This window comes from Grampus griseus (genome assembly GCF_964374135.1).
Source record: "Grampus griseus genome assembly, chromosome: 11".
Taxonomy (NCBI): domain Eukaryota; kingdom Metazoa; phylum Chordata; class Mammalia; order Artiodactyla; family Delphinidae; genus Grampus; species Grampus griseus.
Window position 1 is genome coordinate 34,885,004 of NC_139005.1, and position 1,153,433 is coordinate 36,038,436.

The 1,153,433-nt window shown below is 37.6% G+C and overlaps 3 protein-coding genes and 1 pseudogene across 7 annotated transcripts; 3 read left to right on the plus strand and 1 right to left on the minus strand.

Annotated features, from left to right (window-relative positions):
* Positions 1–16,180: 16,180 nt before the first annotated feature.
* On the plus strand, positions 16,181–558,040 carry TMEM117 (transmembrane protein 117). 4 transcript variants are annotated; one of them, XM_082666768.1, is made up of 8 exons: positions 16,181–16,228; positions 26,213–26,517; positions 111,148–111,280; positions 302,848–302,947; positions 356,261–356,358; positions 460,358–460,517; positions 544,650–544,779; positions 556,000–558,040. In XM_082666768.1, exons 2-8 carry the CDS (start codon positions 26,241–26,243, stop codon positions 556,647–556,649), a joined length of 1,548 nt encoding a protein of 515 aa, XP_082522894.1. In that variant the 5' UTR covers positions 16,181–16,228; positions 26,213–26,240; the 3' UTR covers positions 556,650–558,040. The 4 variants fall into 4 exon arrangements, with proteins under 4 accessions (XP_082522894.1, XP_082522893.1, XP_082522896.1 ...); XM_082666767.1 differs by lacking the exon at positions 16,181–16,228 and adding an exon at positions 16,700–16,807; XM_082666770.1 differs by lacking the exons at positions 16,181–16,228; positions 556,000–558,040 and adding exons at positions 16,700–16,807; positions 550,032–550,102.
* Positions 558,041–642,251: 84,211 nt separating this feature from the next.
* Positions 642,252–642,572, plus strand: LOC309829555 (E3 ubiquitin-protein ligase RBX1-like; annotated as a pseudogene). Its single transcript has one exon. The product of its transcript is annotated as an E3 ubiquitin-protein ligase RBX1-like (transcript).
* Positions 642,573–655,107: 12,535 nt separating this feature from the next.
* Positions 655,108–1,033,488, minus strand: NELL2 (neural EGFL like 2). Its single transcript, XM_082665093.1, has 21 exons — positions 1,033,416–1,033,488; positions 1,032,941–1,033,026; positions 1,032,372–1,032,500; positions 982,266–982,416; positions 943,910–944,086; positions 943,727–943,823; positions 941,262–941,334; positions 941,009–941,091; positions 939,648–939,776; positions 938,057–938,159; positions 890,004–890,095; positions 886,763–886,865; positions 879,959–880,087; positions 832,084–832,209; positions 777,458–777,580; positions 774,597–774,692; positions 697,667–697,807; positions 676,130–676,323; positions 674,472–674,648; positions 672,747–672,971; positions 655,108–655,777 (listed from the first exon to the last, which is right to left on the minus strand). The coding sequence occupies exons 2-21, from the start codon at positions 1,032,993–1,032,995 to the stop codon at positions 655,727–655,729; spliced, it is 2,454 nt and encodes an 817-aa protein (XP_082521219.1). The 5' UTR covers positions 1,032,996–1,033,026; positions 1,033,416–1,033,488; the 3' UTR covers positions 655,108–655,726.
* Positions 676,363–682,418, plus strand: LOC309829344 (protein adenylyltransferase SelO-like; the record flags this gene model as incomplete). Its single annotated transcript, XM_082665206.1, is given in 4 exon segments — positions 676,363–676,390; positions 680,577–681,770; positions 681,773–681,874; positions 681,877–682,418. Coding segments are annotated over 4 exon segments (1,851 nt in total). The 3' UTR covers positions 682,404–682,418.
* Positions 1,033,489–1,153,433: the final 119,945 nt, after the last annotated feature.

The window sequence follows — 1,153,433 nt, forward strand, 5'->3', positions numbered from 1 at the left end:
CTTCTGATTTTCAATTCTAAAGCTTGATTGGTGGCAGACTCCACTGTAAGCTGAACTTCCCTATCTTGTTTCTCGGAGTAGTATTGCATTTCCCCTTATGATATTTCAGAAGGGATGTTTGACCCAACAGCATTGATTTTCTCTATCATCCTAGTTGTGATGGGGTGGTTAAATTGCAATATGCCTCGTTACAGCACATAACTCTGTAGGCTGATGCTGAATTCTAGAAAGAGTTGTATTGCCATTCTAATCATTTTGTGGTCCTTTTCTGTATGGAAAAGATCTAAGCTTATATTTCCCAGATAAAAGCAGTTGCATAAATATGGTAAGATAAAATTAGAAAAAGAAAAAAAAAAGCCTATGTTTTTCAGATATTCCAGCTCTCTAGTCCTTACCAGTATGTAATTAAAGGAATCAATGCAGAGCCAATGCATTGCTGTAGAAAAATAAGCAACAAGCATTCGTTATTCTGCAGATGTGCAGAATCTGCATCTTGCCCATGTTATTGTCCTCATAATCAAAAGACATCGGGAGGAAGAGCACTGTTCTCTCATAGGTATAAGACAATTAGTCTCAAACATACAGAGACAAATAAGTGATTTAAATCTTTACCAAACCTGTCAATTTATCTATGAGCAGTTTTAAGACACAAAATGAATAAAATTTGCGTTTATTACCACTCGGTATAAATTATTTATAACTAGAATCTTAGGGATTAAATAGGCTTAATTATCTGTGTCCAGTACCGTTATTGTTCACGTGAAGAAATCTTGTGTGTGTGTATTCATAAAATTACATGTAAGTACATGGAGTATAAACCTTGGGTGCATTAGGCCCTGAAGGCACAGAGATTAATGAATTATCCAAGGTGATACAGATGGGTAGTGGCAGGGCTTTCCTGGTGGCGCAGTGGTTGAGAGTCCGCCTGCCGATATAGGGGACACGGGTTCGTGCCCCGGTCCGCGAAGATCCCACATGCCGCGGAGCGGCTGGGCCCGTGAGCCATGGCCGCTGAGTCTGCACGTCCGGAGCCTGTGCTCCGCAACGGGAGAGGCCACAACAGTGAGAGGCCCGCGTACCGCAAAAACAAAAACAAAAACAAAAACAGATTGGCAGTGGCAGAGCTGACTAAAACCCACCTTTCCTGACTCCCCTTTTAATTCTCCTTTTGTTGTATTTCAAATGTGATTATTTGCAAGAGTACTGAATTATTAAATCATTGTGTTTCTTTAGTGGGGAAGGGCAGGGATTTGGACCTCCTCAAGGAAGATACATTTTTATAGTAATTTATTTTATTTTGTGTATTTCTTGAGTGTCAGCCATGAGAGTATAGAAGAAGACCACTCAGGGTGAACAAGCTATAGGTGTGCCCATGTGGGTGTGGGCCTACCATGATTCTGTTTGTGTCTTTCATGGGGACGACTACAAAGAAGTAAAAGATGATGGGTCTCAATGTCTTTCCATAAACTTTAGGAGCTCTGGGCATTTGTGGATATGGAACTGATATTCAAGATTTCAAGACTTCTCTATGGGCACCCAAGGTTCAACCTACGGGCTTATGTGTATCTTTACTAAGGCGCAAATGTGAGTTGACTTCTGTGAGAGACCAGTTTCAGAAAGATAGTCACTTAGCTATTGTGTGAACCCTGATAACCACACCCACATTAAAACAAGATGTTTATTTTCTTGCTGTTAAATCCCACAGACGAACTCATATGAAGTATTAGAAACTTTGGTTTTGCAGATTCAAGTAAATTCATGATTACTGCTTGTTCAGTAATGATAATATTGTAACATAGGTCAGTTACATGACAAAACTAACTTTAATAATTTTAAAAATGGCTATAACTTAGTATTTATAACATCATTAAAGGTCTAAAGAGCTCTTTAACGTTTTTATTATGTTTTACAAATATTTTATAAAAAAGTTATATGATATAATGGTACTTTGGAAATGAGGGAATCTTTTTTATAAGTTCCCTGGATTTCTCTCTCTTAAATGCAGTAAATCTATTTGGGGACAAGGCATTCATACACAGAGCAACCTATGCATTCACAGAGAAGAACACAAATTAACATAAAATAATATACAAGTAAAATGCCATTAAAACATGCTCTATTTGTAATGATAAAATTCTTTTCCTAGTAATCTTATACTATCGCCTGTTACTACTTCTGTGGCTCCTTCTATGTCTCTAGGCAAATCTAGTGGTTCATAGGATACTAGTTCCTCAGTTTCTATGTTGTGATAGAATGATATGTATCTGGTCTTTTTCTCTATAAGATAAGCAGGATAATGCTATCTTAGTTGTTCCTACAGTACAGTACACAGTAAATTGTTGCTAAAAGAATGAATTAAATATTGTTTGAAGTGGTGATCCATTGAAATTTGAAAATCTTTTTCTCTACAGAGAATTCTATTGTACAAATTGAAACATATAACATACATAAGAGGTACTGAGTAAAAGTCATGGACCCAAAGGGGTTCATGAGTTTCTCCATTAAAATTTTGGTGAAACATTCATATAGGAATTTTTTGGTAAAAATGTGAGGCCTTTCACTAAACCTGTTACCCATGGAAACGAAACTTAAAAAGAAGGAATAGAAAATGTACAAGGATGTACCAGATGTTTTACTATTTTGTTTAATCCTTCCTGTGTTCCATAACTTACATATTATTAGCCAGATATTTTAGACAAGGACATCTGTTTTAGATAGAGTATGTAGCAAAATACTATTTGAACCCAGGCCTGTCTATCCAACTCCAAAACATCTACTATGTTTTCCTTATACTACACATTCACTCAAGGTAAGAGATGAGATGGTCAAGAATATTCTTTTGAGTAAGGCTGAAAACTGTCTCAGACAAAATTGTATGAGTGAGTTTATTTTTAATTTTTGTGTGCTAACAATAAATTAACTGAAACACTTTCCGCATCAGTTCAAATGCTGATTTTCAAGTTTTCCCCTGTTATTGTAGAGAGAAAACACTTTGTGCCAGCTTAGCAGTTTTAAGTGACAAATTGCTTACATTAATATATATATTCTCCCAGCACTAAAACACTAAAAATTACATGCAAAGGTCTAGCATTGCTATTTTCAAAAATAACGACCAATCCATTAGCTAATATCTGTGGATATAAGGGAAACAAGAGGCTCTAGAAAGTTCATTATTACAGGGAGGAACATGCTTCTCAAATTCCTCTCACCAAACCGAGCCCTCCACAGACCTAAGGAAGCTCTCTGGTTAAACAAACCAGCGCTGCTCCCTCCCAAAGAAGAGTGATTTCACTGCAGGAAGAGGCTTGCCAGGGTTCATTCCAGGGAACCCAGGTGTCCAGCTGATTTGTGGTAGCAGGGAGCCTAGCCCTGCTGGTAGAATGCAATAGTATCCATATCGGTGTCGGACTTCACCTTGGCCTGAGGTGAGTGCTGCTTCCAGGGCAACTGCCCCAGTTCTCGCCATGTGACCTGAGATGCTGGCAACTACGTCTCCAAGAAGTGCGCTTTGAATCAGAGGATAAAACCAGCAGGTGAGGTAGGGCCCGTTTCACATGATTTCCCCATCTATGTGCCGTGCTCAGGGGGACTTTGAAATCTGTGACAAGAGGCTAGGGAGATTGGGATGCAGGGGGTGGGGGAAGCTGAGAGGATAAAGCCCCTTGATAGAGTGCATTACAGGCCTCAAATATCTTCAGCCGTCAGGGGTCCAGGTATGTAACTCAAATGACTGCAGTAGGCCATTTTGGGGCAGCTGTTTTGCCAATCAAGAATGTAAGTCCAGCAAAGCCAGTTCTTCAGGTTTTCATGAGAAGCTAGAAATTCATTTTTTTTTAATGTGAAATCTGTTGGTTTTTAAATATTTGCAACTAAGTTAGAGTTTTTTGTTTGTTTGTTTTGCTTTGCTTTTTTGGCCTCGCCGCGCGGCACGTGAGATTTTAGTTCCCCCACCAGGGATGAACCCGCACTCCCTATAGTGGAAGCTCGGAGTCCTAACCACTGGACCTCCAGGGAAGTCCCCAAGTTAGAGCTTTGAAGTAGTGTGAGGTCAAAGAAAATAATTCCACAGGCCAAATTGCCACCACTTTGTAAGCTTTGGTATAAGGCATCTATCTGGGACTCTGGAGGGAAAGGACCTGCCTCATTCCCTCTAAGAGAGATGGATTTCATTGGTCTGGGATGCGTCCCAAGCATCAGATTACCCTAATGTAAAGTTGATGTTGAGCCCTACTCACTTAATAGGTGGCATGAAGTGATGGAATTCCAAGTGCTGCAGGGCCGTATCAACAAGGCTTCCCTGGCTGCCTTTTCTCCTACATTCTCTTATGCAACTTCATCAACAGAGCCATAACTTCAATAATTCCCTCTACCTGTGTTTCTCCAACTTAAATGTGCACAAGAATAACTCAGAAGCTTATTAAAATAGAAATCACTAAACACACTGCAGGAGATTCTGATTCAGTAGATGGGTTCTAGAATTTGCTCTTAACATCCACCTTAGTTTACTGTAACACAGATGGTCTGGAGACCACACTTTAGAAACACTGACTCATGATGGATACTGATGGCTGGCACATCTGTTATTTCAGCCCTAGTTTCTTGCCTAAGTTATAGATCTGTATACACAACTACCTGCTGGAAATCTCCACCATCTTTACCTGGATATCTCAGACTTACTGTCTGAGTCCAAGTGTATTATTTTCTTCCAAAGCCTGCATACAGACATATTTTTTATTTCATTGAAATGCATCATCATCAACTTAGTTTCCCAAGCCAGAAATCTGCATTTGCACCTTTGATGGGTGGGGACTAACATTCAGGGTGTAAGGGGTATATGGTGGGCACCAGCATGCCCACCAAGCAGCTGCTTTCCTATCCAAGCTTTGCCGCGTCTGCTCAGTTATCCTACCTTGGCTTTCTAAGTGTAATCCAGTTCTTCTGGGACAAGACAACAATAATAACAGCTTTATTTATTGAGGTTTACTCTGTTCCAGGCACTCTTCTAAGTGTTTCACATGTATTGATTCAATCTTTTCTTGAAGCCACTGAATTCTCTGTGGCTTTGCCAGCTCCATACCCCCTGAAGCTAAATCTGCTTCCCGTCTTTCCATCTGCTGACTGCGACCTCTGCTTCAAAATAGATAATGTCATCTTTTCCCCACAATCATACCACCCACCTAACTACAGACCTTGGGATCTAGGATCCCTGCTATTATTTTCTACTCATGATTCCAGGGATATGGATGGCTTCCTGAATGAAATCATATTTAACTATGGTATGATAAATCAGGTTGCCACCTACTCTAAAACAATGGAGTGCTAGAGTCAGAAGGGCATTCAGAGATTGTCTAGTCCAATTTCTTTACGTTACACACTTGGAAACCGAGGCTTCGAACCACAAAGTGATTTTCTAAGAGTAAGAGAGAAGTAAGAGAGCTGGGGATCAAACCTCAGTTTTCTGTTTTCATGTCTAATGCTGGGATGCAAACCCTATTCTAGGGGAGCTACCTGATACTGGGGATTTTTGTTGTGTATTTTCTGTATCTGCCTGCATATAGAATAGTGCCTGGAATAGTGCAGTGATTGTGAATATATACACCACAGATGCATCGATCTATGCTTGACTGTCAATACAATGACCAGAAAACCCCTCTGACATGAAGAACTGTGATTACATTGCAGGAATTTTATTATGTTTAATGTAGTATGTGGACTATTTAGCACCTCTAGTAAAAATGCAATGAAGGAAATAGATATAAGATTGTGGCAGCAAGGAGCTAGCTTAATTATTCTGCACAAGTGTCCCTCAAGAGAAACCTGCCCTGGCCACCCTTTCTAAAATTTCCATATCTTTCTCCATGCTCTGATTCTACCTACTTTTATTTATTTATTTATCCTTTTTTTTTTATTGAAGTATAGTGGACTTACAATATTATATTAGTTTCAGGTGTACAGCATAGTGATTCAGTGTTTTTCTGATTATACTCCATTAAAAGTTATTATAAGATAATTCCCTGTGCTATACAATATATTCTTGTTGCTTATCTATTTTATACATAGTAGTTTGTATCTCTTAATTCCATACCCCTAATTTGCCCCTCCCACCTCTACTTACTTTTCTTAATAGCATGTCTCACTACCAGAAATTATATCATTATGCATTTTGTGTTTACTATCTACGCAATCACTAAAATAAACTATATGAGAGCATGGGCTTTGTTTATTATCAACACCGCATCGCTGGAAGTGTCTGACACAGTAGAGCTTCCTGAAAATGATGGTTTTAAGTTTTGGAATGGAAGCTTAAATAACATGCAACACTTCGGCATTCAGAGGGCTAATATACCTCTGCAAATAGAAGCAAAATAAAGACCCGGGGCTGTACAGTGCTGGAGTCGTAATGTGAGAGATTTGGATAACATTACTCAGAGGAATATTTACAAAAAAACACTTTATCATTAAGTAAATGACTTCTCCCATGTGTTTTTTACCCTGTATTGGAGGAGTAACCCAGTACTGTAAGTAAAATCATGACATTTGGACGGGGGATACTTGCTTATTGGTGAATGCAAATGTAATAAGTTGAATAGTGTCCCCCCAAGATTCATCTTCCCTTGGTAACTCAGAACATGATTGTATTTGAAAATAAGTTCTTTATAGATGTAATTAGTTAAGTAAGGATCTTGAGATGAAATCGTGCTGGATTTGCGGTGGGTCCTAAATCCAATGACTGTATCTTTATAAGAAAAAGGAGGGGGAGATTTGGACACAGAGACAGAAGAGAAGGTGACATGAAGACTGGGGTGATGCACATATCAAGCTGAGGGACACCAGGAGCCTCCAGAAGCTGGAAGGGGCAGGAGAGGGCTCTCTCCTATACTCTTTGCGGGGAGAAGGCCCCGATGTCACCTTGACTTCAGACTTCTGACCCCCAGAACTGTCAGTGTCTGTTTTAAGCCACCATTTGTGGTGATTTGTCATAGCAGCCTAGGAAACGAACACAGTGAAGACAGGAGATATTTGCTTACTTGTGGACAGGAGGATGTGGTCCACATATTTTGAAGTTAAGTATTATAATACCTAACTCACTATAAGAAGATAATGCTCTCTGTGAGACTCACCCTTTTTTTTAAATTAATTAATTTTTATTGAAGTATAGTTGATTTACAGTATTATATTAGTTTCACGTGCACTACATAGTGATTCAGTATTTTTGCAGATTATACTCAATTAAAGGTTATTACAAGATTATAATTCCCTGTGCTATAAAGAATATCCTTGTTGCTTATCTATTTTATGTATAGTAGTTTGTGTGTTAATCCCATACCCTTAATTTGTCCTTTCCCCTTCCCTCTCCCCTTTGGTAGCCACAAGTTTGTTTTCTATGTCTGTGAGTCTGTTTCTGTTTTGTATATATATTCATTTGTATTTTTTTTTTGATTCCACATATAAGTGATATCATACAGTATTTGTCTTTCTCTGTCTGACTTATTTCACTAAGTATAATATCTTCTAGGTCCATCCATATTGCTGCGAATTGCAGAATTTCATTCTTTTTTTATGGCTAATATTCCACTGTGTATGTACACTACATCTTCTTAGTCCAATCATCTGTTGATGAACACTAAGTTTGTATCCAAGTCTTGGCTATTATAAATAATGCTGCTATGAACATTGGGGTGCATGTATCTTTTTGAGTTAATGTCTTCATTTTCTTCAGATATATACCCAGGAGTGGAATTACTGGATCATGTGGTAGTAGTTCTATTTTCAGTTTTTTGAGGAACATCCATACTGTTTTCCATAGCGGCTGCACCAACGGTGTACAAGGGTTATTTTTTCTTTGCATCCTCTCCAACAGGTGTTATTTGTAGACTTTTTGGTAATAGCCATTCTTACAGGTGTGAGGTGATGTCTCTTTGTGGTTTTGATTTGCATTTCTCTAACAATTAGCGATGTTGAACATCTTTTCATGTGCCTGTTAGTAATCTCTATGTCTTCTTTAGAAAATGTCTATTCAGGTCTTCTGCTCATTGTTTGCTCAGGTGGTTTATTTTTTTGATATTGAATTGTGTGAGCTGTCTATATATTTTAGATATTAACCCCTTGTCAGTCACATCATTTGCAAATATTTTCTCCCATTCTGTAGGTTGTCTTTTCATTTTGTTAATGGTTTCCTTTGCTGTGTGAAAGCTTTTAAGTTTAATTACGTCCCATTTGTTGATTTTTGCTTTTGTTTCCCTTGCCTTAGGAGACTGATTCAAAAAATGTTGCTACAATCTATGACAAATAATGTTCTGTCTGTGTTTTCTCTTAGGAGTTTCATGGTTTTCATTCTTACATTTAGGTCTTTAAACCATTTTGAGTTTATTTTTGTATATGGTGTGAGGGAATGTTCTAATCTCATTATGTGCCTCTCCAGTTTTTCCAGCACCACTTGAAGAGACTGTCTTTTTTCCATTGTATATTCTCACCTACTTTGTCATAGATAAATTGACAGAGGTGTGTGGGTTTATTTCTGGGCTCTCTATTCTGTTTGCTTGATCTACGTATCTGTTTTTGTGCCAATACTACACTGTTTTGCTACTGTAACTTTGTAGTATATTCTGATGTCTGGGAGGGTTATGCCTCCAGCTTTGCTCTTTTTTCTCAAGATTGCTTTGGCAATTTGAGGTCTTTTGTGGTTCCATATGAATTTTAGGATTATTTGTTCTAGTTCTGTGACAAACATCATGGGTATTTTGATAGGGATTGCGTTAAATCTATGGATTGCTTTGGGCAATATGGCCATTTCAGCAATATTAATTCTTCCAATCCAAGAGCATAGGATATCTTTAGATTTCTTTGTATCATCTTCATTATCTTTCATCAATGTTTGTAGTTTTCAGAGTATAGATCTTTCATATCCTTGGTTAAATTTATTATGATTTTTTTTTTACTTTCTCTTTCTGATATTTCATTATTGGTGTATAGATTTTCAACAGGTTACTGTATATTAATCTCATATCTTGCAACCTTACTGAATTCATTTACTCTAATAGTTTTTGGGTGGAGACTTTAGGGTTCTCTATATAAAGTATCATGTCATCTTTATTTTATTTATTTATTTATATTAACTAGAAATGGAATTTAGTTAAATATTTAAGAAAACAGAATAGAAGGCTACGTAAAAATCCCACATGGTAAAACTTAAAAAAACCACTTATTCCTTTTAACAAAGGTTTAGGCGTATTATTTAGAGTTTCACTTGTCTTCAGTAATATTAATAGCATGTAACATAATATTGGATGTTGTATCTGCTATTTCACAGGTAATATTCTATGCCACTTAACACATTTTGACTCATTTATTCCCAACAAATCTATATCCTAGATACCATTATTATCTTCATTTTACAAATGAGTAAACAGAAACACAAAGATGAGTGAATTGACCAGGGTTAAATGACGATCATATCATCTTAAAACAGTGACACTTTTCCCTGTCACTATTTGCAGAGACATCTTTTTTTTTTTTTGCGGTACGCGGACCTTTCACTGTTGTGGCCTCTCCCGTTGTGGAGCACAGGGTCCGGACGCGCAGGCTCTGTGGCCACGGCTCACGGGCCCAGCCGCTCCGCGGCATGTGGGATCTTCCCGGACCGGGGCACGAACCCGCGTCCCCTGCATCGGCATGTGGACTCTCAACCACTGCGCCACCAGCGAAGCCCAGAGACATCATTTTAATTACTTTCTAAAATTTGGAAGAGTGAGTGAGCCAGGCTTCTGGGTTAAGCAGTTCTGATGGAGGAGGGGGCCCCAGGCACTGAGAAAAAGGCTTTTGAAGCCCCTTTTTATTTTTTCATAAATTGAAAAAGTGGAGGATGGGGAAGATGGCTCCTCCTAACCCTTAGGGGAGGCAGGGAGAACAGCCCTTCTGGTCTATGGGTAGAGTCAGGCTACTGTTTTTTATTTCATGGCTACATAAAAACAGGGCCATTGTCGTCAAATACAAATCATTTTCATTTCTTATTTTTTTAAAAAATTCCTGGTGCTAATTATTTCTCTTATTATCCGCCTGCCCTGAGTCCCTTAGTGCTAAAATAGGTAAAACTGAAAAGTACATTTTCAATAATCTGGCTTTCCTTACTTCTCCAAAGACATAATTCACTATCCCCTACAATCTGCTCCTGTGAATGGACCATAACATTCCTGATCCTTTGAGCTTCTTCTCTTCATCCCCTCCTCCCACTTTCTCTCCTACTGGTCTTCCCTCTCTTTCTCCCCTGCTTCAGCATGTATTGATTGAAAACCTTATGGGGAATGAGCATTGTTTCTGTGCTGCTCCCCTTTGCCTGGAATTTCTTCTTTCTCCCTTTGCTGCTTATCTAAATTCTCCTTATCCTTTAAAGTTTGCTTCAAGCACCGTCTTCCATTTGGTTAATACAGCAATTACTAAGGATAGTTTTTTTTCTCCATTTCAGATTTCTATAGCTCTTATGGTCAGTAAAATGCATTTGGCCTTGATCACATGTCACCTTTTATTACTGTTTATGGTGATTATAATCTATCTCTTGTCTGCTCATTTAGATCATGGAGTTTCCTGAGGAAACAGACATGCTGTGTTTGTCTTTGAAACCTCAGCACCTTGCAGTGCTTTGATGGGCTAGCTGCTTTGGATATGTTTATAGATTGGGTGGTATATTTGGTACTTTATATGAAATCAAGACTTTTGAAGGCTCTCAAATCAAGCTTCTCCCCCTTGGGCTAGGTCTATGAAACCTGTCAAAGCGGGTCTGTTGCAAACAGTCTGAAGAAGAAAAAAAAAGACCATTTGTTTTAGGAGAATCAAGCAGGAAGAAAGCGAAGGTCAGCTCAAAACTGCCCAAAGGCAAATTTGCCATTTAAAGCCAGCAGTTGCATTCCTGTGGATGAAGTCATCCCCAATCTCAGTCAAGTGCTGCTTCTTGGGAGTGAGGCACTGGTCAGTTCTTAGGGTCTCTTGTATTTGCAAGAGTGGGTGAGAGGCAGAGCACAGAGCAAGTAGAGGCAGTAAAAAGAACTGAAGGGAGTGGCCAGTGAAACAATTGCCCCTCTCTGTCATCATAACAGAAATGGTTCTTTGAAGGAACTGTTGCATTTATGCAGATTCTTCAGGACAGGGGTGAGTCAGGGCTGATGCTGGCCACCAAGTATGTGGCAGCTCTACTTTTGCTATGACTGCTAGTCCAGGCTTTGTTTGCATGACTCCTTTGTTTTAAAAACTGTACAGAAAAATCCCTTTGCCCGGCCATTTATAGGTTGAAATGGAGGCTAGGCGAATCAGTCATTTGGTAAAAGAAACTCTGTGGAAATATAAGCAGGGCAGGGATGAGATAAATAATTATGATAATAAAAAGAATATTTATGGAGAATTTAATATGAACGAGGCCAAATGTTCAAAGTAAAACACACATTATTTAATCCCTCTAACAACCTGTGAGGCAAGTACTAAGTAATTTGCTTAATATCACATTGCCACTATCTGTGCAGAACCAGGATTTCAGAGCACAGGCTCTAATATTCCAAGCAGTAGACATGTAATGATCTTCTCCCAAGCAAAATTCAGGACATGTGGACTAACTAAAATATATCAGGGACTTGCCTGGTGGCGCAATGGTTAAGAATCTGCATGCCAATGCAGGGGACACGGGTTCAAGCCCTGGTCCGGGAAGATCCCACATGCCGCGGAGCAACTAAGCCCGTGCGCCACAACTACTGAGCCTGCACTGTAGAGCCCGCGAGCCACAACTACTGGAGCCCGCGAGCCTAGAGCCCGCGCTCCGCAACAAAGAAGCCACCGCAATGAGAAGCCCACGCACAGCAACGCAGCTAGAGAAAGCCCGTGCACAGCAACGAAGACCCAACACAGCCAAAAATAAATAAATTTATAAAATATATCAGTGTATTCTGGGTACAGTGGGGCTAGACATTTACAATTACGTCTGCTGAGGAAAATCCTGGCAATAGAGTCATTGACCTTTAAATACCAGAAGATAATTATGGATCAGTTTCAAATTTCTATTCTTGCCTCTTTGGAAACAAGGGAATTATGCTGTTTATATTTGGAGTGTGCAATAAGCATCATCTTGGTTGACCTGTTGGAAGTTAAAAATGATTTTGCTTGGAGTACATCAAATCACTGATGAAAGGGTTTCCTGATAGACTTGATACAGACTACTGATACTTCCGCCTATAGTTTCCTCTTGCTTTCAAAGGGCCATTTAGAGAGCATACAGTTTGGTCATGATCAAAGTTTTCACCAAATTTTGAAGTGTATATTGAGCCTGTCTTTTCCTTTTTTTAAAATACAGAGTATAACTGTATTATTAATCTACTGGGATAGATGAAGCAAACAGAAGAACATCATCTCAGGTGGTTACTTCTAGTTTCTGCCCTCTTGGGTCAGAATGTACAAAGGAATTATATATAAACAAGACATATTTTAAGCCTGTCTGTCTGCAGGGTTGACTCTGTATGTGGAAGTAGAGTAGGTAGAAGACTGGATAGTGGCATTTGAGAGTTTCCTACTTAAACTATTTATATCATTGCCCTGACATTGTCTGAAACTGTGGTCAGTTTACTGCCTATAAAGAAAAGAAATGGAGCTGTCTGGGTTAAAATATGGATGGGATGAGTGCAAGATATGCAGCTCTGCCATCTTGGTTTCTTCTTGGGGCTCCTATCTATAATACCATTTTCAAACACTGCTGACCAACACTAGAGAAATGGTTAATTTCTGTGAGTAAACAGTCACCATCTGTGCACTGGACCAAAAGATTTTGGTCTGGAGGAAAGTTTTCATAGAACATAAGGTTTGATGGGAAGGAAGAATGGCCTTTATTGAGAGCCTATCATGTACCTGGCATTCTATAGGTGTCTTACACACATTAAGGCACTTGAAACTCCCAGTAGTTCTGTGTGGTAGGTGGCAACTGGGATGGAAAGAGACTGGAGAATAGGGAGAACAGTAGCCTAAATCCTGAATAGGATCTGTCCTTGAACAGGCCAAAAGACCTACCTTGGGCCCATAAGTCCATGTCCAGATGTAACATCTCACCACTTTGATGGTGAAGAAAAGAAGACCTAGGGATTCTTACGGTAATCTTATAGTAGCAATTTGCTCAGAGTTGCAGCTAGGGTTGTGATGGAACCAGAATTCACACCCATATTCCTTATTCCAGGCCTCCTAACTGTAATACCCACATCCTTTTTGAGGTACACAGGGAGGACATATAAGATGAGAGGTTAAAATGTGGGCTGGCGAGACACACTGCCTGGTTTCTGATCCTTACTCCACCACTCTGGCTAGTCGAGAGATCCTGCATGAACTGCTCAGTCTCTGCTTGTCTCTTTCCTCAAAGGCAAACATAGAAGTGAAACTAACTGCAGCATCTCACAGGTCTGTTGCAGAGATTAAACATTTTAATACATGAAATGGGCCTGGTGCACAATAAGCCTTCCGTAAATCAAGTTTTTATCACTACATGTTATTGTGACAAAGATCAAGTGTAAAGGCTATTCTCCTGTCTGGCTCTTAGACAGGGGTGAACTGGAGATCATGGATGGCTATTGAAGCAAAGAGCACAAGCTTCTTGGTCAGTGGTAAAAAGGGAGCATTGATATTGAAGAAAATCCTGCTCATTTCAATATTTTGCCTTGAAGTGGTCCTGGAGAACTGTATTCTTTAAAACTTGAGATCTCTCAATTAAGAACAAATAGTAAGCATTGGTTAAGTTTATTCTTAAAATTATTATTAAAGGAAGCCTGACCATAAGTTAAGAAGGCAGGGATCTAAAGGTAGGGTAATGAGTACCATGTAACTGAGGCCAGACATTTCAGTTCTGATTAACTGAAATTCACTCTAGTAGATACCAGAGTAATTCAAACAATCATGGAGTGGAGTGAGTTCTATTTTTCAAGTAGACAGAAGAGAAGCTGCTCAATGATTTTTACCCCAATATCCTTTGAAATACAATGTGTTGTACACACTGTCTTTCAGGAACAGCAAAAGTGTCTTTTGTTTTGCTTTGTTTTGTTTTTTTGGGGGAGGGGGTGATAGTTAAGAACCCACAGTCCTCAGTATTATGCTGTACAATTTTTGAAGCTTTAATATTTTCCAGTTTTAACTGATTGAAGATTCTTTGCTTTAAATGATGACATAAGGAAAATATAGCATATGGTGAAGAGGTGGAGAAAAGGGAACCCTAGTACACTGTCAGTGGGAATGTAAATCGGTGCAGCCACTATGGTAAACATTATGGAGATTCCTCAGAAAACAAAAAATAAAACTACCATATGATCCAGTAATCCCACTCCTGGGTATACATCTGAAGAAAACAAAAACACAAATTTGAAAAGATACATGCACCTCAATGTTCATTGCAGAATTATTTACAATAGCCAAGATATGGAAGCAACCTAAGTGTCCATCAACAGGTAAAGAAGATGTAGTATGTGTACATATATATATATATATATATATATATATATAATGGAATACTACTCAGCTATAAAAAAGGATAAAGTTCTGCCATTTGCAACAACATGGGTGGATCTGGAAGGGTATTATGTTTAGTGAAATAAGTCAGACAAAGACAAATATTGTATGTTATCACTTACACATGGAATTTAAAAAATAAAGCAAATGGATGAATATAACAAAGACTCACGGATATACAGAAAAAACTACTGGTTACCAGTGGGGAGAGGGGTGGGGGGAGGGGCAACATTGGGTAGGGAATTAAGAGCTACAAACTACTATGTATAAAATAAATAAGCTACAAATATATATTGTACACCACAGGGAAATATAGCCATTATCTTATAATAACTTTGACTGGAATATAATCTATAAAAATACTGAATCACTATGCTGCACATCTGAAAGTAATATAATATTGTAAATCTACAGTTAAAAAAAATATATATATATAGCATATGGAACTTATGTTAATTAGTTACATGGTTTAATAATTTTTTGTAAAATAATCCTGATTACAGTTACAAAACCACAGTAGACTCTAATAGTTAAACTGTGGAATTAATCTGCTATTTATTGAGCCATTACTATAACTCATTACGGTAGGTATTGAGGATGCAATGGTGAGTAAGATTTAGTCTCTGCCCTCAAAGAGTTTATTGTTTAGTGGGGGAGAAAAAGAAGTTGTAAAAAAGTACAGCAAATGTAAGAAATGTCACAGTAAAATGTACAAAGTCCTAGCATAGGAAATAACTTTCTGGGAAAACTTGTGAAAGCTTCACTATGCTGAGAGTTCCATAAGATGATCACAAACTGTGACTACAATGTAGATATATGCGGTCATTCTTAGAAGTAGAACAAATGTCAAACTAGTGAGAAGTATGGCAGTGGACTCCCAACGATCCCTGTGTACACTAGCTACACTGCAGGACTTGGGAATGGCTCTCTCTGTACCATCTCAAAATCTGCTGACATCTCAGCTCTCCCCGTTGCTACCCAATTTATTCCTGAATCATGCTGCCAGTCCGGGAGAGAGACTGTTCTCCTCCTAAATTTGCTACTGTTAAGTAGATATGAATTATCCCATTTTCCATTTGACTATACAAACTAGTGGTCACTTCTGTTAGCATGGAATATCAGTATGCCGGATAGCAGTTTTTAATACATTATAAGCAACCTGTAAATTGAGGTAGCAGTTGTTATTGGGTGTGGATGGAAACAAGGCCACACACATATATAATGGAAAAGACGCTACAACAGGAAGAAAGGAACCTGTTAAACGTGGTCAGAGGGTCTTCCTCCTGCATGCTGCCAAGGAATCACTTGAGCACTATAGAATTATAGTTTATTGAGAGCTTCAGGCTGCAAAAAGGTTAAAAATTGTGCTCCTGTGTGCTTCCGTATATATGTGTGCATAAATGCATGTATGCATTTATATATGTGTGTATACATATGCAGCTCACTTCTAAGTGTGTATGAATGTGTTTGTGCTTATAAAAGTGTGTACATGTGTGAATATATGAGCATATGTTTTGTGTAAGTTAGACAGGCTGGAAAGTAAGTTTCAGACTTCTCAGATCGTCGCGGGCTCTGTCTCTTCCCACCCCTAGCCCTCCACGCCACCAACAGACAAAAGCAGGAAGGATGCCCTGTGACCCGACCGCGTTAGAAAGTTTGCAGCTCTTAGAGGACATTCCACCTGGGAACCTCATTGGTTGCCCGCAGGATGGTGGGTTTTATAAGAAGTCGGCCGATTCCCCCCGGGAAGAAGGGGCTGCTGTTGACAGGCTAGGCTGAAGCCCTGCCGCCCCCGGCCGCCGCCCCCGGCCGCCACCCCCTACCCCTCCGGGTACCGAAGTCGGTCCCCGCCCGTCGCCGCCGCCACCGGCTCTGCAGAGGAGGGCCCGGCCCGGGCAGCTCGGCTGCGGCGCAAGACCCGCGGGCTGGAGTCGGGCCGCGGCGCGGGCCCGAGAGGAGGGAGCGGGAAGGCAGAGGCGGGGGCGGCGGGAGGCCATGCCTCCAGCTGCGGAAGCTGCCGCACAGCTGGAGCCGGCGCAGTCTGCGCGGCGGTGTCGCCCTCGCGCTCCCGCTGCCCGGCCCGCGGCCGGCGGACTTTGCGGAGGGCCCCCGGCGTAGGCGGCGACGGGTGTGGGCCGAGCCGGTATTTATAGCTCGGTGACAGCTGCGGTGGCAGCGACGCCGCCGGCCCGTCTCGCCGCGCTTCCCAGCGAGGCCGCGGGCGCGGCGGAGGGCTGCGCTCCACCGGGTCTCCCGAGTGCGGACACCCCGAGCCCGCGCGGCCCCCTTGGTGAGTACGCGGCCCGGGCGGCCGCGCGCGCCTCCCCCGCCGCTCGGTCCCGCTGCGGCGGAACCCTCGCGGTCCGGCCGCCCGCAGCCGCGCCGCCTCCTCGTCCTGCCCGCGACTGCGGCCCCGGCCGCGTCCCCCGGCCCGCTGCCCAGCGACTCCTCTCCTCCCTTCCCGGGGTCGGCGCGCCGAGGGGCAGTGCAGTGCCCGGGAGGGGGGCGCGCACCTGCCCTCCAGCAAAAGGAGGAGGAGGAGGGCTAGGGGAGGGCTCGGGGCTCGGGGCGGCGCGGGGGCGGGGGGCCCTCAAACTACCGGGATCCGAGGGTGAGGGTCGTCGCCAGGACGGACGGTGAACTTTCCTCGCTTCAGGGGTTCCTAGGATGCGAACAGAGTAAAAGCCCCAGTATTGTTCGTTAATTAAATTAACAGGTTGTAGTTCAGGAGTGTTCGCCTTAAAAAAACAAACCCCTCCAAACCCCACAAAACTTCAGTGTTTGGGTGTTTACTGTCTTCATCGTGATTAATAAAGCTATTTGTCGAGTCCTATTTTTGAAAATGCCAGAGGCCCACAAGTGTGTTTGACTCATGTGGGTCCACTCTGGCTGCCCTTATTCATTCTACTCGCTGTGGAACAATAAACGAGTGTGCGTGTATGAGAGAGAGATGCTCGTAAACATCACATGCTTATTTTAGTATTTATGTGTAGGTAGAAGTCTCATGAGCAACATTTTTTTTTCGAGTAAAAGTATGTTGAATAAATGTATTTGAATAAATGTATTTTCCCCCTAGTTATAAATGATATGTTGTTTGAAATCCAGAGAAGGACTTCCAGGAAGATTTCAGGGTTTTGTTTTGTCTTCAGAAAAAAAGTTCTTCCAATTTATTGAATGTAAAGTGTAGTAGAATCCCTGTAAAAGCAATTTTTGTTGTAAAGTATTGAATTTTTGCCATGCTTATACTTTCCAGCTCTATTCCTTCTCCCCCAATCTTTGTACTTTAAAGGTAATTATGGATTTTGACATTTTGACTCATATTTATTCCCACCCCATCCCACCTTCACCTGATCCTTGTGATCAGAAACCAGTACTTGTTTGTTGTACTTAATTTGCTTCTTAAAACTGTCAGTCAATTAAAAGCAATTTCAGATATGAATGAATTTTATTTTATTCATTAACTGTTACTTTATTTGGTGTTGTGTTTAGAATATGAGCATGGCAATTAATTTTTTATCATCAACACATGTAATGAAAAGGAAGTCTAAATATTTTTAAAGAATTCATTGGTGATTATTTTTCAACTTTAGGACATGAAAAGGACATTTTGATCAAAATCTTGCCATTTTGATGGAAAGTTGGCTAATGTGTTAGTTCAGAGAGAACCCCTGAACTGCTTTGCTTTCATGTTTTCTATTTTAAACACTTGCATGGGTTCAGTGCTTTGTTATGCCAAAGACTGAAGGACAATAACAAGGGAAGAACATAATTTAAAGGTTGAAACTATGTGAAGAGAAAGTCTAGGAAGTGGTTTATGGATGCGATCCTCTGAATTAGCTAGGGTACCACAAATACAATCCTGGTATTTGTACAGAGCCACTTATGGTGGTTTCATTGATTGACTTAAAAGGTTGATTCTTATTTAAAAGGCTGTGTGGTCTCTTGCATTGCACTAAAAGTAAGAAGTTCCAATTTTACTTCTGTTATTACCGCTGTTTGTATTTTTAAAACCTGTATTAAGCATTTGCATTACATAAAAATACTGTGTGTCATCCCCTCATGCCTGCCTGCCTTTTCGTCTAACAATTCAAGATAGTAAACTAAGACCTATCCTTACCTCAGGACTGGTCCTGAGGTTTTCTCACCTTCTGACATTTCTCATTTTACAGACTTGGATATTCCATTATCCAGAGTCTGTTCTGTCTGGAATGGAATATTCAGTGCTTTTTTCTCACCCAGGACTGGTCTGTTATCCAACCGTCATCACACAGTTTTTCATTTACTCATCCATCAGCAAAGATTTATTGAGTGCCTACTAGGCGCACATCATCACCTAATTCTTACCCTTGCTCCCTCCCCATTGGAAATTTATTAGGTGTTATACTTTTCAGGGTAGGGAATACACAGTAATTAAGAGTATTGACTTTGGGGTAATAAAGAGGTAGTTCTCTCTGCTTCTGCCAATTGGTAGGTGTATGACCTTGGGCAAATTATAACCTTTTAAAATCTCTATTTCTTCACTGGTGAATCCAAAGGTTTGGTCTAAATGTTAATTGAAATAATGCATGAAAAATGCTTGCCAAGAGCCCAGCACATAAAAAGCACTACAAAATGTTAGTTGTTATTATGTTGCCTGTCTGCTCCAACAGTGTTCATCTCAAGAAATGCATTCCCATCTCAGGAAATGGCAAATCCATTCTGGGGTTTGCCAGGCCGTGTCCACATCCAGTCTATCAGTACATCTTGTCATCTCTTCTTTTTAAATGTACCCAGAATCTGATAAATTTCCAAGCATCAGGCAGAGTGGTCAGATTGCCTGACTCTCTGCTGCCCATCTCCCACAGGGTGAAGCCCACATGGTAGGATGGCCTCAAGGCCTGATGGTGATGCTGCCTCCCAGACCTCGAGTCCTTTCATACTCCTCTGCACCCACACCCTGTCCAGTCACACTAGACTCCTGGCTGTTCCTTAAATGCACTAATCATGCACCCAGCACAGGCCTTTACAATTGGGAGTTCCCTCTGTCTGGATCACTCTTTCCCCAGACATCTGCTTGCCTCGCTTCCTTCTTTCACGCCTGGGCAATTGTCACCTTATAGTGAGGGCTTCTTCAACTTCCCTCACTCCTGACACCCCCTATTAACTTTCTCCTGTTTTAATTTTCTCCAGCAACTTATAACTTTCTAAAATACTGTGTGTTTCATTTTTCTCTGTTTAATGTCTGTTTCCCTCAGTTGAGACTCTAAGATGCAGGGCAACAGGGGTGTGGTCTGTTAGTAACCTTCCCACATAGGCCAGTGCCTGGCACAAATAGGCAATTGGTAAATCGTGAACAAATGAATGAAGAGATTATGGAATTAGCATGGAATTAACAAAAAGTGGACTTTACCACTTTCTGTGTATGATTTTAGACAAGTAGCTTGACCTCTCTGAGCCTCATTTTCAATATTTGTAAATTAAGGAAGATATTCATCCTTTATGTTGTTATATTAAAATCCTTTGACACTGAGAGTAACATGTGAAAAGCACTCAGTAAATGTAATATAGAGTTGATATTATTTTCATGCTCATGTTTAATGGGAATGACCAAGAGACACTTGTATTTTAATAGTGGTCCTCAGGGTAGGAAGTTCCTGAAAGTGACCAGGCACTTTACAAATGAAATCTCCTTTAGTCTTCACTACAACCCTATGAGGAAAGTACTTGCATTAGGATTCTGCTGGTGAAGAAATGGAATCTCAGGGCGGTTAGGGATTCCCTCAAGGTCACGGAGCTAGTGAGTAGCAGGATCAGGTAGAACTGGACCATATTCCTCCCACTGCCATTTGTTTTGCCTTCCTGATTCCTTTGATCATTTCTATAAAGTCATTCTAAAGGTGTGATTTCACCCATTAAGAACACTAAGAGGTAAAATGTGACATAAACATAGGCTATCGTTATTTATCTTTTAAGGAAACAGTATTCAATAATTTAAAGTTCTGTCTGCCCTTTTGATAGGCAATTTTAAAAGCGATGATTTCCTAGGGATTAAATGAAATGATTGTAAAAAGTGTTCTGTTAACTGCAAGGAACTTTACATACATTAGCATAATACTATAGCTAGGTAACTGAAGAAAATACCCTTTAACTTTGTCTTGTACTAATACAGCCAAGAAGTGTCCAACACACAGCTGTCTGCTGCACAAAGTGCATACTGCAAAAAGTAAAGCACAAGAAGTCTTTTTAAACATTATGCTTTAGGAAATTAGACTCAAGGTGCTGGAATAAAGTTCACACTCTTGGCAGAGACAGGCGCAGTCATCTTTAATAAGCCCTTTGACAAGAGCTAAGAAGGGTTACAGGTGAATTTTCAGACATAAATACCAGGGAGCTTCAAAAACTTTGGAGAAATTCTTTTTTTATCCTAGAACAGTGCTCCACAATGAAAACGATGTTATTACCTCGTTAGGTATCACTAGATGCTAAGACCTACGTTAGCAGAGCTGGGCTCTGAGGGAGTTTTACTTGGCTAGTAACAGTGTATTTTGTATAGCATATTTTATTAGTTCTTCAAGGACTTTGCCATATGCATTCATAAATTTTTTAAAATAGAAGTGATACGCTCTATCTTGAGGATACTTGTCATTATGCAAAAAGTATCCCCTGAGCCAGGGTTCCTGCTGAGGAAACATGAAATTCATACTCCTGAAGTCCTTGAGTATTTTCACTTATTTGTAAAAATCCTAATAAGTAAGGAAGGCAGGGTACTCTTGGTGTAATCAAACAAATTATTACAACAATTATTAAGGTATCGATGTTGTCCAGGTCCAGGACGTGCTTATCTTTTACGTAAACTGTTGGAGGTGCCTCCAAACTAGTCTCGCCATTTTCATCACGCCTCATACCAGTGGATCATTTTCCAAGCTGGCAGAGAAATCTTTTTAAAACCCTGCTCCAAACAGTTTCGGATCTGAAAACTTTGAATCCATAGTGTCTACTCAGTAAAATACAGAACAGTACTTTTGTATAATCTTCCTTGAACTGGCCCCAAATTATCCTTAACTCTCCCAGGATACTCCCAAGTGCTCTATGTTCCAGCCCCACAGAACTACTGATACATCTCTGTGCCTGTCCCAGATAGCCTTTCCTGTGCCTTTGCTCAGCTGATCTTCCCAACTTGAGTGTAATTACCCTACCTTCCATTTTTCCATTCTTAGCCTTTAGTACCAGGTGAAATACTGGCTTGTAGTAAAATGCATGACATTTCTAATATCTACTCTAAATAATAGTCCCTCTAGAGTTGGAAACCATGACTGAAGGCCTGTGGATTATCAGACAGTATATAAAGTTTAAGCCTGTAGTTAACCATCATCTTTGTCATTGCTATTAGGTGAAAAAGCAGAGGCTTCCAAGGTATTGCTGGGGGCATCTACCTAATGATGATATTATCAGGAGAGAGAATTGAATGGTGTGAATTAGTCTAGTTCTCAGAGGTGCAGTGTTCTCCCTAAGCAGAGTTGGAAAATCACAGAATGAATATCAGTGATGCGTCGCAAAAGGACAATCAGATCGACTCAACTACTTATACTGATGCTCAAAGGAGAAGGAAAAAATTCGAGGAATCCCAGTTCTTTCTGATCATGCTACCGAGTCAGTTTGAATAGTAAAAGTAGACTCATTTATCCTACAAGTACTTTGAATCTTTTATATCAGTGGGCTTTATTATTAGGAACTTTATACACAACATGAAAAGGGCAAGGTTTTGGAATGTCTGTCTTCGCCTGGGGAAGGTGTAGCATAGAATGTTGAAGCCACGTAGCTGGGATGTGAATGCTGGCTGTGGCATAGGCTTGTTTTGTTCTGTCATGCAAGTTACTAAACTCAGCTTCAACGTTGCTTACAATAGATTATCTCTTCATTGGACTGCTATGAAATTTAAATGAGATGTCTGTAAAGCTCATTAGCATGGTGTGGGCTATATGCTAAGTCCTGAATAAATGTTAGCCTTAGTAATAATGATAACAGTGCAGAACCTGGGGCTGAAATGAGATAGGAACTGTAGGGGTGGGCATGGGGTGTGTCAGTGCTTGTTCCTGGCTGAGTCATCCTTGCAGTCTTTGGACTCAGCTGTTCTTCTCTTCCCTTAGTGGAAGGAATGGCAGGTTGCTCTGCCTTCTCGTCTCACCTAAATGAGGGGACTGATCTCCGCTCAGCTTATCCACTAGGTGCTTACTGATTACCCACTCTGAGCTCAGCACTTTGCTTGCTCTGAAAGTAAACAGCCCCTTCTCTGGGAACTTTGTGTTCTAGTGAGGGAGACAAACACATAAAAAACAGATCATTTCACTGTGATCTGCTAAGAGCTACGACAAAAGCACATTTGTTTATGATAAAAGCTCAACTGTGGTAGCAGAATTGAATTTTACAAAATTAAAAAACATTTTTAGACTGTGTATACAGTGGAGCATTGTCAATTTGAACCACCTCAGTCCTGGATTGTTAACATTAGAGTCACCACATGGTTGTACTGATCATCAGGATGCCTTATGGGAACTCCAGAGAGGAAGGCAGTTTTGGTGCTCTGGATAACAGGCCGAGATCACTTGGTAAACTTTTGGCAACCTTGTGTACGAAGTCAGGAAGTGGAGATAAGCACAGGTGTTGTTTAAGTTATGATGTAGGTTTGGAAATTTGGGACCCTCTAGAAGACATCGCTTCCCTTTAGTGTATGAGGCAAGAATAAATAACCACGTTTAGCATAAAATAAAAAGACCAAATGATCCTGTTCACTAAGCTAGTGTCTAAGTCACTGAATCTAGTTAGGGGAGATGAAGACTAAGCTGTAAACACGATGGGAACTATTTATTGCAACAAACACTTCCGGCTTTGTTGTGGTATATTAGATCAAGGGCTAGGAATGGATTTTGATTGAAGTGCTGGCTCTTCCACTCGCTAGATATGCAAATTACGTAGGCAGCACCTGCTCTGCTCCTTTGTTTTCCTACCTGTAACATAGGAATGATAGTAGCATTCATAGCATGCTGTGGGAATTAGGATCTCTACTAGGGCAGAATTGTTGTTCAGTCCTATAGCTCTCTCTCTTGAAACAATATAAATATTGGAGAGGAACAGCTGTCTCCAAATTGTTTGAATGTTGTAATTCAGTTTGGACATGTGGACATTACATAGCCCACAAAGCAAGGTTCTGAAGTTAACAACAGCAACGATAAAATAAGTGTATGCCAACTCTCCACAAAGCATTTATTTAAAAAACAATCAAGGTTATATGTAGTCAGTGTTCTAAATCCTGCTGCCTTGCTTGTGTGTGGGTGGGGAAGGGAGGTGGTGGGACAATTACACCAGAATTCCTCACTGGTAGGAGAAGCAATGTAGAAACCTGTTAACTTGTTAACTGCCACCCCTGTCCAGTTCTGATGGGCATGTAGGAACTATTCCTGCTTCAAGACTCATTGGCCTTGAGGTATTTCTATGTATTCTCTTCTAATAGTGGTCTTTCGACATTTCCAAAGATGTTGCATAAAATCAAGTTGACAGCTGACCCATTCTGGCCTTCTAGCCTATTGAATACTGTGAAAATGCATGATGTGTTTTCTTCTTCATCACTTTCTCTGCTCTCTTTGGTGTGAGAACCACACAGGTCTTTGGGTGATGAACCTCACATAAAAAAAAAAAATCACCATTCCTTAGCGATCTGGGCTACACATGCTGGGAACAGATATTTTGGAGTATTCATGAAGATCACAAAGGACTTGTAATTGCTTAGAAGGTTTAGAATCCAAGGCACAGTAACTATTTGTTGTGCTAAATTTTACTGCCAGTTGTTTTGTATGTTTACATAGCTTTTCTAAGATAGCTAAGCCAGGTCTTCATTAGCTTAGATAGTGGGTTTACTTGACATTCATCAGCCCAGAATGCTGGACTGGAACTTGGGAGCCAGCCTTGGAGCCTATCCTCAGATCTTCCATTGACTTCCAGTTACTTCAGGTTTTTGACTTGCTCTCTGTATTTTTGGCCACGTGTAAAATGAGAATTTTATTATTATTATTATTACCCCAGATTTAATCAGCTTTCTTGCGGGGGGAAAAAAAAGAACTATAGCTTAGTCTGAGCACCAAATGGGCTCACCAAAACTGAACCCCAGAATTAGATAGACTGAATCACCCAGTCCCACACCTGATGGACCTAGACAGGCTTGTGTTCCTATGGGCAGGCTGGCTCCCAAAGAGGAAAGAGAGAGGAGCTGAGCAAGACTTAGGGGGTGGGGCCTGGACATCAGCATTTTAGGAAAGCTTCTGTACTCAAAGTGTACATCCACGTTAGGGCCTAGCCCTTTAGGCATATCACATATTTTGCAATGCCTCTGTGCCTTTGCACATGCCTAGATTGAGCATCCTTGCCTCCTTCACTGGGGAAAAAAATCCTACTGATCCCCCAACCTCCAATTTGGGTATGTCCTCCTCTGTGAAATCTTCCCCTTCCTCTTCACTTCCCACAAGCAGAGTTGCCTAAAAGCTCTCCTACATGCAACTATTCTGCCATAGACTTAGCTATTTCATGAACCTTATTCTGTGTTGAAATTATTTGGCAAGTAGACTGTGAACTTTTTTTTTTTTTTTTTTTTTTTTGCGGTACGCGGGCCTCTCACTGCTGTGGCCCCTCCCGTTGCGGAGCACAAGCTCCGGACGCGCAGGCTCAGCGGCCACGGCTCACGGGCCCAGCCGCTCCGCGGCATGTGGGATCCTCCCGGACCGGGGCACGAACCCGCGTCCCCTGCATCGGCAGGCGGACTCTCAACCACTGCGCCACCAGGGAAGCCCCAGACTGTGAACGTTTTTGTAAAAGCCCACACACACACACACATTTTTGTCAATGTGAAAAAAAAAAAAAAGGTCTGAAAGTATATCCATCAAATTATTAAGGGACCTTAACTCTGAGGAGAGGGGTTTGGTCAGAGGAGGATTTTTTGTTTTTAATAAATAAATCAATACATTTATTTATTTTTGGCTGCGTTGGATCTTCATTGCTGCCCGCGGGCTTTCTCTTGTTGCGGGCGCGGTGCGCGGGCTTCTCATTGCAGTGGCTTCTCTTGTTGCAGAGTACGGGCTCTAGGGCTCAGGGCTTAGTTGCTCCACGGCACATGGGTTCTTCCCGGACCAGGGCTCAAACCCGTGTCTCCAGAATTGGCAGGCGGATTCTTAACCATTGCGCCATCAGGGAAGCCCAGGAGGATGTTTATATTTTGTTAATATGTCCTCAGTTTACCTCTACATTGCTTTAATTTTTAAATGATATGTATTATGATTGTAACATAAAAATGATAATCTAAAAGAGGAAGAGTGTTGCTTTTTTTTTTTTTTTTTTTTTTTTTTTGCTGTATATTGCCTCCTGAGATGATTTTTACCTATGATTTCAGTCATCATGCCAATTTTGGACCATGATCTGCCCTCTCATGTCCCTCCCTCTCCCCCTACTCTTTCCAATACTCTCCTTCTTTCCTAAATCCCCATAGATCAGAGGTATGACGAGATGATGGGGAAGGGACAATCCTCAATCTCAGGCTTGTCTTGGTGCCACAAATAGGAATAGGTCTTTTCCAAATACCTCTCTATTGAGCTGTTATAAATCTGAACAGATAACAGGAAGACAGAGACTACTTGTTCTTCTGCTCTAACCCTGTGTATCTTTTCTTATGCAGGTAAACTACGGAATTGAAGTTTTGAAGGATGGGTAAAGACTTCCGTTATTATTTCCAGCATCCCTGGTCTCGGTTGATTGTGGCTTACTTGGTGATCTTCTTTAACTTCTTAATATTTGCGGAGGACCCAGTTTCTCATAGCCAAACAGAAGCCAACGTTATTGTTGTTGGAAACTGTTTTTCATTTGTAACAAATAAATACCCTAGAGAAGTTGGCTGGAGGCTTTTGAAGGTGCTTCTATGGCTCCTTGCCATTCTCATAGGACTAATAGCTGGCAAATTTCTGTTCCATCAGCGTTTGTTTGGTAAGTACCCATGAAATGTAATGCAGATAATTATTTAATTCTATACTCCAGGATAGAGCTTTGTTATTTCTAACTGCCAGTTTAGAATGCATTTCAGTTTGCCTTCCAGCCTTAATTAGTTATGTGCTGTTGTAGCTCTGGTTCTTCAACTGTTCTGTGTTTAATGGTGTACTTTTCTATGGCCTTAGGAATATTAGCATGAGGTAAAATTAGTTCTAAACTTAATTTTATAAAATGGTGTTACATCTAAAATGATTGTATCTGTAATCTTATTTAAAGAAGACATGTAAATAGCTCTTTTCCCATAAGTAGTACCTAAGTATGGTATCATACAAGGTTTGTAAATCATAAAGAGAATGCTTCCATATCACACCACATTCTCATTAAAGTAAGTTAACCATTGCCCATATATTTACACATATTGTTCATTCAGGGAATTAGAACAGGAACTCTTAACTTTTTCCCCTCATTTCTCTTTCCTTTTTTTTTTTGTTTTTGAACATTGGCTTTAGAATGTTTACTTTGAGCCTGATCAACCACAGAACACTATTATAGTAAGGAATCTCTTGGTAGTAAGCAACAGAAAAAGAGACTAAGTTTGGTTAAGTTTAAAAGGTAACTTACTATACGGGTATTGGGGTATTTCACAGAGACCAAGAGTAGAATTTGTTTTGATAAATGGGATAATGGGACCAGGGGCTTGAATTCTACCAGGATGTTTTTGTCTCAACTTCTCTCTCATATCTGCTTTATTCTCCTTTCACACTGAAGATCAGTTTACATCCACTTAGACAGACTGGCTTGACTCTTGGTCCCAAGCTTAAACTCTTAGATTTAAACGAAGTTGACCCAGGTTGGGTGTGGTTCCTACCTCTGGCCCAATCGATTTTGGCCAGGAGGTGGGTGCAATTTATTCAACAAATTCATTGGTTACTTATTATGCCAGGCACTATTCTAGACATCGAATCAAAAAAGCAGGGTATCTGCCCTCATAAACACATCCTACAGGAGGAAGAAAGGTTCTAAACAAGTAAATGTATAAAATGCAAAGAGGTGATAAATGCTATGGGGAGAAGGAAAGTTTTAAATGCTACTGGGTCAATTAGGGAGAGAACTTAGCAATGAAACTTTGAATTTAGCAATTATAAGATCATAGGTGACCTAGTGTGGGTATTTTCAGTCTAGAAGTTTGGTGAGAAACAGATGGCAATGGTTTAGGGAATAAACAACAAATATATATGCATACATACACATAACATTATATATATATTCTTCTCAATCTCTACTCCTCTAACTGTTGCCATCTGTTTCTATTGCATAAACATAAAATGTACATATTTTATATTATAAAATATGTAGTTTCAAGAAATTTGATGAGGAAATGGAAGAAGGAAATGGGAAGTAGCTATACATGGAAAAAAGGCTAAGGGGAGATTTTGTTTTTCTTGTTATTTTTTTATTTTTATTTTTTGCGGTACGCGGGCCTCTCACTGTTGTGGCCTCTCCCATTGCGGAGCACAGGCTCCGGATGCGCAGGCTCAGCGGCCATGGCTCACGGGCCCAGCCGCTCCGTGGCATGTGGGATTCTCCCGGACCGGGGCACGAACCCGTGTTCCCTGTATCGGCAGGCGGACTCTCAACCACTGCACCACCAGGGAAGCCCCTCTTGTTATTTTTGATGATGGTGATTTTATTTGAGGAGTGAGATTAATTGATCTGCTTGTCATGGGGAAGAAGCTAGACTGAAGTGCAGGTACAGATATAGAAGGAAGACAGCATCTCTGAAGGTTGCTTTGGTCTGTGACTTAGGACACAGGCCACAAACAGTGGCCTTAGAGAGGACAGGAGGAGACACCCCGGTTCCTCAGAAATAGTCATGAGTGAGATCAAGGTTGGTACTCTAGTACATTTGAGTTGGAGGAGTAGAGAGGTGAGTGTGCTCCCACCTGGTGATTTCTATTTCACTACGAGGAAGGAAGAGCTAAAGATAAAGATGGAGGGATCGATGAGCAAGGGGCTTAAGAAAGTGGTCCAACTTCGGAAGAGCTACTCTAGGGAATATAGATGTGAACTGACTAGGACAAATGAAAGGGTTACTGATGATCACCGAGGGCTGAGGTGGTTAGTCGCTATAAATTTGAACGATACCAATCTGAATAGTGGAGCAGCTTTCTCTGTGAGAGCTCAGTCACCTGGAACAGAATTGGAGTGATTCACCTGGTCGGGGAACACTCAGGCTTGCTGTACTGGAAACAAAGGATGGAAAATCAATGGAGAGTTCTAGTAAAAGAGGTATTGATTTGATTAGTAGGGGGTTCTGGCTGGGTGTGGAAAGGAGGTGAGGAAAACAGTGGTTTCGGAGGAGTGGGCAAGGGCCTGAAGATTTGGATGAAACGGAACAGGTGAAACGGGAGTAAGAGGAGGGAACGGACTGATGGGTGTGGTTAGATGGCATGTTGGAACAGAAGTATAGGCATTCTTTAGTGGTGATTCCCAACTAGGGTGTGTTCTTTAGAGAGTGGGCGCTAAAGTTAAATGGAGAGTTGGAGGTCATTGACACAGAGGATAACTGGGAACTGGGTGTGAGCTGGGCCATCCACTGAACATTGAACAAGCATGGTGTTGTTTATAGTAATCATATGGATGGAAGAGGTCAAGGGGAGGGGGTAAGCGAGAGACGGTCAGTTTTCAAAAGTGGGCGAAGGGTGCTGAGCAGGCAAAACAATAGATATCCATTACAAGCAATGGCTGGATGCATCTGTAATCCATTCCATAAACTTGCTCAGGGTAGAAAGCTAAGGCAAGCTTAGACCAAAATATACAGTTTGGAGAAAAGTTATCAGCCTGTATTATAAAAGACTGAATGAAAATCATATGGTGGAGGTAATGATATTAATAATAAGGGCAGATCATTTGGTTTTGTAATTACTGCATTTCACTAAGTTATTCTATTGCCATCCTATCTCTTATACTAAAATCACATTTAGTCATGGCTTACTTTTTTTTTTTTTTTTTTTTTGCGGTATGCGGGCCTCGCACTGTTGTGGCCTCTCCCGCTGTGGAGCACAGGCTCCGGACCCGCAGGCCCAGCGGCCATGGCTCACGGGCCCAGCCACTCCGCGGCATGTGGGATCCTCCCAGACCGGGGCACAAACCCGTGTCCCCTGCATCGGCAGGCGGACTCTCAACCACTGTGCCACCAGGGAAGCCCCATAATTCACTTTTTTAAAAGGCCTTATTTAAACCTTTAACAATTTGTAGGTGCAAGTTTGTGGTAGGTGGTGGTAATGGTAATGATGGTGTATGTATGTTGAGAGGAGTGGGATTGTTCACTACAAGTACAGAAATTTTTGTTACAGAAATTGGAATGGTTTACAAAATAATCAGAATCATTTTGTGTGATCAAGTAAACAGTTTCTTTTTATTTTTGTAATTCTCCAATGAAATGCCAAATAAAAATATTAACTAGAGTGCCACTACCGCTTTCATTTCATTAACTTGAGTCTTCCCTCACTTATTTTATTATGGAAAGTCTCTTCTTTGTAGATTCCAAAAAGACGACACAATATTGCCATTTTAAAGCATGCGTGAGGAAGAGTGAATGATTCTGTGATCACTTGATTTAATCCAGTTCATTGGTTATAAATTTTATTTTTTATGAGACATGAATATTACAATGCTGTGGCTATTTAGTTAACAACATGAAACCCTCTCATGATTTATAATTTGTAGTGGGATTTGTCCCAAATAAAAATGCTGACTCTTGCAAATTGGAAATTGCTTTTTTTTAATTTTTTAGCATCTTTATTGGGGTATAATTGCTTTACAATGGTGTGTTAGTTTCTGCTTTATAACAAAGTGAATCAGTTATACACATACATATGTTCCTATATCTCTTCCCTCTTGCGTCTCCCTCCCTCCCACCCTCCCTATCCCACCCTTCCAGGCGGTCACAAAGCACCGAGCTGATCTCCCTGTGCTATGCAGCTGCTTCCCACTAGCTATCTACCTTACTTTTGGTAGTGTATATATGTCCATGCCTGTCTATCAGAGACAGAAATGATTAAATGCATTTAGAACTATTCCCCTCTCACCTGTGCTGTATGATTGGAATAAAATGAGAGAGTTGGTTTTCCTTCATAGTAGCACTAAACTTGTAAGACTTCAGGCTGGTCACAAATTTCCCAAATGCAGAATATAATTTAAGAGCACATGTGAAATGAGAATTAATACATTTTTAAAAAATTTCTTTAGGTTCAACACTGAATCTTGTTGAGGTAAGTATTATATCAGGATTTATGAAAATTAGATTCCATTGGAATATCAGTTTATACTTTTCCAGTGCCTCTCTTTTCAATTTTTTTCGATGATTCCATTGTTTAAAAAAATAAGTGTGTGTTCAAATAATGCATTCTACCCTTTTGGAGGATTATACATTTGGGATATCCATGAATAGAGAAATCTAAAATTATTATGCTGATAAGGCTTACATAGAAAGGGGAACTTAATTTTTTGAGCTTATTGAAGAAATCATTTTTATTCAAAAAAAAGAATTGAAATGACTTACAAAAACATTTATGTTTAATACAATAGGAATAGTAAATGAGTACCACAGAATCAAATATGTTTTGATTTCATGAGTTTTGCTACCGTGTTGGTTTTGAGCTTCCTTGGAGGCTGGGCAAAAGGGGAAATGTGATACATTACATATCTTTGGATATCAGAAATGATGAAAATTGCAAGTTTCACGGGGGAATTTTTCTTTGCACTAAATTCTAGAATTTCTTGCCCTAAACTCTGGTAAGGAATTTTTTTTTTTTTTTTTTTGGTGTAAGACACACTAAATGGTGAGGCGGCAAGTGCAGAAATGGATTTCGTATTCTTGTGTTTTAAAGCAAACTTTCATAAAAGTTTAGAGTATAACTTTTAAGCATAAAAGAAATTTGTGATATTGTATTCACTGAAAGTAATTCTATGAAGGGCAAAGTGATCAGGGTCTAAATAATGCCTTCTGATTGAATAGCTTTATCTAGGGATGGATATTAGAACATCAAGATTATGACCAATGTATTTCTCAAACAGACTGCTCTTGCTATTTGTATCCCTTCATTTCTTTTTGTTTTCTAACATGTGCAGAAAGCCTCTATTAGTTGCACTTTCCTTTTTTACATGGATGAAGGGCAGGCCGACTTAGACTGCTCTGACAGGTATAGTGTATAGTAATGATGCTGGACCTGTTAATATTGCATAGTTCCTTTTTGGAAACATATATATTCATGTATATAGTTATTTGCCTAATTATTTCATTAATGTTTCATGTCTTAGCCATACCATAAGCCGCACAAGGGCAGAGATTGTGCTGTGTTGCTTATCATTTAATCCTCAGTGCCTAAAACAATGCCCGGAATGTAGTATTATTTGATAAATTTGAATGAATAAATAAATTAATATTCCTTTGTCTTTTACATGTTATCTTTGCCAGTGTTGCCTTTTTATTGTAAGCTATAGAAGAGTATTCATTTATTCATTTACAAAATACCAGACATGGTCTCTGCTCTCAAGGAATTTAAAATCTGGTTAAAGAGATAAGATGCATATGCATGAAAAATTAATTACTCTGACAATACAAGGAAATGCACATCAAGTATCAAATGTACAGACTGTGAGAGTTGTGGGAATTCAAGAAGGGAGGTCACGGTGGGCCAGGAAGGGGAAAGAAAACTTTGCTGCCAACGTGGGATGTAAGGGAGTCTGAAGCATGAGTGGGATTAGAATAGTCAAATATGGTGCAAAGAATTCATTACAAATTTTAGGTCATGAGGTAGATGGTGTGAGCAAAGGAGGAGAACAGTTTAGATTTTTTTTAGAGTGGGGGAAAACTGAGGAGGTCATGCTCATTTTGACTGGAGTGAAAGGTTTGTGTTAGGAAAGAGCAGGAGTTGCAACAGCAAGGTAGGCTGAGTCTGAATTCTTTGTCTTTTTATGCCAGTCTTGTACTTTGGTCTTTCTCCCTTCTACTGCAGTATTTGGATCAAGGAAAGTATTTGAACAAGATGGGAGATGATGGCAGGATTAATCTTGAAGCAGAATCTAGAGGGAATTGGAGAGGGAGAGGTTAAGGGAGTAGAAAAGAGTAGGAAAGTATTTTTGGAGCCTTGTGCAGTCATGCAGGCTTGAGATAGTTCAGGCCAATCTGGAATAGGGGTGGTACAGTGGGCATCAGGGTGGGGACTCTCGGAACCTTGTGAAGCCTCAACAGCTGATGAGATGTGAGGAGGTGAGAGTAAAGGTGAAATTATGGGTGACTAGGAATATTGGGATGAATGACTAAGGAAGTGATTGTCTCATTAAAAAAAGAAAGACTCATTAGGGGAATCCAGTTAGAGAAGATAATGAGTTCAGTAAATGATGGGTTGAGGTAATGAGAACATAGGCAATGGCCCATTTACCTTGAATAGTACTCAGTACAGCACAGTATGGATTTATGTACCTTAATCCAAGCCCACCATTTCTTATCCAAACCTCGAGACCAGACATGTTTCAGACATCAATGCATGTGCTTACATTTAGTAGCTTGCCCTATGGGACTGAGGAAATACTCCATCATCAAACACATCGATATATCTGTAGCTGAATGTATATGTATGTGTATGTGTATGTGTATGTGTATATGTATAAGTATTCACATGAAGTGGTATAAAGGCTATAAACAGCCTCAAATCAGTTCAGGTTAGGTCTTGCTGCTAAATGAATTCAGGTTTGGTCAGGTCTTACCAACACATCAGTTACAAATATAGAGTCTTTCGGATTTCAGAATTACAGTAATTGGATAATGGACCTGTACTTGACTATAAGCAACATTTCGTATAAATCTTTGGTCCCCCCAAGATATCCACCTGCATAGAAATCACAATTCTTTTTTAGAAGGCTGTGATTTAAAAAATTATGGTTTGACTGATAACTAGACATCTACAAAAGAAAAATACATGTTGAAGGTTTTTTCTTTGTTTATATTATGCAAAATATTAAAGAGTTTGCTATTTTCTGTGTACCTATGTCTGTTTTAGTTTTAAACAGGAAATTCTAAATAAAGCATTGTCAATACATCTAGAAATCTGAGGAAACAAATTCTAGGGTTTTTTTCTTTCATTTTATTTAAACAAAAAGCTGTTGCCCATAAAATACCAAGTAACTCAACAATGTTTTGTCATTTAATGGATTTAATAAAGGTAAATGCTTGTTTGTTTTCTATTGTCTTAGCTTTAAGTCTAGTTTGAATTTTTTTTCTTTGTGTTTGAGCTACACATGTGATTTTATCATTTTAGAATAGAAAAGTTTCAGACATTCCAGAAAGTGTGGGTAAGATAGTCTTGGGGATACAGGAAGATCAACACATGAAGAAACAGATTTCATCAGATATTTAGGAAGGAAAAACTATTATTTTAATGCAATGATGTGGGTACGATCTGACCTCTTTTGTGTTAATTTAAGATCTGAATACCCGAGTAGTGTAAATGACTCTGCTAGTTGATAGTAACTATCCTGATAGTTTATAGTACATTAAAAATAGTATATTTATTATTACCCAGGGTGATTGTCAACAACTGATTATTTTAAGTATTGCATTCTCAAGATGATAAATACTTCCTTTTGCAGGAATTACTTGAACAAATGCTATGTATGTGGTCAAATGATACTTAGATAGAATATCTACAGTTTTAAGCTTTGTCTTCTCAAGATACAGTGTTTGATACTCATGATCGATATTATTTAAATGTTTATTACCATCTTCATTCTCAACCAATGTATACACAGTGCCAGAATCTTCATTTTTCTACATGCTTGCATTGTCAACACATAATTCCTTTTTGTGGAGTAAAATAATTTTGAGCTCAGAGTGACCACAGAATTCATGTTAGAGAAAATGTTATACCATTGCTTGGAGTGGCCTTTAACATGGGAGAAAAAAAGCAAGGTTTTTGATATGAGAGGTTAGGAAAGGTAAGCTAGGAAAATGATAGTTAGCATTAAAATAATCCCCAAGGAACACCCCTCTTCAAAGGGGAATTTGATGTCTAATAGTTACTGAACTTGGTAGCCCTTTACAAAAAACTTCTCCTGTTACTTAAATGTTCTCTCTCATTGAGCAGGAAAGGAAGGTGAAGCTGGAAACCCCAACTGTACAGCCGCTTCCTCCCATACCTGTTTATTAGGTGCCTTCATTAGTTTGCAGTGCAGCCATTAACACTAAAGGGCCACCTGCTGCAGCTTCCAGTGTGCTGGGATTGTCTGGCTGCTCTAGTTCTCATAGGACAGAGGATACAAACGCTGTAAAAAGATACCTCGAGGACTTAATAAAACTAACTCAGGTTAGAGCATTGTAATTAAGCAATTATTAACCAAGTACCTTTCTCGGTACGTTTTACTGTACTTGGTAGAGATGAGCAATTCAGGGGCCAAGGTACTCTTTCCTTTCCAGGTCCAATCCTGGCCTCCACTTCTTCTCCTCATTTCCCACCTATGGGGGGTAATGGCATAAATTTCTTACGAAAGCAGCTATCAAATGGAATTGCCGCAACTAGACCCTCACACACGGTGCTAAGAGAAACTGCTTCACTGATGAGTGAAATATAACTTGCCAGGGTGGAACTAGCCAGCTGGTTAAACAATACATAGTAAAATTGGAAGCGAAGAGTGCTTGATCACTTGTTCATTTAAAACCACATTGATAGAAGTTTTGTTTGTTTTTCAAATAATAGGGTAAATAGTCTTGGGTGGGAGAGGAGTGTGATTTGAAAGGACACTGACAAAAGTTTTCCATGGTTTGTTTTCTTTTCTCTTTTATTAATGCTCATACCTAGAATCATTTCTTGAATCAGGTATTTTCACTGGCTTGAAGTCTGCGCTACTTGGGAGGGTGATGAACTAACAAGGGTGTTAACAGTCAGCATCATCGGGAGATCTATTTCGAAGGGTGAGTGTTGGTTTATGGGAGAACGCAGGAGAACATTCTGATGTGGTAGCTGTGTTGCTTTGCAGGATTCCAGATAGAAGGGGGAAGAAAGGCCATTAGAAGACCTGGGGGTGCACAGGGGGTCAGGCTGGAATACGGGGTGCACAGCCTTGCCAAAGACAAAGTCTAGTTGCTTTCTGGTGGTGGACTTGAAGCTGCATATTTGATTCTGAGTATCAGTGGTAGTCGAAGCAGTTCTGTTGTTTTTGATTTGTATTTTTATTGTGGCTGTGACTCAGACTTATTAGTGATGGGTAGATAGAAATGTACAGGGTTGATTTGCCTGGCTCCAAGGTCACAACAATAGCCAGCAGTAAAATTGGAACATAAACTGAAGCCTCCTGGTTCCCAGACAGGTGCCGTTTCAGGCATCCCAGATGGGGAACAGGCAGCCGGTGAGCCTCAGGACTGGGTTGTGCAAGGCCACTCCCCACGGCTTCGCTCCACTTTGCCTGCGTGCAGGGATCTTTTCTGGCACCACCTCCTGCCTGACCAGCCCTCTGTTTTGGACAGAGAAAGTCATTTAGTTGACCCCGCGAGAAGTTGTACAGTTCCCGGACAGAGCCTGTCATTGGTGCTGACCCAGAAGATCTCAGCATGGTGCTCTCTGCCCTGGCAGCCATCAGTAATCTCACAGCCTGTGCTGGACTTTACTTCTTCCCTGGATTCCAGAGGAATGTGATCACGCTTCAGGATTTCCCTAGGCTTGTCTGTGCTCATGATGATTCTTTGTGTGTCCTTGAGGACACGCCTATCGAAATGGATAGACCCGCTAAGAGTTAGGTGAGTGTGTACACACGGAAACCTGGGAGAGCGAGTTTGAACTTACCTTCCAGCAGCCCGGGGAAGTTAACGTTTGTACTGTAAATTTTAAACTCCATATTTTCCTGCTGCTTCCACATCCCTATGAACAGGCTGTGAGCACCTGACCCAGGTGACCAGGTGCACCAGTGTGAGGAGACTGGCCTTTGCCACAAGTTCCCCTTCTTGTCCTCCCCTGACTGTGACCTAGTGACATTCAAACACACCAGTCAAATCCATCACACCTTTTGATTATGTGGCCCTGACCCCCTGTAAAGGTAGTGGCCTGCGGGTCCTTACTTTCTTGCACCCCGCCTGGCTGATTGAGATTGCTCCCTTGGCCCTCCAAGCCTCTGACCCTCTGTGGCCTCCCTGTGGCATGTCTCTCTAGGATCTGTGAGTACAATAAATATTTTCCTTTGTCTCTCTTTGTGTTTCCTCTTGTGACTGTACCTGACTGACCATCTCATGAGAGAATATAAAACAGTTCCTTGCTGCTTCATGACCTATCTCCCTCTTTCTTTTATGTCCTTCCCAATTGATTCCTGTTTGAACTGTACCATTTTTCAGCATCATCACTGACAAACATCAAGTACCTCTCATTTGCAAGGGACAGTGCTAGGTGCCATGAGACACTGTCTTTCAGGAGGTTGCAGTGAGCTAAGAGATTAGACACAAACATGAAAATACAGCTGTACTATAACTGCAATGCCAGCATATGATAGTTGCCATGTAAGCAGGATGGGCAGTCTATTCTGAAGGGGCAAGAGGTCATTCCCAATAGAAGTGGTTCAATAAGTCTCCTTAATAGGAGCAAGAATTCATGGGAACCATAGCATCTCAGTGTGAATGGAGTTGGTGAGAGCATCCTTGCTATATTTTCAGCCAGTATTTGAGCACCTCTAATAACGGTGAACTCACCATCTCCCGAGTACTGTGTATCTGACCACTGTTTCTACAACAGTTCCTGAGTCTGAATCTGAGCCTTGCCTTGCACTCCCAGTAGGATTCTGTTGGAGAGAGAAGGAGGGCATTCTAAGCTGGAGAAATGGCAAGCACAAAGTTGTGGGGAGGAAAAGGACAAATAGTTCTGGGGTATAGTGTGAATCTGCATCAGCAAATTTGAGGCGGGAAAGGGAAGCTGCAAGGCAAATTGTGGAGAGTATTGAGTTTCAGGTTCAGGAGCTTAAAATTTATTTTGGAAACGATAGCAAGCCATGGAGCATGTCTGTCCCTTTCAAATTTTAAATTACAAAAGTAGTACAATCTTGTTGTGGGAAAAAACCCAAACTCTAAAATATGTGAAATCAAAGAAGAAAATCTAAAGCTTTGACCACAGGATGACAAGATCAAGGTACTGTTGTAGGAAGATGAACGCAGGATGAGTTGACCTTGAGGCAGGAGGTGTGCTTCCCTGGCTGGGGTGCACCTGCCCTCAGGTGATCAAGGCTCGATTTAGCAGAGGCAATGAGGATGGGGTAGCAGGGAAGGAAGGAAGAGAGGGTGTGAAGGAAGTTCAGGCACACTCACTATTCTTCTCCTTTTATTGATAAAAATAAGATTTGATTTCAAGTACTGCAGTTTCCTGAGTCCATGCCTATCATTTACCAAACATAAGATATATCAATACATTTCTAAGATTGGAACTTAAATTATCATTAGATCATCCTACCTTCTTTTCTAAGTTTGCTGAAAGAAATGAATATATTATTCTGGTTACTTGTAACACTAGAAGACACTTTAGGGAAAAGAAGATTTATGCTCACAGATATAAATAAAGCTGTGAAGACACTAATGGCACTGAATTTCTGTTTTGAAGCTTCGTGTCTGTTTGCCCTTGCCCACTCCTTTGAATCATGCTCTTTGATTTGTCTCAATTCACTTGCAAAGTATAGGAACCTTGATTATATAGGGCTTTATTTTGTTCATTCTGTAAATATTTACTGAGCATTTTCTAGGCCCTGGGGATCCAGCATTGAACAATACAAAGCTCCCACCCTGATGGAGCTTATGTTTTAGTGGGAAAAGATGGACAATAAACAAATAAGTCATCACATGTTATGTCAGAGGGCAATACATTCTGTCATGACAATAAAGCAGGAAAACTCTAGGGAGGGGTCTGGGAAGTTGCTGGAATTCCCTCTCTGAAAAGATGACATTTGAGCAAAGGCCTGAAGGAGATGAAGGAGCAATCCAAGTAGCTTTTTTGGGGGGAAAACTACAGAAGAGAGCAGGGCAAGCCCCAAGGCACTCGTGTATTTTGAGTGTTTGATGAACAGCAAAGAGGCCAGTGGCTGAGCAGAGTGAGCAGAAAGGAAAATGGAAGTGGGGTTGAGATGTGCTGGCAAGATCACAGGCATCTCATTGTAAACAGTCCTTTTCCCTTAAGTGCAAAAAGGGGAACACCAATGAACAAACACATCAGCGTGACCTTAAGAATGTAGTTTCTAAGATAGATATACTGTATTTAAAATCGGTGTTTTTAGTGAAGCCCTTGAGCCCTGCTTCTTGGTTTACTCTGAAATAGTGCACAATCAATGATTTTTATTCTGGCAATTTCTTTACTCTTCTGAACTCCCCATTATGGCTCTTTTATGGGGGTTGTCACCTCACCTCCCTCCCTCTAGTGGGATATAGAAGGGAAGAAAGCTGCTTTTTTAATGGTGGGTTTTTAAGTGATTTTAACGAATTTTAAAGGCACTCCACTCTGTGCCTGTTCCCATCCCTGCCGCTAGCAGTATTCACTCTGTAGTGGTATTTTCAGCAGTGGAGGTGGGGAAGACGTTCCTGGCGGCAGCCCCAATTGTCTGTCCTGACTCTCACATTTCCCACATAGAGTTTTAAGCATCTTTTCTTTCTCTAGGGATGAATAGATGTTCTGTCCATATAAGGGGGTGGGGTGTTGTAGAGATGGAGGTTCACAGCCCTTCCTAGGTTTTTCCCCCATTATAACCCCAGCCATGAGTCTGTTAGTTTAGCCCCAGGAAAAATGACCCTATTCATTTATTTCTAGGTTGCTTTCCTGCTTCTATTTAGAGCCTAAATAGATTGCTAGACTGTCCCCTTTATTAAATTTTGGAAACACAAGCACTTGACAATCCTTGTTTAAACCAGGACAGAGAATTTATTTAACAGCTGAATTTTAGATGGCAGATCAAGTTGAAAATGAAAGAAGAGTATTCTTACTCTTTCTCAGAAAACTATCAGCAGTGGGTGGAGGAAGATTTTCAGACAAAATACTTTGAGCAAGTCTAGATTTTCTAGCCCTAGATATACAAGAAGAATTAATGAAAGAGATTCATTCAAGAGGTATTTCTAGAGTGCCTGTTTTATGGGAGACCCAATTCCAGGCACTGGGGATACAACAGTGAATAATAATAAAAACAAGAAGACACTCAGGATTCTTTTTCTCATATGTTGTATGCTCTGGTGGGGATATATAAACAATAGTGGTCATTCATGCATTTCATCAAATATTTCTGTCTCACACATCTCTGGAACATGGTGGGATTGTACTTTGTGGTCTTGTAATTAAGTCTGATTGGTTAGTTGTGAGCAGGAGTGGTGTGTAGCACTTCTGAGCTAGAGCATTTGATTGTACATGCAAGACCCTCCGGTCTTGTTTCCTCATTTCCTCAGCAACCAGCAATGCTCCAGATGGTTGTTGCTCTATTGACCTGAGACCCAGAGTGAAGGCAGTGTGGAGTAGAGCTCTTAGCTGACCCTTAATGGATGTGTAGTAGGAGAGGGGAATAAACTTTTGTGCTTTAAAGTCATTGAGATTTTGGAGTTGTTTGTTGTCGTGGCATAACCTGGCTTATCCTGACTGATATAGTAAGTTAAAAATAAACACAATTTTAAAAAGAGATAACTTCAAATAATGCTATATTCTATAAAGAAAACAAGACAGGGAAATGTGGCCGAAAGTGCCTGGAGTACGGTATACAGGCTCCTCTAAATAGGGTGAGGAGGTTAGATTGGAACTAAGACTTGAATGATGAGAGGGAGCTAGCTGTGGGAAAATCTGGAAGAAGTGCACTGAAAATTGAAGGAAGAGCAAATCAAAAAGAAAACCTTTTTGGTATGATTGAGAAACATCAAGGATGTTCATGGAGACTAGAGAGGGAGGAGGAAGAAGAAGTAGGTAAGAGCTAATGTTGTAGGAGTTGGCAGGTCATGGTCAATAAATGTTGTCTCATTTTAAGACTAAGCTATCATAGGGCTTTGAGCAGAGAAATGACATGATCTGATTTTTATAGTAATTATTTGGATTGCTCTGAAAACAATGGCTGTATGGGGGAAATAGTGAAAACAGGGAGACTAACTTCTAACTGGTAGTTAGGAGATTGCTGTATTGGTCCTTATCAAAGAGTATGATGGTTTGATTCAGGATGGTAGTATGGAGATGGGGAGAAGTGGATGGAATTAGGATGCATTTTGGAGGTTGATCCTATAGGATTTGATGATGGATTGGTTGTGGGTGATACACATAAGATTTAAGGATGGATCGTGTGTGTGTGTGTGTGTGTGTGTGTGTTTGAGCAACTGGGTGGATTGTGTTGCTATTCAATAGAGAGATTGGGGGAATAAAAGATTTAGGTATGAAAAATCAAGTTTCTGTTTTGGACACATTGAGTTTGAAATGCCTATCTATATTCATTATTCAATACATGTTGGGTATGTTTGGGATTCCAGTTCTAGTAATATGAAGTAGCTTATATCAGACTAACCTTCCTGAAGATAGAAATTCTAACTTTTTATCCTTCCTCCTCCCCCAGTACTACTATTTTAAGACATTGGAGAGTGACCAAAATAAGGCAGAAACAGGAGGGGATTCAATCTTGTTAAAAGGGTGCCATACTTGTGAGATCCATATAGCTTTAACCCTGAAGGTACTTCCCAGCCCATTAAGCATGGTAACAGCTAGAACTCCAGTAGAAAGCCACAGTTCTTTTGATTTGAGGACTCAGAATATGCAGTTCAGGGCTGATGGAGCAGTTGGAAAGTAATGAGGGAAATCCTGGAAAAGTCATATCCACAGAGTAGAGTGCTCCAAATTTTATGTATAAACTCTGCTTGAATTCTTGACTGGCCCTGGGCTGTACATTCTTGGTGGAATCTTCAAGAATCCCAACAAAAGCACTAGCTAGAAGGTTGAAGGAGCTGAACAGAGATTTTACTGGCTGTCTACCACAGGAGAGACAGTTTGGAGTTTGACTCAAACTAAGTTAGAAGGATTGGTAAACACCTTGGGCTTTCCACTGAACCTCCAGAAGGGCTGTCCCTTAGAAGTAAAGGCTATATCCTAGGGCTATGGGATTTGCCCCAGGCCTGAGGAGGAAACCAGCACAGACCCAACCTAACCAAGTATAAAATCAAGCCTACACAAGTTCCAGGTGATTAGCCAATAATTTAAGTGCATGATAGAACAAGAAATCAACACTCTTTAGAGGAAGATAACAGAATGCAGAGTCTCTACAATGTATCATTCATAATGTCCAGCATAAAATAAAAATTGATTATATTTGCAAAAACAAAACAAAAACAAAACCCCTGGACAATTTGACCCATAGTCCAAAGAAAAAGTAGTTAATAGAAACAGACACCTAGATTATGCAGAAGTCAATTAGCAGACAAAGACTTTAAAGTAGTGTTTATACATTGTTCTTAGGCAAGTAGGATAATACGAAGAAGACCACTAACAATTTCATAATCAAACTGCTGAAAATCAAAGATAAAATGGTAATGTTGAAAGCAGCTAGAGAATAAAGTCACATTTTATATAGGGGAATAATGGTATGAATGATGGCTAACTTCTTGTTGCAAATAGAAATCATAAATATGGGGATAAGTTAGAAGACTATTTTTTCCTTTTCTTAATTTCTTTAAAAGACAACTGGATGTATAAAGGAAAATTTATAATATTGTATTGTGGAGCTTTATAAAATATGATGATATAAAATATATGACAATAATAACACAAAGGATGGAGGTAAATGGAATTATACTGTGGCAAAATTCTCATTTTTATGAAGTGGCACAATGTTAATCTTGAACTATGATAAGTTAAGGAGTCATGTTGCAATCTTTAGAACAATCACTGAAAAATAATACAAAGAGGATAGATCAGAAATCTAATAGGAAGGAAATTAAAATTAACTAAAAAAATATTTGATTATGCCAAAAGAAGACAGGAAAGAAGTAGCAGAGTAGCAGTATACAGATGGGATAAGGATAAATCAAACAGCAGAGTGGTAGACCTAAACCCAAACATATCTGTAATTAGATTGTATGCAAAAAACCTAAACATTACAATTAAGAGGCAGAGATTGTCAGACTGAATTTAAAAAGCTTGATCCAAGCATATGCTTACTGTTTGTAAGACATAAACTTTACGAAGACAGAGCGATTGAAGTTGACAGGATTGAAAATGAATATATCACATAAACAGTATAAGACAACTGGTGTGAATATGTTAATGTCAGACAGAGTAAACCAAGGTAGACATATCAAAATGATGAATGGCTCAGTTCATCCAGAATATATAGCAGTCATAAATATATATGTACCTGATTACAGAGGTTCAAAACATCTGAAAGTAAAACTGATAGAATTAAAGAGAGGAAAATCAAATCCATAAACATTGTTGTATAATTTTACTGTTTTCCTTTTAGTAATTGATAGAATTAAATTAGACAGAAAAATTAATAAAAATATAGGTTATTTTAAAACTAATATCAAACAGAAAACATCATAATACACATTCTTTTCAAGTGGAATGGAATATTCCCCAAGGTTTATTCTTCTCTAAGCAAAAGGGAGAATCAAGGATTTATATATTTATTTAATTTACTTACTATGGAACATACAACAAGTCTAGATGAATTTCAGAAGATACTCATACAGAGTATGTTTTCTGATCACAGAGGAATTAAATTAGAAATAAAAAACAAATACACACAACACAGAACACATATACACACAGAGAGGAAATCCCCAAATATTTGGAAATTTAAAAACACAGTTCTAAATACCTATGGTCAAGGAAGAATTTACAAGAGAAATAAGCAAATATTTCTAACTGAATGATGATGAAGATATAACATCAAAATTTATGGGATGTAACAAAAGCAATGCTTAGAGGTAAATTTATATTTAAATGCTTGTATTAGAAAAGAAGAAAGGTTTTAAATCATTGCTCTAAGTTTCCATCTTCAGAGGTTAGGAGAAGAAAAGCAAATTGAACCAAAAGTAAGTAGAAAGGAGAAAAAATAATGAAGAGCAGAAAGGAAAGAGAAAAAGGACAAACAATGGAGAAAATTCACAAAGCCAAAGGTTGATTATTTTGAAAAAATTAATAAGACTAGAAATTATACTAAGATTGACCAAGAAGCAAAGATAGAAAACAAATTACCAATACCAAGAATTAAAGAGGGAGTGTCACTGCAGATTCTAAACAGATCAAAAGTGTAGGGAATGCCAATTTATTTATGCCAATAAATTCCCTCAAACCCCACAAGAGAAATAAATTTCTTGATAGACATAGTTTAAGAAAACCGACATAAGAAGAAATAATCTGGATAGCTTTATATGTATATAATAAATTGAATTCATTATCAAAAATCTATCCACAAAGAAATTTCCTGGCTTAAATGACTCCATTTCTTCTGGCCTTGAGGACTTATAGGTGTTATCCTCTAAGCAAAAGAGAGAATCAAAGATTCATTCGTTTAATTTATTTAATACTTGTATAGTAGTTATGTGCCTGGCATTGTTCTAAGCACTTTAGAAATGATAACGTATTTGTCAGATGTTTACGGTGGTAAGGACATGGAGAGATGAAGAAAAATTTCAGGAATGATTACCTCCTACAATATATGCTATATACTTAACAGAACTGAATGCTTCTGGCTGTTTTCTGCCCACAGATGTCAGAAATTTGTGGGCAAACTGGAACATGCTTTCAAATGTGTACTCTGAAGTTGTGATCAATCAATCGGAGTCGTATTCTCATTTTCTTTCTGCATGCAGAGTAGAATGCAATTGTTAAAATCCGGAATATGAGGCCTAGTTGTGTTGCTTTCTGTTCCCTGTTCTTGCCTCATCATTTTCTGCCTTTCAAATTCATGCCGTCTGTTCCCTTGCATCTCTACATGTCAAATCTTATCTCTTCATTACAATTTGTTCCAAATATTGCCCCCTGATTTGTCTTTGTATAAACCCTTTTCATATTGCATATTGTAGGGGTTTAATAAGCATTTTATGAATTGCATGAATAGATGAATGAATGAAGGCAGGTGTCTATTATGTTAGATGATGCAAAGAAGCAACCTCCTCTTTGCAGCTTCATCCTCACTGGTGTCGTGCTTTTATGACTAGAAATTAACTCTGAATAAAATGTCTAGTTTGGCTGCACAACAATGACTAGCATTTAATACAATTGCTATTACAGAGCAATTTTGCAGCACTTGAGAGTGGATTGCCTTATTGATTTGATTTTGTAATTGATGTATGCCAACAAGAAGTTAATGTTTCGTAAAAGATTAATTGGAGGTATTTTTCTAAGCATTTATTTATGTTTGGAACACAGTATGAGGCCTTACTGGGTCTTCAGCAGTTCATCCAGATATTGTTCTGATAGAAAAAAAGCATGCTAGCAGTTGATAAGCTTTCTGGGTCCTATCTTAATTCCTTCATTCCTTAGACAACATATTTGTTAATTATTAAATATGTAATTGTGCTAAATCATAAATGGTAATTGCTCAAAGGCTATTGATGTAAATGAATGCAGTAGTCCCTGCTGTTTCATGGGGTGAGTTGTGAGTAAGGCTTTTCAAAGTCCCCTATCTTCAGAACCACCTGCTACATATACAAACTGCAGGCTCATCATTTTCCATTTTTGACTTATATCCTGTAGTAATCAAGGATTGGCTTGGAAACAGTACAGGCACAGACCATGATTATGAGCACAGATACTATTCTAAAAATAAATGAAAAAATTGTCGTAGAAAACCTATGACTAAGGCATTGTATCTATTTGGCCAATGTAGAATGCAGTGACACAGCAGGTATTAAGAAGCAGGAAAATTTTTTTTGGCAAGATACTTTATTTTAGGCATCTAATTTGCTAACTTTTAGTTGAGAATTTCTGATTATCTACCTTGTGTGTGTGTTTTTGTTTTTTGTGGTTTTTTTTCTGTGGTATGTGGGCCTCTCACTGTTGTGACCTCTCCCGTTGCGGAGCACAGGCTCGGGACGCGCAGGCTCAGCGGCCATGGCTCACGGGCCCAGCCGCTCCGCGGCATGTGGGATCCTCCCGGACCGGGGCACGAACCCGTGTCCCCTGCATCGGCAGGTGGATTCTCAACCACTGCGCCACCAGGGAAGCCCCGTGTGTGTGTTTTAAATGCTTTTTTTTTTAACAATGATCCTGACTTTCTTTAATATTTATATTTATTTATCCATTCATTTGTTCATTTATTTATTTATTTATTTTGGCTGTGTTGGGTCTTCGTTGTGGCATGCAGGATCTTTGTTGTGGCATGCGGGATCTTTTTGTTGAGGTACGTGGGCTTCTCTCTAGCTGTGGCGTGTGGGTTTTCTCTCTCTAGTTGTGGTGCCCAAGCTCCAGAGCATGTGGGCTCTGTAGTTCTCTCTAGTTGAGGCTCGTGGGCTCAGTAGTTGTGGCACATGGGCTTAGTTGCCCTGTGGCATGTGGGATCTTAGTTCCAGGGATCTACAACCAGGGATCGAACCCATGTCCCCTGCATTGGAAGGAGGATTCTTTACCACTGGACCACCAGGGAAGTCCCTGTGTGTGTGTTTAAGTGTTACCAGGGAACTAGCTTACTCAAGAATGAAAAATTACAAATCATTATATGACCTACTTGAAGAGGTTGAGCGTGATTTGTTGACAATCCCCCGGTTGCAAAGGTAATTTTGAATCTTTCCATCTTTAAATAATGGCATTTAAGATAATAATGTGCCTCCCCACTCTACCGTCAAGTAGTATATGACTTGCTCCATGGTGCAAAGAAATAATGTCATGAAGTAAAATTTAGCCATCTTTGAATTCTTAATACCCTTACAAGCATTATGCAATTTCTATAATATCCATAGATTATAGCCTACTTTTCTTCTTGTGATTCTTTTCTGGCAAAGAGAGAAAGAAAAATGATGATACAAATGACGTATTTTACTGCAATGGAAAATATATTGAAATAGAATATTATAAAGTCAGAGTCTGAAATGTAGGGGCAGTAGTCAAAGAGGATGGAGGAAGACCAGAAGTGAATTCTTCAAAGATGCCATGGGAAACAAAATTTTAAGAAGTGGGTGCTCAGTAGAAATGAGTGCTTTAAGAAAGGCAGAAAGATGTTGCAAATAGAGAAAGAGTCATTAAATGTGGTGATAGTTAAAATAGCAACAACAGTTTATGATAGAAAACTGCTTCCATTTTATCCTTTTTTATGGAATGATAATGCTTTATAGATTTAAATTCTCAGAGTGTTATCCCTCAGTTTGAAAAGGAATGAAAATCTGACTTTTCTTTCTTTTAAAAAAGTTTAGTACAGTATAAGATGGCTCGTTTAACAAGTGCTGTGCAGCACAGGAATTATTTACAAAATTAATTATCTGTTTAAGAATCTACTTTAATCAAAACCTTTAGTATATGAGAGTATATTTACATATATCTGAAACCTTTTAACTCTAATGTATGATATAAATGAATCAAGCTCATCCAGCACGTTCACATGTTCACAGCTCTGATGAAGCTCTAATTTATCAGTTATTTTTTGTATCAAATGTAATAAAAAGATTGAATTTGCTATTGCTTTTGCTTGTCATGGATATTAATCAAAATCTGCGACTTATACTGAAGCAGGAAAACATGTTTGTTAATTTTATCTCATTAAAAAAGAAATAAGCTGCTCACTTTCATTTTAATCTTTTAAAGTTTTTTTCTTTCTTTACTGTTTCTACCCATTTTTACTGTATCTTTTTTTGTTAGCTTTTATGTCTTACCTTTTGTTGTCATTTCCTGTTTCATTCTGAGAGTTTGTCTCTTGCCTTTTCCCAACATCAGTACTTGAATTTTTGCTATTTTGTTTCTTGCATTCTCTTTATTCTAGCTGAAAGTTATCTTCATATACTTGTTTCCTTTTTTATTTCTTTTTATTCTTTCAATCATCTTTTACTTATTTATCGTTAGAGCCCCCAAGTTATAATTGTTACTTCTTACTCTTCCTATCCTAGTTTCTCCCTCTTTGTAATTGTTGGTGTTTTTTTTCTTTGGACTAGTAGAACTAAACTTCCTTACTTTATAACTTTATAGGAGGGAATGAAAATAGTGAAAAGAAGAGAAAATTCTGCTTTTCTATCACAATAAATAGGAAGGTATTATGGAACTTCAATTTGTCTCTTCTTTTCAGGGTGAGAGCTTCAAAAAGATGTATAAGCAGTATTAAATCCTGGAAGATAGCATCATCTAGTCTGTCTGTTTTCCCCAATTTCTATTCCCTCTTTTTGTTTTAATCTAAACAGGTTCTTGGATAGTTGATCCTGCATTCTTAGTGTTCTTTTTAATTTGTCTTGTTCTTCAGTTAAAGTCCTTTGTTAGTACTTGGCACTCATAACACGCCGTACATATCAGTTGAGTTAATTTGAGCTACTATCTAATGTACCGGCTTCATCACCATCTAAATACACACCCAAACCTCTAATTTCTGGAAGGGTAATGGTGATACCAAATTGGATCTTGTGGGATGGAGTAAAGCCAGGGTAGCCTAAAACCCTCTGGGGGTGCAGGTGGGAATTATGTTTTCTCGCTAGTAAATAACATTTGATATTTAATAAGTTTTCTCTCCTAGTTTCTCAAGTAATAGGAGATCCCCAAGGGAACTGAACTCGTCAATACAGACTGTATTAATTCTCCTCTGTGAAATACAAGTTAGCCTCAATCGTTTAATAGATACAAGTTACCCCAAAGTATTTTATAAATGATGCATTTTTAAAAAGTGAAATACGAATAGTTTCTTTGTATCATTAAGATTTGCTAAAACCCAGGACAAGGGGTTGAAAAGAACGGTGGGGAACGATGTGTGTATGTGTGTGTGGGGGGGGTATATGTATGTGCGTGTATATATGTGTGTGTGTGTGGTGTGGTAATGAGGTGTGTATAAACAGAGTCAGAGTCTGGTAGGTCAAAAGGATAAGCAGAAAGGGCTAAGCCTAAGCTGAGTTTTACAGGAGGTCCAGTAGCTGCATGTCTCCTTCTATCCATAGTCCTGGGTGCTCAGACCCCTGGACCAGATGTGACTGAGTTTTGTTTTTTTTTTAAATTGGATTAAAATTTCTTTACAATGTTGTGTTAGTTTCTGCTGTACAATGAAGTGAATCAGCTATATGCATACCTATATCCCCTCCCTCTTGGACCTCCCTTCCACATCTGAGCTTCTGAGATATGTTACTGCTTTATGCTTCAGTAGCTCAAGCAATTCAATTTGGCTTCTGTGTTTCTCATTTCCATTCTAAAAGTCATGCAAGATCATGTCTAACGGAGTTTCTTTCATAAATTCATTTCTCAATCTCTTTATTTCCTTTTCCCCCTGACTATGACTTTGGCTGGATTGAGCCTGGATCTGCTTAAAATTCAAAAAATCTAATTTGGGACAGAACCTAGAACAAAAACATGTTGGGCTGCTTTACTTATTGTTGAAAGGAAGAGTGACATTATCACACCGTTATTGAGTTTGGCGACCAACGAGCAAGGGAAAAAAATGTGAGGCCATTTTGCCTTGTCTTTATATCTCACCCTTTTCCCTTTCCTATTATGTATTATTTTTTCAGAATGATATGGGTCCACAGGCCCAATCCACTGTGTAGCTGGAGCCTCTGCCTTTAGTTCCATTTGGTAAATGTACTCATGTGGAATAATTTGAACAGCTTAAAATTTTAGTCTGTTCAAACACCAATACCTTGCTGGGGTAGTTTTGATTGACTTACTCCCTTTGGGTAAATTACTCATTATTTCAGATTTCCTCTCCAAAATGTCATCTTGAGGTATGGTAGAAGAGTGTGCCTTTCATGATCTGCATGGTGTCCAATGGCTCATCCTGTCTCCATGGCTTTGTCCCTTTCATTCTGGCTCTTGTTTGTCTTACTGGCATTTATGGTAAAGATTGGCCGCTGATAAAACTCCTGATTTGGTTTCTCTTAGATTGTTCAGGTGTGGTAGTAATCCCTGGCTGATTGGGCTCTCTGGGTCTTGACCGGTTCATCTGTTGGCTCCCACCCTAGGTGTTCCACCTCTTCTTTGCCATGGCTGGCCTCAGCCAGGTGTGGGCTCTCCACTCAGTTTCCTTCGGTGGTGTTCTCTCATCTCTAGGGTCATTCAGGAACTTAGGCTGGTCTTCAAGATGTGGTTTTCAAGGGCACCCCTCTCATTAATATCCAGCTGCCAGACAGAGGACAAGAGGATGGACAAGGCATACTTGCTTCTAACTACCTCTGCTTGGAAGTAGCACACATTATTTCTGGTTATATTCTATTGGTGAGAATGTTGGAATCTTAAGATCTGAGTCTTAATATTCTACTGCTTACTTGCTCAGTAACCCTCACTGGCCATGGTAATAGATTAAATTGTACAATTTCAAGTGTTTTTTTGAACTTTTGACCTGCCGTCTCCACCTCCTAAAGACTCTCTCTTTACCCTTTCTGAGTGCGTCTGTTCTCTTTCTGCTTTCACAGACACACAGTAATTTTCATTAAGTTACTGCTTTTATCAACACTGTGCTTAGCATAATGCCTGATATATAGATACACAATAACTATTTTTTGGATAGATGTTAGACAAACAAAAATATGAAGTGAAAAATTATACTTAATCTTACCCCAGAGAAATAACTATTTTTGGCGTATCTTTTTCCTCAGTATCCCTCTCTTTGAAATTATTTTACAAAAGTGAAATTCAGTTAAGTATTTTCTTTCTTATTGAGCAGTATTTTTATAAACATCTATCCTTGTCAAGAAACATGTATTTTCAAAAATTTTAATGCATAGTATACACTCAATTTTAGTGTATGCTTAGTGTTCCATTGGGTGTGCCCAACATAATTCAATAGTTTCCTTAAATTTTGGGATATTTCCCATTTTCCTCTTTCATAAAGTTCCAAATGATATTCATGTACATGCATTTTGAAAAAAATCTATGCTCCTTTGCTCAATTATTTCTTTCCTAGAATCAGAATTTGTGAGTTAAAAAATATGCAAATTTTTTTGGTTTCCCTGGTGGCGCAGTGGTTGAGAGTCCGCCTGCCGATGCAGGGGACACAGGTTCGTGCCCCGGTCCGGGAAGATCCCACGTGCTGCGGAGCGGCTGGACCCGTGAGCGATGGCCGCTGAGCCTGCGCGTCCCGAGCCTGTGCTCCGCAACGGGAGAGGCCACAACAATGAGAGGCCCGCATACCGAAAAAAAAAAAAAAAGTATATGTGTATATACATATATATATATATATATATGTATATACACACACACACAAATTTTTGAGTTGTTATTTATTGCTAATTTGTCCTATGAACTTTGATTTTTCAACTTGAAGAAATATCTGTTTATTAAAAAGCAGCTATAATCTTTGACCCATTAATTGGGAGAATCTATCCTATAGAAATAAAAGTGGTTTTATGTAAACGTATGTGTAAATATTTATGGGACTTGTAGCAGCGAATAGCTGGAATCAATGTGAATGACCACAAACAAGAAAAAGGCTGAATGAAATGTGGACCATCCATGCTACATAGTATTATGTAGCCATTAAAATTTTCTATGTCTATTGACCCATGGTGATGTCCATGATGCTAAGGGAGAAGTACAAGTTCCAGAGTAATGTGCCTGGTATAATTTTGTATTTGTAAAACCAAAAAGCAAAACACATGCACACATATATACATATAATCACACTTTATATGTGTATATACTTTTTAAATTTGTTTGAACACAGAGAAAGTTGTGAAAATCCTTTCACTCAGGTTTTTAAAACTATATCTTAGGCAGTGTGTGTGAATACATCTTTTTATTGTTTCACATGTTACAATAGGGAAGTTTTACTTTTGTAATAAAAAGTTAAAAACAAAAATCAAGAAAAACATCACAGCCCTAACAATCCACTCTAACTTTTCTGCAAACTGCTTTCTGGACTAGAGAGCTTCCTACAGTCCCCAGAGGAATTTCAGAGCTTTGATGCATGTGCCCTGAAGTTGGGATGACTTTTATAGTTAACTTAATTGGTATATTATTTTATGCAAGGTAACAGCTAAACTACTGGGATTTCTCCAGTTATTGATGTTCTCAGAGGTGCTCATCCTCAGAAAGACCGCTGAAAATAATGGGCTTACATCCTGGGCTGGTTCATGTCAGACAACCAATTTTTCAGAAGAGGAAATAGTGAATGAAATAGCAAAAGTGTATCAATTTAGGAAATTATTTTTAGAACTTATCTATAACTTTCAGTAAATAAGAGGAAGGAACAAATTTTGCAGCAGCTAAAAATATAGAATCAAATAGGGTGAAACAATAAGGTATACTAAATTTTGCTTTTGGGAACTCATCAGATTTATGAAGATTTTGATTGAAATTTCATCTTTGTAAGAGAGAGCAGTAAGTGTTAAAAGGAAAAAACTTATGTATGTTTTAGAAATTTTAAAGTGTGGTACTATAGAAAAATCATTTTAAAATGAGACATTTTAGTAATGTAAAGAACAAACATAAAATGAGTACCTTATTTAGAAAGTAAAATTGGTTATTTCTCATGGATAAGAGTTGGATAATTGAAAGCCTCTGAACAGACAACACAGTAACTTAAATATAATAGTTGATCAGTTTATAAATGTGTACCAAGGATATTTTGAAAATATCTATTGAAGTGAGTTCCTGGAAAGCTGTACTTATACTTGATTGGCCAATATACAAAATATATTTGAGTTAAATTATAAATGATAATCATAAATGCTAGTATACATGCTGATTTGTGAATAAGTTTGTTAAATATTACTAGACTAGGGGTCTGAACACTACAATGTTAATATTATTTTTAAATGGTTATATTTCAGCTGCACATATAAATAGTTTTATCCATGGCATATGTTGAAATTATTCTACTCCTGTAAGAGTTTCAGAATTTAAACTCTGCTATAAATTCAACATAGGTCATAAATTAGGGTAACGTAAGTTAATGAATAAGGCAGATTTTATCTTATATTTTCTAAAACTTTAAAATCAATAAAATTTAAAGCATTTTTTATTCAAAAACTTTAAAGCATTTATACAACTTCATAAGCAAAGAACTTTAAAGTACTCAGTGAAATTGGATGGTGAAATAGAAATGAAAAGCTTCTATGGTGGTTATTGGTGACCACCATATGCATCAGTATATAATTCTTTCTATATCCCATTGCTCCCCATTGGTAAAGTCAGTGGGAGTACCACATCTCTCTGAAGCAAACTTTTTTTTTTTAACATCTTTATTGGAGTATGATTGCTTTACAATGGTGTGTTAGTTTCTGCTTTATAACAAAAAGTGAATCAGCTATACATATACATATATCCCCATATCTCCTCCCTCTTGCATCTCCCTCCCACCCTCCCTATCCCACCCCTCTAGGTGGTCACAAAGCACCGAGTTAATCTCCCTGTGCTATGCGGCTGCTTCCCACTAACTATCTGTTTCACATTTGGTAGTGTATATATGTCCATGCCACTCTCTCACTTCATCCTAGCTTACCCTTCCCCCTCCCCTTGTCCTCAAGTCCATTATCTATGTCTGTGCCTTTATTCCTGTCCTGCCCCTAGGTTCTTCATAAACATTTTTTTTACATTCCATATACATGTGTTAGCATACGGTATTTGTTTTTCACTTTCTGACTTACTTCATTCTGTATGACAGACTCTAGGTCCATCTACCTCACTACAAATAACTCAATTTTGTTTCTTTTTATGGCTGAGTAATATTCCACTATATATATGTGACACATCTTCTTTATCCGTTCATCATGCGATGGACACTTAGGTTGTTTCCATGTCCTGGCTATTGTAAATAGAGCTGCAATGAATATTGTGGTACATGACTCTTTTTGAATTATGGTTTTCTCAGGGTATATGTCCAGTAGTGTGATTGCTGGGTCGTATGGTAGTTCTATTTTTATTTTTTTAAGGAACCTCCATACTGTTCTCCATAGTGGCTGTATCAATTTACATTCCCACCAACAGTGCAAGAGGGTTCCCTTTTCTCCACACCCTCTCCAGCATTTGTTGTTTGTAGATTTTTTGATGATGGCCATTCTGACTGGTGTGAGGTGATACCTGACTGTAGTTTTGATTCGCATTTCTCTAATGATTAGTGATGTTGAGCATTCTTTCATGTGTTTGTTGGCAATCTGTATATCTTCTTTGGAGAAATGTCTATTTAAGTCTTCTGTCCATTTCTGGATTGGGTTGTTTGTTTTTTGATATTGAGCTGCACGAGCTGCTTTTAAATATTGTAGATTAATCCTTTGTCAGTTGCTTCATTTGCAAATATTTTCTCCCATTCTAGGGTTGTTTTTTCATCATGTTTATGGTTTTATGGTGCAAAAGACTTTAAGTTTCATTAGGTCCCATTTGTTTATTTTTGTTTGTATTTCCATTTCTCTAGGAGGTGGGTCAAAAAGGATCTTGCTGTGATTTATGTCATGGAGTGTTCTGCCTATGTTTTCCTTTAAGAGTTTGATAGGGTCTGGCCTTACATTTAGGTCTTTAATCCATTTTGAGTTTATTTTTGTGTATGGTATTAGGGAGTGTTCTAATTTCATTCTTTTACATGTAGCTGTCCAGTTTTCCCAGCACCACTTATTGAAGAGGCTGTCTTTTCCCCATTGTACATTCTTGCCTCCTTTATCAAAAATAAGGTGACCATATGTGTGTGGGTTTATCTCTGGGCTCTCTATCCTGTTGCATTGATCTATATTTCTGTTTTTGTGCCAGTACCATACTGTCTTGATGACTGTAGCTTGGTAGTATAGTCTGAAGTCAGGGAGCCTGATTCCTCCAGCTCCGTTTTTTTTTCTCAAGATTGCTTTGGCTATTCGGGGTCTTTTGTGTTTCCATAAAAATTGTGAAATTTTTTGTTCTAGTTCTGTGAAAAATACCAGTGGTAGTTTGATAAGGATTACATTGAATCTGTAGATTGCTTTTGGTAGTATATATAGTAGGATTAATTTGCTATCAACTTCTTTCTTAGGACTGCTTTTGGTGCATCCCATAGGTTTTGGGTCATGTGTTCTCGTTGTCATTTTTTTCTATGTGTTTCTGTATTTCATCTTCGATTTCTTTAGTGATCTCTTGGTTATTTAGTAGCATATTGTTTAGCCTTCATGTTTTTGTGTTTTTTACAGTATTTTTCCTGTAATTGCTTTCTAATCTCATAGCGTTGTGGTCAGAAAAGATGCTTGATACAATTTCAGTTTTCTTAAATTTACCAAGGTGTGACCCAAGATATGATCTATCCTGGAGAATGTTCCATGAGCACTTGAGAAAAATGTGTCTTCTGTTGTTTTTGGATGGAATGTCATATAAATATCAGTTAAGTCCATCTTGTTTAATGTATCATTTAAAGCTTGTGTTTCCTCATTTATTTTCATTTTGGATGATCTGTCCATTGGTGAAAGTGTGGTGTTAAAGTCCCCTACTATGATTGTGTTACTGTTGACTTCCCCTTTTATGGCTGTTAGCATTTGCCTTATGTATTGAGGTGCTCCTCTGTTGGGTGCATATTTACAATTATTATATCTTCTTCTTGGATTGATCCCTTGATCATTATGTAGTGTCCTTCTTTGTCTCTTGTAATAGTCATTATTTTAAAGTCTATTTTGTCTGATATGAGAAGTGCTACTCCAGCTTTCTTTTGATTTCCATTGGCATGGAATATCTTTTTCCATCCCCTCACTTTCAGTCTGTATATGTCCCTAGGTCTGAAGTGGGTCTCTTGTAGATAGCATATACATGGGTTTTGTTTTTGTATCCATTCAGCCAGTCTGTGTCTTGTGGTTGGAGCATTTAATCCATTTACATTTAAGGTAGTTATTGATAGGTATGTACCTATTACCATTTTCTTAATTGTTTTGGGTTTGTTATTGTAGGTCTTTTCCCTCTTTTGTGTTCCCTGCCTAGAGAAGTTCCTTTAGCATTTGTTGTAAAGCTGGTTTGGTGGTGCTGAATTCTGTTAGCTTTTGTTTGTCTGTAAAGTTTTAAATTTTTCTGTCAAATCTGAATGAGATCCTTGCTGAGTAGAGTAATCTTGGTTGTAGGTTTTTCCCTTTCATCACTTTAAATATGTCCTACCACTCCCTTCTGGCTTGCAGAGTTTCTGCTGAAAGATCAGCTGTTAACCTTATGGGGATTCCCTTGTATGTTATTTGTTGTTTTTCCCTTGCTGCTTTTAATATTTTTTCTTTGTATTTAATTTTTGATAGTTTGATTAATATGTGTCTTGGCACATTTCTCCTTGGATTTATCGTGTATGGGACTCTCTGCACTTCCTGGACTTGATTAATTATTTCCTTTCCCATATTAGGGAAGTTTTCAATTATAATCTCTTCAGATATTTTCTCAGTCCCTTTATTTTTCTCTTCTTCTTCTGGGACCCCTATAATTCAAATGTTGGTGTGTTTAATATTGTCCCAGAGGTCTCTGAGACGGTCCTCAATTCTTTTCATTCTTTTTTCTTTATTCTGCTCTGCGGTAGTTATTTCCACTATTTTATCTTTCAGGTCACTTATCCGTTCTCCTGCCTCAGTTAATCTGCTATTGATTCCTTCTAGAGAATTTTTAATTTCATTTATTGTGTTGTTAATCATTGTTTGTTTGCTCTTTAGTTCTTCTTGGTCCTTGTTAAATGTTCCTTGTATTTTCTCCATTCTATTACCAAGATTTTGGATCATTTTTACTATCATTACTCTAAATTCTTTTTTCAGGTAGGCTGCCTATTTCCTCTCCATTTGTTTGGTCTGGTGGGTTTTTACCTTGCTCCTTCATCTGCTGTGTGTTTCTCTATCTTCTCATTTTGCTTCACTTACTATGTTTGGGGTCTCCTTTTCACAGGCTGCAGGTTCGTAGTTCCCACTGTTTTTGGTGTCTGCCCCCAGTGGCTAAGGTCAGTTCAGTGGGTTGTGTAGGCTTCCTGGTGGAGGGAACTGGTGCCTGTGTTCTGGTGGATGAGGCTGGATCATGTCTTTCTGGTGGGCAGGACCACATCCTGTGGTGTGTTTTGGGGTGTCTGTGACCTTGTCATGATTTTAGGCAGGCTCTCTGCTAATGGATGGGGCTGTGTTCCTGTCTTGCTAGTTGTTTGGCATAGGGTGTCCAGCACTGTAGCTTGCTGCTCGTTGAGTGGAGCTGGGTCTTAGGGTTGAGATGGAGTTTTCTGGGAGAGCTTTCGTTGTTTGATATTATGTGGAGCTGGGAGGTCTCTGGTGGACCAATGTCCTGAACTTGGCTCTCCCACCTCAGAGGCACAGGCCTGACACCCGGCTGGAGAACCAAGATGCTGTCTGCCACATGGCTCAGAAGAAAAGGGAGAAAAAAAGAAAGAAAGAAAGAAAGAAAGAAAGAAAGAAAGAAAGAAAGAAAGAAAGAAAGAAAATAAAGTTATTAAAATAAAAAAATAATTATTAAAAATTAAAAAGTAATAAAGAAGAGAAAGAAGAGAGCAACCAAACCAAAAAACAAATCCAACAATGATAACAAGCGCTAAAAACTATACTAAAATAAAGAAAAAAAAAAAAAAGACAGAACCCTAAGATAAATGGTAAAAGCAAAGCTATACAGAAAGAAATCACACAAAGAAGCATACACACTCACAAAAAGAGAAAAAAGAAAATAATATATATATTGTTGCTCCCAATGTCCACCTCCTCAATTTGGGATGGTTCGTTGTCTATTCAGGTATTCCACAGATGCAGGGCACATCAAGTTGATTGTGCAGATTTAATCCGCTGCTCCTGAGGCTGCTGGGAGAGATTTCCCTTTCTCTTCTTTGTTTGCACAGCTGTCCGGATTCAGCTCTGGATTTGGCCCTGCCTCTGCGTGTAGGTCACCTGAGGGCGTCTGCTCAGACAGGACAGGGTTAAAGGAGCAGCTGCTTGGGGGGCTCTGGCTCACTCAGGCCATACGGAGTGTGGGGCGAGCCTGCGGCGGAAGAGGGCAGCATAACGTTGCAACAGCCTGAGGCGCGCCGAGTGTTCTCCCGTTGAAGTTGTCCCTGGATCACGGGACCCTGGCAGTGGCGGGCTGCACAGGTTCGCGGGAGGGGAGGTGGGGATATGACCTGTGCTCACACACAGGCTTCTTGGTGGCGGCAGCAGCAGCCTTAGCGTCTCATGCCTGTCTCTGGGGTCTGCGCTTATAGCCGCGGCTCATGCCCGTCTCTGGAGCTCGTTTAGGCGGTACTCTGAATCCCCTCTCCTCGTGCACCCCGAAACAGTGTTCTCTTGCCTCTTCCACAGGTCCAGAGTTTTTCCTGGAGTCCCTCCCGGCTAGCCGTGGCGCTCTAGCCCCTTCAGGCTGTGTTCACGCCGCCAACCCCAGTCCTCTCCCTGCGCTCCGACCGAAGCCCGAGCCTTAGCTCCCAGCCCCGCCCGCTCCGGCGGGTGAGCAGACAAGCCTCTGTGGCTGGTGAGTGCCAGTCGGCAGTGATCCTCCATGAGGGAATCTCTCCGCTTTGCCCTCCACTCCCCTGTTGCTGCGCTCTCCTCCATGGCTCTAAAGCTTCCCTTCTGCCCACCCCACCGTGTCCACCAGTTAAGGTGCTTCCCAGTGTGTGGAAACCTTTCCTCCTTCACAGCTCCCTTCCACTGGTGCAGGTCCGTCCCTATTCTTTTGTCTCTGTTTTTTCTTTTGCTCTATCCAGGTACGTGGGGAGTTTCTTGCCTTTTGGGAGGTCTGAGGTCTCCTGCCAGTGTTCAGTAGGTGTTTTCTAGGCGTTGTTCCACATGTAGATGTATTTCTGATGTATTTGTGGGGAGGAAGGCGATCTCCACGTCTTACTCTTCCGCCATCTTGAAGGTCTGGCTCCTGAAGCAAACTTTTACAAGCTGTCCTGGTGCAGCACCCAAAGCTATAAATAAATATAGTTCTGCTATTGGGTGAGGCAAGTGTATCATTAGTTAACATGCAGAGAAGTGCAGTTCCTGCCTGCTCCTCATTGTGGGTTTGATGTGGGCTGTGGCTTTTCCACAGAGACTTTGGATTTTAAATGATCTTTTACCTACTTGCTGTATTTTAAGGAGAGCCTGCCTTCTCTCTGCAGATTTCATCAATGTATACTTTATCAGAATGCACAGTTTAAAACATTCACTTATTCAAGTTTATCTAACACAGATAACTGCTAATTTGTTTCTGCTGCATTTGGGATAATCTATCCGTAGGCCTTTCTGTGTTATCTTGAATAATTGAGAGCCTGCTGGTACACAGAGCCACAGTGCTATAGAAGCTGCTGCTGAGCTTCCAGGAGGCTCCCTTTACTGGAGGAAGATTGAGAGTGATTCTGGCTGGCTAGAAAAAGTGTCCATGAAGGCTGTAATAGACCTTGAGAAAGGAAATCTGTTTCACCAAGACAGAATAATGATTCATATGTAAGGAAGGGAAATATTTTTCAAGTATCATTTTATTTTTTAACGTTCCTTAGTTTATCAACTTTCAGTAGGAGGCTTTCTGAGTCTTAGTTTTCTCATTTATAAAATGAAGTAGCAATAACTGCCTTCAAGTCTACAGTTTCGTGAAGATCAAGTAGTTAGGGGGATGCAAAAGCTCCTATAAATTTGCACACCATTCTAAGGCATTATTTTCTTTCTTGGTGTTTTTTTTTTTTACCTTTTTATTACTTTGATAACTTCCTGAACTAAATACTACTACTTGAATACAACATATACCTAACTATGTTACATAGTTAGAGGACTTTTAAAAAATTTTTATCTTTTATCTTTTATTTTTTTCTGTGCAGAAAGGAAATCAGCCTGCAGTCACTCATGTCCAGTTTCAAAATTATCTTGTAGAATTAAGTAGTTGAGGCTTTGCAGAAGGCTGGGGAACATGAGGAATGGCAGGTGAGTCCCCATTCCTTCTGGATGTGCAATTCCTAAGGAAAAAGTTATATCGCCCACTTCCAGTTAGTTGTGCCTTGGAACCGGGTGCAGGGGTCCCTGAAGACGCACCTGCAGTCCCAGAGGCAGTGCTTTCCTTTAGCCACTTTTCCATTGAGCCAGAGTGTGTGACCTCTTTCTGCTGCAGGTTCTCAAAGTGATTGTGTTTCACTGCTCTCATGAACACATCTTGTAAAAGAAACAAGGTTGTCTTTTAAACTTGTGCTCCTGTTGACAAGAAAAATAAAACCCAGTCTACTTTCAGGACCTTAAGTCCTGAAAAGGATTCTTAACAAAAATGAAAACGATTGACTTCTCTTATGTCCTAATGAGAAGTCAATCCTCTCCATTTATGTTAAGAATGCTTTTGTATCAACTTCCCATTTTTCATGTAGAAGTACAGCATATTATGAAGAAAGAGAATCGGTATTGATAAATAGGCCATTTATGCTTTTTCTGTCTGGGACTAGAAAATTCTAACTAGCAGGGCTGGTTAAATAGAGAATTCTAAAACGCATAATGAGCAGATGCTTGTTAAATCCACTTTTTAATGCTTGTTTTTTGTTTTTGTTATTATTATAATCATGACATGCAATACCCATCTTGTGTACGTGACAGCCTGCAACTTTTTGGTCTGCTATACCTTCCTATATATTTTATGCCTGGCTATGTCAGTAACACAGATATTATTAAATAAGGCCAGGATTTATTTTATTCTCCATCTATAGGTTATGCTCCAGTTCAAAGTTTATAGAGATGAAGGGAATTTAGACCAATTATTTTCATATGATTTATAACAAAAAAGCTGTGAATTCTTTTGTGTCAGTAGGGAGGGTAAGAAATCTGTTTGCATTTTTGCTTATATATATTATTTGACCAAATAAATATAGGCTGAATGTTTAGTTTTTTAATCAGAAATTAAGTGTGGTGCTAAATGAAGTAGGTTAGATTCTCTAGACTCTCTCTCTCTCTCTCTCTCTCTCTTTTTTTTTTTTTTGGAGCAGAGAAAGTTTTATTGCAGGGCCAAGCGAGGAGAATGGGCAGCTCATGGCTCGTGTCAAGAAACCTGAACTCCCTGATGGTTTCCAGGGAGTAGTTTTTATAGAAAAGATTTGGGGTGAGGGCTACAGGATATGTGACTTTCTTCAGATTGGTTGGTGGGGAGGTAACAGGGCGGTGCTACAGGAATCTTGTGCTCAGCCTGCAGTTACCATCCTTCACCTGGGTGAGGGCCTTAGTAGCCATTGGCCACATGTGACTATTGAGCACTTGATGTGAGGCTGGTACAAATTGACATGTGTTGGACAAGTAAAATGCACACCAGGATGAGTACAAAAAAAGATGTAAAATATTTTACTAATAATTTTTATATTGATTACATGTTGAAATGATATTTTGGATATATTGATTAAGATATATTATTAAAATCAATTTCACTCTTGCTTTGATTTTTGACTGTGGTTCCTAGAATATTTAAAATTACATATGAATCTCATTATATTTCTATTACACAGTAGTGCTCTAAACAGTCTTGGTATATAGATGTATTGTTTAGATCCTTCCCTTCATCGAGTTCCCTCATTTAACCCCTGATTTTGAGGGCAATTTAGGGAGATGTGCACTTTCTGGAAGCATTAATTTTCATTGTTTCACATCAAAAATTTCATTAGAATTATTTCAAAAGTTTGCTCATTTCTTAGAGGTTTCATTTATAGAAAGTCGATTTTAAACTCACTTTGGGTCAGTGAGTATGAACATTATGCAGTTTAGCTGTGTGTATAAAGGAGGCTCTTCTTAGGGAGAGGGCACCGTCTTGTGGAATGTACTGACTATAGCAGTTTATTTCAACGATCAGTTGTAGTTTTTAAGATCCTGGAATAGGCAAGTAATTTATTTCAGATATTTGGAGAAAGAAACTAAGATTAATGATAAAGATATCCACTTTTCTGTAGCATCTTCTTTCACAACTAGGTATCATTTCAGTTCTGGGACTTATTTTTCCTAGTTATGCAATGCTTAGTTTGAGACAGTGTAATAACATGCTGATTTGGTATGCTTTTTAAAAATAATGAAGCTCCCATTCAAGTGCTTGACCTATTTTTTTCCCTCCCCAAATTTCCAACTGAGACTTCTGTATTTCATTATAAAAAGAGTTCTGTATTTTTGTCTTTTTTCTTTGCAAAACATGAGGGTGTTGAAATTATTTGATCCAAACAAGTAAGCTTCATTGGATAAATGAGGGAGAAAAGATAAACAAACAAGTCATTAAATTCTCAAGAAATAATTTTAGTTATTTTGTAGACACAAATTTTAAAAAGGGAAACTGTTGAAAGAGTCTGGGTCATGTATTTCTTGTTTTTTTTTTATGTTTCTTCTTGATGTATTATGTGTACATATAAAGACGAAGTATTCAATTTATATCTTTTCATCATCACATTTCATATTCAAAGCTTGTCAAAAGTAACTGCCAAACCACTGAGATCTTAATACTGAGAACAGAATAGATTTCTCATGATTTGGAATTACAAACAAGTCCAGCAAAACAATTAGGATATGAGGCAACATCCAGCCAATCAGTTAACCAAAATTCTCCAAAGCATTTGTTGCCTTTTTAAGCTGATATAAGAGAGACTAAATAAAAAGAATGGCTATGAGGGAATGGGTCAGTTGGATTTTCCTTTCATTTGGAGTCCCTGGCAGCCCATTTCTAAAATTGTGGTTGTTTTATGCATATTACCTTCTTCAGAATCCAACAATAATATTAAAAACTATGAAAACATAACACAGATACCAGGACAAGAGAGAACCAAGGAACTAGCCAACCAAATCTGTCCTAAGAAGGAAACATGAGATTGGCCTACTGCATTAGAGAAAGGAGCCAAAAGTTACCCATATTGACAGCGAGGAGGTGAAATAATTGTTTCATTCTTATGAAAATATTATTGCTCTCTATTGCTTTTTAGTTAAAAAGCTTTCATGCATTTCAATGTGGGAACAGACTTTAAAGTCACTATTTAATATTACATAGTATTTAATTTATTTATTAGATAAATAAATTCTCGAAATAAAAAATTCATTCAAACTCACTTTCCCAAAAAGTCAATTTTTAAATTTACAATATTAGTTTTAGTCATAGCTATTGTTCAGTTCTATTTCCAGAAATATATGCTTGTTTCACCGCCTCCAGTAAAGGCTTCTGTTGATGAGAGACCTTGACCCATGTCCTTTCAAGAGGACAACATTTTTTTTGTAGTGATTATCCATTTAAGTGGAGTCTTCCAAGCAACTGTCTCCACCGTCTCTCTTTGTTCTTGCTCCACTCCTACTGTTTTCGTTTTTCTGTCCCATCCCATTTGTGAAAGCAAGGCAGTGAGCCAAAAAACACCTCATGGATTAGTAGCAACCACAGTCACTTGAGAGCAGGGTGGCCACCTGGCCTCTTTTTTGGTGTGAACAATTCAGCTCTGTGTCTATTGGTCCTAGTCAGGGCGGGCTCTGTAAGGACACTGTTTGAGAACAAGGTGCCCCATGGCCAGGTAGGCTTGTTGTCAACACGTGAGTGCTTCAAAGAGAACAGGATGCAGCTTCCCCCTTTGCTGTTCTCTTGCTCTTGATAGAGATGGAAGGGCCTCACCTATTTTCAATGAGGTGTTCAATGGTCGCACCAGCTGTCATTCTTTCCCAAAGTAGGAATCAGGACTACTGCTTGGAACAAAGCTAGAATCCAGTTCTCAGGAGGAGATTTCCTAGGAGAAAATGTTATTTGGTATCTTGTAAGTAGCTTTTCTCTAGGGACAGTAATGATTAATGCAGGCTAAGAATAAAGAATGTACTTTTCTTCCTGCTATTTCCTGCAATGTACACAAAACTGCTTGAAACAAGTCGTTGCAGGTTGTTGAAACAGCATCATGCAAAATTAAATAGTTGGAAGGCAACCTTTGGTGGCAAATATAGGGGCTTTTACAAGAAGCTAAACTAAATAGGCTTTTTAAAAAGGTGCAGCTGGAGTCTGCTTAGGGTTCAGTCTGCTTTGTGACCAGGACTTTGAGCCAGTGTGAGACACATGAGAGCTCAGAACAGGGGGCCCAACTGCAGGAGAGACAAACACTCAGACTCCAGCAGATCTAATGTGCTGCTTCTCACTGCCAGGCCTGGAGGACAGGAAGGGGTAGCAGAAATTACATTCATTTGGAATCAGTGAGGGCTGGTGTAGCCTCAATACCCAGGAAAAAGTCAGTCTACTCAAGGATGACAGGGGTGAGAAGACAGATTCCGTGGACTAGGCGTGGAAGCAAAGGGAATGTGGTATTGAAGAGTAGATTGAAGATCAAATCAGGGATTAAAGATTCCTTCTTTCTGCTATGCTCTGCAGGCGGTGGTCTCTTAGATGGCTCTGTGTGTCTTTGTATTGCTGGTATGCCAGAGGTAGCCTCTGTATGGGGCACACCTGTAGAAGAGGGGTGAAGCAAAAGAGATCTTATAGAACAATACAAAATATCTATATGCAGAAAAACTAAGTTAAATATTTGTTCTACCACTTAACAGATGGGTAGCTTTGAACAAATTGCTTTCTCTGAGTATCACCAGTTTCATATCTGCAAAAGGGCATAATACCTACCTCATAGTGGTTTTTTGAGGATTAAATATAATATAGTATATAAAACACTCCACATTGTACCTGGCATGTTGTAAATGCTCAGTAAGTGCTAAGTTACTATTATTTATCAGATTCTATATACTATGAGTAAGACTTTCTCATACCTATTGATCAGATATATCATCCATTTACCACACACATGTTTCATATCGCATGCTCTTCATTATTAGGAGTTTGCATCATCAGTGCAAATGCATGGCTGTTATGGGAAAGCAACTCTAAACTCCTGCCCCATTGTTAATGAGTGGAGAGAAGAGAAGGGATATTTGTTGGGCTGTTACTGTATGCTTTTGTGTACGTCACCTTAGTTTACCTTTACCACAGCTTTATGAGATAGGTGCTATTATCTTTTTGTTAATAAGAAGAAACTGGGAATCAAAGAGTTTAAGCTGTCCAAGCTCACATGGATTAATGGTGGAACTGGAACAGTTTTTTTGAAAGCAGGATGTATGCTTTTTCACTTTTATCACATTTCACTTTTATTAAATAAAATAAATTTTGGGGGGAATATACTGTAATAACCACTTTGCTGAAATTGTAAAAAAAAAAAAAAAGTAATGCATAGCTTCTATTTACATTTCATTCTTAGGACAGTGGGTGAATCATTCACCTCCCAGGCAACCGTTGGATGCCAGCTGGGAAGGGAGCATGACCCTGGTGATGGGTGAGGCAGCTCTCTTCAGCAAAGGGTCATTCTTGGAGAGGGCTGAAAGCTGAGAGCTGTCAGCTGACAGCATTCCCACCTGAAGAGAAAGCATTTTGCGGTACGCGGGCCTCTCACCGTTGTGGCCCCTCCCGTTGCGGAACACAGGCTCCGAACGCGCAGGCTCAGAAGCCATGGCTCACGGGCCCAGCCGCTCCGCGGCATGTGGGATCTTCCCAGACCGGGGAATGAACCCGTGTCCCCTGCACTGGCAGGTGGACTCTCAACCACTGCGCCACCAGGGAAGCCCAAGAAAGCAGTTTTGAAGGGGGACTTGGTAGGTGTAGCCCAGCATCCATGACACCTTTGGTGATACGTAATTTAGAAAAAGGAGGAAAGTCACATTTAATATAGGAATACAGATTTATTTTCAGTGTTCTGTTTTCGAAGCAGTTATAAACTGTTTGAAGCTTAATTTTCTGTGTTTTCCTTTCAAATGTTAACAATTCCCTTTGCAACTTCTATACTAGGTTAACTGTTTCCACACGTTGGTTTTGCCTCTAAGACCGCTATTGAAAATCTGTCAATAAATCTCACTCCAAGCAGTGTAAAATAGTGTAAAAGTACTTTTTCTCTCCAGTTCACATGAAGAGCATTTGTACGTACAGCCATTCTGGATGGGTTTAAGATAAAACTAGTGTCTTTTTCTTTTTTCATCAGGTTTTAGGCCTAGAGATAAGGACTTTATCTAAGGATTATTTTCATATGAATATTATTAAAGAAGGCACTGATTCAGTTCAATTCAATTAGGTATCATGTTATATATATTCTAAAAGTATTTTAGAAATTCCTATTACTTTTTTATCTAAAGAAGAAATCTGGGTAGAAAGATAGTGCTTTTTGTTACTCTTATTGGTTCCTTAATGATTTTTTCCAGAGAGGTGATCATGGACCTTGCCTCTTCTCTTCCAGAACCTCCTCCTCTGCCCCTCGTAGCCTCTTACTTTACTGAGAGGTATGAGATAATCATATTTGACATCTCTCCATTTCCTTCTTCCATACTGCAAGCTCTGTGTGTTTTTTATATGACCTTTCTTCTTTCCTTACCATTTGTCAAGTACATACGATGTGTTAGGTTCTCTTCTAGGTGCTTAGAATATGCCAAAGAACAAAACACACTGAAGTCCCTGCCCTCACTGAGCTCACAGAATAACGTACATTTATATTAAATAGGTCCTTATTTCCATTCTTAGGTCCATCTCTTAAATGTTTTCTTTGGGAAATTGCTCTTGAATCTATAAACTTTCTAAAAGTATACTCATATTCACTTACTTTAATATATATATATTTTTATAATCAGGCTACCCTAAAACCACCACACTCTCTTATTTTTCTCCTCCATTGTCTGAGTAGTCTGCATCTAGTGTCTCATCTTCTCTAGTTCTCCTTCATTCCTTGTAATCCAATGTCTTACCTTGAAAGTTTGCAAAATTTTTTCTGGGAAACTATACTCACACATTTACCTCTTTTAGCTTCCACTGCTGCCATCCTGCCTCTCTCGGACCATTGCAACAGACTCTTTCCTAACGGGCCTCTTTAGCAGTAATTACTTCGGTCTTCAAGTCTACCTTATAAGCTGCTGGCAGAATATGCTTTGTGATGGGAAGTCCCCAACACCAACCCCAGTTTTGATGACTCACCAGGACTCACAGGCCACAGTAAATATTAGTACTCAACGGCTGTGATTATGTCAAAAGAATACAAAGCAAAATCCATGAGGGGCAAAGCTACATGAGGCAGAACCCTGGGGAAACCAGGCACAAGTTTCCAGAGTCCTTTCCCAGTGAAGGCACACAGAACACATGCAATTCTTCCAGAAAGGAGTTGTAACACCATGTGTGAAATGTTGCCAGCCCAGGAAACACATTACAGACTCAGTGCACAGAGTTTTTATTGAGGGCTGGTCACACAGGCACCCTCTGCCTCTGGCACATATCCAAATTCCAGACTCCCAAAAGGGAAGCATGTTTTCATTTTTTTATTTTAATTTTTTTTAATTCACAATGAAAGCAAATTTTATTTTACTGTCTTTTGTATTTAGTTTCCTTTACCATAGCACTAGAGTTTAAATTATATCAATTTGACTCATTTGGCTTAATTTCACACTTAAGAGACAATGCAAATTTGGAAATCACACTTATACGTGGCATACAGTTGAAATGTTTTTAGCATGGTCGTATTATTTACACAAACAGTTTAGGTACAACGAGACAGCCTTATTAGTTATAGAATGGTGAGAATTTCCAAATCCAAATTCCCACATGCCAGCCAAGGGCCAACTTTGCAAGTAGGCCTTTCTAAGGATGGCAGTTTAGGCCCTCTATGTTAACTCTGGTCTGCACACTCCTCTTGAAGAGTAGCTCTGATATTCATTCATTCACTAAATATTTATTAAATATCTGCAGTGTATTGAATACAGTGTTAGGTACTAGAGATGCAGTAGTGAGCAAAATAGATAAAATCCCTATCTTGGATAATACAATTTCAGGTGGTAATCAAGGTTATGAAATAAAATAAAGTAGTTTAATGAGATAAAGCAGTTTAATGAGATGGGGTGGACACTCTTTTAGATGGAGTCACAAGGGAAGGCCTGTCTGAAGAGGTGAAATTTTAGTAGAGACTAAAAAGAGGATTTTTGCAGAGGGAATAGCAAGTGAAATGCCCAGAGATGAAAACAGCAAGAAGATTACTACAGCTGAAGTGGAATGTGGAAGATTACTACAGCTAAGAGAGTGGAAGGAGATAAGTTTGGAGAAATTGTCAGAAACTGCACTATTTCTCAAAGCTTTTGGAACAGTGAGTGACATAATCTAACATATTTTTAAATGTTCGTATTAGTTGCTGTCAAAAACTAGGGCAAGCGTGGAAGAACACTCTGTTCTAGAAGTCTTAAAATGTCATGGAGGGTTGGACTAGAGTGGGAGCAGTGGAATAATGAGAAGGTATTATGACACTTTACTGCTTAAGAACTCCAGTCACCCAATGGCTACAGTATGTAGTTATGATACCTTACTCTGAACTTCAGTGCATGTTTGATCTTGAACCAATCTCCTAACCACCCAAAATTTCTCAAAATTTCCTCTTATATACTCAATATTTAAATCAACCTAAGTTTCTAGCCATTAATTAAATATGATATATTTTCCTCACCTCCATAATTCATTTTATACTCAAGTCTTCTTGTGAAAAATTATGATCCCCTTTAGCTAGTCTTTTACATCCAGATGTTACTTATTCTTCAAAACTCCTTTTCTATGCATCCTTCCTGATTTTCCACTTTGGAATTAATTTCTCTTCCCATGCATTTCACTTCTCTACTGCCACCTACAACTCTAACTTAAACTTTGTGGCTTCAAATACCAGTTTTACTTTGCTCATGATTTGTGGGTCAGAAATGCAGGAAGGGCGCAGCTACATGGTTCACCTGATGTGTCGTCAGCTAGAGTAGCTGAGACTGGAGGATCCATTTCCAAGATGGCTACTTCACTCACCTCAGTGCTTCTTGGCATTTCTCCCGCCCCACCTGGTGCCTCACCCTTCAGGGCTTTGGTTTCTCACAGCATGGCAGCCTCTCACATGGAGCCTGAGTCCTCTAAGAGACCAAGAATGGAAGCTGCCAGTTTTCCTAAAGGTTAGGTGTGGAACTGACATACCATCACTTTTATCATACTGTACTCACTGCAGTCACGGGCCAGCCCAGATTCAAGGGAACGGGGGAAAGGCTTTATTCCTTGTCAAGAGAATTACATGTGTATACAGGGAGGAAAGGAATTAATAGCAGCCATTTTGGAGAACCTATCACACCATAGTACTTTACTCAAATATCTATTTTCATAGTGTTCCCTGGTATTATATGTATTTGTATAGATGTCTCATATCTCTTATTAGATTGAAAACTTTGAGGGAGGAAATAATGTCTGGTTCATCTTTGTATTGCTAGTGTCTAATCTGTTGTCTGATTTTCAATGCTCATTTCTTGAACAGAACTTACATGGCAATATTCTTAGAAAATGCATACTGAAATGAAAACATAATTCAGTTCAACAAATAATTATTGAATATCTACTAAATTCAGTAGGTAGATTAATTATAGGGTTTGAACATTTCTTACATTTGAATAGTTTTACAGTTTACAGGTGAATTAAAGTCTTTAAACATTTACTGGGTAAACTTCTGTGATGTGTGCTATGGGGGATATGAAGATTAATAACACCTTATTTAACATCCATTTTTAAATTTGATTCTCACAACCATGTTTGAGGTGTGTGGAAAGAATTTGCCAGCCTCGTATTACAGATAAGGAACAGTCAAGGGAACTTTTGGCAGATCTGGACCTATAATTTAAGTTATTCTCTTTATTTCCAGGGCAATGATATTTCCTACACCATGTGGAGATCTAATGCTCAGGCATTAGAGGCCCTGCATAATATGGCCATAAACCTACCCTTCCATTTATACCAGTCACTACTCTTTAAGTACTGGGTATTCTTGTCCTGTGAACAGACCCAAAACATTCTCATAATTTTGCTGATGTTTCCATCTAGTTTCCCCTTACTTATTTATACTTATTAACATTTAATATTAAAATATTAATATTGATTGAGATGCTACTTGGTGAGATACTGTACTGGGCACTAGAGATACAAAGGTGAGAGGGAAATGTTCCTTACCCTCAAGGGGTTCTCAGCCAGTGTTAGAGACAGTGTCTCCTAGATAGGGCCTCATCTCTCTTCCGCTTCCTTTTCTCATCTCTTGTTGAAATCCTACTCATTTTCAGATGTCAGAAAAAATGTCACCTCCTCTATGAAGTCACTTTCATTTCTCTGGTCATCTTATCACTTTTATGTAGTAGTTTTTGTATTGTTCACAGTTTGTAATTGTATGGTTGTCTTCAATTTCTTTGAGTCTCCGACTCTGCTGACATGGAGGAAGAAGCAAAATTTGGGTTCAGTTTATAGGACCTAGTATGATATATGTACCCCCACAACTTGGAACACTGATTGAATTATAACAGCTACTCCCAGGTTGCCTTATGTACCCCTGAATTATAACAGCTACTCCCAGGTTGCCTTATGTACCCCAACAACTTGGAACACTGATTAAATTATATCAGCTACTCCCAGGTTGCCTGAAACAAACACATCTTTTGTGGTTCCCCCCTCCTAAAGACCCTTTTGGAATTCTGCCTCAGTCCATGGCCTCTGCTAATGGCCTTGGTGACCATGATTATCCCATGTGACTTCCCCTTGCTGCTGTTGACTGGGCTAGGAGTGTGCACATGACCCAATGCAATGAACTCATTAGCTGAACCATAGCTTATCAGCTGAAGCTTGTCAGATTCTCTAATGAGTTTGCACTAAGACTGGGAAGTTTCAGTTTGTGGTAGACATTCGCCCTATAATTTAATCTGCTTTTGAGTCAAACGACCGTATTGATCTGTACACAAAGAGGGAAGACAAAAATTAGAGACTCTTGAGAGGGTGGCTTTGGCTGTAGTTGTTCCCCAGTTCAACTTCCTCTACGTTTGAACTTCACTTTAGTTTCTTTCTTTATGAGATTGCCTCTCAGATGATTAAATAAATCCTCCTTTGCTTGAGTGTTTTTTGCAATCCAGAATGCTTTGACCAAAACATTACCAGATTCAATCTTTTCTCAGTCCATATCTTCCTCAGTCTCTGACCACATTTTTAAACTGCTGGACCACGTTCTCGAAATGTATGTTTTCCTTGGCTTTTAAGGTATTGATTATTCTAATTCCTCCCTCACCTGACATCTCCTTCTGTACTTGCCTTTCTTTTTATTCTACAAAATATAGGAATTCCCTGTGGTTTTTCTCTTGGCTTTTGTTTCCTTTGCACATACTTCTCTCTTGTTCTTATCTATTCCCGTGGTATTAGCTGTCATCTCTATGAAGGTGACTATTAAATATACTTCACACGCACACACACGCACACACGCGCACACACACTTCATAGCCTTGACTTCTCTCCTAAATTCCACTGTTTGCTTATTGACATCTGAAACTCAACAAGTCAAAGTGGAATTCTTTATCTTTCCCTCCAGATGAGTTCATATAGCTACTGTATACTTTTAAAATTAATCCTATGAGTCTGAGTCCTCATGACTTTCTTATTTTCTTTTAATAGTGTTATTTTTCTCTTAGTAAAATAGTTAGAATTTTATTTATACCCTCCTGGGTACTTTCAGTGTCAATCTAGACTTTCAGGATATATTATGATTAATAATGATTGATAATAGACCCTACTTAAGTCATGATTAATAATAGTGAACCCTACTTGAAGTACACATTTCTAGACCTGGCCTAGATCTGACTATGGGGTAGGAGGTTCTTTTCATCTTATCTGTGATTCATTTTAGATATCTAGGGTGTAGGAAAATATTGACTCCAGAGTCCAAGCGGTGTGTTGATCCTGACCTAATACGCTATCCCCTAAACAGTTCTGTATGGGTGAGAGCACCTTGTGATGTTGGTATTGAATAACTTAGTTCACAATGTCCAGCACAGTAGTTATTTGTGCTCTAACAGACTGCTTCTCTTATAAAACACTTCTCTTGAAATTCAACTCCTGAACTGATTTGTTAACATTTGCAATAGAACCAGAGAGTCTGAGACCTACAGAAGGTAGGATTGGCTTTAAGATGCAAGTGGCCTTACAGGTAGTTGGAAGAGCAACCTATCTGACTAATTCAAGAACTTTCAGACTCTTAGTCCAGCTAAAGAAGACAGTAATCATCTTCCACTTGGCGTGGAGCAGCTGCCAGTCAATGGGTATATATCAAGTATACGTGATAACCAAGCATTATGGCAAGATCAAAAAGATCTTGAGAATGAAGCCTCTGCCCCCATACAGGTACTTTTCAGACTAATGAGAATTCAATACAAGGCCTAATTCAACCATGTGAGAGCAGCTGATTATTATGCTGTTTTGTTTAAACTCATATTGCTTGAAATCTGGTCCTGAACATGTTTAATAAAGAAACCTAAAATATTTCCTTTGGCTCCAATTGAAGGCATCGTAATAGCAAAGAGCTTTGTAAGGCATGAAGTAAACATCGGATTATCTAGAGCACAGTTTCCTGAATATCTTACTGATGGGTCCTCCGTCTAGAGCACAGTGGCAATTTATATCCATGATTTGTGAAAGATTCCAAACCGTCTCCTGGACTATCAAAAGACCAGCTTATTTTCAGTATATGTTAGAGGATTTTGTTGTATAAAACACTAGTAGTCCATATATGCATTTTGAAGTAGCAATGCTAAACAGCCTTATCTCTTTTTTTTAAAATTTTATTTATTTATTTATTTATTTATTTTTGGCTGTGTTGGGTCTTCGTTTCTGTGCGAGGGCTTTCTCTAGTTGCGGCGAGCGGGGGACACTCTTCATCGCGGTGCGCGGGCCTCTCACTGTCGCGGGTTCTTGTTGTGGAGCACAGGCTCCAGACGCGCAGGCTCAGTAGTTGTGGCTCACGGGCCCCGTTGCTCCGCGGCATGTGGGATCTTCCCAGACCAGGGCTCGAACCCATGTCCGCTGCATTGGCAGGCAGATTCTCAACCACTGCGCCACCAGGGAAGCCCCAGCCTTATTTCTTGATCATTCTGAATAAACAGAAATGTACTACATAGTAAATTCAGCATATTGGACTCACATAGGAAATTGTGCTTTGTTTTCTTAATGAGCAAATTCAATGAACGGAAAGCCTTTGAAATTAATTTTAGGTGCATTTTCCCCACATTTTAATTCTTTTTGAAGAGAGAATGTACAAAAATCACTAACTTTCAGCAATTGTAAAAATAACTGTCATTATTGAGCACTTGCTCAGTGCCTAGCAAGGTACTTTATATACATAATTCTTTTTAGTTGTCCTGTCTTGAGTTAGCAGGATCATTAGCCCTAAGTAGTGTATTAGAAAGAAAATGAGCTTCAGAGGCCATCAGATCTGGATTTGCCACCACGTAGATCTGCAACCTGTACAAACTACTTTTCTTATCTCTGAAGAGGTTTGTCATAAGGATTCATGTGTATTTGTTTTATCCTCATATGTATATTAATATAAAGCTGGTCAAAATCAGTAGCACTCAGTAAGAGTTTACACTAATCCCTTGGATGAGAATTGAAAGTGAGTTTTTATTTTGAAACTTGGAGCCCGCCTACAGTTTTCTCAATCTGTTCTCAAACTGTCTGATTCTCCTAACAGCAGTAAAAATCTACTGGTGGGATTAGACAGCTGGAGCTTGCTACCTTGTATTGCATTTGAATAAGATATTTACATACAGTGTTTTTGGTGTATTTGCTTGCATGCGTTTTTCTTAAGATCAGCCTTAGAGATCTGCTGGGACCATGTTCTGAGGATAGGAGCAGCCACCACACAGAGGCAGATTAAGAAATTGTAGCACTGAGTGCAACTCTTTTGGGAACCATCCCTGTTAATTATTTATTAACTATTTAAAAAGGGAAATCAATTCGATCCTTTATTATACTTGAAGATACTCTCATGCTTTTAAAGTATTTTATATTCTTTATATTTTTTTCCAAGTTAAGAGCAATGCATACTTAGTATAGAGCATTTGAAAACTATAGAACCAAATGCTCATGCAAGAGAGAGAGAGGAAAGAAGATTAAAATCATCTGCCATTCCACCACTCTTGACTAACCAGATTACAGTTTTGATTCTGGATTTTGCCCATTTTATTAAGTATTATAAGGTAACATAATTTAAAAAGACTATATGGTTTCCCAACATATATCTATCCTGTAATTTATTAAAGCGAATCTCATTGATTACTTAGGTCATTTTTTTTTCTGTTAATATAAATGAAACATTTTTGTGTATAAATCTTTGTCTCAATGTCTGAATTTTTTAAGGGAAGACCACTAGAAAGGGAATTATTGGGTCAAAATAAATTGAATTTTTTTAAAAATCTGGAAACAAATTGTGCAATAGCTTTCTGAAAAGAATGGAACAAGTTACATTTCCACCAGTAGCATATAAGAGTTCCTTTTTTCCCAGATGCCTTCTCTTTCAACAGTAGAGCATTCATTTGGCCTTCTTTAACTTATTTGCATTTACCATTTTCCTCACCAAGAAAATTAAAGTTAAATTTGTGTTAGTGTACAAAATAAGAGAGCAAAGGAATTTCAGAACTACTAACTTTTTAGAAGGATTTATGAGGAATAAGTGAAGCATCTGAAGGCATACTTAAGATTTGTTTCAAAAAGAAAAAAGTGTATATATTCCATGAAATTATTATTAATCCTTTTGCCTAATCATTTTTTGGGGGTAGCCTAGGAGAGAACGGGATTCAATTTTCAGCAAATATTGTACCATTTCTTATGTCATTGTCTAAAATTTGTACTTCTTTTTCTGTTATGTGGTTATAATGATGTCATATATAGAGAAAATGATAATGTTAACATTTCATGGCTTTGGTAAGACTATTGATTATTCAACCTACATAAGTTTAGAAATCTATCAAAAATCCTTTTTGATCAATTATGCATTCCGTTGGTATTGGTGAATTTCCAGTGGGTTGTTGTATATCTTGAGACAGAGTCAGGCGAGACAGTGTTCACTCCATTGGAACAGAGGAAGTTTAGGGGATCTGGAAGTTGGAACTAGACATGCCCTTGAGTGGAGGATGGGATGGGATAGGATGTGGGACCAGGACATAACTACAGACACCGGGGGGGAATCCATTCAGGAAAGTACTTTGGGGTACACAGAGAACAGATGTAATGGTTTTATCAAGACAGAGAACCAGGCACAGAGGGAAGTGAGCAAGAGACCCAGTTACCGCAGCAAGAGGATCAATTGGGACTTGGTTTCAGGAACAAGCCAGAAGCCTAGTTGTTAAAACTTTGCCAAAGGATCAGTTATCAGAGTTGGACTAAGTAAGTTTGACCTGATATCTAGTGCCCTGTATTGAGCCAAAGTTCCCGTCTCATGAGGATGCTATTGATCCAAAGCCTGAGATAAGACTGAACATCCAGGAGAGATTAAATGGCTCCCACTGTGGAGAAAGGAGACATGGGGGTAAGAGGGTATTGGAACCAGACAGACCACAATAGTATCACTGAAAAGTGACTATCAATGTTTTAGAAGAAGTTAGATGGATATATGGTGACCTAGAGGAGACAGGCCTCGATTTAGTGCTATTTAACACTCACATTAAATTGATAAATTAGAGAACAAGCCATTAATTACTCAAATGACATTAAATAAAAATAGTAGCTTGTAATTTGGGAAATAAGATTTCAATATTATCTTGAAAAACTGGATAAATGATTAAAACCCAACAGTAGATAAGCGAGGACAAATGCCCAACAGTAATTTAAATAGAAAAACAAGTGCTACCAATCACGTATTTCTACTAAATTACAGACTAAAGGATTGAAGACCTTTATTTTATGGTTGACCTTTTCTGGAAAACTAATGAGCTATTAATGGAATTTTTAAATTGTGACATTCATAATTTTATTCTTACCAGTTTTAATATCTCTTGAAATTTACTTGATTTTGTAGTGTCCAGTTACATTTAGAACAAGAGTAAAATATATATCAGACCTCTCTTGGTGCTACTTGGCAGGTGCTTTTCAGAATAAGTATTATGTTTTTTTGGCTCCAAGTTAAAGAAAGTGGATACCATGAAATTATGAAAAGGAAAATCTGGTTTCTCTAGTGCTGGTTGGGAAAAGGTCACTAAGCACTACTGATTACTGCTTCTTCTGGTATTTTAATAAGAACTTTTATAAGGTATTGAGTTTTGAGGACATGAGGCCAATTGAATACAAAAGGGAACTATTGAATATAGAACAGAGAAAAATACAAATTAGCTGAGAAGACATCGGAATGAGTCATCCCACTTTTCTTAAATGGAAATATCAGTGCAGCAGAAAATTTTATTTGAATGATTTTCATGTGTTGCACTAATAATCTGCCTTCAATTTCATTTAATTGTTACAATACTTGAAAAAATATAACCCATTGAAGTGGATTTTTAGATAAAGACAAGATGAAGAGGTTAGTGATAAGGGAACATTTATAGCCTAAGATGTGAGCTTTTCAGGAGCTCTGACATTAGAGAAAATGTAAAAATGTCTGACATAACTGCACTTTTTTAAAAAAGTTTCTGCCAGTGGGCTCTTTTTCTTGGAGATGATTCAACCCAAGTAACACTCTATCTGGCGGCTCAGCTCTGCCTGGGCCATTTATATGCCTAGCCATGGTTATCTGATTATCTGACCTTTTGGAATAGGAATCCTGTCCTTTATAATCTTCCTACCACCAAAAGTGGGTGAGTGAGTGTTTACTTCTGCCTCAATGTCTCCTTTATGTACTCAAGTACCATTCTTCTGATGTCTTAACTTTTTCTTCCACAAAATGAAACAAAGCTCAACTCTTTAACTTTATCACTATCATATTTAAAGATCGTGCATTCACAGAGTATTGTGTTTTATCTAAGTCAAAGCATGATCATCTTGTCAGGTGGTATAATTTAAGAAAAGAAACATTTTGATTTTTCTAAAATTGGTTTGCCTGAGAAATCTTAGCACTGTCACAGATTAAAAAGGATGATTAAAAAAAATCTTTTCAAAATCATAGGATAAACCAGATTCTTTAAATAATTCACTAAAAGAAATTTTATTTACTTAAAAACAACCATTTACTTTTAAAATCCTTTATGATATTAGTGTTTTAAATGATAGCTTCATCTTTTAAATGGAAATTTCTCAGTATACCCGGAATTGCTGGCAACCATTTTATAATGTAGACAGTTGGTTTTTAAAAGATTCAGAAACTATTCCTTTCATTTGTGCGTGAAACAAGCATTGAAATTGGTGGAAAAATTCATGGCTAGACAGATAAGGCATTTTTCTGTTTTTAAATCCAAATAGCAGAATGTGTTTGAATCAGAGAGATCTGTTGACAATGATTTGATTTTTGAGTTACCACTGAATCTCCATGGCCTGAAGAAAAATCTTCACCCAGTCCAGGGAAATGTTTACATTTCAGTTCAACATGCATATATTAAAATACATTTAACTTCAGGCCTAAAATTACATGAGTGCATTAGTTGGCCTATAGCATAAATGTTAAAACTGATTTTGATACTACCAGCGCTAGAGTCCTCACCATGCCCTTTCACAGGGGAGTCTTCCTCCCGAGGTCCTGGCCAGCTCTTTTGTACCAGTTGACCATTTATCACCCCCAGGTGAACAACTTGGCTTCCATCTCTGTGGTCCTCTACCCATCTGAAGAAGGAAAAACAATCATACAGCTAATACTCTCTGTATCCAAGAAAAACAGCTCCTCTATGTCATTATACCAAGCAGTTTAGTCCCTTATTGTTCCAGTTTCTTCATTCCAAATAGCATTTGCTTCAATATTTGCGTATCAAAAGGTCTGTTTTTTGAGCACAAGGGTGTGTGTTTGTGTGTGTCCAGTCTCAAGATTTCTAGTTCCCTACATTTTGCAGAGAAAGCTTTGAAATGGTGGCTTCGGTTGAAAGGCATCAGATGAGTTTCTTAGTACTTAAGCTAGAACACTTGAAGATTCCTTGTTCTTTCTCTTATCCTCAACATGTACCCAATTGAGTTTTTGAGGCACACAATGGGAGGGTTGGTGGGCAATGCTGATGGGGAGTGGGGAGCAGAGGATAATTTTGCTTCTCTTCCTGACCGACCCCATGGATCCAGACTTTTCTCCCATTACATTTCTCTCATCAACTGTTATATCAATTCACATATACTATTTAAACCATTTGTAATTTTTTATTCTATTTTATTTGTGTGTGTGTGAAAGAATAATGCCAGAAAAATATCATGTCTGGGCTTTTTATCTGTAGTTTAAGTGTGTTAGAAATAACCTGAAGTGTTCAGATTAGAGAAGGATGAAGACTAACTTGTTCATTTAATTTAGGACAGTTATTTAGTCTTGGAGCAAGAACTTTCTTTTTCCATGAACTCCTGGATCTGGCTCTGACATCTCTTTATACTCTATAGAGAAGGGAGTAAACTCTGCCCCCAGCCTATTCTGTTGACAACCCTATTTTTCATTCCCTACATGTTATCTTATGATCCTATACTCCCAAATACCTAAAATTTTTCTGTTGCTTTTGTTTAGATCAGGTGACTGAATATAGTCAAGAAGATATATTTTCTTGGAATTATCAAGCACATAATATCCTTTATTTCTTTATTTCTATACAATATGTTGTGGTTACCATGATTCTGTTCATTTTTACCAAATATCTTTACCAGCATGTTAAGCATTACGTTGTATGTTGCCACTAATAGTTTTCTACCCAAACATTATCTTCTCTATAATATATTTTCTTTTTATTTCTATTTTACTTTTTCTATTTTATTTCTATTCATACTTATTCATAGTTGACCAATGTATGTTAGATGAATTATTAAACAAAGATGGTAGAATGGAAGCTCCATGAAGGCAGGGATTTTTGTCTGTATTTTCAACACTTATAAGAATGCCCAGTATATGGTAGACACTCAATAAATATTTGTTCAACGAATGAAGAAAATGTGATTCCCCCCCCACCTTGGTTAATATTGTCCTTAAGGTGCTGATGTTTTTATTGGTGCTTTTCCATGTGATTTTCAATTAACATGAAGCCTTTAATCCCTTTTATGTCCTTCAAGAAAATTAGTCTCATTACTTTATATTTTCATTTCAACCAGAAATAAACTTCACAGTTTAAGCATTTACCTATCATATTTTTACACTGTGATTTTGGATGACTTTAAAAACCAGAGCCCACTCGAAGGAAGACTTGGCATCATTGAGATTTTTCACAAAAGATGTCCTAGGCTTTGAAACATTCCAAAGGAAAAGTTCAAAAACTGTTTTGAGCAACTGGAAATATTTTGAGAGATGCAATACTTTTTATAAGCCCCAAGTCAGTGGTTCTTAACCTCATTGGGGCCACCAATCCTTTGGAAAATTTAGCATCTGTCAAACATCTGACCCTGCCAAATGGACTTACCAACGTATAACTCAGTGCAGTTGCTTTAAGAGGTTTATAAGCTTCTGAAAGCTTGGACTCCGGTTTATAAGGTTTATAAGCTTCTGTTCTTGGACTCCGGTTAGATAACCTGACTTTAAGGACATAAGTACCAAACTTTAAATCATTGAGCTGGGTGTCTGATTCTGATTCATCCTCCACCACGGGAAAGTGCCTTACGCTTAATAAATATTAAATGAAATGCTGTCTAGTAATAAAAAAGTCATAGTTTTATCATCATATTTTAAACTTTTTACTGCCCACATATTCACATAGGTTAATAAAATTTGTCTTAGGTGTCTGTCCTGTCATGTTGTGATATAAAGGACCTAATTATATCCAAGGGGAAGGGAGCTAACTGAGAAGGACTTTTCTTTATAGAAGGCTGGGGCTATTTGAATGGCATTTGCACAGGAACTGGACACAGAGGAAGCTATTAGAGGTATATTTGACTGTGTGCAACTGTCACTCTATTTAATCCTAACACCCAGTTCTCTTAAGTTTATGAGTCATTTCCATTTTTGCCACTGTGTGACAAGTTGCCATTACTGCTAGGCTGTATTATCTCCAGAAAATCAATATAAATTGGATTTAGGCAAGGCACAGTGTCACACAATATACTTTAATACGAGAATAAAGGAGAACTTGATGTCTCCTTTTCATTAAGCACTTTGTTCACTTCCATCTTGGTAAAAAGAAAAATAATTTTTTATTTGTTTATGGAAATACAGTTGAGAGCAGCAATATTACAAGTGAGAGAATGTTAAATATATCTTGTCAAATACAATAAAAGGTATCATGGGGACTTCCATTTATATTGATGCATTTCAATAGACTTAATTCTCCCATATGTTTTTGGGATGTTAGGTATAAATATCCAGATGTGAAAGGTAGAAATGCTTTATCCTTTCCACTGTTTCTCTGGTGCATCCTGAGGTAGACAAAGGATCACAGGAGAAGGCTTGGGATAAATTCAATTAAGTGCAAGCCCAGATCCTGCAGCCTGATGTATAATCGATGTGTGGAGAGCGGGGGACAGGAAGCGGGGTAGGGAAAGGATAGGTGTGGAGGGCTTGGTGCTAGCAACACTTGTCTATGGAGAAAATAATGGAGTTAGTAAACTTGTTCTGATTCTGCTTTAGTTTTTACTCCTCTTCCTCACTGTCAGTCCTTATTCCCCTCCTCATACCTGAAGGTGTCTTAAGAATGAACACACTCCTCATTCTTCCTCGAGATTGTGAGCACTTCTTATTCTTCCTTAATCTTTGCTACAAGTCTGATATGGTGATTGAATGAACTAATTCATTCATTTCTCAAGTGATTGTGGAGCTCCTACTATGTTCCAAGCACTGTGCTAAGTATTCAGTAGACAGAAGAGACACAGTTCCGGCCATTAGAACTCTCAGCCTCTGGTGAAATGCACGATAGAGAAAGATATGGGGAACAGTGGGTTACTCTTACAGTCCCGGACTGATAAATCTCTATATGGAAGGGTGCCAGGATTGATGAAATTGGGCAGTAGCAGTGGCTCATCTTTCTTCTTCTCTCTCTCATTGATGAAATCAATTCAATTCTAAATCGAGGCTCTGTCTAAAATGCATTTGAGTATATGGAAACTTTGGGATCAAAGGGAGAGGAAGCAGGGAGCTTCAGAGGGTAGAGATTTGATCATATTTGACTTTGTTCATAGTGTAACAGTTATGGATCACTCGATAATACTCAGTGGTGTAAATTCACCACCACCACCTCCCCAAGCCCGCAAATTTGAATTAAAACCAATTATAGATCTGCATATCAGAAAGTACGCAGTATCTCCTTGGGGATTTCCTTCTCCTTTTGATTTGCCCAAGAACCCCAGCAGCTTATACTCTAAAGGGACGGTCTGGGTGCCTTCATCCCCAAAGCAAAGCACCAATGTTTGAACCGTATTATTGCCATTTCTTTTTCTGCTTCTACACCTTGTCAGCATTAAGTGATGGTCCTCTCAGGCCTACAGGTATCCCTGTTCTGCACTGCCCTCAAGGCACAGGTCCTACCCATTGTTCTATGAAGGAGGTTTGGCCCACCCTTCAGTGACATTTACCAAAGGAGCGTCACACTTAGGTTTCCCCTTCAGTTAATATTCCTGTGATCAGCCATTGCCCCCTAGGGTCCAGGCACTGTGACAGGTGGCTGGAAATGGAGGACAGACCAAATTCATCCCTCTACTGTGGACCCTGGACATCTTGTTTTGAGTCTGGTTCATTAGCCATAGCTCTCCTTGCCTTAAGGTAATTTTGTTTCTAGACGTTTATTACTCTTCTTTGCCCCGGACCAATAAATCTCCCTAACTTCAAACCTTAGTGGCTCCTTATGCTAATTGATCTACATCCCCTTCAGTGATAACTTTGCATAGCCAAACACTCTTGCTTGATCACAAAAGAGATTATAGCACCTTAGTCCCGGGATAATGGCTGTCTACTAACCCTAGAATTGCCTAATTTAGATGACTGCTCAGGTAAAGGAGGATAGAGAATGTTTGCTTCCATTATTGAAAGAAAGAAAAAGAAAGAAAGAAAGAAAGAAGGAGGGAAAAATTCAGTAATGTTTATTGAGTATATATTATCCTCACGTAGAGGAGGAGGTGAGGGTAAGGAAAGACTTTTTTTTTTAATGAGAGGATATGACCACATTTCTCTGTTGCTGCTATAGACATTGCCACTTCCTGCCCCTAACACTAACAATTCTCCTATTTGATCTAGAAAAAGAACTGCCATGTCCATGATGGTGAATAGTGGCAGGGAAAGGGTGAGGACTGGGTAAAGAAAAAGGGGAGGGTAGAGTCCTAGCAACTACTAACTCATTCTCCTCTCCCCAGCTCTGTTTTCGGGCCACCTGATTGTACTGGTCTCTTTGGCCAGCAGAAGAGGGAAAGCATGGAGGGAGACAGGTGCAAGGGGAAATGGAATGGAGAGAGGGGAGGGATTCCCTGTCCCAGCTGTTTGCTCTTCACTGCCAAACATTTTCAGTGACTTAATGCAAACCATGTTAACCATTTTTTTTTCTTAAAAAAATATCGCTTATATTATTCAGCTAAAATAAGAATATTGCATTGAATTTAGAAAATGTAGGAAGGTTCAAAGAAGAAAAATTCTCTTGTAATCCTTTCATCTAGAGACCACCACTCTTAATATTTTGATGTGTGTTCTTGGGAATATGTATTTATAAAATATGAACTTAGACTGTGTATTCAATATTTATTATAATTCCATCCCTTCCAGGTCATTAACTATCATTTATAAATGCATCTTAATGGCTGCATGATTTTATCACTTTATTGCACCCTGATATTTGGTTGAACATTTAGGATGTTCATAGGATGCTGCCTTTTTTACTAGTTAAAACACTCCAATGTGAACACCTTAGTCCATAAATTTTTCTACATTGTCAGAAAGACAAACACAATGAAGTGCTGTTACATTACTGCTGCTGGAATATGTAACTGCTAGGTCCTGATGGGGCTCTCTCTGCAGCTCCTGGGACTGAAAAATCAAAGATTATCTATTGCAGCTTTCCTACTCCATCACAGGACTCATCTGTTTCCCAGGGTTGAAGGGGCTAAACCATAAGCCAGGTAGATATACTGGGCAGAGCCTCTGCTTCCTTCTGATTTCTTGTTGTCCTGAAGTAGATGTAAACTTCTTCTGGCTGATACAGTTTCAGTTTTACATTCAATGCCTACACTCCCCTCTGCTATTCCTCCGTGGTCCATCCTTCTTTCCTGCTACAGTTAGATCCAGGTTAGGGTTGCAACCTCCTAGAGCATATTCAGATTATCTGACACCACTTAGGTAAGACCCTTCTATGCCCAGTTGTAGATGTGATGAGTTGCATGCAGAGATCAAATGTGACTTACTGATGCAGAGATAAAACAGTAGTAACAACTCACCTTGAGGGCATGCTTTGTGTCAGGCTCTTGGGTAAGTGATGTATGAATTGCAATACAACCCTAAGAAAAATCGTAAGATGTGGTTAATATTAGTACCCTCACTTGGCATATGAAGAACCAGAGGTGGGGAGGGTTACATAGCTGGCTCTAGGTCATCCCAGTGGGCAGTGGCTAAACCACAATTCGAGCCTTGGTGGTCTGTTTCCCAACCCCTCACCCTTACTCATTATGTATAGCGTAAACGTAGGTGTATAATGTTTAGCTTAATTTATTTTTTTTTAAGTTCCTGGGCTAAAATAAAACCAGGAAGGTTCATAATTCTTACATGAATTTTCAAACCAATTATTTTATTTATTTCTAACATTAGGTTTCTTTTAGACTTTTATCAGGCAAAAAGCAAGAAATTTTATAAGGATTTATAAACTCACAGAATGTTGCAGCTGGAGTGAGGGATCTCAGCGATGCCCTTTTCTTATGGTCTGGTTGTATAGACTTAGGTTGTGATTTTAGACCTTGGCTGGTTGAGGTTGATTTAGATTTCTGTTCTGATCTCTATTCCAGTCTCTCGATCTGTGACATTGAATCATCCTTACTGGTTTGTTAGATTGATATCTTAGTGTTCTTCTCTAGTGGGTAGGGGAATCCTTCAGTTTCTATTTCCACTGCATCAGAATACACTTATCCTCAAGGACACAGCCTGTGATAGAACATAACTGCCAGACACAGTCACATTATTTGACAAAAATATTGCATACATGGTGCTGTAGGACTCCCGGCAGAGTGCTGTGATCACGGCTTTCACCAGAGACCTCAGTCTGTCCTCGCCCAAACATTTCTTTTTTATTTTTATAGTTAGTGACTGTGCACTTTTTGTGTATGCAGGCTCCATCTGGTGTAGTCTGATGAAAGTTGATGGTTATTTTTATGTCATCAGCAATCATATTTTTTGGTTCCATTTTTAGAACATCTCTTGCAGGAATTTTGAATACCTTTTTTAAAGAATTTCTCTTTTTTAACTTGTCACCAAATTCCAGCAAAGTTTTTCAGTGCCAACCTCACCTGAGAATTAATCACTGCCTAAACAAAAGGTTATTTCACCATACTAACCCTTTTGGATGGCTTTGTATAACTGAGTAGTTAATTAGAAGCTACTTCTGATTCTATATTTCAAGATAAATGCTTTCTGGACTCTAGGCCTTTTCTTTGAACTTTTCCCCCCTCTCCTTTTCTTTCTTTCTTTTTTTTTTTTTTTTAACTAATTTGGTACTTGCTTGGTACAATGCTTGAAGTGGGTCTGGGTTGCTCTTGGCTCTATGCCTGCCTCCTGTACACAATTTTTGTTTTTTTTTTTTTGGCTGTGCCTCATGGCTTGCGGGGTCTTAGTTCCCCAGCCAAGGATTAAACCCATGCCCTCAGCAGTGAAAGCACGGAGTCCTAACCACTGGACCACCAGAGAATTCCCTCTATGATTGCCTCCTTAACACTGGGAATTACCCTGTGTTCTACTGAGTTCCACAGCTGTCTGCCTTAGCCACCACTCAACACCACTTTAACATTCTCACCATACTTCTGGAAATGCTTTCTTCAGTCTCAAGTGACCTGTCTTCATTCTTTTAATCTCTGTAAAATTTGATAGTCTTAACCGTACTCTCCTTGAGGTTTTCTTATTTGATTTCCATAGTAAACATTATCTACTATATTACTCTGCTTTTTTTTTTTTTTTGGTCTCCTTTTTTGGTTTCTTAACTTCCAGTTTCCTACAAAGTACTAAGTGAACCACATGACATAGCTGCTTCTGTGATTCAAAAGCTCAAACTTCTATGATTCAGACACTAGTGTTGTATCTCTAGTCTTCCTCTCCATTCTTTTCTTAATGGTTGCTGTCTCTTTTGGTGACTTTATTTACTCTAAAGAACTCACTGATTAGCTCTGGGTTCGTGCAGGCCGAGTTCATATCTCTAGGTCCAACATCACTCATGATATTTCCATCTCTTTTAGGACCTCTCCATTTTGAGATTTTACTAGAACTCCAGATTCAGATTTGACCTCTGATTCCTTCCCTCCACAGCACCCCTACCCCTGCTGTCCTTCTCTGTATCTTTCCCTTCTCTGTTACCGCCATTACTATTTCCCAGTTTCCTGAGTTTGAAACACTGAAGCCATTCTCTGACCTCTCTTTCCTTTATACTCAAGAGGATATCAGTTACCAAATTTTATGGATTTTATCCCTTAAATGTCTTTGTACCTCTTCCTACCCCTCTCCTTTTTTCATTCTTTTTGCCATCATACCACTTCAAACCTGTACTATTTCAATAGCATTTTAAAGTCTGTTCTTTACAATGTGGATAACTTTGTATAAATTTATCTTCTGAAGCATAACTCAGAGAATACCTCTTCTCTGCTTGGAAACCTAATTATTCATTGTGTTCACAATTAAACATAATACTTAGCCAGATATTTGAAGTCTTCCACAATCTGACCCCAATTTACCTTTTTGCTTTCCCTCCTGCAGTCTGCTTCCTGTATCTTATACTTCATTTACACTATTGCTTTTTGTTAGTCCTTGATCTATATTTGCTTTGTATGTCTTTTACTCATACTGTCCTCCATAACTGGAGTCTTTGGCTCCAGTTATAATAAACCTGCCCACCTTTCCATCTTTTATTATGCTTTTATTGATTCTCTTACAATAAGGTGATCTATCCTCATTTGAACCCTATAGCCTTTTCTGGTTTTTCTGTTGTGCTTTTCCTACTTAGCTCTGTATTATTTGCATTTGTTGGTCTGCCATCTATCTATCTATCTCTGCCTAACTACGTATCTCTAGCCTAGAAGCTTGAAAAATGTAGACACATGATTTTCTTTCTGATCATTTCCCTCCAGCACATGCATGTACTCAGAGAACATATTCAATAAATATTTGGTGGATGCAGATGAATCAATGTGTTTTGCTCCTTTTCCAGCGCTTGGTTTCCCTTACATACAGTTTCTTATATTAAAAAAATTATTGTTTGGTGGAAAGAGAAAAAGATTTGGAATCTGATAGAGCTACATTTAGATCCTAGACTTACTAGTTATATAATCTTGGACAAATTATGTAATTTCACTGAGCCTTTACTTTCTCATCTGTAAATTGGGGGCAGTCATACCTAGTGCTTACTGTGACATTTGAATGAGGTATTATGTGAAAGACCTTGGAAAAGAGGAAGAGTGAGTAAAAGTTTTATTTTTTCTACTCTCTCTTTCTTCCATTCTTTCTCCCTTTTTCCTCTATCATCATATATTAAATAACAATGCAAGTGTTATCTAATCATATTTTGTTATTTACATTTTGTTACTGTGTGTCTCATCTCCCCAACTAAATGTCAAGTTCCTTGAGGGAAGTAACAGTTTTCACATTCATGACAGAAGTTAACATTAGGCTCTACATAGAGAGTCGCTCAACACATATTCATTGAATAAATGAGTTTCACCTCTTTACTCAGTTGACATTCTTTCCATTCAATGACTTTCTTATATTGGCTGCTTTTCCATCTTTTCCTGTTTGGTTGCTTTCCTCTTGTTCTTCACACATCTTCCAAATGCCCGCTCTTCTGCTCTTAAGGTGACCTTTCTTCGTGAACTCTACTGTACATAGTCTTAAATCTTTCTTTCTCCAAATTGCCTGCACTAGAGCACCTCTTGTCAGCAGGACCAGAAAAAAGCACAATAGGGAGTCTTTTCGTTGGATTTAACACTGAGTCAAATATATCTCACAAACTGGTTTCTCTCAACACTTCCTAGTCATTCCTTTTCTTTCATGTTAGAAGACAGCATGCTTGCAATGGATTCTCTTAATAAGAAGAGCAGTACATTTAGGGATTGGAGCAGTAACTTCGTTGTCTGTAAAGGTTGATTATGAATCTAATTATTTCTATTTTTTTGTTTGCACTTAAGGACATTTTAGAAAATAAGACATCCTTGATGACATCCTGATAGTGATGGAAAACAGAGAATGCTACTGAAATTAACAAGCAGGCAAATCTAGCCTTATTTGTGCTTCTGGTTTAATTATACTTAGTGATTTAAATGTCTGCGTTTTTTATTTTTTTTAAAGCAAAGTCATTACACTAAGGTGATGAATTTGGTGAATTTATGTTAGCATGACATCACCTTAATATTATGTTTCAGTTGGTCTGAAAATCATCTTTGCTTTGAGGTTTTCTTGGTTAAGCCATGTTAATTTATTAACCTTACCTTTGCCTAAATTCTTTGAATCTCCTTATTGTGACTTCAGACAACTTAGGTAGTTTATATAAGTATAAAAGTTGGAATTCATGAAAATGCTGGTTATTGTCTGGGTGGTTGCATTTTGTCTTTTTGTAGAGTATTTGGTTGTTCTAATCACTGATGTTTTTAAGTCCTTTAGGAGACCCTAGTAGAAGCACCCCTCTTCTCTGCCCAAGTTCTAAATAAATTAAGAAGTAAGACAGAAATAAATATTATGGTGACCAAGATATTACCTCTATTCTGACCATGTACTGGAGAATGTAGCTTGTATCTGCAGACAAGAGGACTTCTTAACACTCACCTCCAGAATTAAGTAGGCTTCCCAGTCCCAGGCAACACTGCATGGACACACCTCCCCTGGAGGAGCACAGCAGAATTTGTCAGGCTCTCCTGGAGAAACTGGGTCTCTAGAGAAAAGATGCTAAGCTATACATGCCAGTTTTCTTCTTCCAGAATGATCAGTCAGATAACTCACTTCCCCTCTGAAGTGAAGAGAGGTGAGAAGTAATGTACCTGGTGGAGTATTTTCTACCTGGAAGGAAACAACCTGGGGTAGGGAATAGATATTCCCCAATAGTGTTAATCATCTTGTGATAATTTGGTGGTTAGAAAAAATGGTATGAACAGTTATAATGGATTTATCTTGACATATTTAATAAAAGAAATAGCCGAGATTTCAGGTAATACTTTGCATTTAAAAGCTACCTAAAAATTTTTTTTTATGTATTTGATGTGCAAATTACGGTAACATCTGGTCACACATTGGCAATTACACAAATGATTCCCAATGTGGTCCTACAATAGGTATCACTGTTTTATCTTATGTCTTAATGATAAACCACTGTAGCATCTAGCCTGTTACAATATCAATATTCATCACCACCAACACATCATAAGTTATTACTTCCCCGAGGCACCGACAAATAACTATTTCTAAGACTGTACAAGAGACTAATTCAAATGAGATTATATTTGGAAAGATTTTCCTACTGATCTCTCTGAAGCTGCTGGTTTGCATACTTGATTGAATAAAAACAAAATTTTTCTGTCATAATTTCAAGTTGGTGTACTTCAGAAATAGTCAATTCCATTTTGTATAGTCATGGAACTGCATTGGGGACAAATACTTCTTTGAATTGAAAGTATTGAAATATACCAATATTCTAACCACAGATTTTTCATGCCCTCTCATACAGAAAATAAACGTCAGTAATATTCAACAGTGATTAAGTCATAGAAGAGAAACAATTGTGATGTTCAGGATGGGAAAGCAATTTACACTATACAAATATTAAATATTAAATTATAGCCATCAAAGCTTAGAATAAAGCTACATAAGTAACCCTTTAATAAAATACCTATAACACAGCCTAGAAGACCATAACACTACATAAGTGTCTATTATATAAGAACTAAATCAAATAATGGATTCTGTAGGAGTAGGATTTCAAAAAAAGTGGTACAGTAGATTCTAATGGGTTGTATACATTTATCTCTTTTCCGTAAATACAATTTGTAAATGCAGAATGTGGTGTGATTCTTTGTTTTGCTTGTTTATTCCTTTTATATCTGAGATACATTATAAATATTAGTAGATTAAAACTTGGAAGTAATATTGCCTGCATGCTCAAAGACGAAAAAGTAACCCTAACATCTAAATTATAATGCCTCGTTACTCATTCAGTTTGCATAGACACTGATCATCTAAAGTAACTCCTATATTTTTTATTTTATTGGTAATATATGCATCAAAACTCTGGCTAATAGTGTATAAAATATAGTAAGAAATATGACACATTATGTGCATTATAGAAGAGATCCAAAGAAAATATCATTAGTGACATTTTCTCCACAAAGGTTGCCCTTTGAAATTACTCAATTATTTCAAGGCTTTTATGCTATGACAGTTATTTCCACAGAGGTTCTTTTGCTCTGTCACCATAATGTCACACTTTATTAAGGTAAAGTAAGCATTTACACTATGAATAGTGTACTTTTATTTTCTATTTTGTGATCTCAGGTCTTTCATCATAAAAATCATATATCATATTAGGTTTTGGTACTTCCATGCTTCACATTCTGAAGTGGCTCCTATTAGCTTTAGGAATAATTACAGAGCGCAGAGTTATGTATTGCTGTGTAACAAATTATCCCAAATTTTAGAGGCTTAAACAACAATAAATATTTGTGATCTCACACAGTTTCTCTGGGGGAGGAATTTGGGAACAGTTTGGTTGGTTCTGCCTTGGGAATCTCTCATGAAGTTGCTATGAATATATCAGCCAGGGCTACAGGCATGTGAAGCCTTGACTGGAGAGTTCTCTACCAAGATGGCTCTCTCAAGTGGATGGCGAGTTGGTGCTAGCTGTTGGCTGGACCCCTCAGTTCCTTACCACGTGGATTTTTTTCATAGGGCGACTTGATTGTCCCCAAGACATGACAGCTGATTCCTCTTGAGTGAGAAATTCAAGAGAGAAACCAAGGTGGAAACTGCAGTGTCTTTCAAACTTTGCCTTGGAAGTCACTCATTGTCACTTCAACCATATTTTATTGGTCACAGGCCAGTCATAGTTCAGTGTGGGAAGATTCTACACAAGGAGTGACTAGCAAGAGGTGAAACTCAGTAGGAGCCATCTTGGAGTTTGGCTATCACAATTTACAAATGTGTGTTTTGGTTAAAAGTATTGAATTGGAAAAAAAAAACAAAAAAAAAAAACAAAACAACAACAACAACAAAAAAGTATTGAATTGGGTTAGAGGATCATATTTATGTGCATAACCATTTCACTGACTCTTTGCAGCCTCTAATTTCTAGCCTTCTTTAAAATCTCAAACACTTATTTCTTGTAGTCCCCAGGGGTATATCATATGGGCTGATGAAGTTATATTCTGTTCTAGTGCCTTCTGTTGATGTCTAATACCAGGAGGTGGAGTGGGGTTGAAGCTGGTTGAGGCTGGTGCCTCCATTGCTATGGCTTCATGTTTTAACCTACTCCGTTTGAGATCCATGCCTATGCTGTGGTTTCCAAGCACTCCCAAAATTATAAGCTCTCAAGCTGCTAAAATAAAGATGAACTCCATGAAATCCTTCTTATTTTAAATTTGTACCAGTTTCCACCCAAGAGTGGAAAAAAGTTTCTATTTGCATCTCTGAATTATATACTTTATTCCTAAGTACCCAAAGAGTATGCTTCTATGTCTCACAGGGCTCAGACCTTGATCCACAGGCTGACCTTTACCATAATATGTACCACTGTGCTTTAGAAACAGTGTTGTCTTGCCTGTTTCATTTTATACTCAGCTAGAATACCTCAAGAAAATAAAGTATTTAAATTATTAGGAATTTTTCTTTTCAGTTCATCAGACCTGTCTGAATCCCAGCTTAGGCTCAAACCAGCCATCTGCACAACATGGCATGTGTTTAACATATGTATCCCCAGTACTTTTAGTAGCTGTGTAAATAATATTTGTTGGAAAAATATTGAACTTAGAAGATTGTTAACCTATATGCTCATTAAATATATGTTGAGAAAAATCCAACTTTGGTTCTGTATGTCTTGGAATTATTCATTGCAAACATCTGTCAAGGTATCTTTGGTACTTTAATGGAATAATTAAACTCAAAATGGGCAGTGTGAAACTCAGGAGAAGCACCCTGGCATATCCTTCCCAAATACGGATAATTGATTTTCCTACATTTTATGTAAAGTGCTATGTAACTGTAGGTTCAACACTCTTCTTCCCTCTTCCAACCAGCCGCATCTACTAAGCTCCTATCCTGTAGAATTTCAGGAACTGTAGTGCTTAAGTTCTTCTGAGAAGTATTTTTCATAAGCTGTGGAATATGTCTGAGAAAACAAATAACAACATCTGAATTTCACATTTAAATTAACAGCCATCATAGTCAATATCTACTCTTTTAAATAGACATTTTAATGAATTATGAAATCCTAGAGGAAAGAGTTTTTGAAAGATTGAAATTATGTGTTACTTAAATGTTTAAAAGAACTCCATTATCAAACCGTCTAGGCATGCTATTCTGTTTATAAAAAGATGTTTGAACTACTGAAGAACTTTTTAGTAGTTTTAGAATAAGTCAAGTTTTATGCTTCTTTAATCAGTTTTGGCAAGTTAAATATGTTTCAAGAAATTTGTTCATTTTGGATCCCTGTTGTGTTTGTGGTTATGTACCTTTTTCATTTCTAGTACTTTTTATTGCCTTCTCCCTTTTTTCTTCATCAATCTAGTAAGACATCTGTGTGTTTTATTAAACTTAAATTTTTTTTGGCTTTGTTGATTCTTTGTATTTTATTTTTACCTTCAATTTAATTAATATTTTTCTTGTTTTAACATCACCTTACAAGTTTATTCTTTTTTCCTTAAGTTGGATATTTAGTTTATAGATGTTCAGGCTTTCTTTTTTTTTTTTTTTTTTTTTGCTGTACGAGGGCCTCTCACTGTTGTGGCCTCTCCCGTTGTGGAGCACAGGCTCCGGATGCGCAGGCTCAGCGGCCACGGCTCACGGGCCCAGCCGCTCCGCGGCATGTGGGATCTTCCCGGACCAGGGCACGAACCCGTGTTTCCTGCATCGGCAGGCGGACTCTCAACCACTGCGCCACCAGGGAAGCCCAGGCTTTCTTTTTTAACATAAGCAATAGATGCCTAAATTTCCCATTTTGTAATGCTTTCTTTTTTATTCTATATATTTGATATGGAATATTTTAAAAATTGTTCAATTCTAAATATTTCTTCATTTCTGTTAAAATTTTTGTTTTATGCATGAATTGTTTTGAAATACGTTTTAAAATTTCTGAACTGTGAGATATAAAAGTCACTAACTTTTTGTTATTGAGTGCTAACTGTATTTTGTCTGGAAATGTGGTCTGTGTGATATCTGATCTTTGAATTTTGCTGAGATTTCTTTCATAACATAATACATGGTTAATGTGTAAAATTTTCAATGCATGTTTGAAGAGAATATGTATTCTCTAATTGCTATATGGAGGGTTCAATATAAGTCCATTAAATCACGTTTTAATTTTATTATTCAAATATTCTATTTCTTTGTTAATGTTTGTTGTCTGCATGACCTATCAATAGCAGAGGGATGTTAAAACCTCACACTATGATAGTGGGTTTCTTAATTTCTAGTTCTATCAGACTTTATTTATATATTTTGAATCTATCTCATTTGATGCATTGTGCCAACTTGAAGATCATTGTATCTACCTGGAGAATTTAATGTTTGTCATTATGTAGTTATTCTCTTTGTTCCTAATATTATTTTCTCACTTAAAATCTATTTGTCTAGAATTCATACCCATTCTAGCTTTCTTTTGGTTAGTTTTGTCTGATATATACTTTTACACCCTATTACTTCCAACCTTACTGTATTCTTGCACATTTCTCTTGCAAACACACATCTTTGATTTTATTTTTCTGTCAGTTTTCTATCTTCTATCTAACAATTATTGTACTATGTAAGATCAACATATTACATTTATATTACGATCTGATTCTCCCACTTTTTTGTGTGTTTTCTATTACATAGTTTTTCCTTTTTCTTCTTTCTTTACTTTTTTGGGAAGGGGGGATGAGGGTGATTGTATTTTGTTCATTTGTTTGTTTCTTTCACTTTTCTATCCCTCCTCTACCTCTCCATTTGGTTTATAATTTATGCTTTCAATACCTATTCTTTTAGTGGCTATCCTTGAAGTATCGCTGTTTCAAGTAAAATTTAAAAACCTAGCAACTGTACAGCTAATCAATGTCTTAGTCCTCTCCCGTATGATAAAAATTCTTAAAACATTTTAACTAAGGTCAATGTTTTCTTAGTTACATGGGATTGTTGTTGAGTATTCTGGTTTATTTTTATTTTTTATAAATTTATTTATTTTTGGCTACGTTGGGTCTTCATTGCTGCACGGGCTTTCTCTAGTTGTGGTGAGGAGGGGCTACTCTTCATTGTGGTGCACGGGCTTCTCACTGCGGTGGCTTCTCTTGTTGCAGAGCAGGGGCCCTAGGTAGGCCCGTGGGCTTCAGTATGTGGCATGCGGGCTCAGTAGTTGTGGCTCGCAGGCTCAGTAGTTGTGGCACACAGGTTTAGTTGCTCCGCGGCATGTGGGATCTTCCCGGACCAGGGCTCAAACCCGTGTCCCCTGCGTTGGCAGGTGGATTCTTAACCACTGCACCACTAGGGAAGTCCTCTGGTTCTCTTTTTAACCCCATAAAGTAGACAATAACATTTTTATTATTTTATACAAACAGTGTTTGTTTAGATTTGATGCGTGTTGATCAGTTTATTTTTTCACCATTCTTTCTTGTCTCAGATATTTCTTTTGAGGTCATTTCTGGAGTCAGGTTCATTTTCCTTGAAGTACAACCTTTAGAAGTTTTTTGAAGGTATATAGAAGATATACTCTCTCAATTTTTATTTTTCCTTCAGTTTTTAAATCCTTGTGACAACTGTCTTTCAATTACAATTTTTAGTCCATTTGTACTTATGTAATTATGAATGTATGCATGTTTGAATCTATCATTTTGCTACAGACTAGCTTTTGATTTGTCTAATATTTTCTAAGTTCTTTTTTTCCTCCTCTTTGCTTTCCTTTGGATAAATAAAATGTTTTTGTATTTTATTTTTTCCCACCCTATTTCTTTGTTGGTTATACATACTTTTATTCTTTCAGTGATCACCCTAGAGCAGTTTTCCCCAACCTTTTTGGCACAAGGGACCGGTTTTATGGAAGACAGTTTTTCCATGGACTGGGGGGTGGGGGATGGTTCAGGATGATTCAAGCACATTACATTTATTGTGCACTTTATTTCTATTATTATTACATTGTAATATATAATGAAATAATTATACAGCTCACCATAATGCAGAATCAGTGGGAGCCCTGAGCTTGTTTTCCTGCAACTAGATGGTCCCATCTGGGGGTGATGGGAGACAGTGACACCCAACGTGTGTTGCTTATGTCCAGTCTACTCCGTAAGATGCAGCTTAATTGTCACTTGCCACTCACTGATAGGGTTTTGATATGAGTCTTCAACTTACTGATTTATTATGGTCTCTGTGAATCAAACCTCTCTGCTAATGATAATCTCTTTTTGCAGCCGCTCCCTAGTGCCAGCATCACCACCTCAGCTCCACCTCAGATCATCAGGCATTAGATTCTCATAAGGAGCTTGCAACCTAGATCCCTCGCATGCGCAGTTCACGGTAGGGTTCGAGCTCCTATGAGAATCTAATGCCACTGCTCATCTGACAGGAGGCGGAGCTCAGGCAGTAATGTGAGCGATGGGGAGTGGCTGTAAATACAGATGAAGCTTCGTTCGCTTGCCCATCTCTCACCTCCTGCTGTGCGGCGCAGTTCCTAACAGGTCACGGACCAGTACCGGTCCATCGCCTGGGGGTTGGGGAACCCTGCCCTGGAGAGTAAAACACATCACTGACTTAATCAGAGTCTACCTTTAATTAATATTGCCAATAGTTTACAAGACCTTTATAGCTTTTAACTCCATTTACTCCCTATTTTTGTCATAACTTAAATTCCACATATGTGTTAAACCAAAAAGATAATATATTTTTTTTAAAACAACTTTATCAAGGTATAATTGGCATACAATAAAGTACATATATTTAAGTATAATTGGCATACAATAAAGTACATATATTTAAGTGTATAGTTTTGACATATGTATACATCTGTGAAACCATCACCACAATCAAGATTAAAGTTTCTCCATGAGCTTTTGTAATCCCTTTCTCTTATCCCTTCAAACCTCCGGGCAACCACTGTTCTGCTTAGTTTGCATTTTCTAGAAATTTATATAAGTGAAATCATATAGTATGTACATATGTAACTGCTGTTAAATTTATCTATTGGTTATTAATTTCAGTTATTATTTTTTAGTTTAGACCGTCCAGTTGATTTCAAAAAATAGATTCCAGTTCTTTGATAAAATTCATAATCTTTAAATCTATTTCTTGAACATATTAATTATAGTTATTTTGACTTCTATGTGCATCATTAATGAGTTTATATTATCTATTTTTTTCTATTGGGTTTTCAGTAATTTTTCTTGTCTTGTCCTGTGTGCTTATTTTTTTTTAATTGAATATTAAGGATAATACGTGAAGAATTACAGAGGTTCATGATGATATAATCTTTCCCAGGGAAAATTTAATTTTCTTCTGGAATGCAGATAGAAAATGAGTTTCAGGCTTTGTTTGGGCTAGTCTGTTTCTGGTTTGTCCTCACTGTTGTGTTATAGCCCTTAACGTACCACATCTGAAATCCTAGACTTCATTCAGAGTTCCTGGTGTATCCTGAATTGGTGTATCCTGAATTCCAATTTTTGTTTCCTCAACATCATGAGACTGCTAAAACCTATGCTTAGGGTTTTTCTCTTAGTTATTCTTTGCTTGGTATTACCTCTCACCTACATAGTTTAGGTGTCAGCAAATACTCTATAGGAAATTGTGTTAGAATTTTGGGCTTACTTTCGGAGTTTCCCTTTTTCTGGTAGTTCGTCCCTTGTGTCCTTGTGGCATTGGTAGCCCAGAATTTCAATTTCTGTCTCTCTCACCCAGTGAGACTGCCTCAAATTATAAGCCACAGTTTTCCATATGGTCTCTGAAAATCAGCAAATCTCCCAAGGGGAGAAAGCAGCAATAAATGAGAACTTATCTAAATGCATTTTTCTTTCAGGGATCTTGGCCTTCAATCTTGGCTGCCTTGTTTGCTCTTTGGTGCCTTCAAATAGCTGCCTTTGTTACAATAGACACTTTGCTAGGTTGACAGTTATTTCCTCTTAGCACTTTGAAACACTGTTTTATGACATCCATTGTTACTGTTAGGATATCTTCTATGGGTATGGTTGTTGTTACTTTGAAGAAATCTGCCTTTACTGACTGATTTTAAAATCTTCTCTTTGTCTTTTTACATAAGTGAGCCCTCCAATTACTCCAGTTTACCTCTTGGAGAGAATTTCCTGGCTTCAATGCAGGAAGAGGGAAATCAGGCAGAGCCTGGTGTCTCCTTGAATTGAAGAAAAGGAGTTTGGTGTGTGGGGAGGCCAAGACAGCTAGATTTCACAGGGCGGAATACTGGAGAGGAGAGAGGAACACAGCGAAATAACTCCAAAGATTTTTCAGATCTCCCTTGAGTCTTCAATTGAGTCATGATCAGCATATGCATGTGAGGAAGCCACCCAAGGTGCCACTCAAAAGGAGCAGGGGTAAAGTCCTTGGCTCTCACACAGGGCCAGGAATAGTTTGCATCTCCACAAGTCAGAGAGGAAAAATCTGGAATTTATGGTGCATCAGGTAGAGTACTCAGAACGATGGTAGTGGGACAAAATTAGCCCTAGATTAAAGGCTTCTTTGATCCTACCTAACAAAGTCTAAAAGCAAGACTCGATAGGATCAAACTGTTTACAAGTAACTTACATGCATCTCAGAACAAAACTCAAAAGTACTAATAGGAATACAGAAATATCTAGCACCCAAGAAGACGAAAATTGATAATGTCTGGAATTCATTAAAAACTTATCAGGCATGCAAAAATGCAGGAATATATGACCCATGATGGAAGAAAAATTAATCAATAGAACAAAGCCAGAAATGACACTGTTGACATAATTAGTAGACAAAGATCTCAGAAATTATTACTGTAATTCATATGCTGAAGAAGGTAGAGAAATGCTAACATGTGTTGAGACAGCAGATTTTAAATACTTCATATTTGGTAATTCCAATATCTGAAGTCCTTGTATGGTCTAAATATTTTATTTGCTGTTTTTGTCAACTCTCACTCATAGTAACATTTCTTTTTGTGTTTGGCGAGTATTAATTTTGAACTACTACTTTAATAATATAATCTGTGGGAATTCTGAGGATTTAAATTAGGCTTGTTTTCTTCTAGAATGTATTCGAGTTTGCCAAGTTTGGAATCCAGGAGACACTATTCTTTTAGGACAACTTTAGACTCTTTGGAGAATTGTGATTTACTGTGGAGACTCATGTTCAGTTCCTAATATGCAGTATCTCCAGGTTTAGTTTTATTTCATTTTCTTAGTGCTCTTATGGGCCTTTGGCCCTAAAGTAACCCTAAATTTTAAATTTGCTCACTAGTACCCTTTAAATTTTAGCTTACTATACTTCCTGCTTCCTGCTCCTTTGCAATACACGAAAATGTACATTTGTTGTATTTTCACAATTATATTTATATTATATTTACATTATATTTATAGTATATAACACTTGCCAAGCACATAGTAGGTGTTCAACAAATGTGTAAAATGAATATTTTTATTGTGAAATTATTACCAACAAAATTAAGAATTTTCCATATAAGCTACTATCATAAACATCAAAATCTGTTTTTGCTTTCGAGTATGCCTTGTAATTTTTTTCTTGATAACTGGACATGATGTACCAGGTATACATAGGCCTTTAGTAATATGGTGGTAAGATGTGGGGGAAGAGGAGGCATTCTATAGTCCTATGATTAGGCCTCAGTGTTTTAGTGAGCCTACGCCTCTGGACTGTGGACTTACACGTACTTCTTAGTTCCCCCACGGTTCTCTAAGGTGGGAGAGGATGGCTAGAGAGGGCTAGAGTTGGGTATTTCTTTTCCTCCAGATCACTTAGGTTCTGATTGAAATTCAGCAAGTTAGGTCTGGTGAAGTAACTTCTCCTGAGGGCAGTCCTTGTTAAGAAGAATAGATTCCATATAGGGGCAGGACAGGAATAAAGACACAGACGTAGAGAATGGACTTGAGGACACAGGGAGGGGGAAGGGTAAGCTGGGACAAAGTGAGAGAGTAGTAATATACACTACCAAATGTAAAATAGATAGCTAGTGGGAAGCAGCTGCATAGCACAGGGAGATCAGCTCGGTACTTTGTGTCCCCCTAGAGGGGTGGGATAGGGAGGGTGGGAGAGAGATGTAAGAGGGAGGGGATATGGGGATATATGTATACATATAGCTGATTCACTTCGTTATACAGCAGAAACTAACATACCACTGTAAAGCAATAATTAAAAAAAAAAAAGACGAATAGAGTGTTCTGGCACATTTTAAAATGAGCCCCCCTCCTACCCCTCCTATGGCTAGGTTTCTCTGGAGTTTTTAAGTTTAAGTCTTGTACACACTAAGCCCTCCAGCAATTCGTTAATTACAGTTCAAGTCTTCCTATGCCAGCACTGGTTCCCAAGGCAGTTTTTTTTCGTGAGTTTCTGCTGCAGTCAGCTGTGACTCCCTGTGTTCACTTGTCTGCCTCTCAAATCGTGGGGGCAATGGTTTGACCTCACCTCTGTTACAGAAAAGTTATTGATTTATTAGAAAAGTTATTGATTTTTCAGTCTGTTCATATATATGCAGAACTTGGAAACTGTTATGAATTTTTAATATCTTTATTTAGTAAATCTATAAATGGAATGGGTAGAGAAAACAACAAGTTTGCAAATACAAGGAGCCAGTCTGAGTTAGAGGACTTGTGGAAAGCTGTGAATGAAAGCGAAGTTCAGGATAGCAGGAAGGAGTCATGTATACATGGATACAGATGATAGGATACTGGAAATGTGGGTGACATGACAGAATTTTGGCCTGGTTTTTCCTTCCCAGTATTTACGGTTGTGGGAGGACCAGTCCCTCCCGTCCCATCTCCACCTGTGATCAGGGAGCTAGTGTCCAAACCTTGTGATCAATCAGGATTGCTTGAAACCATGGAGCAGCCTTCAAGGGATTACTTTTGACAACTTAACTTTTCTTTTTCAGTTGGATCAGTAGAATGCCCAACACTACATAAAAACCTATTTTAAAAGTATAAGTATTATTATTTTTCAAAGCTGGTATCCATATAATAATGATGATGTAAAAATTTCATAATAATAGTGATGATATTAATGTGTAAAAACAGGAAGCTCTACTTTCTATCCCATCGCCCATTTCAAAATACAAAATTGTGATAATAACAACCTGTATCATTTCCAAAAATATTTTATTTTTTACTTTTTTTTTGACGGGTTTTGACTCCAAAAATGCTGTTTAATATGATTTCACTTAGAAGATACCTAGAAAAAAAGAACAAATTGATTTCATCAAAATTATAGACTATTATAATATTATATGTGTGCATGAATTAAGTGTGCTGCTAAATCTTATCTTACAATCTTATCTTAGGCTACAAGCTAAGATGTAATGTTAATTTAATATTCATTTTATTCAATAGCTCCTTTCTCCTTAAAAGGAAAAGTAACAGATAATAATAAGTGAATGCCTTTTATTTCCTTTTGGAGTTATGTTTTTTTCCTCTTGAGCAATAATAAGCAATTTAAATCAATTAATTCTAAGAATGATCTAGTGGAAAGAGCCATATTATAATAGTAAAATATAATATTTGGACTTTCTCAATGAAATGGAAGATTTATTCCTGTTTTTCCTGTGGAGAATAATTTATGTCAATATTTGTTTATTTAGTGGATACATAGTTTACTCAAAATTATTGTAATACATACATTTTTAAAAATTGACATTAAACCCTAGATCTGAAAATACTATAATTTTTGCTGTTTCTAACTGTGGTCTTATTTTCCTTTCTTTCTAGAACCTTTTGAAATACATATTATAATGCATACTTTTAGTATCATACGCAATTATATTTCAATTCTCCATATTTGATTTTCTGTCGAACTCAGTGAATCACAAACATTTTCTATGTAAGCACCTACTTCTAATAAGGGATGATAACCATCTGTTCAATGTTTTTAAATTCTCTTTGTACACTGAAATAACAAGATTTGATCTGAATATTAATGAAATGGGGCCCTTATGGTACAAAAGTTTCATCATTTTATACTTATTATATAAAGCCATGTTTGTCTAACTAGAATATCCTTCATCCCTAATGATATTCTGGTGTGTTTTGTTAGATAATTTTCTTTGTTGGTGTCCCATCCGTGGAATAATTCTCTTATTTTAGTTACTTTTATTTTATTGACATTTTAAAATTAGTAAATCTTAAAAAATATCATGTTCTTATAAACTATAAATTTATACAAATCAGTCATGAATTCTTCATATACTTATTTTAGTCTGATTGGAAGTAAAGTTCTATTAATTTTCAAGTGCTCTGATCCAATTTCACTTTATACTTTACTATTCTAGATATAAGAAATAGGACATATCAATTGTCACATATTCTAATATTTAAAATGTTAAATATTAACTTTAAAGAATCTTGTCAGTGTGTTACTTTGGGTTCATTTTATATATTAGGCATATGATGACAGATAAGACATAAGAAAGAATATTGTTTCTCATAACGGGTAAGACTAATTTCTTTTTTTTAAAACTAAAAGTCTTTTGAGTTAGCAGACTTTGAGCTAGTCTCTCACCAATACAACAAACCCTACAATCCTCAAATTTGACTGGATCATAAAAATCATGTAATCCAACCCATTACACTTGGCTTCAGTAGCACCCATTCCTCCTTGCTTGCCCTGAAGGGAACTTACTACCTCCTGAGAGAATCGATCCTATAAGCTCTTCTGATGATTACTCCAATATATGAAATATTTAACAGTGAGGATGATTTCGTAGAGGAGCTCATCTCTGACTTACATTTTAAGGCCCACAGGAAATATAGGTGTTAGTTGAGTGATGGGAGAAGAAGAGTATCCCAGGCAGAGGGTCAGCATGAACATAGGAAACTGCAACCTGTTTAGTGTTTATGCAACTAGAGTGAAAGGTAGGGAGTGGTGAGAGAGGAGAGGTAAATGTGGGTCAAGTCAAGCCTTGTATCCCATGATAAGGAACTTGAATTTTATACTGTAGGAGAAGAGTGATCATTGAAAGATTTAAAGTGAAGGGACGATGTGACCATATTTATATTTTAGTTAGATTTATTGGGGGTGGATTGAGATGGGAAAAGAGGCTGGAGTAAGGAAGACCAGTTCGGTTGTTGCGACAGTCCCATTTAAGAGACAATGGGAATCCAAATTATGGGAGAAGAGCATGCATGGAAGTTTATAAAATAATAAGACTGTTGATTGAAATGGAAGGTGTGTAGGAATCAAGAATCAAGAATGAATCCAACCTTTAGTTATTTTGAAAATGATAAGATGGCAAAGTCAGAAGTAGGGGTGGATTTAGGGACGGAAAAGGTCAGATTGGAGATGTGGGTATACTGTGTGTTGGGACGAGAGGTGGAAATTTTGAATTCTTTTTTGTATACTGAGTTTGAATTGGCAGTAGGACATCGAGGAGGACAGTGGGTAGGTGGCTCTTCCAGTCTGAAGATCAGGAGGAAAAGTCTATGCTGGAGATATTGGGTGTTAAACCCACAGAGTGAGTGAGACTGTTACTGAACCCAGGTCCAGCTGCTCGCAGCTTGAAAACCAGTTCTTGAGAGACAAGTGTTGGTAGGAAAGGAAAGGTTGCTTTATTTCGGAGGGTGGCAACCAGCGGGTAGGGCAGATGCCTGTCCAAAGGCCGACTCCCCCCTTGACAATCAGGGGGCAAGAGCTTTTATAGACAGAGGGAGGGGGCTACATGCAGAAACAATATAGTCAGCTCTGACAGTCATCTTGAAATTGGTCATCGGTGGTTTGACCAGCATCATCTTGGTTGTTTTAAGTACAGTTAATCTTTAGTTCCAGGGTTTGTTCCTATTTCTTTGAGGCCAGTTCTCGGAATTGTGGCAGCTTATGTCATGGCTTCAATTTCATGGCTTCAATTTGGTCATCATGTAGTTATCCTCCTCCACTTGGTGGGGGCTTCAGTGTCTGCAAAACAGCTCATAGGATATGGCTCAGAATACTATCTATAGACCTTAAGGAGGAACTAAAGGTCCTTGACTATGCTTAATGATTAAACTATTATTATTTGGTCTCCTTTGACTGTTTTCCTTTGTTTCTGCATTTTCTCACTTCTCTGATTAACTTTTTTTTTTTTTTTGGCTGTGTTGGGTCTTCATTGCTGCGCGTGGACTTTCTCTAGTTGTGGCGGGTGGGGGCTACTCGTTGCAGTGTGCAGGCTTCTCATTGCGGTGGCTTCTCTTTGTTGTGGAGCACGGGCTCTAGGCGCATGGGCTTCAGTAGTTGCAGCACAGGGGTTCAGTAGTTGTGGCTCGCGGGTTCTAGAGCGCAGGCTCAGTAGTTGTGGCACGTGGGCTTAGTTGCTCCATGGCATGTGGGATCTTCCCGGACCAGTGCTCGAACCCGTGTCCCCTGTATTGGCAGGCAGATTGTTGTTTTTTTTTTTTTGAGGTACGCGGGCCTCTCACTGTTGTGGCCTCTCCTGCTGCGGAGCACAGGCTCCAGATGCGCAGGCTCAGCAGCCATGGCTCACGGGCCTAGTCGCTCCACGGCATGTGGGATCTTCCCGGACTGGGGCACAAACCCATGTCCCCTGCATCAGCAGACGGATTCTCAACCACTGCGCCACCGGGGAAGCCCTGGCAGGCAGATTCTTAACCACTGCGCCACCAGGGAAGCCTCTCTGATTAAACTTATTCTCTGGCTAAAGTTTTTCCACAGACAAAAGGCAGGCTGAGGACATGGGGGGGTGGCAAGGACCATAGGGTCCTGCTCCATTTCAAGACCATGTAGTGGTATGACAAGGAGAAAGACTGAGGGCAGGCCATGGGGAACATTATTGTTTATGTGACAAGCAGAAGAGATGCCCCCCAAAGTGATAAGTATAAACAAAGTGGAAAAAGCACAAGGAGTATTTGGTGTTAGGGAAGCCAAAGAAGTAGAGTGTCAAAAAGGGCAGAGTGGCTACTGCAGTGTCAGATGCAGCCGAAATGTCCTGTAAGTTAAAGGCCGGTATATTTCTATTGCGTTTGGCAATGGTGGGGGCCATTAACATTTGCCAGAACAATTTCAATAGAGTGTTTGCATTGCAAGTAAGATCTCAGTGAGTGGGGCTGATGAAGCTTACTCTCTCTTGAAGTCTGGATGAGAAGGGAAGTTGAATGGATGGTAGTTCAAGGATATGAGGTCAAGAAAGCCTTGTTTATAGGATGGACTTAAGAGGCTTTAGAGGCAGAGGGAAGAGAACCCGGAGAGTGGGAGAGATTGAAAACACAAAAGAGAGAAAGAATGGATGATGAAGCAAGGCACCAAAAGAGAGGACGGTATGTTTTTAAAAAGGCATACATGGTGTCTTTGCGGGAGGAGCACAAAGAAAAACAGAAGAAGAAAGTAAGAATAACAGAGAAAGTAGATAAGTGGATGAATGTGAGTGGGAAGAAGATTGAAGGAAATCATATTTAGTAGTAGCAATGTTTTCTTGAGGTTGAGACTAAGGTCATATTCTGAGAGTGAAAGAGGCTTAGTAGGAGTTTTGAGATGAAATTTGAAATGGATGTATTAATGTGCAGTGCTGTGGTAGCAGCTGAAGTTGGGGATCGTGATTATGTAGTAGCTTATCAACCCATTTGTGTAGCTTTTTCCACAGAAGTTTACTGAAATTGGAGAAAACAAATTGTAGCTCTGAATCAGAGTTGGGGTTTTGAAGGGCAAGTATAAAATAAACCTGGGGTGCACAAGAAACAAGGGTGCTGCGGAAAAGGAAGTCTGATAAGGACACAGGAGCTTCATGCTGAGTAGGAGGGAATAGATCTCAGGAGGTAGTTAATTTATGGGGAGAAAATGAGGAGGAGGTGAAGCTTGAAGAACAGCAGGGCTCACAGGGTGGGTGCGGTAGGCACCAGATTTACAAAGACAGAGAGCTTTTAGTCATACAGTGGAATATTGTTTGTTGATTTGTTTGTGTGTCCCTTCCTTTTTAATCTATTGGGCAAATATTTATTTATTTAAGACATTCTATGTGTCAGTGCCATGGGGACACCAGGGGAGGAAGACAAATATGGCCTCACTGTGTTGCAGCTTGTAGACAGGTGTGGTGCACGCACAGTAGACAGCAAACTAGACAGTCTTGGGCATTAGGTCTTTGAGATTGAGTGGTCTGAGTAATGACTACATCACTGCCAACAAGATGTGTTTTCCTGCATATTTTACTTGTAGAATTTTTCTTTTGGAGGACTTGAGGACAGGTCTTAATTTTCCTTCTAGAATCTGCCCATCAGTATTTCATCCAATATAAATAGTTTACCATGTGTTTTGCTGAGTACTAGGGACATTAAAAAAAAAAAAAGAAGTAAAGATTTCACTTGGGCTATTTCTAACCCCATTTTTTCTTACCATCTCAGGGCCTTTTATTCACTGGTCATCTTGTATCTGGTAAGACAATGCTAACTACAGTAATAAAACCCTACAAAACATAGAATTGACTACATCTCAATTGAATTTCTCGCTCACTTAAGCCCAAAACATGGCAGGCACCTCTGTTCCAAGCAGTGATTCAAGGACCCAGGGACCTTTCATCTTAGGGCTCTACATTTTTCAACTTGTTTGCCATACTTGCCTTGCATTTGTGGGTCAATGTAACGCTAGGGAACTAATTTCATCTGGCTCTAGGAGTGGAGCATGTGACATAGACTTAGTTAATCATTGCTTTTCATAACTCTGGCTATGGTGATTGGTTCAGGACCCAAACAAGCCCAAGTAGATTTAATCACATGACTTCTCAAGAAATGCTAGGGCAGAAGCAGTATGCTTTCCTCCCCAGACAAAAATGAAGACATATTCGTCAGGATTGCTACAGTCATTTTAGGGTTACAAAGAGTATGTATGAATGTGCTGGAGGAGCTGGCTGAGATGGGACCCCACCCTGAAGGAACAGGGCTGGAAAATGCAGATAAATCAAACCTTGGTCATATTGTCTGAGTGCTGGATAAAGCCTTTCTTGAAGTCATATTATTGTTTAGTTAAACTAAATCTACATTAGTTTCTAAACATTTATAGTAAGGAGAAAACTATTTTTTGTTCAGGGAACAAATATCCTTGTTAGGAAATATGAGAAGCCTGTAGACTTATAGTTTAAGCTGGTATTAGTTTTTTGTTTGTTTTATTTTTCATTTTTGTTTTTTAATTTAAAAATGATATTTACTTATATCTTTTGTAACACTGTTTTCGGAGCACATCTGAAGTCCAAGTGTTCCGTAGTGATTAAAAGCAAGGATTTGGAACCATTGTTTTTGTTATTTGCAACAGAAAATATTCTTACTGGTATGTTAAATGCCTGCTATGCTGATTTTGACTGCTTTTTGACCCCAACAAATTAAATATATTCCTTTAAATAACTGCAGATTACATTTGTTTCTTATGTATATCTATGTATACATTAAGTAGTTGCATGTACACATTATGTATACATTATAATGGGCTGCATCATATGTAGGATATTTTGCAGCAGAAGACTTAATGGATAGTAGTGTTAACTTCAGTTTAGCGTCCTCTTGAGGAAAATGCCTGCTTTCATATTTCCTGGTCAGGGTAGTATGTGAAATGCCATACATTTCCCTCTAAATTAAATAAATCTTGCTTGGACTTCCCGCTCATCAAGGTGAACAGAGAGTACAAAATTGGTAATATTTTAGATCATCTTTTTTATATCTAAAGTTTAAAGCAGTCCCAGGGCTTATAGAGGTCCTGGAAACAAATCCTTGAGTCTGCATTTACCTGTCTTCCCCTCTCCCATTGCTGCTTGGGTGATGGTCTTCTGCCTCTTCTTTAGCACAATGGTGCCACCTAAGAGAGTGTAGGTTTGCAACCTCAGGAACTTCCTGGGTGAAATCTTAAACTGGCCCCGTTCTTGGAGGGAAAGGACAGACCAAAGAATGAGACAGACTGCTCCAGATTGGTAGGTTTAGCAAGCAAATGAACTTATGTATGAGGTTTGTCTTGAGTGGCTGCAAGACAAGTAGATCTCTATACCTGCCCACCAGGGTCAAAAGTTTATACAGAGGCCTTAACTGGGTTCGTCACATATTCTGTGCAGATGGTCTCAATAATACATTGCTCTCTCAAGACTGTCTTCTTGAAAACGGTCCCACTGGGGGTGCAGTGGGCAGAATGTACATTCCAAGGCCAGGGGTGGGGGTGAGGAACCTCTGATTGCCCGGGTCCAACTCCTGGGTCAGCCAGCTGTCACGCCCTCTCGATGACCTCCACCATCCTAACCAGGTCACTGTGTTCCTAACGAAGATGGGCGGCTGCTCTATTGGCTCCTTCCTTTGGGGCCAGTTCAGTCTCCTTACCTGAATTCCAAGGCCATGACCCTTGATACTTTGGCCTTCACCAGCATCCATGGAATCAAACCCAAATGAGGTTCTGTCACCTTGGAGGCCAAAATCTTTGTATCCTCAGTGAACCTAGACACCCTCACCCTATTTAATCTTGCCTTAACAACTTCCCAGGAGTACATTAATCTCTTCCCTGGAAGCACAAACACTTCTACTCCTTCTCCTCTGAGATTGTCTCGTTTATTTCTTTGTTCAAGGCCTCTTTGTGAAAATTATGCCTGAAGAAAAGGAACCCAGAACTTAGCATAAAAGTCTGGCTGTGAGGTACAAAGGAAATGTTCCTTTCTATTATTTTGCTGATGAGAACACAGCAGCAAAAAAGCCAAGAAACCGAGTAGTCTCTCCGTAATTCTCTTACACTCATCTACCTCTGTCTCCCACAGTATATGTGAGCTCATCATATATTTTAAAATATGCTTTTAGGTCATTATCCTTGTTAGAAACTTATGACATCTTAGTGGTTCTAAACCTACTGTATCTCCAGGAAAGATTCTGAGATTCTAGGCTATTTCAGTTTACTTTAATCAACATTCGTAACAATTAATCCCTGTGCCCTCCATCCCTAACCTCCAACACAGATATAGGCTTGTGTACCACCTTGACGCTTCGGGTTGTTTTAAGATTTGTTTTCCAATTACCCTGACCATATCAAAGATTATAGTCCATACAGTGCAAGACGGATTTTATTAGTAACATAAACATACACTCAGATTTACAAATATATCTATGATTAAAATAAAAGTCGTTATCACCTTGTCAGAAATGTACCCCTCCTAGTGATGTCTTTTACCTCTGTTGACCTATGAAGACTGTTTTCACTCAGTTATCTCCTGAAACTCCTCTAAGGTGTTAAAAAAACCTCTGAATTCTGTGACCTATAGGAAAAGTGGCGTATAACTTATTGTCCAAACCAGTGCACTTCAGAAAGGAAGGGGGCACTATTAATAATTATTCTAGGACAACAGTTATAAGCCACTGATGTCCCAGGGAAACCAAATATATGGTCACACTGCAGGGGAGGAGATAGTGCATTTTCATGTGACATCCTGGGGTAACTCTGAGGTTCCTAGTTTGATTAGATTGCATGGGGAGTCAGCTGATGGCCATCTGTGTATACAGCTTTCTGTCATTAAGATGGACACTCAATGAGTTAAGTTGAAGTAGCTTATGGGAAAAATTTTTAATGTGATTTGACTCAACATTTGGGTCACACCAGTTCTGGCCTTAATATATTGCAGTACTTTTATTGTGTGTTTCAAGTGAATTGCAAGCCGTGTTAACCTGCCATTTTGTTCTAATGACTCTAATGACTGAAATTAGTGCCAGGCAATGAGTTTGGCAATGACAGCATAAATGGTACTGTCACATTTCTCATTTTACTAACTCTGTATTATTTCAGCCATGTACAGTTAACCCACTGTATTTTATTTGCAAAGCACTCTTAAGTCACCAGCATTATTATCTGACTTTTAAAGTACATCCATTAGTGAATTTTTTGACATATGCATATGTTAAGAAAGAAATTCGCATTTAAATTTTCCAAGAACTCTAATTGCTGGTCTTAGCAGTTCTTCAATATCAACTGCTGAATTAAATAAATAGGTCAAGGCTGAAGGACTTGCAGCAAAGGGAACATTGAGTCAAATCAGTCTAAAATAAGATCACATTTTCATCAAATATCCAAATGATGGTTGACTGTGAACACTTCCTACCCTGCTCACAGCTGTATCTCCAGCACCTAGAACCACAGCTGGCATGTAAGCACACATTTAATATTTGCTCAGTAAGCACACATTAAATATTTGTTCAAAGAATAAATAATATTCTCTACAGCTTGCTTTAAGATATTCATGGCATGGGTTTTTTACTCTCAAGCATTCTGTGTTAAATATCTATTTATAATATTGCTGTCAATGTGTTGTGTGGAGACGTGCAAATCCCTGGCTTTCTATAATTATTGATTCAGTTAATCAACAAGTTCTGTAAGGCTGTAATTTGCAGCGTTAGTATCCTTTGCTTCAGTAGAACATTTTCCACATTCTTCTTTCAGTTATAATTCACATTCCCCCTGACTTTCAGATTTGTCCTTTGCTTCTCTTGTGCAGGCCAAGAAACCAGATAATGTAACCAAATCCGTTTTTGCTCCATTTAAAGTTCTAGCTAGGGTAGTGTTTCTGTGAGCCTGGTTTCCAAATGAAATCTGAAGTGCTATTTTAATGAAAGAAAGGGACAAGGGAAAATTAGTAGTTAAATCTTAAAAGATGATTTCTTCCTATGCTCAGTAGCCTACATGAGAGCTACTATCTGTCCCTAGAGAGAGACCATTTACAGATGGAAATATACATATTTTCCCCATACCTTTAACATATCATCAAAAAAAGGGAATATTTTCTCTAGTGAGAAATTTTATTGTTAAGGTTTCAGGCCTACCCTATTTGAATTGTAGTTCCTATATGTGAATCATCTCCTTCATCATTATTTAGATAAACTTTCTCTTAGGAGAAGCCAGGGTGACCTATGTTTATTTTTTTCTTAATCCTGTTTTTTTTTTTTTAAATCTTTCGCACCTTTCAGGATACTAGTGCTCTCAGTTCTCTTTATCATAAATCAAAATATTTATCTGGACTGATTATGATACTAGTAATTTTTACTTTAGTGTTCATCTTAATACATTTTCCTCTTTGAAGTATTTGCATTTTAACATTCTTTTTTTCTTTTTTTATTGAAGTATAGTTGATGTACAGTATTATATGTTACAGTATTATACATTGTTTCACAATGTTTAAAGGTTAGACTCCACTTATAGTTATTATAAAATATTGGCCCTATTCCCTGTGGTTTACAATATATCCTTGTAGCTTATTTTATACATAATAGTTTGTACCTCTTAATCCCATACCCCTGTATTTCCCCTCCTCTTTCCTTCTCCTCATTGGTAACCGCTAGTTTGTTCTCTATAACTGAGTCTGCTTTTTTTTGTTGTTATATTCACTAGGTTGTTTTAGTTTTTAGATTCCACATATAAGTGACATCATACAGTATTTCTCTTTCTGTCTGACTTATTTCACTTAGCATAATACCCTCTGAGTCCATCCATGTTGTTGCAAATGGCAAAATTTCATTCTTTTTTGTGGCTGAGTAGTATTCCATTGTGTATATACACCACATCTTCTTTATCCATTCATCTGTTGATGGACACTTGCTTCAGTACCTTGGCAATTGTAAGTAATGCTGCTATGAATATTGGGGTGAATGTATCATTTTGAATTAGGGTTTTTGTGGGGTTTTTTTTTGATATATACCCAAGAGTGGAATTGCTGGGTCATGTGGTAGTTCTGTTTTTAGATTTTTGAGGAACCTCCATACTATTTTCCACAGTGGCTGCACCAATTTACATTCCCACCAATAGTGTACAGGGGTTCCCTTTTCTCTGCATCCTCACCAACATTTGTTATTTGTGTTCTTTTTGATGATGGCCACTGTGACAAGTGTGAGATGATATCTCATTGTGATTTTGATTTGCATTTCCCTTTTTTTGATGATTAGTGATGTTGAGCATCTTTTCATGTTCCTGTTGGCCATCTGCATGTCCTCTTTGGAAAAATGTTTATTCAGGCCTTCTGTCCTCTTTTTAATCAGGTTGTTTGTGTTTTTTTGGTGTTGAGTTGCATGAGCTGTTTATATATTTTGGGTGTTAACTCATTGTCCGTCATATCATTTGCAAATATTTTCTCCCATCCAGTAGGTTGTCTTTTCGTTTTGTTGATGGTTACCTTTGCTGTGCAAAAGCTTTTAAGCTTAATTAGATCCCATTTGTTTATTTTTGCTTTTATTTCCTTTGCTTTAGGGGACAGATCCAAAACAATATTGCTACAATTTTATGTCAGAGTATTCTGCCTGTGTTTTCCTCTATGAGTTTTAGGGTTTCCAGTCCTACATTTTGAACTTTAATCCATTTTGAGTTTATTTTTATATATGGTGTTAGAGACTGTTCTAGTTTCATTCTTTTACATGTAGCTGTCCAGTTTTCCCAAGCACCACTTATTGAAGAGACTGTCTTTTCTCCATTGTATATTCTTACCTCCTTTGTCATAGATTAATTGGCCATCCTTTCCAATTTTAGCCATTGTCTTTCTAAATGGAATTTTAGGTATCAGGGTAGAAATTATGTTTTGCTAGGAGCCATACCAACTCCATAACACATGCACACGCCACCAGGCCCCACACACCCCACAGACTTGGGCACCAGCCTGTATGTGGTTATGATATTTTAGCTAAGAGTAATGCTAAGCCTTCTGTCTCTTACGACAGAAACTTTATTTTTACTGTCCATGTTTTCATGTACCTTTAACAACTGGATCTTCTTATAAGTGAAGTATGACTTGGTTTTATCATCTGGCCAGTATTGGGAATGGGTCTATGGAAGCAAAAGGCAATTATATGGAATTTATGCAACATCGTTACCATTTGCCTTACTTAAGTAGTTTCAGTAAATGAACCAAAAACATATTTGTGACATAAAAAGTAGCAGGTAATAGTGTTCTAATTAATTTGTTTTCATGCCAGCCTAGTGAATGATTTCTGTATACCAGATTCTCATACTAGTATTGTTTGCTCTAGGATGATGATATGGGAGTTGTCTTGGACTTCACCATTTATGTACAAAAGAGCAAAAAGGACATTAGATAGTGGTTTCACCTGTAAGACAAGTGCTAGGGCAAAGGCTTCAGAGTATTTGTGAGGTAATAGAGATTCACTAAAATAAAGCAAAGCTGTATGGATTTTGAGTTACAGGATACACTGATTTCCAATAATATTTATATTGCAGGTCAGTTGCTTCGGTTAAAAATGTTTCGAGAGGATCATGGATCGTGGATGACAATGTTCTTCAGCACAATTCTCTTTCTCTTCATATTTTCTCACATATACAACACGATTCTTCTAATGGATGGGAACATGGGGTAGGTTGTCTTTCCCCTTTCTACTGTGGTGAGTGTTATATTTGAAACTTGTAAGAATTCAATAATTTTTTAGTTTGTAGTAACCTAAATCTTCGTTACAAATATTCTACCCTAATAGGGATAATCTGTGCATTTTTCTTAAGACATTTAGAGTCTCTTATCCAGAAGCTTATCGCACTTTGCAATACTTATATAGTGTTCCTTATTCTTTAGGTCTTCTCTGTGGAGTAGTTTGAGAGCAGGTAGTAATTTCATTATAGTGACAGACAGTATGAGAATCAGGAAATCTTCTTGACTTGTTTATAATCACACAATCAGTAGAACTGTCCTAAGATGTAGCTCTCCAGGTTTGCAATTACATTGCTCTACAATGCGTGGCTAAATAAAAGTGTTTGATACTGGTGGCATTTTTTTTTTTTAAACTCTCTTGGCAGTTCCAACAGAGAGAGCTTTGTTATAAATGGGCCTTTTTAAAAGTGGGCCACCCTGTATTAAGTCCAAGGTTGTAATCTATACTTATCAAATCACTAATCAAATCACCATGGCATGAAGGTGTGCTAACAAGTAGATTGTAGATTTTTTTTTTAACTTTCTCCAGTTCTTGGTTTGCTCTTTACAAGTTTTAAGGGCAGAATGTAAGGAGAATATCTTAACTGACAGCTTTAAGAATTAGATTAGTGACAATAAGAAACCACTTTAGATACTTGTTGTACACTGAAGTAGTTCCTCTAGAAGGTTTTGATCTATCCTCTCCAATAGATTGGAAAGCTAGCTCGTATCCTTTTCTTCTAAATGTAGGCCAGGCAAGACTGCTGGCCTGTTCCACAGTGCAATTATTTTGATGTTATGTATAGATTTTGTCCACCACTGTTCAGTGCTGAGAGGGATAACTCAATTAAAATTTTATTGTTTTCTTCCCACCATTAAAGAGATGAATAGTAAAAGAAAAGCAGGTACTTCACAAGGTTTATACTTTAGTCCATACTAACAAGTGGCAAATTCAAGAATGTGATTGCAGATCAAATATTCAGGCTTTAGGAAGTTATTAAAATGCTTTGTCTGTAATTATTTCTTGGGCTTCAAATGACGCCATTCCTACTGGATCTATTTTTCAATGGTGGAGTTACAGATTCTAACCCATAGCTAGTCAGAATAAGCCTCAGCCTTGGAACAGTGCCTGTATAATGGACCCAGGTAATGGTGTTCTTGGATTTATCTAACACAATCAAAAGTCTCTCTGAGAGGAACTGTGCATTCTCAGCCCTGGGACCAGAAGAGGAAGTGATCCACGTAAAACTTACTCTTTTTAAGCTGTTGCTGGAAATAAAATGTTAAATAGTATATGTACATAAAATATATCCTTTGCTCTGAAGTTGACTTTTCATCTAATTCTACTTTTTTTTTTAATATGGAGCTAATGAGGTCTGTGCTAACCAGAAGTGCTTACTCTGAGGAAAGAAGCAGAATTAAAAATAATAAATTAAATGCAATAATAGATATCCCATGGCACATTGTAAAACAATCAACAGCTAATAACAAAGCTAACCTTAGTGAGAGCTAACAGTTATGGACCACTCAGTAAGAGACACAAATTGTTTCAAACCTCACAATGACCCTCTGCAATAGGTATTTTTATTATCTCCATTTTACAGATCAAGAAACTGAGGACCAGAGAGGTTTTCTCACTTGCCCAAAGTTACATTATAATTAAATCTCTGTTTTAAGCAGTAATAGAGAAGGGGTTGAGCTATTAAGTAGTGAATTCTAGTAATGCCGCCTGCTCTTAAGCTAGCACACATTTGATGATGGTTGATCCTGTTGCTCAATCATCATATGCCTATTAGCCTTTCTTTGTATTTTTATCATTCAAGCTGAATTTCAAAACTGAAAGAAGTAGGAGAGATGTGCAGGAAATAAGAGAAGAGTTAGTCTAGCATTTATGTGTACCTGTCTTAAGTAAAATTGAAGGTGATTGTCTTTTATTCTCAGACTACATAAATTCCATAGTCTTATGTAACTCGAACTCTTCACCAATATGCCTCATCTTTGTTGAAAAGGATTTTTGCTTGAGAGGACATCTTTGATGGTGCTATACTTTTTAAAGAAAAATCCAAAGCAAGGGGAAAATGGTTTATTTCTACACATTTAAAAATTAAATCTCCATTTATAAAAGATGTGTTATCAACAGTTACAACACATGCCATTTGACCTAGTGAGCGCTTTAATGTAGACATGCAAACCTGGAGGAAAATCAGTTCTTAGAGCAGGTGGATACCACTGTGCCTTTGGGGTAGAAGCACCATGTTACCTGAGGCATTGGCCTATCCTGATCAGGGCAGGGAATGATGGAGCCAGAGGGTACAGAAAGGACAACAGGCTGGTTTTATATCAGAGGATTGCTGGTGGTGGAGAGGAATTCTGGCTTCTTTACACTGAATCTGATTTGCATTGGGGATCTCAACCTGTGCTGGTCTGTGGATCTTTCTAGGAATATCGGTCTAGAACCATTCTGAAAAGGATTTCAAGGATTTTCTATGATGGCTAGACTTGTGTTTATGTATTTTAGAACTCCTTTCCAAAACAGAAGCCGTGAGGCCTACAGAGAGTGGATTTAGGATTTAAGAAAGGAAAAAAAGAAGTTTCCCTAGAATGATTTGCTTTTTTCCCTCCCTTTTTCCCCTCAATTTTAGAATTGTTTGTAAATTTAGTCTCAACCAGAGTCCCTTGATCCCTTGTTATGGAGAACAAAGTCCCTAGGTTTATCTGATCAGAACTGATAGTTTTAGCCAGAGCTCGCTTGATAAGAGTCAAGTTGCGTGCTCCTGGAGCTCTCATTACAGTGAGTGCCCTGAAGTGTACACTCACTCATGGCTTCAGCCATCTGTGGGAAGCCAGGCTGAGAGGCAGTGAGATGGAGAGGGAAAGAGAGGAGTTAGAGATGTGCTGAAGGGACCAAGACAATCCCTATTTCCTATACTCGGGAAAGTCTCCTCTCACCTTTGATTCTCCCTCTACACCTCCTGCCACCAAAGTGCTGCTTTATTCTTTAAGTCACCAAGATGAACTCAATTCCTCTTCCATAAATGTGTGAGGTCGTAGATGAAGGTTCTGCTGCAGAGAAGGCTCTCATCCTGGGCAGAGTTTTACATCTAGACATTTTATGAACAACTTCCTTTTTACAAGGTGGCAGACTAGCTAACCTGAAGCTCTCCTCCCACAAAACCTTCAGGAATGCTGAAAAATACAATGCGACTTAGACTTCTTTTCCCTCTTCATTTAATATTGCTTATTTTTATTTTTTAGATGTGATTAACATTGATTGATTGATTGAAATATAGTTGATTGACAATATTATGTCAGTTTCAGGTGTACTGTATAGGGATTTGACATTTGCACACATTATGAAATGATCACTATGATAAGTTTAGTAACCATCTGACCCCATACAAAGTTATTACAATATTATTGACCATATTCCTTATGCTTAATATTACATATCTGTGGCTTATTTATTTTATAACTGGAAGTTTATACCTCTTAATCTCCTTCACCTATTTCGCCCCCATCACTTCCCTCCCCTCTGGCAACAACCTGTTTGTTCTCTGTATCTATAACTCTTTTCATTTTGTTTTGTTTGTGTCTTTGTTTTGTTTTTTAGATTGCATATAAAAGTGAGATCATATGGTGTTTGGCTTTCTCTGTCTGACTTATTTCACTTCGTGTAATACCCTCTAGATCCATCCATGTTGTTGCAATAGCAACGTTTCATTTCTTTTTTTTAAATGACTAATTGTATATGTAATACCACATCTTCTTTATCCATGCGTATATGGATGGACACTTAGGTTATTTCCATATATTAGCTATTGTAAATAATGCTGCAGTGAACATAGGGATGCATATACCTTTTCAGATTAGTGTTTTTATTTTGGGGGGGTAAATACCCAGAAGTAAAATTGCTAGATCATATGGTAGTTCTATTTTTCTTTTTTTTTTTTTTTTTGCGGTATGCAGGCCTCTCACCGTTGTGGCCTCTCCCGTTGCGGAGCACAGGCTCTGGACGCGCAGGCTCAGTGGCCATGGCTCACGGGCCCAGCAGCTCCGTGGCATGTGGGATCTTCCCGGACCGGGGCACGAACCCGTGTCCCCTGCATTGGCAGGCAGACTCTCAACCACTGCGCCACCAGGGAAGCCCCTATTTTTCTTTTCTTGAGGAGCCTCCATACTGTTTTCTATAGTGGCACCAATTTACATTCCCAGCAACAGTGCACGAGGGTTCCCTTTTCTCCACATCCTCCCAATGCTTGTTATTTGTGTTCTTTTTGATGACAGCCATTCTGACAGGTGTGAGGTGACATCTAATTGTGATTTTGATTTGCATTTCCCTGATGATTAGTGATGTTGAGCATCTTTTCATGTGCCTGTTAGTCATCTGTATGTCTGGAGAAATGTGTATTCAGGTCCTCTGCCCTCTTTTAAATCTGATTGTTCTTTTGATGATGAGCTGTATGAGTTCTTTGTATATTTTGAATATTGACCCCTTATCCAATATATTGTTTGCAAATATCTTCTATTTAGTAGATGGTCTTTTCATTTTGTTGATAGTTTCCTTGCTGTGCAAAAGCTTTTTAGTTTGATTTAGTCCCATTTGTTTATTTTCACTTTCGTTTCCCTTGCCTGAGGAGACAGATCCAAAAAAATATTGCTAAGACTTATGGAAAGGAGCATACTGCCTATGTTTTCTCCTGGGGGTTTTATGGTCTCAGGTCTTACACTTAAGTCTTTGATCCATTTTGAGTTTAGTTTTCTATGTGGTGTGAGAAAGTAGTCCAGTTTGATTTTTTTGCTTGTGGCTGTCCAGTTTTCCCCAAACCCTGATAGACTTTTTATAAATGCATAGCTGAGCTTACCCAAAGATAAGGAAAAACCCTGAGGCCAAAAATGAAGAAGGATCTGAACACCAAGGCAGTGAGCCTGTGAAGTGACACTCAGGCAGTGACTCAGGAACTTGAGTTTTAACTTTCACATTTGCATCAGAAACAAGGATCTGGGCTTGTATAAGTGAGAAATTGAAACAGAAGCCTCCACATTAGATGGTCCTGCAAACTGCTACTGAGAAAGGATGGAATGGAAAACATCACTAGCACAGGGAACATGAAGAAGCTTGTCTGACTTAGATTGGGCTTTGGGTAGAACAAAAAATCTTCCAAGAATTCGTAGCCACAGGTGTGGTTTTTATGGTTTTCATGTACATTTTCCTTTGGACTTTAGAACCCTCCACCCCCTGCCCAAGTCTCCCTGGCTGTTCTCTTCTCCCAGTTTCAAGTTTCTCCTTCTCTCTGGAGTACCTCCCCACCCTCAAATAACTTCCAGAATTCCTCTGTTTCCCTATACAGAGCAATTTAGTTCCCTCCAACTTTTGTCCACTTCGATTTATCTGGGGCTTTTCCTTTCATGACCAAAATCATATTAATGCATGTTCCAATCAAAAGGGCCAATACTCTGAGATGAATGCTGTTGACGTCTCAGAATATGAAGGGGCTGCTGCCGTGGCATTTTGCATATTTTAAAAATAGCAATTGTCCTTTCTCTTTTCATTCAGCTGTGTATTTAATTAACTGTCTCTTGGGAGAGAAAAATGAAGATTCTCAAAGAAAAGGGGGCAAAGCAAGCAACCAAGTTAAAATTAGTGTTATGTAGTAATCACGGTTCAACAATACGGTGCCTTGTTTACATACAGGACTGAAGCTTCAAGGCAGCGAGACATAAATAGGAAAGAAACACGAAACCATTTTCCCCTACAGTTACAGGACTTGATTAAAATTGATTCTAAATGAATCTCTCTCCAATTTAAAAAATTTCCTCTGTGTTCACTAGGTGCCTTATAGCCAATCTATTAGAAGTTCTTTATGGATAGAAATGGAGAGCTCTGCTCCCAAGTCCAGATTGAGGACTTTACTGACAGAAACTGAGTGAGGCACATAGGGCTGGGAAGGGTTTTCAGTGTTTGGACACTTCAAACCCCTTTTGATGTTGTCTTTCTGAAGAACTTCTTAGTCATGGAACATTTTAGCATCCATAGTATTACGCCCTAATTTAGGAAACGCTTGCTTGGTCTTTTCAAATATACCAGTCCCCCAAAGGATAACATGTGTGTAATGTGTGAGAAATGAAACGGTGGGAAAGAAAAGCATTTGCACCGTGGTTGAGGCTTATAAAAAGATTCTGAAAGCAGCCACTTGATGGCAGCAAAGGGCATGTTTTCATCACTGTTTCATTGTTATCACCGGCAGGTTTTCTCTCCTTTGAAAAGAAGACTCTTCCTCCTTCTGAATTTCTGAAACTTGGTGTTGAAATATTTGCTCTCTTAGTGTTTAATGGCAATTTTTAAGAAATCCACATAGTGAGCTCTCTAATAAGCACCTCTTTCGTGATGTGCTTGGCCCCCTTTTATGTTCTAAAACAGGTTTAAATAATAGCATATATAAACATCTGTATGTACACATACACATCTATATGTTTATAGACTTATTCCAGTGTTACAAGGATAAATATCGTGTTTCTCACTGAGGAAATTAGACACGACTCACTGATAAAAATTCCTCTATGAACTAGAATAAGTGTCCAAAGAGTGCATACTCTTTAGAGTAGGATATGAAGAAGCTGATGTTTTCTAGTGTCAATCACAAAGAAAAGTTTTATTTTTTCCAGATACAAAGCCTTTTCCAGAGGAGTTTTACAAATATTAATTAATATATCAATATGTGTTAAGTATTGCAGGGACAGAATTTGAGAAATTAAGACAAAGTGATTCAGGCAATTTCAAAAATAAATATTAGTATTCATATTCAGGACCTGAAAAAAATGGAGGTAAGAATTAAGTGATGAGTGTAATGAAAATGGAGTAAATTCTATCTCTTCTGTTTTCTTTCTGATAAGTTTTAGTAAGAACTTGTACGGAGCACTCACTGAATGAGCGCCGTGAGCACAGTGAGTGGGATGTGATAAGGGTGCTCGGTTGAGGAGAGGAGACAGGAGGGAATATTTGAAATGGACACTCTCTTAACATCTAAAATGCATGGCTTTTAAGTACAGAGGTGGCAGCAAAAGCAAGCAAGGAAAAATAAGAAAAACAAGTGAGAGACTGGCCTAGACTACTTGTCTATAGGTTGCATGGAATTGTTCAAGATCTAATAATGCTTTGTAAAGTCCATGTGTACAGCTCACCTAGGCCTTAGCCTGTCGCTCTTTTATCCTCGTTTTTTTTTTTTTTTTGAAAGAATGACCATACTCTGGTCCAACAATGTGTCCATACATTGTATCAGAAAAGACTCTGATTTATAGCTTCAGTTTCTCTTGTCAGGGATGTATGTTTCAGCAGGTTATTTTGCCCAAAGCTGAATTATTCTTTAATGGAAAAAAATCAGGTGAAATTTTACTCCAGGCCATACTTTTTTCTTTACTAAATTCACTACTTTTAAAACCTTCACTAATGCTTTCAGATTCCTTAATCAAACTTTTCCTCTTTCTAGTCACCACTGGTCTAGAAATAGGAGCCCTGGTACATGTTTTTATTGTTAAGAACTGTGATTTTCCTTTGCTTTTGCTCTTCAGTACAAAGTTGGTTGACCTGCTACCACTGTTTATACTGGTAGCTTCATTCTAAGGAAGGAGTGTTTGTGAATTTGTTTTGAAAGATGCTAAATTTATTTTGTGAAATGACAAGAAAAAATTTTAATTGTCTTTAATAATGTTAAACTATACAGTTTTTGTATGACCTAAACTGACAAAATAACTGAAGTACAAATGTATCTATTTAAATTGTAGTAAATGAAAAAAGGGATCGGATGTTACTTTCAGTGGTATGTAATAAAACACCAAATTTAGGGATGGGTAAAGGATGGAGGCCTGGGGCAGGGTTCAGGAGCTGGGGTGGGGAGAAAGCCTAGCTGTAAGTGTTAGTGAAGCCTGGAAGTACTTGAGTCAATGGCTGAAAAGCTTGATTGGCTGCTAATACAAGGCTGAATACAAATTTTGCTAGAGTGGTGCTTTAAATAATTTGTTGGCTTCACTCTTAATTAGGCTAAACATTGACTTGCTTGTACGTTTAATTCACAATAATAGCACAATTAATTACTAAGGCTGGGAGGAAGGGGCAGAGCTGGTTGCCCAGAATGGGCTCGTGAGAAGAAAAGCTGGAAATGAATGGCTGAATCTGGTCAAGACGGCTGACCCAGGGGGGTACTGGGGAGAGGGGGGGAAGGAGGGAGGCTCGTGAGAAAGAAAGGAAGGGAGAAAGGGAGGTGGGGAGAGAGACAGACAGACAAACTTATTTAGCCAAAGGCAGTATAGCACTAGGGCTCCGGTGGCTGCTTTTAATACTATTGGTTGCACGTTACTTGGTTTTGATAGTACAAGGGTAAAATAGCGCAGTGTGCCCAAATTGTCACAGGTTTACTGTTAGTGTTGTCTGCATTGATGAAATTTTAAAACATTAATGAAAAACACAACCAATGTTGCATCCTTATTACTCTATGGCATACATTATCATCTGTCCAGAATCGACATTGATTTGACACACTTAGGAGGTATTCTGTGATCATTGTTCATAGTTGCTTATTTCAGCTCTCTTATTAAATAGTTTATCAGCTTGTTACTGGGGAAGAATTCTGATCCAGGAATGAGATACCTGGGTTGGAGCCCCATCTTAGCTACTTACTGGCAAAAATAACTCAGAAAAGTTAAACAGTTTCCTTTTTTTTTTTTTTTTTAGAAACTGGTCGTTGTGATAGGGTTCTTATTAGTATTAGTGTTATCAGCATCATCATTATTATTATTAATCTGGGGGAAATGCGTGCTTCTAAAGTGGAGAAACAAACTAAATTAAAGATTGCTAAAAATCCTGGTTGCCTTTAGTTTTGCTTGGTATGGAAGGCGATGTGGTGTAGTAGAAACAGCATGGACTTTTGTCCTGACACCCTGTATCTGTGTGACTCTAGGGAAACTACTTCCTGAGCCTGAGTTCCTCCAGCATACAATGGGGATATTGGTACCTACCTTCTTGTTGTTGTGACAATCAGAGATAACAACGTATGCAAAGCAGTTGATGTGGTTCCTGCCATGCCACGAGCTCCTGATAAATGCTAGCTGCTGTTATAATAAGAGAACATTTTAGCTTCTCAAATCTTTAGCTCTCATTAAATATCAGTTGTTATAGTAACAAGTACTTTGGTTAATGTAATGAAATGACATAATTTATGGCAATGATCTTACTACATTATAATCAATTATAATAATTACGATCAATTTCATAAAAAATGCCCAAATCAATGCCTGGCACCAGTAGGTCTTCAATAAGTATTAATTTCCTGTGCCATAAAACATCATACATCATCTTAAATTTATTTGATTTAGGAGTGAATTAGTACATGGAATACGTAGCACCTGGCTCAAATGCTATTGGAACACATCTTTATGAGTGCACATAAGCTATTCTTTCGTTTTTCATCAGTGAAAAGTAAATACAGAAAACAAATATTTCATTAGGATTCAGAAAAGCAAATCAAACACATATTAAGTTACTCAATGATTATCTGCTAATTTTGACCTTTTTGAAAGGAGAGGGAAAATTTGGTGGAATTATGGCTGACATCATGTAAATTAATGACATAGTGGTCTCTCTGTGTGTGCATGTGTGTTGTGTGTGTATCCATTATCTAGAGACTATATAATAATAAACATCTTTAGGTTCCTTCTCAATTCCTGTTCCTCAGTGGTGAACATGCAGGAAATAAATACTTTCCAGACATGAAAAACTGATGTATATGATAACCCAAGGTTCAAGGTTTACCAAAAGTTGTATAGTTAAATAAATTAATAAGAGATGACTCAGCACTAGCTTAGAAGTGACATTTCTGTGACAAGTTATCCCATTTGTAATCTATTAACCCCGTAGTTATTCTTGAGGGATTGATGAAAAGCAGTAAACAGAGTTCTATTGATAAAATATTTCATCATTCAAAAAGTTCCTTATTCTAGTAATGTCAATGGCAGAATAATTATATACACTGCTCTGGCAGCTTGGTTCAGAATGTCTACAACCTCTTTTGCACCAGAGCAAGAGGATAATGACCTTTTCATCGTGGAGAAGAGCAAGCCTGCCTGAGCTCTTCTCAAGGAGAGAATCACATTGAAATCTCTCTGTTTCAGGCTATCATGAGGGTACCCTGACACGCTACATTTTTTTTTTTCTAGAGAAGCAAATGTGCATAATACACTGGATTAAGTTACTGTCAAAAGACACAGAAAAGCATAATAATAATTGCAATATTGAAATTCCTTAGAAATGGGATGCCCAAAGACAGATCCTGATTAAAGCAACATTAAATGAATATTCTTACCTAATTAAAAAAAAACATATTACATCCTTTATAATAAAAGATCAATAATATAAAAAAATTTGAAGAAAGTAAAGGGGTATTAGCTTTTGACTTATATTTTGTAGCCTACATATTTTAATTCTCTCTCCTTAAAATATGTATGTTAAAAGATTAGGAGGATGGTTCTCAGGTATGTTGAAAAGTGTAAAATATTCAACATCATGTGCAGTTAACAGGAAAAAATATATATCACATATAAAACGATTATATTCTTTTAGCAAAAAAATTAATGGATTTGTTTGCTTCAAGACTGTCCATATGCTATATTTAATGTGTATTCTGTTTTTTTGATATATTATAAAATATACATTATATATAATAGTATATATTATTCAGTATACTATTATACACATATATGTATATATGTATAAAATGTTAATTATTAGGTAATCAAATCTATTTATTAATTAAGTCATTTACTTTTATTAGAGAGTTTGATGTGTAAACTTAAAGCTAAGCACCCAAAATAATTCACTGATGATAAAGTTATGAGTAACTACCTAGGGAGAAGTATGTATGTATGTAGTATGCATACATACATATGTATGTATGCAGCAGTATGTATGTACTGAACCTTATAGAGTCATCGTAATTGAATATGTGGATATTCATAAAACTGAGAAATAAGTAAGATTTTGTAGGTGTTAAATGAGTAACAGATGTGATATTTATGTTGGGATTATGTCAAATTAACACATACATAGGGTTCAGAAAAAGGAGAAATCTAAGTCAGCTTCTTAAACAATTTAAGTGTCTGGAGAAGATGGTGTTAATCATCATTTCACTACACCATCTACAGTGGAGTCAGTTTAGGGTAAGTTTATGAAAATTGACCTAAACTAGTGAAGAAGCTAGATTTGTGCACCCATTTGGTGAATTGCTTCCAGGGAATTTACCTATTACTTAGACCCTCAGGCTATGGGACAGTTCTTAATTAAAATTCACAATAGAGGGAATTCCTGATGGTCCAGTGGTTAAGACTCCATGCTTCCATTGCAGGGGGCATGGGTTCAATTCCTAGTCAGGGAAATAAGATCCCACATGACGCATGGCACGGCCGAAAACTAAGTAAATAAAATAAAATTCACAATAGCCATTTCTCCTTGTTTCTTAGGAACAGGGTCTCAGAAAAAGTCAGGCTATTGACACTGTTAATTTCTCTGAGCTTGGCCTCATTGATTAAAAAATACACTTTTTGAGTACTTCCTTTGGGTACCAATCACCAGTTATAGTTTAGAGACTCATCTCCCTGAGATCAAAGAAGTATCCAGAGCTGGTTCAGGAAGCAGGTTACGGACACATTTAATCATAGCCAGACAATGAGTGATGATGGATTACAAAGATAAGGTAAGAATGTAGGAGTAGGAGATCCAAGTCAAGGTTGACAACAAGAGATTATCTGTCATGGTTATAGACTAAATGTATAGATTACTTAAGAGTCAACAACAGTTAAAAAAAAAAGAATCAGCAGCAAAGTAGAGATAACATCAAGAGTTTTGGAGTGTCTAATGATCACTGTGTACCCTCTTCCCCAGCCTCCCAATTTTTGTGTACAATATGAGGAAGTTTATAGACTTCATGTTGAGAGCCACAGAAGTAGGTATCTCAGAATTAGGACACTAAATAGGAGGCTCCAATGAAAAGATCTTAAAACTAAGATATATCAGTCAGGAGAGGTTAGTGTCTGTCTCTACTTCTACTTCTCAGTAACAAATATATTGTACTTCTCCTTCCTATGTACATTAACTTTAATAGCCTTCTCTACCTTCTAACACACAGTGTCTTTCTTCCTATGAAGGGAATAGATATATAAACCTATTTTTTTTAAAAAAATCATCATCCTGTGATTTGACATAAAAGGCAAAGATGAATTTTTCATCAAAATCTAATACTTATTCAATTGTATATGGTGATAATATTAGATGGCCGATCAGGACGTTAAGTGTGCCATGATGGATCAGAGGAGAAATCTGTTTGATAGCAGGAAGGAAAGATATCAAAGTTAGTTAGATTGGTGATTAGTATGCCCTTGGTTTGGTTCTTATCTATAGCTAGTATACACTCTGATTTAGTGAATGCATCCATTCTGATAGGTACTTCTCATGCCAAGTCTGTTCTAAACACTTTCAATAGCATCCCTGGTTAATAGAAATAAATGAGTTAATGTAGTGAATTCGGGAGAAAAGACACAGGTCAGTGAGATCTTAGGAAGATATGGATAAAATGTATAATAAGTCAGAGGAATTATGAAGTGTCTTACCTTATTATGACTACAAAAATGAGATGAGTCAAGAACACAGAATTTGATCAATTAGAATAAAGGAGCCAACTGAGGCTGAACTTATGCAGCCCTTCTGGTTTCCCTGGCAACAGGACCCCCTTCCCAAGCAAGTAATGTTATAGTATGGGTGAAGTAATAACTGGAGGTAGAAGAATATGTGTTCAAGTCAACTCCTACTTCTGGGAAAGGGAGGAGTTTGCTAAAGGCAAAGGATGAGGTCATGAGAAGGGAAGAATTTAAATTAAAAAAGAAAAATAAAAGAATTAAATTAAGTCTGAGCTTGAAAGCTTCTGGGCATAGCACTGTACATAGCAATGTTTCTTCCCTGATTTTGGTTGAAACCAGGGTAGATAGTAAATCGCATGGCTGAATAGCTACATTATCTTTTCCATCATAGCCCAGAAATGGCACTGAGAAATGGTGATCTGTGTAAATTGGCTTGGAGTGGAGCCCTATGCTGTGTGGGTAACTCTGCCTGCTTTTACAGTTACCAAGGAAGTTCTCATTTGCCCAGAAGGATCAAGAGGCAGTCAAAACAGGCTTGCCCACATATTTCTGTGAATTTAGTTTACGTTGTTTTCTGTAGGTTTTATTTTTCCTTGCTAAATACATCTTTTCAAAATCTGCCCGATGGTCTGAGCCTTTTCCACTTTTATTAAATGTATGTCATATGTGCACCACTGCTTGGAGAACCAAGAGGCTGGGAAGAGTCCACAATGGGACAATGAGAACCTCACTCTTTCAATTCTATTTTTCCTTCTCTGAACCTTTCTCACTAGAAAAAGAAGAGGAAAAGGGGTATACCCTCCGTTCCACTCTCTATAGCTCCCTAAACAAATCCCTATAAAAAACAGAATAGAAATAAGGAAAAAAAAAAACCACACAGTATTACCTAAAAATAGGATGATTTTATAATTTATTATCCAAACCAGGACACTATTGGAAATGAAGGGGAGGGCTATTAATAGTAACATGAGAGAAAAGGCATAAGCTGTCATGTTCAAGGCTAATTGAAATGTATGGTTACCCTACCTAAAATCAGTAGGTGATAACAGAGAGATCAGGAGGGAAAGAAGATCATTCGGGGATGTTCTAGAAGAAAATCTTGGCTTTGATGCACACTGAGTATTTGAGTTCCTGGACAGTTGTAACTAATTTGCAGTCAAGTTCTATTCTAATAAGGACCATGAAATTCTTCTTTTTAGCTACATTGTGTTTTATTGTTTTGGATTGGTGCCCACTTTTCATTGTTTTATCTTTTCAGTATTTTCTAGAATAGCTTGAGGTATAAAAATTACATACAATAAATTGCACATACTTAAAGCCTTCGATTTGATACCACCCTCCTGCCTTTCCCTACCCTGACCTTCATCCCTGGGCACCACTCGTCTTTCTATCATTATAGTTTAGCTTTCTTTTACTAGAATTTTATAACTTGAATCATACAATATGTGCTTTTTTGGGGTCAGGATTCTTTCACTCAGTAAGATTGAGATTCATCCATGCTGTTGCATGCACTGACGGATCTTTCCTTTGAATTTCTGAGTAGTATTTCTTTGTATGAGTATACCACAATGTGTTTATCCATTTGCTTGTTGATGGCTATGTGGGTTGTTCACAATGTTGGGCTATTTGAGCTTATTTTAAGATGAAAGATCTCTTGGACCTTTTCCAGAAATAACCTGTATCAGGTTAAAATGTACGAAGAATGAGTTATTAGGCAAAAACGAAGTGATAGGGATCCACATTCATAGTGAAGCCTCAGAAAGGGCCTTAGTGATTGACCAAAGAATGGCCAAGGTGAAGGGCTGATTCCTGCACCCATGGCTATAGTTTAGGAAAATCAAAATCAGTTCCCTTTTGCTTAGGGCAAAGCAATGAAGCACCATTTTCTCATCTTAGATCCCAATAAGAGTGAAGAAGAGTCCCTGTAATGTGAGAAAATGACTGTAACCGTGGGCAGTGTCTGAGATGGGCCCAATGATCCCCACTCCTGGTGTTCAAGCCCTTGTGCTCCCCTCCCCTTGAGTGTAGGTTGAACGTAGTGACTCACTTCTAATGAACTGAATATGGTAAAAGTGATGGGATGTTAATTCCAAGATTAGACTGCTGTCTTGCTTTCCCTTCTGTTCCCTTCCCTTCCCTCCCATCCCCTTACCCGACCCCCGCCACCCTTACTCTGGGGAGCACACTGCCCCACTGGGAGTTGTCTTATGGAGAGGCCCACTTGGCAAAGAACCATCTGCCAACAACAGCCAGCAAGGACCTGAGGCCTGCCAATAGCCAATAGCAAGCCAAGTGAACTCGCGACCAGATCCTCCCCAAATCAAGCCTGGAGAAGACTATAGCCTCAGCGTACATGGTGATTATAGCCTGTAAGAGGCCATCAGCCAGAGGACCCAGTTAAACTGTGTTCATATTCCTGATCCACAGAAACTATGAGATAATAATTGTTTACTATTTTAAATTACTTCAGTTTGGGATAATTTGTTTTCCAGCAGCAGATACACTGTGCTTAAAATAGTGAGTTAGTTCTATGTGATGAAAATGTTCAGAAAGAAGAGCAATATATATACATATTTAGACATGCACACATCCAGAATGGCCACAAAATCCCTGTGTATGCTGGATGGGAGTTTTTCCTATGTTTTCCTCCACTCTCTGCACTAATTTTTATTTTCACCTCTGTTTTTCTGGCTGTCTTCTTTCATGTTGATGGTGGAGAGACTTTAGAGCAGTCCCATAGAATATTAGCAAATAATCAACAGGTAATATCAGGCACAGAGACCATATATTGTATCATACGGTGGATACTTAGGGGAAGCACTATTGATCTTTCTTATGGAAACGGTAGAGAAAATTTTCTAATGAGTTTTCATAGAGAAGACCCTCTAAAACTATAGAGAATGGCATCCTCAATGACATTTCTAGCAATTTCCTTACAGCAACTAGAACATTAGTGAGTTTTAGTGAGCTGGTTCTTTTCAAGTGTGTCAATATGGTCTTTATTTCCAGTCTTAAGGACTAACCTAATTGTAGGTGTGGCACCCAAGGGGAACTCATTAGTTTCCCAGGAGAGCATCTTACATATTGGGCTTTTTCAACAATATCAAGCGTCACAGCAAAGGCGGTTGTCAGATTTTTTCTGCAGATGGATGGTTTCTTTTAGACATAAAGTTCTACTTGTGAGCAAGGAAAAAGTAGTTGACAAGTAACATCTTACATTTTTTCTAGTTATATAATTCCATGATTTGTTGTCTAAAACCTATTTTTTTTTCTTTTTTAGTATTGTTACAAAAAAGGTATATAGTCAGCTTGAAAACCTGCTGAAGGAAGGTTAAATCCAGGTGACTTCTCGTCCTATTCTGACTATAGGGGTAGCTAAAACTCTGCAGGATTTTTCTATTTCTCTCTTCAGAGCAGCGCAAATTCTTCGAGTCATCAGATTACAGGTGCCATATACCACTTTAATTTAGGAATAATTGTGCAATGCTCTTTCAGTCAGGCCTGAGAAAGTACCTGTATTTAAAACTATTTCCAGACTTGGCAGCTTTTTTACTGCAGCCTGCACAAGAGCAAATCATTCTTACTAAAATCACTTAACACTTCCTCGTGAGCTTTGTGTGACACACTGATTTATATGTATATCCTTTTAGCAGGAAATGAGTTTGAATTTCACTTCAGGAAGTAAGAATGATATTACAAGCAGAAATATAAAAAGATATGATAAAACACCTTCAGCGAGTAATGTCATAGCTTCCCTTATCAAAGAAAGCACAACAGAGCCCTGGGAATATCCTTTTACTTCGCGAATGAAGCAGAAGATTCTCTGTAATAGTTTTAATAAAAGATAGGAGCAATATACTCCTTGTGATAGATGTCTGCTAGTGTGCTGCAGATTGATTATCATCCCTTCAAGAATCAATTTAAAATTATACCCTACTCTCATATAAAAACCCTTGGAGGCTTCTGGCATTCACTTTGTAATTCTTCCATCCTGTCATCTGGCAACTTGCTGATTATTCTCTCACCCACTAAAAGGCTTTAGCACCTGTGTCATAGTCTTGCTCTTTGCTGTAAACCTTGCCATTGTTCTGGGTGTATCCAAACTCCACATGGTCGCTTACCGACTACTTGTAAAACCATCTAATGTATTCTTCTCAGTCTTTATTTTACTAGACCTCTCCTTCTCGCACTTGTCACTTATGATCATTCCTGCCTTCTTGAAATGCTCTATATTCTTGGTTTCTATGTCCTCCTCTGTTCCATACAGCGAATGGCACTATTATCTAACTAGTTTCTAAGGCCAGACACTTAAGTACTGTTCATTCTTTCTTGTCTTTGCTTATTTCTTACATGTGATAAATCGCAAAGGGTCTTTGATTCTACCTGTTAAATATCTCTCAAATCCATCTACTTAGGTCTGTCCTTACTGCTACTCCCCTATTGTTTCTTCCTTGGATTTCTGCAACAGCTGCCCCTTCCCTTTCATTCGCCACACTATGGTGATTCCTCTAAAACATGGATATCCCTGCTTACAACTCTTCAGTCGATTTTCATTGTTTTCATAATAAAGTCCAAGTTCTTCCATGGCTTAAAGGCTCAAAATAATATGGCCCCAGCTTACCTCATTATTTTGCTGTTTTGTTACTTTTGCCCAAAGACTAAGTTCCATCCAAAGGGAACTTTTAGTTCTATGAATAGAACGTTCTCTTTCTCACCTCTGGCTAACTCTATTCAGATCTCTGCTTAGACATCACTTCCTCTGAGAAATCTTCCTAACACTTAAAGTCAGGTAAAATGTTCCTTCTTTATATTCCCATAATTTTATGCATCATCCACATCATAACATTTCCCACACTGTGTTTTAATTGCCTTTTTACCTGTACATATTTGCAGTCAAATTATGGGTTTTATGAAGGCAGTAGATTTTTAATTTTTGTTTTGTTTTGTTTTTAGGCTGAAATGCACTTTGTCGACATTTGTGTACATTATGAAATGATCACCATGATAAGTCTAGTAACCATCTGTCCCCATACAAAGTTATTACAATATTATTGATCATATTCCTTATGCTATATATTGCATCCCCATGACTTTTAAAATTTTTTTTTTTTTTTTTTTTTTTTTTTTTTGCGGTACATGGGCCTCTCACTGTTGTGTTGTGGCCTCTCCCGTTGCGGAGCACAGGCTCCGGACGCGCAGGCTCAACGGCCATGGCTCACGGGCCCAGCCGCTCCGCGGCATGTGGGATCCTCCCGGACTGGGGCACGAACCCGTGTCCCCTGCATCGGCAGGCGGACTCTCAACCACTGCGCCACCAGGAAAGCCCTAAAATTTTATAACTAGAGATTTGTACCTCTTGATCCCCTTTAGCTATATCCACCCCTCCTTCTCCTCTGGCAACCAACTGTTTGAATCTGTTTTCATTTTGTTTTGTTTGTTTGTTTTGTTTTTTAGATTTCACATAGACGAGAGATCATATGGCATTTGTCTTTCTCTGTCTGAATTACTTCACTTAGCATAGTACCCTCTTGATCCATTCATGCTATGACAAATGGAAATACTTCATCTTTTTATGGCTGAGTAATATTCCATTGTGTATATAGATACCATATCGTTTTTATCCATTCATCTCTGGACAGACACTTGGGTTGCTTCCCAGAAGTGAAATTGCTGGATCATATGGAAGTTCTATTTTTCATTTTTTGAGGAACCTCCATACTGTTTTCCATAGCAGCTGCACCAATTTACATTCCCATCAATGAAGGTCCATTTTTCTCTACATTTTCACCAACACTTGTTACTTGTTGCCTTTTAGATAATAGCCATTCTGACACATGTGAGGTGGTATCTCATTGTGGTTTTGATTTGCATTTCCCAGATGATTACTGATTCATGAGTGAGCATCTTTTCATGTGACTGTTGGCCATCTGTGTGTCTTCTTTGGGAAGAGAGTCTATTCAAGTCCTCTGCCCAATTTTTAATCAGATTTTTAAAAAAATGTTGAGTTGTATGAGTTCTTTGTATATTTTGGAAATTAATCCCGTATTGAACATATCATTTGGAAATACCATCTTCCATTCAGTATGTTGTCTTTTGATTTTGCTGACAGTCTCCTTCACTGTGCAAATTTTTTTGTTCAGTGTAGTCCCATTTGTTTATTTTTTCTTCTGTTTCCCTTGCCTGAGGACATGAATCACCAAAAATATTACTAAGAGTTTACTGCATAGGTTTTCTTCCGGGAGTTTTATGATTGTAGGTCTTACATTTAAATCTTTAATCCATTTTGGGTTTATCTTTGTATATGGTGTGAGAAAGTAGTCCAGTCTGATTTTTTGCACAAAGCTGTTCAGTTTTACTAGCACATTTATTTCAGAGGCTGTCTTTTTCCCATTATACATTCCTGTCTTCTTTGTTGTAGATTAACTGACGATGTAAGTGTAGGTTTATTTCTGGGTTCTCTATTCTGTCCCATTGATCTGTTTTTATGCCAGTACCATACAGTATAGGTGAAATCAGGGAGTGTGATACTTCTGTTTTTTCTTTATCAAGATTGCTTTGGCTATTTGGAATCCTTTGTGGTTCCATACAAATTTTAGAATCCTTTGTTGTAGTTCTATGAAAAATGTCTCTGGTATTATGATAGGGATTGCATTGAATCTGTAGATTGCCTTGGGTAGTATTGTCATTTTATCAAAATTAATTCTTCCAATCCATGAGCACAGTATATCTTACCATTTGTATGTGTTCAGTATTTTTCATCAATGTCTTATAATTTTCAGAGTACAGATCTTTAACCTATTTCATTGTATTTGTTTCTAGGTATTTTATTCTTTTTGAAGCAATTGTAAATGGGATTGTTTTCTTATTTTTCTCTTTCTGATAGTTTTTTATGAGTGTATAGAACTGAAACATATTTTTGTGTATTAATTTTGTATTCTGCAATTTTACTGAATTCATTTGTTAGTTCTAATAGAGTTTTGGTGGTATCTTTACGATTTTCTATGTATAGTATCATGTCATCTACAAGCAGTGATAATTTTACTTCTTCCTTTCCAATTTGGATTTCTTTTATTTCATTTTCTTGTCTGATTGCTGTGGCTAGGACTTCCTATACTGTGTTGAATCAAAGTGGCCAGAGTGGGCACTTTTGTCTTGTTCCTGTTGTTAGAATAAATGCTTTAGCTGGCTCTGTCATATATAGCCTTTATTATGTCATATTCCCACTATACCCACTTTATTGAGTATTTTTATAATAAATGAATATTAATTTTATCACAAGCTCTTTTTCTGCATCCATTGAGATGATCATATGATATTTATCCTTTTTTTTTTTTTTTTTTTTGCGGTACGCGGGCCTCTCACTGTTGTGGCCTCTCCCATTGCGGAGCACAGGCTCCAGATGCACAGGCTCAGCAGCCATGGCTCACAGGCCTAGCCGCTCCGTGGCATTTGGGATCCTCCCAGACTGGGGCACGAACCCGTGTCCCCTGCATTGGCAGGCGGACTCTCAACCACTGCGCCACCAGGGACGCCTGATATTTATTCTTTATTTTAAAATTTGGTGTATCATATTGATTGATTTGCAGATACTGAACCATCCTTGCATCACTGGGATAAATCCCACTTGATTATGGTGTATGACCCTTTTAACGTATTGTTGGATTTGGTTTGCTAATATTTTGTTGAAGATTTTTACATCAGTGATATTGTTTGTAAATGTGTGTGTGTGTGTGTGTGTGTGTGTGGTGTCTTTGTCTTTAGTATTGGGCTGATGCTACCCTTGAAGAATGAGTTAAGAAGCAGTCCTTCCTCTTTAACTTTTTTGAATTGTTTGAGAAAGATAGGTGTTAAGTCTTCTTTAAATGTTTTGTAGAATTGTCCTGTGGAAAAAAAAAAGTCCTGGATTTTTTGGGAGTTTTTTGATTACTGGTTCAATTTCATTACTGGTAAATGGTCTGTTCATATTTTCTATTTCTTTCTGATTCAGTCTTGGAAAATTGTACATTTCTAGAAACTACTCATTTTTTCTAAGTTGTCTATTTTATTGGAGTATAATTGTTTGTAGTAACCTCTTATGATACTTTGTATTTTTCTTGTTTTGGTTGTCATGTCTCCTATTTCATTTCTGTTTTTATTTCTTTGGGCTCTCTCTCTTGTTTTCTTGATAACTCTGGCTAAAGGTTTATAAATTTTGTTTGTCTCTTCAAAGAACCAACTCTTAGTTTCATTGATCTCTTCTGTTTTTTAAAAATATTCTCTATTTTATTTATTTCCTCTTTGAGCTTTATTGTTTCTTTCCTTCTAACTTTGGGTTTTGTTTGTACTTCTTTTTCTAGTTCCTTTAGATGTAAGCTTAGTTTGATTATTCAAGATTTTTCTTGTTCAGAGGTAGGCTTATATTGCTATAACCTTCCCTCTTAGAACTGCCTTTAATGTGTCCCATAGATTTTAGAGTGTTGTGTTTTCATTTTCATTTGTCTCCAGGTATTGTTTGACTTCCTTTTTGATTTCTTGAGTGACCCATTGGTTGTTTATTAGCATGTTGTTTAGACTCCATGTTTTTGTGTTTTTTTGCAGTTTTTTCGTGTAGTTGATTTCTAGTCTTATACCATTGTGGTCAGAAAAGTTGCTTGATATGATTTTAATCTTCTTAAATTTATTGAGACTTTTTTTTGACCAAGCCTGTAATCTATCCTAGAGAATGTTCTATGTATACTTGAAAAGAATATGTGGTCTGCTGTTTTAGAATGGAATGTTCTGTATGTACCTGTTAATTCAATCAGACCTGATGTGTCACTTAAGACCAATGTTCTTCTGCCTGTTTTCTTTGCTGCAGTATTAACGGCCCCTACTGCAGTGTCTACCTGGCACATACTAAATAAATATTCGTTGATTGAGTGGACTTATTGGATTTTCTTTCCAAAAGATGTATTATTTAGCAGCCTATAAAGGTGACATTTTAAATGATACTACAGTGAACTGAAAGAATTAACATAATTATCAATTGCCTAAATTGCTACCAGAGAATGAATGTCCAACACATATAGGAAAGTCTTATACATGTGTCAATGGTATAGTACCATGGCACTAAATTACCAATCAAGAAATAATAAGCTGATCACATGTTAATGAGATATGTGTTTTGAATGATTTTTCTAGGACTGCTGTGTCTATAGAACTGTGTTTACTACTGGCATTTTACTTATTTAGTTCTTTAGCTTCAGTGAGCCTTTCAAAACTTTTCAGCTCATTCATCATATTTTGTCAGCATTCCTCCATGACGTGGAGTTTGCAGATAAGGCAAAAATATAAAGCTGCTTTACAACCAAAATTTTTACCCTAAGTTAAGTGGTGGATGCACCCTTTTTTACAACATTGAGAGATTTTTTAATATTAGTACCTTGATATCTGTGTGAAGGTGCCAAATTGCAGACATAAGACCCCAAATAGCCAAAGAAATCTTGAGAAAGAAAAATGGACCTGGAGGAATCAGGCTCCCTGACTTCAGACTATACTACAAAGCTACAGTCATCAAGACAGTATGGTACTGGCACAAAAACAGAAATATAGATCAATGGAACAGGATAGAAAGCCCAGAGATAAACCCACGCACATATGGTCACCTTATCTTTGATAAAGGAAGCAAGAATATACAATGGAGAAAAGACAGCCTCTTCAGTAAGTGGTGCTGGGAAAACTGGATAGCTACATGTAAAAGAATGAATTTAGAACACTCCCTAACACCATACACAAAAATAAACTCAAAATGGATTAAAGACCTAAATGTAAGGACAGAAACTATCAAACCCTTAGAGGAAAACATAGGCAGAACACTCCATGACATAAATCACAGCAAGATCCTTTTAGACCCACCTCCTAGAGAAATGGAAATAAAAACAAAAATAAACAAATGGGACCTAATGAAACTTAAAAGCTTTTTTACAGCAAAAGAAACCATAAACAAGACAAAAAGACAACCCTGAGAATGGGAGAAAATATTTGCAAATGAAGCAACTGACAAAGGATTAATCTCCAAAATTTACAAGCAGCTCATCCAGCTCAATTACAAAAAACCCAATCCAAAAATGGACAGAAGACCTAAATAGACATTTCTACAAAGAAGATGTACAGATTGCCAACAAACACATGAAAGAATGCTGAACATCATTAATCATTAGAGAAATGCAAATCAAAACTACAATGAGGAATCACCTCACGCCAGTCAGAATGGCCATCATCAAAAAATCTACAAACAATAACTGCTGGAGAGGGTGTGGGGAAAAGGGAACTCTCTTGCACTGTTGGTGGAAATGTAAATTGATACGGCTGCTATGGAGAACAGTATGGAGGTTCCTTAAAAATCTAAAAATAGAACTACCGTATGACCCAGCAATCCCACTACTGGGCATATACCCTGAGAAAACAATAATTCAAAAAGAGTCATGTACCAAAATGTTCATTGCAGCTCTATTTACAATAGCTAGGACATGGAAGCAACCTAAGTGTCCATCGACAGATGAATGGATAAAGAAGATGTGGCACATATATACAATGGAATATTACTCAGCCATAAAAAGCTTTTCATTTTGATTTTTGTGTGGCTTTAGCTTACTTGATCAGGGATAGTGTTAATGTGTGCACAGCAAAGGTTCAAATGCTGTATGTGTCAAATAACCACAGCTGGTACTCCTCATTGCAGCAGTTCAAAAGAATGGTTGTCTGTGGCCATTTTGATCACCATGAGCATGAATATGGCATTTGCTTTGAGATATTTTCTGTAGTGATTCAAGATTTAAGACAATCTTCCTGGGCTCTCTTGCATTTTTTTCTTCATGGAGAAATATAATTTTTATTATAAATAAACATGTCTGGGAAGTTACATTTTTCTCCATATATTTCTTGCTCTTCTTAAAAAAGGGAAAGCATACATAGAGGAACCAAGAGGGCAAGACTTTGGAATTGGAATAATGGACAACCCTTGCTGGTTTAGGAGATGTGGAGACAGTTAATTGGGCAAATGTAAGTTTTTCAGTAAGATGGTGGAAGTTTGAGTCTTGGCTCTGTTTATTAGATGTCAGATCTTAGGCAAACTGTTTATGTCTTTGAGCTTCAATTTCCATATCTATAGATTGAAAAAATAGCTTTTAGACCTGTTTTGAGGAGCATATGAGATGAAGATGGTGGACTTGAAAGTGTTCATGCAGTGTAAAGTGATGTAACGCTTTCAAGGATGATGTTTTGTTGTTGTCAATTTTTTTCTCTCCACATTAAAAACCAATTACTACTTTGGAGTGTATTTAGTGGAAAAATCTGAAACAAGACTGGCTGCCCTTTGCAATGGTATATACTTTGGGACTGTCACATGCTTACTGCTGCAGAGCTTGGCATTCAAGCCTACTCAGGCAACCTTGGGTCCTTGGTTTGGGATTAGTTTCCAAGATGGTATAATTCTTACTGAGATACTTCTTTGGATGCCTGCTATTTAAAGGAAGCTACAAGTGATCTTCTTTGACTATTTCTAAGTCAAGATTATGACCCATTTTTATATGCCAAAGTTTAGTGACTTTCTTATTTTTAAGGTAGTGAAGTTTGCTTGAGTACTGAGACATCTGAGAAGCTAAAATAGACAGTTTTGCATAGTTTTGTCAGCTTAGGTATATTAAACAAGGATTCTTATGGTTTGTAGTAGAACTGTATGTGACCTAGTCTTTTCCACAGAACTATTCTAGTTGTCAGGCAAGAGAAAGAAGGGCTTAATTAGATAGAATAAATAACTTTTTCTATACCCTTCAGTCATTTGAGTTTAAGCCACAGGTGGAAGAGTTTCCTGCCTTTGTTATGCTCTGGAAAGATCTGTCTGTGTCATCCTACCTGGCTTTTCACCTGACACAGAACTGTGACATTTCACTCACTATCTTTTGTCATTAATCTCAGTGTCTAGAGAAGCCCTGATTGTACACCTCTGATTGAGTCCTAATATTAGAGACTTAAGTAAACTTTAGCATTTTAAAATTTGATTTTATTCAGAAAACTTTTTATTTTATAGGAGAATATTGATGTTATTGTTTGTTTAAAATGAAAGAATATGTAACTTGGAATTATTCTTTGAAAAGTAAGTTTTATGAAGGACTTACTCTATTTCTGAGTTCTTGATTCTTTAACATATTTTTAAAAGAGTGCTTAGTGCTTAAATACACGTTATACCAACTGATACCTGATAATAGAAGAATGCTCTTTTCTGTTCTCTCAGAAGAACAGAGTTTCTGTCCTTAATTCTCTTTGTCTTCTTAATCTGATAACTAAGACAAGCAAAATTTGTGATCTGTCCCTCTGTCTTACCTTACCTTGTTCCAGATGTACATTTTTTGTTGTCTTTCATCCCAGTTACCATGTATTTAATACATCCTCCTCAATTTTGTTACAACATGGAGATAGATTTTTTTTACTAGACAAGCATAAAGTAGACAATTATGTATTTTTGTACCTTTACATTCTTCCTCCCCAGCTTTACTGACTTATAACTGACAAAAGTTGTTTATATTTAAGGTGTACAGTGTGATGATTTGATATATGTAAACATTGTGAAATGATTCCTAAAATCAAGCTAATTAACATATCCATCCTCTCACATAGTTACCTTTTTTCTGTGGTGAGAACATTTAAGACATAGTCTTTTGGAAAATTTCAAATATATAATACAGTATTATTGATTTTAGTCACCATGCTACACATTAGATCTCTAGACCTTATTCATCTTGCATAACTGAAATTTTGTGCTCCTGGACCAACATCTCAAAGAGGTAATATCTCATTGTGATTTTGATTTGCATTTCCCTGATGATTAGTGATGTTGAACGTTTTAAAAATATATCTGTTCAACATGTGTGTGTCTTCTTTTGAGATTTATATCCTTAGTAATATTGATGTGTCTGTTAATAAAATGTAATGCTAATGAATAATTTAGCCTCCTGAGTGTAAATTTAGGGGCAATCTAAAGCCCAGGAAGTTCAGGGAGGTATTAAAGACCAGACAGTTTATATAACCCATCAAAGTCAAAATGCCATTCAGCATTGCCCTCAAATACTTAGCAACAAAGGAATTTGTTGCTACCTCATGAATGTCCTGCCTTGAGCTACCGCTTATCTATCTTGTAACTCATCTTGATCCTGTGACCTAGTTCTTAGCCTGGTTTTTGTCCTTAAGTTGTCACTGTAAAATCTCTAACTGGCCTATGTCTTTGTTTCCATTCTTCCTTTTATTTGTCTCAAAATCTTATTTCTATTTGCATCAAAGGATATGACCAGGAAGACTAATTATATTTGCTAATAAGAAAAAATTAGTTCTATATGTCCTTGACAATGCATATTTGTAATAGATTTGGGGTCAAACTCTGCTTCAAATCCTGACTCTGCCACTTTTCTAGCTCTCTTGTCTTTGGCTCTAATAATTATAGATAATACTTATCAAAACCTTACTATTTTCCAGGTACTGTGTTACATGATTTATGTGTATTATTTTATTTAATGCTCATGAAAATCTTATTTAATGCTCATGAAAATCTTAGTCCATTAACAAAGGTTAAGTAGCTGATACTGTGTTTGACAGTCAGAATTCAAATGCAGGCTGTCTGACTCCAGAGAACCTGCAGTTTTTGCCACATTGAGTTTTCCTAGCTATAAAGTAAAAATAGTAATACCTACATTATAGGATTCATTTGGTGATTAGTAATATAATGTGTGAATATGATTCTTTTCTTTTTAAAATCAACCTTTAAACACCAAACATAAGCAGACTCTCAGGGTACATTGCATTCTCCACTAAACAAAGATGATTTTTGCCGGAAACCCAAATGCCTTTGTGATACGATTCATTACCTTATAGTGAAAGAATATACAGAGAGTGTTTTGGTTTTAGGACGACATGGAGAAGCACATGTTAAAAAGACCGATAGCCAGATGACCCTCAGCATCTCTAATGGTGTGCCACTGGGCTCTGGATCTGCCCCTGGCCCGTCAGCCTATCAGTAGCGTGGGTGATGGTAAAGAGGCTGAGGAACTTGGCTAAAGGAATTAAGAATCCTTTCTCCATAGACTAGAGTGATGGGTTGAAAGTAACAGGAAAATTAGAGGCAACTTTAGATCCTACTCTTGGATTCTACCAGAAAAATACAGGTTATATTCTTAATGGAAGTTTGTTTAGTAAAGCTCTTAAAGTTTTAGCTGACTGGAGGCTGAATGGGAATCACTAGTGTGTCATGACTATTAACAGAGCTAATACCATAATACATAGAGTTGTTTTCCAAAATAAGGAAAAGATTTGTACTCTGCAGTATCAGACCATGTCTCACACATTTTGATCAGGTCTCGGTTCATATGCCCAAAGGTTTATGGGCCATCTGCTTGTATTTGGAGACCAGACCACACTAATAAAGGATTTCCTGACTATTTGATTTGAGGAACTGTTAAATCTGGGTTTTAGTCCCAGGAATGTTATCTCTATTTCAAATACTTGAAGAACTGTCATGTACAATTGGGAATAGTCTTAATCTTTTAAATGCCAGAGGGACAGAAAAGAAAGATGAATGAATCACAGTTACAGGGAATCAGTTTGGGCTTAATATAAGAAAGAGCCTTTTAACTATTAAAGCCATCTGAAACTAAAGTAACTGTTCTGTTGGTAGAGCAATGAGTTAGTTCCCTGCCAGGATTCAAACAGCTACTAGATAAACTACTTGTCAGGGAGAATACAGAAAAGATTTTTGCTTTGAGTGACTGTTTAAACCTGGTGAACTCTAATGTCTTTTCCAAGTCCAAAATCCTTGATTGTTAAGAAAAAAAGGAGACATTAATTTTTGCAACAGAGCAAAATATTGCCTCATAAGATGAAGTCTAAATGAGGAGAAAAATGGGTTCTACTATGAAAAGTAATATCTACTTTTCAAGAGATATTAACCTTTAGTTTTTTAATTTGTACAATTAAAAAATTTATTTTATATGTATTTAGTTTTACTTGTACAGGTAAATAACACTTTCTTTTTATCTATAAGTAGGAATGTGAATTTATTACTTTAGGACAAAACTCCAAATGTCAGGAAAACTGGGTCAGCTTAAGTAGTTTCCTTGAAGAATGCAATATTGGAAGTCAGATTGTCAGAGGGATCCAGGGTGAGTCTGAATCTGAACAAAGGGGAGTATGTGCATAACTGAATGTTTACTCACATCACGTTCTAATGCCTCCATCTCCACAAAAGGGAGAGGTCTGCTAGACAGACTCAATAGACCCATTGACTTGACAACTACCCTCTTTACTAAGTATAGGAAAGGATAGGTCCAACCAAGAAACCCACACACTCTTGTTTTCTGGCCATTTCCCTGCTAATCAAACACATTAAAAGATAGCACCTTGGATCAAGTTATAGTTAAATCCACAGTCTTGTAGTTAGTTATTTTAAGGTACTTTTATTTTTGCTTGGACCCTATATTTGTGTTTTATTGCTCAAATTTCTCATGAAGTACTTTATTATGACCCATTTTTTAATTTTTACTTTTTAAATTAATTTTTAAAACTGAATTATAACTTCAATGTTGTCTTAGTTTCTGGTGTATAGCAAAGTGATTCAGTTATACATATATGTGTATATTCTTTTTCAGATTCTTTTCCATTATAGTTTATTACAAGGTATTGAATGTAGTTCCCTGTGCTATACAGTAAAACCTTGTTGTTTATCTGTTTTATATGGAGTAGTTTATATCTGCTAATCCCAAACTCCTAATTTATCCCTCCCCCATCCCCTTTCCCCTTTCGTAACCCTAAATTTGTTTTCTATGTCTGTGAGTCTGTTTCTGTTTGGCAAATAAGTTCATTTGTATCATTTTTTAGATTACACATGTGTGTGACCTGTATTTTAAAATTGCCTATTTTGATTAGGTTTCTATAAAGTATCTAAGAAGCCCAGTGATGAAGTCTCTTTTTAAATTGATGGTGAATTTATTATGATTTAATTTTTTACATTACTATAATTATTTTTTCCATGCATATACTTGACAAGTTTTTGAAATGTCATCGTAATATTTTTTCACTTTGCTCATACTAGGGAAAGGTCTCTATTTTCTTTCAAAAGTTATTTTGTCTGCCTCTTTTCTTCAGGAAAAATCACACCCCGAATTACTCAGTTGCAATCTCTCCTGGGAGCAACCTGGGAATAAAATATTCTTTCTTTTACTTCTCTTGTGATATCACCAATCAGAAAATAGAGAGTATTTATGTATTATATATTTTGTTTAGACTTGAGCTACATGAATTTTTGGACTTGAGCTACATGAATTTTTGGAAAAAAAGTCCTTTGACCCCATTTCCGCTAGTTAAGGATTTTCTTAATATGTATCTTTTTAAGCAAATTATTATTTAAAAATCTTACTACAAAGATGAAAATAACTATGCAGTTGAAAAAGCTGCACAATAAACCACCTCAAAATTGAGTGGCTTAAAGCCAACTTATTTAGTGGCTTAAATGAAATAGCCATTTAATTTGTTCATGTTATCTGTGGGTCAGCAATTCAGGTTGGGTTAGCGGGTGTTCTTTTGCCCATCTCATGCAGCTGTAGTCTGTTTTAGGATGACCTTACGTGTTTGTCTGTTGGTTCCTGCTGTCGGCTGCACCATAAGTCCCCAGCAGGGTTGTATAGGCTTATTCACATGGTGGCAGCATTTCAAAAGTTGCAAGAGAGAGTTCCCAATAGCAGGAAGACAAGTCCAATGAACAAACAATTTTTAAGCCTTTGTTGGTGTCACATTTGCTTATATCTCATTGGTCAAAGAAAGTCACATGCTGGTGAGGGAGTGGGCGGTGCAAGGTCATGGATGCAACAAGATGTGACCAATTAAGTTGTTACTATAGCCATCTTTCATATTTGTGTGTACATTTATTTTAATTTTTTTGATGCATTTTAACTTTGGTTTTGGTCAACATAAGATGAGCATAGACTCTAAAGAAAGTAAAAGTGGTATGGACAGGAGGGAATAAAATACATTGAGAGCTCATGGTGCCAAGAACTTCTCATTTAATTTTGTGAATCAGAGTGAAAAAACTGAGTTTAAGAGAGGGTAAATAACATGTCTAAGGTCACAGTTAACAAGTCTAATGGTCTCAAAATCAGTTTAAAACAGAAAGAATAGAGTAGAAAATATAAGTAATGATATATATGAATGATATCAACTGTTTTAGAAACTGTCTTTATTTTTATGTGTTGGTTCACAATGCATAATAAAATTCTTATAATGGATAGCTTTTCAAAAAACTTTCAAGCCACTCTATTAGCCCGTATGGTCTCTCATGAGCATGTGAAACCAGAATGCTCATAACGAGGGGGGATTAAAAATATACCACTATTTCCCATTCCTGATTTATCTGAAAGGTGTACCTTGACTACTATATTACACTGACATAGTGTTTTAATCAGGTGATGAGAACCTGACCTTTTCCACTGCAGCTAATCTCTTTTTATCAGCATCTACTAACATTTCTTTGAGACTTAAAGAAAATCAGGACCTTAGGAAAGATTTGATATTCTGGAGTGGAAGAGATTAGAACATAAATTTCCCTTATTGATAGACCCTTTTAGAAACCAATAAAGAGCAAAGCAGGCATTGAAATAGTTTGGATGCAACGCTGGTTTGAACTGAAACATTTGTTACTCAGATTTGGTGTCTGAAAGAGGTGAGGGGAAAAGCATTCTATCACAATCTATTACTGTTTCTTTTTAATCTCATTTTTCTTCAATCATGCAAAATGGGACATTCATTTTAAAATCATCCCACATACTGAAATGTCTTCTTTTATTTGCAAAGTGGAACCTGTCCATTAAATGTTGGAGGAGAAAGAGACTTTTAAAGAAATATCAACAAAATAGGAGCATTTCCAATGGAAGTTTCTTTGAACTGAAATAAGTTTCTGCTTGATGGGTTTATTTGAAACTTCTCCCTTTGAGATTATTTTTTCATATTTACCCAACATGAATAAAGATTGCAAATTAATAAACTGGAAATCACTTGGTAGAAAACAATAGCAAGAAAATGTCCATAAATTCCTACAAATCTCTGCAGGCAAAGAATTCAAACAGTAGCTTGAAATTCACAAGAGTGCTTTATAGATTGATTAGAGATTTTTTAAAGCTGTCATCTTCTGTGCTCACCAAGTAAAGTGTGGGCTGGAAAGTTATTTTAAAGTTATTTTATTGCAAGGAAAACAGCAGAATTCTGCCATAGCCCAAATGCTAGTAAAATTGCAATGAAACATTGAAAATTACAAGGTCAAATCTTCATATGAAAGTAATATTCAGACAAAAATGAAACATTGAAAATTACAAGGTCAAATCTTTATATGAAAGTAATATTCAGACAAAAAAAGGTGATGATATTTCTAAAATGTGGCATATTCCAAAGAAGCACTGAGAGACAAAATGGCCAGCTTATTTGTCATGATATATTTTGATAATTACCCCCAATTTAAGAAATTATAGTGAAGAGCATAACTTTAAAGACATGACAAAAAAAATAAAAAAAATAAAAAAATAAAGACATGACAGTTTTTCATTTTAAAAGTGCTTGTGAAATGTAATTGTGGTGTGATTATTTCTTATTGATTTTATTTTCAAATATTGTTTTGTATTTGGAGTATTGTTTTGGAAGGAAACATTCAGCAACAACAATCAGCTTGTAATTAGCGCCAGATACATTAAATTAAAAAAAAGATGTTAGTAAACAAATGATAGAAATTGAAAATGAAGGTGATTAAAAGAAGGTAATTTCCCAAACAAAATAAGATTAACCGAGTATGGAACCCCAGCAGGATTCCTACTTTGGCTCATTGGGCCATACTTTTGACTGCTGACATAATAGGCTCATCCATGCTGGAAGAACAAACCATTAGGAGAGACCCAGTGTGGCCACCTTGAAGAGAAAGTTCTGTAATTTTTTGGTTCAATAGTATTTTGTTAGTACAATGTTATAATTGCATTACACCCGAATTCCAAGTCACCCTCCCACTTCTTGTCTTAAATTGTCATTTTGGGGTCAAGAATAAAAGCCTTTGAATGAATATTTAAATATTTATTTAGGTTTTTGTTTTTTCACTTTGTGAAATTATACTTTTATTAGAAGTACTTTTACTATTTACAGTCAAAGTTATACCAAACAGTAAACAACCCAATACAAAGAACCCCCTTCACTATACATCATTTAAACATGAACGATCAATTCAGTTTTCTATTAAATCCATTTAACATTTTTAAATTGAAGTATAGTTGATGTACAATATTATGCTAGTTTCAGGTGTACAACATAGTGATTTGACATTTAAATACACTATGATATGATCACCACAATGTCTAGTCCCTGTCTGTCACTATACAAAATTATTAGAGTATTATTGACTATATTCCTTATGCTGTATATTACATCCCTGTGGCTTATTTATTTTATAACTGGAAGTTTGTACCTCTTAATCCCCTTCACCTATTTCACCCAACCCCCAAACTCCCTCTGCTCTGGTGACTACCAGTTTGTTTACCATATCTATGAGTCTGTTTTGTTTTGTTTGTTCATTTGTTTTATTTTTTAGATTCCACATAAAAGTGAAATCATATGGTATTTGTCTTTCTTTGTGTAACTTATTTCACTTAGCATAATACACACTATATCCATCAGTGTTGCCACAAATGGTAAGATTTCATTTTTAATGGCTAAATAATATTCCAGTGTGTGTATGTGTGTGTGTGTGTGTACCAAATCTTCTTTATCCATTCATCTGTGAATGAACATCTAGGTTGTTCCATATTTTGGCTATTGTAAATAATGCTGCAGTGAACATAGTGGTGCATATATCTTTTTAAATTAGTGTTTTCATTTTCTTCGGGTAAATACCCAGATGTGCAATTTCTGGATCCTATGGGAATTCTATTTTTCATTTTTTGAGGAACCTCTATACTGTTATCCATAGTGGCTGTACCAATTTACATTCCCACCAACAGTGCGTGAGGGTTCCCTTTTCTCCAGATCCTTGCCAACAATTGTTATTTGTCGTTTTTTTGATGATAGCTATTCTAACAGGTGTAAGGTGATATCTCATTGTTATTTTATTGGCATTTCCCTGATAAGTAGTGACATTGAGCATCTTTTCATGTGCCTATTGGCCATCTGTATGTCTTTTCTGGAGAAATGTCTATTAAGGTCCTCTGCCCATTTTTAAATCAGATTGTCTCTTTTATATTAAGTTTTATGAGTTCTTTGTATATTTTGGATATTAATCTCTTAACATACAAACCATTTGCAAATATCTTCTCCCATTCAGTAGGGGGCCTTTTTATTTTTTAATGGTTTCCTTCCCTATGCAAAAGGTTTTTAGTTTGATGTAGTCCCATTTGTTTATTTTTTCATTTGTTTCCCTTGCCTGAGGAATCAGATCACCAAAAATATTACTGAGATTGATATCAAAGAGCTTACTGCCTATGTTTTCTTCTAGCAGTTATATGGTTCTAGGTCTTACATTTAAGTCTTTAATCCATTTTGAGTTTACTTTTGTATATGGTGTAAGAAAGTGGTCCAATTTAATTATTTTGCATATAGCTTTACAGTTTTCCCAGCACCATTTACCGAAGAGGCTGTCTTTCTCCCATTGTATATTCTTGCCTCCTTTGCTGTAGATTAATTGACCATATGAATGTGGGTCTATTTCTGGATTTTCTGTTCTGTTCCATTGATCTTTGTGACCATTTTTGTTCCAGTACCATATTGTTTTTCATTACTAAAGCTTGGTAATATAGTTTGAAATCAGGGGTGTGATGCTTCCAGATTTGTTCTTCTTTCTCAAGATTGCTTTAACTATTCAAGGGTTTTTTTCTATACACATTTTAGAATTATTTATTCTAGCTCAGTGACAAATGCCATTGGTATTTTGATAGGGATTGCATTGAATCTGTAGGTTGCCTTGTTTAGCATGGTCATTTTAACAATATTATTTCTTCCAAACCATGAACATGGGATATCTTTCCATTTATTTGTGTTGTCTTCATTTGCTTTCATCATTGTCTGATAGTTTTCAGAGTACAGGTCTTTTACCTCCTTAGTTACATGTATTCCTAGGTATTTTATGGTTTTGATGCAATTGTAAATTGACTGTTTTGTTAATTTCTCTTTCTGATGGATTGTTATTAGAGTATAGAAATGCAACAGATTTCTGCATATTAATTTTGTGTCCTGCAACTTTACTGAATTCACTGATGAATTCTAGTAGTTTTTTGGTGGCATCTGTAGGATTTTCTATGTATAGTATCGTGTCATCTGTAAGCAGTGACAGTTTTACTCCTTCCTATCCAATTTTGATCCTTTTTGGGTTTTTCTTGTCTGATTGCTGTGGCTAGGGCTCCAATACTATGTTGAATAAAAATGGCAAGAGTGGTCAACCTTGTCTTGTTTCTTATGCTAGAGGAAACACTTTCAGCTTTTCACTGTTAAGTATTATGTTAGCCTTAAGCTTGTCATAAATGCCTTTTATTATGTTGAGCTATGTTCCCTCTATACCCATTTTGTTGAGAGTTTTTAACATAAAGTATATTTAATTTTGTCAAAAGCTTTTTCTGCATCTGTTGAGAGGAACAAATGATTTTTATTCTTCATTTTGTTAATATGGTGTATCACATTGATTGATTGACAGATATTGAACCATCCTGGCATCTGGGATAAATCCCACTTGATCATCATGCATGATCCTTTTAATGTATTGGCCTGTAACTTTCTTTCTTTTCTTTTCTTTTTTTTTTTTTTTTCTTTTTTTTCTGTGGTGTCTATCTGATTTTGTTATTAGACGGATGCTGGCCTTTTAGAATGAGTTTGGAAGCATTACTTCCTCATCAGTTTTTTCTGATAGTTTGAGAAGGATAATTTTTAACTCTTATTTAAATGTTTGGTAGAAGTCATCTGAATCTGTCTGGTCCTGGGTTTTTTGAGAGTTTTTGACTGATTCAATTTCTTTATTAGTTACCAGTCTATTCAAATTTTCTATTTCTTCCAGATTCAGTCTTAGAAGATTGTATGCTTTTTGGAATTTATCCATTTCTTATAGGTTGTCCAATTAGTTGGCATATAATTGTTCATAGTAATCTCTTATGATCCTTTGTATTTCTGTGGTGTCAGTTGCCACTTCTCTTTCATTTCTGATTTTATTTTGTCTCTATTTCTTGTATTTCTGTTCTGACCTTTATTATTCCCTTCTTTCTACTAACTTTGGATTTTGATTGTTCTTCTTTTTCTAGTTCCTTTAGATGTAAGCTTAGATTGTTTGAGATTTTTCTAGTTTCCTGAGGTAGCTCTGTATTGCTATAAACTTCCCTCTTAGAATTGCCTTTGCTGCATCCCATAGATTTTTGAATGTTGTGTTTTCATTTTCATTTGTCTCTAGGTGCTTTCTGATTTTCTTTTTGATTTCCTCAGTGATCCATTGATTGTTTCCTAGTATGTTGTTTAGAGTCCGTGTGTTTGTATTTTTTTGCCATTTTTTTTTTGTAGTTGACTTTAAGTTTCATTGCATAGTGGTTGGAAAAGTTGTTTGATATAATTTCAGTCTTCTTAAGTTTATTGAGACTTTTTTTGTGGTCTTGCATGTTATTAATCCTAAAGAATGTTCTATGTGCATTTGAAAAGAATGTGTATTCTGCTACTTTTGGTTGTAATATTCTGTATATATCTAATAAGTCCAACTAATGTGTCATTTAAGGCTAATGTTTTATTATTGATTTTCTGTCTGGATGATCTGTCCATTGATTTAAGTAGGTATTAAAGTCCCCTACTACTATTGTATTACTGTCAATTTCTCCTTTTATGTCAAGTAAATATTTGCATTATGTATTTAGGTATCTCTCTCTTATCCTTCTGAGACCCCTATAATGCAAACATTAGCATGCTTGATGTTGTGCCAGAGGTCTCTTAAACTGTCCTCATTTCTTTTCATTCTTTTTTCTTTCTTCTGTTCAGTGGTAGTGATTTCCACTACACTGTCTTCCAGCTCACTGATCCATTCTTCTGCCTTATTTAGTCTACTATTGATTTCTTCTAGTGTATTTTTCGTTTAGTTATTGTATTCTTCAATTCTGTTTGCTTGCTCTTTATATTTTCCAATTCTTTGTTAAAAACTACTAATTTCTTGCTCTGTTCATCAATTCTCCTCCTGAGTCCTTTGACCATCTTCCTATCTCCATGGCACTTAGGTTTTCTTCTGGGGTTTTACCTTATTCCTTTATCTGAAACATGTTTTTCTGTTGCCTCATTTACTCTAAATTGCTGTTTGTATTTTTAAGTATGTGGTAGATTAGCTATGTTTCTTGACTTTGTAGAAGTGGCTTTCTGTAGAAGACCTCCTATGCATCCCAGCAGTGCTGTCCTCTCTCATCACCCAAGGGCCAGGGGCCAGCTGGTCCCAAGGTAGTGTTTGGCCTACATTTGCAGACTTGGTCTGTAGGCTGTGGGACTCTAGTTTTCTTGCTTCTGGTGTCTTCCCCCTGGTGGGTGAGGCTGGGTCTTGGCCCTCTGGTGGGCAGCACTCTGTCTAGGAGTATGTCTAGAGGCAGCTGTGGGCTCAGAAAGTCTTTAGGCAGTCTATCTACTGATGGGTGGGGCTGTGTCCCCACCCAGTTTTTCGTTTGGCCTGAGGCATCCCAGCATGGGAGCCTACAGGCTGTTGGGTGGGGCCAGATCTTGGTGCCAAGATGTCAGCCTCCAGGAGGACTCACACAGATGAATGCTCCCTGATATGTTCACCACCAGGGTCTGTGTCCCCAGGGTGAATCACAGCTGTCCCAGCCCCTGCCTCCCCAGGAGACCCTCTAAGACCAGCAGGTAGGTCTGGCCCAAGCTCCTATCAAATTACTGTTTTCTTGTGGGTCCTGGTGCATGTGAGATTTTGTGTGCAACCTTTAAGAGTAAAGTCTCTATTTCCCCCAATCATGTGGTGCTCCTACAATCAAGTCCCATCGGCCTTCAAAGACAAATGCTCTGGGGACTCCCCTTCCCAGTGCTGCATCCCTGGGCTGGGAGGCCTGACATGGGGCTCAGAACTCCTGTGGGAGAACCTCTGTAATATAATTATTCTCCAGTTTGTGGGTCTCCTACCCAGGGTGTATGGGATTTGATTATATCTTGAGTCCACCCCTCTTACCCATCTTGTTGTAGTTCCTTCTTTATGTTTTTAGTTGTAGAAGATATTTTCTGGTATGTTCCAGTCTTTTTCATCAATAGTTCTGCAGTTACTTGTGATTTTGGTGTGCTCGTGAGAGGAGGTGACCTTAGGGTCCTTCTACCCCATCATCTTGGCTGCTTCTGTTTAATGTTAATTGTTAATGTTAAAATATTAGATGTTAAAAGCAACATTGGCTCACTGTAGAAGTTTTTAAAACACAAAAAGTATAAAGAAGAAACAAAAATCACCTACAATTCATGTACTTAGAAGTAATTATAATTAACTTTTTGGTATAAATTCATGTACTTGTTTGTTTGCCTTCTTTTTCTGAATGAAGGTATAGCTGGATATGGAATTACAAATGACTGTTATTTTCCTTTGGCACTTTGAAGATATTATTCTGTTGTCCTATTACATCTATTGTTTTTGACATCTATATAATTTTTATTCTTTTCTAGATAATAATTGTTCTACTTCCATTACTGCTTTTATGATCATTTTGTGTTTGAAGTTCTGCATTTCCCTGCAATATGTCTAAGTGTGGATTTCTTTTCATTTATCTTGCTTAGAATTTTTTTTGATTCCCAAATTTTAGAATTAACATCTTGTGTTATTTTTGGAAAATTCTCAGCTATTATCACTGTAGATATTGTCTCTTCCTCATTTCCATAATATCCTTTCTGGCATTTCAATAAGACATAAATTGTACCATTTCATCTTATTCTCTTTACTTCTTAATTATTTCTCCTTAAGAATAAGATCTTCTTTTTCCATCTATCTCTCTGTGCCATATTATATATTGTCCACAGATGTTTTCCAGTTCACTAATTACCTCTCAAAACTTTGAACTAAACTTCTGCTGTTTAACCTACCACTTGGAGTTTAAATTTTAGATTGTGTTTTTCATTTCCATAAGTTTTATTTTATTTTAAAATCAGTCTTTTTCCTCCTTCCATACTGTTATGGGCTTAACTGTGTCCCCCCACTGAAAGATTTTCATCATGAATTTTGTCAAATGTTTTTTCTCATAAGACAATCATGTGATTTTTATTCTTTACATTTCTTGTTGGCAGTTTTTCTTTCGGCACTTTGAATAGGTTATCCCACTACTGGCCTGCAGTGTTTCTGTTGAAAAATTCACTTATAGTGTTATGGTGGTTCCCTTGTATGTGACAAAGTCACTTTCCTGTTGCTGCTTTCAAAATTCTCTCTTTGTGTTTAACTTTTGACAGTTTGATTATATTATGTCTTAGTATGGATATCTTTGGGTTTCTCTTTTTCTTCCCCAGACTTGGGACATTTTCAACCATTATTACTTTGAATAAGCTTTCTTGTCCTTTCTCTCTTCTCATTACAGGACTCTAATAATGTGTATAACAGTTCACCTGTTGGTGTCCCATAAATCCCTTAAACTTTCTTCACTCTTTTTCATTCTTTTTTTTTTCCTCTTTGCTCCTTTGACTTAATTATTTCCAATGATATATCTTTGAGTTCACTAATTCTTTCTTCTGCTTACTCTAGTCTGCTGTTGGATCCTTCTGGTGAATTTTTTAGTTCAATTATTGTGTCCTTCAGCTCTATGATTTCTGTTTGGTTACTTTAAAATATATTTTCCACCTCTTTGTTAAAATTCTCCCTTTGTTCCTGCATTGTTCTCTTGACCTCAGTGTTTACTTTTATGACAGTTATTTTGAATTATCTATCAAGTAAATCATATAAGTTTTTTGTTCTCTATGGTCAGTTTCTGAAGCTGTACCTTATTCCTTTGCTTGTGATATTTTTGCCTGATTCCTCATTTTTCTTGAATCTGTGTGTTGGTGTCTGTGCACTGGACAAAGCAGACACCTATTTCAGTCTTCACAGAGCAGCCTTGTACAGAAAAAGACACCCATAAAGCATCCTTGCCAGCAGTTCTGGAGGCCTCTATGAACTCTGTCCATTTTGAGGGTGAAGTAGGCAGCTTTTGTTTTAGTCTACTTGTTCTGTGGTGAGCTGGGGAGGAGGGAAGAGCTACAGCAACTATCAGTGCAAACTGCTGTCTCTGTTCTCCCTCAGCTAGATGACGCTTGACCTGTCAAAACTTCAAAACTGGTAAGACAAATGCTAATTATTTAGGCATTCCTGGAAAAGTTAGGGCACTGGATGTATGGATCAACTTTCCCTCCCCCAGGGGAATCTGACAGTTGGGATTTTTCATCTGCTTTTGGTATGTTGAGCAAGGGGGAGGATCTGTGGTGTCTATTAGCCTAAGGTGTCACCTTCATTCTCCCCCAAGCTACTAGACTGTGTCAGACCCCATTGGAGCTCCAAGATTGGCAAGACAGATGCTAGTTCTTTAGGTGGTCCCAGAGAAGTTAGGTCATTGGACATACAGATCACCTCTTTCCCTCCCTAGGGGGAAATAGAGATGGGATTTTTTCATCCACTCACTTGTGCTTAGCAGGCGGAAGATCTATGATGCCTACCAGCCCAAGACACCATCTCTGTTTTCCCCTGGGTGGCTAGTTTGTGCTGAATCAGAGCTCTAACAGTCAAGACAGAAGCCATTTTTCTCGGGAGGCCCTGCTCGACACATGAACCGATCCCTTTCCTTTCCTGAATGAAGCTGGGTGTTAGGGGGTTTCTTCCTGATCATATGGCACTATACCAGGGACAGGACTCTGACAAGAGGATGTCCAGAATCTCCCAACTGGCTTCATTAAGTCTGCTTTTGCGTTCTCCAATGTGTAGGAGCCTTCCAATCAGTTTCTTGATGTCTCACAAAGGTAATTTTTCTGGGAATTGTTGCTGAATTACTGTGTTTGGTGGTGATGGAGGGAGGAAGAAGGGTTCAGGGCTTCCTACTCCACTGTCTTACTGATATCACTCCATTTTTCTAGTTAGTTTGTTTCTTGGGAGTCTTGTGTGCCCTAGGTGAGTTTATAGAATAATAATCCAATGGACAAAAATGGAATCTCATTTTAATTTGTTTTACTTTAGATACTAATGAGTTAGAACATTTAATATGCTTGCTGACTACATGCATTTCCTCTTTTGTAAAGTTAGGGTGAGTATACATATTCATCTTCTGGAAACAAAAATGAGTTCATTTATCAGCCTACATTCTGTTCTGATGATTCAGTGTTATCCATTTCTGGGTTCTGTCATATCTGCAAGTTATAAGTCTTTCTTGGCCTCCTCCAGGAAGTTGAAAATTAATATTCATTTCTATATTTGACAGAAAAACATATGAGTGTTTGCAGATGGGGTGGAATCTTGTTTTTAACTCTATTTAATACCTGCCATTAATCATAGAAAACCACCAATTTCAATCTGTTGAGATATTGTTACCATATTCTAATTTTGTAACAACTAAAATAATACCCTCCTTTTGGGTTAAAACCCTTTTAGAATCTTAGCCTTAGGAAAAGACATTAGTGCTTTGGAAAACATGAACAATTGAAACATTGTAATAGAAAAATTTCAGTTAAATATCTTCTTATAAAAGAATAAAATAAGATACTGTGTGGCAATAGTTCTCCACAAAAAGGGCACATAAGATTCATCTGTTGATTAAAAAAATATATCAGATGCCTAGCAGCATTTGCAAACGTGAGGTCTAGATATATATCTTTGTGTTATTTAGCCCTTGGTTTAGAATTACTTTTCACAAGAGATAGAAGAGTGTGAGTTACAAGGTTTAACTTTTATAAATTACATATATGTCACATATTTTTCAATTTTTAATGACGGAAACTTGGCAGTGTTATAATTTATGATTATACTACGTTAATATTGTAGTGTTTCATTTGCTGTTGTTGTTTTTCTTTAGGAAAGCTATTGTTAAATTGTTGTAAATTAGAATGAAAACATTTAGACTTGAGGAAATATGAGAGATTATAATGCCTTAGGAAGTTCTGTAAAGAATTGCACTAAATATTTAACAGTGGTTACCAGTGGGAATTGCATGGGGGATAGGTTGGGAGGTCAATTAGAGGTTGCCCTGAATGATAACTGGCATTTTTCAAAACTATTGTATGTATTTTAGTGTTTGTTAAGTGTTAACACATAAATGAAAAGCCACTACTTTTTATTTATAAGTAACTTTTTTTCCCCATTGAATTTCTAAGTTGGGCATGGGGAAATAGATGTCACCTCAGAACCAACTTCAGTTGATAGGTAGTGACTATGTGGGGGCAGTGTTTTAAAGAGGATTCAAAGACCCTCTCTGAGCAAGGTGCTCAGCGGGAAGTATCATTTTCCAATAAACAGTGTTTACGGTGCAAGAGGAAAGGGAGGGATGGTATCAGTTTGCGGTGTTTACTGACGCTTCTACAAGTGCTAATAAGATAGAAAATGTAGCATCCAATTTTTTATTATTTGGTCGTCATAAAATATTTTAACAATAGATTTACAAATGGCACGACTTTATTCCTTCCAACTTTTTTTTCATATTTCTGGGACAGATTTTCAGAATTTGTTATTCTTGGGCATATGTTTATTTTCTTCATTGCTTTCCAGTCACTGCTCTTGATTCAGACCTTACTGGAATTGGAATTAGGCTGACTGGCAGTTTTGCAGTTATACTTTCCTGATAACTCATTTGTATTTGAAATTGAGTTCTGGTTTTACAAATGTGAGGCCTAGAATATCTCTGCTGCTACATTTTTTTTAACTGCAGTATTATTCCACATTCTACCGTTTATTCTACCCATGGCTGGTTTCTCTATCCTTTTTCAAAAAATGGTTGATAGCTGTGAATGTAGCTTAACATTTGGGTATTGGAGATTTCAGCTCTGACTTACAAGATTCCGATCAGATTAATGACCTCATTTCATCTGAATATATATATTTTTCTGTACAGTTGTCCTCTCTGTTAGGGGATTCTGCAGTTAGCTGCTTAAGCCTTCTAAAATGTTAAAGCTCTTTTTAGCAAATTCTGGCTCCATAGAACCTGCTCCTCTATTTCTCAGGTAGTAGTAGTAGTAGTAATAATAACAATAATAATAATGATGACAGTTATTATTATTACTTGGTTTCTGCCCAAGATTTCATCCTCAAATGACAACATGGAATGATTTACATTTGTGAGCTTAGATCTTAAAATCTCTTTTATCTTCAGGATCAGTGGCATTTCCTGACTCCTAAAGAAAGATTTTTATTTCTGTATTATATCTGAATACCTTAAAGGCAATACATTTGAATGAAACAATGACTATATTATATACTTGCTCTCAGATAGCATTTTAGGCTGTATCTCCAAAATGGGAAACATGCCCTTTGGTAAGATTTAACCTAGTACATAAATCAAGCCAGCATTTCCTAATGTAGAAGTTGATCTGCCTTAGGAAATATTAATTGTAAGAAAATTGATTTAAAAAAAGCTCTTAAAGGCAGTTCTTGGAATGGAGGGTATTAGAGCACTGGATCATCACCCCTCAGTCTAGAACTCTAGCATTCCTGGCAGCTGTTAACCCTCTGCCTGCTTTAAACCCACATTAGAAATGTAGACAAATGTAGGTATTGAGGCTCAAGCAAATATGAGGTCTTTTCTCTTGCAGCTTCAGAAATTAGACTTTGAACCATTTTATCATCCAAAAATGACTTCAAGGTAACCGCATTTCCTTTTAAAATGCTATCATGGGGCTTCCCTGGTGGCGTAGTGGTTGAGAGTCCGCCTGCCGATGCAGGGGACACGGGTTCGTGCCCCGGTCAGGGAAGATCCCACATGCCGCGGAGCGGCTGGGCCCGTGAGCCATGGCCGCTGAGCCTGCACATCCGGAGCCTGTGCTCCGCAACGGGAGAGGCCACAACAGTGAGAGGCCCGCGTACCACAAAAAAAAAAAAAAAAAAAAAAAATGCTATCATGAGATATTTCACTATCCTCTGGAATTTTAGAAGAAGATGAAATTTAACACTTCTGCCTTTTAATATAAATGGCGTGAGCATTTAGAAAATGATCTTGTATTTAAATGTTTTTATACTTCACACTGTAGAAGTTTTTGTAAAGTTTATAATATCACAGTCCATTCCTCTGAAGTGTATACATTAATAGGATTTGTATACATCTTTAATTCATTTAAATTAATTAGGATTTAATGTGTTGGATCTTTGATCCAGAGATCTCAAAGCCTCTTGCCTGTCTATATGAGCTCATTATTTTTTCACTGTATCCCTGTGAGGTAGTTGTTAAGCATTATTCCTTATTTTACAAATGAGGTACAAACGAAGCTGAGAGAGGCTTAAGGGACTTGCTTGAAGTCCCAGAGCAAGTTAATAGCAGAAAAGCAATAAAGGCATAGTCCCCGGACTTGAGAGATTTTCAATCTTTCCTCAAGACATATTCCTAATTCCACTCTAAAATGCTACATTGTCCATGAAAATTAGCATATTATTACATGCCCAGTGCTTTAGGAAATTAAAATGGACCTAACAGGAATTTAATGAAATATCTCTTTCTCTCTATTACAATTGATAGAGTTTCCAAAGAGCTATGTGTGATCGAAGTGTCCTTACTGCACATAAGTAGGTATTTTCTTTTGTCCAGTCATATAAGGAGCCCTGAAAGATGGCATCAGAAATAGTAGCCAGAAGAGAACATGGTGACTGTAAGTGTGGTTGAGATTAGTGGTAATTTTCTTACTAATGGAGATTCTTACAAGCTCAGGGATTTTTCTATTAATTAGCAGGTATTCGTCCTTTAAACTCACTGAATCATACAGTCATTGAACTGTTAGTGTTATTAGGGGCTTTAAAATTTTCTGGAAGCTTACACAAAATGCAGGATTTTGTTCCAAAGCATTCTTGACAAGTCATCACACAGTCTCTGCTTGAGCACTTTGGGAGATGGAAACATCTCTTTCCAAGAGACTTTGTTCCACTGGTGAATAATTGTAATAACCAATGCACAAATATTTATTGGGCACCATATATATTTTTATATATATTTCTTTTATATATATTATATAATGAACGAAATATAAGGTAATGTCTCTGATCTTGAGAACCTTGGCCAAGTTAATTTCTGAACCTCAAATTCCTCATCTATATAATGAGGAATTGTTTTGAGGACAAAATGAGTCAAACATAAAACTTTTAGGAGAGAACCTGCTACGTAGTAAGTGTTCAATAAATGTCAGTTCTTATTATTCTCTATGGACGAGATGAGAGAGAGAGAGAGAGAAAGTTACTTATTTATTTATTTGTTCCCCATCTCATTGCCTTAGATCAGCCCATTATCACTTCTTACTTGAGTTACTGCAGTAGCCTCCACACTGGTCTCCCTGTTTCCAGCCTCTGCCTTTGCAGTCCATTTTCCCACATCGAAAGAAAAGAGAATTTAAAATACAAATCTGAGCATGTTAATCACCATCTTAAAAGTCATTGCTCTGCATGTACTTCAGTATGAACTGGTTTATATGACTGATAACGCCCTTGTTGATCCAGCCCCTGACTGCTTCTTCAGGCTTATTTATACTACACCTGTCCTCTAACTTATAATTCCACATCCTGAAATTTAGACAATGTGGCAGCTCTGCATGCTGTCTCAGGTCTGCAGGTCTCCAGGTCTGGCCTGAGCTCCCATTCCACTCCTTGCCTGAGCTGTGGTACACTTCCCATCATCTGACCCTATTTTACTTCCTTTACTAAGGCTTTGTTCTACTCTTCTGTCAAGTTCAGTTTATACACCTTCACCAAGAAGTAATTTGATCCCTAAGGTGTTCTCAAAGACTTTTATTCCTACATTCCTATCTACTTACCACATGGGGTTACGATAACATTTTTTCACTCTCCACCTCTAAATTCAAGAGCCTTGAGATCAGGGACCATGTCTTATTTGCTGGTCTTTCCCCAGAGTCCAATTCTTGGCACATGGTAGATATTCAGTAAATGCATGTTGAATGAATAATAATAGACAACAGTGTGGAACTGTTAAATAATTCCTTCAGAAAAATAGTGTGATAAAAGTTACAGAAATGGGAGACTGTCCCTGACTAAGAAGGCAGAGAAAGGAGCACAGAGATGGAAGTACTTGAGCTAGAATATTTTTCTTTCTGGAGTAAAAGGCATTCAAATAAAACTTTAGGGCATCAGTTACTCAAACTGTAGCTTTTGTGCCAGAATGTAATCCCAATTTAGCTGTAAGACATTACACATCTATACAATGGATATTATAATGATATCTATTACTATTATATACCTCAGCTCAATTAAACCTATTCTTAACTCTTTTGAGAGATAGACTAAGGAGATGTAAGCTGTCTTCCTAAGCCTGATGATGGGGAACACATATATACTTGGTATATACACTGAAACTTATGTTAAGGATTTGGGATTGAGCAAGGAGCCCTGAAGAAGTTGGAAGGGGTGAAAGGTCTGAGGAGAAAATGGAAGGGAAATGAAAGCATAAATTACTATATGTATGGATATATTTATGTCTCAGAACATTTATAGAATTATGTATGTGAAATTCTCTTCAAAATACCTATAGTTAAGAAATTTTTTTCTTTTAAAACTCTAGTTTTATCATGAGAACGTTTGATTTGTTGTATTTTTTCATGACAATGGAGATGTTAATGTAGAATATTTAGATATTCTTTTTTTTTTTTTTTTTTTTGCGGTACGCGGGCCTCTCACTGTTGTGGCCTCTCCCGTTGCGGAGCACAGGCTCCGGACGCGCAGGTTCAGCGGCCCAGCCGCTCCGCGGCATGTGGGATCCTCCCGGACCCGGGCACAAACCCGCGTCCCCTGCATCAGCAGGCAAATTCTCAACCACCGCGCCACCAGGGAAGCCCTATTTAGATATTCTTAATCTAAGCCAGGGATGAACCCGAGTCTATTGGGACTTCTATGAATAGGAGTTCTGGATGGGATTACTCCTGGAAATTAAAAAAGTACAAAAGTTTGTTAATGCATTTCTCTTTCTCTGAGGAGAGAGACCATTTTATTCCCAAAAGGCCCCATAGTGTTACAAAAGTCAAGAATCACTGGTATTTCTATCCTTTCTCTAGTCAGAGTCAGGTAATGAGCTGTATCTCTGAGGAACAGAGGTGTGTTTATTAATAATAGACCCCTCAAAATATTTAGTTACAGTGGAATATCATGATTCAACAGACTTGATATATCTTTATCTTCTAATATTCCTATTTCTCATTATAACAAAAGAGAGCTTACTAGGTCATTTTTAATTTAGCGTTTAATGATGTATAAAAATTCTTTCCATAGAGTAACTTTTGTATAATCATTAAGTTTTATTATTTTCCAGGATTAGAGCTTGGAAAGCAAGCAGACAAGCATACACATAAACAACAGCAACAAAACAGTAGTAAAGTCCAGGATTTTGGAGATTGGGAAGAGCTACATGGTCTTGGCATTTTGTATTTTTCTTTCTTTTTTATCTAGTAGTACATTTCAATGCTCCTTTTCCTTTTCAGTAATTGAAAGGTTTCTATTATCCCTTCGTTAGAGTGAATATATATGTTCAAGGGAAATCACATTTTGTGTTTACTTACCTGGCACACGGTTGTTCAAACGTGGCCTTTGCTGGGCTTGGGAGAGGAGAGGAGGAGAGGGGTTAGGATGGGGGTTGAAGGAGAAAAATGGACTTTTGATTCATGCCTAGTGTGTGCCAGGCCCATCATGCGTACACTGCAAGTGTTAGCTCATTTAGTCCATACAGCAATCCTGTTGTATGTTAGAAGCAGCATCTTTGTTACAGGTGAGAAATTTGAGGCGTCAGAAATTAAGGAATTTGCTGAAGGTCACACAGCTTGCAAAATTGGCCTTTAACCTCAACTTTGACTCTGAAGCCTATAAGGTTCCCTCCGCCTCCCCCCGACCCCCAACTAGATACCTTTTGCAAAAACTGGTATCTTCCAAAGGCCCTTTTAGATGCCTTAGTGTTTACACAGGAAATGACATTACTGTTACCAGATAAATTGAAACTATTTTCCCATACTCTTTGGAGAGCTAGAATAGCCCTCAAAGATGAAAGCATCCCCAGAGTAGTTAGTTGTCTTCTCATTAGCTAGTCTAGCTAGTGATCTGGACTTCGTATGATCTGTAGAATACTGAATGATCAGAGGTCACAGGCTATAACAAAGTAGACTATTAACTCAAACATCACAGAAACAATAATGATAATATGATAAACCGCCAGATTATGAAATTAGCAGCCTATGTGATTTTAATGGGTCATCTCTGAAAACTTCCTCTTGCAGCTCTGTCTTTAAATAAGCACATAAGACAACTTTCACAAATCCCATAGAAGTCACAAAAGAGTTTATAAAACTTCTGTCTCAGGCTCAAGGGTTGTTACTAGGGTTATAAACTGAGCTGGGTATGAACCTGAGTCTCAGGTATTGCAGGATTTAGTCTGAAACAAGTATTAAAACAACAATAATAACAACAGAAATCTTTTATTGTTTCCCCTCTGATTATATAAGTAATAATATAAGCCTGTTTAAGAAAAAAATGTAATACAGTAAAACATTTTTATGAAAATGAAAATTATTTGATTCTTTTACCCATGAAAAACACTGTTAATATTTTAGTGCATTTTCTTACAATGATTTTAGTATATATTATTTTCTAAAGTTTAGATTGCACTCTATATGCAGTTTTATATCCATTTTTACTCAAATTTGATATATCCATTTTCACTGAAACATATTATTAAACTTTTTGTAAACATTATTTTTATATTTAAGTGATTTAAAAATATAAATTTAGTGGATATCTATGGGATTTTCTGCTTAGCATCATCTTGTCTCCTGTGTCTGGTCCTCCACTGCCTGCATGGTTGCTGTAGAAGCAACCACGTTCTCATTTAACCATATTCCATTGGCTGTATTTGGTTGGATTGGAGGTGGGCACTTGGCCAAACTAAATTACTGCTTAAGAATTACAGAGACAAGGTAATCTAGACATTGGCAGAGGGAAAGGCAAGGACTGGAAATGTTGTCAGATCTCCAGCCAAGAGTATAGCTGTCAATGGAGATCTCTAGATTCAGCCAAAGAACTGAAATGCATTAGAAAACAAAGGCAAAGTCTGGTTGTGGAAACTAGCTGATCACAAGCAAGGCTGAATGGGAAAGTTGAAGAAGCATGTCTGTGGGAGCCATGGTGTTATTGCAGATGTGTTAGCATGTAGGTGTGCTATATTAGTAGGGATTCTTCAAAGAAACAGAACCAATAGGAAATCTATATATGAAAACTATATATAATATATATGAGAAAAATTATATATATGTAAAAAATGAGATTTATTCTAAGGAATAGGCTAATGTAATTAGGAGACTGGGAAGTTTTATGATCTACCATCTATAAGCTGGAAAGCCTTCTGTCTAAATTCCAGTCCTAGTCCAAAGACCTGAGAACCAGGAGGGCTGATGGCACAAGGCTCAGTCCAAGGGCAGCAGCCTGATATCCCAGCTGGAGTAGTTAGGCTGAGAGAACAAATTCTCCCTTCGCCTGCCTTTTATTGTTCTATTCAGGCCCTCAACAGATTGGATGATGTCCACCCACATTGGGGAGGGCCATTTGCTGTACTCAGTTCACCAGTTCAGATGCTAGTGTCATCTGGAAACAACCCCACAGACATATCAAGAAATAATGTTTAATCTGAGCACCCCATAATCCAGTCAAGTTGATAGATGAAATTAAGCCAAGTGACAGCCTTTAGAAAGACTAATTTTAGAGTGTATCAATGAATGGGCAAGACCAACGATTTGGAGATTAGCCAGCACCTGCTTAACCACTTGCTTGCTGACTGTCCTTTAGCAAATTATTTCACCTCTCTAAGCCTGCATTCCCTTATCTGCAAAATGAGGATAAAAGTATCTATCCCATACAGTGATTAGGAGAACTGAATCAGCTTATAATTTATATGTAATGGGATGCTATTCTGAAATATTAAAATAAAAATTCTTTGGTTTAAAGAAGGGAGAGTAGGAGGAGAAATATATTAGTCAGGGTTCTCCATAGAAACAGAACCAGTAGGGGATGGAACGAATACACACACACACACACACACACACACACACACACACACACACACACACACACACACACACACACACACACACACACAAAATGATCCAAGGAATTGGCTCATGTGATTGTGAGGGCTGGCAAGTATGAAATCTGTACAGTAGGTCGGCAGGCTGGAAACTCTTAGGCAAGCGCTGATGCTGCTGTCATGAAGTAGAATTTATTCTTCTTCAGCAAAATCTCAATTTTGCATTTAAGGCCTTTCAGTGGATTAGATGAGGCCACCATACATTACTGAGACTAATCTCCTTTACTTAGAGTCAGCTGATTGTCGATGTTAACCACACTTACAAAATACCTTCACAGCAATGCCTAGAATAGTGTGTGAATAACCGGGTTATTCAAGTGGCTCATAAAACTAACCATCACTGGAAGTAAGAGAGTAAGACACCTGCTGCTGATGGCTACTGAGAATACCCAGCAAGCTTTGCAGGGAAGTGGCACAGGGAGAAAAACTGTCTCCTCAGACACATTTGGGGACCTTAGGGAAGGGAAGTTCTGTGTCTTGATCATTGTGTACAGCCAGGGAGGTGAGATGCCATGCTCAGTAGCCTCTTCATTCCTAGAGCACAGCGGCCATAGAGCAGAAAATGTTGCAGGTTGATAGGCCAAGGCAGGTGGAAGGGCCAGGCAACCTTACAGAGTTCCAGTGGGAACTCTGATGCAGAGAATAACAAAATCCTTTCCATCCTTGCCTCTGACAGTGGTATGGACATGTTCCGTCCACAAGTCAGATGAGATGGGAAGGATGAAAGGATGAGAAAATAAGAAAGGTGGACAGAAGACCTTAGACCTGGGCCATTGAGGACCTGCATTTATTATAACTACCCACCCTGTATCAGGTGGGTATTACGGTCTTCTTTTCAAAGATGAGGAAACTGATGCCTAAGATCAGACTGCTCAGAATCATCACAGAACCCGATCACAGGTTTTCTGAATTCTGCTTCCAATTAAGGTCAATATTTGATCCATCACAATGGATCTCAGACTGTAGTGTGCAGCAGAATCACCTGCAAGACGTGTGAAGAAGACCTAGATGTTCAGATTCAGAAGGTCTAGGGTGGGGCCTGAGAATTTCTAGCGGGTTCCCAGGTGATGCTGATGCTGGTTCTGGGAGAGTACTCTGGAAACCCCTGTACTATGTTATAGCCAACTTCCTAACCTTATATGATTTGGTAGGTATAAGTAGCTCAATGCATGATCAAAAGCTATGATACACTACTCATTACCACGGGTTGTTTATCTTTTGAAACTTTATGATTAATCACCTAGATGTTGCAAAGAAAATGGACACTTGTATTTCCATTTCTTGGTTACTATTATTTTTTCTTTCTTTAATGTTGTGCTTTTATGTTGGCTCTTTTCTTTCTTTCTTCATTTTCTTTGTTCTCCTTACTGTGATCTTTCTTGAGAAACTGTGTTTGTTGTGTTGTTTTTCCCCCATGTTTTGTAAAATACTGTGATAAGTATGTGAAAATAATATAATATAATTAAGCTTAAGGTGAATTATCTTGCGTTTAGCCTGAGAACAGCACAAAGCCTGCCATAATTTCTATTATTAACTTCACTTTGGAGGTTTTATTTGTTGAGGGGCATCATGAAAAACCTTAGAAACTTAGTACAGAAAAAACAAATTGGGTGACTGCAGTAATAATGTATAAATCAAAGATTTGAGATTTCAGACACAGATGATGAAGTTACCATGGAAAACATTATTTTCTCCCACTGGCTGTTATCACTCGGTTACTAGCTATAAGATCTGTCCAGGAATAGTGCATCGTCTGGAAGAGGGGAAGCTGGACTTCAAAAAACAAAAAGAAAATAGAAAATTCAAATCAGAAAAAAGGCTGTCTTAAATTGCTCATTATTGTGTCCATACAGATGTCCTTAATTAAAAAGAACAAAACCAAGGGAGGCCTAGATTGATTCCTCAAATAACATATTTTTGTGTCATGCCCAAGTGAGCAGTGATTAAATTTTGACTGTATAATAAACTCAATGATATTTACTAGTATTTCCCAGATATGAACTTCTTAGATTGTATAGTTCTGAGACTTTTAATATACAGTCATTTCAAATATGGAACTTTGTTCTCGGAGCATTTGCTCAGAGGACTCTTTTTTTTTTTGGTTTATCTGTGTTGAAATGACAATTAAAGCAGCTAGAGGGCACTATGGATAAACACTTGCACCAAAGATATCTATTCAGGAGATCTATTGCCTGAACTTAGTTGTACAGGAAGTTTTCAATTACCCATATGTACTGTTCCAAAATTTTGTTTTTAAATTACTCCTTTGGAACTCAAAATGCATTTTTCTGACAGAACCAATAAAGTAAGTAGTGATATATTCCTAAGTTAACCTCCAAGAGTCTGTTCAATACACACTGTAACTGAGGTTTATTTGCTATATCCAAGTAAAAATGACAAAACAACAGAAAAGCCCCAATAAAATTATACAACTCATTTATATATAATGGGGTTTAAAAAACAGAATGTAGAGGTTTTTTGAGGGGCGAGGGGACCAGTTTAATTATAGAAGCCCACTTGGCTTAGAAATACTGCAAAGCTGCAATCTCTACTTGAAAAGTGATAGAACAAAAATACTCAGTCATGAGCCGCTAATCCGTGGGTGCCCCCACTAGCTAGATTGCTAGCACTAGCGCCCCCCTCCCTTCTGTTGTTGGTGGGCTGGGTTGACTGCGTTCTGCCTCCCTAGAGCCTGATTAAGCTACTTTGCTTTCTGATGACCACTACTGCTGGCCACCTCTGCTTCCCTACCTGGTACTCTTCAGGAGCATTTGTTGCTATTTTTCCTTTACCTTAAAGGGCAGCCAGCTGTCCAGACAGCAGTATGTGTGCAGTTATTTCCTCCTGGCCTCAAGCTAGCAAGGGTGATTTCCTTTAGCAAACATCTCCTCCAGATCTAGTTTCGGGAATTCCACTCAGCGCACTTCCCAGGGGGCACAGGACCACCCCGACAGACACAGCAGTCTCCCCTCGTTCCCTCTGTTCCTCTGCCCCAGGAATGGTTCCCTCTTCGACTTTTGTCCTCCTAACTTAATGACTATTTTTGGAATGTCCAATTTTTTTTTTCTCTAGGGCCTTCACTCCATTAGTCTACACTTCAATCAACGACTATTTTGACCTAGATGGGAAACAACACCATGCTTCCCTTTGCTCTTTAGCCAGAGTTGAAAATCAGTTTTCTTTCTTCTCCTCAGAGCTCATGGGGGTGAAGAGGGAGGTGAATGGTGAGCAAAATGTCTGAAGGTGTGTGGATGAGAGGAATGTCCAGAGGGGCTCTTCCTCTCTGGATGGTAAACACCACAACCACCCTCATAATTTAGGTCGTTATCAGTATCACCTGGGAGTGCTCGTCAAAAATGCAGGTTCCCAGAGGTGTGGAGTGAGACCCAGGAAGCATCCACTCCGAGGAGGGTGGTATTCAGGCCACACACTGATAAATTATGCAATAGCCCTTCCATCCGCAAGCCTCTTTCAGGCGAATGTGTTGTGATTTTAGAGTGCAATCTTTTGTTTATGGGTTTTTGTTTTAAGGCAGCACATGTGTCACTATCACCAAGGAGACAGGAAAGGTATTTAGTTGGTTTGTTTGGTGAGGTTATGAAAAAATAACGTTTAGTAAAAATGGGCATCGATCTCATCTGCCCATGTAAGTATTTCCACCTACACTTTTCACAAAAGGGGAAAGCATTATTCATGAAACCTTCTGCGTGTGTGTTCTTTTTAGATGATAAATAATTGAAAGTAAAGGTTGGCATCAGTATGCCATGTCAAGCTTTTCTTTTCCTTTCTTTCTCTTTTTTTTTTTAAGGGTAATGAGGAGACAGATGGTATTTTTTTCTACAGACGCCAAAAAAAAAAAAAACCTCCCAAATCTCACAGTTGTGGAAGCAAGTCTTACACAATTTCTAAAAGCAGCTCTCAGATGCTACCGGCCCCTCCTTAGCCCCCTAGGACAGTGAATTTCATGGACAGTAGATTCGCATACTCTGACTGCCTAAATAGAGGGGCTTTGGTTGAAACCAGAGCTTTCTAAATATACAGAAAATAAACATGTAAGAAGTGAGAACCAACTGTGTCCAGCTGATCAGTAGTGGCTAGATTTCAAATATGCTGGGGTTTAAATGAATAATAGGAACTGCACTATCCCCCTATGCACACTTCAAAATATTGCTTCATTTTAGTATTTATAGCCTTTCACAACATCAAAAGTAACATTATTCCTTAAATAGAAGGAGGAAATCAGTTTTAGAAAGAGAAAAGTTTTTCAGTGTGTTTTGGCTAGACAAATGATGGCAAAAAACCCCAACTTTCTGATGCATCATTTTTATAGATCACTGAAATGAGAGAACTTTGATCTTTTTCAGTGTTCTTTTTAACATTTGACAAGTCTAAGTGCTTCTATCTACGTAAGTCACATACTAATTAGCAATAACCCACTGTTATTTAATTAGGCTATCTAGTTGGTGGAACATGCATTACTCACTTTCAATTTGGTGTGTGCCGGCTGCTTGTGGTGACTAGACCACTCTGCTGGGCTCCATTTCATGCTGTGTGATATGCAGCCACAACCTTTTGCTGCCTTTGTCTTGAATTTAGAGAGGAAACATCAAAATGGGTGGAACTGTGCTAACCCTGGCTAGTCAACTAGACTTCCAAAATGGTTACAAAAGACCAAAAAGGAGTCTTTGCTGATTGAATGAGGAAAGGACTCTTTCATTTAAGAGATTCATTACATTTTCTTCTTTCTTAAGCTTTGGATTTGCTCTCAGATCATTTGAAAATATGTATGCTTTAAGGAAAGGTCAAAATTGTATCTTAGACCTACTGAATTTGCAGGAACTGTAAGCATGCAATAAAAACTCAAATTTTCAACACTTTTCTAAAGTTTTTGGTAAACAGGTTATATTAGATGAAATACATTTGAAAGAACTTTAATTAGAAATGGCCATGGTAATTTGGAGCCAGTTATTTTAATAAAAATGTTAACGATTCTTAGAATTTTGAAATGAACTCTTCTTCTATTTTTATTAGTTTATTTTTATTAGTACTTTTTATTCTATTAGGTGTTATGTAAATGGAGACTACTGCTACTATGAATTCTTCTAACTGCATATAGTATGTCTTGAACAACAACTCCAAGGACCTTATCAATTATTTTATCCAGAAGGTACTCCAGATAATTAACTCTCCACTCTTGTAGCTGCACTTAACCATAAGTAGACTTCATCTAAGTCAGTGGTTCCCAGCTCTGGGCAGAGGTCAGGGAAGGAGGTGATTCATGTATCCTAATTGTCTGTGGAGGTTTTTCGCTTGCTTAATTGTATTTCTGTATAGAAGACTGTTGTTTCCATGGGGCTGTATGAAAGGCAGCAATTTTTTTCCAGATCTTGGGGCAAGCTCATCTGGTGTGACCAGACTCATCATTCCCCCACAATGTGAAACATGCAAAAACCTGAGGTAAAGATCATTTCAGGCAAATCTGTACAGCAGTCAGACTTCCCTCAGTGATCGCATACATGCAGTTCTCTCTGCTCGAAGACCCATTATATTTCCCAAGCATGCTCACCTACAGCACCCCAGAGAGAGAGGCAGCCTAGAAACCGACGCTCTGAGAAGATATTGACTCATTCACATTTGCACTGTTAATAAGCCCTGGCATCAGGACCAGGACCCAGATCTTTCGATACCTGGTCTGCATTTCTCTTCAGTGTACATTTCTCCACCTCCTCCTTATCTTCTTCTTTTATCTTCTTCTGAATAAAGGCATTTAGACAAAGAAGTTCAAGTTTAATGTGGTCATTATTTTAAGTTTTATGTAATGATTTAGTCCATAAACATAATTTTGGATTAATTTTTATTTCTCTAAAATGGCAGGTTCATCAATCAGCATAAATATTTATGGATTACCAACTAGTCAAGTGATGCCTTATATACTGCATACATTCCTAATTATTGAAAGATGGAATTATATCTCTGGAAGTGTTTTAATAAAGGTTCTATGAACATGAATAATGAATCCCCCTAAGCTGCTTTGACTTTCCTCATTCCATGTATGATAACCCCTAGCTTCTTTGAACAGAATGAAGGTTCTGTTCTTTGAACAGAATGATTGTTGTCACATTGTGATAGAATCTGATGGTGATAATACTCAGCAAATAGAAATCCTTCATCCCTCTACCACTCTAGCATAGGAAATGTTTTAGTCAGTAATAGCTTTTCCTTATAAATTTGCAGTTATTAACTACACTTATTAAAAATAAATTAAGAACAAACTGGGAGACTTCCCTGGTGGCACAGTGGTTAAGAACCCTCCTGCCAATGCAGGGAACATGGCTTCGAGCCCTGGTCTGGGAAGATCCCACATGCCGCGGAGCAACTAAGCCAGTGCACCACAACTACTGAGCCTGTGCTCTAGAGCCTGCGAGCCACAACTACTGAGCCCACATGCCAGAACTACTGAAGCCCATGTGCCTAGAGCCCTTGCTCCACAACAAGAGAAGCCACCTCAATGAGAAGCCTTTGGCACTGCAACGAAGAGTAGCCCCCACTCACTGCAACTAGAGAAAGCCCGCACACAGCAATGAAGACCCAACTCAGCCAAAAATAAATAAATAAATTTATATATACACATAAAAAAAGAAAAAACTGGGGTTAAAGAATTCCAGGTCTTTTGGACAAATCCAATCATCAGATCTATGATATCTTTGATAAGAGAAACAGCTTACCTTTTTAAAAAAATTTTTTAATACAATTTTTAAAGGTTACTTTCCATTTACAGTTATTACAAAATATTGGTTATATTCTCCATGTTGTACAATACATCCTTGAGCCTATGTTACACCCAGTAGTTTATATCTCCCACTCCCCAACCCCTATATTGCCCTTCCCCACCCCCACACTGGTAACCACTAGTTTATTCTCTATATCTGTGAGTCTGCTAGAGAAACAGCTTAACTCTTTCAATGAAAATAGTAAGTTCCTCTGTTAGCAGTATTCAGATATCACAGTCAGTGAATCAAAGTTATTTTATGTCTTTAAATTACATGGAGCCCCATCTGACAAGAATGAACGTTCTAAAAGAACACATGGTGTTACGTCTCATACTACCTTCTGTATATTCGTCCTCTGGTCAAAGATCAACTGTGAAAGATTTATCACATAAATAGTAGAACGCATTGTAGAACTCTAGCTCATTTTGAATTCAAGACTCCTGACTTCTATCATTGGCTGCCATCTACCATTGCGATCTTGGGACATCATTAACTCCCATCTATAAATTGAAGGAATTGGCCTAACATTATCGTTTATGCCTTTTAATCCTAAAGTTTTGTGTGAATATTTAAGTAAATATGCTTCAAATTCTGGGCAAACTCCCAGGCTATGAATGCTGATTGAAACCTGGGACTAGGGAGTTTTCATTTAAACTCCAGTGATTTTACAGACATTCTTGAGTTCTCAGTAGTCAGGGTATTTTATGGATATTTTTAAGGGGTTGGCAGTTTGCTAAAATTAGCTAGCAGCTAGAACTTAGTCCACAATCTCTACTCCGTCTGGGAGAATGCTGAAAACACAATGGAGACTATGATACATAGAAATGACAAAATCCAAAATTGTTCTTCAGTTTACTCCTCAGTTTGTTAAACCAAAAATGTATGCCATGATTTCTAGTGCTATTGAGGTTGGTGATAGAAATTACAAAGCTTGCCAAACCCAGGTATTTATTTCTTTCTACTCGAAGTCTTAAATCAGAGCAGGACATATGAGCTTGTTTGTTAAAAATATAAACAGGAGTGGGCTTCCCTGGTGGCGCAGTGGTTGAGAATCTGCCTGCCGATGCAGGGGACACGGGTTCGAGCCCTGGTCTGGGAAGATCCCACGTGCCACGGAGCAACTGGGCCCGTGAGCCACAATTACTGAGCCTGCGCGTCTGGAGCCTGTGCTTCGCAACGGGAGAGGCCGCGATAGTGAGAGGCCCGAGCACCGCGATGAAGAGGGGCCCCCGCTTGCCACAACTAGAGAAAGCCCTCGCACAGAAACGAAGACCCAACACAGCCAAAAACAAATAAATTAATTAATTTAAAAAAAATATATATAAACAGGAGTAAAACTCATGTGTTTAACTATTATTCTTTTCCACAGCACAAATTAATTAACATTCAGTCTTTAGAGTGGAGATTTGTATATTATTATGTAAATGACCCAAAGATGGCATCTGTGTACGAATTAGTGTAACAAGGGCTTCTATGTTCACTTCATAGCAGGCTAGGATAGTTAGCTGGCATCAATCAAATTCTCATACATTCAGTTGCTTTTCTATGTGTCTGATGTGTTCCCCCTTGGGTTTATCCTCCTGGGACTCTCTGCTTGGTGACTTGGGTGACTGTTTCCTTTCCCATGTTAGGGAAGTTTTCAGCTATTATCTCTTCAAATATTTTCTCAGGTCCTTTCTCTCTTTCTCCTTCTGGGACCCCTATAATGCTAATGTTGGTGCATTTAATATGGTCCCAGAAGTCTCTTAGACTGTCTTCACTTGTTTTCATTCTTTTTCCTTTATTCCATTCTGTGGCAGTGATTTCCACCATTCTGTCTTCCAGATCACTTATTTGTTCTTCTGCCTCAGTTATTCTGCTATTGATTCCTTCCAGTGTATTTTTCATTTCAGTTAAGTATTGTTCATCTCTGTTTGTTTGTTCTTTAGTTCTTCTAGGTCTTTGTTAAACAATTCTTGCATCTTCTCGATCCTTGTCTCCATTCTTTTTCAGAGATCTTGGCTCATCTTCACTATCGTTATTCTGAGTTCTTTTTCTGGTAGGTTGCCTATCTAGACTTCACTTAGTTGTTCTTCTGGGGTTTCATCTTGTTCCTTCCTCTGGGACTTATTCCTTTGCCATTTCATTTTGTCTAACTTTCTGTGATTGTGGTTTTAGTTCCGCAGGTTGCAGGGTTGTACTTCTTGCTTCTGCTCTCTGCCCTTGGGTGGATAAGGCTGGGAGGGACTCCACTGGTGGGTGGAGGTGGGTCTTGTCTGATCCACTGATGGGCAGGGCCATGCTCAAGAAAACTTTAAGCAGACTGTCAGCTGATGGATGGGGCTGTGTTCCCTCCTTGTTGGTTGTTTGGCCTGAGGTGTCCCAGCACTGGCGCCTACAGGCTGTTGGGTGGGGCTAATGGTAGCTTCTGGGAGGGCTCATGCCAATGAATACTCCCCAGAAATGCTGCTGCCAGTGTCTTTGTCCCCACAGTGAGCCACAGCCACCCACTGCCTCTGCAGGAGACCCTCCAATGCTAGCAGGTAGGTCTGGCCCAGTCTCTTATGGGGTCACTGCTTTTCTTCCCCCTGGGTTTTGGTGCACACAGGACCTTGTGTGCGCCCTCCAAGAGTAGAGTCTCTGTTTCCCCCAGTCCCATGGATTTCCTGTGATTAAACCCTGCTGGCTTTCAAAGCCAGATTCTCTGGGGGCTCCTCCTCCCGTTGCTAGACCCCCAGAATGGGAAGCCTGACAGGGCTCAGGACTTTCTCTCCTGTGGGAGGGCCTCTGTGGTACAATTGCTCTCCAGTCCGTGGGTTGCCCGCCTAGTGGGTATAGGATTTGCTCTTATCGTGATTGCGCCTCTCCTACCATCTCCTTGTGGCTTCTTCTTTGTCTTTGGATGTAGGGTATCTTTTTTGGTAGGTTCCAGTGTTTTTCTGTTGATGGTTGTTTAGTTGCAGTTTTGGTGTTTCTGTAAGAAGGGATGTGCCCAGGTCCTTCTACTCTGCCATCTTGAGCTCCTTCTGACCAGTACTCTTCCAAAATGTCAAGATCTTCAAAAACAAGGAAAGCCTGAGAAACTGTCACAGCCAAGAGAAGCCCAAGAAGACAGGACAGTCAACTGTAATGTGGCATCCTGGAAGGGATCCTGAGGATAAATATATTGGGACAGGGGAGCCTTGTAGGTGATCCTCAAACCATATCAGTGCCACACAATCCTTTCTCACCTCAGGGGGCTCAGTGCTCAGTGCTACAGCAAGTTATGAAGGCTGAGAAGTCCCACAATCTACTCGGCAGGTTGGAGACCCAGGAGAGCTGATATTTCAGTTCAAGTCCAAAGGCAGGAAAAAAAACTGATGTCTCATTCTGGAGGCTGGAAGGTCCAAGATCAAGGCACTGGCAAATTCAGTGTCTGGTAGGGAGAGCCAGCTTGCTAGTTCAGATGTGGTATCTTCTTGTTTTGCTCACGTGATGGAAGCTCAGTTGCTTTAAATATATCCCCAATAAGCATATTTTTAGCCATTTAGAGCCTGCCTACTTTACGTACCCATGAAACTGCACCTAACATCTACTAACTATAGGTAAGACAGACTCTAGCTATGAGAGACCTCCAACTCTCTTGCCCTTTGGAGTTCTCTGACCCAGAGACTCTGCCCCTTGGTGCTGAGCAACATCATCTAGACACATAAATCCCCTCTCCAGTTTCTCCTGCCCCATGAGGTCCCTTGCCCTATTCCCCTTCTGAGTGGTGGCCGGTGCTGCTGTCTCTGGAAGGTCTGTAGTTGGGAGGAACTTCCCCTCTTAAGCAACTCTCATGCTGTCCAATAAAGCACGTTGTGTGTTACTGCGTCTCATGGCTCTGCCTCTTCCTTGATCAACCCCCAAGTCCTCAAACTTACCAGATATGCTCTGATGTATGTCTATGAGTATATTTTTTAAAAACAATGAACCAGATAGACTTGCTTTAGTCTGGGCATGGAGAAAAATGAATCTATATAAATGATGTACTAATAGTTGTTATTCCTTCATGGTGTGAAATAGCAATTTGATTGATTTATGTGAACAATAAAGGCAGCATGATATAGTGAAAGGAGTTAAAGTCAGAAGCCTTGAGTTTGAACCTTGACTATTTATTACTGTGTGACCTTGGACAAGACACATAGCCTCTCTGAGGTTCAGTTTCAAAGCTATAAAATAATGATGATACTACTTACAATCCTTTTTATTGACCTCATGACAATACAGAGGTGACAAAAAAGGCATAAAATAAGTTGGTAAACTCTAAAGCACTGTGTAATTAAGAGTATAGACTCTATCTTCAGATCTTGGTCATACAACTTAGGTGACCTAGGGGAACTTCCCTGAACCTCATTTTCTTTATTGCCAAATAAGGGTAACAATACTACTTCCTTCATAGGGTTGCCCTGAGGATCAAAAGAATTCTCATTCAAATATTTCTAGTGAGCAGACATAAATGTGTATTATGTATGTGTTTCAATGGTAAAAATACGTGAAGTACAAGTATCATATAAGACATCTACAGGTGTCATGAGGCATGTGAGCATATTACAGAAGCAAGATGTGTCAGAGTATGTGATAGTTCTAAAAAGCCATTAAGACTTTGGGCAATAATTCTGCATTTATGTGAAAGACAACTCTGAAATGTGAATAGTATGAAATATTAAAAGGAAATAATATTTAAGAATAAAAATGCCCTCAAATGATCAAAATAATTCTCATATGTCCCTTTCTCATGGTTCATATATATGTAGTCTTCACATATATTATACTTAAACCACAAAAATATTACTCAAGTACAGAGATGGATTAAAAAAAACAAGTAAGCTTCCTGTTTTAATTTAATTTCCAGACAGTGAATTACATCAATGAGTTCTGACATCTAATAAAATACCACAAAAATAGAAGCAGATTAATTATCAGACTACAGTTCAGTGGCTGCAACATGATGCTGAATGCCTTTCGTCATGTTGGATTGATGAAGCCCGTCCTCTTAACAGAAAAAAGCAGAGACTGTGCTTGAACAGCAACAGTAAGGTTACTTAGTCTTCCTAAAACTGTCCACATGAGGATGGGAAGCCCTTTCCAAAGACTAGCATGGTAAAGTGGGATCAGAATACACAATGAACTTTTGCTCTTTGTGAGCCAATGCACAATATTGCTAAGTGCAGCTATTAGGAGGTGTGTACACTTGGTCTGGTGCACTGCATTAAGGGGGTTACAGCAAAGACAATGTAGCTAAAATGAAGTCAATTCATACATCTACTTAGACTACATGCTGAGCAACAGAAATGTCTTTGATGGAAAATGAAGAAATAAAAATAAGGTGACCTGGACAATGTATATGATAAAAATATTATTGCTGGATAGGCAGATGTGAAAGGGAGCACTCCTTAACCTTACAGTGTTTATTTCTGTGATGAATGTTTAGAGCAGGGGTCCCCAACCCCTGGGCCATGGACCAGTACCTGTCCTTGGCCTGTTAGGAAGTCGGCTGCACAGCAGGAGGTGAGTGGCAGGCAAGCACATGAAGCTTCATCTGTATTTACAGCCTCTCCCCATCACTGGCATTACTGCCTGAGCTTCACGTTCTCTCAGATCAGTGGCGGCATTAGATTCTCATAGGAGCATGAACCCTACTGTGAACTGCACATGCGAGGGATCTAGGTTGCTGCTCTTTATGAGAATCTAATGCCTGATGATCTGAGGTGGAGCTGAGGCAGTGATGCTAGCACTGGGGAGTGGCTGCAAATACAGATTATCATTAGCAGAGAGGTTTGACCGCACAGAGACCATAATAAATCAATTGCTTGCAAACTCATGAAAACCCTATCAGTGAGTGTCAAGTGAAAACAAGCTCAGGTCTCCCACGGATTCTGCATTATGGTGAGTTGTATAATTATTTCATTATATATTACAATGTAATAATAATAGAAATAAAGTGCACAATAAATGTAATGCACTTGAATCATCCTGAAACCATCCCCCCCGCACCAAGTCCATGGGAAAATTGTCTTCCACGAAACCGGTTCCTGGGGCCATAAAGGCTGGGGACCACTGGTTTAGAGAGCATAGATTGACCACATGCACTGATGAAAACAACTTATTAAGAAACAAAAGCAAGGAGTTTATTTAATGTCTGTTATATGACAGATAGGTATGCTATAAATCTTTTGGGGAAGAAAGCAGGATACAGCTGAATAAATGCAAGGAAGGAAGGGAGGGAGAGAAGGGTAGAGGGAGGGAGGAAGCAAAGGAGGGAGGGAAAACAAATAACAGATGAAAAGAAGTCAAGGGATTATGGTGATTGAGGGACAAACTTACCCAAACATTTCCTACTTGATTTTTCTTAACATATGGATAATTACTTTAACCATTGGTCAGTATAGGTATAAAATATTGTATCTTTGAATGTTTATATATACACACACATACATACCTTTGAATATGTATATATATATATATATATATAGATATAGATATATATATACACACCCATATTCTTTATCCATTCCTAAATATAGACTGATTAGATTAGTTAGATTTCCAGTTACAACTAAAAGGTGAATAGGTTGCCCCACCACTTATATGATAGGGCTCACTACATAGTAACTAAATGAGTGAATGACCTTAGACAAATAACTTGATTTTGCTAGGCTTTAGTTTCCTATTGTATAGATTGTAATGCTCAAATGGTTGTAAGGAGTAGATGAAGAAATGCCTGTAAAATATTGACATACATTAAAGACTTAATTTTTCATCATCATCATCATCAACATCATCAAACAATGAGGGAGAAGGCAAGTTGAACAGATAAAGCCTAGGAGCATTTGATCATCATAAGCAAGGAGTATGCAACTGTATAGATTCATGCAATACTGATTTTCATTTAAGAAGGATACTAGGTAAAGTTGAGATTTGTTTAACTTTTCATAAGTATACATCCTAGTCAGCCTTCTCCTTCTGCTAATATAGAAATAGGCAGAGTTGAGACTTTAACTCATGTGGAAATTTAGGAAAATAGACAATGAGGGTAAATGAAAGATATGGAGAAATGAGTAAATGTTAGAATTGAATTCACTTATTTAAAGGTAAAAAACAAGAATGCAGAGAGAAATTCCTCTTTTTTCATTGCTCTATTGATTGGTGTTGAAAGGACTTTTCATGAGTTTAGGAACATTTAGTAATGAAATGCTGGGACAATTTGCAAATTCAGATGTTGTATTTTAGGACAAAAATTATGCTGGCAGCCTGTTGGAACACCTCATATTTTATTCTACTAAATTTGTATTAAAGAATCTTTCCTTGAGAAAAGGAACATTTCTAAAGAAGATTTCTGAAGTTTAAATATGATAACAGATGGTATTTCAAATCTTCTGTCAATTACATATGTGATATAATTCCAAATTTAAATTCATTGCACAGCTGCAATTCTTAACTGAAATATTATGAAATTCAGGTACCATCAAAGGGATATCCATCTCCTCATGGACCACTTACATATGCGTTTGGAGGAAATTTCAGCTTGCCCACCTGTCCTTCCCATTCAAAGATGACTCTGGAGAGTGATTACTCTTTAGTTGTCAACACAAATCAGTGTGGGACCAAAAAGCTTTTCCACCTTTTTCATGGTAAAGCATATCGACTAGTGTGAGGCTGCAGCAAGCGACCCTGTTAGTCTATAACTTATCACTTCTTGGCCTTGTGATTATTCTAACTCTTTCACTCAGATGAGAAGTACGGGCTTTTTCCTCACTGTGGCTATTTTCTAGATGTCTACAGGGGTATTATCAATATTTTGTTTGACGCATGTCCATATGTCCAAGATAATACATAGGCTATTCAGATTTTGTACTCCTGCAGCTTTGGCTCCCTGCTGCTGTACTTTTTGTTTCCCCTGTGTTTCCTTGTAAATTTAGACACTGATTAAAAACCGGAGACCCACTTCATGACCTTAACACATACTATCCCATATGCCTTTGTTGCTTTTCCTGAGGTTTTCATGTGTCTGTTCATGTATGTCACTTTCTCAGAAAGATATTCCCTGACTTTTTTATTTTTTAATTTTTTTAATTTATTTTTATTTTTTACATCTTTATTGGAGTATAATTGCTTTACAATGGTGTGTTAGTTTCTGCTTTATAACAAAGTGAATCAGTTATACATATACATATGTTCCCATATCTCTTCCCTCTTGTGTCTCCCTCCCTCCCACCCTCCCTATCCCACCCCTTTAGGTGGTCACAAAGCACTGAGTTGATCTCCCTGTGCTATGCAGCTGCTTCCCACTAACTGTCTATTTTACGTTTGGTAGTGTATATATGTCCATGCCACTCTCTCACTTTGTCACAGCTTACCCTTCCCCCTCCCCATATCCTCAAGTCCATTCTCTAGTAGGTCTGTGACTTTATTCCCGTCTTACCCCTAGGTTCTTCATGACATTTTTTTTCTTAGATTCCATATATATGTGTTAGCATACGGTATTTGTCTTTCTCTTTCTGACTTACTTCACTCTGTATGACAGACTCTAGGTCCATCCACCTCACTACAAATAACTCAGTTTCGTTTCTTTTTATGTCTGAATAATATTCCATTGTATATATGTGACACATCTTCTTTATCCATTCATCTGTCGATGGACACTAAGGTTACTTCCATGTCCTGGCTATTGTAAATAGAGCTGCAATGAACATTTTGGTACATGACTCTTTTTGAATTATGGTTTTCTCAGGGTATATGCCCAGTAATGGGATTACTGGGTCATATGGTAGTTCTATTTGTAGTTTCTTAAGGAAACTCCATACTGTTCTCCATAGTGGCTGTACCAATTCACATTCCCATCAGCAGTGCAAGAGTGTTCCCTTTTCTCCACACCCTCTCCAGCATTTATTGTTTCTAGATTTTTTGATGATGGCCATTCTGACCGGTGTGAGATGATATCTCATTGTAGTTTTGATTTGCATTTCTCTAATGATTAATGATGTTGAGCATTCTTTCATGTGTTTGTTGGCAATCTGTATATCTTCTTTGTAGAAATTTCTATTTAGGTCTTCTACCCATTTTCGGATTGGGTTGTTTGTTTATTTGATATTGAGCTGCATGAGCTGCTTGTAAATTTTGGAGATTAATCCTTTGTCAGTTGCTTCACTTGCAAATATTTTCTCCCATTCTGAGGATGGTCTTTTGGTCTTGTTTATGGTTTCCTTTGTTGTGCAAAAGCTTTTAAGTTTCATTAGGTCCCATTTGTTTATTTTTGTTTTTATTTCCATTACTCTAGGAGGTGGGTCAAAAAGGATCTTGCTGTGATTTATGTCATAGAGTGTTCTGCCTATGTTTTCCTCTAAGAGTTTGATGGTTCCTGGCCTTACATTTAAGTCTTTAATCCATTTTGAGCTTATTTTTGTGTATGGTGTTAGGGAGTGATCTAATCTCATACTTTTACATGTGCCTGTCCAGTTTTCCCAGCACCACTTATTGAAGAGGCTGTCCTTTCTCCACTGTACATTCGTGCCTCCTTTATCAAAGATAAGGTGACCATATGTGCGTGGGTTTATCTCTGGGCTTTCTATCCTGTTCCATTGATCTATCTTTCTGTTTTTGTGTCAGTACCATACTGTCTTGATTACTGTAGCTTTGTAGTATAGTCTGAAGTCAGGGAGCCTGATTCCTCCAGCTCCGTTTTTCGTTCTCAATATTGCTTTGGCTATTCGGGGTCTTTTGTGTTTCCATACAAATTGTGAAATTTTTTTTTCTAGTTCTGTGAAAAATGCCAGTGGTAGTTGGATACGGATTGCATTGAATCTGTAGATTGCTTTAGGTAGTATAGTCATTTTCACAATGTTGATTCTTCCAATCCAAGAACGTGGTATATCTCTCCATCTGTCTGTATCATCTTTAATTTCTTTCATCAGTATCTTATAGTTTTCTGCATACAGGTCTTTTGTCTCCTTACGTAGGTTTATTCCTAGATATTTTATTCTTTTTGTTGCAGTGGTAAATGGAAGTGTTTTCTTGATTTCACTTTCAGATTTTTCATCATTAGTGTATAGGAATGCCAGAGATTTTGTATCCTGCTACTTTACCAAATTCATTGATTAGCTCTAGTAGTTTTCTGGTAGCATCTTTAGGATTCTCTATGTATAGTATCATGTCATCTGCAAACAGTGACAGCTTTACTTCTTCTTTTCCGATTTGGATTCCTTTTATTTCCTTTTCTTCTCTGATTGCTGTGGCTAAAACTTCCAAAACTATGTTGAATAAGAGTGGTGAGAGTGGGCAACCTTGTCTTGTTCCTGATCTTAGTGGAAATGCTTTCAGTTTTTCACCATTGAGGACGATGTTGGCTGTGAGTTTGTCATATATGGCCTTTATTATGTTGAGGAAAGTTCCCTCTATGCCTACTTTCTGCAGGGTTTTTATCATAAATGGGTGTTGAATTTTGTTGAAAGCTTTCTCTGCATTTATTGAGATGATCATATGGTTTTTCTCCTTCAATTTGTTAATATGGTGTATCATGTGGATTGATTTGCATATATTGAAGAATCCTTGCATTCCTGGAAAAAAACCCACTTGGTCATGGTGTATGATCCCTTCAATGTGCTGTTGGATTCTGTTTGCTAGTATTTTGTTGAGGATTTTAGCATCTATGTTCATCAGTGATATTGGCCTGTAGTTTTCTTTCTTTGTTACATCCTTGTCTGGTTTTGGTATTAGGGTGATGGTGGCCTTGTAGAATGATTTTGGGAGTGTTCTTCCCTCTGCTATGTTTTGGAAGAGTTTGAGAAGGATAGGTGTTAGCTCTTCTCTAAATGTTTGATAGAATTTGCCTGTGAAGCCATCCGGTCCTGGGCTTTTGTTTGTTGGAAGAGTTTTAATCACAGTTTCAATTTCAGTGCTTGTGATTGGTCTGTTCATATTTTCTATTTCTTCCTGATTCAGTCTTGGCAGGTTGTGCCTTTCTAAGAATTTGTCCATTTCTTCCAGGTTGTCCATTTTATTGACATAGAGTTGCTTGTAGTAATCTCTCATGATCTTTTGTATTTCTGCAGTGTCAGTTGTTACTTCTCCTTTTTCATTTCTAATTCTATTGATTTGAGTCTTCTCCCTTTTTTTCTTGATGAGTCTGGCTAATTGTTTATCAATTTTGTTTATCTTCTTAAAGAACCAGCTTTTAGTTTTATTGATATTTGCTATCATTTCCTTCATTTCTTTTTCATTTATTTCTGATCTGATCTTTATGATTTCTTTCCTTCTGCTAACTTTGGGTGTTTTTTGTTCTTCTTTCTCTTATTGCTTTAGGTGCAAGGTTAGGTTGTTTATTCGAGATGTTTCCTGTTTCTTAAGGTAGGTTTGTATTGCTATAAACTTCCCTGTTAAAACTGCTTTTGCTGCTTCCGATAGGTTTTGTGTCGTCGTGTCTCGATTGTCATTTTTTTCTAGGTATTCTTTGAATTCCTCTTTGATTTCTTCAGTGATCACTTTGTTATTAAGTAGTGTATTGTTTAGCCTCCATGTGTTTGTATTTTTTACAGATCTTTTCCTATAATTGATATCTAGTCTCATAGCGTTGTGGCCGGAAAAGATACTTAATCAATTTCAATTTTTTAAAATTTACCAAGGCTTGATTGGTGACCCAAGATATGATCTATCCTGGAGAATGTTCAATGAGCACTTGAGAAAATGTGTATTCTGTTGTTTTTGGATGGAATGTTCTATAAATATCAATTAAGTCCATCTTGTTTAATGTATCATTTAAAGCTTGTGTTTCCTTATTCATTTTCATTTTGGATGATCTCTCCATTGGTGAAAGTGGGGTGTTAAAGTCCCCTACTATGAATGTGTTACTGTCAATTTCCCCTTTTATGGCTGTTAGTATTTGCCTTATGAACTGAGGTGGTCCTATGTTGGGTACCTAAATATTTACAATTCTTATATCTTCTTCTTGGGTCAATCCCTTGATCATTATGTAGTGTCCTTCTTTGTCTCTTGTGATAGTCTTTATTTTGAAGTCTATTTTGTCTCATATGAGAATTGCTACTCCAGCTTTCTTTTGGTTTCCATTTGCACGGAATATCTTTTTCCATCCCCTCAGTTTCAGTCTGTATGTGTCCCTAGATCTGAAGTGGGTCTCTTGTAGACAGCATATGTATGGGTCTTGTTTTTGTATCCATTCAGCCAATCTGTGTCTTTTGGTGGAAGCATTTAATCCATTTACATTTAAGGTAATTATCGATATTATGTTCCTATTCCCATTTTCTTAATTGTTTCGGGTTTGTTATTGTAGGTCTTTTCCTTCTCTTGTGTTTCTTGCCTAGAGAAGTTCCTTTAGCATTTGTTGTAAAGATGGTTTGGTGGTGCTGAACTCTCTCAGCTTTTGCTTGTCTGTAAAGGTTTTAATTTCTCCATCAAATATGAATGAGATCCTTGCTGGGTAGAGTAATCTTTGTTGTAGGTTTTTCTCCTTCATCACTTTAAATATGTCCTGCCAGTCCCTTCTGGCTCTCAGAGTTTCTGCTGAGAGATCAGCTGTTAACCTTATAGGGATTCCCTTGTGTATTATTTTTCGTTTTTCCCTTGCTGCTTTTAGTATGTTTTCTTTGTGTTTAGTTTTTGACAGTTTGATTAATATGTGTCTTGGCATGTTTCTCCTTGGATTTATCCTGTATGGGACTCTCTGTGTTTCCTGGACTTGATTAAGTATTTCCTTTCCCATATTAGGGAAGTTTTCAACTATAATCTCTTCAGATATTTTCTCAGTCCCTCTCTTTTTCTCTTCTTCTTCTGGGAGCCCTATAATTCTAATGTTGGTGTGTTTATTGTTGTCCCAGAGGTCTCTGAAACTGTCCTTCGTTCTTTTCATTCTGTTTTCTTTATTCTGCTCTGCGGTAGTTATTTCCACTATTTTATCTTCCAGGTCACTTATCCGTTCTTCTGCCTCAGTTATTCTGCTACTTATCCCTTCTAGAGTATTTTTAATTTCATTATTGTATTGTTCATCATTGCTTGTTTCCTCTTTAGTTCTTCTAGGCCCTTGTTAAATGTTTCTTGCATTTTCTCTATTCTATTTCCAAGATTTTGGATCATCTTTACTATCATTATTCTGAATTCTTTTTCAGGTAGACTGCCTATTTCCTCTTCATTTGTTCAGTCTGGTGGGTTTTTATCTTGCTCCTTCATCTGCTGTATGTTTTTCTGTCTTCTCATTTTGCTTATCTTACTGTGTTTGGGGTCTTCTTTTTGCAGGCTGCATGTTTGTAGTTCCCATTGTTTTTGATGTCTGTCCCCAGTGGCTAAAGTTGGTTCAGTGTGTGTGTAGGCTTCCTGGTGGAGGGGACTAGTGCCTGTGGTCTGGTGGATGAGCTTGAATTTTGTCTTTCTCGTGTCAGGTCCACATCTGGTGGTGTGTTTTGGGGTGTCTGTGGCCTTATTATGATTTTAGGCAGCCTCTCTGCTAATGGGTGTGGTTGTGTTCCTGTCTTGCTAGTTGTTTGCCATAGGGTGTCCAGCACTGTAGCTTGCTGGTCGTTGCGTGAAGCTGGGTGTTGGTGTTGAGATGGAGATCTCTGGGAGATTTTCACCTCCCTGACTTTTATATCGTTGGTTCCCACTGCTTCCCACCTTCCATCTGTTTCTATTATTTCTTGTTTAAGTACTGTGGGTTTTCTTCATAGCACCTACCACAATTTGTAATTATAGTATATTTTACTTTTTAAAAATTTGTTTCTCCTCTACAGTCATGAAGGTGGGCCCCATGTCTGCCTGAAACATTTTTATATTCCCAGATCCTTGACTGGTTAATAGACATTCAGTTATTTTCTTATCCATTTATTTGACATAATTTAAAACTTGTAAAGAAGTTGCTGTAATAGTAGAAGAACTCCCAGATATCTAGATTCACTATTACCATGATTGCCATATTCTCCCAATCATTTTCTCTTTATATATACCTATTCTTATTATGTATAAACCCCTAAATACCTCAGTTTTACTTTCTTAAAATGTCCCTTTAAGGACATTTTTTTGTTGTTGTTGCTTATAAAGACAAACCAATTGTAAAGATCAGGACACTTAACACTGATATGATATTAATGATTAATCCACAGTCCATATCCAAATTTTGACAACAGTTCTATCAATGTCTATCATAGCAATTGTTTAACCAGTCCAAGAACCAAGCCAAGATCACACATTGCATTTAGATATCATATCTCTTTATTCTCCTTTAACATCAAATGAATCCTTAGCTCTTTATAACCTTGACCTTTTAAGAGAGGATAGTTCAATAATGTTGTAGAGTATCTGTAAATTTGGGTTTATCTGATGTTTCCACATGATTGGATTCAGGCAGTGCATTTTTGTCAGGAATATTACCTGAGAGAAGTTTCCTTCTCACAGCATCACATGGGGAGGCACATGATGTCAACCTGCCACATTTTAATCAAATTTCTTTTTTTGAAAACATTTAAGTTCTATTCTCTTAGCAAATTTCAATTATACAATACAGTGTTATCAACTATAGTCCCCAATATTGTACATTAGATCTTCAGACCTTATTCATCTTACAGTTAAAACTTTGTGCCCTTTTACCAACCTACTTCCCTCACTTTCTAGCCCCTGGCAACCACTTTTCTACTTTCTGTTTCTATGAGTTTGACTTTCTTTCTTTCTTTTTTTTTTTTTAAGATTCCATATATAAGTGATACCATACATTATTTGTCTTTATCTCTCTGATTTATTACTAACGAATTTATTACTAAGGAATTTGTTAATCAAATTCCTTAACAGTGACTTACTGAGTGAATGGTAGAGGGTTACATTCTAGAACTTCAAACATACTGTTAATCAGTATGCCTTACAAGTGGTTTTAATGAAACTGTTCAAATATAGAGATGACTTGTGTGTGAATCCAGGCCTCTAGGGTCCTTCTGTCAGGTCTAGAGTTAGATGTTAATGCACTCTTAGGTTTTCTATATCTATTTGAAGTATATACCTGTTATTTACTGTCAATAAGCAGTTTGACAAGGTATAGGTTATTGTTATTTTAAAAAATATTATATATTTCCATACACGCCTGTATGGCTAGAACATAGGCATGAGGTGAATGAATCAATGAATCTGTCAGTGTTCACATTTAGATTTATTCCGTGATAACATGCCATTTCTGAATATTAATCCTTTGATTGTCTCCATAATATGTCCTTGATAGAACCATACTAAATCATAGCTGTAGGGCATTTCCCTATTTCCCTCAGCCATTTTCCTCAGCTAACAGATGAAATAACTGAGGTCTTAAAATTATGGAGTGGTTTGCCAAAGTTCACGCAGTGGCGTGATTGGGATCCAAATATTTCCTTAACAGTGGTCTCCAGATTTTAGGGTAATTCTCTTAATCTCTTCACCAGAAAGGATTTTCTAAGTGTAGAAGCATATTTTGACATCAGCTTCCAAGTTTCTTCTTTCTCCTTCAAGGATGACAAGAGAATCTAATAAAAATGCTTTTACTGTAACTCTCCTTGATTGGAGAAGGGTAATGGACTGGATGGGGCTCTGCCAAATGGATGTTCTCAACTCGCCTCAGCTTAAGGATGCTGGTGATTTTCTCAAGACAGAATCAAAGGCTATTAATAGAGCTTAATGTTTTCTTCAGTTCAATGGAGAAAGAAATGTACTGATTTTGTTTTTTTGTGATTCTCGTCTACCTTGTCAACAGCAAAGATCATTTGTCATTATGGTATTATCCATTCATTCTCTGATGCTGTTAATCTTAGAGCACTGTGTGCGTTTTTAAATACCTCAACAAAAGAAAGACGAGAAAAATAAGGAGATGGAAAATTCATTTCTTCTTAGGAAAGAGGTTTCCTAAGCCATTTCCGGGAAGCCATTTCCCAGTTTTCAAAGGTTTCCTTTACACAACTTCACTTAATGAAAGACTGACATTGGTACCTGTTTTCACTAACCAAAAAAATCTTGCTTTTATGAGGCAGGTGAAAGTGAAAATAGGGTTTAGGGTTTGTTTTGTTGCAGTGAGTCATTATGGAGACAGCACACACCCCAAGCAGCAAGAGAGCCACTGCCAAACTCCTTTCCTGGGAACTGCAGGTAGCATCTCAGCATCAAGCCACCATAGCTTTGAAATGTGTCTGTGAGCGTCAGTGCTTTTTCTTGATTTATTTTGTGCATCCGTTAGCAGGATGTGTCCTAAGGTAACTGCTTCTTCACTTTGCATTTTTTCAGCTTTCGAAAGGTTTCACAGGAACCCTCTACTTTTAGATAGTGGGGGAAACCTGTACGTCCACTTACTACATTATGACAGATTTTACATCGGAGAAACCCTCCTGCTGCAAATGTCTAGAAACGCTGGATAAGAAACAGCAAACATACTCTTATGTTAGTAGCTGAGACCATAAGAGAGTAAAAGAAATTCACAGGGACCAAACACAGAGAGTGATGAAAACAGGGGTTCTGTCCTGGGTTTTATCAGCCTCGCAGGTAAATCAGTAACATTTGGCTTTTCATGTTATTGTATTAGTATTAGAGTTAAATCATAGATATAAATAATAAAATAATATATAAAATCAATATAAATAATCGTTGTTAAATTGGTCCAAATAAATTAAAACATATGTGTGGCTTTAAGTGCAGTTAGGTTTATGGTGATTTCTCCTAAAGTCATGTTAGAATTCTGTAGATGCATAATTTTGTTTTTGGTAGCTATGGTAGACTTTAGTCTTGGACTCAAAAACATTGCTGAGAGAGAGGGCTCACATAACATTTTAGTGGTTGAAAACCTACCAGAGCTATCCATTCAACAAATCAAACTAAAATAAAATCAAAATTCAGAAAATTAAATGATTATTTTACATTTTGAAAAACATGAACTTTGTAAGAAGATACTATATTTATATATTAAAAAAATAAAAATTCAAACAAAACAACTCTCTAGGTATTTGAGAAGTCTTCATGGTCTCAATTTTCTCACCTGTGAAAATAGAGGAGTTGAGGATATGAACGTTTATGTATTGTGATTAGGATTTTGTTCATTTTGTATCTATTAACTGTTTACCATATGCCTGATGCTGGCATTTGAAGATGAATAAAGTATTGCTCCAGCACTCAAGAAACATGGTCTAGTGAGGGAAACAATCATATGCTGATCATTAAGACACAGTATTATATTTACCTAGAAATATACATAGAATGGACTGATTAAAGAAACTTGAAGCAGGGAGACTGGACAGAAGACAGCTGCATTAGTCCAGGGTTAACACTGAACTGATTGTTCTCATTCATTGCTGTTACCTTAACTTAGCATTTTAAACTGAAATATGCTCCTTCTTTAAAGTCCATGGTCTTTATCATTATTCTCAATCTGGGTGAGATTTAGATGACTTTCACCTGCTGGCAGTGCTACAGTGTTGAGGCCTTGCAATGAGCTAAACCTGCTATGCCTGATAAAACCTTCGGTGGGTGAGAATGAGATCATTCATTCCCTCTGTGTGAATGTCATTTGATAACAGATGAAAACAACTAGAATCACAGTAGAAAGGTAAAGCTGGCAATTGTAGAGACTGTTGAGGGTCTCTTGAGTTTTCTTTTTTTTTTTTAACATCTTCATTGGAGTATAAATTGCTTTACAATGTTGTGTTAGTTTCTGCTGTATAACAAACTGAATCAGCTATATGTATACATATATCCCCATATCCTCCCATCATCCATCTCCCGCCCTCCCTCCCTATCCCACCCCTCTAGGTGGTCACAAAGCACCGAGCTGATCTCCCTGTGCTATGCGGCTGCTTCCCACTAGCTATCTATTTTACATTTGGTAGTGTATATATGTCCATGCCACTCTCTCACTTCGTCCCAGTTTACCCTTCCCCCACCCCGTGTCCTCAAGTCCGTTCTCTACATCTGCATCTTTATTCCTGCCCTGCCCCTAGGTTCATCAGAACCATTTTTTTTTGATTCCCTATATATGCGTTAGCACACGGTATTTGTTTTTCTCTTTCTGACTTACTTCACTCTGTATGACAGTCTCTAGGTCCATCCACCTCACTACAAATAACTCAATTTTGTTTCTTTTTATGGCTGAGTAAAATTCCATTGCATACATGTGCCACATCTTCTTTATCCATTCATCTGTCGAATGGACACTTAGGTTGCTTCTGTGTCCTGGCTATTGTAAATAGAGCTGCAATGAACATTTTGGTACATGACTCTTTTTGAATTATGGTTTTCTCAGGGTATATGCCCAGTAACGGGATTACTGGGTCATATGGTAGTTCTATTTTTAGTTTTTTAAGGAAACTCCATACAGTTCTCCATAATGGCTGTATCAATTTACATTCCCACCAACAGCGAAGAGAGTTCCCATTTCTCCACACCCTCTCCAGCATTTATTCTTTGTAGATTTTTTGATGATAGCCATTCTGACTGGTGTGAGGTGATAACTCACTAGTTTTGATTTGCATTTCTCCAATAATTAGTGATGTTGAGCATCCTTTCATGTGTTTGTTGGCAAACTGTATATTTTCTTTGGAGAAATGTCTATTTAGGTCTTCTGCCCATGTTTGGACCGGGTTGTTTGCTTTTTTGATATTGAGCTGCATGAGCTGCTTGTATATTTTGGAGATGAATCCTTTGTCAGTTGCTTCATTTGCAAATATTTTCTCCCATTATGAGGGTTGTCTTTTCGTCTTGTTTATGGTTTCCTTTGCTGTGCTAAAGTGTTTTAAGTTTCATTAGGTCCCACTCATTTATTTTTGTTTTTATTTCCATTCCTCTAGGAGGTGGGTCAAAAAGGATCTTGCTGTGATTTATGTCATAGAGTGTTTTGCCTATGTTTTCCTCTAAGAGTTGTATACTGTCCAGCCTTAAATTTAGGTCTTTAATCCATTTAGAGTATATTTTTTTGTATGGTGTTAGGAAGTGTTCTTTTTTTACATCTTTATTGGAGTAAAATTGCTTTAAAATGGTGTGTTAGTTTCTGCTTTATAACAAAGTGAATCAGTTATACATATACATATGTTCCCATATCTCTTCACGTTCTAATTTCATTCTTTTACATGTAGCTGTCCAGTTCTACCAGCACCACTTATTGAAGAGGCTGTCTTTTCTCCATTGTATATTCTTGTCTCCTTTATTAAAAATAAGGTGACCATATGTGCCTGGGTTTATCTCTGGGCTTTCTATCCTGTTACATTGATCTATATTTCTGTTTTTGTGCCAGTACCATACTGTCTCGATTACTGTAGCTTTGTAGTATAGGCTGAAGACCGGGAGCCTGATTTCTCCAGCTCTGTTTTTCTTTCACAAGATTGTTTTTGCTATTCAAGGTCTTTTGTGTTTCCATACAAATTGTGCAATTTTTTGTTCTAGTTCTGTGAAAAATACCATTGGTAATTTTAAAGGGATTACATTGAAGCTTTGGGTAGTATAGTCATTTTCACAATGTTGATTCTTTCAATCCAAGAACATGGTATATCTCTCCATCTGTTTGTTTCATATTTAATTGCTTTCATCACTGTCCTATAGTTTTCTGCATACAGGTCTTTTGTCTCCTTAGGTAGGTTTATTCCTAGGTACATTATTCTTTCTGTTGCCATGGTAAATGGGAGTGTTTTCTTAATTTCTCTTTCAGATATTTCCTCATTAGTATGTAGGAGTGCAAGAGTTTTCTGTGCATTAATTTTGTATCCTGCTTCTTTACCAAATTCATTGATTAGCTCTAGCAGTTTTCTGGTAGCATCTTTAGGATTCTCTATGTATAGTGTCATGCCATTTGTAAACAGTGACAGTTTTACGTCTTCCTTTCTAATTTGGATTCCTTTTATTTCTTTTTCTTCTCTGAATGCTGTGGCTAAAACTTCCAAAACTATGTTGAATAATAGTGGTAAGAGTAGACAACTTTGTCTCGTTCCTGATCTTAGAGGAAATGTTTTCAGTTTTTCACCATTGAGAACAATGTTGTCTGTGGGTTTGTCATATATGGCCTTTAATATGTTGAGATAGGTTCCCTCTATGCCTACTTTCTGGAGAGTGTTTATCATAAATGGGTGTGGAATTTTGTCAAAAGATTTTTCTACATCTATTGAGAGTATCATATGGTTCTCATCCTTCAGTTTTTTAATATGGTGTATCACATTGATTGATTTGCATATGTTGAAGAATCCTTACCTTCCTGGGATAAACCCCACTTGATCATTGTATATGATCTTTTAATGTGCTGTTGGATTCTGTTTGCTAGTATTTTGTTGAGGACTTTTGCATCTATGTTCCTCAGTGATATTGGCCTGTAGTTTTCTTTTTTGTGACATCTTTGTCTGGTTTTGGTTTCAAGGTGACGGTGGCCTCGCAGAATGAGTTTGGGAGAGTTACTCCCTCTACGATATTTTGGAAGAGTTTGAGAAGGATAGGTGTTAGCTTTTCTCTAAATGTTTGATAGAATTCACCTGTGAAGCCATCTGGTCCTGGGCTTTTGTTTGTTGGAAGATTTTTAATCACAGCCTTAATTTCAGTGCTTGTGATTGTTCTGTTTATATTTTTTATTTCTTCCTAATTCAGTCTCAGAAGTTTGTGCTTTTCTAACAATTTGTCCATTTCTTCCAGGTTGTGCATTTTATTGGCATATAGTTGCTTGTAGTAATCTCTCATGATCCTTTGTATTTCTGCAGTGTCAGTTGTTACTTGTCCTTTTTCATTTCTATTCTGTTGTTTTGAGTCTTCTTCCTTTTTTTCTTAATGAGTCTGGCTAATGGTTTATCAATTTTGTTTATCTTCTGAAAGAATCAGCTTTTAGATTTATTCATCTCTGCTATTGTTTTCTTCATTTCTTTTTCATTTATTTCTGGTCTGATCTTTACGATTTCTTTCTGTCTGCTAACTTTGAGGTGTTTTTGCTCTTCTTTCTCTAATTGCTTTAGGTGTAAGTTTAGGTTGTTTATTTGAGGTTTTTTTTGCTTCTTGAGGTAGGATTATATTGGTATGAAATTCCCTCTTAGAACTGCTTTTGCTGCTACCCATAGGTTTTGGGTTGTTATGTTTTCATTGTCATTTGTTTCTAGGAATTTTTTGATTTTCTCTTTGATATCTTCAGTGATCTCTTGGTTACTAATTAGTGTATTGTTTTGCCTCCATGTGTTTGTAATTTTTACAGTTTTTTTTCCTGTAATTGATATCTAGTCTCGTAGCATTGTGATCAGAAAAGATACTTGACACAATTTTCTTTTTTTTTTTAATTAATTAATTTATTTATTTATTTATGGCTGTGTTGGCTCTTCGTTTCTGTGCAAGGGCTTCCTCTTGTTGCGGCAAGCGGGGGCCACTCTTCATCACAATGCACGGGCCTCTCACTGTTGCAGCTTCTCTGTTGTGGAGCACAGGCTCCAGATGCGCAGGCTCAGTAATTGTGGCTCACGGGGCTAGTTGCTCTGTGGCATGTGGGATCTTCCCAGACCAGGGCTCGAACCCGTGTCTCCTGCATTGGCAGGCATATTCTCAACCACTGCGCCACCAGGGAAGCCCCCAATTTTCTTATATTTACTAAGGCTTGATTTGTGGCCCAAGATATGCTCTATCCTGGAGAATGTTCCATTAGCACTTGAGAAGAAAGTGTATTCTGTTGTTTTTGGATGGAATGTCCTATAAATATCAGTTAAGTCATCTTGTTTAATGTATCATTTAAAGCTTGTGTTTCCTCATTTATTTTCATTTTGGATGATCTATCCATTGGTGAAAGTGGGGTGTTAAAGTCCCCTACTATGATTGTGTTACTGTCAACTTCACCTTTTATGGCTGTTAGCATTTGCCTTATGTATTGAGGTGCTCCTATGTTGGGTGCATAAGTATTTACAATTATTATATCTTCTTCTTGGATTGATCCCTTGATCATTATGTAGTGTCCTTCTTTGTGTCTTGTAAGAGCCTTTGTTTTAAAGTCTATTTTGTCTGATATGAGAATTGCTACTCCAGCTTTCTTCTGATTTTCATTTGCAAGGAATATCTTTTTCCATCCCATCACTTTCAGTCTGTATGTGTACCTAGGTCTGAAGTTGGTCTCTTGTAAACAGCATATATGTGGGTCTTGTTTTTGTATCCATTCAGCCAGTCTGTGTCTTTTGGTTGGAGCATTTAATCCATTTACATTTAAGGTAATTATCGATATGTATGTTCCTATTAACATTTTGTTAATTGTTTTGGGTTTGTTTTTGTAAGTCTTTTCCTTTTCTTGTGTTTCCTGCCTAGAGAAGTTCCTTTAGTGTTTGTTGTAAAACTGGTGGTGCTGTAAAAAGCTGGTGGTGTTGTAAAGCTGTTGGTGCTGTAAAGCTGTTGGTGCTGAATTCTCTTAACTTTTGCTTGTCTGTAAAGGTTTTAATTTCTCTGTCGAATCTGAGTGAGATCCTTCTCAGTAGAGTAATCTTGGTTGTAGGTTCTTCCCTTTCATCACTTTAAATATGTACTGCCAGTCCCTTCTGGCTTGCAGAGTTTCTGCTGAAACATCAGCTGATAACCTTGTGGGGAATTCCCTTGTATGTTATTTGTTGCTTTTCCCTTGCTGCTTTTAATATTTTTTCTTTGTATTTAATTTTTGATAGTTTGTTTAATATTTGTCTTGGCATGTTCCTCCTTGGATTTATCCTGTATGGCACTCTCTGCGCTTCCTAGACTTGACTATTTCCTTTCCTATATTAGGGAAGTTTTCAAATATAATCTCTTCAAATATTTTATCAGATCCTTTCTATTTCTCTTCTTCTGAGACCCCTACAATTTGAATGTTGGTGTGTTTAATGTTGTCCCAGAGATCTCGGAGTCTGTCCTCAATTCTTTTCATTCTTTTTTCCTTATTCTGCTCTTCAGTAGTTATTTCCATTATTTTATCTTCCAGGTCACTTATCCATTCTTCTGCCTCAGTTATTCTTCTATTTATTCCTTCTAGAGGTTTTAAAATTTCATTTGTTGTGTTGTTCATCATTGTTTGTTTGCTGTCTAGTTCTTCTAGGTCCTTGTTAAACTTTTTTTGTATTTTCTCCATTCTATTTCCAAGGTTTTGGATCATCTTTATTATCATTACTCTGAATTCTTTTGCAGGTAGACTCCCTATTTCCTCTTCATTTGTTTGATCTAGTGGGTTTTTACCTTGCTCCTTCATCTGCTGCATATTTCTGTGTCTTCTCATTTTGTTTAACTTAGTGTGTTTGGGGTCCCATTTCACAGGCTGCAGGTTCGTTGTTCCATTGTTTTTGCTGTCTGCCCCCAGTGGGTGAGGTTGGTTGAGTGACTTGTGTAGGCTTCCTGTTGGAGGGGACTGGTGCCTGTGTTCTGGTGGGTGGGGCTGGATCTTGTCTTTCTGGTGGGCAGGGCTGCATCTGGTGGTGTGTTTTGGGGTGTTTGTGAACTTAGTATGATTTTAGGCAGCATCTCTGCTAATGAGTGGGGTTATGTTCCTGTTTTGTAGTTGATTGGCATGGGGCATCCAGCACTGGAATTTGCTGGTTGTTGGGCGGAGCTGGGTCTTAGCATTGAGATGGAGGTCTCTGGGTGAGTTCTTGCCGATTGATATCATGTGGGGCCGGGAGGTCTATGGTGGTCCAATGTCCTGAACTTGGCTCTCCCCCATCAGAGTCTCAGGCCTGACACCAGCCTGGAGCACCAAGGCCGTGTCAGCCACATGGCTGGATCCACTTCCAAAGAGCAAGAAATAGAAAGCACTTCCTCAGAACTAAAAGCCTCACTGTTGGCCACCTGTCTGGGTCTCTGCAACACATAATCCCTTACGTCATAAGCTGATGGCATGTCCAAAGCATTGCTCTCGTCTGACTGGCTTCCTGGAGTGACATCCTGAGTTGCCATAGTCCACTCCACAAGAGCAGCCACCTTAAACCGGAAGTGGTGGCACCATGTGTGCTATGGGAAAAGTGGAGTTTGAAAGGAAGTTGCCTGAAGCATATTTTCTCTTGAGTTTTCTTTATGTGTTTTATCAAATGAAAGACATGGCAAGTATTTTACTGCACAATTGGAGGCCATGTCCCATTCTCTCCCACAGAGTGTTTTCAAACTCTTTACTGTCAGTGGTTTAGCTCTGCACTCTTCTATACAGGTTTTTGTGTGCTAGTAATATAGCCGAACGTTTCTAGATCATAGGGATCATTGCAATTCTCAGAGATTATCATCTCGAGAATCATCAAGACAGCGGAAGAGTAAGATGCAGAGCTCACCTTTTCCCCACCGACACATCAAAAATGCATCTACATGCGGAACGACTCCCACAAAACATCTACTGAATGCTGGCAGAAGACCTCAGACTTCCAAAACACAAGAAAATCTCCATGTAACTGGGCAGGGCAAAGGAAAAAGAAAAGAAAAAAAGAGAGACAAAGGAATCGGGACAGGAACTGTGCCTCTGGCAGGGAGCTGTGAAGGAGGAAAAGTTTTCACACACTAGGAAGCCCCCTCACTGGCGTGGATAGGGTGGGGGCGGGGAGCTTCAGAGCCACAGAGAAGAGCACAGCAACAGGGATGCAGAGGGCAAAGCAGAGAGAATCCTGCACAGGGGATCGGTGCCGACCAGAACTCCCCCTCTTGAGATGCTTGTCTGCTTGCTGGGGCAGGTGGGGGCTGGGTGCTGAGGCTTCGGCTTCAGAGGTCAGACCCCAGGGAGAGGACTAGGGTTGGCTGCATGAAGGCAGCCTGAGGGGGTTAGCGTGCCACAGCTGAGGGAGTCCAGAAAGAAGCCTGGGCCCGCCACAGAGGCAGGGGACCATTGTTGGGGGGTGCGTGAGGAGAGGGGTGGGCCTGCTATAGGAGCTTCTTTCTCCGTGTGCTCACAGACAGCAGGGCACTGCCTACATGAGCTGTAGGGGTGGGCATGAGCCGCAGCTGCCATCTTGGACCCCAGAGGTGGATGCAGCTCCTACCACTGCCACCATTGCCACCAGGGGTCCTGTGAGCAAGCGCAGGTCACTGCCCACACCTTCCCAGGAGACTGCGCAGCCCGCCACTGCCAAGGGCCTGCATCCAGGGCCAACTTCCCCGGGAGACAGCACAGCACACCCCAGGCTGTTACAACTTCCTGCCAGCCTCTGCCGCTGCAGGCACTCCACCACATCCCAATTGTGGCTGCCATATTCATCCCTCTCCCCGGCCTGAGTGAGTAAGTGTGCCCTAATCAGCTTCTGCTTTTGCCCCCTCTTGCCTGGGCCTGGGTGGGGAACAGTTGCCTGAGGGTGGTCCACACACAGAGGTAGGGCCGAAACCAAAGGCGAACCCCGAGGACAGTGCCACCAAAGAAGAGGAATGGAAATCTCTCCATGCAGCTACAGGAGCAGTGGATTAAATCCCTTAAATAGGATTGGTAAACCCTGCATCTGTGGAATATCTGAATAGACAATGAGTGTTCCCACAATTGAGGCTGTGCACTTTGGGGGCAACTGTGGACTTTGGGGGCAAGTACACGCAGTGGTTGAGCGAGGTCAGAGTCTGAGTTGGCCCCACAGCAAGTCTAGAGACCTGACCTACCTGGGGGTGTTGGAGGACGTCCTGGGCTGGCAGGGGATGGCTGTGGCTCAATGTGGTGGCAAGGACACTGACAGCTGAGGGCCCAGGAAAATATTACCATTATTACTATTATTATTTTGTTTCTTTTTGTTCTGTTGTTGTTTTTTATTATTCTTTTAATTCTTTTAAAATTTTTTCTTTTTTTTTTTTTAAACATCTTTATTGAAGTATAATTGCTTTACAATGGTATGTTAGTTTCAGCTTCACAACAAAATGAATCAGTTATATATATACATATATTCCCATATCTCTTCCCGCTTGCATCTCCCTCCCTCCCACCCTCCCTATCCCACCCCTCCAGGCGGTCACAAAGCACCGAGCTGATCTCCCTGTGCTATGCAGCTGCTTCCCACTAGCTATCTACCTTACGTTTGGTAGTGTATATATGTCCATGCCTCTTTATCGCTTTGTCACCGTTTACCCTTCCCCCTCCCCATAGCCTCAAGTCCATTCTCTAGTAAGTCTGTGTCTTTATTCCTGTTTCAACCCTAGGTTTTTCATGACATTTTTTTTTTTTAATTCCATATATATGTGTTAGCATACGGTATTTGTCTCTCTCTTTCTGACTTACTTCACTCTGTATGACAGACTCTAGGTCTATCCACCTCATTACAAATAGCTCAATTTCGTTTCTTTTTATGGCTGAGTAATATTCCATTGTATATATGTGCCACATCTTCTTTATCCATTCATCCGATGATGGACACTTAGGTTGTTTCCATCTCTGGGCTATTGTAAATAGAGCTGCAATGAACATTTTGGTACATGACTCTTTTTGAATTATGGTTTTCTCAGGGTATATGCCCAGTAGTGGGATTGCTGGGTCATATGGTAGTTCTATTTGTAGCTTTTTAAGGAACCTCCATACTGTTCTCCACAGTGGCTGTATCAATTTACATTCCCACCAACAGTGTAAGAGGGTTCCCTTTTCTCCACACCCTCTCCAGCATTTATTGTTTCTAGATTTTTTGATGATGGCCATTCTGACTGGTGTGAGATGATATCTCATTGTAGTTTTGATTTGCATTTCTCTCATGATTAGTGATGTTGAGCATTCTTTCATGTGTTTGTTGGCACTCTGTATATCTTCTTTGGAGAAATGTCTATTTAGGTCTTCTGCCCATTTTTGGATTGGGTTGTTTGTTTTTTTGTTATTAAGCTGCATGAGCTGCTTATAAATTTTGGAGATCAATCCTTTGTCAGTTGCTTCATTTGCAAATATTTTCTCCCATTCTGAGGGTTGTCTTTTGGTCTTGTTTATGGTTTCCTTTGCTGCGCAAAAGCTTTTAAGTTTCATTAGGTCCCATTTGTTTACTCTTGTTTTTATTTCCATTTCTCTAGGAGGTGGGTCAAAAAGGACCTTGCTGTGATTTATGTCATAGAGTGTTCTGCCTATGTTTTCCTCTAAGAGTTTGATAGTTTCTGGCCTTACATTTAGGTCTTTAATCCATTTTGAGCTTATTTTTGTGTATGGTGTTAGGGAGTGATCTAATTTCATACTTTTACATGTAGCTGTCCAGTTTTCCCAGCACCACTTATTGAATAGGCTGCCCTTTCTCCACTGTACATTTCTGCCTCCTTTGTCAAAGATAAGGTGACCATATGTGCGTGGGTTTATCTCTGGGCTTTCTATCCTGTTCCATTGATCTATCTTTCTGCTTTTGTGCCAGTACCATACCGTCTTGATAACTGTAGCTTTGTAGTATAGTCTGAAATCTGGGAGCCTGATTCCTCCAGTTCCTTCTTTCGGTCTCAAGATTGCTTTGGCTATTCGGGGTCTTTTGTGTTTCCATACAAATTGCAAAATTTTTTGTTCTAGTTCTGTGAAAAATGCCAGTGGTAGTTTGATAGGGATTGCATTGAATCTATAGATTGCTTTCGGTAGTAGAGTCATTTTCACAATGTTGATTCTTCCAATCCAAGAACATGGTATATCTCTCCATCTATTTGTATCATCTTTAATTTCTTTCATCAGTGTCTTATAATTTTCTGCATACAGATCTTTTGTCTCCTTAGGTAAGTTTATTCCTAGATATTTTATTTTTTTTGTTGCAGTGGTAAATGGGAGTGTTTTCTTGATTTCACTTTCAGATTTTTCATCATTTGTATATAGGAATGCCAGAGATTTCTGTGCATTAATTTTGTATCCTGCCACTTTACCAAATTCATTGATTAGCTCTAGTAGTTTTCTGGTAGCATCTTTAGGGTTCTCTGTGTATAGTATCATGTAATCTGCAAACAGTGACAGCTTTACTTCTTCTTTTCCGATTTGGATTCCTTTTATTTCCTTTTCTTCTCTGATTGCTGTGGCTAAAACTTCCAAAACTATGTTGAATAAGAGTGGTGAGAGTGGGCAACCTTGTCTTGTTCCTGATCTTAGTGGAAATGCTTTCAGTTTTTCACCATTGAGGATGATGTTTGCTGTGGGCTTGTCATATATGGCCTTTATTATGTTGAGGAAAGTTCCCTCTATGCCTACTTTCTGCAGGGTTTTTATCATAAATGGGTGTTGAATTTTGTCAAAAGCTTTCTCTGCATCTATTGAGATGATCATATGGTTTTTCTCCTTCAGTTTGTTAATATGGTTTATCACATTGATAGATTTGCATATATTGAAGAATCCTTGCATTTCTGGAATAAACCCCACTTGATCATGGTGTATGATCCTTTTAATGTGCTGTTGGATTCTGTTTGCTAGTATTTTGTTGAGGATTTTTGCATCTATGTTCATCAGTGATATTGGCCTGTAGTTTTCTTTCTTTGTGACATCCTTGTCTGGTTTTGGTATCAAGGTGATGGTGACCTCGTAGAAGGAGTTTGGGAGTGTTCCTCCCTCTGCTATATTTTGGAAGAGTTTGAGAAGGATAGGTGTTAGCTCTTCTCTAAATGTTTGATAGAATTCGCCTGTGAAGCCATCTGGTCCTGGGCTTTTGTTTGTTGGAAGATTTTTAATCACAGTTTCAATTTCAGTGCTTGTGATTGGTCTGTTCATATTTTCTATTTCTTCCTGATTCAGTCTTGGCAGGTTGTGCATTTCTAAGAATTTGTCCATTTCTTCCAGATTGTCCATTTTATTGGCATAGAGTTGCTTGTAGTAATCTCTCATGATCTCTTTTATTTCTGCAGTGTCAGTTGTTACCTCTCCTTTTTCATTTCTAATTCTATTGATTTGAGTCTTCTCCCTTTTTTTCTTGATGAGTCTGGCTAGTGGTTTATCTATTTTGTTTATCTTCTCAAAGAACCAGCTTTTAGTTTTATTGATCTTTGCTATTGTTTCCTTCATTTCTTTTTCATTTATTTCTGATCTGATTTTTATTATTTCTTTCCTTCTGCTAGCTTTGGGGTTTTTTTGTTCTTCTTTCTCTAATTGCTTTAGGTGCAAGGTCAGGTTGTTTATTCGAGATGTTTCCTGCTTCTTAAGGTGGGCTTGTATTGCTATAAACTTCCCCCTTAGAACTGCTTTTGCTGCATCCCACAGGTTTTGGGTCGTTGTGTCTCCATTGTCATTTGTTTCTAGGTATTTTTTGATTTCCTCTTTGATTTCTTCAGTGATCACTTCATTATTAAGTAGTGTATTGTTTAGCCTCCATGTGTTTGTATTTTTTACAGATCTTTTCCTATAATTGATATCTAGTCTCATGGCGTTGTGGTCAGAAAAGATACTTGATACAATTTCAATTTTCTTAAATTTACCAAGGCTTGATTTGTGACCCAAGATATGATCTATCCTGGAGAATGTTCCATGAGCACTTGAGAAAAATGTGTATTCTGTTGTTTTTGGATGGAATGTCCTATAAATGTCAATTAACTCCATCTCGTTTAATGTATCATTTAAAGCTTGTGTTTCCTTATTTATTTTCATTTTGGATGATCTGTCCATTGGTGAAAGTGGGGTGTTAAAGTCCCCTACTATGAATGTGTTACTGTCGATTTCCCCTTTTATGGTTGTCAGTATTTGCCTTATGTATTGAGGTGCACCTATGTTGGGTGCATAAATATTTACAATTGTTATATCTTCCTCTTGGATCGATCCCTTGATCATTATGTAGTGTCCTTCTTTGTCTCTTCTAATAGTCTTTGTTTTAAAGTCTATTTTGTCTGATATGAGAATTGCTACTCCAGCTTTCTTTTGGTTTCCATTTGCATGAAATACCTTTTTCCATCCCCTTACTTTCAGTCTGTACGTGTCTCTAGGTCTGAAGTGGGTCTCTTGTAGACAGCAAATATATGGGTCTTGTTTTTGTATCCATTCAGCCAATCTGTGTCTTTTGGTGGGAGCATTTAGTCCATTTACATTTAAGGTAATTATCGATATGTGTGTTCCTATTCCCATTTTCTTAATTGTTTTGGGTTCGTTATTGTAAGTCCTTTCCTTCTTTTGTGTTTCTTGCCTAGAAAAGTTCCTTTAGGAGTTGTTGTAGAGCTGGTTTGGTGGTGCTGAACTCTCTCAGCTTTTGCTTGTCTGTAAAGGTTTTAATTTCTCCATCAAATCTGAATGAGATCCTTGCTGGGTAGAGTAATCTTGGTTGCAGGTTTTTCTCCTTCAACACTTTCAATATGTCCTGCCACTCCCTTCTGGCTTGCAGAGTTTCTGCTGAAAGATCAGCTGTTAACCTTATGGGGATTCCCTTGTGTGTTATTTGTTGTTTTTCCCTTGCTGCTTTTAATATGTTTTCTTTGTATTTAATTTTTGACAGTTTGATTAATATGTGTCTTGGCGTATTTCTCCTTGGATTTATCCTGTATGGGACTCTCTGTGCTTCCTGGACTTGATTAACTATTTCCTTTCCCATATTAGGGAAGTTTTCAACTATAATCTCTTCAAATATTTTCTCAGTCCCTTTCTTTTTCTCTTCTTCTTCTGGAACCCCTATAATTCGAATGTTGGTGCGTTTAATGTTGTCCCAGAGGTCTCTGAGACTGTCCTCAGTTCTTTTCATTCTTTTTTCTTTATTCTGCTCTGCAGTAGTTATTTCCACTATTTTATCTTCCAGGTCACTTATCCGTTCTTCTGCCTCAGTTATTCTGCTATTGATCCCATCTAGAGTACTTTTAATTTCATTTATTGTGTTCTTCATCGTTGCTTGTTTCATCTTTAGTTCTTCTAGGTCCTTGTTAACTGATTCTTGCAATTTGTCCATTCTATTGTCCATTCTATCTCCAAGATTTCGGATCAACCTTACTATCATTATTCTGAATTCTTTTTCAGGTAGACTGCCTATTTCCTCTTCATTTGTTAGGTCTGGTGGGTTTTTATCTTGCTCCTTCATCTGCTGTGTGATTTTCTGTCTTTTCATTTTGCTTATCTTACTGTGTTTGGGGTCTCCTTTTGTGCTGGCTGAAGGTTCGTAGTTCCTGTTGTTTTTTGTGTCTGTCCCCAGTGGCTAAGGTTGGTTCAGTGGGTTGTGTAGACTTCCTGGTGGAGGGTACTAGTGCCTGTGTTCTGGTGGATGAGGCTGGATCTTGTCTTTCTGGTGGGCAGGTCCACGTCTGGTGGTGTGTTTTGGGGTGTCTGTAGATTTATTATGATTTTGGGCAGCCTCTCTGCTAATGGGTGGGGTTGTGTTCCTGTCTTGCTAGTTGTTTGGCATAGGATGTCCAGCACTGTAGCTTGCTGGTCGTTGAGTGAAGCTGGGTGCTGGCGTTGAGATGGAGATCTCTTGGAGATTTTTGCTGTTTGATATTATGTGCAGCTGGGAGGCCTCTTGTGGACCAGTGTCCTGAAGTTGGCTCTCCCACCTCAGAGGCACAGCACTGAGTCCTGGCTGCAGCACCAAGAGCCTTTCATCCACAGGGCTCCTTAATTTGGGATGATTCGTTGTCTATTCAGGTATTCCACAGATGCAGGGTATATCAAGTTGATTGTGGAGCTTTAATCCGCTGCTTCTGAGGCTGCTGGGAGAGATTTCCCTTTCTCTTCTTTGTTCTCACAGTTCCCAGGGGCTCAGCTTTGGATTTGGCCCCGCCTGTGCGTGTAGGTCGCCGGAGGGCGTCTGTTCTTTGCTCAGACAGGACGGGGTTAAAGGAGCCGCTGATTCGGAGGCTCTGGCTCACCCAGGCCGGGGGGTAGGGAGGGTCACGGAGTGCGGGGCGGGCCTGCAGCGGCAGAGGCCGGCGTGACGCTGCAGCCTGAGGCACGCCGTGCGCTCTCCCGGGGGAGCCGTCCCTGGATCCCGGGACCCTGGCAGTGGCGGGCTGCACAGGCTCCCCGGAAGGGCGTGTGGCTAGTGACCTGTGTTCGCACACAGGCCTCCTGGCGGCGGCAGCAGCGGCCTTAGCGTCCCATGTCCGTCTCTGGGCTCCGCACTCTTAGCCGCGGCTCGCGCCCGTCCCTGGAGCTCTCTCAAGCAGCGTTCTTAATCCTCTCTCCTCGTGCACCAGGAAACAAAGAGGGACGTAAAAGTCTCTTGCCTCTTCGGCAGGTCCAGACCCCTCCCCGGACTCTCTCCCGGCCAGCCGCGGCGCACCAACGCCCTGCAGGCTGTGTTCACGCCGCCAACCTCAGTCCTCTCCCGGCGCTCCGACAAAAGCCGGAGCCTCAGCTCCCAGTCCCGCCCGCCCCGGCGGGCGAGCAGACAAGCCTCTCGGCTGGTGAGTGCCGGTCGGCCCGATCTTCTGCGCTGGAATCTGTCCGCTTTGCCCTCCGCACCCCTATTGCTGTGCTCTCCTCCGCGGCTCCCAAGCTCCCCCACTCCGCCTCCCGAAGTCTCCACCCACGAAGGGGCTTCCTAGTATGTGGACACTTTTCCTCCTTCACAGCTCTCTCCCGCTGGTGCAGGACCCGTCCCTATCCTTTTGTCTCTGTTTAGTTTTTTCTTTTGCCCTAACCAGGTACGTGGGGGGTTCCTTGCCTTTTGGGAGGTCTGAGGTCTTCTGCCAGCGTTCAGTAGGTGCTCCATAGGAGTTGTTCCACGCATAGATGTATTTCTGGTGTATCTGTGGAGAGGAAGGTGATCTCCGCATCTTACTCTTCCGCCATCTTCCCAAGGGCTTCTTCTTCTTTTGTTTTTTATCCTTTTATTTTTACTATATTTTTATTTTGTTTTTTTCTATTTCTTCTCTATTTTCTTGGTTATATTGTGTTTTTTTCCTTGTTTTTGTCCTTTGTTTTGCTTTGTCTTACCTTTTTAAACTATATTTTATATTTTTCTATTTTTACTTCACTTTTTTGCTGTTTTGTGTTTTTTCCTTTTGCTTCTCTTGTTTTGTTTTTATCTTTTTTAATCGTTTTTGTGTGTCGGTTTTATGCTTTCTTTGCCTTTTTTTACTTTGATTTCTGCTTTCAATTTGCTCTTTGTTTTTTGTTTTTGTTAGTTTAGTTTTTATTGTTTGTTTTTGTTTTTGAGGTCGTTTATATTTTGCTCTCTTCTTTTTTGTTTTCTCTTTCCCCCCCTGTTTTTGTATGTGTGTGTGTTTCCTTGTGTGTTTCTGTCTGTTTAGTTTTGTATTTACCATTTGTCTTGAGGTTTTGTTTGTCTGTTGATTTTCTGTCTTTCTTTTTTTCTGTGCCGTGTGGCTTTCAGGGTCTTGGTACTCTGGCCAGGGGTCAGGCTTGAGCCTCTGGGGTGGCAGAGCTGGGTCCCGGAGTTTGGAACACCAGAGAACTCCTGGCCCCAGGGAATATTAATTGGCAAGAGATCTCCCAGAGGTCTCCATCTCAACACTAAGACCTGGCTCCACCCAACAGCCAGCAAACTCCAGTGCTGGACACCCTGTGCCAAACAACTAGCAAGACAGGAACACAACTCCATCCATTATCAGAAAGGTTGACTAAACTCATACTAAGCTCACAGACACCCCAAAACACACCACATGATCCTGCCCATTAGAGGGACAATGTCCAGTTCTAACCACCGGAACGCAGACACAAGTCCCCCCTGCCAGGAAGCCTACACAAGCCACTGGACCAACCTCACCCACTGCGGGCAGACACCAAAAGTAAGAGGAACTACGAAACTGCAGCCTGTGTAAAGGGGACCCCAAACACAGCAGGTTAAACAAAATGAGAAGACAGAGAAATATCCTGCGGATGAAGGAGCTTGGTAAAAACCCACCATACCAAACCAATGAAGGGGGAATAGGCAATCTACCTGAAAAAGAACTCAGAATAATGAGAGTAAATGTGATCCCAAATCTTGGAAATAGAATGGAGAAAATATAATAAACATTACAAGGACCTCGAAGAACAATAGAACAAACAAACAGTGATGAACAACATAATGACTGAAATTAAAAATACTGTAGAAGGAATCAACAGCAGAATAACTGAAGCAGTAAAACGGATAAGTGAGCTGGAAGACAGAATGGTGGAAATAACTGCAGCAGAGCATAATAAACCAAAAAGAATGAAAAGAATTGAATACAGTCTCAGAGACCTCTGGGACAACATTAAATGCACCAACATTCGAATTACAGGGGTCCCAGAAAAAGAAGAGAAAGAGAAAGTGTCTGAGAAAGTATTTGAAGAGATTATAGTCAAAAACTTCCCTAACATGGGAAAGGAAATAGTCAATCATGTCCAGGAAGTGCAGAGAGTCCCATACAGGATAAACCAAAGGAGAAATGTGCCAAGACACATATTAATCAAACTAACAAAAATTAAAATGAAAGAAAAAATATTAAAAGCAGCAAGGGAAAAGCAACAAATAACATACGAGGGAATCCCCATATGTTTATCAGCTGATTTTTCAGCAGAAATGCTGCAGGCCAGAAGGGAGTGCCAGGATATATTTAAAGTGATGAAAGGGAAAAACCTACAGCCAAGATTACCCTACCCAGCAAGGATCTCATTCAGATTCAACAGAGAAATCAAAAGGTTGACAGACAAGCAAAAGTTAAAGGAATTCAGCACCACCAAACCAGCTCTATAACAAATGCTAAAGGAACTAGTTCTCTAAGTGGGAAACACAAGAGAAGAAAAAGACCTGCAAAAACAAAGCCAAAACAGTTAAGAAAATGGTAATAGGAACATACATATTGATAATTGCCTTAAATGTGAATGGATTAAATGCTCCAACCGAAAGACACAGACTGGCTGAGTGGATACAAAAACAAGACCCGTATATATGCTGTCTACAAGAGACCCACTTCAGACCTAGGGACACATACAGACTGAACATGAGGGGATGGAAAAAGGTATTCTATGCAAATGGAAAACAAAAGAAAGCTGGATTAGCAATACTCATATCAGATAAGGTAGACTTTAAAATAAAGACTGTTACAAGAGACAAGGAAGGATACTACATAATGATCAAGGGATCAATCCAAGAAAAAGATATAACCATTATGAATATATATGCACCCAACATAGAAGCACCTCAATACATAAGCAAATGCTAACAGTCGTAAAAGGGGAAATCGACACTAACACAATAATAGTGGGAGACTTTAATACCTCACTTACACCAATGGACAGATCATCCAGACAGAAAATTCATAAGAAAATACAAGCTTTAAATGCCACAATAGACTAGATAGATTTAACTGATATCTATAGGACATTCGATCTGAAAGCAGCAGAATACACTTTCTTCTCAAGTGCACATGGGACATTCTCCAGGATAGATCATGTCTTGGGTCACAAACCAAGCCTCAGAAAATTTAAGAAAATTGAAATCATATCAAGCACCTTTTCTGACCACAGCGCTATGCAATTAGCAATTCATTACAGGAAAAAAAGTTATAAAAACCAGAAACACATGGAAACTAATCAATACGCTACTAAATAACCAAGAGATCACTGAAGAAATCAAAGAGGAAATCAGAAAATACCTAGAGACAAATGACAATGAAATCATGATGACCCAAACCTATGGGATGCAGCAAAAGCAGTTATAAGAGGGAAGTTTATAGCAATACAATCCTACCTCAAGAAACAAGAAAAATCTGAAATAAACAATCTAACCTTAAACCTAAATGAACTAGAGAAAGAAAAACAAAAAAACCCTCCAAAGTTAGTGGAAAGAAGGAAATCATAAAGATAAGAGCAGAAATAAATGAAATAGAAACAAACAATAGCAAAGATAAATAAAACTAAATGCTGGTTCTTTGAGAAGATAAACAAAATTGATAAACCTTTCATCAGACTAATCAAGAAAAAGAGGGAGAGGACTCAAATCAATAAAATTAGAAATGAAAAAGGAGAAGTAACAACTGACACCACAGAAATACAAAGGATCATAAGAAAACTCAAGCAGCTATATGCCAATAAAATGGACAACCTGGAAGAAATGGAGAATTTCTTAGAAAGCTATAACCTTCCAAGACAGAACAGGAAAAAACCGAAAATATAAATAGACCAATCACAAGCACGGAAATTGAGACTGTGATTAAAAACCTTCCAACAAACAAAAGCCCAGGACCAGATGTCTTCACAGCCAAATTCAATCGAATATTTAGAGAAGAGCTAATACCCATCCTTCTTAAACTCTTCCAAAAAACTGCAGAGGAAGGAACACTCCCAAACTAATTCTACGAGGACACCATCACCCTGATACCAAAAACAGACAAAGAAGTCACAAAAAAGGAAATTACAGACCAATATCACTTATGAACATAGATGCAAAATCCTCAACAAAATACTAGCAAACAGAATCCAACAGCACATTAAAAGGATCATACACCATGATCAAGTGGGATTTATCCCAGGGATGCAAGGATTCTTCAACATATGCAAATCAATCAGTGTGATACACCATATTAAGAAATTAAAGAATAAAAACCATATGATCATCTCAGTAGATGCAGAACAAGCTTTTGACAAAATTCCACACCCATTTATTATAAACACTCTCCTGAAAACGGGCATAGAGGGAACTTACCTCAACATAATAAAGGCCATATATGGCAAACCTCCTTCTCAATGGTGAAAAGCTGAAAGCATTTTCTCTAAGATCAGGAACCAACTGAGGATGTCCACTCTTGCCACTATTATTCAACATAGTTTTGGAGGTCCTAGCCATGGAAGAGGAGAAAAAGGAATACAAATTGGAAAAGAAGAAGGAAAACTGTCACTGTTCACAAAGGACATGATACTATACATAGAAAATCCTAAAGATGCCACCAGAAAACTACTAGAGCTAATCAATGAATTTGGTAAAGTTTCAGGATACAAAATTAATGCACAGAAATTTCTTGCACTCCTATACACTAACAACAAAATATCAGAGAGAGAAATTAAGAAAACAATCCCATTCACCATTGCAACAAAAAGAATAAAGTACCTAGGAATAAACCTACCTAAGGAGGTAAATGACCTGTACTCAGAAAACTGTAAGACACTGATGAAAGAAATGAAATATGACACAAACAGATGGAGAGATGTACCATGTTCTTGGATTGAAAGACTAGTACCCAAAACAATCTACAGATTCAATGTAATACCTATCAAATTACCAATGGCATTTTTCACAGAACTAGAATAAAAAATTTTACAACTTGTATGGAAACACAAAAGACCTCGAATAGCAAAAGTAATCTTGAGAAAGCTAAACAGAGGTGGAGAAATCAGGCTCCCTGACTTCAGACTATACTACAGGGCTACAGTAATCAAGACAGTATGGTACTGGCACAAAAACAGAAATATAGATCAATGGGACAGGATAGAAAGCCCAGAGATAAACCCACATACCTACAGTCACCTGATCTTTGACAAAGGAGGCAAGAATGTACAAGGAGAAAATACAGCCTCTTCAATAAGTGGTGCTGGGAAAACTGGATAGCTACATGTAAAAGAATGAAATTAGAACACTCCCTAACATGATACACAGAATTAAACTCAGAATGGATTAAAGACCTAAATGTAAGACAGGACACTATAAAACTCTTAGAGGAAAACATAGGAAGAACACTCTTTGACATAAATCACAGCAAGATCTTTTCTGAACCACCTCCTAGAGTAATTAGAATAAAAACAAAAATAAATAAATAGGACCTAATTAAACTTAAAAGCTTTTTCACAACAAAGGAAACCATTAAGAAGATGAAAAGACAACCCTGAGAATGGGAGAAAATATTTGCAAATGAAGCCACTGACAGAGGATTAATCTCCAAAATATACATGCATCTTATGCAGCTCAATATCAAAAAAAACAAACAACCCAATCAAAAAATGGGCAGAAGACCTAAATAGACATTTCTCCAAAGAACACCTACAGATGGCCAAGAGGCACAGGAAAAGATCCTCAATGTCACTAATTATTAGAGAAATGCAAATCAAAACTATAATGAGGTATCACTTCACACTGGTCAGAATGGCCATCCTCAGAAAATCTAGAAACAATTAATGCTGGACAGAGTGCAGACAAAAGGGAACCCTCTTGCACTGTTTGTGGGAATGTAAATTGATACAGCCACTGTGGAGAACAGTATGGAGGTTCCTTAGTGCAATCTCACTAGTGCACATATACCCAGAGAAAACCATAATTCAAAAAGCGTCATGTACCACAATGTTCATTGCAGCACTATTTACAATAGCCAGGTCATGGAAGCAACCTAAATGCCCATCGACAGATGAATGGATAAAGAAGATGTGGCACATATATACAATAGAATATTACTCAGTCATATAAAAGGAACAAAATTGGGTCATTTGTAGAGATGTGGATGGACATAGAGACTCATACAGAGGGAAGTCAGAAAGAGTAAAACAAATATTGTATATTAACGCATATATGTGGAATCTGAAAAAATTTGCATAGACAATCTTATTTACAAAGCAGTAATAGAAACATAGAGAACAAAGGTAAGGATACCAAGGGGGAAAGTGGTGGTGGTGGGATGAATTGGGAAATTGGGATTGACATATATACAGTATTGCCACTATGTATAAAATAGGTAACTAATGAGAACCTCCTGTATAGCACAGGAAACTCTACTCAATGCTCTGTGGTGACCTAAATGGGAAGGAAATCCAAAAAAGAGGGGATATATGTATACATATGACTGATTCACTTCACTGTACAGTAGGAACTAACACAGTATGGTAAAACAACTATACCCCAATTTAAAAAAAGAGAGATTATCTTCTCACCTTACATTGAGAGCTACTCTCCCACCAATATTGCTATATATATTACTCTTTCTAGAATCAATATAGGTATTATAAAACATACCTAAAATGATATGTTTTATAAAACATATAAAACATATCATGTAGCAGAGTATATAAAATATTTGCAAGTTTAAAGAATAATAATGAAAGGAACAATCCTCTACCCACCACTCCGCTTAAGCACAAGGACCTTAGCAACATCCTGATGCACTCTCTGGGCACCCCCCGCCCCCCACTCCCTGCGCTGGGGAAATTTCCATAATTAATTTTGTGTTTATAATCGTTTGCTTTTCTTCATATTTTATCACATATAAATGCATTTAAATGAATATACTATTTATTTTTGCATTTCTGGAACTTAATATGAATAATGTATGTTTCCAAGACTTGCTTTTCTTCACTCAACTTACTTTGTCTGAGATGTATATTGTTGTTCATGACTAAGGTTTATTCATTTTCAGTGCTGTATCACATTGAAGGAAAATACCACACATAATTTGTCCTTCTGTTCTTAGTGGAAATTTTGGTTGTTTGCAGTTTTTTTGCCATTTCAAACATTGTTGATAAGAATATTCTTTTACATATCTCTTTGTGTACATATGTACAGATAGCAAATATTAGTAGGAGTCAAATTGTAAGTTGTAAGTTATGGGCATCTCCACTTTGTTAGATAACAGCAAATTATTCTCCAAATTGACTGTTCCAATTTACACTCCTATCAGCTGTAGATCAGTTCTTATTTATTCACATTGTCATCATACTTTTAAGTTTTTGCCCACCTGGTAGGTGTAATATGACATCTGCTTGGGGTTTTAAGTTGAATTCCCTTGACTATAGATGGAGTTGATTGTCTCTTTTTATGCTTATTGATATCTCATATTCTTCTGTGGAAAATTTTCATGTCTCTTGCCCCCACCCTTTTTTTGTGACTGAATTCTTTAGTTTTTTTATTAAAATTTTTAGGAGTTCTTCAAATGCTTTGGAGGTTAATCTTTTTTCTAGGTATATGTGTCATTAATAATTTCTTCAAAGTTGTGGCCTTTTAGATCTTTTATTATGAAACGTTTCAAACACACAAAAGTAGAGAGCATTGTGCCCTGAGCCCAGGTAACCATTGCCCGGCAACAACAGTATCAATTTCCTCCTCAGTGTGTGGTTACTCTTGTTTCATCTGTATCTCGACCCACAATCCAATCCCCATCCATCAAGCAAATCCCAGTTGTCATATCATTTTATTGTGGTTTGTTTTTCACTTTGCGGGTTGTTCTTTTGATGAACAAAAGTTCTTAATTTTAATGTAGTTGAGTTTATTAACTATTTTTCTCCACAGATTTTGTGTTTATATTTCTTGTTTAACAAATCCTCTGTAAACTTAGATCATGAAGATATTCTCATGTCTTCTTCTGTATATTTTAAAGCTTTCTTTTTTTTAAAAACATCTTTATTGGAGTATAATTGATTTACAATTGTTGTTAGTTTCTGCTTTATAACAAACTGAATCAGCTATACATATACATATATCCCCATATCTCCTCCCTCTTGCATCTCCCTCCCACTGTCCCTATCCCACCCCTCTAGGTGGTCACACAGCACTGACCTGATCTCCCTGTGCTATGCGACTGCTTCCCACTAGCTGTCTATTTCACTTTGGTATATATAAGTCCATGCCACTCTCTCACTTCATCCCAGTTTACCCTTCCCCCTCCCCATGTCCTCAAGTTCATTCTCTACATCTGCGTTAAAGCTTTCTTTTTTCACATTTAAGTTCTTATTACATTTGAAATTAATTTTTATGTATGGTGTGAGATACAGATCCAATTTTCTTTGTTTGCTCATTTTGTTTTTAAATAAGAATACCTCTTCGTCTAAGCACTAGTTATACTAGGTACCCCCTGCCCTTCCCAGCCAATCTTTAATGCTATCTCTGGCATGTATGAATTTTCCAAATTTGTGAGGATTTGTTTCTGGACTCTTATTATGACTCTCTGCTAATGCCATGTTATCTTAGTTACAAAAACTTTATAATAAATTATTAATAAAGTAAAAGCTCTCAACCTTGCTCTTCATCAGAAATCTTGGCTGTTCTTGGACCTTTGCTCTTTCTTATAAAGTTTTGAATTAGATTATCAAGTTCTACCAAAAACTTTTGGGATTTTTATTGGTACCACAATCCACATATAGATAAATTTGTGGTGAAATTCTATGTTTCAAATTTTGGGGTTGTAACATGTGAATGTGTTGCTCTTTTCCATTTGTTTAGTTTCTTCCTCTCTTTGTTCTGTTCTTTAATTTTCTTCTTCTCAGTGAGGTCTTCCCTATCCAGCCTACTTAAAATTATAACCCCTGTCCTCTCCTGCAATGCTTTTATTTTACTCCCATAGTGTTTAACCCCATATTACATATTGTTTCTCCTTGATATAATATAAGAGCAGATTTTTATCTGTTTAGTTACTTCCTGGAATAGTTCCTGGTACACAGTAGGTACTCAGTAAATTAATTTTTATAATATCCTCCATGAAGATCTTTAACATCTTTTGAGAGATTTATTCCATGGTTCAGTGATATGCTGGTAAATGTTTAACAATAGGCCTTCTGGGGTAGGGGAGAAGGGGAATGATTTGTAGAGCTTGCTAATTTCCATGGTGTAAATTATCCTACCATGGCCAATTTCAAGCTACTAATGTGAATGCAGAGTTGGGAAGAGATGTGAAGTAGCACAAAATTATAGTATTCCCACCAAACAAAAACAATAGATGTAAATAAACTCAAGGTCATAGATAATTGTAAGATATTTTTTCACATCTTTATTGGAGTATAATTGCTTTACAATGGTGTGTTAGTTTCTGCTGTAAGACAAAGTGAATCAGCTATACAAATAATTGTAAAATTTAATAACATAACTGAGTATTTAATTGTACATTTATATAATTTAATTTTTTTTTTTTTGGCATACGTGGGCCACTCACTGTTGTGGCCTCTCCCGTTGGGAAGCACAGGCTCCAGACACACAGGCTCAGCGGCCATGGCTCATGGGTCCAGCCGCTCCACGGCATGTGGGATCTTCCTGGACCGGGGCACGAACCCGTGTCCCCTGCATCTGCAGGCAGACTCTCAACCACTGCGCCACCAGGGAAGCCCTATATAAGTTAATTTTTAACAATGGCTTTGCTTAACAATTGGCTTGCACAATTCTTGAAAATTTAACAATGAGTTTTTGCAAGCTGTATATACCAACTCCAGAATACCACTGTCTAGGTTCTTTCTGTTTTGTGTGACTATTCTAAATATCTTTTCTCACTTTATGAAATTAAGTTTTCTAACACTTTTTTTTTGTTGGTGTATAGGAATGCATTTAAGTTTTACGTAATGTCCTTATATCTGGCAAACTGGGTAAAACCTATTCATAATTTGAATAATTTATATGTACATTCTTCTAGGCTTCTTTGTAGACAATCCTATGATCTGTAAATAATGACAGTTTTATTTCTTCACTTCCAATCCTTACATATTTTATATCCTATTGCTCTGTTATTGCATTCACATGAACCTCCAATACAATATTAAATTTTAGTGGTAAGGGAAAATGTCTTGCTTCTGATTTTCAATGAGTGATTTTAGATTTTGTTTCTTTTTGACATCTTCTTAGTTAGACAAAAAGTTTTCTTTTATTCTTAGTTAGATAAGAATTTGTTTTCTTTTTTCCATAAGTGGGTGTTAAATTTTATGATATGATTATTCTGCATCTATTGAGATGATCATATACTATGTAGCAAAAAATGTTAAACTTGCCAGGAGTATTTTGTCACATATCTAATAACATAGCATCAAAATACAAAGAACAATGATTAACAAAAGTAAAAGGAGACATGGAAAAATAAGTACACCGAAAAAATAAATGTATGTGAACAACATAATTAGATACTTGATCTACTGGAAGAAAACAGATCACTCCATTGAATAATGTAAGAATATATAGTATTCTCAAATCACATGGAATATTTACAAAAATTGGCCATTTAGTAGATCAGCTATAAAGCAAGTCTCAGAAAACTTCACAGAATCTGTATCATACAAGCAGTGTTCTCTGACCACATTAAGTTTCTTTACTGCCTCTGAGTAATGTCTTCATACGTATATTCCATTTCACTGATTCTCCTTTCAGCTACATATAATTTTCCTTTTAGCTTATTCATTTTTCTTCACATTTATAATTATAGCTTTCAGTTCCTAAAATTCTATTCGTTTTTTGAGGGGAAATCTGCTGTGGTTTATTCACTTATTTTTAATAATCTCTTAAAATCTTTGCAAAAAATTTCTTCAAATATCATTAAACATAGTTATTTTATATTAGATTACACACTGAATATAATTTCAACAACTTTTGCCTGATTTTGTTGTTGTTTCCTGCTATTTCTGTATTCTGGTTGTTTACTTCCTCATGTTAGTATAATATATACACTTGAACTTAGAATCCGTGGAATTTTTTGAGCTTTGCATTTAAAGTGCTTCACTGCTGAGAGAATTTGAGTTTGCTTCATGCATAACTATAGCCTCTAGCAACCTTGGATTACTTGATATCAGTATCTCAGCTTGAGTATTTTTTTGACCACACAAATATAGTGAATTCAGTCTTCAAATCCCTCACCCCCATCCATATTCAAGACAAGTACACTTTTTTCCTCTCATTCCCTTTTGTAGGGTGTATTTTATTTTCTAGTTCATTATTTTGTAGAGGGTATTACTTTTTCAAAATTCTTACTTTGTTCAGGAGTGTATAGTTTTACTAGTTAATTTTCATAGTCCATAGACTTTGTCTCCAATCCCTTACATGATTATTGACTATAAAACCTAAAGTGCTAGGCCTTCAGGGAAAAATCCCAAATTGATCAGTGTTCCATTCATTATATGTATTACTGGGTATGGTTGGCTGATATTTTGTTTAGGATATTTGCATTTATGTCCACAGGTGAAACTGACTTCTAATTTTCCTTTTGCATCAATTTCTTATCAGAATTTAGTATCAAGGTTATGCTGACCCAAAATAAGTTGCGACAGTTTCCCTTTTTACCTATTCTCTGGAAGAGTTTGTATAAAGATGGCTTTATTTTTTTTCTCTAAATGCTAGTGGTATTTCCCAATGAAAGTATCTAGGCTTGAAATTTTGTTGGGAAAAAAATTTTAATTACAGGTTTAATTTCTTTAGTAGTTATAAGACTGTTGAAAAATTTTTTTTCCTTATGCCAGTTTTGTTGTGCTGTTCTAGAAGCGTATTAATTTTATTTACATTTTCAAATTCATTATCATAAATGTTCTAATAGTCTTATAATGTTAATATTTATAGATTTTTATAATGATGTCCCTTTTTATTCCTAACATTATTACCTTTGCTTTTTCTCTCTTAATCTTGATTGGTCTTTCCAAGGGATTATCAGTTTTATAGTCATTCCAAAGACCCAACATTTGGCTGTGTTGATCCTCTATAATTTTTCTTTGTTTTCTATTTCTTTAATTTATTCTCTAACATATGTTAATTTTCTTTTTCCATTTTATTCATATTTATTTTACTGTTTTATAACTTGTTGAGAGGATATTTAGGTCATTAATTTACAGCTTTTTTCTTTTATATATATTAAAGGCTATACACATTCTTATACATTTCTACAACAGTATTAGCAGAATCTGACAAATTTTGGTGTGTAATGTCACTTGCAAATCTTTTTTTTTTTCAGCTCTTATGGATTAAAACTGTTTTCACTGCACACAAATACACGGCAAAAGAGTTAATTGAACAATAAATATTTCAAAGCATGTTCAACTCCTAACAAGGTAGTATGCGCATTGGTTAAGAAAAATTTTACCTTGGTAGAGTAATACCAATTGGCCAAAACCGTGCAAAGTGTATTTGTTACACTAGCTGTCAATGGCTGTGAGCATATTAACATTCAAAGCATAGGAGATATAAACACACATCATTTGGGGTGTTTCTTTCTGGAAAAAAATAACACTTTCAGAAACAGTATTACAACAAATCAGTATTTCTTAGGAGTGGCATTTAATGATGTTTGTCTTTATATTCTTTGCAGCTCTTGGCACAGTACTGATATTTGAATGGGCAGTATTAGAAAATATATATTAAACAATGAATAATTCCATCCTAATTTTAATGGTGGTTGAAGAATCCCTGGGTTAGCCCCTATCCATGTGTTTATTTCTTTGCATGTGATGTTATGTGTGAGTACCGATAGACAAGTTTATATGTATTCATGAATAAAATAATGACATTTTTATTACTCTACAAAATCATTAATCTAAAATTTCAAGTTGCCTGTAAAAATGATTTTTACCCACGACACATATTCAGAGTATAATTTGAAGAATTAAATAAAAATAAATGATTATAGTTTTACAAATTATTATTGTGGGATTCAGATTAGGAAATACCTAATTTTTAATATTTTTAAGGATTAATCAAAACATTGTGTTCAAAATTTATAAAATATTTTTAAGACTATTGAAAACAAAGAAAACAGAAACAAAATTTAAATATAGTCAAACCATTTAAGAACCGTGACATCAAACATAATCATTTGTGCCCTCCTTTGAAATGAAAGCCTGGGTTAATGGGCTTTTCAGTTGGAAAGAAAGGCCAAAGAATTAACTTAAGATTTTGCCACCTTGCAAATAAAAAAATTTCCAGAGCAAATAACGACCAATGCTCAGTGAATAATAAAGGTTTGTTTTATTTGGCAAATGTTACAGAAAAGTTAACTACTGTCAATATTTGGTTAACCAGGGTGGTGGAGGGACAGATAAGACGCAGCAGTCATTAATTCACAGTTCTACTGCAGAATGAAGGGAAGTGAGGTGTGGTGGCACCACTGGAAAGCTAGGAGCCCTGCAGGGGAACAAGCTGCTGGGTAGTTGGGGAACCCAGACCACCGTCTTTGTTTGCTAGGTGGGACTTTCCACATGGCAGCTACAGCAGGTCAGAATGTAAAACAGGTCAGTCTGCCTAGCAGACTCGAGGTTCTGAAAAGTTGATTTGTAGATGAATGTCTTTCCTGGTTGTCTCTCCCAGCCCTTTGTCCCTGTCTCTGTGAATCTGTTTCTGTCTCTCCTTTAAAATCTTTTACAAATCTAATATTGATGGCACAAGCATATTTTGAGGCATTGTACTTGCTAGGTACATGATCTCAAGGAATTATCAATCTGGTAAGAGAACCATTCAGAGATCTGTTGCTAATAATATAGTTCTAAAGAGTGATTTCTTAAACCATTTTTAATCTGTCACCTTTTGTTTCACAAAGAATGTCTTGTATTCCCTTGAGTTAAGAATTTACATCAGTAAAGAGTGAAGATTTAATCTTACTGACAGCCCTGAGGACATTCAAGGGCAATATCACCCATGTTCTGGGAAGTTTAGGAGTGAGAGTGATGGCATGTATTAAGGATATTCAGATTGCTACTTCTTCTAAATGAAAATTTATTATTTCATTATTCCTGAGCCTTCATTTATTACGATCCTTGGGACTTGAGATAACTGAAGACAACAATAATAATCCCTTTATGTGTTATGTACTGTGGAGCCATTCATTTTGAAGGATTCCCAAGTGTGTCGCAGACTACATATAAAGTTCAGGGTGGGGAGCTCTGGAATGGTGAAAGAAATGTACATAGACGTACACACGGATGCCCTTGATATCCTGAGGGGAACTTGCAGTCTCAAAATATGATAAATCCTGTGGAATGTCAGAGGTGTTACAAACCCTCCCCCCTAATTCACAGTAGCTATGGCAATTGGATGCTGGAGAGGGTGATAATAATAATAATGATGATGATGACGATAATAATAGATAATATCTACATTTGTTCTAATGAACAACAGTAGCAAAAACTATGCTATATATATATGCAAGAAATGTCAAGCCTCTTTTCATTTCTCAAGAAGAAATGAATAATAAAATATACTGGAAACCTGGGGAAGCATAATTAAAAATTATTGTAAAGCTAGGCTCTGGCAGGGCTAATGTTGTAAGAGGAAAATTGAGCATTATGTATTCTTTCACTACATATTTCCCCTCAAGTGGTAAATCAGGTAACCATTTAGGGGCATTATTTAGATTTTCCATGATCAAGTTGTTTGACAATGCAAATCATATCATCCTGGTAAAGAAGCTGAGATGCATAAAATGGTAACTAACAACTGTGTGAATGGGAGCAATGGTGAGACAGAGATGGGGACAATATGGGGGCATTAGTCCCTGAATGGCCGTGTCCCACATGCACCCCATTTATTATTCAAGTTAATGGAGAAACAGTTGAACCTGAGTATGTAGTAGCAACTTTAAAAGAAATCATATGGACTTAATCAGCATTATCCATTTTGTCAATATGTTTTTAAAAACCTACATTCAGTTGGCAAGCTAACATGATACATTAATTAATGGCACCATCACTGGTGTCAAAACGATCTGGATTCAGAGACCAGCTCTACCCCTAAGTAGATGTGGAATATTGGTAAGTTACTTCGTTTTCCCAAGTTTCAGTTTCCTTATCAAATATAAAGATGAAAATAATAGTAACCATAGTTCACAGAGTGATCATGTAGATTAAATGTGTGTGGCACATAATAAAACTCAGTAAATATTAACAATGCTGGTAAAGTTATAGGAAGATATTTATCTCATTGAATGATTCATTTTCTTCAAAATGTTCGAGGCATTTTTTTTTTGGCAGCGGTTCTGTGGGACTTGTTCACCCTTTCCAATCCCCTTTGATAAAATAAAGGCCGTATCACATGACTTCTCTGGCATATTTTATGTAAAAGTAAATTCATTTGGCTACTTCTAGTCCCCCTTGAAGTAGGCTCAGAACAGGCAGGGGCAGTAATCAAACTTCCCAATGTGCTTAGTGAAAGCCCCCTTTCTTCTGACTCAGGCTGCTTCAGGCTGACTGCATGCAATAGTTGGCCTCTTTATTTCATCATCTGGAATTCTGATTTCTTTTCCCAATTTTCTAGGCTGCCTCTGGCTCCTCCAGCAAAGGAAGGGCCAAGAGGTAAGGGGTAGAAAAAGTAATAATTGACTGTAGCTGTCATGGTCAGCTTTGTTGGCACTCTCCAGGCAGTCGTGGGTGCTTTTGTGAGTTCTTTGGAGATCCTCATGCAGCACAGCTGGAAATTTCTCCCTCCTAGTTCCCTTGATGTGGATCTCTTTGACTATCAATTCTGGTTCCACCCTCATTTCCCAGAATGGTCTCTCCATTGGCTAGAATCTAAGAAAACTCTTGTTGGCCCTCTGAAACGTGGCCCATCCCTGACCCAGGGCAAAGAGTCACAAACACTTTAGCTCAACTCGTTCTGCAACTGTGGCCTGTCCCCAGTGCAGGGACCGCTCTGGTCAAGGGTGTCGGGTCAGGTAGCCAGCCAGAGTCTCTTCCTTGTTAGATTTCTCAGTTGTAGACCACATACCAGCTGAGTGTATCGTCTTAGTTCTAGAGACACATATGAATCTCTCTGATATTGCTTTCCCAGGGCTTATTGTTCAAGAACATCACTCCTTAACTGTCAGGAATACCAAGAGCTCTTATAATTTCCAGCCTCTCCTCTCAGCCTCTCCAGCCTCAGATGTGGGTGTTCAGGTCAGAGTTGTAGAAGATGTTCTTTATCACCTCCTTTGTAAGGTTTCTTCAGAGGTCTCTGACACCAACTGGGCATCCTACAATTCAATTCAATTCAATTCAATTCAATTCAGGTCAATTCCTAACTACCCTAGTTAGCACACACCCTACAGGTTAAGGGTCTGAGTTCCACATGACTGTTCTCGTTTCAGATGCTAGCTGCAAGTCCTCCATTCCAATGCTGCCTGCACTTCCGTCCAACTTGGCTACAAATTCAGGAGTTTCCACAATCCCCCTTCAGGTCTGAAAATATACTAGGATGACACAGAACTCAGGAAAGTACTATACTTACAAAGACTATTTTATTATAAATGATACAAATGAGCAGCCAGATAGACTGATACTTAGAGTAGCAAGTTCTAGAAGAGTCCTGAGCACAGAGCTTCCATGCACCCTCCAGGCACATCACCTACCCAGCACATCAGTATTTTCTCCAACCAGGAAGATCTCCAAGCCTCAGTGTTAAGAGTTATTCTCTGGGTTTTATTTCACAGGCATGATTAATTCATTGGCAGCGTTATTGAATTCAATTTCTAGTCCCCTTTCCCTCTCTGGAGGTTGGGGAGTGGAGCTGAAAGTTCTAACCCTCTAATCCTGTGGCTGGTTTCTCTGGCAACCAGTCTTTCCTTCCAGAAGCTACCTGGCCATACCCCACCCCTCCCTCTCACCACCATGTGTCACTTCACAAGCGTAAACTTCGGTATCGTCCAGAGTGGCTTGTATGGAAAACAAAGAGACTTAGGAAACCCAAGAATTTCTGAAGCTTTTTGTCTGGAACCTGGGACAAAGATCAATATATATATTTTTATTACACCACCACCTTGAAATTTGGGAGTGATTGGTACCTACTGTTTAAGGTAGCCAAAAGTGAGACAGGAAGAATCCCACTTAATATCCTGTTAACAGTGAAAGTGCAGCATAACTATTCTGATGTAAATGTTAGTTCATATAGGACAAGTATGACCTTTAAATTTGGGTGAGATAATTTTAAATGTTCTTGGAATTTTGTAATCATAAGTGAAAGGAAATGAGGCAAATCAAAGCACTAGTTGAAAAATGGCATCCCTGATAACTAGTGACATATTTTTAATGTTTGCAGTAAACACCATGAAGGTCTTACCTTTGGTGGACCAATTTGAATGGAGATCCCCTGGGTACCAAAGCATATATTGAGAAAGATATTTTCCCATTTTGAAAGGTTTGTATTTAGAAAGAATCTTTGTGCCTGTAAATCTTAATCAAGGATTAGAGAGGGATAATTTATCTGGTAATTTGTAAATTTTCAAAGATGTCTGAGGCAACTGAAATGCTTTGACTTTGAAGAACACCTTGGGGTCATACTGAGACTTCTTGAAAGGCTGCTCTTTTCCATCATCTGGAAATTGATTTTCTTGCAAATCTCCCTGAATATATGAACAATCAGTTTTGAAATTCAACTGAACTGTGTCAAAGCATTGGTTATGATAATTGTGAAAAGCTGCATGGACAGGTTATCTTAAAAACCGTATGTCATATTTCACAAAAGATGTCATAAATAGAATTAGGAAACTTTGGAATTCTTTGCAAAATATGTATTAAAGATCAGAAGTATCTGTTATCACTTGGAGCACAATTTTCCATTAGCTTTTAAGCTTATGAGTTAGGTTGTGTGATGAATGATATTTCAGATAACAATAAGACTGTTGAGGTAGACTTGCCCCGTTCTCCAAAAACTGTCCATGCCGCCAAATACGAGCGTAGTCTGCAGACCAGCCACACCATAAGCTAACCTGTGTTAACTCTACTCAGATATTTAGCAGAGAGCTTCATATGAAATCAAGGGTAATCATTAAACAAATCCATTTCATCTGCCATCACTAATCAAGGTTGTTTTAATTGTTGCTACAAAAGAATTGCATGTCCTCAAAAGGGCATATCACCTACATAATAAGATGTTTGCCTGAGTTGTTTTCCAGGAACTTGGAGTCAGCTATGTCTAGTCTGAACTGAGCTGGTTAAGACTGGATAGGACCTCTGACCCTCCAGCTGGGCATGCGCAAGAGTCTGCTCAGTGACCTTTTGAAGTCAGGGGGTTGAAAACTCCGCCCTCAGGTCTTGCTAAGCGCCTTTATTTTTGGACATGCAGAGGCCTGTAGCTTAGTTACACCTGCACAGAATGGCAATTACCACACCTTTTCCCCACGCTCCCCACATTCCCCACACTTTAGACCACCGCACTTCTTTATTCTTTATCCCATAAATACCCCTAGCCCCTCTCTTTCAGGGAGGCAGATCTGAGACTCATTCTCCTATCTCCTGGCTTAGCTGCCTTGCGAATAAACCGTCTCTTAGATGCAAACTTAGGCATCTCAGCGGTTTGGCCTGCTGTACATCAGGCAAATCAAACCTGGTTCAGTAACATATTTATTACTTTATTTATAATAGGTAGACGATTGTATGATTCAAATTCATACTGTTAACATAGAAAGCAACTTAGAATAAGGCAAGTATAAATTTGTGGTACAAATTTTAAAAAGTTAGCAGGAAGCTTTTTATTTTGTTAAGTAGAGACAGGAAAATTCAAATTAGACAAACCTGTATTAAATAAAACCTTTTTATTTCTCTACTGATTATTTATACCTATGACTTTTTTTTCATGAAAATAAGTACACACTTTGGTGAAGAATAAACATATAGCTGTTGGGAACAGTTTTCCTAAAAATAATACAAATTCATTGTAGAAAAATTTAAAATATAAATAGTCAAAAATCATAGATAGTCAAAAATCAATCTTAAGAAAAAAATTTAGTGAATAAGAGCATGGACTCTGGAGCAGAACCCTTGAGTTCAAATCCTGGCATGTCCACTTCCTAAGTGTGTGACATCAGGAGGATTTGCTTCCCTCTCTGTGCTCAATATTCCTCATCTGTAAAGTGGTAACAATAATAACACGTTTCTTAAAGGGTAGATATGAATATTAAATTAGTTAATGTTTGTAAAGTGTTTAGAACAGTGTCTGAAACATATTGAGTGCTATATAAATTTACTTTAAATAAGGTATATACACATGCTCTTTGAGCAAAAATTTTATCCTACTGTACTTGTTCCTGTTTTTTCATGTATGTTATAACCATTTCCACATCTTTAATATTTTATACAATTTAATTATTAAACTTAGAGCAATTTATCGCATGTTTAATCCAAAAATTGTATATCCTATTATTATACTTTTGGCTTTGTTGACTGAAAGAAAACACACAATGTAAAAGCTGTGAGACGAGTTCATTCAGTGTCTTAGTGAGGACTGTAGCCCGGGAGACAGCCTGTCAGGTAGCTCTCAGAAACTGTTCTGAAGAGGTAAGGGCGGAGGTCAGTATAAATGTGATTTTGGTGAAGGGGGTCCATGCAACCATGCACACATGCCAGTAGAAAGTTGCTGCTAGTCATGAGAAGTAGATATCTTAGTTAATGATTTTAGTGCTTTTCTAAGTATGGGAAGATGCAAGAATCAGGTTCATAAAATTTTTCTCCTGAAAATATCTATCTGAAGCACTGTTCTGCCAGTTTTCCCAGAGCACAGAGTGCCTCATTCCTGATCTCCACCGTGAACTCCTTTCAGGGTGTGTTGAGGGTCAGCAACTACAGTGGCTAGTGACTTGATTTGTGTAGAACCAGGTAGCGAGTGACATTCTTTAGTTAGCAGCTTGTTTCCAGCTTTTTATTCTTTAAAACAAAGTCATAATGTGATCCATATATATAAATTTGTAGCAGTCAGGATTTTAAGATAAACTGTAAGAAGTGGAATTACAAGACACATACATGTATACACATTCATAAGCATTTTTAAATAAATTAAAAAAATTTTTTTTAAATGTCCCACTAATTTTTTTCCCAGGATCAGGGAATGATCCTTTTTAAACCTCAGTTCTCAAACTACCTGTTTATACCATATTGGGAAACGTGTTTCCAATAAAAACTTTCTCATTTGTCAAACTAACATTTTACCTTATATTTTAATCTTTTTTCCTAGAGATTAAGTATTTTGAAGTCTTAATTACACTTACTTGCACAGAGAGTTGGAAGGAATTTTGGAATGTTAATAGCAGTTGTGGGTGTTGGAATACAGCTTTGAAGAAGTGTGTGGCAACTTTAGCAGATAGCAGGGACTTGAGCTTGACTGCCTCTTTTGTATTTTAACATAGATTTATACTCAGATGAGACATCTGTGGAAAAGCGCTTGACACAGGTGGGAAAATGAACAATAAGTTGTCCATTCAGCCTGATAACAACTAACACTGTGTGCCAGGCACTGTGCTGAGTGATGTGTGTGTGAATAAGTGATGTGTGAATAAGTATAAATAAGTATAATATAAATATAAATAAGTATAAATATAAATATATATAGCACATGTGTTTCACAGAATTTCAAGTCTGCATAATACCTTTATGGGACAGGCTGTATTCTTATCCCAGTTTTGAAGACCAAGAAACTGAGATACAGAGAGGTTTTATAACTTGCTCACGTTTCCTTAGCTATAAATGGTGGATCCTCACAATTTAAACCAGGCAGCCTGGTTCAGACTCTGTGCATGACACATATTACCTTTCCAGATTCCTTAATCCAGGAATCAAAGGCAAGAAGGAAGCCACAAATTTGACGTGTGGGGAAAATTGCCTTCAGAAAGTGGAGCTATAAGTGGAGCCTACATCATGGTTTCAAGGATAGAGAAATAGCAGCCTCGTTTAGGTCACCTGAAGGTTGAATGAGCCGAGCGTGAAGTGAGGTTTGGGTTGCACTTAAGGCCGGCACAAGCTGTTATATACAGAGCAGACATGAGCAGGTGCCTATATGCGGGGTGGAGGAAAGGATGCCAGAGCTTGATCAAAGAAAGTCTCATGCCTATGAGTTATCTCGGACTCTCTGGGAGAAAGCCAGAGATCTCGACCTATTTGTGCCTAGGAGTTTTGAAGGAAATTACTTTATATGATGGTTTCTTGCATTTCTGTAGCTTAAAAATTTGTATTTTACTTTGAAGCATTAAACCTAAGGCGGTGGCTGTGTGGTGTGATTCCCTGACCCCATTAGAAAAGTAAGCTGTGTGTCTAAATTACCAAGGTGGTAAGAGTGTCTTCTGAATGAATCACTGATTCAATAAAAAATTTCTTGGTCACCTACTATGTGCCAGTTATGGTCCTGAAGTTCTGGAGATTCATGCCTAAATAAGACAGAGATATAAGCCTTGTTCTTAAGGAACTTCTAGTGGGAGGCAAATAATCTGCAAATACACAAGATAATGACAGATCAGAGGGGGAATAAGTGATCTCAGGAGAAAACAAGGGATATTATCGAATAACTGCTTTGTGAACTCCCCAAACACAAACTGCTTTGTGTATACACCACTTGTATCTCTGAAAGAGTAGAAGATTTTCTCCTCTAAGTTAGCATACGGTGGCAGATAATGTCACAGAAGTTCTGAGAGAAAATTTGCTGTAAAAAGCCAGTGCTATGATTATGTGTTTTGGATAAAGGCTAGAAACTGTATGGCCAGCTGACAGTTTAGAAAACTGAAGATTTGTCCCAAAATATGTCAATTGCATTTAAATTATTGAGGACAACCTGAAGAACACTATTCAAAGTATTTAGAGATCTAGGCTCTGGGCCTAATTCTGCCATTGATAAGCTGTGTGACTGTGGGGGAAACCATATATTTCTCTGTTCCTTGGTTTATTTATCTAAAAATAAAAATATAAAATATATGTCAGGATAAAATCGGATAACAAAGCTTGCATGAAGCTGACTTGTTTCGCATTAAATGGTGTCTGTATTTTAAGCACCGGTGACTGAATCTGGTCTATCCAGCACCTATATAGGCTGCAGTTCACAATATCAGGATTTCACCAGTTTTTCCAATTTTATTTAACCAAGGTTAAATATGTAAAAATAAGTCATCGCTGAAACATTTCTTTCATTCCAGTTATGTTGATAAGAAGCCATTTGAGAGCAGCTGTGTTTCATTATTTATTTTTATTCAATATTTAATTTGGAGAAAACCAACAATATAGAGATGTAGGAAACAGAGGTGCTCTTTTCTGGAACAATCATCGTACTTGTTATTGACATCAGATATTGGATAATTTAACAACTTGCTCAAAATAATATATTCGCTAAGAATCTCAGCAGCCTCTAGTCAAAAAATGAAAGCTCACTTATACAACAAGAGATAGTCAAATCAGTATGACAGAGTCTGAAACCTGTGTTTTCTCGCTGAACATGATCTTCTATAATCACCATAGAAAGCTATTTCACCAGGTGTCACCCAGGAAGGCATTGGTAGGCGATATTACCTGGATCAGTTTTGCTATGCTGTGAATACCAATGTCATCAATTTCTTGGGTTTTTGTATTTTTCTCCACTATCCATTTAAAGATGAACTGAACACTGGATCTTATTTTCGGGATACTTCTTCCTTTACATTGTTTCAAGCAGTTAAATTCATATACTGAAGGAGTAAAAGTTGTCATGGTGATTTTCAAAAAAATCCACATAGATACATTCATTCTAAAAAGTGTTTCTTCTTTAGCAGGGAAGTGGTTTCTGTAATGTACAGAGTTATTGCAGTAAACTGCGGTTGTGGATATGAAGCTGTTGTAGACTCATATGGATTCTGCTTTTAAACCTTTTCTTCAGCTTTTTTTTGGTTCACTGTATTGTCAATGTATTTTGTACATTTTCCTCTGTCAGCTTTGCAGATCAGAGGAATCAGTTGTATGAACTAAAGAAGGAAAGAATGTATTTTAGTTTATTCAGAGCATCTACAGTTTAGAAAGAAATTAGAATAACAGATACATTTATAAACAAATGGCTTATTGACACCCACCTTCTTGTCACTTTATCAAAATCACTTTAAGATAAAGCCAAAATGTATAAATAAATAAATGTGAAAGAATTATATATCACATTTTTTTCAGAGTCCCCACTGTTATAAGGAGAGAAGCTCATCTTCTGAGACAATTCTGCCTACCTTTGTGCTAGCAAAAGTATTGCAGTAGTTCAAAAACGCATGATAATCGGACTCTTTCTGTTTGGGGAGGTCCTTACTTTAAAAAAGCAGTGTAAATGGGTTATGGCATCATTTTGTAAGTCATTTACAAAAGTTTGCACCATTTTACCTCTTGTCACATTGAAGAAATAAGGCATAATTTTCATTTTGTCAGCAAATCACTCTGTGACAGGCAAGTACCTACATAGTGTATACAGCAACCTTCTCTAATGGATTGCAGGTCCCACATGAGAACTTGCACTGTGCTCATTAAAATTACAGCAACAGAAAAAGCAGAAAAAAAATGCCACCAAGTATTTGACTATGACATTTATATGTACTTCTTCTTAACATGCCTATGGGCATGTCACTGTAAATTGTCCATGAGGATCATAGTGACAGCTTTATGACTAAAGTTAGAGACCCATCCTCTCACTCGGCTAAATGGTGACAGCCTCAATAAGAAGAACATAGTGAAAATAGCTTATATGTAGCTGTATAATTCTGTTATGACACATTTTAGGCATAGACTATCCCAAGTACCTTGGGAATTTGAAACAAAAAATGAGAAAGTGAGTATCATCAAATGATTTCCAAATATGACAAATAGAGAGGCTCCTAGCCCTGGAACAATTACACATGCAACAATAGTATCTACCTCTTAGGAGTATTGAGAGGATTAGTGAAAGCTTCTAGCCCAGTGACTAGAATGTCTGAGAGACTTCACATATATTTCACTTTTCCTCTCTTGTAGTATTACCCATCTTTTCCTTTACCAAACTATGTAGGGAAACTCATGTGAGGTGCAAAAGGTGTGGTATCAACAACAACCAGTGCAGTCATTCAGGGGGAAAGTTGGAACAACTGAAGAATCAAGGGAGAGGCAGAACATGGTCTAGTCTTCGAAGGGACTTGGAATGTAAGTTAAAGTTGGGGGAAATGCAGAGATTATTCTAGACACGAGGACCTGCAAGAGCAAAGGCTGAGCAGCAGGGGTTCACTTGGTGTTTCTGAGGGTCAGTGGAGGAACAGCTGAGGTTGGAGGCTGACGGCAGAGGGCTTCAGCATGATATGCCCAGAAGACTGTGGACTTTGTCTTCTAGGCACTGGGAAGTTGTTGAACAATTCTACTTGCTAGAACAGTGGCAACATTTAGAGAGAAAAGTTTGTCTGCGGAGGAGCTGTTTTCAGAGATAAGAAGACGATTCATTTTTAGACATAGGAGATTTTAAGAGAAGAAGGAGTAACAGGAGAAAGTTTAGGGCTGTATATGTCAAAGCCATAGAGTTGGTGAGTTTTCAGAGATATGTGTGTGTTCAGAGACACACACATAGAGACATACAGAGAGGGAGGGGTGAATGGATGGAGGGAGGGGGAGAGAGAGAGAAAAAGAGAGAGGCTAACAAGAAGATGAAGAAGAGGAGGAGGACAGGACCCAGAGGGGAAAATACAAGGTCTTAACTAACTGGCATATGCTAACATGTAGCAGATCAGAGGAGACAAAACCAGTAAAAGAAAAAAGAATGGTCACTGAGTGAAAAGGAGAAAGGAGAACAGAGAAGATTGTCAAGTGTGCTGGGCGGAGTGGGAGGGGGTGACTTAGCTCCTACTAGGTTCAGTCACTGTAGGGTGACTTTAACTCACTTTATTTTTATAACAACCCAACTGTCGCCAAATTCCAGAACAGAAGAGGAGGTTTTGGTTATTAAATCAGATCATCCATGCAGTTTTTAAGTGGCAAAGTTGGATTTACACCAAGGATTATCTGACTTCAACCTCTGCTTTTATGATTACATCCCCAAGGCAAGAGTTCAAAAAGGAAGGTTTTAAGTGGTTCTGAGAAGGTACACAAAAAAGAAAATTAGACAAACCCATTGGCTTTGGTAGTTAAGAGATTTTTGGTGAAGGTCAAGAAAATAGTTTCAATTGAGAGTTGAAAAGTTTCATTGCATGGGAATTAAGGAGGAGTTCGTGGTTAAAAATCAGAGGCAGAGGTCCTATATTCTTTGGGGAAATTGGGCAGTGCAAAAGAGAAATATGATAGTAGACCTTTGGTGTCTGGGGTCAGAGGAGGGTTTTGGGTAATGATATGGAGAGCATTTTATCCTCTTAGCAACTCATATGAGAATATCTTTGCAAGATGGGAAGACCTTTTCTGAGAAGATGATTAAGAAGAAGCTGCTGGAGCTTGGCTGGGCTATGTTTTATACTGAAGCAAAAAAGTTTTACTCTGAAAGTCAGCTCTTTCTAGTGGGAGGATTTCCAGACAAGATATAGTGGCTGGGGTCAAGGAAAGAGACTGAGGTAGAGATGTGTTTAATGGAGATTTTTTTTAGTGAAAATTTATATGTTATATGACATGACACCTTCTGTTATCCTCACACGTTTCAGTAAAACGACAAAATTCAACATATAGTTGGTACTATTAGTTGTTTTTTCCTGTAAGATTTATATCAGTGTTGGTGAATTACAGAGATAGTCACTTCATAAGGAGGAAGGCTCACAGTCATAAGCATTTAATTTGTTATGGCTGTTTTATGTCACTTTAAGATTAGAATAGTTGAATTAATAAATTTATGGGGTAGATGAAGGAAGTAGTAGAGGGCAAGAGATCAAAGGTACAGTGAGATTAGATGGACTCAAAAATAGGTGTGAGGAAGCACGGTTGAATGTTGGGCTTGAGGAAGGCAAGTGTTTTGGTCCATCTGAGTGAACAAATGAATAAAATGATTGCCAAGCAGCAGAGACAGATAGTTGTCAATGCACGAATTGCATTCGTTTTATAAATTTTTCTAGCAATGTTGCCATTTGGAGTAGAAATGAATAAAGTCTAGGGATATATTTAAGTAAGAAGGTCTATATGCTTGCTTCAGATTGTATCAGGAGGGCATATGTCAGTTTTCTTAAAAGAGAAAGTCCCACTAACTAAATGTATATGTCTTAGGGCATCTAATTAAAGTATCTATGTAGGTGTCCATATCATCTATGTAATATCTCCATTTTTTTGTCTCTGAGACTCTACCCTTTGTGGAATAATCCAAATGTGGTTAATCCCCCCATTAACTACTTCAGTATTTTGCTCTTATGGGCTATTTTAAATGTTTCATGGCGTTTTCTCTACCCATTGTCCCTTCTAAGAGGAACGTTCATGTTTAAAATTCCCACTGAAGGGATGGACCTGGGAGCCATGGTTTTAACCAAATTGTCTGAATCTGCCCTGGACCACAGCTGATTGGAATATGGGAGTCCCCTGACATGCAACAGCTAAGCAGTACTTACTTAGTGACTTATGGTCCATGGCTGAGCAAGAAAAGAAGAGCTGGGCCAATATGTTTCTCCCTCTAGAGAATCTTATTTGATAAATGCTGTGACAAAAAACTGCAAGTGGTTATTGAAATGGAAAGAATGTCCCGAAGTTTACTTGTGGCCGTAATGGTGGGATAATCATAATTCTAGATCCAGTTTCTAAAAGGACCTGAAGATGTAATCCTAAAAATATAATTTTAACACTTTGTTTTTAAAAAGCATTAACTCTCCACCTCATGGATGAAAGGGTGCAGTGCCCCTGCTGTCGGAGCTGCGTGATGTCTTCTCACTTGAACAGTCGGAATATTTAGCTGAAACTGAAACAATGCGGTCCCACCTCCGACAGAAAGTGAACGCTCTCAGAACCCATAAAGAGACTCAGACTCCAAATACTGTCTCCAAGAATCTTTTATCATTTTCTTTACTAAAATATGAGGACTGTACATTAGTATTTCTTCAATATAGAATTATTTCTATTTTGAAGCAAGAAGGAAATTTTAGGAGTATGAAAGAATGCTGAAGATCCATTAAATCCCTCGTTGACAGTTTTTAGTCTCTGCATAACCTTGAATATTTTATTAGCAATGCCAGTTTGCTTTTCAGTATGCAATCTTACTGCTCAAAGGAACCTCCAACAGACTTGCCAGTTGAAAATATAAAGTTTCTATGCGGTTAAAGAGGATAAAAACTTGTCACTCCTGGTTTTATTTCTTCACTCTGTATATGGTTCTTACTCCATTTCATCCTTGGGAGATGTAATAAGGCCAATTAAAATTATACACAATTTTCTGATGTTGTAAAGGATGCATGGCTCTGAGGGAAGAAAGTGGCTAATGGTGGTTGCCAGGAGCAACCAACAAAGAGGCTGTAAATTAATAGGCTTGCTTCTTTCAAATATGGCATTAATTGGATGGAAGGAGGGAAGTTTAAAATTGTTTCTTAGGGGAAAATCTTCATGCATTAGGGGGATTCTTAGATTCTTAATATGTTTGCATGCCAAGTGGAATTTGTGGGCCTCTTGGGGATCTCCTTGAAGAGATTACTGAGAAGCAATTCTGAAGAGAGACCTATGGTTTGCTGGATCAAAAAAGAAAACCACAGAGCATGAGGTGATTCGCTAAAAAGGGATGATGACAAACTTCAGGAGTCAAGCCAAAATTAAATAGTTTGGGTGGAGGTTTTTCCTTAAAGCCAAGGACACAGTGTCAATCAGTTTACGTTATTTCTGTTTTGCTTTAGAAAAGTTTAAAGAGCATCTGCTTAAATATTGATGTTTATTCTAAGTTAATTTAAACTTTAGCTATTTGCATAATATATGTGTTTTTAATTGCAAAAGGATTTGGAAGCTCACGCTAATTTGTTATTTCAATAAAGTTTAGGGCTTGCAATTTAGAGCAAAAACAAATCCATGATTCTGCCACTAATTGGTGCTAAAGTTATTTAAATTGCAAGGGTATTTTGTCAAGTGGCTCCTTGAGGAAGGTGTGTGCATGTTCTGTAAGTCTGTTGGTGAAGACTTTTATGAAATGTTTTGCAGTGTCATATGTATAATGACTCAGGTGATGAATCCATTTTTTAAACAGAATTTTCTCTTCTGAATGGTATGATTCTCAATGTGATATGATAAACTACTGTTTCTCTCTTCAGTTTTAAGCAGTAGGAGGCTTATGCTTAATTTAGTGCACAATTGTAAAGTCCCTATTAGGTTACTTTTAGTAATATGACCTGATAAAATAAAGATTAAAATTAATAATAATAGTAAACTATAAACTCCATGAAGCAGAGGCTTTGGTTATTTTCACCATTATTCTCAGTGCCTAGAATAGTTTCTGGATATATTTGGAGTTCAATAAATATTTATTTATTTATTTGAAGTATAATTGACCTACAACACTATGTTATTTCCTGGTGTAAAATATAGTGATTCCATATTTCTATACATTACAAAATGATCACGGTAAGTGTAGTTACCATCTGTCACCATACAAAGTTATTACAATTTTACTGTGTTCCTCATGTTGTACATTTCATCCCTGTAATTCATTTATTTTGTAACTGTAAGTTTGTGCCTCTTAATCTCTCTCACCTATTTCACTCAAGCCCCAACCCCCCTCCACTCTGGCAACCACCTGTTTGTTCTCTGTATCTTTGACTCTGTTTCTGTTCTGTTCACTTGTTTTATTTTTAGAATCCACATATAAGTGAAATCATAAGATATTTGTCTTTCTCCATCTTACTTATTTTACTTAATATAATACCCTCTAGGCCCATTCATGTTGTCCCAAATGGCAATATTGCATTCATTTTATGGCAGAGTAATATTTCATTGTGTATATATATATATATATATATATATATATATATATATATATATATATATATATATATATATATACACGCCATGTCTTCTTTGACCATTCATCTATGGATGGACACTTAGGTTGCTTCCATATCTTGGCTATTGTAAATAATGCTACAATGAATATAGGGGTTATGTATCTTTTCAAATTAGTATTTTTATTTTCTTCAAAAGATGCCCAGAAATGGAATTATTTTTAATTTTTTGAGGAACCTCTGTACTGTTTTCTATAGTGGCTGTACCAAGTTACAATCCCAGAGGCAGTGCACAAGGGTTCCCTTTTCTCCACATCCTTGCCAACAGTTGTTAATTGTTGTCTTTTTGATAATAGACCTCTGACAGGTGTGAAGTGGTAGTTCATTGTGATTTTGATTACATTTACCTGATGATTAGTGATGTTGAACATGTTTTCATGTGTCTGTGGGCCATCTGTATGTCTCTGAAAAAATGTCTATTCAGGTCCTCTTTAACTCTGGTAGTTTTTTTCGTGTTGAGTTGTATGAGTTCTCTGTATATTTTCGATATTAACCCCTTATCAGATAAATTGTTTGCAGATATCTTCTTCCATTCAGTAGGCTGCCTTTTCGTTCTGTTGATAGTTTCCTCAGCTGTGAAAAAACTTTTTAGTTTGATGTAGCCCCATTTGTTTATTTTCAGTTTTGTTTCCCTTGCCTGAGGAGACAGATCCAAAAAAATATTGCTATGACAGATGTCAAAGAGTGTACTCCCTATGTTTTCTTTTAGGAATATTATGGTTTCAAGACTTACATTTAAATCTTTAATCCATTTTGAGTTTATTTTTGTATATGCTGTGAGAAAGTGGTCCAGTTTTATTCTTTTGCATGTAGCTGTCCAGTTTTCCCAACACCATTTATTGAAGAGGTTGTCTTATTTTCATTGTATATTCTTGGCCTTTTTGTAGATTAGTTGATCATATAACTGTAGGTTTATTTCTGAAATTTGTATTCTGTTTCATTGATCTACCTGGCTGTTTTTGTGCCAGTACTATACTCTTTTTTTTTTTTTTTTTTTTTTTTTTCAGTACTATAGTCTTTTGATTACTTTAGCTTTGTAGTATACTTTGAGGTCAGGGATCATGATACCTCCTGCTTTGTTCTTCTTCCTCAACGTTGTTTTGCTTATTTGGGGTCTTTTGTGTTACCATACAAATTTTAGAATCACTTGTTCTAGTTCTATGAAAAATTCTATTGGTGTTTTGGTAGTGATTGCCCTGTATCTGTAGATTGCCATGTGGGGTATAGTTGTCTTAGCAATATTAATTCTTCCAATCCATGAGCATGATCTATCTTTCCATTTTTTTGTGTTGTCTTCAATTTCCTTCATCCATGTCTTATAGTTTTCCCAGTACAGGTATTTACCTCCTTGGTTAGATTTATTCTTAGGTATTTTATTCTTTTGGATGCAATTGTAAATGAGATTTTTTACTTTATTTATTTATTTATTTTTTTGCGGTATGCGGGCCTCTCACTGTTGTGGCCTCTTCTGTTGTGGAGCACAGGCTCCGGACGCGCAGGCTCAGCGGCCATGGCTCACGAGCCTAGCCACTCCGCGGCATGTGGGATCTTCCCGGACCGGGGCATGAACCTGTGTCCCCTGCATTGGCAGGCGGACTCTCAGCCACTGTGCCACCAGGGAAGCCCAAGTGAGATTATTTTAATTTCCATTTCTGATAGTTTGTTGTTAGTGTACAGATTATGTATATTAATTTTGTATCTGGAAACTTTATTTATTAGTTCTAATTTTTTTTGGCATTGTCTTTAGGATTTTCTATATACAGTATCATGCCATCTGCAAACTGACACTTTTACTTCTTTCTTTCTGATTTGGATTCCTTTTATTTATTTTTTTTCTTGTCTGACTGCTGTGGCTAGGACTTCCAAAACTGTGTTACAAAAAGTGGTGAGATTAGGCATCCTTTCTTGTTCCTTATGTTAGAAGAAATGATTTCATCTCTTCACTATTGAGTATAATGTTGGCTGTATGTTTGCCATATTTAGCTTTTATTGTATTATGTTCCCTGTATACCCACTGTGTTGAGAGTTTCAACATAGATAAATGTTTAATTTTGTCAAAAGCTTTTTCTGCATCTATTGAGATGATCATACAATTTTTATTTTTCAATTTGTTAATATGGTGTATCACATTGATTGATTTTCAGATATTGAACCATCCTTGTGTCCCTGAAATAAATTCCACTAGATCATGATGTTATGACCCTTTTTATAATTGTTGAATTTGGTTTCTTAATATTTTGTTGAAGATTTTTGTGTCTATCTTCATCAGTGATATTGACCTATAATTTTTCTTTTGTGGTATGTTTGTCTGATTTTAGTGTCAGGGTGATGCTGGCCTCATAAAGTGAATTTGGAAGCATTCCTTCCTCTTCAATTTGTTTCGAATAGTTTGAGAAGCATAGGTGTTAACTCTTTAAATGTTTGGTAGAATTCACCTGTGAAACCGTCTCATCCTGGACTTTTATTTTTGAAAATTTTTTTGATTACTGATTCAATTTCATTACTGGTAATTGTTCTGTTCTGTTTTTTCTATTTCTTCATGCTTCAGTCTTAGAGATTGTACATTTCTAGAATTTATCCATTTTTCTAGGTTGTCCATTTTGTTGTCATATAATTGTTCATAGTAATCTCTTATTATCCTTTATATTTCTGTCGTGTCAGTTGTAACTTCTCTTTCATTTCTGATTTTATTTATTTGGGCCCTCGTTTTCTCTTGAGTCTGGCTAAAGGTTTATCAAATTTGTTTATCTTTTTAAAGAACAAGACCTTTGTTTCATTGATCTTTTCTATTTTTTTAGTCTCTGTTTCATTTATTCCCACTCTGATCTTTATTACTTCCTTCCTTCTACTAACTTTCAGTTTTGTAATGTTTTGACATCATATTTTATATCTTTTTATCTTGTGTATCCCTTAAGTACTTATTGTGTACATAGATGATTTTACTACTTTTGTCTTTTAACATTCCTACTAGCTTTATATGTTGTTGATCTACTACCTTTCCTGTATGTTTGCCTTTACCAGTGAGATGTTTCCTTTCATAATTGTCATATTTCTAGTTGTTTTCTTTTCTGCTTAGAGAAGTCACTTGTAAAGCTTGTTTAGTAGTGCTAAGCTCATTTAACTTTTGTTTCTCTGTAAAACTCTATCTCTCCTTCAAATCTGAATACCCTTGCCTGGTATAGTGTTCTTGGTTATAGGTTTTTTTCCTTTCATCATTTAAAATATATCATGCCACTTCATTCTGGCCTGCAGAATTTCTGCTGAAAAGTCAACTGGTGGTCTTACGGGAGTTCCCTTGTATGAAACTAGCTGCTTTCTCCTGCTTCTTTCAAGTTTCAGTTTTTATCTTGAATGTTTACCATTTTAATCACAATGAGTCTTGGTGTGGATCTCTGTGGGTTCTTCTCAATTGGGACACTGTGCTTCCTGGACCTGGATGTCTGTCTCCTTTCCCAGGTTAGAGAAATTTTTAGAGAACTTCAAAATTTCTCTGCTCTTTTCTCTCTCTCTCTTCTCATTCTGGGATCCCTATAATGCAAATGTTTTTATGCTTGATGTTGTGCCAAAGGTCCCTTAAACTTTCCTCCTTTTAAAAAAACTCTCTTTTTTTTTCTGTTCAGTTTGGGTGACTTCCACTACTCTATCTTCCAGATTGCCGATCTATTTTCTGTATTATCTAATCTGCTATTGATTCCTTCTAGTGTACTTTTTATTTTGGTTATTGTATTCTTCAGCTCTGTTTGGTTCTTCTTTATATTTTCTAACTGTTTGTTAAGCTTCTCACCGTATTCATCCATTTTCTCCTAAGTTTGTTGAGCATTTTTATTATCATTACTTTGAAGTCTTTACCAGGTAGAGCTTATTTTCACTTAACTTTGTTCTTCTTCTGGTGTTTTAGTTTGTTTCTTTGTTTGGAACATATTCTTCTGTCACCTCATTTAGGCTAATTTTCTGTTTTCATTTCTATGTATTAGGTAGATTGGTTACCTTTCCTGATCTTGTAGAAGGGGTCTCATGTGGGAGACATTTTTTGGGGCCCAGCAGTACCAGTCACTAGAGCTACATCCTCTTGGGGTGCCCCCTATGTGGACTGTGTGGGCCTCCTGTTGTAGTGAGAATGACTACTATGGGCATGCTGCCCTGCCTGGTTGGCTGTCAGACCCTGTCTCGTGTGGTAGCTCCTGGTCCTCTGGTGGGTGGGTCTGGGTCCTAATGCAGTTGACTGTAGGACCTGGGGGGCCCAGGACTGGAAGTTAGCAAGCTGCTGAGCAGAGCTGGGTCCCAGTTTGATGACTGCATGGGCCAGGGTGTCCTGGGACTGGTGCTGGCCCACTGGTGGTGGGGACCAGGTCCTGCAGCAGCTGGCAGCAGTTCCCAGGGGACCCAGAGATGTTGCCAGCCTGCTGGCGGGCAGAACTAAGTCCCTGCAAGACTGGCTGCTCAGCCTGGGGGAGTCCCATGACTGGTGCCAACCGGCTGGTGTGTGGGTAAGCCCTCACACTAATAAGCTAGAGAGAAGATTCCTAAATAGTGTTTACCAGCACCAGTGTCCTCGTGGTAGAAGGAGTTCCCCAAAAGGGCTCTCACCAATGTCTGTGTCCCCATGGGGAGTCCCAGTTGCCTCCTGCCTCTCTGGGAGGCTCTCCAAGATCAGCAATTGGGTCTCACCCAAGCTCCTTAAGATTACTGCATATGCACTGGGTCTCACAGTGTGTGAGATTTTCCATGTGCCCTCTAAGAGCAGAGTCTCTGTTTCCTTTAGCCCTCTGGCTCTCCTGTACACAAGTCCCTGCTGTCCTGTGCAGGACCACTAGGCTGGGGAACCCAATGCAGTGCTAAGACAATTTGCACCTTGGGGAGAACCTCAGCAATTGTGATTTTCCTCATGTTCATGGGTTGCCTACCTAGGGGTGTGGGTCTTGATTATACTGGGTCTCTGCCCTTGCTGCCAGCTTATTGTGTTTCTTTTTTTTAATCTTTGGTTGTAGAAGACCTTTTCTGCTAAAATTCAGGTCATGCTCATCAGTAGTTATTCTGTAAATAGTGGTAATTTTGGTGAGTCTATGGGAGGAGTTAAACTTAGGGTCTTCCTACTATATATACCATCTCGGCCACCCAGTCATTATTATTTCTTGAAAATATTGGATAAATAATTCATAGAGAAATATATATATGATTATAGGATTATATTTTTTATTTCGAAAAGACAAAACTCCAGAAAATCATTCAGGGTAGGGAACTTCATAAAAAGTGTTGAACTGAAATTTTCCTTGTAATCAAGAAAGAGTTCATGTGGTAAGCAACAGAAAAGAGATAAAGAAGAAATCCCACTCTTGTGCAGATAAACAAATGTAGCTGAAATTCAGTAAAGTTGTTACTGAGTTCAAGTTTTTACTGCTTGCCACATGATAGACCAGTAAAGTGAGAAACAAGTTGTTGGGGCAAGGAATAGTGACTTTATCTGGAAAGCCAGCAGACCGAGAAGATGGTGGACTAGTGTCCTAAAGAACCATCTTACCTGGTTAGAATTCAGGTTTCTTTTATACTAAAAGGGGAGGGGGGTGGTTGGTTGTTGCAGACTTCTTGGTGTCAGAATCCTTTATTCTTGCATCTGTCCAGGTACGTCAGGTCATGATGTTCCTGTAAACCTGCAAGAGGACAAATGTTGTTGAGGACAAATGTTGTTGACGACAAGTGTTATTCTCTGTTCTGCAACGTTTTATCTCTATGTAAATGGGCAAGTGTTATACCTTTAAAGTCAGAGCCTTGAGAATGGACTATCCTGTATATTTCGCACTACAGGCAGCATTCTTAACTTGTAGCAAAAGCAATAGAATAGAGAGGTTAAAGGAAAAGAAATGGACCCAATATGGAGTCAGATTTGTTCTTCCCTATTGAAAAGTGGGGCAGTGATTTACATTGTTACCTTTGTAATGTGGTCCCTCTCTCCTTGTAATGATGTTATAAGGAGAACATCACATACAAATGAAGTAAACAGTAAATTAGTTTTGAGATCCAATTAGGATCTTTAAGAATGATCAGGTGAGGCATCTGGCAAGGGTTTGAGGAATAAGTAAATGAGATTATGGCTATGGGCCTTAGTTTTAGAAGCAAAAGATGGTGTTCTAAGCATTCTCTGGAATTGTTTGTAGAGTTGTTTATCTTCCTGCTGACTTGGTGAGTCAGACTAAACAAGCTAACTGTTTTGAGTTACCTGTGTCACCTGTTCTTATTTGAAGCCGTTGCTTAAATGGAGGAAACCCCAGGCCTTGAAAAATATGGACTGTATTTATTTGGTGTAGGTAGTTTTGTAAGTTGTCATGGGTATCTAGCAGTGATGAGAGCTTGTTGTCACAATTAATTATTTTTCTTGATTCTTACAGAGGAATTTGAGCCCACCCAAAGAGTTTAGAATAAGTAGAATGGGGAATCGCCATTTAAATCTCTACTCCTTATGACTTTTAATTATGTTTATTTATGTAATGGTTTACTATGCGTGTGGCTTGTTATAAAGTGCCTCAAATCTTTGTTTTGGATGTTGTCATGACATAAATAATAATTTTAAAAAATGGTGTTAATCTTTTTACAGCTCAGAAAAGCATAAGCCCTCAGGTATTAACTCAGCTTTTTGAATGAAACCTATAGTTTTTAGGAAATATAGGGATCTGTATTAATTTTAAAAGTTATGTGGATAAGTAAAACAGGGCTAGGCAGGGGGACTTTTTGCAATTTGATATTGGATAGCAGAAAGGCCTCACTGAAAGATAACATTTTAGCAAAGACCTGGCAAAAGAAAGGGAGTGAGCCTGGCAGATATCGATGGGAGGTATATTCCAGGCTGAGAAAACAGTAAAGAAAATAAAAAAGGCTTGAGGTTGGAGCGTACCTGGTGTGTTGAGTCAAGACCAAGGAGTAGACCTAGTCAGGGGAAGATGGCGGGCGATGAGATCCAGGCGTTCACAAGAGGCAGAGTGTGTAGGGTCTTTTTGGGCCTTGGGAAGAGTGCCTATACTAAGTGAGGTAGGGAGTCATTGGGGGCGTTTAGAAGCAAAGGGGCGACATGACCCAACTTAAGTTTTAAAAAGGATTATTCTGGCTTCTATCATTGTCTCAGTTAGGAACACATATGGCTGCAAGACACAGCATATCTAATAGTAGTTTAAATGAATAGGGGATTCATTTTCTTATATTTGCTTTTAATACAGGAGATTTCTGGAATTGGTCCAACATTTCCATTTTGCCATCATAGACTCAGGCTCTTTTTATCTTTCTTTTCTACCATCCCCCACCTACTGGCTTTCCTCTTGTGCTCTTTGCCTCCTTGTTATAGTGTGGCTGTATAGTATAGCACAGAACAAAGTCATCACATCTTTGTTCAGGGAAACAAGGAGGAAGGAAAGGCAACACTAGCCACCTCTACCTGGAAATCTTCACCTTTGTGTAACAGGCTATTCTTTCTGTAAGAGAGGATGAAAAATTATAATATTTGTTTTCTTGGCCTCTACGGAGAGGCAGGAAAAGGAGTTGGGGATGGGTGCTAGGTCAGTTAACCTACAGTGTCTGACAATCGCGGACCATTTTATCTGCTGCTTTATCAATTTACCAGGCTCTTTGATGTACATTTTCTCATTTGGGTCCTACAGTAATCCTTTGGGGGAAGGCAAGGAAGGGGTGTTAAGCTCCATTGGAAAGATTAGAAAGTCAAGACCCAGAAGTGCCTGCCTCACTGGTAGTTTAGTGACAGGTCAGAGACAAGAAAAGATGTCACTGACTCTCATTCATTATTTCCTGGCACCTAACTTGGGAATCATATGAAAAGCCTGGCTTCTCTCCCTAGCTGATGCATTACCATATGCATCCAGCCTCCTCCAGTAAATGAGAGGCTACTAGAAGGCTCCTGCTCTCTCGGAAGGCTTGGCGACTACAATCACTCTGTGGCTTGTTTTCTGGTTACCTGGAACCAAGGAGGTCTGAGCTCCTTGAGGCAACACAGAAAGCCAACGAGTAAAGAAAAGCATTATTCTGGGGAGGAAAGAGGCAGAGTCATCCATCTGGCCGGTGACCCGTGAAAGAGTTGCTGAAAATTCATGGATTGAATGTTTTTCTGGCAGAAACATTTAAAATGCACCAGAAGAGCTCTCTCTGTAAAGGAAGTACCTTTTAATTAATATTATGAATTGTATAATTATTTTATAAAGGTAACAATTGCCCTTTGTCTCTTGACTAAATCTGTGGTTTACTATTTCTATAAGATGTGCCTGAAGCTGGGTTTCCAAGTGGCTCTGAGAAGCAGAACAGCTGCGCTCTGTGTCAGACGAGATTTTTCCTCCTGTCTCAGAGTGGACGCGGCTAAGAGGGGCTGGTGTAGCTCTTCAGCTTTAGATCCATCTCCTGCCCAGGTGTACATTCACCCTTCCCTTTCACTAGACTGATGTTGTTTTATCCAAGCGACCTTGGGACCAAAATACTTAATGCCCTAAGGCTCCGACTTGGCTATGAAAAAACACAGAAAGGCCCTAAGTTTAGGAATAAAAATGTAAAAAATTATAAGGAATGGAAATTTTAACTTATATATGATACTGAGAATGCAAACTGCATTTAATCCTTTCAAAAAAGTGCGAAATGTTACTATTTTTATTACTACTTCTGTTTTACAGGTAAAGAAACTGAAATCTAATTAAATTACTTAAAGTTACAACCAATAAGCAGTCGAAAACCAGGTTTTAGATCCAAGCATGTTTTACTCAGTTAAATACTAACAGCTTTCTGCGTCCTAAACACTCTAGCGAAAAAGAAACACACACACACAAAAGAACTCTAGGGAAAAATTAGGAAAGGTGATAAAATTCTAGGAAGTCTCAGGGACTGAATTCAGAAACAGGTAATACCAGAGGTATACTATAAATGGGATTTGTTGTGTCCTGGTTCAAGATCAGTGTGGTTGGTTCTCAAATATCTATGTGCTTGAAAATCGTTGAAGGAGTTTCTTTTAAAATGTACATTCCTGGGCTCCAACCCAGAGGTTCTGGTTAAGTAGGGGTGAGGCAGAGTCTGGGAATCCGCACCTGGTAAGTATCCAGATGACTTTAATGCAGGTTCTCTGCAAAAGACATTTAGAGAAATATTGCTCAAAATTGAAACTCAGTAGTCAGAACTGCACCAAGAATTCAGGAGCCTTCCGGCTTCACATCCAGGAGTTGGGAGAAAACAGATTGATGCACTGCTCACGAATGAAGATAAACAGATTTTCTCCAATAGAGACTTTTCCCATTTATTCCAAGACTTTGAGAACTTAGAGAAGGTATAGAAGAAGCAGAGAAACCCCTTTCTAGGTAAGATTACAGAAATTAAAAATATATATATAGGGGGGGGGGGGAAATGTACACCATGTGTATTATTTTTCCCCCTTATTTTGATTCTATAATTTTTTTTTTTTATTTCCCTCACACAGCCAGACACACTAGAAGAGAGTCTCAGAGGAAGCTAAAAATACTGCTCCTGTCACTGACAGACTTCACATCCCCATTGCTTCTTTCTTTCTGAATCCTTAGTAGAGAAGGTATCTTTTGTCTCTTGCCTTTTTCTGACAAGAATTAGGTTCCTGGGCTCTGAGTTACTTTTGTGATAGGTGCTCACCTCTCTGGCCAAATTCACCAGATCTGCCTTGAGGCCAAGAGTTCAGTTCCCCTGGATGTCAGTCAGACCTGATGCTGGGCTCAGGCTGAGCAGGGCCTTTATTTTAAATAGAGAGCTCAGCCTGGCAACACAAAGAATAAAAGAGAACAAAAGTCCCAGGCTGTAGTCTTGAATATAAGTTTGTTCCTTCATTCAACAAATGTTTATTGAGTGTCTATTGTTTGTCAGGTATGTGCCAGGTGCTAGGCTGAGAAATAGTTTATGGTTAAAAGAACTGATTTAGAAAACCACATTGTCTTTGGTTTCCTGTTGGAAACCTTTAAAATTTGCTTACCTGTTCTGTATTATAAGCTTATTTAAACATATGAATAAATAAATTACTCTTGAGAATTTATTACTATGCCTGTTGCCCAGAAAACCCTGTGTATTTTGAGGTCATGTAAAGAAGAACAGTGCTAACAGCATAGACTTAAGAGTCAGACTGATTCTGGGTCACATCTGGCTTTTGATTCCTGTTAGTGGGGTGAACCCAGGCAAGACTTACTTCTGTCCTTTGAGTCTCATTTTTTAAAAATCTATAAAGTATACTCTAGAGGCTCTTTCTGAAGAGTAAATAACTAAAGCATTTGGCACATATTTAATACTTAATAAATTTCAGTTACTGTTATTGTTGAGGTTTTTCAAATGCCCCCGGGGAGCTTATAGTATAGGTGGGGACACAGAAATGTCTTTATATTTAAAGATGAAAAGCAAGGCAGTGCGATGAGCACCAGATCCGTCAGAGCAGCACCAAGAGCTGTTGGAGATGGAAGCAAGGAGAGTTGTTGGAAGGGGCCTCCCGGGGAGCCACTCCTGACCATGACCATGTGGTGTAGACACAGCCTGACACCACCCTTGACGCCGCCCTCTGACTCTATTTGCAAATCGACCTTCAGTGTGCAGTTCTCTATTTTGAGCTACACAAATCGAGAAACATCGAAAATGTAAGCGATAGAAGAAAAAGAACAATTATTTCTGTAAGGGAAAATGAAAGGATGTGTGATTATTTTAATGTAGGAACATGGTTCTTAATATAGTTTCTGGTCCATGAGCCATTTTGGAAAGGCAAGAAAAAAAAATACAAGACAAGAAAAAAACTAATGATGATAGAGCTTTTGTTTTTCATTTTTATTGCCTTCTCATGCCTAACAGGGGTTATAGGAAGCAAGTGCCAATTAAACATGTGTTGAGGAATGAATGTGATTTCTGTATTCTCTGACTGATTTTGCATTCAAAGTCATAAACAAAAACGATTTTTGTTAAAAGCAACATATGTGGGATAGGAGGACTGGCAACTTTTGAAGTTATACCAGTTGCATTATAGCCAGGGTGATCATAAAATCTATCATCCAAAAGGGGACACTTTTGAGAATAAAAAGGGAATTTTTATTAATAACTAAGCTGAGATGAGTATCAACTTGGGTTGGGTAAATTGGAATATATGGGCAGCATAATGATAGTTTTTATTTATTAAATACACATCATTAGTCATTTCTTAGTTAATATCAGAAATAAATTCATAGATTCTATAAAAACAAGCTTACTTGCATCAGCCATGCAAATGCTATGAGAAAAGTCAAGTGTTTAACATAAAAGAAAGAAATGAAAATAAATAGTTATTGAATGCTTATTTGTTAGGCATCATCTCACTCAGTCATAGATATAAAGCTCAGAGAGATGTAAATTCCTCAAGGCTTCATTGCTAGTAAGTAATAGATATAAATGAGGCTTTAATTCCAGATCCGTCTGACTTGGGATTTTATCAGAATGTACGTTGACAGTCTGGTATTAAAGCAGAAAGATATATAATAACTGCATTTAAGTAAAAATTGTGATTCTTAAAATAATTCACAGTGTCTCAGAAACAGCAAGAGAATTTCAGAGGAAGAGGTAAACTGAACCTCTCCATGAAGGTTGAAGTCTCTTTTCCTGGAATCCTTCAGAACATGGGAGCATCCCTTACTCTGAGTTAATTTAGAACACAAAATGGAAAGGGATGCAAGCTATTATCCATGTATACTCATGCATTATTTTTTCTTAGTCCATTTCTTCTTCTTTTTTTTTTTTTTTTTTTTTTTTTTTTTTTTTGTGGTACGCGGGCCTCTCACTGTTGTGGCCTCTCCCGCTGCGGAGCACAGGCTCCAGATGCGCAGGCTCAGCAGCCATGGCTCACGGGCCCAGCCGCCCCGCGGCATGTGGGATCTTCCCGGACCGGGGCACGAACCCATGTCCCCTGCATCGGCAGGCAGACTCCCAACCACTGCGCCACCAGAGAAGCCCTAATCCATTTCTTCTTTACTCCAAAGGTCCATTCAATTTTCTCAGAAATTGAGTGTTTTCAATTTACCCTTGCCTTGTGCTTTTTCCATGGTGATAAATGCTGATTTCTTTTTTTTAATGTGCTAGACCTTTCTCTTTTTCTTTCTTTCTTTTTTTTATTGGAGTATAATTGCTTTACAGTGTGTGTTAGTTTCTGCTGTACAACGAAGTGAATCAGCTATATGTATACCTAGAGTCTATCATACAGAGTGAAGTAAGTCAGAAAGAGAAAAATATCGTATATTAATGCATATATGTGGAATCTAGAAATATGGTACAGATGAACCTATTTGCAGGGCAGGAATAGAGACACAGATGTAGAGAACTGATGTGTGGACACAGTGGGGGGAAGGGAGGGTCGGATAAATTGGGAGATTAGGTTTGACATAAATACACTACCATGTGTAAAATAGATAGCTAGTGGGAACCTGTGGTGCAGCACAGGGAGCTCAGCTCGGTGCTCTATGATGACCTAGATGGGTGGGATTGGGGGTGGGTAGGAGGGAGGTCCAAGAGGGAGGGGATATGTGTATATGTAATGCTGATTTCTTCAAGTGGCTCACTGGTAACCTTGTCTCTATGTAAGAAACTAGACTAGGGTTACTTTGTGATTCCCATCTTGAACCTGAGCTGTGCTCTCCCATTAGGTTTTGGTCAAGACTGAGCGCACCTGAAGAATGATGGTGATGTTGCATTAGGAATAGGGGAGCTGGTGACCTTGAATCTGGGAACATAGTGCTGGCTATAGTCAGACCTCTGTTTTCAAATCCCTATTCAGGCATGCAGTAGCTGTGTGGCTTTGGGCAAGTTACTTCGCTTCTCTGTGCAGGGCTGGCTTCAAGGATGTGTGGTCTATGCAGTTACACAGGGCCTGGTACACAGGAGGACTCTGCCCTTGGTTTAATGCTCTGCTATCCCTATCTTGAAATTTGTAGTAGTTTTTCAACAAGAAGCCTTACATCTTCATTTTGCACTAGGCCTCAAATTATGTAACAGGTCTTGTTTCTAATTTGTTTTATTCTTTTATAAAACAGGGATAGTGACATTTTTCTTCATCTTAGGGTGCATAGGATCCTCCTAGGAAAGGATATGCCAGCAGGAAGGTATTGTCAGGCAATGAGCTTAACCCAAACTGTTTAATTCATTAAAAAAGGAACGTTGAACTTGACCATCGTGTGGTATTCACTCCTCTCCGTGTCTGTTGGTTTAGCTAGCTGTGGGCATGTGCCGTGGGTGGGAAGTGGGCAAATAAAAGTGCTCTTTTAAATGAGGATATCTAGGAGACATTAGAAGCACAAGGCAAACGTGTATGGAAACACCATCACATAGTACGACATGAAGATTAGGGAAGTTTCTCTTTATTTCAGCAAAACTGGGCTGTGGTCCCACCATGTTGGTGTTGGCATCATGGCATCGGCACCATAGCTTGGTGGACTGGCATTGGCCGAGTGCCAGTGGCAATGCCAGCAGTGCTGGTAAAGTTCCCTCTGAGGTTTTAAAGGGCCTCAGAGAGCCAAGCAGCAGATACACCCACAACCACCACCACCACCACAAAAATGAACTGACATCATCATGGGAGGAAGAGGGGGAGAATGGCAGACGTCAGGTGGTTCCTTAGGCACCGTATTAAAAACACAGGTGAGAAATTTTCTGAACACTCTGAGAAATAATTGGAATGGATTTTGTAAAGGGCTAGAGGTACTTTAAAAGCTAGTGAGGGGGCTTCCCTGGTGGCGCAGTGGTTGAGAGTCCGCCTGCCGATGCAGGGGACACGGGTTCGTGCCCCGGTCCGGGAAGATCCCACATGCCGCGGAGTGGCTGGGCCCGTGAGCCATGGCCGCTGAGCCTGCGCGTCCAGAGCCTGTGCTCCGCAACGGGAGAGGCCGCAACAGTGAGAGGCCCGCGTACCGCAAAAAAAAAAAAAAAAAAAAAACTAGTGAGGAAGTGGCATCGGAGAAAGGTGGGTTGTTGATAAAATTAAGACCTGTGTTGTATTCTGAGTTAGTGTGCTCTGTGACATATAGGTTACCTCGACAAATGAGCCTCCTTTATTACTATTAATTAATGTTGGGAATAATTGTATTTCAATTATATATTAGGCAATATAACTTTCTAGCGAATCATAATCTGAACACAAAAAGCAAGGAAAAAAACCAACTCAATAAAAATGTTACTAATTCATCCCTTCTTTATAAAAAATAATAATGCTTATTCCTGTGGTGTTTAGGAAGGTTTTTATTTCTTGCTCACACCTCATGGCTCATGAAGTTGAAGGCCATTTAGTATGCAAGTGAAGGATTCTGTTCATGAGCCTACATTTATACAGTAGAATTAAATATGGATAGCAAATCAGCACATATTCCCAATTAGCCAATACTCAATGTATTTGAGTAATCCGTGCCCACAAAAATATGTTGATTTTTGGTAATGCATGGTTAAAAAGCGTTGTCTTCTTAGCAGTTGAACTTTGTTATTGAGATCAGTGATGGATAAAGAGCTGACCCTGGATTCACTGTAGCAAGTTGTAAAATGGTTAGCCCAACGGATGAGACAATGACAACAAAAATAAAATCCACCACCCACTTCTAGGAACCAAAGTAAAGACGGGACTTAAATTAAACTATTGGTTTGACACTTTGTACAATGTATGTAAAAAAACTCCGTACTAAGAAGCAGATTTCTCAGTCTGCAGTGCCTGCCATGGAGAAGAAATATGCCATTTAACAAGTACCTTGCCCAGGTGTTTTTGCTTCTACCAGCTGGCAACTACAGAAGGTAGCACTGTCTTATACTCATCAGGAGACATTACAACAAGTTCCCAGGGAGTTAAATAGAAGATATCCAGGCATGCTCAGCAGGAATGAAGCTTTAGTATTCTTAACCTGCTGAAGGCAGTGGGAAGTGTTCATTAGAACAGTTGCTCAAATGAGTCACACTTTTATCTCCCTCCTAACCTGTTTCTTTACTAGGCTACTCTGAAGCTGGCATTTCCACAGGTACAACTTGCTGCAAACAGGTCAAGAACTCTGCTCTGAATTTTTGCAAAACTTAGAAAGATTTGTTTTCATTTAATGTATGAACCATTTTTGTTTATAGCCTATGTGAGAATATTTACCAAAAGGCTTTTTGGGGGCCTTACTTTGGAATGATCCGAGCTAAATTTATTACTTAGAAATGTAAACAATGGCTTGAACTATACACTTTCTAGCCCTTTAAGTGACCAAATACAATATCACACTTCAGCCCTGAGCTTGGTTAATTAACTGCACCTTTATGTTGATTCAAAGGGAGTGACTCCTGTAGGATTTTGCTCTCATTTTGAAATACCATCTGCTAAATTACCAAATTATGTTCTAAGCATTTTTTTTTAAATTAAGGGTTACCTTCTAAGAACAACTTAGAAACATTAAGATAATCTCACTTGCAGTTGTACCTTGAAAAAGAGGCAAAATGTTACTGCTTCATGATTTTGGCAGAGTATTTCAAACTAAACAAACAGCACTATTTCATTTTTATTTTATTTCATTTTTTCTAACATCTTTATTGGAGTATAATTGCTTTACAATGGTGTGTTAGTTTCTGCTGTATAACAAAGTGAATCAGCTATATGTATACATATATCCCCATAGCCCCTCCCTCTTACATCTCCTTCCCACCCTCGCTATCCTACGCCTCTAGGTGGTCACAAAGCACCGAGCTGATCTCCTGTGTTATGCGGCTGCTTCCCACTGGCTATCTCTTTTACATTTGGTAGTGTATATATGTCCATGCCACTCTCTCACTTCGTCCCAGCTTACCCTCCCCACTCCCTGTGTCCACAAGTCCATTCTCTACGACTGCATCTTTATTCCTGACATGGCCCTAGGTTCTTCAGCCATTTTTTTTTCTTTTTGATTGCATATATATGTGTTAGCATACAGTATTTGTTTTTCTCTTTCTGACTTACTTTACTCTGTATGACAGACTCTAGGTCCATCCACCTCACTACAAATAACTCAATTTCATTTCTTTTTATGGCTGAGTAATATTCCATTATATATAGGTGCCACATCTTCTTTATTCATCTGTTGATGGACACTTAGGTTGCTTCCATGTCTTGGCTATCATAAATAGAGCTTCAATGAGCATGTGGTACATGACTCTTTTTGAATTACGGTTTTCTCAGGGTATATGCCCAGTAGTGGGATTGCTGGGTCGTATGGTAGTTCTATTTTTAGTTTTTTAAGGAACCTCCATACTGTTCTCCATAGTGGCTATATCAATTTACATTCCCACCAACAGTGAAAGAGGGTTCCCTTTTCTCCACACCCTCTCCAGCGTTTATTGTATGTAGGTATTTTGATGATGGCTATTCTGACTGGTGTGAGGTGATACCTCATTGTAGTTTTGATTTGCATTTCTCTAATGATTAGTGATGTTGAGCATCCTTTCATGTGTTTGTTGGCTGTCTATATATCTTCTTTGGAGAAATGTCTATTTAGGTCTTCTGCCTATTTCTGGATTGGGTTGTTTGTTTTTTTGATATTGAGCTGCATGAGATACTTGTAAATTTTGGAGATTACTCCTTTATCACTGCTTCATTTGCAAATTCCCATTCTGAGGGTTTTCTTTTTGTCTTTTTATGTTATCCTTTGCTGTGCAAAAGCTTTTAAGTTTCATTAGGTCCCATTTGATTATTTTTGTTTTTATTTCCATTTCTCTAGGAGGTGGGTCAAAAAGGATCTTGCTGTGATTTATGTCATAGAGTGTTCTGCCTATGTATTCCTCTAAGAGTTTTTATAGAGTCTGGCCTTGCATTTAGGTCTTTAATCCATTTTGAGTTTATTTTTGTTTACGGTGTTAGGAAGTGTTCTAATTTCATTCTTTTACATGTAGCTGTCCAGTTTTCCCAGCACCACTTATTGAAGAGGCTGTCTTTTCTCCATTGTATATTCTTGCTTCCTTTATCAAAAATAAGGTGACCCTATGTGCCTGGGTTTATCTCTGGGCTTTCTATCCTGTTCCATTGATCTATATTTATGTTTTTGTGCCAGTACCATACTGTCTTGAATACTGTAGCTTTGTAGTATAGTCTGAAGTCTGGAAGCTTGATTCCTCCAGCTCCATTTTTCTTTCTCAATATTTCTTTGGCTATTCGGGGTCTTTTATGTTTCCATACAGACTGTGAAGTTTTTTGTTCTAGTTCTGTGCAAAATGCCAGTGGTAGTTTGATAGGGATTGCATTGAATCTGTAGATTGCTTTGGGTAGTATAGTCATTTTCACAATGTTGATTCTTCCAATCCAAGAACATGGTATATCTCTCCCTCTCTTTGTATCATCTTTAATTTTTTTCATCAGTGTCTTATAGTTTTCTGTATTCAGGTCTTTTGTCTCCTTAGGGAGTTTTATTCCTAGGTATTTGATTCTTCTTGTTTCAATGGTAAATGGGAGTGTTTCCTTAATTTCTCTTTCAGATTCTTCATCATTAGTGTATAGGAATGCAAGAGACTTCTGTGCATTAATTTTGTATCCTGCTACTTTACCAAATTCATTGATTAGCTCTAGTAGTTTTCTGGTAGCATCTTTAGGATTCTCTATGTATAGTATCACGTCATCTGCAAACAGTGACAGCTTTACTTCTTCTTTTCTGATTTGGATTCCTTTTATTTCTTTTTCTTCTCTGATTGCTGTGGCTAAAACTTCCAAAACTATGTTGAATAATAGTGGTGAGAGTGGACAACCTTGTCTTGTTCCTGATCTTAGAGGAAATGGTTTCAGTTTTTCAACTTTGAGAACAATGTTGGCTGTGGGTTTGTCATATATGGCCTTTATTATGTTGAGGTAGGTTCCCTCTATGCCTACTTTCTGGCGAGTTTTTATCATAACTGGGTGTTGAATTTTGTCAGAAGCTTTATCTGCATCTATTGAGTTGATCATATGGTTTTTCTCCTTCATTTTGTTAATATGGTTTGTCACATTGATTCATTTGTGCATATGGAAGAATCCTTGCATTCCTGGGATAAATCCCACTTGATCATGGAGTGTGATCCTTTTAATGTGCTGTTGGATTCTGTTTGCTAGTATTTTGTTGAGGTTTTTTGCATCTATATTCATCCGTGATATTAGCCTGTGGTTTTCTTTCTTTGTGACATCTTTGTCTGGTTTTGGTATCAGGGTGTTGGTGGCCTTGTAGAATGAGTTTGGGAGTGTTCTTCCCTCTGCTACATTGTGAAAGAGTTTGAGAAGCATAGGTGCTAGCTCTGCTCTAAATGTTTGATTGAATTTGCCCGTGAAGCCCTCTGGTCCTGGGCAATTGTTTGTTGGAAAGTTTTTAATCACAGTCTCAATTTCCGTGCTTCTGATTGGTCTGTTTACATTTTCTATTTCTTCCTGGTTCAGTCTCAGAAGGTGGTGCTTTTCTAAGAATTTGTCCATTTCTTCCAGGTTTTCCATTTTATTGGCATATTGTTTCTTGTAGTAATCTTTCATGATCCTTTGTATTTCTGCAGTGTCAGTTGTTACTTGTCCTTTTTCATTTCTAATTCTACTGATTTCAGTCTTCTCCCTTTTTTTCTGATGAGTCTGGCTAATGGTTTATCAATTTTGTTTCTCTTCTCAAAGAGCCAGCTTTTAGTTTTATTGATCTTTGCTATTGTGTCCTTCCTTTCTTTTTCATTTATTTCTGATCTGATCTTTATGATTTCTTTCCTTCTGCTAAATTTGGGAGGTTTTTCTTCTTCTTTCTCTAGTTGCTTTAGGTGTACAGTTAGGTTCTTTATTTGAGATGTTTCTTGTTTCTTGAGGTAGGATTGTATTGCTATAAACTTCCCTCTTAGAACTGCTTTTGCTGCATCCCATAGGTTTTGGGTTATCATGTTTTGATTGTCATTTGTTTCTAGGTATTTTTGGATTTCCTCTTTGATTTCTGCAGTGACCTCTGTGTTATTAAGTAGTGTATTGTTTAGCCTCCATGTGTTTGTATTTTACAATTTTTTTCCTGTATTGATATCTAGTCTCATAGCCTTGTGGTTGGAAAAGATACTTGATATGATTTCAATTTTCTTAAATTTACCAAGGCTTGATTTGTGACCCACAATATGATCTATCCTGGAGAATGTTCCATGAGCACTTGAGAAGAAAGTGTATTCTGTTGTTTTGGGATGGAATGTCCTATAAATATCAATTAAGTTCATCTTGTTTAATGTATCATTTAAAGCTTGTGTTTCTTTTTTTTTCATTTTGGTTGACCTGTCCATTAGTGAAAGTGGAGTCTTAAAGTCCCCTACTATTATTTTGTTACTGTTGATTGCCCCTTTTATGCCTGTTAGCGTTTACCTTATGTATTGAGGTGCTCCTTTGTTGGGTGCATAAATATTTAAATTTGTTATAACTTCTTGGATTGATCCCTTGATCATTATGTAGTATCCTTCTTTGTCTCTTGTAATAGTCTTTATTTTAAAGTCTATTTTGTCTGATATGAGAATTGCTACTCCAGCTTTCTTTTGATTTCCATTTGCATGGAATATCTTTTCCAACCCCTCACTTCCAGTCTGTATGTGTCCCTAGGTCTGAAGTGGGTCTCTTGTAGACAGCATATATACAGGTCTTATTTTTGTATCCATTCAGTCAGTCTATGTCTTTTGGCTGGAGCACTTATTCCATTTAATTTTAAGGTTATTATCAATATGTATGTTCTTAATACCATTTTCTTAATTGTTTTGGGTTTGTTATTGTAGGTCTTTTCCTTCTCTTGTGTTTCCTGCCTAGAGAATTGCCTTTAGCATTTGTTGTAAAGCTGGATTGGTGGTGCTGAATTCTCTTACCCAGAGGTCTCTGAGACTGTCCTCAATTCTTTTCATTCTTTTTTCTTTATTCTGCTCTGTGGTAGTTATTTCCACTATTTCATCTTCCAGGTCACTTATCCATTCTTCTGCCTCAGTTATTCTGCTATTGATTCCTTCTAGAGAATTTTTAATTTCATTTATTGTGTTGTTCATCATTGTATGTTTGCTCTTTAGTTCTTCTATGTCCTTGTTAAACATTTCTTGTATTTTCTCCAATCTGTTTCCAAGATTTTGGATCATCTTTACTATCATTACTCTGAATTTTTTTTCAGGTAGACTGCCTATTTCCTCTCGATTTGTTTGGTTTGGTGGGTTTTTACCTTGCTCCTTCATCTGCTTTGTGTTTCTGTGTCTTCTCATTTTGCTTAACTTACTGTGTTTGGGGTCTCCTTTTCACAGGCTGCAGGTTCGTAGTTCCTGTTGTTTTTGGTGTCTGCCCCCAGTGGCTAAGGTTGGTTCAGTGGGTTGTGTAGGCTTCCTGGTGGAGGAGACTAGTGCCTGTGTTCTGGTGGATGAGGCTGGATCTTGTCTTTCTGGTGGGCAGGACCATGTCTGGTGGTGTGTTTTGGGATGTCTGTGACCTTTTTATGATTTTAGGCAGGCTCTCTGCTAATGGGTGGGGTTGTGTTCCTGTCTTGCTAGTTGTTTGGCATAGGGTGTCCTGCACTGTAGCTTGCTGGTTGTTGAGTGGAGCTGTGTCTTAGAGTTGAGATGGAAATCTCTGGGAGAGCTTTTGCTGTTCGATATTATGTGCAGCTGGGAGGTCTCTTGTGGACCAATGTCCTGAACTCGGCTCTCCCACCTCAGAGGCACAGGCCTGACACCTGGCCGAAGCACCAAGACCCTCTCAGCCACACGGCTCAGAAGAAAAGGGAGAATAAATAAATAAATAATTAAAATAAAATAAAATAAAGTTATTAAATTTAAAAATTATTAGAAATCGATAACTTAAAAAGTAATAAACAAAGAAAAAAAGAGAGCACCGAAACCAAAAAAAAAATCTAAATTAAGGAACAGAACGGAAAGAACCCTAGGAGAAATGGTAAAAGCCAAGCTATACAGACAAAATCACGGAAAGACGCATATACATACACACTCACAAAAAGAGAAAAATGAAAATATATGTATTTATATATATATTAAAAAAAGGAAGAGGGCAACCAAATCAGTAAACAAATCTACCAGTGATAATGCACTCTAAATATTAAACTAAAATAACATAAAACCAGAAACAAATTAGATGCAGGAAGAAAACCCCAATCTAAAGAAGCTCCCAAAGTCCACCCCCTCAATTTCGGGATGATTCGTTGTCTATTCAGGTATTCCACAGATGCAGGTACATCATGTTGATTGTGGACATCTTATCTCCTGCTCCTGAGGCTGCTGGGAGAAATTTCCCTTTGTCTTCTTTGTTCAGCTCCCGAGGTTCAGCTTTGGATTTGGCCCTGCCTCTGCGTGTAGGTCACCTGAGGGCGTCTGTTCTTCCCTCAGACAGGAGAGGGTTAAAGGAGCAGCTGTTTCAGGGGCTCTGGCTCACTCAGGCCGGGGGGAGGGAGGGGTACGGAATGCGGGGCGAGCCTGCGGCGGCAGAGGCCGGCGTGACATTGCACCAGCCTGAGGTGCGCCATGCGTTCTCCCGGGGAAGTTGTCCCTGGATGCCGGGACCCTGGCAGTGGCGGGCTGCCCAGGCTCCCTGGAGGGGAGGTGTGGATAGTGACCTGTGCTCGCACACAGACTTCTTGGCGGCAGCAGCAGCCTTAGCGTCTCATGCCCGTCTCTGGGGTCTGCGCTGATAGCCGCTCTTGCTCCCGCCTCTGGATCTCATTTAGGCAGTGCTCTGAATCCCCTCATCTCATGCACCCTGAGACAATGTTCTCTTGACTCTTAGGCCAGTCCAGACTTTTTCACGGATTCCCTCCCGGCTAGCCGTGGCGCTCTAGCCCCCTTCAGGCAGTGTTCACGCCACCAACCTCGGTCCTCTCCCTGCGATCCGACCGAAGCCCGAGCCTCAGCTCCCAGCCCCCTCCCGCCCCGGCGGGTGAGCAGACAAGCCTCTTGGGCTGGTGATTGCTGGTCGACACCGATCCTCTGTGCGGGAGTCTCTCCCCTTTGCCCTCTGCACCCCTGTTGCTGCGCTCTCCCCCGTGGCTCTAAAGCTTCCCCCCCGCCACCCCCTATCTCCACCAGTGAAGGGGCTTCCTAGTGTGTGGAAACTTTTCCTCCTTCACGGCTCCCTCCCAGAGGTGCAGGTCCCGTCCCTATTCTTTTGTCTCTGTTTTTTCTTTTTTCTTTTGCCCTACCCAGGTATGTGGGGAGTTTATTGCCTTTTCGGAAGTCTGATGTCTTCTGCCAGTGTTCAGTAGGTGTTCTGTAGGAGTTGTTCCACATGTAGATGTATTTCTGATGTATTTGTGGGAAGGAAGGTGATCCCCATGTCCTACTCTTCTGCCATCTTGAAGGTTTCCCCCTCAAAGAGCTCTTTAACATTGTAGGAAAAGTGACTCTCCTCAGCTGGATATTTCATTTCAACACCATTTATGACACACAGCTGGTTCATCTGTGGTCAGTCATTTGTGGCAGAGGATGTACTCTGTGGGCAACTCAAGAATGTATGAGTGATTGGATGAACCACAGGGAAGGCATTTTCGACTCAACTTACAATATCTTTGCTTTTACGTGTTTCAGTTCCTGTGTTTAAAGATATATCAATATATTTTGAATAAGGCAGATCTGATGAACTCAACATAAGATTTTATAAGACCAAGGGGAGATACTACAATATTCTTCATCCTCAGAGAGGTACTTTTAAAAATGAGTTCAAATTAAATGCAGTAAAGGAGTTCTTCTGTAAGTATATCCTGGTTTGGTAATTCTGTCCAAGATACCATTTTAGAACTTTTAAAGCCGTATGAGAAACACAATAAATTATTTTGAATGTCATGCATAAAGATGATAATTTTTAGAAAGAGACTTTTCTGAAAGAGAATAACTTTATATCTAAGCCAGGTTCAGTAAACTATGGCTCATGGGCCAAATCCCACCTGTTTTGGTATGACCCATCAACTATGAATGGTTTTCTCATTTTTTTTAAAGTTAACATTTATTGAATATGTATTCCACACCAGGTGCTACATGTCTTAACTTACTTAATCTTCACTATACTCTTATGAGTTTAGCATTATCATAATCTCCATTTATCAATGAGGAAACTGAAACAGAGAGAGCCAGAGTTGCCCAGCTAGTAAGTGACAGAGCCAGGAGATGGGCAGTTTGACTCCAGAATCTGTGATTTCAACCAGCATACTATACCACCTCTGAAACCTAAACTCCCTAGTGTGTTATGTTCTTTTACTGCTTGCTTTGTCCTTATTCTTCAATAGCTCTCTCTGTATATCTTTGGCTCTAGTCAAATGAAACTCTTTTCCATTGCTAATGTGTCTTCTAATCTGTGCAGGATGTGGATTGCCACTGAGGTTTGTCTCCCTCACTGGAATGCTCTTAACCCATCTCTATCTTTTCAAGTCCTGACTGCCCTTCAGGCACTAGCTGTTGCTAGTAATAACCAACTAGAAGATGCTCTTCATATTAACACCAAAACCTTTATCAACCAACTAAACAAAGAAGATATTTAGAGAATCATAGGAGAAAATTTGAATAACGGGAATGTATTCACATTTTTAAATGGCTGAAAAAAAAAGAAAAATAATATTTCATGACACACAAAGTATATATGAATGAAATTTCAACGTCCATAAATAAAGTGTTATTGGACTACAGCCATGCTTATTCATTTATGCATTGTCCGTTATATAGTGTCTGTCGTGTGTGGCTGCTTTTATGCTGAAATAGTGGAGTAGAGGTGCTGCATCAGGGAGAATCTATACAAAACCTAAAATATTTACTATCTGGCCCTTTACAGAAAAAGTTTGCCAACTCCTGTTCTAAATTACTTAGTTTCTGATCTTGATCTGCAATTGTATAATGAAAAGGTAAGTAGTTATTAATAGTTAAACTGGACTTTATGTCATAATTATTTACGGGCTAATATTATGAATGCATAATTGTAACACGTTTGATTGTGTTGGCATTTTCATGTTATGTAGTAGGTTCCCAGTAAATATATAGTTTTGAAGACTTGTTTAATTTAGTCATATTTGTCATGTCCCTGAAGCAATTAATGGCCATAAATTTGAAAACAATACATTTGTGAAATCACAAACCATATTTGTGCCTGATTTAACCCAGCTAAATGTAATCCTAATTAGATGCATGGTGTTCTAGCATTTCTTGTTCCCAATTCATTTTTTATGGTTCTTCTATGCCATGCAGTCTTAAAAATATGTGCAAATCTCTATGATAATTCTCACTGAGAGACAGAAGCTTCTGTGATCTGTAATCATCCAATTATACATAAAGAAATTGATTTGTAAAAATCAATAGTTAGATGGCCTTGGAATATAAATCTTAGCTTTCTGCTGTAGAATGGCTTTCTTCTGTTGACACCTCTCTAGGTTCTAAGTCTGAGGCTTCCATGATTATTGATTATAATTATTTTTAAAGTTAATGACTCCCTTGTGACTGCTTTTGAGGCTGGAGTAAGTCCAAAATGCAAAACTTCTGACTGAGTTAGTAAACAAATAAATCTCTAATCTTATCAAGCAGGTTCTTTACTGGAAGCTGTGTAAATTAGAAGCACAGTGTCTCACAATTCCATTAATAAAATCACATCAGCATAATATAATAAGTCACATATATAACAGTGAGGTTTTGGAGCCAGTGCCACCGTTACTGTGAGAGGGAGTTAGTTGTATAAATCTTAATCTGAGAAACTATTAAAACCTTTTCAAACAGACAGGGATATGAGAAAAACTTTTCTAGGTAAAGACTATTAAAATATTATTTAATTTCTCTTTACGAAATCTTAAGCTGTATATTTGAGATATAAGATCATTTGAACAAAAATGACTATTTGGTTATATGTAAAATAAATAGAATAATTCTCTTAGAATGACATTGATACCATATTAATCTTTATTTACGCTGTTTCATATAAAATCAAAACTGTACGCATGCTAGTTATGGGGTCTCTGGTAATGTAGAAAATTTGAGTAAGTGTTAGAAAAGGATTTAACAATTAACATTTTTAAGGGTCTCTTAGTCTAAATTCAGTTTTTTCACTAGGAATAGGTGAAACTTAATTGACACTTCTGACCACTTTAAATGACCTCTAAGTGTGTATGAAGTATTTTCTATAGGTTTTCTAGCTACTGTTTTCTATAGGTTTTCTGTTTCAAGTCAATCTTTCTATAGAGCTGTAGCCATAGACATTATAAAATGTTTTTCATACAAATAAATAGTAAATATCACATTACCTGTTCTTATGTTTTTTTCACAGCATTTATAGATGATTAATCAATAAAATATAGTTGGGGAAAATGAGTTATGTAAAAGTACTTGTAGGAAGTAAAGGAGGAAAGTTAGAAATAATTACAACTATGAAATGATAATTATGTAACATGGTGTTACATGTAAATCTTTAAAGACATTTAAATATACCAATTTACAAATACAGAATAATGCATTCAACATGCAGGCATGTTATACAGCACAATGATATAGTGAGTACTACCGCCCACATAAAGAATCAGAACACTAGTATCCTGGATCCCTTCAGACATTATTTTGAATGATGTTTTTATTATTCCCATGCTTTTATTTAAAAATAGTTTTATGGGGAATTCCCTGGGGGTCCATGGTTAGGATTCGGTGCTTTCACTGCTGAGGGCCAGGGTTTGATCGCTGGTTGGGGAACTAAGATCTCACAAGTTGCGCAGCTTGGCCAAAAAACACCCCAAAGGTTTTATGTATCATAACCCCCCCTCCCCGATTGCCAGTATTGCTTATCTTTGAACTTCTTTTGTAATTTGTATTTTCTGTTCCTGATACTGTATCTGGTGTTATTTCATTCATTTTCTCTGCAGTAAAATATTCCACTGTGTGAATATACCACAAACTATTTATCCATTATCCTATCATTGGACATTTGGGCAAGTTTGTTTTTTCTCCCTATTTTATACTGTGCTGCTATGAATATTAGTGTAAGCATCTTTTGACATTTGCAAAAGTTTCTCTAGGGCATATAATGAAGAAGAGTAGTTTAAGCTATGGAAGATCATAGTTTACCCAAATAATGACTTTACCATATAATGACACATTGTTTTTAAAAATACTTATGCAAATTTATCACCAGCAACATTCCATTTGATCCACATCCTCACTAGCACTTGATATTGTCAGAATTCTTAATTTGTGCCAATCTATTGGGTGTAAAATGATCTCATTATAGTCTTAATTTTCATTTCCCTAATTACTAATGAGAGTGAACATCTTTATATTTTTATTACTTTTACATATTTCTTCATTCATGAAATATCTTGTGTCTTGTCATGCCTTTTGTCTATTTTTTCCCTCCCTATTGGGTTATTGTCTTTTTCTTATTGATTTGTATTAAAATACATTTTCCTAAATAAAATTACCCTTAAGTACAACAAAAGACACCAGCAAAATATTTTGGAATCCAACAGAGCTTCAAAAAATTATGTGGATTCTGTAAAGCAGTGATAATTTTTATTTATTTAAAATGGTCTCCAACAAGAGAATGCTCATCTCTGATTAAATATTATATTCAAGGGTAGATGATAGAGTAAACCATATATATATATATATATATTAATTAGAAATATGTTTATGTTTTTTAAACCCAGAACTAAGAGTGATCTTTCATTCTAAAGCCTTTTAATTCTAATATATATATTATTGGGACAAGCTGAGTACTAAACTTGGCTTGACACTTTTATTTTATGTTAATTAATTATCATTTTTACTTTGAAAAGTCTTCCAATATCCATTGAATTAAAAAGTTCAGCATGATAACTACTTAGGTCATAGCTATCATATTTTTAGGTCTTTTTTATTTTTAATGCTCTTGCCAGTAGTATATCATCATGCCATTGTCAATGGTAACGTAGTGTCAATATAAAAGCTACTTAAACACTGTTATATTAATTATTGTAATTATTTAAAATACAACTTTAAAATCCAATTGTGCTCTAAAGTGATATTTCAACTGTAAGAGGAGAGTGTATTTTTGAAGCATGAGCTTTCCCTGTTAGGTGTTTTTCGTTCTTTCCTTCATCTGTATCAGAAAAGGTCACTATCCGGGGATAATTATTCACTTCACCTTTTCTACCTGGTGAGATGGCTTGAATTCCCAAGACCTTTTCTTTTCAGTGCTTCTCACTGGATCTCAGGCCTCCATGCTAAGTCTAATTTATTCGTTGACTTCATATGTTTACAGTAGCATAACAATGAGTGTGTTGGATTCGGTGCTGAAAATATTCTCCATGCTGTTGCTTCCTATATAAAAGAGCACTCTGCTTTGCTGGTATCATCAGATATTTAAACCAGTGCTCCCCAAATGGGGTGAGAGTTCATCTTAAATCCAGTTTCTGAGGAGTAGGGAAACTTTATATGGGAGAACTTCTCTGAGACTTTTGCTTCTCTGTACCATCTAATATTAGCAGAATTTCTGAAAATTACATTCAGTGATTGCTGTGTCTAAGGTGATTGTGAAGGTTAAATGAGGTCAGTGCCTGACATGGAGTTAGTGTTCATGAAGTGTTACCAATGAAGAAAATGATATTGCTTCTATATTATTTACAAATTTGATGTATACCATGTTTTTCTATTAATTCATAAGCCTGCCTTACTAAACCTCTATTTTAAATATGAGCAGCTCTTATTTTATAGTTTTTGGGGGGCTACCTTTGGACTTATATTATTACCCGTAATCAGCTGAAAACTAATTTGACAGAGAGTTTGTCTCATTTCACAGATAATAAATGCTTGATAAATATTGTTTTGGTTAAATAGTAAAGGATCCATGTGTATTTATGTCATAACCACAAATTTAAGAAATGTGGTTAGCCAGTAGAAATATAGCATGTATTCACTTGAACTTTTAAATAAAAATCGTATTTATAAGGCCAATATCATTTCAAAGTGGCTAGTGGTTCTGGGGGCTCTGTTATAACCACATTCTCTGGTTCACTATCACTAAATTATCCATTGGGTGCTTGATCTGAGTATACTTTCAAAAGTGGATCACCTCCAGCTTTCTCTTGCAGGGATTCAAGAGTCCATTTTCAACAACACAGAAAATAGATGGACAAAGATATATTAGGGAAAAGCAAAATGGTGCTTTCTAACCTGTGAAAGATAGTTGCGAATAGTACATTTTAGCCCACGTATATTACCTCACTGAATCTGTACTACTTCAAAATTATATAAGTTCTCTTCTCACTGGAAGAGAGAAGTGATCTTCTTTATCCCCATGCCTAATTACTTCTGAATATAACAATTTTAAAGTGTGTAAACGTATTTTTGTCCCCTTCCTGTGGCTATCTTTTCCAGAGAGAAGAAAGAGAAGAAATAAAGTAGAGGTTATTTTAAAATTGTAACTTCTTCCAGAGCCACAGTTTTTGGAGCGAGAGAAAGAGAGAGAGAGAGATATTAAATTTTCCCTAAAGCCATTGTGGCATGCCCCAATTCTAGCCTTTTTATTGACCTCATCTTTATCAGACCTTTCTGCTAAAGTAATCTTTATTATAGTCTTTTCTATGGATTTCAATATAATCTCTCAGGTTACTCTGCAATATGAAGTTCTAAACTGCATGAATTCTTCTCCTTTACCAAAGTTCCCTTCTATAAGTCATCTAAAGAACAACTTACTCCCAAGCATCAGTTTTAACAAAGAAGAGTGATCCAGAAAGCTAACAGCAGGGGAAAATGGAGCTAGTTTCTGCCGTACTCTTATTTCAGTAGGGTACTGAATGTTTAAAATGCTTTGCCTTGGGGTATCCTGGATGTTGCTTCCAACGCTTGACTTCTGCCTACATCCTACTTTGGTCCTGTTTTCCATTCCAAAGCTAGGTTTGTTCTCCATTCTGGCTTCATATTCAGATTCTATTTGGATTCAGACTTGTTTGACATTCTCTGCTTCTGGCTCAAATCACAAACAAAAATCTATCTGGATAGATCAGAGGTTCAGATGTTTGAGGGCCATTTGTAGGCAGCTGTGTTGTGTAATTGAGATTTTGGTGATTCTTACAATATCAAACAAAACAGTGAAACCCAATTTTCCCCCCAGTTTTATTGAGAAACAATTGACATACCTCACTGTGTAAGTTTAAGGCATACAACATGATGGTTTGATTTACATATATTGTAAAATGATTACCACAATAGGTTCAGCTATTATCTTATCATCTCATCTCATACAGGTACAATAAAAAGAGAATAAGAAAAAAAAAAAGAAAAAAAATTTCTCCTTGTAATGAGAACTCAAGATTTATTCTCTTAACAACTTACCTATATATCATACAGCAGTGTTAACTATAGTCATCATGTTGTACATTACATCCCTAATATTTATTTTATGACTTGGAGTTTGTACCTTTTGACCACCTTTCTCCAGTCCCCCCACTCCCCACTGGTAACCAAAAATCTGATCTCTTTTTCTATGAGTTTTTTTTTAATTCCACATATAAGTGAGATCATGCAGTATTTGTCTTTCTCTGTCTGACTTATTTCACCTAGCATAATGCCTTCAAGATCCGTCTTTGTTGTCGCAAATGGTAGGATTTCCTCATTTTTTATGCCTCAATAATATTCCATTGTGCATATATATATATATATATACACATACATATATATATATATATATATATATATATATATAAACCCCACAGTTTCTTTATCCATTCATCCATCAATGGACACTTAGTTGTTTCCATGTCTTCTCTATTGTTAATAATTGAAGGACAATTTTTAAAAATAGTTTTCAGTTTTGTCATTGTAATGCATGAACACAGTATATGAGGCCAAACAATACTTTTGGGTTATTATTACAACAACCAAGATCAAGTCTTTTTTTTTTTTTTTTTGCGGTACATGAGCCTCTCACTGTTGTGGCCTCTCCCGTTGCGGAGCACAGGCTCCGGACGCTCAGGCTCAGCGGCCATGGCTCACGGGCCTAGCTGCTCCACGGCATGTGGGATCTTCCCAGACCGGGGCATGAACCCGTGTCCCCTGCATCGGCAGGAGGACTCTCAACCACTACGCCACTAGGGAAGCCCCCAGATCAATTCTCTTTTTTTTTTTTTTTAACATCTTTATTGGGGTATAATTGCTTTACAATGATGTGTTACTTTCTACTTTATAACAAAGTGAATCAGTTATACATATGTTCCCATATCTCTTCCCCCTTGCATCTCCCTCCCTCCCACCCTCCCTATCCCACCCCTCTAGGTGGTCACAAAGCACTGAGCTGACCTCCCTGTGCTATGCGGCTGCTTCCCACTAGCTATCTACCTTACGTTTGGTAGTGTATATATGTCCACCCAAGATCAATTCTTGAGTCTTGTTTCCCAAGGCCAACAACTTTTGTCTCATTTTAATTGAATTAACATGTATTATTTATATTATTATGACTTTATAAATAATATTGATTGTTAATATAGATCTCTTCCTATTCTAACTCTTTTTACTTTTGTCTGTGTCATACATACCTTTAGTTCCAAATTATGTCTTATTATGTTACTAATTTTACCAACAAAAAGTAACTCAGATTTTTAATCAACATATTATATTTATCTATAAAATACTTTTTAAAAAAATTTTATTTTTTAAAAAAATTTTATTTATTTATTTATTTTTCTGTGGTACCTGGGCCTCTCACTGTTGTGGCCTCTCCCGTTGCTGAGCACAGGCTCCAGACGCACAGGCTCAGCGGCCATGGCTCACGGGCCCAGCCGCTCCGCGGCATGTGGGATCTTCCCGGACCGAGGCACAAACCCGTGTCCCCTGCATCGGCAGGCGGACTCTCAACCACTGCGCCACCAGGGAAGCCCAAACATTTTTTTTTAATTTATTTATTTTATTTATTTATTTTTGGATCTGTTGGGACTTCGTTGCTGCATGTGGGCTTTCTCTAGTTGCAGCAAGCGGGGGCTACTCTTCATTGCGGTGTGCGGGCTTCTTATTGCAGTGGCTTCTCTTGTTGCTGAGCAGGGGCTCTAGGCACGTGGGCTTCAGTAGTCGCAGCACACAGGCTCAGTAGTTGTGGCTCGTGGGCTCTAGAGCCAGGCTCAGTAGTTGTGGTGCATGGGCTTAGCTGCTCCACGGCATGTGGGATCTCCCCGGAGCAGGGATCGAAACTGTGTCCCCTGCATTGGCAGGCAGATTCTTAACCACTGCACCACCAGGGAAGCCCTAAGTGTATAACATTTAAAGATATTTCTTTCTTCCTCTTTAATCTGCACATATATTTAGCAAAGGAGCAGTGTGCGTTTTATTTGCTTATAAAGTCCATTTAAGCATCTCTAAACCTATATTATAAAACAGTAATTCTCAAACATTTTAATATCAGAACTCCTTTACATTCTTAACAATTATTGAGGACCCCAAAAGTTTCTTTTAGAAAATTCTGGAAAACATAAATGTGCACAAGCACACCATTCCATCAACTGGTAGAGTGATGATGTCACCATATACCACTGAGCCTCAGGAAAACTCCCTGGTACACTTGAGTTAATCAGAATGAAAAGTCAAATAACAGCTTATTTTAGTTATAAAAATAGTTTTATTGCAGAGCTAAAAGGGTCTTGGTGTTTCCAGGTACCCCTGGACGATATTTTAGAAACTGCTTGTATAAAATGTGAAGTGACAGTAACAAGAAATATTTGTAGATTAGCTTGAAGTTTGCAATGTGATTTAACAAATGTTTTCTATTTGACTCCCCCCAGTAGCACTGTGAGATTATGATTATGTCATTTTACATGTAAGAAAAATTATATTCAGGGAAATTAAGTGATTGGCTCAAGGGAGCTCAACGAGTAAAATTAAACTCAAGTTTTCCAACTGCAGAGCCTGTGATTTTTTCCATTATAACATATTTCCCCCAAACTTGTGTAACCTGAAAATTCTCCATGAAACTAGGTTAGTTGAGTTATATCTGGTTCCAGCACAGCCTCTGGAGCATGAGACTGATTAGAATCAGAGCTGAAGTCTCCATTAAACTTTTGAGAGATCCTGTGATGTCTCATCTATCTGGTGCTGGGTGACACCTGAAAGGCAGATTTTGTTCATGGGTAACCCACAGATTTGGGGGTCTTCATTAGTTGGATCCTGGGATTATATCTATCTCGAGCCTAAATTTTTGCCTTAGAATGTACCTGTACTTTTCAGAGAGTCCTGATAGGCACAAATGGTTTGTAACTGGGCTACCACTCAGGGTCACTGGATACGTGGAGAGACTTGCTAATATTTTCCTAGGCCCCAGCACTAGACTCAAATGGCTGATGGCCAGAAGCAAAAATATCAGATACTGTTTGCCTGGGAGATGGCCCTGATGTATTTATCTCTTTGGAGGACTGCACTTTCTGTACTGTCTTTAAGCTTTAACCTTTGGGCAAATCAAAATGACAGCACCATACACCCTGTACATCAAAAAAAGGACAGGATCAAAGACCATTCTTTATCTCTGTTGCTGCTCAGGGCTTTGATTCTTCAAGTAATAAACATGAAGAAAATATGGATCACAGGTGTAAGGAACACAAGTATGTGCTGGGTAAGAAACTATAAATAACAATGTTAAATTTTCTTTGAAATGAATGAAAAGGAAGGATGGCTTTATAGAGATGGTGTAAAAAGCTATTTGACTATTTTCTTTGCTCTGCAGTAAACTGATCTAGTTAGATGAAATAAAATGCCTGTTTTTTACAGGTAATAAAATGGTAATATTTTCTAGACTATATCTTTCGTTTGTTTTACTTGTCTGCTAAATCAAAGAAAAACACACGAAACAGTAACCATCATAACAAAGCTCTCTTCTGCTGACTGTGAAGAGAAAGTCCCATTTCTTCACTTGGCCTTTAGGTACTTTGTCGTTCTTGTGCCCAGCTCAAAACCACCATTTCCATGTGGTCACCACTTCTTCAAACAACCACCCCACCACTGTAGGCCAGGTGGGTCTCTGTATTGCTCCAGCCCATAGATTCCCACCTCTGCACTTTTGCTTGTTTGGTTCCTTTGGCTCAGAGTACTCCTCCCTCATTTCCTCCCTCCACTGATTTCTACCCATTCTTTGACCCCTTCTTTATCAGTCCAGCGCACAGCAATCTCTTCTAGAACAGGGTTTGGCAAACTTGTTCGGTAAAGACAGTAAATATTTTAGGTTTGGTGGGCCATAACGTCTCTGGTGCAACTACTCAATTCTGCTGTTGTAGCACAAAAGCAGTCTTAGATAATATTTTAAAAAGTGAGTCTGGCTGTGTTCCAATAAAATCACCTACAAATAACTTGTCATAATTATTTATAAAGGAGCCATAGTGTTCCAACTCTTGTCCTTGAGCATCTATTATGATTAGTGGTCATTTGTCATGTACTTTCTTCTTTTCTTACTGTTTTCATGTATTTATCCGATACTTACTCAACTAGACCATAAGCTCCATGAAGACAACCTTATTCTTTGTATTCCATACATCTTTCCTGATACCTTAAACATGACATATATTTGGATATTTGTGGTTTACTTAAATACCTTTTTAAATCAAGAAAAAAACCCTTGATCCCTCTTTACTTCCATACTGTTGCCTTTTTGTTTGTGTACTAATTCTTAATGTTGCATTTATGTGTTGGTTCTTTGCTGAGTGCAGGCACCAGCCCATGCTGAGTTGTAGTGTATTGCTCTCTATGTTAAGACATATATTAAAGATCAGGATAAATGCTTTGACATGTAACCTAAGAAAAGATTTTATGACTTATTTGCTGACAGAATGGTTACGATAAAACCTCTTGCTTAGCCTGCCAACATAACATTCATTTCTTAGGAGAACAAAGTACCATAAGTTGGCCTCCTGAGAGAAAGCCTGCTGAGTTTCACCATTTAATAAAATACAGTACACAGTGTAATTTGTACAATGTCAAACTTCAAAGAACAATTTATAACAAGAATGTTTCTATTTACAGCATGCCACTAAGGAAGGGATAATAAAATGTCAAGTCTGACAAAGTCCACTGATTGATATTAAGGTCAGAAAGGAAAATATTTCTATTCTCAGCATCGCAGAGTCAGTTGGCACAATGGAGGGCAGAATACAATCAACTTTGTATTCTTTCCAAAATTCAAGCCTTTGGAATGGACAGCAGCCTAGATGTTATATTTACCCAAGAGAAGCTTGAGTAGAAAAACAGAAACAATTGAAAATTGCATGTTACCAGGTTTTCTCCCCTCTCTGTTAGCCTGGAAAATTTTCTGATAAATCTAGTCCAGTCATAAGTTTTTATTCATGCTGTATCATAACAATCTATTTGGATATGTTAGCTGTTCCTTGCCAATACTATACCCACATTCTCTGGCAACAAAGATGGGGTCTGAGAAGATTAATTGTAAGCCATGAGATTTGTAGAACTGATGAGGGGGCAAGTATAGCTGCCGCAGGTACACAGGAGATACTGAGCTCAGATGCCTCATCTTGGAATATGAATTAGCATGATTCACTGGTAGCAAAGAAAGGTTACTTCAATCACAGTGAAGCATCTGATATGTGTCAGATACTTCTCTTTATAATAAAATAACACAGAGCTAGGTATAGAAATAAGTCATTCTCATATCAGTGTGTGGGATTAAGTGCTCAACTTTGTGAGGTCCTTATTGCATTCTGAATTCTTCACATGTTGATAAAATCATAGAATTTCTGGATGTATATTTCTCACTCACACCTTCTATCAAGATGTTGCTGTCTCAGAGTAAAACAGTGAGCAGCTAAGCTCAGCCCCATGGCCCAGGTATTGAGGAAGGGCTTGAAACCTAGAACTGGGGGCTTTCCTGAGTGATGTATGATGAGATCAACTCACCTAGGAGGTGGAGGACGATGTGCTTTAATGCTGGCTTATGTAGATGACATTACTTTATCACCACCTAGGGAGCACCCAGAGGCATTGAACACCCAGAGGCATTGAAATTGCATCACCTTTCACCCCACACATAGGAGTGTGGTATTGCCAATAGAATAACCATTGTGGAAGCCGATTCACAGGAACAAAAATGTTGAAATCATTCAAAAGTAGCCATACACAATAGAAAACCAGAGAATTCAAGCTGTGTGGAAGAGTTTCAGCACTTTCCACGTAGAGACTGAGAGGCTGAGTATTAGTTTCTCACTTTTTTTTCTGCTAAAGTTATTGAACTTGAATGCTAAGCCAGGGGACAGACATAAACAGAGTAAGATAACCCCTGTGCACATGGAGCATACATTACAAGCAAATAACTTTGTGGTTATGATGTTTTTAGGTGCTGCAAAGGAGAAGTAAAAGTGCTTTGAAAGTCTATAATAAGGAGAATTGACCTGACCTAGTTTGGAGCAGGGTTGGGGGCAGGAAAGTTCTACTGAAGCAGTGACATTTAAATTGCAGTCTGAAAGATGACCAGAAATTAGACTGAGATGGGGATAAGAAGAGAGGGCAAGTGTTCCAGGAAGAGGGAGAGAGCCTTTGAAAATTCAAGATGAGCATGATAAAAACGGAGCTGGAGGAATCAGAGTCCCTGACTTCAGACTATACTACAAAGGTACAGTAATCAAGACAATATGGTACTGGCACAAAACCAGAAATACAGATCAATGGAACAGCATAGAAAGCCCAGAGATAAACCCACACACCTGTGGTCAACTAATCTATGACAAAGAAGGCAAGGATATACAACGGAGAAAAGAGAGTCTCTTCAAAAAGTGGTGCTGAGAAAACTGGACAGCTACATGTAAAAGAATGAACTTAGAACACTCCCTAACACCATACACAAAAATAAACTCAAAATGGATTAGAGACCTAAATGTAAGACTGGACAGTATAAAACTCTTAGAGGAAAACATAGGAAGAACGCTCTTTGACATAAATCACAGCAATATCTTTTTTGATTCACCTCCTAGAGTAATGGAAATAAAAACAAAAATAAACAAATGGGACCTAATGAAACTTAAAAGCTTTTGCACAGCAAAGGAAACCATAAACAGGAAGAAAAGGCAACCCTCATAATGGGAGAAAATATTTGCAAATGGATCATCGGACAAAGGATTAATCCCAAAATATATAAACAGCTCATGCAGCTCAATATTAAAAAAACAAACAACCCAATCCAACAATGGGCAGAAGACCTAAATAGACATTTCTCCAAAGAAGACATACAGATGGCCAAGAAGCACATGAAAAGCTGCTCACCATCACAAATTATTAGAGAAATGCAAATCCAAACTACAATGAGGTATCACCTCACACCAGTTAGAATGGGCATCATTAGAAAATCTACAAACAACAAAAGCTGGAGAGGGTGTGGAGAAAAGGGAACCCTCTTGCACTGTTGGTGGGAATGTAAATTGATACAGCCACTATGGAGAACAGTATGGAGGTTCCTTAAAGAACTAAAAATAGAATTACCATATGACCCAGCAATCCCATTACTGGGCATATACCCTGAGAAAACCATAATTCAAAAAGACACATGCACCTCAATGTTCACTGCAGCACTATTTACAATAGCCAGGTCATGGAAGCAACCTAAATGCCCATTGACAGACGAATGTATAAAGAAGATGTGGTACATATATACAATGGAATATTACTCAGCCAAAAAAAGGAACGAAATTGGGTCATTTGTAGAGATGTGTATGTATCTAGAGACTGTCATACAGAGTGAAGTTAGTCAGAAAGAGAAAAACAAATATCGTATATTAACGCATATATGTGGAACCTAGAAAATGGTACAGATGAACCGGTTTGCAGAGCAGAAATTGAGACACAGAAGTAGAGAAGAAACGTTTGGACACCAAGGGGTGCAAGCAGCAAAGGGTGAGGGTTTTGGTGTGATGAATTGGGAGATTGGGATTGACATGTATACACTGATGTGCATGAAATGGATAACTCATAAGAAAAATAAATAAGTAAATAAACAAATGAATCACAGAGGCCAGGATACTTCTCAAGGGAAATGGAGGGTGTCAGCACAGGCTTCACAGTTTTGTTTTAGGTCAGTTCTAATGTTTACAGTGAAAGTCAGACAGATATGAATAAAAATCATTTTTTATTTTCAACTCAACTATAAGAGGTTCCTATTTTTTGCTGGGAAGTTATAAATCAACCACATCACTGAGAATCAGTTTGTTTTCATTGAATATGATCTTTTTAAAAATGTCATTTCTGTGATGATTAGTGATATTAAACTTTTTTTTTTGTATACTTGTTGGCTATTTTTATGTCTTCTTTAGAGATATATCTGCTCAAGTCCTTTGACCATTTTTTTCTCCAGCTTTATTGAGATATAATTGATATATAACATTGGGTAAGTTTAAGGTGTACAACATATTGATTTGATACACATATATTTTTTAAAAAATATTTATTTATTTATTTATTTTGGCTGTGCCTGGTCTTAGCTGCGGAATGCAGGATCTTTACTTGTGGCATGTGGACTCAATTGTGGCATGCATGCAAGATCTAGTTCCCTGACCAGAGATGGAACTTGGGCCTCCTGCATTGGGAGCTCAGAGTCTTACCCACTGGACCACCAGGGAAGTCCCGATACTCTTATATGTTGACAAATGATTACCACCATAGCATTAACCTTTGCCCATTTTTAAATTAGGAATTTTTTCTGTTTAGCTGTAATAGTTTCTTATATATTTTGGAAATTAACCCCTTATCAAATATGTGGTTTGTGAATTTTTTTTCCCATTCCTTAGGTTGCCTTTTCACTCTGTTGATTGTTTCCTTTATCGTGCAGAAGATTTTTAGTTTGATGTAGTCTCATTTGTCTATTTTTGCTTTTGTTGCCTGTGCTTTTGGTATCATATCCAAGACACCATTGCCAAGATCAATGTCATGAAAATTTTCCCTTATGTTTTCTTCTAGTATTTTTAGTTTCAGGTCTTCAGTTTCCATTTTAATTTATTTTGAGTTGATTTTTGTGTATGGTGTAAGATATGGGTCAAATTTCTTTTTTTCTTTCTTTCTTTCTTTCTTTCTTTCTTTCTTTCTTTCTTTCTTTCTTTCTTTCTTTTCTTTCTTTCTCTTCTTTCTCTCATTCCTTCCTTCCTTATGTAGAAATCCATTTTTCCCAACACCATTTGTTGAAGGGACTATCCTTTCCCCGATGTGTATTCTTGGTGACTTTGTTGAAGATCAGCTGACCACATATGTGTGGATTTATACCTGGACTCTCTATTCTGTTCCATTTGTCTCTATATCTGTTTTTATGACAGTCCCATTCTGTAAAACCATAGTGAGATATCACCTCATCATAGTTAGGATGACCATTATCAAAAAACAAGAAAAAACAAGTGTTGGTGAGGATGTGAAGAAATTGGAAACTTGTGCACTGTTGATGGAATGTAAAATAGTAGAGCTACTAGGAAACAGTATGGAGGTTTCTCAAAAAATTAATAATACAACTTACCATATGTTCCAGCAATTCTACTTCTGGGTATATATCCAAAAGAAAATCAGGATCTCGAAGAGATATTTGCACTCTCATGTTCATTGTATCATTATTCATAGTAGCTAAAATGTGGAAGTAATGTAAATGGTCATTGATATATATATATATATATATATATATATATATATATATATATACACACACACACACACACAAATACAGATATATTTATATATATACACACACATATACAGATATATATATATGTATAATGGAATATTATTCAACCTTTAAAAAAGGAAATCCTATCACGCAGCAACATGGATGTATCTTGAAGGAATTACACCATGTGAAATAAGCTAGTCACAGAAGGAAAAAATACTGCATGACTCCAGTTATATGAGGTATATAAAGTAGTCAAACCCATAGAAGCAGGAAGTAGAATGGTGATTGCTGGAGACTAGGGGTAGGGGGAAAATGGGAGTTGGTGTTCAATGGGTATAAAGTTTCAGTTGTGCAAGATGAAACTATTCTAGACATCTTCTGTACAACATTGTGCTTATAGTTAATGATACTGTATTATAAAATGAACAATTTGTTAAGAGGTTAGTTCTCATACTATGTGTTTTTTTACTGAAACATTTTAAAAAAGAAATATCACTAACTCATTACTTTATCTTGGATGCTAGTAAGAGAGAACCATCTGAGGGACAAAGAGGTTTAATACCTATGAGAAAATGAATTCTTCTTAAAAGAAGGTGTATAGACTGGATGACCACTTAAGATTCCTTTAGCTATGGGTTTCTATGATATAAGAACACCTCTGTTTGAAGAAGTATGAAGTGGTTTGCATATCATTAGGAATGCTATTTCTAGTATAGGGGTAATTTAGTAATACTGATTTACTAACAGAGTATATTAATATACTAATGGTGGCATTTAAAGCAATTATGGATAAAAAATCAAGGAGAATGAAAGGCAAAGCATAAAAGGATCTACTTTAGCTATGTCATTTATGATGTATTATGGTCCTTGTTTGATACATGACTGTAATAAAGCATTGCCATTCAATTAGAGTAAGTTAACTTTAAAATTAATATTGTACCTATGCTTGATTCCATTTAAAGGGCTGGAGAAAGGGAAGAGGATTTTGAACCATTCACTATGCATTAGCTTCAATGACAGAATATAAATCATAGTAAGTCATGGGCCTCTGCCCAGTTCTGATCTCTGTGTGGTGCATGTCAATGTCAAACTTTAAAAATGTGTACCTAGGTTAAAACGGCATGCATTTGGTAATTGGACAGAAGTGAGTGGAATGAATAGGAGGTTAAAATCTGGCCCTTTGGAAATGTTTTGACACTTTACCCAGGAGCCTGCATTTATTAATAGTAATGTTTCCTAAAGTTTTATTTTGGCCAGCTTGCTGATTATATAGAAAGCCCCAGAAGGAGTGATGAAGGAAATACATTAGCGAAAAGTATTAAAAAATTATCTTTGACATCTCTAGCACAAAGATCAAGATCAGGTGGTTGATAAGAGAGCATAATTCAATCGATAGGAACATCCATTTTAATTTTCCTTTCTTGTGAGATATTTAATTCTTCCCATTCTTGTTATGAAGATACATCAGGAATTCCATTATTACTGAGAAAATCCATCCTGTGGGCATTCATTTTGATCTTTGAATTTTGATCTTTCTCAAAATTCACTCATTATCAATTAATAAACAGAACAAATCAGGGAAATAAAATGCACACATGTGTAAGTGTACATATATAGTGTATACTCAGTTGAAGAGAAAAAGAGAGAAGGAATTAAAATTTCAAAAATTCCTACTGTGCCAGACACTGTGCCAGTGTCTGTTAGACACTTTAACTAGTTTATAAATAAGTAATAAATATTACTTGTCTGAAAATATGTGACATTCTTTAATATCTACATACCATCACATTTTTACAGCAGTTGTGTGATCTTATCAAGAATAGTTAATTAATTAATTATTATATTACCATGATGATCAACTTTTTTTTGGTGGGGGCTGGTAAGACAAAAAATATATTCTTCAGGCACTGAAGAGGCTCACTACATCACTACAACCTGTTCTTTCTGCTTCTGTAATGTGGTAAGCAGTTAAAGGAATAACATTTGTCTGTTATATATCTATTTATTTAACATTTACCTATTGCATGTATATAGGTATATATACATACGTGTCCCACTAAAATAAATATTGCACAAACAGATACCAGCATTTTAATGAGAGTCTGATCCTGCAGCATCAACATTTTTACTTGCTTTATTCAGTTTAATTTTTTTTTCTGTCATTTTGTGTATGGACTTTTCAAGACAGACAATTCCTTGGCAATAACATTGAGAAAAAATAAGCAAACTCATTCAATGACTAGGATTGGGAAGTTATGTTGCATGAAGTTCATGCTGAAGATGGTTTTGAATGAGGGGGTGGGTGGTTTGCAGATAGAAATTTGGTGGGACCACATGGAAATAAGTAGGAAAGTGAGATGAGAAATATAAATTATTTCTTAGATGCAGAATAGAATAGAGGTTGGACAGTGAGTATATGTCAGGACAGGAGTAGAAATGAGAAATGAAAGTGGGCTCTTAGATTCAAAGGAAAGCTGAGGAGAAGAAGCACTAGGGATAAAGAAGAAAGAGAGAAGAAAAGACTCAGCTCACAGTTTCCATTTACTTCCAAGTAGGTGATAATTCCCATGACTTAAAGATGGCTTCTCGATCTTCACCAGTCGCCATATTGGAATTATGTCAAACAAATAATCTGGACTAGGTCAGAGTGTTTATGGTGCTTGAGGACAGTTCACATATGCATCCATAATGAATTCTGAAATAAGGAATATAGACTGTCCCTCCTGAGAGTTCATATTTAGTCAGAGCAGATGTAGGCCAGCAGGTTCTATGGTAACCTGATTGAATATTAACGAATTTGACACAGAATATGCATTGGTTAGCCTTGAAAAGATAGAAAAAGGTGAATTGAGTTCATTCAGCCCACAAATCTATATTGAATGCCTACCAGGTACCAGACATGGGACATGGTGATGAATGAACAAGAAGACAATGTCCTTGACCCTCTCACAGGTCTTAGAATCATTGAGGTATGGCCATTAGCATTCTGTGTGTTATATTGGGGTACTGTGAGTCCACCCCTAAGGGATGGAGCCCTTCTTAGAGTGCTACCAAAATCAGGTTGTTGAGTCTTGAGGGCTGGGGCCCAAACCCTATGCTATCATCAATCTCTCAGGCTCTTGAGAAATAGCCAGCTTGGCCATTTGGTGATATCCAATATTTCTGATTAGCTGTTCTTTTTCTCTCTTAATACTTCTGGAAGGAATAGGTCTTATTCATTTCCTCCAAACAATATAGAGCATGGGTCTGAGAGATACTACTTTTCTTTTTTTAACATCTTTATTGGAGTATAATTCCTTTACAATGGTGTGTTAGTTTCTGCTTTATGACAAAGTGAATCAGTTATACATATACATATGTTCCCATATCTCTTCCCTCTTACGTCTCCCTCCCTCCCACCCTCCCTATCCCACCCCTCTAGGTGGTCACAAAGCACCGAGCTGATCTCCCTGTGCTATGCGGCTGCTTCCCACTAGCTATCTATTTTATGTTTGGTAGTGTATATATGTCCATGCCACTCTCTCACTTTGTCACAGCTTACCTTTCCCCCTCCCCATATCCTCAAGTCCATTCTCTAGTAGGTCTGTGCCTTTATTCCTGTCTTACCCCTAGGTTCTTCATGACCTTTTTTTGTTGTTGTTGTTTTTCTTAGATTCCATATATATGTGTTAGCACATGGTATAAACCCACGCACGTATGGTCACCTTATCTTTGATAAAGGAGGCAAGAATATACAGTGGAGAAAAGGCAGCCTCTTCAATAAGTGGTGCTGGGAAAACTGGACAGGTACATGTAAAAGTATGAGATTAGAACACTCCCTAACACCACACACAAAAATAAACTCAAAATGGATTAAAGACCTAAATGTAAGACCAGACACTATCAAACTCTTAGAGGAAAACATAGGCAGAACACTCTGTGACATAAATCACAGCAAGATCCTTTTTGACCCACCTCCTAGAGAGATGGAAATAAAAATAAACAAATGGGACCTAATGAAACTTAAAAGCTTTTGCACAGCAAAGGAAACCATAAACAAGACCAAAAGACAGCCCTCAGAATGGGAGAAAATATTTGCCAATGAAACAGCTGACAAAGGATTAATCTCCAAAATTTACAAGCAGCTCAATATCAAAAAACAAACAGCCCAATCCAAAAATGGGCAGAAGACCTAAATAGACATTTCTCCAAAGAAGATATACAGATTGGCAGAAAACACATGAAAGAATGCTCAACATCATTAATCATTAGAGAAATGCAAATCAAAACTACAATGAGATATCATCTCACACCGGTCAGAATGGCCATCTTCAAAAAATCTAGAAACAGTAAATGCTGGAGAGGGTGTGGAAAAAAGGGAACACTCTTGCACTGTTGGTGGGAATGTAAACTGATACAGCCACTATGGAGAACAGTATGGAATTTCCTTAAAAAACTACAAATAGAACTACCATACGACCCAGCAATCCCACTACTGGGCATATACCCTGAGAAAACCATAATTCAAAAAGAGTCATGTACCAAAATGTTCATTGCAGCTCTATTTACAATAGCCAGGACATGGAAGCAACCTAAGTGTCCATCAACAGATGAATGGATAAAGAAGATGTGGCACATATATACAATGGAATATTACTCAGCCATAAAAAGAAACGAAATTGAGTTATTAGTAGTGAGGTGGATGGACCTAGAGTCTGTCATACAGAGTGAAGTAAGTCAGAATGAGAGATACTACTTTTAAGTCAGCGACAGAATGGGTAAGCTCTTCTTTCTTGCTTCCTTTTAGTGGTTCTCTTGTGTCATTCCTTGATTTCATCTTATCCCAGACATCTCCTGCCTCAAGTATGGCTGGCAAAGGGCCAGCGCATCATCTTACGAGATGTCTATCTACTGTTCAGAGGTCAGAGTCATCTCGTGATGTGTTAATTTGCTTTTGACATTTGTTTCCAGTCCATCTGCTTAGAAGTCTGCTGTAATTTAGTTATTGGCAAAGCCAACCTCAGGCTATATCGAAAAAAAAGAAAACCTGAAGTTACCTGCGGTTTTCTAAAGAGATCATTAAGTAGGGCAGCAACTAATTATCCTTTCACAAAATGTCTTTTCTTGGTATCTGCATTTTTCTTTTCTTCTTATTTTTTAGAACTTGTGAGCACAAAATACTTAAATAGATTTGTGCCTGATGACTAATATCTATTTTTACCATTGTGCTATGCAGATCTCAGTGGTGTTTTGCTTTTCCTGCACCAAATAGTATTATAATTCACAGTGGACTTGGTTGAAGAGATTAGTATTAGCACTGTACTTTTTCATCCAAATTTGAAATGTGAATGTGAACACTTCTCTTTAGGGTGCTATAAGTACTGGCGTATATGTTTGTTTAATTATTTCACCATTCCTTAGGTTTGTAAAAAACAATAACACAAGAGGATGTTTAAAATTTTAAAAAACAGGGTTTTGATTTTGTTTTGTTTTCAAACTCGCGGTAAACCCTGTTTCCATAAAATATGGTGAACCTGATAAAATTAGAGAGACGCTAGCTAAAGCCTGGTGGGCAGGTGAATTTGGTGGAATCCTGGCTTAGAACTCTATACAATACTGTTTTAAAATCTGGAGGTTAGAACTGCAATGTTAAATGCTATTGGTGGAGAGAAAGAAATACTTTGCCATATGTATATGGAAGAGCGCTTTGAAAAAGTCCACCAAGACAAACTGGTATCAGTAGAAAGGCTAAAATGGACCTAGAAGCCATAGCAAATTGGGAGCAGAGCAAGCATATGGCCATGGGAATGCTAAGGACGGTGACCTGACACTGAGTTAAGGGGAACGCTAGTTACAGATTGCAGAGGAACATCGGAATCAGACTGCAAAAGCTTTCAGGAAGTGTTTAAAGTTGTATTAAAATTTGAATGATTCTTTTTGAGCAAAGGAATCAGGACTGCAAAGATAGTGACGGAGTTTAGCTTAATCCATTTATCCTCTATAATGGGCTGGACACAGTGCTAGGTACTTTCATATTATGTGGTGTACTGAAAACAATGCTGAAGCTAAAAACTGAAAACATGGGTTATTTCATGCCTCATAAACATGCCAGATGGGAATCACTAGCATTCTATTACCTACTAATATGTGGGGCAATGATATATAATGACCAATAGTGTTAGAATTGGGATTTATTCTTTGCATTTGCAACACTGGTTATTTTTTTTCCGTATGGGCAGTGCTAGTAAGAGAGTTTGGAATATATAAAAATATCTGTACATTCAGAGACCAATAAATTCCATTTAAATATCCTAATCATCTCAGATTTAATGTACATATTAATGCTTAGATACTGCGTATTGTAGGAGTTTTTAGTGCCAGATTCATTCTATTTTTAGCTAAGTGTCACTCATTGCCAAGTACTGATGTGTTTTCATCCATAAAAATAAAATGCTTGATGATACTTTGCTCATATTCTGCTTATTCTCTTCTGTCTATAACTTTTCCCAAAGCAAAACTCCTCTGCCCCTTCAGTCTCCCTCACATTTATCTTATTCCTTGCCACCACCGTAAAGCTCCCAGATAGTACAGTTTTTATCTCTGAGTATTTCCTTCTCAGCCCACTGCAGTTTGTCTCCTGCTCTCACTGCTCAGAACAAGCAGCCACTCGGGTCACTGTGTCGACCCACCAAGTGCCGGTTCTGGAGCTTCTCAGCAGCCTCTGTGCCACTCTTCCTATCACTCCTCCGGCTTCTTTGACTGCTTGCTCTCAGTCTCTTTCATGGGCTCTTCTGCTTCTGTTTTTTAATGGCTCCTGAATGTGGGCCCACATCTTCCATTTCTGTAGCGTTTGCCTTAGTTTGGGACTCATCACCTCTCACCTGGTCTGTTTCAAGAGACTCTCAAAATCCTCACCGATTATTGGGCACAAGCCTCTCCCACCAGCTCCAGATCACACTACAAATGGTGGTCAGAGTAGTCACCCCTTAAAACAAGCCTGATTCTCCACTAGATTGCTCAAAACATCCGTTGCCCAGTGGGTAAAACAAAAGTCCTTACCATGGCACACAGGCCCCCTGAGTCTGACTTCCCTTCTCCATCCCTGCCTCATGCCCCTTCTCTCTCCTCCCTAACAGGGGCTGATACCTCTGAACTGCGCCTGCCCGTGTGTCTGTCCCCCTCCTGGTCTGGGAGTCTCCAGCACCTTTAACCTCTTTATGCCTTTCCTCGTCGATAACAATAAGGGTAACTGCAATGTCTGTATTAAGAAGAGATTGTGATGGTTGAAGGAAAAGCTGCCTGTGTAACTGGTGAATTTCCTACAAGCACTGTATGATGATCTATACATGTTCATTGTGACTTCTGTTATTAGATAACTCTGAGGTGGGCTCGGGAGGGTTTGTAGAGAATGCTCAGGAAACCAATAAAGATAATTAAAAGTTTTGAAAATTAGAGCCATGGAAAACAGGTAAACGAGCAATTATTCAGCCAAGGGAAGAAAAAGCCTAAGGGGAGATAGAAGAGTGAAAAATTATCTCCTAGAGGATAAACTCAGACCATCCTCTATGAATGCAGAGAAGGAAACACAACAAAGCATGTAAGATTTATATTTGCCATAAGAAATTTATATTTCCCAGATAAGGGATTGGCTATCTAGAATTGTTTATTCATGAAACTCCAAAAATTTGTTTATCTATAGACCTAAAAAGATATATTTTCTTATGTCTAACCTTAGGTATGAAGTGGGCTGAATGCAGAGAATTGGATTAGGGCAGCAGTCCCCAACCTTTTTGGCACCAGGGACCGTGGAAGACAATTTTTCCACAGACCTGGGTGGGGGGGATGGTTTCGGGATGATTCAAGCACGTTACATTTACTGTGCACTTTATTTCTATTATTATTACAGTGTAATATATAATGAAATAACTCTACAACGCACCATAATGCTGACAGGAGGCAGAGCTCAGGCGGTAATGTGAGCAATGGGGAGCGGCTGTAAATACAGATGAAGCTTCGCTTGCTCACCTGCCGCTCACCTCCTGCTGTGCAGCCCAGTTCCTAACAGGCCCAGGGGTTGGGGAGCCCTGAATTAGGGGATCTCATGAAGTCCTTTTTCCCTCAGTAAGTCTGTCTCTTTTTGCCCCTATCCAAACCCTCTGAATGTCTCTCTCTGGCTTTCTGTCTCTCTGCCTTTCTATTTCTGTTTCTTTCTCTGTTTTTCTTTCTCTTTGTTCTCTCCTCTTTCTCCCTCCATCCCCCAATATTTCTACCCCGTCCTCCAGCCCCAGTATGCAGTATAAGCAAAAGTTTTTCAGAAATGGTCCAAACACTGCTCTTCTCCTTTTCTTATCTCAAGTTTATTTTATTTTTTGGTTGGCATTACAAATACTTTGGGTTAAAGGAAAATTTCTATTTCTGTAATGAGTTGAGGACAGAAAAGTTTTTATGATCACTTTCTTTGACAGTGTTATTTTCTGAGATCTTCCTCCTGCCGTATACTTTCCTCAGCAAAACTCCCTGTCTCTTCCTTTTGAGAAGATTTTTTCCTATAACTTCTGGACAGTGCATTTGACCAGAGAAGTGTAAAGTTCCTTCATTGCCTGATGTTAGAAGTCCAAGGGAAGGGACATTAATCGTAGCACTGCTCTGAGGAACACAGAGCCCGGCTCACCTTGGAGCAATATCTTTGAACGTCCCATTTCTAACCCTGGGATTTCGTAGATTGTAGCTATTGTGTCTTTCTACTTATGTGTGGACTTCCCTTCTTTCTTTTGTTGATGCTGGTGACATTCTTCTTTGTCTTTCTCTCATTAACATTGCCTCATATTTCTTCTCTATGATTTTTTCTATTCTTTTCATTCGTTTTTAATTTTCAGTCTTTGGGGCAGATTTCCCCTTATCTTTTTATGAGATTGGCTCTTCATGGACTTAACCGATGCTAGAATCCTATCAATCAGCCTGCTGATTGATCAGCACCTGCTACTGGAATTCACATGGCAATGAGGTGACAGATATTAAAGCTCATGTTATATGTGAGAAAGCCATATGGCTGAATTGATACAACCATTTCTCTTTTCTCTGAGCAGAGACAGTATCTCATCCTTGACTTTTTTATTAAGTGTTTACTAGATTTTCCCCTTAAGCACTTTAGAAGTTAAAAGGCAATTTAATTTTGTTCCTTTTTTTCTTTTTCTTTTTTTTTTTTTTTTTTTACTAACTCTCATGTCATAGTTGAAGAGAACAATCTAGTGTGTCCATTATCACAGGTTCATTGTGACCCAGCAAACCCCAGAACTAAAGCTTCACAATACAAACTCTAGGGAGAAGAGTGAAATTGACACAGCTCTTGAAGGGTAGAAGAGAGGAAATTAAGATAAGAGAAAGGATCAGTGGTCACTGTAAGCAGTGTAAGTTTCCAGTGTATGAATGACCGCTCTGGACTACCATTTCAACAGGTGCCTCCAAACATAAGCTGCCCTGGAACAGTTATTGGGAACTGAGTGTAAATAATGCTGCTGTAAAGTAGAATTATTTGTCAATATATTAACTGTAACAGAAAAATCAAGTCACTTAAATTATAGCTTTGTGTTCCCTCCCTCTATCCTTTTCTTCATTTTTTAAAATTATTTTGAGCACACACAATCAATTCAATCAAAATTATATCATTTAAATGTTTTCAGTTAAGTAGGGTTTAGGTTGTATTTTTCATGTGTGTGTCACAAATATTTATCGAGCCAGTACCATTTGCTAAGTGTTACTAAATTATCTTATTTATTAATTCATTTAAGCCCCACAAAGGGCCTATGATTTGTATTATTATCTTCATTTTAAATATATGAAAGCAGACACAGTTTTCTAAGAGGGTTAATAACTTGCTTGAGGTCAAACATGACTATAAGTGACAGAGCCTAAGATTTTTGGAAATTGAACTCCAATTTTCTTTCTATTATACCTTAGCTGTTCCAGTGGGTCTGCTGCTTGGAATGACAATTATATATTGTTATTATGGTGAATAACAATTATATATCTGGGAAAGTACAATTGAAGTATGGAAAATTTCTTCTACAGGTTATTCAAAACAAATTAATATTGACACCAAATTAATAATTGACAAATAATAGATATTGAGTATTTTGTTTTTGGAATAAAAGGTGAGTTTTAATTATAGATTGAAAATTTCCTATGTCAGATTTTGAGATTGCTTAGTCCCATTCAAAGAAATGTAGACTTTCTTTTGTAAAACAGAACTTATATGGTAAAAATTTTCTTGTTACTCTTATATCTCTTTTCTCTTTATTAAGCTACTTTACTACTAACACTGCACTCATAATTTAAGGTATCTTCCTTAGATGGCAGTCGGGATAAATGATGACTTGTCTACCTCTCAGTAAAGTTGATGATGGTATAATAAAACAATAACAACAACAAACAGACATTTATTGAGTAAATTTTAGGAGTCAGAGAAGAAATGTTAAGTAAACTTTCCCCTATTCCCCAGGGCTGGTAAACTGTAGGGTGAGGATTTGAACCCGGGTTTCAGTGATTCCAGAGCTCAGAGTATCAACAGCTACAAAAATTCAAAAAATAAAAGAAAGTCAAGAAATACAATAAATTTTTAAAAATTTAATTCAAAAAATACTAGAAATTCAAAAACTCTTCAAACATCTGCCCAATTCACATAGTCCCTTTGAAAAAATGTTAATATTAAAATGAATTTCATAAAACAGTCTTGTTTTCTTTGTGGACAGATGGCCAGAATTGTATCTATGAAACATTTTTTCTTCATATTTTGGAGGCAGGGTATGCAATCATTGTAGGATAGAGCTTCTAAAAGTTGCTCATTTCCTACACTGAACCAATTTAATAACATGGCAAAAAATAACATGGCCATTAGTGTCTGACCTGGCTTCTTGGGGCCAAATAGGCCCTTGCAGTATTTGTTTATGTGGGTCTATAACTTTGTTTATTTTTCATTCTGACACTTTCTAGTAAAATAAGTAAAATTTTCTCAACATTTTAAAACAGACTAAATCTTTGTTCATAGATGTGTTGAACTATGATCAATGCATCCACCAGATAGAATTTAAAAGGAATGGTTCATCTTCTCATTCTCCCTACTTGTCCCACTAATCACTTGTGCCAAAGGGAACATATTATTTAGTTAAGTTTCTATTTTAAAGAAAAATGGCAGCTCTCACTTCCGTATTTCCTCCTTATGTCTCTGCTTAATGGCAGGCAGGAATGAGGTAGCTGCTGGTGCTTGCAAATGAGCGGTCATGGAAATTATACTACTTTGTGGCAAGATAGAAACTCAAAGTAGTGGGCTCACCTCTGCAGTTAGGACTGTTTTTTAGTAGAGTATTGGGTGAATGTTATAACTCAGAGGTACTGAGTCCAAACCTCAGGGGGACCTTTCTCTGTACAGCTCTCGAATACTTGAGCATGTGCCTAAATCAGGTCTTGGATCTGCTGGACCAAAGAAACCATTCTCACATCCACTTCTGGTTTGCTCAGTAGCCTGGGAAAAGTAATTTATTCTCCCTGTGCTTTGTTCCCCATCTGGTCAGTGAGGCTAATCATACTTACTGCTAACCTCCATCACAGCAATCTGCTGAGATTAATAAAAGAATATCCACTGAGCGTCATGAGCTACTCCCAGATTCCTACATGGAGATTCGATAGTCTAGCCGTGCTAGTTTGGTTTTTAGAAAAAAAAATCTGAAACAAGCCATGGACAAAACATCTCTCCAGTCTTTAATTCACTGTAGGATTTTCTTTTTAAAACTTTATTCTGAATTAATTTTCAGAAAAAGACCATAAGTCACATATCTTTCTTACCTTTCAGAGCTGGATACATGAACTATTTTAGGGTTGGGCAATAATGTAGCACTTGTGTTACCCACTCATCTTTCTGTACCCATAGCAGACATTGCTGATTCCTGAAAACCCTCCACTCCCTTGAGTAAAGACAGAACCATAGACTTCATAACACTGTGCCAGGCAGTTAGGACCAATCCATCAGACTCGGGATGAATTAAAGCTTCTGTCATTCCTGATCAACTTTCTAATTTACAGAAAAAGTATCTGAAGTCCAAATATTATGTATTTTTTTACTAAAGTCATGCAACTTTTTATTTTTGGTGTCATATGAACTAAAACTCAGATGTACATGATCCCCTCCAGTTTTATTCTGTGATACTGTATATCTATAATTATACTATAAGTTTTAAGTCTGGTTGCATTTATAATATTCCTTATATTCTTCATATTTTTCTGATTGGTTGCCGCATTCATTTACTCCCTGATTAAATAACATTTATTGAGCCACTACTATGCCTGAGTTAGTGTTTTTGCAGTCAAACAACTTAGAGTTAAGTAGAGAAAATGAGTCATGTACAAAAATAGCCATGATGCATGATAACGTGCATTCTGATTCAGTTCCCTCCGTTAGAAACACAATTGTGTCTCCCTCATTCCTTAAGCCTATGTGGCCTAATTAGAAACACAATTGTGTCTCCCTCTTTCCTTAAGCCTATGTGGCCTCATTATCGGTGTGTCTTTCTGTCCCTTTACAGACAAGCTTTTGGAATTAAAATAAATGCCTGTACTCATTGTCTCCATTTCCTTTCTTCCTAAATATGATCAGACCCCCTGCACTCTAATATTTACTCAACTCGTGGCATGTTCTTGCTGAGATCAACAGTGATCTAAATGTTAAATTTAACAGATATATTTCAATTCTTAATTTTTCACCTCAGTTAAACATTTCATAATGTCAATCATTTTCACTTAAAAAAACTTCTTATTATATTCCATTTTCTTGAATTTCTTATTGTATTTCATTCTGACGATACTCCTAATTTTTTCTGTCTCTAGACAGATCCTGTTCCTGGATCAGCCCTCTCTTTAAATAGTGTGGATTCTTTTTCTCCTTACAATTCCTTTGAGGTTGATGTTCTTGGGATTCTGATCTTAGTTCCTTTCTTCTCTTTATGGAATTTTACCCACTTTTATAACTGCGAAGTGCAAACTCCACCTCTTACCTAAGTGCTCTTACATCCTTCTCTGCACTCCAGTACAGACTCGTATATTCAGCTACCTATTGAGCATGTCTCTAGTGTTCCACAAGCAGATAAATCTCAGTTTTTCCAAAACTGAATGTATTCTTCACGTTTGCTCCTTTCCCTGTATTTTCTGATTTGATGAATGGCATCACCACCCACTCATTTGCTGAAGCAGAAATACAGAAGTTACTTTTAACTCCATCCTTTCTCTTACTGTCTTCATCCTGCAAATGAGGACATTTTGTCCCTTATTAGCTTTGACTGTGTCTCCACCTCCTCTCTGCTGCTGGTTCCTTAGGCCCCTATCTTTCACCTGACTCATTGCAGCGGCCTCCTAACTGGTCAAATTTCGTCTCATTGTGGCCCTATCAATCAAGTCTCCATGCTGCTATCAGCTTAGTATCAATAGAACACGAATTGAATCATTTGACATACAAACCTATGAGCATTGAAAGCCCCCTTTACATTCAGGATTAAATTTACACAAGTCCCTCTTCCAGCTCTGTTCCTGCCTGTATTTTCAGCGTTGTCGCTCATGACTCGGATCTGCTTCATCAATTAACCCTTAGCTTGGGATTCAGTTTCTGAGTACTCTGAGTTCCTTGAATGCATCATGGTTTCTCTTGCCTAGTTATTCTTGCATAGACTGTTTCTTCCACCTGAAATCCCCACTACCCCTCTTGCCTTCCCAAAATGGACTCATTCATTAAATTCTAGTTCTGATGCCATTTCTACGTTGAACCTTTCCTTGAACCATAGTGTATTTGTTTTGTTTTTAATTACAGCACTTTCTGCATAGCATTGCAATTGTCCTTTTTGATCTTTAGCTGTCTATCCCAATGCCTTTTACTCTTCATAACCCATTAGTTGAATCAGATGCACCATAACTGGTTCTTTCCCCAAAGTCTACCCACTCTGTCCTGGGGCTTCTGGACATACTCTTGACAGAGTTCCTCTGCTGGAGTTTGCCAATGCATTGGCTAATGGTGAACAATTGCAATGTCTGATCCTGAAGTCATCAGGGTTTGAGATAAAACCAGGCTATGCCTTGCTTTTGACTAGTGAGGGAGAGAAAAACAAGAGAATTATGGAATAACCTCCCACTTAATTTAGAGCATCATTTTAATATCACCTATATCGGGCATGCAGACTGTTTGTGTTTTTATCTTTGTGGTCAGGCATTACTGTTCACTTCACCATGATATATGTCAGAATGATACTATCTGACTCTTTCAAGTACCTCCTGCTTCTTCGAGTCAAAAGATCTTATCAGTAAAATGTCTTACTATATGTTTGTGTTATAGATTTATTGGGATGTATTGATTATCAGTTATCTTGTTTATAATCATTTTATAATTTATTTTTATAAATTATTATCTATCTAGTTATCTATCATCTCTCTAATCTTCTGCCACATTTTGTCCTTACTCACACCTTGATTCTTTTATTTAGAAAATATGTAGAAAATATATTGGAGGAAATTGTAGTAGTTGTTCTGAATGATGGAATGTCAGATGACATCTTCCCTTCAATTTCTAATGCTTTTTCTATTTTAATTGTGAACTATTTTTTAACCTTTATGATTAATAAAACTTTTTAAAAGAAGAAAAGCAGGGTTTCCCTGGTGGCACAGTGGTTGAGAGTCCGCCTGCCGATAGAGGGGATACGGGTTCGTGCCCCAGTCCGGGAAGATCCCACATGCCGCGGAGCGGCTGGGCCCGTGAGCCATGGCCGCTGAGCCTGCGCGTCCGGAGCCTGTGCTCGGCAACGGGAGAGGCCACAACAGTGAGAGGCCCGCGTACCGCAAAAAAAAAAAAAAAGAAGAAGAAAAGCAACAAAATAAAGGGGACAATATATTCATGAAAAATAATAACATTTTATATTCAGACCAGTTCCTTTCTCATTGAATAATGACCCAAGTTTCTTTTTAAGAATTATTCAACCAGCAAAAGTTTATTTCAGCCAGCAAAAGTTTATTAAGTGCCTAGATTAACCAGGGGAAAAAGTACTGTGATTTAGAAGACAGAAAAACCTAACTCAGCTTTAGAAGGTAGGGGAAGAGGACAAGGAAGAGAAAGTGATACTGGAGCTTTATTTCAAAAGATAAGCAAGGGTCGACTGCTGAAAAAGATAAAGGAAGATATTTCAGGCCTAGGAAACAGCAATGCACAAAATCTCACAGACATAGAAAAGCAAGGGGGACTCAGTATGGGTGGAGATTACTATGTGTATGAGAAGGAGAGGAATAGAAAGATTGTTCACCATGTTATTTTGTTCATCCATAAATTTTGGTAGGAATTGGTGAAAGGAAGTACTTTTTCTTTTTTTCTTAGCTCTTCAAGTATTATGCAGTATATCATTTTATTAAAATTAATATACATTGCATTTTTTCTTCAGCCTCCGTTTTCCAGGTATCAGTACGTTTTCACTTCTTTAAACATCACAGTTTATTCGTATGACACCCTTTGGACAAAACTCGCTATATTTTTATTTTGTCATAAGTAGTTTCATTTTCATCTATGGTTTTAAAACACAATCCTTGCATTTTATTTTTCCTGTTCTCAGGCATCATTGGGGAATATAACTCAGCCATTAGCAAAGAGACTTTCCCCAAATTTCTAAAGAAACGAAAGTAATATTAAACTGCCCATCTTTACTCGGTTTTTTGGGGGAGAAACTGACTCCAAAGTGAAAAAGAGCAGTTAGGGTGGGGTTATAGCACTTCTGATGCTCCACTTTGAATGCAGCGTGTGCCAGGCACATCCCTTCATGATTGCAGCTCATTTCAACCAGAAGGTCTCTAATTTAAATAAATTCTGGTTTTGTTAATCATCAAAGATATAATTATGTCATCATATGCTATGTGCTTTTAAATCAATGATTCTGAAGCAGATTGTTCTTTGATATTTCCATCATTTTTTCATGAGCTGGCATCGGGAATTGGGGCAGCTAAAAGAATTTCAGCACGCTGAGCAGAGTTTAGATGTCTCCTGATGGCTGGATGGTCACGGTCTTTCTGAATGAGATTGACTATTAATCTGGTGAACAGTGTCTAATGAATAAATGAGGGTCCTTTGTTGGAAGTAAGGAGGCTGTAAATGTTTCCTTTTTATAAGTCCCAGCTTTGATCATTCCTGATCTACCCAAATGTACTTAAATGTGTCATATGGTGCTTATCATTCTTAGGGTGCTTATGATTCGTAGACTATATTCTGCTTCTTATGGCATATTCTGCTTTACAATGGTCCTTTGTAATGACTCCTGAGACCCTTTGTGGCTCAATGTGGCCATGATGCTCGCTCCAAATTGCCTTCCAGACCACCAGGAGCAGTGTAAAGAAGACTTAGCTACAGCAGTTGTTCTCAAGTCAGGATGTGTGTTAGCATCACCAGGAGATTTAAAAAAATACTGATGTCTGAAGCCCACACCAGCGTAAGTTAGGCTTTTTTGGGAAGGGGCCCAGGCAATGATGTTCTTCAAAGTTCCTCAGGTGAATCTAGATGTAACCAGGACTGAGAATGAGCTGAGCATTGATCAAGACTGAAGGATGGGCAGGGCAAGCTCACCTGTGGACCATGGTGAAGGGAGCTGAGAAGTCTGGGAAGCATGTCTTGGAAAGAGAGGAAATGGAATCCAGATAGACTCTTTAAGGTAGCAGTAGTCTGGGTGGAGAGGAAGAGTCAGGCTTAAAGTCAACACAATGTTGATTGGAAGGCTCGAAGAGGGAAAACTCAAAGCAGAGGGTAGACGATGAGGGCTGGAACAGCTGCCGTGCATTACCTGATGTCCTTGAAGGTGTGTGCCCAGATCAGGTAAAGCCATATTGTGAAGAGACAAGTTCAGGGGAGAAGGGACAGTTAGTTAAATAGACAACAAATACTTCAAATTAGTAGAAGTAATAATTTTCCTCGTTACTATCTTCTGTTCTCAATTTTGAAGGCAGCTGATTTACATGTGGATTGTTAGACAAACTAAAGCCACTGATGACTTTATCAAGGCAATGTTAAGTAAACGGTGCCATCTTCCTGGTTTTCCTTACATGTGGGAGTTTATGCATGGCCTATAAAAATCAGGTAAGTTTCACCAGGCTCTGATACTGATACTCATCTGGAGGCATCCCTTGGGCCTGATCTTCTGCTCACTTGGTAGGTAGCGCTCCTGCCATGCCCTTGCTCCAGCTCCAGGAGCTGGATAAAAAGCTAACCATGTGGAGATCAGCTCGGTGCTCTGTGACCACCTGGAGGGGTGGGATAGGGAGGATGGGAGGGAGACGCAAGAGGGAGGAGATATGGGGATATATGTATACCTATAGCTGATTCACTTTGTTATACAGCAGCAACTAACACACCATTGTAAAGCAATTATCCTCCAATAAAAGAGGTTAAAAAAAAAAAAAAAAGCTAACCATGTGTATACCAGAGGGCTTACTTTTAAGCTCAGTAGTTGCTACTAGCTTCCCTTGTGCCTGCCTACAGACATGGTCCGATTTTGTACTTTGGTGCCCATGTTTCCATTAAATCACCTCCCTGGAGCTGGTGATTTGGTTTTTTCAATTGTCTGAGCATCTTTAAATAGGCCTTAGTTATCTGCTAAGCCTAGATTTGGGATCCCAGTTCAGACTCCAATCGCTCAGGCCCCGTCCTGGTTTCTGGTAGTTGGGACACATACATGGCAACCATTGTTAAGAGGTTGAGAGGTGTGTCCCCATGCCCTCTCCTGCCTTGTAACCCACAATTTCACAGGGAATGAGTCACTTAAGGATTCTATAAAGATGTCTAAACGTATATGTTTGAGTATGAGTGATCCTCAAATTTATAATGAATATATGCTTTTCTCTCAATAACTGAGCATAAATGTATGCAATACTCAATTTGGTTTGATATCAACTTCCAGGCCTTCCTCACCCATCAGAGGTTGTGTTTCTCCAGAAGATTAATTTCTCTCCCTTTCTCTTCAGATTTAACATACACTCACTAAACACCCGCAGCATTGGATACTATGTTAGATACTTCTACTTGTGTTTTTATATAATGCCCTGCAACTCTCAGAATTCCAAAAATAGTTTCTGATCTTCAAGGTGCTGGCTGCCAGTGATTTCATATGCTGTTAAACATTCTGTGGTGTTTCTCACAGGCTGATGACTGCTTACTAAAAAGTGCTACTTGTATTATATACAAGGGATAGTGTGTTCAAAGGATAGTCTATTTTTGATGAACAAAATAGGCTGTAATAAAAATGACTAATATAACCACAACCTCTATGTTCAAGAAGAACTAAAAGTGAATACCTTGGGGTTTCAAAAGAATGCTTTTTATGTTGGACATGAATGTACATAATTTACCTGTTGCTATGTAGCTGCAAACAGAAGAGTAAAAAGTTGATGCTTGAAGCAAAAATAATTTTAGTGTAAGAACCTCAGAAAGGGGCTAGAAGGAGAAGAGCTTACAGAGTCTTGTGCTGAAACAACAAAACATAACTCATTACAGATTAAGGTGCAGATATGCGTTCATGGAAATTGAATTACAATTTCAGAAATACTGTGAAATTTCACAGTTTGAATGATAAAATATTAAGGTGTGACTAAATGAGTATGGACTTCTCAGAGTATTGGTGTGAAACATCATCTCTATTTGATGAGGTACTATTTGTGTATTTTGTGTGTACGTGTATTGGGGAAAGTGGAGGCAACGTTACAGGACTTCTGTGTTAAATTCCAAAATTACAATCATAGGGATTTAAAAATGTTGTAGCAGGTGTTGATGGGAGTTGTAGTTTTTGGATGTAAAAACAAGTGTATCTTTAAATGTAAATTGGGAATATGACTTCTGTGCTGGTTTGTTTCTTGTGTCAACTTAGCTAAGCTCTAGTACCCAGCTGTTGAATCAACACTAATCTCGGTGTTGCTGTAAAGGTCTTTTGTAGATATGGTGAACATCTGCAATCAGTTGAGTTGAAGTAAAGGAGCTTACTCTCCATAACGTGGGGGACCTCATCCAGTCAGTAGAAGTGCCTTAAGAGCAAAATCAGGATTCCCAGAGAAAAAAGAAATTCTTCCTGATGATTGCAGCATCAGCTCCTGCCCAAGAAGTTCCAACCTGCTGGCCTGCCCTGCAGATCTCAGGCTTGCCAGGCTCCACGACTGCATAAACTAATTCCTTGAAAGAAATCTTTTTGCTTATGTGAATGTATGTGTGTGTGTATGTACTTGTGCCCATCTTTCTATAACTATCTGTATATCGACCTATCTGTCTGTCTGTCTGTCTATCTATCTATCTATCTATCTATCTATCTCCTACTGGTCTGTTTCTCTGGAGTACCCTGACTGATAACAGTTTCCTAAATAGAAAGCACTTTTTTTTTTTTTTTTTCGGTATGTGGGCCTCTCACAGCTGTGGCCTCTCCCGTTGCGGAGCACAGGCTCCGGATGCGCAGGCTCAGCGGCCACGGCTCACGGGCCCAGCCGCTCTGCGGCATGTGGGATCTTCCTGGACCGGGGCACGAACCCGTGTCCCCTTCGGCAGACGGACTCTCAACCACTGCGCCACCAGGGAAGCCCAGAAAGCATTTTAAAGACATGAAGTCGATAATATTCAGGTAGATGTTGGGATAGTTGAGTGGGGCTTATTGTTCTAATGTTCCCATATCAGTGAGTATTTAAAAAGACAGACTTTGTGAAGGCTCTGCAAAGCCTTCAGTGATGCAGCCCTGGCTCCTGGGCCTCCCTTCCTGTCTCACTGTGCATCTGGACAGCAGCCCGGAACTGCCCCTGCTTCTCCCTTTAACATGCTTGCTGCTTTCAACCCTCTCTACGTTTGTATGTCTGTTTCGTTCTACTTCAAATGCATTTTCCTTCCTCTGTCCCTCCTCTTGAAGCCTGCTCTTCCCTGGGCCCCTCCCCTTCATGTCAAAAGAACTGGGAGTCTCTCATCTCTACCTCTCCCCGGTGTACAGCATTTTTCACATAGGGCACTGTTGGTTTATTTGCATGTCTTTTTTCATTTGCTAAATGCTAATGACTACATCTTGCTCATCTTGGTATTCCCAGCACCTCGCACAGTTCCAGCCATATGGGAGGTGTTCAGTCAATATTATTGAAAGAAGGAATAAATAGGTGACCCTCTCGAGTTAAATTGCAGACTGGGAGGCGTCTTAAGTGGCTATTCTTTTAGGGTTGGATATGCCCCTTGTATCTGAGGTGCCTGAAGAGAAATCTCCAGGCAAACAAACCTTTAATTCCTACCCAAGGCCTCTGCTTTCAGTGTTTGTGGAGGATGATATATACACCAAACAGATTTAAGCTGATTGTGCAGAAATATCTGGCATCATATGTTGGTGGCCTGATTTATTTTAGCCTATCTAATTGATGACTTGAGACTCTGCCTGCATTCATTAGCAAGGAGTCCAGTCTCCTTTCTGAAGTTTGACCTACTCAATTGACCTTAAATTCAGTGCCTTACCTAGTCCAATGTGGGGTCACTGGAGTCTTTTTCAACTATGAGCCATAGAGGAAGCTATTGATTATTCTCCTACTGTCCATGTGTCTCGCTGCCATATAGTGTGACTTTTGAAGTTCGCACCTGCATAGTTACACGCACTCCTGTCCACTCAGCCTTGGTGCCCTCCCTGGCCCAGACCCAACCTTGGCCATGAGTGTATCCCTTACCTCAGAATGACTGGGTTCAGAAGAGCTCCCATCAGTCACACGGTTGCTGAAAACAGCTCTCCCATCCCTGCCCCTGAGTCAGCAGCTTGGCTACCACTTTGCTTACGGCTTTTGTTTGAGGAGGCCTCATGATTCTTTCCTGCCAGTGGGCTGCAGTCACGTCCTCCACAAGCCTCTGTACCTCCCCTCTTGAGGAGCAGATGGACCCATTTTCTCCCCTGTGACTGTCTCTGCATGTCAGGGATCTTGGAGAGCGTTGCCAGAGTCTCAGAGGTTGAATACACCCTTGCCTATTCCACGTCCCCAGCATGGAGCTCCTGGAAAATTACCCAAGTGATTCTTCCAGGAACCGAGAGAACAAGTGCTTCTAGGTGACTTTCTGCTTCACCCCTTGAAATCAATGAAGCAGATAATACATTTTTATGGGTCTTTCAAATGGCACTTGATTTAATCTGTACCTTATCAGGCGTAAGGGATGTCAAACTGGTAGTTCTTGCATTTCATAAGGCGATATCACCTCTTTTCCATTAAGAGATACCAAGAAACATGGTTAGTTAAAAAGCAGAAAGATGTTTAAAATGCAGCGCCTTATGGAAGAAACTCAAGCAATCTAAATTCCAAATGTGAATCGTCCACAGGCTCAGAAACAGGAGCTAAATTACCTTGTGGGTACTCAGTAACCTTCCCTACATAATTAGTTTTCAGCTTCATCTTTCATTTTTCTTTTATACTGTGCTTGCTTTAGCCAGGATCCTTCACTAATTGTACTGGTCCCGCACAGCAGGCTTGCTCACCCTTCAGGAAGCTCTCTCGCTCCTCTACGTCCCTTTGTGGTACTCTCCAATCCAACCTAAAAATAATTTTCTCCCAAAAACTGTGTTGGTCTTTTGCGACCCCAGTGTTTCTCCTATTAGGTGACAGTAATAGCTACCATGTCTTAATATTTCCTATAATAATAAGTACTTTCTTTTTGGTAATTTTTTTGAAAATATGGAAACAACATACCTATACAAAAGCACATAGAACACGTATATACAGCTTAATTATTGCAAAGTAATTATTATCAAATATTTTTAAGTGAACACCCGTGTTACCCGTGTTATTACCATTTGTATTAAACAAACAAACGAACAAAACATTGCCAGCACCCCAGAAACCCTCTGGCTGTCTTTCCTTATAATAAAGCTCTCTTTCTCCAAAGTAACCCCTATCTCACTTTTATGCTCTATGCTTTCTTGCTTTTTTTTGTAGTTTTACCACTTATAATACTTTCCTAATCACTGTAGTTTAGTTTTGCCTGTTTCTGAGCTTTATATACTTATAATCATACAATATGTTCTCTTTTATTTTTGTCTGGCTTCTTTTATGTAAGTCTCTGAGCTCCATTCAGGCTTTGTATAATAGTAATTTGTTCACTTTCATTGTTGAATCGTCTCCATTGTATGGCTGTGCCGTGATATATCTATCCATTCTTCTGTTGCTAGACATTCTGGCTGTTTCCACTTTCAGGCTATTACAAATAATGATGCTATAAACATTCCTGCACATTTCTCTTTGGCCCATGTGCACATCTGGGCCTGGAACTTTCCTGTGGAGAAGTTTCTAATTATACATTCAAGTTTGTGAATAGATCTATGTTTTAAATTCTTTTTGATTCCTATGTACATTTTGGTAATTTGTAAATGTTTTTCTAGATATGTGTTGATTTCATCTAAATTTCATCAAATGCACACTTATTATTTGTTTAACCTCTGCAGGATCTGCAACAATTCCCCTTTTTCATTTCTGACATGGTTATTTGTCAGAAATTGTTACTTGTACCTTCTCTCTTTATATGTTGATCAGTCTTGCTAGAGAATGATCAATTTTATGTCTTCACAGAACCAACTTTGTTCATCCTCTCTATTGTATAGTTCCATTTTTTCTTCCTACTTGTTTAATTAAATTTTATTTTTAAAACTTTTTATTATTTTTATCTTTTTTGGGTGTATTTTGCTACTTTAATTTCTTGAGAAAGATTCTTAATTCATTAATTTTTAGCATTTGTTCTTTTTAAAATATATTTGTTTAAAATTGAAAGTTTAAGCATGATTTTAGGTATATCTAACAATATTTTTATTACTAGCCAATTCAAAATATTTTCTCTGTCCCACTGAAATTTCAGTTTTGACTCACATGTTACTTGAAGTGTATTTCTTCATTTCCAAAGATCTGGGGGGATTGTCAAGTTATCTTTTTATTATTGATTTATAGTCTAGTTACATTATGGTCAAAGAATATCCTTTATATAATTCAGTCATTTAAAAATTTTTGAGACTTGCTTTATAGCCTTGTTTATTTTCAAGATGTCTAAATGTTCTCTGTTGCATGAAAAGAATGTGTATTCTGTACATATGGTATGAGTCTATATATATATATATATATACACACACACACACACACACACATTAGAGAGTTTGCTAATCATCTTATTCAAATCCTTTATCTCCTCACTGATATTTTTGTCTGCTTCTTTCATTGGTTATTGAGAGAAATATGTTGATATCTTATACATTTTATATGTGAATTTGTCTATTTTTTCCTACACTTTATAAATTTACTTTAATTCCTGTATTTTGGTGGTACCTTATATCTTCCTGATGGGTTGAATCTTTTATCATTAGTAAGGTTCTCTCACTTTATAATAATACATTTTGCCTCGATTGATATTATTATAGCTATACCACATTTCTTCTTGTTATTGTTTGCATGTTATCTTTTAAACCTTTTTTACTATTCTGTTTTCAACCCTCATGTAGTGTTAGTTTTAGCTGTATTTTTTTATAGACAGTGTATAATTGAATTTGCATGTCTGAAAAATATCTTTATTCTCTCTGGACACTTTTTTCTCTGCTCTCTGTATTGTCTATTTCCTCTAGTGAGTACCTCATTTTTATTTAGTTTTGAGCTTTTTTTTCTTGTTAGAAATTTAACTCAAATACATGGTAGTGTATGAAGTGAGTTCATTTTCGATAGTGGGCTGTAAAAGATGGTTGGAAAGTCTCTGTGCATAACAACACTTGTGACCAGTAAGACTTGTATGGAGGGGGATTGTGGTCAATGGGAATTTGCTTATTTCACTAGATGATTTTCAATTGTTAATGATTTTTTCGGCGAGGTCAGAGCTGGTCAGTATTCTTTAAGATGAAACTTGTCTTCAACCCATATAAACAGTATTTAGATAATGGGACTCGTTTAATATAAAAGGTGTATTTTTATAGCTTTTCTTCTCGTTAAGGTGTCTAACTCTCTGCTAGAATTTCTCCAGGTAGCAAATGCTCATCTTAGCTCGTGGGACAAAAGTCATTTTCTGGTTTTATTGGCTGGAAGAGAGTACATAAACTACTCATCATGCAGGATTTCCAACTCCTGTTTTAAGTTCCATCCTTCCTCTCCCTCACAACCAGAAATACTGAGCCTTCAGTCCCTGAGTATTGTTGAGGTTCAGAGGCAGAATTTAGTTCCTTCCTTAATATCCCCAGAAGGATTTCATACAACAGAAAAAGTTGAAACTGTCACTATTTCTCAATCTGCTTTGCAAAACATTTATACTGCTTTGGGTAGTATAGTCATTTTCACAATATTGATTCTTCCAATCCAAGAACATGGTATATTTCTCCATCTATTTGTGTCATCTTTGATTTCTTTCATCAGTGTTTTATAGTTTTCTGAGTACAAGTTTTTGCCTCCTTAGGTAAGTTTATTCCTAGGTATTTATTCTTTTTGTTGCGATGGTAAATGGGATTGTTTCCTTAATTTCTCTTTCTGATCTTTTGTTGTTAGTGCATAGGAATGCAAGAGATTTCTGTGCATTAATTTTGTATCCTGCAACTTTACCAAATTCATTGATTAGCTCTAGTAGTTTTCTGGTAGCATCTTTAGGATTTTCTCTGTATAGTATCATGTCCTCTGCAAAAGTGACGGTTTTACTTCTTCTTTTCCAACCTATAATCCTTTTATTTTTTTTTCCTTTTCTGATTGCCTTCCAAAACTATTTTGAATAAGAGTGGCAAGAGTGGACATCCTTGTCTTGTCTGTTCCTGATCTTAGAGGAAATGCTTTCAGTTTTTCACCATTAAGAATGATGTTTGCTGTGGGTTTGTCATATACGGCCTTTATTATGTTGAGGTAGGTTCCCTCTATGCCCACTCTGGAGAGTTTTGATCATAAATTGGTGTGGAATTTTGTCAAAAGCTCTTTCTGCATCTGTTGAGACGATCATATGGTGTTTGTTATTCAATTTGTTAATATGGTGAATCACATTGATTGATTTGCATATATTGAAGAATCCTTGCATCCCTGGGATAAATCCCACTTGATCATGGTTTAGGATCCTTTTAATGTGTTGTTGGATTCTGTATGCTAGTATTTTGTTGAGGATTTTTGTGTATACGTTCATCAGTGATATTGGCCTGTAGTTTTCTTTCTCTGTGACATTTTTGTCTGGTTTTGGTATCAGGGTGATGGTGGCCTCATAGAATGAGTTTGGGAGTGTTCCTCCCTCTGCAATTTTTTTGGAAGAGTTTGAGAACGATAGGTGTTAGCTCTTCTCTAAACGTTTGATAGAATTTGCCTGTGAAGCCATCTGGTCCTGGACTTTTGTTTGTTGGAAGGTTTTTAATTACAGTTTCAATTTCACTACTTGTGATTTGTCTGTTTATATTTTATAGTTTTTCCTGGTTCAGTCTTGGAAAGTTGTACCTTTCCAAGAATTTGTCCATTTCTTCCAGGTTGTCATTTTATTGGCATATAGTTTCTTGTGGTAGTCTCTTATGATACTTTGTATTTCTGCAGAGTCCATTGTACCTTCTCTTTTTTCATTTCTAATTTTATTGACTTGAGTCCTCTCCCTCTGTTTCTTGATGAGACTGGCCAAAAGTTTATCAATTTAGTTTATCTTCTCAAAGAACCAGTCTTTATTGCTCTTTGCTATTGTTTTCTTTGTTTCTATTTTGTTTATTTCTGCTCTGATCTTTATGATTTCTTTCCTTCGGCTAACGTTGGGTTTTGTTTGCTCTTCTTTCTCTAGATCCTTTAGGTGTAAGGATAGATTGTTTCTTTGAGATTTTTCTTGTTTCTTGGGGTAGGATTGTATTGCTATAAAATTCCCTCTTTTTCGTGTTTTCATTGCCATTTGTCTCTAGGTATTTTTTGATTTTCTCTTTGATTTCTTTAGTGATCTCTTGTTTATTTAGTAACATATTGTTTAGCCTCCATGTGTTAGTGTTTTTTACTTTTTTTCCCCTGTAATTTATTTCTAATCTCATAGCGTTGTGGTCGGAAAAGATGCTTGATATGATTTCAATTTTCTTAAATTTACCAAGGCTTGATTTGTGACCCAAGATGTGACCTATCCTGGAGAATGTTCCGTGTACATTTGAGAAGAAAGTGTAATCTGCTGTTTTCAGATGGAATGTCCTATAAATATCAATTAAATCTATCTGGTCTATTGTGTCATTTAAAGCTTGTTTCCTTATTAATTTACTGTCTGGATGATCCGTCCATTGGTGTGAGGTATTAAAGTCCCCCACTATTATTGTGTTACTGTCGATTTCCCCTTTCATGGCTGTTAACATTTGCCTTTTGTATTGAGGTGCTCCTATGTTGGGTGCATAAATATTTACAATTGTTATATCTTCTTCTTGGATTGATCCCTTGATCATTATGTAGTGTCCTTCCTTTTCTCTTGTAACAGTGTTTATTTTAAAGTCTATTTCATCTGATATGAGTTTTACTACTCCAGCTTTCTTTTGGTTTCCATTTGCATGAAATATCTTTTTCCATCCCCTCACTTTCAGTCTGTGTGTGTCCCTAGGTCTGAAGTGGGTCTCTTGTAGACAGCCTATATACAGGTCTTGTTTTTGGACCCATTCAGCCAGTCTGTGTCTTTTGGTGGGAGCATTTAATCCATTTACATTTAAGGTAATTATTGATACGTATGTTCCTATTACCATTTTCTTAATTGTTTTGGGTTTGTTTTTGTGGATATATTTCTTCTCTAGTGTTTCCAGCCTAGAGAAGTTCATTTAGTATTTGTTGTAAAGCTGGTTTGGCGGTACTGAATTCTCTTAGCTTTTGCTTATCTGTAAAGCTTTTGATTTCTCTGTTGAATCTGAATGAGATCCTTCCTGGGTAGAAAAACCTTGGTTGCAGTTTTTTCCCTTTCATCACTTTAAATATATCCTGCCACTCCCTTCTGGCCTGCTGAGTTTCTGCTGAGAAATCAGCTGATAACCTAATAGGGATTCCCTTTTATGTTATTTGTTCCTTTTCCCTTGCTGCTTTTAATATTTTTTGTCTGAATTTAATTTTTGTTGGTTTGATTAATATCTGTCTTGGTGTGCTTCTCCTAGGGTTTATCCTGTATGGGATTCTCTGTGCTTCTTGGACTTGGGTGGATATTTCCTTTCCCATGTTAGGGAAGTTAGGGAAGTTTTCAACTATGATCTCTTTTTTTTTTTTTTACCATCACTAATTTATTTATTTATTTAACATCTTTATTGGAGTATAATTGCTTTACAATCGTGTGTTAGTTTCTGCTTTATAACAAAGTGAATCAGTTATACATATACATATGTTCCCATATCTCTTCCCTCTTGCGTCTCCCTCCCTTCCATCCTCCCTATCCCACCCCTCTAGGTGGTCACAAAGCACCGAGCTGATCTCCCTGTGCTATGCAGCTGCTTCCCACTTGCTATCTATTTTATGTTTGGTAGTGTATATATGTCCATGCCACTCTCTCGCTTTGTCACAGCTTACCCTTCCCCCTCCCCATATCCTCAAGTCCATTCTCTAGTAGGTCTGTGCCTTTATTCCTGGTTTACCCCTAGGTTCTTCATGACATTTTTTTTCTTAAATTCCATACATATGTGTTAGCATACGGTATTTGTCCTTCTCTTTCTGACTTACTTCACTCTGTATGACAGACTCTAGGTCCATCCACCTCATTACAAATAGCTCAATTTTGTTTCTGAGTAATGAGTAATATTCCATTGTATATATGTGCCACATCTTCTTTATCGATTCATCTGTTGATGGACACTTAGGTTGTTTCCATCTCCGGGCCACTGTAAATAGAGCTGCAATGAACATTTTGGTACATGGCTCTTTTTGAATTATGGTTTTCTCAGGGTATATGCCCAGTAGTGGGACTGCTGGGTCATATGGTAGTTCTAATTGTAGTTTTTTAAGTAACCTCCATACTGTTCTCCATAGTGGCTGTACCAATTTACATTCCCACCAGCAGTGCAAGAGTGTTCCCTTTTCTCCACACCCTCTCCAGGATTTATTGTTTCTAGATTTTTTGATGATGGCCATTCTGACTGGTGTGAGATGATATCTCATTGTAGTTTTGATTTGTATTTCTCTAATGATTAATGATGTTGAGCATCCTTTCATGTGTTTGTTGGCAGTTGATATGTCTTCTTTGGAGAAATGTCTGTTTAGGTTCTGCCCATTTTTGGATTGGGTTGTTTGTTTTTTGTTATTGAGCTGCATGTGCTGCTTATAAATTTTGGAAATTAATCCTTTGTCATCAACTATGATCTCTTCAAATATTTTCTCAAATCCTTTCTCTTTCTCTTCTTCTTCTGGGACCCCTAAATTCGAATTTTGGTGAATTTCATGTTGTCCCAGAGGTCTCTGAGACTGTCCTCAATTCTTTTCATTCTTTTTTCTTTATCCTGCTCCTTGGCAGTTATCTTCACCATTGACTTTATAGGACAAAAGACAAATGTAATTTGCCAGTATACATTTGAAGGGCGATAAAATAAATTTTCTTTCTTTTTTCACATGGGTAAAATAAATGTATTTTGCTGTATAGCTCTTTCACTGTTTGTGCCAGTAAATTGAAGTTATAGATTGATATCTAGCCTCATTTAAAAGGATTGTTTTAAAACAATAAGATTCAGTAGATACCATGCAGAGATTTTACAATATTTCACTTTTTTCATTATTAGCCAACTAACTTATATTCAAATTAATTAAATTTCCAGTGTGTGATTGCAGAAAGTCAAAAATGGGTTCTTTATTTTGATTTGATTATATCCTACCCTCTAGTTTTTTATTCTAGAAGAGGTATAAAAATGATAGAGTGATATTCTATTCTAACTTTGTTAGAACATCATAATTAATTACATGGCCCACAATTTATCTGTGGTTTTCTTTTAGTTTCTCTTATATTGTGAATCCTTGTTTTTATCTTTATCCTTTTATTCTCTTCCTAGTTGGCCCTGGTGTCAGATGATCTAAATAATCTTTTAATATTAATTCATTAATTCATTTCTTCATTCATTTAAGTAGTTTTGTATTCCTAAATCATACTATACACCGAACAAAAATTTTCAGCTGCCTAGATGAAAGAAATATTTTCTTTACACTTGATGAACTAAGTCTTGTGGTAGAAAGGGGCAATGTGAGACAATCATTAGAAGACTTTGGGAAATTTGTTTAACATAGAAGTATATTCAAAGTGTTACAGTAACGCCAGGGAAGGGGTGACTTATAGGAATAATAGCAGTCGATTTCTCAGTGGACAGGCTTAGTTAGTAATCTTAGGCCAGAAAAAAGGTATGGCATTCCAGACAATGGGAGCATTGCATGCAAAGATGCTAAGGTACGTCATAGAATGGTGGGATAGTTGGTGAGACTGGTTTCATGGTGGGGAAGAGGGCCTGAAAAAAGGAGACTGTGAGATGAAATATGAATCTGAAAAATAAGATAACTTGGAGAGAATGAAGAATCTTCTTATCCATGCTTTGCTTTTTGGGAACCACTACATTATTTTGGAAATGTGAGCCCGTATGTCAGAGATCTAACATTTTTTTTCATACCTATTATGAAATAGTTGTGCTAGAAGCTCTATATTCTTTATTTCATGTAATCCTCAAGAAACCCTGTGAAGGGAAGTTATTTTTATCCCCATTCTACAGATAAGGGAATGGATGATTATCAAGTTATTCATTTGTCCCAGGTCATAAAGTGGGGAGGTAGTTTGCAAACCTAATACTTTCTGGTTCCAGGACTCTTGCTCTTCTAGTACACCATATTATTTCTCCAGAAGTTACCATAGTGGCAATAAAGAATCTATAGTGAAGTGAAGATAATCACAGGGAAATAGGAGGTTATTGTGTAATTCAGATTAGAGATGGTTATGAACAGAGTTAAGACATTGGTAGTGGTGATAACAGAAAAACTGCATAGATTTGAGGCCCTTTCAGAAGTAACCTCAGTGGTTAACCAAATGTTGAGGGTAAAAGACAGGGAGGAATTGATGTTATAGTAAGGTTTCTGTATCTACTACAAACGAATTTCACTGAATGGGCTTAAGCAAGACAAAAATGAAAGGAAGAGTTGATAAGTGTATGTGTTAACAATCAGGATGGATTTGTCCAATGAAAACTCCATCTATAGTCTTATATATGTCTTCTTTATAGAAGTTAGAGGGAATAAATGACTAAAGTTGGGGAATTTGCGTTGGTATTTTATCTGTAAGCATTTTTGGGTCTGGATGCAATTTTGATCACTCCAGCCTCCTTCTAACAATTGTCTGCAGCATTTGTCACCTTCCAGTGGATCTTGCTCTGTACTTCATACCCTAGGTCTTGCCTGGAAGGTCCATACACATGTACTGAGCTCTATCAAAGTCTTTCAATAGTCAAGAACTAGCTATTTTGAGCAGAAATACTAAAATGCGGTTATTTGTATAACAGTTGAACAAGTGACTGGATTAAAGGCTATTAATCATTTCATTACAAGTGAAAAGATTGAGAAAGGTTAATATAATAAATCTAGGTTTAATTTCTGGCATTTTATAGTGACAGATTTTCACCTCAAGCCTTAAGAACATTTAGAGTTTTTGCTTGAGTTTCATTGTGTTTAATGCAGGTAAGTCAACTTCTTGTCCATGATTTACTTGTGTATGAAGCCCCCAATCTTGTTTATGTTGCCCGAACATGGCTGAGAGAGACAGCTGTGACGTCATGATCCAGCTGGCCACAGATGGGTCTTCAGTGAAGCATGAATCCATACTGGTTTGGTGATCTATGTTTACTGTCTCTTGTTAAACTTTTAGAGATTCAGCTCCTAAATCACCTGGCATTAACTGCATCTACTTACATATAAGTAACAGACTGAAGTAAACTGGAGCGTCTGTTGCTAGTACTCAAGACTCTCACCTGTAAGGCCAATTCATTATATTATCATTTCATCGACTACTTAGCCCATGTTAGAGTCTGTTTAGTTTATGGCCATTTAGCACATAGGTTTCACTAGGCACAGTAGGCTTAGTAGCTCATGTTTTCAGGTTGTTATGATAATTATGAACCTTTCCAAGATCCTGTTGATGTTTACACACATGTGTTATGGATTTGACAGTTAAGCCTGAAATCTCAAGAAAAAAATACTGAAGTTGTAGCTTGAAAAGAAATTCGTTTAGAATCTTTAAAGAAAATATCAACAATAAATACTTACCTGGAAGGTTGGTAAGACTGCCAGCTTTTCTAGATCTAAGCATAGAAAGCCAGCTAAAGCTCAAAGCAAAACAAACAAAAGATGTATGACTAGTTGAAATAATTAGCTAAAACTCTGAACGAAACTAAAACTTTAACGGTGCCTCCTAGCAAATAAAATTTAAACTGTTGTGTATATAAACTCCACAACTTCACATTTTCAGAGTCTCATGTGATATTCAAACTGGCCAGAATTGCTGATATAAATATATGTACACTCTGTCCTTTACAACCTGAGCAGGAAGTATTGTTAAATGTTAATGAATGTGCAAATCAGTGAACTAGTGGTTGAAAGTTTTTATGGCAGGTCTGCATATTTGTAATTCTTCTTTATATTTGTCCAAAACAGCAAAATTAAGAATAACTACTAATTATTTTTGGTACAATACATCATTTTAAAAAACATTTTTATTTTATGTGGGACTGTAGTTGATTTACAATATTGTGTTAGTTTCAGGTGTACAGCAAAGTGATTCACTTATACATATACATTTATCTTTTCCTTTTCAAATTCTTTTCCCATTCAGGTTATTACAGATTATTGAGCAGAGCTCTCTGTGCTACACAGTAGGTCCTGTTGGTTATCTACTTTAAATATAGTAGTGTAGGGCTTCCCTGGTGGCGCAGTGGTTGACAGTCCACCTGCCGATGCAGGGGACACGGGTTCGTGCCCCAGCCCGGGAAGATCCCACATGCCGCAGAGCGGCTGGGCCCGTGAGCCATGGCCGCTGAGCCTGCGCGTCCGGAGCCTGTGCTCTGCAACGGGAGAGGCCACAACAGTGAGAGGCCCGCATACCGAAAAAAAAAAAAAAAAAAAAAAAAATATATATATATATATATATATATATATATATATATATATATAGTAGTGTGTATATGTTAATCCCAAACTCCCAATTTATCTCTCTCCCCACCACCTTTCCCCTTTGGTAACCGTAAGTTTGTTTTCTGTGTCTGTGAGTCTGTTTCTGTTTTGTAAATAAGTTCATTTGTATCAATTTTTTTAGATTCTGCATATAAGCGATGTCCTATTATATTTGTCTTTCTCTGACTTACTTAGCATGATTATCTCCAGGTCCATCCATGTTGCTGCAAATGGCATATTTCATTCTCTTTAATGGTTGAGTAGTATTCCATTGTGTGTGTATATATATACACACACATCTTTATCCATTTAGGACATTAAGTTGCTTCCATGTCTTGGCTATTGTAAACAGCGCTGCAGTGAACATTACGGTGTATGTATCCTTTCGAACCATGTTTTTCTCTGGATATATGCCCAGGAGTGGATTGCTGGGTCATATGGTAGTTCTATTTGTAGTTTTTTAAGGAAGCTCCATACTGTTCTCCATAGTGGCTGTACCAATTTACATTCCCACCAACAGTGCAAGAGGGTTCCCTCTTCTCCACACCCCGTCCAGCATTTATTATTTGTAGACTTTTTGATGATGGCCATTCTGACTGGTGTGAGGTAATGCCTCATTGTAGTTTTGATTTGCATTTCTCTAATATTTAGCGATATTGAACATCTTTTCATGTGCCTGTTGGTCATCTGTATGTCTTCTTTGGAGAGATGTCTAGAATAACTACTAAATTTTATATATATCACTCTTCACTTTTAAATATATTAATTAATTCATAAATTCTCTGTGCCATCTCCTTTGCATTATCGTGCCCAGTACTCACCATGTGCCCACAGCCACAGAGGAGTGACATTCCCCTATTTTGTGCTGACATATCTTTCTAGATGAATACAGGACAGTTATTCTGCAATCAAGGAAATACAAATGTATTTGGAGAAGTGAAAACACAAAACAATTAAAAAACATATTTAATGGTTTTCTCTGTGGTAAAGTTCTTCATAATTCAATCTTATTTTATTGCTGTTTCTAAGGTTTAATATACATAGGTTTACCTATGTAATATATCAATAAATATGAATAACTTGGGTCACTTTGTTAATTCATACATTAAGCAGATGTTTATTGATCACTTACTGTTTTCAGGCAGTGCTCTAGGTTCTGGGGAATTAACAGTGAAAAAATTAGCTAAAGTAAGTCCCAGTCCTCCTGGAGCTTATTATCTAGTTTTAGCTATTGTCTTCTCTCATGGTTTTCAGTGATGGGAAACTCTTTCTTAACATCCTAGTGATTTTTGAATGAATGATGGATTTTATACATAAAAATGTATAGAGGATCTAGATGATACTTTATTCTTCCTGAAAAGGTTCACTCTTTCCTCTATTAGTTGGAAAGAATAGAAGCTGATCACTTTAATTCAGTCATGGAATGGACTGGGTAAGGACTGATTTACAGCTTCATCAAGGACTCATCCATCTCTGGTTTTCTCTAGCCTGCCACATCCCTGTATATCTTGGGCCATTCTCTCTAGCAGGCTCTGAACTATAATAGTTTCCTCAGCATGGTGAAGTTGCCAAACCTCTGCTATACTTTACAGAGACTTTCTGCTTCGTCTCTCAGCATCCCCAGTGTTCAAGTTCATAATTTGGTAAATGTCTTGAAAGGACAACCAACTGTGTATCATGCTCTCTTCTAGGCCTCTCTTTTCTCACAAGAATCTTGGCTCCTTAAATTTCAAATGTTGCCCCTCTAACCCACTGAGACTGCCCTCTGCCCAGGAAAACCCCAGATCCTCCTCTTCCTGCCTTGCACACAGAATCAGTTAATGTCTCCAGAGAAAATATAGTATAGCTAACTTTTCCACAATTCTCTCCAATCTGGTATCTTGGTTTTTCTTGTCCTCATTGCTTCATCAGCTCTCAGATGCCTTTAAGCAGATTTTGGGAGTGACTTTTATATTTTGTTTAGATCTTTTCGTTGTTCTTGGCTGGATCATTGGTCTGTTGCATGCTTACCATCTCATCCCTATTTTTAGATACTGAAATAGAAGAATGATGCCTTCTCTTACACACATCTATACAACCACAAAGAATGTAGCCAGAAATTTCTACCCCAGCCCAATGTATTCTAGAATTAATTGGCAGAGTGGACACGTAGAGATGTATCATTGAACAAAATCTTCAAAATAGATGTCATTGAAAAAGCTGGACAATTAACAGAGCTAATACTCCATAGTACACTGAGCTCACTGCCCAAGAACTGCTTAGATGGATGAACTCAGTATAAGTGGAGTCCAAAACCTAATGGTAGCTCTGGGGAGTTGTAGCTTCTGGATGTGACTCTTGACTTCTTATTATGAATTATCTTCACAGGAAATAATTCTTGATTGTCATTGTCTTACTAAAATACTGGGGAACAGAGATATTCTTTGTGTTTTTTATATCTCTACTAACACTTGTAGGAAGAAGGTATAGCACAGTGGTTAAGTGCCTGGATTTGGGAGTCAATCAAATTTAGATTCAAATCTTGTCCATTTACTAGATGCTTGACCTTGAGAAAGTTGCAAAAACTCTCTAAAGCCTTAATTCCATATCTGTGAAACAGGAATAACAATAGATTTCACTTTTCTGATATGAAAGTTGATGGAGATTCAGTTTTCAAAGTGCTAATAACAATCTCTAGAACATTGCTAGCATGCAATTTATGGTAGCTAAAATTTTTTTGGCTATTATGGAAGCGCATGGAATTAGAGACCCAGAATTTTGAGATGAGACCTTAATATATTTACATAGCCCCTCCATAGACTTCAAGATATTTACATAGCCCCTCCAAAGAATGAAGCATGTGGAAAAGAATTGTTTTGAGAATTCATAAGTTTGTTTTTGTTGTTAAAAAACTATGTAAATACCTGTTTATGTTATGGATAAAAAACTATCTGAAATAACTCTGGAAAAAAATAACTGAATTGGAAATGGTTTAATTCTCAGCGACTTCAAAAATGTGCTTCTTCATAGTTTCAATAGATAACTAACAAACATATCATTCTCTACTGCATATTGTTTTAAAGTTAATACTCCAATATGAAATAAAAAGTTAAAAAATGAAGTTAATCTAAGAAGAGTCATGTTTAACTGGAACTCTAAGTTGTACAGGTATTATCATGTTTAAGAAAAGGAACAAAATTTAAAGGAAAAGAAACCTAGCAACTAACCCCAATAAATTAAAAAAAAAAATAAAGTAAAAGAAATCTGAGTGAAAAACTTAGAGTTAAAAATAGAGAGAGAGACAAATTTGGTTCCTAGCTACCATCCATTTGTTATGTGGTATTCATTGAGCAGGTTAAGTGATCTCTTTGAGTCCCGTTTTTCTCAGAGAAATTACAAGATGGTAAAAATGATACTTATAATTTTCTTGACTATCAAACAAGAAAATGAAAATGCTTAATAAACAATAAGCATGGTCACATTACTTGTACTTAATGATTGGGTGTACCTATGAATCTCTCTTTGAGCTGTGAGGCATATGAATTGGTGTTATATAGGAAGAAAACAAGAATTAGCTATGTAAAAAGAGTGATGAAATGAAGTCTTCTGGTTATTGCTATTTAAGTAATAATTTAAACTACGTATATTTGAGTCAATTTTTACATCACTGTGTGGAAAATTTTCTCTAATCTTGATATTCTTCTGAACATTATTCAGATATATTATACCTAAAGCCTATTCCCAGCACCTTTTCAATAGTTCTGACTCGACAGAACTGAAGGAAAGTGAACCCTTCTCTTCCTTTCAAGTTACTCTAATTCAGGAATTGTTTCTGCGCTCCTCATACTTGAGTGAGTGTGAAATGATGCCTTTGCTGAGTATTTCTGTTTGATTTTCCAAAAGGTATTGTCAGTCCTGTAGCTCAAAAACAAAAGGCACGTGGTAATTGGTATAGTCACAGTCAGTCTTCAAATCTAATTGGAACTGACCCAGACACCCTCAGAGCTCCTCCTAGCCTTTCAGATTTGTAAGCATAGATGATGAGAGGAAAGCAAGAAAGCTTGTGGAAAGGGGAAAAAGCCCCTTTGCATGTTGCTGAACCAGAAAGCTTTGACTGTATGGCTCTCTGAGTCCGGACAATGTCTTGTGTGTTTGTTTCCACAGAGCGTATATCATTACAGACTATATGGGCATCCGAAATGAAAGTTTCATGAAATTAGCTGCAGTAGGGACCTGGATGGGGGACTTTGTCACAGCTTGGATGGTAAGAAATTTTAACTTCACCCATTTCAAACATCAGATGGAAGACATGTTCATAATGTTGGATACACACTACTTTTTTTTTTTAACAAATAACTTCATGAATTATTTTATTTCATGTTACATGTCAAATAACATTCCAAAGTAAAAAAAAAAAGGATCTTGTTTTCATGGTTAGCATTATTACATTTGTGCAGAGCCCTCAAACATGAGAAAGTCTCATTTATTTCACAAAATTTGAACGTACAGTCATTTCAGTAACTGGTTTGTTAGATAATCCAAGTCCAGTTATCCCCGGTTTTTCAAGCAACAAGTCACAGGAAATGCTGAGCTCTAACTGTTCGTGTGCCTGTCAGCCCAGCATCCTGATCTCCAGCCCCTTTTTGACACAGCCGTGCTCTTTGTTTTGTTATATCATTCCTCTGTCCTCTCAAGGATTAGAGATACAGTTTCATTTTCTCAACTAATGTGAGTTGGATTTTATTGGATACGCATTGCTTTTCATGGTTTAGAGCAAAATAGTTACCTCTGTTTCAAGGGGAACAAATTCATCAATATGGACAAATCTAGAGATTATATGCAATATCTGTTTACCTCAGGTAAAAACGTCAATACAATTTTAATACTAATGACTGTCCACCAGGATATATTTATTTATAGAATGCATATATATGCGTATGTACAAAAACATATACATATGCACATATGTGTGGCATACAAACATATACACATTCATAAAATTAGTGGAAAATTCTTTCCTGTGAAATTCTAAATAATTTTGTGAAGATTGTTTGTTGTTTTCCGACATGTACACTTTTCAGGTAAGAAATACTGTATGGTCTGTCTCAAAAGACCATATGAAACATTCTTTAAGGACTTTAAAAATAGTTTTCTACATTTGTTTTCCTCAATGAACCTACTAACTTAATGGTAACTAAGGAGTTCTGAGAGTTGTCTGTTTTAATCTCTTTTGTGCCTTATCAGTCTTTATTACTATACGTCTGCAACAATTAGACAAACCATGTTTCATGCTGAGTTCATCTGCCAGGAGAGTAACTTCTGTTTCTAACCATTGAGTTAATTAAAGACAGTATGTAGCTTAAAGGCCCTAGGTCCTGTAAGTTTACAGGAGAGTCTCAGAGTGCAAAGAGCGTGACTCTCATAAAAAGGGAACACTTTAACCTTCACTGACACCTTTCATAAGGGTAGCCAATCCTGACACCTTTCATAAATGTAGTTAATCCTAATTAGCTTTACTCAAATTCATTCACTTGAAAATGAGAGGACTTATCAAAAGGAAGATGATGCCCAAACTAAACACGATTTAGCAGGGACATGCAACTACAGATGTGTTCCTGATACTGCAGGGAGATTCTCACAACAGTTACTGCCACTTCTATTGATAGTTTTGCTTCTTACCTAGAACAGGTGTTTTCAGGGCACAGGAAGCAGTTATATCTTAACTGCTACTACTGTCATCATCCTGCAAGAGTATCAAGTAACCATAAAAGAGTTTGTCTAGCCTGTTTTTGAGCTCCCTCCCACCTCTGTTCAGTTTTAGAGTGTTACCAGAACAAATTACCAGATGCATTCCATTTTGTTAACTTTAAACTCGAATCTTGAAGATGTTATTTATTTGTAATCATTAGAATTAGCAATGAGAATAAGCCAGACATTAAGACCAGGCTGCCTCATCTATTTCCATTGGAAAAAACTATTTAAAAGGAAATATATGAACTTTAAGCTTGTAATTTCCTTAAAATTTAAGGTAATGCCTTTTGGAAATTTCTGCATTAATTGTGGATTATGATTTTGACTCCACTTTATGATGGCTCTACTTACTAAAATGGAAAAGAGAACTGGAACAAGAGTTCAGAAATTTGGATTCTCTGTTGCCACCTATGGTTTGACCTTCCACAAATAATGTACAATCCTTTGAGCCTCAGTCTGTACATTTCTTAAAAGGGATTAATAGTTCCTACTGGTGCTACAGGTTTTTTGTGACGATTAAACGTGTGGTCCTAGAGCAGGACTTAAAATGCTGACATGTAAGGGAGGTATAAGTGCTTTATTGTTATTGTTCATGTTTTTGGACCCCCATCCTCTTGACTGGGCCCAGTTCCTTGAAGTAATGGCAAAGGCAGGTCATTGATCCAAACCTTAGCTTCCCAGACTTCCTGTCTCTTCTGTGAAGCTCCAGGAGCATGAGAATCCCACCTTATCCCAGGCATGGGGTTCAGAGCGTCTGGAGTTTCCTTCCTATTGCCCATGCTAGAGCAGACTAAACCAGTATAGTACTTTGCTTCCTTACTTCTGCCTGATACTGATCCTGACCAAAGTCAGGGGAGAAGCAACAGACCAACAAAACCTAAGAGCTGCTCTGGAGTTTTCAGGCTCAAGTTAGCCATTTGATGCATAAATCACTTTATTTCCCATGATGACATCATTATTTATTTGTAACCCAATTCCACCCAACTTCTCCCCAGACTTTCCCACAAAACAGTGTTTCCTAGGCCATATATAGCTCTGCCCCTATTTATTGGTTATATTATTATTATTTTTAATTAAGCTATTTTTCTTTTGAACCATATGGTGGGGTCCAATGCCTAGGCAGCATTGAGAGGCAAATGCATAGTACAGCTTTGACCAAAGACCCTTAACCCTTCCTGGTTGGATTTTTACCATGCACTCTTCTGCCCTACTCTTATGGTTTAGGGGAGTACCAATAATTCCACAGTTCAATCTGTAGTCTTTCTCTCTCTCCATCATCTCTCTTACCTTCAGAGTTTCTCCTAAATTTACTACTTTAATGCCTTCTCTTTCTACTAACCAACCTGATAACTTTTTACCTTTTCCTATACCATAGATTACTGCTCCAATCAATACTTCCAATACCACAGAAGTAGGACTAGATTGAGGGTCAAGAAAACTATGTTATAGGTTTAACCCAGCAAACCTTTTGGGGCCTCTCATCTGTTCCTTTCCGCAAACTGAAGAAGAATCAAAATCCCTTTCTGCTTATGTAATCTGAAAAACTGACCTTTCCCCATTAGCCACAGGGATAGAAATGGCAAAAGAAACAGTTCTCTCCTGATTTGAAAGTACAGTCACCCAGGGAGGATTCCCAGAGCACATCATTTCTATTCCCATTTCTATTCACTGACTAGGCGGTACGTTTCCATATAAATATTTATATGTCTACATATGTGTCATTGATAACATTTTTAAAAAATAATAGTTTTCCTCATGAGAGGAGTCTAAGGAAGCTTTGACCTTCATTTCTCCATAGAATTCTCATCATGAAGGTGACCGTTGTGGAAAACCAACGGACTATTTACATTTCCAATAAAAGCGTGACTTTCAATGCAGTTCAGAAATAGAGGCTTTTTCTTTGGTGGAAATAATTCAGAACTTTTCCTTGGTTTTAAAAGGCACATCAGGACTGATGTGATCCACAGGCAAGGCTGATATCAACCAATCTGACAAAAATCTTTGACCCTCACACTACCGAGTGTCGAGCTCTGCTAGGTTCAGTTCCCTGGCAGTCCTGACTTTTTCGGGCTCTGTGGTATGCCTTGTATGGAAGGATATAAATATATGTCAGGGTTCAAGTTACTAATTTTTTTGTCAAATAGACTTTTTAAAAATTAGTATAAAAGAAATACATAAAATGACCAGTGAGGTAATTCATCATTGAGCTGCCCCTTTATGTTAAGAGTTGCAGAGACGAGCTCTATCACGAGCACACGCAGAAAGCAAAAACGCTGGGTGTCTCATGCGACACCATTGCCATGTAGCCCCATGTTTGCCCATGCTCTGCGCCATTAAGCAAAGAGCCAAGGAGGGTCAGCTGTTCCACAGCACATGGCTCCAGCTTGACCACCTCCCCCATGTGGAAGACAGAGGTCACAGTCTCTGCTGAGGTCTAAGGTGACAGGGGATCCTGAGGACATCATGATGGCCCTTGCTTCTGCCCCTCACTTAATACCAGAGGGAAAAATCACTTCCTGTATAGGTATACCTAATCATCATCCCCTTTCTCCATCTCCTGATTCCTCCTGCTCTGGTGGCTTTCTCTTACAGCAAAGTGATTCAGTTATATATATATATATATATATATATATATATATATATATATATATATATATATATATATAGCGCTCCACTCTTTTTTAGATTCTTTCCCATATAGGCCATTACAGAGTATTCAGTAGAGTTCCCTGTGCCATACAGAAGGTCCTTATTAATTATCTATTTTATATATAGTAGTGTGCGTATAGCAATCCCAATCTCCCAATTTATTCCTCCCCCTGCCCCTTATGCCCTTGGTAATCACAAGTTTGTTTTCTAAACCTGTAACTCTGTTTCTGTTTTGTAGATAAGTTCATTGGTACCCTTTTTTTAGATTCCACATATAAGTGATATCATGATATTTGTCTTTCTCTGTCTGACTGACTTAGTATGACATATATATTCTTTTTTAGATTCTTTTCCATTATAAGTTATTATAAGATATTGAATATAATTCCCTGTGCTATACAGTAGGGCCTTGTTGGTTATCTTTTTTATGTATAGGAGTGTGTGTATGTTAATCCAAAACTCCTAATTTATCCCTCCCCGTCCTTTCCCCTTTGGTAACTGTAAAAGTTTGTTTTTTATGTCTGTGAGTCTGTTTCTATCTTGTAAATACATTCATTTGTATCATTTTTGTTGATGTAATTCTCCTAAATGGTGATGTAACCTTTTGTACAATTTTGCATTCTTTGGCAAAATAAAGATTGAGACTCTCAGATCCCCGCAGATGATTCCTTGAGTGGTCATTGTTGCTTTCAGGAGCATAGTTCTGCTCCTGGGGGCAACAGAAGGAAACTAGTTTGAGATATATCCCTTTAGCCACTTAAGCAGAGAGCTTTCACTGTACTATGTAAGACAGAAAATTGGTTAAACTTCAGTGGACAGAGGCAGAGAGGATTAAAGAATGGTGTATACTTGAGAATAATTTATACTCTGGGTTAGTATTTATTTACAAATCTAGAACAGAATAGAGAGAGGAACTATTTCTGCAGCATTCAAGAGTAAAGTGTTCCTTCTAGCTTAAATATAGAAAATATGAAATACATTTTGTAATTATAAATACATACCTAAAATTTGGTGAGTTTTTCTATTGTCCCATGTTTATTTCACACTTACTAAGGAAGGAGTGTGATTATCTGTGCTATTTTCATTTCACCAAATTAGTAATAGTTTATTTAGTTTAAAGTTTTCTGTTATGCATGTCACCATTTTGTGGACTGTTCTGCACATGCTAAGTTTGTCAGTGAACAATAACCTGGGATATAACTGACATCATATCTAGTTTGTTATTCTGTCTGGAATTGAGTTTTTCAATTCATATTATGATCAATGCCAGTTTTCTAATTATTTCTTTTCCACTGATATTTCAAAATGACAGAATAAAGAGCATAATTGAGTTGATTTAATATCTGAAATAAAGTAGCAATAATAGCTTTACTGAAGTTCATAATAAAAGAGCATTTAAACTGTGAAATGTTGAATAGAAGGATCATAGTTAGCAAACACATCGAACAAGTATATATGACAAGTGGAAGGGGCAAATCAGATATTAAACCATGCGAGCTGGACCCAAAAGCCCAGCATTAATTTGAGATGTTCTCTTTTGCTCTCTTTCTCTGCCTGTTCATTGAAGCTATTTCGTGGTTGCAGTCTGCTTTCTGATTAGTTAACCCCATGTTTGGTAAATTTATGTTGCATTTTCCTATTTTATACAGTGAAGTTGGAAACTGGATCAAGCATTTTAATAAGTAATAAACTATCTTTCTATAAAGATTCTCTCTTAAGTGAGATACCATAGAAAAAGAGAATGTCTCAGAGATTTGGGGGCAGATGGTTTATTGAGAAAATGCTCTTCAGGGAAATCTGTAAGGAGAGGAGAGAAACAAGAGAGAGATGGGGAAGGAAGAGAGCAAAGATGTAGTCATATGGTCTCAGGTAGTCTATCCTTGGCTTGACCCACTGGGCAGGTGTTATGTTCTTGGGGAGTGGAGTGTACCAGTAAGTGAAGGGGATCTGGGTGGGACACCAACATCACCAACATTGATTACCACATTGAGAAAACCCAAGGACATTAGATTGAGTGGCATTCGTAATTGCCAGAAAACATTGTCAGTTCGTTTGATTATTTGATTGAAACAGAGAACGTAAGAGAGGAAATTTTTTTACATTTCTTTTTTATGCATTAGAAAATTTGAGGGAACCAAATGTGGTCATTTTGCTTCTGTGTCTATAAATATTTTAATGTATCTATAAATATTTTAGCATTGTGTTTCATGTTCCTTCAAAATAATAAGTTCTTACTAAAAAATTAATAAGACAGGAGAGTCTAACCTCCTGTTTTCTGATAGCATCACAAATGGTGATCAGGAGTCTTTTAATTTTTAGGAATCTTGGAGTTTTAAAGTCCTAACAGAATATGATATGAAAAAAAGGATTTCTGAGTAAAATAGCTTATAGTATAGAATATAGATATTTAGGAATAGAAGCACAAATTCTGTCTCTGCTATAACTCTCTTAAACTCAATCTCTATCAGAAATTCCATAGTATGTTATAGGTATATTGTATATAATTTATATTCATTTATTAAAAATTTATGCAATATATTATTCTAAGTGTATGAAAGGTACCAGGGAAGTGTATTGGATTGAACTATGTATTGGATTGAACTACATTAAGATGTGAAGGACACTAAGCACATCTCTTATAGAAAGACAGCCCTACTAGAGGCAGGAGATGCTCACTTTTCGTCTTTTCCATCCCCAGCTTAGTTTTAGCATTTTTCAATTCCATTACACTTTATTCTGTTACCTGGTTTATACTTCCTCAAGGCAGGTTTCCTTTTGGTCCACACATTTGTTATGATTTTTCTAACATGATGTTCCACACCTTTTAAAGCACCATTTATCAGTCATTTGCCTGAAGTTTAAATAAAAGTGGGGGGACATTGATATTTCTTTCCTCTGAAAGTCAATAATATAATGAAATGAGTACCAGTTGTTAATATTAGCTCAGAACCTCAAAAAAGAAGCTATGTGCTTCTTTTTGTAGTCATTTTAGAAGTAGTTGGATTATTCCCCTTATACATTTTTTTAAATATTTTATTTAGTGCCTATTCCTGTGGGCCAAGCCCTATTTTATGTTTTTGTGTGTGTTGTGTGTTGTGTGTGGTGTGTGTGTGTGGTGTGTGTTGTGTGTGTGTGTGTGTGGCATGTGTGTGTGGTGTGTGTTGTGTGTGTGTGTAAAATTTTAATTAGTTTTCAGAATTTTCAGTGCTTTCAACTACTATGCTATTTTGCCAAGTTAAATAATTTTCTTGGAAATATTTAATCATAGATATCAACAAGACATGGAATATAGCTGTAGAAGTTGGTTTGATACTTTTTTTCTGCCAGTGTGTCAATAAAATTTGTCGAATTTTGTCATTAGTTGGGAGAGGGGAGTTGCATATCTTTTTAGGTACTAAATGATAGTACATCACATCTTTGCCAAACTATTACTTTTAAAGTTTAGAAAACTCAGATATTTTTTCCTGTTCCCTTTTGACAAATATAAGTGGTTGAAAGCCTCTTATTTCTGGGACTGGAAGAATGTAAAAACTAGCTTTATATAAAATTTTTTTTAATATATAATCTTTTTAAGATAGATACTTCAATTCCTGATTTTTTAAGTGTTAATTTTTTTGTTTATATAAAATTGCTATCCTTTAGCAGTTGTTTGGCCCAAGAAAGATTTTTATATTCACAGTGTACATTGCATTTGTAGTTAAATGTTCTATAAACATCAAAATGAAATTTATAACATGAGTGCTAGTACTTATGTTTTATTTTTGTTGCTTTATAAAAATGATTACATTCAGTCAAGAGACTGAAATATTTGAGTGAACAGAAGGAATATTTTGATAATGAATGATTAAGTAAAACTATGTTTGGCATATATTCTTCTCTGTTCTTATATATCTGAAGGCTGATTTAGAAATAAAGAACTTCCGTTTGCCTTGACTGACAAAATATGCTAAGGTTTATCCCAGACCTGAGCTTGACTCCAGTATCTTTTACTAGTCTACCAAGTTGCTCAGTGAAACATCTTATGTAGCTTTGTGAACATACTATTGCACAAGGAAAGGAGTAAATTGTGCATACAATACTAATGGAACTTATTAATTAAGTTAATATCAAATAAATGACCTTTGACATTTCTGAAGATATCAAATAGAACAGATGATTAAGTTCACATCAGTAGTTTCTTTAATGCAACAGACCAGGGCTCACAGAAAGAAAGTTAGGACATCACACATGCCAACTTAAAAATTCCAGATTGTTCTTGACTGCTAAGCAGAGAATATATTTGAGAAGTATTGCCTAAATGAGTCAAGTGCTTGAGATGAAACAGGAAACCTGGAGAGATGCCATCTGTTTTCACTGAAGAGAATAGCACCTCTCATAAAGGTTTTAAAGTATATCATGAAAGATACTGTGAACCTGTAGCTTTGGAAGAAAAATGAAAGCTAATAATTTTCAAGATCTGAGTACTTTTTCCCTTGACTTATCTTATAATTATCCTAATTTCTATTTGACATTTTCAATTTCAACTAGAGGTGACAGAATCAATGAAAGATTTTTGACAAATCCAAGTGCAGATTAAAAAAAAAAAAAGCAATGCATCTTATTTCACTTCAATAAAAAAATTAGCAAAATGAATCAACTTTCTGTGTAACCATATGCTAGATATCTCAACTCATTTATTCATTAAATGAGTATTTATTTATATAGTAACCTTATACTTTACTTTACAACCTTATTATACAATGCTTTTCAGTATTAAAGGGGACTAAGTATAATTAAAATTATAAAATTGTTGAAATATTTATTGACCAACAAATTGGATTTACTATATTGGTAGAGATATAAAATGTCTTTTCAAAGACCATTTAAAAATTCATTTTTTTTCTAAAGTACAAAAATAACATATACCCGTGTGTAGTAAAGCAAATATATATTTTACAAATCCTTTATTTTGATTATATGAACACAAATAAAGAGCAGAATAATTATTCTTGGTACCAGTTCATGTACTTTACTTTCCTAGTCCTAAAAGTCTCTATGGTAGTGTCATTGGTATCTTTCTGAAGTTGTTGACACCTCCAAATGATGATATAGACCATAATATTTTTGAGAAAATATGTTCTCTAGTGTCAAAAGCCCTGTGAAACAGTGTATTCTACTAAATGGATGATTGTGCAAATTTATTTTTAGTAGTATTTTAGCCCCAATATTTCTGCGGATATCATATTTTTGCTTCCATTCAAACTACCTTGTTTTCACAAATATTTTTACATGATACAACTCATCAAATAAGTTTTCTCTGTGTCATTTTAAAATATTTTACCAAATTTTGATGCTGCGAAGTTACAGACCTTTAGCAGCACAAGACAATTCTGAGGGTCTCCTTCCCTTATTCATTAATCTATTCACTTAATAAATACACACTAAACACCTACAGGAAAATAACAAATGAGTGATGGAGTAAACATTAGCATATATTAAATATGGTAAAAATGGAGTTCTAATATCATTGCGTTTAACGTTAATTTCCTCTTTTTAAAGGAGTCTCCTAAGTGCCTTGCCCTAGCCAGCCCTTCACAAGACTTGCTGGGTTGGCGAGTGTTCAGGCTGTGTGGGAATTGTTGTCCTACACCATCTTTTGGTCTATTTAGATCTTCCCCACCTTCTTTGAGTATCCTCAGTCATCAATTTGTGGTGAGGTTTTAATGAGTGACGGTGGCTTTCTGTGTTAAACTTGCATAAATAATAAATACTGGAGTTGCAAATTCCAATGCCCTGAGGGCCAGCCCACTCTAGTACATTGTGAGACATCGGTATGAGATAAAACGATGTGCAGTCGGGGGTAGCTGTGTTGGACCAGAGAGCATATTCCCACAAAGAGGCAACAAAAATTCAGTTTTGTGCAAAAATGCCAGGAATGAGATGTAGGCTATAATTTCAGTACAGATTCTGACCCCTGTCCACCTGCTTCATGCTTTCATTAAGCTGCAGACTGACACAGGATGTGAACGTGGAGAGATGGGCGTGATGAGTGAACTTCGGGCAGGTGCCATTTCGGAACATCTCAATCACACCTCTTGGTTACGGCCACTGACATGCAGGGGAGACAAGAACTCCCTGTGCTCTAATCACAGCTGATGAGAACACCCGGAGTCCTTGTACCACTTAGTGCTCATCTCACCCAAACAGTGAAGGCTCAAGTGGGCAAAAAACATTTTCACAGTAACACTTTCTGAAGTGTTAATGAAATGCTTGTTACTGAGGTCAAGCTAGCCATTACCAGCATGGGTGCAGAGAGACCTAGAGCTCATGCCGAATTTGTTGACTGACTAGTTTTGGTTCATCATGGGGAAACGGTGTGCAGGTGGGTACCTAATGACTATGCATTGTGCAGTTCTTAAAGTGAATGCAACTATCATTAAGGTTTCAACATTTATAAAGCTCTGAGGCAGTTTCTGAATAGGTACAATGAACCAAGCTTATTGTTTAGTTGGTAGCCCCAATCAATTTTTTTATCTGCATTCCATAAGGCAGTGGTTTGCAAATTTGTCTTTACATTGGAATCTCCTGGGGAGCTTCAAAGACCACTGATGCCTATGTCCCACTCCCAGGGATAGGGACTTAAATTATCTGGACTGTAACGTGGGTGTTGGAATTTTTAAAAGGTTTCCAGAGTTTTAATATGCAGACAAGTTTGGGGCCATTTCTCTTAGGTGATTCCAGGAAGTTTGGTGTGAGAGTATTTTGACATATGCTCTGGGGTCATAACCATCTGATATTAAGGCTGATGGGAAATCAAAGGAAGGAATCTTGTGTTGCTGGGAGACTATACAACAGAGAAGCAGGCATGAAGGCAAAATGGGTGAGAAGAGGGCTGGTCTCACACACCTTGCCACAGGGCGATGTAAGTGCTCCGTAAATTTTCCCCGGCCTCCAGTGGTATGTCTAGAACTTGATTTGGGCTTCTTACAGAGCAACTTTGGCCTTGGCTTCCTTCTGATACTCACAGCAGACTCCTCTGAATATATACCAGCCTTGCTGAAAAGCTGACCAATATCATCTGCCTTGGCTTTGGCTCAAATTATTCAAGAAGACTGCCTCTCCTGATAGCAGGACAGGCACCCCCCCACCTCCTTCCAGCTCATAAGATGGAGAATAGTCATGCCATCATTTTGCCTATTCTAATAGAGTATCATCTACGTAAACTTCCTTTCAATCCACCCCTACCAGCAAATGACCCACTCCCCCAATTCTCCGTGTGCTTTAATTTGATTCTTTACTTCTCACTGAATGTTACTAAGTATTGGTGCCATTCACTCAGAGGGTGGGTTACTTTTAATAATTATTACTTAGAGAATATGGCTCTGAACTGCTGTGAGATAAAGATAAAGCATGTGGAATTATGATTGTTACTATTGTTAGTGTTACTTAATTTAAAAAATTATAGTGTTTCATAAATGAGGACATCTTAAAATACAGTCTGCAATATGCATTTTCTGAATGAAGACTTTTTACTAATTTTAACCTCTTTTAATTTTTACTATACTGTCCTTCCCACAGCTCAGCCAAACTAAACTAACATCAAGATTGTATAGTCACCATTTTACATGCTTTTTAAAAATGAAGTCAGCTTTAAGTAGATCCCTCTGGATTATAAATATACATGATGTTAATGTTATGTCATTTGCCAGAATCTCTTCTGTTTATGAGATGAATTATATGGTTTATATTTAGTGACGAAAACTCCCAATGAAAAGTTTATATTCTTCAACAAATGCTTATATCTCAGCTATGCTTTCCAAAGGTTGACAAGACAATCTTGAGTAAATAAATCATAGTTCCCATTTACTAAAATAAGAGATTAAAAAGTAGTATTGAAAAATGCTGAATTTTAAAATATAATCTTGACACAAAGTAGATAATTTAAACTTTTAACCGCCATGAAACTTTATCTCATCATTTTCTCTCCTGATGGGCTCTGAGTTCCAAATAGTATTGGAATTCCTCTACTAAGATTAGAGGCAAAATAATACACTCCTTTAAAAAGGTTTCTTGCCATTTATTTTTAGTCCTGTTTATTTTAGTAGGGTACAAGTTACAGGTTTTATTAAAATACTAATTTTATAGTCTCTAAAATGGGTTACATGCAGAAAAATATGAAGGGAGGGGGTTTGGGCCAAATATGCCATTCAAGAAGCAAACTTGAGAAGCAGATGCGTAAAGATGACATTTTTCCCAGTCAATGACAATTACCAGGAGGCTCTCATCTGATTTCCTGCCACGTTATGTTTCCACGACAGTTCATTGACTTGTCTATAAAAGTAAAGCTTGGAGTCAATTAAGGTGTGACAACAAAGGAATTCAATAGAAAACCCAGGGGATTGTAAGATAAGTGTAGATTTTAATTCGGAAGTTTTGAGAAAACAGCTGCACAAGAACAACAATTTTTGATGCACAGTGGATCTTGACAGAAGCTCAGATCCCTGATATTTCAGTCCTGTTCATTTGTCAACATAAAGGCGAGATAGAGTCTTATGGGATTAAGCAAACTCCACGTCTAAAAATATAGTTTGACATTTCTTGAATGCACTTGACAAGACTCCACATAAAATTATCTGAGCATTCTTTCCAGCTAAGAGAAGAATTTTAAGGGAGGCTGAGTTCTTTTATTCAAATTCAGATTTCATCTTTGGTTGCCATGGCGTCTTAAAAAATTTAATTTTATATTGTTGAGTTTTAAATGTTAGGTATAGGGTGTTTGAGTATAGATGGAAAATAACAAACTTTAAAAATGTTATTGTAGGGCTTCCCTGGTGGCGCAGTGGTTGAGAGTCCGCCTGCCGATGCAGGGGACACGGGTTCATGCCCCGGTCCGGGAGGATCCCACATGCCGCAGAGCAGCTGGGCCCATGAGCCATGGCCGCTGAGCCTGCGCGTCCGGAGCCTGTGCTCCGCAACGGGAGAGGCCACAGCAGTGAGAGGCCCACGTACCACAAAAAAAAAAAAAAAAATGTTATTGTAAAAATTAAATTGCATTTCGACACACACAAAAAATGAGCAAGGCCTGAAAACAGTCAATTACAGAGATTCTACACAATAGGAAAAGTGATTATTGACTGTGTTGTCAATAGCTGTCCGTGACTGCCCTGCTCTCTGGCTTCCTTGCAGTGGTACAGCTGGCTGACAGATTGTGGCTAATGGGCAAGCGGAGAAGAAAGGTGGTGAGGGTTGCAGGATACAAGATGCCAGCGGCCTGAGAGACTGGGCTGATGCATGTGTGATGGCTGGCACTGGTGAGGGGCGGGGATCTGCAGGAAAATTCTGTGGTGATTGGGATGATTGGGAGTTGGGGGCGTTCAATGAAAAATATTTAGTGGAGAGAGAAGTGGAGGGAATTGTGTAGGTCTTGGAATAACCTTTCAGCAGTGGGGGCAGTGAGCGGCAATGATTGCTAATCATCAAATACTACAGCTATGGGAAGTGGAAGGCTGGTACACGTCGTGCCTCAAAATGCTAAGTGCTCCTCTTAGATATAATGTCTGTTACCACCTTAAAAGCTCTGCCTTCTTCGCTTTTCCTTCCCTTTGAGAAACATTTGCCAGCCTGTTGGACTTGAGCTCTTATTCTCTTTTCCTGCAGGAACAGCAGACTGCAGCGTCCAACCACATTACTTACTCTTTAAAAACCTTTCTTTTTTTTTTAAAGAAACAAAACTAAAGTCAGATGGTTTAGTTTTCTGAAACGAATGCAAAGGTGTGAATGCTTAATGAAGCTGAAACAATTGCAGACCTGTGCTTTTGCAAGCTTGCCGAATGCCAGCCCCACTTTTCAGGTTAGCATTTTTTTTTTTCCTAAACAGTGGGCCCATAATTTTTAATGGGCTTTGCCCATTCATCCTTGAAATTCATGAGTATTATGTGCAGCCAGATAATCACAAGACTTGGTGTCAAACTGTGAGGCATATAATTTCTGCATGCCTATGCGTTAGCACTTGATACCCTCAAATACATTTCCTGTTCTCCCTTAACATACCACTAAAAGTAAAAACGCTGACAAAGTCATTATTAATTACTTTGTGACTTTGTTGAAATCATAAACAGAATAAACCTAAGTGGGATGGTTCTTGAGGTACTAAAAGTGACTCAGAAAAAGAATCCAAGCTACCAGATTACCTGGTGAGAAACAAAGTGCTGATGTGGAAATGACAGAGAAGGCAAAGAAACAAATGTAGGCAGTTTACAGTACTGTGCCTCTCCACTCAGGCTCCGAGTTTCAAGTCAGAGAGTGGAAGGAAGCACAAAAACCCTGGCCAAACGAAGGCTGAGAGAGAAGCGGCAGATTGTAAATTAGCAGGACCCCGTCACTAACCTAGAAAACAACATGACATTTCCCGAGCTGTTCTGAGGATCAAAATAAAGACTGAGAATGTGTAAATATCCAAGCTACTCCCTGGAATAAGGCTCATGAATTTGTAATCAGCGGTAACTCTTAAATCACCAAATCGGTTGTCATTTTAGTGAGCATCTAAATTACTTTAGTCATGTACTTTTTCCTCATATATACGTGTATATATATATATATCCATATACAGATACATATATACATATATATATATATATATGATTCATCTGGTGGAAAGTCAATATATTAAAAAATCTAAGTTTCTCCATTCTTCCTTACCTTTTAAAATTTTTATTTTAGAAAATAAATGATGAAAGGAATGATTGGTTACAGTGCAAAATAATCCATCAATGAAGCTTATTTTAAGAAAAAAATGTTATTTATTTTTTAAAAAATGAATTGTACATAATTTTTCAGGAATACTACTATTGAATAGTATTGGATTTCATGTTACTGTTTAAAAAGCTATTCTGTCCGTGCCCTGTTTCAGATTGGTGATTCTAATGGAATTATTGTAGTTGCCATAGTAACAACAATCACATATAAAATTCATTGAGCCCATGTGCCAGAAACCATTCTAAATGTTTTAAATCATTTGAATTATTTAGACCCAGTCCTATTAGATATATTTATTATTACTCCCATTTTACAGTTGAAGAAATAGAGGCGTTGTACGCCAAAGATTACACAATTATTAAGTGATTATAACCAAGAGGTTTCGTGAGCCTCGGGCAATGGGTTTATTAACGGATACTGAGTAACAGCTCATTTATGTGACACCAAAAATGTTTTTTTTTCCACTTAATATTTAATCTAAATGCAACTTAACCCCTGGAGGTTTGTGATTGTAATTGTGTTTTGATGAAAATGTTGCTGAAGTTTGTTGTATGTGTCCCTGTCTTAATAAACAAAAAATGATAAAGATAAGTTAACCCTTTTTATTTATAGTGGAAAGAATGTTGAATTTGCCTACGTCTGGGTTCAGATTTCAATCCTATTTCTTAGGTGTTACATGACCTGGGCCTTAGTTTCAGTATTAGTTAAATCACTTAGTGTGGAACTTGGGTCTCAGTAGGCTGTCGTAAATGCTAGCTGTTATTATTTTTATTACTTCCATTTCCTTAAAAGGAGAGTGTGTATAATGCTCACTTTACAGGGGTTTTGTGAAGTAAATCAGTAGAATTGTATATGCTGTCATTTCTAAATGTGTGTGTGTGTGATATACCCTAGCACAATGCTTAGTAGTTAAAATTCAATAAGCATCTAGATTAAATGGGTTAATGCAGATGAAGCACTTAGAAAAATGCCTGGCACATAGGAAGACTGATTGCATGTTAGTTATTGTTATTACTGTGGTATCATTTAGTTTCCATCCTTCAGTTTGTTGTCCTTTTGTATTTATTCCCTATTCTTGTTGATTTATGGTTATGGTAGGTTAATTAATTCATTAATTTTTATTGAATGCTTCGTTGTGCCAGCTGATTTGTTAGGTCCTCATCACCAAGGTCCCTAATTCAGGAAGGAGAGAATTATGTAGTGAGGAAGGTGGTGAGATCAGCTATATGTTGGTTTGAGGCATCTATGGGACATCTGGGTACAGAAGCAGAGTCAGCAACTGGATATAGAAATTAAATCGGGCTCTAGACTGTCATTTGGCAATCATCAAAATTTTTCTATTATTTGAAACCATGAAAGAGAATTTAAAGAATAAGAAAAGGAGTTATGCTGTATTGGAGCTCCAGAGAACATAGACATTCTAGACAACAATTGATACATATAAAAATAAGTAAAAATAAAACAGAGTGAATAGTCAGAGACATAAGAAGAGAACCATAGCAACTTTGGGCACTGTGTGTGAGCAGAGCGTTCGCAGTCCACCCTGACCTTCAAATGCCTATCCAGTTCTTCTATGACAGTTGACACAGTGCCCCTTGTTTAGGCCTTCATACAAACTTTGGGGTGGCTGCTACTGCCTGGTCCCACTCTCCCCACTTCCTAAGTGTCCCTGCATGAAGCCGTCTGCTATCTCTCCAGGAATGGCAGTTGACACTCTGCCCTCACAGTGCATTTTTTCTCCCTCCCCAGCGCTGAATGGTGTTGGACAAAAGAATTTGAGCCTGATCTTTCCTGTTAGAACTACTCCATCATCTATCGCTCTCTGTATCTCTTAGATCCTCAGGATCTGACCTAATGCATAGCCATTAATTGGCTGCTTGAGCTGCCCTGGTCCAGAAGCTTTTGTTGCCAAAACATTACTGCTTTCACAAATCGCTATTATCTCTTCTTTTTTTTCTTCCTTTCTTCCACTTCTATCTGTTTACTGTAGCATTAAGATGGAATGGTTGAATGCATGGATGAGGTTATGGTAGTTGTCAGATCGAATGAATACTGATCACACAGAGGGCCGTGTACTTGGTCCATTGAAAACATCTCTGCTGTCATCTTGCCTCTGTTTCATAAAAGAAGACAAATGTGCATTTAGTTGTGTGGTCATCTCCATGGGTATTATACACTTGCCTTTCTCAAAATTAATTATTGAATCATAGATTTTAAAATACAAACAAACAGCCTTTTCCAAGTTATTTTTGTACCCTAGAAAAATCTTCAGTGATGCTATCTGTGTATTTTGACTGGTCAGCAGCATTGGGTAAATACATACGGCTAATTTCTGCTATGCCAGCTTGTGGATCAAAGACACCTCCCGGCCAGCCTCAGCCCTCTTTTCTGGCTCACTTACATGTCTTACAGAAGACATTGCCATTTGAAGAAGTCAGCTAAAATACTTTAGAAATGGCTTCCTGCAAAGTTTACATTTTCTTCTTGGGAAGAAAGAGAACAATTTAGTAAATCCATAACGTCTACATTTAAACAGAAGTCTAGATACCAGCACACTTAAGAAATAAGATTAAAATTCTTCAGCAGTATGTGCATCATTTTTAAATTGCTCACCAAAGCTTTTCAAACATTCTTAATAACTTCTGTCCACAAGATGATTCCATAATGTAACATCTAGGGATATGGGGAGCTTAAAAATGCTCTAAAACCAATTTTTTTTCAGGACGAGCTCTATATTTATCTAGCAATAGTATACAATTTTCTATCTTTAGCTAAGTCTGCATTTCTGAAATGATCTTTCACTGAAGTTACAAGAAGATAAGAGAATCAGTCAGTAGATAAATTCTTACCTTTGCATGCTTTGCGTTAGAAGCAATAGGTAAATGTGTGACACTTTTGAAAGCACGGTGATAAAGATTTTTGATAGTCATCAGTTTTATTTGTGAGAATTTATAGCATTGAACATGAAAAGAGAAAAACTGGATTTATTTTACTTAAGCTAGAGTGATGATTGGAAAAACTATTTCACTGACTCCTCTGAGAAGGAAATGGTGAGCGTCACCAAACCCTACTAATTTCAAGCATTGTTGGATTGCCATTGATTTGCTAGTATTCAGAAATGGGAGCTCTAAAATGTAACATTCTAGGTAGCATCCTGATTACTTTTTATGCTTTAAGACAAGCATATCTAATCTTTTAATGGCATTTAGGATTATTAAAGCCACTCATCATAATATACCAGGTCAACTGGATTTTTTCTGAAGTATTTTCTTGTTTTCATTTAGCATTGAAGCCCTAGATTGCAGCAACCTGTTGTTTTCTTTCTTTCCAAACACGAGGGATCCCAAGTTAATTGAACTGGCTCCCAAGACTCCTGGGGGCATGGGCAGGAGCTAGGGTGGTTTTGGGCATAATGCCTTCTCCATCGCCCATGGAATACGCAGTGGAATGAGGGAGACCAGAGACACAGCACCAAGGAGTCAAAATGTAAACCAAAGCCACAGAACCATACCACTCTGAGGGGCTGGACAAAAACCCTGGTCAAAGACAACAGGATGGGAATATAGAACAAAAGTTTTGAAATGGAGAGAATAACCTAGGAAGATTCCTTAAGCTCTAGAACCTAGTAAGGGGATTTCTGAATTAAGGGCCTAGCAATCTTAGCTGTGGTCGGGTGGGCAGTTGGAGCAGCAGATATGAATACAGTGACCCTGTCAATATTCTGAGAATTGCTTAAACTAAGGTCTGGATGGTACATTTTAACCACATTCATGGTTAGTAGCACTAAGTCCTTCAGTTGGACTTTCTTTTCAAGTGAATCTATAAAAATGAACATTTGGGGGAGGTATTACCAGTAATTTTGTGGAAGAAATGAAATTTCACGTTGTGTTTGGACCAGAGTCAACTTGAATCTTCTTACTAAGAAGAGTCTTCCAGGTAGAGCCAGCCTAAGCATTGAAAACGCTTGCATTTAGGGGAGGTGTCTTTATGGGGTGAATTACACAAGACTGGTCTGTTTCTAAATGGACAAATCAAATGTTCTAAAATAAACATGTTTTACTACTTAAGTGGTCATGCTGCTACAAGCCTTGCAGTTAAAAGATTATATTTATTAGCCATCTAGTCAGACTGTTATGTTCACTGATATTTAAGCATTCTGTGAAATCTTCCTTATTGAATGGTTAAGAGCAACTTCTGCACAGAATTCTCCAAGTACTTTGTCTCTGAAATTAGCCTCCTTACCCAGATTTACAAAGCTTCTTATCAAACACAGAAATAGCTTAAAATATTCCCAGAACCTGTCAAATCTTAAAGCCTATAATTTTTCATTCCATACTAGTATTGTGTCTAGCCCCCTGTAGTTGATTGATAAATGTGTGTTGAATGAACACTCTTCTTATAAAAATTGCCACACCTCTTGTAGGATTTTTATGTCTTTCTTCTACTTGAGTTTCCCAGAAGTTTGGGATACACTAGGATAGCTCCTAGAGTATTTATTTCCTTAATGGATTTTTATCTAAAATCATATGCAGTAAAATGTACCTTGTTATACTAAACATGAATTTGTATATCACAGGAAATATCTCCATGGATGATTCTACTGTCAAATCATGCAGCATAACAATACTGAATACACTGTAGTCTTGTTGGATTATAGAGTTTGTCTTATATTAAATTCTCCTCCCCCCTAGAGACTAATACAGTTTTTTTTGATGCCTAGGCGCACTCTTCTTGCCCCTATTGTATTTGAGATTTATAGTGTAGAAAAAATAGAAACTGTGGGATCAAATGTTTGGGGTTCTGGCTTCAGTTCTGCCACTTCCAATCTGTGGGACGCTGAGTAAGTTACATAGCCTTGTTGAATCCTAGTTTCTTTCCCAGGAGAGTAAAGAAAGTGATGTGTACAGATACACAGTTCTGAGGTTGCATTACATAATATAGGTCATAGTATGCATAATACAGGTGAGTAGTTCAGAGCCCTGCACAGTCAGAGCTAAAAGAAAAGTTATTTAGTCTCCTCTTGAAAATTCCAAACTGTCCTTTTATTTTCTAAGTTCCTATATTTTTAAGTCAGGTAAAAAAATCTTGGATCTGTAGGATTGATGGGCCACCTTGTAGAACCTGCTGCTGTGGTGATTATCCTCCCAAAACATTTTATTTGTACAAGAAATATATGGGTGTTACTGAAGCAATGGAAAAGAAAAAAGAAAAAAATAATCACTCATTCCAACCACCTGAGAAAAACATGGTTAATATTTTATTTTCTTTAAAAATGTTTATGCCTTTGTAAATTATTATAATTACATTTCAATGTTATATTCTAAATTCTATCATTTAGCACACTAACATGAGCATTTACTCAGTGTTATCAAAATCCTTGCAATGACTGCATCATAGCTCTGTATGATTGTAACCTAGTTCAATTAGGATTTTTCATTGTTACGTATTTAGGCTTTTTCTAGTGTTGTGCTATTCTAAATAATGATGCATGTTGTGCATGAAGCTTTTTCAATTTTGTCTTGTTATTTTCTTGTTAGAGATTCCCCAAATTAGAACTTTTGAACCCCCAAATACGTACATAATTTTTTATTGTGGTAATATAACATAAAATTTACCATTTTAACCTTTTTTTTTTCAGTGAGATACCATCAGACTGCCACAAGGGCAAAGAGTCATAAAATCTAATGTTGGCAAAGACATGTGGAAATGGTCATTTTCATACATTGTTGGGCATTGTTCAGCATTTCTACAAGCTTTTAAGAAAGAAACTATCCCACACCAAAATTTTAAGTGAACTATCTTTTAATTCAGCAATTCCACTCCTAGGAATCTAGGCAACAGAAAATACTTGCACATTGCCAAAAAAGTGTATATACCAAGAATTTCACTACTATGTTGATTATAAGGGCAAAAAGAGGGAAATAACCCAAGTGTATCTCAGTAGTCAAAGAGTTAATTTATGATAAGCTCAGATTTGAGAATATAATGCAGCCATTAAAAAAAATGAATTAGGGATACATATGCCTTCATGGAAAGTTTTCCATGATGGAAAATGTCTAGAAGCATATATGCTAAACTATTAAAAGTTAACTATTTTTAATTATACAGTTCAGTGGCATTAATTCTCATTCCTGTGGAGCCATCATCACCATTAATCTCCACCACTTTTTCATCTTTCCAAACTGAAACTCTATATCCATTAAATGATAACTTCCATTCTCTCCTTCACCCAGCCCCTGGCAAGAAACATTCTACCTGCTGTATCTATGAATTTGACTACTCTGAGTACCTTATATAAGTGGGATCATATAATATTTGTCTTTTTGTGACTAGCTTATTTTACCTAGCATAATGTCCTCAAGATTCATCCATGTTGTAGCATCTAGCAGAATTTCCTTCATTTTTAAGGCTGAATACTATTCCACTGCATGCATATAATACCTTTTGTGTGTTCATTCATCCGATGAAGGATATTTGGGTTGTTTCCACCTTTTGGCTAATATCTGGCTATGAATATTGGTGTACAGATATCTCCTGAAGTCCCTGCTTTCAGTTGTCTCTCCAGAAGTGGAATTGCTGTATCATATTGTAACTCTGTGTTAAATTTTTTGAAGAACCACCATACTGTTTTCCACAGCAGCGACCATACTATTTCACATTCGCACCAGCAATGCACAAGGGTTCCATTCTCACCAACAGCTGTTATTTTCTGTTTTGCTTTGTTTTGTGTTGTTTCGTTTTGTTTTTTTAGTAATAGTCATCCTATTGAATGTGAAAAGGTATTTTACTGTGGTTTTTATTGGAATTTCCCTAATGATTGGTGATGTTGAGCATCTTTTCATCTGCTTATTGGCTATATGTATATCTTCTTTGGCGAAATGTCTATTTAAGTCCTTTGACCATTTTTAATCAGATTGTTTGTTTTCTGTTATTTAGTCGTAGTTCTTTATATATTCCAGATATTAACCCCCTATCAGATATATGATTTGCAAATATTTTCTCCCATTCCACGAGTTTCCTTTTCACTGTTGATAGTGTCCTTTGATGCACAAAGGTTTTAAATTTAGTTGGATGAAGTCCAGTTTATCTATTTTTCATTTTGTTGTGTGTGCTTTAGGTGTCACATCCAAGAAATCATTGCCAAATCCAATGTCATGAAGCTTTTCTCTTATTTTTTCCTCTAAAAATTTAATAATTTTAGCTCTTTATGTTTAGGTCTTTGATTTATTTTGAGTTAATTTTTGTATGTGGTATAAGGAAAGGATGTGACTTCATTCTTCTGCATGTGGATATCCAGTTTTATCAACACTATTTTGTGAAAAGACTGTCCTTTTACTGTTGAGTGGTCTTGGCTCCCTTGTCAAAAATCACTTGGCCATATATGCAAGGGTTTATTTCTGAACTCTCTATCCTATTCCATTGGTCTGTATGTCTCTCTTTATGACAGTACCATATTGTTTTAATTACTATAGTTTTATAGTAATTTTTGAAATCAGGAAATGTAAGACCTCCAACTCTATTTTTCTTTTTAAGATGAACTTTTTATAAAACTGAAGTTTCTATGTAGAAATAAGCACGTTCATTTTAGGCCAAAGAACCAAGCAAGTTTCTGTCTACCTTCTGGAGGGAGAACCAGTAAATTTTACATCCTGATAGATCGATGCACTCTTTTCCCTGTGACTTAATTTTTTTTTATTTTAAACTTTTTTGGGGGAAATAATTTTAGACTGAAAAAACCTTTGCAAACATACAGAGTGTAACTTTGTATCCTCCAACCTACTTCCCCTAATATTAATGTCTTATATAACCATAATTTAATTATATGAAAGAGAAAATTGGCATTGGTGCAACGCTATTAACTAAATACAGATCTTATTTGAATTTAATCAGTTTCTCTGCCAGTGTCTTTTTCTGTTCCAGGATCTGATACAGAATTCCACATTTTCTCTTTGTAACTGACAAAAAAACCTTTGGAGATATACCTTTGAGATGACACAAATGTTCTATTTCTCCTCAGACTTTTGCCACTAACTTTAGCATCCATTAGTGAATTTTTCCTGAAACAATTATTACTGTGGTGTTTGCCTAGTGGTGATTTTGTATTTCCCTCATTCCTTCTACATTCATTGATTGGACTTCTTTTGAAAGGAAGAACTATCCCTTCTTCCCCATTTATTTATTTAGAGCATATTTTTAAGCCTCTTAATACAGTTAGCCAAATTGATTCCTAAGAGATTTCTCCTGAGTTATGCTTCTTAGCAATAGTATTTAATATTATAATAAAAATGTTTTGCTCAGTCAGTGGGTCAACATATCACCTTCTCAAAAGGCTCTCTCTGACTACTCTGTCTATGTTAGACTCCCCCCAACTCTAATATTCTCTATTTTATAAACTGACCACCATGAGAGAGAATATCAGGGGACAGTAACTTAAAGGGGATGGTCAGAGACAGTAAGATTTTTGCTGAGACCAGAAGTATGAGAAGGAGTCAGGCAGAGAGAAAATGGAGGTAAGAGTGTTCCAAGCAGAAGAAACAGTGTGTGTACAGCCCTGAGACAGCTAAGTCATTGATGTACTCAGGAATCTCAAGGAAGGCTAGTGTGGCTGGAGCATAGTGGGCAAGGCAGAGATGCTTAGGAGATGAAGTTGGGTGGTAAGCAGTGGCCACATCTGACAGAGTCTTGAAGACTTTGTTAAGAAGGATGGCTTTTATGGTAGGGACAGTGGAAGCCACTGGAGGACAATTTTCATAGGTAGTTTCAACGTTGTCAGTTCTGTTATTTACGTCTGAATTTGTTTCCTAGGGCTGCTATAACAAAGTACTACAAAATAGCAGGATTAAAAAAAGAGATATTTATTCTCACACAAGTTTGGAGGCTAAAAGGCCAAAATCAAGGTTTTAGCAGTACCATGCTTCTTTTGAAGACCCTAGGAGAGAATTTTTTCTTGCCTCTTCCCCGCTTCTGGTGGCTCCAGGCATTCTTTGGCTTGTGGCAACATCTGTGCCTCCATCTCCACATGGTTGACTTCCCCCCATGCATTTCTGTATCTTTATATAGTGGCCCTTCTCTGTCTCCCTCTGTCTCTCTCCTCTTCTAATGAAAGACACCAGTCATATTGGATTAAGAGCCCACCCTATTCCAGTCGGACATCTTAACCAATTACATCTGCAAAGACCCTATTTCCAAATAAGGTTGCATTCTAAATAAGGTACTAGGGGGAGGGATTTCAACATATCTTTTAGGGAGACACAATTCAATCCATAACACTGCCTGTATTTTTTTCTTTTACTTTTGCACACCCACCTATATGGTAGGTTTTGGTAATTTTCAAAATCTTCCCTGTTGTCAAATTGTCCCCCATTTAAGTAGCCTGTTCTTGTTTTACTAATGTAATAACTTCATGGATTTTGCTTAGGCTATAAATTAGAATTGTTTTTGCATTGGAATTTTATAGTTGGGAGCCATTTTCCCTGATGTCTAGTTGATTGCCTTCTTTTGAGTTAGAATGTTCATTTTTCCATACATTTGTGGGATATGTGTAATTTCATGAATTGTCTGTTTTGACATTTATCCTTTGATCACTTAGAACACTAAAATTTTTCTTGCTATCATCTATAAGTACTTAATATGGAAATTATATTAATGTTTCATCTGTTAAGTTTCTGCACAAAACATCCCAATTTGGTTTTGGTACTTTAAATGTTTATTTTTATAAAATATTTAGTTTAGAGTTTTTTATGTGTTTCAGTTTTTTTCTTTGAAATTTCTTTTATACATCTTGAGCACAGAAAATTTATTAAGAAGTCAGGTAAATATTCTCCCCATTTGATCTTCTAGTTTTTTGTGTGTTTTTTTGTGTTTTTTTTTGATCTTCTAGTTTTTATGGGTGAATTTTCTTTACATTTAAAGAGCTTTAATGCTTCTTTTTCCTAATTATTAAAATGATGCACTTCATATCTATTTATAAATGTAAAATAAGTGGTTAATGTTTAAGAAAATTCAGAAAGGTTTGAAAGGAAAACAGTTTCCCATACCTCTATGGCTCACTGGTAACTGCTTTTATTATTTGGTTTATTTATTTTCAGGCTTTTTTCCATGCAAATATTTTAACCATATTAATTAAATCTCTGTGTACAATCTGCAGAGTCTCAATTTTCTTGACATTATGATCACAGCATGTTATTGAACATACTTTGTAAATACTTTTAAAGATTGCCAAATGTACCATCATACAGATACTTTAATAAAGGGGTCAGAGAACTATGGCCCATGGGCCAAATCCAACCTACTGTTGGTTTTTGTAAATAAAGTTTTATTGGAATACAGCCACACTCGTTTGTTTACATATTGTGTGTGGCTGCTTTTATGCTACATTGGCAGAGTTAAGGAGTTGTGACAGAGACTGTATAGACCAAAAATCCTAAATATTTCCTATCCAACCCTCTACAGAAAAAGTTTGTAAACTTTTCTCTAATATACTTTATTATTCTTTGAGTTTTGTAATTTAAGTAGTTTACTTCTTTTGACTTAATATATAACATGGCAACGAATTTTTGCCTATTATATTTTTCTTTACCTTGAGTTTTCTTAGGCCAGAATTTTGAATACCTTTAATATAGTTATTTGTTTATCCTTTTTCCTTCATTCAACAAAATATATTAAATATGTATTTTATAACTAATGCTGTATTAGTTTCTAGGGATACACTTACAAACAAGATACATATGATTTGTTCCTTCATAGAGTTTACAATTTAACAAAAACATATATATTAAAACATGTTGAGCATTTAGACAAGCATTTTGATAAGCATTATACAGAACTTATTTAATGAGATTATCACACGTCAGAAAATCCTGGCTTAAACTGAGGAGGTCAGGCCACTTTTTTTTTTTTTTTTTTAAGTGGTGGCATGTGAAGAATGAAAATCAGTCTTCAGGTGGAAGAGTGGCATTGGCAGCAGGAATATGGAATCTCAGGGAGAAGCAACACAATGAAAAAATCCAAAGAGAGATTCAGAGAAGTATAAGGACCTCAAAGTCTCAGGATTCTGGCTGAAGCAGCAGTAGTAAGGGGGGAATAGAGCTGGAGAGATTGAAGGAGCAGGTTTCAAAGGCTTTTTTAAGGCCATGGTAATTATCTTGGATTGTAAGTGTTTAAGAAACTACTAAAGCAGATTTGCTCACTACGTTAGCTGGAAAATGGAGACTGGTTTGGAGAAAATGAAGAGTCAATGCAGAAATATCAGTTAGGAGTTCAGGCCAGAGAAGATGGTGGTTATGGTGAAGACAGAAAGAAGGGAACATTATTTGAGGGATATTTTGGAGGTTGGGTTGACAAGATTTTGTGGTAACTAGTGGTAGGCATTGAGAATAGGGAGAAACCAAGGATGACCCTGATTTCTGGCTTATGAAACTGGGAAGACTTTCATGTCATTCAATGAGACAAAGAGCATTGGAGAAAGAGGAGTTTCTTGGGAGCGGGGATGGAGATTATGATGATGAGGTTGAGATGGCTGAAAGACTCCTGAAGGCCCATTACTCAGGAAGAGTATAATGTTGGAGATACATATTCTGACATCTGTGGCCGACAGGTGATTATAGATGTCATGGGAGTTGGTGGGCTTACCTGAGTATAAAGTGAGGTGAACATGATAGCCTAGGATAAAGGCCCAAGGAACATCACCATTTTTGGTTAGATAAAGGAGGTAGAGCTATAGAAGGTAGAATAATAAAGGCTGACAACAGAGATGGGAGTAAATCAGAATAATGATATCATAAATCAAAGGACAGACAGTTTTTAAAGAAAGGAGTGACCAACAGTGACAAATGTTGCTGAGAATCATGCCAGCAAAATACTGGGAAAGGGATTACTGGTTTTATTGAAATGGATGGTCTTTAGTGTTGTGTATGAAATTAGTTCAGTCGAGTTGTGATGTAGAAATGACTTGGAGATTGGATTAAGTGGGAGGCGACGGTAAGGAACAGCAAGTATAAATGATTTATTAAGAAGTTTGTGAAAGAAGAGACAAAACATGGAAGCTCAAGGGTGAGGTAGAGCTAAGGAAGGTTTTTTTTGTCTATTTGTTTGATTTTTAAGAAAGAAGCTTAATCTTATACATATTTCCAGAGTTCTTCTTGAACATTATTACTAATTTGTGCTTCCACCATTGGCAAGTGAAAGTGCTTGCCTCACGTAGGGCTAACTAGAATAATAGAATTTAAGCTCTGCTAGAGCAGGGATTTTTTTTTTTTAACATCTTTATTGGAGTATAATTGCTTTACAATGTTGTGTTAGTTTCTGCTGTATAACAAAGTGAATCAGCTATACGTATACATATATCCCCATATCCTCTCCCTCTTGCATCTCCCTTCCACCCTCCCTATCCCACCCCTCTAGGTGGTCACAAAGCACTGAGCTGATCTCCCTGTGCTATGCAGCTGCTTCCCACTAGCTATCTATTTTACATTTGGTAGTGTATATATGTCCATGCCACTCTCTCACTTTGTCCCAGCTTACCCTTCCCCCTCCCCGTGTCCTCAAGTCCATTCTCTACATCTACGTCTTTATTTCTGTCCTGCCCCTAGGTTCTTCAGAACCTTTTTTTTTTTTTTTAGATTCCATATATATGTGTAACATACGATATTTGTTTTTCCCTTTCTGACTTACTTCACTCTGTATGACAGACTCTAGGTCCATCCACCTCACTACAAATAACTCAATTTCGTTTCTTTTTATGGCTGAGTAATATTCCATTGTATATATGTGCCACATCTTCTTTATCTATTCATCTGTTGATAGACACTTAGGTTGCTTCTGTGTCCTGGCTATTGTAAATAGAGCTGCAATGAACATTGTGGTACATGTCTCTTTTTGAATTATGGTTTTCTCAGGATATATGCCCAGTAGTGGGATTGCTGGGTCGTATGTTAGTTCTATTTATAGTTTTTTAAGGAACCTCCATACTGTTCTCCATAGTGGCTGTATCAATTTACATTCCCACCAACAGTGCAAGAGGGTTCCCTTTTCTCCACACCTAGAGCTGGGATTTTTTTTAAAAAGATCTTTTTTGTTCTTTGCTGTATACCTAGCACCTAGAACACTGTTTGTCACCTAGTAGGTGCTCAGTAAATTCACCTGTGGAATGAATGAATGAGTGAACCATATATCCTTGTTAAATTGAGATGTGTAAGTGGTAACTCATTAGTGCTTAACCGTGGAAGTCTTTGTTAACCAGTAATCACATGCATAGAGATCCCTGTTAAACTGTGAACTCCTCGGTGGAAAGAGCTATGATTTGTTAATCTATGGATCTCCTCATCTTGTACATATTTTAGCACCTAACAGGCCTTAAACATGTTTGTTCAGAATGACTAAATTTCTGCCTTACATATGTGGGGGAAGGAAGAGAGTTCGATTAACAACCTAGACTCCAAGGGCTATTGAACAGAGAACTTGTTTTCAGCTTTTTAAGCTTTGGTTTACTAAGCCAAAAGCAAGTATTTTCCCTTTTGAAATATTCTGTAGGAAGATTCAAATCAGGTGGTCTTCACTTGACTATGGCCATTTCACTTTCTTCATTGCCCCAGTGCTGGAATTCCAGCTGGTGATGGAGAGAATGTTATGTAATGGTCTTAACATAATTAAAAAGCTGCCCTCAAAGAATTTTATAAAACAACACAGGAAGAGAGTGACCAAGTTAAGAATATTAAAAAAAAAATAGCTATGAGGGCTGGTACAGTATAACGGAGGACCAACTCAGAAAGGAAAGGGATAAAGTTATATGTGACTAAGGCCCATAGGTAACGCATGTTGGCAACCTGTTATCCCAGCTGCATTTCTCAGATTTAAAAAATTGAGTTACAAACCATTAAAGAGATACAAGTAGCGTTTCCAGCAAGAACCCCATTCCTTGCTGGTTTCTTGTGGGAAAGAACATTCTGTTTACAATGCAGTACAGACCATTTCAGGAGGGAAATAATGCTTTAGAACAGAAATATACCCAAATATTTTGGGCAAAATGGTCAATACACAACTATTTTGGGCAAAAATATACTGGGCAAAATGTTGAATGTCTGTCTTCCTTTCCCTCTTTTCACAAAAGATTTACTGTTATAGCTCATTTAAAGCTCAATGCCAAATGAACACTCTCTTGGCCGTCCCATCACCTAAATCTTAAAACAATCTACTCTTTCCACATGTATAATCAAAAACCTGGACAGTAATTGAAATATTTATTTATTTATAACTTATTTTTATTCTACATTTGCCTGTGGCTATGATTCTGCAGGTACTGTGAAACGGATTGTTACAAATTTCATTAAAGGTCATGAGCTGGGTATACTCAGGTTGAAACCCCTCACACTTCTTTTTCTTAGATCTTTGCCTCACCTGATTCACCATGCCTCAGGAAAGTTATTAATAATTCAGTATTCACAACTTATAAAGTGAAGACTGATTGGGGTATGAGTTGATTAAAATTTACAGTTACAAATTATCCATTTAATTATAGTTTTTCTGTTTTGAAAGAGAATGTAATGATTATTTTATTAATGTCAATTATCACTGGATTGTAACCTACAACTTTGCCAATGAATTGTCTAGAATAGACTTGGATGCCTCCAGTGACAAAGATCTCATTACCTCACAGGAAACCTCTTCTAGCTCTTGACAAGTCTGACTATTTGAAAGCTTTACCTTACACTGACCTGAAATCACTTCTCTTGAGCTTATATTTTGGGATTGTTGTTCCAACTGTTGCAGACATACCAAATTTTCCTATTATATATTTAAAGATACATGACATAATTCACCTACATATTTTCTTCTCAGGGCAGGCATCTACAACTTAAGTCATTTCTCAATTGACTTGACTTCAAGATGCCTCAATATCCCAGTCACTACTTTACCAATATTTCTCTTAAAATGTGGATTATGCAATATAATTCATTACTCCAGCTATGGCCCAGCCAACCCAGAAAAGAACTATACTATCTTCTCTAATGTTTTAGATATACTAGTAATTTAGCCCAAGATTACATTTGTTTTTGATAATCCCATCAATTTATTCTTTCATATTGAATGTACTGACAACTATACTTTGTCACATAGGCTACTGTTAAGCCATTCCTCTCCCATTCTGTCTAATTTGTTTATTAGCTATGATGATAGAAATGATATTTAACCTTATTTAATTTTAACTTGTAAGATTCAGGCCATTTCTGCATTCCTTTAATATATACTTTGATCTTTTTTTCTAATCTAGTCTACTTATTCTGCCAGTTCCCTGTCAGCCACTGGTTTGAAGCATAGAACTGTATATCATCCAATTCATTTATTGATACATTAAACCTCAGCATTCCCTCTAGGTGGGAATTTTTAATTTAAAATAACTTTCTACATCTATTAGTTGCCTTCCCTATCTTATTATATACCCTTACTTTTTTTTTTGTATTTTAGTGTATTAAAATACTCCTGTGGACATAATTATAACTATTTTTAACCCTTAATTGTGTTGTTATTTTTTTATATATAGGATTCTAGGATTTAGTATACTCAGAAATACATAATGAAAAAAGCAAAACATTGCCAATAATCCTCAGGTAGAGATAGTAACAGTTTAAATTTTGGTGTATTTATAATATTTTACCCACTCATATAAGAGAATTGTTGTTAATTGTTATATTACATTATTTGGTTAGTATAAATATGTCATTGTTCATTCAGGCATCCCCTATTATTGGATGCATGTCCACATAGCTGTTGTTGCATGTGCCACTGTATTGCACTCTAGTCCCTGAATCAGGCAGAGGGTGTCTGCTGTATGAAATAACGGTTTTGGGGTCATTTATTTAATGGTTTTCCCACTTCTGTGTAATATGATGCACAGGAAAAAAGAATCTGGTTGATGTTTGAGATTAAGCAGTTTATTAGATCTCTTGTTCATTCTCAGACCTACCTAATATATACATATAAGCTCCTAATTTCTTACAGTGTTATTATTGGTGTCTTTTTTTTACATGCCACCTACCACCTGTTCTAACACAAAGCAGCAATTTAAAAACAGGTCACCAGAATGTTCTGTAGCAATATGAGCAGAGCGTGATATATATCCAGTAGGAACTTCTAAGGGCATTTTGGCAGGAGGAATGCAGAACGATCAGCAGATGATTTGCCTGGAATCTCTGCCAAAACCCCCACTGTGTGAAAAGGGCTTTTGGGAGTCGTGATAATGAGGTGTGGTTAGGATTCTGACATCTGCTCTTTCAGATATCATGGGAAGCCCCAGCCCTTCCAATACCAGCACTGACAGCTGAGTCAAGCAACCCCTGTTGACTTGCCTTCCCGCTGAACCTTACGCCTCAATGAGAACAATCAGAACATTTTCTCCTACAGAGACCTAGGGTTGGCAAACCAGGAAAAGTTGGTCCAGTGAGAGCAGTATCCTTCACTTTACAACTTGTTTGTTTAATTGATAGCCAACTTAGCAAATTCTCTCTGAGCTGTTAAAGGCACATGAAAAGATGCAGAGAGAGAGGCGTGCATGTGTGAATTGCTTACCGTCAAACCTCCCCATATGTTGTGTCATACTTACGCAGTTTTCCTGTGGAACAGGGTAGGTGACAAGGAGAATGATTTACTATCATAATAGCCTATAAGAAACTTATGTTTTAAAAACCTAGTAATATTCAGAACTCTGTTCCATTTAACATAATTTCGAGTAGCCACGTTGTATATCTAGGAAGATTAATTTTACTGTCCCTAATAGAAGGACTACCTTAGCATCCCTCATTTTATAACAACTTTGTGGTAGAAAACCAAGAGGAAAAAGATTATGAATTTGTAAAAAAAAAAAGATAGATACTTTTACACTAAGCAAGCAAAAGTAATTTCATCACCAATCTGCCAAATAACTGCTACTCTGTGCTCAGTTCTTTGGAACACATTAAAATTTCAATTCATGAGAGTAAGACTCAGTAGTGGTTCTCTTGTAGGCTGAAGGAATTACCCTATCTTTATTTTATTTATTTAACATCTTTATTGGAGTATAATTGCTTTACAGTGGTGTGTCAGTTTCTGCTTTATAACAAAGTGAATCAGCTGTACATATATCCCCATATATCCTTCTTCTTGCATCTCCCTCCCACTCTCCCTATCCCACCCCTCTAGGTGTTCACAAAGCACCGAGCTGATCTCCCTGTGCTTTGCGGCTGCTTCCCACTAGCTATCCATTTTACCTTTGGTAGTGTATATATGTCCATGCCACTCTCTCACTTCGTCCCAGCTTACCTTCCCACTCCCTGTGTACCCTATCTTTAAACATGCCTAACATTCTCTTCAGGAGCGATTTGAATGGAGAGAACCTGGGAGTATGTAGAAAATAATCTTACAGTAAACCAGCAGTAATTTTATATTTAAGCATCCTCCTTATTTAATTCTGAAGGCAGTCAAGTTTTCTAGTACATATTAGTTTCTTGCACAGATGGACTCTCACTAGGGAGGCTTCTTAAAACTATTTAATGTATATGTGTTTTTTAATTGTATCCAGACTTTTATATTTGCATATTTATTTCCCCCATATCAGTTTAATCCAGATGGACAGAAGTAAATAATAAAAAATATCAAGGTCATTATGATCTTGAATATTTTCTCTGATTCCTATGATTTGTATGTTTGTCAAAGCAAACTTCTCATTTTTCTATTTTTCAGAAGTATATTATTTTGTGTTATATGCTAGAAGAGGAATTTTGACTATGTGTAGTTTCTTCTATTATGCCCTTTAGAGCGAATGCTGTTAACCTAATATTTCTTTTTTCATTTAATCATTTATCAAATATTTGAAAGTCCCTGAAGAGCAAAGCCCATATATTTTTAATGTTTGGCCCTCAGTAATGTTTTCTGAAATAATATAATGTGCCAAAGAAAGTGCGGGGCATTCAGGTTGAATACATTGGGATCTGTAACCTAGACGTGCTCACAGTCTAATGGGGGAAATGGGTATATTGTATTTGTGCTGGGTCTTGAGTCATAAATAGAATTAAACCAAAGAAGTGGGTAGCTTCTCAGGCAAAGTACTATGTCCTAATGTTTGAAAATCAATCGTCTACTGCCCTTAACTAATCCCATTTGACCATCAGTATTTGCTTTTTGAGAGAGCTGCTTTATGTAAGGGGTGCAAGTATACACATATTGAGCAGAGAGATGCTTTTTAAGATCCTAACTGACTCATATGGAGCTCTAACCAATGATTTACTTAGTATTGATCTATCCACTAGGTTTAAGGAAGAATCAATATAGCCAGCTTTCTATTTCAACAGGCAGCTGATGAAATTAAATCCTTGCTTTTAGGTGGCTCTGAGAATGGTTTAAGAGATGAAGTCAAAGAATCCAACCTGGTGTTTGGGGGAAGAACTTGCACATAGTGCCTCTTTCGGAACAAATTTGAAAGAGGGATGTAAAATACAGTACAATAGTTAGGGGCACCTCATGAAGCAGGAAGGCATACATCCAGGCCTCAAAGATCACATTAAATTACTTGGACAATGTGAACTACTTACATCTCCATATCTGATTTTACTTCCTGATTTGGGCTCCTCTTTTAGGCCTGTGGTTCTGTTTTCTTTTTCAGTAACTTTAGTCATCTTCCGTTTGAGCATCTAATAAATGACTTTGGCTTTACTTCTGTGCTGACCCTTTGCTGCTAATCCTGATTCATTTTTCTTTATTGTTTTTCTGGTACTGGTTTTCCGTCTTACTACATCTTAATGCTTAACCCATTCAAGGACCCCTTATCTTGGTAAAGAGAATCTGAGAGTAATGGCAGATTATCATGGTTTCTAGAGCAACTCAGCCCTAATTGTGCCATTCCTAGTGACCAGAGGGCCAAAGAACTCATCAGGTACCAGTCACTTCTTGACTCTTGTCTTCAGAGGTCATTGGATAAAAAAGGAGGCCAGCAGCCTTGAATGACGAGTCTCCTTGCTCCTGCTTCTCTGTGGTTAGCATCTTCCACCCGCTGTCCATTTTGCTGAAATGCCACCTTCTCAACGAAGCCCAAGTACATTTGCAATCATCCCCATCTTCTGCTACTGCTTTCCCCTGGCATGCCCGTCTGTCTTACCATGCTCATGTTTTTCTCTTTTCCATGTCACTTATTGCCTTATAATATACTGTGTAACGTATTTCTGTTTATTGTTTAAATTTTGTTTCTCCTTCTACAATGTTAATACCATGACTTTTGTTTGTTTTCATTGATGTAGCCCAAGAATCTAAACTAGTGCTTTAGCACATTGATAATTCTTAATGAATTAAGAATTCATAATAGAATAAGTGAGTGAGTGATTCCCATGTCCAATTCGTTGCCATAATTAGGAATGGATTTGTTTTGCATTCTTAATACTTATTTCAAATATCTGTTTGCTGGGAATCTTTCTTTCAGTCAAGTGCTATTGCAGAAAATGGTATTCCTCTGTATTGTATGAAAGGATTACTTATCGCTGTGAAAAATATATAAAGGTTTGTGAGAATGGTTTTGATAAGCTAGAGACACTAAAAGAATGTTAGATTTTCTTCTGTACAATAGTATATTCTGAGACATAAAGGTATTTACCTTAGGCTCATGTTATCATAAGCATGAATTTATTAACTTGTTTGTAATATACAAAAGGATATGACAGCATGCTATACCTGAAAGAAAAAATAATATATTGTCTTGTTACTCCTCAGAACAACAAAAAAATATCAGCAACCTGCAAGGCTTAAACATCTCTTTTGTAAAAGGGAAAGGGAAAAAGGTTCAGAAACTTTAAATAGGCAAAGAAAAGCAGTAATGTGTTGCTCTTCTTCAAACTTAAAGGAAAGAACTTAGAAGTGGTATCAAAGTTAACTTCTCTGCATCACTATAAGGGGATGTAGAAGTGATTTTAGAAAAATTAGATTTATTTTATGAATAAAAATCCAGAGTTTAAATCATTTCTTCTAAATTCTTAGAGCTATGTGCTAGATGAGATGGCTGAAAATGTGTGAAATGCTGGGGTTACCTGTTTTTAAATGAATAGCAACCGAGCATGGTTTTCTGACAGAGTTTCATAGACCTACGCCAAAATAAGCTTCATAGACCTATGCCTATGCCTGATTAAATTGCTCAATTAAAGGACTAGAGATGACAAACAGGACCAGCTCTAGACCAAGGATTGATCCACACCAGCTGTACACACCGTGTGAACTGTAGAAGTGTCCAGCTAGGGAAAGTAATAATAATGAAAATGGCCACTCAAAATACAGAATTTAATGAAATAGACAACCCACTTTCATGATATTCTAATATCACGAAATTTAATTTAACATGAAACATTCTTGTTTGTTGATTTTCTTGAGCTATTAAACCAGATATAGAGCAAAGATATTGTCTCTTAAAATCGTGGTTCTCAAAAAAAGGATGTATAGAAAATCATTTGTAGGACTTTGGAAAAAATACTGAGATCTGAATTCAGACAAATGGGATCCGATTGCCCTGGGGTAAGATTCAGCAACTAAGTGACAGGAGTGTTACTTAGGTGATTCTGCTGCCTGTTGTGGCTTCTACCAGAAAGAGAATTCATTTACTAGATAAATCCGTGGATAAATGAAAGGAACAGATTGAGTAAGAACCCGATGATAAATAATTGTTTCAGTTACATATGTCTGAGATTTATAACTCTTTATCCACAATTCCAAAATCTCAAAAGCTTTGAAAGCCAAAAAAAAAAAAAAAAAAAAAAGATTTTACAACTCACTTCATGGCAAAACCTACCCTGCCTTCATTTTTGGCAAAACCAGATCTGAACTGACACAAGGCCCTTTGTGCTCTTTATTTACCCTGACAAGTGTGAAGACTCACGTGTTTTGTTACAGAAATATGAATATGTTTTATTGTGGAAGTGTCACCTCCTAAACTTATGTCTACTATGTTCCCCTTCTAGAATCTGAAGAATTCTAAATCCTAAAATGTATCTGGCCCCAGTAAATTTTAGATAAGAGTTGGTAGACTTGTAATGGCTTCAACTGACATTTTGTTTTGTTCTGCATCGAACTGATTTGAGATTTTCTACTGACTGGTTCTAAACTCCTTGAAGGCAGGGACTCTGATATGCTTGCTTTGTTCAATAATGACCTTACATATTGGATCATTTAATAGTATTTTCTGCTCCAGGCCTATATTAGTCAAGGTTCACCAGAAAAACAGAACCAATAGGAGATATAGATAGATATAGATATAGATTAGATATAGATATATGTATATATATATGAGGATATTTACTATAGGAATTGGTTACTGGGATTTTGGAGGCCAAGAAATCCCATGATCTGCCATCTGCGAGCTGGAGAGCCAGGAAAGCCAGTATAATTCAGTCTGAGTCCAAGGGCCTAAGAGTAGGGGTTCATTGATATAAGTCCAAGTCCAAAGGACTTTGAGAACATGGAATCCAATGGTATAAGTCCCAGTCCGAGTCCTGAAGGCCCAAGAACCAGGAGCGCTGATGTCCAAGGACAGGGGAAGATGGATGTCCCAGCAGGAGCAAAAAGAACAAATTCACCTTTCCTCCACCTTTTGGTTTATTCAGGGTCTCCATGGATTGGATGATGCCCCTAAGTCCAAAGGCTATCTTCTTTACTCAGTCTACCAATTCAAATATTAATCTCTTCTGGAAGCACGCTCTCAGACACACTCATAAATAATGTTTCATCAAGTATCTGGGCATCCCTTAGCCCAATCAAGGTAACATAAAATTAACCACCACAAGGCCCACAACAATCTCGTGAGGGACACAGGGCTTATCATCCTCATTATAAGGATGAACAACCTGAAACAAGTCAATGAACTATCATAGTGCTTAGTGGAGGTCACAAGGTTAGTGGTCAGTGAGTATTTAGTAAATTGACCGTTGCTTTAAATTGAGTTGAAGTAGCAACTTATTTTTTTCCCATAAGTAAAGAAGTAATTTAGTGTGTGGTGGTTCAAAAACCTTTAAAAGAAAAATATTTAATAAATACTTATAAAATATGCAAACATTTTCCAAATCATGTGATAAAACATAAAGGACATTTTATTTGTATATTTATGATCAGAATAAGCTTTACACATAAAGAGCAATGTGTAAGGGTAAGATTGACACTAAATTGTGGCTCTAAGATGTTTCTTTCTAATTTTTCAGATTTAATGCAGTAATCACACCCCTTTGTATACCATTGCCTCAAATAACAATTTCAATCTTAGAGGAGTAGACCAGTAGTAGGGGAAGTGGGTTTGGGATAAAACTGTAAAGGATAATCTCATGTCAACCTCATTCCCACTCCCGCAGAAGAGTCTTCAGTAGCAGAGCCAGGGGGCCACGCATAGCATCCAAGGTCCTCTGCATCTGAAGCTTGGCCCGTGGCTTCCTGCTCTGTCTCTTAGGACATACTGGATGCTCAGTGTTTTCAGACTTTTCTAAATGGGGTTGTCATATTCCAAATGTAAGTGTCAGTGAGGGAAGAGGATTAAGAACAAGATGGCCTACTTTGGCTGTAAATGCTAAATTGCTCTGTGCATGTCATGAAACTCCTCTGTGTCTGCTTCACCATTTGTTAAATGAAGATTTTCACTTGATGATAAATTATTTGTTGGAATAAAACATCGATAGTAATAATGAAGTAGACACAGAGCACACTGGCTCACAGCTTGGACTTTGGAATCGGGCATACTGGCATTTATTCTGCATCTTGGTTCTGTCACACTCTGTCCTTGGACCAGTTATCAAGCCTCCTCTGCTCCCAAAACTGGGAACACAGTAATGCCTAGATCATGGAGAAAATCCATGTGAATTTGCTATCAATAAACATGTGTTAAACTCCCAAAGATATAAAGTGAAAACTTGATTAGCATCTACTCTGCTTCAGATTAAGGTAGAAATGAGTTATGTGAGGGGAGGGGAGGCATTTCTCAAGTGCACCCAGCTTTGTACTTGTAGACTGGAAAACAAAACAGAGAACCTATGCGTTTATTTGGCTAGGCACCTTTGAAAATTATTGAATATCTTTATTCATTCTAGAATTAATTATTTCTAGACATGAATCTAGCCTTTCTAGGATTAATGATGAAAACTTGGTATCTTTGTTAAAACCTCATGTTCTGTACACTGCTAAAGTGAGCGTGATAGAAAGGGTGTGGAAAAATTGAACTGTTACTGGGAATATGGTGAACTAGATAACTGGGGAAAAGCAAAAACAATAACAAAATCAACCACCTTCCAATAACAAACACCTTGACTATATTCATATTTTTAAATAAAACAAATAGAAAATAAAAATAGCAATCTTTTCAAAACCATGGTCTTTTTCTTTCTGGAAAATAAAGGATATCCTTACGGAACGAAAGTAAAATATGAATCAAACCCAGATAGTTAAGGAGAGGGACAGTGACTGGCCTGAGGGCATCTGCCCATTGTTAGTGACTTAGAGCTCTTTTTTTTTACACTCATGTGAGGAAAAGAAGACAAAACTGAGGGTCCAGACGAGATGTACTGTCAAATTAGAAACAGTCAACAAAAAGCCAGGAACCTGGAAAAACTTCACTCTCAGTGAGAAAGTTGACTGGTAAAAATTTGCCCTAAATAAGGAAACACCTTAGAAACTTGGCTGCCTTGTCATGGGTTCTGAAGGGAGGAGAAAATGAAATCTCCCTGAGAATTTATAACCATAAACTGTCCCCCAAGTGGGTGGATGACCCAAATTCTCACCTCCTGCGGGTTCATAAACTTTACACTAAGAATTTATTTTAAAGTGATCCCAGGTTGGAAGTTTTCTTAGGCCCTTCACAGAACCAAGCATGAATTCTCTCTGAGGGAACATGTTAACAAACCTGTCCTTAAAATATCTGCATAAATAAAATGCCAATAAACATGACTGTATAATCAAAAATTACAAAAGACACAATAAGTATCATGAGTAACAGCAGTAAATACAACTAGCAGAAACAGACCCACACAGATTTTAGTTTTTAGAATGTTCTATATAGCACATAAAAATGTATTTTCAAATAATATATTCAAATGAATAAAGAAGGAATTGAAAATGTAACTAAGGAATGGAAGACTGGGTAATTTGAAAATGACCCAAACAGAACTTTTAGGAATAAAAATACATAATGATTGAAATGAAAAATTATTTTGGGGTTAAAGAACATATTAGACAAAGATAGATAATTATTAAAGTATAAAATACATCTGAAATATATTTTTCCATAGTGATGTACAGAGAAATAGAAAATATTTAAAAGAAGGTAAGAGACATGAAGTGACAAGTTCTTATGTGCATCTAATCAAAATTCCAGAAGGTGGAAATAGGATAGGGTGAAGCAATATTTGAAGGAAAAAAAAAAAGCTTAGATTTACAATTTTTCAGCTTCCAGAATCACAACAAATTCAAAATAGGAAAAAAATTCCACCCCTAGACAAGTGAGGGTGAAACTACATATCATCAAAGGAAAAATAACCTTAAAAGTAACAAGAAAACAAAACAAGTTACCTATAAAGAAATGAAAGATTGACGATTTCTAATCAGCAACAAAAGAGGCCAGGAGAATATCTTCCATATGTTAAAAGAAAATTTTCTTAGAACAGTAAAGCCCATAAAAACTCTTGTGTAACAATACCAGCCAAGTAGAAATTTTCAGAAAAAAGTAAAACAAACTTTATCTTTACAAACTCACTAAAGAAACTTCTCAAGGCAACATTACAATGAAGATATAAGAATAATGATTCTAAAAAGGCACTCTGAGATGCTAGAAGAGATTTGTGGACAAAAAATGTTTAATATGCTTTTAAATATAAGCAAAAAATGACTGTGAAAAATGAACTATAATGACTTATTTGTTAAAAATAAGCAGGTGGTAATAAAAGCCAGATGGAACTAAAATTCTAGACAAATTTGCATGTAAGTTGGGAAGGGGTGATCAGAATTCAATCACTATAAGTTCTTTGAATTGTTTGGGAGTAGAGTAGTGATACTGATTAACTAGATTTTAGTAATTTATGTATACTGAGTAAAATTTCTAGGACAAATTCCTAGTAAATAGAAATAAATACTATAGCATTGAAATCAATACAGAAGAAAGAAAGAAATTAAAGGCAAATAAAAACTCAATCAATCTGAAAGAAGGCAAAAATGAAGGAAAAAAAGAAAAGTTGAAGCAATAGAGGTAAAAAATGAAGTGGTAGAAATAAATTATATTAGTAAGCACAGCTAATGTAACTTTCTTAAAAGACAAAGATGGACAGATTAGCTTGAAGCAATTTTAAACTATATGCTGTATATTAATTTTCTGTTGCTACATAACAAGTTATCACAAATTTAGCAGCTTAACACAAAACCCATTCATTAGTTTACAGTTCTCTAGGTCAGAAGTTTGCATGAGCTCCACTGGGTTCTCTGTTTCAGATCTCACAAGTCTGAAATCAAAGTTTTGACCATCCTGGGCTCTTACCTGGAGGGTCTGGGGAAGAATCCCCTTCCAAGCTCATTCAGCTTGTTGGCAGAATTCATTGGATCAATTAGGCAAGGGTCATTTGGGATCATTCTTCGAATTCTGCCTGCCACATGCTGTTTTCAAGACTCATGCCCCAAATATAAAGAAAAAGAAATTTTGAAAGTAAAGGAATGGAAAATAGGTACTAGGGGAAGAGTATCCAAAATAAAATTGATGTAGTTACATTGATAGCAAGCAAAATAGACCTTTGGGAGGGAAAATAAAGCCTTTTTAGGGTTAAAGAGAGCTAACCACTGGTTAAAATGAATTCACCAGGAAGGTGTAACAATTTTAAACTAATATGTACCCTATAACATACCTTCAAAATTTATAAAGGATAAATTGACAGAATTTAATAATTGATAACTCCACCATCATAATACTTCAAATAAAAAAAAGAAACACTGAAAATGAATAAATTAAGTATACAGCATTAAGGTCTTAGGGTGAATAAAAACAGGAGAATCAGTTAAAAAACAGAAGGAAGAAATAAATATGAGCAGAGATTAATATAATAAAAATAAAGGTACTATAGAGAAATTAAAATAACCAAGGAAATTTTGAAAGCCTAATAAAATTGACAAATCTTTACAAGAGTAATCAAAATTAAAAGAAAAAAGGTACAAATAAACCATATAAAAAATGAAAAAGAAATTATCAATAGAGATGCAGTGGAGATCAAAGGTATAACTAAATGCTTCATTCTAGATAAATCTCAGAAAAATAATGAGTGAAAGAAGCCAGATGCAGGAAAATCACACTGAATTATTCTGTTTAACTACAAATACACAAAATATATATAACTAAATAATATTGTATTATATTTGTGGTTACATCCAGATGACATAAAGCCACAAAGAAAAACAAGAAAATGGGAATTATAAAATACAAGATTTAGAATTGTGGTTACCCCAAGGTAATTTGACTGGGGATAAGTACACAGAGGGCTTAAAAGTTTTTGTTTTTATTCTATTTTTTTCAAGGTACATAGTGGAAGATGCTGTACTATTTATTTGTATTCTTTATGCCTTAATATACATTATATGCACTTTGATATAGACAAAATTTTAATAATTTTAATTAAAACTTTTTTTTTTTTTTTTTTGCGGTACACGGGCCTCTCTCACTGCTGTGGCCTCTCCTGTTGCGGAGCACAGGCTCCGGACGCACAGGCTCAGCGGCCATGGCTCACGGGCTTAGCCACTCCATGGCATGTGGGATCTTCCTGGACCTGGGCACGAACCCGTGTCCCCTGCATTGGTAGGCAGATTCTCAACCATTGCGCCACCAGGGAAGCCCAAAACATCTTGAATATGTAGATGTCTGTGAAATATTAACAAAACGACAGAAAACATATTGATTAAAGCAACTTCCTAGGTTTAATTTTTAAAATATGCTCTAAAACCAATATTTTAGTTGTATTTGAAATGAAAATATTTAGTTTTAGACACTGAATGCTGAAATAATAATCCCACTGCGAAGATACATATTTAGGATACTGCTTTTGAATTCTGAGCTTGCTGTTATGTCACCCAAACATTTAGTCCATAGTGTTATAATTATATCAGACACCAATATAACATAGAAATAATGCTTAAATTTATAAGGTATGTTACTTGGTGGTTGCCTTACTTGATAATCTCTCAAATTTTGAAAACAGAACAAAGATGGTTATGTCAGATGGTTGATTTATCAGCCTTTTCTTGAACTTGCTTTTTACTAGCAGTAGGAATGACAAGCCAGTTCTTTTCAACCCACTGGCCTATAGATTTGGATTTGTCACCTTTCAGAGTTGACTAAAACATTTTAATAAATACCATGCAAGCAATATGGCAGGTTACATAGTGGTGCTGGGTCTGGGAGACTGAGCCAACTCCATTGGTTCTGTCATTAGAGCTAGCATGTTTTAGGCATTTCACTCAGAAACTGGAGTGCTGAGATCTTTAAAATGAGATTTATTTTCCCTTTAAGGAGATGTTTGCCCTTTCTGTGTTCTAAGGCTGCTTGGTGAATAATGGTTCTTATAATCACATTTCTGAAAGCATCTTTTATATGTCTTTGTATTGACCCTCCATTCATATGTACAGTCACAAAGCTACCATATTATGGCCTATTTTGTATAATTAATTTCTCTAGTAGCAATCTCTTATCTATGTTAACAAAATAAGGAAAGTATAGATGCTGAAAACTGCTTATTCCTTCAAGCCACAAAACAAAAATAAATGCTTAACCATGTAATATTAAGCTACTATCATTTGATAATTTAGCCACTCATAAGGAATAACATGGCAGAAGATAGTCTAAATATTTTTCTGCTGGCTTCTTGTTCAGCAAAATCAGTAATAATTCTAGTTCTTTCCATTTACTCTATATTATAATTCAAAGTGCTAGACAGCAAATTGTACTAGGGTACATTGTATTTATTCTGCATCTGTTAACACACTATTTGAAACTCTGCAGACCTTGCCTGGGAAGATACTTTTAGATTGTGTATATTTCTGTATTCAGGTAAGTCAGGTATCTTTTTCTAAGTGCTTCTATATACTGAAACATGCCCAATCTCCTTACTTAATAATAAAACAGTCCATGACTCTTTGTAAATCAGTAGGGATCCAGCAATAAGGTGCAACATATCACAAAAGCCGTGTAGGCTATCAATGGAGATAATAAGCAGGTGCATTAATATTCATGCCTTATGAAATCCTGGTTGTGCTTCTAAAAAGCTGTAGAATACATTCCAAGTTTAATGTTCACCAGTAGATGTTTGCCAGTGATTTTCAGATATTTCTTGTAGCAATTCATTCAAGGCATCCCTAGGTAATTTAGGAAAATTTCGTCTGTATTTTCCATTTACTTAATTGTATGCTCAGCTAATGTACCTCAGTGAGTATGCATAATCCTTTCTGGTTGACCATTGGCTCTTTCTTTGACTCAGCTGGAAGTGCTGTTCTGTAAGACTGACTGTATGTGTGTGTCCGTGTGTGTAGTGGGGGTCAGGTGGCAGTGATAGGAGAAAAACTACATGCGTTGTCCTGTACAGTACAGTATTTCCATAGTGTCAAAAAGTGCATTTAGACTTTGTTTCCATATAGAGTGACCAAAAAGGGAGGATAAGAAAATAATGCTATGCTACAAGGAATGCAGAGATACCAATAAAACAGGACCACTACATAAAGATACACAGGCTGGGTACTGTCCAAGTCCAGAGGCCACCACACACTACCCCCCAGAGTTATACAATGTATCAACACCACAAAAAAAGCATATGAAAGTGTACTACTGTTCAGTCTTTAAAATAGGGGATTGCTATGTGTCCTTATTTAGTTCATCTATAAATAAATTCATAATAAAGCAAATATATTATGCACATGGATAATGTGAGTAGCATGCATCTTAGACTTAATATCCTTGTTTGAAATTGTATTTGATTTCTTTATTTTTCCAGACATTGATAAAGACCACTTCTACCTCCTTTGGAATCTTAACTGTATACCTCCTGTGTCTTCCTACCTTTCCAAGAGGTGAAGGGGCGGGGTTGGGAGGAAAAGGAATATTCTACCATCCACGTACTACACTCCTACCACCACTACTGCTACTGCCGCTATTAGCACCATCATCACCACTAAACAGAGAATTCTGAAAGAGCTCTTTGGACGAATACTATTTATCCTAGCTTTCCCCACTGGTCTGTTCTGCATTCCATGCTCCTCTTGATTCCCTTTGTTTACTCATTCAAGTTAACCTTTTATTCATTCATTCAATAAATGTTTACTGAAACCCTATAGCATACTAGATAGAATACTAGAGGATGGGGACAGCGTGTGAACAAAATATACAAAATCTCTGCAATCATGGAGATTATATTCTGATAATGAGTAGGTTTGCAGGGTTAATTCAACCACTTTAAATCTTTTGCATTTTACAGAGTCTCCCTTTACATTCAGGATATTGTTGCTAGAGCTGGGAGATTTTACTTCCTCCCTGTTTTGTATGAAGGGTTTATACCACATCAGCTTTTTATAAAAAATTTCAATTAACACTTCTATTTTGAGATAACTGAGTCATGTGCTATTGTAAGAAATACTACAGAGAAATCCCATACACCCATTATCCAGATTCCCCCACTGTTACTTCATAATACGGTATCACAGCTAGGATATTGACATTGGCGCAATCCACCAGTCTTATACAGATTTCTCAAGTTTTACTAGTACTTATTTGTATGTGTGTATGTGTGTGTGTTTTTAGTTTTATACCATTTTATCACATATGTATGTTTGTGTATCCATCACCACAGTTAGGATACAGAACAATTCCATCACCACAGGGATCCCTCATTCTGCCTTATACAACCATATTCACCCCCTGACCTTTGCCACACCTTATTTCCTAACCCCTGGCAACCTCTAATCTGTTCTCCAGTTCAAAAATTTTGTCTTTTCAAAATGTAATCTAAATAGATTTGAAAAGTACATGACCTTTTGGATTGACTTTTTTTTCACTCACCATAATTCTCTGGAAATTCATACAAATTGTTGTATGTGTCAGTAGTTTGCTCTTTTTCATTGCTAAGTACTATTCCATGACACAGATATATAACCATGTATTTATCCACCAACTGAAGGATATCTAGATTGTTTCCAGTTTGGGGCTATTTTTAATAAAGCTGACATGAACATTTGTGTACAGATGTTGGTGTTATCATACATTTATTTTTGTGTAGGAAAAGTGCCCAAGGGTGCAACTGTTGGACTGTGTTGAAATTGATGTATAGTTTCATAACAAACTGCCAAACTGTTTTCCAGAGTTTCTGTAACATTTCACTTTCCTGGAATATATGGGAGATAGTCTCCCACAATTTCTCCACACCCTCATCTTCATTTGGTGTTGTTACTGTTTTTCATTTTAGTCACTTAGGTAGGTTTTGTCTTTATATAATATTAGCCTTTGATGCATGGAACTAGAGTTTCAAGAATACATTGACGTTTCCTTGACAATCTCTTAGGAGTATCTCAGTTCATTTGAAGACTTTTGCACTGCTGTTTGGTGACGAGAATACATTTGTATCAGAAGATGCCAAAATTCCATAACAAAAAGTTAGGATCTCAAAGTAGACCTGAGAAAAAAATCACAAAGAACTCTCTATTTGTCATGATGACATCAAGTTTGCTATTGTTGTGACCGTTCCGTAGAAGTAGGATGGACCCCATCTCAAATTTGTTCAAGTGTTGACAGTGATGATGCCACACTTGCACCAACAGAGTATGAAAAGGTATATTCCTCCCATAATGAAGGTTCTCAGAGAGCATGGCGGCTCCCAAACAGGGCCAAAAATGGCTTGAAGGAGTCAGAAAAAGAGACTGACATGGGATTTTTATGGTGGATTTGGGGTGGGTCTGGAGTGAGAATTCCTGCTCGTGGTTTGGACTTCCTGCTGACGCCAAGAGAAGGAGTACTAGGGTTTTCTCATCAACTTATGATGCCAAGGGAAGGAGTACTAGGGTTTTCTCATCAACTTACCCAGATGTGGAGCAAAAGGAGAAGAGTGGATGGTGAAGCTTAAAAGTAGTCAGCAGTCAAATATAAAAAAAAAAAAAAAATGGAGTCAGACTTCTTACTATAATTTTGATGACATTGGGAAGAATTTGGGGATATATGGCTGCAGCATGAACAAGGACTTTCCATCAATCTGCTTAGAAGCATAGAAGTAAAATGAACAATTTAAAGAAATACTGGAGCCCTGCTCACCATCTTTTCTTCCTCTCCAGCTTAAGTGCTGACATTTCCTGGTTTGTGACCAATGACTTATTACTCACTGTCATGCTCATGTTATTCATAATGATAAACAGTCTCTCCTCTTGGCCTGGGTATGTGAAGATTCACTCATTTTGGTATTGGCTTTGGCTATTGGTAAATCACTGTGTCCTGAACCATAATTCTTTGGGCAGCTAAAGCCCTCAAAAGTAAAGTTTGCTATTACAAATTAAAGGAACTTTGTAACTTCCCATCCTGTCCCTGAATGAACACTATAGGGAATTTCAAAACACCTGCCAAAATATGGGTTTGCTTGGTGTTGAAAATTTGGCATTAATTGCCTATTCATTCTTCGTAAGTGCCAATTACTGGCTTATAATTCCATCTAAAGAATTCTGTACAGTTAATGTGTACCTGTGATATGCCTCAATGAAATCTAAATAAAAGTGGCATCAATAAAGTCAGGAAAAGAATATTGCAGCTATGGGGCAGTACATTACTAATAATCTCAATTTACTTTCTTAACTGGACAAGGAACTAAGAACAAAAACAAAAACCAAATCTTGGTCATAGTAACAATTATATAAGGACCTTTATCCAAGTGTTTAAAAAGTAATTGCAGAAATCCATGAAAATCATCCATTGTTGATGGCATATTTTGATCTAATTTTCATGAGATAGAAGACACTATTAAATTGGGAAACTATTAGCACTATTATCTTTTTTTTTTTTTTTTTTTTTTTTTTTTTTGCGGTATGTGGGCCTCTCACTGTTGTGGCCTCTCCCGTTGCGGAGCACAGGCTCCGGACGCGCAGGCCCAGCGGCCATGGCTCACGGGCCTAGCCACTCCGCGGCATGTTGGATCCTCCCGGACCAGGGCACAAACCCGTGTCCCCTGCATCGGCAGGCAGACTCTCAACCACTGCGCTACCAGGGAAGCCCCTAGCACTATTATCTTTAAGAGATGAAAATTATAAATGCTCTTACAGAATACTTATAATTCCATTAACTAAACACTTTTTCAGAATTCACTTATATAATAAATATAGGTAGCCAGATAACCTAATTACATTTTTATATTACACATATGCTGAATATGAAGCAAAGCTTTTCTTCAGAATAATCTCTCAGAAAATCTGAAATTACCTTATGTTCAAATACCTACAAAATCTCATATTACGTTTCATTATTTTATTTTGAATAAAGTTGTATTTGGGGAAGGCATTAATCTAAAACAGCGTTAAATAAAAACTAGCTTTGAATGCTATTTAGGTCATCTACTGAATACCATTAAAACAAGGAGACAAGTATATCACAGATGTAGTAATTATTTTTGATGATATGGCCTCAAAATTGCCCAAAATACCTGTCATCATGAAAAGGCTTTTAATAATCATTTTAAATAACAATACAAAATTTCCATTTTAAAATAGGAAGATTTGGGCAATGAACTAAAAGAGTGTGGAGTATAAGTGTCAGAGATTCTAACTTTAACTTTATCTGATTCTAACTAAATCACATCTCTAAATCAGAAGCATGATCCATGATGGAGGGTTGCCAAATGTAGTGACTGTCAAGCATGTTTCATGACAATGCTAAGAGGACATATGGTGACTACAGATCTCAGGCCAAGTTGCCAAAGAACAGTCCTCCAAAGTAGGTGGCCCTCCCTGAAAGGCCTGGAATAATGGGGATGGGGTGTTCTGATTGGGAGTGGGCCCTGTCACCCCTCAACATGAGCCTCTTGCAGAATGCTAGTCCAGGGAAAACCTCACATCATTCAGAAGGCGATCCATTCCAAAGGGACCAGTATGAGAATTTTGTCATTAAGAATAAAAGAGGAAGAAAATAACAAGAAAATCCAATAACAGGTGAAGAACCCTCCACCAGAAAAATGATACCACAAGCCAGAGGAAAATTTTGATTAAAATATCCCAGTGAATTAAAAAAATTAGTGAAATCATTGTCTTTATAAAATAAGGTTTCAAAGCAAAGATACAAGAATGTAGAGAGGATGGTGTGAGACAGTAGAAGATGAAACAAGAGATGGTAGGCTCAGGAAAGGAATGCAGAAGAGAAAAATGTAGAGGAAAAAAGGTCAAATTGGAATCTCCACAAACATTAGTCAACACACCCAAAATCATAGTAAGGGATATGATATGACTGAGTGAGTGAAATTAAAAGTTAAAAAGAGGTGTAGACATAGAAGATAGAAAAAAACCCAGAATCTGCATAATTGTGTCTCTAAAAAATAGAACTAAAAAACTGGATAAGTAAAGTAATGGTTAAGTATTCCCAAAAGACTTAATAGAATAAAGAAACATGAGAATCTTTAGACTTAAAGGGCAAATTGTGCCTAGAAAAGTGACAGCAATCAATATACTTAGCAAAATTATTACACTAAAAAAAAAAAGAGAAAGAGAGAATACTGTGGGCATCCAAGCAATTAAAAAATCAATTCACGGGGCTTCCCTGGTGGCGCAGTGGTTGAGAGTCCGCCTGCCAATGCAGGGGACACGGGTTCATTCCCTGGTCCGGGAAGATCCCACATGCCGCGGAGCGGCTGGGCCCGTGAGCCATGGCCGCTGAGCCTGCGCGTCCGGAGCCTGTGCTCCGCAACGGGAGAGGCCAAAGCAGTGAGAGGCCCGCGTACCGCAAAAAAAAAAAAAAAAAAAAAATCAATTCACCTGTAAAAATGGAAAAAAAATTTCTGGTTCCAGTTTTCTGATACTGCTCCTTGGCATCACTCAACAGTGTTAAGAAAGTAAAACGATGCCTTCAATTCTAAGGAAAACAGTTGTGATTCAGTAACTTTATACTCAGCCTAATTATTGGTCATGTGTAAAGAAAATAAACAATTTGGTTGTAGGCTGCATTGTTTTCACAAATCTTCCGGAAGAATGTTATAGAGAAAAGTTCAGGCATTGGAAGTAGTGGAAAAACTCCAGCAGTAGTACTGGAAAAGATTGTTGAGGCAATTTGAACTAAGGTCAAAAGAAATGCATGGCTTCTGATTATAGACCAGAATATAGAGGTATTCCCAAACCATAACAACATAGAAATGATATATGGTGTAAAAAAGTATAATATGCTGAAGTTCACATCTTTTATAGATGAGGGGAAAAGGTATCATTTAAAGATGATAAATAAAATAGGGACTTAATATATTCAAAGAGTCAAAAAGTTAATAGGAAAAATAATATAATAAGTATAATAGGGTGATGGAGGGGGAGAAGGCAGAGGGAGAAGAAGCAGAAAAATAATTTTGTCAATGCTCATACTAGGGAATAAATAAAATCAACAGAAATAATAAAATACATCTATTAAATGAAGTTTAATTATAAAGATAATAATTAGAAATAATAGAAACCTTTTATATTACAGTAAAATGCACATAAGAATGTAGGATAGAAGATGAAACAAAGAAGAAACTATTTAAATAATTTTACAGGTACTGATGTAAATATAATAATTTTCAAGATATATTGTTAAATAGAGAAAAGTTGTAAAAGAGCATTGCAAAATTGTATGTGTATGTTTGTTCATTAATATCCTTAATGTACATGCTCATGTATTAATGGCATAGCACTTATTTCTCTTAAATGATACTCCACCGCATAATAGCTATCTCAAGAGAGGCACTATGTAGCTACTGTTATTGTTATTATGTTATGACCTTGTATCCTAATAAATCAGTATTTTTTATTAATATCACATGCTTAACATAAAACTATATGTAGTACCTACGTGTGAGTACCTACATGTACAGTTGGGCTACTGACCTCCCTTCCCTTTGATTTTTCACAGTAATTTAATCTGTAATGTATTTTAACATTGTACTGTATCTTTGTCACTTTCTAATGGTTCAATATATGATAGTTTTGTCTTTATGGAAGAGATGAGACTGATTGTCAATCCCTTTGACTCCAAATCCAGTTATTCAACACAGTCACAGGAAGCAGAATGATAGACATCAACAATAAACATCTATAATTATTATAACACCTGCTAACATGTATTGTGTGCCTATAGATGATGAATAAGAAACTGAGACACAGTGGTTGATTACTTTGCCCCAAATCAAAAAATAGTAAGAGACAAAACTTGGATTAGAAGCCAGGGAGGCTGGCCCCAGAGCTGGTGCACATAACAGTACATTAGAAGTGTGACCCTGCTCACTAACTTCTCTTTCTCCATGGGCGAAAGGCAGGATATAATGACTTATTTTATAAAGTTGCTACAACAATTCTTAAGAAGAATACATCTAAGAGCTTTGTAATCCATGAAGCTCTCTAGCAAATGCAAGATATTACCGATGCCATTGTATCTTCTTGCTGCCCTTGTTACCACCATGTCATATAGGCTAAACTCACAGAGGAGCGAAGTTTTCACTTAGATTGCTATAGAGATCACTTGCTTTTATGATCATTTACTGACTTTTAAATCTCAACATGCATGTTCCTGCTCAGATTGTACTATACTCAAGCCCCAAGATAAGCTTATATTCTACTGAGAAAGACTGCCAACAAGGCATAATGTGATAAGGGGCGTAATGAAGTTCTGAGTTTTTTGCAAAGACCTAGCAGAGAGGAAAGGAGAAGGGAAGGATTGTGAGACTCAAAGATTTAGACAAATGTCTCCCAGCTTAGAAAGAAAGACCAGCAATTTCAAATTCTAATAATCTTCCCTGGAGTGAAGCATCAACAAGTTTCACATTGTATTTATGCTACACAGCAATATTTTTGCATTGTCCTCAGTCCCCCCTTTCCTGCATGTATTCCCACAAAGACTGTCCTTGACCAACACCAGAAATGAATTTGATTTCTCTAATGCAGAAGGTAATTGGATTTTTCTTTATTGAATGCATCCCTTTAATGACTTTCTCTGCTCCTGCCAATTTAGCTGCAAGTGACCTGACATTGATCTGATGATATGACTTAAAGAGTTGGAGCTGAGAGTGAAAAAGACCAGCTGTCTGGCATCAGAAAAAATGTTTTTTGCCTCATCTTGCTATTTTCCTGAGAAAATCCTTTGTCCTTGAATGTCATTTTTCCAAAACATACTGCTGTGATAATTGGTCATATAGCAGCCGATTGCTTCCTTCTAGAAAATATGATAAGTATTTCCCAGAAATTCAAAGGATCGTGAGACATTACTACAAACAACTCTATGCCAATAAAATGGACAACCTGGAAGAAATGGACACATTCTTAGAAAAGCACAACCTTCCGAGACGGAACCAGGAAGAAATAGAAAATATAAACAGACTAATCACAAGCACTGAAATTGAAACTGTGAATAAAAATCTTCCAGCAAACAAAAGCCCAGGACCAGATGGCTTCTCAGGCAAATTCTATCAAACATTTAGAAGAGCTAACACCTATCCTTCTCAAACTCTTTCAAAATATAGCAGAGGGAGGAACACTCCCAAACTCATTCTACAAGGACACAATCACCCTGATACCAAAACCAGACAAAGATGACACACACAAAAAAAACTACAGGCCAATATCACTGATGAACATAGATGCCAAAAACCTCAACAAAATACTAGCAAACAGAATCCAACAGCACATTAAAAGGATTATACACTGTGATCAAGTGGGGTTTATCCCAGGAATGCAAGGATTCTTCCATATACACAAATCAATCAATGTGATACACCATATTAACAAATTGAAGGAGAAAAACCATATGATCATATCAATAGATGGAGAAAAAGCTTTTGACAAAATTTAACACCCATTTATGATAAAAACTCTCCAGAAAGTAAGCATAGAGGCAACTTACCTCAACATAATAAAGGCCATATATGACAAACCCACAGCCAACATTGCTCTCAATGGTGAAAAACTGAAACCATTTCCACTAAGATCAGGAACAAGACAAGGTTGCCCACTCTCACCACTCTTATTCAACATAGTTTTGGAAGTTTTAGCCACAGCAATCAGAGGAGAAAAAGAAATAAAAAGAATCCAAATAGGAAAAGAAGAAGTAAAACTGTCACTGTTTGCAGATGACATGATACTATACATAGAGAATCCTAAAGATGCTACCAGAAAACTACTAGAGCTAATCAATGAATTTGGTAAAGTAGCAGGATACAAAATTAATGCACAGAAATCTCTGGCATTCCTATACACTAATGATGAAAAATCTGAAAGTTAAATGAAGAAAACACTCCCATTTACCACTGCAACAAAAAGAATAAAATACCTAGGAACAAACCTACCTAAGGAAACAAAAGACCAATAGGCAGAAAACTATAAGACAATGATGAAGAAATTAAAGATGATACAAACAGATGGAGAGATATGCCATGTCTTGGATTAGAAGAATCAACATTGTGAAAATGACTATACTACCGAAAGCATTCTACAGATTCAGTGCAATCCCTATCAAACTACCAATGGCATTTTTCACAGAACTAGAACAAAAAATTTCACAGTTTGTATGGAAACACAAAAGACCCTGAATAGCCAAAGCAATCTTGAGAAAGAAAAATGGAGCTGGAGGAATCAGGCTCCCACAGTTGGAGGGAATGGTGAAAACATCACAGTGGTGATGTGACTTTACCCAAGACGGGCAGGATTTGTGCACCTGAGAAAAAGAGGTGGAACATTTTTGGAACAATACTGGATAATTAGAATAATATGCCATAAAAAGGGTTCATGGCTTATATCTCACACATCATTGAAGGGAAAAAGGGAGAGAAAGGAAGGTAATATTTTGACTAGTGATATAGGTAAAAATCTAGACACATCAGGAAATGTTTGAATTTTGGAGATTCTGATTTAGACAAACTTAAAAAGAATATGACATTTTATTTATTATGTTTTTGTTTCTATGGAGAAGTTAATAGTATCTTAAAGATGCCTCCTTGGATAAGGTAATCTTGATGTTTTTTTAAAAAATATCACTATTTGATACGTTGAACAGCCTTAAATATGCTCATTCATTATGTGAAGTCAAATGAACTGTTAAAACTTTTAACTGAAGTATATTCTAATTTTCATCTCTGCATATATTCTAATGTTAAAATACATACATATTTTATTCTTAACAAAATGTGAATTATATACATATTTAAACCTGAATGGAAGATTTCTGAAAGTGCTAAATAAGTTTCTTTCATTGCTTCAGGTCACTGATATGATGCTTCAGGACAAGCCCTATCCTGATTGGGGAAAATCTGCAAGAGCTTTCTGGAAGAAAGGAAATGTTAGGATTATTTTATTCTGGTAAGAGATTGTTTCATTTATTGACATATGTCTTGCCTCATTCACAAGGACTTGCGGTGGATTTCGTTTTCTTTAGATATATAAAATTCTGTCTAGAGAGGCACTTCTAGTGGACACTGTGCTCCATTAAAATGATGAAAACCATTATCCTATTTATCAATTAATTTCTGCTTACACATTGTTGCATATACACAGTTACAAGAGATACATTTACTAATATAGTAAAGCGAATAAGATTTTACCAGAGGTAAGTAGGTTTTTGAGTCAGCAAAAATAAGCTATAAGTTTCATCAATGGAATCGGGTATAAAAATGTCCCCAGTGAGTACTGAATTTCCAGTGTATTTGACAGGATATAATTTTGCTTTGAAGAAATCATACAGTGAAGGAACCTCTTTACAGACCACATCTGGCTCTTTGGCACTTCTTTTTGTACCAATAATTTCCTTTAGCTCTCCAGCCCAATCATTGCAATTAAAAAACAATCCATGTCTTATGGAACTTTGTCTTTTGTGGAGTCAACATTATTTATGTATATCTGAAGAAGGTAGACAGAAATGGTAGGAATATAGAGACAGCAAGAAGGGCACTTCCACCAGGCCACGTGACAGTGATTCAACCCGATGTATGAAAAGTTATCTACATTAACACCCAGAAGCCTTGTAATTGATGATGACTTGTGCTTCCTAAATTGCATTCTGTTCACCTGCCTTTCAAAATGAAAAAAAAAAAGAAGTCTGTTTATTCTTGGATCTAACTCTGAGGGTTGATTTTTTTCAGGTACAAGCTACAAAAGTCATGGTCACTAAGTACTTGGGGGAAAATATACACTCTAAGCTATCTTTGTGCTTTAGCACTATTACTAAATGGTGCTTCAGATGTATGGCATTTTGAACTCAATTAACAGCAAGTAAACAAAAAGTAGATTTTTCAATAACGTTGTAAAAATGAATATGATTTTGTAGGTGTTTATTCACAACTTGCCTCAGAGTCAAGTGTGGCCTATTTTATGGCACATTTCCTTCATATTGTTTCCTGTTTGTAAGTTCCCCATGTAGCTTGACTAAATAATATGTAATATTATAATTTTAGCAAGTATTCATTGAAGATATGTTTTGCTCCAGGCACTATGCTAAGAACTTACTCATTTAATCCTGATAACCCTGTAAGTAAATGCTATTATTATAAGCGTAGGTCTCTGAATTCAGGGCCCCAGTTACTAAGCATTATATTAGACTGTCTCTAGAAAAACAAAGGATACATCGGTGTGCAAATTCCAAATGATTATCCTTAATCCTTGTTTAGATAATGGTGCTAAACAAGAACGTGAGATTCTGGGAAATCATTCTACCCTATAGAATTCTGTACAGGGGTTTTAAGAATCATAATTTAAAAGGAGATAAACTCTAATATTAAAAGTCTTTATGGACTATCTCTCTTTTAAAATATCTACTTACTATGTTTACAGATATTTTGTATCATTTAATGTATCTTCGAAGGCAGCTCATTGATTATTGTTCAATGTGGCCAGTTACCAAGGTCACACGTATATCATTTGCAAAGATGAGCCATGCATATCTGAATGCCTCTATTATTGTTGTCATTAGCTACTCTTAGTTGCAATTGTTGTTTCAGAGGAGAGGAATCCATACTAGATTTTTCCTTAATCATCTTAGTACATTTTCCTTGAACGTTATTACTCAAATCTATGTATTACCAATCTCTGTTTATACAAGTGTGTTTATTTTTGACATATGTGATAACACAGTCCCAATGGATAATCTAAAGAGTATTTTGAATGTTGTAAAATAATTTAGTCACTGACAAATAGATAATATTCTTAAATGGAGAGCAAACTAAAATTCACACTTATCCTTGTAGTCATTGTTTCTGTAAAATTATTGATTATTAGGTAATATATTTGAGAGATGATTTTTATTGTTATGTTTCAGAAGTAATATTTCAAATCATGGAGAGCATAAAACAACTGGAGGAAAATTTAAATGCCGCTTTGAATATATTTTTTCCTATTTTATCCATTACATACCGTTAGATTATCTTGACAACAGTATTCATGGTTTTAAAAGAGAAAAATCTGATGCAAAATATTGAACATGGAAATTATGTGGGAAGCAAAAAAATCTCCCTTTTTGTTCATACTTTTCAGATAAAAGGGATTTAGCAAGTGTAAAGGGCATTTGTTTTTTTAGCTCTAGGAGATAAAAATACAGAAATCATTGGCAAGGTTTTAAATGAAATAAAAGATAGTATTTACATACTATGTGTCACCCACTCAAAAAGAGGTATTCTCTTTTGGTTTTACCCTAGTTAAGGAGAGACATATTCGTGTAATAAATCTGTGGTGAAGAAATTTTGCAAAGGAAAGCTTTTATACATTGCAATGTGATTATGAGTTTAAACAGTACAACATGCAATTTTGTTGTAGTAAACTTACCTTTACCTAAGTGTAGCTGCTTTAACTCACAAATGCCTGTCAGAAACTATTTCGTTTGCAACTGTGTGTCTAAGTTCTTTCTGATTCTTAGTGATAGATGTCTCTACATTGGAAAGAATGGTTCCTATTTCTTTCTGTAATTGTGCAAAGATGAGTCTGCTATAACACATGGGCCTTTATGCCTGGGAGGAGACTAAATTGTGGTTGATTTGAAAATACTAAATGGGAAAGGGCAGACTATTTATAGAACTTCCCTTCCAAAGCCCCATTCCCAGCCCTTTTGTTAATTAAAAAGAATAAAAATTTAAAATCAAAATCCTAGGTTAATGCCATATACTGTTCTATTTTCCAGAGGGGCTACCAATACCCCTTTTCACTCACCTGTGTCTGAAGTAAATGTAGACATAAATGTAGACATAAAAAAAATAAGTAGTATGATATTTATATTAGCTTCTATCTCCCCACTTTATTTACTCTCTAGAGACAAAATTTATATGCTTTTGAGGGGAAGCATCTTGGGATATTTCCCAAAGGCTCAACTTTTTAAAAAATAAGGAAGACACTCTTCTGTGATTAGTCGGGGAATCGGTGGAGGAAGGAGTTGGGAGAGCTCGTGGTCATTAGGGCTTCCTGGATAATTCAATTCCTTGCCTTGGAGACACATGAGAGGTTTGTACCTTTCTGCCCCCTCTGATCACATGACTTGCTTAGACCAATTAAAATGTGAGTGAAAGAGGCTTGTGTCACCTCTAGAAGCATTTAATTGCTAGCGAGAAGCACTGAAAGGGGCTCCTTTCTAGGTAGCCATTGTGGAAGTCTGTGTCTAGCTGGAGCACTTGTCATTCAGGTTCCCTGAATGACCTGGATAAGCCCAGCATCCTTTACAACACATGTAGTGTGAGCGAGGAATATACCTCTGCAAATGGTAAGCCATTGAGATTGGGGGATTATTTGATACTGCAACATAAACCAGCCTATCCTGATGTATCCAGTCACTGATCCCTGGAAATGGAGTGCTGTCACAGCAGAAAGCAGAAATTTTAGTCTTGAGGGCTGGACAGCAAATGGCAAGAAAACTAATGAAGGCTGGAAAGATAGTAATACAGGTATTATAGTGGCAAAGCATTTGGTAAAAACTGTGGTCTGTGATTACTTAGATGCCTGGAAATTGGAAAACATAGTGCATTGCTGTGTGCATCTGTGTACAACTGTCCACTTCAATTCCACTCTGTTGCACAGAAAAAATTATGTGGGGTTTTTTTGATGATTAGTATATTTATATTTTTTAAAAGTACTTTATCTAGTGCTCTCATGGTTTGGGTGGGCATCTTTTGATCATGATTAACTTTATTCTTGACTGAGAAACAAATGAGCTGCTGCTGGTTTTCCTGCTTTGAGTTTCATGGTTATTATTCAAGTCTAACAAGGTTGTTTAACTTTGACCATTCAAGAGCTAATCAAGAAACAATTATTGTCTTTTTTTTTTTAATGGGGAAACTTCTTTATTTTTTTTATTTTTATTTTTTTAACATCTTTATTGGAGTATAATTGCTTTACAATGGTGTGTTAGTTTCTGCTTTAGAACAAAGTGAACCAGCTATACATATACATATATCCCCATATCTCTTCCCTCTCGCATCTCCCTCCCTCCCACACTCCCTATCCCACCCCTCTAGGTGGTCACAAAGCACCGAGCTGATCTCCCTGTGCTATGCGGCTGCTTCCCACTAGCTACCTATTTTACATTTGGTGGCGTATATATGTCCATGCCACTCTCTCGCTTTGTCCCAGCTTACCCTTCCCCCTCCCTGTGTCCTCAAGTACATTCTCTAGTAGGTCTGAGTCTTTATTCCCATCCTTCCCCTAGGTTCTTCATTACCATTTCTTTTTTTTTTAGATTCCATATATATGTGTTAGCATACGGTATTTGTTTTTCTCTTTCTGACTTCACTCTGTATGACAGACTCTAAGTCCATCCACCTCACTGCAAATAACTCAATTTTGTTTCTTTTTATGGCTGAGTAATATTCCATTGTATATATGTGCCACATCTTCTTTATCCATTCATCTGTCGATGGACACTAAGGTTACTTCCATGTCCTGGCTATTGTAAATAGAGCTGCAATGAACATTGTGGTACATGACTCTTTTTGAATTATGGTTTTCTCAGGGTATATGCCCAGTAGTGGGATTGCTGGGTCGTATGTTAGTTCTCTTTGTAGTTTTTTAAGGAACCTCCATACTGTTCTGCATGGTGGCTATATCAATTTACATTCCCACCAATAGTGCAAGAGGGTTCCCTTTTCTCCACACCCTCTCCAGCGTTTATTGTATGTAGGTATTTTGATGATGGCTATTCTGACTGGTGTGAGGTGATATCTCATTGTAGTTTTGATTTGCACTTCTCTAATGATTAATGATGTTGAGCATTCTTTCATGTGTTTGTTGGCAATCTGTATATCTTCTTTGGAGAAATGTCTATTTATATCTTCTGCCCATGTTTGGATTGGGTTGTTTTTTTTTTTTGATATTGAGCTGCATGAGCTGCTTGTAAATTTTGGAGATTAATCCTTTGTCATTTGCTTCATTTGCAAATATTTTCTCCCATTCTGAGGGTTTTCTTTTCATCTTGTTTATGGTTTCCTTTGCTGTGCAAAAGCTTTTAAGTTTCATTGGGTCCCATTTGTTTATTTTTATTTTTATTTCCATTTCTCTGGGAGGTGGGTCAAAAGGATCTTGCTGTGATTTATGTCATAGAGTGTTCTGCCTATATTTTCCTCTAAGAGTTTTATAGTGTCAGGCCTTACATTTAGGTCTTTAATCCATTTTGAGCTTATTTTTGTGTATGGTGTTAGGGAGTGTTCTAATTTTATTCTTTTCCATGTAGCTATCCAGTTTTCCCAGCACCACTTATTGAAGAGGCTGTCTTTTCTCCATTGTATATTCTTGCCTCCTTTATCAAAAGTAAGGTGACCCTATGTGCGTGGGTTTATCTCTGGGCTTTCTATTCTCTTCCATTGATCTATATTTCTGTTTTTGTGCCAGTACCATACTGTCTTGATTACCGTAGCTTTGTAGTATAGTCCGAACTCAGGGAGACTGATTCCTCCAGCTCCATTTTTCTTTCTCACGATGGCTTTGGCTATTCGGGGTCTTTTGTGTTTCCGTACAAATTGTGAAATTTTTTGTTCTAGTTCTGTGAAAAATGCCATTGGTAGTTTGATAGGGATTGCATTGAATCTGTAGATTGCTTTGGGTAGTATAGTCATTTTCACAATGTTGATTCTTCCAATCCAAGATCATAGTATATCTCTCCATCTGTTTGTATCATCTTTAATTTCTTTCATCAGTGTCTTATAGTTTTCTGCATACAGGTCTTTTGTCTCCTTAGGTAAATTTGTTCCTAGGTATTTGATTCTTTTTGTTGCAATGGTAAATGGGAGTGTTTGCTTAATTTCACTTTGAGAAACAATTATTGTCTTAACATACATGTGTGGAAGAGTGACATGATAATAATAATAATAAATGGGATAAACTAATAAAAACGACCTGAGAATCAGGGGAAATGTCAGTTAGAAGGGTTTTAGTAATAACTCTACTAATATCCAACTGTGTGACCTGTATGACTACTTTGAGTTTCCATTTTCTTTTCTGTAAAAGGGATGTTTTGTTATTTTTTGTGGTCCTTTTCAGCTCTACAATGCTATTTTCTACTGTAAGATTAAGGTGTGGGAGAGTGAGTAATTCTGTCTGCTTTGCTCCAGAGGCCAGAATATGGACTGCTATAGTCTGAATGTTTGTATCCCTCCAAAATTCCTGTGTTGAAATCCTAATGCCCTATGTGATGGTATTAGGCAGTGGGGCCTTTGGAAAGTGCTTAGGTCATGATGGTGGAGCCCTCAGAAATGGGATAAGTGAGTTTATAAAAAAGGCCTCACAGAGACCCCTAGCCCTTTCCACCATGTGAGGACACAGAGAGAAGGTGCCAGCTATGAATTAGGAAGGAGGCGCTTACCAAACATAACCATGCTGGTGCCTTTATCTTGGACTTCCAGCCTCCAGAATTGTGAGAAATAAATATCTGTTGTATATAAGCCACCCAGTGTGTGATACTTTGTCATAAAAGCCCAAATGGACTAAGATATGAGTCAATGAGTGTTAAGTCACATGGAAGCAGCTTTGGATACATGTATGAAAGAATTCCCTAATAATGAGAGCGTCTGAGTGCTGAATGAGCCTGCCTGATGAACTGCTGAAATCCCCATCAGTGGAAGTATTCCTGCCAAGGCTACATAGTCCTTCAGGGTTGCTATACAGGATTTTCACAATGAATGAGAAAAAAGTAAATCACTTTAAATTTTCATCAAACTTGAAGGTTCTGTGACTCGACATTTTTAACTAGAAAAGTACTGCATATTGATTTTTAATAGAGAGGATGCTAATTATATTTTAATATGCTCCATAATCCCATCATCATTATGAACAGAATTTTTACATTAGACAATGATTCATGAAAGGTTCCAGGGGCAACTAGATTATGCACAGCATTCTTCCTCACTTCTCAAATAATAAATTAGCCCATATCTTCTCTCCGGATGGATTTTGTCTTTTTGCCTTCAGCCTTCCTTCTATCTCAACATGTCTCTTTAATTAAAAGCTGCCTCTGTGAGGAAAAGCAGAACATTTTTAGCCCAAAGCATGTAATTGTACCTACTGAATCAGTCACCTTAACTTTAAACATTGCACTAAATTAACAAGCTCCATTTAAATCTGGCTACTTCTCAGCAGAAGAATCCAAGGATATGCTTCACCTGATTTTCTTGCTAGATGTTGTTTCCTACTTCTGGCTAAAAAGATGATTGATGTTGCATTACTGTTTTGTTGAATTAATGTGTTGTCATATTATTTAGAGATTTTCATTTAAAAAGTAAATTCTGTATTTATATCTGAGGGATTTAACTCTCAGGTGTATATTTATGCCTGGGCATTAACACAATCCCATGCCCTTCGAGACTTAATTTTGCTGAATTAAGAGCAAGTCTTGTTTGCATTTAACTTATTTAAGTAAATACTTAAGCTCTGAGTACAATATGAAATAGTGGTTAGAAGCAGACTCTGAAGCCAGTTGCCTAGCTTTCGGTCCTGGTTTTACTACTTACTATTGTGTTAGTTGTTTTAACTGGTATTATGACATGTTATGACTGGTATTATGAGCACCAGGTGCTCTCCATGTTGCTGAGAATACAACTTTGAGAGAGAAAATAAGGACTCTGACAGCATAATTTTCTATCCAGTGAGAAATATGGGGGCAGGAGGTAATACCCACCAAGGTGTAGGTTCAAGGTGAGCTCTCAGGATGGTTTTGCTAGGGCTGAAGTGTCATCTCAGGATAAGTAGGGGCCAGAAACATCATGATTGGTTAGGTATGTCGAGTGAGGTAGAGGGAGAAGTTTAGGGTATCATTGAGTAGTTAGGCTTGAGCAGCTGAACAGGAGCTTATGTTACTCACTGAGACAGGAGATCCTGGCGGAGAACTGAGTCTTAAATGGAGGCATAATGAATCCAGGCTTGAGCATGCTGAACTTGATGTACTAATTGAGATACCTAGTAAGCAGGTCCTTATATGGGATCTGAAGCTGAGGAGTGAGGGAGTGAGGTCTGAGACAGAAATATAACTAACATTTATTTCTTGGTTTACATTTTTATACTTTTGTAGATGTCATTATCTACATGTATGAGGTGTTTGAGTGGGTGTACAGTGAAAATAAAAGATCTACTAGAGTAAACCTACGGAGCTCTTTTATTTGGGAGCAGGCAGAAGAGGCATCTGGAGAGAAGACAGAGAAAGAGGGGACAAAAAGAATGAAAAGTCCAGAAAGGGTGTGTCATAGATGCCAAGAGAAGAGAGAATATCAAGAGATATAACAATGTCAATAGTCAAATGCTAGCAATATATCAAATAATATCAAAATGCAAAGTGTCTATGGGATTTCACTCTAAGAGGACCATCAGTGATGAGCTTGGCAAGAATGTTTTTGCAGAATGTTGCTGATAGATGCTAGACTTGTACCGGGTCAACCCACGATTAGGACAGGAGGAAATAGGAACAGGGAGGATATTCAGAAGGTGAGAGAGAAGGCTGGAGAGATATCTATATTTAAACATGAATAATCCCCAGGAAAATTTTAAATGTATTTACTGATTTGGCTATTAATTGATTTGTCTTGTCCAGAGCATATTCATTTTTCTCCCAAGAGATAGAGGTCATTTCGAATTACTTGTTGCCCAGGTACTGAATAAAAGGCTCTTAAATTAAATTCTGTGGTGAAATTTCACTCTGTTATTCTCATTTTTTAGTAGAAAGTTAGAGAATAAATAGTTCATAGGGTTTTAAATTTAAAAACCTTTAAAAATTTAAAGAAATGCATTAAAATCAAAATGGTGGCTAAGTTCTCTACATATTTATGCTCAGATCACATTACTTGAGAGCAGGATAGCATCTCACTTATTGTGTCCCTAGGACTTAGCATGGTGCCTGGCACACAGTAAGCATTAAATACACTCTTGCTGAATTAACTACTTTGGTGAGGACTTTCAAGTATATAATACTCTAGGACAGTTTTGAAAATTTCTTTAGATAGAGGACTTCACTAAAGATGATAAAAGGATGATTAAAAGTATTTTGACTTTGTGATTAACTGATGCTTTATAAGAAGATATATAATCCTTATGAATTTTTTTCTGAAAAATTTTTAGAAATATTTATTTTCAGTATTTTTAAAAAATCGTCTTGGTTGCAAATTATGTGCTTTACCTACAACTAGAAGGTGCATTTAAAAATCGTGGGATATGTTTCTACAGTAATGCAATGTCAGCCCCACACTGACCGTGAGGGTCTTTAACTTAGGATCTTTTCCTCATCTCTTAAAGGTGAGTAAGGTTTAAGGAAAAAGGATTAATTAAACAGTGTTACATTAGTTACTAGTAACCTCCCTATTATAGGCCTTCATTCTAATAGCTAAAGCCTGGAATAGCAACTCTGAGTCCAAGAACAATCCTCCAATTTATGAATCTTTGAAAGAAAATGCCCTTTAATAAAGGCTTGGAGATACTGCATAGTTTTTCTGTATAACAGCTGTTGGTAGAACATAGTTATTCCTCTTCAGTCTTAAATTTATTGGTTGAATGGAATACTCCCCTGAGCTGGGAGACCTAAGTCATACTTATTAAATTTCTAAAGTATAGGTCATGTTTTCAAAGGTCCCTGAGTTCATATATAATAGTATAAATGCACAAAATTAAAATAGAAACAATAAATTCTAGAAGAATAGAAAGCAACATTTAACCAAGTTTAGTGACTCGATCCATTTCAGCAGTGTGGGAAACCCTGCCTGTCTTTTCCTTCTTTGTCATGAGTGTGTGCCCCCTGTCGCACCATCTCTAATAGACGAAAAATGCAAATCTTTCATATTAACAAAACTCCAAGTATTTCTATGACTCCATCTGTTAGAAAGCCCAGATATTATTTTCACTTTTGCTATTTCCCCACATCTCCCAGTAACCATTGGTAGAATTCTTTGAGGTATTTATCTTCATCCTGCAAATATTTACAAAGTGGCCACAATACAAATGTCTTAGAGTAAAATGTCTTTGCTAGCATAAAAATCCTCCTTAAAAACATGTTTGTTTTTATGTGCTTTGGTCAAACCTGCCTATTAGGATTAAGGTTTCCTATTCAGGAGACAATTATCATATCAGAAGAGCTGTCATTCTTTATTTAAATCCCTCCCATCAGCTTTTTGTAGATTGAATGGGCCGAGAAAAACATCTCGGTGTCACCAAGGTACAGCTGGTTGTTTAGTGCCCATGATTCACTATGGTTCACATCCAATGCTGAGATCTGCAAGCCACCAATTCAGTTTTTTGGTACATTAGTCACTGTTGGAAACTCACAACTGATCAATTTTCAAACCAGAATTGCTGGTAACTAATACTCCGATGTTCTCTTCAAGGCAACTCTTTTATCATTATCAACTGGAAGTGAATCATTGTTTATTTCATGAACCACTGATCAAAATTAAGGGAGATGAAGAGTGCAGGCAGGGTTCATCCAAAACAAGCTGAGGCCTCTGACAGTCCCCATCAATGTGCAGTTTCTTTCTGGTACCAGACTGCTGCTATCACCCAGATCTAATATGAATTCACCCCATTAGCTCTGGTCCCAAAATGCCAGCTCTTGTTTTCAGAGTATCCTATTCCTACATTCCCCTCACCCCTGCCGGCCAGAGCTCCCTGTGCCTTCTCTCTTTAGAAGAAGGGATGGAGGCATTAACCATATTAAAGGCTGAAATGCTTTGATGTTTGCTGTTGCACCTAGGAAGCTTTCTGATGAACTAGAGGTAGAATGTATAGGCAGGTGTCAAATCAGATGAGGCACTCTGAGTTTGTCCTCACATGTATATTTATTAGCCTAAAGGTTAAATATAGTCTGATTATAATGGCTGGGCATATAAGTAACCCACATTCTGGAAACCAAACAAGAACCAATGTCTCCATACGTAAGCTGGACGAAGCTTTGCTATTGAGTGAAAAACAAAAATTCAAGCTTGTCTCATACATTCATTCAATCATTCCTATTTGTTGACTGTGTTAGGTATTCTACTGGGAATGCAACAGTGAATAAGAAACATACCTAGTTCTTGCCCTCATGTAAGACTTACTGTATATCTTACCAACTAGCTTGCTGGTAGGATAGAAAAAAAAAAGAAATAATTTTAAAAAATTATAAATAACAGTAAGTTCTAGGAAGGAAACAAATGTCAGGGACTGTACCCCTTTCCAGTTCTCTCCCTCTTCAGGTCACATTTCTTGAAAGACTTGCCCCCACTCACTCTCCACCTTGTTATTTGCCAATTACACTGTCATCTCTTCTCTTCTACTCCATGGTGGTTTCTTGCCATCAGTTCTCCTGAATTTCAGCTTGTGTCACACTTCCACTGCACAAACCAGCACTGTTTTGGAGGTTAATCAAGCATTGGTGACTTTGGTGGGCCATCTTTTATTTAAAGTGGGCAGGTATGGAAGGACATAATTGAAAAGTAATACTTTGACTTTTTTTTCCCATCATTTTCAAAACTCAGCTTTACTGAGATATAATTTACATAAAATAAAATTTTATTTACAAAATTTTAAGTGTACATGGGAGTTTGGGATTAGCATAACATTGTGCTAATTAACACAACATTGTAAATCAACTATACTTAAATTAAAAAAAAATAACACATGGAGAGGGACTTCCCTGGTGGTGCAGTGGCCAAGAATCTGCCTGCCAATGCAGGGGACACGGGTTCGATCCCTGGTCCGGAAAGATCCCACATGCCGCGAAGCAACTAAACCCGTGCTCCACAACTACTGAGCCTGTGCTTCAGAGCCCAGGAGCCACAACTACTGAAGCCCACGTGCCACAACTACTGAAGCCCGCACACCTAAAGCCCGTGCTCTGCAACAACAGAAGCCACCGCAATGAGAAGCCCGCGCACTGCAACGAAGAGCAACCCCCGCTTACCACAACGAAGACCCAACACAGCCAAAAACAAAATGTAAACAAATAAATAATATCCTGTGATAAACCACAATGGAAAAGAACAGGAAATATAATGCATATTTATGTAAAACCAAATCACCCCTGCACAGCAGAAACCAACACAACACTGCATATCAACTATACCTCAATAAAATAAAATTTTTAAATGTGGTATACCTGATGAAAGGCAAGTACAGTAAGCCATGGGCATAGCAGGTGGACTTAACCCAATCTCGGGAATCAGAAAGTTGCTCAAGCATTCCAGGAAAGGAAAGAACGTGTGCCAAGCTCTGAGGGGGCAAGCAGGGTGACCTTGATGAAACAAGTGAAGTCCGATAAGCCTAGAGCCTCATAAGCAGCACAGGGGACCAAGCTCATTACCGTAGGGGAGGGCCTGGGACTTCGTGTTTTTGCCAAGTTCTCCAAGCTCTTCTGATGCCCTGAGAACCACGGCCTTAGAAGAGTACTGCATGAGGCTCCGTTTCCCACACCAGGCCTCACCGGACGGAACTTGCCTCCTAACAGATCTTGCGTCAAGTCTCCACATTGTGCAATCCTCTATCACTTCTTCAATTTTTTTGCAGACTGTGGGGGTTTTTTTTATTATTATATGCCTTCATTTATTATTATTGTTTTTTAAATTGATGTATAGTTGACTTACGATGCTGTGCCAACCTCAGGTGCTCAGCAAAGTGATTCAGTTATACATATACATATATATATATATACACATATATATTCTTTTTCACACTCTTTTCCATCATGATCCATCACAGGACATTGAACACAGCTCCCCATGCCATCCAGCAGGACCCCATTATCTGCTTTATATATAGTAGTTTTATGCCTGTATTTTAAAAATCAGCTTTCTTCAGGTGCAATTTATATACAACAAATTTTACCAATTTTAAGTAAGAAATTTCAATGAATTTTGACAAATGTATACAGTTTTAAAACCACCATCACCCAAAAAAGTTATTTTGTGCCCTTTGCAGTCAATCCTCTTCCCCATTCCCAGCCCTGGGCAACCACTAATCAGTTTTCTGAAAGAATAGTTTTGCCTTTTCTATAATTTCATATAAATGAAATTATACAGTATGTGGTCTTCCATGTCTAAGTTCTTTCATTTGTATAATGCTTTTGAGATTCGTCATTTTGATGTGCATATCAGTAGTTCATTCCTTTTAGTTGCTAATTCATATTCCATTGTGTGGATGACCATGGTTGTTCACCAGTGGATGGACGTGTGGGTTGTTTCTTTCTGGTACCAGACTGCTGCTATCATCCAGATCTGCACTCACTTTGCAAGGATGAATTAACATATTCTCTATCTTCTAGGATTCCAGCCCTGAGTGCGTACATCCTCAGCTCTGGTTCCCAGAAGTGTTTGTCTATTACAGATAAAAATTCTATTAAAAAAATAGTATGAGTTTTTGTAGGAATGTGTTTTCATTTGTCTTCAGTAAATACCCAGGAGAGAGATCGCTGGGTCACATGGTAAATGTATGTTTAACTTTGTAAGAAACGGCCCAACTCCTTTCCAAAGTGGTCATTTTGTGTCCCACCTAAAGTGTGTGAGTGTTCCAGTTCCTCCACGTCCATGTCAACTCTTGGTCTGTCAGTCAGTTTTTTTTTTTTTGCAGTACACGGGCCTCTCCCATTGCAGAGCACAGGCTCCGGACGCGCAGGCTCAGCAGCCATGGCTCACGGGCCCAGCCGCTCCGCGACATGTGGGATCTTCCCGGACCGGGGCACGAACCTGTGTCCCCTGCATCGGCAGGCGGACTCTCAACCACTGTGCCACCAGGGAAGCCCTGTCAGTCATTTTTTTTTTAATTTTTATTGAATTATAGTTGATTTACAGTGTTTTGCTGTTTCAAGTGCACAGTAAAGTGATTCAGTTATACTTTTTCAGATTCTTTTCCATTATAAGTTATTACAAGATGTTGAATATAGTTGCCTGTGCTACACAGCAGGTCCCTGTTGGTTATCCATTCCACATACAGTAGTGTGTGTATGTTAATCCCAAACTCCCAATCCATCCCTCCCCACCCTCGCTATCCCCACGGGTAACCGTAAGTTTGTTCTCTATGTCTGTGAGTCTGTTTCTGTTTTGTGGATAAGTTCATTTGTATCATATTTTCGATTCCACATATAAGTGATATCATATGATATTTGTCTTTCTCTGACATCAGTCTTTTTAATTTTACCTGTTTCAGATTGTGTTTTAATAAAATCACTCTTCCTGCAGGAAGGAAAATGAGTTTGAAGGGACAAAAGACCCACTGGGTGGCTCTTGCGGGAGCCTAGGTGGGAGGCTCTGAGAGAATTAGAAAACCTACGGTCTACTTTCTCATCAGCAGACAGAGGGTCTGCAGGAAAGGAATTGTAAAGAAGAATTTACCTTTGAATGTACCGGGCACACTGATTTCACAGAGGAAACATGGACCTGACCAGCATTGAACAGGGAGCGAGTGGCAGGGCCAGAGGAAATGACTGTCCTGTGGATACCTGCTCCTGACCCTGCTTTGGGGACTGGGGACCCCAGCGGTAGAAGGGCAGGGGCAAGGTAAAGATGTAGTTCTTTTGTCCTTAGCTGAGATGATGAAGTAAATCCTCACAGGAAGGGAGTTATAAGTAGTGGTTAGTTGTCTGTAAAATTAATTCCAACAGCGTTCAATTCATTCAATATTCATTTTCAAAGTGGCTGAACTTGACGGGCACTGCGTCCTGTCTGGGAGCACAGACCTCCTGTCCAGTTCCTCACAGTTAGGGGAATTCCCTGGCGGTCCAGCAGCCAGGACTCGGCACTCCCACCGCCAGGGCCCCAGGCCCGATCCCTGGCCAGGGAACCGAGATCCCGCAAGCCGCTTGGTGCGGCCAAAAAAAAAAAAAACTTGCTTGCACACAGGTGAGTGAGTGAGTGAAGGGAGCTGACCATCATTTCTAACAGTGTTTCCTCAGACCTCTCATGTATTTATTTGTAACCCCTTGCTGAGTGGGCCCAGACATGCCCAAGGACAGCCCTGGAGTGAACATCCCTGCAACATCCCTGTTGCACAAGGTGAAGTTCACTGCACTCACTTTGCAAGGATGAATTAAAATAGTCTCTATCTTCTAGGATTCCAGCCCTGAGTGCGTACATCCTCAGCTCTGGTTCCCAGAAGCCACCCAAGCACCTGTTTCGCGCCTCCCCCCACCACTACCTGAGCAAGCTGAGATGGGGGTCGCCCCCAGAGAAACACTAGGAAGACAGAGGTTATACAAGTATACCAATGCCAGTCAGTGGCACAGCTCGCAGCCCACCAGATTTATCATGAGGCCAATCAGCTCTCAGCATGCCCCGGGGAGAAAAATGCTCATTCCTTGGGAGAACAGAAAGTGGAGCTTTGGCCGAAACCACTTTGCCTTCAAGAGCAATTTTTTAATCCCTTTGTCTGGTGCATGAAATCAGTTCCCAGAGCACAGGGGTTATTAATAACTGTGGGACCTTTTCCCAGCCTCCAGATCAATTGGCAGAAGCCTCTGGTTCCTCCCTTCTGGATGCTTCTATTACTTAGAGCTGGGAAGTGGCCTCCTCCTTGAAATGCGTATAGTTTTTCACGTGACTTGGGAATTGCACAGCGCCCCGCCCCCCCAGCCCCCAGCCCAACAAACCCAGTCGACCAGGAGGCCTCACCCTCTAGTCCGTCTTCCCGAGCTGGCTCAGCCTGCTGGGGTCTTTGCTTCCGCCGAGATGGCCTGCTCTCCGCAGAGCAGTGCAGCCTGTACCTCTCCTCCAGGCTGGCTCTTCACAGCCCAGTGCAGGCCCAAGTGCTGACAGGGATCCAACTGCCAGCAGTAGAGCCGGCCTGATTTAGAATAAGGTCACTTTGAGCCTGCTCCTCTCCTGCAGCTGGTGGAGGCCCCAAGGCAGCTGTTGGCTAGGTGCTAAGCGAGGCCCAGACCTCAACCTGGGGACCTGGGGGATGCTATGCCAGCAGCTTCCGTGCAGGGGGAGTGTCGTAATGTAGGTCTTCCTCCAGAGCTGCCTCTGTCCTTCTCCTCCTCTTCCCACCCCTCCTGGGGGCCTAGCCATGCCCGTGGCTTTCCCAGGCTCTCAGCTCAGGAAATTTGGATCCTCTGTCTTGCATCCTGCAAGCTCCACATCACCCGCCTGTCTGCTTGCCACCTCCCCAGAGGTGGCTCACTGGCACCCTAACCCCAGCACAGCACGGGGGACGGGCAGGCCTGGGGTCACCTCCTGGCCCCAGGCCTGTTAGCTCCCTGTGAAGAAGCTAACACAAGAACACCCACCTTGTGAGGGTGGGTGACAGCGGGCACAAAGCCCTGCCCACACGGGCACACAGGGGACACATCCTAAGGGATGCTCAGAGCTGACTGCATCTTCCCGCAAACCTGCTCCTTCCCCCCCACTTCCTGTCTCAGTCAACAGCATCATTGTTCTCTTAGTCACTCAGAGAGAATGACAAAGCAGTTGTCTCATCCATCTTTCATTAGTCCGTGTTTTCCTTTTGTGGCAAAATATACGTAACATGAAATTTACCGTTTTAACCACTATTAAAGGTACAGTTCAGTGACATTGAGTACATTCACATTGTGGTGCTCTGATGGTCCATCTCCAGAACTTCCTGTCTTCTCCAGCTGAAACGCTGTCCCCATTAAACACTAACTCCCCCTTCCCCTCCTCCCAGCCACAGCACCCACCCTTATACTTTCTGTCTCTATGAATGTGACTATTCTAAGTACCTTATGCAGGTGGAATCACACAGTACTTGTCATTTTGTGACTGGTTTATTCCACTGAGCATAATGTCCTCAAAGTTCATCCAGGTTGTAGCCTGTGTCAGAATTTCCCTCCCTTTTTAAGGCTGAATAATATTTCATGGTATGGATATACCACACTGAAAAAAATCCAATCATTGGTCTTTTTTTCTTTTTTTTTCTCTTTTGGCCACACAGCGCGGCCCACAGAATCCCAGCTTCCCAACCAGGGACTGAACCCGGCCCCCCACACTGAAAGCGCCAAGCCCCAACCACCAGATGGCCAGGGGATTCCTTCCTTGGTCTATTTTTTTTAAGGGTTTTTTGGAAAGGAAATTAACACACAGAATTTTTTTTTTTTTTGGCTGTGTTGGGTCTTCGTTTCTGTGTGAGGGCTTTCTCTAGTTGCAGCAAGCGGGGCCCACTCTTCATCGCGGTGCACGGGCCTCTCACTACCGCGGCCTCTCTTGTTGCGGAGCACAGGCTCCAGACACGCAGGCTCAGTAGTTGTGGCTCACGGGCCTAGTTGCTCCGTGGCATGTGGGATCTTCCCAGACCAGGGCTTGAACCCGTGTCCCCTGCATTGACAGGCAGATTCTCAACCACTGCGCCACCAGGGAAGGCCCAACAAACAGAATTTTTTTTTTAAGTTTTCCAAAGTGTTTCTTTTTTTTTAATCACCATTTTATTTATTTATTTATTTATTTATTTATTTATATTTATTTATTGGCTGCACATCTTGGCATGCAGGACCTTAATTCCCCAACCAGGGATCAAATCTGGACCCCCTGCACCGGGAGCATGGAATCTCAACCACTGGACCCCCAGGGAAGCCCCCAACACACAGAGTTTCAAAACCCACTCAATACAGAGGACTGTGTAATGAGAGCGTGTCTCCTCCCAGCTCAAGGGCAGGGCCGTCCCCCCAGCACCAGCCCTCTGACCCTCCCCCAGCAGTGACCATCCCACTGCCCGTCCCTGGTTGCTGCCCGATATTTTCCGGTTCTCACTGGTTTCTCTGACCCAGACTCTGCCTTCTGGGAGCTGTCCTTTCGGGCTGCCAACGGGGCAGTCTTCAGGCGAGCCCTGGCCGTGGCCCTCACCCACAAGGCATTAAATCTGTGGATCAATTCAGAAAGTCCCTTAAAAGTATGAAGCCTTTTGGTCCATGAACACACGACGTCCCTCCGTTTATTTAGGTCTTCCTTAATTTCTTTCAACAACGTTCATTGTACAAATTTTCTACTTCTTTTGTTAGATCTATTCCTAAGTATTTTATTCTTCTTGATGCTATTAGGAGTGGAATTGTTTTCTTCCTTTTCGGAGCAAATGTCTTTTTGCTTCACTGGGATCCATTGGAATTCTCTCCGGGTTGCTGATTTTTACTTAGTGACGTTGAGTGATGACAGAGGCCTTGTGTAGGCAGGCGTCCAAGGCCTGGATCTCTCGTGGGACACATGTGTGAGCTCTCTGAGGAAGCTGCAGGTCTCCACAGAGCACAGTTCCCTGCTGTGGGATACTGATGTCCAGTTTCAGGATTCCAACCTTGCCACTCAGCTCCGGCCCTAACGGCATCCCCTGTAGCCACTTTCTGGGTTTTCCTCCCTGCCGTGTGCATCCTCTTGGGTAGAATTCAAAAGCAATAGCTCAAATGCATTAGCTCCCACTCTGTTCACCTGACAGGTAGAGGCTGACTTTCCAGATCTTATAACTTATGACTGTTGTAAGGGAGCCCAAAGCACAGATGCGAATTCTGGAGGTTCAGGTCTCAGTGGCAGCCTTGGTTCCAATCAGCCACGTGACGTTGGGGAAATCACTTTTCCTTTGGGGTCCTCTATTTACTCATCTGAGTTTTGCCGCAACTCCTCAGGGGGGTGCCCAACTCCATTCTCTTGACTTTTTTTTGATGTTCTTTAAGTCAAACAATGAAGTGGAACTTTCTCATATGTGTATTAGACTTTATGCTATTTTCTTAAATGTAAAATGTCATTTCGATAAAATTAATACTAGTATATGAACATCCTTTCGATTGTTTATTTAGAATCAGAATGATACTCTAGAAAAGCACTTTCTCTTCATTCTTTAATTAACACATATGTGTTACATGATCACTCATTTTGTACAGGCCGTTGTAGTTCAGTATTTCAAGCTTCTGAGTTTTGGAAATGGTAGGAGAGGAAGCATGGTTGGGAGGAAGGATCTGGCATGCCTGAACTACACATCAAAATTTGGAACAAAACATGCCTCAAGAGGTAAAATAGGAATGTTAACTGACTTGAGAGGTAGGAGACATGTATTACACGAGCGTAAACTATAGACTGAATGTTTGTGTCCCTCCAAAATTCATAGGTTGAAACCTAATCGCCAATGTGACAGTATTTGGAGGTGAGGCCCTGAGAGGGGATTAGGTCATGAGAGTGGAGGAGTGGAGGCCTCGTGAATGGGGTTAGTGCCCTCATGAAAGAGGCCCCAGGTTGCTCCCTCACCTCTTCCACCAAGTAGGGACACAGCAAGAAGATGGCTGGCAGTGAGCCAGGAAGCAGGCTCTCACCAGACACTGAATCTGCTGGTGTCTTGATCTTGGGTGTTCCGGACTCCAGAACTGTGAGAAATACATTTCTGTTGTTTGTAAGCCTGTTGATGGTATTTTGTTATAGCAGTCCAAACAGACTAAGACAGCATGTCCAGCATAAATAATACTTTAAATATTTTACCGGTTTGAATGACAAATCTAATGTTCTTATTTTGAAATATTTCCAGCTTACAAAGTTGTAAGAATAGTACAAAGAATTCCTGTATACCTTTCATCCATATTCCCCAGCTGACAAATTTTTAAGACATTTGCTTTATCATTCTTTCTCACTTGCTATATAATTAGGTAAATGTAATGTTTCAATATTAATTTCCTAATTTTGATAATTAGACTGCAGTCATGTGAGATAATGTCCTTCTTTCAGGAAAGGATAAATAGTTCACTGTACTTCCTAAAACTCTTTTCTTTTAGCAAAGAATAAATACTTTGTTTTATTTCCTAAAATAAGGATATTTTCTCACACAGTCTAGTTGCCAAAATCAGAATATTCACATCACTACATTATTTTATTCACAGACCTTATTCAAAGTTCACCAGTTGTCTCAATAATGTCCTTTAGATGAAGAGGGAGAGAAATAATAAAAATTAAAACATTGTTTTGTTTTCATCTAGTTTGGTATTCAATACAGAAACATGCAACACATCTATTTGTCAAGCCTCTTTAGAAATTTTAGATGGATGTTCTTTTATGGGTGCTGAAATAAAATACTTTCATCAATTGATGAAGATATGTTAGAACTCCTTCAAGATTTGATGAGCTTTAGACAACACATCATATACTATGAATATTTTTTTATAATACATGCATTTAGGAATTGAATATATTCTTAGTATAACACATATTCAATTTGGCTCAGTGAACTTCTGAGAAATAAATGTTGCTCTCTGCCATTCTTCTTTAAACCTGTCCTTATATTTGTCTTATGTAGTTCAGAATCAGCAGTACTTTAAGCAAGCATTCAATAAGCTGCTAAAATAGACTCCATTTTGGGCTCGAATTGTGGAAGAGAGAGGAAACTTGCATCATGATCTCAGCTCCCAAGATCCATGCAAATGATTTGGGCAAATCAAAACACACATAAGTACAACGGATGGCAGGTAACATGAGATGGTTCGTGAAAAATTATCTCATGCTGACTATGAGTTCCATTTGGAAATGGAACATTACCAAAGAGGATTAAGGTTGTCATGGAAATAATCATAGAGGAAGTTGGCTCTAATTAGACCCTTGAAGAAAGCAAAGGTTAAGAAGAAGCACAGAGAAATAGAGCCTTCAGATAAAGCAAGAAGTAACAAGAGCACTCATATAGGAAGATTGGAACAGTCTGTATTCTAGGGTCCAAATGGGTACCAGGCAAAAAGAAAGATTTTTTTTTACATTAAGAATCTTGTCACAGGGCTGGGGTTTCAGAGCAGGAATTGCCCACAGTTCTCGGAGGCACTGGGGTACTGAGAGGTGGGTTACACACATGGACTTACCTGAAAAGATAAGACTGCCTCTTAGGAACTGCCAAAAGCCTGTTGACCATAACTAAGCTCCAAACTCAGAACTAGACAAGCAACAGTGTTGGCCCAATGCTGTGTTTCCCCTGGGTTTGAGTCGAAGATACTTAAGAGTCCTCTAATCTCCAATGAAAGACTAAGATTTACAGTTTAGGCTTTATTCCCAATTATGCTAAGAAAGTCTGCATTTTTGTGGTTTTCTTACCATGATCTTCTAACTGTGAGTTTAGGGAAGGGACCATGTTTTGTTTTGCTCAGTATTCCCAGGGCCTACTAACCATTTAATAAGTATTTGTTCAACTTCTGATGCCAGAATAAATGAGTACAATCTTCCTTGGTAAACAAAACTAGAACCTTCTGATATATATATATATATTTTAGTAGAGAGTTGTTCTGGAAGGAGGACATCCTTGTGGGGAGGGCTCATCAGTACAAGTAGCCCCAGTTTCGTCCCTTGGGGTCTTGCTCTTCCCTTGGGGTTGTCTCATTTACATTCCTGCCACCATCACCAAAACCTGGGCCAAGCATGATAAGACACACATTCTTCGTTTCTCGTTATCATAGTTAATAGAGTCCAAAATGTTCCAGAAGACCAGTACTAAACATTAAAAAAAAACAAAAAGAAGTATTTTCAGAATGTGAAGATGTCATAAACACAGTCTGATATCCTACATACAGGTTTGTGATCCTCTACCATCTCCTCACTTCAGACATTTGAACAATTTCAGGGACCTTTTACCTTTTTCCACTTGCTGCTCTGACTGATTCTTTGGGGTTAGGGCTTCCATATTTCTGGCTGAAATGGAGTCCTTTCTGAGTGAGTTTGGCACAATGCCACAATTACCTTTCCAGTTGTGAGTCTGAGTTATTGACAGACTGTGGTGATCAATCCACCACCATCTGATCTTGCCCTCCGAGTAGCTATTACTCTACCCAGAGTATTATATGTGAACCATACAGGAGCCCAAACCTCCACAGAAGGATTAGCAGTAGCTTCAAGTCCCTTTTATAAGATTCTCAACCATATTACCTTTTCAGTCATTGCCTCACTATTGAAATATCCTTATAAGTCTGTTCCAAAATGACTGTCATTTGTTGAGTTCTTCCTGCATGCCCAGGACTGGGCTGTTCACAGTCATCCTTTCATTGGATCCACACCACCACTCTGAAAGGTGATTATCATCATTATCTGCAGTTTAAAGAAAACCTGTGGCTTACAGAGGTCACATAGCTGGTGAATAACAAAGCTGGGATTCGAGTGAGGGCAGGCTGATTTCAGAATCTGCACAATACTGCACTGAGCAGCCTCACTTATTCCAAGATTTTAAGACATTTCGCACAGTTAACAATGATTAGCCACATTTTTCACAAAAAAATTGCTATAACCCTTTCTTTCTTCTTGCAAATGAATTTGGGTTGACTAAATAAATAAAGTCCAAGAATCCTTTGAGTTTATCTACTTATGTTCTAATACCCTCATATGATTGACACAGAAACTGAAACAAAAGTCAGTCCAGTGACATATTCAAGGTTACAAAATTAATTAATGTCTCTATGGCAACAAACACTCAGGGCTATTGGTCCCTAGTTTAATATACTTTTTCTCCTGTATCACATTGCTTCCCTATATTATTTTTTTAATCGATATAATTTGACTAAAAGAACTTGCTGATGATTGGATATGTTAAGGTAACAAGTCTTATAAGCCAATAGTAATAATCAGAACATTCTGTGTAATTTAAATTAATGTAATTGTATATCTTTTTTTTTCTCAATTACAAGAATTAGGTAAGAAGAAGTTGCACAGTATGTAGTTTAATATGCCAATAAAGCATGACGTATTAACAGAACCTTCACTTAAGTGCTCATATAAAAAGCCAATTGCTGTTTTTCTTATTTTATCTTCAGGAGTTTCAAGGATTTGATTTCTTTAAAGCATATTTGCAAGGTTGAAAATAAAGATTACAGTTGATGTCCTAAAAGCTGGTACTAACAACCACAACAAAAACACAGCATTTTACTAGGGGACACTAGAAGTGAGAAGATATTAAATATTACAGCTAGTCAAAGGAGGGCCCTTTCTCCTTGGAAAATAGTGAATTTAACATTCCTGCAGAAAATATCTGCCAGAGAGAGAATATTTCAGCATTGATTGCAAGAATAGACTAGGTGATAACCAAAGTTTTTTGTAATCTAAAATTCTGTGATTCTGGGTAGACAATTTTCTTATCTAAGTTTATCTATGTGTTTGGACAGACATGAAGTGCTCAGAATAATAATTAAAGCAACTCAAAGTAACATTGTAAGGAAATGTTCGTTTTAGCTTGCTTGTTTTATGGAACACTATCCAGCCATTAGAAGCTATGCTTTGGCAGGATATTTAATGACATGAAAGGTGGAGATAAAAAAAGATGCCGATCTAAGTAACTTTGGGAAACTGTTTTGACTGGGAAATGAAAGTCCAAGAAAAAGGGAACTAGACATAAAGAACTGTGTTTATTGGGTAAAGTTATTTCTCATGGGGACAAGGGTTAATTGTCAGAATTAACAATTCTGAGCCTGCTTCACGTGCATACTGGGATTGATCAATGAATAAATGAATGGTGCATAGTTTTAAGCAGATTTCTCACTGTGGAAGAGGAAAGTTAGAAATAAGCAAGGCGGGTTGAGGGAAGGCCACCATGAATAATGTGATACTAGATTAGAGTCAGAAGCATCAGTATAAACTCATGTTTAGCTTAATATAGAGACAGATGGATACTTACAGAAATAATTTTAGGTACATTTGTATATATGGGTTAGAAAATATATACATATATTTCCTGTTCTGTGCCCTGAGAGGGCTTAGTCAGAACGACACTCTGGTAGCAAAGAACACACCTGGGGCCCAAATCTTGGTTTCTAATGTTGTTCTTCAATAAAAGGAACCAGGGCACTTGGGAGAAATGACTGATTCTAGGTCTGGGTCAGAGAATATATAAAATGATCCTGGAGTATCTTGTTGTACCAGAAGTTAAGGAAGTGTTCAAAACCAAAATGATAGAGGCATGTCAAGTATCAAATAAATATTCATGAGTTCATACTAATAGAAATAAATGACTGAATAAATAAATGGAGAAGAAGATAGAAGTCTCCCATATAGAAGAATTCTAAATAATTTATGGAGAAACTCCTCCCTTAAAGATAGTGAAGCCTAATTCCTCACCCATTGAGCATAGGCTGAAGTTTGTGCCTTGCTTCCAAAGAGTAGAGTAGGGAAAGGGGCAAAAAGTAACCTTACAGTGGAGAAATCTGGAAAACATTACCCCAGCTCTGTGTTCAAGCTTAATATCATCAGTGATGAATCATGTTGGTAGTATATAGATTAAGACTCCATACACCTCTAACATGCCGTCCTATTATAAACATTTTATATTTACTGGGGCTCAATTTTTGAACTTCTATGTCTTCATTAGATCAGAAAGAGAGAAGAAAAGGCTCTTTATCCCCTTTTCTAACAATTTGAGGGGCCTTCTCCCAAACTGTTAAGTAAACTTTAGTTGTTTATAGGAGAAGATGTCTACTTCTGGATAGACCTCAAGGTGGTAGCAGCCACAGGCTTCATATGGCCAGTGATCTAGTCTTTGAATAAGATTCTAATTATGGGCTTTTTTGTTTTATTTACTGATATCATTCCCATCTCAGTATAGAGATATCTCAAGCATATATGTGTTGTAGGTATGCAAAGAAGTTTGAATATATTGTGATCTCTAACTGATCATGCCTTCCTTACAAGCTGTCATGTAGCTACTAGGATTTGGAAATATGGGAGATTATCACAAAAATTTAAATTACTAGTTAGTGATACCTCGGAGGCTTTGGGTCTAAATGGTCACTTTTGGAAGACTCAGTCTTATTTAGTTAAGTCTGTCTATTTTGGGTTAATGTTCAGTTTTTCAGATCTCCTTCCCCCACCCACCCTCTTGACTTTCTTGCCTTACTTGATAACAGAGGAAAGGAAAGTCTCTGTATCTTTGCTGATCTCCACAGTGGAGTTGTTGGTTTAGCCTTATCTGTGGACAGTGATGGCTGAGGTATAAATGATTCTGTCTGACCTTTTAAGTCCTTTTCTAGTTAGGAATTCCATTCGCTTCTCCTGGCTTAAGTCTCAACAGTCCTTTTGTCTTGACTGCAGGCCTCTGCTGTCCTCTCCAGGAGGTATCTGGAATGGGTTTAATCTTTTATACCTAGCCCCATCCCTCTACAAATGCCCTAAAGCTGTGATATCATTCTTTTGTGGGAAAGACCTGCCACCTTCCTTGGGCTACAGCCAGAGAAGCCCTGACGTGCTTGAGTGCTTTCTCATTCATCTGGGCATTTCTACATGTCACTACTTCCTCCTTAAAGTGGACCCTGGTGGTGTAGGGGAAAAAGATACTTGCAGTCTGGTCTCCTCATCCTTCTTCTCTCCCTCTTTTATTTCCAATACTCCATGGCTGGAAGAGCAGGTTTCTCCTATTTCCATGGACAGGAATTTATCTTATATTATATATCCATCCTGTATCCAGTCCTCTTGATAGAAGAGCCCTGAGATATTAGAAACTAGGAATCACCAAGGATACCAAAGATTAAAATATATTGGCTTAATAGTTTCAGAATATAATCCCCATTGCATCTCTGCCCTGGTCTTGCATGCAAGCAGTAATATAATGCCCTGTATTACACTTTCTAGGAATTTAAATCTTTTCAGAATACTTCATTCTGTAAACCACATATGGTGGTTGTAGACCCAGGAAGATGTTGAAACTATGAACTTTGGGGAAAAGTTGTAAAATGAGAATTTGAAAAATCTCCTTGAACTTTCATTTAGTCCCTGGTCCCTAGGCCACTCCATATGAATTTCTTTGCACTGTTTCCCTTATTCCAGCATTATAGTGCCAGTGTTCCTATAGATGACTTGGGCCCTTCACCTGTGTCAAAGTCCCCTCAGCCTTCACCCCAGGCCTTCTCTCCTCATGGGGGCTTCTACCTAGACCATCATTTGGAGCTCAATCCTTCAGTTGCTACGTGTATTTGAGAGAGTCTTTCTTACCACCAAAATTAAAATTCACTTATTTTTCATACATGGTTCCAAACAAACACTATTAAAAAATATTCTAATTTTCCCCAAATTGGCACTTCCTTAGCTGCTAAGAATACGCCACTCACTTTTTAAATCCAAAGCACTCCCTTCTTCATAAACCATGAGTTTTCTACAAGTTTCAGGGTCTTGCCTCTTACTGTCCACACCAGAGTTTCACTGTAATTTACTAGCTTAGCAAAGTATAGGTTGTATAGGCTGACTTGGGGGGTCCTAAAACAAACCGATGCAAAACTAGAAATTTAGGTCAATAATAAACAAAAATACCAAAAATGCCAAGAGAAGCTTCTGAGAAGTATGATTGTCTGCCTCACTCTGCCAATTGGCTGGGCCTTTTCAGAAGATGAGGACTTCCTGGGATGTGATCCATCACCCTGGCTGTCAGCGCACCTCCCCCATATCTTGATAACTTTGTACTATTTACAAAGTTTAGTATTCTTTCATCTTTTTTGGTAAATGTTCCTTCCTCTATGCCCTAACCCTTATAGACTCCCTTCTTACTCAAGGAAAATACCTGTAACTTCATTCCAATTTCTATCGTCTGTCTTTGCCTTGACCCCCTTACACATACACACACAGGTACAATACACCTGCATGTGCATACACATTAGCACACAAATGCACATAAGCCCACACACATATACACTCAGACGTGCAGGCACACACGAACATATAGTGGACCGATTGCAATCCTTGGTCCATGACAGTTATTTTATTGACCCAGGAAAGACTGTCTTTTTTCTGTACATCTAGATAAAGTCAATCTTGGACTTTATGGATTTCAATCGTTGTCAATCTGCCTAAGAACCCACAAAGTACAATACTTTAAATTGGACTCTTTTGTTCCATCCACCTCAAGTCTACCTACTCTTCAATAACCTTTCTCTACCCCCTTCACCTGTGCGAAGTCCAGAACAAAGGGGAGCCAGGAATGAGTAATTATTTTTTAAGTATTTATTTTTTTTTAATGAAGTCTTAATCTAAAAGGAAATTACCTTTGGCAAAATTTCAAATATTAGAAAGCATGTGAAGGAGGACTTGGAAGTCATTGGGAACTTCATTTTTGCCCCTGAAATCCTACTGTATAAGTATGATCCCCAGTCCCTTTGTTTGTGAAGCTGGCCTTGCTTCTGAATATTCTTTTAGTAACCAAACCACGCCAGAGGCAATTGGATTCACTATGATAACTCAATGAGTGCAGCTGTCATTGTAGGAAAAATGGAGAACTTCACCATAGCTTTGTTCTCTGTAGGCCCACTGCATTTCAGTTTTCCTCAGCCCTCCTCTTCTTACATCTCCCCAGAGTTTTCTGGAAGCTTAGGGCAGAGCAGTCACCTGTCCCACCAGGCTTCCACCCTTCCCTCCATCCATAAGGGATGGGAATGCTGAGCTCCGTGTCCCAACATATGCATGTTTTATTCATATCTGCAGGTTTGGTAGAGTAGAATCACTACATGCTATGCTTTCTCAGTGCAGCATTTTCATGTGTCTTGGTGTGGAGTGGTAAATTTGGGGTAGGGAAGGGAACAAAGACTATAAGTTGAAAGAAACACTTTATTTTACTCAAATGAGAAAGAACACACCACTTTTAGGTTTTTCCTCACACTTGTAAAATACTGGCTGGGATTCTCTTGTAATGTATCATGAAGCAACTTAGTACTTAATGAAATGAAATTTGAGTACCACGATAAGGAAATGACAGGCTTAAAAACTGCCAGGAAACTACATTAAAATATATTTGAGGGCTTCGCTGGTGGCGCAGTGGTTGTGAGTCCGCCTGCCGATAGAGGGGATACGGGTTCGTGCCCCGGTCTGGGAAGATCCCACATGCCGCGGAGCGGCTGGGCCCGTGAGCCATGGCCGCTGAGCCTGCGCGTCCGGAGCCTGTGCTCCGCAACGGGAGAGGCCACAACAGTGAGAGGCCCGCGTACAGCTAAAATATATATATATATATATAAATATATATTTGACATCCATTTGAATTATCCCAGTCACATTGCAAAAATAGTGCCAAGTTGCCCTTAGGCACTTACTGCAGTCTGTTCAGGTACCGTGGCCATCTTCTCTGTGTCAGTGAGCGCTGGGCTGAGACGTGGGCTCTGTTTCTGGATAAGAACGGGATGGAGGGCAGAGATAAAGGTCATTGAAATGCCCTTAAAATAGCATTAATAGAATGGGTTTTTTCTAAATAAGATATAATATGCTACCAGCAGACCCCCTGAGTTTAGTATCATAGATTTTCTTCTACCCGAAGTGGGGAGAGTTTACCTCACTTAAATTCCAGTGAAATCAATAAATATATTGAACTCAGAACATCTTTATATGTGTATATATGCATATATTTAATATAAAATTGATAATACATGTTTAATATATGTATATATACACAAATATCATATACACATTTTATGGCCTGAATATGTCTCCCCCAAATTCATATTTGAAGTCCTAACCCCCAATACCTCAAAGTGTGACTGTAATTAAGTAATTAATAGTAATAAGTTAAAATTAGGTCATTAGGGTGGGACATATTCCAACATGACTTATGTCCCTATAAGAAGAGGAAATTAAGTCACAGATACACATAGGGAAGATCATGTGAAGACACGGGGAGAAGACAGAGGAGAGAGGCCTCAGAAGAAACCAGCTCCACTGGCACCTTGGTCTTGGACTTCTAGGCTCCAGATTTGAGAGAAAATAAATTTCTGATATTTATGCCACCTGGTCTGTAGTGCTTTGTTACGGCAGCCCTAGCAAACTTATACACATGTATAATATAAATATAATAAAAATCAGCCTAACCGATCCCAGTCCCCAAACAATGAATTTTTTTAAAGTAATAAAGAGTTAAATAATGCAAAAATAACCTAATATCATGGATTTTTGCAAAGGTGATTTCTCAGGCCTGGCTGCCGTTGGCTCATTACATGTTATGTCCAGTCTTCCACGTATTCAATATTTGCACTACAGAGTCACAGCAGTGGTTGATTTGCAGAAACAGGACCCTGGGGCACTTTATTATTTGCAGTCATGAAAGAAAAGATTCAATCATGTTTAGTCTATTACACTTTTGAAAGCAAGCAATGGACTATTCAATTTTTGAAATATTTGCAAGTTGGAACAAAATGGGTTTTCAAGTTAGCTAGAAATTCAGTTCACTCAAACAGCTTTTTCTGCCTAAACATGTGTTAAGGCAGAGCAGACTTTACTGAAAACAAACCTTATACTTAACTTCTGTATTTGAACAATAATACGAACTTACACGCTTTGCATTTCTAGTGTGCTTTACAATCGATAAAGGACCTTTCAAGGCTTGTCTCCTCTTCTGGGAAGCCTTCCCAGGCTCTGCCAATAGATTCAGCACCATTTGACCTCATGTCACCCAGCTTTCCCTCTGTTATAGCTTTCACTGCACCATAATGTGGTCTGTTTACTGCCATGTTGATCTCCTCAAAGGCAGTGACTAAGGCTGTTCACATTTCTGTTCCCAGGGCCCAGCAGAGTTCCTGGCACACAGCAGATGTCCAGTAAATATTTGTGGAGCTTCTTATGCCTTCCCAGAAATACTATTTTTACAACTGAAGCACCCAACATCCAGAAAGTTTAATTGACAAGTCGGGTTAGGGAGAGACACAAAAACCAGAAGTTGGGATAGGCGAGGTAGTGATATGGGAGCACTGGTAGGCAGTCAGAGGCTGGATCACCTTAGGGGTTAAGATTTTATTCTAAGGGAGATGGAAAGCCATGGAGAGTTTTAAACAGATGCACAATATGATTTCATTTACATTTTTAAAGATTGCTCTGGCTGCTGAGGGAAGCAAGGAGACCAATTAAGAGGACATTTCAGGCAACTTGATTCTAGATATATTTTGGAAGGAGAACTGAAAGGATTTGCTGACATATTAGACCCGAGGGGGTTATTTATTAGTTTGGCAAATATTTATTACCTGTTGTGTGTTAAGTCACCGTTTAGAAACTGAACAGATATGGGAAAGATCAGATAAGATACCTGGTATCAGGACATGCAGTTTACATTCTGGTGGAGTTATACAGGCAAAACCAAACAAACAAGCAAATAATTAAATGAAAAGCCCATAAGGGTTTTTGCCATAAAGAAGATAAAACAGGGTGGTGACCCAAAGAGGCCACTTTAAATTGTATGGTCAGGGAAATTCCCATGGATACTTAATTAGAGAACTGAATGACAAGAAGGAATCAACCATATGAAGATCCAGGAGAAAGTATTCCATGCAGAGGAAGTGGTTCATGCAAAAGCCCTGAGATAGGAACAAGCTTGGCATGTTCCAAGAATAGAAAAAAGGCCAGTGTGGCTTACAGGGAGTGAAAAAGTTGGAGAGTCCTTAGAGATTAGGTAGCTCCAAAAGGCAGTAAAGGGCAAGATGTGGTCTGGAGCCTGGGGGTCGCCTAAAGAGTAGAGCAGAAAGCCATTGCGAAATTGTAGTCTGTTTTGAAAAATAGTTACTCTAGTTACTGTGTACAGAACGGATTGTAGGAAGGCAATATGAAAAAGTGACCTGGGCAAGACATGATGTTGGCTTGCATCAAAATGCTAGTGGTGGAGATGGAGGGGTGAACATTGATTCAGAATATATCTTAGAGGAAAAATAGACATGAGGAGTCATAGAAAGAGATGATCCGAAGATGACTTGTAACTTGTGGCCTTGAGCACCTGGGCAGATGATGGTGCCACTTAGAGATGGAAAACTGGCAGAGGAGCAGATTTGGAGATGAGAATCAAGATTTCTCTTTGCACGTGTGTCTATTAAACACCCAAGTTATTATGTCAAAAAGGCTGGTTATCAGAGAAAGAAAAGGAAAAGAGATGTTACTTCCAAAGTTTCTGTTTTGAGCAATAAAATATTAAATGTTCAGTTGAGATACCTATTAAACATCATGTTAGAGATACTAACGAAACAACCTAGCTTATGTAGACCATTCTAGCTTAAATGAATCAATACTAAACAAAATAAAAAACCCAAACTCTGTATTTATGAGTGAATGGAGCCACACCACCATGACCTCCCATAGGTTGAGACAACGTCACAATTCCTAGTACATAGTTGCCAGAGAGGGACATGTGCTTACTGAACCCAGATGCATGTACCGTGCTCAAGGAAAGGACACACCACACAGCTCATGCACATTGCACAGGGAATCTGGAGCAACTCGCTTCTGGATTTCCGCCTCCCCCACTTTTCACTTTTTAGACACCATCTTTTGACTCCCTCTAATCCCCGGGAGCCTTTCCCGCACATTTGCCTCCTTGCTTTGTAAAGTTGGTAGAGACCATAGATATGCTTCTATTTTCACCAGCTCCACTGTTTATAAGGCGTCCTTTGGGAACTATAATTAATGTTTTAACATCGAACAAGTGTTCACTACATTGGAAGAAATTTTATTGTAGATTACACTTGTAAGCATTGGGGGAAAATATTACTCTTTATTCCAATGCTTTTCATATGGAGTCACATTCAACACACAAATGAATGGAATTATTTACTTATAAAATCAACACAAATCAGACTAAGTTTACATTTTTGAAATCCTGCTTTGTTCAATTTTGTGAGCTACTTAACTCTTCAGTCACATGCATGTGTTTAATGATGTGCTTTTCCATACAACATCTAAAAGCACCCTATTATCCGCATTCCAGATTCAGATTCAGTGTCAAGCCACTCTTCTGACCTGAGCAAGGTGCTTTTATACTACCTAATTTAATCAGCACATCAACTCTGTGTAATAGTAATATTACCCGGTTTTGTACATGAGGAAACAAGAGTGGCCCATGACTTGCTTGATATCATGTAGTTAGTAAGTAGAGAATCTGACACCCATACCCTTCTTTTGAATCATGATCAAGTTAACTTGGTTTAAAAATTAATCATGCCACCTTGCCCTACTATAACTATTCTTTCAGCTTGCTCTTTAGCCAACTTATTGAAACACATGCTATGGTTTTATAGAAATATTTACTTTCATTCACTGAATTTTCATATTCCAAAATTACAAAGTGTAAAGCAAATGGTGGCTCTCAATTCTCTTTCTCCATCTGGCTTTTACCTGAGCTTCAGGTTTATGAAAGTTTCATAAGAGCAGGGCCTCTGTTGTTTCACCCTTATATTCTCAGTGTCTAGAACAGCAGACATCTAATAAATATATACCAAATGGTTGGTTAACCCTATTGTTTACTGAATATCTCATCTTGAATGTCCCAGAGACTCCCAAAGGGAACTGTTTTCTGCTCTATTCTGCTCTTTTCTCCTCTCTCCCACCCCACCTCCCATCTCCCTCTCCCTCTCTCCCCCCATCTCTCTGTCTCTGTCTCTGTTTCTCTCTCTCTCATTCTCTCTCTTTCTGTATCAGAATGCCACTATCATCAATTTACTTTTATTTTCTATTCATCACTGCTACATCCAATAATTCAGCAAGTCCTGAAAATTCTTACTTTTCGTAGCTGTGGAATCTGTCCAGTATTTGCTATCCTTTCTGCCATTTCCCCAGTTCAGATTATCACCCTTTTTCTTCTGAAATACCACAACAGCTACCTAACTCATTTCCTGCCTACATCGTTGCCCTTTCTTAACCTATTCTTCCCTCAAAAGCCAGAATAAAATGTCTGTCTTGTTTAAAGCCTTTCAATGGTCCCCTTAAGATGGCTCTTATGATAACTTCCAAAATTTTTTAATAGGATTTCAAAGCAAATCCAACAATACATTAAAAGGATCATACACCATGATCAAATGAGATTTATCCCAGGGATGCAAGGATTCTTCAGTATATGCAAGTCAATCAGTGTGATACATATTTGTAAGCCTTACATATTAACAAACTAAAGAATAAACACCATATGATCATCTCAATAAATGCAGAAAAAGCTTTTGACAAAATTCAACACCCATTTATGATAAAAAAAAAACTCTTCAGAAAGTGGGCATAGAGGGAACCCACCTCAACATAATAAATGCCATATATGACAAACCCACAGCAAACATCATTCTCAATGGTGAAAAACTGAAAGGATTTCCTCTAAGATCAGGAACAAGACAAGGATGTCCATTCTCACCACTATTATTCAACATAGTTTTGGAAGTCCTAGCCATGGCAATCAGAGAAGAAAAAGAAATAAAAGAAATCCAAATTGGAAAAGAAGAAGTAAAACTGTCACTGTTTGCAGATGACATGATATTATACATAGAAAATACTAAAGAGGCTACCAGAAGACAATTAGAGCTCATCAGTGAATTTGGTAAAGTTGCAGGATACAAAATTAATACACAATCTTTTGCATTCCTGTACACTACGACGAAAGATTAGAAAAAGAAATCAAGGAAACAATCCGACTTACCATCGCATCAAAAAGAATAAAATACCTAGGAATAAACCTTCCTAAGGGGACAAAAGACCTCTACTGTGAAAACTATAAGACAGTGATGAAAGAAATCGGAAATGACACAAACATGTGGAAACATATACCATGTTCTTGGATTGGAAGAATCAATATTGTCAAAATGAATATACTCCCCAAGGCAATCTACAGATTCAATGCAATCCCTATCAAACTACCAATGGCACTCCTCACAGAACTAGAACAAAAAATTCTAAAATTTATACGGAAACACAAAAGACCCTGAATAGCCAAAGCCATCCTGATAAAGAAAAAGAGCTGGAGGAATCAGGCTCCCTGACTTCAGACTATACTAGGATTTCAAAGTGGATTTTATGAAATTGTGTTTGACTCTTTAGCTTCATCCCTTGTCACTTTCCACCTTCAACTCCCTTGGCACTCTTCCTTCTAGCCATAATGAATGTCTTTGATTTCTACATGACTTGACACTGTCGCTTGCCTTTGTATCTTTACACATTTTTTGCCCTCTGCCTGGAGCACTTAAAACTTTTTTTTTAATTGTGAAATAAAACGCACACAGAGAAAAAGACTTAAACATAAGGTACCATATAACGAGTAATTATAAAGTGAAAACCTGTGTATCCTCTGCTAAGTCAAAAAAAAAAAAAAGTCACCAACATACCAGAGACTCTCCAATAGCTCTTTTATATTAAACCCTCCTTATCGCCTTCCCTCCACAGCCAAGTTAGCCACTATTTGGACTTCATTTCCTTACTCTTTTTTTTTTAATAAATTTATTTATTTGTTTGTTTGTTTATTTATCTATTTTGGCTACGGTGGGTCTTCGTTGCTGCGCACGGGCTTCTCTAGTTGCGGCGAGCGGGGGCCACCCTCCGCTGCGGTGTGCGGGCCTCTCATTGCGGTGGCCTCTCTCGCAACGGAGCACGGGCTCCAGGCACGCGGGCCTCAGCAGTCGCGGCTTGCGGACTCCGGAGCACAGGCCCAGCAGCTGCAGCACACGGGCCTAGTTGCTCCATGGCATGTGGGACCCTCCCAGACCAGGGCCGGAACCCGGGTCCCCTACACCGGCAGGTGGACTCCCAACCACTGCGCCACCAGGGAAGCCCCTCCTTGCTTTTAAAAAAAAATAGTTTACCAATCACACGTGAATTCCTAAACAGTATGGTTTAGTTCTTTCCCTTTTTAAAATTTATATAATCATGCTCTATATTTTCCTTCTTTCACGCATAATTATGTTGGTAAGCCTTATACATGGTTTAGTGAGTATCTCTAGTTACATCAGCATGTCAATTTCCCCAAGAAAACTGGAATTTGGACTACAACTTCACTGAAACTATAGATCAACTTGTGAAGAATTCACATTTTAACAATTTTGAATTCCAGTTCTTGAACAGGGATACATTTTCCTTTATTTGGGTCTTTTAAAATGTTTCTCAACAAATTATATAATTTTGATGTTACAAAGCACCTGGTACTTTTGGATACTGTTGTAAATTATAGTATTTTTATACTTTCATTTGACAGCTTTTGCTGGTACATGGAATAAAACTAGATTTTATATATTGATCTTGTATCCATCGAGCTTACTAAGTCCTCTTAGTACATTTTAATGATTTACATTCAATTTATTTGGATTTTTGTGAATAACGATAGTTTTGTTTTTACTTTTTTTCAGTCCTTGCACTTTTTTAATCTTTTTCTTGCCTTACTGTGATGGCTAAAGCCACCAATACAACACTTGAGTAGAAGTGGGAAGAGTTGAGTTGTTCTTGATTTTGATAATGTCTTTATTAGGGATGATATTTGCAGTGGGCTTATTTGTAGTTTGCCTTTATTAGATTAATAAATTTTCTTTCCATTCTTAAAATGATTTTCTGCACCTGTGGAGATAATCATATGATTATATATTTTTCAGTTAATGTGGTACGTTACATTAATTTTCTTATATTCTTTTTCTTAAAAGTTTTCCTTTGAACCTCAGGTACATGGAATTAGATTAATCATAATTTTTGAGTCAGGACATTGTCTCATCTCTGGCTCATTCATGCTCACATTATGTATTCACTTAATTATTTTAGTTAACTGCTTTTAATAATACATTAAGTATGTTTAGCACTACCATGCAAAGCAATACTACATCACTCACAATAACTGACACTTACTTACATGACCTACTTCCATCTCATCCCCTGCCTACCCAAGAAAAAATAATTCTGAAATCTTTTATTTTCTTTTTAAAACATTTTATTATATCTTTTTTATTTGTTTGTATGTAAAAAGATATCATGGTGGCACTTTTTCACATAATATTTTATTGCTTAAGTTTACCCATATATTGCATGTATATATAATTCTTTTTTTTGCCTACTGAATGAAATTCTATTGTGTGAATATAACACAATATTTTTATTCTCACTTGGAAAAACATTTGGGGGTGCTTCCAAGTTTTTTACACTATTAACAGTGCTTTTATGAACATTCTTGTATGTTGATTAATTTTCTAATGTTAAAATAACCTGCATGATCTGGTATAAATACAATTTAGTAACAATATATACAATATATGTATAACAATATGTCCTTGTAACTTATTTTATATCTAATAGTTTGTACCTCTTAATCCCCTACCCCTATATTGTCTTTCCCCCTTCACTCTTCCTGTTGAAAACCACAAATTTGTTCTCTGTATTGGTGAGTCTGCTTCTTTTTTTAAAAAAAATTCACTAGTTTGTTGTATTTTTTTAGATTCCACATATAAGTGATATCATACAGTATTTGTTGTTCTCTATCTGACTTATTTCACTTAGCATAATGTCCTCCAGGTCCATCTATGTTGCTGCAAAATTCCATTCTTTTTAATGGCTGAATAGTATTTCATTGTACATATATACCACATCTTTATCCATTCATCTGTTGATGGATACTTAGGTTGCTTCCATATCTTGGCAATTGTAAAGAATGCTGTTATGAACATTGGGATGCATGTATCTTTTCAAATTATTGTTTTTGTTTTTTTGGATATATACCCAGGGGTGAAATTGCTGGATCATATGGTAGTTCTATTTTTAGTTTTTCAAGAACCCTCCATACTGTTTTCCATAGTGGCTGCAACAATTTACAATCCCACCAACAGTGTACAAGAGTTCCCTTTTCTCCACATCCTCTCCAACATTTGTTATTTGTGTTCTTTTTGATGATGGCCATTCTGATAGGTGTGAGATGATATATCATTGAATTCAGTTGCTAATACTTCTTTAGGGTTTCTGCATCTAGGTTCATATATATTATTGGCCTGTATTTTTCTTTTCTTACCTTGCCCTTGTGTATATTTCCAGGTTATACTAGCATAGTAGAATAAGTTGGGGATTATACACTATTTTTCTGTTTTGGGGAAGCATTTGTATAAAACTGGAATTATTTATTTCTTGAATGTTTGGCAGAACTCAGTGAAGGCATTTGAGTCTAGAGACTTTTCTGCAAGAGTATTTTCTTTGTAGATAATTCATTTTCTTTAATTGTTATAGGCTGATTTATAGTCACATTTTAATTTTTGTCTTAAGTTTGTTATGATAAATTACACCTATCTCAGCATTTATCCAGTTTGGTCTACATTTTCAAATTTTTCCATAAACTTGTTCTTAATCTTCTGCAGGGTTTGTAGCCATGGATTTTTTTTATTCCTGATACTAGTTATGTATATCTATTTTTTTCTTTATCATTCTTTACTGTTTCTCAATATTAGTCTTTTCAAAGAACTAACCTTGTCTTTGTTGATCCTCTATTTTTAATGCAGTATAGTTGACATACAGTATTATGTTTCAGGAGTACAGCATAGTGATTTGACAATCAAATACATTATGAAATGATCACCATGATAAGTCTAGTAATTATCTGTCACCATACAAAATTATTATAATATATTGACTATATTACTTATGCTGTATATTATATCCTCCTGACTTATTTTATAACTGGAAGTTGGTATCTCTTAAGCCTCTTCACCTTTTTCACCCTCCTCTCTTGTAACCACCCGTTTGGTCTCTGTATCTATGTCTGTTTCTGTTTTGTTTTGGGTTTTGTTTGTTTTGTTTTTTAGATTCCATGTAAGAGTGAGATCATACAGTATTTCTCTTTCTCTGTGTGACTTATTTCACTAAACACAATACCCTCTAGGTCCATCCATGTTGTCATAAATGGCAAAATTTCATTCTTTCCTATGGCTTAGTAATAGTCCTACATATATATATATAGTCCTGTGTGTGTGTGTGTGTGTGTGTGTGTATATATATATATATATATATATATATATATATATATATATATATATTACATCTTCTTTAATCATTCATCTATGGAAAGGCATTTAGGTTGCTCCCATATCTTGGCTATTGTAAATAATGCTGCAATAAGCATAGGGGTGAATATGTCATTTCAAATTAGTGTTTTTGGTATTTTTAAATACCCAGACACAGAATTGCTGGATTGTATGGTAGTTTTGTTTTTCATTCTTTCAGGAATCGCCATACTGTTTTCCATAATAGCTGCATCAATTTACATTCCCACCAACAGCGTACAAGAGTTCTCTTTTCTCCACATCCTCACCAATATTTGTTATTTGTTGTCTTTTTTTTTTTTTTTTTGCGGTACACGGGCCTCTCACTATTGTGGCCTCTCCCGTTGCGGAGCACAGGCTCCAGACGCGCAGGCTCAGCGGCCGTGGCTCACAGGCCCAGCCGCTCCACGGCATGTGGGATCTTCCCAGACCGGGGCACAAACCCGTGTCCCCTGCATCGGCAGGCGGACTCTCAACCACTGCACCACCAGGGAAGCCCTTGTTGTCTTTTTGATGATAGCCAATCTGACAGGTGTGAGGTTATATCTCGTTGTGGTTTTAATTTGCACTTTCCTGATGAATGGTTATGTGGAGCATCTTTTCCTGTTTCTATTGGCTATTCGTATGTCTTCTTTGGAAAAATGTCATTTCATGACCTCTTCCCATTTTTAAATCAGTTAGCTTTTTTTGAAATTGAGTTCTATAATTTCTTTATATAATTTGGATATTAACTCCTTATCATATATATAATTTGCAAATATCTTCTCCCATTCAGTAGGTTGCCTTTTTGTTTTGTTGATAGTTTTCTTCACTGTGTAAAGGATTTTTAGTTTGATGTAGTTTCATTGGTTTACTTTTGCTTGGTTTCCATTGCCTGAGGAAACAGAATCAAAATCATATTGCTAAGACCAATGTCAAACAGCATACCATCTATGTTTTCTTCTAGAAGTTTTATGGTTTCAGGTCTTACATTCAAATCTTTTTTTTTTTCCCACAGCTTTATTGGAGTATAAATGCTTTACAGGCTTGTGTTAATTTCTGCTGTCCAACAAAGTGAATCAGCTATATGTATACATATATCCCCATTCCCATATCCCCTCTCTCTTGAGCTTCCCTCCCACCCTCCCTATCCCATCCCTCTAGGTTGTCACAAAGCATTGAGTTGATCTTGTGCAATGCAGCAGCTTCCCACTAGCCATCCATTTTACATTTGCTAGAGTATATTTGTCAGTGCTACTCTCTCACTTCATCCCAGCTTCCCCTTCCCTGCCATGCCCTCATGTCTGTTCTCTACATCTGCATCTTTATTCCTGCCCTACCACTAAGTTCATCAGTACCACTTTTTAAAATTCCATATATATGCATTAGCAAATGGTATTTGTTTTTCTATTTCTGACTTGCTTCACTCTGTATGACAGATTCTATGTCCATCCACCTCACTACAAATAACTCAATTTCATTCCTTTTTATGGCTAATATTCCATTGTATACATGTGCCACATCTTCTTTATCCATTCATCTGTCGATGGACATTTAGGTTGGTTCCATGTCCTGGCTATTGTAAACAGAGGTGTAATGAACACTGTAGCACATGTCTCTTTTTGAATTATGGTTTTCTCTGGGTATATGCCCAGTAGTGGGATTGCTGGGTCGTATGGTAGTTCTATTTGTAGTTTTTTAAGGAACCTCCATACTGCTCTCCATAGTGGCTGTATCAGTTTACATTCCGACCAACAGTGCAAGAGGATCCCTTTTCTCCACACCCCCTCCAGCATTTATTGTTTGTAGATTTTTTGATGATGGCCATTCTAACCAGTGTGAGGTGATACCTCATTGTGGTTTTGATTTGCATTTCTCTAATAATTAGTGATGTTTTGCATCTTTTCATATATTTTTTGGCCATCTGTATATCTTCTTTGGAGAAATGTCTATTTAGGTCTTCTGCCCATTTTTGGATTGGGTTGTTTGTTTTTGTAATATTGAGCGGCAGATGCTGCTTGTATATTTTGGAGATTAATCCTTTGTCAGTTGCTTCATTTGTAAATATTTATGCACCCCACATAGGAGCACCTCAATACATAAGGCAAATGCTAACAGCCACAGAAGGAGAAATCAACAGTAACAATAATAGTGAGGGACTTTAACACCCCACTTATACCAATAGACAGATCAAGACAAAAAATTAATAAGGAAACACAAGCTTTAAATGACACAATAGACCAGATAGACTTAATTGATATTTTTAGGACATTCCACCCACCAAATGCCATGTCCTCCTAGTCTGCCATCTTGACTCCACCCCCTCACATTCAAATCTTTAATCCATTTTGAGTTTATTTTTGTGTATGGTGTGAGACAGTAGTCTAGTTTCATTCTTTTGGATGTGGCAATTCAGTTTTCCCAACACCACTGTTTGAAGAGACTGTGTTTTCTGCAGAGTATGTTCTTTCCTCTTTTGTTGTAAATTAATTTTCCATGTATGGGTGGGCTTATTCCTGGGCTCTCAGTTCTGTTCAATCAGTCTATGTGGCTGTTTTTCTGCCAATACCATACTGTTTTGATTACTACAGCTTGAGGTAAAATAATTTGAAGTCAGGAAGCATGATACTTCCAGCTTTGTTCTTTTTTTTCAGGATTGCTTTGGTATTCTGGGTCTTTTGTGGTTCCATACAAATTTTAGGATCTTTTGTTTTATTTCTGTAAAAAGTTTCATTGGGATTTTGATAGGGATTGCATTGAATCTGTAGATTGCTATTGGTGATATGGACATTTTAACAATGTTAGTTCTTCCAATACATGAGCTCAGTGTATCTTTCCATTTGTGCCTTCTTCAATTTCTTTCAACAATGTCTTTCAGTTTTCACTGTACAGGTCTTTCACCTATTTAGTTAGATTTATTTCTATGTATTTTATTCTTTTTGATGCAATTATGAATAAGATTGTTTTCTTAATTTCTCTTTTTGATAGATCATTATTAGTGTTTAAAAATACTACATACTTTTGTATATTAATTTTTTTATCCTGCAACTTCGTTTATGAGTACTAATAGTTTTTTGATAGAGTCTACAGGGTTTTCTATATACAGCATCATGTAATCTGCAGACGGTGACACTTTTACTTCTTCCCTTCCAATTTAAATGGCTTTTATTTCATTTTCTTTTCTGATTGCTGTGGTTAGGACTTTCAATACTATGTTGAATAAAAATGGCAAGAGTGGGCATCCTTGTTTTATTCATAATCTTAGAGGAAATGCTTTTAGTTTTTCACTATTGAGTATGATGTTAGCTGTAGATTTGTCATATATGGCTTTTATTTTGCTAAGGTATCTTTCCTCTATACCTACTTTGTTGAGAGTTTTTATTATAAATGGATGTTGAATTTTGTCAAAAGCTTTTTCTGCAACTATTGAGTGATTATGTGATTTCTATTCTGCATTTTGCTAATGTGCTGAATCACGTTAATTGATCTGCAGATATTCAACCATCTTTGCATCCCTGGAATGAATCCAACTTGATCATGGTACATAAACATTGTAATGTATTGTTGAATTCAGTTTGCTAATATGTTGTTGAGGATTTTTACATCTATGTTCATCAGGGATATTGGCCTATAACTTTACTTTTTTGGTATTGCCTTTGTCTGGTTTTGGTATCAGGGTAGTGGTGACCTCAGAGAATGAATTTCCCCTGCTTTATTTTTTGGGGATAGTTTGAGAAGGATAAATATTAATTTTATTTTAAATATTTGATAGAATTCACCTGTGAAGCCATCTGGTCCTGGACCTTTGTTTGTTGGGAGTTTTTTGATTACTGATTCAATTTCATTACTGGTAATTGGTCTGTTCAAATTTTCTATTTCTTCCAAATTCAGTTTTGGAAGATTGTATGTTTCTAGGAATCTATCAATTTCTTCTAGTTTGTCCAGTTTGTTAGGGTACACTTTTTCATAATAATCTCTTATGATATTTTGTATATCTGTGGTGTCAGTTGTAATTTCTTCTCTTTCCTTCTGTTTTTATTTATCTGGGCCCTCTCTCGTCTTTTCTTGATGAGTCTGACTAAAGGTTTATCAAGTTTGTTTGTCTTTTCAATGAACCAGTTCTTAATTTCATCCACCTCTTCTATTGTCTTTTTGGTCTCTATTTCATTTATTTCTGCTCTGATACTTATGACTTTTTTCATTCTACTATCTTTGAGTTTTATTTGTTCTTATTTTTCTAGTTCCTATGGTTGGATTATTTGAGATTTTTCTTATTTCATAAGGTAGGCTCATGATGCTATAACCATCCCTCTTAGAGTTGCCTTTGCTGCATTCCATAGATTTTGGAACATTGTGTTTCCATCTTTATTTGTCTCCAGGTGTCTTTTGATTTCCTCTTTGATTTTCTACAGGACACATTGGTTGCTTAGTAACATGATGTTCAGACTCGATGTGATTGTGTTTTTTTGCAGTTTTTTCCTTTTTGGTGATTTCTAGTTTCATAGCCTTGTGGTTGGAAAAAATGTTTGACATAATTCAGTGTTCTTAAATTTATTGCAACTTATTTTGTGCCCTAACTTATCATTTATCCTGGAGAAAGTTCCATGTGCACTTGAAAAGAATGTATATATTACTGGTTTAGGTGAAATGTCCTGTTTATATCTATTAAGTTCATTTGATCTACTATGTCATTTAATGCCAATATTTCCTTATTGATTTTTCTGTTTGGTTGATCTACTTATTGATAAGTGGGATGTTAAAGTCCCCTACTATTATTGTATTACTGTCGGTTAATATTTGCTTTATGTATTTAGATGCTCCTTAGTTAATCTTCTTGATTGTATTTTTTCATTAATTTCTGCTCTTATTTTTTTCTTTTTTTGTACATTTTTTACTGTTTTTTTTTCTAACATCTTGAGATGAATACTTAGTTCATTACTTCACAGGCAAACTTTTCTAATATATGCACTTAGTTATATATAAAGTATTACTTTAGTTACATATGAATATTTTTAAATTATCTATTTGTTGATTTTTAGCACCTTTGAATTTTGGTCAGAGTATGTACTTTGTATAATATCAACATTTTGAAATATGCCAAGACATATTTATAACCATTTGTTTACAGTCACTTTTTGAAAATCTTCTGATGTGTTTAAAAATTTGTATTCTGTATTTTGGAAGTACATAGTTATCTCTATGTCCTTTAGGGCAAGTTTATTCATTGTTTTCAATTCTTCTATACTTTTACTGATTTTTTTTTTTGTCTGCTTGTTTCAGTTACTAAGAGCTACATGTAGGTATTAAGGCTACCCCAAAAAATTATGGGGTCTGTTTCTTTACACTGTGCTAATAATTTATTTTAAATTTTGAGACCATCTTAATGATGCATACAATTTAAAAATTCTTATATCTGCTGTCATTTTCTAGTGATTCTCTTTATATCTGAAAATGCTTTTTGCCTTTAAAGTCTGCTTTTTCTGATATTAATATAGAAAACCTGCTCTCTTCTTTTTTCCATTTGTTTACTTTCAGCATTTTGGATCTTTAGATGTCTCTTAGTGCACATATGTTTTTAAAGTATCATCTATAATTATTTCCTTTTAACTGGAATATTTGGCCCATGAATTTATCAGTAAATGATGATATATTTGAGTTTAAATGTATCATCTAAATTTGTGCTTTAATTTTTACCCTTTTGTCCTTTTTTGGTTGGATCAGTATTTTTCCACTATTTTATTTATTTTCCCATCAATATGAAAGTTATAAACTCAGATTTAAATCTATTAGAATTACTGTAAGAGTTTTAAGAAATTAATCCTTATCAAAATCTAATGTTAACATCTTTACACTTTTCTCAATTTGTTTTCTTTTTTCTTTTTTTAAATTTTTATTAGAGTCTAGCTGATTTACAATGTTGTGTTAGTTTCAGGTGTACAGCAAAGTGAATCAGTTATAAATATGTCAATACATATATCCATTTTTTTCAGATTATTTTCCACATAGGTCACCACAGAATATTGAGTAGAGTTCCCTGTGATATACAGTAGGTCCTTATTTGTTATCTATCTTATATATAGTAGTATGTATATGTCGATCCCAATCTTCCAATTTATCACTTCCCCCCACCACCACATTTCCCCTTTGGTATCCATAAGTTTGATTTTGAGATCTGTGAGTCTGTTTCTGTTTTATAAATAAGTTCATTGTATCATTTTTAATTAGATTCCACATATAAGGGATATCATATGATATTCAGATACCAACATCCAGCTCACCCTCACTACAGAGCAGCAAAAGGAGCAGCTGTGGTATCATCGTGATCCTTTTCTGGATGTCCCAAGTATTCTTGTCCCTGAAGCCTGGTTTGTCCTGCACAATGATTCTTCTGGAAGCACATTTCAGATGTGCACCAGCTCAGAAATGAGTCAATGTTCTCCCACCATCAGTTAATAAAAATCCTTCTTCTGGCATCCCTGTGGGTCTCACTCTCCACTACCCCACTCCACATAGCTTTCACGCCAGCTGTGTGGACAGCCATGGCTTTCCCCAGTGTCTTGAACTTTTCCACCTTCATGCTTTGCTCACGCACTTCTTCAGCCTGGGGTGTCCTTTTCCCAACTTCTGTTTCCTGGGTTGAAATCAATCCATCTAACCCAGATCTCAGGTTCCTCCCTGGGCTACTGCTACCTCCAACTGGCTAGATCCCATGATCAGAAGTGCTATACCAGCAAATGTTCTGCACACCTGACCTTTGGGTCAGATGATCATACTCAATCCAATGCCATTTAGTTTGGAAGACATTTGGCACTTGTATAACACACTCAGGAAGAGGCGCTGATCATATGAGCAAACTGCCAAGATGAGAGAAAAAGAGAGAACACACTTCTCCGATGATCTAGAAGTGACGACTTAGGGACAGGTTCCATGAAACATAACTCTGCACCAAAACTTTAAAAATCTTCTACTGGATGGAAGGATGTGACCACAGAGAGAAAGCCAGGGAGTTTCTAGCAGTGAGGAAACTGTTCTGTAACCTGATGGTGAGGGTGTTAACACAAAAACCTCTAAATGTGGCAAATTCGTGGAACAGAACACCAGGAGAAAGAAAAGTCAACTTTCCTATATGACCTTTTTTTAAATTTTAAGTGTACCACCAGAGAAATGAACTATGCATTAATAATCAGTCATTACTTTTTCTGAAAATAGCTGTCAAGCAGGGTGGAATTAATAACTTTTGGTGTGAGTCCAGCTCCAAGGTGATAAACAGCATTGACTTTGTGTTTGGGAATGAGGGGAGGCAGTTGAGGAAAGAGAATACTTTGTGCCAAACAATACTGTACAGTTTGAAAACTTTGTCCTTGGTCTGTGTAGCACTAGACTTAATTTGCATTTTCCTTTCCCTCAATTCGTTTTCTTTTTTCTTTTCTTCATCTATTATCTTCCACCTGGGATCATTTTCCATCATTACTTCTGCCTGAAGTAAATTCTTTATTATTCCTTTAAACGTAGGTCTATTATTAGGTTATAATATTCCCCAGTCATTTTTTGAAAATGTCTTAATTTCACCATAATCTTGAAGAACATTCTGCTGACCATGGAATTCTAGGTTGGAATTCTTTTTTGCATTTAATATACTGAATCTATCATTCACATATATCATTTAACTGCCTTTTGGTTTCCATTGTTTCTATTAAGAATGTGGGTGCTGTTCTAAGTATTTCCTTTATAGGTAACCTGTCCTTTCTCTGTAGCTGCCTTTGAGATTTGCTCTTTGGTTTTATTCTCTTTCTCTTTTTGAAAAATGATACGCCTATGCCTTGATGTGGATTTAAATATCTATATATAAAATGATGTATATATCTTGCTTGGAATTCTTGTCATTATTGAATCAGTAGACTGGTTTCATTCCTAAGTTTTCATAATTTCTTAATTTCTATTTTTCTCACATATTGCCACTATGCTATTCTCTTCCACTTCTCTCTCTGGGTTGCCAATTAAATGCATATTAAACGTTTTCACTATATCCTCTATTATCTTACACTCACCTCTGTTTTTTCATCACCACTTTGTCTCTCCATGCTATGTTCTTAACAGGTTCTTCTAGCCTGTGTCTAGCTAATTAGTTCTCTCTTTAATATTCTGTTAATTCTGTTCTTAATTTCAGTCATTATTTTTATATAGAGAGTTTGGGTTTTTTCCCCAAATTTGTCATGTTATTTTACTAGTTTTTACTTCACTCTTGAAATTTTAAGCCTCAAGTTTTATTTTTTGACTTTTATTTCTCGGGACTTAGTAAGCATAGTTGTTTAATGGTCTATGTCTGATACTTCTACTATCTGAATATTTTGAGTGAATGCTTATGTTGTTTCTGTTTGTTCTCACTCTTGGTAACTTGTTTTCCTTCATACCTGGGCATTATTGGCTCTATACTGACATTTTGTATCTTGAGAAAAAAAACAAAAACTGCTTTATAGGCATAATTTGAAGCTTAAAATGATGGTTTCTTTCTTCAGAGTAATTTTTTTGTTTCTTACATAAGTTACTTCAGATCTTCCTCAATACAAGTTCAAGGCTTGAAGTATCCTGAATTACCCATAATGAAGTAATAAAGCTGGGATAAGAGTCCATGCAAGGGCTATGTTATTAACAGTTTACTCTGTCTTTAGGGTGTAGCCTTTCATGTTACTAACTTAAAGCCAGGGATGATTTATCAGAGTGCCCACCCTCGTGAATAACTAGGCTTTCATTTTGAATTACAAACTGCTCAAGGTTGTCAAGTCAGAATTGATTGATGGAAGATGTCTTCCAAGCAAAACCAACTTTGACTGACAAGAGATTACCTCTCTGGTATACCCTTCTTTTATATTTTATTCCAGTAACTTCTCACTACCTTGTTAGCTCTTTGATACTTTTAAAGAATATGGTTTTTATATCTTATCCAGCCTTTTTAGTTTCTTTCTTTTTTTTTTCTTTTTTTAGCCAGAGTTTGATCTGAATTTCCTAGTTCCCTATTTCCTGATGCTGTACTCTCAAATTTTATCTGCCTAGAACACTCACTCTTCATCTGCTTAATTTTTTATATTCTTTAGGACTTATATAGACATCATTTTTTCAGTAAAGCCTTCCCAGGCCCTCAAATATTGTCTAAATTGCCTTCCTTGCTTTCATAGAATATCTTTCTTCTCTATTACAACATATATTCTATGTTGTAATTTACAGTTGTTTATACACCCCCACCAGTCAGTAAGCTCCTTGAAGACAGTGAGTATAGCTATTTTTTAATCATTTATTCATCATTATCGAGTACAATCATGACATACAATAGATATTAAGTAGACATCTGTTGAATAAATGAATGAATGTTCATGTTCAGGGCACAGGTGAAACACTATAATTTGGAAATAACTTTATGTATTTTAAATACACACATACAGAAATATTATTTCTGTATTCATTGAAACCATACTAAAAAACAATTATATCTGCAGATATTTATTGAACACTGATGTATGCAAAATGCTGTACCATAATAGGGCACTCAAACTCATTTATAGACTCGAGAAAAAACAGCCGTGAAAGTAATTCTTTATATATGGTCATGGGTTTGAGTTCATCAGTGAAACATGCTTCAACTTTCACATTGCTTTAAAAATAAATGTGAAGAAATTACAGGTAGGAAGAAATATGTATATTTTGCAACATAGCATTTATAAGAAAAGTTGAAAGTGAAGCATAGGCAAGAGGGCGAAGCATTAATTAAGCAGTTCCATGTGGAGTCTATTTACAAAGATTATAAGTACATGATGGGATTTAAAACAGAGTTTTGTGTCTCAAATGCCAATATAGTTGTACATAATAGTAACAGTAAACATCTGAGGAAGGGAGGATGAAAAGGAAGGTGGGGAGGAGGAAGCAGGCAAGCAGTGGTTTCCAATTTTACTGGATCTAGGCCTTTTATACATATAAGGCTATACTCAACCCAATTGCAACTCTATTCTCAACAGTAATTCTCATCATAGCTAAAGACAAAGATACGTTTTCCTTATCATCTGTGAAGTCACAGGATTTGTTCCATCCCGAATCCTACTGACATATTCAGCTGGCCTCAATTTGATTAGGGTATATTTTAATACAAGTACACTCAACTGATTATCATGCACCACATGTGATCTTATCATTTAGATCACTCTTATCCTAGATATTATACTTTTAATTCTGCCTGAAGTTACTTTAGATTATTTTGATAGTCATGACCCACTGTGTGTTCAAATAGAGCTTAAAGTCACATATCTACATTAATATAGGCCTCCCCCTTTTTATTTTATTGTATTTTATTTTATTTATTTATTTACATCTTTATTGGAGTATAATTACTTTACAATGGTGTGTTAGTTTCTGCTTTATAACAAAGAGAATCAGTTACACATATACATATGTGTCCATACCTCCTCCCTCTTGCGTCTCCCTCCCTCCCACTCTCCCTATCGACACATCCAGGTGGTCAAAAAGCACCAAGCTGATCTCCCTGTGCTATGTGGCTGCTTCCCACTAGCTATCTATTTTACATTTGGTAGTGTATATATATCCATACCGCTCTCTCACTTTGTCACAGCTTACCCATCCCCCTCCCCATATCCTCAAGTCCATTCTCTAGTACTTCTGTGTCTTTATTCCTGTCTTACCCCTAGTTCTTCATGACACTTTTTTTTCTTAGATTTCATATATATGTGTTAGTATACGATATTTGTCTTTCTCTTTCTGACTTACTTCACTCTGTATGACAGACGTTAGGTCCATCCACCTCACAACAAATAACTCAATTTCATTTCTTTTTATGGCTGAGTAATACTCCATTGTATATATGTGCCACATCTTCTTTATCCATTCATCCAATGATGGACACCTAGGTTGTTTCCATCTCCTGGCTATTGTAAATAGAGCTGCAATGAACACTTTGGTACATGACTATTTTTGAATTATGGTTTTCTCAGGGTATATGCCCAGTAGTGGGATTGCTGGGTCATATGGTAGTTCTATTTGTAGTTTTTTAAGGAACCTCCATACTGTTCTCCATAGTGGCTGTACCAATTCACATTCCCACCAGCAGTGCAAGAGTATTCCCTTTTCTCCACACCCTGTCCAGCATTTATTGTTTCTAGATTTTTTGATGATGGCCATTCTGACTGGTGTGAGATGATATCTCACTGTAGTTTTTTTTTTTTTTTTGCTATACGCGGGCCTCTCAGTGTCGTGGCCTCTCCCGTTGTGGAGCACAGACTCCGGAGGCACAGGCTCAGCAGCCATGCCTCACGGGCCCAGCCGCTCCGCGGCATGTGGGATCCTCCCGGACCGGGGCACGAACCCATGTCCCCTGCATTGGCAGGCGGACTCCCAACCACTGTGCCACCAGGGAAGCCCCTCACTGTAGTTTTGACTTGCATTTCTCTAATGATTAATGATGTTGAGCATTCTTTCATGTGTTTGTTGGCAATCTGTATATCTTCTTTGGAGAAATGTCTATTTAGGTCTTCTGCTCATTTTTGGATTGGGTTGTTTGTTGTTTTGTTATTGAGCTGCATGATCTGCTTATAAATTTTGGAGATTAATCCTTTGTCAGTTGCTTTATTTGCAAATATTTTCTCCCATTCTGAGGGTTGTCTCTTGATCTTGTTTATGGTTTCCTTTGCTATTCAAAAACTTTGAAGTTTCAATAGATCCCATTTGTTTATTTTTGTTTGTATTTCCATTTCTCTAGGAGGTGGGTCAAAAAGGATCTTGCTGTGATTTATGTCATAGAGTGTTCTGCCTACGTTTTCCTCTATGAATTTGATAATTTCTGGCCATACATTTAGGTCCTTAATCCATTTTGAGCTTATTTTTCTGAATGGTGTTAGGGAGTGTTCTAATCTCATACTTTTACATGTACTTGTCCAGTTTTCCCAGCGCCACTTATTGAAGAGGCCATTCTTTCTCCACTGAACATTCCTGCCTCCTTTATCAAAGATAAGGTGACCATATGTGCGTGGGTCTATCTCTGGGCTTTCTATCTGGTTCCATTGATCTATATTTCTGTTTTTGTGCCAGTACCATACTGTCTTGATGACTGTAGCTTGGTAGTATAGTCTGAAGTCAGGGAGCCTGATTCCTCCAGCTCCGTTTTTTGTTCTCAAGATTGATTTGGCTATTCGGGGTCTTTTGTGTTTCCAGGCAAATTGTGAAAATTTTTGTTTTAGTTCTGTGAAAAATGCCATTGGTAGTTTGATAGGGATTGCATTGAATCTGTAGATTGCTTTGGGTAGTAGAGTCATTTTCACAATATTGATTCTTCCAGTCCAAGAACATGGTATATCTCTCCAACTATTTGTATCATCTTTAATTTCTTACATCAGTGTCTTAAAATTTTCTGCATACATGTCTTTTGTCTCCTTACATAGGTTTATTCCTAGATATTTTATTCTTTTTATTGCAATGGTAAATGGGAGTGTTTTCTTGATTTCACTTTCAGATTGTTCATCATTAGTGAATAGGAATGCCAGAGATTTCTGTGCATTAATTTTGTATCCTGCTACTTTACCAAATTCATTGATTAGTAGTTTTCTGGTAGCATCTTTAGGATTTCTATGTATAGTATCATGTCATCTATAAACAGTGACAGCTTTACTTCTTTTCCAATTTGGGATCCTTTTATTTCCTTTTCTTCTCTGATTGCTGTGGCTAAAACTTCCAATACTATGTTGAATAAGAGTGGTGAGAGTGGGCAACCTTGTCTTCTTCCTGATCTTAGTGGAAATGGTTTCAGTTTTTCACCATTGAGGACGATGTTGGCTGTGGGTTTGTCATATATGACATATATTATGTTGAGGAAGGTTCCCTCTATGCCAACTTTCTGGATGGTTTTTATTACAAATGGGTGTTGAATTTTGTCAAAAGCTTTCTCTGCATCTATTGAGATGATCATATGGTTTTTCTCCTTCAATTTGTGAATATGGTGTATCACGTTGATTGATTTGCATATATTGAAGAATCTTTGCATTCCTGGAATAAACCCCACTTGATCATGGTGCATGATCCTTTTAATGTGCTGTTGGAATCTGTTTGCTAGTATTTTGTTGAGGATTTTTGCATCTATGTTCATCAGTGATATTGGCCTATAGTTTTCTTTCCTTGGGACATCCTTGTCTGGTTTTGGTATCAGGGTGATGGTGTCCTCGTAGAATGAGCTTGGGAGTGTTCCTCCCTCTGCTATGTTTTGGAAGAGTTTGAGGATAGGTGATAGCTCTTCTCTAAATGTTTGATAGAATTCGCCTGTGAAGCCATCTGGTCCTGCGCTTTTGTTTGTTGGAAGATTTTTAATCACAGTTTCAATTTCAGTGCTTGTGATTGGTCTGTTCATATTTTCTATTTCTTCCTGATTCAGTCTTGGCAGGTTGTGCATTTCTAAGAATTTGTCCATTTCTTCCAGGGTGTCCATTTTATTGGCATAGAGTTGCTTGTCATAATCTCTCATGATCTTTTGTATTTCTGTAGTGTCAGTTATTACTTCTCCTTTTTCATTTCTAATTCTATTGATTTGAGTCTTCTCCCTTTTTTTCTTGATGAGTCTGGCTAATGGTTTATCAATTTTGTTTATCTTCTCAAAGAACCAGCTTTTAGTTTTATTAATCTTTGTTATCATTTCCTTCATTTCTTTTTCATTTATTTCTGACCTGATCTTTATGATTTCTTTCCTTCTGCTAACTTTGGGGTTTTTTTGTTCTCCTTTCTCTAATTGCTTTAGGTGCAAGGTCAGGTTGTTTATTCGAGATGTTTCCTATTTCTTAAGGTAGGATTGTATTGCTATAAACTTTCCTCTTAGAATTGCTTTTGCTGCATCCCATAGGTTTTGGGTCATTCTGTCTCCATTGTCATTTGTTTCTAGGTATTTTTTGATTTCTTCAGTGATCACTTCGTTTTTGAGTAGTGTATTTTTTAGCCTCCATGTGTTTGTATTTTTTACAAATCTTTTCCTGTAATTGATATCTGGTCTCATAGCGCTGTGGTAGGAAAAGATACTTCATACAATTTCAATGATTTTTAAATTTACCAAGGCTTTATTTGTGACCCAGATATGATCTATCCTGGAGAATGTTTCATGAGCACTTGAGAAAAATGTGTATTCTGTTGTTTTTGTATGGAATGTCCTATAAATATCAATTAATTCCATCTTGTTTAATGTATCATTTAAAGCTTGTGTTTCCTTATTTATTTTCATTTTGTATGATCTGTCCATTGGTGAAAGTGGGGTATTAAAGTCCCCTACTATGAATGTGTTACTGTCATTTCCCCTTTTATGGCTGATAGTATTTGCCTTATGTACTGAGGCCCTCCTATGTTGGGTGTATAAATATTTACAATCATTATATCTTCTTCTTGGATCGATCCCTTGATCATTTTGTAGTGTCCTTCTTTGTCTGTTGTAATAGTCTTTATTTTAAAGTCTATTTTTTCTGATATGAGAATTGCTACTCCAACATTTCTTTTGATTTCCATTTGCATGGAATATCTTTTTCCATCCCCTTACTTTCAGTCTGTATGTGTCTCTAGGTCTGAAGTGAGTCTCTTGTAGACAGCATATATATGGGTCTTGTTTTTGTATCCATTCAGCCAGTCTGTGTCTTTTGGTAGGAACATTTAATCCATTTACATTCAAGATAATTATCGATATGTATGTTCCTATTCCCATTTTCTTAATTGTTTCGGGTTTGTTATTGTAGGTCTTTTCCTTCTCTTGTGTTTCTTGCCTAGAGAAGTTCCTTTAGCATTTGTTGTAAAGCTGGTGTGGTGGTGCTGAATTCTCTCAGCTTTTGCTTGTCTGTAAAGATTTTAATTTCTCCTTCAAATCTGAATGAGATCCTTGCTGGGTAGAGTAATCTTGGTTGTAGGTTTTTCTCCTTCGTCACTTTCAATATGTTCTGCCACTCCGTTGTGGCTTGCAGAGTTTCTGCTGAAAGATCAGCTGTTAACCTTACGGGGATTCCCTTTTGTGTTGTTTGTTTTTCCCTTGCTGCTTTTAATATGTTTTCTTTGTATTTAATTTTTGATAGTTTGATTAATATGTGTCTTGGCGTGTTTCTCCTTGGATTTATCCTGTATGGGACCCTCTGTGCTTCCTGGACTTGATTACCTATTTCCTTTCCCATATCAGGGAAGATTTCAACTATAATCTCTTCAAATATTTTCTCAGTCCCTTTCTTTTTCTCTTCTTCTTCTGGAACCCCTGTAATTCGAATGTTGGTGCTTAATGTTTAATGTTGTCCCAGAGGTCTCTGAGACTGTCCTCAGTTCTTTTCATTCTTTTTTCTTTAATCTGCTCTGCAGTAGTTATTTCCACTATTTTATCTTCCAGGTCACTTATCCATTCATCTGCCTCAGTTATTCTGCTATTGATCCCATCTACAGTATTTTTAATTTCATTAATTGTGTTATTCATCATTGATTGTTTCATCTTTAGTTCTTCTAGGTCCTTGTTAAATGTTTCTTACATTTTCTCTATTCTATTTCCAAGATTTTGGATCATCTTTACTATCATTATTCTGAATTCTTTTTCAGGTATACTGCCTATTTCCTCTTCAGTTGTTAGGTCTGGTGGCTTTTTATCTTGCTCCTTCATCTGCTGTGTGTTTTTCTGTCTTCTCATTTTGCTTATCTTACTCTGTTTGGGGTCTCCTTTGTGCAGGCTACAGGTTCATAGTTCCCATTGTTTTTTTTTGTCTGTCTCCAGTGGCTAAAGTTGGTTCAGTGGGTTATGTAGGCTTCCTGGTGGAGGGGACTAGTTAGGCCTCCCCGTTTTTAAATCCAAGTGTAGGATTTTTAAGTTGCCCTTGTTAAATATATTTTTTTATTTATTTCTAGGTTAAATTATCATTTCCAGCTTGTCATGGTCTTCTTAAATTGTGATTTTGTCATTCAAGGTGTTATATTTCTCAATTTTTTATGAGTCATAAATTTTGTAAGCAAAATCTGTAAATGTTTATCTAAATAATCAATTAAAATGTTGAACAGGATAAGGTTGAACACAGACCTGACAACTTGACACTACTGCCCTCTCCCTTCCATGCAGGCATTATAGCTCTTGCTGTTTATCACTTTTGGGGACTGAAAATTCAACTAGCTACAGCTCCACCTGCAGCATTACAGACTGTCCCATCAGAAAATGTTATCAAATACACTGAAGTTAAGATGCTCCCTAGCACTGCATTACTCTCATTTATCAACCTCTCATCAAAACATGAATTGTTCATTTGTATGATATGCTCTTCTTGAACCTATTTTTGCTCTCAGTGATTTCCATATTTATCCTAAATAGTTCTGATCTGTTCAATAATCCATTATAGAAATTTTCCAAAGGGTGGCATAAAATTTACCAATATATTGTTTTCAAAGCTATAAAATATGACTTTAGAAATTGGGGCATTTGATGCTCTTCACATCTTTAGCTTTTTTTTTCTTTCATAAGTTTATAAAGCAGGTTAAAAATACCAGCATTAACTCATTTGTCAGATGATTAGTTATCTTGGGATAAAGTCATACACACACACGTGTGTGTATGCACACTCATACTTCGAACTGAGGACTTTTGTCAAAATTTTAAAGATCTTTGTTGAGTCACAAAAAACATAAGCCAAGTAGACACTGATAATTTCTGCTTTCCATTTGATAAAATAACGTTCTTTCTATGATTTTATTTAAAGTAATAACATATAGAAATTATTTTGAATAGGAAATGCATCCACATAAAACAAAATTCAAGTTAAGTGAAATATATTTGGGCAAAATGAATCTCCCTCTATATTAGTTAGGATCATGTTAAACTGAGAGTGACAGAAACCTGAGAATAACAGTGGCTTGAAAGACACCAGAAGTGGGCAATCCAGGGCTGCATGATTTGCAGACTTCCAACCTTTTTATATTTTGCTGCACTGTAATCTTTAGCATTCTAACTCATGAGCCAAGGTAGGTGCTGGAAATCCAGATTGACTCTTCACATTTCAGCCTGTGAGTAAGAGGAAGGGAGTAAGTAAGAGCATGCTTCTCTCTCTCTTCTTTTAAGGGCACTTTGCAAGAGTGCACATATGACTCACATTTACATCCTAATGGCCTAACTAGTTACATTCCTACTCTTGGTTTGGTTGCCAAGTGCATATGGAATAATAACATGTTTATCCCTATGGAAGAGGGGGAACAGCTTGCAACAACTATGGCTTCTGTCATCCTTTCCAACTCTCATCTCCCAGTCACTCAGTTCTCCCAGAATCTATTGCTAACTATATTTTGTATCATTTTAGAAATGATGTGAGTACATTTATATTTTATACATATACACATGTATATATTTAATTGCTTTTTTGTTTATTGTATAGCAATGTTATCAGAGTATATTATAGACACTCTTCTGTGCAATGCTTTTCATTTAATAGTATGTTTTGTAGATCTTTCCACATAACATAGATGAACCATAATTTATTTAACCACTCCCCTATCCTTACACATTTATATGTCTTCAAATGTTTGCAGTGAATATCGTTTTAACATATATTATTTCACATTTGTATGAAACTCAGTATATGTCTCTACAAATGTAATTATTGGGCTAACTGGAATGTGCACTTTTAATTTTGATAGGTGTTAATGAAATGCTTTTCTTAGAAGTTGTACCAAATTTCACTATCACCAGTAATGCATGAGATTATTTTATAACTTATGTTTTATCAGACATTTTTACCAACACAGCATATTATCAAAAATTTTAATCCTTGCTTTTGATAGATTAAAGAATGGTGAGTCCTTGTAGTTTTGATTTATATTCCTCTTATTTTGAACAGGATTGATAATTTCATTCTTATTTAGTAATGGTGGGCTTTTGGGGGTTTCATGGGGGGTTTTTTGCCTTACAGAAATATTTTATTTTTATGTAGTTTAACATATCAATCTTTCTGTTTATGGCTTCAAGGATTTGTATTACAATTAGAAGTTCTCTCCTGCTCTGAGATTATGAAATAAATTATTTTTTCCTTCTTCTGGTAGTTTTATGACTTAATTTCTTTGTGTTTAAGCCTCTGATCCATCAGGAATTTCTTTTGTTTTAGACTATAAGGTGAGAAATCTACCATTTTTTTTAAGTTATCAATCTAGTAGTCCTACCATTATTTGTTCACAGAGCCTTCTTTTCTCTCACAGATTTGAAATACCATGGACATTATAGACTAATCTGTGAACTTTTTAAAATTTTCTCTAGTGATGCATATTTTTCATCCTTCTATGAATACTAAACTGTTTCAGGTTGTCCATTTTATTGGCAAATAGTTACTTGTGGTAGTCTCCTCGGTCCTTTGTATTTCTGTGATGTCCATTGTTAACTTCTCCTTTTTCATTTCTAACTTTATTGATTGGGGACCTCTCCTTTTTTTCTTGATGAGTCTGGCTAAAGGTTTATCAGTTTTGCTTATCTTTTGAAAGAACCAACTTTTAGTTTCATTGATATTTTCTATTGTTTTTTTTAGTCTCTATTTCATTTATTTCTGCTCTGAAAAAAACATAAAAGTTTTAATTAGTGGAACCTTGTATTTTAATATCTGGAGGACTGGTCCCCATTTCTTTTCATTTTCAGAAGTTTATTGGCTATTCTTTTATATATTTTAGACAAAATTAAAATAGATATTTTAATTTTAGAGTGAGATTATGATACTTAAAAATCCTGTTGACATTTTTGTTAAGAAACTATTCTCTTTTACCAGTGGTTCTCTCCCTTCCTTGCTTTTCTTTCTTTGCATATAGTACAGATATCCCTTTTTTGATATATTTAACATTTTCCTGAAGTCATCTAGTCATTTTTCCAATCAACTCCAGATAATTGTAGAAATTAGAAGTCCTTAATATTCTTGTGTTGACCTTTGATTTTGAATTCTTCTTGTTATCTTTTTGTACATTACCTTTTTTTTGCATCTTTATTGGAAAATAATTGCTTTACAATGGTGTGTTAGTTTCTGCTTTATAACAAAATGAATCAGCTATACATATACATATATCCCCATATCTCCTCCCTCTTGCATCTCCCTCCCACCCTCCCTATCCCACCCCTCTAGGTGGTCACAAAGCACGGAGCTGATCTCCCTGTGTTGTGCGGCTGCTTCCCACTAGCTATCTATTTTACATTTGGTAGTATTTATAAGTCCATGCCACTCTCTCACTTTGTCCCAGCTTACATGGCCCCCTCCCCATTTCCTCAAGTCCATTCTCTACGTCTGTGTCTTTAATGCTGTCCTGCCCCTAGGTTCTTCAGAATCTTTTTTTTTTCCTTCTTAGATTCCATATACATGTGTTAGCATACAGTATTTGTATCTCTCTTTCTGACTTACTTCACTCTGTATGACAGAATCTAGGCCCATCGACCTCACTACAAATAACTCAATTTTGTTTCCTTTTATGGCTGAGTAATATTCCATTGTATAAATGTGCCACAACTTTTTTTTTTTTTTGCTTAAAATAACCATTTTTATTTTGTTAAAGCAGCCCTAATTAATGTCTCAAATAAAAGCATCCAAAGTACCTTTTTTTTCATTTCTCCACTAGAATTTATTTACGTATTCATAGTCATTATTTTTCTAAAAAATAAGTGATTCCCTATCTTTTTAGTTGACAGGTTAATTAAATGGAGAAATTTGAGTACTGTTTCGGCACTCTGGGTGGAATTGGTTCACATTTGTGTTCATTATTCGTTTCTTCCTACCTGTCACCACTGTGCTGTTAGAACACAGTACTAGCTCCTGTTTTTTGATGTCTACCTCTTCCCAGCTAAGTTCACGTTGTCTATTTTTTTTTCACACACACACACTGTATTTTATTTTTACAAGAGATAAATAAACTGACACCAAGCATTGTAAATGGATGACCACAACAAAAGCAACAATTATTGCAATTAACAAACACAAAACACACTCATACTATGTCATAATGTTGACATTCAGTCCAGTAATCCTCCACTGTAACAGCTCCTTTACTTTGCAGTGAAAATTGATTTGTATATTTTTTGCCTCTGAGTCCTTGTGGGAATTTTTTTTTTATTTTATTCAAACAGAAAGTCACAAAAATTATAATCATCCTCATCACTTCACTCAGTCCCACGTAATTAATTTTTTTTTCATCTTGATCTTTTGTTAGCACTTTTACGAATTCATCAGTTTTCCATTAGAGTTCTGAAAATGCTTATTCATTCAGTTCACCAGTATAGTCAGTTACCAGAAATCTGTACTTGTTAGTCTTTTCCATGAATTCCTTGAAGATAAAACCCTTTTATAGGAACACTTTTGCAAAAGCATCAGAGTACACACAGAACTGTCTGTAAATGACAAAAGACTTAAAAATGACCACAGTTAAAGATGTGATGAAAGTTCATAATAATGCAATTGACAAAGAAATTTAGTTATTTCTGAGATATACATTTTAAAGTAATAACTAGAATTATGACTTATAACATTATACCAGAACATATAAGATTTTTAGAAATTTCATGTAATGCCTGAAACATTTATATTAACATATTTCCATACAAATAACCCAAAGAAAGTTTAGTATTAGTTGTTTATGTTTGTTTGTTGTTTTATACTGCAGGTTCTTATTAGTCATCAATTTCATACACATCAGTGTATACATGTCAATCCCAATCGCCCAATTCAGCATACTACCATCCCCACCCCACCACAGTTTTCCCCCGTTGGTGTCCACACGTTTGTTCTCTACGTCTGTGTCTCAACTTCTGCCCTGCAAACCAGTTACACTGAACCATTTTTCTAGGTTCCACATACATGCGTTAACATACGATATTTGTTTTTCTCTTTCTGACTTACTTCACTCTGTATGACAGTCTATATATCCATCCACATCTCAACGAATGATTCAATTTCGTTCCCTTTTATGGCCGAGTAATATTCCATTGTATATATGTACAACATCTTCTTTATCCATTCATCTGTCGATGGGCATTTAGGTTGCTTCCATGACCTGGCTATTGTAAATAGAGCTGCAATGAACATTGGGGTACATGTGTCTTTTTGAATTATGGTTTTCTCTGGGTATATGCCCAGTAGTGGCATTGCTGGATCACAAGGTAATTCTATTTTTAGTTTTTTTAAGGAATCTCCAAACTGTTCTCCATAGTGGCTGAATCAATATACATTCCCACCAACAGTGCAAGAGGGTTCCCTTTTCTCCACACCCTCTCCAGCATTCGTTGTTTCTACATTTTCTGATGATGCCCATTCTAACTGGTGTGAGGTGATACCTCATTGTAGTTTTGATTTGCATTTCTCTAATAATTAGTGATGTTGAGCAGCTTTTCATGTGCTTCTTGGCCATCTGTATGTCTTCTTTGGAGAAATGTCTATTTAGGTCTTCTGTCCATTTTTGGATTGGGTTGTTTGTTTCTTTAATATTGAGCTGCATGAGCTGTTTATATATTTTGGAGATTAATCCTTTGTTGATTCGTTTGCAAATATTTTCTCCAATTCTGAGGGTTGCCTTTGTGTCTTGTTTATGGTTTCCTTTGCTGTGCAAAAGCTTTGAAGTTTCATTAGGTCCCATTTGTTTATTTTTTTTTTATTTCCATTACTCTAGAAGGTGGAGCAAAAAAGATCTTTCTGTGATTTATGTCAAAGAGTGTTCTTCCTATGTTTTCCTCTAAGAGTTTTATAGTGTCTGGTCTTACAATTAGGTCTCGAATCCATTTTGAGTTTATTTTTGTGTATGGTGTTAGGAAGTGTACTAATTTCATCCTTTTACATGTAGCTGTCCAGTTTTCCCAGTACCACTTACTGAAGAGACTGTCTTTTCTCCATTGTATATCTTTGCCTCCTTTGTCATAGATCAGTTGACCATAAGTGTGTGGGTTTATCTCTGGTCTTTCAATCTTCTTCCATTGATCTGTATTTCTGTTTTTGTGCCAGTACCACATTGTCTTGTTTACTGTAGCTTTGTAGTATAATCTGAAGTCAGAGAGTCTGATTCCTCCAGCTCCGTTTTCTTCCTTCAAGACTGCTTTGACTATTCGGGGTCTTTTTTGTCTCCATACAAATTTTAAGATGATTTGTTCTAGTTTCGTAAAAAATGTCATTGGTAATTTGATAGGGATTGCATTGAATCTGTACATTGCTTTGGGTAGTATAGTCATTTTCACAAAATTGATTCTTCCAATCCAAGAACATGGTATATCTCTCCATCTGTTGGTATCATCTTTAATTTCTTTTATCAATGTCTTATAGTTTTCTGCATACAGGTCTTTTGCCTCCCTAGGTAGGTTTATTTCTAGGTATTTTATTCTTTTTGGTGAAATAGTAAATGGGAGTGTTTCCATAGTTTCTCTTTCAGATTGTTCATCATTAGTGTATAGGAATGCAAGAGATTTCTGTGCATTAATTTTGTATCCTGCTACTTTACCAAATTCATTGATTAGCTCTAGTAGTTTTCTGGTGGCCTGCTTAGGATTCTGTATGTATAGTATCATGTTAATACAAACAGTGACAGTTTTACTTCTTCATTTCCAATTTGTACTCCTTTTATTTCTTTTTCTTCTCTGATTGCCATGGCTAGGGCTTCCAAAACTATGTTGAATAATAGTGCTGAGAGTGGACATCCTTGTCTCTTTCCTGATCTGAGAGGAAATGCTTTCAGTTTTTCACCAATGAGAATGATGTTTGCTGTGGGTTTGTTGTATATGGCCTTTATTATGTTGAGGAAGATTCTATGCCCACTTTCTTTACAGTTTTTATTATAAATGAGTATTGAATTGAGATGATCATATGGTTTTCATTCTTCAATTGGTTAATATGGTGTATCACATTGATTAATTGCATATATTGAAAAATCCTTGCATCCCTGGGATAAATCCCACTTGATCATGGTGTATCATCCTTTTAAAGTACTGTTGGATTCTGTATGCTAGTATTTTATTGAGGATTTTTACATCTATTTTCATCAGTGATATTGGCCTGTAGTTTTCTTTCTTTGTAGTGTCTTGTCTGGTTTTGGTATCAGGGTGATGGTGGCCTCATAGAATGAATGTGAGAGCGTTCCTTCCTCTGCGATTTTTTGGAAGGGTTTGAGAAAGATGGGTGTTAGCTCTTCTATAAATGTTTCATAGAATTCACCTGTGAAGCCATCTGGTCCTGCGCTTTTGTTTGTTGGAAGATTTTTAATCACAGTCTCAATTTCTTTACTTGTGATTGGTCTGTTCATATTTTCTATTTCTTCCTGGTTCAGTCTTGGAAGGTTATACATTTCTAAGAATTTGTCCATTTCTTCCAGGTTGTCCACTTTATTGGCATAGAGTTGCTTGTAATAATCTCTTAGGATGCTTTGTATTTCTGTGGTGTCTGTTGTAACTTCTCCTTTTTCAGTTCTAATTTTATTGATTTGAGTCCTCTCCCTGTTTTTCTTGATGAGTCTGGCCAATGGTTTATCAATTTTGTTTATCTTCTCAAAGAACAAGCTTTTAGTTTTATTGATCTTTGCTATTGTTTTCTTTGTTTCTAATTCATTTATGTCTGCTGTGATCTTTATGATTTCTTTCCTTCTGCTAACTTTGGGTTTTGTTTGTTCTTCTTTCTCTAGTTCCTTTAGGTGTAAGGTTAGATAGTTTACTTGAGATGTTTTTGGTTTCTTGAGGTAGGCTTGTATAGCTATAAACTTCCCTATTAGAACTGCTTTTGCTGCATCCCATAGGTTGTGGATCGTCGTGTTTTCATTGTCATTTGTCTCTAGGTATTTTTTGATTTCCTCTTTGATTTCCTCAGTGATCTCTTGGTTATTTAGTAACGTATTGTTTAGCCTCCATGTCTTTGTGTTTTTTACATTTTCTCCATGTAATTCATCTCTAATCTCATAGTGTTGTGGTCAGTAAAGATGCTTGATATGATTTCAGTTTTCTTAAATTTACGTGAGGCTTGATTTGTGACCCCTGGAGAATGTTCCGTGTGCACTTGAGAAGAAAGTGTAATCTGCTGTTTTTGGATGGAATGTCCTATAAATATCAATTAAATCTATCTGGTCTACTGTGTCATTTAAAGCTTCTGTTTCCTTATTTATTTTCATTTGGGATGATCTGTCCATTGGTGTAAGTGAGGTGTTAAAGTCCCCCACTATTGTTGTGTTACTGTCGATTTCCTCTTTTATAGCTGTTAGCAGTTGCTTTATGTATTGAGGTGCTCCTGTGTTGGGTGCATATATATTTATAATTGTTATAACTTCTTCTAGGATTGATCCCTTGATCATTATGTAGTGTCCTTCCTTGTCTCTTGTAACATTCTTTATTTTAAAATCTATTTTATCTGATATGAGTATAGCTACTCCAGCTTTCTTTTGATTTCCATTTACATGGAATATCTTTTTGCATCCCCTCAATTTCAGTCTGTATGTGTCCCTAGTTCTGAAGTGGGTCTCTTGTAGACAGCATATATATGGTTCTTGTTTTTGTATCCATTCAGCAAGCCTGTGTCTTTTGGTTAGAGCATTTAATCCATTCACATTTAAGGTAATTATCGATATGTATGTTTCTGTGACGATTTTCTTAATTGTTTTGTGTTTGTTTTTGTAGGTACTTTTCTTCTTTTGTGTTTCCACTTAGAGAAGTTCCTTTAGCATTTGTTGTAGAGCTGGTTTGGTGGTGCTGAATTCTCTTAGCTTTTGCTTGTCTGTAAAGCCTTTGATTTCTCTATTGAATCTGAATGAGATCCTTGCCGGGTAGAGTGATCTTGGTTGTAGGTTCTTCCCTTTCATCACTTTAAGTATATCATGCCACTCCCTTCTGGCTTGTAGAGTTTCTGCTGAGAAATCGGCTGTTAACCTTATGAGAGTTCCCTTGTATGTTGTCATTTTTCCCTTGCTGCTTTCAATAATTTTTCTTTTTCTTTAATATTTGCCTATTTTATTACTCTGTGTCTCAGCGTGTTTCTCCGTGGGTTTATCTTGTATGGGACTCACTGCACTTCCTGGACTTGGGTGGCTATTTCCTTTCCCATGTTAGGGAAGTTTTTGACTATAATCTCTTCAAATATTTTCTCGGGTCCTTTCTCTCTCTCTCTTCTCCTTCTGGGACCCCTATAATGCACATGTTGTTGTGTTTAATGTTGTCCCAGATGTCTCTTAGGCTGTCTTCGTTTCTTTTCATTCTTTTTCTTTATTCTGTTCCACAGCAGTGAATTCCACCATTCTGTCTTTCAGGTCACTAATCCATTCCTCTGCCTCAGTAATTCTGCTATTGATTCCTTCTAGTGTAGTTTTCATTTCAGTTATTGTATTGTTCATCTCTGTTTGTTTGTTCTTTGATCCTTCTAGGTCTTTGTTAAACATTTCTTGCAGTTTCTCGATCTTTGCCTCCGTTCTTTTTCCGAGGTCCTGGATCATCTTCACTATCATTATTCTGAATTCTTTTTCTGGAAGGTTGCCTGCCTCCACTTCATTTAGTTGTTTTCCTGGGGTTTTATCTTGTTCCTTCATCTGGTACATAGCCCCCTGCCTTTTCATCTAGTCTATCTTTCTGTGAATGTGGTGTTTGTTCCACAGGCTGCAACCTGTAGTACTCCTTTGCCACAACTTCTTTATCCATTCATCCATTGATGGACAGTTAGTTTGCTTCCATGTCCTGGCTATTTTAAATAGAGCTGCAGTGAGCTTTGTGGTACATGACTCTTTTTGAATTATGATTTTCTCAGTGTATATGCCCAGTAGTGAGATTGCTGGGTCATATGGTAGTTCTATTTTTAGTGTTTTAAGGACCCTCCATTCTGTTCTCCATTGTGGCTATATCAATTTACATTCCCACCCACAGTGCAGAAGGGCTCCCTTTTCTTCACACCCTCTCCATCATTTATTGTTCGTAGATTTTTTGATGATGGCCATTCCGACTGATGTGAGATGATACCTCGTTGTAGTTTTGATTTGCATTTCTCTAATAATTAGTGATGTTCAGCATCCTTTCATGTGTTTTTTGGCAATCTGTATATACTTTCTTCTTTGGAGAAATGTCTATTAAGTCTTCTGCCCATTTTGGATTGGGTTGTTTGTTTTTTGATATTGAGTTGCATGAGCTGCTTGTAAATTTTGGAGATTAATCCTTTGTCAGTTGCTCATTTGCACAATTTTCTCCCATTCTGATGGTTGTCTTTTCATCTTGTTTATGGTTTCCTTTGCTGTGCAAAAGATTTTAAGTATCATTAGGTCCCATTTGTGTATTTTTGTTTTTATTTCCATTTCTCTAGGAGGTGGGTCAAAAAAAATCTTGCTGTGATTTATGTCATAGGGTGTTCTATCTATGCTTTCCTCTAAGAGCTTTATAGTGTCTGGCCTTATATTTAGGTCTTTAATCCATTTTGAATTTATTTTTGTGTATGGTGTTAGGAAGTGTACTAATTTCATCCTTTTACATGTAGCTCTCCTGTTTTCCCAGCACCACTTATTGAAGAGACTGTCTTTTCTCCATTGTATGTTCTTGCCTCGATTATCAAAAATAAGGTGACCCTATGTGCGTGGGCTTACCTCTGGGCTTTATCCTGTTCCATTGATCTATATTTCTGTTTTTGTGCCAGTACCATATTGTCTTGATTACTTTAGCTTTGTAGTATAATCTGAAATCAGGGGGCCTGATTCCTCCTGCTATGTTTTTCTTTCTCAAGATTGCTTTGGCTATTCGGGTTCTTTTGTGTTTCCATATAAATTGTGAAATTTTTTGTTCTAGTTCTGTGAAAAATGCCATTGGTAGTTTGATAGGGATTGCATTGAATCTGTATATTGCTTTGGGTATTATAGTCATTTTCACAATGTTGATTCTTCCTATCCAAGAACATGGTATATTTCTCCATCTGTTCCTATCATTTTTAATTTCTTTCATTACTGTCTCATAGTTTTCTGCATACAGGTCTTTGGTCTTCTTAGGTAGGTTTATTCCTAGGTATTTTATTATTTTTGTTGTAGTGGTATATGGCAGGGTTTCCTTAATTTCTCTTTCAGATTTTTCATCATTAGTGTATAGGAATGCAAGAAATTTCTGTGCATTAATTTTGTATCCTGCTACCTTACCAAATTTGTTGATTAGTTCTAGTATTTTTCTGGTATCATCTTTAGGATTCTATATGTATAGTACCATGTCATCTGCAAACAGTGACAGCTTTACTTCTTGTTTTCCATTTTGGATTCCTTTTATTTCTTTTTCTTCTCTGATTGCTGTGGCTAAAACTTCCATAACTGTGTTGAATAATGGTGAGAGTGGACATCCTTGTCTTGATCCTTATCTTAGTGGAAATGATTTCAGTTTTTCACCATTGAGAATGATGTTGGCTGTGGGTTTGTGATATATGACCTTTATTATTTTGAGTTAAGTTCCCTCTATGCCTGCTTTCTAGAGGACTTTTATCAAAAATCGGTGTTGAATTTTGTCAAAGGTCTTTCTGTATCTATTGAGGTGATCATATGGTTTTTCTCCTTCAATTTGTTAATATGGTATATCACAATGATTGATTTGCATATTTTGAAGGATCCTTGCATTCCTGGGATAAAGCCCACTTGATTATGGTGTATCATCCATTTAATGTGCTGTTGGAGTCTGTTTGCTAGTATTTTGTTGAGGATTTTTGCATCTATGTTCATCAGTGATATTGGCCTGTAGTTTTCTTTCTTTGTAACATCTTTTTCTGGTTTTGGTGTCAGGGTGATGGTGGCCTCATAGACTGAGTTTGGGAGTGTTCCTCCCTCTCCTATATTTTGTAAAATTTTGAGAAAGATAGGTGTTAGCTCTTTTCTAAATATTTGATAGATTTTGCCTGTGAAGACTTCTGGTCCTGGGCTTTTCTTTGTTGGAAGATTTTTAATCACAGTTTCAATTTCAGTGCTTGTGATTGTTCTGTTTATATTTTCTATTTCTTCCTGGTTCAGTCTCAGAAAGTTGTGCTTTTCTGAGAATTTGTCCATTTCTTCCAGGTTGTGCATTTTATTGGCATGTAGTTGCTTGTAGTAATCTCTCATGATCCTTTGTATTTCTGCACTGTCAGTTGTTACTTCTCCTTTCACATTTCTAATTCTATTGATTTCAATCTTCTCCCTTTTTTTCTTGATGAGTCTGGCGAATGGTTTATCAATTTTGCTTTTCTTCTCAAAGAAACCAGCTTTTAGTTTTATTGATCTTATCTATCATTTCCTTCATTTCGTTTCCATTTATTTCTGCTCTGAATTTTATGATTTCTTTCCTTCTGCTAACTTTAGGGTATTTTTGTTCATCTTTCTCTAATTGCTTTAGGTGTAAAGTTAGGTTGTTTATTTGGGATATTTCTTGTTTCTTCAGGTAGGATTGTATTGCTATATGCTTCCGCCTTAGAACTGCTTTTGCTACTTCCCATAGGTTTTCAGTATTCGTGTTTTCATTGTCATTTGTTTCTAGGTACTTTTTGATTTCCTCTTTGATTTCTTCGGTGATCTCTTGGTTATTTAGTAGTGTATTTTTTAGCCTCCATGTGTTTGTATTTTTTGCAGACTTTCCTGTAATTGATATTTAGTCCTATAGAGTTTTGGTCAGAAAAGATACTTGTTGCAGTTTCTTATGTCAGGGCCGAAAGTAAGTACATCACATGAGATGAATTGTGCCAAAACACAGCAGTAGAGGGCTGCTGCTCGCTCAGGCACCACAGCACTGTCTTGTCCTGCTGTGGTGCCTTTTATTGAAGCATTATCTATGTTTACATGTTAAGACTTGTTTTCTTAACATTCCAGAAATGCCAAAGCAGCTAAATATGCTTTTACTGATTATACAAGCAACAATGGGCTTTCTTAAGAATATGCCGTGCTTCGTCCTTGAGCGCAGAAGTAGCACAAGGACATTTCCTTGTGTTCCCATTATTCTGATTATTCTGAGGACATTTCATGGATCAGTGCCCAAAGTGGCCAGGACTGTTTGCAGTTCTGGCTTTTTCTCATGCATCCAACTTGCCGGGGGGAGAGCTCATGGGTCACATCTCCTTCCATGTCCTCAGTTATTTCTCTACAGATACTTGATCTGATTTCAATTTTCTTAGATTTACCAATGCTTGATTTGTGACCCAAGATATGGTCTATCCTGGAGAATGTTCCATGAGCACTTGAGAAGAAAGTGTATTCTGTTGTTTCTGGGTGGAATGTTCTATAAATATCAATTAACTCCATCTTGTTTAATGTATCATTTAAAGCTTGTGTTTCCTTATTTATTTTCATTTTGGATGATCTTTCCATTGGTGAAAGTGAGGTGTAAGAGTCCCCTAATATTACTGTGTTACTGTCGATTTCCCCTTTTATGGCTGTTAGCATTTGCCTTATGTATTGAGGTGCTCCTATGTTGGGTGCATAAATATTTACAATTGTTATTTCTTCTTCTTGGATTGATCGCTTGACCATTATGTAGTGTCCTTCTTTGTCTCTTGTAACATTCTTTATTTTCAAGTATTCTGTCTGATATGAGAATTGCTACTCCAGCTTTCTTTTGATTTCCATTTGCATGGAATATCATCTTCCATCCCCTCATTTTCAGTCTCTATGTGTCCTTAGGTCTGAAGTGGTTCTCTTGTAGACAACATATATACAGGTCTTGTTTTTATATCCATTCAGTAGTCTATGTCTTTTAGTTGGAGAATTTAATCCATGTACATTTAAGGTAATTATCAATATGTATGTTCCTATTTCCATTTTCCTAATTGTTTTCTGTTTCTTATTGTAGGTCTTTTCCTTCTCTTGTGTTTCCTGTCTAGAGTAGTTCCTTTAGACTTTGTTGTAAAGCTGGTTTGGTAGTGCTGAATTCTCCTAGCTTTGCTTGTCTCTAAACGTTTTAATTTCTCCTTCAAATCTGAATGAGATCCTTGCTGGGTAGAGTAATCTTGGTTGTAGTTTTTTTCCTTTCATCACTTTAAATATGTCCTGCCTCTCCCTTCTGGCTTGCAGAGTTTTTGCTGAAGGATCAGCTGTTAACCTTATGGGAGTATGCTTGTATGTTATTTGTGGTTTTTCCCTTGCTGCTTTTAATATTTTTTCTTTGTATTTAATTTTTGATAGTTTGATTAATATGTGTCTTGGCATGTTTCTCCTTGGATTTGTCATGTATGGAACGCTCTTCACTTCCTGGACTTGACTGACTATTTCCTTTCCCATATTAAGGAAGTGTCAACTATAATCTCTTCAAATATTTTCTCAGTCCCTTTCTTTTTCTCTTCTTCTTCTGGGACCCCTGTAATTCAAATGTTGGTGTGTTTAATGTTGTCCCTGAGGTCTCTAAGGCTATCCTCAATTCTTTTCATTCTTTTTTCTTTATTCTGCTCTGCAGTAGTTACTTCCACTATTTTATCTTCCAGGTCACTTATCTGTTTTTCTGCCTCAGTTATTCTGCTACTGATTCCTTCTAGAGAATTTTTAATTTCATTTATTGTGTTGTTCATCATTGTTTGTTTGCTGTTTAGTTCTTCCAGGTCCTTATTAAACGTTTCTTGTATTTTCTCTATTCTCTTTCCAAGATTTTAGATCATCTTTACTATCATTATTCTGAATTCTTTTTCAGGTAGACTGCCTATTTCCTCTTCATTTATTAGGTCTGGTGGGTTTTTACCTTGCTCCTTTATCTGCTGTGTGTTTCTCTGTCTTCTCATTTTGCTTCTCTTACTGTGTTTGTGGTCTCCTTTTTGCAGGCTGCCGGTTTGTAGTTCCAGTTGTTTTTGGTTTCTGCCCCTAGTGCCTAAGGTTGTTTCATTGGGTTTTGTCAGCTTCCTGGTGGTGTGGACCATTGTCTGTGTCCTGGTAGATGAGGCTGGATCTTGTCTTTTTGGTGGGCAGGACCGCATCCAGTGGTATGTTTTGGGGTGTTTGTGACCTTATTATGATTTTAGGTAGCCTCTCTGCTAATCAGTGGAGTTGTGTTCTTGTCTTCCTAGTTGTTTGGCATAGTATGTCCAGCACTGTAGCTTGCTGCTCCTTGAGTGGAGCTTGGTGTTAGCATTGAGATGGAGATCTCTGGGAGAGCTTTTGCCATTTGATATTATGTGGAGCCAGGAGGTCTCTGGTGGACCAGTGTCCTGAACTCGGCTCTCCCACCTCAGAGGCACAAGTCTGACACCTGGCTGGAGCACAAAGACCCTGTCAGCCACACAGCTCTGAAGAAATGGGAGAAAAAAAGAAAGATAGAAAGAAAAAAATAAAATAAAAGTTATTGAAATTAAAAACTATTAGTAAAAATAAAAAACTTTAAAGGTAATAAAAAAAGAAAGAAAGAAGAGAGCAACAAAACCAAAAAGTAAATCCTCCAATTTTAACAAGGGCCAAAAACTATACTAAAAAAAGAAAAATGGACAGACAGAACCCTAGGACAAATGGTTAAAGCAAAGCTTTACAGACAAAATCACACAAAGAAGCATACACATACACACTCACAAAAAGAGAAAAAGGAGAATATATATATATATATGTAAAAAAAAGAAAAAAGGAGGAAGAGAGCAACCAAATGAAAAATAAATCTACCAATGATAATAAACTATAAATATTAAACTTAAATAAACATAAAACCAGAAACAAATTTGATGCAGAAAGGAAACTGCCAGTCTACAGTTGCTCCCAACATCCACCTCCTCAATTTGGGATGATTCATTGTCTATTCAGGTATTCCACAAATGCAGGGTACATCAAGTTGATTGTGGAGATTTAATCCACTGCTCCTGAGGCTGCTGGGAGAGATTTCCCTTTTTCTTCTTTGATCGCACAGCTCCTGGGGTTCACCTTTGACTTGGCCCTGCCTCTGTGTGTGGGTCGCCTGAGGGCGTCTGTTCTTCTCTCAGACAGGACGGGCTTAAAGTAGTAGCTGATTAGGGGGCTCTGGCTCACTCAGGCCGGAGGGAGGGAGGGGCATGGAATGTGGGGCGAGCCTGTGGTGGCAGAGGCCAGCGTGACGTTGCAACAGACTGAGGCGCACTGTGTGATCTCCCAGGAAAGTTGTCTCTGGATCACGGGACCCTGGCAGTGGCGGGCTGCACAGGCTCCCGGGAGGGGAGGTGTGGGTAGTGGCCTGGGCTCGCAAACAGGCTTCTTGGTGGCTACAGCAGAAGCCTTAGCATCTCATGCCCATCTCTGGAGCTCGTTTATGTGGTGCTCTGAATCCCCTCTCCTCACGCAACCTGAAACAATGGTCTCTTGCCTCTTAGGCAAGTCCAGACTTTTTCCCAGACTCCCTCCAGCTAGCTGTGGTGCACTAGCCCCCTTCAGGCTGTGTTCACACCGCCAACACCAGTCCTCTCCCTGGGATCCGACTGAAGCCCGAGCCTCAGCTCCCAGCCTCTGCCTGCCCCGGCGGGTGAACAGACAAGCCTCTCGGGCTGGTGAGTGCTGGTTGGCACCAATCCTCTGTGCTGGAATCTCTCCTCTTTTCCCTCTGCACCCCTGTTGCTGTGCTCTCCTCTGTGGCTCCAAAGCTTCCCCCCTCCACCATCCACAGTCTCCAACTGCGAAGGGGCTTCCTAGTGTGTGGAAACCTTTCCTCCTTCACAGCTCCCTCCCACTGGTGCAGGTCCCGTCCCTATCCTTTTGTCTCTGTTTATTCTTTTTTCTTTTGCCCTACCCAGGTACATGGGGGAGTTTCTAGCCTTTTGGGAGGTCTGAGGTCTTCTGCCAGTGTTCATTAGGTGTTCTGTAGGAGTTGTTCCACATGTAGATGTATTTCTGATGTATCTGTGGGGAGAAAGGTGATCTCCACGTCTTACTCTTATGCCATCTTGAAGGTCTCCTCCATCCGTTAGCTTTTGATAAAAAATCGTCCCTTGGTATCTACAGGGGATTGGTTCCAGAATCTACATTACCTTTTTATGCTGGCATTATCAGATTTAGATCAGATTAGAGCTAATGTCTTCACAGAGTATACAGAAATAGTTCTCTAGGTTAATATCTTGTATGATTTAAGGCCAGGATCAATTAATTAGAAGGCTATGCCTGAGAAACCCTGGAGGCGACTTTATCTGTTATTACAATCTAAGAGTTTACATATTTCTCAGGTGAAAAAAATCAGATTAAATACTAAGTATGAATGAATTCAAACCGTTTATTCTTTAAATTTAATTATTTAAGGAAAAAATTGGGAGGGGGAACTAAGAAAGTACTACTGAGATCTCTAGATGGGATAGTTAAGAGGGCTAAAAGGAGCACTTTTGGTGGACATTAGAATGATTATTAGGAAGAAAAGGTAGTAGGATCAGGAAAACAGAACTCTCTATAATCTCAATTTAGCTTACATTTTTAGATGGAAACGACCATTTAAAAGAAATGTATTACAGATACAGTGGTACATAGCATTCCTATAACTTCATATGTTCAGGGTCAAAACAATTATTAATGCATCATTTTGTAGAAACTGCTTTCACTCATTCTATATTAGGCTAGAGGTTTAAGAATTTTAATTTGACCACAGACTGTAGCATAACAAAGAGGTGAATAAATATGAAAATGATGAGGTCAGTTTCTCAAGCTGAACCACATTACGTTAAAATTAATTAGTTATATTTTATCTTTAATGACCCATGTATGAAGGTAGAAATTTTACTTTGTTGGTAGGGTAATGTACACTTCACCATTTTAAGTTTGTTTGTAAAAGAATATTATGAAACATTTAGCTTTCTCTCTTGAGTATAACTAAATAATAAGGTATTCTGGGTTTTAGCTTTCTGTTTCTGAGTACAAGATTTATGTTTTCTTACCATAAATACATTTACCGCATGAAGGAGAGCTAGAAGTTGGCAGAATAAGTTATTAATGTATCCACAATGTTTATTCTCCTTTTAAAGAAGACAGTGTGCTTTTGCCTTCAAAAATCTGTTTCAACTTCTTTTTTTTTCTCTAGTTTCTGTAACTTAGTTTGCTGCACATCGTGTTTTAAAAAGCCAGTTCAGATAAGATGTTTAGTGTCATCATTTAGACATGCTGTTTTCTCCTGCTACAAGGAATTTAAATGACAGCAATATATTTTGAACAATTCCTGAAAACACACTTTTTCTTTTAATCTATACACAAACTCAATTAGCGTTCAGGTCAGTAGGAAGGCATTTATAGAATCAATCATTTTGGGTTAAGGAGTAGACACCCTGAAAGCTTATTAATTAATGGAGTGGAAATAATGCCTGGAACCTCTCCAAACAATAACAGTCTCAATGGAGCAATTAAATATGTATGAAGAATGTTTGCTGAGAAGTTCAAACACATCAACCTGGGGTTTATATTTTTGGTTTAATTTATTCAGCACCTTCCAGTGAGCTGATGCTTAATGGTCTAAAGACATTTCTGGGACCTGTGTACACTTCATCCTGCACAGAGCTTTGACTGACAATCACTCAGAAACCGTGGTTACTTTTAATCATCTCAAGAAGTGCAGGAGAGGAGGGAGAATAGGAGTTTGAGATTAGCATTCGGGTACCCAGCACTGCCTCGTGAATAAATTTGGCACTGTTAAGCCTATGCCAGACAGTCTTCAACCCATTTAATTGAAAGTATCAGCATTATCAAAACTCCTGTTTCTGCTCACAGCAGTGGCATTTAGGCCTTCAAATTACAGTTCACTTATGTTATTGCTGTAATCTGCATCTTCAGATCATTACTTTTCCCTCTCTCAAAGAGAAGTCTGTGTGGTAGTGACTAGCTGCACTTTATGCCATTAGTGAATAATGGAGCTATTGTAATATTACTGATTAAATCAACTATAAAAAAGATTTTGTGAAAAAAAGGCAACAGAGTGATAAGGCAATATTTTCTTCTATGCGCTAGTCTTTTTTTTAATTACAAAGAACATGAAGATATTTAATAGAGAAAGATTGTTTTGTTTATTTTTCTGGGGTTTTATATTCAAATGTATGTGGGGCACTACTAATGATCTCCAACTGGATAATGATGCCATTATTCTAGGCTGAAGTCTGCAGTAAATGAAATTATCAAACAACTAGAATCCATATAATGGGCAGAATATCCCCAAAAGGTCAGGGTTTTGAGAGAGTTCTCAGTGGAATGATCACTCTGGTAGATGTCCCTACACTTTCCCTGTTACATATAATGTGATCCTGGGAAACTGGCATTACAGGGATGAGAGCCATGCAGCAGAGTGAGTGACAACTCTGAGGGATGCACCACAAAGCCCAGGCACTCATCTTTGAAATAGATTTACAACATTATTAAAGGAAAAGGCTGAAGCATCACCATAATTTAACTGGATGTAAAATGAAAGCAGGCCTTCTAAAATGGAAACCTAAAATCCCAGGGAGGCATTTAAAAGGTGGTTACTGACAGATGTGTCATGGCCAATTTATGAGCTGTGAAAGCTCCCTGCTTTCAAAGCTTCTTTTAGGACCCCGACATTTAGAGCACATAGGCCATTGGTTGGATGCTTTTCTTACCCCGAGGAAATCCTAAAGGTGCTTATAAGATAATTGATTCAGCTCCCCTGAGACCTGGCATTTAATGGTCTGTGATGGCAACATACAGCCAAGTGTAGTTTGACCACTGTCCCAGATCACCGAGGAAATGTTTCACAGCTCCTTCACACATATGTAAGGTAGTTTTTTAAAATGGTGTAATTAACTTATAACCTTGGCCACTGAATATTTAGAAATATTGAACAATCTTATTAGTTGACACTGAATCTACCAGCAGTCCTAACTAATCTTTTCATTAGTGACTCTTGTACCCTAGGTGTACAAGAGTTAAAGAAAATGATGTTAAAGTCCTTCACCTGTAGGTAAGTCAATCACACATTTCTGAGGTCACAGACTAGTAGATAACAAAGTAAAACAGGCATCACTAGCTTCTGAAAATGCTGATTGGGCTGGATCACTTTCAGAAATCTCTCCTATCTCAGTGGTAAGAACCCAGCCAGAGATCATCCCTACCTCACCCTCACCGCCCCCTGCCTCCAGCTTCATTACTAACAGAAAGATAGCTTCTTACCATAGTGTTCAAGGCTTTACGTCATCTGGTCCAAACCCATTTGCTGTTTCCATCCTTTGACTTCCTGTACATCAGCTTGCCTGCCATCTACTCACAAGCCCACAAGCTCTCCATGTGCGTCTTTGGGGAGATATGCACCATGCGCCACCCTTGCCTAGAAGGCCTTCCTCCCTTTTCCACTTATTTAACTTTATCCATATCTCAAGATTCAGCTTAAATGCCATTTTTTATGGAGTCCTCCTCCATCTCTATTACATATTTAGGGCTCCTTCTCTTCATTTTTACTTCCCTTGGTTCATCCTTACATTATAGAATTGCTTCCTAGTATTTGAGTTGGGTGTTGACACGGGCTTGATTTACCCTGGGATGGAATGCATTTCTCAGCTGAGTGACCTGGAACACCTCATTTAACCTTCTGAGCCTCAGTTTTTCCACAGGGTTGTGGAAAGCCCCTAATGGTGTTTGACGCAAAGTAAGCATTAAAGACATTTAAGGAATGTCAGACCCACCTACCCCTGTCCAGGAAAGAACAAAACTTATTGTTCTCCAGCAAAATGAGAACAATAAAGATTATCAACTAGTTATTGTTGTTGTTGTTGTTATAGTAATTACTTAGCGAAGAGAAGAAGACAAAAACAATGATTAAGAAAGAAGAGAAAGAGAGAGAAAAGACAGAGAGAAAGATAAGAAAAAATGCAATCCTCTCTGTATTGAGCCTCTAATTTTAAAAAAATCAATGCTTGAAACACAAAAGTCTAAGAACCAATGCATTTTTGATCTATGGTTTTAAACGGTATGTCTAAGATTACCTTCCTACTTCTTAGAAAATTTACCCATCAAAACACAGGAAAGAAATAAATGAATGAGAATTTTTTAAATTATTTTTTATTGAGATAATTATGGCATGTAATATAGTGTAAGTTCAAAGCGTAAAATGTGTTGGTTTGATACATTTGTATATTTCAATATGGTTACTTTTTCAAATTGGTAACCAAACATTAATGAATATGGTGAGTATCTGTGGGTTGAGGAGGACATATTTGACCTGATTTATTATATTTTTTAATTATACAATTAAAAGTTAAAGCAGTCTGATATTGTCCCCAGAATCAAAAAGAAGATCAAAGTATGAGGGTAGACATTGCTGAAATTTTCACCATATTTGGAAAGGATGTTCAGGAGGATCAACTTAAAATGTGGGCTCCTATGATTTATGCACAGCTCAGTCTGCCCTAAGGAGGCACCTTAAGGCAAGAAGCAGCCATCCACTCAACACACTGAAGCTAGAAAACTGGAGCATAACCACGTCAAGAGATGGAGAAAAGACTGGAAATGGGGAATGAACCAGGTGCTGTTGTAAATGCTATGCTAAGAAGGCTGCAATTATTTTCTCCTACAAATAATGAGGCAGGGGGTGGCAGTAGACTTACATGAACTTCCCCAAATTGAAAGCCACAAGGGCAGAATTGCTGAATTTCAAGCCTTGGTTGTAAAGAGCTCCTTTTCCCAAAGACAAATCTAAGTAATGGACTCCAGGAGATTAGAAACCGGATTGTTTGATGGCTTGATTGATTCAGCTGGTAAGTCGGTATTCTCTAGGTGCTTTATATGCTGACTTCATGCCATTCTCACAGCATTTGTATGAGGCTGACATTGTTACCCACACTTTGCACTTAGACCATTTGGGCAGAGAGAGATTAGGTAATTTGTTTAAGGCCACACACTAATAAGTGAAAGAGCCACACACATCCACTGTGACTTCAGAATGTGCATAAAAGCCACGATGCTATACTGACACCCCTGCGCACCCTGACAACAAACACACACAGACACAATCGAAGGCAAACATTACAAAAACATGAAGAAAGGTCTTGTTGTCAGTAGAGAAGCTTAGAAAATGATCTTTTGGGAAAAAAATTGTTTGATCCTCATTTCTTTCCCTTTACCCCATTTGGCAAAAAAAAAAGGCAGACTAAACAACAATTCAAGCAAAGTAATAATAACCACTATGAAACAAAAAATAAAAAGAAGTATTGATTAGAATGGCTTATGTGTGAATAGTTAAGTAACCTCATAACAAATTTATAACCATCAAAATAAAAAATCACAAATGAAAAGATTGTTATATTGACTACATAATATATATGTATGTACATTTGCTTACATATATTTTGGATAGAAAATAGTTATAAAAATTTTTAAATGATTGGCACACTGGAAAACTATTTTCAGAGGAGATGATTAATATTCTTACTAGATAAAGAATCAATCAATTTGGAAAACACTGTGAAAATAGACAAAGTTTATAGAAAATGCATAATTATGACTACTAAAAATGTAAATTTAACAACTTATTATTAGTCACAGAAATTCAAATGAAAACTGCACTATACCATCTTCACCCATCAAACTGGCCTAGATATTTTTTAAGTTTCTACTGAGTAAGATAAAAATAGACACTCTCTTACACTGCTGGTGGAGAGTGTAATTTGAATCAAGTTTCCAAGAAACAACTTTTACAATATGCAAAGTACTCATAAAATAATCATACCCTTGATTCAGTAATTATTCTGCTTGTAATAGTATACCTTAAGAAAATACTAGATATTGACTAAGATCTATAATACTGACATATTAGAAACAAATAACAAGTCTAAATAAGTTAAATAAGTTTGTGTTTTGGAATATTGTTTAATGTTAACTGTTTAGCTAAGATAATGTTTTTGAAGGATATTAAAGTTTTCTGATAAGAAATATCCAATGTAACAAGTTTAGTGTAAAATCAGGAGACAAACTTGGAAATGGCAGGATCACAGTTTTGTAGTCCACAGTTTTGTCCATACACGTGGACATGTGTACATACACGCACATGGGCATGCACACATAGCTATAGAGAAAATACTGGAATGAAATACAACCAAAGAATTACAAAGCACTGGCAGGAAAGCATCCATCAAATTACTGTAAGAGCAATTTTATTTTCTATTATGTACTTTTCTGTAACTTTCATGAGTATTAGAACATAATTTTAAAAAGGAAAATAGGTTTTGAAAAACAATCTTTTCATATTTTACAATTGTCAGTCTAAACATTGCTGGATATTGATGATAACTACAGGATTGTTGTTCAGTGAAGTGAACTGTTGATCACCTGACTTAGAGAGACAATCCAGACAATGCCTCAGATCCCCAACGGCATTTTATATTAAATTATTCATATCAGTCCCTTATAACTCCAGTTACAGTACCGGAAACACTAGTTAGGGACATCATTTGTGGTCAGCAGTTTTGAAAAAACTTTGTTTTCAAATATATACATACACACTATATGCACATATATATACACACATATAAAGATGTATATATAATTTATATATACCTAAGTTTATATATAAATTTTATATATCATGTATGTACATATATAACAAACTACCTGTATATTTTGAAAGGAATAGCATACCTTTTTCTGATTTTTTTATTGCATTTCTGCATTTTTAAAAATTGCAGCCGCATCTGACCTATAGTATTTAAAGCTCTGTTGGTCAGATATATAGAATCTCATTATTATACTTCAAGCAGTTAGTATTGAATGTGGACCCAAAATGTCATGTTTTAACCTTTTAAATATGAAAAATGGAAGAAATATGCAATCATATATTTCACTAAAACTAAATTTCATTTCCGCCTCATCTCATTATTTATGATTTGATCAAAATCACAAGATGAAATTACTCTTATAAATAATGCATGGGTGTTTCATGTGGATTTTGATGTAGATTTATACAATGTGGAATTTTACTGCCTTATATTACTATGCATTCTTGGATTTTATACCAAAAGTTATGGTCAGTAGTAATATAATGCATTAGAATTTAGTATGATGTCACAACCCCCAAAAAGAATTTAGAGATACAATTATAAAGTGTAAAATAACATGAGCTTTTATTTTATTTGAATTCTGCTTCTGAAAATAGCATTATTTGTGATAATAAAAGAAATATTGTGTTTTAAATAATCAGTACCTTTAAAGCATTTTCATTATCTTAAAAAGATGCACAATTTTTTTCTACAGGCTATTGATTTTTACCAATCCCATTATGTGATGATAATTTGTTTGGTTTTAAGTCTTTTTCAAAAGGGTTTGTAACTTGGACATTATTTAGATAAACAGCCCTGTTCTATGCTTAGTCTCTTCCATTTTTCCAGGTCTGTAACTCGGTCCGGCTGCCCCTAACAAATGACCTCTACCCATCCTATTAACCCTTCCTCACATAGAGGAAAAAGGATTTATAAAATGTCTATTATATACCAGATGCTTATACACATGCTACCTCATGGACCCCTCAAATAGCCCACGTATTAGGTCACTGGAAGAGAGGGGAAGGAGATGTTCCACACCCATGAGACTCTCCTCTTTCTTAAACCAGCCACTCCAATCTGGACGCCACTTGACTCCCAGTCCATTCGTTCTACTCAGTGAAATAAAACACATCATGCAGAAGAAACTTTTTGTTTTGCATTTTCTTCTCAGAACAAAGAGGTATAATACTTAATAAGGAGGAAATCCAGGGGGAAAATATGGTGTTTCTATTTTAAATAAAGTATATGTTGTGCACATATGTTTTTCAGTTGAGCCAAAATTATTTCTGCTATAAGATTTCTTAACTCATTGCTGTTCAGTCATAACTTTGGTAGTTTTCATCCTCTTCTTTAGAATAATTTGTATCCCATATCTTTAAAATAAGCAGATTCAGAAAACCTGGAGATTATTTATATTTATTACCATTGTAGAAAGAAAAAACATAATTTGAAATGGAGAGACATTGATTTTGTCAAAGCGTACAAAGTTTCACTTAGGCAGAATGAATAAGTCCTGGACCACTAATATACAGCATGGTGACTATAGTTAATTATATTGTATTGTATACTAGAAATTTGCTAGGAGAGTAGATCTTAAATGTTCTCACCACGATAAAAAGGATAACTATGTGAGGTCAAGGATTTGTTAATTAGCTTGATTGTGGTAATCATTCCACAATTATGTGTTTAGCAAAACATCACATTGTACACCATAAATATATACAGTTTTTGTCAATTACACCTCAATAAAAGAAAAAAGAAAATAAATAAATTGTATTAAAAATAGTTTGAATATTTTTTTCATCATGAAACTTAATTACCTTTTTACTAGGAATTTTCTTATCTTGGCTTAGCTTTTATTTCAACTCAGTAGGTACTAAAGTGTTAGGTAGAAATTTGTGAACAAAATGCATCTGTGCCATCATGTTTGATGTTAGACAGTAATACAAACCCTTCCAAAGCATAAAAGAAGCTCTCTATTCATTCCATTAAGTTTTTAAAAGTATGTGTTTATATTTTTGCTTTGACATTAGCTCTTGTAGCCTTAGGCAATTACTGTCTATAATGTATGAACAGGTATGGCCTCATTGAATAATGGCTGTTCTATTTCTTTCAATAGTTTGAAAGACTTGTCGCTCACATGACTGATTATGAAGTTTCATTCACTTATAAAAAAATTTTTTTTCTTCTTCCCTGATGACATATGGTGTGTATTCTAGGGAAATATTTTTAACATTAAAGCATCACCAGGGAAAAAAAGATTAGAGTGTTTTGACATTTCTTTTATTTAAATTCTTAGAGGAGAAAAATCAACCTTGTTAGATGAAAGAATCTATATTTATTCAAACTCTTTTGAAGAAACATTAAAGATGGGTTCAAAACATTTGCAATTGCATTTTACCTTGGAAAGCTTTCCACAATTCAATAGTCAATGTTTCTTTTAAGGCATCTCGATGAAGAAGATAGATTTCCTTGAGAATCACATGTAAAACTCAGAATTAGCAAATGTGCAGTAGTGACTGTGCTCACAGGCTGCTGGAACGTTGAGATTAGTATTGACCAGTTCAGTCCCTCATCCAGGTGTTGCATCAGTCTGCATTTTTCAACAGGGGGCCACCAGCAACAGGTGGCTACTGAGTGTGTGAAATATGGCAGTCTGACCTGAGATGTGCAGTAAGTGTAAAGTACACCATGGATATCAAGGATTTAGTAAGAGAAAAAAGAATGTAAAATATCAAATCCCTAAGTTTACATGGATTATATGTTGTAATGATAATATTTAGATACATTGGGCTAAATACATTATTAAAATAAATGTCACCATTTCTTTTCACTTTTTTTTAAATGTGGCTACTAGAAAATTAAATGTTATGTATGTGGCTCACATATGTGGCCTGTGTTATATTTCTGTCTTTGTGTACAAAACATTTGAATGAAAATATGCTTCTCTATTCATGTCCAAGTCACTGTTGCTTACTAAATTACATGTGAGGAAGAACTGCTCTCCTAATGGCCTGAGCTGAGTCCTTCTATGAGGTGGCAAGCCTTATACTCAATGTTCTAGTTATGCAATATGGTAGCCTACAGTATGAATTCCTACAATATACTGGGTGAGTTACATAAATCCACTCATTTACTCTTCTCAACATGCAGTGATGTAGTTATTAACTAACCCCAGGTTCAAAAGGAGGAAACTGAATCTGAGATGGCTTAAAAATTTGCCTGATATTACAGAGTGACTAAGTATCTGAGTCAGGATTCAAAACTAAGTTAGAGTCTTTATAGCCCATGCTTCTTTTTTCTTTTTTACTGTGAACTGCTTTTCTTTCTTCTATTTCAAGCCTTTCCAGGAAATCTATTAAGATATTGACTTCTATCCAGGAGAGATGTCAAAGTGTATTCATCTTTGGGGGCGATGATCATGATTAGGATGATTATGGGCAACCAGTTATACAAGATTTCTCCAACCTTAGCTGCTCTACAATTAGTATGCAATTAAATATGTAACTTGAGGGACAATAAATCATGGCATTCACTGAAATGGGCATTTTGATATTTCTGTGCACATTTATCAATTTATCAATACAATGATTAAATAATAACAGTGCATACTAAACATATTAAAAATAACATTAGCATCTTCAAACCAAAATGATTTCTTAGAGAAAAAGGCATTGGAAACCAAATATATACTATAAAAACTCATTATTAAATCATTTATACCCTTGCCCATATTTAGTACTACTAATATTTGATGAATAATGAAACCCATTTGTTTATGAAATCATTTTCTTCTTTAAAAAACTAACATGAAAATGATTACAGAGGTACATGATATTTGAGAACATTTAGAATATTGTGTTGATACCTGCTTCGACTAGGTTATTCTGGTTCACTTCACTGCTCAAAATTGGCTGTGGGGCATCTTCCCTATCAGCTTAATAGGCCAAGGTAGGGACTGGTGGTAGCTGAGGTATTTTTCCAGGGCACATAGTTCTTCTGTCCAGAAGACCCAACTTGGCCACCAAAATAATCCCACAAGTATCCATAGGTTAGAGAAAGGTAAGAAAGCATGTTCTTAAGCAATCTGTAGTCACCACTGTGTTTACAAGGGGAATTCCTATGAAATTGTGCCTTATAGATCCACTTGTGATTTTCTGACTTCTTTCCTGGCTAAGAGGGGTCTAAACCTTTCCTCAGATCCTGCCTTGGTAATCAGGTGCACAGATGTAAAAACTCCTTTAATGTTAGATGAGAAGCCATGTGATATCAAAAGAAATTGTACCTAAAGGATGCTATAATTGTTACTTATCGAAAAGAGGTCTTTAGTTAGAAAGAACTTTCCATTCTGTAGGCTTTATCTGATATCCTCTATTTTCAATCCATTGGTCATACCATCCATTATTATCTCCTACAATAAATACAAAACCCCAAAATTTGTACATTATTTCTTACTTGATATTTGGGGAAAATACTATTCAGAGTGAATTCATTTTAAAGCTGACTACTCCAGTGATTGTTATTTGCCATGACAATATGTACTTCAGGCTATGAAAGTTTAGGAGGAAAAAAAGACAAATATCAATTCATGGATAGAGTTTAGTTTCATTTTTTTAAACTATCTTCCATATTTCCTTACTCCACACTAGTTTTACAGTGAGAAACCATATGTAAATTATAGATCCTGGCAGCTGGAGAAGAGGCAGATGGGCATAAATCTTGAGGTTAAGCATCTTAATCAGACTCCACAAGTAAAAAGAGGAAGAAAAAATTTTAACAAGCTGCTTTAAAAATATTCAGGTTTGTATTTATGAGTTGCATATTAGAATTTATATAGCATACACTTTAATCTACAAGTATCCTTATTAATTGAATAAATTGAGTTCTTCATTTGTCTTGGAATTTTTATATATTTTTGAACAGTAAGTATATACAGGTTATAAAAATATACTGTATACTGTCCTTCTTAAAATATAAATTTAAAAAAATATAAATTAAAATGCAAAAAAATAAATGAAACACATTTATATTATTTAGTAAGGTTGATCCCCAGCATTTACTATATATTTGCCTTTACTAGTGTGATTTTTTCTTTCCTATAGATACTGACTTCTTCTTGTAGCCTTTTCTCTTCCATTAGAGAAGACCCTTTAACATTTATGGTAGTTTAATAGTGGTGAACTCTTAGATTTCACTGGCCTAAAAAATTCTTTCTCTCTCCTTCAGTTCTTGGTGATAATCTTGCTGGGTAGGGTATCCTAGGTTGCAGACTTTTCCCTTTCAGTACTTTAAATATAACATGCCCCTCCTAGGGGTGCAGGTCCCAACTGATTGCTTCTCTTGTCTTCCTACCTGATTCTGTGTGATCTTTCTTACAGCCTTGAGTATTATTTACAAGAGTTTCCCTGCCAGTCTCAAGTCAGTTTTCAGCGAGAATTGCTTCACATGTAGGTGTATTTTTGATCTGTTCTTGGGGGCACATGAGCTCCACATCCTTCTACTCCACCATCTTGTTCTCCCCCCATCCCCCTTGGAAATCAGGGTAGGTACTATCTTTTTCTCACAGGTGAAGACACTAGGGCTCGAAGAGGGTAAATAACTTACTCATTATCACATAATTAGTAAGTAGCCGAGTTGTGATTCAGACGTATGTTTGCCTAACTCAAAAACTAATTTTCCATGCCATTTGATCAAAATATCAAAATATAATATGGAAAGTGCAAAGAATCTGAAGTTTTTGGTCCCTATATCACCAAAATTATGGATTTTTAGTATCTTAGTTAGAAAGCATTTTGATATCATTAAAGATTTGGCCTATTTTCATTTACTTAAAGGTTTATGTTCAAAAAAGTTGATGCTGCAGATATTTGTGAGTATTATTGTTATATGAAAAAGTCATATTAAAAAATAAAGCTTAAGGAAGCAGTCCAAATTAATAATAGGAACATGGAAGATACTGTGATGTTCAATTACTCCTGCTGTTGATATTATGCCACTTAACTGGTAAAGAAAACCGCTGTAATTTTCCCAGTTGAGTGGTAAATTGAAAAGTAGGAATGTTTGAAAAACCTTTACATGTGCCAGCATTTTGAATGGAGTTTGAAAGATGCATTATAGTAAAGCTCAATTAAAAGCAAGTCAGGAAGCCCATCTGAAAGAAGTTCTGGAGTAGCATTTTTTTTACTTTGCATCCTATAAAAATCACCTTATGGTAATTCTCTATTGATTTGAGTATAAATTTCACGATAGTGACCTTTGTTCAAAGTTGGAAAATTACCTTGTTTAATGAACTGGAAAGTAAACAGCCAATGTTTTTGCAATTAAAAGAAAATCCATACGGGCTTTACGTAAGAGAGATACCTGTAAGGATTAGTATAGGTGTGTGCCAACTTCTTCAGGGTTTTCCCTGAACATTTTTGATACTAAAGACAAGTTCTGTCTTAAAAGTAAGAAAAAGGTATCATACAGACTATATTCAACATTCTAAAATTTGAATTGTACCACAAATTTTTCAGTTTATCACACATAAACATATAAAGTAATGTGTATGTATGTGTGTGTTCCAATTTCTATAAATTTGCAAATAAACATGATTTATTTGTTTGTAGCTATAATACTATAGAAATAAAAAGAAAACTCACTTTTCCTTTGGCTGAATGTCGATGGCAGGGATCCTTTATTCACTCAGTGAAGAATGGGAATTCTGTTCATTCCTGTTGCTTCCACAAATGCATATGTTTGAGGGAAGATGAAGGAGGCAGCTTGTCTGAGGTACAAAAGTAATAGATATGAATACCTTCATACTCAGCCACCTAAGTAAAGTTTCATGTGGTTTGTGTTCAATTTTGTATAATTTTATAGCAGTTAACTTAATATGATATACCACTATTTTCATGGAATGTGATTCATTTTTAATATTACTATCTTCCTAAATGAAGCAGTTACCTTTAAGAATGCAAGCTAGGTAAGAAAAATTTCTTGACCAGAATTTGTGTTAATCCCTGCTCTCTATTTTTTATGTAATATTATTTATTGAAATTGTGCTTTGTATAAACCTCTGATTTTTGCTCTATCACGAAGAGGTAGTGGCATTTATAAGTTAACACTTTAATTTAAATAGGCCAGTGTCATGCTTAAGTGGCATTTATCCCAGGAATGAAAGGATTCTTCAATACATGCAAATCAATCAATGTGATACACCATATTAATAAATTGAAGGATAAAAACTATATGATAATCTCAATAGTTACAGAAAAAGCTTTCAACAAAATTCAACACCCATTTATGAAAAAAACTCTCCGGAAACTAGGCACAGAGGGAAACTACCTCAACATAATAAAGGCCATATATGACAAACCCACAGCCAACATCGTTCTCAATGGTGAAAACTGAAACCATTCCATCTAAGATCAGGAACAAGACAAAGTTCCCCACTCTCACCACTATTACTCAACATAGCTTTGGAAGTTTTAGCCATGGCAATCAGAGAAGAAAAAGAAATAAAATGAAGCCAAATCAGAAAAGAAAAAGTAAAACTGTCACTGTTTGCAGATGACATGATACTATACATAGAGAATCTTAAAGATGCTACCAGAAAACTACTAGAGCTAATCAATTAATTTGGTAAAGTAGCAGGATACAAAATGCACAGAAATCTCTTGCATTCCTATACACTAACAATGAAAACACAGAAAGAGAAATTAAGGAAACACTCCCATTTACCACTGCAACAAAAAGAATAAAATACCTAGGAATAAACCTACCTAAGGAGGCAAAAGACCTGTACGCAAAAACTATGACACTGATGAAAGAAATCAAAGACGATACAAACAGATGGAAAGATATATCATGTTCTTGGATTGGAAGAATCAACATTCTGAAAATGGCTATACTACCCAAAGCAATCTAAAGATTCAATGCAATCCCTATCAAACTACCAATGGGAGGGGGGCTTCCCTGGTGGCGCAGTGGTTGAGAGTCCGCCTGCTGATGCAGGGGACACGGGTTCATGCCCCAGTCCAGGAAGATCCCACATGCCGCGGAGTGGCTAGGCCAATGACCCATGGCCTCTGAGCCTGCACGTGTGGAGCCTCTGCTCCACAACGGGAGAGGCCACAACAGTGAGGGGCCCATGTACCACAAAAAAAAACAAAAAAAAAACTACCAATGGCATTTTTCACAGAACTAGAACAAAAAATTTCACAACTTGTATGGAAACACAAGGGACCTTGGATGTCCAGAGCAGTTTTGAGAAAGAAAAATGGAGCCGGAGGAATCAGGCTCCCTGACTTCAGACTATACTACAGGGCTACAGTGATCAAGATAGTATGCTACTAGCACAGAGACAGAAATATAGATCAATGGAACAGGATAGAAAGCCAAGAGATAAACCCACGCACATATGGTCACCTTATCTTTGATAGAGGAGGCAGGAATGTACGATGGAGAGAAGACAGCTTCTTCAATAAGTGGTGCTGGGAAAACTGGACAGCTACATGAGGCTTCCTAACACCCTGCACAGGGATAAACTCAAAATGGATTAAAGACCTAAATGTAGGGCCTGACACTATAAAACTCCTAGAGGAAAACATAGGCAGAACACTCTATGACATAAATCACAGCAAGATCCTTTTTGACCCACCTCCTAGAGAAATCGAAATGAAAACAAAAATAAACAAATGAGACCTAATGAAACTTAAAAACTTTTGCACAGCAAAGGAAACCATAAACAAGATGAAAAGACAACCCTCAGAATGGGAGAAAATATTTGCAAATGAAGAAACTGACAAAGGATTAATCTCCAACTGACGAAGGATTAATCTCCAAAATTTACAGCAGCTCATGAAGCTCAATATCAAAGAAACAAACAACCCAATCCAAAAATGGGCAGAAGACCTAAATAGATATTTCTCCAAAGAAGACATACAGATCTCCAACAAACACATGAAAAGGTGCTCAACATCACTAATCATTAGAGAAATGCAAATCAAAACCACAATGAGATATCACCTCACACTGGTTAGAATGGCCATCCTCAAAAAATCTACAAGCATAAATGCTTGAGAGGGTGTGGAGAAAAGGGAAACTTCTTGCACTGCTGGTGGGAATGTAAATTGATACAGTCACTATGGAGAACAGTATGGAGGTTCCTAAAAAAACTAAAAATAGAGCTACCATAATACCCAGTAATCCCACTACTGGGCATATACCTTGAGAAAACCATAATTGAAAAAGATTCATGTGCCACAATGTTCATTGCAGCACTATTTACAGTAGCCAGGACATGGAAGCAACCTAAGTGTCCATTGAGAGATGAATGGATAAAGAAGATGTGGCACATATATACAATGGAATATTACTCAGCCATAAAAAGGAACATAACTGAGTTATTTTTAGTGAGGTGGATGGACCTAGAGTCTGTCATACAGAGTGAAGTAAGTCAGAAAGGGAAAGACAAATACCGTATACTGACACATATATATATATGGAATTAAAAAAAAAAGGTTCTGATGAACCTAGGGGCAGGACAGGAATAAAGACACAGACATAGAGAATGGATGTGAGGACATGGGGAGAGGGAAGGGTAAGCTGGGATGAAGTGAGAGAGTAGCATTGACATATGTACACTACCAAATGTAAAATAGATAGCTAGTGGGAAGCAGCTGCATAGCACAGGGAGATCAGCTCGGTGCTTGTGACCACCTAGAGGGAGGGATACAGAGGGTGGGAGGGAGACATAAGGGGGGGGGGGATATGGGGATATATGTTTACATATAGCTGATTCACTTTGTTATAAAGCAGAAACTAACACAACACTGTAAAGCAATTATACTCCAATAAAGATGTTATTAAAATAAAATAAAATAAATAGGCTGGTGCTGAAGTAGATATTACTTTCAATTTGGGAAGTTAATGATATGGTAAATAAATTCCGAGTTGCTTTCACCTATAACATTAAGTTTTTTTAGAATTCTAATGCTTCTCTGTATGTTTGTTTAATATGATTTCTCATGCCATTGAGAAAAATATGAGATCAGTTCTGCATTTATTATTTTAAGCATTTCTTGGATGATATGACACCTTTAAGGCAAGATATTGCCATCTACATAAGAGGGCTATCCCTGGAGATAATTGGCCATTTGATTGAGCTGCCATCAATGATGCTATATCTTTTTTTGGAATTATTTGTCATTATGCTTCTTGTAAGGAAAAATAATTGAAAAATTCTGTACTGTACATGAGAAACACAAATAGAAAATGCACATGTTCTTTCACCAGCTAAAACAAAATAGAGTAATCAAGCCATATTCTTATAGTTCATAATTTATTTCATTGAAGGATCCCATTAACATTTTCAAAGTAATAGAATTGTTTAATGTTTTACAACATTTCAACTTAATAATTAGAATCTCTGTTTTAGGCTCTAAAATGTTACTTACTCAGTTTCATGTCTTTCTAAAGAATTCTTGGTATAGTTACAAACAAGCCAACATTGACTATCTATATATATGAGCTACAGTTAATATGATAGAACTATCAGTTTAATGCGTGATTAGGAGATAACATATTGTTTTCTGAATAGGTTATTTTTCCTCTGTTTCTTATTCATTTTTTCTGTCTCTGTTTTCTGCCTAAAAGATTTCCCACTAGCTGGAAATTCAGAATCCATTCTCAGTGTTCTCTCTCACCTCCTTGATTTTACAACTATTAATTAAGCTTCACTCTATGACATTTTGTTTTCTTCACCAAGCACAAATGTGAACATTGACCTTCAGCATGACTCAGTAGCATGTGCTATTCCCCTGAATATCTGTTATTTTAACCCTGTGGGTCTGGGGACATAGGACAGTGTTTATGAGAAGAGGGTATGTGTGTGTGTTGGCAGGGGGTGGAGTGGAGAAACCTACTCAGAGATCCCTCAGATGAGAATGGCATTGATGAGAAGATGTAAGGGAAGGCAAAGGAGAGGGGAGAAGTCTCACCTAACTGAGGCAAGGGAAGTAAATGATAGCATGGGCAACCTTTGTTCTTTAGTGCATATGTGTATGTGTGTCAGGTAGACTAAACTACTCAGAGAACCACAGAAATCTGACAAAGCAGATGCTTTTCTAGATACCATAAAACCAACAAAAGGAGAAAATATAAAGTTGTGGTTTTACTACATATATTATAATATAATATATATTACATTATATATTATAATATGTATATTACATATAATATAATACATATTACATTATATTATAATATATATTACATATAATACATACATATAATACATATAATACTGAATTTCACCATGTATATGGTTATTCACTGAAAGAGCCAAAATAAATAATAGTAACTACCATATATTAAAGCTAGCAACATTTTTGAACATTCTATAAACATTACCTTGTTTAATCCTCCCAACAACAACCTGATGAGTTATGTACAGATAATGTAAGTGGTTCCCAAAGTGACAGAGCTGGAATTAGAAACCAGGCAGTATGATTGCAGAAAATGTGTTGTAGGCATAGTGGATTGACGAACAAACAAATGAAAAACCAGCAAGAGAAAAAATATCAGCTTTGTGAAGATTGCTTGTTGAGAAGTAAAATAAGATGACATGAAAAAGAATGCTTAGGTGAATAGTTTTGATTGGGAGTTCAGAGAACACTTATCTGAGGTTTAAGCTGAATACTGTATAAGAAACCAGGAAAGCAAAGATAAGAACAGGAATTCAAAGGCTGCAAAGCAGGAAGGAACTTGGTGTGATCCAGGAACATAGGACAGGCCAGAGTGAAAGTGGTACCAGATGACATTGGAGATGGAAACAAGGTGAGATCATGTAGGTCTAAGGTAGGGTTTTTGGATTTCATTCCCAGTGCAATTGAGACACCATTGGAGGAAGCAAGTGATACAACCTGGATTATGTTCAACAGGTCATTTTTGTTGCTCTGTGCAGCATATATCATAGGGAATCAAAAACTACAAACAGTATACCAAGTACCCACTACTTAGGTCAAGAAATAAACAAATATAGGGACACACCACCCACCAGCCTCCTAGATTACAGTTCTTTACTCTGTGAGGTAAACAGATTAAGGTAACCAGAATTCATGTCTTATAATAATAATTTATTTGATTTTCTTTATAGTTTTACAAACTTATACAAACATCCCTAAATAATATATTATGGATTACCCATTTTTGAATTTTATGTGATTGTATATATTCTTTTACACCTTGCTTTTTTTACTCAACATTACATCTGTGAGTTTCCTCTGTGTTGTTGGTGTACCTGTGGGTTATTCATCTTCATCACTGTGAATGTTTCTTTGCATTAATACAAGGCAATTTACTTATCCATTGAATTAATGTTGCTTCCAGTTATCTTTTTGTTAGTCATTATGATCAGTAATGCTAGAAATATTCTAGTGTGCATTGCAAGAACTTCTTTAGAGTATATACCCAGAAGTGGCTTGTACAGTATGTGCATTTTCAATTATATTACATAACACTAAATGGTTTTCCAAAGTGGTTATAACAGTTTAAACACTATAATTTAGTTCACACTGTTCCATATCCTCAACACTACTTGGTATTGTCAGACTTACATTTTTGTCACACTAGCAGGTGTGTGGAAGTATTTCTTCATGGTTTAAATTTTAATTTCCTTGAACTTTAATTAGTAAGAGCACCATTTCATATTAAGATTGACCCATAGTTTTCATTTTGTTACTTTGTCAGACATTAAATGAATTGGGAAACTTTCTCCTATGCTTTATAATAATATTAACTTTATAGAGGTCTGATACCTAAAACAAGTTTTCTTCTGTCTCTACTGTCTAATGTTTAAACTAGAATGGCTTTGTGGTTTGTTATGTGATGTTATTACCCTGTAACTAATACATGTATTATGGTAAAGACAAAAATTCAAGTGGCACCAAAAGACATAAAATAAAAAGCAAACCATTACCACCTCTAGGCCCACTCCCAAGAGTGGCCACTTAAAACTTTTCCTGTATTTGGTTCTTCTGGTTTTTCTAATCTTAAATAATCCTAAACAATTTTAAATTGTATCAAGTTTAAACAGTAATAACAACAAACTATCAAAAATAGGAAATTTACTCTCCTATACCACCTTCTAATGCCCCTTCAGCCCAGTCTTTGCAGCATTTCTTATTTATTTTCTTAGTGTTGGTTCTTCTATTTCTTGCCTTTAAGTAATGGCTCCATATTTCTCTGTGCCTTTTTTGCCCTTCCACACCCTCCAAGCTTCTATCAGGTATATTTTTTTTACACTGTTGAGGTTAATTACACACATTGTTGGAACTGTAATTGCCTTCCATGTTTTATCTATTGATTCAGCCCAACATTTGTAAACCCACTAATGGTTTTTAAATTATACACTATATTTTTAAATTTGATTCACTGAAGAATCAAATAATATGACTGATCATGTAATTAAGGTGATGACATTAAATCTGACATTAAGAGAAGACCACGTAACCGGTACCAATGTCAGATAGATCCTCTCTTTTCATATTCAAACAGCTGCCCAAAATCATGGATAGTAAGAGAAGAGAATAGAGAGAATTCTACCACGGCACTTCTCTTCCTGCTTTTCATACCTGCCATCTCCTTGCTTTGAGCTCCCCAGAATCTTACTGAAATGAAGACCTCTCTACTAAGCCTTTGTGTGTACCTATGCTCCTGCTTCCTTCATTCTGTGTCACATATATCTAAATCCAATTATCCCCTTCTTCTGGAAATTCAAAATCTTTCTCACTCATGTTCTCCTTGCTATTATGGGTTTACTTCCTTTTATAGATCATCACTAAAACATCAATGGGATTGGGAATGGTTAACAAAAGAACTCAGTTTATCATCTTGGTGTAAAAGATGTTTATCTTAGCTAATTGTGGTTTAACGGTTGCTAAAAGTCCATAACTGCACCATGACAAAAAAGGCTATTGGTAGAAAAGGAAAAATTACTTTCCCTAACAAGTATAAACAGGTAAGAATTTGAGGCTTGGCACAAGCAGGCATAGGGGTCTAGTCAAGGCTTATCTGGAAAAGCAAAGCGTAGATTAAGACTATTTGATAAGACAGGTTCAGAAAACTCTTTCAGGATCAAAAGTCATACATTTAAGTACTAGAAAGAAGGGATTTTAAAAGACTAATTTTCTTTGTTTTTCTTTTCACATGTTTTTCTCTTTTTTCTTTTTTCTAAAATTTTTTTATTGGAGTATAGTTGATTTACAATGTTGTGTTAGTTTCTGTTGTACAGCAAAGTGATTCAGTTATATATAAATATATGATATATATACACACATTTTTTCAAATTCTTTTCATTTATGGTTTATTTATAAGATATTGAATATCATTCCCTGTGCTATATAGTAGGACATTTTTGTTTATCTATTTTATATATAGTAGTTTGTATCTGCTAATCTCAAACTACTAATTTATCCTTCCCCCACCCTCTTTCCCCTTTGGTAACCATAAATTTGTTTTCTATATCTGTTTCTGTTTTGTAAATAAGTTCATTTGTGTCATATTTTAGATTCCACATATAAGTGATATCATATGGTATTTGTCTTTCTCTTTCCGACTTACTTCACTTAGTATGATAATCTCTAGGTCCATCCATGTTCCTGCAAATGGCATTATTTCATTCTATTTTATTGCTGAGTTTTTTTCTCTCTATATATTGCATTGTTCTGTAGTTAAGCTTCAACTCTATGGCAGCATTTCCCACTTCCCCCTCCTATACACATCTCACTTCTCCTTGAGGGTGGCACATCTGGGGTCTGGAAGGGGAAGAATGTAGGAAGAAAGAGTTCCCACCAGCTAGTACCAACATTTTAGACTCCTGTATCCCACAATGAACAGTTCGAACTATTATCACAAGCATAAGAGTAGATGTTTGACATTTCTTTTGAAGGTTCCCATCCAGTATGCTGTAATAGTGCTTATTGGGCTCATGCAGTCCCAACATCTTGTTACCAAACACACAGTGAAATTCATGTGGCATCACCAGTGTCAAAAGATCTGTGAACCAGGAAAGAGTATAAACATCTTACAGTGGAAATGAGGAAAAAAGGATGACCTTCTAAAATCCCTCAACTGGAAAGGAAGGCAGAATGGCACTAGAGCCCTTCATTCTTAGATGAGGAATAGATGGTGTTAGAATGATAAGGGTCTAAATTGTAGCTGCCGGGAATGGGGCCAGTAAACTAAGTATAATGAAAATGTACAAGTTTGAACTGGATGAGTTAATTCATCCGAATTTTATTTATTTCAGAAAAAAAAAAAACCTCCCTTTGAAAACTACCTACCAGAGAGTCACACACCTTAGATCCTTTAAATGTTCTTGAAATTAATCAAAATATGATGATAATTTTTGAAAATCACCTAATTTCATTAAGTTAATGGATGATACTTTCCAAGTCTGCATTGAGCCAAATCAGATATTTCTGTGCCTGTGCAAGCACACAACCAGCTCCAGGGTGGGTAGTCTTTTTTAACTTAATGCTACCAAACAAAGCAGAGCAAATTATTATCAATGAGAAATAAGGGTTTGTGTATTAAACACATCACCTCTAATTTTTTAAAAAAACGCACAAGTCTTATAATTCAAAGAAAATCTCCTTAACTACTTGAGAGTGAGATAATTCATAGTAGCTTTATCCTTGAATACCTGCTGAATAATTTGGAGAAATAAGACTAAAGAATGATTGGATTATTACCTTTAAATTATAAAAACAATATTTAAAATCTTCAGTTATCTCACATACATTCCTCACAACATCATAAATAGGTAAGTCAGAATAGCACAGTGGCTAAGAGCTTGGCATTGAAGTCAGAGACACATGGGTTTAAAATCTAAGCTCCATATTTAATAGATTTGCGATCTTGGATTACGTAATCTCTCAAAGTCCAGTGTTCCTTATGCAAAACGAGGTGATTAATTGTACTTACCTCATACGATTGGTTTGAGAATTGAGTATATGGGTGCAGTAATATAACTACCTAATACTTTATAACTGCTATCATCATCATTTACTTCCTCTTCATCATCATCATAATCATTATCACCAGTTCAGAGATAAGAAATTAATCCTGAGAGGGTAACTGACTTTTCTGAGTGCACATAAATAAGTACTATAAGCCATGACCAGAAGCCTGTTCTTCTCTTGCCCTTTACGAGGTTTTCTTTTTAAATATATGAAGAGTTTTTCTCATGGAGTAGATTCTGACTAATAACCTTTTAGTGCAAGGATAGTTAAATTTAACTAAGAGAAATTGCATTTAGGTATTAGGTGGCATTTTAATATGCTTGGATGCACTTTGAAAGCATCGTTTTTTCTTGTTACATTTTAAGAAAAGACATCAATAGAACCTTCCCTGTACAATTATTTATGCACCTGAAGACAAGAAGCTGGACCAAAACTTTTTTTAAGGCTAATTTTGGTTTTTTAATTCAGTGAGCATTTTCCTGTGATTAGATGTTTCACAGAAGCCTGGCTTTATTTTCCAGATTGGATAGGTAATGATTTTAATTGATCTTAATTATCTCAGATTTCAAGAGCTAAGCATTTCTATATGTGGCTTGGAAATATTTCCAATAAGCAATTATTTTAGGATCCCAAGAATCCTAAATTTCTAGAGCTGTATTCGTTTTCTATTGCTGTATAACAAATCACCACAAACATAGTGTTTAAAAAAAAACAACACTCATTTATTTTCTTATAGTCTGTAGGTCAGGGCTGGCAAGATGTGTCTGGATTCTCTGGTCAGGCTTTAATCAAGTTGTCAGCTGCCTTCTCATCTGGAGCACAGGGTCCTTTCCAAGCTCCTTCCTGTTGTTGGCAGATTTCAGTTCCTTGTAGTTAGAGGACTGACATCCCCATTTTCATGCTGTCTGCCAGGGCTGCTTTCAGCTCCTAGAGGGTCTCATGTTCTTGTCCCATGACCCCCTCCAGCTCAACAACAGAGAACCTCCCTCTCACACTGCAAATCTCTCCAACTGCCTCTACTGCTACCAGCCAGAAAAAACTCTGTTTTTAAAGAGCTCATGTGATTAGGTTAGGCCCACCCCGATAATCTCCCATTTGATTAACCAAAGGCCAACTGATTAGTAATCTTAATTAAGTCTGTAAATATTCCTTCTGACATATAAAGTAACATAATCACAGGAATGATATCTCACAGTATTCATAGGTTCTGCCCAGACTCAAGGGGAGGAGATCGTACAAGGTCAAGGATCATTGAAGGTCATCTTAGAATTTTGCCCGCTTGCAGGGCCCAGGGTACTACCAGGGCAAATACAGGTTTCTGCAGCTCTCTGAATAGCTATCTCATAGTCTGTTCTCAAACCAACTTTCTTTCCAACTTCCCTACTTCATTAAGTATTATCCAGGTTTAACGTAAGTTCTATTAATTTTGCTTTCAAATATATTTTTTATTTATCCTCTGTATCATTATAACCATATCATTCATGCATTACTGCAGTTGTCTACATTCTACTCTTTGTCGATCTGTGCTTTAACTTCCCTCCAGGACTGAAGCCATCCTGCAAAACAACGATTTTGCTTGTGATATTTGCATAAACTCTAATAAAATTGTCAATTACTTGGCTAATTGCAACCAAATGGTTTTAAATTGATTACCCAAATAATTTCCTCATTTGTCTCTTCCTCTTTACTAGTAGAGATCCTGGGAGCAGAACACGACTTAGGCCCATATCTGAGTTTACAGAGAAAATATCTGAAACTATATTTACATCCAATTTTGCAATTTTCAAAGGAGCCGTGTTAAAGAAAGAAGTGTGCTCAACAGTGGTCCATCTTCAGTCTATATCCCATAAAACCTCTATGTAGTATTTGGGGGTTTTGACCACAAATTCATTCCTGAAATTATCTTTCTCTCTGGCTTCTATAATATTATTTTATTTTGGATTTCTTCATATATCATGTCATATGTCTATGGCCTTGTCATCCTCCAGGCTTCTCTGGATATACCATAAAAAGAGGTGATCTTCAAGACTCTGTCCTTGATTTTCTCTGTTCTTTTTATTCCTTTTTCTTTTTTTATCTGAAAAATTTTATTAATCGTCATGTCTTTAACAATTACTTGTATTTGAATGAATCAAAATTCAGGGCCTGATCTTTCCTTGACCCAGATTCCTATCTCCAGTTGACTATTATTCATTCCTGTATAGATGTCCCACCAGCTCCTTAAACTCAACAAGGTGTTCAAAACAGGATTCATAATATTTCATTCCTGGTTTCTTTCATATTTCTCACTTCAGTTAGTGACATCACAATCTTTTTAGTCACAAAACCTAGAAACTTTGGAAACATCTGGCACTCTTCCCTAATACTTCACTACCACCCACTACCATTTCCATATTTTCTTTCAAATTTGTTTTTTGCCTGCAATATCCATTCCACTATTGCAATCTACTCATTTTTTAGGTCTAATTTCATTAAATGTCCTAGCTACTTTTCACACCTGAATAAAAATAAATCAGATATTCCTGAAAACTTCCATAGCATCATGGTTTTTGCTTAACTTCGGGTTTGATTGTTTTGTATATATTGCCATCATTTAGCTGGTGACAAGTTCCTTAAGGGCAGAGATCATTCCCATGTCCCTTCAACTTACGTCTGTGCCTTATATGCTCAATAAATGTTTTTTGAATTCTCTGTGCCCTTGCATGCATTACAATATGACTTTCTCTTTCAAAAAGCAACTGTTTTTCAATCTTGTACATTACCTGAAATTGCTTTTTCTACCAGGGAGCTATCTAAATTCTTGATAAAATTACACTTTTACGTAGCTTCAAAATTCTCCACTGGGTTGACCAGACAAGGTGGATAATGTGCTTTTAAATTGCCAACAATCTATCCTTAATTAAATCAAATTTATAAGTTGGTCCTCTGATCACTAGTGCCAACATGCTCTTTCCCTATTTTTGAGTGATGTATTTTTTCTAGCTGGTCCTGAATTATTTATAAATAAATCAAAGATTCTTCACAGGTTCCCAAAAGAAAATAAATATATATCTGTGGTCATAAAGCTTTAGGTGTTTTTAAAAATCTTTTCCATTAGAATTCAAGAATGAATCATGTCCCTTATGAAACCTAATATTAATTTTTTGATCTTCCATTGTGACATGACATTATTTCCTTTAAATATTTTTGCATAACTTTAGGGAATTTTTCTGTTCCTGGAGTCTACTTTGTAGTCTTCTTTCATAAAAGAAAAGTATTTTATGTTCATAATCTCTACTTTCCTAGCCATTATATCATGTCCTCAATGTCTTTGAAAAGATTCTTTCTTCCAGGGATACTTGTGGAGAGTTCTGAAAGCATTCTTCCTAATGGACAGTCTCCTGATGATACATCTTCTTCAACAGATATTTGAAATGATACTGAAAATATACTTTTGGTCCTGGTTTGACTTATGTAAACATCTTGGCTGGCTTCAACAAAGTCACAAAATTTTACCTGAACCTTTATTTTTAACCCAGTATGTAAATTCATCCTATTTTTTAAATCAAATAAAGCATACTTTCGTCCTGCTCACCCCAGAAGATCCTGGTTTTTCTTATTTTTTTAAAAAGCAAATTTAACAGGAAAAAAATGCAACATGGTATGTTTAACTTAAGTTTTCTACTTTGCATTTTGAAAAGTCAAAAGTATGTTTGGAGTATCATAGCTATCGTTTTATTTTCATTAAATAAACAATAATGGGTATAGTTCTTGCTGGCATTATCTGTAGTTAATGAGCGTTTATTTATACACTTATCTTTATTACCACTTTCATTACTGAACTTGTGGTAATATTTTATACCTGGGGTAACAATTAGTAGAGTATATCTCATATGCTTCATCCTACTGAATTGGTGAATTATTTAGTAATTACAAGGTGATTCACTAGGAAGAAAAATTGTGCTGGTGAGTTTGCTAAGAGACACAGAGGATTAACATGCCCATTAAGTCCATGCAACCTAATTTTGCATTGCACAGGCCTCTTTCTTTGCTCTGTAAATACTGGAGGAAGTACCATGAGTTGCAGAAGTATCTGAACTTGGTGAAGGGTAAGGGATAAGTATTTCCTACATCAGGTTAAATAGATTGATTTATTCATACTGTTTTTTAAATATCAACAGTGTGCTGGTCATTGATAATCAGTAATGAATGACACAGCCCAAATCCTAAGGACTTTGCAGTGTACTAAGTACTTTTTCCTAGAACGTGTGTTTTATTCCACCCCTAAAACTATGAAACACAAAGAAAATAAAATGATTTCTCCTGACCAAGACTAACTCTGCTCTGTATCAATAAGCTACTTTTAAGAACCTCTGAGTAAACTAACATCACTCAAACATAGGTAGAAGAATTCAAGCCACTAAAAGAAATGTGGTCATTTCATTTCCACCTCTTATATCAAGATTGCCAATGGCCAGGGCTCCACATAAAGTTGCGATGGTTGGACACTGCAGAACTCCAAGGGACATTGTTTACATAGATTAGGATGCCAGGACACTGTCCACGTAAAGTACAATCTCTGCGGCCAAATGGCCCAACCCAGAAGTGCCTTTTTCAGCCACCTCTTTCATGCCCTTGCAGGAACAAGTTACCAAGTTCCTTCTTCATTCCAATTTGCTCAGTGTTTTTTGAGCTCCTGCTATGTTCAGAGCACTTTCCTTCATGGAATAATAGACAAATATAAATAACACATAAATGTATACTTTAACGGACAACACTAGAGTCTAATAATTTCCTTTATAGACTCCAGGTCCCAATGCAGCCACAAATAAGACAAGTTAATAACTGCATCTTCTTTCTCAGGGATCCTATCTTAACAAGTGTGTTCAGGTTGGCCAAGAACTGACTGTGACATTTACTTAATGAAAGCCACATGGAGAAGCTGTGCTCCCTCCCTAGGTCATTTAGCAAACATCACCTTTGTGTTCCCTTGGTGCTTCCTGATCCCAAGAGTGGGAAACTGGAAGGACACTAAAACCATTTCCTTACAGACTTCTAAGGAGCAATCTTGACTTCGTCAGCTAGGCTACAGTACTGAGTAAACTCATGAATTTCAGGATGAACTGGCTTGAGGACCCAAGTGGTGATTGTTTTACTAACAGAGTTGCAATGGCAACATTGATCATTAAAACAAGCAAAACGGAAAGTGTCAGCATTCTCTCATGGCCATCTGTGACTTCTCTGTGCTGGTAGTTGGTATTCAGAATGGAACTGGATGCTTGAACTGGCTCTCAGTTTTGCAACGAAAAGTGAAGGAAAGCATCCTTCTGTTTATGCCTGCCTGTTGTATTTTTCCCTCTAAACCACATGGTGAGAAATTATGATATTAAATCATTTAAAATTCTATTGCCATGCCACATTTCATTTCATGTATTTCGTACTTTGAAATATGAGACTATATCTAACTTAATTGTGAGACTAAATTTACTATCTTGATCCGTGCATTCATTCTTTTTTGTAGTGATAACATTAAACCTTTCATTTGTAATAAGATTTGCAGATTTTTATATTGCTATGAGAAATCATGAAACACGATCTGACTTGTTTTGATTGAGTTCCGAAATTTTAACACAAGTATTATAGAAAGAAATTAAAGTGATTTTTTCTTCCTGTAACCATCACAGTAATTGTGCAGCCAGATCAGAAAGGAATATGATATTCATAACTGGAATCAAAGATTATAAACATTTTAGAACATGAAAAATGGCTAATATATTAAAACACATAAAAGCATATTTATTATGTTGAATCACATGAAATGGCTATTTTTAGTAGGATAAAACATGGTCAAATTTTGGCAATTTTGTTTGGTTCAACATATATTCTTTTAGTTAGGAGATTCTGTACATTCCTGCCGCCTGGTTTAATCAAAATGAAATTGTGTGATAATTAACACTGAGTTAGCCCTCTGTGGATAATCGAAGCCTAATGCCAGTTCTTTTCTCTCTTGATTTAATCCCTGATTTCAGGCTGTTTAACTATGCAATAAGTCTATCTTAAAGTGGTTATGATTGGAAGAAGAAAAGCAATTTTAACTAATTTAATTACTTAAAATAGAAGTTCAGTATTTTTTAAAATCCAGAAATTAGTGTGAAAGAGTGGTTTAGACTATGAATTAAACCAAATTGGGGGATTATCTTGATTCATTTATATGTACTACTCTGTTTCCAGTCAACATACACAATAGATATTTGGGTAGGCTATAAAGTATGCTCCCAGATGAGATCCAGATGATATTAAAATTTTTAGCATGGGCTTCCCTGGTGGCACAGTGGTTGAGAGTCCGCCTGCCGATGCAGGGGACACGGGTTCGTGCCCCGGTCCGGGAAGATCCCACATGCCGTGGAGCAGCTGGGCCCGTGAGCCATGGCCGCTGAGCCTGCGCGTCCGGAGCCTGTGCTCTGCAACGGGAGAAGCCACAACAGTGAGAGGCCCCAACGGTGAGAGGCCCACATACTGCAAAAAAAAAAAAAAAAAAAAAAGATTAGCATATCTGAAGATTTTTAGCAAAAGAGAGAAAGTGGTTTACTACAGGGCAAGTCCTTGCTCAGAGTTAGTTCTCATGGTAGTTCTGTCCCTGGCAGTCTGTGTGACATGAGTGAGTCCCCTAACCTCTCTGGAAACATTTCATTTTTTCACTTTACAGACAACTCATAGTGCACATATAAATTCACGCTTCTTAGCAACTCTGTGCTTCCCAGGAGCTCAGCCCAGAGATTGGGAAGCAGTGAATTTAAAAAGCTCTGTTATCCTTTCTTGGTCTCACATTCTAATTCCTATTAATCTAAGAGGAATTAGCAACAATTGAGGAAAAGCAAACAAACTAGAAATCTGAAAACAGGGAAGTGAGACTAACCACTCGAGCTGATAATTATGTATGAGTTCTTTCCCTTTGACTGGTGGCCAGAAACCAGAGACAGTAGAATTGATGAGCCAGGATGTCCTGCTGGTGCTGGCTGCATATTGAAAGGAAATAATCCAGATAATTGTTTAATTGGATGCTATTTAAAAAGAGAAGCTGAAACTCCCAAGAATCGTGATCCAGAGTAAACATCTTTTCAACCATACTGGTTAAATAAAAACCCAAGGGTGCTGCATTGATGGTTAGCATCCCTGAGGGTCCATTTTCACTGCCATGAAAATATCCCTGTTAACTGTTTCCTGTCAGTCCTTGTCAGAGTCTCTGTGAGTTTTACTTTTCAATATTAAGTATTCCTGGATGATAATTTTCCAACATTATACTTATAATAAAAATGGAAAATAAGTGAAATCTTAGCTACAGACCTAGTAACAAGAGTGTAAAATCAAGTGCTTCCTATGAGAGACAATACGTACAATGGTTGTGACACATACTGTCATGAGTCAGCCTAGGTTTGAATCATCTTATATCTTATATAACGTATAAAGTCTTTAACTCAGGTCCAGTTATTTGAACTTTCTGTGACTCAGTTTCTGCACTTGTAAATTGGAGGTAGTGACAGTAGACTTGTAGTAAGGATTATACTATTTTGTGTAAAGCTCTTATACCAGACCCTGACACATTACAAGTGGCATATGACTGTAACAGTAATTTGTAATTGAATCATGGTTCTTTTAAACTGGTGTTTTAACTGAATTATCATAGCATGGTAAAGTCTATCAGTTTTACAAGATGTGGCTCAGAAAAACAAGCCACAAGCAATACATTTGCTTCCATACCTATATCTAGATAAGGCATTGAATATAATTTTGGAGGTGGAATGACCAATTAATGTATTTTGGTCCCCCTTTTCCTTTTCTTTTTTCCGTTCTCTTGACTTATTTTTACAGCTTTCTCTGAGCTATATGCATTCATATTTAATGATTGCCATTTTTATTCTTTTTTTAGTATTAAATATTAAATATAGGGCAGAATACCTCCTTTAATTTCTCTTTAGAGTAATAAAATATTACCAGTAACTTTTTCTTAAGATCTGTAGCAATACTCTTTGTCAAAACAGAAGTACTTAATAAAGCCAGGAAAACACCTATGAAAAGGTCTTAGGAAGAGTATTATTATATATTGGATAAATGAAATGTATCAAATAAAGCAAACATCTAAGACATGAATTGGTGCAGATTTGATCTCAGGAAGCTCTTATACAACAGGCTTTATGATAAATTCTCATTACCAAAGAGTTTTAATGATTAATTTTAATGACTTTATTCACAATGAAATTGTTAGCATGAATAAGAATAACTCCTTTGAACAGATTTGTGGCTGCCAAGGGAGAGGGGGTAAGGCAGGGATGAATTGGGAGTTTGGGATTAGCAGATGCAAACAGTTATATATAGAATGGATAAACAACAAGGTCCTACTGAATAGCCCAAGGAAATATATTCAATACCCTGTGATAAACCATAATGGGAAAGGATATGAAAAAGAATGTATATATATATATATATATATATATATATATATATATATATAACTAAATCAGTTTGCTGTACAGCAGAAATTAATGCAACATTGTAAATCAACTATTCTTCAATAAAATAAATTAAAAAAGAATAACTCCTTTATAAATCTTGTAATAGATGAGGTTTGTGATTGCTCAACAAACGCTTATTCCAAAATCTCAGATTTTGTCACCTAAAAATATTCCTCTGCATTAGTATTTAATTTTACAGTATCAGTTTACATATTTAGACCAGCAAAGTAACATTAGAGTATGAATTCCAATGTAATCATCTGTCTTCACAAAAAGAAGTTTCCACGTAGCTCTTGGGGAAAATGCAGGGATGATATTAAAAATACTAACCTGTTAGGACTTCCCTGACATTCCAGTGGTTAAGACTTTGCCTTCCAACACAGGGGGCATGGGTTCATTTTTTCCTGGTTGGGAACTAAGATCCCACATGGCTCAGGGCCAAAAAACCAAAATATAAAAAAAAACAGAAGCAATATTGTAACAAATTTAATAAAGACTTTAAAAATGGTCCACATCAAAAAAATCAAAAAAACAAAACAAAACAAAAAAAACTAACCTGTCAACCACAGGCTTGAACCAATAGGATGGATGCTGGCCATAGAGTTGGAGTGAGGTGCTGGAGTACCCATGTTTCACCAAGACTCCACCCTGTAGTGCTGGATAACAGGAAGGTGTGGGGCCTTGTGAAGGAAGCTGGGGAGGAAAAGAAGGGGGAGCTTGAGAGAATTGGGATCCCAACCATTTACCAACCTGTACGGTCATACAGTACATCCTGAAGAATTATATATATTCATAGCATCCTTGTGAAACACACATATGAAAAGCCAAGAGTGATGAGGAAGTACCCTTATCACCAAAAGGAGATTCAAAGAATAGTCAATATTTATCTGTTCTTAATGGAAGTTGTTATGTTCCTTGTTGACAAAAGAAATTGTGGTAATTGCATTCAAATTTCCTTGAAGTTTCTCAAACTCAAAAAGACAAAAACAAATGAATCAACTTAACCTGGAGAAAATTTTGTTTAAAATTCCAATATTCTTATGTTTGACTATATAATATTTGCAATTTCTTTCTATTTGTATTTTAATAATTATTTTGGATTTCTCCCATGCTCATTTAATCCATTTGAATTTCTGGAAATGCTCAAAGATATTCTAAACAATAGCAAAGATAATTTTTAATTTATGTTTTGGAGATCATGAGTCAAATTCTTTTGAGAGTCTGCAATTTTAATAAAATAAGTAAATTTAAAAAAAATTTTATTTTCCAAAATTAAAAAAAAATGTATATTTTCTATTCATGGGGGAAAAAATCTAAAGAGGAGTTCATTATACTTATTTTATCAGCGTATAACTTGTTCCAAATAAAAAGTTGTGAAAAGGAAAACCAAAATTTCAGTTTAGAAATTTGTATTCTGTTCAATTGTTAAGAGAATTCCAGGATGATTCATATTATTCCATTTTTCTTTTCTCTTATTTATTTATTCCTTTACATTAAAATTATTTTCAAAATATTTGTTGTTCTTTATTTTCCTTTTTATAATTCAAAACAATCTCTATATACAAATATAGCTCTGAAAGCAGAGGCTTTACAACATTATGGACAATTCTCTGGCAGATTGAATTTTCACTGCCCGGATTTCAGATTTACTTTGAATGTCAATATTAAAGACTAATTTAAATATTTTTTGATTTCTATAAAAAGCTTAATTGATAATTGTTACAATTTCAACAAACATTCTTTGAACTCCATCTGCATATAATTATGTAAGATTTTACAGGAACTACAAAAATAAGTAAGAGAAAAATCTCAGGCCCCTAGTATCTTATAACGATGGATGGAGGATTAGACATGGTGTGACCTGGACAGGTCATTAGGCCACAAGATATCTATGATATGAGTACCATGAGGAGAAGAGGCTACACAGTTGGCACGTAGAGGTGGTTCCTCTACAGAGCTCATCAGGCTAGGGAATAATGAAGGGACCAGTCTATCTTCCCTCTCTTCTGTAGAATAACCATGGAATCCAAAGACTTCCTTACCCATCTGCCTTATGTTCCTATATATGTTTGTTCACCACCCTCAGTAAAACAATGTATGTGTAATGAGAGTTACAACCAATGCTCTTTTGGGGACATATATTGCACTAACCATGATTATTTGTAATATTTTATTGTTAACTATTTGTTCTATAACCATTACCTTATTGCCCTTTAGGGAAAATCTTGGAAGAGATGCTGTCATACCTTTTTCTAATTGCTTTTGAAAGAAAGCTCTTAATTTGCTTCTTTTTTCATCTTCCTTTGGTGACTGTGCCTTAGGATAGGTACTTGGCAAGGGGTAGACTTTTAATACAGCAGATCACATGCACTCTGCACTGTTTATATTATTACGTCTAATGTTTTTTACTGAGTGTCTTGTTCCTTTCAGGACGGTTCTTTTCACTCTGACATCTGTGGTTGTACTTGTCATTACAACTGACTGGATCAGCTGGGACAAGCTGAATCGGGGATTTTTGCCCAGTGATGAAGTTTCCAGAGCCTTCCTGGCTTCTTTCATCTTGGTCTTTGACCTCCTTATTGTAATGCAGGTAAGTGGCTTTGTATTTTCCTCCTCTCACTGAAGCCACTCCATGCTCTGTTCTCAGTAAACAAACACTATACAGTGAAAGGCTCCATAAAGCTAGAGAAATGCATAGTTTACAGTTGCTATAAATGGAGCCTTCCCTGATCATATTTTCAGCAATTTTACTGAGAGGATAAACCAACTGGGCTTTTATGAAAAGGGCACCAAAAAGTCATTGTATGACCATTGAAAGGTGGCCCCTGGAAACCATACAGAATGGTTGTGGTATTTTTGCCAAAGTTTCAGGGAAAAAAACAAAACAAAGCAAAACAAAAAAACGCCTGCCATTTAGAAAATGGAAAACTGCAGAGATGAGGATGATATAAGCCAACAAAGCAGGGATAAGCGATTGCCAAAGCAACTTAGGGCTTTAGAGCAGTTGAAATGGAATAATATAAAAATGCTTTTTCTGCTTATGGAAATTATCACTTTCTTTCAGTATTCACCAGAGATCATTCCATTTTCATGTAAACAATATTTCTGCCCTGCTTAGCAACAGATTCTTTGTACAATGGCATCGTGCTTATCAGTGCTACTCGTGTAATCTTCTGGTGTGAATGCTTTGGGGTCTTAGGGGTGTTCCTTTGAATCGAGCGGAAAGAGACATTAACTATTACTTGGCACTTTATCTTGTTCATTAAATACCCATCCATTTGCTAGACATTTTCTTATTACTTTCATAAGGCAATTTTGTGTTTTCCTCTCCAGAGGCATTGTAAGTGACCGGAACAAAAGCTCCATTGCTGAAGGGAAAGTAAACTTCATTGTGTTCTGAATTTATGTGAGATTTCACAGGATAGCAGATTGGTTTTCTCATTGCTACAGGCAAAGAGAGGCCTTTATAAGAGATTAAGTGTTTTAGTGTTAGTGTTTTAAAAGAGAATAACAATCTGGGTGGTTTTGTTTTGGTTTTTGGGTTTTTTTGGTATATAACGTAGCCGAGGTGTGAGAGGCTCAAGAGGGTTCCTAGAGTATATTATTATTTTAATAGATGATGATTTAAAATACATTATTGTTTTTAAAAATTAAATGAAATTGAATTCTTTTTCTCATCTAAAAATTGATGTATTTCTTTTTTTTATTTCCCATGGGATAGTTTAGCATAGTGAAGAAAGCCCTGGACTTTGAGTAAGGAAGCACTGGCAAGGTTCCATACCTGTCTCTCACTTGCTATAGGACCTCCTCTGGATATTTATAAAATTAAATTTATAGCACTTATGCAATAATGTCATGCATTACTTTTTAAAGGCTATTTTATCTTTTTTCATCTAATACTCCTCCTAACTAACATACTATTATATGTAAAATATCTGCTTTGGCCAAGTGGCCTACTGGTACCTCATTGAACCCATCTTAAAGTCAAAGGTACTAGTAGCCAAGTAGACCATTATCTTTTTTTTTTTTTTTTTTTTTTTTTTTTGCGGTACGCGAGCCTCACTGCTGTGGCCTCTCCCGTTGCGGAGTACAGGCTCCGGATGCGCAGGCTCAGAGGCCATGGTTCACGGGCCCAGCCACTCCACGGCATGTGGGATCTTCCCGGACCGGGGCACGAACCCGTGTCCCCTGCATCGGCAGGTGGACTCCCAACCACTGCGCCACCAGGGAAGCCCTATCTTTTAATTTGTTTAAATTTATATATGTGAAAAAAAAATTGTATATGTGAGAGCATAAATTTCCTGATTTCCTGCTACCATCCACCATCTTTTACCCTCTTTATATAGTTTTAATTATTCTTGCAATAGGTTCACTAAAATCAGGGACTTGAAGTGGGAAAATGTAACATTAAAATTTGCAGATATTATGGACTCACTCAAAAAGTACTTCATAAAGAGAGATGGAAGGAAAGATAGTCAGGATTTATGCAGGCAGAGTCAGCAGGATTTAGAAGGGAAAGGCATTCTAGATGAAGGAAATGGCATGAAAATGTGGAGTCAGTAAAGTACTGAAGTGTGTACAGAGTGGCCAGAGCACCAGTTGACTGAAGATGGAGGGCCCCTGCTGAGGAATATATCAGTTTGGACCATTTTGGCTACAAGTAACAATAACCCTGCCAAGCCAGCTTAATCAAAGAAGGAAATGTATTACTGCATTATAAGGATGGCCTGCAGAATTAAAGAGGAGGGATGCAGTAGCATTTTAGGGACACATGAAAGCAGAGACTAACGTGTAACAGGGAACCCAGTCCTAGCTCTTATTCTCCATCTCTCATCTTTTTCTCTTTCACTTCTGCTTTCTTTTTCTCTCTTACTGTAAAGCAGCTTTTTCAGCTTTCCAGTTCACGTAGAAGAAGGTGGCCACAGCCAACACCTCAGAGGGAGACTACTCTTGGCTGTCGGGTCTAATTCTGGATTCCAGGGAAGGAATAGCAGGGACTGGATTGTCCTGCATCCAGCTGTGAACTGACTGGGGGTGAAGCAGTCCCAGAGAAAAAGGGGGAGAGGTTGGGCCTCAAAAACCAAATTAATACAAGGAGTTGAAAATGGGGCCCCCAAAGTAGGTCTGTTAACTCCTTTTCTCTCTCCCCCAACACCTGGTCAGCCAGCCAGGCCTATCGATTCATTGTTTGTTACGTCTCTTGTAGCCATACCTTCCCTGCTCATTTCTCTGCCACCATTCCAGTCCTGGCTCTCCTCTATATTATTGTAAAATAATTTCCAGTGAAACTTTCTGCCTCCAGATGTCCCCTTGTCCCACACACCCTACACAGCTCACCTTCCTAAGCTTCCAAGCTGAAATGCCATGTTGTATATGTCACTTTTCAACCAAAAATATTGTCAGTGACTCCCATTGTCCGAGAATGAAGTCCAGACTCTAGGAGCTCTCTCTCAGGGCTCTCCACGGTCTGCCCTTGGCTGTGTTTTCTCCCATATCTTCTGTGCTCTGGCTCTACCCAGCCCTGAGGGCTGTTGCTTGGCCCCAACCACAGCACGCTTTATTCCAGGATGTCTGTGAGCCTCTGTTTCCTCCTCAGGTTGTATCTGTCTCCTGCTCTGCTCATTTACACTTTACCATTGAAGACCATTCCAATGCCCTCAGTAAAGCCAGGGGATGAATTCCTCCTTGCAAGTCCTGCAGCACATTTTACCTGAACTGCAGATCAGCATTTCACCTTTTCCTGCTCTATAGAGCAGAAACCATAGCTTATAATGATATATCCCTGGAGCCTCTCTAGCACAGAGCCTTACAAGGGCGGCAATAGGCCCAGAGTAATAGAGGATAAAGAAGTGGCATTTCAGCACTGAGTCTCATGCAAACTCTGTCCCGCTCTGGGAGCATCATGTTGAAGTGCAAGGAACTAGTGCATGTGGTGAGAGAGTGAATTTAAGGAAACAGCCCCAGAAACCATATATAGTCAAGCTTTTTAAAAATATCTAATACAAATGTCCTAACAAGTCCATAACCAGCTAAACTCTGATCTAATCCACTTTATGTTCACATATTTTAGACAAGAGAACAATAGAAAAGTAGCAAACTTCGTGGAAATGGAGGCAGTAGTTTTACTGAAAGGTTTTCCCTCATTAGAATTAAGTGATTTAAAAGCAATAGCCCCTAGGCTTTTCTAATGGTAGGAAAATTCAACTTATATGATTGAAAGAGATTTTAATGTTTGGTTAAAAAAGAAAAAAAAAGAAAAGAAACCATTAGAATATGATATTACTGCTGTAAAGATTTTATTTTAACAAAATTAGTAGGCCAATTCTGAATACTTGTAGAGAAAGTGCAATTATTTATTTTTATGAATATTTTAAATAGAATTTTGTATGTTTATTGTGAAAACTATTGGTTGTATCACATATTTCTGTAGTTTTAGGAAATTCACTAGAACTAAGGCATAAACAGTTGCCAGTAAAGTATAACATGACTCATATAAATCACACATTACTACAGAACATAAGAGGTAAATTGTACAGAACACTTCCCTCTGAGGAAATCTTATCTCAAATTCATTTAATATTTATAATTACATCACTTAACTTTTATATACTCCTTTAATTCCTTGCATAAGTATTTAATTTGCAGTTCTATCCCACCTACTCATCTTTTCTGCTAGATTGAAGAAAAGATATACCTAAGACATATAAGAATTAAAAATACAACATGTTATAGAGTAAGCAAAGAACAAAAATGTGTCTTAGGAGTTCACCAAAAAAAAAGAGAGAGAGAGCAGTGTAGACGTGTAGCCAACGTAGTAAGGGAAAGCTTCAGAGCAGAGATTAGATTAGAAGGACAGGCAGCTAGAATTTGAAAAGGCAGAGCAATGAACAAGAAAAGTTTTCTAGCTGGGAGTAGTATCATAATCATCAAGGTAAGAATCAGTTTTGTTCCATTAAGTTCAGAAAATGTTGACAGATTCATTTCTAGTGTGCACTGCACCCGGTGCTGGAGACGGGGGACAGGGGGAAGGGAGATCAAAGATCAGTGACACACCGCACAGGAGTTTGTAGCTGCAGAGAGGAATTCACAGTTTAATAGAATAAATAGGAGTAGAAAAGTAGAGACATTTGAGAAAGACTATCTTTATTTAGATGAATGGTTCAGGTAGAAAGTAAAAATTCCCACCTCACACTTTTAAATTCAACTAACCCACGCTGCCAGGATCTATTTTCTGATATGAAGACTTTAGAAGAAGGAAGTTTCTCTTCATAAGCTAAAGAACATTCTGGGCTTTTTACTAGACAAGAAGAGAGAGAGTGAGAGAGGGAAGAGAGAGGAGGAGACGGAGTAGGAGAGATGAGAAGCCAGAAAGATAGATACAGGCAGGAGCGAGTGCAGGAGCCAGTGTGTGGGGGAGGTGGCAGGATTAGGCAGTGGTGATGACCACGGAGGCTGATGAAGTTATATCTATGGGCAAGTTTCTCATAAATGCTTTACATAACTGGACTCTGGCAGATTGGTGTAAGGAGATTAAAAAACTCTTCAGCTTCACAACTGGACCAGTGTAGCCTAGCATCAAGATAGCATCTGCTGAACAAGGTGCCCAGGAGGTGGATACAGTTGTGAGCTAAATTGCTAGAGTTTATAGGTAACTATGGGAAGGTTTTGCACATATATATGTATCCTTGAACCTTCCTTTTCTTTAACAGCCTCTCCCCTAGAAAGCTTCTCGCATCATCTTGTGGGTGTGTGTGTATCTTAGATTTATGTATATTATGTATATAAATAGATACATAATATAGATAAAATGCACATCATATATGTAATAGCTTTACGTGCTTCAAGGTGATGAGAGAAATCTTTTAGAAGAGAGGCTTTTAAAGAGAAGAAAAAAGATTCAAGGATCATATTTTCATGAATACATGTGTGAAAACACTGTTGATACATCCTTTCAATACTTCTCGTTCTTGTAATTTATCTATATACCTGCCTATTATCTTTGTACCTACATACCTGCCTTCCCCCTGTAACATGTGAGCTCGAGGAGAGGAAATGTATTTTTTCATTCCCACAGCTAACTCATGTTCAGTACATTGCAGCTTTACCATAAATATTTTGCTGAATGAAAGAACAAAGGAATGAACATAACATTATTTCAGGAAAGCCAAAGATCATGAGATTTTTCAAGAAGTAAAATGTTTACCAACAGCAAGAGAATGAACCATCAATACTATTAGATTAAGTCATATCCACTGAAGTATGATCCCACAGTAATTAAATATCCAAATAAAAATTTGAATAAAATGCTCAGTTAAGTGTTAAAAAGAACTCTTTGGACTAGTTGGAAAGCACATAGAGAGAAGTGATATTTCCTGAAAAGTCCTGAAAATATTTCAGTGCATTAATTCTTAATGCACTGAAGCAATAATTATGAAAATTACATTCAACAAACATCTCACTGTGTTAACATCTAAAAATCTAATTTTTTTTTTTCTGTTTCGTGCATCATTCTTAGAAGCAGATTGACTAGTTTAAAAAAAAATAGACATTATGCCTCTTGGTAGACTTTCAAACTCTGTTGACCTGACTTTAGTAGGGCACTTCTTTTGAGGTCATAATTTTTGAAAGTGGAGTCAGTTCCTTTAGAACGTAGGGCAGAGCAACAAGTGTGAAACTATTTTAATTAAAGAGCCATAGTGTTTTGACAAGTGGTCATCTATTTTTCGGATAAGTTATTTCAACTGTTTTGCTTACAGGTTACTTAGAAAGGGTTGTTTAAATGTCTGTTCACCAGTTTTAACATATTGTTAACATATTGTTCAGCTTTGGGAATACTTTATATAGCTTTATTCAAAGTATTTAAAGTTCCTCTTCACATTTATTTTTCATCTTTATTTTTCTTATGCAAGGTCTACACTCCTATTTGAAAACGCAGTAATGGTAATTTCTGGTATGGGTCCCACATGATGACATGGAATAAGGGTTAATTCTTTAAATAGTTCCTAGATTAACCATAAATGCCTGTTCTCTTCATGATATGTGTCTTAGAGGTTGAATCGCAACTTTATTTACTGTCACCGTTTTGTGCTTCTGACATCATCGTTGGTCCAGTGGGTAGACAGACTGTTATATATTTATATATATACAGATATAAATCAATATATTTATTAGTGGTCCCAGAAACTGGTCTCCACATAGCAGACAGACTTACCACGGTAAGTCATGTTCACACAGCCTGACGGAGGCCAGCCAAGTGGGCAGGAGATGCCAGAGAACAGACCTTGGCAGGTGACCCAAGGTATCAGGAACATTTGGCAGAAGGTAATAAGTGAGCTGGAAGCATTGGGGTTATCAGGCAAAACAAAATTTAGCATGGGTACTGGTGTGACAAATACACTCACTCGGAAATGAAACTAATAGTCTGCTTAGCATATGAAATAGATCACAGTTTTGAAACAGGCAGTAAGTTCTATGAGGGATTATTGTGAGCAGGAAAGATCACGGAAGTCTTTATGGATAATGTGGGGAGAATGTAGCTTGAAGGAATTATAAGATTTGGTTAAGCGAGCGGAAAATAGAGACATTCAAATTTTAGCCCCATTTAAATGCTTCAAACCCTGAGGTATTTTTTAAAAAAAGAGCTAGAACGTGTTTAAAAAACTGGGAAGATATAAATTCTATACTATTGCTCATGAGCAGTAATTTTTTCAAAGCCATGCTGAGGCAGCAAAACAGATCTCCCATAAATTAGTATTTTTCCAGTGGCTGCATTGTTTCCAGGTGCTGTGGAATGATCAGTGCTTGATCGTCATCCTGAAAGAGTTTTCCAGCCCTGGCCTCCACCCCATCTTTGCGTGTGTGTATCACGGTTCTCCCTGGATGTCTTGTGTAGTGTTGCCACTTATTGCATCAACTGTACATGACAAAAAAAGTGCAATATCGAAGACTGACATGGTTGGTCATTTCATCAGGCCCTCAGCTTCACTGGGGCAGGTTTCAAACAGAGTATTATACTTCAGGTCAGAGCTTTATAAGTTTTTTTGGAGGAGGTAATGAAGAGGATGTGACCCCACCAGTTGACCCCAAGCAGGACCTGATACTTGAAGACTTCTCCCTGCTCCCCTGTGTTTGGTATACCTGCTGTCCACTTTTCCCATAGTGGGAGCTGTTTTCAAGGGTGCAGGCTTGAGAGATCAAAATCTAGTGGAGACCATCTGACAGGTAGTTTCTAAGTCAAAGGTCCATTAACTCTGGATTTGAACATGCAAGAAATACTGTGCAGCAAGTGGCTCAAACTCCAGTCTAGTCTAGTTAGACTAGAGATTGGGTCTAATACTAGGAGACCATAGTGAGAACCTTTCATAGTGGAAATGAGGAACAAGCTTTGAAGAGGGGCAGAGTGTGCAATGGAAACATAACTGGACTAAAAAGAAAACGGAGATGGAGGGAGACAAGGAAGGAGGGAGGCAGAAAGAAATGTAAAAGGCTAGCATTCACTGAGCACTTACTATGACCTGGATGCCTAGACACACTATATCTTTTTTAATCTTCTCAAACCCCCCTACAGGATTCATATTGTTATTATCTATAATTTTATAAATGAAGATGGGAATTGCCCAAGGTACACAGATAGAGTCTGGCTTCAGCAGAATGGGGATTAAAAAACAGAACTGTATGACTCCAAAGCCCATACATTTTTCAGACCTTGTAATATTGTGCATATCAAATTAAGTAATATACACAAGTAATGTCCAAAGCAAAGCACTTGACATGTGGCAGGAAGCTTGGTGAATGAAGGGAACACTCCTGCAATAGACTAGAGCCAGGACTCTATTTCTTTTCTCTTTTTTAAAAAATAATTTTATTGGAGTATAATTGCTTTACAATGTTGTGTTAGTTTTTACTGTACAGCAGAGTGAATCAGCTATATGTATACAGATATCCCCTCTTTTTTGGATTTACTTCCCATTTAGGTCACCACAGAGGACTGAGTAGAGTTCCCTGTGCTATACAGTAGGTTCTCATTAGTCATCTATTTTATATATAGTATCAATAGTGTATATATGTCAATCCTAATTTCCCAATTCATCCCATCCCCCCCTTTTCCCCCTTGGTATCCATATGTTTTTCTCTACACCTGTGTCTCTATTTCTGCTTTGTAAATGAGATCATCTATACCAATTTTTTCAGATTCCACATATATGCGTTAATATATGATATTTGTTTTTCTCTGTCTTACTTCACTCTGTCTGACAGTCTCTAGGTCCATCCACGTCTCTACAAATGACCCAATTTTGTTCCTTTTTATGGCTGAGTAATATTCCATTGTATATATGTGCCACATCCTCTTTATCCATTCCTCTGTTGATGGACATTTAGGTTGCTTCCATGTCCTGGCTATTGTAAATAGTTCTTCAGTGAACATTGGGCTGCATGTGTCTATTTGAATTATGGTTTTCTCTGGGTATATGCCCAGTAATGGGATTGCTGGGTCATATGGTAGCTCTATTTTTAGTTTTTTAAGGAATCTCCATACTGTTCTCTGTAGTGGCTGTATCAATTTACATTCCCACCAACAATGCATGAGGTTTCCCTTTTCTCCACACCCTCTCCAGAATGTATCATTTGTAGATTTTGTGATGATGGCCATTCTGACTGGTGTGAGGTGATATCTCATTGTAGTTTTGATTTGCCTTTCTCTAATGATTAGTGATGTTAAGCATCTTTTCATGTGTTTGTTGGCCATCTGTATGTCTTCTTTGGAGAAATGTCTATTTAGGTCTTCAGCCTATTTTTTGATTGGGTTGTTTTTGTTGTTGTTGTTATTGAGCTGCATGAGCTGTTTGTGTATTTTGGAGATTAATCCTTTGTCAGTTGCTTCATTTGCAACTGTTTTCTCTCATCCTGAGGTTTGTATTTTCGTCTTGCTTATGGTTTCCTTTGCTCTATTTCTTAGAGTGTGATCTTGGTTAAGTCACTTCATGTCTAGGAATCCATTTTCTCATCTCTGTCATGACAATTTTTTCCTGACCCATGTTATTTTTACGATAGTCTTAAAAAGGCCCTTGAAGTGAGCTATTTTTACATATTGAAATTACATAATCTGGATAGAAGAAAACAATTTGGTTGGAAAAAAGTTTCAGCGTTATGCTTTGCATTACAATTAATCATTCAGGCTTCTTTTGATCTTAGCTAGAGAAAACTATAATAATGTGGTGGTATATAAAGACCTTGGAGTCTCAGTGCATTGCAGCCATAATATGCTAAAAGAGATGTATGCTAAGGGGATGATTCAAACCCTTACCTGATCATAAAAATCACCAAAATTCTTACAAAATATGTGAATTCTCTGGCTATAGGAAGATTGCCAGAAGTTTCTGGCTTCATATGTGTGCAATGGTGCCAGGGGATTAAGCATTACAGATGATTCTTGTGACCACGGTCACCTAGAAACCGGTTAAAAATGCAGATTCTTGGGTCTTCTTCTTACAGCTAGTGGCATCAGAAGTACTAGAGGATTTGGCCTGTGAATATGCGTTTTTATTTAGCCTAAATGTGATTTCTCTGAAGCTCACTGCTCTAAGGTAATGCCCTAGAAATAAGTGAATGTCTATAGTTACTACGATTCAGATAGCTATACATAAAAGAAACCCAAGAAAATTCCAAATTTCCAGATGGTACTTGGAATTTATTGCATTTGATGAATTGTTCAGAATTCTGCATTTCTCCTATAAAAATACATCATTCCTGTGGTGCATATTGTGAAAAGCTGAACAGTTAACATCAAATATGTATGTGGTGCACTTTTCTCTAATTTTTGATGAAAATATATTTTATAAATATCCCTTTGCTGAAAATGTATTTATGTCTGAGATGCTTACCATTTATTTAATCTTTGTTTGATTTCAATAGCTGCGTACGTTTATTTGGCAAGTTGAGTAAGATCTAAAGTATAGTAATAGCATGAAACCAAAGAGGTATATATTTCTCAGTTTTATAACAAAATTAATTTCTACACAAAAGTAGAAAAAAGAAAATTAGTAAATTAGTTGTTTATAATTCTTTTCATTCCTTCTAAAGTGAATAGGTACCAAGGAATAGGTACCAAGGAATATCGTTTGTTTTAATGAATGGATTGATAGGTATGGATGCAAAATTAGGAAACTCAAGGACATAGAGGCAGTTCCTGCTTATGCAGTAGGACAGTAGGAGCCAGGAAGCTGGAAGGAGTTGTTGTGGGAAAAGAAAGAGAGAATACATAGAGGTGGCAGCTGCTACAGCTAATAGAACTCGGGAGAGAGAGAAAAGTTTTGTTCTATCATATGCAATGTTATACCCAGATTCCCAAGAAAATTTCAGTTAAAATATATATTCTCCAATCCTTTTGGCATTATTTTCCTCCAGCCCCATCCTGCTTTTTCAATTCAAGATGGGCTTCTGGACAAGATTCAGGGGAAGGACAAGGTTGTAGAGGCCAAGGTACGTTTTGATTACACACGTATGAAAATTAGTGGATGTAATGAGTAAGTGTAGAAATAAGATCTCAAGGGGGCATTTGCTTTATCTTACGACTGCCTCAATTATTAAACATTTGAAATTCTTTCGTTTTTGGGTTTCCATGGAACTACCTCTGTACTGGCTCAAAGCCAAACTGTATGTCTCTTTCTTTTCAATCCCATTTGTCAAATCCCCTTCCTCTTACTACCTTTAAACATCAGTATACTCTGAGGTTCTGTCCTAGCCTCTTTATCTTTTCTTCCCAGCTATTTTTCCAAGGCAGTTTCATCCACCACCATGACTTCCAGTCCTTATAGACTGATCTTTCTCTAATATTTCCCAAGTCCAGATGCCTCTGCTGAATTTCAGACCTGGATATCTAACTGCCCACTGGCTATATCTGCCTAGATGTTCGATGGGCTTCTCTGGTTTATCATGTTTAAAACCAACCAGTCATGAATCCCTCAGACTGCTATCAACTCAGTCACTCAAATAAAAAAAATTGGGAAATATAAAATATGTCTCTCTCTCTCACATATCTTCCAGCCAACAGTCAAGCTTATGTGTTCTTTTTGCTAAACATCTCTTGAATTTGTTTCTCCTTTAGACCCTTTAATAAACCTCTTCCTCAATTCAGGGTACCATCAACTTTCACTTACATGAGTACAATAGTATTTTGCTTCTTTTAGGCTAACCCCATTTCTCCAAAATAATCTTTTTAACATAAAAATTTGATCCTCAAAATTCTTCAAATAGAAATTCATTTCCATGCTATACTGGGCCTTTTATCATCTAGTCCATGCCTTGCTTCTCACCTATTCCTGGCTGACACCTTCCCTTTCCTCCCTGATCCCCACCCTTTACATTTTATATTCCATTAATTCTTAAATACCTATTGATTACCAAATTGGTAAAGTCTTTCCTCATGGCACAGGCCTTTGCACATGCAAAGAGTGCAAGAGAGGCAAGAGCCTCTCCTCAATGCACATGCCTGGTTGCCCTCCGCCATCTTTCAACCCTCAGCTTAAATGCTATCTTCTCTGTGAAGCCTCATCTGCCTCTCTCAGATAAACTAAGTGCTTCTTTTCTTATATGTCCATGGAAATTTTTATAAATTTCAATTACAGTTATTCCCCTATTGAATTACATTTATTCATTTGTATGTATATAACTATTTCACTGAAAAGTTGTGAGAACTGTGTGGAATAGTTAGGTCAAACAGAGAATATTCAACCGATGTTGGTTAAACTTAGACCAGTACCTAGACCAGTACTGACAGGTTGCTGGGACTCAATAAACATTTTTTAAATGAAATTTTTTATAATATTTGCAAATAAAAGTAATTTTTTTTTAGGCTTTGGGGTCAGTGTACTTGTATGAGCTACTTATAGGTTTTCTGGTGAGAATTGTATTTGTATTGATCAGAAGTTGAAACCTTTGTTTTTACAGGGCTTATTTAACGTTTTGTTGATATTAGACAACTTATACATTAAATTTGGTGTAGGTTCTAGAAATATTTATCATCTAATTCAATTTTCTTTATATTTTGCAAGACACAACCATCATAGACCCAGAGTAGAGTCTTTGTTCTGACTATACTGTGTGTTTCCCTGAGCCCAGTTTTTGCTCAGGTAGACTCTCCTAGTTGAAACTGGTATCCTCCACGACTGCTATTAGCATACCACTTACAGACAGGTACAAAAGAGGCTAAAAGAATAAGAAATTTTGGTGCTATGATTGCTCCTCCCTGTAATATGAAACAGGCTAGAAAAGTCCTGATTGAAAAGTCATCAGAAAGAGATTCTGAGCATGACAGACCTGCTATATTTTTCCTAATCCCTGAAAGAAGGAAAAGAGGTAAGAATATTATGACTAAGCCTTGACTTACGCTGTCACTGTTGTTAGGAGAGACATGGTGACTCCCCCAGAAGGGCTTCCTTATGGATGGAGTGATGGAGAACTACAACTGACTTTCACATTAGGAGTAAAACCGTCTGTTATTATAGGTGAAAAAATGACACCAAATAAATTAACACTTTAAAACTTTAAAAGCTCATAATCCTAAATTCAGTCATAGAGAGTCCATGATACTTTATTAATTTATAAAAATAGCAACCATCAGGGCTTCCCTGGTGGTGCAGTGGTTGAGAGTCCGCCTGCCTATGCAGGGGACACAGGTTTGTGCCCCAGTCCGGGAAGATCCCACATGCCGCGGAGCGACTAGGCCCGTGAGCCATGGCCGCTGAGCCTGCGCGTCCGGAGCCTGTGCTCCTCAACGGGAGAGGCCACAACAGTGAGAGACCTACGTACCGCATAATATTAATAATAACATCAGTCTGTTTTGTATCTTAGTATAGAATCACTCAAGGGTTCAAACTTAGTGACAGATATACATTTAAATATATATTTACTAAATTTTTATAATAAAATTATAAAAAGTTATGGCTTATTTTGATGAAGAGAGGAAAAAATTTGTAGATTTTAACAAGGTAAAGTGGGAGAACTTGAAAAAGGGATTCTAATCAAATGAGATGTTGTAACTGGAAAAATCTCTAGCTGTATGATCTGGAGGACAATGAACTATAAAAAGGACATAATTTGATTAGAATAAAATGAGTTGATGATGTTTATCAGACAAGCCTTGTCATGGAGAAGACACTAAACCTATCATCCTCAGCACGGTCCAGGTGTTATTTCTTTCTGCATTTGTATGGTTAGCAGCTCAAGAACATTTTCTGTTTGACCTCTAGAGTTCTCTTGATAATACAATGTGTACTTTCTGAGATGGTCCCAATGAGATAAATACTTAAATGAATAATGGAACTTCTCAAAGATCTAGAGGGTTTAGCAGTCTCACTCTTTCTGTTCAAATTCATGAGCCACTTCATCTCACCACTAAAATGGCTTTCTGACTTCCTCATCTCTCAGTAAGAATAAGTCTGGTGTGTTTTTGAATGTTTTAGACAATTATTTCCATCTCTGAATGATTGTGACTTGCTTATGAAATCAGAAAGGGTAGAGCATCAGTCACCAAGCTTGATGGAGGTGGGCCAGTGTAAGTAGTTTCAATACTTCTTTTGAGATCTGTTTTAAAGCTGTGCTATAAAAAAGGGAATTTGCAAATCGAATTAATATACAACCATAGTCCCATGATGCACAGTAACCTTCAGGGATGTTTTAAAGCCAATCTGCCAGAAAGATTATGACAGTATATACACACCAACAGTGACTAAAAATACCTGGCATGGTAGGCAGAATAATGTCCTCCCACCACTATACACACACACACATGCACACGCGCACACACACACACACACACACACAAAGATATTCACATCCTAATCCCTGGAACCTCCAAATATGTTAAAGTATATGGAAAAGGGAAGTTAAGTTTACACTGGAATTAACGTTTCCAGTCAGCTGACCTTAAAATAGGGAGATTTTCCTAGAACACCCTGGAGTGCCCAATGTAATTATAAAGGTCTTTAAAAGAGGAAAAGGGAGGCAGAACCAGAGACATGGTAGCATGAAAAAGACTTGGCCCAACACTGCTGGCTTTGCAGATAAAGGAAGAAGGCCAATTAGCCAAGCAATGCAGGCAGCATCTAGAATCAGAAAAGGGCAAGGAAATGGATTTTTCCTAGAGCTTCCAGAACAAAGACAGCCCTTCCAACACCTTGATTTTAGCTCCATGCGAACCATTTTGAACTTTTGACCTCCAAAACTATAAGATAACAAATTTGTGTTGTTTTAAGCCACCAAGTTTGTAGTAATTTTTTATAGCAGTAATAGGAAACTAATATATCTTTCTCCACATCTTTGCTAATATTGGGTATTATTGATCTTTTAAACCTTTTGCTAGTCCAAAGGTCAAAAATATCTTACTGTGTTTCAATTTTTTCATTGTTAGTTAGAGCTTATTTCCTTCTCCTAGATATTTGATGGATATTAAAATTGCTTTATGAACATCCAGCTCATGAGCTGATCCTGTTTTATTTATTGATTGATTTTTTTTAACATCTTTACTGGAGTATAATTGCTTTACAATGGTGTGTTAGTTTCTGCTTTATAACAAAGTGAATCAGCTATACATATACATATATCCCCATATCTCCTCCCTCTTGCGTCTCCCTCCCACCCTCCCTATCCCACCCCTCTAGGTGGTCACAAAGCACCGAGCTGATCTCCCTGTGTTATGTGGCTGCTTCCCACTAGCTATCTATTTTGCATTTGGTAGTGTATGTATGTCCATGCCATTCTTTCACCCAGCAATCCCACTACTGGGCATATACCCTGAGAAAACCATAATTCAAAAACAGTCATGTACCACAGTGTTCATTGCAGCTCTATTTACAATAGCCAGGACATGGAAGCAACCTAAGTAGTCATCATCGACAGATGAATGGATAAAGAAGATGTGGCACATATATACAATGGAATATTACTCAGCCATAAAAAGAAACGAAATTGAGTTATTTGTAGTGAGGTGGATGGACCTAGAGTCTGTCATACAGAGTGAAGTAAGTCAGAAAGAGAAAAACAAATACCGTATGCTAACACATATATATGGAATCTAAAAACAAACAAACAAAAAGTTCTGAAGAACCTAGGGGCAGGGCAAGAATAAAGATGCAGATGTAGAGCATGGACTTGAGGACACATGGAGGGGGAAGGGTAAGCTGGGACAAAGTGATCCTATTTTATTTTTGAGGTTCCAGGTTTTTTCCTTACATATTCATTTGACTATTAAGTTTCATTTTTGCTGTTGGTGTCTAACACATTAAGAAAAGTGTTTTCTAAGTTTTATCAGGAATTTATGGTGAATTTTTATCAAATAAGGCAGCTTTTCAATATCATGGGAGATTATCACAGATGTGTTTTCTTTTAGTATGTTTTACACTTTGAACTCTTAATATAATAAACTGTGAGAATAGATTTCTTATTTTGACCCACCTTACATCACTAGAGTATATCCCACTTTGTGACAGTGCATTATTTATAATAAACAGCTGAATCAATTTTGCAAATGTACTAAGTGAGATGTGTGCCACCTTTTTTCCTGCTAATTTTTATCATCTTTACTTTAGTCCTTAAATGAAGTGAAAGCCTCTGACTTTTGCTGTACTCTGGAACCATACAGGAGCTAATTGTGTTACACTCTATTATTCCATGCCTTGCTGCACATTCTCTTTCTCTACCCCTTTTTTTGTGTAAAGTCAGTAATCTCAAAGATGTTTAGAGAGAAAAGGAAAATACCCATATTATCTCAAACTGCTATTTTGAGTACCTCCTTACCCCCATCTTTTAAAATTAGAGTTTTATTTTTTCACATCCTTCAGTCATTCCTCTCATTATGGAAGAAAAAGGAGGTGAGACATAAGAAAGGACCTTCGTGGAGAAGTGTTTTGGGCAACATAGCTTCTCGTTGCCTGTAATGTCATTAGATTTCTTTCCCTATGGTGTTTTATTGTTATTACTCTGACTGTCTTTATCACTATCATGATTATGCCTTATATAAAAGCCTGTTTGTAGTATACCAAGTTATAAATATACTGTTAATTCATCTTTTATTATGTCAACTTGGACTGTACTAATAGAAGTATCCAGGGTGAAAGAGGTAATAGCCCCATGTTATTTTATCATGGTCAGAACATTTCAGCAGAATTGTGTTGAGTTTGGAGTACTATATTAAAAATGTATTGACTTTCTTTAAATTGAAGTTGATTCCCAATATTGTGTTAGTGGCAGAAAGGTTTTCAGCTTTTCACTGAGTATGCTGGCTGTGGGTTTGTCATAAATGGCTCATGTTATGTTGAGATACGTTCTCTCTATACCCACTTTGGTGAGACTTTTTATCATGAATGGATGTTGAATTTTATCAAATGCTTTTTCTGCATCTATTGAGATGATGTGGGTTTTGTCTTTCCTTTTGTTAATGTGCTGTATCATGTTGGATGATTTGCATATGTGGAACCATCCTTGCAACCCTGGAATGAATCCCACTTGATCGTGATGTATGATCCTTTTTAGGTATTGTTGAATTCAGCCTGCTAATATTTTGTTGAGGATTTTTGCATTTATATTCACCAAAGATATTGGCTTGTAATTTTGCTTTTTTGTAGTGTGTTTGTTTGGTTTTGGTATCAGGGTGATGGTGGCTTCATAGAATGACTTTGGGAATGTTCCCTCCTCTTCAGTCTTTTGGAGTACTTTGAGAAGGATAGGTATAAGTTCTTCTTTGTATGTTTGGTAAAATTTCCCAGTGAAGCCATCTGGTTCTGGACTTTTGTATGCAAGGAGTTTTCTTTTTAAATTACAGATTCTATTTCACTTCCAGTTATCAGTATGCTCAAATTATTTGTTTCTCCTTGACTCAGTCTTGGCAAGCTGTATGTTTCTAGAAACTTGTCCATTTTTTCTAGGTTGTCCAATTTGTTGCCATATAGTGTTCATAGTATTCTCTTATGATTTTTTATATTTCTCTGGTATTGATTGTTATTTCTCCTCTTTCATTTTTTAGTTTGTTTATTTGGGTCCTCTCTGTTTTCTTCTTGGTGAGCCTGCCTAGACATTTATTTATTTGGTTTTCTTTTCAAAATATCAGCTCTTGGTTTTCTTGATCTTTTCTACTGTTTTTTGATCTCTATTTTATTTATTTCCCTTCTGATCTTTATTATAGCCTTCCTTCTGCTTGGGCTTTTTTGTTCCTCTTTTTGTAATTTTTTTGGTGGTAGGGTAAGTTGTTTATTTGAATTTTTTCTTGTTTCTTGAGGAAATCCTGTTATCACTATGAACTTCCCTCTAAAAACTGCTTTTGTTGCATCCCATAGATTTTGTATGGTTGTGTTTTCATTGCCATTTGTCTCAAGGTATTTTCTGATTTCCTCTTTGATTTCATCAATGACCCATTGGATTTTTAGTAGCATATTGTTTAGTTTCCATGTAATCTTTTTTTTTTCTTGTTTTTCTTTCTGCAGTTGATTTCTAGTTTCACACCGTTGTGTTCAGAAAAGATGCTTGAAATAATTTCTATCCTCTTAAATTTGTTGAGGCTTGTTTTGTGCCCTAGTATGTGGTCAATGCTAGAGAATGTTCCATGCCACTTGAAAAAAATCTGTATTCCGGGTTGTTTTTGGATGTAGTGGCATATAGATATCAAGTCCGACTGTTCTACTGTGTCATTTAGGATCTCTGCTGCCTTATTGATTTTCTGTCTGGAAGATCTGTCCATTGATGTCAGTGGAGTGTTAAAGTCTCTTACTATTATTGTATTCCTGTCAATTTTTCCTTTGAGTCTGTTAGTATTTGTTTTATATATTTGGGTGCTCCTATATTGGGTACATATATGTTAACAAGTGTAATACTCTCTTCTTGTATCATTATATAGTGTCCTTCTTTGCCTTTCTTTGTGAACTTTATTTTAAAGTCTATTTTGTCTGATATGAATATTGCTACCCCTGTTTTTTTAGTCATTTCCATTTGCATGAAAAACCTTTTTCATCCCCTCACTTTCAATCTATGCATGTCTTTTGCTCTAAGGTGAGTCTCTAATAAGCAGCATATTGCAGGGTCTTGCTTTTTTAGTCCAATCTTCCACTCTGTGTCTCTTTATTGAAGCATCTTTTCCATTGACATTTAAAGTAATTATTGATAAGTATGTATTTCTTGCCATTTTAAACATTGTTTTCCCATTGATTTTGTAGTTGTTCTTTGTCTTTTTCTTCTTTTTTTTTCCTTTTGTGGTTTGATGGTTTTATTTTGTATTATGCTTAAGTTCTTTCTTTTGCATTTTTGTGAATCTATTGTACATTTATGATTTGTGGTTACCCTGATTTTCAAGTATGTTAACCCATAACTTTATCTACTTGCTTTAGACTGATAGTCATGTGAGTTCAAACACATTCTAAAAGATCTATATTTTTTACTCCTTGCCCCTACATTTTGTGATTTTGATGTCCTATTTTACATCTGCATGTTTATCCTTTTGCTGTTAATTATAGTTATAATTGCTTTTACACAATTTTTTGATTGGTTTAATCTATGTATGACATTTAAGTGATCTTCAATCCATTTTTTTCTTTTTAATTAATCAAGTTATTTATTTTTGGCTGTGTTGGGTCTTCATTGCCGTGTGCGGGCTTTCTCTAGTTGCAGCAAGCAAGAGATACTCTTTGTTGTGGTGTGCGGGCTTCTCACTGTGGTGGCTTCTCTTGTTGCAGAGCATGGGCTCTAGGTGTGTGGGCTTCAGTAGTTGTGGCAAGCAGGCTCAGTAGTTGTGGCTTGTGAGCTCTAGAGCACAGGCTCAGTAGTTGTGGTGCACGGGCTTAGTTGCTCTGCCATATGTGGGATCTTCCTGGACCAGGACTCGAACCCATGTCCCCTGCATTGGCAGGAGGATTCTTAACCACTGCACCACCAGGGAAGTCCTTCAATCCTTTTATATATTTGCCTTTCCTATTGCCTTCTTACCTTTCCTATAGATTCTTGCTTATTTTCTATTTTGAGAAGACCTTTCAATATTTCTTTTAGGGTAGATTTAGTATTGCTGTGTTCTTTTAGTTTTTGCTTGTCTGAGAAATTCTTAATTTCTCCTTATATTCTAAATAATATTATTGCGGGGTAGAGTATCCTGGGTTGCAGGTTTTTCTCTTTCAGGACTTTGAATATATCCTGCCACTCCCTTCTGGCCTGCAAAGTTTCTGTATAGAAATCAGCAAATAGCCTCATGGGGGCTCCCTTGTAACTGACTTTTTGTTTTCTCTTGCTGCCTTTAGAATCCTTTCTCTTTTTTGCTTTTTTAAATTTATTTATTTTTTAACTTTTATTTTATACTAGAGTATAGTTGATTTACAATGTTGTGTTAGTTTCAGGTGTACAGCAAAGTGATTAAGTTATACATATACATATATCTATCCTTTTTCAGATTCTTTTCCCATATAGGTTATTACAGAGTATTGAGTAGCATTCCCTGTGCTATACTGTGGGCTCTTGTTGTAGAATCCTCTATGGTTTTTTTTTAATTAATTTATTTATTTATTTATTTTGGCTGCGTCGGGTCTTCATTGTGGCATGTGGGTTCCTCTAGTTGCGGCACATGGGCTTAGTTGCAGTATGTGGGATCTTAGTTCCTGAACCAGGGATAGAACCCAGGCCCCCTGAATTGGGAGCGTGGAGTCTTAACTTCTGGACCACCAGGGAAGTCCCTTTTCTTTATCTTTTACTTTTGCCATTTTAATTATGATATGTCTAGGTGTGGGTCTGTTTGGGTTCATCTTGTTTGGGACACTATGTGCTTCCTGTACTTGGAAGGAAGGAATTTTGGTAAGTTTTCAACCATAATTTCTTCAAATACATTTTTGATCCTCTTTTCTCTTTCTTCTCCTTCTGGAGCCCCTATTATGCATAGATTGGCACGATTTATATTGTCCCATAGCTCTCATATGTTGCTTTCTTTTTTTCTAATTTGTCTTTCTGTCTGCTGTTCTGATTGGGTGATTTCCATTATTCTATCTTCCAGATCACTTATTCATCCTTCTGCATTACTTAGTCTGCTAGTCATTGATTTTAGCTCAGTTTTTATCTTGGCAACTGAGTTGTCTAATTTTTATTCATTCCTCTTTATAGTTTCTAGTTCCTTGTTACAGTGATCTGCATTTATCCATAATCTTCCTTAATTCCTTTAGCAATTTTATTACCTCCTTTTTAAACCTGGGGTCTAGTAGACTGGTGAGGTCTGTTTCACTCTTTGTTCTCTCAGGGAATTTCTCTTGTTCATTTGATTGGGAGTAGTTCCTCTGCTTTTTTCGTTTTACGTATGTTTCTCTGTCTTTGTGAGTTTAGGAGAAACAGTTATCTACTGTGGTCTTGCAGGACCACAGGGAGTATCCCTGTGTAGACTGTGTGAGTCCAATATTTTTGGTGTGAGGAGTGTTTTTGGTATGGATGCCAGCCATGTCTTTCCTCAGTGTGTGCTGGCTGGTATCACCTTGATAGGGGGTGTGACTGGTGGTGTGGTGACCAGAGCCTGCACTGGATGTTGGGCACTCTTTGTTCTGTGGCTGTCATAGCTCTGTTGGGGGTAGGATCAGCTCTCCACTTGGAATAGAAGCTCCCAGATCTGGTTCCAAGCTTCAATGTGAGGTAGGTAAGACTGGAGTGCTCCTGTGGGGAAAGGAGTGGCTGAGTACTCTTCCACAGGGTCTGCTGTGGGACGTGGAATTCTGATGCTGCCCATCACTTGGTGTGCAAACCAACAACGTCTGCTGCTGCTGGACCTGCCCTCTGACCCGTCCCTACTGTGGTAGAGCTGATGATAGGCTCAGGTATCAGCCCTGCTCTATCCTGTGTGATATCATAAAGCCTACTGCCACTGGAGCCATGCCCTGTTGAGCACGCTAACAATGGGGTTCTAATGGCAGACCCATGCCCTGTCCTGTGTGCAGTGATATTGGGGCTCCTATGGTGGAACCACACCCCACCCTGTGCACATTAACAATGGCAGCTGGGGACCACACTCTAGGCCCTTCTGGCTGTCTCTGCACAGCTAGACTGAGTCCTCTCTCAGGGACTGTCACTGGAGCCTGAGTTTCAGCAATTAGATACTGTGCGTACCAGCAGCCCCATCTGGCTTTGGTTTCCAGCTGGGAAGTACAGCAACTGGCAGCCATCAGTGCCCATCTCTCTCTGTCCTGATTGTGAGCAAGCCAGCACCTGCACACTCCTGTGAGCAGAATACACTCCTCTCTAGCTCCCTATCTGTCCCGGGAGACCTCTCAGCTGGCAATGGGGGTTCCCAGAGCAAGGGAACATTTCCTCTTTCACAGATCCCTCCCAGGGGTAGAGGTCCTGTCCTGATGGGTTTTTTTTTTTTTTTTTGGTCCTACCCAATTGTAAGGGAATCTTTCTTGCAGCTTTTGTTGTGTAAGAGGTCTGCCAGTTTTCAGTTACTTTTCTGTGAGAATTGTTCCACATGTAGATGTATTTTCAATGTGTTTGTGGAGGAAAGTGAGCTCCATGTCCTTCTACTCCGCCCTCTTGATCTCCACTCCTCATGTATTGACTTTTAAATTACAGAAACTTTACAAGTTTTTGAAAAAAATTGGAAAGCATAGAGCAGAATAAAGAAGAAATACAATTATTTATAATATAATATTCCAGATAAATTCATCATTAGTTGTAGACTTTAGCTTATGATAATAATTACATCCATTTTTCTGAAAACAGAATCATACTCTACATTATTATTGTTTTATAACCTGATTTTTCACTTCACAATGTTATTAAAATTTTCCACGTTATTACATGTTCTTTCACAAAATTATTTTAATCAATGTATTATAATTTTATCAGTGATGGTATTGAAAGATTCTCTATTGTTCAACCTTTGTTTCCATTTTATTACTATTTGTGGTGCTTCAATGAACATGACACAGTGAATATTTTCTTGAGATAAATTCCTACAAGTTGAATTGCTAGGTAAAAAGGGTTGCATGTTATAATGACTTCTAATATGCTTGGCTTAATTTCCCTCTAGAGGTTGTTTTATTTATAATTCCACAATAAGTGCTGGAAGGTGACCATCCCGCTCAACAGCAAAGAATATTGGATTTGTATTAATAGTTTCCAACTTGACTGGCAAAAAAAGGAGTATTTCATTTTGATATACATTTCCTTAATTATACTTATCCATGATCATTTTAATTCAACTCTTTTAAAATTTGGATTTCTTTTTGAGTTTTAGCAAGATAATACAGACCTGTACATTCTCCAGCCACCTCAGGGGGCCTGGGGTAGCATAGCCAACTATAAACAAACAAAACCTTCTGCATCCCTCTGCAGTGAAACATGACTATCCACACTAAGTACGACATACAGAGACTATCAATACCCTCTCTTCTTGATGGGTTTTGCCACCAAATGAGCTCAAGTCAGATTAAATTTTACTGCTGTATGAATGCTGAAAATATCTTTATTTTCAGAGCTTTTCTACTTCGAAATTGAGTATAAGGGATGGTAGACATGTAGTGAAGATGGTCATTTTTTTCCTTCTCTATTGTCTATTTATATTTATTCTTTTTTTTTTTTTTTTTTTTTTTTGTGGCCTCTCCCCTTGCGGAGCACAGGCTCCGGACGCGCAGGCTCAGTGGCCATGGCTCACGGGACCAGCCGCTCCGCGGCATGTGGGATCTTCCTGGAGCGGGGCACGAACCCGTGTCCCCTGCATCTCCAGGCAGACTCTCAACCACTGTGCCACCAGGGAAGCCCTATATTTATTCTTTTTATAAATTAGTGGCTCAGCTTTTTATTAGGATGCTTACTATTTTCCTCATTGGCTTGTAATTGCTGTTTGCACTTTGAAGATCTTACTTCTTTTCCTGTTACATGTATCATAAATATTGTCCTGAGTTTTGTTATTAAGATTGTTTGCAACAGCTGTTGTCAAGCTTGAGTCTACCCAAGAATCACCTAGCTTGTCTGTGTGTGGTGAGGAGTAGTTGTGTATGTGTGCATGCATGTGTGTGTGTATGTGTATGCACATAAATGTTTGATGCAAATTCCTAAACGCTGCTCATAGAAAATATGATATAAAAGGTCAGGGTAGAATTCTGGAGTCTGAATCTTAGAAGGCCCAAATGTGATTCTGATACAGGTAATCAAAGACTCACATTTCGGTTTGTGGCTGAGTTTGTTCAATATGTAGCTGTTTTCAGTTTAGGTCTGGTGAAATTTATCAATCTTTTCCTCTGTGATTTCTGCCTTTTATGTTAAGCTGTGGGCACTGTGTTTCAAAAGAGACATAGACAAACTAGAGAACATGCCCAAAGGCCAACAACCAGGATGTTGAGAGAACCAGAATGACAAAGGAATGATGGAAGGAATGCGATATTTAGCTTGAAGCATAGATTTTGGGAAGGAACATGCTAACTCTCTTCCACTGTCAAGTGGAACAGAGCATGTAACCATTCTCTGCTGTACCAGAAGGCTGTACTAAGAGCAGTGTCTTGAAGTCCAGGGCATCAAATCCATCTTCCATTGTGAATTTCCATTTACAAAATGTCTTTCATCATGTCACCTCTCTGGAATCCTTTATGGCTTTTGTTGTCTCTTGGAGAACACTCAGTGTCCTGTGAGAGCCCTCACAATCCCAGCCTCATCTGCCAGCCTCACCCCTTCCACACTCACCCAATGTGCTGCCCAAATGAGGGCTTGATGTTTCTCAAAATCTCAACAGGTTCATGAGTCTTTCCTCCTTCTCAAATCTGAGTTTCACAAGCTATCTGATCTGCTAACCCCCCTTCCCTCTGCCCTGAGCCAGATGTTGAGCTCTGGTCAGGCCAGAATCCTTGGGAGTTCGTTTCTCACATGATCCTCTTTCTGGAATCTCACAACTGTGACCTTACCCAGAAAAGAAGTCATTGAAAAGCCCAAAGTTGTATTTATGTGCACTTACATATATTAATATGTAGTTAATATTTTATAGGCTAGGTATTAGGGCTATGAAGATGAATAAAATACGTATCCTTTTTTCTAAAATTCTCAGAATTTTAACATCTCAGAAAAGAAGAATTAAGGAAAATTAAATGGGAAAGTTTAGTGAATATTTAAAAATTGGAGAGGGCATCGTGACTATGTAATTCACATTTCAGCAGTTATCGAAATTCAAGTGATTTATAATGCATTCAGACATAAAACTATGTTTAAGAAAATAAATAAGAAAGAAAAGCATTAAATTTGCCTTATTTATATAGAAGACTAGCAGCATTGTGTTCTGAACCAAATGCATAATTTTTGCCGAGATGATTAAATGGAAGATGTTTATGCTTCTGTTGAAAATTTGATTGGTGTTATACAGCATGTTAACTGAAAGACATGCTCATTTTTACTTGCTTAGGAATCCCTATAAGGTTCAATAAAGCGGCTGCATGTTTTTGCATAACAAAAGGGAAAGTGCCTAGTTAATCACTGAATGTCTTGGGATAATGAGCCTGTCACACATTTTAGCATCTGTTACATTTATATTTTATTGTGACCATTAATGGATATTTTTCCTTTCCACTGTATAGTAGAAGTGGTTTTTTTCTTATTGTCACACAGCAATTTGAAGTAGGAGTTGTAGTTTTTCTAGAAGCAAATTACTCAAGTATATTATTGTATTTGGAGTCACTCCTTTCAGGTATGTGTGGTGTGCCGCTGAATTTCCAAGTCAGTAAGCACCCCACAGTTGCTAGGTCAGAAGCTCTCAATATTTTAATCTCATATCTCCACACTTCCAGAGTTGGCTAGTAAGCTGTCATGGAATGCCCATTAAGGAAAGCATTCCTCAATGTCACACACAGTGACTTAAATGGCCAGACCCAAGCCCGAACTTCTGTGACAGATTACAAATGTGTTTTACTCTGTAGAGCAGTGAGCCAGCTAAGTAATTTCTAAATAGTAGACTTGTCATCCAAATGCAGTTTGACATTATCTCTAGTTGATCAAAACCCTGAGCTTTTTCTCAAGGAATTAATAACACTTTTATTCTTTGACTATAGAACATCTTGAAATTTGATACTAATTGTATTAGCTGAGGCTAATTTTCTTTGCAAGTTCCAAAGCAATGCAGCATGCACTATATTGTGAGCTCCTTGAAAGCATGAGACATCATATTTATCTTAGCATCACCACCATTTGACCAGTGTGATGCAATAAGAGTTTCCATAAATATGTATTGAGTTGAATTAACTTCATTTGCCATGGATTATAAAAACTACGAAGAATTTCAGCACTATTAACACTCTCAGTTCTACTTAAGAGTTTGAAGCTTTAAGGAACAGTGCATTTTATTCTTCCAGTAAGTCAAAGACTCCATGAGAGAACTATTAGCTCTTATAGTTCATTCGTTCAGCTACTTTTGGAAAACTATCATCCCAGACCAGATACAGCAGCAAATTCTAGCCAAGGCAAAGCAAGTGTTATAATCGATGTTATAATTTATAACTAAAAGATATCTTTCTTTGGGATTTGGACCAATTTTTCCCAATCTTCACCTAAATTTTTTCTACCATTTCAACTCATTTGTTTCTAGAGAATTCTAGAATCTTCTGTAGCAGAAAGATCTTCTCTTTACCAGGGAGTTCAGAGACCATTAAAAAGCCTAGTGATATGAGGTAAAGGGAAAGTCAGAAATAGTTTTTAAAAGATACAGTATATAAACAAAGTCTCCTGTTGCATCAATAATGTCTTCTCTCAATGACTCTTGAAATCAGGGTGAGTTGCTTAAGGAATTTATGGAGCTGATATGATGTCAGAAATAAGAAAATATATCTTGATATCTCAAGACACAATTGTATTTCCAGAACCCTAGCTTCTGCAGATATGCCACAGGGGCCATTGAGGGGGAGTCAAAGGCCATAAAAGTGGTAGTGAATAGAAAAGAGATTATCCACCTTCAGAACACCTTCAGTTTTATTGCAGATTCCTATACAATGTCTCTCAGAGTTTCACTGTTCAAAATATTTTGGACACCACCCCTCTAAAACAATGGACAAAAGTAATTTTAAATTACTTATGAAGAAGTGTAAGATTTTGAAAAATCAAGCTGCCAACATACAGAATACAAGCTTAGTAACAACAGGCATGAAAACATTGCTAAGTTTGAACCAACACCATGCTGTGGCTGCCAAATCAAAAAACAAACAAACCAAAAACCTTAATAGGAACTAAGGCTGTATTAAAAGAAATATGGAATTTAAAATATTGAAGGTGATAAATTCAGTTCTAGTCTGAACTGATCAGCCCAACTTATCCAGAACTGTGTTCAGAAAGATCACATAGAGATTGGTTCGAGATGGTGGAGTAGAAGGACGTGCGCTCACTCCCTCTTGCAAGAGCACAAGAATCACAACTAACTGCTGAACAATCATCAACAGGAAGACACCAGAACTCATCACCAGGAAGACACTGGAATGATAAGGGGGTCAATGCAAGAAGAGGATATAACAATTATAAATATATATGCACCCAACATATGAGCACCTCAATACATAAGGCAAATGCTAACAGCTATAAAAGAGAAAATAGACAGTAACACAATAATAGTGGGGGACTTTAACGCCTCACTTACACCAATGGACAGATCATCCAGACAGAAAATTAATAAGGAAACACAAGCTTTAAATGACACAATAGTCCAGATAGATTTTATTGATATTAATAGGACATTCCATCTGAAAACAGCAGATTACACTTTCTTCACACACGGAACATTCTCCAGGATAGATCACATCTTGGGTCACAAATCAAGCCTCAGTAAATTTAAGAAAATTGAAAACATATCAAGCATCTTTTCCGACTACAATGCTATGAGATTAGAAATCAATTACAGGGAAAAAAAATGTAAAAAACACAAACACATGGAGGCTAAACAATATGTTACTAAATAACCAAGAGATCACTGGGAAAATCATAAAATACCTAGAGACAGGGCTTCCCTGGTGGCGCAGTGGTTGAGAATCTGCCTGCCGATGCAGGGGACATGGGTTCGTGCCCCAGTCTGGGAGGTCCCACATGCCGCGGAGTGGCTGGGCCCGTGAGCCACAGCCGTTGAGCCTGCGTGTCTGGAGCCTGTGCTCCGCAATGGGAGAGGCCATAACAGTGAGAGGCCCGTGTACCGCAAAAAACAAAAACAAAAACAAAAAAACCCTAGAGACAAATGACAACAAAAACACAATGATCAAAAACCTATGGATGCAGCAAAAGCAGTTCTAAGAGGGAAGTTTATAGAAATACAATCGTACCTCAAGAAACAAGAAAAGTCTCATATAAACAATCTAACCTTACACCTAAAGGAACTAGAGAAAGAAGAACAAACAAAACCCAAAGTTAGTAGAAGGAAAGAAATCATAAAGATCAGAGCAGAAATAAATGAAATAGAAACAAAGACAACAATAGAAAAGATCAATAAAACTAAAAGCTGGTTCTTTGAGAAGATAGACAAAATTAATAACCCTTTAGCCAGACTCATCAAAAAAAAGAGGGAGAGGACTCAAATCAATAAAATTAGAAATGAAAAATGTTACAACAGACACTGTAGAAATACAAAGCATCCTAATCCACTACTGCAAGCAACTCTATGCCAATAAAATGGACAACCTGGAAGAAATGGACAAATTCTTAGAAATGTATAACCTTCCAAGACTGAACCAGGAAGAAATAGAAAAGATGAACAGACCAATCACAAGTAATGAAATTGAAACTGTGATTAAAAATCTTCCAACAAACAAAACTCCAGGACCAGATGGCTTCACAGGTGAATTCTATGAAACATTTAGAGAAGAGCTAACACCCATCCTTCTCAAACTCTTCCAAAAACTTGCAGAGGAAGGAACACTCCCAAACTCATTTTATGAGGCCACCATCACCCTGATACCAAAACCAGACAAAGATACTACAAAAAAAGAAAATTACAGACCAGTATCGCTGATGAATATAGGTGCAAAAATCCTCAACAAAATACTAGGAAACAGAATCCAACAACATATTAAAAGGGTCATACACTATGATCAAGTGAGATTTATCACAGGGATGCAAGGATTCTTCAATATATGCAAATCAATCAATGTGATGCACCATATTAAAAAAATTGAATAAAAACCATACTATCATCTCTATAGATGCAGAAAAAGCTTTTGACAAAATTCAACACCGATTTATGATAAAAACTCTCCAGAAAGTGGGCATAGAGGGAACCTATCTCAACATAAGAAAGGCCATATATGACAAACACACAGAAAACATCATTCTCAATGGTGAAGTACTGAAAGCATTTCCTCTCAGATCAGGAACAAGATAAGGATGTCCACTCTCACCACTATTATTCACCATAGTTTGGAAGTCCTAGCCATGGCAATCAGAGAAGAAAAAGAAATAAAAGAAATCCAAATTGGAAAAGAAGTAAAACTGTCACTGTTTGCAGATGACATGACACTACACATAGATAATCCTAAAGATGCCACCAGAAAACTACTAGAGCTAACCAATGAATTTGGTAAAGTAGCAGGATACAAAATTAATGCACAGAAATCTCTTGCATCCCTATACACTAAAAATGAATGACAAGAAAGAGATATTAAGGAAACAATCCCATTCACCATTGCAACAAGAAGTATAAAATACCTAGGAATAAAGCTACCCAAGGAGGTTAAAGACCTGTAGTCAGAAAACTATTAGACACTGATGAAAGAAATCAAAGATGACACAAACAGATGGAAAGATATACTATATTCGTGGATTGGAAAAATAAATATTATGAAAATGACTGTATTACCCAAAGCAATCTACAGATTCAATGCAATCCCTATCAAATTACCAATGACATTTTTTACAGAACTAGAACAAAAAGGTCTTGAATTTTGTATGGAGACACAAAAGATCCTGAATAGCCAAAGCAATCTGAGGGAAAAAACGGAACTGGAGGAATCAGACTCCCTGACTTCAAACTATACTACATAGCTACAGAAATCAAGACAATAGGGTAGTGGCACAAAAGCAGAAATATAGATCAATGGAACAGGATAGAAAGCCCAGAGATAAACCCATGCACCTATGGTCAACTAATCTATGACAAAGGAAGCAAGGATATACAATGGAGAAAAGACAGTCTCTTCAATAAGTGGTGCTGGGAAAACTGGACAGCTACATGTAAAAGAATGAAATTAGAACACTCCCTAACACCATACACAAAAATAAACTCAAAATGGATTAGAAACCTAAATGTAAAACCATGACACTATAAAACTCTTAGAGGAAAACATAGGAAGAACACTCTTTGACATAAATCACAGCAAGATCTTTTTTGACCCACCTCCTAGAGTAATGCTAATAAAAACAAAAATAAACAAATGGGACCTAATGAAACTTAAAAGCTTTTGCACAGCAAAGGAAACTATAAACAAGACAAAAAGGCAACACTCAGAATGGGAGAAAATATTTGCAAACAAATCAACGGACAAAGGAGTAATCTCCAAAATATGTAAACAGCTCATGCTGCTCAATATTAAAAAAACAAACAACCCAATCCAAAAATGGGCAGAGGACCTAAAAAGACATTTCTCCAAAGAAGACATAAAGATGGCCAAGAAGCACATGAAAAGCTGCTCAACATCACTAATTATTAGAGAAATGCAAATCAAAACTACAATGAGGTATCACCTCATGCCAGTTAGAATGGGCATCATCAGAAAATCTACAAAAACAACAAATGCTGGAGAGGGTGTGGAGAAAAGGGAACCCTCATGCACTGTCAGTGGGAATGTAAATTGATACAGCCACTATGGAGAGCAGCATGGAGGTTCCTTAAAAAACTAAAAATAGAATTACCATATGAGCCAGCAATCCCACTAACGGGCATATACCCAGAGAAAACCATAATTCAAAAAGATACATGTTCATTGCAGCACTACTTATAATAGCCAGGTCATGCAAGCAACCTAAATGCCCATCGACAGACAAATGGATAAAGAAGATGTGGTACATATATACAATGGAATATTACTCAGCCATAAAAAGGAATGAAATTGGGTCATTTGTAGAGACATGGATTGACCTAGAGACTGTCATACAGAGTAAAGTCAGAAAGAAAAACAAATATCATGTATTAATGCATATATGTGGAATCTAGAAAAATGGTACAGATGAACCAGTTTGCAAGGCAGAAATAGAGACACAGATGTAGAGAACAAATGTATGATCACCAAGGAGGGAAAGCAGGGGGGAGGGGTGGGATGATTTGGGAGATTGTGATTGACATATATACACTAATATGTATAAAATAGATAATTAATAACAACCTGCTATATAAAAAAATAAGTAAAATAAAATTAAAAAAAAAAGAAATATCCATGTAAAACTGGACCATTTTCAGAAGAAATTGTCCGGGATAGTGAAGATTACTAAAAAATTTGGAAGAGAAAGTTTTCAATAGAAATAAGATAATTTTCTTAAAATACTAAGACGTTGATATAAGACAGAGAATTTGTCCTAAGGATAAAGTCCTTAATCTTATTAGGTGATGGAAATGAAGTTTTCAAAATTTAGATTGTGAGAAAAAGAGAAGTATGATAGGTATGAGCCATAGCTTGGGGTGGGTTTTTTTTGTAATTTTTTATTGTGGTAAAATAATGAAAACCTAAAATCGACCAACTTAACCATTTTTAAGTGTGCAGCTCTGTGACATGAAGTACATTCACATTGTTGAGCTTTTGACAAAGGCTCTCTCCTTGACCAGAGTCTAGTCAAGCCCTCTGAGAGCTCTTCTCCACCAGGCCTCCTCCTTGGGCCTTGTCCTCAAGACTGCTGAGCCCAGTTGTAGCAAATATCATAATAAATCAGCTTGGAGTGACTGCCCAGCCTTGGATATCTGATCACCTGGCATGCCTTCAGCAAGAATCCTGTTAAGGTCGTTTAGTAATAATCCCCTACCCTTGATGTGTCCTTTTAGTAATTTTCCACCCAGGGACACCACCGCCCCACCCCCTTTCCCCAGCCACTCTGTTCCTTAGATGTAAATTCCCAGCTGTCTCTACTGTGTTTAGAGTTGAGCCCAATCTCTCTCCCTTATTACAGTGGTCTTGACACCTATTGCAATAGTCCTGAATAAAGACTATTTTAACAGTGTCAGAATGATTAACAGTGTCAGAATGATTTTTTACCATTTTAACAGTGTCAAAATGATTTTTTCTAAACAAAATCATCACCACCATCCATCCCCAGAATTTTTTCATGTTGGAAAACTGAAACTCTGTACTCATTAAACAGTAACTCCTCATTCTCTCCTAACCTAGGCCTTGACAACCACGGTACTACATTCTGTCTCTATGAACTTGACTTCTCCACGTATCTCATATAAGTAGAATCACATGGTATTATACCTTTTGTGACTGACCATTTCACTTAACACAGTATCTTTAAGATTTATTCATGTTGTAGCATGTGTCAGAATTCCCTTCCATTTTAAGACTAAATGGCGGGGGGGCGGGTGGTGGGATTAATTGGGAGATTGGGATTGACATATATACACTAATATGTATAAAATGGATAACTAATAAGAACCTGCTGTATAAAAAAATAAATTAATTTAATTTAATTTTTAAAAAAAGACTGAATAATATTCCATTGCTTGGATATACCACATTTCCTTCATGCATTCATCCATCATGGACACTTGGGTTGCTTCTACCTTTTGGTTATTGTGAATAGTGCTGCTGTGAACGTGGGTGTACAAATATCTACTTGTGTCCCAGCTTTCAATATTTTGTGTATATACTCACAAATAGAATTGCCGTATCATATTGTCATTGTAATTTAAATTTAATTCTAATCTCTTGAGGAATTGCCATACCATTTTCCATAGCAACTGCACCATTTTCCATTCCCACCAATAGAGCACAAGGGTTCCAATTTCCCACATCCTCTCAAACACTTGTCATTTTCTGTTTTTTTTTTTAAATAATACCCATCCTAATGAATGTAAAGTGCTACCTCATTGTAGTTTTCATTTGCATTCCCTAATAATGAGCCATTCTTGTTTTCCTTTAAAATTATAAACTTTTTTGTATTTCTGAGTTATTTGGAGCCCTCTAACCTCCTAAGCTCCTATGTTGTAAGATAGGTCTGTCCAATAGAAATACAATGTGAACTATCTATGTAATTTTAAGTTTTCTAGTAGCCACATTTAAAAAAATAAATGTATAAAATTAATTTTAATAATATATTTTAATACAATATATCTAGAAAACAATCATTTTAACATGTAATCAGTATACATATTATTGGGATATTTTACATTCCTTTTTCATACTAAGTCGTTAGTGTGTGGTTTCTGCTTATAGCATATCTCACTCAATTCTAACTGTCCCCATTTCAAATGCTCAATAGCCACATGTGGCCAGTGGCTACCGTGTTGCACAGGTCTAAGCTCTTGATTCTAATTAAATACTCATTAAAGCTATGAAAAATTATAAGGCAAGAAAAACCAGTTATCAGTACATGATGTACAGAAATTCTTTGTACACGGGCAGCTTGTGGGTGGATGAGGACACATTGCTGCCTCACCACCATCCACATATTGAATACACATGTACACAGACTCACATACGGAAGGAAATCTCCCTCTGGACAGCAGCAGCCAGAGGGTCTCTCCATTTTGCTGTATTACTGTTAGGTGATAGTATTGTTTTCTACTATTTTACATTTTTTAAAAACTCACAATATTTCAACTAAACTCTAAGTTGTAAAACATGGTTCAGCTAGTCTGAACCACAAATGCTTTGATTGCCCAGGAACCAATATATAAACAAAGGTTGGAATCACATCATTTATGAATTGGTCAGTTTCTGTATAGAGGTGACTTCTTCAATATTTGATTTGTGGATCACATAAAGGCCTTTTTAATCAGCTCTAATATTTCCCCTATTGGCATGCTGATTTTAAGTTTTTCATTTTCATTTTCTTTGCAGCCCGGGAGTCACATAAGTGGTACCATTCAAACTCCTTGATTATCTAAGTGCCTTTCTAATCTCTGCAGGAGCTAAGTCACTATCCTGTAAATAAGGCACCAGCGGTGCCAAATCAGAAATTGTCACGTGAGATATTAGATCTTCCGAGATCATTGTCGGTTTTAATAACAGTGCCGTTTCATAAGCCAAGAGTCCCCTTTGGGGCCAACCTGTCACTAATAGCCATTAAGTTCTAGCCCATTTCAGTGCTTCTCAGGGTTTCATATTTGTTTCATCTATGTACAGCCTGCATGCCAAAAAGTTAAAGAGCTTTTAAACAATTAAGAAGGAACCTCTTGTCAGTTTAAGCTTAACTGTTGACAGTTTGGATCACAGGGTAATTGTTCATGAATTAGTGGTACAGTGACGTTCATTGAAATTTAATGGACAGTATTGACTACCTTTCTAAGCTTCCTATAGAATTCAACATTTTTTACTACTCAGAGTATTGGATACCCCTTCTTGTACACTGGATTGCTCCCTCCCTTCTAGAGAGTATCTGCGTGGGGACTGAATCCCTGCCTGCTGCCACTCTTCTGTCCCTCAGGGCACCCAGCTCCACCATAATGCTCAGTGACACGTACCCATGGACTGGCTGGACTGGCAAGGAAAATTTTCATTCTTACACCTTGGGCACAGTGGTTTTACCTATGCTTCCAAAAATAAATTTAGCTCATTAAAGTAATATTTGTTCAATAATTATGTGAGTGCCTACCAAGTGCCATCTCTGTGCTGGAGGCATCACACTTACTAATTTATCACATAAATCAAGCACTGATTATTTTTCTGTTATGTGTGTGTAAACTGAGGCCCAGAGGAGACACACCTTTCATGGGTTACTGACCAGCCCTGGTGCACTGGATACGTTATGGAACTTCTCTGGGCTTCAGCTTCTCTTATTTATGCGATGGGATCAGTATTACTGCCACTAAGTGTTGCTGTAAGAAATAAATTATGTAATGCTTTATTTTATCCCTTTTCTTCTTTTCTTCACTTTGCAGAAATAGAATAAGTTTGCACACAGCATTTCACTTCTTATCAGAAGTGGAAAAAATATCTCCTCATTTAGACTAATGAAGCCAGTCTTTCACTGCATTATACCAGATTGTTCTGTATCAGACAAAGAACTGGGCCAAATGAAACAAAAACTAAATCTGCTTATTTAAGGCTACCTTGGAATGTTTTGTAATAATATGAGCACTGGTGAAACTGTTCTGTAGATCCCTGTTGTAGTCTGAGTTAAAAATTATGACCCCAGGGCTTCCCTGGTGGCGCAGTGGTTGAGAGTCTGCCTGCCGATGCACGGGGCGCGGGTTCGTGCCCCGGTCCGGGAAGATCACACACGCCGCGGAGCGGCTGGGCCCGTGAGCCATGGCCGCTGAGCCTGCGCGTCCGGAGCCTGTGCTCCGCAGCAGGAGAGGCCGCACAGTGAGAGGCCCGCATACAGCAAAAAAAAAAAAAAAAGACCCCAATATAATCCTAAGACTTTTTTTAGGCAGTATCAGCTTACATCTGGAGGCTTATAAAAACAAAATTAAACTGCACACACACACACACACACACACAAATGTAGAATTATATCACTATGGAAATACTGATATTCAATTTATATTGAATACTGATATTTCTAGTCAAGCATCTGAATGTGTGTATACACAGTTTTAACTAATACCAGAGGATTTTAAATATCTGTAACTTTAAAATACCTTTAAAATAATTTTATATAAAGCTATACCTATTCAGCTGAAACTTATACTAATAGATTTAAAATAGGTCTTCGTATGTTGACAGTTTTTTATCACATTATATATTTTTATTACAATTGATGAGTGATAGATTACTAGAATGTTTCTTAATATTTTCAAACCAATAAATAACAATTGTGTTGTCAAAAACAACTCAGACAATTTGCACATCTCTCACCTCTCTGAGGCTGTGTTGTTCTTACTGGAAGTGTCTTTGATCAACCACTTCCAAGTTTCTTGCTTCAGACTGCAGGGTATGAACATCATTTGTTTGATAAGTATTTATTAAATGCCAACAATATTCCATGCCCTGGGCATAAAATGTGGTGGATAAAAATGGTATTGCCCTTTTGGAACCTGGAATCTAGTGGCAGAAGCAGATATTAATCAATGAAGTATAGAAATAAATACAAAAATACAAGCTGTGGTGATTTTTCTTATGGAAAAGTACAAGGAGATATGAGAATATTGAAAAGGGGGGACGTGGCATGGTCTGGAAAGCTTGATTACAGATCACTTCTCTGACCAATCAACTAGGTAAAGATGGTGATGTAGGGAAAGACATTGGACTTTGGATGGATATAAGCTTGAGTTTCAAATATGTCTTCTTTGTCCTGAGGTAAGTTGCTTAAATTATTTGAAATCTCAGTTTTCTCATTTATAAAAGGACTTTATTGTATTTACCTCAACACAGTTCTTAAAGACTGTAAAACAGATTTGTTAGTGGCTGGCACATAATGTGCATGTAGTAAATGATAGTGTCCTATCTCTCCGTTGCTCCTTTAATGACAAACTTTTTCTTAATGCCTAATAAAGTAGCATTCTTCTTCTTAAGTATTATTACAGATTCTATCCAAGTCAAAGACTAGTAATTACACAATAGCATTGTACCTGCAGTAAATACTAGAATTCAATATAGGGCATTTTATTTCAAGTCAGATGTTTGACCAGGAGTGTAATTAAGAGAATGGATTCATTGACTTTAGGAAAATAGCATGCATTATGCATATCATTAGCTTGACTGAGTAAAACCATGTGTCTTAATGGAAAACCCACCAAACTAAGAGTTAGGAGAACATGATTGTAAATGAGATGCTTGAAAAGTCAGGGTGCAGCTCTGAGTCTCAGACCAATTTTAAATCCCTTTTAGCTCAATCATCTTGGGAAGCTGAAAAATTAAATTAGTGCCCAGTTCACATGGTTGATTCTTATTCTTTCTGGGATTCTTAGCTTGAGCGTCACCTCCTCTGAGAAACCTGCTCTGACTACCTAAGGTTTGGGCTATTGTCACTCCCCTAGGCTCCCTTAAAAGAAGAATCTGGCTACTATTTACTGAATGTGTGCGCATAGGACTGAATCTTCCCCACACTATGCTCTCCGTGAGGAGGTGAACAGTGCCCACCTCACGCCTCAGCTCTTGGTACAGTGCCCAACACTTAATAGGCGCCATGCTGCTGAGACAATATTTGGTGCGTCATCTAAGTCAGAAAAAAGATCACCAGTTACGTGCTCAGCACCATAAAAATGTTCTGAAAAACCATATAGGCTGAACTTTCACCTTAAGGAGATTATAGTTAAGTGAGCAGTGCAAGACTAAAACACATCACAGATGTAGAGAATAAACTTATGGTTACCAAGGGGTAAGGGGGGTGGTGAATGGGGAGATTGGGCTTGACATATATACACTACTATGTATAAAATAGGTAACTAATGAGAACCTACTGTATAGCACAGGGAACTCTACTCAGTAATCTGTGGTGACCAAAATGGGAAGGAAATCTAAAAAAAGAGTGGATATAGGTATACGTATAACTGATTCACTTTGCTGTACAGCAGAAACTAACACAACATTGTAAAGCAACGATACTCCAATTAAAAAAAAAGACTAAAACACAAACAAGCAAAAATCAGACAATATAAGAATGGCATCACTGGACTTCCCTAGTGGTGCAGTGGCTAAGAATCCACCTGCCAATGCAGGGGACACGGGTTCGATCCCTGGTCTGGGAAGACCCCACATGCTGCAGAGCAACTAAGCCTGTGCACCACAACTACTGAGCTGGCACTCTAGAGCCTGACAGCCACAACTACTGAGCCTGCGTGCCAAAACTACTGAAGCCCGCGCACCTACAGCCTGTGCTCTGCAACAAGAGAAGCCACCCAGTGAGAAGCCCTCACACCACAACGAAGAGTATCCCCTGCTCACCGCAACTAGAGAAAGCCCGCACGCAGCAATGAAGACCCAACACAGCCAAAAATAAATAAATAAATAAATTTATTTTTTTTAAAAAAAGAAGCGTATCATAAAATGAGGTATGCATCATAAATTCTTCATGGGGTCCACTGATGGTCATGGAAAAGATGGGGCTTTGAAGACTGGAAGAGAATTCACTAAGTAGAAAAGGAATGGACAGGCCATGACTGAAATATGAAACAGTGTGTCAGTCAGGGCTGAAAAGAGCAGCGGGATCCATGGTAGTTAGTTGTGGGAACTGAAGCCGGAAGTCAGGCAGTGGAGGATCTTGTACGTCAAGAGGAGCCATTTACAATTTTCAGAAGTTTCACACACATGATTTCATATAATCCCATAGTAACCCTCATTTTTAATCCTCTACTCTTACATTGCTCCTCCCTCCTTCCCTCTCCCCACTGGTAACCACTAGTTTGTTCTCTATGCCTGTGAGTCTGCTTCTTTTTTGCTTTATTCACTAGTTTGTTGTATTTTTTAGATGTGACATACAGTGTTTGTCTTTCTCTGTCTGACTTATTTCACTTAGCACAATGCCCTCCAAGTCCATCCGTGTTGCTGCAAATGGCAAAATTTCCTTCTTCTTTATGGCTGAGTAGTATTCCATTGTGTGTGTGTATACACACACACACACACACACACCATATCTTCTTTATCCATTCATCTGTTGATGAACACTTAGGGGCTTCCATACTTTAGCAATTATAAATAACGCTGCTATGAATATTGAGGTGCATGTATCTTTTCCAATTAGTGTTTCTGGTTTTTTCAGATATTTACCCAGCAATGGAACAGCTGGGTCATATGGAAATTCTATTTTTAGTTTTTTGAGGAACCTCCATACTGTTTTCCACAGTGGCTGAACCAATTTACATTCCCACCAACACTATAGGAGGGTTCCCTTTTCTCCACATCCTTGCCAATATTAGTTATTTGTGTTCTTTTGATGATAGCCATTCTGACGGATGTGAAGTGATACCTTGTTGTGGTTTTGATTTGCATTTCCCTGATGATTCGTGATGTTGAGCATCTTTTCATGTGCGGAGAATTTAAAGAATCTTTTGTTAAAAAAAAAAAACGCTAATAAAGCAAGTTAGGAGAAGGTTGAGAAAGAAAGTAATCATGCAAATAGTAAGACTGAGTCAATTGTATTTAAGAAATACAACTTATCTTTCTTATTTAGAAAAGATTTTGGCCTAGAATTAAGTAGGTGAGCATTTCCTCTTTAAAGTAGAGCATGGGAATAAAAGAAGAAAATGATTAGGAATGCAAAGAAAGAAGGGATAGAAGGAAAGAAAAAGAAAACACCCAACTGATTCAGAATTTATACCACCTTTGGCACAGACTCCGTCTCTTTTTTTTTTATTAACTTTACATTTAGCTGTGTTTAAACATTTTAATAATGAAAAAAAATCAAGAGGAGTGTGCACTTGATGGGTTTGGAAATGTGGGCCCCTGATGGCATTGAACATGAAACTAATATGCTCATTATAAAGTTTCTAGAAATTTAGGATAGATTTTTAGGATAGAAGTAAGTCTCAAAGAAGGAAGGCTCTGAACAAAGTCATTTTAAAATAATATTTTATATTTAAATAATGTCCTGAACATCTAACTCATGCCCATTTCTTTTATCTCATTGATCATCATAGCAGTTCAACCAGGTAGGGCAGCATTTACAGAGGAAGAACAGATGCTCAGAGAGGTTAAGTAACATGTTCAGGGTCCTCTAGTTAATTAATGGCAGAGTCAGGATTAAAAGGCAGAATTCCTGAATTTCAAATGTATATCATTAAAGTTATAACTAAAATTTATCTAATGGTAGCAATGTTATAGTTCCGTTTTTTAGTATATATTGTCTAAAGACATTTTTACCATAATCTTGGTGAAAACATGTAGAGATTTTTGTTGGTGAGGCTTTTTTGCTTTTAGGTTAAAAACATATGCATGTTTGTAAACCCACAAAACAGCATTGAAGAACATTAGTCAGATTTTGCTGGATAAACCCAAATTTATAATACTTACATGTAATAATACTCAAATAGTAATAAATGTTACTTTAGCTTACATACAAAAAGCCAGAAACAATTCTTGCCATTAAAACCACATAGACTTTAGACTGCAGTTTTAAAGGGAAAATATTTCAAGTATAAGAAATAAAACAAGAAATTAGTATTTACTACAGAGGCTGCTTTTTCCTGTAGAAGAGATATGATATGTGTTCTATAAATAGAGCGAATTTAGGACATGGCAATCAACACATTTAACTTAATTTCTTGAGTTCTGTTAGCTGATTCATACCCTTTGGCCAGAGGACAATGCATGTGACCATTTACTGCTGAATGCTTTAGGCGAGTCTGTGTAGTATTTGTGCTAAAGAAGACAGATTCTGGAGTCAGATTTGCTGTGGTACAAACCCTGATCCCCCATTTACTAATCTGTTATTTTATGCAAGTTTCTTAACCTCTGTAAGTCTTATTGTCTTTGTCTATAAAATGTGGATAATAGTAATAGTAAATTTTATCTATGAGTCCTTTAAAATAGTATAGGAATAAATAAATAAATTGATGGTAAGGAATAAAAAGTTCTCATGCAAGCAAAACCACTGCTATGCATATATTTTATACATAGGTACAGCCATACATATATTTCCTATTTGCCATGAACTACTAATTTGTATTCTAGGACATGTCTATTCCATTCAGTTTTCTAACCATTCACTCCAGAAGTGTCATTGTTAGGTTTGCAGGAAAATGGAATGGAAGCTTTTATGACATTTTACTGATTTTTAGTGATCTGTGGTGATTAACGAAGTTTTATTGGATACCAGAAAAAAATAATTCCTGTACTCCTAGTTTTATGTTTTAAAGCAATCCATTAGGCATTGGAAAAGTGCCTGAAAGTTACATTTTAAAGGCTTTTCTTTTTAAACCAAAGCTTTTTTTTTCCCCAATAAGGTTTATATGTAAAACATTATATCAGTCATAGGGTAAGTACTTGTTGGTAAGAGTACTTACTCTATGACTGTATTTTATAAATGTTTAAATCTAGATTTTTCTTCCTTGCCCTTCCTCCCCTCTCATGCTGCACTCTACATCTGTTACAAAATTATTCATTCAAAACAACTTGAGTAAACTTCATCAACAAGACCTGCTGTTGGCTAGAGCAGTTCTTGCACACCCAGAAATTGAAGCTGCTGACAGGCCTAGTGCTATGAATTTAAACATGTGAGAAGTAAGGCTGATGTTTTAAATATTATTTGAAACTCAATGCCTTCAGTAACTGATATTCCTTTCTGCTTTGTGGTTGTGGAAACTTGTAGAAAATATCTGGTGGCATCTAATAAGGTAAGAATGTAGCAGAGCTGCTGTGAGGGGATAAAGAGGTCCAAGGAGATGGAGGGGTGATCCCAGTTCTGGTCAGTCATGCCTTCCATCCTTCAGTGAAGCCCTCTGCTATGGACTGAAAACCAAACTCCAAAGGAGTTCCAAAGGACCAAATCATATATTTGTCTGAAAAGAAAAATAATGTATCTTCTGACAGAGATGAAGACAACCATCCTTGGAAGAGATCCTTAGGAGTCAGAGTCATAGCATGCAAGCCGTTCTAACACGCACATTTTCACATCTAAATGCATCTCAAAAGTCAGTGAATACATTTAATGCATTAATTCTATATTCTTTTCATTCAAAAACATTTTTATTAAATTAATTGTTAGTGTATCTTATAATAGACTATATATTCACTATATATGTAAACATTTATTTCATTTATTATATATATACTTTATATACACACATATACATTCAAAATATTTTGGCATTAAATGAATTAAGAAATGCAAAATATTTACTTTGTGAAAAATTGTATAAATCAAATGTTGATGAAAATATGTACAGTCTAACAATATTTCATTCCTTTGCAAACCACAGAACAGAGAAAGCAGCAGTGAATGATTAAGAACCACTAATCTATGGTGGGGAAATACTGATAATATTTAAAGTAGAAGGAAAAGCACTGTTGATTTTTGATTTTTTTTCCATTACTCTAGGGGATGGATCAAAAAAGATCTTGCTGTGATTTATGTCAAAGAGTGTTCTTCCTTTGCTTTCCTCTAAGAGTTTTACAGTGTCTGGTCTTACATTTAGGTCTCTAATCCATTTTGAGTTTATTTGTGTGTATGGTGTTAGGGAGTGTTCTAATTTCATTCTTTTACATGTAGCTGTCCAGTTTTCCCAGTACCACTTATTGAAGAGACTGTCTTTTCTCCATTGTATATCCTTGCCTCCTTTTTCATAGAGTAGTTGACCATAGGTGCATGGGTTTATCTCTGGGCCTTCTATCCTGTTCCATTGATCTATATTTCTTGTTTTGTGCCACTACCATACTGTCTTGATTACTGCAACTTGGTAGTATAGTCTGAAGTCAGGGAGTCTGATTCCTCCAGCTCCATTTTTTCCCCTCAAGACTTCTTTGGCTATTCGGGGTCTTTTGCGTCTCCATAGAAATTTTAAGATTTTTTGTTCTAGCTGTGTAAAAAATGCCATTGGTAATTTGATAGGGATTGCATTGAATTTGTAGATTGCTTTGGGTAGTATAGCCATTTTCACAATATTGATTCTTCTAATCCAAGAACATGGTATATCTCTCCATCTGTTGGTATCATCTTTAATTTCTTTCATCAGTGTCTTATAGTTTTCTGCATACAGGTTTTTTGCCTCCCTAAATAGGTTATTCCTAGGTATTTTATTCTTTTTGTTGCAATGGTAAATGGGAGTGTTTCCTTAATTTCTCTTTCAGATTTTTCATCATTAGTGTATAGGAATGCAAGAGATTTCTGTTCATTAATTTTGTATCCTGCAACTTTACCAAATTCATTGATTAGCTCTGGTCTTCTGGTGGCATCTTTAGGATTCTCTAAGTATAGTATCATGTCATCTGCAAACAGTGACCGTTTTAATTCTTCTTTTCCAATTTGTATTCCTTTTATTTCTTTTTCTTCTCTGATTGCTGTGGCTAGCACTTCCAAAACTATGTTGAATAATAGTGGTAAGAGTGGACATCCTTGTCTTTTTCCTGATCTGAGAGGAAATGCTTTCAGTTTTTCACCATTGAGAATGATGTTCGCTGTGGGTTTGTTGTATATGGCCTTTATTATGTTGAGGTAGGTTCCTTCTATGCCCACTTTCTGGAGTGTTTTTATCATAAATGTGTGTTAAATTTTGTCAAAAGCTTTTTCTGCATCTATTGAGATGATCATATGGTTTTTATTCTTCAGTTTGTTAATATGGTATATCACATTGATTGATTTGCACATATTGAAGAATCCTTGCATCCCTGGGATAAATCTCACTTGATCATAGTGTATGATGCTTTTAATGCGTTGTTGGATTCTATTTGCTAGTATTTTGTTGAGGATTTTTGCATCTATATTCATCAGTGATATTGGTCTGTAATTTTCTGTTTTTGTAGTATCTATGTGTGGTTTTGGTATCAGGGTGATGGTGGCCTCGTAGAATGAGTTTAGGAATGTTCCTTTCTCTGCAATTTTTTGGAAGAGTTTGAGAAGCATGGGTGTTAGCTCTTCTCTAAGTGTTTGATAGAATTCACCTGTGAAGCCATCTGGTCCTGGGCTTTTGTTTTTTGGAAGATTTTTAATCACAGTTTCAATTTCATTGCTTGTGATTGGTCTGTTCATATTTTCTATTTCTTCCTGGTTCAGTTTTGGAAGGTTATACCTTTCTAAGTGATTTTTGATTTTAAGGGATATTATAAGTGTTACATTAGAACTAAAGTTTGCAGAAATTTGTTTTTAAAATATTTTTATAAGAAATATTTTTAAAAATTTATTGAAATAATTATTTCTTAAAAACAGATCTTGACCTTCTAGGAAATTGATGAATTATTTGAGAAATTTAACACAATTTACTGATCTAAATCAAGGTGAAGAAATGTGGGATAAGTGTGAGCATAATTTGGTGGATTCAGAACTGATTGAAGATTGGACTTAAAAATATATTAATTAAAAAAATCAGTGTCAGTCTCTAATGTGACTTCTAAAGGTTTGCAGCAGGCTTTTATTTTTAGGCCTCTCCTATTTAAATTCTTTCTTTTTAAGTACATTATATAAATTGTATTCTGGTCAAATTTACAGATGAAACAAAGATGACACGTATAGATAATATATTGGATTATAAAACTCTAGGCCAAATCTAAGAAGATGCAGTTTAACAGAAGTAAAGTGTGACTTCTATCCTTTAAACACACACATATGCGTGCGCACACACACATACACAGATGAAAAAGATGGTGGAAAATAGTCTTTAAAGTAACATGTATAAAATATTTTTTTAAACAGTGGTTGAAAAGTGGATGTTTATTGACTATAAATTGGCTTTCAAAGCCAGAAACTAAAGGAACCGAGGAGGAAAAAAACCCATAAAATTATAAATGAGAAGAGTAAATAACCATGAATATAGAGGAAATTAAAGGAATAATTTCAAAAGTATTTCAAAAGCATTATGCAAATATATTTGTACCTGTGTACACAGGCACACACACTTTCAAAAGCCAGCAACATACTTAATGGTTAAATATTAGAACTCTCAATACATTTCCTTTCAACTTAGGAACAAGATAAGGATGTTCTCTCATTAGAGTTGGTTGGCAGAGAACAGAAGGCATTCTAGCTAGTTTAAGTAAATATGATCACATGACAGAACTGATTATGAAATTGTTGGAAGAGTTTGTGGAGCAGGCTCTAGGCTTAGATTCCAAGTGTGTCTCCCAGAATGCCAGTCTAGAACTGGCCTGCCAGGAGAGCTGCTCTCACTGTCGTGATTATGAAGTGGGGAAATCTGGCAGCCACTACCCCACGGCTGGCTCCATGACCACACCATCTCAGGTATGACCTATGGCAGCAAAATGAATGCCCTGCCCACTACCTCTCAATACCTACAAAAGTAGCCATTAGACAAGGATCTCTGTATGGTTGAGATAACCTCAAAACCTCTGTGACGGTGCTCCTGGTTTGCAGAATCAGCAGACCAGAAGCACAGCCCAGTTTGCCTTACTTCCACCCTCCATATCCCATGAGGAGACATCTTCTCCTTCTCAGTGTGAGATAGATTACAGGTAGAATCCAAGCTTGAAGTGACCCTGGGAAATATTGTCTTAGTTTCCTAGCCTTTAGCAAGCAATAAGTCATTTTAAAAGGAAAGTGAAGCAGCCATGATTGAAATGATCTAAAACATCTGCCACATTACTACCCCATTGCTCTGGAAGTAGTAGCCAATGAAATTTAGAAAGAGAAAGAAAGCAGATGTATAAAGTAGGAAGCAGAATTGTCATGTTTTTAGTTAATATGGACATATACTCAGAAAACCAAGAGAATCAGCACAAACACTACTAGAAAGTTTTCAGAAAGATATTTGGTTTTAAAATTAATATGTAGAAATCAAATAGCTTTTCTATAATCAGTAACCACTTAGACAATACAATGAAAGAAGTTATCCCATTTATAAGCACAACCACCACAACAAAACATATACCAGCTCCCATAAAATTAATAAAAATGTGTAAGTTTTATGTGAAGAAGGCCTTGAAAATTCCTGCTAGAGTATATAAGAAAAAACACATGTAAAAGCATGCTTTGCTTTGAATAGCAAGATTCAATATTATCAGTATTTTAATTTTCCTTAATCATATGTAAGATATATATATGTATAATATAGTTATTATAATGTATATTCCCAAGTCAACAAGACTTTTTTTGAACCTGACAGTTCCACATTTAAAATGAAAAAATACGTATGCAAAATTAGCCATGACTATCTGAGCCAGATATTAAAATATATCATGAAGCCATAACTAAAATCATTTCTGCATTAGGAAAGAAACAGACAGAAGTTCACTGGATTAGGGTAGAGATTTAGAACACAGCTAAAATACATATAGAAATAATTTAATGTAAAATGAAGGTGATATTTCCTATCAGTGGGGAAAAGATAGATTATTCAATAACTCCTGAGACAACGGGCTAGGTATTTGGAAAAAAATAAAGTTGGGTCTCGACCTAAATCGTTAACAGCAAAATCACTTCTAGATGAAACAAGTATATTAAGGTGAAAAATTAGTAAAAATATGAAAAGATAGTTGATAAATATAAATGGGTAATAACCATGAAAGGAGGTTCAACTTCACTCATAACTTAAGAAAAATCAATCAAAGTAAAGATGTATCGTTTTTTACCTATCAGATCTAAAGGCCATAGGATTGCATTTATAAACACTGTGATCTGGCTGTGCCTTCTACTTTTCTGGAAAGGTTAGCCAGCATTACCACAGTTCAGTTTTAGAATGTCTGGGGAGGCTGCCTGCTCACTTTTTAGCCAGTTTCCAGGTATGAGGTCCTTTCCTGTTAAAAATATAAGAAGCTTGGGGAAGAAACAGCTCATCCTCTCATCTCTAACCATCTAACTACTCAGCTGTGCATGTAAAGAATTTGTTTTCTCAAGAGATACCACACAGTTGCCTTTGGTGGGGAGGTGGGGAGGCGTGGGCTAGAGGTCTTGGAGGAGGGGGAGACTGGTTTTGAATTAGAGGCATCTATATGCCTATAGGCATGTTGGAATTTCTGACCACATGAACATTTTCATATTTTAAAAGAGCCCTAGCATCTAGAACAGGGTTGGTGTTTGTCATGCTGTGTCCTGACGGGGTGAACTGGGCTGGGATTGGGTTCAGATGTGGACACTACCCTCTAAGATTGGTCTGTGAACCAGCCAGAACGTTGTAGGAAAAGCAACCGTGACATAAGGGAATTTGCAGTCATGCCAGAACAAGCATCCGGATGTGTCATGTAGTTGGATGAGGAACTGGGATAGAAATTAGAGCAGTGTTCATGAAAGAGAGTCTGGAAAAGGCATGAAAACATGTTGGCTGTGGGCTCAAGGGATATGATGGCATCAGGGAGGATATTAAAGGAAACAATTTTGGATTGATGAAAGAAGAGAATGCTAAGCAGTGAGGCTCTCCAAGGAGGCTGCCATGTTCGGTAGTGAGTTCTCCCATTGTGAGAGCTGTTCAGAACTGAGCCTCCTGTCAATCAGGTAAGGGGAGCAAAAGGGATAGAGATCAAACTCGGGATTCTACAGACTCACAGACGTAGAGAACAGACTCACGGCTGCCAAGGGGGAGAGGGGGTTGCGGAGGGATGGATTGGGAGTTTGGGGATAGCAGATGCAAACTATTATATACAGAATGGATAAACAGCAAGGTCCTACTGTATAGCACAGGGAACTAACTATATTCAGTATCCTGTGATAAACCATAATGGAAAAGAATATGAAAAAGAATGTGTATATATATAGTCTGAATCCCTTTGCTGTACAGCAGACATTAACACAACATTGTAAATCAACTATATATCAATAAAATAAATAAAACAAACTCAGAGTTCTTAGAGGCTGTCATAATCCATCTTGTACTCACTGTTAGTAAGAGTCCCCAGATATTTTAAAAGACAAGAAAGGAATAGTTCTATATAAGAAAACAAACTTAAAATAAGTTTTAAAGCTAGGAGTCAGCCAGCTAGTCTCTCAAGAGCTATTCTGGGGAACCAGCTCTTTAAAGCAGAACCACAGCAGAATGTTTGTCACGTCTAAAGGCCACAGGACCACTTTTACTACCTTTTCGATTTTGCTTTTGCTTTGCTCTCTGATTTTTTCTGAAGATTAGCCAGCTTTACTACATCTCAGCTTCCTGGAAAATTGAGGGAATCAACTCTGTTCTTTTCAGCCAGCTTCCAGCTGATGGATTCCAGACAGCTGCTTGTAGGCAGCAAGAGGAGGTGCGACCTTGGGGCAAAGGTGGTAAAGCAACTTTGGTCCGACCTTCCCTTCATCACAGACCACCAAGCCCTGAAAGTGAATGTTTAATACCCTCGGGAAGATTTCTGGCCTTTGTTCCAAACAATTACTGAACTAATCTAAATTACACAAACACAAACCATTTATCAAGGCCGTCCTGCAACGAGTTGCATATCTAGGCAAAGTGTTCCTAGTACAAAGGGTGAACTCAGGATAAGGAAAGCAGAAACGAAGTGCTGATTAGTCAAAAAAAAATGACTCATTAAATATCTAACAATGGAAGAGTTTGCAGGCTGTTTACCTGAATGATTTTGTTTTATTAGTATGTAGACAAAAAGATGTTTTTCTTCTTTTATAATAACCCAAGAAACAAAACCCTTTGCAAGTTTAGATTGAGACATTTGAATTCAAAAGATTTTAACATTTTTGACAAATAAGGAAGACGTGAAGGAAAAGAGACAGCCAGCTTGAGGGAATTGGTGATAGAGACAATATTTCCAACCCAGAGACAAGAGCCAACTCTCCTTTTCAGGCCTTATTTCCTACAGTGATGAGCAAATTCTCTAAAAGTTAGTGACTGTCTATTACTTGCCCCTAATTAGAACTGGGACTCTCCTTCAGTTCTACACACTCACCTGAAAAATTTACATCAAAAGTTAATACCAAATAAGCCAATCCCCAAAAGACAAGTGTTGCATTGTTCCACTTACGTGAGATAACTGGAGTAGTCAAATTCATAGAAGCAGAAAGTAGAATGGTGGTTGCTAGGGGGAGGGGAGAATGGGGCGTTATTGTCTAATGGGTACAGAGTTGCAGTTTGGGCAGATGAAAAAAGTTCTGGAGGTGGATGATTATGAGGTTACACAACAGAGTAAATGTACTTAACACTACTGAACTTAAAAATGGTTAAGATGGGGCCTTCCCTGGTGGCACAGTGGTTGAGAGTCCTCCTGCTGATGCAGGGGACACGGGTTCGTGCCCTGGTCTGGGAAGATCCCACATGACGCGGAGCGGGTGGGCCCGTGAGCCATGGCCGCTGAGCCTATGCGTCCGGAACCTGTGCTCGGCAGCGGGAGACGCCACAAACAGTGAGAGGCCCGCGTACTGCAAAAAAAAAAAAAGGTAAAGATGGTCAATTTTATGTTATTTAACCACAATTTAAAATAAAAAAGTTAAAGATTAGTAAATGATATCCATAGACAAGAATATTATAGTGACTGGCTTAAAAAGTCCACAGTTTTGCATCTGCTGTGTCACAGCCTCTCTGGAATAATATTTTTAGTGGGAGGAGCTTGACACTAAGCTGATCATCCTTGAGTGTGTTGGGTGGACACTGAAGTGGACCATGAGTCGGGACCAAGCCCATGGTCCTGGCAGGGAGTTTGGAAGCCTGATAGGGTCAGACAGGGAGGGCAGCTCAGACTGGTAGTTTGCCTGGGTTGGTCGATGCTGAGCTCAAGGGTGATGGGGAGTAAATATTAAAGCAGGTCTTATAATAGTTGAGAAGTAAGTAGGGAGAAGCAGGCTTGCATTCAAAACCACAACTACAATGTCACAGCACTATAGGTAACTAATTAATGCCACCTGAGAACCAAAAGTTACGATGGAAAGCACATGTCTGCTGCTCTACATATTTTTAATAATAGAGGCATCGTATTGTTTTCATATCCTCAAAGGAAAGCCAGCTGGGAGTATGATTTTCACCAAGACTGAACAGGCATCCTGGGTCAGCTTCGTAGGTGTGCAGCCTGCACAGTCACATGGGTCCCATGCGCAGAGGACCTGCACTTGGTTTAAGGCTCTGCTGCGGGGGTCTCAAAATTTTTAATACTTTTTGAACAAGGGGCCTGACATTTCACTTTGTGCCGAGCTCCACAAATCATGTAGCCAGTCCTGCTGGCAATAATCAGAACACCAAACGGCTACCTAGGTTAAAACATCATGGTAATGCAAAGAGGTGGATGCACAAGCCGAATTTGGGCAGATAAGGTGTATCACCAAAAAGACTGAGGTTGATACAGAATCTGGTGGAGTCAAAAAAGGATCACAGACAGGGAAATATGTGCTGTTGTATACATACGTGACTCTAAGCATGCCTGTCGGTCCACTGCTGGGGACAGAGCCCTGTGGGTGGGCAGTGTCATTATGCAGTTACACGGTTGCAAACCCACATTGTTCCTGCCTTTCTACTCACACCATGAAGGAGATCCTGGATGGGAAAAGGCCAAGGCTCTGTCTCTGGTTCTCCAAGTGACCTGACTTGGATTGCAGGGTCCCCCACGCCTCCCACCGGGACATCTTATTGCTTACTTGCTCTTACAGCTCTTGTTGTCATTTTTCATCTTTAGTCCCCAGCAGGATGGGCCTGCCCAGATTGGGGCACATTAAACCAGTAATCGGGTTTTAGACCAGAGATTTCAACCAGCTGGGAACTGGGAGGGGAATGGGATTTCCAAGCTGCAAGCTGGGACTTGAGGGCTGGGTGAAGGGCAGAAGGGAGAGAGCGGGGCTCCTTTGGCACCTGGCGTGGTGGAAAGGAGATGGATCCATGCCCAGGGCTCTCACCAAAGGAGGACTGTTGTCTGGGTGGAGTCACCTGAGCTGAGTCGTCTGGAGGGAATTGTATTAGCTCTGAATTTCAATTCATTTCACCGGCTCCCTTTCCTTCAGGGCATGTTCCCCTCTGTTCCTTTGTCACGTGGAAAAGCGAGAGAGCGATCGCAGCACCTTGTCTTCAGTCTGACCTGAACTCATTTTCTGGAATTGTCACAGAGCAGATGGGAGGGACACTTTGAATAGGTTATTTTACCTCTCAGAGCTGAGTTTACATATTCTTAATTTTATAAAACAGATGAAACACAATTTCATAATATTACTGTGAAGATTAAATAACATAAAATATGTCAAGTGTAAGAGCACAAAACAGATCCTAAATGACTTGTATCTATTATTAATATTATAGGCATTATAATATCATGCAGATAGTGAAGGGCTGAAAACATATCAGACAGACTAGTACAAAAGTCTATAGGGATTAAGGTGAACAGAGAGCTAACTGTAATTCATTTACATAGTCAACATATCATGATTATTACTTTATTTTCTGATTGTTAATGCTATTTTGTAGGTATAGATTTAATTAATTCTCCATTTTAAAATTGAAAATATACTGAATAGTGAGCCTGGTACTGTTAGAGTCTCTTTTTTTATGGTTCTGCAAATAAAATGACAATTAGTGACAGTAGATAGCTGTCCCTACTGTTAGGGATAGCTTCTTATCCTCTACTAAGATTATTTATTTCGTGTGTAGAAAAACAGGATATTTTAAAGGTAAATGGGACGTTACAGATCATCTACTAAGGTTGTTTCCTCTTTTAACAAATGAAGAAATTGAGATCTGTGAAACTGTCTTTTACAGTATTGAATTACTTTCCTCTAAAATTCTATCTGTTCAATAAAAAGAAAATCATTTTATTTGTTTAATTCGGTTATCTTTAAATAAGTTAACTTACATCACTTCAGTCTAGGTCCGAGCTGGGAAACAAGACTTCTGTTATTTGGTTCCTTTGCTCTCCTTTTATTACGCTCTTGAAATGATTATTTTGGACAAGTGCTTGCCAGTGTATTTAATTTATAAATGGCATGTTGCTTTAGTAATGGTGTATACCACTTGCCGTATTCCACCAGGGTGGATTTAAATTATTTTACCCGCACAACTTTCAGTTCCTGCACAATGATGCGTATTCTATGCCCTTCACTCATTCAGTGTGTAAATAAGGTTTTGGTCATTCTGCTTCAAAATACGGAGTGTGGTTGTCCATAATCTCATTTTCAAAATACACAGGCAACATGCAGCACACAAAAAACACAACAGAGTCTCTCTTTCAGTCTCCCTCTCTCTCTCTCTTCTTCTTTTTCCTTTTCTCAACAGGAAAAGGACTCATAAGTCTATTTGACTCTTAGACTCTTGCACACACTGCATGATAGCCGAGGTCTGAAGCAGCAGAACCTGCTTGGTTCCTTGTTTTCTAGGCTGTGTCGCTTCAGCATGTGTTGCTGAGTTGCTCCTCACTGTGTCAAATGCAGCTTGACCAGTTGACAATTGAGTGCCTGCTCTGTGGTTGACAGTCTCTGTGAATTTTAACTGAGTTTTCCAACACAGGGTAAAAGATGCCACAGGCCAAATATAAGTAAAACCTTCAGCTCACTGAAGCGGTTGTGCCTTTGCAAATGGGTGTATTAAGTAAGCATATCATTGAAAATAATGTCCCTCTGAGGGATGCCTTGTGAGAAGAAATCATTTTGGGGGCCAATGAATTAATTTTAATTGCTTTTTGTCTGATAAGGACATTGATTTGGCATTTGTTTACACAACTGAATATAATTTGTTTATTTGTCAATCTTCTCCATCATGATTTATATCCAGTCTATTTTTACACACACACACACACACACACACACACACTGTGTGTATGTGTAGTCTTGCAATTAAATCAATCTTACCTATCCTTTAATATTTTATTCCATGGTGAATAGTTTTCTAAGTTAAAAGTTTGAAATTTTCCCCACAGGTTACAGATTCTGGAAGGATTTCAAAGCCATGCATGTTAAACCTCTACTTAAGGTACAAAGATGTAGAAATAAATTTGAACTCAAAAAAACTCACAACCTGTGATAGAATCATAAAAATCTCTGGTGTGCTCCCAAGTACTCTTGGGTTCAAAGGAACTTAAGTTTTAAGTATTCACAGAGGAAAAAGGTATTCGTTTCTCTGAATGATTCCTGTCTTTCAGCATAACCTCACAGTTTCGATGGCGTGCATTAAGTATGTATTTAGTTGTGAAGGAAATTCTCTCACATAAACCCCAAATCTTCTGTTTATGAGCATAGGAGTGCTCTGAAGAGACAATCATCATCCATTAATTTTCTTATATCTGGCTCTGTTCCCAAAATAATTCAGAGTGGTGACATTCTTCAAGTAAGATGTTGCTTCCCTCTTAGGGAACTTTGTGTTTTGCTTAATAATAGAGATCATTTTCTTACAAGAGTTAGTAATCACGGGACCAAAGTGACAGGACAGCATTTTTAAAAACTCAGAGAAATAGTCAGAAAACATTAGCTATCCCTATCATCAGAATATTTCCTGTAAATGTTTCCGTATTCAGCTCTTAGAACAATGGTTTCAAATTCAGCTGTACATTAGAGTGTCCTGAGCTTTTAACATAAGTGTCCATCAACAGATGAATGGATAAAGAAGATGTGGCACATATATACAATGGAATATTAGCCATAAAAAGAAATGAAATTGAGTTATTTGTAGTGAGGTGGATGGACCTAGAGTCTGTCATACAGAGTGAAGTAAGTCAGGAAGAGAAAAACAAATACCATATGCTAACACATGTACACGAAATCTAAAAAAAAAAAAAATTGTTCTGATGAACCTAGGGGCAGGACAGGAATAAAGACGCAGACATAGAGAATGGACTTGTGGACACGGGGAGGGGAAAGGGTAAACTGGGACGAAGTGAGAGGGTGGCATGGACATATATACACTACCAAATGTAAAATAGATAGCTAGTGGGAAACAGCCTCATAGCACAGGGAGATCAGCTCAGTGCTTTGTATCCAACTAGAGGGGTGGGATAGGGAGGGTGGGAGGGAGACGCAAGAGGGAGGAGATATGGGGATATATGTATACGTATAGCTGACTCACTTTGTTATAAAGCAGAAACTAACACACCATTGTAAAGCAATTATACTACAATAAAGATGTTAAAAAAAAAAAAAGAATGTCCTGAGCTTTTAAAAAATACCTATATCTGAATCTCACTGTCAAATAATTGAAGTGACTCTGTAAGGGTAGAATCCAGTGAGTCAGGAATGAGCACCATGGCCTCAGAGGGATATATTTATACTTTATTAAGAGGGTTAATCACAAACAGGGACCAACAGAGTAATAGAAAATACTTGACTTGGCTTCTAGTTAGAATCTTACGTGGGCATTGTGATAACAAAAAAAAAACCCAGAGGAACCTTTGGGAGTTGATTTGTTTGGAGGCTATAAAAAGTGTTTTTAATGGAGATTTTCTTAAAACAAGAACATTATTTAACATAAGGACATCTCAGAAATTACCAAGGCATGCTTTAAGGTAGAACACACCAGATAAAAAATTTAGTGCCTAGTAGGTCATGGCATTAGTTACTGTAGTTTCAGAAACTGTATATATAGTTATATATAGAAACTATATATATATATAAAAATTAGTTTTGTATTTTTTGTGTTTGTATCTCAATTTTTTTCTTAAATTTTCTTTGGAATGTTAATACTAGACCTAGTTACATTTAAAAGAGCAAAAGGAAAAGCATTTTGTTTCAGTTGTGGTTTTTGTTTTTGGATTAACAAAAGGGGACTTTTTTATCTTTGCAGCAATGTGTGCTGATGGCAGGAAGAACCAAACTAAAAAGCCTCAAGACATAGAATGAAGCTTGAGGGTAAAGCATTGAGATTATTACTATGGACCTCTTCTTCCACCAGAGTTTATTTTTCTCTACAAAGCTCACTTTTTTCTCATCCTTAAAGAGTGTTGCTTTTGTTAAAGAGCTGATTCCTTTACATCCTAGCCTGTATTTCCAGGTTTAAAGTCCTGTGCCAGTGAGATAACTAAACAAAATTTTGGGTTGAAAGCCTTTCCCAATCACAGTGAGTACTGAAATTATATTATTATTATTAATCAAATATACATTTTTAACACAGATCCACTGGTACAGGAGTTCAAACAAACCGTATGTTTGCCCCTCTTAAAACACTATAGGCTGATATCAATGATTGGTTTCCTTATCACTTTCAAAGGCTTAGATCATAAAGTATGATGGAATATCTTCAAACGTTTGCAAATCTATGTTTAATTTTTTTCTGTGAAAGTTAATAGATAATAGATCAATTTAACTCATTCTTCAGGGCCTCTGTTATACGAATTTTCTGTTGTTTAAACAATAAGTAAATTTCTTTATTACAAACACATGTTAAAAGAAAGCCACCCTTTCAGTACAATATGAATGAGGTAGTTCCTTCAACAGATATGAAAACTGGAATCAGGTAGTCTGGGTGTTTTGGCAGAATTTGTAATGGAGGAAATTAGGCTCCGTTTCATGTGTGTTGGTTTAAGCAGTGCAAGCTGCTTCTTTCTAAGCTCTTGTAGTATGTCTCCATTATTAATCACAGCATGGCAACTGACATTCCTGTCAGATCAACTTCAGAGTGCTGGGTGCTGGTCTATGTCACTCCATGTGATAATACATTGTGGAATCTACTCTTGAGGTTCCCAGACAAATGCTGAGCATTCTTTTGGAAGTAGCATCCTTCTCCCCCTGAGGGCTTAATCTGTCATTTTTTTCCTAATTTAGTAAAATGCAGCTGCCTTATAGAATAGATTCACTCAGCCGCTCACTCACTCACCCATTCTTTCGATTTTTTTTTTTTTTTCCCATCCTCTTACTCTGTTCTCAAAACTCTATCAGGCGCTAAGGACATAAAAGATGAAAAAGACAAAGTCCTTGCCTTCAAGTTATTGCAATGTAGCAGAGGAGAAAGACAAAATCAGCCGACTTGCCATATGCCAGGGTACTCCTAATTCAGCCAGGAAAAACAGAGATGGCATCCAAAGAAGGTCATGAGGATCCTGGCTTCAAATGTCAATGAAAGGAAATGAAATACAGGATGGAGAGAAGTAGCCAACCAATAGGTTATGTTTTCAACTGACTCAGTGTTATCCAAAGCATATGCTCATATCATTGATATTTTCTTAAAAATCCTCAGTATTGTTTTCTATTTCTTCTAAAAATAGTTCGTTTCTGGGACTGGCCTATCTTCACTGGGAAAGACTTGCCTGACATACTTTTTGATTCATTCAAGTCCTATAAATAAATTTTGATTCTGGTACAGAAGTCTAATTTGTCACACAGGGAAAATAATAATTACATTTTGCTTGTGTATTTTTAATAAAAATTATTTTAAAATTCAAATCAAACTATTGCATTTGTCAAAATTCAAGTGAGTTTACAGCAATTAGAATATATTTTAGAGTATTTTTGACAACTCATCCCAAGTGATTTCTGAAAACAGAACTGCTTTTAGAATGATGTTCCTGTTCTCCACACAGCACTGAAATTGGTAGATATATCACCATGGCATAAAAAAAGCTGAAATTGCATTTCACAGCAATCGCCCTCAATAAAGTCTTTTCTGCATTGGGGTCATATAGGAGGCTAGTGAACAGCTTTATCTTCCCTTCATTTTTATTTAGTTTTCTTGCCTTTTCCCCTTTTGTTTCTTAAGACAGACGTATATGCATGATAACTAAATGCTGTAAAAAGAACATTTTACTGAAAAGAAAGTTAACTGCTTTTAATTTAAGAATTAATTTTTAGTAGTATTAAGCTGTAAAGAGAATGTCATAGGAAGAAATTTTATGTCTTCTAGTTCTTTTGAAAATTCTGTGCAGCACCATAATCACTGGAAAAAGCATGAAATTATAATTAATCTGACCAGCATACTTATAATATATAACTTTTTATTAGTATTAAAAATAATAAAATCAGCAGACCCAAAGTAAATGGATATACAGTGCTGTTTTTATTACTATTTCCAAAGGCTGAGGTAACTAAAGTTTCATGCATGATGTTGTAAAAATTAAATGATGCACAATAATTTGAAAAATGAGTTTTTCTTATACAAGTTGGCCTTTTCAGCTCTATATTTTTGTTTAGAAGTCTATATCTTTTGGTTGATATTGCTTTAGAATGATCAAGTTTCTGTTTGAATATAGTAATGAGATAGTGTTTTGAGCTTCTCAAAATGAAAGTCTAAGACATAAAGAGATTTAGTTCTGTTTGAGTTGACACTTCCTTTCCATTGGCTATTTGGAAATTACATAGACTCTACCTGGTTACTCATTTGAGACGTGTGGCATTACCCAGGATCACCCAATCTGTATTTACCTTGAATCAGACATGATCACATATGTATGGAGAGCCCCAGGGGTCTGGCTTGCCAAGAGTTCATTTGCATGATGGATTGAGGAGGATTTGGGGAAATAATCCATCCTATAGGAATAGAGAAGCTTGATAGAGTAGGCTATATATAGCACCAGAAGAATGGAGTTCATAGAACAGAAAGAATGACTGCAACAGGAGGCTGGATCAGCCTGATTGATACCTGACCCCAAGAAGAAGCAGAACTGGAAACATCTTCAACAGTCATTGGTTGGAGGCAAAACCAGTAATTCTAGCAGTGGAGGCAGACAGTTTCACAAAGGCTAATCAGAATCCTCAGTGTCTTTCCAGTATTTTCCTAGCAAGTTCATGAATAATATCTTTTGTGGTCAATATCTGTTGTGAATCAGAAAAGAAAAAAATGGAAAAGGCAGATGCTACTTGGTAAAAGCAAGAACCAAGTTCATGTGCAATTGTGAGACCCATTGGTCAACTTCCTGGTACTAGTGTATGTGTGGCAGTGTCGGGGGAGATGATGAGGCAATTTTTTAAGAATAAGAGGTCTTGAAATGCCTTGACTTCCTTTTCCTCTGGAGGTGTCTTGAGGAAGACAAATGAGTAAGACATGATAAGAAAAAGAAGGACAGATTACAAGATTACATGTAAAGCAGATAAAGGAAAAGAGCTGCACTTGTCAAACAACAACAAAATGAAACCCAAATTAAAAGTATAAAGACGCAAAGTGTAGTTAAATTAAGCTCCTTTCATCCATTTCACATTTATAGTATTGTCTTCTGAATGAGTTTGTGGAGTCAGCAGAATCTTAGGAAGAAATAACAGAATTAATAGGATAAGGGGGATCACAGTAGTGCCTCACTAGGTATTCAACTGAATTCCTATAAACGATTTTCTTCTGTTTATTATATTTGGAATATTTTTTCCAGTTTCTTTCCAGCTTTGACTTCTTCCCCAAGCTGCAGACCCACATTCCACTTGTCTTCTGGACACTGCCACCTGAATATTCCACAGGAGTCTCATACTTAACAGTCAGAACGTGTCTTATGACCTTACCATTCTCCCCCAAATTGCTCTGCCTCCTATATTTTGTGGTTGTTGTTAATTATGTCACCATCTATTCAGTCTCTCAAGTAAGGAAAATAGATTTGCCTTTTGCTCCTCCCACACCTTTGGTTCTCATTTCCAATATATTGACATCAGTGCCATCATTAATTTCTCAAACCTCACTCCTGCCTTCCTAGCACTGGCCTCATCAAGTCTTCCATAGACTTTTACAGTAACTTCTTATCACAAGACGCTCCCCACTCTAGTCATTAATCTACCTACATTATTACTATAGTCATCTTCCTAAGGACAGGTCTGATCATGTCATTCACCAGCTCCAGAATCTCTTGTTGGCCCCATTGCATGTTGCATAAAGTCCAATCATGGAAGCATTGGAAATAAAACCCTCAGGTACTGGCCTCTCAGTCTCATTCCTACCACTCAGATTCAGCCATACTGAACTTCTCACCCTTCCCTGCACAAACCTGGACCATTCACAACTATTTTATGCTCTTTTGCTTTAGCTGGCAAAATCTTAGTCATCTTAGTCATCTTTTCAACAGGAGGACAAAAATCACCTTCTCTGGGGAGCCTTTTTGAATGCTTTCGGGCAGGATGACTTTCTTCCCCCCTCTCTGTCCTTTGACACTTTACTTCCTACCTGCAACCTAGCACTTACCATGTTTATGATGATTTCCCTATCTTGGTGTCTGCGTCCCATTAGACTGTGAGATCCTGTAGGACAGAGAAGTATCAAAAATCCTCTGTGTCCCCAGAGCCTCACAGGGAGCCTACACAATGGCTACAGAGTAAGTGTTGACTATATGAATGAATAAAAAAGCATAGTGAAATGACTAAGTCAGAGGATGGACACTTAGTGTGTCTTCAGAAAGCAGAACAATGGGAGGGCAGGATCTGGCTAAATGCAGAGCAGAACATTCTAAGTGTCAGAGCTCTTTTTAGGAAGTAAAAGTGTCCCTTCTGTAGAAAAGCTCGGAAGTGGTTGACCACTTATGAGTGGTTGGCTAGGGGATTTGTGCATAAAGTAAGGGGTGGCCGTACTGTATGCCTCTAATTCAGTTCAGAAGTTGTGTTATTCTTCATTAGTACACAGTCCTCAGACCATCTGATGATTTCGAGTAATCAGTAATAGCTGAATTTTAACCCTAGCTCTGGAAACTTATTTCCCATAAATAACTGGGAATGTATTCAGTTGGAACTCAGCAGAGACAGGGAGAGTGGTATATCAAGCAAACACAAATGACAAACTGTAATTTTTAGAGGATTGTACATAAAAACCAAAGTATCCTGTTTCTAACCTTGAGAGGAAGTGGGCATTTGCCTTTTGGTACTCTCAATGCAGGGAGCAACTTCCTCCCACTCCTGCCTTCTAGTTTGGCATTAAGGGACATTGCCCAGTCTGATCTTGGATTGAGTCCAACCCTGTCTCCTTGTGCTAAATTGTAGGTCTAATATCTCTGTGGTTTTATAATAACATAAATCATTATAATGCATTGTTTTTATATAGCACCTTTCTCTAAGGAACATAAAGTGCTGCATGGACGTTATCTCATTAAATCTCACAGTGCACTGGGGACATTGAGAGGATGCAGGTGATATTGTATTCCCTTTGAACCCAGAGTTGAAAAGGAATTGCTTCAACCAAAACTAGATAAAAGCAAGATTGAATAAAAGCAAGATTTATAAGACAATATAAGATTAGAGTTTAAAGAAAGAAATTGTTGGAATTAAAGAGAGATAAAAAGAGGAATTGCTCTGAAAAATGTGAAAGTGTTTAGAGTGTGTTTATAAATATTTGTAGCTAAAAAATTAAAATAATATATGACACTTTAGAAATTTGAAAAGCAAGGGCTTTTTAAACCATTGGTAATTTTACTGCAATACAGAACAAATTTGGTGTATTATCTTCATATCTTTTGCTAGCTTTTTGTTTGGTTTGTTTTTTAATACTGTGTATATGCAAGATTACTCTTAGAATTATAGTGTATATTCAATTTTATATTATGTATTTTTAACTTAACAATATATCATAAAGTTTGCATAGTTTTAATTCTGAGAAGCTTGTATAATTTTCCATGGAATGATATACTGTAATTTGTTTCACTCTTCTATCATAAGATTGTTTCCACTTTTTCACTTTATTGAGTAACAGTAAATTGAAACTCTATCTTTATGCATAAGGATTTTTATATTTTAAATTATTTCCTTAGCAGAAAGATTTCCACATGTAGAATTATCAGATTAATATGGATGTATAAGTATGTTAAAACAAGTCTACATAAACATACTCCAAAATTAACAAATAAGTCAGAAAAAGAAATAGTAAGAAAATAAATCTATCTAAAAACTTACTATGTTTATAAGTTGGCAAAGCAGCCACCTTAAACGTGGAAAAGTAAGCAATATTTGTCTATGCACAAACAGTGTTTTGATTTTATTTTCCACCATGTCTATATTTAATTACTTTGATAGTGTGAAACCAGATAGAAAAGAGAAAGTTGACTCTCATAGAAAACACAGATTTGTACCAGATGTAGGAAAGTAGATTTACTTGGATAGAACAGATAATTTCTCTGCCATTTTAATTTACATGGACAAGTGTTCTCTGAAAATAATTAGGTATGTGTGCATATACCAATACATGAAGTCCCATTTCAAGGAGGTAAATAAAATTGTAGTTTTCTTATTAATTATAGAAGCATTGGGGGAAATGGTATGCACATAGCTGTTTTCAGTGGTGAGTTGTTATAGGGTTATCTGATTTATGCCATAGTCATTTACCAAAGTAATTACCTCAAGACTGAATCAGGAGGGAATAGAAAATATGAACAGACCAATTGCCAATAATGAAATTGAATCATTAATTAAAAAAAAAAAAAACCTCCCAACAAACAGAAGTCCAGGACGAGACATTTACATGTTAGTTCTTCCAAACATTTAGAGAAGAGTCAAACTATTCCAAAAAATTGTAGAGGAAAGAACACCTCTGAACTTTTTCTACAAGGCCGACATCACTCTGATAATAAAACCAGACAAAGATATCACAAAAAAAGAAAATTATGGGCCAATATCACTGATGAACATAGATACAGAAATCCTCAACAAAATATTAGCAAACCAAATCCAACAATACATTAAAAGGATCATACACTGTGATCAAGTGGGATTTATCCCAGGGATGCAAGGATTTTTCAATATCAACAAATCAATCAATGTGTTACACTACCTTAACAAATTAAAGAATAAAAATCATATGCTCATCTCAATAGATGCAGAAAAGCATTTGACAAAATTCAACATTTATTTATGATAAATCCTCTAAACAAAGTGGGTATAGAGGGAACATACCTTAACCTAATAAAATCCATATATGACAACCTTACAGCTAACATCATAGTCAATGGTGAAAAGCTGAAAGCAGTTCCTGAAGATCAGGAACAAGCTAAAAATGCCCACCCTTGCCACTTTTTATCCAACATAGTATTGGAAGTCCTGGCCACAGTAATGAGACAAGAAAAATAAATTAAAGTAATCAAAATTGGAAAAGAAGTGAAAGTGTCACTGTTTGCAGGCGACATGATGCTATACATAGAAAATCCTAAAGCCACCAGTAAAAAACTATTAGAACTCACCAATGAATTTGGTAAAATTGCAGGATATAAAATTAATACACAAAAATCTGTTGCATTTCTATACACTAAAAATGAACTATCAGAAAGAGAAATTAAGAAAATCCCATTCACAATTGCATCAAAAGGGATAAAATTCCTGGGAATAAATCTAACTAAGGAGGTAAAAGATCTGTACTTGGAAAACTGATGAAAGATATTGAAAGTGACACAAACAGATGGAAAGATACACTGTGCTTATGGATTGGGAGAATTAATATTGTTAAAATTACCATACTACCCAAGACAATCCACAGAGTAATTGCAATCCTTATCAAAATACCAAGGAACTTTTCACAGAACTAGAACAAATTAGTTTAAGACCTCAAATAGCCAAAACAAACTTGAGAAAGAAGAACAAAGCTGGAAGAAGAACAAAGAGCATTCCCTGATTTCAAACTATAGTACAAAGCTACAGTAGTGAAAACAGTATGTTACTGGCAGGAAAACAGACATATAGATCAATGGAATAGAATAGACAACCCAGAAATGAATTCACACTTATATGGGCAATTAGTCTATGACAAAGTATGATTTCACTTATACGCAGAATCTAAAAACAAAACAAATGAACAAACATAACTTACAGAAGCAGAGTCATAGGTACAGAGAACACATGGGATGATGACTAGACTTATGGTGATCATTTTGAAATGTACAGAAATATGGACTCACTATGTTGTCTGCCAGGAGCAAACATAGCTTTGTAGGTCAACTACACTTCAAAAACAAACAAACAAACAAACATAGAAAAAGAGATCAGATTTGTGGCTACCAAAGGTGGGGGATGAGGAGGAATTAGATGAAGGCAGTTAAAAGGTACAAACTCCAGGTACAAGATAAATACGTACTAGGGATGCAGTGTACAACATGATAAAGATAATTAATACTGCTGTACATTATATATGAAATTTGTTAAGAGAGTAAATCCTAGAGTTTTCACAAGGAAAAAAATTTTCTATTTCTTTAGTGTTGAATCTATATGAGGTGTTGGATGTTCACTAAATCTGTGGTAATCAAATCATGACATATGTAAGTCAAATCATTATGTTGTATACCTTAAACTTACGCAGTGCTATATGTCAATTATATCTTAATAAAACTGGGGGAAAAAGTGGACTTGTGAATGATGATCATTAGACAACCTAAAGTTAGATAAACCAAAATTATTCACTGGGAAAAGTTCATTTGGTCTGTGTTTAAAACCAGTAACTCCTCAAATTATAGCAAAGGTGAGCAATTTGTATGGCTCCATCTTATTCCTACAGCATGGTGATGATCTACACACTCTCAATAGCCTGTGGTTACTGTGCAAATGGAAGATAGGAAACGATTGGTTAATTCACTTGTTCTCTCAAGGTTTGAATAGAAACTCCTACTGGGGACCTGTTTAATGCCTCTGTTATTATACTTCCATATTTTCCTGCAAGTACTGTTTAACTTGTTTATTTCCCCTGTAGAGAATGAGTTTCTTGAATTCTGATTTATATCTTTGGTATCCCACAGCCTTGTACAGTTTCTGGCACACTGTAAGCACCTTGTAAATATTGATGAATAATTAAACAATGAATGGTTTGTACTTCCTACTATGTATTTAGCATTATGCTGAGGACTGAGAGAAACATAAAGAAGTGTAACTTCAAAGAGCATATAATCAACACATAAATATAAAAAGTTAATGAACACCATGCAGTAGTATATCATGTAGCTATAACAGAAGATTCCTTGGCACCAGCACTGAAGAAAATAGCCAAGAAGAGTTACATATACCAAAGACTGTGACATTGCGATGGTTAAGTGAGTGATGGATGGGCATGGCCATGCAAGTTAACCCAGAAGTATCAAGGTCTATTTCCATCATTATGTGATTCATGTCTAAATTACCCACTAGACTATAAGAACCAAGAAATCATAGTGCATATAGGCTTTTGTTCATCATTGTATCGCTAGGACCAAGCAGAGTACCTGGCATAAATTAGAGAATTGAGCACTTGCTTTGCACAATATCCTCTGTTCTTTGTGTGGCTGGATCAGTCCCATCATCAGTTCTCAGATCAGGTATCATCTCTGCCAAGATGCCTTCCTGAGTGGCGACTTTGTTATTCTCTTTCTCAGTCTTCAGTTTATTTCCTTCAAAGCACTTATTACTTCTTATTTCATTTAATTGACACTAAGTCTTTCATCTTTTGCTCCCTCTAGACTTAAGCTACTTGAGAGTAGGGACTCTGTTGGTTTGTTTTGATCCCTGTTGCATTCATAGCATATATCACAGTACCTGGTACCTTTCACTGGAGAGGTTTTATCCACCAAAAGATCTTCTCTAACCCTATCTAAAGTAGCTTCTGCTACTCAATCATCTTGACTTATTTTCTCTTTAGCACTAATCATTTTCTGAAATTATTCTGTTTGTGTGTTTATGCTACATTCAAACTGTAAACCCCATGAAGGCAGAGCCTAGAACCAGATCTACCTGGTTCCTTACTGTATTGCCGGTGTGGAGAAAAGGGGCTGACACAACCAACTGCCGTGTGTACAAATATTTAGTAAATAAAATATGTGGCATGAAAGGAAAAGACAAGATACATTTCTTTTTAAAAAAGGCAAAAAAAACAAAGAGGGGGATTAGCTTTCAGCCAGGATAGCAAAACAAGTGTTAGCTTAGAAATGGTGGTGGCGGAAGCAAGGTCTACTTTTAATGGAAAATAACGTCTGTAGAAATCACAGAGTGGGGAGGAGGGAAAAGAAAGAAAAAATTGTGGCCAACTCATTGGCTCCCTTAGGGCTCAATGTGGGAGACAATAAAACAAAAACAACAATGAAAAAACAATGGTTAAACTAAAACAGTAATAGGTCATTTAGAGGCAGGACATGCTAAATTCCTACTCACCTTCCTGAGTGTGGTATAAAGAACACCGGGTGTGAGGCTGGGAAGACCTGGGTTTGGCTCCTACTCTTCCACTTATTACCTGTATGATAGTGGGTAAGTCTGGTACCTTCTCTGAACCTGGGTTTCCATAACTGCAAAATGGGAAAAAGAAAACCTACTTCATACCATAGTTTTAAAGATAAAATAAGGAAACGTATGTAAATAGCTATGCTGGTGCGGAGCCTGTTTCATTTAGCTCATTGAATAGTGGCCGTTGTCATAACAGTTCACCACTTACAGTGCCCAGCTGGAGGTGTGGCAAGCAGAATATTTGATAATATTAGTAAAAAGAAATCCATTTCCTCACATTTAAATCACTTTAGAGGGCATATCTTTATTTTGGACCATAGCATGAGTAAACTATTGATCATGCTATATAATTGTCAGTGAAGGAATGCTAAATCATAAACCACTGACTTGAAACAGAAAAATAGAAAAACTGTTAATTATGCTCATATTTATTTTTTCGCATTGTACGTAATTGAGCCTCAGAAAGTACAATTGAAATCTTTCACTGATGCTGAGTTAATTAGCAACTCTTGCAGGTGCTTACATTAAAACACCCAAACATTCTTCATCTGTATTGTTTCCAAAGAAGAGATATGAAGAAGTCTGCATTTCTGGCTAAGGCAATCATGAATCTGTATTGAAAAGCAAATGGTACATGATTAGTTGAAGTTTTTAATACGGGTGTGTAGATGTTAAAGAGTGATTTATTATTTAAAAGAGAAACACAATGTTAAAAGTCCTGGTATCTCTGAATTGGGAGTGGGGGTGGGGATCTGTCAGCAAGTCATAACTTTGTAAAACAATTTGGAACCATTTTCAGAAAACTAATTTCTGAAGATAATCTATTGCCTGAACAGTTTCATAATGATGTTGATTTGCCAACTTCTCCTCTAGTGAGAGGTAATGAATCAAGTGCACCTGGGTTTATACAGGAAAAATAGCATATTAATTGATTTATGTCTATGTGTTGCAGATATCCATAAAGCAAAGCCCTTGGCAACTGGCAAATGTAATAATTTCACATTTACGTATGACTCACCAAGTACAATCCAGTGCTTGAAGGCAAAATTTTGTGTTTTATGTTTAGTTTTTATGATTGCTTTCATGTAGCTTCTCTGTGCATTAAAAGTCAATTTTCAGAACGATAGGCTTACCAATTTTTACAAATAAACATGTTAGGAGATATTATCCTGAGGTACCATAAAATTATTTTCTGATAATTTTTACCACCTTCCCAAGTTAACTGTTACTTTGTTTCCACATATGCTTAAGGATATTGTTTGTAATATTTCTAAATATGACGCATGTCATTAGAAATCTGATATATTACACAGAGATGTTATGTGAAGCTTCATCCTCATAACATTACCAATGTATTTTTCAATGTTGTCTACACTGATAATTCTGTTTAAAATCAAATATCAAGATGGGCTTTGAATAGATTATCAATAATGTTACATTTATGGAAATTGTGTCATCTTCTACCTGTCATAATTATGAGCAAGAAGAATTAATCCTTGAAGTAAAGGGTGCCCAGTAACATAGTAACTTAGTCCACTGATATACAGAACAAGGAAGACTTGAGATAAAATAAAATAGTTTTTTAGATAACTATGCGGAATATGTATATTTTATATATACATTACATAAAATTATACTATACATACGTATATAGATAAACATAAGAAAGAAAACTATAAGGATAATGTATATTTGTTATATTGTCCTTATAGTTCTCTTTCTAATGTTTTTGCACTGCCTCGAGTCACCTACGTAATACAAAATTTTATCACTTAATGATATGTCCAGCCACAATGTGTTAACAGCACAAATCTCACTGTCATACAACTTCCAAAGAAACATAAAAGTTTTCTCTTTAGGAAGTTGCAAAGTTTGATAGCCAACACTAGTGGGCACTAAATCATCCCCAAATCCATCCTGTTTTCCATTGCAGTGATATAGGAGTCTGCCATCAGAGTGCCTATGTATGATGAAAAATTTCCTCGGGTGAGAAAACCGAAGTGCAAAGAAGTTGGGGAGATAGTATTCATTACTAGAAATATTCTAAGTTTAGAGACAAATCTATGCATTGGCAGTAAAAATTCTAAGATGGTCATAAACCATCTAGAGTTAAATGTGCACCTCAACCTGCATATTTTGCAGGCTTTGTCAATGACTCTCAGGATAAACATAGACCCGCTGCCATTATTTCACTTTGCAGTGGAAGTGAGACAGGATTCCTTCTTCGTGTGCTGCAGGTACCAACATTATTTCAAGATGAGCTACAACACACCACTTAAAGGAAAGTTTTCATTACAGATAAGTTAGCATCCAAAGGAAATACATATTGGCATGACAGTTGGCTTTTAGGTGGGAAGATAATTGCAACATTAGAGCTTAATGAAAAAAAGTCATGAACAAGCTTGGTATGGTATAAAAAATATCTTTGGAGTCAGACTAACCTGGTAACCAATCCTTTTGGTACCCATTGGGCAGCATTGGGCAAGCTACTTGACTGTTCTCTTAGCCTCAGTTTACTTCCTTATAAAATGAGAAGAAGCTCACTTGCCATATATATTTGCATGTGGTTTACAGTGGATCAAATTCTTGACACAGAGCAAGTTTATGATAAATGTTGGTTTGCTTTGTCTGAATAGCATATGAAAATAAAGTCAATCTCCTAAACAGGGTTTGCTTTCTCCTAAATAGGATTCTTAATAAGGCGGATGCAGTGAAATACAGTTCAAGATGTACTGATTGAATTTCATCTAATCTTTTCTCTACCAGTTGTCTGTTGGGTAATATGGGAAGAATCTAGTGACCTCACTGACCATCACTGTCTATATCTGCAAAAGGAAGAGTGTAATTTCTTTTTTTTTTTTTTTTTTTTTTTTTTTTTTTTTTTTGTGGTATGTGGGCCTCTCACTGTTGTGGCCTCTCCCGCTGCGGAGCGCAGGCTCCGGACACGCAGGCTCTGCGGCCATGGCTCAGCGGCCATGGCTCACGAGCCCAGCCGCTCCGCGGCATGTGGGATCTTCCCAGACCGGGGCACGAACCCGTGTCCCCTGCATCGGCAGGCAAACTCTCAACCACTGCGCCACCAGGGAAGCCCAAGAGTGTAATTTCTTTCTTTATTAATGCCATTAGATATTCTTTGAGAATAAATGCTTTGCCTATAGTCAGCATTCAATAAGTATTGAATTAGTTGAATAATAGTGTGATACTATCCTATGCAGAAGTTGCGTGAGTTACTGGAAACTTCTGCAAGAAATATAGACTTCACATTCACTCTAAAAGTGCCATGTGGACTCTATAAACCAAGCCCACTGTAGTCATCTCGGGCTTTTCTGAATGCATCATGTCAGCATAAGGACAGGCAACTGCTAACATGAGTGTAAGCCTTCTTTACCCCAGCTTGGAAACTTGTTTCCCAAAAAGATCCTGAGGGTGGTAGAATCTCTCTCACATAGGTTCCCAACAAGGAAAACAATGTATTTTAGGTTTTTCTTGGCCATTGACCTCTGGACTAAAACTAGGTTCAGAAAACTTTTCATCTCACTGAGGGTATAATTCTCCAGCAACAAAATGTATTTTATTGTTCCCATCCCTCCACCCTGCCTCTATATATCTTGTTTTCCTAGTCTATCCTCTCTTACTTGAGGGTTGATAATTTTTCTCAAGAGCTCAGAGGATGAACACTCTTGACCCAAAACACACTGAAGAAAGGCCTGGGATGTCTGGCCGTTCAAATCCATTGCTCTAAAGGTTTTACTTTCTGTTCGTGTTATCACTGGGTGGTCCGTGGGGGTCAGAGGCAGACATTCTGTGATTGTCTTTAGTGAGAAAGATGAAACAGAAGGAAATCACATCTGTAGAGCAACAAGGATCCAGCCTATTGTTTCTAAAAGTCTGCTACTTTCCAGATACAATTAACTTAGCCTAGCGTTGTTTTGTTTTTTCAGGAAAACAGCCATTTTGACTTCACAGGCAGTGATAGTCAAAGTATTTAACTACTGATACAGTGGAGGTATTCATCAACCAGAACGGACACCCGCTGTAAACAATCAGCGCATCCACCCTGGTGCACACCAGCTTTTAACTTTAGCCGTTGCAGAAGCTACTTAAAATATAAAAAGGAAATTTCAGGTCCCACTCAGAGTCCCTTATCCTGCCAAAATTGACTTTATTTGACACTAACAAATTTATTTGAAATTAACAGAATCATAATCTCTCTCCAGTTACTGCTTCTTTACTGTGTTCCCACTCACAGCGAAGCTCCTCATAAGAGTTCTGTAATTATTGTCCCTACTTCTCACTTCCCATTTTCTCTTGAACCAACTGCAGTCAGGTCTTTGTCTCCAACATCAGCTTCCTCTGGAGCTTGGAGGTCTTATCGAGATCAACAACTCCTGGGAGTTCCCTGGCGGTCCAGGGGTTAGGACTCCGTGTGTGGGGTGCAGGTTCCATCCCTGGTAAGGGAACAAAGATGCTGCACAGTGCAGCCAAAAAAAAAACCCATAACCCCTCTCCTACAGTACTGAATCCTATGGTTAACTTTCAGTCTTCTTACTTTCAGCTGCATTCAATAAAGTTGACCACTTCTGCCTTCTTGAGACACTTTTCACCTAGCTTCTAGGATGCACTTTCTCCTGTTCTTATACACCATTCTTGCTTTGTTTTCCTTACTGCCTCTTGCAACTTCCAAATGTCAGAGTACCTCAGCGCTCAGTCCCCAGCCCTCTTCTCTTGGCTTTCTGTACTCCCTTTCTAAACGATTTCATCCAGCTTCATGGTTTTATATCAGTAGGTGCACGGGTGACTTCCACATGACATCTCCAGTCTTGATCCCTCCCCTATGCTTCCCAGCTGCCTGTGCAATACCTCCACTTGATATATAGTGTGTTCTAAATAGACCTCTGGATTTCTTACCCACCTCCCTATCTGCTACAAGTTTATTGGTTCCCCGAATTCTCCCTTCTCGGTAAATGATGCTGTCATTTACCAGTTGCCGGAGCAACTGGTAAATCCAGAAACTCAGCTGGCGACACTTCAAAATACATCTTGATCTGAACACCTGCCCACCATTGTTTAACCACCATCATCTCGCACCTAAATTACTACAGTTGTCTTTAAACTGGACTTTATTCCACCTACAGCCAACCTCCCACTCTCCACATCACTCACACTCCTATAGCCACTTTATCCTTGCTGTTTCTGGACATTCCCAGCTCATTTCCTGCTCAGGGCCTTTGCATTTGCTCTTCCTTCTAGCTGATCAGCTCCTCCTCCAGAGATGTACACAGCTTGTTCTTTCATACCAGTCAGCAGTCCATACAAAGGTCATCCTCAAAGAGGCTTTCTTTTGACTAACTAAACTAGCACCCACCCCTAACTCACCACTCTCCATCACCTTACCCTGTTTTATTTCCTTTAAAGCATTTATCTCTGTTTGACACCATATTTTATTGCTATTTGCTGATTGACTGGTCTCTCTTCTACTAGAATATATGCTCCATGAGACATTCTTGACAAAAAATTATGAAAATAGAAATGAACTTATTGCAAGAAACACTAGAGGCCCTTTACCTCAACCACCCATCTGATATTTAGATCAACTTCATACCCTCTCTATTGTTTGTGAAGTGAATATTTTTATATTGAATCACATTTATCCACTGATCTCCACTATTATTAATTTTTTACAGAGAAAAATGACTTCAATATTAAATAAAAATTTTACCAAGCACAATATCTACTCTTTTGACAGTATGCAATTAATTTTCCTATATAGCCTATAGAAGAAATTAGTCATTCAGACAATTGAATGTGACCATTCCTGGCAGCATGCATAGAGCCAGAACAGATACTGGAGCAGTGACATTTTATACCAAATGTCCAAATACAATAAAGCACAGAATAAGCAAGGGCTATGTGACATTGAACTGCAGCCAGTGTCTGAAAACTAACATGAAAGTATGCTGTCTAAAAATTTCCTTCCACTAGATTTCACTCTTTCCTCTTTAGGAAAAGAGGAGTTATCAGGAGTTCTCATTTAATTAAAAAATATATCAATTTATTATGTAGCTAATATTCACTCTTCTTAAGAAGTGCAAAGTAGGTCAAGTTGTTGTTTGATGATGGATGGAAGACTTTATCCAAAAGGATCTATCATTGAGTTATGACACTGTGTTTCTTTAGACTTTGCACTAGCTTTAGTTGTCAGCAACTTGTCCTAGTCAATGGTTTGTCCACACACATATACACGTAGGAGTCTCTACAATGTCAAGCACTCTTTCCTTGCATATTGGTGAACTCTATTGCCCTAGTGAGGGATATTGATTTCCTATTATTCCTAGATACCACATGATGCATTTCTATTAGTTGTAAACACTTACAAGACTGACTTTTATTTTCTACTCCATCACATCAGTCTGCCAGGGCAGGACATCTGTAAATGAGGCCCAGTGCATTTCATCAGACACTCTTCCACCTTGGTGCTTAAAATAATGATGCTTTCAAGCTGTCTAAATATAAAAAACTTGTCTTTAACAACCCACTGCTGTCGTGCCAGAGCCTCACAGTAAGGTCTCTTAAAAGTAACAAACTACACTCACTTCTCACTTCTTGACTTATTTGCTTTTTCTACAGGCACTAAACTGTTACTTATATCTCATTGATGTATGTTGGCTTCAGAATTAGACAGGAAAATTCCTATTGGCCTTTGCAAGTAAGAAAGATTACTGATGAAGAAAATACATTAAACCACACTACAAAATAGGCCTTCAGGATGAATTAGATTGCTTAGACAACGACAATTTTGAGAGTTTATCGGTATCTTAGAATGCATAAAAAGCACGTGTCAACTTCTTTAAACATTTTAAGTAAGGATTTACAGTTTGACTTGGATTTGTTTTAATGATGAATGAGATCTGCCGTCTCTTCTACTTGTTGAAAAAAGCCTACTTCAACCAGAAAGCCAAGATTTTTCCCCAAAGGTTTTAAATCTTTTAAATAGCATATGCGACTCCTGAGAGAAAACTCCAAAAGGTTATGGAATTCATTTGCCATTGAGGGAAAAAAAAACCAATAGTGAATATTAGGAGAAAATAAGAGTATAATTTATAAGAAAAGAATATTTGTCAAAAGACATCTAAGAAGTAAGCTGCTGATCTTTCTCTTTAGTACATCCTTCACATTTACTGCAGGGTGTCTCTGATATTCAGCATTGCCTTGACCACCTTCCTGGCGTCATCCACTGCGGGAAATGATCCTCCATATTTTTTTAATCACATGTTGGTTTACATTCTCTTTTCATGTTCTCTGACTTGGTTGGATGTGTCTCATGAGCTTCTTTACATTTATATGGTAACTAAAAGTATGTCTTGGATCATCCCAATGAGCATTTTTACTAATTTTCCAAACATTAACTGCCTCATCTCACAACATTTACATTTGACCACTTTCTTCCTCACATTATCCACCCTCTCTTCTCCTCTGTGATCTTTGGCAAATGGCTTTATCTTTAGGTTACTCTCTGTGTAATTCCAGTATACCTTGTTTATCGGGAAAAAATAAAGCAACAATTTTCTTTCATAATAATGAATCTCAGTTTGACGTGTAATATTATTTATAAAAACAAGTATTTTTTTGTCTCTGTTTACCTAAATTCCATTTACATGAAACCAAAAAGAGATGGTTGTATATCTTTAACTTTCAGAGAGCTCCATTCATCAATTCAACAAATATTTGAGTTCTTCAACAAATATTTGAGTTCTTACTATATGCTGAGTACTACTTCAGATATGGGGAATATAACAGTGAACAAAACAGGAAAAATTTCTGTACGCTCCTTGGAGTTTACATTCCAATGGGAGAGGCAGGTAATAAACAAACAAATGAGCAACATCTACTATATGTCAAGATTTCCAAGGATTTATTCAGCTAAGTGACACCATGGCAGTTTTGCTAATTAGGAGAAGCATAGGGTTACTGAAAGAAATCAGGCACTCGAGATTCTTAATAAGAAACAAAAATATCACCCAAAGCATGAGTACAATTCTTCAGGCCACCACTGCTCACTGTCATCTAAAATCTTGTTGCTAGGACATGGTAAGCATAGAAAAGCTAAGGACACTTTACAAGCTGGGGACATTTCTGGTAGAATGATGTTCTGATATTCATGGATCTAAATTCAGTTCTGAATAGGAGAAATAGAAATTAACAAAGAGAAAGAAGCATATCTGTAAAGTTGGCTTTTGAAATTATTTAAAGCTTTATAATCTAAAGCCTATAAAGAGGAGATATACAAATTATTACACTGAAAAATGTTGATATTTTATTGGTATTTAGGAATCTATTGTCATTCTATTCTAAGTGGTTATCAATACTTTTTGTTAAACTATAATATAATTTGCATCTTAAATTTCTCAAAAACCAGGTGGCCAGTCTTTAGCCTCCAAAATACGACTTTTGTTCTGATACCATGGTTTCATTTTTGCAGGGTAGAGTACTCAATGTTATTACATTTTTATGCTTTAACGCTTCTCTAAATAGAAATGGGGTCCCTTCATTTGATTTGGGAAATTGAATGCCAGTTGGGGAATTCAAAACCATGTTGGTTTCAAGCTTGAGTTTCTCTGCACAGTACCAAGTTCTTTTCCTTGGCCCCAAGGCATGTGTCTCAATGAGAAAATGTGGGGAAATGATGAATCGAGGATATCCTGAGACCATCTTGCCTATATACTTAACATTGTCCTGAAATTCTGTCTAGATGTGGCCCATGATTAATAGGGCCACACTTGGATGTAATCACATTTGGTCACATCCATTCAAATTACATGTCCAAATGCAATTTGCACATCAGTGTTCAAATGTGATTTTTATAGCTATAGGCAAAAGTAAACCATTGTATGTAAGAAATAGGAGTAGTTACATACCATGGTGCTGCTCATTTATTTTTATATGGGAAATATACCCTTCTGAATAAAAATTAACTTTTTCTCCCATATGAAGCAAGATACAAAGTTGGAACTCTGTTCATCACCATAAACTGATGAGAACTACAATACGGTGTGTGACTCAATGTACCTAAATCATTCTCACATCACTGAGTCACAAATGGGACAGACAGCTGAAGGCATTGTTAGATTTGATAGCAGACTGTAATAAGGAAGCTTTGAATTACTGAATACTGATAACGTTTCTTAAAGAACAGAGTAAATGAACATTTTATAATAGACAATCACAGGACCAGCCTGTCTGTACCCCGGTCTTAGTAGCCAAACACATCTTGACTTGTAATTCTCTTAATTCAACACTTTCATCTGGTTTTCAAAATATAATTTATAAAACGTATGCAGCGGGGAGACCTTCAAGATGGCAGAGGAGTAAGATGTGGAGATCACCTTCCTCCCCACAAATACATCAGAAATACATCTACATGTGGAACAACTCCTACAGACCACCTACTGAATGCTGGCAGAAGACCTCAGACTTCCCAAAAGGCAAGAAACTCCCCACATACCTGGGTAGGGGAAAAGAAAAAACAGAGACAAAAGATAGGGACGGGACCTGCACCAGTGGGAGGGAGCTGTGAAGGAGGCAAGGTTTCCACACACTAGGAAGCCCCTTCACTGGTGGAGATGAGGGGGTGACAGGGGGAAGCTTCAGAGCCACGGAGGAGAGCGCAGCAACAGGGGTGCAGAAGACAAAGCGGAGAGATTCCTGCACAGAGGATCAGTGCCGACCGGCACTCACCAGCCCGAGAGGCTTGTCTGCTCACCCGTCGGGGCGGGCGGGGCTGGGAGCTGAGGCTCCGGCTTCGGAGGTCAGATCCCAGGGAGAGGACTGGGGTTCGCTGCTTGAACACAGCCTGAAGGGGGCTAGTGTGCCACAGCTAGCCAGGAGAGAGTCCAGGAAGAAGTCTGGACCTGCCTAAGAGGCAAGAGAACACTGCTTTGGGGTGCGCGAGGAGAGAGGATTCAGAGCACCGCTTAAACGAGGTCCAGAGACGGGCAGGAGCCGCGGCTATCAGCGCAGACACCGGAGACGGGCATGACATGCTAGGGCTGCTGCTGCAGCCAACAAGAAGCCTGTGTGCGAGCACAGGTCACTATCCACACCTACCCTCCCAGGAGCCTGTGCAGCCCTCCACTGCCAGGGTCCAGTGATCCAGGGACAACTTCCCCGGGAGAACGCATGGCGCGCCTCAGGCTGGTGCAACGTCACGCCGGCCTCTGCTGCTGCAGGCTAGCCCCGCATTACGTACCCCTCCCTCCCCCCCGGCCTGAGTGAGCCAGAGCCCCTTAATCAGCTGCTCCTTTAACCCTGTCCTGTCTGGGTGGGAACAGACGCCCTCAGGTGACCTACACGCAGAGGTGTGGCCAAATCCAAAGCTGAAACCTGGGAGCTATGCGAACAAAGAAGAGAAAGGGAAATATCTCCCAGTAGCCTCAGGAGCAGCGGATTAAATCTCCACAATCAACTTGATGTACCCTGCATCTCTGGAATACCTGAATAGACAATGAATCATCCCAAAATTGAGACTGTGGACTTTGGGAGCAACTGTAGACTTGGGGTTTGCTTTCTGCATCTAATTTTTTCTGGTTTTATCTTAGTTTAGTATTTAGAGTTTATTATCATTGGTAGATTTGTTTATTAATTTGGTTGCTCTCTTCCTTTTTATTTATATATATAGATATACATATTTTTTTTCCTTTTTCTCTTTTTGTGAGTGTGTATCTGTATGCTTCTTTGTATGATTTTGTCTGTATAGCATTGCTTTCACCATTTGTCCAAGGGTTCTGTCTGTCCATTTTTTTCTTTTTTTTAGTATAGCTTTTAGCACTTGTTATCACTGGTGGATTTGTTTTTTTGTTTCCGTTGCTCTCTTCTTTCTGTCTTTCTTTCTTTTTATTATTTTTAATTTTTTTTATTTTCAATAACTTTTTATTCTAATAACTATTTTATTTTATTTTTTTCTTTCTTTTTTTCTCTCTTTTCTTCCAAGCCATGGGTCTTGGTGCTCCGGCCAGGTGTCAGGCCTGTGCCTCTGAGGTGGGAGAGCTGAGTTCAGGACATTGGTCCACCAGAGACCTCCCGGCTCCATGTAATATCAAATGACGAAAGCTCTCCCAGAAATCTCCATCTCAAAGCTAAGACCCAGCTCCACTCAACAACCAGCAAGCTACAATGCTGCACACCCTAGGCCAAACAACTAGCAAGAGAGTAACACAGCCCCACCCATTAGCAGAGAGGCTACCTAAAATCATAAGGTCACAGACACCCCGAAAACACACCACCGAACATGGTCCTGCCCACCAGAAGGACAAGATCCAGTTTCATCCACCAGAACACAGGCACCAGTCCCCTCCACCAAGAAGCCTACACAACCCACTGAACCAAACTTACCCACTGGGGGCAGACACCAAACAATGGGAACTACGAACCTGCAGCCTGTGAAAAGGAGACCCCAAACACAGTAAGTGAAGCAAAATGAGAAGACACAGAAACACACAGCAGATGAAGGAGCAAAGTAAAAACCCACCAGACCAAACAAATGAAGAGGAAATAGGCATTCGACCTGAAAAATAATTCACAGTAATGATAGTAAAGATGATCCAAAATCTTGGAAATAGAATGGAGAAAATAAAAGAAACGATTAACAAGGACCTAGAAGAACTAAAGAGCAAATACAATAAATGAAATTAAAAATTCTCTAGAAGGGATCAATAGCAGAATAACTGAGGCAGAAAAACAGATAAGTGACCTAGAATATAAAATAGTGGAAATAACTACCGCAGAGCAGAAAAAAGAATGAAAAGAATTGAGGACAGTCTCAGAGACCTCTAGGACAGCATTAAAATCACCAACATTTGAATTATAGGGGTCCAGAAGAAGAAGAGAAAATGAAAGGGACTGAGAAAATACTTGAACAGATGATAGTTGAAAACTTCCCTAATATGGTAAAGGAAATAGTCAAGTCCAAGAAGCGTAGAGAGTCCCATACAGGATAAATCCAAGGAGAAACATGCCAAAGACACATATTAATCAAACTATCAAAAATTAAATACAAAGAAAAAATATTAAAAACAGCAAGAGAAAAACAACAAATAACATACAAGGGAATTCCCATAAGGTTAACAGCTGATCTTTCAGCAGAAACTCTGCAAGCCAGAAGGGAGTGGCAGGACATATTTAAAGTGATGAAAGGGAAAAACCTACAACCAAAATTACTCTACCCATCAAGGATCTCATTCAGATTTGATGGAGAAATTAAAACCTTTACAGAAAAGCAAAAGCTATGAGAATTAAACACCACCAAACCAGCTTTACAACAAATGCTAAAGGAACTTCTCTAGGTAGAAAACACAAGAGAAGGAAAAGACCTACAATAACAAACCCAACACAATTAAGAAAATGGTAATAGGAACATACATATCAATAACTACCTCAAATGTAAATGGATTCAATGCTCCAACCAAAAGACATAGACTGGCTGAATGGATACAAAAACAAGACCTGTATATATTGCTGTCTACAAGAGACCTACTTCAGACGTAGGACACATACAGACTGAAAGTGAGGAGATGGAAAAAGATATTCCATGCAAATGGAAACCAAAAGAAAGCTGGAGTAGCAATTCTCATATCAGACAAAGTAGACTTTAAAATAAAGACTATTACAAGAGACAGAGAAGGACACTACATAATGATCAAGGAACCAATCCAAGAGGAAGATATAACACATAAATATTTATGCACCCAACATAAGAGTACCTCAATACATAAGGAAAATGCTAACAGCCATAAAAGGGGAAATCAACAGCAACACTATGAGAGTAGGGGACTTTAACACCCCACTTTCATCAATGGACAGATCATCCATAATGCAAATAAATATGGAAACACGAGTTTTAAATGATACATTAAACAAGATGGACTTAATTGATATTTATAGGACATCCCATCCAAAAACAACAGAATACACTTTCTTCTCAAGTGCTCATGGAACATTCTCCAGGATAGATCATATCTTGGATCACAAATTAAGCCTTGGTAAATTTAAGAAAATTGAAATCATACCAAGTATCTATTCTGACCACAATGCTATAGGACTAGATATGAATTACAGGAAAAAATCTGTAAAAAATACAAACACATGGAGGCTAAACAATACACTACTAAATAACCAAGAGATCACTGAAGAAATCAAAGAGGAAATCAAAAAATACCTAGAAACAAATGACAGTGAAAACACAACGACCCAAAACCTATGGGATTCAGCAAAAGCAGTTCTAAGAGGGAAGTTTATAGCAATACAATCCTACCTCAAGAAACAAGAAACATCTCAAATAAACAACCTAACCTTACACTTAAATCAGTTAGAGAAAGAAGAACAAAAAAACCCCAAAGTTAGCAGAAGGAAAGAAATAATAAAGATCAGATTAGAAATACATGAAAAAGCAATGAAACAAACGATAGCAAAGATCAATAAATTAAAAGCTTGTTCTTTCAGAAGATGAACAAAATTGATAAACCATTAGCCAGACTCATCAAGAAAAAAAGGGAGAAAACTCAAAACAATAGAATTAGAAATGAAAAAGGAGAAGTAACAACTTACACTGCAGAAATACAAAGGATCATGAGAGATTACTACAAGCAACTACATGCCAATAAAATGGACAACCTGGAAGAAATGGACAAATTCTTAGAAATGCACAACCTTCTGAGACTGAGCCAGGAAGACCTAGAAAATAGAAACAGACCAATTACCAGCACTGAAATTGAGACTGTGATTAAAAATCTTCCAACAAACAAAAGCCCAGGACCAGATGGCTTCAGAGGTGAATTCTATCAAACATTTAGAGAAGAGCTAACACCTATCCTTCTCAAACCCTTCCAAAATATAGCAGAGAGAGGAACACTCCCAAACTCATTCTATGAGGCCACCATCACCATGATACCAAAACCAGGCAAAGATGTCACAAAGAAAGAAAACTACAGGTCAATATTACTGATGAACAACCATGCAATAATCCTCAAAAAAATACTAACAAACGGACTCCAACAGCACATTAAATGGTTGATACACCATGATCAAGTGGGGTTCATCCCAGGTATGCAAGGGTTCTTCAATATACACAAATCAATCAATGTGATACACCATATTAACAAACTGAATGAAAAAAGCCATATGTTCACCTTAATAGATGTAGAAGAATCTTTTGGCCAAGTTCACCACCCATTTATGATAAAAACCCTCCAGAAAGTAGGCATAGAGGGAACTTACCTCAACATAATAAAGGCCATATATGACAAACCCACAGCCAACATTGTTCTCAATGGTGAAAAACTGAAACCATTTCCTCTAAGATCAGGAGAAAGACAAGGTTGTCCACTCTCACCACTATCATTCAACATAGTTCTGGAAGTTTTTGCCATGGCAATCAGAGAAGAAAAAGAAATAAAATGAATCCAAATCAGAAAAGAAGAAGTAAAGTTGTCACTGTTTGCAGATGACATGATAGTATACATAGAGAATCCTAAAGATGCTACCAGAAAACTACAAGAGCTAATCAATGAATTTGGTAAAGTAGCAGGATACAAAATTAGTGCACAAAAATCTCTTGCATTCCTATACACTAATGATGAAAAATCTGAAAGAGAGATTAAGGAAACACTCCCATTTACCATTGAAACAAAAAGAATCAAATACCTAGGAATAAACCTACCTAAGGGGACAAAAGACCTGTATGCAGAAAACCATAATACACTGATGAAAGAAATTAAAGACAATACAAACAGATGGAGAGATATACCATGTCCTTGGATTGGAAGAATCAACATTTTGAAAATGACTATACTATCCAAACCAGTCTTCAGATTCAATGCAATCCCTTTCAAACTACCACTGGCATTTTTCACAGAACTAGAACCAAAAATTTCACAATTTCTATGGAAACACAAGAGACCCCGAATAGCCAAAGCAATCTTGAGAAAGAAAAACATATCTGGAGGAATCAGGCTCCCAGACTTCAGACCACAGTACAAATGCTAAAGTAACCAAGACAGTATGGTAGTGGCACAAAAAAAGAAATATAGATCAATGGAACAGGATAGAAAGCCCAGATAGCACATACTGTCACCTTATTTTTGATAAAGGAGGCAAGAATATACAATGGGGAGAAGACAGCCTCTTCAATAACTGGTGCTGGGAAAACTGGACAGCTACATGTAAAAGAATGACATTAGAACACTCCCTAACACCATACACAAGAGTAAACTCAAAACAGATTAAAGACCTAAATATAAGACCAGACACTCTAAAACTCTTAAAGGAAAACATAGGCAGAACACTCTATGACATAAATCACAGCAAGATCCTTTTTGACCCACCTCCTAGAGAAATGGAAATAAAAACAAAAATAAACAAATGGGACCTAATGAAACTTAAAAACTTTTGCATAGCAAAGGAAACCATAAACAAGATGAAAAGACAACCCTCAGAATGGGAGAAAGTATTTGCAAAGGAAGCAACTGACAAAGGATTAATCTCCAAAATTTACAAGCAGCTCATGCAGCTCAATATTAAAAAAATAAACAACCCAATCCAAAAATGGGCAGAAGACCTAAACAGACTTTTCTTCAAAGAAGATATACAGTTTGCCAACAAACACATGAAAGAATGCTCAACATCACTAATCATTAGAGAAATGCAAATCAAAACTTCAATGAGGTGTCACCTCACACCAGTCAGAATGGCCATCATCAAAAAGTTTACATGCAATAAATGTTGGAGAGGGTGTGGAGAAATGGGAACCCTCTTGCACTGTTGATGGGTATGTAAACAGATAGCTAGTGGGAAGCAGCCACATAGCACAGGGAGATCAGCTTGGTGCTTTGTGACCACCTAGAGGTGTGGGATAAGGAGGGTGGGAGGGAGATGAAAGAAGGAGGAGGTACGGGGATATATGTATAGCTGATTCATTTTGTTATAAAGCAGAAACTAACATACCATTATAAAGCAATTATACTCCAGTAAACATGTTAAAAAAAAAGTATGCAGAAGGAAAGGAAGCCATGGCTCTCATAACATGTACATACAATCTGTGCATGAAACTACTATACATACATAGATTTCATGCCAAGAGAATCTCAGTAGTTTCTAGTAATCTCCCGTTCGTCAAATCTCCCTACTCAGCAGTCTGATTGGAAACCAACTATCCTGAGGCAGTTGCTTAGTGGAGAAAAATTTACAGTTGGTCTTCTTGTTCAAATTAGGGTCAGCTAAAATATGAGAACCTTATGTGGTGGCAGGGAGGGATAGTTTAAAGCCCCTCATGGAACTGACTTTGGGTGAGAGATGAGCAGGTGATGAGTGTCATCAATGATTCTCTGTTAGAACAGGTACAGCAGGTACAAATAATTCCATTACTGAGTCAAAAACAAAAAGGGTTGTCACTTTTCATGGTTAGAGCCTGCGTGTCCCAGCAGAAAGTATGTATTCTTTGGCCCTGGCTCTGCCACATGACAGCTACATTATTTTGTGACAATTCAACCTTTGTGAGGCAAATTCTTCTCATCCATAAAATGGGTTAATAATAGCAACATTTGGGGATGATTTTGTATGTAATGTAACTCTGTAGCTTAGGATGATGCTAGAACACTGCCAGTGCTCGATACTTTATACCGCAAGCATCCGCAGGTTTCCTTTAGCCTCTCATGTTGCTGGTTTACCAGCTCCCGCCTACACAGTAGCAGAGCCAGCCCCACCACACTGCAAGTCCCCCACAGTTATTTGTGTGTCGCCACAGTGTGACCCACAATTTGCTCCTGTTCTTCTATCCTTCTTTGAAGCCACCTCATGCATCTCTTTGAGAGAGGTGCCCTTCTCTATGGTCCCGCTCCTGGTGCCCTCTGGGAGGACTCAGCTCTGACCCAAGTCCCATCAGAGACCTCAGGAGGCCAGTGCTGTGCCATGGATGAGGGCAGAAAGGAGAAGATGGCTGTTTTCCTTTTTCATCTGGACCTTGAGGCAGCCTTGGATGCAATCCTCCTGAAAACAGACCTATCTGCTTCCTCTGCTTCACTCTCAGGATAACCCTGACCTTGGAATCATGCTCAGAAATCAACCTTGCTTGCTGGCCTGTCTCTGTCTCTTCCATCTGTCTCCAGCAGTGTGCTAATTGCTGTCCAGGCATTATCCTATCCTCACAAGAAGCCTGTAAGATTGACAGATGAAGATGGGGACTCAGAATATCATCCTCTCTCCTCTTCTATCTCCTATATATAAATACTTGGGGTATCACCACCCTCAGATGCCCCCATTAAGATGAGTCTAAAACATATTGCAAGTGGTAGCAACAGTTATTATTTTTTTAAAGACTTTTTTGATGTGAACCATTTTTAAAGTCTTTATTGAATTTGTTACAATATTGCTTCTGTTTTATGTTTTGGTTTTTTGGCAGCGAGGCATGTGGGGATCTTAGCTCCCTGACCAGGGATTGAACTCACACCCCCTGCACTGGAAGGTGAAGCCTTAACCACTGGCCCACCAGGGAAGTCCCAGCAATGATTATTATTATCATCCCATTCTAAGTCAAGGTCAAAGTTTATGCTGATTCAACGAGTCTGCAGAAATATACAGAGTAGGAACTGAACTACAGAAATCAGAGTACCAGGGAGAGAATGGGGGTAGGGAGTTAAAAGACTAAGGAAGACAGTTTTGAAAACCGAAATCTGGTCATTATAAAAAATAATGTATAAGGAGGGAATCTAAGAGAATTTACGTATCATCTCTTTTAGTAGTTCTCTTTGTTTTTAATTTATTAGATGGCATAAGATACTTTTCTCACACTTTCCCCCTAAATCCCTGCCTTGATCCCTTCTTTAAAAAAATAAAAAGACAAGTAATGCCATCTTCTAGATGAAGAGCAAGACTTTCTCTTCTCTTTCCCCTACTTTCCATTTCCTTAATTCATCTTTCTATCTCCAAGTACAGGTGGGAAATAATTGAGGAACAATTTGGGGGGGAATGAAATTTTGATTCCAGTCTACAAGAAATCTCTAGAGATTACTTTCAAACTAAAATCGATTTCATACCCAGTAGAAAGCTTTCATTTCATGAAATGAAAATCTAAATGATAACAGTCTAAGAACATCTTTCCAAAAGAAGGCACCCTAAGTACACTTGCCGAATTACTACCAAGATGTATTCTCTTCCTTTTTTTTTTTAACTTTTTTTAAAAAAAATTGAAGTGTAGTTGATTTACAATGTTGTGTCAGTTTCAGGTGTACAGAAAAGTGATTCAGATATATATATATAGAAAGAGATACAGATATAGGTATTCTTTTTCGGGTTCTTTTCCGTCATAGGTTATTACAAGGTAATGAATATAGTTCCCTGTGCTATACAGTAGGTCATTATTGTGTATCTATTTTATATAGATAATAGTGTGTATCTGTTAATCCTAAACTCCTACTTACACCAAGAAATAAGAGAGAGAATTTCTCTATTGATCATGCTCTGTGTTTTTTATCCAGGGCTAGTGAAATATTCTCTGGTTACCATTGCCAAGCATAAATTTTTTATGGCAGATGTCAGTTATATTTTAGTAAAAGACTAAATTCATTTTCAATTCTCTTGCAAGAGTCTTTCAAGTAACATAGAAAGAACAAGATATTATCAGTGGGGGGAAAAACCAAAATCAAATGCACTTTAATAAAATGCAATCATTCACAAGTATTATTACCAATCCATTTCCTACTAATATTTTAGATCAAAATGTACCAAATTCATTCGGCTCCAATGCTTTGGGTTTTCTGAATTTCCAAAATTACATGTCTATTTGCTGCTGAAATCTGAAAAACCAGAAGAGGTGAGACCAACAAGAAATTTGCGTACACACCAATAGAAAGGGATGATAATGCATCATTTTCTTCTTATATATTTATTTCTTATTCGTGGTTTAAAGTGATCCATTGATCAAGAAATTAATAGACATTGAAAACTTTCCTGGTTACCACCACTCACATACTCGCCTTTCCTTTAAGGTCTATTCTGCCTTAGTCAGAATTTTTACCAAAGAGGGGGGTGGAATGGACATGGAAACTCCTAAAATGTTCAGGCACACTATTATCAACACACCTCTATTAGCTGCATATATAGAAATCTTGGAAAAAAATAAGTTTTTTATATTGAGATGGCAGATTGAAATCTTAAATTAATATTTTGTTTATTATTTTTTCATATCCAAGTTTTTAAAAAATATTCTTTAAGTATAGGACTGTTAATAATCATTTCATTACTAGAAATAAAAATATGGATTCAGCTTAAAGGTTTCTTCATTATTTAGTGTATTTCTTCTTCACATGCTAGTTATGAACTTTAATTTGGTACCTCTATCCAAAAACCAAGAGCAGATGAGACACCTAAAAATATCTTCATTTGCATCTGTTTTCCTTCCTTATGAGACGGAGAGTCATCCCACCTGATTTTGCCTTGAAAACAAGGAAATAACTAATGACAATTTGGGAATGAATTCACTGTTCATCTCGCAAGCTAGTATGTCAGGCCCTCCATCGTTTGGTTCAAAGTGATGCTAAATTGCAAGAGGGTAGGACAGGAGTCTTTGGCATTTTTCCATTCCATATAGTTGCTAGCAGAGATGATTAATAAAGCTCCCTTGAGGTGAATTAAGGAACTCGGTTAAGTGAATTAGATCCTATTTACTTTGTCTTCTTACACAAATATGCTGTTATAAGGTTCTTATTTTTTTTAAGTAGTGGAACAAAATATAACTAAATTACCCCATATTTTAAAAATATGGATCACTTCCTTCCTATAAAAATTTAAGACCAGGTCTCCAGAAAGAAAGAAACATGTATTGATGCGCATCAAATCTGCATTGGTTTCTTATTATCACATTAAAGAGACAATCTAAGGATATAAGTTATGACTTAATTTTGATTTTGTTTGCATACTGCTACCTAATGTACATAAAACAACCATCACAGAACAAAACGGATACACCCAACAGCTAGCTGCATTTAAATGATTTTAAAATAGGTGCTTATAAAAAGTCAATTTTTGGTGTTTATCTGCTTAGGAATGAAACAAATCACAGATATGTTTTCATGTTGATTTTCTCTGGCAGGACTGGGAATTCCCACATTTCATGGGAGACGTCGATGTAAATCTTCCTGGTTTGCACACGCCTCACATGCAGTTCAAGATTCCTTTCTTCCAGAAGATCTTCAAGGAGGAATATCGTATTCACATAACAGGTATAATTTTGAACACAATTTGATTGTCTCCTAGTTAGAGTCATGCTAGCTGCTATAAAAGGCAAAGCAAATGGTAACATTTTAGAGACATACAGGAATATGGTTTTATTTTACTCACGTAACAGTGCAAGGCGGTTCCAGATCAGCAAGGGGCTGTGGACCATCATTCTGGGACTTAGATTCCTGGTGACTTTAACAATTTCAACTTCAACATCCAGTGGGCAAATGGGAATAATGAGAATGGGGAAAATGACTAAGAGGGTTTGCCTGTTTCTTAACCCCCTGGCCTGGAAATAAAACATGTCACCTCCACGCACATTCCATGAGGAATAACTAGTGAGATAGTCCCATGTAGAGTTGAGGAGAGCAGAGAGATATGGTCCCCCATTGGGCAGCCACTTGTGATGTCAGGTCTCATGTTCTAGCCTAGGAGTATCAGAGGTGAGTCATATCTTTGTTATGGATTGTTTGCTATCTCTGCCACCCTCCATAGACCACTACACCTCGGTTTTGTTCATTAGGTGGGTTTCTTTTTCACAACATACAGCTCAGTATATTTTTTCGTCATGAATACTCTTTATGCTTTGTTCTTCATTTGCTTCTGAGATCAAAACAGTGGTACCCGAGAGCTCCAATCAGACCATGTGCCTTTAAGGAGTTGGGCCGCTTCTCATTTGATTGAGAAAACTTATTGCTGTGGCAGGGCTCATGTTTGTCTCAGGCGATTCCCTTGTGGATCCTCAGATTATTCCATTTTCAGATGTGTCCTGCTCTTGAAGTAGCTTGAATATGATTTATTATAATCTTCTTCCATGACAACTCAGTCATTCTCATCTAAACAAGGCTTCCCAGAGCTTCGTTTTGTACCTCTTTTTCTCCTTATAACAAGAAGCCGTCAGCTGAATGTTCACAAAGAGAGAATGGCATTAGTTCTCAAGCTGTTCAAATGCAGGTAATGAATGTGTGTGTGTTTTAAGGACAATGGCCTAGGATCCCACACCTGCTATAATAAAAACTGCTGAAGAAATCTGTGCTTACACGACCGTCTGTGCTGCCGAATAAAAATAGCCTGAGCACAGAAAACGTGAACATCTGAGTACTGCAAAAAACCTTTGCTCAACTTGAAGGCTGTTTTTTGCTTTGAGCATGAGGCAACCTTCCTAAATTGGAGAATGAGCTCATGAATAGGGAAGATGCAGCAGGTTTCTTTTCCTATTCAAAATGAATGAGGCTCTTCTATTAAATTCACTGGGTAAATCAATCAATTTGAGTTCAGGTCACATAGTGTGGTTTCAGAGTCCCCACTTAATCTCTGCAGCATGCTACCCTCTCCGACTTCTAAAACAGCTATGACACACGTGGTATCATCATATCCCTTTGGGTGGGCTTTTGACGGGACCATCTGTTCTTGCTATCAGCTCTTGTCTCAGACCATCGTGGCACTAATATTGTCTCTGACTGAATATCAGAAGCCTTATCAAAAATATACTGTTTGAGTGCAAAATATCAGGTTTAAAAAAGGGGGTAATGGAGGAAGACTCAGAAAATCCACCAACCAGAAAGAAAAATAAAGCTGTTAAAATATTTAATTTCGGTCGCTTTTGCATAGCTTTGTCATACATGCTGCCATTTATAGACAGGGGCAGGGGTAGATTTTGTGGTTCCCAAAGCTTACACAATTTGGAATGCTTTACTTAAGAATATGAATACAAAATTACAACTAAAACTTGTATTCAGTGTCTGGGAAGGGAGCCAGGCACACAGGAATCTCTGATGATTCAGCATCATTACTTTCAAGGTAAAGCCTCCTGTGCCTTTGAACTAAAACATTCATCCCACCAAGTATTATTTTCTAAAAATGTAAAAGGAGGAAAGGCTAGCTAAGTTTTTGCAATAGAGACTTCACATTAATAAAGTTTTCCAGAAGATGGAAATATATTATAATTAAGGCTTTGGGGTAGTATTTGCCAAATTATGCTGATTATCATATCATCCAGGAATTTTATAAATATACAGATTGTTGGGCCCCATTCCTAGTGGTCCCAACCCAGTAGGTCTGGGCAAAGGCCAAGGAATGGGACTTTTGTAAAGCTGCCCTGGGTGATGCTGACCATTGAGAACTGCTCCTTTCTGATTGAGAGGACACCGGTGAGATCAGGCTGTCTCCCTGAGAAGAGCCATGCAAATGATTGGGTATCTGGACCTACTAGGGAGGCTTTCAAGGGGCTCAAATTCAAAATAAGATAGGATACATGTGGGTTTTGGGGTGAAGGGCTCCACCATAAACTATTTAAACCCAGTTTGTGGTAAGATGGTCGTGTGCTTCCCCAGATCCAAGATAAAAATTTCTAGGAAAATGGTGACAGGTTTGGAGGCTGAAAAAAGAACTTTCCCCTCTTGTTTTGTTCTGCTGCTCTCTTTGTTCTGTGAATTGGTGAAGAGGTTGCTGAAGCCACTCTGGAGTATCACCCATCTCCCCTGAAAGGCCTTTGACTTTATCTGATGTTGTAAGATAGTTGTTTCTGGGCAAACCCAGGTAAAATCCCCCAAACACAGTGCTACATGTATTTTAACATGCTCAGTCGTTAGTAGCCCACAAATTTCCAAGTGAACTACAAATGCTAGCTTGAGAGGTTCCTTCAAGTTCTGCTTCTTTTTGTAAAGAGACCCTAATGCTTTCCTTGGTTAGCAAATCACCCCTGGGAGTATTAAGCGTGAAACCCTCTATATCCGTCTATGTTTCTCAAACTTTATGTGTATGAGAATCACCTGTAGAGCTTGTATGAAAGGTCTATCAGCCACACACCCAGAGTCAGACGCCTGAGGTAGGAGGTGGCGCCCAGAATCTGCCATCCTCTGAAGCACCACCAATGCTGCCTATGCAGGCAGCCAGAGAACCACACTTTGAGAAACACTGCGACTGAGAAACATTTTCTATAGTTAGAATTCCTCTCATCTCAGCTTTTATTTATTTTCTATGCACTTCTTAAAACAAAAGCCAAGGGGCAGAATGCAAATTCAATAGAAATGGGGTAGCCAGTGAGAAAGGCACATGTAGGGGCCTGACAGGAGCTAGAAAGTTCAGAGCTGGGGCCAACAGAGGAGGTCCCAAAGCAGAGCATGACCGGGGAAAAGGTCCAGAAGAAGCTGGAGCCAGGGCTAGGAAGGGATCCTGCAGACCTCCAGATAGCTCTGTCTATTGCTTTCTCTGTCTGTGTTTGTTCTGCACCAGAAGAGCCTAGACAACGATGGCTGGGGTTCTCCCAGGGTCAAGGATGGCTTGATGGCCTCAACTATTATTTCTCTGTGATCTAGAAAAGATGTTCAGTGCATGCTGAGGCAATGGAATGTAAAGACTTGGTGCATAGGTTCCAGCCCTGCTACTAACTGGTGGCAGGGCCCTTGTCAAGCTCTTTAACCTCTTAGAGGTTCAGTTTTCTCATCTGTTAAATGGGGACAGTAATGGTACTTATCCCATAGGATTGCGGTGAGAATGAAATTAATTAATATGTACAAGGCACTTAAAACACTGCCTGCCATGAAGTAAGCACTCAATAAGCTCTCAGTATTTTTACCTAAAGCTTTTCCTTTCATCCCTCCAGAATCTGGCTTTCCTATTTAATTCACAAACATTTGAGAGAGGGCTCTCAAATTACTTTTCCACTATTCTGAGTTCTTTCCTGTTATTTACTGGGCTGAGTCCTCAAGAAAGAGAAATCTAAGAATGAAAATAAAAAAAATCTCTCTCCCAATGAAATGCTCTGTATGTAGACGGTTATCCGACACTGATGAGTTCCCATTGACATTCTAAAAGCCTTTATGATTTGAGTATTTTTTAATCCTGATTCCTAGCTTGTTTTATTTATGCATGTCAGAAATAACTTGAATTGTTGCATCTGTTTAGCTCATCTGGATCCCCCTTGACAGATGGTTTGCTGCAGTATGTCTGAGCTTTCAGTTTATAAGCTGGGCTACAGCTTATAAAAAATAAATCATCTCTATCCAAGGGTGTGTTAAAATATTTTTTTCTGGGAATTTTGACTTCAGTAATAAAGGGGATAAATGGTTAGTGATTCGGTCACATTGGTGCTTTCAGCGCAAGTCCATTGTTCTCCTAAAAGTCAGTGCTAAATGCAACTGTGTAATTATCTCTTTTGCCCTCTTCCCTTTTACCTATAAGGTGAGTGCAAAGATGGATTCAAAATGTGATGTACTAAGTCTCAAGAGAGGAATGGCCTCTCAATTTAGTCTTGGAAGCTCCTATGAGTCCTATTAATGCCAATCCCGGTGGAAGCTCTGCCATCTGTCATCCCAGCCAGACAAAGGAAGTGTCCCATTGGTGGCCATCATCTGAGTAAATTAGGAGAGGGTTGGGGGAAAGGCCAGAAGGGAGGCCTGTGCATCTGTGAGGAGAGAATTCACACTGCTGGCACGATGATACCCATGGGAAGCCTTTCGGCAAAAATGGAAAATGTAGAAGTAAACAAGCCTGTGTAGATCTGTGTTCTATTTCAGTTTCCTGAGATGCGTGAGGGCACAGGTGCTTTACAATGGTGAGAATGTGGAAAATAATGCTGAAAACCCCTTCATTTTATTTCCATAGGTGCCTGATTTCTGGCAAATGAGTTCCCAAAGATTGTTTTTTAAAGAGCTCTCCTGTGTCAAACAGATCATGGAAAGTGCTGGCGAGGGCAGGCCAGTGGTCCATCCAGCAGAATATTTTGTCTGGCAAAATTAGCAAGGGACTTGTTATAGGGAAATACAATGCATCCCCTTCACCATGACAGTCCCCAGGGATCGTGAATTTATCCAAAGTACACAAGGATCTCTTGCTATTCTCTCAGTTATGAACTTTTCTAAACCTTTCCTGCAGCAATTTCCATTTTCAGCGCATTTGTGAAGCTCTAGGAATGTACTATGTAAGTAAACTATGTTTACTTCTACATAAAGCAGCAATCCCTTTTATTTGTCCCAAACTCATCTTCTTCAAGGCCATGGTTGCTTTGCCCACTGCCTGTCAGTCCTTGCTGTCCCTAAGCTGGTCTGTCCTGTCCAGGCTGAGATATTCTGGGTTCACTTATGCATAGATGAGGATTTTTGTAATAAAACTCACGTGATTTTCAGGAATTTGTCTTTACATCCAGAAGAAAGACTTGAAATATATAATTAATATAATCTTTGAGACAAATATTTTGTTTTTCCCAATTTTCCAGATTTTATCTTATTTTTATCTTAATTTTATTTTATTTTAGCAGTATCCTGGAATTCACCAGATCATGGCGACACGTGTATTTGACTTGAAAGACTAGAACTTCACTCCTCGAAATTTTTCTGGACATAGTATCTCAGACATTTACGTAATGATTAGTGGACATTTTCTGAGTTAACGTGTCTAAAGCTAAGCTAAGATCTAGGGAATACGGAAATGAGTGGCACAGTTCCCAATCTCAAGAAAGTCAGAGTTTGAGAGTCATCTAATTCAGTACAACTGCATGGCCCTTTCTTTCACATTTTATCATCACAAGTTTCTACCTCTATTCATCATATTGGATTATGTCCTAAAGGAGTAGCCTCCCACTTATGGAAATGCCAATGACAAGAGAGGTACTTTGAGAAGCTATATTCATTTGCTTTTAAGTCTTAAGGAGATAATTTATTAACTCAAGTTAACTCTCATTAGTTCATCAATTATTTAGTCGTTATCTTCAATTTGCTAAATGGTCTCCTCATGGCCCAAGCACTTAATGTGGTTTCTAGATATCCCTAAAATATCTAGAGGGATGTAAAGAGATGCTAACTCAGTGAGCACTGTTTTCACTGATCATGTCTGGAATGAGAGGACATTGAATACGGCCAAGAAGCCTGTTACAGCAAACTGTTACTTATTTAATTATCCGAACGTTGTCTTCTTCAAGGCCATGGTTTCCTGCTATCCCATAATGGATACTAAATGGCTCTGTGGAGCGTGACCACTGGACGCAAGAGTCTGGCTTAGCGGTGACACCCACTTGGTATAGAGGGTGCTCACAGGACAGCTCAACCTCAATGCTGACTGGGAACCCTACTGAGTAAAAGTTTTTACAAAATATTATAATTGCATATTTGAATCATGAAAGGTTCATTATATGGTGGAAATATCATCACTTATAGCTTTTTTCCTTAGTTGAAAAAATAGCACTTTCCCCCAAACTGTTATCATTTCCTATGCTGAGTGAGGGTGATATTTAATGAAGAATTCTTTTAAAATTAACTAGCCCATTCTTTTAAAATTCTTTTAAAATTAACTATAAACTCCCACAAAGTAAAATGATAAAACTACCACTGTAATATCATTTTTAACAATCAGTAAGATTCATTAAAAGCACAAAACACAAGAAAGAGGTAATCCCACCAACACCATGCAGGGATTGCTCGTTAAAGGAGACAATGAGGTATTTCGAGAAGGAGATTAATAGAAATAATGTATGGATTACTACCCTTCCTCCTTGCTGATTACATCATGCTATGTAGTTGAAACAGCAGGGGAAAATGCTATGTAGTTGAAACAGCAGGGGAAAATGCAAAATCTCTCATGTGATAAATGCCAAAATACCAAGCCTCTTGTTATGGTTGATTGTCGGTTCACAACAACACACATGGAAAAATGACAGTAGAAGCACTTCTAGTCTTTTTTTTTTTTTTTGCGGTACGCGGGCCTCTCACTGTTGTGGCCTTTCCCGTTGTGGAGCACAGGCTCCGGACGCGCAGGCTCAGCGGCCATGGCTCACGGGTCCAGCCGCTCCACGGCATGTGGGATCTTCCCGGACCAGGGCATGAACCCCTGTCCCCTGCATCGGGGCAGGCGGACTCTCAACCACTGCGCCACCAGGGAAGCCCTTTTTTTTTTTTTTTTTAGCCTTTTGTGTCTTATACCTTGTCATGTGTGTCATTTCAGGGACTCAAAATTATCTTTTTATGGCAAACTGTTTCTCAGAATATACAATCTTTTTTTTAAGGAAAGCTTTCTGCATCTGAAAATTGTGTATTGCATCTTTTTTGCTCTAATGGTGAGAATTTTCTGGTCCATCATAAAACACTGAGATTTAGGTGATGTTTATTTCACAGAATCATCAAAGAGACTTTTAGGACAGGGAAGAAATCTCAAGGATTATATGGCTCAACTCCTTCTCTTTATAGACAAGAACACTAAGGTTGAGTTGTCCCACCTGATTTTGCTTTCTAGTTTGCTGCATCTCAGAAAACTGTTTTTAAAGAGGAGAGAGTATTACCAAAGTAATAAAACACTGTATAGGAAAATAGGAGAATGGATGATAGAGAAAGATGAACATCCTTCCTTGTACAAATGGATAAATGGACCAGAAGTTATGTCAGGTGGGCAGGAAAAAAACAAAAAGTAAGAAGAGCCATTTCTTCTATATTTTCAGCTGTTCCAAGTTTCGACTGAGTGGCTACAGCAGTGGGGGGAAGGACAATGCTACCTTCACAGAGGAGAAAAGGAAATAAATCAATAGGGATCCTGCTTCAGTTGATTCTCTCCTCTCTGCACTTCCCCACCTCCCAACACGATCTGTCTGCAGAGGAGGGAAGAATCTATCTGCTTCCAAATTTGTGTGTATAAAAGACCTTGTCTCTGGACTAATACTACTGCAAGCTGTAGACAAATTACAGTTGCTAAGGATTTTTAACAAGTTAAATATGGTGATTCAGAAAGCATATTTATATATAACTATACACTGGATCCTCTTGGATAATTAGTCCAGTGATATCTACCCAGTAATGTCAGTGCTTAGTAATTTATTCTGTTTTATCCAAACTGAAACATTTAGGATATATCTTTGTTACAAATCCTTACACACTCTTCTCTCTCTCTTTTCTATCACTAAGATCTTGTATTAACTGGATTGAAGAAGTAGAAGGAAGAAATGGCAGAAATAACACTACCCTACATTTTTGGCAAACAATGCATTTCAGAGAACTTTTAAATATAACCTCTCATTTTATCCTAACAATAATCCTTTGAAGTGGGTATGTTGGTATTATTCTCCATTTCATAGAACAAAAAATTGAATAGTTAATAAGTAGAAGGATTTGGGGGAAGAGGACAGAATCATAGAACTGGGAGGCATCTAGTTCTGTTTCCTCAATTTGAAAATAAAATTGCTGAGATCTGGAGAGGTTAAACAAGTTACCCAAGGTTGTATTATTTAAGATGAGTATTAGATCTCCATCTGCTGATGTCCAGCCTGCAGTTTTTGTCACTATGGTACTCTCTCTCACAAATCAGTAAAGATGTGTTACAGCAGGGTGATGGTATCCCTGTCAGGCAACACATTCTTAATGCATGTCTCCTTCGTCCTATCTAAATATTCAGACACCAGGTCATGTGAGAAGCAACATAATGCGATCCTTTAGTGTGACAGTTTAGTGGTCAAACTGACCCAGCACCATTCAACTTGGGTAGAGAAAATAATTTGAAAAAATCCCCTTCTATCCTCAGGGTTCCTTCAGTTTGATCGCTGTACATTCACTATCACTTTTATTCTCTGGTTTTATTTTTTTCCTTTGACTATTAAATATTCCCTGAGCATCTTCTCCCCACCAGGAAAGCACCCTTCTCCAAGCTCCATGAGCATTCCTGTTTTTCCTCGCTGATTCCACGATGCTGTTAATGTTCAGTTTCTGACGTCATTACCCTGGAAACAGGACCCTTTATGAAGGACTGCTCTGTTCATGAGTTTATAAAAGTGACTAAGAGAGGATACACATTTTTCCAAGGGACCTTTATGAGTCAAGAAGGTGATGGTCAGTCACACAAGTCCAAGGACCTCTTCCCCTCACCATCCAGTCTGGCTTTATAACCCGTGTAGGTTACAACAAGGGAATAAGTATGGATCTTCTACAACAAAGAAGTATCCAAAGCCCCTCTCCCAACTGCTTCTATCACAGAAGCTACAAATTAGTGCCTCCGAGATACTGAATGATAATCCCTGAACTTTTATATATCACCTGTCTCTCATTCTGGTTGGCCTTTTTTTCCTATGATATTCTCCATTCTTTCCCTTCTCTCTCCCCTCAGACCCTCTCTTCCACATTACCTGATCTTTTTCTGTATGTTATTCTATCTGCAGCAAAATAAAAGCATATACTAGAAAGAAACATAACATTTTCCAAACCGTTCCCTGTCTTGCTTTTCTTTCTGGGACCACATGAATTGCTATTTCCTTCAAAATCTTTTCTGCAGAAATTAGCCCTCAGTTTTTATTCCGTTTTCTCAATATCTGCAGCATTAATGGTTTGTATCACTCCTTTGGCACCGCTTAAATGTGGCCTCTTATTATTATTTATCTGTTGATGTCTGTTTCCTATTTCCCCCATAAGATGATGAGTTCCTTCCCAGAAGGCAGTAGCATATGTCTTCAGCATCTACTAAGGTACCATCCACAGAGTCTATTCTGAGCACAATAAATGTTTGGTAATGACGCTCACCTTTGTATTTGAATTTCTCTGGCTTGAGCTTTCTTAATTTGTTGTATGGTTGATTCTGTTTTCGTTTTGAAGATTCAAGAGGGCAGGAGTGGTTTGAACTTAACAGTACCAGATGTTATAAACATTTTATCATATCTGGAAAAGTTTCCAATGTTCTATCGTACTTTGCAGTTTGGGTGTGCCAAATAAATCATTCAGGCAAGAGCTTCCATTACAAATATTATAAACCCTGTATAGTTGAATGATTTCAGGACAGGCAGAGTTATAATTTCCCTTCATATGATTTATATAAATTCTCTTCATAGAGAAGAAGTTGCACCTTCCCATGCAAATGAAGACATTATCATGACTTAGGCAAGGCTTTGATGATAATAATAGTAACAATTATTGAGTTCCTATTATGTACCAGGCATTGTGCTTAGTATCTAATAATCTCATGAAATGCTAACAGTTAATAAGTACTGTTATTTTCTGCTTGTAAAGAAATTGGAGTTTAGAGAAGTTAAACAACTAACCCAAGGTCACATAGCCAGTAGGTTTGGGAGCCAGTCCCGGATTAAAGTTCTTCAACTTTGCATATAATAGGAGATTGAAAATGTGTAATGACGATGATAAAATACTTTCTTAAACTCCTTACAAAGTTATATTTTTATAGAGCTATGTGTTCTATTGGAGTACATATTTAAAAATACATTTTTACCAATCTTAGTTTAAGAAGTTTGCCCAAGATCCTATCTCTCATGTGAAGCAGTAACTTAATAATGTTCACTATCACTATTTTTAAATACAAAATAAAATAATTTTGACATAACACATATAATTATAACTAAAACTTTTAGAACCTGTTATAAATATCACATAATTTTGCAAAACTATGAGCTGAGTATTACTATATTATTATGACACACTAAAACTTGGAATAAATTATAATAGAAATTATAATGGAATCTAGTATCCCTTGAAATTTTTTCAACATTCTTTCCATTTAAAGATGCAAAGGTTTCACTAGGTAGTATGTCTCTAAATAATACCTTATTTATGTAAGATTTTTAAATACTACAAAGAAGTCATAATAATTACAGTCTCTCCAAATCATGTCTTCTACAGCTATGGTTATATTTATATGTCTGATAAATGGATTCTGTTCAATGAGAATTTGATGCAATTATTTTTAAAGTCTTGAAATGAATGCTCAAGGATTATTGATCTGAATCACATCAACTAATAGTTTAATCAACAGGTCACCTACAAAGAGCAATGTGAATTCAATTGATATACTGCTGTGCTTGCACTGCAAAATGATTTATTTCTTTCCCTGGCTTAATTATAAAACTGTAAGAGATAGTCAATCATACGTTGGACTTTTCTTAAGAATTTCATCAGAACTTTGTTTTTAAACCTTAATTAAATTGTTCTATAGAATAACCTACATGGAACCAAATTTGAGTATAACTGTGGTGCCTTAAAAACCAGGAGACTTAATCTAGAAAGTGTAGTTACCATAAATTACTGGCTCTGGGATCTACAGTTACATTTTCACATGCCTAGAATCCATTTAGGAAATCCCCATTGCCAATTCACTTAATGGCAGCATAACACTCTCAAAAAATTTTTAGCAGGTCTAAAATATTAACAATTTATGCTATAATACCAGTATCTCCATTTTGTAGGAGAAAACTCTATTGCAGTTTTATAGGTCTTTGACTAATATGCAGTATTTCTTTTTTAATGCAGGTAAATGGTTTAACTATGGGATTATCTTTCTCGTCTTGATTTTGGATCTTAATATGTGGAAGAATCAGATATTTTATAAGCCTCATGAATATGGACAGTATATTGGCCCAGGGCAGAAGATATATACAGTGAAAGACTCAGAGAGTCTAAAGGATTTGAACAGAACCAAGCTATCCTGGGAATGGCGGTCCAATCACACCAACCCTCAGACTAATAAAACCTATGTTGAGGGAGACATGTTCTTACACAGCAGGTTCATAGGGGCAAGTCTTGATGTCAAGTGTCTGGCTTTTGTGCCAAGTCTGATAGCTTTTGTGTGGTTTGGATTCTTCATTTGGTTCTTTGGACGGTTTTTGAAAAATGAGCAAGGCATGGAGAATCAAGACAATACTTACACACGCATGAAAAGAAAATCCCCATCAGAACAAAGCAAGGACATGGGAATCACGCGAGAAAACACCCAGGCCTCAGTGGAAGACCCGTTGAATGATCCCCCCTTGGTGTGCATCAGGTCTGACTTCAACGAGATCGTCTACAAGTCTTCCCACCTAACGTCGGAGAACTTGAGCTCGCACTTAAATGAATCGACCAGCGCCACAGGGGGAGGCGACCCAGATCCAACGACTTCTAAAAGTACACCAACGAACTAGAACCGATTATTGGGGGAGAGCACAAAGAGCAACCCTGGGTGTAACTTTCAAAAGTTAGTCTTTCCTTTTGTAAATGTTAAGGTTTACACAGCGTTAGGTAAAGAAATACAAATGATGCCACAACGGTGCTCAACATGCTTTTTCTAGGACTCATTGTTTTCTATTTGTATTATGATACCTGTGCCTACAGTATATCTAACAGTCCTCTAGAGATTGCTTTTTCACAGTTGTACAAGCTACTTACTGACTTTACAGCCTAGTAGATTAGCTGGTTACCCATGTATCTGATGTTCAACCATAGTGGTGCCTTGAGACATTAAACTTTTTAACTGTACCAGAAACGAAGTATGGAACAGTTCTCTAACCTGCTTCACATGGGTTTTTTTTTATACAATTATTTTGATCTCCACTTGATGTCTGAGCAGGAAACAGATATAGCCAAGATGTGGCTCAGGAAGTATGTCTCGGTTTCTTATTCAGCAGCGGAGTTGGTGACTTTGACAGCTGGACTGCAGAGAAGCATTGTGATTACCTTTGAATTTTTATTGGCTGTCTGCCAAACACAAATACAGATGCAGAATTCAGTAATAGGAGAGTGATAATCCATCATGGGTCACTACTTGTGAAATGTGACTTTCTCCAACCAGTAATTGCAATTAGATAATAATACCTAATTATGTTTTCCCAATTAAGGTAAATTGCTACCTGATTAAAAATCCTGCCCTTCACCTTTGGGAACAAAGGTTAAGATGCACAGTTAGGTGAACTCTCAAATTTATTGGCATTTACACAAAGCCCTAGAAAACCAAGAAACTGAAGTTTTAATTATGTGAGGGTTGCACAGCCTACCATTCACAATATTTGTACATCTTTCTATAAATATAGTTGTTGACAGTGAAAATTGAAAAACATATGCCAACCCTGAGCAAGGGAACTCCTCTAAAAAATCATGCTGTGGAACTATGTAAGGTAGAAAAAAGGATGTGCATGAAAGACTCTGTTTACTGGCTTGTTTTGTGTGTGTTTTGTTGTTTTTGTTTTCTTTTTTTAAGAACTAAACATCACACATTAATAAATCAGAATTATACATCAGTAATTATGTATTGTAGTTTTTTGTTTATAGTAGAAGAGATCAATTGTATCTTAGTTTAACAACAGCTCATTAACTTTTTTTTTTAACTCAGAACCAAGCAGGCTAAGAAATGGAATGCTCCCAACTTGCTTTAATTTTGTTCCATAAATTGTGGTTACATGTTCCTTGAGGGCGTTGGGGAAGATCACTTTTAAGGCAAAATTATTTTCCTGTCACATACTGACATAGCTGTATTTTGTCTTTATGATTTTTTAAAACCTCTTTTGCTTTGATCTATCTGCTTTTAAGCTTGCAGCATGTTAAATTTAGCATACATAATAGAACTGTGCATTTATCTGTCACTTGAGAGTCAGCTTTAATAAACATCTTTCTATGATTGTTTACTAGGCAATTGGAACCATAGCCCTGCTGTTTATTTTACCTTTAATAGCCACACATGGGGTACTTAGAATCGTAAGGATCTCTGACACTAAAATTGCAGAGATCAAGCTCACTATAGTAACCCACTGACCGTTCTGTACAAAGAAACTTACAATGTTATCCCTGACATGTAGGAACATTGACCATGACCAAATTTGCATAGTGGACGATTCAACTTTTGACTCTGGGACAAGTAAATAATGCCACTTAGGACTATATTTTTATTTATTCTGAAAGTCATTGTCTTGTAGAATGAAGATGAAAGTTGATTTAGAAAGTGGGTGTTATTATCAGTATGTAGTCCTTATGAAAATATTATTTGAGAATCTTTATGTGGCTTTTAAGGAAAAAGTGCTTCAATGAAGGATTCTAGTCAGCAGAAGTAAGATAGAAAACAAACCAACCAACCAATCTTAGAGCACTATGCTTATACATTTCAAAGAATTGACTAGAGAAATTGGCTATCAGCTGATATGAATATTTGTCTTTAAAGTTTCCATGAGTTTAGTATCAAATAGAATAATATCCAGGGCTGACACTTTAATAGTCAAACAAGATTTGATCCTTCAAAGGCTTCCAATATTCAATTGTATAGACCAATCTTGACCTTTTTATCTATGTGTGGGTCTCCCTCCTTCTTTTGCTCCCTCTTTTGTGTATTGCACATTCCTTTTGCACCTATTCCAACTAAAGATTAGAAAATGAAATAAAATCTAAGTCAAAATCTCACCCATCCATGTTTAGTCTCAGATCCTGAGTCATATGTCACTGGACTATGACCCTGCAGAGCTTTATGAATACCAAAACTTTTGGACTATGGAGGACACTTTAAAAATGTGTAGTAAATTCAGAAACATTTTAAAAATTCAGAAAAATGGTGAGTTTAAAAGGAGAATTAAAAAATTACTAACCAAAATTCTAAAGAAAGCATAACAAATATGATGCCTTAATTGAAGTGATGCTTAAAGACTATAAACAATTATATATCTACTGTTCAGTAATTATAGTATTTCCTTTCGTGCAGTTCAGAATCTGTACTTATTTGACACAATTTTAGTATCCGGCATCATAGAGAACTTCATTAGTAGTATAAATTGAAAATTAAATAAACTCTATGAGTTTATGCCTGATAATATATGCCTAGACAAAAATCTTATCACCACATGCTCATTTAAATTATATAGCCACAGTCAGTTATCCCATCTCTCCATGGTGGTTCCTTATCCTGTCCACTTATCTTCTAGCACATCTAAAATCATCAGTGAATCCTATTAGAAATGCTAAGAATTATTTCTTCCTCATTTGTCCTAAGAGTCAGCCAGGCATAAAAATCTCCTGTCACTTTTATACCATCGGATTTCACAAGTAGTGTCCAATAGCACTACAAGCTGACAGTACAAGGAAAGAAGTTATTCCACACAGACACTCAGATTTGAAGGTGTGAGTAGCACTGTCGTGTCTCACCACTGGGCTCTGGAGCAATTCTGTTACATTCTTTGGCTGTCCTGTGAGTCCCAGCACAACCCAAAACAAAACAGGAGAAAGGTAATGCTGACAAGCCTCTTATATAGCCTCTTCCACCAGACGGCAGACAGCAGAAGCAAGAAGAACTACAATCCTGCAGCCTGTGGAACAAAAATCACATTCATATAAAGATAGACAAGATGAAAAGGCAAAGGGCTATGTACCAGATGAAGGAACAAGATAAAACCCCAGAAAAAAAACTAAATGAAGTGGAGATAGGCAACCTTCCAGAAAAAGAATTCAGAATAATGACAGTGAAGATGATCCAGGACCTTGGAAAAAGAATGGAGGCAAACATCGAGAAAATGCAAGAAATGTTTAACAAAGACCTAGAAGAATTAAAGAACAAACAAACAGAGATGAACAATGCAATAACAGAAATGAAAACTACACCAGAAGGAATCAATAGCAGAATAACTGAGGAAGAAGAACAGATAAGTGACCTGGAAGACAGAATGGTGGAATTCACTGCTGTGGGACAGAATTTTAAAAAGAGAATGAAAAGAAACGAAGACAGACTAAGAGACCTCTGGGACAACATTAAACGTGACAACATTCACATTATAGGGGTCCCCGAAGGAGAAGAGAGAGAGAAAGGACCAGAGAAAATATTTGAAGAGATTATACTCAAAAACTTCCCTAACATGGGAAGGGAAATAGCCACCTAAGTCCAGGAAGCACAGAGAGTCCCATACAGGATAAATCCAAGGAGAAACACAATGAGACACAGAGTAATCAAACTGGCAAAAATTAAAGACAAAGAAAAATTATTGAAAGCAACAAGGGAAAAATGACAAATAACATACAAGAGAACTCCCATAAGGTTAACAGCTGATTTCTCAGCAGAAACTCTACAAGCCAGAAGGGAGTGGTATGACATATTTAAAGTGATGAAAGGGAAGAACCTACAACCAACATTCCTCTACCTGGAAAGGATCTCATTCATATTTGATGGAGAAATCAAAAGCTTTACAGACAAGCAAAAGCTAAGAGAATTCAGCACCACCAAACAGCTCTACAACAAAGGCTAAAGGAACTTCTCTAAGTGGGAAACACAAGAGAAGAAAAGGACTTACAAAAACAAACAAAAAACAATTAAGAAAATGGTAATAGGAACATACATATCGATAATTACCTTAAACATGAGTGGATTAAATGCTCTACCCAAAAGACACAGGCTCACTGATTGGATACAAAAATAAGACCCATACATATGCTGTCTACAAGAGACCTACTTCAGACCTAGGGACACATGCAGACTGAAAGTGAGGAGATGGAAAAAGATATTCCATGCAAATGGAAATCAAAAGAAAGCTGGTGTAGCAATACTCATATCAGATAAAATAGACTTTAAAATAAAGAATGTTACAAGAGACAAGGAAGGAGACTACATAACGATCAAGGGATCAATCCAGGAAGAAGACATAACAATTATAAATATATATGCACCCAACATGGGAGCACCTCAATACATAAAGCAACTGCTAACAGCTACAAAAAAGGAAATTGACAGTAACACAATAATAGTGGGGAACTTTAATACCTCACTTACACCAATGCACAGATCATCCAAACAGAAAATTAATAAGGAAACGCAAGCTTTAAATAACATAATAGAAAAGATAGATTTAATTGATATTTATAGAACATTCCATCCAAAAACAGCAGATTACACTTTCTTCTCAAGTGCTCACAGAACATTCTCCAGGATGGATCACATCTTGGGTCACAAATAAAGCCTCAGTAAATTTAAGAAAATTGAAATCATATCAAACATCTTTTCTGACCACAAGGCTAGGAGATTAGAAATCAATTACAGGGGAAAAAAACGTAAAAAACACAAAGACATGGAGACTAAACAATATGTTGCTAAATAACCAAGAGATCACTGAAGAAATCAAACAGGAAATCAAAAAATACCTAGAGACAAATGACAATGAAAAACGACGATCCAAAACCTATGGGATGCAGCAGAAGCAGTTCTAAGAGGGAAGTTTATAGCAATACAAGCCTACCTCAAGAAACAACAAACATCTCAAATAAACAATCTAACCTTACACCTAAAGGAACTAGAGAAAGGAGAACAAACAAAACCCAAAGTTAGTAGAAAGAAAGAAATCACAAAGAACAGAGCAGAAATAAATGAAATAGAAACAAAGAAAAAAATAGCAGAGATCAATGAAACTAAAAGCTGGTTCTTTGAGAAGATAAACAAAATTGATAAACCATTAGCCATTCTCATCAAGAGAAAGAGGGAGAGGACTCAAATCAGTAAAATTAGAAATGAAAAAGGGGAAATTACAACCGCAGAAATACAAAGCACCCTAAGAGACTACTACAAGCAACTCTATGCCAATAAAATGGACAACCTGGAAGAAATGGACAAATTCTTAGAAAGGTATAACATTCCACGACCTAGCCAGGAAGAAATAGAAAACATGAACAGACCAATCACAAGTAATGAAGTTGAAACTGTGATTAAAAATCTTCCAACAAACAAAAGTCGAGGATCAGATGGCTTCAGAGGTGAATTGTATCAAACATTTAGAGAAGAACTAGCACCTATCCTTCTCAAACTCTTCCAAAAAATTGCAGAGGAAGGAAAACTCCCGAACTCATTCTATGAGGCCACCATCACCCTGATACCAACCCAGACATAGATACTACAAAAAAAGAAAATTATAGACCAATATCACTCATGAATATAGATGCAAAAAACCTCGACAAAATACTAGCAAACAGAATCCAAAAACACATTAAAAGGATCATACACCATGATCAAGTGGGATTTATCCAAGGGATGCAAGGATTCTTCAGTATATGCAAATCAATCAATCTGATACACCATATTAACAAATTGAAGAAGAAAAACCATATGCTCATCTCAATACATGTAGAAAAAGCTTTTGACAAAATTCAGCACCCATTTATGATAAAAACTCTCCAGAAAGTGGACATAGAGGGAATCTTCCTCAACATACTAAAGGACATATATGACAAACCCACAGCAAACATCATTCTCAATGGTGAAAATCTGAAAGCATTTCCTCTAAGATCAGGAACAAGACAAGGATGTCCACTCTCAGCACTATTCAACATAGTTTTGGAAGTCCTAGCCACGGGAATCAGAGAAGAAGAAGAAATAAAAGGAATACAAATTGGAAAAGAAGAAGTAAAACTGTCACTGTTCGCAGATGACATGTTACTCTACATACAGAATCCTCAAGATGCCACCAGAAAACTACTAGAGCTAATCAATGAATTTGGTAAAGTTGCAGGATACAAAATTAAAGTACAGAAATCTCTTGCATTCCTATACACTAAGGATGAAAAATCTGAAAGAGAGTTTACGGAAACACTCCCATTTTCCACTGCAACAAAAAGAATAAAATACCTAGGAATAAACCTACCTAGGGAGACAAAAGACTTGTATGCAGAAAACAGACACTGATGAAAGAAATTAAAGATGATACCAGCAGATGGAGAGATATACCATGTTCTTGGATTGGAAGAATCAATATTGTGAAAACGACTATATTACCCAAAGCAATCTACAGATTCAATGCAATCCCTATCAAACTACCAATGGCATTTTTCCAGAACTAGAACAAAAAATCTTAAAATTTGTATGGAAACACAATAGACCCTGAATAGCCAAAGCAGTCTTGAGGGAAAAAACAGAGCTGGAGGAATCAGACTCCCTGACTTCAGACCATACTACAAAACTACAGTAATCAAGACAATATGGTACTGCCACAAAAACAGAAATATAGATCAATGGAAGAGGATAGAAACTTCAGAGATAAATCCATGCACCTATGGTTAACTAATCTATGACAAAAGAGGCAAGGATATACAATGGAGAAAAGACAGTCTCTTCAATAAGTTGTACTGGGAAAACTGGACAGCTACATGTAAAGGAATGAAATTAGAACACGCTCTAACACCAAACACAAAAATAAACTCAAAATGGATTAGAGACCTAAATGTAAGACCAGACACTGTAAAACTCTTAGAAGAAAACATAGGAAGAACACTCTTTGACATAAATCACAGCAAGATCTTTTTTGATCCACCTCCTAGAGTAATGGAAATAAAAACAAAAATAAACAAATGGGACCTAATTAAACTTCAAAGCTTTTGCACAGCAAAGGAAACTACAAACAAGATGAAAAGACAACCCTCAGAAAGGGAGAACATATTTGCAAACGAAGCAATGGACAAAGGATTAATCTCCAAAATATATAAACAGCTCATGCAGCTCAATATTTAAAAAACAAAGAACCCAATCCAAAAATGGGCAGAAGACCTAAATAGACATTTCTCCAAAGAAGACATACAGATGGCCAAGAAGCACATGAAAAGCTGCTCAACATCTGTAACTATTAGAGAAATGCAAATCAAAACTACAATGAGATACCATCTCACACCAGTTAGAATGGGCATCATCAGAAAATCTACAAACAACAAAAGCTGGAGAGAGTGTGGAGGAAAGGGAACCCTCTTGCACTGTTGGTGGGAATGTAAGTTGATACAGCCACTATGGAGAGTAGCATGGAGGTTCCTTAAAAATCTAAAAATAGAATTACCATATGACCCAGCAATCCCACTACTGAGCATATACCCAGAGAAAACCATAATTCAAAAAAACACATGCACCCCAATATTCATTGCAGCACTATTTACAATAGCCAGGTCATGGACACAACCTAAATGCCCATTAACAGACAAATGGATAAAGAAGATGTAGTACATGTATACAATGGAATATTACTCAGCCATAAAAAGGCATGAAATTGGGTTATTTGTAGAGACGTGGATGGATCTAGAGACTGTCATACAGAGTGAAGTAAGTCAGAAAGAGAGAAACAAATATTGTATATTAATGCATATATGTGGAACCTAGAAAAATGGTACAGATGAACCAGTTTGCAGGGCAGAAATTGAGACACAGATGTAGAGAACAAACGTATGGACACCAAGGGGGGAAAGTGGCAGGGGGTGGGGGTGTGATGAATTGGGAGATTGGGATTGACATGTATACACTGATGTGGAAAAAATTGATGACTAATATGAACATGCTGTATAAAAAAATAAATAAAATTAAAAAATTAAAAAAGAAAGGTAATGCTAATAAACCACTCTTAGCTGCCCCTATAACTAATGGTTTATGATGCCACTGTATTATCTGACATTCACCCAAAATCTCAGCACCCCACCATTGCTTGTCACCTATCTGTCCTCACTGTGAACTGACCCTTATTTTAAATTAACACTCTTGGATACGCAACCCCAGTCTGGGTCTTGTGCTTTTATTGTCTTTTCTTCCCTCAGACAGTGAAATGGCTTCTCACTCTAGCTGGCCTGATTTCCTCCAGCTTTGTGTTTCAGGACACAACTCTAGCGTATTAGCCAGCCCTGCCCTTAAGAGGGGTAGAGCAATTGAATTCATTTCACAACAGATAAACTGGCACTTTTCTCCTTGATCCCTATTTTCATTTTTAAAGATGTTTGTGTGCATGGGGTTGTGATTAATGAGAACAAAAATAGATAAGAGACTCGAGGTCATACATGTTTGGCTTACTACCATTTCGGCTGGACCAGAACTGTACTATAATTTGAACAATTAGAGAAGTTGAGATGTAGTATTTGTAGCTCACAAGTCACTCTTGTTGAAGATAATTGGAAAAAGCTGTGGATATTTATAATGGCAAGACAAGGTAAGGCAGATGGTGGAGAATGGATGGAAGCAGCAGCAAGGAAGACTTGGAAACGAAAAATGGCAGCTGTAGTGCAAATGAGCTTTAAAACTTCAGGGAGAGGAGGGAGACGCTGTCAAAGGAGCTTCAACATAAAGTTGTCATGAGTGCAGTACTCCTACCTGTTAGGCAGGAGACTCAAAAACATATGTTCAACACAACTGAGGGGGTTACACAAAAGGTTGGTTGGTTGGTTTCTTAAGCATCCTTGCTTGCACTCAAGTTATGCCACTTCTGCCCCAGGGAGTGTGGTGAGACCGGGGAGAGGAGGTGTGGGACCTGGGAGACAAACTACAGAAGTAGGTGTGGGGAGAGTGGGCGACACGAGAAGAGAAGGACAAAATCAACACAACATTTCAGAGAGACTGAAGCATCCTTAACGGGAGAACACACACGAGGGCAGAGTCTGTCTGTTAACATATTATCAGCAAATAAAAGCCGACATCTTGTAAATAAAAATATTTTGCAATAGACATTCTGAAAAATTTTAGTGAGAAACAAAATTAGATAGTATTATTACTAATTTAACACGTGTAAAATACCACCGATATTATTTTAATTGTGTGTGAAGTATCAGTTATTTTACTTCAGAGAATATAAAACACATACAATGTATTTCATAGGTTTATTCTAAAGCTCTGTCCTCTAACACAGTTTTTCATAAGGTCTTAAGTTTTTTAACACCAAATAATTGTGCTATTGGGCATTTTGAGGACTTAACCTGCATGATTGAGAAGGACCACTATAATTTATAACTGAGAACTACAGTAATAAAACAAATTTATAGATGTTCCTCATCTTAATAAATATCTTGCTCTATCTAGATCTTTATTCAACCCTCATTAATATTATACCGTTTTGAGTATTTTCTATGTGCAAACAAATTACCCCACTTAATCCTCACATTAACCATTAAAGGTAAGTATGCTTAATTTCACCTTATAGATGATGAAACTGAGATTCAAAGAGGTTTCTTAACTTGCTCAAGGTCACGAAGCTGGCAAATGCAGAGTTAGTGTTTGAACGCGTTTGTCTGACTCCAAAGCCCCATTATTTTCCATGACAATCCTTCTTAAAGATCCAGCCAAACTAGAGTGTCCGTTTCAAACAGGATCTTTGCTGAGAATAACCTGAGGAGCAGTTGTAAAATCATAAGATGCTTGATTTCTAGCCGTTTTTATCTCTCAAGAATCTAAGTTAAATAATTTCTAACAGCTGTCTGGAAGCAATTTACAAGTTAAATCATATGATCGAAAAGATAAGTCTGAATTAAATGGCAGAAGCATTCCGTTCATTGCCAGGTGTTCTGATTTAAGCTACATTTATAAAACCACAGCACAGATTTGTCCTAATACAATTTCCAGCATTGGCATTGGTTTCTTTCATGGTTTCACTTTCCTGGGGGGAGGGGAAAGAATGGACCTCTGCACGTTTTGAATACATCCCCAGGCAGATGTCAGAAGAGTAATAGGTAGGTATGAATATTTAAATTAGGGAAAAATTGATTAGAGATTGGCCAGTTTTAGAAAGCATAATTTGAATATGGGCTCTGGAAACAACTATATTTTGAAGTAATCGTCCATAATTTATCTTTTAAAATCTTTACCAAGGTGAGCAAACTATACTGTGGTATAAACAAGCACTGATATTGAAAACATGTCCCTTGAACACTATGAATCTTAGTTTCTCATCCCCAAAATGGGAATAGCGCACAGAGTTTTTTAAGAGAATCAGCTTAGACTGTATGTGAACGCATTCTGTGAACTGCAGTGAGCCGTGCAGTTGGAAGGTAATATCACAGACGTGAGCTCCAGTTCCCTCCAGTGCCCCCCTTTCCAGGGAGCCCACTGGGCTTGCCTTCACCAACAGCTCCAGACACCCTTGAATATGGTTAGGCAGTTTGTTCCCAATTTTCTCTCTCTCTGTAGTTGTTTTGAAGTCTACAAACTGCAATGTAATCCCTTTTCACTTTTAACAGAAGTCCATGTTCCTTCGTTTAAAGCAAGTGACTAAATTGTCTGAAATCAATGGCCATAATCCCTTGGAGCTGCTGGGCCAAACTTATTCCTCAAGGTTTCCTCTGCTCTACAGTTCTTCAATTATTTCCTTCCTTTTATGATTGCTTTACCAGCTTCTCTTATAGGGACTTTCTCATCATGCCAGTAATCCACCACCTTTCATAAATCCTGACGTGAAAGTGCTTGTGTCTTCGCATTTAAATGAGAGCCAACACACACACCTGGGCCCCTGCCCTTCAGCATCTTCCGGCTGTATTTGGACACAGTTGAGGTAGCCATTTCTGAATCAGGGTGTCACCCCAGCCTTGCCTTTTAGGAAGACCCCACCTCCATATCCCAGGGCATCGAGCTGACACCTCGGCCAAGCCATGGTGCTTTACAGAATGATATTTTCAAACAGGATGGTGGTTTTCCATTCAGCTTATAGGCTTATTTGCCTTGAATTCATTATTTTATCTGGATAGCCCTGTTGACTTCAATCTAACCAACACCAGAAAAGATCTGCAGTTTAAAATAGTCACTCTTGACTGAAACAAAATGTGTAAGATCGGAGAAAGAGCAATGGCCACATCAGGAACTCTAACACTTACTATTCAGATTTGATAACGATGAAATTACTATAAAATTATCCTTGAACGAATTATAATGTTTCTTAATTTTAAGAGCAGTATTTAGAGCTTGAAATATGCCAGAAAGCTGGGAGATCCTGCCGTTTACATATCCAAATGGCTTCCAGTGGGGATAGATTGTATTTACTTTGTGTCTCACAGGTCTTCTCTCCTACTGTCTGTCATTATCACTTAGTGCCATGCAGAGATCTCATCGTCTCTCTGCAGGATAGCTGCAGTGTTGTCTTAACTGGTCTTCCCAATGCTCCCCTTATCCAGTGTAATCCAGTTTCCACACATTCACCAGAACAATCTTTCCAGAGTCTGATCATATTACTTCACCTTTTCAGTTACCACTGATTGCTCAGTAGTGATTTTTAATATTATTGTGCACAATTCCACATTCCCAATGCCTTCACGCAGTAAGATTTCATTTCTTGCTCATGTTGCCATTGAACTGGGTGTCCACTGGCTGGCCTTCCATTCAGCCATGTGGGGATCCAACCTATTCCAACAAGCAGTTCCTTGACTCTAAGTTTTCTGTGTATCTAGTTGGCTGGTGAGGAAAGAGAGAGGGTGAGTAAAATCTTACAGAAAGTTTTAGGAAGAGACCTGGAAGTGACATACATCACTTTCTGCATGCCGTTAGCCAGAACTCTGTTGCGGGGTCTGCCTAACTGCACGGGATGCTAGGAAACGCCTTCAGCTCTCTGCCCACGAAGGACAGGGACAATTGGGGTAATTTCTAGTCAGAGCAGCATTTACAAAATATAAACTCAGCCAAGTCTCACGTCTGCAAGTTCATACTCAGTGGCTTTAGGATACAACAGCAGCTGAGCTGAGTTTTAAAAGTTCCATAGGTGACTGTCTCACAAACATCAATTTGGGGACCATTCATATAATGCAGAATCCTCTCTGGCACTAAGGACCCTCTCTGACTCTTCCATGCCCAGAGGGTTCTGATCATCCATCCATGTTGAACTACTTACTACTTTCCTAATGAGCCACCGTACCGCTCAACTCTGCTATTGTCACAGTGTCTCCTGTTTGGAATCCCCTTTTCCACCATGACACCTAGGATTAACTCAACTATCATCTCTTTTAAGTCTTTCTTCCCCTTCCAAAGTGAAAATTACTGCCCGTCCATAGTATTCCTACATGACCTACCTTTTATCTATCAAAGCGTCTTTAACATTCTCTTCCTTTTTAGGTTTGCATGTCTGTACCTCCTGTTCAATTATAAACTCCTTGATCTTGCATATAATGATAACGTGAGGTAAAATTTGATTGAATAATTATGTAGTGAAGCAATGTGCTTAGAACTGACTCATTTGTGTAGCATAATATTCTCAAATTCTCTGATCCCCTTGATGATAAATATTGTAGGGGAGTGAACTCTGCCAAACAAACCCTTTCAGTTAGGTAGGAGGCAGAGTCATTATTTACATTTGATCTGGGGAGTGAGGGTACTCTAGAGAAACAGAACCAATAGAATATAGAGATATAGATGTAAGCGCTACAGATATGTACATACAGATATGAAGATTTATCATGAGGAATTGGTTCAAAAGATAATAGAGGCAAAGAAGTCCCACAGCTGCTCTCTGCAAGCTGGAGACCCAGGAAAGTGGTGATGTAATTCAGTGTGAGTCTGAAGGCCTGAGAACCAACGGAGCTGATGCTACAAATCTCAGTCTGAGGACAGGAGATGATGAAATGAGACATTCCAGCTCAATCAGTAAAGCAAGGAAGGAGGGACAGATTCCTCCTGCCTCTGCCCTTCCATTCTCTTCAGGCCATCAGTGGATTGGATGATACCGAACCACGCTGGGGAAGGCAATCTACTGAGTCCACCAACTCAAGGGCTTATACCCTCTGGATACACTCCTACAGACACACCCAGATACAATATTTAACCGGAGCATCCCAGGCCCCCTCAACTTGACACATAAAGTTAACCAAAATCTAATTGAAAGGGAGCGTCACAGTTGAGCCAAAAAATGTGTACAAACTCTTCCTCAAGTAAAGGAGGCTCAAGATAGGAGCTAAGAACCAAACCAGGACAAAGCATGAGCGAAGAGAAACAAATCAGAGCGGCAACTGGAAGTCTATGTTCTAATCCTGAGACAGAGGTTCTAGATCCTCACCTGACGGGTCAGCTGCTTCTACTACAAATTAGCATGGGTGAGGTTACAGTGATATTGGGTAGGCAGTGACATGATGACTGACTGTGTATCCTGAGACGCTGTCTCTTAGAAGAAAGGAAATACACTACTTCATTCTATGTAACTTTGTGAGCAGTTCATAGCTCTCTGCAGACCCAAAGCACTCAGGGAATCCAGGGGCAGGGCACCACAGAGTGAAGAGAGATGATGGAACAGTTTGCGGGATTTTACGTGTTGTTCTCTGGAAGCCAAAACTGGAAAAGAAACACAAGTCAGGAGCTCTGAAACTCAGATGAACTGTGATTATAGCAGTACTCCTATAAATTGTATCTCAGAATTCCTTAGAAGCCATTTACATATTGAAAACATCAATTATTCCTCCCATTTGAAATACGTAGTCCTTGTAATCAACTGCTTTGAGTCAATGTTCAGAATTATTCATGAAAGAGTTATATTTTAATGGCCTTTGGTGAGAACCAGCAGCGGCATCCATTAATTTGATTAGTTTTGTATGGGCTGGAAGAGAAAACTGGCACACAGCGCTAACTGAATCAATAGGGTGGGGTCTAAGTGTGAGTATCCCAGCCAGCCTCTCCAGCCTGAGATCCAGCAGAATGACGGCTGTGGTGGAGAGCAAAATGTCAGGGAGGAGATGCCTCATGTCCTCTCCTTCTGCCTCCTTGGCATTTTATCATCAGTCACCTCTTAGTTCCAGGCAGTGGATGTACGCTGTATCCTACTCCACTCCACCACCAGCCTCACTCCTTGATGTCCTTTCTAAAGGACAGAGCGGAGAAGTGTTTTTCTAAAACCCAAGGGCTTACATATGTGTCACAGCCCAACCTGAAAAAACAGGGTAATGAGTCTGCGCGTTGAGGAAAACAAGAGTCAGGGCCAAGGGTTTCATTTCCCTGCATGGTTCATCCATTTGAAAAGGCCGAGGAGCAGCTGTCCAAAAAGGCAGAAAATGCTCTGTATCCAAGGGATCCAGTGAGGGGGAGGGGTGGCAGCAGACACTGCTGAATCTGTCACGGTGTGGTCATGGTTCCAGAGTAATCTGTCCAGCTGGATGCAGGCAGCATTCCTGGGAGAGGTCCAAGGAGGGGCACAGGGATGGCCCAGAGCTGGAAGATGGACCAGTTTGCAATTTCTGGGGCACTTGGCTTATATTTAAGTGGTGTGGGATTCAGGGAAGGATACCAGTAGAGCTGGAAGGCAGACAAGAGACCAGGCTGTGTTTTAACCCTGCCCACCAGACACACCGAGTAGGAGGGGGAAAAGAAATATCTTAACGCCCACCGCACTCCAAACAGGAGCTGGCTTATGAGAACAGACCTCACTGCTAAGGATGGCTCTTCCGGGACACTGAGAAATGTTGGTAGGAGTCACACAGTGACTGAACAAAGCTGAATCCACAGATAAGGACGTTCTTGTGAAATCAAAAACAAAAAACAAAAGCCAGAGAATAATGCCAGGCTGAGGCAGAAAAGATTGCATTAGCTTTTACAACAGGCTACCTTCAAAAAAACCCCAGAAGTAATGGTAGTGCTTCTTGTTAAGCCTGATTAAGTTATTATTTGTGTAATCGGGTACTTACCGTATATTTCTCTCTCTCTCTCTCTCTAGTTGTTTTTAAGGCTCACTCCTGTATCTCTAGCTCCTCTCTCAGGTGGGAGAGGTGGGTGGCGCAGATCATGCTTAGGCCTTCTTGACCAAGCTGAGGACTTTGCATGTTTTTCTCAAGATAATGGGAAACCTCTAAAGAATTTTACATAGGAAATAATATCATTAGATATAGCATATTTTAAAAGATCACTCTGACAAAGAATGGATGTCAAGACCCCATCAGTACAATAAGATAATTAAATCAACCTAGCTTTGACTTTGCTGTCTTTAGGTCCCTTCTCCACAATTGGACAAATTACTCATCTCCTGCTTGTGTGAGAATGACACACCAAACAGGCCTTGTTTTAACTAGGATTCTTAGTTTGTGAGTTCACTGTCTGCAACAGGGAAATGGTAACAAATGTGGGTTGGAGCATCCAGTTTAAAGACCCCAGAAGAGGCTCTTGTAACTTAGATCTTCATAAGGACTGAAAGATTACCTGCAAAGATTTCAGCTCATACAATGAAGTGAAATATATACTGTTCTTCAGAAAGTTAACCTAAGCCTAGAGACAGGAAAATAAAGAGGTAGATGTGTCTGGGTTTACATACACAGATAACATGCAAGTAGAAATGTAATCATTGTATCTCAGTTCTAGCTCTGGTCCACTCCTTAAAAAAAAAAAAAAAAAAAAAAAAAGCAACAGCAGCAAAAACACCAACAATGCCAATAAAAAGCCTCTTAATGACTTGTGATGAACATGGAGATGTGCTGCCCTACAAAGGACTTGCTGCCCAGCTGCAAGGGATGCTGTCAGCAGACACCTCTAACTGTCAGCTCCTCTGGTCAACCTCAGCTGCAGAACCACCCTGCCCAGGGCCATACCCTTCCTACAGCAACATAAATACATTATTTTCTATCTCAGTCAGAAAGGAGTTTCAGAAGCCATTTGCATTCACATGGATCAAACAAAATATTTACTTACAGTGCTACGCATGGAGAACTCACCTGCCCTTAATAAAAACATCATCCAAAGAAATCTGGATCATCTAGACGTCCTACAGAACTTCACACTGACTAATTTTATCAATGATATCATATCTATAGGACCAAATGAGCAAAAGATGGCTAGCATACAGAAGGTCTTGGTAAGAGATGTGATGGGTCCTGAGAAAATTCAGCGGACTGACACATTCATAAAATTTTCAGGGGTCCAGTGGTTGAGAACATACTGAGATATCCTCCTCAAAATTAGTGTATCTTGCATCTCCTACCACAAAAAAAGAAGGAAAAGAGAATTGAAGAAGAAGAAGAAGAGGAAGAAGGAGAAGAACACAGTGATGGAGGAGAAGGAAGAGAAGGAGAAGGAGAAGGAGAAGAAGAACACTGCCTAATGATGAGCTACATTTCACATATAGAAATATAGCCCCAGTTCACATACCAGGCAATGAGAAAGGCTTCTAGATTTAAGTGGATTTAAGCCTTGATCAGGAAAGGACTGAAGCAGGTTTAAGATGAGGGGCAAGCAACTCTGCCACCACTTGGACCATAAGATCTGCAGACCCTACAGTGTTGGTGGCATCAGTGATGAATAAAGAGGCTGAGTGGAGTTTGTGCCATGCCCCACTGAAAGAGTCACAACACAGACCCCCGGGTTTCTGGAGCAAGGCCATGCCATCTGCAGCAGAGAATTATATGTGTAAAACAACTCCTGACATGGTATTAGGCCGTGGTAGAGATGGGACACCATCTGATCATACAGCTCCATTGCTTATTGTCCAGTGATAGGTTGGGTAGGCCCAGCAACAGTTCGTTGTAAGATGAAAGTGATACATCTGGTGTCAAGCACAAGCAGGATGAAGGAGCACAAGTAAGGGGCGTAAGAAGGTAGGCCAGACCCCACCCCTCCCTGCCATGGCATCTGCATATGAATTCCTCAAATTCATATACTGAAGCTTAATCCCCAATATGATGGCATTTGGAGGTGGGGACTCTGGGAGGCTATCAGATTTGGATGAGGTTTTGGGAGTAGAGACCCCATGGTGGGATATGTGCTTTTATAAGGAGATAAAGAGCCCAGAGTGGAATCTCTCTGACACGTGAGGATCTTACAAGAAGACAGCTGTCTATGAACCTGGAAACAAGTCCTTACCAGACACCAAATCTGCTGTTACCTTGATCTCGGACTTCTCAGCCTCCAGAAATGTAAGAAATAAATGTCTGTTGTTTAAGCCATTCAGTCTATGATATTTTTGTTATAGCAGCCTGAACTGACTAAGACAGCATCCATATCTATCATAATAGCATACTTCTCTCATCTCTTGTATGGACATAGGACAGATCCCAAATGACCAACTAATAGGAAAAAACCCAAGCTTGGTTTATGGATGGCTTGACTTGGTATATGAGAGTCAGCTAAATATGAACAGCAAATCTAATATGGCTCATTCAGGGGTGACCTTGAAAGACATGGGAAAGAGAAATTCTTCCCAATGGGCAGTGCTGTGGTTGGTTTATCTGGTCACATACTTTGTGTGGAAGAAAAAAGTAACCCAAGGTTGGAATATATATGGACTTACAGGTTGTGGCATGAGGCCTGGCAGGCTAGTCAGGGGTTGTGGAGGAATATGAAAAGACATAAAGAGAGGGATCACAAAGTGTGAAGGTCTTTGTATCATATGTTAATGCTCACAAGAAAGCATTCACCATGAAAAAGGAATTAAACTACAAAATAGAAAAAATGACTCAACAGTTGATGTCAGCCTCTACCACTGGACACCCCAGGTGAAAAAAATATATATGACGTATTCTGCCTTTGCTTTCTAATCTTGCATTTGTGCATTTTGGGGAATTGCTGGGGCTGAGTCGTCACGGCAAAAAAATTAACAAGGGATAAACTAGAACAGCAAGCTGGATGGGCAGCCTCTACAGGAAGAAACCAGAGCTGCCCACTGAAAACCTATCATGTTGTGAGAGATGTTTTGTCTGTCATAATCCAGAGAGATTTTTCAGCAAAATCAGTTACTTTGTGCTCATTAAAACAGCAAAACAATATGTCAGCCTGACCCTCTCCACCATCTTTCTGTGAGCCTTGGGGCTGTCCAGAAGCGATGGGGAGACCTGCCTGTCCTGACAGCTGATTAGAATACTTCAGCGAGACGCTGCTATGAATAGGAATTCTTAAATAAGTGCAGTAAGCTCTTTCCTCATTCTGCCTGGGTACTCAAAGACTTTCTAAGGATATTGAGATGCTTTTTAAGAGAGTACGTTAATTAGGGAATATTGGATCAGATGTCTTCTTGCATCCAAAGAACATGTTTATTCCAGCATCTTGAGATCGAAAAGCAAAATATAGAAGACTGGCAAAGAAACAAAGACAGATACACAGATGCAGTCCTGTTTTTACTGCACTAAAATAATATCACCCTTATTGAGCAGATGCAGAAATATCCGATAATCCATAACAGGTGGGAATTCACTTATTCTAGAACCATAAAGGCTGATGTGGCAGGGGATGGATATTCATTACCAGGTGATTAGGCAAGCTGTCTCTGTAAGTACATCTTCCAGTGTGGGCATCAGAAGAAAAGACAAATAGTGCTCCCATGGGAGCCAAATCTGATATTGAATTGTCTCCCTAGGTAGAGGAGGGAGACCCCACCATGGCATGCTTTCTGAGGTTTTCTTCTCCAAGTAGTGTGTTATGGAGCTTTAATTTTGTTTTGCAGAACAAATTTCCACACCAAGATAGTGGTCACTACACTAAAACCAAGTAGATTAGCATAAGTATTTTGTACACCCCCAAAATCTCTAAACACAAAGCTTGTGTAAGCATGCATGCATGTGCGTGCACACACACACACACACACACATACACTCACAAAGTGAACCATTTCAGCACCTGTGATGAGATGATGATTTGGATTTTCTGAGTATGCAATGTTTCATTGGAAAGATAGTAACAAATTAAATGTAATGATATTCCTTCATGAGCTGCTCCATGAAACCTGTCTGGTTGATGGAATTATTGGCCCCTTCATAGCAAAAAGCATGTCTTATAAAGCTTTCTATCTTAAATAGCATCTTCAATAAATACATATTGAATGGATGAATGAATAAATGAATGAATGAATGAATGAATAAATGAATAGATGAATGGAAGGATGGATGAATACTATGTATGTGGTGTGAGAGCTTTACATAATATATGATTTTATCCCTTTCATTTTCATAACTAATCTCTTAAAACTTGTTTGCCCAAATTATCCAGAATCCAGTAACACCTCCCTGAAGTGTTCTCACTTCAACTGTTAACCCCAGGTCACTCAGCCCATCTGCATTTGAGAGATATGCCAGGTCTGCTAGTCCATTATCATTACTGATCCTCATTGCCATATGTGGTTGCTGTTGGAAATTGGTCCCTTTTAGTCACAGGGGTTGATTCACACTGCTGAGATGACTCCCTTAAGAATTTATACCCTTTAAAAGGGATAGGATCAAGAGGAATCCCCCCCGCACCCCCGCTTTAAGTTCCCAAAATGAAGCTCTTTAGTTTATTTATCCTCAGTGTACGGCCATTTTTTTATACAGAGCACAATGCAATGGACAGGATGCTGGGTCCTGAGAGTCCTTTGGCTTCGGTATCATGATGCATTGAAAGCAGCCCTGTCCACAAAGCATTTTTAAACTTGGAGTTGAGCCTAGACCCTCCCTTCCTATATGGTGCACACTCCTTTGGGGCCCTTGATGTTCCTTCTTGCCAGATAACTAACTGAAAGCATGGGAATCCGTTATAGAGTTGCTGATAATATTAAACCTCAAGGAGGTGATGCAGGTCTCTCTTCCTCCCAGAAGGCTTCTGGGCCCCATATTTACTCTCCTCTACATACCAAGAGGGAATCCCCTTGTCCATGACCAATGCCCTACTCCTTCTTCCTCAAGGGAAATCAGCCTTACCTTTACGTAACTAAGAACTACTCAACAGCCTATGACCTAAACACAGAAGAGCTGCCACAGGGTAAATTGTTGGGTCTACTCAACAAAGGAAAAAACAACAGGGCCATGGCAAAGGACCACAGCTGCTACAACAGTTTTGAGTTCAGTCTCACCCAACACTGCACTGCAGTGAAGACAGTAACATGTGTTGAATCCCTTACTGTGAGCCAGGCCTTTTGTTAAGCACTTCACACTCATTAGCTCACTTGATCCCCACATAATCTCTGTGATAGACACAATCATTATCTCCTTTTTTACAGATTAAGAAACTGAGGCTAAGAGAAGTTCAGAAACATGGATAAAGTTGCAACTAGTATAGCCAGATTCAAATTTATGGACATATAAGTAATCTATAGATATATAGTTATGGTAGGGGAGCAAAGCTTGCTACCCTAAATTATCTCTTTGGCTTGCAGAGTATTTTGAGATGAAAACACTAGGAAGGCCCAAAAGACTCAGGGAAGAAACTTTGGCCTAACCCTTAACTGCCTGAAAGAATAGAGGGCCTGTCCCAGAATAGAGCTATCACCAGAGATATCTGCAAAGAATATAGGCTAGTTTTGGTGGAGGAAACTCTAGGCAGGGCCTAGAGATCAGAGTCTACTCTGTGTCCCATTGTCTCTGCCTGGCCCAGCAAACGTTTGCTTTTCCATCTCCTTGCGAATTGCCTCCCTCCACTTTGAGGTCTCAAACCACTACCCCTAACAAACATCCTCTTTTGTCTTTAGCTGAAGGTGGTATTTAAGGTGAGAGCTTTGGCCATTTTGGTGAGTTACTCAATTTTCCTGGGTCTCTCCCATGTACATATGTTATTAAACTTTTGTTTGATTTTCTCCTGTTAACCTGTCTCGTGTCAATTTCATTCTATGATCAGCCAGAAGAACCTAGAAGGGTAGAGGAAAATTCCTTCCTCCCCAACAATATGTATAGCCCTGCTCTGTGCTTACACCCAGATTTCATACCAGTAGTATGATGGGAAGACAGCAGGAGGCATGGAGGGAGAGATCAAAGAGATTCTTCCAGTAGAGGTCAGCTCATTTTGTCTTTTTGCCTGTGCCGTTGTGGTCCCTTGCCACGGCCCTACAAACAGAATTTATTTTTCATGCCCTCCCTGTAACATCTTGTAGCATTAAGGTGGGGAAGTCTCAGTATCACTGAATCAAATTGGATTACAAACATATTGTATGCTTCATTTTCTGCAGCATTCTGTGAGAATTAACACACAAAATTCCTACATGTTGGAATGTGTCATTTCTTTGTCCAGTTTTTGCTATGATATGATCTTTCTTTTTTACTCCTTTGGAAAACCAGTTTTCTCAAATGCAGATCCCAAGAAAAAATGCTAGTGGAAAACTGCTTTTAGCTTTTGCTGTATACTTCTATTGGCAGAGGATTTTACATGGTGCCAAAGAAAAGCAAAGAATAAGTAAATTTGAAAAGAGATTGTTTTTAATGATCAAACATCCACCTATTATGCACAGCTATATATTTTTTTAAATGTCAGGATTTACATAAGCAAATTATTTTTCCTTCCTTAAAATCATTCCTCTTCTTGTATTCCAGATCTTGCTGTTATAATACGTAAAATTTACTTCAAAGTTCTTCAACATAGGGTGATACAAATGTGTGCATGTTTGTGTAAACTATGTTCTAGGCAGTAAGTGGTCTTGAAGGAAATCTCATTTCTAGGGCGGTTAGTATGATGAATGCCAGAAATGAGCTCTCATTGGTGAAATTAATATTTAAGTGATGAGGCTATTTTAATGATACTTCTCATTTTTGGATGAACGCAGAATAAGAACCTGGCAAATCCGGCGAATTGTACTCTTAGTTCACTCAAGACTTAATCCCTAGAGGACCCGTGGGGGTCCAGCCACTGGATCAGAAAATCCCTGTTTCCTGATAATTACTAGAAAAGTGACCACATTCTGCCTCTAAAGTATTGTTCAATCTGTCTCAGGTGAAACTTTCATGCAAGTTGCATTGTCACCTAAGAGCACAGAGAGATGGAATGTCAATAAGATTACAAGACAGTTTGTATGCACTGTTTCATGCCTATTTAGAAAATAATAAATGTCTAAGGGGGAGGCAGAATTTTGTCTAAGAACCTGCTTTCATTATGAAATGCTACCCTTAACGCATAATAGGTAATCTTCATCATCGCAGATTTTAGAGACTGTATTTATCTATGAAAGCATCTAAGAGGGGTGCATCACCCAATCAATTTAAGACTGTTTGCATTTGGTTATTGTTATCATTCATCTACTTACACAAGCCAGAAACCTCAGCATCAACTTTGATATTACTCAATTTTTAAAAAAATAAATTGAAACTAGCAGCAAATCTAAACCTTTCCAATATACTTCAAATACTTTCTCTACCTCCACGGCTACCATGCAGACTACCTATTTATCATCTATCACATGAATTACTGCCACCTGTCTTTCTTCTTGATCTGCCCTTTCACATTTCTACCATAATATTTCAGTGTCACCCATTGTTCAGAAACCTTCAATAATTCCCCTCCCTCTTTTCCTTTTATAAGAATAAAACAGAATTTCTTACATTGGAATTTAAGGACTGTCACCAGTTTACTTTCTGGTTTCATCTCCTCCTCCCAATTCTCGCACAGTTGCCACACACCCGCCGGTCATTGCCAAGGTCCTTGCTATTGCTCCTGGGGTTCCCTCTGCCTAGAACACACACCTTTCCTTCTTTACCTTTCAAAGCTTAAATGTAAATTTCACCTCCTCCACTAATCTTTCCTGATCCCCTTACTCAGAAGTGATCTTTCCTGCTTCTAGTACTACATGTATGTAAGTTTGATAAGCATCATAATTAGTCATTTTATTCTGACCCCCTACTAAATCTGAGTGTTTTAAAGACATGGATCACACCTTCATGTTCTTTATAGCACAGTAATAGTATATACCCACTTGATACCTTTGAATTGCATGCAGTGCATTCAAACTCAGTTTAACTTAGTGGTTTCTTAACTGTTTAATCTAAGAGCAGTGGCATTCAAATTTAAGTGAATATAAAAACTATGGTTGTGATGGTGGAACAGGAGGACGAGGGAATTATATTTTCAGATTCTACAGCCCAAACCCCAAGATCCTGACTCAGGATCTAGAACACGCACTTTTAAACTCATAGCCCAAGTAATTCTGAAGCAGATGATTCCAGGATCACATCCTGATATATGAGTGGGTGGCAGGGAATGAACTAGGAAATACTAATGTGGGTCCAGGGAGAAGGACTCACTGGCACTGAGAAAGGAAGCCTGGAGAGCTAGTTGGCAGAATGCCATTCTCTCTGGGTTCTCTGTCTCCATATTGCACCAATAAACCCAAATTGATGTTGTAGGATTTCACTGAAGAGTAAAGTGATCTGTGGCAACATTCTTTGTGTTGACTTACTCTTAAAGGCCACCTGCAGGCATACATCAGTGTTGACTATTTCCTTATTTTGAGCAGAGCATACCGGAAGTTATTTAACAGACTTTGGTATTTAAGTCAGGAAGTGGCGTGGGGGCTGGGGGGTGGGGTTGGTAGAAGGAAAGTCTAATAGAATCCCATCATTGTAGGCTGAAACAATTTGTAACCAATCAGTAGTAGTTCTTCTGTAATCATTAATCCAAGTGCTTAAGCTCAATTGTATTATAATAAATAAATGAAAAAATTAGCAGTTGATCATTTAAAAGGATAAGTAAAACAGTTCTGGTCTCAGCTGCAACATGTAAAGAACTTGGAGGTTCCCATCTTTACACCATGAAAAAGTTGAACTAACTGAAAATCAATGTTTCTTAGACTCGTCAGAGAAATTGAGGTCACAGGGGCGAACCGCTACCCTGAAAGTTGGAAAGACAGGTGAACGCAGAGAATCACAGCCAAACACAGCTGACATCAGCTTATCTGGATTAGAAGCTACTGGAGCCCAAAACTGATAAGAATACTTAAATGATAATTTTGATGAGTGGCTAGAGACTGAGTGCAGACTAGCTTGAGAGTAAGAACTGTTGGGGGCCCAGTCTTTGGGGGGCCCACACACTTCCTTGTAATCCCCAGGTTCTCATGCTGAACAGCCAAGAAAAAAATTCACCAATTTCTTGCAGGGAGAGAGCAAAATAAATCATTTTGAGAAATATCCATTCTTTATAACAAAAGCCCAATCTCTAAGAGAAACAATTTTGCCAGACCCTCTTCCACCTGAGGGAAGAGCAATTATCCAACTCCAGTTCCTTCTAGCTCTCCCATCTCACCTATGGAGAGATAAAAGCAAGTTTAGAACCTCTGTAAAAGTCACATCCCAGGGACACAGACCCACTAAAAGACTGAGATTCAATCATAAAATTGTAGAACGTTTCTCATCCCCGCCAAACCCTACCATCACATCAACAGGGCTTCAGTATAATAATAGTGGATAACAGCTGAAAGAGCTGCAAGATAGAAATTCTATTTAAGAAGCAGTTCTTTGGGAAACCCAAGATGAGAAGATATACAAACAAGGACATTAAAGGAAACTGAAGCCTCTGTCACCTACAACTACAATAAATATTAAACATGGCCCAAGTCCCAGTCAGATTAACATAAAACCTCACACTAGTTCCTATTATCCTATGCATATCCAGCTTTCAACAAAATATTACAAGGCATGTTATGAGGCAAGAATAAAACACAGTCTAAGGAGAAAAAGCAAGCATAATAACTAGATTCAGAGATGGCATAGATTTTAGAATTATCAGTTAGGGAATATACACACTATGATTAATATACCAAGGTCTCTAATGAAAAAGTAGACAACATAGAAGAACAGATATGTACTGTAAACAGAGAGATGAAAAATATAATAAAATAAACAGAAAATGCTAAAGATTAAAAACTGTAATTAAAATGAAGAATGCCTTGGTGGGCTTATCAATAGACTAAACACAGCCAAGGAAGTGGACTTGAAGAAGATATGTCACTAGAAACTTTCTAACTGAAATGCAAAGAGAGAAAAACAAAGAATAAAAATTCAAGAACTAGAACATCTAGAACTGTGGGATAATTTCAAAAGGTATAACATTTCTGTAATTGAAATACCAGAAGGAGAAGAAAGAGAAAACAACACAGAAGAAGTATTAATATTTATAATGTCTGAGAATTTTCCAAAATCAGTAACAGACACTAAACTACAGGTAAAGGAAGTTTAGAGAATACCAAGCATGATTAATACTAAATAATCAATACATAGGCATGTCACATTCAAACGGCCGAAAAAACCAAAGAAAAAGAGAAAACTGTAAAATGAAGGCAGAGAAAAAAATTATGTCTTACCCAAAAAGGAGTAAGGATAGAAGTTACATTGGACTTCTTGTCAGAAACCATGCAAGCAAGAAGCTAGTGAAATATTTAAGAGCTGAAAGAAAAAAATCAACTTAGAATTCTCTACTCAGTAAAATTATCATTCAAAAAAGGAAACATAAAGACTATTGTAAACAAAATAAATTAATTAACTTTAAAAAAAAAGAAAAAAGCTTCATTAAGCTCTGAGACAGGCCTGGGCCTTCCGGGAACAGAGTATTTAAACAGCTTTTATTTAGAGAGAGTAACTTGATTTTCTGTTTTAGATATAAACAAATAAAAGAAAATCCCTACATTTCACTCACCTAGTAAAACCACCTCCCTTGTCTCCGTTGCTAAAATGACATTAATTTTTATTTTAGTAACAAAGGGCACAGGCATCACATTGCTTTTTTTGTAGTGATGAGATGTTGGGCAAGTAAGTTAACTTATTTGTGGCTTGGTTCCCTCATCTACAATAGGTACAATGATAACACCTACCTTACAGGGACTTTTGAGGATTTATAAGTCAATATAAGCAATGAGTGCAACCATTCTGATTATTATCCATGAGGAACGGAAATCAATCAATCTACCCAGAGTTGATTATGCAAATGAATTTTTAACTTATATGTATACTACTCAGACCAATTCATTTTGTCCCTCATTTTCCAGCAATTCTCTTTGTATTAGTGATGCCTAATTCTACATTTCTAAGATCTCGCTCCTTAACTTTAGATTTAAATATGTAAATACCTGCCAAATGTATACACTTAGTCACCAAAGACATTGTACATTTACTGTATCTAAGACTTTCCCACAGGGCTTCCTATTATATTGATAATTTACTTAAAATTTTACTTCATAAACAGTGTGGAGTATTTTTAAGTTTTAAACAATTATACAAGTTAATTTCATGCTACACCCCCAGGGGGGCTTAGTTAGTATTACAAGTACCCCAACAGAAATCAAGCTCTGAGGGTTTTTACTAAATATTTGAATTACCATTACCAAAATCTAAGACCCTCGAGTAAGTAATTAGCCTAAGTGCTATTAGAACCTTAAAAAAAAATTATTAAAGATATGAATGTGTTCAAGAAAAATGACTGGCTATGTTCTACAGTCTTCATTTGCACAAACATGGAGTAAGAACACGACAAGAGCCTGAGGCTAACATGCCAGTGGTGGGGCAACCCCCCACTCCACACAGAACTTTGTAACCCAACCAGGCCAGAAGCCTGGCTGCCCCTTTTCTCAGAAAGTTCTGGAATCACTTCTCCTAAGCCTTTTCCGCAAGGTGCTTAGTCAGGTGGTTTGTGCAGAGTGTGGCACTGTTTTTGTGACTTCTGGCTAAGCACGTTTGGGCTTTTAGTAGAACTTGGCCTAAGACTGGCTTTCACAGTGGCACACCATCTAGTAGCAAGGTTGTGGGGAAGAGAAAGCTTAGACCCCACCTACCTCTGCTCCACCAGAGGCTACCATATTTACCAAATAAGCTGATGTCTTCTGATCTGCCAAATTGGCTTTAGAACAGTTTGCATCTATTTTTTATTTGTTAACTGGCCCTACAGTTCACCCAGATGCTCAAGTCTTGAAGGTAGAAGTTATCCTAGATTATTTGCTTTCCCTAACTTCACCCATTCAATCAGTCCACATACCTAGTCTCTACATCCATACGTTTCTTCAACTACATCCTTGATAAATGTGCCGTAATTCAGACCCTCCCTCTTATTCCTGGAACTCTAGAAACATTTTTTAACTCTTCCTCCCTCTCATCTTGCCATACCTTCTAACACACGCCCCATTGCAGCCACTCCAACATACTCAAAGTCTAACCGTTTTCCTTATTCTACTGCCTTACATCAGCTTTCCTGGTTGGCCTCTATAATCACCTGAGCCAATCCGAGTAATAAACATGTATTGCAATATATTGCAACTACGTTGTTACATGGTCTTCTGTCCCCTAGACTGAGGGTTTTGTGGTTTGGGGGGTTTTTTTGAAGGTAGGGGCAGTGTCACCCTTGTAGCGTAAGCCCTGAACACAGTATCCACCGTACTCTAGTTGCTCTTCGAAGTCTCATTTTCATCTACCAACCCCTTCTACCTCCCCTCTAAATCACATCCCCTTTCCTTTTCAAAGAGCATTCAGAGAAAGAAAAAAAAAAAAAGGAAGATATTTATCAGCCTGAACATTTTCTGACATCAAACTGATACCGCTTTAACCAAAAATAACTAGACGTTTGTCACCTTTTCTAGTTGCCTTGATGATGCTGCGGTGAAAGAGGTACAGCTCCTCAGACCTGGCCCTGGACAGCTGGCAGGAGGAAATTGCTTACCAAGGCACAACAACTCATGCTTATGTTACAATCTTCAGCTAATGTCGTTCAGGAAGAGAAGGTTTCTGATGAATTTCTGCTGCCCAATTCATGCACAGAGAAATAAAGAACAGCAGCCAGTGTAATTAGCAAGCAGATCTTCCAGCAACAGGATTTACACCTGGACATAAACATGTTCACTGAGGTTGGGATGAACATTTGCTAAGGTAAACGCTTTCTGAAAAATTGTAAAGCTAATGATCTTGCACTGACAGCATAACCTTGAGCTTATTGCCAAATAGAATGCCAAGTGTAAACACTTAATGAAAGAAAGCAAGGAATGATAATGGTCCTTCTTGTGACCCCCAGATAAGTGACACTTTGAGTGCTTTTGAGGTCAGTGGAAACACTTTCCTACTTGCTGGTAATTTTTTTTTGCAGTTTTATGTACTTTTTGATCTGACTTGATATGGCTGAGAAGCACTTCCTCAGTCAGTGCAAGATGCAATAATTACTTTTCTTCCTCTGATATCTTATCCCCAGAAGTAGAAATAATCAGCCCTGAACTGCAGTAGAGGCCAGTTATTATTTTGAAATATTGGTGAAGGCCATAGGTAAGGCTATGGTTAAGGCTCATTCTGTGGATTAGGGACATTTCTGGATTTTATCATGTGTGAGGGTCAGGAACGGGAACCACGTGAAGGTAGTAGAACACACAATAAACTTCCTATCATTGGAGGTTCCAGTAACCAAATCTCTCTTAACCAGAAGAACAGCATAATGAAAGAAACACAGAGTATAGAATGAAAGGACTTGGGAATTAATTCTGTTGTCCAACCTCAAATAAGCTAGACAACTACTCTGAACTCCCAGTTGCCTTATCTCAAGAAAAGGTGGATAGTAATTTAGATATTATAAGATAGTTAGAGAATAAAATGAAATAATAATATATGTGAAGCTGACTTGTATGGTACCTGGAACAAAGAGGTCAATAAATATTACTGAGTAAGTGTGAAATAATAATAAGTATTCATCCATTCTTTAAATTAAACGATATCCATATTATAATATTTTTCTTTCTTTCTTTTTGCCTCTCCAACATCCCATTTCTTCCCCACATTGGGAACTGCCCATCTGCATATATGTGATGAAGTGCCCACTTTGATTATTACAGAAGCTGAAATAGGAGATATGCCCTCTACTTACTTCCAGAAAACCAGTAACAGGCACATCATCCTACTATATATTTGTTTATTTATCATATTTATCGTTACTGTCTGCACTTTCTTCAATACCATAAGCTTCATAAGGGAGAGCACTTTTATATATTTTGTTTGTGAGTATATCCCCAGCACATGGAATGCAACTTGACACGCAAAAAAGACCTCAGTGGATTTGATGCTTCTGTCTATAATATTGAGTTATGAACAAATAACGCAGAAATTAAGGGAGTTAAAATTTATTCCAGCTGGTGGACCATAGAAGTCAAGGTGTTTGGTGGAGGTACTCAACAGAGATTATGTCCGCAGAACCACTGCACTAGCAGAGGAAGAGTCATGCTAGAACCCACCTGCCTTTCAGCTTCCAAAGACCTCTGGGTTCCTGCCTGTTCTCAAATCCTGCTTTAGCAGACTCTCCCAAGTCTTGTGAGCTACTCAATATCCTTTCTATAAATCCATTTTTTCTTCAAGCAGATCTGGTTCCTGTTTTTTGAAGCTATGTGACTGATACGGAATTTATGCTTCTTTGGTGCCTACAGAAGAGTAGCTGCTAAGATCACAGTTAGTGGGAACATTATGACAGATGAAATCCCATTTTGATGGTGTCACATATGACTTGAACTGACCACCCATATGTTTAATCATCAACTAAACAACTGGGATGACAATTAGCTGCATTAGATTCATGCTCTTCCAGCTCTCATAATCTTGGATTCAACAATCACATAAACATCACTGAATACCTGCAAACAGTGCCTTGAATTAGAAATAATTCTTGACTTTAAAATGGTGACATAGGTAGGCAAAGATTTTTTTAGGCCATAAATAGTACTAAGGAAAAAAGATATTTAAACTTCTGCTCTTTAAAAGATAATTTTAAGAAAATGAAAAGGCAAGCAACAATGGGAGAAAATATTTGCAATTTCTAATAAATGACTTCTATCCAGAATATATAAATACATAAGAAAATAAATTGATATAAGTATAAATAATATAGAAAGGACTCTTACAACTCAACAATAAGAAGACAAACAAACTAATTTTTTAAATGAGCAAAAGACTTGAATAGATATTTTTCAAAAGAAGATATAGGAACAGCAGTAAGCGCATGAAAAGATGGTCAACATCTTTAGTCATCAAAGAAATGAAAAATAAACTCTCATACGTTGGTGGTGGGAGTATAAATTATAAAACCACTTTCAAAAGCATGTTATCTATTTTATATAGATAAACAATGCTTATCATAAAATCCACCTCTTCTACCCTGAGGTATTTACACAAAATAAATAAAAACTTTTGTCCACAAAAGCATCCACATAAATCTTCACTGGAGCTGTATTCAAAATAGCCCAAACTGGGGGCTTCCCTGGTGGCGCAGTGGTTGAGAGTCCGCCTGCCGATGCAGGGGACACGGGTTCGTGCCCCGGTCCGGGAAGATCCCACATGCCGTGGAGCGGCTGGGCCCGTGAGCCATGGCCGCTGAGCCTGCGTGTCCGGAGCCTGTGTTCCGCAACGGGAGAGGCCACAACAGTGAGAGGCCTGCGTACCGCAAAAAACAAATAAATAAATAACCCAAACTGGAAGTGACCAAATGGTCTATCAGTGGGTGAATGAATAAACAAATTATAATATATCTATATAACTGAATACTACTCGGCAATAAAAAAGGAGAAACTACTGATACACACAACAGCATGAATGAATTTCAAATATTATGCTGAGTGAAATCAGCCAAATTCTAAAGAGTTTGTACTATATGATTTATTCTAGCCCTAGAATTGGCAAAATAAGCTCTAATGATACAAATTTGATTAGTCATTGCTTGATGCAGGAATCAGGGGGACAAGGGGGACTGACTGCAAAAGGCATGACAAATATCTCTGTGGTGATGGAAATTGTCTATATCTTGACTGAGTTAGTGGTTAGATGGGGTATACATTTGTCAAACTCCTCAAGCTATAAACTTACAATGTGTGTATTTTATTACATGTAATTTTTTTTACCTCAATAAAGCTGATAAAAAAAGATGGTTGATAATTTAAATATACAAAGCATGAGGCAGGATGTGGTAAGTGCTACCATAACAATAGAAAGTTAAATATCAAAGGAAGAAAGAAAAATTACTTTCACCTGGAGAAGTTAGACAAGGCCTAATGGAAGACACAGTGTTTGAGTGGAGGTTTCAGGTCTGGATGGCATTTCAATAGAAGAAGATGGAGGAAGAAGCACCAATAGAGTGTACAGGTGATGGCAAAGAATCAGGTATGACTGGGGTACATGTTGCATTTATTCATTAATTCAGCAATATTTTATTGATGGCCCGCTAGAACCGGACACTGTCACAGCAGACAATATGAAGTTCCTGCTTTCATAGATCTTACATTCAATGTGGAGAGACATACGAAAAACAAATAAATTTATAATACATCAGCTGTGCAATATATAGCTGAGAAAAGGGAAAAGAGAATTTAGGGGTGGGGGATTGGGTCACTTTGTTAGATGAGGTAGTCAGCAAGGGCCTCTCTGAAAGGGTGACATTTGAGTAGAATCATGAATAAAGATCACTGCATATATCTGGAGGAAGCACATTTCAGAACAAAGGAAGAGTTAACGCCAAGACCTTGAAGATGGAGCATGACAGGTGCGTTCAGAGAACAGCAATGAACAAGGAAGGATGTAGTGACTCCAGGAGGAGATCAAGGGGGAGCTTGGCAAGAAATCTAGAGAGTGATGGGGATGGTAGGAGAGGGGCAGAGCTCACAGGGCTGTGCTTCTCATTAGTCTGCAATATGAACCACCTGGAGATCACATTAAATCTTCAGATTTTGATTCAGTTGGTCTAGGGATAGGGCCTGAGACTTTGCAATTCCAGCAAGCTCACAGGTGATGTGAGATTACTTTTAAATAAAAAGGATTAGGACCTTGGAGGATATTTTAAGGAGTAGTATCATCTGCCAGGTGCATCTCGGGGGTCAAAGGCAGATTCAGGGAAAACAGGAGGCATTTGAAATACATTCAAGAGGTAATGGTGATTTGGACTAAGATAGCTGTGGAAGAGTAACAAGAAACAGTTGAGTTTTTGTTATGTTTTTCAAATAGCTGAAAGGACTTTTACCAACAAATTAAATTTGTCATGTGAGAGTAAGAGAGAGGTCAAGGATGACTCCAAGGATTTGGTCCTAACAAATGAAATAGTATATGAATCTGTAGTTCAGGGAAAAGGGCCAAGGTTGAGATATAAATTTAGAAGCGGTGAGGGTAGAGATGTTACTTCATGCTATGAGATGAGAGGAGATCACCAGGTGAGTGTAGAGAGATATCCTAGCACTGAGCCTGGGCATACTCTAAAATTTAGAAGTCAGGAGGATTAGGTACAACTGGTAAAGGAGACTGAGTGTAAATGATACTGACCAGGGTTCTTGGCCTTCCCCAATCAATAGAAATTGACTAGAGGCCAGACAAGAAATTCAGGCAAGGCTTTATTGGGACCAGCTGCAGGAGGGAGAGAAGACAAGGAATAGGTTCCCTTGTTCGCTCTCTGAGGGAGGCGAGCTGGTTCCTTATGAGGGTAGGGGTGTGCCCAGGGGTTGGGCCAGAGGGATGGCTTAGGTGTTCTGCCCACCCCTTTGTGGTGTTGAGTGCAGGGGGCTTGCACAGTACCCTGCTTTTGCTCCCAACACACAATTTTTGCTCCCAGCTCTTCAGAAAAGGCAGTTGGGTTTGTCTTTTTGTATCTTTTGGTCCAGAATTTGACCCAACTGCACATGCACGCAGTTATTTTTAGTCCCATACAGTTTCTTTGTCTTCTGTTCCTAGAGGAGAGGTGTGTCCAAGTGCCAACACTGCAGCTCTGCAGCAAAGCATCCCAGTCTGCAGGCCTGTCTCATAAATGGTCAGTGAGGTATGAGAATCAAGAGGGTGGTGTCCCAGAAGCTAAATCATGAGAATTTTTCAAGAAACATTGATCAGTGTGTCGAATCTGCCAATTAGTTGGGTAAGATGGAGACTGAGAATGGTCATCGGGTTTAGCAAGGTAGGGGCCATGAATGACCTTGACAAGAGCTATTTTGTTGGAATGGTGAGTTATAAAAACTTGATTAAAGTGGGTTTTAGAAAGAATGAGAAAGGAGGAAGTGGAAACACTGATTTTCTGTGGTTCTTTAGTGAAGCTCTGGTATAAGGGAGAACAGAAAAATGAGACATAACTGGAAGAGAAATGAGGGTCATGAGAATTGTTATGATGGGAATTATTACTTTATGCTGTATGTTGATAGGCAGGACTTAGTAGAGAAAGAAAGATAAGGGATAATTGCTGGATGAAGTTCTTGAAGAGATGAGAGAGTGAGGTATTTAGAGCACAGTTGGAAAGAGTGACCTCAGAGCCATGGTAAAAGGTGGGAGGGCAGAGTATATGGGTTTAGATCTAGTGAAGTAGGTAGGTATAGTGGGAGCTAGTGGAAGGCCTCATTGGTTCAGTGCTTTTTCTTTTTTCAATGAAAAAGAGAACAGCACCAGGTAAGAGGGGACAAAATGTGCTAGACTTCTGAAGAGAGAGGGTAAGTTGTGACATAGTTTTCTGAGAGGATGGGAAAAAGGCTAGGGAAATGTTATCAGATTGGCAGACAACAAAATTCAGTTTGAATTTAAGCAGAAAAAGTCAACATATTGACTTCTGTAAGATGTTATGGAAACATCTTATGGAAAAACTCGAACAAAGTTTTTGGCCAACCCAATGGTTTGTCTTTTCTCCAACCATGACATAAACTGTGAGTATAGATTGGGAACAGGCAGAGAGTTGGAGTTAAACAGACTTCTGCCAGACAGATATGTTGCAGGGAGAAAAAGGCACAAAAGATAAGAGTATACAAAAAGAAAAATTAAAGTGATAGAATATGGGATGTAAGCATATAAGGAAATATAGGATATAAAAAATTGAGAAATACTGTAAAGGTGATCATTTGATTATATGTCTGTGAATAGAGTCACAGAAGTTGTGTAATTTAGATAATAGAGTAAGCCAGTTAATATAATCAGAGAGAAAGAGTGTTGAAATTTATATTACCAAGGTTGTGCAGTTTTCAGCACTAACATGTCCTAGAATTCCCTATGAAAGGGGAATGTGGCATAAGTACTGATAAAATGAGAATATTAAAGAAGAGATTAAGGTGCCCAGGGGCCAAGACATTGGAAGGATCATCCATGTGATCACTGAAATCACCAAGATTTAGGACTAGGTGGAGGAAACTCTTCCCAGTTTCAACAGTTGGTCATATATTTATGGCAAAGGCATCCTTGGAGATAATACAGGGAGCCAAGTGCTAAAATAGTCAAGCAATGAGGAAGAATGGGGTATAGAGGACTCCAAAAAAAAAATGTTGCAGGATGTCACCTGGGGTTTTTACAGATGTACAGAAGAAGAAATGGTCTAGAAATAACAGTAAAGAGCAAGAAGGACAAGAATTTCTCTTGTCTGAGAGGGAAATTATGATTTAAGAGGAAACCTTAGTTCAATCAGAACACGAAGGCCAAGAGAACATTCAAGGAAGAGGATGATGTGGAAGGGGTTGGTAATCTGCTAAGGATTTGGCCATGAGCATGAAGCAGACTAATGCAAGATGCGACTGAAAATGTAGCTAAGGACCAATCATGGAGAACCAGAAATAAGGGGGGTTTAAAAGAACTGTAAAGGAATACTAAATAAAATTCAGAGAAAATTATAGAAAACTATCCTAGTAAAATACAAATTTCCCAAGTTTTTTTCCTTTTTTAAATTTTTTATTTTTTTTAATTTTTATTGGAGTATAGTTGATTTACAGTGTTGTATTAGTTTCTGTTGGTTAGAAGTCTAACATGGATTTCAAAGGCTTACAATCAAGGCATAAACAGGGCTGTGTTCCTTTCCGGTGGCTCGAGGGAAGAATATATTTCCTTACATTTTCCAATTTCTATAGGACTCCCACATTCCTTGGCTTATGGGCCTTTACTTCTTCTTCAAAGCCAGTGAAGTTGCATATTTCTGACCATTCATCTGTAGTGAAACTTCCTACTGGCCATATCTTGGAAAGTTTCTACGGAAATGACTCATATGCTTAGATTGAGCCCACTCAGACAATCTAGAATAATTGTCCTATCTCAAGGTTCATAATTTAATCACATTTGCAAAGTCCCTCTTGCCATGTAACACAGCATATTCATAAAGATCAGGACATGGACATCTTTGGGGGGCCATTATTCTCCCCATCACACACCATAGAGGTGCTCTGGGCCACCCAGCTCTTAGGGATTGTCCTGATTGCAGGGTGTTCCTTCTTTCTAATTATCTTTATTTAGTATTCCTTTTGTGTGTTTCCAATCACTCTACTGTTAACTATTTAGATTTAACTATGCAAATGCAGAACTATTTGCTCATAACCAATGCCTCTCCTCTTACACTTCCGCTATCTTGAAGTTTCTATTCTGATTCATTTATAATGTCTATTATTCTTGAGTGGTTTTTCTCTGACAGGGTGGTATCATGGCATGTTCTTTGAATTGTGTATCCTCAAATTTTTCATCATAACTAGTGGAGAATATCATGCTCAGATATGAGATTTCTAGGCTGGAGTCCTCTCTTCTCATCAGTCTGTAAGGTTTTTTTCCCACTGTGTCTAGTTTTATTGCTGCTACTGAGAAGTCTGATACAAAATTGCTTTCCTTTTTAAGGGTTTTCATTGTTATTGGAAGCTTGTATGTTTTCCTCTTATTCTTAGAGTTCAGAAATTTTACCAGAATATGCCTAGGTATACGTTATTTTTTTTTTTTCAGCCATTCCTTCCTAGATCTCAGCAAGCCCTTCTAATCTCTAGATTCAAGTGATTCTTTTTTTTTTTTTTTTTGCGGTACGCAGGCCTCTCACTGTTGTGGCCTCTCCTGTTGCGGAACACAGGCTCCGGACACGCAGGCTCAGTGGCCATGGCTCACGGGCCCAGCTGCTCCGCTGCATGTGGGATCTTCCGGGACCGGGGCACGAACCCGTGTCCCCTGCATCGGCAGGCAGACTCTCAACCATTGAGCCACCAGGGAAGCCCTCAAGTCATTCTTTAACTCAGATGAAATTAATTCCCTCTCCTCCTCCTCTTCCTTCTTCTCTTCTTCTTCTTTAAATTATAACCTATGTTCCATATACTCCGTTACCTTCTTCTGGAATTCCCATATGTCTATGTTATGTTTATTAAATCTGTCCTCCAAGTCTTTTACATCTTCCCTGATGGTTTGCATACCTTTGTATTTTTTTCTGTATTTTGAAATATTTCTTCTACTTAGTTTCTCAAGCTTCAATTTTGGTTCTCAATAATGATAATTCTTTTTTTTAATTCATTTATTAAATATTTAAGTTGAAAATCAGTCCTTTGAGAGGCTATAATTGAATGTCTTTAAGGACACTTACTTTTCCTTAGAGGAGTTGCCACACATAGATATGTTTACAACAGGGGCTTAGAAAGAGCTTCTAGTCCTCCTTGAGCAGCAGCATTCCCTTGTGTGCTGGTGAGAGTACAGCAGTTTCTGTTGCTGTGGGCTAATTTGGAAAGTTGTCAATCCTGTATTGGGGTTCCAAGAAGAACACTGTGCTCTGTTGCCTCCCAAGCTATGAAGTCTACTAGTCTCTAATTTCAGGAGTAAAGAGGGTTCAGCCCACTGTGAAACTCTGCTGGCTTAGAAGGTGAGGCTACCAGCACATCCTTACAAGAACAATCAAGAAGAATGTTACCACTGTTGTTTTGTTTTATTCTTTTTGAATGTCTATGGATCTCTAAGGACCAAGATCAATCAGGATCCAAGAGCCACTTTTCTCTCTCTAAAATGGGAATAATATTCTTGAGAGAAATAAAATTATATGTATAAAATGCAAAAATAAAATTAAATGCAATGTGAAAAATATATGTAGTTGATAGATGAATATATTTCCGTATCTTCCTCTTCCTCCCAGATTAAATTTAAAAAACTCTTAATTATCTTCTAGTTTAAGCCAGACAATCTTATGTACATTTTCATATATATTTATTTTATTTCCACAAAAAGACCCATGAACAAATATATTCTTTAGAGATAAGAAAAATGTTGCTCTGAGCTTCTATAAAGTTTTTACAGAATTCAAACTCAGATCTTTGATTCCAGGTCCAAAGTGCTTTCCACTATTCCACAGCATTGCCCTTACAATGTAATATTATGTGCTCTGGCTTTAAAGAATGAGGGCTGTCCATTCTGAAAGCATTTATACATCTTTTGCAAGTCATAGCACCTCTTATTTAATGACATGAAATAAATTTATGCTTGAGTTTAGTTTATGAAAAAAGTTTCTCTGTTGACAAATTTAAATATCTTCTTCTGCCAGAACGTCAATGCTTAACTCCCCCATCTTCTCTCTCCCTTTTTTTTCCCCTCAATGCCAGGAAATTTAATTCAGCCAAATTAAGACCTAATTATGGTAATCAAATCATCTTGAGTAACTAATAACACTGGATCCCTTTACTTCCTAAATTTAAGGGATCTTCTCTTTCTAACATTTTTTTCTTGAAATCGTAATCAAATAATTTTGAATAAATAAATTTTAAAAATCCACAATAAATAAAAATGAGTTGTAACTTTCTGCAATTTTGACAGATATTTTAAGTGGTTCTGGGTCCAAAACATTAGAGAACAGGTGGGTTAACTAAATAATTTTGGGGGCAATTTGGGGCATAGATGAGGAGTAAGACAAAGAGAAAAGTAAACTGCTCTCCTGAAGAAATTAAGGAAAAGTTATTAGGGTTGGAAGAAAGTGATTTTGGGAGGAAAAACAAGGGAGAGGAGACTGAATCAGAGAGAAAGGAGTATAATAAACACTGGGAGTGTAGAGCTCAGATACAAGAGATGACCAATGAAAATCCCTCAGGATATCTCATGCATATGTCTAGTCCAATAACCCTTGATGTAGAGCTCAGAAACTGACATGGGGGGTGCACTGGCCAGCTTACCTCCTTTACCTCTCCCTCAGCTCTTGTTGCTAGATTAATATCACTTGGCCTTTCACTAATGAAGCCGCATCAAGAGAGCTATAGCACAGCTACCAGCCACAGCATCCCCCTGGAATATGGAAACTCACACCTACTTGACACTGTGACCTGTTACTTCTCTTTTCTCCCTGAAAATACAGGCTGTTTTAACTTCTTGCCTGTTTTGTGCAGGTCTCAGCCTATCAATAACCAATGTCGTGATTGGACCAGTCCTTATGCTCTTTATTTTGATTATAACACATCTTTAGTAACAACCATCAGGAAACTTTGAAAAAATAAAAGTTTATTACTTACAGAATCTGGAAATTATAATAGCACACCTGGGACCACACAGTGAGGTAACAGGCAGGCCTGGGGTTCTGTTTTTATTAGGGGTGAGGATACAGGCCTAAGATTTCAAGGGCTCAATCTTTATTGGTGAATTTTAAACATAAGAGCAGGAATTTAAAGCTTAGGAAGAGAATTTTTAAAAGTGGCCCAAATGGTAAGCTATCAAAATCAACCAAGATCTCTAAAACAAAAGAACCTCAGTTGGGGAGGTAGCCTGGCTCTTCATACAGTTGGGTGGTTGTCAATGTGTTTATTTGAGATAGCTGTCTTTGAAATGGCTGCCTTTTTGAAATGGATACCTGGACAATCACAGCTTATGTCAAGAACTTGCATTACAAAAAAGAAAAACAACTGTCAGGGCTTACACAACACTGCTTAGCTTAAACTTCTCCAAACCTAGAGGAAGCAGCATGTTAACATATGGCCTCAACTTTAGATGATGGCTTGTTCAGCTCTCCCAAGAACTCTCTTATGGTGTTCTGTTGGGACCAACGTATCCTCATCACCCAGGATTCTGCAGTTCTGGTAATTTCCAACTAGGGAATAAAATGTATCTCTGTGTAAGCAGCCCCAAACTCACTTGAAAACTCTTCTAGTTCCCCTTCTTTGACTTGGAGTAAAAAGCAGGTGTAGTCCACAGGAAAGGAGAGCAAAAGTTCAATTATTCCCTCTGTAGGTTTATATCATTCTTCAATTCTTGTTTCAAATAGACTGTAATGTTTAATAAGAGTTCATGGTCACAGACTAGTTCTGCTCTCTTTAAGTATATTCAGCATGGATGTCTCAGCACCTATTATTAGACTTTGGGAGAAGTTATCACCAATTGTCTTCAAAAAGCCCAGATGTACAATTAGTTCTCTGAGAATAGACTCTGAGACTCTAAGATTTGCATGCAGGAGGTATATGGGGAATGTACTCCAGACCTACACCTATGAGGGGTGAGTGAAGTGGAATGGGGCACAGGAAGAAATTAAACTGTGAAGAAGTTGCAACAAAAATTTCAGCTAACCCTACAGAGAGCTCTAGAGCTGGAGAGCCCTTCAGAGTTGCCCCAGATTGGACCAAGGACTTGAACCCTGCATGAAGGGGACATAACTTTGGGGGATGGAGGAGAAGGAAGTGATAGAAGAATGAGTTACTAATCAATTCAATAACGTCCACAATATTTTTGGTCTTTTATCTTTGACTCGCCTTTTTCAATGGCAATTTGCCATGTCATTCCACCCAAATTTAACTGCAAAAAATAAAATATACCATCCTAGGTGAATGCCAAACTGATTTCCTTAAGCCTTAGTGCCACAGATGGAAAAGTGCTCAAAAGGGACACCAAAGTCAGAGAAGAGGAGATTGGTTCAAGATGGCAGAGTAGAAGGTGGTGCACTCACCTCTTCTTCTGACAGCACTGAAATCACAACTAACTGCTGAATAACCATTGACAGAAACATGCTGGAACTCACCAAAAAGATATCCCACATCCAAAGACAAAGGAGAAGCCACAATAAGATGGTACAAGGGGTGCAATCACGATAAAATCAAATCTCGTAACTACCAGTGGGTGACCCACAAACTGGAGAATAATTATACCACAGAAGTCCACCCACTGGAGTGAAGGTAGCCCCACGTCAGGCTTCCCAGCCTGGGGGCCCAACAACAGGAGTAGAAATCCCCAGAGAATTTGACTTTGAAGGCCAGCGGGATTGGATTGCAGGACTTCCATGGGACTGGGGAAACAGAGACTACATTCTTAGATAGTACACACAAAGTCTTGTGTGCACCAGGACCTGGGGGAAAGGAGCAGTTACCCCATAGGAGACTGAGCCAGACCTACCTGCTAGTGTTGGAGGGTCTCCTGCAGAGGTGGGCAGTGGCTGTGGCTCAATGCAGGGAAAAAGGTACTGGCAGCAGCAGTTCTGGGACATACTCACTGGCATGAGCCCTCCCAGAGGCTGCCATTAGCCCCACCATACAGCCTGTAGGCTCCAGGGCTAGGTCACCTCAGACCAAACAACTAACAGGGAAGGAACACAGCCCCACCCATCAGCAGACAAGCAGATTAAAGTTTTACTGAGCACTGCCTTGCCCACCAGAGCAAGACCCAGTTCTACCTACCACCATTCCCTCCCATCAGGAAACTTGTGCAAGGCTCCTAGACAGCCTCATCCACCAGAGAGCAGAGATCAGAGGCAAGAAGAACTACAACCCTGCAGCAGAACAAAAACCACAATCACGGAAAGTTAGACAAAGTGAAATGGCAGAGGGCTATGTACCAGATGAAGGAACAAGATAAAACCCCAGGAAAACAACTAAATGAAGTGGAGATAGGCAACCTTCCAGAAAAAGGATTCAGAATAATGATAGTGAAAATGATCCAGGATCTTGGAAAAAGAATGGAGGCAAAGATTGAGAAAATGCAAGAAATGTCTAACAAAGACTTAGAAGAATTAGGAATAAACAAACAGAGATGAACAATACAATAACTGAAATGAAAAATATACTAAAAGGAATCAATAGCAGAATAACTGAGACAGAAGAACAGATAAGTTACCTGGAAGACAGAATGGTGGAATTCACTGCTGCAGAACAGAATAAAGAAAAAAGAATGAAAAGAAATGAAGACAACCTAAGAGACCTCTGGGACAACATTAAATGCTCCAACATTTGCATTATAGGGGTCCCAGAAGGAGAAGAGAGAGAGAAAGGACCCAAGAAAATATTTGAAGAGATAATATCTGAAAAATTCCCTAACATGGGAAAGGCAACAGTCAACCAAGTCCAGGAAGCACAGAGAGTCCCAGGCAGGATAAACCCAAGCAGGAACATGCCAAGACACATAGTAATAAGCTGACAAAAATTAAAGACAAAGAAAAAATATTAAAAGCAACATAGGAAATATGACAAATAACATACAAGGGAACTCCCATAAGGTTATCAGCTGGTTTCTCAGCAGAAACTCTTCAAGCCAGAAAGGAGTGACATGGTATATTTAAAGTGATAAAAGGGAAGAAGCTACAACCAAGAATACTCTACCTAACAAGGCTCTCATTCAGATTTGACAGAGAAATCAAAAGCTTTACAGACAAGCAAAAGCTAAGAGAATTCAGCACCACTAGGCCAGCTTTGCAACGAATGCTGAAGGAACTCCTCTAGGCGGGAAAGAGACTAGCAACTTAAAAAAACCTTGTACATATATAGACTGCTATATCAAAACATCATGGGAACAGCAAACCCCAAAATTACAATAGATACACAAACAAAAAGGAAAAAGCAAGCCAGACACAACACTAAAGATGGTCATCAAACCACAAGAGAAGAGAACAAAAGAGGAAGAGAAGAAAAAAGACCTACAAAAACAAACCTAAAACAATTAAGAAAATGGCAAATGAATGTACATATCAATAATTACCTTAAATGTAAATGGATTAAATGTGTCAACAAAAGAGACTGGTTGAATGGATACAGAAACAAGACCTGTATATATGCTGTCTACAAGAGATCCACTTCAGATCTAGGGACACATACAGACCGAAAGTGAGGGGATGGAAGAAGATATTCCATGCAAATGGGAATTAAAAGAAAGCTGGAGTAGCAATATTCATATCAGAAAAAACAGACTTCAAAATAAAGACTATTATAAGAGACAAAGAAGGAAACTACATAATGATCAAGGGATCAATCCAAGAAGAAGACGTAACAATTATAAATATCTATGCACCTAACATAGGATCACCTCAACATATAAGGCAAATACTAACAGCAATAAAGTGAGAAATTGACAGTAACACAATAATAGTGGGGGATTTTAACACCCCACTTTCATCGATGGATAGAGCATCCATATAGAAAATCAATAAGGAAACGCAGGCCTTCAATGACACACTAGATCAGATAGATTTAACTGATATTTATAGAGCATTCCATACCAAAGCAGCAGAATATACATTCTTCCCAAGTGCACACAAAACATTCTCCAGGATTGACTACATGCTGGACCACAAGGCAAGCCCTGCTAAATTTAAGAAAACCGAAATCATATCAAGCATCTTTTCCGATCACAATGCTATGAGATTAGAAATAAACTACAAGAAAAAACTATAAAAACACAAACACGTGGAGCCTAAACAACCAATGGATAACTGAAGAAATCAAAGAGGAAATTAAAAAATACCTAGAGACAAATAAAATGAAAGCACAATGATCCAAAACCTATAGGATGCAGCAAAAGCAGTTCTAAGAGGGAAGTTTATAGCAATAAAATATTACCTCAGGAAACAAGAAAAATCACAAATAAACAACCTAACCTTACACCTAAAGCAACTAGAGAAAGAAGAATAAACAAAACCTAAAGTTAGTAGGAGGAAAGAATTCATAAAGATCACAGCAGAAATAAATGAAATAGAAACAAAGAAAACAATAGCAAATATGAATGAAACTAAAAGCTAGTTCTTTTAAAGGATAAACAAGACTCATCAAGAAAAAAAGGCAGACTCATCAAGAAAAAAAGGGAGAGGACTCAAATCAATAAAATTATAAATGAAAAAGGAGAAGTTACAACAGACACCACAGAAATACAAAGGATCATAAGAGACCACTACAAAAAACTGTATGCCAATAAAATGGGCAACCTGGAAGAAATGGACAAATTTTTAGAGAGGTACAGTCTCCCAAGACTGAACAAGGAAGAAATAGAAGACATGAACAGGCCAATCACAAGCAGTGAAATTGAAACTGTGATTAAAAAACTCCCATCAAACAAAAGTCCAGGACCTGATGGCTTCATGGGTGAATTCTATCAAACGTTTAGAAAAGAGCTAACACCTATCCTTCTCAAACTGTTCCAAAAAATGGCAGAGGAAGGAAAACTCCCAAACTCATTCTATGAGGCCACCATCACCCTGATACCAAAACCTGACAAAGATACCACAAAGAAAGAAACTACAGGCCAATATCACTGATGAACATAGATGCAAAAATCCTCGACAAAATACTAATGATCCAAACCAAACAATACCTTAAAAGGATCATACACCATGATCAAGTGGGATTTATCCCAGAGATGCAAGGATTTTTCAATATCTGCAAACCAGTGTGATACACCACATCAACAAATTGAAGAATAAAAACCATATGATCATCTCAATAGATGCAGAAAAAGCCTTTGACAAAATTCAACACCCATCTATGATAACTCTCCAGAAAGTGAGCATAGAGAGAATATACCTTAACATAATAAAGGTCATATATGACAAACCTATGGCTAACATTATACTCAATGGTGAAAATCTGAAAGCATTTCCTCTAAGATCAGAAACAAGACAAGGATTTCCACTCTTGCCACTTTTATTCAACATAGTTTGGCAATCAGAGAAGAAAAAGAAATAAAAAGAATCCAAATTGGAAAAGAAGTTAAACTGCCACTGTTTGCATATGACATGATATATTACATAGAAAATCCTAAAGACACTACCAGAAAACTATTAGAGCTCATCAATGAATTTTGTAAAGTTGCAGGTTACAAAATTAACACACAGAAATCTGTTGCATTTCTAAACACTAACAATGAAAGTGCAGAAAGAGAAACTCAAGAAACAATCCCATTTGCCATCACATCAAAAAGAATAAAATACCTAGGAATAAACCTACTTAAGGAGACAAAAGACCTGTACTCTGAAAACTATAAGACACTGATGAAAGAAATCGAAGAAGGCACGAACAGATGGAAAGATATACCATGTTTGTGGATTGGAAGACTCAATATTGTCAAAATGACTATACTACCCAAGGCAATCTACAGATTCAGTACAATCCCTATCAAATTATCAATGGCATTTTTCACAGAACTAGAACAAAAAAATCTTAAAATTTGTATGGAGACACAAAAGACCCCAAATAGCCAAAACAACCTTGAGTAAGAAAAACGGCTCTGGAGGAATCAGGCTCCCTGACTTCAAACTATACTCTAAAGCTATAGTCATCTAAACAGTATGGTACTGGCCTAAAAATAGAAATATTGATCAATGGAACAGGATACAAAATCCAGAAATAAACCCACTCACCTATGGTCAATTTATCTACAACAAAGGAGGCAAGACCACACAATGGTGGAAAGACAGTCTCTTCAACAAATGGTGCTGGGAAAACTGGACAGCTACATGTAAAGAAAATGAAATTAGATCATTCTTTAACATCATACACAAAAATAAGCTCAAAAATGGATTAAAGACCTAAATGTGAGACCAGGCACTATAAAAAACTCATAGAGGAAAACATAGGAAGAACACTGTCTAACATAAATTGCAGCAATATCTTTTTTGATTTCTCTCCCAGAATAATGGAAATAAAAACATAAATACACAAAAGGGACCCAATTAAACTCAAAAGCTTTTGCACAGCAAAGGAAATCATAAACAAAACAAAAAGACAATCCACAGATTGGGAGAAAATATTTGCAAATGATGTGACCAACAAGAGATTAGTCTCCAAAATTTACATACAACTGATGAGGCTTAATATCATCAAAACAAACAATCCAATCAAAAAAATGGACAGAAGACCTAAATAGACATTTCTCCAAACAAGACATGCAGATGGCCAAGAAGCACATGAAAAGAAGTTTAACATCACTAATTATTAGAGACATGCAAATAAAAACTACAGTGAGGTATCACCTCACACCAGTCAGAATGGCTACCAACAAAAATCCACAAACACTAAATGTTGAAGAGGGTATGGAGAGAAAGGAACCCTCCTATGCTGTTCGTGGGAATGTAAACTGACACAGCCACTATGGAGAACAGTATGGAGGTTCCTTAAAAAACTAAAAGCAGAGCTACCATATGACCTTTCAATCCCACTCCTGGGCATATACCCAGAGAAAACACAATTCAAAAAGACACATACACCACAAGGTTCATTGCAGCACTATTTACAATCACCAGGACATGGACATTGAAGCGCTATTTACAGTCACCAGAACATGGAATGGATAAAGAAGATGTGGTACATATATACAATGGAATATCACTCAGCCATTAAAACGAATGAAATAATGCCATTTGCAGCAACATGGATGGACCAAGAGCTTGTCATACTGAGTGAAGACAGAGAAAGAGAAATATTGTATGGTATCCCTTATATGCAGAATCTAAAAAGAAATACAAATGAACTTATTTACAAAACAGAAACAGACTCACAGACTTAGAAAACGAACTTATTGTTACCCAGGGGGAAGGGTGGGGAGAAGGGATAGTTAGGGAGTTTGGAATCAACATGATGTACACACTGCTATATTTAAAATGGATAACAAACAAGGACCTACTGTATAGCATAGGGAACTCTGCTCAATGTCATGTGGCAGCCTGGATGCGAGGGGAGTTTGGGGGAGAATGGAGACATGTATATGTATGGCTGGGTCACTTTGCTGTGTATCTGAAACTATCACAACAGTGTTAATCAGCTATACTCCAATATAAAATGAAAAGTTAAAAAAATAAAGCCTTTCATAATCAAAAAAAAAAAAAGTCAGAGAAGACCATTAGTCAATGACCAAGTCTTCCATATTAGTAGGAACATCATTCAATCTAACAGTCACAACCAAAGGGTACATTCCTATTGACCCATTGCAGAGGCTTTGAATTTATTACCTCTGCTTTCTCTAATTAGACCTTTGGAGACCTAAACAAATAATATAATCAATTAGAACTTAGAGTAGAAAGTCGCTCTCAAAGGGCAGTGTTGCATTTTCTGTCAAGATTTGCTCATTGCTCCCAATTTAAAAATCTACACTCCATTTTCAGTGTCTGCATGGGCATAGACTACACCACAGAAATGAGCATTACTGAAACGTAAGTATTTTCCTCCATAGCACATCTAACATAGATTCACATTAAAAGTCAGTCTTACTCAAATGATTTCTGGTAATGGCACTTTATATTTAAATTGCATAAATGCTTTTAAATCTGGGACTTGCTATGTGGCTTTGGGCAAATCACTTTCCCCCTTGTCTCAGTTTATCTTAAAAGACATTATGGGAAAGAGAGAGGTGGGAAAATTAATACCTGTTCTGTGCAACAACCAGATTTGTTCTGAGGATGAAATGTGTGAAAGCACACAAAACAAAATATAAAACCATTCAACAGTCTTATGTAGATGATTTGCTCAATGATACTATAGTATGATATAGGGGTTCTTAAACTGCATATACATTGCATTGGAATTACTTATAGTACTTATTTCAAATGAGATTCAACGGGCGCTATTGCAAGAGATTCTGATTCTGTAGTTCTGGGATGGAGCCCAGAAATCACCATTTATAACAACTACCCAGACAATTCAGATACCAGTGGTTCAGATCCACATGTGCAGAAATACTCAGAGTAGCATAATTATTGCACCCATATTTCCTTTTCCCACTCTGCTGGTTATTGGTATGTGGCCATGGACAATGGCACTCAATGGTCCTGAGCCTCAGTTTCATCACATGAACATCTGGAATTAAATGGATCTTACTTGAAAGAACTGCATTAAGAAATGCAAAGGATATTCTTTGTAAGATGCAAACCACTCTGTAATGATTATTAGTAGAATTTTATGTCCTTATTCCTGGAAAAAGGAGTTTAGCAGGAATGGGTAGAGATGTGGTTAAAGTGATATAGCTCTGGAAAGGTTAGGTGAGAAAAAGGCAGAAAAAGAACATAGGTGACATTCTTCTTGGAAAGGTAGGAGTGAGTAATGAAACAAAGAACTAAAATGTGGTTCTTCTCAAATCTGCTTACGTACAGCAGTATTCGTTTTAATGACATTCCAGACCAGGACTACTTCTACTACTTCTGTGTAGGAGTCATGATTTTTAATAAAAATGCATCCTACCATGATAAGCAGTATAAAATACAGTTTTTGCTCCAAGGCAATTTTCCACTAGTATGTTTTGCCTTAAGTTTAAAAGTAGCAAAAGCCATATACTCACCAGAATGTACATATGAATTCATTATGCTCAAGTGCACAAAAATGACTTCCAGCTCTGATTAAACCAACCCTCCATTATTCCTTTCTCAACAATCAGCAATATTAAGTAGGTTAAAATTACTACATTTGACAGGTATTTAAAATCAATAACACAATCATACTAACCTCGCACTTTTTGACATGTGGAAAGTGTTCAGATTTCTCTTTGTTCAGTCACTACCACACAGCTTTGCAGGTGATGAATAACTTTCTTCCAGTTACTTAGCCAGCCTTAACATTCATTGAGCACATTCAAGGATAGAAAGCTCTTGGAATTGAATTTGGCAGGAAAGGGTGGTTATTGATACACTCATAACATCCTCAGTAAGACCTTAAAGAGCCATAAGGTCTAACCTTGAGAAGTTCTGCAAAACTGTCAATTACTCCTTGTAAACTGTGCATCTAAATAGGAAAAACATGTATTTCACTGTCAGGAGGATGCAGAGCTTGACTGAATCTTTTCCTGGGCTTATTCATCTCACTGAGGTTAAAAATGGGCTGTTGACTTTTCTCACTCCATACAGTCTGTTGAGGAAAACTAGCAGAGGCACCTACCCAACAAAAAGCAAGCTAAGGTTATTATGCTATAAAAATGAGATGCTGGAAAAGTTTTGAAACATGTAGCACTAATTAGTGAGCACCACTCAGAATACAAAGCCAGTTACCATTATATGAAACATTTTAAAGTTTGTGTCCCAAATCTCATCTCAGGTTATTGTCATTAAATGCAATGCTGGACTAGCACGCTATTAATAGTACCTCCTTCTCTGCAAATAAATGACATCTTTGAAAACATATTCTTTCAGCAAAATCACTGAAGACAGTTGGATCATTTTAGGGGCACTGATGTATTACTCATTATCAGAAAAAAGTATCATGATGCAGAGAAAAAAATGAATTGGTTATAAAGCAACTTTTGGTTCTAAAATTGTCATATTAAAATTCAGTTATTATCTTTCTCTATACCCCAAACTGGAAACTAAGCCTTGTGTTTATTAAGGAGCAATTAAAACTGTGAGAGGACCCAATGCTTAGTGCAGTAAGTGGCACAGGGTAGGAAATCAATAAATAGTTCTGTACTGGAGAAATAAATTATATTTTGCTTTCGATTTGTCAGATTGTGATATTTATAGTAATAGATCTGCTGACAGCTTGCACAAACAGGTAAATATTAGTAATTGATGTTTTTAACAGTCCATAGTCAGTAGAATGGATCAAACAACTTCTAGAGGATAATGATGCCCAGTGTTCAAACTCCAGGAGAGAAATTACAGTGCGGAGTCCGTTTTTCTCATGACCAGTTCATTGGATTGCTCTCAAAATGTCCTTATCGTGTTATAAAGACCTTAAAACACTTGGAAGCGTGCTTTATTGGGGACTACATGGTACATAAAAGTATCTTTACAAATGCTTTTTTCCAAAATCATTAGTTCTGCAAACACGTGTAGTTAACCCATTAATTGCCCCACCCTCTTTAGCCTTCTTAATCATGAATGAGACACTACAGTGAGGCGGGCTCTGGTTTCAGATTCCTGTGTTTAATCCTGGCTCTGCCCACTCATTAGCTGTGACACCTTATGATGTTCATTTCAGCTAACTGTGCCTCAATTCTACCATCTGTAAAGTGGGCCTAATGAAAGCACTGTTGTAAGGATCAATTAATTGCACTAGTTAATTAATAGCATGTGAAACCCCTAAAAAGTAGAACAAAGTACGCACTTCATAAATATTAGTTATTATGGCTATTCATGGTTTATTTTAATGTGGAAATAATTTGTTTCTCACATGGATAGATATCATAAAAATGAAATAAATATGCGAAAGGCAAATCAAAATGTATTATGTGAATTTATGATCCATGACTTGATTTTGATCCATTCCATCTTTTGGTTTTCATTTTACCAGCCTCAAAGTCTCTGAGACTTATTTTGGATAAGAACTTATTTTGATGATACGTTTATTATATTTCAGAATGATCAACCCATAGCTATTTGGGCATCTTTGTGGGATCATTTACGTTAACTGTTTACAAATTTTCTGAGTTTATAAAGAGTTGCTTTTGCTCTCCTGGGTCATAAGCTCGGAATTCCCTTCTGAGTTAATGTACGTCCAAGAGCTCAGGAATCACCTTGATTCCTCCTCTCCCTTATCTTCCACATCTAATCCATAAATCCTGATAGTTCTGATTACTGATTCATCCACTTCCTTCTCTGTCCAGAGTCTCCAACCTATTCCAAGCCAAGATCCTCTCTTCCTCCTTTGTCTCTGGCTTCTATACTCTTTAGATATTCAGGGCTTTTGTATTTGCTGTTCTGTGTCCAGAATAACTTCTACTTGAACATCTTATAAGGTTGTCAATTGTTCTGCTTTGCTATGGGCTGAATTTTGTCTCCCTAAAATTCATATGTTGAAGCCCTAGTCCCCAGTGTGATGATATTTGGAGACAAGGCCTTTGGGAGGTAATTAGGTTTACATAAGGTCATGAGGGTGGGTCCCTTATGATTGGATTAGTGCCCTTATTAAGAAGATATAACAGAGAGTTTGCACGCGCTCTCTCTCTCTCTCCCCCTCTCCCTTTCTCCCCCTCTTCCCCCACCATGTGAGGCCATAGTAAAACATCAGCCACCTGCAAGCCAAGAAGAGAGCCCACACTGGAACCTGACCATGCTGGCATTCTGATCTCAGATTTCCAGACTCCAGAACTGTGAAGAAATAAATTTCTCTTGTTTAAGCCATCCAGTCTATGATATTTTGTCATGACAGCCCAAGATGACTGAAACAATTTCCTATACAGCATATATCACAATCTGGATTTATCTTGTTTATTTGTTTAGCTCCACAAAGGCCAGAGCTTTATTGTCTTATTCACTGCTCTACACAGCAGCTAGAACATTGACTGACACACACATCGTAGATACTGAACAACAATCTTTGAATAAATGAGCAATGATGCACTGATGAGACATTTCTTCCAGATGTGATATTTTTTCCTTCAAGGATTATTTGAGGGGTGAAATACCAATGTTTTAGTGAAAATCCAGTTTATAGTTCACTGATTGAGTCACAGATTCTACTCCATTCCATTTCTAGGCAAAGAGAAATAAACCTCCGGCAGCTAGTTGCATACTCTTTTGTTAAAAATGTCCTAAAGTGTAGAATCTACATGTGACTCTCAATACTTTATGGCTAGGGTACTATGCTTATAGCAGGGAGGCCCAGTTTGCCAGTGTAAGTCTTTTTTATTTTTCTCTGGAATCCAGATTTGACTAAATACTTCTGAAAGACTAATGAGAATGAGTATGACATCAGTTTATTTGCTTTGGGAACTGAGAGTAACGTCCTTGGGGAAAAAATGTTAACCTAAGGGAATAGAGGACTGAGGTTCATACATTTGGACAAAGGAAAATGGGCCATTATTGAAAACAAAAGCTAACGACAAAAGGGAAGAGCCATTTTGGGCTGGACATAAAGTTTCTAACCCCGCTCCTAAGGGCAAAGGAAAGGAGAACATATCAAAATTCCAAAGACACCTTAAAGAGCTGTTTCACTAATGTGGAGACAGTGGAGGCACAAGGCAGCTCTTCTCTGTAGCCTATGATGAGTGCAGTTTGCAGGACAGTGAAGGGTGGACTTCCCATTTGTAATTTTTGTTGTAGCACAGTGTGAACCTAGGAGCTCCAACAGCAAAACAGAACAATGAACATCTGGAAAGGAGACACCACAGAGGAGGACATTCTGTCTTGGTGATTTCATTCATCTCTGGCCTCTACGGCAGCAATCATTGTGTCAATGCCAAACAGGACACGGCGGCTGAGAAATAGTCCCCAAAGACTCTTGGATCATTATGGGTTTAATTAAGGTGACCTGTTAAGAATGGAGAATTGATTCTATTGTTGGAATTCTAATTTTTAACTCCAGGCTATTGTACTAGATATTGCATTTCTGGTGCATAACATCAATCTTCACTGGGACTTTGGTCCTCAGTCTTGGAAATAAATGGCTGCTTAATAAATCAGCTCTGATATTCTATCTCACATGATGACTACTCTAAAAATATTCATATAGTGCTTTATAGTGTACAAAGCCAATCCACCCAGCAACTCAATAATGAGAGTAAAGTTTGGGTTTTAGGGAAAGAATTCAGTGAATTCAAAGGGAAGAGCCATGAACTTCATTTTAATCCCTGGTTCTTCTTAATCAGACTGAGAAATTCAGTGCTTAAAGGCAAAATTTCTCACAGTGCTCAGCAAATGCAAATAATTTCACTCTCAGTTGTTTCTCCCACTGTCCCAGGGCACAGTTCAGGACCTCAAAGGAACAGAGAGAATTCAATGAGATACACTAGCATCAATGGGACCCCCTTCCCCCCACTTCATTCAGGCCTGGAGCCCGAGCAACATTAAACAGGTCATTCTGAAGAATCAGCAGAAGAAAGCTGCAATTAGGTACAGAGGACTTCTGTGAAAAGGAACCTATGTTCAGGCTCAGGCTGTCTTATCCTGACTTTGTAGAAGTGACGTATTTGTAAAATATTAAAACAACCTGCCCTTGATGTTCATATATTACAAAACTGTACAAAATGTTTTTTTAAATTCTCACACTAAAAAAATTTTAAAATACACATTTTCACTAAATGAAAGGAGAGAAAATTTTATATATATATATATATATATATATATATATATATGTATACTCATATATATTTTGTCCAGGGAGGAGAAGTATCTAAGTCCATAGTTTTCTCCTTATTCTATTAGGATCTTCCATTTTACAGATGAGAAAATTAAAAATAAAAGAGATTTTATAACCAATAAGTGATAAAACCAGATCTTTATCTCCAGAATTATCATCCTCAGTTTGGGAGGGGGTCCATTTTGGAACTCCAAGCTAACTCCCAGTTATGTAGTTTTCCCTCACACTCTTCCCCAAAAGAATATGACTATTAGGCATTGAGTTGCTCTCTTCTGAAATTGCCATTAATCTTTTTTTTTTTTGAACTCAATATCAGAGCACCAACTGCCCTTTCAGTTCTACTAGTCCATCAATGTGTTCTTATTTCTATAGCAAGGATTTCATCTTTAGTCCAATCTATGTGTAGCTGACATTCTGGTAAGTCTAGAACACTTTGGCATGGCACTGACTGAAGTCTCTTTTCACAGGGTCTGAGAGGCCTCCTGGAAATATGTTCGTATAAAGGGAAGAAGGAAGCAGGCATGACACACTTGTAACAAAGCCTTTGTCATTGAAAGAGAATGAGCATTTTGAGTACATAATGGCTGTCACTCAGATCCATCTCTATCCCGGATGCATGTCTAGAGAGAGAGAATATGATAACTAAAAACTGAAAGAGCAGCTTTACATAAAAGCTCTGAAAATGTTGGTGTACAGGCAGTGCTGCTTGGGGACCCCTCTGACAAATTATAACACAAGGGAAGAGAGGCGTTCCACCCCCTACCCATTTATCTACTGTGGACCTGAGTGCATTGGCAATGATGCCTGGGGGAGCAATGGCAGAGTTTTCTAGAAGATTATGGTGCCCAGAGGGATCTTTGGAACCTAATGGAGCAATAGCAGAGTCCCAAGGGGGCTTAACTGTATGTGAGAACACATTAGATAGCCCTTTGGATTTCTTAGAACTACTTGGGAGTGAATATTGCAGGAGCTGAATCTACAAGTGGGCGCAAGAGCCAATGAAATTTATTTATAATAATTATATGTTTTAATTATTATAAATAAGAAAGTATAACTTTATAAAGATTAACCTCATTCTCTACTCACAAGTTGGGGATGCCTTGGAAACAAAGATTAAGTTCTTCTCTATTTTAACTTCTGTCAGCTGAGCATGTAGAACTATGGAGAGTGGAATGGGGGAAGTACCTTGCCAGCTAAAGAATGTTACTTGCCATCCAGCTCTACAAGGATTGAGTCATTAACCACTGCAGTCACTGACCTTCAACACCGCCTGAAAGGAGTTCAGGGTAGAGATCAGGAATGAGGCACTCTGTGCTCTGGGAAAACTGGCAGAACAGGTCTTCAGATAGATATTTTCAGAAGAAATTTTTTTATGAACCTGGATTCTTGCATCTTCCCATACTTAGAAAAACATTAAAACCATTAACTAAGATGCCTGTTCCTCATGACTAGCAACAACCTTCTCCTGAAATGTGAGATTGGTTGCATGTACCCTCTTCACCAAAATCACCTATATACTGACATCCCGCCTTACCTCTTCTGAAGTTTCTCAGAGCTGTCTGAGAGGTGGCTGTCTCCCAGGCTATAGTCCTCAGTAATCACTGAATAAACTTGACTCACACCTGTTGTGGAGCACAGGCTCCAGACGCGTAGGCTCAGCGGCCACGGCTCACGGGCCCAGCCGCTACGCGGCATGTGGGATCTTCCTGGACCGGGGCACGAACCTGTGTCCCCTGCATCGGCAGGTGGACTGTCAACCACTGCGCCACCAGGGAAGCCCAACTCACACTTTTTATGTTGTGTTTTTTTGTTTTTCTTTAGTCAACAACCTTTAATTAGGCAACACATTCCCAAGTCAAGACCTTTGGTCCTTCCCGGATAAAATCTGAAACTGGTCCCCATATATGGCAGGCAAGGGGAGTCCCAAGAAAAAGGCAGACCTTTCCAGATTGGTAGGTGGCAAGTTTAATAATCAAGGGAATTTACATACAAGACTTGTCCTGGGCAGCCACAAGATGAGTAGATCTCCACCCTCACCTGCCAGAATTTTAAAAGTTTATATAGAGGTCTTAATTGGGTTCAGTCACATATACCATCCAGATGGTTTCAACAACACCTTACTCTTTCAGGGCTGCGCCCTTGAAAGCAGCTCCCACTGTGGGAATGGTGGACAGAATGTACATTCCAACACCAAGGGAGGTGGTGAGGATCCCGATTGCCCTGCCCAGGTCCAGCTCTTGGGTCAACTGGTAGTCATGTCCTCTTGAGGACCTCCTTCTGCAGCCACAGTTTTCTAAGGTTTTTAATAAGAAAGTAATTGTAATATATGCAGTTGCTTACATCCACTGCTTGTCCATGCAATTCCAGGGTTCTATGACACCTGCCAGTTCCTGAAGCCATTTCTCCTACTGACGTTTTAGCCAATTGTAAAAATGAGAATTAAATGTAAATATAATAGTAAAGCAATAGGTAGGAGCCTGAGACTCAAAACATTCCATCTTCTAATCTATTACCAAGGAAATCAGCCAACATATTCCCCTTATGTAAGGGGAAATGAGTACTACTGGCATATTTACATACATTATGCGATTGTGTTATATATATTTTAGCCTGCATGAACATGTTTAAATGTATTTTTACTTTCATGTACGTGCACATACATTTTAATATATTTTTAAAATCATATCCCTATTTTCTGTATCAGCTCTTCAACAATGACTGTATTTGCCTCTTCAGAAATATTTCCATGGAATGTTATTGTCAGGTTTTTGGGACTTTGTTTTTAATGGATAAACCATTTTTGTCCTAGGTTAATGGAGGACATGCTATCCCACTGATTATTTTTCAAATTCATAATTCTATCCAGTTAGGAAACTTTAACATTGTCAGAAAGGTTAGAGGAAGAGGTGTAGAGATCATGTGCTTGTTAAAGAAAATAGCTTTAGATATTTTCTAAATGAAAAAAATGCTTAGTTCTGGGCATTTATACAAGTACAAATATGAAATTATAATGGGCAAGGTGATGTGGTTCAACATAGGTGCATTCACCAAATTACAAGTTAAAGTTACATTTAGATGGTGTCACCCTTTTGTTTAGTTTCAGGGAAAAAGCATTTTAAGGACCCAGGTCTTCTTATAGGAGACATAAAATGTAGTTTTGACCTAGGGCTGAAAATGTACATTAGAACAAATATGTTCTAACTTTACAGGTAAAATTAGAGGGTGAAAACCATTTAAAATATTTTGAGTTTTTCTGATTGGGTTTCAGGGGATTCTGTGTTTGGAAACTGGAATTGGTGGAGGGTCTAAGTTTAACTAACATGGAGAGATGCTGGTGTTCTCTTAGCCTCTGAAGATAGAAGAAAGAGCAATGAAGTGAGAGGAAAAGAGAATATTTGCAGGCCGACCAGACTCTGCCATGTGTGCAGGTGGCATAATCATGAAACATTTAATAGATATTTTACTCTGTAATTTTATGGCATATAAAGTTGGTTAATATTGACAAGCATGTTGTAATAGTAGCAATTCCATTACTTAGTAACCATTGATCTTGAGTTGGATCCTTTGCTTTTCTGAAACTTAGGTTCCCATCTGTAAAATGAAAAAAATCATTATCTCTAAGTATTATTAAATTGTGGGGATTAAAGGAGAATATGTGTAAGTTTTATATGAGTATAAAATATCTTTGATAAAAACTACGTTTAACAAACACTTGATCAGTGTGTCCCCACACACAGATAAACAGAAAGGCTCAGGACCTTCCTACAAAGTAGCAGTGAGGAAGGGAAGTAGAGAGAAAGAGAGGAAGGAAGGAAGAAAGAAAGAAAGAAAGAAAGAAAGGAAGAAAAATGAAAGAAAGAGCGAGTCCAGAGACAGTGACAGAGACATCAATGATTTTTGGAGAGGGGATCTTACACATTGGAAGCAAAAGAGTCCTGGAGCGACACCCCACCATGTATGGCAGGTGGCAGGCAGGACATGGCAGGTTGGCTCACTGGTTACCAGAGAAACTAGCAGAGGAGCACGCACCTTACTACCCCCTTGATAAACTATCATAGTGGAGACATTCTGATCTAAAGATTAGAACAATCACTAGCTGGGTGGGGGGCAAGTAGGCACTTACTGATTAGGCTCTATGATTAAGATATGGAATCTAGAAAAATGGTACAGATGAACCTATTTACAGGGCAGGAATAGAAATGCAGACATGGAGAATGGACGTGTGGACACAGTGGGGGGGTGGGGGGAAGGGGGAGATGAATTGGGAGATTGGGATTGACATATATGCACTACCATGTGTAAAACAGATAGCTAGTGGAAACCTGCTGTATAGCGCAGGGGTCTCAGCTTGGTGCTCCATGGTGACCTAGATGAGTGGGATGGGGAGGGCGTGGGAAGGAGACCCAAGAGGGAGGGGATATATGTATACATATAGCTGATTCACTTCATTGTACAGCAGAAACTAACACAACATTGTAAAGCAACTATACCCCAATTAAAAAAAAAAAAAGATGGAAGGTCTGTCATGTGAGTAGGGTATAGGTGAGGTAGGGGCTTTTTGAGCAGAGGATGTACGGAGAGCAAGAGAACAGCTATCTTGGGTGGCCTGATCATAGCGGAAGGAAGGAGGGAAGGAAGGGAGAAAAAAAAGGAAGGGAAGGGAAAGAAGAAATCAGCCAATCTAGTTGATGACATATTTCCTCTTAAAAAAGAAAAAAAGAACCAGATTTAAGCTGAATTTAGTCAAACTGGTTCTTGTAAATAGACACAATGCCATCCATTGATGAGCTCCTATTTGAAAGACTAAACTAAATAAAACATAAGAAAATTCTATTAATTACTCACCATAAGTTTAGAATTTTTTCAGACAAGCAGAGAAAAAAGCTAGTTTATTCTCTGTGAATATACCTTTCTATGAAAATTAATAATAAATATAAATAAGGTTACAGGTGGAAAGGAGTTTAAGCCTCTTCAGAATAAACTTTTCGAGGTGTCCTCAGGCCCTTTAGCTACACCTAATTACAATCATTTTGATCTGTTCAAAAATAGGTCCCAAAGGGCTGCTGGTAAGCAATGCTTTTTTGACTACTTCCAATTATTGTATTAATTAAAATTTAATTGGACAACCAAGCTCAATTTCAATTAATTAATTAATTAACTACCTAATATAATAGCAAACCAATTGCATTAATTTTACAATGAATCAGATTAGCTTCCTCAGGAAACATGAATTACTGGGGTGTTAATGGTGTTAACGCAGCTGCATTTACGTTCACATTTTAGCCCTTTAATTCTCAAATCTTTCACATTTGTAATCCTCCCACTTCTTATTTTCTAACTCTGTCAAATCACAACACTGGAGTTTGTCTTTAGTTTCCACATCCAAGCTCAAAGCAGGTTTGTTCAACCAGCTTATTCATAAATATTTGAACTTCACCAAGATGTGTCATTTTGGTTGAATTATTTACAATAGAGAGAGAGACGAGACACATTGTGACTTCTAGGTCATAGTCCTGGTTTTAAGACACAAGAAGAACTAATAGGAGGAGCTTGCTTAATTTCCATGGCATTTTGCTAGTGTATTTAACTTTCTAATTCTCTTTCATACTTAGGAAGTGTGCTTGGCCTAACAGTTGCTTTCTTCCCAGGAATTCCTGGAAAAAGTCTAAGGTGTAAGCAAAAGTAGTGATGTTGAACAATTTCAGTTCTCTCTTGGCTTTAATTAAAGCTTCTGATCTATTAAAATGTCAGGAACAGGGCTTCCCTGGTGCCGCAGTGGTTGAGAGTCCGCCTGCCGATGCAGGGGACACGGGTTTGTGCCCTGGTCTGGGAAGATCCCACATGCCGCGGAGCAGCTGGGCCCGGGAGCCATGGTCGTTAAGCCTGCACGTCCGGAGCCTGTGCTCTGCAACGGGAGAGGCCACAATAGTGAGAGGTCCATGTACCGCAAAAAAAAAAAAAAAAAAGTCAGGAACAGTGCTATGTCTTATCTGTGGCCTCATTACAGACATCCACTCATCCATCAGAGCAGAAGTCGCATTATGATATTTTGCTTTGGTCGCAGTGAAAAGGGAGGTGAAGTAGGAAAAAGGGATTCTCATCCAGGGAGTAGTCCCTCAACACAAAGAAAAAACAGTGGAGTGGAAGCTGGGGCTCAGTGTGACCTTGTAGATTAGCTTCCTTGCCCATCCCCATCCCAAACAGCACAGCAGGAAACTCTCCTCCTGCTCCTACTGCCAACTCTTTCTCGCTCCCTCCCCCTAGTCACTGCTCCCAGCACACGGTAACTTCTTGTTGCCATGAGGTGTTAATTTCAGGACCCACTGCAAATATGTCTGGACAGTAGAACAAAGAAAACACTCTTGAATGAGTGTTGGAAAGTTTTGGAATGTTCTTAGAGTAATAGTACATTAAGTGGTTGCTGGGAGGACAGGAACCATGGCTTTCTTTTTCAATTCTTCTTCCCATTCTCAGAATCCTTATCACACCTGACACATTTTGGAGTTCTGATAAATGCTGGATGAATTAATGGACAAATAATCTTAAAGTCACCACAGAAAGAAGCCTTGTCCATGGAGTCTGGCCATAATTCTTCCATTTCTTTTCACCTGTTCACATATCCTGTTGTTTTGATAAGTGGATTCTATGTGGAAACTAAGTTATCACAATGTTAATTCTTACTCACATTTTATCATACCCAAGATGAAAACAGATTCATAGGGAATTAAGACTGACTTGCATAGAAGTTTAAATCTATTGTTTCACTCTGAAGTTGAGGAGGCACTTGGCTGAACTCTGGAAGCATAGAATCTGATATTTCATTAACATTTCCTGGTAACTTCCAAAATGTTACCCAGTAGTCAGGCAACAATCCAAGATTCCTGCTATGGCTAATTTAAAATCTGCCAAAGTCAATGGTCATTCTTTTAAAGTTAGAAAAGAACACTGAGTCAGTTCAACATTGTGGTTTTCAAGATTCAGCATCCAGTAAATATGGACTAAGTAATTTGGATCAGCTCTGAGGACTGTCACTGAGAACAACTAGGAAAGATGGACACAAGATAAAAATCAGCTGCTTAAAGGTTCAGAGATAACAGACAGTGAGGAACATCAGGTCAGCATTGGCAAGAGAAAGAGACTCCTCCCGAATGGCTGGTTCTGCCCTGGGGACATTTGCTGATCCTGGTGAGACAGCTGAAGACTAAACAAAATTTTCAAAACCTTAAAGGTCCACAGCTGGAGTTTGCTAAATCAGCTGTATCTTAGATTGGGACCCCAAAATGCTATACCTCAGGAGAAAAGGGGACCCAGAAGTAAACTAGCCTTTCTCTGACTGAAGCCTAGTTTCAAAATGAAACCAAACAGGATACTGTGGGACCCTCCTGGGCACAAAATTCTTTCTGTGTCTCTCATTTCTTGTTTGTAGGAAATAGGCTTCATTCAGCCTCCTTGCCCTTCCCTGATTTCCAAAGGGCAGATTCAAACATTTGTTAATCAAGGAAGGGAAGGAATGCAGAAACAAGGGAGGAGAAGTCGAAGAACAATAGTTCAGCCTTGGGGCAGTGTCCTGTTTCCTCCTCAGGGAATATCTTTGAGTTCTTCTGCAGGAACAAAGGGCCCCACCCAGGTGGAGGATGGTAATTTCAGGCTGAGCAGAATATTCCTGGAAAACCTGCCCTGTTACTTCACCACCAACCTATCAGAAGAAAGTCACACACTTTGCAGCCCTCACCCCAAATTTTGCCTATAAAAACTCTCTGCAAACCACCAAGGAGTTCACGGTTTTTGAGCACGAGCCACTCGTTCTCCTTGCTTGGCCTTACGAGAAACTTTTCTTTGCTCCAAAGTCCAATGTTTCGGCTTATTTGGCTTCACTGTGCATTAGGCACACGAACTTTTGTTCGGTAACAAAACCATCTATATCACTCAGAAAATCTCATTCTGAAATAGAAGTGAAAGGATCCCTGAATATTAATGCCTCCAGGTACCTGTAGAAGCAAATAAAAATTCTCCTGGAGGAATACATTGTTTTATACCTCAAAGTATTTCTGGAAGTATTTTTTCAAACCAAAGTCACACAGAGAATCAATGATACAACAAAACCCATGAGGAGATAAGACAACGTGACTGAGACCAGCAGAAGAGAATAAACAAAGGCGAATCCTGAAATTCCAGATAGCAAGTGGGAATTATCAGATACCTTGGAATTCAAAATCACTAAAGGTAATTTAAAATTAATTTAATTGCAACAAAGAGTTGTTGAGTACTCCTCTAGATAAAATCAGTAATGTAAATACCAATAAGGCATTGTTCCCACTTTCAGGGAATTTACAGTGTAGTCATAGAAAATATGTACAGGCAGACCTTGGAGATATTGTAGGTTCTGTTTCTGACTACCTCAACAAAGCAAACATCTAAATAAAGCCAGCCACATGACGTTTTGTTTTCCAAATATATATAAAAGTTATGTTTACACTATACTGTAGCCTATTGTGTACAATAGAATTATGCCTTAAAACTTCCATAACTTAATTTTAAAATATTTTATTGCAAAAAGTTGCTAATTATCATCTTAAAAGGTAGGATTGCCACAGACCTGAAATTTGTAGAAAATGCAATATCTGTGAAGCAGTGCAATCAGTCAAAGCACAATAAAACGAGTTATGCCTATGTGTATATTTTTTCTTTTTATTTAGTATTTTTTAAACATCTTTATTAGAGTATAATTGCTTTACAATGGTGTGTTAGTTTCTGCTTTATAACAAAGTGAATCAGCTATACATATACATATATCCCCATATCTCTTTCCTCTTCCATCTCCCTCCCTCCCACTCATGCTCTCCCACCCCTCTAGGTGGTCACAAAACACTGAACTGTTCTCCCTGTGCTATGCAGCTTCTTCCCACTAGCTATCTATTTAACATTTGGTAGAATATATAAGTCCATGCCACTCACTAACTTCGTCCAAGCTTACCCTTCCTCCTCCCTGTGTCCTCAAGTCTATTCTCTACATCTGTGTCTTCATTCCTGTCCTCACCCTAGGTTCTTCAGAACCTTTTTTTTTTTAGATGCCATATATATGTGTTAGCATACAGTATTTGTTTTTCCCTTTCTGATTTACTTCACTCTGTATAACAGACTCTAGGTCCATTCACCTCACTACAAACAACTCAACTTCATTTCTTTTTATGACTGAGTAATATTCCACTGTATATATGTGCCACATCTTCCTTATCCATTCATCTGTGGATGGACAATTAATGTTGCTTCCATGTCCTAGCTATTGTAAATAGAGCTGCAATGAACACTGTGGTACATGACCCTTTATGAATTATGGTTTCCTGTGGGTATATGCCCAGTAGTCGGATTGCTTGGTCATATGGTAGTTCTATTTTTAGTTTTTTGAGTAATCTCTATATTGTTCTCTATAGTGGCTGTATCAATTTACATTCCCACCAAAGGTGCAAGAGCGTTCTCTTTTCTTCACACCATCTCCAGCATTTATTGTTTATAGATTTTTTGATGATGGCAATTCTGATTGGTGTGAGGTGATACCTTGTTGTAGTTTTGATTTGCATATCTCTAATGATTAGTGATGTAGAACATTATTTCATGTGTTTGTTGGCAATTTGTATATCTTCCTTGGAGAAATGTCTACTTAGGTCTTCTGCCCATTTTTGAATTGGGTTGATTGTTTTTTTGATATTGAGCTGCATGAGCTGCTTATAAATTTTGGAGATTAATCCACTGTCATTTGCTTCATTTGCAAATATTTTCTCCCATTCTGAGGATTGTCTTTTCATCTTGTTTATGGTTTCCTTTGTTATGCAAAAAGTTTTAAGTTTCATTAGGTCCCATTTGTTTTTGTTTTTATTTATTTATTTATTTATTTATTCTCTAGGAGGTGGGTCAAAAAGGATCTTGTTGTGATTTATGTCATAGAGTGTTCTGCCTAAGTTTTCCTCCAAGAGTTTCACAGTGTCTGGCCCTATATTTAGGTCTTTAATCCATTTTGAGTTTGTTTTTATATACGGTGTTATGGAGTATTGCAATTTCATTCTTTTACATGTAGCTGTCCAGTTTTCCCAGCACCACTTATTGAAGAGGCTGTCTTTCCTCCATTGTATATTCTTGCCTCCTTTATCAAGCATAAGGTGACCATATGTGTGTAGATTTATCTCTGGGCTTTCTATCCTGTTCCATTGATCTATATTTCTGTTTTTGTGCCAGTACCATATTGTCTTGATTACTGTAGATTTGTAGTATAGTCTGAAGTCTGGGAGTCTGATGCCTCCAGCTCCATTTTTTTCCCTCAAGATTGCTTTGGCTATTCGGGATCTTTTGTGTTTCCATACAAAGTGTGAAATTTTTTGTTCTAGTTCTGTGAAAAATGCCATTGGTAGTATGATAGGGATTTCATTGAATCTGTAGATTGCTTTGGGAGTAGAGTCATTTTCACAATGTTGATTCTTCCAATCTAAGAACATGGTATATCTCTCCATCTGTTTGTATAATATTTAATTTCTTCATCAGTGTCTTATAATTTTCTGCATATAAGTCTTTTGTCTCCTTAGGTAGGTTTATTCCTAGGTATTTGATTCTTTTAGTTGCAGTGGTAAATGAGAGTGTTTCCTTAATTTCTCTTTCAGATTTCTCATCATTACTGTATAGGAATGGAAAAGATTTCTGTGCATTAATTTTGTAACCTGCTACTTTACCAAATGCATTGATTAGCTCTAGTAGTTTTCTGGTGGCATTTTTAGGATTCTCTATGTATAGTATCATGTCATCTGCAAACAGTGACAGCTTTACTTCTTCTTTTCCAATTTGGATTCCTTTTATTTCTGTTTCTTCTCTGATTGCTGTGGCTGAAACTTCCAAAACTATGTTGAATAATAGTGGCGAGAGTGGGCAACCTTATCATCTTCCTGATCTTAGTGGAAACGGTTTCAGTTTTTCACCATGGAGGACGATGTTGGCTGTGGGTTTGTCATATATGGCCTGTATTATGTTGAGGTAAGTTCCCTCTATGCCTACTCTCTGGAGGGTTTTTATCATTAATTGGTGTTGGATTTTGTCAAAAGCTTTCTCTGCCTCAATTGAGATGATCCTATGGCTTTTCATCCTTCAGTTTGTTACTATGGTGTATCACATTGATTGATTTGCATATACTGAAGAATCCTTGCATTACTGGGATAAACCTCACTTGTTCATGATGTATTTAATGAGCTGTTTGATTCTGTTTGCTAGTATTTTGTTGAGGATTTTTGCATCTATGTTCATCAGTGATATTGGCCTGTAGTTTTCTTTCTTTGTGACATCTTTGTCTGGTTTTGGCATAAGGGTGACGGTGGCCTCATACAATGAGTTTGGGAGTGTTCCTCCCTCTACTATATTTTGGAAGAGTTTGAGAAGGATAGGTGTTACCTCTTCTCTAAATGTTTGATAGAATTCACCTGTGAAGCCATCTGGTCCTGGGCTTTTGTTTGTTGGAAGATTTTTAATCATAGTTTCAATTTCAGCGCTTGTGAGTGGTCTGTTTATATTTTCTATTTCTTCCTGGTTCAGTCTTGGAAGGTTGTGCTTTTCAAAGAATTTACCCATTTCTTCCAGGTTGTCCATTTTATTGGCATAGAGTTCCTTGTAGTAGTCACTTAGGGTGCTTTGTATTTCTGCAGTGTCAGTTGTTACTTCTCCTTTTTCATTTCTAATTCTATTGATTTATGTCTTCTCCCTTTTATTCTTGATGAGTCTGGCTAATGGTTTATCCATTTTGTTTATCTTCTCAAAGAACCAGCTTTTAGTTTTATTGATCTTTGCTATTGTTTCCTTCATTTCTTTTCCATTTATTTCTGATCTAATTTTTATGATTTCTTTCCTTCTGCTACTTTTGGCAGTTTTTTTTGTTCTTCTTTCTCTAATTACTTTAAGTGTAAGGTTAGGTTGTTTATTTGAGATGTTTCTTGTTTTTTGAGATAGGATTGTATTGCTATAAACTTCCCTCTTAGAACTTCTTTTGCTGTAACCCATATGTTTTGGGTCATCATGTTTTCATTGTCATTTGTTTCTAGGTATATTTTGATTTCTTCAGTGATCTCTTGGTTATTAAGTAGTGTATTATTTAACCTCCATGTGTTTGTAGTTTTACAGATTTTTCCCTGTAATTGATATCTCATTTCATAGCGTTGTGGTCAGAAAAGATATGTGATATGATTTCAATTTTCTTAAATCTACCAAGGCTTGATATGTGACCCAAGATATGATCTATCCTGGAGAATGTTCCATGAACACTTGAGAAGAAAGTGTATTCTGTCATTTTTGGATGGAAGGTCCTATAAATATCAATTAAGTCCATCTTGTTTAATGTATCATTTATAGCTTGTGTTTCCTTATTTATTTTCACTTTAGATGTTCTGTCCATTGGTGAAAGTGGGGTATTAAAGTACCCTACTATGATTGTGTTATTGTCAATTTCCCCTTTTATGGCTGTTAGCATTTCCCTTATGCATTGAGGTGCTCATATGTTGGGTGCATAAATATTTACAATATTATATCTTATTCTTGGATTGATCCCTTGATCATTATGTAGTGTCCTTCTTTGTCTCTTGTAAAAGTCTTTATTTTAAAACTATTTTGTCTGCTATGAGAATTGCTACTCCAGCTTTCTTTTGATTTCCATTTACATGGAATATCTTTTTCTATCCCCTCACTTTCACTCTGTATGTGTCCCTAGGTCTGAAGTGGGTCTCTTGTAGACAGCATATATATGGTTCTTGTTTTTGTATCCATTCAGCCAGTCTGTGTCTTTTGGTTGGAGCACTGAATCCATTTACATATAAGGTAAGTATCGGTATGTATGTTCTTATTACCATTTTCTTAATTGTTTTGGGTTTGTTATTGTAGGTCTTTTCCTTCTCTTGTGTTTCCTGCCTAGAGAAGTTCCTTCAGCATTTGTTGTAAAGCTGGTTTGGTGGTGCTGTATTCTCTTAGCTTTTGCTTTCTGTAAATTTTTAATTTCGCCATCGAATCTGAATGAGATCCTTGCTGGGTAGAGTAATATTGGTTGTAGATTTTTCCCTTTCATCACTTTAAATATGTCCTGACTCTCCCTTCTGGCTTGCAGAGTTTCTGCTGAAAGATCAGCTGTTAACATTATGGGGATTCCCTTGTATGCTATTTGTTATTTTTCCCTTGCTGCTTTTAATATTTTTTCTTTGTATTTAATTTTTGATAGTTTGATTAACATGTGTCTTGGTGTGTTTCTCCTTGGATTTATCCTGTATGGGACCCTCTGTGCTTCCTAGACTTGATTAATTATTTCATTTCCCATATTAGGCAAGTTTTCATCTATAATCTCTTCAAATATTTTCTCAGTCCCTTTCTTTTTCTCTTCTTCTTCTGCAACCCCTATAATTCAAATGTTGGTGAGTTTAATGTTGTCTCAGAGGTCTCTGAGACTGTCCTCAATTCTTTTCATTCTTGTTTCTTTATTCTACTCTGCAGTAGTTATTTCCATTATTTTATCTTCCAGGTCACTTATCCATTCTTTTGCCTCAGTTATTCTGCTATTCATTCTATCTATAGAATTTTTTTTTTTTTTTTTTGGTGGTACGTGAGCCTCTCACTGTTGTGGCCTCTCCCGTTGCAGAGCACAGGCTCCGGATGCACAGGCTCAGCGGCCATGGCTCATGGGCCTAGCCACTCCATGGCATGTGGGATCTTCCTGGACTGGGGCACGAACCCGTGTCCCCTGCATCGGCAGGAGGACTCTCAACCACTGCGCCACCAGGGAAGCCCTATAGAATTTTTAATTTCATTTATTGTGTTGTTTATCACTGGTTTTTTGCTCTTTAGTTCTTCTAGGTCCTAGTTAATCATTTCTTTTATTTTCTCCACTCTATTTCCAAGATTTTGGATCATCTTTAGTATCATTACTCTGAATTCTTTTTCAGGTAGACTGCATATTTCCTCTTAATTTGTTTGGCCCAGTGGGCATTTACCTTGCTTCTTCATATGCTGTGTGTTTCTCTGTCTTCACATTTTGCTTAACTTATTCTGTTTGGGGTCTCCTTTTCACGGGCTGCAGGTTCATCGTTCCCATTGTTTTTGGTGTCTGCCCCCAGAGGCTAAGGTTGTTTCGGTGGGTTATGTAGGCTTCCTGGTTGAGGGGACTAGTGTGTTCTAGTGGTTGGGTCTGTATCTTGTCTTTCTGGTGGACAGTACCACGTCTGGTGGTGCACTTTGGGGTGTCTGTGACCTTATTATGATTTTAGTCAGACTCTCCACTAACTAGTGGGGTTGTGTTCCTGTCTTGCTAGTTGTTTGGCATAGTGTGTCCAGCACTGTAGCTTGCTTGTTGTTGAGTGGAGCTGGGGCTTATCATTGAGATGGAGATCTCTGGGAGAGCTTTCACCATTTGATATTATGTAGAGCCGGGAGGTTTCTTGTGGTCCAATGTCCTGAACTCAGCTCTCTCACCTCAGAGGCACAGGCCTGACACCCGGCTGGAGCACGAAGACACTGTCAGCCACACAGCTCATATGAAAATGGAGAAAAAAAGAAAGAAAGAAAGGAAAAAATAAAATAAATTTATTAAATAAAAAAATAATTATTAAAAATAAAACATTTTAAAAGTAATTAAGCAAGAACAAAGGATAGAAGAGAGCAACCAAACCAAAAACCAAATCTACCAATGATAACAAATGCTTAAAACTATAATAGAAAACAAACAAACAAAAAAGGACAGACAGAACCTTAGGACAAATGGTAAAAGCAAAGCTATACAGACAAAATCACACAAAGAAGCATACACATACACAATAACAAAAAGAGAAAAAAGAAAAAAATGTATATGTCATTGCTCCCAAAATCTACCACCTCAATTTTGGGGTGATTTGTTGTCTATTCAGGTATTCCACAGATGCAGGGTACATCAACTTGATTGTAATCTGCTGCTCCTGAGGCTGCTGGGAGCAATTTCCCTTTCTCTTCTTTGTTTGCACAGCTCCTTTGCTTCTCTGAAAGAGAGGCAAATACTGCTACATGGGTAAATGTTAGAAGCAGGGAGAAGTGACTGAGGTGATGGAGGAGGAGGCTTACCTGAGTCAGTAATAACTGGGCTGTGGAAGAAGTGTAGAATTTTACTAGCATTATCTTTCAGAATGACAACTTCAGTACACGTCTCCTTGATTGAAAACATTTAGCATCTTTGCATCCACTGTAAGATAGGGTCTGTGTAACAGGCTTATCCAATGGACTGAATCAGATGATACAACCGATTTGCAGCTCAGATGGAGAAACACATCCAGCCCAGTCTGAATTAATATTTCAGTTTAGCGCCCAATTCAAAGCTAGGGGATCCTGTAGCAGAGAAGGGGTGGGGAAGCATTGTCTCTTCTTTTGTTTTTCTCTAATTCCTCCTCTCATTCTGTTGCTTCTAGCTCTAGGATCTGGGCTGGTGAAAAGACTGAGAAAAACAAGGGGTGAAACCTTTTTAGTCACATAGGGATGTATGTAATTCTCTCTTCACCAACAGTGCCCTCCCAGTAGCAGCATCCAGATGTTGGCTGTCTTGTGGAACATTTTTGTGGGCTCCTCAGACGGATCTCCACACTACATAATTCACACAGTGGGTAAAGCATTTTCTCAGGAACCTGTTTTGGACCCTTCCATGCCCCCCACCCACCTGCCTGACAGCACTTGCCCTGGAAACTCATCACATGGTGTCTTATCCCTGAGGCACCCTCACCCTGGGAAGCAGCTCTCCCTTGGGTGAGCATCTATGAGGCACCTTTGAAACTGGGCACCTCAGATTGGGACTTGAACCCACGTGCCAGGACTCTAACCCAGCCAAAACCCTTACTGGGACTTGAACCCACGCAGCCAGGACTCGAACTCAGCCAAAACCCATGGTCTTCCAAGTGAGATCACACACCTGGTTTCAGGACTTAATGAAGCTCAAGTTCTTGATGTCTTATCACAGAAAGAATTCTGTGAGAGACAAAGTGATAGGTAAGAAGTGGATTTATTTAGAGAGAAACGTACTCCACAAACAGAGTGTGGGCCATCTCAGAAGGTGAGAGCGGCACCGGGTATGGTGTTGTCAGTTTTTATAGGGGTGGGTAATTTCACAGGCTAATGAGTGGGAGGAATATTCTAGCTATTTCAGGAAGGTGCAGGGATTTCCAAGAATTGGGCCACCGCCCACCTTTTGATCCTTATGGTTGGCCTTGGAACTGTCATGGCACCTGTGGGTGTGTCATTTAGCTTGCTGATGTGTTACAATGAGCAACTTGAGTATACCAAGTCTCAATGTCTAGTGGAAGTTGACTTGTCCGCCATCTTGGGCCCATGTGGCTCTAATCAGTTTATGTCATGCCATTCTTTCAAAGGTTGTGCCCTGCCTGTTTCCCTCCTGTTTCACCTTTGGCCACCCTGATGCCAGGTGAGAAAAGAGCCCTGACATTCTCCTTATTCCCAGCCTTGCTGCCTGAATGTGGACCTCTGCCCAACTTCTCATCCTCAGGGTTCTCTGGTCAGGAAATATATACATCCTCCAGGTCTATGTATGTTTCTCAATAATTCTCTCCCCTCTGGCAGCCCCAATGGGAAGAGCCTAAAAGTTTCTGTAGTTGAACAAGCATCAGCATAGGGATAAAATGCTGGCACCCTCAGCCTCTCTGAATGTCTCTCTCTCATTCATTCTCTCTGTCTCTCTCTCTCTATCTCTCTCCATTTCTCCTAGTTTGGGGAGATGAAGAGAAGAAAGAAAATGCAAAATACTTTTCCTCTAAGCATAAGATTCACTGCCTCTATCAATCCTCTCTTCAACAAACTGAATTCTTATATAAGCTGGAAGAAGGGGTGGGGAAAAGAGGAGGAAGAGTGATTTGGACTCATCTTAATAAGATCTAATAAGGTGTCTGTTGCTCCTCTTCACAATGACCCTCAATTTGGGGGCTTTAGACAAATTTGGAGAGAAGAAGAATTGTATTCAATATTCAGCCACTTCTGATTTCCTAATTATGACTCAGAAGACACTCAAGATCTGATTCCCTGACTTCTACACTGCCAATGTCCTTGATTTCTGGTAACATCCCAAACATGATTTGTTCTTTCATGCCTCCCCCAGATTATTGCCACTTCTCGTGGAAATCTCTGTTGTTTCCCACTGGGTCAGCCTAATTTCTATTGACCTTTCCAGAGAAAAGCAAGGGTCCCTTCTGTGAAAACAGCCTTTGTTATACCATTGCCTCTTTATATATATCCATCATGTCAATATTAAATCAAAGAGTAATTATTGAAATCAACTAAAGTTTACCAGGAGATTAAAATCTTTGTCCTTCTGGAGTTTAGAATCTCATTATCATTAGTCTAAGAGCTCCAAGAGGGCAGAAGGCATATTTCAGTTACTGCATGTTCTCAGAGACAAACTAAACACCCTTAAGAATTGAATGGTAAGTGAATGAGTTAGTGAAATAGGTATTGTCAAAGGAAGAATACAGATATAAAGAAAACATAATGGGAACACAGAAGGGAGAGGGACTCCCACTACAAGCATCAGGAAAGCATTTTAGAGGAAGTGATATTTGTTCTAGACTTTGAAGGAAGGTACTATGGGTTGAACTGTATCCCCTAAAAATACATATGTTGAAGTTCTAACCCCCAATACCTCAGAATGTGTCCTTATATGGATATGTCACTGCAGATATAATTAGTTAAGATGAGATCATACTAGAGTAGGGTAGGCCCCTAATAGATATGATTGATTATATTTATATGATTATAAAAAGAGGAAATTTGGACACAGATATGCACACAGGGAGAACACCAGTAAAGATAAAGGCAGAGATCAGAGCAATATAGCAGAGGCCAAGGAACACCAAAGACTGACAATAAACCACCAGAAGCTAGGAGAGAAGGGCCTGGAACAGACCCTTCCTTACAGCCTTTAGAAGAAACCAACCTTGAGGACACCTGATTTCAGGCATGTAGACTCCAAAACTGTGAGACAACAAATTTCTGTTGTTTGAGACACTGAGTTTGTGGTACTTGGTTACAGCAGCCTTAGCAAACTAACACAGAAGGAAAAGATTTAATCAGGCAAATAGGGAGATGCACAATACACCTGGAAAAAAATCTAAAGTGAGAAGAATGCTGAGTGTATCTTGTGACCAGCTGATATTCCTCAGGAGTGGAACAAATGTTGCATGAGCCAGGAGACAAATATGCAGTGGAAGTTAAGATTATATCAGGATTTGGGAGCCCAACTGCAGAAAACCTGGAATGTTATGCTGAAAAGCTTGGGGGCATGGAATTTTATGGGGAGTTTTTTGGTGGATTTTTGTTTTGTTGGTTTTTTTTTGTTTCTGTTTATTTTATGTAATAGGAACAATTCACACATTGTTAAGTTGAAGAGAATCTTATCAATCATAATGCAATCACTCATTTAATCAACAAGCACTTATTGAATGACTGCTATATTGTTCTAGGCACTGAGGATACAGTAGAAGGAGAGAGACAAAAAATACATAAAACAAACAGTTTTCTGAGGAACCTCCATATGTTTCTCCACAGTGGCTGCACCAACTTATATTCGAGAGAAAGACAAAGACCATATGATATCACTTATATGTGGAATCTGTAATATGACACAAATGAACCTACCTATGAAACAGAATCACAGACATAGAGAACAGACTGGTGGTTGCCTGGGGGAGGGGTGGAGTGAGAGGTTGGGGTCAGCAGATGTAAGATTTTATATATAGAATGGACAGACAACAAGGTCCTCCTGTATAGCACAGAACTATATTCAATATCCTATGATAAACCATAAGAGAAAAGAATATTAAAAAAAAGAATGTATATATGTATGACTGAATCACTTTGCTGTACAGCAGTAATTAATACAACATTGTAAATCAACAATACTTCAATAAAAAATAAATGTCATATTGAGAAAACTTGTGGAAGGAAAAAGGATAATAAGTGGGGAAAGATAGATAAATATATGTCAAATAATGTTATCAAATGAAGAAAAATAAACCATGTTGGGGAGATAACGAGTTTGAGACAAAGGAAGGGGTGGGGGGAATGGGATTATTGAGGAAGGTGGTCAGGGAAGATGTCTCTGATAAGTGGCATTTGAGATCAGCAGGAAGTGGGGAGCAAGCTGGGCTGTATTTGGAAGGTTAGCAGCCCTGGCCCCAAGGGTGGGGGTGAGAGTGGGTGGTATGTGCCTTACAGTGTCTGGGGGAACAAGGAAGCCAGTGTAGCTGCCATGTGATGAGCAGAGGGGAAAGTCTTAAGAGATGGAAGTCAGAAGGTTTGGGAGGAAGTGAGTGATAACAGGATGTAATGATGAGAAATAATTAGAGCTTGCTAACTCTTGGTCCTTTTCTCTTGGGATTGCACATGAAAAGGTATGGCCATTCCAAACTGACCACTGTGAATTCAGTCAAGACTGGGTGTACACTTCCTGTCCTGGAATGGCCAAGGAAATATGCTGATACATTATATGCCACCGCACGATTGTTACACCCCCAAAGACACAGAGCATCTGATGACACCTCCAGCTCTTCCAGTGAACAAAAGCAATTTCAACATTGTTGGATGTATGGATAGCACTTCTGAATGTAAGTGTCGGATTTTCACCCCAGAAGAATGGTGAATTGTTGAAAAGCACTCAGCTAGATTCTTTTTTCCCTGCAACACGTCCTTTCTCATAGCATTTAAAGCATAGGAGCCAGGAAACTTTGCCAAATGTTATGTACAGGAAATGTTCTCAACATCTTAAGAGTCAAGTCACCAATAGAGGTGATTGAATATTTACATAATTAGAAAGCATGGTCAGAATTTAAATAAATCATTATAGGCACTGTCTCCACCGAAAGCCCTAAAGCTCCCACCCAGCTCCAAATTAATGCAAAGGGAAGAATGGCACTGAATACACACCAAACCCCAGCTGTAATCATTACTCAGACCTCAGTCAATAATCTGGCCAATTTTAAATTAGACAGAAACCATACTTTGCAGGTATCCATGCCTATCATTTGATTAACGTTTACAAACAAGAATGAGTACTCACAGCTCTCTGGTGTGGCATGAAATATTTTATTTCCCTGTCTTTGGTGGCAGAGAAATTTGCAAGAATAACTTTAAAGATTTTTTTTTTCATGATTACCCAAAAATCTTGGATAAAGCAGAAAATTGAACTTGGTCTGATGCTCTAGTTGGGAGAACAATACTCATTTCCAACTTCCCGGAGGTTTGAAATCTATCCATGGTGGTGACAAATCTTATCTAAATTGCCATTTTTCAGAAGCTTGCTGCCAATGTGGTAGGGGAAAGCTGTTCCCCTCCCTACTCTCACCCATATATAAATAGAACGTACTCTCATTAGGACTTCATTTTAGATTCATTGGAAAAGACATGAGTTTCACTTCTGAAGTTTCTATCTTATCAGGTATAAAGAATATCCATGGGAAATTAGAAAACATTTTTGTAAAAAAAAGAAACTAAATAATGCTTCAGTCTAGGTGTCATTAACATCAGCTTCTCTTTTTGTTTTCATGTATTCTCTTGAATAGGTAAAGCAAACTATCTAAAACTCTTTATGACCACCATTCTCTCTTCTATGTAGAAGGCAGGATTCATCTGTTTGAAAGAGAAAGATGGCCACTGGAAAGAATCTTAGAGTTTATCTAGTTTAACCCTTTCACTGTAAGAACCATTGCCCAAGGGGCTAAATAACTTGCCTTAGGTGACATGATAAAAAGAATTGCCCTGATATTAAATACAATTCTGAGATACGGATTTGAAGTCTTCTGTTCAAAATGAAATATTTAAGCTCTTAGGGACTGAACTAAATTTCAAAACTCCCAATCCTGACTAGCTACAGCATCACGGTTTCAATGAAGTAGGATAATGACGCCCCAAGAGATCGTGTCTGAAATGTTTTGGCATGTATTTAATAAAAGTTAACGATTATTATCAAGATATCGTTTTTGGCTGCCCACACATATTAGACAGCTCTTATATGTCTCTATGTTTATGATATAAAGATCCTCCAAAGCAAAGTGCCATGACAAGAACAATTTCTTAGTTATAAAGCCACATGGAGATTTAAGGACACAGAAAATAGAAGGTAAGAACGCAACCCCATCATCTTCTACGGACATTAACACAAGAGCATCTGCCATCTCAGACATCCTTTGCTTGCCTATTTTAAGGATACCTGAGATTCTGGCTCAGAGTATGTTGCCAGGAGCTTCCCGGGGACAGAGGCAACTCAAAGTAGCCAACCATGTGCCCGCTCCCTAAGGACACTGGGTGGAACTCAAGGTTTTGGCCTGAGTCTGAGCTGGAGGCAAGGTACAACCTGATTTATGTAAACACTAACAGTACTATATCCTATTCTTCCATTCCTGCCCAATTATTTCAGGTGTGGGATCCCTGGCTAAAGAAGGAGGAAGAAAGAAGAAAAGGAGGACTATTTCTAGGTCTGGACATCCTTCCTTTTCACTCCTTGGATTCCGGGTGGTTGTCCCTTTTATCGTCATATCACACATCATGAAGGATGTTAAGTAATCATTGATTTAAAGTTTACAGCTGTGCAAGGCTATTAGTTCCATAAGAATAAGAACCATGTCTGTTTGGTTTATTGCTTTCTCTCAGTGTCTAGTGTGGTCCCTGCCATATAGCAGCCCCCCAGGAATTGCTGTTGAGCGAGTGATGCATGCATGCATTCCCTCTGCTGATAATGTATCGGGTGGCTTCAGGTCCTCTCTTTGTAAATAAGGAATGAAGGAAGAAAGTGGGTTGGAGGAGGAAAGTGAACTAATATTTATTGATTATCCCTTATGTTCTATGCATTTTCATATGTTGCTTCAGGAAAGCCCTACCTTGCAAACAGTGGGCGAGAAAATGCAGACCAGCTGCTCGTCTAACAGCCTGGTAAATGTGATAAGAATGGTAGAAGCAAAAGTATACAAGGCTTAGGATACTAAGTGTCACAAAGAGAGTTACAAATAAAGGCAAAGCCAAAGTATGAAAAAATGAATTAAAAGTCACTAATTCAAATGCAGGGTGATAGAAACCCAGGTTTTTACTTCACATCCAGTGCCAGAATTGCCACAAGTTTAAAGTGCAATAGTATCATATCTCCATGGGGTCTATTAGGGCATCACACATCCTTGATTCTTGCATCTAAGAGTAGCTTTAAATCTATTTCTTAAATTATGATTTAACAAAAGAAACATGTAGAAGATTAAACTGTAAAAACCTGGAAGTTCCTGTGAGACCCTTACTTCATGCAGCTTTCTGTGGAAAGCATCTTGGTTGGAGGAGGAGTCTGATTTCTACATTCTCTCCTGAGCCTTCAGTAAGAGTGCATCTATTTGGAAGGGATGCAGACACAGGGCTCCCACTGCCTTCAAAGGACTGCCATGCTGAGCCAACTCAATAGGATAAAAAGAAAATAGTTGAGATAAGCTGTACCTTCCCAGATAGCATTCATAGCGCTTCCATGTAAAAATTGCAGGGCAGAAATCGAAGGGAAACATAGGGGCATTCAGAAAACAGATGGCAGAATAATCATTCTATTTAATTACCACAGTGCCTGATGTAAACTAGGACCAAATGATTCCAGCATCTTCCTTTTCCTATTTCCCTCCTTTATATTCCCACCTGAATATAAAACCAGCTCATGGCTCTCAGTTGAAGATGTAGCCTCACATTCCCTGCAGAAGTGACAGACCAATTGAAATTCTTTGATAGCAAAAGTTATGTCCAGAATAAGACCAGGAAACAAAACTAAGGTTTTTTTTTAAAATTAATTAATTGATTAATTTTTGGCTGTGTTGGGTTTTCATTGATGTGCACGGACTTTCTCTAGTTGCGGCGAGCAGGGACTACTCTTTGTTGCGGTGCGTGGGCTTCTCAATGCGGTGGCTTCTCTTGTTGTGGAGCACTGGCTCCAGGCGCATGGGCTTCCGTAGTTGTGGTGCGTGGGCTCAGTAGTTGTGACTCGTGGGCTCTAGAGCACAGGCTGAGTACTTGTGGCACACGGGCTTAGTTGCTCCGCGGCATGTGGGATCTTCCCGGACCAGGGCTCGAACCCGTGTCCCCTGCATTGGCAGGTGGATTCTTAAGCCCTGTGCCACCAGGGAAGTCCCAACACTAAGTTATTTGTAGTGTAACTTTTTAATTGTGTATATTATTCCTTATCTACTTGCCCAGAGAGAATAGAGATTTGGACTAGTCAAAAAATGCTTTTGATGTTCATTGTATATTTATGTGTCTATAGGAGAATGAGGGATTAAATAATTACTTAGTTATCCAAGCAGTGTATTCTTAAAACCATGTATTCTGGGGTGTGTGTGTGTGGGGGGGGATATGGGTGTGTGCAAATAGAGATTGGGAATGTTAGAGAGTGAGGGAATTTCTATTTTTTATGCAGATGGTCAGAGAAGTCCACAGTGATAAGGTGATATTTGAGCAGAGATATGAAGAATATGAAGGAAGTAGCCACCAGGCTATGAGAAGGAATAGGAGAGAACTGAAGTCCAGCAGAGGGAACAGTACATGAAAATAAGGTAGGCCATGCTTAGTACGTCTGAGAAACAACAGGGAGGCCACTGTGGCGAGCCAGAGTGGAATGATAAAGGGGGGAATGGTAAGAGGGTAAGAGATGATGTCATAAAAGCAGTAGGGAAGGAAAGATCACAAAAAGTCTTATTGTCTATGGTCAGGAGTCTGACTCTTATTCCAAGTGATTCCATTAGAGGATTTGGAATGGAAGAGTGACAAGACATGACTTACATGTTTAAGTTATTACCCTGGTTACCCTATGGAAAATAGACAAAAATGGGACAAGAGCTGAAGTTGGGAGACCAAAAATGTAGGTTATTGCGATACTCTAGGCAAGGGGCAGAGGTAGCTTAAACCAGGGTTATAATGTGTTGTGGCCTCTCCACGGGATGCACCCCTGTCCAAAACTGAGCTCAGATGTCAGACGTTATTACCACGCAATCCCCCATCCCCGCCAACATGCATTAAGAGGGAGCATGGAAAGGTTTATTATTTATATAACAAGGTTTTGTGGAGAGAACTGGGCAGACCTCCCAAGATGGTCCAAAAATGGCTGAGAGAGCAGGAAGACTACACTGCCTGGGGGTTTAGGGTGGTCAGGGAGCGGGGCTGGAGTGAGGGTTCCCATGAGTGGTTTGACTCTCTCCTGGTGCCAAAGGAGGGAGAGCACCTGGGGCAGAAGGGGAAGAGGGAGGGGTAAGCAGTCAAACATCCAAAAATGGAGTCAGATTCTTTATTACATAATGGGAGAGATGATAAGAGGTGATCAGATTCTGGAGCTCTTTTAAAGACAGAGGTATAATATTTATACTTGGAATGGAAATTGAAATGCAAGGGAAAGAGAGAAGTTAAGGATGATTCCCTCCCTCACTATATCTTGGCAAATAAAAAATTTTAAAGACAAAAAAAATTGGTAAGAAAGTTCTTTTATTTAATCATGTTTTTCCCCCCACTTCTATTAATACATTGAAGGTTTTATTTAAAAAAAAAAAAAGAAACATGATGTCCTTTACTTTTCTTTAATCCTCTCCAACCTCCTCAACCATTTTCCCTGAAAACTAGGACAGTGCTCTGCAAGTAGGCATGTTCAAAGAATACTTATGGATTGAAAATATTTACTGTAATATATTATTAGGGTATTATGTTGACTTAAAACTACATGCTACCTTGTTTATCATTCAAGTCAAACACTGATGTTAAGTGAAAATTTCTTAAATATCCTAAATTATAAAACTGGGATTTTGTATCATTATTTATCACAGATCTATTTAAGTATCTGGGGTATAAAGAACTTTTTACTTACAACTTTTATGTTAAAAGTGACCTTTTATTACTTTATAGTTAATTAAGAAGACAGCTGTGTTATAATAAAAGTGTCCTAAAATAGAAACCTAAATTTCTGGGTTATATTCCCATTGTTGTCATAAACTAAGAAAGTATGTGATCTTATCTGTGTACATCAGTTCTCTTTTCTGAGTCTCAGCAGGAGACTGAGGAAGCAGGATTCAATAATTCCCATGATTCTTCAGTGATGCTATGTAAGTGCTGATATCAAGTTTAAAAGTTTCAAGGACATTTGAACAATGTATGGATTCTCACAACTACTTGTAACAAAACCCTTTACCTTTGTCTTGTCAAATACAAGTGAAATGGTTTTATGGTTAGACAAACTGAGAGAAACTATGTAGCGCCCATGTGAGGAAAATTTGTAAGAATTACTTTAAAATAAGATTTTTTTAATGAAAAAATGTCTATTGTTGAAAATAAGAAAAATACTAAACAGTGTAAAGAATATTTAATGAAAATTAACAGAATTGACTGTATACTGCATTCCTGATCTCTAGAGATTTAGAAAGAATAAGGTCAGTAGAACCCATTTGTTATTAAAATTTAACTTTCAAATACTTTGTGTACCTATAGTCCATCGTTTTATTGATAGGTCACTCATTTGAAATTAAAGAGATTGTAAAAACTTAAAACAAATGCAAATTATCTAAAATCACCTTGACCCTGGATTATTAATATTAAATGTAAAAATATTGATATAACACTGTCAAAATTATTACTATATGTTATGTATCCCGTCAAAAGAAAAGAAATTTTTGTATGTACTTAAAAAAAATAAAGTTAAAAAGAAGGCTAAAAGGAATATAAACCTATAACTCAATTCCTTTTTTTTGACAACTAAAGAACCACTTTCATAATTGATATAATCTGATTTAGAAAAAAGTTCTATCTCACAAATAGTACAGCCCAGTCCCACTGTAATTTAAATGTTGCCAGTCACTTTTTGCTGTTTCCGGTCCTCTGTTCTATGAGAAGAATCTCAACCTTCATTTTGCTCAAAACCTGCCATATTTGGTAATTATTCTGATAATTCAGTTTCCAATTCAAGTAATATCATGACTTGCATTTTAGTTGGTTTTTGTGACTCTGTCCATGGTACCACAGACAGTTTTTGATGGGAAAGGCAGTGGCCACTCATCTTTGTATGCCTAGAACTTTGCATAATGCTTGGTCCATGAAAGGAGTCCAACAAATATTTGCTATATTAAACCAATGGATAAGTTCAAACAGTGATTGGAAGCTGAATCATAAAAATAAAATCTAATCTTTTGTTCTGATATGGGCTAAGTGATTTAGAAAGGCTAATTGAGTTGTACAAGAGCAACTTCAATATTCACTGGAACAGAAGATATTTTTGCCAAAGAGAAAAGATTGGGAAATTTATCAGCATATCTGAGGACAGAGATGCATTCTGTCTCGTGGAAAGAAGAAAGAATCAAAGAGGGCTGGAAGCCAAATTAGACAGGTGAAAATGTATCAGGCCTTTACAAAGGCTAGAAGGGAGTTTGTTCTTAGGGAATTAGATAGTTTATATTTTCCTCTTGTTTAATTTTATCTTAGAATCATAGGTGATTTTTTAAATGCCAATATAGCTCACCTGTGCAGAAAGTTATTAAGTTTTTTTTTGTTTTTTGTTTTTTTTCCATTGGTGGATCATGGTTTTAAAGAGTGAATACGGCATGATAATGGGAGTGAGGGAACCCTAGCAGAAAGATACAAGTCATGGAGCTAGATGAAATATTATTTGGGGATTCTTGTCCCAAAGCTCCCCTCTATTCAAACCTTGGGAATTCCATGTTTGATGATAAAGATCAGCAAGTGGGACTGATATAAATGAATAAAATAAAATGTTCCTCAGCAGAGTTTATATCAACTTGTATAACCTACTTCTCATAGCTCTTACACCTCAATGTCCACCACCAATCATCAGCCATACCATTTCTTAGGGCAATCTTGACCTTAGGCAAGAGGGATGTATGTACTAGTCCAGTGTTCTGGGGCTTAATTTTAAGCCACTTAATGGCAACTTGACTCTAAATGTGAGTGCTGATTTTGATAACTTAGATTTTGTTCTTATTACTAAGACCAAGCTATCACATCAACACCCACTTCATTGTAAGGGGTTTAGAAAACCAAAACCATGCAAAGGTAGGCATGGCATTCCAACAGAAGGTAGCAGAGTCGTTTCCAGGACATATCTTGATGGACTGGCAGTGACCAATACTAGCTCAGAGCAACATTTGAAACATGACATAGGGTTACAGAGTGGCCAGCCAGTGAGCAATGCAAAGAGGTGAAAATCATAGTATTCAGAGATTTAGGCTGGTAAGTAAAATTCCAGACTATGTAGGTCCAATGCTTGTTTCTAGACCCTGCATATTCTTTTTTTTTTTTTAGCCCTAATATACCATTCAAGCCTTGAGGCAAGACAAGTCTCTGGAAGTTTTACCTTGATAAGAAGTAATAACTCCTTTAGACAGTGCTATATTAATTCATCATTCAACAAATATTTACTGACTATTCATCAGTTCATAAAATTCTTTATGTAATTAGTAGGTAACAGTGCTGTCAGGCACTATTCTAGGTGTTAGGATTGTAATATTGAACAAAAAAAAAACAAGCAGAAATTTCTGCCCTTATGAAGTTTATATTCAGATGGTCTTCTTCCCTCATCTATCACATTTGCTGCTCTTCTAGAAAGGGTCTGTGGTCTCAGCCTAAGGGTGGACCCCACCTGGAGAAGCAGTGGTAAAAAGGCTTACTATGATCCTTGATCCTTTGTGTTGGGAAGGGAGGTGGAGTAGGGAATCAGTGGGCAATCATACTTGCTGTCCAAATATCAACCCAGGATCTCAGTGGCATCTTGATGCCATTAATGAATTTTCTTACAAACACATTCCTATACAATGAGAAAAGAATAGGTTTCTAAGAGACAGAAACAATGGTACTGGTCTAGAACCCACTGTGGTATAATGTTAACATTGATGTCATATTCTTTATTGGTCACAGTTTAGTTGAAGAAACAGAAACAACTCTGGGTATTTTAAGCAGGAACTGACATGATGCAGAGAATTAGATGCTTACAGAATAGTTAGAAGTTATATAAAAAGGTACTTTCCTGTTTGGGCCTCCAGGAATATTCTAGAACAATAGGTCATCACTGAAACTATGCCAGGAAAAAGGGACACCGCTACTACCTCTGAAACCGCCACTGTTCAACACACAGAAAACTGGACAACAGATACTGAAATATTACCTGAGAAAGCTCATGACCACAACCATGCCTGAGAGAAGAAATAGCCAAAAAGGGGAAGAAAGGTAGCTTCCACCTTGCTTTCCACCTTCCAAATTTTCTGCAACTGCACTCTAACTAGTGGAATTAATTTGCAGCCAGAACTCTAGCTGCAAGAGAGTCTAAGCAGGCAGAATGGAGGCTGAGTGAGCCCCATTCAAAATATGTGGCATCCACTTTAACCTCCAAGGTGAATATGTGAAAGTACAGAGTCTTAGGCCTTCATTTGACCTAATGAATCTGTTTCTGGGTACAAAAACGGACGTGTTAACAAACACTTACCCCAAGGGATTCTCATGCTTAGGAACATTTGGGAAAAAATTAATTAGAATGATTAGAACGAGATCTGGGATACACAGTCATATTAAACAACCAGAAAATATTTTTTAAATATGTGATTTTAAAAGAAATATTGAGCCATGCTTATATAATTTAATTTTATGGACCTGACTCTACTCTGAATCAGAAAGTGAAATGCTTATCATCTCAGGTAGTTTTTCACTTCACAATGCGAAATGGGAAAAAAAAAATTTCTCTCCTCAGTGTTTTGCTCTCTCTAGTTCTTCATGCAACTGGGACAAATATTGACAATTTGGTGGCTGCATTTTCTTACAGAAGTTCGCCTAGTGCTCTCTCTGGGGTATTTCAAAGTAGTGTCCTATTCAGACCTCAAAATTTACTCTTTTCTAGTTTGCAAGCAAGGAACAGTTTAGCGTTATTCCAAGGAATGAGAAATTGCTCATTTAGGAAAGCAAAAACGCATGTTCTTTCTTCATCTAGGGGAAGATTTCCATTGAATAAATGATTGCATCTGGCTTCTAAAGATTTATTGATTTAAATGCATTAAATTGCTCAACTCAAAAATAAGTGGGAATTTATAATTCAAAGAGAAACTTCAAATCAACCTTGCATATAACCTTCCTCATAGTGCCTTGAACAATGTTGGCTGAATTAATGAAAGTTGAATTCCCTGTGCTGATTTACTTTGCTAAGATAATGCATCTGCAGCTTTTCCCCAAAGTGACTTAGTACTTCCTGGAAATTCTCATGGTTTTTGAGGTTTCCATAAATGTGAATTTCAATCATGTAATTAAAAGGTTGTTTTAGTCATGGTAAGTAACACTGGCTGTTGTAACAAACAACCCACAAGTCTTGGCGGCTTAAGACAATGAAGGTTAATTTCTTATTCAGTGATTCAACTGACTGTTGAGTGATCAGCCCTCCATCTAGTGATTAGTATTGTAGTCTGCTGGTATCTAATAGCTCTACCTCTCCTAAATCAGAGTCAAAAAACATTTTGTGTAAAGGGCCAGATAGTATATTAGGCTTTGCCAGTCAGGAGGCAAAATCAAAGATATTATGTAGGTGCTTACTGAACAAGAGAGAAAACAAATTTCAGCAAATATTATTTTGATGAAATTCAAAATATGATAACTGAGTATAGTTATTTGTAATACAAGCCTACCAATGAGAAAAATTGAATTATTTTGTTGGGGGATACAATTTTGCTTAATTGAGGTTTAATTACTTTCCCTATGGTCAAAATGACTACAAATGTTCATCAGTTAATACTAGTCTGTATTGAATTTTTTTATTTCATCTTTTCACCTGGATAAGTTCTGCCAATACTGATATCAATCCATGAGTGTATGATTTTAATTGACTATATTCATCTCTTGAAAGGTAGTTTCAGGATTCTATAAGATTCTTCTCTTGCCTTTTAACCTATCATTACATTGTAGACTAATCACTTCTGATTGAAGATTAGAAGGAAGCTCCTCAATTGAACAATTATATGGATTATGAAATATGAAAATTTTTGTACTTGCATCGAGATGCCAAAAATACTGCTGTTACAGTAGTCTGAGCTGGGAAAGCATATCACTGCAAATTTGTGTGGGAATGGAGATTTGGGTTTTTGTTTTAAATTTACAGCACAGAAAGTGTATAAAGCAGCTTGAGGTTACCTGTGGCTCAAACAAAATTAGGTTGTTATGGAAATGACTACAGTGTATGTGTTTCACATGTAAGTGCTATTTTGCCTTGAAATTCTAGGTTGAATTCAGTATGCATTATCAATTCTGTGCAAAAAGATGATTTCCAAAGTCATTCAGTATTTGATGATAGTGGCTGAGCACAGCTTTCCTTGTTCAGAAAATTTTTAATTTTGAGTCTGTTTATTTTGACAATAAATTAACACTGCTAAACCATCAAAGTACTGTGTAGTAGGGCAGGGTGAGAAATCCAGCTTCTATTTCTGACAAAAATTCATGGAACTGGAGATGGATAAATCCATGAAAGCAAATGAAATATACTGTTGACACTTCTGTTTCAATAACACGATAGATTCAAATATTTTCCGCAGAGTCTTTGCTCATAACTAAGACAATTAAAAACCATAGGCTAGGGGCTTCCCTGGTGGCGCAGTGGTTGAGAGTCCAACTGCCGATGCAGGGGACGCGGGTTCGTGCCATGGTCCGGGAAGATCCCACGTGCCGTGGAGCGGCTGGGCCCGTGAGCCGTGGACGCTGGGCCTGCGCGTCCGGAGCCTGTGCTCCACAACAGGAGAGGCCAAAAAACATAGGCTTTAAATACCTTATTTTTTCACAAACTTTGTGAATTTGTCCAACAGAACCTTTTTCTGTTCCACACATATTTTTACCATCATCGGTTGTAATACATCTTAGCAGATTCCACTTTAGGTTGTACTGAATTAATGTTTTCTTCAACTTCTCTGAAAAGGTACTCACCTGTAGTTGTTCCACTCAGATGATTAAGTAACTTAAAACTTGGCATCCAATAAACAACTGAGTGGTATAGGTAACATTTACTCATCAAGAACCAAAACAAACCACTCAAAATCATCTACGTTATGATTAATGTTTTTGTCAACTCTCCATGTTGTTTCCAATATCCTTAACTTTTTGAGCAACTGTTCTCATCAAAAGGGTAATAGTTTTGAATTATTTTTTCTGGATGCATTTCTTCAGCTTCAATCAAACACAATTTAATTAACTCACCAGAAGTAAAGAGCTTTCTTGCTTGGCTAAAAAATTGAGTCACTGGAAAATGTATTTAGGTTGCAGCCTTATTTTTTTCTTTACTTTTGTGAAGAAATTCTACTGTGATAAGATATTTTGTTTTAAATTTTCTAATTTTTCTGGACATTGTTTTCCTGTCAGTTGGGAATATTTCAATATGTGCTCTGTTTGGTAATATCAAGACTTATTGTATTAGTTTCTTATTGCTGTTATAACACCACAAACTTACTGACTTAACACAAATTTATTATCTTACAGTTCTAGGTTAAAAATCCAAAGGGAGTCTAACTGGCTAAAATTAAAATATTGGGGAGTCTGTGATTTTTCTGGAGGATCTATGGGACAATCCAAATCTTGCTTTTTCACAGTCTCTAGAGGATTCCTAAATTCCTTGGCACATGGCCCCAGCCAGCAATTACATCACTCCAACATCTGCTTCCATCATCCCATTTCCTCCTCTGACTGACTGTCCCATTTCTCCCTTTGTAAAAACGATGTTCATTGTGATTACATTAGAACCACTAGGGTAATAATGGTCTCAACGCCTTTCTGGAATGATGAGATTCTGAACCAGACAGCCAGAGCTGCTGTTAAGGGATTTTAAATTGTGTGCTTTTAACACTGCAGTGAAATAACTTAAGATATTCTTTGTGTTCTTAGTATGAGGGGCTACTATATGTCATGTTGGCATAAATTGTTTTGTTAAAGGGAAGGTGTTTCTAATGGTGTTTCAGTGTTTGTATTGATACAAAGTAAGTTATTACTTTGCTCTGGGTGTTTTGGCCACTGAGAAAATACTGTATTGCAAAGGAAACAATCTTATTTCTTAAGACAACAAACTTATATTTTAAAAAGTTCTTCACTTCTGTTCATTGATTTCTAATTGACTTCATGCTTTATGCTGGGAATTGAGAAGTTGTTTGAAGTAGGATAGGTAAACATCAGCATATAATATAAAATTCATTCAGGTCAGCTGTAGTGTTTAAATTACACATTTTAAATCCCTTTTTACAGACACTAAAGTAAAAAATATGTCTTTCTGGGTTGTAAACATGTGATAATAACAATATTATACAGTCAATGTTAAATAAAACCCAAAAGTGGAATGTGCAGAAAATAGGATTTGGTTAATTTGTGGCATCATTTTTATGTTTGTCTTTTTTTGAAAACAAGATTCCTAGAATAGGTTGGTACCTTCTGATAAAGATTTACAGCATTCCATTTTGCTTATAGTGTTGTATCACAAGGGACTCCCCCAGGGACCATGACTTGCCGGTGTGTGTATATATTTACAAAAACAAAAGAAAAAGTTACCCATTGGGATACAAGGTAGCTGTCACAACTAAAGACTGTGTGGCTTTTTGAGGTGCAATTCCTTGATTTACAAAATTATTTACAGTGGGTCTTACTGTTTTTGTGACAGGATTTATTCAGACTGCTGTGCTCTTCATTTGATGTGCCAAAATGTTATTAATCTAAATATTTGTAAATAAAGTCTTGTATCTAGATTAAATTTTAAAATCTCTATCTCAAGATCCATTAAATTAGTTGCACCTGCATAGTTCCTTTTTTTCCTTAATATTTTTACTTTATGTATATACAGTTCCTTTTGACATGTAAAATAACATATTCACAGGTTCCAGGAATTAGGATATGGACATCTGGGGGGCGGTGGTATTATTTTGCTTACCACAGCTAAAAGGTCATTGTATAAAAAAACAATGCTTTGCCACCTAATTTGTTAACAAAATAATCCACACTCCAGTATGCCTCAAACATGCACCATATGAAGTCCACTTTTTTCTTCCTTTCTTGTTTTCACCTGATGAATATGCACTGATAGTAAAAGGATAAAATAAAATAAAATGTTACAGTACAGTGATACGGATGGCAGTCAAAATGTGGTCAAGTTATAACTGCATCATTGCAATGTAGAATGCACTGAGTCAGCAGGGGGCAGCAGTGAGGGCACCACACATGGTCTCTGCTGTAGCTATTCAACCCTGCCACTTAATGTGAAAGCGGCCAGAAACAATATAGAAATGAATGTGAATGTGTTCCAATAAAACTTTACATTGCAAATTAAATTTTATATAATTATATATATATAATTTTGAATGTTGTGGAATATTATTATTCTTATTTTTAAAGGTAATTTAAAAATGTAAAGCCATTTTTGCTCATGGTTGTACAAGAATAGGCAGTGAGGACCACAGGGGGTATGTTTCCAAAATGGCAGTAGTGATGGATATCCCAAGTGGCACCAACAACAGCATGGGAAAGCAGCACACTGAAGTGAAAAAATGAAATGCAGTAGCCCTCTGGGCCTGGGATATTGTGGCTCATAACTGTGCCATCTGCAGGAACCACATTATGGATCTTTCCATAGGATGCTGAGCTAACCAGGCATCTGCTACTTCTGAAGAGTGCACCATTGCATGGGGAGTCTGTGACCATGCTTTTCACTTCCACTGCTTCTCCTGCTGGCTCAGAACATGGCAGGTGTGTCTGTTGGACAACAGATAGTGGGAATTCCAAAAGTATGTGCACTAGAAAAAAAGAATTCTTCCATCAAGCTCAGCTGTTCTGTTATTCATTTAATGACTTGCCCTCTTGTTCCTTAATTATAAATTAGATAGACCCGTGTCCTTTATGCTTTGTCTTTCCAGTTTGCTATTCCTGCAGCCATATCGTATTGCTATTCTGTGTCAAATGAAATCCAGGTGGATTCTAGAACAGATGCTGTCTGTTGTATAGATGTGAAAAAAGTGAACATAAATAAAGAGTCCCCTCTTCCCAGGTTGGAAAGCCAGCTTTTGCAAGAGAGATGTTTGTTCATTAGAGACAGAGCAGAATTGTCCTGTGAGCCCATCGCTTGGTCACGAGGAAGCCTGCTTACTGATGGCAATCTTGGGAAAGTTGCCTCTCTGCTCCAAGCTTTCCTCCTCTATCAAGTAGCTTCTAAGGATTAAACGGCATCAGGTGGATACAGAAAGAGCCTTTGTAAACTGTAAAGACACTGTACAAATGTGAACTTTCTGTATGACATGTTGCTTTCTCTTCTTAGTTTGGAAAAGTAAACTTAAACAAACCTAATATGTAATCTTGGCTGGCTCAGAGCAATTTTTGAACTTAAATTGAAAATTGATATTTAAAATTGAGTTAATGGGAGAATTCAAGTTTCCTTCCCTACTACCACCCTTTGCAATTGGTTTAAAATGTCTTTTTTTTTTTTTTTGGCAGCGCATGCGCCATGTGGGATCTTAGTTCCCTGACTAGGGATTGAACCTGTGCCCCCTGCATTGGAAGTGCTGAGTCTTAACCACTGGACCACCAGCGAAGTCCCTGTTTAAAATATCTTGGTCTAATACTGATTCAATAGCCATATAGTCTCTAACTGAGAAACAGTATAGTTTACTGCAGTGGTTCTCAAAGTATGGTCTGAGGACTCCTGGGGGTACCTGAAACCCTTTCAGAAATTTCATGAAGTTCCTTTTCCAACTGCATGACCATGAGGCCAGCTTTTCTTTATATGCTTCAACCAAAGAAACATGTTGAATGAAGAAGCTGACATGAGAATCCAGCTGTCTTCTATTGTCAGATATAAAAGAGATTTGCAAAAATGCTGCTCTTCTAATGATTTTTTTTTGAAAAAGTTACTTTTAATAAAAATATGCAAAAAAAAATAGGCAGTGAGCCATATTTGGCCATATTTGGCCTATGGGCTGTAGTTTTCTACCTACTTCTAGGGCCTTGGAGCCCTCCACTGCAGGAGGCTGTGTGGACTATGCCTAGAGTTAGACTACTTCACTTCTGCCCACCTTCCATTACTTAGAACTCAATTACCTGATCATACCTAACTGCATAGGAGGCTGGGAAATATAGTTTTTCTATGTGTCCAAGAAAAGGGAATATGTGTATTGCTGAACATTAGCATTTTCACCATGGCCTGCTCTTTCTGATAACCAAATTTTCATTCTCTCCCCTGTTCTCACATATAGATTACACTCATTTCCAGGATCTCAGATAATGCATGTCCTCTACAATCTATCAGATACAGTTTCTCATAGTCCTGTGACTATGCACTTAGTATCCATCCCTGATATCCACCATAAAGAATAGTTCCGGTTGGAAAGGGTAAAACGGGGAGACACAGCCGTTACTGGTCAGAGGTAATCCAGTTGGACAAACCCAGAGAGCAGGGGGAGATCTTTGACTCTTCTCTGAATCAGCTCTCTGGAAGAAACTCTTTTGCACATTGTGCTCTGTGGCCCCCTGACTCTATCCTTTGGGAGCTTCCTCCTTATCTATTATCCTCCTTGCACATCAGAAGTGGGCTGTGCCTTCCTGAGGCTGCAGAGTTTTGTCAGCCCACTGTTTGCCCGATGATTATTTTATGCTCCCTGAGACCACCCACGTGGTTTTATGTGATATGCAATTTCTTCATGAGCAAAGCTTCAGGTCTGTTTGCTTGCAATCAGTACCATGTGCCTGTAACCATACCCAAAGATGCTTCCCAGACGTTGGTCTCTAATCAGCTTGATTTTATTGCCTGATCCCTCCAATTGTTTTTTCCTAATTTAATGGTGGCTAAAAGTGGTTATTAATGTGTGTGATCTTTGCTGCAAGACTTAAGTCACTTTGAGCAGCAGAAGTTTTTTAGTTACTCCAAGCCTTTCTCAATCACATCACTTACAGTTTAGGATCTAGAAACAAAGATATTTCCAACACTTTGATGGCCCACATTTTTAGATTTTTTTCTATTCCCTCTCATTTCTGCTTATAAAGTGACCAAATTTTTCCGGAGCTCATTTCATTTCTTTCTTGTGCCAGATGTGGACAACACTAGTTTGTATGCACTAACATTGTTTTCTAACCTCTTTCCCTAGAGTTTCAATTCAGTAAGCACAAGATCTGCCTACCAAATTATTGCTGGCAACAGATTTTTGCAAACGTCTTTCCCATAACACAATGCTTTCCTGATTTTCAATCTGCTGACTACCTTCCTACTGATAAACCATAGTCTCCAATTTCCACTGGAAAATTTAAGTATTATTTAGGCTAAGTGCAGTAGCAAACAACATTAAAATCTCAACAGCTTAAAGCAATGCAATTTTTTTTCTCATTCATATCATGAAACAATTTGGTGTTCACTGGGCAGCTTTCTAGGCAGTCATTCAGACTCTAGTCCTTGGGAGGGGATTTGAAAGAGCTATATAAGGTTTCAAACCTAATGAAATAGGAGTTTAGGTATAAGAGAGGAACTTGTACATCTTAGGAAAAAGTAAACCAAAACTTAGGTCCAGATAAGGAGCAAGACTCATTAGCTGTCAAGTGCCAGAGAATTGGGCTGAAGCTCTTAAAATATCTCCTCGGATTCTCCTAGGATTGATCAAGAAACTCCAGTCAGCAGGGAGCCATATATTGGCCTCAGCTGTAGGATTTAGAAGGAGACAGGAAAGGAGACCAGAGAGCTGTTACATCTCCCTCCAAGGGGCACCCTAGCATGGCTTGTGAGTTGACCAGGACCTGGGCAGAGCTCCTGCTTTTAAAGTGGGAGTCGTCACTCTTTCCTTGTATTTCTCATCATTTGCATTGTAACCGTGGAAGTTGCTTTAAAGCTTAGGAGTACCTTTCAATTTCTTTTGTTTTGTTTGGGAACTCACAAAGTTATTTATATCAGGATTAGCTGTGTATTCAGTCCTATGGTGAACCTTCTTTGAGTTTCTTTCTTTTCCCAGTTAAAGCCACTAATCTCAGTGACTATAATATAACTATAACATACAAATAAGTAAAGAATGTAATCTTCTTGACAACTTTGCACGTTAGATATTATTGTCGATAGGACAATAATGTTAGGATAGATATCCATTTTTTAGAAAGTGAGCTTCACCATGATTAAGTCAGGAAATGACAGGGCAGGGATGTGAACTCAGGTCCAACACATTCCTGGTTTTTAACGACTTTCAGAATATTTAAGGGAATTTTGCTGCTCCTCCAATAACCCCAAGATGCAGATATCTTCGAGGACATAGACTAAAAAAGAGGTGCCTGTAAGTGCTGGCACGTCCTTGAGTTGGGGTAATGGCTTGGGATCCTGTATTGATCCTGCTAGATAGTAAATGGACCACTTCAGAGGGCAGTAGGTAGGACTTGCCCTGAGTAGGCGATATTTTCTTAGCGCTTATGTTAAGGATATTTAGCCTTCATTTGCTTCAAATGGAGGAACATTCTGATGCTATTTCTAGGGATCTCAAGAAATCCAAATCTATCTCTCTTACAGTTTTGGTAGTTAGAAATCAGGTTGCTCTGCAATCTTTCCTAAACTTTTCTGAGCTGAGGAACTGAAGCCTTTCTCTGCAGGGCTTTGGCTAAATTAGCAGCCCTCATGGGACAGCCGTCTGGTACATCTGCCTCATATCCAGAGGAGCCAGGACAAGACCGGGCTTCCCAGAGCCCTGGTGAGCTAGATTCTGCAGCCGCCTCTAGGCTCTGAGAGAAAAATTCTGTGTTTGAATAATAATAAATGTAACGGGCTCAGGAAGAGAAATGTAGAAAGTATGACTTATATTTGCTAACAGGGAAAGACTGACTCATTTGAGGATCTGAATAAATGAATATCTCTTGGGAAGAAAATTTAACAGAATCATTGGTAGCAAACTAGTGGCTTTAGGTTGCTGTTAGTGGCTTTTTGTAAAGGAGGTAAGAGTGAGATTCTTCTACCAGCCTCTTTGGCACCTGAGAATAATAATAAGGATTAAGAAAAATATACTTACTGCATACTTATGTTAAGTACTGGGCTAGATACTTATGAATATTCATTAAATCCTCCCAAAAGCTCTACAATGTAGGCCGTATTGTTAACTCCATTTTGTAGGTGAGCAGACTTAGGCTGTCAGGCCTAGGGAAGATATCTGAGTCTGCCTCCCTGGGTTCCACTTACCTCCCTGGGTAACTGCACTTAGCCCAAAATTAGGGAAAATAAACTCACTTGCCTCTGCATGTCAAATAGGGAAAGAAAATCCTGGGTGCTGGGTTTGGTTGGCTCTGTCCCTTATGCCTGATGAACCCTGAGAATCAGTTTCTAGAGCCCTGAGGTCTTCACAGGTGCAGCAGTAAGACATTTATAGGTCTTTGGAAAGGCAGAAGCCTTTCTGTGGACATAGATCCTCAGCTTTCATTGATTTAGGGTGAAAAGGTAGAGAGTTTGGGGCTAAGGGAAGAGGGAGGCAAGTTTCATTGAGGTGGGTTATGTGTGGATTCAGCAAATGTGATGCCTTCACTTTGGCTTTAATAAAATGCTTTTGGGATTTTGATCATGAATTTTCTCTATGTTTACATATAAGAAAGAGAACAACTGTTTGGGGCAACAAATTTCTGAATACCCAATGGGTTACATATATTGCTGTTGAAGTTTCCCCTGGTTCATATAGCATAGGGTAGAGGTTGACAAACTATGGGCTACTGACCAAAAATGGTCGCTCATTCACTTATATATTATGCTCTCCAACACATGCTTTACCTTGATATATTAGCTCTACAATAGCAGAGTTGAGCAGTTGCAACAGAGAATGTGCACCTCAACTATTTACTCTCTGGCCGTTAAACGAGGCTTTGGCCTCAAACTCACTTTTAGTCAACTCTCTGGACTCTATGTGAGCTGGAACTTCTTTCATTCTTCCTTAGTCTAAGACCTGAAGCTATAGGCAGAATCTGGTCCAAGATGGAGAAAAGAGCCTCCCGAATTCACATTCTCCCACGGACATCCTAAATCTATGGCATAATAGTAGACACATAGATCAATGGAAACAAAATAGAGAGCCTACAAAGAAACCCACGGAAGTATGGTCAATTGATACGACAAGGGAGCCAAGAATGAACCATGGGGAAATGATAGTGTGTTTAATAAATGATTTTGGAAAACCTGACAGCCACATGCAAAAGAATGAAACAGGACCACCATCTTATATCATACACAAAAAGCAACTCAAAATGGACTAAAGTCTTATATTTAAGACCTGAAACTATAAAACTCGGAGAAAAAGAAAACTGTAAAACTCCTGAAACTGTAAAACTCCTAGAAAAACAAAAGGGGATAAGCTATGACCTTGGTTTTGGCAATGATTTTTTTGGACTTGAAACCAACAGCAAAGACAGTAAAAGGAAAAATAAATAAGTAAGACTACATCAAGCTAAAAAGCATCTGCACAGCAAAGAAACTAATCAACATAATGAAAAGGCAACCTGTGGAATGGGAGGAAATATTTGCACATCATATATATAATAAGGGGTTCATATCCAAAATATATGAACTCACACAACTCAATAGCAAACAACAGAAACATTCTGATTTAAAAAATGAGCAGATGGATGAATGGAAAAAGAAGATGTGGCACATATATACAATGGAATATTACTCAGCCATAAAAAGAGACGAAATTGAGCTATTTGTAATGAGGTGGATAGACCTAGAGTCTGTCATACAGAGTGAAGTAAGTCAGAAAGAGAGAGACAAATACCGTATGCTAACACATATATATGGAATTAAAAAAAAAATGTCATGAAAAACCTAGGGGTGAAACAGGAATAAAGACACAGACTTACTAGAGAATGGACTTGAGGCTATGGGGAGGGGGAAGGGTAAACTGTGACAAAGCGATAAAGAGGCATGGACATGTATACACTACCAAACGTACGGCAGTTAGCTAGTGGGAAGCAGCCGCATAGCACAGGGAGATCAGCTCGGTGCTTTGTGACCGCCTGGAGGGGTGGGATAGGGAGGGTGGGAGGGAGGGAGATGCAAGCGGGAAGAGATATGGGAATATATGTGTATATATAACTGATTCATTTTGTTGTGAAGCTGAAACTAACATACCATTGTAAAGCAATTATACTCCAATAAAGATGTTAAAAAAAAAAAAATGAGCAGATGATCTGTATAGACATTTTCCCAAAGAAGGTATACAGATGTCCAACAGGTATACTAAAAGGTGCTCAATCTCACTAATAATCAGGGAATTGCAAATCAATTTTACAATGAGATATTACCTCACACCCGTTAGAATAGCTATCATCAGAAAGACAAGAGATAACACGTTTGGGCAAGAATGTGGAGAAAATGAAAGTCTTGTGCACTGTTGGGAATGTAAATAGGTACCATCACTATGGAAAATAGTATAGAGTTTCCTCAAAAACTTAGAAGTAGAGCAACCATATGGTCCAGAAATCTGACTTCTGGGTATATAGCTGAAGGAAATGAAATCAGGATCTTAAAGAGATATCTGCATTCTCATGTTCACTGCAGCATTATTCACAATAGCCAAGATATAGAAACAATCTTCATGTCTGTCAACAGATGAATGAATAGAGATCTTGTGTGTGTGTGTGTGTGTGTATAATATTCCAATACATATTGGAATATTATTCAACCATGAAAAAGAAGGAAATCCTGCAGTTTGTGACAACATGGATGGACCTAGAGGGCAGTATGCTAAGTGAAACAAGCCAGACAGAGAAAAACATGTACTGCATTGTATCACTTATATATGGAATCTAAAATAAAAAATCAAACTCATCAAAACATAGAGTAGGAAAGTGGTTGCCAGGGGTTAGGGACAGAGGAAATAGGGAGAGGCTGGTAAAAAGGTAAAAACTTTCAGCTATAAGATGAATAAGGTCTCAGTATCTAATGTAGAACATGGTGACTATAGTTGATAACACTGTACTGTATAATTGAAATTTGCTAACAGAGTAAAATTTAAATGTACACACTCTCTCTCTACATATATATGTAATGAATGTAATGTGTTAATTAACTAGATGGTAGAAATCCTTTCACAATGTATACAAATTGAAATTCATCATGATATACTCTTTAAATATATTACAATTTTTTTGTGGATTATACCTCAATAAAGCTGAAAAAAAATCTAAAGCATAAAAGTATTGATAGTCTATTCTGTGCTAGCCATGGGCCAAATATGCCAATGCAATAACTATCTTTATTGTTAATCATCATTTAATGAAGTGTTTTACTGGTGTCCCACTCTATGTAGAGTGAGAATTTCACCAAGGTGATACGACTCTGTTTCTATTGGCTTTGCTTCACAGTTAAAATGATTCAAATTACTGGGGCTTCCCTGGTGGCGCAGTGGTTGAGAGTCCACCTGCCGATGCAGGGGACACGGGTTCATGCCCCGGTCTGGGAAGATCCCACATGCCGCGGAGCGACTGGGCCCGTGAGCCATGGCCGTTCAGCCTGTGCGTTTCGGAGCCTGTGCTCCTCAACGGGAGAGGCCACAACAGTGAGAGGCCCGCGTACCGCAAAAAAAAAAAAAAAAAAAAAAAGATTCAAATTACTGAAATAAAATCAAGTTGTTTTCTTCAGAACAAGGCAAAGCTATCTTCCTTTGGAATATATTTTAGAGATGATGAAATGATGCACAAAGACCCGCACTGATAAATGTATTTACTATAGACGAAAAGCCCAAATTACTAGGAAAATTCAATTTGAAGTAGAAAATACATGCTACTAGATTCTTTATGGAATAGTGAAATACCATCGAATAGAACACGATTTTATACAGCACTGAATATGCTCTAAGAAAGACGATTTCATAAACACACTTGGGAGAATATAATTTGAATATAAATGTTCTCTTATTTAGCATTTTAAAGTTTTTATGAATTTCAAATATATCAGAAGAGCTCAGTTGGTGAATTGGGAGAAAAAAATTTTTTTCTTCTCTGTAAAATAAAGCTCAGTTAAGGAGTCCTTATTTATAGTCTCAGGTCCTAAACCAAGTGTGTCCCTAGTTGGAGATATTTCTCTTGGAATATGGTGTTTAGTTCTAGGCATGACACATACACGGGCACATGAACAACAGGAAAACATCTAGAAGAGAACGACTGAGATATTTTTTCTCAAGACAGATGAAAGGAATTAGAGGAATTTAATAGTGGAAGAAGAGGGTTCCAGAAGAATATCTGAAGATGAGTTAACATGTCCCAGCGAATAGAGCTAGGACCAACATGACATACATTAAGTTGAAATTTAAGAAAACTCGTTTCAGTTGATGTTCAGAAGAACTCAAATAGTTCTTGGATGTTTTCTAGAGGAGGTGCTTTCCCATGTATGGAATATATGTAGGGAACTATTTGGAGATGTAATAATATTAATTTTGAACAAATATAAGAGGTTATAAAAGTAACCATCAGTGATACATATTAAAATTCTTTATACTAAAAATGAAAAGAAATAAACTATAAAAAGTAACAATATTTTGAGAAAAACTGGCAAAAACTTGTGGAAGGATTTCCAACAATTATACATGAATATTTTTTTACTGTTTATCTCATGTATAATTGATCAAAGGACTAGAGATATATGAGCAAAGGACATATGTAGAAAATGGCAATGCCTACATAAGTTTAACCTCACAGTTATTTAAAGACATTAAAATTAAAACAGTAATGTACCATTTTACACCTATAAAAAACTACAATGGAGAGCAAAAATTAAATTGATAATATCCAATGGCAACAAGATTGTTTTAAAAGTAATTGCAGGGCTTCCCTGGTGGCACAGTGGTTAAGAATCCACCTGTCAATGCAGGGGACACGGGTTTGAGTCCTGGTCAGGGAAGATCCCACATGCTGCGGAGCAACTAAGCCCATGCACCACAACTACTGAGCCTGCGCTCTAGAGCCCACGAGCCACAACTACTGAAGCTCGTGTGCCACAACTACTGAAGCCTGCACGCCTGGAGCCTGTGCTCCACAACGAGAAGCCATCGCAATGAGAAGCCCTTGGCAACTAGAGAAAGCCTGTGCACAGCCACAGAAGACCCAATGCAGCCAAAAAATAAATAAATAAATAAATAAATAAACAAATAAAATACATCTATCAAAAAATAAAAAGTAATTGCATACATTGCCAGTGGAATGTTCTTTGATACAGCCTTTGGACAAGCAATAAAACATGTTAAATCAAGATAAGGGTAGGGGATTAAGAGGTGCAAACTACTATGTATAAAATAAATAAGCTACAAGGATATATTGTACAACACAGGGAATACAGCCAATATGTATAATAAAAATAAATGTAATATAAACTTTAAAAATTATGACTCACTATGTTGTATACCTGAAACTTATATAATATTGTACATCAACTATACCTCAGCTAAACTACATTACTCAAACAGTTCACAACTTGCTTCATTAAATCTACTGTTGATAATATAGTCTAAAAAATAACTTACACCATATGAATTGCAGCAGCACCTATAATAGTGAAAAAGTTAGAAGGAAATAAACTATATTTCTAACATCAATGAAATATTTACTAGTCCTTAAAATTTTATAAACTTATAATAATATAAACATTGTTTACAATAAAATATTATGCAAAATGTAGAAATAAAAATGATACTGATTGCAACAATGTAAAATATGTAAGCATTTGACAAAGAGCAAAGAAAACCAGTACCAAAGGTGGTGAGATCATGTGATCATTTTTTTTCTTTTATTACCTGCCTTTAACTAGTATTGTATTTATTTAAAAACATAATTAGGAATGGAAACCTTGTAGGCGTTATGGTGTATATTTGTTTAAAGCCTTGCTTCCACAAATCTAGGTACTTCCATACGTGCATGTAAAAACTAACTGGCTTAGTTTTGGGTATAGAAATATAAATGAAAACACATCTAGTCGGGACTTCCCTGGCAGTCCATTGGTTAAGACTCCTAGCTTCCACTGCAGGAGGCAGAGGTTCCATCCCTGGTCAGGAACTAAGATCCCACATGCCATGCAGCATGGACAAAAAAAACCCCCAAAACAAAAAAAACCCCACATTTAGTCAATTTGTAAATTCATTTACCTGAATATCAGCAATAGATAGCATTATTTTAAAATATCTGAAATATACAGAATAAAACGATAAACAGATATTACCAACACAGTTACACATCCTGTGCACCTGGCACCCCTCTTCCACCTCTCAGAGACAGCCACTATCCTAATTTGATATTTATCATTCCCATGCATTTTGATATGCATTTTATGCATATTTGTACTTGCATAAACATAACACAACGTTTTGCGCATTTAAAAATTTTATGTAAATACTGTAAAAAATGTTCCTTTTTTGCATCTTGTTTTTTACTCAACATGTTTCTGAGATTCATTCATGTTGCTGTATGTATTCATTTGCATCCTCTAGAGTAGTCTGTAATATAAACATACCACATTTTGTTTATTGCTGATCCCACTGATTGATGAATATATACAAATATATGGATGTAGATTGAGTATGTGTGTGTATACACACACGCACAGGCACATACTATTTCTCACTCTCCTCATAAAAGCAAATAAAATATACTTTAGGGAGATTTAATATGAAATCCCAAATCTATATATGGGAGAAATATGAAGAAAAAAATTCAAATTAATACCTTCTTGGAGACTAAATTGCTAGTTACCATAGTAAATAATGGCCCCCCAAGATAAACTTAGGACTTCCCTGGTGGCGCAGTGGTTAAGAATCTGCCTGTCAATACAGATGACACAGGTTCGATTCCTGGTATGGGAAGATCACACATGCCACCGAGCAACTAAGCCCATGCGCCACAACTACTCAGCCTGTGTTCTAGAGCCCCACAAATACTGAGTCTGTGCGCCACAACTACTGAAGCCCACGCACCTAGAGTCCATGCTCCGCAACAAGAAAGGCCACTGCAATGAGAAGCCCGCACACCACAACGAAGAGTAGCCCCTGCTCGCCGCAACTAGAGAAAGCCCGCAAGCAGCAACGAAGACCCAACGCAGCCCAAAAAAATTTTTTATAAAGTAAAATAAACTTTACGCTCTGCTGAAATTTTAAATTAAATATAAAAAGGCTGCAGAAAAAATCGTTTATGATAAAACCAGGGAATATTGAGATACTTGAATTCACACATTTAATAAATATTACACATGCCAAAGTATTAAGACATTTATAAATTATCCTTTAGCTCAGCTCCTGTTAGATTGTTCCCATAACAATGGGGAAGGGGTAGTTAAAATGCCACTTTACCATTTCTGTAGCGTGTGGGAGTCATATCCTGTTCCTTTCCCTTTTTCTTTTTCTTTAAAGAGGTCTCTAAACTAAAAGTGAATTTAATAATATATTTCCTTTTTCACCCTAGCACAAAACATATGACTAGGGCAATATTGGATTAACTCCTCTATTGGGCATCAGTAAGTTAATTTTTTTCCTCCTGAGATTCTAGTGCATCAAAAATTTTAACATGTAATATCATAATGCCTTCTAAGATTGGGATTCTTTAAATTTTTATATCAAATTGTGAAGGACCAATTCTTGAAGATATTCCCAACCCTCACATACTACCCTCCTTATGTATATCAGTCAAAGTCCTGGCAGGAAACAGATGGCACACTCGAGCTGGCTAATTAAAGACAGTTTAACAAAGGGACGATTTATAAAGATGCAATAGGAGATAGGGAAAACAACAAGAAATCGATCAGGTACCTGAAAGGACAAAGCAGCCAGAGCTGTTATTATCTCTAAGCCAAAAGAAGCAAATAGAAGTTATCAAAAACTGGAGGGGGTAGCTTAACAGAGAGGGTCACCTGTCAGGAGATGTCACCTTCAGTATGTGACACAGCTAATCATGGTAGTAACCTGGCAGGAAAGGAGCCAGCAGAATAAATATGCAAACGTCCTCTTTCTGATATCCTGCCGGTGGTCACCACTGGTCAAACCGAATCAGAATCCAGAGGACAAGAGAACCTACTAATACAACGTATACAGGTCAGCCCCCAGGACATGAGGCAAGGTAAAAGATGACTGAGAGAATACAGAGAGGCAGAACAAAGGTATCCATCACCCACCTCCCCGCCACTTCGGCATGAAATGGAGTGAAAATCACCTTTCAGTTTGGGAATAGCATGGTGGGGGTTTCTCATCAGCGGAACTAGAAAGCAGTTTGTATACTGAGGCATCTGTGGGGGAAAAGGAACACATTATGCAGACACTTGGACATGTTATAAGGTAAGAGAAATATTTATTTAATTTTACACAAGAACGAGCTTATACTTAACAAATTCAACCAAATAATATTAAGTGCAGTAAAACAATGAAATAAGGATGACATCTCTTGTTAGAAAATATTAAGTAACCATGCCTGTGCGTTATTTTTATCATGACAATAACTCGTTTCAGATTTCTTCTCAGAGTGTATACTGTACATATAACATGTTATAGCTTCCTTGCTTTGCTTCGGAAAACAGAATTCGTTCACTGCCTTACATTTTATTTTTTGCAGTGAAGAACTGAACTGATTTGTGAAGATTCTGATCTAGAGGAAAATTTTCTGCACCAGTGAAGCTAGAGGCTTCCGAAGCTCCCGTAAGCTCAGGCTTTACATCCAGAGGTCGTGATGTCATGGTGTGTATTTCATACGCATTCTTCTACATGCCAACATCAGACGCAGTTCAGGTGGAATTCTGGTCTAGTTTTGCCCCAAGAAGTTTCCTTTTGTGATTTTCTCAAGCTCCACAAATTTCATAATGGAAAGTTTACTCAGCTATTAACAATGCTGCACTTAGCTGCCCACAAATCATCCGCTTCAATTTTTTTTTTTTTGGTCTTTTTAATGAAAGAACATTCTTTAAACAGAAATTTCCAGTGAGACAGTTAACTTCACAGTTCCTGAAGGCACTGTGGATCCACTGAGCAACAGATGTGGCCATTCTAGAGAAGAGAGGGGAAAAAAAGCATGGTATTACTTTTTAAGCCATTAGTCAATACGCATCGATTGGTACACATAACATAACCGAATGGTTTATTTGTTATTTAGGTGCCCCTGAAAGTTCAATGGCTCAATCACTTTTCATGCCTCTACTGTTGCAGAACAAACTATGGCCAGTTATTTGCGGCAAATCATAAGCCAACTTTATTTACCCCATGGCACTCTCTTAGCTCACATTTGTTGTTTGGTTTGCCCATTCACAAAATAAGCATTGACTAAATTGAGCCCGAGATATGCTGATGAATGAATAAAGCAGATATGGTCACTACCCTCATAGGACAAGGCTTATAGTTTTGTGGGGGGGAATTAACAAGCAAATGTACAATCAAAAATTGTGAAAAGTGCTAGAAAAGAAACAAACTAGGTGATGTCATGAGATTAATAAATGTCTGGCTACTTAGACTGGGTGGCCAGAGTAGACTTCTCTGTAGCAGTGATGTTTAAACCAAGACCTCAAGACAGATCTGTGAAAAGGTAGGCCAAGAGCCAGGGAACAGAATGAATAAAAGGCTTTCAAGTGAAAAGAGTTTTGCGTAGTTAAGAAACCTAAAAAGGTTTGGTCTGGGTGAGAATTTTAAGTTGGTGAAGAAAACAGTGTAGAGATGAGGCAGGAAAAATAGTCAAGGAAGAGCCAGATATGCATAATTAGGTTTTTTGTTTTTTTTTTTTGCGGTACGCGGGCCTCTCACTGTTGTGGCCTTTCCCATTGCAGAGCACAGGATCCGGACACGCAGGCTCAGTGGCCATGGCTCACGGGCCCAGCCGCTCCACGGCATGTGGGATCTTCCCGGACCGGGGCACGAACCCGTGTCCCCTGCATCGGCAGGCGGACTCTCAACCACTGCGCCACCAGGGAAGCCCCCATAATTAGTTTTTATAACAAAGTACCAAAAGAGTATGGTGTATTACAGAGAGGAAAAAAATCTGTATCTTGTTCTTTTGAATCCTTGCGCTCTTTCTTCCACTGGCTAGCTAATAATGAAAATGTTAGTATTGTTACCACAATCATAAGATGATAATACCCTTCTACTTTTTGAGTGCGTACTCTGTGTCAGATACTTTGCCAGGCACTTTAAATACATTATCTAATTTCAACCTCAGAGCATTCCCAGTAGGATCACTATTAATAGTCATGTTTTTTTAGGTTCAGAAACTGAAGATCAGAAAGCTTAAATATCATGGCCCAAATCACAAAGCTAATATAATGGTACAGCTGGGATTAAAATTCAGGTTAGCCTGACTCTAAAACTCATCTTCTATTAGATATATTCTCTCAGATAATTGACTTTAGATGATTGAAAATGTATCAGACCTTAATATGATAAAACCAAAAGGGTCTGTTCATGTAAGATAAAACTTAAGAAAGGACTTTGGTACTTTAGCCTTTGTTGAAGCTTACCAAATGAGGGAAAAGCCAGTCTATATCCAAGAAGAGTGTTATCAATTTAACTTAATCCTCTTTCTTTTTAAATTGTTATTAAGCAGAGTTCTTATTCTGACAGCAAACGAAGGTGACATCCATCTCTTGGATCTCTAGCTGCATTTTAAAGCTTTGTCATTACGCTCAGAGGCAGAGGTTTTCTGGCCATAACCTGGTCACATGATCTTTCCCAATCCATTGACCCAATGAAGGGAGGGGTGTACCAGTTCCTGAGAATATCAGTTTCTCAAATTGTATGGATTTTGAGCAGAAAGAGAGTTAGGGAATGTTTGGAGTATGAGTATGTTTTAGGAAGAGAAGGTATATTTTGCAAGTCTTCCAGTAGTGTTTTTCTCATTCCATATCAATTCTGCTATAGCAACATAAATGCTCCACAGAGCATGTCATTGGAAGCTCCCCAATTAGGGAAACATAGCTCATACAAGAAATATTGATAAAATATTCCACTGGGGTTCCTGTTTCAGTAATGGCAGAGTTACTTTTAAGACTATCGACTCACTATCCCTCCTATGGATAACTATAAAGTTTGGAAAAAATATAAAAACTATTTAAAGCAATGGAGAGTGACTAAAAGCAGGTAGACACTGGAGGAGTTTCAATCTTTAAAAGAAGGAAGATGTACTGTTTGAGATTCATTTTTAATTGGCATTTTCCCTTAGGGCACTCCTAGTCTGTGATGCTTAGGATAAGTATAACTTAAGCAGAAAGCCACAATCTGATAGGGCCCACGTGTCAGAGGACAACATTTAGGGCTCTGTTGGGCTGCCAGAGTGGCTGGAAATTCAGGAGGAAATGTCTAGAAAGGAGGGAGTGAATCAGCATGTCAACTCCCCTCAAATCTGTGGCGGGTCTTTGAATTGCAGAGGAGACTCTAAAGAGACAATCAGAGAGTCACAGCTTGAAGTTTGAAAGATTTGAGCAGATATTTCAGATGCTGCTCACTGTGGGTTTAAAATCTATGTCCTGCCAAGTTAGAAGGGACAGATAAAAAATTCAGGCTTTCCATTGAAAGCCCAAAAGGGCCATGATTAGGAAGAAAATGATGTCTCAAGATTAAGAGATTCACCCGAAAACTAAGGGTACACCTGGAATACACCCACCTAACCAATGTAAAGCCCAGCCTTTCCAACTGCAAGATGACTGGCCAGTAATTTGCAATCTGCTAGAACAAAAATAGTCTTCAGAAGAAGCTAACAGAATGTAGGGTCTATACTATGTATTATCCACAATATCCAGTAAACCATAAATATTACTAGACATGTGAAGAAAAGCAGAAAAAAGTGACTCCTCATCAAGAGAAAAACTAGTGAATAGAAATGACTCAAAGTTAATCCAGATGGTAAAGACTAGAAAGTAGCTATTACTAATACGTACAAAGATGTAAAAAAAAGATGGTCATAATGAATGATAAAACATGGTAAGTTACAGCAGAGAAATGAAACTATAAATAGAATTAAATAAAAATTCTGGGGCTTCCCTGGTGGCGCAGTGGTTGAGAGTCCGCCTGCCGACGCAGGGGACACAGGTTCGTGCCCTGGTTCGGGAAGATCCCACATGCCGCGGAACGGCTGGGCCCATGAGCCATGGCCACTGGGCCTGTGCGTCCGGAGCCTGTGCTCCGCAACAGGAGAGGCCGCAGCAGTGAGAGGCCCACGTACCGCAAAAAAAAAAAAAGAAAAAATTCTGGAACTGAAAAGTGCAATATTCGAAATGAAAAATTCATTGGATGGGTTTAACAGCAGATTAGAGATGGCAGAAGAAATAGTCAATAAATTAAAAAAATAGAAATTATCCAATCTTTAAAAAAAAGAGAATGTGATCGAAATAAAAATAGAACCTCAGTGACCTTCAGGATAATATTAAACCATATAACACATGTGTAACTAGAGTCGCAGAAGAATAGGAGGGAAATAATGTGGCAGACCAAATATCTGAAGAAACAATGGCCAAATTTTTCTCAAATTTGGTGAAAAAAATCTACTTAGATACTCAAAAAGCCCAGCAAATACCAAAGAGGACAAAAAAAAAAAAATACTTAAGTGCATCATAGTCAAAACTCTAAAAACCAAAGATAAAGAAAGAATCATGAAAGGAGACAGAGGAGAAAAAAAAGACATATTACATATAAGGGAACAAAAGTACAAATGATAGCTGAATCCTTATCAGAAATAGTAGAAACTAGAAAACAGTAGAGTACCACTTTTAAGTGCTGGGACAAATCTGTCAATCCTGAATTCTATATTTAGTTGAATATCCTTCAAAAATAAAGACATTTTCAAATAAATGTAAGTTGAGAGAATTTGTGGCCAGTATATCTGCAATATGGAAAATGCTAAAGGAAGTTATTCAAGATAAAGGGAAATAACACTACATGGAGATTAACATGTGTGAGAAGAAATGAAGAGCACAAGAAATGGTAAATATGAGAATAAATATAAATATGAAATAAATATAAAATTAAAATATATCATTTTTCTTCTATTAATTTGCTTCAAAGATATTTGACTTATTAAAGCAAAAATATTGATAGTAATACAGATTTTTAGTTTATAGTATACATAGTTATAAATATATGATTATTATAGTGCAAAGGTTAGCGGAATGGGATTATATTATTCCAAAGTTCTTACATTTTATATGAATTAGTATAATATTAAATCTTATTATACTGTAATAAATGAATGATATATGTTACTACTCCTATACCAACAACTAAAACAATCATAAAGAGTTATAGTTAAGAATTCAAAAGAACAAGTAAAATTGAATAACATTAAAAATATTAACAAATAAAAAGAAGGAAGGAATAGATGATTAAGAATACAAAAAATAGATGGAACAAGTAGAAAACAAATGGCAAAATGGTGGGCCAAAATCCACCAACATCAAAAACAATATTAAATGGACTAACACTTCAATTAAAAGCCAGAGATTGTCACACTGGATAAAAAAGTAAGAACTATTTATACATTATCTATAAAAAATGCACTTTAAATATAAAACCATAGATAGGTTGAAAGTGGATGAATCAAAACAATATACTGTGTGGCTACAAAAGTACCAGACAATGGACTTCCCTGGTGGTGCAGTGGATAAGGCTCCATGATCCCAATGCAGTGGGCCTGGGTTTGATCCCTGGTGAAGGAACTAGATCCCACATGCATGCTGCAACTAAGAGTTTGCATGCCACAACTAAGGAGGCTGCCTGCCACAACTAAGGAGCCCATGTGTTGCAACTAATGAGCTGGCAAGCCGCAATTAAGGAGCCCGCCGACTGCAACTAAGACCCGGTTCAACTAAATAAATGAATGAATATTAAAAAAAAAACAAAGTACCAGTCAAAATTGACATCAAGTCTAGAAGCCTTGCTAGAGATAAGGAGGGACATTACATAATGATAAACTGGTCAATTCACCATTAGATATAAAAGAATACATACTGTGCGATCCATTTATATGAAATTTTTAAATAGGAAAATAAATTTGCTATACTGAAATAAAATTGAGGTTTCCTATGAGAAGTAGATATTATCTGGAAGGGGACAAAAGGGTACTTGCTAGATTGCTGGAAATATTCTGTATTTTGATTCACCAAACTTATAAAATTATATACAAAATAACTATGCATTTCACCTTAACAAACATTACCTTGATAAAAACTAGAATAAAAAGTGACCCACTGAAACTCAGGTTGCTATGAATAGTAATCACCTACTGTCATAACTAATTATAACATCTATTTTTATGTAGTAACACAGTAAGTTTCCTTAACACCTTGTTATTTTTGGCTATATTTACTGGCAAAGAAGTCATCATCACTCTTTGCATGGTAAACTCTATAACATTAAGATTAGAAGACAGCTGACTTTTAGCTTTCAGTAAAATGTTTATATATGACATATATAATATATATTTTACTCTTATTTATATTTAATATATTTATTATTTACTTATCAATCACTATATGGTATTAATATATTAATATGTTTATAAACTACACATACTATAGATATAATAAATATATGTAATTACATATTCATATATAATATGTGGCTATAAATAATCTATATAAAAATTAATAATTTAAAATCCCACTATTATGAATATTTTAGTATGTCCTAATAGAATTCACTTCATATTCCTTTATTTTCAACCTTCTTGTAATCAAAGTGCATATGTAATCACACATAGTATTTTTATCTTGATTTTTATTATAAGCATTGTTAGTACATGAATAATTGAATAATGCAATCATATAATTACATATTATATAATTATGATATGTTATATGTTACAGAGTTACCATAATTTATTTAACCCATTTTTCATTTGTTGGATATTTTGATTTCTTCCTTGATTCTGCATGGCAATTAATGTTGAGGTTAATATTACGATGCATATAGTTTGCTCCATATTTTAGATTATTTCTTTAGGTTGGATTCTCAGACCCAGGATTAGTGGGATCTTCTGGACATTTTTGTGGGGACAGGGAGTGGGCAAGGAGATGTATGTCTGGTTCCTGACATGTATTTTTCAATGTCACTAACATTGCATAAGAATTACAATTCCAGTACACCTCTGTCAGCATTGGAAATTATGGTGAAATATTTTTTTACCGTAGTATGTGAAAATAATAATTAAGTTAGTTTATATTTAAGTGTCAATAATTTAAAACACTGATTTCCTCTTTTTTTTGCAGTATTACATGACAGTCTATGTCTATTTTTTTATTTTTTTAACATCTTTATTGGAGTATAATTGCTTTACAAAGGTGTGTTAGTTTCTGCTTTATAACAAAGTGAATCAGTTATACATATACGTATGTTCCCATATCTCTTCCCTTTTGCATCTCCCTCCCTCCCACCCTCCCTATCCCACCCCTCTAGGTGGTCACAAACCACCTAGCTAATCTCCCTGTGCTATGCAGCAACGTCCCACTAGCTATCTATTTTACGTTTGGTAGTGTATATATGTCCATGCCACTCTCTCGCTTTGTCACAGCTTACCCTTCCTGCTCCCCATATCCTCAGGTCCATGCTCTAGTAGGACTGTGTCTTTATTCCCGTCTGACCCCTAGGTTCTTCACGACTTTTTTTTCCTTAGATTCCATATATATGTGTTAGCATATGGTATTTGTTTTTCTCTTTCTGAGTTACTTCACTCTGTATGACAGACTCTAGGTCCATCCACCTCACTACAAATAACTCAATTTTGTTTCTTTTTATGGCTGAGTAATATTCCATTGTATATATGTGCCACATCTTCTTTATCCATTCATCTGTTGATGGACACTTAGGTTGCTTCCATGTCCTGGCTATTGTAAATAGAGCTGCAATGAACATTTTGGTAAATGACTCTTTTTGAATTATGGTTTTCTCAGGGTATATGCCCAGTAGTGGGATTGCTGGGTCGTATGGGAGTTCTATTTGTAGTTTTTTAAGGAACCATAGTGGCTGTATCAATCTACATTCCCAAACAACAGTGCAAAAGTGTTCCCTTTCCTACACACCCTCTCCAGCATTTATTGTTTCTAGATTTTTTCATGATGGCCATTCTGACCGGTGTGAAATGATATCTCATTGTAGTTTTGATTTGCATTTCTATAATGATTAATGATATTGAGCATTCTTTTATGTGTTTGTTGGCAATCTGTATATCTTCTTTGGAGAAATGTCTATTTAAGTCTTCTGCCCATTTTTGGATTGGGATATTTGTCTTTTTGATATTGAGCTGCATGAGATGCTTGTAAATTTTCGAGATTAAACCTTTGTCAGTTGCTTCATTTGCAAATATTTTCTCCCATTCTGAGGGTTGTCTTTTGGTCCTGTTTATGGTTTCCTTTGCTGTGCAAAAGCTTTTAGGATTCATTAGGTCCCATTTGTTTATTTTTGTTTTTATTTCTATTTCTCTAGGAAGTGGGTCAAAAAGGATCTTGCTGTGATTTATGTCAGAGTGTTCTGCCTATGTTTTCCTCTAAGAGTTTGATTGTGTCTGGCCTTACATTTAGGTCTTTAATCCATTTTGAGTTTATTTTTGTGTATGGTGTTAGGGAGTGTTCTAATTTCATTCTTTTCCATGTAGCTGTCCAGTTTTCCCAGCACCACTTATTGAAGAGGTTGTCTTTTCTCCACTGTATATTCTTGCCTCCTTTATCAAAGATAAGGTAACCATATGTGCGTGGATTTATCTCTGAGCTTCCTATCCTGTTCCATTGATCTATATTTCTGTTTTTGTGCCAGTACCATACTGTCTTGATTACTGTTGCTTTGTAGTATAGCCTGAAGTCAGGGAGCCTGATAACTCCAGCTCCATTTTTTGTTCTCAAGATTGCTTTGGCTATTCAGGGTCTTTTGTTTTTCCATACAGATTGTGAAATTTTTTGTTCTAGTTCTGTGAAAAATGCCAGTGGTAGTTAGATAGGGATTGCATTGAATCTGTAGATTGCTTTGGGTAGTAGAGTCATTTTCACAATGTTGATTCTTCCAGTCCAAGAACATGGTATATCTCTCCATCTATTTGTATCATCTTTAATTTCTTTCATCAGTGTCTTATAATTTTCTGCATACAGGTCTTTTGTCTCCTTAGGTAGGCTTATACCTAGATATTTTATTCTTTTTGTTGCAATGGTAAATGGGAGTGTTTTCTTAATTTCACTTTCAGATTTTTCATCAATAGTGTATAAGAACGCCAGAGATTTCTGTGCATTAATTTTGCATCGTGCTACAAATTCATTGATTAGCTCTAGCAGCTTTCTGGTAGCATCTTTAGGATTCTCTATGTATAGTATCATGTCACCTGCAAACAGTGACAGCTTTACTTCTTCTTTTCCAATTTGGATTCCTTTTATTTCTTTTTCTTCTCTGATTGCTATGGCTAAAACTTCCAAACTATGTTGAATAATAGTGGTGAGAGTGAGCAACCTTATCTTGTTCCTGATCTTAGTGGAAATGGTTTCAGTTTTTCACCATTGAGGATGATCTTGGCTGTGGGTTTGTCGTATATGGCCTTTATTATGTTGAGGAAAGTTCCCTCTATGCCTACTTTCTGGAGGGTTTTTATCATAAATGGGTGTTGAATTTTGTTGAAAGCTTTCTCTGCATCTATTGAGATGATCATATGGTTTTTATTCTTCAATTTGTTAATATGGTGTATCACATTGATTGATTTGCGTATATTGAAGAATCCTTGCATTACTGGGATAAATCCCACTTGATCATGGTGCATGATCCTTTTAATGTGCTGTTGGATTCTGTTTGCTAGTATTTTGTTGAGGATTTTTGCATCTATGTTCATCAGTGATACTGGCCTGTAGTTTTCTTTCTTTGTGACATCTTTGTCTGGTTTTGGTATCAGGATAATGGTGGCCTCGTAGAATGAGTGTGGGAGTGTTCCTCCCTCTGCTATATTTTGGAAGAATTTGAGAAGGAGAGATGTTAGCTCTTCTGTAAATGTTTGATAGAATTCACCTGTGAAGCCATCTGGTCCTGGGCTTTTGTTTGTTGGAAGATTTTTAATCTGAGTTTCAATTTCAGTGCTGTGATTGGTCTGTTTATATTTTCTATTTCTTCCTGGTTCAGTCTCAGTAGGTTGTGCATTTCTATGAATTTGTCCATTTCTTCCAGGTTGTCCATTTTATTGGCATAGAGTTGCTTGTAGTAATCTCTCATGCCCCTTTTATTCCTGCAGTGTTAGTTGTTACTTCTTCTTTTTCATTTCTAATTCTATTGATTTGAGTTTTCTCCCTCTTTTTCTTGATGGGTCTGGCTAATGGTTTATCAATTCTGTTTATCTTCTCAAAGAACCAGCTTTTAGTTTTATTGATCTTTGCTATCATTTCCTTCATTTCTTTTTCATTTATTTCTGATCTGATCTTTATGATTTCTTTCCTTCTGCTAACTTTGGGGTTTTTTTTGTTCCTCTTTATCTAATTTCTTTAGGTATAAGGTTAGGTTGTTTATTTGAGATGTTTCCTGTTTCTTAAGGTAGGATTGTATTGCTATGAACTTCCCTCTTACAACTACTTTTGCTGCATCCCATAGGTTTTGGGTCGTTGTGTCTCCATAGTCATTTGTTTCTAGATATTTTTTGATTTCCTCTTTGGTTTATTCAGTGATCACTTCGTTATTAAGTAGTGTATTGTTTAGCTTCTATGTGTTTGTATTTTTTATAGATCTTTTCCTGTAATTGAAATCTAGTCTTACAGCGTTGTGGTCGGAAAAGATACTTGATACGATTTCAATTTTTTTAATATTACCAAGGCTAGATTTGTGACCCAAGATATGATGTATCCTGGAGAATGTTCCATGAGCACTTGAGAAAAATGTGTATTCTGTTGTTTTTGCATGGAGTGTCTCATAAATATCAATTAAGTCCATTTTGTTTAATGTATCATTTAAAGTTTGTGTTTCCTTTTTTACTTTCATTTTGGATGATCTGTCCATTGGTGAAAGTGGGGTGTTAAAGTCCCCTACTATGATTGTGTTACTGTTGATTTCCTCTTTATGGCTCTTAGTATTTGCCTTATGTATTGAGGTGCTCCTACATTGCGTGCATAAATATTTACAATTGTTATACCTTTTTCTTGGATCGATCCCTTGATCATTATGTAGTGTCCTTCTTTGTCTCTTGTAATAGTCTTTATCTTAAAGTCTATTTTGTCTGATATGAGAATTGCTACTCCAGCTTTCTTCTGATTTCCATTTGCATGGAATATGTTTTTCCATCCCCTCACTTTCAGTCTGTATGTGTCCCTAGGTCTGAAGTGGGTCTCTTGTAGACAGCATATATACGGTTCTTGTTTTTGTATTCATTCAGCCCGTCTGTGTCTTTTGGTTGGAGCATTTAATCCATTTACATTGAACATAATTATCGATATGTATGTCCCTATTCCCATTTTCTTAATTGTTTCGGGTGTGTTATGGTAGGTCTTTTCCTTCTCTTGTGTTTCCTGCCTAGAGAAGTTCCTTTAGCATTTGTTGTAAAGATGATTTGGTGGTTCTGAACTCTCTCAGCTTTTGCTTGTCTGTAATGGTTTTAATTTCGCCATCAAATCTGAATGAGATCCTTGCTGGGTACAGAAATCTTGGTTGTAGATTTTTCTCCATCACTTTAAATATGTCCTGCCACTCCTTTCTGACTTGCAGAGTTTCTGCTGAAAGATCAGCTGTTAACCTTATGGGGATTCCCTTGTGTGTTATTTGTTGTTTTTCCCTTGCTGCTTTTAATATGTTTTCTTTGTATTTAATTTTTGACAGTTTGATTATTATGTGTCTTGGCATGTTTCTCCTTGGATTTATCCTGTATGGGACTCTCTATGCTTCCTGGACTTGCTTAACTATTTCCTTTCCCATATTAGGGATGTTTTCAACTATAATCTCTTCAAATATTTTCTCAGACCCTTTGTTTTTCACTTTTTCTTCTGGGACCCCTATAATTCGAATGTTGGTGTGTTTAATGTTGTCCCAGAGGTCTCTGAGACTGTCCTCATTTCTTTTCATTCTTTTTTCTTTATTCTGCTCTGCAGTAGTTACTTCCACTATTTTATCTCCAGGTCACTTATTCGTTCTTCTGCCTCAGTTATTCTGATATTGATCCCTTCTAGAGTATTTTAAATTTCATTTATTGTGTTGTTCATCGTTGCTTGTTTCCTCTTTCGTTCTTCTAGATCCTTGTTAAATGTTTCTTGCATTTTCTCTATTTTATTTCCAAGATTTTGGATCTTTACTATCATTATTCTGAATTCTTTTTCAGGTAGACTGCCTATTTCCTCTTCATTTTTTAGGTCTGGTGCATTTTTATCTTGCTCCTTCATCTGCTGTGTGTTTTTCTGTCTTCTCATTTTGCTTATCTCACTGTGTTTGGGGTCTCCTTTTTGCAGGCTGCAGGTTTGTAGTTCCCATTGTTTTTGATGTCTGTCTCCAGTGGCTAAAGTTGGTTCAGTGGGTTGTGTAGGCTTCCAGGTGGAGGGGACTAGTGCCTGTATTCTGGTGGATGAGGCTGGATCTTGTCTCTCTAGTGGGCAGGTACACATCTGGTGGTGTGTTTTGGGGTGTCTGTGGACTTATTATGATTTTAGGCAGCCTCTCTGCTAATGGGTGGGATTGTGTTCCTGTCTTGCTAGTTGTTTGGCATAGGGTGTCCAGCACTGTAGCTTGCTGGTCGTTGAGTGAAGCTGGGTGCTGGTGTTGAGATGGAGATCTCTGGGAGATTTTTGCCATGTGATATTATATGGAGCTGGGAGGTCTCTTGTGGACCACTGTCTTGAAGTTGGCTCTCCCACCTCAGAGGCACAGCCCTGACATCTGGCTGGAGCACCAAAAGCCTGTCCTCCACACGGCTCAGAATAAAAGGGAGATAAAATAGAAAGAAAGAAAGAAAGAGGATAAAATAAAATAAAGTAAGATAAAATAAAATAAAGTTATTAAAATAAAAAATATTAAGAAAAAAATTTTAAAACTTAAAAAAAAAAAAATGGACAGACAGAACCCTAGGACAAATGGTTAAAGCAAAGCTATACAGAGAAAATCTCACACAGAAGCGTACACATACACACTCACAAAAAGAGGAAAAAGGGAAAAGGTAGTCTATCTTGCTCTCAAAGTCCACCTCCTCAATTTGGAATGATTCTTTGTCTATTCAGGTATTCTACAGATGCAGGGTACATCAAGTTGATTGTGGAGATTTAATCCACTGTTCCTGAGGCTGCTGGGAGAGATTTTCCTTTCTCTTCTTTGTTCGCACAGCTCCCAGGGTTCAGCTTTGGATTTGGCCCTGCCTCTGCGGTTAGGTCGCCTGAGGGTGTCTGTTCTTTGCTCAGACAGGACCGGGTTAAAGGAGCAGCTGCTTCGGGGGCTCTGGCTCACTCAGCCCGGGAGGGAGGAGGGGTATGGATGCGGGGCGAGCCCGGCGGCAGAGGCCTGCGTGATGTTACAACAGCCTGAGGCGTGCCATGCGTTCTCCCGGAGAAGTTGTCCCTGGATCTCGGGACCCTGGCAGTGGCGGGCTGCACAGGCTCCCCGGAAGGGAGGTGTGGAGAGTGACCTGTGCTCACACACAGGCTTCTTGGTGGCCGCAGCAGCAGCCTTAGCATCTCATGCCTGTCTCTGGGGTCCGCGCTGTTAGCCACGGCTCACGCCTGTCTCTGGAGCTCCTTTAAGCAGCACTCTTAATCCCCTCTCCTTGCGCACCAGGAAACAAAGAGGCAAGAAAAAGTTTCTTGCCTCTTCTGCAGGTCCAGGCTTGTTTCCAGAATCCCTCCTGGCTAGCTGTGGTGCACTAACCCCTTCAGGTTGTGTTCACGCCGCCAGTCCTCTCCCTGCGATCGGACCAAAGCCTGAGCCTCAGCTCCCAGCCCCCACCCACCCCGGCGGGTGAGCAGACAAGTCTCTTGGGCTGGTGAGTGCTGGTCGCACTGATCCTCTGTGCGGGAATCTCTCTGCTTTGCCCTCTGCACCCCTGTTGCTGTGCTCTCCTCCACGGCTCTGAAGCTTCCCCCCTCTGCCACCCACAGTCTCCGCCCACGAAGGGGCTTCCTAGTGTGTGGAAACCTTTCCTCCTTCACGGCTCCCTCCCACTGGTGCAGGTCCCGTCCCTATTCTTTTGTCTCTGTTTTTTCTTTTGCTGTACCCAGGTACGTTGGGAGTTTCTTGCCTTTTGGGAGGTCTGAAGGTCTTCTGCCAGCGTTCAGCGGGTGTTCTGTAGGAGTTGTTCCACATGTAGATGTATTTCTGAAGTATTTGTGGGGAGGAAGGTGATCTCCGCCTCTTACTCTTCCACCATCTTCTCAAATCCTATTGATTTCCTCTTTTTTGATAGCTGTATTCTTTAGTGAATTGTTTATTCATCCTTTGTTGATTTATTTATGGGGAAATAAGTATTTTTAAATGAATTTTCGTATATTTTTAATCTAATAAAGAAATCATATCTGTTGAAAATATCTTTTAGTGTCTAGTTGTGATCTATTTTGCTAATTTTGTTTATCTATAGAAGCTCTAAATTTTCTTTGAGGTAGATTTTATCACTTTTAAATTAGAAAAGGCATATTCCTTCAAGAATTTTGATAAATATTTGATTATTTATCTTTGCTTTGATTTATTTTTAATATTTATCACTTTTTCCACATGGAATTTGTTTTGATACATAATATAATAGTATATACAACTTACATCCTTCAAACTGCTGTCCAGTCATTCCAGTATTTATAGAATAATCCTTTCTTCCTGTTTTGATTTGCAAAGCTCTCCTGATCACATATTAAAGTATTCATTATAATATTGTTTATTAATGGGGTATTTCTTTCCATAGATAAATTTAGTTATCTATTCTAATTTTAGCACAGATGTCCACTTTCCAAACTTTAAGTTTATGGTTTCTAATAGATGAAGGCAACATTTAGAAAGTTAGGAGCTTCATCTACGTAAAACTATTTTTTTCCATACCTCAATTATCTCAGTATTATACCTAGTCTCCCCAGGAGTTAAAAGTGGCCCTCCGGTTTCCAATTTCCCAAGTGTCCCACTCAGTGATAATTTATTAAAGGGAATGACTCTCTAATACCTCCTCCCTCTTTATTTCTCAACTGGGTACATCCCTCTTTATTGTCTGGAGCTCAAAACATAATTGCCTGAAAACTCTCTGACCCATCATAAGGGTGTGTAGTCTCTATTAGATTTAGGAAAGACAAAATTAGTAATTCTTTTTTGATGCAAGAATTCAACTTCCGAGTGGAGGAAACATTTTTTTTTAACCTAAGCAAATTACATTTGAAGAGATCTTTAAAAAGGGAAGGGAAACTCATAACTCTATTTCTCCCAGCTAACTCTTAATTCCTCAGAAAGTAAAACTGGTTCATGCGTTGTACAGCCTCTTAGCACAGTGCAACTTTCCTTTAGAGCATCCATCAGAGTTTGTAATGTTGTCTTTACCTGTTTCATGACTTAATTAATGTTTCTATACTCCACTACCTACAATAATAATAGTCAACATTTATTGAGCGCTTACTCTGAATGCATATGAAATGTGTCGGAAACTTTGTATGGATCTTCTCACTTAATTCTTACAGCAACTTTCTCAAGTAGGTACTATGATTATTCCTAGGTAAGTATTATTAGTATTCCCATTTTTAGATGAGAAAGATGGAGCCACAGAGAGACTAATAAATATCCCTTGAGGTGACATTGCTAGTGAGGTTGACCAGGCTTTCAATCCAGGTAGCCTGATTCCAGATGCCACATTCTTCACCTCTAGGCCAGCGCTTTCCAATACAATATTCTGCGATGATAGGAAGGTTCTCTATATATGCTATCTAATATGACAGCCACTAGCATGTGTGAGCATTTGAAATGTAGCTAGTGTGACTGAGGATTGGATTTTTAACTTAATTTCAATGAATTTAAATAGCCATGTGTGGTTACTGGCTACTGTACTGGACAGCAGAGCTCTAGAAGCTGCTGGGCAAAAATTTCCAGGAATGATTGTACCCATTTTTGCTTATCATTCTACCCTGGTTCTGGCACAATACCCCACATAATTTGTATTTATTGACTAAAACAAATAACTCAGAAGTGGTAGGATGGGGAGATGATAAGCAGAAACGGGGCTCTGAAAGCACCAAATTGTAAAGGATGCTCACCTCCAATGAAATCTCTCAAGCTTGTTTGGCATAAGTTTCATTTTTAAAATAGCACAAAATAAACATAATAAGATGAGTATTAGGGATTCATTTGGTAACACTGAGGATATTCTTATAACTCATAGTTAATAAGAAGGGAAGAGGGAAATGGCATCAAATAGTAACCTCTGAGAATCGGCACTTATCTGACAAGAAATGAATTTAATGTCAAAATATACTTTCTGGACTATATTTCTACCATGAGCCAAAAAATCCTAGTAGTTGTTTGTAAGGTGGTGAATGACAAGTTCATTCACACTCTTTTCCCCAGAAAACACTCTAATGTTTTTCTGCCTATTACTGAATGCATCTTTCTTTTGTTGGAAGTATCTGTCTGAGCTATATCTGGTGTTTTACATTCTATCACCCGGTATATGTATTTGTTGTCATTGCTCAGAACAATAATCTAACAGATTAAGAGTGTAAAGAGACTCGACTCTATTTGGTAATTAAATGTCAGAAAGTATTTCCCTACTGGTCATGAATGCTGAAGTTTCTAGATAATGCACCATTAAATGTACTCAAATGTACTCATATCAAATGTATATAGAGAGGGTGGGAGGGAGGCTCAAGAGGGAGGGGATATGGGGACATATGTATGCATGTGGCTGATTCACTTTGGTGTACAACAGAAAGTAACACAGTATTGTGAAGCAATTATACTCCAGTAAAGATCTATTTAAAAAAATGTATATTAAAGCAGCACTGCATATACATTATTAGTAACTTTTAGTAGTAAAAGTAACTTCCAAATGTGCTAATGCACTTTTAGAAAACTGCATTAAATGTTCCCCGAAAAGCTGTGCTTGATTGACAAATTGCATTAATTGAAAGAGCTAGAAATTTTGGTTTGAAATAGATAATAGCATCTCAAAACTTAAAGCATTTCACATTTCTTTGTCCTGTTACATCAAGCCACTCTAGTAAGAAATTTGTACTACATGAATCTGAATGAAATTGCTCTATTGAAAAAAAAAATTTAAATGGAAATGCTCACTTAAAGAACCAGAGCAGTTATAGATATTTGGCTGTGCTATGGTGGGAAAAATCTGACATCTTTGCTTTCTTCTTGTTAAGCTTTCCAGATTATTTACTTAGTTCTAGTGTTGATTCTAATGCTTTCAACGTTGTCACCATCTGTGAATTCTATATACTCTGTCTACGTTACCAGTATTTCTATTCTCAGTGAAGTAAAAGGCACAATGCTCTATTTTCCTATGAGAATAAAAAGAAAAATCTTTATAATGATTTTTTCTCCAGCCGTAGGAATAAAATATGGTAAACAACAGATCTTAAATTTTTCAAATCAATGTAACTCACCACCACAAACCAAGAAATATGCCCATTTTTGCCATATTGATTTTCACTTTGGAAAACGTAATATGTTCACTTTGCTGATATATCTTATCTCATAAAAGGACTAGATAAAAATCAATAAAATAATATTGTCTTCTATCATGAAAGAAACATGAAGTTTGGTGTTGTACTATTTTTTTTTAAGATGTGTACAGTTAGATGCTTTAGGGCAATTTACGTAGGTTCTTTCTGTTCTGGTGATATTAGTAACCCATCATTCTGGTTTCTGACCAAGCACCTGCTTCTCCCTGAATGTGCATTAGAGGATGCACAGGACAGTGAGCCTTGGCACTAATAAAGCTGAGTGGCCCTGCTCCCATCTCTGTTTGAACAGTAAATAGGAAAGAAGATGCTTCCCATTGGCCAGGTTAAGCACATTAGTGTCTGTGAATCCTGGGTGCAGCTGGCCAAGTGCTCCCCACTTGAATATAATGAATGGGCTTTACCTTGCACTGGCAGAGAGTACACTCAGTGCCATGTTTGATCCAAGAGGACCCAGTGAAGCGAACCACATTCATCTCGTCCAGGCAAGTTTTGGTGATGTCATTACGGATGGTGTCGGCCTGGCAAGGGTCGGTGACACAGCGCGGGCAGCACTCATTCTCTAGGAGGACGCTGAATTCACACTCCACCTCTGGGCAAGGCAGGGGCCAACAGTCAACTTCCCCTTGCTATAAGGAAAGCAGATGAACAAGGGCAAAGGGAGGGGGAGGGAGGGCGTGGAGGGAGGTGAGGAGGGAGAGAGCAGTATTTACCGAATACTCAATTTATTGATGGACATTTATACTCAGACCTTCACAGCTATGAATCTTGCAGGGAATCCACAAAATCCCTATCAGAGAGATGAGACCTATACTGCAGATGGATTATAAAACAGTCTTCAGGGGTTAAACAAGAACAACAATAAAGGAAAGCAAAAACTCTTTCTCTTAAAACAAACAAATTTGCATGCCCTTCTCTTTCCCATGACAAAGGAGAATTGTTTACTACAGAAGAGGTTTTTAGTTTCTGCCTATGAGATGCTTTTCTCATTTTTACGATTTTTTCCCCCACCTTCTCATTTATTCCCTTCTGCAAAAACAAAGTTTTGTCCACTGACAAGAAAGTAAACTGAAATATGAAGGAAATTTGACAGTTTTTCTTTGTTCATTTATACGTTCCTCAGTGTAGGGACTTTGGAAAAAACAAAACGAAACTAGGAGCTGATTTCAGTCTTTTTTATTCCACATGAGAAAATTGTGTGAATTGGATCTTTTTAAAATTTAGTTCCCACCTGTTTCCTATTTTTTTCATAATTCTGAGTCTCAGGGTCTTGGAGATGAAAGCAGCCTTCAGGTACAGAAACTGACCTTGCTCTTTCAATTGATTTTGGGGTTGAAAGTATAAAAAGGAAGCAACAAAAAAGCATTGCCCTAAAAATATCTTCACACAAATAGAAAGGAAACTAGTCCTAACTTTAAAAGTAGCATCTGTGAAACTTTCTTCTATAAAGACATATAGACCAATTTTCCTTTTTATTTACACCACTAGAAAGAAACAAGAAATTTGGTTAAATGAAAAAATGATTGGTATTTTCCTTATCAAGTCTTCATTTTCTTTATCAAGTCTTCATTTTCTTTTTAACCTATTGTTTCCAGTAGAAGTTTCATAAATATATACATTCGATTCTAAGATTCTAGTATCTATTGCATATCCATATTATGTGTAAAACAGGGTGCCCACCAGAACAGCATTGACAGTAACAATCTTTAGAAAGAAAAAAAAAAGTGTTTTTTTGTTTTTGTTTTCTTACATCTAAGCATAATTGATAGAAATGGATTAACAAAAGGTCTACTGGAAAAAGTGATTTTTTTTGAATGCCATTATTCTGTTCATAACTGTCTCTAAGTAAACCTAAGCTGAGAAGCCAGGAGAGCCTTTTCTTCTTTTGAGCTCTGGAGATAGTCCTGAAAGCCTGACATGACATGGTGTACCACATCTACCCCCAGATATTCCTGCTCAGGCCCTGAATGCATAACCATCACCTTATCATCCTAACCAGGTTCACTTTTTGTAACTCCCAACACTATGGCCAGGTACCAAATATCGGTGCAGGGGGGCAGGGCAAGGTTGTTTTACGATTTCAATTCTGGGTTTAAACGTTTCCCTGAATTTCATGTAGCTGAACTTACCAAGCAGCGGCACTGTTGGCAATTCTGGACCCAGGTGTCACCGCTGTTGTACAAGGTTTCCCCATTTTGGTGGAGGCACTGACTGCTCAGCCTTGGGTCACATTCGGGGCAGCAGAAAAGATCAACCGTGGGATTCTCACAGTCACAGACCATCCGTCGACACATTACAAATCCATTCTGTATGACAAGGGGAAAAAAGCAGTTACCAAAAACCTCCACTTCTCAATATACTAACATCATATGTATGTGTGTATCTGTGTGTGTGTACATGTGTATATACACACACATATATACATTTTATATATACTACATGCTATATCTATAATCTCAGATGTTGATCTGGAAGTTGAGCTAACTCACACTGTTTACCCAATATAACTGATTTTCTTTAAAATTCCATTTTGTAGCTAACACCCAGAAATTACTTAAGCTGGAGAACTTCCAATTTTCTTTCCACACATTACTCTTTAAATGACTTGACTGGAAAGAAAATTTTCAGAACTAACCAGTTAAAATGATAACCACTGCATGGCTCTTATGTGTAAATAAATTGTGTATGTATATATAAATATACATTTACTTGTTTATTAATATAGTAATTTGAATACTAACTAAATTTTGTTTTGTGTGAGGGCTTATATGTTTATATTTGGTAGCTAGTCAACAAGTTTTACATATTATTAAGTTTCTAGAATATTTTAACCTTATGATTTGTACAAGCTGTTATCAATTTCTTTAATAGTTGAGTCCTTGGTATTATTCATTTAACTGTAATTCAAATGTCTATTATCAACTGGGTATATATAATAGAACACCTCTCTAAAACTGAAATATAACCCAAATAGATATTTTTCACTTACAGGCCATAGCATATTCATTATGGTTTCATTTATGCATTCATTCAAATATGATATTGTGACTATAGAAACATTAGCATAGTTAGAAACAAAATTTTACCATATGAATAAATACATTGTGGTACTTCCATACAATGGAATACTATTCAGTAATAAAAAGGAATGTTTACTGATACGTGTAATGAATATAAAGGAATGTCAAAACATAATGCTGAGAGAAAGGAGTCAGACACAAAAGAGTATGGACAGTCTTCCCTTGGTATCGTGGATACCAAAATGCGTGGATGCTCAAGTCCCTTATATTAAATGGCATAGTATTTGCACATAACCTATGCACACCCTCCCGTTTACTTTAAATTATCTCTAGATTACTTATAACATCTAATACAATGTAAATATTATGTAAACAGTTGCCGGTGTGGGGGAAATTAAAGTTTTGCTCTTTTGGAACTTTCTGGAATTTTTTTTCGCAAATATTTTTAATCCACAGTTGGTTGAATCCATGGATGGAGACCCTGCAGATACAGAAGGCCAACTGTGTTATATGATTCCATTTATATGAGGCTCTAGAAAATACAAATCTAATCTATAGAAACTAGAAGCAGTGTTTGTTTGAGGTTAGGGCTATGGGACTAAGAAAGGACTGAGGCAACATTTTGGGTAGGTAAAAATGTTCTGTTATATTAATTGAGTGATGGTTAAATGGACTATGCATTTGTCTAAGTTCATCAAGCTGTACACTTGAAATATATGCAAATTACACCTCGATAAAAATGGTTACAATGTTTTGTTTATACTAACCTGACACGAGCACACAGAGCACCTGTCATTTTCCAACACCCAAATCTGACCATTGTGCTTAACTTTTCCATCATGGATGCAGTCCCCTGTGCAATTCTTTCCATGAGGACATCGGCAATCATATCCACCATCCAAGTTAAAGCAAATGGTATCATTGGCACAGCTGTGCCTCCCGGTCCCACACTCGTCAATATCTACAGCCAAGAAAAGGCAGCAGGCAATGTGCTTAGAATATGCTCCGTTTCAAACAACTGCAGTCAGGTAAGTTGTCTCCTGACATAAAGCATTCAACTGGAAATTAATTTTCATCTTACTGGCATGCATTTCCTATTAATGCTGACTAAAGCAATGATAATGATCTAGGGATTTCACACAAAAATATTATCATGCTTAGTTTCAAACACCAAATAACCTTGGCTAGATTTTTAACTTTTATATCTCTGTAAATACCATTAGGCTTTATGAAACATTTATATTTTTTTGAAAGTTACAAATAGGACTCAATGTTTCAAACACAAACAGTTTGGCAGTGGAAATTCTAAAAGTGCCTATTTTTTTTAAATTGAGGAAATCATCCTCAGTGTTAAAATGGTGCTTACAGAAAATCCTTTCTTAGTGGGAAATGAAATGTCATGGAAGACCTGAGGCATTTTTATTCAGTTTCAAGCCCTGTTCTCACAGCTGTGTCACCCATATGTAAGCTCTTTCCAGTGTACTGCCCAGGTGTTCTTCCCTTAACAGTCCAGGCATTTTCACACTGTCCTTACACCCAGCCTCTCACCCATGGAAGGGCAAGTGACCATAAGCAATTACCATCTCTCGCACAAAGAATCCCCCAGTTCTTAACTTTCCCATTTCAGATAGTTTCATCTCCTGCCTCAGTTGGCAGCTTCCCATTCTTCACCTGACCTCACCTATTCCATGGCAATCACAATCAAAGCATTTTCATACAGATGAAAAGCAAACATATGTTGACCCCCAGATCAGGTCCATATGAAGATATGGGATTCATTTTATTTATCCACACCATTTAAAGGTCACAAGCCAAAATACATTTCAGGGATATTGTACGAGTGGCAGTAAGGAGTTATTTCCTTTTTCATCTGAGTAAAGGTCAAGAAATAAAGAATTAACTCACAGCAGGAAAAGTGGGTTAGAGAGAAGGTGGAATATATAGCTTTTAACTAGAAGAACCGTACACTGATTTCCCTTCAAAATTAGACAGTATAGTAACTATCTTCCTTAAATGGTTTGATTTCAACATTGTTGGGGACATGCACTGGCCAAGATTATACTTTAGCCACATTTAAATTCTTAAATACTTAAATTCTGTCATATATGTTTTCCTGAAAATAAGTTACATGATTACTTCTCTCTACGTACTTTGATTTTTATTAGTTCCCATATCAATAAAACCAATGAACTGAGATGACAGCTGAAAAGGTTTCTATTATAACTACAGTAAACTTTATTATAGCTTGATTTGTCAAGGATAATACTGCTTATAATTAAAAACTATGATCAAAAAAATAACTCTTAGCCAGCATGAGGATATATTAAAATTTTTAAAAATACATTTATATATATATATATATGTATGCATACATGTATATCAGATCAGAAAAAAATTTTCTCTTGGTAATAGAAATGAATTTTATAAAACACGTCTATATTTGGTCTAATCCAAATAATAAGGTATCTCTGATGAGTTGATATTTGTCTCCCATTAAGTATTTTTGTAATTACCAATTATGGTAAGCAAGGAAAATATTAACCATAGTTGTTTGGTCTCTTTGATCACAATCTTTACAAATACCTCTTACTACCCTTTTAATATCCACTATATTTGTATATATATATTTTATATATTTAACCCTTTAAATATCCACTAATATAAGGACACTATTCTGTTAATGGCAATGGCTGGATTTTTACAATCATTTCATTTTGCCTTACATTTAAAATAAAAGCTCTGCTAACAGGTTTCTTTGTTTGTTTGGTTAAAGGCAGACAGTGTCCTTGGATTTGATGCAGAAGACAAAGAAAAGAAGATATATAGGTACAAAGAACATATGTAACCTTAAATAAAGTACATTAACAATGAAGAAATAGAATAAAAAGTTGCTTACGACAATGGTTGGCATGTACTTGTCATGCCTGGAGAAATATATAGGCAAAAACATCATAATGGACTATTACCTTTTGCTATCCTATGAGATTTGAACTAATTTGAACTTAACTTTCCTGCTTGTTATCTATACTGGGTTTCCCAGGGCAGAAACTATTCTCAATTGAATGATAGTATAGAATTTTGGAATTCATTTTTACATATAGTTTTATCAAAATATAAGATTCCTGCATTATATACATAATATATACATAAAGAGTATATATTCTACTTTGAAAAACCTACTATAGTATACAGAAATTCCAACTTTAAAAATACTGAGACAGCAGAAGCAAGAAGAACTAAAATCCTGCCGCCTGTGGAACAAAAACCACATTCACAGAAAGATAGACAAGATGAAAAGGCAGAGGGCTATGTACCAGATGAAGGAACAAGATAAAAACCAAGAAAAACAACTAAATGAAGTGGAGAAAAGCAACCTCCCAAAAACAGAATTCAGAATAATGATAGGAAAGATGATCCAGTACCTCGGAAAAAGAATGGACGCAAAGATAGAGAAGACGCAAGAAATGTCTAACAAAGACCTACAAGAATTAAAGAACAAACAAACAGAGATGAACAATAACAATAACTGAAAAGAAAAATACACTAGAAGGAATCAATAGCAGAATAACTGAGTCAAAGGAACGGAAAAGTGACCTGGAAGACAGAATGGTGGAATTCACTGCTGTGGAACAGAATAAAGAGAAAAGAATGAAAAGAAATGAAGACAGCCTAAGAGACCTCTGGGACAACATTAAATACAACAACATTCGCATTATAGGGGTCCCAGAAGGAGAAGAGAGAGAGAAAGGAACAGAGAAAATATTTGAAGAGATTATACTCAAAAACTTCCCTAACATGGGAAAGGAAATAGCCACCCAAGTCCAGGAAGTGTAGAGAGTCCCATACAGGATAAACCCAAGGAGAAAAATGCCAAGACACATAGTAATCAAATTGGCAAAAATTAAAGACAAAGGAAAATTATTGAAAGCAGCAAGGAAAAAATGACAAATAACATACAAGGGAACTCCCATAAGGTTAACAGCTGATTTCTCAGCAGAAACTCTACAAGCCAGAAGGGAGTGGCACGATGTATTTAAACTGATGAAAGGGAAGAACCTACAGCCAAGATTACACTACCCAGCAAGGCTCTCATTCAGATTTGATGGAGAAATCAAATGCTTTACAGACAAGCAAAAGCTAAGAGATTCAGCACCACCAAACCAGCCCTACAACAAATGCTAAAGGAACTTCTCTAAGTGGGAAACACAAGGGAAGAAAAGGACCTACAAAAACAAACCCAAAACAATTAAGAAAATGGTAATAGGAACATACATATCGATAATTGCCTTAAATGTGAATAGATTAAATGCTCCAACTAAAACACACAGGCTCACTGAATGGATACAAAAACAAGATGTACATATATGCTGTGTACAAGAGACCCACTTCAGACCTAGGGACACATACAGACTGAAATTGAGGGAATGGAAAAAGATATTCCATGCAAATGGAAATCAAAAGAAAGCTGGAGTAGCAATACTCATGTCACATAAAATAGACTTTAAAATAAGGAATGTTACAAGAGACAAGGAAGGACACTGCATAATGATCAAGGGATCGATCCAAGAAGAAGATATAACAATTGTAAATACATATGCACCCGACATAGGAGCACCTCAATACATAAGGCAACTGCTAACAGCTATATAAGAGGAAATCGACAGTAACACAATAATAGTGGGGGACTTTAACACCTCACTTACACCAATGGACAGATCATCCAAACAGAAAATTAATAAGGAAACACAAGCTTTAAATGACACAGTAGACCAGATAGATTTAACTGATATTTATAGGACATTCCATCCAAAAACAGCAGATTACACTTTCTTCTCAAGTGCGCACGGAACATTCTCCAGGATAGATCACATCTTGGGTTACAAATCAAGCCTCAGTAAACTTAAGAAAATTGAAATCATATCAAGCATCTTTTTTGACCACAACGCTATGAGGTTAGAAATCAGTTACAGGGGAAAAAACATAAAAAACAGACCTCCCGAGGGCGCTTCCCGCCTGGCAGGAGGAGGAGCGGCTGCAGGGAGCTGAGCGGTGGTGCGGTGGCTGGACCCCCTCGTAACCCCGCCCACCCACCGCTGGCTCGGGAGAAACCAGCGTGATCTTCCTCCTGGGGAGCGGCCTCCCCCAAGTCTGCCCAGCCGGTGCCTCCGGCAATCTCCGCAAAAATGCACCCGTGTTAGACCGGCTGTCATCTAGAAACGCCCCAGGGTGCCCGACGAACAATCACGAACTCTCCTGCGTATTTAGGCAGAAGTAGGACGCAAAGGATCGGGTTCCCGTTTTGCTGCCTAATGCGGAGGCTCCAGTTTCCGCGGCTGCTTCTCTCGGGTGTTAACTGCCACGCTGTCGTCAGCTCCTTATGGCGACCTAGCCTTGAAGGAAGTGCCAGCCTTTCGCATCTTTACAGTAACAAGTTAAACCCCGAGCAGGGCTATTGTGAAAGAGAAGTTAGATTAGCCTCGTCTCTCGACTTTTGGACGCTCTCCTCTGAAAACCTTATAGCTGTGTTGCCAATTGATCCTGTTAAAGAAAATGATGTGCGTAAAGTGAAAAACTGTGTTTTTTCAATTGCCTTCCCCACTCCTTTCAAATCAAGAGTACATCTTGTAGCAGTTTCAAAGCAAGTGCTAGAAGATATTTTGGACCTTGATTTATCTGTCTCAGAAACAGATGATTTTATCCAGCTTGTAAGTGAAGAAAAGATAGTACTTGGATCCATTCCACTGGCTCACAGATATGGGGGCCACCAGTTTGGGATATGGGCAGATCAGCTCGGCGATGGAAGAGCCCATCTTATTGGAATTTACATGAACAGGCAGGGTGAAAAGTGGGAGCTCCAATTAAAAGGCTCAGGAAAAACCCCATACTCCCAAAACGGCGATGGCAGAGCTGTGCTTCGTTCCTCCATGAGAGAATTTTTGTGTAGTGAGGCTATGTACTATCTCAGAATTCCCACTAGCAGAGCTGCAAGTCTGGTTGTAAGTGATGATGCAGTATGGAGAGATCAATTCTACAATGGAAACGTTGTGAAAGAACGAGGTGCAGTAGTGCTGCGTGTTGCAAAATCATGGTTTAGAATTGGATCGTTAGAAATTTTGGCTCATTATGGTGAATTGGATTTACTAAGGATGTTACTAGACTTCATCATACAGGAACGCTTCCCCTCAGTAGATGTCAAGGAACCTAACAGATATTTGGATTTTCTTTTTTCTACTGTGGTGTCTGAGACAGCACAGCTTATTGCCTTGTGGATGTCTGTTGGTTTTGCACATGGTGTTTGTAATACTGATAACTTCAGTTTGTTATCCATTACAATTGACTATGGTCCATTTGATTTTATGGAGGCCTATAATCCAGATTTTGTACCAAACACATCTGATGATGAAAGAAGATAAAAATAGGATATCAGGCTAATATTGGAATGTTTAATTTAAACAAGTTGTTACAAGCTCTAACCCCATTACTGGATACTAGGCAAAAGCAACTTGCTGCTCAGGGTATCCCATTCTTTACGATACAAGATTTAGAGAATTGTTCAAAGCCAAATTGGGATTACTTGGAAAAAGCAAGGGTGATGATGATTTAATTGCATTTCTCTTACATCTCATGGAAAAGACAGAAGCTGACTTTACAATGACATTTCGGCAGCTCAGTGAGATCACTCAAAGCCAGTTACAGGAGCTCAGAATTCCTCAGCAATTCTGGGCACTGAAAATGATCTCAAAGCACAAACTCTTTCCTGCCTGGGTGTCCCAGTACCTTTGGAGACTGAAGAGTAACATGAATGATCCAGATTCTGAAAGAAGAAAAAGAATGACAACTTTTAATCCTAGATATGTGCTGAAGAACTGGATGGCAGAATCCGCAGTGCAAAAAGCAGAAAGGAAAGATTTTTCAGAGGTCCATCTCCTCCAGCAAGTTCTTCACCGTCCTTTCCAGAAGCATTCTGCAGCTGAGACAGCAGGCTATTCCTCACCTACTCCTTCCTGGGCCAAAGATCTCAGGGTTAGCTGCTCATCTTAATTGGGGGAAAATCAATTAAGGGAGACTTCTATCACCGAACCCAGCATAGAATAATCTATTTGACAAATTCTTAATGACCACCTACATTTTCTTGACAATCCTGCATTTCATAATAATGGTTATATATAAAAATATTTTTGAACCAAATAAAGTGGACCTATTCTCTAGAAAAAAAAACATAAAAAACAAATACATGGAGGCTAAACAATACATTACTAAATAACCAAGAAATCACTGAAGAAATCAAAGAGGAAATCAAAAAATACCCAGAGACAAATGACAATGAAAACACGACAATCCAAAAGCTATGGGAAGCAGCCAAAGCAGTTCTAAGAGGGAAGTTTACAGCAATACAATCCTATCTCAAGAAACAACAAACAGCTCAAACAAACAATCTAATCTTACACCTAAAGGAAGTAGAGAAAGAAGAACAAACAAAACATTTCTCCAAAGAAGACATACACATGGCCAAGAAGAACATGAAAAGCTGCTCAACATCACTAATCATTAGAGAAATGCAAATCAAAACTACAATGAGGTATCACCTCACACCAGTTAGAATGGGCATCATCAGAAAATCTACCAACAAATGGTGGAGAGGGTGTGGAGAAAAGGGAACCCTCTTGTGCTGTTGGTGGGAAGGTAAATTGATACACCCCTATGCAGAACAGTATGAAGGTTCCTTAAAAAATTAAAAACAGAATTACCATATGACTCAGCAATCCCACTACTGGGCATATACCCAGAGAAAACCATTATTCAAAAAGACACATGCACCCCAATGTTCATTGCAGCACTATTTACAATAGCCAGGTCATGGAAGCAACCTAAATGCCCACTGACAGACGAATGGATAAAGAAGATGTGGTACATATATACAATGGAATATTACTCAGCCAGAAAAAAGAATGAAGGTAAGAAAATGGCAGCTTCCAGGAGGGCTCAGATTGGTGAGTACTCTCCAGAACTGCCGCTGGACATGTATTTGTCCCTGCAGTGAGCCACAGCTGCCCCCCACTTCTGCAGGAGACCCTCCAATACTAGCAGAAGAAGAGAGGGAGGATGAATAGAAGAATATAACAAGTTGGCAAGTTCTGGAATGCCATGCAGATGACAGGCTCTTGGTGCTCCAGCCAGGCATCAGGGTTGTGCCTCTGAGGTGAGAGAGCCAAGTTCAGGACACTGGTCCACAGGACACCACCCAGCTCCATGTAATATCAAATGGCAAAAATCTCCCAGAGATGTCCATCTCAACGCCAAGACCCATCTCCATGCAACGACCAGCAAGCTACAGTGCTGCACACCCTATGCCAAACAACTAGCAAGACAGGAACACAACCCCACCCATTAGCAGGGAGGCTGCCTAAAATCATAGTAAGGTCACAGATACCCTAAAACACACCACCAGACATGGACCTGCCCACCAGAAAGACAAGATCCAACCTCATCCACCAGAACACAGGCACTTGTCCCCTCCACCTGGAAGCCTACACAACCCACTGAACCAACCTTAGCCACTGGGGACAGACACCAAAAACAACAGGAACTACGAACATGCAGCATGCGAAAAGGAGACCCCAAACACAGTAACTTAAGCAAAAACAGAAGACAAAAACACACACAGCAGATGAAGAAGCAAGGCATAAAGCCACCAGACCTAAAAAATGAAGAGGAAATAGGCACTCTACCTGAAAAAGAATTCAGAATAATGATACTAAAGATAATCCAAAATCTTGGAAATAGAATGGAGAAAATACAAGAAACATTTAACAAGGACATAGAAGAACTAAAGAGCGAACAAACACTGATGAACAACACAATAAATGAAATTAAAAACTCTCCAGAAGGGATCAGTAGCAGAATAATTGAGGCAGAGGAATGGATAGGTGACCTGGAAGATAAGATAGTGGAAATAACTACTGCGGAGCACAATAAAGAAAAAAGAATAAAAAAAATTGAGGACAGTTTCAGAGACCTCTGGGACAACATTAAACACACCAACATTTGAACTATAGGGGTCCCAAAAGAAGAAGAGAAAAACAAAGGGTCTGAGAAAATATTTGAAGAGGTTATAGTTGAAAATTTCCTAATATGGGAAAGGAAATAGTTAATCAAGTCCAGGAAGCACAGAGAGTCCCATACAGGATAAATCCAAGCAGAAACACGCCAAGACACATATAAATCAAACTATCAAAAATTAAATACAAAGAAAACATATTAAAAGCAGCAAGGGAAAACCAACAAATAACATACAAGGGAATCCCCATAAGGTTAACAGCTGATCTTTCAGCAGAAACTCTGCAACCCAGAAGGGAGTGCCATGACATATTTAAAGTGATGAAGGAGAAAAATCTACAACAAAGATTACTCTACCCAGCAAGGATCTCATTCAGATTTGAGGGAGAAATTAAAACCTTTACAGACAAGCAAAAGCTAACAGAATTCAGCACCACCAAATCAGCTTTACAACAAATGCTAAAGGAATTTCTCTAGGCAGGAAAGACAAGAGAAGGAAAAGACCTACAATAACAAATGCAAAACAATTAATAAAATGGGAATAGGAACATACATGTCCATAATTACCTTAAACGTGAAAGGATTAAATGCTCCAACCAGAAGACACAGACGGGCTGAATGGATACAAAAACAGAACCCGTACATATGCTGTCTACAAGAGACCCACTTCAGACCTAGGGACACATACAGACTGAAAGTGACAATATGGAAAAAGATATTCCATGCAAATGGTAATCAAAAGAAAACTGGAATAGCAATTCTCATATCAGACAAAATAGACTTTAAGACAAAGACAATTACAACAGACAAAGAAAGACACTACATAATGATCAACGGATCGATCCAAGAGGAACATATCACAATTGTAAATATTTTTGCACCCAACATAGAAGCACTTCAATACATAAGGCAAATACTAAGAGCCATAAAAGGGGAAATCGATAGTAACACAATCATAGTAGGGGACTTTAACACCCCACTTTCACCAATGGACAGATCATCCATAATGCAAATAAATAAGGAAACACAAGCTTTAATGATACAATAAACAAGATGGACTTAATTGATATTTATGGGACATTCCATCCAAAAACAACAGAATACACTTTCTTCTCAAGTACTCATGGAACATTCCCCAGGATAGATCATATCCTGGTTCACAAATCAAGCCTTGGTAAACTTAAGAAATTTGAAACTGTATCAAGTATCTTTTCCGACTACAACGCCATGAGAATAGATATGACTCACAGGGAAAAATCTGTAAAAAAATACAAACACATAGATGCTGAACAATACACTACTTAATAACCAAGAGATCACTGAAGAAATCAAAGAGGAAATAAAAAATACCTAGAAACAAATGACAATGAAAACACGATGACCCGAAACCTACGGGATGCAGCCAAAGCAGTTCAAAGAGAGAAGTTTATAGCAATACAATCCTACCTGAAGAAACAGGAAACATCTCAAATAAACAACCTAAACTTACACCTAAAGCAATTAGAGAAAGAAGAACAAAAAACCCCCAAAGATAGCAGAAGGAAAGAAATCATAAAGATCAGATCAGAAATAAATGAAAAAGATATGAAGGAAACAATAGCAAAGATCAATAAAACTAAAAGCTGGTTCCTTGAGAAGGGAAACAAAATTGATAAACCATTAGTCAGACTCATCAAGAAAAAAAAGGGAGAACACTCAAATCAATAGAATTAGAAATGAAAAAGGAGAAGTAACAACTGACACTGCAAAAATACAAAAGATCATGAGAGATTACTAAAGGAACTGTAGGCCAATAAAATGGACAACATGGACCAAATGGACAAATTCTTAGAAATGCACAATCTGCAGAGACTGAATCAGGAAGAAATAGAAAATATGAACAGACCAATCACAAGCACTGAAATTGAAACTGTGACTAAAAATCTTCCAACAAACAAAAGCCCAGGACAAGATGGCTTCACAGGTGAATTCTTTCAAACATTTAGAGAAGCGCTAACACCTATCCTTCCCGAATTCTTCCAAAATATAGCAGAGGGAGGAACACTCCCAAACTCATGCTGTGAGGCCACCATTATCCTGATACCAAAACCAGACAAAGATGTCACAAAGAAAGAAAACTACAGGCCAATATCACTGATGAACAGAGATGCAAAAATCCTCAACAAAATATTAGCAAACAGAATCCAACAGCACATGAAAAGGATCATGCACCATGATCAAGTGGGGTTTATCCCAGAAATGCAAGGATTCTTCAGTATACGCAAATCAACCAATATGATACACCATATTAATAAACTGAAGGAGAAAAACCATACAATCATCTCAATCAATGCAGAGAAAGCTTTCAACAAAATTCAACACCCATTTATGATAAAAACCCTCCAGAAAGTAGGCATAGAGGGAACTTTCCTCAACATAATAAAGGCCATATATGACAAACCCACAGCCAAGATCATCCTCAATGGTGAAAAACTGAAACCATTTCCACTAAGATCAGGAACAAGACAAGGTTGCTCACTCTCACCACTCTTATTCAACAGAGTTTTGGAAGTTTTAGCCACAGCAATCAGAGAAGAAAAAGAAATAAAAGGAATCCAAATCGGAAAAGAAGAAGTAAAGCTGTCACTGTTTGCAGATGACATGATACTATACATAGAGAATCCTAAAGATGCTACCAGAAAACTACTAGAGCTAATCAATGAATTGGGTAAAGTAGCAGGATACAAAATTAATGCACAGAAATCTCTAGCATTCTTAAACACTAATGATGAAAAATCTGAAAGTGAAATTAAGAAAACAATCCCATTTACAACTGCAACAAAAAGAATAAAATGTCTGGGAATAAACCTACCTAAGGAGACAAAAGACCTGTATGCAGAAAACTATAAGACACTGATGAAAGAAACTAAAGATGATACAAATAGATGGAGAGATATACCATGTTCTTGGATTGGAAGAATCAACATTGTGAAAATGACTCTACTGCCCAAAGCAACCTACCGATTCAATGCAATCCCTACCCATTAAACTACCAATGGCATTTTTCACAGAGCTAGAACAAAAAATTTCACAATTTGTATGGAAACACAAAAAGACTCCGAATAGCCAAAGCAATCTGGAGAAAGAAAAACAGAGCTGGAGGAATCTGGCTCCCTGAATTCAGACTATACTACAAAGCTATACTAATCAATACAGTATGGTACTGGCACAAAGTCAGAACAGGATAGAAAGCCCAGAGATAAACCCAGGCACATATGGTCACCTTATCTTTGATAAAGGAGGCAAGAATATACAGTGGAGAAAAGACAGCCTCTTCAATAAGTGGTGCTTGGAGAACTGGACAGCTACATGTAAAGAATGAAATTATCACACTTCCTAACACCATACACAAAAATAAACTCAAAATGGATTAGAGACCTAAATGTAAGGCCAGACACTATCTAACTCTTAGAGGAAAACATAGGCAGAACACTCTATGACATAAATCACAGCAAGATCCTTTTTGACCCACCATCTTGAGAAATGGAAATAAAAACAAACAAACAAAAAAAACAAATGGGACCTAATGAAACTTAAAAGCTTTTGCACAGCAAAGGAAACCATAATCAATACCAAAAGACAACCCTCAGAATGGGAGAAAATATTTGCAAATGAAGCAACTGACAAAGGATTAATCTCGAAAATTTACAAGCAGCTCATGCAGCTCAATATCAAAAAGACAAACAACCCAATCCCCAAATGGGCAGAAGACCTAAGTAGATATTTCTCCAAAGAAGATATACAGATTACCAACAAACACATGAAGGAATGCTCAACATCATTAATGATTACAGAAATGCAAATGAAAACTACAATGAGATATCATCTCACACCGGTCAGAATGGCCATCATCAAAAAATCTACCAACAACAAATGCTGGAGAGGGTGTGGAGAAAAGGGAACCCTCTTGCACTGTTGGTGGAATGTAAATTGATACAGCGACTATGGAAAACAGTATGGATGTTCCTTAAAAAATAAAAATAGAAGTATCATACCACCCAGCAATATCACTACTGGGCATATTCACTGAGAAAACCATAATTCAAAGAGTCATGTACCAAAATGTTCATTGCAGCTCTATTTACAATAGCCAGGACATGGAAGCAACCCAAGTGTCCATCGACAGATGAATGGATAAAGAAGACGTGGCACATATATACAATGGAATATTACTCAGCCATAAAAACAAACGAAATTGAGTTATTTATAGTGAGGTGGATGGACCTAGAGTCTGTCATACAGAGTGAAATAAGTCAGAAAGAGGAAAACAAATACTGTATGCTAACACAAATATATATTGAATCTTAAAAAAAGAAAGAAAATGTCATGAAGAACCTAGGGGCAAGACGGGAATAAAGACACAGACCCACTAGAGAATGGACTTGAGGATATGGGGAGGGGGAAGGGTATGCTGGGACAAAGTGAGAGAGTGGCATGGACATATATACACTACCAAACGTAAAATAGATAGCTAGTGGGAAGCAACTGCATAACACAGGGAGATCAGCTCAGTGCTTTTTGACCAGCTAGAGGGGTCAGATAAGGAGGGTGGGAGGGAGGGAGATGGAGAGGGAAGAGATATGGGGACATATGTATATGTATAACTGATTCACTTTTTTATAAAGCAGAAACTGACATACCATTGTAAAGCAATTATATTCCAATAAAGATGTTAAAAAGAAAAAAAAGGAACGGATTTGGGTCATTTGTAAAGACGTGGATGCATCTAGAGACTGTCATACAGAGTGAAGTTTGTCAGAAAGAGAAAAACAGATATTGCATATTAACACATATGTTTGGAGCCTAGAAAATGGTACAGATGAACCTGTTTTTCGGGCATAAATTGAGACACAGAGGTAGAGAATAAACGTATGGACACCAAGGGGGGATAGCGGAGGTGGGGCGTGGTGACAGTGTGAAGAATTGGGAGATTGTGATTGACATGTATACACTGCTGGGTATAAAATGGATGACTAATAAGAACCTGCTGTAGAAAAAATAAATTAAAAAAAAAGAGGAAAGCAAAAGTACCAAGAGACAACTGACAATGAAAACACGATGATCCATAACCTATGGGATGCCACAAAAGCAGTTCTAAGAGGGAAGTTTATAGCAATACAATCCTACCTGAAGAAACAACAAACATCTCAAATAAACAATCTATACTTACACGTAAAGGAACTAGAGAAAGAAGAACAAACAAAACACAAACTTAGTAGAAGGAAAGAAATCATGAAGATCAGACAAGAAATAAATGAAATAGAAATAAACAATAGCAAAGATCAATAAAACTAAAAGTTGGTTCTTTGAGAAGATAAACAAAATTGATAAACCATTAGCCAGACTCATCAAGAAAAAGAGGGAGAGGACTCAAATCAATAAAATTAGAAATGAAAAAGGAGAAGTTACATCAGACACCACAGAAATACAAAGCATCCTAAGAGACTACTACAAGCAACTCTATGCCAATAAAATGGACAATCTGGAAGAAATGGACAAATTCTTAGAAAGGTATAACCTTCCAAGACTGAACCAGGAAGAAATAGAAAATATGAACAGACCAATCATAATAATGAAATTGAAACTGTGATTAAGAATCTTCCCACAAAGAAAAGTCCAGGACAGGATGGCTTCACAGGTGAATTCTATCAAACATTTAGAGAAGAGCTAAGACCCATCATTCTCAAACTCTTCCAAAAATTGCATTCTCAAACTCTTCCAAAAACTGCAGAGGAAAGAACACTCCCAAACTCATTCTATAGAAATACAGGCCACCATCACCCTGATACCCAAACCAGACAAAGTTACTACAAGAAAAGAAAATTACAGACCAATATCACTGTTGAATATAGATGCAAAAATCCTCAACAAAATACTAGCAAACAGAATCCAACAACACATTAAAAGGATCATAAACCATGATCAAGTGGGATTTATCCCAGGGATGCAAGGATCCTTCAATATACACAAATCAATCAATGTGGTATACTGTATTAACAAATTGAAGAATAAAATCCATATGATCATTTCAATAAATGCAGGAAAAGTTTTTGACAAAATTCAACACCCATTTATGATAAAAACTCTCCAGAAAGTGGGCATAGAGGGAACCTACCTCAACATAATAAAGGCCATATATGACAAGCCCACAGCAAACATTATTCTCAAAGCTGAAAAACTGAAAGCATTTCCTCTAAGATGAGGAACAAGACTAGGATATCCACTCACACCACTATTCAACATAGTTTTGGAAATCCTAGCCATGGCAATCAGAGAAGAAAAAGAAATAAAAGGAATACAAATTGGAAAAGAAGAAGTAAAGGCGTCACTGTTTGCAGATGAGATGATACTATACATACAGAATCCTAAAGATGCCACCAGAAAACTACTAGAGCTAATCAATGAATTTGGTAAAGTTGAAGGATACAAAATTAATGCACAGAAATCTCTTGCATTCCTATACACTAATGATGAAAAATCTGAAAGAGAAATTAAGGAAACACTCCTATTTACCATCGCAACCAAAAGAATAAAATACCTAGGAATAAACCTACCTAGGCAGAAAAAAGACCTGTATGCATAAAATTATAAGACACTGATGAAAGAAATTAAAGATGATATAAACAGACAGAGAAATATACCATGTTCTTGGCTTGGAGGAATCAATATTTTGAAAATGACCGTACTTCCGAAAGCAATCTACAGATTCAATGCAATCCCTATCAAATTACCAATGGCATTTTTTACACAACTATAACAAAAAAAATCTTAACATTTGTATGGAGACACAGAAGACCCTGAATAGCCGAAGCAGTCTTGAGGGAAAAAAATGGAGCTGGAGGAATCAGACTCCCTGACTTCAGACTATACTACAGAGCTACAGTAATCAAGACAATATGGTACTGGCACAAAAACAGAAATATAGATCAATGGAACAGGATAGAAAGCCCAGAGATAAACCCACGCACTTATGGTCAACTAATCTATGACAAAGGAGGCAAGGATATACAATGGAGAAAAGACAGTCTCTTCAATACGTGGTGCTGGGAAAACTGGACAGTTACACATAAAAGAAGGAAATTAGAACACTACCTAACACCATATGCAAAAGTAAACTCAAAATGGATTAGAGAACTAAATGTAAGACCGGACACTATAAAACTCTTAGAGGAAAACAGGAAGAACACTCTTCGACATAAATCACAGCAAGATCTTTTTTCATCCACCTCCTAGAGTAATGGAAATAAAAACAAAAATAAACAAATGGGACCTAATGAAACTTAAAATCTTTTGCAAAGCAAAGGACACTACAAACAAGACGAAAAGACAACCCTCAGAATGGGAGAACATATTTGCAAAGGAAGCAACGGACAAAGGGTTAATCTTCAAAATATATAAACAGCTCATGCAGCTCAATATTAAAAAAACAACCCAATCTGAGAATGGGCAGAAGACCTAAATAGACATTTCTCCAAAGAAGACATACAGATGGCCAAGAAGCACATGAAAAGCTGCTCAACATCACTAATTATTAGAGAAATGCAAATCAAAACTACAATGAGGTATCACCTCATACTAGTTAGAATGGGCATCATCAGAAAATCTACAAACAACAAATGCTGGAGAGGGTGTGGAGAAAAGGGAACCCTCTTGTACTGTTGGTGGGAATGTAAATTGATACAGCCACTATTGGGAACAGTATGGAGGTTCCTTATAAAACTAAAAATAGAATTACTATATGACCCAGCATCCCACTATTGGGCATATACCCAGAGAAAACCATAATTCAAAAAGACACATGCACCCCCCCCCCCCAAAGTGTTCACTGCAACTCTATTTACAATAGCCAGGACATGGAAGCAACCTAAATGCCCATTGACAGATAAATGGACAAAGAAGTTGTGGTACATATATACCATCGAAGATTACTGAGCCATAAAAAGGAATGAAATTGGGTCACTTGTAGAGACGTGGATGGATCTAGAGTCTGTCATACAGAGTGAAGTAAGTCAGAAAGAGAGAAACAAATATCATATATTAATGCATATATGTGGAAGTTAGAAAAATGGTACAGATGAACCAGTGTGCAGGGCAGACACAGATATAGAGAAGAAACGTATGGATACCAAGTGGGAAAGTGGCAGGTGGGGGTGGGGGGGATGAACTGGGAGATTGGGATTGATATATATACACTAATATGTATAAAATGGATAACTAATAACCTGCTGTATAAAAAAATAAGTAAAATAAAAATTTAAAAAAATACTGGTAAGTGCTTTAGTGAGTGATTGGAGAAATAATGTTGCTGAAGCCAGTGGTCAAGTCTCAGTTCCCATCGAAGTTGAGCTAGCAGCAGCTTTTGACACAGGTCCTTCCCTCTCCCTGATAAATTTCCTTTACTTGCTTCCTATCACACTGGTAGCTCTTTTTGGGTCTTTCTTCTGCCCACAAACACATTCTCCAGGTGTGGCAGTTACATTATGAATAAGATTTAGCCAAGCAAAGAGGAGGTAAAGACTGGTCTAGTCAGAGGTAAGGGTGTGTTTGACTCCCAATGTTCAGAGCCATCAAGATGTGTTAGAGGATCAGAAGTATTGGTATGACTTGAATATCTAGGGAGAGCAGAGTGGGTAGACAGGCAGCTGAAGAGGTTCTCCAGGATCAGTTAAAAGTCATGTTGTAAGAAATTTGAACCTTATCTTAAAGACAATAAAATGTCATTTTAGGGAATTACAAAAAAAAAAAATCATAATCAGATATGCATTTTTGAAAGGGTCCTTTGGCTTCACTGTGGGAAAGGGATTTAAATGGATTAGAAATTGAAGCTAGGAGACTGATTAATAGACTGTTCAGTATTCCAGGAAAGTGATGGTCATATAATAAAAGGAAACACTTATATAGTGGTTGGTATGTATCAAATTCTAAGTACTTTCATATAATGACTTATTTCATATAATGACTCACAACAACCATGAAAGGTACCATCATTATCTCCATTGTATAGATCAGGAAATTAAGGCCTAGACATGTTGAATAACTTTCTCAGGGTCACACAGCTAGTAAGGTATACAGCCCAGATGGGAACCCAAGCTGTCAGGCTCCAAGTCTGTGCTCTTAGGCATAATGCTGTATTGAGTAGTAGCAGTGGGGATGCATAGAAACAAACAACAAAGCTAAAATCTTCCAAGATAGAAAGAACAAAGATAAAGCAACTTCTTAGTGATTTGTTGGCTTCAAAGACTAGGGAGAGAGAAGGGTCATGAATGATTAGATTTCCTGCTTGGAAAATTTGGTTGATGATATTTATACAAAGAAGAGCAAGATTTTGCTGGGGAGTGGAAGTAGGTGGCAGGGATGAGCAAAGACATGAGTTAGTTTGACATGTTGAAATACACTTTCCTCTGGGCTTCCAGGTAGAGCTGTCCAGCTGGATATGTGGGTCTGGAATTCAGAAAATAGGACTGGGCCAAAATATAGATTTGGTGGAGATACACTTTCATCATTCCCTTTCTCAAAAGTAGACTTTCAGACTCAAGTTCAAACTTATTAGAAAGGCATTTAAAGCTACTTCCTTTGCTGGAACTCTCTTTCCCTATCTCAATAAGCCAATAATCACATTATACTTAAGTCCTGAAACAATGCTAAGATATTCAATCCTTTCTTGATCCCAACAGGAAATAATTTCTCTCTTTGTTTCATTATGGCTCTGAATTCATACTTTTCTTATGTATTCATCATTTTCAACTTTGCAGCTTTCTCCTCTATTGAAAAACTTACTACATTCTATCTTCTATGACAGTTGTTACTGTACATATTTTATCTTGACTACAAGCTGAGAGCAGTGATCATACCTCCTTTATATTTCTTCACAGCAGGTGCCTGGTAAAGTACCTCAAGGTACCTGTGCATAGATTCAGTAACCACTTCTTGAGTTGAAATAGATTCATTTCATTTTCATACTTTTCCTTGATTTAAGTTTAGAATTTATAGTATTTGGCTTGAACATAATACTCAAAAGATGTTACCCTATAAACATTTTTTGGGGGTCATACAAGTTCAAAAAATCCTCACCAAGCATAAAGATAATCCAGAAATAAAAGCTTTAAATAAAGGGAAATGTGGGCATGAAAATACAATATTCTTACCTGGAAAAAAGATACTGGGCTTTATTCTTAGAGAAAGACAAAATTTCAGGCACATTAGGAATGATGATATGGACAAGGAAAGTGGTACCCTTGTACATTATCTGGAGATTAAATGTCTACACCTCTGAGGTAAATGGATGAGCAAAACAGTTTACACTTTGTATGAATGCAGTTTATAAGCATGTATTTGTAGATTACACAGCCTAAAAAGTAGTGAAACAGTGCAAAGTTATTTATTCACATTTTCAAATATGAATATTATACTTCAGCATAATTGTAAACCCACTGCTGTGGCTCTGTCCACGTTGAAATGCTTCTTTTCTTTGTCCCCAGCACAGAAAAATGGAACCTGCTCAGATATAATCACACTCTTAAAATTGCATCCTTCTAAATACTAATATAACAATTCTACAAATCACTGAAATTGCAGTAAATAGATAGTTGTTAAAAAGAAGCACTTTAGTTCTCTCTTGTTTTATACAACATAGGTGGGTTCTTTTAAAAGTATTCTTCAGAGCACACTGTCTTCTGAAAGAGTAGTAGATTTTTATGATAATCATTATAAATTATACTGGAAGATAATAATAGAATCATCTTTCTAGAATTGTGGTTCTTTTTTTTAAAAAATAAGATTTCCCATTCTTTCTGTACTTACGGAATTTCCTCAAAAAGCCTTTTCTGTGTAGGCATTTCATAGAATCCTTTACTTCCCTATATTCATCTTTATCATGTGTCATTTTCCTTGTTACCTTTGGACATTAATGAATGCACTAATTACGTTTTGTCATTTTTTTTCCTGACCGTTACATCTTTACTGTATATCATACCATATGTCTGGTGGAAAAGGGAAGTACTTCTTTTTTCTCAGTTAAATAAGCAGAGTTATCGACAGAGAAAGAAGAGAAAGAAAGTGGTATCTAAGATTTGAGGAGACGGAAGAAGGTATGCAGGGGAAAGTAACTAAGGAAATAAAGTCGGAATACTGGGTGATGTCGATGGTCCTCAGAGCAGGTAGCTTACAAGATGGCCCCCAACGATCCTCACCATTTAATATTCACACGCTTGTGTAATCCTCTCCCCTTGGACTTACTGACTGGCTTCTAACAAATAGACTATGGGAGAAGTGATGAAATGTCACATCTGAGATTCAGTTATGGAAAGACTGTGGCTGCCATCTTGGGCACCTGCTTATTCTAGGGGAAGCCAGCCCCCAGCCGGAGTAGCTTATGTGTTAAGGAAACAAGGCCTGCCAATAGACACATGAGTGACCTTCATTCTCTCCACTCCCATCCCAGACAAGTCTTCAAGATGAGACCACATCCCTGGGCAACAACTTGATGGTAGTAACCTCTTTAGAAACCTTGAACCAGAGGCATTCAGTTAAGCTGTGCATAGATTCCTTACCCACAGAAGTTGTGAGATAACTTTTGTTGTTTTCAGTTTCTAAGTTTTGGGGGTAACTTTTAACGCATCAGTAGATAACTAATACAGCTCCCTTGAGACATGTGGTCATAAATTTAAAAGAGAGTGAAAGCAGTTGCAAATATAAAGTAAGATAGTCAGCAGAGGTATGTATTTTTTCTAGTTACATTCTGATGCACAGAAAAGGATACCAAGCAAAATTAAACACAGGTTAGCCCTAGAGCAGAAGAGGAAGGGATGGGGAAAAGGGGGAGATGAAATAAAGATGCATTTTCAGCTTTGCTCTATATATTTCTGTATGCTTTGAATTATTTATAATCAGCTTGTATTCATTCTTTATGTATGTAACTCAAAATAAAATAAAAGACAATCTTAAAAAGGTAGCACTGAAGACTTCTTCCTCATAATATACTATAGAAAACAGGCAAAATATTTTATCAGGGAAGGGCAAAATCACACGGTTTGATCGGCTTCTTGAATGGCATTCTCTACAGGGCTGGAAGTACGCATTCTGGAACATTCACAAGTGCCAGGTAGAGTCTTCAGACCACAGCTAAGTGTTTATTTGCAAATGCCAGGTTTTAGCCCCTGGTAAGGCAGTAGCGTTCCCGTTCTGCATAAAAATCCAGATGAACGTTCTGCTCAAGGTCCAGAGCTCTGCAGCTGCTGGCAAAGCACGCTGGGAGCCTTGGCATCTATCACCCATGTCTGTTTCACTTTTCTCTGTGTGAAAACCTCTTGAGGCCCAAGGGTAAAAGACATCTCATCATTTAAGCGTCAAGCACTGCTAAGTTAGATTCTCCAAGGCTTTCATCAACTGTGTCATTTTAGCCGCATCATTCTCTTAGGCTGTCACTCTATGAAGGTGTAAACACCAATGGAGAAAATAATGACTTCTTGAGGTTTGTTTCGTTTTCCAATCCTATGCCAAATCCTTTTAGTATGGGTGGTTTCCCTGACAATTATTCACTGTGCTTTACTTACTCTGCCTGCCTCCTAAATATTGTGCCCCTTAATAGAGGATATAAGGGAACAGAGTTGTCAATTCACTGAAAATAAGTCAAAATGAATGGTAAATAATTGACTATAATCTTTTCAAATTTCCACTCTTATTAGATTGACATCTTCTGTGAAGCAGGGACCATATCTTCTGTATCCAACATTCACTAAATATCTCTGACTTTGCCAGGTAAGTGATATGTTAGGAACAGCCCAGAGTAGCATGCATTATGTTTCCCTTGGCCATATATCATTGTATTATTTCCTCTACCCTCATTTTCCCTCTATCCTGCTTTCTTCATCTATTTTTTTTTCCTAGTTCTTTTTTGGGTCATATTTTTACATGCTGCCATTTAAAAAATTTATCTGACATTATGGGTTTACTCATTCTAAAACACGCTTCAACAGTTAAAAGTGTCCACAGAAAATTGGTTTACTATTGCAAGTTTTAATTATCTAAAAATCAGTTATCATAATTAGCAAGCAAAAGTTAGATTTTAACATATTTCTAATCACTGTTGTATAAACACACAGCAAAAATCACCAATACCTTAAATATTAGCTCAATGTCTACTATTTACATCTTACTGCATTTTCCTCAATTTTAAGACTTTAAACTCTAGGTCTTCTCCTTGTACTGACCTTCACACGATTCTCCACTTGGTGAAAACATCCCATTGTCATGGTAGCCATCTCTGCACTCACAGTGGTACCATCCGGGAAGGTTGATGCAGTTAGCACGGCTGTCACACTGAACAAAGCCATCAGAGCACTCATCAATGTCTATTTGGGAAAGAAAACAGAAACGGGATGTTATACAATTGCTGCCTTTCTCTCAAAGAAACTAAAATATTCTGTTAGATGGCTACTAAAATATTTAGTGCCAGCAAATCCTTAAAACTGGGACAACATAAAATCAAGAAAGTCTACTTGGTTGTTGAAAGCTATAGAGAAAGAATGTAGTGGTATTAGCAATAGGAGAAACAGCTAGACAGCTTCTATGTTGCAAAAGTCATCCAACTGTAGAAACTGGAAAGAAACCATCTGTGATAGTCATTAGTGCTGCTCGCCAAATATTTCCAGCTCTTTTTCTGGACACAAGCTAGGATTGCCGTGTGACTTCCTGAAGTCAATTAGGGAATGACATGTGTCACTTCCAGAGAGAGCCTTAAAGAGGCAGTGTGTGATTCACACATACCCTTCCCCCATCACAATGACCAGCGATTTCCAGAAGCTCTGAAGATCAGCCTGAGTCCTGAGTGAAGACGATATGGGGCACGTTCCTCCTCTAGTTGGGGTGGACATAGAGTATGAGCAAGAACCAACCTTTTTGCTTTAAGCCACTGAAATTTTAGGGTCTCTTATTACTAGCAACATAATCTCCAGTATATGGCAATAGCATTCATGCATCAACATGCTTCCAATTTTTGAGAATATATCCCATCTATGCCACCTTTTAATGTGTTTCACATATATCATTACTTCATTCAACCCTCAAAAAAAATCTTGCCATTTAGACAGCATATTGAACATATGAAAAAAAATGAGGCAAAAGGAAATTATGGGATTTAACCAAGGTCACCTAAGAGTTCATATTTGCCTAACTTTCTGGTGTGTGCTCCTTCATACAAGTAGACACAGGCTGAAATTGGCAAAATTGTCTAAACAAACAGAGAATGTATCTTGAGTTTCATATATTTCCTCCAGTGGCTTATTACTATTCTCAAATGTTGTGAGCCTTTTATTCTTCTTATTCAGTCTGCTGATTAATGGGAACATCTGATGTCCATCCAAGCCTCTTTAATCAGTCATAGAGGAAAAAGTAATTCCTAGAGTTGCTTTACACAGTGTCCCCTTCTTCTTAATACCTTCTGGGTTTCTGGATGCTTTGGGGTTGCCTCAGGCCTTGCTAAGTGATCTGCTGGCACCGTACCATCACAGCTGCCAAAAATATCCATCTTGACAACCCTTTGCCATGACTGCAGATTCCACTCGCCAAGGTAGAATAGCCTTTTCTTATATGTTTTCCACACCTGCATCATATTCCCTGCTGCAGTGACCAGCATGATAAGTCCCTCCTATTGATGGGAAGACCAGATACTTTTTATTTTAGAGTCCTTTCCTCCCAGACAATCCACTCCAGCTCAGCAGTACTACTGCCTTCTTAGTCTCATCTAACTTCAAATTCTTGGAAATATATATTTCTTTCATTTTCTTTTAAAATTTCCTCTTTTACTATGTTCAATTTTTAAAGAGACACATTTTTGAATAAGTAAGATTTTTAAAAGAAAAAAAAGTCATCACTCATATACTTCTTGATAAGCCCGGAGTTCCTTCAGTAAAACAAGGCACAAACCATTCTCTTAGATTAGGTAGTAAGCCAAAATAAATATTTTATATGATTGCAAAATTTTAACATTCTTTCTGAACTATGAGTGATTTGCCTCTGTGGTTGCTCTTCTGAAGAGTCAGTTTCTTACCGTTAGTAATTCCTATTGTCAAAATAATTGTTAGTGGCCAAGTCAGCTAACCATTGACTTCCTGACACATAGCTGATGTGAATTGCTTCCATTTAGTAAGGCCTCATACGTTTTATGAAACAGCCTATCTGTACTTCAGGGGCCTCCCTAACTGATGATTTATAAATGGGACTAAAATGCTATGCTCATTTCAGCTTTATATGGTCTTTTCTTCTAACCCAAAAGATGCAGGAAATTGGTTATGTCATTTCTTAAGTGCATGGACAAAAGAAAACAGGTTGGAATTTAAGCTTTAGAAATGAGTTTATTGGAAGAAGGTCAGGAGGGGGATGTTTAGAGCACCTCATTTTAGAATAATTTGGTCATTAGCGTTGGTGATTTGGAAGTAAATATTAATAGAACAGAGCTTTATCCACCGAAGCAACTTTCACATCTCTTATTTACCCTTTAATTTAGTTATTTTTTCTTGCTGCAACACAAGGGCTACCTCAGGTCACATGACACAGATATATCTTTCAATATTTACTCCTCACTCATTTTCTCTTGTCACTCTTTCTAATCACCAGGCCCACTCCTATACTGCTTCATCTCCACTTCTCTTTGTTTAGATTACAGCAACCTTCCTTGGTCTATATCCATTAAAGTTTAATAGAAATGTTACACAGTATATTAGTGCATATTCCCTGAAGACTGGGGATTGAAACATGTGCTGGCCATAATGTATTTTCCTATACAATCTGAGTATCATTATTTGACTACTAATACTAAGTAGTATTTTAGAGGATAGATATGCAAATATATATGTCACTCATTAATTTGTCATTCAATACTTATTGAATACCTGTTATATGCCAAGTATTAAGTGCTGGGGAAACAAGGATACATAAAGCAGAAGTAATTTCTGCCCTTACTGGGTTTACTATCTATCTAAAATGTGTTTTATTTTAAGAAAATTAAACTTATGAAAATCTGAATTTACAATCATGCAGGACAGTGTTTCCCCGCATGTTATATATCTGCCGCCACTGGTATGGTATTTAGGTGATAACAGGCAAATACTTTATTTTAATAGCTACATTTGTATATTTCTGAATTATTTCTATTTATAGCAAGTGATACTAATAGTACAGTAGTGAAATTGTATTTAAATTTAAAAAGTGAGAGGGATTACAGAAACAACAGTAAGTAGATATTGGTATAAACAGTATATAAATATGACAAAACTTATTAAGGTGGCATATGAATGACTGGAGTTTTGAAAACACTAAGATACAGTATGGAGCAATTATTCATATCTCAGAAGGATTTACTGAGTAGTTCATTAGGTAGTGAAATGTCTTAATTCATTTAAAATATGACTCAACTTATAAAATATAGTATAAGTATACATATGTCATGGTTCAAATTATATACTTGCTACCATTTAGGATAGCAAAGTAAAACTAGCCAGATAATATACACTGCTTTGTTTTACACTTTCATGTTCCTGCTAATTTTGATTTGTTTACGAAAACTTTTCTACTTTGGTGAAAGTCGGTAGAAAATGAGAGTGTGCTTGAATTGCCAAAGTATGCACTTTCCACCAGAAGGTATGTTTGTTTGGCTCATGGGTCTAATTAAAGTGAAAGATGAAACAAGCAGCCTCATCTGTAAGCTATCTGATGGTATGTATATCTTTAGTTACTCAGTAATCATTAATAAGTAAAGAATTGAAATCTGATCCACAATTTAAGAATTCAGTATATTTTATCTATACACAAATGTAGACATTACTATGAGTTAGAACATATAAATGCACACATACTGTGTGCAATTTCAGATATGCACACATTGTGCTTTACATATCATATAATAACAGAAAGTAGTAAAAGAAAATCAGATGATTTATTTCTTTGGTACTTTCTTTAGGTCAGTTAAAACCAAACTTTATATTATCTAATTGAGTTAGAAACACAGAGAACAGCAGACCTGGGGTGGGGGTGGGGGAATGTTATTATTTTATTCCATATAAGAACTACCAAGTTTGAACAAATTACTTTCCAAACCGAATTAGAGTATTCAAAAAGGTTAGTACAGGATGTATAAGCTCATATGATTTAGTCTTAATTATAAGGACCTTAATTTTATACTCTGTAGGTACATTATATAAAAAACTAAAAATAAATTTTATGAAAAACTATGATTTCATTATATATTCTGTCTTAGAAAGGAACTAGTTCCTTAGGGACAATTAGAACTTTTTCACTAGCTACATTTAGAACAGTCAGCTAGTGATGATATTGAGATGCTGTCCCAGAGCACAGAGAATCTAAAATCCAAAAGATATTTAGCCATCCAACAGCAGTCACGAATAGCAGTCATACTCCAGAGATCAAAATCAGCTTAGAAAATGGAAGTGGAAGGCACTGTGGTGATAGATTTTCTAGAAAGTACATATGTTTTGAGGTAATCTTTAAAAACACACCAACAAGCAGAAAACAAGAAAGGAACATGTATGAATAAAAAAAAGCTCACATATGTCAGTATCTTGTTTTCTTTGCCTCCCTCAGGTGTGGTGACACAAGACTGCATGCCTCCTACAATGTCACAGACCACTGGCTTCAGAGGAGGCCAAACAAAAATGGCTTTTGACATCAGCATTTAATGGGTCACTTTGGAAAATGACAAATTATTTCTTTGTAAAATTAAGTGTAGTTATAAAATGAGACACTTGAATGATAAACAAATACTTTCTCATGCATAGTAAGTTATTTCTATCATAACAACATAACGAAGAATAATAAAAAGTGTGTAAATATCTAGAACCATCCATACCTAAAACAGACCCTAATCATTAGTTTAACCTGCTACCCTATTCAAAAGAAAAGAAAATACAATTATTTTTTTAAAATGAGCATGGTACTTTTAATGGCAAAGTCAAATCATGAGAGTACTGTGTTTCAAAGTGTTTATTATTAATAAAAACCTGACAATTTCTCATAAAAAAATAGTACTGGACTATTTATATCACTATCCTATTCACTGGTAGTTAAATTATATTGATAAACAGTAGGGAATTAAACATCCTCAAAACAATTAATCAACTCTTGATTACCCACATGTGGATTATTTGCTTTCTAGATTATCCACAGCATTTTTTTAAAAATCACAAGGTCATTTTCCCTCTGTCTTTTGTTGAGCTTCTGGGGAGTCTGCTTTCAACATTTAGATGTAAGTGCTCAATGAAAGCAAACTCTTTTGAGCATTACATTGTTTTTTACAACTATTCCAGACTTGGGTATAAAATATCCAAAATGTCATAAAAAGACTGATTTTCTCATGTGAACTTTTTGAAAGTAAAATGACAATATATGTAAATAAAATTTGAAAATCCTAAAATCCTCTTCACAAGTTGGATAATAACATTGGATTTAGTGAAAATTATTTTCACTACTTTATAGCTCATAATCAGGAAGTTGATGACAACTCTTTAAAAAAGCATAATATAATTTCTTCATCATGTTATTTAGTCCTCACAACAGCTGTGTGAGTTATTCTTATCCCTATGTCATAGACAAAGAAGTGGTGAGAGCAAAGGCATTGCCCAAGGTCACACCATGGACCAGAACTCTTTCAACTCCAAGTCCAGCGCTCTTTCTCTCACCACAGGCTGCCTCTGAAGACCAACACTTGGCCAACAAGAAACAGCCTATACTTTGAGATGTCTCAGTATATATCTTTTTTTTTTTAACATCTTTATTGGAGTATAATTGCTTTACAATGGTGTGTTAGTTTCTGCTTTATAACTAATCAGTATATATCTTAATGTGAGTGAATTTCAACTCTGTGGCTTGTCAGCTGTGTAACTTTGAGTTATCTTACTAAACTTCTCTGGGTTTTCTGTTTTTGAAATAGAAGTAATACTCTCTATTTCTTAATAGTTCGCTCTTAACTACTGCCATTAACTATACGTGGCATCACAGGAGGAGCAGTGCCTGGCTCAGAATAGCTACTCCTTATCTTTCTGCCCACCTTTCAAAAGTATCTTTGATTCTTTGGGTTTTCTGTCTATCAGTTTGAAATTTCTCACAAAAACTCCCAAACAAAACCAAAAATGGGGGGAGGGGAAGTCTGCATTGATTTTATAGATTGATTTGGGGAGAAGTGACATCTTTACATTATTGAATCTTTTCATCCACACACATGATGTACTTCCTCTTTCTCTAATAATTTTTATAGCTTTTATGGTCTTTATCGATTTCTGAAAGGACGCCTTCTATATAGTTTGCCTGGGCTTATTCCTAAATGGTTTTTTTGTCTTCCTTTTTATTGAAACCAACATTATTTTTCTCCAGCTTTATTAAGGTATAATTGACAAAATTGTAAGATATTTAAAGACTACAATATGATGATTTGATATATGTATAAATTGTGAAAGGATTCCCCCATTGCCCCATTAAGTTAATTAACACATCCATCACCTCACAGATTTACCTTTTTTTTTTTCTTTTGGTAAGAACATTGAAGTTCTACTCTTTTAATAAATTTCTATTATACAATACAGTATAAGCAACTACAGTCATCATGTTATACATATTATCTCCTCAGACCTAAAACCAACTGTACTGAGGTAAAATTTATATACAAAAAACATCACCAACAATTTCATGAGTTTTGACACATAAACACTACCACAATCAAGCTATAAAACATTGCTTTCACCCCCAATTTTCTTTAATATCAAAAGTTTACAAATAATTTGTATAAATATGGGCAGTGACTATGCCTGTGTGTTTTTCTTTCTTTCTCTAACATCTAGCAAAGAACCAGACACATGGTTAGAGATTCATAAACATTTACTGAGTGAATGAATGATCTGTTTGTAATATCAGGTAACTAAGTGGCAAGCTCAGCATGCCAGCTTTTGGGTCCTGCTAGGTCAGGGGGAATTAAGGCAGGAGTGGCAGCTTGAAAGCATTCACTAAGATGCAATAACAAGACATGATAAGAAGACCCTTTCTCATCCTACTTCAAATATTTATGTCAAAAACTTGACTATAATATTAAATGGAGTAGAATTGGTATAGAAAATGTGTACATTATATATATATATACATGAAATACAATGTAAATGTAATTATATATTTAATATATATAACATATATTAATTTTTTAACAAAGAGTACATCCAAACTTCTGATTAAAGATGAAAGATTAAAAACATTGTTAAATCTCCTCTTCCTCCCATCTTATAAGCATTACGTTAAAGGGACAAAGAAAAGTGTAAACAAAGATAAAATGTAAAACGCCACCAGTGGAGAAGAAAATTCAATGAATTTCTGGGTTAGTTAAAGGTCTACTGATGAACAATCAACCCAACCACCTCCTCCCACCTTGAGCAGACAGCTGAAAGAAAGCAATTACTCCCAAAGCCAGAATGGATGGTTCTTCTGTAAAGAAAATAAATAAATAAAATATCTGGAGGAAACTAAGTAGCTAATGTAGGAGTTATCCTTTGTAACAAAGTCCCCTGCATCTCAGTGTTTAGAGTTCAAAGTGTAAAAAGTGGCACCTTTTTAGCTCACCCAATGTAAGTCTGCCAGTCAACAAACCTTACCTTCATATCAAAGGTCAATGTTTAATTCACTCTTAAACATTAATGTGAGATCAAGGAGAAACAAATACTTGAGAAAAGACTATAACATTTAACAGAATAACCAAGATATACCACCATAAAAACTGACCCTGAAGGAAATAGAGATAATGCACAGAACAGGAGTTAAAATATTTCTAATTAATACTTTCTAATAGATTTGAAAGAATATTTCATTCATAAGAAAAGCACACAGTGCTATAAAAAGGAATATTCAGAGAATAAGAAGGAGCTCTTGGAAATTAAATATATGATAGCTGAAATTTTTCAAAAATGCAATATAATACTTGAAAGAACTTGAAAGTTGAAGTAGTCTTTCTAAAAGAGTAACATATAGAAAATAGAAGAAAAATATGATAGGAAAAAAATCAAACAGCTTTTGTACCAACCAACAATCAAAATGTACCAACTCAAATGGTACATACAGTTTATGATTAAAGACAAATTTCATACCAAGAAAAGAGAAAACTCAAAGTGAAGAAACTATCTTAAATAATAACAGTAATAATTGAAGAACTTTTCACAGGACTTTAGTCTTCAGATTAAAAGGCCCCATCAAATACTCCAAATAATGAATAATGAAATGATAGCCAATACTTACTGATGACTGACTATACGGCAGACACTGTTCTTTGCAATTTACCTATATTTACTCATATAGTGCAGACAGCAGTCCCATGAGGTAGGAAATTTTATCACTCCCTCAATTTTAAAGAGAAAGAAACTTAGATACTGGGAGTTTAAGTTATTTTCTCAAGATTATTGAGGGGCAAAACTAGGATTTGAATCCGGATACTCTATATATAGAGGTCAAACCCTTACCCCATATACAACACTACCTCAAATGAATGAAACAGATTCACATCTAAATGCACATTGTGAAATTTCACAGTAAGTACAAAATATAAATCTTCCAGAAGGGAAATAACCCTTATGTGCAACCTAAAGGTTACACATAAAGGGATAAGAATCTGTCTAGCATCACATTTCTCACTGTTTGTTGTAAGAGAGTGAAGCAATGATTTTGACCCTAGAATTCTATACTTGGCAAAACTGTCAAATACCTGGAAAAGCTGGATAAAGATATTTTAAGATATATAATTTCTTAGAAAGTTTTTGTGCTATTTACTATTTTTAAAAGATTTTACTGATGATGTAATGCAATAAAATAAAGGACCAAATCCATGTAACGAAACACCTATCAGTAGTTCACCACTCTCTCCTAAAACTCTCCACGTTGCAAGGATATATCACTGTCTTAGTTCTTTCACCTCATTGCCCCTATATCTTGGTTTTCTTCTCAGGTCTTATCTTCTCAATCTCCAAAAGTTTGAGTTCCCTAGGGATCTATATTCAGATATTTTCTTTTCCATCTACTAACTTAATGATTTCATCTAATACTAGGGCTTTAAATACCCAAACTCCATCAATACACTGAAAACTACCTGTAGTGGGTCGAATACTGTTCCCAAAAACTTCATGTCCACTAAGAACTCAGAACATAACTCGATTTGGAAATAGGGAAGCAAGGAAAACTATGTATGGTAGATAAAACAAGAAATGAAGATGAACACATATACTGGTGAAGGCTAAAAAGGTAACTTACATAAGAAAAGGGAATATGGAAGGGTGGTGGTATAAGGAAGGTAAATCGTCATCTATCATAGAAAAAAGTCTACTGGTAACGTCTAAAATTGACCAGTTAAACAAAGCATGGTATAAACATATTAGAAGAATTGGAAAGTGGTCCCCCTGGAAAGTGGTCTCCCCTAGTACCTTGTCTCAACTGGACTTTCACAGAGAAATAAGTTCTAATGCCCTAAGGCATCCTGAGTAAATCATGAATGAACTTCTCTCCTGTGTATCTGGTATGGTACTAGTCACGTACCATCCTTGGGAGATCTGAGAAATTAGTTGCTCGGGTCATTTTCTGGTTTGTAGTTCAGGTGAGGAACCCCTTTTAGAAAAGCTGATAGAAGGTAAGCAGAAGTGAGTCAGGGGACTATTGCTTTTCATTCCAAGTTCTTCTGTTTTTGATTTTTTAAACGTGTCTAATTTCTTTCATATACATAAAAATATTTTTAGAAAACATTCAGAAGCTTCATTTTTAAAGTGTTGAGTATAATATGATAGCAACTGGCTAGCAGTGATATCTAGATGAAAAGAAAGATGAGCCAGAAGCTCTGGAAAAAGATATCAGGACCAGAAACATGCGGATAATATAATCAGAACTGATACTACAAGATGCTTCTGAAATTGGAACAGGGATGAAACTACTAAAGTGAGATAACAAAGAGCCAAGAAAGAGACAAGGACAGTCCTTGTGGGAAAATGGAGGGAAAGAAAAGGCAGAGGAACTGTAGGAGGAACCGTTAGCAGCAACGTGGGAAGATCACAAGTGTAACCACAGGAACCGAAAGGGAGAAGAGAACCTCGAGGGAGAAGAAAGGACTGTCAACAATGCCAACGACTTTTTCCAATGGCCTCTTGTTGTAAATTTAAGAATAAATACTTCTGGCTTAACAGAGAATTGAAACTCCCTCTGATGTGTGAGCAACAGGTTGAACAAAGCGCTTAATAAAATGGAATTCTGGAAACTCCTTAAAACCTAAAAATCTTTGCCATTACAATATCCCTTTTACAAGGTAGCTTAGCTTAATGTGTAGGATATGAGACTTAGAATAGTTTTACTCATTCATTCAAGTACATATCAAATTCTCGCATAGAAAACACACTAGTCATTATGGTGGTATACATGAGTTCACAGTCTAATAAAAACTGTAGCATCAGCACAAGTACCTCAGATATGAGGCCTGTAGGAATAGTACAGGTGAAGAAATATGTGAATTCAGGAAAGAGACATGACCTCACTCTGAAACTCTGATCCCTGAAAACTAGGCCACTGGAGTAAAACACAGCTGAACAAAAACTTCCAGACTTATTCCTGCAAATACCAGAAAATTACTTAAAACGTTTATTCATTTATTACATTGTAATCAAGTACCTACTTTTAAAATCGGCATGCTTTTTTTGTACATTAGATGGTATTCTGGTTAGGCTCCCAAGATAATATGAATGTGAAGCACCTGCTGGCTCTGTAATAATAAGTAGACTGGTTTTAATCAGGGTAAAAGCAGGAAACTCTTAATTCCTATGCTTCCCTGAGCCACTTTCTAATAGCAGGGATTAGATCGCCTACTTGATATTGAGATTATTTCCGGAAGGAGAAAAAAGAAGCTGATTTCCTCAAAGTATCCAGCAAGAATAAGATGGCTAAAGTGCCTGTGTGTAATAATTTAATGCAAGATTTCTAATTATTAATATAGCACTATAAAAGGCTTTTTGCATTTTGATGAGCTCACTTACTGGTTATTCAGGAAAACAAGCTTTGAATGGCCCACGAGGAACGGTAAGATGACAGTCAAAATAGCTACTCTGTATTTATTTGTGAGCTAACTCACAAACTTATATCAGGAAAAATACTGCTTTGAGCAAAACGAGCTCACTGATGACAATAAAAAAAGAAATGGAATACTAGTTTCCATACATATCTGAATGAGAAGTCATCGGAAAGAGCTTTGAGTGAGTGCTAAACAAGAAATGTACTGATGAATGGCCTCTGTTGGCTTTGAGCAAGCGTCAGATCTCTGACAGACTATCTACTTTCAGACCATTTTATTATAACCACTGCTTCCATCTCTGCTAAAACACCCATTAGCTTGATACAGGCTTCTCAGCCAGTAATGAAACATCACAGCTCTCCCACTTAGTTAATTGAAGGGGAAAAATACCAAAAAGAAAGCAATTGAGCAAACCAATAACTCCTTCCAATTAAAATTAAGTGAAACAGCCTACGGGTTTCTTAAAGACAGGTTTGCTCTTTTATGGTGCTCCCAAACCTCTTAACCACCCAGGCTGACGGTCACTGCTTGGTCCTGTCAATATGAGGTCACTTAATCAAACTTCTTCCAGACTGATCATATTTTTTGTTCACTTTAACAACCTATTTCTTCATGATCAATCAGATCAGTTGTGCAATTAGATTTGATCACTAAGGCAACACCAAATCACACATCAAAGGGTTTCCAGTCTTGAGTGCTTGAGCTAACAGATTCGGCCTAATTCTGTACTTGAGTAATGTATTTTAAAAAGGAAAAAAATCCTTTAGACAACATTTTTATGATTATCTGATATAAAGAAGGGACAAGGAGAGGGAAGATAACCGACAGTTGTCCGGCTACTAAGTGTCAGATATTTTATCTGGAAATAAAATACCATTACACTACTGCTTACATACACACACACCCAAACTTTTAAAAAAATATTCATATAGTGACTGGAGAAATGATATGAAGGTACCCAAAGGAAAAACAATCCCTATATGAGCAAAGCTGCCACAACTACTTGTAGTTTTCTATGGAAGCATGTGTGTTTCCCAGGAGTTCATCCCGCTGCTCAGAGGCAAGACCCATCCAAAGTGGTCTGGCAAGGTTTGTCCTTCTAGTGGGTTCAGTGCATCAGTCAACAACAGAAGCAACGGGAAGTCTAGTTTTATCTACACTATCTCAGCATTAAGCTGCTAGAGCAAAGATAACGATCTAAATGTACAGTGATGAGGGAGTGATTAAATAAATTACGGCACATTCATAAAATGGAATGCCATACAGCTTACTAACATGATGTTTCTTTTTTTGTTGTTAATAGGGGTATAGTTGCTTTACAATGTTGTGTTAAGTTTCTGCTGTACAGCGAAGTGAATCAACTATATGTATACAGATATCCCCTCTTTTTTGGATTTCCTTCCCATTTAGGTCACCACAGAGCACTGAGTAGAGTTCCCTGTGCTATACAGGAGGTTCTCATTAGTTATCTATTTTATACATAGTGGTGTACATTCTTCTAAAAATTATTAATGACATGTAAAAGCACTTATGATAAATATCATGTAAAAAAGCAGGATTAAAATTATGAAGAAAGTATTACTCCAGTATGTAAACATGTATTTTATTTTGAATAAGCAGTCATCTTCAGCTGGTGATATTATAGATTATTCTTATTTTGTGTATTTCTTCATTTTATAAATCGTCAGATTAGTATACATTGCTTTTATAATTTAAAAAGATTGTTATATAATATTGTATCTTATATAATTTTATACAGCAACTATACTTCAATACATATTTAAGAAATTAAATATACATTGCTTTTATAATTTAAAAAGATTTACAGAGGGGTTCCCTGGTGGCGCAGTGGTTGAGAGTCCGCCTGCCGATGCAGGGGACGCGGATTCGTGCCCTGGTCCGGGAAGATCCCACATGCCGTGGAGCAGCTGGGCCCGTGAGCCACGGCCGCTGAGCCTGCGCGTCCGGAGCCTGTGCTCCGCGACGGGAGAGGCCACAACAGTGACAGGCCCGCGTACCGCAAAAAAAAAAAAAAAAAAAAAAAGATTTACAGAAAGGATATGGAGTTTATAAATAAAACCAGGATGGATTAGAAGAGTAGCTCCTATGCACCCTTGTAAATTAATGTCTCAAGAAGATGGTCAAGGCCATCTATTCTCATCTCCCATGTTACCCTTCCACAGATCCCATGGTCCAAGACTCACACTGGCCCTCCCCTTCCTTGCACATAAACTGGACTCTTCCATCTCCATGCGTTTGCCTACAAGTTTCCTTTTTCCTAGAATACACATTCTCTTCCTTGGACTCATCAAAATCCTATTTGCAAGGCTCTTCTCAGGTCTTATGTATCCAGGACACCACTGCAAAGTCTAGGGGTTCTAGTTCTCCTGCTGCACTTGTTGAGTTTACCACAGTTGGCTGAGAGCCATTAGATTTTTTTCCCTCCAGGTTTATAGAAATATAATTCGCATATAATACTGTGTAAGTTTAAGGTATACACCATGTAGATTTGGTACACTTATATGCTGCAAAATGATCACCACCATTGCTCAGCTAACATCTCCATCATGTCACATAATTACCATTTCTTTTTTTGTGGTGAGAACATGTAAGATTTACTCTCTTAGCAACTTTCAAGTATATAACACAGTACTGTTAACTATAATCAAAACTCTGTGCATCAGATCCCCAGAACTTATTCATCTTCTAGCTGGAAGTTTGTACTCTTTGACCAACATGTCCCCATTTCTCCCAATCCTCAGGCCCGCCCGGGTAACCACCATTCTACTCTCTGCCTCTGTGAGTTTGGCTTTTTTAGATTCTACATGTAAGTGACATCATACAGTACTGTCCTTTTCTGTCTGACTTATTTCACTTTGCATAATGCTCTCAAGGTCCATCCATTGTCACAAATGGCAGGATTTCCTTCTTTCTTATGACTGAATAATATTCCACTGTATATACACCACATCTTCTTTATCGATTCATCCATTGATGGACACAGGTTGTTTCTAAATGAGCCCTCGGAGGGTCTGAATTTTACATTACTCATCTTTGAGTCTTCTGTTTCTAAGGTACGTCTGGTGTACCTTGGGTCTCAGTAAATATCTGTTGAATTCTGATGAATTCATCCTTAACAAACAGGACTGAGTCCTGAGTAGGAGGCACCTGGATTGACATATGAGTGTTTGAAAGCATTTGAAAGACAATTAATGAAATGAACTTATTTAAGCAATTATATTTCTTCAAAGGAAATAATTCTGTAGTGAATTTTAGAGCACAACTTAAATGCTGCTCTTTTAAACTTTGGCTCACAGTGAGTAAACCAAAAACAAGAAGGATTTGGGACTTTAAAATCAAAGAAAAAAAATATCAGTGAGGCTGACTTAAAAGATTAAGCTGCCCAAGTTTTTTTTAACATGGTTTAAAGAATATCATATATACTGAGAACTGTCATTTTATTTTCAATTAACCAACACTTTATTTAAGATCTACACTAACAATAACTGCTCTGATATTTAAATTTGGGACTGTAAAGCCAAATAATAAATATTAAATTTGTTTACATTTTAACTGGAACTATTTCAAATATGATGAATAAAAAATAGCTGTAATTGCAAACTATAAAACTCAACAGTCTATGCTCCTAATTTCCTACGGCAGATCATTAAAAAACAGGAAAACCCTCTGTTAATTCACCTTTATTTATGCTCTGGTGGCATGTTCGCCCTGAACTATGAAGATAGCCTCTGGAATTCTTTCCACTCTAACATCTCTTGTGCTTAGAGAACAAAAGAAATTCACTTAACTAGAAAAGTGAAATTTATTAGACAGGCAGGGAAAAATTGATGAATTCTACCTCATTGGCTGTAAATTTTCCTACCCACATATTTAATCCCTTGTTATCTTGAAGAACATAGAGTCATAGTACCTACTAATAAGAGAAATTCCTGGGAAGAATACAAACAGTTATAGTATGCTTACTGTGGCAGATTGCTAGCATATCTCAGAAATTTGTTTCTTCTTCTTCCTTGGCACACAGCTAGACTACCTCAGTTTCAGCCAATGGAAGAGGTGTAGCCAAGGCTTTTAGGAAACAGATGTGCTGCCCTCTACCCTCTTTCTTCCCCTTCTGCTGGCTGGATACAGTTAACGAGGTCCCCAGAAACAGGAAAGGAGGGGTGGGAGAGGAAGCAAAAGAGAGAAGGAGTCTGGTTCCCTAAACTTCCTACCAATAAGAAACACTTACTTTGGACAAAAGTTACTTGAGAAATAAACTTCTATTATGATTAAGTCATAATGTAGCTGGACTCTTATTTGTTACTGCTAATAGCCCCCTAATTCAATACTATACCCTATATAAACTATCTGGAATCTATCCTTCTAGCTCACATGCATAGGAAATCTAAGTTATGTTTGTCATGTGCCCTGCTTTATGATTTATTTTCCCTTGAATATAGATATTATTTTTTCTAGAAGCATATGTAATATACATAAGACTTGTATGTCCACATTTGTATTAATTTAATTTATTCATTCATGCAACAGATTTGACTGAGAACCTACTATTTAGCAGACCTTGAGGATACAGGAGTAAAAAGGATATGGGACTTGACTTTGAGAAGCTCCTAAGGTAGTAAGAAAGCCAGATCTGTGCAGCAGGAGTATCACCTGATGTACTAATAGGTGTGCTTCCTGTTTACTCGGCTTTCTCTCTGTGCTATGAATGGCCTTCTCTCCTAAGGGTCCTTCCTCCCTCCTCCAGGATCCATCCCCAGCTCACACAGAGGACACTGAGCTACCTACTTTGTAAACAGCAGCAAAGGCTGGAAAATTCAAAGGTAGAAAGATTAGTTAAGGGTGTTTGGAAAAACAGGAAAGGATTTAATGAGGAGATGATGCTAGGTCTGGGGGAGGATCCAGATGTCCATCTGAGGGTAGCATAGATAGGACCTGGTGCCCAATTTGGAGTGGAGAACCTCACAGTGACTGTGAGGTAAGTTTTGATTATTCATAAGACAAAGCACCCTTCTGTAACACTGTCTACAGGAATCCCTTCAAAATAAGTGAAATTACCCTGGACACACAAACTGGAGGTGCCCAGGGAAACACAGGTCATACATGTAAGCATCTCTGGGTATACTCTGAAGAGAATGATCCCAGAAAATGACTGGTCTGATTGCCAGTAATAGGGATTCACAGTGCACAGCCTTGGGATATTACTGCTAATACAGTATCGGCGGTGACATCTGGAATGCAGTTATGCAATTTAAAAAAAATTACCTTGAGATCACTTAGTTAGATTATCTAGGTACTTTTCTCACTGCATGTAATTTTGACAGCATTTTTAGATACAGTAAACACAAAATTTTCCAAAAGATTAATGTTATCAGAGGATTAATTGGTAACGTTGACTTGCTTTCCATGTCTCTTACTGCTTCAATATTATGAAGTAGATGAATTATCCCCCTTACAGCTTGTCCTTTTTAAAGATGATCCAGAAATTAAAGTTCTATAATTATATCCTAGAGGGGTTTCTAAAACGTCTCTACATATTTTCTTCAGAATAATAACTTTTTTCTGACTGATTGACCCAAACTCTCTCTCTACTCAGATTGACTGTGTTTCTGGCATTTCAAAGAAAACTTCGATTATAGGGTCTCTTGCAGTGAGGCTAATTATTCTAAAATTTTACATGTGATTATTGCCTTTTCCTAGTTAAAAAAAAGACTTCTACCCATAGTTATTATGATTACTACTCCTAGCTCTCTTCAGATTATACAGAATTCTCCACAAGGAAGACATTTACAAATTGATTTTTGGCATATGATGTTAAGACTATATGAAAACATGAAAAAAGAACAAAAATGAGCCACCTACATTGTACTTACATTGTGAAGAAACCATCCCAAATCCTTGAATTAATAATACTGCTCTTATCTCAGTGTCTTAAAGTTATTGCTGTGACTTTCAAATTTTATGGTGTCATAGGACAAGGATCCCAAATGTGCCACACGATATGACATAATTTGAGATTCTCATTGCTGAGCCTTCATTTGGTCAGCTTCTATTATCCACTCTATTTATCTCCCTATTTCAATTGGGCCACGGAGGGATGGTTAAAGGTGAACATTTCCTATAAATGAGTCTCTTCACCTCTATTTCCCAGGTTGATTCATGACCTAACATACCCTTTGACCCTAAGAAGGCAGATTTCTAAGAGAATAACTGCTAGTTTTAGACTGTTGTTTGGCTTCATATCCACAGCCAGGGAACCCTATTAAATATACTTGAGACTTGCTCCCTCAGCAAATATATAAAATGTTCTTCCTTCTTCTTAAAATAAAAAAAAAAATCTTTAAAAAATGAAGCAACAATTCAACTAAGTGTAAAGGATAAAAAATCCAAATATATAGTGATTTACATACACATTGGGAATACTTAAAATAAGTAGCTTGTTTTAGTCAGTAAATCATAAAGTGCAGGACAATGAATTGAACGCTGTGAGAAAAAAAGTGGTTAAGTGTTCCAAATTAATGAGAAGGCTGATTTCTATACACATACTAATGTACACACTCACACATTATTACACACACACACACACCCCAGAGCTGTGTTCTTCTGGAACCTAATGCCTATCTTAGCTAATTTACATATACTAGCTCCACCCAAATATGATTTGGCCATGTGCAAAATATTTTATGGCTTAATTAGATTCTAATATGGTAGAGGTACTAATGTAACAGGACAGACTTCAGGTTACAGATATCATGTACTACATGTAGGAAATTACCTTATGTGGTAGTTGCTAAAGGCATGTTACTATATTATCATAGATAATTTTCAGGAAGGACTCCACACTTAAGCTATAAAATAATGTAACATTCTGATGATAGAAATTTTAGAAGAATTGCACATTTGAAAATTCTGAATTGAGCCATAGTATGTTAAAATATCACTCTTCATATGCCTCTCTCACCAGCCTGGATGCCCTGTCAACTAATAATAAAGATCAATAAATCAAATATAGAATAAAGAAATGGTAGAGTACACACTGTAGAATTCCATTTCCATAAAATTCTAGGAAATGTAAAGTAACTTACAGTGATAGAAAGAAAATCAGTAGCTCCCTGGGGAAGGGGGAGGCGTTACAAAAGGGCACATTTTTTTGCAAAGGGAAATCTGGGGGGTGATGGATATGTTAACAATTTTGATTGGGGTGATGGTTTCACAGGTGTATGCTATATATCAAAACATCAACTTTCTACATGTGCAGTTTATCGTCTGTTGATTTTAACTCAATAAAACTATTAAAATATGTAATAAAAAGGAATATGTGTTCTCAGCTTGATGCACATATACGATAAAAATAATCAGAAATTGGTTTTTAACCTTTTACTGGTGCGTAACTGTCGATGACTAAACAACTTCCAAGTACTCAAGTGAACAAACTGTCCTTAGAAAAGGAGCCAAAATTAGCAATAAAAATAAGAAAATCAATTACAGAAACTGGGGGAAATAGAGAGGGGGAGTTGGTGTAAAGGGACACTGTTTGTTTGAGTTTGGGAACTCAGGTGTAGCAGTAATTAACAGGAACGCAGTATTTTAGCCTCACATTAAGAAACAGAAATTTTGCAAAGGCACAGGTTCAGGAAGGCTGGGAAGCTTCCTTTGCAGCATGGGGAAACCAGGTGACAGAGGAAGGAGCACCACAACCCTGAATACTCAGCTGAACTCAGCAGGTCTGTCTGCCTGGAAGTTCTTCCCAGATGGTGCTGAAAGCAACGATAACTGCATGGGGGTCTAGGGCAGCCCAATCAACACTGGTTGGGGTTCCCGGGAAGGGTTGGTGGGCAGCAGGCTGCTCACCCTGTTTGGAAATCAATGAATCTCATTGTGGGAAATAGAATCTTGAAAGGGCTAGAAGGGCAGGCCCAGTCTGAGATGGAATCTTTTTTCCCCCTGAGTACTTACAGCACTTGCTGGTTCGTCATATGTCTCCTAACATAAATGACTTGCTTTATAGCTATTTTGATGTGGGTCTTACCACCAACCACCCTCTATTTGAGCTCATATTCCTACAGTGGAAAGACTGTTTATGAATCTTTGATCCCTCATATTACTAACAATAAAACTGATTGAAGGAATAAAATTAATGTTAGTAGGCTTTCCTAAGGCTCATTAGCACTGTTTCTCAGCCGACACCATCATCGGCTTCAAAGACAGTGTGCTACAAATAGAGTCAGCTGCCTAGTTCACCTAAGTAAAGGATGGACATCAGAATCCCAGAATTAACGAACGATAAACCTCGGACTTGGTTTATTAATGGTTGCAGAGGCTGCTGTGACAGGAAGCCAAGAAATATGAACTCAATTCTCCAATTTAGAGAGTTTCTTGGGCTTGCCTGCTGTGTGATTCAACTTGACTGGGGTTCTGAGCAGTCTATCTAAGCAGGAGACAAGTTCAGCAGCAAATCTGCCTGAGGGTGGATACCATACTATTTATCTGTCATTGCCACTTCCCTTACTTTATCAGTGGGGGTCTGATTGAGGAGAGGATGGCTAGGTACTAGCCACTGGGAATCTGGGGAGGTTAAGCCGTCAAGGCACACACACTTGAGATGCACACGTCCAAATGTGCATGCTGCTTTCAGGTCCACTGTGTCGAGCATAGCAGTCAGAAAGCACCAGTCTGCATTACTGAGAACTTACCAAAATAAGCTCTTGAGCTGCTTTGGTCTCCCTGATACGTGGAGGGGGAAGGGCACAGTCTCTAAGTTGATGATGTTAATCCAGCGTAGCTGGCATGATACAAGGGGAAATACGGTTTCTGTAGTTTCCTTTAGGGCTTTTATGTCCAATTCAATCAGACAGGTATTATGAGTCTAAGTTCCAAACACCATGTTGGGCACTGTGGATGCAGCAACAAAGAAGCTAGTCGTCCCCATTCCAGGCAAATAAGTGCCTTCCCAGAGGGGCTGGTCTGAAAGCCTAACCAGGATAGAAGGATGGGCAGAGCTTGCCCTTGGAGGTGGTGGGAGTATGTGAGACCAAAAATTATGAGAAACAGGTAGCAATGAAACAAACACTAAACTTGGCAGGCGGTATTACCAGTCATCAGCCCAAAAGGGTTAGAGGTAGAGGGTGAAGCCAGATGCCAGATCCTTGAAACAGAGGAAGCAGAGGAAGTGGGAATCAACCCGGAGGAATTCTTCTACCTAAAGAAACAGATATTGGCTCTTTTACAGCAAGCTGGGGCCTCCTTCAGGATATGAGGAGATTTGTTAAGAGCCCTAATCCAGGCCAGATCCAGCTCTGCAGAAGCTAGATTATGGGTACAAATATGTTAAGAAATCACCAGAGATAAATTTGCAAAGGCTATACTAGAGGTATGTGCTCCACCAGAAAGGCTAGGCAAAGCAAGTGACTTTCAAACTAACTAGAAAGACAAGCTGATGAAGGAATTCCAAACAGAGAGATCAGCCTACTTATAGACATAGGAGGATGACAGAGTTCAGAGAAGAGAGAGTGGCTCAGTGTGGCAGGGGCATATTCATGTGAGGGGAAGTGGCAAGTGACAAGGTAGAGGATACAGGTTGGGGTCAGATGGTGAAGGGACTTGTTTGTTGGAGCTACAATTTTAGATACTATCCTGAAAGCAATGTGGAGACAAAGGAGCTTTTGAGTAGAGGGTGTTCACTCATGATTTGTCTCTTGAAGCTTTCTCAGCAGGCTTATGGTGACAAAAAGCAGATAATGAGCTCCCACAAACCCTCGCCCATTCTCCTAGGCAATATCTTGGTTACAGCTTTGAACCTGAGTACCTAATCACTCTCTGCTTTGGGGAGCTTATCCCTTGACTATCCCCTCTGCCTTGCCCCTTTTGGATTACAGATTATTTACCAAACAATAATCTGATTTTCACCCCAAGGGGCCACTGCTCCCACTAACTGCTAAAACAGTATGGTAAAAAGGAAACAAAAAGTACCAATATTCTTTGCCTGGTCCTAGCCTCTGGAATGTTATTAATCAAGGGTAGAGACAGGACAGTCACATGGCCAGATCTGTTTGGAGGTAGATTAGAAGGGGAAGACAGTAGGAAGAAAGCTAAATTAGAGGAAGGAAGACCAGTAGGGACAACAAACAGAGGTAATGAGAGTAGCAGCAGAGAGGATCAATGCAGAGATACTGAAGAGGTATAATCTACGAGACCAGGTGTCTCATTGCCTGTTGAGGGAAAGAGGGAGAGAATAACAGAAGATCACTTCACTGTTAGCCTTTAGGTGCTTATGAGACATCTAGGGAAAGATATCTAGTTGACCACTGGAAACACAAATCTAGGGTTCAAGAGAGGTTAGAAACAAAGCACAGACTGGGTATTGTTTGCTATATACTATTGTAAATGAAGCCATAAAAATGAAAGAGAAAAAGGGGTTGCCTAAAGGAGAGTATTTAAGATAGGAAATATGACTAAGGAAGAGGAATCAAAGGCAGAAGAACAGCCTCAAGCAGTAAGAGGTAGAAAGGTTTTCAAGAAAGAGAGAATTTTCAACAGTGTCAAACTGGTTAAATAGAATGAAAATGGAAGAGAGGTCTCTGGGTACAGCAATTCATAAGGGAGCAAGGGGGGTACAAATAGAAACCAGTTGAAAAGTAAATGGAAGATCAATAAAATAAAGAGTGTGTATACAGATTTCATTTTAAAACAGTTTGACTGTGAAAGACAGGAAAAGGGTATGTTGGTATTTTGAAAGCAAAGGAAAAGCAAGGATTCAAGGAAAGTTTTAAGATAATGAAACGAGTATATTTATAGGCTGAGGATATGAGACCAGCAAAAAAGGAAAGGCTGACCAGAGGGCAGACAGCAGAAGCAAGAAGAACTAAAATCCTGCAGCCTGTGGAACAAAAACTACATTCACAGAAAGATAGACAAGATGAAAAGGCAAGGGACTATGTACCAGATGAAGGAACAAGATAAAACCCCAGAAAAACAACTAAATGAAGTGGAGATAGGCAACCTTCCAGAAAAAGAATTCAGAATAATGGTAGGGAAGATGATCCAGGACCTCGGAAAAAGAATGGAGGCAAAGATTGAGAAGATGCAAGAAATGTTTAACAAAGACCTAGAAGAATTAAAGAAGAAACAAACAGAGATGAACAATAAAATAACCGAAATGAAAACGACACTAGAAGGAATCAATAGCAGAATAACTGAGGCAGAAGAACGGATAAGTGACCTGGAAGACAAAATGGTGGAATTCACTGCTTTAGAAGAGAATAACAAAAAAAGAATGAAAAGAAATGAAGACAGCCTAAGAAACTTCTGGGACAACATTAAGCGAACATCATTCACATTACAGGGGTCCCAGAAGGAGAAGAGAGAGAGAAAGGACCAGAGAAAATATTTGAAGAGATTATAGTCGAAAACTTCCCTAACATGGGAAAGGAAATAGCCACCCAAGTCCAGGAAGCCCAGAGTTACATACAGGACAAACCCAAGGAGAAACATGATGAGACACATAGTAATCAAATTGGCAAAAATTAAAGGCAAAGAAAAATTACTGAAAGCAGCAAGGGAAAAATGACAAATAACATACAAGGGAACTCCCAAAGGTTAACAGCTGATTTCTCAGCAGAAACTCTGCAAGCCAGAAGGGAGTGGCATGATATACCTAACGTGATGAAAGGGAGAAACCTACAACCAAGATTACTCTACCCAGCAAGGATCTCACTCAGATTCAATGGAGAAATCAAAAGCTTTACAGACAAGCAAAAGTGAAGAGAATTCAGCACCACCAAACAAGCTCTACAACAAATGCTACAGGAACTTCTCTAAGTGGGAAACACAAGAGAAGAAAAGGATCTACAAAAACAAACCCAAAATAATTACGAAAATGGTCACAGGAACATACATATTGATAATTACCTTAAACGTGAATGGATTAAATGCTCCAACCAAAAGACACAGGCTTGCTGAATGGATACAAAAACAAGACCCATATATATGCTGTCTACAAGAGACGCAGTTCAGACCTAGGCACACATACAGAATGAAAGTGAGGGGATGGAAAAAGATATTCCATGCAAATGGAAATCAAAAGAAAGCTGGAGTAGCAATTCTCATATCAGAAAAAATAGACTTTAAAATAAAGAATGTTACAAGAGACAAGGAAGGACACTACATAATGATCAAGGGATCGATCCAAGAAGAAGATATAACAATTATAAATATATATGCACCCAACATAGGAGCACCTCAATACATAAGGCAACTGCTAACAGCTATAAAAGAGGAAACTGACAGTCACACAATAGTGGGGCACTTTAACACCTCCCTTACAACAATGAACAGATAATCCAAAATGAAAATATATAAGGAAACAGAAGCTTTAAATAACACAATAGACCAGATAGATTTAATTGATATTTATAGGACATTCCATCCAAAAACAGCAGATTACACTTTATTCTCAAGTGCACACCGAACTTGAGGATAGATCAGGATAGATCTATCTCCAGGATAGATCACATCTTGGGTCACAAATCAAGCCTCAGTAAATTTAAGAAAATTGAAATCATATCAAACATCTTTTCTGACCACAATGCTATGAGATTAGAAATAAATTACAGGGAAACAAACTTAAAAAACAAACACACATGGAGGATAAACAATATGTTCCTAAATAACCAAGAGATCACTGAAGAAATCAAAGAGGAAAACAAAAAATACCTAGAGACAAATGACAATGAAAACGACGATCCAAAACCTATGGGATGCAGCAAAAGCAGTTCTAAGAGGGAAGTTTATACCTATACAAGCTTACCTCAAGAAACAAGAAAAATCTCAGATAAACAATCTAACCTTCCACCTAAAGGAACCACAGAAAGAAGAACAAACAAAACCCAAAGTTAGCAGAAGAAAAGAAATCATAAAAATCAGAGCAGAAATAAATGAAATAGAAACAAAGAAAACAATAGCAAAGATCAATAAAACTAACAGCTCATTCTTTGAAAAGATAAACAAAATTGATAAACCATTAGCCAGACTCATCAAGAAAAAGAGGAAGAGGACTCAAATCAATAAAATTAGAAATGAAAAAGGAGAAGTTACAACAGACACCGCAGAAATACGAAGCACCCTAAGAGACGACTACAAGCAACTCTATGCTAATACAATGGACAACCTGGAAGAAATGGACAAATTCTTAAAAGGTACAACCTTCCAAGACTGAACCAGGAAGCAATAGAAAATATGAACAGACCAGTCACAAGTAATGAAATTGAAACTGTGATTAAAAATCTTCCACAAAACAATAATCCTTCACAGTTGAATTCTATCAAACATTTAGAGAAGAGCTAAGACCCATCATTCTCAAACTCTTCCAAAAAATTGCAGAGGAAAGAACACTCGCAAACTCATTCTATGAGGTCATCATCACCCTGATACCAAGACCAGACAAAATACTACAAAAACAGAAAATTACAGACCAATATCACTCATTAATATAGATGCAAAAATCCCCAACAAAGTATTAGAAAACAGAATCCAACAACACAGTCAAAGGATCATACACCATAATCAAGTGGGATTTACCCCAAGGATGCAAGGATTCTTCAATATACCCAAATCAATCAATGTGATACACCATAGTAACAAATTGAAGAATAAAACCCATATGATCATCTCAATAGATGCAGAAAAAGCTTTTGACAAAATTCAACACCCATTTATGATAAAAACTCTCCAGAAAGTAGGCATAGAGGGAACCTACCTCAACATAACAAAGGCCATATATGACAAACCCACAGCAAACATCATTCTCAATGGTGAAAAACTGAAAGCATTTCTTCTAAGATCAGGAACAAGACAAGGTTGCCCACTCTCACCACTATTACTCAACATAGTTTTGGAAGTCCGCGCCATGGCCATCAGAGAAGAAAAAGAATTAAAAGGAATACAAATTGGAAAAGAAGTAAAACTGTCACTGTTTGCAGATGACATGATACTATACATAGAGAATCCTAAAGATGCCAGCAGAAAACTACTAGAGCTAATCAATGAATCTGGTAAAGTTGCAGGATACAAAATTAATGCACAGAAATCTCTTGCATTCCTATACACTAATGATGAAAAATCTGAAAGAGAAATTAAGGAAACACTCCCATTTGCCACTGCAACAAAAAGAATAAAATACCTAGGAATAAACCTACCTAGGGAGACAAAAGACTTGTATGCAGAAAACTATAAGACACTGATGAAAGAAATTAAAGATGATACCAACAGATGGAGAGATATACCATATTCTTGGATTGGAAAAATCAGTATTGTGAAAATGACTCTACTACCCAAAGCAATCTACAGATTCAATGCAATCTCTATCAAATTACCGATGGCATTTTTTACAGAACTAGAACAAAAAATCTTAAAATTTGTATGCAGACACAAAAGATCGCAAATGGCCAAAGCAGTCTTGAGAGAAAAAAATGGAGCTGGAGGAATCAGACTCCCTGACTTCAGACTACACTACAAATCTACAGTAATCAAGACAATATGGTACTAGCACAAACACAGAAACATAGATCAATGGAACAAGATAGAAAGCCCAGAAATAAACCCATGCACCTATGGTCAACTAATCTATGACAAAGGAGGCAAGGATATACAATGGAGAAAGGACAGTCTCTTCAATATGTGGTGCTGGGAAAACTGGACAGCTACATGTAAAGGATTGAAATTAGAACACTCCCTAACACCATAAACAAAAACAAACTCAAAATGGATTAGAGACCTAAATGTAAGACTGGACACTATAAAACTCTTAGAGGAAAACATACAAAGAACACTCTTTGACATAAATCACAGCAAGATCTTTTTCGATCCACCTCCTAGAGTAATGGAAATAAAAACAAAAAAAACCCAAATGGGACCTAATGAAACTTCAAAGCTTTTGCACAGCAAAGGAAACCATAAACAAGACAAAAAGACAACCCTCAGAAAGGGAGAAAATATTTCCCAACAAATCAATGGACAAAGGATTAATCTCCAAAATATATAAACAGCTCATGCAGCTCAATATTAAAAAAACAAACAACCCAATCCAAAAATGGGCAGAAGACCTAAAAAAACATTTCTCCAAAGAAGACATAAAGATGGCCAAGAAGTACATGAAAAGCTGCTCAACATCACTAATTATTAGAGAAATGCAAATCAAAACTGCAATGAGGTATCACCTCACACCAGTTAGAATGGGCATCATCAGAAAATCTACAAACAACAAATGCTGGAGAGGGTGTGGAGTAAATGGAACCCTCTTGCACTGTTGGTGGGAATGTAAATTGATACAGCCACTATGGAGAACAGTATGGTGGTTCCTTAAAAAACTAAAAATAGAATTACCTTATGATCCAGCAATCCCACTACTGGGCATATACCCAGAGAAAACCATAATTCAAAAAGACACATGCACCCCAATGTTCATTGCAGCACTATTTACAATAGCCAGGTCATGGAAGCAACCTAAATGCCCATCGACAGACGAATGGATAAAGAAGATGTGGTACATATATAAAATGGAATATTACTCAGCCATAAAAAGGAACGAAATTGGGTCATTTGTTGAGACGTGGATGGACCTAGAGTCTGTCATACAGAGTGAAGTAAGTCAGAAAGAGAACGAATATCGTATATTAATGCATGTATGTGGAACCTAGAAAAATGGTACAGATGAACTGGTTTGCAGGGCAGAAGTTGAGACACAGATGTAGAGAACAAATGGACAAACAAATGGACACCAAGGTGGACAGCCGTGGGCGGGTGGGGATGGTGGTATGATTAATTGGGCAATCGGGATTGACACGTATACACTGATGTGTATAAAATTGATGACTAATAAAAACCTGCTGTATAAAAAAATAAGTAAAATAAAATTAAAAAAAAGGAAAGATGGATACAGAACACAGAATGGATAACTGAGCTTTAATCCCATTTCACTACTTCTGCATGCATGAAAAATAGTTCATAAAACAAATTATTTTATTCTTCTCTGATGTTCAAGATAGAAGGTAAGAAATGGATCTTTAGGAGATGGAAGTTATAGGTGGAATTTGTTTCTTTCTTCTCCTGCTTCTGCTACCAGTAAAATTCTGAGTACTGAATTTGAAGCAGAGAACATCATTTTAAAAGTGTTTTATTATTTAAATATGCAAAAATATACTAATACTAATCCTAGTAAGTCATCATTCATCTTCAATTTTGGGAAAGGGTGACCCTGCTTAACTTGAAGCGTGAGTCTAATTAAGTAGTCTAATGATATATAGCATTCAATGATATATTTCCAAATAATTACAAGATAAGAAAACCCATTAGCTATTAAAAGTATGCTGACATAACTCAGTCTTCCTTACTGGTTTAGAAGGAACTTACAGTGCCCCAGGGCCATCATTATAAATATTAATTATCACTGAATATATAGAACTGTCAGTTCTACTGATACTTTCTAGTAGAAATGGTCTTTTCTATTTTCAGACTTGCTAAGTACATTGATAGATAGGTTGGAAGAAATAAAAGGTTTATGTCACAGACATTACAAATGTAGAAAACTGCCAGTTTGCTTCTGGTCCCTAAGATTCTATAATTATTTCCTGCTGAAAACTTCCTACCATGGTTATTAGTAATCCGATTTTAATAAATTTACTATAGGTCAAGAATAGAGCACATATTGCTGTATATTCCTAGGACAACTGTTTTGGGAAAAGTACATAAATGAGATGATAACACATTTCTGTGGTTTAATGAACTACTTTGTGATATCACATGATGGAACATTTCTGTTTTCATATTCATCCAGCTGGATCATTTCAGTAATAAAAAGATATGATACTTGACTTACTAATTCCAACTAAAAATCATCCCTAAAGTTGTTAGTATGTTAAGAAATACTCAAGTCAGAAGGCGAATGTTATTAATATATAGGAGTGAGGTGCACCTGCAGAAGAAGTATTAGAATGCAAAAATATACGTTTGTGGCAAAAGGGCAGCAAAACAAGCTATATTCAGGAAATTCTTTATTGATGAAAAAGAACAGAGATATAATTTCCATTATCGAAGGAAAAGCTGAATGATCTACATATTTTAACAGTTTTCGGGGCTGTTGCAGCTCCCAGTATTTATATAATGTTCTCAAGGAGTTGCAGCATTTTATTATGAAATCATGTGTGTGGAAGCACTTTGTTGGGTGGGGTCTCTACGTATGCCAGGCACAGGCCTTGAGGGCATAAAGACAGCTGTGCCCTATTAGACTCGCACTCTAATAAACACACATATATGTATATGAATACATATAAACATACACATGAAATGCATATATGCATATGTATATAAATTATCTGTGAGGACTGTCAGAAGAACACACAACTTGTTAGTAATCTATTCATTATTTTAGATACAAGTGGAACATTTAAGCTGTATTATTTTGGTTTTCCCCAAAACTACACTGAGGTATCTTTTCAGAGTATGCTCTCACTTTTTCTTTCATCAGATGCCATAGTCTGCAAATAATACTCCTGGGCATTGTCCAGTGGATTTCAACAAAGGGACTATGGGGAATTATCAGTATTATCATCGATATCATCTATCTCAATCTATACTCATTCTGAAGTTCCATTCGAGAATGAAATACTAAAAACAGCTTTGCATCCCTTAAAGCAGTGGTTCTCAAAGTGTGGACCACTTGAGTCAGAATCCTCTGAGGATGCCAGAAAAAATGCAGATTTCTGATTTCTTCCCTAGACCTATGAAGTCAGAATCCCAGGTAATGGAGTCTGGTGATCCGAATTTTCCATTCAGTGCCCAGGTAATCTATGTATGCCTCAAAGTTAGAAATCCACCCACCCACGGAGCCAGGAATGCTCTCCCCTCCAGCATTCAGATCTGTGAAAGTACTCACTTCCGTTTGTTTTAGCCTTCAAGAGACTTAGTATCAAAATTGATCTTGAACTCTAAAAATAACATTTTTATCAACTCCAGCTAACTCATTAATCAAAAGTTGCACATTGTCTTATGTATCACTCAGAGAAAAATGCTGCCAATTAAACAATGATACACCATCAGTTATAAGATGCCTCCTGATTTTGTAAATGTTAAAATAGGAAATATGTGTAACTAAGAATTGATGAAAGACTGTTATCCCTAAATAACAGTGAGAGGGCTGTCAAAATTTAAAGTTTTGAGGGATGAGCATAAGTTTGCTAGGAAGCTCTGTGTTGGAGAAGTGTACTTTCAGACAATAGGAAGAGCAGGTGCACAGATACAGGGACATGACATTCACAAGCCTGGTGTAGAGAGGGTTCTCAAATCAGTCTGCTTAAGTTCCAATATCTGCCTTGATATTTAGCCGTTGAGTGATACTGGAGCAACCTAATTTTAAACGTTTCATACTTCTGTTTTCTTATTTGTAAAAGAGAATTTTAATCTGCTTCATAGGGGTGTAAGGCTTAATTATAGAATACAAACGGAGTGTTGAACACTTTGTCCAATACATAGAACACATTCTCAATTACAGTTTATTATTATTATTATTGCTATAGGGAATGGTCTAGTGGGGCAGGAATGGGAAGTGGGAGAAGCTGAAGCCAATGTGGTAAGTGGAGATAGTATTTTGATGACTGTATATTCCTAGGGAGTTTAGAATCCTGGAGTCACTGGAAGCAGGAGAGTGGCTGGTCTGATATGCATTTCAGAACAATTACTCTGTCAGTTTGGACAATGCATTTCAACAGAAGAACCACAGAAACAGGGAGAGCACTTAGGAGGCTCTGGCCATAGCTCAGGCAAGAGCTCATTAGAGTGATGGCAATGCGGATGGAGGTTGGGAAAGACTTCCTAGACAGACTCAGAAGCTATTGAAAAGGTAAAATTACATGACTTCTTGACTAATTTGATGTAGTGAGTGAGTGATTAGTGAGGCTATTTCCCAGGTTTTTTTAGTTTACATAATTATTTATTTATAGACAATAGATGCATATGTTAGAGATTTACAACAGCGTTTGTCCTTAAGAAAATTAAAAATGCAAATGGAAAACCTTAGATGTTAACATATAATTAGTATTCACAGATACCACTAAATAAAAAGAAGATAATGTCAGGGAAAAGAAATGGCATGGATGGTAGGTTAATATTATCAGGAATGGATGAAGTTGGTTAGGAAAAGAAAACGACACATCAATCACAGAGTTCATATGCCCTTTTTGGCGTGTAGCCTAGTAGAGACTTCATGTACACACACAAAAATCTCATGAATAACAATAAGGACTATAATAACGTGACATATATCCACAGCTGGGGTGGAGGTGGCCTGTACCTGGAATCAGAAAATCTGAGTTCAAATCTTAGCATTGATCATTTAATATCTTGTGCTCTAAGGCAAATTAGATAATTTTGCTGATCCAGCTTCATAATCTGCTAAAACAGGGACAATTACACCTATTTGGTAGAATTTTTATAAAAGTTTTTTGAAAATTGTGAAGTGCTGTATTTACTATACTATATACATTTTGTCTGATAGGGAGTTTTACACTTTCAATGAGACATACAACTCTCTGTTTTAATGAGTCAGGTTAAAAAGTACTTAAATTATTTTTAGTTTTTAAAAAATTAACTCAATCTTCATTTCCCAATGCCATTTACTCTTTAGGAACTGTAATATCTTTCTACTCAGTTTTCAGATACATCAGCCAATGAGATGTAATGCTAATGGAATTCTTTTGTGAAAAAAATACGAGCTAATAGAAAGGGAATGCAAATACTTAACCTATTTTAGGGCAGATTCTGATTTTCAGTTGTCAGGATGTAAAAAAATTGTTCTTGAAATAAGAATCAGAGTTGAATGAACTCTGCACATATAGTTGATTCAGAAGTTTTCTAAATAACCCTGGGGTAATGGAAAAGTGAAGAGAGGAAACAGTATTAGAAGAAAGACCAAAATAAGGGAGAAAGGAAATGATGATCTTGGCTAGTACCTGAACATAGCCTAGAAATATAAAAGAAAAAATAGGCATTTTTTAAAAATTAAAGGCATTTTAAATGCCTTTTTAAAATTAAAAGGCATTTTAATTTACTTAAAGGCATTAATTGCAGGCATTTTAATTATGTGACATTTATTCATATTGCATTTATCCTAAGGTTTTCTTTTTCTTGATTTCCACATCATTACGTTCGGTACAGGAATATCTTTCCTGGGTCTAAATGGGCCTACCTAAGATACACAGAGTGGCCCATTTGCTCTGAGCTAGGCCCATCTTGATAGTGTATGAAATGCCTAGTGCCTGTTCCAGCCCTTTTTTACAGGAAAAAAATGTGTTTTTTAAGAGAGAAAAAAAAGTTATTTGGTGCCTGTTCTGTGCTCGGCCCTATACTGAGTGTTGGAAATACAACTGTGAATTATGTAGACATGGTCCTCATGAAGTTTATCAGTTTAATAGAGTGAGGGATGATCAAATAGGTACTTACAATGCTGGGTATTATGTGCTATGGTGTAAGAATCTTAGGATATGTGGAGCCACTTAAAAATAGTTCCCAGTTTGAACACTGGGGCCCCAGAAGGCTTCCCAGAGGAGGACATATCTAAGTTGAAGTAAAAAATACAAAGGAGTTAGACAGGAGAAGACAGATGGCAAAAGACAGAAACATATTAAGGCCAAGAAGCTAGAGAAAAACCTGGCTTCTGTGAGGACCACTTGGCTGGTGTGTGTGTTTGTGCTCATGAGCACATGTATGTGTCTTGGGGGTAGAATGAGGGAAACAGCAAGACACAAGGCTGAAGAAGCAAGCGGAGGTCAGAGCGTGAAGGTGCTAAAAGGCCACATCAAACAGCTTGATCTTTATCGTAACATTACTCAGAAACCATTGAAAAGTTTTAGGCCAGGATCCAACATCATCAATAATGCTTTAGAAAGAGCATTCTGACAGCAGTGTGGAAAAGAGATTGGAAGGGCAGCAGGGGGCAGACAGGCACACATGTGAATCAGGCACAGACACCAATTAGCCACTGTCACAATACTCCAGGAGAGAGTCTGACTCAATGAACTAGTCACAGGAATGGCGGGGGGGGGGGGGGGGTGGCGGGGGGAAGAGAGTCAAGCAATACATCATCCTGCAGTGAAATCATATCAAGGCCCTTCAGGTGGCTAAAAGTGGACTAGATATAGGATGAATTAGAACAAGGAGCAAGAAAGAAAAGGACAAAGGCCATAGAAATGAGAAGGATGCCTAAATATGCCTACTATGTGCTCAGCACTATGTTCTGTGTATAATATGTTATCTAATTTAATTTTCACAATTATCTTGTAAGGTACCTGTCACTTTCCTTCACAGTTGAGGATTTTCCCACAATTTTACAGCCATTTAATAAGGAAAGGTGGCCAAGCTAGCAAAATGTATTTGAGAATTTTTAAATCGGAAAGGGACATCCAAGTACACACATAATGCACATAAGTAAACCTATAAAATCACACTGATCAAAAAATAAAGATTTGAATACTAAATACTTACAGAAGTAAACAGGAAAGGTATTTATATCGGGCGTAGTTGGCCTGAATGGCAAGACGGGAGTCATTAAAAGTTTTATGGATGAAAGGAAGGTTGAAAAGGAAAGGGATTTGATTTGATATATGATTGTAAACTAAGTGATTTGGTGGCAGGAAATGTAGCTCAGTATGTGTACTGAGCTACATTTGCTTGATAAACGCTTGGTAAAAGTGAAAGGCTCATACCTATTACAATTTCATGAAAGACTACAACATAATCATATAATTAGGAACCAATCTTAAATAATTTGATTCTACATTGTGGCTTACTTTATAACAAAAACTACGTCTTAGTTTTCATGTAATTGTGTTATTCCCATATTTTCAATGCTTTAGTTCTATTCAGACTGGATTTTGATTTGAGATTTGATATCATGGAAATGAAACACAACAGTGAGAGCATGGAAGCATAAAAGCCTTTGGCGCCGATTCATCTAGAATAAGGTATTATATTCTATACTTCCACAGTTCATCATATCATTGCTGTAATACTTAAAAGAGAATCACCTAGAAAAGAAATATAAACTGATTCTTAAAAGCTAGAACTTGAGGGATGTGTACATAATAATAGCAACGTTACTAGAAATTAATGTAATTGTTTTTGACACATAAACACTGATAGAATTCGCTTTTACAAGGTTAGACTGCCACACAGTCATTTGTAATTCTGAACTATAGTGCACGCATGTGCATGACTGTGTGTATGTGTGTGTGTACGTAAAGCACACTGTAATATAGCTAGCCCGTTAATTAGAAAGCAGTATCTACAATATGCCTACCGTGATGAACTCCTTTCTTTAGCTAAACTAATCACTGCCACATACACTGAAAATAATCTTAATTTGAATTTATAAACGGCTCTGTTTTAGACCTGGCTAAAGATTGTTAACATTATGTTTAGATTTCAGTTTGATATAATTTGAACATTATGTCCAAAGGCTTTTATGACTTGGGATCCAGAAATAATATGAAGCTACTGATACACTTATTAAGATACTAAAATTTTGATTTATGAAAATTTTTATGAGAAGACATTCATTGTATTCAGAGAAGCCTTTGATTATCACTCTATTAGGTAGCACTATATAACCCCAAAACATTTTTCTCCTTGAAAAGAACAAGGACTAAGAAATCAGTCACAGTTTCCAGCCAGGGATTTAAAGACCAATTTCAAGGCACTACAACAGGTTGAGTTAACACAGCAAAGTTCTTCCCTATAAATTTCCTACTGATAAGTTTCATGATAGAACAAGCCTCATCTGCAAAGCAGGTAGCATTTTTTTTATCTGAGCAAAAGCATGATTGCATTTTTTAAAAGTACCCTGCCTATGGAAAACCAATTTAGTTCTATTAATGAAAAGGAAGCACAATGTGATCGAGAACGTAATATGGAATTATAGTTCATTAATTCTTCGAGTATGTAATTTTCCAGGCTCCTGATCCCCCAATGATTTCTGCACACCCCCATAGGTCCCACTGAATGTGAGCAAAGAAAATTTAACTGTGTTGCTATATCACGCGTGGCAATGGTGATGCTCACAATTAAGTAGAAACATTGTGAAAGGGATTTTTCCAGTGACTGCTTCGCCATATAGCCCTGTTAACATTTCTTTGTTGTCAAAAATTGATCAATCACAGGCCCACAGACAACTGGGATGGTAACAGTCTCCTATTAGGTGGCCAATACTATCAAAGGAGATGACTCTTGTGACAATCGAAGCTGATAATTCAGAACACTTAATTAGACATGAGAATTAGTTGTATGTTTCCGTCTTTTTTTTTAAAAACTTGTACGCAATGTATTTTCCTATTGGTATCATTGCCATGAAGTATGTCAATGCCCATTAAAACTTAAACTAAAAAAATATGTATACTGAATGACAGAACACAACTGTAATTCTGAGGGCTGGCCCCAAAAGTTACATCCTGATTCTCTATCTTGTATAAGAACTGTCTCTTTAAAATGGTAATGCTCTATTTATCTCCCTGCCAAATTGTCCTTGGAACTTAAATTGCTTCATTCTCCCACATCTCAGACATTTCAAAATCGTTACCTGTAGCCCGTGAATATGGTGTCAATTAGTGAATGCCACTATATGCCATCTGAAGAACTGGACAGACATGTATTTTGTCCAAACCAAATGCAGCAAAATGTGTAGTACTGCCTTCTTGCCTCGTAAGGACAGCTAGCATTTCAAGCCAGCTGTGGAAGCTGCACTGACAATCCCACTGGGGTTCTTCACCCCCAAGGAATCAAGGTCACAACAACCCTATTGTGCTTTATTAATAGGCTCGAAGCACAGCATATACTTTATATCTTAAGAGAGAAAAGCCAGGTGGGATCTTACAAAGAGTATTCTGAAAACAGCTGAGTGAACAAAGGCAATTTTAGCAGCAAGAGGAAAATCCACCATGGAGGTCAGCCTTTAAATAGTCCTTACAATCGTGTCCCCTTTTTAGATGGTAGAGTAGTAAGTGGGGCAATCTTTAAAGAGTTTCAGCTATTCAGTCTCCCCTCTCTATATATTTTTATGCATAGTGGTGCCTTTTTGGCTTAGCCCAGGGTATATAGGTCTGTCACTCAGAATACACAATTCAGGCACAAGCAAACAATTAGCCTGCACTGATATACTGATATACTGTCTCTGATCTCAGATCAGCAATGGCTGAGTTTGAAGGATAAGTGGTTAAATTTGAGAATGTTTATTAAGAACACAATCAGGTAATTATTTATTTTTTCACAGACTGTCCATTTCCTTCATTCTGAAGTAAAGCTATATAAGGGGAGGGATTTTATCTTGTTCATCAAAGGATCTCCAGTCTTCAGAAGAGTTCCTGCCACATGGTAAGCATTCAATAAATATTTACCAGATAAATGAATAAGTTAATTTTCCATATTCGGTAAATATCTTTATTAAAATACCAAAATGAGTTTTGAAGCATTTCAGCACAATACATGGAATATGAGTTCTTACCCTCAGACTTACAAATATTTTTGGGGGCCCCATGACTATAAGAAAAATAAACTGCACAAAAAGTTGATGACACAATGTCTTTTCTCTTGGCTCAGGTCTAAAACAGCTTCCAAGTTTTCAACTGTATTTTAGTAGTAACTTATGGCTCAGTATCAACCATAAAAATTTCATAGTTGGAGTATGTAGATTACAGCCACCCACATGAACAATAAACATAACAAGAAAAAGAGAAAGATGGGACTTCCCTGGTTGGCGCAGTGGTTAAGTATTCGCCTGCCAATGCAGGGGACACAGGTTCGAGCCCTGGTCTGGGAAGATCCCACGTGCCATGGGGCCTGTGCTCCACAACTACTGAGCCTGCGCTCTAGAGCGCACGAGCTACAACTTCTGAGCCCGCATGCCACAACTACTGAAGCCCGCATGCCTAGAGCCCGTGCTCCACAAGAGAAGCCACTGCAATGAGAAGCCTGCGCACTGCAACAAAGAGTAGTCCCTGCTCGCCCCAACTAGAGAAAGCCCACATGCAGCAACGAAGACCCAACACAGCCAAAAATAAATAAATAAATAAATAACTTTATTTTTAAAAAAGGGAGAGAAAGAAAGGGAGACCATAACAAAAGCGTCAAGGACTTTTTAATATTACTAGTAAAACAGCACATAGCTCAAAACAGAAATAACTCTGGATAGGTCATGATTGCCATTTCGTATTTTCTTCCTCTCTTTAAAGAAATATTATTATTCCAAGCCCATCATTACATGTTTTATTTATATCTAATACTTTTAAGATCAAATGACTCAAATGTTTGCAATTTTTGATAATAATAATTTGATTTTCTTAAGAAATATAACAAACACAAAGCTCAGCTAATTAGAAAACACTAGGAATTTTTTTTTTAGAAAATATAGAAAGCTTTAATATTCATCTGTTTTAAGATATCTTTTGGACAACTATGTTTCAGTGTTGTTTGGTTTTGAGTCTGTTTATATACAGGTAAATGAAAGAGCTAGAGTAATATAAGGGTGATGGGAGATTTACTGTTTAGATGGTAGAATGGACAACAGCACAGATTTTAGCAGCAACCACAACAAAAATCACCACAAATAACTAACCAAGCAAAAGGGCACAGTGCAATGGCTTACCTAAAGAAACATTAAGTTTCTGCAGCCGACTGCAGCCATTGTGACATGACCAAATTCCTTTTCCCATCCCATTTCCAAGAAGCCATGTGAGAGAATAGACCAGATTCTGAGATTCTCAATAATACCCTCAGATCTGGCAAGAGGAAAACTAAGTGGCGGCTTCTCTCTTCTGTTTAGGGAGTGGGAGAAACAGCAGCAGGGGAAAACCAGGTTGAAATAGATGTGCAGGACAGGACTGATTCTCGAAGAGGAAAGTACCAAAGTGACGCATAGAATCAGGGGCTGACGCAAAGCCTGAGGGCGAATCTCTATAGAAATGGGACAGTTCTCTGACTTCATGGATTGAACGCTGACACCAAACATTTTATGAAATCCTAGAAGTGAAGGTGAAGCTCAGATATCACTCCCAGGGCCGAGCTCTCCCCTCAGCCTAACAGGCCCTCAAAGCCAGAGAAAATTATGGATAGAACTCAAAATACAGAGTCCTTAAACCACAACCAAGGAAGGCACAGCAAACAGTTCTCAGATGGCGTGGAAAGAAGTCAAATAGAAAATCTGGACCAAACTGTCCAAGTGTGAGTAAAATATGAGGAAAGGGAATTGAATCCAATGCACAAAAACTATGGAAAACACTCAAAACCATACAGCACAGAAAGAAAAAAATCAGCCTAGGAAAAAGCATAACCCTAAAAGAGAAGGAAAATTTCCACAGCACTTAATAGGAATATATTGATTTAAAAAAAGCTTTATAAAATGAGACAGTAGAAAAACAAAATAGAAAAGGAAAATTGCAAGCCTAAAGGAAATAAAATGGAAGACCAAAACAACATCTCTACTGACGTAATGCATATTAGAAACAGAAAGAATGAAACATACATGGCTTAAAATAAAGTTTCCAACTTAAAAGAAAGCTTGTCATATTCATAGAAAATATAGTTGGAAGGAAAAAGAAGATTTAAGTCATTAGGATGAAGCTAATAGATATGGAAGACTGGCAAACATAATTCAGCTAAGGGTAACTGGGGTCTCTGAAATAGAGACCCTAATACATGCAAGAGGAAACCTGTTTAAAAATATTTAATATAGGTCTTCACAATGAAGAAAGATTTTAATTATACACAGGAAGACCACACCATTTTCTAGGAAATATGATACAGAATGTTCACACAGACACACTCTCCACTCAGATCTTTGCTTGGCCACCATCTTGGGAACCTTCCAGTCTTGGTTCAAGCACTACCCACTAAGAGAGTTCTCCCCTAAACATGCAATCCCTAGTACTTTACTTTTACGTAACCAGAGTTTTATTTGTTTCCTCATACTTTTACCATCTGAAAAATCTGTGCAAGTTATGGTTACAAAAAAACTTAAATTTCACAAACTTTGAAAATGTATAGAAGGACCTTCAAGATGACAGAGGAGTAAGACGTGGAGATTACCTTCCTTCCCACAAATACATCAAAAATACAACTACATGTAGAATAACTGCTACAGAACACCTACTGAACGCGGGCAGAAGACCTCAGATTTCCCAAAAGGCAAGAAACTCCCCACGTACCTGGGTAGGGCAAAAGAAAAAAACAGACACAAAAGAACAGGGATGGGACGTGCACCTCTAGCAGGGAGCTGTGAAGGAGGAAACGTTTCCACACACTAGGAAGCCCCTTTGCGGGCGGAGGTGGGGGTGGGGGTGGGGAAGCTTCGGAGCCGCGGAGAAGAGCGAATTCACAGGGGTGCGGAGGGCAAAGCAGAGGGATTTCCGCACAGAGGAACAGTGCTGACCGGCACTCACCAGCCCGAGAGGCTTGTCTGCTCACCCGCCGGAGCGGGCGGGGCTGGGAGCTGAGGATCGGGCTTCGGTCGGAGCGCAGGGAGAGGACTGGGGTTGGCTGCGTGTGAACACAGCCTGAAGGGGGCTAGTGTGCCACAGATAGCCAGGAGGGAGTCCGGCAAAAAGTCTGGACCTGCCTAAGAGGCAAGAGACCACTGTTTCGGGGTGCGTGAGGAGAGGGGATTCAGAGCACCGCCAAAACGAGCTGCAGAGATGGGCACGAGCTGTGGCTATCAGCGCAGACATTAGAGGACGGCATGAGATGCTAAGGTTGCTGCTGCAGCCACCAAGAAGCCTGTGCACAAGCACAGATCACTATCCACACCTCCCCTCCTGGGAACCTGTGCAGCCCACCACTACCAGGGTCCCGTGATCCAGGGACAACTTCCCCGGGAGAACACACGGCTGTTGCAACGTCACGCCGGCCTCTGCCACCGCAGGCTCTCCCCGCATCCATACCCCTCCCTCCCCACGGCCTGAGTGAGCCAGAGCGCCCTAATCAGCTGCTACTTTAACCCCGTCCTGTCTGAGCGCGGAACAGGCACCCTCAGGCAACCTACACGCACAGGCGGAGCCAACTCCAAAGCTGAGCCCGGGGAGCGGTGCGAACAAAGAAGAGAAAGGGAAATCTCTCCCAGCAGCCTCAGGAGCAGCGGATTAAACCTCCACTATCAACTTGAAGTACCCTGCATCTGTAAAATACCTGAATAGACAACGAATCATCCCAAAATTGAGGCGGTGGACCTTGGGTGCAACTGTGGACTTGTGGCTTCCTTTCTGCATCTAATTTGTTTCTGGCTTTATGTTTATCTTAGTTTAGTATTTAGAGTTTATTATCATTGGTACATTTGTTTATTGATTTGGTGGCTCTCTTCCTTTTTTAAAATTTATATATATTTTTTCCTTTTTCTCTTTTTGTGACTGTGTAAGTGTATGCTTCTTTGTGTGATTTGGTCTGTAAGCTTTGCTTTTCCATTTGTCCTAAGGTTCTGTCAGTTATTATTATTTTTTTTAGTATACTTTATAGTGCTTGTTATCATTGGTGGATTTGTTTATTGGTTTGGTTGCTCTCTTCTTTCTTTTTTATTACTTATTAATTTTTTTATTTTTAATAATATATATTTTTATTTTTTATTTTAATTATTTTATTTTTTCATTCTTTTTTTTTAATCTCCCTTTTCTTCTGAGCCATGTGGCTGACAGGGTCTTGGTGCTTCAGCTGGGTGTCAGGCCTGTGCCTCTGAAGTGGGAAAGCCAACTTCAGGACATTTGTCCACTGGAGCCCTCCTGGCCCCACATAATATCAAATGGCTAACGCTCTCCCAGAGATCTCCATATCAACGCTAAGACCCAGCCCCACTCAACGACCAGCAAGCTACAGTGCTGGACATCCTATGCAGAACATCTAGCAAGACAGGAACACACCCCCACTCATTAGCAGAGAGGTTGCCTAAAATCATAATAAGTTCACAGACACCCCAAAACACACCACCAGACATGGTACTGCCCACCAGAAAGACAAGATCCAGCCTCATCCACCAGAACACAGACCCTAGTGCCCTCTACCAGGAAGCCTACACAACCCACTGACCCAACCTAACCCACTGGGGGCAGACATGAAAAACAATGGGCACTATGAATCTGCAGCCTGCAAAAAGGAGACCCCAAACCACAGTAAGTTAAGCAAAATAAGAAGAGAAATACACAGCAGATGAAGGAGCAAGGTAAAAACCCACCAGACCTAACAAATGAAGAGGAAATAGGCAGTATACCTGAAAAAGAATTCAGAGTAATGATAGCAAAGATGATACAAAATCTTGGAAGTAGAATGGAGAAAATGACAGAAACGTTTAACAAGGACCTAGAAGAACTAAAGAGCAAACAAACAATGATGAACAACACAATAAATTAAATTAAAAATTCTATAGAAGGAATGAATAGCAGAATAACTGAGGCAAACGAATGGATAAGTGACCTGGAAGATAAAATAGTGGAAATAACTACCAGAGAGCAGAGTAAAGAAAAGAGAATGAAAAGAATGGAGGACAGTCTCAGAGGCCTCTGGGAAAACATTAAACACACCAGCATTCGAATTATAGGGGTCCCAGACAAAGAAGAGAGAAAGAAAGGGACGGAGAAAATATTTGAAGAGATTATAGTTGAAAATTTCCCTAATATGGGAAAGGAAATAGGCAATCAAGTCCAGGAAGTGCAGAGGGTCCCATACAGGATAAATCCAAGGAGAAACACTCCAAGACACATAATGATCAAACTACCAAAAATTAAACACAAAGAAAAAATATTAAAAGCTGCAAGGGAAAAGCAACAAATAGCATACAAGGAAATCCCCATAAGGTTAACAGCTGATTTCTCAGCAGAAACTCTGCAAGCCAGAAGGGTGTGGTAGGACATATTTAAAGTGATGAAAGGGAAAAATCTACAGCCAATATTACTCTACCAAGCAAGAAGCTCGTTCAGACTCAAAGGAGAAATTAAAACCTTTACAGAAAAACAAAAGCTAAGAGAATTCAGCACCACCAAACCAGCTCTACAACAAATGCTAAAGGAACTTCTCTAGGCAAGAAACACAAGAGAAGGAAAAGACCTACAATAACAAACCCAAAACAATTAAGAAAATGGCAATAGGAACATACATATCGATAACTACCTTAAATATAAATTGACTTAAATGCTCCAAACAAAAGACACAGACTGGCTGAATGGATACAAAAACAAGACCCGTATGTACGTTGTCTACGAGAGACCCACTTCAGACCTAGGGACACATACGGACTGAAAGTGAGGGGATGGAAAAAGATATTCCAAGCAAATGGAAATCAAAAGAAGCTGGAGTCACAATTCTCATATCAGACAAAATAGACTTTAAAATAAAGAATGTTACAAGAGACAAAGAAGGACACTACATAATGATTATGGGGTACCATCCAAGAAGAAGATATAACAATTGTAAAAATTTATGCACCCAACACAGGAGTATCTCAAAACATAACAGCCATAAAAGGGGAAATCAACAGTAACACAATAATAATAGGGGACTTTAACACCCCACTTTCATCAATGGACAGATCATCCAAAATGAAAATAAATAAGGAAATACAAGCTTTAAATGATACATTAAACAAGATGGACTTAATTGATATACATAGGACTTTACATCCAAAAACAACAGAATACACTTTCTTCTCAAGTGCTCACAGAACATTCTCCTGAAAGACCATATATTGGGTCACAAATCAAGCCTTGGTAAATTTAAGAAAATTGAAATCGTATCAATTATCTTTTCTGACCCCAACACTATGAGAGTATATATCAATTACTGGAAAAAAATCTGTAAAAACTACAAACACATGGAGGCTAAACAATACACTACTAAATAACCAACAGATGACTGAAGAAATAAAACAGGAAATAAAAAATACCTAGAAACAAATGACAATGAAAACACGATGACGCAAAAACTATGGGATGCAGCAAAGGCAGTCGTAAGAGGGAAGTATATAACAATACCATCCTACCTCAAGAAACAAGAAACATCTCAAACAAACAACCTAACCTTACACCTAAAGCAATTAGAGAAAGAACAAAAAACCCCCAAAGTTAGCAGAAGGAAAGAAATCATAAAAATTAGATCAGAAATAAATGGAAAAGAAACGAAGGAAATGATAGCAAAGATGAAAAGAACCTAAAAGTTGGTTTTTTGAGAGATAAACAAAATTGAAAAACCATTAGCCAGACTCATCAAGAAAAAAAGGGAGAAGACTCAAATCAATAGACTTAGAAATGAAAAAGAAGTAACAACTGACACTGCAGAAATACAAAGCATCCTAAGAGACTACCACAAGCAGCTATATGCCAATAAAATGGACAACCTGGAATAAATGGACAAACCATTAGAAAAGCACAACCTTCCAAGACTGAACCAGGAAGAAATAGAAAATATGAATAGACCAATCACAAGCAACGAAAATGAAACTGTGATTAAAAATCTTCCAGCAAACAAAAGCCCAGGACCAGATGGCTTCACAGACGTATTCGATCAAACATTCAGAGAAGAGCTAACACTTATCCATCTCAAACTCTTCCAAAATAAAGCAGAAGGAGGAACGCTCCCAAACTCATTCTACGAGGCCACCAACACCCAGGTACCAAAACCAGACAAAGATGTCACAAAAAAAGAAAACTACAGGCCAATATCACTGATGAATACAGATGAAAAAATCCTCAACAAAATACTAGAAAACAGAATCCAACAGCACATTAAAAGGATCATACACCATGATCAAGTGGGATTATCCCAGGAATGCAAGGATTCTTCAATATATGCAAATCAATCAATGTGATAAACCATATTAACAAGTTGAAGGAGAAAAACCATATGATCATCTCAATAGATGCAGGAAAAGCTTCTGACAAAATTCAACACTCATTTATGATAAAAATCCTCCAGAAAGGAGGCATAGAGGGAACTTACCTCAACTTAATAAAGGCTACATGTGACAAACCCACAGGCAACATCGCTCTCAATAGTGAAAAACTGAAACCGTTCCCACTAAGATCAGGAACAAAACAAGGTTGCCCACTCTCACCACTATTATTCAACATAGTTTTGGAAGTTTTAGCCACAGCAATCAGAGAAGAAAAAGAAATAAAAGGAATCCAAATCAGAAAAGAAGAAGTAAAACTGTCACTGTCGGCAGATGACATGATACTATACATAGAGAATCCTAAAGACGCCACCAGAAATGAATTTGGTAAAGTAGCAGGCTACAAAATTAATGCACAGAAATCTCTTGTGTTCCTATACAGTAATAATGAAAAATCTGAAAGAGAAATTAAGGAAACACTGCCATTTACCATTGCAACAAAAAGAATAAAATACCTAGGAATAAACCTACCTAAGGAGACAAAAGACCTGTATGCAAAATTATAAGACACTGATGAAAGAAATTAAAGATGATACAAACAGATGGAGAGATATACCATGTTCTTGGATTGGAAGAATGAACATTGTGAAAATGACTCTACTACCAAAAGCAATCTACAGATTCAATGCAACCCCTATAAAACTACCAAAGGCATTTTTCATAGAACTAAAACAAGAAATTTCACAATTTGTATGGAAACACAAAAGACCCCAATTAGCCAAAGCAATCTTGAGAAAGAAAAACAGAGCTGGAGGAATCTGGCTTTTGGACTTCAGATTATATTACAAAGCTACAGTTATCAAGACAATATGGTACTGGCACAAAATCAGAACTATAGATCAATGAAACAGGATAGAAAGCCCAGAGATAAACCCATGCACATATGGTCACCTTATCTTTGATAAAGGAGGCAAGAATAAACAATGGAGAAGAGACAGTCTCTTCAATAAGTGGTGCTGGGAAAACTGGACAGCTACATGTAAAAGAATGAAATTAGAACACTCCGTAACACGATACAGAAAAGTAAACTCAAAATAGATTAAAGACCTACATGTAAGGCCAGACACTATCAAACTCTTAGAGGAAAACATAGGCAGTACACTCGACGATATAAATCACAGCAAGATCCTTTTTGACCCACCTCCTAGAGAAATGGAAATAAAATCAAAAATAACAAATGGGACCTAATGAAACTTCAAAGCTTTTGTACAGCCAAGGAAACCATAAACAAGACCAAAAGACAACCCTCAGAATGGGAGAAAATATTTGCAAATGAAGCAACTGACAAAGGATTAATCTCCAAAATTTATAAGCAGCTCATGTAGCTCAATAACAAAAAAACAAACAACCCAATCCAAAAATGGGCAGAAGACCTAAATAGACGTTTCTCCAGAGAAGATATACAGATTGCCAGGAAACACATTAAAGGATGCTCAATATCACTAATCATTAGAGAAATGAAGATCAAAACCTCAGTGAGGTATATCACCTCATACCAGTCAGAATGGCCATCATCAAAAAATCTAGAAACAATAAATGCTGGAGAAGGTGTGGAGAAAAGGGAACCCTCTTACACTGTTGGTGGGAATGTAAATTGATACAGCCACTGTGGAGAACAGTATGGAGGTTCTTTAAGAATTAAAAATAAAACTACCGTATGACCCAGCAATTCCACTACTGGGCATATTTCCTGAGAAAACCATAATTCAAAAACAGTCATGTACGACAATGTTCATTGCAGCTCTATTTACAATAGCCAGGACATGGAAGCAACCTCAGTGTCCATCGACAGATGAATGCATAAAGAAGATGTGGCACATATATACAATGGAATATTACTCCACCATAAAAAGACACGAAACTGAGTTATTAGTAGTGAGGTGGATGGACCTAGAGACTGTCATACAGAGTGAAGTAAGTCAGAAAGAGAAAAACAAATACCATATGTTAACACATAGATATGGAATCTAAAAAGGAAAAAAATGGTTCTGAAGAAACTAGGGGCAGGACAGGAATAAAGACACAGACGTAGAGAATGGACTTGAGGACAGGGGGAAGGGGTAGGGTACGCTGAGACGAAGTGAGAGAGTGGCATGGACATATATACACTACCAAATGTAAAATAGATAGCTAGTGGGAAGCAGCCGCATAGCACAGGGAGATCAGCTGTGTTCTTTGTGTGCAACTAGAGGGGTGGGATAGGGAGGGTGGGAGGGAAAGGCAAGGGGGAGGAGATATGGGGATATGTGTATACGCATGGTTAATTCACTTTGTTATATAGCAGAAACTAACACACCATTGTAAAGCAATTACACTCCAATAAAGATGTTATAAATAAATAAATTTATAAATACTCAAAGCTGCCGATGAGATCACTTAGTATATCTCCAAAGTATGGAATTATGCTAGTAAATTAAGTGGGCCCTTCACAACTGAGACAAAAGTGAAGGCTGTTAACTAGCTTGAAGGAAAAAAAAAAGAAATCTTCACCAACTCCTCAAAACCTCAGAAAATGTGATTGTTTTATTCCACCCAGGAACCCGGACTTAGTCAAGTGTAGGACTAGTTCTGTTCCCTTGGGATTATCATTTTAAAATTCCTCAGATGAATAGGTGCAAAGTCATTCATCCATCTTGGCTCACTTCCAAATGGCAAAAGCCTCATCTAGACTTTGAATATCTTCAGTGGCCATCTGCTGACCTTTCTGCTCATTTCCACACGAGCAAGGGTGGAATACCAAGCCCACGTCCCAAGTTCACTCCTCACGTCGGTCACATGACTGATTGCCGCTACACTGGAAAGTCATCAACTTGTCATGGCTTGAGTGGCTCACAGAAGCTCCTGACACCCCAGATGTCACCCTCCAATACTCCCAAGACAATAGCTAGACTAGCAGAGTAATCGGGTATCAGGTAAATGCTTTCTTTCCGGTTTCAGGGAAGTTTGCTGAGGCCCACAAAAGCGGGAAAAGACATCATCACATCCAGCAGCGGGAGCCAGCCACCTCTCCATAGGGTTGATGGAGAAGCACCAATTCAAGAACCAGCAACTCTGCCCCCCAAACCACCCATGGAAGAGCCACATGAGAAATGGTTTTTGAAAGTGTTCTTTGGAAATCTCTATCATGTCATGGTCTAGTCAGCTTTTTAAATGGAATCATAAATTCCTGGCCACCTCCACGTCACCTGTGCCCTGAGAGTGACTCTGCAGAGACCGGAAAAGGGACAGCTGAGCGTGCGGTGAGGTTAGCAGCTATGTGTGGAGTGAGGGCTAGAGGGCTTGGTTACGCTGAACCGCAGCTGGGCGGTACAGATGCCAGCAGGCCAGGCTGGCAGCAGGAGGACTGACCTGAACTCAGTAATCGAAGTGCACAAGTTACTTTAGCATTTCTACCCCTTAGTGAGAAGCACATGGTTCCTTGTAAGACAAATATATCTCCAGCAAAACAATTTTGGCCAAAGGAAGGCATTTATTCATTTAAAAAGTACACCCAGTCAATTATGCTGTGTGATTACATATGTAGAAGCAGCTGTGCAAATATATCTTGTCATACCTTTTTAAAATTTGTAAAGATTTTTGTTGAAATATAGTTGATTTACAATGTTTCAGGTGTACAGCAAGGTGATTCAGTTATACATGTATATATCTATTCTTTTTCAGATTCTTTTCCATTGCTGTCTGTTACAAGATATTGAATACAGTTCCTCTTGTCATAACTTTGTATGGTGACAGAGGGTAACGAGACTTAAAGTGGTGATCACATGTAAAAATATTGAGTCACTATGCTGTACACCTGAAACGAATATAATACTGTAAGTCTACAATACTTCAATTTAAAAAAAGATTTTAATAAAAGAATGAAAATTAATACAAGTAAAGAAACAAAGAAAGTGTATAAAATAAAAATAAACAAAAATCTGGAGGCGGGGTAATAAGTTTATCTTTAACATCAAGGACTTTATCAATATTGTTTTACATTGAAAAATACAGTTTAAATATCTACAACAAACACTTATTTTTATAATCTTCCTCTTTTTTAACCTTAGAGGAAACTTTTAAAACATAACATATCTTGTAACAAAAACCAGTAAATATATTGTATGCCACATTAAATGGAATTTGAAAAGATAAAGCAAAAAAGCCACTTAATCTTATTCGGTGACAATATAACTTTTTAAGAAATATTACAAATCTGATTGTCAGCATTTGTAAATGGGTGAGAAAATACCATTTGAATCAAGAGATACTAATACTTCAGAGATTTTGCAATGATGTTCCTTCTGCCAATATTCTTGCCCCATATATTTGCATGGCTGGCTCCCTCATCTCCTTTAGGTATTTATGATGATGCCACCGACTCAGTGAAGCCTTCCTCAGACATCTAAAATCGCAACCTCCAAATGGACCTACACTTGACACTCCTCCCAATCTGCTTTAATTTTCTCACTACGAAATATATATTATAGGATTCAAACTATACCATAGTCTAAATACAGGATAAGTTATAAGGCATATCTTGTTTGCTATGTAGTCTCGTCTAACATACTACATGCTTTATTTACATATCTTTTTCATGGTTTGCGTTCCCTCCCTACAACGTAAGCTCCACACAGGCAGGAATTGTCACCTATTTTTTTCGCTATTGTATCCTCAGTGTTGATACGGTGCCTTGTACATAGTAGTCACTAAAGCAAATATTTAATAAACAAATAACTCAAGAAAATAAATAGAAATTAATGAGCACAACTGAGTATCATCTTATTAGCTAACATTCTAAATAACTTTTTACCTTACTTAAAACTTACGAGTTTTAAGTAAATAGGGATATCTGAATAATTGAAGTTTGAGGATTCACTCTCTTCTTCCTTTATTTAAAAAATAAATTTTATGTATTTATTTATTTATTTTTGGTTGCATTGGGTCTTCATTGCTGCGCATGGGCTTTCTCTAGTTGTGGCGAGCAGGGGCTACTCTTCATTACGGTGCACGGGCTTCTCATTGCGGTGGCTTCTCTTGCTGCGGAGCACGGGCTCTAGTCGCACGGGCTTCAGTAGTTGTGGCTCTCGGGCTCTAGAGCACAGGCTCAGTAGTTGTGGCACACAGGCTTAGTGGCTCTGCAGCGTGTGGGATCTTCCCAGACCAGGGCTCGAACCCATGTCCCCTGCATTGGCAGGTGGACTCTTAACCACTGAGCCACCAGGGAAGCCCAAGGATTCACTTTCAGTCAGGTATTTACAGGCCGATAATTCTACAAACTCCTAGCAGCTTTGGTTCTTAGAGCCTTGAAAGCATCTGGACTTCCTGATTAGCTGTATCTTTGCTACAAAGCACTGACATCTGCCTACATGTGGCATCAGAGAGATACGAAGTAGAAGAGTAATTTATAAGGAAATGTCACGAGATAAAGCCTCGGTCTGTGGTCCTGCCTTTTGGTCATCCCTTTGGCTCCAGTATCTTGGCTCACATCTTAGTAGAACTGCATTGTGCTTGCTTGATGCACTGGGACTGAAGAGGAAATGGAAACATGAACTTCCCTTGACAGAGCACCACAGGCATCCAGGCAAGTTCTCGATAATGCACATAAGGCACTCAGCATACTGCCTGCTACACAGTTAGAGCTCAATAGATTTTCATTTTCTCCATTATTAGTACATCTCTCTTGAGTAGCTGCCTAACTCTTCTTTGCACTCTTCCTTCCAATTTCTTCTCTGAGTAATTAAAACTCTGACCTCATTTAAAACATTGAATGGTTTTTCTTTGGTTGGAGGATAAAGACCAAAATATTAAGGACCCACAGCCCTCATAGTTTGGCCTCTTCCTTCCTCAAAAGCCTCATCTCACAGCAGGCTCTCCCTGGCCTCTGTGCTCCAGGCACGTTGACCTCCTTTCCATTCTTCAAATACGCCTCATTGCCCCCATCACAGGCGCTTTGTACATGCTGTTTCCTCTGCACGGAACACTCTTCTCCCCACTTCACTTACTGAACTTTTACCCTTTCTTTAGAGCTCAGTTCAGCCCACTCGCCTCAGTGGAGCATTTCTGGTATCCCTGAGTAAGTCATATCCTCCTGCCTCCCCCAGACATGATGTGGAAGCGGTCTGTGCAGCTGCGCAGTGCGGCAGCCTACACCCTCTGTAGGACTAAGTAGAGTCAGACCTCTGAATTATCAGAGGGTTGTTTGGTCAGACCTCTGTGCTCCTTAAACCAAGCACTCCTTGAGGGCAGGCAGTGAGCCTTTTCCATCATTACATCACAGTGCCTATCCTAATAACAAGTGTGGGTTGAATGACTACATCCTCACTGTCTCTCTCCCCATCACTATCATCATCATTTCTGGTAGATGCTTTTCTTCTGGTTACCCTGAGAGCCTGCCTTCTCTTAAAACCAGCTCCAGCTGAACGGGTGCACCTTTGATCATGCCATTTATATGAGTTACCCTATTTCCCTTGACCCTTAACATAGAAACTGACCTAATCAAAATGCATTTTTGAATTCGGCCCAGATCTCACCAACTGGAGGAAATTACTATTTTTTGAATCTTTTGATTTCTCCATGTGCTATAGTAATTTGTGTATTTTCAATTCCCTCTACTGAATTTTAAACTCCTTAGAGACAAGAGCTGGGCTGCACTTATTTTGAATACCCTGCAGTACCAAATACTTTCCCTTAAGTATAGATGTGTGAATTAAAGTATTATTTGAAGCCATAATTCTCTTTGATTCTACTACTTTATACTTGGTTCCTCTTCTCTAAACCTCTACTTTACCAGTATTTTTTTCTTTACTAACTTCCTTCAAGGAGCCACACCTTTCCTTTTATAAACATTGTAAACATAACATAGCAATCTAATTTTAAATATATAAAAATACGATATATATTTAAATATATAAAAAATCAACAACAACAACAACAAAAACCCCATCTTCTCATACAGTATTTCAGGTATAGGTAAAAGAAAACAATATAAAGTTTCAATTTTGAAAATAAATTTAAAGTAAAAAAATTGATCAAGATAGAAAAAGGCCTAAGGATATGAAAAGACCCATTAAGAGAAATAAGAAAATTCCTTAAAAGCAATGAGAGTACTGCATAAGAAGGCTATTCTACTTTCTTCTAGATCTTGGTTTGATTCTATTCAAAATTCAGATACATGGGTCTATTTAATTAATATCTTGCTTACTTCCCAAAGGGTATATAACTAATTTAAAATGAAGGTAGCAAAAAACTCCCAAGAGAGAGTAAGAGGCACCAGGGGTCAGCAAGTGAGCCTCCTGGCAACAAAGTCACAACTGGAAAGATGGAGGGTTTTTGACATCCAGCAAAATGGTACATACAAGTTTTCCTAAAGAAACAAACTTTTCCCCTGGTTTGAATTCTAAGAGTAATTTATAAGCGAAATGTCTTAAGGTGATGGTCAATGTTTTATTATTGATTTGCAAAGAAACAGAAAAAGTTTTCAAATGCCTACTTTCTCTCTTTCCTAAGTTCAACCGTAACTTAGTAAAGACCTTTCTCAGAGGTGTTGCTTTGTTTGTTTGTACAGAGATGGGGCTCAGAAAACCAAGAGGAATGGATTTTGAGATTTGATTATGATTATCATGCTCTAAAGGTATCAGAGGTTTTAAACCAGCTTTTGTCAAGTGTTAGATCAAAATCACTCCCAATTTTAATTTTCTGATTAGTCCCTGAAATGCTATTATTTTGTTTAGTAATTAAAGAGAGAACATATTCCTTTAGATTCAAGTAAATGGATGACCAACTTGACAAGTTTTAGTAAAAAATCAGAAGTTTGAATTAGCTCACAGAGTTTACTTACTCTTGCAGGTGTACTATGGGGCTACTCATAGCTAAGACTTATTTTGTTTTCAAAAATTAATTTTGGATCTGCTAAAGTGCACGGGAAAGTATTCACCAGAGACCCTCAGTTACTGTGCCGAAAGGCATAAAAGTAACCATTTTATTCTGAAACAAGTGTAATACTTAGCACCCTGGCTGGCCTCATACCTGTCCATCAAGCACCTTCAAACAGCTGAAGTAAACTGATTTTGAGTGGAACCATATTCTGTCAGGTCCTATAAGATGTTAACTTGAAAATTTATATCCCCAGCAATTTAGATGCCTTACTACATAATATGGAATTCTTTAGTACCGCCTCCTTTAAATATGAGTTTAGTTTTAACACTGTTTAGTTTAACACAGTTAAATTGTTCTTTATCACAGCATTAAATCAACAGAGTAAGTTGTTTTTTAAGGCACATTTAGACTCAGAAGACAATACTTTATTTCCTGGTCCTGCCAATTTCTGGTTGTGGAAGACCAGAAAAAAAAAATCCATTAACTCTTTAAGCCTAAATTACTTCACCTCTAGAATGGGGAGTCTCTGTCATAAAGATAGGGCTTTCTGAGAGAGTTAAAAGACATAATGTATTCCTTAGCTCTATGAAACTGTTAAGCCATATTCAAGTATTTATAACAACTTCATTTTCATGGAATAATTTTATAGGATTATTTAAGCTATCTGGAAGGCTTTTTGGAACCAAGAAATGAGTTCTTGGGATGGTTCTTGGAATGGTAATGATTGGTTTTAAAATGTGCTACAATGGTATGTGTTTAGAGAAGGAACCTGTCTAAAAGTCATTTTGAATGAATTTTGTACCCACTTCAAATTAAGGATAAATTTGAATTAGACATAACCTTCTTAACTGCATAATGTCATTCTTCTGTTACGGGTTCATCAGAACAGAGAATAGTTTTGTGAAGATCCACATTGATTTAAGGGAAAAACAGAGGAGGTATCTGTTGAGATTGAGTTGGGAGTAAGGGGCAGCCAACTCCCCTCACAGTCTTGCTTCACAGATGGGCAGCTCGGACAGAAATGCACCACAGAAATGGTACAAAGTCCTCTAAAGGGACAGACGTAGGACAGATGCCATTCCATGGACCTCAGATGCTCTCCTCCACATCTTCTTCTCCTCACAAAACATGCACCTACCCTTCAAAATAAACTGACCTCTGGTGTATCTTCTGAAGTTCCACAGAAACTGGTTCATCTTGAGAATGCAAAGTAGAGTCAACCTCATGGATTGTCTGCCAATACTCACAAGCCATTCCATGCTCAACTTTTAATATCTACAGTAATAAGATATGGACACTATGCATAATTAAATGTATAAATGATTTTTTAAAAATCTATTGTCCAATGACTGATACCATAGTGATCTCAGTGCATGAATTTATTATTATTCTCCAGAAATCACAAGAAAAACCAATTCACTCTTGAGCCAAAAGCAAATTTACTTCTCTAGGCCATTTTAGACCGCTTCCCATTTTTAAGATATAAATTCTTATCTGGATATATCCATATACTAATATTGGAAACAAAAATTAGAAGGCCTAGATTGGCTGCATTTCTGGAAAGTTGCTTTAAATTCCAAAAATCATTATAGGGAAACCTCAGGACGTTTTACTGTTTGTGACCTATATATTTCATCTCATCTCATCTAACAAATGCCCTATAAGTAAAAACAGTTTGAGTTTGAGTTTTAAATTACTGCAATGTTTCTTAAGTCAGTATAGAAAACAGTATTATTGCAAAAATGGTCAATATGGTAAAACATTTATAGGTAAACCTCATTTTGAGACAAATTTTTTAAAAGATTTAAACATTTGCATAGGACAATTTATATTTCAACTTCTGAGGGCTTTAGTCAATTATGTAAGTAACTCCATTTCTATTTTAGGTGATTTCCATATGCATATAATTTCAGGTTTCTCAGTGAATAAATAAAAATTTCTAGTAGTTCTAGACTAAAACCTATACTTAAAGCCACCAGTCTTTACTCACCAATGTATCACTAATGGACAGCTACTCTTGTGTTCTTAGGTTTTAATTAGAAGGAAAGTAGTTAGTACTCTTCATCTTATGACAATTTAATTTAAAAGCAAAAAGGCATTTCCACTTTACAATCTACATCGCCCACTTGATACACTGAAGGCAGAATAAACTAATGAAGGGTTATAACTTGAGTCATAACTGAGAAGTCATCTGTTCATTAAAGATATTATTGTAAGACACTCTTCTAAATATCAGGAACAATGTCTTTACAGTTGTTTAAACACTGACAATCAACCCACAGATTGAGGGAGATAATACCATGGAATGAGTCTTAGGAAAGTTACAAAGTAAGTTTTAATACTTAAAAAAAAGTATGTGTAAAACCTTTAATTTTCTTTGGTTGGAGGATAAAGACCAAAATATTATAAAAACCTTTAACTACATGTTTTTTTATAGACCGTTTGAAAGAATAAAATACACATTTTAAAAAAAAATTCAGAGTTCTTTTTGAAGTGAAAGTTAGGGTTCCTAAATGCCTTGGAGCCATTTTCCCTGTGAGATTGTAACAAGGTAATAACAGTCAATTGAAAAATATGATTGCAAATATGATTTAACTTGAACATAGAGGTCTTAGAAATATGTTGGAAGTTTTGAATTTGCGTGAAAGAAGAAGTAAAGTCAAATGAGGGCCTAAACATGTAAATATTGAAAAGAAAAGTATCCAATTATGGCTGGAATTTTAAAAATTCAATTCAACAAAAAAATTTAAGCTCATGCTACATAAACGCAATGCTAAAGCAGTCACTTTTGAGAAAGGGTGTGAAGAAAGAATTACAAAACAATTGTATGCTACCATTTTTTCCAAATCTTTTCAAGGCTAGTTCCTCCTTTTCATTTTGGAACCAAGGAAGTTAAAGGTAAGGTCATTACTAGTAGGGGATAGGTGAAGGTTGATGAGACAGAAATGGGCATGAAGCAGTTATTCTGGAGGGTGGAAAAGGAACATTCTAGGGAATGGTAGCACTGCATTCCCTTTGGTCATTTGTGCTGGAGAGGAGGTGAACAATCGGGAAGCCTGGGGTAAGGAGAGGGGTTGTACAGTTTGATGGCATAAATTCAAAACTTAAATCCCCCTTCTTTAAAAAAGATTTTTCTAACCACTAATATTCATACTCTACCACATTAGTCTATTGATTTTCTTTATAGTATATCACATCACATATTATTTATTTATACATATGTTTGTCTGGATCCCCACCAAAATGGAAACCTTGGGAGAGCATGACCTTGTCATCCTGGTCACTACTATCTCCTGGGGGCCTAGGATAGTAACGAGCACATCTTAGGCATTGCTCGCTGAGTAAAACAAATGAATAAACGAATGAAACTACTGATTAGGCTTTTTCATTGTGTCATGAACTATGCTAATTGTTAATGAAAAGACAAAGATTTACAATATTATTAGTTTTCTTTAGGAAGTTCATTCTATAGGAGGGTTTAGTTCTTGAAATAGATGAAAACACTAGGAAATATATGACATGTACCCTAAGTGTGATACAAACTGTTATAAGTGTTCAAAGGTACAAGTAGAGTGGTTTCTCTGTTTTGGCTCAGATGCCACTTGAAGGATGCCTTCCGCACTCACCCCCTAGACTAGGTCAGGTGCCCTGTTATATCTTTTCATAGCACCTTCAATTCTTATCACAAAGATACTTAAATAACTATATAATTGACTTTTAAATGTGTGTTTCCCCTCTGAAAATGTAAGCTCCATGAGGAGAGGAAGTCTCTACTTCTTCTAACACTGTCACCTCAGAGCCTATTCCCAGGTGACCAGTCGGACTGACCGTCTTACAGGACAAATAGCCTAATGACAGAGCAAGATGTGACAAACGTCACACAAATGACAGAGATGTCATTAAGATGTGCTGATAAAGCAGGTACGCAATTCCAGATCCCGTGTTACACAACACTCTTTCAGCCAACAAATCTATCATGCTCTATAACCAGCTCTTTCAGTTTCACATGGAAAGTAGTGGCTTGAGTATTATTCCTATATTATATATCCGGGCCTTATTTATACAGTTGTTTTTTTGGGAAAGGTTAGGGGAAGGGATTATTTAATTCATGTTTCACCTCTTCCATTTTTAGCCAACATCTTGTTCTTAGAATTCATTTATTCATGGTCCCTTTTCTAATGATCTCAGTGGATGACACCTTTTCTGGTTTATTTTTCCTCTGCCTTACTGAAAAGCTAAGTAGCTATAAATCCTGTGGACAACTGCTGTTCCTCCTGCTACCAGGCAGTTAGTTAGGTGAAGGCAGATGACACATTGGATCATATTAACAAGGCAGCCAGAATCCATTAGCTCTTTGGTAAATTTTCCAGCACAGTGTGGACAGTGGATACACCTGCTATGGGCTTAGTCCTCTCACTGTTATCGCTTGTGTAACAGTGATTTCTGTGATCATCACAGTCTACTTTCTAGTGACCATTATTATGTCTTTGATACAGCTTATTGGGCTTTTGTGGCTTCATCTGTCCACACATTCTTGAAATCAAGCACAATTTTATTTGCTTATGTTATATTCCTTTTTAGTAAACACAGTTGCCAAGTTGAAAATATTCCTGTCATTCTCATAGACAATCGGTGGGACTATAACTTGGGCACATCCTTTCTGGAGGGGTGGGTGATACCTACCAAGTTTTTCAATGTTCGTACAATTTGACTTTGCAGTTTTACTTCGAGGAAATAGTCCTAGAAAAATGCTGTCATGTTTGTACAAAAATGTGCATATGAGGATGTTCACTGCAACCATTTGAAATAGCAAAAAAAAACAAAAAAAAGAAAGCAACCTAAATGTCTATTCATACGAGAAGAGTTAATTAAGCTATGATACATTTACACATACATAGTAAATGCTCTGCAGTCTTCCGGAATGAGACAGAACTAAACGTACTCACTGAAAGACCTCCAACTTGTAGTAAGTAGAAATAACAAATCATGGGATAATAAGTACAATATTATCCCATTTGCACACCACGGGAGTGTGTATGTTCAGGTGTGTATAAACATACCAAACAGCTAATAGTTGTTCCCTCTAATGTAGGGTTTTTAACCTTAAGTCCAGTGCCACTTTGCTATGGGGCTCTGTCCTGTGCAGTGTAGCATGGTAGCAACATCCTTGGCCTTTAGTCACACGATACCAGTAGCATCCCCACCTCCCCAATTATGACTATGAAAAATGTCTTCAGACATTGCCATACATTCTGTAGGGGACAAAATCACCTCTGATTGAAACCACTGCTGTAGTGAGTGGGGTAGAAGCAATGGACTTTGAAGAGAGACTAGATAGATAGATAGATAGATAGATATACAGACTTGTTTATGTGTCATATATGTAAACTTTCTTAAAATGAGAATTTATTTTATTGCTGTTAATTGTTATAATGAATTATCATTCTCATAGGCTCTGCTAAGACTAGGATTACCTATGTACCCCTCTAATTCTAAAATTTCTCCCCCGTTTTGCAAAGATAGTTTAAGTAATTATATAGAATTTACCAAATAGCCTGATAAGAAATGCTACAGTTTAACTTGTCTTGCAAGTGTCTTAAGGCAATTTCTTCTCTTCTAAAATAGGGATAATGAAAATTATTTCACAGGGTTTCTATGTCATGTACAATACCAGACACATTGAAGTAGCTAATTTTCCCCCATTTTGTTCTATAGCATATTAGCAACTAAATTATTTAGATATAAGGGTTATGTTTTGAGGAGGTTGACATAGGCTTTATGAGAGCAAGGATGTTGCCCAGTTTCTTTCCCCACCATATTCCCAGTACCTAGACCAGTGCTCTGCACAAAGCAGGAGCTCAGTACATATATGTTAAGGGACTAAAAGTGTATCCACCTCACATGCAATACAAATAACAAGTATCTCTAATCTAAAACACTAGCTGTTGAGTGATGTATGGACTTGAACATTTTAAAATTACATACACAGTTACCTCTAATCAGAATGAAATGAAACTAAAATAATTATCATAATTATTACTGACAAACAATAGCAGCTTAAAAATAACAAGTTTAATAATCATTTAAACTCAGTAAGTGCATATTACATTACAAAATTATCACATGTATTATTTCATATACATTTGCATAGCTTGGTAAAGGAAACGGTTTGAAATAGCACTTTTCTTTTCATGACTAGTTATGCTGGGTGGGTACGAGTCATAGAATCAGAGTCAAAAAGAACTTCTGACGTCATGTAATCTAACCCTATGTGTCAAGTAAGTATCAGATTTTATTTTTAAGTAATTTCAATGTAGCAAAAGAGATGTGTTTACGTAATAACACTAGATTCTCTATAATCCATCAATTAGTTGGAAGAAATCTCAAGGAAAAATGTCCTGTCTGGGTCTAGTGTTTCTTGATTTTTATGGATCATATAATGAGCCCCCTTGGTGGTCACCAGTCTACTGCTAAATTAGTAAAACCTTCTGTTTCTAAAATGATGAACAATGTTTATGATTCTGTAAGAGTTGGTTTAAATCTGGAATCCATGTGTTTGACTGCTTGACCTAGATGAAGTGGAAAGGAAAATAGCTGGCACAACTGGTGGTGACTGATAAGCACCATAACTGAGTTAGTCTCATCGAGCCTCGTCACTCCTCGTGAGGCATCAGGAAAAAGCTCCCAAACCATGCTCCACCGCTGAAGCTGTGGGGATGTGTTAGTGCAAGTGCTTCTTTCCTGACCCTGTGCCCCAGGGGCCCCAAGACTGCCGAGATGAGCTCCCAGCCCCCTTAGGGGACCTCTCGGAGGGCACACTACCTTGAGGATCTTCCCTTTTCGATCACAGAACACCAGAGGTGACAATGAAAGAGTCAGTATGTTAGACCTGAAATTATGTAAAATGTGTTTCCTGGAATTAGAACCAGAAGAAAAGAATCTGAGCCTAAGTGACAGTCATCATTCATAAGTTTTCTTTTTTGTTTGTTTGTGTAGATGTTATATGACACAAAATTTTCAGTTTTAACCATTTTTAAGTCTACAGCTCAGTGGCATGAATTAAGTCCACAGTGTTGTGCCATTATCACCACTATTTCCAGAATGATTCATCACCCCAAACACAAACTCTGTACCCTTTAGGCAATAACTCCCTATTTCCCGCTCCCCTCACTCCCTGATAGCATCTAATCAGGTTTCTGTCTCTATGCTTTCACTCAGTTAATTTCAATAGAATTAGCTCACTTAATACTCATAACCACCATAAGGATACCTGGCTAACTCTTTCTTACAAAGGAGGAAGCTGAGATTAAGAAGGATGCAGTCACTCACTCAACTACCACACAGCCTTAAGTGGTGGACCCGGGAGAGTGAACTCCAGCATCCTGACTCCAAAGCTTACACTTTCTTTTTTTTTTTTTACATCTTTATTGGAGTATAATTGCTTTACAATGGTGTGTTAGTTTCTGCTTTACAACAAAGCGAATCAGTCATACATACACATATGTTCCTGTATCTCTTTCCTCTTGTGTCTCCCTCCCTCCCACCCTCCCTATCCCACCCCTCCAGGCGGTCACAAAGCACCGAGCTGATCTCCCTGTGCTATGCGGCTGCTTCCCATTAGCTATCTATTTTACGTTTGGTAGTGTATATATGTCCATGCCACTCTCTCGCTTTGTCACAGCTTACCCTTCTCCCTCCCCATATCCTCAAGTCCATTCTCTAGTAGGTCTGTGTCTTTATTCCTGTCTTACCCCTAGGTTCTTCATGACATTTTTTTTCTTAAATTCCATATCTATGTGTTAGCATACGGTATTTGTCTTTCTCTTTCTGACTTACTTCACTCTGTATAACGGACTCTAGGTCCATCCACCTCATTACAAATAGCTCAATTTCATTTCTTTTTATGTCTGAGTAATATTCCATTGTATATATGTGCCACATCTTCTTTATCCATTCATACGATGATGGACACTTAGGTTGTTTCCATCTCCGGGCTATTGTAAATAGAGCTGCAATGAACATTTTGGTACATGACTCTTTTTGAATTATGGTTTTCTCAGGGCATATGCCCAGTAGTGGGATTGCTGGGTCATATGGTAGTTCTATTTGTAGTTTTTTAAGGAACCTCCATACTGTTCTCCATAGTGGCTGTACCAATTCACATTCCCACCAGCACTGCAAGAGTGTTCCCTTTTCTCCACACCCTCTCCAGCATTTATTGTTTCTAGATTTTTTGATGATGGCCATTCTGACTGGTGTGAGATGATATCTCATTGTAGTTTTGATTTGCATTTCTCTAATGATTAATGATGTTGAGCATTCTTTCATGTGTTTGTTGGCAGTCTGTATATCTTCTTTGGAGAAATGTCTATTTAGGTCTTCTGCCCATTTTTGGATTGGGTTGTTTGTTTTTTTGTTATTGAGCTGCATGAGCTGCTTATAAATTTTGGAGATTAATCCTTTGTCAGTTGCTTCATTTGCAAATATTTTCTCCCATTCTGAGGGTTGTCTTTTGGTCTTGTTTATGGTTTCCTTTGCTGGGCAAAAGCTTTGAAGTTTCATTAGGTCCCATTTGTTTGTTTTTGTTTTTATTTCCATTTCTCTAGGAGGTGGGTCAAAAAGGATCTTGCTGTGATTTATGTCATAGAGTGTTCTGCCTATGTTTTCCTCTAAGAGTTTTATTGTGTCTGGCCTTACATTTAGGTACACTTTTGACCGTGATGTTAGGCTGCCTACATTTTGGAACCTCTGAGTTTGTGTTCATTCCTCTCAGTCAGTTCAGTGAAAAACGAACCACTGGACACCAAAATACTCCTTTTATGACATTTAAATTCAAAGAGGAAGATGAACAAGTTTGCTCCAGGTAGTCTTTTCAAGTCCAGAGAAGCTCGACTTTTAAGCAATACTTGCTAAAAAAGTACTTCCATTAAGGTTCCTCTTAAGTACTATTCTTGATTTTGTTTGTAACAACAAAAGCAAACCCAAATTTCTTCAGAATGCCTGTTGATGCCCTCCTCACAGAAACTTTGCACAGACCTGTTCTTTTTCTGGAAATTGCCAACTGGCTCCAACCCACTACATACGTACCTTACCTGTTGCTCAAATGATTGGTGTCCACTTTCGGTCTCACCTTCTTCTTATACCCATTCCATCTGAGAAAGTATCCCTGTCTCCTTCTCTTCCTACTCCCCTCGTTGAGTCACATTAATGCCTACTCAACTCATAACTCATAGTTTAAAATATACTCGCCCCAATCCAATCCATAAGTACTGATTTATCCTTTTTGTGCATATGTCAGTAGCCAAATTCATCAGAATCAGGTGACAGCTATTATTAGTAAGTCATTGATTAGGCTTGTAGTTGTTTCCCCTATCAACTAAGAACAACTGCTTTCTTTTTTTTTTGCAGTACGCGGGCCTCTCACTGTTGTGGCCTCTCCCATTGTGGAGCACAGGCTCCGGACGCGCGGGCTCAGTGGCCATGGCTCACGGGCCCAGCCGCTCCACGGCATGTGGGATCTTCCCAGACAGGGGCACGAACCCGCGTCCCCCGCATCGGCAGGCGGACTCTCAACCACTGCGCCACCAGGGAAGCCCCAACTGCTTTCTTTTAACAGACGCCCCCAACTCCTTGTTACAGCCAACATCACCCATTAGGAAAGATGACACACTGCATTTTCAAGTCCCTGAACGACACAAGTATACATTTTCTATAATGCAGCCCAGGTTCATCACTTAAGGGATGTAAGCCATATAAGTAATATTCTGCTTAAGGTATTAAATGATTTCCCTTTTCAAAAGAATTTTTTAAAGTAGCATACTTATGAATTTCATAATAGTCATCTCCTTTATCTCAATAAAACAGAAATGTTTTTTAGTCATAAAAGCAAATCCATAAATTACTGGGTTGATTTCCATGAATCACTGAAACTCCCTAAAAGTTTAAGGTAATGTTCTTGTGTTTTAAGACTAATAACAGTACGAGGTAATTTGAGGGAAGTAAAATAAAATTGGCACTAACATGGTTGTTGAGAGGAGGGCAAGAATTCTTCTGGTTGGACAAATCAAGGAGCGTTTCACAAAATAGTGATACTTGGATGGTAAAATGAAGAAGAGGTGATGAGTGCATGTCTGGGGCCAGGTGTAACTAATTAGATCGAGAGCCTACCATATGCCTGCTATGGTGACCTTGGAAGCATTATTTAACCTCATTAAGCATTGGTTTTTAAAATGATCATGGAAATAATTACACATACCTCAGAGTATTGTTTTTATGATTAAATAGAGTTAATCAATGTAAAGCAATTAGCACAATGTTTGGCATATGGTAAGTTTTCAATAATGACTAGCTGATGTGTCAGGAAATTTTAACAGGCAGTTCAAAATAATAATTGAAATAGTTTTTACATCATAGGACAGCGGCACATGTCATAACAGAGGAAAAAGTCTTGCTTTAGGAAAATATGGTGATGACCCCTTTGGGTATGAAAGGCACTGCTCCCTTCTTCCAGAGCATGGGGAGAGGAAAGGGGGTGGGGGGGGGGCGGGGAGAGAGGGAGAGAGAGAGAGAGGGAGAGGGAGAGAGAGAGGGATTTAAAGGTTTAAATTGAGAGCTACAAAGAGAGGATAAGGGTCTCAGGAAAAAGAAGGATCTAGAGACAATAGAAGTATGATGCCAGGGCTTTAGAGTAGGAGATATCCTGCCTGGGAAGAATTACTCTGTAGGAATGAATCTGGGGACCAGAAGCCTTTATAATTCTGAGGGTCCCTTCAGAAAAAAGAGATTACCAAGGTATATATAACTATTGCTAATTTTACAAAAATATATGACCAGGTGAGCACATTGCTAGGGTTCTTCCTAAGACCTTGAAAGAAGGAAGCACCGTCAGATAAGTAGAGCTTAAGCTTTATTGGCTTAAGAGAAATCTGACTCTGACCCAGGCAAGAAACAGTCAAAGCATTTTCAGAAAAATGGGATCTCTATGTGATTTTGGTTTCTGGCCTTTGCTTTGTTCCTATTCAGACCTCAGCCTTTACGCTCAAAACTCTGGTTAAAATTCTACTACAGATTATTGGTGTTGCTTTAGGGGAATGAAGGAAATGAAAGGAGATGGGTGGTTTTTCAGGTGATTCCAATACGGAGGAAGGACAGCATTCAGGATCCAGGTAACACAAGGGAAGCGAGCTGCTGTGTAGTGCAAAATGTCCAAGGAGAAAGAGACAGTAGCCCCTTGAGGTGTGGGAGTTAAGCTGTGGAGGTGTCTGGACAGGAGGATTCCTTTTGAAGACATGAGGGTAGACGAGCTCCACAAAAGTGACAGTGTTAAGAAAGAGATCAAGTGTGTAATTTAATCTCCACATTCAGGAGATGAGAAGAAGGAAAAAAAACTGCAAACAAAGGCAGTCAGGCAGGAAAGGAGTGAGAGCTCACGTGTGTGAGGGCTGTCAAGTGGCGGTACAGTGCAGCATGTGCTGATGGGCTTTAGATTTAGGTCATCCTGTGTTTAACTCCAAGCTCCTCAATTGAATAGCTATGTCACCTTGGGCAATTCACTTACTTCTTCTCTATCGTTTCTCCCAAAATGTGAGTCACAATACCTACAACATAAGGTTGTAGGTGTGACAACAGTCTAGAGGTGTACAGCAGGTGTATGACAGTCTGAAGAAAATGTCATGTCAAGGAAACCAATAAAAGGGGTTGTCTGAAAGAATTTGGTGCAGGAAGGTAAAGAAACTTGAACACTTCAGAGACAGTGATTAAGAAGTTATATTCGATTTCCAAAAGAGACATTCCAGTAGTGGGGCAAAGTCTAAGGTAAATGAGCACAGCAAGTGTACAACAAACATCTCCCTTCTATTTGCCTTTAGGAATGTCAACTTGAAGGTAAAGATTTGATCTTAGATAATATGGTATTAATATTTATCAATAATTTCAACAAATTCTGATAATTCTCCCCATTCTGCTCCTACATAAGCTAAAATTAGTTGATTGACTCTAATCTAATTGATTTTAGACACTTACTAAATATTACCTCTCACTCAGTGTGGGGTGCAAAATTATCTGTGTAACAGAGATTCAGCACCCTTTGGTTTGTAATTAAGTTTTGTGACTTATGGAAAGAGTCCCCTTCCCAACATTCACTGAGTAAAGGTTTTGACATCCTGTAATATGAAACTTTTTTTTTCCAACATCTTTATTGGAGCATAATTGCTTTACAATGGTGTGTTAGTTTCTGCTTATAACAAAGTAAATCAGCTATACATATACATATATCCCCATATCCCCTCCCTCTTGCATCTCCCTCCCACCCTCCCTATCCCACCCCTCTAGGTGGTCACAAAGCACCGAGCTGATCTCCCTGTGCTATGTGGCTGCTTCCCACTAGCTATCTATTTTACATTTGGTAGTGTATATACGTCCATGCCACTCTTTCACTTTGTCCCAGCTTACCCTTCCCCCTCCCCGTGCCCTCAAGTCTATTCTCTACGTCTGCATCTTTATTCCTGTCCTGCCCCTAGGTTCTTCAGAACCATTTTTTTCTTTTTTAGATTCCATATATATGTGTTAGCATATGGTATTTGTCTTTCTCTTTCTGACTTACTTCACTCTGTATGACAGACTCTAGGTCCATCCACCTCACTACAAATAACTCAATTTCATTTCTTTTTATGGCTGAGTAATATTCCATTGTATATATGTGCCACATCTTCTTTATCCATTCGTCTGTCAATGGGCATTTAGGTTGCTTCCATGTCTTGGCTATTGTAAACAGTGCTGCAATGAACACTGTGGTACATGACTGTTTTTGAATTATGGTTTTCTCAGGGTATATGCCCAGTAGTGGGATTGCTGGGTCATATGGTAAACTGATACAGCCACTATGGAGAAAAGTATGCAGGTTTCTTAAAAAACTAAAAATAGAACTACCATATGAAACTTACTTTTGATTCTTGGCTATTCAGGACTGTTTATAGGTCTCTGTGTTTTAATTAATTTCTTTTTGTTATAAATGGTCAAAACCAGGAAGATAGTAATGAATAAGTTGTCATGTTTACATAATCCATCGGGCTGACTGACTTTCAAGCAAAAAGAAATACAGTTGCAATTAACTGATTTTATTTTCCTTGAATTAAACGTTTTTAACAAGAATAATAAGTAGTGGGGCTTCTCTGGTGGTGCAGTGGTTGAGAGTCTCCCTGCCGATGCAGGGGGCACAGGTTCATGCCCCGGTCTGGGAAGATCCCACATGCCGTGGAGCGGCTGGGCCCGTGAGCCATGGCCACTGAGCCTGCGCGTCTGGAGCCTGTGCTCCAGCAACGGGAGAGGCCACAACAGTGAGAGGCCCACGTATCACAAAAAAAAAAAAAAAAAAAAAAAAAGAATAATAAGTAGTAAAAATATTCTTGGCTCTATATAAAAAAGGAAAAAAGTAAGGTTCATTTTAAGACTGGGGTTGAGCCTTTTAAAATCTGAAGAAAAAAACATACTTGAGTGAGTGATTTATATTTTGAAGGTTTGTCAAAGCAAATGAAAACACCTCAACTAAGAAGGAGTGGAAAGAGTTCCACATCTTAAAAGACTATCAAAGAATTCCTTTAACTTGTTTTGTTAATAAGGCTTTTGATTAAACAAGAGGTGGAAGTTCACTCTTTTTCAGCCTTATAATTACCTTCAGACTGAACATTGAGAAAATTGGCAATAAAAAGCCTGTCTAACTGTTTAGATTGCACTTTTCACACATCTAATCAGCTGTTTGCTTGCCTTCCAGGCCCCACCAGTAGGTGTTTATCATGAAGCTTTCCCCTGTAAATTACAACTGCCAGGTTACAGCTCCAGAATTCACTCTTCTTGAGAGCAATGTCTTCTGGGGTTACCATATCAGACAAGATTAGTAGTTAGCAATCACGTAAAAGGTATACTATTATTGTTGTTTCCACCTGTTCTTTCCCTGTCATTTAGGTAAAATGCTCCCCTGTGCATTAGAGAGAGATATAAACTCCCAAGAGCAAAAAAAAAACCCCGACTTTTACTTTCTGCATCTTCATATGTGTGCCCAGGAACTTAATAAATGTTTAATTTAGATAATTTGGCACCTGTATTCCACAAAGTTTGTTGCCACTTTCAAAGGCATTTAATCATCTTTAAGGTGCAGTAGAGGTCACAGATTATTTTAATTTGATCAGCCCTGGGCATGATTCCTTATTTCCCTACTTTACTGGCTATACAGCCCAGAAAAAAATTACTTAATCTTTCTGAATCTTACTTTCCTCCTCTGGTAATATTAACTTCTCTAGAGGGTTACTGTAGGGATTAGGGGTAAGGTCATAATAATAACTAACATGTACCAAGTCAAGGCTGTAACTGTTTGTATGTATTCACTACTGTAGGCTTCTCAACAATACAATAAAATAAGGATTATTATTATCATTCAATTTTAAAACAAGGAAACAGAAACATATAAAAATTCAGTAACTTGTCCCAGTCCACACAGTTAGTTAGTGGCACAGCCTGGATTTGTACCCAGAGAGCTATCTTCCAAACCCACTCTTAACTCTTAATCATCAGGCCATTGCCTTTTTATTATTTCAGGAAGTACCCTCAGGCACGCAGTTTGAAGTAACTACTGTTATGAAAAATTGTAACAAGAAGAGTCCCAGATCATTCCAATAAACCAAGGGCAACTAGACCCATGTGAAGACCCTCTAGCCCTTAAGTGCTTCTAACGTTTGGTCATCTAGACTCTACCGGAACATGGAGGCTGGGCCATCTCACTTTCATATGATTCTTGAGATCAGCCTATTTCTTATTTGGAGCTCAAACTTGTCTTCTGGTAAATTTACTAGTTTTTCACATTACAGCTACACATAAAATCCTAAATTCACATACTAGTTTAGCTCTCCATGTATTTAAGGATAGTTTGTATGCTATCTTTCAAGTTCCTTATTTTTTTCATCTCTTGGTTAAACACCTATAGGGTTTATTCAACAATCCTCTTATACCTGCCAAGGCTTTCACCTCTCAGGTAACTTTTCCCTAGTCACACTCCCATTTGCCAATAACCTCTTAAAATCTGTTGGCCAAAGTGAATATGATATTCCACCATGGAATAAGTAATACAGAATTCAGGGAGACTATTATTTATATTATTTTGTGTACTCTGTTTCTCTTAACACAGACTAAGTATATATTTTCTTTCAGAGCTAGCACGTTGTACTTTTGCTCATACTTAACTTGGATCAGCAGTCAAGGAAACCATGAAACTGTTAAACTCTATCCCGTGCAATTGTTTTTTCTAACCCAAATTCAAGAGTGTATTTATATTTTATTAACATTCATTGAATGCCTACTATATGCAAAACATGATGCTGAGCCCTATGAGAAACACAGAATTGTAGGTTTCCTTTCTATTCTCAAGGAACCCATATACCAGTAGGAGGGAATAGGGAAAAGGGGGAGGACAGAAAGGACAACTAAAAAACAGAAGACAGTTGAAGGGTAGGGCAAAGGGTACAATGAATGTGGGCCCAGGATGTAAGAGCTCAGAATTAAGAATCTAAAAATGAAACTCTGGTAGAAGCAGTGTGTCCTTATTTGAAAGCTGAAAGTAGGACAACTACAGGAAGTGTTTTTAAATGTTTGTTAAGTGTCATAGGGTTATTTCGATCCTCTTGTTCCTACAATCTGAATAAATTTGAATCTTGGTCCTGTTTTTGCCATATTAGCTACCTTCCCCAATCTATGTCATTTGCAAATTGGATTCATCTTCTTTAACTTGAGTGTACACCCATATATTTGATATTAAACTGTTCCTGTGCACCACATTTTAGTTTAAATCTAAAAATAAATTACCTAGAATATATTTTATTCTCTCAAAAACTAGGAGAGCTCTTAAGGAAGAGTCACTTATCAGCTGGATAAAGCTGACTATATGGGTCTGTTGTACCTAAGTGCCAGTGGCTTCTTCCAGAAAGTTTACACGAAGGAAGAAACAGAAACTAGCCACGGATATGAACCCTCCAGGGGGCATCAGGAATTGAGGGAAAAGAAAGAAGAAGCTGCATCCACAGCTCTGTTTCTAGCATATTCTATCAAGCTGTTCATATTACAATTGTTTCTTCCTGTGTTCCGCCCCATTTTCATTCTGCCACCATGAGTGTCACCTCACAGTCTCCAGATTTATTAGCAACCAGAGTTCAGAACTCGCAGGAGTCACTAAGCATCAATAAAATCACACTTATGTTTAAAATGAGTGGCTTTTTTTTCCAATTTTGGTCATACTGAAAACTGCATCACTTAAAACCTTCTTTCTACAAACACATGGCTTAAAAATAATTTTAAATTCATAAGTGAGCTCATTTTAAAAAATGGAAATTCCTATATGGCACAAGAAGAAGCTAAACACCAGATTTGGATTTTATGGCCCACATGGTGACAGCAGGATCCTTGAAGGGCTGCCCTTCAGCTTAAGTGTAGGATAGAAACACACATACACACATACACACAAATAAAACATTCACCAGCACAGGAGATTAGGAGAAGACACCATTTTGCCTGTACTTCAGTGGGGAGGAAGAAATGTTTGCTCTTACAGAGTTCTGAGGTTTAAAATTATACCATCTCTGTGGTATACCACTTGGCAAAGAAATTAACTCAAATATTGATTGCAATACTCCTGGTATACCTGCAGAAGCAAATTCAAAATGCCTCTGGAGAGAAAAGACCTCAGGTTTCACAGGTAAATCTTCAATGAAGATAAGATCAGACATTAAAAAGAAACAAACAAACAACCACATAAGGCAACACTGTATCATGGGCAAGAGTCAACAAACACAACAAAAGGCAGATTTAGATCCCCTAAACTTCAGATGATTTAGACCCCCCTGAACTTCAGACAATACAGCAACGTGATAAAGATTATAATGTAATATAAGTGTTTTAAAGACATAAAAGAAGGAATCAAAACCACAAGAAATGAATAAGAACTAAGGGGAAAAAACAAAAGAACTAAATGATTTGAAAAATATAACTCCTAGGAATAAAAAAGATAGTTATTTAAAAAAAATTCAGCAGATAAGCTAACAAAGGATTAGACAAAGCTGAGGAGAGGAGATAACTGATAGACTGGGGGACAGATATGAAGAAATCACAAAGGTCACAGCACGAGAGATAAAGAGATGGAAAATACTAAAGAAAGTTGAAGAAACATAGAAAGATAATGGCCAACATACATCCAATAGGAAGTCCAAAAGGAAAGAATAGAGAATGAGAGAAGAAGCAATATTCAAGGACATAAAGATGGAGCGTTTTCCAAAACAGGTGAAAGAGATGACTCCTCAGAGTCAATCATCTAAATGAGCCCCAAACAAGTTAAATAAAAATACAGATATAATGCACTGAAACTGCAAACCCCAAGGAAAGGAGGATCTTCAAAGAAAAGATGTATTTTCAAATGAATGATTGATACAATTGAACTGACAGCAGACTTCTAAACACAAATCTCAGAGGCCAGGAAGGCAGTGGAATACTTCCCTCACAGTGCTTAGAGAAAACACCTGGAATTCTACACCTAGCTCACCTAAGACTGAAAATGGCATAAAGCCCATATTAGAGAAAGAGAGTTTGCCATTAATAGACTCACTCTAAGAGAGTACTAAGGTAGGTCCTTCAGGAAGAAAGAAACAAAACATAGAAGAAAGAAATGGAATGCAAGAAGCAAAGATAATTTGACTATAAATAAAATGCGTCCTAGATATGTTCTGAATTAGAGAAGACTGAGTCCCAGATAGCTATTCGTGTCTTTACCACTTTCTAAAGTCTCTCCAAGATATCAAGTTTGTACCTCCCCTATCATATTACTAATGAATAGAAATTCATCAGCTTATGTCTGTAAAAAAAAATTTAGACTATATGAAGGAGAAAGTGGCAGAATATTCCCAACCAAAGTATGGGGGTGCTCAAAGGAAAAGAAAGATCTTGTACCCAAGATGTGATTCTTATTAGCAACCCCAGAGTTACAAATTAAAAGTCTATTATTTGAGTGGTAGCATGCTCCTGTAACACTGACTTTCCTATTTGAATCATTCTGTCTAATGAGAATATATCAATAGTATGATTTCCAAGGCATACTCTTTTTTTTTTTTTTTTTTTTTTGCGGTACGCGGGCCTCTCACTGTTGTGGCCTCTCCCATTGCGGGGCACAGGCTCCGGATGCGCAGGCTCAGCGGCCACGGCTCCCGAGCCCAGCTGCTCCGCGGCATGTGGGATCCTCCCGGACCGGGGCACGAACCTGCGTCCCCTGCATCGGCAGGCGGACTCTCAACCACTGCGCCACCAGGGAAGCCCTGTCCTTTTAAATTTTATTCCATGTACATAAATTGCTTTTTCAAATATTAAGTATTCAGTTAATTAATTTTAGAATAATATCAAAGAAAAATCTAAAAAGTGACTTTATTTGGTTTGCTTTGAATAAAAAGAAGAGGGGATATGAATACTAGGAACTCAAAGGTATAATACAATATAAGTTATATTCAAGGGTGATCCCTTGAAAAAATTAGCAATACTTTTAAAGCAAAAGTGAAGATCTTTTCCAAATTCCCAAATAATCCATTTGGCTTTTTTTCTTTCTTTCTTTTTTGGAGACCTGCCTTCTAACAGTTTGAAACCTACGTTTTTCTCCCTTACATTAACTCCATGACGTGTCATCATTTCCAGTGCTAATTAGGTAGGTCTTAAAATAAAAGAGCCTGAAAAATTTCCCCATCAGAGTTGTTATCTATTATACATGACTGATACATGGAAAGAGTAAGATCTTTTTCCAATTAACCTGAAGGACTTGGAAGAATGACTTTGAGATTTAACACTGAGAACTTTTAACTACTTTTCGAATAGTACAAAGACAAATTTCCATAAAACATTAATTTTTAAAGATTTGCATTAGGATTAAAATAAAGCAATTATAAGTAAATGTAAAGAATGCAAATTCCTAAATTAAACATGTTAAACCATTACAGTGTAGTAAAGTTATACTTAAAGCAGGTTTATAAATACGTCAAGAAAACTAGAATTATTTCTAATTCCTAACCCTTATTTTATAATGTTTCAGGGTACATACCGCTAATTTAAGGACATCTAAAAGCTTCAAACAGCTCTGTATGAACATTTTACTTAAAATATGTAATATAGTCACATCAAATATCATTTTTTGAGTGCTTACCACATCAAAGACATGGTGCTGTGCACCTTGCTTATATTACTTCTTTTAATCTCCAGAACAACCCATGAGGTAGATATTATTATCTTCATTTTATACACATAAAAATTAAGGCATAAAAAAATGAAGTAACATAGAAAAGATCACACAGCTTGTCAACAGTAGAGCTAGACTCAGGCTGATGTCGCTCTGACCTCAATTTTTGTGTTCTTGACCACTCTGTTAAATGCTTCAAGGAGAACCAAGGTTTGGCATAACATTAAGCAATTAAAGGGTTATTTAAAAGAGGTCAAGGGGGCTTCCCTGGTGGCGCAGTGGTTGAGAGTCCGCCTGCCGATGCAGGGGACACGGGTTCGTGCCCCGGTCTGGGAAGATCCCACATGCCGCGGAGTGGCTGGGCCCGTGAGCCATGGCCGCTGAGCCTGCGCGTCCGGAGCCTGTGCTCCGCAACGGGAGAAGCCACAACAGTGAGGGGCCTGTGTACCGCAAAAAAAAAAAAAAAAAAAAAAAAAAGGTCAAGGATCACCAACATAAAGAGAAGACATGTCTTAAGTACCTAAGTTAACTCATATGTAGGTATGGTCAAAAAGCTTTTGGTGAGAGTTTTTGTTTTTAATTTGGTAACAGGAAAAAGTAACATTGGGATCTAAACACCTAATCCTTCCAAAGTTCATTACTATGCATTCATTCATCAAATGTAATTTATTCACTTTTATGACTAGAGACCAAGTCTGAAGATCAGCAAATATGATTGGAGTCTCCATCTTAGGCAGAAAATGGCTTTTGCATAAGTTTGTATTTGTTTAGCTATAGCAAAATGAATTCAGAATAATATTAAAAAAAGATCACTGTTGTTGGTAAAGTTAAAGTATTTAAAGTTTTTCTTTCTGTTTAAACTATGTTAGCTCAACAGTTTTACTCAAATTCTCCTCTTCTCCCACAAAAAGATATACATTTTGGTAATGGAATTTCACTGTGAGTCATTTTGGTTAAAAAAAAAGGGTATGTATGCTATGGAAGAAATGTTTTGAAATTTTTCTTTTGTTTCTGAATTTGTTTCAGTCTATGTAAAATGATATAAAATGATGTAAGTGTCTAAAAAATATGCCTTTTAGAAAAAGTTACATGATCATGAAATTAAACCAATATGTTCCTTTAATGATGAAAAATGCTAGTTAAACAATATCAGGAAATGTAATACAGTTCGACATTAATAATATATGCTAACTATGCATACTACTGGCAAAATAACTTTGTTACTATAAGCGAATTGAAGGATTTTTACTACCTATACTGTAACAGTAATAATACAAAATTTAAAATATCAATCAACCTCAACCAATTTGAAGTTATCTTGGACGTAAAGCAACATTCACAGCATTCACAACATTCACATATGTCTCATGCTTCATTTTATCATCTTGAAACTACAGATATTAAAAAGCTACAAAAACACTTAGGAATGCAACTTAAATTTATATTCATTTAATTACTCACTGTAAATAATTAAAATCTCATCTCATGTTTTGATCTGTGGTCAAGAAAACCATTATTTTACACACACACATACACATACACACAAAGCCATTTATCACTAAAATGTTTGATTTCCTTTTCTTTGATATTGCAGCGTATTTTTTTTAGCTTTGCCATTTGATATCAACTTTTTCCCAGTTATAAGCGTCTTAATTTGATTTAAGTCAGCAGTTACTTATAGGGGACTGTCAAATCTTTTAGAGTTATGCTGTAAATCATGACTGAAAGATTTACTTTCAGTATAATAAGACAGCTTTGCATATTAATTACATCAGCAGACACATGTTTGTGGAGGTTCAGCAATTGTGCAATAAATATAGCATGGCAGTGATAGAGCTGTTAAACCTCAGCACATAGATTTCTAATACATTTTATTGAGTTTATCCAAGAAATAATCACCCTGCTAAACCCAAGTTAACCACATGATGGAATATTAGGATGTTTAATTAAAAATGAAGTTATGCTGTACAAGTGGGTAACCTTACACAGCAGCTAAAAAAGAAGGCCATGAAAAATTAATTTTACTCAATAAAAATATACACATAGCCCTTTTGTGACATTGGTAAATGGATTCAACCATTTCACTAAGATACACATGATTCAGAAATAGACTAAAGAAATTTGGGGGAGGGGGTTCAGAGGAGACTTTTTCAACTAAAGTAACAAGGGTTGGTAAATGTCATGCACATTAGTATTGTCTTTCAAAAAATCAGTAAATCCTTTTACGTCATCCTCAGAGATCCATTGTGAAGGCTCAACAGATGACCACTGGGGCCAGGAATTAATCTCCTCGGTAAGCTATCAGGCAGTATCCAACTCCAGCAGGCCACATTTATGCCATTCCTATACATGGGCAATCTAGGCAATCCTGATGCTTTCCCTACCTTGGGAGAGAGAAACTGCCACAGAAGTCACTGTTAAAGACAACAGGATTATCTGGTAGCTGAAGGGGTGGGCATAACAAAAACACGGACTTCATGAGTGATGACAGTAGGATGAATTCCTCTGAGCATATACCATGGCATAGGCAGAAAGGAAAGAAGGAATGGAGGAAGGAGGGAAGGAAGGGAGAGAGGGAGGGAGGGAGGGAGGGCGGGCGGAAGGGAGGGAAGGAGGGGGAAAAAGGAAACACTGGACTAAGAATCAGAAGATGAGTTCTAAATTGCAGATCTGTATCTATAATTAAACACCATATACAAGTAACTTCACCTCTCTGTGCCATAATTACCTCATCTGCCACGTGAAAGTATAAGACCACATGACCCTGAAGCCCTCTTTAAACTAGTATTTTAAAATATCCAGCAAATATGGAAGCAACCACATCATCTCTTTCTTCCTCATTTACACCTTTGTTTATTTATTCAACAAATATTTGTGGAGCACCTAATAAAGTATAGCCCTTATATACTATGTCTCAAAGATTCAAAAGTGAACAAGTTATACCTTTACCCCCATAAAACTCCATGCCTGGTGTGGAAATGAAGAGAGGAGACAGATGGACAAGAAAGCGAAAGCTGGGTAGATTAGCAGGGGTCAAATCTTGAAGGTCATGGTAAGACACGTGACCTTTATCCCGAGGGCAATGGGAGGCACTGACGTTTTTTTTCTGTCTGGGGTGATACGATCAGATTTGGGCTTTTATAGTCTGCGGAGATTGCACTGGAGAGAGATGCCTGAGAGGCCTGAATACTGTAGCTGCAGCCAGACTTGAAAGAAAGGGACCCTAGTACCGAGAACAAAAAGGACTTGACTGGATGTGCAAGGGGTGTGAGGGGATGATTCCCTGAGTACTGGTGGGAGGGAGGGAGAGGGGGAGGAAGGGGGGGGCGAGGGCAGGAAGAAGGGGTAAAACTGGGTGGATACGGCTGCCGCTCACTGAAACAGGAAATAGAAGTGAAGATCCAGGTTTTGGAAACAGAAGAGGAAGAGGACATGAGGCAGGAGACATGGAGGCGATGAGCTCAGTTTGGGGTCTCTGGATTTAAGGTTCCCAAAGAAACATTGGACATTTGCGTTTGTATCACGTGCCACAGAATGAAATAGCAGTTAGTTCTCTTTATGAATCATTGAAGATTCTCTCTCTAGAGGTTCTTAACTATTTGGAAATCATATAACACATATGAAATCTTTAAGAGCCCGGGTTCTCCCTGCAGAAGAATGTACACGTGCACAGATACTCAGGGAATTCATGGACCCCAAAGCCCATCCACAGACCTACAGGGGTCCAGGAATTCCAAGGTGAGACTCCCTGCCAGGGGGATGAGGATAAATACGGCAGCGATCGAAAAAGGAAGTAACTCAGAGTTCCTTGTCCTGACGACATCAGGGAAATGTAGAAAATGTTTTGATTGCTTTGAGTAAATTGCACTAGCAATGACAGACAGCAGATATGGCAAAAGACTGGCCTGATGCTCACCAAACCAGTTTCATCTTCCTGGACATTCAGCTCAGCTACACTTTCTTAACCCCTTGAATCCATGTGGTTAGATCTTACCAACGGTATGTGACGGGAAGGGACACTTCTGACCTGAGGCAGTAACGCTAGGTGTGCATTTTCCGTGCTTTCTCTGTGGTCCTCTTCTCTAGCAGTTTTAGAGGTCATGTACTGGGTATGGCTTCTTCACTAAATGGCAATAGCCAGGGCCCCTAGTTTGAGGAACCCCAATCCCCCTCAACTCTCTCCTCAATACCGCATTCAACATAAACTGAGATGTGAATGAGCAATACACCTTTTATATTTACCACTGAAATTTTGGGACTTGATACAGAAGCTGAGGTTAGTTACCTTTATTAATAAAGTAAATATCAATAATAATAATAATACCCATCATATGTAAGGTCCAGAGGTTAATAAAATAATTTTATACTAACTGCTTTAGTTTCCTTTACAGTACCTTTTTTTTTTTTTTTTCCGGTATGCGGGCTTCTCACTGTCGTGGCCTCTCCCGTTGCGGAGCACAGGCTCCGGACGCGCAGGCTCAGTGGCCATGGCTCACGGGCCCAGCCACTCTGCGGCATGTGGGATCTTCCCGGACCGGGTCACGAACCCGTGTCCCCTGCATCGGCAGGCGAACTCCCAACCACTGCACCACCAGGGAAGCCCTACAGTACCTATTGTTACCTGACATTTATCTTCCTGTTTATAGTCCCTCTGTTCCACTACACTCTAATTTCCATGCAGACAGGGCCTCAGTTTTGTTCACTGCTATATCCTGTTTCTAGATCAGTGCTCAGCATATAACAGATCCTAATTAAACATCTGTTGAATAAATGGGTGAATAAATTATTTCAAATGAGTCTCTTCTCATCTGAAGGTATTTTTTTAAAGGGCACACCTTCTATTTATAACTACATCAACAAAAATGGTGATGTTGGGAGGTGAGGAATTGGGATCTAACCTGGAGCAATAATTGGGACAGATGCCTTAAGGCAAGTGTTGGTATTACATTTTCCCAGATAGGAGGCATTCTCTCTCCTCTGTCATTAGAGTGACTTCAGAAGAAACTTTGAAAAGCAATTATATAGATAAAAACCTGGATTTGAGAGTAGAAAGACCTTAGTATTCAGCTACTAGCTCTCTGATGTTAGAAAAATTAAATCATGATGAACCCAATATTTTTGTTTGTAAATGGATAATACCTCCAAGATAATACCTATCTTCGAGGAGACCTGTGAAGTGTAAGGTGACGTACACAGGATAAAAGACACAGAAGTTATGCACCTTGCACAAGGCCACATAACAAGGAAAGAGTAAAACTAGATTTTAAACGTACATTTTTCTCAAAGCCCTTGGCATTTTGTGTTTGTCCTCTTACAGACTGAAAGATCAAGGATAACTACACAGAGAAAGCTAAATATTCTGTTGGGTTACTTTTAACTCCAGTTTTAAATTTTACATTGCTCAGATTAATCTTATGCCATTCCACACTTTCACAATCTCTCCATATAATTTTTTTTTAGTGGGGAAATGATACGCAGGATTGAGCATGACCATTATTCATCCCAGATTTTCTGGGACAGCCTTTATTTCAAAATTGCACACCACTGAAATTCCCTGAAAAAGCCACTATTTCAGTATCCAGACTTCGTACCAGAAACAGCATAAAATACTGTACTCAGGAAACATAGTTACCATAGGTCTGAATGTACACCTTGTTAGTGTACCTTGATGCGTGTGTGGGTACTACTGGAGATCATGGGATAGAAACATCGTAGAACCACTGCACTGGAAGTACCTGATTTTGATTTTCTAAATCCTATGATAGTTAATTATCAGAAATCTGTATTTTTTTATCAAGTTAACAAGCTCTATGGGTGATTCACATGCACGATGAGCTTTGGAACTCTTGATTTTGGAAATGATCTCCTTAAGAAAGAGGCCTACATATCAAAGACAGCCACTAGGCATTTTCTGTTAGAGACCTTTGTAACCAGTTAGTCACCGAAGTTTGAAAAGCACCGCTTAGAGGTACTTGTAGAATGAAAGGATGTAGTGATCCTTTTGTGAGCATCCTTCTGTGCTCAGTGGCAGTACTTATTCAGTAAACTTTTCACTTCTCAAATGGACCAGAGCATTTTCTGTCTCACGTTCTGATCAGTGTATTTATTAAACCCGATGACTGCAGGTGGGATGGAGACAGGACATTCACTGCATCTACTGCACTGAGATTTATGGAAAGCAAGAGGAGGTGGTAACCACTAATCACTGGTGGCAGCAGCTTTCTCTTAGGGAGAATAATCAGACTTTGTGAGGTCATCTGCTGTTAGAACCCACTTAACCCAAAGAAACCAAAACTACTACTGATATGATTTTAATTAGGGGCTAATACTCAAGGCACTTTTTAAATTCTCAAGGTGTGTTTTCAATGGACAAAACATCTTACTTTCAGTCATAAGCTATATATAGACTACACATATATATATTTTTTAATATTTTTAAAAGTTTCTAGTATTAGTATCTATCAGAAAGAGTAAGTTCAGGACAGACTTGGATGAGGAATAATTAAGGGGTAGAAAACTTTAAACACTTTGTAAACAGACAACAATGAAAAAATATCAAATGGACCAGGTAAAAATTTATTAAAAATTCTCAAATGTGGAGGCAGGAAGTAGTGTGTCCCAGGAAGTGAGCTGGCCATAAGCTTGAATCCTATGCTTTAATATGGGCATATAGATTCTGGGAAAACTGGGCTCCAAATGAGTAAAGTGAATTATGAAGTCATAAAATCCTGGGTAATCCAACATATTTTTCTGAAAAAGTTCAATATACTTCTAGTTATAACAGTTGCAAAACCTCCTTAGAGTGACTTTGGGCAAACGCCCAGTGACGACGCCTCACTGAAACTTCCCACCTCCTGCCTCCTAAGCTTCTGTGTTAATAGCAAGTGCCATGCTTTGAAAGCCCACTTGAAACATTATTTTCCTCTCGGGTTCCTTTATACATGGGCGTAAAACTTCATCTTCTAGAAGATGGTATGATATTCTTACCCGTTTCACAGCTGGGCCCGGTGAAGCCTTGTGGGCAGGCACACACATTAGCGGCAATGCAAGCTCCTCCGTTCCTACAGCCATCTTTGCAAAACGCTGAAATAATTCAGATACATAATTTTAGCACTTTAGAAGGAAGTGGTTCAAGATACTCCAAACGAGCTTTTCTTTATTGCCTTTGATATAAATGCTATTATAATTTCATATTCAAATAATACTTTCCATATAGGTAAGAAACTTCAACACCATTTGTAGAATAGTACTCTTTCCAATGTTAAGTATTTCACCTGTAAAAGAAAATACTGAGCTCTCTTTTAACAAAAAACAGTAGCCTTACAAAACAGGAATCAGAAGTAGTATTGCACCTCATTGTAGCAATCCAGCTTGAAATTAAATCTAAAAAAAATGGCAGCTATCCTAGGCATCTTCTTAAGGAAGAAACCACCACCTAAAGAATAAGGTACGGAAATAAGAAATAATTGACTCCTATACGGCTCTGATCATTCTACACACTGTCCAAACTGTCAAAATACTAGAGAAGTGCCCCAACCTTCAAAAAGTTCTAAATCATTCCTGGTGATGAGTTAGCCAATAATGAGAATTTGATAAAGGAGTCTTCAAGAAGGGTCTTGAATCCCTCTGCCAAGGATAGGTCAGGATCCAGGATCAAGGGCAAAGGTACTGCATAGCCTGTTGTGTTAGAGTGGGTGTGTGAGTGAGGGGAGTTCTTCTGTGAGTAGAAAAAGAAGCCAAGCTCTGAGCCGCTGCAAGGGTGATCTTTTGAGATGCGCCGCCCTCAGAAAAGGTGAGAAAAACAAGATGGGCAGGATGGAGTACCCTCAGAAACTTCTGTTTCCACTTCCGCTTATTCTTTGACTCTGTAAGGCAAAGGCTGTTCCCTCAGCCTGGCAAGGCCTGTTGTGGATGAACTCCATCAGCCTGTTCCATGCCTGGGGCAAAAGCTTTTGCTCTAGTTTTCAGGCATGTGCTTCCTCTAATTAGTTAGGATGTACTTTCTCAGAGTGGGAAACTGTAGAAATCTGAGATTCTGCTACTGAGTTAAAGGAAGGGGCCCAAAGAGGCCATTTGGCTTCTTTGGTTCTAGGTCATAATCTGTCTTCATCCTAGGCAAAAACAATACCTAGTCACCAAGAACTTGCAAAGAGATTAGGAATTGAAGCCTCATGAAAAGAAAGGGTACACCCACCAGACCATGTGTATATCCTCCTTGGAGTAATTTGCAAGGTTGCAGCCTCTTGATAGAGAATAGGACTCAGTGATTCAGATCCTACAGCTAAACTACTTCTCTCTCAGCTTTTGACGTTCCCAGCAGAGACACACACAGGAACAGAGAGTCTTTACTCAGGCAACCTATAGTCCTAATTTCCAGAAGAAATTTATAGACGCTGGAAAGTTCTCCTTCCTTCAAAGATAAGAATTATCTGTCTGCATCTTCTCATGGCTTCAAGAATTCTTTACGCTATAAACTTTATTTTTCACATTAATAAGGAGTGAGAGTCAAATGCAAATAAGAGTGAGAAGCTGTTGGGCTCCCAGATGAAATCTTAACTCTCTGAACATCCAGATGCTTTGGGGAAGTCCTAAGGGTGCATTTATACCATCTATGGACTTGAAAGTCTAGCTTTCCTCAGGATCCATCCAGTTTCTGAGGAAATCTTTGTGGGATTTAGACTCCCATATGCGCAGGCCTTTACAATGCTCTAAACTACAGATTTCCATAGACTTTGACAGAGTAATCCTCTGGCCCCTCCCTATCTGCATCCACTGTATGACTGTAGACCAGGTCTGAAAGTCATGACCAAAGGACACGGCATTAGTAACAATTCCTTGTTATCTCCTGTCTCCCATATACATGTAACGAAGAAAATTAATTTTGGTAAACTCCAGGATAATGAACACAGTACATTTGAGGAATGGACCAGTTTTGAAGCTTAAAATGCCTGAATTAGACAAATGATAAATAAATGTATATGAGGTAATAAGGAATATGGGCTTTATCCTATGGAAGTTGGCGGAGTTTCCAGAATAGAACCTCCGTTTTCCTTTCGAAGTGGGAGGGAAGCTCATCTGATGAAGGAAAATGAGGGCATGGATAAAAGAGTGAATTAATGGGATGGTGGTGGACTACAGCCGGAATACCCGCTGATGGAAATGAAAACCTGAGAATTATTGACTGGTAATGACAAACCAGGCAAAATGGGAAATGATAACACATAGAAACCTAAAATTCCCAGTTAATTAGTATTTAGCTCAAGAGAGAGAGAGCAGAGAAGAAGAGCTCTCAGACTGACCCCACATAGATATTTCACAGTGGATCATGGTAGTGAAACATGGGTTGATAGGGCTGCCGAAAAAAATGCAGCTGTAATGTTTGGACTCAAAAAGAAATATCGGAACCTGGGAGGAGACTGGGAATCTGGATGAAAAGGACAGGTCAGAGAGATTAAAGATGAAAAACTGTGGAAAGAACAGAGTGGGCAAACTGGAAGCAGAAGGACGTGGGGTTAGATAATAAAAAGCTAAAGTTTAGATTTCTAGAGTGGAGTAGTTCTGTACAAAAATGCCCAGGACGTGATTATGGCTATGATTCCACTAGGGAGGAATAGAGGTGGAAACCACTGTGGTTGAGGTCATGGAGCATCAAATCAGAGTTGTTGAACAGTTTGGCCATTTAAACACTGACGTAATCCAAGAGGAAGCCCATGAGCTACACTTCAAAGTTCTCAATGTCTGTGGGATGTACCCAGAAGGCAGGTAACAGTGATGAGAAAGGGTGGAGGGAGGGAGAGACGGATTGCATTATCCCTAATGGAAGAGGTGCCAGCACTTAAATCTTTTACCTTTGCACGTAGTTCCATTCCCGGTATAGCCTGGCTTGCAAACGCAGTTGTGTCCTCCGACAGTGTTGAAGCATAAAGCATTTTCATCACAGTTGTGCTGATTTGTGACACACTCATCATGTTCTGAAATGAGGATACGTTTTTGTTACTCAAAGACAGATTTTCAAAACGACTGTGCTTTAAAGTGCACCTTCATCTTTGTTATTGTATGCTATTTCTTTCCAACACAGACATACACAAATTACCTATTAAAGAAGAGCTTGTATTTTGAAGTACTGTATACTCCTCTTGAAGTACATACACAGTGCACACATCCACAAACCTTAAACACAAAAGGACTTGGATACAAGGCCCACCAATAGTAGCAAGGAATAGAAGGAGAGGAGAGGGAAGGATGGGGATTAATTCTCAGAAGTAGATCCCAGAGCCAGCTGTTTACAGTCTCAGCGGTTAATATTTGGGGAATTATCTCATGATATAAGTCTGCTACCTAACTTTTTCCTGTAGCATGGAAAGGGTGATAGGAAAGGATGTGTAACTGTATTGCTCCATGAATCCTGACCTGCAGGATAATGGACTTGAAGCCCTGTGGAATTAGATGCACTTAGCATCTACATCCACACTTGCAGGCATAAAGATACACGTGCAAACTGCTGGGGGAATATCTGAGTTTCTTAGTAAGTTCCCTCTTTCTGCAAAGGAAGTACCACACTTTTATTAAAAAAGACTAAAACTTGCCTTTATAATATGTGCAAATGCAAACTCTGAGATATACAATCAATATACCTCCTTTAACTGTGTGTAACTTGACACTTTCAAAAGCACTGAATCATTTGATTCTCACAGCCCCGCTGTGAGAGAGGCAGAACCAATGTCATTATCACCATTTTAAAGATGTGTCAGTGGTGGCTCAGAGTGCTTCAGTAGCCTGACCAAGTTCATGGAAATATTAGGCAACTTCAGAATGCTAGCTCAGTGTTAGCAAAAATGTAAGTGTGAGGAATAAATACAGTAAATATGAGAAAGAAAACAGATCTAACATCGAAATCAAGATGAGTAGGAAATGAAATACAAGGGAGGAAATGCATACAAGTTAGTTCAGCCATCTAAAATCCCTACAGCCTCACTACTTATTACCCAGTCTCTTACATAAATAGTATTTAGGTCTAAAATTAAATATATATTTTAATACACTTACATTGATCGAGCCATTAATTCACTATGATATAAATAATCAAAGCAAGAAGAAATATTGCTTTTTCACTTTAGAACTTTTTGCATTCCAAACAATATGTATCTACGTATATATTATTCTAGACAACATAATAGTACTGTATCTGTACTTTTGAAAAAAAAATTGCCTTTGACATGCGTAGCTGAGATTAGACTAAAATCACTTAACTATAATACTAAAATAGAATGCTCTTTGTTTTATTTTTAAAAAATAAAGATTAACATTTCATGATTCTATGTCCTGTGTTACGCAAGCACAAAGTTATGATAGTTTTAGCTATAGGCCCATAATAAAATCTATAAAGATTATTCCCAATTACCTTTCAGACAGATTTCAATCACTAAGGTTTTAGAATTACACAAATAGATATTCTCCAAATTCCTGGCTGAATTTCCCCAAATTGTATAAAATTCCACCTTTATTATCTAGAATCAGAATATTTCAGAGTTTTTAATAAATTCATGCATATTGATGATAGCTTAGGAAATGGCTGGATTACACATGGGTGTCCTATTGGGGATACCCTTGGACACTATTAAATATTGGAGGGACCAGAATGGGTAGCCCACCTACTTCTGGGTTCAGCTGCCTGAAGCAAAATAAAGCCACACTGTGAAGTTTGCAGCTGTTGCCAATTTTCTTCCCACTGCAATTCAAAGTGCTGCAGTTAATCTATAAATCTCTATACAGACAGCCGTGGGGCCCTTTAAAGACAGCTGCTGATTGATTTGATGTTGTTTTCATCCCGCCTTGGTTGCCCTCTTAATTAGACCGTACTCACTGGGTAGAGGAAGGGCCTAACAAGATTCAGTTTAGCAACCAGTATAATGTTTAACAAATGTTAACTAATTACACAACCTGGAATCTGGTTTATCCTTTACTCTCGGCGGCCACTGAAATGAATAAGTGGCTTCTAAGCAACTCACGGGTGAGGACGATTTTCAGGTTTTTAAATGCACTGGCGCGCACCTGTACATATATTGTTCCCTCTGGCTGCAGCGCCTGCCCCATGGATTCTCCTGGAAAACCCTTAATACTTTTAAAGATTACACTAAAATGGCATGTCTTCTGTGAAAACACCTTTCTCTCCCCCTCCCACAGAGCTGGGGCTTCTGTCTGTTTTCCCTAGCACCAGATACAAGGCTGTTTTACTATATTTTATCCTAAGTGTCTACTTCTCCTTGGTTCTCTATTTTCATGCCCCACCCGGGAGTGTGAATTTTTGGAGAAGAATTTTATATTTTTCTTTATATTTCATTTCAACATTCAAAGAAAGTGTCCTGAATAAATGACTGAAAGAATGAGTGACCAGGGACTTCCCTGGTGGTGCAGTGGTTAAGAATCTGCCTGCCAATGCAGGGGACACAGGTTCGAGCCCTGGTCCGGGAAGATCCCACATGCCGCGGAGCAACTAAGCCCGTGCGCCACAACTACTGAGCCTGCACTCTAGAGCCTTTGAGCCACAACTACTGAGGCCCGTGTGCCTAGAGCCCGTGCTCTGCAACAAAAGAAGCCACCGCATTGAGAAGCCCATGCATTGCAACGAAGAGTGGCCCCTGCTTGCCGCAACTAGAGAAAGCCCGCACGCACCAAAGAAGACCCAACGCAGCCAAAGGACGTACTTCCTGTACCGTTATCATTCAAGTCAATCCCAATTTGTTCAGTTGGAGACTAGACACCAAATGGAAAGCTACCGAAACCTAAGCTGTTTTTTACTGATTTTACTATGGTGGTGTTTTATTTGGTTTGGGATATTTCAAATATTAATTAAGATAGCAGGACATATTCTGAAAACAGAAAGTATTAATTCTTTTATATTGTCACTTTAATTTTTTTCAAACTACTTAAAATAAAGTTGGTTATACTCACAATTATCAACTAAACTGTGATCTTAAGAAAAGCCTTTTAAAATGCCTGTACTGTAATCTCACAGAAGAACTAACTTTGACAGCCCTTTAAAAAAGAGAATGTGAATGAAGCAAGGAGCAAATATTCTATAAGGTCATCTCAATAAATAGTTAATTATTGCTGCTCCATATCGACTTTTGGTCAAATGTCAACTTCTTACTGTTTCCCTGACTGACATACCCCTAAGGACTCCACCACCGACCCACCAGTCAGCCTATCCATTTTTAATACTTCCTTCAACATTTTAAACATATAATACATAAAATTAAATAAAATAAGGAGGAAAATATTAAGACAGAATTTAAATCATTCAAACATTCCAGTGTTTGAGAAGAGCATGTCAGGATATAATTGTGAATGACTTCTAAGTTTTATTTCACATATATTGAAAAGGAGACACATCAGATCTGATGTGCAGAATATCCAATCCATAAGATCCAATGCTATCTTCATATCCTCAGATAAAATGTCACTGTTCATGTGACATGACAGTCCAAACAACAGCTGGGATTGAAACTGAATGCACCCCTTTCTTTTTCTTTTCTTTAAAAATATTAGCATATAATAATTTTAATCAAAATTTAAACACTTTTGTACCTATGAATTTTAAATTTAAATAAAATGGAAAAAAAGGAAAAAAGTTATAGAAAGAAAACATCACCCCTCAACAGTTCTAAACAAAAGTAGTATGGGTGTCAATTATTACAGTACCTTATATACAGAATAGATAATGTTACAGTGAGAGCTAGCAAAGATTTGTCCTGAGTGCCATATTTTGTATGCTCTGCCTCTTTACATACTATGTAAAACTGATTTCATACCAGTGACAAGGGTCAGTATAGTAAAATTCCTCTATGAAAATAAAGTAATAATATACACATTTGAATTTATCTAAACGCAGATGTTACATACAATAATACTTCAGTTTCACTGATTAACTCTTAACCTGTTTAAGCTAATGTATCTAAAATCATTTTAAGACTCAACACCCAACAGATCATCAGTCAGAATGACATAGAGTTGGATTCAAATTGGATTTTAAAATTGGTGTTCATATTGAGCTGTTTCCAGAATGAAGGTACCATCTAGAGACAAGACAGCCATCCTAAAATTCATATAGCTTTTCTCACTATGATCTCAGCACAGACATGCAATACACATAGCACATGTTCTATTCAAGAATTTCACTATGATACAAAAGGCAAATACTACAGAAAAGAGGAGTGAAAAGCAATTTAAATATATCTACATGTCAATTACATACAATTTTCTTCAATGTCTATTGTGTTTCAGGATCTTTTCAGGATTAAAAGTATGATTACAAATAGTAGCTATCCTCACAAAGCTTATAGTTTAGTTGGGGAGATAAGACAAAAACACAAGTGCCTTTAGCGCATGGCTTCATCATGAGAAATGCTGAAGCAAGGAAGTAATCTCTGTTTTAAAAGGTCATAGAGATCAAGGGAGGGAGTCATTCTAGTTGGGCCAGGTGGGAATGCAAGACTGACTTCATGGAGAGCAGAGCATTTGGCATGGATATTCTTTATGCATGTGTGGGCAAGAGGCGGGTTCCAAGCTGAAACAGCATTTACATACTTTGCTTCTTTTGTTTTTAGAATCTTGAGTCTCTTACAAATTTGACTGAACCTGAATGACTTGTAATAATCCCAGTTCTATTTCAGTGCTTGCATACCACATACTTTGTAATATACACTATCTCATTTAATCCTCATATTAATTAGGAAACATTATTTGTCAGAAAATTAAACTTGGCTTATAGAAGCTAAGCATCTCGCCTGAGATCACACAGCTTGGTAGGTGGTAGAGCTGTGAATCACAACATCTGACTCCAAAAGCTAGGTTATCGATTGCTATGCAATAGGGCCTCCTGACATTTTATGCGTAGGTTTTCCCTGATCTATTTTTTTAACCTAGTGTTCTTTTCTGTAATTATCCAGAGGTTTTGAATGTTTACACATTACAAGTCTTCTAATGTTTCACAATTAGGAAGTTATCATCTCTTTATTGTATTTTCTAGTATCTTTTAACCTTATAGGAGCCTTATTAAAAATTATAGAACTCCTAGGGCAAAGCACTGAGGTAATTTCTGTTCATACTAAAATCCACATTTTCACACAGTTGAGAGACGTTTTCAAAAGAAAAGGAAGATATCAATATGGTCAAGTACAAACGCCTAAAAAACAAAGTAACCAGATCACAGAACTTGGACTCCAGCACTAATTCCCCCAGCTTAAAAATCTCTGGAAACTCAACCGTAATGTAGTTTGGCAACCAGATAACTCCAATGTCCAAGAGTCCTCTCCTCTGATACCAGTGGTCAGGCCCTAGTAACACTGTCCACTGCTTCTCGAGAATTCTGTTTTATATCCCCCAGCAATATACTAGATCCTTGGGTTGACACTTTTACACAGCAAATTCCACTCTTCTGGTAACAGAATGTAATATAGCTTCATAGCTGGCCCAATACCCTCAGAGAATCTTTCTTTTCCTCTGATAGATTTCTCCAGTCACAAGAATTATATTGTCTATGCTGCATCTTCTACTTTCCTTTCCAAATCTAGAAATGTTGGGAAAACAGCAGCTATCACAACATACAGGGGTAAGTTCCACAAAGAAAACTGTTTCACTTTCCCTGACCCAAGTGTTTCCTGGAATATAAATTTACAGTGAGCAAATTCTCTCTTAGAATGTAGCAGGATATGGCTCTAAACCTAGTGACAATCTACCTCAGGTCTTAACCTGGGAACAAGCTCCCTCAGGCTTAAGACTGAATAAGTCTTGGAGCAAGGAAGCCAATGGAAGTGTAATAATCCTAGTTTATTGATAACACCATCAAACTGGATGCTTAGATGGGTGGTTTATCTCAAAAGTGAAGAGGTGCTTGGTTATTTTCCTCTTATATTTCCAGAGACCAGATTGCTTGCCTTAACATATCAATGAGGTTTGCAGCAGTTCATCCATGAGTTTCACTCACATGTGTCCCCACCAAAGTCAGTGTGTAGTTATGTGTACTGGCCTGTGAAGAGCTTCAGAACAAGACAGCCCATGGGTCTGCAAATGAGACCTCTTAATTTACTCTGAAAAGAATGATGACAATGGTGAGTCCCCGGATAATATACGCCATCTCTATTTCTCAAATGAAACAACTCTTTGGACTTAACCACAGTTCCTTAGTACATTCACAAGATAATTATTCTATGGCAGGTCTTTTCAAAGTGAGTACAAACTGAAAATAAAGAATGTTCTCTATTACAACTCAACGATTACTAGATAGTTTGGGGGTTTATTGGAAAGGACTGGAATTCCTTCCTTCCTTCTTACCCCTCCTTCCTGGTCTGGTATGTGAAGAACAATATTGTGCTCACTGCCACCAGCAAGACACATTCCTGAAATCAAAACATTTGTCCTCATGATTACTGCTTCGTAAGGATGATCGTTACAATTCATTAGCTTAAAATATCCTCCATCAGCTGTTCTGTACTAGGGCCCTAAGTAAATACGAAGACAAAGTAGAACTATGAGAAAATTATGTACTATTTTAATAAGCAATAGCAGGGAGGCAGTGTGATACATACGCTTTCCAGACAGGCTTTGAGATGCTATTTTATCCTAAGTTCTCAGTGGCCGTGTGAAAGTTAGCTGATCTTTCTAAGTTCAAAATGAAAAAATTAAGACCTATGTTAGGGAACTGTTACAAAGAATAAACTTCAATGATGAATGTAAGCACCCTGGCAAATCATAGACACTCAACAACTATTAGTTACTTTCTCATCTTATTATCTACTTCAGTGGGAAAATTCATTTTGTCGTTATTAGCCAGACGATGTCCTCTATTTCAATTTGCAAAACCTAAATGTCTCACAGAATTTGCTCTCTTCATAATCTTCTCTGAAATCAAATACATTTTGGACATTTTTCTGGTTTCCAAAACTTCACTGAAATAACTTTCAATGGTTATATTAAGGAAAAAGAAACCTCTATCATGCTTACCCAAAGCTGTTCATTTTGTTTCTTATGGTTACCTTATTTACTCACTTTACATTACAGAGAAAAATCTATTTAGTACAATGTCATTTTAACAGAAATCTACTTTTCCTTTTAACACTATTCAAGTAACTATAAGAAATCATACTTTAAACTTGCTCAATGTCTACAACAGCAGCAAACCCACTAAAACTCGTTTTTAACACCCAAGCATTTCTTGTTCACTACTCAAGTTTCCTGTTCATTGACCACACCAGTTCAATACTGACGCCTTGTTCTTCTTCAGTTTGTTCAGCAACTCGGAACTTGTTCAGATTTCCTTCCTCCGACATGCTTGGTTTATTTTCTTCTAGTCTTTCCACTGTATGTTCAGCCTCCTTGCCTAATCCCTATTTGATCAAGAATCTTAACAACCAAAGCACACTCAAATTTCCTCTCTACCCTTACAGTAATTTCACAAAGTAATTCAAATTCTATTTTTATGGCAAAATCTTGCTTTGTCCTATTTGGTCTTTCAGGAAATAAGCTTTGTCTGAACACATTGTAGGGCAACAAAATACTTTTAACCATCAGCCAGATAGTTTTCATTTGTTCTTTCAACACACATTTATGAAACTTCTGCTGTGTGACTCTAGTGCTCCGGAAGAGGCAAAGATGCATCAAAATGGGATTTGTGACCTCAAGAAACTTTTGAACTATTACAGGATGGGTGATGTGAATAGATAACAACTGTGACATACTGCAGCCATTGTTTAGTGCTGTAAGAGAGAAAATACTAGCAATAATGACAATAGCTAATTTTTAAGTGCTTACTACATGCTATAAAGAACTGCACTAAGTGTTTTATATGCATTACCCCCTTCAGCCTTCACAAAAACCTTTTTAGGTCAGTACTATTATTACTCTTATTTTACAAATAGGAATAGAGAGCTTTCCCAGAGCAAGGACGCATCTTGCCCAAGATCACACAGCTAGGAAGTGACAAGGCCAAGAGCCTTCAATGTTTGAAAAAACTACAACCTATAAACAAAGATTTCAAAAGGCTTAAAGAGGAAGAGATGAAGATCGACTGAGTGGTATTCCCATAATCCTGGGAAAGTGTCCTATAACAAATAGGCCAAAAAAGTGAGTCTTAAAAGACAGGAAGGGTTTTAACAGGAAAAGGGTAAAGATGGGAACGAGTATTCCATATGGAGAGAGCATGCGTGCAAAAGACAAAAGCATGGGGTATGGTAGGGCTATTCAGCGTTTGAGCTGGCATAGGTGATGACTGACAGGGAACAGTAAGGAACAGTGTGAACAGGTCAGGAATACAGCGTGATTTTATCTGGTGGGCAACAAATAGCCACTTGCCCCTGTACAATAAAAGGTGGAATGATAAAATTAAAGTTGATTTTTAGGGAAATTAACTGTAATATGCAGATGAGGAGAGGCTAACTTTCCTTGACAAAGTAGGAGTCCCGTGTTAGCAAGCCAGCCTCCCTCTCTCTACTTAATCCTTCTTTCTTCCTTTTATTCTTCTCCTTTTGAATCAGAGTTAGATTATTACTGAGAGTTGAGAAAAGAGTCTGTGCAACACTGAGAGGCGAAACAAAGGGATAAGGAAGAGGAAGGGGAGGAGGAGGGCAAGTGGAAATGGAAGAAAGCAAAAAGACGGAAACTGAGCGCTTATTATCCGCCCAGCACTGTGTTGGGTAATGCACCTGCACAGCATAAGGAAGCACTACAAGGACACAGGAAGAAGAGCTGAGAAGCTATCCCCCCAGATCATAAGATTCAAATCCCTTTAAGGCAGCAATCATGTCTTGCTCATTTTATACAGCCCAGTTCCTATGTTTTGTGGAATGAAACTGTGTTGAAAAGAAAGCCACTGGGGTAATATTAAGTAAATTATTGTTTCACTTATAAAATGATTCTAAGGTGGCATGAAAGCTTTCTTACTCTCTGCCCAAGAGTAGTTTACCTACTGGAAGAAGTTGTGCTGTTACTAGAAAAGAATAATTTTATATTTTCAATTAGTTAAAATTTATTTCTAATTGTTTGCTACATGCAAAGTTCTGTGAAAACAAGAGGTAGTAATAAGCCAGTGTTAAAAAAAAAAAAAAAAAAAAAGAAAGTCTGCAATAGAATGGACCACAGTGATGGAGAAAGACGGACAGATTTAAACACAGAACTAATGCACCCCACAGTGAATCTATTTTTGAGTCAAAAGAAAGAAAGGTATTAAAAATAGCTCAGGTTTCAAATGTGGGTGACTGGGAAGATGGTGGTGACTTGAATAGAAATAAGAGGGCTTCTTTAGGGATTCTGTTATTCTTGTTTTAGTTTGGTTTGATTTGGTTTTTATGGAAAAGAAGAAAATAGAATTGAGAAGTTAAAATATAAAAGCAAAGATCATATTAGGAAATTGAATTTACTCTACTGACGGTGACAAGAAACCAAGCAAAAATTCCCCACCCCACATCTGTCAGATAACCACCTAGATGCTAAAGCCTTGGGTCTAATTCGTCAATTGCCCCCAACATCCAACAAAATGACTGGCACAAAATTGATCTACAGTGACTGTTTGTTAATGAGTGAATCAATCACCATAAAGTACGTCTCTAACATGTAAAACATTCAGAGATCTGCTAATGCAAACTGTTCAAGGTATGTATCCTGTAGTGACAAGTCTGTACATCCCCTGCTTTCTCTTCCATTCCCCTCAGCAGCTTTGCTGCTTTCTTAAAATGCCTGCCCCATTCACATTCCCTCACTCTTGGCACATAACCTCCCAACAGCTTCACAGAAAACCACCAGGTCATCAGGAAAGAACATCCTCAGGTTTCCCACCCACAGCTGAATCTGTAGCTACGTGTACCAATAAGCCTTCCTTCCTCCCAAACCAGGAATCTGGGAGTCACCATAGACCTCTCTGCACTTCCTCCCACTCACTGCATCCAGGGACCAATTCATCCGGATTCTACTTCCTTGGCAATTCTCATCCCCATCCCCCATCTCCATACCCACTGCTCTGCAGTTGCCCATATTTGGGCACGAGATATCTCCTTTGGATTACTGCGCTAGTCTCATTATGACAACGCTGCCCCCAGTTTTGTACGTTTCCAAAGCATTACCAGAATGACTTTTCAAATAAAAACTGGTATTGTCTATCTCTCCCCCATTCTCTTCTTCTCAATTTTTCTAGTGACATCCCATTGTTTTAACTACCCATCAAGGCACTCGTTAAGACTTTCATTATGACATTTTGCTCTTACCATACTGCATCATTTATAACTCCCCCATGGCAGCTACTTAGTAATGATGACATTAATTGATATTCTACTAAAGGCCAAGGATCATACCAGAATCCCTGTATATTTCACACATGCATCCTTGCTTTTTGCCCCAAAGGTCCTTCCCCACTTTCTTTGTCTACCTCTCCTACTCACCTCCCACTCAGATCAAACAATGATTCTTTCTTCAGAAAACCTTCCTTAAAACTCCATCAGTCTAATTTAGCTGAGCCCCTTAGGACCCATGGAGCCTTGTGCTTAACTCCATCACAGCATTTAAAAGCCACAATAGTAGTATTAAGAGGAAGGACTTTGGAGTCAGCGTACCTCAGTTCAGATCTCAGCTCTGCCTTTTGCTAGCTGTCAAATCTTACCTTAATTACTATTTTTTTAACATCTTTATTAGGGTATAATTGCTTTACAATGTTGTGTTTGTTTCTGCTTTATAACAAAGTGAATCCGCTACACATATACAATTATCCCCATATCTCCTCCCTTTTGCATCTCCCTCCTACCCTCCTTATCCCATCCCTCTAGGTGGTCACAAAATACCGAGCTGATCTCTCTGTCTGATTCCTACTAGCTATTTTACATTCGGTAGTGTATATAAGTCCATGCCACTCTCTCACTTCATCCCAGCTTACCCTTCCCCCTCCCCGTGTCCTCAAGTCCATTCTCTACGTCTGCATCTTTATTCCTGTCCTGCCTCTAGGTTCTTCAGAACCTTTTTTTTGGTCTTTTAGATTCCATATATATGTGTTAGCATATGGTATTTGTATTTCTCTTTCTGACTTACTTCACTCTGTATGACAGACTCTAGGTCAATCCACCTCATTACAAATACCTCAATTACGTTTCTTTTTATGGCTGAGTAATATTCCACTGTATATATGTGCCACATCTTCTTTATCCATTTATCTGTTGATGGACACTTAGGTTGCTTCCATGTCCTGACTATTGTAAATAGTGCTGCAATGAACATTGTGATACATGAGTCTTTTTGAATTATGGTTTTCTCAGGGTATATGCTCAGTAGTGGGATTGCTCGGTCGTATGGTAGTTCTATTTTTAGTTTTTTACGGAACCTCCATACTGTTCTCCATAGTGGCTGTATTAATTTACATTCCCACCAACAGTGCAAGAGGGTTGCCTTTTCTCCACACCCTCTCCAGCATTTATTGTTTCTAGATTTTCCAATGATGGCCATTCTGACCAGTGTGAGGTGATACCTCATTGTAGTTTTGATTTGCATTTCTCTAATGATTAGTGATGTTGAGTATCCTTTCCTGTGTTTGTTGGTAATATGTATATCTTCTTTAGATAAATGTCTATTTAGGTCTCCTGCCTATTTTTGGATTGAGTTGTTTGTTTTTTAGATATTGAGCTCCATGAGTTGCTTGTAATTTTGGAGATTAATCCTTTGTCACCTGCTTCATTTACAAATATTTTCTCCCATTCTGAGGGTTGTATTTTCGTCTTGTTTATGGTTTCCTTTGCTGTGCAAAAGCTTTTACGTTTCATTAGGTCCCATTCGTTTATTTTTATTTCCATTTCTCTAGGTGGTGGGTCAAAAAGGATCTTGCTGTGATTTATGTCATAGAGTGTTCTGCCTATGTTTTCCTCTAAGAGTTTGATAGTTTCTGGTCTGAAATTTAGGTCTTTAATCCATTTTGAGTTTATTTTTGTGTATGCTGTTAGGGAGTGTTCTAATTTCATTCTTTAACATGTAGCTGTCCAGTTCTCCCAGCACCACTTATTGAAGAGGCTGTGTTTTCTCCATTGTATATTCTTGCCTCCTTTACGGAAAATAAAGTGACCATATGTGCATGGGTTTATCTCTGGGCTTTCTATCCTGTTCCATTGATCTATATTTCTGTTTTTTGTCCCAGTACCAGTCCAGAAGCCTGATTCCTCCAGCTCTGTTTTTCTTTCTCAAGATTGCTTTGGCTAATCGAGGTCTTTTGTGTTTCCATACAAATTGTGAAATTTTTTGTTCTGGTTCTGTGAAAAATGCCATTGGTAGTTTGATAGGGATTGCACTGAATCTGTAGATTGCTTTGGGTAGTAGAGTCATTTTCACAATGTTGATTCTTCCAATCCAAGAACATGGCATATCTCTCTGTTTGTAACATCTTTAATTTCTTTCATGAGTGTCTTATAGTTTTGTGCATATAGGTCTTTCGACTCTTTAGGTAGGTTTATTCCTAGGTATTTTATTCTTTTTGTTGCAGTGGTAACTGGCAGTGTTTCCTTAATTTCTCTTTCAGATTTTTCAACATTAGTGTATAGGAATGAAAGAGATTTCTGTGCATTAATTTTGTATCCTGCTACTTTACCAAATTCCTTGATTAGCTCTAGTAGTTTTCTGGTGGCATCTTTAGGATTGTCTATGTATAGTATCATGTCATCTGCAAACAGTGACATCTTTACTTCTTCTTTTCCAATTCGGATTCATTTCATTTCTAATTCTGCTCTGATTTCTGTGGCTAAAGCTTCCAAAACTATGTTGAATAATACTGGTGAGAGTGGACAACCATGTCTTGTTCCTGATCTTAGAGAAATGGTTTCAATTTTTCACCACTGAGAATGATGTTGGCTGTGGGTTTGTCATATATGGCCTTTATTATATTTAGGTAAATTCCCTCTATGCCTACTTTCTGGAGGGTTTTTGTAATAAACGGGTGTTGAATTTTGTCAGAAGCTTTTTCTGCATCTACTGAGATGATCATATGGTTCTTTTTCAATTTGTTAATATGTGTGTCACATTGATTGATTTGCTTATATTGAAGAATCCTTGCGTTCCTGGGATAAACCACACTTGATCATGGTGCATGATCCTTTTAATATGCTGTTGGATTCTGTTTTCTAGTATTTTGTTGAGGATTTTTGCATCTATGTTCATCAGTGACATTGGCCTGTAGTTTTCTTTCTTTGTGACATCTTTGTCTGGTTTTGGTATCAGGGTGATGGTGGCCTCATAGAATGATTCGGGAGTGTTCCTCCCTCTGCTATATTTTGGAAGAGTTTGAGATGGATAGGTGTTACCTCTTCTCTAAATGTTTGATAGGATTAACCTGTGAAGCCATCTGGTTGTGGGCTTTGGTTGTTCAAAGATTTTAAATCACAGTCTCAATTTCAATGCTTGTGATTGGTCTACTTATATTTTCTATTTCTTCCTGGTTCAGTCTCGGAAGTTTGTGCTTTTCTAAGAATTTGTCCACTTCTTCCAGGTTGTCCATTTTATTGGCATGTAGTTGCTTGTAGTAATCTCTCATTATCCTTTGTATTTCTGCAGTGTCAGTTGTTACTTCTCCTTTTTCATTTCTAATTCTATTGATTTGAGTCTTCTTCATTTTTTTCTTGATGAGTCTGGCTAATGGTTTATCAATTTTGTTTATCTTCTCCAAGAACCAGCTTTTAGTTTTTTTGATCTTTGCTATTGTTTTCTTCATTTATTTTGGATCTGATCTTTATGATCTTTCCTTCTGCTAACTTTGGGATTTTTTTGTTCTTCTTTCTCAAATTGCTTTAGGTGTAAGGTTAGGTTGTTTATTTGAAATGTTTCTTGTTTCTTGAGGTAGGATTGTATTGCTTTAAGCTTCCCTCTTAGAACTGCTTTTGCTGCATCCTTGTCATGTTGTTGTTGTGTTTTCATTGTCATTTGTTTCTAAGTATTTTTTGATTTCCTGTTTGATTTCTTCAGTGATCTGTTGGTTATTTGCTAGTGTATTGTTTAGCCTCCATGTGTTTGTATTTTTTACAGATTTTTAACTATAACTGATATGTAGTCTCATAGCCTTGTGCTCTGAATAGATACTTGAAACGATTTAAATTTTCTTAAATTTACCGAGGCTTGATTTGTGACCCAATATACAGTCCATCCTGTAGAATGTTCCATGAGCACCTGAGAAGAAAGTGTATTCAGTTGTTTTGGATGGAATGTCCTGTAAATATCAATTAAGTCCATCCTGTTTAATGTATCATTTAAAGCTTGTGTTTCCTTATTTATTTTCATTTTGGATGATCTGTCCATTGGTGAAAGTGGGGTGTTAAAGTCCCCTACTACGCTTGTATTACTGTTGATTTCCCCTTATATGGATGTTAGCATTTTCCTTACGTATTGAGGTGCTCCTATGCTGGGTGCATAAGTATCTACAATTGTAATATCTTCTTCTTGGCTTGATCCCTTGATCACTATGTAGTGTTCTTCTTTGTCTCTTGTAACATTCTTTATTTTAAAGTCTATTTTGTGTGCTATGAGAATTGCTACTCCAGCTTTCTTTCGGTTTCCATTTGCATGGAATATTTTTTTCCATCCCCTCACTTTTAGTCTGTATGTGTCACTAGGTCTGAAGTGGGTCTCTCATAGACAGCATATATATAGCTCTTGTTTTTGTATCTATTCAGCCAGTCTATGTCTTTTGTTTGGAGCTTTTAATCCACTTACGTTTAAGGTATTTATCGATATGTATGTTCCTATTATGAGTTTCTTAATTGTTTTGGGTTTGTTATTGTAGGTCTTTTCCTTCTCTTTTGTTTCCAGCCTCGAGAAGTTCCTTTAGCATTTGTTGTAAAGCTGGTTTGGTGGTGCTGAACTCTTTAAGCCTCTTTTTGTCTGTAAAGGTTTTAATTTCTCCATCAAATCTGAATGAGATCCTTGCTGGGTAGAGTAATCTTGGTTGTAGATTTTTCCCTTTCATTACTTTAAATATGTCCTGCCTCTCCGTTCTGGCTTGCAAGGTTTCTGCTGAAAGATCAGCTGTTAACCTTATGGGGATTCCCTTGTATGTTTTTTATTGTTTTACCCTTGCTGCTTTTAATATTTTGTCTCTGTATTTAACTTTTGATAGTTTGATTAGTATGTGTCTTGGCATGTTTCTCCTTGGATTTATCCTGTATGGGACTCTCTGTACTTCCTGGACTTGACTATTTCCTTTCCCATATTAGGGAAGTTTTCAACTATAATCTCTTCAAATATTTTCTCAGTCCATTTCTTTTTCTCTCCTTCTTCTGGAACCCCTATAATTCAAAGGTTGGAGCATTTAATGTTTTCCCAGAGGTCTCTAAGACTGTCCTCTATTCTTTTCATTCTTTTTTCTTTATTCTGCTCTGCAGTAGTTATTTCCTCTATTTTATATTCCAGGTCACTTATCCATTCTTCTGCCTCAGTTATTCTGCTATTGATTACTTCTAGAGAATTCTTAATTTCATTTATTGTGTTGTTCATCATTGTTTGTTTGCTCTTTAGTTCTTCTAGAGCCTTGTTAATTGTTTCTTTTATTTTCTCCATTCTATTTCTAAGATTTTGGATCATCTTTACTATCATTGCTCTGAATTATTTTTCAGGTAGACTGCCTATTTCCTCTTCATTTGTTTGTTCGGGTGGGTTTTTCCCTTGCTCCTTCATATGCTGTGTGTTTCTCTGTCTTCTCATTTAGCTTCACTTACTGCGTTTATGGTCTCCTTTTCACAGGCTGCAGGTTCGTAGTTCCCTTTGTTTTTGGTGTCTGCCCCCAGTAGCTAAGTTTGGTACAGTGGGTTGTGTAGGCTTCCTGGTGGAGGGGACTGGTGCCTGTGTTCTGGTGGATGAGGCTGGATCTTGTTTTTCTGGTGGGCAGGACTGCATCTGGTGGTGTGTTCTGGGGTGTCTGTGACCTTATTATGATTTTAGGCAGCCTCTCTGCTAATGGGTGGAGTTGTGTTCCTGTCCTGCTAGTTGTTTGGCATAGGGTGTACCAGCACTGTAGCTTGTTGGTCATTGAGTGGAACTGGGTCTTAGCATTGAGATGGAAATCTCTGGGAGAGATTTCACTGTTTGATATTATGTGGAGCCAGGAGGTCTCTGGTGGACCAATGTCCTGAACTCGGCTCTCCCACCTCAGAGGCACAGGCCTGACACCTGGCCGAAGCACCAAGACCCTGTCAGCCACACGGCTCAGAAGAAAAGGGAGAAAAAAAGAAAGAAAGAAGAAAATAAAATAAAGTTATTAAATAAAAATTTTAAAAAATAGAAAAATTTTTAAATAATAAAAAAAGGAAAGAAAGAAAAGAGCAACCAACCCAAAAAACAAATCCACCAATGATAATAAGCATTAAAAACTATACTAGAAAAAAAAAAAAAGGATAGACAAAATCCTAGGACAAATGGTGAAAGCAAAGCTATACTGACAAAATCACACAAAGAAGCATACACATACATACTCACAAATAGAGAAAAAGGAATAAAAAATATATATCTATATATATTTAAAAAAAAGGAAGAGAGCAACCAAATCAATAAACAAATCTACCAGTGATAATAAACTGTAAATACTAAACTAGGATAAACATAAAACTGGAAACAGATTAGATGCAGAAAGCAAACCCCAAGTCTGCAGTTGCTCCCAAAGTCCACCGCCTTAATTTTGGGATGTATCATGATCTATTCAGGTATTCCACAGATGCAGGGTAGATCAAGTTGATGGTGGAGATTTAATCCTCTGCTCTTGAGGCTGCTGGGAGAGATTTCCCTTTCTCTTCTTTGTTCGCACAGCTCCTGGGGTTCAGCTTTGGATTTGGCCCCGCCTCTGCGTGTAGGTTGCCTGAGGGCGTCTGTTCCTGCCCAGACAGGACAGGGTTAAAGGAGCAGCTGATTAGGGGGCTCTGGCTCACTCAGGCCGGGGGGGCGGGAGGGGTGCAGAATGCAGGGTGAGCCTGCAGTGGCAGAGGCTGGCATGTCATTGCAACAGCCTGAGGTACGCTGTGCGTTCTCCTGGGGAACTCGTCCCTGGATCATGGACCCTGGCAGTGGTGGCTGCACAGGCTCCCGGGAGGGGAGGTGTGCAGAGTGACCTGTGCTCGCACACAGGCTTCTTGGTGGCTGCAGCAGCAGCCTTAGCGTCTCCTGCCCGTCTCTGGTGTTAGTGCTGATAGCTGTGGCCCATGCCCATCTCTGGAGCTCGTTTAGGTGGTGCTCTGAATCCCCTCTCCTCGCGCACCCCAAAACAATGGTCTCTTGCCTCTTAGGCAGCTCCAGACATTTTCCCAGACTCCCTCCCTGCTAGCTGTGGCACACTAGTCCCCTTCAGGCTGTGTTCACACAGCCAACCCCAGTCCTCTCCCTGGGATCCAACCTCCGAAGCCCGAGCCTCAGCTCCCAGCCCCCACCCACCCCAGCAGGTGAGCAGACAAGCCTCTTGGTCTGGTGAGTGCTGGTCAGCACCGATCCTCTGTGCAGGAATCTCTCTGCTTTGCCCTCTGCACCCATGTTGCTGCGCTCTCCTCCATGGCTCTGAAGCTTCCCCACACCGTCCATCCCCGTCTCTGCCAGTGAACGGGCTCCTAGTGTGTGGAAACTTTTCCTCCTTCACAGCTCCCTCCCAGTGGTGCAGGTCCCATCCCTATTCTTTTGTCTCTGTTTTTTCTATTTTCTTTTGCCCTTCTCAGGTACGTGGGGAGTTTCTTGCCTTTTGGGAAGTCTGAGGTCTTCTGCTAGCGTTCAGTAGGTGTTCTGTAGGAGTTGTTCCACATGTAGATGTATTTCTGGTATATTTGTGGGGAGAAGGTGATCTCCACATCTTACTCCTCTGCCATCTTGAAAGTCTCTCCTTACATAAATTATTTAATCTCTTTACATCAGTTTTTTCCTCTGTTAAATGGACCTAATAATAGTATAGGAATAAAATCTCCAGGAGGATCTGGGGCAGTACTTGGTAATCAAACAAATATTTCTGCGGTAAAAGTGTTACTATTCATACCAAACTGGATAAATAAAGATGAGAAATAACATGGCATCAGATCAAATTTTGCTGCTAAATGAATTTAAAAAATAAAACCATCCACTGTCCAGAGCTGTCTGGGACTTTTTGGAGTTCAGAACTATAGAGAAGGGATTGTGCATCTGTATTTTCTTCACAAAGCTGCAAGAATTAACAGAGGTAATGTATAAAAGGCACTTAGAACAATCCAGTGCAGGCAAATGTTTCATAAGTTAGCATCACACTGTCAGGGATTGTTAATTCTTTTACCCACCCCCCATTAATCAGTATACATCCTGAGATAGCAAATTTTTATTATAGATCTTTGAATCCTCAGCTCTTGCCAAAACACCTGACATGTTTTAAGTGCTTGGTAAATGTGGATGAATAAATATTCAGCTTCAGTCTATATAAAATCAGTGTTTTCAATTTCTCAGAGTATTTCACATCTGATACTTTACATTTTACATTGAACTCATTCAAAATCCAAGTAACATGCTTGGGATTTATCATTTAGCGCAGTACCTATATATTGCTTAAGCGATCATGGTATGCTTAACTTCACCAAGGCAAAGGTTCAAGCTTGATACTCCTATGTTTTCATGTTGGTGCTGCCTCTAAATGTGGATGGAGGCATGTTTTTTTTCCATTTATTAAGATTTATTTGAAAGAAAGGAAAGGTGTTCACTAAGCTAGTGAAAACTTCTACTGCAGGAAAAAATCATCCCCACCTAACGCCATGTGATCTATTCTTTCCTTTAAAGCTCTCAGCCCTGCTCTGCTTTAATGCCTACAAAAAATAAGAATAGAGAGTGTATTCAACAAACTGCATCAGAAAATGTATCTCAGAAAATGCAACATAAAAGGGAATTTTTGAAATACAAAATTATCTAAGAAAAGCAACCACAGTATTCCAACCTAGACAAGTCTTTTCAATGCATTTTAAGATGATCTTAGATTTCATACTTAGATCAGACATCATATTCTGACCCTTTATCTTCCAACTTACAGAAAATAAAATGATTCCTCAAATATTAAAGGGTTGGGACTATGGGGCAAAGGAGAATCATTGACCTTTTCACTCGGAAACTTCAGTTGTAAAATGAGCTTCATTACAAATTCATCTCTCTTAGAGAAAGTTATTTGAGTCTTTACCACAGCAAAATACAAGATATAAGACTCTTTTCGATTCCAAAGGATTTTTTATATACATATATATATTTCTTTAGTACCCTTAATAAAACATAAGATATATATGAAAGTATTTCTGATACACTTTTATTTCATGCTTCTCTGTGTACTCTGTGCTTCACAGCATTTAACTATCTCTGATATGTTAGAGCTGGTATCTTTTGATATCTTTTAGTATTTCTAATTGCAATAATGTTTATTGATATTACAAATATTTAAGTTCTACTATGTTTAAGAGTCGTAATTGTTATAAGATGAATAAGGCAGAATACCTGTCCTCAAAATATTTATAGCTGTTGTTTTCCCATAAAATAATACACACAAATGTATCTCTTTATGTGTGTGCAGTATGTGTGTGAATATATTTTGTATGAGTGTGTGTGTGTGTATATATGTATGAATGCATATAATTTGTATGCACTAGACATAGAGAGAAGATAGATAGCAAGCTGACGACTAATTTACACCTGTGTTTTTTTAGTTCTTTGAGGCAGGAATCAACTTAGTAGTATAGTAAAATCTTTTTTTCTGTCATTGAGAATCGATTCCTTAAAATCCAAAAATAATTTTCTCCTGATAATATGGTTAGTGTCTCTTCTTTTTATTTTATATTCTTTTCAAGAATTTGAAATGGCTTTTACTCTAAACCTCATTCTGAATCACTCACTTTTACTTGATGAGTTTCCTTTAAATGCAGTAACTCTTTTCTCACTGTTTCTCACAGAGGGGAGCTCTTGCCCTCAGGAATGTCTGAAATTGTTCAGAGGAGTTTAAGAAAGACTTTAACCTGCCATCCCATCACTCACGTTCCCTGAATAGCATACACCCCACCTGAACAAGCTGACAATTCTTCCCTTCTCCTTATGCCCCTCACGGGTCCTCACACCTTTTGGCCTCTGGGATCCCAATCAGATTACTGTTTGAATGTGAATAGAAACCTGACCTCAAAACCAGAAGATGTGTAGCATAAGGAACAGCTGAATAGCAAGTGGGGCTCTATCTGATCCTAACTCTCTTTTCTTGCCTTCTTACCTCTTGGTTTCTTGCCCTTGTTTCCCAGTGCAAGCTTTATTTACATTCCTCCCCAATTTACTCATCCCGCTTTCTTTTATTCTTCCACAGTATCAGTTAAAATCTTTTTTTAAAACTGTAACTTGTAATCTTCTCCCTGCCTGCAAGTATGTTTTAATTACAATCAGCAGTGTCCTGCTCTGGGGAAAACACGTGCTCTTTGTATTCACAGATCTTATTCTCCCCTCCTCTAATTACACCCAGCACCCCCCTCCTCACTACCTGCTTTCCTCCCCTCCTTCCTCTGGGGGCCCAGATCTAGTACAACTGGCCAGTAAGTGTATTTAAAGGCTCTCTCTTTTAGTTCCACATATCTTTGCACGAATGATAAAATCCATTCATTCACTCAGAATGTCTCTTTAAGATAAAGTAGAACAGAAGGAAAAAGGCGAGAAGGCAAAATGGGAAATATTTGCAAGTTACCAAAGAACAGCTGGCTCAGGTAGCCTCCTGGGCCTCTATGGCAGATTGACCAAGTAGACTGTGACTTACTTCTCTGTTGGCCAGTCCTGCTTCTGTCTTCTAATCTGGCCTCTGAATTATCCATCCTCCATCCTCAACCCATTGTACCCCAAGACGAAATGATAAACTAAGCATTATGGACTGGATATTTATGTCTCCCTGAAACCCTTTTGTTGAAGCCTGATCCCCAATGTGATGGTATTTGGAGGTGGGGCCTTAGGGAGGTGATTAGATCATGAGAATGGAGCCCTCATGAATAGGATTAGTGCCTTTACAAAAGAGACCTCAGAAATCTCTCATGCCCCTTCTGGCATCTGAGGACACAAGGAGAAGACTTTCATCTATAAACCAGGAAGCATGCTGACACCAAACAATCAACCTGCCAGCACCCTGATCTTGACCTTCCCAGCCTGCAGAACTGTAATAAATAAATGTTTGCTGTTTAAGCCACCCAGTCTGTTACAGCAGCCTGAACGGACCAAGACACTAAATCAAAATGATTATTTTGAAAGTGGGATATGGCCATTCTTAAAAGTCCCAGAGCTAGGAAAAATAAAATGATGGGATCATGGTTGGAAACCTTTGAGAGATAGAATTCTCTAGAAGAGAAGACAGAAATCATTCAGCTATACATATTTCTGAAAAACTGAATGTTAGGAAAAGTACAACATGATGTTAATTGTAGATTTATTTTGGGAACAGGAAGGTAGAAGTGCAGAGATTTATTTGTCTTCTTTCTTTATGTTGCCATTTCCTTTGTCACTACCTCATCACTTTCACGGCTCAGCATCTTTGCTTAACCTGTTTCCTTAGCTTGCTGTGCTTCCTTCTATTATAGGACTGAAACGCAGTTGTCTATGTACTTACTAATTTTCACTTCTAGGTTATGCTCTCCTAATGACAAGGAAGATGTGTTTTGTTTTTATACCCAACTGACATTAAAAAGATCGATTAGAAGGGACGTTAGTCCTGCCACAATGGGCAGCAACCAACTTCTAGCCATCGTTGGACATCTAAGTAAGGATAGAATATAAGTCTGAAGTGTAAACACAGCTTTAAGAGATTCCTAGCTCCCTAGTCAAACATATTTCACCAGCAAACTTTCTGTAGGTAGCCTGCTAAATCTCAAGTGTTTGGCAGAGTGTTTGACTAGAACTTAATGTTCCACCTGTGTTTGCTGATTAAATGTTTTTATGCATTAAAAAAAATCAGTTTGTCATGATACACCAACAGAAGAAGAAAACCCATCAAGAATGTTATAAGAAGCTACTGGCCTGTATACTGAATATGTGCAGGCTTTTCTTCATGTCTAATTGGCTCTCTCTGTCCCAATTCCACTATTCTAGAGAAAGACACCTAGAAAAGTGTTCACTATTCTGTGTTTAATCACATCTACTAATACACTATCATATCCCCAAATCTTTCCTGAATTAGCTTGAAAACTAAACATGCCAGCACAAATGAAGTTAATATTTTTCTTCCTTTAGGATTATTCCTACCAAGTCTACATTACCTAAGGTAAAATGAAACTCAAAGGCAATTTCAAAAATATCAAAAGATATCAAAAGAACCTCAACTGTAATCAATAGTCTTCTCTGACATCTCTACAAAAATTTTTCCCTATAAATTTGAAATCACGTGATTTTTTTAAAGTGGCCATTTATATACCAATACATTTGAGTATATTCTGTTAAAATGCAAATATTCCCACTGGCAGCCTTATTTCATAAGGCAGGCAGAAAGACTCTCTCAAAATTTAAGATGTCCCCAACATCCTTCTGCTCTTAACCCTTCCCTGGATTCTCTTCACTCACATTTCGAATAAAATCCAAAGTCCTTGCCATGGCCACAGTGAGCCCCAGTGAAGTCATCTTCTACCTCTCTCCTCCTCCCAGCCACACTGGCCTCTCTGTGTTCCTTGAACAGACAAAACATCTTGCAGTTTCTTCCTCTTGAGACACTTTTAACCCACACGTTTCATGGCTCAGTCACTCACTTATTTCAGGCCTCTGCTCAGAGGGCACCTCCTCAGAGAGTCTCTGTCTCACACCTCTGCTTACCGGGATTCCTTCTTCGCAACACCTGCTTTTATCTGATGTTAAACTATATGAAAGTGTTTGCTTATGTGTTTATGGTCTGTCTTCCTCATTCCTCATTAGAATAAAAGTTTCATAAGAGCAGCAACCCTAATTTGTTCACTGGTGTATCTACAACACCTAAAAGAGAATTGATTCCCAGTAGAAACACAGAGAATTTTAAAAGGGAAATTGGACCTTAGCAGGTGTATCCTTCACCAAATTTTTTATCGACCACATGAAGAAACTGAGGCTCTAGAGGATTAAATCACTTATCCAAGGTTAATGGTTAAGAAGCAGCAGAATTGGGTCTGAGTTATATTTATTTACAGCACAACAGCCTTGGACTATATGAAACAAAAATTAAGAGGAATGCCTAGGTCGACTAACAACTTTAGAGAAATTTATACTTTTTGTTTTCTAGAAATTCTCTCTATAAAAGCTGCAGTAGTTTTTAATCTCACTTTATTTTTGTTTCCCTTTCATTCACCAAGAGTGAGTCCTAGTGTGACTTTGCAAATCCCAGAGCATGAAAGCTAGCAGGGTGTGACAGCTGGTATGTCCCATGCTCATCACATTCAGTGGTCTGTAACAGGGTAAATGACACAATTACCTGCTGTAATTACTGCTGCTGACAATACAGTCTCCCTGGTGAATGCTTTATGAAATTCAGAACTGCTTTCCCCGTCAATACAATAAAAATCTTTGCCTACAGATTTCAGGCAGTATTTTGCTAAATAAACGTTTAAAAATTAAAACGCAAATCTAAATGGACATTTATTACTTAGCGTAATTCAAATATTGTGTATTCATTCTGCTTTAATCTAATTTTTGCACTGGAATGCTAATTTTTGTAACAAAGTTTTGCTTTAAATCAAGAATGTGTTCTCAATGGTTATAAAGATGTACGGAATACTTCACAGAAAAGCAGATACACCAAAAAAGTCAGGAGAACTGAATAAATTAAGCTTCCGCCAAAATATTTGTCTAGAGTGGTCTAATGTACACCAAACGTGTTACTTATTTCATTTCAACTATAAAGACACTTGAGAATACATACAGAAACAAATAATTGTAACAGTTGACAGAGGCTCTGAGTTTGGCTGCCAGCCAAAATCCTTCACAAATTACAGGTAGGCTGTCAGAATAAAAAATAAAAATGCACAGGTACATACTTGCCTGTAGAAATAACTTGTTTCCCTTTTCTTTTAAAGAAAAAAAGGTACTATTACCAAATTCCCATTCTAAGACTGGGATTAGCAGATTGAATAGCTTATACATAGTATTAAAAACCAGCACACTTAAGAGAAAGTTGTACAAACTCTTTTTGCAAATACGTTCAACGAACTCACTTTTTTCTCCCTGTGGATAACACCAATATGTTAACAGAAGTATAGGAGTAACCAGACGATTTTGATTTTGCCAATAAGTGGTTCCTGCTTTAATCATGCAATATATTCCTGGAAACCATACCAGAAGACCAATTATCATTAAGTGGAACTAACTGTGTCCTTATTGGGTTCACATATTCTAACATAGTTTGGCATCATCAGCAGAAACCGATGCATAAATGAGGGAGGAGGTCAAGAGTAAAGGACTTGTACTTGATAATCAGTGTTGAATGTGCCCAGCAGTGAAACACCAAGATGAGAAGAGAGGGCTGATATGGAATTCAAGTACACAGTGACTTGAAACAAACAGAGATCCTCATTCCATAGCGACAAAAAAGAATTGGACCCATCTTAACTTTTAAATTTAATATTCTTCGTTTTTTGTAACAAAATGAGGGTTAATAAGTGCTATCCAAATTTCAAGATGGAAATGCTATATGAATATCAAGAAGGAAGAATTAAGATAAGGATACACATCTCCACATCTACCTTATATCTTAATGCACTAAGAGCAGAAAATTTGTACATTTTATGACATAACAACATGAAATGCTTGTTAATAGTACAACGGGTATTATAGCGTCACTTTTGAAAGTGGAGGCAATGGTAATTCAGTAAATCCTCTCAACTTTTCAGACTTTGCAGTTTTCCAGTGACTGCTGAAGAATTGCAGCATACCCACCCACTTATATGGTAGAAAGTGGTAAACCACTTAGCTACTTGCAGTATGGTACAATCCAAGTCAAAATGTGGTGTATGCTAACACATATATATGGAATTTAAAAAAAAAATGTCATGAAAAACCTAGGGGTGAAACAGGAATAAAGACACAGACTTACTAGAGAATGGACTTGAGGCTATGGGGAGGGGGAAGGGTAAACTGTGACAAAGCGATAAAGAGGCATGGACATATATACACTACCAAAAGTAAGGTAGTTAGCTAGTGGGAAGCAGCCGCATAGCACAGGGAGATCAGCTCGGTGCTTTGTGACCGCCTGGAGGGGTGGGATAGGGAGGGTGGGAGGGAGGGAGACGCAAGCGGGAAGAGATATGGGAATATATGTATATATATAACTGATTCATTTTGTTGTGAAGCTGAAACTAACATACCATTGTAAAGCAATTATACTCCAATAAAGATGTTAAAAAATAAATAAATAAATAAATAAATAAATTAAAAAAAAAAAAATGTGGTCTCACGCAGCTGAGACTGAAGGTGAGTAAATCTGTTATTCCAACGTCCAATCCCACTGGGTTCTGTATAACCCTCCCCACTTGAGACCAACCCTCTGTTATTGGTCAGCATTTTGTTTCACGGTGTTTGGACTTGCTGATTTCTCCACCTGTAATATTCTTCCCCAGGCTCTTCCTCTCTCATGAGCCCAGTGAGGCTTTGTCTGCTCATATAATCTAAGTAGGTACTCAATGCTGGTCTCTATAGCATTTCTTCATAGCAAATATTTGATAATATTCATCCATTTGCTTGTTTACTAGTCTGCTACCTACTCCTACCCGCCCCCCCAGATGATGATGAAGGCAACCAGAGCAGGAATTGTGTGATTAGCGTTGCACTCAGCCCAGAGCAGATCTCAAAAATTATGAATTGGACCCATGTATCCTTCAGATTAAAGGGCTTCTTTCCATCTGTATGCCTTTTATTACACTTCAGAACTCTAAATTTGAAGACTAGTAAAATATGCATTGAGGGATAAGACTAACAGCTTCTCTATTCAGTGTAGAATAATTGTATATTATCAGGCTTTTATTTGAATGCAGTTACATTTCAAGATATATGGTATTCTATAAAGTGTATCTAAATTTGGGTAAAAAGGAGTCCAACAATATAATTTTATTCTACTGTACTAAGTTTACTTATGAATGAGAACTATTACTATACAAATGGCCTAAATAGTGACTTTCAAATTGAAGCATGAAAGGGTGTAGTTTCAGTTCCAGCATATTAAGAGAGTCCACTACAAAAGCAAAATATTGGGTTAGTAGAGTTTAATGTATCTGCAAAAACAACAAACAAAAACAAACAAACCAAAAAAACCCACTTGGAAATCACCTAAGGAGAATTTTTTTTAAAAAGTTTACTGAAAATATTTTTTCCTATTTATAAGACTATCTAGTCGATAGAAGTATCTAAAACCAGGTTTTAGGTATTTTAGTTTTTAGAGGATTTAGATACTTTTTGGTTTTTAGACGATTAAAACATGAAGACCCCGCTAAAGAAATACTGTGTTTAGCAATAGAATACAGGGTTGTGTTGCCCCTGTACTAATGATTCAGAGGCAAAAGCATCACAAAGATATTAGAGGCAAGTTGGTTTGGAAACGTCCAGGATGTCACCTTCATACTCACATATTAATACAAGAAGGCCTTCATTGATGGACTCCACATTTCAGAGGTAAATTGGGCAAATGCAATGAAATAATATTATACATTGGCAACTCTCTCTGGCACTTCTGGGTTAAAATGTTATTTTCCTCATTCATTTTTATGAATATCATGGTAAACAATGCAGAAAACATTTATTAGCAAATCGCTTTCCCCAGACTCCACCGTCAACCACCAAAGCTGGCTTACATTGTTATTTTTGCCGACTCTGTCATAAATTTTCAACTACACTGCAATTGTTATTTCCTAGCCTAGATAAGTACATGGAGGGTTTTAGAATATAAGTTTACCCTAGAAATGTCTTTTCTAATCTGCCTTTGTCCTCTGAAAAGATTCCCATAAATAGTACTGTCTTGACTAAAAACAGCATCATTTAAAGCATAACCTTTTGGTTACATGTTATAATAAATAGTGAAGCACTCACTCACTATTACTTGTTCCTATGTGCTAATAGCCCCATTAATTATTGTTCATTATCCATACAGAAGCAAGACCTATATGCATATTTTGCATATTTAACATTCTACCACTTTGGGGATATAAAATTTATACTGGTATAATCGAGTAGAGTTGATGTGAACAGGAAAATGCCTCATTATTTGGCTGAAATTTATACCCAGGCTTATATTTAGCTACTACTTGTTGAACATTTACAACGTGCCAAGTACTACACCACGTGATTTACTTTGTTCTTTGATTTAATTTTCATACCAACCCTATGAAATAGGTATCGTTATTCTCATTTTATAGATGAGGAAAATGAGGCATAAGGAGTTTAAATAAATTCATCCAAGGTCATAGAATTTTAAGTGGAGCAGCTAGAATTCAAAGTCAGATCTGTTGAATTCTAAGTCTGAACTCTTAAACTTTACAATAAGTTAAGAAGACCTAATCAATCTAACTGATCTTCTTCATTTAAAGTCTTACATCTTATGAAAAGTAAATGAATTACTCCTTAACTGTCCCAGTCACATGGCCACACTGTGGATTTGACTACTACAAGGCATTACTCCATATGCAAGATTTCACAGTTGGTGTTTTCTTGTGGGTTTCATCCTGGGAACTACCCTTTAAGAAGTCACGGATCATGTCCTGTTATAAGGGTCCCATTTAAGAAGGATAAAGTTTAACTAACATATCAATAAGCAGTCAAAATGGAGAGACTCATTAGGAATAATAACTGAGGGAAGAGTTAGTTAATTCAAAAAGGATACTCGCAGAGACTTAGTAGTTTTATGAACATTATTTTGAGTGCTGTTATATGCAACCAAGATTAGACTTATTTCCTGTGTTCCAAGGGGCAAAATATGGATGGCCTAGTCATTGCCCCAACAACACAGTAGTTTTTCCGTGATCACTTCGTGTTGGCCTCCTTACTTGAAATCCCCTTCCTTTACCCAATTCACCCAAATCCTATCCTCCCCATAAGACCTAATGCACATTCCACCATTTTCATGAAAATGTTTCTGATTGAGACAATACCCATTGAATTTCTCATCCTTAGAGCTCCTAGATATTGTTATAATGTTTTCTTTTGATCTTATTTGTTATAAGTTTCTAACCGACTAAACTCTTTGAGAATAGGATCCATATCTTTTATTTATAGCACGTGAAAAAGATGTTTAGGAACAATGCTGTGCTACCTTTCTCATTTTCTTAAGAATTACAGCAATAAAATTCAAAACATAATGAATAAAAATAGATGTTTATACCTATGCACCCCAACATTCATAGCAACACTACTTACAATAGCCAAGATATGGAAGCAACCTAACTGTCCATCAACAGATGAATGGATAAAGAAGGTGTGACCTATATACACAATGGAATATTAGGCAGCCACAAAAATAAGGAAATCTTATGTGCAACAACATGGATGGACCTGGAGGGTATCATGCTTAGTGAAGTAAGTCAGATAGAGAAAGACAAATATGATGTTTTCAATTATATGTGGAATCTAAAAAATAAAACAAATGAATAAATATAACAAAACAGAAACAGATTCACAGATACAGAGAATAAACTAGTGGTTACCAGTGAAGAGAGGGGTAGGGGTAGGGGCAAGATAGGGGAAGGGGATTAAGAGGTATGAATACTAGGCATAAAATAAATAACATACAAGGATATAATGTGCAGCACAGGGAATATAGCCAATATTTTATATTTTATATTAAATGGAGTATAATCTATAAAAATATCGAATCACTATGTTATACACCTGAAATGAACATGACATTGTAAATAAACTATATGTCAACTAAAAATAGATATCTATAAAAGTTACTTTGGGTAAGTAATTTAATAAAGTAGTAAGCAAAGGTTCCATATGTTGTAGGAAAAACACATCTAAATATTCCAAGTGTTAAAGAGGAATCACAATGGAAATTATGAAATATTTAGATCTAAATGATACAGAGAATACTGCATATTAAAATCTGTGGGATGTAGCTTAAGTAGAGATTAGATAGGAATGTATAGAGTTAAATGTATTCATTAAAAAACATGGCTTTCAAAATGAGTAGACTTGGGCACCAGTGTTTATTAGTAGCGTGATTTTAGGCAAGTTATTGAAAATTCCAACGCCTCATACTCCTCACTTATGCAAAGGGGCTAATAATACCAAATGTATGGTATTGTTTTGAAATTTAAAGCATCTAGAACTATGCCTGACACATTGGCAGAAATCTTTTTTTAATATTATCTTCATGTCCACTTAAAAAGCTGAAAGAACAAAGTGAAAAAGAGATGTTGACCAACATGTAATCAATGGCATTAACATATTTAAAAGAAGAAGAAAAAGATGGTCTACATAAAGCCTGGAAGTGGGAAACTGAAGGAGGTAGAATTTGATATATTCTTTCTTCATTATCTGGGGAAGGGGTACACTGACAAAATACACCGATATCCCAGTTTTCTTAGAAGCATCTCATTAATTCCTTTTGCTCTAATCATGATTCAATTATCCCTATGGTTTTTATACCAAAGCAGTGCTGTAACTAGCCCACAGAGAGCAATAGTCTTCTTGATAACTATGCTCCAATATAAAATAAAATTTTTTTAAAATGAAGAAAAAATAGTGAATGGAACTATCAGTGAAAATAGTATGAAGAAAAAAAATCAAAATAGTAAGAATAGGAAACAGGGTAAGAAAAAAGGAAGAAGAAATATAAGCCCATAAAGGAGTAGGAGGAAAAAAAAAGCATGCAGACAGGAAAAAGAAAAGTCAGAATAGTCTGGTTAATATAAGCCAAGAGGAAGACAGGTTTAAGAGGCAAAGGCAACAGTATAAAAGGCTAGAGAGACATAAGTAAAGGTGTTTACGAGGTCACTGGTCACTGGTCCATGTAAGCCAATTCAGAGGAGGAGAAAAAGAAGCCAGTGTATAACATGTGAACAAGTGGTAAAGGAGAGCTGGTGAATCAGAGTATTAAACCATACTCTTCACATACATTGTGGTAAATGGTAGCTAGATTGAGGTCCTCTCCATGCTATAAAATGTCAAATACATAGGAAATCTTTTGCCCAGTGTGATTAGAAGTCAGGTGATAGAGGAAGACAGAAATCACAAAAGGTAATAATGCATACATATTTTAAACACTTTACTTAAAATATACAAATGAGAATTTATTTGTCAGTCTCTAATGGAGACCAAATCTTTTACCTTGAGTTCCTAAAAGTCTTTCTTTCATAAATCATAGTGATTATGCATTCTGTGGGACTTCCAACTTTAATTTATTTAAAGTGGAGTGAGAAATTGAAGACACTTGCAGAGCAATTTGAATGAAGAATAATAGATTTCTATAATTTTTCCAAATATTTTACAATTTTCTTACCCATACCTAATTTGATAGCACATTTTTAAGTGACTTGACCTGAATCAAGTTTTTCATACATATTCAACTTATTTTTTGTGTGTGAAACAACACTATTTTTGGAAAATATCAATATATCTGGTGGGTAGGTTAAGTCGTGGTTGGTTAAAAGAGCTTCTACTATGTAGGAAAAAATGCTACCTTTCTTCCTGCACTTATACCATCCCTGTAAAATTCTTTACCCTAAGGGAAAATATATTCAGACATAAAAAAAGGTTGCCAGGTGAAAAGCTCAGCCTTAAATTAAACCTTTATAATTGACCACATATCCTAAATATAAATGACACTGATCCATTTCCATCCAATACTAAACAAGCCTCACAAGTTCAGAAAGAAGTGGGTATAAAACTGAAATACATCTTCAGGAGAAAAAAGGAAGTATGTATATAAAAGTGCTCAATATATTTGCATTTTCTATGATGATTAACCTCAGGAAACCACCTGGCCAATGGCAATGAAGTGCACAGCATGTAATTCTGAGTGGGAAGAATTGATGAGAGAAAATTCCCAGGAAAAGTCTATCAAACAAATCTTGAGGAGAAAGAGCTAAATCTTCTATGGAGGGCAACGAACTATGAGAAGAGAAATCAGCAGAGCTCTGGAATGTTTTGCAGATATCCTGTATTGTGAGCTGTAGAGGGTTAACACTCTGCTGCAGGTAAAGCTAATCTGTAGCTTCACCCAAGGACCCTGGTTAAGTGTTTATTGATAATACATCTTGGAATGACTCATTCACACTATCTCACTTGCTCTACACATCAGGATCACCACCTTCAAGAAACTACAGACTGGCAATACGGAAACTCACTCTTCAGGTGGTGCACGTAGGTTGGCATGAGTTAGAACCACTCTAGATCAGCATGGTCCAACAGAAACGTAACGTGAGGTGCATGCATAATTTTTCTAATAGAAAAATTTTAATAATATATTTTATTCAATCATTTCAAAATATTATTTCAACATATCAATATAAAAATTGTGAGATATTTAAAATCCTTTCTCTTCATATTAAGTCTTCAAGATCTAGTGTATATTTTACACTTGATCATGTTAATTCAGTCGAGCCACATTTCCAGGGCTGAACAGCCACATGTGGCCAGCGGTTACCCTAGTGGACAGCCAGCTGTTCTTTGTGTTTTTCTCGCTGTGTCCTCATCACCCTCCATGAGGATCAGGCCTGCCCATAGGGGAAAGCAGAAAAGAAAGTCTACAGAGAGTAGACCTGATTGTAAATAAGGACACAAATGGATAAACGACACACATCCACGTATATTTGCTTGACACCTGTGAACCTGTGCCAGCTAACCCCTTTCCAACTTTATCTTGTTCACCCCACCCCATCCCATCCCTGACACACATGTGATTCATCCTGAGCTGAACTGGGCCACCTGCTATTTCCTAACAAGACCTTGAGTTCCTTCATTGCCAATTAATTCCCTTATTTAAAAAGCTAATTCCTCTTCCTTGCTCATCTTGACATTTTACTCATTCTTCACTATCACTAATGTACCCAGCTGCTCAATCTAGAAAGATGAATCATGCTTGACTCCTCTCTTGACCTCATTCTGTACAACCCATAGATCACAGGTCCTGATGATTCTCTCTCAAAATGTTTTGAATCTGCTAGCTTTTCTCCATTTCCAGGGCCATCACCCTAGCCTGGGTTACTCTCATCTTTTTTTTATTTTTTTGGTTGCATTGGGTCTTCGTTGCTGTGCATGGGCTTTCTCTAGTTGTGGCGAGCGGGGGCTACTCTTCGTTGCGGTGCACAGGCTTCTCATTGCAGTGGCTTCTCTTGTTGTGGAGCACGGGCTCTAGGTGTGCAGGCTTCAGTAGTTGTGGCACACAGGCTCAGTAGTGGCTCATAGGCTCTAGAGGGCAGGCTCAGTAGCTGTGGCGCACGGGCTTAGCTGCTCCGCAGCATGTGGGATCTTCCCGGACCAGGGCTCGAACCTGTGTCCCTTGCACTGGCAGGCAGATTCTTAACCACTGCACCACCAGGGAAGCCCCGCACTGTCATCTTTAACCTAGACGAGCCTCCTAACTGGTCCTTCCAAGTTCACTCTTACCTTCAACCAAACTGTTCTCCAAACAGTGTCTTTAAAATATAAATCAAATCACATCTCTCCTTTGCTAAAAACGCTTCAAAGGTTTACTATGATACCTAGACTAAAATTCAGTGAATGATTTAACTCCATTCCACCCCTTCATTCTCACCTCATGCCACCTTCCCCCTTTGCTCACTATGCTCCAAACCCTAGGCCACTTTTTAGTCCCTCGAACACATCAACTTTTTCTCCCAGCTCAGGGCCTTTGCGTATGCTGGGCAGTCATTATCTTTTCTCTTGTATATATATATCTCCCAAATGAAACTGTAAATTCTTTTGGGGGCAAGCACTTATTTGTGTAGCTTATTACTCAAGGCTCATGCTCAAGAAATATTTGTTGATTGCTTCAAAAATACGAAAGGGTTAAAAAATGGTTAGCATGATCTTTTGAATTATCATCATCATGATCATCATACTATTAACTTACTGAACACTTCCTGTGCACCAGGAACTATGTGAAACATTTTTCACTGAACCTTCACAACAACCCCACAGGGTACATGTTATTATCACTACTGTAAATAATGACAATAAAACTGAAGCTGAAGGGGTAAATATTTTGTCCACTGTTACCGGGATTATTTAAATAATAGAGCTGGGATTTGAATCCTGATCTGTCTGTCTCTACAAACAATTAATCTGCCTCCTTGAATTTCCAAAAGCTTTCAATTGAGCACTTAATTTTTCTCTAGCTTTGATTAAAAACCATATTAACAAACTCAAAATTTGTAAAAATCAGTACATGTGTGATCAGTTTCTATGTTCTACATTGTTCAGATAGCTGACATTGCACTGCTTCAGCTGCTATTTTGGGAACATGGTTGCCTAGCAACGAGCATTATTAGACTGAATGAACTTCCATATTATGTTTGTTATAATATAGTTAACATGCTATTCATATAGAAATATCTGAGGAACAAGGTGGGCAAATTTGGTGCAGCATATAATAAAGCAGAAACTCTGCAGTAAAGCATAACCAATAAGGTGGATGCTTTTCTGTTTGGGATGCTTTCGTTTCCAAATACTTCTCTCAGTCATCATATGTATGTATTTAGAATCCAAAAGAGTTTGGGGTGATAACATGGAACTGAGGATGTTAAAACTTTAGAATTAAACCAGTTAAGAGGAGTACTGTTGGAGAGAATTATGTTTACTTTATAATGAGGAAAAAAATGTTCCACAAATATCAGATCCTATCCAGAATTCTCACAGCTACTTTCTTTTGGAACCAGATGTAACTAAGGAGCATATGGCTAACTCCATACAAAGCCATCACCACTAACAAAAAAAAACAAAACAAAGCATGTATCAGAAAAATGGTGACTAATACTATCATCTTATATGAAAGATAAATTAGTGGGGAAAATAAGTAAGCACAAAATACACAGCCAAGGGCTTCCCTGGAGGCATAGTGGTTGAGAGTCCGCCTGCCGATGCAGGGGACACAGGATCGTGCCCCTGTCCGGGAAGATCCCACATGCAGCGGAGCGGCTGGGCCCGTGAGCCATGGCTGCTTAGCCTGCGCATCTGGAGCCTGTGCTCCGCAACGGGAGAGGCCACAACAGTGAGAGGCCCACACACTGCAAAAAAAACAAAAACAAAAACAACAAAAAAATACACAGCCAAAGCATGAACCAGACACAATGCAAAGAGGGTCTTAATTCCTTGTCAGCTAAATCATATCTCTTTTCCTTCAGCCTATTTATTAAAATATTTTCTTTCCAGAAATAAAGTAATAAAATTAACTGCAAAATTCAATCAAATTTAGTTCATGATAAAAAGAGATTTGGACAAGATGAACGATAATGAAATGATTCATGTTTTGCAAGGCATCTAGGAATGCCCAGTGCCTGACATAAAGCCAGTCTCCCCTGAGGACTTGAGAGGCAACCTAAAACCACATTGAGGAAGATGCCCCTTTTAGTGCTGATGTGTTGTTAAAAAAAATAGTGAGGAAAAATAAATTATAATAATGAGGAAAGGAAAAAGAGGAAATCATAAGCACAAGAAAGGTGATGTAGCAGATTTGGCACCTAAAATCCTAGTCAGGGCCCTGGTATTTAAAAATTGTGAGGCCTTGTATAAATTTCTCAATTTTCAGAAGTACAAGTTTCTCCTCTGTGAAATGGGGATGATATTTCCTTCCTTGCGATATTCACAAGATTTTTTTGAAGCTAGAAAATATTGATCAATGAGGTCATTATTGCACTTTCCCGCTACTCAGTTTTTGAGTCTCCTGGGATGGGTATGGGCTGGTAGAAGAAGCTGGTAACTAGATTATCTTCTAGGCAAGAATTTCTAAATGATTCTTAACCTGATAATTGTGCTATCCAACCTGAAGATTTTGAAAACCTATATAATTTTTAGAAATCAATAAGAAAAACATCAACAACCAAAATAGATAAAAGGGTCAAAGGATACGAACACACAACTCACAAAAGGAAAAAAAAAAATACACACATGATAAAACAACGTTCATATTCATTGGTAATAAAAGACATCAAAACGCCAAGATATATACATATTTAAATCTTAAAATTGATAGATAAAAGGGATAAAGTACCAGTGCAAAAGAGAGTTCAGGGAACCTTGTATACTGCTAAGTGGGAATACAATTGGTGCAGACTTTCGAAGGATAATTTGATAATATACATCTGAAGTATTAAAATGCACAAAACTTAGGCCTAATGATTCCTTTTATAGAAATGTATCCTAAAGAAATTATTAAAGAGGCTTTCAAAAATTCCCACACCACATATTATCGATAACAATGAAACTTTGGTAAGCACTTAAAATTTCAAACATATATGACTGACTAAATAAATTAGAGTTTATCTATTTTGTAGAATGTTAAACAACCATTATAAATAATGCTGTGAAATATTATTGATATGAGAAAATATTCATACCAAATTGATCATTTTAAAAGATTAAAAAATAATATTATAGCATGATTCCAATCTAATTTTAAAAGGTATACATGCATTGCATGCATAGATAAAGGACTATTTCTAAAATATTAACAGCAGTCTCCTTAGGAGATGGGATAGTGGGAGATTTTTATTTCCTTCCTCCTTTTGGGGGCTTTTCTGTATTTATTTTACTGGGCACATCTAATACTTCTTTATCAGCAAGAAAAGAAAGCATATATAAAAGAAAACATGCAGCAATATGAAAGCAGCAAAATTTAAGGTTTCATGTAAATGTGGTATATTTAAATTCACCAATGTTGAGCTTTTAAAAACATGTGTGTTTGTTTTCTCTTGAACTTCAATAGGGTTTCTATTGATATATATTATCCTAATTCATTTTGGTGGACTAGTTCTGTTATGTGCATATGAGATTTTACAAAATTAAAAAGAAAATACCATACTTTAACAAATACAAGACTTTAAAAAAAGACTAGAAACATGGGTAAGAGTTTCTACTTGGAAAAATATCAATGTAAAAAAAGACTAGAAACACGGGTAAGATTTTCTACTTGGAACAATATCAATGAAATCACCAGGGAAAATCTAATCTAATCTAATCAGGGAAATGTTTGATAGGATAAGACAAACTAGAAAGGAATAATAATAGAAGAACATTTGGGTTGAAAGTGCCTCAAATTTACATTTACTACTGTTAACAAAAAGATTCAGCTATTGATAGACTGTGAACACAGAAACCAGTGCAAGGAGATTAACAACGTCATTCTATTCCTCTGCTGGGATAATCTTGGGATAACATATTCAGATCATTATGTTGCAGTAAAAGAAAAAATACAGACAAAATAGGCTTGGCTTAGCAATAAACATGAGTGAGGGGCTAGCAGGACTGAAAGAAATGAGCTCATTGTGTGGCATGTAACTGAGTTTAATTTTGTATAATAATCTGAGATAAATTCTATGCAATGTAACTTAGAAATGAAAAAGTCATGGCAACCACCTACTAGTATTTTAGAAAGTATACCCCAAACTTTTCCTCAAATAGAATCAGACAAGTATGGCAACTGGATATGGCAAAGAAGAAAAGTATTAATTTAATTCAGTCTCAGCTTCCTGGTGACATATTTGTCAGTCTTTCAAAGGCACTAATAAACTCCACAGATACACTATACCAGACAAAGTAAAGTACATACATATGCAACATTTCACATTCCCTAATATATTAATTTTTTATTCTGTAAAACTCTGACGTGATGTGCTTTGATGCTCATGGTAGCTAATCAACAAATATTTGTTGAATCAAGTAATGGACCCAAATGTCTACTAATAGTCATTCATCAAGTACCTCCCAGGAACCGTTCTGGGTACCCAGTGATGAACAAAGCAGAAGTAGCAGACATTTTCCCTGCCTTTGTGGAGCTTACAGGAGCTGGAGAACAATAGGCAATAAGTAAGAAAAGCACATGGGAGGGTTTGTGTGTATTAAATTTTGAAAGAAACATAGGTGACATGATTGAGAACCACAGGGGATGGGGAAGAGGCTAATTAGATAAAGTGGACAAGGAAGATAATATTTAAGTTAAAACTTAAAGGATAAGGAAAGCAACTCTGCAAAAGGAAAAGTGTTCCAAATAAAAGGGATAGAATATAGGAAATCTCTGAAGAAGAGATAGGTTTGGGATTTTTCCCAGGAAATAAGAAGAGGCCAATGAGACCAAACATGAGAAGCAAGGCAGAGTGGAATAAGACAAGGGAGCAGAGGTCAGGAGAAGCTGTATCATAGGTTTGTAAAGGGAGCCACTGAATGGCAATAAGCGATGGCATAACAGTTCAATTTTTGCTTTTAAATTATTGCTCTGACTGCTGTATGCAAAACAGATTGGAGATAGTAAGAGCAAACATGAAAAACCAATATGGTGGTGACAATAGGGTGACTTGGACTTGTATAATGGGAGGGAGATGGAGACAAGGGTGTGGATTTGAGCTCTTATTTTGAAAACTAAAACAAAGAACATGTAAATGAATTGGATGTGGAGGGTGAGTGAGGAATCAGGGCAGCTTAGTTGCCCACGCACGGCTTTAGCAAACGGGTGTTGGCTGAAGCAAAAATGGGTTAGATTGGGAAAGAAATGTTTTCTTATTCTGAATTCCAATTTTCTCCTTGAGTACAATAGTCTCTTTTATAGTTAAATAATAGAATAAAATTTCATATTGTCTGGTTAAACATTATGTTATTTTACAGTCATCCTTTTTTTAAAAATTTTTATTGGAGTATAGTTGCTTTACAATATTGTGTTAGTTTATACTGTACAGCAACGTGAATCAGCTATATGTATACATATATCCTCTCCTTTTTGGATTTCCTTCTCATTTAGGTCACCACAGATCACTGAGTAGAGTTCCCTGTGCTATACAGTAGGTTCTCATTAGTTATCTATTTTATACATAGTATCAATAGTGTATGTCAATCCCAATCTCCCAATTCATCTCCCCCACACTTTGGTATCCATATGTTTGTTTTCTACTTCTGTGTCTCTATTTCTGCTTTGTAAATAAGATCGTCTATACCAATTTTTGAGATTCTACATATATGTGTTAATATATGATATTATCAGCAGTCATCCTTATAATACGTTTATAAGGTGGGTATAATTTCTCCATTTTACCAAGAGAGAAAGAGTCTCAGGGAGGTATAGTAACTGTTGAGTTTTCCAGCTAATAACTGATAAGTCCTTTCATACACCCCTCATTTCCTAATTTCTAGCCAATGTTTTCCCCCTCATTTCTTTCTTCCCTCATTTTGCAACCATTCTTATAATTTTGTACAAGCAAATGGCCATAGTACATTGCCTGTAACTCTGTTTAGCAATTAATTAATTTTAGTTAACTGGCTAAATGAATATATTTCTATCTTATGTCATAGACTATAAAGTCCCCAAGGGATAGGCATAGGTATTATTTATATTTTTATCATCCAAAGCAACAAGCACACGTCTTCCTAATCGCAGTTAATAAATATTAAAAAAAAATACTTATGCCAAGCACTGCAATATATATATATATATATATATATTTATAGTCTCCAATCCTCATATCAAGTGTGTAAGGTAAGTATTATTCTTCTCATTCCCATTTTATAGAAGAGGAAACAGAGGCACTGAGTTAAGTACTTGCTAAAGGTCATACAGATAAGCTGCATAGAGAGAACTCAAACCCAGGTGCTCTGGCTCCAGAGTGATGCTTGTGTATAGTACTATACTGGCTGCTGAATATGAAGTGAAGAATTCAATTAAGAAAAGAAGTCAGAGAAAAACTTGAATGAATGGAACTTAAAATCACTCTTGATCCACGCAGCCATTTTGATTTGCTAAATCAAAATACTACTGGGGCACAATTTTTACCTCCCCGAGTGGCCCTATCACTTAAAAGCTTACAGATTTGGGATGGTACACAAACTTCTTTGGCTTCAGTTCCTTCATATGTAAAATGGGGCTGACAATAGTGCCGATCTAAAAGATGGTTAATAAGATTAAATGAAAAAATGCATATAAAAGGTTTAGCACTGTATCCAGCATATAGTAAGCACAAATAAATGTTAGCGCTTGTTATTATTAGCACAATGTCTTATGTCTAAGTGCTCAATAATTAGTTGTCTAACGAATGCCTGGCTTTATGAGTTCTGCTGGAGAGGACGTAACGAATTGTGACAGTGCACATCCATTCTAATCCTCTAGAAGGAATGTGAGCCTACTAGAAACCAAAGGCATTGAGGAAGATGCCAAGGAGTGGGTAGTAGGTACCTTATACAATGCTACCTGGGACTCGTTCTGATACAAAACCTAATGGCCATGAACTTGAGAATGGTAAGACTCAGAGACAAAATTCACGAATGCATGTTTGGCTCACATAGTTACACTCTGGCGACAGTTTTGCTTTCCTTAAAATGTAAGAAGAGACTAGCCAAATGTGCTTTCCTCTCCTTATTTGAATAGGATTCCTCCACTTAGAATAAATGAGAACTTGAGCAAGTTACTCAACCTCTCTTCTCATCTATGAACAGGGATATCTCCTGCATGAGATTAAGTTAATTAAAATGTGGAAAGCGTTCACAAGATGATAGCTATACATTCCACAGAGATGCTATCTAGCTCTAAGATCTATTCTTGAATTCTGTTGATAAAACTACTTCTGAAAACACCAAAATGCACTGATTGTGTGAATGCTTTAGCCAATCACTTGCTTGCTCTCGTTCTAATGGAGATAGGATACCAACTTTAATTAACTGATTCAAGAAATATTTATTAAATTCACCAAATTTTACTCTGTGGGTGTGGAGATGAAAAAGACATAAAAGCCTGTCTTCAAATAACATGTATAATTTAATGGGGGAAGACAGATGTGTAAACAACTAATTACAGAAGTAAACAGATACAATTAAGAGCTATAGAAATGCAGATGAAGAAATCTAGTAAAATATCATACTGTGACTAAGAAGGTGAATACTAAATCCACTTGAACTTCACGCCATTAGCTGCTAAATTAACTCACACTTTCTAATGAAGACTCAAAGAATCTTCATTCAGGTGAGACCATGTTCACTGACTCACAGAAGGTGAGTAGCATTTCAGTAAGAAAAAGGGAAAGAAAGCGATTTTGGCCAGTAAAAACTACATCAGCAAAGACATTCTTCGAGAATGGTACAATAAAACCTGCCACATGGGATAAGCGGGGTCTAAAAATCTAATCGAGTAAGACAGAGGTAGCAATGCGGCTGATGGAAATACTACTTTTATTTGGTTGCCCAATTACTGTGTGATACATTGCGTGGCTGGAAGGGGAGGAGACAGGTGCTGCTATTCCTGGTTCTTGGCCATTTAGCGGGTCAGTTTTCTTGGCTGACTCCCCTCGCACAGCAGCGGAGTCTGCTGTGCAGGTCACTATGTTTGGGTGCAACCCTGTTGTGCGGGAGAGTGTGCAGAAGCAGACAGGGATGGTTATAGGGCTAGACTCTGAGATTGACACATGTTGGGAGCATTGAAGCCTTCTCCTGCTGGAAGGCTCTGGAGCATGCTCTCTGCCAAATCCTTACAAAGTTAAATATGCTTTGAATTGAACTGCTGAAGTCTCAGATGATCATAAATCCGTAACTTCCTACTTCCTTTCTTCCTCCCAGTACCCGAAAAAGCTAAGACCTTTGGTTCATCCAGGTGGAAAACGAGACTGGAGCCAATTACACCACAATTTGTATTAGAGTGTAGTACCTTATCAAGTTTTGCATTACAGTGTGGTACCTTATCAAGTTCTATAGTCGTTTTGCAAAGCAGAAGAAGCTTGTGGCTTGTAGAAGGATATAGCTGGACATGAAGCTGGGAAGACAGACTGCTTTGCTAAGCTGTGTCAGTGTTACTCTCTGAACAATGAGAAGTCACTGAAGTTTCTAGAGAAGGAAATGACTGCACAGGATAGGAAGACAAAGCTGGTGACAAAGTTGAGGTAATAGTGGTAGTGGTTGAGGTAATTACAGACAGTGAGATAGCCAGTAGTACATCTAAAACGTCCAGGTGAAAAGCAATGAAGGTTTGAACTGAGATAGTGACAGTGGGAATAATAACAATAACCATACCATGTTATGTTTTTATAATGCTTTGAAAGGTTTTCAGCCTTCTTTTACTTATAGTCTTATCAGGGAACCCACATCAGCTGAGAAGTAAGGACAATATAGACTTCTCTCTCTGTCTCTCTGCCTGTCTCTCCTGTCCTCTCCACCCCTGCCCCACTCTTTGCCTATCCAGCACCTCAACTGCTTGTGTGTTTTGAAAACATCTTCCTCTGTGTGAGTCCAGGTAGGAGGCAGAGCACCTCTCCCACCATGGAAGCCAAAAGAAGGCAAGACATTTATCTCAGCCAACCTCCTGTCACTTGGCAAATACACAGCCGTGTGACATAAACTAAAACAACTCCATGCTTCTGCCCAGGAAGTCTGAATGTAGAGTGGGTGGCTGGAAAGCAATGGGATAGTTAGCTCTCATGTTCAGGGCTGTGTGTCCCCAGCAGCAGGGTGACAACATCTTATAATTGCCCCTTCCTGAGAAAACTGTTAGCGCTTCAAAGCCTCCAGAGGTGCCCTGGTCTCTGAACATTTTCCAGACTGCTTCTCAAGCTTTATATGTTTTCTCTGAGCCACTTCACTTTTCCAGGAAATCACTTTAAGATAGCCAGAGTTTTTCCTATTACTTGCGCCTAAGAGCGCTGACTACATACAAACAAATCATATTTTCCCTGTTTGCTGACAGGAAACTGAGATGCAGAAAGGCTGAGAGCTGCCTGTGGTCACAAGGACAGTTGGTAGGTAGCCACACAGGGCTCTCTGCCCCTCTGCTCTCTTAGTTGTTTATCACGGGACTCGTCAGATTCTACATAGAAATGTGGAGAGCTTTACTGCTAAAGGAGGGATAATATCACTAATTGTTACGTGTATAAAGAGAAGCCAAACAAAATCAAAAGTATAATTAATATCAACCAAGCTAAAGCCAACAGCCCCTGGCCCAGCTCCTCTAGCATAGGACTTGCAAATGGTAACAGCCTCTTTCGCTGATTAACTCACAGGGAAATCCTGCAAACTGAATCTAGGTGTTGTATTCCCTTAGATAATTGCATTCATCTCCTTACAAGCCATTGACTGCTACCCCCTTTTGTAAAATATTACCTCTATCAAAGAATAGACTGGCCATTAGAAAACAAAACAACATTTCTTATTTGGAACAGTTTCACTTCCATGGACCTTTTCTAGCTTATCAATTAATTTTTTGTTCTAAACAATTTGTTCTGTATAAACTTCGCAGTGAACTCAATTTTTAGGAGTTAAAAATTGGCCAACACTACACTAGAATGGCATATATATTCTGCTTGTGATATTACTATTTAAGGTTATTTAAGTTCACAAGGAAAACCAATACAGATGAATTCAAAATTTACTGAAGTGTCTGATGCTTCTCCTGAGGTTTATTTCAATGTGACTGATGGATTTGGTAGGAACATGACTCAGAAAAAAGCCAAACCTTTGACATTATTTCTGTATTAAAATCTCCATGGCTTAAGATGACCATATTTATTATCACTTTAATACTATAAATCATAGGTTGCAAACTGAAAATACCCTAATTCATGAGTCAGAGAGATAAGGTAAATGGACAAGGCAGACTGGCTATAGGAATTCTGAAAGTCAAACGTCAGTTTTCTTACTGGAACTGCTGAGTCTCAGGGGCTGGGAGATGAGGACTTGTGATGAACTGGGGAGACCCTCTTCCCCTAAGAGGGTTGCTACTATTCAGCTGCATTTGATAGCTCAGGTGCAGTGATGCAGACCGAGAATTAATGGGGAACAATCTGGAAATCTGGCTGGAATTCCAGATTTTCATAATGAATCTCTGACTGTTTAAATGTTCAATCATTAAGATGTCCCCACAGCCAAATATATTGCCTCTGAGAGCCAATTTTGGTCACTCTCAAATATAGTCTTGCCGGCATGGAGGTTTCCTGAATGAAAGGTCATTCTCGACATCCCTGCATTCCATCCTGAAGACCTATGGTAGCAGCATTCCCCCAACAACTAAGTCTACGCATGCGTTTTTAAAAGAGTGTTTTCAAAGTTACTGTCTGCCGACTTTCTTCATATTATGAAGTTCAGAACATTTTTAAAAGTAGGCAGATGGGAAATGTATTGTCATCATTGGGTTTACTGTGTTTGGGTAAATGTATAGTCTATTTCTGCATAATTTTGTGTGTTTGTATCGATACATGTGTTTGTGTTCATTAGAAGCAGACTAGGAAAATGTTTTTAAAATAACGAGCACCCTAAACTTTTACACCAAAAACCAAATATGAAAAAAGCAACTCAATCATTAAAGTGAGGAATTTGGACATAAATATGAACTGGATCCCCTCTCTACTTAATAGACTATCTTTCTAACTCTCCCCACAAACATCAGACTTGCTCCAGTATTACTGGAACTGAATTGTTGCTCCTCAACAATTAGAAAAGAGATGGGAACTGAGAATCATTTTTTAAATATAGTTTTGGACAATTCAACAGTGTTAGCTAATAATAATAGTATATTAGCTTTCTATTACCACCATAACAAATTACTCTCAACTTAATGGCCTGAAATGACATAAATTCATTATCTTATAGTTCTATAGGTCAGAAGTCCAACCAAGCTAAAATCAAGATGTCCAGAGGGCTGCATTCTTTTCTGGAGGCTCTGTTTGTTGATGTTTCCAGCTTCTTCAGGTTGTTCCTCTAGAGGCTATTCCAGTCCAGGGCCCCCCCTTCATGTTCAAAGCCAATAATGTTGTAACTCTCTGACCATTCTTCCATAGTCACATTTCCCTCTGACAACAGCCGGGAAAAGTTCTTCTCTTTAATGAACTCATGTGAATAGATTGAGCCCACCCAGATGATCCAGGATAATCTCCTCATTTCAAGGTCTTTAACCTTAATCAGATATGCAAAGTTCCTCTTGCCATGTAAGGAAACATATTTAAAGGTTCTGGGGATGAGGATGCGGACATCTTTGGAGGGACATTATTCTGTTCACCACAACTGGTAACGATAATAACTATCACTTCTAAATGCTTACTACGTCTCAGCTGTCATGCTGATGACTTTGCATGCTTCGTCTTACAAGATGGAGGAGATATGGGGATATATGTATACATATAGCTGATTCACTTTGTTATACAGCAGCAACTAACACAACATTGTAAAGCAATTATACTCCAATAAAGATGTTAAAAATAAATAAATAAAAACAACGTATAAAGTATGTAATATTTTTGCACTTTAAAGATGAAGAAACTGAGGCTAAGAGGTTAGATAAATTGCTCAAGATCACAGCTAGTAGACAGCAGAACAAAGATTCAAATCCAAGAAGTCTGAATAAGATAGTATCTGTACACTAAAACGCCACAAAATATTCATGGAGAAGAGGGGCCCAGAGAGGAGATTAAGATTTGACTTGGACCAACTAAAGAGAGAAGCTCTATGGAACTCTTAGGCATTTCCTATCTTTTTTGTTGTTGTTTGCTGTTATTGCATTTCCTAACATTTAATGGATATGTATGTGCACCTCTACTGTATAAAAATGCCTCAGGTAGTGACTTAATGGTTATGATTTTGTTCTAGAAAAATTCTAAATTCGGTTCTCATTGGGACATACTGAAATTATTCTTTCATGGGGTCCCAAGAACACTGAAAAAGCATTCTGTCTTCTTTGAAATGAAATATCCTATCACCTTGATTCTAGCTCTGCATTGATGGTTAGAAGTATCATCAGTTTAATAATCAACTTTTCAGCAAAAAAGAAAAGTAACATAAAACAAAAACAAAGCAAAACATGGACACTTCAACATGCACATCTCAGTTAGAAGGTGCACAGACTCAGTGAAATGTTTTAGAAACCATGAAATGTATCTTAGAATTTCCACAGGGTTTTCTGGCTTTATCTCTAACAATTCCATTCACACTAAACTTGCTATTATACAACAACCCATACTTTGGTACCTACTCTTCCTTCGTCCTGAAATGCCTTCTCTCACTTCTTCCTCTCCTGAAATGTCTGTTCATCCTTAAAAACCTCAATTTAAATGTCACTTAGTGATGCCTGCCCCAAACTGGGCTTAAACCAGATTACTCACTGCTTCTTCTGGGGTGGCCACAGCTCTCTGCACATTCCTTTGTTACAGAATGTACCACAATGTACAGTAATGATTTATTTATACCATCTCCATGTATTAAATTGGACAATAACCCTACTATGCACCCAGATCAAAGCTCTGGTGTCAAGAAAAGTGAAAGAAATGTGTGACATATCATGAATTTTTCACAATCACTCACACACAGTTCTTACACAATGAGTTTTTACTACTCTTTCATTACTCTTAACCTGGTGCTCTTTATCAGTACTTAGCTGAAGCAGGTTAGTTAACTATTGATAATATTTAATGTCTGTAGTAGGCAGCCTTTAAGATGGTTCCCAGCGATCTCCACCTCATGATAGACATGCCTTTGTGTAATCCCCCTCTTTAGTATAGGCTGGACCTAAGTGATTTTCTTCTAACCAATATACTACAGCAAAGGCAATAGGATGTCATTTCTGTGGTTAGGTTACAAAAGATGTTGGTCCCGTCCTGCCAGCAGGCTCTCTCTCTGACTGGCTTTGATGAAGCGAGCTGCCATGTTGGAAAGGCCCACATGGCAAGGAGCTGAGGGCAATCAACAGTCAACAGCCAGTAAGGAACTGAATCCACCAACAACTACAAAGGTAAGATTAAAGAAAAACCCTTCCCCAGCCCTGGTGGACACCTTGATTGTAGCCTTCTGAGAGACCCTGAAGGACAGGACCCAGCTATTCTACACCCAGACACCTGACCCACAGGCTGTGAGCCAATAATTACATGCTGTTTTAAGCTGTTAAATTTGAGGGTTATTTGTTATGCAGCAGTAGATAACTAATACAATATTAGTCCCTTTGATAAAAGAACTTAGTTTAAGCAACCTCTTATGTGGTATCAGAATTTTTCTGAAGAAAGTACCAATCACTGAAATACATGGCGACAGATAGACTGGTGAAAGCATTACCCAAACAACGAGAGAGGCTCTGCCATTCCCCAGCAGAGGCACACAGGAGACAGGAGCCTCCAGATTTGAGAGAAGAAACTCACCCTCTGAGCCCAAACCCGTGACCTGGATGTGACACTGCAAAGGCACCTTGGGCTGGGGAGAAAAGGGGAACACCAAGACAGGGCGATGTCACCAGGTAGATACACACCCACTGCAAGATTAGATCAGCAGCAGAGCCAGACGATGAACTCTGTTCCATGGAGCACACAGTGAAGAGGCACAAGGAAAGCCAAACTTCCATTCCGGCTAACATGTCAAAGCCAACAATAAAGGAAGAAAGTGAAAGGCATCTATTAAACCTCAACTTCAATAATCCTGTCCTCCACAGGTGTCTGTTGCTAAGACACCACTATTAGTACACTCCTGGCATGTATAATCTTTTTATTCCCCTATGTGAGTTTTCAGCTCTGTGCTCTTCACATAAAAGTCTCACAATAAAACTCAAACTATAATCCGTTTGGGACAAAGGTGAATTAGAGTTTACCAACCAAGTCAAAGCAAGTGAGGCTGCCTAATGAGGCGGCTCCCATCATCTCAGTGCTCAGATGAGCTTGCACAGAGGCAAGCTTGTGTGGACACACATCACCGGGTGCTTGGATCAAACCACGGCCGGGCTGGAGGTCAGACATGGATACGAGGGCTGCACTGAGATGCTGACTAAAGGCTTTGACAAGCCTGGAAACTGCTACGTGGGTGCTGGTGTGTGACCCCCACTCACTGACAGATTCAGATAGCACAGGCTCTTTTCCAAGCTTTTCATCTTGAAAAAGGCAATTCAGTTCCCTGAACCTTTGAGCCTCTTCCATTTTGAGCTGATTGCTAATTGTATGCATGCATATATGTGTTTCAGAAAAGAGATAAGCACATTGCCTTGGCCTCCACACTCACTGTGCAGACGAGTCTCACTTCTCTGTTCTCTGCAAGTTTTCCAAACATGGTCTGAAGTTTTCTAAACATTAACCCTTCCTGGTAACCACAGTACACATTCTTCTAGAGAGGTATTCTTGATTATGTTTGTTTAAAAACTGCTTTTCATTATTAATTCTTTGAGTCCTAAGGCTTGGTACTTTAATTTGCTTTTGTGACCATGTTTAGATGTTCAAGTTACTCAATAATAACTACACAGCATAATAATATATAGCAAACCACAGGAGATGAATGATGCAGCTTTTAGCATTAAAGGCCATATTTAACACCCCAAATCTGACTCTTCATATTTTCTGAAATATGCCACAATTGTATCGTATTTTGTAATGCTGATTCCAGAAAAAGACAATTTGGAGTGATTGCTCATAAAAATGCAAAAGTCTTTCCCAACTGTCATGGCAACTAGTGGCCAGATGGCAGGATTGTCTGATTGCTGATTTTGATTCTTTGGAAAAGAAATCCACATGGAAGCAGCCAGGCTCATAAAATGTGCCCTGCTTGAGAACTGACCAGACTCACTCATTCTTTGGAGGCCACAGACTCTACTCCAGGTAGATTAGTGTCCACCATAGGCCCTGGAAGCAGATATCTAGCTCCAAGCCTCCCCATCTAACACTCATTCTCAAGAATAGGAGGAACCTCCCTGATCCCAGGAAGTACAACAAATCCTCCCATGGGAGGACTTTTCTAACTTCCAGAGAGAGTGCTATTCAGTTACACCAAGGTTTCTCTTTCTTTTTTAAGCCCCTATTCCCAGGTACATAATAAGTCAGTTGACTAAATAAAAACATGTTGAATCCATGGCTCCGGCAAGGCTATCTATTTATAATAATAATAAAAATAACTCCATTGAAAAGTAACCAGAGAGAAGTGCCCAGTTGAAAAACTCCTAGGGACAGAAGACATTTCCTCAAGAGGATCACTTCTCTAATCACAATAGAGACAACGACAATAACTGTAGCTAATGTTTATTAAAGATTTCTTCTGTGCTAGGCATTTTACTAAAGATAAAGAGCCAAGGCTTTTTATAACTAAAATGACGTTTATTTAGGAGCTTTGTGAGTGCTGATATGCATATTTTCACTTCCTCTTCTTTATCACTGTTCTCTCTGATCTGTGCCTCTCCTGGCCCCCTATCCTCTCTGCCGTTGTCCACAATATTCTTACTTCCTTCACTATTTATATACCAGTAATTATCATGGTACCCACACAATGAATTATCTACCTTCTTCCGTACTTGTGATTTTGATAAACCCAACGAGAGCTATTTTTAAACCGTTGATAATAAAGTTATTGTACATCCATACAATAAATTATCAGCTTCAAGTTCCATTCTTTTTGGAAGACTGCAGAATGAAAAAGAATAATGTTACGCTGCCTTTCCAAAATACCATCTCTTTAAGCACTTTAAGCAAATGACCTTTTCTAGCATTAATTAATAGGGAACTTCAAAGAAACACACAAAAAGGAGACAGCTATTTGAGAAAAGGCCACGCATGGGTTACAACGGACTTAAAATCTTTGCTCTGGTTGCCCAGTAGTAAATCCTCTGCAACCTTCTGTGCATGTCAATAGCATCTAAAACTCTTGAAAATGCTAGAAAACCAACAGTAATAAAGCCCAACAAATAGGATGGTAATAATAATTTTTTTTTTAAAAAGTCAGTATTGACCTTGTTAGAGAAAAAGAAGTAACTACAACGAGATCATAAAATGTAAGTGCTAGGAGTTTTCGATGCTGTAAAAAGTTAAGTACTTTAAGAAGTAAAACTCCTTGGGGGAACACCAGAGGAGGCTCTTTGTTTAACAACAAAAATCAAGTATCCAGAAGAATTTCTTGTGCTCAGATACTTTATGGACCTTCTGTGATATGTAACATGGACCAAAGCCTGCATTAGAAGCTCTGGAAAAACGGAAGCAGTCAGGGTCAGTGGAAAGCTACTGGGGAGGCATCAGGATAGCGTAATTTGAGAGGCCCTAAGAAATCCCCTCTGCCACCTCTGTGAGGTCTGCGATTTTTCCACTTGTTAAGCTAAGAACAGGTTTTTTTAAATTTATTTTATTGAAGTATGGTTGACTTACAATGTTGTGTTAATTTCTGCTGTACAGCAAAGTTATTCAGTTATCTATCTATACATTCTTTTTCATATTCTTTTCCATCCTGGTTTATTGTAGGATATTGAATATAGTTCCTTGTGCTATACAGTAGGACCGTGTTGTTTATCCATTCTATATATAACAGTTCACATCTGCTAACCCCAAACTCCCAATCCATCCCTCCCCCACCTCCCTTTCCCGTTGGCAACCACAAGTCTGTTCTCTATGTCTGTGAGTCTTAAGAACAGGTTTTTGATAAGAGAAAAGGAGAGGAAAGAGCTTGGGGGAGAGTGGGCCTTACTGAGAAGGGGTCCATTTTGTGGCCAAAGGCCATTGGAAGGACACTGGGTACCTCAAGAACTGAGAGAAGACATCACTATACAAGGCCTAAAAGAAACCTGGAGAGGAAAAGGGAAATTAAAAAGAAAGTGTACATCCTACAGTTTCGAGTGGGTGACCCTAACTTCTCAACCTTGGCACCACTGACATTTTGGGTCATATAATTCTTTATTATGGGGGGCTGTCTTATACTGGATGTCCTGTGCAGGATAAAGATTAATGACTCAGTTGGAAAGTAACCAGAGAAAAGCTCCCAGTTGAAAGGGTTCCAGAAAAATAAGACATTTCCTCAAGAGGATAGCTAGTCTAACAATATTATAGGATGTTTAGCATGTCTCTGGCTTCTACCTATCATTAGGCCAGTAGCAACCCCCTTTCCCCACAGTTGTGATAACCAACAGTGTGTCCAGACATTGTCAAATAACCTCTGACAGGTAGGAAGACAAAACCGCCCCTGTTGGACAACCACTGCCCTAAAGGATGAATTTTCTCTCTAAGTTGGACAAGACCTTTTCCATTCCTTGGTGGTAGACTGGTCCACCCTTCCCATTCTCCTGTTCCCACTCTAAAAAACTACACAAGAGTGGGAAGATTACAAGCTCATCAACACAAAAAAAGAATGAGAACTCTGTTTTTTAGTTGTAATACTCAAAGCAGAGAGATATATCGGGAAGATCTGAAATGAATGTCTTTTCCTTCAGAATATTTTTATCCTTTGATAATTCCAAAATTCTTGATCCCATCTTTATTTCCAGAGCTATCTTATTCTTTGTGCATTACACAAGACTAGTTTCAAGATGAGCTGTCTAGTAAGACTCAGAAAGATTTGCCCAATTTAATCAGTGCTTATGTGAGTAAACCAAGAAAGGCATTAGTCTAGATAAATAATAAAGACACTTTGTTATTCATGAAAATTAAGTTATTTTTGTAATCAGAGAGATGGAGGAATGGGCTTCTAACATCTTGGCTCATATAAACCAAACCCTTTTCCTTCCCTTCCCTCTGCCTTTTCTATCCTTTCTTTCCTCCCTTCCTTCCCCCTTCCCTCCCTCTCTGCCTCCCTCCCTTCCTTCCTTTCTCTTTTCTTGTAGGTATAACCATGCTTTATTCTAGAATAGGACAGGATATGAGGACAGAGATTATGAAGTATTAACTAGAAAAAGAACACCATCACTGGAAGGAAAATTATATTAATGAGTTCAGAAGAATATAAAGTGCTGCATCGACACTTTATCAAGAGTGTAAACTATGCAAATGGTGCAACTGAGTCATCAGTGAAACTGCATAATAGAGTCAGAGGCCCAGAAAATGGCAATTTCTATGTTTTCTACTGACTTCTGATTTAGGATTATTACTATACGATCTGTAGGGGGAAGTTCCTCTTGGAGTTGAAGCTAATGAAGTGAAACTATAGAAACGCAGTTTAACTACTGAATATTATAAATTGAATAATGCAGTTCTAGATAAAGTATGAGTCTTCTCCCCTTATTTTTGTGTTGTTGCAAATTAAACCAATGGTGACTAATGTAAGAGCGAAGAATAAAAAGTCTTATCCTCTGGCCCCCTTTTGCTTCTCACTGACTGTATAACCATAGGTAAGGCAATTAATCTCTCTGAGCCTCAATTTCCTCATTTGTAGAAGTTAGGAAATTGGATTAGATTATCTGTAAGAATGCTTCCATCTCCAAAATTTTCTCATCATGGCAAAAATATAACTCAAATTATCTGAAAGTGAAACAAACAAACAAAAAATCTGTGCAATTCTACCAGCTGTGGAAGGTGATTACTCTATAGCATATATAATTTCTATGCCAGACTACAAGGTTATAAAAGCAAAAAAAGGCTTCTTTTATTGATCAAAGCTCCTGACTATAAAGTAACATGTATTGCCTTGGATTCTTCCTTAAATTAGAATGTCCATGATTAATTTTCAGATGGGGTTAGCACATTTGAGAGTCTGCTGGGTACAGCATTGACAATGTCACTTGTTACACTATGGCAGGGTGCTCTTCAATAGCAAAGAGGGGCAGGGATACAGAAACAAAACAAATTCAGAACTTCAAGAGCTCAGTCACAAACATCAGAGAATGGCTCTGCAGTGGTGTTCTGACATTTATTCTGGAAGGCCTACTCCTGCAAGTATGTGAATGTCTGTTTCTAAACTTCAGAGAAAATAAATCCCCATCTTTATCAGACATATAAAGTCCTACTCTGGTCTTATGAGAGTTCTTGAAAAGGTACTGCCTAGATGCCTTCAGCCATAAGGCAAACCCACATCATAGAGGAGTCAAGCCTTCTTCAAGCCTTCTGTTCAGATGCTAATGCTAAAGGGCAGAGGAAAAGATACAACGAGGAAAAATTTAAACATTCATTGCCTTTACAGGAACCCTAAATATGTGCTGGCCCTGCATGGTTTAGCATAAAATGTTGTGTCAAAGATCACCTGACTCTGGAGGACAAAGTAAAATCCACTCATATTCCCAAGGAAATCCAACTTTTATGTACGGATGGAAATTCTCAAATTTGCAGACCTACTCATAGTAGGTAGAAAATTTCAGGGCAAGAAAGTCTCTCTTCTTTAAACGGAAACATAGAAATAGTGGTGCTAGCTGGAAACACTGGTGCATCATTAAGGAAACACATTCCATCACCTGCCAGATCATGAAATTCCTGGCTCTGGCTCCTTAGGCAAAAAATCACGGCCTGAACAGCTTTTCTAAGGTGACTTTGGCCTTCCTTGGTATTCCTACAAAAGGACACTTCATTTTTATCATTAGATGCTTTGAAATCTTAAGGGGAAATTCTCCATAAGTAGTCCAAAAAAAACACCCCAGCAATTTGTGGGATTTTATTTGGAAAGAAAATACACTGGGAGAGGTAAAGCCAAAGCAGAAGATGCTCTGTAAGGGATGACAGCTGAACTAGTCCTTGGATTTACAGCCAACAGACAGGCTCAGGATGGAAATGAACCTCTTGAAAATACCCTCCCCCAAGAAACACTCCTCATTCAACACTAGGTCAAATCTTGTGTCGTGTACTCTTCCTTACTTGTCTCTAACTCTAACACTTTTTAAGATTGTAAGAAAAACAAAAAGAATCACTAGGAAGTACAAAAATATACAAAGCTTTTTAAGTCTCTAATGCCGAAGAATTAGCAGACTCCTTGAAAATTGCTAGCATTTTTATTTTTAATGAGTACATCTCAAAATATCACTCAAGTAGTTTTATCTTAGTTTTTTTGTTTTGTTCTGTTAGCCATTACATTGGAATGCAGATTTATTGATATTACCAATATTACGGCAAACTGTTTATTTTATTCTTCATGTATTCACTAAGACTTGTTCTTTTATATTCCCTTTTTATGTTGAAAAATCTCTCCATAGTGCTCCGTCAGGATACTTTGCCACTCAGTGTGATTATATTTTTTCTAAAGAAAAGTGCAGAATTGTTCCCATAATGTGGAAATGTTTAGGATGAACTGACAAAAAAGCAAGAATCTGTAAATCCACTGGCAACTCTATGTTAAATATATTTTCTACCTTCAGAATATCTTTGGTTATTCTCCATAGACTGAGAAGGCAATTCTCATTACATTTTATTTTCATCGTTCTGTTTTTATATAAATGCTACACTTGAATTTAGAGGAAGGACAGTCCCTTTGCTCTAACTAATAAACAGGATATCAAGTATAGACAGTCCCCACTTAGAATGGTTCGACTTACGACTTTTCAGCTTCATGATGGTACGAAAGTGATAAACATTCTGTAGTAAATGTACTTCGAATTCTGAATTTTGATCTTTTTCCAGGCTAGTGATATGCAGTATGATACCTTCTTGCGATGCTGGGCAGCGGCAGCGAACCAAGTGTAAACAACCGATACACTTAGAACCATTCTGTTTTTCACTTTCGCTACAGTATTCAATAAATTACATGAGGTATTCAACACATTATTATAAAATAGGCTTTGTGTTAGTTGATTTTTTCCAACTGTAGGCTAATGTGAGTGTCCTGAGGACGTTTAAGGTAGGCTAGGCTAAGCTATGATGTTTGGTAGGCTAGGTGCATTAAATGCATTTTCAACTTATGATATTTTCAACTTATGATGGGGACATAAGAGTAAAAATGACAAGATAACACTTTAAGTGCTCTCCAGTTTTATGACTTTATATGTTTTTCTAAAATATGGTATGTATATGTTTCTTCTATTTAAAAAAAAAGCCAAAAGAATGTTGTATTTCACACCCACATTTCTTCAATCCCCATAGGCTGTAAGCTACTCTGTTAGCACCACTTTCTTTCATATTCTACAGAATATGAAGTGAATAGGTTGTCTTATCCTAGGACCAACTTCAGACATTACTAACACTCGAGATATCCCTGAGGAGGACTCTGGATGCTACTGAGGGGAGTGATATTTCATAGCACAAACATAAGCAAAACTTCTTTGAAGTAGATACTCCACTGTACTCCCCAGAGGCATGAAGACACTCTTCCCATTTCCTAGCACTCCACGGATCTATTTCTGAAAACATTACATTACTTATGTCATTATTCCTCTATTCAAAAGTCAACTGTCATGTAAAGGAAATATTATTTAAGGGTGTTTCTCAGATTTGCCATAGAATTCACACAAGTTTTGAGTATAAATACTATTTAAGTATAAAATTAGTAAAATATTGATTTTGTTCCTCCGTTTATCTTTACATTTCTAATAGGAATTTCTTACCCAGAGCAAGGAGCTAGCCCTTTCCTTAGAACAGATTCAGAATTAACTACCAAATCAAGAAGATATGCTGTTGCTTATAACTTGTTTTGTTGTAAGGGGGCATTTATGGCACACTTCTCCAAACACTTAGAGTTAAAAGGAACTTTTAAAAGTAAATTTAAGGCACAGAAAGATTTTATTTCACAAATAGTCACTGTTTACCTGTGCATGAGTAGTCATCAATTCTGATGTATCCAGTTTTGCAGATGCACATGAAGGAACCTGGGGTGTTGACACACATCGTGTTCTCACGGCAGTAATGGCGCCCTTCAGCACACTCATCAACGTCTGTGAAGAAAAAGTAGGGCAAAGGGGTCAACAGTGGCCAGTAGTCTAGAGTTTCTCTATAATTTTCTTTGGTGGGGAGAGGGCAAAAGTTACTAATTGAAAAGCATTTTTTAAATGTATTCAAAGCATCTCCTTTAGTAGAAACCTTTGATGTTCAAATGACAGAAATTATAACATTTTTTCCTAAAAGCTCTTGTTGGAGTTTCAAAGATGTCTTTATATTTCAACTTGCATCATTCTAAAATACATCTGAAAATATTCAGTCCATTCATCTACCTTAGATAGAATGCTTGATAAAATGAGTCAGAAAACAGAGACTGGGCTGCCTTAGAGTCTTGGACGTTTCAATCACTGAGCCGAGCACATATTATGTTTTGATTCACTGGCTATTCTGTACACTTGGGGAGACCCTGCAAGAGGTAAATAGAATATTCAATATACACCAGAACTTGAAAAACTTCACTTAAAGATATGAAACCAATAACATGTCGTTTATTAGAGATACGAGTAGAGATACAGTGATACCAGTAAGTGTTGAACAGAGATGAAATTACAATCTAGAGCCTGATAGAAATGAGAAGCTGTAAAATAGAAAAACAAGATATCATATTGAAGAGCTTCCACAGTAATTCACACAGCAAGTTTTGAGTGTAGGGACTTGCAAATGCTAAGCCATAATAATAAGCACTAGTACTAACTGGGAAGAATGTGAATTTTAACAATAAAACTGTCCCCATTTTATAGCCCCTCTCTGCCTGAAACATAAAGTATTTTACAGGTATTTTATCATTATGTTATACTCTTTATTAAGGGCCTTAATGCATTGACCAGGCAAGATGCTTCTCCTCCAGAAGTGTGCTTTCTCAAATCCTCATGGTAAATCCACGAAGTAGCATTGACCTCATTTGTACTATTAAAATAAAGGGATCGATTACAGGAGATAGTCAGGTGACCCAATACTACAAAAGTCATGCCATTCATATAAACTCAAGTACGTTCTCAGTCCTGAGAGTGTCAAAAGAAATAGCTGACACAGTCTCTCGGGGCGGGGTGGGGGGGGCGCTATATTTTAGAGCTAGAGGACTCTTGGCAATTATGCGGCTAACTACTTATTTTACGGATGAAAATACTGAGATTTAGAGACACTCAATTTTCCATTCAACTTCTAAATGAAAGTCAACACAGTAAATTGCAAACATCTTAGCATACAAAGCCCCTCCCAGTTTGACCATTACTTTCTGGCTTTATATTCTATGATCTCACTCCCTCTTCCCTCTCAGTGTTCTGGCCACACTGAGCTTCTGGTCATTTCTTGAATGGGCCACACTCTTTCTTACTTATGTGCTTTTGCATATGCTGTTCTCTCTTCTCCTTCTCTCCCTATCACCACCCGCAGCGGATCTTGTCTACCAGTAGATTCACCCTTCAAGAATCTGTTTAAATGTCTCTCTGAGAAAACTTCCCTAAGGAAGTAAAATGCTCCCTATGCTGTGCTCCCTTGGAACTTTGTAAATGTTTCCATTATAGATATATCCATTGTACCTTTATTAATTTTTGTAAGTTTCTTTTTCCAGTAAGTCAAATATACCCTTGCAGGGTAGGGATCATCTATTTGTGTTTCTTAATTCTGGCTACACATTATATTCATGTGAGATGCTTTTAAAAAACATTCGTTTTTGCACCAACTCCCCAAATCCCACTCCAAAATCTTGTTTAATTATCCGTGGTGCAACACAGACATAATATTATTTTTAATCTTCTCTGTGAAGAGTCTAATGCAGGGGTCAGCAAAAATTTTCAATAAAGAGCCAGATAGTAAATATTTTAGGCTTTGGGGGCCATAAGTTCTCCACTGCAACTACTTAACTCTTGTTGTAGCATGAAGGCAACCATAGACAATATGTAAATGAATGAGCCTAAAGATATTCCAATAAAGCTTTATTTACAAAATAAGAAGATGAATCAGATTTAGCCTACAGGCCATAGTTTGATGACCCCTTGTCTAATGCATAATCAGAGTTAAGAATCACTCAGAAGGACCGAAATGGAGGAGTAGAAGGACGTGAGGCTCACCTTCCCCCAAAATCAAAAATACATCTACATGTGAGACAATTCTCATAGAAAATCAACTGGAAGCTGTAGAAGATCTCTTATACAACCAAAGCTGCAAGAAAGATCTCCACATAAGCAGGTTGGAAATTTTTAAAAAAAGAAAGGAAGAAAAAGGCATCAGGATGGAACCAGCACTGCTGAGAAGGATCTGTGAAAGTCCACACATAGACCCTTGTCCTGGGGAACCTCTTTTCCTGCTAAGAGGTCAGCTGGGATGGGTGGGGCCTGGACTTTGCTCAAGAGGAGCGTGTGCATGCTGGCTTGCTAGTAATCATGGAGGAGAGAGCGGGGAGCTGACGGCTGCTACCTCACCACACTCCCAAAAGTCTGAAATGTGTGCTGGGCAGGGCCGCTAGTGCTCGGTGGCTAGGCGCTAAGTCTCGGGCAGAAGGGCCCTTGGAGGGGACTCGTTCTAGCTGTGTGGAGACAGCCCAGAAGGCCTGGGGAGTGGTCCATGCCAAATCTCAAAGCCCACTGTCAGCACAGCACACACATGGCAGCCGTGGGTCTGGCATTGGAGCCATGATCAGTGCTCGCACAGGTGGAGGTGGGTCCAGACGTGGCAGACATTGTGGGCTCACACATGAAGGTGGCGGGTCTGGCCTCGAAGCCCATTTTCAGAGCTCACAGGGTAGGGGCAGTCTTTGTCAAGTGGCACCACAGAAATGCACGTCTTGGGCGGACAGTCCCTGGGGAGGAGTATACAGCAGTTCATTTCCAGAGGGAGCCCTCTGGTTCCACCCACCCCACACCACAGATCTGGGGCACACAGGTCCTGGGAGAGGCCTGCCACAGAGGCAGTCCGGGCCCCAGGGAGCAGCATAACTATCTTGATTCCTGCAGCCACAGCACTTCAGCCCCCAGAACCAGCCCACTCCACACTGCAGCCTAGCACTAGGTCTGGGACAAACACAGTGGAGTAAGGGACGCACACAACCTTGGGCTGCTTCTGGGCAAAACCACGGATGCCTGCATGGACAGCACATAGGTTCCCTGGGCCTCACTTGCTTCACTGGTCACATCCTTTGGGACAGAGCAGGCACTCAAGGGCAACAGAGCCTTATAGAACCTGGATCTCAGGGCTTCTAGTCCAAGAACTGGGGAGCAGACCCCGCCCCTGACAGGGCTGTGACAGCCACAGAGTAAAGAGGAGGCCCTGTCCAACACTGCTGTGCAGTCTCTGGACACCATAATGCAAGTCACACTCCCTATCAAGGGGCTAAGAGCCAGCATTCCCTGAGGAAAGACGTGGCTGGCATCCAGATCAAAAACAGCCCTTGCCACAAAAATATTGGACTCGTACAGTCTACACAGGGATGCTCCCATATGGAAACAGCCCTTTTAGATCACAGTAGATAACGGTTTCTCCTAAATTCATAGAGACAGAGAAAGTTAAGTAAAATGAGACAGCAAAGAAACTACTGCCAGTTGAAAGAAGAGAAATCCTCTGAAAGAACAAATAATGAAGTAGACCTCACCAGTCTACTAGACCCTGAGTTCAAAAAGGAGGTAATAAAAATGCGAAAGGAATTAAAAAAGATTATCAGTAGAAATGCAGATCACTGTAACAAGGAACTAGAAACTATAAAGAGGAACCAATAAAAATTAGACAATTACTGAGCTAAAGACCAATCTAGAAGCAATGAATAGCTGACTAAATAACACAGAAGAACGAATAAGTGATCTGGAAGATAGAATAATGGAAATCACTGAATCAGAACAGCAGACAGAAAGACAAAAGGAAACAAAAATAAAAGCAACATACGAGATCTATGGGATAATAAAAACTGTGGCAACGTACGCACAACAGGGGTTCCAGAAAGAGAAGAGAGAGAAAAGGAGATCGAAAATTTGAAGAAATTATGGCTGAATACTTTCCAAATCTAAAGAAGAAGACGGATTTCAAGGAATAAGAAGCACAGAGGGTCCCAAACAAGATGAACCCAAACAGACCCACACTAAGACATATCTTAATCAAAATGGAAAGAGCTAAAGATAAAGAGAGGATTCTAAAGGCGGCAAGAGAAAAACAAAGAGTCAGTTACAAAGGTACCCCTATAAGGCTTTCAGCTGGTTTCTCTGCAGAAACTTTGCAGGCCAGAAGGGAGTGGCACGATACATTCAAAGTCCTGAAAGGAAAAAACCTGCAACCTAGGATACTCTACCCAACAAGATTATCATTTCAAATAAAAGGAGAGATAAAGAATTTCTCAGACATGCAAAAACTAAAAGAATACAGTAATACCATACCTACCCTAAATAAATATTGAAAGGTCTTCTCTAAATAGAAAAGAAGCAAGAATCTACAGGAAAGGAAAAATCACAATAGGAAAGACAAATATATAAAAGGATTGAAGGTCACTTAAATAAACCATTATATAAAGAAAAAAAGTTTTGTAAAAGCAATTATAACTACAATTAACTGCAAAAGGCTAAACATGAAGGTGTATAATAGGACATCAAAAACACTGGGGAAGGGAGTAAAAAATGTAGATCTTTTAGAATGTGTTTGAACTTATATAACTATCAGTCTAAAGCAAGTAGATATAGTCATGGATCAACATACTTGAAAACCAGGGTAACCACAAATCAAACACATACAACAGATTGACAAAAATCAAACAGAAAAGAACCCAAGCATAATACAAAAGAAAACCATAAAACCACAAGAACAAAAACAAAAACAAGAAGAACTACAAAATCAACTGGAAAACCAGGTTTAAAATGGAAATAAGTACATTGCTTTAAATGTCAATGGACTAAATTCTCTAATCAAAAGACACAGAGCGGCAGATTGGATAAATAGCAAGAACCTACAACATGCTGCCTACAAGAGACTCACTTCAGGGCAAAAAACACACACGGATTCAAAGTGAGGGGATGGAAAAAGGTATTTCATGCAAATGGAAATGACAAAAAAGCAGGGATAGCAATACTCATACCAGACAAAATAGACTTTATAACAAATTCCATAAAGAAAGGTAAACAAGGACATTATATAATGATAAGAGGATCAATACAAGAAGAAGATATTACACTCATTAACACATATGCACCCAATATAGGAGCACCTAAATACATAAAACAAATACCAACAGACATAAAGGGAGAAACAGAGGAATACAATAATAGGGGGAGACTTTATTTAACATATCACTTACATCAATGGACAGATCTTCCAGACAGAAAATTAATAAGGCAAGAGAGGTCCTAAATGACACAATAGCCAGTTGGACTTAATTCATATTCACAGGACACTACATCCAAAAAAACCCAGAATATACATTCTTCTCCAGCACACATAGAGCATTATCTACTCCTGCTACTTCTGTATGTTTGCACTGGTCTGTAAAGAAAGTATCACAATCGATTACAGCCTAAAAGAAAAATCAAACTACAAGCACCCTGGTGGAATATGATGAAAACTCATTTGCTTCCAGAGTCTTAAGATCATAATAAGAATCATATGGGATTATTAAGGTGTTCAGCTGGATCAAAGGACTTTAACCCTGCCCTTCTGAGAGGGTAATGAGGAGAAGTCAATGTTCTGAAAACCACTGCAGAAGCCCCCTGGGCTTAAGCTGTGAGCTGGAGGGATGGCCACAAAGAAGTCCATGTGCACAAAAGCATGAAGAATTTATCTTTGGAGATGAAAGAGCTAAGAACAATGAACGTAACCCAGGGACAGCATCTTGGTTATCAAAAGGAAAAACCAGTGAGTACACTGTGACATCACCTCAAAACAAGAGTAGTTCCTAGTGAGAGATTATAGTTCCTGGTACAGTCAAGGAAGTAGCTTCAGTGCCTGGAGCAGGACTGAGTCCAGGTGAAACAAGCATTAAGTACAGAAGACACTGTGCCTCTCTCCAAACACTATCCTAGAGAAGAAAGCCTACCGCAGCAGGAGTAGCCACCAAACCTGGCAAATCAAACTCGTAAGTACGTATGAAGCAACCCAGATCCCTCCTAAGAACACTTAAGGAATGGGAACTTTGAGAATACTAAAGTCCTATGGGACGGGATGGAGAAAAGAGACAGTAAATTGGGGTAATTTCTGTTAATGTGGCTCTGTTTACAGCTACAAGCTATGGAATATTTTGATTTGTAAGATGAATAAAGGATAATTTGTGAAAGGGTAAGTTGGCCTTCTAAATACTGTCTCTAACAATCGCTCATTGTTAGGTCTACATCCCAGACTGTTGGGGGACATCAGCCTGTCCAATTTTCTTTTGCAGATGTTTCCTTTTTAAGCTGTCATATAGTCAGAGAAAATATATTCCGTAACATCTTATGGAAAAACCCAAGGGAACTCTTTGGCCAACCCAGTTCAACATAGGGCTGTAAAGCAAAAATGAGGAACCTATTTAATATGAAGCCTTTTAGGAATTTGAGTGATTTGGATCACACAGGAATACAGGATTCACAACAAAGAGATATGAAGTGTCAGACCTATTTCCTGGAGCAGTGTTATGAGGGGAAAAGAAGTAAAATGCCAAAAAAAATCATCGCAATACTGCATACCTAATTGCCAATTGCCTTTTTAAATTTCTCATGCTGCATCTTCAGGAAAGGAACTCTCCAAAGAGTCACATTTACATACTAGAACTACAAAGCTACATAAACATCATTTCCGTTTACATGTGCAGATTCAGGCACCAAAATGGCATAACTAAAAAGTAATCTGGTGAAAAACATATTCAATCTTAATTCAAGGTATGTTTTAGTTCCAAATCCCAATTCAAAAACTCAGTGAGTCAAATTCTTACAATTCAGTTCAATTCTCTATATACTTATTGAATGTTTTCTATGTCCAAGTCACTTTACTGGAGTTTCAGTCATACTGATGACCCTAAGGGGTAAAACAACAACCATAGGTGGATAGTACCACGGACAGATTATGCTTCAATACAATTATCTATTAAGTGGGGAGAACAGCACAATATTGGAGAGGGCTACTAGAAGGTAGCTTCCTGCCAGGTGGAAGAATTCAAACATGGCTGGACACACTGTAGAGATTCAAGCAAAGGGTACACTGCTGAACCATGGGGCTTTTAACATCCCTTCCAAAATTCAGTACAAAGGGAGTTAAAGCATAAACCCTGCCTTAAAAGGACTTACAGTCCAGGAAATAGTAATATCATCATCATTATCCATTTAGGTGCCTTCTATGTTTTAAGCCTACATTTTAGAGAGTACTATCTCTAAGAGATTCATGGTTGCTTGAAAAGACAGTATTGCACGGTCAAATAATTTCAGAACCATATTACTATCCTGTCCCCGTTCCCCTCCTTAAAAGTCACAATGTACATGATCAAAGTACAGACTTTGAAATATCTAGTTGTTTTTAAAAAAATCTTCATTCATTTATTCAACAAGTATATAATGAACACGAAACATGTCTATTTACTGCATGAGGCAAAAAAACAAACTCTAGCTGAAGAAATAATACTTAAAAGATAATGTTATGAAGTGACACATACTGTCTACCTGAAACATACACCATGTGCATTAAATGGGGAGCAACAAACATTTTTTTTCTTAACACAGTGCTTATTTCTTCTGAGCACCATTTAATTCAGAACACATTAGGGAATTTATATTTGGTGATACAAATGATTTTATAACTCTTCCCTCCCCCAACGTGAGGAGCCGATAATGAAATTAAGAAGCCAGGACATACTTACATGAATAACAACATGAGGTCTTTTATGCTAAGTGTCAAAAGAAAAAAAAAAAAAAGAGGAAGGTTGATGACTAAGGACAGAGGCAACCAAGGAATATGTGATGGTGTGGCAGGACTGGAAGTGGCTTTTGAAGAAGTAGGCTTAAAGTGACTGACTTGCACAAAGTTGGAAGGGGCTGCCAAAGAAGAGAGTTTCCTGTCAAACAGAGGTGTTCAAAAAACAGTACTGTAAAGATTCAAGTCTGGTGTAGGCAGCAGAGATGGCAAAAATATGAAATATTGAGGAATGATGAACATTCCATTTCAATGAAGTTTGTGCAGGAAAAAAACAAACACTGTTATGGGATAGAAGACACATGCAAATGCACTTAAATGCCCAACAAATATAAGAAAGGTATCTTCTTTGTTGTGATATGAAGACATTAAAGCATTTGGAAGGAGGAGGTTGGGGAAGCAGCATAGAAAAATACATCTCACAAGAGTTGGTAAGGTGCACTTGTGGAATTAATTTAAAAAGGTACAATCAAGGTGAGGAGAATGTTCATGAATTAATAAAAGGTGGAGTCTCAGGTAGTTACTAAATCTAAAGTAACCTTCCCAGCCCCAGTTGCTCCACGTTACTTATCAGTGTCTGAAAGCATCTTATTAAGTTATTTGTTAGTATGTCTGTTGTCTACTTCTATTGGAATATAAGATTCTGGAGGGTAGAGACCTTGTTCTAGAATAATGGCTGGCCCTCACTAAATATCTGCTGAAGGAATCAATGGACCCTTTCATGGCTTTTCATCTGGAAGGAGAAAAGATAAGTATCCTCATTCACACTGGCCTGACCTGGAGCTCAACTTGGCAGAGTGAATCCTTTGTCTTCCCAGGATACTGCCCAGACATTCACTTAGACGTGGGCTTTTTTGTATGAACAGTGAACATAAGCCACGGTGGTGAAATTGTCTTGTGTCACGGAAAAACACTGCGGTGGGAATAAAGAAGGCTGGAGTCTAGTCTTTGGCTCTATTATAAACCTGACAGGCATTTCATCTCTCTGGACCTTAATTTAATCATCCGTAAAGACAAAGGCTAGAGGTTTCCGAGTCGTTACCAGCCCTCATAATTTACAGTTCTAACAAAGAGAACATGATCTATATGACTGCACTGAAGAATCTGATTCTCTAGGATTTTGTAGGACACACAATCCTACTCTACCAAACTTAAAAAAGCAGAGGTAAACTGTGTTTCTTACACTTGAACAACTTCTCTTGCCCCAGGATAATTCAAGCTGGTCCATTTTAGAAACAGGAGTTTATAAATTCCCTTTTACCCTATCTGAAAGCTGAGGCCGACTTCGTAACTACTCAGAATCATAGATTTTTAGCCCTGAAAGGAACTTTAGAAATCGTCTAAACTAATCCCAGCCATTTACTATCAAAGAGATGGAGGCACAGGGATGCCAGAGACAAATTAAAAAGGTGGCAAGGATCAGTCAGATCATGAAACTTTTGTGAGCCACGTTAAAAAATTTGGACTTCATCCTATACAAAATGGGAAAGGTTTTAGGAGAGGGTTAATTGAATCCGATCTGTGTGTTTGGAAGATCCCTCTAATACAAGTTTACACGGTTAATGAGTGACAATCAAAATGAGAACACTGTTTCCAAACCCCAGGTCCCAGGTTAATGTTCCTTTTGGCCATAGACTGGTCTCCACACCAATCTTGGAGGCAGTGGGCACCCAGGCATGCTGCCCCCTCACCTATGGGCTTCTGCCACGCAACCCAGCTACCCCCACCTTATGCCTTGCATGTCACTGGTGCCATTTTTTTTTAAAGCGTGGTGTATTTCTAAGGCGACAGCATTTTCAATACTGTCCTGCATGGTAATGAACACTAATGCCTTCTTGCTCAGCCAATAAGATCTGAAGTCATACAGCTCAACAGCAAGGACTCCTCATATTGAAGAATGATACAGATCAGTATGGGTTATTACTAAATCTTGGCCCACCAGCTGTGAAAAACTGCCTTGGGAAAGTTGGCAAAGAGATCAAAAACTTAATTCATAAATCAAGAAAAAGACGAAGTTCTGAGAAATGTAATTCTGGAAAGAGATTTGAGAGTAACATTTGGGAAGATACGAGTATTTTTAAGAATAAAAAATTTGCAAGTAAAAGTAGGCTGCTCAGTGAAGAATCAGTAAAGAATAAATTAAAATGTCATTTACAAATAAGCTAGCATTTAAAGGAATTGCCAGCAATCATGTTTTAAAGTCAGTGGCACTAATGAGTTTGTTTACCAAATATTAATTTTTATGTATTAAAAACTATATCTATCATATGCTACTTAAACATATGATCTTTTTGACATCTCAAAACAGTAGCCACATAATTCCTTCATTTATTTTTTAAAATTCATTCATTGTAAATTGGACGGTACATTCTTCAAGAAGAGTGAAACCACTAGCATTATATCAGTTTCTTGCTACTCTTAACAGACTATATTACTCCTAGCTTAAGGGGCAGAGGAAACAAACGCATGAGTAGTTTATCCATATGTAAGTAATATTTATTGAATCCTTACTATGTCCAAAGTGTTAACATGAAAACCAATGGCATAGCCTTGAATAAGCCAGATGTATCTGTCCTTGCAGAGCTTATGGTCTTTCTGACAAGAGACACAATTAATAATAATGATAATAATAATAATGATGATTATGTTCATTATAAGAGTTTGATAAGGATAGTACTACCTAGAAAAAAAGTGAGGGCTCAAAATCTAGTCAAACAGGCTTCCCAGGGCTTCCCTGGTGGCGCAGTGGTTGAGAATCTGCCTGCCAATGCAGGGGACACGAGCTCGAGCCCTGGTCTGGGAAGATTCCACATACCACGGAGCAACTGGGCCCGTGAGCCACAATTACTGAGCCCGCGCGTCTGGAGCCTGTGCTCCGCAACAAGAGAGGCCGCGATAGTGAGAGGTCGGCGCACCACGATGAAGAGTGGCCCCCACTTGCCACAGCTAGAGAAAGCCCTCACACAGAAACGAAGACCCAACACAGCCATAAATAAATAAAGCAAAACTGTCAATAAGTAAAAATAAATAAACACTATTATATTAAAAGAAAAAAAAAAACCCCCCAAAAAACAGGCTTCCCAGAAGCTGTGACATCTGAGCAGAGGACTAAAGGATATGGGAAAGAAGAGAGCATTTCAAACAAGGGAACTATGTGCAAATGCTGGAAAGTGAGAGAATTTTACATATTCAAAGAATAGCAAGACGTTCAATGTGTCTCACGAAGCAAGCAGGAGCGGTTTTGTGTTGAGGTCTTGCAAACCGCATGAAAGAGTTTGACGTTATCTTGCGATCAATGGGAATCTACTGGTTTTTTCAGTGAATTTTCGCATACATCATATGTTCACATGGTATAAAAATTTTAAAGATACAATAGAGTGCACAGTAAAAGTAAGTCTGACCTTCAGCCACTCAGTTCTCCCATCCAAATTCCCAAGACAGCCACAGTTACTAATTTCTGGTGCAACCTTCCAGAGATACCCTAGGCCCACATAAGCACATGCATGGGGTGGTGGAGGGGGGGGCGGGGCAGTGTGTGCTTCTCAGAAGGGCATTAAGCAGGAGAAAGAGATGACATGAGTTGCTCAGCAAGATCTTTTTAACTGCAAGGTAGAGGATGGATTAGAGAAGAGCAAAACTGGAAGCTAGGAGGAAGCTCTCCTAGTAGTTTGGGTCCCTGTGACTGTGACAGTCTATTCTAGTTAAATATGGAGAGAGTGTGGCAGATTCAAAACAATATATATGGGATCTAAAAGTGACTGCAGGGCTTCCCTGGTGGCGCAGTGGTTGAGAGTCCACCTGCCGATGCAGGGGACACGGGTTTGTGCCCCAGTCTGGGAAGATCCCACGTGCCGCGGAGCGGCTGGGCCCGTGAGCCATGGCCGCTGAGCCTGCACGTCCCGAGCCTGTGCTCCGCAATGGGAGAGGCCACAGCAGTGAGAGGCCCACATACCACAATAAATAAATAAATAAATAAATAAATAAATAAAAGTGACTGCACTCTGGGACTGACTGGATACCTGCAGATGAGAGAGGGAAGCTCTCCAGGATAACATCTTCCTTCTCAGCAACTAGATGGACCTGTACTGTGGGGAACTGGAGGAATGAATTTGGGTTACAGAGGAGTATGCCTTTAGACATGCTGATTTTGAGGTGCTTAAGACATATCCAAGTAGAAATGTCCAAAAGGCAGTCAGATATGTGGCCCTAGAGCTCAAAACTGCAGATCAAGATTTGGGGGTCCTAAGCACAGAGAAGGTAATTAAAGCCATGCTGTTAGACATCACCACCCAGGGAGAGGGTTCAGAATGAAGAAAGAAAAATTAAGACGGAGCCCTGGGGAACTTCAACATTCCAGGGGCAAGTAAAGAGAGGGGACTGAGAAAGACTGCTCAGGGATGTAGCAGCGAAATTAGAAGCACATTGGAGGTAGGCGAATGTTGCAATAGTGGTAGCTACCACCTCTTCAACGCACCTTCTCTATTTGGGGAATCTCCATCTGCCCAACAGAGAAGTCACAACTCTAGTTTTCAGTGTACTTGGCAGCTAGAATATAGACCTATGGCCTAGGACGGCCAATCAGGGGCACTCATGCCAAACTTCAACTCAGAAGAGAACTCCTGACTAAGCAGCTTGTGAGATCTTCTAGTAAGCACGGTGGAGAAGGCAGCGGTACAACTTCCGGAGTCCAGTCCTGGGTGTCAGCAGTGAAAAGTGTGCAGTATTTGTGTGAGTTGCAGTGCTGACACCAAGAGGTGGAGAGAGTGGGATCTGTACCCAGATGTGATAGGTGTTGTCGTGGCTTAACATCATCTAAAGCTGTCCTCCCACATATATTGTGAGCCACCTAACATCCTTCATTATATTCCTCTTCTGTTTAAACTGCCGGAGTGGATTCTGTTGTTTGCAACTCTGACACCCGATCAATACAATGTGCTTTCATGAAGACAAGGTAAATAAGTGTTTGAAGGCAGGAGGGATCAATAGAATTAACTGCTGCCTAGAGGTCAAGCAAGGTACGGACTGAAAGATGTCTGATTTAACAGTATAGAAGTCATCAGTGACCCTGGTGAGAGCAGTTTGGAGGGGATATGGGATGAAAAGTCTCGACTGAAGTGGTTTAAGGAGAGCACCTGACATGAAGAAATGAAGACAGTGAAATCAGATCACGTCTTTAAGAAATTTGCCTATAAAGAACAAGGGGGGCAATAACACAAAAGCTAGAAGGGGAGGTGGGGTTAATGGAGAAATTTAAGGGTATTTAAATGCTGATGGGAAGGAGCAACCAGAAAGAAGTTGAAAACTGCGTTTGAGAGCACTGGATGGAGCAAGTTTCCTCTGAAGACAGGAAGCAATGAGACTCCACACTGAGATGAACCCATGACTGCTGGGAGGAAGGGTGTCTACTCCACTGAGACTAAGGAAAGGCAGAAAGGGTGGGTGTGAAGCATGTGGGTTTATGTAATGAGAACAGGAGGATGAGGAATTACGTCTCCATTTTCTGTTCTGCTGGTAAAGAAGTTATCTGCTGAGAATAAGAGAATGGGTAGAGTCAAAGGTTTGTAGGGAATGGTGAAGGTCTGAAATAATCATTATAAGAAAGGAGAGGAAACTGAGCTGGGGTGCAGAGTAAAATCATCAAGCAGAGTACAGCACACAGCTAGGGCTGGTAACATCACACACACAGTTGTAAAGATCGACCACCTGACTTTTTTTTTTTTTTTTGTGGTACGCGGGCCTCTCACTGTTGTGGCCTCTCCCGTTGCAGAGCACAGGCTCGGGACGCGCAGGCTCAGCGGCCATGGCTCACGGGCCCAGCTGCTCTGCGGAATGTGGGATCTTCCCGGATCGGGGCACGAACCCATGTCCCCTGCATTGGCAGGCGGACTCTCAACCACTGCGCCACCAGGGAAGCCCCACCTGACATTTTTGTAAAACCTTGATTCTTACAGTTCATGTTCATAGGCATTATATGTTCATTCTCACAATAACCCTGTAACCTAGAGAGAGCAAATAGAGTTACCCACTTTTCACAGCCAAGGAACATGTTTGAAGTTGAGGAGTTTTTCAGATGTTTGCTCTAAGTCAGTGGTTGGCAAATCTAGAACAGAATCACTCCATGTAACCCACTGTTCCTCCACAATTTGGTCTCTATCTTTACAGTGTAACCTGCTAACACGCCTGGACATAAGCCTCCTGTTGCAAAAAATTCCGAGACATGTCTTACTCTTTCTCTTTACTTACTTCTCTCTACCAAACTAAATTGCATTCACCCTTCAGGGCCCAGATGAAGCCCCAATTCCTCCACAGTGTCTCCCAAACCTCTTTGGCCACAGGGAGTCCATCTGTCTCTACTTCTGCACTTTTTATCTGTGCGTATGCATGCCTAGTTAGTAGCTGTTTTGGCTGAATCCAACTTGCTTGAAACTAAGGAACAGACAGGCTCATTTGAAAGATTGTCTTGCCATGTTGGATGTGAAAATTCATCAAGTTGAACCGCATTCATTCCTAGAAGGCAGATTAGTACTTTTAATATTAAAAATTAACTTAACACATATATGTTTATTTTACCCCAAACAAGTCATTACAATATCCAAATTGCTGCCCATTCAAAGTTATTAGATTAATCTAAACATCATCACAGTGCTTTCGTGAAAGATATGAAGCCACTCCAATTTCCAATTGTTCGTTTACACATAAATCACTGACTAAATTGCATTGCTAAATTTGACAGTTTTAATCAATGTTTAATGCTGATTAGGATGTATGACCTCACAACAACTCAGTATAAACAAACGTATATGTTCTACAATTTCAGTCCCATTTCTTTACCGTAACTTTCTTATTTAAGGATATGAAAAATTTGTAAAAATCTGTTTAAAAGCACATTCTTCATATTAAAGTAAAATTACTTGGAGGAAATTTAAAATGGAATTAAAAGTAAAAATATTTTTATGTATTATCAAAATCCTAGGGATCTATTTTTATACCACACCAATGAATATGAGATCCAAATTAGAACCATAATGTCTTTGCCTTTTCACCAATATTTCACCTTCACTAAGGGTAGCACCAATTTCCTAACTATCCCTTCTGTCCAAACACATACAGCTATTTTAGCTCTGGAATTGTCATTTGCCAAAACTAGCCAAGTCCTTCTCCACATAATTCAAATTTCTCACTCTTCTCTGACATTTAATTTGTGCTTCTCACAATCTACAGATATTGTCTCCTTAAAACTTATTCCTATTTCTATTCATAATATTAATAATGAGACTAATATTTATTCCAATGTCTGTTGCTTTGACCATGCCATTTCATTTTTCTTCACAACATCACATGTTGTCACAACTGATCCCAAACATAATTTTACATCATTGAATCAAAGTTAGATTTATTTCATTTGTGCAATCCTTAGGTATTTGTAGCTATACTGTTTTGCTGCCATTAACCATGCTCAAACTTCCATCTCCTATCTCCAAGCCTTTTTTTCCTGATGTCATTTCTGCTCATGATAATCTTATTTTATATTGGAGTTGTTCTTCTTTTTGAAGCTAATGAATATAAAATGAGAGGAAGAGAATTGTAAGAGGAATGCTAATAGTTGTGTTGTCACTTCAAGCAAGCATTTGCTAACTGGCTTCGACGCTTTTAACAAATATAACCAGAACATATGACTTGGACTTCTTGAAAGGCAAGATAGAGCTGGTATTTGTAATTTAATCTCTAAGTTATATCTGACCTTAAACTTAATGAAGTTGCAAAAAAGACTGTCTCCATCAATTTAAATTTTAACCCTCCTACACTGTTGATGGGAATGTAAATTGGTACAGAGACTATGGAGAACAGTATGGAGGTTCCTTAAAAAGCTGAAAATAGAGATACCATACGATCCAGCAATCCCACTCCTGGGTGTATATCTGGAGAAAACCATAATTCAAAACGATACATGCACCCCAATTTTCATTGCAACACTATTTACAATAGCCAGGACATGGAAGCAACCTAAATGTCCATCAACAGAAGAATGGATAAATAAGATGTGGTACACATATACAATGGAATATTACTCAGCCATAAAAAGAATGAAATAATGCCATTTGCAGCAACATGGATGGACCTAGAGATTGTCATACTGAGTGAAGTAAGTCAGACAGAGAAAGACAAATATCATATGATATTGCTTATATGTGAAATCTAAAAAAAGGGTACAAATGAACTTATCTACAAAACATAAATAGAGTTACAGATGTAAGAAAAAAACTTACGGTTACCAGGGGATAACGGGGTGGGGATAAATTGGGAGAATGGGATTGACATATACACACTAGTATATATAAAATAGTATATAGTGTGTATATATACACACTAGTATATATAAAATGATAAAACTGATAAAACCTATTGTACAGCACAGGGAACTCTATTCAGTACTCTGTAATGGCCTATATGGGAAAAGGATCTAAAAGAGAGCGGATATATGTATATGTATGGCTGATTCACTTTGCTGTAAACATGAAACTGACACAAGTTTGTAAAATGATGATACTCCAATAAAAATTATAAAAAAATAAATTAGAGGCCTGAATCAAGACGGCAGAGTAGAAGGACATGCTCTCACTCCCTCTTGTAAGAACACCAGAATCACAACTAGTTGCTGGACAATCATCGACAGGAAAACACTGGAACTCACCAAAAGAGATACCCCACATCCAAAGACAAAGGAGAAGCCACAATGAGATGGTAGGATGGGCGCAATCACAGTAAAATCAAATCCCATAACTGGTGGGTGGGTGACTCATACACTGGAGAACACTTATACAACAGAAGTCCACCCACTGGTGTGAAGTTTCTGAGCCCCACGTCAGGCTTCCCAACCTGGAGGTCCGGCAACAGGAGGACAAATTCCTAGAGAATCAGACTTTGAAGGCTAGTGGGATTTGTTTGCAAGACTTCGACAGGACTGGGGGAAAAAGAGACTCCACTCTTGGATGACACAAAGAAAGTAGTGTGCGAATCGGGACCCAGGGGAAGGAGCAGTGACGCCAGGGGAGACTGAAGCAGACATAACTGCTAGTGTTGGAGGGTCTCCTGGAGTCTTCCATTAGCCCCAACAAAGAGCCCAGGTGGGCTCCAGTGTTGGGTTGCCTCAGTCCAAACAACCAACAAGGAGGGAACCCAGCTACAACCATCAGCAGTAAAGTAGATTAAAGTTTTGCTGAGCTCTGCTGACCAGAGCAACAGTCACCTCTACCCACCACCAGTCCCTCCCACAGCAAACTTGCACAAGCCTCTTAGATAACATCATCCACCAGAGGGCAGAGAGGAGAAGCAAGAAGAGCTACATCCAGCAGCCTGTGGAAAAACAACCACATTCACAGAAAGATAGACAAGATGAAATGGCAGAGGGCTATGTACCAGATGAAGGAACAACATAAAACCACAGAAAAATAACTAAATGAAGTGGAGATAGGCAACCTTCGAGAAAAAGAATTCAGAATAATGATAGTGAAGATGATCCAGGACCTCGAAAAAAGAATGGAGGCAAAGATCAAGAAGATGCAAGAAATGTTTTTAAAAAAACCTAGAAGAATTAAAGAACAAACAAACGGAGATGAACGATACAATAACTGAAATGAAAAATACACTAGAAGGAATCAGTAGCAGAATAACTGAGGCAGAAGAACGGATAAGTGACCTGGAAGACAGAATGGTGGAATTCACTGCTGTGGAACAGAATAAAGAAAAAAGAATGAAAAGAAATGAAGGCAGCCTAAGAGACCTCTGGGAAAACATTAAGTGCAACAGCATTCGCATTATAGGGGTCCCAGAAGGAGAAGAGAGAGAGAAAGGACCAGAGTAAATATTTGAAGAGATTATAGTTGAAAACTTGCCTAAAATAGGCAAGGAAATAGCCACCCAAGTCCAGGAAGCGCAGAGTTACATACAGGATAAACCCAAGGAGAAACACGCTGAGACACATAGTAATCAAATTAGCAAAAATTAAAGACAAAGAAAAATTATTGAAAGCAGCAAGGGAAAAATGACAAATAACATACAAGGGAATTCCTAAAGATTAACAGCTGATTTCTCAGCAGAAACTCTGCAAGCCAGAAGGGAGTGGCATGATATACCTAACGTGATGAAAGGGGAGAACCTACAACCAAGATTACTCTACCCAGCAAGGATCTCATTCAGATTCGATGGAGAAATCAAAAGCTTTACAGACAAGCAAAAGCTAAGAGAATTCAGCACCACCAAATCAGCTCTACAACAAATGCTAAAGGAACTTCTCTAAGTGGGAAACACAAGAGAAGAAAAGGATCTACAAAAACAAACCCAAAACAATTAAGAAAATGGTCATAGGAACATACATATCGATAATTACCTTAAACATGAATGGATCAAATGCTCCAATCAAAAGACACAGGTTTGCTGAATGGATACAAAAACAAGACCCATATATATGCTATCTACAAGAGACCCACGTCAGACCTAGGGACACATACAGACTGAAAGAGAGGGAATGGAAAAAGATATTCCATGCAGATGGAAATCAAAAGAAAGCTGGAGTAGCAATACTCATATCAGATAAAATAGACTTTAAAGAATGCTACAAGAGGCAAGGGAGGACACTACGTAATGATCAAGGGATCAATCCAAGAAGAATATATAACAATTATATATGCACCCAATATACGAGCACCTCAATACATAAGGCAACTGTTAACAGCTGTAAAAGAGGAAATCGACAGTAACACAATAATAGTGGGGGACTTTAACACCTCACTTACACCAATGGACAGATCATCCAAAATGAAAATAAATCAGGAAACACAAGCTTTAAATGACACAACTGACCAGATAGATTTATAGGATATTTATAGGACATTCCATCCAATAACAGCAGATAACACTTTTGTCTCAAGTGTGCACGGAACATTCTCCAGGATAGATCACATCTTGGGTCACAAATCAAGCCGCAGTAAATTTAAGAAAATTGAAATCATATCAAGCATCTTTTCCGACCAAAATGCTATTAGATTAGAAATGAATTACAGGGAAAAAAACATAAAAAACCCAAACACAAGGATGCTAAACCATACGTTACTAAATAACCAAGAGGTCACTGAAGAAATCAAAGAGGAAATCAAAAAATTCCTAGAGACAAATGACAATGAAAACACGATGATCCATAACCTATGGGATGAAGCAAAAGCACTTCTAAGAGGGAAGTTTAGAGCTATACAAGCCTACCTCAAGAAACAAGAAAAATCTCAAATAAACAATCTAACCTTACACCTAAAGGAAATAGAGAAAGAAGAACGAAGAAAACCCAAACCTAGCAGAAGGAAAGAAATCATAAAGATCAGAGCAGAAATAAATGAAATAGAAACAAAGAAAACAATACCAAAGAATAATAAAACTAAAAGCTGGTTCTTTGAGAAGATAAACAAAATTGATAAACCATTAGCCAGACTCATCGAGAAAAAGAGGGAGAGGACTCAAATCAAGAAAATAAGAAATGAAAAAGAAGTTAACAACAGACACTGCAGAAATACAAAGCATCCTAAGAGACTACAAGAACCAACTCTATGCCAATAAAATGGACAACCTGGAAGAAATGGACAAATTCTTAGAAAGGTATAACCTTCCAAGACTGAACCAGGAAGAAATAGAAAATATGAACAGACCAATCACAAGTAATGAAATTGAAACTGTGATTAAAAATCTTCCAACAAACAAAAGCCCAGGACCAGATTGCTTCACAGGTGAATTCTATCAAACATTTAGAGAAGAGCTAACACCCATCCTTCTCAAACTCTTCCAAAAAATTGCGGAGGAAGGAACACTCCCAAACTCATTCTATGAGGCCACCATCATCCAGATACCAAAACCAGACAAAGATACTACAAAAAAGGAAAATTACAGACCAATATCACTGATGATTATAGATGCAAAAATCCTCAACAAAATACTACCAAACAGAATCCAACAACACATTAAAAGGATCATACACCATGATCAAGTGGGATTTATCCCAGGGATGCAAGGATTCTTCAATATACGCAAATTAATCAATGGGATACACCATATTAACAAATTGAAGAAGAAAACCATATGATTATTTCAATAGATGCAGAAAAAGCTCTTGACAAAATTCAACACCCATTTATGATAAAAACTCTCCAGGAAGTGGGCATAGAGGGAACCTACCTCAACATAATAAAGGCCATATACAACAAACCCACAGCAAACATCATTCTCATTGGTGAAAAACTGAAAGCATTTCCTCGAAGATCAGGAACAATACAAGGATGTCCATTCTGACCACTATTATTCAACATAGTTTTGGAAGTCCTAGCCACGGCAATCAGAGATGAAAAAGAAATAAAAGGAATACAAATTGGAAAAGAAGAAGTAGAAGCGTCACTGTTTGCAGATGACATGATACTATACATAGAGAATCCTAAAGATGCCACCAGAAAACTACTAGAGCTAATCAATGAATTTGGTAAAGTTGCAGGAAACAAAATTAATGCACAGAAATCTCTTGCATTACTGTACACTAATGATGAAAAATCTGAAAGAGAAATTAAGAAAACACTCTCATTTACCATCGCAACAAAAAGTAAAAAATACCTAGGAATAAACCTACCTAAGGAGACAAAATACTTGTATGCAGAAAACTATAAGACACTGATGAAAGAAATTAAAGATCATACAAACAGATGGAGAGATATACCATGTTCTTGGATTGGAAGAATCAACACTGTGAAAATGACTCTCCTACCCAAAGCAACCTACAGATCAATGCAATCCCTATCAAATCACCAATGGCATTTTTTACACAACTAGAAAAAAAAATCTTAAAATTTGTATGGAGACACAAAAGACCCTGAATAGCCAAAACAGTCTTGAGGGAAAAAAACGGAGCTGGAGGAAGCAGACTCCCTGACTTCAGACTATACTACAAAGCTACAGTAATAAATACAATATGGTACTGGCACAAAAACAGAAACATAGATCAATGGAACAAGATAGAAAGCCCAGAGATAAACCCATGCACCTACAGTCAACTAATCTATGACAAAGGAGGCAAGGATATACAATGGAGAAAAGACAGTCTCTTCAATACGTGGTGCTGGGAAAACTGGACAGCTACATGTAAAGGATTGAAATTAGAACAGTCCCTAACACCATACACAAAAATAAACTCAAAATTATTCGAGTCCTAAATGTAAGACCGGACACTATAAAACTCTTAGAGGAAAACATAGGAAGAACACTCTTTGACATAAATCACAGCAAGATCTTTTTTGATCCACTTCCTAGAGTAATGGAAATAAAAACAAAAATAAACAAATGGGACCTAATGAAACTTCAAAGCTTTTGCAGAGCAAAGGAAACCATAAACAAGACAAAAAGGCAACCCTCAGAATGGGAGAAAATATTTGCAAATGAATTAACAGACAAAGGATTAATCTTCAAAATATATAAACAACTCATACAGCTCAATAATAAAAAAAGAAACAACCCAATCCAAAAATGGGCAGAAGACCTAAACAGACATTTCTCCAAAGAAGACATACAGGTGGCCCAGAACCACATGAAAAGCTGCTCAACATCACTAATTATCAGAGAAATGCAAAAAAAAAAACTACAATGACGTATCACCTCACACCAGTTAGAATGGGCATCACCGGAAAATCTACAAACAACAAATGCTGGAGAGGGTGTGGAGAAAAGGGAACCCTCTTGCACTGTTGGTGGGAATGTAAATTGATACAGCCACTATGGAGAACAGTACGGAGGTACCTTTAAAAACTAAAAATAGAATTACCATATGGTCCAGCAATCCCACTACTGGGCATATACCCAGAGAAAACCATAATTCAGAAAGACACATGCACCCCAATGTTCATTGCAGCACTATTTATACTAGCCAGGTCATGGAAGCAAACTAAATGCCCATCGACAGACAAATGGATAAAGAAGATGTGGTACATATATACAATGGAATATTACTCAGCCATAAAAAGGAATGACATTGAGTCATTTATTGAGACGTGGATGGATCTAGTGACTCTCATACAGAGTGAAGTAAGTCAGAAAGAGAAAAACAAATATTGTATATTAACGCATATATGTGGAATCTAGAAAAATGGTACAGATGAACCAGTTTGCAGGGCAGAAATTGAGACACAAGTGTAGAGAACAAACGTATGGACAACAACAAGGGGTGAAAGCGGTGGGGGCTGGGGGCTGTGATGAATTGGGTGATTGGGATTGACATGTATACACTGAGGTGGATAAAACTGATGACTAATAAGAACCTGCTGTATAAAAAAATAAATAAAATTAAATTAAAAATTTTTTAATTAATTAAAAAATTATTAATCATGTGATGCTTCACATGTCACTTCAAATGGATACTTCTCCAGGGTGGTGGCTTTTTTAAAAAATGACTTTTTTTAATCTAATAAAAAGCTGATAGAGAACCAATGCGTCACATAAGACACCTGCAGCTGATTTTGCTTAATTCAATGCAGACCTTTTCTCCCTAACATTAATAAACAAGTACATATACATGTAATTATCAAGTACTTTAACCTGCTACTCATTTATAGAAAAATAACATGAATTCCCATGGCTACATTTAAAGCTTTATCATATAATTTACAAAATGAGGACAAATTGTACATACTCTATATCCAAGAACTGGTTAGAATATTATTCATTTGGCATAAAGTGGTTTGGTTCTAGAAATAATGCATGGTAAGTTAGTTACTGAAGTAGCTAAAGATCTCTTTATAAGTGGCTTAAAATATGACATTATCATATTGACTCTGCGTACTGCTTCCTCAAGTTTCCAATAAACTAATAGTATAATATCTTAGTTCCCAAATAAATTCATGTTGCATGAACTGACTGACACACTGGTGGTAATAAATAAATACATGTGTAAAACACAAGTTCAATGGCACACTCTTACCAAAGACTTATTTTTCTGGAAGACATTTCCACCTACTTAATCTTGTTTAACCCCCCCCCACAGCAACCTCATGAAACAATTTCTCCCTATTTAATAGGTGAGGAGACTGAGGCTCAGATATATTAAGTGATTTGTACAAGTTCCCACAGTTAGTAAATGGAAAGATTTTGATTTGATCATATAAACATTTTACATTCATTTGTCTATTAAATCCCCAAATTTCTTCTGACATATATTTAAAAAAAAAATTACAGGTAGATGTACATCTAAATCTGCAACATATCCATCTGGGTACCAGAATACCTCCTTATGCACAAGGAGTTTTACAAAATAAGTAATTGACTTTTCAGCATCGACTAGTAAAAGGGTAACGGTTATAAATGCTTGTTTAACACTGGCAGGTAGTAAATGTCTCCAACATATTACAAAGAAATGCAAAGGTAAGCATTCTGTTGACAATAACAGGTCAAACAAAACCCAAAACCATACCTACCAGAAGGTCACTACCCTGAGTGTTTCTATGGACTCTAGAATAAATCAGCGCATACCATCACTGCCCAATACCCTGCCCCTGGGCATCCTCTAGGCCTTTCCCTGTCCTCTGAGTCTCTGTCAAAGCTAGTACATATCCCTGTGTCCCTAATTTTGCCCCTTAAAAAAAGCTCCCATCCCCAAACTACAAAACTCTTGAGATACCACACAGTGTCTTTTTCAGTCTTCACAGCATGAAAAAAAAAAAAAAAAAGGTTCTTTTACCTAACTTTGTTTTGTTCTTTGGAACCTAGGCCCTACAGTAGCCTTGTTTATGTCCTACATATGAGAGTTTATCCCCTTTCCCATCATCACATTATGTCTCTCCCACCATTCAGTGTTAAACCAGCCGAAAGGTCCAGGCAGCCCTCACAAGCTTGTACATACACCCCTCTTCACCTTTGGCATAAATCTAAAAGCCCTCAAGAAAATCCAATAATATAAACAGATACTGGGGGTAGGCATCATGCTCACATATAGCCATGTTCCTATTCTTTACTTAATTCAAACCAATGGTTCTCAACTGGAAGCAATTCTGCCCTCCCAGAGAAATTTGGCAATGTCTGGAGAAATTTTTGGTTATCACAGCTGGAAGTGGGGAGATGGACACAGGTGTGCTACTGGCATCTAATGGGTAGAGGCCAGGGATGCTGCTAAACATCCTACAATGCACAGGACAGCACCCACAACAAAGAATTATCCAGTCCAACATGTCAATAGTACCAACGTTGAGAAATACCGGTTTAAACTAACACCACTGTGATACACAGGGATATATGACCACACAGGCTCAACAATTCATCTTTCTAGAGAGGAACAGATTAATTAAAGGCTCAAAAGTAATCACAATTTTGAATCCATTCTGAGAAGGATGTCAATATAGAACTAGTTTAGAATAATCCTTTTCAAACTTGAACGTGCACGAGAATCACCTGTGAAGCTTGTAAAAATGCAGATTTTTGAGACCCAACCCAGGATAAAGGCTGCATCCAGGAACGTGTATTTTTAACAAGCTCTTTGGGTGAATGTGATGCAGCCTGAACCTCTAAACTCTGAGCGCTCTAAGAAACTAAGCTGAGGAAGTGAAACTGTATACTGATGAAAATAAACTGAGTTTGTGAACACTAAACTTTTCCTCCAGTTGAACATATGGCTTAAAAACACTGGATAGCTGCCAAATCACTGAGATGATAATAATAACTAATAGTTAATAATTAATAATAAACTCTATGCCTTAAACCAGTGCTCTTCAAATTTTCATATGCATAGGAATCACCTGGAGATCTTGTTAACATGCAGATCTGATTCAGTAGGTCTTAGATACAGTATGAGATTCTGCATTTTTAACCAGCTCCCAGGTAATGGCCTATTATTTTTAGTCCTTGGACGAGCATGTTGAAAATAAGGTCTTAAAAAACAACTGCCAAAAGAATACAAAGACAGGACTACTTATTTCAAAAGCGCAAAACCATCAGTCACAATTCTCATCTCCATCTGCATCTGGAAAATGGGACATAGACTTTAGATGTTACCTCCACTACAAAGTCAGCTCCACGAGAGCAGAAGTGTAATTGGTTTTACCCATGACTTTATGGCCAGCACCCATTCAAGACCCGGCACATGGTTTGTACTCAACAAATACTGCGAATAAATGAATGCTAACAGAGAGTCTCTCTATGAAGTCTAGTGATAAAAGCCAATCGTAAATCAAAATGCCAAAAAAAAGCCTAGAGATCCACCTCAGAAAGAAGAAAATACTTGTTTTTAATCCTATTTAATACATAGATATGTCATTAATTGATAACTGATTTATGATTTCTCCTCTATATAGTATCCAAAGTGATCATGAACTCAGACTTAACTATGAGTGTTTTCTAGAGATGTGCATTCTTTGGGGGAAAAAAATCAGCTGACCATAAAAATCACATAAGTATGGTATTTTGTTTGAAAAGAACAGTATATAGGTAGCATTGACAGCTTCTTCAACTTCCTTTGCATGAGAAACTATGCCTAAGAAGAAATTCAGAGAAATTTAATCTTTATTAGGTTTGATTTAAAAAATTTAAAGTCCTCCCTTCATATCAGAGGAGGCCCTGGTTTCAAAGAAAAAATGCCCTTTTCCTCTGATTTGAGTATCTTAGTGTAAACTTAATCAAGTTTACAAATGAACAGAAATTGAGTTAGAGAAAGCTGAAGTTAAGTATCACAGACAGTAAATGATGAACGAGGCCAGAAAAACCACTAACGCAAGTTCAAATTTTGTTATGTCACTTGATAGGGATTTTCAAAAGATTTGCACCAAAACTCCTTAATTGGAGAAAGAACGATTTTCATGAAAACACAAAACAAAACAATACAAAACAGTATTTCCTCAGCATTGTAAACATGTTAAATAGATATTCCTCAATGCCTAAAAACACTTTAATACTTCCATATATCATATTAAGTCTAAAATCTGTTTTATGTGGCAAATTTTCCACTTGATTAGATGGATAGATGGTTCTATTAAAAGGTTAATTCATATTTGGAAACATCAGAAGTACTTTTTCTCATCTCCTTTTTTTGTTGTTGTTAATTTGTAACTGTGTTGGTTAAGTTTATTCGCCAACATGACTAGGCCACGGGGTGACCAGGCATTTGATCAAACATTATTCTGGGTGTATCCATCTGTGACGGTGCTTCTGGATGAGATTTACATATGACTTGGAATAAAGCAGATTGCCCTCCCTAATGTGGGTGGGCCTCATCCAATCAATTGAAGACTTGAATAGAACAAAAAGGCTGAGTAGGAGGGAAACTTTGCCTGCCTGACTGATGAGCTAGGACACTGGTCTTCTCCCACCCTTGGAATTGAACTTACACCATTGGCTCTCCTGGTACTCAGGTCTTTAGACTTGGACTAAAACTACACTATCAACTCTGCTAGGTATCCAGCTTGCTGACTGTAGATCTTGAGACTCTTCAGCCTCCATAATCACATGAGTCAATTCCTTATACTTTCTCTCTCTCTCTCTCTCTCTCTCTCTCTCTCTCTCTCTCTCTCTCTCTCTCTCTCTCTCTCTCTCTCTCTCCCCTCTCTTATCTATTGACATATATGTCCTATTGGTTCTGTTTTTCTGAAGAATGCAGACTAACACAGTAACCTTGGACCTTTTTATTTAAGAAACTCTACTGTAATACTCAATAGAACATGCATCATTAACCATAGTTTTGAAAGCTAAAATCTGCTAGAATTTCCTAATTAATCCCATAGGGCTTGGTCCTCTGGTTATTTATCCCTACTCTGTTAGCAGGCCTCCCATTAGCTCCAGTGGGGAGTTGTGTGCTAGTTTACAGTCAGAGAATTGAGCTCATTCTGTATCTTTCCCTTTATATCTCTTGAAGCAACTCTGTGAGGCTATCATTCATCTTACTGTTAAAGAAATCGTCTCAGATTGGCTCTATATTCCATAATTAATGAAATGCAGATACTGACTAAGTCAGGAATTCATTACTAAATGAATTAGATGTGAAGCTGAGAAAGAAAAAAAAGAAGGAAGGAAGGGAGGGAAGGAGGGAGGAAGGAAGAAAGGAGGGACAGAGTAAGGGAAGGGAGGGAAGGAAAGGGCAAGAAAGAATGAGAGAGAGTTTGTTTCCCATTGTCTTCCAGTGTGGCTTATTTACCATGGTCCCAGCTCATTACAGTTTCTCTAATGCCAAGAAGTTGCTTTTCAGATGGACTACAGTTTTTTTATTCCTTTTCAGAAACATTCAATTTTTAAAGCCAGTTAACTGCTTTTAAAAGAAAGTCTTTCTGAAGAAAAATCTATATGATACACTTACCCATAAAAATAAGAATTAGATTAGGTATCTAATAAGTAAACTAAAAGTAGTAAAAGTTTAAAAACACCAAATTTGAAGACAGGTGACATGAATTTGAACCCTCGTTTACTGTTTGCTATGTAAATAAGTGATTTTGGGGAAAATCATTTTATTTCCAAGCTCTTCAGTTTTCTCAACTATGAAACAGGAGATTATAATAATGCCTGCATCACAGGACTGCTGCATGAAATAAATTGTTGTATGTGGAAAGCTTTCTAAATGTCTCTAAAGAGCAATATGGTTATTATGTTGGTTTTGTTTTTTAATATTAGCCTTAGTGGCAAACAGTATAATAAGAAAAAAGAATACAACATAGGAAAAAACTGAGAAATTACTTGTTTTCATTAAGATTTATGCTTACGTTACTTTGTACATGGGCCAGAATTTACTGAAATGCATAACAAAAAAGAAGGTAGAAAAGGTATCATAAGCCAAAGGAATGAATTAAAAAGACAGGAATGGGGTGAGAGGAGACAGTGTTTCTTTTGGTGTGACTGGTGAAAACAAACAAACAAACAGGTATTTGAACTGGATATCTAAATATAGTGGTTTATAGTTTATGTTTGAAGGTGTGCCATGCCTGGCACATAGCAAGTGCTAACGAAATGTTTATTAAGATTCCAATCTTCACGTTCAACTAGCATTTAGTTAAGCAACTTCTACATACCAAACATTTGATGTTCAAGTCAGTTGGTTTGCAAATTGTAGCTAGAATTCAAATCTCAGGTGAAAATTTAAGAGTGTTCAGTGAAAGCAATGGTGGATATGGGAAAATTTCTGGGATTTGTAGTCCTTTAAGTATGCATGCCATTTATCAGTACAATGAGTGAGATAAACGAATAAATTCCTTTCCTTGCACTACTCAAAATATTTTTCAAAGGAAAATGCATATCAATCTAAAACAACTGAATCCATTTTTAGCTATAAAAATCTATATGACAATTAGACTTTCTTATACAATATAAGCACAATTTAATAAGTTCAATACTTATCCTGAATAATTCTTTAGTGATGAGGTAGCCTAAAGGTGCCCATCTGTTCAGCATATCTAAGCATTTCAAACCATCAATAAACAAATATTTCTTAAACTCTAAATTGTCTATCTCTGTTTTAGAAGTTTTGGAAAATTCAAGGAAAGTAAATAGCCTGTGACCACGAAACACTTATATTATAGGTGGTACAAATATATACAAATGCACACGTACGAATCCCTTAATAACTAATATAATAGATAATAAAGTATATTACAACCGGACAATTGGATATAAATTAGTACAGAACAAGGTATTAATTCTTCAGTCAGATAAAATAAAAAATAGTTTTGAGAAATTAAATTTACGTGCACCTAATTCATCAAGAAAATCTTTTTAAAAAATTAAGCAGCCTAGAACAATAATTAAATCATAGATAGTTAGAACAAAAAGCAGAAGGTATACCTGTCAGACTGTATTAGTTTTCTAAGGCTACTATAATAACGCATCACACACTGGTGGCTTAAGCAACAGAGATGTATTGTCTTAACGGTTTTATAGCCTAACAGTCCAAAATCAAGGTATCAGCCTTTCTAAGGTCTGAGAAGGACAATTTGCTCCACGCTCCTCACCTTGCTTCTGGTACTTTGCTGGAAATCTTTGGTGTTCCTTGGCTTGTAGGTGCATCACCCCAATCTCTGCCTGCATGTTCACATGACATTCTCCCCGTGTGTCCGTGTCAAAATGTCTCCACTTTATAAGGACAACAGTCATACTGGAGTAGGGTCCCAGCATTTTCCAGTATGACTTCATCTAAACTAACTATACTTGCAACAGCCCTATTTCCAAATAAGTTCTCATTCTGAGGTAACAGGTTAGGGCTTTAACATATGACTTCTGGAGAGGCACAACTCAACCCGTAACACAGACAAACCATCATGAGCAAAGAAAACAATGAAAATACTGGAAGAGATTTGCTATGGATTAATGGATAAATAGCTATGTAGGGCCAGGCAACAGAAAGGCTTGGAATCTTGGCAAAGGAGTTTGAGCTTGATGTGTTGAGCAAAAAAAAAGGCACCATGGGCTCTCCAGCAGAAGAAATGGGTTTTGTAAACATTAATCCAGAGAATGGGTCCTGGTTGGGTAGGAGGGAGCGAGACACTAGAGACAGAATGACTAAACAGAAGGTGACATGAAGTAAAAAAAAATGATATCTGGCAGCAGCAGTCAGAATGAAAGAGATAAGATGAATCCGGGAAAAACTGGTCCATCAGCAAGGGATTATTCTTTTAGGGGGTTCAGATTTTCTATATTCTCATTAATTTGAAGAAATGCCTCACAAACTTCCTTTCATTAATAAGGCATCCATTACCAATTTTGGTAAACAAATGTGATATGCAACTATATAAATGACTCACCTATGCAGAATTATTTTCCAGTTCTTAGTGTACTGCTAAAAGCTTGGATAGCAACAATGCCAGCAATTTTAAGGTGTCTGGGAAACAGGAACAAGCTTCTTCATCATAATGCACTACAGCTGACACAGCTGTAATCCCTGGCACCTCTTACGCACTGAAGAGAGAAACTTACCAAATAAATGACTTCTGAAGACACTATCTAAAATGGAATGCCAAGATGTTCCTAAAATAGTACTCAATAGTGTAAGGAAGTGTCAAGAGGAAGTATAGTCAAAACATCAAAAGCTCCTACCATTTTCAGTTTAAAGTCAAAACATGTAGCAAAGAATCATTCTGAAAAACACAATGTCCAACGTAATTTTTGACAATCTTTATAGACTGTATGTATTGCAAGAGACCAAATGAAGGGGAAAGTACTAAAAAATTTGGTAACACTCTGTAGGGAATGAGGAACATTGAATGGATGGAGATGGACAAATGGTTTTTAAAAGAGAAATATGATAAACATATAGTTCATAAAAAACATAAAGCAGGGCAATATACTCTCAGATATTTTAGAACATTAATATCTAAAAGCTGGACAAGTCATCTAGTTATAAAATCCTAATTTAAGTCATGTTTATAAATATCTAAGGAGTCACAAAACTCTTTTAAAAACAAGAAGCTATCGTCTGCATGGCTGAGTCACTGGGGGTGAGGCCAGACAGAACCAAAAAGGAAAAAACAGGTGGCAAAGAAACACCCTTCCTTAGCCCCACTGTCCCTTAAGCTACTGCTTTGTCTTTCTCCTTCCCTTCATAAGCAAACATCTGGAAGGAGTCCTCTTCCTTCATCAGAACCATTTTTCCCATGATGCAATACTGAATGTACTCCAAACTGGCTTTTGTCATCACCTATGCACCAAAATCGCCATGGCTGGCCCTCAGTGTCATCCATAATGTTCAACACAAAGGATGTTTTTCAGTCTTTATCATTCTCGATCTCTCAGAAGCATTGTACGTTTTTTGAAATCCCCTCTTTTCCTTGGTTTCTGTGACACCACCTCCTCTTCTCTTCCTAATTGTCAGCCACGACTTTCCTCTCTCCATCACCAAATCATCTTCTTTATAAAACACTCAAACACCAGAGTTTTTCAAAACTCTCTAGGTAATTTCTTCCATTTTCTCAACTACCATTTATATGCCAAAGAATCCCAAATGTTATGTACAACTTAAACTTCTCTGAACCCCACACTGAAGTATATTCAACTGGCTACTCACCTGTCCCTCAAGTACTACAACCCACCATGATGATTTTCCCACCAAATCTGTTTCCTAAGTGAGCAGCACTAACACCTGCCTGTTTCTCAGGACAGAAACCTGAGTATCACCCTTGAAACCTCTCTACTCATCATCTACTAGCACCAGTTAATCATCAGGATTGGTTTTACTTCACTAATGCTCTCAAATACACCCACATCTCCATCTCCCTTTCTTCGGCAGGCCACTGCTGTCTCCCATCCACTGGTTTCCCACATCCAGTCTTCCCTTCATTCAGCCTGAAGCAGAAGTGATTATTTAAAACACCAATGTGATCAGGACATTCCTCTGCAAAACTTTTCATCAGCTCTCCCTTGTTCTTAGCACAAAACCCTTAGTCTTTACTATGCCCTTCAAGGCCCTGCTTCCCATCATTAATCTCATTGGGCACCTCTCCCCTGCTCTCTGCCTTCCTTCAGTTATTACAAAGTGCTTCTTTTCACCTTAAGGCCTTTAGACATGGTGATTCCTCCAAAGGAGATTCCCTTCTTTCCCACACTTACTTCTATGCATAGCTGATTTTTACTTAATCTTCAGAGTACAGAGAAAAACTCTTTTATTCAAGCACTACCACCCACACAGATCAGAGCCCCTGTTAACCTATTTCTCTTTTTGCCATTTGCCACATGTGCAATTAAATGCTCTTTGGTGCAATGATCTTCCTTGCCTGAGAGAACATCAGTCATGTACACCTTATTTACTGCTTTACCTCCAGGCTAGCTTGGAACAAAACAAGCATTCAATAAATATTTGTCAAATGAATAAATAAACTCCAAATTTTACCAGTGCTATTTTAACTCTAATCAAGAAAGTTATAGTAAAAATAATCTCAATTATAATTATATCATTAAAACAACCCCACAGATTTAGTAAATAAAATTTATTTTATATCACTTGCTTACTTTTGCATATAATGACAAGTCTAATTTCTTAGAGGACCAGAACTCTACAAGACCAGCTGATAGACAACATGTACAATTGCATAAAAAATTTTAAATGCTGCTTCTAGTGAGTCAAACTATCCTTAATGGGATAGCCCTGGCCCCAGAGGCAGCTACCATGGGAGTCGGCCCACACAGCAGCAGGCTGGAACCAGTCCCAAAAACCCCAGCTCCTGTAGCCAGCCATGCCAGGACTCAGCCTCACCCAGCAGTGGGAAGCAGCCATGGCACAGGCAGGAACTAGCAGCTGACTGGGCAAGGGGCCAGGCTTGCCTAACAGTGTGCCAACAGTTGTTGCATTGTCACAACAGAATGGCCAATACAATCCACATAGGGGACACACCTAGAACAGATAGCTCTGGAGACCAGAGGGTAGTGTGCTGCTGGGACCCATAGGATATATCCTACATAAGGCCACTTCTACAAGATCAGGAAGCATAACTGAGCTACCTAATACTTAGAAATAAACAAAGGGAATTTGGCAGAATGAGGAGACTAATATATTCCAAAGGAACAAGACAAAACCCCAGAAGAACTAAATGAAGTGGAGATAAGTCATCTACCCAAAAAAGAGTTCAAGGTAATGATTATAAAGATGATCAGTGAACTGAGGTGAAGAATGAATGAACACAGTGAAAAGGTTAACAAAGAGTTAGAAAATATGAAGAAGAACCAAACAGAGCTGAAGAATACAATAGCTGAAATAAAAAGTACACTAGAAGGAATCTAGGAATACACAGTATATTAGATGATACAGAGGAATACATCAGTGAAATGGAAGACAGAACAGAGGAAATTACACAAACTGAAGAGAAAAAAAGAAAGATTTTTTTTTTTTTTAAATGAGGATAGTTGAAGAGACTTCTAGGACAACATCCAGTGTACTAACATTTGCATTACAGGGGTTGCAGAAGGTGAAGAGAGAAAGAAAGGGACAGAGAATTTGTTTGAGGAAATAAGAGTTGAAAATTTCCCTAACCTTAAAAAGGATATAGATATCCAGGTCCAAGAAGCAAAGAGAGTCCCAAATAAGATGAACCCAAAGAGGTCCACACAAATATACATTATAATTAAAATGGCAAAAATTAAAGATAAAGAGAGAATCTTAATAGCAGTAAAGGAAAAGCTACTAGTTAGCTTTTCCTAACTAGTAGCTTTCCATACCATAAGAGTATGTGCTGACTTTCCAGCAGAAATTTTGCAAGCCACAAGGTGAGTGGCACAATATATTCAAAGTGATAAAAAGAAGAAATCTACAACCAGCAACACTCTACCCAGCAAGGCTACCAAGCAAAAGCTAAAATACTTCAACACCACTAAACTGGCTGTACAAGAAATGTTAAAGGGACTACCCTAAGCAGAAAAGAAGATTATACAACTAGAAATATGTAAATTATTTTTAAAATAATCTCATTAGTAAAGGCAAATGTACAATAAAGGTAGCATATCATCCACTTATAAAGGTAATATAAAGGTTAAAAGACAAAAGTAGTAAAATCATCTGTAGCCCCCAAAGTAGTTAAGGGATACACAAAACAAAAAGATGGAAAATACAATGTCAAAAACGTTAAACAGAAAAAAAAAAACAACATTAAACAGGGTGTGAAGAGTAAAAATGCAGGGTTGTTAGAATGTGTTCATACTTGAGATCAACTTAAAATAATCAATATATATACATACATATATAGTGTTATATATGAACCTCATGATAACCACAAATTAAAAATCTATACTAGATACACACATTCAAAAAAGAAAGAATCCAAACATAACTAAAGACAGTCATCCAATCACAAGGGAAGAGAGCAAAAGTAGAAGAAAGAACAAAAAAGAACTACAAAAACAGCAAGAAAATAATCAACAAAATGTCAGTAAGTACATACCTATTAATAATTACATCAAATGTAAATGGACTAAGTGTTCCAATCAAAAGTCATAAAGTGACTGAATGCATAAAAGAGCAAGACTCATATATATGCTACCTATTTCAGATCTAAAGTCACACACAGACTGAAAATGAAGAGATAGAAAAAGGTATTCCATGCAAATGGAAACAAAAAAGAAAGGGGGGTAGTAGTACTTATATAAGGCAAAACAGACTTTAAAACAAAGCCTGTAACAAGAGACAAAGAAGGACATTACTTAATGATAATGGGATCGATTCAACAAGAAGATATAACACATATAGCTGATTCACTTTGTTGTAGAGCAGAAACTAACACACCATTGTGGAGCAATTATACTCCAATAAAAATGTTTTTTTAAAAATATATATATAACAATTATAAATATTTATAGACCCAACACAGGAACATCTAGATAAAGCAAATGTTAACGAACATAAAAGGAGGAATTAACAGTAACACAATAATTGTAGCAGAATTTTACACTGCAATTAAATCAATGGACACATCATCTAGACAGAAAATCAATAAGGAAACACTGGCCTTCAAGGACACATTAGACCAGATAGACTTAATATATATATATAGAACATTCCATCCAAAGCAGCAGAATACACATTCTTTTCAAGTGCACATGGAACATTTTCCTGGAGAGAGAGCACATACTAGGCCACTAAACAAGTCTCAAATAAATTTAAGAGGACTAAAATCACATCAAGCAACTTTTCCGACCGAAGGGTCTGAGACTAAAAATCAACAAGAAAAAAACTGCAAAACACAAGCACATGAATGCTAAAAGGTATGTTACCAAAAAAACCAATGGGTCACAAACACACACACACAAAAAAATCAACAAGGAAATCAAAAAATACCTGGAGACAAATGAAAGTGGAAACACAACAATCCGAAATCTATGGAACCCAGCAAAACCAGTTCTAAGAGGGAAGTTTATGGCAATACAAGCTTATTTCAGAAAACAAGAAAAATCTCAAATAAACAACCTAACTTTATACCTAAAGGAACTAGAGAAACAAGAACAAACAAAACCCAAGATTAGTAGGAGAGAAATCATAAAGATCAGAGCAGAAATAAAGGAAATAGAAACTAAAAAGAAATAATAGAAAAGATCAATGAAACTAGAGACGGTTCTTTGAAAAGATAAACAAAATCAATAAAAGAAAAATCAAGAGAGAGGGCCCAAATCAATAAAAGGAGAAATGTAACAGAAGTTACAACTAACACCACAGAAAAATAGGATCATAAGTGATAACTACAACAACTATATGCCAACAAAATGGACAACACAGAAGAAATGAATAAATTCCTAGAAACTTACAATCTTCCAAGACTGAATTAGGAAGAAATAGAAAATATGAACAGACCAATTACCAGTAATGAAACTGATTCAGTAGTAAAAAGGACTCCCAACAAACAAAAGTCCAAGACCAGATAGCTTCACAGGTGAATTCTACCAACCACTTAAAGAAGAGTTAATGCCTAGACTCCCCAAACCATTCCAAAAAACTGAAGAGAAAGGAACACTTTCACACTTGTGCTATGAAGCCAGCATCATCCTCATACCAAAATGAGACAAAGACACCACAAAAAGAAAATTACAGGCCAATATCACTGATGAACATAGATGCAAAAATCCTCAGCAAAATACTAGCAAACCAAATTCAACAATACATTAAAAGGATCGTATGTTATGATCAAATGGGATTTATCATCAGGATGAAAGGATGGCTCCATGTCAACAAATCAATCAATGTGACAAATCATATTAACGAACTGAAGAATAAAAATTATGTGATCATCTCAATAGATTCAGAAAAAGCTTATGACAAAATTCAACATGCATTTATGATAAAAACTCTCAAGAAAGTCAGTATAGAGGGAATATACTTCAACATAATGGAGGTCATATATGACAACACACAGCAAATATAACACTCAATGGTGAAAAGCTGAAAGCTTTTCCTCTAAGATCAAGAATAAGACAAGGGAGCTCACAATTGTCACTTTTATTCAACATAGTATTGAATGTCCTAGCCCTAGCAAGTAGATAAGAAAAAGAGATAAAAGACATCCAAATTGGAAAGGAAAAAATAAAACTTTTAATATTTTCAGATGACATGATACTATATATAGAAAATACTAAAGATTCAACAACAAAAAAATCAAAACTAATAAATGAATTCCATAAAGCTGCAGGATACAAAATTAATATACAGAGGGCTTCCCTGGTGGCGCAGTGGTTGAGAGTCTGCCTGCCTATGCAGGGAACGTGGATTCGTGCCCCGGTCTGGGAAGATCCCACATGCCATGGAGCAGCTGGGCCCGTGAGCCATGGCTGCTGAGCCTGAGCCTGCACGTCCGGAGCCTGTGCTCCGCAACGGGAGAGGCCACAGCAGTGAGAGGCCCGTGTACCGCAAAAAAAAAAAAAAAAAAAAAATCAATATATAGAAATTTGGTGTGTTTCTATACACTAGAAATTATAAGAAAGAGAAATCAAGAAAAAATCCCATTTAATATTGCATCAGAAAGAACAAAATACCTAGGAATAAATCTAGCCAAGGAAGTAAAAGACCTGTACTCAGAAAACTATACAACATGATGAAAAACTGAAGATGACACAAACAAATGGAAAAATGTGCTGTGCTGATGGATTGGAAGAATTAATGTTGCTAAAATGACCATACTCCCCAAGGCAGTATACAAATTCAATGCAGCAATCCCTATCAAAATACCAATGATATTTTTCACAGACCTAGAACAAATGATTCTAAAATTTGTAAGGAAACAAAAAAGACCCCAAATTCCAAGGGAACCTTGAAAAAGCTGGAGATATCATGCTCCCTGATTTCAAACAATACTACAAGCTACAGTCATCAAAACAATATGATACTGGCACAAAAACAGACACACAGATCAATGGAACAAAAGAGAAAACACAGGAGGAGTTTCAAGATGGCAGAAGAGTAAGACGTGGAGATCACTTTGCTCCCCACAAATACATCAGAAATACATCTACATGTGGAACAACTCCTACAGAACACCTACTGAACACTGGGAGAAGACCTCAGACCTCCCAAAACGCAAGAAACTCCCCATGTACCTGGGCAGGACAAAAGAAAAAACAGAGACAAAAGAATAGGGACTGGACCTGTACCAGTGGGAGGGAGCTGGGAAGGAGGAAAGGTTTGCACACACTAGGAAGCCCCTTTGCAGGCGGAGATGGCGGGTGGCAGATGGGGAAGCTTTGGAGCCACGGAGGAGAGCGCAGCCACGGGGGTGCGGAGGGCAAAGCGGACAGTATCCCGCACAGAGGATCGGTGCTGACCAGCACTCTCCAGTCCAAGAGGCTTGTCTGCTCACCCGCCAGGACGGGCAGGGGCTGGAGCTGAGGGTCCAGCTTCGGTGGGATCCCAGGGAGAGGACTGCATGAACACAGCCTGAAGGGGGCTAGTGCACCACAGCTAGGCGGGAGGGAGTCCGGGAAAAAGTCTGGAGGTGCCGAAGAGACAAGAGACTTTTTCTTGCCTCTTTGCTTCCTGGTGCGTGAGGAGAGGGGATTAAGAGCGCCGCTTAAAGGAGCTCCAGAGATGAGTGCGAGCCGTGGCTATCAGAGCGGACCCCAGAGACGGGCATGAGACGCTAAGGCTGCTGCTGCAGCCACCAAGAAGCCTGTGTGTGAGCACAGGTCACTATACACACCTTCGCTCCTGGGAGCCTGTGCAGCCCGCCACTGCCAGGGTCCCGTGATCCAGGGACAACTTCCCCGGGAGAACACACGGCGCGCCTCAGGCTGTGGCAACATCACGCCGGCCTCTGCCGCCACAGGCTGGACCCGCATCCGTACCCCTCTATCCCCCTGCCCTGAGCGAGCCAGAGCCCCTGAATCAGCTGCTCCTTTAAGCCTGTCCTATCTGAGTGAAGAACAGACGTGCTCAGGCAACCTACACGCAGAGGCGGGGCCAAATCCAAAGCTAAACCCCAGGAGCTGTGCGATCAAAGAAGAGAAAGGGAAAATTCCTGCAGCAGTCTCAGGAGCAGGGGATTAAATTTTCACAATCAACCTGATGTACCCTGCAGCTGTGGAAGATCTGAATAGACAACGAATCATCCCAAATTGAGGAGGTGGCGTTTGGGAGCAATGAAATATATATATATTTTTCCCTTCTTCTCTTTTTGTGAGTGGGTATACCATTTGTCCTAGGGTCTGTCTGTCCGTTTTTTTGTTGTTTATTTATATTTTGTATAGTTTGTAGAGCTAGTTATCATTGGTGGATTTGTTTTTTGGTTTGGTTGCTCTTTTCTTTATTTCTTTCTTTCTTTTTTGTTTTTTTATTAGTTAAAAAATTTTTTTAATAATTATTTTAATAACTTTATTTTATTTTATCTTCTTTCTTTCTTTCTTTCTTTTTTCACTTTAATTCTGAGCTGTGTGGATGACAGGCTCTTGTTGCTCCAGCCAGGCATCAGGGCTGTGCTTCTGAGGTGGGAGAGCCAAGTTCAGGACACTGGTCCACAAGAAACCTCCCAGTTCCACATACTATCAAACAGCGAAAATCTCCCAAAGATGTCCATCTCAATGCCAAGATCGTGCTCTACTCAACGAGAAGCAAGCTACAGTGCTGGACACCCTATGCCAGACAACTAGCAAGACAGGAACACAACACCATCCATTAGCAGAGAGGCTGCCTAAAATCATAACAAGGCCAGAGACACCCCCAAAAAAAACTCCACCAGACGTGGACCTGCCCACCAGAAAGACAAGATCCAGCCTCATCCACCAGAACACAGGCACCAGTCCTCTCCACCAGGAAGCCTACACAATCCACTGAACCAACCTTAGCCACTGGGAGCAGACACCAAAAACAACGGGAACTAGGAACCTGCAGCCTGTGAAAAGGAGACCCCAAACACAGTAACTTAAGCAAACTGAGAACACAGAGAAACACACAGCAGATGAAGGAGCAAGTCAAAAACCCTCCAGACCTAACAAATGAAGAGGAAATAGGCAGTCTGCCTGAAAAAGAGATCAGAATAGTGATAGTAAAGATGATCCAAAATCTTGGAAATAGAATGGAGAAAATACAAAAAACGCTTGACAAGGACATAGAAGAACTAAAGAGCAAACAAACAGTTCTAAAGAACACAATAAATGAAATTAAAAATTCTCTAGAAGGGATCAATAGCAGAATAACTGAGGAAAAAGAATGGATAAGTGACCTGGAAGATAAAATAGTGGAAATAACTACTGCAGAGCAGAATAAAGAAAAAAGAATGAAAAGAAATGAGGACAGTCTCAGAGACCTCTGGGACAACATTAAACGCAACAACATTCGAATTTTAGGGGTCCCAGAAGAAAAACAGAATAAGAAAGGGACTGAGAAAATATTTGAGGAGATTATAGTTGAAAACTTCCCTAATATGGGAAAGGATATAGTTAATCCAGTCCAGGAAGCACAGACAGTCCCATACAGGATAAATCCAAGGAGAAACACGCCAAGACACATATTAATCAAACTATCAAAAATTAAATACAAAGAAAGCATATTAAAAGCAGCAAGGGAAAAAAAACAAATAACACACAAGGGAATCCCCATAAGGTTAACAGCTGATCTTTCAGCAGAAACTCTGCAAGGCAGAAGGGACTGGCAGGACATATTTAAAGTGATGAAGGAGAAAAACCTACAACCAAGATTACTCTACCAAGCAAGGATCTCATTCAGATTTGACGGAGAAATTAAAGTCTTTACAGACAAGCAAAAGCTAAGAGAATTCAGCACCACCAAACCAGCTCTACAACAAATGCTAAAGGAACTTCTGTAGGCAGCAAACACAAGAGAAGGAAAAGACCTACAATAACAAACCCAAAACAATTAAGAAAATGATAATAGGAACATACATATCAATAATTACCTTAAATGTAAATGGATTAAATGCTCAAACCAAAAGACACAGACTGGCTGAATGACTACAAAAACAAGACCCGTATATATGTGGTCTACAAGAGACCCACTTCAGACCTAGGGACACATACAGACTGAAAGTGAGGTGATAGAAAAAGATATTCCAAGCAAATGGAAATCAAAAGAAAGCTGGAGTCGCAATTCTCATATCAGACAAAATAAACGTCAAAATAAAGAATGTTACAAGAGACAAAGAAAGACACTACATAATGATTACGGGGTATCAATCCAAGAAGAAGATATAACAATTGTAAATATTTATGCACCCAACACAGGAGTACAACAAAACATAAGGCAAATTTTCACAGCCATAAAAGGGGAAATCAACAGTAACACAATAATAATATGGGACATTAACACCGCACTTTCACCAAAGGGCAGATCATCCAAAATGAAAATAAATAAGAAAACACAAGCTTTAAATTACACATTAAACAAGATGGACTTAACTGATATATATAGGACATTCCACCCAAAAGCAACAGAATACACATTCTTCTCAAGTGCTCGTGGAACATTCTCCAGGATAAGTCATATCTTGGGTCACAAATCAAGCCTCAGTAAATTTACAAAAATTGAAATCATATCAAGTATCTTTTCAGACCACAATGCTATGAGACCAGATATCAATTATAGGAAAAAATGTGTAAAAAATACAAACACATGGAGGTTAAACAATACACTACTTAATAACCAAGAGATCACTGAGGAAATCAAACAGGAAATAAAAAAATACCTAGAAACAAATCACAATGAAAACACAATGACCCAACACCAATGGGATGCAGCAAAAACAATTCTAAGAGGGAAGTTTATAGCAATACAATCCTATGTTAAGAAACAAGAAACATCTCAAATAAACAAACTAACCTTACACCTAAAGCAATTAGAGAAATAAGAACAAAACCCCAATGTTAGCAGAATGAAAGAAACCATAAAGATCTGAGCAGAAATAAATGAAAAAGAAATGAAGGAAACGAGAGCAAAGATAAACAAAACTAAAAGCTGGTTCTTTGAGAAGATAAATAAAATTGATAAACCATTAGCCAGACTCATCAAGAAAAAAAGGGAGAAGACTCAAATCAATAGAATTAGAAATGAAAAAGGAGAAGTAACAACTGACACTGCAGAAATAAAAGGAGCATGAGAGATTACTACATGCCAATAAAATGGAAAACTTGGAAGAAATGGACAAATTCTTAGTAATGCACAAGCTTCCGAGACTGAACCTCCAGGAAGAAAGCGAAAATATGAACAGAACAATCACAAGCACTGAAATTGAAACTGTGATTAAAAATCTTCCAACAAACAGAAGCCCAGGACCAGATGGCTTCACAGGCAAATTCTATCAAACATTTAGAGAAGAGCTATCACCTATCCTTCTCAAACTCTTCCAAAATATAGCAGAGGGAGGAACACTCCCAAACTCATTCTATGAGGCCACCATTATCCTGATACCAAAACCAGACAAAGATGTCACAAAGAAAGAAAACTACAGGCCAATATCACTGATGAGCATAGATGCAAAACTCCTCAACAAAATACTAGCAAACAGAATCCAAAGGCACATTAAAAGGATCATACACCAGGCTTCCCTGGTGGCGCAGTGGTTGGGAGTCCGCCTGCCGATGCAGGGGACACGGATTCGTGCCCTGGTCCGGGAGGGTCCCACGTGCCAAGGAGCGGCTGGGCCCGTGAGCCATGGCCGCTGGGCCTGCGCATACGGAGCCTGTGCTCCATGGCGGGAGAGGTCACAGCGGTGAGGGGCCCATGTGCCGCAAAAAAAAAAAAAAAAAAAAAAAAAGGATCATACACCATGATCAAGTAGGTTTTGTCTCAGGAATGCAAGGATTCTTCAATATACGCAAATCAACCAACGAGATACAACATATTAACAATTTGAAAGAGAAAAACCATATGATCATCTCAAGTCATTCAGAGAAAACTTTCAACAAAATTCAACACCATTTATGATAAAAGCCCTCCAGGAAGTAGGCATAGAGGGAACTTTCCTCAACATAATAAAGGCCATATATGACAAACCCACAGCCAACATCGTCCTCAATGGTGAAAAACTGAAACCATGTCCACTAAGATCAGGAACAAGACAAGGTTGCCCACTCTCTCCACTATTATTTAACATAGTTTTGGAAGTTTTAGCCATAGCAATCAGAGAAGAAAAAGAAATAAAAGGAATCCAAATTGGAAAAGAAGAAGTAAAGATGTCACCGTTTGAAGATGACATGATACTATACCTAGAGAATCCTAAAGATGCTACCAGAAAATGACTAGAGCTAATCAATGAACTGGATACAGTAGCAGGATACAAAATTAATGAACAGATATCTCTGGCATTCCTATACACTAATGATGAAAAATCTTAAAGAGAAATTAAGAAAACACTCCCATTTACCATTGCAACAAAAAGAATAAAATATCTAGGAATAAACCTACCTAAGGAGACAGAAGACCTGTATGCAGAAAATTATAAGACACTGATGAAAGAAATTAAAGATGATACAAATAGATGGAGAGATATACCATGTTCTTGGATTGGAAGAATCAACATTGTGAAAACGACTCTACTACCCAAAGCAATCTACAGATTCAATGCAATCCCTATCAAATTACCAATGGCATTTTTCACAGAACTAGAACAAAAAATTTCACAATTTGTATGGAAACACAAAAGACCACGAATAGCCAAAGCAATCATGAGAAAGAAAAACGGAGCTGGAGGAATCAGGCTCCCTGACTTCATACTATACCACAAATCGACAGTAATCAAGACAGTATGGTAGTGGCACAAAAACAGAAATATAGATCAATGGAACAGGATAGAAAGCCCAGAAATGAACCCACGCACATATGGTCACATTATCTTTGTTAAATGAGGCAAGAATATACAGTGGAGAAAAGACAACCTCTTCAATAAGTGGTGCTGGGAAAACTGGACAGCTACATGGAAAAGAATGAAATTAGAACACTCCCTAACACCATACACAAAAATAAACTCAAAATGGATTAAAGACCTAAATGTAAGACCAGACACTATCAAACTCTTAGAGGAAAACATAGGCAAAACACTCTATGACATAAATCACAGCAAGATTCTTTTTGATCCACCTCCTAGAGAAATGGAGATAAAAACAAAAATAAACAAATGGGATCTAATGAAACTTCAAAGCTTTTGCACAGCAAAGGAAACCATAAACAAGACCAAAAGATAACCCTCAGAATGGGAGAAAATATTTGCAAATGAAGCAACTGACAAAGGAGTAATCTCCAAAATTTACAAGCAGCTCATGCAGCTCAATATCAAAAAAACAAACAACCCAATCCAAAAATGGGCAGAAGACCTAAATGGACATTTCTCCAAAGATGATATACAGATTGCCAACAAACACATGGAAGAATGCTCAACATCATTAATCATTCGAGAAATGTAAATCAAAACTACAATGAGATATCATCTCACAGCGGTCAGAATGGCCATCATCAAAAAATCCACAAACAATAAATGCTGGAGAGGGTGTGGAGAAAAAGGAACCCTCTTGCACTGTTGGTGGGAATGTAAATTGATACAGCCAGTATGAAGAACAATATGGAGGTTCCATAAAAAACTAAAAATAGAACCACCATACGACTGAGCAATCTCACTACTGGGCATATACTCTGAGAAAACCATAATTCAAAAACAGTCATGTACGACAATGTTCACTGCAGCTCTATTCACAATAGCCAGGACATGGAAGCAACTTAAGTGTCCATCAACAGATAAATGGGTAAAGAAGATGTGGCACATATATACAATGGAATATTATTCAGCCATAAAAGGAAACGAAGTTGAGTTATTTGTAGTAAGGTGGATGGACTTAGAGTGTGTCATACAGAGTGATGTAAGTCAGAAAGAGAATAACAAATACCGCATGCTAACACATATATATGGAATCTAAAGAAAAAAAATGGTCATGAAGAACCTAGGGGCGAGACAGGTATAAAGACACAGACCTACTAGAGAATGGACTTGAGGATATGGGGAGGAGCAAGGGTAAGCTGGGACAAAGTGAGAGAGTGGCATGGACATATATACACTACCAAACGTAAAATAAATAGCTAGTGCGAAGCAGCTGCATAGCACAGGGAGATCAGTTCGGTGCTTTGTGACCACCAAGAGGGGTGGGATAGGAAGGGTGGGAGGGAGGGAGATGCAAGAGGGAAGAGATATGGGGACATATGTATATGTATAACTGATTCACTTTGTTATAAAGCAGAAACTAACACACCATTGTAAAGCAATTATACTCCAATAAAAATGTTAAAAAAAAAAAAAAAGAAAAGAGAAAGCCCAGAATTAAAACCAAGCTTATGTGGTCAATTAATCTATGAAAAGGGAGGCAAGAACATACAAAGGGGAAGGATAGCCTCTTCAATACATGGTGTTGGGAAAACTGGACAGCTACGTGCAAAAGAATCAAACTGACTACTTTCTCACACCATATAAAAATAAACTCAAAATGGATTAAAGATTTAAATGTAATACCTGAAATCATAAAACTCCTAAAAGAAAACATAGGCAGTACACTCTTTGACATCAGTCTTTGAAATAATTTTTTGGATCTGTCTTCTTAGGCAAGAGAAAGAAAAGCAAAAACATACAAATGGGACTGCATCAAACTAAAAAGCTTTTGCAGAGCAAAGGAAACTATCAACAAAACAAAAGGCAGCCTACTTAATGGGAGAAGATATTTTCAAATGATATATCCAATGAGAGGTTAATATCCAAAATATACAAAGAACTTATAATGACATCAAGAAAACTAACAACCTGATTAAGAAATGGGCAAAGGATCTGAAGACATTTTTCTAAAGAAGACATACATATGACCAAGACGCACATGAAAAGACGTTCAACATCACTAGTCATCAGTGAAATGCAAATCAAAACTACAATGAAATGTCACCTCACACCTGTTAGAATGGCTATCATCAAAAAGAACACAAATAACGTGTCGGCAAGGGTGTGGATAAAAGGGAACGCTCGTGCACTGTTGGTGGGAATCTAAATTGATAGTCACTATGGACGACAGTATGGAGGCTTCTCAATAAATTAAAACTAGAACTACCATAAGATCCATCAATTCCCCTTCTGGGTATTTTTCCAAAGAAAACAAAAACACTAAAACAAATGAACAAATATAACGAAAGAGAAACAGACTCACATAAACAGAGAACAAACTGGTGGGTGCCAGAGGGGAAGGGGGTTGGTGGATTAGTGAACTAGGTAAGGGATATTTAGAGGTACAAACCTCCAGTTATAAAATAAATGTCTTGGGATGTAACATAAAGCATAGGTAATATAGCCAATAATACCATAATAACTTTATACTGTGACAGATGGTAACCAGACTTATCATGCTGATCATTTTGTAATGTATCCAAATATCAAATTACTACGTTGTACATCTGAAACTAATATAATATGTAAGTCAATCATATTTCAATAAAACATTCTTAGCAACAATAAAACAAAATGAAAAAGAAAATCAAATTTGATCAGAATACTGCAGAATCTGTTAACATGAATAACAAAAGATACACTAGAAGTACTCATGTATAAAAAATTCAAGATCCCATAATAAACCAACAAGTTTTTCCATTATTTTAACTTCTGAAGATTACTTCCTTAAATGAAAAATAAACAACATGAAGAAATTTACAAACCATTTTCCAGTATGATCCGTTCAGAACAGAAAACAGCTGCCAATCTGCACTACAGATAAATGTGTAGATAAAAACAGAGACCTAGTCTTTACAACTACATCAATTTTCAACAGGTCGTATTGATAAATAATCTAAATTTCTGGCCTCTTGCCTTGAACTCTTTCCTGTCTCAATAAATGGCAACATCATCCAAGTGCTGCTCAAAATCAGAACCTTGACTCCCATTTATCACTCTTTAATTCTCCTCTACGGTAAATTATCTGCAAGCATTGTTGCCTCTACTTCCAAAACATACGTAAACATGCTCCTTCTCTTCATCTCTCTTACCACTCTCTCAATTCAGGCCATCAACAGCTTTGCTTAGGCTTCTGCAATAGCCTTCCAACTGGTCTTCCTGTGTACACTTCTGTTCTTCTGACCACATCCAACCCCCGAGTTCATCTAACACCTTGCAGCCACAGCTATCTTTTTTGATACAAGTCTGTACATATCACTCCCCTACTAGATGAATCTAAAATACTTAACAGTCTCCCTACATTACCTGGCCCCTACCTAACTCTCCAATTGCATCTTAACTGACTCATCTGCTGCATCACGTTATCCTTCTTTCTGTTTCTAGAATATCCAAGCTAGTTACCACTTAGGGTCTATCTACTTGCTATTCCTTCTAATTGGAATGCTCTGTTGCAGATCTTTCCGTGTTACTTCCTTATCATCAAGTCTCAATTCAACTGTCAATCCCCTCCCAACCCCAAACCCAGAGGCTTTCCTTGACCATCTCATCTAAATTAATCCCCAATCAATTTCTATCACATCATCCTGTTTAACTTTCTTCCTATTATTTATTACTACCTTAAATTACCTTCTCTACTTCTAAGTTACCCACTTATTCTCTGTCTTCTCCCTTGAATGTTAGCTCCTGAGCACTGGAACCTTATCAGTCGTATTCACCATTTACTACCCAGTGCCTAGAAAAGTGCTTGGTACACAGTAGGTGCTCACTAAATATTTATTACAAGAGTGAATATACTTAACAACAACAAAAAGAAGCAGCTCAAAATATGAATAATTATCTTAAGGTTCAAAAAGAAGTATTGTATGAATTTATATCATGTGATTTCATGTTACACACATTAACAATATCAGTGGAACTTATTACATATTAGAGATCCCAAATATTAATGAAAAATACATTATTTTACTAAGTTACTTTAAATTCATTTCTAATATAAAACCTTTCAAAATGAGGAATTTTAAATCTACTTATGAATGGGGAAGGGAAGCTATATGTCTTTCTTTTGGCAAAAATAGAATGGTCTCTTTAGGACTAAATCAGAAGCATTTAAAGGAATACGCTGAGAAAAAAAAAAGGTCAATTTAAAAAATGAATACCAATTTTTAAGGCAGAGAAAATCTACTGAAACCTGAGGGAAACAAAAGACATTGGTTTCCCAAGGGCCAGTAAATCATCATGTAGCTAAACACGATCTCTAAGGACTCTTGACATCTGGAAATGGTAAGTCCAAAGCTGTCCAAGTGCCCAGATACCACCATATCAGTGTTCGTACTTGCAAGACCCACTAGCTAGTCACACAGTTAATGAGAATGACTCAAATGTGTGCCTTGGGGGGGAAATTATAAATTACTACATCTCTTGGATTTCTAGGGTCTTCCCGAACAGTCAAAGCCACAGAATTTGTGAATGCCAGGGGCCCCATCACTGTATTTGGACTGTTTCAATGAGACAATAAACTACCTGGGATATTAGTTAAGATTTTTAAAATAACTAGGAAACTATTTTCTCCACTGGAGTTATTTAGTAAATACCACAGAGCATGAATACAACCACTGAGATTACAGACAGTAGCAAACAAAAATGGTGCTGGGCACTTTATGTTCCTGTTAATTGACTGTCTTTGTTATACAACATTGTCGGAAAAAATCTGACTACAATTCTAACTGCAAGCCACAGTAATCATGTCAATGTGTGAACTACCTGAATATCTAATTATGAAAAAAAGAAGGCAATTTCACAGTGGAAGCACTGTCCTAATTCAAGAAACCCAGCCATATTAACTGATTAGTCTGACATGTAGCAGATAGCTGAAAAACTTTAATTTGAAAGATAATTATTTTTACCTGATTAATACGCTTCAGATTAAATTCACTGCTTTTAATGGGCCCATCAACTTGACGACCTGGGAAATTAATAAATTTTGCATGCAGTAATCCTAGGAAATTTATACAGCCAAGCTACATATCATTACAAGGATTACCTTCACAGTAGGCATTGTCCTCTCGAAGAGCCCTAAAACCATCTCGACAGCTACAAACGGCCCTGTCATTCAGATTTCTGCAGACAGAATTCTCCATGCAGTTATGCCTTTCAGAACAAAAGTCATAACCTACAAGAAAAAAGAAACTTATTAGGGTAAATAAAATCATAACAAAGCAAATAAACTTTGTCTCCTTAAAATCTTTCTTTAATTTAGAAGCTATATTTCTCTAAACGATTAAGTTGATATCTTCATCCAATGTTTATAGGACCATATGCTATGTGTACTAAAAAGTTTTTGAGTGTGTTTAACTCAATTAATTCCTTCTTGAAGTTAACTCAATTAATTCCTTCTTGAAGTCTCCTCTATTTCTGACTTTATAAATGCTATCTCTAGTCCCTAATATTCCAATTACAGTCCTCCAAATATTGGAAACACAGATTCTTGGGAGTACAAAATGAAGATTTACAATATAGAAGACAACACAGTGAGGAAGGAAAGTGATCTGAGAATTACTGATTGAACACTGTCAATAACTATGAGTAATACAGACCAAGCCAGATGAGATGTGCACATTATGTATTTAAGAAATGAAACAGACAACTTGGCATCCTTAAAAAAACCCACAAAACTCTAAACGTATAAAAAAAATCACATCACTTTAATCTAATTTTCTCAGGAAATCTGCAAGACAAAGTATGTCCACTCAAAAGAAAAAGAAAGTTTTTATGAATTATAAAGATTTCACAGATTCCAGAGTCTTTATGTAGAGGAAAGAAAAATGGAACATTTCATAAACAGTGACACCAATCATGTGTAATTTCTCAAATCTCTTTTTCCTGTGTGAATCCCTGTTCAAAGATCATCTAAGATGCTGAAATAAAAAGCTGTAACACTGGAATCCATATTTAATGGAAATTATATGATTATACATCATTCAAACAATTTTCAAATTGCTTGATGCATAAATTTTCTGTCTAGTTTTACATTGTCTAATGAATTATTTTTTCACCATGTATAAAAGAAAAGAGGTCCAGAAGAATACATTTCATGTAGCTCAGAATAAACTCATCTGCTTACATGCAAGAAAAGACTTTTACTTGAGCAAATCATGAAGATGTAAGTTCTACACTCATCTTACTTGTTATCAAATTACCATACAGTGCTGTGATTCAGTGAAAGGGTGAACTAAGCTATACCACAACCAAAAGGTATACTCTCGTTCAGCACAATGGTTGATGTCCATTCCAATTGGTTTGTGCCCATAATGACTATGTTGAATATTGACCCAGAGTTAAAACAAATCTCCCGTGAAATGCAACTACAATGTATAGTAAAATAGTGTTTGTACAATTTAATAAGCCTTAGGAAGGCTGAGGCTCTCAAAATACAGTGATGCATTTAAAAAGGATAGGAAAAATCAAAAGAATTAGTGATTTCTACAGAAATAAAATAAAATAGAACAGAGTGTACAAAGATTGGAAAAATACATAGTCAATAACAGCACTGAAATCACTTGACAACTTTTCTTGACAAGATTCTTCACAATCTAAATTCTCATGATTAAGGCTGAAAATTTAGAAGCAAAAGGTTCACTCTTAAGGAAAGGAAAAGTTAAACATGTTTTCTCCTTGGGTCTTTTTATTTCCTTCCTTAAGTAGCTAAATTGAGACCATATTTCTTAAAATGTATTCCAGTGTCTTACAATGCCTGATGAGGGATAATTTCAGCTCAAAAGTCATCCTCATTCTCTATACCAATAGCTCAGCACATCATCAACCTAAAATGAAAATGTTCCACAAAATCACTTTATATTTATTCTAAATTAAAACAATGTTACTAAAAAAAACTGGCCCACTCGTTAAGATACACAGAGAATTAAGGGACCATGTTTTAACAGCGCTAAATCTGTAGAAGTTTACCTGTAATGCTTCAAACAACTTTTAGAGAGCAGTGACTAAGAACAGGAACTGTTCCTGACGCACTTTTACTTTTCTTTCGTAAGTTTATATTTTTCAAAACTATCTTTCAACACTTCATTTTGATGCATTTTCTCTTCTCCTATTTTTCAGACTCTGTTCAATCCATGCTGTCACTGTCTATGCCATAAGCCTCCTCTATTACAATCCATTTCCCGTCTGTATAAGTAATGGTAAGACCCCCTCATCTCAGCATCAAATATCATGCACACGCTCACCATGCAGTGTTTAATTGCTGCAAGAATTTTCTAACTATAAGATAACAGTATGATTCTACTTTTCATTGTTTTAGGTTCAGTTATGGAGTACTTCACTTTTCATCAGATGAGTTTTTTAAGTTAACCTGGAGACTTGAAAACTGAAAATTTTGTCAAATACTAATTTACTCTAAACAATGTCAGATAGCTATTTTGATTTAGTCTCTCAAGAAATAAGTTGATTGAATCTATTGGTTGTTTTACTGCTTAGATTCAAAAATGCCAAGGTTAAAATGTTAACTACTGATGGTTAGAAAATTCAGACTCAGTTAAAGAGGCTTGTTTCCAATCTATAGGGAAAAACTTCAAAAAAAATCAGAGTATGGGTTGGCAATAAACCATAGTCCTACCACCATTATAGCCACATTCCTACTCATCTGTGCTTGGTTTTTGGAGTTGAAAGACATGGATTTACATCTGATCTCTACCACTTACTGGCTATGTAAATTACTAGCTGTTTAAGTTAATTAACCTTTCTAGACCTTCAGCTTTTCTCACCTGTAAAATTAGGATAATGTCTACCTTGCAAAAGGTTCAAATGAGATCATCTATGTAAAAGTGTAATAGTATAGCATTTGTTAATAATTAAAGCAGTTAGAGTATTACTAATAAGCCATAAGCCAAATGTGTTGAGATACCTATCATAGGAGGAAATTCAAATATTTGCTATAAATGGATAGATTAATGATCTAATACAATCAGGTCTTTCTTTTATTTCCTCCTTTGGGTTTTAACCTCAAGGATACCAAGTTTTCTATTCCTTTTAAGCTTTCCAAATTTACATGAGATTCTTTCATTAAGTGTACTAGATCTTTCTATAAAATATTAATAAGCATTTTTCTATGAATGAGGATACAAAAGGGTAAGGAAGGATCAGATACAAAAGATTATGCATAAGAACAATATAAATAAATGTTATTCATAATAACCAGGAGAAAGAGAATGCAATAGTTTTGAGGTGAATATTTGTTGGTTTTGCCTTACAGGTGTCTATTCCTCCTTTTTGTGGGAAAAAAACACAACAAAACAAAAACCTAGTCATACCTGGGATGAACTCTTCACCTCTACTGTTAGCCTAGGTGCTTACAGGAAAATGGACTACACTGCCCACTGGTTAAGGCCACACCAGTCAAAGCATCCCACTGGTATGGACATAGTAATTTCTTCAGGTCTGAGCAAATGATGCAGTTCAGGTTAACGCAGATAATTGAAACTCAATTCTGGGACCTTTGTTCAACTCACGAGGATATTGAACTTTCTCTTCCACCTACTTGAGTATCATAATAACGTGAGCATAAGAATGTCAGGGAACACACAGAGTCTGAAAATAAGGCCACCTCAGAGGAGACAAACAGAAAGATGCATCTAAGCAAAGGGGCGAGATTTGAGATCTGAGTCAAGCCACTCACTGGGGCCATGTATTCCACTGTTTGCTTAAATCAGTTGCATTGGGTATTCTATCAATTGTACCTGAAAGAATATTAACTCATATCAGTATCGTCTGCAAGATGATGGATAATCCTGATTTTTCCCAAAAGGTAGTTCACGTGCATGGATGAACATTTAAAAAAACAGTACTGATAGCAATGGAATTATTTAAATGTGTATAAAAAAATACATGAATCTAACAAATAATCCCATTATTTCATGGATACTACTGCTTAGGAATAAAAGTAAATTTTCACAAAATGAGGTGACTAACAGTAGACATTAAAACATTAACTAAATAATGTTATTTGTGGTACACAGATAACAAGAATCATGAAGATGTAATTGAATGATGTGGGAAACTATGAATTGTCCAGAAGTTGGGTGCAAACAATTTACACCCACTCAGCCTTATGCACACGGTGCCTCTATCACTTCTAATTGTAAGGCACGACAAAGTCAATGCTAAATTAAAGTTGGGCTTCCAGTGAATAGGACTTGATGGTCTGTAAGCAGAGAAAGGGGCGGCCAAGGGAGGAGAAGAAGAATGGGTCGGGCTGAGATATGAAAACATATAGTTTCACGTTATTTCTGTACCTTTCTAAGTCAGAGTCCTCGCTGTATCATGAAGTCTCTGTTGTGTTGTAATTTGTCATAAGCTTCCTTGAAAGAGCTCTCAAATATGAAAAAAGTGAAAAGAACATTCCTGCTCCACTGTTCCTGAGCTGCTACAATGGAAGACAGCAGGGTACCTAGAAAACAGCCCTGGCTGGATTTGACTTGGTGCCTAGAAGTTTGGAGCCTTATTTCGGTGCACAGCTTGGTTTCCAACCACCGGCAGAGCCTCCAGTGGAAAGGTCAACAATTTAATCTCATGCTCTGCCCTCAGGGAATATTTACTAACTGTTGTTGAACAACTTAGTTTTTCAGATGTGAACATGGCATCTTTAGCACTAGGCAGACAGGCCTGGAAACTGGAGGCCAACCTTACTACAAATGAATTTGTCACAATAGGTGTGTAGGAGTTGATTCAAACTTTAAGCCTTCAAAACTTGACGTTTTTTAGTTTAAAAGTCAGAGAATACCAGGAGGACTCATTTGTTTATTCTATTTATTTGAAGTCAGAAATGGAAGTAACCTTTATTTTAAACGGTGCTAAATGTTTCAAGAAAGGCCAACTTGTCCAATTTCAGTTCCAGTTCTAAACCAGAGGTTCTCAATCCAGGCTGAGTAAAATAATTTATTGAAGAGTGTTTTTTAAGGTGATACCAAGGCTCCATCCCATATATCTGAAATCTGGCTCTGAAACACTTATTCAGGAATTAGGAAAAGGTCTTTGAGCTTCTGCCTTAGCGAAGGCAACTCCATATTGGAAGCCCCAGTTACATTTTGAGAAAAACCTATGACCTAGGCCTGACTAAGCTATAATATGATTAAATGCTTAAAGAATAACCTTCTACATGCTTGAGAAATTCCAGGAACTACAGGACATTTCAAGCCTGCAGCTACAGACAACTGCTCTCCCTACACAATCAAGGTGACTCGGACCAGACCACTGCACCACCAATTTCAAGGCAATTATCGAAGCAGACTGTGCTGCTCCACACATAGCCCCCTACTGCACACCTCTGAAACTTTTCCTTTACAAACTCTTGTCCCCTAACTGGCAACTCGGAGATGGTTTTGGGGACACTAGTCCATCTTCCCAGGTTGCCGGCTTCCTGAATAATACATCTTTCTTTTTCCACCAAACCTTGTCTCCAGAACATTGACTTTTGAGCAATGAGAAGCCAAACCTGAGTTTGGTTCTGGCTCTGGCCGGTCACATATCAATGATATCAGGATCTCAGGTGGAGGGGGTGTAGGTCACGGTATATTTTGCCATTGTATTGATATTTTGAGCGGGCTGTGTAAACATATTAATTTTTAAAACTATAGGCAATTTAAATGTAACCAGTTTTGTAGCTAGCTTTTCCATTCTTAATTTGCTCTTGGTAATGTATTAAGGCTCTTTAAAAAGAAATGGATGCAATCAGGCCGTGTTAATTGAATGGATGGAAGAAGCAGCTAAAAAGAAAAGGAAAAAACTGTACCACCCTCCTAAAAATGGGAGAGAGGGATCTTATGTTTCCTTTTTAATAGATGAGATTAAAAGGAAACAAAATAGTATATGTTTTATAAAGTTTCTTTTTCTTACTTTTTTCCATTTAAGTTTTATTTTGCACCAATAAAGGCTATTATTAAAACAAGTGCTAGTAGCTCATTTAAGGCACTGTTATACAGTACCAACTACATGAGTTATGAGTCTCAGCTACATCCCAGGTGTCATACTAGGTATTAAGAATATAGAGATGAATATAAAGACCCAGCCTGTTACATTTTGCACCTCAAGGTGCAAAATCCAATGAAGGAGACAGATTCACAAACACATAATTTCAGGATAACACAAAAAGGCACATATAATTTCATGATTGGTAGGGAACATAAAAATTCCATATAATTAATCCTTTAGTTTAATACTTAAATCTATAACAAAATACCAAGTTTAAGAATCTTTAGTGATGGGCAACTCACTGCCTCCTGGGCAGCCCACTGCATTTCTGAATACCTCAAGTTTTACTGTTTTCTTATACTGAACTAAAAATCTAAGTTCCTTCTACTTATTGGTCATAGGCTTATCATCATAGAGGCAACACAGAATAAGCAATGCATGTCTGATGGCCTCTCTCTTCTTGGTAGTGTAGAAGCCTATCAGTGAAGGAGAGTGGAATTGTGAAGAGAGGGATTTGAACAACATGGGAATCATGCTCAGACAATTATAAAAACAGACTGAAGAGAAAAGAAAGGAAATCGCACCCCACCCCCAGCAAAAAAAAGAAACAGTAAAATAACTCAGCACTGTTGTGTAAATGTTTTCAACAATGCCATGCTGACTCAGGACAAGTACACAGAGAGAAGTATAGAAACCCAGAGCTTGAGACAGGTACAATACACCCTGCAGAAATGCATGGGAGCATCTCGATTTTAATTCGATAGTCTTTGGAAATAACTTGATTATAAAAAGTTCTATTTCCTGTCAGTTGAAGTAGCCTCTTAGAATGACTCATGCACATAAATTTTATTTTACAGACAAGGCTTACCTTTACAAACTTTGCAACAGCTATGAGACAAGGTAATCTGATGAGACTCTGGACAATCCAGAGCTGGACAGCCTGAACTCTCAACCAGCTTCATGGTCTGGTCCTGTCAGACAACAGAAAATAAAAGCTTCAAACCTCTTAATTAGGAATAACTCAGAAGTTTCCAGATCCGACATCCAAGAAATTTCTTCGAACATGAGAGAAAAATTTTCACCCTGCGAACCTCTGCACAGGTCACACACTCACTTGCAAAATAACATTAAATGACAACTGGAAAGCCTTTCAAATGGACAAGCAGCTCTGGGAATGGAAGCATGCCACACTGCAGCCATGCCTTCAATTTCCAAACATCAGGGTAATCCTGAAAGATTCTGTTAGTTTACAACATATTTGCACATCCAGATGACAATTGTGTCAAAGATACAGCTTGAATTCTATCAACAGCTCACTTTGGAAAAAACAATAAATAAAACCCGGGCTTTTTAAACATTCTCATTTCAAAGTTTCCTAAACTGTTATAGATTATCCCAAGTGAGTGTGATGAGGAACATTGGGGATCTCTCACAAAACTATAAGGAAAATGAGGGCAGGATTTATGTCTCTTGAGCATGAATGTCTTGCATTTTTTCTGGCATATAATAAGCAATCGAAAACTTTTCCTGAATGAATGAATAAATCAATGTAAAACGATTATAGTTCTAGCCACAGAAGCAGATAAAACCCTTCTCAAAGAGAAACCAAAATACAGAACAGAATACTTTTCTGATAAATGTAACAGCACTGCCCTTGAAGCCAACATTTTGCTTCTATACTGTCAACCTCCAGTCTCTTTAAGAGCGAGGGTCATTAACTGTTATACTATGCTTACCAATACATAAGTAATAAAATAACCGTTGGAACTTGAAGGCTTCTGTTTTAATACTGCTCAATAGCTTAGCTTTTTAGATATCATTTCTATAAGCACTGCTTTTATTGAAGAAATCGTAATTTCAATATCTCCCTCTTCCTGGCTTATCAATGGAAAGGACCTTCTCCAAGTCACCATAATGGCAGGAAAAAAAAAGAAAGAAAGTGTCAGAAGACATGTATACAGTGGAGTCAAACGCTATTCTCTCTTTGGTTTGACGGTAATATCCATTCTGATAATCTTATTTTCAGGACCACCGTGTTTTTCTGTGTTACTATGAAACTCACAGACCCCCCAGGACACATTTTCAAGGCCACAAAACTGACAATAAAGGAACAAAGGAGGACTAGAATTGACAGCCCAGAAAATGGAAGCCTGAGAGAGATGACAATTATGTAAAATAGCTCAGGGGCCTGAAGGGAGAAAAAACAATGGGAGTCCTTAATGTCAAGAATTTAGTGAAGAATACAAAAGCTTATGAAATTCTGGTAGAGCTGTGCTGTAGAATCCACAGCCACTAGCTACAAGATTCTGACAACTTTGTATGATAAAATAATGTAAAATATTTCATTAAGAATTTTATATTGATTACATTAGAAATGATAATAGTTTGGATATATGGGGTTGAATACAGAAAATTTAGCCCAAATAAAAATCACATGTGTGGCTTGCATCATATTTCTACTGGACAGCACAGCATTAGAGGGTAGGAAGTGATTTCTTTTGCTTGAGCAAATAAATGGTAACATTTATTCATTCACCCAATATTTATTAAGCACCTGCAGAGTTGCCTATACACAGACTTCTCACAAATCGAATTTAAAATAAAATCACTTTATAGGTATTTTAAAATCAAATAGGAAACTATCTCAGTAAATTTTAGATCATAATTATCAGTATTATGGAATACACTTGTCAAATGAAAAGAACACACACACACACAAAGTGGAGAATCTTCAAATGCCCTCACAATTTTCAGATTTAGGGCTGATATTTCAAAGTTAGAGTTTACTTAGAAACCAGCTGATAAAAGTTTTCCACCTTCCTTGAAGTAAAATTTCTCTGATTTCCTTGGTGTTGCTAGATCTCACTCCAAGCCTTCCAATCCTTATATCTACCGTGGGACCTGCTCCACTCAAAACAGCATTGGTGAAGGGATGCTGACGGAGAAAAATCCATCTGGAAATATAGCTTCAGCAATTGTGTTAGTGTTCCTATGCCCCAGCTCCCTTAACTTTAAGATGGTAACCTACATCATGGGAGAGCTTATTTAAAGCCAAAAGAAGCAGCTAGAATACCTTATAATGGACGTGGACAAATCAGAGCTTTCACGTTCCAGAAACCAAATCTGTCACAGTTTTGCATCTTTATGTCTCTGCCTTGCTTATCCCAAATGTCTTCCAACTTAAGATGCACGAGGTATACAGCTGGATTTTTCAGATTCAACTTATCTTGGCAAAATTCTGAGGATTTTCCTTTCGCCAACACTTAATCATATGAATGCTCACAGTTTATTGCCAGCAGAGTAAATCACTTATCTTAATTTTCTAAATAACCTATACATACTAAATCATCCCCACAAACCATGTACAGGAGGCATCTGAAGAAGAAAATTAAGGATCAAATGTAAATGAACCCTAAAGCAGAAACTTTATATGTAGACAGTTTCCTTTAGACAGAATATGGCTTGAAATATAACATTATGGTCAAGGAATATAAAATCATAGTTTATAAAAGGTAAATGTGAAAAGTGTTATGAAACATATTTAGTTTTTCAATTAGTAGGTCAAGAAGTAGACTTAAAATGAATCACGTTTGCTTCAGAAGCATACGTCAAGAGCACATGTATAAAACATTCCCCTTAAAATTATTTAAAAGATTCCTCCCAAAGGAATTAAGATCAATATCAACCTTATCTCCATCCAACACCTAATTTTTATTAGGTAAATTTGGTTCTGATTTTAATTGGACTGATATTTATCACGAGTCAAAAGCAAGAGTGAGAACAGGCCGAGTCTAATTTTATCTAATACATTTTCTTCAAAACAGCAAACAAGGAGTTGATTTGTGTTTGGAAAATGTAAGACAACTTCATAAAACTTTAATATGACAAAAGAGTGTTTTTATTTATTGGGAAAATTATTTTACAACCACTAATTTACATGATTGCAAAAACAATGAGAATTTCTATACATTTGAGCTATAATTATCATCTTAATTTTTCTCTTTGCCTTAGAATTTTAAAGGTATTACAAGGGTGAGATTTTTAAAGGAACATTTACTGTGTTCATGTAACGGAAAGAAATTTGAAACATACATGAAGAGCTTCCTTACCTGGCACTCATAGAGAACACATACGCCAGAAGAGGAGTAGACCGTATTTCTTTCTCCTTCAAAATAGGTTCGTCCATGAAATTGGCATATAGCTTTGGAGTAAAAAAACATATATATTTTTTAAATGTTTCATTAAGAAAACTAGCTTACAGGTGTTCAGATCATTTTGCCACAATATTTCACATGTCCTTGTGACTTTTCAAGGTGTTTGAGTAACTGTAAACCTAAATTCAACCCAATATAAGGCACGTGTAGGCTCAAGTTATTTTCATGCCCATTAAGTTCAGAGAGTAAAATAAGGTACAAAAAGGATAAGGGGCAATGGCAAGTCAGAATTAAACTCTGAAAAAGGAGTGCTGATAAGCAGACTCAAAGCTAATTACTTGCCTGTTAGATGATGTCCCACTTCAGGGCACATTAAGCAGGTGCTCAAAGAGCTACAAATCAGGGGCAACACAAATATGAGAAAAGTTCATTTTTATATACCATTACAGAATTTTTTTTTTTTTTTTTTTTTTTGCGGTACGCGGGCCTCTCACTGTTGTGGCCTCTTCCGTTGTGGAACACAGGCTCCGGACGCGCAGGCTCAGCGGCCATGACTCACGGGCCCAGCTGCTCCGCGGCATGTGGGATCGTCCCGGACCGGGGCACGAACCCGTGTCCCCTGCATCGGCAGGCGGACTCTCAACCACTGTGCCACCAGGGAAGCCCCATTACAGAATTTTAAAACAGAAAATTAGAAAGAAACTATTTTAATTCCAGTACATACATGTAAATGTTATGTTTTATGGGTTAGTATCATTTTATTTGTAAGTACATGTGGGTTAAGGCACCCTACTTAAGATGTTGAAAGGTCTTAATCTGGGCCTGCCTTGCTTCCATCACAATTAAATAAAATTTTAAGATAGAACTTCAGACTCTGGTGAAAACATTTTTAATGAGTGAAGATGCATACAAAGTATCAAAGAATTTTTTTGAGACTTTCAAAATATTTACAATTCACAGCAAACATTTAGCCAATGGAAACTGCTTGCTTGTTTTGAAATGAATGTTTCACACTACCTATGTTGACTCATCACCTAAACAGGGACAGATTTACCCTGAAGCTAATTAAGCTTAACTTTCAGTATCCTTCTTGGGCTTAGCCCTCCATTCTAAGACTCTGAACCAACTTTTGTTTTCACAGATTTGCACTGTTTTCCTTTCAAAGGACACTCAATATCGTAGATGCTTTGGAGCTCCATAACATCTAGATCAACCCAAGCTAATCACTTCAAAAGACCAGAGGAAGCAGTCATCTGATAGGAAGAAAACTCAAGCAGTTTGTTAGCCCTATTTACTAAATCCAATTTTTAATTTTAACTACATGGATTTTACAAAAGGGGTGTGTATATTTCCTTTTAATTCCATTGTGTGCGTTAGAATAAAGTCCCTCTTCAGAATTTATACATCCCATTATCTTTAAAAGTATCACATTGCCTAAAAAAATTTATAACAAAGAAATTAGACATACTTCTATTAAATATTGAGTATATATATGGTTGTAGAAATATTCATATTTAAGCCAACTTTCATCTTTGCCCAAAAGTTAACTGATTATTTAAAAGCTGCACATTTAAATAATGGAAAGCGTGCACATTTTAAAAATGCCATCCTTCAGCTGATCTCCCTACTCAGCTTTTATTAACAAATTTCACTACATAATATATATTACTGGAAAATTGATTTTGAAGTTTTGGAGGTTGTTGGAAGTGAATACAACTTACTTGCATAAATTATATTACTTAAAAGCTGGCTGAAGCTTGCTCACTCATGAATATTCAAAATGAAAATAGGGAGTTGTCAGTTGCATACTATCTATCATATATGAATTACAATAGCATGTGCATTTACTTAATGAACCTGATTGATTGTAAAATGTCTATATCCAACGTGTAATTTTTAAGATTGTGCTTTGTTTTTTCTTATGAGATTCAATAACCTCAAAGTACCAAGATCTGGCTTATGGCATGTTCAATTATACTTAAGTACCACATTTTATAAGATAAGGAGAATAAATAAAACCTTCTTCTATTCAGCACCTGCCAGTCAAAGGTTCCTAAGCCTATTATATTATACAACTCGGTAACTGCAGTCTATTCAGGCCCAAGGGTACGTTGAAGAAAAAAATATGATGTTCCAAGTCTTTCTTAGAGCAGAGGGAAAAGGAAACACTGTAAAACCACAAAGGTAAATTCTTCTTATACAAAGTCTTATGATAATTTAATACTCATGCAGAGCAGATGGACCTTCTGCTCTAAACTCTTAATTCAAAAGACTCAAATAGGCAACTTGTGAGACAATAGGGCACCAAATGGAGCTTGGCAGAGCGAGAAGCACAAAACGAATGAGATCACAATTGCTTCATTTCCTTTCAAGCAATCAGCACAAACAGGGTGAATTTGGCTTAGAAAGAACCCAAAGTGAGTGATTTTTGTCTCGTTTCTTTTTTGATCAGTTGCTGTGATTCTCCATAATTCTGAGGTTTACTCTAAATACCTAGTAATGCCATCAGGGTATGCCTTCCCTAGGTTCTTTAGGGGAAAAATGTTAAGAAACTCAGAAATATATACATACATATATACATCTATAGGTATATATTCCTAATCATTCCTAAAAAATACTACAAGGAATCTTGAAAATCCATAAGGATGGCTCTGGGACGTAGGAGTAGACTGCAGGAGTAAAAGTCGCATTAATCTGTTGATACATTTAACAAATACGTACTGAGCTCCTGCTAACATGCCAGGTAGTCTGCTAGGTGCTAGGATTCAAAGATGAAAGAGACATGTTTCTACCCCTCACTACTGAGTTGGGAAGACAGACTCATACACAACTAACTATAATAAAAGCCAAGCTCAAGTGCTATAACTGAGAAATTCATAAGTGACAGGTAAACACAGGAGACCAAGTGGTAAACTGGGGGTGGGGGCGGGGGCACTGGATCAAAGGTGAGGAAACAAGGGCTGGAGAAGGACCCAGACTCTGGCAATAGCGACAAGTCATCATCACCCCAGGGATAAGGAACAGGGAGAGGAAATGGTTTTATTGGAGCCCACAGTGAGCCAGAGTTATGAAGGAGAGGCAGCCCAGTGGGAGTCGAAATCATGAGAGACACAGGTACCACCAGAAACCCAGCCTGGTGCAGGGAAGGAGCAGGGGAGAAACACCGCCAACTCTCTCTCCTCTGGCCTTCCTATTTCCTGCCAGTGCATCCCATTGGCAAACCCTACCCAAAGCCAGCTGGCAAGGAGACCAGGGTGATACAGTCTTCAGAAGTCCAGCTCCTGGGGTACAGAGTAGGACAGAGAAAGACAGGTGGGGTGTGTGGGGTGTCCAGGAGAAAGAATAACCAACCCCCAGCACTGGTAGCTATCACAGTAATTCAATTTAGACCATGAAGAGAAATAGTTTACAAGGATAGGTTGCTTACAAGAGCATGAGAGAGTGGAACACAGTAAAAATAAATTTTAAAGAGGGAAAATTGAGACATTTAAAAAATACAGCTCTATTTAAAAAAAAAAAAAAAACCCAGATAGCTTATCAAAATGAGATCCATAAGCAAGGAGAAGGCAAAATGAAGGAACTGGACAGATCAAGTGTTAAAACAGAGGAGAGGAAACAGATTAGGTGCTGCCTTGATTTTAACCAAGGCTAGCCCCTGTAGGTATCAGGGACAAAGCCTCAGGGATAACAATGATCACTGTGGCTGCCACACTGACTGCAAGAAAGTCTCTAGAATCCCCTAACTGAACTGCACCTCCCTGCTTACCCTTCCCCAGCACAGTATAAGAAATCACTTCCTCAACAAAACAACAAAGGAATAATCACTTTGCTGTATTGATTTCTTCTTCAATTCAATTGCATTAACATGTTCATAGACAGAGGCTTCATTTCTTTCCTAGTTTTGGGGTGTGTGTGTGTGTGTGTGTGTGTGTGTGTGCGCTGGTGTGTGCATATATAGCAATAAGTTTCTTGTGACATAACTCTGGATTCCTATGTCCAAATCATTTACCAGCTTAAAGCAGAATTATGCCAACTAGGCTGCATTTTCAAAGATCTATGCTAAGTGATTTACTGAGTATATTACATGTACATATTCGAAGGTAATGAAGCCTCTACGAGGAAGGGTATTAATTCATTGATACAGTCTTATCCCCTTGCAGACTAAGAAGCTAAGCCCCCATGCAGTCAGACTAACCCATAGCACTACTGCTACTCTTAAATTATTAATATTAACCAATGTCAAAGGCATATTCACTATGACTCTCATACACACACACACACACACACACACACCACCATACACACACACCAGGGGGTACCGTTCACATCGTGTGAATTATGTCACTCAGAGCTGTCCAATGAACAGTCTATTAAGCCATAGGGAGAGAAATTAACTAGAACTTGGGGAAATTCAATAGGATGCTGTAACAATTGGTATACATGTTTTACCAAGGTTATATTAAATATCACTAATCACATAGTTAATAGCACCATAATTATGAGAAAATCTGAAAAAGCAATTAATCTGAATTATTTTCACTGAATCTCTCCTCTGTTTTAACAATTAACAAGAAATAAGAAGACAGGAAGTGCAACAGATGCAAATTTGAGACTCCTCAGTTGTAAAAATGTGAAAAGGAATTTATAGAACAGATTGAGAAATGGATAAGTGAAAGAAGCCAGTAAAACTCTAAAAGCTATAAGTTACACATTAAAATCATGATTCATTGGTCATTAATGCAAAGATAGAAAATGCAGATCCCTCTAATGAGATCTAAATCAACTTCTGCAAACCTTTGTAGAAAGAATTATCCAAACCTATCTAACAATATTTTAGAATATAAAAGCAAATAGACATACATTTCACTTATAAACATTTCCTCAGTGACTATATATTTAGATTCTTTTTATTACTGGATTGAAAATACATGAGTCTACACTAAATTTCCCTATTGGTATCAACACAGAGGGCAAACAGCAGAGCAAGAAGAACTACAATCCTGCAGCCTGTGGAACAAAAACCACATTCACAGAAAGATAGACGAAAGACGAAAAGGCAGAGAGCTATGTACCAGATGAAGGAATAAAATAAAACCTCAGAAAAACAACTAAATAAAGTGGAGATAGGCAACCTTCCAGAAAAAGAATTCAGAATAATGATAGTGGAGATGATCCAGGACCTCAGAAAAAGAATGGAGACAAAAATCCAAAAGATGCAAGAAATGTTTAACAAAGACCTAGAAGAATTAAAGAACAAACGAACAGAGATGAACAACACAATAACTGAAATGAAAGCTAAACTAGAAGGAAGCAATAGCAGAATAACAGAGGCAGAAGAATGGATAAGTGACCTGGAAGACAGAATGGTGGAATTCACTGCTGTGGAACAGAATTTAAAAAAAAAGAATGAAAAGAAAAGAACACAGCCTAAGAGACCTCTGGGACAACATTAAATGCAACAACATTCGCATTATAGGGGTCCCAGAGGGAGAAGAGACAGAGAAATGACCAGAGAAAATATCTGAAGAGATTATAGTGGCAAACTTCCCTAAAATAGGAAAGGAAATAGCCACTCAAGTCCAGGAAGTGCAGAGAGTCCCATGCAGGATAAACCAAAGGAGAAACATGCCAAGACACATAGTAATCAAATTGGCAAAAATTAAAGACAAAGAAAAATTATTGAAAGCAGCAAGGGAAAAATGACAATAACATACAAGGGAACTCCCATAAGGTTAACAGCTGATCTCTCAGCAGAAACTCTACAAGCCAAAAGAGAGTGGCATGATATATTTCAAGTGATGAAAGGGAAGAACCTACAACCAAGATTACTATACCTGGCAAGGATCTCATTCAGATTCGATAGAGAAATCAAAAGCTTTACAGATAAGCAAAAACTAAGAGAATTCCGCACCACCAAACCAGCTCTACAACAAATGCTAAAGGAACTTCTCTAAGTCTGAAACACAACAGAAGAAAAGGACCTACAAAAACAAACCCAAAACAATTAAGAAAATGGTAATAGGAACATGCATATCGATAATTACCCTAAATGTGAATGTGTTAAATGCTCCAACCAAAAGACACAGGCTTCCTGAATGGATACAAAAAACAAGACCCACATATATGCTGTCTACAAGACCCTACCTCAGACCTAGGGACACATTCAAACTGAAAGTGAGGGGATGGAAAAAGATATTCCATGCAAATGGAAATCAAAACAAAGCTGGAGTAGCAATTCTCATAACAGAAAAAATAGACTTTAAAATAAAGAATGTTACAAGAGACAAGGAAGGACACTACATAATGATCAAGGGATCCATCCAAGAAGAATATAAAACAATTATAAATATATATGCACCCAACATAGGAGCACCTCAATACATAAGGCAACTGCTAACAGCTATAAAAGACGAAATGGACAGTAACACAATAATAGTGGGGGACTTTAATACCTCACTTAAACCAATGGACAGATCATCCAATATGAAAATTAATAAGGAAACACAAGCTTTAAATGACACAATAGACCAGACATATTTAATTGATATTTATAGGACATTCCATCCAAAAACAGCAGATTACACTTTCTTCTCAAGTGCACATGGAACATTCTCCAGGATAGATCACATCTTGGGTCACAAATCAAGCCTCTGTAAATTTAAGAAAATTGAAATCACATCAATCATCTTTGCTGATCACAACAATATGAGATTAGAAATGAATTAAAGACAAATAAATGTAAAAAACACAAATACATAGAGGCTAAACACTACGTTACTAAATAACCAAGAGATCACTGAAGAAATCAAAGAGGAAAACAAAAAATACCTAGAGACAAATGACAATGAAAACACGACGATCCATAACCTACGGGATGCAGCAAAAGCAGTTCTAAGAGGGAAGTTTATAGCTATACAAGCCTACCTCAAAAAACAACAAAAATCTCAAATAAACAGTCTAACTATACACCTAAAGGAACCAGAGAAAGAAGAACAAACAAAACCCAAAGTTAGCAGAAGGAAAGAAATCATAAAGATCAGAGCAGAAATAAATGAAATAGAAACAAAGAAAACAATACCAAAGAATAATAAAACTAAAAGCTGGTTCTTTGAGAAGATAAACAAAATTGGTAAACCATTAGTCAGACTCATCAAGAAAAAGAGGGAGAGGACTCAAATCAAGAAAATAAGCAATGAAAAAGGAGAAGTTACAACAGACACCACAGAAATACAAAGCATTCTAAGAGAGTACTACAAACAACTCTATGCCAATAAAATGGACAACCTGGAAGAAATGGACAAATTCTTAGAAAGGTATAACCTTCCAAGCCTGAACCAGGAAGAAATAGAAAATATGAACAGACCAATCACAAGTAATGAAATTGAAACTGTGATTAAAAATCTTCCAACAAACAAAAGTCCAGGACCAGATGGCTTCACAGGTGAATTCTATCAAACATTTAGAGAAGAGCTAACACCCATCTTTCTCAAACTCTTCCAAAAAACTGTGGAGGAAGGAACACTCCCAAACCCATTCTATGAGGCCACCATCACCCTGATACCAAAACCAGACAAAGATACTACAAAAAAAGAAAATTACAGACCAATATCACTGATGACTATAGATGCAAAACTCCTCAACAAAATACTAGCAAACAGAATCCAACAACACATTAAAAGGATCATGCACCATGATCAAGTGGGATTTATCCCAGGGATGCAAGGATCCTTCAATTTATGCAAATTAATCAATGTGATTCACCATATTAACAAATTGAAGAAGAAAAACCATATGATCATCTCAATAGATGCAGAAAAAACTTTTGACAATATTCAACACCCATTTATGATAAAAACTCTCCAGAAAATGGGCATAGAGGGAACCTACATCAACATGATAAAGGCCATGTATGACAAACCCGCAGCAAACATCATTCTCAATGGTGAAAAACTGAAAGCATTTCCTCTAAGATCAGGAACAATACAAGTATGTCCATTCTCACCACTATTAATCAACATAGTTTTGGAAGTCCGTGCCACGGCAATCAGAGAAGAACAAGAAATAAAAGGAACACATATTGGAAAAGAAGAGGGAAAACTGTCACTGTTTGCAGATGACATGATACTATACATAGAGAATCCTAAAGATGCCACCAGAAAACTACCAGAGCTAATCAATGAACTTGGTGAAGTTGCAGGATACAAAATTAATGCACAGAAATCTCTTGCATTCCTATACACTAATGATGAAAAATCTGAAAGAGAAATTAAGAAAACACTCCCATTTACCATTGCAACAAAAAGAATAAAATACCTAGGAATAAACCTACCTAGGGAGGCAAAAAACCTGTATGCAGAAACTATAAGACACTGATGTAAGAAACTAAAGAAGATACAAACAGATGGAGAGATATATCATGTTCTTAGATTGGAAGAATCAATATTGTGAAAATGACTCTACTACCCAAAGCAATCTACAAATTCATTGCAATCCCTATCAAATTACCAATGGCATTTTTTACAGAACTAGAACAAAAAATCTTAAATTTTGTATGGATTCACAAAAGACCCCGAATAGTCAAAGCAGTCATGAGGGATAAAAACGGAGCTGGAGGAATCAGACTCTCTGACTTCAGACTATACTATAAAGCTACAGTAATCAAGACAATATGGTACTGGCACAGAAACAGAAACACAGATCAATGGAACAAGATAGAAAGCCCAGAGTTAAACCTGCACACCTATGGTCAACTAATCTATGACAAAGGAGGCAAGGATATACAATGGAGAAAAGACAGTCTCTTCAATACATGGTGCTGGGAAAACTGGACTCTACATGTAAAAGAATGAAATTAGAACACTCCCTAACACCATACACAAAAATAAACTCAAAATGGATTAGAGACCTAAATGTAAGACCAGACACTATAAAACTCTTAGAGGAAAACATAGGAAGAACACTCTTTGACATAAATCACAGCAAGATCTTCTTTGATCCACCTCCTAGAGTAATGGAAATAAAAACAAAGATAAACAAATGGGACCTAATGAAACTTCAAAGCTTTAGCACAGCAAAGGAAACCATAAACAAGATGAAAAGACAACCCTCAGAATGGGAGAAAATATTTGCAAACGAATCAATGGACAAAGGATTAATCTCCAAAATATATAAACAGCTCATGCAGCTCAATATTAAAAAAACAAACAACCCAATCAGAAAATGAGCATAAGACCTAAATAGACATTTCTCCAAGAAGACATACAGATGGCCAAGAAGCACATGAAAAGCTGCTCAACATCATTAATAATTAGAGAAATGCAAATCAAAACTACAATGAGAAAAAAAAAAAAAAAAAAACTACAATGAGGTATCACCTCACACCAGTTAGAATGGGCATCATCAGAAAATCTACAAACAACAAATGCTGGAGAGGGTGTGGAGAAAATGGAACCCTCTTGCACTGTTGGTGGGAATGCAAACTGATACAGCCACTATGGAGCACAGTATGGAGGTTCCTTAAGAAACTAAAAATAGAATTACCATATGATCTGGCAATCCCACTACTGGGTATATATGCCAACCATAACTGAAACAGACACATGCACCCCAATGTTCACTGCAGCACTATTTACAATAGCCAGGTCATGGAAGCAACGTAAATGCTCATTGACAGACGGATGGATAAAGAAGATACAGTACATATATACAATGGAATATTACTCAGCCATAAAAAGGATTGAAATTGGGTCATTTGTTGAGACGTGGATTGATCTAGAGACTGTCATACAGAGTGAAGTATGTCAGAAAGAGAAAAACAAATATTGTATATTAACGCATATATGTGGAACCTAGAAAAATGTTACAGATGAACTGGTTTGCAGAGCAGAAATAGAGACACAGATGTAGAGAACAAACATATGGACACCAAGGGGGGAAAGCTGCAGGGGTGGGGGTGTGATGAATTTGGCGATTGACATGTATATACTGATGTGGATAAAACTGATGAGTAATAAGAACCTGCTGTATAAAAAAATTAATTTAATTTAATTTAAAAATTTAAAAAAGTTAAATGAAATAAATTCATTTTAAAATAATAATAATGCATTTTGGAAAAAAAAAGAAAAAAATAAATAAAAATGATACAACACAAAATTAAAGGTTATAGATACCAAGAAGAAAAACAGTATAATTCACTTAGTGAGAAATGGGATTTATAATTTCTTTAAAATTCTCTTTGAAAACACCAGTTATCAGTGATCTTTAAATTGTTTAAGCTGTCTGTTAAGGGCAGAGTTGTATAAAGTAGTGGCTTTTACATGATGTTCTTTCTAATCTTGATTTCCACTGGGAGGGCTCTTAAAAACCCCATGTACAATGGCAATTATTTCATTTTGAGTCAACATGATACTTATTTGTTAGTTATATACAAATCAAAACTGTTGGATGAGGGGCTTCCTGGTGGCGCAGTGGTTGACAGTCCGCCTGCCAATGCAGGGGCCACGGGTTCGTGCCCCGGTCCGGGAAGATCCCACGTGCCGCGGAGCGGCTGGGCCCGTGAGCCATGGCCGCTGAGCCTGCGCTCCTCAACGGGAGAGGCCACGTCAGTGAGAGGCCCGCGTACCGCAAAAAAAGAGGAAACTGTTGGATGAGAAAATATCTCATTAACTGTAATTATGTATAAGTATATTTTTATTATAGCTTTTAAAAAAGAATGCACAATAAATGTATTCATGAAACAGGCTAAGATTCTGTGGAGTCAAACAAAAAAATCTGAAAGTGTTTCAATATTCTTAAAAGACTCCAATCAGTCATGCTGCATTTATCCAGCCCACAATCTTGTTTGAAATCTGGACTCACTTGGAGTCAATTCTTAACAATATGGTTGTAATAAAAGTTTTGAGCACTAAGTGCTATAAATTAATTTTCCCTCTTTCTACAATGCTTAAATTTCTATTAGAGCACTGAACCCATTTTTCCTTTCCTCTAGTTAGTTGTACATTTTTTTTATCTTTCCTACATGAGATGGGGGCAGTGTCTTAATTTGTCTTTGGATCTTGTACTCAGCACCCAGCACTGGCCATTAATAAATTTTAAAGGTTTGTTGAATTTTTTTTTGTAAGTTCTCTTCTAGCTTCCTATTTGATGAAAAGCCTGAAAACAAGAAAATTGGCCTCTCTGATCTTCATGTGTCCCTTTATATTTGGCCCTATCCTTTGATTTTGCCTCTTATAATAAAGGCCCTATAAATTGGGTCTCACAGAAATATTTTGCCTTTTCTGTTAAATGGCAGCTTATTCTCCACTGAAGTAGAACTGGAGCACTTGAAATGGGAGCAGATCTATCAGTTACTGAAAAATAGCTGGCTACTGTCAAAGCAGTATGAATAATACAAGACAACACATACAACGGAAGTTTGCTTGGACAATTTGATGACAAAACCTTCTCCTTTCTCTACATAAAGCCAGTTTTTATGAATCAATGCTGTTTAAATGATCAAAATTTCAGTGTTTAAATAATTCACAAATTCATTAATTATACATGATTGCCTCCTTTAACTAAATCTCATTAATTGTTTGGGAATTTAGTTGTTTGCAAAACTAATATCAGAGTTTAGGAAATGAGAGCATGAGAGCAGATGCACAAACCTCCTTTCTCATCCTATATATATCATGTCCTTGCACTTCTAAAGGACCAAAGAGTGCTTCTCCTAGGGGGCCTTAATTTAGGTCAGTAGCTTATTCTTCCAAAACGAGAACAGGCCCTGAAACACCATAAATCTAGCAGTAGTGAGGGGTTAGGAGGCAAAGGAGGATAAAAATAACTTCCAGAATACAACAAAAGCATAAATTCTAACACCCTATCCAGATCAGCCTTTGGTTAGAAGGGTAGATACTGGGAAACAAGAATTGGATATTTAGAAGATCATAGCAAGAAGGCCAAGTCTATAGATGGAAGGAGGAGTTCAGTACTTTTGCCCCTAATTTGATTCTACCTATTTAAATTGTAACTAAGATAGATCCTGAAATTCTTTTCATTTAGCTACCTTTCTACCACTGGCCCCTATTCTTGATCCTACCTCACATACCACAGGATGGATTCTTTTAAAAAAGACAATGTAATCAATTCATTTAGTCTCCTGGGGATAAGAAAAATAAATTTAATGAGTGAAGGTAAAGATTTGGAGGAAAACATAATATTCATGTCAATACATGAACACATTTAAAGTGACAACATGAACATACATGAGGTGACAGCTTTTACAAAGATAACATAATATATAATATAATATGGAAACTGCCACACACTGCTAGTTCAAAGCCAGAACTAGAACTCCTCTGAAAAACAGACTTCTGTGTACATTTTCTTACCACTAAGAATCCAGTGACCTCAGTCAAAATTTAAATGCCTAATCTCTAGTTTAACTTTGAGGAGTGTATTTCCAAAATGACTGGCACCTTTTAGACATATGCTGTTTCATTATTATATTGACAAAGATACTGAATGTTTTGTGAATTGTAAAGCATGATCCTTTTCATTATAAACCACACACTAGTGCTCAACTAAGAGATTACAAGTAAAGACCCTGAAAGAGTGATTGTGCAATTTTAAAATAGCATCTGTGTACAGGCAAAACAAAGAACGTATGGTAGGGGGTGGGGCCTGGGGAAGGTAGCTGTCTTAGGAGGACATATTTTAAATGTAGTTGTCTGAGTGGTATATTAATAACGCCTTCTATTATGCAAAGCGTATGAGCCAAGGGAAGAGAAGAAGCCAAAGGTTAAGGGGACCCAGCTCCGTGTAGAATAAGACATGCAGACGGACAGCACACTGAGGAGGGAGGAGAGAGCAGAGGAAGCAACGGAGGACAAAAAAATTATAAAGCATAAATTGAGATGGAGCAGGAGAAAGGAAAGCAGAAAGCAACGAAAGTTTAAACAAAAGGAAACTTGCAACAAGAGTGGCAACACCTGGTGGAAATAAGAAGCATTTATGATAACCTCCTGTCCACCAGGCACTGTCCTAGGAAGGCGCCTTCCTGCCTTCAAGGAGCATTCAGTCTAGTGTGGGAAACAGAGAAGCACACGTACGAGGAAATCCACACAACTCAGAGGAAGAAAAACGTCTTACGAGAGTGAACTGGAAATGATTTCCAGCAGAGGGTCATTTGAAAATGACCACTGAAGGAGAATCGCTTTAATGTGATTTAAATCAGAGACAGAGTACTCATGATACAGTCAGAGACCAGAATAGAATAATAATCATAAGACTTCGGATCCAGATCCTAAAGAACATCTCATCAGGATACCTTTATAAGCTGGAATTCATTTATGATCAGTTGATTTTATAACCAATTTATATACTCCCAATCTACTGGGCCAACAGTTCTCAACTGTGGATGCATATTAAAATCACTTGAAGAACATTTAAAACTCTATGCCCAGCTGCATAATAATAAGAATCTCAGAGGGTAGGACTTGGGCTTCTTTATTTTTTAACACTGCCCACGTATACAGCTAAGCTTGAAAACTATATTTCTATGCAGAGGAAAAAGAACTAGGAAAAGAGAACATTAGAATTAACATTTAAATAAGGACAGTCACATAGATATTCAGTAGAAGACTCTTTATTCTATGTTATCTGGACAGGTATTTGGTCCATAGTTTGAAAAAAACCAGTTAAAGTGAGAAATCATAGACAACAGTAAATATGTACCCGAAACATTTTAATTAAAAACACATCCTCACACATTCAACGTTTTGAAGTAGAACACTTTTCTTCAGTATGGATTTTCTGACTGTGCTTCATCGTAATCTTGATTATATAAAATAAAATGTAAAATGTGTTGCTCATAATTTCTAAGTTTTTGTTTGTTTGTTTTAAGGGAAACAAGATAGACACTCATGAAGCAATCTATAGAGAGATCATTCTTATCCTATGCTTTCTTTCACGTTTTACAACTGTCTTACTGACACCTAGTTCAAGAGGATATTTTTTAGCAGTATGAGTTTATCATCTTTTCCCAAAGCACTCAACTTTTATTAAAGTTTCATTGGCTTGCATATTATGTTATGAATATGTATTTATAGCATTTCAATAGTATTTCTTTTCACATTCATATTTCATTGGCTTGCATATTATGTTATGAATATGCATTTATAGCATTTCAATAGTATTAGAATTACAGTACAAATACAGTTGCCATAAACAGGTTTGGGAACAAACATCTACCTCTTGGTTAGCATGCAAATCTAACTTACGTTGTCATGGCAGCGTAAGTGTACAGGTTTAGCCTCAAGTTCAGCTGATACTTTTTTTTTAACAGCGCCAATGGAATCACAGAGGAGTGTTTCTCTGATCACTTGGAGATCTTATTTAAATGAAGATCCTCGTTAGGTAGATCTGGAATGGGGCCTGAGATTCTGCATGTCTCACCAGCTCCCCAGGGATACTGATGCTGCCGGTCCAGTGATCACATTTTGGGTAACAAAGCTGTAGACCATTGATTATTAACCCAGCTTGCACATAAGAATCACCCAGGGAGTTTGTTGAAACTACCAATTTGTGGCACCCAGACCAATTAAATCAGAATCTCCGGGGGAGGGGCCTGGGCATGAGTAGTTTGTAACAGCGTTCAGGTGATTCCAGTGTATGGCCCGTGCTGAGAATCACCTGTGTAGATTAATCCATCTAGTCAATTCAGTGATCTTTTAATATACATCTCCATCCTGGATAATATCAGAGAGTAACTGATAGGATGTTACTAAAAGAATTTGGCCAAAATTATTTTAGTCTTATGCTATAGTTAAGGATAACATCATAAACCTAAAGTTCTATTTCCAGTGGCATCTTAACTTCTAAATCATTTTCTTATGTTTATAACTATAAAAAAGTAATAGGAGTAACGGAAGTGGAAGACAAGGGAGAGGGTGAAGGAGAGGGAGGGGACGCCAGGGAGAGACAGAGAAAGAGAGAGAATTCATACACCCTGTAAGACTAAAGATTAAGCCTCGTTAAATACAGCTGTACTTGTATTTTGGGACAAAATATTTGTTAAAATACATCACTTTTTCTTATTTTCAGGCAATTTTCCCCCTTAGGGAGCCAATTAAGCAAAATTTTCTACAGCTATGCTAAATGAAACATTGAGGTTAAAATGTTAAACACATTAAGTCTGGAAATTAAGAATTAAATTACCCCCAAATTTAACACTTCTCATAATAATACGTCAAAATGTGATCACATTCCCCCAAAGCCTCTGGAATTAAGAAGTGAAAGGGCTTCCTACAATTTTTTATGCCTTTGAAGATACTATCACATGTATTGCTGCATTTCCCCTCACCTCCATTTATTAAGAAGAAAATTATGGAAACGTTCATTCTCATCCTCTCGATAAATACTTCTTGAATAGCCACTATACACCACACACTGTGCTCAGCACTGGGGACACAGACGTGAACAGAAAGAATGAACTTTGCCCTCATAGAATCTGCAATATAGAGGAGGATTCAAAGACAACTAACCAGGCAGATATGCAATAACTGAAGGTTAACACTAAGTAAAGAAAACAAACAAGAATCAGGCACTGAATAACTAGGAGGGTATTTTAGATTTGATCAGGGAATACTACTTTGGATTGATCAGGGAATACCTCTCTGAGGAGATGAAATTTTAGCTGAGACTGAAGGCTGAGAGGACCTAATGTGGGAAAAACGACAGGAAAAATATTCCAGGCAGAAGGGGAAATTAGCTTGGCTTATTTGAGAAACAATGAGTTCCAGCACAGAATTTTTTACTTACCTATTGTTACTGATTTCTAGCTTATTTGCATGTGGTCAGATAGTATACCCTATATAATTTAATTCTTTGAAATTTGTTGAGATGAGCTTCATCATCCAGTACATAATCAATATTTGTGAATGTTCCATAGGTGCTTAAAGGAACACATAAAGTGCACTTTGGGAGAGTAATGGTCTATATAGGTCCTTTAGGTGTGGACTGTTAATCACATTCAAGTGCGCTGTATTCTTAGTGATTTTTTTGTGTGCTTGTATTCTGTCAATTCCTGCAACTTCATTCTGTGAATTCATCTATTGCTCCATGTAGTTCTGTCAATTTTGTTTCATATATATTGAGGCTATATTATTAGGTGTATACAAATTTAAATTGCTATGTCTTATGTATGGAATCTAAAAAAAAAATGGTTATGAAGAACCTAGGGGCAGGACAGGAATAAAGATGCAGACATAGAGAATGGACTTGAGGATACGGGGAGGGGGAAGGGTAAGCTGGGACGAAGTGAGGGAGTAGCATGGACTTATATATACTACCAAATGTAAAATAGATAGCTAGTGGGAAGCAGCCACATAGCACAGGGAGATCAGCTCAGTGCTTGTGACCACCTAAAGGGGTGGGATAGGGAGGGTGGGAGGGAGATGCAAGAGGGAGGAGATATGGGGATATATGTATATGTATAGATTATTCACTCTTTTATAAAGCAGAAACTAACACACCATTGTAAAGCAATTATACTCCAATAAAGATGTTCAAAAAATTTTAATTAAAAAAATTGTTATGTCTTCCCTGTGATTTGAAATGTTATCATTATCAAGTAACTGGTAATACCTTTTGCCTTAATGTCTACATTGTCTGATATTAATTGGGAGAAACTAGCTTTCTTTTCCATGGGCTTTTTACTATTCTTTCACTTTTAAATTTTCTGTATCCTTATGTTTTAGATGTGCATCTTTTAAACAGTAGAGTTGGATTTCATTAATTCAGTTTCAAAATATTTATTTTTTAAATGGGATCATTTACATTTAATGTAAATTAAATTTTAAATCTACTACATTTAAAATCTACTATCTTGTGTTTTTTCCCTCTGCCTATGCTGTTTCTTTTTCTCCCTGTTTTATAACTTATTTTCTATTGTTTTTTTTCAATCTATTTTCCCTTACACTCAATAACACATTTTAACACATTTTACTCCCTGCTATATTATAATGTTATTGTTGTATTTTAAAATTAATTCTATATATTCTTAAATAAGATCTTGTGAGAATGATGATAATCGTCTTATTCTATCAATATTCATTTAGGTTTACTCACATGAACTTCATTTTTTCAGCTTTTTATATTTCTGAAACATTTTTACTTCATCTATGAAATTATTCTTATTAAAAACAGAATTCCAGTCAGGAACTCTTTTCCTTCTGTATATTGAAGATATCATTTCACTCCCTTTTGGCTTCACCTGTTGTTATTGAGAAGTCAGTGGACACAATTTGGAAGGAGAATAAAGTTAGAGGACTGACCCTACCCAACTTCACTACTTACTATTAAGCTACAGTAATCAAGAGAATGTGATACCGGCAGAAAGAATAGACAAATAGATCAATGGAACAGAATAGAGAGCCCAGAAATAGACTCCCCATAAATCTAGTCACCTGATCTTTGAAAAAGAAGCAAAGGAAATGCAATGAATCAAAGGCAGTCTCTTCAACAAATTCTGCTGGAACAACTGGACGTGCAAAAAAATAAATCTCGATCCATCACAAAAATTAATTCAAAATGGATCATAGAACTAAACGTAAAACACAAAACTATAAAACTCCTAGAAAATAACAGAGGAGAAAACCTAGATGACCTTGGGTATGGTGATGCCTTTTTAGATACAACACCAAAGGCAAGGTTCATGAAAGAAATGATTGATAGCTAGACTTCATTAAAATTTAAAACTTCTGCTCTGCAAAAGACAATGTCAAGAGAATCAGAAGATAAGCCACGGATTGGGAGAAAATATTTGCAAAAGATACATCTTTTTTTATTTATTTATTGTTTTGCGGTACGTGGGCCTCTCACTGTTGTGGCCTCTCCCGTTGCAGAGCATAGGCTCCAGACACGCAGGCTCAGCGGCCATGGCTCACGGGCCTAGCCACTCCGCGGCATGTGGGATCCTCCCGGACCGGGGCACGAACCCGTGTCCCCCGCATAGGCAGGCGGACTCTCCACCACTGTGTCACCAGGGAAGCCCAAAAGATACATCTTGATAAAGGACTGTTACCCAAAATATACAAAGAACTATTAAAACTTAACAACAAGAAAACAATCCGATTTAAAAATGGACCAAAGACCCTAACAGACACTTTGCCAAAGAAGATTCTCAGGTGTCAAATAAACATCTGAAAAGATGCTCCACATCATATGTCATGAGGGAAATTCAAATTAAAACAATGAGATACCACTACACACCTATTAGAATGGCCAAGATCCAGAGCACTGATAATACCAAATGCTGGAGAGGATGTAGAACAACAGGAACTCTCATATATTGCTGATGGGAATGAAAAATGTTACAGCCACTTTGGAAGACAGTGCAGCAGTTTCTTATAAAACTAAACAAACTCTTCCTATGGGATCCAGTAACTGCTCTCCTTGATATTTATCCAAAGTAGTTGAAAACTAATGTCTACACAAAAACCTGCACACAGATGAATGTTGCAGCTTTATTCAAAACGTCCAAAACTTGGAAACAACCAAGATGTCCTTCCATAAGTGAACGGATAAATAAACTGTGGTACAGCCAGACAATGAAATATTATTGTGCTAAATTGAAATGAGCTGTAAAACTATGAAAAGACATAGAAGAACCTTAAATGCCTATTACTAAGTGAAAGGAGCCATCTGAAAGGCTACATACTGTATGATTCCAAATATATGACATTCTGGAAAAAACAAAACTAAGGAGACAATAAAAAGATCAGTGGTTGCCATCAGCTTGGGGAAGAGGGATGAATAGGCAGAGCACAGAAGATTTTTAGGGCAGTGAAAATACTCTGTACGATATCATAATAACAGATATATGTCATTAAACATTTATCCAAACCCATAGAATGTATAAGCCAAGAGTAAACCCTAAGATAAATTATGGACTTTGGGTGATTATGATGTTCAGTTGGTTCATTCTTGGTAACAAATGTACCATTCTGGTGAGAGATGTTGATAATAGGGGAAGCTATGCATATGTGGGGTGACAGAGTATATGAGAAATCTCTGTATCTTCCTCTCAATTTGGTTGTGAACATAAAATTCCTCTAAAAATTGTCTCTAAAAAAGTCAGTGTGATCAGTCTATTCATTACTGCTTTGAAAGTAATATTGTTATTGACTCCTTTTTAGAATTTTTCTTTGTCTTCAATTTTCTGAAGTTTTACCATATTGTGTCTAGATGAGGATTTACATTTATTTATCTTTTATGGGATTCACTGGGGTATTTGAATCTGTAGATTGGTGTCTTTTATCAATTCCAGAAAATCCTCAGCCATTTCCCCTCCCTTCTTTTGGGACTCAGAGGAAACGTATATTAAACATTCTCTTGCATCTTCCCTGTCTTCTTCCTTCTCTTTAGTATATTCCATTTTTTAAAAAAATCTTTGTTCTGACCTCTGGATAATTTCTTATGACCTATTTTTTAGTTCTTTAATTCTCTATGTATCTCTGTCTACTCTGCTATTAAGTCCATCTGTTGAGGTTGTACTTTTTCCCAGTTATTGTATTTTTCATTTCTAGAGTTTGTTTCTTTTTTTCAAATTAGTTGTTTTCCTGTTCCCCGAAAATAAATCCAGACTTACCTTGTTATTTCTTTAAACACATGAGCATGCTTGTATTACATTAAATGTTGGTTAATTCTAATCTGACCTCTCTGCAGTCTGTTTCTGTTGTTTCTGCCAGTTCTCATTCTCAGTGTTTTGTTTCCTTAGGTGTCTAGTAGTACTTGAAAAAAATATGTCTAAGTATAACTTGAAGTCTAAGATGAAGGCAGATTGCTCCAGAAAGGAGGTTCATTTTCTTCCACCAAGTGCATTATAAACGACTTTAAACTAAATCCAAGGCCTGAGGCCCCCTGAACAACTAAGATGACTGCAACTCAGGCTTCATGTGCTGAAGGTGCAGTCTTTAGGATGCCAGCTTCTTGTGATGAGGGTATCCTGTGTACTCCCACCTTATACGTCTATTGGGTTTTTATTTCTGTCCCCTCTCATAAGGCTATAGGGAGGAAAGCTCAAAATAAATAAATATCAAGATTAGAATTTCTTTGGTCAAAATAGCTTGTAGTGGTCCTGAGGGTTGACTCAGTGTTGACAAACTATGGCCCACAGGTCAAATACATCTGCCATTCATTTTTTTTTCCAGTATCGTCATTTTTCATTATTTTTTAAATCGAAGTATAGTTGATATACAACATTACATAAGTTATAGGTGTAAAATATTGTACAGCCTGGGAGCTAATACTAGTTCTCACATCTTTAAATGGCTGGGGGAAAAAAAAGAAGAATATTTTATGACGTGAAAATTATATGAAATTCAAGTTTCAATGTCAATAAGCATGGTTGTACTGGAATATAGCCATGCTGGTTCATTTACATGTTGTTTATATGTAGAGACAGAGTTTAGTAGCTGCAAAAGAGAACATGTGACCTGCAAAACAGAAATACTTACTGTCTGGTCCTTTACAGAAAACAATTTTCCATCCTCTATTCCACCCAAATTGTTATTCTAGGCCAAACATGGTAATCCAATTGCCTTTGCTAATGATAAGGTGAGTTATGAGATGTGACACAATTCTGGCCAATGAGAAATGGGGAAACCTGTGAGGAGACTTCTGGGAAAGATTTTCTTGCTCTTAAGAATGTTATACAGATACAGACCAGCTGATGTTTCCTTTATTTCTCTGGATGCACTTGTCTGGATGTAATACCTGGAATTGATATAATCACCTCGCTATGATCTTGAAGATCAAGCCAATACACAAAGGAGGGCAGAAAAAAGAAGCAAAGAGAAACAGAGGTGAGACCGTGGCATACCTTTCCCTAAGTTGCCCTGTCTGTGAAGTGCTTTTTGCATGATACGATAAATTTTCTCTTTTATTTTTAGTCCACTTGCATCAGAGTTTTCTGTAACTTGCATTCAAAGACATACAAAGCTAAACCCAAAACTGTATGGCACGGTATTGGACTGTGAACAAGTGAAAAAAAGAAAACTTGCTACAGCATTTAGTATAGGAAAGGACATCTATACAGTTTAAAATGCAAGATAAAAAGCTAAGAAATAGAGCCTAGAATGGGGGATGGTGTGAGGTTTAACAAAGGGGCAAAATGAGAAAAAAAAAGTGTGTGTATATATATATATAGATAGATAGAATATATAAATTCTAATGAATGTGAACTAAATATTCTTTAGTTTGGGACTTGGTTTCTTCTGTACCAGTTACCAGTTGACATGCAGGTAACCTCTGTGCTGTATCAAGGAAAGGTCTAAAATTCACATATGCCCATTTTTCAGCATGTGGTCTTTGAATTTCAGATAGAAGTAAGATATAGTACAACACAGCATACTAGGAGGGCAGCATGTGTCATGGCAATAGCATATAGACAAGAGATAAAAACTCTGACCCAGGACCAATATGGACAATCAATGTGGTCACATAGTAATAAAAATGATAGTAGCAATAATAGCTAACACTTTTTGGAGCATGTTATATACCAGGTAATGTTTCAAAGTTCTCTCTCTCTCTCTCTCTCTCACTGTATACATATATATAATATTATATTATAATATATATATATTATGTATATGTATATGTGTGTGTATATATATATATATATATATATATATATGTATGTATCTCAACTCTAACTCTACCAGTAAATCCACTTGACTAACCAAAGTCACTCACATGGTAATTAGCAATGTCAAGATTTGAAACCAGGTGGTCTTGCTCCAAAGTCCAGGCTTTTAATCACTATGTTACACCGTCCTTTGTCTGACTCTCAATTTTCTCATCTATAAAATGAGGATTCTTCATCAGAGCAGCAACATACTCTATAAAATGTGGGCTGAGCAAATTAACCAGCACTTAGTGACAGCAGAAGATTAGAAGTCACAAAAGCGTTTTTCAGAAATTTCAAACTGATGGACACATTTGTCAATATTGTCATCTTAGAATACAAATAACATTAACATTCATACAGGCTAACAGATAATATGTAAATAAAAGTGTCCCTTTATACTTCTTTGTGTCTTAAATGTAGTCAACAACAACAAAAAACCCCAGCTGTTTCACAGTACATACGCTTTCATAAATCATTGGTAAGAGTATTATTTGCTCTATCCCTTAATCTCTATAGACAAGGAATCACTCCTTAGGGCTTCCCTGGTGGCGCAGTGGTTGGGAGTCCGCCTGCCGATGCAGGGGACATGGGTTCATGCCCGGTCCGGGGGGGATCCCACGTGCCACGGAGCGGCTGGGTCCGTGAGCCATGGCCGCTGAGCCTGCGCGTCCGGAGCCTGTGCTCCGCGGCGGGAGAGGCCACAGCAGTGAGAGGCCCGCGTACCGCAAAAAAAAAAAAAAAAAAAGAATCACTCCTTATTTTGCATTTCCTCCTCATCCTATGTTTTATAGAAATAATTAAATCTTACCAAGTGTATTCAACAGACTTTTTCTCTTCTTTAATACTTAAAATACTAAATATTACTCATGCCAAGGAACCAAACGTAAATACATCAGTATTGTTATTATTATCCTCACTACACCTATAATGTGGCTTGAAAGGGATCATATAATAGACTGAACATTGACAAATAGTTTCCATGGCACTGTAATTAAATAGAGCATACTTCGTTTACTGAATAGGATTGGAAACATCCAGCAGCTTTGGCTTACACAAACCAAATTCTTCAAATTTGGACCATGTGAAAGCAATGAAAAGGTCTATCCATTTAGCGAATTAAAACAGTCAGAATTTAAGATCAGCTTTCCAAATTAAGTATTCAAGCAATAAAATCAAATGCCAAAGAGGGAATATTAAAGACTACCAAAGAGAGAGGAAGAGACCAAAAAGAAAACAAAAACAAAAAAAAACAATTAAAGTTAATATTTCTCCACTTTATAGGATTTGTATTATGGTAAATTTGCACACACATAAATAATTTAGAGACTGTGAGAGGCAAAATGGTTCTGACAGAAGCAGAGGTCTCAGCATTAGCTTAATATCACTCATGCCACATCAACCTTGCATGACGAAACCAGTCCTCTAAACAAAAAAGACGACTCCAAAAGGACTGACTGATATTTTGCTAGCATTGACAAGGGTTTAAATCAAAGATTAACAGGTAATGAACCTCCTGAAGCTCCCTGTTACTTTAGTTCAGTCTCTCCCAACAGGTTTCGCTAAAGGCAAACTGCAAAAGAAATTTCCCTGGAGGATTCAGGATAGCAGGAGCTACTATAAGGGTGAGAAGATGAGTAATGCATTATAAGCTCTTTTAAAAAATTATTTATTACACATATTTAATATTTTTCAATGCTATCTCAATTTCCCTCTATATCTCCTTGCTCTTTTTCTCAAGTATACTGACATATGGAGAAAAAAGAATATAAATTTTTGTCATCGTCCTACTATATTTCCTGATTCTATTTTAATATACTTTCGGCCACTTTTCTTTCCTTCTGGCTTTCCCCAGCTAGGACATATGTAGCCCACATCAAAAATTACTGCAGCGCTGAACATTTCCATCCCTTAGAGAAGAAACTATTTAGTCACCTCTTTAGAAAACAGAGTAAGAAGAATTTATGGCATCTGAGGATTATTGCATGTATTTCCCAGATGCCATTATGCTTAGCTAACGAGAGAGGTGATGGATGCCTCATAGGAATAGAAAAGGAGAGGGGAACAGCGAGGGCATTCTTAGAACAACTGCAGATTGTGGGTGGAGAAGAGGAGAGGTGATGCCATCATTCAGAATGTAGTTATGCAGAAAGGCAAATTGATGCCGGAGCCAAGAAACGGCCATAGCAGAAGAAGCACTATCTTGCACATTCTGTCACTTGGTGAGTATACATGGCACTGAAATGGCGGGACCGATTCTCAAGCAACAACATTATCACCACAAAAGGGGCACAGAAAGTATGTGAACCATGAAAACCAGCCTAGGAAACTGGAGAAAATTAGAAATTACAGAGGGGATTCCAAGTACATATATCCCCCTCTATGTAATGTGCATTGCAAGAAAAGACCTCTCCTCCACAGGGGGGTGGAACTAGAAAGGTGTCCTTTTTCAAAGGGAAAGAAAGTCACTCAAAGGAGATTATTTTTTTCCTTTTTTACATTTTTTCAAAAACAAAACAGAGTTAACAAGTGCATATTGCTAAACATCAACTGAAAAGGGGAGGTATGTTTCTTTACAGCCTTCAGAGCAGATGGTGTTCAGAGAAGCCCATAATTGCCTAGCAGAGCTAAATAGATAAGAAGGGAAATTTTATTAAAATTTTACGTTAGGATAAATTATTTTGAGGCTTTTATGAGAAGGTAGATATTTCCTAATACATTTATGCTAGAGGGTTCACTGACAGGAAACAAGAAGTTTTAGGGGGGTTATAAGCTTGCATTCTTTTATGTGACTATATCGTATAATGCAAGCAAAATCAAGCAACTCGAAAAATCCATTTACTCTATTAACAGTTCTGGATTACCAAGGCTAAACATCACTAATAGAAAATAGAGTAATCAGAAACCTGCATTACTAGAAAATTCACTGCATTCGGGTGAATATTACCCATGGAAAAGATAATATTTTTTTCTTTTCTCAGAGATATTCTTTTCTCAGGTGCCCCTCTCCCAGGTGCCACGATAACAGTCAAAGCAACATGGCTGACTAAAGCTTTCAGGCGAGCCTACTTCTTTCTATTATGTTTCTGTACATCCAGGCTTGGATAAATCACACACATCCAGAGAGCTAAGGCTAGATAACAAGCACTAAAATATTTTAAATGGAAAAATGAAGATTAACAGGTTATGAATGCAGTTACTCAGATGATTTAATTGGAATTCTGCATTTCTAAAAGTGATCCAATATCAAAAGAAAATTATAATAAGAGTAATTATAAAAGCAGAGTGGACAATATTTGAGTTATCTTTAAAATACTACTAACAGGAGGAAAAATAAAAATCATGACTTGGCAACAGCCTTTCACTCCTGAAGGTAGAGAACAGAAACAGGGCTCCCAAAAGGGCCTCGCAGAGCAGATTAAATGACCACAGAATTTCATAAAGAACTCATTGAATGCTTAAGAAGGCTTCTGTGTAGGTCAAAGAGGACCAGTCAGAAAATTGAGGTCATTAAGGCATGAGCGACAGGGAAATAGAAAATAAAATACAATTACAAAGTAAGTGAAAAGGAGAAGGAAGGAATAGCAAAGGTATTATTACTGTTTTGGTTTCAGATGAATCATTTTTTCTTAAATACATTCAAAGACAAACATATTTTTTTTCCATTCAAGTATATTCTATTCTTTATATTCTATTTTAGATAGCGATCCTAATGGTCTCAAGGGGGTGGCTCAGGTGCTGGGAACAGCTGAGCCTCTGAGATAACTACATCTCACATATATCTCACTGCAAATGTGAAGCACGTTTTATCTTCCTTTTAAAAATAATCATGAAAATTAACTATTAGCTACACATATTTAATTTTAATTTTGTTTTCAAGAAACAAATCTGTGAAAGGTAAAACCAGAAACTATTGGTAAGATTCAATACCTACTTCTATGGCCAAGACTTCATTTCATATTTTTCCTACATTTACTTTTGACTCCCTGATTCCAAAGCTACATCCATTAATAAAAACATTATTACTTCAACTTGTAAGCAAGCCTTCCTTAATTTGCTGAAATTTATGGGCAAAATAATGAGGTCATCAAAATTTTCAATATGTGAACTTGTAATTTTACTATAAAACTACAAAATTACATTATTCTGAGCTTCAATTAATTATCTAAGCCTGCGATTTGAACATTTTTGTAAAAAGGTAATACCACCATTTTGCTTTACATACATTTCTATAAAACACTGACTATTCTACGAACGTCTAAAGTTACAAAATTAGTACAGGAGCTACTACAGTTAGAAAGCAGTACAGAAAAGACCAAGCACTTAGTTTTATCGACATCATTAATACCTCATACCTAGTTTCTTTCACCTCATAAAGTTACTTCATATACATTATGTAAAATAATCACCCCGTATTGATTAGTTATCATAACAGCACCATTTAATACGGGTTTATTTTGTTCCAGCAGTATAGTTGACATACAGTGTTCATTTAAGCTCACAACAAACACAGAAATAAATAAACAAGCAAATTAAACTTAAATGACTTAACCAGGTTCACAACGTTTATACATGAGAGAGACTGGACTCTAATCCAGATCTGACTTCAGCTGCAGTTAATGACAGCCCCACTACAGCTTTTGGTTCCCAGCAAAGGTACTGCGTTATTAGAAGACCACTAAATCTCCATTCAGAAAGCCCTGGAAACTGCCCTCTGACTCAGCCCAGGGGACTCAGCTCTACCTCAGTTTCCTTCTTACGTCTCTAATCCTTCCTGGCCCACTTGCCATTCCCTAAATATATACGTTCCCAACTTCCTACCTTCAGACTGTTATCCTCTTCTCCTGAAAATCATCTTTTTCTCTCTACACAGGACCATCATTCTCAGTCACTTCAACTGTGCCTCAGCAGGCCTCAAAATGTTGGTGTCATTGACCCCTCTGCCAACCACATTCAGTGAACTGCCTAGTCATGCGCTGCCACAGGGGCGCCCCACTCACTGCCACCCAGGCTTGAGTCCTCATTACTAGCCCCCAAATCACTGGGCAGGCTGAGAATAACATCCCAGGTCCTTACCATAGTTTGCAAGGTCCGGTGGGATCTTGTAAGCCCGGCCTCCTTTCCCGTGAGTCACAACTACTGAGCCTGCGCGTCTGGAGCCTGTGCTCCGCAACAAGAGAGGCCGCTATAGTGAGAGGCCCTCGCACCGCGATGAAGAGTGGCCCCCACTTTCCACAACTGGAGAAAGCCCTCGCACAGAAACGAAGACCCAACACAGCCAAAAATAAATAATTTTTTTTTTTTTTTGGCGGTACGCGGGCTTCTCACTGTTGTGGCCTCTCCTGTTGCGGAGCACAGGCTCCGGACGCGCAGGCTCAGCGGCCATGGCTCATGGGCCCAGCCGCTCCGCGGCATGTGGGATCTTCCCAGACCGAGGCACGAACCCGCATCCCCTGCATCGGCAGGCGGACTCTCAACCAGTGCGCCACCAGGGAAGCCCTAAATTAATTAATTAAAAAAAAAAAATCATACCAGTAGAAAAACTAACATAATATTTGTCAGACCTCAAATTTTAAGAAAGGCCATTTTAAGAATTCATAAAGGAATAATGAGATACCACATTCCTCCTTTGGATCTAACAACAAAATTCTAAATGACGACAATGGTATTGGTGAAGGAGTATGTTAACACAGCTGGTATCCAGTCTGGTAGTTTGTGGCTAAAAGTATTAAAATGATAAATAGTCTTTGGCCCAGTTATTACTCTTACAAACACTTACCGTAAGGAAATAATCCTATACTTAATAGTGAAACACAAGAGGCATCCTCCTTGTGTTTCTCTGTTATCTAATTGGAACTGCTGAAATCATCTTTACCTCTCTTCTTCCAGACTCTATATTCAGTCAAAAGCTAAGTATCGTATTATGAAAACTATTCCTTTTCCTTCAAGTTCACTGCCACCCACTCTGGCTTAAATTCCACTAACTTGTAACTAGACTATTGCATACATTTTCTACAAATAAAATCCATTCCTTACCATAGGCCAATATCTGATAAGGATTTCCAGAGCCACCACTACTATCAGAATTAATGTGATTAGAAGTATATTGGAAAAGGGACAAAATGATCCGTATTTATGAAAAATATGAATGATTATCTATAAAAAAAAGAGAATCCTTGAGAAACTATTTGAAACAATAACTGAGTTATAAAATAAGTAGACCAAACTCAATAGCTTTCCTTTATAGAAATAATAAAGTATAAAATAAAAAAAAAAAGAAAATCTATTCATTTAGCAGCAGAAAATAATGTAAAATACTGCAGAAAGCACTGCAAACCCACTATTTTTCCAACAGGATATAATATTGACAACACTATGAGACAACTAATTCAACACAAAGTCAAATGTCTCCTTTTTTTTTCCCCTTTGTGAACCAACCAGGGGAACTCTATTCATTCACTCTTCCTGAATACCAGTCTTTATACTGCATATGATTCTTCTTTTATACCCCCAAAATCTCACTGCCAAACTCACCTAGTCCTCTGGAATTCTAATTGTATCCCTTTTGTAGCTTCATCCCCTTGGCTTCTGGCCTTAACTGAATTCTGGTTTCCCCACAAGATTACCACTTGCCTAACGGACCTCTCAAGGGATAACTGTATGCTCTTTTACCACCACAGATACTTCATTGTTATGAGCTGATCTGAGTCCCCCTAAAATTCAGATGTTGAAATTCTAACCTCCAGTACCTCACAATGTATCCACAGATGGAGGTAAGGCCTTTGAAGAGGTGATAAAGTTAAAATGAGGCCATTAGCATGGGCCCTAATCCAACTTGGCTAGCGTCCTTATAAAAAGAGGAAGTTTGGACACAACAGGAATGTGCAGGCACAGAGGAGAGACCATGTGAGAACACAGCGAGGAGGCAGTCGTCCGGAAGCCAAGGAGAAGGGCTCAAGAGAAATCAAACGTTCCAACACCTTGACCTTGGACTTCTAGCCTCCAGAACTCTGAGAAAATAAATTTCTGTTGCTTAAGCCTAGTCTGTGGTATTTTGTTATGGAGCCCCAGTAAAATAATACATTCATGTGAAGTTCACATTCCATACCTCAGAGTAAGAAGATATAGTTGGTGTCACTTCTCTACCCTCACAAAAAAAATCTGCTCTTTGAGGCTCACGTCACCAACTTTCCTACCATTTTATACACGTGCACGCACACACACACAATATTGGACACTCCCCATCTTTCACTACTGACTTTGAAACCTGGGTCTCCATCCAATCTTTCTCCATCCAGATGTCTGCAACATTCTGGAAGAGTTTGGCATCCATGTGATTGACCCATCCAGCACCCCACCTCCTGGCTCCTTTGACACCACCCTCACCTCTACCTCGCCTGCACGTTCGTATTCTGCCCTTGTCTCCTCAAAATGGCTCTGCCTCCAAAATCTCTAAACCGGACGTTCTACTTACTCTCCAACTCAAACGCTTCACGCTTCCAAGTTGCTTCCTCAACTGCTCTCACTGCATTTACTCTTCAACTGTATGAGTTCTTCCTGTTCAATATGAACCCACTTTCTCCCTATTGACTAGCCCTCAACTGTCCTTACCTTCTTTTCTATCTTAAATCTTGTGAGTCTCCTAGTTCTGATCCATTTTTGGCCAACATCATAACCTTCTTTATGGGATTTTTGTCCAGAAAACAAAATCCCAACTGTGGATAAATCAATCTACTTTCCTCATGCCTACGTCTGGGCTGTCAAACGGTAAGGGAAGATCTTATATAAACTGATGGAGGAATAGCAGCCTCTAGTTAGCAACTTTAACATTTCTTAGCCAAATATCTTTCAACCCATCTCTACTCAACCTGTGACTCTGCTTCTTCTCCCCAATAATTCACCTTGGGTCTCACTTCACAGAGAAAATAAAAGCTGTCAGATGGCACTCCTTCAACTTCCCTTCCACCAAATCAATACATTTAGCTGTATCTGTATCCACCCACTCTCCTTCTCCTCTTGCTCTACATACTGAGTATCTCTCCACCCAGCAAAGGCAAAACCCTCTAATTATGCTCTGAACCCTACCCTTTCTGCTCAGTTTATACCATCAATTAATTCCTCCCTTCTATTTTCAATCCTTCTCTCTCTCTTTCTCTCATGCCACCAATATTTAAATATTATCTATTCCTATTCCCTGCCATCTTAAAAAAAAATCCCTGGACCCTACCATGTGCTCCCAGTAAATTCTCCATATCTCTTCCCATCCACACACAAATTTATTATTACAAAAAGCATCACCACTTTTCCTCCTATCCATTCCCCATAGCCCACTGTAATCTGGCTTCCTTTCTGGTCCACCAAAATGCTCTCACAATGTCAGTCACCCCCAGATTTTGAATCTGATGAAAAAATGTTGTTTATCATCGTTCCTGTCCTCTCAGCATATTCTGTTGTTGTATACCACTCCCTCCTTCCAAAAACATTCTTCCCTTAGCTTCCCTGCTACAAAAGTGCTTCTGGGGCTTCCCTGGTGGCACAGTGGTTGAGAGTCCGCCTGCCGATGCAGGGGACACAGGTTCGTACCCCAGCCCGGGAAGATCCCACATGCCGCGGAGCGGCTGGGCCCGTGAGCCATGGCTGCTGAGCCTTCGCGTCCAGAGCCTGTGCTCCGCAAAGGGAGAGGCCACAACAGTGAGAGGCCCGCGTACCGCAAAAAAAAAAAAAAAAAAAAGTGCTTCTGATCTTCCATGTAAATCTCTGGCAACAATTTCTCAGACTATTTTACAGGCTCATCCACCTCTTATAAATTTTAAATGTTAGAATACCTGAAGGATTGGTCCCTGTCCTCATTTTCTCTCACTATAGTCTCTTCCTAAGTAACTCTTAACAATTCCCATGGCTTCAATTATCATCTATGTACAGATGACTTCCATATTTGTGTCTCCTGTTCAGACTTCTCTTCTAAGTTAAAAATTTATACATCAAACTTTAATATTTTCTCTTAAATATCCATGGGCATCTCAAACTCAATATGATCAAACTAAACTCATAATCTCCCCAAACCTGCTTCTACTCCAGTGCTCTCTACTTCAGTAAGCAGCATAATCATACACCTACTTGCATCAATCTGAAATATAAAATTTATTTGTAATACATCTCTCTCCTTCATTCTCTGAAATCCAATCAGTGTAAACAATCTATCTACTTCCTACATATTCAAATCCATTCACTTCCTTCCAATTCCACAGCCATTATCCTACCCCAGACTGCAACCTCTCTCAGTTGGACTAGTGTTTATGTTTCCTAATGTCCCGACATCCCCTCCTGCTCCTCTAAATCCAATTTTCATACTGCTGCAGGGTAATCTATCTAAAGTGTAATACTTTATCACACTTTACTATTTTAAACCCTTCAAATGCTTCCTAGTGCTTTAGAGTTAAATATCAAGATCTTTCAAAGGACTAGAATGAATAATTCTGTGCCTACAAATTTGATGACTTAGATGAAATGAATCATATATGGATGGTAGCAGATTTAACTGGATGTATACATTTGTCAAAACTCATTAAAATTTATACTTAAAATGTGTACATTTCATTGCATGTAAATTGTACCTAAAGTAGATTTTTTTAGAAGACGAAATAAATATCAAGATCTTTCATATCACCTGAAAGACCCTGTATCATCTGTCACTGCATCTTTCTCCACCTTCATCGCAAAATACTCAACTTACACTGTCACACCATTCACTATACTTGAGTCACACTGGATGAAATACCATATACTATACATCAAATTAGAAAATATTTTCTTTCTAATATAATGATGAAAATATCTTGTGCTGGAGTGGCATATAGAAACAGGCAGTCATATATTACTGAAGTGTAAATTAATAAAACCTTTGAGTTCAGCAACCTGTGTCAAAATTCTACAAAATTCTACAAACATTCTACAATGTTTGACCTATAAATTCCTGTTCTTTTAGATTCAACCTGATACAATAATTATGGCAATATTTTTACAATAGTGAAACCTGGAAACAAAATGAACATCAAGCTTTGTTTATCTGGTATAATGTATTTTCTTTTATGTATGGGAAAGGTCTCTTTTGATACAGGAGATATGTTGACCCAACATTAATACTGCATGTATGCAAACTTATCACTGTTTTTAGCATAATCTAAAGAGACTATCCCAGATACATGTTTTTAGTTTTCTGATATGTTATCTGTGATCACTGAATTATTGGGGAATTTTTTCTTATCCTCAAAGCATTCAAAATCAGGAAATGGTTTTAACTTGCCCTGAGTGAAAGTCTGCAACATTCATGACGCAGTAAAGAATTTAGAAAAGACAATTCCTTCTATTCTTTTCTTTTAATATTTATTTATTTGGCTGCACTGGGTCTTAGTTGCAGCACACGGGATCTTAGTTGAGGCACACGGGATCTTCATTGCGGCATGCGGGCTCTTATTTGTGGCACGTGGGATCTAGTTCCTTGACCAGGGATCGAACCCGGACTCCCCGCATTGGGAGTGTGGAGTCTTAACAACTGGACCGCCAGGCAAGTCCCATCCTTCTATTCTTTTCAGGATGAATGTTTTTCTAAATGCTATTAGCTTTGTCAACTGCTGCCACACATAACCCCTGGTTACTCTGCTTTATTGAAGCCCCACTTCAAAATATAGAAAGAATAAACTTGACCCAGTGAAGAAAAGTACAATCAATTATTCTTTTTGCAGAAGATGCACAAATATAATAATCTAAACCTACTACTGTTAACATGTATAGAAGAGCTAGAGTACAATAAAAAATTCTCAGAAAAGGGGCCAAAATGTGGAATACCTTATTCAATAAAGGATGCAAAAACATTTATTGAGCATCTACTGTGCATTAGATACTGTGTCAAGTGATGGAGATACAGAGATAAATGACAAATAAACCCTGCCTTGTGTGACACAGAATAACAATTCATTCTATATAAACCTGCGTTAGAATTTCTTCAGAAGCCTCACTCCTTATTTGTCTCACCCACTGCTATTTCTACCTTGAAACTGAACTCCTGGGAGTTACCTACTTCTGATCCTCGCCTTTCTGGGACAGTATACTTTAAACGCACCATACTACATTTCTCTTCTCTTCTATTTGAATCACTACCCAAAAAGTAAAACTTCATGCCTCTAACGTACCATCTGTTACTTCAATCAGGAATGGCCTCAGCCATGGTGGTTGACAACTAGATTCACCCAGTTCCTGTTACCACAGAGAATTCAGGCTGCACCAGTGTTGAAAGTTAGCCCCAGGGTAGGAATCGAGTTTTTGAGGTCAGTGAAGCCCACCATACTTCATATCCCGTCATTCTTGACCACAACTCCACAGTCTGAAAGCAACACCCAGATACATCTCTCCTGCTTTCATCCTCATATCTCTCTGGATTTCCTTCCCCCTGAATCATCCTCCCAAGGTACTGAAGATTGTGGAAATGGCTATCTCTTTCTACTCCCTGTTTCTATGCCCCCTTCAAAGTGACTTTACAGGTCCTCCACCATCGCACTGGCCTTGTGACTTGACTTGGCCAAAAGAACATGGTGGAAGTAACAATGTTTGACTGAGTTCCCAGCCTAGGTCTCAAGAAAATTTGCAAGCTTGGACTTTCTTAGAAATCTGTAGCTGTCAGATAAACAAGCCTGGACTAACCTCCTAGTTTGAAAGAAGACATGGAAAGAGACTCCCATTAACCCAGCCACAAAACGTAAGGCTGTCCTAAAACAACTGAGTTAACCCACCAGCTAACTACAGATGCATGCACAAGTCCAGCCAAGACTAGACCAACCAAATCAAGACTGAAAAAAAAATTCCCAGGTGCTCAATCCAAATTTCCAACCTGCCAAGCTACTGTTTTAGGCTACTGAGTTTTAGGATGTTTTGCTACAAAGCAAAAGCCAACTGATCCACAAGGCTTCCAACTCTCCATCAGAGCCATTGTCCATATACATCCTCCACAACCTAACACCTTACAGAATGCTCCCTTCACTTCCCTCCTTTGATTGAAACTTAGATTTTCTCCCTTCACTTCCCTCCTTTGATTGAAACTTAGATTTTCAGTGAGGATAATGTTTCTTTCTCTGAAACCATGCCGTTTAGATTTTTCATTTTCCCATACCACATTTATGTCTGCGATAGGAGGGAAGTGTCACTTCCAAAACACCACTCTTTCATCCTTATGGAAGAACCCATCCTCCTTTGATTTCCACCCCTTCCCCACTACTACCTCTCCTTATTAATATCATCTACCTATGACCGAGTCACTGGAACCTAAAAAGCAATCTTCCTTTCCACTTTGTCTTGGGAAACTTCGAAAGGTCTTTGGAAATTTTGTTCAACACCTAGAATCTAAGTTTCCTTGCCTCCTGGTATACAGCAAATTTCATTCCTTCACCACTTAAGCATCCTATTTCCATAGCCATACCCTTGAACTTGTCAACACCCAGAATTACTCCACCCTGAAATACTGCAAATCTTAAACCATGAAACTGCTTTCAGTAATACATACAAAATAACAAACAAAAACAACCACAAAAACATTTTCTGTGTTATCCATCAAAGAATTATCACAAAAAAAGGTACCTGAATCAGACACACATATGACTGAGCTTTGAAAACCGTTTAGGAACAGATAATTCTCATGATATGAAAAAGTCATCTAGAAGCATAAATGAGAGAAAATAACCCAAGGAAGTTTTTAGAAAGAAAAATGATGGTTTTTCCAGATAATAACTCATACTAAAAAGCTAAAATAATTCAAATATTGTAGAATCAGTACCGTAACAGACAAATAGATTAATAGAAAATAAGAGAGATCTGGGACTTCCTGGTGGTGCAGTGGTAAAGAATTCACCTTCCAATGCAGGGGCCACGGGTTCGATCCCTTATCAGGGAACTAAGATCTCACATGCCGGGGCAACCAAACCCACACACCGCAACTTCTGAGCCCATGCGCCTCTACTAGAGAGCCCACGTGCCGCAAACTACAGAGCCCATGCACTCTGGAGCCCGTGTGCCACAACTAGAGAGAGAAAACCCGCATGCCACAACTAGAGAGAAGTCTACGCGCCACAACGAAGAGCCCATACATCGCAATGAAGATAACATGTGCCCCACCTAAGACCAAAGCAGCCAAAAAAAAATATTTAAAAAAGAAGTCTTGTGGTTGAACTGTGTTTCCTAAACACTATCTTACAGACTGAGCAAATAGAATAAAATAAAAATATTACAGTAAAATCTTTAAAAAAAAGAAAAAAGAAGAGAAATCCTAGAAACAAACCTAAATACATGTAAATATGTAATTATTTAATATAAGATAAAGTGGCATGTTAATCAGTGAACAAAAGAGTTAGTCAACAAATGATACTGGAATTATTGGTAACTTGTTTGGCAAAAAAAAAAAGTTAGCTAGAATTATCATCTCAGGTATGCAAAATAAATCCCAGATTGTTTAAACTTAAAATGAAAAGGGAGGGGCCATTCAGAAATTAGAAGGTAATATTTTTATGAATAATAAGAGCAAAAGGTCTTTTTTAGCATGACTCAAAGACTCCATTACATAAAATTTTGAATCTTCTTTATGTTGGAAATACTAAATAGAAGGAGTAACATTATGAAAATATATTTGCAACATACATAACAGAGGAGTTTTAGTATAAAAAGAGCTCTTATGAATCAAAAAGCAAAAATACAAAGAATTAAATTTTAAAGTGGACAATGTAGATGAAAACTTAAATCAAAAAATAAATACAAATTTCCAAGAAATGCAGGAAAAAATTCCACAATTCAGATCCTTAGCTCTACTTTTGACCTCTGTCCCAGACTCCAGACTCAGATATATAACTACTTGTCTATATTTCCATTTAAGTGGCTAATACACCTGTCAAACAGAACATATCTAAACTGAACTCTTGATCTTAGCCACCCTCCCAAATCCGGCTCAATTATCCGTTTTCTCATCTTAGTAGTAACTCCATCCTTCTACTTCTTCAATCCAAAAACTTTGGAGTCATCCTGACTCTTCTCTTTTAACTCATACCCGTATCGAGCCATCAGAAAATCCTGTTGGCTCTACCTTAAATATATATTGCTCCTACTTAATGAAGCTACCATCATCTTTTCTCTGGATAACTGCAAAAAAAAGACCTGCCTTGCTTAAAATGTGCAACTTGCATCCCATTGCCCTTAGGATGAAAATAAAACTCCTTAATCTGACCCCTTCTTATCTCTCCAGCTGCATCTTACAGTGTGCCCTTGACTCTCTGCACATCAACCACGTCAGCTTCCTTTCACAACATCCTACCTCCCTACACAAAACCTTTGTATATTAAATTCTCTCAGCCTGAACATTTCTTCCTTCTTCTTTTTACCAGTGTAATGCTATTTATCAGATCTCAACTCAACATCATTTTCTAAAGGATGCCTTCTCTGATCTCCACACTAGATGAATTTCACTTACTACAGGTGCTTTTATCAACATCTTACTGCTGCAACATTCCACTGCATACTTGATTATAATATGATCAATGTCTGTCTCCCTGACTTGATTATCAGGTTTATGAGGGCAGAGAAAAATCTGATTTTGTTCACCACTGTATCCCCAGTGTGTAGCAGAGAATAATTCACAGGAGGTGCTTAATAACTATTTTTCAAATTAATGAAAATTATAGGAAAGAGACACAGTGGCAAGATACATGATTTCACCTTTATTTCCCTCAATTTCCATATGCATAGGACAGTCATCCCCCTACTGCTATTTCCAGTATTATTCCAAGCTCTCCAGCTCCTAAGCTCACTCCTAGGCCTATGGCAAACTCAGCCAGGAGAGTTCATCCAATTCCATTTCACATTCAGCTGCTTGTCTCCCCCAGCTCCAACTCCTACAGCATTTAGAAATCCTGGGCTGAAGGGACATTAATAGATGAAATAAACCAGTGAACAAGTACAATGTTCATCTTGTTCTATACAAGCCCACCCCCTCCCTCCTTCCCGACTAACAAAAGTGACCTTTCTGAGATTCAGGGCCTGAGAAATGCTGGGGGTAAACCATAGGCATAAACACAAATGAGAAATTCTTAACACTGCTTGCTGTGAGATAAACTCATTTGTGCTCAGAAAAGCGCAAATTTTTATTGGTTTAAGGACATGATACCCACAAAATAGTGTGAGAAGAATGTGTTACCCACTGCCCTTTTATTCTCTTCCTCCAAACGTAATAAAGAATTAGCTTCCCAAATCTAACAATAACAACTCAGGAAAAAAAAAAGTTCCTCTTTCCTGTCTTCTTATAAGTGATGCCACAATAAACTATGAGGAAAAGGTTGAATAAAAACTTCAACAGGTTGAATAGCTAACTCTTTGCTAATCAAAGTGTGTTCAGTGTGTTCCACAAAACAGCACCACCCAGGAGCTGGTTAGAAATGCAAACTCTCAGGCCCCACCCCAGAACCACGGAATCATAATTTTCATTTTAACGAGATCCCCAGGTGATTCATATTCCCATTAAGATTTGAGAAGCATTGAGCCAGTGCTGTGCTCCTGCCTACAGGCCTCACAGCTTGTTGAATGAAAATTCAGGTCTCAGGAAACTTACGAACATATGTATCACGGATCATTGGGGTCACTTGCCAATGGTTAAAATCATAAACCTTATATCTGTATATGATCTGTTATGCTCTGGAGACTTAAAATTCTCTCCTAAGTTTCTGAGTTTGTTGCACAAGTGTTTGTGAGACATGCCTTTACAATCTGAATTAATATTTATAAGTGAGGGCCACTCTGAAGTCAGCCAGCTCAGAAATGATTTTATACCAACAATGTAATTAAAGTGTAAAACAAACAATAAGACCAAGATCTGAACATCAAATCCTAAAAACCTGGTGTGGCCCAAAGTCCAGAGATCATATAGCCAGTTCTACAATAGAGGCAACGTTCCAGCAACTGCAGTGAAGAGTGTGTAAATAGCAGCTGTTGTGATTTAGAAGCAAAATCTAGGCAAAGGTTCTAGTATGTAATGTGGATAGAATATTCTAGTAGTAGGACATGGGATTATAGCAGCCATTCCAAAGAAGAGATATTTTACAAGTTTAACATTCCTGAGTTGGATGTCGCTCCAGTCTTACCACCACCAACTCCAGTAATGACTTTTAAAGCAATTTCATGTGATTTCATATGTAATTTTTATAGTTAAATAGTTCTGAATTGGAGGCCAGCTTTTGTATAAAAAGAAATGTGCCTGAATTGTACTCTATCACAAGCATCTCTAAACTGAAAAAGAGAATCCTTTTCTGATCCTTCCTCACACTGAACTCCTATATCATTATGTTTTCTTCATCTAATTTTTAATCTATACTAATTTTACACAGTCTGTAAATATGTACCAGAGAGCACAGGCCACACACAGGCATCCAGAGGGGAGGCTGGTGATGCTGAGTTGCTATTTCATCCTTCCTGTTGGGGACGGTGGGAGTCATGGCTTTATTCTCCAATGGGCACTATGACGTCCATTTACCTTTATTATGCAGTTGGTCTTCCTGACTTACTACTTTCCACAAAATTGCCAAAATCAACTTGTAAGATGCTTTAAATTACATATGTCTATTTTCTCCTATTCCCAATTTCAAAATGCCATTTTGTCTGATCTCTATTGAGAAGAAAATAAGCTCATTTTTAAAACAATTACCTAACCACACGGCAAATAAGAAGCTGCATTTTCCAAGATAAGTGTTTCTTCTTTTCTCAAACTGTGTCTACCATGAATTCTCACTCTTTTGCTTTGGTATACATCTCAAATCCTCTCACCCGTTTCAAAGCCTTACACTACTAAGAAGGACTAGCCTTCTGATCACCTAAAGAGTCCCATTTTTAGTCTCCTAGAACTGTGCTAGACAGTTTGATTTAATTATTATTAAAGACAAATTTGCATAAAGCTTTCTTCTGAAGAGTGTGAGGCCATTTAAGCAATGTCATTAGATGGGCAGAGACAGTCTTTTGAGAAAATGTAATGGGGCATGAAAAATAATAAAATCCACAAAATACATTTATTCAAGGATCTTAATAATGAAGAGAAATTACAATTCAGGGTAAAGAACTAGAGGCTGAGGACTCTCTATTATTTTAAAATAAAACATGATTAAATCGGCACAACAGAAGGCATCAAAATCAGAGGGCAGTACCCGTGTTATGTCTTCTGGAAAACCACTTTCATTTCAGAAAAAAATAAATTCAATATATTCTCATGCCATCTATGGAATTTACCAAAGATGCAGAACAGCAATTAATTTTAATAATAATTTCCTATGAGCTCACCAGACAATACTGTTTGAGGTAAAACAAGAAAGTTCAGGCTTCCATAGACTTATCTTTCATGGAGGGATCTCCCATGAATTGATATTACCTTGTCAAAGTTGCTTGGGAAAAAGAAAAATGCCCCTGGTGCTCTTTTTAAAGACCTCGTGAAACTGAGAGAAAAGTGGTGTTTTCAGTTTTCCCTCAGCGCTGCCACCAAGTGCTCCTCACTAGAAGGGAAAAACACCCAGCTTTTTGTAATTTAGAGCAAGAAAGTAATTGGAGAGCAAAAGCTGACAATATTTAAAAGTGCCGCAGTCTCTGACCCAGAAATTCCACCCTCAGCAATTTACTGTATAAAACCATATAAAAGTGCACCAAGATTATGCAGGAATGACATCCCACAATATTGATTTTCATAAGAGAAACCACAACAACAAATCAGAAACAACAAAAATATCCTTTGAGGGGGAAGAAATAACATTATGATAAATTATACAGTGGAGTATTATGCAGCCGTTTTTAAAAGTTTGTTGATATGGAAACATCTCCAAGATAAAAGTACAGGAAGATGTATGACATCGTTTACTGTACATGAAAAGCCTACACACGCATATGTGAGTGGATACATTGAAAATCACCTGGAAGGATACACAAGAACTAGAAGTTCAGGGGATTTCATGGTGGGAAAAAAAAAAAAAAGTTCAGGGGACGGAGGAGAAGGGAGATTTTTTACTTTTTATTTTATATCTTTTTGGATGGATGAAGGTTTAATGTATGCAGGCATTATTTTTAGTTAAAACATTAAAAATGCTGGTTGCCAAGGGGGGGTGGTAGGGGTGGATTGGGAGTTTGGGATTAGCAGATGCAAACTATTATATATAAGATGGGTAAACAACAAGGTCCTATTGTATAGCACAGGGAACTATATTCAATATCCTGTGATAAACCATAATGGAAAAGAATATGAAAAAGAATGCTTTATATATATATATATATATATATATATATATATATATATCTGAATCACTTTGCTGTACAGTAGGAATTAACACAACATTGTAAATCAACTATACTTGAGTAAAATAAATTTTTTAAAATGCTGTAGTAGGATTAGGAAGAAAGAATGATAGAGTCAAACATCTCAGAACTGTGGAGTACAGGACACAGCAGCAAATCATTGTGACATTGCCATCATCCTGTAATTCTGCCCTGCCTTTTCTTGGTACCTCAGCTCTGCTACAAGCTGACAAATTAACAATAGATTTTTTTATTTTGCTAAAAGATCATTAAAATGTATCATGCAATGTCTCATACAGTCATTAATCTGAAGGCTATATTGTTAATTATTCTTGCTTATTAATACATTGCCAGTTCGTGTTTTTTCCTCTGATTTGATATTTATCAGTTTTTATAATGCTTAAAAGATAGCTTAAAAGATGCCAAATGCCTGTTTGAAGAGTTTATGAAAAAAATCAGCACAAAATTAATGATAGTGTTCAGGAAGCCTACAGGATTATCTTGATGAAACCTCTCTTTAATAAAACATAGCTATTCGTCTTTAGTGAAAATACTCCCTATCCTAAGTTCAATGACCTTAACTAATACACATGTGAACTATTTTCTTGCCCATTTCTTCATACTTACCTACAGAATTAGAAAAGTGTCATAATTCTATGATTTTATCCAGGATTATTTTAAATACTAAATTAAGGTAATTTTGGTGAGAAAAGACAATCCAAACCAGGGCCATGCACTTGATTTACACCAACACCATGAGCGCTCAGCTCATTCAATTGTTTGCTGACATAATGTTCCTTAATAACCACAGACATTCAGGAAACTTCCCAAAAATATTGTGTTTGATATGTAACACAACGCACGTTCCTTTTGATTGCTATTTCTACCTTTTTCGTTATTGCGTAGATCCCCCCGAGTCAGCATTAGCATTCTAGTCACGTAGCCCCTCGTGTCTCCATAAAGCCCAATAATTTATAATCGTGTTCATTCATGAGAACCTCCAATGCATACTGCATATTTCCCATGCTTCCAGAATTACTGTAGAGACAGCTAAGTTTATTGGTTATGTTGCTCCAAACTTATTTTCTTTTTTAATGTAGCCTATATAAATTATGCGTTTCTTTTTTTTAAGAACAAAGATTCTTGGTGAACTATATCCCATTGCTTTTTCTTCCTCCTCCCTATATTCACATGTTTAAAAGTCTGTGAGTCAGTTTCATTACTGCCATTCCTTTCTTTAAAAAATCCCCAATTTACTTGAGTGACTGTCATTTAATCTCTGTCCCTACTTTGCTATGCATTTTAAGTGACAGGGCTAGATCATCCATATTGCATGATAACATGAAAATAAAAGAATCAAACCTCCAAAACTACCATCTTCTACCCCCCAGAAAAAGAAAAATGCTCTTTGGGGAAATGTTTGTATTTAAAAATCTACTCTTATTTTGTATTATTTAAAATTAGGGAAAATGGTCCATAAATGTATGAAAAAGTGCTCATCTTCATTAGTCTTCAGGGGAATGCAAATTTGAACTACAGTACAATATGATGTACCAGTATAATTTATCATAATGCCTAAAATTAAAAAGACTAAAAATGCCAAGTGTGGGTGAGATTGTGGAGCAACTGGAATGTTCATACACCATTGGTGGGAGGCCAAACTGGAATAAGCACTTTGGAAAACTGCTTTGTTATAGAATAAAACAGTTTTTACCCTGTGGCCAAACAATTCTAAGGTATATACCCATCAGGCGTGCATAACACCAAAAAAGATGTAAAGAACACTTATAGAAGGACTATTTATAGAGTCAAAAACTGGAAACCACCTAACTCACTCTTCAATAATAGATTGGATTGTGATACATTAACACAAATGGAACATATACAGCAATAAGTATGAATAAACGACATCTACATGCAAAAATATGGATGAATCTCACAAACATGATTTTGAATGAAAGAAGCCAGACTGAAAAGAATATATAAAGCATGATAAATTGGTTCCACGTGTAAACCTTGGTCAAGACCTATCCAAAATATTGAGGGCGGAATGGCCTTTAAAAAGAGTAGTACTGTATATCAGAACAGAATTTGAAAAAAAATTACCTTGCATTACAAACTAACTGTTTGATCTTAGAAAAGCAATTTAACCTCCCTGGCTTCATTATTCCTATGTAAAATAGGGATACTGAAGCTTTACCTCCTCAAAAGCAAATTGCTATTCTGAAGATCTCTAGGTCCTATATAGCTTTAAGATCTATGACCCAATGAGTTTCACTAGTTTGTATTTTCATCAATAAAAACATACACGAATCTTTTAATAAAAACAGTAATAATAGGTAACTTTGTTCTAAGCACTTTACATATATTACTCATTCAGTCCTCACACCAACCCTTACATATAATATCACGGATGAGGAAACTGAGACTCCGAGAGGTTAAGTAACTTGACCGAAGTGGCACAGCTAATAAGCAGTAGAACCAGAATTCAAACCCAGAAAATCTAACTCTATAACCCACATGCTTAACCACTCAGTATGCAAAGATATCAAAAGTCCATTTTATCTAAGCTATGAGGGTTTTTAAATTAAGTTTAAAACAATATGATGTCTAATCAGCACAAAACATATTAAAATGTAATCTATATTACATATTAAAACCCTGATTTTGTTCAGCCAAAATAATAATTTTAATTTATTCATATAAATCTGGCCTCTTTGAGAAAACACCAATTAAAATAACTATGGCTACTAGGCAAGCACCAACCAATTCTGATGGTCACATTCACATTTCCTGTATTTGATGCCTTTCTAGAAATGGAGAGGAAATCCGCCTTCCTTGTTGTTGTTTATTAAAACATAGCCTTTTCTGCAAAAGTCATTACAGCATTAGTTCAGATTTGCTTCAGATTCCCTATTTTCATGAATCACTTTTTCTGTGAAGCAGAGGTCTGTGTTCAAACTTGAATCTACAGTCCACGGAAAGAAAATAAATGAATTCACTGAATACTTTAAAAATGTTTTCTAAGTTCAGTGATTTTAGTAACTTTCTATTTCCTAGAACTTTAGTTGATTATTTTCTGACAATTTTTTAAACTGGGTTGAGATTTTATGTACTTTAATTAGTTTGACTTCATCCTATTTCAGATTTAACGTCACCCAAAATATTTATACTTTACATTTTCTAGAGCTGCCTTGAATTTGAGCCAGTCCATCTTGCTGTTGGCTAGTTGAGAGCCTGTGACTGGAATAAAGGGTATGGAAGAGGTGGCTGAAAAGTAAACTGAGTGGTACTCTGCTTACTTTGTACTTTCACCTAGACTTAGCCAGAACCCCAAATGGCTTTGAATGGTAAGCTTAGTTACAGTCGATGAAAGGAGATCACCGAGATTAATTACAGCAGGTGGTTCTGAAGAGGGAAGTAGGCTGGCAAAGCACAGCACTTTCAGATAGAATTTCTCTGGCACATCTAACTAAATGTGCGTTCTTGGGCAAGTCACATAATCCCTCTAATGAGGAAGATGGAGACAATGCCTACCTTATACAGTTACTGTGAGGTTCACCTGAGGAGCCAAGTATGTGCCTCCTAATCTGAGGAAGTGATATGACTTCATTAGAGTTGTGACTATTATTACCTTAATGATTTGGCACTGGTGCATTCCTGCCTTTGGATTTCACCCTCTGTTTAACTCCACCACAGTGGCTCAATGGTAGAGGCATAAAAGGTTTAGCCCCTCCTCCCAACACTTTGCTTATGTCCAGTCAAATAAAGAAAAGTGACAGGCTTGGTTCTCTCTGACTTCTTTCCCAGAACAACAACCTTCTTACTATTCAACAGTATTTATGTGTGGATAAAGGGCTAGAGCTGAAGTTACAGAGGGAAAATATAAAGCAGGCTGCAAAATAGGGCTGCTCAGAGTTGCACAAACAGCTCTGACGCAGCAAGGCTGAAAGCAGTAAATAAAGAACAGCAGAAAGGACTGGCCGCGTGCAAGTGCTTCGTTCCTTTCAGCCTTGGCAGAGTAACAGTTCAGCGGTTAGGTTACATGTTTTCCCTTCCGAGGGCTTTAGAAACAATAAATGATTAATCTCTTTAAATAGTTCTCACTAAAGAATATACTTTGTTAATTTTATGCCATTAAAAAAGGCTATCGGGGGCTTCCCTGGTGGCGCAGTGGTTGAGAGTCCGCCTGCCGATGCAGGGGACACGGGTTCGTGCCCCGGTCCGGGAAGATCCACATGCCGCGGAGCGGCTGGGCCCATGAGCCATGGCCGCTGAGCCTGCGCGTCCGGAGCCTGTGCTCCACAACGGGAGAGGCCACAACAGTAAGAGGCCCGCGTGCCAGAAAAAAAAAAAAAAAAAAAGGCTATCGGGCCATAGAGTTTCAAAGATCAAATGAGTGCAGTGTGTAAGAGGAAGGCTGTGGTGAAATGTCTATTTAGGTCTTCTGCCCATTTTTTATGCTGGAGAGGGTGTGGAGAAAAGGGAACCCTCCTGCCCTGTTGTTGGGAATGTAATTTGATACAGCCACTATGGAGAACAGTATGAAGGGTCTTTAAAAAAATTAAAAATAGAACTACCATATGACCCAGCAACCCCACTACTGGCCATATATCCTGAGAAAACCGTAATTCAAAGAGTCATGTACCACAGTGTTCACTGCAACACTATATAGCCAGGATATGGAAGCAACCTAAATGTCCAGCGATAGATGAATGGATAAAGAAGATGGAATATTACAATGGAATATTACTCAGCCATAAAAAGGAACAAAACTGGGTCATTTGTAGAGATGTGGATGGACCTAGAGTACGTCATACAGAGTGAAGCAAGCCAGAAAGAGAAAAACAAATATCGTATATTAACGTATATATGTGGAATCTAGAAAAATGGTACAGATGAACCTACTTATAGGGCAGGAATAGAAACGCAGATGTAGAGAACAGACATGTGGACACAGAGGGGGAAGGGGAGGGTGGGATGAATTGGGAGATTAGGTTTGACATAAATACACTACCGTGTGTAAAACAGATAGCTAGTGGGAACTTGCTGTATAGCACAGGGAGCTCAGTTCGGTGCTCTGTGATGACCTAGATGGGTGGGATGGGGGGTGGGAGGGAGGTCCAAGAGAGGGGATATAGGTATACATATAGCTGATTCACTTCATTGTATAGCAGAAACTAACACAACATTGTAAATCAATTTTACTCCAATAAAGATAATAATAATAAAGAGGAAGGCTTATGTTTGTGTTTTAAAAAGTAAAACACATAGAAATTATATTCCACTGAAATTAAGTTCTTGTAAATTATAACACTGATGCTACTGGGGAAATTTACATAGGAAAATGATACTGCTTCCTTCCCCTCATATGTAACAGTGAAACACACACACACACACATACACACACACACAGAACATCATGGATCTGTATAACTATCAGCTTCTCCCACTTTCAGCACATATGAAAATCTGAACTATCTAAACAAGTCAGCTAATGATTATTAAATTTATTGTAAATATTATTTATCCTTTATAAAATATTTTTTGCAAAACTTTTCAGAAGCACATTTCCTAAAATATTTCTAGTGACCGTTTTTAAATTTATGCATGTGGATATTGTATATTGCATTTATCTGAAATGCCCAGAATAAGCAAATACATAGGAACAGAAGGTAGATTAGCGGTTGCCAGGGGTTGGCGGCGGGGGGGGCGGGCAGAATGATACTTAACGGTTATGGGGTATCTTTGTGGCATAATGAAAATGTCCTGGAATTAGGTAGTGATGATGGTTGAACAACCTTACAAACATACTAAAATATACTGAATTGTATACTTTTTTAATGGGTAAATTACATAGTATATATATGTATATGCTATATACATATTTATATAGTATATAAATTATACTCAATAAACAGTTATGTCATTTCTTTTCTGCATAAAAAAATTTGTGCATGAGACACATTCCCAAATAATCTCTAATAATGTTTACCGTATGAACTAAATACTTATTTCTCATAGGAAAAAAAAATCTATGGGTGTTAACTGAAAATATGCTAGCCCTCGTAAAATGTTGAATTCATCAGAATCAGAGGTTCAAATACTCGAAATACAACCAACCATAGGACACAAATCCTTTATATTCCACGGCACTCATATCACTGAATATGACCAGAAAGACAAAGTCACTTAATCTTTATTATTTTTTAACCGTATGAAACGGAAGACTCGAATGAATTATTTTGACACTTCTCCAGTGATGCTATGGTCCCCTCATTGATCACTTATTTGCAGCTTTCACTATTTTATGTATGACATACAGTTACTTTCCAATCATTAACACCGAAGTCTGCCAGAAGCACTTTGTATTAATGAATTTCAAAATATTTTACCATTTTATGAAGTCTAACTACATGCTTTCTGGGAAGATTTCAAGCACAGTCTGACTGAATAGGCAGCTTACTGCTGGTAACAGAGACAAATGGTAAAAGCAGACCTGAAATTCACAACTTCTGACTAATCCATCTATCATGATGGTCCATTATTCCAATCAGCCTGTCTCTAATAAAATCAACATCACTTAATGTAAATGTGAATGTAAATATTCACAGGTAACAATGCAGAAGTATCAGTGGAAAGGATGAAAGAAATAAAAGCCAAAAGTATGATTCCTGCTACTGTTGTGTAATGAATATGAGTCCTATAGAGGGCCCTTCTTCCTCCTGCCTCCAAGCATCTACAAAGAAAACTACAGAATATCGTCCCAAGCTTTTCTTTATTAATACAAGTTCAAGGAAGAACTCAGATTACCCCTCACCAAGGAAATTAGCTGGTGACATGTGTGAGAACGACTGCATTCAACCTTTCCTGGTCCAGCCAAATCTACTTGACTAGGCTAATACACTCTCATGAAATGGACTGGCTTCAAGGTAAAGTCTAACAAAATTAAATATACACGAGCTCCTGAGGGAATTAAATCAATGGACTACAAAGCGACTTCCTGATTTTTCTCTGATAACTTGTCACTCTCGCCAGAAGGAGCACCCTGCACACTGCGTAGGCAAGAGTAAGGTATGGCGGTGGTAACGGAGACCAGTGAGCATAAAAACCCTAGAAAAAGCAGCTGTTACTTTTGTTTTCCTCTCCTTCCCTCTCCCTTGCCCTCCCCCCTTTCTGTCTTGTGTGCGTGCGCGTGCATGCGTGTGTATGCTTATACTGCACTTACATAGCCCTATATAGTCTGCAAACTTTATAACAACCCAGTTTTCATATATGTTACTATTGCATGGTAAAAAAAAAAAATAGTAGCTAAATTTTAAATGCTACTTTTAACATGGACTTAAGGCAATCTTTTAAAGTGTAAGTAACAGAGATGCGATGATTTATGTTATGAAATAAATGATTTAGAACCCATTTGAGGATAGCTATCGATTCAAAGAGCATTTCCAGACATCAGAAGTGAACTGCATACAACAGCTGCTGAAAGGCAGATGGCTTCCTCATTCAGTGGCATGAGCCTCTTTTATGAATTAAGATCATGGCCCTGCCCTGTCCACACTGGACAATCCTATAACAATGTGCACTTCTGTGGTTTGGACTAATAGAGTTTTGTATCTTCTGCTGTTGAAGGTCACTTGTATCTTGGATTTTCTTGTTTATCTTGACTGAGTGTGGACTACTCTCAACCTAGTTGAGAGGTATTTGTATCAAGCAGTGTTAATGAGAGAAGTGCCTTCCACTGAGTTTCTTACATATCTTTGCCACTACTGTCACTGTACAGAATAGATTCCTCCAAGAAAAACTTTCTTGCTAAAATACAAGTATAGCACTTTTAAGTGGAAAAGAACTGCTCAACCAAAATAGAGAAGGTATTTCCATCATTTCTAAAAGCTATTTAGTTTACCCAGATTAAACCAATGATGGGTGAATATTTACTAATACAAAGCTTTATTTTTGCCAAAAAAGTATTCATCATAAAAGTTATGCTCACGTTTGCATTCCTTACAGCACTTGCCATCCACGTATGCAAGAGCCGACTTGAGGGGGCAGTCAGGATTTGGGCAAATCAGAGTTTCACACTGGATGGTTCCATTCTGAGAAGAAAACAGTATTTTAAAGAATTTCCAAGTTGCAGCTTGGTAGCTTTCAAGTATTGTTTAATATATTTCTTAAATTTCAAATTCTTCATGTAAAATGTCATAAATACCACTATTCTCTTTGGTTATTATACAGCAAAACCCATAATACAGTAAAACCCACAGTAATGCAAACTGGGTCATAACACAGATGGTGATTGGCTCCACCTTCTGTCCGGCAACTGAGCTAGAGTTCTCACCTCCTGTTGTGAAGTGGATGAGGACAGGTGTGGAGGGAAGGGCACCTGCTGACAGAGAAACAGCAGGCTGAGGGTCAGCCTGGGGCACTCGTGTCTCCCCAGATGACTCACAAAATGAGCATCAACAAACGAGGAGATTTTTGGAATAGCTGCTGCCGTGCTGGAGACCCAGTCTCAGGATGCAGAAATCTTCCCAAGGATATTTAAGCTTGGACAGGCCACCACCATGAATTGATGCTGACAGTCATCACAAGAGGTGCCAAACGGCAAAGGGGACCTCAAGGAATTTGATTCCCGAAGGTCACCCAGAGCTCCCAGGTAGGTTAGCTGCTTTTCTAGTCGTTTTATTGACTTCACATACCACATCTTGTATTTTACTCAATTTGATTTTTGGCACCCATTTAACAAGTTGGGAAGGTTTTACTGTATTTGTAAAATGCTATGACTTTAATAGGAATATATGTTCCTGAATAGAAATCATACAAAGCAGGCACACACAGACACACCTGTACGGTTATTTCACAGCTAACTTTGACCTTCTTACGTCATGATCTCCCACTTTTGAATAAACTGGATGAACTTGGGAAAAAATTTTTTTAGACCTCTGACTTCTTTACAGTCAACCAATTTTAACAGGTAATTCATATGGAATTTAAAAGTTCAAAACTAAACTCCTTTTGAACTTGTCTTTGAAAATGAACTTACATGTTTGAAATAATAATGCACTAAATATTCTACTTAATTAGTGAGCAATTAGAAAACTCAAACTTATTTATACTCTATAATTTGTATTCCGCTGTATTAGTAAACTTTTAAAGATTATTTAAACTCCATTATTTGTTTGCACAGCCCAATCTGGACACAGTATTTCCTGTTGCACTTAATTTAGTTTTATCAAAATGCATTAATAAAACATGAGGGGAAAATCCCTGGAAAAGTTAAGGATAACAGGATAGAATCCTTTGGGAATCCCTTTACTGACCCAATTTAAGTTGTTAACTTCATGTGCGGACCAGTAAACTTAAAACTTTATAGCATTCTGAAACCGTAATCATCTTTATAGGCTAGAAAGTGTCTTTAATAAGGCAACACACAGTCCTTTAGATTTGACCGGGTTTGCTGCCACTTTAGTGTTGTGTTTTGAGGAAATGGGTCCCGAAATTTTCATGATGACATTGTTTTAATAAATTTTTAAAGGGTGGGGACATCTGAGTTCCCTTAGTCTGAACTCCAGCAAAAGCCATACCAGGCATGTGCAGTTCTTACAGCCGTCTGTCCACGACTCGAGTTCTCGGTAGGTGGTTCCCTTCATGGTGCAAGTCCTTTCACAATAGCACTGGTCCAATCTATTCATTCGCTGTTCGGCTCGAGACAGCTGTGGCACAAAGGAAGGGGTTCATATTGTTCACCATTCCAGCAATGCAGAAAGGCAAAATACTCCAACAGGCATCTGACTGTTTTTCAGATGAATAGCTGTAATGATGGCTGTGCCCATCAACTATTTATTATAAATATACATAAGCCTTTATTTTTTTCATTTTATTCTTTTCCATTGTGATTTATTACGGGATATTGAATATAGTTCCCTGTGCTATATGGTAGGCCCTTATTGTTTATCCACTCTCTATATAATGGTTTGCATCTGCTAATCCCAAACTCCCAATCCATCCCTCCCTCACCCACCTCTCCCTTGGCAACCACAAGTCTGTTCTCTACGTGTGTGAGTCTTTTTCTGTTTCGTAGGTAAGTTCATTTGTGTCATATTTTAGATTCTACATATAAGTGATATCGTATGGTAACTGGCTTTCTCTTTCTGACTTACTTAATTAGTGTGATAATCTCTAGGTCCGCCCATGTTGCTGCAAATGACTTAAGACTTTAATTTAAAAGAAAGGATTTTTCCCCCCTTCTTTTTGTAGTAAACTTGCCCCCTGCCTTTGGGGGAAAAAAGCAGGATTTATAGGACGGAAAAGAAGGCTAAGTCAAAATAGCATCATCCACGATGCAGAGAAGCATTTTCCATTTTTAAAAATGTCTAATTTCATGACTATGTTTGCTTGAGTGCAAACATAAATTTTAGAATATATATTGGGTCAGAAACAAATCATTGATATACAACACAACTTCCAGGTCATAAGTAACTGCTATGCAACAAGACAACAGCCTGGTGAAACTATAGGTAAACTTGATACAGGCTTAAGACAGCCAACATTCCTACAACTGTAACACAGTGGTAGAAAGATTTCGTGGGACCATTTCCTTGACATAATTCTAGTGCTCATATTCTTTACAATGTCCTCGTGCCTCCTTCCTTGCAAACAAAAACTAAATAATAATAAACACTAAATTAAACAATAAATCCTATTGTCGTAATAAGCAGTGTAGTAATCTGCCTCATTCTTGATTTACTGAATCGTTCGTTATACAGATGGCTAGGGTCTGAATATTTATAAGCCCCTTTCTTGAGCAGGGATTTCGGTTCAGTCCTGGTACACAGTAGGGTATGAGAAAAGTCTCAAAGGTGAACAACTGTGGTTATAAAAGGAATTGTAAGGAACCTCAAGGATTTGTGAGCTCCCCCAGACCCTATTTCTAAGGAGCTTTTACCTTGGCTGATGTTTTGGCTAAAATGTCCTGCAGCTCCATGATTTTCTGCACGAGTCCATGAAAGTCATTGCAAGTTGGACAGGCTAGAATTACAAACACCACATTGGTCAAGTTGCATTTATAAGGAGTTCAATCTGGTTAAGTCTATGCTGACAACTAATATAGAAAAACTCTAATTTCAAACTGACATTGTGGACAAAACTAAGCAAGAAGCATACTTTTCATTACACGGTGTGAGAACTAATGGACTTACTGCGATTAAGATCTGGGCACTGAGCAATAAATCCTTGGGGCATGACAAGTAATTGCACGTCCTGCATTATACCCTGTGTGAGAAAAATTTTGAAAAAGACGTATTACTTTCATCTACCCAAATTATGTTCAACAGTCAAGTTCAGGAAGGGAAACATTACAGGATAGACTCACCAAAATCCCTGAATAAAATCTTTTTGAATACATTGCTTTGACTTCAAACCAAAGGGAAAGAAAAACATCAGGCAGGCAAAATAGATGATTACCCACGTACTTTCTTATTGATAATATTTTTAAAGCCTTAAGAGTAAATGTCAAGATATAATTAAGAGACAATAGTATGTGTCTGGGAAGTTATTTTTAGTTAGCCACTGAAGAAAGGCTTGAAAATGACCTTTAAAAATCAACCTGAAAATCACTTTGGGTTTCAACAACAGTGAAACTGATACCGGTTTTAAGTTAACTGCAATCATCAAAAAGAAAACAAGAGAAAAGCTAAGTCATAAGAACAATGCTTATTCTAGCATTTCTTGTTTCTCGGTTGGATATTTTAAAGTGAATTTCTCAATTTAAAAAGGACAAGAGATTTATTAAACAGCTACAGTAAGACTTAGTGATGAGTCCTTAGGAGTACAGAAAGTTTAGCCTAAAATTTTTTAACATGCCAACTGGAAATGACCCATTTCACACAGAAGGTCACATCACATGTTTACATGTGAAATTTACATGCATCCTTTGTCATTAAGATATAATTAGCTTCCAGCTTACAAGGCTCTTAAAGCAATGGCCAAATGGTAGCTCAGAAACGACCTCATCAGACACACTCCAGCGTGTCTTTCATTCACCACCCCTCTCTCTTCCTTCAACATCTTTATATATTTTCTTTAAGTAATATTTCACTTTATCCCTTTTGAAAAATGGAAATAGAACATTTAATGACAGAGGTGACATACCAACATATTATTAAGACAGTTTTGAATGTACCTACAAAGATTTACCAGTCAAATCCTGGACTAAGTATCTTCTACATATTTAATCTGCTTAATAGCATGGTACAAAAACAGTGTCAGTGTAAATGATAAATATTTAAGTATACTATGTGGCAATTGCTGGATCTGCTGTTTGCTTGGGGTTTGGATCAGGGAAGCAACTTGTATACAACAAAATCCTATCACTTGGTAGCAGCAACATGAAAGCAAAGCTACCATGTAGAGTTCTACAGTTTGTGTACTGCCCAAATCTAGTGAGCACCATTTACAGTCTACAGTAAAAATGATGGCCCCTAGAGCAGTACACATAACTGACGTGTGAGGTTTCTGACGCCACATCTGGGCTCCGTGGGGAAGAGCGCCATGATTAAATAGAGGAGAGACTCAGCACCTATAGCAAAAACTTGCTATCCCTTATGTGGGAAAAGAGCACTGATTTTTCAGGACTCACGAGCATGGGATCAATTCCCCATGACTGGCTTTGGATAAGTTGTTTAAACTCTCTGAACAAGTTTATGCATATGTAAAAGAGATTTTAAAAACATTTTAAAGGCCCTGAACCAAGGCTAGCAAGACTAGGATTCGATGAAATAACACATTCAAAGCACCTGGTTTCCAGGTAGCAGTTTAAGTAAGTTTCAAAAATACCTTTCAGGGAATACAAACCTTTCTTAGAACACAATGTTAAAGTTACTGGTACCTACTCTAGCTAGAAATCCCTGAGTTAGACACATCACCTATCATTGTTTCATTTAACAACTATTTGCCGAGCCTCTTCTGTATGACAGGCAGTGTCGGAGTCATTGGAGGGAAAATGATTATACTATGGGCTTGTAATCAAGCAGTTTTCTGAACTTTATTTCCTCAAACTTAAAATACTGAAAGTTAAACGGTATGTCTTTTAGATCCTGTGATGCAATTCCATGGAGTGTGTCTCCAAATAGACAATAAGAAAAAGATATAAATTATAACTGCTTTCTAGTTTTGATAGATTTGTGCATATATATATATATATATATTCCTTTCTCACTTTCAGAAGTACGAAGAGACCATGAATAATGAATATTGAAAAGTTTTAATCCTCTATTATTAACACCCCAATAAAAGTCTCATCAAAGGTTATACTTCAAAGGTAGAGAGTTTATTTGTATATTAACATTTTAGATTTTTATTATTTTGAATGCCTGATTTCAAGAAGATGTTAACTCTGCCCTGATTGGGCCTTATGATCATCTCTGTTGTGTTTAAAGTTCAAACTCATTCAGGAAAAAAAGAGAAAATAGTGCTGACCAGCTAAATTAAACACCAGTGTAAAAAAAAAAAAAAAAAAACTAAAACAGAAATAGACACAAATAGAAAAAAACTATACACATCAAATTATTTTGCTTTACACCATAAAAAGCAAAACGTACTTTTCCAAATTCATTAAAAAGCATTTCTATTTACACTTTATGCTCAGACCTTAGTCAGAAGATACCTTAAAATATCCGTGTGCATTATTTCTCTGTCCCAGCCAAAATGATGTGCCCACAGGCAAGTCTGTGGAAGGCTTTTCCACCACTCTTTCATATATTCTGCAAAGAAGCACCAGGTAAGTAATGTGCATTAACCGTCATTTCTTAGAATCTTCCGTTACCTGAACTGAGAACATTTCACTTACTTATTGCAGTCGACGTGTAAAATCAAGTGGGAGGCACTGATGGCTAAGGAGAGCTTGTGCCACTTATCATCAGCCAAAATGTAAGGAAACACTTCTGTGTGAGGATGGTGGCTGCCGGAGGAGTGGTAGTGCAGTCTGACTTCATTCCGATGGCCGCTGCTTTCCAATTCCAGGTACCTGCACAGAGAAGAAGAATCACACGAGGCCCATTGAAAATAAAGCTCAAAAATGATGTACATGACCTCTGTCTCCAGAAAGATGGAATAGACATAATTTTCCTATTCCTCCCAATAAGTACAACTAAACAGGATATTATAAAACAAACAATAAGAAGAGTCTGAAAGATGGAGAAAATTTTTTAAAAAGGCAAGGGCACTCAGGGCCCGAGTAACAACAGAATGGTGAGTGAAGAGGGTTTTCTTTTTGCCTCATATATGCCAGTCTTGGAGGTGGAGAAACCAGCAACCTGGAAATACCAATGGATGCAGACAAAACAATTCCCCTCAAAAGCCTGCTCACTCTAGCTAAAGTACCTAAAAAGGAGAAGCCCAGAAAGACAAAAACTTTTAGAGAACAACCACTCTATTCCAGCCAAGCACCACAGGAAACACTGTGATTCCATCTCCTAACATGTCAGCAAAGTCTAAGTGGGGAGCCTAGATTTCCACTCTCTTGAGGCAGAAATCAGGTACCCAACGCCTCTGCCAGGTGGTGCCAACAAAGGCCAAGTAGAGAGCCAAGAACTGTAACCCTGTCAGCCAGTGATAAGACGAACCATGGCATCAGTGGAGACCATGTTCCATCCCTAGTAACAAAGCACACTGCCTTCTCAGAGGAGGCCTAGTGGAGAGTCAGAACTTTCACCATCACCCTGCAGTAATGACACCATCCCTACCAGAGTGTTTGGTAGAGACCATGTGGGCAGTTGGAACTTCCACCCCCTCACCCAGAAATAATAAAAGTTCTCACTTCATTGTCAACTGAAGGCCTAGTAGGGAACCTGGATTTCCAGTTCCACCTGGAAATAACAAGATGACACCCCCTCATCCTCTGCCAGTGCATTGTCACAGAAAGTCACATAAAATATGGAGTTTAATGAGATCCAAGTCTCAGAACATCATACAAATATATCCATGTTTCAATCCAAGTCTCAAAACATTATACAAAAATATCCAGGTTTCAACCCAAAATCAAACAGCATACCAAGAATCAGAAAGATCTCAAATATAATGCAAAAAGACAACCAATAGATATCAACATCACAAGATGACAGAGATGTAAAAATTACCTGACACAGATTTTAAAGAAGCATTGATTAAAATGAGCAATTACAAACATATTTGAACAAACTTGAAACAAATGAAAAAAAGTTAGAGGCTGAGATTGGTTCAAGATGGCGGACTACAAGGATGTGCTCTCCCTCTTGTGAGAGCACTGGAATCACAACTAACTGCTAAACAATCATCGACAGGAAGACACTGGAACTCATCAAAAAAGATACCCCACATCCAAAGACAAAGGAGAAGCCACAATGAGATGGTAGGAGGGTCGCAAGCACAACAAAATCAAATCCCATAACGGCTAAACGGGTGACTCACAAATTGGAGAACACATACCACAGAAGTCCACCCACTGGAATGAAGGTTCTGAGCCCCACGTCAGGCTTCCCAACCTGGGGGTCCAGCAACGGGAGGAGGAATTCCAAGAGAATCAGACTTTGAAGGATAGCAGGATTTGATTTCAGGACTTCAAGAGGACTGGTGAAAACACAGACTCCACTCTTGGAGGACACACACAAAGTAGTGTGCACATCAGGACCCAAGGTAAGGAGCAGTGACCCCACAGGAGACTGAACCAGACCTACCTGCTAGTGTTGGAGGGTCTACTGCAGAGGCAGGTGGGTGGCTGTGGCTCACCATGAGGACAAGGACACTGGCAGCAGAAGTTCTGGGAAGTACGCCTTGGCGTGAGCCCTCCCAGAGTCTGCTATTACCACCACCAAAGAGCCCGGGTAGGCTCCAGTGTTGGGTTGCCTCAGGCCAAACAACCAACAGGGAGGGAACTCAGCCCCACCCATCAGCAGACATGCAGATTAAAGTTTTACTGAACTCTGCCACCAGAGCAACACCCAGCTCTACCTACCACCAGTCCCTCCCATTGGGAAGCTTGCACAAGCCTCTTAGGTAGCCTCATCATCCAGAGGGCAGACAGCAGAATTAAGAACTACAATTCTGCAGCCTGTAGAACAAAAACCACATTCACAGAATGATAGACAAGATGAAAAGGCAGAGGGCTATGTACCAGATGAAGGAACAAGATAAAACCACAGGAAAACAACTAAATGAAGTAGAGATAGGCAACCTTCCAGAAAAAGAATTCAGAATAATGACAGTGAAGATGATCCAGGGCCTCAGAAAAAGAATGGAGGCAAAGGTCGAGAAGATGCAAGAAATGTTTAACAGGGCTTCCCTGGTGGTGCAGTGGTTAACAGTCTGCTTGCCAATGCAGGGGACACGGGTTCGTGCCCCAGTCTGGGAAGATCCCACATGCCAAGGAGCAGCTGGGCCCGTGAGCCATGGCCGCTGAGCCTGCGCGTCCGGAGCCTGTGCTCCGCAACGGGAGAGGCCACAGCAGTGAGAGGCCCGCCAACCGCAAAAAAAAAAAAAAAAAAAAAAAGAAATGTTTAACAAAGACCTAGAAGAATTAAAGAACAAACAAACAGAGATAAACAATACAGTAACTGAAATGAAAAACACACTAGAAGGAATCAATAGCAGAATAACTGAGGCAGAAGAACAGATAAGTGACCTGGAAGACAGAATGGTGGAATTCACTGCTGCAGAACAGAATAAAGAAAAAAGACTGAAAAGAAATGAAGACAGCCTAAGAGACCCCTGGGAAACCATTAAATGCAACAACATTCGCATTACAGGGGTCCAGGGGGAGAACAGAGAGAGAAAGGACCAGAGAAAATATTTGAAGTGATTATAGTCAAAAACTTCCCTAACATGGGAAAGGAAATAGTTACCCAAGTCCAGGAAACACAGAGAGTCCCAGGCAGAATAAACCCAAGGAGAAACACAGTGAGACACACAGTAATCAAACTGACAAAAATTAAAGAAAAATAAAAATTATTGATAGCAACAAGGGAAAATGACAAATATCATACTAGAGAACGCCCATAAGGTTAATAGCTGATTTCTCAGCAGAAGCTCTACAAGCCACAAGGGAGTGGCATGATATATTTAAAGTGATGAAAGGGAAAAACGTACAACCAATATTACTCTACCCAACAAGTATCTCTTTCAGAGTTGATGGAGAAATCAAAATCTTTACACACAAGCAAAAGCAAAGAGAATTCAGCACCAACAAACCAGCTCTACAACAAATGCTAAAGGAACTTCTCTAACTGGGAAACACAAGAGAAGAAAAGGACCTACAAAACCAAACCCATAACAATTAAGAAAATGGTAATAGGAGCACACATATCAATAATTACATTAAATGTGAGTAGATTAAATGCTCCAAACAAAAGACACAACTTGCTGAATGGATACAAAAACAAGACCCACATATATGCTGTCTACAAGAGACGCACTTCAGACCTAGGGACACATACAGACTGAAAGTGAGGGGATGGAAAAAGATATTCCATGCAAATACAAATCAAAATAAATCTGGAGTAGCAGTACTCATATCAGATAAAGGAGACTTTAACATAAAGAATGTTACAAGATACAAGGGAGAACACACATAATGAAAATGGGATCAATCCAAAAAGAAGATATAACAATTATAAATATATATACACCCAACATAGGAGCACCTCAACACATAAGGCAACTGCTAACAGCTATAAAGAGGAAGTCGAAAGTAACACAGTAATAGTGAGGGACTATAACACCTCACTTACAACAATGGACAGATCATCCAAACAGAAAATTAATAAGAAAACACAAGCCTTAAATGACACAATAGACAAGATAGATTTAATTGATATTTATAAGACATTGCATCCAAAAACAGCAGATTACACTTTCTTCTCAAGTGTGCATGGAACATTCTCCAGGATAGATCACATCTTGGGTCACAAATCAAGACTTAGTAAATTTAAGAATATTGAAATCATATCAAGCATCTTTTCTGACCACAATGCTATTAGATTAGAAATCAGTTACAGGGAAAAAAATGTAAAAAAACACAGACACATGGAGGTTATTTTATACGTTACTAAATAACCAAGAGGTCACTGAAGAAATCAAAGAGGAAATTAAAAAATAACTTGAGACACATGACAATGAACACAAGACAATCCAAAACCTATGGGATGCAGCAAAAGCAGTTCTAAGAGGGAAGTTTCTAGCACTACAATCCTACCTGAAGAAACAAGAAAAATCTCAAATAAACAATCTAACCTTACACCTAAAGATACTAGAGAAAGAAGAACAAACAAAACACAAAGTTAGTAGAAGGAAAGAAATCATAAAGATCAGATCAGAAATAAATGAAATAGAAACAAAGAACACAATAGCAAAGATCAATAAAACTAAAAGCTGGTTCTTTGAGAAGATAAACAAACTTGATAAACCATTAGCCAGACTCATCAAGAAAAAGAGGGAGAGGCCTCAGATCAAGAAAATTGGAAATGAAAAAGGAGAAGTTACAACAGACACTGCAGAAATACAAAGCATCCTAAGAGACTACTACAAACAACTCTATGCCAATAAAATGGACAACCTGGAAGAAATGGACAAATTCTTAGAAAGGTATAACCTTCCAAGACTGAACCAGGAAGAAATAGAAAATATGAACAGACCAATCACAAGTAATGAAATTGAAACTGTGATTAAAAATCTTCCAACAAACAAAAGTGCAGGACTAGACGGCTTCACAGGTGAATTCTATCAAACATTTAGAGAAGAGGAAACACCTATCCTTCTCAAACTCTTCCAAAAAAGTGCAGAGGAAGGAATATTCCCAAACTCATTCTATGAGGCTACCATCACCCTGATACCAAAACCAGACAAAGATACTACAAAAAAAGAAAATTACAGACCAATATCACTTACGAATGTAGATGCAAAACTCCTCAACAAAATACCAGCAAACAGAATCCAACAAAACATTGAAAGGATCATACACCATGATCAACTGGGATTTATCCCAGGGATGCAAGGATTCTTCAGTATACACAAATCAATCAACGTGATACACCATATTAACAAATTGAAGAATAAAAACCATATGATCATCTCAATAGATGCAGAAAAAGCTTTTGACAAAACTCAATGCCCATTTATGATAAAAACTCTCCAGAATGTGGGCATAGAGGGAACCTACCTGAATATACTAAAGGCCGTATATGACAAACCCACAGCAAACATCATTCTCAATGGTGAAAAACTGAAAGCACTTCCTCTAAGATCAGGAACAAGACAGGACGTCTACTCTCGCCACTATTATTCAACATAGTTTTGGAAGTCCTAGCCATGGCAATCAGAGACGAAAAAGAAATAAATAGAATACAAATTGAAAAAGAAGAAGTAAAACTGTCACTGTTTGCAGATGACATACTATACATAGAGAATCCTAAAGATGCCACGAGAGAAGTACTAGAGCTAAGCAATGAATTTGGTAAAGATGCAGGATACAAAATTAATGCACAGTCATCTCTTGCTTTCCAACACACTAACAACAAAAGATCAGAAAGAGAAATTGAGGAAACACTCCCAATTACCACTGCAACAGAATAAAATACGTAGGAATAAACCTACCTAGGGAGACAAAAGACCTGTATGAAGAAAACTATAAGACCCTGATGAAAGAAATCAAAGATGACACAAACAGATGGAGAGATATAGCATGTTCTTGGTTTGGAAGAATCAATATTGTGAAGATGACTATACTACCCAAAGCAATCTACAGATTCAATGCAATCCCTATCAAATTACCAATGGCATTTTTTACAGAACTAGAACCAAAAAATCTAAAAATTTGTATGGAAACACAAAGGACCCTGAACATCCAAAGCAGTCTTGAGGGAAAAAAAGGGAATCAGACCCCCTGACTTCAGACTATACTACAAAGCCACAGTAGCCAAGACAATATGATACTGGCACAAAAACAGAAATATAGGGCTTCCCTGGTGGCACAGTGGTTGAGAATCCGCCTGCCGATGCAGGGGACAAGGGTTTGTGTCCCAGTCCGGGAATATCCCACATGCTGTGGAGCGGCTGGGCCCGAGAGCCATGGCCGCTGAGGCTGCACGTCCGGAGTCTGTGCTCCGCAACAGGAGAGGCCACGACAGTGAGAGGCCCACATACAGCAAAAAAAAAAAAAAAAAAAAAAAAAAAAAACAAATATAGATCAATGGAACAGGATAGAAAGCCCAGAGATAAACCCACACACCTATGGTCAACTAATCTATGACAAAGGAGGCAAGAATATACAATGGAGAAAAGACAGTCTCTTCAATAAGTGGTGCTGGGAAAACTGGACAGCTACATGGAAAAGAATGAAATTAGAACACTCCCTAACACCATACACAAAAATAAACTCAAAATGGATTAGAGACCTAAATGTAAGACCAGACACTATAAAACTCTTAGACGAAAACATAGGAAGAATACTCTTTGACATAAATCACAGCAAGATCTTCTTTGATCCACCTCCTAGAGTAATGGAAATAAAAATAAACAAATGGGACCTAATTAAACTTAAAACCTTTTGCACAGCAAAGGAAACAAGACGAAAGGACCACCCTCAGAATGGGAGAAAATATTTGCAAACAAATAAACAAAGGATTAATCTCCAAAACATATAAACAGCTCATGCAGCTCAATATTAAAATAAGAAACAACCCAATCAGAAAATGGGCAGAAGACCTAAATAGATATTTCTCCAAAGAAGTCATACAAATGGCCAAAAAGCACATGAACAGCTGCTCAACATTACTAATTATTAGAGAAATGCAAATCAAAACTACAATGAGGTATCACCTCACACCAGTCAGAATGGGCATCATCAGAAAATCTACAAGCAACAAATGCTGGAGAGAGTGTGGAGAAAAGGGAGCCCTCTTGCACTCTTGGTGGGAAGGTAAATTGATACAGCCACTATGGAGAACAGTATGGAGGTTCCTTAAAAAACTAAAATAGAATTACCTTATGATCCAGCAATCCCACTGTTGGGAATATACCCAGAGAAAACCATAATTCAAAGACACATCCACCCCAATGTTCATTGCAGCACTATTTACAATAGCCAAGACATGGAAGCAACTTAAATGTCTATCAACAGATGAATGGATAAAGAAGATGTGGTACATATATAGAATGGAATATTACTCAGCCAAAAAATTGAACGAAATTGGGTCATTTGTAGAGACGTGGATGGATCTAGAGACTGTCATACAGAGTGAAGTAAGTCAGAAAGAGAAAAACAAATACCGTATATTAATGCATATATGTGGAAGCTAGACAAATGGTACAGATGAACCGGTTTGCAGAGCAGAAATAGAGACACAGATGTAGAGAACAAATGTGTGGACACCAAGGGGAGAAAGTGGCTGCGGCGTGGGGCAGGGGGGGTGATGAATTGGGAGATTGGGATTGACATATATACACTAATATGTATAAAATGGATAACTAATAAGAACCTGCTGTATAAAAAAATAAATAAAATTCAAAAATTAAAAAAACAAGTTAGAAAGCCTCAGCAAAAAAATAGAAGGACCAGATAAATAAAGAAGAACCAAATGGAAATTTTAAAACTGAAAAATACAACAACTGGAATAAAAAGCTCAACAGCAAAATGGAGGGGACCAAAAAAGAGTCAGTTAACTAGAAGACAGAACAAAAATTATCCGATCTGAACAGCAGAGACAAAACAGACTGAAAAAAAATGAACAGTCTCAGAGCTCTGGGAGATTATAACAAAAGTTCTAACATTTTCATAATTAGAGCCCATAAAAGAGGAAAAAGAGGGTGAACTAAAAAAGTACTTGAAGAAATAATGGCTGTAAATTCCCCAAATCTGGTCAGAGACATAAACTCACAGATTCAAGAATCTGTGCAAACCCCAAACAAGATAAACTCGAAGGAATACTGATCCTAACGAAACTTCTGAAAACTAAGAATAAAGAAAAAAATATTGAAAGCAGTGAGAAAAAAAATTGACACATTATGTATAGGAAAAAACAATTAGAATGGTAGTGAATTCCCCAGAAGAAACAATGAAAGCCAGAAGGAAGTGGAAAAATATTTTTGATGTGACGAAAGAAAAAGCTATCAGGCCAGAATCCTATACCCAGTGAAACTATCCTTCAGTGATGAAGAAATCAAGGCATTCTCAAATTAAGAAAAACAAGGATAATTTGAACCAAGTTTTAAACTTAGATATGTTATGTTTAAAGTACCTAATAAGCATTCAAGAGGACATGTAGGGAGGTCAGCTAGATCTACCAGGCTGAGATGGAGAGAGGTCCTTTATGGAAATAGGACTTGGGAGTCATAGACATAGAGATTGTATTGAAAGCCATGAAGGCATAGGGATTACCCAGGGAATTATTATAGATGAAATGACACATTAACATTTTGAGGAGGAACTAGCAAATGAAACCAAAGGCCAATGAGAGCAGAGGAGAAAAAAAGTGACAGTGGTGTCACTCACTAAAAAAAACCTGATAAAATACCAACTATCCACTCATAGGGGAATTATACATCCATGTTCTGGTACACTATGCCACTCTCTGAAAGCATGAAGTTCTGACGTGAAATAATGCCATCGTTAATTACCAATATGAATTAAACTTAAAAAAAGCTCTATAGAATCCCATTTAGTTTGAGAAAACTGTGTGTGTGTGTGTGTGTGTGTGTGTGTGTGTGTGTGTGTGTGTTTAGAGAAAAAATGATCAAGAAGGATATATGCCAAAATGTTAACAGTAGTTACCTCAGGGGAGTACAATTTGGGGGAAAGGATGAAACAACCTTCTCAAATATTTTTATAACCTTGAATTTTCTCCATTAATTATGTATTACTTCTTTAATATAATATACATACACACATATATAGTAAAATTCTATTTTAAGATAAAAAATAAACTAAGTAATCCAGAATATAAATCATGTGTAAACTTATTAAGCATAAATAAAACACCAAGTTGTTTGGTCTTTGATCCAGAAGATACCAATCAGAGAGTCCCTTCTATCTTATTATTTGATAACAAGTATTCATTATTTAATCAACTAGTGAGTTCTATAATGATAGAGAGATATTTGCATTTTAAAAAAATAACATCAGCAAACAGATCACCCCATTGCTATATACCTTCAGTTCTTTTACCACATGGAGGCAAGAACCCTACCACTGCTGTCAGTCTGGTCTCTTCCTCTAGATATTACTGTCACCTGTACTGAATTCCTAAATTTGAGGCACCAGAATTATCCTTAATAGCACGGAGGCTGACACTATGCTGCACAAACAAGAACAACCCTTCAGTAGTTAAATATTTTACCAAAAATTACATTTTTATCAGCATCATTTGCTCAGTTTTTTTTAATGAAATAGATATGTAATACACAAAAAACATCTAGTGAAAAGAAAAATAAATAATGATGTAAAACACTTAGAAGTGTGCCTAGCATGTGGTGAGTATTCAATAAATATTATTCGTTTCCAGAACTCCACCTGTCCCCCATTGGATGGCATCTAAGTGGGAGGTGGTCTCCCCTCACCTATCCCCCCACCCCAAGGCTCAGCAGATCAGTGTGGTTAAACTTACCCAAGCCCTAAAGCCTGACCTCCACTTCACATCCTGGTAGCCCTCCTGGTAGCAGTAAGCTACTTCATCTCTCTGTGCCTCATCTGGTTACCCAACTATAAAACAAAGATACAAATTGCACTTGCCTCAAAGGACTTCCGTGAGGATTGGAATGAGTTAATTTAAGAAAGCACTCAGAACACTGTTGGGCACGCCCAAAACACGTTAGATATTTTCTCCATTTCAAAAAGCAAAGGTCAAATCCTCCGTCTTCCTCCCCGCAGTACAGCCAGGGACAGGTCCATGACACATGTTAGCAATCTGACACTCTTCCTTTGGACTGGGTATCTGGATGAAGCACAGCAAGGAAGAGAGGGAGGAGGGACCCCTACATTGTGATAGGGCAGCAGCATCCCAGTCTGCTATATTAAGGTCACTCTGCATCTTGCTTCCTGGTTGCTGACCTGCCAGGGCACTTTTGATTATTGCCTCCTCCAAATTCTGGTGCCTCAGCCTCCCATCAGTACAGTAAGCTACCCTGCCTGTCCACCACCCCCGAAGTCACCTTACAAGCAAGAACCCTAACTAATACATTACAGTTGTGACCATGGGGAAAATATATAATTGGAATAAAATGTATCAACATTTTTAAAAGCAACTGAGTGACAGAACTATGTATGAAGTTTAACCTTCTTTGTATTGTCCTTTATTTTCCCTTTTATGTTTAATGAGCATTTACTACCTTAAATTGAAATCACATTTTAAATCCCAAGAAGATAATTTGTCACACTTCAACACATCATGTCGCCCTGATTTGTTATTCACAATCTTGAGAAGTAACTAAAATCAGAAATAAAGTTCACCCTTTATAATAATTTATGCCCTTGTTAATCAAATATCCTTTGCAATGACAGAAATATAAACTAAGACTAGGCTTTGAAGAAATAGGCAACAGTGGTAGGACATCATTCATTTTAACAACCTCCTTCATAACTCAAGATCAAATGATAAAAATAAGGTCATGTCTCATCCGCCAAAAGGTTGCACACAACATGAAATGAGAATTTTTCTGCTGCCTTAAATTAAACCTAAATAGAAAAATGATCAGATCACCTCAGAACATTAAGCTACAACCCAGTTGTAAATCAGTCACTTGAAGAAAAGCCACAGGCACTTCTAGTGCCAACTATATCATTAGTGTGGTTCATGGATGGTACAACTGCAAAGGAGTTATGTGCACAGGCTTTGGAATTGAAAACCAGCTCTGTCTCTCACTACCGTCTATGACCTGACCTCTCACTGCCTCAGTTTCCTCATCTGTAAAATAAGGATTCAACGGGATAAGCCATATAAAGCCTGGCATCTGAAACACAGGAAGCACTCAATAAATGGTAACTATTTTAATTATTTGTCAATAGTCCCAATTAGGCATCATTTATAAAGTCCAGCTTTTTATAGCCAATTCTGTGAATAACAAGCAATTTGAACACATTTTTTTGAAATTTTTTTCAGACAAAATTCTCATAACATAAAACTTACTGTTTTAAAGCATACAATTCAGTGTGCTGAATACATTTTTAATTGAAATAATGCAGAAACCAGGAGGCATAACTTGCAGATAAAAACAGAAGATTAATCCACTCTCATAGAAACTAAGTGGACAGCACTGGTATTATGGGGGCTCTAGTGTAACCAGTAAAATATGAAACATGAAGTCCAGTGCTGGGGGCAAATTTACTGTAAGTTAGGCTGCTGCGTTCACTTATTAGAAAGAAAACGGCTGTTTCACCTCGCCTCTACCAATGATTCCCTGAAGTATTGAGGGAGATGGCAGAGTGGGGAGTAAAAGGTGTACTTTTTGGCATCCTTCATTAGAATCATATTGATTCTATTTTTATTAGTTTTTAACAGTATTTGGTCATCAGCAAGCCAGTATAATGCAGCAATTTAAAAGACCTCAGAGTCTTAATCCTGTCTCCATAGTTCACAACTGGACAAGTTAAAAATCTTCTCCAAGCCTCAGTTTCCTTCCCTATCAAATAAGGGTAATAAGAGTTGTGAACTTACATGGTTGTTTTGTAAATGAAATAACTTATAAGGACTTACTTTACACAGTTCCTGAGAAAGAGTAAGCACTCCAAACACATCATGATTATGATTTATATTTCCTATGACATATTTATGCATGTTATTTAAACATCAGCAAATTTTCAGGGCTGATTTTAACTTAAACATGAATATCAGACAGAAAGTAATTTAGTGAGAATCTACCCAAATAATGATGTTTGCATCTCATCTATGATATTCCCATCAAATGGTCATCCAGTTTGTTTGAATTCATCTGGTGACCAATAATTCATGACTTCCTAAGGCCAATCATTTCATTTTTATAAAACCAAGACCTTGCTTATATTAAAACATAAAGGGAAGATGGTTTTTTAAACTATGATTTATTTGTTCATTTATTCCAGCTAATATTTACTATGGGAACTGAGAATACGGCAATGAATAAGGCCAAACAACGGTGAAGCCTGGAGATCCTCAATAATAAACTCATTATTAACTGAAAAATGTTTAGCCATTTCAAAACTAATAATAATACGACTATAAAAATCTTACTGCAAGAAGAGGAATGTAGCTAGATCAGTGAGGGTAACAAAGCTGCTTCAGAAATAATATAGCTAGGAAGCAAAATTATATCACCAAAGGGAAAGAGCAGTAGCAAATGGAAGCTTCATGATTGAAGCCTTGGCATCATACATGACGGCTTGAATAACAATCTCTCCATCTTATTACCCCACATAACTGAGTTTACAATAAAATAAAAGGGAAAGTGGCCATTCATGAAATGGAGGTAATTTATTACTAGCATGACACAAAAAACTCTAAGAAACAACCCTTTGAGCTATGAACCTGGAGGGGAGGAGAATTTAGTGGCATCATGAGTACTTTTTAAATATCACTTTGCGAACGGTCTTATACAAGGATGGAGAAAGAACAGATATGATAAAGCACTGGTAATAAGTGGGTACTCACTCCACAGCACAGGGTATGCACGAAAGTCGAGCTGAAATGTTGTTGGATAAAGGGCAGCACCTACTGAATGCTATGTCCTCTCATAACCGCCATTCACTTAGTTGTGACGGAGACCAAGCAAGTGGAAATTAGTGAAAGACTGAAGAGAAAGGGTTCAAAGAAGAGGCAGACTCAAAGAAGATGAGTCTTCCTTACTTTATCAAGAATGAACCCAGGAACACACTGTTGTAAGGTTGAGGAAGATCAACTAGGGAATACGGATTGCTGTGATGATCTGAAAATGCACATATGCAAGTTTGTAGAGAATCTGGCTTACAGATTTGACAAGGGGTTCACAGATCCCATGAGGTCCATTCATGGACTCCAAGCTAAGCATTCCTGCCTTGTGGGAAGACCAAGCAGAATATGGCTACTTGTGAAAGATCTGACAACTTGGTTTTATATATGTATACAATTTTTCTGATATAAAATAATTGGTTATAATAATACAAAAATTCAGAAAATTCACAAAACATGAAGACGATAAGTAAGATCACTAATGGTCCTGCTGGCAAGAGGTGATCAATATAGTATTTTTGCATGTATCCTTTGCAGTCTTCTTCACTTAACCATACACTGTGAACATCTTTCCAAGTCAATAAAAGTAAAGCTACATCCTTTGTAATGGAAGCATGGTAGTTCATAGTATAGCTGTGCCATGATCTAGTTAATATCCAATTTCCTATTACTGTTTCTGATTTTTCTTTTTTTTTTTTTTTTGGCCGTGCCGTGCGGCTTGCAGGATTTCAGTTCCCTGACCAGGGATCAAACCCAGGCCACGGCAGTGAAACCACTGAGTCCTAACCACTGGACCACCAGGGAATTCCCCAGTTTTTCATTCTTAATAAAAATATTTCAATACATGTTTCTTTGTGCACCTGCACAATTTCCTTCTTGGAATAAATTATTGTAACTAAATTGCTGATTCAAATGGCATACACATTTCAAAGGGACTTCTTATATTCATTCACTACTCACTCATTTATTCATTCAACAAATATTTTCTGAATGTCTATTTGTCCTAGGCTCTATTCTAGGTTCTGGGCATACAGAAGAGAACCAAAGAGATAAAAATACCAGTTCTCCTTGAATTTATATTAAAATAAATTAATAAAATACATCAAATAAACAGGTTACATGGTGATAAAATCTATGAAGAAAATTAAAAGGAGGCTAAGGAGTATGGTAAGATGATATCTAAAACAGGATGTTCAAAGAAAGCCTTATTGAAGAAGTGACATGTAGTGAAACCCTGAAAAAAGCAATGACCCTGAGGCAGGAGCCTGCCTGGCAAATTCAAGGAATATCACTGAAGCCTGTGTGGCTACAGTGGAATGAGGAAGGGTCAGAATAGGAGGAAATTAGGTCAAAAAGCATCAGAAAGCACAGAGGCAGACCATTTAGGGACTAAGGGTCTAAAAAATAACTTTGGCTGCTGTAGGTAGAAAGCTATGGGAGGGTTTTTTGAACAGAGTTTTAATATAATCATTTTGGCTGCAGTGTCGGAAATAAACTGTACGAAGGGTGGGAGATTACAAGGGCTAAATCAAGGAGATGAGTTGCTAGAGGTACCTTGGACCAGGGAAGGTGGTGAAAAGGGTGAAAAGATTTTCTTAGGATTAAATGTGCAGTGTGAGAGAAATCAAGAAATCTTCAGGGTTTTTAGCCTGAACAACTAGAAGAAAGCAGTTACCATTTACTGAGATGGGGAACACTGAATGAAGAGCAAGTTTAAGGAAGAGGATGATGAGTTTGACTTCTGACATGCACAGTTTGATATTCCAACTTATGAAAGTGAAGATGCAGGTGAGCTGTTGGATATACAAGTCTGGAGTCCAAGGGCAAAGGTCAAGATAAGAGAAAAAATTAATAATCCATTGTTTCATAGAGATGGGATTTAAAGCCCTTAGTATGAGATCACTCAGGAATTAAGTGAACATGGGGAAGAAGTCTGGGCATCAAGCCTTAGAACAGTCCTACATCCAGATGTCAGGGGTGTGAGGAGGAAGGAGCCAGGAGACCGAGGAATAAAACCAGGAAAGTGGGAGCTCAAGAAAAGAGTTTGGAAGGATGGAGTAATCAAAGTCCAATAGGATGAGGACTCAGAATTAGAGAATGGACTTTGCAAGATGGACATCAGTGGAAGCCTTGACAAGTACATTTTCAGTGAAGCAGAGAGAGTAGGGTCCAATAAAGAGTGAGAGGAGGGGAAATGGAGACAACCAAAGGGAAACAGAGAAACAGCAGTTGAATAGGTAAGGTCAATAGAGGGTTTTACATTTGGCTTGCTTTTCAGACTATAAATATTATAGCATATTTATGTGCTTATGGAAATATCCGATAGAGAAAGTACAAAGTAATAGTGCAAAAGAAGAAGTGAATTCTTGAAGCAACGCCCTGAGAGGAAATGCAATTTCAAACGCAGTTTGGAGTGCTGGCCTTTGTTAGGGTTATGGACACTAAACCTAGAAAGAAGGATAGTTGTAATTAAAATCATCCAACAAACATTACTCCAGTCTCAGATGACTAGATCAGTGAACTCTTTTGAATACTTCAAGGAGAAAGTAACAGCAATCTTTCACAAAGTCTTCTAGATTACCAAAAAGGGAACACATCCTAACATATTCTATGAGGCAAAAACCTGACAAAGACATTACAAGGGAAACTACAAACCAATTTAATTCATAAGAATAGACGTAGGGCTTCCCTGGTGGCGCAGTGGTTGAGAGTCCACCTGCCGATGCAGGGGACACAGGTTCGTGACCCCATCTGGGAATATACCACATGACGCGGAGAGGCTGGGCCCGAGAGCCATAGCCGTTGAGCCTGCGCGTCCAGAGCCTGTGCTCCACAACAGTGAGAGGCCCGCGTTATCGCAAAAAAAAAAAAAAAAAAAGGTAATTCACTACATGTTAACAAAATAAAGGGAGGAGGAACCAACATGGAGGAGTAGAAGGACATGCTCTCACTCCTTCTTGCGAGAACACCAGAATCACAACTAGCTGCTGGACGGTCATCGAAAGGAAGACACTGGAACTCACCAAAAAAGATACCCCACAACAAAAGACAAAGGAGAAGCCAAAATGAGACAGAGGAGGGGTGAAATCACAGTAAAATCAAATCCCATAACTGGTGAGTGGGTGACTCACAGACTGGAGAACACTTATACCACAGAAGTCCACCCACTTGAGTGACGGTTCTGAGCCCCACATCATGCTTCCCAACCTGGAGGTCCGGCAACAGGAGGAGGAATTCCTAGAGAATCAGACTGTGAAGGCTAGTGGGAATTGACTGCAGGACTTTGACAGGACTGGGGGAGAGACTCCACTCTTGGAGGACACACACAAAGCAGTGTGCGCATTGGGACCCAGGGCAAGAAGCATTGACCCCACAGGAGACTGAAGCAGACCTACCTCCTAGTGTTGGAGGGTCTACTGCAGGGGCGGGTGGTGGCTATGGCTCACCATGAGGACAAGGACACTGTCAGCAGAAGTTCTGGGAAATACTCCTTGGTGTGAGCCCTCCCAAAGTCTGCCATTAGCCCCAGCAAAGAGGCCAGGTAGGCGCCAGTGTTGGGTTGCCTCAGGCCAAACAACCAACAGGGAGGGAACCAAGCCCCACCCATCAGCAGTCAAGTGGATTAAACTTCTCCTGAGCTCTGCCCACCAGAGCAACAGTCAGCTCTACCCACAACCAGTCACTCCCATCAAGCCTCTTACATAGCCTCATCCACCAGAGGGTAGACAGCAGAAGCAGAAAGAACTACAATCTTGCAGCCTGTGGAACAAAAACCACATTCACAGAAAGATAGAAAAGATGAAAAGGCAGAGGGCTATGTACCAGATGAAGGAACAAGATAAAACCCCAGAAAAACAACTAAATGAAGTGGAGATAGGCAACCTTCCAGAAAAAGAATTCAGAATAATGACAGTGAAGATGATCCAGGACCTCAGAGAAACAATGGAGACAAATATCGAGAAGGTGCAAGAAATGTTTAACAAAGACCTAGAAGAATTAAAGAACAAACAAACAGAGATGAACAATACAATAACAGAAATGAAAAATACACTAGAAGGAATCAATAGCAGAATAACTGAGGCAGAAGAACGGATAAGTGACCTGGAAGACAGAATGATGTAATTCACTGCTGCGGAAGAGAAAAAAGAAAAATGACTGAAAATAAATGAAGACAGCCTAAGAGACCTCTGGGACAACAATAAACGCAACAACATTCACCTTATAGGGGTCCCAGAAGGAGAAGAGAGAGAGAAAGGACCAGAGAAAATATCTGAAGAGATTATATTCGAAAACTTCCCTAACATGGGAAAGGAAATAGCCACCCAAGCCCAGGAAGCGTAGAGAGTCCAACAGAGGATAAACCCAAGGAGAAACACACCAAGACACATAGTAATCAAATTGGCTAAAATTAAAGACAAAGGAAAATTATTGAAAGCAGCAAGGGGAAAATGATAAATAACATACAAGGGAATTCCCATAAGGTTAACAGCTGATTTCTCATAGAAACTCTACAAGGCAGAAGGGAGTGGCATGACATATTTAAACTGATGAAAGGGAAGAACCTACAACCAAGATTACTCTACCCAGAAAGGATCTCATTCAGATTTGATGGAGAAATCAAAAGCTTTACAGACAAGCAAAAGCTCAGAGAATTCAGCACCACCGAACCAGCTCTGCAACAAATGCTAAAGGAACTTCCCTAAGTGGGAAACACAAGAGAAGCAAAGGACCTACAAAATCAAACCCAAAACAATTAAGAAAATGGTCACAGGAACATTCATATCAATAATTACCTTAAACGTGGATAGATTAAATGCTCCCACCAAAAGACACAGGCTTGCTGAATGGATACAAAAACAAAACCCATATATATGCTGTCTACAAGGGACCCACTTCAGACCTAGGGACACATACAGAATGAAAGTGAGGGGATGGAATAAGATATTCCATGCAAATGGAAATCAAAAAAAAGCTGGAGTAGCTATACTCATATCAGGTAAAATAGACATTAAAATAAAGAATGTTACAAGAGACAAGGAAGGACACTACATAATGATCAAGGGATCAATCCAAGAAGAAGGTATAACAATTATAAATATATATACACCCAACATAGGAGCACCTCTATATATAAGGCACCTGCTAATGGCTATAAGAGGAAATAGACAATAACACAATCATAGTGGGGGACATTAACACCTCACTTACACCAATGGATCATCCAAAATGAAAATAAATAAGGAAACTGACGCTTTAAATGACACAACAGACAAGATAGATTTAATTGATATTTATAGGATATTCCATCCAAAAACAGCAGATTACACTTTCTTCTCAGGTATGCACGGAATATTCTCCAGGATAGATCACATCTTGGGTCACAAATCAAGCCTCAGTAAATTTAAGAAAACTGAAATCATATCAAGCATCTTTTCTGACCACACGCTATGAGATTAGAAATGAATTACAGGGAAAAAAAGGTAAAGAAAACAAACACATGGAGGCTAAACGATACATTACTAAATAACCAAGAGATCACTAAAGAAATCAAAGAGGAAATCAAAATATTCCTAGGGACAAATGACAATGAAAACATAACAATCCAAAACCTATGGGATACAGCAAGCAGTTCTAAGAAGGAAGTTTATAGCTGTAAAAGCCTACCTCAAGAGACAAGAAAAATCTCAAAAAAACAATCTAACCTTACACCTAAAGGAACTAGAGAAAGAAGAACAAACAAAACACAAAGTTAGCAGAAGGAAAGAAATCATAAAGACCAGAGCAGAAATAAATGAAATAGAAACAAAGAAAACAATAGGAACGATCAATAAAACTAGGAGTAGTTCTTTGAGAAGATAAACAAAATTGACAAACCATTAGCCAGAATCATCAAGAAAAAGAGGAAGAGGACTCAAACCAATAAAATTAGAAATGAAAAAGGAGAAGTTACAACAGACACCGCAGAAATACAAAGCATCCTAAGAGACTACTACAAGCAACTCTATGCCAATACAATGGACAACCTGGAAGAATGGACAAATTCTTAGAAAGGTATAGCCTTCCAAGACTGAACCAGGAAGAAACAGAAACTATGAACAGACCAATCACAAGTAATGAAATTGAAACTGTGATTAACGATCTTCCAACAAACAAAAGTACAGTACCAGATGGCTTCACAGGTGAATTCTATGAAACATTTAGAGAAGAGCTAACACCCATCTTTCTCAAACTCTTCCAAAAAATTGCAGAGGAAGGAACACGCCCAATCTCATTCTATGAGGCCACCATCACCCTGATACCAAAACCAGACAAAGATACTACAAAAAAAAAAAAAATTACAGACCAATATCACTTATGAATATACATGCAAAAATCTTCAACAAAATACTAGCAAACAGAATCCAACAACACATTAAAAGGATCCTACACCATGATCAAGTGGGATTTATCCCAAGGATGCAAGGATTCTTCAATATACGCAAATCAATCAATATGATACACCATATTAACAAATTGAAGATAAAAACCATATGATCATCTCAATAGATGCAGAAAAAGCTTTTGACAAAATTCAACACCCATTTATGATAAAAACTCTCCAGAAAGTGGGCACAGAAGGACCATAACTCAACATAATAAAGCCCATGTATGACAAACCCACAGCAAACATCATTCTCAATGGTGAAAAACTGAAAGCATTTCCTCTAAGAACCGGAACAAGAAAAGGGTGTGCACTCTCACCATCATTCAACATAGTTTTAGAAGTCCTAGCCATGGCAATCAGAGAAGAAAAAGAAATAAAAGGAATAGAAATTGGAAAAGAAGAAGTAAAACTGTCACTGTTTGCAGATGACATGATACTATACATAGAGAATCCTAAAAATGCCACCAGAAAACTACTAGAGCTAATAAATGAATTTGATAAAGTTGCAGGATACAAAATTAATGCACAGAAATCTCTTGCAGTCCTATACACTAATGATGTAAAATCTGAAAAAGAAATTATGGAAACACTCCCATTTACCATTGCAACAAAAAGAATAAAATACCTAGGAATAAACCTACCTAGGGAGACAAAAGACCTGTATGTAGAAAACTACAAAACACTGATGAAAAAAATTAAAGATGATACCAACAGATGGAGAGATATATCATGTTCTTGGATTTGAAGAATCAATTTTGTGAAAATGACTCTACTACCCAAAGCAACCTACAGATCAATGCAATCCCTATCAAATGACCAATGGCATTTTGTACGGAACTAGAACAAATCATCTTAAAATTTGTACGGAGATACAATAGACCGGGAATAGCCAAAGCAGTCTTTAGGGGAAAAAAACAGAGCTGGAAGAATCAGACTCCCTGACTTCAGACTATACTACAAAGCTACTTTAATCAAGACAATATGGTACTGGCACAAATCCCGAAACATAGAAAAATGGAACAAGATAGAAAGCCCAGAGATAAACCCACGCACCTATGGTCAACTAATCTATGACAAAGGAGGCAAGGATATACAATGGAGAAAAGACAGTCTCTTCAATAAGTGGTGCTGGGAAAACTGGACAGCTACATGTAAAAGAATGAAATTAGAACACTCCCTAACACCATACACAAAAATAATCTCAATATGGATTAGAGACCTAAATGTAAGACTGGACACTATAAAACTCTTAGAGGAAAACATAGGAAGAACACTCTTTGACATAAATCACAGCAAGATCTTCTTTGATCCACCTCCTAGAGTAATGGAAATAAAAACAAAAATAAACAAATGGGACCTAATGAAACTTCAAAGCTTTTGCATAGCAAAGGATACCATAAACAAGACAAAAAGACAACCCTCAGAATGGGAAAAAATATTTGGAAACGAATCATCAGACAAAGAATTAATCTCCAAAATATATGAACAGCTCATGCAGCTCAATATTAAAGAAACAAACAACCCAATCCAAAAATGGGCAGAAGACCTAAATAGACATTTCTCTAAAGAAGAGATACAGATGGCCAAGAAGCACATGAAAAGCTGCTCAACATCAATAATTATCAGAGAAATGCAAATCAAAACTACAGTTAGGTATCACCTCACACCAGTTAGAATGGGCATCATCAGAAAATCTACAAACAACAAATGCTGGAGAGGGTGTGGAGAAAAGGTAACCCTCCTGCACTGTTGGTGGGAATGTAAATTGATACAGCCACGATGGAGAACAGTATGGAAGTTCCTTAAAAAACTAAAAATAGAATTACCATATGATCCGGCAATCCCACTGTTGGGCATATACCCAGAGAAAACCATAAGTCAAAAAGACACATGCACCTCAATGTTCACTGCAGCACTATTTACAATAGCCAGGTCATGGAAGCAACCTAAATGCCCATCGACAGACGAATGGATAAAGAAGATGTGGTACATATATACAATGGAATATTACCCAGCCATAAAAAGGAATGAAATTGGGTCATTTTTTGAGACATGGATGGATCTAGAGACTGTCATACAGAGTGAAGTAAGTCAGAAAGAGAAAAACAAATATCGTATATTAACACATGTATGTGGAACCTAGAAAAATGGTACAGATGAACTGGTTTACAGGGCAGAAGTTGAGACATAGATGTAGAGAACAAACGTATGGACACCAAGGGGATGGGAAACCGCAGTGGGGTGGGGATGGTGGTGTGCTGAATTGGGCTATTGGGATTGACATGTATACACTGATGTGTATAAAACTGATGACTAATAAGAACCTGCAGTATAAAAAACAAACAAACAAACAAAAACAACTAATACTAAACTTTCTTTGGGTTATTTGTATGGAAATATGTTAATATAAATGTTTCAGACATTACATGAAATTTCTAAAAATCTTATATGTTCTGGTATAATGTTATAAGTCATAATTCTAGCTATTACTTTAAAATGTATATCTCAGAAATAACTAAATTTCCTTGTCAATTGCATTATTATGGACTTTCATCAAATCTTTAACCGTGGCCATTTTTAAGTCTTTTGTCATTTACAGACAGTTCTGGGTGTACTCTGATGCTTTTGCAAAAATGTTCCTATAAAAGCGTTTCATCTTCAAGGAATTCATGGGAAAGACTCTGACAGGTACAGGTTTCTGGTAACTGACTATACTGCTGAACTGAATGAATAAGCATTTTCAGAACTCTAATGGAAAACTGATGAATTCATAAAGTGCTAACGAAGATCAAGATGAAAAAAAAATAATTACATGGAACTGAGTGAACTGATGAGGATGATTATAATTTTTGCAACTTTCTGTTTGAATTAAAAAAAAAATCCCCCCCAAAAAATAAATAAATAAATAAAGGAGAAAAATTAAATATTTAGCAGTTGTAGAAAATGCATTCGAGAAAATTTAACATCCATTCTTTTTCTCAATTCTGAGGAATAAAACTGAAGTTGCTTTATATAAGGTGAAGAATCTACAAATAAACAAAAATAACAATAATAACTATGAAAAACATCATACTTAATAATGGAATATCAAAGCTTTCCCCATGAGATTGGGAAGATAAAAATATCAGCCAGCACACTTTTATTCCATATTTATTCCATATTGAATAACCAATGTAATAAGATAGAAAAATGTATTAAAGGTATGAGAATTGAAAAGAAAGAAATATCACTGTTATTCGTAGTCAATATTATAATGAATAGCAGATAAATTAATGCATAAATGAGTAATAATAAATTATAAATTAATGTAACAAAGGTCACTGGAAGATCAATGTACAAAACTCACTTGTATTGCTAACAAATATAAAACAAAATTTTAAATGTGCCAATTAAATTAACATCAAAACATCACATATCCCAGAATTTAACAGAAAATGTGCGATAACCTTACAAAACAAATGGAATAAAATGTTATATAAAAATGTTACTGAGAAAAATTTTTAAATCTCTAATGCAAATACGTAAATCATTGGTCAAATTTACTTACAGATTTAATAGATCCCAACCGAAAATCAAGCTGATTCTAAAATTACAAGGAAATGTGAAAAAGACAAGTATACCCAAGATAATCTTGAAGAAGAACAACAAAATTTGGAAGGTTTACACTACTATATCTAAAATTATTATGAAACAACAGTAGCTAAAACTATGCAATGTTGGCACATGAATAGAAATATAGACTAATGGAACCATACAGATAGTTTAAAAACAGGCCCATACATATCAGGTTCAGCTGATTATAGCAAAGGTGACTGCAATTCTAAAAGAAAATAATCGTTCTTTCAAAGAACTGGGGAGCATCAATTAAACATTCATATAAGGAAAAAGAAGATTTCTGCAATGATTCCCAACTTATATTTATCACCTACGAGTACAGGCCATGTAAAATAAGATCCCCAATTGCTGAAAACTCAAGGAATCTATTTGGAGACTGGATTCATCCCATCTCACTCCTGATGGCATCACCAAAGCTATTCTGCCTCTAGTCCTTACTCCAATGTAGAGATGCTGATGATATTTGAAAGGAAGTTAGAAGTATAACCCTTCACTAATTCCCCAAGAGGGCTTACACTGAAGAGTGGTAGGTTGAGAAAGGGTCAGTGCATTCTTTCCTTTTTTCTAAAATTTTTCCAGCCCACTATCCCTTTATGATATATAGCATCGTTCTAATTTCAGAAACGGTCATACTTTTTTCTATAAAACTCAGATTAACATATTAGAGAGGAAAATTTAAAGATTTGGTCATTAAAAATAAGCACTAGCTGTTCTGTTTTGAAAGACTCTGAGGTGCAAGTATTTGTGTGTGTGTGCACACGCATGTGCACGCACAAGGGTATATTTAATATAGTTAAGTAATAAAATACATATGGTTCCAAGGGATTTATTAACTGAGGTATCACTTCATTTGAATTTAAAGACGAAACTCCTATAGAAAAGTTATTTTATAGTTATCTCTTCTTTTTTAACACCTTTATTGGAGTATAATTGCTTTACAATGGTGTGTTAGTTTCTGCTTTATAACAAAGCGAATCAGCTATACATATACATATATCCCCATATCTCCTCCCTCTTGCATCTCCCTCCCTGAAAAGTTATTTTAAAAGACCTATATAAAACATGAATTTCTTTTTTCCACTGAGTATATGTAATTCTATTTCTGCAGAAAGGAAGTGGAGTAAATTATCCCTGGATCTGTGAAACCATCTGTGATGTGTGTTAATGGTCAAGTAGGGTTCAAAAACTACAGAAATGATATTTCATACATCAAATTCTCATAATATCCACTTTGATATGAAAGGATCTAAAAATATACATACATAGAAAAGTAGAGCACAGTCTGGGAGGGAATAACATATTCATTGAGGAATCATTAATTACTTGATCCTTTAGTATATAAGACACTATGTACTTAATTTTACATTAAAAAATCCATAATACATCACTTTTTAATTTCTGAATTTGGTTACTTAAGTCAATCTCTTTTGTGAAAAAAATTCACAAAACAAAACATCTTTTCTGGATGTAGTTTTACCTGTTAGAATGATTTAAGTCAACTCTGCCTGAAGGAAAGAACTTAGTGACCTCTTAAAATCCATACACATTTATATACACAATTTAAACATTACTGTAGTTTTGGATGAATTGGAATTTGTGTGTATGTGCATGTGCAATTCCAAGAGAATACAGCAATGGTGTCTTCAATTTCCAGATACTTAAGTGGCTTTACAAGTGTATTAAAGTGTGCATGCAATCGTGCTATCTCAAAGTATAAACAGCAAAAAATATTTCTGGAAGAAAATTATGTTCTCAAGATGGTAACTTTTCATCATCACCTTCACCTAAAACAATGATTCATGATGGTTTTAGGAATACATCCATCTGGAGTGACTAAGTGACTCCCAAAGACCCTCAATGCCCTTTGATTCCAGGAAGTATTTTATCTGGTTTCAAATCTTCCTCTTAACATTTTGCTTTCCTAAGGTCGTTTAAAAAATCGATAGGACTTCCTTAGGTCAATAGAGGTTGGTCTGTGCAGGAATTTCTGGCAGCTTTACACGTAACACATTCTGAAACTACGGGCAGACAATAAAGGAGAAGCATTGATGCGTGTAAGGCAACTAGAAGTTCTAGGGAGGCTGTATTTGAAAGAAAGGAATTAGTCACAGGGGAGAGTAAGCTGTCAACACTGCAGCATCTGTTTTCTGACATGCTTCATGGGTCATCATGTCTCCTCTATTGTTCAGAATAGATAAAAGCCAAGGAAGAAGGCAACAGGATTCATGGGTCTTCCACTGAGGTGACATTTTGCTCTTAGTGAGCCTATTACTTCAAGCGTTCCCAATCGAAATGGCTACTGGACCCCCCCTAACTAAAGAAAATAGATCCAACTGGGCCCCAAATTCTAGTAGGGAAATGTCAAAAATGTAGGAATCTTAGTTTTAAGTTTTAGCACAAACTTTTTATGGAGAGTCAATTTTAAAAAATGAAAAGACAAAATATTTTCCCAATCATGCAGACCATGACAGCTTTATTTATACTGTTATCAACTTCAGCAAGCCATGATGATGCTATTGAAATAAAGAAATAAATTGCAAGAAAGAAAACTTCTGGATAAAAATGTTTACTATAACAAAAAAGCTTAATAGAAGAAAAATATATGATTGTTGTCTTCAAAAGCAATAGAAAGCAAGAGTATTAACCCTGTCAATAGAGTTCTTGGGTTTTGAGGAGGAAGAAAGGCCATAGTGTTGCTCTAAAACAGGTAGAGAGAGAAGTTGTCAGGATGGTGGTTACAGGAGAATGGGCTCTGGTGTCAGGCAGCCTGGTTCAAATGTTGATTCTGCCACTTACTGTAACCTTGGACTTGAGACTTAACCTTTCAAGGCCCCATTTTCTTATCTGGAAAATAAGGATAAGAATGGTATCTACCTCCAAGATTGTGATGCACATTTAATGAGATTAATCCATGTAAGGTGTTTAGAAGACTACATGACACAGAGTAAGAACTTAATAAAGTGTTAATCCTTATAATGCAGAGACAACATTTCAATGAACCTAAGAAATCAGCCAACTACCATACACTGGGTATCAGCAGATTCTCTGCACTTCTCATTCAGTCATTCCTCAAACATCCACCAGTCATCTTTACAGCAGGCACTGTACCAGGTACAGAGAATACTGGGAAAAAGAGACAAAAGTCCAGGTCCTCAAAGAGTTCCCATTTCATCATTTTCCTGAATTGACACTCCCCAGGATGATGATTTGCTATAAATGTAGGCCTTCCTTTTTCGTGTCCAGAATTTTTATATTTCTGCCAGATCTTTATTTTACATGGCCAGACATTTTTATACTGTCTTATTACTCTACATTCTCATATCTAGTTAGAAATGGAGAGATTAAAAATAAGCACAACTTTTCTTAACGTGATTGAACAAAACACCTGCAACAGATCCTGAATTATGACAAACTAAAGGATAGAAAGATTTTGTCATATATTTATTTCAGTTATCGGCTGATGAATAACAATCAGAATTATTTTTTAAATGTAGAAAACATGCAATTAGAAATGTCAAAAACTGAAAATCCAATAACTAGACATCATAGAAGGCTAAATGTATTTCCAGCAAAATTTGCCTGGAAATACATCTTATATACACTCTGATCTTGTTTTCACAAAGGTCTTTGAGTTTAGTTCAATGAATGCAATCCTGTATATAAAGCTATCAAGAAAAAGGTAGAAAAGTTGGGCAAATCAACTTTATGGAAATAACATTATTTTCTCTGAATTTCATTCAGTATAAATGAATACTTTTCATTAAAGAAAAATACAGTAGTTAATTTAAAGATACCTTGCATAGTGAAAGGGGATATGCACTTAAAATGAGATACAAGGGCTTCCCTGGTGGTGCAGTGGTTGAGAGTCTGCCTGCTGATGCAGGGGACGTGGGTTCGTACCCTGGTCCGGGAGGATCCCACATGCCGCGGAGCAGCTGGGGCCGTGAGCCATGGCCACTGGCCCTGCGTGTCCGGAGCCTGTGCTCCACAACAGAAGAGGCCACAACAGTGAGAGGCCCATGTACGGCAAAAAATAAAAATTTAAAAATTTAAAAATGAGATACAAAAGTCTGAATTACCATTTTTTAGGAATATATTTTTACATGACATATATTCCTTAAGTTTTTGACAGTATAAAAAATGAATTTGAGTTAGAATGAGTTCAATTTTCCATTTTATCATTTTATTCGTGTCACTAAGAAGCAATCGTATCTTATACAGGTGGGAACAGTCAATGGATGTTAAGGCAGGTGGGTGAAGGTCTGATGAGGAACAGGATATTGGAATGAAATTGAATTATCTCCCCATAAAATACTGATCAAAATCAAAGGGAAAAAATAGTGCAGAACCTGGCAGATCACTAACTTGCCCAGGTGATCAAGGTTAATATCACAGCAGTAGAACGGACTGACACAGTGTACCTCCAGATGTGGTCAGCATCATTTCTGTGGTATTCCTAACAAGAATGCATAGCCTGAGTGTGATGAGGAAACATCAGATGGACCCAGGTTGACGGTGATAATATGGAATGAAATGCCTATACTTCTGAGACTGTAAAGGATACCCAAAACAGGGAACGGAACTGCTCCAGATTGAAGGAAATTATAAGATATGACAACCAAATGCAACATGTGTTCTAGAATGGAATTATGGCCCAAGAAGGAAAAAGACATTGTTTAGATAGTTGGTGAAATTTAAATGGGGTCTGAGATTGGATGGTATTGTGCTGTTAATGCTGATTTCTTGATTGCATTGTGTATGTTGGTTATACAGAGACTGTCCTTGTTTTAATAAAATATATACTAGAGTATTTAAGGGTGATGGAGTATATTGTCAGTAAAAGGCATACTGGACTGAGATAGAGGGTGATGGAGCAAATGAGCTAAAAAGATTACCAATTAGGAATCTGGTGAGAGAAGAGGCAGGAGTTCTTTGTACTGTCTTTGTAACTTTTCTGTAGGTTTGAAATGATTTCAAAAAACATTTTTAAATTAAAAGCAATAATTAACCTGGGAACTCTCCTGCAAATATAACTGTCAGTGAGTTGACATTCTTAACATATAAAGAATTTTACAAATAAACAAGAAAAATGACAAGACTCTGGTGTAAAAATGGCAAAGGATATTTAGAAACTATTCATCTAATCAGAGATACCAACAACTTACTAATAAATATATGAAAATGTACAAATTCACTAATATTCAAAGAACAGTAAACTTTAGAAATGACAGTCATTTCTCATATATCATGTTAGCAAAAAGTATTTTAAATATAGTGCTCAGTGCTTCAAAGTGTATAGTTCAAGTCATCTGCAAAGTAAATTGTTTCCTCAAAACACATCTCTTACTTTCTTTTCAGTGCTGATCAGGGTATTTTTATTGGCTAAGTTAAATGGATTTACGTTGAAATATTCACTGATTCGTGTATTCTCTAGTGCACTCACATCCTCAATAATAATCAATCCTAATTTTTACACCACCTAGAGTTTTAAATAACCAAAGGTTAAAATACAAATGAAAGATGACAGCATGCCAATCATCTCCTTCTTTAAATGCTCAATGGGTAAAATCACTGAAAAGAAGAGGCAAAATTTGAATGACTTTCATTCAACTATTATGAAATACATCAATATATGGTTTCAAAAATATGACAGCTTGCCAAGATCAATGGAATGCAAGTGTATACAACAGCTAGGGAAATAAGATTTCTTAAGTAATAGAGATAACGTAAACTCCATGTCAATAAGGACACCAAAACAATTTTTTTTTTTTTTTGCAGTACGCAGGTCTCTCACCGTTGTGGCCCCTCCCGTTGCGGAACACAGGCTCCGGATGCGCAGGCTCAGCGGCCATGGCTCACGGGCCCAGCGGCTCCGCGGCATGTGGGATCTTCCCGGACCGGGGCACGAACCCGTGTCCCCTGCATCGGCAGGCAGACTCTCAACCACTGCGTCACCAGGGAAGCCCCCAAACAATATTTTGCATGGACTTTTTTAAAAGGTACATGCTTCACCACACTACAGGAGATAACAAAACAAGTTACAAATAAGCTCAATTCTATTTCCTGTCACTTCCTAATAAACTGCAGGAAGATCATTTTAATTTGTTAAATGAGTCTTCTGAAAAATGATTTTAAGTGATTGACCAAAGGCCTAAACAGCATTTGGGAAGTTTCACAATGACATCGTAAGACTAAAAGGAGAAGAGTCTTAATGCCAAAGAATTAAAATATATTACAACAAATCCCTCAACATTCAGCTTGGAAAAGATCATTGAAATGTCAGTGCATATCAATGTATGGCAGATTAAGAAAAGAGAATTAAATGAACTTTGATGACACCTTGAAAATTTTCTTATTATACTTGAGTTGCATCCAAAAACTCCAACTTTCCTCCAGAGACAAAAGAGAAAGCAAGTTAAATACTATAGCAGATGTTACTTTTGATACAAATCAGAATCCATTTTTCTGGTAATATAGTAACTTAAGTCTTTTACAAATTAGAAAATATAATGGAAAAATAAAGATCCCACTTGAGTAACAGAATAGCCTGTAAGGTTCCTAGGAAAAAATCTAACAAAATATGTGTATGTCCTTTATAGAGATAATTATAAAGAAGAAATGAAAGAAAATGGAGAGATAAGTCATATCCCTGGATTTTAAAAAATGAATATCAGAAAAATGTTAACACATTAATCTATAAATGTGACACAATTCCAATATAAATCCCAATGGCATTTTTTCCATAAAACTTATCAAACTGATTCTAAAGTTTATACCAAAGAATAAAGTTTCAAGCATAGCAAAAAATCTGAACAGGAAGAACAGAGACTTGAACTATGAGTTAGCAAGTCTTATAAAACTACAGTAATCAGAGTAGTGTGGTCTTCCTGTAGGAGCCACAAGGAATCAGTAGAGCAGAATACAAGGCCCAGAAACAGACCTCTGAATTGACAGAGATGTGGTACTACATTTGACATTACAAACATGTGAGAAAAGAATGGGCTTTTGGGTAACTGGCATTGGGACCACCAGCTTCACCTATTAGATATTACACAAGATAAGTATACCTAGATCTAAGTTCAAGATGTCCATTTCTTTTCTTTGTTAGGCAGGACAAAATGATCATTCATTGAATACAGCGGGGCAGATTAAGATGGAAAGTTAAATACAGATGTATCATCGTCCCTTTTCCAGATCTCCAATTAAAAGATCAATAGTAAACTAATCAACAGTATTTGCATTAATGCCTATGCATCAGTATTCATTGCAGAGTCAAATATTGTGCTGAGATAATCTCTCCTTCATTGTCACAAATTCCTCAACATCCAAAGAAGAAAGTTAGGTAGCATCAAGGACAGATGAATTTTTTTCTTACTTCTCCCAAATTGCACAAAATCATGCCAAATTTTCTATTCTATAGAGTAGACCATAAATTTCTCATAAAGGAAATTTTAAACCACAGAATGTAATTTAGGGGACTGTACCAAAGCTACATCAAGGGACAGCAAAAGGATTTTATTTATCGTGAAGAAAATGCAGTTTTACAAAACATGGAAAAAGAGAACAGAGTCCTTTTGGAATTCGGGGAAATTTTCTCATTCATTTTTACTTACAAATATACTTTCACTTTTCAATTAGCCTTTACTGTTTTCATATTTCTCCTCTGTATTTCTTGTACAAACAGATAAGTGAATAATATCTTAGAATTACTTCTCTAGTCTTTTTTTTTCCTTTCAAAACACAATAGCTAGAAAACTGTAATGATGAGAAAACTCCTTTGATCTGCCTAAGTGTCTTAATTCTTTCATACATAAAGTACCATATATTATTGTCTGTTGTTTTTAGGTAATACTGATGTTGGCTAAACATACACAGAAATGCCAGAAGAGCCAACAATCTTTTTGCACTGTGCTCACATGAAGTTTGTGGTCCAATTTTTAACAGCAGCCCCTACTGGAAAAACATCACTGGAAACCAGCATCTCAGGTTTGGAGGCCAAATGAGACTGTTCACGGCACACCAGAGCACTGCTTATAAGGTTCCCAGTAGCTTCATAATGATGTCACTTTGTTTGAAGCTGTGTTTCAGTACCAAGATGTGACTTAAGCACACTTCCAGTCCCAAGACACTGTGATGTCTGCCTTTCCCACTTCCATCTTGCTCTTAGCTCACTTCAGACACCCCAAGACCCAGAGCACGTCCATTAGTCTCATACGTCCAAACCAACAAAGTTGTGTGATTAGGTTTCCAGCTTTCACACAGTGGCTGAGATGTTGTTACATAGCTCATTACAGGTGTCGTTATTCTCTAAGAACTTGACTTGCAGTCATTTGGAAGCAGCGTCTGCCAGTTAGTGAAATCCTCACGCCTAGAGCTAATGGCATTTCAGGATAGATAAGGCACCCTGCATCAATAGAGCAAATTTGAACATTCTCCAGATCCTTTACCCTAGCCTGGAGAAAACTCTGTGATGTCATTTGTGATTCCTGGTGTACTCATGATGATCTTTCGCTCGATCTTCCACTCATTTTTTCATCCACCAAATATTTATTTAGCATCTAACTTTGTATGACAGCATGGCAGGTAAAATGGAGTGTGCAAGTTTAATGCATAATCCTTTACAGCAAAAGAAAAAATCTAATCAAAAATTGTTGTCAGCTACATAAAATTTCAGGCAAACACACAAGTACTCCTGGGAAAAGGATTAGAAAGCTACATCCTGGAGTCTTATGGTGGTTGTCTACAACCACTGCAGGCATGGTACTGATAAATGTTTAACATTTGGCTCTCTGTTTTCTACAGAAATAATTCTAAGATATTGGTTCATTTATCCATTTGTTTAGGGAAGATAGAAGAAAAGAAATATGAAAAAAGTAGACTCATTAAAAACAGAATATTTATCAACAAAAACACATTTTTTAAAAAGAGCTCTACTCTGTAGCACTTGCTTATTTCCATAGTCTACTTCAAGCTACAACAGTGATATCAGCCAGCTCACAAAGTTTCAATTCTTATCAGCCAGTATAAGCCTGCTCCAGCACACTACTGACTGGCTGAGAAACATTTTCTTCTTTTAACTTTTCTTACTTTCAAAATGTCTTTAATGATAATAGTGGTTGCCCCCAGGGACAGAAATCAGGTGGCCGGGGAGGGATGAAGGTAGACTTTTTCTCTATATCTTATTGTGCCTTTTAAATTTTGAACCATGGGATGTATTACCAATTTTTTTTTAATTACAATTACAATTTAAATTTAAAAAATCTTCAGTAAATATTTGTTACCAAATAGATTTAGATTTTTAAAATATAAATTGTGAGCAAAGGCAGCAAATGATACTTTTTACCGTCTCATATGCAATGAATACATATGTATATATGTGAAACATTGAAACAACAAGATGTTATATGTTAGAATGCCACAAGGAGTGGCCCAGATTTAAAAACCTGGAGAAAGAAACTCATGTAAACTGGGAAGGTCAGTAAAAGCTTCACGGAGCTGTGAGTGAAGTTCTGAAGTGTGAACAGGACTTGGATGAGCAGAAAGAAAGGGATCTACACAGAGGTGATGAGCAGACTGGCCACTGTGCCTGGCATTTATACTCCTACTGAATGATACCACTTTTCTCCATCTCTGCCAGTGCCGGAGCTGACATTCCCTGCAGCCTCTATTTCTCACTGACCTCTCCCTACTTCATTTGGAGTCAGAGCAAGATGCGCAATAGCCAGATATCTCAGGATAGCTCACTGCCATCAACCCGCAGGGAGATAAGAGTGAAGTCAGGGACTGATGCAAGAAGCAGGGAAGCCGCTTCACATCATCTCTAGTAATAACATTAATGTTTATTTAGTGTTTGCTCTGCAGCAGGCACTCTATGGTCAAACTCACAAAGCCTAACTCACGGGGTTATGAATAACTCAACTTCTTGCCTTCTACCAAGCAGGCAAGAACCTGTGGTCAGTGGAGCACCACAACCTCACCCCACCCACTCCCAAAAGCAACTAGGAAATGAGCTTCTTTCCTCATGAGGAAGAGCTCTTCTGTGAACTAAGACAGACCTGACGGAAGGCTGAATCCACATCTAATCACTGCCAGTTAAAGGATGACAGATCACCTGTTTCTTTTAATGAGCATTTTTCAACATTTAACTGGTTTACAGCTAACAATCCTTTGAAGCACATAAATGCATTCACTTATCCAGGACCATATTTTGCAAGCTAGTCATCTTAATGGATACGTCAGATAGTTCTACTGATCAAAATTTGACATTTTTTGGATAGTTTGGCATTTTTAATGATAAAATTAAAATTTTGTGAGAATCTGATTTCCCTGATTTAATTTGCACCCAGTAATGGAATACTCTTTGGTCATTAATGAACAGATTATAAATGAATATTTACTGGCATAGGAAAATCCTCAAAAAATTTTGCTAAATTATAAAAAGTTATAAAATATGTACAATGTGATTTAATTTTTTTTAAAAATAGTATATCTATACATTTTAAGTAGACATTTATAACTGAAAGTATTAGTAGACACTATCCCCAGGGGGATAAAATTACAGATGATTTTTGCTTCCCTCTTTGTGATTTTCCTAATTTGTAAAATTCACTATCAGCATTAATCTTATATGTAATGTTTGAAATTTGTAGCATAGTTAAAATTTCCACATTCTAGAGGATCCATCCATCATTACGCGAGAGTAGAATCCACACTACTTACCCAGAAAAAGCCTGGCCCTGCCCTTGGGAACTGCCTACTTCAGCCACCACAGGAGGATGTGGGTACCTTCTGTTCAGGCATGGCCTTATTTGGTTCCTCAATTTTCATAATAAAATGTCAGTATTTCCTACAACTCAATTGCTGCTGAGGTTCAACACAACTTTCATTTAACTGTCAACAAAGAATAGCTGCAATTTGGGTATTTATCAGAGAAGTCTAACTTGAATTCAGTATTATTCTCAAGACACTGGGAAAAGCCAACTGGTATGGAATATTGCCTAGAAGACATGGTATTTTATCAGGATTTCACATAGGAGGTGCTATTGGCATTCTGAGCAGTAAAACTTGGTTGCACAGAACTTTTGTGCACACTACCAAGGGCCTCGAAGACAGTACAACTTCAAACACCTTTACACCTAGATGCACGTTACTGGCATCGTTATAGATTTGCTTTTTCTGAAGCGCGCTGTGGCTTGACGTCACCAGCTGACACGAGGTCCTCTGAACTTGTTCCTCTAAAGGCACTCACTATATTTTACCATGAAAGGTCATAGGAGAAATAAGTCTCTGGTCTCAGAACCAAGAATAGTTGCATTCCCTTATCATCTAAGTGGTTGTCTATTTCTTCTTTGCCTTGGTTTGCATATTTCATTTTATTTTTGTCTTATTGTCCTGTAGATATCTCTATAAACCTCCTTAATTTTTTGTGAAAATAAGCAGAGAATAAATAAGTGTTCAGGAAATGATGACACTAAAGAGATGGCTGAGAATAAGACTAAGGAAAGAAAGATATCTTCAGCAACAACAACAGGAAAAAAAACAATACAAACCAAAGCACAAGGTCTGAGAGGGTGATGGGAGGTTAGCAGATATCACAGTGGATGTGTAAAAATACCGGACTCAGGAATCAGAATTATGCTGAGTGTAAAATAAGTCAGACAGAAAAAGACAAATACTGTATGATTTCACTCATATGTGGAACCTAAAAACCAAAACAAATGAACAAACATAACAAAACAGAAAGAGAGTTACAGATACAGAGACAAACAGATGATGGCCACAGGAGAGAGGGTTTGGGGCGAGGAGAGAAATAAGTGAGGGAGACTCAGAGGTACAGACTTCCAGTTACAAAATAAACGAGTCACAGGTATGAAATGTACAGTGTGGGGAAGATAGTCAATAACTACGTATGTGTGTGTGTATGGTGCCATCTTAACTTATTGTGGTGATCATTTTGAAATATATAGAAATACGCTGCGTAACAGGAACTAATAGTGTTGTAGGTCAATTATGCTTCAAAAACAAACAAACAAACTCACAGAAAAAAAATCAGATGTGTGGTTCCCAGAGGCGGGTGATGGAGGAAGAGGGCATTGGATGAAGGCACTCAAAAGGTACAAACTTCCAGTTATAAGATAAATAAGTACTAGGGATGCAGTGTACAACCTGGTAAATATAATTAACTCTGCTGTGTGTTATACATGAAAGTTGTTAAGAGAGTAAGTCCTAAGAGTTCTCAGAAGAAGGAAAATTATTTTTCTATTTCTTTGATGTTGTATCTATATGTGATGATGGGTGTTCACTAAACTTACTGTGATAACCACTTCATGATGTATGTAAGTCAAATTACTATGCTGTACACCTTAAACTTATACAGTGCTGCGTGTCAATTATTGATATATCTCAATGAAACTGGAATAAAAAAATCAGAAGTGGGTTTGGGTGCCGACTCTGTCACCATCTAGATAAGTGATACTGTGAAAAAACAGGCAGAAGAGAAGCTAGTCTAACAACTTCAGACACTGAGAGAAGGCACAGCACAGGTGCAGGAGACCAGCTCTATAATCATACTACCTGAGTTTAAACTCTACCCGCATTTACTCTTGGGAGCCTTTAACAACTTAACCTCTCTAAAACTTGTTTTTTTTATCTGTAAAATGGTAATGAGAATAATGACCTTGCAATATGATGGGACTTTTTTCTCTAGTATCATCAAGCACTTTATACGGATTTATAGATGAGGAACCTGAGGTTCAGAAGAGGTAAGTGATTTACCCAAGGTCACAAAGCCAGTACCCAAGGTCACATAGCCAGAGCTATGACTGGAATGCACGCAGTCCTTCTCCAGATCTGCACTCTGAACCACTATCTAATATTGACGTAAAAGGAACTAACCCATGGAATGCACTGAGCACTGCGCCTAGCACACGGTAAGCCTTTAATAATTGTTGGCTTCCCAAGCAAATGAAAAAGTGCCTTCCAAATAGATATGATTTTAAATATCATAGAAAAATATCCTATATCTCAAATATGGTATTTGTTTAGGTAAATGTCATCAAATTTGCAGATGATACAAAGGAAGAATGAAGAATTAATAATCAATTTAACAAGAATAATCGGAAAGCATGAGAGCTGAGCACAAAGATTTATGTATAAATATGTTCATCACGGTGTTGTTTATCAAAGTTAAAAAAGGAAAGAGTTCAGTATCCAAAAGTAAGAACACACACCGACACAGACAAAAAACTGGATTAAAATATGACAGAATTTCAATATCAGTCTTCTTCTGGTGATATGATTTGTATGACTTTTCCTATTTCTTTATTACACCTGTCAGTTGTCCACATTTTCTACAATGAAAATATGTTGCTATGCTAATTTGAAAAAAATATATATTATTTTTAATTGAAATAAGTCAATATAAAGCCCTACACACAACTTTAACAAATCTACTTCACAGGAACAGTAAGATAGGATCTGTCTGACAGCAAATCTTCCTTCAAAGACCTACCTGATAAAAGTTGGGTATTTCGGTGGTCCATATCCTTACTATGTCTAAGGTGCTAAAAAAAATTTTCAAACTATTTTAATATGTATCAGTTGGAAAGTGCATAGATTATAAGAAATGCATGCTGGTCAAACATTTGTAGAGTTAATGTATTCAACTCTAGGGACCAACAAAACATTGACCATCTGGATGGGATGGTCGTGAGGGATGTCATCTGGAAGAAGGTTAGGCGAGTTCCATGTCTCTACAAATGGGGTAGTAAGAAGCCACAGGGCTTAGAAAAATCTCTTGCCCAAAATACAGGGGAAGTTTTCTTAGCAAACAGAAATAATCAGCAATAAATCAGGCTGCTCTGTGAAGGAACAATATCTTTCGCTGTATGTGAATCATGTTGCCTAAAGCCCACTGGAGAAGAGCAGGGTCGCAGCGTTACAAATGAGGAGCTCCCCTGATGTCAATCACCTGAAGACGAGGACCAGGAACATACCAAGGCGAAGAGCCCTGGTGAACCCTTGGACATGGACCTCTCCCTTTCTTGCTCAGTCTTTTTTTTTTTTTTTTTGCGGTACGCGGGCCTCTCACTGTTGTGGCCTCTCCCATTGCGGAGCACAGCCTCCGGACGTGCAGGCTCAGCGGCCATGGCTCACGGGCCCAGCCGCTCCGCGGCATGTGGGATCTTCCCGGACCGGGGCACGAACCCGCGTCCCCTGCATCGGCAGGTGGACCCCCAACCACTGCACCACCAGGGAAGCGCTGTTGCTCAGTCTTAAGGAGCCCAAGCCAATTACCTGGTGAATGTTAGGATGGCACCCTGCTTTCAAAAACAGGCCAAAACCTGGGAGGAGAGAAATCCAAGTGAGGGGCCTGGGAAGTTATGCCAATCCTTTGGGACTAACGATAGAATTAGATGGGGTCTTAAATCCCTGAGAGTAATCCAGGTAGAATGTGATCAGGAACCCTACTCTTTGTGTCAATTTTCTATATTTTGTTCTCCACATATATTTGCTTCTGTTTGCCCTTTAGTATTTAGCAAAGATTTGCCAAGTCCCAGGCTGCCCCAAGAAAAGAGGTTTCTGCCCACATCTGAACAGGATTATTAAATCCATTATATATGTAAAACAGTTTACATATATGAACTCTTTGATCCTCACAACTACCTATGAAGGAGGTACTATTTCTATCCTCCTATTACAGATGAGGAAATTGAGGCACAGATAGGTTATATGACTTGCCCAATGTCCCCAGATAGTCACGAAGTGGGCATTCAAAATATGAACACAAAAGAACTTTCATTGTCAGAACTGTGGTTATTCTTTCAGGAAGGAATCACTTTAAGCTGTTTGATGTTATTTAGTAGCAATTTATGTATATGCTAAGTGTTATGAATGAATTTCTTCTTCTCCCTCTCCCCTCTTCCTCACTACTCCCACCAGCTCTCCTAATCATGCTTCTATGCGTGCGAGGAGCAAAGAAATACTAGACAGTATTTTGATTCAACATACATCCAAAAATACAGCTGTAACTGCCACAGTCTAAGAAGTGCGCTGAAAATGAATTTATCTGTCTGTGATTAAAATTATAAGACTATTAAACTCTAAACCCAGGCAATATCCTAAAGAAACAGAATATGGTATTTTTGCGGCTAACTGTTCACCAATTAAGAGGAAGTATGTTTGACTTTAACATTGAGGAAGATAACTCATGAGGAAGTTAGTAATTAATAAATGGGTTTTAGGAATGGTGACTTCCCTTCGCTCTTAGCAACATCAAAAGCAATAGCTCCTTCTGCTTTTAGGCTGATCTCAATTACTTGTGTTTCTGATTTTGCATAATGTAGCAAAATTATTCTTGCTGTTTTAAACCAATCATGAATATCTTGCTTTTGTTTACTTCTCTTTAATGTGTTAATTTCACCATCTATAATGAAAACACAGGAAACTCTAGCAGCCGCACGTACCTGTGATCCAAGTGGTGAATGGAGAAAATCACTCCGGAATTTAAATGCGTCTGTTTTAGGGTCACCAGAACAGTAAATTCATGCTTATTTCTCAGCTTCTGAAAAAACTGTTCAGCTGTAGCAGTGGATGCTTTTATACTTCTGGGAGTATCTAAAAAAAGAAACATACAGTAAATAGACTAGAACTTGGCTTTATAAAGCATTCTTTACAGGCAACGTCTTTCAGAAAACATTATCAAGCAACTGCTGATAAATACTGAGCTCCAGACTCTCCTGGTAAATTGGTTCAAAAAGACTTTTTGCTACACATAACACAGGACAGTAAATCACATGAATGACTGAGCTTGTGTTTCAGAGATCTTTTTTCAAAAATGTCTTTGAGGTGAAGAATCAAAGAGCCCTGTTTGAAAAACTGAGCTCCCAAGTTTTCTCCTCACACTCTTCCTAAATCCTGGATACCACAGCCACGTCAGTGTCAACATTGAACAAAAGGATGTCCTTCCGAGAAAAGGACCTAAAAAACCATGATAGAGCCATTTAGCTTTTCTGACACCTCGTGACAGGAAACTGGATTTAAATCAATGTGCCACCTTCCACACTGATATCTGTAGCCAGAAGGCTTGCTATAAATAGATTTTTTAAAAGATCATTGCAATTAGTCACTCTCAGCCTTCTGTGCAGTGGATGAAACATTAAGATCAAATTATCGTGCCGTATTTTTGAAAGAAATGCCCAGAACTCAATTCCCACGTCCCTCTCCCCAGGCTTAGAGAACACCTAGACAAGAGAGATTTGAGTGGGAGAGCAGATTTTTATCCTGCACTTTCCTGCGGTTTAGTCGTGCACTCCAACCTCAGGACCCAGAGGACATGGGAGAAATAGCCAGGGGTAGAAATGGATTTAGTGGACAGGAAAAACCTATCATTCAAGCCGTCCGCTCACAGAGCATAACGCTCTCCTATTCAGTGTGTGCAGAGGGTTGATGGGAGCCAGAAACACAGTTTCCGTAGCTATCAAATCGTTCTCCTCTTTTCTGTGCTTTAGACTAGATAGACTAGATAAGGAGTTCTCAATGGGGAAGCTACTGGCATTTGGAGAGAATAACCCTTCCTGTGGAAGACTATCCTATGCACTACAGAACATTTAGCACCCCTGGTCCTGGCCCAATGAATGCCAGTGGCACTCAGTCCTAGTCACTGTGACAACCCAAAGTTCTCCCACACATTTCCAAGCATTCCCTTTGGAACAGTGCAGCAGAAATCAGGTTGAGAACCACAACCTTGATGAAACAGAGATTATGAGATTAATCTAAAGTTTCCCACCTTTCCAGCCACACAAATTTATGGAATAAAATTGTAATCACCTGGTCTGTGTCCATCACTGGGGATGCATAGACATGGAGAAGGCCTCAAGATACCCATAAAATGGAGGAGGGGACAAATAATCCCAATAAAACAAAAGAAACGCTGTCATACAGGCAAGTACAAAGTGGTGTTGGACCACAGAGGAAAGTAGCCAACATGATCTGGAGGGCAGGATCTCAAAACAGAAGGCATTTGCTCAGGAGTTCACCAGGTAGAGAAGAGAGGGAAATGCATTCCAGTCATAGAAATAGCTTATGAAAAAGCAAAGAGATGTGATAGGGCATGACATGGCTGAAACAGCAAGTAGCAGCCATTGCAGGATGGGGCTGGGTAGGAAAGCTGAAGAGGAGAGGCAGGGCTTTGTGTGCCAATGTAAGACACTTGTTTCTGTCACCATGTTCAATTTACTCTCTAGGTAAAAAATTAAAAATAAATAATAATAACTCTTATCTATCACTGAAAAACGATCCCTCCCCACTCTGGCTTCCTCTGTGCTAAAAGTACCCAATCAGAGTGTCGCCTATTCCTGTCCACAGTAATTGATTCAGAAAAAGGCACCTAATCCAGGGCAATGAAGTCAGGTCCAGGATATTGGTTCCAGGTTTTAGGAAAAAGAAACTTCCTAGTTTCCAAGAACAAACTTCCTCAGTTCTAGTCAATAGTCACAGTTCAAAAGCGTAATAATAATCCACAATTTCAGCCATGGTAAATGTAATAGTTTCTCCCTGGATTCCACTAGAGAGAAGACAGGCTTTGCAGAGATTCCATCCAATCCCTCTGAGATCCAAAACCGTCTGCTCCCCAAGGAGGCACAGAAAATGAGACTCTGTGAGAAGGATTTATCTAGTGTTAACTTTTAATCCACTCCAATTTATATACAAGTGAATCATTCACAAACTTCATGACTTCGTTTCAATTCGCTAGATAAGAACAAATTAAAATTGAATTACAAATATCACACTCCCCCTCCCGGCCCTGCCTCGCTCCGACCCTTTTCAGGCAGGTAGAGCTTGAGCAGCAACCTTTGTCTTGCTGAACAGAGTGATAGATGGGGACATAAAGGAAGGAAACTGAGGAAGGACTACATTAAATACAGGAATGATGATCAGAGCCACAGAGAGATGGGAAGGTGTAGCCCAGGAAGCTTGAGCTCTTATAGTGAGAGAAAAGAAATTGAGAAAAGGGTGCCAGCTGCCTGACAAGGTGGAACTTTAAAGAAGAGATGCTTGAAGAGGAGTTTTAGAAAGCTTTGTCATTTGGTACGCGAAGAAAATCTTCACTAAATCTCTATATTATTCTCCACTGCTTCTGGAGTCAGATTTGTGAGAAGGGTTAGGAGGCTATATTATTTGTGTGGGGTTTTATCTGTTTTGTTTTCAGATGAAATTACATGTGAAGACTGACCTTATGATGAAAGGAAGAAGGACCTAAAAAATGGATTACATTTGAGTATTGTTGGTAAAAATGTAAACCACCACGGTTGAAAACATGAGGAAGGCAAGTGTAGTTGAAGGGAAACCATTTTTTTTAAAGATTTGTTAATCTGCATTTTGGAAAAATTTCTCTGGTAGCCATGTGGAATATTTGAAGAAAGAAAAAAATTTGAACGTTGGGAAAACTCTTGAGAAAATGGCAATTCAGGTGATTATTGACTTTTTGTTAAATTTCACATATTTTAAATATCACATTTTGACATCCCTAAACTACCTTTTCTAAATCAAATTGATGTTTTTGGCTTTCACCAGGAATCGTGATACAGAACTACTTACTGGTTCTTTCACTGCCTGTCAGGCATGTTGATGTGAGAAGGGCCAAGTGAACCCCAGGTGGATATCTGCGTTAAGATGCTTAAGGAAGTGCTTAAGGAGACCTGCAGGGCAGAACCATCCTCTATCCCGCCAGGGTGGTAAGTGTTGTCCCAGAGGGTCTCCATACAGCTTATACATAAGCTTATTCACTTACGCAGGGTCACAATTCAGGACACGCTCTCTCACCCTGTCCAGGCTCTCCTCCCAGCCCATTACCTTCCTGTTTTGCTCCCTCTGTGGTGGTTAGAGTGACTTGCAGGAAGAAGGGACCCTCCAATACCAAACATGTCCTACAGAAGCTCCATTCAGCCTATGCTTTAGGGACAGGAAAAATGAAATTCTTTTCTTTCCATCCTGATTAACCAAGTTCACTTGTATAGCGGTTTAAAAACTGGGTCTTGCATGAATCTATAATCCCTAGGTGAAGACAAATTACTGAATGAGGCGGCGAGAGCACCTCTAGGAAGTATACTAATTTTCAGCTTTCTGTCAACAGAACACCATCTCCCACCAATCCTTACCTCACCTTAATGATATTTAAATCTATTGTTCCCCCTTAAAAACATGTTTTTCAAAAATTTATTATGCCTGTGTCCGGGAAGGATTTGATGGGAGCCTGAACTCTGTGAGTAGCTCAAAAAATTAGGGAGTATAATCATTTTATTATTATAGAATTCAAGAGATTTTTAGAAAGCAAAATCTAAAGAATTTGGTCACTGATAAAACACATGCAAAAGGCAAAAACAGGAGAAACAGGAGAAAATTGAATCCAAAGTTTCTAGCTTGAGAGACAGAATGAAAGGCAAATGCAGTAGGAGCATGATGGTACCCAAATGGGATTTCAGTTTTAGAAACGGTCGTTCTGAGGTGTTCGGGAACGTGCATGTCGACATATCCGGTAGGAGGCTGGCACTACAGAATCTGATCTCAAGAGAGAGGTCAAGGTCAGCAGTATAAATGTAGAGGTCATCAGAATACAGGATCTAAAGTCATAGGCATGCCTGAGTAAATCATAGGAATCACAGGCATGAGAAGAGGATAAAAGGATGGACCATAAAAACACTAAATCTGTCGCACAGCAGGGACAACATATATAACTTTACACGTGTACGATACAATGCTGCACGTCTAGCACCATCCTTCAAAAATGTATAAATAATGTATTTTCCCCTGTGAACCCACATTCCATTTTATTCTCACAACGCTTAACAAGGACAACTATTACAATTCTGTGATTCACCCAAAGGCACCAGGCATGCTAGAGGTGTAATGGGGATGACAGTTTCGGGTCCAGCATTCCTTCCACTAAATTGCCCTGCCTCCTGGATGTGGCATCCTCACCCATGCTTAACTGCCACTCACACACAGAAAGGCAAATTCGGGAGCATCAACATAGAAAATCATCCAGAAAGAAGTAATTATATAACATAACATTTTTAGTTCCTTAAGTGACTCGTTTAGTAGTGATTTTAAGAAAGGTCACTTTCCCCATTTGCATTTCTGTTTCCCACTTTGTAAAATTAGCACTCCTGCCTTCTATTTTCATCTCAAAGATGATATACCGTTCAGAGAGACTTCTGAGTTCCTGTGATTATTACTCTAAGATCCAACTCTAGTCCTCACCAGAAAGTCAAGTCAAAGAAACCACCACGGAAGAATAATTTTACTTTATTTTTGTTATCATTTCAGTTTTCAGAATTCATAATTAAATTCAGGTATGTATTAAGCAATTTCTCAACAAGGTCTCCTGTTAGGAACCACACATAAAAAATAGATGGTTATGAGAACAAATTCTCACCCCAGAAAAATAAGTTTCCAAGGCCAGCTATGCAGATGACTAGCTGTGCCTGCCATGTAGCAACACCACGTGTTGGCTTTTAGAATTATGATACATATTATTATTACTCTCACAAGCAATGAGACTGTGGAACCCACTAAAACTACCAAGAGCCATTATACCCTTGTGGTGATTTTCTGAGCTTACTTTCATTCTAAGTGTCTCAAACTCAGCCACAAAATACCAGTTCTCACATATGAAAATTAACATAGAAGTTTCTGGCAATGAAATTATTCTTAAGATAAATTCTGCCTACCACCCCCTGTTTCTAGAGAACTGTGAATGATCATTCTTTGATGGACAAAAGTCAAAGTAAGCTGAATGTCTTTTCAAAGAAGGGCTGACGACCATCATTTGAACTGCCTCTTCAGAGCAAAACAGGCTGAGAAAAGGGGCCTTTAAATGCTATAGGAAGCCTTACAGAAGAACTTACCAGCATGCCCGTGCTGTATTAGGTCTTTTTAATTGGAGAACTGCTTGAGTTTAAAATAAAACTTTTTTTCCAAGTTTTCCATTTTTATTGCGTGCAGAAGCCTAAAAATCCCACTAAGAACACAACGTGTGGCATTTTCAAGCAGTTATTAATAAATAATGAAGCAGGTCAGAAGCAATTACATCAAAATATTCATTTTTAGTCATGGGACAACCAGGATGGAGTGATGAGTTCATGTTTGGATGCAGTGTATCCTCCACACACATAGTTAGGGGGAGAGAGGAGAGTGAGGGTGAGATGGAGAGACAGAAACTGGTTTCTTTCTATACAAAATAGACTGTAGCTTAATGCAAGTGTATCGTGGCAGCAAATATGCATGTTTACTGAAAAAGAATCAGACTAGAGCTTCTTTAAGTATGTTTAGTGCATTAGTAGTAACAGTAAAGAGAAGGGGTCTGTCCATCTCCCAATAACAAAGCAATCGGTAAGAATTCTTTTCTTCTTTTGCACTTTAACTGCATCACTACAATTGCCATCATGAATCAAATGAGTCTCTGGCCCCTGACAGGTGTCTATCCTGTCTGCAGTGTGTAGAAACCTAAACTGATTTCCCGCCACATAAGCAGACTAATAAAAATACCATGTGCAGATTCAATTATAAAAAAGGTCTAATTAGAGTGGTTGACTTAGAATGTTCCAAAACTCACCAAATTACCCTTTTGTTCAGTCTCTAACTATGAAAGGTTGTTGTCTTCTAAATTCAGGTTAGAAATATATGAAATTAGAACTATTATTATATCAATAGTTGTTGTTCATTGCTCTTACTCTTTCAATATATCCATGCCTTTACAGTGCAAAACTTTAAAGGCAAAATAATAACAATTTTAAAAGCCATTAAAATTTGATTAACACAATATATACAGCTTGCAAAGTCCTTAAACATCAACAATCTCATTTAAGTCTACAGCAACTTTGAATAAATGAGATTATCAGCTCCACAGTAATAGAAATTACAGATGAGGAAAGAGAGGCACAGAGAAACCAAGACATTTGTGATTATCTCTGTAAGTGGCTCAAAATCAGAGCTGATTTCCATCAACTTACTCTTTTAGGAACTTGTTGGTTCAACGGGAGCTTCCTGAGTGAAATCTGAAACTGAGCAGGTACACGAAGGGCAAGGAGAGACCACAGGAAGAGGCAGATGGCTCCGGATTGGTAGGTGGCAGGTTTAACAAACAAAGGAACTTACACACCAGGCTTGTCTTGGGCGGTGGCAAGACAAGTACAGCTCTGCACTCGCCTACCAGAATTTTAGAAGTTTATATAGAAGTCTTAACTGGGTTCTGTCACCTATGCCATCCAGATGGTCTCAACAACACATTGCTTTCTCAAGGCAGTTGCTTCCTTGAAAAGAGCTCTGACTGTGGGAACACTGGAATGTACATTTCAAGGATGGGAGGGGGTGAGGAGCCTCTGATTGCCGCCTCCGGCTTGTGGGTCAACTGGCGGTCATGTCCTCTCAATGACCTCCTCCAATAGCACTACCCAAGGCAATTATGAGAGGATGTAGGAATGAACCTACCAAATTCAAGTGGCAGATCCTGGATCCCAACCCAGGCCAAGGTGCTTCCTGTTATTACAGGAGCACGATGCATACTCTATAGACAGTAGATAAACCCTCATTTTTAGTTAACTTTTATAAAAAATATATTCTGAAGATAAATAAATACATTTTTCTTGATCTTTGGATCAGTTTAGGTTTTTCAGATCTACAAAACTATCCATATCACATAATCTCTCAGTTGCTACTTGAAACTACTTGAAACTATTGAGATGTAAACAATACTAAATTTTAAAACAAAAAGCTTTTTAAAAAGACAATTTTAAATAATTCTCCTCAAAAAGTTACTGGGCAAAATGTATGAGTAATCCACAACTTTTTTTCGTCAGCAAACTCACATCTAAGGATGTCACATCCTCACCCTTTAGACATCTATATGCCCTTTACATTCCTAGGTTCAGGGAGTTCAAGGACATACTCTTGGGATGTCAACTTGGAAATATCCCTTCATTTAACCTCAAAACAATCTCAAAAGTTTCTTTCAAATCTACAGCTAATTATAATTTGATTCAATGCATAATAAACATATGTACCTTCATGTATTATTTACAAAAAATGTTTGTTGGCTTAATGTTGTGAATAACAACATAAAAATATACATACATAAGTGAATATAATCAGAAATCAGGAACAAAAGCATCCACTAACTAGTCAAAGAAACAAAAACAAATAGCAGATTCTACTCCTGGATTTAGCAACTAACTAACTGACTTTAAATAAATCATTGGAATTTTCACCAGTAAAGTAGAACAAAATGTAGTCAGGGTGCAGGGGGACTACAAATAATAAAACACCTCTATACTTTGAAGCTTACAATTAAAGTATTAAAATTATATACATAACAGACATAAGACAAGATATTAAAGTTATTCCACTTTGTTTTTATTCCATGGTAACAAACAACTTTATGATAATAATTGGCTTCCAAGGTACATTTTCCTTCGGACACAGCAGTAGTGATCAAACGGTATGAGTATCCTGATTTCATTCATTATTATAATCCTCATTGTAGATTAAAATTAAAATTGGTACTTGAGTTTATAATCAGATTAATGCTTTTAGCTAGTGTTTAGCTGTCCCTCAGAAATTCACCAGTGAAATTAGCAGCTCTTTTGTTACCAGCAAGAAGGTAAAGGAGCTGAAACAGTATTCCTCTATATCATCTCTTCTCTCAACTGCAATACTGCTCAAGAAGATCAAATAGGCAGAAATACTAAGCAAATAAAAGGGAATATGATGATCGATGACAATGCCAATGCCAATAATGATGATGATGATGATAATGACGTCATTCACAACTTCAATAGACTGGCTGCATTCCTCTGTTGATCCTGCCTCACTATTTATGGATAGCAGTCTCAACAACCTCATTTGAACATATGTAGCAGATTTGAGAATTAGTAATTTGCTAGACCTTTATTTAAAGTAGTCCAATATTATGTCCAACTGAACCTAAACTGTATACAATGTGTTGGCTAATATCATGAGCCAATGTCTTAAATACATCAGGAAAACTAAATTCATGGACTGCCATAATTTACAAAACATGCTTTTGCCTTGACTAAAGCCACTGAAAACTTGAATAAATGTTTGAATTTCTTTAAAAAAAAACTTGAGTTTTTTCTAGTCCTACCATTAATAGTAGAGGAAAAGGCTCAACTGCATCTTCCTATGCTGATACAGTTATAATGGATGAGGTATTGCTTAAACTAAACTACTCATCTTAATAGTGAAGTGTACAAATTCATCAATTATGTAATCTTTCTTTTCTCTTGTAAACTATCCCATATACAGTACCTAGCTATACCTTAAATACACATATAATTACTCTTTGTAAAATGTTCATCTATTAAGCGAGTAACTAGAAATTCAAAAGAAATATATATAAATTGGTTTTTTAAGTGAAAAGTGAATCATAAGTCACTCCTTTATTTTCTTTGAAGTCTGATCAAATACTCATACAGTCCCTGAGAAGGATAAGAGAGAAAACAAATATGTGCATTCACAAAGCTGGCTATCATTTTATCCACATGCATGTTAGTGTTTGTCTTAGCTTAGTAGATTTATTAGTGTAAAAAGAAGGAAGAAAACATAGAGGATCAAGGTGAGATTTTCATTATATATCGTCAACATTCAATTGAACCTATTAATTGACAAGAATAAAGAATAGGTATCTCTAAGATAGTTTTACATCTATAAAATTATGAAGGTTATAAATTGTGCAACCTCAAATTACACAAGCAGATTCTAACAGAATCTCTGCTGAACAGCCAAAGAGATAGTAAGTAGTGCCCCATCAATTATGCAGAGCTGAAGTGCTGAAATACACGATTTCATCTTCTACCTAATAGGCCAAGTTGACCTGAGACATCAATTTTGGGAGTTCTGCTTTTATCCTTCTTCAATTACAATAATCAGATTATTTTAGAATAACAAGACACCAAAATATCCATTATCATGGTTTATCACCCTATTGAAATTGTGCTATATTTTACGATTATTCTTTTCACTGCAAGAAAGAAAATAGCATTATAAAGTACCAAAGGACACGGGGCACAGTATAATCAGTTTCTCAGTCCAGAGTCTCAGACACCAGCCCTTATGTCAGTCAACCTCTGCCCTTGTTCCCCAGGCCCCGTATCCGTCTCCCCTCCATTTCTGAACCAGTTATGATAAAGAGGCCAGAAAATTAGAAATGATGCTCAGAATTAAGTCTTACTGCTCAGATATTCAACAAAAAAATGAGCTCTGAGAATTTGTGCAGCTTCTAAAATGAATCATTTCCCACACCTGCTATGTTGGCCCAATATACAAAGTTGAGCTGCTGCTTCAGTTTCCCAGCCTAGAACTCAAAACCCTGCCCTGCCCCGCCCCCCATCTGCTTGGTTGAGGCTCTAATGCCCAGTCAGGAATCTTGCCAATTCTCTCTGCTGATCCTCAGGAATGGATGAATCCTGCTAAAAAAGTGTCAGAATGCTAGATCCATCAAATGATGCCTGCCTGCCTTTGAACTGTGGAGGCTACTGGACTTTCCTCATTAGCAGACTGGATACTACCCCAACTCCCACTCATCCTCATACCCTCCCCTCACCCCATCGTACCATCCTTGTGGAGTTTTTCCTGCTCCTGTGAGTTTTTCTAAAGTATATTCTCTATTTAAGTGAGGGTACTATCCCTGGATAAAGCACAGAAGATTCACTTACTGTCTAAGCTCATCTCTGGACTTCACTTTACTAGAAGCTATATAATCTCTACTACCGATTCATCCATTCCCAGGAGGCTTACATCTAATCCTACCAAGCTCATGTCTCTCCCATTTCAAGACTTGGATTTCTCTTTAAGTGCTCATTCCTGGCCTAAGGATTGGCTCTAGTTTCCTGCTCACTTTCATTAATTCAACAAATATATATTGAGCACTTGCTACGTGCTGAGCATTCAGCAATGAAGATCAGGAATAATTCAATACAATGAACTGTCTACTGTGGCAAAGACTTCCTGTTGTCCTCCAGTAGCAATAATTACCTTCTTTTTAGTAATAAAACTCCCTACTTTCATCTGGGCACATGGCTGTCCAGCTAGAAACTACATTCCAGCTAAAGAGGCCGGGTGACTTCAGTTCTGGCAAAAAGGATGTGAGTAGAAGTGATATGTGCTATGACCCAGATTTTATTATTGAAAAGGAAACTGACTGCTCTCCACTCTCCTTTCCCTCAGGCTGGAACCAGGATGTTGTGGTAGCAAGCCAAGTTCTTCCATGAGGACAAGGGCATTGTGGGACCTTGAATAATCTCACGTGGCAGAACTACCCACCAGTGTGGAACACCTGCCTACCTTTAGATTGTTAGGTGAGAGAGAAATAAACTCCTTTCTTTTTTTTAATTTTTAGTGGAGTATAGTCTAATTACAATGTTGTGTTAGTTTCTTCTGTATAGCACAGCGAATCAGTTATACATATTCATATATCCACTCTTTTTTAGATTCTTTTCCCATATAGGTCATTAGAGAGTATTGTGTAGAGTTCCCTGTGCTATACAGTAGATGCTAATTAGTTATCCATTTTATATATAATAGTGTGCATATGTCAATCCCAATCTCCCAATTTATCCCTCCCCCCTTTCACCCCCCTGGTTACCATAAGATTGCTTTCTACATCTGAAAGTCTATTTCTGTTTTGTAAATAAGTTCATTTGTACCATTTTTTTTAGATTCCACATATGAACAATATCATATGATATTTGTCCTTCTCTGTCTGACTTACTTTACTCAGTATGACAATCTCTAGGTCCATCTATGTTGCTACAAATGGCGTTATTTCATTCTTTTTATGGCTGTAAACTCATTTATTAATTAAACACTGCATTTGGGGGTCTCTTTGTCACGGGAGCTTAGCCTATTCCCTATGTCTCCCCAACTCTCCTATGACTCACTCAGATGGTCCCTGAGGTATCATTCTTTAAAACAAGTATCAGCAGATGTGAGGTGGTATCTCATTTTGGTTTGGGTTTGCATGTCCCTTATGATTAGTGATGTTGAGCACCTTTCCATTTGCCTGTTGGCCATCTGTATGTCTTCTTTCAAAAAATGTCTATTGAGGTCCTCTGCCCATTTTTTAACTGGGTTATTTGCTTTTCTGATTTTGAGTTTTATGGGTTCTTTATATATTTTGGATATCAACCGCTTACCAGATATACTGTTTACAAATATCCTCTCCCATTCAGTAGATTGCCTTTCATTTTGTTCACGGTTTCTTTTGTTGTGCAAAAGCTTTTTGGTTTGATGTAGTCCCACCTCACATCTGTCAGAATGGCTATTATCAGAAAAACAAGGAACAGTCTACTGACCCCTGGAAGCAACAAATATAGATATAATTTCCCTTAGATAAAAAGTAATATTTTTAGAATAAAATTCTTTTAGAATAAAATAAATACCACTTGCAGCAAAATGGATGGACCTTGAGATTATCATACTAAGTGAAGTAGTCAGAAAGAGAAAGACAAATACCATATGATATCACTTATATGGGGAATCTAAAATATGACACAAATGAACTTATCTACAAATCAGAAACAGACTCACAGACACAGAAAACAGACTTGTGGTTGCCAAAGGAGAGGGAGGATGGGGGAGGGATGGATTGGGAGTTTGGGATTAGTAGATGCAAACTATTATATATAGAACAGATAAACAATAAGGTCCTACTGTATAGCACATGGAACTATATTCACTATCCTGTGATAAACCACAATGGAAAAGAATATGAAAAAGATATATGTATAACTGAATCACTTTGCTGTACAGCGGAAATTAACACAACATTGTAAATCAACTACACTTCAATAAAATAATTTTTTTAAAAAAAGCAATTCTTTTATATCTTTAGCTATGTTTATGCCTAGAAAGTAAGACCAAAACAATGTGATGATCTGCTTAGTTAGGGCAAGTCTAGATGCTATAGAATCAAAAACGAGACAAATAACTCCTGTTACCTTGCCTTCATCACTGCTGTTGATATGTTTATTGGGGGCATATCCTATCTCCTCTCATTCTGTGATAGGCTTTCCAAGTGCAGGGATCAATTTTGTAATTCTCCTTCTTGGCACAGTCCATGTAGAAAATCAATATGCGGCCAACTGTCTTGTTCATTGATGACTTCCCCACCTACGTCTATGCCTTTTCATAACAGTGTTTGTTGTTTGCTCAAATAGCTAAGTAAAGGCTAGAGATTTATTTTGCCTTCAAATACTCCTTTGCATTGCCACCCAGTTTAAAATTTATGATTTAAAAGGTAGAATAGGTGATAACCCCAATGAACTAAACTAGAATACGTACAAAAAATTTTACAATAATGTTTTATATTGTTATCTATTAAGACCAAAGGCTCTCTCCTTTCCCCTTGCGATACAAACTGGCAAGTCTGTAGAGGGACTCTAGATTTACAAAAAGAACTTAATCCTTTGTAGCACTCTGAGATGAGCATGTTCCTAGAAAAAGGAATAATAGAGGTCTCAGTTAATGACAAGTTCAAAACATTCCCCTCAGATGATTACACTGCAGGTTGAGTAGTTTCTTAGAAATGTTACAAATTTCCAGAATGTCAGAGAAAATAATTTCTAACTGAATGGCAAGAAACACCTTCCAGAACCAAATGAAAGCACTGGACTTGTCTTATCTCAGCTCCACTATCAGTTTTGGGATAGTTGTGAGTTGACCTACATAGAATATTCAGAACACTTAACAAATTAATGTTCTTGGTTTTTTTCCTTTGAAAAAACTATTCAGGCAAAAAGTCTACACAGTGGTCTACAGATAGTTTCCCTCACTATATTTTACACCCTTTAAAACAGAGGAGAACCCAGGCATGAAAATAATCCTGTAATTATACTGCAATCAGGATTTAACATGTCACATCCCACCCTCTTGACAATTCTTTTTCTCTTATGATGGTCTATAGCCCTGATTGTTTATTATGCACTTTCATTATTTTTCAGTGTAGCACTTTGTGCTGTCTTACGTCTTTCTCTGTTTCTTATGTAATTGCTTTATATGCCAATCTTAAATCCTCAGAAAGACTGATTTTAATCTCCTTGAAGGCAACGAGTGTACATTTTAATTCTCTTCTATTCCTAACTACCAGCAATTATGGTCCAAGACAGAGAGAAGGAGTTTGATAAATATCTGTTGTATAGAGTTGAATTAATTTTCCTTTTTAAGGTCTGGAAGATAAAACAACGTACCCACCTTGGTTGTGAAAGGATGTCATTCCCCTCCCCTCTTAATTCTCCACTGAAGCAAGGATTACAACCCTGAACTTGCTGTACAGCTATAGGCAATGCCTGATAATCTCACAGACAAACACAACTGACCCTGAATGCGGGTTTATGCAGAGGTCCTGGGAGGCATGGCCCATACTAAGTACCAGTTGCAACTATCTTATTAGTCCAGGCTAGGAAAATTGCTAGAGTTTAAAATTCTTTTGAAACCATAATGTCTGAGTGTATCTTAAAACAAGCTGCTTCCTTTCATCCCAGAATTTCCTGTTTGAATGCTATCCCAAGTCATATATTTCTTCCTCTTTAGTTCATATTCCAATTCCACAAAATTGTTTTCTTTCTAGCATTTGGAAGATAAAATGGGTATTTCCACCTTAATGCCATAGTTAGATATGGCTCTGAATTACATACAGATATGTGAAAGATATATTTCCATTTCTAATTTAGGAAATTAGGACCAAACATCAACAATAATATTCCCTATTTAAATACCAACCTCTAACGATTCATTCACATATTTCCTCATTTGCATAGCTTCTCTCCCTTATCTGTACCACCTCACATTCACTCAGTAGAAATATACTCTAATTTTGTTTTTCTTCTGAATTCTTATTTTCAGTATTCTTATTCATTCTTCCCTCTTGCTTCATAAAGTATGAGCATAAATGCAGAAGATATAGACGTGTGTGTATATATGTGTGTGTGCGCGCATACATACATACACTCACACACATTTTTGCTGTGGTCAATCTACAATTTATAAATGTGGCTGTTTCTAAACCATCATTGACTGATCAGTTTTTAGGACTTTGGCATGCATTTTTACACAGAAGCAACACTTTACATGATGGTTAGGTCCTGAGAAGACTCCGTCTACTACAATATGCTATGGCTGACTTAAATCCAATAGATTCTGGTTTCTTAAGTCCAGGATGCTGAACTCAGAACACCTGGAACCTCGATGGGCAAGGGAGAAATCTGGACGCCAAGATGAGGTAAAGGGATGGGATAACTGAACAAGCTACAGACTAGATCCTGAAGAAGGGAGCCGGCAGTTCAATATCTAACAGTCAAAGAAGTAAACGTGAACCCTGGCTTGGTTCAAGTTGGGAAATTCAGGCAGAGGAAGCAATCTGTGCAAAGCACGTGGTATGCAGAAGCACAGTACCTTCATGGACCCACCAGTACTCTATACCGTTTATACTGCTGGAGCATAAGGCGTGTAGGAGGGAGGGAGGTGGGAAATGGAAGGAGTTTAGATGGGTGGTCAGGAACAGATCAGGGTTCTGTGATCAGCCTTTGCAGAGATACTGTGTCACTCAGAGAACGGTAGGGCTAAGACAAAACCAAAGCAGAAGCCCAGTTATCTGAACTGGACCAGCAGAGTGAGGCGGAAGGAGAAGGGACGGCTTAGCAGGCATAGAGTAGCACAGCAGCAGGCACCAGTCATTAGCACAGTGAATTTTAATGAGTTGTATGCCCACACTAGTGGGGTGGGGTCCCAATAAACTCCCTGTCCTGGTCAGAACTGGCTCAGGAACTGGGAATGTTTGGCATACAAGGCCTGGTTACGCAAACCTAAAAGTGCTGAAACAGACCACCCTTTACAGCTTGGCCTCTAGGTGAAACCACATTCAAACTTCACACTTAGGACCCTAAGAATGTCTTCTCCCTAAATAGCACTGTAAAGGGAATGGAGATTCTCCATCCCTGAGCCACATTAGGCTACAGGAGCAACAGCAGGAGCCTGAGATGCTCCTGGCAGCTCCGAGGGAATAAGGGAAGGAGGGGAGAGAAGAAACTCAGGGATCCCAGCACTGATGGAGAATGACTAAGATACCCAAAGCCAGTAAAGAAGGAAGAGAAGCAGTCCTGGGGTGAAGAGCATTCTCTAATTGGAGCACCACTGGCATGAAAGAGACCTCCCCCCTCACAAAGGATGCTTGGAGATACTGGCAATGTCTGCACATGGATCGGGTGAGAGGTTTGTGATGCTCAAATTCAGATGAGTGTGATGGGGAAGCTAGGGCTAATATTTTTCTTTTTGTGGATTCTTCTAAGTCTAAAAGAGAGATTTTTACAAAGAGATGAAGAAGGACCTTGTACTTTAAGAGGAGGGAGGAGGCTTCCCTGGTGGCGCAGTGGTTGAGAATGTGCCTGCCAATGCGAGGACATGGGTTCGAGCCCTGGTCTGGGAGGATCCCACATGCTGCGGAGCAACTAGGCCCGTGAGCCACAACTACTGAGCCTGCGCATCTGGAGCCTGTGCTCCGCAACAAGAGAGGCCGCGATAGTGAGAGGCCCGCGCACTGCGATGAAGAGTGGCCCCTGCTTGCCGCAACTAGAGAAAGCCCTGGCACAGAAACAAAGACCCAACACAGCCAAAAATAAATTAATTAATTAATAAACTCCTACCCCCAACATCTTCTTAAAAAAAAAAAAAAAAAAAAAGAGGAGGGAGGCACAGAGAGCATGAGGTGGTCCCAACAGTGATCGATGCTGCTGCCCCTAAAGAGTGGTGGTCACCTCTGCGGTGACCCCAGCAGCCAGAAACAGCAAGCTCTGCGACGGTAGAGACCGGGCCTATTTCCCTTCCACTTCCACTGTATACACAGCACCTAGGCTAGTGCCTGGCCCATAGTGAGCCTCCTACAAATAATTGTTTAAAGAATAACAAGACTTAGCATTTACTATGTGCTTAGTATACGAGGCACTTTTCTAAGTGCTTTCTTTGCATTAGCTAAGTGTCCTTATTTACAGAGAGACAGTTACTTGTTCTAGGTTGGGGTTCCTCAACCGCAGTGCTATTCCCGTTTCAGACTAGCCAGTTCTTTGTTGGGGAGGATCCACTGTTCTGAGCACTGTGTGATGCTTAGCAGTACCCCTGGCCTCCAGGAGAACCCCACCCCGAAGAGTGACAACCTAAAATGTCTCTAGACATTGCCAAATGTGCCCTGCGGGACAACGCTTACCCTGGTTGAGAACCACTGCTTAGGATTTCCAGCTGATAAATGGCTACGCCAGGATTTGAGTCCAGGTTACCCACTGCAGAGAATGCCCTTAACCTCTCCATCTCAGCTGCCAGAAAGCACACAAGCTAACATTTAGCCACTGCTTGTTAGGAACCAGGTGCCCTGTGAGCACTTCCCCACACCCTCTCATCTCGTTTTCACCATAGCTGTGCGTCTGAATGGCTACCTTGAAACCAAACACTACAGAAGAATCATCTAAAGTATTTTTCTCAACAAGTTGATTCATATCTTCCAGACACTTTTTCAAATATTTTTGGAGGACTGGAACTACATTTTGGTTTTCTGATGGCTAAGGCCCTGACTTTTCTGTCCCATTTGGGGGAACTGCAGTATTCCTTACAGAACTCAGTAGATTAGATTGTCCACATTAAATCAGTTCGGATTTCTATACAGCCTTAAGGACTTATACTGTGCTACTTTTATTACAATATCCTAAAATCATCTTAAAGTAGAAGCACAAATCAGTGGAGAATAGCTTCCCAAAGATGTGAGCTCCAGGAGTTAAATGGCCTTTGTGAAACCTGCACAAGGGGGACTTGACTGTAATGCTGCCAGTGCACTTCACAGAAGCCTCGACTCTAAGAACAACAGGAGCGGACTTCCCTGGTGGCGCAGTGGTTGAGAGTCCGCCTGCCAATACAGGGGACACGGGTTCGTGCCCCGGTCCGGGAAGATCCCACATGCCGCGGAGCAGCTGGGCCCGTGAGCCATGGCCGCTGAGCCTGCGCGTCCGGAGACTGTGCTCCGCAGCGGGAGAGGCCACAAAAGTGAGAGGCCTGCGTACCACAGGAGCAAACCACAATCCACAGAGCTTCTCTCTCTCTCATTTTAAAAACTTATGTCGAAACTGAAGTCCAAGGGATTTAATTTCAAATCCTTCTACCTGTCTTTAGTATTTAGAATATGTAGGATGAAAATACCTTTATTAAAGGTAATAAAACCCACTGAGAAATACAGTATCAGAATTTGGTATCATGGTGCTTCCCAGAGCACAAAAAGGATGTATGAAATTATGTCGACAGAGGATACCTTGAAAGGTCAGTAAGATCTCTTATGTCATTGACTATAGTGAAAACCCAACAACTACCACTCATCTGGAACAAGCGTGAAAAACGTTTTTGGTAAGTAATGTCAATATGAGTTACGTAGGTAATTTACAAATTGTGAGCACCAATCTTTCACTGTAAAAATGGACCTACACTTTGAATAATCATTTTTGAATACGTGCGTGCATTCTGGACTAAGTGTACACTGAATGTCTATGCTATTCCCATCATTTGTTAGCTATTTAACCTCTCTGGGCCTCAGTTACTTTGGCTCCCATCTGTAAAATGGGAATAATAATAGTACATAGGGTCATTGTCAGGAGATATATATATATATACACCACTTAGAACAGTGCTTGGCTATTAATAAGTGATGTTAATAAGTGCCCAATTAATATCACACACACTTTGATATTCAAAGAATTCAAACTGATGTGTGTAAATGGATAAACAAATAAATAAAACACTTATCTAACAGATGTAGATATGAACAGTCATTTCAACATGCACATCAACAGCTTTTAGCAGCCACAACTGTAAATGAGTTCATCAACTAAATGGGGATATGTTGAAATATGAAATTTTCTTCTGCTGGTCTGGGAGCACAGCTTCAACATCTGAGAAGGAGGAGGACCTGATGACTGTAAGATGGCAATTTTCAGAGTGTGATGAGGGGATTTAATTTTGTGCATCTCCCACACCTCCCCACGCACGCTTCAATCTGTGCCACATGAGTGAATTTATGTGACACTACTTCCTATTCTCATTATGATCTTTGTAAAATTTTTCTCTTATTCCTTTATACCATCTGTGAAGGATTATTCTGTACCATTGTACTAATTATGCTTCTGCAGAATATTTATGTGCCCCTTTGGTAACCTTGGTAACTCCGAACAAACATTTTAAAGACAGCTAAGACACTTTAATCATTTTTAGAAAAAACAGTCTATGTTTTCATGTTACTTATATATATAACAATGGTACTAAAGAAAAAGAAAATTGTACTAGAAGAAAACAGAGATGATCAATTATATATAAATTATATGCAACATGTCATAAAAACAGAATTATTTGCAACCATCACCCAGATCAACGCTTGAAGCATCCATAAGATTTCTCTTCGTAAATATCGATTAAGAACATGAGCACTAGTCACTAAACCAAAAAAATCCTGCATTACCTTAAGAATAATATCAACATTTGAATACTGAATAATATCACAACTAAAACACTTTCCAAAAGGCCCTTCAGCTCTGTGCAGAGATACTAATATGAAATGTGTACTGGTAATAATCTACTTCAAGTTCTTTCCATTATTGGAATTTTTTTTCAACCTTCTAACACAACTTACTCAATGAAGTTTTCACTTGAAAACTATCATTCCCTCAGTGTGCTGTCAGGACTCTGATGATGGTGAAAAGTTCTCCAAATGACTCCACTGAAAAGGACCATAATAATTCTGCTCTTCTCACCCAGGATGACACGATTTGCCTGCCATCTGGGGTCACAGCTTTGGATTGCTGTTCTGGCAGCTGGGCTTGGCTACACTGCATAAGTCAGGCTTTCTCAGTTCCTCCCATAACCGATGGCACACACTTGCAAGACAGATGTCACAGGTCAGGTTCCCATTCTGATTCTCAGAATTCAACACTGCCTTACTGTCACTACCTTTCCAACCTCACGCCAGCCCATGCTCCCACATGCGTGTTATATTCCATCCACACTGAACTACTTGCATGCCTCCAAGCGCACAGGCTCTTGAACTCCCCGTATCTTTGCAAATGCTATGCCTCTGCCTGAAACGTCCTTCCTTACCTCTTGGTCTGTCGAACAAGCACCTAAATGCTTTCCAAGTTCCAGCTGAATCAAGCACCCTGCTCCAGGATGCAGGCCTGAAGACCCAGCTACAGTTGGTAGAGGAGGTGATTTATTCCTCAGAATGCCAGTCCACTGAGTGCTGGAGCATTTAACGCTGCAGAGCTTGTCAAACTACAGTGTCCTTCACTACACTGTGAACGCCCTGAAACCAAAACTCAGGCCTTATCTATCCCAATTTAGTCTACTTCCTGACATAATTTAAAACTCAATAAATGTGAATAGATTAATAATAACCCTCATTTATCAAGAACTTATGTTCCAAGATCTTACATTTTTTAATCTCACTCAACAATCCCATGAGGAAATGATAGATGACAAAATAAAGATTTTTGGTCATCATAGAAAACAGTCTCTCCAGTGATGAATGCCCAAATGAAGAAATGAATGACTGAATGAATAAATAAATCTTTCAAATAAACTAGAATATTGGGGCTAGTGATCATCACCACCCATTGACTCTCTTCCATTTCCATCACTTCCACTCGAGGTCAAGCTCTTGATATCCCACTTCTGGACTGCTGCAATAGTCTTCTAGTCTCCCTGCGTCTAATCTTCGCCTCTTCAAATCCATTCTACCAGATGGTTTATTAAACTGTATGTGCACGGATGCATTCCTAACAGTCCGTAGGTTACCTATAAGAATTACATCATTTTGTGGGACTTCCCTGGCAGTCCAGTGGTTAAGACTTTGCCTTCCAATGCAGGGGGTACAGGTTCTATCCCTGGTCGAGGAGCTAAGATCTCACGTGCCTCGCGGCCAAAAAACCAAAACATAGAACAGAAGCAATATCGTAACAAATTCAATAAAGACTTATAAAAAATGGTCCACATCAAAAAAAAATCTTAAAAAAAAAGAATTACATCATTTTGTGACTTGTTTTGATACTAAAATTTAACATTTGTATTAATATACTCTTGAACATCTGGAAAACTACCCTCTGGAGCACTCTCATGAAATTTCGGTGACTGCCTTAGTATTTTTGTTTACAACTGCATTGACCCAAGCAGTACTATTATAATTCACAGAGACAACTATGAAAAGATACATGTAAGTAACATGACGGCTTTCAGGCCAAGAGATGGCCAAGTTACAATACTGAATAAATACTAAGAAAGGTTTTACAGCATTCAGAGCAAAATGATGAGAGAATTGAGTCATCCCACAGTACCTGAATAGGGCTTGAAAGAACCTGCATCCTAGCAGTCACATTTATGTTGTAAATAACAAACATATTTGGTATCATATTTACGTTGTAAACAGCGAAATATTACCTATCATGTTAAACTAATGTTGTTAATTTGTATTTACAGCTTTGTTTGTATTTAAATTGTAAATGTGTTTTGATTAAAGTATAGTGTTATTAGTATAAATGTTATTAGCACAAGGAATTTATACTCTGTTTTATATTTACATAAATTTAAGGAACAATACAAATAATTTAGGTACATAATGGGAGTCAGAAAGAATTAACTTTTCCTTTGGAAAAGGTTTATACAATAGCCGTGGTTGAGAAATATTGACTAAATCATCCCAGTCATTCTATATAGTGGCCTTTTTTTTTAAGTAATGTCCCTCCATAACCCAAAAGTCAAAATCCAAACTGGCCCAGTAAGTTCAAAATGCATACCTATTGCTTTGATGTTGAAATGTACTTTCCTAAACAAGGCTCTTTACTTTTCTTTCTAAATGGCATCATATATATTGCATCTGCTCTTAACAAACAGTAACTAAACAATGTGTCATAAAGGTTCCCTGCCAACAGAAATTTCTACCACTTTTTTATAGATCTCTAGCTTAAAACAAATTGTACTATGTATAAGTCAAAGGTGCTACAGTAAATGTAGCAATTCATTTTCTCTCCTTTTTACCAAGGCAGGAATAGGTCAAACACATGGGAAAGAGATATCTTTTAAAATGCTAAAAATGTCTTTCTAAGGCAATTGTTTATGTGTCTGAATTGAGGAGATAACAAGTAGTTTTGCAAAACACTACAAGCAGGCAGACCCCTAGGCCTGATATTTTTAATATTCTGAAAGTAGTGTTTTGTTGTTGGCATAACTACCTATCGGGGGGAAACCATAATAATTTTATTAAAATTCAACAGTTTAAAACAAATAGCCCAGTGAACACTTGTGCACTGGGCAATGCCTCAGAAATCTATTAGCAGAAAGTACAATGGATAGAAGAGAACAGAAATTGGCAAGCTTTATGGTATGACATTTCAAAATGATTGCAATCCCACTGACTGCCCAGAGTAATTGAACTTCTTTAAGTGTACTCCATGGTTTTTTCCACATCTCTTACTTCTATATCATGTACCTTGCCTCAATTTTCTATAGATCAAACCTTTAAAATTAGATCTCATCAAGAATCAAACTGATTGGTAATAATATTTACATTTCTCTTTCTGAAAGGATAGCACATGCTTCTTGTCTCGGCCATAATGCAGGAATGGCTGTAAGACTTACCCACTACTATCTAAAACTATAATATTAGACAAAATGTAGAAAGCAACTATTTTTAGTCACTGGACAACAGATACCACAGGGTTGTGATCCTTGCGAGAACCTTGACGTTCTGCCTGTGTACCCTCCTAATTGAGGCATAGGCACAGGGAAGCAGATGGAGCCAAAGAGATAGCCACAGTCTTCGCTGCACAGAGGCAGAAGACAGATGTGCAGAGGAAGAGCTCCAGGAATCTGCCTGGGGTTCCCAAGAACCAGCTTTAGCCAATTATTAAGCTGTGCATGCACTGTGAGAAACTCCAAAAGACTGGCAGAGAACAGCTCCTGGGGAGAAGGAGCCAGACTGAGATTCCAGAGGACACACACAAGACACTGGCTTATGACCGTCCAGAGTAGAGAGATCTCTTCAAGCACCCAAGAGCATTCAAGCCAGAAAGGCCATGCCTTAGGAAGTGGATCCATTCTAGCTATAGAGTAATGGCTACTCTAGAGCCACCTTAACAAATCTTAAAACTACGCCTTAATAGAACAATGATAATCCTCCAGTATCTGCCTGATTAAAACAAAATAAAACAAAACAAAAAAAGAAAAACAAAAAAACTCAGCATTCTTTAAAAGAAGACAACAAAATCCAACAAAATGCAAAAAGCCTGCAACAGTCGAAACAATCCTGAAAAAGAGAAAGGGAGGGAGGAAGATGGAAGACTTATACTACCTGATTTCAACACTTACCGTAAGTCACAGTAATCAGAACAGTGTGGTATAAGAAGAGCTCAGACAGTCTAGAAAAAGAGGTCTGTCCAATAAATTTTGATAAAAACACCAAAGAAATTCAAAGGGGAAAAGGTAATATTTCAATAAATCATGCTGAAAAAAACTGGATGTCCTTATGGAAAAGAAAATCATCTTTGAATTCCATCTCATGCTATAAAAACAAAAACAAATTCAAAAGGCATTACAGACCTCAATGTAAAAGGTAAAAACTACAAAACTTCTGGAAGAAAGCACAAGAGGATATCTCTGAGAACCTGAGTTGGCAGAGATTTATTATACAGAGCACAGAAAGCATCAGCCATTAAATAAAAAATAAATAAGTTGAATTTCATCAAAGTGAAAAACTTCTGTTTACCAAAAGACTTCATTAAGAAAATAAATAGGCAAGTCTATTGTTTTGAATAGTGTCTCCCCAAAATTCATGTTCACTTCAGAATGTGACCTTATTTGGAATTAGTTAAGATAAGATCATACTTTAGGGTTTAGGGTGGGCCTAAATCCAATGACTGATATCCTTATAAAAAGGTCATGTAACACATGCAGACACAGAAACACAGACACACACATAGAAGGAAAAACACCATGTGAAGACAGAGACAGAAATTGGAATAACGCAGGTACAAGCCAAGGAACATCTAGGATTGCTGGGAGCTACCAGAAGGTAGGAAGAGGCAAGAAAGGATTCTTCAGAGGGAGCTTTGCTAACATCATGATTTCTTCTGGCCTTCAGAGCTGTGAGAGAATAAATTTCCATTGCTTTAAGCCCCCAAATTGTCAAATTGTGGTAATTTGTTACAGCTACCCTAGGAAACTGAAACTTCTCCTCATCAAAAGACTTCATTAAGAAAACAGGCAAGCGCTTCCCTGGTGGCACAGTGGTTGAGAGTCCGCCTGCCGATGCAGGCGACACGGGTTCGTGCCCCGGTCCGGGAAGATCCCACATGCCGCGGAGAGGCTGGGCCCGTGAGCCATGGCCGCTGAGCCTGCGCGTCCGGAGCCTGTGCTCCGCAACGGGAGAGGCCACAGCAGTGAGAGGCCCAAGTACCGCAAAAAAAAAAAAAAAAAAAAAGACAAATTTCGGATGTACAACATGAATGAATCTCAAAAACATTATGCTGAACAAAGAAATCTAGACACAGGAAATAGAACAAGCAAAACCGAGCTATGGTTATGGAAATCAGAGTTTCCTCAGAAGTGGGGGTGGCAGAAGGGGAATGGCAGGGATCACCTGGAAAGAGACACAAGGATGCTTGAATTTGTTTTACATGAGAAATGTTGGAGTACCTGGAATCATGAGATACAGGATCCATAGGTACATGTATTTGTCAGACTCACTGAGCTGTACACTTAGTGTCTGTGCATTTCACTGTGTATAAATTAGCATCTGAAAACTATTTTTAAAGATGAGCACAAGTCTACTCAATTTTAAAATTCATTCCATAACTTAAATAAATCATTATTGTAGTAGGAAGTGTTCACTTCTGATGATCGGGTCACAGCAAACCTCTATTTTCCATATCTCGTATAAGTAAAGAAAAACGCCTCAGAGAGTGTTTATGAAGGTGCACAAGTGATATAAAAGGAATCTAATTTTTTTTAATTACAATTGGTACCCATTCTATTATTTTAATTCTAGCAAGCCATAAAATGCCAGATAATTCCAACCTGTCCCTTGCTGAATATTTTGGACATAGCCTCCTTCAGCTATATTTTCCATTCAAAAACGGGAATAATGAGAGTCCCAAAGTGCCAGTAAATTTCCTAAATGTAAGGTGAGCCTCCTTTTCTATACAAACTAGAAGAATTCAAAGTATTTGATCACTTTCTAACTTGAGAAGATGAGATTAAATAACACAGACTCCAAATTGTATTCTAAAAAGCCAGCTGTCCTACTAATTGTTGTACATGTCAAACAAAAGACCTTCCCCATCACAAATGAGTGATAAAGGAATAAAGACTATTAATTTAGTAAAAACCTTTCCTTTTTTTAACATCTTTATTGGAGTGTAATTGCTTTACAGTGGTGTGTTAGCTTCTGCTTTATAACAAAGTGAATCAGCTATACATATACATATATCCCCATATCTCTTCTCTCTTGCACCTCCCTCCCTCCCACCCTCCCTATCCCACCCCTCTAGGTGGTCACAAAGCACCGAGCTGATCTCCCTATGCTATGAGGCTGCGTCCCACTAGCTATCTATTTTGTATTTGGTAGTGTATATATCTCCATGCCACTCTCTCACTTTGTCCCAGCTTACCCTTCCCCCTCCCTGTGTCCTCAAGTCCATTCTCTAGTAGGTCTGCGTCTTTATTCCTGTCTTGTCCCTAGGTTCTTCATGACCATTTTTTTGTTTGTTTGTTTGTTTTTTTAGATTCCATGTATATGTGTTAGCATACGGTATTTGTTTTTCTCTTTCTGACTTACTTCACTCTGTATGACAGATTCTAGGTCCACCCACCTCACTACAAATAACTCAATTTCGTTTCTTTTTATGGCTGAGTAATATTCCATTGTATATATGTGCCACATCTTCTTTACGCATTCATCTGTCGATGGACACTTAGGTTGCTTCCATGTCCTGGCTATTGTAAATAGAGCTGCAATGAACATTGTGGTACATGACTCTTTTTGAAATATGGTTTTCTCAGGGTATATGCCCAGTAGTGGGATTGCTGGGTCATATGGTAGTTCTATTTGTAGTGTTTTAAGGAACCTCCATACTGTTCTCCACAGTGGCTGTATCAATTTACATTCCCAGCAATAGTGCAAGAGGGTTCCCTTTTCTCCACACCCTCTCAAGCATTTATTGTAAAAAACCTTTCTTAATCAAATGTTACGATTCCTGACTTAAGGTCCACCAAGCATAGGGAAGGTGACAGGAATGAGGCACAGTATTTAGAGCTATGCTTTTCAATACAGTACAGAGTCGTGTACTCTGTGGCCTGCAGTGTGGTGTGCAGTGGCTATATCAGTACACTAGCCATGTAAGCCTATTTAACTTTAAGCTATTACATTTTTTATAATTAATTTTTATTGGAGTATAGTTGTTTTAGAATGTTGTGTTAGTTTCTGCTGTACAGCAAAGTGAATCAGCTACATATATACATATATCCCCTCTTTATTGGATTTTCTTCCCATTTAGGTCACCACAGAGCACTGAGTAGAGTTCCCTATGCTTTACAGTAGGTTCTCATTAGTTATCTATTTTATACATAGTAGTGTATATATATCAATCCCATTCTCCCAATTTATCCCACTCCCCCTTCCATCCCTGGTATCCATACATCCGTTCTCTACATCTGTGTCTCTAATTCTGCTTTGAAAATAAGTTTTTATCTGTATTGTTTTTCTAGATTGCACATATAAGCGATATTATACAATATTTGTTTTTCTCTTTCTGACTTACTTCACTCTGTATGAAAGTCTCTAGGTCTATCCATGTCTCTGCAAATTGCATAATTTCATTCCTTTTTATGGCTGAGTAATATTCCATTGTATATGTGTACCACATCTTCTTTATCCATTCTTCTGTTGATGGACACTTAGGTTGCTTCCATGTCCTGGCTATTGTAAATAGTGCTGCAATGACCACTGGGGTGCATGTATCTTTTTGAATTATGGCTTTCTCTGGGTATATGCCCAGGAGTGGGATTGCTGGGTCATATGGTACTCTATTTTTAGTTTTTTAAGGAACCTCCATACTGTTCTCCACAGTGGCTGTATCAAGTTACATTTCCACCAACAGTGTAAGAGGGTTCACTTTTCCCTACACCCTCTCCAGCATTTATTGTTTGTGGAGTTTTTGATGATGGCCATTCTGACTGGTGTGAGGTGATACCTCACTGTAGTTTTGATTTGCATTTCTCTAATAATTAGTGATGTTGAGCATCTTTTCATGTGTTTGTTGGCAGTGTATGTCTTCTTTGGGGAAATGTCTATTTAGGTACGGAAACACAAAAGACCCCGAATAGCCACAGCAATCTTGAGAAAGAAAAATGGAGCTGGAGAAATCAGGCTCCCTGACCTCAAACTATACTACAAAGTTACAGTCATCAAGACAATATGGTACTGGCACAAAAACAGAAATATAGATCAATGGAACAGGATAGAAAGCCCAGAGAGAAACCCACGCACCTATGGTCACCTAATCTATGACAAAGGAGGCAAGAATATACAGTGGAGCAAAGACAGCCTCTTCAATAAGTGGTGCTGGGAAATGTGGACAGCTACATAGAAAAGAATGAAATTAGAACACTCCCTAACACCATACACAAAAATAAACTCAAAATGTATTAGAGACCTAAATGTAAGGCCAGACAGTATAAAACTCTTACAGGAAAACATAGGGAGAACACTCTGACATAAATCACAGCAAGATCTTTTTTGACCCATCTCCTAGAGTTATGAAAATAAAAACAAAAGTAAACAAATGGGACCTAATTAAACTTAAAACCTTTTGCACAGCAAGGGAAACCATAAATAAGATGAAAAGATAACCCTCAGAATGGGAGAAAATATTTACAAATGAAGCAACTGACAAGGGATTAAACTCCAAAATATACAAATAGCTCATGCAGCTCAATATCAAAAAAACAAACAACCCAATCAAAAAATAAGCTATTAAATTTAAATAAAAATTTAAATGCTCAGTTCCTCATTCACACTAGCCACATTTCAAGTGTGCAATACCACACATAGCTAATGGTTACCATATTGGACCTTTCCACACATTACACCCTTCTATTGGACAACTCCAATTTAGAAAGCAAGCTGGGGACAAGAAACAGTCCTTAAGGTAAAAGCTACATTTTAAATTCAATGGAAACTTGGTATTCTGAGGCAAAGGCAATGGCCCAATACTAAGGATTAAGATTTGGAACCTTGTGAACCAGAGATTTTTCATAAACACACACACACACACACGCACACGCACATACACAACCCTAAAGCAAAAACTAGAGGTCAATCAGTCTTAGTTCACATGAGAGTCACCCCAAAGATCTTGTAACAGCAAATTCACTTTGCCTCCATTTCCAAGGAAAGTTTTTGAGCCAAGATGTATTTTTCTTTGCTTGGTTATTCTCTATTTATGTCAAGGATTTAATCCTGAAGGCTTTTAAAATTCAAGACTTTAGATTAGAAAATGACGAGCTCCATGTTAAGGCAGTGCTGATGCTGGACCTATAAAAATGCTAATATAATAAAAATGGAGTTGAAACATTTACACCAAGAGCACTAATAACCATATGGATCAATGATTGGAGTGGATCCACTGAAGTCACTGACTTGGCCATGTACATGGTTTAAGGCCATTTAAGAGACAACTTACAGGCCAGATGTCTATAAAAGTGCTCTCATAGCATCTGTGGTTTGTTATGCAAGTATATATTTAGAGATTATTGACCCCCAAAGACCACAAAAGTTCCTTTGGAGCCATCACAGTTAACGATGCATTTATCTTAAGGGAAAATTCCAGCACTGTCAGGCAGTCTATGGTGTCAGCATCAACATGGACAGTCTGCTTTTATGAAGATTCTTAATGCCACAGATGGGGATGGCTTCTTTAGTGCCACTGTGGTCTCATCATACCAAACCCCGCTAAGAGAGTCCTCAGTTTACGGATCACTAGCAATATCGATCAGCACAGCTCCTCTGGAAGAATTATCATTTATCATGTTGATATTACTCCTGCTGCCATCTATTGTATTTTAAGTTGCCACAATAGTAGAATAGCCTGGGTTCCAGGTGAAAAAATAATCTAATTTTTCTTACATACTCTCCCCTTTCAGACAATGTGCCAAAGTGTTATGACAATTTATTGTAAGCAATGGAACCCATCTAAGATGATCAATGCAAAATAAATCCTAAAACATATTTTTTCTGGTTTTTCTCGGGCCAAGAACTTTTAAATTCTCTAAATGATCTTTCCATTTCCATTTGAACTCTATATGTATGATACATACAGATGTTACTTGGGATTTTTCAGTTACACCACTTTCCAGGATTAAAAACAAACCATCTCTCTCTCATGGCATTCTGACATCTCACAAACAATAATGTTCTGAAGCCAGTATCAGCCACAGGTCTTTGCAAAGTGGCTTTTTAATCTCAGGATATCTCGTAGGGACATAGAGAGAGCAGCTGATTATCACCAGGCAAAGTTTTCCCCCATACTACATAATGCCAGATACCAGAACTCAGAATATTATGTAACATTCTACGCTTCTAATAGCTTCAGGTAAGCCAGAACAGAAAAAAACCCACAGTAATGGCTAGAGACTCAGCTGTACAGTCACCACCATCACCAATATTACTATTGGCAGGGCAGTTAGTGACCCCATGCCAAGCTCACTGGTACAGCAAGGATGCAAACAGGATTAAGAACGGAATATGTAAATCACCATTCTTATAAAGTAAGTGCATTGGATTATTATCTTATTCATATATGTATTTTACTTCTATTAATCCTCTTCCAAACTAAGGTGCATGTTCCTGAAGCACTATAATCATATATTCTATTACTATCTACTGTTTAACTCCACTGAGACTAATATAGTAGATTTAACACAGTGGACTTATTTCTATTTCTTATGTGTAACAGGGATAATATTTTATAAATTATTAATATGCCTCTGAATGCATTCACCTTAGCTAGCCTAAGCGTCCTTCTGCCTAGGAGGAAAATTTTGGCTCAGTACAGACAGAATGCAAAGAAAAAAAGCCTAAGTAATATTCAACTTCTGTAATTCAAAAATAGGATTTTGCAGAAAGACTACAGCCTTGCAAGCCTGCTACTATCTCCAGAGAGGGTTTTATAAATTTCGCAAGTCCTTCCTTGTATATACCAAGAGCCAAGCTTGTAGAACACAGCTCTTCGAGATGCCTAGTAGTGTACTAATGATACCCCTTCCACCAGAGTAAACTCAGAAGTGCAGTGGGCTAAGGAAGAGGGATGTCTTGAGATTTACCTTTCCCAAGGTCTGGTTCGGGACCTTGCCAGGGAAAAGACCAGAGAAACAGTGAGGTGGCTTTAACAAAGAGCGACACAGAGGGGTCAGCCACCCAGACTAGGGTCAAGTGGGAGTTAGAGCCAGACCTCGTGAGGCTCTAGAGCATCAGCAGGACCAAGATAAGTCAGTAAGCCAGGTGATACCACTGGCTCTGACCGAGTGCACAAGTACAAAAGCCAGTGTACAAGTAACAACAGCCATAGACTTGAGCCACGACTGCCAGCACAAGTAGCAACAGGTGGACATGGGATATCACCCCAGAGAGCAGCAGAGAGATGGACATCAACACACACACACAAACACCCTGCAGATAGTAGAACCAGAGGATAAGCCTCCCGAAGATCTCAAGTCTTTCCTTTGGGTATGAGGTCACCAAAGCCATATCCTCCTTACGAACCATCATCATTGTAGAAAAAAACAGAAGGCACAAACTATCTGAGACTGGGGTTTGTTAATCAACAGACTGATCACTCCTTCTCACCTGAAAAGAGCTCAGGTTTAAGCCGTGGTCACTGGACAAAAATCATTTAATAAGAATCTATTTCAATATTTCTTTGAAGGCAGGGATTACAAACCCCCCAACTGGCCCATCCATTTCCAGAAACATAAATTTGAATTTGAATAGCTTTAAGTGAAACTTGAACTTTCCATTTAGCTATTGACCTCACTACTTATAATCTCATAGCTGGTTCAGTGAGCTTATTTGTGTTACTTACCCTGGCCATGTAAGCAATAATTTTGTGATGGTCTGCTTTAAAAATTTTAAGATGATATAGGTCTGTTTCTTTCTGCTGAATTTACATGTTGGTAAGAAGGAACTCACAAATTAAGAAGTTTTTAAAATTAGATGAACATCAGATTTCTTGGACAGGACACAAAATGCACAAACCACAGAAGAAAAAAATTATATATTGGACTTCATCAAAAGTAAATATCCCTGTTCATCAAAGGACTCCATTAAGAAAATGAATAAACAAGCCACAACTGGGGGAAAACATTCACAAGGTATATATCTGATAAATAACTCATATCTACAATATATTGGGATGGCCGAAAAGTTTGTTCGGGTTTTTACAGAAGATCTTATGGAAAAACCCGAACGAACTTTTTGGCCAATCCAATACGAAGAAATTCTATGAGAACCAACAATAAAAAGATTTTTATTTTAAATGGACAGAACAATTGAGCAGATATTTCACAAAAAGAAATAACTGAATAGTATATTATGCTATAGCAGGAAAATGCAAATTAAATCCAAAATGAGATACCCGTTCATACCCACAAAACTGGCTAAAATCAAAAAGACTACAAAAACAAATGTTGGTAAGGATGTGGAGCATTTCTATAGGAGCACAGAGTGATACAAAACAGTACAACCGGGCTTCCCTGGTGGCGCAGTGGTTGAGAGTCCACCTGCCGATGCAGGGGACACGGGTTCGTGCCCCGGTCCGGGAAGATCCCACATGCCGCGGAGCGGCTGGGCCCGTGAGCCATGGCTGCTGAGCCTGCACGTCCGGAGCCTGTGCTCCGCAACGGGAGAGGCCACAGCAGTGAGAGGCCTGCGTACCGCAAAAAAAAATAAAAAATAAAAATAAATAAAAATTAAAAATATATATATATATATTCATAGGCAAACTTCATCTATCACATAAGAAATCAGAGCATAGTTGTGGCGGACGGAGTGGAAGACAGACTGCAAAGGAGCCCAGGGAACTTTATGGGGGAATGGCAATGTTCTATACCTTGTTCTGGATGGTACACACACAATTGTATACAATTATCAACCCATATCAAACTAAATACTCAAGATTTATACATTCAACTGCATGTTAATTGTGTCTCAATGAAAATATATATTTATAGACCAACACAGTTCCATAGGGAATAATGATCATATTGAGAGACAGAACTACTAACTTAGTAGTCCTGAAAAAGATTTTTTAATTATTATTTTTCATGACAATTTAAAAAAATGCAGACATAAATAATTCCAACAACATAAAAAAGGAACTAAGTAGGAAGGGAAGTCTCTGTGCAAGTGGAAAAGTGTAAGAGACTGAGTGACAAGGATGTCTATTCTGTGCACTTGGTCATTTTCTTAATGGTATCAGGAGAGTCATTTCAAAAATACTTTAATTTGCTCTAAAACCATAATATATTCACGGTTTTGTTAATAAATTGTTATTAAAGATTATTTTTTATAATATTATTTTGGAAGATTACATTTAATTAGAGGGTGAGGCTTCTCTCATCAAAGAAAGAGGGTATCGATACAAAATCACAATTTTTTCTTCTGTAAAAAATTAATATTGGAGGTGTACACAAAAACAATGGAGTACAGATCATTGAAAAAAGCAAATTTATGAAACAAGTTTCTCACAGTTCTTGCAAAATTTAGCAACTTGAAGTATATGATAAACAGTAATAAAATGAATAATTTGAAACGATAGGGACTTGCAACATAGCCCTGGCAACACCGTTAAATGGAGCCCATAGGGACTGTATAAAGCTTTGGCAACAACAACAACAATGTAGATGTTAATGAAAGAGAACAGCCAAAGAGATCAGGGAGGAGAAAGTGCAATTTAGGAAGAAGGTGGTGAATCCAGATGAAGGGATTAGATGAAACAGACAAATACGATTTTGCACTTGGGGGTTATCCAGAGGCTCTGGGAGCCTAATAATCTTACATACAGTATGCTTAAAATACCTATATTGTAGATACCTATTTATATAATTATGAATAAAATTCGGCTAGAATGCTATCCATATTGTATTAATCAAGTAATTCATCATTCCCTTTTTTGTTCAAAGAATTAGCAAAAGAACCCTAAACAGTTATTGTTTATAATAGAAATACCTTAACCCATCTGGTCAGCACACTACTGTCTTGGAAGGATCTGACTGGGTTAGTCTGACAAACTCACACACCCACCACCATAAATCAAGAGGAGTAAAGAATCCACATTCATAAATAAATATTAATGGTAAACCTCAGGAAAAATTTGGTAAGGGATTTCGTAAAGTCATTTCTATGCATTTTCTATAAGAAAAATACTGAAACATTAAATGGACTAAAACTCCAGACAAGTCCAAATTTGGGTTTTTTTGCTTATGATTGCATGTCAATAACAATATATGTACATGTTAAAAAAAGATAACCAACCACTGTTAGTTCATGGTAATACTAAACAGAATGATATAAAGTCAAGTTATTATCTATCTTTTTTTCAGTCTTTTTTAGCATCCTGCTAAATCTTCAATTTTCACCAGCAATGTGTTTATTTACTGCTATAGCTACAGACAGAATTAAACTGTAGCTCCAAAGATATAGTGCTTTCAAAATCAAAATGCAAAAAAGCTTCACGGGTCTATCTGGAGGACTGAATAGTGGCTAACACTTGTTATAAACCCCATTCCTCCTACAGAGGGAGGATGCGCCATGTGAAAAATGGCCTATTTCAGTTCCAAATGTTGGCAGCAATCTGTACCAGTGAGACCCAATTCCAGAGCCAGCAGTACCCAGGTCTTTTCACGCATCACATACTGACAGCTGAATCTGCTTGCGGTATCTTATGCCATACAGTGTTCTTCCTCAATACCTACAATGCCACAAAGACGGATTTTGTCCTTCAAAAACATTTGATCTTTTCTCCGAAAGTGCACTCCGTTCTACTTTCTCTAATTAAAAATAAGTCTCTCTGCAGCAAGAATGTAGAACATTCATTCTACACTTCCCATCGTCCTCTCTCATATTTTTATAGATTTATTTTATGAGTTCTCTCCATTTAATCCACTAAAATCTAAATGCATTCACTGTCCAATGGTCATCAATATCAACAGAGCATTTGATTTACTATTTTTCCTTGAATAGAGAGCTTGTACCTGAAATTCTACATCTCAGTTTAATGATTTGAACATTTCCTTCTGTGGAGTCATATCCCAACATACACTGTTGGAAAAAAAAAATAACAAATTATATTTTCCTTACCTACTTCTTCTACTAAGATAGTGTGGAAAGAAAACGAAGCCTCCGGGACTTCCCTGGTGGTGCAGTGGTTAAGAATCCACCTGCCAATGCAGGGGACACGGGTTCGAGCCCTGGTCCGGGAATATCCCACATGCTGCGGAGCAACTAAGCCCGTGAGTCACAACTACTGAGCCTGTGCTCTAGAGCCCGCAAGCCACAACTACTGAAGCCCGTGTGCCTTGAGCCTGTGCTCCTCAACAAGAGAAGCCACCGCAATGAGATGCCCATGCACCACAACGAAGAGTAGCCCCCACTTACCGCAACTAGAGAAAAGCTCCGGCGCAGTAATGAAGACCCAATGCAGCCAAAAATAAATAAATAAATAAATTTATAATTAAAAAAAAAAGGAAAACGAACCCTCCGATATCTCCCAGTAGTACATATTTGTTGCATGGTTATATAATGACTTCACAAAGTCTAAAAAGAGGTAGTTCTGCATTTGCACCTCTATTCTGTTTTCTTCCCATGAGAGAAAAGCTTTGTTACACACAGATGGCTACAGTTTAAACATTCCCTCTAGTTTCTTCATGACAGCTAGGATAGTGTTTACTTAAAAGCAGGCCTTTTCTAGTCTGATGCCTGTGTAATTAACATCAGTCCCAGAAAGTTTCAGAAATAAGACTGAGCCTGCAACTTTCCACAGCCTATCTGGCCTTTCCCCAACTTCACCCTCTGACTTTGCTAATTTGCTGACCAAAATAACAAAAAGTAATCATCCATTAAATAGGTGGGTTCTCCCCACTGGACACTTTCCTGCCTGCTCAATGATTCACAGAGTGAACACTCATTTTTTTTCCATTAGTCTCGGAAACATGTTCTAATTTGGAAGTGTGTTATCAAAGAACAATTTAAATTACACTATTGCCACTGGAAATGCAACTCAATTATTAAAAAGTAGACCCACAGCAGCAAAAGGATGAAAAGTACTATGAGATACTTTGTTGTAGAGAGGCATCTATGATAAGGCTAATGAAATTTTTGCAGCAACTTGAAAAAAACTGACCTCTGCATCAGAGTCAGTGTTCCAAGGTGAGTAGCAGTAAATACACATTTATTCTGGGTTCTTTTCTTTCCCTTTATAGGCCTGATTTCTTGCAAATTCCCATACTGCAACTTAACATTCCAACTCAAGTGCTTATATCCAATTCATTTCAACCTCAAAAAATTCTTAATTTTAACCCATAATAGCCTATGAAAAGTATAATTTAAAACAATGTCCTGTCTCTTCAGGATTACTGTTTATCACAGAAATTAGTGATGAACTTCAGGAAGAATTTAGTAAGGGTTATGGTAAAGGCAACTCAGATTTGAGTTTGAAATGTTAAAAGTCCAATTAAAATGAGTTCCAACTTCTGACCCTCGAATTTTAAGTTAAAGAAATTTGGTAAAGTCATGTCCACATGTTTTCTTTCAGAATAGTAATGAAACATGAAGTGTCCTAAAACCCCAGACAAGCCCAAGTTTGGATTCTTTGGTCTCAAATTTGGATGCAACAATCCCACCTTTGAGACATCTTAAAGCAAATCTCCCCTTTACTTGGGGTATAATGTTTCCTCTCCTGTAGTGAAAAATCTCCTTGTTTTCATTTGAAAGGCAAAAACAGAAAGCCTAGAGTCACAGTGCTTTTCTAAGATGTTTGAATTAAATTATCTATTAAGTATCCTATAAAAATTCAATCTGAACATCAGGGGATAGGAAGTATTAACAGAAGCAAAGTATTTACATTTCAACTGAACTTTTGAAAATGTCTCAGAAGGAAGAACAAACATGAATGATGGTAACATAAAATAAGCTGCCTCTCAGGAGTACTCAAACACTTTAAACAAATCTGTATTTATAGTATAATTAGCAATTTGATGAAATGTAGTAAGAATACACCAAAGTATATCAGTGAACATGTCCTCCTCCAAAATCAACAGGCTCTCAGGAAACATCCAGGTTCAACATTGAGTTACTAGGAGCACTGCCTCTCATTGGTAGCATGCAGCAACCGTTTTTATGTGTCTTTTTTTTTTTTTTAACAATCTGTTAGTCTCCAGGAAGAACTCTGCTCAGTTACAAGTATATGTCAACACACACAACTCATAGTGAGGATGTTCAGCTACCAATTACTGCCGGAAATTTAAATGAGTTCTAAAAATATAGGTTATATTCTGCTCTAAAATACTTAATCTATTTGGCACTTTTTCTGGAACATTTAATGGTCCACCAGTACAATGTGTTAGACTATAAGAACATAGAATTAGACATACTGTTTGCCTAGGGGATTCTCCATTTAAATAGACAAGCAAAATAGATTAAACACTAAGACACCAGTGAATGGAAGAAATAAAGTGGATCACTACCATTAAGAAGGAATATTCATATGACACAAATGAACCTATCTACGAAACAGAAACAGACTCACAGGCATAGAGAACAGACTTGTGGTTGCCGGGAGGCATGGGGGTGGAGGGAGGGATGGATTGGGAGTTTGGGGTTAGCACACACAAACTATTATAGATAAACCACAAGGTCCTACTGTGTAACACAGGGAACTATACTCAATATCCTGTGATAAACCATAATGGAAAAGAATATAAAAAAGAATGTTCATATATATATAACTGAATCACTTTGCTGTACAGCAGAATTAACACAGCATTGTAAATCAACTATATTTCAATTTTTAAAAAGAAGGAATATTTATAAATCAGATACAAAATGCACAGCACAGTAGTAAATGACAGAATATCTCTCAGTAGCAAACTTCAGAATACTAGAACTTCAAGATGCTTTTTAAAAGGGAACTGTTTTGAAGAGAGAGTCAAGGATTGTCAGACAGATGAAAAAGAAGATGTCCTGGACACCTGTAGTTACAATAAAAAGTTAATTAAAAGGGAAAAGATAGTAATTCACTTTTAGCTGGAACTAAAGTAACCTTAGAAATCATTTAGTCTAATCCCCACCCACACCCATTGAAACATCTTCCCTGAAATAGGTCATTTAATCTCTATTTGAGTATTATTAGAAGCATGTTTATTGGATGGATGGATGGATGGACAGATGGATGGACAAATATTGCTTAAAATAAGCCTCTTAATTTTTGAATTTATTTGTTGAAAATGCTTTTCTTACATTGACTCAAAAATTTCCTCTTCCTAACTTCCTTTGCAGATCCTAGTTTTGCCCTCTATAACAGTTCTGCCCAGTAGAAGAAGTAGGAGAGCCACAAATGTGAGTCACATAAATAATTTTAAGTTTCTATTGGCCACATTGCGAAATAAAGGAACAGGTGATTTTAATTTTAATAATGTACGTATTTGACCAAATATATCCAAAATATTATTACAACATATAATCAACATTAAAATATTGAGATTTTACATTCTTTTTGTAGACTGTCTTCAGAGCCCCATGTGTATTTTGATACTTACACTACATCTCAGTCTGTAGGAGGCACATTTCACGTGCTCAAGAGCCACATGTGGCCAGTGGCTGCTACACTGGACAGCTTAGTTCTAGACAGTGGTTCACAAATCTGGCTGAACATCAAAATCACAGGAAGATTTTTCAAACTATAGATTCCTAGGATTCACCCCCCAGAAATACAAACTTAGTTAGTTTAGGAAGGCCAGAGAGTATTTTTAACAAGGCAGTCAATTAACCACTGATCGTCAGGCTGACATTTGGGCATTACTGCTCTAGAACAACACAAAATAAACCTAAGCCCTCCCGTACAGGACTGTCCTTCAAATATCTAAAATATAGGGTCCTATCTCCAGTGTCTTTTATTCTCCAGGCTAAAAATTCCAAACTCTTTCACCTGTGCCTCATCTGACATGGTTTCCAAACCTTTCAATTCTCCAGTTGCTGTCCTCTGGATACATTCCAGTTTGTTTGCTTGATTTGCAATAGTGGAAAAGTACCACAGCATAGATAACCCAAATCAATCCCACCTGCCTTGGAAATCTTTCTTAGTACGTCCATATGAATATGAGTGTCTCTGCTAAATGGTGAATTCACAATACTTCAAAGTAAAATCTTAACAAGTGTTCACGGTGTCCAGGTTCTTCACCATGCTGCTGTTTCCTCTGTGGCACACTTCATCTTGGGATAGAGAAGAGCTCTCTCAGAATAATTCAGAGACTAAGTTAAGCAGAGCTACCCTTTTTCAATGCCTCTCAACCCTCTTACCTTTTCTTATGACTGGAGAAGAACGTAGGTGTTTGGATTTAGTACAAGAGTTCTTCAGCCTTCTTTAAAGTTACATAAATATAAAATATAATAATGTCACCAAAAACAATTGATTTGTCATGACTAAATGGACTCAATTCAACATTACAAATATTCACTTACTGATGGTTTACTGAGCATATCATGTGTGCCACCACAATAGGCCAGGAGGCCACAAGAAGCAAGGCAGAGTCCCAAGCCTCAAGATCGCAATCTAGTTAGCAAGACAAGTAGATTCATGTGACAAATATTTATGGAGTTCTTACTATACGCTAGGCACTTGGGTGATATATTAGTTAATAAAACATCCAAGAAGCCCTGCTCTTATGGAGCTTACTCTCCAGAGGGAAGAAAGAGAATAAACAATTCAAATGATAAATAAGTGCGTTACATAACATGTCAGATGGTAAATGTGATGGAAATTAACAGATCAGAATAAAGGGTATCAAGAATACTTGTGGGGTAAAAGACAAGTTGAAATTTTACTCAGTGGTCAGGGTAGGCCTCATTAACAAACTGATATTTGAGAAAACATCTGAAGAAAGTTAGTGGGAAAACATGTAGACATCTGGGAGAGTAGGATTCCAGGCATTACAAACAGCCAGTGCAAAGGCCCTGCGTCAAGAGAGTGCCAGGCCTATTTCAGGAACGGGAAGAAGGCCAGTAGGGTTAAAGCCAACAGCAAGGCAGAGAGCAGCAAATTAGGCCAGAAAGTAATGCGGCGGGGTGGCAGTGTTCATGTAGCTCTTTGTAGGGCATAATAAGAACTTTATTTTTGACTCTGAGTGAAATGAGGAACCGCTGAATGTTTGGGGCAAAGCAGTGACACGATGTGAATTATGTTTTGCAAAGATCACTCCGACAAGTATGTTGAGAACAGACTGCAGGGGAGCAAAAGGGTAAACAGGAAGACTGCTTAGGAGGCTATGGCAATAATCCAGGCAAAAGATGACAATGGTGGGCTTCCCTGGTGGCGCACTGGTTGAGAGTCCCGCCTGCCGATGCAGGGGACACGGCTTCGTGCCCCAGTCCGGGAAGATCCCATGTGCCGCGGAGCGGCTGGGCCCGTGAGCCATGGCCGCTGAGCCTGCGCTTCTGGAGCCTGTGCTCCGCAACGGGAGAGGCCACAGCAGTGAGAGGCCCGCGTACCGCAAAAAAAAAAAAAAAAAGATGACGATGGTGTGGATCGGGGAAGTAGCAGCAAGGAAAATAAAAGTGGTCAGAGTTTTTATGTTAAAAAGAAAACCCTAGCTATAACACAGCAAGGTGGTTGTTTCAGTAAAGAAAGCTTAGAGAACACAGAAGAAGAAACAACAATTCTACCAAGGAAAGATTAGTATCTTAGGTGAGTCCTGAATAATATGTAAAAGTTCACCAGCAAAAAGAAAGAGGAAAAACAATGCAGAGAAGGAACTGGCACAGAGTTGTTAGTGGCCAGGAAAAGTATATGGCGTGATCCTTTCCCTGGGGAACTTACAGTCTCAACAGAGAGACAAGACAGTAAATCACTTAAGACCAGAGTCCCAGGTGCCACTGGAATGAAAATTGGCAAAGGGACTATAGAGAGAAACAATCATGCCAGCAAGATATTAAAGAAAAGCCAAAGAGGGAAGAGATTTGGGAACATATGTATATGTATAACTGATTCACTTTGTTATAAAGCAGAAACTAACACACCATTGTAAAGCAATTATACCCCAATAAAGATGTTAAAAAAAAAAAAAGAAAAAGAAAAGCCAAAGATGTAGCAGGAAATGTAAGGAAAGTGACTCTGATTCAGAAAGGACCCAAAGGACCACCCCCAAAGGTTCTGTCAACATTACCCTGGCCCCTAAACCACCATTCAAGTTTCCCTGGAATCTTATCCTCTACCACCAGCTCCCACCAACAGACCAAGCTGGTACCTTGTCAAGGAAAGCCACGGTGACCCAGACAGAGCCAGGGAGAACAACTGTGTTGTTTTTCAGAACTTCTAACACTTCTCCCCACAATACATGACTCAAAATCTAAGCTAAACCTTTAATACACTTAAAAAGTAATGTGTGTTGGGGTGACTGTGGAGGAACTATGTTCTGAATCTTCTTTTGCTGGTTTTCTCTATGCCCCCCCAACTTCTGAACAGTGGTACAACAGGGCAGATTTTACCCCTTCCTCTCCAAACTGACCATGTGTTCTCATTTCTCTCTACCTAAAACCGCATGTCCTCTTCTCCCAAGTAAAGCCCAAACAACAAAAATAGAACAGGAGATGCTTCAGGGCCAGTTTCTCCCCCACTCCACTCTACCTTCACCTTCATCCCCGCATCCCATGAAAGTCACCTTAGGTTAGCTCCTCCACAAAATGCAGCATTTCTACCAGGGAGCCCCTAAAACAATCCAAGGGAGCTTGATCTGCTGCTAAGCTAATTCCAAATAAAAACAATATTTAACGTGTATTGAATGTTTAGTAAATGCCATACACAGTTTTATTCATATAATCTACACATCAACTCTAAGAAACAGTACTGTCATTATCTCAGTTGAAGCAGAGATACGTTAAACAACAAATTCAAGTTCACACTAGTGAACAAAGGAACCAAAATTTGAACCCAAGATACCTAGCTCTGGAGTCCATGTTCCTAATTACTACTGCACATCAATTTGAACTTGGAATTGTCTCCATCATTTCCTCCCTTTGTCTAGACAGGTAGAGTGTGACCTTCCAAGCACTGGTTTGTTGTCCACATTCTAAATCTTCTCTTTGAAGGGAGAGACACCTGGTTGTCTGGGTTCCCCATCCCTTCCCCAGAATGAAGGCTGTCAGGAGGGTTGCCATCAAGAACAACTCAGCAAATACTTGTCCAAGGGCCCGTGTCCAGTTCCTGGCAGCAGCCCTAATGGGAAAGGGAAGAGCTGTGCTCCACTTTTCTTCCCATCTATTCTCTCCCTAATTCTTCTTAATTACAGTGGTTTATATCTGAGTTTCAACAAATGTGAAGCAAAAGTTACCATAACAAAAATTATCCCCTAAAAAATGAGTTTCCACATGACTGGCATCTCTCTTCAATGTCAATTCTAAACTAAGACTAGCAAAAGATGAAAAGTTTCATAAAATTGATAAAAACAATGTAAGAGGAATGCTCAAATGACACACAAAGGCACTAACTTATGATGATCTTATATAGGTAGATAAATTTTTAACATGAAAAATAAAAATTTGACCAAAATGATAAATACCTCAAAATAAATGATTTCTTATTAAAAGGTTAAGAGATAGTCCTCAGATATTTTTGCAAAAATAAGCAAACAGAAAACCCCGACACTTGATTTTATTTACTTGTTCTTATAACTGACTAACAGTTAAATGATTACCTACATTTTGTCAAATGTAGACTAGGACAAATGATTGTCACAGTTTCTAGCTTCTTTAACATAAAGTCCCAAATTTACTTTTTCACTATTTACAATTAAACTTTGGTTCCTGCTTTACCTCCTGTAATAACTTATGTAGACATCTTCTTTCCTCCATTATACTGTATGTCCTATCCTTATACATAATAGCAGTGCAATAAATATTTGCTAAATTGAATTAAAGTAAAATCAACAGGAGACATCACACCATAAGGCCTTAATATCTAATACCAAAGTTACCAGTTAGCATACAGACAATAATTATCTGAATTATGGACAGATAATAACAAGAACTCAGAAAAGGATAGGTGTCTGCAAGAATGGGGTCTGGGGGCTTCCCTGGTGGTGCAGTGGTTGAGAATCCGCCTGCCGATGCAGGGGACACGGGTTCGTGCCCCGGTCTGGGAAGATCCCACATGCTGCGGAGTGGCTGGGCCCGTGAGCCATGGCCGCTGAAACTGCGCGTCGGGAGCCTGTGCTCCACAACGGGAGAGGCCACAGCAGTGAGAGGCCGGCATAACGCAAAAAAAAAAAAGAATGGGGTCTGGGACCAGCATGAGGTGAATGAGCTAGTGGGAGATGGAATAAAGCCACAGAAAGGCCCTTCACTTCAGTTATTATCCAGGGTGCGCTTTGGCCATGACGTTTGAGATCATTCACCAGTCAGAGCCTGTCAAGACTGCTCCAGCTTCTCCCAAATCAAACCTAGTTGGCATCCTACAGATACCCCTGTCCCGTCGCGGAGCACAGGCTCCGGATGTGCAGGCCGAGCGGCCATGGCTCACGGGCCCAGCCGCTCCGCGGCGTGTGGGATCTTCCCGGACCAGGGAACGAACCCGTGTCCCCTGCATCGGCAGGCGGACTCTCAACCACTGCACCACCAGGGAAGCCCACCCCTGGCACTTTTGATAGAGAACTCTAGTAATTCTTGCCCCTGTCCATAGTTCTGACTACCATACTTACTGGGTGCCAAACACCATGCTAAGTGCTATCCATTCCAGTTCCAAAATATGCATGCTTTCTAATTTTCCCCCTCAACCTCTGGATGAAACTTTTGGGGGAAGAAGGGGTGCATTTTTGAAAAATAAGCACAATTGAAAAAACCCACAACTTGATTTTACTCTGTTTGTCCTCAGAATGATGGAGAGAATCCCTTAAAGACTCATCATTTAGTATGAAGACTCTGAATTTACACTTAAAAAACTTTTAAGTCCCAAATGACTAAGATAACTTTAACTGACTAGTTCAAGTTTCTAACCACTGAACAAATTTATTCTCATGGATAGTAGAAGGAGGGCTCAAAAGAAAGTTTAATTCAGTTACAAAATAAATGAACATTAACATTTAACATCTACAGCAGTTTCCTATCGCTGCTGTAGCAAATCACCACAAACTTAATGGCTAAATCAATGCAAATTTATTATCTCGCCGTTCTAGAGGTTCAGAAGTCCAAAATGAATCCCACTGGGCTAAAATCAAGGTGTCTGTGAGGCTGAGATCCTCCTGGAGGTTCTAGGGGAAAATCCATTCCCTCACTTTTTACAGCTTCTAGAAGCTGCCCACATTTCTTGGTTCAAAACCACCTTCCAAGTGCAAAGTCAGCAAGGACCAATCAAGTCTTTCTCATGTTACATTACACTGACACTGACTCTTCTACCTCCCTCCTCCATATTTAAAGGAGTGCCATGGCCATGGCCCTGGGTACATGGCCCTGTGGGCACCCCCCGAGTGATTCCATAAAGTCCACCCAAATAATCTCCATATTTTAAAGTCCACTGATTAGCAACCTTAATTCCTTCAGCAACTTTAATCCCCCCTTACCCCGTAACATAACATATTTACAGGTTCTTAGGATTTAGTATGTGGACAGTTGGAGGACCATTATCCAGCCTACCATAATCTGTCCTTCAGCAAGATTTATAACCATCCCACAGGCAAAACACATTTACTCTATCCCAAAGTCCCCCAAAGTCTCAACCCATTAGAATATCAACCCAAAGTTTAAAATCTGGTCTAAATCTTATCAATTCAAAAGCCCTAAATCTCATCATCTAAATCAGGTATAAATGAGACTTTGGGGGCTTCCCTGGTGGCGCAGTGGTTGAGAGCCCGCCTGCTGATGCAGGGGACACAGGTTCGTGCCCCGGTTCGGGAAGATCCCGCATGCCGCAGAGCGGCTGGGCCCGTGAGCCATGGCTGCTGAGCCTGCGCGTACAGAGCCTGTGCTCCGCAACGGGAGAGGCCACAACAGTGAAAGGCCCGCGTATCACAAAAAAAAAAAAAGAGAGACTTTGGGTATTATCCATCCTGGGACACAATTTCTCTCCTCTGTAAACCTGTAAAACTCAAGAAACAAGTTAACTGCTCCCCAAATAAAATGGTGGGATAGAAATAGAATAACAGTTATAGACATCCACATTCAAAAAGGGAGAAAATGGAAGTTAAAAAAATTAGACACCAGATCCATGCAATTTTGAAATCCAGCCATGTAAACTGCATTTGGTTTTAAGATCTGCGAATAATCCTCTGTGATTCTTGGCTCCACCCTCTAGGCTCTAAGCGCTGTCTTCTGGGCTCTCAGTTCTGCCCATGAAAGGTGGCACACGTTTGCAGCTGAGTAATTTAACCAGCCTATTTCTTGCTTGTAGAATTTGGGGGACCCAACAACCTTCCTTCATTACATCTTCTCACTTGCCCTTTCAGGTTAAGCCAGGAGTGTTATTGCTGGTATGGTTTTCTCAAGAACCTTGTGGGTCTCCCACATGCGTCATAGAGATTTACTCCATTAAACAACAGGCTCCTTCACAAATACTTCCTGGATAAATCCATCTCTATTACAGGTTTCCACTGAGTTGTCTGAGGGAATACATGAGTCACACGTTCAATTTCTTCAAAGTGCCCTCTATGTGACTGAATACTCTGACCTTACTTCTAAGGCACTAGCAAAAGGTTTTTAGACCACACTATTGGCTTTCTCTCCTGAGTAGGCTTTCCTGCCAGTGAATCTCCTAATTTTAGCATATTTTGCAATCTGGATATGTTAAGAATTTCTCAAATACCAAGTTCTGGTTCCTTTCTTGCCTGACAGTTCTTCTCTCAATCTATCTCTCTCCTTTCACATTTTACTATAAGCAGCAAGAAAAAGCCAGGCTGCACCTTTAAAACTTTGCATATATATCACCTCAGCTACATATATAAACTCATGTTTACAAGTCTTGCTTTCTACATAACTGCAGGGCAGAATTCAGCTAAGCTTTCTGCCACTATATAACAAGGATATCCTTTCCTCTAGTTTCCAATAACATGTTCCTGATTTCTATCTGAGCCCTCACTAGCATTGCCTTTAATGTCCATATTTCTACAAATAGTCTGTTCATGACAGTTTAGGTATTCTCAAAGGTGATTTGGGTTTTGTTTACCATGTTCCATCTTCTTCTGAATCTTCACTAGTAGAATCGCCAATGTCCATATTTCAACTAACAGTCTATTCAAGGCAATCTAGCCTTTTTTTTTATCATGTCCCTCAAAATTCTTCCAGCTTATGCCTATTGCCCAATTTCAAAGCCACTTCCACAGTTTTAGGTATTTCTTACAGCATCCCCACTTCCATGAATCAAAATCTGTATTAGTTTCCTATTGCTGCTGTAACAAATCACCACACACATAACTGGCTTAAATCAACACAAATTTATTATCTCACATCTCTGGAGGTCAGAAGTTCAAATTGTATCTCACTGGGCTAAAATCCAGGTGTCAGCTATGCTGTGTTCCTTCTGGACACACTAAATGAAAATCTGTTTTCTGGCTTTTCTAAATTCTGGAGATTGCCCACATGCTTTGGCCGTGGCCCACTTTTATCTTCAAAGCCAGCAATGAATGGCAGGTCTAGTCATTCTTCTTTGCATCACTCTGACACTGACTCTTCTACCTCCCTCTTCCAGATTTAAAGGACCTTTGTGATTACATGAGGCCTACCCAGATCATCCAAGATTTGCAACCTTAATTCCCCCTTGACATGTGACACAACATATTCTCCGTTCCTAGGCTTAGGACGTGAACATCTTTGAGGGACTATTATTCTGCCCACCACAGTATATATTGTATAATGATAAATTTTCAATTCTTCTGTATAAATATGATCTACTGTGTAAACTGATCCGTGCTTTCTTTGTTTGCTTCATTTCATATCATAACACTTACATTTCCACTACTCTGGATTTCTTCCATTTTCTCAAGTGCACCATGCTCATTTCAGGTCAGGATCTTTGCTCATGCTATTTCCTTTGCCTGTGTTACTCTTCCTTTCTGAATCCCCACAGCGCCTCTTCCCCAGACTACTCTTATGTATCCTTTGGCTATCAGCTTAAATGACTCTCCTTCAAAGGCAGTTTCCTTGATCCTGTGACTCCCTAAACAAGAATGTAGATTCCCATTACATCCTTAGCTTCTCTTCATATCATTTATCTTAACAGTGATGAAATTATTATCTGTGTAATTGTTTGTTTAATGACTATTTTTAAGGCACTATGAAAGTAAAGTTCTAATTTCATTTGTTATAGGCCTAACACCTAGCAGAATAGGTGCACAAAAAAATTCTTCATAACATCAATTTTATAATTTAGGGTACTGAAGCTCATAGAAATTAAGTAACTTCACCATAGAAACACAACTAATGAAATTCCACTTGGGTCTAACTGGTTTCAAAGCCCATCTCTTCAAAGCCCACAGTCATTGTGTTATTCTATTCTAATGCGGCATCAAAATGACCATTGTCTCTAAGTCCACAGAGACTCTCTGATCTTCATACTGAAGAAGAGTACTCACTGCCACCTCACTTTCCTTAATGCAGTTACCGTTGCCTAGTCAAGCCAATGACTCACCACCAAATGCCCAATTTCATTCCTGTTTTCAAATACTGGCATAAGGTAGACTTGTGAACATTTTTTTTCCTTTAACATCTTAAAGTTCTTTAAAAATAATTACTAAATATTTATTTGCCAATGACCAACTCGGGGAAAAAAAAATGCTTTGATTTTATCTACTTCTCTCGTGGGGATTAGTGACATTATAAAATCTGTGAACACCTTAGAAGAAACTTTATTAAACCAACAGAGGAAACTATCTGGTTTGGGAACCTGGCCAGACAAAATGTTAAAACCAAAGATCTAAAAATCATGTTAGAAAGTCCTAGAACTATGCTTCTGTATTCTCTCATTCTTGGTGTCTCATGTATAAACAGGAAAGATTATTATAATCATTATCTGGAAGAATATTCCCTAGACTTTAAACAAGGTTGGTAGAATTCTATTTATAATTGCAGTAGCCCTTAACATTTCAGAATTCTTTACCACCTTTCATAGGTCTTTTGACTGTCAGAACCTGGTCCTCTATTTTTTAAAACCATAAGTGTATTTTTGTGTCTATCAGTCAGACTGTAGCTAGAAATACATGGAAGATCTTGATATAGATTCCAAACTGTTGCCTGGTCACTTTTTTCTTTTGAAAAGTATAATTGGCACAGATCAAAAGCCACATGTATCAAAAGATGATCTAATTTAGCATCTTATTACTTCAATTCCCAAAGCAACTGTAAACCAAATTTCAACAACAACAAAACAATTTTAGTGATGCTATATATGACAAAAATCAGGTATGACTTTGAAATACATTTCTACTTGCTTTTATTATACATATGTAATGAATATAATAGTTATTAAGTACTAGTAGATTCTTAGTGCACAATAATTTACAAAAACTATTTAGTTTCTAAAAGTACTGAATTATAAGCATATTAAAAAAACAATAAAGAGAAGAATGAACTAGCTAAATGGAGAAGCAATATTAAATGAGCAAAAATCATTGGGAAATTATATGTTGAGATTTCTTTAATTTAAAGATAAGAGACAAAAGAATATAGAGAGATTTGATGGTTCAAAAAGTTCTTGCATCTATTTGGAACATATCTGATAGCACAAAGTAACATATCTGATAGGTTTATGTGAAATCTGAGAGCACCTCACAGGTTTGTAACGTGTTACTATTCCTGCTATGCCATTTTGAAGACTATACAAAAATATCCGCCGCACCCTCAATTCACTATAAAGCGAATCCATAAAATCTTCAGAGGCTGAAAGCTTTTGTCTCTCTAAAATCCATGTAATCCCAGCAAAGCCCAGAACTGACTTCTTAAAAACAGTTTCCACATTCTAATAGCAGAGAAAAGACCTTTCCAAGGTAATGCAAAACTATCAAGCAGGGCCAAAGGTCTACCTATTGTCAATTTTATAATCTAAATCTGAGAATCAGAGAAATCATTAGAGCATAATAAACACATCAGTAATACATGCCTACTGAGAACACAGCAGGTAGCAAATACTTGCTGATTGATTGGCTATATGAAATAAGGTGCATAATTTGGCATGAAATAAAACTTTACACCTCCAAATCTCGTACACTATATTTGTCAGGCATTTACTCTGTCTAAATATTGTGCTTGGTACCAACAAGGAAACAAAACAATTCATCGGTGTGCACTGATACGTAGTAAGTATGGCCAATTCATTCACAACACAATGCCTACCGTGAAGAACTGGCAATTTAAATAAAAATGAATCCTAAACATTTCTTATAAAAATTTAACCAGGAGAAGATATTGGTGCCTTGAGACTATTTCCTAGAAATTGTCTAGCATCAGAACATAAAATGCACAGTCCTGAAGGTTTCTATTTGTGACAGCTCAGGCGGTCTTCAGAGAAAGACAAGAAGAACACCAATATAATTTAAAGGACCTTTGGAAATTTTAAGGGCACTTCAACGCCATTTGTTTATCAGGAGCTTTAGCTTCTGTAAAGCTTTCCACTTAATCAAATTGGCAGCCCTGAAGTAATTTTGTTTCCAGCTCACAGGGATTGAAAACTCAGAGATTGAAAAAAAAGGAGAAGAAGAAAAAGAGAAAAACAGAAGCTTAACTCTAATGACACTTTTATTCTGCTCTGTGAATTTTGCTGACGGTCTAAGTCTTATTTCCTTTATTAGATTTGGTCATTGTTGTTAAAGGAGTCAATATCCAAATCACACCCCCACTCCCCACCAAAAAAAAGAACTTTAAGTAAATAAAATATTATCACGAATATCCCTCACAATAACAGCATTTAGTGGGCTCACCATAACTAAAACAGAAAATTGCATTTAACTTATTGTAAGAGTAAACTTGCTTTAAATAAATGCAACACATGTCAATTTCCTCCTTTTCCAACTGTAAGCTTTGGTGTTACTGTCCATGGTGACACATACTGGCTATACCACGCAACAACACCACTACAGAAACACTCAAGTTTTATTTTATGCCTATTTCTTGGTGGCAAATTTGCTGAAGTGGTTTTATTTTGCATATCCAACTCTTTAGTAATTATGAGTTGCACTTTTTTTGAAGCCACAGCACCGAAATCACAAAAGAAAAACTGGGTGGGGTGGGGAGAAGATACTTTAGTCAGTCCATCAAATATGTTAAACCAAATTCCATTTCTCTTTTGCCTTCATCTGTACTTTACCATATGTGAAACTAGTCTTTCTGTATGTGTTTAGCTACCTTTTAGAAGCTCATGCTACAGCACCTTCCCACAAACCAAGCAGTCTTCAAAAAGGTTGGTAAAGCAAAGCTGAAGGATCGATGCATTGGAATTTGCTCTGACTACATAACACACCTAAATATAAATTTAAATGTAGACACTTGTGCATAGCCAAAGTCCACTGACTTCAAAAGAAAAGTTTAAAAATCCTAAGTACGCGATTAATGGTGAGACAAAGTATACTTTTGAATTAACATTTATTTGAAATATTTTCAAAATAATTTTTAAGAGAATATTATTTCCTTTCTCCTATCATTGATGGAGAAGAATCATTATCTTTCAATGAGGAATCCTGTCTCAAATATAGTGTGTTTGTGACATACAGTAGTTAAAACTATTGAAAGATATTAATTTTTCCACAAAGCTACCCACATAAAGAAATTCCTCTGCAACTGGGCACCACTGTACTTGAAACTTTCAGAGATCAGTGTCTTAACTAAGATTAAGCTACCCTATTCCCTACCTAAATCAATTTCACCCAAATGAGGCGTTTGTGTTATAATTCATTGTTACTCAGACTCCAAAATCAACCATCTGCCATCGGAGTTTCTGTACAGTAATTAAGGGACTATCCATTAGAACTGGCAAGAGTACAAAGTAAGAAAGAGGAGGGGGCGGGGGAAGAGAGAAACCAAGCCACTTAAAAAGAGATGGAAGGTGTGTGTATTTCACACTGACCCCTCCACATCTCAGCTCAGATGTCATCCATGAGGCAAAACAGAAGTTAGGAAGAGCGGTCAGGCCAGCTCCTCCCGGGGTTATCCGAACTGAAACCACACTGGGGACTGAGCACGCGCCTCTTACCTTGAAAAAGAAAGGCTTTCGTCCCATTATGTAGCCCGGGGACCTGGCGCACTCCGGTCGTGGACTCCCCAAGTCCTAACTCCGTTAAGACGTCAATCTGTTGGGAGGGGTCCACACCAAGCCCCCAGACTGGTGGGAGTGGGGGAGGGAGGAGGAAAGAAAGGAAAACCTCCGTCAAAATATAAGTCTCTTCCTCCAAGGCAGCAAAGAACCGCGTCTTAGAGACAATATTGGAAACTGACAAGAGGCGACTCCCTCCGCTGCCTTACCTGAGATCAGCAATCAAGATTTAAAGAGCAGAGCACCCAGTCCCATTTCCGTGACCTACTTTAAACCCCTCTCGGTGCAAAGTTCCCCTTGGCCCTCAGACCCTGGACTAGGGGTGTGACCCGCCCTGCTGTCTCCAAGACAAGCACAGAAAAACATCCAAATCCAAACCCACCCCCTACTCCAAGCTTCCCACTCCAGACCTACTTCAGGTGGAGGAAGAGCGAGGCGTCCCCAGGCAGCTCGGGCTGCCCAGAGGCGGGGGCCATCCCTTCTCCCGCCCCAGCTCTGAGGCCACTCACCTGCTCCGAGACCGAAGAGCAAACAGAATGTTCTCAGTAAGACCCGAGACTCCATGGTGTGGATCTGCTCAGTCCATCGTCTCCCTCTTTAAAAATAAAAATCGAAGAGGTTCTTGGAATCAAGCGGGAAAGACAGCGTTTGTCTTTCCTACCGCTGCCTTGGATTTACTGATTAGTAAGAGGAGTACGATTTGGTTGCCTAAGAAAAAAAAGGGAGGACCCCCCAGGCGCGTGAAGAACTTAGACCCTCCAACGCGCACATCATTCCCACACGCAGACCCAGGCGGCGGGGCGCGGGCTGGGAGGCGGCCCTGAGGGAGGGGTCGGACTCGCCGGGGGCTGCTCCGCCGGGGAATTAGCTCCGGAGCCGAATCAAAGCAGTCGAAGGCACTCACACCCGGAGGAAGGAAGGCCGCCCCAAGAAAGCCGGGGCTGGGGCGGCCCCGCACCCGCCTGTCTTCACCCCCGCCCGAACCTGTTGTAAAGGCAGAGACAATGGAGAGAGCGCTCGGAGACACGCGGAGGAGAGACGGCTCTTCGGAGAGGGAGGGGCGGGCCGGGAGGCGGGGAGAGAGGAAGAAGGGAGGGAGCCCGAGGGCGAGGCCCCGCGCCCCGTGTCCCTCTCCCGCCCGGGCTCTTCGGTCTCCAAGCCCCGTCTAGCGAGCCCCGGAGCCGTTGCAGCCTCCGCCCTCCTTCTTCCTCTCCCGCCGACCCCGGCAACGCCAACCTCCTTCGGGATCGAAAGATTCTATTTCAAGGTGCTAAGCTGATGGGCGGTCTTTGCTCTCACCCCGAGATTTCGGGCGCCTGTCTAGAAAGACTGAGAGAGAAAGGATCACCCAATCGCAGAAGGCGAGGCTAGAAGGAGACGCACTCGCCCGCCCTTTAGGCAAAGGCGGGAAGCCCGCATACAGTCGCGCAACCTCGGGGACTAGAGAGGGGACTCCCTCTCGGGGGGGTTGCGGAGGAAGACTGCGAAGGCAAGCTAGACTCCCGTGGTGGGGCTGGAAGTAGAGAGAAACTGACGGAGACGGGTGGCGAGCCTGGGAAGCCCTGGGAGCTCTGCGGGAGAGGTTCCCTAGCCGGGGCGGGGCGCTGGAGAGCTTCCCCAGTGCAGAGAGCGCAGTGGAGAACTTAGCCAGGAACTGCTGGACAGCTCCGGGACCTCGCGCGTCCCCTGCCAAACACAGCGCCCAGACCCGGGCTCTGGTGCTCCAGGACAGCAGGAGGCAAGGCCAACAGAGTCAGCGTGCCTGCCCATCCCGAAAAGAAGAGATAAAAGGTGATGATAGATAGATAGATAGATAGATAGATAGATAGATAGATAGATAGATAGATAGATAGATAGATGGATGATCGATAGATAATGACACACACGGGCGATGGGGTCGAGGGGCAGAGAAACGAGCAGAAGACGACTACAGAGCCTGGGCAAGAGAGAAGAGCCACCCCATCGTTGACCACACTCATGCAGGCTCTACCCACCCTTCAGCATATGCACCGAAACCATAACAGTGAGGTCATTTGAGATCTAATTCTCAGCAGGCAAAAGTATACTTGAGGTTAACAGCATATAGTATTCTATAGCCCTTAAACTTTGAGGTAAATTTTGAATAATGACATTAAAGTCCCATACTGAAAAAGTAAGTTTCAAAAGCGATTAAACTGTTAATCTGTACAAAGATCAACTGAGTTTCTTAACTTTCCATCCAAACAAGTAGATTCTGAATTCTCCAAAAGGATCCTACCCGGCTAGTTACCAAAATACCTACTGGGTAGAGTCTGAGGCTCCAGTAGAGCAATATGTACTATGTTATACTATAATGGGATGAGGGGAACATATTTAGCTCTGTCCTTGGAATGTTTAAGGGAAAAAATCAGAATCTGTAAGCTTTTCCGAATTAAGTTTTAATGATCTCTCCTTGTCAGTTTTCCCATTTGATTTTATCTGTAATTTTGTAAACTTTGAGAAATATTCCAGTACATATATGTGATGAAATATTGTTTTATGTAACTTTGTAAATTTGCAAAACTACACAAAATGAAATTAATGTAATTGAATTGAATTAATTCAAAGGAAATTATTCACCATGAAATTAAAAATCTTTCTATAGAAGTACAACCAAAATAATGAATTGTAGTAAGTATCTACAAAAGTTACATTAAAAATTGAAACATAAAATGAGAGGGAAAAGTAAATATACATATTTACATATAGACGTTCTCCTATCCTACTCGCACTCAACCAAATCATAGAATCAGGGGTACTCGCCAATCTCTGACTCTCACCCATGACATGCTGAAAGCTGGGGGTTACTAAACTTGTCACACGTGCTTATGCTCCCTCCAGAAGAGTGGTATTTTGTATCCAGAATTAATCCAGTTGAACCTGCTATAGTAAATACGTGACCTAATTAAATTTATGGAAACCATTAAAATATGAGTACAGAGAAGAGCTGTTTCCATAAAATGGAAATGCAAAGCTTTAGAAAATCATAATAAAGGTGAATCATTGTATTATTTAGGGCAGAGGTTCTCAACCTTAGAGCTATTGACATTTTAACGTTGGATAGCTCTTTGTTAGGATTGTCCTGTGCCTTGTAGGATGATTAAAAGCATCCCTGGTCTTTACCCACTAAATGCCAGTATTTTTAATATTCCATTTTATCTATATGTCTTATAACTATATCATTTGGTGTAGCTTTTTTTTTTTTGCGGTAAGCGGGCCTCTCACTGCTGTGGCCTCTCCTGCTGCGGAGCACAGGCTCCGGACGCGCAGGCTCAGCGGCCATGGCTCACGGGCCCAGCCACTCCGCGGCATGTGGGACTCTCCCGGACCGGGGCACGAACCCACGTCCCCTGCATCGGTAGGCGGACTCTCAACCACTGTGCCACCAAGGTAGCTCCATTTTGTGTAGCTTTTTAAATTGCTGTTGTAGGGAATACAATATACATACTTTTCACCATCTACTCTAAAGTCCATGTGTTACTTCTTGAATTGGAACGTAGAAATTTTACCACCATATTGGTCCCTTTATCCTCACCCCTTTAAGCTGTGATTGTCTCCTGTATTAAACAGATCCTTTATACAATGTTAAAATTTTTGCTTTCAATCATTGTGATAGGCATAATAATGCTCTCTCCCCCAACACACACACACACACACACACACACACACACACACACACGCACGCACACACACACAAAGGAATACTACCTTGCCAATACCTTGATTTTAGCCCAGTGGAATCTGTTTTAGACTTCTGAACTACAGAACTGTAAGATAATAAATTTCTGTTGTTTTAACCACTAAATTTGTGGTAATTCGTTTCAGCATTCACAGAAAACTAATATAAATACTAACCACGTAAAGTTCAGTCAAAATGGTAGACTCTACTGACCCTGAAAGAATCCTCTTCTATTCATAAATACATCACAAAGCTAAATAAAATTTTCAAGATTTTTTTATTCATAGATGAATTTTACATAAAAAATGAAAGAAAAAAATTTCCAGATGCTAGGGGAAAGCAGAGATAGCTGAAAATTGGCAGACAAAAGAGTAACTCATGCAATGATTGGGAGAGGGTAGGACACAGGGTTTCGGACACAGTAGGGGCCTTAAGACAATGGGGTAGGATTTTACCATCCACACAAGAACTGGAAACAATAAATTATGGCCAAAGCCAGAAGATGTGAAGATGTTACTGATCCCTCCAATAAAAATAGGGAGATATGAATGATTATATTACACATATGTTTTGCACAAATTGGCTCAAGAATTGACAAGAATGCTTGCCAGCTGCACATGACCATAGGTGGAAAACAAAGTCACCAGTAATAAATGTCAAATCTCAAGCCTTGGCACTTATAAGCACATGGTCCAAAATTACATTTGCACTGGTATAAGAAATTATAAAATTAGAACAAAACCCCTAGAGTCTCCTGCAGAAGCAAATGTAAAAATTCTGTTAAGGGAGCTTCCACAACTTCTGGCATATAAGAGAAAAAATTCTGATGAAGATGTAATCACAATTAAATAATAACAATAATATCAATAGCAATAATAAATTGCACTGACGTAAAATACCATGAAAATGAGTCAGGAGACAAACATACCAAAAAAAAAGAGAATTAGAATCTCATGAACTCAGAATATCAGAGAAACATGATCAAAAAGTATTTAAAAATATATTTTAAATGACTGGAGTTTTTTAAGGAATAGAAAAAAATAATGAAGGAACAGAACTGTATGAGGAAATATTAGGCAGATTTCAAAGGAAACCAAATAGAACTTCTAGACAAACAAGCATATTTAAAAAAAATTTTTTTTAAACACTGCCTAGAAAAAGCAGCAGATAGGTGGGAATGTGAATTGGTACAGCCACTATGGAGAACAGTATGGAGGTTCCTTAAAAAACTACAAATAGAACTACCATATGACTCAGCAATCCCACTACTGGGCATATACCCTGAGAAAACCATAATTCAAAAAGAGTCATGTACCAAAATGTTCATTGCAGCTCTATTTACAATAGCCCAGAGATGGAAACAACCTAAGTGTCCATCATTGGATGAATGGATAAAGAAGATGTGGCACATATATATAATGGAATATTACTCAGCAATAAAAAGAAACAAAATTGAACTATTTGTAATGAAGTGGATGGACCTAGAGTTTGTCATACAGAGCGAAGTAAGTCAGAAAGAGAAAGACAAATACTGTATGCTAACACATATATATGGAATTTAAGGGAAACAAAAATGTCATGAAGAACCTAGGGGTAAGACAGGAATAAAGACACAGACCTACTAGAGAATGGACTTGAGGATATGGGGAGGAAGAAGGGTAAGCTGTGACAAAGCGAGAGAGTGGCATGGACATATATACACTACCAAACATAAAATAGCTAGTGGGAAGCAGCCGCATAGCACAGGGAGATCAGCTTGGTATTTTGTGACCACCTAGAGGGGTGGGATAAGGAGGGTGGGAGGGAGGGAGACGCAAGAGGGAAGAGATATGGGAACATATGTATATGTATAACTGATTCACTTTGTTATAAAGCAGAAACTAACACACCATTGTAAAGCAATTATACTCCAATACAGATGTAAAAAAAAAAAGAAAAAGAAAAAGCAGTAGATAAAATAGAGCTGAAAATTAGAGAACAAAAAAACCTGGGAATAAAAAGTGAGATCTGAAGATATTATTGAAAATCTGGCAAGAATGATACAAAGATGGAAAATGTGAACAGTGTTACAATTAGAAGATCCAAACACAATTACTTAGAGATGTAAAATAAGAGACTAGAGAGAATGGAAGTAGATAGTGTTATTGGAAATATTTAAACAAATAAGAGTGAAAAGCTTTCAAGAATTAAAGCATGCATGAGAATCTAATCCTGGGTGAGATGGAATAAGCACACCCCAGCCTCTCTCTCCCACTTAATGCTACCAAACCTGGACAGAATGCATGGAGTATTTGAGGACTCTGAAAATTAAGTAGTAGCAGGCAAATTGAGAAAGAAGACCAAAGTTTGAAGTACCACCACAGTGACAGTGAGTAATTCTAAGAAATACACCATCACTCAAGTCACAGACTGCCTCTGGGTGGTACGCACATGAGATAAATCTAAATACACTACAAAGTCTTTGAAATCTCTCCAAAGAAGGCTAGTCAAAACTGACAGTCTAAACCCAACTGTGCCAATTGCTGCTTTTAAAAAAAAATTGACATTCTCCCTGGTACTTAAAATTCACAGTACTTACCATATTCAAATGTTCAAGATATAATCTGAAATTATTTGGCATAGGGAAAACCAGGGAACCTTCAACTTACGTAAGAAAAATGAAATCAACAGATACCAATGCCAGGATGACAACGATGTTGTAACTATCTGAAAAAGACATTTAAAAAGCTATTATAAAAATACTCCATAAAACAAGGGCAAACACTCTTGAAACAAATCAAAAGATAGGAAGTAGCAGCAACTAAATAAAAGATATAAAAAAAGAACAAAGTGGAAATTTTAGAACTGGAAAGCATAATAACTGAAATTTAATAACTCATTAGAATGGGCTCAGTAGCAGAATGGAGATAACAGAGGAAAGAGTCAGTGAGCTTGAAGACAGATCAATTGAAATGATCCAATCTGAAAAACAGAGAGTGTTTTTTGTTTGGTTGATTCCTGTTTTTGCTTTTATACTGTTTTTGTTGTTGTTGTTGCTTATTTTTAAGTGAATATAGCAACAGAAATCTATGAGACAAAATCAAAATAACCTTAATGCTATTAGGGTCCCAGGAGAGGAAAAAGAGTTCAATAGCAAAAAAAGTATTTCAAGAAATAATGGCCTAGAGGCAGAGTCAAGATGGCAGTGTGGGAAAATGCAGAGTTAGCTTCTCCCCACAGCTAGGGTGCCTGCCACCACTGGTAGGGGACTCTCATGCCCAAGGAGATGGGAGGAACCCCAAGGTGAACCGGTAGGACATAGGGGGACTGAGTGGGGAGGAGAGGTGGAGGTCAGACAGGATTGATGCCCTTGAAGTCAGGGAGATCAGGAGAGGCAGGTGGAAGGAACTCGCTGGGAAGAGCGGGAGAGAAGCTGAGGATGATTGCCTGGCCAACTTGGGCGGCAAGCCTGCTCCCAAGCTCCCAAGCCAATACCTCCCCTCCAAGCCCCATCCATGCTGCGTGGGTCCTGGGGGCATAGGAGGGAGGCCAGGGAGATCAGGAGATGCAGACGGGAGAAGCCTGCAGCAGGGGCCCTCCAGGAAGTGGGAAAGGAGCCAAGGGCGTTTGACTCACCCACTCAGGTCCAAGGAGCCTGCTGAGCTCCCAGGCCAATCCCCTGCCCTCCAAAGCCCCCTCCAGGTCGCATGGGTCTTTGGGGGCATAGGAAGGAGGCCGAGGGGAGAACAGAAGAGGCAGGTGGGAGGGGCCCTCTGGGAGGAGCAGGAGAAGAGCAGAGGGTGATTTCCCCTCCAACGTGGGAATGGGAGCCTACTAGGCTGCCAGGTGAGGTCTCCTGCCCTCTGAGACCAGGGGTGGGGGGCACGCCTGGGTCCTTTTTGTTGCTTGAGACTAAGCTCCACCCCCCACAGCCCCTAGGGTCTTTTCCAGCCCTGTGGGTCCTGAGTACTGGCCCCGCCCACTGCCCAAACCTCACCTTTGCTAAGGCCCCGCCCTCGACAGCCAAGGACTTTCCCTCCCACTTTTTTTTTTTCCCTCCTCTCTTTTACTATTGTGGTACTGGTGTACCTTCTGGTTGTTGATTCTTCTATATTTTTATTTTTATATTATTTCTAACATATCTGTTAGTTTCCTACTCTAATTTTATTTTTTACTTTGTTATTGTTCTTTTTTTGTTTGTTTTTGGCTGCTCCACAGGGCTTGCAGGATCTTCATTCACGAGCCCAGGGGCGGGCTGAAACTCATGCAGTGGGAGTTCTGAGTCTGAACCACTCTAACAGAGAACCTCAGACCCCAGGGAATATTCATTGGAGTGAGGTCTCATGGAGTTCCTCATATCAGCACCAAGACCCAGCTCTACAAAATAGCCTATAAACTCCAATGCTGGAAGCCTCAGGACAAACAACCAGTAAAACAGGAACACAATCCCACTCATAAAAAAAAAAAAAAAAAATGAGATGGCAAAAAAATAAGTCACACATGAAGGAGCAAGGTGAAAACCTACAAGACCAAATAAATGAAGAGGAAATAGGCAATCAACCTGAAAAAGAATTCAGAGTAATGATAGTAAAGATGATCCAGAATCTCAAGACATAGAATGGAGGCATGGATTGAGAAAATACAAGAAATGTTTAACAAAGATCTAGAAGAACTAAAGAACAAACAAACAGAGATGAACACAATAACTGAAATGAAAAATACACTAGAAGGAATCAATAACAGAATAACTGAGGCAGAAGAATGAATAAGTAAGCTGGAAGACAAAATGGTGGAAATAACTGCTGAGAAGCAGAATAAAGAAAAAAGAATGAAAAGAACTGAAGACAGTCTCAGAGACCTCTGGGACAACACTAGATGCACCAATATTCGAATTATAGGGGTCCCAGAAGAAGAAGAGAAAAAGAAAGGGTCTGAAAAAATATTTGAAGAGATTATAGTTGAAAACTTCCCTAACATGGGAAAGGAAATGTCACCCAAATCCAGGAAGCACAGAGAGTCACATACAGGATAAACTCTAGGAAAAACACACCAAGACACATATTAATCAAACTAACAAAAATTAAATTCAAAGAAAAAATATTAAAAGCAGCAAGGGAAAAACAAAAAATAACATACAAAGGAATCCCCATAGGTTATCAGCTGATTTTTCAGCAGAAACTCTGCAGGCCAGAAGGGAGTGTCAGGATATACTTAAAGTGATGAAAGAGAAAAACCTACAACCAAGATTACTCCACCCAGCAAGGATCTCATTCAGATTCAATGGAGAGGTCAGAACCTTTACAGACAAGCAAAAGCTAAGAGAATTCAATACCACCAAACCAGCTTTGCAACATATGCTAAAGAAACTTCTCCAAGTGGGAAACACAAGAGAAGAAAAACAGCCACAAAACAAACCCAAAACAATTAGGAAAATGGTAATAGGAACATACATAATGATAATAAACTTGAATGTAAATGGATTAAATGCCCCAACCGAAAGACACAGACTGAATGGATACAAAAACAAGACCCATATATATGCTGTCTACAAGAGACTCACTTCAGACCTAGGGATACATACAGACTGAAAGTGAAGGGATGGAAAAAGATATTCCATGCAAATGGAAATCAAAAGAAAGCTGGAGTGGCAATACTCGTATCAGATAAAATAGACTTTAAAATAAAGACTGTTACATGAGATAAGGAGGGATACTACATAATGATCAATCCAAGAAGAAGATATAACAATTATAAATGTTAAGGCACCCAACATAGGAGGACCTCAGTACATAAGGCAAATGCTAACGACCATGAAAGGAGAAATGGACAGTAACACAATAATAGTAGGGGACTTTAACACCCCACTTACACCAATGGACATATTATGCAAACAGAAAATAAATAAGGAAACACAAGCTTTAATGACACAAGAGACCAGATAGATCTAATTGATATTTATAGAACATTCCACCCAAAAGTGGCAGAATACACTTTCTTCTCAAGTGCACATGGAACATTCTTCAGGATAGATCACATCTTGGGTCACAAATCAAGCCTCGGAAAATTTAAGAAAATTGAAATCATATCAGGCATCTATTCTGACCACAAAGCTATGAGACTGGAAATCAATTACAGGGAAAAAAACTGTAAAAAACACAAATACATGGAGGCTAAACAGTGTGCTACTAAATAACCAAGAGATCACTGAAGAAATCAAAGAAGAAAATTAAATAATACATCGAAACAAATGACAATGAAAACACGACAACCCAAAACCTATGGGACACATCAAAAGCAGTTCTAAGAGGGAAGTTTATAGCAATTCAATCTCACCTCAAGAAACAAGAAATATCTCAAATAAACAATCTAACCCTACACTTAAAACAACTAGAGAAAGAAGAACAAAGAAAACCCAAAGTCAGTAGAAGGAATGAAATCATAAAGATCAGAGCAGAAATATATGAAGTAGAAATGAAGAAAACAATAGCAAAGGGCAATAAAACTAAAAGCTGGGGGCTTCCCTGGTGGTGCAGTGGTTGAGAGTCTGCCTGCCGATGCAGGGGACATGGGTTCATGCCCCGGTCCTGGAGGATCCCACATGCTGTGAGCGGCTGGGCCCGTGAGCCATGGCTGCTGAGCCTGCGCATCGTGAGCCTGTGCTCCACAACGGGAGAGGCCACAACAGTGAGAGTCCCGCGTACCGCAAAAAAAAACAAAACAAAAAGAAACCAAAAAAAACTAAAAGCTGGTTCTTTGAGAAGATAAACAAAATTGATAAACCATTAGCCAGGCTCATCATGAGAAAAAGGGAGAGGACACAAATCAATAAAATTAGAAATGAAAAAGGAGAAATCACAACTGACACTGCAGAAATACAAAGGATGTAAGAGACCACTATAAACAACTATATGCCAATAAAATGGACAACCACGAAGAAATGGACAAATTCTTGGAAAGGTACAATTTTCCAAGACGGAACAAGGAAGAATTAGAAAATATAAACAGACCTATCACAAATAATGAAATTGAAACCGTGATTAAAAATCTTCCAACAAACAAAAGTCCAGGACCAGATGGCTTCACAGGCGAATTTTATCAAATATTTAGAGAAGAGCTAACACCCATCCTTCTCAAACTCTTCCAAAATATATCAGAGGGAGGAACACTCTCAAACTCATTCTACAAGGCCACTATCACCCTGATACCAAAACCAGAAAAAGATATCACAAAAAAAGAAAATTATAGACCAATATCACAGATGAACGTAGATGCAAAAATCCTGAACAAAATACTAGCGAACAGAATCCAACAGCATATTAAAAGGATCATACACCATGATCAAGTGGGATTTATCCCACGGATGCAAGGATTCTTCAATATATGCAAATCAATCAATGTGATACACCACATTAACAAATTAAGGAATAAAAACCACATGATCATCTCAATAGATGCAGAAAAAGCTTTTTACAAAATTCAACACCACTTATGATAAAAACTCTCCAGAAAATGGGCATAGAAGGAACCTACCTCAACATAATAAAGGCCATATATGACAAACGCACAGCAAGCATCATACTCAATGGTGAAAAACTGAAAGCATTTCCTCTAAGATCAGGAACAAGACAAGATGTCCACTCTTGCCACTCTTATTCAACATAGTTTTGGGAGTCCTAGCCATGGCAATCAGAGATGAAAAAGATATAAAAGGAATACAAATTGGAAAAGAAGAGGTAAAACTGTCCCTGTTTTCAGATGACATGATATTATACATAGAAAATCCTAAAGATGCCACCAGAAAACTACTAGAACTAATCAGTGAATTTGGTAACGTTGCACGATACCAAATTAATGCACAGAAATCTCTGGCATTCCTATACACCAACAATGAAAAATCAGAAATAAAAATTAAGAAAACATTCCCATTTACCACTGCAAAAAAAGAATAGAATACCTAGGCATAAACCTGCCTAAGGAGGCAAAAGACTCAGAAAACTATAAAACACTGATGAAAGAAACCAAAGGTGACATAAACAGATGGAGAAATATACCATGTTCTTGGATTGGAAGAATCAATACTGTGAAAATGACTATACTACCCAAAGCAATCTACAGATTCAATGCAATCCCTATCAAACTACGAATGGCATTCTTCACAGAACTAGAACAAAAATTTTTAATTTGTATGGAAAAACAAAAGACCCCGAATAGCCAAAGTAATCTTGAGAAAGAAAAATGGAGTTGGAGGAATCAGGCTCCCAGACTTCAAACTATACCACAAAGCTACAGTAATCAAGACAGTATGGTACTGGCACAAACACAGAAATATAGATCAATGGTACAGCATAGAATGCCCAGAGATAAACCCACACACATATGGGCACCTAATTTACAACAAAGGAGGCAAGAACATACAAAGGTGAAAAGACAGCCTCTTGTGCTGGGAAAACTGGACAGCTACATGTAAAAGAATGATATTAGAACACTACCTAACAACATACACAAAAATAAACTCCATATGGAGTAAAGACTTAAATGTAAGACCAGACACTATAAAGCTCTTAGAGAAAAACATAGGAAGAACACTATTTGACATAAACTACAGCAAGATCTTTTTTGACCCACCTCCTAGAGTAACAGAAATAAAAATAAACAAATGGGACTTAATTAAACTTAAAAGTTTTGCACAGCAAAGGAAACCACAAACAAGACAACCCTCAGAATGGGAGAAAATCATCAACTGTTGAATAGATAAAGAAGATGTGGCACATATATATATAATGGAATATTACTCAGCCATAAAAAGAAATGAAACTGAGTTATTTGTAGTGAGGTGGATGGACCTAGAGTCTGTCATACCGGGTGAAGAAAGTCAGAAAGAGAAAAACAGCTACCGTATGCTAACGCATATATATGGAATCTAAAAAAAAAGAAAAGAAAAACGGTACTGATTAAGCTAGTTGCAGGGCAGGAATAAAGAGCTAGACATAGAGAATGGACTTGAGGACACGGGGTGGGAGGGCACAGCTGGGATGAAGTGAGAGTAGCATCGACATATATACACTACCGAATGTAAAAGAGTTGGCTGGTGGGAAACAGCCGCATAGCACAGGGAGATTGGCTCAGTGCTTTGCAATGACCTAGAGTGGTGGGATAGGGAGGATGGGAGGGAGGCTCAAGAGGGAGGGGATATGGGGACACGTGTATGCATACGGTTGATTCACTTTGTTGTGCAGCAGAAACTAACACAGTATTGTGAAGCAATTATACTCCTATAAAAATCGATTAAAAAATATATATATATATATACACACATTAAAAAAAAGAAATAATGGCCTTAGACTTCCTTAATCTGGAGAAAGACATAAACTTAGCAGATTCAAGGAGCTCAGTGAATTCCAAATAGGATAAATGCAAAGGAGTCCATGGCCAACCATATCATAATCAAACTGCTGAAAACAATAGAAAAACAAAACTATCACAAAGAAAAAATTTTGAAAGCAACCAGATAAAAATTACACGTTACTTATAGGGAAGGAACAGTTTAAATGAATGCAGGTTTCTCATCAGAAGCCATGCAGGCCAGAAGGAAGGGAACAACATTTTTTAAAGTGCGCAAAAGAATTCTGTCATCCCAGAATTCAATATCTGGTGAAAATATCCTTCAGGAATAAGGATGAAGGGAAAGTACTCTGAGATTAAGAAAATCTATAAGAACTGGTTTCCAAAAAACCTGTCCTAAAAGAATTGCTAAAGGAAATCCTTCAGACAGAAGGGAAATGATAATAGAAAGGCAACCAGCATATCAGTAATGATGAAATAGCAGTAGAAATGGTAAATATCTGGGTAAACACAACAGATAATTCTTCTCTTGAGTCTTATAAAATACATTTTATGGTTTTATTAGTTGTCTATTGATGTTATAACAAATTACCACAAACTTAGTGATTTAAAATAACACAAATTTATGATCTTACAGTATTGTAGGTCATAAATCTGACACTAGTCAATAGGCTAAGCTCAAAGCATTGACAAGGCTGTATTCCTTTCTGCAGGAGAATCCTTTTCCATACATTTTGCAACTTTTAGAGAGTGTCTGTGTTCCTTGGCTCATTTCCCCCTTCTCGTATCCTCAAAGCCAGTAACAACAGACTAAGTCCTTCACACAGTGCATTCTCTCTGATTCTCTGACTATAGTTCAGAAAGGTCCTTACCTTCTAGGGATGTATATGATGACATTGGGGCTACCTCATAATCTAGGATAATTTCTCCATCTGAAGGCACTTAACCTTAATAACCTGTACAAGGTTCCTTTGCCATAGTCATAGGTTCTGGGGATTAGAGTATGGACATATTTGGGGAGCCACTATTCTGGCTACGATAATGATTGAAAGAAAATATTTTAAAGTACTCCAAAAGGGTTTCAATGTTTGTAGATTTAATACATAAGACAACCACAACATAAAGAGATGAGGATAAAGGTACCAATATGGTAGAAAAGTTTCTATATTCCAACTGAAGTGGTAACATATGGACTCTAAGTAGACAGTGAAAAGTTAAGTATGTATATTGTATTCTCCAGAACACTAATTTTAAAACCTATACAAAGAGATATAGTTAAAAGAAAGAATAGATAAAATAAAATGGAATATTAAAAAATGTTCAGATAAATTAAAAGAAGACAGGAAAAGGATTGAGAGGAACAGATAAAAGAAGGAACAAAGAGAAAAGAAATAATAACATGGAAAACCAAAATCCAAACATATCCCTATTGCATTAAACGTAAATGGACTAAAAAACCAACAAGTAACATTAAAAGACCAAGACTGTCAGAATGGACTTGAAAAATGTACCCCAACTATGGGCTGTTGAAAGATACTCATTTCAAATATAATGTGGTAAATTTAAGGTAAAAGTATTAAGAAAAGATATACAATGTAAAGGTGAATCAAAAGAAAGTTGGAGTGACTATATTAATAACAAAAAGTAAATCTAGAGCAAAGAAAATTACCAGGAGAAAGGGGTACATTACCTAAAAATAAAATGGTCAATTCACAAAAAAGACATAACTATCCTATATGTGTATGCTCCTAATAGCAAAACTTCAAAATACTTGAAGCCCTAGAGAAATGGTGAACAGAACTGAAGGAAGAAATAAGAAAATCCACAATTATATTTAGAAACTCCTTGCATTCCTCTCTCATAATCAATGGAAATTTCCAGTCCCAGATGGTTTCAATGCCAAATGCCACCAAACATTATCACATAGACCTTCCAGAAAATAGAAGAGGAGGTAATATTTCCCAACTCTTTTTATGAGACTAGTATTACTCATACCAAAACCAGACAAAGACAATACAAAACAAAAAAAGGAAACTAGAACATAGATACAAAATATACCTTTTTAACACGGATACTAAATATATCTTTTGAACATACATGTAAAATCCACTAAAAAATATTAAAAAATAAAATCTGCCAAAATATAAAAAAGAGTAATAAACTGCAGTGAAGTAGGGTTCATCCCAGGAATGCAAGGTTGAATCAATATTTTAATCAGTCAATGTAATCCATCACATTTACAATCTAAAGAGGATAAATTATGTGATCATATCAATTGATGCAAGAAAAGTATCTGACAAAATTCAACAACTACTGATGATAAAATAAATAACTCACTGCAAAGTAAAAGTAGCAGGAAACCTCCTCAGTATAATAAAGTATATTTTAAAAGATTCTACATTAACAAGACAAAAATATGTTGAAGTTTCTAATCAATGCAATGAGCCAAGAAATAAAAGCCATTCAGATTGGAAAGGAAGAAATAATTTTTTCCCTAGATGATTTGGTCATCTACATTTAAAAATTCCCAAAGCATCTATGAAAAAAAGCTACTAGAATTAGTAAGAGAGTTTAGCAATGTTACAATGCCAACATACAGAAACCAATTATGTTTCTACATGCAAGCAAGTAATAACTGAAAATATCAATAAAAAGCAATACCATTTTATAATAGCATTAAAATGGATAAATCTAAATATAGACAAGATTTTACACTGAAGACTACAAAATATTGCTGAGTGAAATTAAAGAAGACCTAAATGGATGAAAAGATTTACCATGCTCATTCATAAGAAGATTTAATATTTTTAAGGTATCAATTATACTCACATTTATCTACAGATTCAAGACAATCAAAATCTCAGTAGGCTTTTTGGCAGCAATTGACAAGCCAATTATAAAATTTATATGGAATATACAATGGAATACTACTCAGCCATAAAAAAGAACAAAATAATGCCATTTGCAGCAACATGTATGCAACTAGAGATTATCATATTAAGTGAAGTAATTCAGAAAGAGAAAGACAAATACCATACGATATCACTTATATGTAAAATCTAAAATATGACACAAATGAACTTATCTATGAAACAGAAACAGACTCACAAACATAGAGAACAGACTTGTGGTTGCCAAGGGGGAGGGGTTGGGGGAGGGACAAAGTGGGAGGTTGGGGTTAGCAGGTGTAAGCTTTTACATATACAATAGATAAACAAAACGTCCTACTGTATAGCACATAGAACTATATTCAATATCCTATGATAAACCATAATGGAAAAGAATATAAAAAAAGAAAGTGTATTTTTATATATATATATATATATATATATATATATATAAAACTGAGTCACTTTGCTGTACATCAGTAATTACCACAACATTGTATATCAACTATACTTCAATAAAAAAATAAATTAAAAAAATAAAATTTATATGTAAAAGCAAGGAAAATTGAAAAGCCTGAAAAAGCACAAAATTGGACTATTTATACTATTTCATTTCAAACTTGTAGGACATTTTGTCCTGTCTAAAATGTTCATAAGACATTTGGTCCATGCCAAAAGGTCCTTGATATTTGGTCATATTTGGTCCTGTCCAAAACGTCCACGGAGGCATTTGGTTCATGCCAAAAGGAAAGTTTCTTGATATTTGGTGCTATTCCAAAACCACCTGACATGAACCAAATATGCTCATGGATATTTTGGATAGGACCAAATATCAAGGACCCTTTGGAATGGAACAAGTTTCTTATGGATGTTTTGGACTGGACCAAATGTCTGCTAACTGACTTCAAGATTATACTATAAAGCTACAGTAATCAAGATGGCATGGTATTGGGATAAGGCTAGACATATCTACCAAAGGAATAAAATAAAGAGTACAGGAATAGACTCACATATATATGATTAATTGATTTCTTACAAAGGCACCTAGATATTTCAATTGATAAAGGATAATTTCTTTAACAATGACTCGAACAACTGGACATCCATATGGGAAGGAAGGAAAGAAGGAAGGAAGGAAGGAGGGAAGGAGGGAGGGAGGGAAGAAGGGAGGATAGAAGGAAGGAGGAAGGGAGATAATTCTTATTTGTAACCTTTATCTTGCACCATATACAATAATTTACCTGAAGTGGATCACAAGCTTAAGTATAAAAGCTAAAACTTTAAAAACATAGGTAAAAATCTTGTGACTTGGGTTAGGCAAAGATTTCTCAAGCAGGGCACAAAATTCACATAAATTAAAAGAAAAAAATGATAAGTAGTACTTCAAAATTAAAAACTAGGTTTTTGGAAGGCACCATTAAGAAAATTAAGACAGGTACTTCCCTGGTGGCACAGTGGTTAAGAATCTGCCTGCCAATGCAGGGCACATGGGTTTGATCCCTGGTCCTGGAAGATCCCACATGCTGTGGAGCAACTAAGTCCATGCATCACAACTACTGAGCCCACGTGCCACAACTACTGAAACCTGCGTGCCTAGAGCCCATGCTCTGCAACAAGAGAAGCCACTGCAATGAGAAGCGCTCGCACCGCAACGAAGAGTAGCCCCCACTTGCCGCAACTAGAGAAAGCCCGTGCGCAGCAACGAAGACCCAACGCAGCCAAAAATAAATTAAAAAAAAAAAAGAAAATTAAGACAAAATACAGAATAGGAGTAAATATTTACAAAACATGTATCTAATAAAGGACTTGTTTCCTATTATATAAGGAAGTCATACTTCAGTAAGACAAAAGGTTTTTAATTTAAAAAGAAAACAGACAGAATATTTAAATAGACTCTTAACAAAAGAAGATATAAAGATGGCAAAAATGTTCATGAAAATTGCAACCTCAGCAGTCATTAAAGAAACCCAAATTAAAACCACAATGAGATGCACACATATTAGAATGGTTAAAATTTTAAAAACTGACAATTTCAAGTGCCAGTAAGATACAAAATGACATGAACTCTTATTCTTTGCTGGAGGGAATGAAAATGTACAGGCCCTTCAGAAAACTGTCTGGAAGCTTCTTATAAAGTAAAATATTCACTCCTAGGTATTTATTTACCCTAGAGAAATGAAAACAGATTTCTTCACAAAGACTCATAGTAGCTTTATGCATTTTAACCAAACGTAGAAACAACCCAAATGTCCACAGACTGACAAATGGGAAAAAAATTGTGGTAAATTCATGCAACGGAACACTATTCAGCAATGAACTACTAATACATGCAGCAATACACTGCTTTCACATGTTGTTGACTGTGACAAAACCTGGGATGATGAGAGGGTGATTCCTGACTCATTTTGTCGTTTTCTTCATTTTATACTAACAATCATCAGAGTACCTTGGTTTCTGTCCCTGGGCTCAAGGCAGAGTGGCTCAGATTTATGTAACCAACCACAGAGTTGAACACCTCCCTCACCCCACATGTCTTTTGAAAGAGCCCAACACTCCAATAACATTAAAATACCAAATAGAAAAAGTGTAAAAGAAAAAAAATTAGAAGAAGCAATATCTCAAAATGAAAATGATTATGTACAATATGAAAAAAAGAATGGTAAGTGGGAGAAGAGAAGTTATTTAAGATGCCTTTCCTTCCAAAGCACACTCACTCGTGACAGTAGAAGGTAAAAGAGGTGCCCGTTTGGAACATGGAAGAAGGTTAGGTTTCAGTCAACATTCTTTATATTCTCCCCATACTTTGAACTACTCACACAAATCAACTGAAATGCTCTAAGAAAAATAAGGGAAGTAGTGCTTCAAACCCAGTACTAGGGGCAGTCTGCAAAAAGGAACAAGCTTGGAACTTGGTCAGGAGCTCCAGGTCAAGGCCCTGGCCCACATCCTCTTTCCTGAGCCAAACACAACCTCCCTGCACCTGTCATCAGGATAGCATAATAACGAATGCCTAGCTATCCCAGGGCTGCGGAGGGTCAAGTCTACTTTGAAAAATTGCCAGGCAGTATATAAATGCTAGTTCTTTCTGTTGTTGTCACATTAAACTGTGCCACATCAAGGTTAGCCTGTTTCTGTCATTTCCCTTTGTGATTCAATTACCGTAATGCAAAATATTGGTAATTAAAATCAGTGCATGAAAATAGGAAAGGAAAAGAGAACTGAAATATGTAAATTGTTAACTAAATAGCACTGTTAGCTAGTGAGCCTTATTGGTTGAAAAATATATGTATTTTTAAAATTTTATATATATAACTATATATATAACTATATATAAACTATATAACTATATAACTATATAACTATATATATATATATATATATATATATATATATATATATAGTTCTGAGGACAGGACTGACTTACTGGCTTATCAAATGTTACCAGTCTGCAAGAGCCACGAGTCATTGGTTTAAAAACGTATCCCACCATGCAGCCCTTACTTTTAACTGCCAATAGACAAGCAGATTGAGCATTGGCTGCTTTTGCCAATACACTGCAGGACTTAGTGTTCATATGAATAGAATAAAGCATCCATGTGGACCCAGCTGGTCTGCTAGCTTCTGGCCTTGCTCAAGGTTTTCTATTAAAGGATGGGGTTTTGCCTAACATTAAGAGACAAAGTAACCCTCCCCAGAAGGGCTAAAGGTCAGAATATTCTTTTTTTTTTTTTTTTTTTTTTTGCTGTACGTGGGCCTCTCACTGTTGTGGCCTCTCCCGTTGCAGAGCACAGGCTCCGGACGCACAGGCTCAGCGGCCATGGCTCACGGGCCCAGCCGCTCCACGGCATGTGGGATCTTCCCAGACCGGGGCACGAACCCGTGTCCCCTGCATCGGCAGGCGGACCCTCAACCACTGTGCCACCAGGGAAGCCCCAGAATATTCTTAATGATATCCAGAAGCCAGCTTTACTTACATCATATTTCCCCCTTCATCTTTTAAACTTAACTCCAGAAATGGTAAATACAGGAGTTATTAAAAATTCCATTTTAAGAGGAAGATTTTTATTTGATTCTGCCTCTGCTATCATCAAAAATCATTCTCTTTTTCTAAGGCTATTCATAGCCCACATTGTAAAGGAAATTGATTAAGTTCAGACCTCAAGACACAATAAATCATAATCTTTCCTGACTCATTACATAATTCTTAGTGCTTAGTTACTGACATTAGAATCTTCTTTTTGATGAACAAATTCACGGCTTGAGAACAAGGATAAATTTATGTTAGTATCTTAAAGAGGCTGGCAGGGACCCAGATTCAGCATAAGCCTGGCCAAAGTATCCATTCACACATAACATCAAATCCTCTGACAGAAAGAAAAGCCTCAAGAGTTGCGTCACCCTGCCAGAGCCAGACTCTATCTCCAGCTTTACTGTCTTGGCCAAAGGCTGGAGCTGAGAAGGCAAACAGGACGACATAGCTGCTGAGTGAGCAGGTAAATAAATGTGTTAGTGGTGCAGGGGGTCTTCAGGTCATCCTCATCCTTTCCCTGAGCTGACTCTTACATTCACAGAGTTAAGTCAGGGACTTGCTGGGAAGACTGGCCATCACTCACGATCACTTAATAGGAAAGCTTGAAAAGTTCTCATTTTGCAAACTAAGACTCAGACAAGTCAAGCAATTTGTTCAAAATCACACAACTAATTAATTTCAGAGCTAGCTCATAAGCCTTGTTTGCCTAATTTAGTCATTTATACCACAGATATTTGTGGAGGTCCAACTACCAGCACCATGCTCCGTGCCTCAGATCAGCAAATCTCAACTAGGGCCCAGGCACCACTTTGGACAAAGGGACCTTATAAAGAGTGACAGATTAATCTAAAAATATAACTGCTGCTTCTTGATGTTCCAAGAAAATCAAGATGCACCACCCACATGGACTTTCATGAACAGCTATATGAAATCCCACCTATATCTCTCTGACCAAATCTCTCATTAACTACCCCTGAACTAACTCTGCCCTAGCACTTCTTGGGTGTTCCTTGAACCATCCAAGCACACTCCTGACCCAGGAACTTTGCACATCCAGTTTTCTCTGTCTGGAACACTCTTCTCCCACACAGCTGCTTCACTTCTTTCAAGTGTCACCTTCTCAGTGAAGTCATTCCCAAATGGCCCTATTCAAAATTGCACCCCCTATACATTTCTAGTACTTCCTACCCTCCTTATTTGCTTAATTTTACTTATTTATACATTTATTATTTACTTGCTTATTTGTTCATTGTCTATTTTCCCCCACCCAAGGATGTAATCTCCATTTTCCACAGGTTTTTTTCACTGATTTATTTATTTTTTAAATTTTTGTTGGAGTATAGTTGATTTACAACGTTGTGTTAGCTTCTGCTATACAACAAGGTGAATCAGTTATACATATACATATATCCACTCCTTTTTAGATTCTTTTCCCATATAGGCCATTACAGAGAATTGAGTAGAGTTCCCTGTGCTATACAGTGGTCCTTATTAGTTATCTATTTTATATACAGTAGTGTGTATATGTCAACCCCAAACCCCCAATTTATCCCTCCCCTCTTTTTCCCTGCTGGTAACCATAAGTTTGTTTTCTACATCCTTGAGTCTACTTCTGTTTTGTAGATAAGTTCATTTTTTAGGATTTCACATATGAGCAATATCATGTGATATTTGTCTTTCTCTGTCTGACTTACTTCACTCAAAATGACAATCTCTAGATCCATCCGGGTTGCTGCAAATGGCACTATTTTGTTCTTTTTTATGGCTGAGTAATATTCCATTATATATATGTACCACATCTTCTTTATCCATTCATCCATTGATGGACATTTAGGTTGCTTCCATGTCTTGGCTATTGTAAATAGTACTGCAGTGAACATCGGGGTACATGTACCTTTTCGAAGTATGGTTTTCTCCAGATATATGCCCAGGAGTGGGATTGCTGGGTCATATGGTAGCTCTATTTTTAGATTTTAAGGAACCTCCATACTATTCTCTACAGTGGATGTGCCAATTTACGTTCCCACAAACAGTGTAGGAGGAATCCCTTTTCTCCACACCCTCTCCAGCATTTATTGTTTGTAGATTTTTTTTGATGATTGCCATTCTGACCTGGGTGAGGTGATAACTCATTGTAGTTTTGATTTGCATTTCTCTAATGATTAGTGATGTTGATCATCTTTTCATATATTTTTGGCCATCTGTATGTCTTCTTTGGAGAAATGTCTATAAAGATCTTCTGCCCGTTTTTTGATTGGGTTATTTGTTTTTTTGATATTGAGCTGCATGAGCTGTTTGTATATTCTGGAAATTATCCCTGGTCAGTTGCTTCTTTTGCAATTATTTTCTCCATTCTTAGGGTTGTCTTTTCGTCTTGTTTATGGTTTCCTTTGTTGTGCAAAGGTTTCAAGTTTAATTAGGTTCTATTTTTTATTTTTGTTTTTATTTTCATTAATCTAGGAGGTGGACTGAAAAAGATCTTGTTGCTATTTATGTCAGAGAGTGTTGTGCTTATGTTTTCCTGTAAGAGTTTTATAGTATCTGGCCTTACATTTAGGTCTTTAATCCATTTTGAGTTTATTTTTGTGTATGATGTTAGGGAGTGTTCTAATTTCATTCTTTGACATGTAGCTGCCCAGTTTTCCCAGCACCACTTATTGAAGAGACTCTCTTTGCTCCATTGTATATTCTTGCCTCCTTTGTCATAGACTAGGTAACCATAGGTACATGGGTTTCTCTCTGGACATTCTATCCTGTTCCACTGATCTATATTTCTGTTTTTGTGCCAGTACCATACTGTTTTGATGACTGTAGCTTTGTAGCATAGTTTGAAGTCAGAGAGCCTGATTCCCCGAGCTCCATTTTTCTTTCTCAAGATTGCTTTGGCTATTTGGGGTCCTTTGAGTTTACATACAAATTGTAAAATTTTTGTTCCTGTGAAAAATGCCATTGGTAATTTGATAAGGATTGCACTGAATCTGTGGATTGCCTTGGATAGTATAGTCATTTTTATAATATTGATTCTTCCAATCCAAGAACATGGTATATCTTTCCATCTGTTTGTGTCATCTTTGATTTCTTTCATCAGGGTCTTATAGTTTTCAGAGTACAGGTATTTTGCCTACTTAGGTAGATTTATTCCTAGATATTTTATTCTTTTTGATGCAATGGTAAGTGGGCTTGTTTCCTTAATTTCTCTTTCTGATCTTATGTTGTTAGTTTATAGAAATGCAACAGATTTCTGTGTATTTATTTTGTATCCAGCAACTTTACCAAATTCACTGTTGAGCTCTAGTAGTTTTCTGGTGGCATCTTTAGGATGTTCAACATATAGTATCATGCTATCTGCAAACAGTGACAGTTTAACTTCTTTTCCAATTTGGATTCCTTTTATTTCTTTTTCTTCTCTGATTGCCATGGCTAGGACTTCCAAAACTATATTGAAAAAAAGTGGTGAGAGTGACATCCTTGTCTTGTTCCTGATCTTAGAGGAAATGCTTTCAGCTTTTCACCATTGACTATGATGTTAGCTATGGGTTTGTCATACAATACATGGCCTTTATTATGTTGGCCATGTATGTAGCCATACATGTAGATTCCCTCCATGTCAACTTTCTGGAGAATTTTTAATCATAAATTGGTGTTAAATTTTCTCAAAAGCTTTTTCTGCATATATGGATGTGATCATATGGTTTTTCTTTTTCAATTTGTTAATCTGCTATATCACATTGACTGATTTGCGTATATTGAAGAATCCTTGCATCCCTGGGATAAATCTCACTTGACCATGGTGTATGATCCTTTTAATGTGTTGTTGGGTTTGGTTTGCTGATATTTTGTTGAGGATTTTTGCATCTATGTTCATCAGTGATGTTGGCCTGTAATTTTCTTTTTTTGTGGTATCTTTGTCTGGTTTTGGTATCAGGGTGATGGTGGCCTCAGAATGAGCTTGGGAGTGTTCTTTCCTTGGTAATTTTTTGGAAGAGTTTCAGAAGAGTAGCTGTTAACTCTTCCCTAAATGTTTGATAGAATTCACCTGTGAAGCCATCTGGTCCTGGATTTTTCTTTGTTAGGGGTTTTTAAATCACAGTTTCAATACTTGCGATTGGTCTGTTCATATTTTCCATTTCTTCCGGGTTCAGTCTTGGGAGATCGTACCTTTTTAAGAATTTGTCCATTTCTTTCAGGTTGTTTATTTGATTGGCATATAATTGCTTACAGTAGTCTCTTATGATCCTTTGTATTTCTGTGGTGTCAGTTGTAACATCTGCTTTTTCATTTCTAATTTTATTGATTTGAGCCCTCTCCCTTTTTTTCTTGATGAGTCTCGCTAAAGGTTTTTCAATTTTGTTTATCTTCTCAAAGAACCAGCTTTTAGTTTCATTGGTCTTTGCTATTGTTTTCTTCATCTCTATTTCATTTATTTCTGCTCTGATCTTTATGATTTCTTTCCTTCTATTAACTTTGGGTTTTGTTTATTCTTCTTTCTCTAGTTACTTTAGGTGTAACGTTAGGTTGTTTGAGATTTTTTTTTGTTTCCTGAGCTAAGATTGTATTGCTATAAACTTCCCTCTTAGAACTCCTTTTGCTGTGTCCCATAGGTTTTCAATCATCATGTTTTCATTGTCATTTGTCTCTAGGTTTCTTTTAAATTTCTTCTTTGATTTCATCAGTAATCCATTGGTTGTTTAGTAAAATATTGTTTAGCCTCCATATGTTTGTGTTTTTTACAGTTTTTTTTCCGATAACTGATTTCTAATCTCATAGCATTGTGGTCTGCTCTCCAAACCTCACGTTCCAGCATCCAGCCCCCATGCATACTGGTGGACACCCACCTCAGGCTGCAGCAAACAGGGCTGTGGGATGGAATATCTGTGTAGGTCTCACTCTGTCCTGCCTGCCACAGACCAGTTGTTGTGCCCTCCTCTGAGTCCCTGAAGTTCCCCTTCTGTCCCAGCTGATCTCCCTAATCAGCTTGGATTGGTGAGGGGGCTTCCCAAGATGTGGGACCTCTCCTCACCTTCAGCTCCCCCTAGGGGTGAAGGTCCCATCCTGCTTCCTCTCCTCTTCCTTTTCCCTTCTTCTTTCTTCCATCCTACCCAGTTACATAGGGATCTTTCTTGTTCTTTTAGGTGTCCGAGGTCCTCTGCTAGTGTTCAGCACGTACTCTGTGAGAATCGTTCCATTTGTAGATGTATTCTTGATGCATTTGTGGGGAGAAATGAACTCGTCCCCCTACTCCTCTCCCATCTTCCGAGACCTCTCACTGATTTATTCTTAATACCTACAACAGTGCCTGACACATTGTAAATATGTCAAATACAAGAATAATGTATATAAACACACCTAGTATGTGTCGAGCCTATAGTAGGCATTAAATAAATGGTAGCTATTACTACTTAGAATTTACTAGAATATGTTAACTTTTTTTTTTTTTTTTTTTTTTTGGTGGCCTCTCCTGTTGCAGAGCACAGGCTCCGGACGCGCAGGCTCAGCGGCCATGGCTCATGGGACCAGCCGCTCTGCGGCATGTGGGATCCGCCCAGACCGGGCCACGAACCCGCGCCCCCTGCATCGGCAGGCAGAATCCCAACCACTGCGCCACCAGGGAAGCCCCTAGAATATGTTAACTTTTGATCAACAGGACATAATCCTCTAGGGCACGTAAAACCTCCTCATTAACCTCTACAGATCGTTCTACATAGTTGCTGAGATATAGCAAAAGTCCATCTTGTTCATGTCTAGATCACTACTATACATTCAAAATGGGTTCAACAAGTGATTTTTGACGGAGGTCTAAGTTTCTAAGTAAAACCTCTTGTGTAAAATTAGCTGCAGTTTTGTAACATACATTTTTTTAGCAACAAAAAGAAACTGACAACTTATTTTCACTTGTTATTTATCTCAGTACTTCAGGCTCTTATTGGCTCTTATTGATTATACACAAGAATGTGCCTCAAAATGCCTCCAACTTAGGATGAAGCACAGATATTAGTTTCATTTCCCTTAGTTTCCTCCCTCTCCCCCAGCAAATTGCATCAATGTGACTGACAACTATTTTTCCAACATTACAGGCATATTTTTCACCTTATTGCCTGTCTACTCCCTTTATCCACACATGAAATTTTCTTTTTCCTTTGGCTTAACTATTGTGGCATCTTGTTTCCTCCTATAAGGTAAATACTACTACTACTACTACTACTATTATCATTATTATTATTACCAAACTATTACAAATGAAGAAACCAAAGCATAAAGAAATTAAGTAAACTACCTAAGGTCAATGTTAAGTAAGGGGCACAGTTGGGATATGAATCATAACTATTTGATTCCACACCCAAATTCTTTTTATAAAACATTGTATTCTAGAGGGGATGTTAGTTTAAGTCTTTGGAAATTCATGTACCAAAAAACTGTTATTCATGACACTTTATCAGCACATGTACTAGTTTGCTAGGGCTGCCATAACAAATTACCATAAACTGAGTGGCTTAAGACACAGAAATTTCTTCCTTCACAGGTCTGGAAGGTAGAAGTCTGAAATCAAGGGGATGGTCTGAAGCCTCTAGAGGAGGATCCTTTCTTGCCTTTTCTAGCTTCTGGTAGCCTCAGGTCTTCCTTAGTTTGTGGCTGCACAACTCCAGTCTCTGTGTCTGAGACCAAACTCTTAATCAGTCCTCTCTATAGAACTTCTCTGAGCCTAAGTTAAATACATCAAATCCTTTTCAGCTCCAAAATTCTATTATTCTAAATAAAAAATAGCTAAATTAACCCTTCACATACTTAGTAATTGTACCTAATCATATAATCATGATTTTGCTAATAATAATTTAGCAGCAAAGGTCATCTATCACTTAAATGACAATTGTTAACATTATTTTAATGCAATTAAATCAAGTATTTCTGGGATCTAATTGGTACCTCTTCCTGAGCAGAGTGGGTAGAAGTTGCACGTCAGGAGAGATTGCAGAGTGGTACTTGTACTATCTTAAATCGAGTTGGCAAATGTTTGAGACTAGCTGTGTTCTTGTTCTGAGCACCTACGCAAACCCGACAGCTGGGGTCTCCCAAGCCTCCTAATTGTGAATATCCAGATAGCATCCTAAATAATGGGAATAGTAGCTATCCTTGAACCTTCAAAGCCTTCTTCCTGCCCTTGGGACAGTGTCCAAAATCCTAAACCTGCCTACAGAAGTGTTTCTCAAACTATCTGTAGTGACAGACTAATTTTTTTCCCCAGTTTTACTGAAGTGATGAACAAATTTTTAACCTCTAAGCCATCATGAATCAACAGATTAGAGATTCAAAATTTTATGTTTGTAAAGTATAATAAAATGAACTTCCAGAAAAATAAATTTTGAAAGACACAGAAACTCAACAGACCTAAAATTACATTTCAATAAATCTAATCAGAACAAACATAACAGGAAAAAATTATAGAAACTATATACATTGCTTATTGAAAGCTTGCATGTAGGAGAATAAAATGGAGAATTACTGATTGTGCTCATATCTTTTGTCATTCACAATCATAAAGAAAAAAGTTATAAAGAAAATAGAAATCCCCTGTATTAAATTGCTTTACACACACTTTGAATGAACACCATGTATATCAACAGTTGAGCTTGTTTCCTGCTCGTTAACTTATCTGAGTTGGATTGATGACAATGCTGCTCTCAGGGGATAACATACATTTATGTCTTGTTTTATTAACACTCATCATAGAGAAATCAGTCTCCCAAGGTATATTGTCAGGAATGGAAGAAAATGAATTACTGTAAGCTCAGGGTGTTTGTTCTTAATTTTTATCTAAAGTGAAGCAAACAATGCCGTATTTTCAAAATCTATCTTTAATCCTTTATCAGTAAATAGTTACAATAATTTATCATGTAAAGTCATGGTTAAATCTACATTATCTTTCAAAAATTAAAAGGAATGCTGCATCCACTATTTTTTATGCATAGATCTTCTTCTGATACAAAGTAAAATTCCAAAACTTCTATCAAATTTGTAAGGTACTCACAGATGTCAAAATTCTAAGATCATCAATTATCCCATTGATATTTTTCATTAAATTATGCAACATGTCATAACAATCCATAGAAACTGTTCTTCCAAGTTTCTAACTCTCAATTTTACCCTTCAGTGTTGTCTATTAATGAAATATAGTTTGCGTTCCTTCCTTGAATGAACGTATTTAGATAATTTAAAATACCAAAGATGTCAAATATATAAACAAATCCATGCTGTCCAATTCACAACTTTAAAATGTTGAGATAAAACTGATTTCTTATCTTGCAGAAAGACTTTCTTTTGTGGTTCATACGTTCTCAACTGAACATTTTCCCTCTATAATCATCATAACTCAGCCTGCAAAAACAGCTGCTTATTACCAGCTTTCATGTTCTTCACATCATCACAAAGAGAATAAGGTAGTAGAATTTAACACATTAGCCTTACCATACCTCACAATTTTTGCTACGTCGCTAAACACACTGTCTGTTCAGCTAACTTTTTTTCTCATAATAAGGCTTTCTTGATAAAGAAAGTAGTGTGTTACAGGGAACTATATTCAATATCCTATAATAAACCATAATGGAAACAATATGAAAGTGAATATATATATAATATGTATAACTATCACTTTGCTGTACAACAGAAATTAACACAACATTGTAAATCAAGTAGACTTCAATAAAATAAATTTTTTTAAAAAGTAGTGTGTTAAATTATAAGCTTCTTAATCTGAGTATTTATTCCAGAATGCTTTTCTGTTATTACAGTTGCACCACAGGAGGACACTTCTACATAAAACTTAAACTGAAAACCACCTGCTTAGATATTGTGGTAATATCAAAATGCAATCAGAGTTTCTAAACATTTCCTCTTCAGTTATCTCATGTGGACCCATTATAAACAGTTTAAAACTAGCATCACGCTTTGAGTAACTCTGGTCTACAAGACTCTACATAATTCATCCTCACTCAGATCCCCAGCTTCATCTCCTGCCACTTTGCCTCTCACTCTCTATACTCTGGTCATATATAAATACCCCATGCTCTCTCCCACTTCACACTCCATACTTCCCCTAGTATAGATGCATAGTATAGACAAGATGAGCTTCTCGTTTTTATAACCATTTTTTTAATATTTGTGCTCCCTTCTAGAATGTAACCACCATAGGGACAGAGATTATGTCAACCTTCTTTTATCATCAAATGCCAGGAAAATTGCAGGTGTACAATAAATATGAACTGAACAGAATTTTTCTACAGCAGTTTACAGGGTGCAGCAACAAAAATGTCTTATATCTTCAGAAAAAAATATAAAATACCATTTTCAGACTCATTGGGTAGCAAAAGTGAAAAATGATCCCTCACCTTGATAGTACGACTGCATCCTTCTCGGAACTATTTAGCCCCTGAGCCTTCTGGAGGCAGAAAAAGAAAAGGAATTAAGGGGAGGTGGGGTAAGATGGAATAGGAAGGAGGGAAGAAAAAAATTCAGAAGAGGGCCAAGTACAAAAGCAGCTAAGTTTTCTGTATTATGCCATTTGCTTTGTCTGGAATAGCCTTCCATACCTCACTTTACAACCCCAGTCTCATCCCACACCCTACCTGATGAACTTCCATCCAGCCACAAGACTCACGTGATTATCACCTTACTTACACACGCACACACACACACACACACACACACACACACAGTAGGGGTTGGATGCACCCGGTTCTCTACTGTATTCTTCAAATCCATAACACTCAGCATTCACCTCTGTTGTAACAAATATCGCATCATTTTTACAAAGTTGTTTACTTATCTATCTTCCAGCTACCTAGAATATATCTTCCTTCAGAGCAAGAATTCCTGTTCACCTTTGAGGTGCCAGAACCTAGTTTAATGCCTGACCCAGTGTAGATTTCAGTATGTTTGCTGATATAATGAGTGAATAAGGTTTACGTCCATAAGAAGTCAGAAGGATGGGGGTAAGGGGTGGGGAACAGGGGAGTAGGGAAAGGGGAAAAAAGGAATTAGGTATGGAGTGGGGGATGGAAATTAGGCCAAATGACAATAAAAGTAATTCTTAAGGATAAAGTAAATGAGGATAGATAGATGGGAGAAAAATTAGATAAGGACAAAAAGGCACAACAGACTATTTTTAGTTATTACAAAAATGCCCTAATAGTCTACGAAATTTTATCTTTTTATTTGCCTTTTTTCTCTTTACTTGAGTATCTTTGTTCTTTGTTTATTTTGTTGTTGTTGTTGTTGTTTTTCCCAACAGTGATTTACTGAGAATCTACTTTATAGAAAGCATTGTGCTAGGTTCTAGGATATGAAGATAGAGACTGAGCTGGTAAGCATGATAAGAGCAAGGACAGAGATTTTCATAGACTAGAATAAGGTCAGGGAAGAAGGACATCTCACCACCAGACCCTGCATATTTCCCATATGGATGTTTTCAGCCCTTCAGTCGAAGAATGGACTCATAATGTAATAGGCTTTTTGAGATGAGTTCCCAGTGCTTTGCCCAGATGACAAAACATTCTGACCTAGAATTTATTTTCTTATTTCTCAGTGTCCAAACTTAGAATTTGGCCTTTAATCAGTATTAATAACAACAAAAAATATACAAGGCTTCTCTGCTTTAAGGTATCTTCTTAAGCTAACCAAATAAATAAATGATTTTTCATATTTTATAGATTATTTTTTCATTCCCACTTTTCTGCAGCAAAGAGATCAATTTTGCCCTAATTTATCTCTAATGTAATAGGGAAGGTACTGATTTTCTGAATTTATTAATTTCACTTCGGTGACATTTTGCCTTGAATTTATGACATAGATTCATAATAGCCTAATGGAATATATCCATTTTGACCTGGTTTAGTAGCATCAATATTTTCATTACTGCCATTTCTGTAAAACCTCAAAATTGATATCTGACGCCTGCAGCTATGTCTGGGATTTTTAAATTGGTAATCTGATGATAATATATGATAATTATAATTTATGAACCCTATTCACTTAAAGTCCTTTAGTGCATGCCAGGCAATAAATATCTATTTAATTCAATAAGTAAATGTGCAAATAAATAAAATAAATACTTATCTAAGTTTATCTTTATACAAGTAAAATAAATGTTTATCTAAGTTCACCTTTATACAAAAAGTTTTGATTAAAACATTTAAACTTCAGTTACATTCTGGTTTCTAAATAGCATGGTAACATGGTGTCGAAGTAGAAACTGAGTGTAACGCATACTGAATTTTCAATTAACTATTGATACTGCTTGCTACATTTTCATAAATCAAAGAGAATGTGAGAAGGGTTGGTAAACTCCCTTTCCATAAGAAATTCTAGCTAGGATGCAGGCTAGAAGCTGTGATGACAGACATAAAAAGAGACAAGGAGATGGGAGCTAAAAGATATAATGAGCAGTAAACACATGGGTGAGAGGTATGAATCACAAGGGAGGTGATAGGAAAAAAGGTGATATCTGTTTTCACATTAGACTGGCTGGAGTTGGCCAGGAGAGAAGACAGGAAGTAGAGAAAGTAGAAAGGAAGTCTCCTCCTGCGGTCTTTCCCCTTGGCACTTAGAGAACAGTAGCAGATTGGGTCCTTGCTTTGGTGCTAGAAGAGCATCTATTTATCAGGATGAGTGAGTGTCAACTCTGGTTAAAGTATGATATGATAACATGACAGCAATTTAGTAAGGAGCCATAAGTTCAGTTAGAAGAAACAAAGCAGAACAGTTGAAATGTAAAGAGGAATTCCCAACTTGTTTCTAAGATTCCTATTTAACTTAGACGTGCTTAATTGATTAGTATTCATACTGATGATTAAATAAAAATATATTGTTGCAGATACATGCAAAATCACAGTTTGGTCTAAATCTCCATTACAAACAAATAAAGGAAAAGTTTGTCTTGCAACTGTCACCATACCATGTAGTTGAGTGAGAAGCACTAAAGCCGTAATTTTCAAACTCTCTCTTTTTTTTTTTAACACCTTTATTGGAGTATAATTGCTTTACAATGGTGTGTTAGTTTCTGCTGTATAACAAACTGAATCAGCTATACATATACATATATCCCCATATCTCCTCCCTCTTGCATCTCCCTCCCACCCTCCCTATCCCACCCCTCTAGGTGGTCACAAAGCACGAGCTGATCTCCCTGTGCTATGCGGCTGCTTCCCACTAGCTATCTATTTTACATTTGGTAGTGTATATAAGTCCATGCCACTCTCCCACTTCGTCCCAGCTTACCCTTCCCCCTCCCTGTGTCCTCAAGTCCATTCTCTATGTCTGCATCTTTATTCCTGTCCTGCCCCTACGTTCTTCAGAACCATTTTTTTAGATTCCATATATATGTGTTAGCATACGGTATTTGTTTTTCTCTTTCTGACTTACTTCACTCTGTATGACAGACTCTACGTCCATCAACCTCACTACAAATAACTCAATTTCATTTCTTTTTATGGCTGAGTAATATTCCATTATATATATGTGCCACATCTTCTTTATCCATTCATCTGTTGATGGACACTTAGGTTGCTTCCATCTCCAGGCTATTGTAAATAGTGCTGCAATGAACATTGTGGTACATGACTCTTTTTGAATTATGATTTTCTCAGGGTATATGCCCAGTAGTGGGATTGCTGGGTCATATAGTAGTTCTATTTTTAGTTTTTTAAGGAACCTCCATACTGTTCTCCATAGTGGCTGTATCAATTTACATTCCCACCAACAGTGCAAGAGAGTTCCCTTTTCTCCACACCCTCTCCAGCATTTATTGTTTGTAGATTTTTTGATGATGGCCATTCTGACCGGTGTGAGGTGATACCTCATTGTAATTTTGATTTGCATTTCTCTAATGATTAGCGATGTCGAGCATCCTCAAACTCTTTTAAACTCACGTTCCCTTTATAAATATAACCCCAGGGGATTCTGATCTGTATCCATACCACTCAATAAAATTTTTGTTGAGTTTTTTTAAAAATTTTTATTTTATATTGGAGTGTAGTTGATTAACAATGCTGTGTAATTGAGTTTCATTTTCTACAGTTTATGTTATGAAATAATATAGCACTCCCCCACCTTTGATACCAACACCACCACCCTGCGGCATATACTTCCCCCTTGAGATTTACAGCCTTAAAGGAATCACTCAACCTTTCTTTGGTGGCATTATACTGCCAACATAAATAGAGATGGAATAGACAACTGGGTTACATTATTATCTAACATGCCTACACTGGTAACCACTGAATTCAACAATTAATAAAACATAATACATACATCTATAAATATAAAATATTTTGCTATATTTGGTTTTCAAAATGCTATAGTCTGATTACAAACCCTATCTTCTATTGGTTGCTCCTTCTCTGATTAGGCTAGAGAAAATAAATCATTCAATGTGTTATGAAGAAAGAAAAAAACAAGAGTCTGAGATTTCCATTTAGGTCAAAGTACTTAGAAGAGTAATTATTATTCAGTAAGACAGGGAGAGGGGCTATCAGGGCAGGTCTTAGTTTGGCTAAATCAGAAAGCAAGATGTCATGTTTTAAAAGGCTAAAAGTTGTGCCACTTCACAAAAATCATCCAACTAAGCAATCCTTGTTGGTTGCTAAATATAATTGCTAGCGTAAGCTAATGTGAAACACACAGCAAAGTTTAAAAAAAGAAGAAAATGTTTATTTTAGTTCAGGATATCCAGCTGAGGTTAGCTCTATAGGCTTCCTTAAAAAAGCTGTCAGAAGATTTCTAACATCTCCATCTCTTAGTTAACTGTCCTTTGTTAATAAATGACTGAAGTTAACATAATTTCACAATTCTAATCAAAATCAACTAACATTCCTTAAAGGAATTACATGGCTAAGGTATACACAGGAGTGGTTAAAAACTACAATGTAATCTATTTCTAAGGGTATGTGCCCTTAAGGAATGTATAGTTTAGCCTCAGGGATATAGATGTATACACATGAAAACTGTTGGGCAAAATAAAACGTAATTGGTTTTATGAGAGAGAAATTACTTAGAGTATCAGAGGAACACAGAGGACAAAGGCAATAGATTAATTGGTAGACCAGTGGAGTTTTCTTGAAGAATGGAGAGTTTGATCTGGGCTTCAAAAACTTGGTTTTTAAAGGGTAGAAAAGAGAATGAGGGACACTCCAGACAGATGGTACATCATAGGCAAATGTTTCCTCCCTGTCTGAAAAATTAAAATCTAGTTTAGATGCATAAAGTGGATAAGTAGGAGATAAGGATAGAAGGTAAGTGAAGCCCACAGCTTTGAAAGCCAAAATGAGTCTGGATTTTATTTTGAAGACAACAGGAAACTGCTGAAGGTTTTTAAGCACCAGAGTGACTCAATCAGAGAACTTTAAAATGTCCTTTGTTCTTTTGTACAAATGAATACTAAATACATTACTGACATCCTTTTATAAAAAGGCCATCTATACAGTACTGGTGAAATCAGAATGTTAAAATGAAGCTGTGAATCCTCTCAAATTTGACAAGATAATATGAGTAATAATTACCTACCAAGGTTGGTCAAATACCTGTCGGGACTGCCAGATTACAGAACACAGTGCAAAAATTGATCGTAACATTCTCAGAAACAACAGAAAACCAATGAAGGTTCACACCTTCATTGTGAAGGTGCAGAAAAGAGGAGTGTTGTCCAGTGTTAAAACTTAGCATCTTTAAAATCTAGGCAAATTAGTAAGCATGGTCAGGAGCACCCAGAACAAAGCTATCAAATATCTAGGACTCTTTTGTACCTTTTGCTTATAAAGATAGCAAATTAAAAAACTAAATGTTACTTAGAAAGACTATACTTTATTTCACTGCATTAAATATCTCAGATATGGGGGGAAATGGGAAAAAGCTAAATCAGACACTATGATAGAAATAATGCTATATGTTCAACAAACTCTATTTTCTTTTAGTCTAAAGACACAGCAAGAATAGATTTCCCAAGCTCCCTTGTTTAGCACATGCTCTTGACTGAGTTGTGGCCAATAGAATATGGGTAGAAGGGATATTCAGCACTCCCAAGACTGGCTCCTAAAACCTCCATACTCTCTCTTTCCTTGCATGCTGGCCAGGTGCAAAAATATACAGTGCAATGCTCTGAGACTCTTGAAGATTTAAAAGACAAAATACAACAAAACCACATGATGGAAGGAGATTAAATCTATGAATGTGAGGAAGAGGAACCCTCCTCCTACTTCCCAACGACCCTCACTGGATTGTGATACAAACTAGAATAAAAGCTACTGAGATTGGGGATTGTTTGTTATAGTCAGCTCATCCTGACTAATACAGTTTCCCAAAACTTTATTCCTGTTTAAAAATCAGAAGAATTATACAATATACATTCTAATTCTCCTCAAATCACTTAAAAGTATTTCAAAGCAATAAATACACCAAAACATGATGTTATAAATATAATCAAATATTGAGAATACTAAAAAGTAAATTTGAAGAGAAAGGATTTAAGGGAAAGGGATAGAACCACTAATCATTATATTTTGAAGTGAGGTAGCCTGATAATTCATTAGGGATTCATTTATTTATTGGTGATTCTCCAGTGAGCATGTCCAGTGAGGATCAGACACAGTTTGGGGAGGAGACAAAAGTACGCTGAACACTAAATTACCAAACCAAATTTTATTCAGCTTTATGTGTTTAAAAAGAAAATTCTTATATGTAAGAGTTCTGATGATGTAGATTTTTTTTCTTGTATGTTTTTATTTTTCTAGAATATTCTTTATTCTTTCTTCTAATGTAGTTGTATTTGTCAGCTGGAATTTCTCATTATCTATTTTTAATATATTTTTCATTTTTTGGCATTTTACGTGGCATTTTTATACTTTAAATTTTTCCCTTTTGATAATATTCTAAGCATAAATTCTCATGACTGTTTATAAATCTTATCTAAGATGACTTTAATTTCCAAGTATGTTCCTTCTGTAAGATATGCTTTCTTTCAGTAGCATAGGTTTTTAAAGTGAGATTTCAGTGAGCCCAGACTGACCAAGCAAAACATAGGGATCAGAAAATGGGTAAGAAATCGATTAATATAAATTCCTTCTTTAAAATCTGGTCATTTGAGCACTGACAGATCCTTAATGTCTCTTCCCAAATCATTTTTTAAAATAAACTGAATTATTTGATATCCTCTTCTGGCCAATATCATCATCAAAGTATCCTGTAATCCTCAGGTAGACCATGCATTACCTGACTGGCACTCATAGCCCCAGAGGGGGCCGTTTGGTTTGAATCCTCACAAATAGACGTCCCTTTGGTACGACTATCATACATATATTCATTTATCAAACGTTTAATGAAGGTCTACTATGCACCAGAAATTGCTGATACATGAATGAACAAAACAGACAAAAACTGCTACCCTCTCAGAGGCTTATTCTGAGGAAGAGATACAAATAATAAACTAAATTAACTACAATTAATTATACAGTATGTTGGATGGTCATAAGCACTATGGAAATAATAAAGTAAGAAAGTGAAATAGGCAGTTTATAGAGAGGTTAAAATTTTAAATAGGGTGTTTAGTAAAGGTCTCTCAAAGATGGTGAAATGAATACTCAGAATTACCTAAGAAATTTACACAAAGTAAAGACTTGAGGCAATTGTCACAAGGATTAAATAAAACCAAAGCAGAACCCCCAAAATATTTTCTTCTATAAAAACTAGAGTTGAAACAACTTTTTGCTTTAATAATGTAGATATTTTGAAAAAATTGGGAGGAAAAACCATTAGTATTTATTTTTTAGATAATTATCTCAAATATCTCCATGACTTCACATATGTAACTAAATGTAACAAGAAAAACAATGAAAGTTGAACATCTGTTCTCCTTCTTCATTCACTCATTTAATATCAACAAGTCTACAAAATTCTCTGCTGGGCACTTTAGAAACTACAGTAATGAGTCATACAGGATCCTAGCTTAGTAATGTGATTTATGAAGAATATACTCAATTCTAATGTATACTAAATTAAATAAAAAGTGGAGCAATAATGTAAAAAAAAAAAGGGCATTGGGGTCAAGGAAGTGAGCTGTGACAGTAGCTTAGGGAAGAGAGTTTCTAAACAGAGGGAACAGCAAATGCCTTGAGGCAGGAATGTTCTAGGCATACTTGTGGAACAGAAGGAGAATAGTGTGCCTGGAGCAGCAGCTGTATGGCTGGGATTAGGGGGACAGTAAGAGCACAGGAGGTCAAAGATGTAACAGGGTGCCAAGTCACCTGAGCCTGTGAATCACTGTAAGAATGCTGGCTTTTTCTTTAAGTGAAATGGAAAATCACTGAAGGATTTTGAACAGAGAATGATATTAAATGACTTATATTTAAAACGTTTAATTCTGGATGCTCTGACAATGACTGGAGGAGAAAAGGGTAGAGGAGCTAGGAGACTACTGCAATAATCCAGGGGAGAATGATGAGGCTCAAACCAGGGAAATAGTGACTAAGTACAGTGAGAAGTGGTGAGACTGTGAATATATACTGAATTCAGAGCAGATAGAACTTACCAACAGATTTGATGTGGAGTATGAGGAAAAGAGAGGAATCAAGGGGAACACTAAGATCTTTTATATGAACAACTAAGAGAGATAAAATTGACATCTATTGAGATGGAAAATCTAGAAGAAGAACTGGTTAGGGGAAGAGAGGCGAGAATCAGAAGGTAAGTCTGGAACACATTAAACTTGAGATGACTATTAGACGTCCAAATGGATATACTAAGCTGGCAGATGGAGTTTCGTGATGCAGATTCAGAGGAAAGGCATGTATAGGAAATATAAATCTGGGCGTCATTGGCATGTAGATGATTTTTAAAGCCATAAGACCAAATGAGATCGCAAAAACTGTGAGAAAAGACAGACGGAAAACAATGAGTTCTGGGGCACTCCAACATTAAGAGTTCTGAAAGAACAGAAAGACATAGCAAAGAACTGAGAACAATAAGCCAGTGAATTAGGAGTAAAACTAAAAGAAGGCAGTGTCATGGAAGTGTCAAGTGCTGCTTGTAGGTCAAGAGAAATGAAGATTGATATTTGATCTTTGGATTTAGCAACATGGAGGTCATTAGTAACCTTGGCCAGAGCTATTTCAGTTGAATGATGGAGGCAGAGCCAGTTTGGAATGCTTCAAGAGAAAAATGAGAAAAATGAAATTAGAGACAGTGAGGATAGACAATTTTTTGGAACAATTTTGCTATAAAGGGGAGGAGAAAAATGCAATGGTAAGCAGGAGAGAAAGAAGAGTAGGATCAAAGGAGGTTGTCTTTGTTCTTGTTTTAAGATAGAAGATGTAACAATATGTTTATAAGGTAGTGAGAAAGAACCACTAGGGAGGAGAAAGCTGATGACTGAGAGAAAAAAGGGAGAACCACTGGAATGATGTTCTTGAGTACATTCTAGAAATGGAATCAAATACACAAGTAGAGGGTTGGCATTTGCTGAAAACTTGGATACTTCTTCATCCATACTAACAAAAGAAGATGGAGCTGAGGCACACAAAGGCAGAGGTGGTTAAATGTGATGGTACAAGCTTAAGGATGGTCTCTTCTGGTTGCTTCTATTTTCTCAGTGGAAGTTAGGATGGGGCAGAGATGTTGAAGGTTTGAGGAAAGAGGGGAAGGTGTGAAATAGACATGGAGAAGTATAGAAGTATGAGTGGCATGGGGAAGTATGATTGCAAGGCAGCATGATAAGTCTATTTGAGTTCAGTGATCAAAACTCTTGCCAGTCTTATGATGGCAAAAGATTAGAAGGTATGTACAAGAGAATTATATAGTGATTAATTATGAAATTTAAGCTAGGTTAAAACCTTGGTAAAATATGAAGAAATGAGGGATAGTAAATAGGTAGGGGTCAAATGATTGTTCAATCAGGTATTAGGAAATAAACTGGAGATAAATAGGGAAAGATGCTTAGCATCAAGATTATGGCAAGGCTGCAGTTATTAGTTAGGATATGGTCTTGAATGAACATAGGTTGTATTTGAGAAATAATGGAGGACAAGATCTCTGAAGGAGAGGATGTCAAGGAACCAAGTGTCTAGAGTAGTAGAAGCATGATTCACATGGATATTAAAACCTTTAAGAACTGTGGCAGGAGAAATGTTGGGAGAAGTAAAGTAAGCCAGGAGCTAAAATATTCAATTAATAAGGTTATATTCAACAAGGAATCTAAAGTAAATGAATTGAAGAAACTTTGTGCTGCTAAAGATGGGTATTCATCATAAGGAATGGGAACCTGCTTTTGCCTTCTACAGAATATTAATGACCACACTAGAGAGACAGATAATTGAAAGCTATTTCAACAATCAAGACTAAAAAGGAATCTATTATGTATTGGGTAAACCATCTGGACATCTTTAAGGTTGGCTCATGCCTTTCCATTCTATAGGAGGAGTCCTTCAGAAAAGATCCCATATGACTAATGCACTTCAACTTTCACTGAAAGAAGAGTCAGCTGACATAATTTATTTAGATTTACTTTTAAAGTATTTGACCTTTAAAAAATACCTATACACAGAGCACGTAAGAACAGAGAAATTATGAAATCAATACAATGCTCTACTAAGTTTAAAAAGGAAAAAGTAGTTACATTTAGAAATAAAGTACTATTTTTCAAATATGGGGGCAGGAGGAATGCTAAGGAAGGACACGTTTGAGCCATTTAACATGAGATTATCTCCTCCCTGAGTATTCTAACTACTGTACATCAACAGGGAAAGCTGCAGGTTTCAGACGAGTGTTGCGATCACTCTGACCATTGATTACATTTGTTCAAACTTAAGGAGACTATAAGAAATAACATATGTTTCTAGTGGTGACCATTTAGCTATATGATGGCATTGTGATTCAGCAGCAGTTAAATACTAAGTATTCCCAGTTAGATTTTAAATTATACTCACATGGTATAATCTTTCACAAAGATAAAAAGATGAAACATCATCAAAAAGTAAATGTATCTCTTTAATCTTTGCCACTCCCAAAAGGAAATCTACAAAGCTCTTATGGGCAACCTGCTTTGGGTGATTGTATCAAAATCAAAAGTACAGTTTACCCTTGAAATATACCCTGAGAAAACCGTAATTCAAAAAGAGTCATGTACCACAATGTTCACTGCAGCTCTATTTACAATAGCCAGGAAATGGAAGCAACCTAAGTGTCCATCAACAGATGAATGGATAAAGAAGATGTGGCACATATATACAGTGGAATATTACTCAGCCATAAAAAGAAACGAAATTGAGTTATTTGTAGTGAGGCGGATGGACGTAGAGTCTGTCATACAGAGTGAAGTAAGTCAGAAAGAGAAAAACAAATACCATATGCTAACACATATATATGGATTCTTAAAAAAATAATAAAATGGTTCTGAAGAACCTAGGGACAGGAATAAAGACGCAGACATAGAGAATGGACTTGAGGACACAGGGAGGGGGAAGGGTAAGCTGGGACGAGGTGAGAGAGTGGCATGGACTTATATACACTACCAAATGTAAAATAGATAGCTAGTGGGAAGCAGCCACATAGCACAGGGAGATCAGCTCGGTGCTTTGTGACCACCTAGAGGGGTGGGATAGGGAGGGTGGGAGGGAGATGCAAGAGGGAGGAGTTATGGGGATATATGTATATGTATAGCTGATTCACTTTGTTATAAAGCAGAAACTAACATACCACTGTAAAGCAATTACACTCCAATAAAGACATTTTAAAAAAAAGAAAAAGAAAAAAAATCCAGGTATAATTCATAGTCAGCCCTCCATATCCACAGTTCCTCTGTATCTGTGGTTCTACATCTGTGGGTTCAACCAACGGCAGATGGTGTACTACTGTAGTATTTATTATTGAAAAAAAATCATGTATAAGTGGAAGTGTGCAGTTTGAACCCATGTTGTTCAAGGGTCAACTGAAAATGAAAACTAAAGAAGCTTTTCAAGATAGTTCTCTGTCATGACAATATTTACTATGTGATAAGCAAACAAAAACCAGTACAAGACACATCCCTGCCTTCAAGTCATCCATAAACTAGAGAGAAAGACACACACATAAGAAAACTATACAGGTACAATATACATTTGCATACCAAATGCTAAGGGACCAAAAAGGAAGGGAGATTAAGTCTTTCTGAGTCAAAAGAGGGCCATAGGTGGTATCTGAACTGGGCCTGAAGAACTGAGTTAAGGCTCAGATTGAAGGATGTTTATGAAGGTCTGTGTTCTGGAAGAAGGTGGTATTGGGAAGCAAGAAGGTCATGCAGAAGGAAAAGCATCAGCAAAATGTAGAGGAATAAATTCAAAGGACATTTACATTAATTGTGAAGAGAGGTGTGGTTCATGAGGAGAAACAATGGAAATGTTCTGTAAAATGAAATTAGAAATGTAGCCTTGTAAGTAATTTATTTTTAGATAGTTAAGTAGTCTGTTAGACTAAGCAGTCTGTTTTTACTCCTGTTAAGTAGTTATTTGCCAAAGTGTGTTCCATAAATATTAGTTCTATGGAATGTTGTCAGATATGACATAAAAAATGGTTCTCTGATCAAATAAGGTTAAACAAAATTTAAAGGATTTTTTTACTTTAGACTTTTCTGCACTCCTTAATACACATTGTGAATCTCAAAAAGAAAAGAAAATATATAGTTTTACAAATGAATTTGACCACAGGAACCCCACCCTCACTTTTTTAAGGAGCATATTAGAAGACTAATGTTTTGTGGGAATGTATTCTGCAAAATGCTACTGGGCCAGTGAGGACATCACTACAATATAAACTGGCTTCCTACCACATGACATCGTACATATCTATTCCTCACCCAATAAAATTGTTTTAGTACCTTCTACATGCCAAGCTTAATCATGCATAAAAATACATGAGCCTTACAAATTCAAATTATGGTCATAGGAACAAAAATATTAGATTCTTCCTGAGTTCATCTGAACAAAACAAAAATGAACTTGGATTCTTATTATAAAGGACACAAAATCATCAGGGTATAGTGGCAGTTAGAACTGAGATTCAGGACCCAAACTGTCTAAATTTAAATCCTAGCTATTCCACTTACTAACTGTGTGAGCTCAGACAATGACTTGACCAATCTGTGCTGATTTTCTCCTGTGTAAAATGGGAACTGTAACGGTACGTAACTCAGGGGTTGTTCTGATGGTTAGATAAATTTAATAAGTTAATATTTATAAAGTGCTTGGAACAGTGCTAGGTATATAATAAGCACAATGTGTTTTTCTGTTATGTAAATAAAATAGATATGCTAGGGTCAGAGGGAGTGTTTTCCTTTCACAAAGTATTTTATTGCACATTTATTCTGGGAAATTTTCATAATAAATCCTTAGCCTGTTTAGAGATTGGTGAAAATGAGATAAAACAAGGCCATTTGGGCTCTTCTCCTAAGTAGGAAACTTTACTGAGACATCAATCTTTACCCTAGGTATTGAGCCACAGTCTCCTAGCTCTCATTATTTTCTCCCCACACCTGGTTAAAAAAGTCAGGATATAAAAATGTAACAGAAGGATGAAGGAATAAAGTTGATTGCTAGTTTCTTTATAGTACTTCTTCCTATTTTTCACACTGTTCAAAATCAGTATGCATTACTTTTATATTCAGAAAAAAAAGTTACTTTAAAAAGTTAGCTTTCAAACTAGAGTTAGAAACAAAGACGAACGCAATATAGTCATTTTTCTCCTTTTCAATCCAAAAAATAGTGGCCAGCAATAATTGGGAGCTCAAGGTAGGAATAAACATTATGTTTCAAATTAGAAATAGTTGTGAATTTACCAAAGAAATCCCAAAACTCTTAATATAATTTTAAAATTCATGAACATTAATATATTTTAAAGAAAACAATATGATTCACATTGAATTCTTAGCTGCTTAAAAATTCAGGTCACTGTACTTCTCTACAAAAAAAAAAGTGTTCAGAATTACCTTAAAAGTAAAATTGTAAGAAAGAGTTTAAGAACTCAAATTCTGAGGATTAAAACTAAGAAGTCTTCTTATAGACATTTCATAATAATAAGGTCTAAAAGGTTTCTTTTTCTTCCAGATTGAATAAAAGAATATTCCCCATTTCAGCAGGTGTTGGATGGATCATTCTGACTACCCAGGTCAAAAATCTTGGAACCATTGCTCTCATGTTCCACACCCAATCGTCCAATATATCCTTTCTGCTCCTCTTCAATATATATCCTGAGTCTGGCCACTTACCACCTCTACCCACAATCGTCTTGATTCAAGCCAGCATCCTAATTGCTCTCCCTGCTACCATCCTTCCCCTTAGTCTGTGCTCCAAACAGCATGCAAAGCAATGATCCCATTACAACGCAAGTCAGATGGCGTCACTCCTTGGCCCAAAACCCTCAGTGCTTTTCCATCTTGCTTGAAGTAAAAGCAAAAGTCCTTGCTGAGTCTTCCATGATCTGATCCATGTCACCCCTCTGATCACACTCTTCCTCCCCTGTTCCATTTCAGTCTCCTCAGCCTCCTTACTGTCTCCATAACAAGCCAGTCAGACTGTTACTGACCAGGGTTCTTGGCTTCCTTAATCAATAGAAATTGATCAGAGGACAGACAACAAATTCAGGCAAGGCTCTATTGGGGCCCCTGCTGCAGCAGTGGGGATGGAGAACAAACAACAGGTTCTCTTGCTCGCTTGCTCCCCAAGGCGGGGGACGAGCTTGTTCCTTATATGGGGTGAGGGTAGAGGTGCGTCCAGGGGTCAGGCCGGAGGGGTGGCTTAGGTGTTTTGCCCACCCCTTAGGTGGTGTTGTGTGCAGGGGGCATGCTCAGTACCCTGCTTTTGCTCCCAACCCCCTGCTTTTGCTCCAGGCTCTTCAAATGTGGCAGTTGGGTTTTTTGGTCTCTGTATCTTTTGTCCAGAATTTGCCCTAACTGCACATGCATGCAGTTATTTTTAGTCCCTTACTGTTTCTTAGTATTTTGCTGCTCGAGGAGAGGTGTGTCCAGGTGCAAGCCCTGTAGCACTGCAGCAAAGGGGCCCAGGTCCCAGCCTGTCTCAAGTCCTGTGCCCATACTGTTCTTTCTGCCTGAAATGCTCTTCCTACAGTTATTCATGTGGCTCAAATGTCACCATATCAATAAGGTTTTCCCAGACCACCTCTTAATTTTTTATAAGAAAGTTTTTTTTTTACTGAAGTATAGTTAATTTACAATGCTGTAAATGTACAGCAAAGTGGTTTCAGTTATATGTAACGAATATATATATATTTTTAAGATTCTTTTCCATTATAGGTTATTACAAGATACTTAGTATAGCTCCCTGTGCTATAGAGTAGGTCCCTGTTGTTTACCTATTTTGTATATAGTAGTGTGTATATTTTAATCCCAAACTCCTAGTTTATCTCTCCCCTCCCCATCCCCTTTGGTAACCATAAATTTGTTTTCTATGTCTGTGAGTCTATTTCTGTTTTGTAAATAAATTCATTTGTATCATATTTAGATTCCACATATAAGTGATGTCATATAATATTTGTCTTTGTCTGCCTAATTCACTTAGTATGATAATCTCTAGGACCATCCATGTTGCTGCAAATGGCATTATTTCATTCTTTTTGGTGACTGAGTAATATTCCATTTTATATGTATCCATTCACCTGTCACTGGATATTTAAGTTGCTTCCATGTCTTGGCTATTGTAAATAGTTCTGCTATGAACATTGGGGTGCGTGCATCTTTTTTAATTAGAGCTTTCTTCTTTTCTGGATATATGCCCAGGAGTGGGATTGCAGGATCATATGGTAACTCTATTTTTAGTTTTTTAAGGAACCTCCATACTGTTCTCCATAGTGGCTGCACCAATTTACATTCTTACCAACAGTGTAGGAGGGTTCCCTTTTCTCCACACCCTCTCCAGCATTTATTTATAGACTTTTTCATGATGGCTGTTCTGACTCATGTGAGGTGATACCTCACTGTAGTTTTGATTTGCATTTCTCTAATAATTGGCAGTACTGAACATCCTTTCATGTGCTTGCTGGCCATCTGGATGTTTTCTTTGGAGCCCTGACCACCTCTTTTAAAATTGCAGACTGCCCCATACATATATTTTCTATCGTCCTTCCCATAATTTTCTCTACATAGCACTTAACACCATCTAACATCCTATATATTCTCCTTATGTATTTCATTGTCTCTCCTTAATAGAATGAAAGCTTCATGAAGGCAGGATTTTTCTGGTTTGTTCCCTGGGGTATTATTCCCAGAGGCCAGAACGGTGCTTAGCACATAAATAAGTGCTCAATAAATATCTGGTGAATGTTAAATGAGAGTGGAGTTATTGGGTAGGCAATTGAATATACACTCCTGGAATTTGGAGAGATGCCTGAGCTGGAGATATAATTTTAGGAGTCATCAGTGAAGATGGCATCAAAAATAAAGCCTGGATAGACTCAGTAAAAAGGAAACTTTCAAGAGAACTCATTTTCATATCTGTTGGAAAAGTATAAAGATAAAAAATAATGCACTTTTTGCAAATTTCAAATTAGCGAAATTTATAAAACTGGAGGCAAGTAAGATGATACAAAATATGCAACTAATTGCAGGAGTCTGAGTCAATTTTTAATTGCTTTCTAATTGCATTTCGCTTTATTTCATATTCAAGGTTATCTTACCTTCTCAGTAAATGAAGAACATGGATGTCTTCTCATCTGTTTACCATCTGATCTTAAACAACAACCATGGAACACTAATAAGGAAATGAAACACATGTAATGTGTTCCTAAAGAATTCACATTCTAGTCTGCATCTTCTGTGACCTTTTAATTGTACTGGTGACTGACAGGACATGTGGGAATTGAAAGTAATATACTTGGAAGTAAATGGAGATTGCAATTCTCCTTCCAATAATTTGAAACTTACACTGAAGCTTCTTCAAAATATAAATGCAGAGTCCAAGGTCAGACAACACTTTACTGAGAATCAGCAATTAGAATCCCAAATGGTCCCCTCAAAGGCTCTGCTGTCTGCATGTAGTGGAAACAGATGCGTAAAGTGGGAAAGTATTATAAAATAACCACCACCACTGCTTGGTAATTTGTGTTAATTAAATGTATGAAGTTGTCAGCCCACTGTACTTCTTAAATGATATCACTCAGCAGTCCTTGCAATTTGTTTCAACATGATACAAATACAGTCGGAAGCTGCCTAGCTGCAGAATAATCTAAAAGCTTTTCCAAACACCTTTAATGAATATTCACAACCACCACTTTCCAAACTGCAATATTTCATCACCTACTATATTTAAATTTCTAAAATCTGCATTATATATTTCAAGTATGTTTAAATCAAAGTTAAAGTATTGGAAAAGCCTACATAATTTAACAAGTAACATGTATTAGAGGGTGCTGACTCAGCAGATGATAGGCAATCAATGGGCCAACCTTACCTGCATAAAAACTGCAAATAACTGCAGGCTTAAAGTTATGAAGGTGAAGAAGCTGAGAAAGAAATTAAAATTTTATAAAAGCAATAGACAAGGGAAATCAAATGAAAAGAAAATGTACAAAGGCAAGAGAGTTGAAAATATAAAAACAACCTGAACAGTTGGTAAAATAGAAATCAAGTAAATGAAATGGGTTCAGGATCTGAGCTAAAAAGAAATTGTTATTACTCAACCATCCAGTAAAACTCACATTTTAAAAAACAGAAATTATTATAACCAAGGTGAGAGTAAAAGAAGCAAGAGAATCCTGGAATACTGTGGAAACTGATATGAAATAGGTCATGGCTGTGAATTTTTCGTAGTTTCCTTTCCAACAGAATCTCTAGAGCCTTCTCTTCTCTATCACATCTCTCTAGCGCTCCTCACTGCGTCCAGCATTACACCACCTTCCTGACCACAGCACACCCATTTTTCAAGAGATTTGTATGGAGTATGGAAGTCAAGAAAATGACAAAATTTGAGACCCTTCTGGTTGACTCATTATAAGTCATATTTAACACTTATTAAATGTCAGTGTCCTAGAATCATAGACTCTCAAGGTCAAAAGAGATTTTAAAGGTCTTCCAGTCCAACCAAGTATCCATTCTCAAATTCCCTCCGTAACATTCCTGCCACACAGCTGTATTATTTTTACTGAAACATGTTGATTGATAGAGAATCCACCATCTTCCAAAATGGTCCATTTCACCTTCAGCCTGTTATTCATTCCATTCTTATGTCACCTAAACTAAATACTTTACCTGGGACATTTATTGATAAGAAATCATAAAAAAATCACAGTGCCTGGGGCCTACCTCAGAGAGACTCTGATTTAGAGTCAGTATATTGTCAAAGCTCCCGAAGTGATTCTAATATGCAGCCAGGACTGAGAAACATTGCACTAGACTAGTTTACGCCACACCAGGATGATTATAAAGATTGATATACAGATGATGATACATTCCTTGCTGATTATACAGAAGAATTAAGCCACATGATAGCATGGAAAGAGTACAAGGTTTGAATTCAGACAGGCCCGGCCCAACCACTTCCTAAGTGAGTGACCTCAGCCAGGTTGCCTAGCTGTCCTGAGCCTCAGTTTCCACATCTGCAAATAGAGGACAATAGTAACTACTGGGGAGTTTGAGGAGATACTCGACTCCACATGACCAGTTCGGTGCTGTCATGTCCACCTGAGCCTTCTCCAGGTAAACATGGTGGACAGACCCCAGGGTGGTCCCACAATTCCCACTCCTTGGTGTTCATACCCTGTAAAACGCTCTCCCCTTGAGTGTATGTGGGACCTGTGACTTCCTTCTAACCAACAGAATATTCAGAGATGAGGTGATTTTGCAGATAATTAAGGTTCCAAATCAGTTGATTGTGAGTTAATCAAAGGGATGAGTCTCCTGGGTGGGCCTGACTTAATCAGGTGAATGCCCTTTAAAAGAGAGACTGGGTCCCCCGTGAAGGCACAGACAAGCAGGAGATACTCTCTCTTACAAGGCAAGGAACTGTGGATGGGCCACTAGAAACTGCAGGTGCCTCTAGAGCCTGAGGGCAGCCTCCAGTCAGTAGCCAGTAAAAAATTCAGAGTTCTCAGCCATATAGCTTCAAATGAATTTTGCCCACAACCTGAGTGAACTCAGAAGCAGACCCTCTCTCAGTCAAGCCTCTAAATAAAGATGCAGCCTGTGAGACCCTGGACAGAGGACCCAGTTAAGCTGTGCCCAGACTACTAAGCCATGGAAACTTTGACATAATTAATAGCATGTTGTTTTGAGCCACTAAGTTTGTGGTAGTTTGGTCTGCAGTATAAAACTAATACCATTTTGTTTGAATTTTTTCAGTCTTTTCATGGCTCTGGTAACTCTACCCCAAACATCTCCACTTTAGCTAAATTTCCTTTGAAGTGTGGCTTGCAAAAGTGGATGCAACCATCACAGAAAAAAATTATTCAGGCAGAAAGCATTAATGGATGCTAAATTTGGGGTTGTGGCAGTCGCCTAAATTTAATGAGAAACATGATATTTATAATTAAATTTGATTATGCCCTGTTTTTATATTTATATATAATAATTTATATTAATCTATTCTAGTTTGTATTAATCACTTGAGTTGCATAACGACCTCACTAGCTTTACGTTATTTTTGGGATATAGCCATGTACATGCATGTGCACACACACCTGTGTAGATTATCCAGCCAATCAGGAAAAATCTCAGAACCTTAGTATTCCTCTTTTCATATTTGCACAGGCAAAGTACATTTAGAAGTACCTCTAGGGCTTCCCTGGTGGCGCAGTGGTTGAGAGTCCGCCTGCCGATGCAGGGGACACGGGTTCGTGCCCCGGTCCGGGAAGATCCCACATGCTGCAGAGCGGCTGGGCCCGTGAGCCATGGCCGCTGAGCCTGCGCGTCCGGAGCCTGTGCTCCGCAACAGGAGAGGCCACAGCTGTGAGAGGCCTGCGTACCGCAAAAAAAAAAAAAAGACACCTTTATTACACTTAGGAAATTCCACTTAGGAAATTCCAATTCTAGGAGATCTATGATGGAAATGGGGATAAAGAACAAATATATATTTCTTTTTATACATCACAATATCGCATGCAGTCTGTAGGGTGAGCCCTAATCCAATATGACTCTATCCTTAAAAAAAGGTGAAATTTGGACACAGAGGCACGCACACAGAAAAAAATGCCCTGTGTACATGAAGGTAAGATAGGCTGGGACCTGGGACCCTTTACTGCAGTGCTTGCACCTGGACAAATGTCTCATTGAGCAACAAAACACAAAGGAACTTATAAGGGACTAAAAATAACTGCACTCATGCACAGCTGGGTCAAATTGTGAACAATAAGATACGAAGAGGCCGAAAAACAACTGCCACTTCTGAGGTGCTGGGAGCAAAAGCAGGGTACTGTGCATGGTCCCTGCACACAGCATCACCAAGGGGGTGGGCAGACCGCCTAAGCCGGCCCTCCACCCAACCCACCGATCCGCTCCTACCGTCAACCCATTTAAAGAACGAGCTAGCCACCCCACTCAGAGATTGACCAAGGGACACCTGTTACTTGTTTTCACTCCCTTGTGCTGCAGCATGAGTCTCAATAAAGCCTTGCCCGAATTTCTCCTCTGGCCTCTTATCAATTTCTATTGATTAAAGAATCCAAGAACAGGTAGGTAACAGGTAGAGATCAGGGTGATGTGTATACAAGACAAAGAACACCAAAGATGGCCAGAAAACCATCAGAAGCTAGGTGAGAGGCTTGAAACGGTTCTCAGAGGAAACCAATTCTGCCATTGCCTTGGTTTTGGAATTGTAGCCTCCAGAACTGTGAGACAATAAATTCCTATTGTACAAACATCCAGCGTGTGGTACTTTGTTACAGCCACCTGTTTAAAAAAAAGAGACAACAGGCCTAAAGTGGGGTAACTTGTGCTAAGCCCCAAGTCAGCAAACCTAGACTTAAAACCTACTCTAACTGCAGTTTCAGCCTCTCCTTGGAATGTAATCTTAACCAGTCATCCTGGAACTTCCTGGCCAGCACTACTGAGAGACTCTGCTTTCCTCCAAAAGGAAGGTGATCTTGTCAGAAATAATCCTTTCTTTTATTTATGATTTCCTATCCCACTCATTTCTGACTTTAAAAGCCATTCCTTCTTTGCAGCTCTTTGGAGTTCCTTTCTATTTGCTAGATGAGACGTTGCCTCATTCATGAATCATTGAATAAAGCCAATTAGATCTTCAAATTTACTCAGTTGAATTTTGTTTTTTAACAAGCCCTAGCAAACTAATACATAATTCAATGTTAAAAATTAACCCAAATCCCAAAGGAAACCAAAAAAAAAAACCCACATAAAATGAGTGTTCACTTTTTTGATAGTCATACATTCATAAGGTGATGTTTATTTTCATAGATAATGATAGTACAAAAATATGATTCTCAAAGTAAAGTCTTTACACATGGATTAACCTTACGTCGGAAACTGAAGAGATTCTTAAAAGAAAGAGGAATATTCTACAGAGAAAGAAAAAGGAATAATTTAGAGTGCATGTATTTTAATAGAAACTAAGGAAGAATTTTCAAATATACAAATGGAACAGAACAATAAAGAGGGTTAAGAGACAAGCGCACTTTCTTAATAAAATGATGAAATCACAAATGCTTGAATAGATTAAGAAGATAATAATGAGTTGTCGAAGAGAATGCATTTGGACATATCTTTTAAATTTTAATTCTTTACAAAGAACTATAAATTGTTATATTTGCAATTTAATCATTACTTTTTAAGTCTTTCAGTTCCTTGAAATTTCCTACTAAAGAATTGTCAGTAAAAAGATGTGGAAAAAGATGTTTTGTGTTGAATTTGAATATATTATTCACTTAATTACAACCTTCATGTAACAAAGGTTTCTTAATGTAGTCTCATTTAAAATTAATAGATAAATACTCAGTGAATCCAAATGTTTAATGAGCTACAAGGTTTATTAACATTCCCATTTTATTTATTTTTAGCTTTATTAAAGCTCATCTATTGCCCACAGGCTTGTGATGCACATATCACATAATAAAAAGGCAAAATTAAATTTAAACTCTTAAGTAGCAGAGTGAACACGAACATGGCTACATTATTTCAGAACTGCCAAATTTAAAACTGAAGATTAAAGTTTTTATTTGCTATTAATTAATATTATATTTATACATGAAGAGAGTGCAAACAAGTGCAAAAGTTACCAACAGACTTATAAAATGATATTTTACATGAAAATTAATATAATTTGTAGCTTAGGAGTAGCGCTACTGCTCAAATAAATACCTCCCTCATCTATTGATGATGGCAGAAATTATTACAGTGATTGATTCCTGAGTAATATAAATATTTTTAAAGAGGGCAACATTTTAAGCTATCCTCAGTGAAAACACTTGAGATCTCAACCTAAGTGCACATTTTTATAGCTGGCAGGTGGGGCCTTAGGGAGGGAGTGAAGGAAAGAAGCATCTGGAGGCTGGAAGCACCAAAACCGGCATTTGTCAGTGTCCTTATTTTATTTATATCTACCTATTCAGGATTCTATTTTTCCAAATGAACGTCTTCATGTTTTGGAAGTCATAGCCCCAGACACTGGATAGACTTGTGCAAACCATGGTCTAACTTCAATTTATTTGCAAACATTTATTGAGTTTCTATTACGCCCAAGATACTGAGCTAGATTTTATGGCAGATACAAACATAAGAAAGATATAGTGACCAAGTCTTTGGACGCTTACAATCTGCAAGGGTATAAAATAAGTTTAAAATTTACTAACAACACAAGCAGTATAGCATGATGGGTAAGAACAAAGACCCAAGAACTACACTGGGTTGAATTGTGGCTCCAACCTAATGAGTCATGTAACTTCTCTGTGTTTCAGTTCCTCAGCCATGCAATGGGAATAGGTTGTTATGAAGACTAACTGAGTTAATAAATGCAAAGCACCTAGAGCAGTGTAAACAATAAGTATGAGGTAAGGGTCATTTGAGAAAACTAAAAACAAAGGGCTAATGGATTCAAGGGAGGGCAAGATGGCATTTGGTGGGAAAATCAGGAATACTTTCCTAAGATAGAGAGCATAAGGCAGCAATGTTAGTCATTCCCCCTCCCCCCTTCATAGGCAAAAGAACTTCTCCACCTTTGTAGAAAGTACCTCTGCCATTCTGTTGCCTGACAGGTTCACTTAATGTGTGGGTAGTACTGTAACATATTCTTTTTCTTTAGTTTTCCCTTTCTCCTTGGTCACAGTGAGAATAACTTGTGCTAAAACTGTCATTTTATAACAAAAATATGTCAACATTCCACACAGTCTTTGCAAGAATGTCAGGATGAATTTTTATGATGCGAGTGTCATGAATATCCTTCCACATTCATTTATTTTTAATATATGAAGAAGCAGGTGCTTGTCTGCTAAGGGAATAGAGAACACGAGATGAATTTGGTTCACATCATGGTATTGATTTTTTAGGATGGCACAGATATTGGTGTGGTTAGGGCTCAACCAATAGTCTAGAACAAATCAAAAATAATTTATCATGCTTATCGGAAGTAAAATACTAATGCCTTTTCAAATATTTGTACATTATATACAGCTTCCTTAAAAATAAGTCTTAAAAACTATATAAACTTTTAAAATGTTAACTTTTTCGATTTTCCTTTAACTTAGGGATATAGGTATTGTGGGTTGAATTATGTCCCCCCAAAAGATATACTGTAGTCCTAATCCCCACTCACATACCTGTAAATATTACCTTACTTAGAAATAGGGTCTTTGCAGATGTTATCAAGTGATAAAATCATCGTAGATTACAGTGGACCCTGATCAAATTACAGTATCTTATAAGAAGAGGTAAATTGGGACACAGAGATAGAGCACACAGACCCAAAGAGAAGAAGATCACGTAATGAAGATGGAAGATTGGAGTGATGCACCTTTAAACCAAGGAATGCCAAGGATTGCCGGCAAACACCAGAAACTAGGAAGAGGTGAGGAAGGATTCTTTCCCAAAGACTTCAGAGGGAGCAAGGCCCTGCTGACACCTTGATTTTAGGCTTCTAGTCTCCAGAACTGTGATAGAATAAACATCTGCTGTTTTAAGCCACCCCACCTATATTCCTTTTTTTGTTTGTTTGTTTGTTTGTTTGTGGTACTCGGGCCTCTCGCTGTTGTGGACTCTCCCGTCGCGGGGCACAGGCTCCGGACGCGCAGGTTCAGCGGCCATGGCTCACGGGCCCAGCCGCTCCACGGCATGTGGGATCTTCCCGGACCGGGGCATGAATCCGTGTCCCCTGCATCGGCAGACGGACTCTCAACCACTGTGCCACCAGGGAAGCCCCCACCTATATACTTTGTTATGGCAACCGCAAGAAACGAATACAGTTAGGTTAGTTCATTCACTCGGCAATACTTATTGCGTCTGTCATGTATTGAGCACTGTACCAAGTGCTGCGGATACTGTGAGCAAGGGCAACAAAGTCCCAGTTCTTGGGCACTTGTGTTCTTGCAGAGAAGACAAACATAAAACAAACTAACATTCATGAATCTGAATACAAACATTCTACCCAAAGCACCTCTCTCAAGTCGTTCTCTAACACATTAGTTTGTTTAATTTTCTTTATAATTTTCATCAAGATAATGAAATTATCTCGCTTGTTTTGTCCTATGACTGTGGTCAGTCTTCTCTCATTCTGTCTCCGGTTTTTAGAAGAGTACATGACATCGTTGACACCCAATAATTACTGAAAGAAAGAATGAATGCGGGACTTCCCTGGTGGTCCAGTGGGTAAGACTTCACGCTCCCAATGCAGGGGGCCCGGGGTTCGATCCTTGGTCGGGGAACTAGATCCCGCATGCAGGCCACAACTAAGAGTCCGCATGCCGCAACGAAGATCCCATGTGCTGCAACTAAGACAGGGCACAGCCAAAAAAAAAAAAAAAGGAATGAATGAATGAATGAAAGAGAAAAGGTATAGAATAAGAGTACTTATGAAGGAGATATGACCTCTTCTAAAAGATCAAAACAGCCTTCCCTGTAGAAGTGATATTTGGGCAGAGTTATAAATAGACGTTAACAGCTCACTAGGGACTAATGTGAGTTAATTTGAAGAATAGGCAGGAAAGAATGCTTCAAGCAAAGAAAATAGCACTTATGAAGGCCCTGAGGCTTTAGAGAAAAGAATACAATACATTTTAGAAATTCAAAGGTCAAGGTGGCTAGGACCCAAAAAGCGAAGTGGAGGTCCCATCACGGTGAGTCTGACGGAGCCGGCAGTGGCCAGATCATTGAGGCCAGGCTAAGCATTTTGACCTTCTCCTAGTAGAGTGGGAAATCTTCGCAGCGTTTTCAGAAGGAGAGTGAATAATCACGTTTATGTTTACATTTCAAAAATTTCTCTCTGGCTCCAGACTAGGTAATTGAAAGCCAACAAGAGTGGACATGGTGCGGGGTGGGGGTGGGGGTGACTCAGGGGCTGTTACAGCAGTCTGGATGAGAGATAAGACTAGCTCAGAGCAGAAAACTAGCTACAGAGAAACAGATTCAAAGATTGTATAAGTATCGAAAAAAAAAAAACAAGCAGAAGATTGTAGTTGATTAGATGTGAAGGAGCAAAGGATGAAAACCAGGGTTCTGGCTTGTGCTGCTGGGTCAATGGGGTATCATTTTTTTTCTGATAAGGAACTAGAAAAGAATCAGATAGCAAAGCATGGGTAAGAGTTTAGTTTTGACCATGTTGAATTGAGGTTCTAATGACACATCCACATGCAGATGCTGAGTAGGCAGGGTCACAGATGAGTCTAGATCTTGTCAGAGAGGCCTGGGCCAGAGACATCAATGAAAGGAATCACAGACCCAGAGATGGTAATTGATCAAAATACTTAAAGAGAAGAGAAAAAGGTTTTGGATTATGTCTTGAGAAACCAAAGCACTTGGATATATCCTTAATTTCTTTACAATCTAGAGTAAATCATTTTTATTTTCTTGAATACAAGCTCTCCATTGCTTGTTTTAAAAAATTAAACACGTACTGAAAAACAACAAATCGTCTGAATTTTATTCTTAACATTGAGATCTTAAATTTTACTAAATGGTGATGATAAAATTTAATTTGCTTCAAATATCTATCAATGATAAACCTATAGCAATTAAACCACTTGCATTTACTTTGTACACTTGTCAACCCCAAGTAAATTTTGGATAAATATTCTTCATGTAAGACATTAACTTGCCTTGCAATATTCAAGCTTCCTGTATAAACATCTACATACAAACCCAAACCCAAGAGAAGTATTGTCATCAGATTGAATTCTCATTTCCTTCTCAACTTTGAACTACTTTTCCATTTTCAATATGTCTTTGGATTATTGAGAACTTGATGACCAGAAGAGAGGCAAGAAAGAGAGCAATGACATAATACCATGACTAATTCACAAAACTAACTTTGGGTTATAAGAGTGTGAAAACACATGTGGGAAGCAATAACACATACAGAGTTTTCTTTCCAGAAACTGCTTTTGAAATGGGCAACATTAGAGAATGTTTATAGAATTCAATTTCCACTTAATTCAGAGGGAAAATTGCAAATTTTAAGATGCCTTCCTATTATTTACAAAACAAAGCTTATTTATAACCAACCCATCCTTGAAGAGCCTTTCATGTTAAAATTTATCTATTCTGTCCCTTTTCATCATCCTTGACTCAAAACTTGATTACAAAGTCATAAACACTCTCTCCTCTTCTCCCCTCATTATTTACATAATTAACTTATCAGTGTCAATTGCATAGAATCCTTTTTAGAAATCATTGGTTCAATTTTATTTTCATAGATGAGGAAACAGCTCAAAGACATTAATCAACTTCTCCCAAAATACACACTACTTTTACTTTTCTTTGGTTCAAACCTGTACATTACCATTTATATGTGATAAGTCACCTTTCCATATTTTGGAGGGAAACACTGTGCTGAACTAGACCCTGTCTATCATTATACCCAAGTTTTACCCCACTATAAGTAAACTTCACTCTAACAGTAGACGAACCAACTTCCCAATTATCTTTTAATGGTTACTGGCATCCCATGTTATATTGAATAAAACTCTTATGAAAGAATATTAGTGCACTTCAGTTTGAGCTGTCCTTCTCTCTATTGCATTATGAGGTATTTATAATGCTCCTTTACCCCCATATAAAGTAAAATCTGTATTTCCATGATGAGTATATTTGTACCTTACTTTACTTCATAATATGAAGGGGAATCTTAAGGGGAAATCACAAACCTTCACTCCTTATCACAAAAATAGGAATTTGACTCCCACTGTTCCAGAAATCTCACAAAATAAAAAGGGTTTGTAAATGCTGAATCTTCTTAAAAAAAAAAAAGATTACAAATATATTTTTATCTCCTCTTGAAGTTTACCCCATTTGCTTCTCATTTCTCAAAGTGGCCTTTGGAAACATTTCAATCTTCAATTCATGAGCAGGGAAAAAAACATTCATTCCTGATTTAATGAAGTAATTTTAGAAACGAGTTTCTAAAGACAGTACTAGGGTATCGCTATGGACACAAGGGAGAAAAAGGAAATTTTTGGCCAAGTATGACTCAACATCTACAATCTCAGAATATACATTTATGTAATGGGAGAATTAGGTATACACTTAAGACTTTCTCATGTTCTCACTGCAACTGAATAAAATCCAAGCTCCTTACTAAGTCCTAGAAGACCTGTCACCATCTTGATATTGCCTGACTCCAGTGTCATCTCAGAACACTTCCTCGCTTTTTACCTATCCACCACGTGTCCCTTGAAGATGACAACCTACATCTGACTTCAAGACCCTTGCTTTAGATTTTCCCAATGCCTGGGATATTCTTACTCTTGATCTTTACATAGCATAATGGCCTTCCCTGACCATCCTGTCTATACACACCTGCCCACCTCAGGTCTTCCCCATTATCCCGCAGGGCATTTGTTACTATCTGAAATCATTGCTATTTTAAGGTTTATTATACATTTTCCCCCACTAGATTGTAAACTAAATGAGAAAAGGGAATTTAATCCTAATTTACTGCTTGGTTCTTAGGCATGTAGATCAGCACATAGCTGATGCTCAGTTAATAGGTATTAAATAAATGTAACATTGATGTCGGTCTACCGCTATATTTTATTCACTCAACTACATTTATTGTCTACTATGTGTAAGATAACTTGCTAGGCATTACCTAAGAGTAAAATAAAAAAAAAATTCTTCAAATTTCTAAAATCAATGCTAAAGGGGATGGTGGGGGAGGGATAAATTAGGAGTTTGGGATTAACATATACATGCTACTATGTGTGAAACAGGTAAACGGTATGGACCTTCTGTCTAGTACAGGGAATGATACTCGGTATCTTGTGATAACATATAATGGAAAAGAATCTGAAAAGGAATACATATGTATATATATGTGTGTGTGTGTATGTGTGTGTGTGTATAGCGAATCACTTTGCTGTACATCTGAAACTAACACAACATTGTAAATTAACTATACTTCAATTTTAAAAAGCAAACAAAAACAAAACAAAACAAAAAAACAGGTGTCAAGAAAAAAATTTCTGAAATCAGAAGGAAAATCACAACACACAAGGGATTAATCTCCAAAATATACAAACAGGTCATTCAGCTCAATATCAAAAAAACAAATAATACAGTCAAAATATGGGTGGAAAATAGACATTTCTCCAAAGAAGACATGCAGATGGCTAAAAAGCACGTGAAAAGATGCTCAGCATCACTAATTATTAGAGAAATGCAAATCAAAACTGCAATGAGGTATAACTTCCACTGTCAGAATGGCCATCATCAAAAAATCTACAAACAATAAATGCTGGAGAGGGTCTGGAGAAAAGGGATTGCTCCTCGCTCTTCCACTATGCAGAACAGTATGGAGGTTCCTTAAAAAACTAAAAATAGAGTTACTATGTGATCCAGCAATCCCGTTCCTGGGCATATATGTGGAGGAAACAATAATTCGAAAAGATACATGCACCCCAATGTTAATTGAAGCACTATTTACAATAGCCAGGACATGGAAGCAACCTAAATGTCCATTGACAGAGGAATGGATAGAGAAGACACGGTACATATATACAATGGAATATTACTCAGCCATATAAAAGAACAAAATAATGCCATTTGCAGCAACATGGATGGACCTAGAGATTGTCAAACTGAGTGAAGTAAGTCAGACATAGGGAGACAAATACCATATGATATCACTTATATATGGAGTCTACAAAAAGGGTGCAAATGAACTTATCTACAAAACAGAAACAGAGTTACAGATGTAGAAAAACTTATGATTACCAGGGGTAAGAGAGGGGGGAGGGATAAAGTGAGAGTTTGGGATTGACACATACACACTACTCTATATAAAATAGATAATTAATAAGGACCTACTGTATAGCACAGGGAACTCTACTCAATACTCTGTAATGGCCTATATGGGAAAAGAATCTAAAAAAGAGTGGATATATGTATATGTATAACTGATTCACTTTGCTGTACACCTGAAACTAACACAACATTGTAAATCAACAGCACTCCAATAAAAATTTTTTTAAAAAGAAGGAAAATCAAATCCTAAAATTATAAAACTATAGTATTGAACTTTAACTTAGAGATCACCTAGTGCAGCTTCTTTATCCTACAAAGGAGGGAACTAAGGGATAGAGATAATAGTGTCTTGCCCAAGATGACACATGTTTTCTCTATGTTTCTTGAAATGAAGGTGCTAAGTCAGATCCTCAAAAGAATATTTATAGTGCTAACATATGAAGTTGCTTCCCACCAATGAAGTAAAATTTACTATTATAAACATTATTACTATGATTCTTACTACTACTTCTACTAAACTATGGTGTAGACATGACATAGGATTTTATTTCCTAAACATGAGAATGACTATGTCTATAACACATGCCAAATCCTTTAAACACCAAATAATTAGATCAATTCAGTCACCCAAATACATAAATTCCATCAGCTCTTTATCAATGAACAGACTATCTCCTGCTTAAACAAGCTGACAATAAAAATCAAGGACTACAGCCCCAAACGGTTGAATCAGCAGTCCTGTAAAAGATACAATCACATACTGAGGCAAACATATTGAACTGATGATTTAATTCTGTGAGTAAGTTAAGGCTTGCAGTACCTCACACAGCGCCTGTAACAGCGGGGTCAGTAACTACAGAATTGAACATGCTACAGATACTAAGTAACCATCAAATAGCGGCCAGACAGATGGATGAAGGGAAGAATGATTTGATTCCTGAAACCTTCCATCACCAGGTGTGTGCTATCTGCTTCATACCTGTCATTGTGCTTGGAGCAGCTGATCTTTCTGGCATCATTTAGGGAAGCAAAGAATCCTTAGTGTTGGGGTTAATTTAGGGTTAAAATAAGCTTTTTTAAAGTTTATTTTATTTCTCTATGAAGATTTCACTTTACCCACATCCATCTCATCTAAATGACCATTTAGCTACTTTTTAGAGATATTCACAGCTGTGCTTTAATAACTTTTACATACTTCGCAACATAATATGTAGAAAATCTGGTCCAATAACTAACACAAAAAGCCCTTCAACTGTCATTTTAGTTTACCAAGTATTTTTTTAAACTCATATCTTTTAAGAAGATAACATTTTGAAATAGAAACATTTCATCTTTTCACTCTGTTGGAAGGTAATGAATTTGGTGGGTTTTAAGTAATTTTTAAATTAATACAATCAGGTCCGCCCACTAGAGCCATGATAGCTTGTATTGTACATTGACAAAATGACATGGGGGAAAGTTAAGGGGCGAGAGGAAGAAGGAAAACGGAGCTTCCTTTTCACCCCAGAGATGCTCTGTTTGCTGCCTCTATCATAATAACTTAACAAATCCCCTTTGCAAAAGCCCTTATTGTGCCCTAAATAGCATAGAAAGCCTAAGTTATTCCTTACACATTAAGAACATAGTATTTCACATTAAATTTGTAGACTTCACCAAGAGCTACACGACATGGTAATTACATACACAATATAAGTAAGCGGTTGAAATGGTTAACAGGCTCTGGAGTCATAGAAACTTGCATTCAGATCCCGGCCTCCACTCACCAGCTGCCTGACCCTTGGAACATTATCTAATTTCTCTAAGCCTCAGTGTCTTCATCTGTGAAATCAGAATAACGGTACCTGTTCCAAACCATTATTGTGAGTTAAATAAATGCTTGATGTCCCTGACACACAGTAGACCTTCCGGAAAAGTAATTAGTAGTAGTAATAATGAGAGTATAAATGGCTTAAATACTTCAATCACCAACTAAAAGCACAAACATATCTGTTAATGTGAATTCAGCAGTTTTAAACTTAACCATAGTGTTTCCACCCACTCACCACTACAAGATCCAAATGGGAGTAAATGGACAGAAGTGAGCCAACCTGTATTCTCTTTTATGAGAGTTTTCTAATTAGCACATTAACGAATTCACTCCTTAACAAATGTGCAATTTGTAAACACAAACTGTTGTCTCAGACATTGATAACTTAAGTGATTTTATAAATGGAAATGCATTACAAACTCGCAATTAGACATAATTAAGAATTGCACACAGTAATTTGTTTTCTCTTCATGTTGGACCTTTTAAATTTAATAAATTTATGATTCTAATAAGGAGACTATATCAGGCATTAATTAAAATCTTTAGTATTTGGGGTCAATATGTAACTTTCATTAAATGGATCCAGCATTATCAAAATAAATCTCAAAAATAATTCACTCCCAAACAGTATGGAGGTTCCTTAAAAAACTAAAAATAGAACTACCATACAGCCCAGCAATCCCACTACTGGGCATGTACCCTGAGAAAACCATAATTCAAAAAGAGTCATGTACCACAATATTCATTGCAGCTCTATTTACAATAGCCAGGACATGGAAGCAACCTAAGTGGTCATCGACAGATGAATGGATAAAGAAGATGTGGCACATATATACAATGGAATATTATTCAGCCATAAAAAGAAACGAAATTGAGTTATTTGTAGTGAGGTGGATGGACCTAGAGTCTGTCATACAGAGTGAAGTAAGTCAGAAAGAGAAAAACAAATACTGTATGCTAACACATATATATGGAATCTAAGAAAAAAAAAGGGGGGGTCATGAAGAACCTAGGGGCAAGACGGGAATAAAGACACAGACCTACTAGAGAATGGACTTGAGGATATGGGGAGGGGGAAAGGTAAGTTGTGACAAAGTGAGAGAGTGGCATGGACATATATACACTACCAAACGTAAAATAGATAGCTAGTGGGAAGCAGCTGCAGAACACAGGGAGATCAGCTTGGTGCTTTGTGACCACCTAGAGGGGTGGGATAGGGAGGGTAGGAGGTAGGGAGACGCAAGAGGGAAGAGATATGGGAACATATGTATATGTATAACTGATTCACTTTGTTATAAAGCAGAAACTAACACATCATTGTAAAGCAATTATACTCCAATAAAGATGTTAAAAATAATATTAATAATAATTAACTCCCAAAATATTAATATTTTAAATGTAAGCCTTCTGCATTGACATATATACACTACCAAATGTAAAATAGGTAGCTAGTGGGAAGCAGCCGCATAGCACAGAGAGATCAGCTAGGTGCTTTGTGACCATCTAGAGGGGTGGGATAGGGAGGGTGGGAGGGAGACGCAAGAGGGAGGAGATATGGGGTTACATGTACATGTATAGCTGATTCACTTTGTTTTAAAGCAGAAACTAACACACCACTCTAATAAAGATGTTAAAATTATTTTTTAATAAAATAAAATAAATCTAAGTCTTCTGAACATATTTTTAGCAGTAATCTTTTTTCTTTTACTTTTCAGATTGAGTGGATTATATGAAAGTAGCAGTGAAGTTTTGTTTTCCTGCTTAGATCCTATCTAAAACTGTGCTTTGCACGTAAAAGGGGCTCAACGTCACTATTATAAATGGGATTCACCTGCAAATTTGTATGCAAATTTGGGGAAGACTTAACTTCAAAACAATCAAAAAATATTTAGGGGCTTCCCTGGTGGCCCAGTGGTTGGGAGTCTGCCTGCCGATGCAGGGGACACAAATTCGTGCCCCGGTCTGGGAGGATCCCGCATGCTGCGGAGCGGCTGGGCCCGTGGGCCATGGCCGCTGGGCCTGCGCGTCCGGAGCCTGTGCTCTGCAACGGGAGAGGCCACAGCAGTGAGAGGCCCGCGTACCGCAGAAAAAAAAAAAAAAAAAAATATATATATATATATATATATATATTTAGAACAAACCTGAGAATGCGATTAACACCAAAATATTTAGTAAAAAAAAAATTAGTCCTCTATATAAGATGTTTTTCTACATGAGGACAAACAAAAAAAATTGCCCAGTGAATTCAACAATTCATTCTGAACACCCAAACTACAAGTAGTACTAAAGAACATTAAAATTTTATCCATAATGCTTTAAAAATTAAATTCCTAATTCATATTTGAGTTACACTATGTTTAACAATTTTCCTTTCTCTTAATAAACAATTGTTTAAAGAAAAAATAGTGCAAAAAAACACCCTATTAAATCAGGTTTCGTAATTATTCATCTTGTACTAATGCCTGTTATTAGCTATTCTATGGTTATACCTATGGACCTCTTTAAAATCAGATAGTAAATCTGGCCTTTTATGAGTGACAATCTTATATTCTTTCTTATATGTCACTTTTATACGTAAAGAATTAGAGGGAGGGGGAGTTACTTTAAAAAATAAAATAAAACCCTGGGCTCATAGACTCCAAATAATCAAAAGGGCTATGGCGCCATCTTGTGGAAAAACATATCTAATTAGTAAAATGCTTTGATTCCATTAAGAAAAAAAAAAAATGTAATTGAATTCCCTGGCCACCAACTGTAGTTTCTTTTAATGATGTATTATTTTAAAACGCTTTAATCTGGAATGTCTGTCAAACAGCAAAGGATGGTATTATCCTAGAGGATTAACATATATAATGCAGAAACCATGTGATTTATGTCCATGCTTTGGATAAAGAGAAATACAAGGTTAATATCTTTATTAGAGGTTGCTCTGGAACCAAAGAAGGAATCTGAAAAGAGTGAGAAAGTGGGGGGGAGAATAAAGCTGCAGCTCTTGGCTTTTCCACCCTTCTTTTCAAATTGAAAGGAAATAGGAAAACCCTTAATATGGCTGCAGCACAGTTTCCAAAGGAATTATTAAGGGAGCATTTTCTTTAATTTCCATAATCAGAAATAAGGGAATTAGTCAAAGAGGTGGGAGGGAAAATAAGGTTGGTTGAGTGAGATCAGAGAAGTACACATCTCTTTCTTTCTTCCTTTAGTTCAATTAACCAAAAATGTGTTGGGAGGCTACAGTGTGCCAAGCACTTGCTAGGCACCGGAAGTGAAAGATGACTAATATGCACAGCCCCTCCCTAAACACACTTAGGGGACTAGTGAAGTACACAGATCATTTCAAGGTGGAGGGAATGCTGAGGAAGGCCACTCTGGGAATTATGCTGTCTGTAGGACATTGATCAGAACCTTGAGGGGTAAGAGAAAGAAGACAAGATTTCTCACTCATTCTCCCAAATCAGTGGGTAGAACCAAACGCCAAAACCTTGGGTGAACCCTATCCTCCAATGTACTTTTCAAAGTACTTTACAGACAACTGTGCATCCCATACAAACCCTGAAAAAAGCATAGAGTCCAGAATGTCCCTTCTATAGAATTAAACAGCCTCTCTTTCCTCTGTGCTCCCATAACAATTTGCTCATAACCTAATATGGAACTGAGCTACTTATGAATAACTCTGAACAATATTTACCTGCCTGCTTCTCTTAAGACTGTGAGTTCTTTGAACATCAAGACTGTCTTACTTATCCTATTGTGCTTAACACCAACCACGGTGCATATTCAGCACTCAGCACGTCTGTTGAATTGAATCAGTTATATTTTATGATAGTGTTTGTCTCTGGCCACAGTGATAAGCTCCTAGGTAAGAATGATTCAGGTATTCCTTAAGTCATCAAGTGCAGCATTAACCAATAGTGGTGCTGATTTGTTTCTAAGGCTGTCATTTACCAAGCTCTTGTTTTGGGGTTTTCAGCCCTGAACCTATTTTTAAAACTCCATCTCCTGAACAAACAAGGGCAGTGGATAAAAGAAAAATTGTCTCTGTATCTTTATCTATGTTTTTAATTTATGGGTGGCAGACTTGAGGGTGACTTTCTTCTAAAATGTTCTAAATTTTCTTTCTTTAATCAAATAAAAATCGAAAAATGTAGCTTACTTACCTGCTAGAGAACTAAAAGAAAAAAAGCAAGAAAAAATAATACTATCCAAGAAAATGACAAATCTTAGTGTGGTACATTTCCCTCCTGCTCAACTCTGTCCTCTCCCAACTCTTAGCTCTCACTCCCCTGCCCCAAACCCTCACCTGGACTCAATTTTTTACCTAAGATATTAACACAGGATTACAGAAGAGTTAGCAGCAGCCACAGAAAGAGACTTTGTTATATTGAATAAATCATTAAAACAGAGCAATCTGGAATCCAATTTTTGTCTTACGTGACTTACTTTTATTTCCGTTTTATTTGGTCACACTTAAGCACTCACCTCAAGATATTCGCAGTGCGCTTGATGTCAACAAGAAACAAAACTCACTTACCAACTTTTAATCAGCAAATGGAAGTAAAGATCTCTAGAGAAACCACTGTTAAACAAGTTCAACTTCTTGTTTCAGAAGTGTCCTACACTTGCTGTGTGCCTGGATACTAAAATACAGAGAATGGAGAAATACATTGGAGAAAAAACAGTCTCTTCAATAAGGGGTGCTGGGAAAACTGGACAGCTACATGTAGAAGAATGAAATAGGAACATTCTCTAACACCATCCACAAAAATAAACTCCAAATGGATTAAAGACCTAAATGTAAGATTGGACACTGCAAAACTCTTAGAGGAGAACATAGGCAGAACACTCTGACATAAATCACAGCAAGATCTCTTTCAATCTGTCTCCTAGAGTAACAGAAAAAATATATATATAAATAAACAAATGGGACCTATTAAACTCAAAAGCTTCTGCACAGCAAAGGGAACCATAAACAAAACGAAAAGAATGGGAGAAAATATTTGTAAACAATGTGACTGACAAGGGCTAAATTTCAAAAAAAAAATCAAAAAAACAAACAACCCAATTACAAAATGGGCAGAAGACCTAAATAGACATTTCTCCAAAGAAGACATATAGATGGCCAAGAGGCACATGAAAAGATGCTCAACATCACTAATCATTAGAGAAATGAAGATCAAAACTACAATGAAGGGACTTCCCTGGCAGCCCAGTAGTTAAGACTCTGCACTTCCATGTATGGAATGGGGATTAATTTGTAGAATAAAGTATGAACCCTGTTAAAAAAAAAAAAAGAAGACTGTGCTTCCAATGCAGGGGGCACGGGTTCAATCCCTGGTCAGTGAACTAAGATCCCACATGTCTCGTGGCATAGCAAAAAAAAACAAAAACAAAAACACTTCAATGAGGTCTCACCTCACACCAGTCATAATGACCATCATCAAAAAGTCTACAAACAATGCTGGAGAGGGTGTGGAGAAAAGAGAACGCACCCACACTGTTGCTGGTAATGTAAATTGGTGCAACCACTATGAAAAACAGTATGGAGGTTCCTTAAAAAACTAAAAATAGAGCTACCATATGATCCAGCAATCCTAATCCCAGGCACATATCCAGAGAAAACCATGATTCAAAAGGATACATGCACCCCAATATTCAGAGCAGCACTATTTACAATAGCCAGGACATGGAAGCAACCTAAATGTCCATCAACAGATGAATGGATAAAGAAGATGTGGTACCTATATATAATGGAATATTACTCAGTCATTAAAAAGAATGAAACAATGCCATTTGCAGCAACATGGATGGCCCTGGAGATTATCATACTGAGTGAAGTAAGTCAGACATAGAAAGACAAATATCATATGATATCGCTTATATGCAGAATCTTAAAAAAATGATAAAAATGAACTTCACAGACAGAAAACAAACTTATGGTTACCAAAGGGGAAAGGTGGGGGGGCGATAAATTGGGAGTTTGGGATTGACATATACACACTACTGTATTTAAAATAGATAACCAACAAGGTCCTACTGTGTAGCACAGGGAACTCTGCTCAATATTCTGTAATAACCTAAATGGGAAAAGAATTTGAAAAAGAATAGATACATGTATATGTATAACTGAATCACTTTGCTTTACACCTGAAACTAACACAACATTGTAACTAAACTATAGTCCAATGTAAAATAAAAAAAAATAAAAAAAATAAGACAGGGAAGACTGTAAGTATGATTGTTCTATATGTATGCGGATCAAGTACCTAATTCCCAACAACTTTATTTTTAAGCGAGGGCCAACAGTATTATAAGCTGGTTTGCAAAGAGGAAATGCTTCAGCAATCATTAAATGAGAGGAAAAATATTGATGTAAAATAATAATTCTTATAGTTTTCTATAGGGTCAAGAATTTAAGCAACCACATATAAAATGCAATGCTGAAACGGGGAACAGTCATTATAATGCACTGCAAATCTCTCTAATTTAAAATGTATTCAAACTGTACTCTTGTAACACAAAGTGCTAAGTGTTACAAGTGCTCTTATTACAGTCTATTTTTAACTCCTACTTTTGATTAAACAACAGATAACACAAAAGGTCCAGGTGTGGTATCTGGTATTTAATTGTTTCCTTCTTTTTTCCCTTCAGAAGTAAGAGCACTGAGAGCATATTTCTCATTTTCTTGGAAAAATTATCGAACCTATCTGAATCTCTGTTTCTTCTTGGGAAGGATAATAACACCACCTCATCCAGTCATTGTAAGGGATAAAAGATGTAACAGATGTAAATAGCTAATTGTAAATAGTTGCTCAGTAGAAAGTAGTTATCACTATTAGCACTGTTATTATTTTTTAGAGTGGCTTGTTATAAACTGCATATCCAAACTTCTATCTTTACAATATTCATCAAATCTTTACAATATTCATCAAAATTCAAATCTAAATAGACAAACTGCTCAAATCTTTTAGGTGCTATACAGAAAACCTCAAAGATGATTAGGCAACTTTATGATTACATGTTTCTAAAATATGTGTTTGTTCAAAGCTTCACCTTTGGGATTTTAATAATGACGTAGAATTATCCATCTATATTCTAGTTCGTTCTTCATCAAAAATCAGTTTCCAAAAAGAAAATCCAATGTTACCAATACAAGAATCCTAGTAGTGGCTGGTTGAAAAATTTGAGATCTTGTTGAAAAAGACAAGAATATGTTGTTTTAGCAGCTCTGGGGTAGTTAAGTTGAAAATGCCAAGGAAAGTTATATTTTCGTGGTTGTTATTTTATTACTTTTTCCAGCAATTTTCCATTTTAATACCTTTTAAACCTGTAATTTAGCTACACTTTATTCTTTATTGTATTTCAATCTGGGAGGCAGATTGAAATTAATCAACCTAATCAAAGACCTGAAACCACCAAGAATTCTGGTTCTAGTTCTAGTATTGATTTAGCTCTTACATTTCCATGAATTAAATTAGGATAATAACCTAACTGCTTTCAGGACCATGTTGGCAAGGACTCATCTGCTTCATCTTTGAGTCTCCCCTCTCCTTTCCACTGCCAGTGCTCAGAAAACATTTGTGGAACTGAATTTATCACAGTAAAATTGCTTCCATTAAACAATCAGATATTAATAAAAATTCAACAAAAAACATAAATGACTTTCCTCTTTCCTACAAACTATGCTTATTTTGTTTTTCACAGCACAGTTCTAACTGCCTCATATGAAGCCTGTGAAATTAATTTCTCCTGGTTTCGGTCACTCCAATCACTTCAGCAAGCCCAAGAGAGCCAAGGGCTGAGCTCTGGGGCATTCTGTTGTGTAAGACACAATTAAATGTCCAAAGAAGGGCTTCCCTGGTGGCGCAGTGGTTGAGAGTCCGCCTGCCGATGCAGGGGGCGCGGGTTCGTGCTCCGGTCCGGGAGGATCCCACGTGCCGCGGAGCGGCTGGGCCCGTGGGCCGTGGCCGCTGAGCCTGCGCGTCCGGAGCCTGTGCTCCGCAGCGGGAGAGGCCGCAACGGTGAGGGGCCCGCGTACCGCAAAAAAAAAAAAAAAAAAAAAAAAAATGTCCAAAGAAGAATCCAGTCAAGGACACTGAGAAGAAAGGTAGATGATAAATCAAAATAGTATGGTGTCCTAAAACCAATTTAAAAAGTTTCAATAAAGTGGATGTGGTCAACTGTGTTAAACACTGGTGACAAACAGAGTAAGATGAGGACTGAGAATGGGTCATCCAATTTGACAAGATGGAAGTTGCCATTGGCCCACAAAGGTGAGGGTTTTGGTAGAATAGGGGAATGAAAGCCTGATTAGAATTGTCATGAGGATGGGAGCTGAGGCTGCGGAAACATCAAGGTTTGCTATAAAGGATGGTAAATAAGTTGATAGCCATAGAGAGCATAGAAGCAAGGGAGGTTCCTTTTCTCCTTTTGTTTAATATTGTTAATTAATAATAGAGCACATTATAGCAGAGAAGAAAGACATGTAATGATGTAAGACAGAAAAGAGGTCATTATAAGCAGTAAAGTTCTTGAGAAAGTGGAAAGAGATGGAATCCAGTGCACAAGTAGAGGATTTTCCTAAAATAGAGAAAGAGACACTTTCATTGTAACAGAAGGCTATAGATGAGGGTAGGCTGGTTGGTGGAAAAATAGCTTTATCTTCTGATTGCTTCTGCGTTTTCAGTGAGATTAGAAGGAAAATCATCCACTGACAGTGAGGAGCAGAGAAGAGGGGCTCGAAATTTGAGAAGAAGAAGGTGTAAGATAGTAATCTCTGAGAGAGAGAAAATAAATCAATAAGGAAATGGGAACTGTGGTCGACTGAACTGCAGAGACTGCATTAAGGTCCACTTGAGACACAGTCATAAAATTTAAAAGAAATCGGTCAGAATAGTTAGGAGTCTTTCTCCAGCCATGAACTGCAAGCTTGGGAAACATTTATTAAATGTTTATCATGTGCCAAGAACTGTCTAAGCATTTTACTTTTATTAATACTGTGAGCCCACAACAACCCTATGAGTTGGGCACACATGAGGAAATTGAGGCACAGAGATGTTCAGAAACTTTTCCAAGGCCACCTAGCTAATAAATATTGGACCCAGGATTCAAGGAGCTCACACCTTTAGCCGCTAAATTATACTATGTTTCTATAAATTGTTGGGATTAATCAGGATTGATTTCTACCATTTGGGTAAGGCAGAGAGGGAGGCAAGGAAGGCATGGATTGGAAGCCCCAGTGTAATCGAAGAATTACCATAGAGGCGGTGAGCTGAAAAGAGAGGAGAGGTGGCTGGTGACTGGAATGTTAGAAATTGAGATTTTGAGGGTAGTATCGTTAGTTATTCATAATTGACAAAATCTGAGGTGTGACCATAAGAACTGGCAGCGAAAGTCAGGAAGAAGGGTGAGGAAAAGATTGTAAGAGAAAAGGTCAAGGAACTAAAAAAATCAGGCATTGGACGGATTATCCACATGAACAGCAGCAGTGATGGAAAGAAGAATGTAAGTAAGTTGGATCTTAAACTCTTAACCAAATGAGGAAGATTGACCAGGAGATTGGGAGATTACTGCAGGAAGTAAGGATGTGTATAGTCAGGTAGCCTTGCTCCAAACAGAGGTTACCAACCTGTCCCAGTTTGCAAAAAACTTTCCCAATTTTAACGCTGAAAGTCCTCCATCCTGGTCCTCCATTAGCTGAAGATTTTGAGAGAGAAGAAAGAATGCGCTATTCTCAGAAAGATGCAAAATAATATAATACCTGCTCCACCCCCAGGCTTTATGTGATATGGATTTTTTAATTTTAAATTAAAAAAAAAAACTGTCATGTGGCAGGTATTACTACTCTATTTAACTCCTCATCTCAGAATAGGATGCTTTGCTCACATTAGCTGATTTGTTTGAGGCAAACATTTCCAATACAGTTTCCTCCCATTTTGTCTGACTTGTTCCCTTAAGGGTAATGATCGTGTTTCCTATCTCATTAAACCTAATATGCTCTAAAAGCTATAGCTAATTTTCTATGATCAACAAGTGTTGTAAGTGCCTGAATGGGCCCGATGGTAAATATTGCTGAGTTGAGAAAATCATATCCCACTAAAGAGCCTGAGCACTCTGGAAAGGATCAGTATTGCAATATCGCCCTAATCCCACATGTCTGAAATGGGAACTATCTCTGCCACAGAAACATCTGCATCTCCCACCCCACCGTTTCAAAGATCTCTTTTCTGGCTAGGGAATGGAGAGTCATCGTATTTCACAGATAGGAGAAACCCTAATGACACTTTAGAAGTTATTAAAGAGTCATGGAAACCATCTTTTTTGACTGAACACTTGCATGATCTTTCCACTCAGATCATGCACTAATTGTAGTTTCACCTGCAACAAATGCTGTATGATATTTTCCCATTTGTTTTAGTACATGGACAAAATCTGTGGCATATTATATGATTTCAAAATAGTACGTGCATAGAGAAAGGCTGAAAGAATAACTGAAAAATAATCCAAAAGCTGCAATGAGACCATCAGGCTGGTCTGAGCTGTCTTCCAGGTCTTTCCCGCCTTTTAACCCTACTCCTCTCTCTCCTTGCTCCTATCACTAAATTTCTCAAAATATTTCTTCAACTCCAACTCATTCCTTGGCTTGTAATCTGATATCAGCCCACATTCTCTAAAAAGGTCACTAATTACTACTTTGATAGTCAATTCAGGGAAAACCCCAGTTTCTTATACTTTTACGATTTTGAGCATATAAAGAATGAACGATGTAACTAAATATGAACTAATTTTTGTAGTACACATGTTAGTCACACAAATTTATAAATCAGGAAAAAATCCTTTGGTAGACACCACATATCTTAATTTGGAGTTTAAACTTTGATCTCTCCAAATTCAGTAACAACCCTCCTTGAAATTTCAGTAACACTTAAAATCATTTGTTACCTCTTCTTCCTGAAATTGTCTCACCTGTCCTATTTTTCAAACATCTGTTCTCTGATTATTTTCTTTTCTTCCTTCTACCTTCAAAATTAGTCCATTAGACTAATTTTAGTCCATTAGAATTTGTATAATTCTTGAACTTTTAGCAACACTTTATGTCATCTCCTTTTAAAATTCTGTTTCCCTGAATATATTTTCTGAATGTTCCTTCTCTGGCTCCCTTAGTGGCTTCTTGTCTTCTTCCTCTGGTCTCCAAAGGCAGGTAATTACCAAGAACCTATACTTGAACTTTTCCTTTCATTCTACAGTGTTGATCTTCATTAGTCATGTTGTCTATTCTTGTGATTTCAACTGCCATTTCTAAACAGAATGTACCCCAAACCCAAACATTTTTAGAATTCTCTCCTGTAGGAGTTCCAATCTGTTGCTGAACATCACCTGGATGTCCCATAATCACCTCACACTCCATCTAAAATAACACTCATCCTCCTAGCTATGACCAGTTCTTCCAATTTCCCTAATTCTGGTTAAGGAAGCCACCAATGTTATGGTCACAAAAACTTCAAAGCTATATTTTTAACCCACCCTAGTCAGTTAAAATGGTCAACTTCTTCCACCTCCACCATCGGTCTGACAATCATTCCTTCTCATTCACTTCTACCATCATAGTAGCCTTTAACTGCCTCCATTGCCAACTTCCAATTTATCTAGAATATTACTGCCTAATTAATCTCCCAAACCCAATGTTACAACATCCTTATCCAGAAACATTTAAGAGTCTCCTACTCTGTGGCAAAATGTATGTATTTCTCTGATGATACTTATCTTACAATCGAGTCACACCTCTTAGATTCTAAAATCAGAAATAAGAAAGTCATGAATCACCAAAAATAATCAAAATTATCCTGGAAAACTCCTTTGACGGGATCTCCACTGGAGACCACGAGTTGGTTCAGCCCGGCCAGTTTTTCCTCCAGCATTAGAACAGGTTCCTGTTTCTTTGGTTGAGCACCAGATGAAGTAGGTGGCTTGCTTTTAGGGCCCATTTTATATGAAAAATGCATATATGCATATCTTTAAAAATTAGAATCACACTCAGCTCAGTGACATGCTCAAACTTGAGAGGCCCCCAGAACAGAGACAACTGAGGAACCAAACTCTGAGGTTAGGAATAATGGCATATTCCTATTGCATCTTCTACAGCACTTAACACTATTAATTGGTCTATTTTAGATATAAGAATAAAATAAGATCAATAAACTCCAGTGGAAGCAGTGAAATAGACATATACTTGCTATCTGTATTTGATAACGAAAATACACATGTTAAAGTATGTGTGTATTTAAATACATTTATTTATGTTCCAAATAATAAGAATAATCTAGTTATTGTATTAAATCAATAAGGAAATTACTGTAATATGTCATCATAATTATATTAAAATCAAGGGAAAAAATGATATCCCTACATTACAGCATGTAAGGCTTGCCAATATTATTTAAATATACCCTGTAATATATCCCCAAAACATCCCAGAAAATCATAATTATACTACCCCATGTAATCTAATAGTGTTACTAGACCTATTCAAGTATTTACCTTGGGGAAGTATAAGATATCCAGAGCTGCTTCTGGGAGTCAATTTGAATAAACCACCCCGTGCATTTTGAGGGACACACAAAAATAAATTTTGGACTTGCTGCCGCATCCTCTAGATACCTGTATTTGATTGTTCCTGAGATTTAGTGATAGAATCTACCCTGTAGCATCCAAGAGTGCACACTTGGCAGGTTTGAGAAGTCATCTTGAGTTGGGGCAGTGCTGGTGGACATGGCTCAGAAGCACCCAAAGGGAAGCTATGAGGGTGACTCTAGGTGGTGTCACACAGTCTTGCTTCCCTGGGCAACACCCGCGGGGCTTTGAGAATGTTCCTGGGAACGTTGATCCTCGAGGCACGATTAGAGTTTCCTACTGACCACTAGAGGGCTCAGGGGGATCATTTCTGCCGGCGGCCCCCTGGGGGCCGCGGAAGGAAACAGCCAACCAGCACAGGGCACTAAAGCTGAAATATATGAACATAGGGAGATGGACCTCAGGTATTTGAAGCTAGATGAAGATGCCTTCTGAGGCACTGATGCCTTGGCATGCTTAGTAGAGAAAGATCTTCCCACCTAGAACTTTTCACTCATATCCAAAGATGTTGCCCTGAAGGAGAAAAGTTACACGTCGGAATTAGAAAATAATAAAATATATACAAGCTTCGGGATCAGACAGACGTATTCAAATTCCAACTTTGTCTTTTATTACCATGCTATAATGAATAATGTGTTTAATCTCTCATCAGTTTCCTTATCTGGAAAATGTAAAGTGCATGGTATAGACGGTGCTTCAAAAACAGAATGCATTCAATAAGAGGAAGTTGTATTTGTTTTTTTCTTAATTTTTATTTACTCTAATACAATTGGAATCTCTGAGACTCTGGATGTATCATTCCGTGCTATCCTCAGCTAACTTTAATAAAATCCGGCATCTCTGTCAAAATCCACCTGGACTCCAGACCAGTAAGAGCCAGACCTGGTGAAACGTGAGGTGCCCCTGAAGTCTACTGCTCTTAAACCTGCTATGTTTTGTACTTTGGGCATACGTTTTTAATAGTTCTCATGAACATCAGAGTGTAGTCTATCTATCTAACCCCCCACCCGGTATAGCCAATACGGTTTACATGGAACTTTCATCTACATGTCTGGTACCGTTGGTTCCCTAAGGGCCCAGGAGCTTCAACCTGAATTACAGTCGCCGAGTCACCGGAACCAGCACTGTGGGGAGGAATATAGTGGGAGGGGCCAACTTACCTAACTAACCCCGGCCAGACCTTTTGCCTGGTATTGGGCTCTGGATCTAGGCTCCGCCTGTTAAACACCATCCGGCACAATGGCTCCCTGTTTAATGATTCTAATCCCACCTGATGCTGACACCCAGAAGTTTCCCCTGTCCCATCTGTCTCTGCATTCAGTTCTTGGACACTGACTTCAGCCTAGGTTTAAACTGTTAAACCCTCAGCTTAGATTTTAAACTTTAGGTCTCTTTAGAGTCAATTTTCCTCAAGTCTTCACCACACAAATACCCAACCTTAGTCTCAGGTTGTTCCTATCTCCCTAACAGCTATCTGCAAACCATACAGTTATGGCTGCATTTTTTTTTTTTTTTCCTGGTATGCGGGACTCTCACTGCTGTGGCCTCTCCCGTTGCGGAGCACAGGCTCCGGACATGCAGGCTCAGCAGCCATGGCTCACGGGCCCAGCCTCTCTGCAGCATGTGGGATCCTCCCGGACCGGGGCACGAACCCGTGTTCTCTGCATCGGCAGGCAGACTCTCAACCACTGCGCCACCAGGGAAGCCCACAGATGCATTTTTTAATAGGAAAGATGAGGACTATAGTTATTGTCTTGAGACAATGGACTAGCACTAAAATTCTTAACAGATATATGGCTATAGAAATAGGGTCGGGGACTTCCCTGGCGGTCCAGTGGTTAAGACTCTGCCCTTCCGCTGCAGGGGCCCGGGTTCCATCCCTGGTCGGGGAATTAAGATACCGTATGCCAGGCTGTGTGGCCAAAAAAAAAAAAAAAAAAAAAAAAGTCAATTGATCCCACCAGTTAGTTTATATTCTTATCAAGGAAAAACCCAGAAACACACAAAAATGGCTATTAAAAGAGTTCTCCATCCTCAAACATGTAGTTAATGCACAATAACTGTATATTATTAACTAATATGATGGCTTTTGTCTAAATCTCTTTACGCAGGAATGTGCTTGGAGTTTTGCACTTCGTTTTTTTTTCTTTCGTCCTTTTTTTCTTTTTCCTGTAATAATGATGGATTTCCACTGGTCCATCTGTTTTACTCCTCTGAAACGCCTTATAACCAAGAGCATGTATTTTCAGAATACCTAGATGGGAGGTGAGTGATGTAGGAATGAATTAGTGGCCCAAGAATTGCAAGGGATAATAAATGGTCCACACAAATATTACAGAATTTAGACCTCATTAGACCTCGATGTGTCTAATAGATGGACACTGATATTCATCTTAAAGTATTACAGAGCACCTCCATCTCCTCTCTGGTCTCAGTTTAGTATTCTACTTTTTATGCTTTTATTGATTTGTAAATTAATGAATTTGTTGAGGAGGTAAAATTAATTTATTTGACTGGATGTTTGTCAATATGGCTACGAAAAACCTGTTCAAATGCTCTACTGGTACATTCTGTCCTACAAAAACAAGCACTGTCTCTATCCATATGTGAAACAGAGAACTCACCACAGCAGTCAATTACAAAAACTAACCTTTGAATTACGTTGAATTAAACATCAAAGGATTAGATGCCTAAAAATGTAACAACAGATGTTTTTTTCCATATTCGCATTATAAAACTGCAATTCTGAAAAATGTTTTTCTAGGAGTTTACTGCTTTCTCAAGTCACTGGCATCAGATTTTGACATAAACTATTTCAGGCACCCAATTTAGAAAACAGACAGTTATTAAATGTCTAAAATGTCTATCGCCATAGATGTTAATGTGTTTCTCTCTGCCTCTTTCTCAAAAAGTAGTCAGTCCAAGGTGTGTGTATTCATTCTTACAAATATATTTCCCCACTCTGTAAAAAAGAAAAGCATAATTCAATTGAAGTAGATCAGAACTGTGCTTCCTTACACCATATAACGTGACAAGCTGTAAATAAAATGAACTTTTTATGAATACATTATGCATGGGATATGTTCCCGGGGTTGCATATAAAGAGTAGTTTAATGACATACATTTTTCTAGGTAACCAAAAGCGAGCTGCTATTTCACCAACCCATGGACTGAATATAAAGCAATTTTGAAGTGTCCTAGCACAAACTCAGTAGTCCTGGCACCTAAAATATTGACATGCCAGCACAGTAAGGTTCATCTAGAAAATTATCCCCTTAGAAAATTATGTTGGCCACCATGGATTTCTTTTTAATGCTTCAAGTATTCATTATCATATGAGTAGAATGTTTTGTTTATTTCAAATTTCTTCATGTGGTGTCTATCACTGCATATCCTTTAGATATATATAAGCATGTACGATTATTGTTTTATAAAGTTATGTGAACAATTGGGAAACACATAATAGAACCAAAATTGTATAATTTAGCAGGGAAAATAACAAACCAAAATCATGCATAATGTATAAATGCTCACAATATATTTTATTAAAAGGCTGGATATAAACTTTATATAGACAGTAATCCTGATTTCACAAAAAGAAAAAATATATTTTTAGAAAAACCTGGAAGAAATTCAATAGAATGTTAATAATAGGTATCTTTGGGGAGGTGCATGTTCTTTCTTTGTATCTTCCTGTATTTTTCCATTCTCTACAATGAATGTTCATTGTTTGGGGGGAAAAATAACATTCTTTTATTAAACAAATGTTTATTGAGCACCTACCAAATGCCAGGCACCATTCTTGGCACTGGGTGTACAGTAGGAAACAAAGAACTAATTCACGGCCCTATTTGTAGAGCTTATGTTCTTCAAGGAGCATGGGGGTGGGGCAGGGAATGGCAGATAACAACCAAATAAATGTGTAAGTAAATAGAATATTAGTGTTATGGAGGGGGGAAAAAAAGCAGGTTAAGGAGATAGGGAAATACAGGGAATGGGAAAGTGTGATTTTATACAGGGTGGTCAGGGAAGGCATTACTGATGAGTAAACGCAGGGAGGGAAAGAGTGCAGAACGATCTAGGCCGAAAAAACAGCAAGTGAAAATCCCTGATGCAGAAGTGTGCTCGGCATATTTGAGGAAGGGTGAGAGCTGGAGCTGGGAGTGAGCTGGTGTGTGATGGTACGTGATGAGCTCAGGAGGAGGAGCCCAACATCAGGGCTTGAGACATTGGCAAGACATCAGCTTAGGGAGATGATTGGGGGGCTTTAAGGAGAGGGGTGCCATGACGTGACTTACATTTAAAGGGGACACCCTGGCAACTGTGTGCAGAATAGGCTGCAGAAAGCAGAGGTGGAAGCTGGGAGACAAGTCAGAAGTTGGGACAGGGATCCAGGGAGAGATGAAGGTGGTTTGGATAAGAACGGTACCTGCAGGGTGGTGAGAAGTGATCAGATACCAACGTGCACTCTACACTAAGGGTGAACGAGTGAGGATTTGGAGATTGTTCACAATGAAGTTAAAGGATATATTTGCATCGGTGATGGCTAATTTTTTTTTTTTCCGGTATGCGGGCCTCTCACTGTTGTGGCCTCTCCCGTTGCAGAGCACAGGCTCCAGATGTGCAGGCTCAGCGGCCATGGCTCACGGGCCCAGCCGCTCCGTGGCATGTGGGATCTTCTCGGACCGGGGCACAAACCCGTGTCCCCTGCATCGGCAGGCGGACTCTCAACCACTGCGCCACCAGGGAAGCCCACATTCTCTCATTTTTGATTCACCTGATAGCCCTGTACTTGGGGAATTACTGATTTGTCATTATAAAAGATGAAATCTTGATTCTCCCAGTATATGAATAAGAGAAATCAAATATTCTATCTAGTCTGTGAACACATCATACTGGATTATAATTGTATGGGTATCTGTCTATCCTTTAAATTGAACCGTGAGCTCCCTGAGTGCCCTGTTCAATGCTGTGTTCTCAGCACCCAACACAGTCCATATCACTGTGAGCAGATTCTCAGTAAATCTTGAATAATTAATTAATTAATTAGCTAATTAATTAATTAAACAATAGGGCAAATGAGGGAGTAGGTCAAGTTGATGAGGTTGTCTTTGCTCCTTCCCTGGCAATGCCTTTCTTCTACGTGTGGGTACTAGTTTCCTTTTCCTACCTCCGCATACAACCCCAGACTGGTCCTTGGTCCCCTCATGCTATTCCCTTTGTATGCCCCCCTGGCTCCAGCTCAGTTCAATCCTGTATTTTCCCACCTAGGGAGAATGTGGGATATGATGTTTGATTTTGAACTGACTCTGTTGCAAAATGGCTCTAATTCTCTGGACCAGACAAATGTTTAAAGATGACCCATTTACTTCTGAGTGCTTTTGAAACTTTATCAGAAGTGCTTCCGCTGGGCCCCTTGAGCTGTAACTTCAGTGAAGGAAACAATACCTCTCGTTCACCTGATCCCTTTCCCCTCAGTCCCTGGATTTTGGCTCCAGGAAATTCTCTTGGACAGGACTTCCAGTGGCTCTAGACAGCTCTCTTTGCCCCGTGGACCATATCTAGTCTACAAGGAACAGTCACACATCTAACCCACAGCTAGAGGGGAGTGCACCTGCTTCCTGGACACAGCAAATTGTGTTCGCTCTCCCACAAAGTGGTTCACAGCCAGTGTCTCCTGCACAATCAGACCTCAGTCTCTGGGTCTCCCAGAATCCAGGAGACACATCTCAAGCTCCTGGAATAGCTTCACTGAAACCCCCTTGCTCTAGGCTTAAGATAAAGGTAACAAAAATCTCCATCCTACTTCCTTAAAAGGGGATTATTGAAAAAACAACTTGACAGAATTTCTCTCCCAAGAGATCTTTTCACAAATACTTCCTTTTTTCACTTTCCCCCTTTTATGTCAATAGGATGATCAACCTTACCACTTTGCCTGGGACTGTCCCAGTTTTAGCACTGAAAGTCCTTCATCCTGGTAAGTCCCTCAGTCCCAGGCAAAGTGTAGCAGTTGATAACTCTACCTCTAGATGAAAAGTCCAAGAGTCATAAAACCGGTTTTTGTTCACATGCTTTCAGAATCTGCATTTTGATGTGCTGCCTCAGTTCAGTATGCAGTACATATCAATATTATTTTATTGTCTCAAATTTTCAACTTAATATCCCATTACTTATATACAGACACACATATACATGTATGCCAGACAGAACTGTTATGATTGTCTCCACTTTACAGAAGAATAAGTGGAGGATTACAGGATTCAGTAACTTGTTCAAAGTCTCACTGTTGTTGAGAGCAAGGAACAACTAGAATCCTTTTATGTTGCTGGTGGGAATGTAAACCAGTACATTTAGAAAACAGTTTGGCAGTTTTTTCTAAAGTTAAATGTATACTTTTCATATGACCCAGCAAACCCACCTCTAGGAATTTACCTAAGAAGAATTAAAATATTTGTTCACACAAAGTTTTGTACATAAATATTCATAGCAGCTTCAGTCATAGTCGCCAAAACTAGAAAGAATCGAAATGTCCACTAACAGAATAGATTTTTAAAATTGTGGTATATCTGTGCAATGGCACACTGCTCAGCAATAAAAGGAAACAAGCTATTGGTACATTCAACAACATGGAAGAATCTCATAAACATGCAGTTGAGCAAAAGAAGCCAGGCACAAAAGACTATATGAGGTATTAGGAAACTCTAAACAAATGTGATCTATACTGACAGAAAGAAGAGAAGTGGTTTCCTGAAGCCAGGAGTGGGGAAAAGGGGTTATCTTGGAAGGTGCACAAAGGAATATTTTATAGTGATGGATATGTACTATATCTTGACCGTGGTGGAAGTTCCTCAGGTGTATACGTTTGTCATAACTTATCAAACTGTGTACATAAAACTATACCTCAGTAAAATTGTTTTTAAAACTTAAGGAAATAGAAAAAGAAGAGCAAACTAAACCCACAGCTCACAGAAGGAAGGAAATAATAAAAATTAGAGCAGAGATAAATGAAATAGAGAATAGAAAAAGAATAGAGAAAATCAATGAAATGAAAAATTGGTTCTTTGAAAATTTCAACAAAATTGACAAACCTTTAGTTAGACATACTTAGAAAAAAAGATTCAAATCACTAAAATCAGAAATGAAGGTGGAGACATTACTATTGATTCTACAGAAATAAAAAGAATTATAAAGAAGTAGTCTGAATAACTGTAGTCAAACAAACTGGATAACTTAGATAAAATGGACAAATTCCTACAAACACAAAACTTACTAAGACAAAATTATCAATAAATAGAAAATCTGAATAGACCTATAACTATCAAGGAGATTATATCAGTAATTATAAATCTCTCAACAAAAAAAGCCCTGAACCTGACGAATTCTACTAAACATTTAAATTAGAGCCATTACCAGTGCTTCTCAAACTTTTCCAAAAAATCAAAGAGGAGGGAACACTTTTCAACTCATTTTTTGAGGCCAGCATTACCTTGATACAAAAGCCAGACAAAGACACTACAAGAAAAGAAAACTACAGCCCAACATCCCTTAACAACATTGATGCAAAAATCCTAAGCAAAATGCTAGTAAACTGAATTCAGCAGCATATTAAAAGGATTATACACCATGACCAAGTGGAATTTATTCCCAGAATGCAAGGATGGTTCAACATAAGAAAATCAATCATTGTAATACACCACATTAACAGAATGAAGGGGAAAAAAACCCACATGATTATCTCAACTGATGCAGAAAAGGCATTTGACAAAATCCAACATACTTTCATCATAAAAACACTCACAAACTAGGAATAGAAAGAAACTACCTCAACATAGTTAAGTCATATATGAAAACCCACCCACACACACACACACACACACACACACAATCGTACTCAGTGGTGAAAGACTGAAAGCTTTTCCTCTAAGATCAGGAACAAGGCAATGATGCCCACATTCACCATCTCTATCCAACTGGAAATTATAACCAGAGCACTTAGGTAAGAAAAAGATATAATCCAAATTGGAAAGAAAGAAGTAAAATTATCTCTGCAGATGTTATGAACTTATACGTAAAAACCCTAAAGATTCCACGAAAACATTATTAGAACTAATAAATGAATTTAGTAAGATACAAAATCAACACACAAAAATCAAATGCATTTCAATACCCTAACAGTGAACAATCCCAAAAGGAAATTAAGAAAACAGTTCCATTTACAACAGCCTCAAAAAGAAGAAAATACTTAGGAATTAGCTTAACCAAGGCTTTTACAATGAAAATGATGACATTTCTGAAAGAATTAAAGGAAGACAAATAAATAGAAACACAGTCCATGTTCGTGAATTAGAAGACTTCATGTTGTTAAGATGTCAATACTACCCAATGTGATCAATGGATTCAATGCAATCCCTATCAAAATCCCAATGATTTTTACAGAAATAGAAAAAAACCCATCCTAAAATTCGTATGGAATCTTAATGGGCCCCAAATAATCAAAACAATCTTGAAAAAGAAGAACAAAGCTGGAGGACTCACACTTTTTGATTTCAAAACTTTCTACAAATCTACGGTAATAGAAACAATGTGGTATTAGCATAAAGACAGAAATATAAACCAACGGAGTAAAATAGAAAGCCCAGAAATAAACACTCACATATATCTATCTAAATGATTTTTGACAAGGGTGCCAGGACTATTCAATGGAAAAAATCTAATCAACAGATGGTGCTGGGAAACCTAGATATTCACTTGCAAAAGAATGAAGTTGGGCCCTTACCTAATACCATATACAGAAATAAACTCAAAATCAATCAAATAAGCTGAAAATCAATAAAAGACCTAAATATAAGACCTAAAACTACAATACTCTTGGAAGAAAACATAAGGGTAAAGCTTCACAAGATTGGATTTGCCAATGGTTTTCTTAGACATGATACCAAAGGCACAGACAATTAAAGAAAAAGTAGACAAACGGGACTTCATGAAATTTTCAAAAATTTGTGCATCAAAAGATGCCATCAACAGAGTAAAAAGGAAACCCACAGAACGAAAGAAAACATTTGAAAAGCATATATCTGATAAGGGATTAATATCCAAAATATATGGAAAACTACTAAACAACAAAACAAAGACTAGATTCAAAAATGGTCAAAGGATCTAAATAGGTATGTCTCCAAAGAAGACATTCAAATGGCCAATAAGCACATGAAAAGATGCTCAACATCACTAATCATTAGAGAAATGCAGATCAAAACTACAGTGAGATACCAGCTCACATCTATTAGGATGGCTGCTATCCAAAAACATTTTATAAACAAGATAACAAGTGTTGGTGAAAACGTGGAAAAATTGGAACCCTTGTGCATAGTTTGTAGGAATGTAAAATGGTACAGCTTCTGTGGAAAACAATATGGTCATTCCTTAAAAAATTAAAAATGGAATTATCCCATGATAATTCTATTTTCATCTCCAAGCCAGTTCAGGCTCACCTTATCACCTGCCAATTCCAAAAAATTTACGGATGGCCATTATATAAACCCAGGTGATGAATTTCATGACCTTTGCTCCTAAGACACACTCCATCTCAGAAAAGAAAATGGAGACTCAGTGGTGGCTTAATACTTCTCCTTCAAGCAAGGTAGCATGTGGCGGTCATCTCTACCAGTAGAGGTGGCAGAGAGAAGCAGAGCAAGGAGACAGAAGAAGAGGAGAAGGAAGTAGATGAGAATGAGACTAAAAAGAAGAAGAAAGGATTTGGGGAATTAACAGTCCACATTAATTGTCTATCTTGACCTTTTCACTCTTTTTGCTTCTTTTCACAAAGCCAGTGTCTTAGTTCAGCCTGCTATAACAAAATACCATACACCTGGTAGCTAAACAACAGACACTTATTTCTCATGATCTGTAGGCTGGAAGTCCAAGATGAGAGTGCCAGCATGGTCAGGCTCTTGGTGAGGGCCCTCTTCTTGGTTATGCCCTCACATTGTCATTCCTTGGTACACGAACACAGAGAAAGATCTTGCATCTCTTCCTCTTTTTAGAAGAACACTAATCCACCATGGGGACTTCACCCTCATGACCTCATCTAAACCTAATCACCTCCCAAATGGTTTGGAGGTGGTGCCAAATACCATCACATTGGGGGTTATGGTTTCAACATACCAACTTTGGGGAGACACAGTCAGTCTATGGAACCGAGTCAGAATTACAAGTTCAATGAAGTAACAATAATTAAACTCCATGACTGATATTCAGTGTTTACTTTTAAATTATTATATGGCTTGAAATACAAATACCTGTAAAATTGATTTAATTTTAGGTCAAGCAATAAACTAACATCTGTTGCCCAAAATAACTGAATTATGTTAATTATACTAACAACTTTAGTGAATACAAGATTATAAATTTCCAAGTGCCAAGTTTCATAAGATCTAAAAGTAAATTTTTCCAAATGACTTTAATGTGGAACTTAATGCTATTTATTGGCACTGAAAAAAGATTTCAAATAAAAGACATGAAATGTTAGTGTTTATCTAAATGGTGGAATAATGGGTGACTATTTCTGGCTTCCTCTTTTCACTTCTCTGTATTGTCCAAATTTCCTAAAATGTGTATTTATCTGTTTTATAGTTAAAAGAAAATTACCAGACTTCTGACTTTTAATACTACGCCTGGTAGCAGTGCATGAAATATTCTTTCCTCACCCAGATAATAAATATGAAAATGCTGAGAAAAATAGATGAAGGAATAATACTGCAAATTAAGTTTGAGATTCAAGCATGATGCAAAGCAGTTTCCCAGGCATCAACCTCCTGGTCATCAGAGTGTAATAGTGACCCGGACAGGTATTCTGAAGTCACACTCTCTGAATTTAGGTATTTTTTAAGTGTACCCTAAATTTCTAAGTGAAATCATGATGGGAGGAAGTCAGTTAACATAACAGAGGGAAAAACAGTAAAAGATTATTAGCATTTCAGTCATAATAGAAATTATCAGCCCTGTTTAAGAGAAAAAGAGTCAAACTTAATAATTATTATATATTTCTTGATGTTATACTGATGTTTCATTGTTGATAAGCACTATTCAGAAAATAACAATGTTTCCTTCAGATATATCAACAGGGAAGGGGTCAAAAATAGATAGGGGGCTTCCCTGGTGGCGCAGTGGTTGAGAATCTGCCTGCTAATGCAGGAGACACAGGTTCGAGCCCTGGTCTGGGAAGATCCCACATGCCGCAGAGCAACTAGGTCTGTGAGCCACAACTACTGAGCCTGTGCGTCTGGAGCCTGTGCTTGGCAACTAGAGAGGCCGCGATAGTGAGAGGCCTACGCACCGCGATGAAGAGCGGCCCCCGCTCGCTGCAACTAGAGAAAGCCCTCGCATAGAAATGAAGACCCAACACAGTCATAAATAATAAATAAATAAATAAAATTTTTAAAAAAATAGATAGGGATAGAGAAGAAGCAGCATTGGCTACCAGTAATCACTAAAACTGTGTGATGGAAACATGAGATTTCATAATACCCTGATCCTTACACTCTTATTTGCTCAAAGTTTTCCTCAATAAAATGTTTCACATTTCTCCTTTAAAAAAAAAAAGTTGCCGACATTTGTCACTTTTCACTCTAGCAAAAGAATAATCAAAAAAATGTAACAATGCCACCAGAATTAAATAGCATTGAGTCTATAACATCATCAAGCATGACAGTGACCTTGAATGCAATAACCTGCATAAAGAAAAAGAAAATAGTATATTATACCTAATTGCTATTGACATTTACATTCAATTTGACATTTTCTGTTCCTTTTATTAATTCATAGATAACCTTTTTATATATTTGTTTTTCCCCATAAATGATTTTAATGTTCTTTATATTAATACAATATGGCAAAAAAGTGTGTTAGGACTAACTTTTTTAGTCTAGTAGAACAAATCTTCTAATTTTTATTTCTTATAAGAAAGTAATTGGTGTTTAAGTTGTTTTGGATTATCCTCCACTTTTCAAAAACTTTATTATCAGTTAGATCAAAAGACAGGTGGCCTGGCTACAAAGCTAGAAATGTATGGATGTCAAGGACTACAAATAATTATTTTGCTTTATGTATTTTTAAAACCCAAATTGGATAATCTGAGTATTTTCTAATTAGGAAATATTAATAAGAAATGTAAGGAAGATAAGGTCTTACCAAGCACCTCTTCCTATTGTCTTTCATCTAAGACTTAGAATAGTCCTATGTTATTATGTTGTATACACACACACACACACACACACACACTTGTACACATATAATGTTGGGAAAATGTAATTTAAAAAAATCTTCTCCCCGCAAAAATCTTCTCCACAAAAGTAGTAAAGGAAGAAAACACTTTCATTATTGAATAAAAATTAAAGCAGAATGCGATGTACATCACAGGCAACACACTAAGAGATTGCAAAGACAGAAAGGAATCTCACCCTCTTATACAGCCAAGCAGACACAACCCATTACATACATGTTCTCAAGATAGACAATAACTAGTCCTCAAGTAAGAGGACATGACAGTACCATTTGTCACACATAGTATATCCTAATTTACCTGGTAATTAGGGTGACCATCTGGGTTGGTTAGATAATTGGCTTTATCCAGAGGAGAAACAAACTTCTCATATCTTTATGGCAGGAGGAAGTTTTGCAATGTGGAGCAAGGCACGAAACAAAGATAGGCTTCTGCCTTTCCAGAGACTAGAGAAAGGGGTGCTGTCCCCCTCAATGTCTACATTCAAAGAGGCGGCTGCCAGGTCCCCAGAGGAAGACATCCCTGGGTCAGAAAGTGAAAAAATGCCTTTCTAGTTTTCCAAAGAATTTATATACATCAGAGAAGAGAAAGTACTTAAAAATACAAGTTTTCTAAAGTAAATGCTCTAAGAAAAAGGAGAATTCTCTTCCCTTACTTGCAATGGGAACATTCAGCCTGCTATTTTTATTTGTCCTTACAATAACTACATAAAAACTATATACACATATATGTGTGTTTGTATATGCATGTAAACTATATAAAAACTATCTTTATATACGTGTGTATAAATATATGGTATAATATTAACTATGTATTTTAAATGGATGATAAAAAGATCATATGGTAAAGAATGGTATGAAAATAAACTAGATGGTAAAAATAGACCAAAATTTAACATCAGTTATGTCTGCGTAAAAAAGTTCTGTGTCATTTTTATTTCCTTCTTTCTACTTTAATGTATGTTAAATGATTTTATCATAAGCATATACTCTGTTTTTACCTGAAAAATAAAAGGTAAAAACATAGTTTAAAAAAACATTGAAAAATATTTCCCAAAAATTCTCTGCAAAACTTCCCTGTATGGGGAAACAAGATGCCAATTTTTTTTTAAATTAAAAATAATGTGAGACATTCAGTACACAGTTCCATACTATGCTTTGTTTTCTTGGTTTCAGAGTGGTTTACTATTCAGTAAGGCAAAGACCAGTGGTGGGTTTCTCTGAACTCGGTTTCTACAGCTGGCAGTGTTCGCATATCAGTGGAGGAGAAAAGTTGATTTGTTGTTAGCATGATGAGGGCAGAGAGCCAGACACAGGTTCAGTGGCAGAGTGGATGGGGGAAAAAAGGATTTCATAACAACAGTGATTCAAGTAACAGTAACTAAGCTATTTTCAGAATAGTTCCCTCTTCTGAGATGTAAGACACTAGTACTGTTTCCCAACCTTAGGAATTCTTTTCTCATAAGAGAAATGGACTTCTCTCCATTATGTAGCTCAACCCTTGCAAGTGGACACAAAAGCTCAAGATGTTTCCCCAAAAGCTTCTCAGCCTCCATGCAAATAAACTCTGTGAATTGTCTCACCGGATCAACAAACAGATGGCAAAAGATATGAAGGCAGAAATAAAAACAATCTTGGCTCAGGTTGACTATTGCAACAGGAAGGAACAAAGCACAGATGTCAGAATGTGCAAGACCAGGGCTTCCCTGGTGGCGCAGTGGTTGAGAGTCCGCTTGCCGATGCAGGGGACACGGGTTCGTGCCCCAGTCCGGGAAGATCCCACATGCCGCGGAGCGGCTGGGCCCGTGAGCCATGGCCGCTGAGCCTGCGCGTCCGGAGCCTGTGCTCCGCAACGGGAGAGGCCACAACAGTGAGAGGCCTGCGTAGCAAAAAAAAAAAAAAAAGAATGTGCAAGACCAACGTTCTGCTGAGATCTTTGCCATCGAGAGTGCTTAGAACACCAGAAGCCTCAGGATGGGAAGCTCTGGGGGACAAAGCCCTCTAAAGCAAGGGTCCCCAACCCCCGGGCCAAGGACTGGTACTGGTCCACGGCCTGTTAGGAACCAGGCTGCACAGCAGAAGGTGAGCGGCAGGTGAGCGAGCCAAGCTTCATCTGATGCTCCCCATGCCTTGCATTACCGCCTGAACCATCCCCCACTCCCACCCTTGTCCGTGGAAAAATTGTCTTCCATGAAGCCGGTCCCTGGTGCCGAAAAGGTTGGGGACCGCTGCTCTAAAGCATAGTGTGACATGCAGGAATAAATCCAGGCCTGGAAGCCAGGCAGAACTGACTTCAAATCCCTGCTTACCTACTAACTAGTTATATACCTATAGGTAAGTTACACCTATCGACCTTTGTTTCCTCATCTGGAAAATGGGGATGTTAATAGATTCATTAAAGAGTCACTGTAAAAAGAAAAAAATATATGTAACATTCTCAGCATAATGTAAGCACTCAATAACTGATAGCTCTGTAATATTCCCATAGTACTGCTGTGATGGGACTGGACATTGAGACTTGCTTGATTTGGTTGAGAATCAGCCTACATATGCAATTTTATTTTATTTATTTATTTTTTAAATTTATTTTTGGCTGCATTGGGTCTTCGTTGCTGCGCACGGGCTTTCTCTAGTTGTGGTGAGCGGTGGCTACTCTGCCTTGCAGTGCAGGGGCTTCTCATTGCAGTGGCTTCTATTGTTGCGGAGCACGGGCTCTCGGCGTGCAGGCTTCAGTAGTTGTGGCTCGCGGGCTCTAGAGCGCAGGCTCAGTAGTTGTGGCACACGGGCTTAGTTGCTCCGCAGCATGTGGGATCTTCCCAGACCAGGGCTCAAACCCTTGTCCCCTGCATTGACAGGCAGCTTCTTAACCACTGCACCACCCGGGAAGCCCCCATATGCAATTTTAGATTCAGCCCACAGTGATCTCTCTTTTGCATATTCCTTCAACGCTTGTATCCATATTATGTCTCAAAGCTATCATGTTCACCTTGTATTTCTAAATTTATTATATCCCACACTAGAGTTGAGCTCTTTGAGAACAGTCACCATTGGATTTATGATGGATTAATGTTTCATACTTCAAGCATATTTATCTACCTTGTGATAGGAACAGATAACAAAGAAGTAAGTTGTATTTTCTAAAAGAGAAATAATCTATGTATATTGCCTATACATCTGTGTTTACAACTAACCATTCGATGAAGAAGGCAAGCAAAAAAATAATTGAATTCAATGGTTTGTGAATTTTTTGCTTGTATTTTTCACATTAAGCCACATGACGTGCTTTAAAGAGCTACTAAGTAAACAACATAGTATTTAAATGGGTGTCTGTATGGATGTAAACATTATTACACAGATTCGGTTTGAAAGAAAAGGCAAAGATATTCATACTCCAATTAAAAAGTTAAAAAATAAATAAAAATAATAAAATAGACATCACAAATATGCCACCCAAACCATTTTTACCCAAAAGAATTTATTAAACGGGGAAGGGGAGTGTGGGACGAATTGGGAGATTAGGATTGACATATATACAGTACCATGCGTAAAACAGATAGCTAGCAGGAACCTGCTATAAAGCACAGGAAGCTCAGCTCGGTGCTCTGTGGTGACCTAGATGGGTAGGATGCGGGGTGGGGTGGGAGGGAGGTCCAAGAGGGAGGGGCATACGTATACATACAGCTGATTCACTTCATCGTACAGCAGAAACTAACACAACATTGTAAAGCAATTTTACTCCAATAAAAAAAAATGTCGTTCAACAAAAAATAATTTAAAAAAACTAGGTAGCCCTCCCTTCCTTCCCTCCTTCCCTCCCTCCCTTCCTTCTTTCCTTCCTCCCTCCCTTCCTTCCTTCCCTCCTTCCCTCCCTCCCTTCCTTCTTTCCTTCCTCCCTCCCTTCCTTCCTTCCCTCTCCCTTCCTTCCTTCCCTCCCTTCCTCCCTTCCTTTCTTCCTTCCTTCCTTTCTTCCTCCCTTCCTTCCCTCCCTTCTTCCCTTCCTTTCTTCCTTTCTCCCTTCCTTCCCTCTCTCCCTCCCTTACTTGCTTCCTTCCTTCCTTTCTTCCTTCCTTCCTTCCTTCCCTCCCTTCCTCCCTCCCTTCCTCCCTTCCTTTCTCCCTTCCTGCCCTCCCTTCCTTCCTTCCTTTCTTCCTTTCTCCCTTCCTTCCCTCTCTCCCTCCCTTACTTGCTTCCTTCCTTCCTTTCTTCCTTCCTCCCTTCCTGCCCTCCCTTCCTTCCTTCCTTGCTTCCTTCCTTCCTTCTTTCCTTCCTTCCTCCCTTCCTCCCTCCCTTCCTTCCTTCCCTCCCTTCCTGCCCTCCCTTCCTTCCTTCCTTCCTTCCTTTCTTCTTTTCTTCCTTCCTTTCCTTCCTTCCCTCTTTTTCTTGATGGTTCAGTGGTGAAACCACTAGGTCAGACCAAGCAAAATCAGCTCCAATCTGCCTCTCAATCTGCATGCACCACTACTCCTTTTTATGCTCTGCTCCAGCTAAATGAAACCACTTGCTCTCTCCACCCTGTACTTTTGTTCACCCTGATGATTCTTCTGTCTAGCACGTCGATGATTCACTCCCAGCATCCTATCCCACCATTCAGGGCCAATGTTTGAACCAGTTCCATCCACTCTTCAAGGCATAATATCTCAAGGGCTACCACCACCACCAAACAATATTTTCCTCCTCTCAACTTTCTCAGAACTTTCTCTGTATCTCTCTTGTGGCATATCACTTCCTCTGCTGTCTTTTTATTATTTGAATATATCTTATCATCTCAACTAGTCTGTAAATTCATTCAGAGCAGAAAGAGAAGAAGTTATATGTAATAAATCTTGTCATTCCCTAAAGTACAGAGAACAGTCCCTGTAACACATGACTTGACATTTAATCAGAATCTGTTAATGATTTGTTGCGGGACAAAACGAAGAAAGGCCATTCTAGGCGATAAAAGCAAAGAAATGAAGAAGGAACTTAACACATTCACTCATTCATTCAACATGTACTGTGTTCCTACCCTGCGTCAGGCACAGTGAAAAAAAAAAAAAGTACCATGATAGATGGAAATAGTGGAAGACAAAGATATGGTGGTGATGGAGATCATATGGCTATATGGTGATCACCAAAGACCAGACTGAAGAGTAGGGATTTCATACTAGAGATGATAAGAAGCCAGTATAATGGTTTATAATTAGTCATGATTTATTATATCATTAATAAATTACTATTTATAATTCATTATTTATTAAGTCTCTTAATACACATTATTTTATTCAACCATCACAATAATCTTGTGGTATTTACAGATGAAGAAACACGTTTTAAAGAGATTAAGAAATTTGCCTAAGGTTAGTAAGGTTAATACTTGCTGCATTAATACTGGACAGGTCTGGGATTCAAACCTAGGGCAGTGTGGCTCAGAGCACTTAAACACTATGTTATATACCTACCAGGTTCTTAGGTAGAGGAAAGACTGGAACAAAGAGTGCAATTGTAGGGAAATTCCTATGACAGTGACTTATTGGATTAACTGAGTTTGGAAGGAACCAAGGAGACAAACTGAAGATACATCCAGTGACTCTCTACCTTCATCCTCTAAGCCAGGTTCTCAGATGTCTCCAGAAAATAATGCTAATCCACTTCTAATCCAAATCTGTTGCAGATGATGTGCAACATCAGAAATGTACAGGTGGCTATAAAGTCTTAATATAAATGCTTATTTTTTTCAGAAAAGGAACCTAATTAATTAGCATTGTTTATGTGAAAAGATCATTACCCTACAGGTCGAGGGACATTCTCCAAGACAACTGATCATGACTGTTAAAAAATGTCACAGTATGAAAGACAAAACAAAGGCCTGTGAACTCATTTAGATTAAAGAGATTCAAGAGGCAAGACAACTAAATGCAATGTGTGACCCTGGATTGATTGCTGGATTTTTCTGAAAGGGGGTATAAGGAACATTATCGGCACAACTGAGGAAATTGGATACTGACTGTATATTAGATAATAATATTGTATAAATGTTAAAACCGTAGGTATAATAAAGGCATTGCAGTATGTAGGAAAGCATCCTAGTTTTTAAGAGATAATGCTGACATATCTAGGAATGCAGTGGCCCAGTGCTTGCAACTTATTTTTAAATGATTCTGCACACTGAACAAACACATGCATACACATATGTGAAGTGAAACAGAAAATAAAAGTAGCAATTCTAACAACTTGCAATACTTGCAAGGTATTCTATAGGTGTTCATCTTTTTCAACTTTGAATTTTTCAAAATAAAAAGTTAAAAAAAAGATGTCATCTTCCCAGAAAAGTAGGGCTCCATTTCCAGATCTATATGACTGTTAAAATATAAACAGACTGGGGCTTCCCTGGTGGCGCAGTGGTTGAGAGTCCGCCTGCTGATGCAGGGGACACGGGCTTCTGCCCCAGTCTGGGAAGATCCCACATGCCGCGGAGCGGCTGGGCCCGTGAGCCATGGCCGCTGAGCCTGCGCATCCGGAGCCTGTGCTCCGCAACGGGAGAGGCCACAACAGTGAGAGGCCCGCGTACTGCAAAAAATATATATATATATATAAACAGACTAACACTAACAGAAGTATCTATTTGCTAAATTATCATCCACTTGGAAAGTTCTTGTAAACAGTATGGAAATATCCAACACCATCACTGGCTCTCATAAATCTTGAGGCAAATTTTATCCTTTAACATTTGTGTGAACTTTCAAAGCAGAAGTAAACCTCAGTTAAATTTTCAAACTGAAATAATTAGGTAACTAAACAGTGAATGTTCAAAGCACTCTAACAGTTTCCTGCATTAATAGAAGAGCTTTCAAATGCTTAGCTGTAAGAGTCCTGTGGCTTCTTACAAGGATTAAAGTTAAATTTTTCTTTTTTAGTAATCTCTGCAACAGTGGAGTGAGAGGGGTAATTTGTATAAAAATAATTAAGCAGAAAATCTTCAAGAATCTTCAAGAGAATCTTCAAAATCTTCAAGAATACAGTCTTTAGAAATTCATTTCTGTTATTTTCTCCCTACAGCACTCCTACCCAAGAAAGGACTGAGGTGGTGCCAGGAATTTTTTACTACAAAACATTATGATGCCCGTGTGGCTTATACATCCAGGCAACATCTGGAACACCCAGTAAAGCGGACTACAATTAGTGAAGGGCCTGCTAAATATATGACACATTGAATAGTTAAATCATGATTTCTTTTAATGATGATAAACTCAATTTGCAGATAGGAAAGTATAATTTCAGGTCTTTATTACTTATATCCTCTGAAGAGTGGAAAGAGAAACAAAAAACCTATTTTTCCCCCACACTGGAATGCTCAAAATCATTATTGAATTTCTACTTCATTGTGTGACTTCAAAATATATCTGAAAGCTAGTTTTGCTCTATCACTGTAGATGAACTTATCATAATTTCTATAGATCTTCACATGGTAGAAACGTTTTTCAAAATGTTTAAATATATGATACTTTCTATGAAGTATCTGCTTAAATCTAGAGTGATCCAACAATTCTTCAAGATATAGTTTATAAAGTGCTAAATGAATGCTAGGTTTTTTGAGGGAGAAAATCACATCCCCCTTGAATTTGTGTTTCCTTTTAACCATATCTCCCAGCTATAGCCACTATGCTTCAAAACCTTTAGGTTTCAAAACCTAAAGTTCATCAAGTATTAACTTAAAATCTATCATACACGGGTCATTAAACTAGGAAGATAGACCACAACTACATGGTCACACTTTTTCTAATTTTTCACAGAAAATGTTCCTTGGTCCCCTAGAAATGGTATGTTATCCAAGAAAGCTTAGTCATAAATTGCCTTGCAAAAAACTGTCCTAATACAAGTACTGTTTCAAGAGAAATAACTCTATATGGCAAAAAGTTCTCCAAACCATAGTACAAATGGTCCACTTTTTTGAATGACTATTCAAGGTGGTAATATTGCTTTGCTTCAAAATCACAGAAATCTTATTTTATCTAGATGTCTCCTTCCTTCTCCTGTCATCATTGGTGCTGTCCACAACATATTTGGCACCTAATAGGATGCACTTCTGGGCCGGTTTGAAGTTACATGTGACCATGTGACTTACTTTGGCCAATGAAATGTAAGCATAAGTTCCTGGCAGATACTTTATGGAGCCGGTGCAAAATAATAAGGAGTGTCTGGCTCTCTTTCCCTTTGCCACAGTGAGCAGCAACTTCCAGCTGGAGCAGCTTCATCAGACTGAGTCCTGAAGAGAGCACACTGGAGAATATAACCCTCAGATTACCCACTATGGGCATCCACAAGAAATACACCCTATAGTTTTAAGCTACTGAGGTTTGGGGGTTGTATATCAGTTACTACAGCATAACCAGGCCTACCCTGACTAGTCAACCTCCCATAGTTTATTAAAGATGGCTGTGTTAAGCTCCTGAAGTTTGCAAAGGATAGAGAGAGATGTTCTGGTGTTTATTATACTAGTATGTATAGAAAGAAGTAAGGAGTTAGAGAAGACAGTCCAAGTAGCAGCAAACCAAGCCTTAAATATACAGTATACAAGGCAGCACTTTGTTTCACCTGTTGAATCATAGTCAAGTGCTTTCAGATTATAGAGACTCAATTATCCCACAACTCTCCTCTTCTACTAGCCTACAACAACTGTTGACTTATAAGGTTTCTGTATCAATGACAGTGGGTCTACCACTGCCACAGAATCTAGGGAAATTCTCAATTGCCTGGTTCAGTTCCATCATAGTGTGCCGCCATCCACACGCAAGAAGTACAAGCTCCCACCTTCTGAAGGCCTAACAAGTGTCCAAGATCCTTGAACCTTAATTTGACCTCAAGCCACAGGCCAGCGAGGCACCTACACTCAATGCCAGCTTGGCTGGAGTCTTCTACTTTACAATATGTTCCCTGTGACCTTCCTTTTCCTTCTCAATTGAAGAAAACCACTCCCTACCGTTCCCCTATCCTCTCAGCCACCCTCCTGCACCCTTTCCTGTCTTCTCCCCTTCTTTAGACTTAGTTATTTTTTTCAGAGTAGAAAAAAAAAAAGATTTTTGTGCAAGCATTGGAAACTTCGGTCTCAAACTTGGTGAGCAGTTTCTTAAATCTTTATTTCTGTTTCTGGTGTGGGGTAGGGTACCTTAAAGATACAAGGAAGCAGGGCTAGAAAGCAAACAATGAATATGTTGAGATGTAATGCTTCTTACTTGCATTTGAATTCTCCAAGAATAAGAATCTGATTACGCCTCCACCTGCCAATCAGTAAATATACGGGCACTCCATATGCCATGATTAGCCTGTGAAGGTTTGACTCCAGGTCAGATATTGATCCTTGGGCTTATCATTGAAGCCGGAGTGTCAGGATCACCTGGAACGTACGAGAGCATTCTATGCTTAAAAGCATGGCTATAGCCGCCATTGCCAAAAAGGCAGATTTCCTCAGAAAATGTCTGTAGATAAGCTAGTCAGCTGACAACTGCTGTCATGTGAAACCTCATTTTAAAAACACAGTTATTTTACCTCCATGTATAATTCAAATTTTCATTTCATTGACTTGAAAATCTATTGCCCTTTGCTTGGTAGAGATTCCTCACCTCATGTAATGTGTGGGGAATTTGCAGTGTTTGTCAAAGTGGTCAGAGTGAACTCTTTATACTCTACGAAGTGCCAGAAAAGAGGGTGACAAAATCTGCAAGCAAATAGAAGCAGAAGGAAAATTTAAAGTAATACAATGCATAAGCCTGACAGGTATGCAAGTCCTTTACAGCTTACAAAGAATCTTTGTGTAACTTACAAAAAATACTGGGCTTATGATTAGGGATCTTCCGTGTTTAGTCTATTGCTAATTTTATGAGTCTCCTTTTCTCTATAAAGTTGAATAATAACAGGAACTAGATGTTATAGTTGGTGTGAAGGTTAAATAAAATAAGGATGTGAAAATTTTTCATGAACTTCATGGTATTATACTATATATAAAGTAATATAACTTTATAAAATTATCCATTTCAATTATTGTTCAGATCAATTATCACTGATTAAGAATTTTTTATGTTCCAGACAATATGCTATGTGCTACGAATACAAAGATAAATAACACATTGCTCTTACCCTCAAAGAGCTTACAGTTTCCTGGATAAGAGAAACATGGGGAAAATAATTTAACTAAAATATGGAAATTTGTGATAAATGTACGCATAGACTCTGAGGGTGCAGAGCTGAAGCCACTAGTCCAATCTTGAGGCACAAGAAAACATCCTGGAGGAAGCAGTGTCTTGAAGCTTAAGGGACAATCTGGAAGAATTGAGTTGAAAAATTCCTAGTTTTTAATTTACCACATTATACAGAAATTGCCCTACTAAGTGTAAGCTGTTCGTACATTGTTAGCTCCCCTATTGGACTGATAATATCTTTAGGAAGGGACCATGTCTCATTTATCTTCTTGTGTCCCCTGATTCTACTTGAATGTTGTAAGGAATTGGATTCAAGTACTCTGAATATAAATGAAGGTACAGACAACTATGCATATAATCACAAAGATTTTATTATTACCATAATGTTATAGAATTATGAAATTTTAGAGCTGGAATTAGAATTGATCTTGAGGGCATTTAATCCACCATGCAGAGAGCTCTCTCACCTGCCCACTCGTATCTCTTACAAGCGTCCTACATTAATAAATCTATTTCTTGCCTATCACTTTGCCTCTCACTGAATTCCTTCTGCACTGAGACGCAAAGAACCTGAGCCTCAGTAAGTCCAGACACCAGTTCAGCCAGTGAGGAGGAGTGGCCATCCATCCCATCCCCTGCACCTCCTTCCTTTTCTGCTCCTCGGTCAGAATGCTTCATCTGCTACCAACTCTAAGTCCAAACCTGGGAGACCCATTCCCACCTCCATTCTTGCCTGGCAATGTACAGAGACTGGTTCAAGATGGCGGAGTAGAAGGACGCCCACTCACTCCCTTTTGCGAGAGCACCGGAATCACAGCTAACTGCTGAACGATCATTGACAGGAAGACACTGGAACTCACCAAAAAAGATACCCCACATTCAAAGACAAAGGAGAAGCTGCCATGAGGTGGTAGGAGGGGCACAATCACAATGAAATAAAATCCCATAACCACTGGGTGGATGACTCAAAACCTGGAGAACAATTATACCACAGAAGTCTACCCACTGGAGTGAAGGTTCTGAGCCCCACATCAGGCTTCCCAACCTGGGGGTCCAGAAACGGGAGGAGGAATTCCCAGAGAATCAGACTTTGAAGGCTAGTGGGATTTGATTGCAGGACTTCAACAGGACTGGGGAAAACAGAGGCTCCACTCTTGGAGGGCCCACACAAAGTAGTGTGTGCACCAGGACCCAGGGGAAGGAGCAGTGACTCCATAGGAAACTGAACAGGCCTACCTGCTAGTGTTGGAGGGGCTCCTGCAGAGGCAGGGGGTGGCTGTGGCTCACCGCAGGGACAAGGACACTGGCAGCAGAAGTTCTGGGAAGTACTCCTTGGCATGAGCCCTCTCAGAATCTGCCATTAGCCACACCAAAGAGCCTGTACCCTGCAGAGCTGTGTCATCTCAGGCCAAACAACCAACAGGGAGGGACCTCAGCCCCTCCCATCAGCATACAAGCAGATTAAAGTTTTACTGAGCTCTGCCACCACCACTCCCTCCCATCAGGAAGTTTGCACAAGTCTCTTAGATAGCCTCATCCACCAGAGGGCAGAGAGCAGAAGCAAGAAGAACTACAATCCTGCAGTCTGTGGAACAAAAACCACATTCACAGAAAGACAGACAAGATGAAAAGGCAGAGGGCTATGTACCAGATAAAGGAATAAGATGAAACCTAGGAAAACAACTAAATGAAGTGGAGAAAAACAACTAAATGAAGTGGAGATAGGCAACCAGAAAAAGAATTCAGAATAATGATAGTGAAGATGATCCAGGACCTTGGAGAAAGAATGGAGGCAAAGATCAAGAAGATGCAAGAAATGTTTAACAAAGACCTGGAAGAATTAAAGAACAAACAAACAGAGATGAATAATACAATAACTGCAATGAAAAATACACTAGAAGGAATCAATAGCAGAATAACTGAGACAGAAGAACAGATAAGTGACCTGGAAGACAGAATGGTGGAATTCACTGCTGCAGAACAGAATAAAGAAAAAAGAATGAAAAGAAATGAAGACAGCCTAAGAGACCTCTGGGACAACATTAAACGCACCAATATTTGCATTATACAGGTCCCAGAAGCAGAAAAGAGAGAAAAAGGATCCCAGAAAATATTTGAAGAGTTTATAGTCAAAAACTTCCCTACCATGGGAAAGGAAATAGCCACCCAAGTCCAGGAAGCACAGAGAGTTCCAGGCAGGATAAACCCAAGGAGAAACATGGCGAGACACATAGTAATCAAACTGACAAAAATTAAAGACAAAGAATAATTATTAAAAGCAAGAAGGGAAAAACAACAAATAACATACAAGGGAACTCCCATAAGGTTAACAGCTGATTTCTCACCAGCAACTCTACAAGCCAGAAGGGAGTGGCACAATATATTTAAAGTGAGGAAAGGGGGCTTCCCTGGTGGCGCAGTGGTTGAGAGTCCGCCTGCCGATGCAGGGGACATGGGTTCATGCCCTGGTCCAGGAAGATCCCACATGCCGCAGGTCAGCTGGGGGCCCGTGAGCCATGGCTGCTGCCTGTGCGTCCGGAGCCTGTGTTCCGCAATGGGAGAGGCCACAACAGTGAGAGGCCCGCATACCGCAAAAAAAATAAAATAAAAAATAAAAAAAGTAAAGTGAGGAAAGGGAAGAACCTACAACCAAGATTACTCTACCTGGCAAGGATCTCATTCAGATTCAATGGAGAAATCAAAAGCTTTACACAAGAGAGGAAAAGGACCTACAAAAACAATCCCAAAACAATTAAGAAAATGGTAAGAGGAACATACATATCAATAATTACCTTAAATGTAAATGGATTAAATGCTCCCGCCAAAAGACACAGGCTCGCTGAATGGATACAAAAACAAGACCCATATATATGCTATCTATAAGAGACCCACTTCAGACCCAGGGACACATACAGACTGAAGGTGAGATCATGGAAAAAGATATTCCATGCAAATGGAAATCAAAAGAAAGCTGAGTGGCAATACTCATTTCAGATAAAGTAGACTTTAAAATAAAGAATGTTACAAGAGACAAGGAAGGACACTACATAATTATCAAGGGATCAATCCAAAAAGAAGATATAACAATTATAAATATATACGCACGCAACATAGGGGCACCTCAACACATAAGGCAACTGCTAACAGCTATAAAACAGGAAATCAACAGTAAGACAATAATAGTGGGGGACTTTAACAACTCACTTACACCAATGGACAGATCATCCAGACAGAAAATTAATAAGGAAACACTAGCTTTAAATGACACAATAAACCAGATCAATTTAATTGATATTTATAGGGCATTACATCCGAAAACAGCAGATTACTCTTTCTTCTCAAGTGTACATGGAACATTCTCCAGGATAGATCACATCTTGGGCCACAAACCAAGCCTCAGTAAATTTAAGAAAATTGAAATCATATCAAGCATATTTTCTGACCACAACGCTTTGAGATTAGAAATCAATTACAGGGAAAAATACATAAAAAACACAAACACATGGAGGTTAAACAATACGTTACTAAATAACCAAGAGATCACTGAAGAAATCAAAGAGGAAATCAAAAAATATCGAGAGACAAATGACAATGAAAACACAATGATCCAAAACCTATGGATGCAGCATAAGCAGTTCTAAGCGGGAAGTTTATAGCTATACAATCCTACCTCAAGAAACAAGAAAAATCTCAAATAATCTAACCTTACACCTAAAGGAACTAGAGAAAGAAGAACAAACAAAACCCAAAGTTACGAGAAGGAAAGAAATCATAAAGATCTATTTCATAAATGAAAGAGAAACAAAGAAAACAATAGCAAAGATCAATAAAACTAAAAGCTGGTTCTTTGAGAAGATAACCAAAACTGATAAACCTTTAGCCAGACTCATCAAGAAAAAGAGGGATGGGACTCAAATCAATAAAATAAGAAACGAAAAAGGAGAAGTTACAATGGACACTGCAGAAATGCAAAGCATCCTAAGAGACTACTACAAACAACTCTGTGCCAATAAAATGGACAACCTGGAAGAAATGGACAAATTCTTAGAAAGGTATAACGTTCTAAGACTGAACCAGGAAGAAATAGAAAATATGAACAGACCAATCACAAGTAATGAAATTGAAACTGTGATTTAAAATCTTCCAGCAAACAAAAGCCCAGGATCAGATGGCTTCACAGGTGAACTCTATCAAACATTTAGAGAAGAGCTAACACCCATCCTTCTCAAACTCTTCCAAAAAATTGCAGAGGAAGGAACACACCCAAACTCATTCTATGAGGCCACCATCACCCTGATACCAGAACCAGACAGAGATACTACCAAAAAAAAAGAAAATTACAGACCAATATCACTGATGAATATAGATGCAAAAATCCTCAGCAAAATACTAGGAAACAAAATCCAACAACACATTAAAAGGATCATACACCATGATCAAGTGGGGTTTATTCCAGGGATGCAAGTATTCTTCAATATATGCAAATCAATCAATGTGATACACCATATTAACAAATTGAAGGATAAAATCCATATGATCATCTCAATAGATGCAGAAAATGATTTTGACAAAATTCAACACTCATTTATGATAACTCTCCAGAAAGTGGGCACAGAGGAAACTTACCTCAACATAATAAAGGCCATGTGTGACAAACCCACAGCAAACATCATTCTCAATGGTGAAAAACTGAAAGCATTTCCTCTAAGATCAGAAACAAGACAAGGATGTCCACTCTCACCACTATTATTCAACATAGTTTTGGAAGTCCTAGCCATGGCAATCAGAGAACAAAAAGAAATAAAACAAATAAAAGAACAAAAAGAAATAAAAGAACAAAAACAAAAAAAAAAAGAACAAACAATAAAAATTGAAAAAGAAGTAAAACTGTCACTGTTTGCAGATGACATGATACTATACATAGAGAATCCTAAAGATGCCACCAGAAAACTACTAGAGCTAATCAATGAATCTGGTAAAGTTGCAGGATACAAAATTAATGCACAGAAATCTCTTGCATTCCTATACACTAACAATGAAAGATCAGAAAGAGAAATTAAGGAAACAATCCCATTTACCACTGCAACAAAAAGAATAAAGTACCTAGGAATAAACCTACCTAAGGAGGTAAAAGACCTGTACTCTGAAAACTATAAGACACTGATGAAAGAAAGCAAAGATGAGGACAGGACAGGAATAAAGACGCAGATGTAGAGAATGGACTTGAGGACACGGGGAGGGGGAAGGGTAAGCTGGGACACAGTGAGAGAGTGGCATGGACATATATACACTACCAAATGTAAAATAGATAGCTAGTGGGAAGCAGCCGCATAGCACAGGGAGATCAGCTTGATGCTTTGTGACCACCTAGAGGGGTGGGATAGGGAGGGTGGGAGGGAGACACAAGAGGGAGGAGATATGGGGATATATGTTTACGTATAGCTGATTCACTTTGTTATACAGCGGAAACTGACACAACAATGTAAAGCAATTATACTCCAATAAAGATGGTTAAAAAAAAAAAAAGATGCATGCACCCCATTGTTCATTGCAGCACTATTTACAATAGCCATGTCATGGAAGCAACCTAAATGCCCATCAACAGACGAATGGATAAAGAAGACATGGTACATATATACAATGGAATATTACTCTGCCATAAAAAGGAACGAAATTAGGTCATTTGTAGAGAAGTGAATGGAGCTAGAGACTGTCATACAGAGAGACGTTAAGTCAGAAAGAGAAAAACAAATATTGTCTATTAATGCATATATGTGGAATCTAGAAAAATTGTAGAGATGAACCGGTTTGCAAGGCAGAAATAGAGAAACAGATGTAGAGAACAAACATTATAGACACCAAGCGGGGAAAGTGGTGGGGGGGCGGGGGGAGGGAGGGGGAAGGGCTGGTGGTGGTGGGATGAATTGGGAGGTTGGGATTGACATATATACACTAATATGTATAAAATAGATAACTAATAAGAACCTGCTGTATATAAAAAAACCCAACATATCCATCATGCAAACATGATGTAGAAGTAACTGAGTTCCAGAACGGTCCACATGTGATTATCTCAAGCTTAAATTCTTAATTTTTAAATTATTATATAGTTTGGCCACAGTTTTGTATACTTATATAGTTTATATAGAAACATATGCAAATATGTATTTATAAGCATATGTAAGATACACATACATATACACATTTGGATTTAGGGGATGAAGGCATCCCTGTTTTAGGATCCCCTAAATTATAAATATCTAAACATTTCAATTGTGGAGTGAGGAGAGAAATCCAGACCTTAAGCCTCTCAATTCCCACTGATAAAACAGTCTTTTGTTCTCAATTCAGAGAAGTTTTGTAGTCTAGAATACCTTATCTTATGTTACAAAGAAAGCTAATAAATTACAAGTGCCTAGGCGAACATCAAGGAAAGCACTCTGACAGAATACTCTAAACAGGACTTAGCTATGCGGGTTTTCCGTAAACTTCTTTGTCACCACTGTAAGTTGCATTAAATGGGATACCAATAGATATCTGCATTGGGAGAGGTTAATGGCCTAAGTTTCAGACACCTAAATACTGCCCTCAATCAACCACCCCTCCCTGTCAGATTCCCAGAGAAAATGTAACCGTGAGGGCTCACTAGTCAATGGAACACTATTTCTAACAAGGGATTTAGACCCACACTTCAACCTAGAACTCCAGTGTGACTGCCTGGAGGACTCCTGCCTGAGTAAAGGAGGCCTGAGAGGCCTCAAACTCAATAAAACCAAAACCCGACTTTGCCTTAATCCCCCCTCAAGCATTCATCTCAGCTCTTTCCACTTCAAAGCAAGAAAAGGTTGATCCAGAGGACTTTGACTGCCAGAAGAAGAGAGAACAGAACAGGAGCAGTAATAGCAAGCCAGAAAGGGAGGGCCTACTAACGCCTAGAAAAGAGCTGGCTTTGCCCACCCACCCCACCTAGCCCATGTGAGCTCCTCGGATTTACTTACCTAGGCATGTGAGACAAGGAGTCAGAGGTGTCAGAGGTGAGCCAAGGAAAGAAGGCCAGCCCAATAGAGGGGCAGCTCCCCAATCTTACACCAACTTTCCAGCACCATGGAAGAAAGAGGAACATCCCAGGAAGGTGGGCCACATCCTCTTACTCTAGCCTCAAAGAAGCAAGACAGGCAGAAGGATCACATTCATTTATTCCTTCAACTCAGCACAATGAAGCCTCTGCCCATTAGCACAAGGAATAATAAAATTATCTCCAAAATGCCTGGCATTCTTCCCCAAAAGGAATTGAATGGTTATCGGGTAGGGTACCTATGAGCTTTTCTTGGCTTACAACCAACATTTCTTAAGGGGCTCAACAGAAAAATTCTAAACAACCAACTTTGAAATGTTGAACTTTTGTGGACATAAGCACACGGACAAAAGAATCATGTACATATACTCAAAATACTAAAACACCGAAATGTCAAATGGATAAATCAAGCAATTGATCTTTTCAATACTAAATCGTAACCAGAACATCTATTCATGTTTATACCCTTCCTCTGAGTATATTAAACTCAACTCTTCTACCCTTGATATATTAACATTTTCTTCTTGGTGGCTCTTCATATACTTCTTTTGTTGTTTGTTTGGTTTTTTTATATACTTTTTAATATACAAGGTGAACAGACTTTGTGTCGTTGTTCTGTGCTTTTTTTGTTGTTGAAGTCTAGTTGATTTACAGTGTTGTGCCGATCTCTGCTATACAGCAAAGTGACTCAGTTATACACGTATAGGCATTCTTTTATACCTATAGTCTTTTCCATTCTGGTTTATCACAGGATGTTGAATATAGTTCCCTGTGCTATACAGTAGGACCTTGTTTTTTATCCACCCTGTATATATCGTTTACATCTGCTAATCCCACGTTCCCTTTCCTTCCCTCCCCCACCCCCCTTGTCCTTGGCAACCACAAGTCTGTTCTCAACGTCTGTGAGACTGTTTCTGTTTTGTTCATAGATAGGTTCATTTGTGCCATATTTTAGATTCCACATATAAGTGATTATCATATGGTATTTGTCTTTCTCTTTCTGACTTACTTCACTTTGTATGATAATCTCTAGTTGCACCCATGTTGCTGCAAATGGCATTATTTCATTCCTTTTTATGGTTGAGTAGTATTTCATTGTGTGTGTGTATATATATATACCACATCTTCTTTATCCATTCAACTGTCAATGGACATTTAGGTCCATGACTTGGCTACTATGAATAGTGCTGCTACGAACATAGGGGTGCATGTATCTTTTTGAATTATAGTTTTGTCTGGGTATATGCCCAGGAGTGGGATTGCTGGATCATATGGTAATTCTATTTTTAGTTTTCTGAGGAACCTCCACACTGGTTTGCATAGTGGCTGCACCAACTTACATTCCCCCCAGTAGTGTAGGAGGGTTCCCTGTCTCCACACCCTCTCAAGCACTTGTTATTTGTAGACTATTTAATGATGGCCATTCTGACTGGTGTGAGGTGGTACCTCATTGTCATTCTGATTTGCATTTCTCTAATAATTAGTGATGCTGAGCATTTTTTCATGTGCTTACTGGCCATCTGTATGCGTTCTTTGGAGAAATGTCTATTAAGATCTTCTGTCCATTTTTCAATTGGGTTGTTTGTTTGTTTGTTGTTGAGTTGTATGAGCTGTTTGTATATTTTGGAGATTAAGCTCTTGTCTGTCACATCATTTGCAAATATTTTCTCCCATTCTGTAGGTTGTCTGTTTTGTCCTTTTTAATGATTCCTTATATCTTTCTAAAAATCACACCAGAATACACACATTCATACAGAAAATTTATTTATAAAATAGCAACTTTAGTTATGATAATAATGGCAAAATTACCAAAATGTCCTTTAAACTTCTTTTTTTAGCCTTTTCTTCTTGATGGCTCTTCATATACTTTTTCATATACATCACTCATCCTAACTTCCCTGCCCTCCTACTTTGCCAAGTGTACTGCTAAACCATTAAAACACGTATGGTGGTTGCATTTGTATTACTTATTGTTACAATAACCCAGGGGGTCTCTCTATGCGTTACACTTTGCCAGTCAGGGTAGAAGCAATGTGGTCAAAGTGTAGTGCTCTTCTCACCCTTCTAATGTAGTCCTTCCTGGTCTCTGTTGTCCAGAAGCGTGCTTCAGCTTCATCCTCAGGTTCTGGAATTTTCATAACTGTGTCTTGTCTATGGATAGTTGCTAGTTGGTCTTCTTGTGAGTGAGACTGAGGTCAGGAACAACATATGTCACCATCTTGATGACATCACCCCCTAATATTTTTAGGTTTAATATTTGGGTCTGTGATCTATTTGAGTTATTTTTATATATTATACATGGGATGAATCAAAGCTAGTATTTTTTTGCATGTGGATATCCAATTGTTCAAGCATAATTTACTGAAAAGACTATCTTTTCTCCACTTAAATGCCTTTGCATCTTTGTAGAATTCCACATTTTCTTCATTATTCCAGTTTTGTAAGTCTTGAAATTAGCTACTGTTTATCTTCTAACTTTGGTCTTCTATTTCAGAACTATTTTTGCTATACTAGGCCCTTTGCATTTCCATATGAATTTTAGAACTAAAAGTCAATTTCTGACTAAAAGCCTTCTGGGATTTTGATTGAGCTTGCATTGAATCTAAAAATCAATTTGAGTCAAATTTACATCTGCTGTCTCTGAACATGTGTATTTTTCCATTTACTGAGGTCTTTTTAAATTTCTCTCAGCAATGTTTTGCAGGTTTCAGCTTACAGATCTTTCACATGTTTTATCAGAATTGTCCCTGTGATGTGATTTATGTAAGAACTGTATATTTGGTCTTTTTTCTTTTTTTTAAATTAATTAACTTATTTATTTATGGCTGTGTTGGGTCTTTGTTTCTGTGTGAGGGCTTTCTCTAGTTGTGGCAAGCGGGGGCCACTCTTCATCGCGGTGCGCGGGCCTCTATCGCAGCCTCTGTTGTTGAGGAGCACAGGCTCCAGACGCGCAGGCTCAGTAATTGTGGCTCACAGGCCCAGTTGCTCTGCGGCATGTGGGATCTTCCCAGACCAGGGCTCGAACCCGTGTCCCCTGCATTGGCAGGAAGATTCTCAACCACTGCACCACCAGGGAAGCCCGTATATTTGGTCTTTGTCCTGGCTCCTAGCACCCTTGGTGCTAAACCCTTGGAGTTTTCTAAGTGGTAAGAGTGATAAAGTTATCTTGATATTCATAACAAACCCCTGTCAACCACACCTGAGTTTATGTTAATGAGGTGACTTCTCGAAAGCACTTAAGGATGGGAGCTGGTTACCAAGGGAATCAACCATGTGATTAGAGAATTAGACTTTCGGTCCCATTCCCCTGACCTCTAGGAATGGGAGAGGGGCTGGAGGTTAAATTGGTGACCAATGGCCAATAATTTAATCAATTATGGCTATGTAATGAAGCCTCCATAATGACCCCAAAAGATGGAGTTTGGACAGCTTCTGGGTTAGTGAACACGTGGAGATCTTGGGAGAGTGGTGCACTCAGAGAGGGCATGGAAGCTCCCCACCCTTTCCCCACACTTTGCCCTAGGCATCTTTTCTGTCTGGCTATTTCTGAGTTAGTTATATCCTTTTATAATAAACTGGTGATCTAGTAAGTAAAATGTTTCTCTGAGTTTTGTGAGCTGCTCTAGCAAACTAATCCAACTCAAGGAAGGGGTAGAAGGAACCTCCTGTTTATAGCCAGTCAGTAAGAAGCACAGGTGACAACCTGGGCCTGCAACTGGCATCTACAGTTGGGTGGGGTGGGCAGTCTTGTAGGACAGCGCCCTTAACTCCTGAGATATGATGTGTTCTCTAGGTAGATAGGGGCAGAATTAAGTTGAATTGTAGGACGTAAATGAATGGTATATGAGAATTGCTTTGTGGTGTGGGGTAATAGACTCATTTTAGTCTAAGTTTTTAATAATTTTAAATACTATTGTAAATGGTATTTTTTAAACTTCAATTTCTGATTATTTCATACCAGCATATAGAAATACAATTTTTTTTGCATATTGCTCTTGTATCCTGAAACCTTGTTAAACTAATATATTAGATCTAATAGATTTTTGTACATTCAATTGAATTTTCTACTTAAAAGATCATGTCTTTTGTAAATAAAGACAATTTTACTTCTTTCTTTCCAATCTGGGTGCCTTTTATTTCTTCTTCTTGCCATACTGAAGCAGCTAGAATCTCCAGTATAATGTTGAAGAGAAGTGCTATGATTCACCATCCTGCTTCTAAGTATTTACTCAATAAAAATTAAAGTATATATTCATATGAACATTTGTACACAAATGTTTTAGTAGCTTTATTTGTCATAGCTAAAAAGTGAAATAATACAAGTAGGCTATCAACAGATGAATGAAAAATAATAAACTGTAGTAAGTCCATATGATGGAATATTATGCAGCAATATAAAAGAACAAACTATTTGCTACGTGGATGAATCTCAAAATAATTATGGTGAGTAAAAGAAGGCATACAGAAGAGTACATACTGTATGGTTTCAGGTTATATAAAATTCTGGGAAATGAAAAAGTAAATTAAAGGAAAGCAGAACAGTGGTTATTTAGGCTTGGGGTTGAGAAAGAGTGGAGAGAAACTGGAAAAAGGGATTACAAATGGGCATGAGGGAACTTTGAGGGGTGATGCATATTTTAATTATCTTGATTGTGGTTATGTTTCACAGGTGCATAAATATGTCAAAATTTATCATTTATATCATTTTATACACTTTAAATATGTGTAGTTTATTATATATAAATTATACCTTAATAAAGCTATTAAAAATAGCATTAAAAAAAGCACACCACAGGCAATGAATGAAGTCAGGTCCAGGATTATCTGGCTGGCAGTACATATAAAATGTTAAGTCTATCATATGACCCCACTGCCAAAACCTCCCTAAATGTAGCCCAAACTCTGAGACATCTGAAGAGCAATTTTAAGGCCTGCTTACATTAGGTGACTGAGTCCAAAGATGGATATATTATCAATTGAAGTGAGAAATAAATATGGTGAAGAGGCAGTTCTCAGAGAAAAGTTCCTAATATTTCTATTGGATTTAAACTGGGAGTGAGAAATAAATTTAAGGTATCTAAAGCATGGGATACCAATAGCTATCATGATTATTTTAGGAATAATATGTCATTGGCATGCAGCATGGTTTGGGATGGAATAAATGAGAGAAAAAACTGGACATAATTAGCATATAATTAGTACTAAGCAAATACTGCTGACTGCTTATATACTGGTAATAAGTGAAGGAAATTTCTGCTCTTTTTCCAGAAAAATGAAGAAAGCTTCTATTGGTGACCTCCCACTCTCAGTTACAAAGCCATGAGCCATGGTCTCTGACTTCATGGAAACTTTCTTGAACTCATTTGTGGAGATCATTCAGTCCAGCTAAGACCCTGGGATATTTGTTCAATTTCTCACACTTATAGCAACAGTCCTCTAATAGATTTTACCCGATGCTCACCCTGCCGTGCATGTTACAAGGCAATGGTTTTATGCAAATATGACTCAACTTCCATCGCTATCTCCATGCATTGCTTCATCCCAGAGTATCATCAGCTTATTAATTCAGTATCCCAGCTTGATCCTTCACCGGCCTTCATGATTTTTGAAATTTCCACAAGGTTTCTTGTTCATGAGATATTATTAATTTCTTTGCCTCAAATGAAAATGTTGTTCTGTGATCCAAAACCTGAATACCTAAGTTGCTTCTCATAAACCTAGTCACTAATGTTTCTATCAAGCTTCTAATATGTATATCTGAATTGCTGGATTTCCCTTGGAAAACTGTATTACAAGTAGCCTCAAAAAGCCAAAGGTCAGAATTCTATTTAAAAGCAAAATTCTACTACAATGTCCTTGGGAATTTTGAGATGCAATATCTTCCCTTGAGATAGAAGTAAGTATTGATAGTTAACTAAGACAGTAAGTATTTTGCATTTTTGTCTATGTATTCCTAATTGCTTGAATTCAGTAAGTTTGGGGCTCACCAAGTTAGTATTTTATAGTCAAGGCACAATGAATGATACAAAAGAAATCAATGTCATGTCATTCTACTAGTCAGGGCTCTTTCAGTTGCGAGAGATAAAACCCAATCTCAGACCAAGTTGAACAAAACAGATTTTTCATTAGCTTACATAAACAAAAAGCTCACAGGTTTCTAGCTTCAAGTATAGTGGAATCCAGGTGCTCATATATGCTCATTCTTCCTATCTTGTACAGATCTTCTAGGCATGATGAATACCTGCAGCCCCAAAGACCCACATCCTGCTATCTTAGCAACTGCCACAGAAGGAAAGCAACTTTCCCAGTAGTTCTAGCAGACAATTACCAGGGACAACTCTTTTTTTTTTTTTCGCGGTACGCGGGCCTCTCACTGTTGTGGTCTCTCCCGTTGTGGAGCACAGGCTCCAGATGCATAGACTCAGCGGCCATGGCTCACGGGCCCAGCCGCTCCACGGCATGTGGGATCCTCCCGGACCGGGGTATGAACCCGTGTCCCCTGCATCGGCAGGCGGACTCTCAACCACTGTGCCACCAGGGAAGCCCCAGGGACAACTCTTCCTGAACTAAGCACTATGGCCAGGGGACTGGGGTGCTCAAATTAGGCCAGGGGCATGGGTCCTCTTTTGCATCTGAAAGATGGAGTCACCCATGCTCAAATCATATGGCATGGGTTCTCCTCAGCAATGGAGGGGATTTGTAAACAGATATGATGAACAGATCTCTTCTACAGTTTTCAAGAAGATAATATCCTCAAAGACATATCTACAAGGCACTGTAAAATACAAAATCAAATATAATCAAGTGCACATGTAGAAGGCAAACCGTATTTGTGCCATAGATTGTCAGACATCTCTCTTGCAGAGAGTCATCAAGAACTTTCAGAGGCAGTGACTTTGCAATATTCTTGCATCCTTCTTTGATATTCATACTATATATACTGCCAAATCAAACTTCCTAAAGCACTGCTAAAGAGCCTTTGGTAGCTCCTCAATACTTACATAATAAGGCACAGGCATCTCAGTCTGAAGATAATCTATGCAAATTCAATCAATAATACACATAGCTTCTGACCTTGAATGAAATATCTAGTCTCTTTAAGCCTCAGTTTACTCATTTTACATAATGCCTACTTCAATGGATGTTGGAGAATTGCATGAGCCTATCACAGTATCTGGCTCACAATAGACTCAACAAGTAGAGGAGATACTGTCATTAATATTATTGCTCATATTCCTTCACAGGAACAGCCTTCTTCCTATTGTTCTCTTATCAGATCTTCCCACTACTTTCCTCATGCAGTGTAAGCTTGAAAAAGATAGAAACCCTGGCTTAGAACTACACCTGTAACATAGTAAGTGTTCAGTACACATTTGTTGAATGAATGAATGAATGAATGTCCTACCTTGTCTCTCACCTCGAATAGTGAGCTCATTGAGGAGATGATCCCTGCTCAATTCATGTTTATATTACCCCAAGTTCCTAGTTCAGAGCCTGGAACAAATAAATATTTGTCAAATGAATGACTGAATGGATAAAAACCAAACAATTGCCTCAGTTCTTCATTTTTCCCTTCTCAAACATTAATAGAGTCAATGAACATTTTTAACTGCAATCATAATCATCATTCTTAGCATTTTAAGCTTCATATTCAGAGGGAAAATAATGCTACAAATACTATGCCTTTGTGTTCAATCAAACAGACATACAAACTAAAGTTAAAAGCATAAGGACTGACATTTATGTTGTTCAATGACATTAAAAATGTAAAGATTGCTCAGTGATTTAGAGTGCTTTTTCTTAAACCTGTTTGCTTTTCAATCCCAGATAATGAATAGTAAATAGCATGTATTTAATAAAACATTTCTGAAGTCAGAGCCTACTATTGAATGAATGATCAGTAAAATGTGCCTTTCAAGATACATGCAGGACTAATATAATCAGCTTTTTAATGAATCCCTAGACGGCAGCAGAAAGTTTTATAAATTCCAAATAGTGAGATTTTTATGAAAGTTATTAGCACACTGTTCACCAAAGAACTTTACGTCATTTCCTGGGATTTTTAACTGTTTTAACGAGGCAACAGTTACAAAAAGATTTAAAGCCTAAACTTTATTGGTGATATAATAGAACAAAGACCCATTTAGCCATGTCTTAAGTCATTCCCCAAGCATTTGCATATTGCATAAGCATGATAAAATAACGAAGAGATGACTTGTTTTTTCCAAATTCTAATGGGACTGTGTGCTTGAACATGATTTGAACCCATGTTAGTGAATTTTCTAATGGAAAAATATGACCTCCTATCTTTAAAATTAAATGACCCTTTGGAGACTTTGCTAACATTAAATGACCCATTCAAAACATCCTGATGTATTAATATATGAATCAAAAACATCTGTATCATGTTTGGCTTAAAATATACATTGATTTGAAAATAAAATGGAAAGTTTTGCAAAAATGTGTGCTTTATTTCTAAGACTGTAAACCATTAAACATATTTTTGAAACTATTCTAAAATTTAATTCATTTGTTTAAAATAATGCTCAGAGAAGTCTATCTTTCTTCCTCATATGGTACTACATACAACCTTCCAGCAGAGGGTTTTGACCTGAGATCAGTTCACTTGGAGTTGGTCTATTGATAGGCTTAGGAAGTCCTTGAAACCCCTGAAATTGTGTTCAAAATTCCGTGTATATATGTAGACGTGTCTTTATTTAAATTGGGTTCAAAGTTTTGTGGGTCCATGCAGACATGTCTTTATCTGGAGTAGAGTTTCTCAATCTTGGCATTATTGAGATTGTGGGCCAGATAACTCTTTGCTGTGGAAGCTGTCCTATGCACTATAGGATGTTTAGCATTATCCCTGGACTCTACCCACAAGATGCCACCAACACAGCCCCAATCATGACTATCAAAAAGACTTCGGCCATTACAATGTCCCTGGAGAACCACTGATGTAGAGAGTCCACTGTTCTCATCATATCGTATTCCCAAACAAATCAAGAGTCACTGCTTTAGCGTGTAGAACGAGAGCTCTAGTCACTTCCCCATTGGGCCCCATAGATAAGCATGCTGGTCATAACTATGATTCCCCCCAAAATGAAACCCATTGCCATTACTTTTGTGGCAGGCAGAGCAATGGATCCCCCATGACCATCCTTCCCCCTGCAAAGTGCAAACCCCTCAAGCTCTATTTTTTCAAAAAACTTTGACTAAGCTCTCCTAATTGCTGGATGGCTTCAGAAAAATCTAAGGATAGGGATTTCCTGGTGGCTCAGTGGTTAAGAATCCACCTGCCAAGAACGGAGCCCGTGTTTCCGCACAGCTGGAACTCCCGGCTCGGGGTCTCTTCCCTCTGCAGTCACGGAACTGCCCCAGAGCCCGAGGGGAGGGCGGCCTCACTGAGGCTGCCGGCTCTGGATGGGCCCCGGCGGCCAAAGCCGCGACAGTCCTGGGGACCACGGGCCAGCTCACTCATCCTGGGGTAAGCCAGCTGCCATGTCATGAGGACAGTCAAGCAGCCCTAAGGAGAGATCCATGTGGCAAGAAACTGAGGCCTCCAACTGCAGCCACGTTAGGACGAGGGGAAGATGGCGGAAAAGTAAGACGCTGAGATCACCTTCCTCCCCACAGATACACCAGAAATACATCTACACGTGGAACAACTCCTACAGAACACCTACTGAACGCTGGCAGAAGACCTCAGACCTCCCAAAAGGCAAGAAACTCCCCACATACCTGGGTAGGGCAAAAGAAAAAAGAATAAACAGAGACAAAAGAATAGGGACGGGACCTGCATCAGTGGGAGGGAGCCGTGAAGGAGGAAAGATTTCCACACATGAGGAAGCCCCTTCGCGGGCGGAGGCTGCGGGTGGCGGAGGGGGCGAGCTTCGGAGCCGCGGAGGAGAGCACAGCCACAGGGGTGCGGAGGGCAAAGCAGAGAGATTCCCACACAGAGGGTCGGTGCCGACCAGCACTCACCAGCCCGAGAGGCTTGTCTGCTCCCCCGCCGGGGCGGGCGGGGCTGGGAGCTGAGGCTCAGGCTTCGGTCGGAGCTAAGGGCGAGGACTGGGGCTGGCGGCGTGAGCACAGCCTGAAGGGGGCTAGTGCGCCACGGCTAGCCGGGAGGGAGTCCGGGGAAAAGTCCGGACCTGCCGAAGAGGCGAGACTTTTCTTCCGTCTTTGTTTCCTGGTGCGCCGAGAGGGGATTAAGAGCGCTGCTTAAAGGAGCTCCAGAGACGGCTGCGAGCCGCGGCTAAAAGCGGGACCCCAGAGACGGGCAGGAGACGCTAAGGCTGCTGCTGCCGCCACCAAGAAGCCTGTGTGCGAGCACAGGTCACTATCTACACCCCCCTTCCGGGGCGCCTGTGCAGCCGGCTACCGCCAGGGTCCGGTGATCCAGGGACAACTTCCCCGGGAGAACGCACGGCGCGCCTCAGGCAGGTGCAACGTCACGCCGGCCTCTGCCGCCGCAGGCTCGCCCCGCACCCCATGCCCCTCCCTCCCCCGGGCCTCAGTGAGCCAGAGCCACCGAATCAGCGGCTCCTTTAACCCCGTCCTGTCTGAGAGAAGAACAGATGCCCTCCGGCGACCTACACGCAGAGGCGGGGCCAAATCCAAAGCCGAGCCCTCGGGAGCTGTGCGAACAAAGAAGAGAAAGGGAAATCTCTCCCAGCAGCCTCAGAAGCAGCGGATTAAACCTCCACTATCAACTTGATGTACCCTGCATCTGTGGAATACATGAATATACAACGGATCATCCCAAATTGAGGACGTGGACTTTGAGAGCAAGATTTATGATTTTTTCCCCTTTTCCTCTTTTTGTGAGTGTGTATGTGTATGCTTCTGTGTGAGATTTTGTGTGTATAGCTTTGCTTCCACCATTTGTCCTAGAGTTCTATCCGGCCTTTTTTTTTTTAATTACTTTTTTATTTTAATAACTCTATTATATTTTATCTTACTTTATTTTATTTTCTTTTATCTTCTTTCTTTCTTTTTTCCTTCCTTCCCTCCTTTCTTCCTTCCTTCCTCCCTCCCTCCCTCCTTTCCTTGCTCCTTTGTTTCTTTCTTTCTTTCTTTCTTTTTTCTTTCTTTCTTTCTACTTTTTCTCCCTTTTATTCTGAGCCGTGAGTATGAAAGGCTCTTGATGCTGCAGCCCGGAGTCAGTGCTGTGCCTCTGAGGTGGGAAAGCCAACTTCAGGACACGGGTCCACAAGAGACCTCCCAGCTCCACATGCTATCAAACGGTGAAAATCTGCCAGAGATCTCCATCTCAACGCCAGTCCCCAGCTTCAATCAACGACCAGCAAGCTACAGTGCTGGACACTCTATGCCAAACAACTAGCAAGACAGGAACACAACCCCACCCATTAGCAGAGAGGCTGCCTAAAATCATAATAAGGCCACAGACACCCCAAAACACACCACCAGATGTGGACCTGCACACCAGAAAGACAAGATCCAGCCTCATCCACCAGAACACAGGCAATAGTCCCCTTCACCAGGAAGCCTACGCAGCCCACTGAACCAACCTGAGCCCTGGGGACAGACACCAAAAACAACAGGAACTATGAACCTGCAGCCTGCAAAAAGGAGACCCCAAACACAGTAAGATAAGCAAAATGAGAAGACAGAAAAACACACAGCAGATGAAGGAGCAAGATAAAAACCCAACAGACCTAACAAATGAAGAGGAAATAGGCAGTCTACCTGAAAAAGAATTCAGAATAATGACACTAAAGGTGATCCAAAATCTTGGAAATAGAATAGACAAAATGCAAGAAACATTTAACAAGGACCTAGAAGAACTAAAGATGAAACAAACAATGATGAACAACACAATAAATGAAATTAAAAATACTCTAGAAGGGATCAATAGCAGAATAACTGAGGCAGAAGAACGGATAAGTGACCTGGAAGATAAAATAGTGGAAATAACTACTGCAGAGCAGAATAAAGAAAAAGGAATGAAAAGAACTGATGACAGTCTCAGAGACCACTGGGACAACATTAAAAGCACCAACATTCGAATTATAGGGGTTCCAGAAGAAGAAGAGAAAAAGAAAGGGACTGAGAAAATATTTGAAGAGATTATAGTTGAAAACTTCCCTAATATGGGAAAGAAAATAGTTAAGTCCAGGAAGCACAGAGAGCCCCATACAGGATAAATCCAAGTAGAAATACGCCAAGACACATATTAATCAAACTGTCAAAAATTAAATACAAAGAAAACATATTAAAAGCAGCAAGGGAAAAACAACAAATAACACACAAGGGAATCCCCATAAGGTTAACAGCTGATCTTTTAGCAGAAACTCTGCAAGCCAGAAGGGACTGGGAGGACATATTTAAAGTGACAAAGGAGAAAAACCTGCACCAAGATTACTCTACCCAGCAAGGATCTCATTCAGATTTGATGGAGAAATTAAAACCTTTAGAGACAAGCAAAAGCTGCGAGAGCTCAGCACCACCAAACCAGCTTTACAACAAATGCTAAAGGAACTTCTCTAGGCAAGAAACACAAGAGAAGGAAAAGACCTACAATAACGAACCCAAAACAATTAAGAAATTGGAATAGGAACATACAAATCAATAATTACCTTAAATGTAAATGGACTAAATGCTCCCACCAAAAGACACAGATTGACTGAATGCATACAAAAACAAGACCCATATATATGCTATCTACAAGAGACCCACTTCAGACCTAGAGACACATACAGACTGAAAGTAAGGGGATGGAAAAAGATATCCCATGCAAATGGAAACCAAAAAAAAGCTGGTGTAGCAATTCTCATATCAGACAAAATAGACTTTAAAATAATGTCTATTAGAAGAGACAAAGAGGGACACTACATAATGATCAAGGGATCGATCCAAGAAGAAGATATAACAATTGTAAATATTTATGCACCCAACATAGGAGCACCTCAATACATAAGGCAAATACTAACAGCCATAAAAGGGGAAATCGACAGTAACACAATCATAGTATGTGACTTTAACACCCCACTTTCACCAATGGACAGATCATCCAAAATGAAAATAAATAAGGAAACACAAGCTTTAAATGATACATGAAACAAAATGGACTTAATTGATATTTATAGGACACTCCATCCAAAAACAACAGAATACACATTCTTCTCAAGTGCTCATGGAACATTCTCCAGGATAGATCATATCTTGGGTCACAAATCAAGTCTTGGTAAATTTAAGAAAATTGAAATTGTATCAACTATCTTTTCCAACCACAATGCTATGAGACTAGATATCAATTACAGGAAAAGATCTGTAAAAAATACAAACACATGGAGGCTAAACAATACACTACTTAATAATGAAGTGATCAATGAAGAAATCAAAGAGGAAATCAAACAATACCTAGAAACAAATGACAATGGAGACACGACGACCAGAAACCTATGGGATTCAGCAAAAGCAGTTCTAAGATGGCAGTTTATAGCAATAAAATCCTATCTTAAGAAACAAGAAACATCTCGAATAAACAACCTAACCTTGCACCTAAAGCAATTAGAGAAAGAAGAACAAAAAACCCCAAAGTTAGCAGAAGGAAAGAAATCATAAAAATCAGATCAGAAATAAATGAAAAAGAAATGAAGGAAAAGATAGCAAAGATCAATAAAACTAAAAGCTGGTTCTTTGAGAAGATAAACAAAATAGATAAACCATTAGCCAGACTCATCAAGAAAAAATGGGAGAAGACTCAAATCAATAGAATTAGAAATGAAAAAGGAGAAGTAACAACCGACACTGCAGAAATACAAAAGATCATGAGAGATTACTACAAGCAACTCTATGCCAATAAAATGGACAACCTGGAAGAAATGGACAAATTCTTAGAAATGCACAACCTGCCAGGACTCAATCAGCAAGAAATAGAAAATATGAACAGACCAATCACAATCACTGAAATTCACACTGTGATTAAAAATCTTCCAACAAACAAAAGCCCAAGACCACATGGCTTCACAGGCGAATTCTATCAAACATGTAGAGAAGAGCTAACATGATCCTTGTCAAACTCTTCCAAAATATAGCAGAGGGAGGACCACTCACAAACTCATTCTACGAGGCCACCATTACCTTGATACCAAAACCAGACAAGGATGTCACAAAGAAAGAAAACTACAAGCCAATATCACTGATGAACATAGATGCAAAAATCCTCAACAAAATACAAGCAAACCGAATCCAACAGCACATTAAAGGATCATACACCATGATCAAGCAGGGTTTATTCCAGGAATGCAAGGATTCTTCAATATATGCAAATCAATCAATGTGATAAACCATATTAACAAATTGAAGGAGAAAAACCATATGATCATCTCAATAGATGCAGAGAAAGCTTTCAACAAAATTCAACACCCATTTATGATAAAAACCCTGCAGAAAGTAGGCATAGAGGGAACTTTCCTCAACATAATAAAGGCCATATATGACAAACCCACAGCCCACATCGTCCTCAATGGTGAAAAACTGAAAGCATTTCCACTAAGATCAGGAAGAAGACAAGGTTGCCCACTCTCACCACTCTTATTCAACATAGTTTTGGAAGCTTTAGCCACAGTAATCAGAGAAGAAAAGGAAATAAAAGGAATCCAAATCAGAAAAGAAAAAGTAAAGCTGTCACTGTATGCAGATGACATGATACTATACATAGAGAATCCTAAAGATGCTACCAGAAAACTACTAGAGCTAATCAATGAATCTGGTAAAGTAGCAGGATACAAAATTAATGCATGGAAATCTCTGGCATGCCTATACACTAATGATGAAAAATCTGAAAGTGAAATCAAGAAAACAGTCCCATTTACCATTGCAACAAAAAGAATAAAATATCTAGGAATAAACCTAAGGAGACAAAAGACCTGTATGCAGAAAATTATAAGACACTGATGAAAGAAATTAAAGATGATACAAATAGATGGAGAGATACCATGTTCTTGGATTGGAAGAATCAACATTGTGAAAGTGACTCTACTACCCAAAGCAATCTACTGTTTCAATGCAATCCCTATCAAACTACCACTGGCATTTTTCACAGAACTAGAACAAAAACTTTCACAATTTGTATGGAAACACAAAAGACCCCGAATAGCCAAAGCAATCTTGAGAACGAAAAATGGAGCTGGAGGAATCAGGCTCCCTGACTTCAGATGATACTACAAAGCTACAGTAATCAAGACAGTATGGTACTGGCACAGAAAGAGAAAGATAGATCAATGGAACAGGATAGAAAGCCCAGAGATAAACCCACGCACATATGGTCACCTTATCTTTGATAAAGGAGGCAGGAATGTACAGTGGAGAAAGGACAGCCTCTTCAATAAGTGGTGCTGGGGAAACTGGACAGGTACATGTAAAAGTATGAGATTAGATCACTCCCTAACACCATACACAAAAATTAGCTGAAAGTGGATTAAAGACCTAAATGTAAGGCCAGAAACTATCAAACTCTTAGAGGAAAACATAGGCAGAACACTCTATGACATAAATGACAGCAAGATCCTTTTTGACCCACCTCCTACAGAAATGGAAATAAAAACAAAAATAAACAAATGAGACCTAATGAAACTTCAAAGCTTTTGCACAGCAAAGGAAACCATAAACAAGACCAAAAGACAACCCTCAGAATGGGAGAAAATATTTGCAAATGAAGCAACTGACAAAGGATTAATCTCCAAAATTTATAAGCAGCTTATGCAGCTCAATAACAAAAAAGCAAACAACCCAATCCAAAAATGGGCAGAAGACCTAAATAGACATTTCTCCAAAGAAGATATCCAGACTGCCAACAAACACATGAAAGAATGCTCAACATCACTAATCATTAGAGAAAGTAAATGAAAACTACAATGAGATATCAGCTCACACCAGTCAGAATGGCTATTATCAAAAAATCTAGAAACAGTAAATGCTGGAGAGGGTGTGGAGAAAAGGGAACCCTCTTGCACTGTTGGTGGGAGTGTAAATTGATACAGCCACTGTGGAGAACAGTATGGAGGTTCCTTAAAAAACTACAAATGGAACTACCATATGACCCAGCAATCCCACTAGTGGGCATATACCCTGAGAAAACCATAATTCAAAAAGAATCATGTACCAAAATATTCATTGCAGCTCTATTTACAATAGCCCGGAGATGGAAACAACCTAAGTGCCCATCATCGGATGAATGGATAAAGAAGATGTGGCCCATATATACAATGGAATATTACTCAGCCATAAAAAGAAATGAAATTGAGCTATTTGTAATGAGGTGGATAGACCTAGAGTCTGTCATACAGAGTGAAGTATGTCCGAAAGAGAAAGACAAATACTGTATGCTAACACATATATATGGAATTTAAGGGGGAAAATGTCATGAAGAACCTAGGGGTAAGACAGGAATAAAGACACAGACCTACTGGAGAACGGACTTGAGGATATGGGGAGGGGGAAGGATAACCTGTGTCAAAGCGAGAGAGTGGCATGGACATATATACACTACCAAATGTAAAATAGATAGCTAGTGGGAAGCAGCCACATAGCACAGGGAGATCAGCTCGGTGCTTTGTGACCACCTAGAGGGGTGGGATAGGGAGGGTGGGAGGGAGGGAGACACAAGAGGGAAGAGATATGGGAACATGTGTATATGTATGGCTGATTCATTTTGTTATGGAGCAGAAACTAACACACCATTGTAAAGCAATTATACTCCAATAAAGATGTAAAAAAAAAAAAAAGAATCCATCTGCCAATGCATTGGACATGGGTTCGAGCCCTGGTCCAGGAATATCCCACATGCCATGGAGCAATGAAGCCCATGCACCACAACTATTGAGCCTGCACTCTAGAGCCTGCCAGCCACAACTACTGAGTCCACGTGCCACAACTACTGAAGCCTGCATGCCTAGAGCCCGTGCTCCGCAACAAGAGAAGCCACGGCAATAAGAAGCCTGGACACCTCAACGAAGAATAGCCCCCACTCACCGCAACTAAGAAAGCCCGCGTGCAGCAATGAAGACCCAACACAACCAAAAATAAATAAATGAAATAAATTTATGAAAAACAAAACGAAGAAAATCTAACGATTATGTTTCAAGTCATAAACCTCATGGGTTTGTTGAGGTTTGTTGCTCACCTTGTTTTGATTCCCCACCACACAACCCAGTGCCTGACTCATGTAATATATACATAGTTGGTTAATGATCGGACAATTGCATTATAAAAGCCATGGCATCTATTAAAGCCTATTCTTAATTAAAAGACCCATAGTACAAGGTAGTTCTGGAGTCACTTCCTCCCAAGGTTCTGAGTTTCTCTGCCTGCTGACTGTAAACCTGTTGCCTCAGAGATCCTCTCCATGGAGAAGAGAGCCCAGTGAGCCCATTCCACACCATTAACCTGGACCCGCTGGAGGTGGACTCTCTGCTCTACATAGGTTTGGCCCCATGTGCAGCTCACAGGTATCCCTGCAGGCATCTAATATTCAAAGCATCCTTCTCATCTCTACTGGGACCCTCGTAGGGTACAGGATAGCTCTCATGCTCTGCTTTCCTTTGGCCAACAAGCACGTGGATTTTAACCTGCTTTCCTTTTCTCTTTCAGATTGCTACCACCCCTTCACTGTTCTTGATGTTCTTTTCCAAATCCAATTCTGAAGTAGAATGCGATGTCTCTAGCACTCCTCCCTTCCCCCACAACTTTCTTGTCTACCTCACACAGATTGTATTAAACAAAACCAAATTCAGCTACATACCGTTTCAAACACCCGAAACATAAGGACATAAAAAGGCTAAAACTACAAGTGTGAAATACCACCCAAAAGAAAGCTAACGTAGCCAAAGAAACTCCAAGTATAAGAACATCGCCAAAGTTAAAGAGGTTTGCTGCATGACAAAAGGTTTGATTCACTGAGAATATAAATCTAAACTTAGAAAATAACTTCAAACTATGTGAAGCAGAATTTGACAGACCTACCTGAGCAACTTGACAAATCCTCTATTACAATGAGATTTTAATATTAACTTTCTCAGTGATTAGGTCAAACAAACCCTAAATTAATAAGTATATAAATATTTGGCAATACTGCTACAAGATTGATCTAATATACATATGTATTTCAAAACTTGTCCATGTAATGCACTAATAAAATATTTCATACAATTTCTCTACATAAACCTATATTATCTCCTTCCTATCCTCTCTCGGCTGAGTTCTTTGCTGCTTTGAGAAATTTTAAGCAGTAAGAATTTCTGCCTCTACCACATCTGCCCACTTAGCAGTATTTTCCCCTTTACTCTACCTTCTCACATTTGCTACAGATGTAGTATCTGTGCTCCTATGTAAAAGCCAGCCCCTGCCCTTGTGCTTTAGACCCCATCCCTTCTAGCCTCCTTCCTCCAACTGTCCTCCTTTCCCTCCTGTTTCATTCTTTTGGATCATTCCTATTAGCATTCCCATTAGCATAATCCTACCTCCTGGAAATACTGCTCTGCTCCCATTTGCTAGTAACTACTGTCTCCTAACCCTCTCCTCTGATACTCTCAAATCTACTCTAGTCCATCTTTCACACCCATCACTCCACTGAAACTGTTCCTGTCAAGCTTTCCAATGCTAAATAGTGGTCTTTTCTGAGTTCCCATTTTATTATGCTATTGTCAGCATTGATCGACTCTCCCCTTCTTTATT

Bases quoted from the DNA above. Each gene is read 5' to 3' on its own strand.
- TMEM117 (XM_082666768.1), top strand. From the start codon at position 26,241: ATGGGTAAAGACTTCCGTTATTATTTCCAGCATCCCTGGTCTCGGTTG. The intron at 111,281-302,847 runs GTAGGTTGTCTT...TTGTTTCCACAG, and splicing joins CTAATGGATGGGAACATGGG to AGCGTATATCATTACAGACT. The intron at 544,780-555,999 runs GTATAATTTTGA...TTTTTAATGCAG, and splicing joins ATATCGTATTCACATAACAG to GTAAATGGTTTAACTATGGG.
- NELL2 (XM_082665093.1), bottom strand. From the start codon at position 1,032,995: ATGGAGTCTCGGGTCTTACTGAGAACATTCTGTTTGCTCTTCGGTCTC. The intron at 1,032,501-1,032,940 runs GTGAGTGGCCTC...CACTCCCACCAG, and splicing joins GCTCTTCGGTCTCGGAGCAG to TCTGGGGGCTTGGTGTGGAC. The intron at 674,649-676,129 runs GTTAGTATAAAC...CTTGTCATACAG, and splicing joins GCTCTGTGTGCTCGTGTCAG to AATGGATTTGTAATGTGTCG.